Genomic DNA, 1,153,433 nt, shown 5'->3' on the forward strand with positions numbered 1-1,153,433 from the left:
GAGGAAAGTGAAACTTAAAAAAAAGGTGAGTGATTTGTTCAGGGTTACACAGTGACTATGTGGCCCAGAATGGGGTCAATTGCCGATCTCAAATTTGATCCTTAACTCTCAGATGATGTAAAAGGCTGTGTTCATACACTTACCAAAAGAATTTTCATCAAAGCTTTACTTACATAATGGAGAAAAATTGAAAGCAACCAGAATATGCAACAATAGGGAATTGATTTTTTAAATTATAGGGTAACCATACAGTGAAAAATGCATATATTCTTTAAAATGACATTCTAGAGGATGATTTAATGATGTAGAAATACACTCATAATACACAATTTAGTGTACAACATAATGTACACTATAATCTCAATTTTTTAGAAATAATTATGTACACATGCATAGAAAAGATCTCCAAAGAATGGATATCCCAAAGTTAATAGTGCTAATCTCTTTCTGCTGGAATTTCAAGACCGTTGTTTTCTTTGTTACTGCATTTTTTTTTTATAATGAGCATGCATTTTTTTAGCATGAAAAAAATCACTACAACGACTCAAAAGCCCATGTTTCCCTCCCATTAGCGTGGATGGACTCTAGATCCATAAAAATAAATAACAATCTCCATTTATTAAAGCATCTCCTACCTGCCTGGCAAGAAGGCTTTTAGGGGATGTTTCACTTACTTGTCACCATTAACCCTAGTAGGTCCATGATACAGATGAGAAAACAGGTTCAGAGATTTTATTTAACTTGCCAAAGATCACACAGCCAAGTGGCAGAACTGGGACTCTAACCCATTGTCTCGTGTGTGGTTGAGAGCAAGGCTCTAAAGCCAGCCAGTTGGGATTCAGATTCCTGAGCTAGTTGCCGGCCATGTATGTGAGGAGTGATTTTCCCTTTGTACCTTGATTGCCTCTTACGTAAATTTGGATAATAATGGTGTCTACTCTGCAACAATGAGGATTCAATGAGTTAATTATAAAGCTGTTAGAACAATACAGAGTATGCAGTACCTTGAAGAGCTGGCCTTAGGAAAAGAACCCTCCTGGTTGGCGCTGGGAGGGACCACCAAGTCAAATACATCGGGAACTGCAATTGATTTTGGCCGCTTAACTGGGTGACCTTGAACAAGTCACTTATCTCTCCGTTCCTCTATTTCATTATTTCTTGTGTGAAGTGCCCCAGTCACAGTAACTGCTAATGATGACAGTTGTCCCAAACATTCTACCGGCTCCTCCCTGTTCTCTCTCTCTCTCTCACACACACACACACACACACACACACACACACGCACACACAGTGACACAGTCCCTGGTTAGGAACCCACCCCTTTGCTCAGGCTGAGCTGTGCCCTGAACTCTGCTTAGGGTGGTTTCCAAGCTCCAGATGAAGAAGCTTGAAGATGATGATATATGTACCGAGTTCCTGATCTTGTAATAGGGAAGAACAAATCTGATTCCATATTAGATCTGTTCCTTTAGCCCTAACCCTGTGCTATGTTTCCTGTGCTTAGTCATGCTGGTTCTGCAACTTTTCGTAAAAGGATGTTGCCTAGAGCCTGAAATATACAGGACAGCCCATTCTCTGGACTCTGACCTTCAAGGGTAGAACACTTTTCCATTCATGTAGAGATAAAAAGTTGCAGAGCACAGAATAACATTTGCCTTATTGGAGGTTTACAGGAACATCATTACCTGACCTAGATGGACAGCTGCAAGAACAAAGGATTCCAACACCAAGAAGTTTGCAAAAACCAATCACATCCCCTCCCCTTTTAGTATAAAAGGAACCTGAATTCTGACTTGGGGAAGATGGTTCTCTAGGACTTTAGTCCCCCATTTTCTCAGTCTGCTGGCTTTCCAAATAAAATTGTTATTCCTTGCCCCAACACCTCATCCCCAGTGTATTGGCCTGTTGTGCAGTGAGCCAAACAAATCTGGACTCAGTAACAGTCTTTTTCAAGGAAGGGAGTCTGTTCTGATTCTAAAGCAGGAAAAGAAGTTCACCAATTTAACACCTTTCTGCCTTCCTTCAGTAACAACAGCAACAACAATAAAATCCTCAGCTTTGCCAGAAACCAGAAGCCCTGAGATGCTTTGCTTCTTTTAATAGTTCCAAAGAAAAGGAAAGTTCCATCTGCTTGCTGTTTACCTCCGGAGCCTGGAAGCACTGCAATTCTCAGAGCAGCAGCAGAGATGGAGGAAGCTGTCTAAATGGCTGCAAGGGTTTGCGACTATGATGTGTGCAGCGTGGGAAAATAAACACCAGTGCCACTAAGGTGTCTGTGTCTTCCATTCCCGGTGGGGGGAGGAGAACGGAATGGAAGAAAGGAACCAAGTCGGCATTTCAGAGAGCAGCAGGGCTCCAGGTTATTTTTTTTTTTTTTCTTTTACAATGAGAAGATTCTAACAGTTGTTACCTTCCCCAGCCCACTGTTCCCTGGACTCTCTCTCTCCGAGCTCTGCCAAGACACATATTTCTCCTTCCCTGGGCCACCCAGAAGGTGTGATTTGGGAATGGCACTAAACAAACCACTGTGATTCCAGCCCCAAGGGAGCAACCAGCCCTGAACAAGGCTCCAGAGGGGAGTGGCTGGAGGGTTGTGGCTTGGTCCAAGAGCATCCCTGCTTAGGAGGACTCTGGTGATGTAACTGAGCAGGACCCTATGGGGCCTTCCCAGGACAGACCCCTCCCCTTTATCCTCTTCTGTAGCTCCTTTCTGAAGTCCCCAGGTAATAGTGTATCTCAGGCATATTCTGAGTCTTTCAGATGCTAAAAACCACCACCAAAGGGAAGAAATTAACTACTTGATGATCAGGAGCATGCAGCCCCCAGGCCTTCTGACATCTAGGGATTGATTACCACCAGCCAATCAGAGAATCCTGCACGAACTAACCACGTACCCTGGGACTCCCCTCCCTCTTCCAGCTTTTAAAAATGCTTTGCTGAAACCCTTGGGGGGTTGGGATTTTGGGGGGCACAAGTCACTTGTTCTTCTTGCTCAGCCCTGCAATAAACCTTTCTCTGCTCCAGACTCTGACATTTCAGTTTGTTTGGCCTCACTGAGCATCGGGCACACAAACTCGTGTTTGGTAACGAGGAGGCCATCTCTACCCCACACTTCTGCCTTTTTGGGGGCCAGTGGTGGAGCCCAGCTCACCATAGACTAGGCTGCCACTCTTGGCATGGAATGGCCTGAATCCACTCCCATCAAGGCCGACCTGAGGTTGGGTCCGTTCTCCTGGTGGCAAAGGAAGACCCTGGCTGAAGGGCCACGTACAGACCTCTTCTTAGTGAGACCCCCATTTCCCATATTGAGCCATTTCCTCACGACATGGCCTCAGGAAAGATCAGTGGCCTAGAGAGTGTGGGAGACTATGCTGAACTGAAGATGGATGTTTCAGCAAAATGCATCCTGAGTAAGGGCCAACCAGCGACGGCCTGGGGCAGGCATATGCAAACTAAAGCTGGCAGTCCACTGCCTGCTTTTGTGCAGCCCTCAAGCTAAGAATAATTTTCACATTTTTAAGTGATTGCAAAAAAATCAAACAAATAGCAGTATTTTGTGACATGTGAACAGCATAGGAAATTCAAATATCAGTGCCCATCAGTCATATTTTATCAGAACTCAGCTGCACTCATTCATTTACATATTGTCTGTGTCTGCTTTCACGTTAAACAGAGGAGTTGAATAGTTATAATGGAGGCCACCTGACTCTGAAAGCCTCAAACATTTACTCTCTGGTCCTTTACAGAAATGGTCTGCCAAACTGCACTCTAGGACAGTGGTTTTCAAACTTTAGTGTAATTTAGAAATCCGCTGGTTAAAACAGATCTCAAGCCCCAGCTCCTGCTTCAGCAGGTCTGAAGTGGAGGCTGAAATTTGCATTTCTAATAAACTCCCAGGTGATGCTGTGGCTACCAGCCCAGGGTCCACACTTTGAGAACCAGTGTTCACAGGACTGCGACGGTTCAAAGGACACAGAAGGTAAAAAGAAGACGCGAAGAGGCGCTGGGGAGAGTAGGTTCCACAGGATATGAACGCTGGAAAGAAGGGAAAGGAACTTTCTAGGGAATGAATGTGTGTCTGATGAGCATACTTCTCAGCGAACACACACACGAAAACAGCAGACGGAGAGAAAAATTCAAGATCTGTAGCTGTGATGGAAAGAGAAAGAGACATTGCTTTGATTAAAATGTATGGACGGAAGGAAACACATTCCCTTTAAGCTCAGTGCTTCACTTGGCTCTTAGCAGCCTCTGTGTCTCTACCTTTGATAAGGAAGAGTGGTTATGAAAGGGCTAACTGGAAACAAGAAGAAGTTAATTCTTAACCCTTGGAGGTAAGGTTGTCTAAATTCCTTTGAGATTTCCCACACCTCTCTCTCAGGAAAAAGAGCCAGTTACCTGTTTCGATGATCTACTATCGCATAGTAAACCAGCCCCAGATACTGTGGCTTAAAACACAGTAAGCCATTGTTGCTCAGGATTTAATAAATTTTCTGCTTCCCACACTTATCAACCGGTCACCCAAAGTCTGTCTGCCAATTACCTTCTGGTTAAATGGGAGTTGAGAGAAATCTGGGAATGCTGCTTATAATAGGCAGGGATCTCCAGAGAAACAGAACCAGTAAGACAACAGGGTGTGTGTGTGTGTGTGTGTGTGTGTGGAGAGAGACAGACAGACAGATTTATTTTAAGGAACAGGCTCACACAATTTATGGGCACTGGCAGTTATCAAATGGGTAGGGCGGGCTCTGCAGGCTAGAAACTCGGCTAGGAGATGACACTGCATTCTTGAGTCCAAAATCGGCAGGGCAGACCAGCAGGCTGGACACTCAGGCAGAGTTTCGATTTCATGGTCTTGAAGCAAAGTCCCTTCTTTGGGAAACCTCAGCCTTTGTTCTTAAGACTCTCACCTGATTGGAAGAGGCCACCCATGTTATGGAGGAAAAATCTTCCTTCTTTAAAGTCTACTGATTCTAAAGGTTAATCATGTCTGAAAAATAATTTCATAGCACCATCTATATTGGAATTGGAGCAAACAGCTTGGTACCTGAGCTCAGCGAAGCTGATTAACCATCACACGTCGGTGCCCGAGGGTGAGAAGGGAAAGTCCCAGAGGCAATGCATACATAAGCTAGCTCCAACTGAGGAGAACTCTTGTCAACTTAGGGGCTATTTTGTATGCCATGGTCTAAATTTACTAAGAACATGCTTAGAGCTGCCTTATATTTTTCCCCTGTCTTAAACATCCCATATCACCTCTTTGCCTTGTCCCCCCATCAGACAGTAGTAGCTGCCACTGGACCTCCTAGAACACCCTTCCTGTCCCTCATCATAAACAACACGTCTTCCTCATGAAAAGCATTAGTCGAGACACTTGTCCTACACCATAGTTTTTGCAACTTCAGGCTTCAGATTGGCAACATTAGCTTCAGGCTTCTTGGATGCTCCACAACTCATAGAATTATGGAACTTCAGAACTTGTAGGGAAACTTAGCAGTCAACTTAGTCAAATTTCCTCTTTCTACTGATGAGGCAACCGGATGCAGTGACTTCTCTGAATCTGAGATGGAAGCGGGACCAGATTTCAGGTCTATTCTGCCCATCTCGGGCTTCTTTAGGCATGACAGAGAAGAGAGAACCAATGCATATTAGAAGGAAAAGTACCTGGAAGGGGACAGGAGAGGATGCTCTAAGTCTAACAAGTGGAACTTGTTCAAATTTTTTAATCTCCCTGAACCTCAGTTTCTTTGTTAAATGGCTTATGTTGGTGCTTCTCAAACTTCAATAAGCATACGAATCTCCAGGGTAGCTTGTTTAAACACAGACTTTGGTTCAGTAGGTCCGGAGAGGGTCTGCATTTCTAATCAGCTTCCAGATAATGCTGAGGCTGTTGGTCCTCAGTCATCTTTTAAGTAGGGCACAGGTGACCTGTTAGCCCAACGTAAGCCTTGCAGTTCCATGGTTTGGTGATTCTGTAATTATGGACAACAGCATCAGAAATACATAAAATGGGCAGTAGGAGAAAAATATTAAGTTTTACCTCTACTTCGCCCACACATTTTTCCACAGTACTTTTCTTCCATAGAGGGTCACCATATATTTTGATCTGTCTGAGAAAGTTGTGGTTTATGCCTATTTTCCCAGTGCGATGGTTAATAGAGTCCTTTGCACTCTTAAGAGTTTACCAGCTGGAACAATAAATTATATGGTCATCTATCTTCTAAGTTTCTTTTGCTCATGATCTATGTTCACAAAATACAGAATGCATTTGATTTCCACAGTTTTCCTATTTTGAGCCAAGAGAAGAAAAAAAATTTATGTCCCAGAAAGTTTTCCCGCCCAGTACGTCAGAATTCCATGGTTTGTGAGTTTCTGTTTTCTTTCCTTATGAAAAGCATACTCATTGCAGGGACTTGGCGAGGACCTTTGGTGTTCAGCCCGCCCAAGATGTGGGACCCTGGGAAAAACTGCTGGCTGTTTGTTTTGTGGTGACCAGCAGCAAAGCTCACTCAGATGATTAAAAGCTAAATGGAAAAATACCTCATGGGTGATTTTCCCACTTCCTATTCTCACAGAATCAATGTCTGAATGCACAGTTCCCAAGTGCAGGGGCAGCTCATGGAGTGAACTTCTATGCCTACTTAACCAAAGGCACTTCTCAAGGCTTTGCACAGGAAGGGTACAGCCCCGAACTCCAGATCCACACCTGCTGTGCCTCTAGTCTGCTCACAGGTCTTGCGTTGTAAGTACTTCAAACGGTTCCATTTAAGAGCCTATATTCCTGGAGGCTTCAAAATCAGTTATTAGTTGCCACCTTCTATTGTGAGTTAATAGCCTTTGTTCCTTTATTGATTCATTCAATAAATATTTGGTAAGTGCCTACTATGTGGCAAGAAAGGATTATCTGGCAGCTGAAATTCAGAACTGGACACAAAGATGAAATGAGAAAGGGGAGATATTAATGGAAATTGACAGGGTATAATGTAACATGCGTCCACAATTGATTCAGAACATAAGAGCCTATGGCCAAAAAAGGAAAGAAGAGGCATGGAATTAACATCAATCTCAAAAATTTAGCTCACTGAACACTGCTTTCAAGTCTTAACACAAAGGATGTTGGTTCACTGAGGCTCCTTGGCCACGCTATTTAAAATTGCAAGTCAGCCCCTAAGCCAGTTCTCCAAATCTCTGCTCTCCTTTATTTTCCCTCTATACTTATAACATGTGATATAATTCTCCTGGTTATGCTATTTATTGTCTTTCTTCCTCCATTTGAATGTGTGCTTCATAAATTTGCTGAATAAATGGCCGGACCTGTAGACCTGTAGAATGGTGTCAGAGAGGGAAAATTCCAGAATGAGCTGAAATTTGAAAACAACATCAGAACAACAGAAAAGAATTTTAAACTGTGAGAGGTGAGAAGAATAAGAATCAGACAAGCACACAGACGGCTGGGGAATGTTGAGTACAGTTTAACAGATGACAGCAAAATTACTCAACTCCGGTTTTGCTTCTGTCTTGTCCAATAAGCAAAAGAAAATGGTACCTTGAAAGGGTGGAAGAGGAGCGAACTGCAATTCAGAAAAATTCAGAGAAAAGGGGAGAATTGCAATTCAGTGCATGCACTCATATGAGCTCACATCTCCAGACCCAGCTAAATGGCATTCCAGGTACAAAAGGTACATTTGATCAACAACAGGACCACGATAGGCACTCTTGAATAGCAGAAGGGAAAGATGAAAAAAGCATCCTAATTTTCAAACAGTAATAAGAATGGACTGCTATCATACATGCATAGTATGGTGCAAATTTTGGATACAAAGGTTGAACAACACAAAACTCGTATTGAGTTGTTAACTTCTCCCATAAAGACATCATCTAGGTTGACCTAAAGTCATCCATCAGTACTTTTTGGAAACAGACATTCATTGAACTATGAATTCCCCTATAGGACATACTGTTCCAAAAAATCATAGTTCACCTCCTTACTCACAGTAACACAATCAGAGCTTTTGTCAAGTACCCTGAAGAAATCCACAACACAGTTTGTATATGGCTTTGCTCTGAGTAATGACTCTACTGAACAGGAAATAAGGTTAGCCTGGAGTGACATGGTCCCAGTGGGCTCATGCTGGCTCTGAACGGCCACTATCTTTTTAGTTTGTTTGCTTTTCATTAGTTGGAATCCAAACTCCTTTGAGTATGACCAAGAAGGTGAATATTCTTGGATATTCATTTTTGATATTCATGTTTGCCATAACATAATCATTATAGCTACCTTTTATTGGGGGATTAACAAATTCCAGGCACGGTGCCCAGGACTTTATACATATTATTTAATTTAGTCCTCACATGATTACTGTGTCCATTTTATAGATAAAGGCCCTCAAGTTCAGCAAGGTGAAGGGAGTGACCTAAAGGTCTGTAGAGGTCCTCAGACTTAAATCTGTGTGATAGTCCAAACCCACTTTTTAAAAATTGAGGTATAATTGAAATATAACACTATATTAGTTTCAGGTGTACAACACACTGATTCAGTATTTGTGTATACTCCTAAACGACCACCACAATAAGTCTAGTTAACATTTGTCACCATATAGAGTTATATTTTTTTTTGATGAAAACTTTTAAGATCTATTCACTTAGCAACTTTCCAATATGCAATACAATAGTATTAGATACAGTTACCATGCTGTACATTACATCCCAGGACTTACTTATTTTATAACTAGAAGTTTGTACCTTTCGACCCCCTTTACCCATCTTGTTTTCTAAGATGCTTACGAATTAGCTGTTTGCTATGAAAGTCTAGATTTTTGCTGAGAACCAACACCACACACATAAGAATGTCACATAGTGCAAGCATTTAGAAGTACTTAATATAATAGAAAGATAACATAGACCATAATCAAAATTACTTTGACAGGGTTAAATGCCAGTGCAAAATTAGTAATAAAAAAAAATGGAGCAGGGTTAAAAGTAGCAAAATATCTATTTCACCATTACAGAAAGAAGATGAGCATTCTAGGAAAATTATCTTTGATGGTTTAGTTGATTGTAAATTTATTATGATTCAACATAGTTCATCCAGATGTGGCTTCTAAGGAAACCAAGGTCTCTAGGCAGGTATAAAGAACAGGGTAACATCTGGTGATGTAGGGGGTGGGATAAATTGGGAGTTCAGGATTTGCAGATACTAACTATTATATATGAAATAGATAAACAACAAGGTCCTACTGTATAGCACAGGGAACTATATTCAATATCTCGCAATAATCTATAATGAAAAAGAATAGGAAAAAGAATATATATATATATATATATATACATGTATGTATAGCTGCATTACTGTACTGTATACCAGAAACTAATGCAACGTTGTAAATCGAGTATACTTCAATTTAAAAAAGGAAAAAATAGTGGTTGCCAAGGGGGAGGGGGTGGGAAGGGACGGACTGGGAGTTCGAAATTTGTAGATACTGACAGGCATATGCAGAATAGATAAACAAGATTATACTGTATAGCACAGGGAAATATATACAAGATCTTGTGGTAGCTTACAGCAAAAAAAATGTGACAATGAATATATGTATGTTCATGTATAACTGAAAAACTGTGCTCTACACTGGAATTCGACACAACATTGTAAAATGACTATAACTCAGTAAAATTGTTTAAAAAAAGGAAAAAATAATAAAATATTTTTAAATTAAAAAAGAAATCTGGTTACTAGATTTGTCAGATTGTGCTCTGGCCATTCATGTGGTGTCTAGCTCAAGGGGAAATGTTTGGAATGGCCATTTTCAAACTAAGGTGGTCCAGAAGAGCACAGCGAGAGTTACGAGGAGTTTAGAACCGCACAGCCTACCCTAAACAGCCATAACCTAGAAACGTGTCCTTTTATGCCCTGTCAGGTGCTAACGCTAAATTAGAGGCACGGAGCAACACAGGAAGTTCTCAGTGTGGTAGAGATGAAGGAGGGGCAGAGTATGAGTGTCAAGGCAGAGGGGAGAGGTTCATAATTTACCTTCTGCACAGGAAAGGTGAAAGGGGAGTGCACAGTGGGAGAATGCAGGAAGAATGACCTCATGCCAAATGGGAGCCTCCGTCTTTCTCCATGTTCAAGGTTATGCAGGTGTGGCCAGTGACACCCAGAGTCGGAGCTACCATTGAAGAGTCAGCATGGCAAACTCCGGGGCCAGCCCAGCCTGGGTTTAACTCCTGGGATGACCACTTAATAGCTATGTCACTTCGAGCCATTAAACTCTTTGTGTCTCAGATTTCTCATCTGTGAAGGAGGACTAATTGTATTTAGCTCATGGGCTTGATGTGTGGTTTAAACAGGACAATATATGTAAATTTCTTAGACGCACGCTTGACAGATTAGCACTATCCAGGTTGCTCACGGATGGGACACTTGCTGGATCTCATTTAATTATCTCATTTAATGCTCAGAATACCCCTAGTATAGAGAATCCATTGCAATAACCGTCTCAGAATTGAGGAAGTTAAAACTTTGAAAGGTCAGGGAACCTGCGCAACATTACACAGACAGAATATTGTGGTGCCATTCTGCAAACTCGGGGTTTTCTGATTCAAGAGTCAGAGATTTTAACCTCTGGGCTTGACTGTTTCTAACTTGATCTCAAAATAACTAGGGAGTCAGATCACAACGATGGCCAAATCACCAAATGAGAGGCGGTAATATTAATTAGCTGCGGGTTTTGGAAGGGCTGAAGGTGACGCCCGGTAGGTCCAATCTCCAACATTAGATGAAGTGAGAGGCCAGAGTTTTGACGATTGTGCTGATACTTAAGGAGCAGAGCGCAGGGAAGAAGATGGAGAGAAGATAATAAGAGGCAACATCATAAAAGATTTCCAAGTCAGCGTCACCAAGCTGAACTGTCTGGATGGAATCGGATCACTAGATCCACATGCAGTAATACGAGCAGGCTGAGCAAGGATGAAAAGCTCTATCTCATTGCCTGCAAGAAAAATAATAATACTAGCAAAGCTGTGTCTCATTAAGCTGCTCTTCCGGTTGTGAATGGCATATCGCATAACTGAGACAGGGTTAAAAGACCCAAACCTGTGGATGATATTGCTTTTGTTAATTGTAATTGAATGTTTTTAATTAAATATTACAAAGAATGATTATAAGAATGATTTCTACAAATGATTACAAGAGTGGTTTCTACCTAGTTGAATGCTTAGAAAGAATTTTAAAATGTGTCACTAAAAAAATGTGCTGCCCAGTTAGATCTGGGTAAGATAGTTGCAAAGGAGAAGAGGAAAAAATAATAATAATTACAGGCTAGGAGGATTCCGTATCCCTTTTGCTTCACAAGTGTCTTCCAAGAGCTCCCTCAATTGTCCAGAACCAAGATTGGAAATCATAGATAATTTATTAGAGCTTGTTTGATTTGAGTTAACATGAAATTCCATCAGCTAAATGATCCAAATCTTCTCAATGGGAGTCTTACTGACATCCTAGGTGAGAGGTTTTATGCTGCAGGACTGCATAGCATTGAAACATTCAGCGTCTCTGGTCCACAAGCACATCCCAGTCATTGTGACCATTGAAGAGCCCTCTCTGAACAGTTTCAAATGCTCCTTATAATAAACACAGGAGTTTTAGTGCCCCTACCAAAAACTACTGCTTGTATTAAAAAAAAAGACCTTAGCCCTACCTCAAAAAGTTAGAAAGTGGACTTACATATGTTTTAAATTTTAAAATATATACATTTAAGACATGTAAGTATCATTTTTTTAAATGACTTGTATATTAATTGCCTTTCTGTGATTAACCAGGCAGCTATGAGTCCTGATTGTTCAGTTAAGCGTTCTTCTTCTACATCTGACTACCTGGCGGCCTCCTAAAACATGGCTATTACAAGGCTTACACATATAATAAAAGGAATTATTGAAGAAACTATTTTTTAACCTGGAGAGGCAACAACTTAGAGAAACAGAATTATTGATTTCACACAAATAAAGAATTATCCCATTTGAGGATAATTAAGTTTCTTCTATGAGACACCACATAGAATCTTCTAGAAATAGCTCTAAACAAATTGAACAAAATGCAGAAAAGACAACATGGTATAACAGAAAGGCTTTACAGCCTTAGTGCCAGACAAACCCAGTTATAAATCCTGGCTCCACCCTGTATGGTACATGTATAAATTGTCAAGTTACTTCTCAAAGCCTCATTTTTTTCCTCCTTAAAACTATTGTAAAAATATTTATCTCAAAGCATTATGAGGAATAAATAAAATAGTCTATCTTAAATTCCCAGCACTGTTTGGGGCAGATATTAGACACATAATAAATGACAATTTCCCTCATCATCTTCCTCTCTGTCCCTGGAGGTGGGAAGCAGAAAAAGACAATTACCTGTTTAAACACACTACCACGAAATGCTTTGATAGTTTAAGGTGTGGATAGAACTATAAAAATTCCTTTGGGATCGAATCCTTCCCTGATGGCAGACACTTTTGACACTGTTCCTTACCCATCTACACGACATTTTCATTTTTATTTCTGGATAGCAGCCTTCCATCTTTGTTTAAGATTGGATAAATATCCTTTGGCTTTCAGCAAGGTCAACCCAGCCCCTGGTCTAAATCCAGACCTTTTGTGACAGATTACATTACCTTTCATCAAATATTCACTCCCTCTCCATGACCTCCTTGAGAAAAGCATCCTTTCCTGTCCCATTGATTTTGGACTTGGAAGGCAGCAGAAATAAGAATTTGCTGGTTCCAAGCCAAGGTTTGCCTCTCAAGAGTTTCTGCCATGAGGAGCTATACCTTGGGTAGCTAGGGTCTCATAAGAAGGAGAGACCGTGGAACAGTGGCCCTGGCTGATGAGAGAGAAGTCAATGTGTGTTATTGTGAGTCTCCGAGATGAGGTTGCAGTGTTTTGCTCAGCAGTTATCGAAACAGCTGACTGATAACACCTGCCTTACCCAAGATTAGCAAGATTAGCAGAGAAGCTTCTGAGCAATGGTTTTCGTCTCTGATAAGAGAAAGGTGCACAGAGATAAACTTTCTCCTCAGGGTCCCATCTTGACTTTGATTGAAGTAGCCAGCTTATGACCCCGAGGAGAAGGCCCAGAGAATCGCAGACACCAGCCTAGAATTCCTGATCTAACACCACCAACCATCTTGCTTGACTTCTTGCAAAGTGAGAAGAATAAATCCCGGTTTGTTTATACCATGATTTGTGGGGCGGCTGTGTTATCTGCAGCTGAATGTATCCTAAGTGAAACTTACCGCTAAGATTTCTAGTTTTCATAACATAAGCTAACATACTTGACAACTCCCTGAGTTATTTCTGATTGGTGACCAGATGCCATGGATTGCGTTGTTGTGTATGACTTCACTGGCTCATGCAGTCAACATTATCAGCTAATGCATTGGACACCCAAGCATTTAGGATGTCCCCCCAGGGAACCATAGTCCCCATCACCACACTGATGGGTACAAAGCTTCATTTCCCTCAGAGAATCTTCCTTCACTTCCAACGTACATTTACTCTCCACAGTGAAATAGCCCATGTGTGGTAGAAGTTACTTTTTGATTTGGCTATCTTCCAAGGGCTCTCATGATCCGCCCCCTATCTCACCACAAATGGGACAGAAATGACAAAAGTGAGATTCCTGTGTAAAAGGAAGAGGAGAGAAAAGCCCGTTCCATTGACTCCTCATTTCAGGGCTAAACAGGAGGGAGACAGCCTGGGTTCAGGCCCTAGTTCTGCTACTTTCCAGCTGTGAGAATAGGGGCAGGTCATTTACCCTCTCTTCACCCACTTCATTTCCTCAGAAGTAGAATAGAGATGCAGCCCCAGTACATGACTCATAGTACTGCCACAAGGCTTAAATGAGTTCATGTATGAAGGGTGCCTAGAATGCTGCACTGAAAGCAACAGTTGTATATATAAGAATTCGCCAATTTTGATATTTCTATCAAAGCACAGAATGCTGAAGCTTATAGCGAGAACGATGGACAGGATCAGTAAGAGGCAAGATGGTACAACGGGAGTGCTGCCGAGACAGGGCATTTTGGCTAATGCATGGCATGTGGAATAATAGAATTAGAGAGTCAGGGACCCAAAGTAATGCTTAAATACCCTGTAAAGCATTCTCATCAAGTGAGTCTACTTTTCTTGACTGGAATGTGAAGCTCATTCTTTCCTGAGGTTGCTTATTTAATCAGACATTTGTATCACTGTAGTTTTTACCTCTTGACCTTAATTTTTAATTTTTAAGGATATGCAGAGTAAGTCTAATTTATTCTAAATGTGTGAGCCCCAACATCACTAGTTATTAGGGAAATGCAAATCACAACCACAATGAAACATCACCTCATGCCTGTTAGAATGGTCATCAAAAAAAAAAAAAAAAAAAAGCCAAGAGATAAATGCTGGTGAGAACATGGAGAAAAGAGAACACTTGTGCACTGTTGGTGAGAATGTAAACTAGAATAGACACTGTGGAAAACAGTATGAAGGATCTTCAAAAAATTAAAAACAAAGCTACCATATGACCCAGCAATCCTACTTCTGGGTATTTATGCAAAGGAAATGAAAACACTAACTCAAAAAGATATCTGCACTGCCATGTTCACTGCAGTATTACCTACAATGGCCAAGACATGGAAACAACCTGAGTGTCCACTGACAGATGAATGGATAAAGAAGTTGTGGTATGTATATGTGATGGAATACTATTCAGCCATAAAAAGCAAAATAAACAAGGAAATCCTGCCATTTGCAAAAGCATGAATGACCTCAAAGGTATTATGCTAAGTGAAATAAGTCATACAGAGAAAGACGAATACTGTATGATCTCACTTATATGTGGAATCTGAAAAAATAAAACAAAACAAAAAAAACACATAAAGAAACCCCAACTAAACTCATAGAAAAAGAGGTCAGATTTGTGGTTACCAGAGGCTAGGGGGTGGGGTAGGGGGATGGGGGAAAGGTAGTCAAAAGGTGAAAACTTCCTGTTACCAGATAAATAAGTACTAGGGATATAATGTACAACATGATGACTACTGTTAATGATGCTGTGTGATACGTATGAAAATTACTAAGAGTAAATCCTAAGAATTCTCACCACAAGAATTGTTTTTTTCCTATTTTGCTTTCTCTATGTATTGTATCTATATGAGATGATGGATGCTAACTAAACTTATTATGGAACCATTTCACAATATATATGTCAAACCATGATGCTGTCCACCTTAAATTCATACCGTGATGTGTATCAATTATACCTCATTAACACTGGAAAGTTTTTCATGTGAGAGTCCTTCAAATATTTCATGAGGCATTATTGTCCACCTCAGCCCCTTCTGCCATAGGGCTTTTCCAGATTCAGTAGATCTTATGCATATGACATAGCACCTCTGTTTTAGCCACACACTCTACTTTGCCTGTGTCCTTTGTGTGGATACAACCCTGCAGCACAAAGCGCACCATGGCAGTCCCAGCTTCTCTCTTGTTTTAGAAACTGTACTTCTGTTGATGTAGCTTACACACTCATGAATCCCTCTAGCAACTTCATCTTGCATTTATTTCCCCTCTGCCTGACTTGCTACTAAACTCCGAATTTCATTTCTGTATTTTTCCAACCAGAAACTCTGATGCAGATTATCATTTTTATTGTTATTACATTTCATCCCATTAGATGCAGCCAATCATTTTAACTTGTCAAGATCTTATATCTTGGTTCTGCCATCCCCTGTGTTTTCCATCCCACCTAGATTGCTGTCATCTGGAAACTAGATCTTTGTCATCTGAAAACTTAGTAAGCTTGCCTACCATGTCTTCATTTAAGACTTTGGTAAAACTGTGGAATAGATCAGGGCACACCACCAAAACCCTATCTAGGTTGTCAGTGAACCATTAATTGGCACCTCTAGTATAAATTTTTAATGAGTTTCAAATTGTATTTATCTGTCCATGAGGATTTCACAAGGCACCTTGTCAGTTGCGAAAGTACCAGGTCTGCAACATCTGAAAGTCCCAGAACCCTACCCCTATTAACAACAACAGCAAAAGGAAATGACTTTTGTTTCAAAACATTGCCTTTGGTATTGATCTCTTAAACGTTTATATAAAGATGGATGTTCACTAGATTTATTGTAGTGATTATTTTGCAATATATACAAATATAGAATGATTATGTTGTACATCTCAAACTAATATGATGTGTCAATTACATCTCAGTCAAAAAGGGTTGCTCTGTTAACCCACTGTCAAGGGGTAGATGCTATATTTATTCCATCCACTTTTTTAAAAAGATCACAGTGCATGGGGAGAGTGTTTTCACGGGCAAGGACCTAAGCTTCACACCCATATCTTCTGTGAATCAGGAAATGCTGGGCAGGTTTGAGGACTGATGGGACTGGCCTGCTGGCACCTATTTGCATGAAGCCTTCCCAGGAGCCTTATTAGAAGGTCAATGATTTGGTATAACAAGACTAATATCCTGCTCCAGAATCATGTCCATAAGTCTCTAAAGCCTCTCCTTGTTCAATCAAGCAGTATTCCAGAAGGAAACAAAACGTACCCCAAGGACAGAGAGTCAAGATGCACGAATTTTGTCTGTGGGTAATGGCTGGTTAGGAGGGGTAATTTTCTATTATAGTGACATGTATGTTGCTTGAATTCCCTTTTAATTCTCGAGTCCAGGGGGAGAAATCACAGATATTTCAGGTAACTATAGGTTTCAGTCCTGGCTCTACTATTAAATATCAAAGGACCATTGCTAATTCCTAATGAAAAAGAATTCTTTGTGAATTCCTACAGTTGTCAAGAAACACCTGGCCGTGAGTCTTGAATTGTTTGCAAGTACCCAGGGCACCTACTATATTTGCTTTTGATGTCCTAACCTTCTTATTCCATAGAGTCTATTTGGGATTATATAGTAAATATGAAATCTCTGGACACTTCCCTGAGTTACATTCCATTTTAGGTTAATTCTGAACTTTATGACTCTGTTTTCCTACAGTCCTTAGCACATACATGGCCATACTCAGCTTTCCTTTGCTGCTAATCCCCGTTTCTAAGTGTCCAAAGTAGCTTTCACTCACTAAGAGTGGATTTTATAGCTCAAACTGGGGTTCTTAGTTTCCTCGCTGTGAAACCAGCGACCCTCAAGGGGTTGGCGAGTGTAAGAGCTTTTGTTTTGGGATCTTGGAGAAGTAGGAGTTTTCTGTGAAGAGATGAGAGGCGAAAAACCAGATCAACCCCTATGCCAAACCCCACCAAACCCCACTGAGCCCAGTGGAGCCCCAATTCATAGCCTCATGTGAAAGAGAGTCCAACAAAGACTGTGAAAGCTCTGAATGGAAATAGGAATCCAGGTGATAACCAGCAGCACAGAGTGGGGGAAAGGACACTTATTTCCTTCACTTCATCTCGGTGCACTGATGCCTCCTGAGGGCTTGGGGTAGCCGAGGGAGGACGCCTGGCAGAGTCATTCCCACGAAGAGCCCTGCAGCTAAGGGGATCCTGGAGAAGAAGCAGGAGAGGAAGGACACGAGGAGATAACTTCCTCTCAGGTTCGTGGTTTTCCTGGGAAGTACTCATCTCAGTGATGGACAGTGATACTCTGCCTCTGGTCCTAGCAGACTGGAGTCTTTGAATTAGGGTTTACTCTCATCTTGGCTTCCATTCATGGGTCCCTTTTCCTCACTTGGTAACCTCACCAGGAGGTCATGTTTATCCCGCCATTCTATAAAAACACTATTACCCGTGTTCTAAACATTGGAATGTCGCTATACCGATGTCTTAAGCACTGTGTCCCATTGCTGCACCAATGTTTCATCTATGAAACAGTATACATCTTTACTAATTGTCAAAATTATATTTTGAATAGTAATTAGATGTTAGGTGTTTCTATTCTTTTTTTGCAGTCAGTTTTAATTCTCTTTGAAAAGTCTAGCTGGTCATAGGGAAATTCTTCATTTCATGGGAAATTTCTTTGCCCAAAACTGATGGTATACATTTTTCATCATTCTTAATCCTTATGTTATTGTTCAAAAATTTACATCTCATTCTTTGACACCATCTATAGAGCTAGGTAATTATCTTTTATTTTGTCTTCTTGTAAAATTCCAAACTTCCATGATATTCGGCACACATGGGGTATATGTACAAGACCTTCAGCTTTCTGCCAAACTTCACAAATGCAGGAAGTACCTCTTAGATTTTGTTGTTGGCATTCCCCTGTGTTGGGGTGTCCGTTATCTCTCAGCTTTATGCTTACCCTTCTATTATCACAGTAGTGGGAAGACTGCAAAATACATTTTGCAGAATCCCTTGCCAGCTGGCAGCCAATGGGAGGCAGGAAAGGGAAGGAGAATGGTTTCTGCTTGCATCTGCAACAGGGCGGCAGCAGGAACCGCACAGCAGTAGGAACAGCAAGGATGGTGATGGTGACAGCAACAGTCACAACAGCGGTTTTGAAAAGAACACAGAAGCCAGAGTCGCAGGTGAGTGCCAGGTCTCGGGCAGCAGTGTCCCGACAGTGTCCCAGCCTCAGTGGCACAGGGCAAAATCATATTCCCTCTCATCCTGCAGCTTAAGTTGCGATACAGTTTAGGGCAATGGCCAATCTTGGGATAAGCTAAGCTTTCTTGTTTTGCTCCCGTAGCCCATTCCAAAACTATCATGTTCCTTCCGTTCAACTCCCTCTCTGTCAAACAGCTAGATCTGTTTCTGTTTTCCCGACTGGGCAGGACAGACGCGGGCTGCTATGAATCAGCATGTGTGTGTAACAGTCAGCAGATGTGGGATGCCCTCGAAGGCATTTCATCATATCCTGGAAAAACATTCAAGGGAGACTCAACTAACAACGTCAACTCTGCAAACAACTGTTCTTTGTCTCTCATAGACAATCACCAACCTCTCAGATCCAGTGAGAGGTTTTGTAGCATTCAGGGGCATTTATAGACCTTTGCTTGTACCATGTTTATCCCCTAGAAGGTCTGCATTTAAACTATTGGGAAACATGCAGACTTTTTGTGTCTGATGAGTCCTTTCTTTTTTCTCTGAGTGATTCAATTCGTCACTTTTATCTCCCTATATTTTTCTTCTCATTAACCGCCTAAGAACTTTGAATCTGTAGTTTCCTCTTGGTATTTCTTCCTCCATTTCTCTAGGAACTCTTCATTTTTAGTAGCTACTCTGGCATTCCGAGAGAGGATTCTCAAGAAAGAAAGGAAGTCTGTAGTAATAACTCTAGCCCAGAGGAAGGGATAAGATTGCTCTCATGAGTCAGGTTAAAATGTGAAGCTTATGTTGATGATATCAGTGTGAGCAAGAATCTTGTGCCATAATTCATTATCATGCAGCCTCTATCCAAGATCAAATATGGAGAATATCGTACTCCTCCAAAAAGTAAGACAGGAACATTATTGTAACATACAGAGACAACAGTCAACTGCACAGTGTAATCTTTTTTTCTTCCAAATTTTGTATCTAATCAAGGGTCAAATTCTAGGGATTATCATATTAAGTGAAGTAAGTCAGAAAAAGACAAATACCATATGATATCACTTACAGTGAAATCTAAAAAAATTAAAAATGAACTTATTTATAGAACAGAAATAGACTCACAAACATAGAAAAAAAAACTATGATTACTTAAGATGAAAGGGGTGTGGGAAAGGATAAATTAGGAGTTTGGGATTAACAGATACACACTCCTATATATAAAGTAGATAAACAAGGACCTACTGTATAGCACAGGGAACTATATTCAATATCTTGTAATAACCTATAATGGAAAATAATCTGAAAAAGAATATATATATATGTTTAACTGTATAACTGAATCACTTTGTTGTACACCTGAAACTAACACAACATTGCAAATCAACTCTACTTTAATAAAATAAATAAATAACATATAGGACAATTCCATAGATTACCATAGTCAAATTCATGCCTGTACCTCTGTATTTAGAAATTATTCCTTCATTGTTCTGAACAATGGGGATGGGGGTTACTGACTCCAAATCTGAGAAATATACAGCCTGTTGCCTTGATAGATTTTTTTTTTTTAATTTTAAAATTCAGCCTCTCTGTCTGCATGCACTTTCCTCCCTATGTCTGCATATAATGGTAGATTTAGAAGTCGACACTTGATTAGATACAAATTTGGAAGAAAAAGATTAAACTGTGCAATTGAATATTGTCCAGAAGCAGAGAAAGGCATGCAGCCAAATTTCCCCAGCTCTTTTTTTCATCACATGGCGTTGCTTGGATATCAGCTAATCAACAAACTGGATTTTACCACAACCGCCCCATGCAGGAAGAGACTTTGCAAGAAAATTATATTGTTGCAAGAAAACTACATTGATTATGAATACAAGCTTTTTAAAAAGGGGATACTACAATACAGGGTAAGTTTCTTTTAAGCCAATCTGTCTTTCTGTTTCAGATACAAATTAGTTTGCAAATTTTTCCTCCTGAATTCTTCAAGCATTTTAATCAAACTTTATTAAGGATAGACCACTTGAATAAATAAGATGGAATTCCTTAGCAATAGCCCAAGAAAAGTACACATGAATTGTTGCCACAGGAAAGATCATCAGTCATTTCCTTATGCTATTTGAGGAGAGAAGAAATCTTTCCAGTTTTGGACAATATTTATGTTCTGCTCTACAGATACAGAAAATGGGCATAGGGATATTGAGATGATTTGAATACAGGATAGAGTGGAGGCTTCTATCATGGAGAATATTAAAAGGGTCTATCTTGGTTGATATGGTTTCTGGAGTACATGTTGAAAGAAAGTAGTATTAAATAAAATATTTATAGTTTAATTTATAAGTTTGTATTGTGGAAACAAAACACAGGAAGAAGTGGACTGATGTTTTCCTAATAAATTTCTCTTCTGGAAGATTTGAGCCTTAGCTTTGTGTACTCAAACCAGAGCTTTCTCACACGTTAAAATCCTTGTTAAGCGGGGGAGGGTATAGCTTAAGTGGTAGAGGGTATGCTCAGCATGCACAAGGTCCTGGGTTCAATCCCCAGTACCTCCTCTAAAATTAAATAAATAAGTAAACCTAATTACCTTCCCCCTAAAAGAAATTTAAAACTTTTTTTGAAGTGCAACACACTTTAAAAAAAAATTTTAATTCATGTTAAGTGTATGTACATGCGTGTGCACATACGATTGGGTAGAGGAGAGAGGAGGAACCAGCCTCGAGTAAGAGCATCCTATAGTCAAGTCTTGGTCAAACAAGCCGACGGGGTAGGCGTCGTTGACAAGGGCAAAGGAATGAGCAGAGAAGAAAATGCTCCCATTTTCCACTCTGCCTCGGCAACCCTATACCAATATGTCAACCTTCCTTGATTGTTAATTTTTAAATTATTATATACACCTCAGATTCTAAACCCTAAACTGCGTGGAAAGGAAAGGAGACGTACTCAGAGCGGGTGTGGCGCCTTCATTTTGTATCTTGCTCAGGTTAGAAACACGGCTAGCTTTAATAGTTTCTTTTACAGTACCAGGCTGTGAAATTGCAAATCTAAATGTGCAAGAAATGGCAAGAGATATAAAGCCAACACTAAAAAAATCATATTTTCAAAGGATAGTTCATGAGCCAGGAAAGTGCACAACACATAGAGTATGATCTCCCTTTCCTAAAATCACACAGATGTACACAGAAAATAGATAGATAGATAGATAGATAGATAGATAGATAGATAGATAGATAGATAGATAGATAGATAGACAGACAGACAGATAGATAGATAGATAGACAGACAGACAGACATCAAATGCCAACAATAGTTATGGACAGTTAGATTATAGATGATCTTACTTTCTTTGATTTTTAAATTTTCCCAAATTTTCAAAATAAGTATTACTTTTAGAATTTGATAAGGTAATAACTATTACTTAGAACTATCGAGAAATAACCATTGTGACCTGGTGTGTTTCTACAACCCACCTGTTTCAAACGCAGAGCGACGCAGAAAGACAGAGCTCTCTGAATTATTCCTTCAATAAGTAAGAGGTGGGAATAGGGCAAAGTGCAGAACTAAGCAGTCTGATGAGGTCCCAGCCTTGGAATCGCAAGAGAAAATGCCTTTCCCCTTGAAATAAAGAACATTTACTTATTTATTTACTTATTTGCTTACTTACTTAGGTACATACCCAAAATTGGTTGAACAAAATGAAATTTTATGCTATGTTTTGTTGTTGCTTGGAGGTGCAAGATGAAGATGGGAGAAAAACAGAGGAGACAACAGCAGCTCCGGAATGCTCCACAGATTCCTCGCATTCGAGTCCCTCCCTCCGCCTCGGACACTTCCTTGCTGAAGGTACAGCATGCTGTTCACAGCTGGAGGGGCCTTCTCTGTCTCTTCTTCAAGAGTAGAGGACTTCCCAGGTCTTTGTTTATCCAGCATTAGGGAGAACACTGGGCTCAACCAAGGCACTTGGTTGATGTGTGGGTGCGAGGATGAATGAGCATTTGGATGATCCAATCCTACACCCACCTAGGAACTCCAGGAGATGGTCACAGCTCCCTTGCTGACCCACCACCAGTGATGGGAGACTCACTAACTGACCACATTGTGGCTCCCGGCTAGCGAGTACCTTAGCTCCTTTCGGTCAAAATTAGTACCAGCCGTTCCCATACTCTTTGTAAAAATTTCGATTCTCTTCCATCCCCTCAAGGAAGGTTGAGCAACAGGGTAAAGATATTACAAATATTATCTGTTACTTCTCATTTAAGAACTTGAGAGTTTTACTAAAGACAGGAATCAGGCATTTTTTCTTTATAAATTAAAACCATAACTTTGGACTTTTGGACTTTTGCTCTTGAAATAGCTTGCAATTTTCGTGTTATATTATTCTCGATCATTTGAAAAGGCTTAGTTAGGAATCTATTTTCTTCTTCAAATATATTATCTTTGAAAACATCTAATACAGAAAATGTGAAGCTGAAATGATGTCTTGAAGTGTGACATACATACTTGGCTACTTTTACTCTGGATATATTTCCAATATCAAGTTTAAGGAAATCTCTAGATCTCAAAAAAAAAAAAAATTCTCACCCACAGATTTCAACTCCACATAAAATTTCTAGCAGATAAAATTCACTTAGCTTTTGTATGTAATTATCTTAGGTTTAGTTTTTATTACATGGTTATCAACTGGTTTTGAAAATTCTGTCATTGTTTTAAATTTTTTAGCCCAAGATGAACTTATTTTACCTTGATTTTTCTAAAATTTCTGTTTCCCCAACTGTATGCAGTAAGCACTTAAGACATGCTAGATATGTACAAGTAGTTGTGGCCCAGACTCTCCCAGATCCGCTCTAGCACTGGATGGTAGCCTTCTCAAAGGTCTCCCCGCCAGTGGTCCATCTTCCCTTAAGCCCATTCCCCACAGCAGGACCAGAGTGATCTTTCTAAAATGCAGAGCTTCTCAGCTTAAAGAATGGCATTTTAGGCTGGGTAATTCCTTGTTGCCAGGGGACTGGGAGGCTGTCTTGTGCTCTGTAGTATGTTTGGCAGTAACCCTGGCCTCTGCCAACTGAATGCCAGCGTCATCCATCCTTCTTTCCATCATTTGTGACAACCAAACATTTCTCCGGATATTGCCGAACGTCCTTTGAGGGTCAAAATCACTCGTGTTGAGAACCATTACCTCAAAGGGTTCCTCATACAAAAGATCATCTTTAAACTCTTAACGTAGCAGGAAAGACTTCTGTGATCTTCCGCTGTCTAACTCTAGAGACTTTTCCAGCTCAGACTCTATATTCTGGTTAAAAAGCCTGGTTCCCAGTATATTCAGATACTTTGTGCCCCATAAGAAAATGTGTACCTCTTTGTCCCTCTCATCAGCTGTTCTTTTTCTTCTAGTCGAGTAGTTCCCAAATGCTAGAGTCCATGTGTCACAACCACCTGGGGGGCACCAGAGTGCTGGCTGCCGTATCCCAGAGTTTCTGAGTCTGTAGGTCTGGGGTGGGGCCTGAGAACTTGCATTTCTAACAAACTCTTAGGTGATGCTGATGGCCTTTGAGAACCAGTATTCTAGTCCCTTGAGGGACTTCTTCCTCACCCTGAAGACTCAGCTGTGCTGGTCGCCTCTTTCAGGAAGCCTCCTTGGCTGCTAAAGCAGAGATTGTTTTCCTTGTCGGTTTTCATAGCACTTTTCACTAATGACCTTGAACCCTTATCACATGACCCATCATCTACCTGTCTGTCTCCCCTGTGTCCTGAGGCCTCTCTGTGGGAAGTGCTCTTTTACCCTCCCGGGGCCTGGCATGCTTCAGACGCTGTGTAGACTCATGGCCTACCTTCCTCAGCTAGGATTATAATAGATTATAACACAGTTATAGGATATTGGAAATCCTTGGCTCTCTCTCAGCCCAATACTTTGACCTGCTTACCTAGAATCGCTCTTTTTTTTAAAACTCATTTTCACCATCACACAAGCCAGTGGATGACTGTTTGAGTAAACTAAGGGAGGGGAGTGGAAACTACCCAATTGTTTTCTAATTGTTACTCTATCTGTCTATCTAGCTACCTGTGTTTCTATCTTTCTGTATCTATTTGTATCTCTATTCATAGATATCTATATATCAACATATCTGAATCTTTCTATCATTTCTATCTCTATACATAGACAGGTATCTATATCTATCTTTCTATTTATTTATCTTTCTATATGTAAAAAGAATTTTTTTATTTTTCATAAAGGAAAAGCTTTAAAGTCACAGAACTATTAAAATTGTTTTAGATGGCTATGTAGAATACTCAAACATTTCTAAATGACTTACATAGAGACAGAGAAGCATCTTATTTCTGCGGAAGTCAGTTTGGAATACATCACGCTGTAATCCTATTGAACGTCACCGACTCATCAAAATCACCTGCTCTGCTCCGACAGGACCTAAGCCGAGGGCAGCAGCGATACTTTCACAGCATCATGAGGATTTACGACTCCAGGCCCCAGTGGGCTGCCCTGCAGGCCCGCTATATTCACAGCCTTCAGGAACAGCAGCTGCTTGGTGAGTTTAACTGTCTGACCTGAACCAGGCACCTCAGGACGGGACTCGTATGCTGCAGCCGGAAGTCAAGTTTCCAGATAAATAATGCAAGTAGAATGGCCCCTCCCAGCCTGCTAGTTTATCAACTTGGTTGGCAGATAAAATTTAAAAATGATTATCTTTGACAATAAAAAGCAGGGTTTTATGGGGAAATTAAGAGGGGTTAAAGAAATCAGAGTATGGATTGTTATCCAATGTCAACAACTCTCTGAGATTTACAAGAACTTGATCTAGTAGAAATGGCCAGGGGCTCAGGCAGATGGTCGCAGCTTGGACCACAGCTCAGCCCCACGCTGGTTGTGCAAACTCAAAGGCTTGTTTGACTCACAGCAATAATAGGTATATACGTTATATACTGTGTTTCTGACATTGTACCACGTGCTCTGCACAGACTATCTCATACTCCCCATACTTTATGGTTGTGGGAAACTGCAGCTCAGGCAGATTACATAACCTGATCAAGATCTACCAATAGTCACCGCCAGTTAGGCCCATCATCTGCATCTTCACCCCCAGGCTCTGCCATCTCTCCTTCCACCAAGCTCGTGAGATTTTATGAAGCACAAATGAAAGAATGGTTGTGAAAAACCTTCAGAGATGATAAGGAACAACCCACTGAAAGGGGTAATTGTTATTAAATCCCTTTTCTTCCAGGAGTCATTTTCAGTCTCAGTCTCCCTCCCTTACTACTCTCTTCTCCTAACTCCAAAAGAGCCTTTCTTTTGTAAAACCCTCACTGGACATGAGCACAGCTACCTTATGACTGTTGTTCCTGTGTTTCCACAAGAGGAAAAGATGGTTTTGGCAAGTGATTTAATATCAAGAACAATGACAACAATAGTTATTTTTGGGGGCTTTCTATGAGCCAGGTCTCATTCTAAGCACATTGCATGTACTATTTAAAACTCAAACACTTCTACCTGGTGGTGCCTTTATAACCACATTTTACAGAAGAGGAAATTGTGACATGAGTAACTTAAATAACTTAACCAGGGTCAAGCAACTAGTAAATGGCAGAGTCAGGACTCATCCTGGTCCCCATGATTGTCTGAAGGTTTGCAGAAGCGTCATCCAGTAGCTTTGTTTGTAGAGTAAAACTGCATAGAAACCAATGAAACCAAAACAAAGATATGCAATGTTTAGCGTATATAAAACCCCCCTGTCTATGTTATTAAAATACAGACTTCTGACTCGGAAGGACTTTGAAATAGAGTTAGAAATCCGCATTTTTAAAGATCTGCATTTTTAACGTGGCCTCAGCCCAGTAATTCTGGAGTGCTCGATCTGCAGACTACACCTTTGAAACACTGAGAAAAATGAAATGAAATGAAATACAGAGAGGTTGAATATACCTGTTTCTATCTGAAGAAATTTTTGAAATTGAAGATAAGCAATTCAGATGAAGACTCCTTATGGCTCAAGTCCCTCTCCAACTAATCAATGACTAGGTATTTATTAACTAAATTAGCTGAGAAATGGGAAAGAAGAAACATACTTCATGTCTTGAAAGATTCTACAATATGAGCGTCCTAAACACAATTGTTTCTACCCCCACAAAGCAGAAGGAATTTTGTGCATATGGGAGTATTTGCAGAATTGTTTGCTTATCTGTTCTTTGAAATTTGTCTAATTTCTTCTCCCCCAGGCTATATTACCCAACGGGAGGCCTTGGCTTGTGCCGCTGTGCTTAGGGCTTCAACCGAGAGAGCCGCGGCCAAGGCAGCTTCTCAAGGAATCCTCCCCAGAAAAGCATCAGGCGTGGCAAGCACCAGGCGCTCAGCACTGCCTGTGGCTGCGGTTCGACCCAAGGCCCAAAGCACAGGGCTCCGATCCCCCAGAATCAAGGCTTTGCACAAGCTCTGAACAGGCAGTTTGCCCATGTTCTCTTGGCACCTAGTGGGTACTTAGTGCATATTTGTTGAATACGAATGAATAAAAGAATAACTTCGAATACAAACCCCACATCTAGAAATCATCTCTCTGTCTCTCTCATTCACATCCATTTTGCCAGCAAGAACAAGCTGAGAGGCTTAAGAGCAATGGAGAGAAGAGTAAGCAAGTCTTTCATTCCCTACATAATCTGTAGAGTAAAATGACTTTTGAACCTTTTAACGTAAAAGCTTCTTTTGAATTAGAACATCCCGGAGACATCCCAAGAACAGTGGAAAGGGCGAGTGACCAGAGGGTTCAGGTCCTCTGTCACCGGGTGAGCATATTTTGAAAGCCCCCTATGGTGTGTATTGAAAATACACAAACCAATGGAGTGACTGCTGAGCATGCAGGGCTTCTGGACCATATCATCTCAGAGCGACTGGACTGTGCCGTTCTGTGTCCCTCTTCCTCTCATCTTCCCCATCAAACAATAGCATTCCACTTGGCCCCAAATCTTCTGCTTCTTGCCTGACTCAGTCGCTTTGTGTCCTCTTGAAACTTGGACTTATCATCCAGCCACAGCTGAGTTCATTCTACACAGCTGTAATTGACCTCAACACCGGTAAGAGGATTCAGGCACACATCTTCCCCTGGCAGCTGAAGATACACTCTCAGCAGAGCAAAAATAGCCCCAAAGAACAGATCTCAAGTTTAACCTTTCTGTGGCCTTAATGGTTTTAAGCAAAGTACACCACACTGCACAAATATGCCAAAAGCAAAATAACACTGAGTCAGATCATCATATGAACGGTAGAGTATAAAATTACTTCTATTTCTTAGTTAGTTTCATCATTAGTGATTTTTTATATGTTAAAAATAAGTCACCATTGCTCAGAGGAACTCAAAACAAAAAAAAAATGCCTTCTCTTCATCTCATTTCTAAATGTTCAGCACACTTCTCTTGTTCAAATCGATCAATGACTTTGTCAAGCCCCTAAGAGGAGTTGGTTGAGATGGAATATAAACTTGCTTGACAAGAAATATGCTAACATTGACCTGAAAGGAAGATGCTGCAATATTACCAAAAAAAAAAGAAACTCATTGATGGTGATGATTATCTTCTCTCTACAAACATTAACATAGAAGATATACAACTTGTTGTGAGATTCTGAAAACTCCCAGTACTGGTCTGGGATCTGATCTAATTTTGGGTGGAGGAGGGACAAGAGGCATGGTTGGCAAGAAGACTTGGAAAGCCAATGCTGACTTTGCTGGGTTCATTCACTTAATCATAAAGAAGCTTCTTGACGTCTGTAAATCAGGCCCTGATTCATGTACTCCAAGTAGCTTTATGGTTCTAAGTTAAGAATTGTTAGGTAGGCTTAAAAGAAGAAAAAAGAAATCAAATGAAACTAGGGGGAGTTACGGGGTAGCCCTCTTAAGAGACAGGGGTTTGTAGTTGACCTAAGTTGGCCTGTATTAACCTTCCCATTGCTATCACAATGGGGCTTTTATCCCTTTGAACTTCTTGCATGCACTTTTATCTTAGACCTTTTTTTTTTTTTTGATGGGCATAGATACTTGCTATGTCAACTTTAGCTAGCAATGCAGAATATTAAGGAGGCTATTTATAATTCTGAGCGGCATCCCTGCATGAAAAACTTCAGAAGCACCTTGTGTCTGATAGAGGACTCTGAAAGCTAGCTGTCAGGTGAATGTTACAGGCCCAGAAGAAGGACAGGTAGATCCAAGTTGGTACAGAAGGTCCCGTTTGTTGGATCTCCCTTCTGAGAAGATAATGCCCTACCTCGTGAGCCCCATACCCAAAGCTTATGAAGAATATGATTGGTTGATGGTGCTGGAAGAAAGATACTCACCTGGGAGGATGCTGAGATAGATGCTCAAAGGGGAGCAAAGGACACACGGTACCTTTCAGGAAAGCCTAATACTTTGACTTATTGGAGACTAGATTCTTGCCCTCCCAATGTCAATGGGCATCATCAGAATTTAAAGTCCTTGAGATGTCACCATCTCACCTGAAATTACTAGTACGCGTACAGCACCTGGTTTGTGGTAGGTAATCAATTATATTGGTTGAATAATAATGACATGTTGAAAGATTTTGCAAATCAGACTGGCCTATAAATTTGTGAAATATTCTAGGGTCCCGGAATTCCACAACTACTAGTGGGGAGCAGCATTAGTTTATTAAGGACAGTGGATAAGAAGAGTGCAGCCAGGTGCCAGCAATAGGGGTGCGTTGTCTGTAAAGGATTGTAAAACAATCATAAAGCTGCTTAAAAGCTGGTCTGCTTTCTATTATCCCCATAAGCCAGCAATTCTAAACAGTACCAATGAAGAAATATTCTTCTCCCCAAAATCTTTTGTTGGTCTAGTTTCTAAACAATTGCTGAAGTTACTGTTGAGTTTAAATTATATATATATATATATGCTTCAAAGTAGCACATTTTGATTGCTTTTTCTTTAATAAAATTTTATTCTACATGGAAAGTGATTCAGAGAACTCCAAAACCATATCATATCAGCTGATGTGGTTTTTGTTGTGATCACAACCAACTCTTGTTTATGCTTATCATAAAGACAAGAAATAGAATTTGAATTACTTCTTTATGTGGCCACTTAGCATTTTCTTTTTTTCAAACAATTTTTGAGATACAATTGATATGCACTAAATGTGTTCAATTAAAGTTCCGTGAGTCTTGATAAATGCATACAGTCACATAACCAGCACCACAGTCATACTATTTCCTTGTGTCCTTTCATAGACATTCTTCTCCCCCAAACTCTGGCCCATGATAATCATTGATCTGCTTTCTATCACTATGGTTTTGCCTTTTCTAGAATTTTACATAATTGGAATCAGAGCATAGTCTTTGGTGTCTAGCTTCTCTCACTTAGCATCATGCTCTTGAGGTCCATGGTGTTGTGCAAGTCAGTAGTTTGTTCCTTTTCCTTGGCAAGTAGCATTCCAATGAAGTGATACACCAAAATCTTCCTGTCTACTCACTGGTTAATGAACATTTGGATTGTTTCCAGCTGTGGACTATTACAAATAAAGCTGCCATAAATAGTTTAATATAAGCTAGTATGAGCCCACCGGGCTAGCTCAGTCGGTAGAGCATGAGACTCTTAATATAAGCCTTTATGTGCACATTTAAGTTCTTAATTCTCTTGAGTGTATACTTAGGAATACAATTACTGGGTCATATGGTGCATTCAGACTTCACTTTATAAGAAACTGCCATCGTGCTTTCTAAAGTGGTGGCACCATTTTGCATTCCCACTAACAGTGTATGAGTTCTAGTTGCTCTATGTCCTTGCAATGTCAGACATTTTAATTTTTGTATTTTAGTGACTGTTGACTGCTGGGCAGAAGAGAACTTGGATGGGTGGGAGACAATGTCACTGTCAGTTTCTGTCACAGTCTCACTGGGAACCATGGCAAACTTCAGGGGAGGAAGTTATGATAGATACAAAGGTGGTGATGGCAATAATCATGGAGATTTAATAGAAGTTTCAGAGTTCAGCAATTGATCCTGATAAGGCAACTCTCCAATTTATTTTTAGGGGAAGAGGAGTTTGGAGGAGATGAGAAAGAAGAAAAAGAAGCAACCCCTGCAAACACACACACACACACACACACACACACAAAACTATCCTTGGGCAAAACTATGTTGTGCTACAGTGTGTCCTCAGTCACTTCTCACTTTTCATTGTTTGCATTGTTCTTCAGGTTCAGCAATCAGCACCCCACCACCACCACCACCGAAATCTTTAAGCACTGTCTTAGTTACCTATTCCTGCATAGAATATTACTCTAAAATTTAGTGACTTAATATTTACTGTCTCACAGTTTCTGTGGTCAGAAATCTGGGAATGGCATAGCCGGGGCTTTGGACTCAGTGTCTCTAATAGAGTGCAATCAAGTTGTCGGCCAAGACTGTGGTCGCATCTGAAGATTCAATTGGGGAAGGATCTACTTTCAAGCTCACACTTGTGTTCACTGGCAAAACTCAGTTCTTTGGATGCTGTCAGACTCAGTGCTTTGGTTACTGGGGGTTGCCTGGAGGCCACCTTCAGTTTTTTGCCACATTGGCCCCTCAGTAGGGTAGAAACATCAATACATCGCAGTACGTCACAAATGGCAACTTGTTTCATCTGAGTTAGAAAACAAAAGAGAGCAAGAGGGAGAGTGTGTGTACAGTGGGAGTCACAGTTATTTATAGTCCAATCTTCAGAGTGACATCCCAACACCTTTGCTACGTCCTACTAATTAGAAACAAGTCACTAGGTCCAGCCCACACACTAAGGTAGGGAATTACACAACGGCATGCGTACAGGAAGTGGGGTGGAATCATTGGGAGCCTCTTAAGAAGCTGTCTACCAAATCCAGGACTCAGGTGAATTGAGTAAGGTGCCTTGGGTGCAAAATTGAGGGAAATAGGGATTCTCCCCTGACCCCCAGCATGAATGCCATATAATCCCTCCCTAAACACATTGCTGCACTTCAGTCTCGGCCCTGCTATCCGCCACATGCACCCACTAACTTTATGATGATTTCTGATCACCCTATGAGGACTCCTTGCCTAGACACCCAGTCTGAGCTTGTCTTCTCAGACAACTGTTGCATGCTACACACTGTCTTCCTGCCAGGACCCTCTCTTGAAACTCTAACGGAGTAGAACCCTATGGGGCCTTCCTGGAGCAGATACCCCCCAAGTCCTCCATCTGCCTCTTGCCTGTAGAAACACTTTAGCCTCCCAAGCCTTCCCTAAAAATAAATGTAATCAAGGAAGTGATAGACTGCAGGAAGGGGGAAAAAAAGGTCAAGCAAGACAAAATAATAATAGTTTAGCCATTAAACAAAGTCAAGGACCTTTAGTTCCTACTCAAGGGATATAGATAATATTTTTTAAACTGTTTTGCAGATACTGAAACCCCCATCAGGTAAAACAAGTCAATTGTATGCTGACCACAAGCAAGTAGACCCCAGACTAGATGGAACCAGAAAATTGATGATGTTGACTACCAATTACCTCACCACCAACCAATCAGAAGAATGTCCACCCCACAATCTCCCTCACTCTGTTTTTAAAAACCTTTCCCTGAAAGCCATCAGGGAGTTTGAGTCTTATGAACACTAGCTACCTGGACTCCTTGCTTGGCACCCTGCAATAAACACTGTACCTTCCTTCACCACAACCCCATGTCTGTAGATTGGCTTTACTGCACATGGGCAAGTGGACCCAAGTTTGGTTCAGTAATAAAACTTGGCCGTGTTGTGTTCTAATCCTCCAACATGTTGTTGAGGGAAAAATGATTTCAGATAAGCCCAAGAGATTTAATAATTAATACCTAGTTCACATATAATCTGTACCTTTGGGGCAGGATTAATCAAATTACAATCCATATACCAGACTCGCTGAGGATGCTTAAGGAAAATGCAAATTCTTGGTCACATCCTACACACAGTGAATCAGAATCTGAACAGCAGCTCCCAGATGATACCTATGATAACCAACAGCCCTTTGCATTTAAAGTGTGACTTCAATAGTCATAACGCTTTAACCTTAATAAACTGAATTTCTGTTTGTCAAGTTCAACAAAAATTTAGGGGCAAGAATCCATGATGAGAGAGACTTTTGGGGGTGAGAGAAGTATCTTCTTAATAAACTTCAATAATCCACATAAATAAACTCTTATTATTCTTACTGAAAGCCAGGTCAAACCAATGGCTTGTTATAAGAGTACATGAATCCACTAAAATGATTTCTTTTTCCTAGATTTGGTATTACTATATATACATTACGACTCTGCCAGAATGAATCCTGACTTGGTTTTCCCTCCTATTTCCTGTTTTGTGATGAAGGCTGTAGGAACATGTTCAAGAGTTCTCGCACCTTTTCAATTAACATGAGTTGCTAATTGCATTGGTGCTTGTACAGGAAACCATTATATCAGCTTCATTGACTCTGCTTTTCCCCCTAAATTACAGTCTATTGCCTGAAATGTAATCAATCCCTATGTTAAAAATCAATCCTTAGTCTGCCTCCAGAGAACTGTCCCTCATTTTTCTCCACATTAGGGTTTTCATACTAAGCCAGTTACACAATGGATACCATCAGGTCAGAAGTAGAGGAAATGCCTGTTGCTCTAAAAATCACAGCTTAGGTGCAGGGGCAGAAGCAATTACCCAACTGTAACCAAGCCAAACATTGAGATGCTACATGATGTGAGTTCCCAAGCCTTCTCCTGGCTCAAGACACAGCGTAGACCTGAGGGGGAGTGAGTACCTGTTTATAAACAGCAGGTTCTAGAGAAAGAAATTTCCCTACTTTAAAAATAATCTAATGAGATGAGAAGAATAATCAAAATGACCTGACAAGGTATCATAGAAAGTCAATGATGTTTCAGAAGCCCAGCTTTGTGTAAGGGGGAAAAAAATCACACCATTGTAAAGACATTGCTTATTTAAACTCAATAAGCTATTATAGTGTGTGTTACATTGTGTATTTATGTAAATGGGGGAAGATCAGAAGGTAAATGTTGGTTAAGTCAGGGGGCCTGTTTGAAGCACATCTGAGATTGGGTGGAGAGGTAGGGGTTGGGGAGGAGGGAGAGGTGGCTGATGGGTCAGATGATGTGTGAAAGGCAGGGAATGGGTGTAAAATGCAGCTCTATTTCCTAACTGGATGGTCTGAATGTTGAAAAAGCTGAGAAGTATGTTGAACAGGTTATGGCCAGGATGATGAAAATGTTGGGAAGAAATGCATGAAGCCAGATAAGGAGTTGATTAAGATCAAAAGAATAGATGTATAATCTATGTAACTTAAACGACCTTTCATTTTGGGACAGAAAGCCACGTGTCAATGTTCCAGCTGTCAGACAATTTCCACAAAAAAAGATGAAGTATATTTCGATTCTGCCCCCAGTTCCAGTGTATGGGATCTTTCCCCACACCAAGCAATTCTCAGATGCCACAAATACAACTCCATTCTGCCGCTATCTAGTTGGCGTTAGCATCAGATTCTGCAGGTTAAGGGCTCAATCCTATAAGACAGCCCCACTTCAGATGCCAATCCAAGCCATCCAGGTTGTAACTTACACTTCTGACTGACTGCTCATAAATCAGAGGCTCCAATGACCCCCTCCTTGAGTTCAATTAATTGGCTACAGCAGCTCACGGAACTCAGGAAAACATTTACTTACTAGATTACTGATTTATTATAAAAGGACATAATCCAGGAATAGCCAGATGGAAGAGATGCAGAGAGCAAGGTAGATGGAAGGGGCTCGGAGCTCCTCTCCAGGTTTGCCTCTGTCCCTGCATCTCCACATGGCCACCAACCTGAAAGCTCTCTGAACCCTGGCCTTTGGGGGTTTTATAGGGGTTTCATTAAGTAGGCATGATTGATTAAATCCCTGGCCATTGCTGATGGGACTCAATCTCCAGCCCCTCTTTCCTCCCTCCCTGGATGGCAGGCCTGCAGAACTGAAAGCCACATGGTTGGCTCCAAAGGGTCCTTATGTGTTTCCCAAAAATCACCTCATTAACATAACCAAAGACACCTTTATTGCTCTCCTCAAGGGAAATTCCAAGGGTTTTAGGAGCTCTGTGCCAGAAACAGAATGAAGACCAAATGTACATTCCTTATTATAAACCGCAATATCACAAGCATACACAAAAAAAGAAAGTAATTTTAGAATCGAGCATAATTCTTAGATAACCGATATAACTGACACAAATAAAGAATTTTTTTAAAACTTTACATATTATTTCAAAATTAGAATTTTATGATTAAATATCTCATGGCAAGATGGCTCATATTAAGTAGTTCTCATGCTATTTAGTCATTTATGCGTTCACATATTTGCCAAACCTGCGAACTAGTGGGAGTAATATTTGTTAATGACTATGTTTACAAGCAGTTAGGTGTGGCTGAATGCAGAGCACATACACACAAGTGGTGGGAAATAAGTCTAGAAAGAAATTACAGCCCTTTTATAGAGAAACTTTAATAAACTTTAATTAGCAGACAATAGAGAATCACTGGCATTGTTTTTAGTAGAATCTTGGCCTGAGAACATGTTAGGAAGGTTACTGAGCCAAACTTGGGTCTGCTTGCCCGAACGCAGTAAAATCTGCTGACACCAGGTTGTGGTGAAGGAAAGTACAATGTTTATTGCAGGTGTCAAATGAGGAGTCTGGACAGCTAACATTCAAAAGATTCAAACTCCTTGATGGCTTTCAGGCAAGGGATTTTAAAGACAGGGTAAGGGAGAGGGCTTCAAGGTGCACAATCAGTGATCAGTGATTGGACAGTCTTCTTACTGATTGGTGATGAGGTAACCAGGAGTCAACACCACCAACCTTCTGGTTCCAACCAGTCTGGGGTCTACTTGCCTGTGGTCAGCATACAGTTAACGTTTTCCATCTGGTAGGGGTTTCAGTATTTGCAACATAGCTCAAGGATATGGCTCAGAATATTATCGATCGCCCTTGAGAAGGAACTAAAAGTCCTTGACTCTTTTCATGGCTAAACTATTATTATTTTGTCTCACTTGACTGTTCGCCTTTGTTTCTGCATTTTCTCACTTCTCTGATTAAATTTATCTTTGGAACTCAGGGAAGGCCTGGGAGCTTAAAGTTTTTCTATAAACAAGAGGCAGGTGGAGGACACGTGGAGGTCTGTCCCAGGAAGACCCCATAGGGTCCTGCTTGGTTACAGGAGGGCTAGCAGGATGAGCAGGATGAATCAGAGAAGAGGAAGGAATCAGGGATGAAGAAATTCAGGAGTCTGTCTACATATCCCAGGAGCAGAAGTGAGAGGGACTAAACCCAGGAATGAAATACAGGGAACAAAAGCAAAAGAACTGGTGACAGAAGGACCAGTGACTTAGGCTGGTGTGACAGAAGAGGCTGAGGGTATATCACAAAGGAAGCCCAAGTTAAAAGCACAGGGCCAATGATCCTCAGAAGAGTTGATTTTAAGGGTCAGTGAGTTGGCAGTCTCTGCATTTCACAGGCATGGGCAGAGAGAGAGAGGTCAGCCTTGGTGGCCAGGAAAGTGGGGAAAGGAGCAGAGATTCCCAGGGACAGTGAGCACAGAGGCACAAGGACAGAGTCAGGGACAGACTGTGTGCGTAGGGCAGGGGTGTGCAGCCTGTTGCCCTAGAGAAAGAGGTCAAGGGGAGACAGAAACTGGAAAAGGAAGAGCTAATGCCTGCGTGAGGAAGATCAACACTAAGATACGACCATTGGTGTCAGTTCGGAGCCTTATGGTGACCTTAGCTAAGCAGGGTCATTCAGGCACAAGGGCAGCAGCTGGACTGATGTTAGGAGAGTCCAGAGAGTCACAGAACGAATTCAGAGTTTCAAGTAAGGTCCAAAATGCTTGGTCTGCATCCATTCAAGTTTCTCTATTTTTTCATTCTACTCAGCCTTCCTAGAAATTCCTATTTGAATCCCATTTTCTCCCATTCATTTATATAGAGTATTTCCCTTCCGCCACAATGGAAGTCATTTTCAAAAGCTGATATCAGCTGAATGTGTTAATGGGGTCTCATGATGAAACTCCATCAGGCAGAGCACATTGTTATTGCAATATATTTTATTAGGCTATTAATCCATGTTATAAAATATATACTTATGAACAATTACTACCACAATTTGATATGTCCAATCCATCGATGTAGGAATTTGGAGCAACAGAGTCTATTTTAGTAAAGAAATTGAGATGAGTGAAGGTGAAATTCAAGATTCTATAGCATGTGTGAAATGAAATGATCCATTTTAAAGACTGGATATAACTACTACACTCCCATAGATATAATTCCATTTAGGACAAACCATTCCATTTTTAACTGTTAAGAATACATTAAAGCTAGAGAATTAAAGTCAGATAAAAATCTCTTAACAAAATGTCAACTGTTTCATCCACAAAGAACAGCAGGAAGCTTTTTTTTTTTAAGCCTCTTCTTTTTTGACTAATGGTTTAAAACCCATGCTAATTTCAGTAAATGTAAGGGATGATTATAGTCAGCACTTTAAAAATGAGAAAATGAATGATTTAGGATGCAAACTGTATTAAAAAAAATCTTGTCCTGATAAAAATTACTGGAGCCAATAGAGATATGGGGCAGGGGGAGGGGGTGAAAATGACAATAAAGTTGGTGCAGAACAGAGACACAGAGGAAATTTTATACGGAGAAAAAAATAAATCAATTAAAACAGGAACCATGCTGTTTATTGTGATAAATCATATTAATAGAGTTCTTCTGAACAAGATATTCAAGTGAAGGAAATTATATGTATGTACATAAATAAGTCAGGGTTTTAATTGACTGCCTTAGCTTTTGGATGGGAGGATTCGATACCACACATTCATGGCTGTGTCTGTAACGCTGCAAACAAACGCTTTGGCAGGGGACACCAAGCGCAGCCCTGTTTACAAGCATGCCCACAGCAGGTTCCGAAGAATAAAATGTTTCTGAAAAGGAGGGAAGCGTGGGAATCAGAGCTTTGCTCAGAATGACATTCTAATGATTCTCACTAACAGCCAAAGGATCGGTTCCACAGAAACCCGTCGAAGCAGCTTCATATTTTTCCTTCTAGCTCATCCATCAGACATTCCTTGAGTGTCGGGTGAGGAGGCAGGTCTAAGAGAAGGCACTGAAGATTTTGCAGGGACTGAAATGCTTCTGCCTAGGTTGTCTCTGCTGTTTACCTAATGGCTTCATGGCCCCCACTCTCTGACTGCGGGCTGTGACCAAGCCCAAGGTGACCTGTCCACAGGGGCTGGGGCGTGGGGCGTGGGGCTGTAGATTGCAGCCTTGCTCCCATGTGAGTGTGTGCTCAATGATGTCGTCTTCCACTGCTGCTCTGCCCGGGCAGGACAGTCCAGTGGGAGGACAAAAACGAAGAGTCTGAGTAAGTTGCAGAGGAGCCCACCTACAAATCCTTCTTCTGTCCTAACACAGGTTATTGTGGCTGTATAGACAGCTTAGTTTTTGTTTTCCTAGAGGGACAGAATTTTATTTTATTATTTCTTGAAGTATAGTCAGTTACAATGTGTCCATTTCTGGCATACAGCATACTGTTTCAGTCATATAAATACATCCATATATTCATTTTCATATTCTTTTTCATTATAGATTACTACAAGATATTGAATATAGTTCCCTGTGCTAAATGGAAGAAATTTGTTTTCTATCTGTTTTACATATACTAGTTAATATTTGCAAATCTCAAACTCCCAATTTAGCCCTTCCCACTCCCTTTCTCTAGCCCAGTAACCATAAGTTTTTCATTTTGTCTGTGAATCTGTTTCTGTGTTGTAGGTAAGTTAGTTCATTAGTGTCTTTTTTTTTTTCTTTCTTCTTTTTTTTTAGATTCCACATATGAGTGATGTCAGATGGTATTTTTCTTTGCCTTTCTGGCTTACTTCACTTAGAATGATGATCTCTAGATTCATCCATGTTGCTGCAAATGGTATTATTTTATTCTTTTTCATGGCTAAGTAGTATTCCATTGTATAAATATACTACAACTTCTTTATCCAGTCCTCTGTCAATGGATATTTAAGTCGTTTCCATGTCTTGGCTATTGTAAATAGTGCTGCTATGAACATTGGGGTGCAGGTATCATCCTAAAGTAGGGTTCCTTCTGGATATATGCCCAGGAGTGGGATTCCTGGGTCATATGGTAAGTCTATTTTTAGTTTTCTGAGGAATCTCCATACTGTTTTCCATAATAGCTGCACCAAACTACTCTCCCAGCAACAGTGTAGGACAACAAATAATCCTAAAATTTATATGGAATCACAAAAGACCCAGAATTGCCAAAGCAATACTGAAGAAAAAGAACAAAGCTGGAGGAATAACCCCCCAAGACTTCAGACAGTACTACAGAGCTACAGTAATCAAACCAGTGTGGTTCTGGCACAAGAACAGACATATGGATCAATGGAACAGAATAAAGAGCCCAGAAATAAACCCACAGGTTTACGGTCAATTAACCTTTGACAAAGGAGGCAAGAATATACAATGGAAAAAAGACAGTCTCTTCAGCAAGTGGTGTTGGGAAAACTGGACAGCAGCATGTAAATCAGTGAAGTTAGAACACACCCTCACACCACACACAAAAATAAACTCAAAATGGCTTAAAGATTTAAATATAAGACAAGACACTATAAACCTCCTAGAAGGAAATATAGGCAAAACATTCTCTGACATAAATCTTAGCAATGTTCTCCTAGGGCAGTCTACCCAGGCAATAGAAATAAAAGCAAAAATAAACAAATGGGACCTAATTAATCTTATAAGCTTCTGCACAGCAAAGGAAGCCATAAGCAAAACAAAATGATAACCAATGGAATGGGAGAAAATACTTACAAATAATGCGACTGACAAAGGCTTAATTTCCAGAATATATAAACAGCTCATACAACTTAATAACAAAAAAAAACAAACAACTCAATCCAAAAATGGGCAGAAGACCCAAACAAGCAATTCTCCAATGAAGACATACAAATGGGCAATAAGCACATGAAAAAATGCTCAATATCACTAATTATCAGAGAAATGCAAATCAAAACTACAATGCGGTTTCACCTCACACCAGTCAGAATGGCCATCATTCAAAAGTTCACAAACCATAAATGCTGGAGAGGGTGTGGAGAAAAGGGGACAGGTCCATTTTTGATCGGAACTAAGTGTCATCTGATCTTGCAAACATAACCTGGTCAGAAGCATGTTTTACTTTTTCTCCCCATGTTTGTTTTTAATTCAGGTCCTTAGTACCAAGGTTAAAAGCACAATTATGGAGTCTAATCATCTGAGTTGAACTCTGATGACATCACTTACCAGCAGTGTGACTGTAGAGAAAGGATTCCTCTTCTGTGCCTCAGTCTTCTCATCTGTAAAATGGTGAGAATAATTGTCCCTACTTTGTAGAGCTTTGGGACAACTAACACACAATGACTGATACTGGATGTGTTTATTTATATCAGCTAACTAATTACCTTGGTTTTAGAAGTATAATAATTGTAGTAACAGAACAACTGATACTCAATATTTTAAATGTTTTACCATTACTTGGTATCTTTATATGTATCACAGTTAATTAAAAGGTAAGTTTGTTCTATAAATTGGGAGTTTGAGATTTGCAGATACTAGCTAATATATCTAAAACAGTTAAACAAGAAGTTTATACTGTATAGCACAGGGAACCATATTCAGTATCTTGTAGTAACTTACGGTGAAAAAGAATTTGACAGTGAATATATGTATGTTCCTATATGACTGAAGCATTGTGCTGCACACCAGAAATTGACACAACATTATAAACTGACTGTACTTCAGTAAAATATATTTTAAAATAAAAAACAAAAGATTTTTAGAAAGGTAAGTTTGGTCAAGTGAATTCATTAAATAAAACTGTCCAGCCAAAGTTTGTAATGGCTGTTAGTAGGTAAACTCTCAGCATCTCTTCTTTCAAATCCGATTACATTTTGGAAAATGTATTACAAAAGAAGAGCAATAGATGTCATTGGAGAAATGGAGGGGGAAGCTCCAAACTGGCAACAACCCAAGTGTCCATCAATTAAATAGATAAGTAACAGGGGTTTATTCAGACAGTAAATATTACATAGCAATGAAAATGAATGAATTTTAGCACAAAAAACCATGATGAATTATAAAAACATAACATTGGGTGAAAGAAATCAGACACAAAAAAAATACATAATATGATATAGCTTTGATTCTACTTACAGAAAGTTTAAAGAATCAGTATTTAGTGACACATAATGACTACCATAAAAGTGAGGGGCATGACTCATTCTGTCAGTCTCAGCCTGTTGATCATGATGCTGCTGGCCAGGGCCACCTGAGGTACTCACCTGGGTCCCCACTACTTGTGGAAGTCCCCACAGGTATTTCCCCAACCAGAGCCAACGCTGTGGCTGGACCGCCCCTGTGGTTTGTATTATGATTGTAAGAGACACCTGGGCAAGAAGCCATCAGGGAACTTTGAAGAACAATAGGTCCTGAATGGTATACAGCACACCCAAGGGCCACACAGCGAGGCTGTGCATTGAGGGAAAGGGAAGGACTGGAGACCTTGAGGCTCTGCCTTTATTAAGATCTAACAATGGCATGCCTAGGGCTTCACTGATTTCCTATAAACTGGAAAATACAAAGCATAAGAGGGGCAAGCAGGGCACAGGAAGGGAAAAGTGGAGTCATTCAAGGGGTCAGTTATCTAGGTTTTCTGAAAGGAGACTTCATGTGTGGGGCAGCCTGGCGCTACATCCACTTGTAACTGACAATATCCTTATTCGAGATGGGTGTCTTTGAAATGCATGCTTTGACAATCAGACTTAATGTCAGGCACTTCCACTCCATGACTACCATGACATGAAGGATCTAGTGATGGAAGGGGTATGTGGGTGTAGAGGATGTTTCCGGAATTCTGTCAACATCTTATTTCTTGGTCTGTGGGATGGTTACTCCCACAGTGTTTGTTCATAGCAATTCGCAATACGATGTATTTATGTCTTGATCATTTTTCTTTCTGTGTACTGTAACTCACCAAAAAAAAAAAAAGACTTTAAAATCCCAGGTGTAAATTTGGAATTTTTTAATCAATAGAAATAAACATTTTATGAATAAAGATATTAGGAACCTAAGCTGGAAGTGAGTGGAGTCAATCTCTTTGTTATATGTGTATGCCCCACCTTCAGCATGATTTTCTGCACTTACGCCTCCAAATCCTTTGTTCCCTTCACCAACTCAGTTCTCAGCACTGCCAATCATAAAGATTAAAGAATAATTATAAATAAATCCATACTGGGATGCCTAAGGATATGCTCACAGTGTGCATAAGGGGTCTGGATCTTAGATGCGATGAATTAAAATTCATATTTTATGGCAAGACGGGAAAAATTAAACATAAAATTGTTCTCTGCCCTTTAGTGAGTCCTGTGCATCTGCATTAACCAGACCTCCCTAGGAGATAACATTCCTTCTTAAACTCATTCAGGAGCTTAAGATTAGGAGATAATCTTCCTTCTGAATCTTGTAAGAGGCCACAATGACCCACGACCCACTACTCACTTTGTACGTGTAGATCTGGATTGTGTGAACCGTCAATTATATGTTGTTTAATATACAGCCCTGCGTCCCAAAAAGTTAAATAACTGCTTTGACCTCTAACAGGCAGAATAGTTCTCAGGGCTCTCTGAGAGGCTATTCCCAGGTTATAATCCTCAGTTTGGCTCAACTACAATTTTCCATTTCTTTCTTAGATCTACTGATTAATTTTTTTGCCGACAGATGTAAAGAATAAAAGCTGGATCGTCAAGATGATGAAACGTACTCGTGAGAGATGTTCTTTTTGAGAAGAAAATTGACAAATGGACGTTCTAATCTGTATCATCTGCTCCTCTTCTATTTCAGACTCTAAGCATACTTCACTTACCTTTTTTCAGAGACCAAAAAAAAGTCCTCGATCATAAGAGTTCAGGACAAGTTCATTCCCATATTCTAGATCATGACTTAGACCAATAGTATTTTGCGGATCTATCTGTACCATTTTGAACAAGAAAAGCCGTTTCTGGCCTAAACCTAGTGACATTGAAAATACCTGCACTATAATGTTGATCTGCTTCAGAAATCTCTTAAATATATATCTCTAGAAGAATAAAGTTAACAGAGTCCAAGAAATAAGAGAATAAAACTGTCTTTTTAAGCCAAAAGTGAGTAACGCCATTGTTTGCTTGAATTGCCAACTCGAGAATGACGTATAGGTTCTATCCGGTTCATAATTCTCTCTGTCACAGTCCTTGGAAGGGTTGCTGGCCTAGGGACTTTATGAAGATGACACATGAGTTGAGAATGACTGACCCTTATAAAATTGCTCACGGTGGGGAGGGTAATTGCTAAGTGGTAGTGTGTGTGCTTAGCATGCACGAGGTCATGGGTTCAATCCCCAGTACCTCCATTAAAAAAAAGAAGAAATAAATAAATAAATAGACCTAATTACCCACCCCCCCAAAAAAAAACCACAGAACAAAAATAAATAAAACTGCTCTTATACAGCTTTGTTTTAGTATAACTCTTTTGAGAGCCAAAGAGAAATAGCCCAGAGAAAGCCATTTTATGTGATTTGGGGATAGAGTTGGAGAAGTTGCTCACCACATAAAATGGGAAACTCAAGATTCAGTACCAAGACCAACTGGCTTCCCCTAAATAATTGATCTACTGCTTCGTTCTTTGTATTGGTCCTAAGGAATTTCAGGGCAAAATTTCTAGTCTACTGTTAGTATGGGCCCTCTTTGGTTGGATTTTATATCTCATATCCATATTTTGAATTTCCTTTGTTTTCAGTACTTGCCTTTTTGGTCTTGTAACTTGTGTTTTTCAGGATATAACAGAGTGTAATTTTCCCCCTCAAACTGGAGCATCTTAATCAAATAGGTCTGTAGTTCTAGTCCAGATTCTCTCCCATGTAACAGACAGAAACATTCATCTGCATTGTAGACCTCATCTGGATTTTATGCAGGTGTGTCAATGCATATCAAAAACTGAGTCCTTCTGTATTTCATAGCCTGTCTTGATAAGGGTCACCACATACTTGGTTACCCAAGTCAACCCCTCAGTACCATACTGGATTCTTCCTTCTCCCTATATAATTTGCTTCCAATTGACCTCCAAATCTTTTACTTTTTTAAAAATTTTATAGAGTTATAGCCAGTTTACAATGTTGTGGGACCTATAATTCTTGTCATCTCGACTCCTAAAAATCTCTTGAGTCTATTCCTCTTTTTCCCGTCCCACCACTAGTAACTAATTTTAGGCCCTCCTTGTCCCTTGCCTAAATATACAGTAATTCTTACCAGCTTCCCTGTGCTAGTCTTGCCCCCCTCCCATAAAGTCAATGGCACACACTCCTGCAGGAGGGATCTCTCTAACACAAATCTGATCATGTCACGGCCTGGTTCAATTTTTTCTCCATGGCTCCCTATTACCTGCAAGATAAAATTCTTTAGAATGACTTGCAAATGGCCTTTTGTAATCTGAACTTTTAAGCCTTTACCTCTCTGTTCCTTAAACTGTGTGCTCCAAACATGCCAAACGCTCTTATTTCCCATTTTTATGCACATACTATTCCCTGAAATTCCTTTAAATTGCCTTCCCTTAAATACCCTCCCCTCTTTGCTGAGCCAGGGACTCTTCTATTTATCCTCAGCATGAGCCTTGCCTCTCAAAACTTTCCCTTTCACAGCCTTTCTCTTGTGTTTCTATAGAATTGACCGGTATGTCTATTATAGAAATTACCATGATATTTTGAAATTACTCCCTTGTACATTTCCTTCTTAGACAATGACTTCCCTCCACAGTCAGGCACTATGACTCACCTTCCTTTGCATCCCAGAGCTTAGCACAACACAGTTAAGTAAATTGATCAGTGAATGGTAGACAGATTTGTTAAGATTGATGAGGTCAGATGCTAGATTCAGAAGACTGTACTCTTTTTTTTTTTTATTGGAAGTATAGTTGATTTACAACGTTGTTGCGGGGAGGGTATAGCTCAAGTTGTAGAGCGCAGGCTTAGCATGCGTGAAGGTCTTGGGTTCAGTCCCCAGCACCACCTCCAAGGATAAATAAATAAGTAAACCTAATTACCTCCCTCCACAAAAAAAATACAATATTGTGTTAGCTTCAGGTGTACAGCAAAGTAATTCAGTTTTATATATACATATATAATATATATTATGTATATTCTTTATATTTTTTTCAGATTCTTTTCCATTATAGGTTATTTCAAGATATTGAATATAGTTCCCTGTGCTGTACAGTAGGTCCTTGTTGATTATCTGTTTCATATACAGCAGTGTGTCTATGATAATCCCAAACTCCTAATTTACCCCTCTCACTGACCCCTTTCCCCTTTGGTAACCATATTTTGTTTTCCATATCTGTAGGTCTATTTTTGGTTTGTAAAAAGTTCATTTGTATCATTTTTTTAAGATTCCACATATAAGTGACCCTCGAACCAGAGACACACTTAGGGGCCAGAGCCAGGAACCTTAGAGTGTGTCCTGCTGTCGTATAGTGTCAGTCACACTCAACATACAGATTAACCCTTCAAGCTTTCCTTTTTTATTCTCTTATTTCCCTCAAAAACCAACACACCCCACTTCTTGTTTTTTCATATAGTTTCCTGTGCTATACAGAAGAAATTGTTTATCTATTTTACATATAGTAGTTAGTATCTGCAAATCTCAAACTCCCAATTTACCCCTCTCTACCCTCTTCCCCCTGGTAACCATAAGTTTGTTTTCTATGTCTATGAGTCTGTTTCTGTTTTGTAAGTATGTTCATTTGTGTCTTTTTTTTTTTTTTTCGGTTCCACATTTCAGTGATATAAGATGGTATTTTTCTCTCTCTTTCTGGCTTACTTCACTTAGAATGACAATCTTCAGGTCCATCTATGTTGCTACAAATGGCATTATTTTATTCTTTTCTTATGGCTGAGTAGTATTCCATTGTATAAATATACCACAGATTCTTTATCCAGTCATCTGTCAACAGACATTTAGGTTGTTTCCATGTCTTGGCTATTGTAGACAGTGTTGTCATGAACATTGGGGTGCGTGTATCTTTTCGACTTAGAGTTCCCTATGGATATAGGGCCAGGAGTGGGATTGCCTGATTGCATGGTAAGTCTATAACACCCCACTTCTATAATCTGAATTCAGATTAGCCCTCAAATTCTGCATAACCTATTCAAGCTTACTTATTAGCTATCTTCTGCTTATCTAACTACAGTATCTAACTATGAGTGCAGACATTACCTGTTCCTCAGGTTACAGTCTTCTCTTCTTCCTTTTAGTAACATACTTCCCCAAGTCTTGGCTGAGCACAGGACTGCTCACTTAGAGACAATATTGCCTGGCCTCCCTCGCAGCTTGTATGCTCATCCAATGATGTTTTGGTAAATGGAATGTGAACACAGTGCTGTGTGCAATTTAGAGTTTCTGCTCTTGGAAGAAAACTCAGTGCTCTAACTTCCTCTGTCCTCCCTCCATTGGGCTGGAATATGGACACAGAGGGAATGATCCTACAGACAAGGACAATGTGTCGGGGAACAAAAAGCTGGAAGGAACCTGGGACCCCTTTTCTACCTCACAGAGCACCCCTCTCCTCCTGGACTGCTTTCAATCCAGACTTTTTGTGTGAGAGAAATAAACCTTTCATCTTTTTTACATCACTATTGTTTGGGTCACTGTTAAAGCAGTCAATCCAACATTGGAACAATTTTGCTCAGCTTCTCCCAACGTCTTGTTTGACCTTGCAGACTCAGCTTAGATTTCCTCTCCCAGAATCTGCCCGCACCCCATCTCTATCCATTTCAACCAGTTTCCCTAAACTCCAAGCCTCTCTCTAAAACCTCACACTTTCTTAAGACCCTCATCTTTCCACTCCCTTCCTTCTTCTTTCCATCTCCGTTCTTTCTTCTTTTTCACAAAAGAAAAAAAAAAAAAAGCTTTCCAAGTCTCCTGATGCCTTCCTTGTTCTCCATTTTTATGCTTACCTTTCCTCATTGCCCCAACAAGGAACTGAGCTGTTGAGGACACAGTACTTCTTAGGGGACAGAGGAAGGGGAGAAGCAGAGTTGAAAAAGACTTATTTCTCTTTAGTGGTAAAGTGCATAAGGCTATAAATATAGTTACTAATTTTTTTACTAATTTCACAAGGGCAGAAGTTAAGTATTTGGAAGATGATGAATCTAATAATATAACAGTGCCATTGGATCACTATGGGGCCACTGAGCATTGAGTAAGTGGTGAGTTAGGGAAAGTAATTGGGATGAAAGAATAGATTGAATTGAATGACTTTGTCTCAAGGCCAAGAGACCAGTTAGGAGGTTAGGAACCCCCAGTCTAGGGTGATGCAGTGAACATGGAAAATAGGGGACCATTTCCACCAGATGTTCAAAGGAAGCAAAGTTGTGATGGCAGATTGGATATAGAAGCTCCACTGTTGTCTTCCCTCCTCACAAGGATGTTTTCTTCACTATTTGGTCTGCTACAGTACTGAAGGACTGCAGAGGGTATAAGGAATTTAAAAGAGAGACTAGAAATAAGTAAATGTATTTCCATAGTGCCGCACAGTAAAAATCTATGCAAATGAAATCACAAGCATGCAAATAAGTGAACCAGGATGAAATATCACGTCTTACATAAAATGGTTAACACGCTTTCCAAAGGGCACGTCAGGTACCTGCTGATGAATCAAATTCTGGTCTAGCATGAATAGCTTCAGATACGGGGCATCTCAATGAACAGGTTAAGTTTAGCCTGCTTTCAGTTTCTCTGCTCAGTCCCCTCCCAGCTCTTCTCCATGGCATCAGGCCCTCAATGGTTATTAAATAAAGCTAATGAAATAAAAGCCTCTTCTCATCTAACTAGGATTGTGTGAATCATCCCTAAACTTCTGTCTCTCTGGAAGCTTTCTTTGTGATCCAGTAGCATTGAAATCAGAAACCTCACAATTAAAACAAAACAAAAAAATTCTTTTTACTCTACTTCTGCAAAATGAGTCTTAACTTGCAAACAAAAACTATATGGATTGGTGGATAGGTTCTGCATCCAAAGACTTGGACTTAAGTCAGCTGCCTCCATCTGCCAGCCATATGTAACCCAAATATGACCAGTGTCCCATGTGCTCAGGTTTGCAGAAAAACCAAAACATTGCCCACAATTCCAATCTTCTCTCAATGAATGAAGAACAGTTTAAAAGTCATAGTATATTCTTTTTTTATTTTTTATTGCAGTTTTTAAAATTAATTTTCTTTGGTGGGAGAGGTAATTAAGTTTGTTTGTTTGTTTTGAATGGAGGTGCTGGGGATTGAACCCAGGACCTTGTGCTTGCTAAGCATGTGCTCTGCCACTGAGCTATATCCTCCCTCCTAGTCATAGTATATTCAAAGTATAATAGAAAGTGAAATATTACAATCCTTTTCAGACATCTCTCTCATGTCTCTGTGGGGAGTAGAAAAAGGCTTTCCTCCATCTCATGCACTTCCTCATTCCCATGCATTCTCACCTAGGTGGGACCCATGCCATCCACATGTGGCCATTCTAGGGAATCAGCCCATTACCTCCACTCTACACACCAGCTGGGGTGAGAAAGGAGTCTCTTATGAATCTTTCCACATTGACCATCTTTGAATTTATCTCTAATCTTCCCCTGAGCCTTCAATATCCGTGAATTAAGGATTCTACCTGCCTAATCTACTCCACAGGATTGTTCTGAAGGCTCAATGTCACACTGGATGCAAAAGTGAATGTGATCAACTACTGTACAAGTTTAGGTGGAAAGTCATCATTATTTTGAGGCCTGATGTTTTCTTTCGCTTTCCATGGACTTGCCTTCTTAGAGGGAAAAACGCTCCAATTTCTCCCATTGTGGAGTGTTGGTGGGATGAGGAGGCTACCCTTCCTGCCTTCTGTGTCTCCCTTAAGCACCATCTCTCCCATTCCTTCCCTACAGAGCAAAGCTTTGGGGAAGTACTGTCCACATTCATTCTCTCTGTTTCTCGATCACCATTTAATTGTGCTGCCTCCCACTCTACTAAACCTACTGCTTCTGTGAAGGACATCAATGATGGACAAATCAACCAAACACTGGTGTGCTAAACCTCTTCCTCCCTTCAATTCCATCCCTTCTGGCTCTGCTTTTACCTCTCCATCATGCTCTCCCCACCCCCCAGCCTCATCTACACTAAGGTCCTTTGAATGTTTGTATGACCCTGGTGTATTCCTAATGATCACAATATTTACTAGTTCATACTGAGCACCTGCTATGCATCAGACTCCTGACATTTCCCACCTCATCTTCCCATCAACCCTATGAGGTAGCCTTTGTTATTCCCATTTTACAGGTGAAGAAACAGAGACTCCAAGAGGATGAGTGCTGGCTAAGATCACAGAGCCCACAATGCCGGAATTCAAACCCTGGTCCTTGCTCTCCAAAGCCAGGCTCCCTCTTCTCTGCAGACTTCCTGAGTTTAAATCTTGGCTACGCCATTTACTTGCTGAGCTCAAATCTGCCCCCTTACTTAACCTCTCTAACGTCTCTTTCCTCATCAGTCAAATGAGGATGATAACAGCATAGAGCTTTCAGAGTTCTTGTGAGGATTTGATTGGATAATGCTTGTAAACAACTCAGCAGAGTAGCTAGCACATAGCCAGCCTTAATACATGTTATTATTGCTTTTTATGATTGTGTTCAGTACCACTGTCTGTTTCTTCTGTCTATACACCTGCTCCCTGGACAGGATCATCTACACACTCGGCTTCAGTAGCATCAACATGGGAGAAAGCCCCTCTCTCCATAGTCAGCGCAGACCTCCCTGCCAAGTGCTGGACCACACTTCCAGTCACTGGCTGGATTTCCTCCATTTGCTAGCCCATGTACGCCTCACATGTGATAAACTCACAGCACAACTCATCCTCCAAACCTGCTTCTTCTCTGAATCCCGTAGGTTGGAGACTGACAATGCCACATGAGTCATGAACTTGGGCTTTATCCTTGATTGCCCTATCTCATTCTTTCAAGTCATTACATCAGTCACCTAATCCTTCCTCCTAAACTGTTTCATCCAGCCTCTCCTGGATGTTTTCAGTGTCATTGCTAATTCTGTCTTTATTTAAAAGTTTGATGTTTTGTTCATTATGGATGCTTTGCACTAATTTTGATTTTAAAAAATACTCCATTAAAATATTATTTGATTCTTGGGGGTTTTGGTGCCACCTTAAATTTTGCATCCAAGGTAAGCGTTTAACTCCCTTCACTCCACTGCCAAGTCTTCTCCCAATGCAATTTCCTGTAGAGTCCTGCTGGAATGACATTGCTAAAACTTGAGTCTATTCATGGCACACTCTTCCTCTTCCTTAAATGACTTCAGTGGCTCCCCAAGCCTTGCGATTCCACACTCCTGCCACCCTTCCACCATGAACCCTCTGATTTAGCAACAGGAATCCATTTCCTTTCCCTGAAGGTGGCCTGACTTTCATATTTCGGTGCCTTTGGAAATGTGGCAGGTGATCTTTCTGGCTATGCTTTCATTAACCTAGGATGGTCAGGAATAGGTTATACTTGCAAATAGCTGGATATTTATGCATTCATGAAATTTAAAACTTAAATTTCAACTTTATTTTATTAAAATCCTTCTAAAATTTATTCTACTATTCTGCAGTCCTCCGTATAATATATTCACAATTTAAAATATTCTCAATGGCTCAGCTTCATCATTCTAAGCATCAGTTATGGTCCTTTGCTATAATCCAGTGATGCCAACCTCAGGCACCATTGAAATTTGTAAGCCGTTTTGCCCCTAAATCCAACACTCACATATAATTCATTCTTCTCCTTATTCTGTTGCAGTCTTGAATTTGGAGTGTCTTCTTGTCCCTTCCCATCTCTGCTCTCTGCTGTCACTGGTTCTGCTTCTTATGATTCATTCCTAATGACTCGGCCTCATTCCATTTCCTTTGTCCATGTCACTCCCACCTTAACCTTGCTCTCTGCCATTCTCTCCATTGATTCTGCTTTCCCAGGACTTCTTGGAGTTGGCGTTCATGGAGACTGATAATTAGAACCTTTGCCAACCTGGGATTGTCCTCTTTTCTTCTGCTCTGCTAACTGACTCTTCCATTTTATTATTCAATTTTTTTTATCTTTATCTCCTTTTATGTCCTTTTACTCCTGAGTATGCCATTGTTCTGGTTGGTTGAGAGGTGCTGAATATATATCTACTTGTGGCTGTGTAATCTGTGGGCTAACTCTCAAGTTATTTCTGCTGTGGCATTTCTCCAGACAGGACATCATGGGCAGGGGTTAAGAAAGAATTCTAAGCAACAAGGTCCTACTGTACAGCACAGGGAACTATATACAATACCTTGTAATAGCCTATAATGAAAAAGAATATGAAAAGGAATACAGATATATATGTATAACTGAATCACTATGCTGTACACCAGAAATTGGCACAACATTGTAAATCGACTATATATCAAGAAAAAAATTCTTATAATTATTTTAAAGAGAAAAAAGAAAAAAATCTTTTAAAATTATTTTATTGATTTTTAAATTTATTTTAATTTTTAAAATGTTCTTTGATTCTTATTTTTTTATTGAAATGTAGTCAATTTACAATGTTAAAAGGAATTCTAACCTCAAGTATCTGAGGGACTTGACATCCTCTGTCCTTGGCCTCTATCGCTGTGTTCATCCGAGAACTCCAATCCTAAATGTTTTAGGTCAGGCTGAATGAAGAGCCGTGGAAAAGTCATATGAGCACCTGAAGTGTGTGATTCCTGAAGGGACTGCTGAGTCCGTGGGTCTCACTCATGTTTGAATAAATTCACTCTAAGTTCTTTTGGTTCCCTGTTAAAATAGGAGAAGGCAGGGGCTTACCCAGACTGCCAGTTGCCTCCCGAAATCTATCTTTGGGTGCATTAAATTGCTCCAGTAAGTGACAAGTTAATTTTTATTATTAAGAATTTACTTGTCACCATGAAATTATAAAATACAGAAAAATCCATACTAATGAACAAAGTATAGAAATACAGAAAACCCAGAAAGCTCCATCCTGAGATAGAAAGTAGTCAGAGCAAGATTTTCACATAGATCCTTTTCTAGTGACTGAGATATTTAAGAAAAATCAAGCATGGAGTCAAGACTGGAAGTTTCTGATTGCTCATTTTTCTGGTCATTCTCCTCTTAAATAAATAAATAAATAAAGCAGGGGCCAGTGAAGTACTGGAGTGAAGTACAGTGAAGTACCCTTCCTGGATATTGAACACAAATGAATCTTTTTTGTTTGTTTCCACAATATTCTGCACCCCTACTCGCAATGTCCTTGAAAAGAAATGTGACTTAATGAAGACAGCAAGGACTCAGGAGCCAGTGAGACCCAGTGTGACCTCAGCCCCACTACTTACACTCTAGGTGGCCTTTGGCATGTCTACCTCATGTGGGAGCCCAACAAGGGGTTCCTGAAACTCACTTCCTAGGGTGCCTTTGAGAACTGAAGGGGGGAATGCCCGCGGGACCTTCAGTTCAGTGCCTGGCACATGGTGGGAACTCAGTGAACAGAGGTTCCCCTCACATCCTCCTCCTCTTTTCTGTCATATCATCTATGTCAAGGTCCAGAGCCTGATGTCAAGCTCTTTATCACCATCCTGTACCGACACTTGCTCTCAAGCATGGAACTAAGGAAATGTTTCTTCACAACACGAAAATGATGGTCCAATAAAAGAGGCAAATACAAGAACTCAATTTCATGGGATGATTATTAGCCCTGGATTCTTGGGGTGGCTTCTTTGGAATACATTTGGTAACAGCTTCTTTCCCTTTCAGAAGGAAGGAAGTGGGGAGGGACGATTTAGAGGAGCAGCGAGGAACTTAGGATAGGCGGGGTGCCTGGGGGGACAGAAAGAGGGGTCAGACTGAGATGCAGATGGAAGCCATTCGCTAAGCAGAGGAATTTGGTAGAATCTGGTAGATGAGGAGGAGGCTCCCACGTGTGTAAGAGGGAGAGGGTGAGTTTGGAGCTGCGCTGCAGCACAATTTCTTTCACTCCAAGGTGTGTATAATGGGGGGCTCCTGCCAACCCTGGCCTAAATGTTTCTGAAAGCCAGTAGCAAGAACAAACCAACAAGAAGACTTGGTAGCTGGTTGGATGTAGAGGAACAAATACGTCATGGCCAGTTCACACGTTAAAAAACAAACAAAAATAGGGGTTTTGAAACCTTCTTGTACTCCTGGTCACTCTCTTCAACCCAGCAACGGACTCAGCACCATGAAGAGCCCAGCCCTCCCCTTCTCAGCACCAGGTCTGGGCTCCAGTGCGTCTGGGGAGACACATTGCCTGGAAGCCATCACGACATTCATTAATCTACTCTCAGATCAGGGTCTAGATCCTGAGACATCTGTTCTCTTATTGTTTCGGGGCCAAACCGGAAGGCAAGTGCAGGTGGAGGCCACGGCAAACCTGCAGTTAAACCCTCTGTGAAGAAACCACACAGGAAGGCTCCGTGCTCTGGACACGGCCTGCGCTGCTCCTCTGCAAAGGTGGGCCAACCGGGCGATGAGTAATAGTCTGAGCCCTGGACCCACAGACGGGACGAAAGGGATTCTCAGTGCCCAGGGCGGTGACTTCCTCCGCAAAGGCTGATTCAACAACGCTGTTCTCTTAGAGGGTTGGTCTACTTCTGGAAGGCAGCCCCATCAGGGTTCTATTATCCTTTGTTGAATCTCTTCCAAAACTCTGATGTCCTTGAAGTTAAAAAGCTAAAAACTGCAGAAAGTGCTGCACACCACACCAAATACTTTTGGAAATTTCTACCTCAGAGGAACCTGGACAAAGCCCACTCTCTCCATTTGGTTCCGATTGTGTTTCTCTCTTAGGATTTGTCTTGGGCATGTTCCCATACAAATAACTACTATCATCATCATCATCATCTCAGTTTTAAGAAATATAAATGCTAAAAACAGAAACAGACTCACAGGCGTAGTAAACAAATTTATGGTTACCGAGGAAAGGGGATGGGAAGGGATAAACTGGGAATTTGAGATTTGCAAATACTAACTACTATATATAAAACAGACTAAAAAAACAAATTTATTCTGTATAGCACAGGGAACTATATTCAATATCCTGCAGTAACCTATAATGAAAAAGAATATGAAAACGAATATATGCGTGTATATGTATGACTGAAACATTACTCTGTACACCATAAATTGACACACTGTAACTGACTATACTTCAATTTAAAAACAAAGCAAAACAAAGGATAATAATAATAATTCCCAATACATTAATTAAAATAAAGAGTAAGCTATCTTACCAAAAAAAAAAAAAAAAGAATTATAGTAGCCATAAAGTTAGTTTATCATTTTTTGAGACAAGAAGTTTTACTATCTCAAATAAATTGTGAAAACAAATCAGCTATTAAAAAATAACAAGCATAGCCAACGGTACTAAACCATTTGCCCAACAGGTTCTTTTTTTGAATTTAGTGTTTTGAGTCAGGGTCCTTTTTGGAGCATCCACTGAGTCTACAGGGCATACTTGCCAACAGACCACGTGGTCCCTCCCCCAGACGGCTGCGGCAGCCCTCTGCATGCTGTGCTATTGAATGCTTGCAGGCAGCTGAAAAATTGGACAGAGTGCCTGAGTCTTTGAAAGGTGGACAGGTCAACCTTTTTAATTTAGTAAGTCAACGTGATTTAGGTCCCCACCGAGTACAGCTTGTTCTATAATGGGGAAAAAAAAAATAAAGCTCTGAAATTTCTTGCTTCAGCTCTGCCACTACGTTGGGGGTATTAGTGAGGGAAACCAAAGTCAGATCCTTCAAATCGGGACATCAAGGATGTGCCTGAGAGTGTCACAGACAGACCCTTGGGGGCAGGGTTCATATCTACAGCAGTCCTGAATTTAATTTTTTAAATGACCTCATTAAAAATATGTCAAAAGGGTATGCAAACAAGAAGCATGTATTACTGATTGAAATAGGCACTGTATTTACAGGTAGATTTTTATATATACACAAATACACACTCAGATCTGCCCTGCACCCACTGATGGCCAAACAATATGGGGGAGACCAACTGGCAACCATCCTCTAGTCGTCCTTTTCTCCACAAAACTCAGCTCACGACTTTGTTCCAGCCATGATGAATTTTTCAGTTACCAAAGAAGTTATGCCCTCTTTCCATCCCATATTTGGCTCAAATTGCTTCCACTACTTGGAATGCCCACCCTGCCCTGATTCTTTCTTAAGCTAGCTAACTATCTCCATCTGTTGAGAGTCCTAGTGACCTTGTCCAGGAAGCCTTCTCCCTCCCCTCACTTCTCTCTCTCTCTTTCTCTCTCTCTCTCTCTCACACACACACACACACACACACAAAATCTACATACTTGACTAGCACCTCATTCCTACTCATCCCATAGAATTTAATACCATGTATTGAAAGATCTGGGTACTTATCTGGCCCCCTCCACCACCACTGTAACTGACCGGCACCCTATGGGGCCTTCCTAGGACAGACCCCCACACCCCCACCCCGTCCTCCACCTGCCTCTTGTTTGTAGAAAAAACTTTAGCCCCCTAGAGCTTCCCCTAGTTCAAAAGAATAAATTTAATCAGAGAAGAGAGAACAGGCAGGATCAAAGGCAGTCAAGCAAGACAAAATAATAATAGTTAAGCCATTCAACAAAGTCAAGGACTTTTAGATCCTCCCCAAGGGCTGTACATAATCTTCTGAGCCATGCTTTTTGAGCTGTTTTGCAGATATCAAACCCTCAGCAGGTGAGAAGTGAACTATATGCCAACCACAAGCACGCAGACCACAGGCTGGCTGGAACCAGAAAGTTGATGTTGACTCCCGGTTACCTCATCACCAATCAATCGGAAGAATCTGCATGAGTTGATCACACTCCCTGCAACCCTCTCCCTCACCCTGTCTTTGAAAACCTTTCCCTGAGGGCCACTGGGGAGTTTGGGTCTTGGGAGCTCTAGCCACTTGAACTCCTTGCTTAGTGTCTGCGATAAACACCGTACTTTCCTTCACCACAACCCGGCGCCAGTAGATTAGCTTTACTGCTCGCACGTGAGCAGATCCAAGTTTGGTTCAGTAAAACCGTCCTCACCTTAGAGCATCAGCTCCACCAGGACAGAGCTGGTGTCTCTTCCACTGCGTTCCCATTCTTCATACACGATGCCTGGAAAACAGGCAAATAAACACTGAGTGAATGGAATGGAATGAGTGAGTGAATAAATTCTTGCTCTAACCACTTGGTGAACAGCTACTTCATACCCTGAAGGCTGAACTGACTTGAAGGCTGGTGGGTAGAAGATTCGGTCCCCATGTTCCCTAGGCAACAGGCAGCTACCAGACAGCACCATCCGCTGTCCCCTTGGATGAGAAAAAACACCTCAGTGGGTAGTTTTTCTTTCCCTGGAGATTTTCATCACAGTTTGTGGCTCATTTTATCAAGTCTAGACACTTTTTTTTCATGTGTTGTGGCGTCTCTGTCCTTGTAACACAAAACTCTTTAATCATTAGTCTTTCTGGTGGAATTTGATAGGGGTTATATAAAACCCCTCCTCTCATCTGCTAATGGCAATTTATGGACACTTACTATGAGCAATATACGTTGCAAAAGACTAGAAAACTCACCCTCCGGTTATGATTCAACACTATAACGCGATAGCCAGGAAACTAGACTGATAGTTTAATCAGTGGTGTGCGATCCTTACTTGTGGTTGGCTGCCTCACCAATTTTCATTTGGGAGTTGAAATGGACTCTGAGGCAGATATGGCATTAATTACAGGGGAAATTGGTTGCAATATGCCTTGAGGTAAAACCCTTCTGATGGGAATCTGAGATTGAAAGAAAGCCAAATTATAAAAGGATGATTTACGGGAAAAGACAAATGTATGCATTACCATCACTGCTTAGCAAAGAAAAAGGAGCTGATAAACCAGAAAGATTGTGGAATGACTGAAATGTGAAAAAAATAAAAAAAATCCTTGGGCCCTAACTCACTCAAAAAAAAGATTTATTCTTATGCTGAATGCATTATATTTCCCCAGATACATACGACATTTTCCAAGAGTGCGCTTCAATTAAAAGGCAAGCGAGCATTAATAACAGTTGGCAGGGTCCCTATTTCCTTCTAGACTGAAATATATTTAACTAAGAACTGAATAGGGAACATCTAGGGAAACCAAAGTTAAAATTCATTTTACTGGTCATGGTATCTGATGTGTATCAATTTTCTTCTTATAATAGCACATTTTTTTCCCCTAAGATTTGAAACACCTTCTTAGAAAATTCCTTCTTTTATCCTACCACTGAATATTGATAAAGTAAAATATGGAGACAAAATCATAGTTGAACGACTATCCCTAATTTCATACGAGAAAACTAAGACACAGGGAGCAAGTGAATGCAGTTTTTAAAGCAACATATTCTTTTTCACTAGATATATAATATAGTGAGTTACCAAGAAAAATTCTGAGAGTTAATACCTCTTCCCTCATTGCACCCAGGAAAAGAAGAGCAGCGTTGTATTTTTAAAGAGCTGGGACTCTTATTCCCAGAGGTGAGCAGCAGTGAGGAGCCTCTGTGTTGCAGGCAGAGAGCAGCACAGTGGAGTGGTTAGGGGCAGGGATTTAAGCCAGGCTATCTGCACCCAGATTCTGCCTCGGCTGCTTACCAGCTGGGCGACTTGAGCCGTGGCCTCTGTGCCTCTGTTCCCTCATCTGTATGCCTGGTAGAGCACAAAAGAGTTTCTTATTGTCTTAAGAATTAAGTTGGGTCCCTTCTTTAAAGGGAGGAGTTGCAGGAACCTTTTGAATTGAACAATGCAGAAGTTTCTGGACCCCAGAGAAGGGTAAGAGTTCTGAGACCAAGTGTAGAGGGGAGGATTTTACAGGTTTCCATCAGGCGGGGAAAACAGGTCGTGTCCAGATGGGAGACTGAAAGACACCTGAACCTGGGACTGTGTACCTTGATCGGGAGACCGCGGACCAAGAAATCATGGGCAAGTCTGTGGACATGGAGGGTGTCTCAGTCAGCCTGGAGCTGAGTGCCCACCAAATACATTTGTAGCTAAATGTATATTTATCGTGTGTTCCCTTTCTTCACACAGTGCCTGGAAAATAGGTAAATAAGTGTTGAGCAAGATGGGCTGCTTCTCTAAGTAGGGTTCTTGAAGATAGAACTGAAGACTTTTTTTTTTTTTTAGATGATAGAAAGCAAGAAAAGGAGATAGAAATAGGGAGGAGAAGAGTGGACCCGAGACACGGAGGGTAGATTGAAAAACCGTCTACACGATATTTAACTGGCATTCCAAAAGAAGTAAAAAAAGAATTTGAAAGAGGTAATAGTTGAAGAAACAGTGGATGAGAGCTTTCTAGAATTCATGGAAGCTATAGGATCCTTAAGTTCAGGAAATACTACTAATTCTATACAGAACAGAAGAAAAGAAATCTACAGCTAGACTCATCGGAGTTAACTGCAGATTATCAAAGATGAAGGGAACATTTTAAAAAGTAACTAAAGAGAAGACACATAAACCACATAGTCTCAACAGTCTTGACAGCTGGTTTCTCAAAATCAAGAATGGGAACCAGAGACAAAGATAACATCTTCAAAATACCGAAAAAAATCTATCAGCCAAACATGGTACCTAGCTAAGCAAACATTTTTTAAAAGTCAAAATAAATCATTCCTAGACACCATCCCCCAAAAAACTGAGAGAGAGAAATTACTACCAGCAAACCCTCAATAGAGGACATTCTGAAGATTACACTTAGGAAGAAAGAACATGGTCTAGTTGAAAGGTCTCCCATACAAAAGAGATGTTGGCAAAATATCAAGATGTATGATTGAATCTAAACAAGCATTAATTACGAAAAATAAGAAAAAATGGCTAACAAAGGATTATAAATTGAAATTAAATATTGGACAACAACTTTTAAGTAGAGGAACATCAGCTTGACTCTCTGTGATAACTCCCAGTTATCATCTCACTGGGCTTGTACTGCATGTGTAGTGTAACTTGGAAAGTACTAACTTCTTTATGACACATCATTTTCCTAAGAATATTGCATACCTTTTCATTTGTTCAAGGCACCATTTTTTTTATGTGCCTCAGGAGTCTTATAACGTTTCCTTTGTTACAGACATTATATATTTCTTCTTGAGTTCATGCTAGGAAATGTACCTTGTTATTTCTATTATAAATGGAGTCTTCTGTTATTATTTAATTGGTTTTTGTCAGTATATATAAAAATTAATAATTTACGTACATTAATTTTGTAGTAGTCATCTTCCTGAATTATTTTATTGTTTATAGTAGTTTTCTCCTTGATCATTAGTTTCACAGGTTTAAAAAATCACATCATATGCAAAGATTTTACTTCCTCGTTTTCAAAGTGTATTTCCCTTGCCTATTTGCATTATCTAGTACACCAGGCTAAACAATGTTACAGAAGAGAGGTGTTAGTGGACTTTCTCTTATTTCTGACTTTAATGGAAATGTTATTTCTAGAGTTTGTCCCCTAAGTCTGATGCTGTTTTGCAGATTGAGATGGGCATTCTTTATCATGTTACAGAAGAAATCTCTATATTCCTATTAATTTTTTAATAGATGTCAAATTTTATCAAATGCCTTTTTAGCATCCAAAAAGAATGATCATAGTATTTTTCCAATGTACAACTATTAATATAATGAAATACATGGTGGTGTACTTTTTATACCAGATCAACTATAGGTCACCCAAACACATTCTACATGGTCATGGTGTATTACCATCTATGGTACTACTGGATTCTGCTGAATTTTCTTTTCTTTTCTTTTCTTTTTTAGGATAATTGTCTCACCATTAAAATGAAAATCTGTGACATTTTGTGCAACTTTTTTCAGCATTTCATGACAATGTTATAATAATTCATAAAAAAAATCCTTTGGAGAATTCATTTTTCCATGTTCTGTGAAGCTGAAATTGCATGGAAATTATCTTCAATATCAATAACATCGTTTACTGTGAAGGAAGAACTTTCTTTTCACTTACTTCTTTTTCCTGCTCCCAATTTCAACCCTGGAGGAGACAAAGGCAACTAAATGGGGTAGAGTGATGTGGGTGTGTAAGGATTAAGCACAAAGTGAAAAATACAGAAGTTGTTAAGCACTTGTCTCCTCTGCCTAGCTTCCCAGCCCAAAGCAGCAGTTTTAAGTTGGGGGAGGGGAGAATCTCAAACTTTAAATGAAGTTCAGAGTTTCTGATGATTAAGCTGGGCTGCACCTTTAAATGGCTGAACTGACATTATCCCTATGACTTGAAGTGACTTGAGGACTTTTGATAATCTAAGAGTTACTGGAAAAATCTCTGGAACTTAAGCAAGAACAGTGAATTGGCTTGAAGAGCCACAGGAGGAAACAAGGTTATTTTATGATTGCACTCTGTTGAGTCTATCTTTTGCTGTGTGGCAGTTACACCTGCTTAGGACACTTCAAAGAATGATGAACAAAAGCAGCCCAGGCTGTTTAAAGGAATACAAAAATGGGGGGAAAAATGAAATGAAAGAAAAAAAATCTTGGCTTTCTCACTGTGACTATCCAACACAGAGTTCTTTCCTCCATTTCCGTTTAAAATTTGTAAATCCTACCTAGAAGAGACTCTTCTATTTCAGAAACATTTTTGACCAATAGTACATCTTCTTTCTCAAAACAGATAACCATCCTGGCTCCCAGGAATCAGAAAGAAATGGCTGGTGGAGAGAACATACTGGTCAAAGTGGTGTCACCATTGGATATAGGCGTGAAGACATCCCTCCGGGAGTAAGTTGATGGAAAAGCAAAACAACCAGGGTCCTTCTTCTATTTCTCTCTGGTATTTAGAATTCAGCTACATCTCCTGAGGAGTAACCGGAACCACAAAGCAATAATTCTCTGATCACTGCAGTTACTAAGGAGGAGACATTTGATCATTCAATACCTGCAAGTATCCAGGAGAGTTAGCTGTGCAATAGTCTATCCCAAGCTTCTTAAAGATGATGTTAACAAAATCATTGGCAAGAGCTGGCATGGCCGTTGAGGGGAGTTTCTTTTTTTGTAGTCTTTCAAAATTTTTATTATTTGTTTATTCCCTTGCATGCTCATTCCCCTTTTCAGTTCTTCCCTCAATGAGCAATACTCAAAGTGTATTCATTCATTTTTATGTGTTGAAGCAAAACACGGACTCTTCTATGAAGACATCTTGTAAATTTCCATACATGGTATTGGCTGTAGGGTTCCTTCTAGTTTTATTTTTTTTAACTTTTCCTTTTTCCACAAGGCACTGAGTTATCATTAAGTCATCTGCTTCTAACAGCTGCATAGTAATCCACAGTGTGTATATAATATTCCCACAGTGATGAACAACCAGATTTTCTCCGAATTCTCATAAAAAAAAACCTGTGATGAACAACCAGATTTTCTCCAAATTCTCATAAAAAACCTGGGATGAAAATCTTTATATACCGCCTTATGAACCTGTGTGATGTGTTCTTTGGGATATATACACCCCAAAGAGGAATTTCTGAGTCATTGAGTTCATACGTCTACACCGAGGTCTGGATCTACAATCTGACTAAGTTGTGCCATAGTGCTGTTCAGAACAGCTGTGCTGGTCACCCTCCCACAAGCGGTCCCCCAGCATTTTTGATCTCCTCGTCCCCCTTGGTTTACACAGCTTTCTAACGGATGTAAAACAAAGGGATAACATTGTTATCTTAATTTGCGTTTCTCTGATTACTAATAAATTAGAGCATTTCTTCATACACAAAATAGAATTTTATGTAAAGAGCTGGTTCAAATCCTTTGCCCATGTTTCTGTTGGAGTTACTGTCTTTTTTCTTGTTGATTTGTCTCTTGTTAGTCGCTTGTTGCTTTAGACATTGCCAGAATTTTATTTCTGTCATTTGTCTGTCTCCTTTATAGAACTGAAACTTTTAACTCTGATGTAATCAAATCCATCATTTTTTTTCTTACTCAGTTTCATTTTTGTTGTTTTATTTAAGTAATTCTTCACAGTGTCTATGTCATAAATATATTTTACAATATTATCTTGAATTAACTTAATAGTTTTATTTCTTACCTTTAAGATTATCATCCATCTAGAACTCACCTTTCCATGTGATATTTGGTAGCAATTCAGTTTTACTTTCTGTTCATAGAGTGAGTCCACTTTTGCAACACCGACTACTAAACAGTAAATCTTTTCTTAATGATTTATGGTACCACTTTTATTGTAAATTAGGTTCTCATATTTGCATGAGTCTTTCTCTCAGCTCTGTACTCCATTCCATCGATCTATTTGTTTCTGCACAAATGCTAGAATGATTTGACACCATATTGCAAAATCTTATGTGTCAGGACCCTGTATTTATTCTACTTTCTAAAGTGACTTTGCTGTTTATGGACCCTATACATTCCTAAGTAAGATTACTGAGCTCCTCCAAATGTCTGAGCAGTCTTTTGCTTTTATTTTGGTTCTCTATATGATGAAAATTATATGAAAGGAGGTGGGTATCAGTAGAGTAGGCAGAAAAAAAACCAAAAGTGCTCAGGCAAACACTTCATTTATGTATCAGACTAATTCATTTCCTATAGTGAGGGACTGAGCTGTAGGCCTCAAAATGCATCAGGGCCCTGGCAAACCTACTTGGTTGTGTGAAATCCAGCCCTCTCCCGCCTTCATCTTTCTTCTGACTTTCTTCAGCATTTTCCTGACATTTAGGTCCTATATCCCCAGATGGTATTGCTATGGAATTTCCACTAAATGGGCAGATCCAATATGACCAGTGTCCCTATAAGAAGAGGAGATTAGGACACAAACACACACAGAAGGAAGACTGCATGAATACACAGCAAGAAGGCAGCTCTCTATAAGCCAACGAGAGAGGCCCCAGAAGAAACCAATTCTGCCAACACCTTGATCCTTGATATACATACAATGGGATACTACCATTCAGCCATAAAAAAGGATGAAATAATGCCATTTGCAGCAACATGGGTGAATCTGGAGATTGTCATACTAAGTGAAGTAAGCCAGAAAGAGAAGGAAAAATACCATATGATACCACCTACATGTGGAATCTAAAAAACTGACACAAATCAACTCATTTACAAAACAGAAAGAGACTCACAGACATAGAAAACACACTTACGGTTACCAAAGGGGGAAGAGGGAGGGGAGGGATAAACTGGGAGTTCTAGATTTGCAGATACTAACTACTATATATTAAGTAGATAAACAACAAGGTCCTACTGTATAGGACAGGGAATTATAGTCAATATCTTGTAATAGCCTATAATGAAAAGGAATATATATATATATATATATATATATATATATATATATATATATATATATATGGAATATATATATATATAATTGAATCACTGTGCTGTACTCCAGAAACACAACATTGTAAACAACTATACTTCAATTAAAAAAAAAAACTTGCTCAATGAACAAATGAATAAATTGAAGGACTAAAAACATAGTAAGAGTCCATTAATGGTGATTACTTAAATAAATTATGGTAGATCCATAGAAGGGCAGTATAAAATAAGATCTCTAAAAACCAGATTGCCTGGAATAAAATTCTGTCTCTGACACTTGGTATCTTTGTGGTCTAGGGAAACTTAATCTCCTAATATCTCAATTTTCTCATCTCCAAAATGGGGATTACAAAAGTACCCACCCCTTAGCATTGGCATAAGGATTAATGAGATAGTCATATTAAATGCTTAGCACAGTTCTTGACATACAGCAAATACCTAAATAATGTTACTGGAATACTATGCGACCATTTAAAGCATGAGGCTGATTTACATATATAGACATGGAAAGATCATAGATGTTAAAGATACTGCAAAACAAATATGTATTGTATGATCTCACATATGTTTAAACACATATATGTATGTGTGTGCAGATTAAAATATATAGAAGAAATCAAAGCAGACTTCTATCAATCGTTGCCTATAACAAAGATGATGTGAATGGCACCATTTATTTCCGCACCATGTATTTCTGCATTGTTTGAATTGCGTGATTGAATATTTATAATGGGCACCAATGTATTTGGGGGTTTTGTACATAAAACTTTTTACATGGGGTAAAAGATTCCTTCTTCACCTGCCTGCTGAGACCTGTCTTCTGAGAGGATGCACCAGATCTGTGAGGTGTGATTTTAAGAATGTTTGGGAAAGTCTCTGCCAGGACTTTTTATCAAAGTCTATTAATCTTTTAAATTCATCCCCCTGTTGATAAGCAAACATTTAAGTCCCTTTCTATGATTTGTATTTTCCCCAAGTATAAAACCAGACTGTGAGAGTAAAGAATAGACTTTTTCAGGCTGTGCTCCCTGCCCCCCTCCCACCCAGGGTTCTGAATCACTCTCCTAGGAGAGATGCTCCTTTGTTTCTCTTCCTAAGATGTAACCTAGAAACGTAACTCAGTCCTGATGTCTCAGCTTCACCCCGACGTCAAAAATGCCTGATCAAGAGAACGTCTCCACGTAGCAGCTGGGCTGTGATCATCTCTCTTCCTGTTGATAATGAGTGACTCTCCTGTTCTGAGAACCTGAGCCTTTTCTGACTTTCTTTTTCCTCACTTCTCACACTCAACCCATTTTTAATCATCAGCAAGTCAACAAACGCCTCTTGAGAACTTACCATGTGCCAGGCACGGACCTTGGGGCTGTAGAGACACGGTCAATGGCCTTTGTCTTTGAGGTGCTCACAGTCTAGTGGGAAAACAGACCTGGAAGCAAACAACATATTCTACAAAGTGTTACGGAAACACAGAGGAACAGCCACTTTCCCCGGATAACATCTCTTGTATTCATTTCTTCCATTACCTCGCTTATCTAAGTCCTTCACCTGCAGTGGTTCCCTGACTCAGCTCTCTATTTTCAGTACCTCCCGTTCTACTCCCCTCTATACAAGGCAGCCAAATGAATCTTCTCAGATTACAGTTTTTTGTTTATTCCCTGATTTTACATGATTTTCCTTTACTCCAATGCTCAAAAATCTTAGTTTCTCATTATTAACATTATTACATACAAAATACATTACCTTGGGTTCAAGGTTAGTACATAGTATACTGTCAACAGGTAGCGAAAGAATGAATGAATGAAAGACTCTGGACTGAACCTATTCAAACTTCTATTTTACATTCATATGATTCTAACCACACTGCTTTATCTACATGAATATTAAGCCTGGCCCAAATGCACACTGGCACTTTCCTGCCTCTGTCCCTCACCGGTACCACTCTTTCTGTGTCCCTGGGAAGCCCCTTTTAAGTCCCTCCTAACTGCCAAGACTCTGCAGCTCAGCTCTGGACCCACCTCTTCAGTGGAGTCCTCCCTAAACACCACTCTGTTCCCAAACTCTTTGGCCCAGTCACTCATTTGCTGCTTTGGAATATGCTTCTGGGAGTTGTTATCTTTTGATAAATATCCCCCTGTCTCTCCAAACAGGATCCCCATAATTTATCAACTTCTCTGAAACTGGAGCTCCAGTTGTTAGCTCTCGAATAATAATCACTTACAGGGCTGAAATAATACATTTGGAAGAGAAAACAACATTTATTCCCAATCGGTGCAAATGATACAGTTCCACGTCTACCCCCACTGTAGCCAGAACAAGGGATCTGACAGGAAATCGCGCGGCAGCAGCCCTCGCTAGCATGATAATGAATTGGGAACGTCCTGATCAGCATCTTCTTTCCCATCTGCACGACAAAATTACAAATCTCCTTCCAGGGCCGGCTCCAGCAAACCCACCAGCTGTCACTGGGCACTTCATAATTTATTTGGTTTGATGATTAAAGATGCAGGTGTGTTTAAATTGGAAAGTGGGAGGCAAGGGTCCCCCTGGGCTCTGTGCGAAATTGAAAGCATCTCCCTGATATAACTCTCTGCGATCTTCAAGCTTCGAAAGAGGAGGCAAGCAGCAAAATCCACGTTTTTATCTCGTTCCACGCGTTGTCATTGATTTCATTCCAAAATCCAGGAGCCACAGGGCACGGAGAGGATCTGTTTAACTTGCAACTACAAAGCAACTGGGAAGGGTCTGACCACAGGCAAGTTGAGTTTTCCTAGCACCCCCACCCATGAAGATGCAAAGCCCTCTCTGGTCAGCTACGTGCCCACCCCATACCATGGCCCTCTCGGCTCATCCTAGTGGGACACCTATCTCAGTGGACTCACACTTTATGTGCCTCTGCGTCCCAAGTGGAATAGATCAGGAATGGAATTCCTCAAGATCAGGGCTTTTGTATCCTTGTTATTTCAGTCCTCAGAACAGTGTCCAGCAAAGAGTAGGCCTGTAATGTTTGAACTGAACAAAACCTAATGATGTCTTATGACTTCCCACTTCCGACTATCCTAAACCCATTGCAGAAAACACAGGCTGCCTGCTGCGTCTTGTCACAGGACTGCAGGTGCACGCTGCAGCTGGACGAGTCTAAATGGAATTTTGAGAATAAAATAATGCCATTTGCAGCAACATGGATGGACCTGGAGAAAGTCATTCTAAGTGAAGCAAGCCAGAAAGAGAAGGAAAAATACCATATGATATCACATATGTGGAATCTAAAAGACTGACACAAACTTCTTTACAAAATAGAAACAGACACACAGACGTAGAAAACAAACTTAGGGTTACCACGGGGAAGGGACAAATTGGGAGTTCAGGATTTGCAGATACTAACTACTATATATAAAACATAAACAACAAGTTTCTTCTGTATAGCACAGGGAACCATATTCAATATCTTGCAGTAACCTACAATGGAAAAGAATATGAAAAGGAATATATGTATATGTATATGTATGACTGAAACATTATGCTATATACCAGCAATTGACACATTGTAAAATGACTACACTTCAATTTTTTAAAAATGGAATTTTGAAGATCTTTCTTATCAACTATTGTATAACACATTAAGAAGGCATTTTCACATATGTTATTGAATTAATCCTAACAACAACCCATGAGTTAGGTAGTATTATTCCCATTTTACAAGTGAAATAACTGAAACAAGAGAAATCTGGCGTAGCAGGTAGAATAATGGTCTTCTAAACATATTAAGTCCTAATCCCTAGAATTTGTGAGGTATAAATGTTACCCTATAAGGAAAAAGGATCTTTGCAGGTACCATTAAGTTAAGAATTTTGAGTTGGAGAGATTATCCTGGATTATCCGGCAGTCCCTAAATGTAATCACAAGGGTTCTCATAAGAGGGATGCAGAGGGAGATTTCATGCATGAGCACGCACACACACACGGAAGCAACATGACCACAAAGGCAGATATTGGAGTAATGCAACCACAAATCAAGACATACTGGCAGCCACCAGAAGGGGACAAGACAAGGACCAGATCATTCCCTAGAGCTCCAGGGGACGTGGCCCTGTTGCCACCTTGATTTGGAGCCAGAGACCTTGGACTTCTGGCCTGCAGAACTGTAGAAGAATGCATTTCGGTTGTTTTGAGCCACGGCGTCTGTAGTCATTTGTTATAGCACAGGAAACGAACACGTTGGGCAATTGGCCTAAAGTCAAATACCAGTAAGAGGTCCAGTCAGGATTCAAATCTAGGTCCTCTGACTTTAAAGCCCAAACCTAATTCCCTGTATCACATGCCAGGGACGTGACCCAATCCCAGACTATGTCTAGGAACTTGGGGAAGCTGTATTGGCTTTCCAGCCTTCCATTCCAGAGTGGTAAGAGTGTCTGACTCCTTCACAAGGAACAGACCTCTATGTGATCTACCCGGTACTATATGAAGCACTATACACATATATTCTCAATATTCACCACCTTAGGAATTAGATGCAATTCTTATACCTATTCCAAATGAAAAAAACGAAGGTACAGAGAGGAGGTTAAATTACATACCCAAGGTCACACATGCTTTAGGAAATTATCTGTATTTCTAATAATAAATATGGCAGGGTAGTATTTTTAAAGTTTTAACTGTGTCCAATCCCCTTCCCACATGTCCAACTCTCCTCCCCAAAATGTCTTCGAACGTTCCACAAGGTGTCTCCGCTGCCTCAGGCAAGGCGTTATGAATCACCTGCTGCCTCAGGAGTACTAAAGCAGAGGAGGGAGAACATCTTCCTCCTGTTTGACAAGCTGAAGTACGGGCACCAGATGGCACAAATTTGGAAAAATAGAGGACCTTTGGTCCCCTATGTCATTCAGCCCAGGACAGGATCTCATGTCTGGGAGGAGGGGGGAGCATGCTCATGGACAGGAATGGAGGACCATCGAGAGGCTGCCCAGCTTTGCCTCCTGGAAGCTTCATGGCCACAGAGCCAGGACTAAGGCCACAGGAGTCTGGGTGTTCCCCACCAGTGGACAAGCAGGGCTTCAATTCTCTTGACTTTAAATCCATCTCAGGCACCTCCACTCTTGTTTGATGGCTTGGGCCCCTCGCACAAGTGACCACAATCACTTGGAAAGGAAGATGGGACCCTGACACCTGGAGGGAGAGGGCAGTGGGGTATGGAGAGCCCCGAGGACTGAACTGATGAGGCATTTTGTGGTCTCCCCTGAAATTCCCTGACCCCTCTCACCCTCACCCCCTCCATTACGGCATCAGCAACCAACCCATTCAATAAGGAATGCATCCGAGGGACCCAGAGTGCACCATAAGCTGCGGAAGAACCTGACCCGATGGGGTCCTCTGCTGGGAATCTGTCACAGGAAGTGATGCTGATCTGTGGCATCCTCTAATTCTCCCAAGTACTCAGATTCTTGATATTTGGTCCTTTAACTTAATCATACACCAGACTGTGGGGCTTCTCCGGTCATGTTGCATCTCTTTCTCTCCCACCTCATTCCTCTCTGACAAATGACTCATTAGCAAACCCAACAGTCATGGAGCAACGCTCGCATTTAGCCTCCCTTCCTTCTAGTCCGTCAGCAACAAGGGTCCCTTCCATTTAACACAGTGCCAGGTGCAGCAACAAATTAAGAGCTGGAAAGGGCAAAGCACCAATTACAGAACACAAGGCTGGGTCTGCTGGGGGAGGAAGAAATGGCAGGTTCGACCTTTTAGACTTATGCCAACGCACAGGTCAACTGGGTCCACTTAGTCAATGCCCTTTTCTGAACCATCTCAAGGAATGAACAACATCTCTTACCACAAGCAAACTCAGATCTTTTTTCAATCTATAGAACCAGACTCAAAGCATTTATAGACTGATTTCTAAAATGTTTGGAAAACTTTATTTCATGGAGATATTTGGGAGATTCCCAAAAGGAAAGTAAATGGCATAATATTCTACGGGAAGAAAACACTGTGCAATCAAGCTGTAACTGATCCTCTGTTTGGTTGGTGTGGCATGGTGTTGCCAGTATATTCTTTTATTTACCACCATCCCACAAAGATCTTGACCAATTTTCGATTGCATATTATATGTTCAGCCCTGGACCAGGCACCAAAGAGAATGAAGTTTGAGTCTTTGACTTTGTAGAAGCAACTAGGTCTCATTCTATGCTCACCCATGGGGAATTTGCCCTGTCATAGTCATGTCTTCTCATTAGATATTCCTGGAGCATCAGATCATTCCAGCTCACAGGCAAGGCCCCTAAAATGACCCATCTCTGCCCTTTGGGATGCCGCAGCTTCCGGCATGTGGGAACCACGACAGTCTGAGTTAATCTGTAGGCTCGTCCTTGAGAAGAAACCACGAGCAGCAAATAGCAACGTCAGTCTTCATGTTATTCCTCTGCCGCTCTCACCATGAGAACAGTCCTGTTAGCTTTCAAAAAGCCCCTTCCATGGTCCTTTGGGTGAATCACCCTTGCAATTCTGCTCATTATTTAAGATTTGCCAAGTGTCCATCCCATAGGAGATCATTAAGTTGCCTGACGTGTATACACTTGGCAGAAATATTCCGAGTGTGCTTAGTCACTGCCAGTGTTCTTCCAGAGCTGGAAATACCACAGAGGAAATGTGTACTTGACCTGAGCTCCTGACTGTCGATTCTTTTAAGTAAGTGTAAACAGAGCAGAAACCCTCCATCAGAGAACATCTGCAAAAGGGAAACCAACTAAGAGTACGAGCAGCAGATGGGGCTTGAGAGTCAGGAATGAAAAACCCAGGATGCGTCCAAACTCTGTAAATCATTACTGACTGCTCTCCACGCCGTCTTAATGACTTTTACTACCTCTTGGTTCCAATTCGAAGTGCACATTAAAGCAAGCAACATTGCAAAGACCAGAGGGGCTAGAACAGTAAACTACCCGTAGCTCGGGAATCGTTACGCATTAATTATTCAGGAGCTGGAGCTACTCTTTGCAAACATTAAAACCAGTGACAGCAAAGAAATATGCCTTCCGTTTGGAGGATGGGAAGGAGCAGTGCTATTTGGGGTTGATGCTGGCACGATATTTAGCAGAGCATGACAGGTTTAGTAGATAAATAACGTGATGTAGTATCATGCAAACTGTTAGCAATGTATTGGAAGGCTCAAGTATTCCCTGCAGGGCATTTACATTGGATTTGCTATGATTGCAATATCTGCACAGTGATGCATTACGTGTTTTATTCTCTTTATTATATGTTTTCATTACTTTGTGTGTTAGAATGCAATAAAGGAAGCTGAAGCAATAAAGGCTGATGGATAATAATAATTCTGCAAAGATGCAACTTCCTTTCTAAAGCAGTTCGAGAGTCAAAAGAACCAAGAGCATCCAATCATCTGTTCCTTTGTTAAGGTTTCATCCTCTTTTCTGATAAAGGAATGGTAATGGGTTTGGAAATAGCTTTTGGTGACAGCTGGCACTGTGTGGTAAAGGAGGAGGAAGGTAGGGGAGGACAGGCTCCATTTTAGATGCTAAATCCCGCGCGCGGTTCAGTTCTCCGCTTCTCACTTTTCTTCCCTGTTCTACAGCTTACATATCAGACGTCCTCTTTGAAAAAAAAAAGGAAATCATTTGTTCAGGAATCTGTACTGTCCCATTCTCTCACTCTGACAGCTTATCCTACATTTTAAAGTTTGTTTTAACCTCTTCCCAAGGGATTCTTTGTAGTAGCTCAAAAACTGAGATCACCGGAGTCAGAAACTTAATAAATGTGTGTGCTGATTAGGGAGGAAGTGTCCCCACCTAAGTCTACGATGCGCTTCAGACTCTTTTCCATGATGTGTTATTTTAAGAAATTGACTATAGTTCCCTGTGCGATACAGTGGGTCCTTGTTTATCTATTTTGGTAATAAAAGGAAAAAATATATACGTATGTATATGTATAACTGAACCACTTTGCTGTACACCTGAAACTAAATTGCAAATCAACTATAATTCAATAAAAAAATCTTTTTTTTTTAAAAGTAAAAAGAAAAAGAGCTTCAGAGAATCAGATACGGCTGAGCATGTGTGATGAGCTGGTAAAAGGTTCTATAAGGAATAGGTTTCTCACAGTGGTTTTGTTCGGGGAATACGGTTTATTTGTGGACATCCAAGGAAGTGATCAGACTGGAAAGAGACCAGTGATTGAGATGTTGGAGAGAGGTGCTGCACACAGAAACTGGATGAAAAAAGACTTTGGAGATCCCGGGGAGTAATAACGGGGTACTAACGTTGCTTAGGTGGGAAAATACAGCCCAGAGTCAGAGCAAGCAGCAGCCTCTCACTTCCATGCCAAGCACAGAATGTCTCCGACCCCGTCCAGATGGGAACATAGCACCACCCACCGCTCCCCGAGGGCCTGAAGCTCTGGGAGTTCAGAGAGAGAGCACCGAGTCCTGGTCATGGAGATCAACCTCTGGGTGGCGGGCGGGGTTGGAGGTGGGGGAACCAGCCTTGGATTCACAGAGAGGCATGGCCTAAATGACTCCAAAAGCAACACACACCGACCAGCAGCACGATGCAGAGAAGCAGGGTTGAGGGCACCTACGAGGCCCTTCCCCAGGCCCCCCAGCAACACTCAGGGAAAATTCTGCAGGAAATTGAGGTCTGGCATTATGTCGAAGTGGGCATGAGTCAGTGAAATTTGGGTTATAAACACTCATTTATTTGTACCCACAAACAGATGAGGCTTTGGGGAAACTTAGGTTATATAGGAAGTAAAGGGGAAATTACATTTGAGATTGCAAAGGGCAGGCAGTCACTCTCAGGGTATGATTTTCTAAGAGGCCCAAAGCAATATAAACAACCCACAGTTAACTGCACTCGTGAACAGAGCGTTGGTATAGTCAGGTCAGGCCAGGGAGGGAATGTAGGGGAGTCGCTGCAGAGGGTGACAGAAAGGAGGGGGATGTCTGGGGTCACATCAAACCTAGCAGAGTATCTACAAAACTTGGGCCACAAAAAATCAAAGAGAAAGCTGGTTAAAGCACAGATTGCAGGGCCCCCCTCCCCAGAGGTCCCAATGCAGTTAACTAGGATATTTCACAAGCTTCCCTCCCAATGTAATCTTGACAGAAGTGGTCTTCAAACCACTCCTGGACAAACTTCATGATAGGAGTATCTGTCAAGGCCATCCGGGTCTACATTGCAAACTTAGAGGCCAGACCACCATCAAGGGAATCATCAAGACTGTACCCAGAAGGGATGGAACCCCGTGGAAAGAAGAGCGTAAAGTGAAGACAGCAGGAAACGCTGTGACCACACAAGAGGTCAGAAACCAGGAAGTCAAGAGAAGCAGGGAGAAGTGTGAGGTGTGGGACAGGGCCACAGACACACAGGACTGCAGGTCACAACTTTCACGTGGTACCCTTGGCCCCACGTCAGAGGGCCTCATGTTGGGCTGGGCAGTGGTGGAAAACTCTCAAGAGATAATTCCATCTGATCAGCTATTTCCAGTGCTTTTGTGGTCACTGTGTGTGGTAGGCATGTTTTTAGGGATGTCAAATTGACTTCTTAGATACATTTCTATTAACTAGTAGAATCGTTTGCTGTCGTGGTGTAGGTGCTAGTTAGTGGGTCTGGTTTTTGAGGAGCTGTTTATTTCTTGATAGATGTTAGTCCTCCAAAGTTACTATTATGACAGAAAGGGCATGTGCTTTGGAGGCAGAAGGTCTAGAATTCTAATTCAGGCTCAACTCACACACTGGGTGACATTGAGCACGTGAATCGACCTCTTAGGACACTGGATGTCTGTTCTATAAAACGGGGATGCTTGTACTTAGCTTTGTGTGGGTTAAATAAAATCAAATATATACAAATAAAATATAGTTGTGAGGCATTCCTCATAGTGCTTGGGATTTAAAAGGCATTGACTAAATGGTGACCATTATTATTATTACCAGACTAGTCTATAGTGTTGAATAGCTCATCTTTCTAAAAATTGTGGTTAGCAGATCACACTTTTCCAAATTCTAAGTAAAAACTGATCTGTTTTTATGACTTCAGCATACATAATTACTTGTATTTCTAACTTAGACTAAAACAGGGTATATGATTAATGTGTTTTACAGAAATATTAGCACTTGGATAAGGTTATTCTTTTTTTCACAAGTTTAATCTAAGCCTGATTTTTTTCTTAGAATTCAGCAGAACATGTTCTTTATACTGGTGATCTCTGCTGTACAATACACCTATTTTCTGTGCGTCCTGTAGTTACTCATGGCTATTCAACAGGCACTAAATGAATGGTGACCATTATTATTATTATCAGCCTAGTCTATAGCCTTGAATAGCTCATCTTTCTAAAAAATTATGGTTAGCAGGTCACAGTTTTCCAAATTTTAAGTAAAAACTGAACTGTACAGCAGACCCAGACAGACGACCTTAGGGTCATAGAAATTCCCTATTCTCTTTGCATCATTTCTTAGTACTAATCCTCTTTACCTTCTCCAGTATTTACTTAAGTCTAAGACCCACTGCCAACAATTCTATTATTTTTCCACCCCAGCCCTACCAACTAGGAGCAAGATGGGAAGTGATGAAAGCATGGCAGTAAACCAGAAGAGGAAACTTAATCCCTATGTGGCTACTCTTCGTGGGCTTTCACTGTGTTGCAGGGTTTTACGGTTTACGGATTACTACAATACGATTGGTAAATTCCATAAAATGATGAATTTACGTGGTGCTTTCAAAGCACAGAGGAGGGAGCAACTACAGGAGGCAAATTCAGTATGGCTTCAAAGAGAAAGTGAGAGTTAATGTGGGTCTTGAGATTATAAAGGTGGAAGAGAGAGTCAAGAGTGTTTCAGGCAGTGTGAAAAGCATGTGCAAAGGAAGAGCAGATATCCAGTGGTGAGAACTCTGTGTGTGTGTGTGTGTGTGTGTGTGTGTGTGTGTGTGTGTGTGTGTGTTTGGAGGTGGTGATGAAGGATTGGAGGTGAGATCAGAATGGCTGGTTGGGATTGGACTGGGAATAGCTTTTAGTCCAAATTATAGAGTTACCACTTTATCCATAAGAATCAACTGACTTAAAAAATCATTCCAAAGGCAATATGTGTATAAACTGTACAGGACAAGAATAGAAGTGAGGGGACAGTTAAAAGCCGGCTGCAATAGCTTTTAACTATTTGATACATCTTACAGACCTCCCCCTTCTTCCGGTACCAACGCAAAGTGGAGGTGAGTCTACAACAGAAGACAAGGGACAGCAAGCAACAGCATCCTGCTTTGGTAACGTGAACTGTCAGTGGATCAAAGTGAAATTCAGCCTTTGTTTATGCCCACGTTTCACTTAAGGTCCAGAACTGCAGGTTCTGCTAACTTAAAAAGCATTTTACTTCTAAAATAAGTATATTTCCTTTGAAAATGGATTCTTTGGCTTACTCTATCAAAGGTGTTAGTTGCTTAGACCTACAAAACTAGGATTCTGAAACTAGCTTCAATGTGATTCTAATGGTATGTTCAAGCTACTTAGAGCTCTTATCAGAAGTTCCACATCACCGTGAAGGGGTTACAGTCTGGACAAGGGGACAGAGTGCTGGGTCTACAAAGCTGCTGCTGAGACCTAAGGCAGAAGAAATGATTACTTTCAAAGTTCAGAGACTCCATAAACAAGATCAGACTGTTTGCATTCACAGATTCTTCAATCCCCTCAAATAGTTGCAACTGCCTCCCTCCCCCTTAATCATATAATCTCTATACATTTAGACAATTAATGACCAAAGTTTCATTTAATCAAACCATTGTTTGCCCTCAAATCCTAAACTTATTACCAAAACTAGCTTCAGTGACCATGAGGAAATTCTGAAGAAATTCTTGCCAAGTGATTCATTGAACAATGAAACAGAATACTTCTAACAGAGAGCAATTTTATACTTGGATCCATTTAATGAATGACTGAAATGGAAGTGGTTAACCATTAGGCTATAAAATAAAAATCACAGGATCATATCAATAAAGGCAGAAAAAACATTTGACTAAAAGCAACACCAACTCATGATAAAACTAGGAATAGAGGAAAACGTCCTCAACTTGGTAAAGAATATCTACAAAAAATCAACAGCTAACATTGTATTTAAATCGAAGATTTCCCACTAAGATTAGGCACAAGGCAGGGATGTACCCACTCACCATTCATTTTCAACTGGAAGTTCAACTCAGTTAGATAAGAAAGTGAAATAAAAGGTGTATCAAACAGGAAGTAAGAAGCAAAACTGTCATTGTTTTCAAATGACACAATCATCAATGTTGAAAATCCAAAAGAATTATAAAAAATTCCTGGAACTAATATGTGATTATGACAATTTTGAAGAATACAAGATTAATAAATGAAAGTCAACTGCTTTCCTATATACTATCAGTTAACAAGCAGAATTTGAAATTAAAAACACAATACTATTTACATTAGCACACAACAAATGAATTCCTTAGGCATAAAACTAACAAAATGTGTACAATATCTATATGAGGAAAACTACAAAATTTTGATGAACAAAATCAAAGAACTAAATAAGTGGAGAGATGTTTTATGTTTATGGATAAAAATGCTCTACGTTGTCAAGATGTCAATTCTTCCCAACTTTATAATGGAAAAGAATCATATATATATATATTTATGTATATACTTTATGTATATACATATATATGTAATATATATGTATAACTGAATTGCTTTGCTGTACACCTGAAACTAACATTGTAAATTAACTATACTTCAATAAAAAATAAAATAAAATGAAATCACACACACATATAATTCTTCCCAACTTGATCTATAGATTCAATGCAATCCCAATCAATATCTCAGCAAGAATTTTTTGTTTTATTTTATTTTGCATTTGGGGAGGGCGATAATTAGGTTTATTTATTTATTTATTATTTATTTTAATGGAGGTACTGGAGATTGAAGCTAGGACCTCATGCATGCTAAGTACGTGCTCTACCACTAAGCTATACCCTCTCCCCTCAGCAAGTTATTTTGTGGATATTAACCAACTAATTCTAAAGTTTATATGGAAAGGCAAAAGGCCCAGAATGGCTATCACAATGTTGAAGAAGAAGAAAAAAGGTGGGGATTGACACTACCTGAGTTCAAGAATTATTATAAGCTACAGTAATCAAGATGGTGTGGTACTGGCAAAGGCATAGAAAAACAGATAAATGGAATAGAATAGAGAGTCCAGAAATAGGCTCCCATAAATATAGTCAATTGATCTTTGATAAAGGAGCAAAGGTAACACAATGGAGCACAGATAGTCTCTTCAACAAATGGTACTGGGACAACTGGACAACTACATGCAAATGAGCTAATCTAGACATAGACCTTACATCCTTCACAAAAATTAACTCAGAATGGATTACAGACAACTTATAGGAGAAAACCTCAATTGCCTTGGGCATGGTGATGACTTTTTAGATACAACACCAAACGTATGATCCATATGAGAAAGAATTGATAAGCTGGACTTCATTTAAATTAAAAACTTCTGCAAAAGACAATGTCAAGAGGATGACAAGACAAGTCACAGAATTGGAGAAAATATTTGCAAAAGATATATCTGATAAAGAACTATTATCCAAAACATACAAAGAACTCTTAAAACTCAACAAGAAAACAAACAACTCAATTAAAAAATGAGCCAAAAACCTTAATAGATATCTCAACAACAACAACAAAAAATATATATATATAGATCTCAAATAAGAATATGAAAAGATGCTTCATATCATACGTTATCAGAGAAATGCAAATTAAAACAACAAGATACTATTACACACCTATTAGAAGAGCCAAAATCCAGAACAATGACAACACCAAATGCTGTTGAGAAAATGGAGTAACAGAAACTCTCCTTCATCGCTGGTGGGAATGAAAAAAATGGCACAGCCACCTTGGACGAGAGTTTGGCAGTTTCTTACAAAATTTAACATACTCTTACCATCAGATCCATCAGTCATGCTCCTTGGTATTTACTCAGAGGAAGTGAAAATTCATGTCCACACAAAAACCTGCACATGGATGTTTGTAGCAGCTTTATTCATAGTTGCCAAAACTTGGAAGCAACCAAAATGTTCTCCAGTAGGTAAATGGAATGGATAAATAAACTGTGGTACATCCAGACAACAGAATATTACTTGGCGCTAAAAAGATATCAGCTATCAAGCCATTAAAAGACATGGAAGAGATTTAAATGCATATTACTAAATGGATGGAGCCAATCTGAAAAAGCTACACGGTGTGTGATTCCAACTATGTAACATTTCAACAAGGCAAAACTATGGAGATGGTGAAAAGATCCGTCATTGCGGGGGACAGGGAGTGTTGCAGTGAGGGCAGTTGAAAGAGATGAATAGGCAGATTACAGAGGATTTTTAGGGCAGTGAAAAGACTCTATATGAAACCATAATGTTGGATGCATATCATTATACATTTGTCCCAACCCATAGCATGTACAACACCGAGAGTGGAGCCTACTGTAAACTATGGACTTTGAGTGATAATGAAGTGTCAAGGTGGGTTCACCAACTGTAGCAAATGGGCCACTCTGGAGGGGGATATTGACAATGGGGGAGGCTGCACATGTGTGGGGGTGGGATATATGTGGGTAATTTCTATACTTTTCTCTCAATTTTTCTGTGAACCTAAAAGTGATCTCAAAAAATTAAGCCTTTTTTTTTAAGTCATAGACTCACTAATCAAGGCATGAGATTGAATTTTTGTCACAGAAAGGAAAGTTGTCTCTCTTATCAAAATGAAGATACGTAGTGAGAAGAACCAGTTGTATGAACTTGGATAAGCCACTTATTCTCTCTCATCCTCTGTTTCCTACAATTAAAAATGCGGGTAATAAGTCACAAGAATTAATTACATTCAAACCTCATGAATTTTTCTTAGTAGGGAGGGACCTAATAAAGTGAACTGAATTCAATTCAGTGAAGGTGAAGCTATCTCCAGAATACAGAAGAGCACAGAGTCATCCTAACTGTCATGTTAGGTGAGCCCTGTATGTACAGGGTCATGAGGCAAGTGTCCTTCTCCTTTAGGACGTACTGTAGACAGATTCCCTCTGTGTCAAGATCAGCCACTGTCAGATGCTTCCCACACCCACTGCATGTTCAGAAAAACTAGTTCTAAGTACAGACTGTCTCAAAGCCTTGTTACCCAGCATGAAATCTGCCCATCTCCAGTGCACAATGCAAAGTTTCCATCCCCACCACTGCCTCCTAGGGGCCAGCTCACATCTGGAGCATCCAGACCAAATGAGAATCTAGCCTACTGTTAAATGTTTCCAAGATGGAGATTCTTGGTGACCATATATAAGCAAACAACAACAAAAAAGGTGGAAAAAAAAGAAAGAAAGAAAGAGAGAAAAAGAAAATAGAATCAAAAAGAAAATACATGAGAAACTGGTTTGCACACACACAGTAAAACCCTTCAAGCCTTTGAGATTAAATCACCTTCTTGGCTGCGAAGGCTATTTCTGAATTGAGCACTTGCTCCAACGTGGGTCAGAGGCAGATAGCATGTCTTCTGTTCTGCATGTGCCAAGGGCCATGTCAGTACTCAAAAATAAGAAAGAAATATGAACATTAAAAACGTGAGGCTAAAACCCCACGCAACCCTCTGCCAATTCCTGCTTTTGAAATTCTAAACTGCAGACCGAACCATATGGTTCCACATACCTTGCTGACTAGAGGCTCCTCTCTTGGGAAATGACTCAATCATGCATTTGTCTTTCTGGGGATGGCTGAGTTTTCTAAAAGCCCTCTGTCCTCACCAGCCTGTACACTTTTTGTTGAAGGAAAATCCTGTGAAAAGCAGAACAGTCAAGAGTCATTAATAGTCACACTCAGAAGCTTTCATACTTACCCACATCCCTCCAAGCAGGCCTCCCTGTGGTTACTAAATTTTTCCTCTTGCTGAGATCTCCCAGCATGCTCTAGGATTATCAAGTAAAGCCAAATATTAAGAAGAAAATCTTGAAAAATCCTTCAGTGCCTGGGGTGGAATCAAATCAGACGTGCCCTCCACTCTGGCACCAGCCAGCTGAGCTACAAACAACGACTCGGCCCGTGCTGAGAAGACACATCATGAGTAGAAACCCAGAATGCTTCTGCAATACATTGTAGAATCAAAAACGGGGGAAATGAAGTACATAAAACAGTAGGAAAGTTTGCAGAAATAACCGTGAATATTTATTTCAGGCATTCATCTGGACATAGCAACGTCGAAACATTTTTCCCTCAGCATTTCTTTCTGCCCTCAAGTCCTTGTACTGGGTAAGATTCTGAACTCCTTAATCATAGCAACTCTGCACCGTGTCTCAATTTGCAAGTAAATGTAGCTTTTGCCAAAGTGAGTGCTGGACTCAGAAAAGAGTTGACATTAAAAAAGAAAAGAAAAAAAAAAAAAAAAAGCTGAGCTGGAAACAAAAACATGGAAGCCGGTATCCCCGGTCAAATGGATTTTATTACAGCACATTTTAGTGTCTTCTTTATGTATTCTACTTGGTTGCTCAGATTGTGAAAATTAGAAAATAAAAATTAAGTGGCTGTGTAATATCTGACTTGTCAGTTTTTCCACCTGGCATTTCTTTCTCTTGCAGCATTAACTCTGTCTCAAGGAGAATATGCATGAATTATGGAAAGCCACCTGTCTCATCCAGTGAAATGGGAAGGGTAGTGGGCTGGAAGTCAGGGGGCCTGGTTGCCAAGCCCGTGTCTGCTACTTTCTGCTACGTGTCCTTCAGCAAATCCCTGTAACCCTCTGGGCCTTACCTGTGGTTAAGCTTTTACAGAAAATATCATCTTAGTCAAGAAAACAGAATCTCCTAAGAAGGTTGTCTCCAAAGGAGAATCTTTGGGCATGGAGGGGTATGTCTACCAAATACCCAAGCCTGAATAATCTGAATCACCGAAGTCTGCCTGTCAAATATGAATGGTGTTCATGAAAAAAGCTGCTAGTTCAGCTCACAATTCAACCACACAAGTGTGCCTTTCTTTTGTACTTTTGTGAGTAACAGAAAGACTTTATTTGTATTCCCCATATCAACACAGAGACTGTTGAAAAGACATGTACACCCAAGGATTGAGATTTAATAAAATTAATAATTTTGCTGCTTCATCAGGGTCATTCCTAAGTGAAACTCTTTTTGCTTTGTCTTTTCCCAGGGCATGCAGAGAAAACGTTTACTAGCGCAGTTGACGGTACTGTCTTGATTTGTGCTAAGATGTCAGCAGTTTTCCCTACCATGGCATTTGTACTGTGACCGCAAATGTCAACACAGTGAAAAAAAAGCAAAACTGGAAACAGTTTTGACCTCACAGACCCCCTGGAAGTGTCTCAGGAATCACCAAGCATCCACAGACAATCCTTTGATAACCACTCTGTTCACGTATTAATATAACGATGTGAAAGTAACACACGTGGCTTCCAGACAGAGGACAGAAACAAGGAGACAACAAAAGGGAATTCATTTTATAAAATGCAAGTTTCATCAGACATGGAATAACCAGATATCTGGTTCTACAGCACAGATATCATGTATTTTCCCCTTGGTATTATCATCAGCTTTGTTTAAAATTAGCATATACCAGGTAACAAAAGCATATTGCTGTAGGCATTAGTTTCTAAGGACTGATGTAACAAATAACCCCTCTGGTCATTTCAAAGCAACAGAAATGTATTCTCCCACACTTCCAGAGGCTGGAAGTCTGAAATCAAGGTGTCAGCGGGGCTACGTACCCTCTGAAAGCTCTAGAAAAGAATCCTTCCTTGCCTCTTCCCAGCTTCTAGTGGCTCCCAGCGACCTTCGGTGTTTCTTCGCTTGCAGCTACCCGACTCCAATCTCTTCCCCCATGGACACATGGTGTTCTCTCTGTCTGTCGGGCCATGCATCCTCTCCTCTTATAAGGACACCAATCATTAGATCTGGGGCCCACCCTAATCCATATGACCTCATCTTAGCTTGATTACATTTGCAAAGTCCCTGTTTCCAAACAAGATCACATTCCTAGGCACTGGGCATTAGAACTTGAGCATGTCTTTTTTGTGGGGAGACACAAGATTGCGTCCCTTAAACTCACTACACTACATAATAATAATGAATTAACAACAAGTCATGCTGTTCGTTTGCTTTTGATCTTCAAAGAGTTGGAAATATTGGTCAATAAATTTCATTTTTTGAGACTGTTCAATTGAGGCAAAATTGAAAAGCATGTGTTTACAGTGTACAACTTGATTAGTTTCAACATATATATACAGTCATCCCTCAGTATCTGCAGGAGATTGGCTCCAGGGCTTCCGTGGATACCAAAATTCAAGGATGCTCAAATCCCTCATATAAAATGGTGTAGTATTTGCAAATAACCTACACACATTCTCCTGTATACTTTAAATTATCTCTAGATTATTTATAATACCAATGTAAATGCTATGTAAATAGTTGCATAAGTGTGGCAAACTCAGATTTTGCTGTTTGAAACTCTCTGGAACTTTTTTCCTTTTCTGAATATTTTTGATCCACTGTTGGTTGAATCTGCTGATATGGAAATTGTGGATATGGAGGACTGACTGGATACCCATGTAACTATCATCACAAGGCAGCAAACATATCCATCACCCTCCAAATTTACCATGTGCTCCTTTGTAATCCTTCCTTATTGCCCCTCTCCTCCCCCATCTCGTGTCCCCAGGCAATCACTGATCTGCTTTCTGTCACTATGATTAGTTTGCATTTTTTAGAGTTCATATAATGGAATCACACAGTATAAGCCTTTTTTTGTCTGGCTTCTTTCACTGAGCATAATTTTGTGATTCATCCATGTTGTCACATGTATTAGTGAGTCCTTCCTTTTAACTGTTAAATAGTATTCCATTGTATGGATGTTCCACAATTTGTCTGTCTGTAACCTACTAGGTGGAAATTTGAGTTGTTTCCAGACTTGGCTGATACAAATAAAAGAAGAACTTTTAAATCTTCCAAATGCAAGGAATTTATTTTTACAGTGTACATTTTACTTGTTCATGAACCTAACAAAGTATTTGTTGCTATAAGTAAAACTAAGCTCCTATGGTTTCCAAGAAGACTGGATCCCACTGGTATAAACTATGGAGAGTCTTTTGAAAAGAAAGTTGAATGATAAATCAAGAGCCAAAAAATGATCATTTTCTTCTCAGTAATTCCACTCTTAGGAATTTAGCCTAGAGAATTAATTTTTAAAAAAGGCAAGCTGGTGAAGATATTGTCTGCAGATCTCTCCAGAATAGGAAAAGTTTGGAAGCAATCTAAATATATAATCAAGAAATGTTGAAACAACATGAGAGAGTGCTTTAGATATAACAGTCAGTTCCAAAAAAAACGTAATATGAAATTATGTCTGGATTACCATTGCAACCATATAAAATTTAGATATGTTTGTGGGTGAGGGAACTTAAACATTATTAGTGTGCAACAGTTATGGAATAATGAATGATATTTCCTTTGCTGTCTATTTGTGTCATAAAATTTATGCAATAATAAATATCACTGCTCTAAAGTCACTAAACCCATAGGCTTCTTCTCCTTGATAACATGCAAAAGCTGTTTGTATCCATCTGACCCATCCGTTTATTATCAATCAAAAAAATTATGGTATTTTCAGAGACCCAGTCTAAACTATGTCATGTATATTGCTTCAGACAGAACCTGGAGGTTGGTATTAAAAACTCTTCTCTACTCTAGGAATCTTCTTTCAAGTCAAAAGTGTATGCGTATAAATGAATGAGGTCTCATACATTGCTGGTGGGTGTTTGATCTGGTACAAGCACTTTGGAAAACTATTTGGCATTATCTAACAAAGCAGAACATCCTACATACACTTATGACCGTACATCCCCCTGCTAGGTATAGACCCAATAGAAATGCACACGTACGCTCAGCGAAGGCATGTACTAGAATGTTCATAGCGACATTATTTGTAATAGCCCCAAATTGGAAACCACCCAAATGCTCATCAACAGAAAATGGATACACAAACTGTGGTGGAGACAATACAATAGAATCCTCTATGACAATTAGAATGAATGCGCTACAACTGCACATGTTCATATGGTCGAATCTCACAAAGGTTGAGAGAAATAAGCCAGATGCAGTAGAGTGTATACACTATTCCATTTACATGAGTACAAAGCCAGGCAAAAGTAATCTATGCTTTTAGGGATCAAGATAACAGTTGTCCTTGGAGGTAGAAGAGAAGATACTGAAAGAAACATAAAAGGGCTTTGGGGTGCTTATATTGTACTATTTATTGATCCAAATGCTGATTATATGAGTGTGATCAGTTTGTGGAAATTCATCAAGCTGTACCTTATGTGGACTTCTCTGTAAGGTATATTATACCACAATGAAAGTTTTTTTGTAAAGTCGATAAGCATTATCAAAAGCTGTAAGAGTGTTACCACGAGCTTCCTTTTTTAGGTAGATACTGAAAAGAGGGCCAGTTGGCAGAGTTAGTACAGTGCTGTGAATTTACAATGAACTGGAAAGTCAGGGTTATATAGCGTGGTGCATCAGGGGAACTTTGTAACCAGCCAGGAATGGTTATTGCTAGTCACAGAGCTGAAAGCTCTCAATAAATTTTGTTTCCTCCATTGCGCACTGTCTGATGATTGGCAAAGAAATAAAATACAGCATCGAGAAAGCCAGAATGCCCTCTGCAAGAATAAAACATACTGCCAGTATGACACACAGCTGCACCTCCATCCAAAGCTGTACAGAGCTGATGAGAGGTCCAAGCCGCTTCATGACTTGGAGAGCCTTCATGACTTTCCAGAAGCACGGTTAGAAAAAGCAAAGGGAAAATGTGTTTCCACTAAGATCCCTGATGGAAGGAAGGAACATTCTTCTCCAACCAAGAAAGGAGAGAAGAGTAACAGCATCTTGGTTTGTTACAGATCAGCTCCAGGAGGCAGAGGAGAAATTCTCCATCTACCTGAAGAAGGGCCATTTCCCTTTAGTCCTCACAGAATGCCCAAGAACTGTTTGGTTTCCAGAATTGCGATTAAAAATTTCAACTCTCCTAGTGCTGGTTTTCAGTCTTCCAATTTCTGTTAATGACACAAGGACTGCAGCAAGTTTCTTGAGCAGTTTCCTCATATCTTCTACACGGCTTTGCGACTGAAAGCCAGAATCTGGCAAAACCATGGGACTGAAAAGGGCTTAATTTCCAGAATATATAAACAAAAAAAGAAACCCTTACAAGAGCCCTATGGGAGAGGTAAAGTTATGATGTTCGATTTTTAAATAAAGACATGGTGAGCGGGGAGGGTATAGCTCAATGGCAGAGCACATGCTTAGCACACACAAGGTCCTGGGTTCAATCCCCAGTGCCTCCTCTAAATAAATAAACAAACCTAACTACCCCCCCAAAAAAAGAAACAAAAAATTAAATAAACAAAATAAACAAGGACATGGCAACTTGGGTAGGTAAAAGGTCTTCCATAAGATTAAAATAATAGTAATATGAACCCATTGTTTTAAAACAATGATCTGTTTTTGTAAAACACATACATGTATCAGTATATATTATGTATATAGACATACACAAATATGTATGTTTACAGGTGACTTTACAAGTTGAGCACTGAGAATTATTCGGAAGGACACATGCTAAATTATACACATGGGCCAGCTGGGGGTGGAGGCTGACACGGGTCAGGAAAGAGTAAGTAAGGGCAAATAAAGAAAAAATATTTAACTTAAAAAGAGGTATTATGAAAAAGGCAGTATGATATGATCCAGTTTACAGATTTATATGAAATGATACAATTGCATGTATTTCTACATGAATAAGGAAAATTGTCTTTAACTTGAAAAAATAGCAAAATCTGCTCACATTTCTGAAACTCATCTGTTTTCCTAGCACTGGAGCGCTGGTAGCTGCAGTAAAATTCTGCAAGTGAAACCGAGCGAGAGTGAAACAGGAGCTCTTAGGAACAACGCGCGCTGAGCTGAAGTCAGGCAACAGAAATGGGTGTGTGGTGGGGTCTTGGGGGTGAGGGCTGGCTGCAGACCAATATTTCAGAAAATGCACTGAAACATTCAATGCTGTGGTGCAGACATGGATGGCAAAGAAACTAAATGAAATGTCAGCTGAGCACACAAGAGAGAATAAATATCTTTTTCAGAGCCCAAGTGTCAGGCAAGATACGCACCAGCACCAGGCGGCTACGGGGCAGAGGACAAGCGCTGACCCAGGAACCGGAGGTCTGTGGTTTATTCCCTACCCTGGCCTGGCCACATACCAACTGCAGAGCCTTGGAAAAGGAACTTCACCTCTTGGCCTCAATTTCTACTCATGTAAAAATGACAACAAAAATAAGACCTCACCTGTGATGATCAGGAGAGAGAGTATGTATGCATTTACTTTACAAAATGCTTTAAAAAGCATTTTATTTTAAAAAGTGCCCAGAAAAGATCACTGACTACCCCACACACATACATGCACACCACTCACATGTACATTACTATATAGAAATAGACACCATTCACATATAGAAATTCTTATATACATAGTATTACAGTAACACAGCTCTCTTCCCAACTTACTTATAGATGGGGAAACGAGGCTGTAAGGCCTTAAAAGCTAATAATCACATAGTAACCTATTATAATGCTTTGGGGATCTGGCAGAGATATTCATTTTTATAATAGTTTATTCATGGCTGTTAAACATTATTTCTGATCTGGAGAGGGGTCTGTAATCCTTGACCTGGAAAACTTCCAAAACCACGTGCTATGGACTCAATTATGTCTCCTCTCCAAATTTCATACGTTGAAGTCCTAACTTCCAGTGTGGGGATATTTGGAGATGGAGCCTTTGGGAGGAAATTAGGTTTAGACGAGGTCATGGGGAGAAGGCCCTCATGATGGGATCAGTGCCCTTATAAGAAGAGACAGCTTGCTCCCTTTCTCCCGAGTGAGGGCATAGGGAGAAGGGAGCCAACTACAAGCCAGAGAAGAAAGCTCTCACCAGAAACTGAACCCCACCAAATCTTGGACTTTCCAGCCTCCAGAACTATGAGAAAATAAATACCTGTTGTTTAACCCATCCAGCCTATGGGTTTTGTTGTTATGGCAGCCTGAGAAGACTAAGACGCCAGCTCAGGAGCCTCTACATCCTGTCTTCACTGTATCCTGAACTTCCTGTATCATAACACTCATCACCTTGTATTGTCAGTACCACTTCTGGCTGTGTGATCTTGGGCAAGTTACTTAAAACTCTCCTGTGCCTCTGTTTCCTCTTCCATAAAATGGGAATAATAATGGAATCTATTTCATAGGACTTTGCCACGTCCCAGTGTAATGATTAAGTGATTTAATCTATGACTTCACCTAGAATATTCTCTGCCAAAGAGTAGATATTTAGTAAGTAGAAGAAGCTGTTTTTAAATACACGCACCCCAAGGTTCATAGCAGCACTATTTATAATAGCCAAGACATGGAAGCAACCTAAATGTCCATCGACAGATGATTGGATAAAGAAGTGTGGTATATTTATACGATGGAATACTACTCAAGCATAAAAAAGAATGAAATAATGCCATTTGCAGCAGCATGGATGGACCTAGGGATTATCATACTGAGCAAAGTAAGTCAGAAAGAGAAAGACAAATATCATATGATATCACTTATATTTGGAATCTAAAATATGATACATATGAACTTATTTACAAAATAGAAACAGATTGACAGACATAGAAAACAAACTTATGGTTACCGGGGGGGAAAGAGGGTGGGGGGGCATAAATTAGGAGTCTGGGATTTTCAGATACTAATTACTGTATATAAAATAGGCAAACAACAAGGACCTACTGTATAGCACAGGGAAATATATTCAATACCCTATAATGGCCTATAATGAAAATGAAAATAAAAAGGAATATATATATGTATAAATGAGTCACTATGCTGTATACCAGAAATTAACATAACATTGTAAATCAACTATTCTTGAATTTTAAAAAAGAAGCTATTTCTGTCGCTGTTGTTTTTGTTGTCATGTGACTACTTGGCTAAATTATAAACTCCTTAAGGGCCTAGGGACCTTGACAAGCCCTAAGAATGAACACAGTAACACAGCACGTAAATAAATATTTGCTAACTGAACAACTAGGCGATGAGGAAGGAGAGAATGATTGGTGGAGAGGCAAAACATTTTCAGGAAGTACATACTGCATCTGTAAATAGAAACAAAAGCTATTTTCTCAGAGATTTTAAGCAGAAATTTATAAGTTTCAATTTAATTGATTCAACACGCAGCCAAAAAGACGAGGAACGAATAGTATAATATTCTTGGAACAACTGTCTTGTGCATAATAAAATACCCACCATGCAATTGTCGGGGGTGTGCTCCATCCTAAAGCCCATTAAAGCTGCTGGAAAAACCATCGTGCAGGTTTTGGTTTTTCATTTAATTTTCATAAAATATTTTACTGGAGGGAAGTTTGGGGTGTAATAGCAATGAAGCGTGCCTACTGCTTTAGGTGACATTTCATTTCACTTCTGGAAACCTGTGGAGATAAATACACTAGTCCCAATGCCTGGGACTTTTGCCGGTGATCCAAAAATGAAATGTCATGGACAGCAACTTATTTTTTATTGCTTAATACCCAACCGTTTGCCCAGCAAATCAGAATGACAAAAACAATAGCTATTTTAAGACGGGACACCACATGCGATATAGAAAACTCATCTCATTGGGAACTTCAGTCCTATTCTTGACAAAAGAGCTATGAAAGTGTGAACTTTAAAATATTCCTCATTACTCTCTGAACAAGGGTGATTATGATCCTTTAATTTTGTTTTGACTCAAATCATAAAGCAAAGGCATGAATATACTGCATGGTTGCAGCCACATTATTTGCATAAACAATCCATATTTCTAGGCAAACCTTTTATAGCCTAAATAAGTCTCAAAGACAATGAGAGCAGTAAGTAAGTTAGATTTAAAAGCAAGACGGTGCTCTGTAGCTCAAAGAACTCAGAGCAAACAGAGAGCCTGTTCGTTCTGTTACCAGGACTGCAGTTGACAATTTGTCAAGCTTATCGCATATCTCAAAACAACAGAGCATAATTCCCACCTCGGACTAAATCATCTAAAGAAATTCAGCAATATTGCCCTGCTCCTTTAAACTACAAATAAGTTGCTCAACTGTATAACTTAGTCTCCCCAACAGAAGGAGAGAAAAAAACTCTCTTCTGGGCCTTTCTCAGTAGCCTTTGGGGAGAGTGCCAAGATAAAGTTTTCCAGAGACTTCTAACAGAACTGTTTGTGTTGGAAAATGCCCACGTGTCATCTCTGTCAGAATATTCCACACCGATTCTTATGGAAAAGGAAGAAAGAATCGATATTCATGAAATCCTTGTGTATTTTTGTTTGGGACAGTCAAGTCATATGGGAGAGGGAGTCAAGAGAGCTTATTTCTCCTCCTTGGAAAATCCACAGGGATCATCACTGGAGTTTCCATGCATCACACATCCCATTGACAAGAGCAAGAGGTAAGCTAATTAAAGTCTAGAACATGCTGCTTAATTTCTTCATGAAAAGGCCCTCCCTTGTTTTGTGTATATTTGCTCAATGGCATTACCTCGCAGCTCTGACTACATCGTGTTGGTGATTGCTACAAAAGATGCGTTAGCTTCTTTTTTCTCATGACTCTTCACTCTTTCCCTGAGTACAACCATCTAGTCATATGGCTTTAAAAGTTATCTGGATGCTGATGATGCCATCCCTGACTTCTATCTCCATCCCTGACTTCTGCTTGAGTTCCAGACTTTTCTATACAATTTCCCACTTGATGAATCCATTAGGAGGAAGAATAGAAATCTCAAACATAAGCCTTTTCAAAACAGAACTCGTGATTTCCATCCCATATCTATTTCTCTTACAGACACCTGCTCACTTGCTCAAGCTACAGATCGAGGATTCGTTCTTGATTATTTCTCTCCTCCATCAGCAACCCCTGTCAGGCTGGCATCCAAATTATACAATGAACAAGTAAAAACTTAAATGAATATTAAGATAGTGAGAAGTTTCTTGAAGACTATGAAACCGGGTGACATGAGAGGAAGGTGTGAGGTCCTACTTTTGGTAGGGTAGTCAGGGAAAGCCTTTTTAGGAAGGTGACAATTCTGTCATCTGGATATACGGATGGAGATGCCCATGCAAAGATCTAGTGACCAGCCATTCCAGGCAGACGCAACAATGACTCTATGGAAATAAAAAAGGCTGCTTTGAATGAGGTAGGGAAGTAAGAGCTCTGGTTGCAAAAGGAGATAGGAGTCTACTTACATAGGATATTTAAAACCAAAATAAGAAGTTTGGAGTTTATTTATCCAAGTAGAGTAGCAAGTCATCAGCAGGGAATGATAAGATCTACTTCATTTTTAGAAGATCACTCAAGATCCTTGGGCACCATAGACTGAATTCCTTTGCATCCTTCCACTACCATCACCGCCACGCACAGATACTATTGGTCCAACTGACAACACATATGGATGCTGGCTAGAAGCACAGAGCAATAATATAGAATACATAATTAACTTGGAAGAAGAAAGGAAGGAAGCGAAGGAGAGAGAGAAGGAGAGAAGAGGAAGGCAAGGAAGACAGGTAAACCTTAAGAAACCAGGAAAACACTGCTATACATAAAATAGATAAACAACAAGGTCCTACTGCACAGCACAGGGAACTATATTCAATATCTTCTAATAGCCTATAATGGAGAAGAATCTGAAAAAGAATATATTATTTATATATATATATAAATGTGTGTATATATATATACACACACACACATACACACATATATATATACACACACACATACACACACATAAAAAACTGAATCACTTTGCTATATGCCTGAAACTAATACAACTTTGTAAATCAACTGTATTTCAATTAAAAAAAGAAAGAAATTGGGATGAAAAAACGAACTCAAAATCTAATGGTGACTGTTGAGAGAGAAGCCCAAAATGGTAGAGTATGGATATCAGCCCTGGATGCTAATGGCAGAGGCTTAACTTAGCATATAGGAAAAGGAGATACAGCCCAGGGACAGTGTGAAGCAGGAAGCTGAAAATAAGAATCTTGGGTAGAGCAGGGCCCTTGAAAGGATTTCCCTGTCTGGATAAAGAGGACTAGAAAAACTCCACCCATCAGCTCAGGGAAGGGAAAAACAAGCTTGCAAATTACTGGAAATCTGAGTGGAAAATACACAGAATCTTTCTTGAAATTGAAACCCCACACCAGAAAGAGCATCAGAAGCTAACAATACCCAGGAAGTGTAATAAACTCAAACCTTATAAAACCTTCTCTAGTACTGGTGAACCTGGGCCACAAGGGAGCACATGACTTACATGGGAAAAAACAACCCCAGTGTAACAGAAGCCCACAATAAAAAAAATTGCAAACCACACAAGAAATAAAACCACTTGAAGGAGAAGAGCACACACAGCCATTAGTAGATTTAACACCACATATTCCAGAGTAGCTGACAAAACAATCTAAAAGACATTAAAAAATAAGAATAAAAACTAAAATGAAAGATTTGGGTACTAGGAACAAAGAAGAGACAAGTTGAAAACAAAAACAAAATACATATTACTTTAAACATTTAAAATATTACTTATTCCAAAACAATCTTAAGAAAGAAAAACAGGCTGCCACCTCTCTCTCCCTCTTTGGAGACGACCTGTACTCTGTCTATGGAGTGTGTACCTACTTTTAATCTGAGCACCCAACCCCCACACCTCGTGGCCTTTCTCTTGCCTTTCAATGTAGTTCTCTGAATAAATCCACCTTCACTCAAAAGAAAAAAGAAAGAAAGAAAAACAAAGCTGGAGTACTCACACTCCCTGACTTCAAAACATATTACAAAGCTCCAGTAATCAAAACAGTATGGTTCTGGCATAAAGACATACAGATCAATGGAACAGAACTGCTCAGAAATAAACCCACCCATATGTGGTCAAATGCTCTTTCGATCCCTTTCTTTGGATAAAGGGTTACTATCCAAAATACATAAGAAACTTCTACAACTCAATAGCAAAAAACAAACAAACAAAAAAATACAAATAACCTGATTTTTTTTAATGGATAAAGGACTTGAACAGACGTTTCTCCAAAGAAAGCATACAAATGGCCAACAGGTAAATGATAAGATTCTCCACATCACTAATCATCAGAGAAATGCAAATCAAAACCACAATAAGATGTCACCTTATACTTGTTGTGTCTTAGGACTTGGCCACTCTCAAAAAAAAAAAGAAAGAAAGAAAGAAAAGAAAAACCAAATAATAGAAAATAACAAGCATTGGTGAAGATGTGGAGAAATGGGAATCCTTGTGCACCACTGGAGGGAATGTAAAATGGTACAGCCCCAATGGAAAACAGTATGGAAGTTCCTCAAAAAATTAAAATTAGGACTATCATATTATTAAGCAATCCCACTTTGGGGAATTTATCCAAAAAGAAGAAAGGAAGGAAGGAAGGGAGGGAGGGAGGAAGGGAGGAAGGAAGGAAGGAAGGGAGGAAGGAAGGAAGGAAGACATAAATCAGGATCTTGAAGAGATATCTGTACACCCCTGTTCATAGCAACATTACTCACAATAGCCAAGAGATGGAAACAACTTAAGTGTCCATGGACAGATGGATGGATAAAGAAAGTATGGTGTATATACATACAATGGAGTATTACTCAGCCTTTAAAAAGAAATAAATCCTGTCATACGCTATAACATGGATGAACTTTAAGGACATAATGTTAAGTGAAATAAGTCAATAAGAAGGACAAATACTAACTGATTCCAGTCATACGAGGAATCTAAAATAGTCAGACTTACGGAAGCAGAAAGTAGAATGGTGGCTGCCAGTGGTCAGAGGGAGGGAGACATGGGGAGTTACTCTTCCATGGGTATAGAGGTTCATTCTATGAAAAAGTTGATGAAAGATAAAAAAAAAAAAGCTCTAGAGCTCTGCTGTACAACATCGTGCATACAACTAACAATACTGGGCTGTACACGTCACAATTTGCCAGGAGGGTAGATTTCATGTTGTGTAATTTCTTTTTACCACAATTAAAAAATATTAGGGGCACATCTACATTTTAATAAACTATTCTATATCCCCAAAATTCATTCATTAAAATTTGAAAACTCAATGAGTAGGTTATAGCAGGTGAGAACCAGATCAAGACAAAGTAAGCTCCAAATAGATTTAAGGAAATTACGCCAAATGCAGCACAAATACAAAGGATATATACAATCTTCAGGAGGGAGTAAGAAACATGAAGACTAGAAGAAAAGGTTCAGCATATATGCAGTAGGGTAACAAGAAGAGAGAATGGTAAGAGGGCAACATTTAGGTCTGACTAGTCACAGGACTCTATTCTCCTGGATATAAAGTTTGGTCCGGGGGTCAGCATATGTCCAAACAAGTCCCAGGAGAATGTTTCCTTAGGGTAGATATATGGTATTGGGAGATTTAACAGCTTGTCACTGGGTTGCAAGATAATTAGGATCTGGGTGTTGTGCTGTGGGGAGTGGGAGTAGAGACACATGCAGCATGGGATGGAAAACTTTGATAATTCCTTGGCTTTTTCCCACACCTATTTTTTTCTTTCTTTACAGAAGCTATTTCCAGGGAAGAAAAAAAAAAACAAAACTCCAAAAATGAAAGCACACCACTTCTGAGCACCCACTGTGAACCCAACACTGTCCCATAGGCACTGGGAATGAAATGAGTAAGATCTGATCCACAGGGAACCAGAACACGAGGCGCTGAAAGGGATCGGGAGGCAGCCTCCTGGTGTCTCGTCCAGAGCCCTTCGGCTGTGTCATCCTCCCTCACCACCCTAGAGCACTGTGCGCCAGGCATGACAATGATGGAGAGCTAAATCAAGGTATTTTAACCTCCTCTCGACCCTGGTTTGAGTTCGTAATGAAACAAAATGCACCAGCCTCCCTCCAGTACACAGAGTGGCTCTTGCCCTGCTCTTTTGGCAGAAGCATCTCATTCGGAACAGCTCGGGCTCCCTGGGCTCTTTGTAACGATCGGTGGGGATGAATGTTGACGTTTCACAATCATTGTGGAAAATCCTTTGCTCACAGCCTAAGGGAGAGCAAGACCGCTGAGCACAGAGTGAGCGCCAAATAATCAGGCACAGGGGTACGCTGGAACCCGCAGCCAGACACCCTGCGATGGCAGTGGGGTTTGCTGAGTGATCAGGACGGGGCAGCAGACATAATGATTAAATGGGGACTGCTGAAAATGAAAGAAAACACTGCAAAAAGAAAAAAAAAAAAAGGCACCACCATTCTACACTCAAGACAAAATGAATGAAATAATCTACTTAAATCCCTTTGCATCTGCGTGAAACCCTACTGTAAAGGTCCAGCCACCTGGGTCCAATGTGGGACGCCTCTGATGGATCTCACTCGCTCCTGAACGCCCAGCCAGGTTAGCCAAGGCTCCGTCAAGCCTGCCGCGCAGTTGGATAGCTCCCTCTGCCCAATCCTGGGCTTCCCTCTCCCTTTCATGGGTGTTGGTCCCAAATAAATAGCTTGGGTCCAAATTTCCTCTCAGCATGTGCTTCTGGATCATCCCACCGGCAGCACAACTTAACGCCTCACTTTTCAGGACACCTTAAGGGGTGCTGACTTACAGAAGGCGTGTTAGGAAACTAGCAGCCAGGAGCAGCTGGGAAACGGGGAAAGATTTGGTGTCGCTGCCTTCGCTGGCACCTGGGGATACCAGCCAGTTGTCGGGTGACCCTTTCCTTAATTTGAGAGATGCCTTCTGTCGGCAAGCCACCACTCATGCAGCCAGTGAGGGGAACAAGGGAAATTTTAGTCTAGGTGTATGGGAAATACTTATGGGAAATAAAGACCGTGCGGTCCTCTGTCACAGAGAATATAGAAGGGAATCTGACTGCTCTTGCTACAGTCGTTTTAACGTTAATGATGTGCTGTAGGAATCTACAACTATTATGTCATTATTTGGTTACATTATTTGGGAATTTAAAATTGGCAACAAATATTTTGGCATAAATAGGCTCAAAAAATGAAAGGGACTGTTTAATGAAAAAATCAAACACTCTATGCATGAGCAAGTTGATGACAAAACTATAAACTCAAAATGTTTATCAACACTGACCATCCACCACGGGGACTGTATGGTATCACTGATCCCGCAAAAATCAGAAGACACAAAGATGCTCACATAACAACATCCACTCCCAAAGGTGGTGCCTGAAGACAATGACCTAAGACATACAACTGTGGAAAGTGTGCAGCAAAGCAAGACTTTTCGCTTAGATCAAATAACTGCTCCTCTAAATTTTATTCTAAATATTAATTTAATTAGTACATTCATTTTATTCCATCTTTCTTGTGCAAATACAAAATGTGAAGATAGCTGTTCATGCACTGGCTCCAGTGCAGAAAAATGGTTCAAACAAACGATGCTACTTTTACATACACGTAATCAAACACTATAAATTGGAAAATGATTATTTTCAATAATGATTCAATTTTTTAAAATTCAAGTCATGGTACCAAAGTAGAGCACTTGGAATTCATCCTGTTGAAGCTAAAACATCTGACATTCCCAGAGCAAGATGCCATTACAAACTCAGTTAAACGAATTGGTGCTACTGTAAATTCAGTGCTTCAAAAGGTCAAACTAAAGTTATCCTTGCATAATAATATAAATACAAATTTTGATGGGGCACAGTGCCATGGTAAAACCATGTTCTTTTTTTTTAAAACCATGTTCTTTTTAAGGAAATTTATGGAGCAGAAATGTGCTTGGAATTAGATGTGGTGCAACATAATTTATACTTGCACTCAAGTTGTCAAAGTAGTAGCAGAAGCTATGAGAATTTATAAATATTATAATATATACAGAGTTAGAATAACTGAACTACATATTTCTTGTGAAAAATCTGATTTTGAATACAAAGCAGTATGTGCTTTTCTCTTTGCTGGCTGCCATAGGTAGGATTTTAGAAATATTTGAGCCTTTGAAGAAATAATTTGTACATCTCTCTAAGTGTCCTATGATGGTGCTGAACCCTTTATAAATGAGCCTTCTAAATTTGGGCCATAGTTTTCCAGTTTAGTTCGGGAAATTTTTTTTATCAATATTTCCAATGAATGGAATATCAAAAAACTTCAGTTTTCCAGACTTTCAGAAAATCCCCATTCTGCCCTATTCAGTTCAAAGATAGCTCCCCTGGCCAGAGAAGGTAGGAGTAAACGAGGGGAAAGGGTGAGTGTTTTCTCTGCTTCGTCCATCAACATCACCCCCTCGGCCTGAAGCAGAGGGTCTCTTTCTTCCTTGTTGATGTTCTGACCTTAAAAGCCCATTATCCTTAACATTTTTCCCTCCTAAGCCTCGGCTCACTCCGGCCTTTGGTCCTTCTGATCTCTGTTACTTACTGGTCCTTACCTCACCTTCACCTCATCTCTGACAACAGGTTCCTCTTTCCACTTTTGGGCACGTGCCCTTTTTATAACCGAGTTTCTCAGACAGTATGTGCGTCCTCACTGGCTCCAGATGCCTTCTCCTTTTGTCCTCAGAGGGAACAATACGTGTGATTGCAAAGACAGAATCGTAACTGTGAAAGCTTGCCAACCCCCTTGACTCCCCTCTGCAGGAACAGAATTATAACCATCTTTTCTTGAATTCATTCAAAGCTGCCTTCTCTAAGTATTGAGTACCTGACTTAACCCTACAAGCCTTCTCTCTGCTTAGCCAGCAGAAATCCTAAAAGGACAGGCCCCACCTCACAAGACGCCCATCACTTCCAGAATACCATGAGGCAGAAGGACCAGGTAGCTCTTTCTGACAACGATCTCTTTAAAATATACCGAGGGTTCAAGTAAAGTGGATGACAGTGAGTGGAAAGAAAGGGGACAATTGCTGGAGACAGAGTGGAAGTGGAATTGATAAGCCCTGCCAATAAGTTATGCATGGATGAGAGAGAAAAAAGGTCGTGAGTCTTGCAGGAGTAGTCAAAGGTGCTCTGTAAAATGGTGAGAAAGTAGGGAGGAAGAGGAGAGAACATCTTTAATATTCAAGAGCAAAAGTTGAAAAAACATCTTTCGATTTGACACTAATTTAGCATCTGCCATTCTCTTACCTTGTATTCCTATTTGCCTCTTAAGCACATTTAGCCCTTCCAGGTTGTCCAAAAACTATCCTGTAAGGTCGACGTGGAGGTAAGAGAGTTGTCCAGGGTGTCAACACGAGCGGATGACACAGCTGGACTCTCATGTCTCCCGGCAGCCCAGTGGTTCTCCTTTCTTTTCCAAGATGCTACGGCTCACGGCATCGCTAATGATCTGTAGGCACTAAAGGACAGCCATCACCAGCATCGTTTTTGTATTACAAATAGGCAAAGCCAGCAATGGTTTGTGCCAGTGGCTGTCATTGGCAGGGGCTGAACTGACTAGCTTAGCCTGATAACCTTGCCCCAAGAATCTTTCCATCCTTGACTGCCACACCAGGGCTTGGTCAGTTAGCTGTGAGAAATCCTGAAACATCATGAGAAACTCTCTTTCAGGGTGTTTCTCCTCTCCTAAATCTGAACTTCCCTCTCCTTTCACACTGAGCAGCAACCACAGTAGTCCCCTAACAACTCGCTCTCTCTCTTCCCCTGCTCCTCCCTCCTCTTCTCCCCTCTCCTCTCCCTCTCCCATCACACACCACTCCTGCCTTGCTGTGGTTCACCAGCACTAAATGTCCCTGCACCCAGTCCTCCACCAACCACCATCACACTTATTTCTCTTAAGCTCTGAAAATCTTACTCCTCCAGCAAATCTATTCATTTACCAAGTATTCACTGAATCCTTATCATGTGCTAGGCACCATTCAAGGTACAGGGAATAATACATTGAGCAAGACGAAGTCCCTGAGCTCACCAAGTTTAAATCTATAGTCTTCAAAGCTCTTTACTGACCACATCAGGGCTCCCCGTTGTCTGAAATACCACAGATTTGGTTTCTGTGGTGACATCACCATCAACACATTCACCCAGATTAGAAATACGTCCATGGGGGGAGGTGAGCCCCACTTCATCTCACTCCACCATCTTGATCTCTCTCCCCTTAACTAAATACCCAGGCTAGAAATAGACTCACCTCTGACTTGTCACTTTCCAACATGTATGCAGTCATTTACAAAGTCCTGGGTTTTTATACCCTAAGAATTCCACATGCTTATTCTGTTTTCCTCATCACTACTCAACATTCTACCTTAGGACTCTCACCATGGGTCACTTGGACTGATGCAACCACCTCTCGCTGGTTGCTCTGCCTCTGGTCTTGCCTCCCTCCAGTCCATCTTCCAGGAGATCTCTCATGATGTATTTAAAATGAAAATCTAATCATATCCATTTCCTGCCCATAACCCTTAAAAAGCCTAAGCTACTTGACACGGCACACAAAACCTTCTATCATCCATCTGTCGCCTCATTGCTTTGCATAGTTCCTATCTTATGTTTTTCCTGAGTTATCTGTGTGTGTCTGTGTCCCTAACTCGGGGGGGGGGGTTGGTTTTTTTTTTTTTATGCTGGTTTGTACATCTTTGTAGTCTCCGTGCCTAGCACAGTGCCAGACATATAGTAGCCCCTTAATAAATTCTGAACTGAACTGGGTTTCTGCCATTGTCTTGCATTTATATGTGTGTCTTATCAAGTTTTCATGGGCCTGTGTCTTGCTTCTTTAATCTTATACTGCATTTTTGGGGAGTCGTCCTTAGGACGAGTTTACATAAGTTCCTGTTCTCTTCTTCCTTCCGGGGGCATTGTAGAATTGTATTTCCTCCTCCCTTTGAATTAGGGGTAGCCATGTGATTTGTTCCGGCCAATAAAATATGAACAATACTGGCATGCACCTCTTCCTGGAGAAAGCATTTAATTACCCAGTACAAGATACTGCCACCATCTCCTCCCCCTGCTGTAGGGGAAGCACAAGAGGAAATGGAGGCTTCCTGGGTCCTTGAGGGACAAAGGTGACCTGTGCTTGACATGTAGCATGAGCAAGAAACAAGTACTATCAATCCACTGAGACGGGGGGATTTACTGTGGTTGAATAATCCTGTGTGCCTTGATCGCTCCATTCCCTGAGGACAGGAACTCTGCTGATTAGCTTTGTGTCTCCCTGGTGCCACATTCAAAACAGACTAGAATATAAATACTACACATACATTTTGGTTTCTGATTTTTCCTAACGCACAACGTCCCGTTTCCAATATTCCTCTCTCTGCTGCCTCCTTACTAAAGCACCATTTCTGTTCCATTCTGGCACAGTTATGGTTTCCAAAATATAAAAATTAAAATTTCTAACCAGTTCATAATCCCATGTTGATCATGCATGTAGCACTTCGTAGAGAATGGGATGTCTGCCCTCTGGACAGTTCCCACAGGTAGCTCAGCCGTAGCAGCGCTTTTCGGGGAATGAGAGAAGGAGGCTCCAAGCACAGGCACGCAGCTCGGAGGGGCAAAGCCAAGGGGCTGTAATAACCAGCTTACCAGGGGACGGGAGTTCTACCGCGCAGGTCTCCCTGTGTCCTCAGCCCCAGCAGATGGCTCAATGACGTGACAATAAATGTAATAAAATTCTTCCTCCATTTGCCTTTATATGCCTTTAAAAATCCTCACTTTTGAGCATATGATTCTATGAGAAAAAAAAAATCCTCTTCCTACAATCCCTTTTAAACGCTGCTGTAAACAACGGACTGTTCAAAAAGAAAAGGGTTCCAACACAGAGGCTCTACCTGAAAAAAGTGCCTAACATGGACTTACTCTCTCTGTAATCCTTATGGTAACTTGAAAGGCTCATTTTTGCCTCCTCACATAAATGTATCATACATCACTCCAATCTCATTTCATGCACATTGGCACAGAGCTACCAACTACATGCATTTGTTCATAGAGTTAAAAACAAAAAACCCATGGCCTTCTTACCATTTGCTTCTACCTATAACACTTCTAACAGAATGCCTGTTACCTCCTCCGGCAGCTGCATCTCCAAATATACCCTTTCATAGGAAAAGGTCCAGCGAATCATAGCCCATCTGTTTAATATTCTGGAAGTTAAAATAAAGCCTGTAGGCACTGTCTTTATGATTTATGTCTCCTAAAGCCAATTACAAATTTTCAGCTAGAGTTATCAAAACTTTGAATTTGAATTTGAACGTTTACATTTTTATAAATGCCAAGTGTTTCATTTTGGAGGAAAATGTGTCTACATTTACCATAAATACAATGTAATTTCCTAAAGATGCTTTCTGAAAGACAAACAAATCTTCAAGTTAAAAATAAGCTTATAGTGGGCTGGGGGAGGGCAAAGCTCAGTGGTAGAACACATGCTTAGCACGCAAGAGGTCATGGGTTCAATCCCTAGTACCTCCAATAAAAAATAAATAAACGATAAAAACCTAATTAGCACCCTTCAAAACAGAAAGTAAATAAAAACAATTTTTTTAAATAAGCTAATAGGCACAGGGAACTAGTCATTGGCTTGTAGTAGCCTGTAATGAAAAAGAATATGAAAAGGAATATATATATATATATATATTCAGCTATATATATATATAGCTGAATCACTATGCTGCACACCAGAAACTAATACAACATTGTAAATCAACTATGCTTCAATTAAAAAAGTTAAAAAAATAAGCTTATAAAATTTTTATAATGTTAAACAAAATGAATCTAAGGAAGAATCTCTTTTTTTTTCAACCTAAACAAAGTGTTTAGGAACTACAGGGAATATTTCTTTAGTGTAAAAATACATAAAACAAACCTGTGCACTCTGGTCTATACTCTGAAGGGAGTAAGATCTCCGGCTCCGTATCGCCCATAACGATGCCTAGCAGAAGTCCCTCATTTTCTCATGAAGGGTCATTGGGTGGGTTCTGCTTTGCACGTTTTAAAATCTATCAACATAATACCAAGAAAAAAAACACACAGGAAGAAGATTGATAGATCCTCATACACAAGTATTTAAAACTCAATACTAAATTAAGTAATACTAAATTAACAAGTGTTAGCCACTATATATAAAAATCGATTTTAAAAAATTTCTTCTGTATAGCATAAGGAACTATATTCAATGTCTTGTGATAACCTTTAATGAAAAAGAATTTGAAAACAAATATATGTATGCATATGCATGGCTGGGACATTGTGCTGTACACCAGAAATTGACACTTTTTTAAATTGAAGTACAGTCAATTACAATGTAACTGAATGTACTCTAATAAAAAATATAATACTAAATTAAAAGACATAAAATTAGGATATTTGAACATAATATCTTAACAGAGAGAGATCTTTTACAAACTACACACACACACACACACACACACACACACAAAAGAAGATAAAGAATGGCCAGCAGACCTATAGGAAAAAAAATGGGATTGAGTTCTTCAAATGAAACTTTCACTCAGCATATAAGCAAAGATTTTAAAAACCAAGGGCATACTTCAGGTGGTGATAAATATTGATGTCAACTTTTGGGAAAGAAATTTAAATACATATATTAAAACCCCTATAAATGTAGATTCCCTTAAACCACCAGTTCTAATTCAAGGTGTTTGTCCCCATACAATCATTAGATAAGTGTCTATAAGGATTTTTATCACAGAGATTTTGACACAAATCCTAATATAAAAAAATCTGGAAGGATGCATACCAAAATATTATCTGTGATTATCTACAAATAAAACTTTAAAAAAATCACTAGTATTTTTTTCTTTTTTTCTACTTATCTATATGTCTAAAGTTTCTGTAAAAACACCTATTACTTCTGAAGCATTCATTTTCATTCTCTTTTTCAGAAAAATGTATTTTAAAAGCATAGAAAGGGTGATTGGAACTTTGGGATTCCTAATCAGGGTTACCCACAAGTCAAATTTTATTCCAACTGAGAGTGGATTAAATGTGAAAAGCAAAACAGTAGGCTCCTTACCCAGCAACACTTGTTTCTCTTCTGGTTACTTCCACCTACACATAGAATTACTCAAAGAAGATGTTTATAGTCCCATACATTTTCTAGATAACTTTGGCCATGAATCCACAATCACTTAGTTTTAATGAGATCAGATACCTGGATAAAATCTCAGGGCATGAAGGTATGGCAGGCAGTAGAAGAGAAATTGATGCCAACTTTCCTGAGAATCCCCAAAGTAAGAAAGCATCTCCTTCCCCTATATTAATTCCTGGTTACACACTGGAAAACAGCAGCAAGTGAGAACTGCCAAGCCGAGACACAAAAACCAGAACGTGACCGTGGGCTGCGAGGTCGCCAGGCTGGCAGGTGCAGGGCTGAATGGCCGCATGCCACGGCAGTCAAATGCCTGTGACAATCACACATTTACAATCCCTTTGGCAGTATTTCCAACCCAGACTGAGGGATTCTGTCTTCCCCATATTAGGCAATAACAAAGATTTCAATGAACCAAACATTTTATGTTAGTGTCAACAGCACTAACACAGGATCGGCTGGCAGAAAGACAGGGAAGCCGAGAGTGTCTGCATTATTGACTCCAGAGAAACTCGATGAGCACCATCTGTCGTCAGCACCCCCACCCTTTCTATTCCACACCCTTGCCCCACTTCTGAGAGCGCCCCCCAAGTCTTGGCCCAAGAACGTGAAATCCCAATGTTTCCCTAAATTCATATTTGGAAAGTTCATTTCAGCAGAGCAGTTGGGAACAGAAGATCTCTTAATGCTGCAAAGTATTATTAGTTGTCCAGCTGCAAGATTTATCTGCTCTTCCAACCTTCATTCTAAGACCAAACTCAATGCTGCAATGCTTCTCCTGCATAACGTAGGGGGAGGGAGGTGGTGGAAGCCGACAGTCTGGAAAACCACTGTTCTCGAACTTGAGGGTCTATAAACTGGTTCAAGGTCATAAAAGCAAAACAGGAAAGTCTCCTGAATGAGTAATAGGAAATAAGTGGCATAGAGCAAAGACAAGTTTCCAAAATACCCACAAACCACACACGGTATCTACATTTGTATCTAGTTGACTTTTTATGGCTTTTCAGGAAATGAACTGTCCCACTCTGAAAAAGCAGACGAACAGTATTAGGACATAAATCAAGACCAAAACCAAACCCAACAGTGAATATAGTACTACATTTGATCTGTATTGACCGAAAAAGACAATATTAAAATGAGATCACTCAAGAGCTTTCCACTAAAAACAAAAACAAACCACGTATACAGAAGTAGTTTAAAATTTATTTATAAATTTATTTAAAAGAGTATAGAAGACTTTTTTTTTCTCTTGCTCACCTTTATGGCCTGAATTAAGAAAGCAGAATTCAAATCTAGAGATGCCAAAGCTTCTCCAAACCTGATCTGAGAATTGGATGAGAATTAGCTGTTTACAGAGACAAGCAAGTGCTACTCATAGTTTTTTACCAACCTGAAAGCATCAAACGATTCCCTTCTTTTCTATCTTAACAGTATGGCTGTAATTACACTCCCAGTGAGAGGCGAGACCAATTAGAAAACTAACGTAACGTGTCGCTGGCAGCAGAGATGAAGTGGGAGTTCAGCAGGCAGCTCCTGCACACACACAGAAGCAAGGACAGGGAGAAACCAGTCGTCCCCAGCTGCTCAGCCGAGTGGATGGGCAGCTGAAGTCAAGGTGAAAACAGGGAGGGTGAACGAAGCTGCATGAAGTAAAAAGCATCTCATGTGGTTTTTCGAGGTCAGTTGACAAAGGCCAGATGGAAGCAAACATTTCTCACATATTCTGGAAGAAAAAGAAAACAAACATTAGTGCCAGCTACAAAACAATATCCAAAGTTTCTGTTAGCCTAAAATGAACTTCCATAAACTGACTATACGTCAATGAATAAATATATATATATATATACACACAAAAAATTAAAATTAAAAAAATAAAATGAAGTCCCTCCAAAGAACACTCTGACCTCATGACTCTTTTCTTCAATGATTTAAAGGCCAAGTGAAATGATTTAATTTTCAGCTTCCATTGCATTTGATTTACAAAATGGTCTCTGTCAACAGTGCAATGGCTTGTGGAATGACAGCTCGTCAGCTGTGTTCTGAGAGATAGGCTAACATGGGTCACAGCTAATAGTGTGCACAAATATTGTCATCCACCTCCACAGTTACAGCGAGGATGGGACAAACACAGTGTGGAGCAGAGCAATTTAAATGGAAATGTATGGAGTAGAGGTGCACTGTACTATACAGCAGGAAGGTGACCTCTAGGGGGACCTTGAGGGAAGGAGACGGACTACATGAGTCCCCTCCCCCTACCATGTGCAAAGGGTCAAGACATCTCCACTAGGCCTCCCAGGATGCCAAGGTCCACCTGGGATTCAGACTATTGCTGCTCTAACATTCTGGGAAACGAAAATCTCAGGTTGCCTCATAGATCTTGGCAAATCCTTAGGTGTCCCTGAAGACACAGGATTCTGAGTTTCCCTAGCATCTCAAAGGGTCTCACCCACTGGTATCAGAAAAATGATCATCTGAAGTGATCCTTTAAATGTCCCACGCTAGGTGCATTATGAAAAGAAACAAAGGACCCTAGAAAACCAATTTTTTTGAATATAAATGCAATTTTAAGTAATTAAGGAATAAATATGTATTAAGCAATCCAAGAAGAATGTGATTTAAATTAGAAAAAGCTTCAAAAATAAAGATTAGTCTAATTTGTCTATCTAAAACACACTTATCAAAGGCCTACTAGTTAAGTGTCTCATAATGATGTTTCAAAAAAACAAGTTTTTCTTTCTTTGGCTTCCATCACAGTTTGATCAGATTTTCTGCCTTCCTCCTTGCCTTCTCTGTCTTTGGCTTCTTACTGACTCCAGCATTTCCTCCAAGCCCCATCTGTGAGCTCTGCTCTCTTATCCTTTGTGGGAGCTCAATCGTCATCCATCAACATCTAAATACATGACACGTTCTAAATATATCCCGCATACTAACCTCTGACCCACTTGTTCTTTATAAAACACATGCGGGATAAAAGTGTAGTCTGTGGCTTTCCCTTTTGCTTTTCTATGCCGTCCTTTGATGAGCAGATGTTTTACTTTACTGTATATTTATCATTTATGTTTGGTTTATACTTTGGGTTTTACGAAATCCTCCCTCGCTCAATTTTATAAAGAATCTATTTTCTTCTAAAATTTAAAAGGTTCTTCCTTTCCATTTATAAGCTTAAATCCACCTGGAATTGATTTTTTTATGATTTCACGTGGGTACTCAATTGTCCCAACGGTGTTTATTGAAGAGTCTGTTTTCCCAGTGGTGGGCTCTGCCTTTGGTTCTACATCAAATTTCTATAAGTGGTTGGGTCTGCCTGTGTCAGTTCCAAACCACATTAAATGTTTAATTAACTCCCCAATGTATTTCTTTATCTTCAGGAGTAGATTGGCTATATTCTTGATTCTTTGCTGTGATTAGAATTTAACTAAATCAATAGGTTATTTGAGAAGTCATTCTTATCCAGTAACAAGGTAGAATTCCATTTATTTATTCCTTAATGTCTTTCTATAAAATTGTATATATTTTTAGAAAGTAATGTACATCTTTTGTTTTACCTTTTTATTAGTTTTTTTAATTATTCTCAATGTGTAGAGAGAAGGTTAGTTTTTATATACTAATCCTATATCTACCACTATTGTTAGGCCCTTATTTATTCTAATAATTTGAATATAAATCCTATTTATTATTCATATTCAAATTTATAATCCTTTATGTTCATTTACTCTCTTCCATCATCTTCCCTTCAATCCCAGGTATTTTTCTATGAACAGGTACCTTCTAAATTGGGAGAGTTATTAAGTAGAGGAGAAAATGTACAGCCTGTCTCCAAGTCCTGTTCAAAATCTGAGTTTCGATCACATTTCACAACTTATGAATTCTATAAATTAGGATAATGTCTTAAACTCCCAACTAATGCCCTATTTTCCACATGACCCCCACTCACAGATTCTTATGAGTCACTAATAACACAAGATGCAAAGATACCATGTTTTGATTCCTTTCTCTCTCTTGTATGTTGTCCCTACTCTGAGTGACACAGCAATACACATGGGCATACGTTATAAATAAATAGACACCTCCAGTATCCATTCTCCATAAATTTGCCGGCATTCAATTATCTTCAATATATACACGTTTGTGAAATCTATCCATAAATTTTAACTATGAGGTGCCTCCCAAGGAAACATGCATATAAGATTTCTAACAGACTGTCTTCCCCAAAATGATCTTTTGTCCATTATGTATTCATTAAGGGGTGATCTTCTCTAGAGTTTCCAGGTCAGCAAGCACTTGATTATTTTGTTGTATTTTACCAGTTTAAAGATTTCTATCTGTTCCAATTTTTTTTAATAGATACATATACACTTGGGCTTCCCTTAAATTGTAAAACCCACTGTACTTAGTTTTGATTCTGTACACATTGCAAACCCCACAATCCCATACATTCCAAAGCTTTGGTGCTGTTTCCATTAATATATGGTCCACACAAAACACATTACACACATATTACAACAGAGTTGCAAGCTTTTCTTCATAGAAATCTGTAAGGACATTTCATTTTCAGAAAATGCCTTTGCTGTAGGGTATTAAAAAATCATTTTCTAGTGAAAAATTAAATACCGGTCTCTTTGATGTGCTAGTTTCACTGAAAGAATATATTACTAGAGAATGCGTCCTATTTTTACGACCATAGTTCACTGAAAATCTTCCTGAAAAAAAAAATATTCATTTGTTTTTTGCTGTAGGTCTGGGCAAAGAGTAATATTAAAAAAAAAAAAAAAAAAAAAAAAAAAAAAGCCTTGAAGTCCAGGCAATCACGGAGCAAACAAAGGACAGGTGTCATTTTTTATTGTGACTGGCATTGGCTGGAGCTGAAATCAGGACTTCCTCCCTCTCTCAGAAGCTATTGTGGAATTTACAGTAATCACCCTGGCTGACTGCCCCTCACACAGCTGAACAGCCCACCAAAAAAATAACATCTGGGGAGAAGGCCACAGCATATGTTTTAAATTCTCATTGTTTTTATTCTTCAGCTTTGAAAGATTTTTTTTTTTGAGTAAAAAAAATAAATAAAACTCACCCAGCTGTTACGACTATTCATATTCCAACGGCCTCCAAAGCCCTGGAGGCCACCTGCTTGGCCTTCACCTTGACGTTGGTCCAGAAAAGCATGATTTACCCTTTAAAACAATGAAAAATGTGTGTAAGTGGAAAGCTTGCTGCAGGGCGGAGAGAGTTCTGAGACCCTAATGCTCTGTCTGAACGGACTGTGGGGATGGCTGGCCCCGCTCAGGTCAGGAGTCTACAGAAACTTCTTTTCCCATTAACCACGTGATATGCTGTTAACAGTCCTCTGCTGGAGCAGCTGCCAGTCTTGGCTCAGGCCCAAAGGGGGCATAAATCCTTCACTTTAGACTTTCACTCACCCACCTCTACCCGGTCTTCAACAGCCTTGACCACCCCAGCAACCGCACCCCTAAGGGTCATGCCGGCCGTGAACCCCGGAGGTGGAGGAAACATAGAAGCTTTGGGAAGAACTGAAACATGAAAGGAAATCAAAAATAGCTCTGTGGTCACAAGACAGATGCCCCTCCCATCTAGCCTGTGCCCCACTGCCAGTCTCACTAAAGTCAATCCCATAAGCGAAAAGCAGAAGGAGAAGAGGAAGAGAATGTGGGGAGGGGAAACTTCAAAAGAAGGAAGGGGTACATCTTCAATCGTACCTGCAGCAACCAATTTCAGAAATTAAGTTTAATATATAGGAGGTAAAACTACAAAGAAAGGCAAGAAGTGATGATCCCAAGAGTCAGAAGAAGTTACCAGTAGAATGATGGTTATATTCTGTTTCTGGAGCTGGCTACCTGGGTGTCCATGTTATTTTATTTTATTTTTTTTACCTTGAGCACACGTACTTATTTTTCTATTCATAAATATATGCATATAAGTATGTATTCTTTACATAACAGGAATCATATAGGTTTTTTTTACTTTTTTGGGGTTTTTTAATTATTATTTTTTATTGAAGTGTAGTTGATTTACAATGTTAATTTCAGGTGTACAGCAAAGCGATTCAGTTATACATATAATTTTTTTTTTCAGTTTCTTTTCCATTATGGCTCATTACAAGAAATTGAGTATAGTTCCCTGTGCTATACAGTAGGTCCTTGTTGTTTATCTATTTTATATACAGTAATGTGTATCTGTTAATCCCAAATTCCTAATCTATCCCTTCCCCTTCCTTCCCCTGACTGGTAACCACAGTTTGTCTTCTGTCTGTGAGCCTATTTCTGGTTTGTAAATAAAACATGTATCTTTTTTTTTCATATTCCACACATAAACAACATCATATGATATTTGTCTCCCTCTGACTTATTTCACTTAATATGACAACCTCTAGGTCCATCCATGTTGCTGCAAATGGCATTATTTCACTCTTTTTATGGCTGAGTAGTATTCTATTGTATAAACATACCACATCTTCTTTATCCAGTCATCTGTCAATAGACATTTAGGTTGCTTCCATGTCTTGGCTATTGTAAATAGTGCTGCTATGAACATTGGGGTGCATGTGTCTTTTTGAATTACAGTTTTCTCTGGATATTCGCCCAGGAGTGGGATTGCTGGATAATATGGTAAGTCTATTTTTAGTTTTTTAAGGAACCTCCATACTGTTTTCCACAACGGGTGCACCAAACTACTTCCCACCAACAGTGTAGGAGGGTTCCTTTGTCTCCACAATGGGTATCCATGTTCTAATTCATCATTCTAAATATTTGTTTCATGGACTCTTCTGCGTTGTACCTCTTATAATTTTAAAATTTAAAAAAGAAAATTAAAGGCAACACCATGCTCTGAGATGCCCACGTATGGCTGAATGGAGTCAGGAACACGGAGGCTGGAGAAATAGCATTGGAGTAGGTACCTATGATGTCAATGGATTATTGAGGCATGTGGTTGGAGTGGGTGGCTGTAAGCCACCAACTGTGGGAGATTTGGGAATTTTGAGGATAAGGACTGCTGAGTGGCATGGTCAGAGGCTGGAGAGTTTTACATCTCCGGGCTCAGTGTACCAGATAAAATGCCAACTGCACGTTGACTCAGGTTAGTCTCTGGCTTACAGGGTTGCTGTTTTCTCAACGTCAAGCACCATCTGGCAGTGGCTACATCTTAGTCATTAGAAAGCCTTTTTCCCTCTCACCATGGAATCTACCCGGGCGCCGTATTCTGGTCAGCCCGGTTCGCTGCAGAGCTGGAAGTTTGTCACCTTTTCTAGACTTCTTAACATGTAAACTGAGGTATGACACCTGAGCTGGCGACCTGATTATTAAGGAAGAGAGAGCAGACCCTGAGCCCCCTAAAACTACACAACCAAAGGTGTTCTGGACAGTCCATATGTCTGGGGCTGTTTTTATCCAGTCTTTCCATCAGTAACAAAGATGGGATTTCCCTCAACATCCCCCATCCCACTCCACATCCAAACCACTAGAAGTCTTGTTGGCTCCACCCACTAAACACACCCTGCAGTCACCCATTTCTTCCCATTGTCATATTCTATCCAAATCCCTTCCCTCTCCCATCTGGCTTCTGCTTCCACTCCCACCCTCTGTAATCCATTCTCCACGCAACAACTTACTAAACTGTAAGAGGAATCATGCCCTCCTTTTGTTTTAAAACCCTCCCATGACTTCCCATTTGTGTTAGAATAAAATCACTGGCTTACAAAATCCTCTAGTTCCCAGCTTCTGCCTACCTTTCCTACCTCATTTGGTACTTTTCTTTTGTTGAGCATCTATAATCCAATCGTTTGGGACTCAGAAAGTCGAGCTCATTCCCACTTTAGGGCCTTTGGTTTTGTTCCTCTTCTTGATAAGAGGGGGCATCCCACTGCACGTTTCACTCTCCTCTCCCATCTCTGTGTGACTGGCTCTTGTTCTTGGATGTGACCTCTTCACTGAGGAACTCTCACCTCCGATCTCTCCCTGAACATCACCCTGTGATGTGGTCCTCATATGCTGTTAAATTGTTGGCTTCTATTTCTCTCCTCTGGATTGTAATTTCCATGCAGTCAGGGACCTTCTCTGTCTAGTTTACACCTATTCCCAGTACTTACACAAAGCCTTCAGAGTGTGCCCTGATAGAGGTGAATGAATGAATGATCCAGGTTCACGGTCCCCACCTCCGCCTGCTTCTGTGACAGCAGCTGCATCGTGAAACCACCCATGGTGGTGAGTGCAGCTCACTGTCCACTGCCCTCAGTTCACTCAAACACTGAAGACCGACAACTTGTCATGTACACGATGTGATTCACTGTTGAGTATGTTACTAAGAGGACAGCACAGCAGGTCAGCTAGAGATCATGGGGTGGTAAAGAGATTGCCTTTTCAATTTCTAACGAGAATTCAAATAGGTAGGGAAAATGTACCAATTTATACTTTTGTTTACTAGTGTTAGAAAGCTAGAAATGTTACAAACATTTCATTGCTGTTGAACTAGTGCTCTGGATTTTCTTCCAAGGAGTAACTTGGATAAAAACCATTGTTCAAGTTCCAATAAATCAATACAGTTCACTCCAACTTTCAGCTTGCAGCCCAGACTGTTTCAAGTCCTTGACCCCCAGTGCTCTGTCTTTTCCCTCTGGAGTTTCAACATTCTTCTCTTACTCAGAAAGTTACACTGGGTCAGGTTCAGGTACAATCACAATAGAATTCACCAAAACGTTTTTGGGGAATCCACAATCTTCCTATTAGAAAACTCAGGGTTGCATTTTCTGCTCTGTGAACTTCCAAACGGTAGAAAATGCATTGTCTCTTTGATTCCAATAAAATTATGTCCCTGGAGAAAACCTAACTTACGTCCTCAACACTCATACTATGTTTGTGTTGTTGCCCTCAGCAGGAATGGACACAGCTTTTCTTTTCATTAAAAGACTATCGGAGGGTGGGAAGGGATAGACTGGGATTTCAAAATTGTAGAATAGACTACACTGTATAGCACAGGGAAATATACACCAAATGTTATGGTAACTCACAGAGAAAAAAATGTGACAATGAGTGTGTATATGTCCATGTATGACTGAAAAATTGTGCTGAACACTGGAATTTGACACAACATTGTAAAATGATTATAAATCAATAAAAAACGTTAAAAAAAAAAGACTTGAATATTTTCATATAAGAAGATGAAAAAGCTCACTATAAACTCCAAAGGACAATACAAACAGAAGCTTCTTTCAAAAATTGATGGAGAGCGTACACAATGTTTCAAGGCTTGATTAGTTGTTTCAAAATTGACTACTGAGTTTATTATCCAAAGAGATTTCCTCTTGGATTAAATTTGGATTTACATTTTACTAAACCCAATAGAAAGAACATAAGGTATAGGACATAAACAGCCACCAATATTTAGGTAATCAGCAATAAGGAAATAGAGAAGGAAGGTCAAGGTTTCTATAATTAAAATGTAATCTTTTCCACCTCTAATCAAATAATGCATTTTTATTGGGTGCCCATTGAAGATAATTTCTTAGCAAAGAGGCCTATTAATGTGACATATCACTGTCTTTAAAAATGCTTAAAACTTTATAATCCAATTAATCCTCAGAAATCCAGAGAAGTAACTGGCTACTATTAACCAGCGTTATAGAAATACATATAAGGTTTTTAATAGAAGGGCTTTTAAAGAGAAAATGAGAAAAAAATAAAAGACTAAATGGATTTCCAACCTACTCTATAAAAAAAAATAGGTAACAGTTACAGTTCCCCCTTACCCAACAAAATAGCCGTACCAGTGTATCGGAGTTCCAATGTTTTCTTATAATCAGAGAAGAACACATAAATTCACACTGGATATTTTTAAACTATTCTGACTGGATTATGGAAGCAGTATAATCCAGTCAAAAGAACATAAGTACCCATCCACAGTTGGCAACTGCATCAGAATCAGAAGCTTCCCTGAACCCTTTTTAAAGTCTCATTCACAAAATGAAACCACCACCATTTAAAAATACACATCAGTGATAGTGGGAAGGGTAAACATAAATGAAACCACTCAGTTGCAAAAGGATTTGCGCCTTTAAATCATGAAAGTCTTCACATTAAATTCTTCTCCTGAGACAATCACTGCAATAAACTCAAACAGCCCACAGTCTCCCCAGGAAAAAATTAAAATAATGATAGACATGGTGATTATTAGCATTGGCTCAACATCAACATGGCATTCTGGGTACCCTTAATGCCTGATGTTAGAAAGACGATTGAGACTATTTATGCTATTAAAAATTACTTACTGGATCTATTTTAAGATCTTTCCTAATACCTTAGTCAACATAAAACAACTTCAATGGTGGTTCTTCTCTGAGCTTTTATATTCAAGTATGAGTATCTTACTGTTTATACTAGTTCAATTATTCTAAAATAGTTTACAAATAGTAAAGCATCATCCCAAAGGATTAATATCCTTTGTCCCATGGGAGGCAAATTACGTATAATCTAAATAAACACACAGCTTGAGAGCTGATTCCACTTTCTAGTGTGAATTTATGCCAATTCAGAAAAATGGGGTATTGTGTATGTATGTACGTGTGTGTGTGCGCGTGTGTGTAGTAGCTGGCATCCTCACACAACACCTCAGTAATATAAAGATTAAAAAAGTAAAGAGGTATACCTGAATCACTTTGCTATACACCTGAAACCAACATTGTAAATCAACTACACTTCAAATAAATTTTTTTTAAAAAGATGATATAGATTCTAAAACCACACTCAATATTACAACAGGGTTTTCCTAAAACATTTCAAAAACTTTATAAGTAATTGTTTTAACCAAGGATGCTTATTTTATTAGCCATTACTACCTCCTGTGTTCAGCCTGGTGGGTTTTGGTTCTTCCTTCCTCCTGTTGCTGTCGTTTAAATTCCAGTAATTCACTCTAGGAGCAATAAAAGTTTTAAAATATGATTTTCAGTTAACATAGTTGTACAGAAGACACCTAAATCAATTATATATTTAACCTTAGCTGGTGCAATATTTCATTTTTGAAACTTTTACATAAGTACCATTTCCGTGTGAAATTATTTTCTTATATAACAAGGTGTAGGAGAAATAATTGTCCCTTAGTCAAAGAATAACCCTGCGAGTGTAAAATTGTGAGATTAAAAAGCCAATGTGCGTGTCTAAGATATTAGACCATTAGGTACAACATACAGAGGGGAAAACACAATGTGGGCCAAACTCACCTGAGTCTTACAAGCAAAAACAAATCAAATTAGTTCCTTATGGAATGTCGCACAATGCTACTTCTTGGTAATTTCTCTAGCATCTCTATCCCAACAAATTTGGAGCTACTTACAAAGAAATATTGGACTCGATTCTGAAGTGCAATTCCATTAGAACAACGTTTTCCATCCTGGAGAATAATCACTCACCTATCACTGAGTACTTACTTCAAATACTAGCGAACTTTGGACTCCCTGAAGGGGTATTTCCTTCAAAGAGGAAGTCGTGTTACCACAACTAAATCTCTAGCTTCTGACATGCTGATTATCTTCTTGGAAGAGGCAACTTAACTTCCACACTCAGTTACTATGTTGACAGTATTAAACCAAATAACTCGGCGCCAGAGAATCTCTGACACACCCCTGCCTGCCCCTCGAGGCAGACCAAGTTATAACCTCCTGTCAAAGACAGAAAAAAGCAGAGGGAAGTTATCAGGCCCGTGTCATAGTCAGTGCCTGAGTCAGAACGATTTTTCTGGCAGAGAAAATACTGTCACATCTTGATAAACACATACCAACACAAGTATTGTTTTAGCCATCAAACTTCCTTGATGAAAAGTATAAAATAAATTCGAAGTTCAGACTGACATTTTATTCTTTTAATTTTATTCGCAGGCCTTCCAACATCCTATAGTCTCCAGAATAAAAAGACTGGTTTCCTATAATGTGATATTCCAAATGCCCATTAATCCCTAAGGCACATTATTTAATTCTAATTTCTACCTAGCGCCAATGACAAGGGGAAAATTAGAGAGTTTTCTGAATAATTGAATAATATTCATTCAACCATTTCTCAACTATTTATTAAACACCAAGGTGTCGAGCTTTGTACCAGAAGGTCACTTTTCCACAATGGCATAAAGTCTTTCATTTTAATTTTTGTCACTATAGTAATATGCACATAGCTTCAAAAGTCTACCAAACAATAGTACTGCTTTTACTAGACTTATACTAAAATAAAAGCAGTTCCAGCCCTCCCCGTCATCCCTACAGTCACTTTCAATTTTTATGTGTGATTTTATCTGTCAATTGATCTCCTTCTTAAAAGTATGCATATTCTTCTGCTTCTTAATTTTTTTCTGAAATTGTATTTTCTTTTGGCTTCCTACTATGGAGAAGATTTATATCTCGATTACTCCCTCCATCTCAATTTCAACTTCCTTTCCCGATACCCCACCATCCTCATCCCTCATCTTTACGACTCTTTTTTAACTTTCAGTGCCATGGAGGAAGGGCTCTGGGGGTCTTCCAGTAGATCCTGCAGATTTCCAAGTCATCCTCTTTCCAACCCCAGCCCTCGGAGGTACCAGGTGCCTCCAATTCCAGACTTGCATTGGGACTGCTTCAACTTGCATCTTAGCATTTCTTACAAGTGAGTTCTGCCTTTTTCTGCTCTACTTTCCAGCTTCCAAAATTTCGCTGATATCGTTTCTTTGCTGCAGTCTCCTGGTTTGTTCTTTTTTCTTACTGGCTTACCTTTTTCCAAAAACATTTCCTTTATCTCTTTTTTTTTTTTTTAAGTGGAACTTGGGGAGAGAGGAACTAGAGATAAGCAAATTAAATGTACAAATTTTAACCAGAAGACCTTAACATTTTCAAACGAAAATTATACCAGAATTCTCTTTCTTGATTCTCACAACAGTTCTCAAAGGTAGGCAGGTAAAGAAAACGTTATTTGATGAATGAATGGGTGAGAATGATTATGCCTGCTTTATAGATAAGGAAACAGAGGTTCAGAGACCAAGTAAGTATTTTGTCAAGAGCTAAATGACTAGTAAGTAGCAAAATAAAGACTAGAGCTTAGTTTTTTTATTTTGTTGTGTTGTGTTTTGTTTTGTTTTGTATCTAATCTCCTGCAAAATGCATCCAAAAGAGGTGGTTCAGATTCAGGATAACTTGTTAATCATACTCAAGTGTAAACAGCCATATCCAGCATTACAGGGCCTATTTACACTCAGAAGTTTTAGCAAAACATACCTAACCTAAGCTCAAACCTAAATCTCTCTTGTCAAAGGATGCTGATTTTCTCACCTGCGTTAATCTATTTCTCCAAGGAGCAACTTCCAATATCCCGCCATTCTAAGTTTACTAACATGAACTCTGAACAAACTACACTCATCAGTTCTAGACAGGAGACAAAGATTGTTGTAAAAAACTATGAAACACATATATTTAACATATGCATATTACTACATATTTCTTTAAAATAATTTTAAGGTAATTTTTTTCAGTCTTGGCAAAAATGATCCTAAAATTTACCTAGAAAAAATAAAATGCAATCATAGCAATTCAAAAAATCCTAAAAAAAAAAAAAAAAAAAAGGAAATGAGGGAAAACCAGCTTCGCTAAATATTAAAACATATCATGAAACTGCAGCAAGACAATTTGATTGAGTCCAGGAAAAGACCTAGTACATGAAACATAGCTGACCATAAGTTGTGTTCAACCCTTGCAGGAGAGATGGTTCAATGAATGATAATGGACTAGCCAACTATTGTGAGAAAAATTAGAGCAAGATCCTTTATTTTTACATCAAAATAAATTTTATAGAGGCTTAAGATTTGATCCTAAAAGACGGAACCATAGAAGTTTTCAAAGGAGGCATGCGTACATTTATTTATAAACTTGGAGTGAAGGAGATCCAGAAATCATAAAGGAAAAGGATCAATAAATTTGGCTGCATAAAAATTCAAAGCTTCAACTGGGAAAAAATACAACCCCCCCCCAAATTTTTTTTAATGTTTATGACACACATAAGCTAATTCAATTATTCTTTCATTCATTCATTCAACAAGATCTAAGTGCTCATTATGAGGCAGGCTTAGATCTATGTGACAGGGATATGATAATGAACAGGACAGATGAGGTCCTTGCTCCTTAAGAGTTTATATTCTGGAAAAAAAGGAAGGCCATGAATAAGTGAGAAAAATATCCACCCATAATCCTATGTAGAGGATTAAACACACTGTTGTGAGGCTCCGTGGTTCAGCTCCTATTTTAGACGTAGGCTCAGGGAAGGCCTGAGGACGTAGCTAAAGACCTTATATAAACCCATAAGGAAAACACAACAGCCAAACAGAAAAAGGGCCAAGGACGGGAGGGGGATGTTGGCAGATAAACTGCAGGCTGCCTGTAAATTAAAACTAGTCTTCGTCTTCACCCATAATCAAATACAAATCAAAACAATGAGATAAATATTTTCTTCTAGCATATCGACAAGAGCTAGAAAAGGTTGCTAGAGAATCAGGTACATTCAAGTGTTTTGGTGGAGTCTCTAAGTTAGTGAAAACCAATTTAGTTTTTGGAGAGCAATTTAGCAGAAACCATCAACATGTAAAGTGTCCACATCCTCTTGCAGAAGTGTTCAAAGATATGTGTATGAGGAGAGTCACAGCTGCCTTACTGGAACAGTAAAAGTTCAAGAGAAAGTCTTAATGCACATCAACAAGGAACTGGCACAATCAAGTGGACCCTCCAGACAACAGAACACTATGCAGCAGTGACAAAGAATGACGTAGGTCCAGGGCTTGCCTAGGGGGAGATCTCTACGATACATTAAGCGATAAAAGTTAGGTTCAGAAGGTTCAGAGCAGTTTTCTTGGGACTTCTCCATGTAAACAGAAAAGAGACATAAATCCATTTCAACTTCTATATGGTGGTATATATCATATTTTACACATTTTTATGGCAAAACACATACTAAAATGTTAACTGTAATTATCACAGGAGAGAAAAGAAGAGAGGGTAGATGGGCAGAGGAAGGAAACTTTAATACCATAAAGAGTGTTTTTTTAACTTTTGACCCATATGAATATTATATCATTTCTTTGTGCCATCAGCAAAGGTTTATCTGTGTAGGAGACCATTTCAGGTTTTTTAGGCTTTCCTTTATTTAAAAATCCCAAAGAAATGGGGTGGGTATAGCTCAGTGGTAGAGAGTGTGCTTAGCATGCACGAGGTCCTGGGTTTAATCCCCAGTACTTCCACTTAAATAAAAAATAAAATCAATCAATCAATCAATCAATGCATGCTAATTACCTCCCCCCCAAATAAAAAAATAAGTAAATAAATTTTCAATCTCGATGAATATAACGCTTTTAATACATAAAGATGTAAAAGGGCAAAACACTGTATCATGAAACCAAGAACTGTCCAGGAGGAAGAAAAGAGGACGGAGAAGGAGTAACAGACAGCATCTTGTTACAGAGGCGAGAACAGGGGAGGGGAGAAAACACAGAGCAGGAGGGAAACGGGCCCGGGGAGCTGGGAAGGCGTCACCACGCAAGAACGATGCTCCAGATGGCAGACGGAAAGGCTGCACTCACGATTATTATCCTGTAACTAGCAAAGCATATTTACTAGGGAGAGGCTGGTTTTCTTTCAGTGCCATGAAGAATCATTTCAGCTAATTAATTTGTTCTGCTGAACTAACAGCCACCGCGGATGCATCCGCCTGCCTTATAAGCATATCCCTGGTTCATTTACGCGGTTCTCACTTAGAAATGCAACACCTTGTTGGGTGGATACAAAATAAGTTGTTCTTTGTTCCAAGGACTGAGCTTTAGACATTAAGAAAATCAAAACGCTCTAAGAAGGAGGGACATGACGCACAGCATCTGAGGCACTGTCAAGTCTCGTCTCACTCAACAAAATTTGTGAAGCATGAACCATTTGCCAGATACCTGGATTCACGCTGAAGGTAGAGATGCAAAGAAGATTCCGGTCCAGCAGGAAGGAAATCACAGTATAAAGAGGGAGACAGGCCCAGAAGGAACCGTGATGCAAAGCAGAAAGAAAGGTGCTGCCGAATGCAAGGTTAAGAAACATAACACAGGAATACAAAGGAAGAGATGCAAACAAGAGAAATAAGGAACACATGTTCCTGAATGTCATGTGACATTTTAAGTGCATCCATGAAGGATCCCAGAGGAAAGTGCGTGTGTTTTCTCACTGCTCCACACATCTCCCTGCATTCAGACGGAGCTCTATACAGAGCAGATACTTAAGTAATGCGATGAACAAAATATCATCTTGGAGATGCCAAGAGCAGAACCTCCTGTAAACACTGGCCTAATGGTATATAGTTAATGAGGACAACGCTGTGCAGCCCTCCAGGGATGCTCTCACCAGGGGAAGGGCTGCCATGATCAGGGCCGGGGCCCAAGCTAATGGCAAGAAGGAAAGGGGTCACCATCTCCTGCTAGAGGTTATAGAAACCACTCCTCCATGTTACAACTTACCAAAGGGTCAACTATACAATAAGCAGGTGTGCGCCAGGCTGGACGCTCATGAAAGCTGATGAGTTGGGAGGGAAATGCAATCTCCAAAGCAAGGCTGTGGTCATTGAAGACTAGGATAGGGTCATTTTAAAATCATGTTTGAATTCCAGTGGGGCGTGTTCCAACATGGTTCAGCTTGACTGCTTTATGGAAACATTAAAGTGCCATCACCCGGGCAGGACATATTTCTCCCAGGAGACAATGTCCTTTCAACTCAACAAGAGGAAAAGGATAGTGAAGCAGGGGAGCTGACACCATGAAACTCAAAAACCCCAACCTTTTAATGTTTTTTTAATACAAGAAAAGGGTTTGGGGGCAGGGGATAGCTTAGAGAAGTCTTGGCTTTGTGTTCCCCCATAGTAATACCTTTGCCCAGAAGGACAAAATGGCCTTGGCTAAAAGAAAAAGTGGAAACAACCTCAAAATATTAAGAGGAGACCCACCAAATCCAAGGAAGTGAATATAAATGGGTAAAATAGGAGAGTCAAAAATAGCATTAATAATGTGTATATAAACAATGGAATACTACTGAGCCATAAAATAGAATGAAATAATGCCATTTGCAGCAACATGGATGGACCTGGAGATCATCATACTAAGTGAAGTAAGCCAGAAAGAGAAAGAAAAATATCATATGAGATCACTTATATGTGGAATCTTAAAAAAAAAAAAGGACACAGATTAACTTATTTACAAAACAAAGACAGACTCACAGACATAGGAAAAAAAACCTTACGTTACCAGAGGGAAAAAGGGGTGGGGAAAGATAAATTGGAAGTTCGAGATTTGCAGATACTAACTATTGTATGTAAAATAGGTAAACAACAAGGCCCTACTGTATAGTACAGGGAACTATATTCAATACCTCATAATGGCCAATAATGAAAAAGAATATGAAAAGGAATAAATATATATATATATAAAAATGAATCATTATGTTGTACACCAGAAATTAACACAATATTGTAAACCAACTATACTTCAATTTTTAAAAAGTGGATAATCTCCTACTAGTTACTGTTAGTGTTATCATTTTAATATTAAAAATGGACTTTTAGCTATAATAGTCATTGAATCACCTAGCTATCTCCTACCCCCAGAAATTCTTCCTACCAAATTTCTTCTAACATAAAAAAATATTTTTTTCTCAAAAAAGTTACTTATCCACTGGGGAAAATGTAGAAAATACAGAAACTATAAAGAATAACATGATAATCACTCATAAAAACTCGCCACCCAGAGATAAGTGCCTTTAACGTGTCAATATATTTCCTTCATTTCTTGATTTACGTACATACATAGATTATAACTGCTTATCGCCTCCACAAGTTTGCAGCCTTACCACGTACCAGGCCTGAGCATAAACTTTCCAGATGCTTTTTCTCTGTCCTGTAATCTTAGGAACAATGTCACGAGGTAAATAACATCACTGTCATATGTAACAGGCGAGGTTTAGAGAGATGAAGTAAAGTACACAGAGTACAGGAAGAAGAGGTCGGCTTCAGCCCTCACCCAGACTTTTCTATCATCTTTCTTTTTCATTCCCACATAGGTGAGCATATTCCTGCATCATTAAAGCATGGTAGTAATTGATGCATGATATTCCAAACTTCAAAACCTTCAGATCCTCTATCCTGAACAAATGGTTTCAAACTTTCTATGGGTGTGATTTTAAAAAGAAAAGTACATCTTGTGTGCTTTTCTGATTATTTCCCCAGGATAGCTGTATACCTTTCAGATCTAATACTTCTGTATTTAGGAAATGTTAGAATTTGATATTGTCAGAGAGCTCTTCAGTTCCTCTCGCCAGCAACGGTATAAGGGAGTCCACAGCATCTTTTAACAGCTAATAGGGTAAGCTTTCTTCGCCCAGCAAACACACACATTATTATCTGAATTTTTGTAAAGTTTCTTATTTATTCTTTTGATTATTCTCCCAGTTGAAGTGTAGAAATAGTTTTTCAAACTACCTCATGTGCCATTGAAATTTTTGCTGGAATTGCATTAAACTCACAAATTACTTTGGATAGAACTATAGTTACTACAGGACTGAATTTTACCACTCAGACACCCCAGCCATCTCCACTTTATCCACATGGATATTTATGGATCGTGAGAAAGTTCTCAGGTTTTTCTGGTTTTTTTTCTAATGTTTTTAGGGATTGAGCAATTTTTTACATAGTTGCTTTTAGATGAGATCTCCATGTTTACTAAGTAGTTTTTGCTAATACTTGAGGAAGTTGTTGATTCTTAAACATATGTTTTATAACCAACTTTTATTTAACTCCATTTGTTCTCATCATTTTTCAGCTGATTCTCTTAGGTTGTGTACGCAAATTGCTCTCATACATAAATAACAACTTTATTTATTTCCAATCATTAGATAAGCTCCTTTTTAAATTTTTTTTTCTTTTCAAGTTGGCCAAAACAATTCCCAAACCTTGTTCCATGCAATATTAAGGTTTTTTTTTTTTTTTCTTTACTAAAAAGAGTTTTTCATCAAATAACATTGAGATGCACTAGGTTAGAATTTCCAGAACAATATTGGTTGTTGGTAGGGGGTGCAAACAGTCTTTTGTTGTTCACTGTTCTCATATTTCACCACTGAGATTAATGTTGGTTATTGGTTTGTAAGATTATATATATGTTAAGAAAAAAAATTTATTTCTAGTTTACTACAGTTCCTCTTTAAAATGATAAATTTTAATCTATCAATGCCTATTTTTTACAACTAAAGAGGTAGTCAAATTCTTTTTCTCTCATGATCATACTGCAGTGATTAAGATATAAAAAGTTATAATATACAGCTAGTCATCTTCACATTCCCAGAATAAACCTTACTTTGCTTTGGTAAATTATTTAAGAGAAAAAAAGTCTCAGCAGCTAGAATTTTCTTTCAGATGTTAAACTCTGTAAATCTGTGTGCGTGTGTGTGTGTGCACGTATTCCCCTTATCAAGTTGTGACACCATGGAGATGATAATTAAATAATATTAATTCTAAATTATTTCATCTTTTTCCTTGCTGTAAAACAATTTGTAGAACATAGGGGAAAAAATCTGTTCCTTAGACACACATTACTATCTATAAAATAGATAAACAAAAAGGACCTACTGTATAGCACAGGGAACTATATTCCATTTCTTGTAAACAACATATAATGAAAAAGAATCTGAAAAAAAAAATATATATATATATATAATATATATATATATACTATATATATACACATACATACACCTGAATCATTTTGCTGTACACCTGAAACTAGCATTGTACATCAGCTACATTTTAATTTTTTAAAAAAAAGTTTTTTAAATCTGTTTCTTGAAAATTCTAATGAACTTGCCTATAAAATTATCCAAGTTTAGCTTGTTAAGGGAAAGTAATTTTCAGAAAACTTTAGAAATCACTTGCATTTTCGTTTTTCATTTTAATTCTTTGAGTCATTTTAGAGTTTCACATTTTTTTATAAAAATGTGACTTTTTACTTAATCCACGTATTCAATTCATTAGCATAGTATTATCTATAGTAATATAAACTTAATCTCTTCTAAAACTGTGGTTCTAGCCCCTCATTTCTAATGTTGTGTATTTGATTTCTACTAATCTTTTCTTGATTAGACTTTCCAGAGATTTGTTCATTCTGCTGACCTTATCAAAGAACAAGCTGTTGGATTTTTATAACAGCTGTTTCTTGAAGTTTTGTTATTAATTTCTGTTCTTATCTTAATTACTTCCTTCAGTATTGTTTTTTGTTCTTGTTCTAAATTCTTAGGTTGGATATTTAATTCATTTCTGTTTTGAGTAATGATTGGATTTAAACTTACGATTTTTCCTTCTCTGAGTATAGTGTCTCAAAGCACTGCTCTGCATGCATTCCCCATAAAGTGCTCTCATCATGATTTTTAATGTATTATATAATAGTTTTCTCTGTCACCCAATAATTTAAGTATGTTCTCATTTTTTGGTTTGTTTTTACTTTCCAAATGACTATATAAAATCAATAACCATGCAAAATCAGTAAGTGTGCTCAGCTTATCTGAAAATTTTTTGAATTCCTGAAAGGTAGAAAGGAGGTCAATTATACAGAGAAACAAGGGTGCAGGATGAACTAGAGCTGAGTTAGCTGTGCTTCTGAAGAAGCTCCAGGAAGGGGTCACAAAGATGACTAGTTGGAGGGGAAAGGGTATATAGCTCAGAAGTATAGTGCATGCTTAGCATACATGAGGTCCTGGGTTCAATCCCCAGTACCTCCTCTAAAAATAAATAAGTAAATAAATAAACCAAATCCCCCTCCTCCCAAAAAAGAACCTAAAATAAATTAAATTAAATCTTAAAAAAACCCACTGTGAAATTTCTTATGATGGGGAGGAGAGAGAAAAGAAGAGAAGTAAATAAATGGAACAGAAAATTCAGAGTCAAGAAAATAACAGAAAACAAGAAAGAAAACACAGTTAAAAAGTAAATTATGTAGCAAGAATATGTGCAAGCACACTAGAAATCACAATAAATGAGAATGTAGTAAAAGAGTCTACGAAATTGGATAAAAGAAAAATCAGCCACTTTTGTCACTAGAAATTTAAGCCAAGTGACACGGAGAGGTTAAAATTAAGGGACGGAAAAAGAAATTGGCACATAAATTATAACAAAAAGGTTGACAGAAAAAAATATTAGAATCAGACAAAATAAAAAGGCAAAAAATCAAGCTGAAAAGTCACTAAATGGGGACAGTAGTATATTTCATGTTGATAAAAATCTGTGCTGAAAGACAGGCTTCCCATAAGTCTCATTGGTTGGAATTGCTTCCCATGTCAATGGCTGAACCAATCACAGTCGAGGAGAATGAAACTCCCATTAAGAGACCATTTGTGAATGGATCCCTGCACCAGGGTGGTGTCTGACTTCTCTGAAACACAGGCCATGCTAAAGTAGGATGAATCATGAAGGGGAAAAATAGGGTTTTAGGAGAGAAGTAGGCAGTCAACAATATTCGATACACCATTCTGAAGTTATCACAACACACATTTTTTTCTTTTGCAGCATTAATTACTACCAAGTGATTAATCACTGTAAAATAAAAGTGCAATGTTTTATTTCTTTGTCTCTGTTTAATTGTCTGTCTCCTCCGTGAAAAAGTAAACTTTAGGAGTGCAGGAACCTTGTCTATCCTGTTCTTAATTGAAGCTCCAGTATCTTGCAGAAGGCTCAGTATATAATAGGAGCTCAATACATGTTTGTTAACAGAATGGATGGGTGGATGGATAGATGGATGGATGAACACTGGGATAAATTACTCTGAGATACATCAACCAGAATAATACAGTATGTATAAAAAAAAAAAGCCAGAAAATGAAGGCTTCAAAGTGGTTTTAAATAATGTCACAGGGTTACAGGGACATATGGATGACAGAAAGACCACTGAACTGAACATTCAGAAGGGATTTTAAGTTTAGAGAGCAGTTTCAGTAAGACCATTTGCGAATAGAAACCAGAACATAAAGCATTAAGGACAAAATGGGTAATAAAGATGTGATTACAGTAAGATTACCTTTACCTTTTTTTTTTTTTTTTTTTTTTAAGTAGAAGCAGGAAAGGTGATGTCTGTGAGGAGAGCAGAATCAAGGAAAGAGTTGGTTGGCTTCTTTATTTTAGAATGGCAAGCGTCAGCACTTGTTGCCAAAAAGAGTAGTAGTCAATGAAGAAAATATTGAAGGTATGGGGAGGCGGAAGGGAATTGAATCAAATGTAAACTATTGAGAAGTTAAACTTATGGAAGCACCTACTGTCCCCAGAGACCAGAGCAATGGGAGAATGTGGAAGTCAGAGACAAATAGAGCAAGATCAAGGTGCTGTCCCCTCAACTTAACCCAGATGACCTCCTCTCCAATTACTCCACAGTAGGTTGTCAATAAGTATTTGCTGAATGAATGTAAGGAACAAACCCATGAATAGATGCAATGATACAAATGTGTTATTTTCCGTATCTTCTCACCAGGTACGTGACTCTTCCTGTTTTCTTATGCTAAATCACTGAAGGGATAAGAAGTAACAGACTCTACCAATCAGGGAATGCCTCCAGTAGACATTTTCTAACAACAGACTGAACAGAAAGGGAGAGAAGCAAAAATAAGGTAAATATTCTTATGTATTCTACCGTTACTGAAATCCTGAGTGATGGAATTACCCATATGCTAGTTATTCATTTTACTGAAAGCTTCAGTAAGTAAAGGGAAATGATTTATGTGAAAGGAGAGAATGTTCAATCAATAACCAGCAAATCTGTATGTATCAGTATTTGTCTAACTCCAGAAAAAAAACAAGATTAAGAAATAAAAAGCTTAATTTTCCACTGTTTAAAATAACTGCTCAACCTGAAAATTAAAGCCCAGATATGATTTTCTAATCTGTTGAGCATTCTCTTTGTAAAACTGTCCTACTTTTCATGGTCTTCATGTTCTAAATATACACGCCAAACTTTATAAAACACTATTCAAAATCCACTAGAAGTTGTTTTAAACTAAATCATATCTACCCTGATTTCACAACACTCCCCTCAGTATCTAAGTACCTCAGCACTTGGAAATAAGTTAAAAGATCACAGAAACTGATCCAACACTTTTGTATCATTTGACAGACGTTACTGAAAATATAACACGAGTGTACACCCGATTTCACTTCTACTTGCTAATTACTAGAATCTTATTATAGCATTGCTTATTTAATTGTAGGTTTCAATATGAGGCCTTTGCCCAAAGGGGAAAAAAAACATTTTTTAAACACCAAGGGATAAAAATGTTTCGTGGTTTCTTCATTGCTTGTATACAAGCTTGATAACTAGATCAACTTACATTATTTCTTTCAATAATTTAATTACCACCTACCTTACACAAAACAGCTCAGTGACATAGTCACGTGTACTTATGCTGGATGAAACTATGGAAGAGTAAGGGGCTGACCACTGTCAGGAGGAGGGTAGGACTCAAAAGGGTCAAATTATAGCAACAATCATTAGTATGTATTTCTTAATGTGATTTCCACACACAATTGCTATGTAAGTGAACTTGTGCAGCAAAGACATAAAAGGAGAAAAAAAAACACAAATTAAACCAAGTCAAGGAAATCAGAAAGGGAGTTAAAATTAGCTAATTGGATAATTAATAAAACAGATTTTGAAAGATATTCTGGAAGAAATGACAGGCTATATCAACCATTAATCCAGCAAGAAAAAAACTGGAAAATCAAAATGATGGGGAAGATGATGGTCTCCAACTAGCTGAATAATTTATTTAGCATTTTTAGAGGACAGGGTGAAGGGGTCTAGCTCAGTGGTAGAGTACATGTTTAGCGTGCATGAGGTCCTGGGTTCAGTCCCCAGCACTGCCATTAAAAAAAAAAAAAAAAAGACCTAGAATGAAGTGGTCCCTTGGAGTGGACGCCCATCTTCCTCATCTTCCCCCCCCCCCCATTGAGGATTTCTGGTACCACTGAGCCTAAGTATCAAAAGTAGGTACGACCATTAAGTCACAACACTGTTTTCAGCTACCATGCCAGAAATTTCGTATTCTAATAAGGATTATTACCCATTAAGCACTTTTCTTAGAGGCTCTGCATTCATTTCACTGATTTTTATTGCTCATTTTATTTGAAACTATGTGTTTTATTTGGGATGCCTCACATATTTGTATGTGTGTCGAGCATCTTTACATTTTATTGTGTGTGTATTTTTAGGTGAACATTTAAGCCAGTTTCATGATTTTGTATGTCTGCTTTGTTTGTTACACATTGTAGTGTTCTCCGGACACTCTTTGCAATATCATATACCTTCAGTTTAAAAAATGGCAGTGGCACTGGTTATGTTTTCTCAATCAGAAGTTCCCAAGGGCTCTAGCATCTTCTCCATGAAATGCTGGTGCCAGCTACAGCAGACACACTGTTGCCCCCTATGAGGCTCAGTGTCATGAGAGTTTTGACCGGACGGAGCCACCACACCACCATCCTCCTAAAACACATTCACCACCATGTCACCATTTTTCATGCCTGCGTTATTTTTTCAGGATTTTCATGGATGTGTATATTTCAGTTCAGAAACCCTGTAAAATGATCTAGTACCACCAGCAAATAATCAGCAGTGGCTAATAGGGTTTTCAAGTACCTCCTGATGTTGTTCTTCCTTCATCTTTTGCAATTTTCGATTTTCCCCTTCCTTTAGAGAATTCATACAAGCCCAGCTTCTGGCCTATAATGGTACAGGAAAAAAAAATCATGGGAAAAGGCATCACCACGATATACTGGTCTGCCCACCATGGGTCTGGTTCAAACTACTCAACCTCTGTACTAAGCAGATAGTAAGCTCTCCACATACACTTGCTTACTGAGTGATTTATGCATGTGTCTGAAGATGCCCCTTGGGATGTATAAAAAGAAGGCACATCTAAGCACAATCATCCAGCACGTTTTAGAGGATGATGTAAATGTTTGTTTAGTTAAGCTTTAAAAATATCCCCTCAGAGATAATCAACACAGTTTATTCTTTCTAGTGAGAAGGATTGGAAATAGAGGAAAGTTAAATATGTTTTTCAAGAATATTCCAACTAGCTGATGAATATCAGAGGCAAGCAATGGTAACACTGACTACAGAGTATTGACATGTCTTGTGCTCATTAACGCTGTCCTATTAAATCGCTTGTCAGCTGGTGATGGATAACATGTAATTCCAGAGATGCGTTCCTTTCTAAGTCTTCACGCCCCTAATCTATACCTGAAGTTCATTTCTGGTCCTAAGAGGCAAAGCAAAGGCTGTTTGAGAGCACAGCAGTCATCATTTCTGGCTGAATTAGGACCTCAAGGGGGAACCTCCAAAGAGCCAGCACACACGGTACGATATCCCACTATTGTCCCACCCACCTTCCACGCCAGGGTTCCACCACGCCTGCTAGAAGTTATGAGATTTCAAGCAGTCAGTCTGTTCATTTCTCACACACTTTCTCTCCCTCACATTGATTTGCAGCTTACCCTCTTTTAGGCAGAGAAGCCGGTCTGATAAGCTAACACGTTGAAAATTCCATTGTTCTCATAAAACTACCAGCAGCATTATAGCAGCAGGTGACATATTTCAGGCCCGGTTCCTTGGACTAATAATCCATAAAGCTTACGTCGCCCGGTCCCCCCCCCTTCCCTTACTGTAATTTTTCTCAAGCACTTCTTAATTCATTCCCCCATTTCTGTCACTATAAAACCCATATTCCATCAAATAAGAAGCAGCACTTGCCAGAAGGGAAGAGCGGCTTTGGGAACTGTATCGCCTGGGGCACTTCCAGATGTGCTCAGAAAGCCCACCTAGATCCAAGCCCTGCTAATCAGACAGGCAAACATATGCTAGGACTTTATCCTGAACACGAGGGGACTATGATACGACAGAAAAGGTGGTGAGTCATTCTCCAGAGACTCCTTTTTACATTAGAGAAGGCTAGTTTTCATCACAAATATTCCATATCAGAACTGAAAGAGGGGGAGGGGGCCAGGGGGCACATCTTCTACTCAAGGGACTAAAAGGAGGAGTAAGATATTTAGTTTAAGTCAATATGATGCCTTGAGTGAGGAACACATTTGTCTATCTTCCTTTTAAACTTAAGCACTTTGTTGTTCTTTTATCAGAATATGGGTCCTAGTTATTGACACAGAAAACAAAAAAATGGTTAGATCCATAAAGTGTCAATGAAAAGGCCACAGAAACTGGGAAGTCACTTGGCTTCTCAGCTACAAAGAGTTCAAGGCTGGTATTTCAACTACAGGTTCAATATTATTATAGACATTAACAGCTCAACTTAGAATGATGCTGTACACCAGAAATTGACACATTGCAATTGACTGTACTTCAATTTTAAAAAAGAAGAAAACAAAAAAAAGAATTCAATTTTACTTGCAGTCCTAATGCTTACTTACCCAGCTGTGATCCCTAGGCAGAACAGGAAGTTTCTGTTCAAAAATATTGGGGCGGGGGGGACGGATTTCTGATTACTATTTTTCTTAGTTCTAAGTCCCAGAAATTTCTGCCATTGAATTTACATAATTTTTCTATCATTAAATATTGATTTAATATATTAAAACTAAACTTTTTAATTTTATTTTTTATTAAAGTGTAGTGGATTTAAAAACTAAATTTTTGTTATTCCATTAAAATATACACTTTTACTCATCCCCCCTCACAAGCTACGCTTATAGTATATTCACTCAATAAGCAATATTTCAGCCTCCTATGCACAGGCACCGTGGTAAGACACGACCCCAGACCTCAAAGGCTTATGGCCTCGTGTGGAAGGAAAACAAGAAGATTAATGATTGCAGTACAGCATGAGAGGTATTGTGGTAGAGGAAGCTAAAAAGAATGACATTTAGTTAAATCGGATCAAGCACACCTTCTCAAAGCGGGTGGCGCTAAGTTGTGTTTTAAAGAGTAGGAATCAGACTAAGCAGGCGGCAGGGCGTTGTGTGAATGAATGAAAAGTGGCATTGGAGTAGTTTGCTGGGGCTACAAAATCCTCCGGGCTGGGTGGCATAAACAACAGAAATTGATTGCCTTCCATGGAAGCCAGAAGTCCAAAATCAAGGTATCTGTAAGGCTGGTTCCATCTGAGGGCTTTGAGGGAAGGGTCTGGGCCTCTCTCCTTGGCTTGTAGATGACCGTCTCCTACATGTGTCTCCCCACATCATCGTCCCTCTATACACGTCTGCTCCTGTGTCCAGATTGCCCCCTTTCATAAGGACACTTGTCCTCCTGGGTTAGAACCCACACTAATGATCTCATCTTATCTTGATGAGCTCGGTAAAGCCCCAATCTCCAAATAAGGTCACATTTTGATGGACTAGGGGGTTAGGACTTCAACATATAAATTTTGGGGGGGGACGCAATTCAACTCATGACAAGCACCAAGTCCCCATTTCAAGATGGTGGCGTGAATACGTTTCTGCTCCATTCTGCTCTCAAAAATTACCCTAACCAGAGGAGGAAATAAAACAAACACAAACTCCATCTTCAGAAGCCGAGAGATGTCTAGAGTCCCAGACAGAAATCTATGAAGACAAAGTAGATGAAGAAATGGGAAGTGTTTAGGATGAGAAAAAAATAACCTAAAGACTTGCCAGTGAGGGATAAAAGACCCACAAGAAGCCAGTCTTCCCCTCAGAGCAACGTGAGGATCCCAGAAATGGATTCACCAGCAACTGGGGAAGATGGATGAAAGGAAGGCAGCTATGCCTGCTCCTCCCCAGAAAATTCAGGTTCTAATCCTCCCAGCCCTGACAGGAAATCAAAAGTATATTCTCCAGATGAACTAAACCAGGCAGGTCTATGACAGAAGGCAGCCGCCGTCAAATCCCAGGCTGAGAATGAATGGTGAGCCTCTAGGCCCTTCTTTGCAGTTTTCTTCTGCTCCCTGCATGGCTTCCTCTGAGAAGTAGAGGGCGATATTTTGTCCATGAAACAAGAATAGGTTGCTATTTTTCCCAAGCAACAGAGAAAGATGGAGCTCTTGGAAATTAAAAGTATTTCCCCTTCCCCTACAAAAAAGACAAACCAGAAAAATATTTAGAAGATAAAGTCAAGAAAATGTGTGGGATAACAGGAAAAATAATTATGTACATTTTATATATTTTTATATTTTATATATATTTTGTACATATATATAGTTAATAGCATATAACTTTTATGTTATATATATTATACATAAAAGATATTCCCACATTTTTGGTATAGAGTTCCTAAAATCTTTGTTATTTCCTGAATGGTTTAGAGCATCTCTTGTTCAAATATTTGAGCTTTGACCCATCCCTGACACAGGGCTCCTAAACCATTATAATTTGTGAAGTGATTAAAGCATAAGAAGCATCTTCTGTTCTACTTAGGCAACTTCCTGTGGGCTCCTGGATGGGGGCTGGTCATCAGAAAGACCAAGTCATGATAGAAAGTTTGGAATTTTCAGTTTCAAACTTCCACCCTCCAGCAAGGAATAAGGGGGTGGAAGTGGCATTATTAACTCATCATGTGTACATGAGAAAGCTGCCATAAAAATCCCAGAGATACAGGGGTTCAGGGAACTTTCAGGTAGGTGAATATATCCATCTACCAGGAAGGTGGCCACAGCCCAGCTCCACAGGGACAGACGCTCCTGCGCTGGGGACCCTCCCTGACCTCACCCTATGTATCTCTTCCTCTGGTTGTTCATCTGTATCCTTTACCATATTTTTTCATAAACTGGTGAACACAAGTATTTCCCTGAGTTCTGTGAGCAGCTCTAGCAAATTCATCAAACCCAGGGTGCAAGACATGGGAACTTTTGATTTGTGGCCAAATTGGACAGAAGTTGTGGGTAACCAGGGGACCTGCCACTTGTGATCAGCATCTGCAGTGGGGAGCGGTCCTGTGGGACTGAGCCCTTAAACTGTGGGATCTGATGCTGTCTCCAGGAAGAGAGCGTCAGTATTGGATTGAATCCTAAGACACTTAACTGGTGTTGCAGAATTGCTTGGTGGGGCAAACCTCCCCTGGCACCTGGCGTCAGAAGAGGTGTGTGTGGTAGCGGCAGAGGGGTAAAAGAGACACTCCAGAGGGAAAGGACTGGGGTTTTTTCCTAACTCAATATGTCAGGAAGTAGGGGCAAAGATACATTAGAGGAGAAAAACATATTTTTGCAAAAAATTAGAAGATAAGTCAAGGAGGCCTAAGATTTGAATAATAAGAATCTCATAAAGGGGGAGGGTAGAGCTCAGTGGTAGAGCATGTGCTTAGCATGCACAAGGTCCTGGGTTCAATCCCCAGTACTTCCATTAAAAGAGAAAAAAAAAAAAAAGTATCCCATAAAGAGAAAATGAAGGGAAATAAATCAAAGAAATAACACAAGAAAATCATCTAAAACTAGAGGTAAATTTCCAGACTGGAAATGAATAAAAATAAGCCTTACACTAAGGCATCTCATTATGAAATTACAGAATACCAGAAAGAAAAAAAAAAGAGGAGATACTAAAATAGTTTCAGGGAAGCAGGGAAAAGCCCCCCATATAAGACCTGAAATTCAGATGGCTTTGGATTTCTCAGGAACAAATAACTCAAAGTTAGGAGAGCAATGCCGTCAAAATGCTGAAGGGAAGTGATTTGCAATTTGGAATACTTACCAGAAAATTGCAAGCCAAGTGTGAGGGCTGAATAAAGAGTTTCAGACATGCAAGGACCTGAACTTACATCTTCTCTTGGGAAGCTACTAAATAATCCACTCTACCAAAACAAAGAAATAAAGCAAAAAAAAAAAAAAAGAAAAACGAAAAAGAAAAAGAGAGAGAGACAGAGAGAGAAGAAACAAGACCCAGAAATCAGAGAACCAAACACAGGAAAGCAATAAAAGCAACTCCCTAGATGACATTAAAGCAGTGAGTCTCCTCCTTGGCTGCACACTAGAATTACTCAGGGAGCTTTAAAAGCCTAAAGCCCGAGCCACAGTATAGCAAGATCTCCAGGTGTGCAAGCCAGGCCCTGGGGAATTCTAAAGCCCCCCCCCCCCCCAGGTGCTTCCAGTGCTCGGGTGAGGTTGAGAGCCATTCGGGGAAAGGACAGTCCCAGAACAGCTGCGCACGTTGTGCCTAAAGCCCAACCAGCCCAGGTTAGGTCAGGAGGGAGGAGGGATCAATCAAGGAAGCCTGAGATTTGAATAATAATTTTCCCATAACGAGGGGGTGGGACGTTGCCAGAAGGGAAAGAAACCCGGAATTGACAAGTTATCTGAAAGGAACAAAGTGGGGGAAAAAAAATGTGTGGAAATTTTCATCAAGAGGAATTGGAGAACAGTCACAGAAGCTAAAGGAAGACAGTCACATGTTCACAGGAAACCAAGAAAACGCACAAATAAAATGAAATTGTTTCCAAGTTGTAGGAGAAGGAAAATGTACAGTATAACTGGCTTGGTGGTGAGAAAATACTTGTAGGGTCATAATAAGGGAAAGCCTGAAATCCTGAATTAATTCTATTAGGAGAATGGGGGGAAGAAATGAGTAAGATCTAAAACTGATTCACTGAGAGAGAGCATTATATACAGTGACAGGTCTGCAGAGCCAAATAAAATGCACAGCAAAGGGAGTGAGGTGGGGTGAATTATGACGTCCCCCAAAGACGTCCGGGCCCTAATCCCTGGGAGCTGTGACTGTTACAAGGTGAAAAGGACTCTGCAGAAATTGAGAATCTGGAGATGGGGAGGTGCTCCCCGGTGATCCAGTGGGACCAATATAATCACAATGGTCCTTATAAGAGGAAGGCAAGAAGGTCAAAGAGCAGAGAGGAGGTGACGTGAGGATGAAAGTCAAGGCTAGAGTGATCCCTGTGCCAAGGAGCCAAGAGAAGCCAGGAGAGACAAGGAATCGATTCCCCCTTGAGCCTTCAGAAGGAACCAGCCCAGCTAACCCTGATTTTAGTCCCTTCACACCCATGTCTGACTTCTGACCTCCAGAATTATGAGAGAATCAATCTACGTTGTTTTAAGCTACTAAATTTGCAAAACTTCTTTACGGCAGCAATGGAAAAATACACAAGGAGTTTAAAGAATTGAAGCAGACATCGGGTTGAAGGGGTGCAAGGGATGGATGCCTTTGGGTGTTGAACACAAATCACCTGTGGACTGTGTTCTGATTCGGGTCTGGAGTGGGTCTTGAGATTTGTCTACATTTCTATAAGTGCCCAGGTGATGCCCATACTCCTGGTCCATGGACCACACTTGGAGTGGCAGAGACCAAGGCACCAGGATAGCAGGGAGGTGAGTTGGAGGGGTGAGGAGGAGAAGGTGCAGAGGTTGGCAGAGCAGAGAGGGCTTTGTGCTAAAGCTAAGACATTTGACTTAATCCTTGAAGATATAGGGAACCACTGGACAGGGGAACACCGGGTGGTTTTTTTTAAATTAGTATTCTCTGTAAAAGAGCCAGGGCGGGCAGCCAACCAGAGATGGGTTGCACATTATTGTACAGCTGAAAATATCCAAGGATGAAGACTGTGGAGGGTGTAATGATGCTGGTGTACCTGCTTCCACATCCATACCCAGTACACAGAACTATACCCACCCTGCATAAGTGGACATTGTAAGTTCCCTTCGTCTGAGGTTGTCTTTTGTGACACCTCCAGGAATTTTCTGCTCGTCAGTTTTCATCAACAACATTATATAGCATTTATTAAATTTGCATCTGACACGGCAGATCCACACTTAAATAAAGTCTAAGAAGAACCATTTTCCCAGGAAACTTGCATTAGGTAGTAAAATTTAAATTGTTCTTTTAAAAACCTGAAGCCTTGCAGCTCCTCACAGCCCACATGTATGGGGATCACGCAGTGTTCACTTTCTATGCACTGACCATACTTAAGACAAACTGCAGGTGTCTTCTTTTAACCTCCCAGAAGTGTAACGTACATATTTGATTTTCCGAAAGCATTACAAATGATTCTGCAGTGCAGTCTCTGAGGAATTCCACGCATATGGATTAGACAGCATGGGAAGAATACAATATGGGTAAAAAGTCACTAAAGTATATTGAACACCCACCAATTATTAATTGCTTGGTGTCAAAATGGGAGCAGCTATTGAATGTGGTTCGGTAAGGAGCCATCCTGGGTCCAATCTCGCTCCGTATTTTCTATTAATAGCTCTGAGGATCTTATGACTCATGCACTAATCAATCCACAGAAAATGCAGCTCTGGGAGTCATTACTAATGCCTTGGACGACAAGATTAAAATGCAGGATGATCTTGTTAAGTTGAAGAAATGAGCCAAAATCAATAGAGCGGGTATACCTAGTTCCACCAGGTGTTTCAACCACAGGATTCGAGAAGCCCTCAAACAGAAGTCAAGACCATCCTGCCAGCCAAACACCCAGGTGGTAAAGCCATCCGACTCCCCCCACCTGCAAAAGCTCCCCAGACAGACGTCAAGGAGCAGCTCTCCTGCCTGAACCAGGGCACGGTCCACAGGTGATCCGTGTGCCCATCAATGTTTGGAAGCACCGCTCTCTAGCCCTTCCCTTTCTGGCCATATCCTCTCACTCCCACCGCTCTGAACACTTGGGGCAGTTGGCTTTCATTTTTATCCATGTGCCTCATGTGCTTTAAAAAAGTCAACACTTAAAGGCATCTGTCTGATTTAATTCTACCACCTGCAGCTTCTCAACTCCTTCCCCCAGCGACCTGGGATGTGGGGAGAGGGATGATGGATTTGATATGACTTGTGGGGCCCACAGTACCAAATCTGGACCTTGGAACACCACATTAGAAGGGGGAGAAAAAAGGAGCACTTAGACATTTGTAGATAAGACTGGAATGACCGTTTCCTAAGGAGAGTCATAATGTCCTCCTGACATTTTAAAAAGTGGTCACCAAAGAGAAAAGGGCTGCAGATCCGGCTTCTCAAACAACTTAGCATTTACCTGCCTAAACCCAGAGAAGCTAAGACTTTAAAACTTAAACCGATCTTTTCTTTCAACTACAACCCTTTCCCAGAGTCATCCTTAATGACACTTACTTTCTTGCCCCCAATTAGCCAGACAATAACCAAGCCCTGCCAGTTTCAGCTTCTCCATGGTTCTCTGTTCTGAACACTCATCTCCACCCTCTCACCCACTGACCTACTTCAAGTCTCCATCACTCCTCCTCGAGAATCATACAGAAGCCTCCTAGAGGCCTCTGTGTTCCTTTAGTTCCATGCTTCACGTGGTTACCAGTGTGATCAGCTAAATGGCATATCTGGTCAGGAAACTTCCCTGTTTAAAGCTTTTCAGTACCTTCTGTACCCACGGAACGAGGTTCAAGTTCTCCACTGTGGCAGGTGAATGTCCACAGCGGTGTTCTACCAGGAGTACCACCAGCCTCCTGGATGGGGCATCTCTGGACGTCTGGACGTCTCAATGTGTGGAGGATGCTACTAGCATTCTGTGCCCAGGAGTCAGGAATGCCACACATCCTGTGGTACCCAAGACAGCCCACACAAGAAACCATCCCGCCCAAACTGTCCCTCATGGCTCCCACCTCCTAGCTTGCCCTTCTAGACTGCAGCTCCACAAAACTCATTCCTAACACAGCCAGGCTTTTTCTTGCCATGGTACCTTAATTCTTGCTTCCATGGGATAATTAATTCCTGACGCCTGGAATGATCTCTTCTGACTCATCTTTTAAGCTCAGCTTTCTAATTGCTAGATGCACTACACTCACCCCTTTGCTTTATAGCTAGTTCTCTCCTTTCTTTGACTAAGGTCCTTCCAGGCAGAAATTGTATGCATTTGTATAACATAAAAAGCTGGAGGATGGATAGATGAATGGATGACTGGGTGATATTAAAGACTTTTCAGAGGCTGACGTTTGGTCCCAGTGTCTGTAATGTAGGCTCCAAGTAGAAGCATCATTTTACAGCTGAGACAATAGTTAAGGTCAAAGTTTCAGCTCCAGTCACCTGCCTTTAGTTCCAAAATTCTATACAGGTCACTCTATGGCCTTAATTTCATTCACTAAACACCTCTTTGTGGTTTTTTCTTTCTTTTTTTGAGCATTGTTAAACAATTCCAGATTTTTATTTTTATTTATTTGGGGGCAGTAGGTAATTAGGGTTTTATTTATTTATTTATGATGCAGTACTGGGGATTGAACCCAGGACCTCGTGCATGCCAGGCATGCACTCTACCACTGAACTATACCCTCCCTCCCCAACTAAACACCTCTTTAGAAATTGCCAGATGGCACCCGGCATGACACACCACTTACGCAAGGAGCAACTTGACAGGTACTTCTGCTTGGCAGCTCTGTGTCCAGTCTTCTCAAGAACTCAGCATTTTTGCTAGCAGGAACACAAAGAGGTGTTAGTGCCTTCGTAAAAGCAGAAATATCATTCTTTATTGTGCCTCTGGATACTAGCCTGGACTTTTATTGGGTGATGACGGAAAGTGTCCCAGGTAGAGAAGGAGAGGTGAGTGGGAGAACATGGTGGAGCAGACAATCAAAACAAAATGCTATGGCAAGACTGCATTTCATCGCCTGACAAATATACTACCAGGTTTGCGGAATGTGAACGTATGATTTCAGTTTTTTTCTGCTTCGTGTCCTCTGACATGGAGATAAATGCCCCCTCAGATACCCCAGAATGGGGCCCTAACTTTCCCATCTGAACGTTTAAAGCTTGACACCCAGACTTCACTGTAGGGCTGTGGAACACCACTCCCCTACAACACCTCACTCACCCCACACTGGGGCCACATTCGGCCCCTCACCCTTCAGGGGTCTCTCTTCAGGTCATCTTCCTGCCCTCCTGGCTCTGACTACTCTCAGGATTCACAGAGCTGCTAATCCAGTAACTCTTAATCATTGATGGGGCGTGGACCCCTTTGGAATTCTGAAAGCAGAAATGGACCCTCTTCCTCCACACAGACACACAAACACAAACACACACACACACACACACACACACACACACACACACACACTCCTTTGCATTTGATTTGCACTTTCTGTGGGAGGTAAGAGGGGCTGCCAGTTCCGGTCTGTATTTCTGGCATATTTTTAGCTCTGAGAGACTGTGAAAGCTGGGCCTAGACATGTCCTCTGTTTTAATAAGTTCTTTGTTTTTCCCTTAAAAATCCAAACCCTCAGCCTGGTTTCTCCTCTCACATACATCCAGCATAGGATGCTGGAATTGCTTCCTAGCCCTTACTTTAATGACAGCTCCATTCTGCCCACCATTGATGAATTTCTACGCCTCTGACCTCTCCCCAGGTAATCTGTGGGATCTTGATCCTCTTACTGCATATCCACAACCAAACACCTCAGCGAGGCCTGACTTCCATTGCACCAGACCCTTGCAGCCTGCTCCCCTCCTGCCTCCTTCCTCCCATCACCCCTCTGCTTCCCCTGAATACTTTAGGCCTAATGCTAAGATCTCATTTATCAAGCTCTTAGGGCCTGGGCATCAACAGAAACACAAATGGTGTAGTAAAAGCACATGGTATCCAGTGGGGGTGGAAACCAAAACAAGGAACTGGAAATTAAACAGAGATGCCAACATCACTTCAAATAATTACTTAGGGAGAACATGGCACTTGAACAAGGTCGGAAGCCTGAGCTGGGAAAGGTAGAGCTAAGTTAAGCGACAGACAGAACCCTGAGAAATGGGAGGCTCCCACCGCCGAGCCGAGCAGCCTTCCCATGTGTCTAGGATTGCTTATCTGGCCCGGGACAGACAAGGAGACTAATGAAGGCTGCAGAGTCTGGAAGCTGCCCCAATGTCTGGGGCTTTATGAAGTCATCAGTCAAGTGTGAAAAGAAGAGGGTTGCCAGAAGTTTGGATGAGATTTCTGAAAACCCTTAGCTAAGAGCAGACCATGGGAGAAAAAGCAGTGAGAAAGAAACACCGTGATCAGCACATAAGGGGCTTCAGACCAAGTAGACGGGCGGCTCCGCATTGTGTTCCAATGCCAAGCACTTAGCTGGGTGCGTAGCCAGCCCCCAACCACAGCCCTTGTGCCAATGACCACTGCCCCACTCACGCCACAGATCAAATCATGATGACAGGGCCACAGGACTGTCTGGGGGTATATAAGTGGGGTCCTGTGCAGAATGGGGATTACTCCCAGGTGATTAGCTATGAGAACAAGAAGCTCCAAGTTACCAGGCTAACTGGTATTTTTCTACTATCAGTACAATAATTTCTGTATATTGGCTGAGCTGGATTGGGACCCTGGTATTTAATTATGGTCATATTTAATAAAAAGAAAATAGAAACTCCTTGAAGGGCAGAGAGGAGGAACATCTCCTGGAGGGGAACTCCAACAAGACTAAGAATGCTGGACTCTGGCACTGAGTCACCTTTTCCTGGGGGTTCCTCCCTCTTTGTCACCACTGTGACTCTGCCACCAACTGAGGGGGGTGATCCTCTCCCACTTTATCACGGTGACCCCAATATAAATACAGGACCCCTTCTTTTATTCTCTATAGAGCAACTGAGGATGAGCTACCAATAACAGACTGGTTTTGAAGAGTTAGTTGACTCTATGAGCCTTAAGCATCCTTCCTGCTTGTTCTTAGGGCGATGCCTATGGATTATCCTAAAAAGTCTCTTCAGGATGACATCACCTGGACATAACTCCGTTGTAGCAGAGACAGCTAAATATCCATCACAATGGAAGTTCTCTTCTGGTCACACAACCTGACTACTTTCCCTGGTCTCCCTTGCAGCTCAGGTTGGCCATGTGGTTGAGTTTTGACCAATGGGATGAGGAAGGAAGTGATGTGCACCACTTCCAGGACGAACTAATAATAAACTTCCCACACAGGCACTTCTTACATTTTCCTCCTTCTGGCTGTCAGGTTAGAGGCAGGCCCTAGAACAAACTTGGAAGGAGAGGCTAAGAAGAGGAGAAAAATAGAATTCTCAAGGAGTAAGCTAGGCATCTGAGCTATTTCAGAACCATGGTCAGGTGAGGAGAGCGTGGGAAAGGGAATGAACCTGCTCACCCTTAAGCTGTTTTCATGTCAGGTCTAGGAGCTGCTTAGGCCCAGAGTATAAAAACGCATAGTCATTTATCCCAGAATCACCAAGATCATGTCTAGTTTGAGGACGGGGGTTTGGAAGGAAAAACTGCAGTATAAGAAATTCAGGGAAGGAAAGGGATGGGCTAGTCTTATTGCAATGTGATGGAATATTAATCTATCCATGGAGATTCATCAATCAAAAATATTTTTTGACCTTTTGGAAAGGATAAAATGTATAGGAGAGGCCGCAAAGAGTGAAATGTGTGTCTGTTGGCTCATTGAAATAGGCCAGAAACGCAAAGACAATTATTCCTATAAGGCTTTAAAAATCATATTTAGAAAGACAACTAGGGTTTTTAATGTTCAAGGAAGAATCAGTTTACATAGAAAACAAACTTATGGTTACCAAAGGGCAAGGCAGAGTGGAATAAATTGGGAGTAAGGGATTAACAGATATACACTACCATATATAAAATAGATAAACAAGAGTTTTTTAAAAAAAAAATTTCAAAAAAGAATCCATTTAGAAACATTCACTTAGACCTGTAGGAGCTCCTGTCACTCATCACACCCCAGGGCTTCGAGATGCTCTGCACTGTCCTCTACTCGGTTACCCACATCTGCCAATTTTGCAATGGGATAGGACACACCAGGGCATGCCAACAAAAAGGTTCAACTACTAATTTGAAAGCAAATAATCATCATTCGGCAGGTACCCTCCCTGAAAAAATACCAGTTACAAACTCTCCCTGGGACTCTCTGTCTCGCTGGGAGTGGGTGAGGCAGCTGTTCCTTCTCTCACCTCCAGTCAGCTGACACATGAAGGCCAATGACCCAGGGTGCGGACAGTGACCTAAACGAGTGAAGTGGGCCACGAGGGAGGGCAACGGGAGCGGGACTCAATGGCAAATGACAACTGCCACGCAGGCCAGCATCCAGGAGACCAGGGAGGGCAGAGAGGACTGTGACAAACTAGAGAGTCATCCTCCTTGGAAAGGGGTCAGCAGCCACTCAGTTCCACACCTTCACTGTCCCATAGGGACACAGGCCAGCATAGCCAGATGTCCTTGTTTTTCTAGGTATAACCAAAATGCAAGACACTTTTCATATGAAATAGCTTGAATACTACTTAAAAATTTTTGAAACACTGTGGGCCAACACTATGCTGACCGAAAAACAAAAACTAAACAAGCCTCCACAGGTCAAATGGGGCCCCAAAGGCCACCTGATGGTGCCCAGGTGATTTTGTTTCTGCTGTTCAGACTAGTGTATCTCTTAATTACATGCCCTTTATATTCATTTTAAAAAAGAGACAGCAAAAACAAGCAAGATTGGATTCTAGTGTTGAAGAGGGATTTAGAAACAGCTGCTCTGCTGGTTTATGTACATCAGCTACTACCAGGAGAGAGAAGGTCTATCATATTTCATATTTATATCCAACACTACAGTATATTATTTCATTTACAGTTTATAACTATATCTATTTGTTTTAATACATTAAGAGCAATGGTGAGACACTATAAGATAAAAAGACAACCCACAAAAAATATTTACAACCAAAGAAAAAATAATGGAAGGATTAGTGTGAAAAATACATGAAGAGTCTAGTAAATCAATTTTTTAAAAGACAAGCCAATAAAACAATGGGCAAAAAGGTAGAAAAATGTATTTCACAGGGAAAGAAACCCAATTAATAGTAATGATAAAAAGAACAAAAATATAGCAACTTAGGACTCATATATTGCTTATTATGTATGGTAATCGCATTATATATATATAAAATAATGTTATATATATAATGTTATATATATAATATATGTAATAATAATTATATATATATTATATATATAAATAAATAAAAAACAATAATCACACTTATATATATATATGTACATATATGTATATAAATTTCATGACAACCTTGTGAGGGTGCTATTATAATCTCCAATTTATAGAAGTAATTTGCTCAAGATAATACAGCCAATAAATGTCAAAGCCAAGATCAGACTCAGGCAGCCTGGCTCCAGATTCCATGCTTTTAGTCACTAAACTTGATTGCTTCTCATGAGCAATATCCATGTGGAAAGATGTTCAGTCTCACTAATGGCTGAGGACATGCAGACTAAAATAAGATTCCACTTCACACCTGTCAGACTGGCAAAAAAAATCCCCCTCTCAGGGCAGCAAGCCATGAGCAGCAGGCTTCCTGTTGGTCCCAGCCAAACACTCCCGGCCTTCTAGACAGGAGGCTAGGAGCTGCAGGGATAAGAATCTCCTGGCTGGCATCACCAAAAATTGGTTATTGAACTCAGGTTCAGCTGCTCATCAGTCAAGAATCCAATTCTGAGAGACAAGTGTTGGGCAAAAGGAAAGATAGCTTTATTGAAGAAGCTGGCAATCCCGGGGACAAGGTGGACTCATGTTCCTAAGAACCAACTCCCAACTTCCCAGTTTTTGCTCAGAGGTGATATAGGGAAAAGAAGAAAGGGCTATGTGCGGGGGAGGTGTCAGTCTTCTATTTTCAGAGACGACTGTCTCCATCACATGGTTCCAAGTAGCCATCAGGTCTCACTTGTGGTTGGAATGTCATCCGAGCCGTAAATCTCTGATCAGCTAAGGCATCAGCCTTCTCCATCAGCAGCAAGCTAAGCTAAGCTAATGGTGAGCTAGCGTAGAAGTCAGGCACAGTGAGCATAAAATCACAGACATATCATAATGAAGAAATGAAGGTGGAATAATGCTAAGGAGCCCAGAGTTCCTAGTTACAGTCTCACTGCCTCAATTACAAAGCCACCTGCTAAAGATGGCAAAACCACACTTTGTTTGAGTTACTTAATGCCTGGGGAGGAGAGCTATCAGGCTGACTCAAACACTATTTTTGGATCATTCCACAAGAAAGGTAGACTTCCTGTTCTTTAAAAAAAAAAAAAAAGACTTCCTGTTCTTTATATTATGTACTTAAATTTTGGTGTTTTTTTTTTTAACCATAACCTTTCCTACCCTAACCAATAGAGATTTTTTTTTTTCATAAGTAGGATACCATAGTATTTTGTTCTGCAAATTGCTTTTTTCACTTAACAACATCCTTGAGATTTTTTTCCATATTATTATATAGCTATCTTATTCCTTGTGTCAGCTGGAGAGCATTCTACAACATGGATAAAAAATAATACATTCAACCACCCCTACTGATGAATATTTAATTATTTGTTTGAATATCCTGGTATATACATCTTTTGTGCACATGTATGAGTATTCTTCCAGGATATAGATCTACTGTAGAATTATTTTCTAGCACACGTACTTATAAATATATGCATATATTTAAACCATGCTTAATAGTGCCCAAGCCGTGCAATACACACCAAAAGTTAGTTATATGAAAGTGGCAATTCAGAATGATAGCCTACCTCCTCTAAGCATTAATCCCCTCCTGCCCAATTGAAAAAACTCTCCCTTGATCCCACAGCCTCATCCAGTTATTGCCTCATGTCACTGTTCCCAAATTCCTCAAAAGAGTTGTTGCTAAATGCCATCTCTCTTTCCACATCTCCACTTAGACCTGAGTCTATTCCAGTCAGGCTCCCTACCCACCCCCCATCACACCCAGATCATTCCTGTCCGCATCACAAATGTCTCCCTTCTAACATGTCCATTGGTCCTCTCTGCTGACCTTTCAGCAGCCATGGAGAATGGATGAGTCTCTCCTTTTGGAAACACATCTGCCTTGATTTCCATGACACCACACTCATCATCTACCTTACCTCTCAGATGCTTTCAAAACTCTACATTTTCTAAACAAGTTTGTAGTCACATTCCATAGATTTTAATGTCGGATACTTCAAAATTTATATTCTTTTATCCCAGAGTAATTTCAATTTTGGTTTTGACTTTTTTACCCTAAAAGTCTCCTTCCACCCTGCCAGGGAACCTGACTCTTTTATTTATTTTTTAATTGAATAATAATTAGTATACAATATTATATTAGTTAAAGGTATACAACATAGTGATTTGATATTTTTATACATTATGAAATAAATGATCACCACAGTAAGTCTAGTCTGGTGACAGATTATAGCCTAATAGTCACTTTAAAAGGTAATTAGAAAAAAATTTTAAGTGGATAACTTTAAAATTTCTTCATTTCTGGTTGTATTAAGTTTTTCTTAGAAATGGTGGTTTTCTAGAATTTGGGGGTATTTTTTGGAATTTACTGAGAGTCTTTGAGGCCTTAGTCATGGCCAATGACAGTTAAGTTAAGTCAGTATTTGTAAATTTTTTCATATACAAGGTACAACACTTCATTACTATGTCTATACAATCATGCCAAGTCATTGTTATTCATATCTTCTATTTCTTATGTATTTTTTTTGCTTCACATGTCCTAGTTAAATAAAAAGGAAATTAAATAAATCTATATTGCAGACTTTGGCAGTTTTGTTTTATATATTATTTCAAATCTATATTGATATTTATAATTTACATTATCTTTTGGATTACACATTTTATCGGCATAAAATATCATTTATCCTGCTGAATGCTTTCCACCTTGAATTCAATTTTGTCTCACATTAATATTGCCATATCTGCCTTTTTTAATTAGCATTTATGGATATATGTTCCACACCTTTATTTTCCAACTCTTCTGTTTTATAGGTATGTCTTGTTGTAGCATATAGCTAAATTTTTACTTTTTTACTCAATCCAACAGCTTTTCTTTTGATAAGGAAAGTTAGCCTACCTACCTTTTCTGTGATTGCTAATTTGTTGCTTATAAAACTCCTACCTTCTTTCCTGCCTTTTGTGGTGATGATCAAATTTTCATCTCTATTTTTTTTCTTCTAATGTTTTGGTTATATATCTTATTTGTATATGTAATACAATTAAACATATAATAAACACACAATTAGTTATTTTTTCTATCAATATCTGGACTTCACAAGCATTCACTCATGCAAAGAAAAAAAATACTTGTTTTACTTCCTAACCTCCTCTCTTCCTTGAGCCTCTTCTAGCACTAAAATCCTCCTTAATTTTAAATTGACCACGTTGATTCTTAAAAAGGAAATTATAAAATAATCACATTTGACTATAAATGTAACTGTCTTCTTGTTCACAATTGTTCTGATGTGTTCTCTCTTCCTCTTCCTTGGATTCCTTATTTGTTTGACCAGGGTTCATTTTGTGGGATTTTTTTCAGTACAGATCTTAGAACTCCCACAGAAGTGATGAAGTTGGCTGGTGGTGCAAGGAGCTTGTCTCCAGGATAAGAGGAGGGGGTACATATTCCCCTAGGTATAGCATGTTTACCAGGGGCACTTTCGGGGCCCCAGATCCTTCTTAGTGAATCTCATGTCCAAACATCGTTAGGCTCTACCCTTTGGGGCAAAGGCCAGAGTCAGCTGGTCCCTCTCTCTTACTTCCTCCTCTCCTGTCCTCATTTGGAGTTCCTTTGTACTCCACCTTCTCCCTCCAAGCACTATACTAGATTTCTTACAAGGGTTCTATTGATTTATCTTCTTTTGAGTTAGCAACTATTAGCTCCACTCCATGCTATATATGAGGAAACGGGGGCTCAGAGAGGTTAAACAGCTAATGAGGAGAGAGGTTAAAGCTTGAGACCAGGCCAGCAGTCTGATCCCAGATCTGCCCACCCAAGAGGGGACCATTGATGGTACCAGGTCCAACAAATGAGATACTTACGTGAAACTATTTTGGAAATAAGGTACCAGTCAACTTTCATCTTTTAACAATTATTAATTATATCCTGAGAAAGACAGAAACTGTCCCTGACACCCAGGGGCTGGCCTGTTACTCACAGCTAAGCCTTGATGTTCTCCTGTTGAAAGTAATTTCACACAATATCAGTATCAGAGGAGGTCACTCTGTGATGGTGACAGTGATGACAAAAATAAGACCACTCCATAACACGTCTAAACAAAGAAAAATGCACAAACCTTGTCTAAACCACAAAAATGACCAAACACCCCCTCAATTCTGGCTCATCGGAGTAACTGCTGCTTTCTTATCAATTACAGTATTAAGTCTCACTCTGGTCTTCCCTCCTTTTAGACAAGCTCGATTAAGATACCTAATCACAACTACCCCTGCTTCCTGGTAACAGCCAACCCAGGAGAAAGCCCTTCTTCTTCAAACCCTCCCCTCAAGACACCTGACACAGATCCAAACCCTATCAATCCTTTATGACATCTTCTCACTAACGTGGCGCACAGTTCCCCATCGTGTGGCCAGTGAGTTTGGAATTCATCTTACAAGCAATGGAGAATAATCAAGGCATTTGGAGTAGGGTCGTGGCATGACCAGAGCTGTGATTTAGAAAACGAAATCAGACAAACATGGAAGACAGACAAGAAAAGAGACCGCTGGCAAAGAGATTAAGAAAGCCATTCCAGTGGCTCAGGGGATGACAAGGAGACAGGAGCCAAGCGCAAGCGGCACGTGATAAATACCCCTAGGAAGGCAGAGGGAGGAGGAATGAAAATAAGCCAACGTTCCCTAGGACATCTGTAGGCAGAATTGATAGTGGGTAGAAATCTGGGTTCAGTCTTAACCATCAACGTGATTTAACATTCAGTAGGGATTCTCTCAGATTTCTCATAAACCATTCAGGCTGGTTCTGAACAAAACAGGGGATTTTTGTATCTATAAATTCACTTCATTAGCATAAGATAGAAAGCCATGAATAGGATGACTTTCGGTTCACCTTACTTGGATTATAAAATGTGAGGTTGGATTCAAGCCTATCATATGGATAAGGGATCAATTTAGCCCTTAAGTGTCTTTTGGAAGCTCCCACGAAGGGCATTAGAAGTTTCGTGAGCATATTAGAAGACAAACTTGGAACCTAAGTGTGCATATTCAGCAGACCTGCCTGGATCCTCAGCTCCAGGAAACTAAAATAGATGAAGATAGGCCTCCTAGGAACTAATCACACTATCATTCAAATGGAAATTAAAAAGATGCATGGTTCCAACGGCGGAAATGAAGGAAACTTCCCAACATTACCATGGACAGGCTGAGCTCATGGTGGTGCTTGCAATTGAGGAATAAGAAGGTTCTGTTTTGGAATGAGCTTGGTTCCAAGAGCTTTCTCCAACTAGCTTTTCCCTGCTCTCCTAGAAATTTTGGAAACTGTACCTAGGAGTAAGGTACAGCCAAGAGGGTTCACAAAAGCCCATGTACCCTACAGTAAGCTGAATTGTGGTGTAAATCCAGTTTTGGACCTGGAAGAGGATGTCATTCATGAATGAGGAAAGTCAGACAAAGACATACTTCCTCAGTTCTTCTTTTGCCTCCTCCAGGCAAAATTTAGATCTTGTTGGAAGAAACAGAAGTCAACTTTGCCCAAATCTTTCTCTCTGAACTGATCTATTCTAGAGTCTTCTCCACAGGTCTCCATGTGGCTACAATGCTTATCACCCCCACCCTGACCATATAATCCTGACCTTCAAAGTACACCGCACCTCTAGATCACCTATTTTCCCTAGCCCCCTAAATCCCAAGACCAAGATTTGGCTGCATCGCTCACTGTGTCTGTGACTTAAGTCAATTTAAATGAAGATGATATAAATTGGGAATTCGAAAATTGCACCTCTTGGGGAGTGATGGAAATGTTAGCTAACTTGACTGTGACAGTGGTTTCATTGGTGTGTACATCTATCAAAAGTCATCAAATTGTACATTTGAAATATGCGTAGTTTACTGTACAGGAACCACACCACAATAAAGGTATTTTTTTTAAAAGATGATATATCCCTAATAGGGTTAATCTAAATGAAAAAATGTGTATCATATGCCTAATACTGCTGACCCTCCACAGGTCCTCAATAAAACAGCAGTTTATTGCTTTGCTTATTTCACTTAAAAGAGCCAAGTCCTTTGTATTTTTTAAACTGTACAAATGTATAATCTGTAACATTAAATGGTTATTAGATGTGAATTAAAATTACAAATACTTAAAGTATATCCAATTCTTATCTCTCCAGCAAATCCTTAAAAGAACATTGTTTTTCCTAACAAAGGGGCAGGGAAGGATAAATTAGGAGTTTGAGATTAGCAGATACTAACCACATATATAAAACAGATAAACAACAAGGTCCTACTGTATAGCATAGGGAACTATATTCAATAGCTTGTAATAACCTATAATGAAAAAGAATATGAAACGGGGAGGGTATAGCTCAGTGGTAAGTACGTGCCTAGCATGCACAAGGTCCTGGGTTCAATCCCCAGTACCTCCATTAAATAAATAAACAAACAAACAAACAAACAAACTTAATTACCTCCCCCACAACAACAACAACAAAATCTCTTTTAAGAATATGAAAATGAAATATATATGTATGTATAAATAAATCACTATGATGTACACCAAAAACTAACACAGCATTGTAAATTAACTACACTTCAATAAAAAATTAAATCAAAAATTCAAATTTTTTTCAAAAATGCATCTGATTGCCCCACTCACATCCTACCCTAGCCCCCATAACTAGTTAAAAAGGCTCAGAATTCAAACGTGTCTCTTCACCCATCCAAAAGCCACATGACTAGAAAGATGACTATAACTCAAAGTAAATTACCATTTAAATATAAAGTGCTGAAGTTTAAATAATGTAAATCACAACATTCTTTCTTTGATTTTAACAAAACACACACACTGGTTTATTAACTGTTACTTCAAATCTTCAAATCTACCAGTAATGTTGACTAATAAAAAAGGCCATGACATTTTACAGGCAGTAAAGAGTGACAGAGTAAAATAATAGTGAGAACTATGCCAAAGTTAGAAGCCTATTTCTACCCTTCACTTTCATGCCCAAGAATCCTAGAACTCACTTCTAAATTGTGAAATCTGAGTCTGTCCCCAGCCAGAGTAGCAGACTTAATGCACCATTAATCTGGTCTGTTCTCAGTTGCCAACTGAAATAGTCAGTCATTCGATTTTGAAGGAAAAGACAGTACCGCAGAAGTACATTCCAGAGGTCTTTCCATAAAAACCATCCCGTGTGCTCCATCTGCACGTGCAATCTGCTTGTGTATTTTCAGCCAGCTTGCATGGGCAGATTAATGCGTACAATTAGGAAGCAACCTCACAGGCATTCGATAAACTGCCTTCATTATTACACTCAGGAGAGTCCCTCTGGGTGTCAATAAAAGCCTAGTTTTCTGCCTGTTAGCTAAATAATTGACAACACTAAAAATAATCAGAAGCAAATGAACGAAGTCAAGAACAAGGTGGTAAGAAAGAGCACATTAAGATTCTCGTGGTGGTGCCCCAGGATGCTACCATGAGCTTTTTCTCCAGCAACTGGGATTTACAGTCTGCTCAAGTCCGTGCTTGCCCTTCTCTACACAAAACAAAACAAAACAAAAGCGAAACAAAGAACACCATTCCTGGTCTGCTATTTGACCCGCATATCACAGCATGCGGAAACCAGCAAGGTCACGAGGCATCGACTAGTTTGAAAGAATTTCATATTTACGTTTCTACTTTGTGATCCTTAGTTTGACAGCATCAGGAGAATCTAATTTTCTAGGGGAGGGGATAGAATGGGAAGAGTCTGGTTGGTCTAGAGAAAACTTGGAGCTGTTAAAATCCTAACAGTTCTCCTCCACAATTTTTCCGCCATAAATTAATCTGAGAAGGGACAATAAAAGCTTTTTATGCAGAGAAGCCATCTTTTCCAAGAAGTTTCTTGCATACTTCTAGCTATATAATGGCCATTCATTTCATGAGCTATTGATCTTTTAATTTCAAAAATAGTTCAAAACAAAAAACACTTAAAACACACACACATACACTTCTCCTTGTGTTTCTCAATAGGCTTTAAAAATCAATTTGAGATACTTCTCATTTTCAGCCAACTTCTCTTTTTCCTGGTTAACTGGGACTTTCACGATAAGCAGAAGAAAGAGCAAGAGTGAAATGTGCGTGTAATTGAATTCAGCTCCACTGACAGTGTGTGAGGTGGCTGGGGGAAAAACTCGTTTTTCTTTACAGAAAAAGGGTGCTCTCTGGTCTTTAGTAAAACACAAACTCAAGAAGCTGGAGGACTAGGAGGAAAAAGTTTTGACAACACAATCTCCCATTTCCTTTAAAACCCCAAGAATCTCTCATCATGTTTTAAACTCTCCAGAGAATTGGAGATTGTTCAACTTCCCAGTCCTGTACCCAAGACCCCTCACTAGTAAGCAGGTCTTCCCCTTCCAGTTGAAAAGGAGGATGCTGCAGAATTAACACATCTGCTCTTTTTGTGCCTCCAGGATACAACTGCCCCATGGCACCCCCTTATCTACTTCAGCTTCTCTGATTGGCCTAGAAATCAACGCTCATCCATTCTCTGCCAATGAACAGGGAAGGCAATAATACATTAACATCCTTAATCTATTGCCTCCCTCCTTCCATCTCTATCTAAGGCAGCCAACCTCTCCTGGTGTTTAGCTTTCTACCAGCTTCATCACCCTATGCTTGCCTTAGAACAACAATGGGGAAAAACAGGCTATGAATTCTATGATTCAAACTGAAGAAGATAACGTCACTCGTTACCACTTCCACCCAACCCCATTCCATCTCCCACTCTTTTCCTGGCTACTAAAGAATACTTTGGTGAGTATAGATGTCTCCAACTTTAGAATCTCACTTCCATAATGACAAGTTCAACTGCATAATGAATATAATAGCCAAGAATCCAATATCAGATGTTTTGAACAGATACCACCACCTAGAATTTAAAAGCACAATGAACAATGTGTCTATAAAAGGTACAAAGTTCTGAAAACATAAACTTACTACTGTTGATGTTCTCTAAAAGCTTCTCTTCTAAGGAATTCTTGAAGTCTTTTTTTCTCCTCTAGTTTATTGCTCTGAAATTGAAAGTGTCAAAGTACAATCTATTAGGGAAGCTTTAAGCAGAATCATGATATTAAGGTTACCCAAGGTCCAAAATCTTTAGGCTCACGTGGCCTCAGTAGTCCAATATGGTACCTACCGGGGCTTCCAAGATGTTACCTGTCTCACAACCCATAAGCCCCACACTGAAAGCCAGGAGCCCCACGTTCTTTCCATGGGTCCCCTCTCCCATCTTTATTGGCATAATCACAGAATAAGTATTTCACATTTTTATTCTTAGTTCAAATGACAGCAACATGTATATTTTAAGCAATGTTTTCAAAATGTTCTAAGGAAAACATGAAATTTTCACACCAAGTATGTTAAATTAAAATGATAATAAATGCTTAAACAGTTGATATGAAATATATATATATATATATATATATATATATATATATATATATATATATATATACCCACATTCCAATAAAGCATTTAGGCAGAGATTTTCAATAAGCCAATTCAACTCCCTTCTGACTTAGAATCAGATACTTAAAGCTATTGAGAGACTGAACAGCAAATGTCAAAAAAAAAAAAAAAAGCCAACCACTTGAATAAAAGAGTTCTCTTTTTAAATTTGTTGTTTGGAGAGTCTAGAGATAAGGGACTTTATACTTGACATTATTGTCACCATGGCTCTGGCATATTTTAATCCAGCTTAATAATCCAAGAACACTTGCTATTTTTCACTGACACAACTGTCTTTTTAAAATTTGCTTATGAAACAAGTAGACTTTCTAAACAACAAATTTAATAGGGAGTTGGAAGCAAGTTCTACAACACGGAGAGACTTGAAGTTTTAAATGAATCCACGGGAGATGTCAAGCAGCTGGGTCTGCTTTAATAAAAATAAAATTGGATTTGCCCAGCAGGAAGAACTGTGAAAACGGAGTAGTGGAAACCGTCCCTTCCAAACCCTAACATAAGTTTAGCTCCATGTTCCAAAGAAGAGGAAAAAAATTGTTCATATTGTTTATTTCCATGAAAGTCTTCAGTCACACAGAACTATTTACAAGTCCCATTTTGAAAGGTAAAAATGGATGATTTCAGTTTCACAAAAAAGTAAAGGAAATTTACTACAATCAGGGAGAACCAATTATAATATAAGGCAGTTGAATTATTCATGAAACACAGTTCTAGGATGCAAACTAATGGAGAATTGCAAAACTGAATAAATGTGATCTCAATCTAGAAAAAAAAGATCCTGACTCACAAGACCAAAAGTTGTCCATTATAATGAGCTCCCTGCTTCTCTGGGGGAAAAAAAGGGGAAAAAGGGAGATAAAAGACAGTAAACAAGCAGGAGGTTTAACAGTTAAACCAGGATGAGGAATGCTTCTTTGAGAACAATGAGAAAACCACATCTAAAGACCAAGGCCAGGTTCCTTTAGCAAGGTCAGAAACTGGAATACCAGTTCTAACCTCTCCACTTATAGATTACCATTGAACTCAACTCACAAAAACAGTCACTCAGTAGCTAGATTCTGTCCAACAAAGCTCTGTTTATCCCTCAAGAGCCAATGGAGAAGTATTTTGCAAATTGCTGAAATATTTGAATGTTCAGTACCTACCACCGTTTTAGTATAATAATTTAGTAAATAATTAGATTTAGTCAGACTGTTTCTTTCCACATAACATTGAATTAAGGAGTCACCCAACCATACTTATACATTCATATATTCTTTTGATAACTATGTAACCTTAAAAAGCTGAAGCTCTAATTTGTTCTTAGAAACAATGAGTACATACGTGTAAACTAAAAAAATGTGCAGTATATTATATATATTTACTTACATGCAATATAATGTGTATGTGCAGTCAAACTATAATGATTCTACCTAATAAAACTGAAAAAGGGAAAAAAATAATTGGCTAAGAAAAAAAGAATGAATCCAAAAATCTTAAAAATAAAATAAAATAAAAACAAACGCAGAATATAAAATATCTATGAACACGAGGTCCAGAAGAAAAAATTATGGGACCAACTCTAGGTCCAACATCACTGAGTGACCTTAAACAAATCATTTAATATCACTGAATCTCATTTACTCTATAAACACTTATCAAATGCCTATTATATGCTTGGGGGAGGGTATAGCTCAGTGGTAGAGCACATGCTTAGCATGCATGAGGTCCTGGGTTCAATCCCCAGTACCTCCATTAAAAAAAAAAAAGTAATTAAAAAAATATAAACTTAATTATCCACCCCCCAAAAAAACAAAAAAATTGTAATGCCTATTATATGCTTGAACTATGTTAGGTTAGGTGCTGGGAATACAGATATAAACAGAGTAGTGCCTACTCTGGAAAACTTCAGAAGCTAGCTGGGAACACAGATAAGAAAGCCATGATGACAGTGTGTAATATGTACTAGGGGACAGAGGTTTGCAAATATGTGATACGGACACAAAGGAAAAGCACAGAAGTGGGAAATTGAGAAAGGCTTTCAACAGTCCCAGTGCCTTCAAAGTGCAGGCCCCACTCAGAGCACAGGAGCCAAAAGTCTAAGTGACATTAGTGATGTGGTTTCTAATCCCGGGTTCATGGATGACCTGTGTGTTAGGAGAAGGCTCATTTGTAGAGAGAGCAGGCTCAGAGCTTTCCTCAGATTCTCCAAATAAAAGGATGATGACCAAATAAAAGGAGAAGAACCCTGGCTCTAACAAGAGGCAGAAAGTCTAGATAAAGATCAATCTTAAACAAGAGCTTTCCAGGAGGAGGAGGAGATAACAGGAGCAAGGCTACTGCCCTCCATTGTGCGGGTTCTCACTGCGCAGGAGCCTAGCAGAGAGGTCAGAAAAGGCTGAAACAGAACCCGCATTCGGCTCACCGAGCCTTGCATCCCAGCACGGGGTGCTTCAGCACAGAGCAGGGGTGTCTTTTTCTATTTCTCACAAAGGTTCCCATCTGTCACCAGTCTGAGCACCCGCAGAAGTGACTCCCTGCATGAAGAATCTGTTTCTAATTTGCACAAAGGCAATGATGGGCTGGTAGTGACCCTGGATACAAAAAGGGCACTCCTATAACTTTACAGTATTTTCAATATAGAAAGGCATGCAAGAATACGCCAGTTCAGAGAACCCCAAGAAACTCACGGATAAATTCAAAGGGGTTTGTAGTGAGATAGGCAGAAGGTAAGGCTGAGAAAGAAGGGTCTGAAGGGGCAATTATAGAGGAATTTATATACGAAGTAAAGGAGTCTGGACTTCATTAAAGGCAATGATAAGCCATTATGTTATTTTAAGCAGGAGAGGAAGCAGCTCACCCTGAAGGCCACATGGAGGATAAACTGCAGAAAGGACCACAGACATAAAAAACAACCAATTACTGGATTCTCACAGTAATCCAGGCCATCATATATTGTGAGTCCCAAATTAAGGCAACAGGGATAGAGAAAAAAGGATAAACTCTAGGGGAAAAAAAAATGTGGGTGACAGAAATAAGAGGAAGGAAAAAAGAAATAACAGGAGGTAGGCTAAATTAATATAGGATGAGTCAGAAAAGGGGGACGACTACAGGATGACTGGCATTTAAGAGTGTCAGAATGAATACGAGTTCAATTTTGGACCTACTGGATTTGAGACATACTGTGGCACATCTAGAAGGAAATATCAAATGTACAGTGAAATATGTGATTCATGGATTCAGGAATATGCTATGGTCTGGAGAGGTGGAGCTCAGAAATCATCGGCACAAGCGATAAACAAATCCATAGGTGTGTAAATGTGGGGGCTTCCACCTCAGAATACGGCAGCAGAAGCACAGGGAAATGAGGAAGATGAACAGATGGGACCCTGGCTAGACCATCAATAGTAGAAAAATGAGTGGAGGAAAAGGATCCAGAAAAAGATCCAGAGGGATGGAATTTGAAGGACAGAGTACTTAAAAGTCACAATATTAAAAAAAAAAAAAAAAAAGTTGAAATAAGTTAGAAACTGAAGACTAGCAGCAAATGAAGTAGGTATGCTTCACTTAATAGCATTAAAACTAACTAATGATGCTTCTCAGTGTGGCTGCATAAAATACCATCCATGACCTCCAGGGCTTCAATAACTTTATCAGCTTAATGACTTTATAGTTTAGTGGAAAGAGCAAGGAAAGGCTTCAGATGTCACTCAGGTCTCTAGCTGGTTTCCTACCCTTTCTGAGGTTTTGATGCCCTAAGAGGTTCGGAGAATTCAACGAAAGCATTTGTAAACAACATAGCACTGCATAATATTATTTCAAATGTAAGGAGAATCAAAGGCAGAATAAGATGAATGCAGGAGGCAGGGAGGGGCTTTGACATGGAATGGAAAAATTCTTAAGTGTGTGAGCATTATGAAAGTCTAAAAAAATAATATAAAATTGTTACTTAATTCATCAATGTGATTAAGAGGGAAAAGCATGGTGGAGGTTTATTCTCACGGCACTAAATTCGAATGAAAGGCTTGCTGTGAGGATTTATGAAAACTTGTCTACCATGTTGTAAGATCCGGTGGCAAAAAAAAGTACTTGCATGTGTTATCCTGCTGTTTCATTTTTTTAACAACTTTATTTCACGGATGTACTAATATTTTAGAGATATTTTCTCTGCTTTATGAATTTCCAGGAAGAGAAATTAATACACTACAAAACCACATGAGTTGTACTAGCTTCCTATTGTTGTAACAGCCACAAACTCAGTGGCTTAAAACAACATGTATTTATTAATAATCTTACAGCTCTGGAGGTCAGAAGTCCAAAATGGGTCTCATGGGGCTAAAATAACGTATGGATGTTGAGAGAAATTGGCAGATTCCAGTACCAGTAGCAGTTGTCACATCTAACAGGCTTTTAGGGAGCTGGCACTATGAATCCCCTCCAAACACTACAGCAGGGAATCTTCACCTCTCCCTACCCTATGATAAGAAATCTGTTTCCAGAATCACATCTCCTATTTGCATGCTCTGCCATCCTAAGGTGCCAGTCATCTGTTTGGTCAGGGTAGAGGTTAGCGGTACCCAAACTGTTTTAGTTTTGTAGCTCCTACCCATAGGTTTAGTCTTTTTTATCCATTGGCCCCTTCCTCTGAATCTTTCTCCTGCTCCCATTTCTTCATGCTTTCAGTCTCTGCCTCCCTCTGCCAAATCAAGGATTTGTGATTACAATGGACCCACCCAAATAATCCAGAATACTCTTCCTATTTGAAGGTAAGTTGATTAGCAACCTTAATTCCACCTGCAAACTTAATTCCCCTTTGCCATGTAACATACCATATTCCTAAGTTCCAGGAATTCAAATGTGGAGGGGCAGAGGATGGCGCATTATTCTGCCTACCACATGGGTTGTAATCTGTCTTTAAATCAGTAAGTATCAGGGGAGGGGGCAGGGCTAAAAAACAACAACAAAAAATCAATAAGTTTCTGACACATAATCTGCCAGATAATTCACAACATCTTTGCCCCCCACCCTTAATCCTCTGAGGTTTGGTTTTGGAAGTGGGGAGTGGATGAAGGAGGGCCTCTCTCCTTTAGAGTGAAGCAGTGGTGTGCTGATAAACTTAACAACCAGCTCTAGCAGGGAGGAGGAAGGCAGGTTGATTTGTCCCATTTCCTGATTTCTGTGGCAAAAAATGCTCCCTCATAGTCAGTTTCAATCTATCAGCATGAAGTCAATGAGTCCACAAAAATGTATCAATCCACTCTTATGAGCCAATAAAAGGAGGCTTCAATACACCCCTGGAAGAAAACATAACATCAACATACTCTAGTGTGGGGAATACAAGTCTGACCGAAGCATCCCAGTGCCCTCTTCAAAGTTGCCCTTAACCCACAGGGTTAATTCTTCCTGGACCCCCGGACATGACCAGCTGCTAAAGAGCTGGCTGCCTTTCATGCCTCTGTGCTCATTAAAGGATCAAAGGACACCCACCTGTGCCAGCAGGGAATACAGTTTACTCTCCCCTCAGTCACACACAGCTCGTGCCCTATCAGTGTTCCATGTGACCCCTCTTGGGAGAGGACAGACTAAAAGGCAAGGGGGGTTAAGACCAAGAGGCCAAGCTAGAGGTTCTCGGGTGCTTGGACCTTACGTGGCTCATAGTTCTGGACAGCAGCCACTTGTCTGGGGAGGAGAGTGGGGTTTGCAGGCTGGTGTCCATGTGCGTGTTTGCTGTGCATTTTCAAAACTAAATGCTCCCCGTAAGCACAGCCATTATCCCTTCCCTTGGCCGTGTTCACACTGGCAACGTGAAGTACGCCATTTCTAGATGGCTATTTTCCATTTCTCTTTCATCTGACACAAGCTGCTAAACAGGCTCACATTTAGTAAGAAAAGCCACAGATTTCTACACAACAGGAAGAGTGAGGCCAGGGTGGCAGTGCAGGCCAATTAGCCAGAGAACTCAGGTCTGTGGAAGGACCAGAATGGGCTGTTCCTTGAGATTAATGCTCCTCAAATCCACCTGTACACAAGAACCCCCTGGGGAGCTTGTTAAAATGCAGAAGGTCTCGGGGCAGGAGGGGCTTGAGATTCTGCATTTCTAATAAGCGATGCCAATGCTGCTGGTTCAAGGACCGTATTTTGAATGGCAAGGATCTACAGATCCACTCTCTCTCCCCGTCTCTCACTTTTGGCCAAATTTATACCAATAATCATTACAGTTATCGCATTAGGAAAGCTAACCCCATTAAGGTTTCTGTAGCTAATGCGTGCTATACATCTAGTAATGATTACTATCCATCTAGTGTTGGCGTACCACGTGGAGAGCTGAAAATGCTGCTTTTACTCCCATTTAGTTAAAGGAACCTGTTTCAGTCACCAGTGTTTCTCAATAGTATACATTATTTCACCCAGGAAGAAATGAGCTATAAAAGACCCGCAAGCTAGACAATTATGGGTATTAAATGACCACTACTAAATCACGCTTAGGATGTGAGTTTACAGCACGATAATTCTTCAGGATTTGCAAGCCTTTTAATTCAGTTCCTGGTGATGATTTGATATTTTTCTTAGTTCCATCTGAAATGCTGAAAGACTTTGATATACGAAGGGAACACCTCCTCTACAATCACAAGACCGAAGTGTAAACCTTCTTTTGAAGGAGAAAATGGGGGGGGGGGGCGGTTGATGGAAAAGAGCAGGGAATAGAGAGGCAGAAAGAGAGAGAAGGACAAGTTTTAAAAAGTTATTATAATAACTTTGGGGGAGGGTATTGCTCAGCAGAGTGCATGCCTAGCATGCATGAGGTCCTGGGTCCAATGCCAGCACCTCCATTAAAAAATCAAGAAGTAAGTAAGCATAATTACTGCCCCCAACTAAAAAAAAGAAAAAAGAAAAAAACCAATAAAATAAAAATAAAATGATATTATAAAAAGGGAAGAAAAAAACCTAGACAAAAAGTTACTATAATGTTTTCAATGAAGGTGTAATAGCTGATCAATTGAAGTGAATTGCTGAATCAAATTTAGTAAAGTTCCTATACTCTTTTTTTTAATACCTCCAGCATTTCATTCCCATTCCTCATGTATAAGTCCAGTCTCATCTCCACCTCCAGAGCCTGTATCTCTACAGATGCAGCGTCTCTGCATCTACAGATGTTCCTGGTTTTTCGAGAAGATGTGAGACTTACAGATTCATTTTACAGGAATAGTTCAGAGAGGGATAGGAGCTTGACCAAGGGCACACAGCACAGCAGGACACCTTCCATGAAAGACTTAGTCTGTTCCTCAGCCAGGTAGAGGGCTCCTTGGGGAAAGAAAAGACTCACTTTTGCACATTCCATAAGCCAACAGCTTTTGGCTTCATTGACTCTAACTTCTAAAAAAAAAAAAAAACCAAACAAACAAACAAAAAAACTATTGCTTGGTAACCAGGTTTAAATTTTCACCAATACTCAATCTTTAAGAGGAAAAAAACAAAGAGAAGAAGGAAGAGAGATACAGACAGACAGCAGATAAAAGAACTGTGTTTCCGTGACTTAGACCCACAGTGGGTGTCATACTTTTCATCAGTGTCAGGAGTCAAGCTCTTGCCCCCAAACCTTCAACACGTAAAACCTGCTACAGCTTAAATATAACACAGCTTAGGACTCTGCGGGGGGTTGGGGGGCGAGGAGTGGGATGGGGCTAGAACAACACTACATTCTTCCTGCTCTAGGAGGTAAGCAGTTTTAAGAGATTTTTTTCCCCTGAGCCCCAGGAAGAGGATCAAAACCAAAACATCACTTTGAGGTTTAAAATAGATCATATCACTAATACTGCAATGCCAATGCACGCTTTTTCTTTTTTCAGTGAGAGAGGTATGTTCACTTATTTAAAATCACCCTGGAGGAGGAGGGTATAGCTCAAGCAGTAGAACGCATGTTTAGCATGCACAAGATCCTGGGTTCAATCCCCAGTACCTCCATTAAAAAATAATAATAATTAAAATAAATAAACTTTCAAGAAAAAAAAAAAGTTTGAACTTAAAAAAAAAAATCACTCTGGAAAATTCAGAATTTGGATATAAATATGACAATGTACCATTGGTGGCTGTTGTGATTAATTGCTGCCCCTTCTGGCCAAATATAAAGCTACTCCTTTGATCACTTGCCTGGGAGGTGAGACAGTGTGATGATAAAGAACTTGACCTGAGAGGCTAGTCAGCCTGGATTTGAATCCTACTTCTATTTACTGGCTGCGAGCCCTTGGGCAAGGAATCTAATTATGCGTCAGTTTCTTCATTTGCAAACTTGGGTAATAAGAATAATAGAAACTTCATAGGCTCTTGTGAGGATTAAATGCTTTGTATATGAACAATATCCAGGAGGGAAGCCCTCAGCGACTGTCCGTCCATTCACCATCCTCTCCCGTCTCACCTTTTCTCTCTGAATTGCCTTCATTTTTTGGATTTTGGCTTCTTCAGCTTCCTTCTTGATTCTTATGCTTTCTTCTCTATTTAGCTAAATTGTATTGAGATGACAGAGGACAAAAAACAGTTACTATTTTTCAGTCTGAACCCCTGGAACACAGAATTATGATGACTGGCAAATCGCAGTATTGTTTTGCTAGACCTCGCAGTGATTATAGGTTGAGCTCCTTAGAGCTCACAGCACAGAATGGTCAGGCTGCATCTGCTGCCCATGAAAATTCTCTTTGTGTTTCTTCCTTGGTGTCTGTCTCTCTGTGTCCCACCCCCACCCCTACCCCCAGCCCAGGTTGGGGAGAAGAAAGGGCAGACAATTCTTCCTGGTTATAAAACCCAGAGTTCGTTGTTTAAAAAAAAAAAAAAATCATTAGCATCTTGAAATATTTTGTGTTGCTTTCATGACTGGAACGGAGTAAACAAAGTCATGTTCTTGGAACCAAAATATTCAAAACATATTAGAGAGTTAAATTAAACTAGGGGAGAACAAGTCCCTTTACCAAGGGTCCTGCTGACTGATACACGGCTTGGGTACAGATTCTCAATATTTATCCCTTCACTTCCCACTTCCTGATTTCTTTGATTTCTGAGCGTTTCCTTTGCAATTGGTTTCAAGGTTTTATGCTTTTGGTAAATAAAGTTACTGTGTTATTTCATGGTTACTTTGAAAATGTTGGGACTCTCATCTCTTGCCAAATTTAAGCTAAAAGGGATGGATTCTGACCTTTTGCTGGTATTTCGACTGCATCAGCTGAAGTTGTTGTCTCTGCCTGACTTCAGCCTCTGACTGGCTTCCACCTAAGGGGGAGAGAACAGTCATGAAGGCGAAACATGAATACTAAGCTGAAAAGTCAGTCATCAAAGACTAATGAATACCTGGTAAGTCTACACCATGAGTTTCTTTAACATTTTCATACCCCTGGAAATAAGGACATAGCCAGTTCCTTTTTTTTAATAAGACATGAAAGAATAGTAATTGCTTAAAAGAGAAACAGAACTGAACAGATAGATAAGGCCATATTCCCCAAAGAAGAAGATAATTCAACCAAGGTTTTTCAATCATGTAAGTATTCAAGTTTCTATTTAAACTGAACTCACACCGGAAGGTCCATGCTCAGTAATAAGAAATGGTGCCTTGGAAATTCTAGAACATTCTCCCTGACCATTCCTTAACCTAATAAAAATGATCATCAGTGATGCTTTCATTGTCTTCTTCTTCTGATTCCATTGCCCTGTATTCAAGTAGCAAAGCGCAGGAAATCAGAGGCCTTGCCACAAGGGGAGTACCCAGTTTTTAAAAGTACAATGGGAATATTCTAGTTAGAAACTGATTGTCAATCCATACTATTTATTGTTCTTTCTTTAGGTATTTAAGGAAAATACGGATGCTAGACTATTTTGTCTGCTCTCTATGAAAACTATAATAATTGGGGGCCAGAAATCCTTGCAGGTTGACAGTCATCTAAGAATTACTGTTCAGGGATTTTGCAGCGTTTATGCAAGCTTAGTGTGCGTATTTTAAAGATTCCTTTGACGTAATTCTCTGGTGCTTTGGTCACTAAAAGTCTCAGTTCTCTGAAGGATTCACTCACACAGAAGATACATTAAAACAACTTGCATTCAGCACAGTGCTTATAATTGAACTGATAAAAACACCACAGAGACTGAATCCCCAAAGGTATAAAGGTACCTATTTGGTCTTGGCCCTCCAGTCTCTGTTGTAGGGGTTGGGAGAATGGGAAAGAAACAGTGAGGGCTACTGAGGCTTTCATCTAATGTTACAGCCACTTGCAGTATCTCCTAGAACCATTCCAATATCTTAATAGGGAGCGGAATAAGGGAGGAGTTGAGAATTTTAAAATGGAGAAAGTCAGCTGTCTAAGCGTTTGCAGGTTTTCTTCAAAACTCATCTCAACGTTTAATACATTCTAGAATTCTTTTCTGCCCCCTACCCTCTTCCCATGCACATATCCTTGACCATTCCCAGATGCATCGTAGAGCAGAAAGCTGCAATGAGACGCCTGCTCCTTTTTGGTTAAGGTCCCAAGACAACAGGCGTCAACATCGCCAAATTCCAAAGGCACGTGTGTGGTTTCTAAGCAGGATCTGCAAGGGGGCAACTGAAAACTGGCTTGGGGACCGTTAATGAGCAACTCCCTTCAACCAATTAAAAGAGGTTAGCTAGGCTAGGGAGGTAGAAATCAGAGGAAAGATGTCTTTGTGTATTTCATCATCTGTGTGTGTGTCTTTGGGGAAGGAGGAATGTTCACATCAATGTGAGCAAGAGAGGTTTAACAAAAATCACTTGAAGAGTGCAATCCACATCCTTAAGAGACAGAGGGACCTAGTGGCCCCGTGCTGAGGACAGTCAGAGCCAAAAGGTATGTGGCTATTGTCAGGTGGCTCCTCAGACTGCACGGGAAGTGGCCTGTATTCCCAGAGTTTGTGGGGAGAAGGCACAAGTGTCTGCTGTACTCCCAGTCTGGCTGTCATGAAAGAGAATCCATCCATCCTAAAGGGACTTGCCCATGTGGGCTACCCAGAGGTACCCTGGAGCTCTCCAAAGACAGTCGAGCCACCAAGAGCCAATGGTGAAGCCAAGTGCTGCTGGCAGGAAAGGGTGTCATCTCGACCAGGGAAATCCAGCTCAGAGATGGCCGGGAGCAAGGAGGGACGCTGAAGAACTCCAAGAAGCCCCAGGGTGAGATGCACAGGAAGCACCCACCAAAACTCGAAGAACCTGGGATGATGGGTGCACGACAGACCCTTCCCTCTTCTTCCCGCTTTGACCCAGGAGGGGTCAGAATATGGGAACGGAGGAGTCAACAGAGAAAAATTCAGCCACACTCCATGTCCTCTGCTAGCTTTCTACCCCAAATCATGGGTTAGAGCAGGGAAGAAGGTCTCATCTTCTCCATTAGGATCAGAGTTTCCTCTGATTATTAGAATCAGTACCAAGGACAGAACATTCATCACTGAAATGACACTCTTTTTATGCCTGGAACTAGCTGGACAACTTTACCATTTGAGAAAGGCCAAAAAGATCTAATTTCATCCAAAGAACATCAGAAAAACTAGGAGCCAGTTTGAGGGGGCCAGTTAGGAAAAGCGGTCTCCAGGTTGAACCCCTTAAATGCATTTTTTCAGCATAAAGGTGACACTTGAGATTATCCCTTTTCATGAAATACCGTGGGATGATGATGTTAATACTATTACTTCCACTCATTAAGTAATTATAAAATTAGCTTGCTTTTACCACCATCTTGGAAAAAATACTTCTCTGAAACTGTTGTGATAGTTAAGTAGCCTCTGACTCTAACATGTTTGTATGAACTCAGTCTGTGGGAACCGTGCATCCAGCCCTTTAGTTCTCAGCTGCTGCTGGGAGAGAAGAGAGAAGAAAGGACAGGAATGATTCTGTTTGGGTGGCTTCCCTGTTGAATGGTTCCAACACCGCACAAAGGCAGCCCAGACAACTCATCACTCTGCCGCGTGCCCCAGAGGCCCGAAGGTCTCTATGTGCAGAATGAAAACAGGGGTGATGCTCTCTTTATCCCCACCCCTAGGTCCCCAGCTCACCTCATCTAAGTTTTGGAATTGACTCTCCATTCACCTTTTTCCCCATTACCACTGAACTGCCGTGATTAATATGCTTGTGATAGCGCTAGTCAGGATGGGAGTAAAAGATATGACAGGGCATATGCAGCACCCTGGGTAAGATTTCTTCAGAGCTGATCATCTAAGAGGCTCTAAATTATCTGGCAATTAAGCCTTCACTTCATTCCCACATGACGGTGGCATCATACGCTTGCTACTTGCAGAAAATCAGAAACGGCAGTCTACCTGCATACTTATTTCAACTTTAAATGCGTTCTATTCCAAGCAGCACAGTGACCCAATGACCTATATCATACATTCAGAGACAGATGTAGGCAAGGTGCTAACAGGATCCTTGGGTGGCCCTGTCCTCCCGCATTCAGGCAACTGGCTCGCTGTCTTACCTAGCCGCCTGGGCTCCAGGTTAATGGGCTGACCCCTATGTTTCTCCTTCCATCTCTCCAGGTCCTCCAGCTCTTTCTCAGCAACTAAACCAGGTAAGAAAGATAAAACCATCGATTATTATTATTATGTAGAAAGGAAACTGGTCCCTTGAAAGCATAAGCAGGGGGAGGGGTATAGCTCAGAGGTACAGCACATGCTCAGCATACAAGAGGTCCTGGGTTCAATCCCCAATGCATCCATTAAAACATAAATAAGATAAATAAACCTAATTACCTCCTCCCTCCCCAAAAATAAATAAATAAAATAAATTCTACGAAAATAAAATAAATGTTCTAAAAAAATTTTTTTAAAGAAAAGAAAGCATAAGAAACCACCATCCAATGGAAAATTAGCTACATGCGAGCAGGAGTGGATGAGACATCCAGGAAAGGAAAACACCATCCAGTCCTAACCCCCTGGGGTCACCCTGGACCCACTCCTAAGGCTTGTCTCCCCAAGACTCTACACAGAAGATCCAAATTTGAAAACAACCTGAACTTCGACTAAATTAGGAAGTTTAGTTTTTCCTCCCATTCTGGCATTTTTACTGAAATCAGTCAGACAGAGAAAGACAAATATCGTATGATATCACTTATATGTAGAACCTTAAAAAATGATACAAATGAGCTTATTTACAAAACAGAAAGAGACTCGCAGACATGGAAAACAGTAGTCCTATTGTAAAGCACAGGGAACTCCATTCAATATTTTGTAATGACCCATAATGAAAAAGAATACATACATATGTATAACTCACTATGATGTACACCAGAAACTAACACATTGTAAATTGGCTATGCTTCAATAAAAATAAAAATAAGATTTTAAAAATAAAATCCTATATCAATTTAACGTTAAAAGTTTCCCATAGAGAATGTGTGCAAAACTAGAATACTCATGTGTCAGCAAGAACTCTTCACACACAGTAAACAGATATCTCCAGTGAACTCTGATGCCCATATTCACTGCGCTTTAAATGTTCCCCAAGCTCACAGCAACCACGAGGAGTAAGGGTGCTCAGATTCTTGGCTCTTGGGACCACCAGGCGGAGCCTACTCCGTGGGGCAGCGCTCATTCCCCTAATATACACTGGGTGTCAGCAGGGGGCGCCAGAGATACTAGATTCTGTTCTTCCAATATATGTCCAGATCGCCTCCTTAGACCTGATTGTTTCAAACGTCCATTTACAATATTTTTCTAATAATAGTATTAGAGGGGAAAAAAAAACTTTCTGAAACATCTTAAAAATCCAGACCACGCTGAGGCTTAAACTCCTGTTAAGTATTTAAATCAAAAGCTTGTAAAATCAGAATCTTTGGGTCAACTGCTGGCAGTGCCCACAGTCTCTGTATCTGCATAGCTGTGATTGCCACATTCTGCAAAGACCCAGATGCAACACGCAGGAAGCTACCTGTCCGGTGAGATCTTTAGAGAGCTGCTTTTCTGTTGTGCCTTTATGCTTATTGGTCATCACAAAATTCAATTTCCTATCAAGATCAAGAATGGAGAGCACAGAATCTCAGTGCTAGCCCCACAGCTTGACTTGAAGGAGCCTCAGAACATCGTTTTGAACTAAATAAACTTTAGTTCTACTTCCAGCTCTAAGGTGTAATGCTATAACTTTAAACGGCACAGTTTATTTTATGGTACAACTTCAATTAAGCATGTTATATACCCACTGGGTACAAGGAGTACAAAAATGAATAAGATGTAGTCCCTGTCCTCAAAGAGCTTATAATCTAGAGAAGGAGAGTGAAATCACGAATAAAAACAGCTGAGGGTAGACTCCAATAGTTACAAAATTATGGGAGCACAGAGGCTAAAGAAAAATTCCATTAAGAAGGAATGGGACAGACTGGGACATTGTGCTATACACCAGAAATTGACACATTGTAACTGATGGTACTTCAAAAAAAAAAAGAGGAACGAGACAGATCCAGTAAGAGACAAGTTATTTTATAATCTATTTCCTGTATCACTTGTCTGTTTCAAAAATGTTCATAGTTCTGTAAAGATTTCTGCACTGAGCCCAATTTTACAGGAACTAGATAGGTCTGCTGGCAATAGGTGTGAAATTGTTTAAGCCCAACAGAAACCTCAGATTTAAAAACCATAGATATAACTGTGCTGTGAGTTCTGTTGTAACACAAAGAAACAAATTTAGAAGCATGAACAGCAGAATAATTTTAAAAGGTATAATTAAAACTGCTAAAGTTAAAAAAGAAAAAACAATGTTATCTGGTGAGTCTATACAAATCAGAAAAGAAAAAACACTTCAGACGAAAGCAAACCAATTCTCCTCTATGAGAAAATGAGAAGTCTTCTGAATGTTAAATAATATACGTACTCCGTTGCATCTCATTTCTTCGCTTTTCATTTGGTGCTATCACAGTATATGCGCCTGTGCTGGAACAAAGAGAAAAAGAAAAACTGATTATCATGAGAAATTACTGATGCATCTAAATTTAAACCACTAGACATTCTTCCTGAAAATAATGCTGTATTTATGATCATCACCATCAAATAGGTATTGTGAAAGGGAATCTTCCTCTGAAGACCCAGGTCTGTTTCTTGAGGAGCTTACAGTCTAGTTGTCAAAGCAAAACAAATGCACACAGCCAAATATGGAAATATAAAGCCATTGATGAAGGGTGACAAGTGACTGGTTCAGGGTTGGCTCTTGGTACACTGTCTTTGTAGGGATCTATTGTTCCTCCAGGTGGCGCTCATGGGCACATCCCTTTGAGATGGTTCTCGACTGGGCTTCTCTTCCAGGGACCCACAATGGGAATACAGGAAACACGCATGCCTTTTTTATTTTATTTTGTTATTGTTGTTGCTCCTGGGCATAGGGACCATTTGCAACATAGCCACCTCTGTGATGACCCATCTGAGTAATCAAATGGCCACAGCCTTGTGTTTTGGACTTTGACTCGTCCAGGTACGGGTCCACGGGGCCCCTCATTCTCTTGGGGACACAGGTGGAACACCATCAGGGGCTCAAAGAAGCAAGGAGTCACTTCAGTTCACTGGGGGGACCAGGGAAGACCTCATTTAAGCAAAAATAGTCCACACTGAGATACAAGAAGTGGTTAAAATACTGTGAGCTTCTGAAGGCAGAAACTGCTTGATTGATCTGTATATGCCCAGCTCCTGGCACAGAATTGCTGCTTGATGAATGTGGGCTGAATTGAAATGAAATGATGCCACAGACACAGTCCGTGAGTCCGTGCTGGCGTGGCTCTTCTTTGAGATGATGCATGTAGTCCCACAAAAGTATGAATACCTCAAAGAGCAAAAATACAACACAGTAACAGACTGCAGCATGCATGTGGGTACAGTGTTAGGGGAAAGATTATGCATAAATATAATCATCTCATCAATGTGGGTCTTTAAAAAACAAAAAAGAAAAATCCAAATACTCTTAGAAGTCGCTGTCAAACATGAAATGTACAATTTCAAAGGATAAATTAGCAAAGACTGAACAGGAGAGGCTGAAAGTGCCGCTTAACAGAAGCCATTCCTTCCTTATCTCATTATTTTCCTAGCAGCGAGCCTTCAGCCAGCTTCAAACCGGGCTTTAATTTTAGATTCGTAAATGGGAGGTGTGCAACCACCGTTGCATGCAAATGGGACTGCTGGATGCCCAATTACCTAATGTATATCAGCAAACGTTGCATGTGTAGCCTAGCATGTGTACAACGATGTGAATACAAAATTAGGAGGCTGCCGCTGGAAATTAGTCCCTTGTTCATTGCATATTCTTTGTTCACCCTAAGAAAGATTTTTCACTCCTCAATTGCCCACACTTTATAGGAGTTTGAGAGCTGCAGCTCTATGGGTAGGACCTGCAAACTTGAATACGATGCAATACTGAGCCGTTCTGCAGAGCCTTAAAGATGAAACACGAGATGATGGATTTAAATGCCAACCACGAAATGACTGCAGAATCTTTCATGTCCACTAACATTGTGGTACGGAGCTTCTTATCATACCAGAGATTTGACTACACTACAGATCAGTAGTTCTTAAACTTTAGCATGCATGAGAATCACCTGGAGGGTTGGTAAAGTGTAGTTTCTGATTCGGCAGGTGGTTGGGGGGGAGGTCTGATAACTTGCATTTTTACCAGTTCTCAGGTGATGATGATGTTCTTGGATCTAGGGACCACACTTTGAGAAACACTGCTATAGATCAGTCAAGCTGTCTTCAAACATTTGGACTAAAAGGGAATTGAGGGATTAATAAATCATTGATAAGGACACAGAGGTTAAATCATATGCCAGAGATCATGAGGTTAGTTAAGCAATCATGCTGAGACTCAAACTCAGCCCTTGTAACTTAGACCAACTGGGCATCGGGAGCTCACCCTTGCACTCAATCTAGAAAGCATAAAATACGCCTGTCCTTAACTCCAGCCTCTTGACAGACTTCTGAAGAAAGTAATCTACTTAACAGAGCACCCATCATGGACTTGTGTCAGGGGCTTATGAGGAGTGAGGGGAGATACCAAAATACAGACACCAACCCCTTTAACAGTGCCTACACTTTAATTAGGAATAATTCATGAAATCACTGGAGCAGAACAGAGGGATGTCCAAACAAGCCTCAAAGTGGGAAGATGGAAGTAGTCAGAGACCCAAGGTGGAGGGGAGTCACTGAGACCCCAGAGGCGTAGAAAATTTCAGAGAAGAATAGCAGCAAATTTGGGCTCTGAAGTGGCCAAAAGGATTTCTGTGTGAGGGCTTTGTTAAAAGAAGCTTTGCAGAGAATTTTCCGAGTTCCGTAAGTCTCTCTTACGACATTTCCGGGAAAGGTTTAGAAAGAAAAAAAAACAGTTTATTAAAGATTTTATTCTACAGTATCTCATCTGATTAAGTGTGACAATATCATACTAGAATCTTTAGTCTAGGAATAAGACTGTGGTAAATCTATGGCCAACGTGTGCAGCCGACAAGTACCCAGACACAGCACTGGGCCGTGAAAAAAGGGGGAAGAATTATCTAGCCTCGAGATTAGACGCTTTTAATCGAGAGCATTTAAACATCACCCCAGGCTCAAGGACAGTGGTCCCAGTAATGAATGTTTTATGTTAGAGAATTCCTTAGCGACCTTCTTAGCGATATTTTATTGGCAGAAAATGTCAAATCCGAAACATAATATTCAGAAGGAAGCCCTGCCGAGTAATGGATCCTCTACTCTTATTTGCTATAGGAAGAGGAGCTTAGGTCTAAGGATTTGCTTTTTATTTTTTAATATCATGTGGGGGAACATAAGGCCTGCGTAGATACTAACATGCATCTCTTCGCTTTTCCTTGACATGAATAACAAGTATAACTTATTCATGTGTTCAGCCAATTAGTTTCCACCCACCGCAAGGGCCTCTGCTGTTTTAACCTCCATGGCATCCGTTTCAACAGCCTGACCCTCAAATCTGCTGCTGGAGACAAGCCTAACTCACCTATATTTAGCATTCTGCTCATTTCCTGATTAAGCCGCCTTCAAGCCACTGAAATAAATGTGTATCTTTGAAAATGAGTCTCCTTAATTACCTCATGGAAATTTAATGAAATATTTCAATTTGTAAGATTATTTTCACTTTCCAACAGCACACACTTGTGAAATATTCTAAGGGAGAATGTATAAAGATTAACACAAGATAATGAGAAAAGTATTTTTCTGGACCATTAAAAATATACATCTATATTTAATAAGAAAAATACACTTAAATCTTTTCCCTGTGAGGTCTCTCCTGAACTACACAACTGCCTCTCACGTGTACATTCTTGCAAATTTTATAAGGTCTTATCAATAAGCGATCTACAGAAATGTGCTATGTTGAAGTTAGGAAAAATATCCTGGCTGGCTGAAAGTATTACATAAATATATCCCCTGGTGTGTCCAAACTGCAGCAGATGGAATTTAAATTTCTAATTAGGAACAACACTGGCTTGACTGAAAAAGAAATGTAGTTGAGAGCAAAAATTCAGAAAGAGATTGTTACAAAGAGCTCATTTCAAGCAGAATAGGCAACATGTAAAGTCTACTGTTCCACAAAAAGTTGGTTTGACCAGAAATAGATTCATGGACATAGAAAATAAACTGTGGTTACCAAGCGGAAAAGGAGGGGCAGGGATAGATGAGGAGTTTGGGGTTAATAGATACACATTACTATATGTAAAATAGATAAACAATTAGGACCTACTGAATAGCACAGGAAACCATATTCAATTTCTTGTAATGCACTGAAATGGAAAAGAATATGAATATATATATATAAAAAAGTTGGTTTGAGGTTTTCATAATTCATGAAAATCTTACCCTTAGGTGAAACTGAAAAAAAAAAGGAAATTTTTAGTTAATCAAAGGTACTGGATAGAGAATTAGTTTCTAGATGTGGCTTTCCATATTGGCTTATTTTTCATATGATCTTCAACATAGGAATCTGAAGTTTACTGTTTTTAACCAACATTGAGTCAAAACATATGAGGTTTTCAAAGTTCTTTTATAAACAGACCATTTTCCCAAGAAAAACAAGAAATGACAAAATCAGGTTGAGGAAGTCATTTTTGACCCCTAACCTTGTCACACCAACCCTGATCCAGTCTGTATACCTCTGGTGTGGAAGGACTAATGAATCCTTTTTAGTCTTAGAGCCTGCAGGGCTCAAGACATAGTCTGCATACCCGAGAGGCTGATGTGAAGCTGGTTAGGGCTATAACTCACAGCTTCTGTTGGAGGGCTGAAGAGATGCCCAGAGGACTAGATACCCGGAGGGAACAGATAAACAAGAGACCGTCAGGTTATCAGGGCCTTTGTTCAAGGGGTATCTTTACGGAAAGTAGAGAGGTGGTAAATTTATGTAAATTAGAAAAAAGTGCCCCTTCTGTCAGGCGGCGGTAACCCCACACTAGGGCACACGATTTGGTATGTATATTTCAGCTTCAAATTACTACCTTAGCCAGGCAAGTTTGTACAGTTACCAACCTGTGCAATCATACAGGGTATACCTGAAAGGCATTATTTCTTCACTTAAAACACTCATACACATAAATGATAAAAGCTATGAAAAAAGAAGCAAGAAGGATTCATTCTAAATATACAAAGAACATACATGAAATATAATATTAAAGAGACCATCTCTAAGAGGCCAAAAACCAGTGACAGGAGTAAAGGTGGAGACCAACGGGTAAGTATACTTGCAAAATGTATTAATTTGCTTTCTTAAGGAATTCATATTTTCAGAATGCAGAGATGTCAGGTCTGGGATGTGATCTGAGCCTATGTGCAAGCTAACCTTAGCCGAGGAGTTAGGCTATAACAGTTTCATGGATGCTGGGAGAAGACATGAGACTCCTGGGTCAGAGACAAAGGACTTCATTCCTCTTGCAGCATCAGCATCCACATATTTATGTCTATTCTCTCTGGCTCCAAGTCTTACGGGGGCAACACGATGGATGCTGCACACATGGGATGTTTGCATCACAGCTGAGGAACACTGAGATGGGAAATCCACTGTTTTTATAGCAGATAGTAAGCAAGCCTGGTCTTTGTCCAAGGAAGGCTGTACCTCATCTCTCAAGGTTCCCAGCTACATAACAACCCTGAGAAATAGCCCAGGTTAAAGCATGGTCAGGTATGAGGTGTTGGCACACCCAGCAAGACATCTAGGGCTCAGGAGGTCCAAGCAGGACTGTCTTTTCCAACAAGAAAATATTTTAAAACAGCTTAATGATAAGAAAATTGACATTTACATAAAAGCCATTTATTTATCAAATGGTCATACATTTCCTTTTATTATTACTATTATTAGGTTGAGACCCGATTATGTCCACATGTCTTAAGCATTGCTCCTCAAGGTCATCTATAACTGAAAGGAGAAAACCAGAAATGCAAGACCCAAAGGATTTATATCTAAATATCTGCATAGAATATTTAAAAACAAAATCCATCTTTTATTTCTGATTTTGAAAGAAACATATGCTCAAATAGTAAAATGTAGAAAATTATTTTTTAAACATTTAACAGTCACTCATAAGCCCACTCCTCAGAGACCTCAACTACAGTTTTATTGGAGTGAATTTCAGTGCAGTCCATACTCTGTACATATTACACAGTTGCAATCACATCTTAAGTCCAATTTTATATGCTGTTTTCACTTCTAAGTGGTTTTCTCAATTATGCATGTAACAAGCTGAATATTAAATGGCTACATAATATCTCACAATTTCCATGCATCATAATATAACCACTCACTTAACCATTTCAGTTGTTTCAATTGTTTACTATTATAAACAATCTAGCAGGATGCACAAAGCATAAAACATAAAGCTTTGCGCAGAACATTATCTAGAAGAAAACTCCTAATAGTCATCTAAAATCAGCAGTCAGAACAGGAATGTGGAATATATCTAAATTTTTCCTCCTTAGCAATTATTTGCATTTCCAAAGTTCTGGCGACAGTTTGATCATATGATTAATTTCTGCTCTAATGCTTAGCTCTCCTCAATTCGTAAACTAGAAGAGATCCTGGCCCTACCTAACCATTCATTCTCACCACCTCCTTACTAAAAGCACTTCCGTGTTATTCAGGTTGATAACATGTCCAATTAAGATTATAGTCCCCAACCTTCTTGATAGCCAGATACGACCATGTGATTAAGTTTCACAAATTGAGATATAAGGGAAAGCCATTGGGAAGGATTTCTAGGAAAGCTCCTTTAAATGGAAACAGACAGACAGACAGACAGGAAAAGCTTTTTTGCTGCCTTCCCCCTTCCTGGAAGGCTGAAGTGGTAGCTGGTGCTCAAGCAACGATCTTGGTCAGTGAGGCAACTGAGATGTACATGGAAGACACGCATCAGAAATGGCAGAGCAGAAAGAAGCAGTCTGGTGCCCTGTGACTATAAAACCAGCACATTAGTGGTGCTCTATTGCCAAACTGCCCGACTTTGAACTCTAATTCTGTTACTTCTTAACTACAACTTTGAGCAAATTACTTAGTCTATTTTTTCACCTATAAAGTGGGGATAACAACAATCCATCTCCTAGAATATAAAGTGCTTAGAACAATGCTAGGAAGTAACAAATATTCTATTACGATTGCGTGTAATTTGTACTGAATCAGCCCTAGGCCACCTACCTTCAGACTTAAAAGAGAGAAACAAGCCAAGTCATTTATGCTTAAGACACCGATTTGGAGATGGCTCTTTTATTATATGTAATTATAATAATGAGATATAACATATAAGACACTTATTTCATTATATCAAATAGAACCTAGCTCTGAATCAAAAAGGGCATCTCCTTTGTCATTCTGTGACTGAATCCCTTTGCTGCATTCTCTTCCACAACAGATGGAATTTCATTTTTCTAATTGTTTTTTACATTTCTGGGTCTGGCTCTTTCCTCTGGCATGGATATTCTGGTTCCTGGTTCTCTCCTTTGTCCTTTGTCCCAACAGTAACAAAAACTACTGCGTGAAACAAAGTGGGGTCATAAGTAATATCTCATTAAAGGCCTTGGAACCAAACCACTGGCTTCGCTGGGCCTCCAGCTTGCAGATGGTGGCTGGTGGGACTTCTCAGGCTCCATAATTTTGTGAGCCATTAACTTATAATACACGTCTTCATATGTATAACATATTGGTTCTGTTTCTCTGGAGGACCCTAATACACTAGGTAAATCGTCTTAGAGAATTTACAGAATGCCTCACAATCTAGATTTGAAGAAATGATGATTTCCTTATGATGAGATATTCAGGTTAAATAAATATTTTTGGAAAGAGTACTACATAGGAGATGTTATCTAGATTCCATTGTTAGACCAAGGGTTGTTTCCTTGTACAACTAAATAATAAATCAATGTGTAAAACAGTATCTGCCTATACAGGCAATAGTCATCACATTTTAAAATAAAGATTGGAAAGAGAACATATATTCCCCCTTTTGTCACCCCCTATTAGCAGAAATCAGAGGGCATAATGACTCTAAGGCTTTCTACTTGGCATAAAGAGTCAAAAAGCACAACCTGCACTTTAAAACTAAAGAGGTCTCTACATCAAATGACTTAAAGTGTTTATTTCTAAGGATCTGAACAGTAGGAGACTTTTCCTTTCTTTAACATTTTCGTAATATTTACGTTCTTATAACAAAGCAGATATGACTTGACTTTAACATCCAGGAAAAAAATAGTCTAAGGATTTTTTAAAGAGAAAATACTTAAAGATTTCTTAAAGCAGGGGTTTCACACTTTCTTACAAGACTAGGATGCACAGGATTTCCGCTCTCACTGGCTCCATTTTAGTAAAACCAAATGCTGGGCAATACCAGCCCTTGAGTTTTAATGACGGGAAATGTCTTCAGTTTTTCTACAGGACTTTAAAAGAAATTGCCTTTTAAGTGTTCATATTTGGGGGGGAGGGGATTACAAACTTTACAGAACAAAGGAACCATCATCAACTGATTCTCTGATACAGAACAGACCCTTCAAATGCAGTCTTCTCCCTTTGATGATTTTTTTTCCTGTTAAGCTTTTGTTTCAGATTCAAATACGTTCTGAATAGATGCAATTAACCTTAACAATATGTATAACCTTACATCACTCTACTGACTTTGAAGTAACTAACCTTACTGTGTAATTGAACTAAGTTTCTTTCTTTCTCATTTCTGCTATGCTTCTACTGATTATTATAGGCATTATGGGTTTTCAAGCTTTCATCATCCCGTTGATTTATTGTTTCACTGTTTCAGCTGTCAAAGGCTTTTTGAGAAATGCCCACTCATTTTTGATACTGTATTTGAGCAAAAATGATTGCCCCCTCAAGACTTGGCAGACTGCAAATGCATACCATACGGAGAAGTGGAATCTAGTGCAGAAAAGTTGGAAACCCTTTCTAAACAGGACCATAGTTTCTACCCCGCTGTATAAACAGGAAGGTAAATTTGACCTAATCAAGCCAAAATGTCTTTTCTTTCCATCCGCTCCAACAATCTCTTCTGCCATGCACAAAACTATGCTTTTCACACTGTAGGTGGTAACTCACTGAAGGGTCATGGAATCAATTTAATGGATTTATTTTTAACGAATAAGAATAGAAAATGTCGAAGTGCATCACATATAATTAAGGATGAGAATTGTTTTGTGACATTTTTTCAGTTATATATAAACCCACAGATACCCACGCATGAACCAGGTCACGAATGTCAAATGACTTGCTAACTTTAGGCTGTGGTGGGAAGTGTGAAAGATCGCTGGAAGCCAGTATGTTGCTGAAGTGGCTTAGAAACAGTGACGGTGAGAAAACTGCTCTAATGCAAGCCCACCAAGCTGTCAGGAGGAAAAGCAGCAGAGGAAAGAGGAGCTGCACAGAAACTGCTACTGCAAACTACATCTCCAGCCCATCATTTTAAAGCTGTAAATAAACGTTGCATTACTGTTTCCGTAGGACCACTCTCTTGAGCTTATAGAAATTCTATTTTCTTGATGTAAAAATATGATAATTGATAGGAAATTCAGGAGCTGCACTGTCCCTCACTCCTCCAGCTCCATCCTGTTCAGGATCCAGACTTTGGGAGGTAGTCCCAGGTTTGAGCACCGGTTCTGTGGCTTAAAAAAGCCATGCGACCTTCGGAGATCACTGACTCTCAAGACTCGGTTTCTTCAGCTATAAAGGGGCAAAGTTTTTAGTCTTTATATGACAGGTGTAGGGTAAGGTCTAGCACACGATTACGAATTGGAGACATAAGAGTTCAAGCTATTGTTGTCTTGATGTTAGTCCCTCGGAGTACCCAGTTTAACTATTCTAAGTCACAATTCATTGACTTTCTGCTACCACAGTGTTGCAATGCGTTGCCACATTTCTCATTTCTACAATAAGTCAAATAGGGAGAGCTCTACCAATTAGTTTCATAGTAGAATTTGGTCATCATTGAGACACCTACCCAGCTGAGTCATACAATTATCACTGAGTTAAATACTGTTGTTTTACAAACTTTCTGAATGTCTCTGAGTCTTGCCGGGAGATTGAGTTAAAAAGTTTCCTAATGAATAGCTATCTATACAGAGCCATCAAGAAGATGACTCATTATAATCAATCATAGATTTTTCTCTTCCTCTGTACCATTATTTCAGAGCACTGAAAGGGACTTGGTCATTATTCAGATTTCTATCTCCAGGGAGGACTAATGGCCTGATGCTTTCATGCCATTTAACATCTACAGGCAAAAGCTTATTTTCTCGCAGTCATCAGTGGAGACAGAAGAGAAATCTGGGGCATGGCAGTGAAGAAGAAAAGGTGAAAGCAGTTCTTACAGGCTCTCATAAGTTTGTAAAAACTTGCATTTAAGACCATTTTATGTGGCTAATTCAGATTCAAATGAACTGAGTCAAGAACGACTTAAGACGTTTTCGATGGTCTGTTTTAGACATAAATTACACTTCAGGATTCAGAGCACACTCAACAATTATTAAATAGTGATGTTTATAAAATTGGAATACCATAATTTTATGACTGTGTTATAACATATCTCATCTTAGATCTCATCTTATATTTACAAAATGTTTAATACTAAATTAACACAGTGTTCTTCAAGAGAGGAGAGTCAGATACCAGCCATTAATAGGTGGTCTTACCAAGCCATTCTTTATCCTCCCTTCACTGTCCCTTGAGAATCTGAGGGTGAAGGGAAGGATTCCCAGGGTACTTTCTTCCCCAGAGCACAACAAGCTGGGAAAAGCACTAAAATTAGAGTAAGGAAAGTAGGGAACATCCCCTGAACCCCAAGAGAGGAAGTAAGAGAAAGGAGGGGGTTTTACCAGGACACTTCAACAGCCACCATGTCTAAGCTGCTGTGGTCGGGCGGTTGGGTCCTCCAAGGAGCAGACATCAAGATGAGATCAGACATGCAAGAGATTTACTAGGAGGAAGGCCTGTGAAGGACAAAAGGGGGACAAGCAAGAGTAGGCAGGGAAAGCCTTGAGAACAGGAGAGGACTGATACCTGTGAAAGGAAAGAGGGAAGGAGGATTGAGAAGGAAGAGCCTCAGGCTGGTATACGGTTCTGAGAAAAGCTTGGATAGGTCACTGGGGAGTCTTCTGGCAAAAGGTGCTCAACAAAGGAGTCCTCCATGGGCCAAGAATGGGCTGTCATTAGTACCCTGGGATGTTTAGACGCTGGCTGGTAACAGTACAGAATAAGTATGATCTCAGAGTAAAGGGTGTAATGGATTCCAAAAGAGGCAGCTAGCGCTGTCAGTTGACCATGGTCCCCACAGTAAGTTCTTTGGTTAGAGCAGGCAGATAGCTGGATATTAGCAGAGAAAGAAGGGTAGAGGCCAAATGGCAGGAAACCATGCATCTTATGAATAACAGGAGTTCTTGGGCAGACAGAGAAAAGCAGGAACCTTGGGACTGATAAGAGATCACCTATTTTGGGGTGACAAATGTCCTGGAGGCAAAGAAAGGTGGGAAAAGGCAGGAATCTCCAATGTCCAAATGTAACCTTTTGCTCATCATGCCCATTACAATAAAACTAGCCTTGCGGATTAGATACCCATCATGCACTGACGCCACGACACTTCTGATCCAAACTAAATAAGGACAAAAATCCTTCCTTCCCTTCAGAAGGTGGAGCTGGGATGAAAATCAGGGAATACGATCCCAAACCCTTCCCTCCCCAATGACTATTCCACCCATTCATTTTCACACCCTATGTAACCAACCTGCCAAAGAAACTCAGAGCAGCTGCTCACCTGAGCCCGCCTGCTCTCGCCTTGAGAATACACTATCTATAGCTTAATAAATCCTCACTTTACTTTCTTGACCTCCGTGTCCTGTCTTTGAATTCTTTCTGCAATGAGACAAGAACCTAATCACCAGCAACACATTTAAAAAAAATTTTTTTAATTTTTCATTTTTTAGTTAAAGTGTAGTTGATTTACAATGTTGTGTTAGTTTCTGGTGTACAGCATAGCGATTCAGTTACATATATACATTCATTTTCACATTCTTTTTCAATATAGGCTATTACAAGACATTGAATATAGTTCCCTACTACATGTAAAACACATAAACTATAAGATCATACTGTATAGCACAGTCAGTTATTTTGAAGATCTGAACAGCAAGCTTCTCTGGCCGCCACAGAGACTACTTAAATTCTGGTGGTATAATAAAGTATAAATATTTAATCTTTGTCCCTGGCTCCTGGCACAGAGTTCCCTACAATCCTTGGAATTTCAAGTAAAAACAGTGTCAGTGTATGCTATCAGGATGATTCCTGGTGGGGGCCCTAGATAGCTTCAGGACGGAAGCTGTTTGCCATAAAAACAACCACGTGATTAGAACTTTCCTGTCCACCTTGCCCCCACCTCTGGGGAGGGGAGGGGCTGGAGAGTGAATTCAATCACCAGTGGCCAGTGATTTCATCAATTGTGCCTACGTGCTGAAACCTAAATAAAAATTCTCACACAAGTTTTTAGGTGCTTCCAGATAAGTGAACACACCAAGGTGCAAGGAGGGTGACCCGCCCAGAAAGGAAGTTCTCTGGAACACCTCCCTCCAAATAAATCTTCCATTTGGCTGTTCCAACATTGTATCCTTCAAAATAAAACTGTAACCACATGTATAGTGATTTCCATGAGTTCTGTGAGTCATTCCCGTGAATTGGGCATGGGGGGAGGTTGTGGGAACCCCCAAACTGGTAGCCAGAACTGTGGGTGGCCTGGGGTGCCACCAGTGGCTTACTTTTAAAGTGGAGGCAGACTTGTGGGACTGAGCCCTTAACTTGCAGGGTCTGCATCAACTCTGGGTAGTGTCAGAATTGAACTGAATTACAGATTATTGCTGTTGGAACAATGTATTTGTCAGGGCAGGGAAAAAACAACAACTACGACAACTCCTGATTATCCTGGAGATCACAGTTCAAACATCACCTCTCGGGCACAACTCTTCCTGCTCCCCAGACTAGCTCAAGCCCTGGCTTTCCTTTAAAGCCAATGCATATAAAGAGTCATTAATATAATTATCTGATAACTGTCTGCCCCCATCAACTAGACTATAAGCTTCATAAGGGCTTGTCTTTTGTTGAGCAGTTATTTGTTCCAATATTTTTAATTAAATATCCAGAGCTAAAGACCCTCTCTTATTATAGGGTTGTTGGGCAGATTGAAAGAGTTAGCATATGTAATTCACCTTAATTCACTTTAACATACTAAGACTATATAAGTGTTTGCTGTTGTTATTGCTAAGATTTGTCTCTATGGTTCTCACTATAGAGTTGACCACAAATATGTTAAGGAGAACTGAGTCTGTACATAAATTACGTTAAAGTTAACTATACAGTAATATTCCACATTATGGATTCATTTTTCAGAATATCTTTTTATTTCCTTCAAAAGGCATCAAGCTAAAGGACCACCTCCAGGTATGATTACAGACAAGTATCTGAACACAGTGAGCCCTGCCTGTGTTACTATCATAGGCAAGAGCCTACTGCCCAGACTTGGGTAAAGTGAGGGGATAATCCCTTCCAGAAAAACTCATGCCTTAGTCTGACATTTATCTAGATTTTGGGGGGAGCATAAAGGATTACTTGGGATTAGAAGTTTGTGTGACCTTTCTCCTCTCTTTAAATCTGTATAATTAGCTTACAGTATTTAAGGACAACATAAAATCCCCAACTGAAAATAATTAGGAAAGCCAATATTTATCAGTAAACACTTGTAATTACTTAAATCCAAATACAGTCAAGAGCTCAGCCTTGCCTTAGAGTCAATTAGAGGTCCTCAGGAATCATTTTAACAAGTTGCCTTAAAGTCTCCTTATTTATATTTATATGTAAGTCAGTGTTTTAAATCAGTGTGTTTTTACAAGGCACAAACACTCCAGGGTGACAGCATAGTACTTGGTCAATAAACATTTGTTGTATGAATTCAAGGCTATGAGCACCCAACATTTACTGGATATCTGCTTTCTGCCAGGCATGAAGTTATGTTTTATGCATACATGTCTCCCACGCACACAGAGACCCTGAGAGGTTGGTATTGTCTCATTTTAAGTAATGAGGACACTGAAGAATAAAATAGCTAAGCCCTTTGCTGAAGTTCAGAGAACAAGTAATGGCCAAATCAGAACTTGAACTCAAGCCTGCCTGGCATCAAAGCCCATGGTTCTTTGCCCACACTTGGGCTTCCCTACAAACCAGGGTCAAAGTTCAACCCTTGATCATATAAATAAGCTCATATTGAAAGTGAACAAGTTTCACTGTTAAGCACATAACTCTATCCTTCCAAATTTTTCTTAATTTTCAATCAGAAAATGCTTCTAATTTCCCTCCCAAAAAGTCAAATATTCATAACTTTTTTGTCAATGTTGTACTGTGATGTTATTTGCCATTCAACCTTGGTTTCCTACTTCCATTAAAGGAAACAAGCAAAAATAAACAGTAGACATACGTAACTAATGGAGGTATAAGAAGAAATCAGAGTGGTCCAAACAGGATTTTACATGTTAAATATCTACAAGGAAATGTATCTTATAATATTCTGCTTGTTACAACTGGTTCACAAGAAAATGATGAGTCCTGTGAAACGTAACTGAACTCTCCCATGAACTTGCTAATGGTCTATTGTCAAATCTTAGAAATCAAAAAATAGAATGCAATGAGGTCTTCAGATACTGAGGTCTGGGTAATTAATTAGAAAACCATCCCCTTCTGAGTAATTTGGCCCAGCAAGATTCTGGGGTAATTTACAATAAAATAAGAAAACAGATACAACTGCTAATGTTAGAGATGATAGGAGCTTGCCATTAAATGACTATATATAAAAAGATGCTTTGTACTAGAAAAAAGGCATGTGGAGGGTGTTATCATCAACATGAAATTATACATCGAGTGAACTCTGCTACATCAAATGTTACAGCTTTTAGAGATGTAGATTACTTGAAATTAATGTGGCCAGATACCTCCCATTCTGAGGAGAGAAATGCAGCAATCTCTAATTGAACTCACCTGGGTCATCCACCCCATCTAAGGCTAACCCTAAGCTGAACAATATTCAAAGCCTGGTACTTATGAATTCTTTCAAAAGTTAAAGGATGAAAGAAAATGTGTTTATTGGTCATAAGGTTACATATTATATCTTAGTAACCAGCAAACCAGGGTTTGTCTTTCGCGTAACTGGAAGTTAATGAAAAGTGGAAAGGATTCTACCTAATAAAACTGAAAAAGGAAACAAAAAAAGAAAAGAAAACAAAAGAAAAGGGGAACTGAAAATGAAACCATTGGGAAAGTTCCAGTTCACAGATGCAGCACTTCAAAAGCAGTCATGTCTTTACTAACCATCCTGCAGAATTTTAATTTTGCTTGAGCAACTCATTCCATTGGTGGGAAAGGAAGGCTCGCTGACACTTCACATAATAAATGTTCCCAGGATAGCAACTGTGGTCCCTGAACCAAAGACCAAGAATGAGTGCTACCTAGCTGTCCCTATGTAGACTTAACACTGGCGACAAGAAACACCGCAGTCACTCACACCCTCTCTAGCTCAGTCCTCTGGTCCTAAGAGGCTGCTTTATCCGGGAGTTTTGTTGGGATGTGAGCTCCCAGAGGCAGCATTTGCACCTTCTACCCCGTAACCTATTTCCTCTTCACCCTTACCCTGGCAGCTGACGTGAAGATACTATTCAGGGCATCAATTTTTCAAAACAGGAAGGAAAAAATTATTTTCCTACTAGTTGAGAGTATGAGTTCTGGAGATACCTGGAAAATTAGTAAGAAGTCTAGGCGGTTATTACACACCCATGTCTTTCAGTCCTGGAGCCAGTCACAAGAATCAGGAAAGTCGTTGTCTTGAAAGGAACGGGGCCCGGATGTTCAATAAAGGACCCTAGACTGGCACACTCAGTTTAGAAGGCAATTCATGGCTGCTTTTGTACAGGCAAATGAGACTTCGTTTTCTCAGAAGCCCTGTGACTGGGCCCCAGCGTTTCAAACTCCAGTGATCAGGAGTTCGTCCGGGGGGCTGGGCTCCCGCCTCGCAGAACAGGTGGTTAAATACTCACAACCTCGGGGCCGCGCGCTCCGGACTCTCCAGCGAAGGGGTCTCGGGAGTCGCCTCCAAACCCGGCCTGGGACCCTCCGGCGGGCCCAGCTCCCTGCTCCGCACAGAGGGGTCCCGCGCCGGGCGGGAGGCGGCAGGGACTCCGGACCCGGCGCCCAGCACCCTACTGCGGGTGTACATGGTTCAGAGCCCACGGGGCCGGGGCCGCTGCTGCTGCGGGAGCGAAGCGGGCGGGGCTGGGACGCTTCGCGGGTCTCGAGATGCGATTCCGACGGGCGGGGGCCGCGGTTTTAACAGCCGAGTTTCGATTCTCGCTACCGCCTGCAGACTGCGCCCGCCTCCCGGGACTTCCCCGGCCCTGCTGCTCTATGGCGACCTCTGACCTGAACGCAGGTGACAGCTCTGGCAGCGCGCCTCCCGGGATGTTGAGGGGCGCTGGCTCGGCCGCCTCCAGGTGAGTAGGTTGGAGGTCTCCCAACCACCTTCAACGATGATAAAGTTATCTACGATCAGACACGGACACCTCGTGCAAGCGAGTAGTCGCCACAAGGGGACTGAAGTCCTGAAAGACACTCTACGGGCTGTTTAAAAGGTCACCCTAATATGAGGTTACTGCTGGGTATCTGAGACTGTGAACAATGTATTAATCTTCAGATGCCAGAGTTGAGGTCAACGATTAAAATCATCGAAACACAATGTTGCCTTTTATCAAGAATGACTGCTGTTTGGTTTTGACAATTGCTTTCAAGTTAAAGGAAATGGAAAGTGAAATCAAAAGCCAAAGAAGGCGGGGAGAGTATAGCGCGGTGGAGAGTGTGTACTTAGCATGCGTGAGGTCCTGGGTTCAATTCCCCAGCACCTCCATTTAAAACATATATATAAATAAGTGAACCTAATTACCTCCCCCCCCCCAAAAAAAATTAAAAAGCCAAAGAAAAAGCAGGCTGAGAGAAAGGCAGAAGTGATTCTCCATACAGCCTTGTCAAGTAATTGATCAGACATTCAAGAAATAGTGATTAAATACCTGCTCTGTGCAAGACTGGGCAATGATTCAACTATGGTGTGAGAACTGTTTAAAACACGGAATTGCAAGGTTCTGTACCTGTAGGTCTGGGGCGAGTCCTGACATTCATGTTTTTTAAAAGGTCCCGGATGACTCTGCTGTGTGCTGGGTTGACCACTGCTGTCATAATGCTGGCTGCACAGAGGTGAAAGAAGGCTCTCGCCTCACGTCACCTGTATTCTAGAGGTGCAAACAAACGTTAATGCCACCATGGGATACGGCAAAGAACAAGACAATGTGTAAGACTGGTGGATGCTCGGGGAAACTAGGGATTAGCCCTTGGAATAATTCAAAGAAAAGGAACATTTGAGAGCAAGCAACAAAATTCAAGGAATTCATTGAGAAGAAGGAGGCGGGATGTCAGAGGTTTACACAGACAAGGTGGGTACCTGACTCCAGTGGGGCAGGGCGGCTGGAGCACCCCAGCTTCTGGTCAGCAAGCCACTTAGGAGCCGGATTGTTTTACTTGTGTCACTGGTGCTTGGCAAAGACAGATACCTGTCTGACTGCTGATGGAAGAATGAACATGAAAGGCAGGCAGGACGTGGTGTAGGACATAATACACCTAGTTTGGAGCCCCAGTAATTTAATGGTTGATGTTTTTACGGTAACTTTGAGGTTTTTAGCTTTGTAAATGGGTAGGTGGCCCAACCATTCCTCATTAAGCAGGACGGACAGGTTTGGGCAGAAGGTGAAAGAAGTCTGACTTGCGAACTGTTGCGTCGGAGGTGCCTGCGGAGTGAGAAGTGTGAACAGTGGGTCTGGGTGGTCCCCTCTGGAGGTCATCTTCAAAATCTTCTCTGCTGGGAAAACCCCTCCAGGAACTTCTGTTTCAGACGAGAAAGCAACTGTTTAGGTGGTTGGATTAAATCCAAAGTTTGAAAAAGGGAAAACCCAAATTAGGGGAAACCCAGTTCTATTAAAGGAGCTGGTAAGAGTAATAGTTGATTTCAGGAATATACCTAATTAACTATGTTTATCTTACAACACAACCATGTAACACAGCCAAGTTTCAAACACGAGATAGAAGTAGAAGATAAGAGGCAAAATCTAAATTGTTTACTCTGTTCACAGTTCAATTGGCTACCTTCTCAAAGGGTTTTTTAAAATGTGAATGTTGTTTCTTATTGCAATAGACATCTACAAGCTTCTTCAGGATGCTCCAGGGTGAATCATCTACTTGCTTTCACCCTGTCTCTGACCTTCTGTGTGTGCATTTGTATGAGAATAGGGGCTGGCCTCCTACCAGGGGTGTTCTGAGGCATGTGCCTCTGCAGCTGTGCTGGTGGAGAGAAGCAGGCAACTGGGGAAGCTTCCGGATCCCCATCCCTGCTTCAGCCAGAGCACTTTAGCCCTGTCTCTTCTAGACCCTAGACTGCTGCCTGATTTTGTTTGAAGCAGGAATTCCACAGCTTTGAAAGTTTGAAGAATCTCCCTTGTGGAGGGGATAGGATGGTGGTGTATAGCTTGGTAGTACAGTGCACATTTAGCATGCATGAGGTCCTGGGTTCAATCCCCAGTACCCCCAATAGAAGGAGAAGGAGGAGAAGAAGAGGAAGAGAAGGAGAGAATTACAAAACGTTTGAAGCAACACTCAACTAGACAATCGCCTATATGTTTTAAGGGACCAGGGGAACACCTGCAACCGACTGAGATTGTTAAATTGCCTGAAATAGGGCCAATTAGATATTTGCTTAGGAAATGGTTTCTTTTCAAATATAACTGCCTCTGGGAAATGATCATTTCCTCATTCCTTTAGGTAAAGGAGTTTAGTCTAAGCAAAAGACATTGTGGTGGGGGAAGAGGGAAGCTGAGTGAAAAGAGGAGGATTCCAAGAGATGTGCAAAGGGAAATGTAAAATGAGACATTTTGAGGAAATAGTAATTCAGGGCTATAGTGAAGAATTTTAGCTAGTCCAATGAGAGAAGATAAAATAACATCAAAAAGAACCTTCACCACTTTGGTCTAGGTCTAATGATAACATTAGCATGTTCCAAGAAAATAAATGGAAATATGTATCTGATTTTTAAATTGGTTGCATTGGATTGTTTCTTCATTAGCATGGATAATTATATATAAATAGAGACACATAGACTTAGCTTTTACTTGTCATTAAGTGTCTCAGTGAAAATAGTTTCTGAAAATTCTACAAAGTCGTGCTTCCTTAAATTTGATTCTATAGTGGAAAGTTAGATTAATCCAATAGATTTAGGACAGCAGTTATTTTAACACTTTTTTTTTCTTTTCTAACAAAGGAGCTATGTAAAACACTTGGCATCACCTCATTTTAAGTGTGTGTGTGTGTGTGTGTGTGTGTGTGAGCATATTTGTAGCATGACAATTTCATATTCTTTAGAAATTTCTTCACATGTATACCACAAAATCATTGAATGCTGCAGTAATAAATTACCTTACGTTCATGTAAGAAATATTTATTGAATGATAAACACATGCCACTCAGTCTGTCAGACCCCAGAGCCACAGAGGGGAACAGATAGAACCTTGCTTGTTATTCTAGCTCCATGTTTCAGATTATCTAACTACCACCTCATTTTAGGAAACAGACACTTCGGTAAAGTGACTTGTCAAAATCACGTAGCAAATTAGTGACAGAATCAGAACTTGAATTTAGGTCTTCTGGAGTCCATATCTAGCTTTTTACATTTTGCAAGATGATTGTGACAAAATATATTTTTTGATAAAATTCAGGATTTGGAATGCACCTCAATTACTATAATTTTCCCAATGAGCAGCTGCATATTATTTTCCGACACGATTTGGTCAAAGTTGCTAAACTTAACAGAATTGACATTAATAAAAACCTTAATTCTCCAATATGCATCTCTATAATTACATGATCAAATGATCTATACAATGACAGTAATTTATACAACATGTCAAATTTTCATGAATAGCAGACATGTTAATTTGGGTTCAAATTCCTTTTCTTTAGCAGCGTTAAAATAGTGAGCTTCATAGTGTAGCACAAAGAATTCTGCTTAAGAATGGAAAGCTGTACACCTGTCCCCTCTATTTTGCTGGTGACAATGTGCACTGTCACTTGGGGAAATGAGGGCTGTAGAAATGTGCTTTCCATGTTTCCTATCTTTTGGCAGCTGGCAGAATTTCTTGGTTTGTAAATTCAAATCTGAGGAATAGGTAGTTGCTTGCACCTCTGGGTTCTAACACTGTGTAGTAGCTGTCACAAGACCTCTACCAGCTGCAGGGAGAGAGGAATCCCCCTTTGGAAAAACTTCTGAAGATTCTGTCAGTGGCTTGGGAGAGAGATTCCCCTGATCTGTTTCTTTAGCTGTGATAAATGAATCAAATGGAAACTCTCCAGAGGACTGTCTTTTTTTCACCCAGCCACTGTGCCTTTTCCAAAAGTGCCCCTTCTTAGGGAACTCCTAGTTGCTCTGATGCTTTAACTCTTGTGTGCGCATTCACAGTCCTTTGTAAATATCACCAGGTCTGTAAGAGAATGTGGGGAGCAGAGGAAAAAGACAAAAGACCTGACCTTGAGACCAGGCAGAGCTATTCAAGAGTTTTGTGACCCCAGGCAAACACTAAAACTCTCTGAGCTTTGGATGCTTCATTTGTAAGATGGAATTATTAATCGTAATACTACCACCTGTCCAATCTACCGTTAGGGGTTTGTGAGGGCCAGGTGAGATAACGTATGTGAAAGTGGTTCATAAATTGCACCTTGATGCCATATAAATGGAAGTTATTTTTTGAGGTGTCGAAGCAAGAGCTTTATATATGTTTTCTAATAATACTTAAATTTGTCCTCAAAGCGTTCTTAACTTCAGTTCCAGCAGCTCTTGGCTTTCAATTGCTAAAACATTACAGAGCTATATCCTTAGTGTGTTTTATCTTGAAATCCCGTTCAGAATAGAAATAAAGCAGTATATGGTTTTACCTCCCAAAGCATAAATGCCTGGCCCAGAAGTATAGTCCCCAGTGAAGCTGGAACTCCATTGGCATAACTGGATGGTACTGAGCACCTCATAGACATTTTGTGACACTGTTCCATCCCTAATACCTTCTGGAAGCTGACAAGACTTCTATTTCTATGGATAAAACCCAAGGTTCTCCTATTTGACTTGACTTGTGTGACTTGGGGTTGGGATTCCCCATAGGTATACTGCACAGGTAGGAGATCAGGACTCTTCTGAGTGGTCCTCAGTAGCCCATCTACTATGTGGCTCCTTTCCTTGAGGTACCAGTAAGACAATCCCTGAAAGTGGTTAAGATAATGAAGTTACATGAAGTCCAAGGAAAGAGAGAGTGAGCCTTAAATGTATCTACCAAGGGTTTGCTGTTCAAACTTTAGGCCGTCAGATAGGTCTGTGTTTACATCTTGGCTCTACCACTTACAACTGAGAGGCTTTGGGTGGATTACTGAACATCTCAGGGCCTCAGTTTCTTCAACTGTAAAATGAGAATGAGAGTTATAAGACCTACTGAATAGTGTTGTTATATACATTAGGTAAGTACAAAGTGTTCAGTACCATGTATGCAATGTAGTGTACTCAATAAATTATTTAAACTCAAAAAATAAAGTGAGCTGGTCAATATACTCGAACAAGCACTTTACAAACGAAAAAAGATATCCAAATGTCTAATAAATATACGAAAAGGAGTCCCACTTCATTTGTCATGGGGGAAGTACAAATTAATATTACAATGAAATACCTCCAGACACACTCAACAGAATGGCTAAAATGAAAGAGGAAAAACTATCGTGAGCAAGGACGTGAAACAACCAAAATTCCCATGTTCTGCTAGTGGGCTTGTAAATTAGTACAACCTGTTTGGAATACTATTTGGCAAAATCACCTGAGGCTGAATATTTTCTTTTCCAGCCATTCCACACTTGTATATGTGTTCACCAAGTCATGCACAAGAATGTTCATATGAGCATCATTCATGGGAGTGTAAAACTAGAAACAGCTCATATGTCTATCAACAATAGATTCATAAACTGTCGTAAGCTCCTACAGTGTACTATCGTATAATAGGGGGTCTATATTGTCACCTTCTAAATAGTATTAGGCCATTATGTTTCTTCCTCAGGCCATTTTCAGGTGTCATTGTACTTCTATCTAGCCTCCCTCACTCATGTGACTTGTATTGGTTAGATTATAGATTTAGCTGCAATATTAATTGTGATCTAAACATCTGAGAAGCTGCTCTTATATGCCAGTCCTGACATGCACAAAGCCAGGGCTATATAGTGACTCTATGACTTCAAGGGTCCAGGCTTCTACTGTGTTGCTCTGCCTTCTCTAGGGTGATTCTCTTATCTTCATCTACTGCATAAATAATCCAGCCAGTGATGAGGAAGAAAACGAAACTGGAGGACAGGTCCAATCCCTTTAAGTATGCACCTAGAGATTGCACTTATCACTTCTGCTGACATTTCACTGGTCAAAATTTAGTTATATGCCAAACCCAGTTACAAGAGATGTAACTTTTTTCCTCCTTTGGTTCCCTTTGGCTTTGGGGGGGCGTAGGGGGAGGTTTTTGTTTTGTTTTGTTTTTATTCTTGTTTTGTTTTGTTGGTGGCAGTGATGGGATCCAAACCAAAAATTTAGTCTTTTTTTTTTTCTCCCAAAAATTGTAGTCTTAATCCAGTCATTGAAAACTTATTTGTTGAGTACCTAGTATGTACCAGACACTGTTCCAGGCACTGGGAATAAACAAGTGCATCAACCCATCAAAAAGCCCTGCCATAATAAAGCTTTCATTCTTGACAACTAACAAAATAAATAATATATGTAGTGTGTTAAATATTGTTAAGTAATCAGATTTCAAGATGGCCTGCAGTGATTCTTGCTTCCTACCCCAAATTCGGACTAAATGTAATGCAGCAGTGGGAATTAATACAGACTTTAGTACCTGGCAATGTGGTATAGTTTAACAAAAATTGATAATATGGGTTTGGCTTTGGAACAGAGAGCAGGAGCTGGAAGGACTTTGAGGGAAAAGATAGTGCAAGTTTAGGACCATTAAATAGACTGTTAGAGTAAGCCTATTAGGCTTTGAGGAGGCTGCCAGTGAAAGATGAAGGGAAATGTTATCAGGAACTGGAGAATAAGGGATCTTTGTTACACCGTGGTAGCTAGCCTAGCAACACTGCTGCCTACAGAAAATGTGGACACTAGAAAATTTACCTAATGAACTGCCAAGGAGATTACCAGGCAGAATGCTGAAGATCCTGCCTAATTTATTTTTGCTGTTTATAATAAAATATGAGAGGGGAGAGATAACTTAAATGAAGGATTATTAAAAAGGAGTCAGGACTTGCTGGTTTGGGAAATTCTCTCTTAAATGGCAAACTAAGCTAAATTTAAGAAATGAGTTTTTTTCTTTTTTACTGAAGTATAGTCAGTTACAATATGTCAGTTTCTGGTGTATAGCACAATGGCCCAGTCATATATATATATATACATATATTCATTTTCATATTCTTTTTCATTAAAGGTTATTACAAGATATTAAATATAGTTCACTGTGCTATACCGAAGAAATTTGTTATCTATTTTTAAATATATAGTGGTTAACATTTGCAAATCTCAAACTTCCAAGTTTATTTCTTTCCACCTGCCTTCCCCTGGTAACCATAAGATTGTTTACTATGTCTGTGAGTCTGTTTCTGTTTCGTAGATGAGTTCATTAGTGCCTTCTTTTCTCTCTCTCTTTCTTTCTGTTTTTGTTTTTGGGTATTTTTATTAGATTCCACATACGAGTGATATCTTATGGTATTTTTCTTTCTCTTTCTGGCTTACTTCACTTAGAATGACGATCTCCAGGTCCATCCATGCTGCTGCAAATGGCAATATTTTATTCTTCTTTATGGCCGAGTAGTAAGAAATGAGTTTTTGAAGAGCTCAAATCAGAACACCATCATGAAAGCCTCATCTAAAGAGGAAGCTGAGAGAGTGGCTATTAATTCCTTTGCTAAGACATCAGAATGATCTAAGGTGGGGGGGAGGGTATAGCTCAATGGTAGATCACATGCTTAGCATGTGCCAGGTCCTGGGTTCAGTCCCCAGTACCTCCATGAAATATAAATAAAGTTACTATAAGAAAAAGAAAGAAAAGACTGATCTAAGGTAATAAATATCTCTGGGAATCATTCAAAGAATAAAAGTTTCAGAAGCTTAAGAGTGTTGTCCTTCAAAGTTTGTCCTTCAAGACAAAAGCCAAGATGTGTTTTCTGTCCAGTGGAATAACCCAAATAAGATTCATTTAAAAACAAACAAACAAACAAAAACCTCAGGCCATTTGAGAGAACTGTATTTGCAGAAACACCACCAGTTTGGACTGAAAGAGATAGATATGTTACAAAATGAAAAAAAAAAAAGTTTTGTACTGACAGGAATCAGTCTGAAAAAACTACACAACTGCACACATGGGAGACCTATCATGGAAGAGGAAAGGTGACTCAAAGGACAGAAGTTGAACCCCAGAGGGTGTAAAGAAATGCCATGGAGAGTTACGAGGCCTAATGGAGGAAGGTTTTGAGTCCTTATGGAGGAAATGCCCATCTGTACACCGCTGGATTTCAGAATTGCTATAGCCCAGTGACACCTACTTGCCTTCTATTTTTCCCGTTTGAACAGGGTATCTATCCTGGTTATTGGATGCATATCCCATATTTTATGTTGGATATATTGGGGGCAGATGACTTGTCCCTTTACTTTCTAGGTCTTCAGGTCAAGAGAAACTACACTGGAGGCGCTATACCTAAGTAACTACATGTGAGGAGCCTCACGTACACCAGACCTAAATTAGGTGACGAGACTCTAGATTTGAGCTGATGATCTAATGGAATGAGACTTGTAGGGGTTTGGGAGGTGGTGAATATATTATTCACGTGGAAGAGATATGAATCTTTGGGGACCAATGGGCATACCATGGTAGCTAGCCTCCAAGGTGGCCTCCAATGATTATTTAGGACAGACTGAAGGAAATCAAGGAAGAAAGCAAGGAGGAAAGTAGAGAGGGTATGGAGATAATCCAGATGAGAAATGATGGTGGCTTTGGCCAGCATGACGGCAGGAGAGGTAATGAGAAATGGCTAGATTCTGGGATAATTTTTTAAAGGGTAATGAACAGGAATTTGAAAGTAGGATGGACAAGCACAGGTTGGATGAGAATTGTACAGAAATAAAGATGATATCAAATATTTTGGCATTAGTAGCTAGAAAGATGGAGTTGACATCAGCTAAATTGGGGATGGCTGTGAGGGGGACGTGAGCTCGCTTTTGGACATGTTAAGTTTTAACAGCATCCTAGATACCCAAAGAGAGTAAATTGTTCAAGCCCAGTGGGGTGTCAAGGGAGATGTCCAGACTGAAGATATAAATTTGGACCTCATCGGCATATAGTGTGTATTCAAAGTGACATGATTGGATGAATTTACCTAGGGTGTGATAGACAGAAAAGGGAGTTTGGATGTCCCATCCCCTCGCTTTAGATTATAGAAGCAATGTTGTCACTATAGAAGAAGAGGAGAAAAGATATCAAAGGAGAATTAGAATTCTCTCCCTGCTCACTCCAGGTCCAGGCTGGTCAGATAGAACAAATATACAGGTATCCAGTGAACCAGGCTGATGTTCCAGTGGTGTGGGGTCAACGCTGAAATGGAAGAACAAACAAACACATCTGAATCTCCAAATCTCAACTCCAACCAGGAACAGGGTGACAGACAAGGTGGAAAAGCTGTTGACTAGCAGCTGGTAAACCAGCTCTTTATCTTCTAGCTGCATAGTTCTCAATGTTGGCTTGGGGCCACGCCAGAAGCCAGATTTAACTGATCAGGGGTCCAGCCTGGACATCGGGAGTCTTGAAGGCTTGCCAGGGATTCCAGTGTACAGCCAAGGCTTGGGGATCTGTGCAGATGAAGAAACCTCCAGCTAGTAAGTCATCCTTCTCGGCATCTTTAGGAACAGCTCTTGGTTTGCTTTTTGTCCAGAAAGACATTAGAGAGAAGTCACTAAACTGTAATAGAAGAGATGGCTTAGAAGGCTGAAAAATAGACAACGTATAGGGAGAAGTCTTGAACTTTTATTTCAGATTGCTTCTAGTAGGTCATTTCTCAGAACATGAGGCTAAGACCACAAGGCTGTATGCAAGCAGAATGACAATTTGGGCTTTTTTGTGATAGAGTAGGTGTTGTAGTGTACAGCAGAAGACGCGTCAGCTGGTCTGTGAGGGAAGGATAATGAAATGTGTACCCAGAATGTACTAAAACACAGGCTATGGGAGTAGATTTAATGCCTGACACTCTTCAGGAGAATGTGGGGAGAGTAAAGGTATAAAAATTGTTTATTGATGTCAGAAATGTCTAATTATTTAAACAGTGCTTTTGGAACTCCTTCCAAATACATATGTGGTGTGTCTGCATGTCAGAGTATGGTTTCATTCAGACCCTGTGCAGCGGACCCCAAAAGTTCACCCTGGTCTTTTGGCTGGAGGACAGGTACATCACATCAGTGAGATGGGCTTTGTGGCACCATGTTGTGAAAAATAAAGCATTTTGAAGAGAAAACCCACCTCACCCTAAGTCCCTGTTGCTTTCAATAAATTATCATGGCTATAATGTAGGCAAGACACCTAAAATGCTAGGAAAGTGGTACCGTTTGTACAATGTCAGTATCCAATAAAGGTTTGGGGGCTCCGTTCAGGTTAAAACAATCCAACAGACTTTGTCGCAAAGCCTTGCATACTCATGCAGAATCTGGCCATGAAAACAAAGTTAAGACCCAAACAAAACACGGTGTTTTCTATTTCCTAGTTGTGTTTGTCAGCAATGCTTTTTGTGAAGCAAAAGACCTTGGGTCATCATGCTGTTATCCCTTTTCAGGGTGTATTTAATCCAAGTGACACATGCTTCTGGCTTATGAAATGCGAAGGTTGAGTTTTAAGCCCCTGGGGAAATAAATGAAGCAATCAAATGTATCCTGTTATAAATGTAAGAGGTAGATGAGTTCTCAGGTACCATCAACAATCTGTGCTTCAGACCAGTGTTTAATTCTGGCTGTATTCTAAACTGTATTTAAACCGTACTCTAAAGAGATGACTGACACTGGGACTTGGGGAATTTTAAACAAGAAATGTACCTGTATTGTCTCTTATTCTTAAAGGGTACATGACCTTTAAGCGAATGAGCGAATTACTGGTCTCCTCTGAACCTGTTTCCTTCTCTATAAAACCTCTCCTACCCATTTGCTTTTACATGATTTCAGGGCCAGATGTGATCATTCCACACTGGAAATCCTAAATTTTTTTTATAGCTATTATTTGACAAGTTAACAATAGCCTACTGGATAATCTGGATCTGCAAATTTAGTCTTGTAACAGTGAGAGGGTAACATTTTTACAGGTAATATAAATGTGCTCTACAGGAGGGTTGAGAATCTAAAAAAGAACTTTTCCATTTATTAGCTCATTATTTATCCTGATATAACCTGTGAAGAATGTTAGTTTCTCCGTTTTAAAGTTGAAGCAAGCAACTCAGAATGAATACACCACACATACACACTGCACACACATTTACTGGGCTACTACTCTGTGTCAAACATTGACAGGCACTGTGTTAGTTTCTGTGTTGTGTTAGTTCCAAAATCAGGCTTCAAGTCTAATTCATCGAATTCTCTACTGCTCTCCTCACTCTCTAGCTCCGTGTGATCATATTGATTATTTTAAAGGAGACACCATCCAGCAACGAAAAGAGGATTAAAAGATACTGTCTTAGCCCGTTTGGGTTGCTATAACAACATACCACAGACCCGGTGGCTTATAAACATCAGAAACTTATTGTGCACTTCTGGAGGCTGGAAGCCCAAGGTTAGGACTCCAGCATCACTAGGTGAGAGCCTCTTCTGACTTACAGACTTCTCGTTGCAGCATCACTTGGTGGATTGGGCTGAGGGGTTCTGTGGAATCGATTTTCTTTGAGTTCTTCTGCAAGCGCTAAGGCCCCCACCCAGGTGCACAAGATTCCTGGAGCACTGCCCTGTTACCTCACCTCCAGCCAATCAGAAGAAAGTTACATGCCCTGCAGCTCTGACCACAAATTTTGCCTGTAAAAACTTTGCTCCAAAAACAATTGGGGAATTTAGGGTTTTCTTGGGCAGAAGCCATCCTGTCCTCCTTGCTGACCCCTGCAATCAAACTTTCTCTGCTCCAAACTCTGATGTTTCGGTTTGTTTGGCCTCACTGTGTGTCAGGCACACAAACTTTTGTTCGGTAACAGCACGACATGTTGAAGGATGCAGGTAGTCTCAACAGCTGAGGATGGCCCCGGCTGACAGCCAGAAAGGACACAGGAACCTCAGTCCTACAACTGCAAGGAACCAAATTCTGCCAACAACCTGAATGAGGCAGAGTCTTTCCCAGAGCCTGGATAGTAGCCCAGCCTGATGACATTTTGATTTTGGTCTTGTGATACCCTGAGCAGAGAGCCCAGCCAAGCCCGCTTGGATTTCTGACCTACAGAACTGTGAGCTGATAAGTAGGTGTTTTAAGCCACTCAGTTTGTGGTAATTCGTTACAGCAGTGTTGACTGAAATAAACTGACAGCCTAAAATTGAGGGTTACGTTTTATTTGGCGGACATTTCTGAGGACTCGAACCCCTTCGAGCCTGGGATGACAGCCTCTCAGATGCTCTGAGGGACTGCTCTGAAGAGGTAGGGGAGGATCTAGGATATATAGGAGCTTTACAACAAAGACCAGACAGTTGGAACATTAAAAGATTGCTTGTTAACTAAAGAAAACCAGGCATCTCAAGTTAAAGGATTTAGCGCTTTTCTATGTATGGGAGGAAGCAAACATTTGGGCCCATTGAATTCGTTCCTTTGACAGCTATCTAGGGCCAGCATCCAGTCCCTTCTTATTCTGAGTCCCCTCAGGGTGCACCACTGTGAGTGACTGCAGAGGCCAGGCTGCAGGCTTGTCTTCACTGAGGGGTGACAGCAGCCGCTGATGACCTGATGGTTTCAGCATTCTTTGTTTACTGATATGATTTATGGTTTGCAGTATTTTTCATTCACAGCCGCAACAGGGAACTAACACAGATAGACAATGATATAAATATAAAACTATGGGTTTACACTACTTTCAATCAAAATACCACAGGGATTTTCTAATCTTCCCTTTTTCAGATCCCTTCAGAAATGAATGACCGGATTTCCCTTATCTTTAAAGCATGTACTTATTTGCTCAGTCTCCTCATATGTTCACAGGACTCCTTACCGTGTGGGTCATCTCTTCAGCCTCACAGCACACAGGGGTTGCACTGGCTGAGTTCCTGTCACCCCTGACCCCATCGCACGCACTAAACCCAGACCCCACCTTCCATGGTGGCCATGCCAACCAAGTTACCCCTGGCATATCCCCCCCAAATCTAGAGGATTTGTTTAATGTACATTTTATTTTTTAGCATCATTTTAGAGACTAGTTCTCTCTTTAAAAATGGTGGCTATGTACCACTTCCTGCTCTACCAATGTTATTGCTGCCGTCAACACAAAACAGTACTGAATACCACTGTGCTCACCATGTGTGAGGCATTCTGACGCAATTCTTGGTGAGGAATATGATGCCTGCTTGCAGACCACTATTTCATGATATAACAAGGATGAGAGAATTACAACCCTAGATTGATAGTTGAACTTCTACTTTGCTTAACATTCTTCTTCAAAATATGGTAGACTCTCTTATCCAGTTTTAAGATTTTTTTTAAACCAACAGCCTGATGGGGAGGAAAAAATTTTCCTCTATCTTTCTAAGTTCTTCTGGCTGATCTAAGAATTAAATTGACCTGAAATAGACTAATAGGAGACTATCAAACAAGGTTTAATAACATATATACATGGGAGACATCCAGAAAAAATGAGTAACTTGTCAAAATGACCAAAGTCCTCACCTTAAATATCATCCTTAGGTAAAGATGAAAGAGGATGTAAAGGGTGGGGAGAGTCAGTTGTGGGAAGTTGCCAGGAAAAGCACAGCAAATAAAGGTAATTGTGATGCAGATTTGTCATTTCTTTCCTCACTAATAAGAGCTTCTGGAGATTTGATCATCTTCTGGAACAGAGGGAAACACCCTTTCAAATGGAGATTTCCTTTACAAATGTAAGCATCTCTTACAAACGAGTACCACCTAGTCGGTTTTTAGAGTTCTTCCCAGTCTGCTCTTTCTTAGAAAATAATCAGCTTAAGATAATTAATACGCCATGAGACATATTTGGTGGGGAGAGTAATTCTGCTCCCCTACAAGCTCATGTGTTTATTAGTATAAAGGAAAAAACACTCCTGTGTGTTTCTCCTTTACCGCTCACACATGTTGACTTACAGAAAGACAAACAACAGAACAGTTGTGAGTTTGAGTTTGTTAATGAAAAAAATTAATCAATAGTCAATCTAAGAAAGAACACCAAATGTTTTATTTGAGGCAACCTGGGGATTGTAACCATGGAGACAGTCTTTCAGAGAGCTCTGAGGACTTTCCCACCAGTTAGAGGTCAAAACACAGTTATATAAGTTTTTGAGACAAAGGGATATAATGACATATTATTGACAGTTTACACAATCCGGATCTACATGTGAAAAGTGATTAGTGGGTCAAGGGTCCTTGTGGCCCCTCACAAGATTAAGAAGGAAGCTGTCTCCTAAAAAGTTGTGACCGTCGATGAGATACAAAGGAAATGTTATCTCCTAAGGAGATTTAGTGAATGTAGATGCACAAGACTCACTAAAGGGGAAGGAGGAGGCTCAAATTTTATGTTTAAATTTTTCTTGTCTTGTTCTAAAACATGAATTTTATTTCATCAAGTTTTATTCAAGGTCCTGCTGAGGACTAGAGCCCAGAAGACAGCCACTGTTAGTTAGCTCTGAGGAAACCGCTCCAAAGAGGTGGGGGAGAAGTCACTTTATATATGATGTTTTGGCTAGGAAATATGTGCAATCAAGCATATACCTAGGTAACAGATTACTGCTAATTACAAAGAACAAACATCTCAAGTTAATGATTTTAATGCTTTTCTGTGTATGGGAAAATGCAAGAGCCTGAGGTCATTAAAATTCTTCCTGAGATATGCATCTAACTATCTAAGATGCCTGCTTGTCCAAAGCACAGAGGGCTTCATCCTGTTATATAGTCTTAATTTCCTTTCAGCGCACTGTCCCTCAGCGAGTGCAGTGGGTTACAACTTAACCCTTCTAGAACTTCGTAGAACTAGTGGTGAGCAACGCTCTTTGTTCTTCTTTGTTCATACGGAACGCTTCACTTCTGACACTTCTGGTCACCAAATGTGTATATGTCTGTGTGTGTGCATGTGTGCAGACCGAAAGAGAGCAGGATTTTTTCACACCAAGCAATTCTGTGACACCAGCTGGGTGTCCTACAATTTAATTCAATTCTGACACTACCCGGAGATAGCATCAGATCTCGCAGGTTAAGGGCTCAGTCCCACAGACTGTACCCCCATCTCCCCAGATGCCAACTGCAAGTTCAGGTGACCTGTGCTTCTGACCGATTGGCTATAAACTGGGGCTTCTCACAACCCCCTCCATGGGTTTGCTTAATTTGCTAGAGAGACCCACAGAACTCAAAGAAACAGTTACTTACATTTACCACTTTATTATAGAGGGTATTATAAAGGATACCGAAAAACACCCAGATGAAGAGGTAATAGGGTTGAGACAGGAGGGAAGGGGGCAGGGCACAGCCATTCAAAGAATGACACAGCAATTAACACCAAAATGGTGGAAGATTCAACCCCCAGTAGGCATTGAGGCTCAAGATGGAGGGAGATTTGACTTGCAGTGACCTTGAGCTTCAATATACAGCCATTGTAATATGTTAGTATGGTGAATAACTTGCCCACAGGCACCATGACAGTCCCAAGGCTAGTCATAAAAGGTCAAAGAGTGGGCGCTGGCCCAACTCCTGGGAAACCCAGACTCTTCCCCGAGGTAGTTGGAATAGTCCTCCCACTTGTTGGCATGTGAAGCTTCCAAGCTCATAAAAACTGGCAACACTGCCCCTCACCACCTCTCTCCCTCCCTCATCTTCGGAGACAGCCCACACTCTGTCTATGGAGTGTGTACCTACTTCTACTTCAGTCTGAGCATCCAACCCCCACACCTCGTGGCCTTTCTCTCACCTTCTGAAACAGCCTACACTCTATGCTGCATGTATCTCTCTAACTAAATCTACCTTTACTCAACTGTAGCTCGCTCTTGAATTCTTTCCGACTTGAACCCAAGGACCCACACTTGGTGGGGCACGTCCCAGGGACTTAACCAAGACTTGGGACATGGACTTCCTCACACGTCACATGTTTTTCCTGTATCAGGGTGAGGTTTGGAATAGTCTCAAGTTCAGGAGCTTCTGTCACCTGGGAACTAGCGGGGCACCACCCTCCAGGCTTGTGGCTGAGTTCACCAATCTGGAAACTCATCAAATCTCCTTGTTCAAGAGTTTTTACAGAGCTTAATCTGCAGCCTGCCCCCTTCTCATCCCCAGAAGTAGCAGGGAGGGGGAGGGGAGCGGAATGTTCCAACTTTCTAATCACTTGGACCATCTGCATGCAGACTGAGGCCACAGAGGGGACCCACCCTAAAATGCACCAAAATGCCAACAACAAGATGTGCTCAGAAGGAGCTCCTTAGAAATAGCAAAAGGCCCTTATAGCTGGAAATTCCAACGGTTTAAAAACCTTTGTGCCAGGAACTAGGGACAAAGATCAAATACATTTCTTATCATACCACAGTTGGGAACGTATCTTCCATACATTTCTCCTCCTTTGGGGACTGAGAGAGACAAAGGAAGGGCTGGATTTGGGAAAGTGTAAAACACAATAAATTGTAATGAAAATAGGCAGGTAAGACAGAGAAGAATTTGTTTTGCTACTGAGTAGATAAAAGACCTCCTCTTTCAACTGTGAACTTGGCTGAAAGAGGAGGACAAAATAATTATATATTCACCTCAGTCTTTCAATAGAGGCAGAAAGAGCTTTCCATTTCAAATTTGTTTTGTTTTGTACCACATGTGGGTTAATTAGATAAAACCATGTCATACGCCAGATTCAATCAGCCTGAAAATAATCAGAAAACCGGGTTTGGCACGGCGTATGCTGTTTTGGCTCAGTTAGGCAAAAGCACAAAATGTAAATTGGATCCAGAAAATAACATATGGGTACTGGTGCCAGATTTCCTTTCATGGAATTATCTCTCGCTGGCACCTGAGCAGCAGATGCTGCCCTCGGTGACCATTAGACAAATCTACAGGACACTGATACCCATTTTCCACGTTTAGACACTGGACACCTCCATGAAGGGCACTTATTTTACTGCCTTTGACTTAAGCCAAACCCAGCTTTCCAGTTATTGGCAGTCAGTCAACTGCAAAGGCATGTTGAAGTTAAAAAAATGAAAACACATTAAAAAAAAACAATTAAAAAAAAATGAAAACACGATTTGGTTTGGCTTATCCCCGGGTGACTTCCTTCAGATTCACTTCTTTGTTTTTAAAATCTTCTGTAGGATGAGGCATATAGTCCTGAAATCACTCTTCAGCTGTATTTCCTTGTCACAGATGGCTCAGTGAGTATCATTAAGGCAGAGCATTTCATTGTCATCCTACCTAAGTCCCAAAGGATGAACATTTTTGCAAATATCCAAGTGAATCACAGAGTGACAAACAGTCTTTTTAAAAACCTAATCATCTGATTGACGATAAAATCCAAATGGATGATAAATTACTGGTCACTCGAGCTCATGGTTGTCAAATGATTGCCAACCACTATTAAGGCTTCACACTTCTCTGCTCATGTCCAGCCCAACAGAGAAGAAGCTTCTTTCCCTGAAGCACTCAGCAAACCTCTCCCATAATCCCAGTGTCCCAGAAGGGCTACGTGCCCATCCCTGAAACAAGCACCATGGCTAGAGTGGTGGGCCCACCCTGAGAGTAGAGGACAGAATCAATCCTTGTTGGTCTTTGTTGGGTGGGGCCAAGAGGGATAGAATGTAGGAAGGAAGCCAATAGAGTTTATGCACCACCCAGTACAATGTCCCTGCCACTGTCCTGGTTCAAGCCTAAACATCTCTTACTCAGGCTGTTGCAGTAACTTTCTTGTTGATGTCCCCCCTCTAGTTTTGGCCCATTGATCCTGCATCACTAACAGAACGATCTTCCTAGCATGTAGATCTGATCATGTCACCCCCACATTTGACATTTTTTGATGTCTTGCCTTCACCTATAAGAGAAATTCTAAGTGCCTTTGCTTATTAAATAAAGCTGCTCACTATCTGGCCTTTGTCTGGTTGTCTGTCCACCCTTATCCATCTTCGTTGTCTTCTTTGTATTTAAAGTTTAGCAAAACTCAATGATTTGCAGTACTGTTCATTGACCATGCTGTCTCCTACCTCCTTCCCCAATCCTGCTTCATTCTTAACCAATCCAGCAAACTGGTATTCACCCTTCCATGGCCAGCTTGAGCACTGGCTTCTCCAACTTCCTGCCTGGGTCTCTTCTGGCCCCCTCTCCTTTGCGCCCACTGCACTTTGTCACAGTACAGGCCTCTTTTCTGACCAGACCGGCATGGTGGTTGGTGGATTCATTGAAAAACGAATTAAATCTGGATCATAACAGTAATGATACATATTTTAAACATTATTTTTTTAAACATCACTTATAAATCAGTTTCACAACTTTTTTATTTATCATTTCCCTTAATGAGCTTTTTTAGACTTTTTTTCTAATAACACCCTCCCCCACCACCTTTGAAATGTTAATACAACAGACATACAATGTATCCAGTCTGTTTGTTCATGATGTACTCTGTTTATCTACAGCGCCAAAGGCTCTTACTTGGGTGTCAGTCCTCTGATTCAGTTTTGCCTCAGTTTCTTCCATATTGATCATCTATCCTCTATGATTACTAATTTGGGTTTGCTAAAATAAAGGGGGAACAAGACATTTTAAAAGCAAACTGAGGAGGGAAGGTATAGTTCTAGGGTAGAGTGTGTGCCTAGCATGCATGACGTCCTGGGTTCAATCCCCAGTACCTCCATTTAAAAAAAAAAAAAAAAGATTTAAATAAATAAATAGCACCTAATTACCCTCCCTCCCAAAAAGCAAACTGAGTGTAGAGTTACAATCAATTTTTGTAATTCTCTTAAGTCTGCCAATTTGACAGCTTTCTTTCTTTCTTTTTTTTTTTTTGTAACCTGCTTTTAGAAGGTTTTTCCAAAGCATTTAATTTCATTTCTGTAAAAACAACTCCTTTTCCTCCCACACTCACTTTATCGCTGTGTGATGTCTAATCAAATTTTATCATTTCAAAGACAAGACAACCACATGGAAATCAAACACAACAGTCGGGGTGGGGGCAGGAGGAAGAAAATGTTTCCTTGTAGGAAACAAACAGCTGAAAGTGCTGATATAAGAAAAATAGTAACTAACGCTTTTTGAGAACTTTCTAGGTATCTGGCAATATTCTAAGAGCTTTGCAAGAGTTAATTCATGTAATTCTCACACGGGAGGTGCTATTACCATCTCCCACTTTAGTGATGAAAACCGAGGCACAGGAAGGTCAACTTTTTTTTTTTCCTTGCCAAATGTCTTTTTTTGGGGGGGAGGGTGTTAATTAGGTTTGTTTGTTTATTTGTTTGTTTGTTTAAAGGAGGTACTAGGGATTGAACCCAGGATGTTTTAAAACATTTTTTTCCTGAGGTATTTCTAAGATGTATTACCAATATCTGCTTTTCTTTTAGGAAGTCTATTGAACATAAATTACCTATCTCTGAAGTGATGTAACTAATAAAAACAGGCCAATAAAAATTTAATATGTCTCCCCATTTGGGCTTCCAAAGCCCAAGGATTCCTCTTCATTCTCAGGGAAGCTAGGGAAGTGAGTTTTGCTAGATTAGGAAGAGATCCCTTTGAGGAGACAGAGGACTTACTTGTTCTTTTTTCCATCCTTTTTGTGTGTGTGCGTGTGCTGATGAGGGTGACCTTAGCAAAGAACCAAAGTTTGAGAACTGAGTAGTCTTTCTGGAAGATTTTTCTTTACATCCAGCTGTTGCTGTAGGAGGAGATGCCCAAGGCATCAGGGGAACTGGGGCAAGTCTAGAAGCAGTCAGCAGTCTGCTCTCAGTGGGTAGGGGTCTGAGCCGAGGTGTGTCCCTGCTGAGCCCACTTCCCCTCCACCAAGCTATTCTTTTGCCCAATTCTTCTTTCTCCTCTTTTCCTGACTTCTGCACTGGAAGCTTCCCTCCAGTTCTCGAGCAGGGCCAGCAGCTGAGAGGAGCTTCGGCTGACCTCGTTCATGCTTTACTTGCTCCTTGGCTCCAGGCTGGCAGCCTGTGACTGCGAGGGCCCAGCCGCTGGGGAGGACTGTAACCCTCTCACAGTCCGTGTACTCCAAGGAATCAGCGAACTTATTTGTTTTCTTGACACTGTATACTCAACGAATTGTAGAGTATCTGATACCCAACAGATGCTTAATACATATTTATTGGATATATGACTGGGTGAATGAATGAATGAATGACCTGTGGGTCCCAATCCAATTCATTTACTTAGTTCACCAGTGTCCTTGATACTTATGAATCAGACTAATGAAAATTAATTCTGTCATAAGGTCATGTTTCTGAAGTCTTGGCATTTTTTTTTTTTACACAGTTCTACATGCCACCTTTTTAATTTCTTTGTGTTTGTTTCCAGCTGAAATTTCCAGCCCTCTTCCTCATTCATCTAAAAACGTCTTACCCATTCTTTTCTGATCATCTCAGTGTTTAAGTCTCCATCAACCCTTCTCTGATGACCCTAGTTAAAAGTGGCCATTTCCTGGGGGAGGGTATAGCTCAGTGGTAGAGCGTGTGCTTAGTATGCACAAGGTCCTGAGTTCTATCCCCAGCACCTCCATTAAAACAAATAAATAAACCAACCTCCCCCCTTCCCCCATAAATAATTTTTTTTTTAAAGTGGTCATTTCCTCGCATAAATGCCAAGCACATTGTGGTGGTAATTCTCTTCATAAATGCATTGTACAAACTGCTTCCATATCCCCTCCACCCTGTTTTATCCTTATAATTTCCCTGAGTCAGAATGTTAGATAAATGTTACTTCCCTTCCACAGATAAGGAGAGATTTGGTGAGGTTAATAGGCATGTTCAGGAACACAAGCCTAGAAAATGAAAGAAGATACACCAGAACTCAGATCTCTTCAATCCTCCTGGTCCACTCCTTTTTATACTGCTGTACAATGCAGCATAAATTTATTACAATCACTCCATGTTAGTGCTATCTTCCCTACTGGATTGTAAATTCCTCCAGGCCCTAACATCTTGGTCTTGCTAGTAACATTAACTAAATTAGTAAGTTAGCATAATCCTCAACACTTAAAAAAAAAAAAAGCTCTCTCTTCTTGTATGCTGCTTTTGCAATGGATGTAAAGGGCAAAAGAGCTGCCAAGTTGGTACAGGAGTTGGCAAGCGCCACACTGCCTTCATTCGTTGGTTAATTTTTGCTCCAAAAGGCTTTACTTAAAAATTAATAATAAAATGGGTCTTTCTATATCCAAGCTACCACAAAACCATTTGTGGAGAGAGACAAGTTTCTTCTTTGTAGTTTCATCTTAAATATAGCCATTCATATGCCAGGAAGGGGTGGAATAAGCAAATTGCTACTTCATCGCCCTCATGAATGGGAGAATTGCGGTATTGAACAGAAGTATGATCCGTAGTTGGTGGTGGGGAAAAAAAGTCTCTTGTGGGTTATATACATCAGGGAGATTCAGTCACTGCAGTTATACTCTGAGTCTCTCCTAGTCGGGCATCAGATGAGACCTACGTCAGAACTAATATCAGGAAGCGAGGCCCCACCACTCATTGCCCCAGGAGTCCCAACGTTGGCTTTACACCCGTGAATCCGAAACAAACAAACAAAAATCCTCCGGGACCCAGGGGCTTCAGCTCGGAGCCTGACACTTGGCCTTGATTGCACAAGTTGCCCCGAGCCCAGGTGAGAACCAGTTCCTCTGAGGCCCCGCCCTCCACCAGCGCAGCGGGTGCAGCGCAGGTAAAACTCGCGAACGGAGCCGCCCTGACTAGTTTGTCCCTGCGGCGCCCCGTATGCAGCGCGGCGCTCCGAGCGGCTCGCGCGCCTCTGTGTCATGGCTGCCCGTGGAGGCGTCGCCCCGGCCGGCGAAGGTCTGCGCTACGCCGAGTACTCGCCGCCCCCCGCCAAGCGGTCCGACGCGGACATCGACCCGGGGCTGGTGAGTCCTGCCCGCGCTCCCGCCGCTCTCCCGCGCCAAGCTGCCGGAGCCTGTCCGCTAGCGCCCCCCGGAAACCCCTCTACTCCCTGCCTCACCCCTTACCCTCGAACCGGGGACCTCCCGGTGTTCATTCACCATCTTTGCCCCACCCCTCACTTGTTCAGCCGAGATGCTGCTCGGTGCCTGGCGTTGACGAGTAAGCTTGCCCAGTCTCTGGTCCCTCAAGGAGCTTCCACTCTTGTCGGGGAGACTGAAAAGAAAACAGGCAGTTGCTGATGCAACACGATGAGTACTGTAGGGTGGATGTTCCCCGTCACGTAAGAGACCCCAGCCCAGTCTTTCGGGGCCAGGCGGTGAGGTCAGGGGAGGCTTCTTGGAGGAAGCGATGTAACCATCTATGTAAAGCTAAGATCTGAAGAATGACTGGCAGTAAACTCAGGGAAGAGGAAAAAGTATTTCAGCTATGAGTCGTAGTAGCTATAAAGTAGACCAGAGAAAGGGCCCAGCCGGAAATAGCAGGGGGTTTATTCAGGCTGAAAAGTAGAGCTGGGAAAAGGAAGTGTTTATTCATGAGATGGAGATGTTTTACTTTTTTGGGGGGGGTACTAAGTTTTTGGAATCCAGTGTGAAATTTACACCAACAGCACATCTCAGTTCAGACTAGACACATTTCACAGGCTCAGTTGCCACATGTAGTCAGTGGCTACCTTATTGATCAGTGTTGTTCCCAGATAAATGGGCGCTAGAAGCTGATAAACCACAGGAATAGGCTGGGATATCCTGAGGGCAATGGTACTATTTTGATGAGCTTTGAGCAGAGGAGTGATGGGTTGGGCTATTGTAAAGTTCTCTCAAGCTGTGTGTAAGAAGAATGGATTAGTTAGAGAAAGTCTGGAAACATGGCTGTTTTATCCCTTTTCCACACCACGTTCCATGCTGATCCAGCCCGCAGCAATATGTCTTGCCTTTAGATGCAGCACACTTTCTGTCTGTAGGGTTGGTTTTGACTAGTCATACACTGTCTTGTGACACCTTTTATGTTGACCTGTCATTTCCCATCATTTTTCTGTTTTCTGAGAGCAGAGACTGGGTATTTACTTCGAGTAAGCACTCAAGTTGTGAGTGCTCAGTAATCATTACTTGATTAACTGATAAATTTCTGGGACAGTGTCAGCTGGGTTTGCCTGGAAATGTTTCAGAAAGCAGTATGCTTTTATTCAGCAGACATTTGAGAACTGCTGAGTGCCATGTATCATCCTTGGAGTAAGTAAATGAACAAGACAGATAAAAGTTTGAAAAGGCAAACTGAGCTCCTGCTGTGTCTGATTCATTTCTTACTACAACCCTGTAAGGAAGGTCCTTTTTAATTCTCACTTAAATGAGGAGACAGGGACTCAGAAAGTGGTAAGCAGCTCATCCAGGATCATTCTCCTAATAAGTATTAGACCTAGGATTCCAAATCCTATACTCGTTCCACTATTACTTGCTGACTCCTTAGAAATAAGCCTTTCTGAATGGAGTATTCAGTCAGTGATATAAACCTGATGAGATACTAGGTTAGGTGTAAGTCATCTCTTTATGGGGAGTAGTGAAATATCTCAGTACTAGGCTGATTTGGAAGGCAGCTGGAGCCCTGTAGCATTCTGAAGATAGAAATAATATTGGTGATTTTTTAAATATAAGTAGGTAAAATGTACTGCTTTAATTGAAGCATAAAGGTGAAACAAGTATTTTATTAGAAAATAACATGTCTACTCCTTAAATATGCAAGTGTTCGGGCATGATTCCATCAGAAGACACAAGGAAGTGCTAATCAGTTGCTGGCATATTGCATCAAAGCAAAAAAATCACTGAGTGTGATGGCTGTAAATGCAGGCTGATTTCAGGTGTATTACATTGGCAGTTCAGATGCAAATAAGGACCATTTGCATCAACACACTCATTTTCCCCAAGTTGTGAACAATTTTTGGTAAAACTTTGAACAAAACAAAGTGGAATCTTACCTCAGTTTACATGATAGTTGCATTTTGGAAAAATTCAGTCTTCACTAAAACGGTACAAAAATGATATATTTTACGTATAATAAAGTCCTAGACTGAGATGACTGTATACATAGCTTTTCACTACTTAATGTCCAGTAGAATCTTTCAAGATCTTGAGGGATGCAGACAGTTTTTTGTTGTACAGTGTCGTCTTATACATTTTAGGACTTCTAGGATCAGTGTTCCCCATGCACCAAATACCCTCACTCCTATCCAGCTTATTATGACAACCAAAAATTCCTCACAAACTTTCAAAATGTCCCTAAGGGTCTGTTTTGCTTCTGTTGGGAATCATTGGTCCAGGCAGTGACCAGTGATGAGGTAGAAGATAAGACAGTTGATAATAACTTCAGGGGAACTTGGAAGTAATGAAAATGATGGGAAGTTGACAAAGGGTAGTGTTAGGAAAGAATAAATGACCTAGGTGTGGGACATATTCACTAATCTTATTGAAAACAGTAGAAATAAAATGTTTGGCAAGGAACTGAAGAAATTTTTCATACCATTTTTTAAAAAGATGCAATTTATTTTAAAGTTTTTGAAATATATCTGCAGTCATAAATGTGAAAGGACTTTCTCAGGTAAGCTTCCCTTTAGAGACTAAGAATTAATGTTAATGTTCATTAACCTGTTTGGGAAATTAGATAAAAATGTAGGCAAAAATACTTGTGTCGTAATTTGAATGAAATACTATCTTAAAATTCATTGTTTACTACTCAGAGGTCATGGTCAAACTTTGCTTCAGCAAAGCTGGTTCTCATGGAAAAGTGGAAAAGAAACTTTAAAGTTACTCTGTCTTTATCATCTCTACCCTGACCTATCAGGCTTTAAAAACAGAGTCTCTTTGCTTCTGGAACTTTACCCTTTTTAACCTTCACACTGCCATCAGTTATTTTTCTATACTAAGACCTAATTATGGTGACCTCCCTTTTAGTAAATTTTCCAGGGTCCAAACCTTCCATTGTAATTGTATAAACTGGATAAATATAGCATGGTGGCATACAGGACTCTTCATGAACTGACCCCTGAATGACTTAACTTAACCCCATTTTCCGTCCCCTTCGCTGTCCTGTACCCTGTGCTGTGACTTCACTTACAATGGTTTTCTCCTTTGAAATTCCTTGCCTGGCAAACTCTTACTCATTTTTTGAGACTCAGGTTACTAATATATAGCCTCGCCTGGCTCAAGTTCCCTTTCCCTAGCATAATAAAGGTGTGTTATCCCATGTATTTCCTTAAACAGTTGCACAGTTTTTTATTAAGTTATTTCTTATAAAGTATCAAAATTATTTGTATTTGTGTAAGCATCTAGATTGTGAAATCTTCAAGGCAAGAACTTACAAGCTTCTGTGATTGGCATTCATTGCAACTGACACATGGTAGTCACTTAGTTTATTAAGTGAGCAACTATTAGCTTTTATTACTGATGGGTGACTTAATGAATAAATATGGCTGTTTGGTTCAGCACATTGACGCAGGTATTTTTCTGTAGGATTTCTCCTTTATATTAGCCTCCAAGGGAGGACAAGAGTCTGTGTCTGTCTTGCTTTCTACTCTTTCCCCAGAATTAAGCACAAGGCCTGGAGTATGCTCAATAAGTGTATATTTATAGACAAATGCTAAATAAATGTTTGTTGAGTGACGGAATAGTCTCCATCTTTCCTTTTCCATCACAACTACCTTCCTGAAGCAGAATAATATTTTTTTCTTAATTTCCCTCAGGTACAACTATTGTCTATCATAAACTTAAATGTTGCGGTCTCAGGATAGAAGTTTTAGCATTTTATAACGCTTTCAGGCAGTTTATATTTATCTAGAAGGTTATTTACTGCTTATGCTGTTTTGGAAGAAAAAAATGCCTTAGGGAATTTGTAAACAGTTTTGGTGCTTTTTTTTTTTTCCTCCAGCAGTAGCAGCTATGATGGAGTGGCTATTTTCCCAGTTCTCAGAAATTCTTTGATTCATGGTAGTGGAACATTTAAAGTAATTTTTCCTGGTTTTTTTCCCCCCTCTGGTGAATATTTGAAACTAGACGATGATAACACATACCTGACTTGGCCCACGTGTTGATTTGCTGGCATTATTTAAATAGTGCTTCCACTTTTTGAAACATGTCTTTTAAACTAAAATTAGATATTCTTTCTAGGCAAGGACCAAGTTGGTTTTTTAATTTTGTTTTGTTTTGGAGGAGGGGCATAATTTGGTTTGTTTGTTTGTTTGTTTGTTTGTTTATTTATTTATTTATTTATTTATTTATTTATTTTAATGGGGGTACTGGGGATTGAACCCAGGACCTCGTGCATGCTGAGCATGCCACTCTACCACTGAGCTATACCCTCCCCCTCAGGCAAGGACAGAGAGGATCCTTGTTCTCAGTTCTCTGCATAGTACAAGCCACGTGGTTATGGCTCTGTAAATTTCTTCTGGATGATTAACAAATGAGTGAAACAACTAGAAAAATAGAGGATGAGAGACATATTTTATAGAATGATGAAATGACAGCCTTAAATTTAAAAAATTAAGATAAATGAGACTCTGATTTTTTTCTTTTTTTCTTTTTAATGGTATAGAGGGGCATCTATTAAAATATAAGCATCTAATACATGTTAGGTATGGTCAGTGCACATAAAACTCTGACTTCTTCCGACATGCTTTCCCAAAATTTGGTAATTTTATTGCTTAATGCCTCTGATAACATAGGCAGTCTCCAACTCTTGTATTTAAAGTCTGTCAATTCAATTCAGTTTAACAGATTTTTTTTTAAACACAAAATACATGGAAGCTATATACGAGGTGTGTGTGGGGAAGAGATGAGTAAACCAGAGCTGCAACCCTCAAGGATAGAGGGCAGCAAACCTATTTTATGAATGTTTTTCACATATAGGATACTATGTGATGTATATGTATGTCCTAAGTATATAAAAATTTATAGCAACCCAAGAATGTAGGTATTATTAACCTCATTTTGCTGGAACACAGGTATCCTAATTCCAGGCTAGAGCCTAGGTCTTCATATGACAATTTAGAAATTACTCCCATACTCTTTGAATAGACTATAAAAAAAAGATGAGGAAGCACTAGTATAGAGGTTAAGTAACTTGGCCAAGGTCACGTTGCTGACACGTAGAGAGCAATTCAAACTGTATATCTTTGAATTCCGAAGTCTGTGATCCAAAGACTTTTAGTGATAAAAGGTAGGTAATAAGCGTATGTAACTACTGTTAACATTTTGGTTTATATCATTCCATTTTTTTCCCTGTGTGTATGCACTGTACATTCTGCCTTATAACTTGCTTTTATTCTCTAACATGGTCTGTAAACATTCATCAATATATTATTTAATTGGGGATGCATATTTTAGATATGCCTTAGTTTAATTATTCCCCTGTTCAGTATTCAAACTGTTTACAGTTTTATATAATATAAATAATGCAGTGATGAATATTCTCATCTATGAGAACATTTTATGCACCTTTCTGATTATTTTCTGAGCCTAATGACATGAGTATCGTTAAGGCTCTTGAGTTCTATGATGAAATTACCCTCAAAACAGATTGCCCCAATTTGAATTTGCAGTATCAGTTTATGAGAATGTTCATTGAACTACTGCCTTGACAGTGTGTAAGGCTTTGAGTAGTTGGCTAAAATGTATGCCTCTCATTATTAATGGCCTTTATACTGGAGTGTGACAGGTTGCCAGGTGGCCCATCCAGAAGTTGAAGGAGGTACTAGTAATATTACTTCCATACTTAACAAATTGGTTGGTTTTATTTTGAATGTAGGGGTGTTGAAAATACAACTTCTTGTTGGAGGGTAAGGGAAGATAAAATTTTGTGAGGAGGAAAAAATCAGGGAATTATAAGGAGTGAGAACATCAAGGACCAGTGCTAGGATCCAGTTTGACGTTAGATAATTAAATGACACTCTCTTCTGTAGGTAATTTATAAAACTGCCCAGGGAGAAGTTGTACAAGACTTTGTAAGGTTTTTGTGAATGGGCATTTAAGTTAGATGGGGATGTTTCATCGAGTATGAGCTCACACTAGAAAGATAATTGAATTATTTTTATAGTCTGTTAAAAGAGTGTGGGAATAATTTTTAAATTGTTGCTTGAAGACCTGGGCTCTAGTCTGGAATGAGGATGCCTGTGTTCCTGTCCCAGTGCAGACACTGATAACCATTGCTACAGCTCAGGCAAGGCGTGTGACTTTCCAGGACCTCAGTGTCTTCCTCCGTAAAATGGAAGAAGTGGAGTGGGTTTTGGCTAGATGTTTTCTATAATTTCTTTCAGCTCTACAGATGCCAACAAAACGTTGGACATCTTATGGCAGCTATTGAAAATACAACAAACATATCTTTTTGTTATAGAAGTATAATGTCTCTGGACCTAGAATACTGTGTGTACATCTGCTTACATCTTTCAAAAGTCAGACAGAAATGGAAAATTTCCAGAAAGATGACAAATATATGAATTTAGGGGAGAAGTGTGTGATTGTATGAGAGGGAGAGAGGCAGGGAAGGCTCATTTGAAGATAGGCTAAAATAGTTTAGAACTTAATTCAGGAATAGTGTAGAACTCTTAATTCAGGATGTTATTGAATAAAAAGAATTTAGTAAAAGTCAGTGCAGTAATGATACACGATAAAGGAGGAAAGTCCCTTTCCTCTGAATTGTAGGAAGTAGAACTAAGGCGACTCCTTAAACTTGAAAGAGAGAAATTTAGGGGCAGTGAATTAAATAGCAGTGATGAGCAAGTTAAAGAAACTAACTCCTAGACCTCAGTGAACCTTGAAGTGCTCAGAAGACCAAGCTCTAGAGAGCAGGTGTATCTGAAGCTTTGGGCCAAAGAAAAGTCTCAAGGGCATCAGGGCAAGGGTGCAGAGCTTGCCATGCTTCTTCCTTCTTAACACATATGTTCCAAGCAGTTAAGTCATCTTTCAGTATCATTCTGGTTTAATTTTCTAATTAGAGTTTTTCTTTGAAAATCGTGTCCCTTCGTGGCCTGTGTGCTTAGGGTTATTATCTTGAGGTGATTCCATATTGCTAAATAGATGGACGTTGACCTTATATTTTACAAGTTGTCTGGTCCAATCTATCTTTGAAATATTTCACGTTACTGGTCCAAACTGTATATAACATATTCTGTCGATACTTAACATATTCTATAGAGGATCCCTACCCGTCAGCACACACGTAGTCAGTTGCAGTTAGACTCACAGTGGATTGAGGACAGGATCTGAATCAGAATTCAGTTTTGCCAGCTTTAATCTTTGTTCTCTGCCTGTATCCACCCTTTTCCCTCTTGATCTAACCTTGACCCTGTCCCTCAGTTTTATCTGGACTCTTCTCAGAAACCATCTGTGACCCAGAAACAGAGTACTTAGCAACTGGCCACCTGTCTAGCTAACTATACATCCACACATTCATCCATCCAGTCAATTAACTACTTTTATTTAACCAGTATTATAGTCTGGGAATACAGAGTTGAAGAATGCCTGCTTCCTGCTGTCTAGAGGCTCACAGTTCAGTAAAGGAGACAAGTTGTAAAGTTGTGGTCTGGAATCACAATAGAGAAATAAACTGGGAGGTAGAGAGATGGGAGTGTTTGAATAGGGGAGAGGGTACCACTGGTACTGATTTGGTTCATATTTGGAAGTTTACTTGATCCTGCTACCTGTCTAGAGTAGTTCCATTTCTCTTTGCTATTTAGCAGTGAGAAACCATATGTACTAGACATCCTTCTGTGTTAGAGAGGTGTCAGTAATGCTATCGTTACACGAAGGGTTGTGAAACAGAAAGGTAGGGATGTATTAGAGTCAAATGAATGAGGGTAGTAGGGATATGACTCAGGTACCCCCAACTGCCTCACTCAGACAGCGCTTCAGAGGATAGAGAGCTTATTTTGAGAAGTGTAGGGTAAGGACCAGCTCACAGGGAAAATATCCAAGAGTAGGTGTAGGTTTCTTACTTAACAATCTCTGACCAAATACCTGCTGAAATCATTTTTCAGCCTCTTCAACTACTTCCTACTAGCATTGGCTTAATTAATTATAATAAAGATAGAAATATGGAATCTTTCCCTCAAGTTAAACCTAATGTTAAAAGTTTTACAGATTTTTTTAAAAATTTCAATTACTATTATATTCAATTATTGTAATAATTGTAGAGTTTTTAGTTAGTGCATCCTTGTTTCAAATTTGGCAGACTGAATGTGTTAACACTAATAAAATCTGTACAGTAGATTATTTCAGCACGTTGGTGATCTCAGGGTCATTGTATAAAGCAGTGGCTCTTAACTCCAGTGTCTCTACACATTGACCTGGTAATAAGAGAAGAGGTTGGAGTTACCACCATGTGCCTTTGCAAATAGCCCAGAGCTAATCTGTGGTCCATAATCTCATTTAAAATCTGGGCCTACGAGTGGGAGTGTCATGGGTCAACTTTTGAGATTCATTGACAAATAAAATTGCCATCTCTTTATTATTATCCCAAAGAATATGTATGGTTAAAATCTAGTAAGTTTTAAAATGAATTAGATAAACTTATGGCGAAATAAAATATAAAAGTAAAGTAGTAAGTTTTGAGGACTTGCATAGTTTTGTTTTGAGGCTGCAGGTCAGTTTGTAACCTTTGTGAGCTGATCTTATTAAACTATATCTCTACCCCCAGCACAGTGTCTTGTTCGTAGCAGGCTCTCAGATTAGATCTTTAAGTGATGAATTAGTGAATAATGAATGAGTCAAGGGGATATGCCTAAAAGCATTATTTTTTGGTCTTGAAACACAGCAGAAATCTCCTTCAGCCAGGGTTCCCCAGAGAAACAGAGCTAAGTAGGGTGTATTATTTATCTTTTTCTTTATTTCCAGGAATTGGCTTACACAGTTGTGTGGGCTGGCAAGTCTAAAATTTGTGGGGCAGTCCTGCTGACTGGCAGCTTTCAGACAGCAGCTGATTCTTGAGGCAGAATTTCTACTTCCTCAGGGAAATCTCAGTTTTCTTCTTAAGGCTTTTCAGCTGGTTGGATGAGCTCCACCTAGATTATCAGAGATAAACTCCTTTACTTAAGGACAGCTGGTCACAGATGTTAGCCAGAAGTACAGAATACCGACACAGCAGCACCTCGATTGGTGTTTAATTGACTGTCCTCGCCAAATTGACGCATAAAGCAAACCAGCACAGTAGACTTGGGTTTAAGAACTTGGAGCCAAATGTGCAGCCTGGTTTGGCGAACCTGTGATGAGCCAAGGGCAACCACGACTAGACTGATTGGACAGGACTTTCTGACTAGGCACATTTAGCATGGAGGAAGGAAGCAAGCTGCTTATGCTATTAGGAGAAAGTGGAGATGAGGTTTACATCAGCCAGTCACTGAATAAATGCAAAACAGTGCTTAAAAGATTATTCTTAAGATCATAAGTTACAGCAAGGATTTCAGTTTGGGGAATTTTTTTGTTAATTATATTAGGGAGAGAAGTACTTATCTGGCCGGAGCCTGAGTTTTATTTCTTACTATGTTTGCTTTTGGTTTTGTTTTATTGTTTGGATTTGTTTTTGTTTTGCCCTTTTATTTACTCTAGCCATGCTCTGGAAATTAATGTATGCCTGTGGTTTAAAATACCTTAAGTGACTTTAAAGTTAAACAAACAAACAAGATGGAGTTAGCCTTGCCTTTTTCCTTTTACTTAAGTTTTTCACTTAAGTTAATTAAGGAATTTGTGTTTTGAAAGAAGTTCAAGTATATTTGTTGCTGGCAATGGAACAGTAATGGTAAGGGCCAGGCAGATGACTGTGGGTTGGTCCAGTTTAGATATGAAGATCTGTGAAATTCATACCAGCTTGAAGATTTTAGGAAAGGATGCGTGTAAACATTCCCTTCCTAATGTCATTTTATCATGTCTGACACTTCTTCTCGAATATAGATTCCCTTCTCCTCCTTTTGATCTGCATGTGCAATACCTCTCTTTCCAAAATTCTGCTGATTTGCCAGCAGTCTTTTTTGTTTCTTCCCATTTTTCTCCTTTCCACTGGCTGTTGTTTAAATTCAAAGAGCTTTCTTTATAGACATTGAACCAAATAAGGCATCATGAAACACTGAGTTCAGCAGAAAGTGATTTGCTTGTGATTAACCCTTGAGAATTGAATCACTGCAAGATAACAAAAGAATGTTTTTTGAGGCAACCTGCTCATTCTTCTTTTCCATTAGTAGATGAGACCTTTTCTTTCTCAGGTGCTAGGAATTCATGTACAGCTGTGCTCAGGTTTTATTTATCATACTCAGGGTGGCATGTTTTTAGAAAATCAAGTCCAAAGGAGGGCTTATGACAGACAGCCCTTCGCTCTGCCCTGGTCCTCTCACAGACTTTCCCCCCAGCAAAAGGCAGCTTCATTCTTCCAGTTGTCTAAGGCAGTAACCTTGACATCCTTCCTCCTCGCCCCTGTTTATTGAGGTGTAATTGATAAATAAAAACTGTATATATTTAAGGTGTAAGATGTGTTGATTTGATGTACATTGTGAAATGATTATGTAAGTAAGCTAATTAACACATTCATCACCTCACATCGTTACTTCCTGTGTGTGTGTGTGTGTGCGCGTGTGCACGCGGGCACACACATGTGCACTTGTGGTGAGAACACTTAGACCTACTTTTTTAGAAAATTTCAAGGATAACTTACTTATCTTAGAACTGAAAATCTGAAACACATCACCCCATTTCTCCCACCCCAGCCCCTGGCAACCCCCGTTCCACTCTCTGCTTCCCTAAGTTAGACTTTTTTAGATTCCATGTATCTGTGAGACCATACAACATTTATCTTTCTGAATCTGGCTTACTTCACTTTGTATAGTGTCCTCCAGGTTCATCTGTGTCACAAATGTTAGAATTTCCATCTTTTTTATGGGTAAATAATATTCATTGTACATGTACACCACATCTTCTTTATCCTTTCATCTTCTCTTTCTTTCTTTTATACCTCACATCTGGTCTCAACAAATCTTGTCAACTTTATCTTTAGAATATATCCAGAATCTGACCACTTGCCCCCAACTCTATTACTAATCACTTTGGTCCAAGCTGCCATTATCTCCTTCCTGGACTATTTTAATTGACTCCTAACTCATCTGCATGCCTCTGGCCTTGACGTGTGTATTCTCAACATGACAACTTGTGATCATTTTAGGATGGTAAATAAGACAGTCTTGGGCCTCTCCTCAAAGCAGACATGTCTCATAGCACTCAGAGAAAAACTAACATCCTGTGTTGACCTGATCCGTGTTACTTCTCTGACCTCATTTTCTGTTCCTTTTTCATCCTCTCACTTCTGTGCACGCTGGCTTCCTGCGTGTGCCTCAGGCACACCAGGCATATACCCCTGCCTTGGCGCCTTCAGACTTGTTCTCTCTGCCTGCAGTGGCTTTTCCTTAAATATTGGCATGGCTTCTTCACTTTCTTCCTTTCTTCCCCAGCAAAAGTCACCTTTTCAGTGAAGTTTGTCTTGCTCACTCTATCTAAATTTGTTGCTTTCACTATATAAATGCACACCTAATTCTTTACCTGCTTAATTTTCTCTGTAGCACACATCCTGTTGTATATTTTTCTAGTTTATATTGCTTATTGTCTGTCTCTCATGCTACAATGTATTTCACTGGATTTTGTCTGATATATCCCCAGGACTTAGAATTCTGGCTGGCACATCGCAGGCCCTTGGCTGAGTAGGTATTGAAATACTTGGAGGTGGGAGATAACTTCCAAATGGCTACTTGAAAAAAAATACCTGACTTTTTTATTGGGAGTTTTGTTATTTTCCTTTGTTTAACAACACAATACTCCTTCATGGTTTTTTTCCACGTGGATCTGTGAATTGTATTCATTTTATTATTGTAATGAAATTTACCTGGCACAGACCCTGAACTTCATTTTCTTTATCTTCTGTGAGACTTCTGGATATATTTACCGGATGTTTTGAGATATGATTATGTGTTAATTTCTTAATTAAATTTGACTGTCATTTTCCACTGTGCTTCCCCATTTCAGTGAATTCCATTCCCTAGCAGATACCAACACAGTGCACAAATAATACAAGTTCCAAAAGGCATCTGGATGGTGGGGATGCTTCTTAAGATCATGTGCATCCCATTATACTAACTTTTGAAAACCTCCTATGTACTAGGTGCTTTGTTAGATTTTAGAAATCCAAAGAGATAAACAGCCTCTACCTCCAGAAGCTCACATTTTAGAAGGGATTTGAAATAGATAAACCATTAATAAATAATGTGCTATGTATTATAGTAGAGAAAGCTACTAAGTACTCTGAGGTCACTAAAAAGTTTAACTTGAGTGAGGAGATGGGCAGGGAAAGCTTCAGCTGGAGATGACCTTGAAGCTATTTGTTGAGGAATAAGTAAGAATTTTCCAGGAGGACTGAGCAGAGAAGAAGGGAGTAAGAGTAAAGATGTGGGAGAGAAGAAAGAATTGACAGACATCTGCCATGTTTACCCAGTGTGCTGATCATTTTTCATAACCTCTCCTCAGAAATCATTTTGAGCATCCTATGATGTAGGTATCCACATTCCCATTTTACAGATGAGGAAATGGGCCCAGAGAGATCAGCTTAGGTAGACATTGAGTTGGAATTGGAGTTTGGGCCTGATTAACTTTAAAGCCCATGGATTATACATTCAGGGCTGAGGGGTGGGAAGATTGAAGAAGTTCATACTTGCTGTGTGGATGGAAAACATGAAGGCTTATGAAAAAAGTAAAAGTTTAGAACAGTAAGGGCAAAGAGGAATAGGGAATGGTATGAGTCAAGGATGAGGAAGATGATGATACTGAGCCGATTTGAAAGCCCAGCCACATCAGAAACTATAATTTTTAATGGTGCTATTTATTGCGAACGTAAGACTCTTCTCCAGCCAGCGTTAGCAGTCTCAGCAAGGGATTCTCCATGGTTAACTCTCCAGCCATTTTGAAACCAGTCAGTGATTTCATTGGGAATTTACTGTTTGTTGATTTCTGCTGTGCTGTTACACATATGCTTGGACATTTTAAAATCTAAAATATTCATGCATTGTGTATGGTCCAAGGGAATGCAGTGAAAACTACGTTTTTTGGCATTATTGACAAATATAAATTTGTCATGAATTTTTAAAACTTAATTACCAGTGGCCAATAACACATAAACTTGTTATATGCATGCGTATCATCTTTGTTTTCCATGGTGACCATGATGAGATTGTTAAAAACTGAATTTCCAAATTTGGTGTAAATAGAATTTTTCTGTTTTCCTTATATAGACCACTTTTCCCAACACTGGTCTGGACCAGTTGTAAAAGAATTGGTTGGTGGAATTTTTAACTGATTTGTAACTTTTTTAGTTCTTAGTTATATACATGCACATTTTTATAGAAAGATCAACTTGTTCTAAATATGTGCTAGTATAAAAAAATGTGTCTAGGAATTTGTTTAGATCTTCTGCAGTCTTAGAAAATGTTAGCTACTTTTCTAAACATCTGAATCTTAAAGAAAATGTTTCAGAACTAAAACTTGCTGAAGACAGCCTTGTGGAGATTTAAAACAACAGCAGCAAAACCACCTTATACTGCGTCCACATTTACCATCGACTGTCTTCCCGCAAACGTATGACACCTCCAGCAGTTTTAGCTTAGGTCAGAGTACAGGTGCATACGTCTTTTGTTGGTTTTTTTTTTCCTTCTTTCTTTTTCTTTCTGTATCTTTCTTTTTCTTTCTACATCTTTCTTTTTAAATCACACTGCCTGATTTGTTTCTCAGCACGTATTCTAATTTTCCTAAGTCAAAGAAATAGCAACATTTCTCTAGTTTCTGTAAAATCACAGGTACAACGTGATGTCGGTCTAGTTGCATGAGCAATTACAGACATTTAACCTGGTTATTGCCTAGTTGGTAGCAAATGACAGAACTTGTGCTAACACTATGCCTCATTCTCCATTTTGCTTTCGAAATATCTTTTCAATGCCATTTTTGTTCTGTTACTGGCAATTTAGTTTTAAAGCATCATTGTTTAAAAAACATTTAAAATAAAAACTGAAGCACATCGTTGTGCTTGACACTAGATCAAATGTGCTGTTGTGTATATAAAAGAAACAAAATGGATCCTGTTAGCCTGAGGATACAATACTGAGGTTTTAAGTAAATGTGAAATAGCATAGTGATAAAGCATATGGGGAAATTTTTTTCAACAGTAGTAAAATAGAGAAGATGTTGATAGAATTCTCTGATATTTACACAGTTATGCCAAACGAACCATGGGGTATTGTTTTGAAAAAGCCCCAGTATGCTTTTGATGTTATTTTGCTTTAAAGAATTAAAATCAAATAAAGGTATGGTCAAGAGTTCTTTGTGAACTATTTGCTCAGGTTTCAGACCGACTCTCCTGTAATTCCTGTTTTCGGTGTTTGCAATTGGTTACTTTTTTCTGTTTGGGTCTTTCACGTATGTGGACCGTTGGGGCAACTTACTTGTGTCTGAGAAAAAAATACCTATGACTTTTTAGTGAATGAGAAACTATTAGGGAGTAGGTTAATATTTTTTTCTAAGAAATAAATAATACTCTTATTCTGGGCCAATTAAGTTTAAAGTTTTAACTTAATTGTTTATCTCTAACAGTCTTAGTACTTCCATAGGAAACTTTGAGAAGGACCTTTATTCTTATTTCAGAGTACAGTATCTGGTAGTGTATGAGGCATAATGGTTTTTAAAATTTCAAGTTGAGCTCAACTTCCAAATAATATATTTTATCAATTGTTTATGCTTAAAACATGTAAACTATTTGGGGTTTTTTTTTTTTTTTAAGGGGGTAAGGTAATTAGGTGTTTGTTTATTTTAATGGCAGTACTGGGGAATTGAACCCAGGACCTCATGCAAACTAAGCATGGACTCGACCACCGAGCTATACCCTCCCTTCTATACTATTTTAATATTAAGCTACTTGAGAACAATTAAAGAGGTAAATCAGATACAACCTCCTTCCAATAAGAAATTTTAACTTCGACAAGAAATGCAGTTTTGACTAGCTATGCTAATACTCTGTCCATTTTCAGTGTGGATGAATAAGATTTGATTGTATAATTTTTGGTTATTTTTTGAACATCCTTATTTGTTCCAGTGATCTGCCTAATTTGGGTTTGTTTTTGTTGTTTTTAAAGGTTGTAAGATTTTCTGTGTTTATCTTTCTATAAAGTTGGTCTGTAGAAGTAGAGATTGATTCTGGCATCAACATTATTTTTCTTATTGTACTATTGTTGAATGAGTGAGAAATGAAATCTATATGGCAGGTCTTCTGATGTGCTCTAGGAGCTCAGAGTAAATGAAACACCCTTCTTGATTTCAGTGAGCATTTAGTTTTTATAGAGGTTCTCATGTTGGGGCTTGTGAACAGAGTGGCTTCAGGGAAACCCGTGCATTCCCTGAAATTATATACAAAAAAATTGTGGTGTGTATATATTTGTGGATTTCTGGGGTGAGATCCATAGAGTTCATCAGATTTTTTAAATGTGGTTGATATCTAGGAGAACTTGAGACAGAACACATCTGGCCATAAATTAGTGCAATAAATGCTGTGATAAGGATAAAGATAAAAATCTTTGGGAGATTAGCATAGACATCGGAGGTTCACCATGTTCGATGTTCTGTATAGAACCTCTTTGGTGTAAGCCTTTGCCTTGTGTCTCTCAAGCACAGTATAGTGACTGGTGTGTAGTAATGCTTGGATCAGTGAGGGTGCTCGTAGTAATGGATGGGTTTTTTGAACTTAGTTTAATGAAAGGACTATTTGCAGAGCTGTGGGCATGGTTTAAGGTGACCAGAAAGGGATGATAAATATCCCAGGGTCTAGCAACAATTGGAAATAGTTATCCATCCAGGCAAAAAGGCAAGAGAATGGGAACTATGCTCCAAAACCCAGTGAGAGCTGCAGGCGTGGAAGAGGAGCAGCTCAGTAGGAACTGTGGCCAGAGAAGCAGAGCAGGGAATAACTGCCATGTCTCTGTCTACTTCCACTCTTCCCTTCTGCTGATGCTTCCTGTTGGGAAAAATAGTCTCCCGTGCTCAGTCTTCAACCCTGCTTGACCATGGAGGAATGGGCGGGCCTTGGTCTTGGGACACTTCTTATCAAGAGCTGAGGAGCTCACACAGCCTGTGCTTTGTGGGATCATCTTTCCCTGTACCATGCATGCCCCCGGCTTTCAGTATTTCGGACTCCAGGGATAGTGTAGGGTACAGAGGGGGCGGGGTCCTTCTGCAGCACATGATGGGTGCTTGTGGGCTAATTTCCTTTTGTCAGCTGACTGCTGGGGGCATCCACTAGCCATAAGAGAAAGATGCACACAGTTGGAGCTGATCTTACTCTGTCTCTTCTCTATGTGAGTAGATCATTGTTCTGTCTAGTGCTTACTGTTGTGTTTTCCTTGGCAACTTTGATGCCAAGATGTAATGGGCAGAAATGTTGAGAGTCCTCCCCTGGGACTGGTAACCGGTGCATGGTGTTTTGTTCAACACTTCCTCTCATTGGCAAAACCCAACCAGAAACTAGAGGGCAAGTGAGGACTAGGTAATGTAGTCTTTAGAGATAAGGGGAAACAGGTACAGAGCAAGTCAGAGAAGGGTGGGAAATGAATCTGGAGGGACAGATGGAGAATAATCATCAAAGTGTGCAATACTTATTTGTTGAATTAAATTGAGTTTTTAATTGTTAAACATAGTTGATCCTTAATTTAGTAAGGTGAAAAGTGATCAAATGACTAATGGTTTGATATTTGTGATATAAATACCTTGGCATAATAATGAAGCAACTGTTTGTCTCTTCTTTATATATTTGAATAGTCCAAATAGTAAAAATGATATAACTATTATTAATCTATAAAAATGTGAAATTAAAATAACTCAACTTTTCAAGACATTTTTCAAATATGCATTTTTCAGAATGTGAAAATTTGGATTATTTAATCTATAAAAGACCAATTCATTTTCTAGGTCCTACCTCAAAAATCACTTTTATGAATCTTCTTTTACTGGGACAAGTTTAAGGGTTTATGAAACATTGTTCATACTTCTGTTATACCACTTACATTCAGTAATAGCTAGTTATTTTTATTAATAGTATTAAAAGTGGTTCACATTTACTGCCTGTTTACTGTTTGCCAAGGCACTGTATAAGTCCTTTACGTGCATTATTACGTGTTATCTTCACAGTAGCCCTAGGAGTATAGGTGCTGTTGCTTGGTGCTTGGGATGCATCAGTGGATGGAACAATTCCACAAAGGCCAGAGATCTTTAAATTCTGGTATTAATATTTCTACACCATTTTGGTTTTGTGGTTGTTATTGTTAGTGTTCTCTGGTCACTCTTACAGTCAAGCACCTTTTCATGTGTTTATTAGCCATTTAGATTTTTTTTTCTGTGAAGTCCCTGACCTACTCTTTTGCCCATTTTCTGTTGGATTATCTGTCTTCTTCTTCTTCTTCCTTTTTCTTCTTCTCCTTTCTTCTCCTTCTTTCTTCTTCTTCACAGCAAAATTAAAGCCTTTATAAGAAAACAGTCCTTTGATGCTTTGTAGTCTAGTTGAACAGTTTAATGGTCTCCCATTCTGCTTGGCTGATTCAAGCAGAAGTGTTAAGAATAGGTCAGAGTCTGGATAGGCAAAGATAAATATTTCTAGTCAGATGAAAAAATAAACGATTTATAAGGAAGGAAGATAAATTCACACGTGAAACAGTTGAGTGTTTTAGTGGGACTGAGGATCCTGAAAGTGAACCAATGGAAGATAAGATTGGAAAATTCAAAAAACCCCAGGAACCTGTGCAAAAATAGACGTCAGCAGAACATCATCTTTAAATCAATACTTGTTTCCATTCTGTTGGGGAGTAATTAAGTCTAGACAACCTGAAGGGAACCTCAAGGACGGTCTGCCGCTCTGGCAAGCCAGCTCTAGGCTTGTCCTCTTGCCAAGGAAGGAATCTTCTTTTACTGAGGTGGTTGTCCTAGCGTCGCTGCCTGGTGAGAAGGTCTGTCTTAGAACTGGAACTGAGAAGCCTAGATGGGGGGGAGGGTATAGCTCAAATGGTGGAGCACATGCTCAGCATGCACAAGGTCCTGGGTTCAATCCCAAGTACCTCCTCTAAAACTAAATAAACCTAGTTACCTCCTCCCCTCAAAAAAAAGAAAAAAGAAAGAATATTAAAAAAAAAAAAAAAAAGAAGCCTAGATGAACTTTCTTCATCTTGTCTATGAAGAGCTCTATTTCTAAGAGATAGGACCAGGTATTAAAGTTAGAGCATCTCCGTATAGTTGGTCTTTATGTCCTGATGTTTCTCATTATAGAGTCTTCCCTAGAAGATTTGGGGCTTTGATTTCCTAAGCCTTTATTCCCTTACAAAACTTGAAGACTGATGGCTGTGGGGCTTTTTGGTCTTACTATTCCTCTAGTCTCAGCCTTACAACTGCTGCACTGATGTGAAGTGAATCCATTCTGTTCCTTAGTGAGATTATTGTAGCTTTTTAAAAAATCTTCCCTGGATCCTACAGATTTACCTCTCTCGTCGCTAATCAGACAAAACACATTTCTATGGTGTCTCTCCTTAATTCTGATCCCATCAAAAATTAACTTGGCTGCAAGTGCCTGAAAACCGAAAGTAATAGTAGTAGTTTAGGAAGGCAGAATTTTACTTTTATCTCATGTAAATAGAGGCAGTCCACGGGTGCTGTGGCATCTCCGTGATCATCCAGGACAGTCTCTTTCGTCTCATTGTTCTTCCTTCTTTATCCGACATGGTGCTCCGGTATAATGTCTGCATTGCAGCCAGCGGGAAGGAGGAACCGTAAAGGAGAAGGACATTGCCTTGTCTCCTGAGAGATTTCTCAGAAGCTGCACACACCACTCTGCTTATAGCCTATAAACCAACACTTAGTAAACACAGCCATACCGAAGTCTAAGGAAGGCTTGGAAATAACACGTCTGGCTAAAAATAAGACTTTTTGATCCTTTAGAAGAAAGGAAGAATGGGTCTCAGGGGCAAACATTGATCTTTGCTACATAAAACCTTCTTCTGTTGTGACTTAAGTATTTTCCTGAGATGGTTAAGGAGAAAAGCATAGAATAATATGGACTATGGAACCAGTTTATCAGGATGAGCTCATAACTGCAGATTCTGAATTCTTGGCTCTTACTTTAAAATGTTTTCATTAGTCTAGAAAGGTAGAAATAAACTAGCCTTAAGTTGTTCATCACTTTTACTAATTTGGGGTAGTTTGGCTTCTTTTCTAAACATGGATATAATGTTTTACCAAATTTTTTTAATGTTTATGGGGGGTAATTAAGTTTATTCATTTATTTTTAACAGAGGTACTCTGGGAATTGAACCCAGGACCTCGTGCATGCTAGGCACACACTCTACCACTGCACTATACCCTCCCCTTGTTTTATCAAATTTTTAAATATAGCAGACCCCATTGAGCTTCACAAATGTAAAGGAGGAGAAAGTATTTGCCTTTTATCTTTATAGAAGATAAATACATTAAACCCACTATTAAGAAGCCGATAGACACAACATTTTAAACTGACTATATACTTCAATAAAAATGTATTTTGAAAAGTCTATAGAAAACATTTTAGCAGTGGGTAAAATGAAAGCTCTTAGCTAGAATGAATTCAAATAAATGGAAATGAAATGAAATCTAGAATTATTTTAGTTCAAATAGCTGAAAATTAGCTGATACAGTGCACAGCAGATATAATCCCATAGACGCTGCAGATTTTTAAAAATTTTACAGAGCAGAGCTGGAGGAAAAGAGGAAAAAGCAGTATTAACATTATTATTCTCATTACTTAAAATGATTTACTTAAATACCTCAGTATGTAATACTGTAAGTAATAATCATTTTTTCCTCCACAGGCAAGAAGTTTGATAACTGTAGGTCTGGGTATCGCAGCTCTTGGATTTGCAGGTAAGATAAAGGATACAGATCAATAAATGCTGCAGGAGAAATATTTCCAAATAGCTTCGAAAGTGATTCATGAGAAGACTTCTGGTATTCTGAGGCTCAGTTTCAAGACATACCTCCTCCATCTTTACAACATTACAGTTACTGAACATCCGTTGGCATAGTGAAATCTAGATGAATTCTGTAGTGAAGAAAGTTAACGACAGAAAAGCTAGGAAAACTAGCCCCATAATAGTTGATCTTTCTGATACTTTTTTAGTTTGAACTATAGTGAACTATTAAAAAATAAAATCTTTAATATGAAGCAGAATAAGTGATAGGAGGCTTTTATTCTCCCATATATTTTTTCTTGCAGATAAAATTACACATTTTCTGAGCTGTCAGTTCTTTCTGATGAGCATAGTCATTCCCTATAGTATATTTATTACTTCATTTTTAATGTATTGGTGTAATTTCTTTGACAAACTCAGGTTAATTTTTTTACTGTGCAAATCACCTTTTTAGAAAGAATAGGTATAAAGATTTAAAGTAAAATTGCTATCTCTTCTAGTCATTAACTTACAGTTCTACATTGCATAGCTCTTCTCTAAATGTAAATCTGAAAGCATTTCCTTGTTGATAAAGATTTACATTTTTCCTTTAGCTTTTGTGTCTCTTTGGTTCCATGGATTTGGTCTTCTTAACTGGATCTTCTTTTTAGGAGGAGCCACATTCCACTGTGGTTCTATGGAGTTTAGTAGGATCCGATAGAAAAATGAGACATAAAAGATTTTGTTTTGTTTTGCATAGTATTTAACTTCCCACAACTCTCCTTTAAAGCACCTTACCTAAAAGAACTCTAAAATCAGGAAAGTCAGCGGTTCACATTCCTTCCCTTGGTCCTCGTACCATCAGTCTTGTGTCTCACCCAACGTAACTATGGTTAACTATTTACTGAGGTTTCATGAGAAGAATGTCATATCTTAATAGGAATTCTGACAAACTTGCCCATAAACATAAAACAATTTTAGTATTAATGATTATAGCAGAATAGGCATAGTCATTTCAAATTCAAATGTAAGGTTTTTATTTGAAGTTAGAGAAAGATGTGCTTTTGCCAAGGTCTTCTTTCTAAAATGAAAATTGGTGTTTGTATTCTGTGCATACTACAGTGTTGCCAAATTTATTTTACTAACTAGAATATAAAGTAACAGTCAGATCTCTTCCAGGGTCAAATACAACTGAATAATAGAATTTAGGAGAAGTTACCCCTAGACTGTTGGAACTAGGTCTCCTTTATAAGTAAGGTAAATGTCCAGATGTCACTTTTTGAAGCCTTTAACTGCTTTTTCACATTGAGACTGCCTGATTGTGGTTTTGAAGGAATTTTGAGGTAATTTAAATGCTATATTTTATACTGGTATAGAGCCAAATGGAAGTTGATATCTATATGATAAGGGATTTAGATGAGTTAGGGTTTCAGCTTCATTAATTTTACTTTGTTTAATGTTTTCCTTGAGCTCAAGAGCTTTTTATCTTCTACCTGGATTGGCTACTTCACATCTTCCTATTTCTAGCATCCTGGTTTTCATTGTAACATTGTTTGTGTAAGAATAACTGTGTATTTAGACAGGTAACGTCTTACAGAAGAGCTTTGTAGTTGAACTTTCCCAGCAGAAATCTTGATTTGCAAATAATGTTATGATTAGAAATTGAAGTCGTAACTGGTTTTCCATCAAAGCTTTGGGAAAAGAGACACTAGTATTAGTAGATTTCTGATTAGGGTATAAAAGGTAAACCAGCCAGATAATGTTTTATTCTTGTTCTGTGCCCTCAAAACAATTTAGAACTTGTTTTGCTGTTGGTACCTAGTTGTCAAGACTCAGGGATTTTCTGTTCGTTTGTTTTTTAATGGAGGTACTGGGATTTGAACCCAGGACCTTGTACATGCTAAGTATGTGCTCTAGGCACTGAGCTATACCCTCCCCTCGACTCAGGGGAGTTTTGATTATGAGGATGCCTAAGAAAGGAAAGCACTAAAATAAAGTAAGTTTTTAGGAGAGTAGTCATCCTCAGTGAGAAATTGACAATAAACATTAAAAGTATTTCCTACATAATTGCTTTTTTATTTTAGAGGTAACTCCATAAAAATCACTCCTCTTTTGTATAGATCATAAACACTACTCATTTTCCATATATTTTAAAGTGATGATCATTGTGAAAAGCAATATAACTAATCATTTTAGATTCATGAGTATCTTTATATGTAAAGGACTTTATCTACAGTTTGTTGTGAAAAGAGAACTAGGATGTAATTTTTTGTATGACCTGTAACATTGTATAGATGTGAGATTTTATACATAAGCTTTGAAATTTTCTAATTTTATAATTACAGACTAGAGCTTAATAAATTTAAAAGCTATGAGAATTATATTAAAATGAAGTCTGTCCTCCATTTAATAAGTTAGACATTTGAAAAAACACAACTGACTTCTGGTAGATTTTGAAATAGTTGTTGAAGGAACATACATACTGTTAAGTAAACACTGTGGTGAGCACTTTGTAGGTATTGGCTTTCATAATAGAAAGTATATTTGCTTTTATTCCTCTTGCTGTTTAGGTCGCTGTGCATTTCAGATCTGGAAACCTCTAGGACAAGTAATCGCAGAAACTGCAAAGAAGATTTCAACTCCTGTAAGTTAAAGATGGCTTTAGTTAGAAAGTTCATTTTGATTTTTATTTATATGCCATATTTGATAGTAATTAAGAAAAATGTTTTGGATTTTCCAGTGTTTCTATCATTGCCAAGTTTATCTACTTTATTGATTTAATTTCATTATAAGTTTCATGGTCATGTTATATTTATATCTAACTTTATTCCTGGTTTTGACTTCTAATTATTACATTCCTTTTAGTAGTATTACGTCAACTTTGAGGTAATTTACTTTCCTTGTTTAATTAGTATTCATTGATTCATTTAGTGATTGTCCTGTGCCAGGAGCTGAGCATAACTGCTGAACAAAACAGACATGGTCCTGAGGGAGCTTACCCAAGAGTTTATTTCATCTTGAAATATGAAACTCATGTCCTTATACCACCACTGGCCATCTCAAACATAAAATTATAAGATTCCAACCTTGAAATCCTATAGTGTTTATACACTCATCTACCAGCATTACAGTCACTCTACTGAGCTGAATGTAAGTGAAGAATGATAGTGGGTATCTAAAAGGCTACAGTGTGGTGAACTGTGGTTTGTGACCACTGGAGACCGTGTGAAGAAAACTCACATAAACATTGATTTCTGGGAAATAGAAGATCTGGGATAGATCAGCTTGGCTTGTGGCAGTTTGAGAGTGAATGACAAAGGCATTACAGGCTTGTAAGGCTTAGTTAGTCATGAACAATGACCACACTTTCAAAGGATGACATACTGACAGATAATTAAATTCAGGGTCAAAAGAACTGCAAGTGATTTTGCAGACCTATAGATGCATGTCTGTGATGAGAGGGAGCAAGTGTTTATTTTCTGTTTTTCTATTTATGTTTTATTTGGCTAAAGTATTAATAGATATTTAGCATCCATTCGGTGAATGTTCATTAAGCACCTACTACATATCAGACATCATTGTAGGGAGTGGAACATAGTCATGAACCAGACAAGGACACTGCCTTCTAGGAGCTTACATTTTAGTGAAGACTATTAACAAATAAGTAAGATATATAATATGTGGAAGTGTTGAATGTAGAAGTTTGCTTTTTTTTAGAAAAGGAAAACAGGGTAAGAGGTTGATTCTTTAACAGCAGAGAGGAGTCTATGAGATAGGTCAGGGAAGGCCTTTCTGAGAAGATGAGGGAGCAGATCACGTGAACATCTGAGAAGGCTTTCTAGGCAGTGGGAACACCACAGAGGTCCAGAGGTGGAAATGAATTTTGCAGCAAGAGTAACTCAAGTGGAGTATGTAAAAAGAATGGGGGTGGTTTGGGCCAGGTTACTTAGGGCCAAATAGACTACGATAAAGACTGCAGGTGTTACTTTAAGTATGATAGAAAGCCTTTGGAAGGTTTTTACCATGGGGGCAATGTGATTTCCACTTTAGATGATCACACCTGCTGCATAGAGTATAGGCTAGAATGAGCCAGGGGAGAGGCTGTAAAACCCGTGAAGCGGGTATTGAGATAGTCCGGGTAATAGGTGGTGGTAGCTTGAAATAGATTAGTGGGAATGGAAGTAATGACGTATTTCTTTAAATGAACGTCATTTATGTCTTGCTATATGTTTATGTATAGTAAATGGAGAGAATTTGAGAAATCATCTCTCTCCTGTTACGGTGACCTTCAGTAGGTATGTTTATACCATATATAGAAGACTTAAGCTTTGTAGAACTACGTTACTTAACATTGTAAAGGGAGAGAGAGCAAGGAACTAAGAAAATTTTCACTGTTCTGTGGAGGCTCACAGGAAAGGTAGAGTAGTTTAAGAGATTGTTGTGGGTGTCCTGAACCCAGCCCCTGCATTTCTTAAGGAGGGGAAAGTGTTGCATGCCCCCTCTCCCTCCCCTTTGTGGGCTTCAAGTTAAAGACAAGTGGCTTTTGATAAATCTGGCCTGTTTTCCACAAAGTACTCCTCTTGCAGTTTGCAGTGAAACACCTTAGACTATTTATATCATCATCATAATTATACCTCATTGAAGATAATGAGTTTTTAAAATAACTCTTTAAATATTGTTCCAGGGAAGTTGAGGAATGAAGCGTATGCATACTTTCTCTTGGCACTGATTCCAAAAAGTCTAATTCATAAACAGGACATAAACATTTGTATTTTGTAAGTATGTTCATTATTGAACGAAACAGAGTTACTAACCAGTAGGACCTGTAATTTTATGACCATAAATCCCTGTCACTCAGAAGAGAATGTTCAAGGCTCAAGTTCCTATGGGTTCTCTTTTCATTTTTGCTTAAACTTTATTCTCTTGCTTTAAACTTCAGCATCATCTTGTTCTTAAATCTCATCTTTCTTGACTGGATAAAGAAGCTGTGGTATATTTATATAATGGAATACTACTTAGCCATAAAAAAGAATAAATAATGCCATTTGCAGCAACATGGATGGACCTGGAGATCGTCATTCTAAGTGAAGTAAGCCAGAAAGAGAAAGAAAAATACCATATGATGTCACTCATAAGTAGAACCTAAAAAAAGAAAAAAGAAGACACTGATGAACTCATCCACAAAACAGAAACAGACTCACAGACATAGTAAACAATCTTATGGTTACTGGAGGGTAGATGAGAACTATATTCAGTGTCTTGTAGTAATCTATAATGAAAAAGAATGTGAAAACAGATGTAAGTATGTCTATGTATGACTGAAACAGCATGCTGTACACCAGAAATTGACACATTATAATTGACTATACTTCAAAAAAAAAAAAACTCATCTTTCTTCCCCTAATTTTTCCCCCTTTTGCTGGAAGAGTAATTTTTTTCATAGAGCATGTATGGATGGTGAATGTTTTGAATTCTCTATTAAGTAATTTTTTTTTTGCTCTCATTGTTACCATGTAGCTGCTGGCTCCTTGGATTCTGGTAGAACCAGTATTTGTGCTTTTGGTTTTTAGTTTGGGATGATTTATGTTTGTGTGTGTGTTGTTTAGCTCTGGAATTTGGGGAGGGGGGAGTTCTCTTTACTACTGATGTTCTGAAATTTCACTGGAATTTTTAACCTTGGCTTAAGTGAAAATTGTCTATCTTTTGTTCTGTAAGATTCTCTTGTATTTTTTCTTTATTTTTTCCTTCCAGTGTCTCTCTGCTCCTAGAATTCATGTAAGTGGTCTTTCTCAGCGGTTTGGTAGGTTTGCTCCAACCTTTTTTTTTTTTCAACTTTTCTTTCTGGTGTAGGGTAGGAAAGGGGACTTCCTTCCTTCCTTCCCTCCTCCCTCCCACAGGCTCTGTGCTCATGGAGTTAGGAATGTTTCTCTCTCTGCTGTTCTGGTGTAATTAATTACCCTGATGTTATTTTTTTGTATTTGTTGACTCTGAATTTCATATTTTCTTCATTCTTCCGGTGGATTGGAGTTGCTGTGTTTTCTCTATGTGCAGTCTTACCTGTTTTCAATCTTCCAGGATTTCTTTAAACTTTCTGGTTTACTACTTGTCTCATTTCTTGTTTTCTAGGCCTATTATGGATTTTTCTTGTTTAAAATATCTCTTTTCTCATTTCAAAGGCACTTTAGAAAGCAAAAGGCTTTTATTATTCAGTCTACTGTTTTGAACCAGTACCCTTTTGCTTGATTTCTTTAAGTATTAATGTATATTATTGATTCAGCTAATGTCTAATTACCCCTAATTTTTTTCCTAGGGGAAAAAAACCCAAGTCATTTATCTTCTTTTGAGGCTTTTATTTTTCTGTTTGTGAATTTGTCCTTTTACTTGAATACAAGTTTTTAAAATTGGATTTAAATTGTTTTATGGTTAAGTGAAATTCATGGAAATAACACTAATTAAAATCATCCTTCTGTGGCTCTATAAATCAAATAGATTATTGTACATAATTAAAGTTTATGGGAACTGTATTTCTTCTCAGGACAATGGAGTGATATATTTCTCAGGTTTTCTAGAGGGCTTTTTATGTTTCAAGTTATTGATTGCGTAAGTTAGCTAATGAAGACTTTCATTTAACTTGGTTCATTTCATATCTTCTTTAATGATATATAGCACTACAGCATTGAATATTTTAGGAGGAAAATTATTTTGATTTTTGTTGTTCATTTGTACCTTATAAATAGAATTATGAAGGATAATCATTTGTAAGATTCAGGTGTATTTCAAATAGACAGCAGAATAAATCCCACTGTTTCTTTTCTTGGAAGTTCTATTAGAAAAGTATAACCGTCTACTCCATCTGTTTGGTGATATAGTTGTTCCTTATTGTAAGCTCATTTTTGTGAATCTAAACATTTCCTTGACCCGCCGGTGTTGTCAGAAAGTGGTTCTGCATTGCTTTATGTCTGTATATCCTAATATGATGCAATAGTGGTATATTATTTGTAAGCTTCAAAAGGCCTTTTAGTTATACTTTATTGGGGGTGATAAGGAGTAGAGAGTTACAATTTTCTGCTTGCTTATGACATAGGTACTAATTTAGACAGAATAATATATTAAAATACTAACAAATTCTTTAAAAAATTATGTACTATAAAAGCCAACTTTCATATGAGTTTTTAAAATTTTTTATATATATTTTATTGATGTATAGTGAGTTTACAATGTTGTATCAATTTCTGGTGTACAGCATAATACTTCAGTCATATAGGAACATACATATATTCATTTTCATATTCTTTTTAACCATAGTTACTATAAGATATTGAATATAGTTCCCTGTGCTATATAGTATAAACTTGTTATTTTTTATATATCAGTTATCATATGAGTTTAGAAGGCATGATTTTCTCTGAAGTTACATGAGTAATTTTTTTTGTTTGTGTTCTCTGTCTACTTTGCTGTATGCAGCCCCCAAATATTAAATGTCTGTCCTCAAAATGATCTGGTTCCTTTGGAGGGATTGTGATGATTGTGTATGCAGAGATAGACTTACTTATAAGCAGGTATGAGCCTCATCCAGATGCTAGATTTTAAGTAACCTTTTTTTAGCTTCCTTTTCCACCTGGGAAAATCTGAAAATAAAAAATATGCTCAGATATAATACCTGCTTTTAGGGCTACTGAGCTTCGTGAATATAGTGGGAATGACAGTTCATGAAAAATCTTCCATTTATGTTTATTATGCTGAAAAATTGAAATTTCAGAGCTTCCTAACATAGATAACTCATAGAAATACTATGGAGTGAGGTATGCATCTAGTAAAAATTTTGGTTGCCTGAGAGACATCTTAAAACCAGCTGTTCTTTTGTTAAATCTCTGTTCCTTTATATATATATTCCCCTATGTATCTCTTATTCCTTTATATATTCCCCTGTGTGGGGATGTGCTTGTGTATATATACACAATTTCTCCACTTTAGCTTGTGTACTTAAACAATTTGATTCCCTTCCTCCCTTCACAACTTGGAGGAGGGGACTGGTTTTTGTTTACTTACTAGATTGTTAATTACTTGAAATTTGAAATAGTACATCATATTCCTCACCAGACTGGTACATTGATAGATTAGCATCTATGTGATAAAGGACAGAACCTCACTCATCTCATTTGAAAAGTTTCTGGCACATAGTAGGTGCTGAAGTGTTGTTGAATGAATTAATAACTGCCAGAGAATTATTACCAATGGACATTTATAACGATCTATTCCAAGAAAACAGTTTATGTAAATGACCAGATCTGGCTCCCTGAGACTCATCTTTTAAGCTCTAATAATTTCTTTGCTTTATTTAATTTAGCTTTTTTTAATTGTACAAGTAACTGTTCATTGTCAAAAATTTAGAAAGTAAAAACAAACATAAGAAAGAAAAAAATTATTCATAATCCCACCACCCAAAAATAACATTTTGGTGTATGTACTTTCTCAGATTTTGTTTTATGAAAGCATACATTATTTGTTTTTCCTTACAAAAATAGTGGTTCACATTTTAGAAACATGTATACATTCAATCAAGTATTCATCTTTTTCCTTCTGCAAGTTGAGATCATGTATCCTATTCTAAGAACTCCTGAAAAGAGTTGTCTCTTTTTGCTGTTTCTCATTCCTTTACTCCTGCTCTCTCTCAGACTCACTCTGATCAAATCTTCACTCCCAGTCCCTTCAGCTCTTGTCAGTGTATTTGACTTTTGGCTAAATCCAGCAGTCAGTTCTCAGCTCTGGTCTGATTTTGACCTATCGGAAGCATTTGAAACTATTTTTCACTTCCTCAATTTTGACATCCGCTTTTCCTCCTCCCGCACTGCTGGGCCTTTGCAGTTTCCCATACTGATTCCTCTCCATTTCTGTGCCGCTCAGCATTGCAGCCTCTAGGTCTCAGTCTTTGGACTTTCCAGCTACACCGCCTCTTCCGGTGATCTTATTTAGCCTCATGGCTTTAAATACCAGCTGTTTGACATGGGACTCATGATTCTCAAATGTTATCTCCAGGCTGGACTTTCCTTCCTTTTAGATGCTTAATAGGCACTTGAAACTTAATGTAACCAAAACCAGTCTCCTGATACTTGTTTCCCACAACAAACAACCGCCCCTTCTCTAAGAAGTTGGCAGTTTAGGCCAGAAACCTGGCAGTCACCTGCAGTTTAAGTTCTCTGGAACAGAGTAAGACAAAGATCAGCAAGCTGTTAGTTTATTAGGGAGTGCCCTTAGGATCAACAGCTCCAGAAGGCGAGAGAAAGAAGGATGGGGGATAATTTAGGCTGCAGTGTAGTCTTCTTTTTTTTTAAGAATTCATATTTATTTTTATATGTATATTTTTATTGAAGTATAGTCAGTTTACAGTGTGTCAGTTTTCAGTGTACAGCACAATGCTTCAGTCATATATGAACATAGGTATATTCGTTTTCATATTCTTTTTCACCATAAGTTACTGCAAGATATTGAATATAGTTCCCTGTGCTATACAGGATAAATGTGCTTATCTATTTTATATATGGTAGTTAGTATCTGCAGATTTCGAATTCCCATTTATCCCACTCCCTTCCCACCCTGGTAACCGTAAGTTTGTTTTCTATGTCTGTGAGTCTGTTTCTGTTTTGTAGACAAGTTCCTTTGTCTCTCTTTTTTTTTTTTTTTAGATTCCACATAAAAGTGATATCATGGTATTGTTCTTTCTGGCTTACTTCACTTAGAATGACACTCTCCAGGTCCATCCATGTTGCTGCAAATGGCATTATTTTATTCTTTTTAATGGCTGAGTAGTATTCCATTGTAGAAATATACTACAGCTTCTTTATCCAGTCATCTGTCAATGAACATTTAGATTGTTTCCATGTCTTGGCTGTTGTAGATAGTGCTGCTGTGAACATCGGGGTGTGTGTATCCTTTTAAATTAAGGTTCCCTCTGGATATATGCCCAGGAGTAGGATTGTTGGATCATATGGTAAGTCTGTTTTTATAAGTCTGTTTTAGTCTTTTGAGGAATCTCCATACTGTTTTCCACAGTGGCTGCACCAAACTACATTCCCACCAGCAGTGTAGGAGGGTGGTTCCCTTTCTCCACACCCTCTCCAGCATTTATCATTTTTGGACTTAATATTTGCAAAAGATGAGACTAACAAGGGCTTAATTTCCAGGATATACAACCTAATAAAAAAACAAACAACCCAATCCAAAAATGGGCAGAAGACCCAAACAAGCAATTCTCCAATGAAAACATACGAATGGCCAATAGGCACATGAAAAAATGCTAAATATCACCAATTATCAGAGAAATGCAAATCAAAACTACAAATGAGGTATCACCTCACACCAGTCAGAATGGCCATCATTCAAAAGTCCACAAATGTCAAATGCAATGTAGTCTCGACAAAGGCCTGAGCAGCCCCCTGGGAGCTCTGAAGCGTGGGTGGGTCATTGTGGTTGTTCCAAGTTGGGGCAAGAGGCCACAAAACTAAATAACATCACCTGGGAAGTAACTATAGACAAGAAGTGCTAGGACTGAGTCCTAGAGAACTGTAATGGTTCTTCCCCCACATCAGCTAGGCGTTAGCTGGAGACTGCCCTGCGAAGGGGCGTGAGCTTGATGTTCTTCAGCCAAGGCAGTTCCTGGAGTTTGACTGCTGAGCGCTGCCTGCCAACAGCAGCCCAGTGTCTTGAGGAGTAAGCACCTCACTTCGAAGGAGAATTTGTACAATGTGTAACAGTGCTTACTGCACCGTCTTTAATTCCCTATTTCTCATATCCCATATTCAATCCAAGCAAGTGTTTTTTCTGCTTTCAAAATACATCCAGAATGTGACAACTCACCTCCTCCTCTGCTACCACATTGGTCCATACCTCCATCATCTCTCACCTAGATTATGTTGTGTCTTCCCAACTGGTCTCCTACCTCCACGCTGTACCTGTCTTTCTGTTCTTCACAGGGCAGTTGACATAATCCTTTTAAAGCCAAGTCGGATTCTCTTACTTGAGGGCTCTGGCTTCTACCACTGAGGATAAAATCCTAAGTCATTTCCATTGCTTCCTAGGCCTTCCAGGGTCTGGCCCCAGGAACCTTTCTCTTCCCACTCTCCTCCTTGCTCAGGCCTCTCCAGCCACACTGACCTTTCAGTCCAGTCTTCCCATCTCTGCTGGCCTGCCTGTCTGCTATTCTGGTGTCCTCCCTACTTTTCAGTTTTTCTTCTTCTTTGTCAGCCAGTCTCAGGTTAAAACGACGTCTGTCATATCAACAGTAAATGACTTGGTCAAGGTTATCCAATGAGAAAATGACTCTAGAGCTTCAGAAAATGTTCAGGCCTTCTGCTTCTACTTATCTCTTTTATTCTTTCAGAGTAGAAAAATTAATGTATTTGAAAGTGAAAAAAATTGTTACCATTTTGTAAGTGATCACCTTGGTCATAATTTCTTGTAAAGAATTATTGTTTAGTGCTGCCCCTCCCCACACCCCACAATTTCAAGTTGACTTCTAGTAAAATGCATTAGTCTTACTGCAGCTGTGTGATGGGATTGAGGTCATGCCACCTCATACGTGAAACTAATTATTTCTTGCTCTTTCGTTCCTGTACAGAGCTTTTCATCCTACTATAAAGGAGGATTTGAACAGAAAATGAGTAGACGAGAAGCTAGTCTTATTTTGGGTGTAAGGTAGGTGTACTGCATAAGTATTATTTTGTTTTATGGCTGAGTTTGTCTTGAAAAAGCAAAAAATGTGAGAGTAAAGTTATCCTTGTATTTTAAATTACAAATAGGAGGCAGAGGAGAAAATATCAAATTTTTATATTTTAAAACCTCAAATCTAAGAGAATATCCTACTCCCCTTAAAAAAATCAGGCATCGTTGTGATGTGCTTTTTATCCCTTAATAAGGAGCTGTTATATTTGAAGTCTCAATGCAATTATCGAAATATCCCTTATTGTGATGCTGAATTCTTTCTGGATTGAGTTGTATAATTTGATGTATCATATTTTTAATTATAATATGGGATCTGTTTCACAGTTCTTTTCTAGTTCCAAAATTTTACATGTAGCATATTTTATTATACTTGTTCACCTTAGTATTCATTTATTTTTCAACTTCGGACAGTGTAGGAGAAAGTTAATGATTTTGTGTGATTGATGTATGATATCATTTAACACTTAAAGTTAAGAAAACGTACCCTCCCATAGATTTAGCAGTATTTATATTTGTTTACCTTATGTTCCTCTAGAGCCCACCCAAATTTTAGAGCAATATGTTACCTACAACAAATCTTATGGTGATTTAGTCAACGTAATTAAGCAGAACAGATCATAAAGACCTCATTGACATAATTTTTTAATCTGTTGTAGATTAGCAGATTTTTAAGATCAAAACATTTTATTATTTCTTATGACCAATCAAGAAGAACAAGAAAGTGACCAGGGGAGGAACAGCTCAACGTAGCTTGGTGCTTCATTTAAATATAAGAAGCAATGAGCTCTCTCACGGAGAATACAAAAAAGGAAATGATTTTAAGCAGGTGAACCAAATTAGGAGATTAGCCATATTGCTAACTATTCCTTGCTTTAACATTATTCAGAATGGCATTGTTATTTTTTTGAACTTTTATTGGGCCTCCACATTATCTCATTCATAGACCTAAAATGTGACTATGAAGTACATTATAAAACCAAGCACAACGGTTTTTTAGAGTATCATTTAATATCATCCAGGGTACTTCTGTTTTTAGGACGGGTAACTAGGAGTTGACTTAAGATACATGATTATAAAGTTTTATCCCATTGAACTGGAAGCTGTGCAAAATTTCACAAGGAAAATTGATTGGCTAACAGCATAGCCTTTGATTACAAGTGAATCTGGGTACAAATACCACTTTTACATCTATTAGTGGCATGTCCTTAGTTTCATTACTTGTAAAATGGAGATGATATTAGCTTCTACTGCATAGAGTTGTTGTGAAGATTAACACATATGAAACTTTTAACATAAACATAGCGCCTAGTTACTACTCATTAAATATCAGCTAAGCAAACAGATCCTCATCCTGAGTCTGTCGCTGAGGCACTGGTCAGGTTATTTTCAGCTTTTCTGCACTTTAGCATCTTCATTTTTGATTTGGAATGAATGATATTTTGCCTTGTTGGAAGATGGTAAAATGATACGAGAGGTGCCTTTTTATCAAAGTGCCCACCAGATAACATGTGCCGAATAAATGTTGGCTCCACTCTCTTCGCATTTCCATCATGAATGCAGAAGCTAATATTTGCCAATAACACATTAAATAGACAGGTACAATTTATTTGCTTTTCTCTAGCCCTTTCTTTCTGTCAGACAGTGTTGATTTTGAGAAGATTCTTCAAGCTGTGAATGCATTTCTGTGGTCAATGAGTCCGAATGATTTAGACTATATAACAAGTAGATAAAGACAAGGCAAATGGAGCTGACTCTGTTGATACCCTATTTAAGAACAGAAAAATTCTCTGTGCTACTAGATGGCTATATATTTATTCTTACATATTGCATAAAGCCTGAAATATTTTACTGAGCTGCCCAGGAAAACTATTACTATATCTGTTTTTTTCTGAAATGATACTCACATTTGTGTTTTTCAGACTTTTGCAAAACTTCCGTGGAACTCTGTTTAAACTAAATGTTATTCAATAGACTAGTTGTAAAAAAAAGAAAGAAAGAAACTAAAACTGCTCCATTTGCTTCAGGATCAGGAAATACCGTTCCGTTCCACACACCCCACTCCTCTACTCCCAGTCACATACATTCCAGGGAGCAGTTTGAAATCCCTGATCTAGGCAAAATGGTATTTAAGGTTACATTTTCAGTTCATGGTGAAACTGTCTATACTGGAGATACATCAGAGCTACATCTAATTTTTACACTTGTTTAAGAACTAGGATTCTCCCGTCTTGTTTAATCTTTACAAGACCAGTGTCAAGGAGCTTATTTCCTGTATTTTCTTCTAGGAGTTTTAAGATTTCAGGTCTTACATCTAAGTCTTTAACCCATTTTGAGTTAATTTTGGTGTATGATATAAGATAGGGGTCCAGTATCATTCCTTTGCATATGACTGTCCAGATTTCCTTTTCCCAATAAACACCATTTATTGAAGAGACTATCCTTCCCCTCATTGTATATTCTTTGCCCCTTTGTTGTAAATTAATTGACCGTACATGCATGGGTTTATTTCTGGGCTCTGTCCCATAATATCAATCTATGTGTCTGTTGTTAATGCCAATACATACTGTTTGATTACTAGAGCATTGTAATACAGTTTGAAATCAGGAAGTTTGTCTCCAGCTTTATTCTTCTTTCTCAAGATTGCTTTGGCTATTCAAGGATCATTTGTGGTTCCATACAAATTTTAGGATTTTTTTTGTTCTGTTTCTGTGAAAATGCCATTGGAGTTTTGATATAGGCTGCATTGAATCTGTATTTTGCTTTGGGTAGTATGGACATTTTATTTACTTCTTTCAATCATTGAACGCAGAATGTCTTTCCATTTATTTGTGTCTTCCTTAGTTTCTTTCATCAGTGTCTTCTGGTTTTCAGTGTACAGGTCCTTGGTTAAATTTATTCCTGGCTATTTTATTCCTTTTGATATAATTGTAAATGGGATTGTTTTCTTGATTTCTCTTTCTGAGAGTTTGTTATTAGTATATAGAAACACAATAGATTTTTGTACATTGATTTTTATATCCTGCAACTTTACTGAGTTTGTTGATTAGTTCTAACAGTCTTTTGGTGGAGTCTTTAGAGTTTTTTTTATATATAACATCATGTCATCTGCAAATAGTGACAGGTTTACTTGATTCTTCCTTTATGATTTGGATGCCTTTTATTTCTTTTTCTTGACTGATTGCTCTGACTAGGACTTGGGATACTATGTTGAATAAAAGTAGCGAGAGTGGGCAACTCTGGCATGTTGCTGATCTTAGTGAAGTTTCCAGCTTTTCATCATTGAGTATGTTAGCTGTGGACTTTTCATATATGGTCTTTATTATGTTGAGGCCTATTCCCTCTACACCAACTTTGTTGAGAGTCTTTATCATTAATGGATATTGAATTTTGTCAAATGCTTCTTCTGTGTCTATTGAGATGACCATGTGCTTTTTATCCTTCATTTTGTTACTGTGGTGTATCATATTGATTGATTTTCAGATGTTGAGTCATCCTTGCATTCCTGGAATAAATCCCACTTGATCATGATGTATGATCCCTTTAATGTATTGTTGAACTTGGTTTGGTAATATTTGTTGAGGATTTTTGCATTTGTGATCATCAGGGATATTGGTTTGTATTTTTCTTTTCTTGTAGTGTCCATGTCTGGTTTTTGGTATCGGGGTAATGCTAGCCTCATCAAATGCGTTTGGAAGTGTTTCCTCCCTCTTCTATTTTTTGGAAGAGTTTGAGGATTTGTATTAATTATTCTTTAAATGTCTGATTGAATTTAGTGAAGACATCTGGTCCTGGACTTTTCTTTGCTGGAAGTTTTTTGATTGCTCATTGAGTCTCATTAGTAGTAATTGGTCTGTTTAGATTTTCTATTTCTTCAAGTTTAGTCTTGGTAGGTGGTTTGTTTCTGGGAATTTATCCAGATCTTCTAGGTTGTTCAATATGTTGTTATATAATACAGTTCACAATAGTCTCTCATCCTTTGTATTTCAGTGATATCAGTTGTAATCTCTCCTTTTTCATTTTTGATTTTACTTGAGTCTTCTGTTTTCTTGGTGAGTCTAGCTAATGGTTCATCTGTTTTGTTTACATTTGCAAAAAAAAGGGCTCTTAATTTCTTTGATCTTTTATTTTATCTTTTTAGTCTCTATTTCATTTATTTTCACTGTGATCTTTATTATTTTACTTTGGTTATTTTGGGCTTAGTTTGTTTTCTTTTTATACTTCACTGAAGTGTAAAGTTAGGTTGTTTATTGCTATAAACTTTCCTCTTAGAACTGCTTTAGCTGCATCCTGTAAGTTTTGGTATGTTCATTTGTGTCAAGATATTTTTTGATTTCTCTTCTGATTTTCCCTTTGACTTAAGAATTACTTATTATTGAAGACTATTTTGTATGCTTATGCAGCAGTTGATAGTGCATTTTAGCATGCTTGACGATCTGTTATTTAGCCCCAGGAGATTAGAAGTAGCAAGTAACAGGCAAGGAGCAGCTAGAGACTAGAACACTGGCAGAACTGAGGATTGCATACTGACAGTGTTCAAAACAAAAGAACTTAAACGGATAGCATTTTATGCCCCTTTAATAGAAGGGCAAGCAAACCTCTGCAGACCTTGAGAGTTTCTTTGCACTCAATTGATACTCATAATAATGCTTTTGAGTCATTCAAAAAATGCTAAATTAGATTATTTGTACTCCATTTTTTAAAGGTAGGAAATACATAATACATTTTTATAAGCATCCTTTATGTTCATAATGAATAACTACTATTCCTTGAACACTAACTGTGTGCTAGATCATGCTAATCTTTTTACTTTTATTGTCTAACTTATCCTTAAAATAATCCTGGGAGGTATGCTCTGTTTTGTAATGTCTATTTTACATATGAGAGAATTATATAAGCAAGACACAGTTTTATAGACAATGAATGAAGTTTTTAAACCTGTCTGAATATCTCTAAAAGTACCTGCTTTTAGCCACTACAGTGTGGTTCGTCCATGCAGATTAAATCATTTTGAGTTGCACAGCCACCACCATGTACTTTGAGTCAGCTACTATTATTTCTGTTTGAGGCCTAGAAAAGTTAGGTAGCTTAAATAATCTAGTATAAATATTAACTAGCAATATGAGTATATTGCTGTTGTTAGTGTTAATTCCTTTTCTTTACCTGAAAAATGTACTAAAGGGAAGCTTTTCCATTATTGGATAAATTAAGTTTTACAGGAATAATTTGTGGTTTATTTAACTTTCTTCTTTAATTTTTGTTTAGACCATAGGCTCTAACAGCCAGCCTTTTCCCATAGGTTTCTCACACAGCTAAATAAATTATGAGCTATGAAGGGTTTTGAGATGCTCTGTCGAAAAATAATAATATTGAAAGCTAACTATGACGAAACGTTGGTATACATCATGCACTGTTCAAGCACTTTGTCATCATTAGCTAATTTAATCCTTATAATTGCTCTGTGAGGAATATATTATTCCTAGCCCTGTTTTACAATGAGGAAGCTAAGGCATAGAGATGGTAAAAAAAATTTGACCAAGGCTCCCCATCCTACATGGCAACGCTGGGATTAAAATCCTGCAGTCTGATAGCTCTACATTTCAAACACCTGTTTGTTATATATGCTCCCTTCCCTCGACCCCCCAGGTAGCTTGAAGCATAATTTTCTAACTCACAGTAATAGTCTTCAGACTATGGTTCCCCTATCCTACCTATTGTGTCTGGTTTTTTTTAATTGAGAATAAAGACGGAGATTAAAAGGACTGAAGAAAAGTACATGCAGCAGTGAATCAATGATTTATTTTGATGGTTGGTGGAATTAAGTGAAAAGCTGTAATTTCATTTTTACCCACAAGATGGTGAAATTCTCATTAGTCTTTAATTTCTTGAAACTAATATGAACCGTTAATTTATAACCTGCATTTGACATTATTTATTATAAGCACTTTAATTTCTTTTTACAGCCCATCTGCTGGCAAGGCCAAGATTAGAGCAGCTCACAGGAGAATCATGATTTTGAATCACCCAGATAAAGGTAGGTAAAATTCCTGTTTTTCATAATATGTGGATCAGAATATGTTCTGAACCTTTCCATTACTTAAGCTCATTATAAATGATGTATAGTTGAAATGGAAGTTTATGTGTCACATGTGTTGTGATTTTTCTTGTAAATAAAGGAGCCTTTAGGTGGGAGTTCAGTGATCCAGAGAAGTGATGGATTTATGTATTTACCAACTTTTGAGAACGTAGTTACTGATTTTTGTATATGAGTACCTACCCCCTGTTTGAGGCTCCTAGCATTTTGATGGAGAAAGAAAAAAAATATGAGTTGTAGACTCTTTGACTGTATAAACTAAATCAGTTTAGTTTCATCATGAATTATATTTGTTAAACCTTACACATAAAAGCATAAGATTTAGGGGATAGTCTCTAAATCTCTGAATGTAATATGTCACAGATGATTCTGAATTTCTTAATTTTATTCTGGAAGGCTCTGAGGCTGAGCCCGTTTGTTTTTAACTGGCCAGGTTTTTAATGTAAATTTATCTTACAGAAAGACAATTATTATAACTTTAACTACACTACAGCTGCTTGAGAGAGAAAGCCCATATGTTCATTACTGTTTCTGCTCTAAAATAACAGATGGTAGAAAGTTGCACTCTATTTCAGAAGTCAAAAATGGGGGAGCAGGGGGCAGAGAGTGAGGGTTGCTTGGATTCTTACTTACAGACTTTTAGTTTTCTAATTATTTTGAAAAAAATTAAACAAATTTTGGATTCCTACCAATCCTGACTCCAAAATAAGCCTCCCCCCTTAGCTTTCTCACATAATTACTTACTATAAAAATTCTTTTCACTAAATGTCATCTCCTTTGGTTTTTGCACTTGCTGTTCTTTAGTGTGAATAAATAAGAGAATAAACTTTGAAAAGAGGTTTCGCTTAAAATTTTAAACAGCTTCAACGGTCACTAAAAGATCCATTCAATTAATTTACTTTGCATTGTGGTCTTTCCGAGTAATTGACTCAGAAAGAAATGTGTTTAAGTGCCTCTTTGAAGTCCTCTACCTCCTAAACATCTTCTGTCCCTTCCAGGTCAAGTATATGCCCTTCTCTGATTGATTGCAGTGGGATCAAGTGCTCATGTCTTTCGGATGATTGACAGGTTGTTGGTTGTGTCTGCTGGCAAGGAAGCCAGCTCTAAAATGTTTCTAAAAGAATATGTATTTTTAAATACTTTTAGTTAAAAAAGAAAGAAAGAAAATGTTTATGTATTTTATGAGCCAGTAATGTTGAAGGAATTACTTGATTTACTTTGAGATTATATATTTATCAGAAGTGGAGTTGATGTCTGCCCATAGTGTGCTTACTAATATCCTTCAGGCTGGTCTTGCGTTGGTGGCAGAGTGAGGGAGTGGACCTGGAAGCAGGAGGCCAGCATTCTTCTCTGGCTTCTGCCTTCTAGCTCACAAGAGGCTTTGGACACTCCCTTGATCTCTCTAAATGTCAAGTTTATCATCTATAAAGTGAAGGGATTTATTTCTTCTTATTTTTGATTGAAGTACAGTCAATTACAATATGTCAATTTCTGGTGTGAAGCAAAACGTCCCAGTCATGCATATACATACATATATTCGTTTTCATCTTCTAAAGCTTTTTTTGGTTATATGATATAATGTAATGTTTGTATTGCCTATTCAATTAATGAAGAACCTGTACGTTGTATCTCTATTCAGATCACATTTTAACTTAAGAAGGATACTTTTAATCAAACGTTGTCAACCACAGTTGTGTTGACAACTGTAGACATCTTGTCTATATAATTGCTCACTCACCCAAAATTTTAAAACATTTGGAATTTCAGAGTTCATAGGCTTCTTAAAACCTATTCGTATACTCATAGTTAAGAACTCCTGCTTTAGTAAAAGTATGGTGAATTAAAGAATATTGCAGCTACTTGAGGGAAAAAACTCACATATGATGGAGTTGGGAGATGATAGCTTATAAACGTGGTAATTGTCTCTTGAGAAGGAAGGTTGTTTTGTTTTTCCTTGTTTTTAATGAGAAGAAGATAGATTTTTGTTGTTGTTGACTTTCACAGTGGTTTCTGTTTTCTAATTTCTAATTCTCCAGCAGTTATAATTTGCTTTGGCCAGGTCATGGAGTGGTTGCAAAACTTGACTTCTCTTCCGAGTGCTTCTGAAATTTATGAATGTTCTTTTCCCTACCACCCCACCCGCAACTGACTTTTCAGTTGGTTTTGCTACCAGCTGGTAAAACAAAGCTAGAACTTCAAATGTGTGATCGAGTATAATCTGTTACATATTTCATTATCAGCTTGTGCAAAGAAAGTGACACCAGAAAATTAGGTGTGGGAAATGACTGCAAATAAATTTTTTGTAGCCAGTTTTAAATGAGCATTCAGATGTGTTTTGGTAAAAAGTAAATTTTGCCTTTTGAATTTAGTGAGATAAAAGGTTAATGTGGTAAAAATGTCTCAGGTCTTTGATCTAATGTTTTCAAAATACCTTTTAGATTATAGTTTTTTAAGTTACTGGAGGAAAAGTTTAGTTGTTATGAAATCAGTAGTTTGATATGAAGGCCTAATGAATGTGGAAAGGAAGACAGGCTAGTTAGAGACGAAAGAGTGTAGAACCTCAGAGATCTCTCATAGACTTATCTAATCCAGTGCTTCTCAAAGTGTGGTTTGCCTTCTCATGCTAGACCACAATTTGTTACCTTTGTCCAACAAATTAAAAATCGAAAGGGAGCGGGGTGTAGCTCAGTGGTAGAGCACATGCTTAGTGTGCACGAGGTCCTGGGTTCAAGCCCCAGTACCTCTATGTTTAAAGAAAAATAAAGCACTACAGCGTTACTGTAAATAAAAATGAGGATGTTGTTGGTGAAATATATATATTAAAAAAAAATCAAAAGTAAGCATTCAGAAATCTTTATAGCTATTTGACATGGCTATGATATCCAAGTATGGGATACTTTCGTGTTTTGTAAAAGTGTTAGTCCACCACAGATTAGAAAAAAAATTTTAAGAAGTACTTCACCGTACTTTGAAGATGCTGATCTAATCAATACTGCCCCCTAAATCACATTGTTTCTGCTCCATCCTGGGAAAAATTCCCTGTTGGCTCTTCTTAAAGATTTTTAGTGATGGAGAGCTTCCTGCTTTGTAGGGCAGCACTCTGGTAGACAGCAATAACTACTAGAAAGTTCGTTTTTACATTTAGCTGAAATCTGCTTGCCCACAGCAGAGTTTCTTAGTCTTTGTTCCATGTATGTCCCCTTTCAATACATAAGATACTGTTTTTTAATAGTATTTAAATCAAAATTAAATTAAATATTGGGATTAAAAACAAATCAAAGTAATTATACTGTTAAATGGGTTTTCCCTAATTACTCTCATTGTAGAAGAAGCTAAGTTTGACACAAAGCCCTGGTAATAATGTAACTTACTGCAATATATTATATTTAAAAGATGTATCATAAACATTTAGAAAATATATGATGACTAAGCATCAACATGGAATTAATAAGAAAAAAAGGTCATGCCTAATTAGCTGGATTTCCTTTTTTTTGATAGGTGCACTAGATTATTATTTATTTCAGAGGACTCATCTTTCATTTCCCTTCATTTCAACATTTTATTAGGTTTAAGGTTTTGTATTTGAGTTAATAATTTTTTGGTAAAGAGATAATTGTTTTCTTGCACATTAATTTTCCTTGGTAAGTGCTGAGATCTTTAAAAATAATGAACATGGCTTATTTATCTTTAAAACCTACATGGTTGATATTTAATAAATTCTAATTTTTTTCATGAGTGAATGAATAAGAAAATGGATAAAAAGTAGGCATACCAATGAAATTTACAGGTAAAATAGTATTGGGAGTGAAAACAAATATATAATAATCACATCAACATTTTAAAAGACTCATTAGATTGATATGAAATGACCTGAAACTATCTTATTTATTTAGAAATTATTCATTCAACTTCTATGTTGTACCAGAACGTTGCGTTAATAAATATTGAGGCTTACACTGTAGAACAGGTCAACTAGGTGTTTGTCCTCATCAGGCATACGTTCTAGTGGAGGGACAGACAAAAAACAAGCAAGCCTATTTCAAGTTGTGGCAGGTGCAATAAAGGTACAGTGGACTGAGATTATAGAATATGGGAAAGAAGCAACTTTACACGGGCTGACTGGGAAGGCCTCTCTGAGGAGACCTGAGGGATGAAGAGAAGCTATTCCTGTGAAGAGTGATTGGAAAGTAAGGGAGCTAGCACGTTCCTGGAGGAAAGAACTTAGTGTACTTAAGGACGTGGAAGAAAACTACTGTGGTAGGGGTTTAAGAAACAGAGAGGTTGTGCGAGGTGAGATGGTGCCCAGATTTTGAAAACAGTATGCTTTCTGATAAAGAAACACTGCAGGTTCTGTATAACATTTGAACTTTATTTATTATGCTGTCAGGTTTTATGCAGTAGAGTGATGTAATTCAATTTACTTTTTAAAAGGTCACTTTTCTGTTTAATCTCTTTTATTTTTAGGTTTGCTTTGTATTGAAGTAGAATAAATAGGCAGAGAAGTGCATAAATCATGAATATGTATCTAAATAAATTTTTACAAATACACATGTAAACAGATCATCTGAGTGATCATTCATTCAACAGATACTTATTTAAGTAGCTAATGCAGTTGGTGAACTAGACACTGAACAAGATAGCCACGGGCCTTGCCTTCGTGGAACTTGTATTGCGCTGGGAGAGACAGACAGGACGTAGATTAAAAATGGCCACACGTTCTTCACAGCACCTCTCATCAAGAGGTGGTCTGTTTCCTGACCATGTATATTCAGGCTGTCCTTGTCACTTGCTTTGACCAATAGAGTACAGCACAAGTGACATGGTATGTATTCGAAGCCTGGGCCTCAAGAAGCATTGCAGCTTCAGCTGTTAAATCTTGGAATCTGGAGACCACCATGTGAATAAAACCAGGTTCACCTCCTGAAGGATTAAAGATCACCTTGAGCGTGAGGACTAGCCATCCCCGATGAGGACCCATTGAGGCCATGCTGAGCCTTCCAGCCCTAACCGACCTGACCCAGCTCGGAAGAACCACCCAGCTAGTTCATAGAATAGTGCAGGGGGAAAAAAAGAGTTGTTATCAGCCACTAAGTTTTAGGGTAGTTATGCAGAAAAGGCTAGACTGAAAAATGTCACATGATGGTAAGTGCTTTTAAGAAAAATAAAATCGAGTTGGGGAGTAGAGGTTGCCAGCTGGAGAGGAGGCAGCTGCCGTATTATTTATGGCTGTCTTAGAAATTCTCTGTAGGAAGAAAATACTTGAGCAAAAACCTGAGGCAGTAAGTCATGCAAAGATCTGAAGAAAGAGTATTTTGACCAGAAGGAACATCATGTGCAAAGGTTTTGAAATGAGAACATACTGTGTGTTTCTGGAACTGTAAGGAGATTGGCTTGAGCACGGTGAGCAAGGGGAACAGTGATAGGAAGCATGATCGAAGAAGACACGCAGGACCAAGGAAGGGATGGAGAAGCTTGCCAGCTATGTTGAGAACTTGGGCTGTCTTAATTTGCTGAAGTATAGTTATTTATGGTGTTCCTTTATAATCCTTTTTATTTCTCTTAGCTATGATAGTAATGTCTTCTCTTTGACTTCTGATGGCAGTCATTTGAATCTGTTTTCTTTTTTCTTGATCAAACAAGCTAAAGGTTTGTTTTAATGATCAACAAGCTAAAGGCTTCTTTTCAAAGAATCAGCTTTTGGTCTAACTGATCTTCTCTCTCTCTCTCTTTTTTTTTTTTTTTCCTAATTCTCCCCTTCATTAATTTTTGTTTTAATTTTTACTATTTTCTTTTTGCTTTAGGTTTGGTTTATTCTCTTTTCAGTATCTTAAGGTTGAAGTCAAGGTTATTGATAGGAGATCTTTCTTTTTTTTTTAACACAGGTATTTACAGCTATCTTTGCCTTAGCTGTTCCCCGTAAGTTTTATGTCATGTCTTTATTTATCTCAAAGTATTTCCTTGTTTTTCTTTTGATTTCTTCTTCGACCTATTGATTGTTCAAGAATGTGTTTAATTTCTACTAATTTCTATTTATTTCTTAAATTTGTCCTTGTTACTGATTTCTAATTTGATTCCATTGGGGTTGGAGAATATAATGTATTATTTTAATCCTTTTAATTTATTGAGTTTTGTTTTATGGCCTCGCCAGTGATCTCTCCTGGAAAATGTTCCATATACACTTGAGAAGAATGTATATTCTGTTGTTGGGTAGACGTTCTATAGATGTCTGTTAGGTCTAGTTGGTTTTAAGTGTTGTCCACATCTTCTATTTTCTTGTTGATCTTTTGTCTGGTTGTACTATCCATTATTGAAAATGGGGCATTAATCCTTACTATTGAATTGTCTGTTTCTCTCTTCATTTTTCTTAGTTTTTTGTTTCATGTATTTTTTGGTGCTCTCTTGTTAGGTGTATACATTTTTATAATTGTTATATCTCTAGTAACATTTTTTGTTTTAAAGTCTATTTTGTTTCATAGGAGTATAGCCACGCTAGCTTTTCTGTGGTTGGTGTTTCATGATATATCTTTTTCCATCCTTTTACTTTCAATTTATTTGTATTTTTGAATCTAAAGTCTGTCTCCTGTACACAGCCTATAGTTGGATCATGTTTTTTAATACAATCTGACAACCTAATAATTGATTAGATTGTTTAATCCATTCACATATAATGTTATTATTGATCTAGTTGGATTTCTGTCTGCATTTGCTTTTTGTTTTCTGTCTCATGTCTTTGCCCCATCTATTATTCTTCCTTTACTTCATTCTTTTGCACTGAGTGAACATTTTGTAATGTAGTATTTTGATTTTATTAATTATTTTTTATTATTTTTGAATATTTTAAAAAGTAGTTGCTTTCAGATTTACCATATACATCTTAATTTATCAGAATCAGCTTCAGATTTATACTAGCCTAATTCTGATAATATATAGAAACATTACTCCTATGCAGCTCTCTTCCCATTTACCCCCTTTTGTGCTGTTGTTATACATATAACATCTACTGTTACAAACCTGACCGTACACTGTTAGACGCATTACCTTACCGTCTGCTGTGATTTCCCTTAATCCACAACAGTTTAATCCTATTCATCTCCTTTGTGCTGTTACTAGCAAATGTATTAAGCATGTATTATTATCTGTATGTTATAAGCCTAACAATACATTTTATGCATGTTATTTTATACAGTTGCTTTTTCAATCAGTTAAGAGAACAAAGAAGAAACAAAGAAAATTTATGTTGTCTTCTATAAGTACATAGTTATATTTACTAGCGCTGTTTGTGTGGATTCAGATTACCATCTGAGGTCACTTGCTTTTATCCTGAAGAAGTTCCTTTAGGATTTCTTCTAAAGTGGGTCTGTTACCAGTAAATTCTTTCCATTTTTGTTTACCCAGGATAGCGTTTGTTTCACCTTCGTTTCTGAATAACAGCTTTGCTGACTGTGGGATTCTTAGTTGACAGTTTTTTCTTTGAGAACTTTGATTATGTTGTCCCGTTGCCTTCTGGCCTCCATTGTTTCTGCTAAGTTAGCTGTTAATCTTATTTAGGGATTCTTTAATAAGTGACACATTGTTTTCCTTTTGCCACTGTTAAAAGATAAACTGAAGCATATTAAATTTTTAAGAGTTTGTTGGAGCAAATTATTTGAATTAGGCAGACCAAACCGGAAGTGGTTAGGAGCGCCCTACGGGAAAGACTGTTAGAGAGAAGAGGCAAAATCAAAGCAAGGAGATTACTTGATTGGCTATAACTTAAGCATTTGCTTTATTTGGAAAAGCCTAGTTCATGTTAATTTCTTAATGTTGAGGGACTTACAGGCTTAGGTTTTGGTTTGATTATGTAGTCTGTTAGGCATTTAAGTCACCTCAGTTTAATGTCCTCTTTAATTAATTTATTCCACAGGCAGACTCTCTGCCAGGATTCTGGAGCTGGGAGTGGGAACTATGGCAAGCTTCTCGCTGAGTGAACCCCCCCTAGGAGCTAGTGAGCATGAGACAGAGGGGCAGTCGCCCAAGGTCTTCCCAGCTCGCCTCTCCTGGGGCAGAACATGCCTTGCGGACTGGGAGACAAGCTGTTGAGGTCCCAGTGTTGTAAGGGAGCCTTGCCCAGGGTAGAGCCCAGGTTCCGCTTTCCTGGGCCTTAGCTTCAGCCTCAGGCATCTGGGGCAGGAAGAGCCAGAGGTCCATCTTCTCCCGGAAGGGAAGCCCTCTGTCCAGGAGCTGAGGAGAAAGGAGCCCCCTGTCTTGCTACAGTCATCCAGCGTCGGGTGTCTGCCTTGCTGTGCTGGGAGGGGAAAAGAAGGGAGCTGTTGTGGCTCAAAGGCCACAGATTCCTGCCTTTCTTACCGAATTTTCATAGAGTTTCTTTAATAGATAGTTCTTGTGTGTGTGTGCTTTTAAGACCATTTCTAGAGGCTTCAGATGTTTGGGGGTTTTTTATATAGTTTTTACCAGTTACACTGGGGAACAGATCAGTGGAACTCCTCATGCCAGAAGCCAGTCTCCTATGTGTATATACACATGTATCCACATGATTTTAACATCTTTTTTTTAAGAAGGGTGGGTCGCTTTTAAGAACCATTCAGATCAGCAGATGGCAACACTTCTTCTATCTTACAGATTTGGGATGTAGACATTCCTAAGTTTCAATGAGAATTAAGGAATCTAGAAAAATCTATGATAGTATCTGCTTAAGAAAGACCCAAGGATAAAAGGGACTTGTATCTTCTTAATCCTCACGTTGGTGTACTTTCTGTGAAACTCGCGTTAGTAACGCATTATCCAGGCACGCCTGAAGGATCCTGAGAGCTCAGTTCCAGACCACTGCAATAAGGCAGGTTCCACAGTAAAGCAAGCCACGTAAATATTTTGGTTTCGTGGTGTATATAGAGGTTATGTTTACACTATACTGTTGTCTGTTAAGTGTGCAATAGCATAATGTCTAAAAAACAATGTTCATGCCTTAATTAAAAAATAAAGCTGTTGGAAAAACGGCACGGATAGACTTGACACAGGGTTGCAATAAACCTTCAGTTTGTGAAAAACACACAGTGTCTGCGAAGTGCGGTAAAGCAAAGCGCATTAAAACGAGGTACGCCCGTACCTAACTTTGAAACAATTGTTAATTGTAGAATATTTGCGTATTTTCTTTTGTGCCGGTTGGGAATTTTTACCCAGATGTTTGTTTATTTTTTAAGCATGCACTCCTAACACACTTTACCTGGTTTCTGTATCTCTGGAGTGGTTTTACTTGTGTGAAACTGATGTTTGATGCAGGAAAATAATAGAATAGTGACTCAGTACTTCCTTCTCCCCATCAAGGATGGGTGTCCCGTCTGTGTACTCAGAGCTGTGCTGATAATAGATCTCTCTAGATCTAAAGCGCGATTGCTCTTCGAGGTATCTATTATCTAATGGGAAGATAGACATACATATTTAAAAGGTAAATCACAGGCATGATCTCAGTCTTCTCAAGAAGGAAGAGAACCTGAGATGAGATTACAGGCTTGAAGAAAGTCAAAAGGTTTATAACAAGCACATGTTTAACATGGTAGGAATTTAATAAGCAAGAAATTTGGTAAACAAAATGAGAGGCAGGGTGGTGTGGTGACTGAGAAGAGTGCGGGCTCGGGAGCCAGGCGTCCTGGGAATCCTGGATCCACCTCGTGTTCACTCTGGCTGCTGTTGGGCAAGTAACTAAGTGTTTTTGTGCTTCATTCTCTTTATGTAATGAAAATAAGAATTGAGCAGCTACGAAGGATGGTTGGAAGAGGCAAATGCAATAATATATTAGAATAATGCCGAGTCACTGTCCTCGTCACCATGGTCCTGTCACAGGTTTACTGAGCCCCTGTGATTTGGGGGCAGTGTGAATTGGTAGTGTGTCAGACTTCAGTAAGGTCAGCACATCTCCAGTGTTAGTTTCTCGATAAACTTTTAAAATTGAAATACACATTCATAAAAGTACACAGATTGTAAGCACACAACTCAGTGAATTGTCATAAAGTGAACTCATTTGTGTAGCCAGTACCCAGATTAAGAAATTAAACCGCACAAAAATTTTCTCCTCGTGTGCATTTCCAGTCACTCCCCACACCCCAATAGTGACCACGCTCCTGATTTTTGTGGCCATAGATGAGTTTTGCCTGTTTTTGAACTTTATGTAAGTAGAATCATGAAGTGTGCAGTCTTTCATTCTTGTCTTCTTTCATTTTGCTATCTTTGTGAGATTATTCACATAGCAGTGAATGCTGTAGTAGGGAATCATGCATATTCATTGCTGTATAGTATTTCATGGTATGTATATCCTGCCATTTATCCATATTTTTCTTTTAGGTTGTCTCTCTCTTTTGAATTGACTTGGGAACATCATATATTCTTCTGGTGTTCTAGATATGAGTCCTTTGTGTTACAGATATCTTTTCTTTGTGGCTTGCTTTTATTTACCTTTAATGATGTTTATTTATAAACAAAATTTAAATTCTGATATAGTTCAGTTTATAGTTCAAAGTTTTCCTTTATAGTTAGTGCTTTATTTTGTTTAGGAAATTTTGCCTGTCTCAAGGTCATGAAAATCTCAACATCGTGAAATTAATTTCTAGAATCTTTGTTATCTTACATAATTATATCAGTAATGAACTGGAATCGATTTTTGTATAAGGTGTGAGATAAGGGTAAAGTTTTAATTATTTTTATATAGATGTCGAAATGGTCCTGCATTATTCATTGAAAAGGCATCCCCTACACCTCCCAGTAATTTGCAGTGTTACCTTGTTATAAATCAAACAGCCAGAGATTTGTGAAAATATTTCTCTACTTTCTTTCTTCTTCCTTTGGTTAATTTTTTTTAACGCTTGTGCCACTACCATAATGTTTTGTATAGATTTATAACAAATCTTCATTTCAGATAGTGTAAATTTTTTCAAGATTTTTGTTATTTAAGGTTTTTTTTTTTTTTTTTTTGCTGTTTAGCCCTTTACATTTTAATGTAAGTTAGGAACTGTGTCGTCAGTTTGCACGTGCGCATGCACAAGCACACACATACGCTTTCACACACAAACCTCCTGGGTTATGATTGGGTTTGCTATGACTCTGTAGATCTATATCCTGGGGAGCATTGATGTCTTTATGTTGTTGAATTTTCCAGTCTGTGAACAAGACATATCCTTTCATCTATTTAGGTCATCTTTAATTTATTTCAATAAGATTGTTCAGTTTGTAGTCATATCCATAATTTGTTAAATTTATTCCTAGGTATTGATTTTTTTCCAATGCTACTATAAATTGTATTGTTTTATGTAGTTATTTATTTCTAGGACATAAAAAAGTTAGTTTTGTGTATATTGCTGTTGTATCCAGCATCTTGTTAAATTTGAATAGTCTATGATTTTGTCTTTAGGTCCTTTTGGATTTTCTACATACTCAATTGTGTCATTTATGAAGAATGACCATTTCTTTCCAATCCTTGTTTCTTTTTTTATTGGGAATAGAGAGGGGGCATTTATTGCAGTGGCTAGAACCTCCAGTAAAGTGTTAAATAGAAGTGATAGTGGGCATCCTTTTCTTGTTGCTGATCTCAGTCAAAGGTTTTAACATTTTACTACAAAGTATAATATTTGCTGTATTTTTTGAGAACTCCTATCACATAAAAGAAGTTTATCCCTCTACTCTTAGTTTACTAAAAGTTTTTATTATGAATGTGTATGGAGTTTTCTACATTTGTTGAGATGACATGTGAAATGTATTCCTTATTCTGTTAATGTGATTAATTACCTTGATTAATTTTCTAATGTGAAAGCCAGTCTTGGATTTCTGATATCAACCTAACTTGGTTGTGAATTTAGCCTGATCTGCTAAGCTGGTATTTGTTTTTGCATCTATGTTCATCTTGTGATATTTTCATCAGGGTTTGTATCAAAGATACGCTGGCCTCATACAAAGAATTGAAATATGTTTTCCTTTTCTTCTTCTTCTTATTCTTCTTTCCTCTTTCCTCTTTCTTCTTTATTCTCCCTCTCCCTCTCCTCCTCCTCCTTCCTCTTCCTCTTCCTCCTCTTCCTCTTCTTTTTTTTTTTTGAAAAATTTAGTCATACAACTATCTTTGCCAGACTTTACTTGTGTGAAGATTTTTACTTACAGATTCAGTTTCTCAAATAGTTATGATTCTTTTTTTCCCATTTCTTCTTGTTATATTATTTCTTCTTGATATATTATGTTTTTCCTAGAGGTTATTTCATTTAAATTTTAAATGCTTTGGTATGAAGTTGATTAGCTTTTTTAAAAAAACTAACCTTTGGCATTGTTAATTATCTTGATTGCTAATTCCTGTTGTGGTATTTTCCTTGATGCGTGGGTTACTTGTAAGTATATTGACTGATTTCCAAATGTTGGGATTCCCTAGATGTGTTTGTTATTGACTTCCAGCTCAAGTCCACTGTGGTCAGTTAACATACTTACATCAGTACTTCTCAAACTGTCTGCAATGGAGGACATGATTTTTTCGCAATCTCTGGTGGACTGGTAACTTTTGTAAAATATAACCAAAAAAATGAATTTATTAGAAAATTGAAATAAAAAGATATGTAAGTTCTAAGCCCCAGTTTTTGTTATTAGATTCTACAGGTACACACTACTGTGTTAAGTGGCTATAATATTTTCTAAGCACTTATTCTCAGTTTCTCAGCCTGTCTAACTGTGGTCCCGTAACAGCTGCATAGCAGCACTCATCCATGGAACACAATTCAGGTAGCGCTGCTTATTATGATTTGAGTCTTTGAAGTTCGTTGAGACTTGCTTTATAGCCTTAGCACATGGTCAACTTCAGTAAGTGTTCCATGTACAGTTTAAAAGGTGAGTTCTGCACTTGTAAGATGGAGTGCTTTATGTATGTCATTTAGATCGAGGTTCATCATGTTATTCAACTTTTTGATATTCTTATTACTATTTCTTTTTGTCTAATTGTTTTTCTATGAATTACTGAGGGAGGTATATTAAATCTCCCACTGATAATGGATTTGTGTCTTTTCTGTCTGTATTTCCCTTATATATCTTGAAGCTATGTTACTAGGTATATTCAAATTTACAATTGCTCTGTCTTACCAGTAGACTGACCCTTTTAACGCTGTGAAATTTCCCTCTTAATCTCTAGTATTGTGTTTTGCCTTAAGTTTTGCCTGATAATTAGCATACCAGTGCCAGCTTTATTTTCATTAGTGTATTTTTTTAAAATTTTTTTTAAAAAGATAGTCTCTTGTAACATACAGTTTGCTGGTTACTTTATTCATCAGCTATGTTGTATATAGTTGTATGTATATTTATACATACAATAAAGTATATCTTTAAATGCACAGTTTGATGAGATTTGACAAATGTATACACCCATGTAACCACTAGCACAATGAAGACATAGAACATTTCAAAGCTCAAAAGGATCTTTGATGCCCCCTCTCACTGCCAGTCCCTACCCAAGCTTGGGCAGTCACCGTTCTGCTTTCTGCCACTACAGATAAGATGTGTCTTTTCTCATGTTTCATGTGAGTGGGATTGTATAGTATGTACTATTTTGTGTCTGGTTTCTTTGAAGGAAAAGAGCAGTGTAGAATTTTGGGCTCATTGCAATGCGTTTCCTGATCTCTCTAGACCTGGCTGACCTGGTAGACCTCTGGTGCTCTTACACTGATGCGTTTGAATTTTATTAAACTCTTCTAGTTGATGTCAATGGGAGGGTTGGTTTAAAACATGGCAGCTCACGATAGCCAGAGCACAAGAGCTCCAGCAGTGTTTGATGAAAGTACAAAGGTACAGAGGGTGAGTGCTCTAGTTAAATGGAATCCCAGTGGTCCCCCAATAATTTGAGCAGGATCAAAAGATTCAAAGGGATGTTATTTCCATTAAATAAAGGATATTTATCCTATATATTTTATCAGTCAAGATTCAGTGCCAGAAACTAGATGTTTTAAGCAGGAGAGCATTTAATGCAGGGAATTAATGGTTACAAACTGTTGGAAGGTCTGAGGGAGTAAATTTTAGACTTGGGTTATAAGAGTGGCTCCCCAGATAATTACAGAGCTGCTCTGTTGGGGAAGCTACTTGTGGACGACCTCACAGACCACCAGGAGCTGTACAGAAATCACAGCTGCTGCCGCCACCGCCCCACGACCTCACTGGCCCCGCAGCAAAGCCCTTCTCTCCCTTCCGCCTCCAGACCTCCCAAGAGTGCCCCTCGTGGATAGATCCTACTTTGAATCAAACACTACTGGAAGGGAATATAGAAATTGTGTTTTTGGCTTAGCACCTTCCCCAAATTTTAGGAAGATAGAATGAGGGTAGAATGAGAGCCAAACCTACAGTTTCTGCCCTACACATAAAAGACAGCTCCAGTGTCCCTCTGACTAAAAGAGGGTGGACAGTAATTCAGTGTTATTCTGAATAAACTGTCCATTTTTCTCTCTGGCATTGCCATCGATAAATACTATGTTTAATGAGAATTTCGATCTTCTGTGCCTTTGATTTTTTTCCTGTCTGCTAAATGAGCATGTTATGACCAGTGATTTAAATATCCGGCGTGCGTATCAATCAGTTAAAGGTTATGTTTGAGCTCAGTTAATAATTTAATATTTGTCAAAGATACACAAGATGCCCAGCATTACCTTGGTAACTCTCAAAATTTAAACAGCTTACCAGGATTGACATTACCTAATTCCGAGGTCATCTTCAAAGATTATCCTGAAATCAGTTTATTTTATAGCCAAGTGCACACGGAAACTTTCATCAATTTCATTTGTGACTCTGATTGTATATTTAAGGGCACTCTGTGATATATTCCATAAATGTTTATAGCAATTCAGATCTTGATGTGAAAATGTCAGTGGTACCCTCAAGGGTAAAAAGCTAAAAATAGCTCCTCTAGCATTGTCCTTATGTTCGTTGATCTGTTTTCCTTTATAAAGTGGGTGGTTTGATGTCAATAAAAGGCCTGGATAGAGTCAGGACAATATACACACCAATACGGTCTAGATGTTTTTTAGTTCGTTGTAAGGTACTGAGGTCTTATGATGTTTTCAGCAGCTATAGATCGTTTGCACTCAAGGGGAGAATAAAAAATAAAAACAAACACAAAGAGACTGGTGAACTGTAATAGGATTGTTAGCTCGAGCGTTAAGCAATGAAAGTGTTCAGGACTAGAAGTTAGAAGGTGTACATTGCTTAAATAGCTTTAATGTGACAGTTTGGGGCCAGTATTTTTGTATGTCGGATAGGCTCTGTGATTTACAATGATTCTGAATTTGAAATTCACTTCAATTTTCCTCTTGCTGTTTGCATTAGAAAGAATTCATTGCAAAGAACTCTAAAAAAGAACCGACTTAAGTTTATTTTAGGGCACAGTGAATCTAAGACTGTACTCCACAGGTATTCCAATAGGACTATTTCAGAGAACAGGGAGCATATCCTTTAACATAATTTTTATTACCACTTATTTACTAGTTAATTCATTAGTATTAGTAAATATGATTTTAAGTACATAGTTGCCTTTCCTAACATATATTTTATTTTTGTGAAAACATAAGGCATGATAAGACTCTGAAAGGTCCCTTGGATTGCTTTACCTCCTTCAGAAAGATAACCTCCTTTGGAAGAATATTCTTCCCTTAAAAAAAAAAAAGTCTTAGAGAAAGACCGTTATTTTATTTACCTAACCACCCACTTAATTTCAGAAAAATTCTCCGGTCAGATATTTGAATGGTAATGTCTGACCAGTGGAATGTTTGATTTTTTTTTAAAATTATTCCTTATTATATGTTTCTTTACTTTTCTCAGAGGTTATCTTCGTTTGTTGGGTATCTGTAGTGCTTCACTGAACAAGTTTAACGTATGCTGTTGTGATTTCTAGTGAGCTTATAAAAGAATTTGTCAGAGGATGAATGTGTGGGGAAATACCAGAGAATTCTAATAATGTTTTTCTTTATTTGAGACTTTAAAAACATGTCCATAATAAGTGTGTTTTAATCCATTTACTCTTCTCTGTCCTCTCAGGTGGATCTCCTTACTTAGCAACCAAAATTAATGAAGCAAAAGACTTGCTAGAAGCAACCACCAAACACTGATTGATGCTCAAGGACCACTCTGAAGGAAAGAAAAGGGACCCTATTTAAAAAAAAAAAAAAAAAAGTCCTGCAAACTGGTCTAAACCATGGCCGTTAAAAATTTCATACACAGACTGACCACTTCTTCCACTACTAAGCTGTATAATAATAAAAGACCAATAGTCTGTCTTTGTATTACCTTTTAAAGGAACACTTGGCATTCTGTCGCTGATCTTTCCCCTTCTTTTCTCCCTCTCTGATGGTCATACATTTTAAGATGTCTGTTCTGTTAGCGCTAAGTTCCTCCCGCTCCCCTCCCCCACACAAATATGATGGTTGGTGGTGTCACTGGGATCTGTGAGCAACGAGTAAAAAGTTTCTCGCTGCTTGTACTCATGCTCACATTGTCCCTTGTTTCCTCGGACGAATTTAGTACTCAGCCCACGTAAGATGCTTTAAGTGTTTTGAGGCCGTACACTGACTGCCAGCCCGTGGGAAAATGATCTGAAACGTCCTGGAACTTACTAAACGGTGTTCTGTAAAGTGGTGGTTAGAGAGCTCTGCTCTCCCCGAGACCCTCTGGCTGAAGCCTGAGAACTCGGAGAGCTACTAACACGATTAAAGATTTGCAAAATGAGCCCTGCCGGGAAAGGCTGGAGAGGGCCGGGAGAAGTCCGAGGCGTCGTAGCTCAGCGTAGCTTCCAGTCCTGTGGGTTTATTTGGTTGTTCATTCTGCGCATTTTTACTGAGCACCTGCAGTGTGTGAGGCGCTCACTGTAGGGGTCCTCCAGAGTTACAGGTGTGAACCAGGCATGGACCCTGACCTAAAGGGACTTGTAGAGGAAAGAGAAACCGCATGAATCCTGTTAGAGAGGCACAGATGATATGCTTAGGAAGTTCAAGAGAAAAGAATATTTTAAACCAAGCACCAGGGGGCGCTTCTAGAATCAGTGCGTAGAGCTCTGCTTTAAAAAATAGATACACCGTATGATTGTTAAGTCTGTTGTTGCCCCTGAGATCAGTCAGAATGAGCAGAAATAGGATATATTATTAGTCAGTTTGATTAACATGCAGGATTTCTCCAAAGCAAGGGATGAACACTTGGTTTGGAAGGGCTTTAAATTATTTCCTCACAACAGCCCCTGGTCATCATCAGTTTACTACGCCAGAGGCAGAATACCAGCATTATTTTCTGGTACTCTTTACAGCCCTGGGTTCATCCCGGATAGACTGAACTACTGCATTTCATCTGTTTTCAGATACTTTTTAAATGTTGTAGATGCATCTTTCAGTTTATGACATCCTGTAGTTAGGGAGTTCTCAACGTTGGCAATATCGACTTACCGAGCTGAATAATTCGTCTTTTATGGGGAGCTCTCCTGCACACGATAGGGTGATCGCCAATATCTCTGGCCCTGGTGGAGAGCCACTGCTGTAAATGTTGTGTTTTCTTTTGGTACAGAAAATAATGACCTGACTTAAAGGTGACTGATTCTTAGAGTCACTGAAATCATGGTTCTTGCTTTGAAATCCCCATGCATGTCCTAGTTTTTCTTGTGCTTTAGCGTTTGTTGGTTTGTTTTTTTCTGCTCACTGTTATCCCCGTACCTTGAACGCCCTCCTAATTCCCAGATCTCCACATGCCCAAAGCCAAGGGATAGTTTAAGGCCAAGCTGAGATCTGTCCCTCCTTTTCTGATGCTTCCAGCTGAAGTAATATCATGAATTGTCAGCTCTCTGAGAGCAGGGACTTATCTGTCTTGGTCACAGCCACACTGACACTCAATCAATATTTGTTGACTGAATGAATAAATTCCCATAACACTTTATTCCTCACTTAATGATACCTTGTGAAACAACTACTTGTGTAACATTACTTATTTCTCCTACAAAAGTGCAAGAACTTGTAGAGCAAGAATTTGTCATTCATCTTTGTAACCTCTCTTCAGTATGGAGTACTCACTTTTAGTAGACGTCTTGAAGTTAAAATACTAAAAAATGTTCTCTGAATTCTATGCTTCAAAGAAAGTTACCTCTAATTTTTTTTGAAGTATAGTCAGTTACAATGTGTCAATTTCTGGTGTACAGCATAATAGATCGCAGTCATGCATACATATACATATATTTGTTTTCATATTCTTTTTCATTAAAGGTTATTACAAGGAACTGAATATAGTTTCCTGTGCTAACCACTAATTTTGAAAGTTACGCTAAGCAATATTGGGGTACTCTCAGGACATACGCATTGATGTATTTTCTAACCTGTACTATATTCATGAAAATCTGAGTCCCCAGCATTCACTTGGAATTTCCTTCATTCTGTTCTCATTTTTCTGCTGAGCATGTGCCTAAGAGTCAGACAGATCTGGTTTTGAATACTGTCCTATCACATGATCTTGGGCAGTTAATCTGCAAGTCTATAGTTGCCTCATCTAGAATACAGGGAAAACAATAATCCTATCTAATAAGGTCATTGTAGGGAATAAAGTATAAATCATTTAGTCTCGTAGCAGATGCTCAAAAATATAATGATTGCTTCTTTCATGGCCCTATTTAATTAGATCTGTTAGACTACCTTGGGTTAAGGATTGAGGTGTGTTCCAGTAGTCATATATTTTACTCTTGAATCCACAATTTGGATAGTACGTGGCATAGACAGCTCGTCTCGCTTCCATGCAGCATCACGTGGGGCAGAAGCCGGGCTTGCTGACATGGAGGTTAACCGGGGTGTCTACCTGGAGCCCTGGTTCCTCCCTACATAGGTCTCTGCGTGGGGCAGCCGTGTTACAAGATAAGTGATCTAGGACCAGAGGTGCAAGCTGCATCCTCGGCCTGTTTCATGGAGCCCACCTGGATTCAAGAGTGAGGATAGAGAGGATTGTGGAAGAATTAATGACCATATTTAGTATGTAGCAGGGCAGGTTCCAAATTTTTTTTACCCTTCCTTAGTCAAATCAGTTAAGGCATTCCCTTTAAAAAATTCTTCGGAAATGTAGAATTTAAGTTCAACTGGCTAGTGTAGTTTCAGATGATACTACTACTATTTAAGGTCGATAATAATTCAGTAGTCAGTCTCTAAATGGCAGAATACTTGTAAAATTGGATTTTAAGCAGCTACCCACCCTCAACTCCTTATTATCTGTAGAAGGCTTATTTGAATGGTCACCTGTCTTCAGTAAAGATGGCGTTTACATATTTGCTGTCATTGCATATTCTTAATTACTTGCTGGGTTGGTATTGCAGTTTCTGTTTATTCTTACATTTAGATGCAACCTGAGGGAGCAGGAAAGAAAGGACGTTTTCAAAACAAAGCAGTTACTTCCCAGATTCCAGAGAATATGTGTGTAAGTCAGATGCACAGTTAATTAAAGAGGAGCACAGAATACCATGTACAGTACAGTTGATAGCGCCAATCTCCAGCATAAAGTCAAAGGTGGAGAGCAGTTTAGTGAGGAAAACTGGGTTGATTGTGGGAGGCATTGTTTTATTTAATCTTCAAACCATTTCCTTTATTTGGTTTAAAATGCATTTTAGTTATTTAGCAAATAGTGAACTATGTCAGGCAGTAAAGAAACAGTTCATTTAAAAAATGTGTATTATGCTCAAACTAAATAGAAAAAGCAGATTCTTAGAGAACTTTAAAACAAATTTTTTTTTTAAATTTACTGAAGTTGATTTAGAATGTTAGTTTCTGGTGTACAGCATAGTGATTCAGTTATACATACATACGTGTATGTATATATATATATGTATCTTTTTTGTATTTCCATTATGGTTTATTATAGGATATTGAATATAGTTCCCTGTGCTATATAGTAGGACCTTGTTTATCTGTTTTATATACAGTAATTTGTGTCTGCTAATTCCAGACTCCAAATTTATCCCTCCCCCATCTCCTTTCCATTTATCTACACTTGGATTATCAGTGCCTTTTCTCTTCCCTTCTATGAATGTGGAGAACCAAGAATTGACTTTAGAAATGTTTACATATATTGCATAAAAAACCCTATTTTCTGTCTGTGAGTCTATTTTATAAATAAGTTCATTTGTATCATATTTTAAATTCCACATATAAGTGATATCATATGATATTTCTCTTTCTCTGGTGATCTCCAGGTCCATCCATGTTGCTGCAGATGGCATTATTTCATTCTTTTTTGCCTGGTTCTTTTGAATTAAGAAATACTAAGATACACTCAGTGATTACCCAGTAGGGTCATAAGAAATAACACATCTTATCCAAGTACAGAAATCCTCTGGTTGTCATAGGGGACCTCGAAAGAGCTCCTAGTGACAAATCTTCAACACATGTGGCAGTTAACTTAAGAGAGTTTAATGACATTTGTGGGGGAAGATGAATCAGCTAGGCCCTTCGTGTCAAAAATACGAAGTTTCTATTACTCAACCCACGTAGGATGAGCTACAGAGGCTGCAGCGAGAAGTGAAATATCCAAATAGGCCAGCGCATCCCGCACGGCGGGAAGCACGCCATCCACAGGCACTCGTCACCTCACCTAGCAGCCACCTCCCGGATGACAACCTCCGGCCATCAGGAGGAGTTGACGGCAGTGAGTGAATGTTTCAGCACAGAGCCTCCCTGCTGATGGAAAGGCAACCAGAGAGCATATCCTGTTAGCACTAGGTCAGTATCATCCACTTGTCAAAAACATGCCATGAATTATGAGCCAAAATGTTATTTACGGTGGAGATGGACACATTAGGAGATTAGTATAATTTATTAGCTGGAAAAGTTGAGAAGATTCTCTGGACACTTTTTTTTAGATGGAATCTAAGTGATCTGGATCACTGCCCACGAGAGAAATTGCTGGGTATAGTAGACAAAGAAAATGTTCCTTCTAATGATTTTTATGAGCTGAGTAGCTATTGTTCCCAGCTGAGTGCTCTTTTCCTTTTTTTATTGTTGCTGAGCTAAAGAATTTATAAAAAGCTTTTTTTTTTTATTAAAAACCCTGCTCAACTGAAATGGAAGTTCATTAAGTCCTGTTCATTTCTCTTCCTGTCATAATAACCCTTTCCCCCTCTGCTCTGTTGAGCGGTGCCTGGCAGCGCTGGTCAACATTTTAAGTCTGAAAAACAGACTATTACGTAGATTTGACTATGCCATCTCCAACATAGAGGGAGATTAATTTCAAAGGGCAGAATATGATCACTCAGGCTAGATGTTGGCCATACATTTCAAATTAGTATCTCAACTTAGAGGGGGGAAGTGCCCCTGGAAAATTAAATCGACAGTCGAAATTTATTCAAAACTTAAATTGATTCTGACAAGATGAAAATCACATTGAGATACTGGTTCCAATATTGACGTGTGAACTATAGTGCTGAAGACCAAGAAATTAATACCAGCTTCTTTTCATAAATCCAAAATATTTTAATAATAATAAGTAACGGGTACTTGTTGAGCACCTTGTGCCAAGCAGCCTGCCTACGTTCTCTCTCCTTTCATAGCAGCCCTAGGAGATGGGTGCTAGTCTTGTCTCCATTTAACAGATGAAGAAACAAAGGCTCAGAGAGGTTTCGGAACTTTGCCAAGAGTACATGGCTAGCAAGTGGTGGGACTGGGATCCAAATCCAGTTTGGCTTGACTCTGAAGCACACGCTCTTTACCTTTATTGCACTAATTGGAAATACGTGGGACTCGTGGTAGAACGAAGGGGCTTGCAAGGCTCTTGGCTCACTTTTTGTTCCTTGTGACATTGGGTTACAATTTGGGGAAACGGGTTTATGGAAGGATCCAGTGTCACTTGGCGTGAGCAGGGAGTACCTAATGTCCTTCATTCTGCCCCGGAAGCTTGTGATGTCCATCCAACCACTCATAGCAGAAGTTCACTTGTAGAGTTGAGCAGTGTGAGTTTTTCTGACTTGGAGTGGGGCTGGAGGAAACTTTGATGAGATTTTATTTGAAACATTCATGGGCCAGAGTTTTCAAGGAGAATATCTAGACCAAGTTTCAGAAGATAGCTCATGAAGGTGAGGCAGCGGGCCCTGGGACGGAAATGGAGAAATTGCTTGATACAACACAGATGAGAATAAGAGGGCTGAATTTATTGAAAGAAGCAGAGAAGCAATGAGACAAAGTTAAAAAGAGAGACGTTTGAAACAAAAAGAGATAACTTACAGCCTTTGGAAGGGAATTGAGTGCTCTGTAGAATTTCTGAAAATTGCTTTCCAGTATTCCCAAGTGTGGGCGGGGTTATTGGTTCATACCATGCTTTTATGTCAGATTCCAAAGTTACATTTTGCACAATCTAAGACTGTGTCTTTGAGGTTATCACTTAACTTTCTACACTTTCACCTGCTCTAATCAAATGGTAAAAAGCTGTCTAACTCCTAGAGATTTCTAACTCCTCTTGACTATAATACTCATAGCAGACTTGTGAGTTCCATGAACATAGGTACACCTTAACTCAAAAACAAGTGCTTGATCTTTCCATTTATCTACACTTGGATTATCAGTGCCTTTGCTCTTCCCTTCAATGAATGTGGAGAACCAAGAGTTGACTTTAGAAATGTTTACATTTTGTCTTCCATTCCTCTGGAGTAGGAGGAAAATATCCAACAATGTCTGTCCTCTGGTGGTGAGATGTCAGACTATATTTGCATAATCTGCATCTCTCAGGCTGGCCTGGGATGTTGTACAGCGCGCTGTTGCAAGAACGCAGCACGTACACACAGAAACGCACCTTCCCTAATTCACCCCCCTCGGCTCTGATCCATGCTTTGTTCCTCAGCTTCTGGGTACTTAGGCATTCAAGTTTACATTCTATTCCATTCCGTTTTGTACTCACTTATGTACTGTATACTCGTTGGGTTTTTTTTTTCCCCCTTGTAAACAGATTTTTTTCAAATCCGATATGTGAACTCTGGAAATAAATACTAAATACTGCCGTGTTTTGCTTTAAAATTGTAAAGGATAAACTATAAGATACTTTATCTATCTAGTTTTCTCAGTACAATTAAAATTGAATCTGATTTGCCAAAACTGAATTTACACTCCATTTTCCTGGTGTACGACTCTTGAAGAAAAGACACTAACATTATATGTTATGTAACTTCGTCTGCACTGTGAGCCCTCACACCAATCCTGCTCTCACTTGTTTTAGACCTCCCTGCTGCAGGAGATGCTGGGCTCCGTTGTCCCTCGGGTATTCACTGGGTCCCTTCTAAAGGGCAATGATCAGAAACCAAAATCATAGACAGAGTGGATTTTTCTCAGAAGTCATTCATGAAACTTGGATTTTTTTTTACCTCTCATACCAAAATAATCAAGGGAAAAAAAAAGTAAAAGAAAGAAACCAGCCCAACAATACTTTAAAATTGATTTTTGTATTTCTCTTGTAAGGCAAATACCAGGAAAGTACTTGCTTCCTGGGTTTATTTACTTGTGTTTTGCCCAAGGTATCTTCATATCAATTTTTGGCCTGCAGAACCCTAAACACAGGCATTGGTAAGAAAAATGCCGACCCAACTGAACTGTCAGCCCAGGAATATATTACTGAATATGTCTGCACACACGCCTGCATCCCGGACCTGGTGTAAGTGTACAGTAAGGGCACTGTTCCGTGTCCAGCTTCTAACAGGAGGAGAGGACGGACAGGTGTTCCTCCCACCCTGTCATCTCCCCCCATCCACTCCCCTGGCCCCATGAAATGGTCACATCTTAATTATCCTTCCACCAAAGACAGTGGCGGATTCTGTGGGTACAATGCATGTTGTCATCACCCCTGGGAGGGTCTCATGTCATGAGGCACTGTCCTGTGATCTGTTTTCAAGTCAGTAGAGGAAGACGGACTGACAGCGTTGTCCTTACAGAGTCTGTCTACAGTCAAATGCGAGTTTGGATCTTGTTTTGTCATGGGAGGAAAGCGTTTTGCACAGCAGCCTAGTGAATTAAGAACAATAAACAGAATCACATCGTGGATATGGTACATTTGCCCCTGTCGATGGGCTTTATGTTTGGAACATCAGTTTCCTGTACAGACACAATTGAGTACATGTTACCAAGATATGAAAACTGCAGGCATACGGAGGGTGTGTGGGATGTTAAATTTTAAGAAACACAATGAAGAGGAAAATCAGGGAAAACCTGAAAAGAGGCAAATGATGAAATTATTTGTTTGAATTCTTTGCTCAAGAGATATGTGAAGCAGCTAGGCCCTCCAAATACTCTGGAAATACGACAACATGGATGACTTGAGTAGGTTACCATCTTTCTTTGTGGACTGAATTTTTAACAAAGCCAGAACACCTCAAGGGTGATCCTGGGGGTCTGGTGTGTGGTTTGGGTACGTTCTGTGGATTACAGCCTCTTCCCTTAGGTAGTGAGTGGGGTCTGGAGTCAGTAGGTCTGAGTAACTCTTTCATTTCTTTCTTTTCTTTTTTTTTTTTTTAAACAGGTGATTAAACTGGGGATTGAACCCAGGACCTCGAGCGTGCTAAGCATACACTCTACCACTGAGCTATACCGAACCCCCTGCGTTTCTTAACATCAAGGGAATAGAGTGTTTTCCCCCAAAGCCTGGCTGACAGTTACTCCTGGGAAAGAAGAACAATCGAGCTAAACTGCCTGGAAATATCTGGAGCCACGAACACCTAGTTAGCAGGGGTCAGCCGGGCAGGTGGTAATTGCTCAGCGCCCCATTCAAGGGCGGCGGTAGAATTACAGTAGTATAAATTGGCTTTAGGGGACAAATCGATCAACAGAAAGAGGTTTAAAGATTTCTAGCGCTCAGGTTTACAACAAGGGTTCCAGCTTCCTGGATTCAATGAGGGGGTGCGTGGCATCCCTGCTTAACTTCAGGCCGTGCTCCCCCTTCCAACCCCAACACAACCATTTCTTTCTTACTCGCAAGACTACCATAGCCTAAAACAGCTTTTGGTCTTTGCTGTGTGGGACTTATAAATCCACATGGCAGTGAAAATTTCTCCTTCTCCTAATGAACCCATGGGCCTTTTTTTTTTTTTTAATGATTTGTTTGGGGGGGGATTGGGGAAGGTAATTAGGTTTATTTATTTATTTAATGGAGGCACTGGGGATTGAACGCAGGACCTCAGGCCCTCTACCACTGAGCTAAACCCTCCCCGTGAAGCCATCAGCCTTTGTTCTCTCCTACTCTTGGCCTTACCCCTCCTTATCCCCACCTCCCGCCCCGCCCGACCTTTCGCATCAGCTACACCTCTGGACCCTCGCAGCCTGGGTGAGACTCCTCCCGGGCCATCAGTGAGCTGCAGGCACGAGCCCAGCTCCCCAAGCCTGCCTCGCCTTGCTTTCTCCTTCTGGAATACCGCCCACCTACCTGCCCATGGAGGGAGACGCGGAGACGATGGAGAAAGCGATGGGAACTAATGGGGAGAAATGCACTGAATGTTCCAAACGTTTTGAAGAGAGGTGTTTGTTCAAGGCATTATTAATATTTCTGCAGGGAACAGCAACATTGATTTTTCCTCCGAGAGCCATTCTGCCTTTGCATGGAATCATCAGCATGTTGAACCTTTCCCTTTTGTAAATGGGTGAAGTGCCTTACCCACGGCCTGATAGCACGGACTTTGAAGTTGGTATTTTTTTATTTCGAGCTCCAGGCATGAATCTTTGCTCCATTTTGCAGATGGCTCGGAGATCTATTCGCTGGAATCTATGCTGGGTAATACCACATTGCTTTAATTTTCTCTGGGGCTTGGTGTGTGAGTTCGCCAACGTCAAGCACCTACTTCATTGCTCATAGAATGCTCTGCACCAGCTTCAGGCTGCAAACTTCCCACACTGATGGATGTAAAAATCTTCCTTTGCAGCCCAGTCAATCAGGTGTCCGACTATATGTGGGAGCCAGTTAGTATGTTTCACAGAGCCAGGTGCAAAGCTGCCCGGTAACATCTGCAGGTGAGCTGCTTTGCTCGAATGGGATCTGCATGTTTGGCTTTATATGAAGATGTTTTCACTTGACACGGAGTCATCTGTGGTCTCGTTCTCCGCCCACTCCATTAAGCAGACACACCTACACGTGTTACCAATTTGATCTGCTGTGAGAGGAGGCTGGTACCTAGTGTTTCTCTTCCTGCTGCTAACATTTATCCAGATGCCTCTTGGGAAACTGTATTCACCCATCCATAGGGCTTTCAGAGGGGAGGGGCAACAATCTTTTATGTTATCATCAGGGCATTTTCTGATAATACTGCATGTCTAACTTAAATTATCCAATCAAGATCTACTTGAGGATTTTGTGCTTTCTTTTTTAAAAATGTGTTTAAAGATGGCAGTTTTTCTCAAAGAAAGAACACACCTGAGTTCCTACAGTTTGGGGACTGAAGATATGGGTTCTGGCTCTGCAGCTAATGAGCTCTGTAACTGGGCAGGAGGAAGTCTGTTCTGAGCCACTTGGATTCACTGTTCTCTAAGGAGCACAGAATTTGGAGAAGCAGCATGCGTGCCAAGTCACACAGACCTAAGTTTAAGTCCCTGATCCACTTTCTATTAGCGGGGTGATCTTGTGGAAGTTTTGTGGCCTTTATTTTGGTTTCTTGACCCATAAAATGGGTATAGTAACATATACCTCAGGGGGTATTTGGGGAGTTAAAGGATTTCATAGATACGGACATGCCTGCTTAGGACCTGTACACGGTAGATTTTCCAAAAATGTTCATTTTTACTTGCCTATCTTTGGCTTTCCTGGTTTTTTATTTCAAGTGCTGTACAAATATTACAACAACAATACACAGATTTTTAAATGAGTGAATAACAGATTACCAATACCACAACAGGGGTCTGGGTGCCAACCTCCATCCCCCATCCCACCCACAGTGGAAAATCCACATATGACTATATCGTTGGCCCTCAGTATCTGTGATTCTGCATTTTCAAATTCAACCAACCACAGATCTTACAGAACTGTATTTGTAACTGAGCAGGACACTGTGGGGCCTTCCCAGGACAGACCCATCCCCCATATCTTCTGCTGTAACTCCTCTCCAAAGTGCCCAGGTAATAGTGTCTCATGCATATTTCCTGAGTTTTTCAGATGCTAAAAACCACCACCAAATGGAAGAAATTAACTACTTGATGATCATGAGCATGTAGCCCCCAGGCCTTTTGGCGCCTAAGGATTGATCACTGTCAACAAATCTGAGAATTGTGCACAGCTGATCTCACACCCTGGGCTGCCCTCCCTCAGTTGGCTTTTAAAATGGCTCGGTTAAATCCCTTCAGGGAGTTCAGGGGTTTTCCTGGGCATGAGTTATCTGTTCTCTTTGCTCAGCCCAGCAATCAAACCTTTCTCTGCTCCAAACTCCAACATTTTGGTATTGTTTGGCCTCACTGTGCTCAGGCACACGAACTTGTATTTGGTAACAATTTTGGTGGAGCCAGCCTAGGAGTCTGTCCCCATGGCAGGTCAACCCTGGCCAGAGGCAGCTCTTTTCCCTGGGTCCCAGCAGCTGCCAGAGCTCACTTCGCTTCAGGGAACTGGGATGGGAAGGACTCTTGCCGGCAGGCAACGGCCGCCCTGGCAGGAGGCTGTTTGGAGCCAAGAAGCATCCGGAGCGGTGGTCCACATTCAGTGTCACCTAGAGGTGAGTCGCTCCAGCTTATGCAAGCTGGGAATTCACTCCACCTGGGCTCGTTCTCTTCTGGGGAGTAAGCCGCTCTGGGCTCATGTGAGCCACTTTGGGTCCATTCCCTTTTGAGACCTGCGTCAATCTGTTTGGAGGCTTCCATCTGGAGTGGAAATGGAATTTTTAGGCTACACCTCCTCTGATTTCCTGTCTATGCGACCATGGCTTATTTGTTGTTTGTGTTTTCGTGTGTATCATGTTGGGGTGAGCCACTCCAGCTTGCACAGGATAAAAGAGTCTACCCGTTCTGCCTGGGCTCATTTCTGTCCAGAAAGGGAGCTCCTCTGGGCTCACTGGGAGCCACTCTGGGTTCCTTCTCTTTCAGGAGATCTTTCCTTTGTGGGACCCTGTTTGTGCGTGTGTGTCAGTACTTGCGTTGCACAATATACAAAATAGGTTCAACAGGTATACATGATCAAACATATGGCCTACAAAGTGTTTCCCCATTAACATACCTCCGAGCCTGTTCACTGTGTCTGATTAGCTTTCCCCCAACGTGGGTAACTAGGCAGAGATGAAGGAAGCCTTGCACCCAGGGACATGATCTAAACCTGGGGCAGGAGCTACCACCCCAACAACGAGGGACAGATATTTTGATCATCCATACTTCCTATTGAAAGACTTGTAGTGGAAATGATGGAAAAGTGTATACATATTAAGGTACAGGAATGCCATTCTGGCTTATGCATGGTTTGACCAACTTTACTGAACACAGAGCCGCCTGTTCTACGGCCTTTGGACATGCATTGTACACCTGCTTTGGCCTTGAGGAGGGGAATGCGTTTGAAAGTCAAAACGGAGGAGCTGTGGCTCAGACATTTCAAGGTACAACTAGGTGCCCACTGCGGACATGATCTCAGACTCATTCCTGTATTGTTGAGAACTAACTTTCTGAGCCGTGTCGTACTCGGGATGCCACCAGCCATTCTCACAGCAGTGTCTGATGGCAGAGGGCAGCTGCAGCCTTATGACCTCAGGGTCTCCTCTTGTAACTATTAAATTTTTAGACAGTAAAATTGCTTTAGGTCAGATATTAGCAGAAAAAAAATACATGTGTAGTGGCCAGTAGCTCTTGTCATATATATGTTAATACCACATCAGAAGTTAAAACCTACTCACATAAAAGTAGACAGCTGGCTACCTGGCTACAAGTCGCAGGTCCAGACTGGTTTTCAGGCTTAGTCTCCCGAATTCCTCAAGAAATGAGATCTTAACCATAAAAGGCTCAGATCTAGGGCTTGGAGCTCGAGAATATTTCCAATTCAGTGCCATTCCCCTAATCAAGGTAGGACTAGCCAGAGTGGTCGTCGCCCCGTTCCCTGATGGACTTGGGATGAGATAGGATTGGAGATTGAAACCAAGTTCCTCTGCCGAGTTTATGATTTGCCTCTCCAAAACATTTATTCCCCTTCTGGTCCAACATCTGTTCACCTCAAGATTGAGGAGCCCAAGGAAAAGGGGGGAATTGTAACTGATCAGGACCCTATCTATGGGCCCTTCCTGGGACTGACCCCTCCCCCATACCCTCTGCTGTAGCTCCTCTCTGCAGTCCTCAGATAATAGTATCTCGTGCACATTTCCTGAGTTGTTCAGATGCTAAAAACCACCACCAAATGGAAGAAATTAACTAGATGAGCATGAGTGCATAGCCCCTAGGCCTTCTGGTGCCTGGGGATCACCATCAGCCAGTCCAAGAATTGTACACAGTTGATCACATGCCCCAGACACCCCTCCCTCAGCTGAGCCTTTACAAATTCTCAGCAGAAACCCTTAGGGGTCGGGAGCTGGGAGAGGGCAGATTTGGGCACAAGCCACCCATTCTCCTTGCCCAGCCCTGCAATAAACCTGCTCTAAACTCTGACATTTCAGTATTGTTTGGCCTCACAGTGCATTGAGCACATAAACTATTGAAAAAATTCCATATATACTCTATCCATGCAGTTCAAACCTGCATTTTTCAAAGGTCAACTATAATTACAACATCCTAACACCAACCATTTGCTTTTTTTCTGAGGGAAAAGTTCCTGAAAACTCCACTCCTGGCTTAGAGTGAATGCTGGAAATTCTATTAAGTCTCCTCCAGGTGGTCATTCATTCCAATATGATCACAGTCCAAGGACCTCCCTACCTCTCAGGACATTTGTCACTTGTCATGTTGTATTGAGGACGCCAGAGGACGCAGCCAGCGAAATGAACAGGAGGCACTTTGTGACAAATAGACTTAAAAACTGGCACCAGCATCAGAAAAGACCTTGTAGATCTTCAGGCCTCCCTCCTTCTGGTGTGTCGGATCAATTTCCAGATCTGTGGCGTTTTTTTAAAGCACTTCTCACAGCAAAGAGGATAAGCACTGTGAGTTAAAGGGGGAAGCATCAAGGCTGGGGGCAAAAGGGAATGTTACCATGTTACCATTTTATGGCTCCTCGGGAAAGGACAGGATTCTAAGAACACAGGCTTTGGAGACAGACTAATGTGGATTTAAATTCTGGTTCATATACTTACTTGCTGTGTGGCTTTGGACAAGTTACTTAACCTCTGAGTCCTCCGTTTCCTAATCTGTAAAATGGAGATGATTTCACCCACATCACACAGTTGCTGTGAGGGTGAAATATAGTGATGCACGTAAAACCTCAAACAGTTCCTGTTCGATCTGTAACTGTGTATGCAACTGATTTCTTTCTTAAGCCAGTGATTTTTTTTTTTTTTTCTACTTTGGCTGTTTCTCAGGATCACCTGTGTAGCTTTTACAACTCCTAGTGTCCAGGCAGCACCCCCAGACCACCCGCCTTTTTGGAGTGGGAGCCAGGAAACACTGTCTTTAAAGCCCCGCTGGTGTTTCCATGTCCGGGGCAAGGCAGAGCATCCCTGGGCTAGATGCAGGCTGAGTGCACAGCTGTCTGCACGGTTCTGTGGGAGCGTAGCTCAGGAAGATGGGCAGGACTTGGGTCCGATGGACAGTGTAGCAGGGACTCGGCTGTCTCTGGGAGCTGCCTGCAGGGCGTCCCCAGGGCCAGACGGAGGTTAATCACCACGGGAAAGGAGATTAATCTCCACTCCCCATGGCATTTTTATCTAAGTGATACCAGCTTAAAATGGAATTCAAGGGTAGCCTGGAGAAGAATCATGTCCAGAGCAGGCAGCTTAAGGAGAAGTGGTCAGCAAAAGAGGGGAGAGACAGCAAAAGGAGATGGTGAGAGCAAGACTACACCTGCAGGTCCTGACCGCGCTGACCACGCAGGCACCCTGACCTTCAGGACCAGGTAGCCAGAGTTACTGTCTCTCCCTCCGGGAGTCAGATCTTTAGTGGGAAGTGCAGTATGGTTGGCCCCAGAACCAGCAGCAGTATCACTGGGGCGCCAGTTAGAAACAGACTCTCAGATCCCCCACACCTCACCTCCTGAATCAGAATCTCTAGGGAGTAGGGTCTGTTGGGCCAGCTGACATCCTTCAAAGTCCAACGACCTCCATTTCTGGGCTCTCAGATAAAGGACATTCTTTACTGGGCGGACATTCTTTACTGGACATTCTTTACTCCCCTAACAAACTCCCCAGGTGATAGCCCCAGGTAACAACTACCTTATCAGAGTCAAACCCCATCGCCCTTCCCAGACCCTAAACCTCTTACCTCACCTACAGCCAATCAGAGCCTTGTGCACGAGCCGATCAGGCACCTTGTGACCTGATCTTATAAAACACCCCAATAACCAGCCTTTGTTGCTCATCCAGACACCTCATCTATGGGGTTCGCTGTTGTTTATGACAGTGTACCCTATTAAACTCCTTTCTGTTCTTATACTTAACCTCTGGTAAATTATTTTACCAACCCGTGCTACCACAGCAGGGTGTAGGACTATGCATTTAAGTATTTTATTTTGTTTGTGGGTTTTTTGTTTGCATCTTGGGGGGCGGTAATTAGGTTTATTTAGTTATCTTAATGGAGGTGCTGGGGGTTGAACCCAGGACCTCATACATGCTAAGCAAACACTCTAACCACTGAGCTATACCCTTCCCCCAGGACTATGCATTTTTACAAGGCTCTCCAGTGATTACATGCTCATTAAAGGTCGAGAAGCACTGCGATAGTGAAAAAGAACAAACTTCAGAGGCAAATGGTGCTTCTGAGTGAACGGGTTCTAGCTCTTTCTCTTACTCTGTGATCTTGAAGAGTTACTTATCCGAACTCCTGTTTCCTCATCTGTAAATTAGCAATGAAAGCATTGACCTTAAAGCTGCCAAGAAAACTGCGGATGGGATATAGAGGGTTCACGGACTTGGATGGGGAAAAAAAAATTATTTTCCCTAATTTCTAACTGAAATCTAGCATGCTCTTCAATTCTGAATGCAGGCAACAAGTCCCAGTAGTGTTAGCAGGCCCGTAAGTCTGTCTGCAGTAGGAATCACAGACATTTGCATACCACATTACAGCTACCTGCAGTGTCTCTACACATTGTTTGGGTTCATCTGCTTCAAATTGACAGATTTTAGGCTTGCTGCTAGATCTCGATATTTAATGCATTAATAATGAGGCACATTAACAACTCAAATGTGTTTTAGTTTTATAAAAACTGTATTTGAAACTAATTGGTTTCCTTTGTAATTTTGTTTGTTTTTTTATTGCATACATTTGAAAACTTTATTCTGAAGAGGGGTTCAGAGGCCCAAGGCATAGAAAAGTTTAAGAAACCCCTCTTGCCTTGCAAGTTGCTGTGAAGATTAAACAGTGGAATCCGGTGTGTCTAACACTGAGCAGAGATGCAAATAACGGCATCCTGATTGCCCTCCTCAGCATCGTCTTAAGAGCTTGTCCTAAACCTCCAGCCCCTTCTGGGGGCCCGTCAGAATGCACAGTGTCTAGCCAACTCTCCCTGCAGGTATTTTTCTAGCGAATTCTAGTTTTATTGAATGAGCATTAGTGTTTATCGAAATGCATACTCTGTGCCAGAGAGGTGAAGTAAGCTGTTTAGGATCACACAGCGGGTAGCGGAAAGCTGGCGTTCACCTCCACCCCACCATGCGCATGCCAACATCCAGATGTAGGGGCACAGATGAAGGGCTCCTGCATCCTCCTGGTTCAAGAAGGCAACAGAGGGCTATAAGATGGCTCACTGAGCACCTACAGTTGCTTAGAAGCTTCTTGTGCAGGCAGCAAGCATTTACTGAGCACTTACTAGGTACATGCCCCTGTGCCAGTTGCTAGGCTATGCAGCTGGCTGTCATGAGCCCACCTCTAAGAAGCACAGAAAGAAAACCCCCCACCCAGCAGGGGCAAGAGGTAGAGACAGAAATGAGGGGAGGGCCCCCCAATAACTTGGGTCCAGTGTAAAGTTTATAATGGCTAATTATGTGTGTCAACTTGGCTGGGCTACAGTGTCCAAATATTTGGTGAAATATTCTTCCAGATATTTTTTCATCTGAGTCTTACATGTAAATTGGCAGACTTTGAATAAAGCAGATTGTCCTCCATAATGTGGGTGGCCCTCATCCAGTTCGTTAAAGAAATCAGCACAAAGGCTGACCTCCCCTCTGCAAGAAGGAACTCTGGCAGCAGATGGCTTTTGGACTTGATCTGCAGCATTGACTCTTGCCTGGGTCTCCAGCTTGCTGGCCCACTCATCAGATTTTGGACTTGCCAGCCTATTCGTGTGAGCCCGTTATCTCAATCTTTCCCAAAAGGTCATTATTTAATGATAAAGAAGTCCATTCATCAAGAGACTATAACAATATATACAGTCGGCATCAGAATTCCTAAATACATTATTAAGCAAACACTAGCAAATCTGAAAGGGGAAACAGACAACAGCACAGTTATAGTAGGGACCTCAGTACCCTAGTGAGCAATAAACAGATCATCTAGACAATGACTCTTGCAATAGGTGATCAACCAATATTTAACAAGGGAGCCAAGAATACACAATAGGGAAAAATAGTCTCTTCAGTAAATGGTGCTTGGAAAACTGGATAATCACATGCAGAGCAATGAAATTGTACTTCTGTCTTATACCACTCGCAAAAATTAACTTGAAATGGATTAAAGACTTAAACATAAGACCTAAAACCACACAACTCCTAGCGGGAAACAGAGTGAGGGAAAGCTCCTTGGCATAGGTCTTAACACTGATTTTTTGTTTGGACACCAAAAGCAAAGGCCAAAAAGCAGAAATAAACAAGTTGGGACTACAGCAAACTAAAAGCTTCTGCACAGCAAAGGAAACCAACAACTAAACGAACAGACAACCTACCAAAGGGAGAAGATACTTGCAAATCTTATATCTGTTAAGGGGTTAATGTCCAAAATATAGAAAGAACTCATATAACTTAATAGTTGAAAAAAAAAATCTGAAGAGTGGGCAGAGCATCTGAATAGACATTTTTCCAAAGAAGGCATACAGATGGCCAGCAGTTTCATCAGGAAAATGCAGATCAAAACTACGATGAGATATCACCTCACATCTTGTAGATATCTTCAAAAAGACAAGTGTTAGCGAGGATGTGGAGAAAAGGAGATGCTTGTGCACTGTTGGTAGAAATGTAAATTAATGCAGCAAATAAGGGAAACAATATGGAGGTTCCTCAAAAAATTAAAAATAGAACTTCCAGATCCAGCAATCCCATTCCTGAGTATATATACAAAGGAAATGAAATCAGGATCTCAGATATCTGGACTCCCATGTTCAGTGCAGTGTTATTGACAATAGCCAACATACAGAAACAACCTAAGTGTCCATCAATGGAAGGATGGATAAAGAAGATGTGTGCATGTCGGGGCAGGGGTGGGGTGTGTATACAGTGGAATATTGTTCAGCTGTGAGAAAGAAGAAAGTCCTGCCATTTGCAACAACATGGATGGACCTTGAGGGCATTATGCTGAGTAGAATAAGCCAGACAGAGAACGTCAAATACTGTATGATCTTACTTATATGTGGAATCTAAAAAAGCCAAACTCATGGAAACAGAGAGAAGAATGGTGGTTGCCAGGGGCTGGGGCATGGGAGAAACGGGGAGATGCTGATTAAAGGGTACAAACTTTCAGTTATAAGATGAGTAAGTCCTGGGGATCTAACATACAGCATAGTGACCATAGTTAACAATGCTTAATATATATTTGAACATTGATGAGAATAAAAAATGTTCTCACCACAAAAATGGTATGAGGTGATGAAAGTGTTAACTAACCTTAATGTGGTAATTATTTTGCAATGATTATATATAAGTAGATCAAATTATCACATTGTACAGCTTAAACTTATATGAAGTTATATGTCAATATATCTCAGTGAAGCTGAAACAAAAATAAAATTAAAAAATAAACAAAAAACAAAGTCCAACTGGCTCTATCCACTTGTGATTATGCTTTTCTGTGCTTTACTTTCTGTTTGATTATGTCTCATATTACAAGGCTCCTGGTCTGGGGTTCTGAGCGCCTGAGATATTTTTGTTTCGTCACAGATCCTTTGAGGCCATGGTGTATTTAGGCTAATAAAAGCAGTGCTGGTTCACTGGGAAACCTGGGGTTAGGAAGGCAAGGAAGTAACATTTACTGAGTGCCTGCTGAGTGCTGGGCACTGTGCATTTTAATTATTAGTATACAAAAAAGTAAGTAGAATTGTGCCCATTTCACAGACAAGGAAAGTGAAGTCTGGAGAGGGGAAGTGACTCTCTTGCAATCCCCAGCTAGCCAGAGGATCAGAGCTGGCATCCAAACCTGTCTGTCTGCCTGACATTCAAGGCAACCAAGGCCAGGCTCTTCAAATCGCAGGGTGTCACCTCCCAGAAGGTGCTAGGCCTGGGGAAGAAGACCCCAGCTCCGCAGAGCCATTGCTTCCTGGCCCCGCGGGAGCTTCCTACCCCCAGTGGGCCCCGGCAGCCATGCCAGTCTCTCCTGGGAGAGAATACTCTGCGCCCTGCTTGACGCCCATGCAGATCACCAAACTGCCAAATAAAGGAGCCCTGCAGCCTCAGTGTTTCAAACATCCCACTTTGATGTTGACCCCAGAGCGTAGGTTTCACCCAGGATCCTCCGGGTCTTGGCGTGTCGATCATCAAGTGCTTCTTGACCTCCTTCCACTTTTGGCTCCACTACAACCCTGCCATTGTGCTCTGCTGATGAGAACATCGCGTGGGCAGAGGTCCAGAGCTCTCCTGCAGCCCTGGAAGATTGCATCTCTCGCTTGTTTCCTTATCTGTGTGCCTTTTAATGCTATCACACAAGGAAATTAAATTGGTCTGGCACCATTTGCTCTCCAGAAAGCTACTTTGGCTGTTCAATCTACCAAAGAGGGTGGATTTATTTGGGTGCTTCTTTTTGGAGAGAGTGAACAGGCTTTTTCAGAGCCACCCACCATTAGCTGAAAGGCCCGAGCTCCCGTGCCAGGCCCACCTGTCAAGAGTACGGTGGCCAAATGGGGCAGATGGGATCCAAGCAGGGCCAGTGGATGGCCTCTTAATTTAGCCCTGGAGTCCTTTCCTGCTCTGCTCCGGGCCTCCTGGAAATAGGAAAACTGGGGAAGGCCAGGACATGAGTCAGAAAACCATCCAAGAGCCTGAGTGTTAAAAACTCACCTCCAGACTGCAACAGTGATTGTTCAGAAAAGAAGAGCTGGAAACCCAAATGAAACATTGGTTTTGCTCATGCTGCCTGGAAGGCTCTCCTTTGCCTTGTTTTTCTGTGTGAATGAACGCCTACCCCTCCATCCTTCAAAGGGCGCCCCTTCTTGGGGGTTTTCCCAGCACTGCCTCCCCTGCCCACCTCCCTGAGTGGAGCCCACTGGCCCCCTCTGTGCATCCTTAGCGGAGTGAAATGACCTCTTGGCGCAATTGTGGGTGCATATTATTCTGTATTTTTATTTTGACATTCTCCAAAATGGAGGTAAGGTAGACTACAAATATATAATTAAAATGTAAAATAAACCACTTACTTTAAGTGACAAAATCAGGGCAAGGGGAAATAAGAGTTAGAAAGGTAAGAAAAAAGAGTGACGTTTGTGCATGAATTACATAATCTGGAGTCTTCTACTCAGGCTTCGGGGGGGTCCGTGGCTTTGGCCCTAAGCTTTCCGGCAGGGGTCAGGAAGAACGTCCTCAACAGTGTCCTTAGATGGACGTTCATGGGGCTTTGTCATAGAACATCCTTTTCTGTCCACCTGTGGCATCACCCCTAAGTGCCCTTCCAGGAAAGCGACTCAGCAGGGTGGCCAGTACAATGGGATTAGGCTACGTGGTCTTCTGTTGGGCTGGTTAGAGTCACAGATGGGCTTTACTGAATCAGGAGCTGCAGAGCTCGCTGGCCTCAGAGGAGATCCAGATGAGTACTGGGTGGTACCCATGCAGGGCTGTGACTACTGAGCTCTTCGGCTGCCTCGCATCTTCTGTGCTCCTCAAAGGGCTGTGGTCTAGAATGCAGCTCCTGCCACTAAGGGCCGTGCCCCCCTCAGCCCCCACCACAGTCTCGCCAGATGCTGTTTGGTAGGGTAAAGAGGGTTTTTTTTTTTATGTCTATATATAACATCTTTATTACTGGCAATATTGGTCCATACGCTACATGATACCAATAGTACAATTAAGTTCAATCTTTCAAAATCATCATTTAAACAGCAAAAGTCTAAGAAATGGTAAATGGATTCTTTCCTGGGCCCAAGATAAAACTGTATCTCACTTCTTACAGCCTTTGTTCCTACATAAAAAATACTGTATAAGGGATCCTGCCTAGAAAAACTTCTGCTGAGGAAGTCACGAGGCAAGGCCTGCAAAACAAACTTTCAAATAGCCAGTGTATTGAAATAAAACATCAGCAGCTGTTTAGTTGATTTTCACCTACTTTTTTTAACATATATTTTTATTGAAGTATAGTCAGTTTACAATGTTGTGTCCATTTCTGGTGTACAGCACAATGCTTCAGTCCTACATGAACATCCATATATTCGTTTTCGTATTCTTTTTTACCATAAGTTACTACAAAATATTCAACATAGTTCCCTGTTCTATAAAGTATGAACTTGTTTATCTGATTCCGTCTGCTTTTAAGCATGCAAAATAGCTAAGGATAAAAATGTTTATAATTAAAGCACTGTGCTTTATCTGAACCCACTCACAATTTCTTTGGGACATATTCTTCCACTCTTTGTTTCTCAGGATAACCTTTTTATAGTAGGGGAGGTCATGTTATAATTTTCTCCATTTTAAAATGTGGAAACAGAGGCTCAGAGAGACGTAGACTTACTTACACTGCCCCAGGGCCCAGAATTCTGCTGGAGACCCTAAGCCCCACTCTTTCCCCTCCATGCCCCTGTCAGCACTAGGATTCTATGATTCCCACCAGAAATTCCAAACCGCGCAGATCAAACTTGCCCAAGAGAATCTGTGTGGCTTTGATGCACGTGGCATCCTCTATAAATCACGGTCACGCCCGCTCACGGGGACTCCAGGCTGAGCCGTCACTCAGAGCTCTAATCACGTTCTGGGTCTTAGGCCACTGGGGTGAATCTGGCAGTGGAGCAGTGAGTGTTAAAGCAGAAAGCCTGGTGACAGAAGGAGCTCTCTGAGGGTTCAGTGAAATAAATTACTCAAACCGTCGGTTTTCTTTAAAAGCAGTGAAACTGAATTCCTGCTACGATACTGGGATAAACAAAATGTAATCTACCACATTGTCCCAGCTCATCCAAATCGCGTCTTCTTTTTTTATGTAAGTAATTGAAAAAAAATTGCAGAGACCTTGGGGAGTGTTATCTTATTTGGATCTGATTTTACCAGAAAAGCCGAACATTTCCTACTGAAGGCAAGTGCGGTGTTGGCTGTAAATGCGGGCGAACTGCAAGGTGAAGTAGCTCCCCTGTACAATCACAAATGCAAATGTTTAAAGCTATTCAACAATTTTCCCTTTGCAGCTGCCCATTTTATCTCTCACGAAACTAGTAATGATACAAGCGGTTGATTATGGTTTACAATAGCAATAAACCTCTCACAATTGGCTGTTTCCAAAATAAATAGCCATTCTGTTAAATGTTAAATAACAAGTCATAAACGGCTGAAAACAACCAATTTCTTGTGGATTATTGCCTGAATAAATTTCAGCGGGAATGGCAGATCATTAAGCTGTAAACACCACAGATCAAAACAACGGAAAGTTTTTTAAAAATCAATCAATCAAGGAATCTATCAAGAACTCCCATTTCACAAACCAAGTCAGACCACACATTGTAACGTGATTCTTCGGAGCTTCTCCTTGGCTGGTCATGGTTAGCTCTATTCTTCCCCAAATCCTTCCACACTTTTTCAGAATTAAAGACTACTTAGCCTGGTAGTTAAATTGGCCGATTCTGAGAGCACACCGTTTCACTCAGCTGCATTCTATAAGCACTATACATTTAAAGTCGACAATATTCCAATTGATACAACACAGACCTGTCCACCAAGTTAAACATTTGAGTCAAAGCTCAGTGGCAAATATATTCACACTGCAGCTCTAATAAAGGCTGTTCTATAAGAGAAGCCAACTTCATCGGGGTGATTGACAGAAGACTCCTCGCCATGGCAACCGGGGTTATCTCTCTGGAATAACAGCGTTAACCTCCTTCATACCCAGTTTTTCATCCTTAAGTTTAAAAGGCAGTTGCATGCCTCTTGTGTGAGCCTTTATTTTTATTTTTGAATGAACAGTTCGAACTTAGATAAAAATAGAACAAGATGCAGGGAAACCAAATTAATTTCAAATTCCCCCTGAAAAAAAGCATTACAATGGGTTTTGCAGGCAGAACAGTTAAAGGGCAGGAAGGGTCCCTGTGTCTTCTGAGCACAGGGCGATGGCAGAGAGCTTTTTATTCATCTGCTACCTCTAAAATAGCCTAGTGCATTGATTTGCTTTGTGCTGTCATGGGACCAAGGTAAAGAATTGTTTTCAGATTGTATTCCTGCCTCATTATTTGATCTCATAATCCTTAATACACACATATACACGTGTGTGCACACACATACACACACACCCAAGATGTGCTCTAGTGCAAAGTAATAAGTGACCTGTAGAAAATGGTGGAAAAATGGTTATTCTATCTGATAAAGCAGGCATATTTCATCACTCTTTTGAAAGAAATTGCTAAATGGACCTCAAACCACCTCCTCTGTCTTCTAGCTAATTAGTTCTGGGTAACCCTAGACATCAGTGTCTTGCAATGTCACCAAAGTGTCTCACCAGCCCCTCACAGGGATGCTGTGCCACCGTTCTGGACCTGACCTCCAATGCCTGTCTCTGCAAGTGAAAAGCCTTGCACTCAAGCCTGGAGGAACACAGAGGCTCTGAGGAGGACAGACAGACTGAAACCTGGATGGGCCACTGCCAAGTTCTCCCCATCTCTTACCCCATCTCAGATCCACTTCCCAGGGGAGCCAGCTCGATAGCAGTTGCTCCCTTGAGAGGCCAAGTGATCTTTCTTCAGACTTGTATCATTCAAAGCCCCCATCTTAAAACCTAAAGCCTTTTGTAACCTTGGAGAACTTGAGTCCTCTGCTGAGAAGAGAAGGCTAGGCAGGAAGGGGAAAAGGTGCTACTTGGGCCAAAGCAAGAGGAATCCGGGACTACGGTTTCTAAAAAGGGCAGAATAACATGGGGCTTTTGAAAAGGGGGGAAGGTGGCCATCTAGCAGAATCTCTCCAGGGGAATCTCTGACCTGATTTGGATTTAAGCAAACAAACTATCCAGAAGGCATGACAAATGGAATTCAGAAGACGTTCTGTGTGAGCAGTTCTATCCTAAGTTTGGAAGTAGGAAGAGACCACCACCCCACCCCACCCCCGCCGCCTCATACTGGACACAAACACTGAAGGCCTCCTGCCACCCCCTCTCCGTGACCACTTTGTATCCGCAGATGCAGCCCCTGTCTCTGCTCCCTGAGAAGGGGTGTCCAGGGCAGCGACATTGTATCTCGGTGCTTCTTGTCTTTCCCCCTTTTGTCCTCTCATTCCCACCTCCCCAGGGTTTCACTTTCCAAATGAAGTGGCTGCACCGTCATCCTTGCCTCAGGCTCTGCGTGCAATTTGGGCGCTGAGGAAACCACCGGGATGAGTCAGACTCGGGGCTGGGGCCAGGTGCTCCAAACACTTTTTAGGCAAAGGAGTGGGCGGTGAAAAGCATGGCCCTTCTCTCCGAGGGAGTCCAAAGACTCCCACTCCTTCATTTGCTAAATGATCCCTGACTTTATAGCCACTTCGGGAAGCTGCAAGTTTCCCAAAGGCTGAGGTTTGAGTAAGGGTTGCTTAATTGCTTTCCAGAAATAGGGTAATGGGCCTGTTTTTCTTCATCACCAAAGGGTTGAACCGGGAGGAAATGAAGCCTCCTTGTACCCAAGGTGTTTGCAATTGGTTTCTCCTAAAACAGAAAAGAACTTTCTTTTAATAGTCAAAAGAACAGTAGCAACAACAGTGAAAGTCCGGGGTCACACACTGATCATCCGACGGAGGAACCCTGGCGCCGCCTGGAAACACACACAGCGGTGGCGGTGCCTCCCCCCGTCCAGAGGAAGGGAAGAAGGTCTCTTCCTTCACACTCATTGCCCTCCTCACCAAGTCTTGCTAAACCCAGTGGCGCATGTAAATATTTCATTATTGATGGCCGTGTTGGTTTATTCATGCGCCCGGCCCAGCCATCCTGCGCGCGCTCTCTGTTTCGTGGCGTCTGTGTGGGGCTGGTTGGCTGCAGCTTGTGCTAATGAGGCCAACGTCTGGGTTCAGGCCCCACGGGGGCCAGTTAACTTCACTCAGCGCCACAGCCAGAGGCTGCACTCAACCCCGGAGCCCGTGCACCAGCGGCCAAGGGCACCCAGCAAGGTGGCTGCGGGGAGGGGAGGGGGGTGGTCGATGGCGCAACACGCTGTCCCCTCCTCTGCTGGAGAAACAGCTACTCCCCGTGGTGCCCTCAGCTTCTGCAAAGGTCAGCATAGTTTTCTTAGTGTCTCTGAGTGCGTGTTTAGGATTTTCCTTTTTCATTCAATCAGCGAATATTTACCAAGCATCTCGATGCGTTAAGGATGTTGAGGCACTGCTTTTGCCTCGAGTCCCGCGGCTTTTTCATTCTTCACCCACTAAACATCGTCTCCGAGGGGGAGGGGCGACGGGGACATCAGGAAATAAACTAAGTGGAGTTGCAGATTTTTATAATGTTTTTGTATAATGTAACCTACAAGAAAAAAATGCATTTATTTATTCACTCAATAAATGTTTATTGGCGCTGTGTTGTGTCTTGTCTTGGGCACTAGGAATACGCCAGTGAAACAAAACAGATGAAAAAATTCCTGGTCTCATGGAGTTTATGTTTCTTTGTAGGAGGTGATAGATAGTAAATAAGAAAGGCTAATAAAAAATATGTATGTTACCTGATGGCAAGTGCCACGGAGGAAAATAACGCAGCAACGGGGATAGAGGTTGCTGGGAAGGACACTGCAATTATAAATAGGGCGGTCAGCTGAAGTGAATTAAAGGTGAGGCCCTGAAAGGGGAGAGACAGTGAGCTGCGTGGACAACAGACGGGAGAACATTCCAGGCGGAGGGAGCAGCAAAGGTAGCGAGCCCGAGGGGGGAGCATGCATGGCGCGCCGGAGCAACAGCAAGGAGGCCGGTGTGTCTGGGGCGGAGTGAGGGTAGAGGGGCAGTGGGAGGTGTACCGAGATGGGAGGGGGCGAGGGGGACTATGGAGGGTCCAGAGGCCCTCGGAAGGGCTTTGGCTTCTTTCTGAAGAAATCAGAAAAGGCTCATCCAAAAAGGTACTTTGGAGCTGGGTCTTGAAGGCTGAGCAGTGTTAATGTATTTGTCTGCACCCCCTCCCCCCTCCCCGGGGAGGGGGACGCTGCCAGACCTCCCCTGTGATTTGGGAGATGAAGCGTGCAGATACTAGGGTGCGTTTTCAGACTTGAGGACTGAGTGGAGTTAGCCTCGGCCCCCTGCCGACCCTCACTCCGCCCTGTCCCCAGATGGCACATGGTACAAGCCTGGCAGTCACGTGTGGTCCCCTAGTGGGCGCCCACACTGGACCTGGGATTACTTTACCCACCAGCCAGGCAGGTGGGGCTCAGAGCAGACGCGGAAGAAAGGACTGAGTCATTACTTGCCTTGTAACATTACAGTCATCAGCTCAGGCCTGCAAGAAACATGAAAGTCACTTAGCAGGTGACCCAAGGCCAGATTAGTAAAGGAGAAGGCAGCCATGTCCCAAGTTCCAAGCAGGAAGGCGTCACCTCGAGCCACGGCACGGTGCGTTGGGAAGGGGTGATGATAGAAAGCTTAGAGGGGTGAGATTTGCGCGGGTCGATGAGCGGGGTTGATGTGGGTCCATGAATGGGAGGAGGAAGGGCATGGAAAGTCTTTGTCCCTGTGTGAGGGACCGTAGGACATTTTGGTCACGTTCAGGAGTCAGGAAGAGGACGTTGTAGGCTAGAGTGGAGTGGCTGTGTCGGGAAAGAGTGAGAAAAGGGCTGGCAAAGAGTGGGGCAGATGTGGAAGTCCTGGCATGCCTGCCAGAGAAGTTTAGACATTTCCCCAGCGCGATTGGCTGCATTAGATGGTGGGGTTGTAGCAAACAGAACCATGTCTGTTTCCTTTATGTATATATATGTGCACGTGGTAGTCTTGTCAGATGTAAAATACAGGAGACCCAAGGAAATTTGGATTTCAGAAAAACAACGGAGAATTAGTTTTAGTATAATGTAGTATATTGCATGCAATATTGGGGATGAAATTACACTTTTAAAAATTCATTGCTTATATGAAGTTCAAATGTAACTGGACATGGGTATTTTTATTTGCTAACTCTGTCAACCCAAGTATGTGGATCTGAATCAATGCTGCTTTCTGATGCTGTGGGCTCCAGGCCAGAACCCTCCTCCTGTTACACTAATTAGCCTGGACAGCTCTGCCACCAGGGAGCTGATTTCTTGGCCACCCTTGATGCCGGCTCAGCTCTCTGATGGCTCCAGTCTGTGAGTTACCCACGAGAACTGCCAGGACCCCCGCTGTGTCCCCAGGGATCAGCAACAGCCCCCCCCCCCAAACCTGCCTCTGTAGACAGGGACTAGGAATCCTGACTTTGCCAGTAGAGCAGGGGCAGAGCTGAGGATCAATATCAGTCCTGATGTGCAGGAAGGGGAGGCAGTGGGGAGGTGCTGGGGGGTGGGTGACGCGGCTCGCTGTCCTGAGCTGGTATTGATTGTGCAAGCAAGGATGCTAAAATGGAGTACTGGTGGCAGGCTTCTTCTTCGTGGGGACGACTCCTCAGACATCTCTCAGTCTAATGCGCTCAAAGGGAGGACAAAAAGTTCTTTCCTTTCACTAATGCAATGCCTTGGGAGCTGCAATGTATTCTTTGTTCTTTCTTTTTTTTTTTTTTTTTTTGTCTCTCTTTTTTTTTTCTTTCTTTTTTTTAAATGCAAATTTGAGGGGAAAAACCCCCAACAGTCTTCTATCTTTTGGGACTCTATCTCTTAAATGTGGTCCATCGTTCAGTTCGAGAACGAAAGCACAAACTATTAAAACTAATAGAATTTACATTGAAAGGCTAGCATATGTTGGACTCTGTAGTAATAAGCATTTTGTTCATGTTGTGGGGAGAATTCTATGAGGAAGATGTTACTCTCCCCATTTCACAGATTCATAAATAGAGACTCACTGAGGCTCAGTGATTTGCTCAGGGCTATGCAGCCTGCTGGTGGGTCAGATCCTTGGTTCAAACCCAGGTCAGTTTGACTTTTAACACTACTGCTGGCTCAAGGAAATGCACACCCCACTGGTCTTAGGCTAGCTTACCCTTGAAAATTCCTAAGTGATCAACATCCTCTGAGAAACTTCCTGGCTACTCTGAAAAAATCAGCTACCCTTCTCTGTTCTCAGATGATTTCTGTTTCACCTGTGTTGCAGAACCTCCACCATTGTGCTGTAAAAACATTCACCTTTCTACATCCCCACTTATCCCCAAGGTCCTCGAGGTCCAAGTCTTTTTCTCTATCAAGTGTGGCTCTCTCTACCTGCAGAGGCCAGAATATTGTTTGGCACACAGTAGGTGCTCAGTAAATGTCTGCTAATGGACACTCTTATTTCTAATTCTCTTTGCCCATTTGTTTAGGGAGCTCGAGGATGCTGTCATGGTGACGTGTTTCATTGTGACTGCTGGTCGGTCTTCATGCTTATCTGTTTTCTTACACTGAGTTTTCTATTTGTCCGTCTTCACTAGGAACTCAGCTACCCGGTCAATACAGATACTGACAGAAGTATTCTGGGGTCAAAAGATTAGACCAGAGTGGATGCCAAGATGGATACATTTGTGGAAGGAAGTCCAACCTGGTCTTCTCCATTGTTTTTCCCTGTGATTTGGTGGGAGGGTCAAGGGCAAAGTCAGCCCAATGGGAGACCTAACTTCCTGGACTTAGGGTCTTAAGGTCAGTGTATTTTCAGTCACAGTGATATAGGGGCAGTTACAGTATCAGGAGAAGGAAAAAAAAAATGCCAATGAAAGAGAATAACAGATTGGCTCTGATCCTACCTTCTCTTAGAAAAGTCATCCTATTTTTGAAAAGAGTGCATATTCCCACGTACCCTCTTTCAGGAAGTGGGTAGGTACAATTTCCCATGATCCTGCTTCCAGAAGGAGATGTGAGTATAAAGGGAAATGTACCATCCCATGTGTACTCTGGCCCTTAAGGACGATAGGGCTGTGGGACGGGTCACTGATCCTTGTGGACAGACATCAGCTGAGAGGCCTGGTGGGTTTCCAGCCTAGCCACCCACCAGCAGCTCAGGCACTGAGGACGTCTATAAATGGAGATTGCAGCAATTAAATACTTTCCATTTCTGTATTCTTCTGCAGGTCCAAGGTCCTCCAAGGGATTTTCTGACTAACTGTGATCACATTAATTCATCTCCCATAGGCTACGTTCCTTTTAGGTCCCATCCAGGGCAAAGATGACCGCGTTACAAATCTGGGCTTGTTCTTGCTGACCGAGTTAAATTTGGTCTGTCTCTTCTGCACAAGAAGAAAAAGCCAGAGCTGCGCTGAACAACTGTCTTGAGGGCACGTCCAGAGCTGAGTTGGTCTCTCTCATCTTCATCCTTTTATTGTGTTTGTTACGGTACATATTTCAGTGATGTCAGGACTTTTTTTCAAGGTTCCACCTTGGGAGAAGCTCAGGAAACAGTCTGTGCTAGCATTGCTGAAGCTAAGACAGGTTTATGCATATGAGCCCGGCTGTTTATTGATCCCAGGGAGTAAGGAACCATTTGGAATATCCTGCCATTGAGAAATATAACCCTTGAGCAGCCAAAGCCATTTGTCTGCCTTCCCTGTTGAAAGAAGCACAGGTGAAACTCCTCAGCTAGGAGGAACTTCGTGGGAAGAATACTGCAGGCGAACGATACACTCCTTGGACTTGCGTTGCAGCTTGGATTAGAAAAGTCAGCTTGTCGTGCCTCGGTGTACATTTTGTCAGAGGCCATCCCGAGAATGAGAGCATGGATTATTCAGGGGGTCTTGTGTTGGATCTACCGTGGAGTAGATTTTGGGTGTATTTTACTTCTGTGTGAGGAGTTTGAAGCTTGGGTTGTTGATGCTGTTGATTTAATGCTGTATGTTGCCAGGAAGGAGGCCCCCCAAAATTCAGAATTTTAAAATAAAGCGTTACAATATGCTGGGAGAATACGGAGAATGGGTCTCAACTCCCAGCCTGAGAGCCTTATGGGGAAAGAAACCTCCAAAAATTAAAGTCAGATTTATATTTTGTACACATTTTGAATTTGAGAAGGAGGTTACATTCCCCCCCCCCCCCCCGAGGTTTGGTTTTGTTTTTTAAACTAGCCAGGTTCTGTGAAATACGTTCTCTAAGGAATGTTGAAGGAACTTCCAACCATGAGTTTTAGTTTCCACTGCTCTGGGGGCACCAATGGTGCCCCAAACCTTCTTTCGTTTACAACTTGCCATTTCTGAAGGCCTGAGCTTGGAAGGCAGTGGACGGAGTGGCATTTGAGTACCTTCCTAGGAAAAGGATCTGGACAGCTCTGCTGTGAGGTAATGAGGGCTGCGGGCTCTGATCAGGACTGACTTATGAATCTGCTGCAGCCGTGCACTTGGCCAAAGATGGATGAGGCACGTGACTATAGAAATTTGAGAAACTGACAAAAAATATATATAAATATCATACATGTATATATACATTTATAAAAATATATTATCTATATACAATATTAAATTGGATGTTTATATCATAATAAAACTATACTAAATTATGTACTATATTAAGTTAAAATATTATATATAATAGATGTGTATATAATATACAACATATAACATGTTTATAAATTAATAACTTATCTATATATATTCAAATTTATATTAAATTATAAAATATCCTAATAAAATTATATACCTTTATTATATTAAATACACAAATATAATATATTTATTATAAATTTATAAATATGTATTATTTATATCTATATATTATATACCTATCATCATATAGATTTTAAGAAGCTATTAGGAGAATGACCAAGGGGTAAGATGGTCTTGAGTGCAGAGGCTCACACTCAGAGTAAGGGATATAGGAAGTGAGTCTGGCCTGGTCTCCTCTCCTAAATTCATGGGCATCATCATCCTGGGTATGTGCTAAAACCAGGTGTCAGCACCTTTCTGATTTTTGCTTCTCAAACGCTAATGTGTTTATGAATCCCCTCAGGATCATGTTAAAAGGCAGATTTTGGCTCAGCAGGTTTAGGTGAGACCCAAGATTCTTCCTTGGCAGTTACTGGTATTGAAAAATTTCAAGGCTCCCTGATAAGAATTGGTTGGTTAATGTCTAAAAAGTACATTTTAGGGTTCAGAATAAGATGCCATTGGGGAAAGAAAGAAGGAAGAGAGAGATAGGGGTTCCTGGTCTCCAGCGGTTGGACCTCAGTGGCTTCTGGCAGGGCTGCCCCAAAACTCAGAGGACAAAGGTCCGATCAGAACCAGTGTGGAATGATGACCCATTGGCAAGATGATGCCTTGAGTCCTGCACACAGTAAAAGCTAAGCCTAAATGCTTTTTTCTCATTCACAAGCATGTATCGGATTTGAAAGATCCATCTATTATGGGTTGAATTGTGTCCCCCACAAAAGATATGTTGACGTCCTAACCCCCATACCTCAGGGCCATTGCAGATGTAACCAGTTAAGATGAAGTCATATTGGAGTAGGATGGGCCCCTAATCTAATGACTAGTGGTCTTATCAGAAGGCCATGTGTAGACAGAAACACACAGGGAGAGAGAACACCCTGTGATGCCCAAGGCAGAGACTGGGGTGATGCACCTTCAAGGTAAGGAGCTTTTGGGCAGCACCAGGAGGCCTGCAAGGCCTGTTCTTGCCCAGCTTCAAGGCCGAAGAGAGAGCCCAGAGTCAGGGACAGAGACATCAGTGGTCTAATGGGTAGAGAGACCTTACACATCCAAAGCAAGGTCCTGGAGTGACACCTCACCGTGTGCAGTGGAGGCGGGCAGGACATGGCAGGGGGTTAGCAGTTTTAGGGGGAATTGAAGTCAGGTTGGTCCCTTGGTTACCAGGGAAACCAGCACAGGGGCACGCCCCTCACCACCCCTTTGACAGTCTGTCGGGAACATCATTAGCTGGGGCCTGGGGCAAGTGTGTAGGAAGGTCAGTCAGGTGAGTTGGGTGTAGCAACTGGTCCAGCAGGGGTGTGCTGAGAGCAAGAGAACAGCCATCTTGAGTGGCCTGACCGTACAGGAGTGCCAAGGATTCCCGAACACAAACAGAAATCAGGAAGAGCAAGGAAAGGATCCTCCCCTAGGGTCTTCAGAGAGAGCATCGCCCTGTTGATAACCTTGATTATAGATTCCTAGCCTCCAGAATTGTAAGAGAATAAAGCTCTGTTGTTTTAAACCACTCAGTTTGTGGTTCTTGTTACAGCAGCCCTGGCAAACTGCTGCATCCTCTCGTGGCCCTTACAGGAGAGTCGTAACTGCATTTCCTTGTGAGCGAACCTGATCTCACCCAGGAGCCTGGAAGCTCCTAGGGGTCTCTAGAGGCTACTGCCGAACGCAGACCACAGTGCGGGCTAGTAAATATGGGTTGAATAAACACATTTTAGGAGTTTAGATCTCAATGGTGTATTAAATACAAACAAAACATAAGAATTAGCAAGGGAGTAATGGCTGCCTGGATTGGTGTGCGTATTTTATTCAGAGCATTAGATAATCTCACTGACGTTTTGCATAAATGAACTATTAAGCCATCATCTGAAACCCAAAACAATGGCTTCCCTCTGCGACACGAAACAAAACAAAAGCCTGCGTCTTCTCTCTGTAGGTTAAAGATGATTGTCGTGCTAGTCAAGTGACAGACCGTGGTCGTTCCCATCTCGTAACATCTCAGCATCTTTTCTGCTTTCTCACTAGAGCTGGAATGGCTGCTGAGGGACCCTGCCTGCCTGTGCGATTTACATTATTGGAGATTTAAAGCAAACACTATTTCAAAACTAGCAGTAACTTCAATAATTGACTGAAGTTAATGCCCCGAGGCAGAATCTCAGATCATCAATTCAACTTACCTGGTTCTTAATGGCTGGGAAATAGCTGGTATCTGGAGAAGGGCTGTGTACCGAAGAGGCCACGACAGGAGGGACCCAGTGCGTTGGAAGAGATTTGTGACTGTAATCTCATTGGATCTTTATTTCTTCATGAACGCCTTTCGGAATAGCAATGTAGCAGATCCTTGGCTGGGAGAGAGAACTGTGCAAATGGTTTGCATGTGTGTCCATGGTGCACGCACCAGGACCAGCAGAGGTAAAGAAGTAGGAAGGATCCACATTGCAAAGACTTTTGAAGGATGAGTAAGAAAATATATGGACGATGAGGGATAGAAAAATTGAACTAATTAGACAGGCTCCCCATTCCTTTAATGACTTTGACTCTCTTTTCACAGTTCTTTATTCTTTGTTATTTAAAGATTCTGCTTCTATTTGGTGACATTATTGACTTCTTATTTAAATGAAATGGGTAGTGACATTTAGGGGACTTCTTTTTTTGACCCTGACAGAGTCCATACCATCAACCAGATCCTTGAGTCCATCACCCACGTGCACATCCAATGCCATCCAGGCTTTAATTCAGTCCAGTAAATAGAATGACTTCCTACCTTGTGCCAGGCTCAGGGCCTGACAGTTGAATAGAAAGATAAGTAAAATATAGCTCCAGCTTGTGAGGAGTTTTATAATCTGGAGGAGGGATTAGATGCACTGTGTAGACACAGAGGGTCCCTTTTATTTTCTGTCCTGAAGGGTGATCTTGGCCAATCCTTGGAGGGCAATCAAAAAGTTAAGCCACATTGTCTCCTAAATCTGGAGTCTGCTCCAGCATCTCCCAGTCATGAGTCTGTTCTCTGCAGCTGAATCGACAGGTAATCTCAGAAGTAACCCACTCAGAGGGCTGGACCAGGTCCATCTCTCCCCGGGCCACCCTGTGCTTCACCAAATCCAGTAACTCAGACTACAGTGTAGATACATGGAGTTCCTTACTGAATGCTTTTGGGTTTAGGGGTCTCATTTGGGTTCTAACCAATCCAGAGACGGTATAAGTTGCCACCCTGGGGAAACAGAAGGTGGGATCTGCTTCACTGTGGGCCCAGCAAGTGCTTGATGATAGAGTACAGGGCTTCTGTGCAGCTCTGGACGGCTGCCGTGGACACCTGGGGCCAAAACGTGCCTTCCTGCTACCTCCCCCAGAACTGAAATGATGAGGCCCCCACTGGCCTCCCCACTGAGCCACAGCTGGAGGAGAAGGAACTAAGAGGATAGATACCTGGCTGGACTTCCCCACACCCGGCCTACCTGGTTTACAATCCTTCCCACCACCCCTACGGAGCCTGGGGACACCAAAGACCAGCAGCCGGAGAACAAGAGATGGGTGGAGCCTGTTCTCCATTTTTCAGGCCAAGCACCCCCACCCACTGGTATGGGGGGTGTGGTCCTGGGAATTCCTTCCCCTCTCCACTCATCGATCAGGCCAATCTTTCCTCCGTGGACCAGAGGGAAGTGAGGGTGAGAAAGGGAACCGAAATATGCCCTCCGTACTTCCTTCTGATCTTGGAGTGGAAGTCCCCTTTCCTCCGTGAGAATGAGTATGTGCTCTGGGTAGAGAGGCAGCCCAGAATGTCCCTGCAAGGAGGCAAGGCAGACAGGTGCCAGACCAAATCTCCTAAGAGTGTTCCAAGTATGCAGAGGGGATGAGAGTTGAAGTTCTAGGTGGGCGTTTCCGTCTCCCACACCTTCCAGACTTGGCCCTGTGCAAGGGAGTTGTCCCCTCTCATCACCCGCCCGCCCCCCAGCATTCATTACCCCAAGCTCTGGTCTTGAATTTCTTCCTCCTGGTCATCCCTACGGCTACCTCCCCAGGTCTCTCGTTTCATGACCCCACACATGCACTGGGAAAATGTGTGCCTTTCTGAGGGTTTCTTGGAGAATCTTATAACCTAGATCTGTGCCTACGTGGATGATGGCATTTCCTTCTCATCATGGCTGCTGGATGGGGTGGGCTGAGGACTGCTCCTTACTGTGGCTCCGGGCAAGCTGTGGGCGGGCTGACCACTTTGCTTGGTCATCTGTGAAGGTTACCTGAGTGAGCACAGTTTCCCTCAGCCTGCACACAGCCTAAGCCTGTAATCCTGCGTGGAGGTGTTTCCCATCTGCCTGCTTTGGGCCTCGCCTCTGAGGAACGGTGGGCGTTCGCTGCCCCGGCTCTCCCGGGCCCTGCGGCCTCTAAGAGGCCACAGGGAGGTGCTCGCTGTGGCAGAGGGAGACGGGGCACCGGGCCTGGTGCACTGGCTCACCTTAAATCGTTTTGGTACAGGTTTTCTCCTGATAAAAGCCAGCAGGAAGGAGGGTCTCCTAATTCACTTCAATGCAGGGATGTAGATAAATGAGCTTATTCTGGGGGGAGAAGGGGAAGGAGGGCAGGGGAAGGGCTGAGACACCTTTGGAGGTTTCGAAGATGGAAAGGCTTAAGTGTAGGCAGGCCCCAGAGGATGTGCCCTGGAGGCCAGCCTTGGGGAGGAGGGTGGAGGCAGAGGAAACCCCAGGAACAGAGGCCTGGAGATGAGAAAGCAAATGCGGCCAGCAGGCATTAGGGGGAGATGAGGTTCGCCATTCAGCAGTGGAGTAGGAAGTAAGTAGGGAGGTGGAAAGACTGGCTAATTCCTGGGGCTCTGGAGTGCCTACTTCATACGTAACTGAAGGGAAGGAGCTGATCAAAGCACCCCTTTCGGAAGCTTAATCCCACAACGGTGTGGAGGAGGGACTGGAGGAGAGACGGGCAGGAAGAAGGGCGGCAGGTGAGGAGGAGGATGGTGGTGGTGAAGAGGACGATGATGGTGAGATCGAGGGAGACATTCACCATTGGAAGCACTCCGCATCTGTTATCTCCTGTAATCCCCACAGCACTCCTCTGGAGGGAGATGGCTGTTTTCACCATTTTACAGATAACAAAACTGAGAAACGGAGACTTCAGGTGACCTGTCCAGGGTCACCCAGCTAATAAGGGGGAGACCTGGGTACAGCCAGGCACCCTCACCTCTTCATCCAGGCAGAACACGAGGAGGGCCTGAGCAAAAGTGAGGCGCTGGCACTGGAAAGGCAGAGGCAGGTGGGCTGAATTTGGAGGCGATGTGATCATAATGAGGGCAGGAGGCTGGAAGGAGAATGGAAAGGATCCCCCACGTCATTGCCACGGGTCTTCGGCAAACAGTGGTAGTATCACTGAAACAGGGAAGCCTGGAGGAGGAGCTGGTTTCCAGAATCAGGTGGAGCACTGGTGTAGCCGCCAGCATCTCTGCTTGGAGCCCGCCGGTCCTGCAAGCAGCCTTCTCACTGCTTTCCCTTGCTTCTCCTTGTCCCTCCACTGCCCATTTACATGGTGATCTCTCCGGGGTGGGGAGCAGATCCTATTTCCCTCAGCTAAAATCCTCCAGCCTTCACAGCTCAGCAATCTAGAATCCAGGTTCCTTACTCTGGCCGACAAACCTTACTCCAAGTGGCTGCAGCCAGTCGATCTGACGACATCTCACAGCCCTGTGCCCTAGTCCGCCTTGCTTCAGTCTCCTTGGCTTTCCATTTGCTCCCCACGCCCTTGGAGCCCTGCCTACCCGTGAGCCGCCTCATGCCAGTGCCCGCCGTCCTCGCTCTGCATCGTTCCAGGCTCACAGGCCCTCACTGAAGTGCCCACTGTAGGGTGGCCTGCCTGGGCTGGGTCCTCTGAGGTGGTTCCTCCAGTCACCACTTTATCCCGTCTCCCAGTCTTGTCGATTGCCATCAATGTGATCACGTTTATGTGCATGTGTATGTATTTGTTTCCTATCGCTGCTGAAACAAGTGACCACACTTAGTGACACAGAAATGTATTCTGTCCCAGTGATGCAGACCGGAGGTCCAAAATCAGCATTCACCAGACTGAAATCAAGATGTCGGCTGGCAAGGCCACACCACTGGAGGCCCTGGAAGAGTCTGTTCTTGCCTCTCCCACCTTCTGGTGGTCGCTGGCATTCCTTGGCTTGTGGCTGCATCGCTCCGGTCTTCAAAGCCAACATCTCTCTGCTCCATCTTCTTATCACCTCCTCCTCTGTGTGACTGTGTCAGAATCTCCCTCTGCTTTCCTCTTAGAAGAATGCATGTGATTGCACTTGGGATTCACTCTGATAATCCAGGGTAATCTCCCCACATCCAGACCTTAACTTAATCACATCTACAAAGACCCTCTTTCTGTGTAAGGTGACATTTCTTGGTTCCAGGGATTAGGACCTGATGTCTTTGGGGGACCATTATCCAGCCTCTATGATTTCTGTTTCCTTCCACTTGCTCAATGGAAAAAAAAATCTGCCACAGCCCAGGCACCAAGAACTGAGCCTGGATGCTCAATTATCATTTATTAAATAAGTAAATATGTTAATATAGCCAAGTGTACTTTATTTTAAAGAGTATATTTCATTATATGCTCATCATTTAATAATAATCTGCCATACTCTTCTAACTTCCTGTGACAATAAAATAGCTTTGATATAACCGTCATCTTACATAAATGAAAACATGATTTAATGAAACGGCATTTTATGAGCTTTAGGCAAAGCAAACGTTTGAATTATCTTGTTTAAATTAAATGGCTCTTTTGTGTTCCGTTGTAAGCATCACTAAGTGTGTCTATCAAGCTAATACAGCAGCATCATTATATTCTAAATTATACAATTTAATTACATGTAACTTGAAATTTCAACTGAAGCATTGTTGAGGTACAAGCCTGACCTTTCATCCACTCATTACCGTTTTGTTTTTTTTTTTTCCCCAAAGGATATGACACTTAAGAAACATTTAACAAAATCTTATGTTTTGAATTGCTTAAATAAACCTGAAGAAACAACCCCGGTTCTAATCCTTGCTTTGCCACTTGTAGGCTGCATATCCCTGGGCAAGATACTTGAGCAGCTAAGATGCTCAGGCCCCGCTCTATAGAATGTTCTCGAAGCGTGAGATGGGTCCAGGTAAGTGCCTCAACTGTGCCTCTCTGCCGTCAGCCAGTACCATCTCCCCCTTCCTCCTTCCTGTCCTGCAAACAAACCAGGGAGGGAAATCTGTTTTAGAGCTGATAAATAACTCCTCAAACCCACACATACTGTATACATGAACATATTGGCTTGAAATATGTAGGTGGCAAAGCATGCGGTGCTGGCCCCCCAGCAGACCCCCGCCTGCTCTTCCGTTGCATCGTGCACGAGAAACTGCCCCCGCAGCTCGGGGAGATGTGATGCCTCCGCCAGAGCGATCATGGTCCAGGAATGAGAAGCAGTGAAGCTGAGCCCTTTCCAAGGATGATGCTCTTCTTTGGGTGTCTGGTTGGTGGTTAACAGACACTTCCTGCCAAGTTCAGGCTGGCAGGGTGGGAGGCAGAGGAAAGGAAGGGGTGCCGTGCAAACTGTCCGAGGGATGGAGAGAGAGAGAAGGGGACTGAAGCATGGGGATGGCCAGGTGTTCTTTAAGGAGAAACTAACTACATCCTGTAGTTTTTTGGAACTTAAAAAAAAAAAAAAAAAAGGGTAAGGCTGAGCAGACAGTAGTGTCCAAAGTCACAGAATACATATCAAAGCAGAGTGGAGTGTTTCCTCTTTTCCCACCCTGTACTTCCTTTTTTATGAGCTCACAATTTCATAGACTTTGAGTTTCAGAGAAGTCCTTAGAGATAATTTGGCCCAACTTCCTTCCCCATGCAGAAATCTCCTTTACGACATTGGCAACAGATGGCCATCCTTTGTGGTGTTGCTTTTGTTGTGATTTATTTCCTTCAGTAATTGGTTTTTATAGAACACTATTAAGTTAAGGAGTTTATTTTTCAAGTCCCCATTGAAATGCCTCTGTTTACTGTCTCTGTGTGGGTGTTTGTCCCACATCAGATTCCGCCCTGGGACTCTCTGCCCCCTGGTGGCCCCAACTATAAACAGGGGCGGGAAAGGGAAAAAGACTCCTCAGGCGAGACTTCAGTGCCAGGGAACCGGGACGGAAGGGCAGGAATAATTTAAAAGAAATCTCCTAGCTTGAGAAAAGGTCTTTCTGACCTTTAATATTATTTTTCCCCCTCCAAATAGTGCCCATCAAGATTTCTTTCAGTTAGAAGGCTCAAAGAAAAATTTTAGAAATACTGAAAAAGTGCACAAAAAGTAAGAAACATTCAAGAGTCCTAAGATTATACTGTTTCTTCAGTTTGCATATTCTGCTCTTCTCACGTTACATTTGGGCCATTTTTCACATCATTATATGTTCTCCTGCAATGTACTTCCCGATTACACATCGTATTCTGTTGTGTAGCTGTGGAATTACTCACTTGTCCACCCCGTCTGGTTCCTCTCATGTCTTGCCTCCTCATGCTGGTCAGGGAAGCTGCCTCTGGCATAAGCCCTTCTTAATCTGCCTTGACTTTCATCCAGACACATAAACGCTGGTCCCAGTGCATTTGGATGGGATGACACAATTACAGTGTGTTTCCTGGGAGTAATCACGGCGCCGCTGTGAAGTCCATCTTCGGGCTTTGTGTGGATGATGTGTTAATTACACTCTGTCAAGCCACAGACTTCTAGTCCCCAAGCCTCTCTTGGTGAACACAATCGTTTGTTTCATGCCGCAAGTGAGAACAAACCTAAATGGTCCCTTTAAATCGGCCTTGGCTGCTAACTTCGGCTCCATTGATTTGCTGCAGTCAAGGCTCAGGCAATGGGAAGGCCAGCGGTCTTAGCCTGTGTTGGACCGGGATGGGCTGCAGAGAATGACTCTCTACCCAGGCCAAAGGGTGGTAGCCGGGCTCCCACTCTAGGATAAGGCAGTACTGCTCTCACGCTCCAGTTCCACCCCATCTGGCTCCCTGCTGTCCCTAATCCAAATGAGGCATTGGGCTGCGCTGCTGTTGCCGATGAGAAGGGCAGCAGGGCCGGAAAGCAGAAGGCAAACACTTGCCCTGGGATGCCAGGGGAATGTCTGTGCCCTGATGCTTCGAGAAGGACATACAGAGTCAGAGATTCTACAGTTACAAAATCTTGAATCTTGAATCCCACTAGAGCCTAATGGCTTAGTCACTTGGATTATTTGATCCTATAAGGACACACATATACACACACACACACACACACACACAGACACACACACACACGCACACAGGCACACAGGCACACATACACACCAACCCTTTAAAAGACATCCTGAGCCAGTAAGATTCCACCTGCTGCTTTGATCTCTGAGTTTCCATCTCTCTGTCTCATTTGGTGCTACCTGAACAGCTGTCCATAGGGCATCCTCCGTACGTGGTCCTTGACCTTGTTCTAATAACTTTCACCTCCTCCTCACGTAGGTCCACACCCTGGATGTTGGCACCATCCTACTTCATCTTATTCCTCCCACATCCTGTGCTACATATAACTGCCCACTTCATTGGGGGAACCCTTGGGTATCAGAGTAGGAATTTTCACATAAAAGAAAGCCCTTCTCTTTCTCGGTGATGTACTCTGCCACCTGGGCCTTAGGCAGTGTTGCTTGTGCTCTGGGTCTCATGATGGCCTTGGCAGTGACGAGGCTTAACCATGTGGCTTTGGACGCAGTGGACACACAAGAGAGGATCACAAAGACACGTGCAGTGGCCGGGGGTAGCTACAGATTTGGGCTTGTCACTCCCTTTCTCCTAGTAACGCTGACGGTCCTCCTAGCTGCAGAAATGGCCACGTGACCCAGGCCTAGCTGATCATCATGCCCCCTTTCCCTGGAAACAGCAATCAGCCCAGGCTTGGCTGTGAGACCTGTACAGAAGTAATCGGAGTCTGTTCCTGGGGTTGATTCACGCAGCCGTGTTCTGTGCCGGGTGGACGAGGAGAGAAAATGAGGCCAGCAAATAAAAGAGCAAAGACAGCAGAAATGAGAGAGAGGAGCAAAGAGGAGAAGTGTTGTGGAGGCGCTGAGCACTGGTTCTGGTCCTTGAGGCCCTGGACCCTCCACAGCTACTTCAGTTACACGAAGATCCTCAGCATCCTTCTTAACAATATGAGCCAATTATTCTTGTCTTCCATAAGCCAGTTGTGATGGTCTCTGACACATGTGGCCAAAATGGCCCTGACTAATGCACTTTCTGATGCCAGCAGGTGTCAGTCTGATTTGTGAATACAGATGAGACATCCCTCTAGGGACTTCTGGAAATAGCACGAGGACACTTTGAGCAAGAACTATTTCCTGCAGGCAAGCAGGAGGCAGTCTCCTGCCATAATAATTTGGATTATAGAAGGGAAGTATGACCTTGTTTTGTAATCATAAGCTAATGAAGCCAGGGATATGTAGGTCATACCGTCACAAAGTCACACAAACCTCTTAGCCAAACTGGCTCCTTGTTGGGTCTCCCCCACCTGCCCAGCGCCCCAGTGCCTCAGACAGGACCAGACACATGTCTGAAATGTAGCCATGGAGATTGCCTGGGTTTTGGCTAGACACCTCTCTGTTTCACTCAACACTCTACAGAGAGAGGCTTTGGAGGGAGAATTGTGAGGTTTTAATGGTAAGATCAATGCAGAAAGAGGAGGAGGGTGAATAATCAAGGAATAATCACAGTAAGAGTTAAGTTTTGGGAGGCAGGTGTTGGTGATGACTAACCTAGATTAAAAAATTATTGCGGTGGGGGGAGGGCACAGCTCAGAGGTAGAGCACGTGCTCAGCATTCACAAAGTCCTGTGTTCCATCCCTAGTGCCTCCATTAAAAGTAATTATTAAGAGGAGACTAGGTATGTGGCAGAGATCAATTCAGAGCTGGACATAGATAGAGACAGTGTATGTGGGACACTGAGATCCACTGTGTCTGCTGGTTAAGCTGGTGCTTGGAAACCAGATCTAGAACTCAGGAGAGAGCTCCAGGCCAGCACTTAAGAACTAGATGCCACAGGCATGTGGATGGAATTGAAACCACAAAGATTAAATGAAATTACTTGAGAAGATGGTTGTATTAGTTCCCTGGGTTTACCATAACAAATCGTCATGAACTGGGTGGCATAAAACAGTGGAAATTTATTTCATCACAGTTCAGGATGCCAGAAGTCTGAAATCAGGTTGTCACCAGGGCCATGCTCCCTCTGAAGGCTCTTGAGAAGAATTCTTCCTTGCCTCGTCCTACTTTTTGATAATTGCTGGTGTTGGAAAACAAAATTCAACTTACTAAATGTTAAAAACCTTTACTGACTTCATTCAATGATCCATGAATTGGGTAGCATCCCATCTAGCACGTAAAAAGGAGCTCAAAGGAGCCAAATGAAATGAAAGACTTTTATAGGCAGAAGGGAGCAGGAACATGGAAGTTATGCTAGGCTAAAAAAGTGACTGGTTACTGCAAGATTACCTTCCTTTAGGGGAAGACAGGGGTCCCTGTAGCATATGACCTCCCTAGTGCTGACCAGGTGATTCCTGATTGCCTGGTTAAAGGTTCCATTTCTGGAAGAGGCTGAAACTGTAATTAAGCACCGAGTCGTGGCTTAGTGATGTGGGGTTTAGCATAAGTGACTCCATTTTGGTGCTCTTGTTTTTAACACTGGCAATTGCTGGTGCTACTTGGCTTATAGTGGATCAAATATCTGCCTCTCTCATCACGTGGCCTTCCTCCCTCTGTGTCTGGCTGGCTGTGTGTGTCCTCTCCTTTTCTTATATGGACATTAGTCAAAATCAATTTAGGACCCACTCTAAACCAGTATGATTTTGTCAACTGAAAAAAAAAAAAAAAAAAAAAAAAAAAGAACACTTAGCCTAAAAGTTGCTAGTTATGTAAAATTTAGGGAACTTACTGAGGACTTTAGCCTGGGAGACAGCCTCTCAGATGGCTCTGAGGAACTGTTCAAGAGAGGTAAGGGAGGAACCAGGATATACAGGGATTTTTGCTGAAAAAATACCACGTTGTGGTTGGATATCAAATTACTGCTAATCACACACACACACACACACACACACAAAGCAGACATCCCACGTTAAAGATTTTATTGCTTTTCTATGTGTGGAAGGATGCAAGAGTCTGAGCTCACTGACGTTATTCCTTTGATATGCACCGTAACTCTCTACAGCCAGTATCCTGTTTTTCTTCATCCCGAATTCCCCGTAGGGCGCACCATCAGGAACGGCAGCAGTGGCTGATGGTTTTTCACTGAAAGGGCAGGCAACATTCTTTGTCCGCAATCTCATCTTAACTAATTACGTCTGCCAAGATTCTAGTTCCAAACAAGGTCCCATTCTGAGTTCTGAGTGGACAAAAATTTGGGGGGGACACTTTCTAACCCAGCATAAAGGTAAAGAGAAAAAGAAAGCAAGCCAAGGACAGAATCATGAGAATCCCTAACACTGTTGAAATTCGAAGGGAAGGGTCAGCGGAGGAATGAAGAAGGAGGTGGAGGAAGGAGACGTGAGAGAGGGAGGAGGCAAAGGAGCCAAGGGAGCAAAGAGTCTTCTCGAAACCCCGGGACTAACGCACATCCACAGCTGCTGAGAGGGCAAGCGTGAGGGGTGCAGACAGGTCACTGCACGTGTCCATCGGAGAGTACTGGTCACTGAAGCGGGGTGACCAGCCCTCCCGGTTTGCCCATGACTGCTGGGGCTGCCTTGGATGCAGGATTTTCAGTGCTAAAACCAGGACAGTACCACGCCCACCTGGACGGTTGGTCTCCCTACCTCAGCACCTGCTGCTACTTAAGAACGGAGGGTGGAGAGAAGGCAGGGATGAAGTTTGATGGGTTGGGGAGTGAGTGGAAGTTAAACTTGCCTGAGGCATGGCTGTGGCTCTGACCGTGGCTGCGTTGTGCTTTTCTGAAAATTTCACCTCTTGGGGAATTTTCTTGGTTAGGATGTGGACTTGGGTTTTTAGTCCAAAGTAAAGTCTTCAGGTAAGGTCAGCTCAGTCTACAACCACCTGACATCAAAGAACAACCAAATTATTGGAGATCAAAGTGACCCCCGGATGCAACAAAAGCCCCTCTGACCCTCCTTGTCTGGCGGGACACTCTAGGGCACTCTATTTAAATGAACCCAATTTTGAAAGTTCACCTGCCTCTACTGAATGTGACAGCTATATTGTTCTGCCTTCAGAGCACTTATCTTCAAAGCATTCAGTGCCAGGCAAAAGCCTTGATTTTTCCTTAAAAAGAAATCATCAGGGTGTCTGATTCTGTCCAGACCTTCGGATGTGTGATTTCATTATTCACAGTTGGCACTCCTCTCCTGGCTTTTGATCTGTAGTTTACCGGAGATGTGCATAAGGAGGCTCTCTTTTCCATAAACTGAAGCTCTTTACCTTCTCAGCCCAGAATAACTTCCCATTTATTCCTCTGATAAAGTGCTGATGCCGTAAGCCAGCAAATATTAAACCTGTTATTATATAAACACGCACTAGACTCGCATCCAGCCCGGATCAGCATCCAGATCGCTGTCAGTGCTCCTCTAGTGTTTGCTGATACTGAACAGCAGAGGGACCTGGGGGAATTTTTCGCAACCATTAGATCTGGAGATGGAATCTCTTCTGAGAGCAGTTTGCAAAGTCTATCACCCATCTCCCAATTCTGTTGCTGGCTTGCCAAGGTGGTTAAATAATCTCAGCCTGAACTCAGTAATAAGCCTTTTTAAGTACACATCAAAGCACCACTGAATTTAAATTCTTGGGTGGCTTTCCACCTGTCCTCAGATGAAGACCAATTTGTTAATATTGCTTCTGAGGACCCCACTTGCCTCACTAGCTTCGTCTCATCCCAGACTCTTTCCCCCTTCTGCTCTCAGCCCTGCTGCCGGTCTTTTAATTCTGCAGAGGTGATACTGTCCCCTCTTCTGCATCCTCTCAGTTGAATGATATCATTTTCCCTTCACCTGGTTATCTCCTACCCATCCTTCTCTTGTTACCTCAGTTATCACTTTCTCAGGGAAGCTTTGCCTGATGTACCTCATGTTCCACCCACCCCATGTTCAACCCACTTACTCACCCCCATCCCTGGGCTAAGTCAGAGTCCTTTATCTGCTTTCACAGAACCTCTACCAAGTCAAGACTGGTGGGATATGTGAGCGCAGGAAGCACCACCAAAATCTCAGGGGTGAATGAATGTGGAGCCAGTGAACTTGACATTCACCCTCCAAAGCGCGGTGCCAAGTCCATGAACCTGCCCTCTCTTCCTCTCTTGGAACTTACCTGCTCTCTCCTGAGATAGATAGATAGATAGACAGACAGACAGACAGACAGATATTTCATATTTCAATTCTGAGTGCCCCTGCAATGCCTGTTCAAGCATTTATAGATAGTAGACAGATGCTCTAAAAAGTTTACTGAATCAACCAAGCCATATACAAATGGTTATTGAAAGCATTTTCTTTTCTCCTTTATTTCTGAGAAATCTAAGAATCTTCATCTCCTCTCACCAACAGTATTTTTAGGAAACTGTTTCCAGTGTTAATTGGAATTGTTAATAAGTGGAATTCAAAAGCAAAGAAGTTTATGTAAATATGTACGTCTGCGGTACTTTTGACAATTTGTGACAACATGGATGGACCTAGAGGGCATTACGCTTAGTGAAATAAGTCAGAGATTGGCAAGTACCGTATGATTTCATTATTTATATGTGGAATCTAAAAACCAAACCAAACCAAACCAAAAGAAACTCATAGATGCAGAGAACAAATTGGTGGTTGCCAGAAGGGTACAAACTTTCAGCTATAAGGTAAGTAAGTCATGGGGATGTAATGTGCAGCACAGGGAATGCAGTCAACAATATTGTAATAACTCTATATGGTGACAGATGGTAACTAGACTTATCGTGGTGATCATTTCATAATATATAAAAATATCAAATCACTACGTGTACACCTGAAACTAAAATAATACTGTATGTCAATTACAATTCAATAAAAATTAAAATAAATAAAGCTGAGCAGGCTGTCAGCTAACCACTCTCATTGCCAAGTTTTCTTGAAGGGAGATCTGAGTGAGGTGACTTCATGGCTGCCACAGCCAAGGATCTGGTCTACTGGCTTTGTCTTCCCTCTTTATTAGTTTAAAGGTGGCTGCTTTAGAGCAATTCAAAACAAGAGGGTTGGGTGGGGAGGCCTCATTTTTATCAGACTTCTGCCAGCAGGCTTGTCCTCCTCGCCTGGCAAAGAAAGCTGAGTCAGAGAAGTCTGGGAGCTAGGGGTCTAATTTTGTCAGTCTTATCGCCTGCCACGTCTACACGTCCCTGCTTCTGATGCCAGCAAATCTCCAAATTATGGGCCTCTCAGTCAACTGAGATGGCTGGGTACCAGCAGAGAACATCTCAGAAGAGTTCTTTTTCTTCTCTCCCTGGTGACAGATGTTCTCTAGCCCATGTTTGTCTTTTTCTTGTAGCATCTTGCCAAAAGATGCAAGGAGTAGCCAATATAACCCAACAACCCTAAATGTTTCCCACCATTTCCTTTAACATTATAGGTGTGTGATTTGAATCTCAAGGCATGACAAGCAAGAATCTGAAACAAGTGTCCTGCCACCACCTAGTAAGCGTTACCAGTATCCCAGTCTACACTAGAGGTCTGCACTGCCCTCTGTCCTGCCACCTTGAGTCACCCATTCTGTATTTTCAGATACAGTATTTGTGCTGCTCTGTTTACTGCCACTAAATTTAAAAAGAATGTGTTTTGCTACAAGTAACAGAAAACCTGAATAGCAAGGGCTTAAACAATAAACTGTTTTTATTTACTCAACAAGCAATCTGGAGGTAGGTGGTTCCTGGGCATGTTTAACATGTTTATGACATCAAGACACCAGATTGTCATTGCATCTAGTTTTTGTCCTCCTCATGATCACAAGATGGCTGCTGCAGCTCCAAGCATTATATCCTCACCTAACCATGTCCAAAAGTCAGAAAGGAGGGTCTCATAAGAGTGTTCTCGTTGTGCACCTTTCTCCTTTGATCAGGGAGGGGGAGTACTTCCTAGAGACCTCCCAGCATCGTTCTGTTAGCACCATCTTCAGTTGCAAATGAGGCTTGGAACGTGAGTCTCTAGCATTTTCACTCTTTCTAGTGGGAAGCGGGCAAAAGGGGAGAGGGGTTTGGAGTGTAGCCAGACAGCAGTGTTTGCCATGGGATCATGTTTATTGATCTTAGTCCTTCAACCTCTGACTTGGAAACAGATAAACCATCTGTTTTCCCTTCCTGGGGAGTAGCAGATTATGAATAAATTATGCTGCCAGAGCCCAGAGAGTCCTTAAAACAAAGTACTGTCAGTCCAAGGCCCTCATTTCATTAGACCCATATTAGTTTCTATTGCTCATTTGATGATGGCATCTGATTGTCCCCTAGGATGGGGAGTACTGGCAGTAGAGGAGAAAGGGAGAACGTGACCTCTGATCTGCTCAACCACCCCCTTCTCCCAGTGCTGGATAATCATGGCAGCGTAGGTGCTCCAGCCATTTCCGGGTCGCCAGTGAAGCTAAGGCTACAGGTTCAGGGCACGGGGACTGATATGTTCTAGAAACCTCTGTACTAGACCCTGGGAGAAGGTCATTGGAGAGAGGATACATTATTGAGAGAGCAAATTTAGCCACCACTGCGGGAGCTGGAAGCACTGGGAGCACTGAGCCCTGCTCCCTGGTGCCTTGGAGCACATGCAGAGGCCCCCACCAACCACTCTGGTTCTGAGGACCCATAACTCAGCTTTCCCAAGACCATCATTCCAAGCCAAGAAAAGGGATTCTACATGTGAACACTGCCTGGATCATGGAGGTTAACGTAAACTTAAACAGGCTCCCTTAGGAGTTATCTGGATCTGGTCTGTACCTTTCCTGGACCACAGGCAGTTCCTCTGTTTCCTCCTCATACTCTGGCCAGTGCTGGTCTGGCTCCAAGAAGTGGGAATGATGCATTACCTTCTTGTAAAGGCCATCCCAATGGGCTCTCACCTCCATGGGCTGCTGGGGCTTGTTTGTGAGCCCCGACTTGACATCCGGTTTTCACGAGTGCCAGCAGATTCACACCACCATCAAAACTTGGCCTGGCCCCCGAATCCATTAGTTTGAAAACTGTTCATCACAAGAATTTTGCAGACCAGATGTCAGCTGGGATCCTAGTGCTTTTTGAGATTCAAATGACATTGGCTTCAGAGAACAGTGAACAAAAATATGGGCCTGAGAGTCCATCTGCCCACGTCCCATCTGGGCACTCATTTGACTCACTGTGTGATCTTGTGCAGGTAACTTAACTCCTCTGTTTCTTTGTCTGTGAAATAGGCATAACAATATTTTTATAAATTTGGGGTGATGAGTCAATGAATTATTGCAAGTAAAGCATTAAGAACAGGGCCAGACCTACAGTGTTACTGTTGGCTCTGGTCCATTTCTTCCAGCAACCATGGCTCTGAATTTCTGCTGCAGCTAAGTGGCCAGTTCCAAGGACTGCCTTGCCATCCCATCCTCTCTGGTTTTCTACACTGTCACCCCATGCTCAGTGCCGCCCTCCTTTTTTGACTGCATACCTCGATCTCTAAGGCTGGGTATGCAAGAAGCTTTCTGAATTTGCTGGGCAATGAAGGAGATTTATAATGCAGTGCTACACAACTTAGGTTAAAATATAAGACAGACAGTTCTTAAAAGTTCTTTGAGCGCCACAGTCCCCAGCCTTCAGCCATCTCCCCATCTCTCTTTTCAGATTGACTCTTTCCTTACCTTTGTTCCTCTGTCTGCTTATGACAGAGACCTTGAGGCTTTGCTTCTGCACCAAATATTCCCAGGAAGGTATTTTCTTGAACAAAGATAGCTCTTTTGTCCTCAGAGGAACTCAAGTTGCTGCTAAGTAACAAAAATTCTCCCCTTTATATGTGGGTGATGATAACTAATTGTGATAAGTAAAGACTTAAATGGGCACTAATAATAAAATGACAACTAACAATTCTCATCAGCATGTGTTTTACAGTTTACAGAGAACTTTCAAATTCCTTATTATCTCATTTGGATGAATTTCCTTATCTGTTTATTTCTAGAGGGTTTATAAATAAGGGCTTCATAGCAGAGAAGGGACACACACAAGTACCCATGAACACACGTGCACACATGCACAAAGCCCGTGGTTTTGTGTGGGCTCTGCGCCCACACAAAGCTCCAGGAGGGACGGGGCCCCAGGTCAATCTACAGACAAAGTCACTGATACAGTGTCTATTGATCCCAAGTCCTGTGCTGGAAACTCCTGACACCATGAGCCACCACGAGGAGCTATTATAACCTTGTTCTCTTCGTGGATACACGTATTGAGTTTCTGAAAATTCAGAGAACGGATGGGCTCATCTTCCTCTGGGATTACTGGGTCATTTCTCAGCATGTCTGAAGCCAGAACGAGAGCGAGGCCCTGATGAATCACACTCAGCATCCACAGTTCAAGCAGGAGGAATCTGAAATTTGAACAAAGGTTTAAGTACTTCCCAGCACACAGCCTTTCATCTTCAAGGACTAATTCACAGTGTGCATTTTATACATCTTTATAGGGTCATGTTGCCATTCCTGGACCCTTATTTCTTAACAATTGGTGGGTGACGTGACACTTATAAGTGAATTCATTCAGCGGAAGAGCTTGCCTTGACACGTGTTTCATTGGGAGAGGCCATAAATACTTTCCACACACGTCTGTATATCCATGTGATGCTTCATTTTGGAAAGCAACAATAATAACTGTGTCATTAAGCAGCAGAGAGGCTAATGTTTCAGCTGGCCAAGTGGAGAAGACAAACAAGGATCATTGTGTCAAGTCATAAAATGGATTGTGCTTTGGCACCAGCTGCCTGCTTATTTCTGGGTTCCAGAGTTCAAGGACTTGAATTTAAGCTGTGGTTGTAACTTATCACCATGACCTCAGGCAACTTACCAGCTTCTCTCTGTCCAAGGGTCATGACTGGCATGGGAAGTGGCTGGAAGCCTACGACTTGGAATAGTCATTGCCCGGGCTTTTTCAGTGTCCCTGAATAGCTGCAGGAATGAAACACAATGACTTGTCAGGCATGTCCCTAGAGCTCTTTGCCACCATCATGGCCTCCAACACACATTCAACATTGTAACTGGCCGATCACTTCTCAGTCTCCATCACTGGATCTTAAACTCCAGGCAGGCACTGTGTCCTATTTATCTCCAGGCATCTAACATAGTGCCTGGCATATATTAATGAAGTAACAGGTTGTTGATTGAATAAATGAATGGCCCTGTCCCAACAGGACAAAGGAATTCGATTTTTCTGAACTGAATGATTCCCCACAACAACACTCACCTCCCCTAACTTCCTTTGGATGACTTTATGTCTCTTGTGTTGTGCCAACTAAAAATTGTCGCCCACCATCTGGTTCTACAAGAACGAATCTGTTAGCCACTGCATTCACTGACCTTCAACAAACCCTCAAAGGAGATCAGGGTGCAGATCAGAAGGAGGTTCTCTGTGCTCTAGGAAAAACTGGCAGAACAGGTCTTCAGATAGAGATCTTCAGAAAATTTTATGAACCCAACTTCTTCCATTTTCTCACAACTAGAAAAGCACTAAAATCATTACCAGAGACACTTGCTCCTTATGACTAGCAGCAACCGTCTGCCAAAATGTGTGCCTGATTGTGCATATTTCCCCCTCACTACAATCACATATATACTGACCTCCCCCCTACCTCTTTGGAGCAGCTCCTCAGAGCTATCTGAGAGGCTGTCTCCTGGCCTGTAGTCCTCATTAGGCCCCAAATAAAACTTAACTCACAACTCTCACGTTGTGCACTATTTTTCAGTCGACAGGTGCATGTAGGTAATGAGTATTGATTGAGAACATTTACACTTTATTTATTCTGTCTCTCAACAGACATGACAATGAATAATTCTATCATAAAATCAAATATAAGTTCAAAGGGAGGTGTAATGGGTTGGGACCATGGGGGAAGAGATGCCTAAGCTTGTCTTAAGGCCAGGCCTGATGGGGATGTTTCAGCACCTTTAGCTGAGAGTGGGTCTCAGTCATCTCCTAGGGGCAGTTTGAAATGTGTCTGTCATGACTAGAGAGGACTAGCAGCCCTTAATGGGTGAGGCTCAAGGATGCTAAACATCCTACAAAACTTGGGTCATTCCCGAGAATGAAGACGTTTCTGCCCCAATGCCATTAATGCCCAAGGTGGGAGGTCATCTTTTATGCTGCCAGTTAGTTTGATCCAGGATATGATGTTTCTTTCCTTCCTGCATTCTTTCCTTCTTTCTTTTCTTTTCCTTCCTTCCTTTCCTTTCTTCCTGCTTTCCTTCCTTCTTCCGCTACTTCCTAAACATCTACTACAGGAAATGTATGGTGAGGGTTGTGAAGATGACTCAGCCATGGACTTGGCCTTGGGGAGCACAGTCATGCAGGGAAAGATGTGACATGTGCTTAAAAAAAAAAAAAAAACAAGAGAACTGGCAGAAAATAGTAAGTGGAAGGCAACGAGAGGTGAAGTGTTAGAGGAGATCGGAGGGAGGATGTGCTTGATGTTTTCAATGAAGTGCATCTCACACATCAATACCTGATCATGTTCTATGGAGCTTTACAATTGACAAAGGCCTTTCCCGTATGATTTCTGGTTTATATTAATCCTCACAGTAACCCTATAAAGGTACTTTGTTTGCCCTCAGACTTACTTCTCACCACCTCTCTGCTCTACTCTGTGTCTCCAGGGCCCTGCCCTGCAGGCCATGTCCCCCCCTCCCTTATTAGCTGGCTTCCAACTGGATTTGGCCAATGGGAAGCACTGGTGGGAGGAGGGAGCTTCTCCATTAAGCCGTGAGTGGCTGTTTCCTTTCTGGGGCTCCACCCTCCACCAGACAGGCCTTCTGCGCCTGGACTCCAGAATTCTGCCTCCTTCCCCTTTCGTCTTCCTGCTGTCGCAAATCTCTGGTTTACCTCATCATCCCTTCTAGGGTCTCAGAGCCTCCATCACCTGACTAAGCAGTTCCTTGCGTTAAATTCCCTCGGTTGTAAATGTTTGAAGGGGATTATGTTTTCTTAATTAGATCCTAATTAGAAGGAAAGCATTATTCTTAACATTTCAAGATAAGGAGAGAGAATTAAAGGACTTTCCCAAGGTCAACCAGGTATATGAGGCAGAGCCCAGTGCTGTCTCCTGATGCCAAACACAAGCCTTTATCCACTGCTTCGTGCTGCTTCCCATAGAGATAATAGCAATGAAAAAGTCATACAAAGATTTTTCCAAGAACGTATGAAAGACATATCAAGTTGAATTTTTTTCCCTTTCTCTGTGCTTTCAACTTTGAAAGAACTTTAAGCTTTCATGATATGGCTTTTGTTTTGATTTGTTCTTGGAAGAAGTTAATATATTGGCTAGATTAAGAGAATGCCACACAAGTGCTTCTGGATATCAGCCTGACATTTGACGAAGTCGCTCTTGAGAGCCTCATGGAATAATGCCCATTGGTACAGTCACAGGGATTAGCAAATGACTGATGCAAGATAAAAAACAGTCCTCATAGTACTTTGTGCCATAGTATCTCAGCATATTGCTGTGGTTATCATGATTATCTCACCTTGGAAGAAGAAGAAAAGTAAAAATATTGAAAATGCTTTGGGTTTAGAAGTGTTTTTGGTAAATATACGAATTAGAGATGCATTTATTACAGGTCCATCACACCCTGCCTGCAAGGATATTTAATTCTTCAGTGTTCCTAAATTAATTAATAAATATTAGTAATCACTAAATCAACTGATTCAATAATAAAGCCCTGTTTTCTGAAAAGACCTTATAAGGGACAACCTGTATCTGAAGTAAGGGGCCTTGGGGGATATGGGCCAGTGAGGAGTTGGCCAGGGAGCGATGGATAGGAAAGGGTGCTCTGTAAGAAGACTCAGTTTGGGGGGGAAGGCTTACCCAGAAGGCTCATTTGGGGTGGGGGGGTCTTTGTTCAGACAATGCCGTGACTCCTATGACTTCCCCTATAGAATAAGGAACTGAAAGGGGGAGTCTAGAAGCATCAAGTCATGGTTTATCATGGGCCATGGACCACATCCATGTCCAGGCAAATCTATTTTGTCTTGAAAGCAGAGGAGGAGGAATAAGAGAAAAAAACATTTGGTGGTACTGTTTCCTTCTTTGCACAAGAAACCCAATAAATAGCCTCCCTCCCTTCCTTCCTTTTGAAGTGCATGGCATTGAATGCTAAATTATCAACATCTCTGAAGGGTTGGGGTTGGATGAATTTATATATAAATCCCAGTGATTCTCAATTGTAGATCTCAGGAAACATTTGGAAAATTGTGGGGTCATTTTTGTTAGATACAAGGGCTAGGAGTTGTTTGGTGTATGTCAGGGTAGTAAGGACAGTTCCACACAGCAAAGAATTATGCTAGAACTATCGCACCTGCCCCTAAGGTGTAGCATGTGGTAGGTAATCTGTTGTGGTTGTCCCATTAAGGCCATGAAGTTGAGACTACATGTCTTCTGGGGCTGGGATTGGAGTTTCCCTTAAAAAAGAGGGGCTTTCAGGGGTCACTTTTTATAAAAGAGGTGATTATCAGGAAAAATTCTCATAGTTCTTTGGGGGCAAGACATCTAAGAGTGTTTCTTCTTGGAACAGATGTGGGACCACCTGCAACAGAGAGTCAACATAGGATCATGTTAGGTTTTGTTGCTTGGAGGGGCAGCAATTCTCAGCAGAGAGAATTTGTGAGTTGGTAGAGTTATCACTGAGTTTCTTTTGCTGTGGAAGTAACGAGCTGGCCTGTTTCATGTAACTCCACTGGTGCAGAGCATCTTCTCCACATTGTCAGGCTGTGGGAAGTGTGAGTCTCTCTTTGGTGGGTGCATTTAAATGGCTGCAGCAGCCTCTGACGTTTGTGTGGTAGTGATGTAAGTGAAAGGGCGCCAAAGGAAGGCAAGTCCTGAGGGCAAAAGACCAAGGCTGCAAGGTCCACTCACCCCTTCCCATTTGCGAAGTCTCCTGCCATGGCCAATTTTGGAAGATTGAGGTTTTACTATATTGACGAAGTTATGGGTACTAATGAATACCGTTTCTTCTTCCTGGGTACTTTGGTACAGCAGTAAGTCTGAGGCTGGTATGACACAGAGGATGTGGGCAGAAGTGATACATGTCACTTTCAGACCTGGCCCCTAAAAGATCCTGTGAGGTTCTTCGCTTACACTCTCCGTTGCTTATCCCAGTGCACAGCAGAGCCATTCCACAGGTGCAGCCCAGTTCCCTGGGTATTGTCTGGAGGCAAACTGCTCAGGAGAGTCATTTGCCCTATACTGGACTGCAACATGCATAAGAATCAAATTTCTGCTGTATGGAGTCATTGAGATTTGAGGGATAATTTGTTACAACATCATAGCCTAGTTGTTATACAGAAACATTGAAAGAGCACTAATCAATGCACTACTGCCGTTCACCTGGAGAAAGGTACAGTGGTATATGATATGGCTTTGCTTTCTGCCTGTTAAGATCTGAATGAGGACACTGGTGGTATGCTGATCAAACTGGAAACTGATGGGAGACTGGCAGGGATACCTGCGTATCCGATGGTAACACAGGAATCTAAAATAACTTAAAAATTAGAATAACGGGCCAAAATAAAAACTTCCATAGGGCTAAATGGAAACCCCTACACATGTGCTATCGCCGTTTGTGTATCTTCTTTGGAGAAATGTCTATTCATATCCTTTCTCATTTTTAAACTGGGCTGTTCGTCTTTTTATTGCTCACCGGTAATGGTTCTTTTTATATTCGGGATACTAGACTCTGAACAGATACATGATTTGCAAATATCTATCCCATTTTGTGATTTGTCTTTGTAATTTCTTTTTTTTTTAGATTTTAAAAATATTTATTACAAGCAGATTCCCTTTCCCATGTTAAAAAGGAAACATCTGACTGGAAATATTCAGAGATGGAAATTGGGTTAAATGAATTCCCAAGTCCTTATCCAAAAAGGTATCAATAAAGGAAAAGATTAAGGAACTTAAAATCAGGAAAGCCTACTCACAGTTTAGATGGGGGAAAAGAGAAACAAAAACTAACCCAAATAAAGTCAGATTGTTTACATTTTACAGTCTATAATTAAGAACAAAAGAACTGCGCTATTTAATATATTTCTCCATGAACATTTTTTGAAATTCAGATCACAGCATAGCATTTACAAATCTTTTGTCTTTCTTTGGATCATCTACCCCTTTTGCACAGTTCTTGAAAACAGCATTATCATCCCATCTTCTTTCAGCTTTCAAGTTGGCCTGAGGCTGGGATGGGTCAGTGAGATTAAGGAGAGTGGTTCCATTCAGAATGTTTGCCATACAAATCCTTTCTTCTCCAGCTTTTTGCTCTTGTCCCTTCCTGGCTTGCTTTTCAGATCTTTCCTAGTTCTGCAGTATCACCACCATCATCACTCTCCTCTATAAAATCTTCATCTTCCTCATCTGTTAGGGGATCATCTGCATTGAGCTTGGCAGGGGGAATCTGGTCTAACAGCGACTTCTCCGACACTGAAGAGGAGTTTTATGTCCTTGGGTTGGACGATCTCTTATTTTTCTCTCTTGAAGCAACTCTCTCTCTCTCTCTTCCAATTCTCCTGAAGTCATGGTTCCAAATCTCTTCAGGAGCATCCTGAGGGGTTTGTCTATATTATATCTTTGTATGAAATGGTAGGTCTCTACTTGAATGTTGCTTTGAGAATTGGCTCAAATCACCTTCTCCTTTTCCTCTCTCATCTGTTGCCAGTTCAAAAGTTGGCCTGAGTGCTGTTGTCATCTTCAAGGCTGGCTGAGGTCCAATGCGTCAACCATCAGAGATCATACAGATACCATTAGGACACAGTCTTTGTAATTTCTTGATGCACAAAAGTCTTTAATTTTGATGAAATCCAATGTATTTTTTCTTTGGTTGCTTGTGCTTCAGGTGTCATATCTAGGAAATGAATCCAAGGCAATGAAAATTTAACCTAAGTTTGTTTTTTTTTTTTTTCCTGTTACATTTAAGTCTTTGATCTACTTGGGGTAAATTTACTTTGAGTAAAAATATGGTGCGAGGTGGAGGTCCAACTCCATTCTTTACATGTGTTTATTCAATTGACTGCTTTTTTTTTTTTTAATTGACCGCTTCTTAAAGGCTGTTTTTTCCCCATCGAAGGGTGTTGGCATCCTTGTAAAAAATTAATTGAGCATAATGTGTAGACATATTTCTAGACTATCAGTTCTATTCCATTGATTTATATGTCTGTCTTTATACCAGTACTATACTGTTTTGAGTTTGTAGTAAGTGCTGAAATCTGAACATGTGAGTCCTCCAACTTTTTCAAGATTGTTTTGGCTATTCTGGGTTCCTTGAATTTCCATATGAACTTTAGGATCAGCCTGCAAATTTCTTAAAAAAAGAAACAGAATGTTAGGGATGGCAATGAATGTGTACATCACTTTGGGGAGTATTGACACCTTAAAAATGTTAGATCTTCCAATCTGTTCATACAGGATGTCTTTCTATTTATTTAGGTCTTTTAAAATTTCTTTCAATGATGTTTTGTAGTTTTCAGTGTATAAGCCTTGTACTTGTTTTGTTGCATTTAAACCTAGGTATGTTATTCTTTTTGACACTGTTGTAAGTGGAATTATTTTCTTAATTTCATTTTCAGAGTTCATTTCATGTTCATTGCTAGTGTACAGAAATACAACTTACTTTTGTATATTTATTTTGCATCCTATTGCTGTGTTTATTAGCTCTAAATTTTTTGTGTTAATTCCTTAGAATTTTCTATACATAAGATTATGTCATCTGAAAACAGAGAGTTTACTTCTTGCTTTTTAATCCAATTGATCTTCCTCCCTCCCTTCCTCCTTCCCTCCCTCCCCTTTCCTTCTTTCCTTCCTCTCTCCCTCCCTTTCTTCCTTTCTCTTCTCTTCTTTTTGCCTGCTTGCTTTGTCACTGTTAATGTAGCTGTATTCTCCCCCAGCTTTACTGAAGTATAATTGACAAAAATGACAAAAATGTATGTATTTAAGGTATACAATGTGATGTTTTGATATATGTATCAAATTACCACAGCCATTTAAGTAACACATTCATCACCCAACACAGTTACTTTTCTTTTTCTGTGTGGTGAGAACACTTAAGATCTACATTCTGAGCAATTTCAAGTATGCAATACAGTATTATTATTGTCTATTGTATCTCCAGAAATTATTCATCCTGCCTAACTGAACTTGATACTCTTTGAATGACATCTCTCCATTCCCCCTTCTCTCATGCCCCAGCAACTACCATTCTACTTTGCTTTTATCAGTTCAACTTTTTTTGATTCCACATATTGATGAGCTCATGCAGTATTTGTCTTTCTGTGTCTGGCTTATTTTACTTAGTGTAATGCTCTTCAGGTTCATCCATGTTGTCACAAATGGCAGGATTTCCTTCTTTATCACTGAATAATTTCCCGTGTGTGTGTGTGTATCTATATATCTCTATATATCTCTATCTTTATATATTATATCTCCATTCATTCACATTTATCCATTCATCCATCAACAGACATTTGGGTCATTTCCAAATCTTGGCTACTGTGAATAATGCTGCAATGAACATGGGAGTGCGGATATTGCTTTGAGATAGTGATTTCATTTCCTTTGGATATATACTGAGAAGTGGGATTGCTGGATCATATGGTGGTTCTATTTTTAGGTTTTTGAGGAAACTCAAACTGTTTTCCTTAGTGGATGCAACAGTGTACATTCCCACTACATTCACTTTCTTCCATATCCTTACCAACACTTAACTATCTTTTGGGTTTTTTTTCTTGATAATAAAGCCATTCTAACATCTCATTGGTTGAGGTGACATCTCATTGTAGTTTTGATTTGCATTTCCCTGTGATAGTGATATTGAGTATCTTTTCCTATGCCTAATGATCATTTGTTTATCTTCTTTTGAGAAATGTCTATTCATATCCTTTGCCCATTTTAAAATTGGGTTCTTAGTGGGGTTTTTTTTCTATTGATTCTCCTATATATCTTAGATATTAACCCCTTATCAGATATATGATTTGCAAATATTTTCTCCCATTCCATATATTGTCCCTTCACTCTGTTGTTTTCTTTGCTGTGCAGAAGCTTTTTAGATTTATGTGATTTCAATTGCCTATTTTAGCTTTTGTTGCTTGTGTTTTTAGGGTAATATCCAAAATATCAGTGCCCAGACCAATGTAAAGTAGTTTTTTTCCCTATATTTTCTTCTAGTACTTTTATAGTTTCAGGTCTTACATTTAAGTTTTAATTCATTTCAAATTGATTTCTGTATACAGTGTGAGGTAAGGGTCCAGTTTCATTCTTCTGCATGTGGATATTCATTTTTCCCAACACTATTTATTGAAGAGACTGTCCTTTCCCCATTGCGTGTTCTTGGAACCACTGTCAAAGAGCAGATGACCATAAAGGAGTAAATTTACTTCTGGGCTATCTATTCAGTTCCATTAATCTGTATGCCTGTTTTTATGTCAGTACCATACTGTTTTGATTACTGTAGCTTTTATATATTTTGCAATATATTTTAAAATCAGGAATTGTGATGCCTCCAACTTTAATCTCCTTGCCTCAAGATTGCCTTGGCAATTTGGGGTCTTCGGTTCTCTACACACTTTAGGATCTTTTTTCTGTTTTTGTGAAAAATGCTACTGCAACTTTGATAGATATTGCTTTGAATCTGTAGATCACTTTGGGTAGTACTGATATTTTAACAATATTAATTCTTCCCATCCATGAATATGGGATATCTTCCCATTTATTTGTGTCTCCTTCAATTAATTTTATCAATGTTTCCTAGTTTTCAGTTAGATTTATTCCTAACTCTTTTATTCCTTTTGATGTTATTGTGAATGGAATGGCTTTATTTCTTTTTAAAATAGTTTGTTGTTGGTATGTAGAAGTGCAACAGATTTTTGTGTTGACTTTGGATCTAGCAACTTTACTAAATTTGTTTATTAGTTCTAACAGTGTTTTGGTGGAGTCTTAAGGGTTTCCTATATATAAGATCATGTCATTGGTAAAGAGAGACAATTTTACTTCTTCTTTTCTGATTTGAGTGACCTTTATTTATTTTTCTTGCCTAATTATTCTGGCCAGTACTCCCAGTACTATGTTGAATAAAAGTGGTAAGAATAGGCACACATGTCTTGTTCCTAATTTTAAAGGAAAAGCTTACTGCTTTTTACTATTGAGTGTTATGTTACTATGGGCTTTTCATGTATGGCCTTTATTATGTGGAGGTATATTTCTCCTATACTTAGCTTACTGAGAGATTTTTATCATGAAAACATGTTGAATTTTTTCAAATGCTCTTTTGGCATCTATTGGGATGACCATATGATTTTTACCCTTTATTCGATTAATGTGGTATATCACATTTATTGATTTATGTATGTTGAACTATCCTAGCATCCCAGGAATAACTGCCACTTTATCATGGTTTATAATCCTGTTACTGTATTACTGAATTGGGTTTGCTAGTATTTTGCTGATTTTAAATCTATATTCATCAGGGATATTGATCTGTAATTTTCTTTTCTTATGGTGTCCTTGTCTGGTTTTGGTATGAGGGTAATGCTGGCTTTGTAAAATGAGTTTGGAAGTGTTCCCTCCTCTTCAAGTTTTTGGAAGATTTTGAGGATTGGTGTTAATTTTTCTTTAAATGTTTGGTGGGATTCATCAATCAAGCCATCTGTTTGTAGGCTTTTCTTTGTTGGGAGGTTTTTGATGACTCATTCAATCTCCTTATTCATTATTGGTCTGTTCAGATGTTCTATTTCCTCATGATTCAGCCTTAAAAGGTTGTATGTTTCTAGGAATTTACTTATTTCTTCTAGGTAATCTAATTTGTTGGTGTATAATTGTTCATAAGAGTCTCCTATGATCCTTAGTATTTCTCTGCTGTCAGTTGTAATGTCTCACCTTTCATTTATAATTTTATTTATTTACACACTCTCTTTTTTCTTGGTTAGTCCAGCTAAAGGTGTGCCAATTATGTTTATCTTCTGAAAAAGCTGACTCAGTTTTGTTGATACTTTCTATTGTTTTGTTAGTCTCTATTTCATTTATTTCTGCTCTAATCTTTATTATTTCCTTCCTTCTGCTCAAGTTGAGCTTAGTTTATTCTTTAGTTCCTTGAGATGTAATGTTAGGTTGTTTACTTGAGAGATTTCTTTTTTTATTAACGTAAGTGTTTATTGCTATAAACTTCACTCAGAGAACTGCTTTTGCTGTATCCCATAAGTTTTGGTATCTTTCCATTATTGTTTGTCTCAAGGTATGTTTTTATTTCTTATTTGATTTCTTCTTTGATCCAATACTTGTTCAAGAGTGTATTGTTTAATTTTCACATTTTTATGACTTTTTGCAATTTTCCTCCTTTAATTTCTAGTTTCATACCATCCATTGTGATCAAAAAAGATACTTGCTATGTTTTCAATTTTATTCAATTTAAGACTTGTTTTGTAGCCTAACAGAGGATCTTCCCTAGAGAATGTACCATGTGCACATTCTGTGTATGTCTATTAGGTTTATTTGGTCTATACTGTTATTCAAGTTCACTGTTTCCTTACTGACTTTCTGCCTGGATGATCTAGCCATTGCTGAAATGGGGTATTGAAGTGCCTTACTATTATTGTATTGCTACCTACTACTCACTTCAGTTCTGTTAATGTTTGCTTTAAATATTAGTTAATTAAGTTATTAATTAAATTAAACATTAAATATTAAAATACTAGGTGTTCCAGTGTTGTATATATTTACAATTGTTATATTTTTCTTGATGCACTGACCTCTTTATTATTATAGAATGACTTTCTTCTCTTATTACAGTCTTTGGCTTAAAGTCTATTTTATCTGATATAAGTATAGCCACCCTTGATTTCTTTTGGTTACCATTTCACGGACTATCTTTTTCCGTCCCTTCATACTCATCCTTTGTGTGGCTCTAAGGCTAAAGTGGGTCTCTTGTAGGCAGCATATTGTTGGATCGTGTATTCCCATTCACTGAGCACTCTACGTCTTAGATTGGTGATTTAATATATTTACACTTGAAGTTATTATTGATAGGTAAGGATTTATGATTGCCATTTTTGTTCATTGTCTTATGACTGTTTTGTAGTTTTTTTCTTCTCTCTTGCTGTCTTTCTTTGTAATTTGATAAAATTTTCTTGTAGTGGTACTTATTGATTCCTTTCTCTTCGTCTTTTGCATGTCTACCAAAGATTTTTTCTTTGTGGTTACCATGTGAGGCTTCCATAAAATAGCTTATATTTCAGATGTTATTAGAGCCTATTTTAAGCTGATAACTTCGGTTACATACAAAAACTGTAATTTTACTTCTCGCCCCACATATTATGTTACTGAAGTTAATTTACATATTTTATATTGTATACCTATTAAATTATTCTAGATATGGTTATTTTAATAATTTCATCTTTTAACTTTCATACCAAATGGTGACTTACAAGGCATATAATTTTCAAATTACAGAAAATCAAAGATAAAGAATAAACCATGAAAGCCAGAGAAAAAAAATATCTTACATATAGAGGAACAAAGATAAGAATTACATCTGACTCTTTCTCAGAAACCATGCAAACAAAAAGTGAGAGGAATGAAATATTTAAAGTATTGAGAGGAAAAAACCCCCAACATCCTAGGATTTTGTACCCTGGAAATTATTTATCAAAAGTGAAGAAGCAATAAGAAGACCAATACAAATTGAGAGAATTTACTGCCAGTAGACTTGCCTTCCACTTCACGTTTAGTTTGTCCTTATTGCTATTTGTTATTGTTCATGCATTTGTTTCATGATTTTCCTGAACTTTGTAGAGTCTATAGTTTTTGCTATGTGTGTCCACTGAAGTCTCTGCTTAGTTAGCTAAACGGTGCTAGAAAAGTAGGATATATACATAGAAAATAAAACTTGACTCCTAGCCACCCCCCATACAACTACCCCCCCACCCCACAACAATTACCTGTAGATTATAAATCTATAAAAGATAACATGCAAAGTTATCTATGGATGACAGCTACATGATCTTGGACTAGACAGATATCCTTAGAACAGTAAAGAAAGACTAACCCACAAATTGACATATATTTATTTTACCACATTAAAGGATAAAAGAAAAGTGTGATTATCTCAACAGAAGCAGTCAACATCCTCTCATGGGATTTAAAAAAAAAACAAGAAAGAAATTATTTCTTAAGAATGGAAATGAGTAGTTATTACTAAGTATCCTTGTGTGTGTGGGTGTTATCTTTAGACTCCATTCCATTGGCTTGTCTATTCCAGCTCCAATATCATACTCTCTTAATTTAAAAAATTTGATGTCCAGTAGAGTAGGCATTCTAATACTTTTGCCCTTTGAGATTATACTGATTTTTGATCTTTTGTATTTTCATACAATTTAGAATCACCTTGTCAACTTTCACAATAAAAGCAGCAAAAACCCGTTGGGATTTTGTTTTGGATTGCTGTGAATGAATACATCAGTTTAGAGAAATACCAGCTTAGGGAAACTGACATCTGACAATATTGAGTTTCTCCATGTATATACATACATTTACTTACATATTTTTTAATTCCCTCAGTAATATTTTATAGTTTCCTATATAGAGGTCTTGCATATCTTTTTGTTCATTTTTCTTCATAGGTATTTTATGTGCTTGGATGTTACTGCAAATGAATCTCTTATAAAACTTTATTTTCCTTTTTTTTTCTGGTATAAAGAAGTATGTATGATTGACTAGTGTACTAGTCAGGGTTCAGATAAACAGAACCAATAGGATATATACAGACGTATAAGAGGTGACATATTTTAGGAATTGGCTCACACTGTTATGGAAGCCAGCAAGTCCTTTGATCTGCTGTTTCCAAGCTGGAAAACCAGGAAAGCTGGTGGTTTAATTTAGCCTAAGTCTGAAGGTCTGAGAACTGGGGTCTGATGGCATAAATCCTGGTGTGTATTAAAAAACCTGAGAGCCAAGAGCACTGAAGGGAAGAAGGTGGAGGTCTCAGCTCAAACACAGGGCAAATTTGCCCTTTTTCTACCTTTTTGTTCTATTCAGGTTCTCAAAGGAATGGATGATGCTCACCCTTATTGGTAAAGGAGATCTTTAAGCAGTCTGTGGATTTAAATGCTAACCTCTCTGGGACATACCTTTATGGACACACCCTGAAATAATGCTTTATCAGCTATCTTAGCAACCCTAAGCCCAATCAAGTTGACACAAAATTAACCATCACAATTGCTATATTTACCCCCTGAAATCTATAACCTTATAAATATAATTTCAATAGCTTGTAATTGTACTTTGAACCTTCTACATATACAATCTTGCTTTCTGTTAAAAAAAAAAAAAGGAAAAAGGAAGAGAAAAAGGTTGTTTTATTTCTTTCTCTCTAACCCTTATACATTTATTTCTTTTTCTGGCTTCATTGTGCTGGCTAGAACTTTTATTAAAATATGAATATAAGTGGTGATAGCAAGCATCTTTGATTCACTTCAAATCTCTGAGCAAAATCTTTCAACAATTTACCATTAACTGTGATGACTGCTGTAGGTTTGGATAGGTAGCCTTTAATAGATAAAAGAATATTCTCTTCTATTCTTTGTTAACAAAGAGGGTTACTTTTTATGAAAGGATGTTAAATTTCTGCATCTGCTGAGATGATACGTTGTCTTTTATTCTCTTTATGTGGGAAAACACATTGTTTTGTTGTTGTTGTTCTTCCCTACACCTCTGTCACTTATTTGCATAACTCCTTGGGAGAAGGAGTAATAAGAGGCCTGTTACATCTTTAAAACAGAGAAGGGCATACTATAAGCATACCTGTTCAAAGAATTACAACGAGTTACTCTAAATCCTACAATGAAGAAATGATGACTTCCTAATTTTGAAGCTGATCTTTAAATTACCAGCCTTTTATAATAAAACAAGAGTCCATACCAGATGTTGCAAACTGATGACCAGCAGGCCTGCAGTGGGTTTTGTCTAGCCCATGGTGGTTTTTTTTTAACCCCTGTCCCCATCCCCAACCCCTTCAATTTGTTGCTAGAGATGCAAAGATTTTACATTTACATCCGTGATTTCTGCCTTCTCTTAAAAAAAAAAAGGAATCTGACAATTATGGGCCTGCATGCAACAATCTGCTGGAGCATACGGACCAAACCCGCTTTCAAGAAGGCAAAGCATTTGTTCTGTAAGTTGCTGCTGGTATATACTTTCCTAGAACATTTCTACTTCTAATTTTGTTGTACATTGTATAATCTTGGCAGACTACCTGCCCTTTCATGAAAATGTCGTTTAGTAAGTAAACAAACATTAAAAAAAAAAAACCCCTAAAATTTACACTGCTATAAAATGCTGGGAGAACACAGGTTAAACCAAAATAGAAAAGGTAAATTAAAGGGCAGAGGGGAGGTTGGAACTGGACTTTTAAGATTCCAAGGCAAAGTAAACCAAAGTATACAGCTTAGAAAACGTTATACGTGTACAACATAAGGTGGACCCTGAAGCTGACTTCAAGAAAATTTTTAAGGAAATTTGTCAGACTACAAAAGTGGTTTCCTTTATCTTGTTGAACTGTAAAGATTTGACTTTGACATAAATTCAAAACGTTTAATGCAATGACCACTTCCCAGATAATTAAAACAATTTACGTATTAAAATACCATTTTCTGTAGAATATATTCTACAATTTGGAATCAGACCCAAAGAATGTATTACTAAACAATAAGCTGCCCTTAAGTATCTATGAACGTCTATGATCAATTTGGTATGTATGACTAAGTTTATGACACCTCAATTCTAGGCACAAAATGGACACTTACAACTTTTTTTTTGTTTGTTTTTTTGTTTTTGCTTTTGCCTTTTTAATTTGGAGGAGGTGGGGAAAAAAGCAGGATGAGTATATGATTTGCCAGTTAAAACAAAACCATCTTTTTACTTACAAGTCACAAGGTCAAGACACTCTCCAAGCTCTGAAAACAAGAGGATATTCAGAAGCAGTATGATACCTGGTTAATAAGTAAAAGTAATCCAATAAATTGCAATCAAAGAGCCCCTTAAAAAAGAGTTCATAGTTCATTTGCTGATACTTCAGAATCGCAGGCTTTTCTCTACATTACTAAAAAATGCAAATGAATCTATTTTTGAGATAATATGGCAATCCACTTCTTTCCCAGGTCAGACCATACCAGCCCCCTCGGTGCTGTGGGATGTTTAATCAATTTTGGTAGCCCAGCCCTTCACAACATCCTGAACTGTCAAACTCTAACTCTTAAGGATTGCAGCATGGATTTCTGGGAGTCACTGCCTCGTTTTCAAATCACATAAATGGAGAGAGAGGGGCCACTTCCTAGGTGCCTCGAATCCCTTCCTATATTACTTCTAGGAGTTTCCACTTTTCTGCATCCCTCGATTCCAAATATTTCAAAGGTCTGTGTTAGGTAAGAGGCAAACAACAGATACTTTTTGAGGTGTGAAGTCCAGCAACTGGTGGGGCGCCCCAGAACCCAGAAGTCGATTAGAATGGTTGACAGCAGCCTGCCCCTCTGGGCTCAGCCACGGCAGGGAGCGGCACTTACCAATGGTTTGGAGCCACAGAAGGCTTGATTTTAGTTCTGCAGATTACTCACAGTGGGCCACTCCTCGCCAGCTACACAGTTGGCCCTGCGGCTCCGCTGCTGAATTTTGCAGAAACGCTTCCGAAGGCATCCCAGAGCAACAGGCTGCCACTGTGAGAGGGCCGAGGCAGCAGTGATCCTCAGCACTTCCAGCGCCTGCAGGCAGCGCAGTACCCGGGTTATGCTTACAACACCGGACACCGAGCGCCCCGCCATCTGCGCAGTTGGTCACTGTCTCCTCGGAGGCAGTTGAGGGAAGATGCAGGGATGGCAAGGCCCGCTGTCGTAGTGAAAGGCTGGGATCTGGGCCTGGAAGCTAGGGCACTGGGCCGACACGTGAGGCGGGACGGACAGCATTATGTGTCCTCTGCCAGGTGGAGGGTGACATGAGCACACTGAGCAGTTAGTTGGGCGTAAGGGCCTGAGCCGAGGGGATGCACTCCAGGCCGAGGTGAGGCGGCCGCGAAAAATCCTCACAACGCTGGCCCTCCCGGCTGCTCATCTCCAATCAAGTGATGGTTCCCTGCGTGAAGCCAAGTCCACCACACCCCGGAAAACAATAGGCGCTCACCAGGCCTAGAGGTCTGCGCATGCTCAGCGCAGGCAGCACTAGCTGCTCGCTGAGTGCGTCGTCTCAATTAGGCGCCCTTCCGGGGCAACTGCGACACCGGAAGCAGGTGTTCTAACCTGGTCTCTGGCTCCAGCTCGGCTCCCGCGCGGATCCGGTTCCATCTCTGTCCTAGGAGCCGCCAGCAGCTTCTGCTTAAGGGGGTTCAGCCCCACCTCAAGCTGGACAACTTCAGCTCGCAAGGCAAGTTCTTCCTCCCTGGCAGGCATGACTACCTGCTCTGGAAGTTATCAATACATTAATTTTTGAGTGTTTACTCAGACTTGCTTTTTCCTTCCCCCTCCTTCAACCCAAATCGATCATGGTGTGTTTTCTTTCTGTATATTGTTGGATTTGTTTTGCTAAAATTTTGTGTAAAATTTTTGAATATACGTGAGCGTGAGATAGACCTATTTTGTTCTGTTGTCTGTGAGCCTGTTCCTGTTCTGTTCTGTTTTATTTATTCGTTTTATTTATTTATTTCTTTGATTCCACGTATAAATGATAGCATATAGTATTTGTCTTTCTCTGATTCATTTCACTAAGTATATTACCCTCCAACAATTTCATCCATGTTGTTGCAAATGGCAAGATTTCATTCTTTCTTACGGCTGATACGGTCTTTAGCAAGCTAGAGAGATTCTTTACATTTTTAAATATTTAGTCACACTAAGAAATTAAGACAGAGACATTTGGGGGAAGCTGTATAGGAGGTTACTTGCCATGTGACACCGAGCATCTTCATGTCGTTCCAGGGAGCAGTCGGCTCCATGGCTCTAGCTGTCTTTTCAGTAGTTGACAGCGTTTCAGTCCTTGCAGCCTTGGTGGTCTTCAGTTCTATTGATTGAATGAGTACTTCTTTATCTACAAAAGTAGAACGGATTTTTTAAAAAGTCTTTTTCATTATGTCAGGAATGTATCCAACTGGATTCTCTTAACTAAAAATTTTGTTTTAAAAGCGTCTAAGTAGTATTTGGGGAATTCTCTTCCTGAAGCTTCTAACTGGCTTTCATAAGAATCAGTTTTTTCCACCTGTTCTTTATAGAGCAGGTCATTTATGGAGGGATTGTCAAGGGAAGGCTGAAGAGGGGCAATTTGGTTACTTGATTGATTACATACCTTTTCCACATGGGATGTTGTATTTCACATTCTTGAATTAATCTTTAACTGATTTCTCATATCTGATGCCTTATTCCATTTGGGCTGCTGTAACAAAAATACCTAACAGATGAGGTGTTTTAAACAGCAAATATTTATATTTCACTGTTTTGGAGGCTGGAAGGTCTAAGATAAGATGCCAGCAGATTTGGTGTCTGGTGAGAACTCACTACTGGTTCATAGACTGCTCTCTTGCTCTAACTAGGATGGTGGAAGGGGCAAAAGAACTCTCTGGGGTCTTTTTATAAGAGCACTTAATCCGGTTCATGAGTGTTCCACTCTCGTGACCTAATTACTTCCCAAAAGCCCCCCCCCCTCCTACTGCTACCACAGTGGGGGTTCAAGATTTCAACATATAAGTTTTAGGGGAACACAAACATTCATTCAGTAGCATCTGATTTTGTTTTCTTTCAAATGTTGATTAACTGATTTTTTTTTTTCTCCACCCCATCACCCTTCTTTCTTCCTTAGCTGAGTTTCTTTCAGAAACTGATTCTGTATATTGCTTCAGATATGGATGGCTTGGGAACTTTCCAAGATTTTTATTGCTCATTTTGGCTAAAAATTTTCTTGATATTCCCAGAATCCTGAATTCTCCCCTAATTCAGTAAAATGGTCTGTTTTTATATTTCAACTTTAGCCTGCAAGAATAAGGCCATCTTGATACAGCCAAGGGGTCTACCACCTCAGATTGTTCCTCAAAAACATATTTCAGTTTTATTTGAAAGCTTTTTTTATGTGTATTTCCCCAAAGCACCTTAGCTGAAAATCAAATTTAGTCAAGAGCTTTATATAGACCAGTGTCTCTTGCTTGCTTCCTGTATGCTAGTAAAATCGTGTATTTTATTTTAACCTCAATCTGCATGTGTTTAAAATATAAAGCTAAGGTTAAGGATTTCACTGCTAGCAACCCAACCTGGACATCTCAATTTCTAGATAAAATCTTTTACAGAGGCCATTTTATTAGCCCCACAGCTCAACCCTACCATATATGCACGTTTATCCTATTAATCTTTAGCTACAAAAATATCACGATCATTTACGAGCTAAAGTTTGTTTTAGCTTTTTAGTTTTCTGGGCCTTTTCCATGTTATTTCCATCAGCTTGAGGGAGGAGAATCTCAGACCTCAGGGACAAAGAGGCTTTGGGACTGGCCACCTGCTGTTGCTGGCCCTCTCCTGTTGGCCTCTTGGCCTAAATCCTTGGTGTCTCATGGTGGAAAGAGAGAGTGAGGCTCCTGGGGAAGGAGAATACCTCCCCTGGCCATTTATGGTGGGGCTCTGATGCTCCTCCTTTGTTGTCAGAGGGTCTTCTGTCTTATCCAGGGAGGAGTAACCTGGGAGGCCTTCTGTTGCTAGGTTGGAGATTGGAGATTCCACGTCTGGATGGCCTTCCTCTTTCTGGTGGGAGGCCGCAAGATGCCCTGTGCTCTGTTGTTCCTCAGGTCCGGAGGTCCCAAGCCAGCCAGCTTTCTTCTTACCACAGTTTGGTCTCCTTTGGTGCCTCTTGGGCCATTCCCAGGCTTTATACTTGTGCTTAGGGGGGAGGAGTCAGGAGAATGGGTCTGAACCTGCTGTTTTTATCTGTGTAAAAGATTTTATTTTATTCACCCTTCTTTTGTTATTTATAAAATGGTACCCTACGTTCAGAGATCCTGTGTGATTTTCATGCCAAAAGAATGTCAGGATTTACTCTCTGCTCATACACAAAAGCTATGATTGGATTGACATGCTTTATACCCCATGAAATACTGCTTGGACCTATTCTCCACCTGGGACCCAGGACCTCACACTCATATTCAGATTTCAACACCATACTCAAGAGCTGGGCAAAATTGTGTAATTCTGTTGGAATTAGGGGCTAGAGAACCAGCGCCATGTGCTTTCTGCCCTTTCCTGTTAAATAAGGAAACAGGCTGCCTGCTCAGTCAGAGATCTTTATGCTTGGAAGATTTTGCCTTACCTGGCTTTCTTGCCTCCCAACAGAAGCTTGGCTGTGTCTGGAAATTTATTTACCAAAGCTCTGATCTCAAGTTAAGCCTGGACATAACCACCACTAGGCTGCAGGCGTGTCTAGTGGTGTGTGGAGAGTTGGTAGAACTGAGAGCCTGAGATGTCTCCTGGGAAGGAATTTCAGCCCCACCCACAGCTGGAATTCAGACATAGGCATTTGTTTTTCTTAACTCTTCTCTTTCCTTCACATTTCTAATCTAACTGTCCATAAATCTTGTCAACACCACCTTCTAATATGTCCAGAATCCAGCATCTTCTCATTGTCTCCATTGCTGCCTCTTCAGCAAACCACCGTCAGCTCTCGGTGCACTGGCTCGTTAGCCGATCTCCCTCCACCTTAGCTCCTCCACCACAGAATTGCAAGTCAGATGATGAAACTCCCCTGGGTAAATCCCTCTGGTATTTTCCATTTCACTCGGGGTAAAATTCACGTTCTTCAGTGGCCCGTAGGGCCCCGCGTGATCTAGCCTCTGGTACCTCGCTGACGTCATTTCCGTCTTCTCTCCTCCTCCCTCACTCCTGTCCAGCAATGGCAGCCCTCAAACACGCCAGACCCCCTCCCACTTCAGCACCCTCACACTTAGAATCCCCTCTGCCTACGGTGCTCTTCCCCCGCAAATCTGCAGGGCTCACTCTTGAACTGCCCAAATGGCCCCCCTGTCAACAGGTCATTGCTGGTCAGCAATGGTTACGGTATCCAATCCTGGGTTGCTCCTAATTCCCTTACTCTGCTCTGTTTCTCTTCATAGCACTTGGCATCACTTGACAAAGATGTTTATTTATTTGTCTCTTGATTCCTTAGGAAAATGTAAGCTCTGTGTGAGAGAGGACTTTTAGTGCATTCCTTCTGTGTCACCAGAATCTAGAACAGAACCTGACATGTGATAGGCATTCACTGTTTAATGAGTAAATGTATGAGTGAATGAATATAGATGATCATGTACATCTCTTCAGGGTGGAACAGGGACGCCTCCTACAAGAACTTGTAAAGAAACGAGGCCTGCAAAAGGTTTTGTTTGTTTGTTTTTTGGTTTTCAATTGAAGTGCCATCAGTTACAATGCATCAATTTCTGGTGTACAGCACAATGTCCCAGTCGTGCATATACGTACATATATTCATTTTTATATTCTTTTTCATTAAAGTTTATTATAAGGTATTGAAAATAGTTCCCTGTGCTATACCGAAGAAACTTTCTAAAATCTAGTTTTATATATAGTGGCTAACATTTGTAAATCTCAAACTCCCAAATTTATCCTTTCCCACCGCCTTTCCCTGGTAACCATCAGATTGTTTACTATGTCTGTGAGTCTGTTTCTGTTTTGTGGATGAGTTCATGGTGTCCTTTTGTTTGTTTGTTTATTTAGATTCCGCATATGGATGATATCATATGGTATCTTTCTCTTTCTGGCTTACTTCACATAGAATGACATTCTCCAGGTCCATCATGTTGCTGCAAATGGCGTTATTTCATTCTTGTTTATGGCTGACTAGTATACCATTGTATAAATATACCACAACTTCTTTATCCTGTCATCTGTTGATGGACATTGAGGTTGTTTCCATGTCTTGGTTGTTGTATATAGTGCTGCTGCACTGGGGTGCAGGTGTCTTTTCAAATTAGAATTCCCTCCGGTATATACCAGGAGTGGGATTGCTGGATCATAGGGTAAGTCTATTTTTAGTTTTTTGAGGCATTTCCATGCTGTTTTCCATAATGGCTGCACCGAACTACACTCCTACCAATAATGTAAGAGGGTTTCCTTTTCTCCACACCCTCTCCAGCATTTATCATTCGTGGACTTTTGAATGATGGCCATTCTGACTGTTGTGAGGTGATACCTCATTGCAGTTTTGATTTGCATTTCTCTGATAATTAGTGATATTGAGCATTTTTTCATGTGCCTATTGGCCATTTATATGTCTTCATTGGAGAATTGCTTGTTTAGGTCTTCTGCCCACTTTTGGATTTGTTTGGTTTTTTTTTTGTTTGTTTGTTTGTTATTAAGTTGTATAAGCTGTTTATATATTCTAGAAATTAAGCCCTTGTCAATTGCATCATTTGCAAATATTTTCTCCCATTCTGTAAGTTGTCATTTTGTTTTGCTTATGGCTTCTTTTGCTGTTTAAAAGCATAAAAGTTTAATTAGGTCTCATTTGTTTATTTTTGCTGTTATTTCTATTGCCTAGGTAAACTGCCCTAGGAGAACTTTGGTAAGATTTATGTTAGAGAATGTTTTGCCTATGTTTTCTTCTAGGAGATTTATCATGTCTTGTCTTATATTTTAAGTCTTTAATCCATTTTGAGTTTATTTTTGTGTATGGAGTGAGGGAGTGTTCTAACTTCATTGATTTACATGCTGCTGTCTAGTTTTCCCAACACTACTTGCTGAAGAGATTGTCTTTTCTCCATCATATATTCTTGCCTCCTTTGTCAAAGATTAATTGACCATAGTTCTATGGTTTATTTCTGGGCTCTCTATTCTGTTCCATTGATCCCTATGTCTGTTTTTATGCCAGTACCACACTGTTTTAATTACTGTAGCTCTGTAGTATTATCTGAAGTCTGGGAGGGTTATTCCTCCAGCTTCATTCTTTTTCTTCAATACTGCTTTGGCAATTCTGGGTCTTCTAGGATTCCATATAAATTTTAGGCCTGCAAGAGTTTTAACCAAGAGCTGAGAAGTGTATTCTAACGACTGAGTAATGACAGTCTTTAGGCCATTGGGCACATGTCTGATCTTCAGAAAACAGTAGGATTGTACATGAAATCAGAAAGATCCATTTCCCTGGAGTGTAAAACATGGGTCCCAAAACAACACTGCTGTGGGGCTGCCGAACAGAGGAGAGAATTTTTCCTCCCTTTTCTCCAGGTATTTCCTATTTCTGTGTAACACACTGCGAAAACTTAGCAGCTTGAAACGACACCCATTCATTATCTCAGTTCTGTAGGTCAGAAGTCCAGGCAGGCTTGGCTAGGTTCTCTACTTAGGGTCTCACGAGGCCAAAGTCATGGTGTCAGTCAGACTGGGCTCTTCCCTGGAGGCTCTGGGGAAGAGCCTGCTTCCAGGGCCATTCAGATTGTTGAGTTTCTTGTGGCCAAAGGACTGAGGTCTTCATTTTTTTCTAATGTCGGCCAGGGGCCACTTTCAGCTTCTAGAGGGCACCTGCATTTCTTTCTCCGTTGCCCCTCCATCTTCAAGGCAGCAGTGGTACATGAGATCCTTGTGCTTCATATCTCTGACTTCTCCCTCTGCTGTGAGCTGGAGAAGACTCTGCTTTTAAGGGCCTCATTAAGTTTAAGTTAGGCCCAGCTGGGTAATCTTTCCTTTGCCATATAAAGTAACCTAATCACAGGAGTGACATCTTATCACGTTCACAGATTCTGCTGGCACTCAAAAGGGAAGGGGCACAAAGGGAGGGTCACAGTGGTCATTCTTAGAATTCTACCCAACAGACCCATTTCACTGCACATCGTAGCACAGCTTGGCTCTGAGGGTTCTTGGCATCACAAATGATAACCTGATGGAGGAGCAGCAGTAGCCACTGTACCTGGGACAAAAATAGTGGGGTTCCTGAGGACTGTTCAGCCCTGGGGAGTCCTCGAGGGAACTGGGATACTTCTGGGAATGGCAGTACCCTTTAAACTTGTTTATGGACCCATGAGAGCCACCTTGCAGAGAACTATAGAAAGACTTGAGAAATAAAGAATTTCCCGAGGGTAGGTGATCCTGTACCAGCAGATAGTGGCCACTGATGAATCAAATGTGAGCCGTTACCCTTCAGGTGACACGTCTGTGTATATAAGGTAGTGAGGATTGGGAGATTTCCCCCCTGTTAGAGCAGATATTAGTAACTGAATCTGATGAAGTCTTGAAGATCTGATGTATGACCTTCTATGGCCTTGCTGTTTCAAGGTCATAACCTGGTAAGTAGCTCAGCCAGAATTCACCTGTAGGCTTCAAGCCCAAAAGCCTGTGAATTCTCTTAAGCACTCTGCCAGGGATGGGAAACACGTGGCACGCTTGCTGTGATTCACCCTCCCGTGACCCATCCTTGGCTGACCATGCAGACCTACCTGCTGAGCCTGAGAATCAAGACTCCTCTCCCGACCACCACTGCCGATTAAACAGAGTTGAAATGCAGGGCAGAACTCATCTCCCATCCCTGGACCACATTATACCTCAAATTCCAGCAGTCTCAGAAACAGAAGATTGCTACTTCTTTCTTATTCTAGCTGCAAAATTGCATATTGTAAGTGTTAGAGGAACACCTAACTCCCTCTATTATGTACCATTAGTTAAATCTGACAAGAGAAAGGGAAATGAGAGTTGAAATCTTTTGTACTTTTTTTTAGGGCTATTATTCAAAGGTATATGAATTCTGGGATTCTCTTCTCTTAGTATTCTCCTTTTCTAATGAATAGAAAAAGAATTAAAATGATTAAATGGCAGGAATACAGACTCAAAGAGGATGTAGTAAAGTCATTTGCGCGATTTAACCTTAGAGAGAACTGACGACATTAACGTTAGAGGTTGTGCCCTGTTCCCTTGGAGAAGCAGGGCAGGCGGTCTTAGGAGAGCCATCGGGAAGCGCAGGTTGATGAGAGTTACTGCAAGTTATGTAATCTGTTGCCACGAGAGGCAGAGGGGTCTCTTGGGTGGTGCAGAAGCTCTGTTTGGAAGTAGGCAGGTAGAGAAAGGCTACTGGAGCCTAGTGTCATCCTGAGCTTTGAATCTTGAAGGGTAACTTCTTTATACTGACATCTCTGGATGGATCTACGCATTGCGGTCAGCTCACACCCCGGAGGTCAGGTATTTCTAGATTAAACAGGTGAGTCAAAGAAAAAAGCCATGACTCAGTCTAAAAGCCAGTAAACAGAGGTTACCCTGTACTTGGGCTCAGTTATACTTACTGCTTTTTTCTTTGCTAAAAAAAGAACTAATTGTGGAGTTCTTTGTTTAATGAGGTTGTCGGTTCCTTGAGGGCAGGGCTTGGCTCTTTTTAATTCACTGCTGTATCTGCAAAGCACAGGTCAGTGTTTAACACTCAGGCAGGGGCTCGGTAAACATGTGTTGAATGAATGAACCAAAGCAGGAGGATGTGACCTTTGGAGCACTGGCTGATGTGAAAGCATGCCACAGGTGGGTCTGATTTTCAGTACGCCTTCTCCCTCCTATAGCTTCTCTCTTCCTGCAAATGTCTACCAATTCTGTGCTGTCGGTTGGCTGCTAGGTTTTTCCCCAGTTGAGTTGAGCTGACAATGACCAGGGCTATTTTAAGCTATTTTTGGAGAATCTTAACAAGATGTATCTAGGTTCCAGCTGCTGGGAAGATTCTAAATTGGTAACCAAGGTGCTGATCTAGGAAATGTCATATGCTATAAGGAGGCTCTCTGCAGACTGCTAAAGGAATTTTCAGAATCGGGCCACATGACAGATGAGGGGTGGGTGGGAGGGAATTTTTTTGTGCTGGTGGTGGTAGAGGGAGGTGGGTCAGATCAACTGTTCTTGTTTTTAACAGAAGCTGTGATAGTCGCAAATGCCTGCAAGACATCTAGCATTTTTATTAAGCCTCTTGCAACTAGATACCTCAATAATAAGCGCCTTACAGGCAAGGGCTCGGCTTGGTTGGTTGATCGCCGGTGGGTGGTTGATTGGTTGGCTGGTTGGTTAATTGTTTGCTTTCTTCTGGTCAAGGCTTGACTTTTCTAATTGACTGACAAAGTCATGAGACACCATTACCTTGCCTGAAGTGGGTCTTTCTGGTTAGAATTAATCGCACGTGCCTTGGTGCTCCCAGAGCGGTTGGGAGACATTTTATTTCATTCTGAGCTCTCCCCAGCAGGCCACTTAGGATAGGAAGCCTGTCACTCAGATCTGTGTCCAGAGCCTCAACCGCAGTGCATCACGAGTCTGTCCTCGAGACAGCTGTGTTGGTCTCAACGGAATTGAATTATAGTCTCCGGGCCCCTCCATCACTCCTGAGCCTTGATTGGCCATGGAGAAACAAGTCCAAAGCATCTGGCACTGCCCCCCCCCCTTTCTTTCCATTCTTTTCTGTGAGTTTTCCTTCTGTCTTCTGCCCTTCCCACCCTTCTGTCTTTCTTTTTCTTCCCTTCTTTCTTCGACCTTCCCACTCCATCTTGTTCTCTGTCTCTGCTCAGTGTCCATCTCTCTGCACAACTCTTTTTCTTCTTCTATTTCTCTCTCCTCTTCCCCCTTCTCTGTGCCATGTAAGGGTTTGTAGGTGGTTAACTGCACAAGGATGCTTTGCCAAGAAGAGAAACGAGGGCAGGAATCCAGCCTACACTCTGCTTGCTGAGGCATAAGCACTGGCATGGGGTTTTGTCTGCCCAGAGGAGGCATCTTTTTCTAATTGACACAAAAGCTTTTTGGGGGCTAACAGCGGCTCTTTCCTTTCCTAGAATATATCTAAGGGAAGCAGCTGTTTTGTATTTTTCTCTGAATCTCAATAGAAACCTCCCCTGCCCTCCTTCTCCCTCCTGCTGACCAAACCTGGGCAGGTTAGAATTGCGTTTGTATCAGAAACATACCATTAAAAAGAGTCTCTGTGAAGAATATCCTTTCATGGGAGAATGCTCTAGACTTTACATTAATAGGTGTGATGAGGAGGTTGGGTGTACAACTGTGGGGAAGCAATCCTGGAGTTAGAAAGTGCTCTTTGGTTATAAAGAGATTTGTTAATAGAAGCAATATGAAAACAGAACGTTTTACAGGACGCATTCTACATGGAATGCATTCTATTTCATTACAACTGCCTATTCTGTTACTCTTGTTCCTGCACACATACGAATGGGAGAATAATAATTTTGCTAAGTAATTGACTGAAATCTTTATTTTTTAAGGACGTAACCTATGGTATTTTGTTTAATTAAGAAATGAAGATGGAAAATTTTTTTTTAAAGTGTCTCTGCAATATTCTAGTGCTTTCGTCGTCTTTTCTGATGATCCTTTATTTTTGTTGGGGTGCGTTTACATAAAAGAGCTAACCTTTCAATCATTCGCCTTTGATGTTTAACTCTGATGTTCTCTTCTCAGTTGTCTATATAACTAAACCCTCCTAAGCTCTTGTTGATCCGCTGGCAGTGGTGGTGTTTGTTTAACAGTGGTGTTGGTTCCATAATCTCCGACAGGAAGCGTTGAAGGTGGGATATCTTTGCAAACTGCTGGACAGTCAGAGAACTGGGGGCTTGGCAGTTCAAGTTCTTGGAACGCTCTTGAGATTAAGGTCAGTTTTTAATTTTCTTTTGTATCCGTAGTGCCTTGCTTGGCTGTCACAAAAAAGGCATCCATCAAGGCTGTTGACTGCCCCACGGAAGGGCATAAATAAAGCCTCCTCTAACTGCAGGGCTGCCGAAGAGGCTCATCCTGGTGTGAAAAGCAGCCATTATAAATCCACATCAAGGCGGGTGCCCTGACTCACATTCAGCTGACCTGGGGTATAGTGAGACATACCTGTGTTATCTCTTGTGAAATGCAAGAAACAGGGACATGATAGGTTAAGCCAGTTAAAAAAAAAAAAAAAAGGACGTGGGGGAGAGCGAGGGAGACCCTAAACCAGCTCAGTTTCCGTAGAGCAAAGACTCCTGTGAGGTCACCCAGGTAGGAGAGCGGGGAGATTGTTCCTTGATCTCCTGTTCCACCATCGTGGTGGCAGCGGTTCGGGTCTGCCTTTTCTGTTCTCATTGACTGACTTCCTCCTGTCCTCCAGCCTCACAGCTTCTGCTTGGTGCTTGGCGCTAGGGTGTCCCTCAGCTTCTGGAGTCCCTCTGTCTCTCTCTGTAGGTCCCATTGTCCAGCTTTCCAAGGGGGACCCTGATGGAGCTGGTGGGCCGCGTCAGCAGAGAGGCCCCTCTGCACTGCACGGAGCCCTGGTACCCGGCTGCGGTAGGGACAGCGCCTTGTACGTGGCGGCCCCTCCGACAAGGATCGTGGGGGGCAGGTGTCCAAGGCTTCTCAGAGGTGGTCAGAGTGCGTGGCCTACATACCTTTTGAGGATGGCTGCTGTCCCTTGAGTGTCAGACCAGAATGGTTTTAAGCTTACAGGCATACCCCATTCAGCCCTGACCCATTTAGTGCAGCTTGTCCCAGGATTACTTTTGTGCTACATCTACAAACCCAGTAGTACATCTACTGAAACACTGAGTCAGTCAGAGGACAGTGGAGCAGGTCAGCCAGTAGAGGGGGCACCATCCAAGCCCTCAGCCACTGGGTCCTTGCGAGTCCTAGAGCCCTAGCGTTGCTTGATCCACAGTCCCTCTCACTTGGCTGTGATTTTTGTGTCGTTGACCCAAATGGCTGACAGAGGGGCTAGCGGTGCCTCAGAAGTGCCCAGGGAGAGTACCACACTGCAGCGTTTTACCAAAGCTGGAGTCTCCTTCGAGGAAATGGTTCAGAAAAGAGAATTAGGGCCATTAGGGATTGATGGAAATCCTTCAATTTTATGGAGGAAGGATGTCATAAAACTCACTGCAACCTGGGAGGACTGACTGAAGGTTATGTGGAGCTGGAGGAAATGATGGTTGGAGCTTGCCAGACTTGAGGGGACTTGCTGAGAACAGTCACCACCTCTTTAAGGATCATGCCATGGTGATTCCCTTGGTGCTCTCATCTGGGGGAGTACACTGTCTTCACCCCACCCTACCCCTATGCTGTCTCCCAAGAAATGAACTCAAGACATTAACCAGGGAAAGAGCCCCGATCTTCTCCCCACCCTCACACGACTGGCACTCACTGGGACTTCCTCTGCCAGTGTGAGGAATACATGGGCCTGAATCTGTTCTCTGGCTCCACAGTGAGTGTCGCCATGAGATCCAGATACAGTTTCCCTTTTGGGGACTTGGCAGCTCCCTCAAGCCTCCTGCTGGGAACTGGGGTGGGTAGAATTGAGAAGAGGCTGCCTGGGTCTTTGTCCTTGTTCCCCTTGATCTCTCCCTCTAAGTGGCAGGCTCAGTCCCTGACGCCATCAATCCAGCACATTTCATAAACAGTAAATTCACGTTAAGAACCTGCCACTGAGCAGCCATCTGTCTCCATTTTTGTCAGTGTGCTATTACAACAATGCTACTGTACCGTGGGGTCGTCTTTCACGGAAGACTCCTTGATCTGAAGGCGAACATGTTAAACATGGAGACAAGAGCGATGGGCCAGCTGACAGCATTTCCACCCACTAGCCTTTCATCACTGGAGCCGGGAATTTAATCTTGGTTTTGACCTAAGGTGATGATATTGATGGTTTCTATATTTTGCTGTGCTTGATTTATATACTTTAAGATTACAGAGCATTCCAACATCCTGATTTATAACTTGTTAGGTAGGAAGGAGGCAGGCCAGCGTTATTACTGTTTGAGTGTTGCTGGTAGATAAACTGAGGCATAGGGTAGTTAAGTTTCCAAGGTCAGACAGCAAAGGAGGAAAAATTGGAATGCATCTTGGACTCGTGATCTCCCTCTTGAACAACCAAGTCATCTCCCTTTACCTGGCTTTTTTTTTTTTTTGGTGGTGGGGGTGCAGGATACTATTTAAGCATTTCACAAAACTGCTACACGTGGCTGGTCTGAATATAGCAAAGAGAACTGGAACCAGCTCCGGGCTGAGTTGTAAGAAGCTGCCACCTGGATCCCAAGCCAGTTTTTAATACATAACATCCTACAATGTTTCTCCTTGCAGCACTCAAGACCTTTCTCCACTCATCATTTTTATTAGGAGGAAAACATATTAAACAAAACCAAAAAACCTCAACAGCATAAAATCTATGAACGCAAGCCAAGGATGCAGACAGCACCAGAAGGGATTGTAGGCAGTGGGAAGCCTTCTTGCAAAGGAAGCTTGTTCACTTATGTGCAGTCCCCACGTGCTTGTCTCTAGGTGGAATCATTTGCTGGTGCTCACAGTATATGTTCCTATGCTTATCATCAGTGAACTCCCTTAAAAGCCATTTTGGATGATAGAAGAGAAGGTTAGGTGGGTAACAGGCTATCAGAGCTCTTGAAAATTTCATTATTTCCATGACTGTGGCACACCTTATCTGTTAACATGGAGACTTATCTAAGAGAAGTCAGATCTAATCTGCAAGCATGGATTTCAGGGAAGGCGGCCATCCCGTTGCTCTCATTCCTGCAGCATCCTGGGCCGTCACTAGCGTTGCTCGCCTCCACCTTTCTTTGAGGAAGGTGCTTGGCATTGACACATTGCCTCCAGTCTCTGTGTAAATCTTCTTTGTGGCTTTCCCACTGCTTTTTTTTGTTTGCTTGTTTTTGATGCACTGAGCACAGTGCCTGCTGGAATTGAAATGACCAAGTTGCCTTTGAATAGTCAGTGGATGCCAAGAATAACACATCTGCCTTTGTTCCTTGGGCTGATGGTTAACTAAGTGTCATCTTGGGTAGGTATGGCGCCCAGCTGTTTGGTCAAATGCTAGTCTACTTATTATGGTGAAGGTAGTTTTTAGATGTGGTTAACATTTGAATCAGTAAACTTTGAGAAAGCAGATCATTCTCCATAATGTAGGTGGGCCTCATCCAATCTACTGAAGGCCTTAAGGGGAAAGGTTTCCCAAAGAAGAAGCAATTTGTCTCAAGACTGCAGCATAGAAATTCTACCTACATTTCTAGCCTGCGGGCCTGCCCTGCAGTATTTAGACTCAAGATTGCAACATCAACATGAGTTTTTAGCCTGTTGACCTGCCCTACAAATTTTGGATTTGCCAGCCTCCAAAATTACATGAGCCACACCTTAAAGTATATCTGTCTCTCCCTCTTTCTCTCTGTGCCCAAGAAGGGGCTGCTCCAGCTCCCAAGTTTACTGCCATGCAGCCCGAGGCTGCAGGCTGGTTTGTGGGTACAGGCGTCCCCTGTGCTCGTCCAGCAGTTCCCTGCTGAGGACTGGGCTGCGCTCCAGCTGCTCAGGCCACTGATGGGAAAGGACCAGCCCTGAGTGGTCTTAAGTGTTCTCCTTCAGCCTCTTCAGCAGAAAATGGAAATAAGGTTGACCAAAAAGTGAATCAAGAGAATGTTTGCTATAGATTATGATGAGGATGAAATGAGGGTGGACCTGCCACACAGTGAAGGCTCTATGTTTATTAAATTAATCCAGCATCACAGTCTGTTGATTTGTTGTTGTAGGCATAAAAAGATGTCCATAGGTGTACTACTGTGTGAGGATGGGTGGGGGAAAACTGGAATGCCCTTCATGGTGTCCCCAAATCATTGTTTCCGGGTTTTCTGGAGGAATGTGGTTGGTGTGGTGGTGAAGGAAAGGGCGTGAGTGTTTGGAGGGAGATAAAGCCACCTTCAAATCCTGCTTCTCCCATCTGCTAGCTTTCTGATTTAAAGCAAATGATACTACCTTTTTGAGACTCCAGACTTTTAAGGCTTTAAATTTGACCCTAGCTTGAGAGGGTTGGGGCCTTGGGAATGCACCCCGACAGGGAAAGAACTGGAGGACGCACGCTGTGGTGAATCACCCCAGCTGACCACCACTGAAAATCAAGCCTTCTGAATGTGACAGCATGTCATGCCACTGGAATCGTTCCCAGTTTTGCCACCAAATTTGTCCCAGATTGCTCAGGAATGGTGGTTATAGGCATTTGGAGAATGGACTCCCTGTTGGAAGCCCGATAAAGGGCTATAAAACCTGGTGAGTAGAGCAGTGAAACGTATTGGGGATGGAGGATGAGTGGGAAAGAGAAGAAAACAGCTGCCAAATGAAGGTCTTTCTCGTGAACAGCTTTGAGAAGTCCTGACTCCACACAAAGGTGGGGCTTGGAGGGAGCCGGGCACCCCGGGGACATTACTTGGTGTGGTGTGGGTGGTGATATCCATTTTTAATAAACAAAAAAATTAGGATTTTTTTTTTCTCATTCTGTAGAGCAGTGGTTCTGAGCCAGTAGAGATGTGGTTCCCCAGGGGACATCTGGCCAAGTCTGGAGTCAGTTTTTATTGTCGTGCTTGGGGTGGGGGATGCTGCTGTCGTCCAGTGGGCACCTAGAGCTTCTGAGCATCCTACAGTGCACAGGGCAGCCTCACAGCAAGGTGTCCAGCTCCCAGTGTCAGGGGTGCGGAGGCGGGGAGACCCTGCTCTGGAGGCCCTCCCTGCCCTAAGGGAAGCGAGGCTGTTCTAGAATGGGCTGGCAGGCCGGTGGCAGTAAAAGCATAGGAGTCGCATTGCCACTTGTGGGCGAACAGGAGACTCAGATGTATTTCGGATGTTTCCTCCAAGACGAAGGATTTCATTGCACGCCTAATTCTGTGCTGTGGGTGCTGCCACACCAAAACCAGATACTGGATCATAGATTTGGAAATGGTTGTGAGACCAGTTCACCTCATTGCCTCAGCGTGATGGTGAGATGGAGCCAAGATGGATTTCATGACAATGAAATAGCATCCCTGACAAAGTGACCTTGTTTCTGCCATTCGGTTGGTGCTTTCCGTGTGGTTTCCTATTGCTCCAGGTTTTATCTCCCCAGTTAGAAGGCAGACTCGGAGCAGCCAAGGGCTATGAATTCTCTCCCCTTTTCTGGGCCTCCTACCATTCCTAACAAAGGGCAAGCCCTCAGGAAACAAATGTGTAATCAAGGAGAGTCACCACTAGCTTAACGTAGTCCAACAGGCTGACAACCTGAAAAAAAAAAATTAGGACAGGAAGAAGAAAACCATCCTCAGTGATGGATGCTCTAAAATTAGAGTCTGCAGTACAGGTATTGTATTTCCTCAGAATATTAATATGCCCTCCCAGTAGTGCATCATCGAGATTGCACTGGGAAATTAGGAAGGGCAAGGAAAAAGCTTCAGGCTGGAAGGATATTTTGAATATCTTAAGTGATTGAAATAAGCAAATTAAAAAAAATGAATTTGCTATATTCAGGACCAGATGAATGACAAGGCAGTAAGTTTTAGGTCATTTTTATGGTGGCCCTTGGGGAAGCATCAGAGGATTCTTGTGTCCCAATGAACTGTTCATCAAAATGTTTTCCAGATTCTTCAAGTTGCAAAGGGACATAACGAATAGTGTTTCCGGTCTGCTCTGCTTAAGAGGTTGTGACCTGTTCAAGATAACTTAGTGGCAAAGCCAGGACTAAAACCAGTTTCTCAACTCGACTGTCACCCTGTGCTGCTTCGCCTGCCCTTTGTCGTGGTGTCTGATACTCCACCACTGACAGGGAGGGAGCTAAAAGGATGGTGGCGGTTTGGTCAGGCAGATATGGGCATGCATCCCAGCTTTGCTGCTCCCTTTCTGCAAGGCTTGGTTAACTTTTCTGACTCTTGGTTTCTCATCTGGGAGTAGAGAAAATAATTACCACAAGCAGTTGATTAATCTGTGCCATGAAAGCTTCCAGGTCCCCTAAAACTCTCTATTGTAATGCAGTTATTACACATCTTCGTAACTTAGACTAGTGCTCCTCAGACTGTGATTCTGGAAACCCTTGTTCTGCAAGACATCTTCAAAAGTTTTCTCCGATCAATGTGTTTCATGGCTAAATAAGTGTGTGAGATGCCAGTTAAGTCAAGGTAAATAGAGATGGGAATTCTCAGAGCCTTTAATAGGTTAGTGGGTATTGTGACTCACCAAAGGATATAATAAACAGCACTTCACAAATATGCATGACTATAGAACCCCTTTTTAGTGGAATATCTCATAACATCTTGTGGAACACTAGTTTCCATGGAACAGAGTTTTGGAATTATGGTAGGTTGATTGCATTGATGGCCCCACCCCTTGTTTCTTGCCTCAGCCATGTGACTTATTTTGGCCAATTGATTTTAGCAAGTGTGATGCAAACGGAGACTTGGAAAGTCCTCCTTGCACTGAGGCTTGCTCTCATGCTGCTCTCCATAATCATGATCCTAATCATACTCTTCTCTTACTCCATCATAGTCTTGAATATATGCTAGGACCAGGCTGCTGGGAGGATGAAGGAGTCTTGTGGAGGAGAGTGGGTTCGTCACAGCTGAGGTCACTGGGCTGTGGTTGCCTCAAGCCAACCACCAGGCAGCTATCACCAGGAGCATGATTCCAGCCTGCAGCTAGCCGACCTAGAAAACGTGCAGGCGAGTCCAGCCAAGATCAGGAGAAATCCCCAACTTAAATCACAGACCTGCAGACCTGGGAGCTAAACAAGTAACTGTAAGCTGTCCATTTTGGGGTAGTCTGTCATGCAGCATTACGTGCGGCAGTAGAAAACTGTTACAGAAATTGAAATGGAAACTGGTATGGAAGTGCAAGTCCACACTCGGACCCCAACTGTTCGTCTTATTTGCACACACAGAGTACACTTATCTCTCCTTCCAAGATCCCTAGTGATCTCGTTTAATCACAGTATCAGGCTCAAGGTCCAGGGTCTCAAGATGTGCAGCGTATCTGAATGTGGCACCTGGATGTAACTCCTCTGTAGTGAAGGACTTTGAATGAAAAAGATAAGCTATTTCCCCCCAAACCTAATGCACCTGAATTCTGCTTCCTGAGGGTAACTCTACAATCCATTGTTGTCTATGGCTCTGTGCTCTGTCATCTGGGAGGCCTTTACTTTTTCACTCTCCTTGGCCACCTCTGTGTGCTTTGAGCAATTTTCTCAGCCTGCTTTCTGTCTGTGGAAGTGGGGGACCCAGAGGTTTTCTTACATTTTCAGCTGTCTCAGTTTCTTTTAGTTTAAGTTGGTAAAACTTTTGCCAATACAGTGCCCTCAAAGCTTTTGTGAATTTCTTATAGATCTGATGAGCTAAAAGCAATACCCACAATTCTTTTAGAGCTAGATCTCTCTCTAGACTTAATTACTGTTATTTGGGTAAGTCAGGTTTTTGTAGGACAATGCTCTTAAGATTTCTAGCAGCCCTTTTGTCTAGCATAGAGGTTCTGCTCAGTTCTGCTCTGTTTCTTTCTGAGGTTATAATAAAAGGTCTTAAAGTTAAATGTTTGATTCCATCCTTGCCCTGGGCTTTATTTTACTTTGAGAATCTTTTGCTGACTGCAGAGACTAGAGGTGAGAAACAATTTTGTTTTTCAGCCAAGAAGTTCTGGTCCTTCTGTAGTCCCTGTAAACTTGCTTACACACTGGTAGGTTGTTTCTTGAAGTCTTCTCTTTTCTTGTAGAAGTTTATCATATGCAGGTAGTGAGAGCCACTGATACTTCAACATTCTGCCTGGAAGTGTTAGTGCTCAAATCCCAAAGTTCAGTAGGTACATTTTCTGTCTTATGAATGACCACATATAGAAATTTTATCAGTTTTTTTCTTTTGCTACATGCCCAATGTTGCTATTTTCCCATCCTTCTATAGCAGATTTCTCATCACTTTTCCAGCCTTTGCCCACTGCTTGGTATCAAAGTCAATACCATATTTATTTTTTTGTTTTAACAGCACCCTAATTCTAAATCACAATTTCTGTATCAGTTACCTACTGCCACAAAAATGCTGCATAACAAGCACCTCAAAATTCAGTGGTTTAAGACAACCATTTAGCTCACAAGTCTGCCAATCAACAGTTGAGGCTGAATCATACTTGTCTTTGACATGTTCTCTTTTTTCCCATTTAAAAAAAATTTATTTATTTATTTATTGAGGTATAGTTGATTTAAAATGTGTTAATTTCTGGTGTACAGCATAGTGATTCATTTATACAACTCATTTATACATATATGTGTGTGTGTGTGTGTGTGTGTGTATTCCTTTTCATATTCTTTTCCATTATAGGCCATTACAAGGTGTTGAATATAGTTCCCTGTGCTACAGAGTAGGAACTTCTTGTGTATGTATTTATATAGTAGTTAGTATTTACAAATCCCAAACTCCAGAGGGCAAGCAGAAATTTGCATGTGCTTGTCAAGCTTCTGCTAACGTCTTTTTGGCCAAGGCAGGGCAGATGACCAAGTTCAAGGTTGGAGTGAGATTGATTACAAAGCTTCAGGGAAAGAGGTGTAGATACAGACTGGCCATTAAATGGGGCTGTTAATAACCTCCATCTGCTATAGAAATTGTTGCTGCGGAAATGTAAGATTTCCTGAGTTAGAACCTTGCTCCAGTGCCTCCCTGGAACAGGGCTCAGTGATGTCCTCATGGGCCAGCTAGCTCAATTTCTTTACCTTTTCTGGATCTTTCATAAATTTGTTTGGAATATTTTCAAATCCACCTACGTCTTTTGCCAATATCGTCTTTTCATGGCACATTCCATGTATTTATTATCTATAGAGGCACCTTCTCTTATTTGTCCTAAGTTAATTATCTTACTGGGAAGAGGGAATAGTTGATAGAAATAGAAGGAAGAGAAGGAAGAATGTGAGGGGGTAAAAATGCTTACCGAAAGTAGAGATGTTTGAGTGTCAGTGAAGTTATATGTGTGTCTATGTGGCTGCATATGTGTACATTTGCATTGTGGATTACACATGCATGTGTCTATGTTCATGAATTTTTATTAGTGTGTGAATATATACATTTCTGTGCACATGTGCATTTGTGCCTGTATATATGCATAGTGGTGGGTGGTCCTTCCCAGTTTATTAAAAAATACCACTATACTTGACCTGATAAATCAGTGAGACAGTGAGGTGAGTACTTACAAGGAAAAGCCTCATGGGAAAAGAAGGAAATAGGAAGCCAAAGGGTTATAGGAACAAAGCAGGAGTTGGGGGCTTCTGTATCTCATCCTACACTTCCAGGTTTGAGCAATTTCAAATGGTAGTGATGAGCATTTCCTCACTCCTTTCCCCTCGATGTCCTTCCTTAAACTTGGATGCTGGAGAAAGAGGAAATATTTGAAGTGTCCGTGTTGCCTTTCCATGAAGTAATAGGAAACATAGAAGCACAAGGTCAGTTTGTCCCGTTGATTCTCCCACCACCATGTCCCATCCTTATTGGAGACAGAGGACCAGGGATAAGATATCTAGTTCTTTCTCTGTCTCAAGATTGGGGTGTTGTTCTCTTTCCTTTGAAATATCTTGTATTTGAGAAAACACACCAGGTTTGTCTTTGCCAAGACTGTCTTCCAAGAGGTCTGGTTTGAGTTAGGAACTTTACTGGTTATTCATTGATTTCATGAGTCCCTAAAATATCCCAGTGAGGCTACAGGAATCTAGAGTTCCTCGGAGGTCCTGGTTCTAGTTCCACGCAGACCACCTTGGGACTGGTGGGAGATTACTTACTATGTTGCATTAAAGCATTTGTTACTGCAGGGAGGAATCAGGAAGCTGAATCCACTTGATACGGTAGTGGTGAACTCTGAGGGGAAATACTTTCCACTTGGCAGTGGGCTGTGAAGCCATGAGATTGAATGTGTTAGCTAGACGAGTTCTATAAACGTAGATGACCTAGTAAGACCAGATAATGTATAAAATTTCAGGAAGACTTTGTGAGATAGGTTGTTACTATTTTCCCCATTTCAGAGATTGTCACGTTCCTATGATCACTCACGGGGGATGATTCCATAAAAAAGCTCCTGAATGCCTTACTATACTGTCTCCAGGACCAGGCCATCTACCCCATTCATGACCAAAATGCTGGAAGCTTCGTTGATCAGCCCATAGTAGTAAGCAGTGATACAAAATAGTTGACTGCCGGTTGACACAGTCTAGATGTCACTGTCCTCTGCCACCCACAGTTTGATTGCACACCAGGCCCAGCACCACAGAGCCTTTTCTTTGGGCTGCATGAACCAAAGTTACCTTTATCTGCTCAAGGAACAGATTATGAGGTGCAGAATCCTTCCCAGTTGCTGCCCAGCCTTAGGAAGTGACAGTTATCCTCACTAAGGATTCAGAGCACTTCCTATTTGAAACTTGATTTACTGTGATTGTAAGTCATAAAAATGATGCATGATGTGTTGATTTGATGTAACAATCTATGTCTGTTTAATAAACGACCCACAATGGTTTTCATACATTATCTCCACCTGAAGACAGTATTTGACTTGCCAACCTATATTTCACATTCTATCTGAAAAAAATACTAGAGGAACAGACCCTCACTTATGCAAGAACACATTCAAAAGCAAAAGATTTATTTACTGATGAGAGCCTTAGATTGACCAATTTTTAGCCTTTTCTTCTAAAAAGAAGAATACTTTCCAAAAAGAGATTGCTACCAGATGTACTGGGTTACATAGCATTTGCTCAGATATGAAAAGCAGATGAAATGGAATATTCTGGTTTCTGATTCAGTCCTATTCTTATCTGCACATAGCTCTTCTTAAGTGAACTTGACAGTATTGTGGGTTGATATTAAGATAGACTACTTTAGTAAACAAGAAAAAAAGAGTTTCACTCTCTACAATAGCAAATGAGCTTTATATAGAAATTTCTTTGTGCAGGGGAAGATATTACAATTTTCAACACACAATAAATATGTTTTCTAGACAAAAAATGCATTTCATTACATGCAGTGCACTTTCTATTGTACATTAACCACTTTTCTGCTTTGTGTAGAAAAGTACTATTTTCTACTGTAAAATGTTTACAATTTATTTTTATGAGTCTGTTTTTCCCATGAAGTGAGAACATTCCATTACATAACCCTGTACGATAAATGTACATTATGTAAGAGGTGAAATGTGCAGTAGAAACATCTGAGCTTTATCGTTTCGGTATCTGTACAGTTCTGAGAGCAGGCAAACAGAGTGAGAATTTTGGACCCAAACAGCTAATTTTATTAACACCACCAGTCTGTAATTACTAGATTTACTGGGGTCTTTTGCTTTGATACTCTCAGCAACTATAATGGATGTGTATGTTCTCTGAAATAATACTACTGCATGTTCCAGCTACAACTATAATTTTTCCTGACAATGTTTCTGCTGGGTTAAAAAAAAAAACATAATTAATACTTTATTTAATCCTTGAATACTGTATACCTAGTTGACCATCATTCAAAATGGCAGTTGCCCAGAGCCATGTAGTTTCTTCACAGTTGAATGTATATGACCCTAATTACTGTTTATTAGAAACACACCAAGTAAGTAAAAAGGGAGTTGCAACAAAAATTCTGGCTCTAAATGTCCTCCTGGCAGAGGGTCGCTGTGGCAGTGACCGCCCATTTGTCCGTGAGAGTTTGAAAGTCTTTGCAGGTTAGCGAGTTACAATTATTTTGCTTATCGGTCTTACGTTTGAACATATTTAATGGAGTATTTGGGGATGACACTTACGCTTGTCTTAGTTTATTCTTATATTTAGAAATATCTTTGTTTTTGACTGTTTATCCCTAAGGACGGGAATAGGCGAATAGCAGGGAAAGGGCTTGTCTGCTTTTCTTGGGATGATGTATCTAAGGTACCATGCCTTCAGTCTGCCTGGCTCAGTTCTGGGTGCTTTATGCATGCTCTTCTGTTCAAAATTCACATCCATCCTAGGAAGCAGGTATTAACATTACTGTATCACGAATCTGGGCCGAGTGCCTCCGAGTGGTTAAGTCATGAACCTTAGTTACAAGGCCAGTGAATGTTGTACTCGGATTCGACTCTCCTACACACAGTATGAGAAATTCCTAAATGTCTGAGGCCCAGAAATTTTTTAAAAAGTCTCCTTGAAAACAGAAGAGGAAATTTGGAGTTGGTGGAACTAGAAACAATATTTTTAATGATCTAACACTAACATAGAAACACACTCACTATAAATTAACTCTGAAAGGTTCAAGTTTGGTTGCTACACATATAAATATAGTTTATTCAGATACAAATAACAGACTGATTGAATATATATGGAAGCCTTTTGCCATTTTGATATTGAGTGAGCCAAGCTATAAGATTTTAGGAGTTTAACATCTCTTTATTTTCTCAGTTTATGAGGAGAAACTGTGAGTATTATGGTAAAATAGTTCTTATGTTTTGGGGATAAAACATTTTTTATTGAGTGTAACAAATAAACACAGCACTCATTTTTAGAAAAGGGATTTTAAAAAACCCTCAAAGTAAAACATCTCCAACCCTTACCAAGGAAATCAACTTGTCACATATCGTATTTGTTGCCTGGGTACTTGTTTAAACAGCCTCCTTTTCTACACAATTACTACCAACGTTTTCTACTTTTGTCATTTCATTTTTATTATGCTCAATGAAAATGAGAGGTTTATCCAGATGGAAGCAAACTTCTTTACGCCATCAAACGTTTTTGATACGGTATTTACTAAAAGTATTTAAGTACTTTCACACATGGACAACTGACTTTTCCTTGCTGCAGTAGGTAAAGGATACTTAAGCCAGCAAGAAGAGTTCTCGTATGATGGAATCTTACTCAGCCTCAGAAAGTAATGAAATTCTGACACATGCTACAACATGCATGAACCTTGAAGACATTTAGCTGAGTGAAATTAGTGAGACACAGAAAGCTAAATGGTTCCACATAAATGAGGGACTTAGAATGGGCAAATTTAAAGAGACATAAAATAATATGGAGGTTACCAGGAGGACAGGTGTAGGGAGTTATTGTTTAATGGGTACATTAAAATTTTGGGGGTGATAATGTTGAAAAAGTTTTGAGTATAGTGGCGATTGGTTACATAACATTCTGAATGTATTTAATGTCACTGAACCATACAATTACAAATGGTTAAAATGACTTTTAAAGAGTATATTTTACCACAATAAAAAAAATTTTTTTTAAAGGTAATAATTCTGCCAGGGTATTACAACCCATGGGCAGAAAGTTCTAGCCTCTGTTACTGGAACTGATAACTCAGTATGTTCTGATTCAACAAATTCAGAAAGCTCCTTTGTGGGCTTTGCTTTCACTCATTGGGTTCTTTTGGTCAATAAATATTTAAAAGTCATGTTATGTCATGTCAGACTGAGGGACCAGAAGGATGAGTAAGGTAGGTCTCCAGATAGCAGGGCATGGGAGAAACAGTCACTTTCATAAGTGATTAAAATACAGTATTAGGGCTGCAGGAGAAACATAATGGATATTAGTGAGAACACAGGAGAGGAGGGTCCTGAGGGGATCAAGTCTTCATGGAAGAGCTGACAATTAATTGATCTGAGTTTGAACTTTGAGAAGGAATTGTGTTGCTTTGTATTCAGTAGGATGTAGTACATTATTGCTCACATTTTCTGTTTTGGAAACTTGGATCTAAAATATTTGCAGCTTTTTCAAATATTTTGTAATTTTTCCTCTTTTGTGTATAAGCAAACTGGTCCCTGGAGGCAGAAAAACATCTTGGTTCATTCTCTGTCCTGCTTTCTAAATATTTATAAGGAAAATCCCTTTGAGAAATAATTGAAAGTAAATGAGACATGCTTGGATCCCTCAAAGAGCTTGTGATCTAATAGGGAGATGAGGCAAAGATAGCTGGGCAGTAAATGCCTTAAGAAATAGTCAACATGGGATGGCTATGCAGAGGCGAGAGAAATGACTTCTAGGGGATGGAGAAAAGCTTTGTGAATGAGGAAGGTCTCTGTGTTTTCCTCTTAAGACCGTGTAGAATTGTGATAACCAGATGTGAGTAAGGTTGTTTCCTTTGAATAGAAGAACATGAGCAAAGGCAGAAAGGCAAAAAGTAATTGTCTCATTGAGGGGAGCAGTGAGAAAGCAAGCCAGAAAGGCCCGTTGGGGCCAAATTATGAGGATCTGCAAACTTTCAGTGCTCTGCTTATTCTCAGAATTCAAGAATAGTGATTTGTTATTGGGTGTTACCTAGGAGAGAGGGGCCAGAGTTTTTACACGTGTGTTTATGTACAGAGGATGGTGGAGAATGGAGAGTGAGAGCAGGGATCTGAAGGCGCTGGATGGGCGTTGGGCTCATGAGAAGAATGGGCGTAGGCTGAACTAGAAGCATGACAGTGAAAGGCAGGACACGTTTCGGAGTCACTGGGTCCTGGTTTCAAATCCCATGCTCAAAATTTTCCAACTGCAAATTTGGCCAAATTAGTTAGAACTTCTGAGCCTCATTCTCCTTTGTGAGACCAACAAGGTCAATAATACTGTCTTTATGTAGGGTTATCCCAAGGATGAAAGAGAATGGGGTAACAGACATAAGTAGACTCCAGATGGCTCTCAAAGGTACCCATGTTAGTTCCTTCCCCAAGTAATCTCTAAAGTCCTATCTGAACCTGAATGTCTGTGAAATAATTCAGAACTTTTTTCCTGTGAAAAGAAGTTATTCACAATATTGAAGTTAGAAAGTAGTGTCTTTTGTCAGATCTAATATAAGGGCCGTCCAACTCCTTTTCCTAATCAGAGCTCTAAGTTGGCGTTTACCCTGTGCACTGTATCCTTCTGCTACACCGACTACCGGCAATACTTGAATACGTGAGTACACATTTGAAACCGCTACCAGGCTTTCAATTTGCAGTAGTCTAGATTGTGGTACCTGTGTGTGTCTCCTAGACCTTGTCTTTATAATTGTCACTTTACAGAATTCTTTTTTTCTAATTATTTTTCAGGTGAACCTCTTAGGTTTTCTGTTTTATGTTAACATCTATAAATGAGGTCGTCTCCTTTCTGACTGTTGCATCCTTACTTGTGTCTCCTGACCTAGAGATAAATGTGTCAGGAAGATGGTGGGCATCAGCAGATGACAAGAGAAAGACCTCTAGTGGTCCAACATTTAATATGATATTGCTATTTAGTTTGAATCCCATAGCTCCATTTTCTTATCTTTCCTGTCACCTGGCTCACACCATATAGAAACTTTTGGGAAAATGTCTTTTCCCCATTGAACTCTGAGCTCATTAAGGAAGGGGTCTTTTCTTATTCAGCTCCATACTCGTAGTGTTAGCACTGAGCCTGAACATAACGTATGTGTAGATACTTATGGGAGGCATGAATAAGTACCTTAATTTATCAGAGCTCAATAAAAAGAGCCTGAGGACAATAATGTCCAATAGGAAATTATGAACGTGTTTTCAGAATTTCAAAGAACATTCACTGTTCTAACATCTTCCTAAAAAAATGTTTCATTTAAAATTAATATCTTGAATACTTGTCTTTTTTTGTGATTCTCATGTAAGAAAGCAGGAAGGAGATACAATTTAAAGCTCTATTCTACTTGTAATTAAAGAGGGGAAGCCCAAATTTTCTCTCAATTGTTGGTCCAAGTGGGAATTTTTGAATTCCTTTTCTAACTTGTATGCTTTCCAGAAAACATACAAATAAATAAATCCAGGAACTAGTAATATTAACTAATTGGCTACTTTGTACCCATGCATGAGGACCAAAAACAAAGGTTAAGATTTATGTTTATCACATTTGGATGTCATATCATGGTATTTTCAAATAACATCTATTCTAATGCTATATAATCTCCTTTTTTTTTTTAGTACTTTCCACTCCATGATTTTTATATATTCCTGTTTGAAATACTGGTTTGTCTCTTAATGTCAGTCATGCATTTAATCATTTAAAAATGATGGGCTATGAGATGGGACTGAATAATGTGAAAAATATTTCTCAAGGAAGAATTAAAATATATCAAAGAATAATTTGCAAAACCAATATGGTAGAAGTCATATTTATTGAAAAAAATTAATATCTTTGCTATAAAATTTGTAACAGGAATATTTACTGAATGTTTATTTTGATGCATAAACCTGAATATTACATACCAAGTACAAGACAGTAGCACTAGTTTTTCCTTTATTTACATTTTATGAAAATTGTTATGCGGTCCGTGTTAAAAGAACTGATGATGGAGAATTGTTACATTAGAAAAATAATATTCTTGGTAAAGCATTCTCAAGGAGTCCAATCACATTTTCTGCCCCTTCAATAAGGCAAAAGTCCCTAGAACGGCATATAACTTAATTTACAAAATACAATAACTGTTCAGACACATATTCAAGTTTTCTTTTGGTATGATTATTCCTCTCACTGTAAAATTACTTTTTTTTTCTTTCTTCCTTTTTTTTTTTTTACTAAAACAGAAAGACTTTCAGGAAAAATGTCATTGAATGGTTTCAGCTATACATTACATATACAACTCTGTAGCCTAGCAACAACCATTGCCACACCATCATTAAAGTCAAATATTTTGCTTGGTGAGCTATTCTCAAATGTAGCATATTTTAAGGTTTTGCCATCATGATGACTGTGGAATCATTGTTTGGTTTTCATAGCAAACGGATCTGTCACAGTATGAAGCTTTGTTTATTTTAGGGAACTGGTACACAATTACATTTCCACTCACAAGAGAACGCCACAGATACAGCTAGAGTCAGGCTCTGGTGGCTCCACGAAGGTCCCACGCTGGACCAGCCCCAGACCTCCTGGGCTCACCCTGCACAGCCCTGGCTGGGTTCAGGTGGTTTCATTTCCAGAAACTTTTGCTGCTCTTCACAGTTAGGTAGTTTTAATTCCTTCAAAGGCACACAACTTCCACCTCTTTTCCAGCGTTGCTCCCACGCCTGTGAATTCCTGTTTAAACATGCGTGGCAGCCTCATCAAAAGCATTTCGATTTCGTTTGCAGATATCTGTTAGAAAGGAAGAAAAGTCACTTTGGGGAAAGGAACTCATCTTAGAGGAGGCAGGGGGTTGAGTAAGGACATGCTTTCCCAGTGAGATAAACGTGAGTTTTTCAGCTTGGCTGTCAAGTCATGGCCTTAAAAAAGGAGCGCAAGTGAAAGGGCTCCCTCCCATCGTCCCCTGAGCAGCTGGCCGGAGTGGGGCACGAGACAGTGGGTGGAAATTCCAGGTGTACCCGTCATGTGGATGGCGACCTTGCTGGCAGCACCGCGCCTGAACAGTCCTCCCTGATGGAAAAGGAGCTGGGTATGGAATTTAAGGGGGCTCAGAGCAAATTCAGCACCACTTCTGGAAAGCTACCACTCCTCTGAAACAAAGGGCAGCACTTTTTATCTAACTCAGTGAGGATCAGACGGCATGTGGGTGGATTTCTTGCCACCCTAACAACTTTCTCTTCCTTTCACTTTCACAGGAACTAGAGACCATACGGGTTTAGGAATAGAAATGAACTTCAATGCCTACAACAGTAAAAGTCTTGATGTCCAGTCATAATATCCAGGTAGGTTTTCTTAATGCATTTTTTTCTTCTCCCAACTTTGATTATATACATTTTTATACCAGTAATCTGCTTTATCTTAAACAAAGAACAAGCCAACCACAATCCTCCTGTTCTAAGAAGCCACTGCTCTTGTTTTCCTGTGTTTGCATCCTGATCCGTGCACACAGGGATCTCATATAATAAGGTGCCTGAGATCTTGGAATTGGGGGTCTGACATTTCTGTTTGGATATTGTTTCCACTGTTGTTATGAGCTAAATGGCCTCTACACCAGGATGGTTAGTCTCTCTAAGCCTTAGCAAGTGGGAATACCAACGTTCAGTAAGGATGTGGGAAGACTACTGGCTCAGCACAGACTCGGGCACAGTGCGTCAGTGAGTTAGAACCTCATTATTTTCATGGTACAGTTACTGTGTGGATATCATTTTAGTTTATACTTTTCATTTAACAATTAAGACTCATTTTAAAAAGAGACCAAATAGGCCAGAAAATCAAATCAACTGTTCATTTAATATTCACATGGAAAAAGATTTTACATGACAGTCAATATTCCTAGGCCTGTAATACAAAACTTTAGTTAAACAGAGGCAATCCTGAAAGTTGAAATCAGTTGTAGAATTTTTATGTGAATTATTTTGAAATCTGAATGTATTTTTTCCACAAAACTGTAAAATGGATTATGAGATTCCCAAGTCAACCCATAAAAGTGTATCAAACACATTGTTAAAAGGTTCCTAATGAATTTGAGAAAGGACATTTTCTTTCAGTGAGCATCGGACAAAGCGCCTTCACCAGCATCCTGAGTTTATTCCCACAGCATTCATGAAAGGTACGCAGGGCAGACGTTGCATGTGACAGCTGAGGAAACTGAGCGAGCTACAGGGGGTCAAGTGCTGTATCAGAGATGGAATTGGGGAAGACTCCACTGCTTGTGGGCTGGGAGTGGGCACTGGTTTGCTTTAAATGTTCCCCATTGTTGTCAACATCTGCGGGTGAAGAACCACGGGTGTGGTGGGTTTTTTCTAAGTGTCAATCACCTGGGGTACTTGTTTTTTTCTTTTTCTTTTTTTTTTTTTTAAACTTTCCCTAGTCTCTTCTCTGGAGTCTCTAATTCAGCCAGTGTGGAGTGTAAGCCCAGATTAGGTTTAATAGTCACCCCGAGTCAGGCATATTTGGGTTAATAATGGGGGTTTATTTTATTTTATTAAGAACTTTATTGTGGTATGGTTCCTGTACAAGTAACTACACGTATTTCAAATGTACAATTTGATGAATTTGGATAGATGTATATATACACCAGTGAAACCACTAGCTAACATTTCTGTCATTCTCCAAGAGGTGCCATTTTCGAATTCCCAATTTATCCCTTCCCTCTGGTAACCACAAGTTTGTTTTCTATGTCTTTGAGTTGTTTCTGTTTTGTAGGTAAGTTCATTTGTTTCCTTTTTTGGATTCCATGTATGAGTGATATCATATGGCATTTTTCTTTCTCTTTCTGGCTTCTCTCAGAATGACGATCTCCAGGTTCATCCATGTTGCTGCAAATGGCATTATTTTACTTTTTTATGACTGGGTAGTATTCTATTGTGTGTGTGTGTGTGTGTGTGTGTGTGTGTGTGGTCTGTGTGTGTCTGTATACACACACATATACACATCTTCTTTATCCAGTCATCTGTTGATGCATATTTGAGTTGTTTCCATGGCTATTGTAAATAATGCTGCTATGAACATTGGGATGCATGTGTCTTTAAATTACATTTTTCTCCAGGTATTTGCCCAGGAGTGGTATTGCTGGATCATATGGTAAGTCTATTTTTAGTTTTTTAAGGAACCTCCATACTGTCCTCCATAGTTGCACGAATTTACATTTCCACCAACAGTGTAAGAGGGTCCTTTTTTCTCCACACCCTCTCCAGCATTTATCATTTGTAGACTTTTTAATGATGGCCATTCTGACTGGTGTGAGGTGATAGCTCATGGTAGTTTTGATTTGCATTTCTCTAACAATCAGTGATGTTGAGCATCTTTTCATGTTGGCCATCTATCTCCCTGTCTTCTTTGGAAAGATGTCTATTTAGGTAAAGCCTTTTCTGCATGTATTGAGATGATCATATGGTTTTTATTCTTCAGTTTGTTAATGTGGTATATCACATAGACTGATCTGCAGATATTGAAAAATCCTTGCATCCTTGGGGTAAATCCAACTTGATTATAGTGTGTGATCCCTTTAATGCATTTTTGGAATCAATTTGCTAGTATTTTGTTGAGGATTTTTGTGTCTATATTCATAAGTGATACTGGCTTGTAATTTTCTTTTTTTGTGATATCTTTGTCTGGTTTTGGTATCAGGTTGATGATGGCCTCACAGAATGAGTTTGGAAGTGTTCCTTCCTCTGCAATTTTTTGGAATAGCTTCAGAATGATAGGTGTTAAACTCTTCTCTGAATGTTTGGTAGAATTCCCTTGTGAAGTTATCTGTTTGCTGGGCGTTTTATATTACTGACTCAATTTCAGTACTGGTAATTGGTCTGTTCATATTATATTTCTTACTAGTTCAATCTTGGCAAATTGTACTTTTCTAAGAAATTGTCCATTTCTTCTATGTTGTCCTTTTTGTTGGCATATAGTTGCTCATAGTAGCCTCTTATGATCCCTTGTATTTCTGTGGTGTCGGTTATAACTTCTTTTCATTTCTGATTTTATTACTTTGGGCCCTCTCCCCTTTTTTTGATGAGTATGACTAAAGGTTTATCAATCAATTTTATCTTTTCAGAGAACCAGCTTTTACTTTCATTGATATTTTCTTTTCTTTTTAGTCTTTATTTCATTTATTTCTGCTCTAATCTTTATGATTTTTTTTCTTCTATTAACTTTTTGGGCTTCGTTCTTCTTTCTCTAGTTGCTTTAGGTGTAAGCTTAGGGTGTTTACTTGAGATTTTTCTTGTTTCGTGAGGTAGGCTTTTATTGCTATAAACTTTCCTCTTAGGACTGCTTTTTTGCTGTGTCCCAGAGGTTTTGGATCATTGTGTTTTTGTTTTCATTTGTCTCAAAGTATTTTTTATTTTCTCTTTGATTTCTTCAGTGATCCATCGGTTATTTAGTAGCTTAGTAGCATATTATTTAGCCTCCGCGTGTTTGCAGTTTTTAGTTTTATTCTTAGTGTTGATTTCTAACCTTACAGCATTGTGGTTGGAAAAGATGCTTTTTATGATTTCAATTTTCTTAAATTTACCAAGGCTAGCTTTGTGGGCCGGCATGTGGTCAATTCTGGAGAATGTTCCATGTGTATTTGAGAAGAATGTGTATTCTTGCTTTTGGATGGAATGCTCTATGAATATCAATTAAGTCCATCTGGTCTAATGTGTTATTTAGGGCCTGTATTTCCTTACTAATTTTCTGTCTGGATGATCTGTCCATTGATGTAAGTGGGGTGTTAAGGTCCCCCACTATTATTGTGTTATTGTCAATTTCTCCTTTTGTGTATGTTAACAATTGCCTTATATATTGAGGTGTTCCTATGTTGGGTGCATATACAATTGTTATTTCTTCTTAGATTGATCCCTTGATCATTCTGTAGTGTCCTTCTTTGTCTCTTGTAACAGTCTGTATTTTAAAGTCTCTTTTGTCTGATGTAAGTATTGCTACTCCAGCTTTCTTTTGGTTTCCATTTTCATGGAATATCTTTTTCCATCCCTCTACTTTTAGCCTGCATGTATCTCTAGCTCTGACATGGGTCTCTTCTAGACAACATATATATGGGTCTTATTTTCATATCCATTCAGCCAGTCTGTGTCTTTTGGTTAGAGCATTTAATCTATTTACATTTAAGGTAATTATGAATACATATGTTCTTATTGCCATTTTGGTAATTCTTTTGGGTTTGTTTTTGTAGGTCTTTTTTTGTTTTTCTTTTTGTTCTCTTTTCTTGTGATTTGATGACCAGAGAAGTTCCTTTAACATTTGTTGTAAAGCTGTTTTGGTGGTACTGAATTCTTTTAGCTTTTGTTTATCTGTGAAGCTTTTGATTTCCCCATCAAGTGTAAATAAGAGCCTTATTGGATAGAATATTCTTGGTTGTAAGGTTTCCCCTTTCATCACTTTATAAATATATCATGCCACCCCCTTCTGGCCTGTAGAGTTTGTTGAAAAATCAGCTTTTAACCTTATGGGAGCTCCTTTGTATGTTATTTGTTGCCCTTCTCTTGCTGATTTTAATATTTTCTCCTTAATTTTTGTCAATTTGATGACTATGTACCTTGGTGTGTTCCTCTTTGGGTTGATCCTGTGTCGAACTCTGTGCTTCTTGGACTTGGGTGACTGTTTCCTTTCCCAAGTTAGGGAAGTTTTCAGTTATCTCTTCAAAAGTTTTCTCAGGTCCTTCTATTTCTGGGACCTCTATAATGTGACAACTTCATGTTGTCCCCGAGTCCTCTTAAACTATCCTCATTTCTTTTCATTCTTTTCTTTTTTCTGTTCTGCAGTAGTGGTTTCCGCTAATTCTGTCTTCTAGCTCACTGATCCATTCTTCTGCCGTATTTAGTTTGTTCTTGGTTCCTTCTAGTGTGTTATTCATTTCAGTAATTTTATTCTTCAATTCTGTTCTGGGTATTCTTTATATTTTCCAGCTCTTTGCTAAAAACTTCACTCTGTACATCTGTACTCCTCTTGAGTTCTCTGAACATCTTCGCCATCGTTACTTTAAGATCTTTCTCAGATAAGTTGCCTCTCTCCTCATCACTTACTTCTTCTCCTGGGATTTTATCTTGTGCCTTGGCTTGGAAGATATTCGTCTGCCACCTCAGTATTGTCTAGTCTATCTTTCTATTTGTATTTCTAGGTAGGTTAGTTAACGTTTCTCGACCTTGGAGAAGTAGCCCTCTGTGGGAGATGTCCTATGCATCACAGCAGTGCACTCCTCTCTTGTCACCCAAGGGCCAGGGTCCAGCCGGTACCGGTATAGAATCTGGCCTGTGTTGGTTGATTCTTTCTGTACTTTGGGATTGCTGTTTTCTTATTTCTGGTATCTGCCCCTTGGTGGATGAGGCTGGACTAGAGTCTTATGCAGATTTCCTGGCAGGAGTCAGTGCCTGCCCACTGCTGGGTGAAGCTTGGTCCTGGACCTCTGGTGGGTACCTAGAGGCGTTTGTGGCTCAGGAAGTCTGCTGATGGGTAGGGGCTATGTTCCCACCCAGTATGTGGTTTGGCCTGAGGCTTCCCAGCCCTTCAGCCTCTGGGCTGTTGGGTGGAGCTAGGCCTTGGTGCTAATGATCCAATCAATATGTCAGCCTCCACAGCTCATGTTGATGAACACTCCCAGGATGTCCACCACCAGCTTTTATGTCCCCTGGGTGAGCTGCAGCTGTATCCTGCCTCCCTAGGAGAGCTTCCAAAACCAGCAAGCAGGTCTGGCCCAGGCTCCTATGAAGTCACTGCTTCTGCCCTTGAACCTGGTGCATGCGAGATTCTGTGTATGTTTCCTAAGAGAATGAAGTCTGTTTCCCTAGTTCCATGGAGATCCTGGAGTTAAGCCCTGCTGGCCTTCAAAACCGCATGTCCTGGGGTCTCCTCCCAAAGCCAGAACCCTGGGCTGGGGAGCCTGACATGGGGCTCAGAACTCACACTCCTGTGGGAAGGCCTCTGTGACTTAATTATTCTTCAGCTTGTAGGTCGCCCACCTGGGGGGTATGGGGCCCGATTATATCATGAGCACACCCCTACTTCTGACCTGCTGTTGTTGACTTTTATGTTTTCAGTTGAAGGTGATCTTTGTTGCTAGGTTCCAGTCTTTTTTTTTTTTTTTTTTTTGATGGTTGTTTAGCGGTTAGTCATGCTTTTCTTGTAGTTGTGAGGAGAGGTGAGCTTGTGGTCCTACTACGCTGCCATCCAGCTTCCCTGATGCCCATGCCGACCCCAGGCCAAGAATGGAGAGTTGAATCAGACAAACTTGAAATTTAATCTGGGCTAGGCCCTGAGCAATCTTTGTGACCTTGGGCAGGTCATTTAATAGCTGTAATTCTGAGGCTGAAGGAATTACAAGATGGAGGAGTAGGAGGACCTTGCCAAACAAGCATCAATAAAAAAGACTGGACCCTACCATAAAAGATATTCTGTAACTAAAGAAATAAAGAAGGAACCACAATGAGATGGTAGGAGGGGCGTGCTCATGATGTAATCAAATTCCATTTCCTACCCCTGGCTGGGTGACCCATAAACCGGAGAATAGTTATAGTGCAGAGTAGCTCCCATAGAAATGAGAGTTCAGAGCCCTGTGTCAGGCTCCCCAGCCTGGGGGTCTGGCATCTGAAAGAGGAGCGAACAGAGCATTTGGCTTTGAAGGCCAGTGGGGTTTAATTGTAGGAGCTCCACAGGACTAGAGAATATATATAGACTTCACTCTTAAGGGGTGCACACAAAATCTCACATGCGCTGGGACCAAGAGCAAAAGCAGTTAACTTTATAGAAGCCTGGGCCAAACCTACCAGCTAGTCTTTCAGGGTCTCCTGGGGAGGCTGTGGTTCACCCCGGGGACATAAAAACTGGTGGAGGCCATATCAGGGGGTATTCATCTGCATGAACTCTCCTGGAGGCTGACATCTTGCTTGAGTCATTAGCACCAAGACCAGGCCCCACTCAACAGCCTATGGGTTCCAATGCTGGGATGCCTCAGGCCAGACAACAAACTGGGCGGGAACACAGCCCCACCCATCAGCAACCAAGCTGTCTAAAGACTTCCTGAGCACACAGTCACCTTTAGATATGGCTCCAGACACAGCCCTGCCCACCAGAGGGCCAGGACCCAGCTCTACCCACAAGTGGGCAGGCATCACTGGTCCCTCCTACCAGGAAGCCTACACAAGCAAGGCCTCTAGGATCAACCTCACTTACCAGGGGGCAGACATCAGAAGCAAGACAACTAGGATCCCACAGCTTGCCGAACTGAGTCCACAAATGCAGACCGCACCCTACCCTGGGGCCAGCTGGCCCTTGGGTGACAAGAGGGGAGTTCAGTGCTGGGACACATAGGACGTCTCTTGCAGAGGGCCACTTCTCCAAGTCAAGAGATGTAACTAACCTACAACATGCATAAAAATACAAATAAAAATTTAGACAAAATGAGGCAGTAGAGGAATATATTCCACACAAAGGAACAAGATAAAAATGCCAGGAGAACAACTAAGTGAAGTGGAGATAGGCAGTCTATCTGAGAAAAAGTTCTGAGTAATGACAGTAAGAATGGATGCAGAGAAAGAGAAGTTAGAAGTTTTTAACAAAAAGTTAGAAAATATAAAGAACAACCAGAGTTGAAGAATTCAATAACTGAAATGAAAAATATACTAGACGACATCAATAGCAGAAAAAATGAGGCAAAGTAATGGATCAGTGAGCTGGAAGACAGAGTAATGGAAACCACAGCTGTGGAACAGGATAAAGAACAAAAAGAATGAAAATAAATGAATACAGTTTAAGAGACCTCTGGGACAACATTTAGCACATAAACATTCACATTATAGGTCCCAGAAGGAGAAGAGAGGAAGAAAGGGCCTGAAGAGATAATAGCTGAGGACTTCCCTAACCTAGAAAAGGAAACAGTCACCCAAGTCCAGGAAGTGTAGAGAGTCCCAAACAGAATTAACCCAAAGAGGAATGCACCAAGATGCATTGTAATCAAGTAGACAAAAATTAGAGATAAGGAGAAAATATTAAAAGCAGCAAGGGACAAGAAACAACATATAGGGGGACTCCCATAAGGTTAATAGCTGATTTTTCAGCAGAAGCTCTGCAGCCCAGAAGGGAGTGGCACGATATACTTAAAGTGATGAGATGGAAAACCCTACAACCAAGAATACTCCATCCAGTAAGTCTCTTGTTCAAGTTTGATGGAGAAATCAAAAGCTTTACAGACAAGCAAAAGCTAAAAGAATTCAGCACCACCAAATTCTCTTGGCAGAAAAGGCCACAACTAGAAACAAGAAGACTATGAAATGGAAAAGCTCACTGGTAAAGGCAAACATACAGTAAAGGCAGGAAACCATTCACACACAAACTAAAAGACAAAAGTAATAAAATCATCTATATCCACAATAAACTGTTAAGGGATCCACAAAACAACTAGATGTAAAATATGATATCAAAATTAGTAATCATGAGGGAAGGAGAGTACAAATGCAGAGTACTTAAAATGCATCTGAAGTTAAGAGATCAGCAACTTAAAACAACCATATGTATACTATATAGACACATATGGCTATATGTATGTATATGTGTGTGTGTGTGTGTGTGTGTGTGTGTGTGTGTGTGTATGTGTATATAGACTGCTATACCAAAACCTCATGGTAACGACAAACCAAAAATCTATCATGGATATACACATGAAAAAGAAGAAGGATTATATTAAAATGAATGTATGTATGTATATGTAAGACAACTATTATGCTGTACACCAGAAACTGACACATTGTAAATGGACTACATACTTCAATTTAAAAAAATGAAAAAGGAATCCAAACAACACTAAATATAGTCACCAAATCACAAGAGAACAAAAGAAAGGGGGAAAAACACAGCTACAAAATCAAATCCAAAACAATGAACAAAACAGCTATAAGAACATACATATAGATAATTACCTTAAATGGATTAAATGCTCCAACCAAAAGACATAGACTGGCTGGATGAGTACAAAAATAAGTTATATATGTATACATATATACACACACACATACATACATGCTGTCTACAGGATGCCCACTTCAGCTCTAGAGACACATGCAGGCTGAAAGTAAGGGGATGGAAAAAGATATTCCATGAAAACTCAGATCAAAAGAAGCCTGGAGTAGCAATACTTAACATCAGACAAAAGAGACTTTAAAATAAAGACTTACAAGAGACAAGGAAGGACACTACAGAATGATCAAGGGATCAATCCAAGAGGAAGATGTAACAATTGTAAATATATATGCACCCAACATAGGAAAACATCAATATATAAGGAAAATGTTAATGGAGATAAAGGAGAAACTGACAGTAACACAATAATAGTGGGAGACTTTAACCCCCACAACTTACATCAGTGGACAGATCATCCAGACAGAAAATCAGTAAGGAAACATAGGCCTTAAATGACACAGTGGAACAGATGGACTTAATTGATATTTATAGAGCCATTCCATCTGAAAGCATCAGAATACACATTCTCAAGTGCTCATGGAATGTTCTCCAGGCTAGATCACATGCTGGCCCACAAAGCAAGCCTTGGTAAATTTAAGAAAACTGATACCATATCAAGCATCTTTCCTGACCACAATGCTATGAAATTAGAAACCTACTACAAGAAAAAAACTGCAAAAAATACAAATGGAGGCTAAACAATATGTTACTAAACAAACAATGGATCACTGAAGAAGTCAAAGAGGAAATTAAAAAAATAGCTGGAAACAAATGGAAATGAAAACACTATGATCCAAAAGCTATGGGACACAGCAAAAGCAGTTCTAAGAGGGAAGTCTATAGTCATATAAACTTACCTCAGGAAACAAGAAAAATCTCAAACAACCTAACCTTACATGTAAAGCAACTAGAGAAAGAACAACAAACAAAACTCAAAAGTTAGTAGAAGGAAAGAAATCATAAAGATGAGAGCAGAAATAATTGAGACTAAAAAAATAATAGAAAAGATCAATAAAACTAGAAGCTGGTTCTTTAAAAAGATAAACAGCAGGCTCATCAAGAAAAAAAAATGAAGAGGGCCCAGATCAACAAAATCAGAAATGAAAAGGAAGTTACAAGTGACACCACAGAAATACAAAGGACCATAAGAAACTGCTATGAGCAACTATATGCCCATAAAATTGACAACCTAGGAGAAATGGACAAGGTTTTAGAAAGGCGTAATCTCCCAAGTCTGAGCCAGGAAGAAATAGAAAATATTAACAGACAAATTACCATCACTGAAATTGAATTAGAAATTAAAAAACTCCCAACAAATGAAACTCCAGGACCAGATGGCTTCACAGATAAATTCTACGAAACGTTTAGAGATGAGTTAACACCTATTCTTCTGAAACTATTCCAAAAAATTGAAGAGGAAGGAATACTTCTGAACTTATTCTGTGAGGCCACTGTCAATTACCCTGATAGCAAAACCAGACAAAGATATCACAAAGAAAGAAAATTACAGACCAATATCACTGATGAACATAGACGCAAAAATCCTCAACAAAAAAACTGAGTCCAGAACTACATTAAAAGGATTCGAGTGGGATTTATCCCAGGCATGCAAGGATTTTTCAGTATCTGCAATGTGATATGCCACATTAACAACTGAAGAATAAAAACCATATGATCATCTCATATGATGCAGAAAAAGCTTTTGATAAAATTCAACATCCATTTATGATAAAAACTCTGCCATGATACTATCCATAGAAAATCCTAAAGATGCTACCAGAAAAGTACTACAGGTCATCAATGAATTCAGTAAAGTTGCAAGATACAAAATTAGTGCACCAAAATCTGTTGGATTTCTGAACACTAACAACAAAGTATCAAGAGAAGTTAAAGAAACAATCCCATTTACCACTGAATCAAAAAGAATAAAATACCTAGGACTAAGCCTACCTAACAAGGTAAAAGCCCTGTACTCCAAAAAGTGTAAGATGCTGTTGAAAGAAATTAATGACACAAGCAGATGGAAAGATATACTGTGTTCTTGGATTGGAAGAATCAATATTGTTATAATGACCATAGAACCCAAGGCAAGATACAGATTCAGTGCAATCCTTATCAAATTACCAATGGCATTTTTTATGGAACTAGAACGAAGAATGTTAAAATTTGTATGGAAACCCAAAAGACTCTGAATAGCTATAGCAATCTGGAAAAAGAAAGGAGTTGGAGAAATCAGCTTCCCTGACTTCATACTATACTACAAAGCTATAGTAATCAAAACAGTACAGTACTGGCACAAAAAGAGACACAGATCAATGGAACAGGATAGAAAGCCCAGAAATAAACCCACACATTTATGATCAATTAATCTATGACAAAGGAAGCAAAAATATACAATGGAGAAGACAGTCTCTTCAGTAAGTGGTGCTGGGAAAACCAGACAGCTACATGTAAAAGAATGAAATTAGAACATTCTCTAACACCATATACAAACATAAACTCAAAATGGATTAAAGACCTAGAGACTCTAAAACTCCTAGAGGAAAACATAGGCAGAACACTCTCTGACATAGATTGCAGCAATATTTTTTTGGATTCATCTCCTAGAGTAATGGAAATAAAAACAAAAATAAACAAATAGGACCTAATTAAACTTAAAAGCTTTTGCAAAGTAAAGGAAAGGAAACCATAAAATGAAAAGACAAACTACGGAATGAGAATACATATTTGCAAATGATGTGACCAACAAGGAATTAATTTCCAAAATTACAAACAGCTCATACAGTAACAAAAACACAACTCAATCAAAAAATGGGCAGATGGTCTAAATAGACATTCCTCCAAGGAAAACATACAGATGGCCAACAGGCACATGAGAAAATACTCAACACTGCTAATTATTAGAAAAATGCAAATCAAAACAACAGTGACTTATCACCTCATACCAAAAATAATGACCATCATTAAAAAGCCTGTAAACAATGAATGCTGGAGAGGGTGTGGAGAAAAAGGAACCCTCCTACACTGTTAGTGGGAATGTAAATTGGTGCAGCCACTATTGTGGACAGTATGGAAGTTCCTTAAAAAACTGAAAATAGACTTACCATATGATCCAGCAATCCCACTCCTGGGCATAGATCTGGAAAAAGCTCTATTTTGAAAAGACACATGCACCCCAGTGTTTATAGCAGCACTATTTACAATAGCCAAGACATGGAAGCAACCTAAATGTCTACTGACAGATGACTGGATAAAGAAGATGTGGTATATGTGTGTGTGTATATATACATACACACACAATGGAATACTACTCAGACATAGAAAAGAATGGAATAATGCCAGTCGTAGCAACAAGGATGATTATCGTACTAGGTGAAGTAGGTTATACAGAGAAAGACAAATTATCATATGATATTGCTTATATGTGGAATCTAAAAAAATAATACAAATGAACTTGTTTACAAAACAGAAACAGACTCACAGAGAAAACAAACTTAAGATTATCAAAGGGGGAAGGGGAGGGAGGGCTAAATAAGCAGTTTGCGACTAACAGATCCACACTAGTGTATGTAAAACAGATAACCAACAAGGACCTACCGTACAGCACAGGGAACTATACTCAATATCATGTAATAACCTATAATGGGAAAGAATCTGAACTATATACATATGTATAACTGAGACCCTTTGCTCTACACCTGAAACTAACACAACATTGTAAAAAAAAAATCTATACTTCAATTTTAAAAATTAAGAAAATTTAAAAAAGTACAGACATTAATAGTTTTTTGCTCCCTCGATAGTCCTTTGATTATTATAATTTAAGATTAAATATTTTTTCATTTTAAAAATTAGCTGTAATTCTCAGTTTCTTCATGTGTGTTAACAGAAATAACAATCTCGTAGTGTGGTTGTGAGCATTGTATGTAAAGTGTAACACAGGGCCTGGCACAAGTATGCTTTCTATATTTATATCCATTTTAGGCAATGCTGATCGGCTACTACATGGTAACGTAAAACCTTCTGTTGTAGGCAGGTCAAGCTCCATGCTCAGAAGCCAAAGAAAACAAGTACAGAGAGAGAGATGTGGCCAAGCCGTTTTTAGCTGGTCCAGAAGGCAGTATTCCTTAAGCTTCATGAGGTCAAGGTAACCTCTTAACAAGTCCACTTCTTTGTTTTGGAGGACAGCACAGGGAATCTGTGTTCGGCTCCAGTCCCCAGTCAAATTCAAGTGACACCCCTGGGATAAACAGTCCTTTTCCAGATCAAGCAGAGGCCACACTGAAGGTGACAGATGGAGGAACAGCCAGCCCAACCACAGCCTTGTTTCCAGCGTAACTGTCTCCTCCCTTGGAAAAGTAGGAAAGGAGCCTTGTGCTACTTATTAGGAACGAGAGAAAAAGTTGAATTCTTGTTGGGAAAATAAAGATCTGATCTAAAGTTTATGTCTTTGGAGGAGGCCAGCTGGGGTCAGGTCAGGCCATCCCACCCAGCAGCCCCACAGCTGACTGTGAAAAGTGCACCAACTCACAGTCACTGAGACCCTTTTCCTTGCCAAATGCTTCTGAACAAATTTTCTTTAATTCTCACCACACTCCTATAAGAGAGGGAATAATTTACAAATGAGGGAACTGAGGTCCATAGAGATTAGGTAACCCAGGCAGTCAGTGTGGAGCTGGGGCGTCAATCCAGGCTCCCCGGCCTTGTTCTTAGACACTGATGTCAGTTGTCATGGGGGACGGGGACTGGAGATAATCTACTTGGTCACTGCCTCTCTGCTCACAGATGGGGACCATGGGGCCAGTGTCCGAGTACAGGAGGACAGGGCTCCTCTGTGATGAATACTATTTTACAGTGATACCAACATCCATAGCAAAAATCTGGAAGTTCCCAACTCCGCCAGCTCATAAACTTCCTGAGTCCTCCCATGGGCCAGGCACAGAGTATGTGCTTTAAGTGCATTATCTCATCAAAAAGCTCATTAAACAAGCAAATAAACCCTTCACTTGCTGGAAGGAAGAGATATAGAGGCAAAAGACTGGATCCTAGTCATGGAATGACCATTAACTAGCTTTACCATCTTGTCTAAGTCACTTAATCTCTTTGGGTGTTTTTTCATTGACCTGACCCGGCAATTGGAAAGAAGTCCATTGAATGCTCTAAGGACCTGGATTTGAGTCCTGGCCCCACCACATATCAGCACCGGTCCATGGGCAAGCCATATAAAATTCATCTGTCCGCTAGGTTGTGGCAAAGATCTCAAACTGAGAGAATGTGATAGGTCTTTTGTGTACTTTAAAGCACAAAACAAATGGCAACCAACACTTAGAAGCACTTAACTGTGTGCCCTATACAGGTGTGAATGCTTTTCATATATTAAGTCATTTAATATACGTTATAACCCATAAAAACTCATTTTTATGGACTGTAAGACTGAGGCACAGAGATGTTACATCAATTGTCAAAGGTCACACAGCTAAGAAGTGGTGAAACTCGGATTTGAAATTCTCATGACTAGTTTGAATAACCAATTAGCCAGGAATTAGTATAGTGGAAATTAGTGTCCTTAAAAGTAATTAACCCTCACTTGCTGTTGGTAGTGCAAGGTAACAGCTTGATTCTACCACGAAGATGTAAATGATGTGGCCAGAGATGTGTCACAATTACAGAGCAGGCGCCTCAAATGAAATCCTACCTAACGCGTCCATTTAATGAGGCCAAATTCTAAAGCATTTCCTTAAAGATGTTTATATCTCACGCGAGAAGAAAGATCAAGGAGTAACTGCTTTCATATTAGTTTGATGGCTTTTAAACCTTTTCCCTACCCTGACAAAATGACCTGTATGACAAATGACGTTTTGGAGCTTTCAAGACTAATTCAAGAAAATTCAGTTTGTCCTGTTTTACCCTATGACCACAGAATTTTTACTTTACAAATACCTTCATTTACTTTAATTCTGTTTCTTCTCCTCCTCATAAAAACATGCCAGCTCCTGCAATTCTGCCTTCACAACGTCCTTTCTGTTCCTACCAATCATTCCCGGGTCTTGAAAACTGAAAGAGCCATGGACTCATCACATGAAACAAAGCACCCAGACCTCACCGGCTGAGCTCAGAGTGCAACGTACCCATTTCCCCACCAGTCGTGCAGGAGCCCCTTGCCCGAATCCCGCCTGAGGTCGGCGATTCTCCCTCAGCTCCTGCCTGTCATATATGGAACGCGGGCGTCCGGGGAAGGGCTGCTGCTCGCCCAGCCGGTGAGTGGAGGGGCTTGGACTTGCTGCAGGGTTTCTGAAGCTGAATCCAGCCCTGCTCTCACCGCACTGCTTCCGCGCTCTCACAAGGATACTGCCAGGCGCATCGGAGACACGCGGTTAAGAGCATCCCGTGCGGTATTGCGATATAGGTCAGAAACGTGCTGTGACTGTGAAATCTCATTTTCCCATATACCACTTACTGGTGCTCTAGAAAGTGGGGAGGACTGTCATAAACATGATGCTTTTATTACCCTCTTACCCAGCTGGCTTCTGGTCCAAGAAATTGGTGGGCTGCGTCTTTTTAGTCTTTGATGTTGTCAGGAGACCCCTCCACTCCTGTTTTGTTTAAAAGGTCTGAAGTCTAACATATATTCTTTGAAAAAGGATTGATTTGCTCTAATTAAAAAGAAAAGAAAAGATGAGAAGGAATAAAGTCTCCTTGTAACCAAGGGGCTTGTGTGCTGGTAACACCACGCAGGTAATTCGTCAGATGCGCTTGATTTGTTTTCTGATTTGCTGACTCTAGCCCAAGCCCACGGCTTCCTTGCCAGGCCTCTGAGCACATGTATAAATTGACACCAGCATGCATAAATCAATTTTACTATGGGGATGGTTGGCTCCATGTCCCGTATTAGTCAGGCAAGGGAAGCAAGTGCAGAGGGGTTCCTGCTTGAGGGACTGAAAATACACAGGCTTTGTCAAGGCTGGAGAGTCAGAGAAACCAGTTGCAAGACCAGATTCCCTTCCACAGGACGAACTGACGGTTCACCTTTAGTGCACATTTAAATCTTGTTCATCCTCCATAACCCTGGGCAGAGCACGGCGTTAGCACACAGACACCTTGCAGCAAATGTCCTCCGAGAGAGGTACAGAATGCAGGTGGGGAGGGAGGAAGGACACAAAGGAGCAAGTATGGGAGGAAAAAGGAAAGATCAACAGAAGCGAAGAAAAAGGAAAAGAAAAGGAAAGGACTGGAAGGAAGAGGAACAGGGAGGAAGGGAAGGAGGGAGGAGGCAAAGAACAGGAAAGAAGGAAGAAGATAAAGAGAAGGAAAGAACTAGAAGGAGAAAAGGAAGGATCTGGATGGAAAATGAGAGAAGGGAGGGAGGGGAGAAAGAGGAGAAATGCGCAGTGACAGCTCAGGTGCCCCAGAGGAAGTCCCAAGAAGGAGCGCAGACTCAAGGGCACCCCCTGTTAGTAGTGACTTCGCCCTTCTCTCTCTCCTATTTCACTAAATACCTGCCTGCCAAATTTAGTGCTGCCTTAGCTCACAGCTGATTCTCAAGTTAGTTGAGAATGACATAAATATGTCACTTCCTCATCTAGACTCCAGGCTTTCTGAGAACAGGATCCTTTCTTAGATTTCTTTTGTACCCTGGCCACTCGCTGTTCTGCCTGGTCCCTAGACAGCGCTGGGTTTGTGAAAAGCAGTGACTTAGCGGAACTGTCATTGAGACCCTAGTAACCTTGCCAATTTCTCTTTCTGTGGATGAGCAACTTCCCTTCCTGTTTTTTAATGCAGCCAAATGGAAATCTTGTTCCCCCCAGCTGCTTCATATGCTTTCCAGAGGTGCTGCGATATCTAAAAAACATACTCATGATACTCTGTCTAAACAACAGAATCTCATTCACTCATTAACATACTGTGACAGGTGGCCATCCAGCAGAACACCAGAACAGACGTAATATTAAAGATTATTCCAGGTGGGCAGTCTTACAAACACTACTTGGGACTTTTCCTCCACCCTTACTGCCTAGCTATTGTCTGGGAAACAATGCTCTCCAATTAAGGCAGATTTGAATCGCCTTGGAACTGACAAGATATTTTGTATCTCAGAGGTATGCTTTTAGTACAGAATGGCAAATGGTTTGCCCCTCTGGTGGGAAAATGTACACAAGCCCAGAAGTACCCGAGCTCATCACCGAACGTGGTGTCATACCCCAGATGGCAGCTCTTCCTAAATCAGCATCTGTGGCAACATTATGTTGAGTCTGGTCTCAGAATCAAATCTTCCACTTGGTGGGTCTTGGAAAGAGGCTTTAGGTACGTAGGCTTTAGGTACGTAGTGGGGAGAGCCTGACAAACCTGGAGAACTGGGTCTCAGTCTCTTAGAGATGACATAATAGAGGGAAGAGCGGATGACTCCCTCCACTTGACTGTAAGGAAATACTTATTTGCTGATGCTCAACTCAAATGTGACTTCCTTGCTGCTTAGGGTCAGTGAGTGAGCTTGGAGGGCTCTGGGCTGACGTGAGAGATTCCAGATACTGAGCAGAAAGCATCTTCAAGATAGTGTTGTATGCCTGTGCCAAGGGCGTGAGTTTAGACTCAGCAAAGCTTCTGGAAGCCATCTCCCCCCTACCACCCTAGCCCTGTCTTCCTCTGAATGCATCTTTCTGACTTGGTCACATATTTCTGATACAAGAGAGCTGAGTGAACAAGAGGTGAGTGTAGAAGAGACTGAGAAGGAAAAAAATAAGCAAATACAATTATCAAGAGCAGGAACAGTGTTTTAAGTGGAAAGTGGCCTATTTGGGGGCTACACAGTCTTAGGGAACCATATGCAATTTACTTGCCCAGCATACTTTAAATTAATTCCTGTCTCTCTTTCGATTTCTCATCATTCTTTTTCCCATTTGTGGCCTTCGGGGAAATCCTAAGAAAAACAGCTCCACCGGCTGAACAAGCCCTCTTTCCTTATCTCCATCGGCACTGGGAGAGGCAGAATCTAAACCGTACCTTACAACAGTTGTGGTCATGGGGATGCTGTCTGATACTAAGGAAACTGTGGTTCTAAATGGACTTTTTAAAAAGCCATCTTCCTTCTGACCAAGGAAGTGAAAGACATATGTGGAGAACTACAAAACACTGACTAAGGAAATTAAAGATGACTTAAAGAAATGGAAAGATATCCCATGTTCCTGAATTAGAAGAATTAATATTGTTAAAAGTGGCCATACTACTCAAAGCAATCTGCAGATTTAATGCGATCCCTATCAAATTACCCAGGACATTTTTCACAGAACTAGAACAAATAATCCAAAATTTATATGGAATCACAAAAGACCCAGAATTGCCAAAGCAATCCTGAAGAAAAAGAATGAAGCTGGAGGAATAACCCTTCCAGGCTTCAAACAATACTACAGAGCGTCAGTAATCAAAACAGCATGGTATGGCTACAAAAATAGACATATAGATCAATGGAACAGAATAGAGAGCCCAGAAATAAACTCATGGACTTTTGGTTAATCTTTGACAGAGGAGGCAAAAACATACAATGGAGTAAAGACAGTCTCTTCAGCATATGGTGTTGGGAAAACTGGACAGCCGCATGTAAATCAATGAAGTTAGAACATACCCTCACACCATACACGAAAACAAACTCAAAATGGCTTAAATACTTAAACGTAAAACAAGACACTATAAACCCCTATATGTTTTAGAAGAAAACATAGGCAAAACATTATCTGACATAAATCCTAGCAATGTTCTCCTAGGGCAGTCTACCCAGGCAATAGAAGTATAGGCAAAAATGAAAGGGACCTAATTAAACTTACAAGCTTTTGCACACCAAAGGAAACCATAAGCAAAACAAAAAGACAACCTATGGAATGCAAGAAAATATTTGCAAAAGATGAGACTGACAAGGGCTTAATCTCCAGAATATATAAACAGCTTGTACAACTTAATAAGAAAAAAACCAGACAACCCAATCCAAAATGGGCAGAAGACCTAAACAAGCAATTCTCCAATGGAGACATACAAATGGCCAATAGCACATGAAAAAATGCTCAATATCGCTAATTATCAGAGAAATGCAAATCTAAAGTACAGTGAGGTATCACCTCACACCAGTCAGAATGGTCAAAAGTCCATGATAAATGCTGGAGAGGATGTGGAGAAAGGGAACCCTCCTACACTGTTGGTGAGAATGTAGTTTGGTGCAGCCATTGTGGAAAACAGTATGGAGATTCCTCGAAAGACTAAAAATAGACTTATCATATGATCCAGCAATCCCATTCCTGGGCATATATCCAGACGGAACCTTAATCCAAAAAGACACCTGCACCCCAATGTTCACAGCAGCACTGTTTACAATAGCCAAGACATGGAAACAACCTAAATGTCCATTGTCAGATGACTGGATAAAAAAGTTGTGGTATATTTATACAATGGAATACTATTCAGCCATAAAAATCATAAAATAATGCCATTTGCAGCAACATGGATGTTTCTGGAGAATGTCATTCTAAGTGAAGCCAGGAAGAGAAAAATATATATAGTATCACATACATGAAATCTAACAAAAGACAAATGAATTTATTTACAAAGCAGAAACAGACTCACCCATAGGGAGCAAACTTATGGTTACTGGTGGGGAAGGGGGTGGGAAGAAATAAATTAGGAGTTCAAGATTTGCAGATATTAACTAATATATATATATATAAAATAGATAAACAACGAGTCATACTGCATAGCACAGGGAACTATATTCAATATCTCGTAATAACCTGTGGTGAAAAAGAGTATGAAAATGAATATGTGTACATGTATGACTGAAGCATTATGCTGTACATCAGAAACTAACACATTGTAAATTGACTATACTTCAATTAAAAATATATATATATACACACACACACACAAAGCCATCTTCCCAGAGTCAGCAAACCTGTGCTGTGGAAGCCAGGCAGAATCCACTGTCTTAAAGCAACATTAACTGAAACCCTGGGGGGGGCCCAGGATGCTTGGCTTGTTCTGGTTAACCTGGGCAGGTGCTCCAGGCCCATGCGCAGGAGAGTCTCAGCATCCGGGCTGGTGGCAGCTCCGGGACCCTGAGCCTTTGGGCTGCTGATGCAGGGATGAGGCCCTGGTGGGTACTTAGAAGGCAAACCTCTCATTAGTTTGTTTCCTGCTGAAAGCCATGAGGATATGGACTTCCAGTAAACAGCAATAAATTGCTCTCTGCATTAAAAAGTCTAAATATCCTCTCAGCTTCACTAGAATAGAGAGAGTACTGGGTCCAATCCCTGGTACCTAGGAATTTTAGCCAGAACACTTTCTTGATATATTTTTAACCTCAGGTGTAAGGAGAGAATTTGACAGCTCCACTGAGCATTTCATTCAGGGGATGGAGGGCTGTCTCAGGGAGACCCTGTGTATTTCCACTGCGAGGGAAATTCTTCATTATCTTCTAAAATACAAGTACCAGTCTGAGATGAGATGGGATTCCCCTTGACTGCATCCCTTCTGGAAAGGCCCATCGTCTGCTGGCCAGAGACCAGGAGTGTGAGTCTCTCCTCAGAGACTCAGAGTCACAGGTCTCCCCTGAGCTGGTGGACGGCACACGGTGGACACTGTCCTGAGGGTGGAAATATAACAGGAGCTCCCACCCATCAGAATAACTAATTATCACTGTGCCAGGTGATGCAGCCTGGAGACGTGCACACACACACTTGTGCAGGAGATGCGCACACACAGGTGTGCAACACACACACACAGATCATCAACCGGCACTGCCGAGGCAGAGGAGGCAAGAGCCCTGCAGTGTCTTAGATGAACAGTAAGAGGATTCCTTGGCCATTTCAGCTCATGCTGACACAACTGCTTCTCAACAAAGGCTTCCCACCTGAGATTTCCGGAAAGGGGAGGAAAGAAATGTGAGCGATTCAGGAAGCATAACAGCAACAATAGAAACCATCCCTCAGGGCTGGTTCTACACCAGGTACCTCGGTGCAAGCAGTATTTCATTTACTCCTCCAGGCAATAGGTAGTGGTGATATTAGGAAGAATGATACTGGAGAAGGAAAAAACAAGCCCTTCAAAGAGCTTGCTTTCAACGAAGGAATATCGTATCGTTCCTCCTCCTGCTCGTTTCATCTGTGTTAACCGAGCGCCTTCTATCACCCCTCACCCCACCCCCATCCAAGGGAGGGGAGGCCACAGGGAAGGCGCTGACGCGGCTCTGGATGTGAAGACTCTTACACTCCGCGCTGGACAGTCTACCCTGTCACCAGCTGCGGGAGGTTCAGGGGGCACCAAGCTCTATGACTGAAAAATACTTTCTGTTCCAGATGAGTTCTCGCAAAGGAGAAGTATAAACCCATTAGAAAGGCCAAGAGTTGTGGGATCATTAACTGGTGAGATCATCTGAATGCAGACTAGAGGACAGCGGAGTACTGTCATCAACGCTGACCACGGAAGAGTCAGAGTGACTTACGCGCGTGAGTTCGGGCCAGGGAGCTGCGGGCGTGCGCCCGGTCCTGCACCTCCCGTGTGCTTTGCTGGGCTCTACTCTCATTTCTGTTTTCCTTCGCGGCAGGACACTCAGCAAGATGCTCAGTGACAGGCCTAGCGTCTCCTCCCCTCCCAGGGATGCCCGAGGCAGTACTGGTGAAGGCCAGGCCATCACCTTCTTCCCACAGAGGCCTCACTGTTCGCCGCAATTTATATATAAAATTGAGCTCTTTTTGGGCTAGGAGCGTAGCTGATCTGCGGAGGAGAAAAACTAGCCCCAGAGAGATGAGGAGTGATGGGCTGACTCGGGGTGAGACCCTGGAGGGCACAGCTGAGAGGAACTTCTGTACAGTCATTTTTCCCATTTAGAGAATGATGCTGAAAAACTACCACTAAAAAACAGTTTTCTTGAGAGTCATAGCAGATCTTTGTGTTATTTGAGGTGATTTTTCCTCTATTGTGTGGTGTCCTTAACAGAGAATCCAGTGAGAATATGGTCTAAGGATAATGCCTCTTGAGTCACCCTGACATGACTTCTCCATTGTTGGGGGAACTTTAAGGCCAACCTGCACTTTTAAATACTTCATGTGCTTTTCAGAGTAATTGGGCATCTGCTGAAAGTTGTTGTCATTTTCCACAACTGCTGGTCTTTCTACAAAGACAAAAGCAGGTGAAAAGAAGACAACTCTGCTCAAAACCAAGTCTTGTGAAGGAGAGGAACCAGTGAACCTCTGCACGGCTCACGCCGGGTCCACCCGCAGCCGGCAATCCACATACCAAATTTCAGCCACGTGAGTCCCACTTAAGAAGAAGGGCTTACCTTGGAGTCCAGCTGCTGCATGTATGACCAAAGATACTCTATATTGGCTCCGAAAGGATGGACGTGCAGAAACGTTGAGATGATGCCTAAGTTAAAGAGACAAATGTTGGCCATTACTGAGAGGCAAATAAAAGTCTCAGTCAAATACTGTCATCGGACCCCAGTGACAGTTTTGTCAGGCTAAGTCACGGTCCTGCCATTTCTAACAGCACTCGGCAGCCATTCAATAACAGCACGTTCTGAAGACAGTAATAGTACCGTGGCAAAGAGAACGCTGTCTCCTGGAATGATAGTAGTTAGAAAAGCTGGACTCTGAGATAATACGTAGATGAGCAAAGGTCTTTCTAAACAAAGCCACATGGAAGCATTTCAGCTACCAATTTTCTGCTTGATTTACCAATATCAAATTGTAGTTATTGGAAGGATAAAATGCTCTCTTTTCGTTCCCTCAGTGGGCTCTGTGGTGTGAAAATGGCTCCTACGGCTTTGTAGGGGATCACACTGCCTCAGGTTTCCCTGACTGGTGACAGCTGCTGGTTGCGAGAAGTATTTAATCTGAATTTCCCCTCACTGCCCCTCAGGAAGCACAGACTCTCGCTGAACCCTCTGCTCTTGTCTAAAGGGAGCTGTCCTGCTCCCTCCTGCTTGCTGCTGTAAGTTACAGGATCATTTGGAAAGGCCCGGCAGCGGACGGTCTGGTTGGAGTCTGCTTATAAATCAGAAGGCTTTTCCATCGTGAAGTTCAGCTGTCAGCGTGGTACTGACGAATGAGAAGCTGAATGCTGGTGTCAGGGCTGAAGTGAAAACATTACCCTCCTACCCTCCCTGCTCTTAGATCCAAAATCAAAGCAGTGAAAACAAGGACGCCGACTCCGCAGGCCGAGTGCTCCTGCTTGTTGAGAACTGGGGCTCTCTTTGAACCCGGCTTTGAGATGAGTCAGACTGGAGGACGAGCCCGCACGTTCTGTTTATTGTGAAGCTTTGATGCTTGAAAGTCAAAGGTCAAAGGGGGGACCTGCACTTGCATGAAACGCGGTTAGGGCTGGCCTGGGCCGAGCATGTCACTTCTGCACGAGGTCGCCCTGTGAACTGCCGCGTGGCCTGGACTGATCTGAGACGGGGGCTCCTGAGCCCTGGTCACCTGGGTGATGCTCGGGATGCTCTGGACGAGCGTCAGGTTTTAAAGAAAAGTTCCCAGTTGATCCTTAGGCTGAGAACAGGGAACGAAGGGTCCAGACAAGCTCCCAAAACCTGTCTTCAGAACACTGCTTTTATGAGGGTGTTCTAGGTGGACAGTAGAATGAGGAAGACAGAAAAGATTCGTTACATTTCTCCATAAAGCAAAAACCTCCGTTTTCCGAGGTTGACCTTTTCCCGAAAATATAAAGAACTACTGTTTTGTTCTAGATTATGTTCTTTTTTTTGTTAAAATGTCTTTTTTAATGAAATAATGGTGATGATAGAAGGTAACAATGGTAGTTTTAATCTCTTTAAGTGGCAAATAGCCATTTTTAATATACTTAAGCGGAATTGCTTTGTCCCCCTCCTATTTATTTACTTATTTTTGACGTGTATTCTTTTTTTAATCATAGTCTATGAATTCTGTCTCTTAGATTCTTTCCGGAAATATCTGTCTGTCTGTCTATCTTAGGGGGAGGTAATTAAGTTTGTTTGTTTGTTTATTTATTTATTTTAATGGATGTACTGGGGGTTGAACCCAGGACCTTGTGCATACTGAGCTATACCCTCCACCCCTCAACTTTGTTAATCTATGTTTTAACTTTATAGACCTGGTAACTACTTCCCTGTCTCTGAAATTCTCAAATCTGGTAAGATGGCTCTCAGTAATTCTGTTACTAATAAGAGTTAAAGTGTAGACTCTCATGAGTGATGTACTTAAAAAATAAATGAGAATAATATTAAAAAAAAATAACACTTTCATCGGCATTCCTTAAGTGGGAGAGAGGGGACAGATTTCTTACGGTGACTTGCTCTATTTCAGGATGGTGAGTGGGGCTTTCCCTGCTGTCCCAGGCTGAGGACAAACCATCCTGTGTCCACTGCTTTCTGCGGAGAGCCTCCAACAAATGGGAGGCAGCCCCTGTCCCCTCTGAGGAGGAGGACTGGGAAGAGAGAAGGAGCAGTCAGCTCTGGCTTTGGGAGAAGGCGAGGGTGTTCCTGGTGGGAAGCTTTTGTCTTCTTTTAAACAGGATGCTCCCAGGGCGGGAAGGAGGCCCCTCAAGAGCGTGGCTCTCAGAGACTGGTTGCAAGAGGGCAGGCACATCCCTTTCCTCGGCTGGACATCCGCTCAGGCAGCAGACGGACTGATCTGGCTTTGTGCCAACCGGAGCAGCAAATAAAGAAAAAAACCGCATTTTTCATGTCCATATCCCCACAGGACAAAGCGTCACCAGCATCTCCCGGGGAACCAGCCGCCTCTCCTGTAAATGCCCACAGGAGTGTGACATGAAGTTAAATGTCTCCAACAGAATGAATGGAATGCTTCAGAAGAGGGTGGTGCTGGGCGCCATGGGGGAGCAGTTGACAACTCTTGGCCTCGGAGATGAAGTGCTGAAGGAGGAAACTGAGGCATACCAGAAACGGGAGGACCTGGAGCGGCCGCGTTTCCTGCCTCTGTGATGATGGGACCCCTTTATGTACATGGACTTGCTCCCTCACTGTTTACCGTCCCTCGGCCCCAGTCTTGGGTCTGCACCCCCAAGAAACTCTACCCTTAGACAATATTTGTGTGTTCTAGTTCAGTATTGAGAATACAATATACAATAAATGTATGCTGAATGAATTTATCCTCTAGAACTGAGAACAGCCAGTATACTTGTTTAAAATGTCTACTGTTCTGTTGTTAATGCAGATAAAGACGAACCTTAAAAATGGCTGCCAGTACTAACTGATAACGTAATACTCTTTCAAAAACCAGGTAACTTTGAGGAGTTATTCATCAGTGATTTCTGACCTTAACTCATCCTGTTAGGGTTTCAGGACAGAGTAACTTGTATCGTTTGGGCATGGAAACTTTTTATTGAAACGATTTTGCTCATATAACTAAGGGAAAAAATGCTCATGTGATTTCTATGTATCTTTCTCAAATCAGATTAGAAACCCTGACCCAGACATGAGTATCTTTCCCTAGGAGAGTATTGAGAAACAGCTCAGTGGTAGCTGATATGAACAAGCCATTAGTTTTTCTTTGTACAAGTTTAGCAGTTGCCCACTAGATACACGTGGGGCCAAAGCAGGTAGTTAAATAAAGGTACCCCAGGCTGTTCCTGTGGATGGCAACCAAGTTATTCAGCACGGCTAGAGATACAGCAGAAATGGGAAACACTAGTCATTGTCCCAAGTACTGCAGCCCTCCTCCTGCCTCCTCCTCCCCTTGCCCCCGCCCATCACAGGAGCATCACAGAAGCATGTCATGCCATCGGAAAAAATGTTTCTAGGCCCTGATTCTGGATCAGGTTCATTTTGGGGAAACCTCCTAAATAACCAGCTAAAGCCTCTTGTAGCTCCTTTAAAGGAACTGGGATATTTCCTGAGAATGGAAATAAAGGATAGCTGTAACTCAGAACTGAATGAAAAATGCCACAAAGCCAGAAATGGAAACTATTTATGGTCCTCTGGAAAAGACCCAAAGGCTTGGTAAGAGGAATGCTAGGAACTGAGGGCGGAGAACTTGGCCGTTTCTAAGCTGGTGGATTTCCAAAGGGATGGGCTCAACTATTGGCCTTGGCTCTTCCCATGGGGAAGCAAGGTCTCCCTATTTAAGAATGGGTTTCCCAACAGTGGTAAATACAACTATAAGTAGCTAACTTAAGAAAATAAAGAAGGAGTGGAAAAGGCTGTCAGTACTCTTGAGTTTTTTGTCCATCTCAGGACCTTAAAAGCTACTTTAGAATAAGACACAAACCAGCTCTGTACAACCTATGGCAAATCTCTCGGTAGGAAGGCCCATTTAAACAAGCACATAAAGGCATTTTCGAGCTTTTCCCATCAAAATCATCTAGCTTATTCTAATTTTAGGCCTCACTAAGACCAAGGGAGCAGTATTTAAAATAGCCAAACAGTGCTAGATTTTTACTGCCAGATTTTTACTAATTCATTTCCTTAGCAACATTTTAGTGCCAAGGTCATAGGGACACAGCGTTACACAGACAGACTCTCAGGGAACTTATATTCTAGGTAAGCAACACAGATGATAAACATAGATTAAAAATAAAGGAGATATTTTCAGATAGTGGTAAGCACAGTGCAGAAAACAAAACAGGAAATAGGACTGAATAGGGAGTAACCTCCAGCTTGATGGAGTGCTGCTTTACATAGGCGGTCAAGTGAAGGTGGATCTGCCTAAGTGTCAGCCACAGAGAGCCTGGGGGAAGATTACTCAGGTACAGGCAATAGCAAGTGCAAAGGACCTGAGGTGGAAATGAGGTGGCAGGAACAAACTTGGCTGGAGCGTGGTACAGCCTACGTTTAGAGGTAGGTAGAGGGACAGATCACGTAGGGCCTGGTATTGAGCTCTAACTACAGCAGGAAACCAGTGGAAGGGTTCTGAGTAGGGGCATGCTATGAACTGAATTACGTTTTAAAAAATTCATTCAAGCTGCTGTCCAGAGGAAACTCTTCATCCTTTAGGACTCCCTCAACTGTCCTTTCTTCTGACAAGGCCTCTGCAGCATAAGTAGCCCCTTCTCTGTGTTTCTGATTTTAGTATAGCCATTTCATTGCCGTTAACTACTTTCTTCCTCGCTAGTCTAAGAACTTCTCGAGGGAAGAGACCGTCTTATCCCTGCCGTCAGCTGACGCAGGTCTTGCGTACAGCAGCCAGTAGTTCCCAAAAACATGGTCCCAGAGGTGCCTGCTTCAGTAGCACCTCGGATGTTAGTTTTACAACAAACAGAATCTGTGTGGGGACAAAGATTCTGCCTTTTAAACACGCTGTCCAGATGTTTCTTTTCCACGGTGAAGGCTGGTAAGTTTTAGAGCAGGCTCTTGACAAATGTTTTCTGATTTATTGATATGGACATTTGTGTCTTGGAAACAAGATTTAGGTCAATGACTCATTCTTTATGGTCAGTAGCTTTCAGAGAAGAACACACTCCCCAGATTGCTTTTCTCAGGTGCAGCTAAATATAGCCTCAACTCTACTCACTGAAAACACCAAAAAGTCACCACTCAACCTTCTTTAAGTGTTTTCTCTACATTTCATTCATCTGTTTCCTAATACCCACGTATTAGAGGGAACGTTTCAATTCAGGTATAGACTGGCTGTGTGCAGAAGTGTGAAACGGTGACAGTGATGAAAATGGTGGTGGTGGTGGTGGTAGGGGGAGGGCTTGGTGTGGACAGTCATCCTGGTTGCCCATCATCCGTATGTTCTGATTTGCAGAGGAGTCAGGATGATAATATAAAAAAGCTTCCTTGATCATTAAGAATTTGAGGGTGGTTCTCAGGGACCTGGGGAAGTTTTAAACAGAAACTTAATAAACAGAGTTGTTGAGAAGGTTTTGATTCTATTTGGATCGGATTTACAGCGATGACTGGCATTAACAGGGTGCCAGTGAGGGCTGCTGGGACTGGAAATCTATTGTGTTGGAATTAATTTAAAAGCAAGAGAAGATGGAGTGATCCAGACCCAGGGTTACACAGCCAACATCTCCTCAGAGCTATCTGCCTAATTAATAAAACAATTTGATCCTTTCTCCTTCATAACAATAGCCAGTGGTTTCCAGCCAAACATGGTTCCAAAGCTTTGGTCCTAAACCAAAAGTATTGACTCATTCTGTCCCACGCAAGTTCAACGCATGTCAACTCCAACGTGGAGGGCACTTGTGAAATGAACTAGGAGTTCTGGCACAGACACCAGGTGGGGTCAAGCTGACCTAATGTGTGGTTACTATACAGGTTTGAGATATCCAACGTTACCCTCCAAAACTCCCATAAAAAAGTAATTCTTTTAGGTTTGGTTATACGCTGACCTGTCTTCACAAGCACTGATTGCAAAATAAATAAGCCAGCAATCACAATAGGAAAATGCCAAGGGCCTAGCTGCTTTAGCTGACTTGGAACGTAGCACCTGATCCCCAGTAACTGTCAGGCAGAAAGTTTGGCAGAATGGTGGGACTCCCGAGGGACTCAGGATTCCAATCTACAAAGCTCCAAGTAGTGGAAACCCCGCTGATCTTCTGTAATGTGTACCTAATTCATATGCTTTAAAGAGGCCAGTTTTATAAAATGGTCATGAGAATGTCTGGAAGGACTCCATTCTTTGGCCCCGATAAATTAACGTCACAGATGATCACACATAACTGGGATCGCTCATTGTTCAGGAAGTTCTAGCCTCAGTGTTGTGTTCTCTGGAATTCCGTGTCTGAAATAATTTCCCTCTGACACGCCCCTTCTCTTCCAGGCAATCAAGATTTGTGCCACTGTGCATTCCTGATGGGACATTTGTGTGTCCCAAGAGGGTGTTATCTGAATATATTTGCATAGAGCATATACCGTAGACACGTAGATGTGATGAAGATTTTGCCAATAAGCATTTCTAACACAAAGGAGAAAACCTTTTAGCTGTGCCCCTGGCCTTGTAGACTGACTTAGAACAGGCCTACTGTATCCTACATATGGGTTTAATTATCCTAAGGGAATATTCCAGGGAAACTGCAGAATATTCCTGACCCCTCCAGATGTATCAGAAGTCCAGGGGACTCTCAGGACCATTCAGCCCTCGGGTATGCTTCAGAAAAGAGCAAACCCAGCACGAGAAGCTCCTTTCTCTCTCTAGCTGGTCCAGAGCCCTTTCGGACCCATATTCCGTCATTCTGTCCCTATCGTGGTCCTTATCTAGATTCCAGAAGCTGCAGGAGAGGTCTTTTTGGTCCTGACATTCAGGTTTCTGCAAAATAGGAATGACCACATTCACTCTGCAGAGAGACACATGTAATGGCCGGGGGAACTGCATCCTTCGGCAGGACTCGTCGCGCCGATCTTGGAGACCCTTCTCTACTACAGCATTCTTTCGGATGATTACTCTCTTTGACTACACAGCAGTGTAAGTACCCAGGTATTTGGGGGTAGGATTTGGGCAGGAAGCCACAACTGTAATGAAACTTCCATTAAGTACAGTAAAATCAAATACTGAGGTGGAGCAGTAACAGAGAAATGAAGGGAAGACTAAACACCTAAACTTAGTTTAATCAAAACCGTCCATCTCCAGCCTCCCTTCCACCTAAACATTCTCATATATTGATTCAAAATGAACGTCCCGAGCCATTCTTCTGCTCAACCCTGAATGCTAAGATGGGTGTGCCAGTTCAAAAGGCCAAAAAGTGAAGGAAAATCTTGAAAAATTTGGAGTTGGTTGTACCTCATATGTTTACTGAAGGGGAAGGAAATAAAATAAATGGAGAATCACTCCTATTTTTCTTTTTTAACCTTCGAGTGGTCTGCATTATTCAGACTTAAAGAGGGAAAGTTTATGGCTAATCACTTAAGTATGTGCTTTCTCCTACCCTAAAAGCATCCTAGGGGAAATCACAACTTTATCACCCCGGGTGAAGGAGAAGCAGTTGTCAGCGTTTGACACATTTTCCAAACAAGAAAAATCCAGTTGCCAACTACATATGGGTTCATTTTGGGTTCCCGGACCTGCCAGCACATGAGCATGTCCTAGGAAACTTGTGCACGGCCCGTTAGTACAGCCGTAGATCATCACAGAGAAAAAAAAAATAATTGGTTTTCTGAGGAGTAGCTCTAAGTTGATGTCATATTCAATAACCCTGTAGTTGAAAAATCCATATATGATGGACGAAGTCTGGACTATTTTTTGCGTTTAATTCCTCCTGCACCAGCTTCTACAGGACCTGATGCGCCTGTCATTCCGAGGTGAGTGCACGCCGTATTTAGAAGATGCCACCAGGCGGTACCTCTGCCAGGTAACGAACCACAGAACAGTTTATCTCACATGTACAGCGGCCTCATTCCTCACTCTCAAGCGTGCCATGGAGGAGCCAGTCTAAACTTGGAACCTCATGCTGGGGTCAGCGCCAAGGTGCAGCTTGAATCAATGCTGTGCATCAGGGAGTGAGGCTGGTGGCTCCTCCTCCTCTGGTTTTGAGGACTTTGGAGACAGCCTTAAATACACAGGCTTCTAAGCTGGGGTCCCAGGCATGGTACCAACCTGTCCTCATCAAGAACTCTTCCTTATGAGACTAAGTACCACTTCTGGATCTGCTGCTGCTGACCACCAGAAGGGAACATTTAGAGCTTTCTCTGGTCCCGACAAAGAGAAAGCCAACCTAGGTATATTTTGTGGGGCAACTGAATAAATTTTAGGTGAACAGCAACTTCCTTCCTTCCTTCCTTCCATCCTCCCATCCTTCCTTCCTCCCTCCCTCCCTCTCTCCATTCCTTCCTTCCTTCCTTCCTTCCTTTCTTCCTTCCTCCTTCCCTCCCTTCCTTCCCCTTCCTTAGCAGCCAGCTCGTTTTATTTATCTTGGAGAAATGGATCCAGACTTAGGTAGGGAAGCCTGGATTGGCCCAGCACTGTATTCTGATGGCCCTGTATCAGCATGGCAGGCTCTGGCCTTGGGCCTGACCTCAGGACCTCTCCAGAGCCCGGCAGTCTGGCTTGGTGTGGGACTTTTGCACTGAACCCAACCCGACCTCAGTTGGAAGCGATGCATCCATATTTTGAAATTCAAATTTGTAACATGTAAGATACAAGTTAACCTATTTTTCTTATACTCAGTTTTATGTTGGATAAACCAACTCACATCCATGGTTACAGAAGAGCAAAGCCCCCACTGGTTTATATGCCCCTGATTTGACATGTGTGTGATATAATCTTGATGAAGGTCATCCTACCTCTGACCAGAAGGCAGAGCTCTTTAAATTACTAACACGTTGGAGGTGAATTACTTAAGTATTGTTTAGATGAATGATTACCTAAGAGAGAGCAGATTAGGAAAACAGAATTTCCTTACCGATTAGCAGAGCTTCTTTCTCTGATTTTAAGCCTTGGCTTTTTTTCTCAATATTGTTCTCTCGGTCTTGGTTGACCAGTGCGACTGTCAGCACATTGATTTCCTAAAAAGTTAAAAAACAAAAACACAGGTGTTTATGTAGAGTCTGTGAATTCCAACAAAAGCCACCAGGTCTTTTAAACTCTATAAAAGAGGTCATCGCTTCCATTTATAACTAAAGATCAACTTTTGTAAGCGGTCGATCTATTTGCCCAAGAGTAGAAAAGTAATTCTAGAACTTAATTCTCCCAGCTGCTGCTCCCAGCAAGACGAGCAACTCTTCGCAAAAGTGGCACATTGTGTGCAAATTATCTTACATTTTGGTCCATGTCTTGATCAAACTCTTAGCAAAAACTATTTGACTGTAGCTACTTTAACAAGTTTTATTTCATATATGAAGAATTTTCCTGAAAAGCACATACGGACTAATTTCTAACACTCTGTGAGTAATTTGTGTGAGTGTGTGGGGAGGCAGGGCCTTTTGGGAAGGTGAGATAGAACTGTTGCAAGGACTGTTTACATTGAGTAAGGCTATGTCCTTATACACAACTGCAAAAGCTAGATAAAGTGAAGGTTGGGAAATTCTTTTCTTTGGAAACTAAAAATGAAGAACTGTACAATAAGACCATATGTGAAACACTGAGGCGGGACTATTTTCAGTTCTTTCTATGGCCTTTTAAATTTAAAAACATAAAAAGATTTAACTCGTGTTCTCCCAGACTTGAAATGAGGGCTCAGAATGGCGAATGATGCAATACAAAATCCAATCGAATGATCAGAGACCTGCATAAATGGGACAGTAGGACCATCAGGATAGTTGAGTCCTGTTGGAGGGAAATTTCTCACTGCAAGATCTCAAAGAAAGACCAGCATGTGGGACAAAGAGTTAAGGACACTGTTTCCATTAGATCATGAGGACTCTGTCAGAGGGACAGAGGATAGGGAGGGAGGGACGAAGGACAACTTGGCTGGTCTGGCAGGTGTTACAAGGACTGGAACTGGTTACAGGATAGACATTTAGCTAGTGAATACAAATTAACAAAGTTGGCCAGACAAAAGAATATAGGAAATTGTTGGGAGCATGTTGAACATGTAAAGAGCACAAACCCCACCCAAAGGCAATCAAATTGAGAAAGAAAGAAGAAGAAGAAAAAAAAAAACCCTCAGTGCTTGTCGATCAGAATAGATCTATGAGCTGAACTTAACCTATGAGCTACTACTTTGTAAATTAGGGGTAATTAGAAATCGCCAAGGAGAACGGCTCTCCTGGAAAACTGCAGGTGGTAGTATCTGGTGAGCATTTTGAAGGCTCCTGTAAATGTAAGACTTACCTGCTGAAGACTGAGTGAGTGATGAAAACTGAGTGAGAGGTGAAGATGGCTTAGGTAAAGGATGAGAGCATCACAGTGATGTGATGATAGAAAAGACGGAAGATCGTGGTCGACTAGAGGGTACCAGCTGAGGCCTGGGGCTGATGGCGGGAGTGTGCGTGTGAGGACAGAGAGCAGACAGGGTTTAGGGAACGGTCCAAGGCAAGTCTGCGGCCAGTTAGACTAAAAGGTCATTAGAGATGACAGATGCTCTTATACCTCTTACGTCAAAAAGGGATCTTGGGAACCAGACGCTGTAGAAATATAATCCAGAACTTGAAAACAATAAATCCAAAGGTTTACAAAGATGGGAATAGAACATTTTATAAAGAGGAGATTCTTTCTGAGATAAAATAACATGAATGTGTTTGAAGGGTTAGAAGAGCTTTAGAGGAAAGAGGATGGAAAAATATTAACTAGGGTGATAACTATCATTTAAGAAAAATATAAATAATGAACCTCAGGGCTGAGTGGAAACAGTATCTCCAAGTACGAGTGATCTGTTAACAGCCTGGATGATAATTGGGGCCAAATGAAATTACAGAGAAGAGTTTAGCAGACAACAGGCCCACTGTAACTGCCAAAACTGAGTGGTGTTCTGGGACCATCTCACAGTTGAGAATCTGGCTTTATGGAGGGAAATGGACCACCAAGGGAGGCAGCATGTCAGGAGCCAGCAAGGGATGGCAAGGGCAGACCAGCCTAGGACCCGTCCCCATGCCCAAAGCTGGAGTCACAAAGAAAGGGGATTGTGAACAGGTCTCAACAGATGCTACTGAATCAACAAGTCTACAAGGGGCCAGATATTCCCCACTGACTATTGCTTTGATGATGTTTTAAGGTTGAGTAAATGAGGGAAAGCTAGGAGCCCCAAGACCACTTTTCTGATATTACACTTGTTAATATATATGCACCCAATATAGGAGCCCCTAAGTACATAAAACAATTACTAACAGAGATAAAGGGGGAAACTGATGGGAATACAATCATTGTCGGAGATTATAACACTGCGTTAACATCAATAGACAGATCTTCCAGACAGAAAATAAATAAGGCAACAGAGAAATTAAATGATACAACAGAAAAATTAGACTTGGTGGATATTTTCAGAGCATTACAACCCCCCAAAATAGGATATACATTCTTTTCAAGTGCACATGGAACATTTTCTAGGATTGATCATGTACTTGGGCACAAAAGAAGCCTCAACAATTTTAAGAAGCTAGAAATTATCTCAAGCATCTTTACTGTGGAAGTATTTCTTGAGATTAAATATTGCAGCCTGTGCTCTGCTGACCACAAATGGTGTGCTCTCCTCTGTGGCCATCGCCAGTGACCGTGGAGTGGACACACCTCTCTGCAAGGCTCCAACAAATAGTCTAGCAGGACCTGAGGCTTGGCAGATGCTTCAGCCTTTGGGTACCACTGTGAGTTCTGAGTTCTGCCCAGGGTGGAGATACGGCTTTTTTTTTTTTTTTTTTTTTTGACTCCTCCAGGAGGGAGAAGAACTCTGCTGGGAAGTGGCACAGGACCTAATGAAGTTGAGCAGGCAGGCTCCAATTACAGTTGAATATTAATAAGTTGGCCTCAAGAATCTGCAGGAGAACTACCATTTCCAGTACAGTCAAAGGTGTGTCCAAGCATATAAACAAGAGACCTGGGTCTACAGCATCATACGACTTGTGACCACTCAAAGAGTTACTACTGAGTTAGCATCCAGAGCCTAAGCCTGCCTTGGGCACGCATTAAACGCTCAGACTCTTGCTGACAAAGTCACAGAGCTGATGAGATGGGTGCATGCTTTTGTCACACATTTTTCCAGAGACAAAATTTAAAGTTAATATGGATGTGTTTTAAGGAGTAGAAGACAGGACAGTGGTTTTAGAACGCTACTTGGTGTGCTATGCTTTTTTTTTTTTTACACCTTTTCTCACTATAACAAAAAAGCAGAGGAGTGTTGTAATGATTCATGATTCATGGTTTCCTTAGAAAAGTAAAGTTCATTTGATTTGTCTGTATTTCTAGTAGAGTTGTTTAATTTAACAAGAGAATTATAATTATTAGCAGGTTGCAAGTTTAGGGTTGTCTACAAAGTACAAAACAGGTACAAGCAATATCTGGATCCTCTTTCCATGTTTGCATTTAGTGCCTTCAAATCTAAATTATCATCCAGGGTTCGTCAGAAGAGCTCCAGCATTATAACTGGTTAAGGTAAAGAGAATATACAGAGAGAAGACGTGGAGCTGGATAATTCCCCAGGCCAAACCCTCGCTGCATTTAGGCTAAGCCTGGTTTTACTTCCTGTTACTCAATAAATATTTATGCTGCATACAGCTATTACATGCCTACCACATGCCAAGGAATGCGAAGTTTTTAAGGATACTGGGTCCAAAGCAGCAAGAAGTGCATGCTTACCCAGGAGCCAGCAAGCAATTCTTACAAAAAGTCTGTAAGAAAGCTTACGGGTAATGTCAGGAGATGAAGCTGGAGGAGCAGGTGGATCACAATAAGGAGCTTGGCTCTTACCCGGAAGGCTTAACAAATGAAGAGCGTTCAGCAGAGGAGTGACATGAACAGTTCTGCATTTTGGGATACTGGTTTGGAGGCAAGGGGTGCTGGAGGCAGGGATGCCAGGCTGGAGCCCACTGCAATGGTCTATTTTTCACCTTTTCATGATGAGGGCAAAAACCAAGTTAATGGCGTGCAGAGTGCGAAACCTAAGAGACACTTAAGAGGTAGAACTAAAACCATCTCGTGACTGGGTGGACAAGGAAAATGTTGGGAATGGGCCAGCGCTTCAGTGGAAAGGAAGACAGGAAAGAAGCAAGTGTGAGTGAAGATGATGTAGATTCAGTTTTGGAAATGTTGAACTTGAGGTTTCTATGACATCTTGTCAAGACGCTTGAGAGAAAGTAGGGTTTTGCACTTAGAAGCAAGGCCCGGACAGCCCTTTAATGGCCCATTTCTCAGGTTAGTGTTTGCAGCGCACAACCTTGATGTCTCCTTCTGGGACAAAGAAAGGGCTTGCTTACTGCTTGATATAAAAGAGGTGGCTCCCCCAAGCTCAGGGTTCCTCTCCTGTAACACAGTCCATGGCACGTTCAGGCTGCCATGTGGGCGCCTGTCGGGGGATGACCAGGTTGCAAGATCCATCTGAGGATAAATCCAGTGAAGCCAGGACAGCTGTCTGGTCGCACATGATAAATCCTCAGATGGACACTCGCTAAAACCTTTTCGGAGAACAACCCATTGCAGAAGGGACAAACTGACCAGAAGGAGCACACTTTCCAGGATATCAGAGGACATAACTAGTTTATGTTTCATCTCTAACTGTACAAAAACCATGGCTCAAGTCTAAGTCCTGGTCCTGCCTTAAGAGTTTCATACTCTCTCCCTAGGAGGTGCCACCTTACCTATTCAGTAATTGGGGAACACATTTTACTGGGATGTTAGATCATAAGTTAGAAAGACTTTGCCCCATTCTTCAAAACATCACTGTTCTTATTACTCATTCCTACCCTGAATCTCTGGAAAGTAGAAGGAACTTTTCAGAATGGGAAAGTTTCATCTTTAGAAACAGAATATTAGTAGACTCCATCTTTTATTACATTCAAATCCTTTACTCTGATAGATGTAATATGCCCTGAAGAATTATGTACCTATTAGATGTTCTAGAAAGGGTGTTCCACATGCTTAGAGATTGCACACTGGGTGTGGGGAGGGGTAGACAGGGTTGGGAAGTGAAGGAGATTATTAAGGACAAATCGTTAATGGTGGACAAAGTATACACTAGGAAGGAAACATTAGGATGGGGATCAAGAGTTTCCATATAGTGAGATCAATAGGATTATGATATAGTACTCCACGGGAAGTGGCAAGAACACCTTTCATTTGACACAGTTAAAAAAGCACTGCAGACTAGACAATGCACAATAAGTAACAATTCTGCATTTGGCAGGAGAATGAACAACATCTCATAAATCTTTTCTCAGTGCACCTTTTAACTCCATTTCTGTGACACTTAGAAAGGATCTTTAAAGGGCTGGAAGAAGAGGTTTTCAATAACTGGGAACTAGATATCACAGAGTTTTTTTTAGACTTCTTAAAGGTGAGCTACTTAAAGGCAGAAATTTCCCCTCGAAGAGTCCTTGTCAATTACTTTGCAAAATGATCAAAGTAATTCATCCATTTAGAAAAGCTTTTTGAGTAATTTACTGAGCTAGAATTGTGCTTTGTTGATTTGTTTTTGTTCCCTTCCACCTACCCAAGCTCCTAAGAACCAAGAATCCAGCTTCCTCAGCATTATAAAATAATCCTTTCCTTATTATTTTTAGTTCATTATTCCCATGACCTCCTTAACTTTATTGCTTCCCTTCAAAGTAACGCAGCCAGCTTAGTACAGGCAATATATATTTATCTTGGATTTCAATGCCAGTAAGAATTAGAAAAGAAAGAAGAGGGAGAAAAAACAATTAAAAAGTGGATATTCGAGAAAAGGATTGATGGGGGTGAGTAACTGAGGAAGCTTCAAAATTTCCTACAGTTCAAGGGGAGGTAAGACTGCATCAATCCCCAAGAGTGAGCAGGACCTCAGGACTTGTCTAAAGGTCAGAAGTCCCAAGGCCTCAGTAATGTTACCGGCTGCTGAAGCTTGGTGCTGCCAATCCTGAGGGTGGTGGGCTGCCCACCCACCTGTCCCTTTCCTCAGAAGCCTTTGCTGTCCAGGGTCTGCAGAGGGGAGCCTCAGAGGAGACCATTTGAAAGCAAACACGCAGGCTCCTGCCCTCAGCCAAGAGGCGGTGCCGCGTCACGGCACGACCACGTTTCACACGCTGAGATGTTGCCACCGCACTGGACGCAGCTGCTGGACTCGGACCCAGCGTGCGTGCATAATGGCCTAAGACGACTCCAAGATTTTCCAGGATTTCTCATCACAAAGATTAAAATAGGTGAGAACTGGTTATCGGCCATAAAAAGGGCCTTTAAAGAAAGAGAAAATTCAGTGTGGTTTAGTTACCAGAGATAGCCACATAAGGCATTTCTCCTGGTACCTTTCTTTTTAGATCCTCCTTGATGATATTTATTTAGTAAAAATATAGAGTGCTTACTCTGTGCAGGTAGTAGAATTAGAACTTTACAAAGGTGAATTCATTCAATCCTCCTAATGGCCCTAGGAGATCAGGACTACTGAATTCTCATTTTACAGATGAAGAAATGAAAGATGGAGAGGATAAGGACTCGCCTAAGGTCACACGGTAAGAAGCAGACTTGAGATTCGAACCAGTGCTCCCTCACTCCAGAGTCTTAACCATTGTGCTGGGCTGCCTCTCTTGAATGCCCTCCTGGCACTTATTATGGTCCTTGTCAATTTAAAATTGCTTGTTGAGCACTGGGACTGAATCCCCTTCCTGAGTCTGGGTATCGGGAGCCCAGCAGGGGCCCCCTGCTCCCCCATGAGCGGGTGGCTGGGGGCGGGGAGGTCCGGCAGAGTCATGGACTCAAAGGGGAGGGAGGGAGAAAGCCAGCAGGGACCTGGCTGAAGAGCAGGCTGTTAGCAGGGATGGGACCCCGGCTCTCTGCTTCTGTTAGAAGTGGTGACATCTTATCTGTCGGACAAGGGTGACTTGTAACCATGGCCTTGCAGCCAGGAAGGGTTTCAAAGGCAGAATGCGAGGGGCTGGCGAAGAAGATACGGCGCGCATGCTCTCCGGGTTTGGAAGATGTATGCAGGGGAAAGCCGAGGTCAAGGTGGCACTCCAAAGGTAAGGGTGGGCCACGGGCAGGACTGGCTGAGCAGGAGAGGAGGCTCGGGCCGGGGGACCCAGGGGAGCTCCAGCCACACCCCAACCATGTGGTAATAAGGCAGGACCACCGAGATAATGGGAAAAGAGAGAAAAGCAGGGGATACGGAAGCTGTTCTAAAGGAAGGATGGACAGACTCTGTGCGTGAAGCAGAGGAAAGAGAAGAGGTAAACAACAATTTAAAACGAAGTCTGGACAACTAGCAGAATAATGATAAGAATAATAAGAATCAGAGGTCACAAGACGAAGGAGAAGCACTGGCTCCAATATTTTAGAAACACTGGAGATAGGGGTTGTGAGCCCACGACAGCATCTGGGCTGGGAGGCGCTCTCCAGCCCATCTTCCATCCCCCTCCCTCTCCTGCAGGTGACAGGAGCCCCTGTTGTCCCTGCCACCCTCAGAGTGTCTCTGCCTGGACTTGAGGTGACTGCTCTACCCGCGGTCATCTCTCTACACAGGGACAGTGTCTTCAGTTGCCAGCACAGTTCCCTGCACACAGCAAATCTGCAACCAGTATTTTCTGAAAGAATGAACAGTAGACTCTTGGTAATATCTGTTGAATTAAATCAAATGGATTTACTTTGTCGGTGAAACCAACTGACAGTAACAGGATTTGGTCGGCACCCTTGGCCTAGAGTGATTTACCGGAAGTCTATGAGGACTGTGTAAGACAGAGTGAAAAAAACACAACCATCACTATGGGTGTTGTACAGACTTTTGGTCCCTAAATGTTGCAGCATCATTTTAAAGTAAAATAATTTCTTTACCATTTTAGATTGAAGAAGGTACAAAAGGTAATTTTGAGTTTGTATCTATTATCAGTGCCTTCAATATGTACAAATTTAAATATAAACTTTTTAGGGAGATCATAACATAAGCTTATAATCTGTTTCCTTTTCTTTCTTTTCCTTTTAAACCTTTAAGACAATTCCCTAGTTCACCTTAATTCTTCATAATAATCTTTCTTGGTTTTCTCATTGCAAATATATATATTTATAAATATGTGTATATTTATAGTGCAGAAAATTTATAAAATATAGATAAAATAAAAAGTAACTGGAATTCTGATCTGCAGATACAAGCACTATTAACATTCAGATATTTACCTTTCATATTTTATATACACACATATATAATACATATAATAACATATAATATATAATATACATATAATATATAATATATATTGTAATAGATAATAGATAATATATATATACATGAATGTATGTGTATATATTGTTGTTGCTTAAATCTTATTTGAAAAACTAGGATTATCCCACACATACTTTTAATAAGAGAACTCTTGATAAGAAAGAGTAACTTCAGTTTTGGAATGTTTCCCATTAAACGCTAAGAGCATCACTGCTGCCTGGATTATAATTTAATTACGGCTGTCACAGTTCACACTGAGCTTAAACTGTGGTCTCCTGCTGGTGAGCAGATGACTTTCTTTTGGCATAGTTTTGTCACAGCCATATTTTAAATGAAAACAATCTAAAAACGAGAAAAAAATTCTTTTGCATTCCTTTAACTCCATTCATTATTTAAAGTGTCGGTTGTAGCATTTTCTTTTAGTTTTACCATATGCCAGTGTAGATGTTACCAAACGAAATAAGACACTTGATCTCAAAAACAGTTGTGTGTTTCTCTTCAATACACAAAAACAATGCAACTTGTACTACTATATCTGTGTTAAGACCATACCCTTCATAGCTTGAAAAAGTACTGACATGAAAAATCTCCTTAACCAATAAAAATGGAGCAGCAAACAGAAGAAACTAAAGTGAAATACTTTTAAATGTATGTATGTGCATCCAGAATTAGTAAGTTTGATTCATCTTCTGTGATACTGACTCTATTGCTGGTAAAGATTAATCGTATTATGGTGCTCTTGGCAAGTTATTTGCTGAGTCCATTTCTCAGCATGACACTTCTTATTTTTCTCAGCTACAAAGCACCCACTATCATAATTTTCACCTGCTGAGTTTACATTACTAATGATAATATTAAAATTCAGAGTTTTTTTGACCTTTACAGAGGTAAATTAGGTCATGAGAATAGATGGGATGCAATCTGATAAATGGCGAAGAGAAACATTTAATTATTATTAAAGGAAAATCAAATTTCACAAGGTTTACCAACCATACCGTGAGATCTTAGTAAACATTAGTCTCCCCTTCCAATGCACCAAAATCCAACTCCCTCTTCTCACTGCCCTCTTGCATATTCCATCTATGAGAAATATTCCAGGAACTAAGTGCTCTGACTGCTGATGCATGGTGCATGATGGATGTAGAATTTGGGGTCCTCTGAATTAAAAAACACAATGAATAATGGCAGTGATGATAATACTAGTAATAGTTAGCCCTCACTAAGTGCTTGGTAGATGCCAGATGCTGGTGTTGCTATTACTCCCATTTCACAGATAATAAAATTGAGGCACAAATACAGTAAGTAGTTTCCTAAGCTCACATACCTAGAAAGTAGTGGCTATAAGATGGGGCCTCAGGTAGTCAGACTCTGGAGCTATCAGTCTATGCTGCCTTCTGTCCAAGGTACTTCTCAGGGAATCGCAACTTCTCAACATTGTTCGAGACCCTAATCCCAGGACAAATCCTACCCTTACTGAGAGGACTGAAGCTAGTTTCAGTGATTTCCCTTTTCAGCATATGCTGTTTCCACAGTGGCCCATGTGCTCCTTGAGGGCACTGGCTAGGCTGTGGTCACATGTGTCTCCCAACGCACAGTGCTGTGCCCATAATGCTGCTGTGGCCATCAGGTGGACTTGGCTGGACACCGTTAGGAGCAGCATGTTGTGAGTCCACCTATCTTTTGTGTATTCTCCAAATGGTTATGAGTTCTCATGAACCCAAGTCTGGCAATTTTTTGTAACTGTGTATTTTCCTTTTGGGGTTGAATCGCAGCAAAGTTCAACATTTAGACTAAAAGCCTCTGGACACTTCTGTATCATTTTGTTAGAATGTATCAAACCTCCACCACTCTTTCATCCATCACATGTCTATTGAGCATCTATCCTATGGTTCAAGATTCAAAGATGAATGTGGTGGTTCCTGCTCTCAAAGAATGTAAGAGTCTAGAGGATGGACAGGCTTGCAAAATATATTAAAATATAGTGTGATATACCCATGACAAGGGCTGGCCTTGGGGGCTGTGGAAGCCCGCAGTAGCACCTAACCTGGACTGGAGCAGACGGTAGGCAGGGGTTACCCAAAGTGTGGTCCACAGGCTGATGGCACTGGGAGTTTACTACAAGTACAGATGCTCAGGCCTCAGCCCAAACCTTCCCAGCCTCCAACTCTCAGGGGTGGGGGAGGCAGCAATCTGTTTTAAGAAGCTCTCCTTTTGATTCTGTCGCTTAACCAAAGTTTGAGAAATACTGCCTTAGAGAATGTAAGACTCACAGACACAAAACCAGTAGGCAAGAACTCTTTTAACACCAAATGAAAATCTGCAAAATATGAAGGTTGGGCAAGTGAGCTCCACAGCCTCAATTCTAACTTTCACTGTCTGTGAGACTTCTGCACACATCTTAAAGTGAACAGCAGCGGACCAGGCTTAATCTTTGAGATCACCTGCAGATGATATATGGAAGGAAATGTTTGCATTTCTCACCTAATCAGGTCAGATTCACAGGGCTGTCTGAGGCTATCGGAATTTCTGTACCAACTCAATCATCAATAAATGTTATAAATGTATTACAAATGTGCCCGCCTACATAAGCTCACCACTGTATTAGGTTCTGTAAGGCATACCTGTACATTACTTGCCCTTAAGGTGCTTACATCTGAGTTGAAGAGCTAGGCCTGGCTTGTTTAGAATGTTTGCAATGATGATAAATACTGAGGGAATATGGAGAAGATGGTAATTGATTTGGGCTGATCTTAGGATAAGGCCCCAAGAAAGAGGAATTGAGGTGGGGCTTAACAACAGTGGGATTTGCACTGCTGGCAAACAGGATGACATGATGGATGGAGGAAAGCTGAATTATCAGTAAAAACATCTAATTAATTAGAGTTTTAATGAATGGTGCACCTGGTTGAAATCAACCTGTTGACTTAAAGTCATTTATTCAGGATTATCAGGTCAAGCAATTATTCCCAAAACCAGGCCAATAGTTACTCTGTTCTTACCAAGGGGACCCACTTGAATGCTGTTACATGAAATGGCTGGGAGTGACCCCTAGACTCACAGCGATGAGACACACTTATGTGCATGTGCATCAGTGTGTTTGCACACACGGTGAGAGGAGCAGGGAATTACACCCACATAGGTTTGGGGGCTTCGGACAGATCAGCACTTAGGGACTTTTCTCAGAGTTTCAAGGCATCTTTCTCAAAGTTGGCATGGAAAGAAATTGTGCAAATTAGATTCTGAAAGTCTCATACACAGAAGTAGCTCATCAGCATACACTGAACAGTCTGGAAACTGTCCAGACAAAGAAAGGCACTCTGAAATCTCACGGGGAAACTGACATAACCATAAAATGACAGGGATGCTGAGCATCACAGCCACAAATCTCCCCTACAAGGGCAATTTCAGGGCTAGGAAGGCCGAGGCTTAGAGGGTTTTCTTAAAAAAAAAAAAAAAAAAAAAAAAAAAAAACCAAAACCCCAGAAATCTGTTCAGAATATATGGAACTAACAAGAGGGGAAGTTCATCTACTGGTGAATCCTTGTTCCCCGCTGTTTTCAGATCACTGATCCTGGTGATCTGTCAGCAGGAACAGAAGCTGTGTGAGTAGAGGAGGTGCCCCACTTTCCCCTACCGTCTTCCAGAGGCGCTGGAACAAACGTCTGCTTCTGTCCACCTCCGGGGCCCCTGGCCTTTTATCACAAATGCTCCTCACCTTTCTTCCTGGTCCATTTTGATCAGCAGCAGCACCTCAGGCAGCGCTGAGCTCTCCCAGGAGACAGGGAGTCTCTAGGTTTGTCAGACTTTGAAATGATATTGCCTGCACTCCAGTCACAGTCTGTGTATTTCTGTACGCACCTCTTGTCGATGGTTTGGAGCATACATGTATCTTCTTGGTCATATTAGAAATTAAAAAGTTAATTTCCTATTTGGGCTTAGATAAGAGTTCATTTTGTCCTTTATCTCTCTTGAGAGGGCAGACAAGCCTCATTTGGGTAGGAGTGACCTTGGTCTGGGATCCATACAGAGAACAGGTCCCTAGACCACCCAGAAGATGGACCCATAGTTCACGATACAAAAACCCCAATAAAATGCCTCAGTATTGTTCCTTTAAATTATGTATGAAGTGTATACAATCTGCCTTTCTCTTAGAATGCAGATTATTGCAGATTATTTCTCTTAGAATGCAGTGACGTTCCTCTCCTGTTGAAGAACTCAGTATCCTCTCTCTGTGGGTAACTCCAGACATTATTATTGGTTGTTTATCTCATCACTTACCGTGTAGGGACTGAGCCTTAATCTTCTTAAAGAATCAGTGGATCTCCCTCTATCCCTAAATCCCAGTCAAGTGGAAAAGCGCCCCCACTTAAAAAGTGCTGAAATGGTGGATGAGTTAACTAATACATTGCTAGAGAATAGTCATTGCATACTATCCGTGACGGCAAAAACAAATAGCATTTTAAAGTCCCACAGCAGGGACTGATTAAATAAACTACAGCACATCTGTGGCATGACGTATGAGGCAGTCATTAAAAGTCATATTAAGAAAACATTTAATAACATGGGGAAATGCTCATGATTTATGATGAAAAAAGTGTAGGCTGTAAAACTGCCCACACGATACGCTGTCAATTTGGTGAGCACGTATGTACGTGCCCATAGACAAATCTGAAGGAAACACAAAGAGGCGTAAACACTAATTTCTGAGTGTTGAGATTGCAGATGGTTATTTTTTCTTTATATTTTCCTAATTTTCCACAGAAAGAAAACGGCTCCTTTAAGATAGGAGCATTTGCATTTGTATGTGTGTATACTGGATATATAAAAGCTACCAATCTTCCTTTCTAAATAATTGTTCTTTGCTTCTATATCACTTGAATTATCATTAACCTTTGGGGACGAAGTATCTTAGCCTCAAAAAATGGAAGACTTTCGTTCACAGCTTGCTTTTAGCTGTGTAGGTGTCACGTCTGTGTCAGACCACTTCGCTTAGCACTGACATTTGTCTCCATGGCTGTTTTTCTCTAACCTGGCCTGGGGTAAGAAGGTCTTTTCACTTCTCCAAGCCCAACCTGTCAGTTTTATTACACATGCGCTAATCCTGTTACATTCTCCAAATCCCCTAATAGCCAAGCAGGTCCTGCCAGCCTCTGTCCTGACAAGAAGGACCCACTGTGGAAACACACTGCTGCTCCAGCTGTGGAAACACATGGTTGGCTGGCCGTGAGGCTCTTGGTAAGGAAACTTCTCCTGAATGTTTACTAGAAATAAAAGCACTAAGCCTGAAGTCAGCTTTGGCCCATTTTGACAGTCATGCCCTCTCGAATCCTCCTCGGGGCTCTGCATGTGCTGGGAAATGGGCGTCGGAACAGGGTCGCCTCTGATCATCAAATCCTTTTCAAGGGGGCTGGGTTGGGATGTGTGTGGATGTTTTTCAGGTGGAATTCTGGGTTTCACAGCAAATGGTGCATACAGCTGTTTCACAGCAGAAAAAAACGTAGTAAACTGGCTGGAAGAAAGCAGCTACATGGGGGGAGGGGGTGGGGAGAGAGGCGGGGAAGGAAGCCTCAGCAGGTGAAAAGCAATGCTACAGAAGCTGGGACTGGAACAAAAGGTCAGATTCTAGGATAAAGGAAATACCAACCCACGCAAAGCCCCTCTTCCTGATTTCAGACATCTCCAGAGCAGGGTGACCTCCGGCATCTAGCCATGGTCCATCCCTCCCTGAAGGAAGACAAAGTGATTTTCCAGTTGAGTTTTTTAGGGGCTTCAAAGTCCCCCCTCCACCTACACATGGTACCCCACTCCCATCAGATTCTTGTCTCCACGCACCCAATCTGTCCAATAAAGGTCTTGTTTCTGGAGGGTTTCTAGAAACATGCCAACCAGGTATCTCAGGCCCCTTATTCCCACCGTGATATTGACCTGAAGGCAGAGCGTGAGTCCTGATGGAATGAAACAGAGGACAAGCATGTTTTGGTAAGAGCGGGACACACGACAGAGAGTCAGCTCCGTGTGGGGCAGGAACCACGTCTATATTAGGCACCAGTTAATCTCCAGAACCCAGCACAGCACCCAGCATGTGGACGGCTAGGGTATTAATGATACTCAGCACTAACCAACCACATCAAGACTGCCAAGCAACGGTCACAATAACCCTGTGAGGTGGGTGCGATCATTATGTTCATTTTAGGAGTGAACACAATGGTGGTGCAGGGGTGCGATGTGTGGCTCAGGGTCACCCAGACAGGAGAAGGCAGAACCTGGGCTGAAACCAGGCCACCTGGTACCCAGATCTTTTTTTAACCTCTCCCCTCTGCTGCCTCCCTCAATGAATACTTGTTGATTTACTGAGTCAAAAAGGGATGGCGGGCTGTGTTGGAACACAGCCTGGGGGACTCTGTACAGACTCAGGCAGTGAGATGGTGAGAAGAAGGACACCGAGGGGCTAGAAGACCCGTGGCATCTGCAGTCTCACACCTGGTGTCTGCCAGGCGCATGCTCCCTGGGCCGGGTTCAAGTTCCCCGATAGAGCCGGTGGGATGGAGTACGGGAGGGGCAGACCCTGATGCTGAGGTCTTCCCTGATGTCTCGTCTGCTCCTCTTCCAGTTCAAGGTCGGGGCCCCCAAGGGCAGGCAGGAAGTTGTTACGGGAGGAAGGGACAGAGCCTGAGTTGTCTTTGCCCTTTGAGAATATGGTCCCAGTTTCCTGTGGGGTTTTTCTTTTTCTCTCTCTCCTTGTTTAATACATCAGTGTGCATGTTCTCTCGGGCTTACCTGCCTGAAGGATGATAAGCACATGCTGAAGGTGGGCCAAGGACTCAGTGCTCACAGGGGTTCCGCCGTGGACGTCATTAGAACACCTGGTTAATGACAGCCCTCTGCGGCGGCGGGTGCTAAACGTGAAGGATTTTCTTCACACAGGAGCCCTTCCGCTCACTCCAACATCTTTACTCTGACCCACTTAGAGACAACTTGAGGATTTACTTTCTTACAGAGGCAACGTGAAAAACTGAAAAATCTTTTCTCCTTTGTGCTTTTGTTTTACTGTTGGGTGGGAAAGGCGTTCCCTTGACAGTGGTCACCTTCAGGCGCCACAAATTAAACCTCTTTACAGATTGCAAGTGATTTCTCTAACCCCAGTGTGTGATCCCGAACTGTGCCAACAGAGGATGGTGGTGGGAGGGCTAGCAGGTTTCCTACAGCAGAAACAAGGAGGGAGGAGAGAGAATTCATGGACGACTTCTACACCAAATGGTTCTACACATCGCAGGCTTAAGCTACCACTTTATTTGATTCCTCCTACTTGCTCCTACACTTCTCACATCCTCTCCCGTCCCTTCCACCTTCTCACAAGTCTGACACAAGTCAGGATCATAGGTGTGATATCTCTGGGAAGAAGGTTTCATAAAATTTGTTCATTTTTGCATCAAAAGAGATAAAAATGTGAGGACTGGTATTAAGTTAAATAGACAATAAATGGATTAAATTAACAGTTAATTTAATTTTAAATTAAAATGTTAAAAGTTTTTTTTAAGTAAAAATTTTGATATCTGTTACATGTAATGACCAGGTTAGTTATTCATTAGACCTCGGGATTAAGAGAGAGCTCAGAGGCAGAGAGCAAATGAAAAATCATGGTTATGTTTTTTAGGATAGAAAACTGGATCTTGAATAGCTGAAATCTCTAAAAGATCTGTGATAAGGATTCGTTTTAAACTTAGGTACACGTAAAAGGTTGGACTGCCCTGCCCCACTGTCGTGAATATATCCAGTTCCAAATACAAGGAAAAACCTATTTCAAATCGTAAGTACAGTCTTCTTGGGAGAAAAGACCTTCGCAGCTGATCTCAGTTTCTGGCTCTGATATTTTTAGATTAGCTTTCAGAAACCTTCTCTCATGGGCATGAGCTTGCAGAAGATCCTGTGCACCGGGCGGGATGGGGAGGGACAAGGATGGGCTTTGTAAGAATGCCTCTGTTCGGGGACCTCAAGACTACCAAGCAAGGTATTGGTCAGATACTGTTGCTGCTCAGTAAAATATAAACATAATAGAAAGCATTAGTAACCGCCTGGACCTAGGTGCAGCCATCATCCCACAAGTGTGGCTTTTGACCCTAAACGGGCAACAGAGTTAGTGAATTGCAGGACTCAACGCATCTTGGAGAGGATGCCTTCAGGGCGACTAAGGGATACGGTAAGTGTGCAGCCATCACACACACACTCACACTCTGAATGCCAAACGATGCAGTAAGTCTGAAGCTCCCTGCCAGACTTCATGACATGGCTATTCATCTATGGACTCCCCTAGAAACAAAGAGGATGAATGCAGACCAAGACTTACGGGCGTGTTAATTGTGGTATTATTTATAATATTGAAAAAATGGGAAGCTCAATGCCTGACACACAGGCATGTGGCTCAGTTATGTCGTACTTACGTTATACGGCCATTAAGAACCATGTGTTTGGGGGAGGATGTAGCTCAATTGGTGGAGCACATGCTCAGCATGCACAAGGTCCTGGGTTCAATCCCCAGTGCCTCCTCTGAACATAAATAAACCTAGTTACCTGCCCCCCCCAAATAAAAATAATAATAAAAAAAGAACCATGCCTTTGAGGGACTTTTGTTGACAAGAAAAATACTCATGGTATAATGAGAAATCAAAAAGGTCCAAATGGAAAGCAATATGATCATATTTATTTGTTCATTTATTTATCGGTTTTTTCCTCTCCAGTCACCTGCCTGCCTATGATTGGAAAGAACTAAAATATAATATTGATAGTGGTTTTCTCTGAGCAATGAGATATTAGCTGCTTCTTCTCCACTTTCATATTTTTTTCTGTAATTTTCCAGTTTCACACAAACCTTTTCCTTTTCCTTTTATAGAAGTATATGTTGTTCTAAGAAAGCAATTGTTAACTCTCACAAGAATACCCAGCTAAGCCAGCACCAGCCCACTGTGTAGTTATTATTGGTAAATGATAATACCAAAATCCCTGCCCCTGAATGTGAATAATTATAGTGAAAGAAATCTGGATGTCTCAGTCAGTAACGTCTCAGCTTTAAACCTCATGACCTGCATTAAAATGCATCCTGTCCAAGTTCTGCCTGTGTATGAAATTCTGATACTGATGCATGAAGAGGGAGCTGGTACTTGGTGAGGACATACTCTGGGCCAGGTGCTCATGCACATGGGTTTCGCTTAGTACACTTATGGATGAGGAGGGTGAAGTTCAACAAGGTCAAATCACCTAAATGTCCATCGACAGATGACTGGATAAAGAGGTTGTGGTATATTTATACAATGGAATACTACTCAGCAATAAAAAAAGAACAAAACAATGTCATTTGCAGCAACATGGATGGACCTGGAGATCGTCATTCTAAGTGAAGTAAGCCAGAAAGACAAAGAAAAATACCATATGAGATCGCTCATACATGGAATCTAAAAAAAGAAATAGAAAAAAGAGGACACTTAATGAACTCATCTACAAAACAGAAACAGACTCAAAGAAATAGTAAACAATCATGGTTACCAGAGGGGAAAGGGAGTGGGAAAGGATAAATTTGGGAGTTTGAGATTTGCAAATGTTACACATTATATATAAAAATAGATTAAAAAAAATTTCATCTGCATAGCACAGAGAACTATATTCAATATCTTGTAATAACCTTTAATGAAAAAGAATATGAAAATGAATCTATGTACATATATGCGTGACTGGGACATTATGCTACACCAGAGACTGACACATTGTAACTGACTACACTTCTATAAAAATTTTTAAAAACAGTAAAAAATAAAACAAAATGGTCAAATCACTTGCTCTGGTCACACAGCTACTCAATGGTCAAAATGGATTCAAACCCTCTCACTCTGGCTTGAAAGCCTCCACTCCTTTGAACACCACAGGGTTGGTGGAAACTTCAGATAACATGCAGACTTCGTTTCAGACATTTTAAAAGATCTGAAAGTATTCTGCCATGCCAGCACTCCTACCGTGCGGCCAAAATAAGTAATTTTTGTTTCCTCTCTTTCACGCAACCTAGTGGAGGTTCTAGGGGAACTGCTCAAAGGAGACAACGTTACAGGCAGAAAAGAGAAGGACGAGTGAATAATTCAGACAACTGGGAAACCTTGGAGACAATGGGCAATTTTTCAGGGTATACAAACTAGCCTGGCCCTTTGCTCAGTGAGAAAAGTGGTCCCAGCGGTGACGGCCAAGGGCTAGCAGGCTTCATCAGTCCACAATGTCTCGCCAACCCAGCCCCGGGCAAGGGGTTCCTTCTTAGCCTGAGCCCTACCCCTCAATGGCCATTTCTTTGCATTGATTACAAAGCACACATCATGGACTCTAGAGATTTATTTATTTTAAATGTTAAAAACTTTCCTCTAGAAGGGTGAACAGATATTAAAGATGATCTCTTTCCACATTTCTCCATTTAATAATAAACGCCTTTTGATATTTCTCAAGAAAGAGCTGACAGACTAGATACTGTGTCAGGCCTATCTTTACATGTACCATCGACTTTAATCCCAGCAGCAGATGAGTCCGCAATCCTAACAACATCCCATGCAGTTAGAACCTCCCAATTACAAAGCGCTTCCACGACAGTTACCTCACCTGCCTCTCCCAGGAAGCCTTAAGGAAGGAAAGGGAGGTAATGTCAAACTCATTTTACTGAGCAGGAAATTGAGGCAACCTGCCACTGCGTCTGATGTTTTGGATTAGACAGCAGCTTCCCTGGAAGGCACAGAGGGACTGACTCTGATGGGGGTGCACGGGAAAGTTTTGGAAACGAGCAACGTGTCCCCAGAAGACAGGATCCTGAAAAGGGGTTTCAGGGTAAGGATAGGAGTCATGAAATGTTGCAGTGGGAAGACAAACTCTACTTGCAGAGCTCTGTATGAACGGTTTCCATTTCGAGCTTTCTCCTTCCTCAAGCCTATCTGTTTTTCAAAACCAAACCCAAACCCCACAGATCTGGGAAGCCACTCTTGATTATCCAGCACGAAGAAACCCTAATAATAACACCTTAAGGTTGGCACGTGTCTTAGCTCATTACATCACGTCAGGTTTTGGAGGTAGGTTTCATAGTCCATTTTACGAACAAGGAAAATGCAGCTCAGAGGGGTTCAGTGACTTGTCAAGCTGACACAGTTAATAAGCAGCAAAGTCCGGATTTCAAAGCTCATCACGTCACAGCTGCCTCAGCTTCCTGTACACTTATTACATCTCATATACTGCCTGCCCACGTGTTCCTTAGTTCATCAACCTTTTGTTCTAAGTTCGTTGAGGGCAGACAGCAAGCCCTGCATTTCTTTGTTGCCACCCTCTCCCTCAGTGGAGCCCACGTACCCAGGAGGTTCTCAATACGCATCGTATGTTAAATATCTGTTTGGTAAGAAGAGTAGTTATTAAGAGGGATTTTTTGGTACTCTGAGTGTCAGGCGCTCTGCTGTATATAATTAAAACAAGAGAGAACATGAAATGTGTAATTTCTCCTAGCTCGAGCTTAATCAGGCATTCATTACCATGTCTGAGTCTGTGTTCTGTGAAAGGAGCTGCTTAGTAAGCACTTTCTGTGATGAGGCTAGTCAAATACATACAGATATCAAAGAGATTTTTAAAAAGGCAAAAAAAAAAAAAAAACCCATCAAACATATGGAGAGACAATGACCTACAAGGCACACTATTTCACCTGAGCCTAAAGAGCTTCCAAGGCAAAGAGAACCCTTGACTAATGCTGGGCAATTCAAGGAACACCGAGAAAGGAAGCCGGGTGCCAACTGGGACCTTGTACCGTTAGACGCTGTATCAGGAAGACGGATGCGACACGTTACTTACAGTTCTGGGTCATGAACAGAGAGACATGCTTCCAAGGGCTTTCCTGGGAGAAGGGGTTTGCTTTGAAACCTCTCCAGCATAACAATCAATCATTTCACTACCATCTTCTTTGACAGGCAAACGCAATAAATCTGTATGCAATATGTAACTTATTATCCTGTTGGGTCTCATTCTGTTTTCCCTCCCAACACATCATCAGTTTTTAGCTCTGAAAATAGAAAGGGCTCAAACAAATTCATTGAGACTAGAAGTTCTGTGGTAGAGACTGGCTCAAGTCCTTGTCCGCTGACACCTGGTAACCTGAGCTAACAATTACGGGACCTACCTACCATATTTTATTGCCAAACCACACAGAAGAATCTTAGTAAGTCACTGAGAGACGGGGCTTCTGACTTCCTTTGTGTTACAAAGGACCACATTCTCGTGGGCATTCAACCAACACCAAGAAGAGCAAATACCAGGTTCGTGGTACCTACGTTTGTGTCCTCGTGGCTGTGGCCATTGGTCTCGATCAGTTCCTTGGTACCTTTCAACTGCAAATTTTAAGAAAAAAAAAAAGACCCAAATGAATAAGCAAGTATGTCTGTTAAGTACATATTATCCTGTTAACCCTGATTTCTCTGAGGTCGCACTTTATAAAACTTCCAACGAGAAAAAAACAGATGGAACACATAATTCTAATGAGTCTTGCTGAAACCAGTTTGCGACCAGTATTTTATGAAACTTGACGGCTGGCAAGAAATAAATGGGCCTTGGTCATTATTTTTTAAATAATAAGATTAGAAAGTAGTTCCATAGGCATAAAATGTATAAAATTGGTTCTTAAGAATAATAAATGGCTTCATTCCCTCATTGTATTGCTGTTAATTTAAACCCTGCAGTGTTTGCAAGTTGCCACCAGCTCAATGATGTGATACTAACGATTATTCATGAATGATGCATTTTCGCTGGTTTTAACATGCCACGGTGATACTGTACGCGGCCTCCTTGAGAACCTATTTGAATGACTGACGTGGCTTCTGGAGGCCTAAGACAAGATGATTTGATGTTTGGGTTGGGGGAGGAAGAATTGGGAAAACATCTCTTGGGTCACTGAGGCATCAGAAGAAAAGCTATTTCTCAAGTGAGATTTTTAACAGTGAACTTTTGAAAATGCCTCTCTCTCCCCTCTCTCTCAGAAGGCTTAGGAAGTAATCAGTTACTGTGGAGATTTCTGGAAACCTTTAATTGGCATTTTATCCTAGGCTGACTCAAAGCAGACACATGGAGACAGAGAACAAGGGCAGAGGTGAGCAGGCCTCGCACCTGTTGGCTGGGACTTCCTCCTGGCTTGTTGTACTGAGGAAGCAGCATCTCCTGCATCCTCTTTTTTATGCCTAAAATAAAGTATTCGTGGTGGGATATAAATACTTAAAGTTTGAAAGAAAATAAATGCACGCACACCACCAATGTGTTTGACTCAAATGTTGGTGCTTCTGGGCTATTTGTATGTGTTAAAAATGAAAGCTTCTTTGGTTTTTGTAAAAATCTCAGACTCTCAGCAAGAGAGCCATACACTCTCTGCTCCAAGAGAGAGGCTTTGCCAAAGGAAGGAGCTGAGTATGGGGCAGCCGGTGGTAGGACCAGTGGAGTAGATGATGGCTCACTTCCATATCATCCCACCTGAGAAAGAAAAGTCCTGCCCAGTGTTCCTCAGGGCTCCTTCACCGATGTTCCCACGCATAGCAAAGGGCAGGGAGCATGGGCAGTGTGTGACCGACACGGGGAGAAAAAGTGCCCCACTGTGAGAGGAGGACTGTCCATCATTAGAAGGCACAAAGGGACTTAAAAAACCCTCTCTGCTTTCCTGTCTTAAGGTTTTCTTATCCTACGTGTTCCTCATCTTCTTCCTCTTCATCAACCCTCTCCACTCATTCCGCCTTGTAACTTGCGCTTCTGGGAGCTGAGAGCAGGGTTAGCTCAGAAGAAGGTTTTGTTATTTCTCAGCAGACACACGGGACTATGTCCATTTCAAAGCTTCACATATTTCCAGCACAGATATGCCCATCACTCTCCTCCCGTTTCAGTAAATTCCATCATCCTGCCCTATGTTGTCCTCTCACTCTGCCCCGGCTTTTCAGGCCACCCACTTGTCTTGACTCACTCCCTGCTCTCGTGCACCAGATCCACACAGGCCCCTCCTCCCCTGACGGCCGAGGCTGCAGGCCGGCCGCCCCCCCCCCCCCACCCCGTTCTCTCCTGGGCTGCTCCTCTCCTCCATGTGGACGGGCTGGCATCTTGCCTGACAATTCCTGGGCTTGTGACACAGACTTCAGGTGTGGGAAGCTTCCACCACCTTCGTGAAGGAGATGAAAGGCAGGAGGCAGCGGGGCCTGGTGAGGCTGCATCTTAGCAAACAGAGAGCTTAGGGAATGAGCCCGCCTTCCCTGGGCTGGGGGCTGCCACTGGTAAGGCTCTGCCTCGTACAACCTGTTCCTTCTTTTCAGGATTCCCATCAAGGGGCTGTCACTTTAAAGAGCAAAATTCCAAGTTCAGGGTGTGTGTGTGTGTATGTCTGTGTGTGTGTATCTATGTAATAGTAAGACTTTAGGCCCAACCAGATCTCCAGGAGTGACGCCGTTTGCTCAGGCCTTACCTGTGCAGCCACTGAAAAGGTGTTTATACATACAGTTACTCTACACAAGTTCAAAGAAAGCTGTGTAGGGCAATGCCCAGAAAGGCAGAGGTGTGCTTCTAAATGCATGTCTGTGTGGGCAGCAGCTACAGGCAGACAGAAGGAAACGAGTCCGCTGCCTGCGCATCTCTGCAAGGATGACAGGACCACCAGGTGAGGGGCTCTCAGGAAAACAGCCTGGTGGTGCCAACGGCACCCAAATGCATTTGGTTGCTGTGGGTCCTCTTAGATTAAAGTATTCTTGGCGCCCTTGCTTGAAAAAGAGCCATCTTCTCAATACAGCAGATTTTTGAAAAGGAAATGCTTCCTTTCCAGTTGTATTTCCCAGGTCTTTAGTGATTTTAGTTGTTCTGAATCTTCTTTGTGGTCCTCATTTATCTTTTACTTTTTTTTAAGTAACAGAGAGTGAAGTGTGATGCGTTTCCAAAGCCTGCTGCAGAATGCAGCAATGCATTCTACAAAATTTAGCATCTGTTTTTATGACTGGGGTTTGGACTTCAAATCAAAATAAAGGATTAGAGTCATTTATGGAGAGAAATTCACCCCTCCTCATCCCAGTAAATCAAGGAGGCAGAGAGAGACAACATAAAACAACAAAGCTCGGAGCTACGTCTGTCTGATCAGGAGCAAATGTGGACCAAACCAGCTCCACTTTGCTGAAAACCTTTTAATAACATAAAGAAGAAAGAACAGTGACTTCAGGTCTCTTGGATAGTAGGTCATTGTGAATCTAGCCATTAGATTTTTTAGTTCAATCTAATGTATCCACAATCAGACAGATTCAGCCTCAGGCTAAGTTACTAAATCTATCTTAATCATATAAAGATAATGATTAGTTTTAGAAAGGATTTTTCCTCCAAAGCTATAAAAAGCTTATAAACTATCCAACATATTCACTTTTCAAACTATCTTTTCAGCAAACTATCTTCATTTTCCCCTCACAAATCACTCGTACTTTCAGGGGAAAGTAACTAGAAAGATACTTCCCTGATCTCAAACCATTAAAAAGTTACAACTACTTGAAAAGTGACTGATTCACAGCTGACTCGGGTCATACTCTACCAACTTCATACTTTTTTAAAAGCATCACTTCTGAAATTATTTGTGTTGTACAAAGAACCTTCTCATATACTACTGTGGGTAAAAATTAAAATAAAATAAAATAACCTAAATTTGATTACCCCCAGAGGGTTGGGGCTACTGTATGTGATTTTTTTCCCCTTTCCATATACCATTCATTACAATGTGGGCAGCATGCGAAGGCCAGAGAGAAAAAGGCATTTCAAGCCCTCCCCCAGCTTCTCCCATGTAGATATTGGGCTTAGATTTCACTCAGTTGCAAAGCGATCCGTCTTACCTGCTGTAAGACAATACTTTCAAATCCACTTATCAATGTCAGGCCACGCTTTAGCATCAAAGAAAGCCAGGATGAAACAATCAGACTTCACAAACTTCATATAAAAGGCTTATTGCTCACCCTGGTTCGATAAGTGCCCTGATGCAGAGGGAAGATATATATATATATTTTTAATGTGGCGATGAATCAGCCCTTCTTATTCAGATGTCTGCAGGAGGACCGTGGGTTATGCTAAACTCATTTTCCTCACTATTAGACTTAAGAGGAAACTAGCTGCTTGCTTTGAAATATATCTGCATTGCCAGTGTTTTGAAACTTTATCAAAATTCATTGGTCTCCTACAAGAAACTTTCATACGTCGCTAGTGGGCTTGGGTGGTCTAAAGGGGCACGAGAGTGAGAACAGAGATGCGGGAAATGAGATTATAAATTCCACGGGGCCACGCTGCCAGGAGGCTGCGAGGGGACAGGCTAATGACACCGCAGATTAATCTCAGCAGCTGGCGCGTGCGTCAAACACGGGGGAGGCGCGGGTCAGTGTCTGAGCCCACTCGCGAGCCAGAGCCACCGCACTCACTTACCTGTTCCTGGAGGACCTTCAGTAACGCCTGTGTGTGTGACTGCTCCTCCTTTGCTTGCTCCAGTTCTGACTTCTTGTTGTTTAACTCTTCCTGGATGGTCAGCAATTGCTATGAAATGAAAGGATATTTAGGATAAGTAGGACCGAAGGTCAATGGAATGTTGTAAGATATTCAAAACCTCCATTCCAAAACACGAGGAAATGACCAGTACACGTTTTCAAGCTTAGTCCAGACTTCAGGGGACTTTTTAAAATGTGCGTTTCACCCCCTACTTTAGTGTAACAAGTATTGTACTTAAGGCCTTATTAGGCTGTCTGTGATTTGAGGCACAATTGTTATTTCAGTATTTGTGATGGCACTTTTATATTCCTATATACAAAGGTGTATTTGTAAAAAGTTCTACAATAGTCACATCAACAAGAGAAAGGACAAAAACCACATGATCATCTCAACCGATGCAGAAAAAGCATTTGATAAAACTCAACACCCATTTATGATAAAAACTCTCGCCAAAGTGGGTATAGAGGGAACATATCTCAACATCATAAAAGCTATATATGACAAACCTACAGCCAGCATAGTACTCAATGGTGAAAAACTCAAAAGCTTCCCACTAAAATCTGGGACAAGACAAGGCTGCCCACTATCACCACTCCTATTCAACATAGTCCTGGAAGTCCTAGCCACAGCAGTCAGGCAAGAGAAAGAAATAAAAGGGATCCAAATTGGAAAAGAAGAGGTAAAAGTGTCACTATATGCAGATGACATGATACTATATATAGAAAACCCTAAAAGGTCCACACAAAAACTATTAGAAATAATCGAAGAATTCAGCAAGGTAGCAGGTTACAAGATTAATGTTCAAAAATCAGTTACATTTCTTTACACTGATGATGAATCAACAGAAAAAGAAAGTGAAGAAATAATCCCCTTTAAAATAGCACCCAAAGTAATAAAATACCAGGAGTAAATCTAACCAAGGAGGTGAAAGACTCGTACATGGAAAACTATAAACCACTGATGAAGGAAATTAAAGAAGACTTAAAAAAATGGGAAGATACCCCATGATCCTGGATTGGAAGAATCAACATTGTTAAAATGGTCATACTGCCGAAGGCAATCTACAGATTTAATGCAATTCCTATCAAATTACCCAGGACATATTTCACAGAACTAGAACAAATCATAATAAAATTTATACGGAACCACGAAAAGACCTAGAATTGCCAAAGCATTATAGAAGAAAAAGAAAGAGGTTGGAGGAATAACTCTCCCAGACTTCAGACAATACTACAGAGCTACAGTCATCAAGACAGCATGGTATTGGTACAAAAACAGACATGTGGACCAATGGAACAGGACAGAGAGCCCAGAAATGAACCCACAAACTTTTGGTCAACTAATCTTAGACAAAGGAGGCAAGAACATACAATGGAATAAAGACAGTCTCTTCAGCATATGGTGTTGGGAAAACTGGATAGCAGCATGTAAATCAATGAAGCTAGAATATTCCCTCACACCATACACAAAAATAAACTCAAAATGGATCAAAGACTTAAATATAAGACAAGATACAATAAACCTCCTAGAAGAAAATGTAGGCAAAACATTATCTGACATACATCTCAAAAATGCTCTCCTAGGGCAGTCTACCCAAGCAATAGAAATAAAAGCAAGAATAAACAAATGGGACCTAATTAAACTTACAAGCTTCTGCACAGCAAAGGAAACCATAAGTAAAATAAAATGACAACCTACGGAATGGGAGAAAATTTTTGCAAATGAAACCAACGAAGGCTTGATCTCTAGAATATATAAGCAGCTCACACAACTTATTAAGAAAAACCAAACAACCCAATCCAAAAATGGGCAGAAGACCTAAACAAGCAATTCTCCAAGGAAGAAATATAAATGATCAATAGGCACATGAAAAAATGCTCAGTATCACTAATTATCAGAGAAATGCAAATCAAAACTACAATGAGGTATCACCTCACACCAGTCAGAATGGCCATCATTCAAACGTCCACAAATGACAAATGCCTGGAGAGGCTGTGGAGAAAAGGGAACCCTCCTACACTGCTGGTGGGAATGCAGTTTGGTGCAGCCACTGTGGAAAACAGTATGGAGATTCCTCAAAAGACTAGGAATAGACATACCGTATGATTCAGGAATCCCACTCCTGGGCTTGTATCCAGAAGGAACCCTACTTCAAAGTGACACCTGCACCCCAATGTTCATAAAAGCACTATTTACAATAGCCAAGACATGGAAACAGCCTAAATGTCCATCAACAGATGACTGGATAAAGAAGAAGTGGTATATTTATACAATGGAATACTATACAGCCATAAAAACTAACAACATAACACCATTTGCAGCAACATGGATGTTACTGGAAAATGTCATTCTAAGTGAAGTAAGCCAGAAAGAGAAAGAAAAATACCATATGAGATTGCTCATATGCGAATCTAAAAAATAAAAACAAATAAACCCCATAAATACAAAACAGAAACAGACTCATAGACATAGAATACAAACTTGTGGCTGCCCAGGGGATGGGGGGGGGTGGGAAGGGACTTGGATTTCAAAATGTAGAATAGATAAACAAGATTGCACTGTGTAGCACAGGGAAATATATACAGGATCTTATGGTGGCTCACAGCGAAAGAGAATGTGACAATGAATGTATGTATGTTCATGTATAACTGAAAAATTGTGCTCTACACTGGAATTTGACACAACATTGTAATATGACTATAACTCAATAAAAAAAAGATGTACAATAGTGCTGAGAAACTAAAACATATTGGTAAGTGAAGACATTAAATAATAAAAACATTTGAAATAATTAGTCAGCTTGTCTGAGGTCACATCATTTTACATATGACACTAAAGCTAGCGTTACAGTAGGTCCGCGGAGCTACTTCACCGGGAAGCTGGGACCACAAAAGATCCATTTTATTTTCTCTGTTATGACTGGTGATGTTTTATTAGATCAGCAGGACTGAAGTCCAAACTGCAATCAATGTATCAGCCGAGAAAACTGCTGATATAAGCTGTCAGAACACTAAGCTCTGGCCTCCACTGCTATTTTTAAGCTGGGACACTGAAGGGATTTCTGGAAGCCTTGAGCAATCCTCGCCCTACCAACTGTAACTCACGGGGAGGTTTACCCTGTCTGCCAGAAGCATGGCGCTGCCCAGCACTAACTCTGCGGAATGTGCTTATATGTTAATACAGCCACAGGCTGGAGAACACATTCAGCAGCTTCAGAACGGGCCCTGGAAACGGCTATGTCTGTTCAAAGCTTCTTGACGATAAAGGACTCGTTTGAAAAGACAGAAGTGCATTTCTTCTGCTCCCGCACGTACCAGGTGCCACACGGATGATGTGAAAATGTGAGTGTATTCCTGCCACCCGGGTAGCTGTCTCAGCTCCAGGGCTGCTGCGTCGGGGCCTGGACAAGCTGGCCGCAGGGCCGTCTGGCCAGCTCAGAACCACCACCAAGGCCCAACTAAACCCTCATGCTTAAACCCACCAGCTGGCAGGATTAAATTAAACCCTCAAAACCACTGGTTTGGGGGTATGTTGTGGGGTACAAAGTACTCAGAAAAATACACTGTGCTTCCCCTCGGGCTTGCTTGTCCGGTTCCCTCGTCTGGCACTGGATGCACATTTAAGAACCTACTTTGGTCCCAGAACATAAACAGTGATTTCCTGGCCGTTTTCTAAACACTCAGCGCCTCTTCTTTCACCACCTGCCCAAATCGTAATCACATACGAGGTGATGCGCGCATCCCACACCGGCTCCCTTAACGCTGTATGTGTTTCAATCGTGCACCAATTGATTAAAGTGCAGAAACCAGGGGGCCGATATTGTACTTTGGCACCGTGACAAGTACCTAAAATGACTGTTTCCAAACAGCGGGGAATGACCCTGTTCCTTTATTCTCATTCACGACCAGCCCCGGAAGAGTTCCGAGGGCATGTGGTGTTCTGACTTCGATGATGCCAAATGAATTTTTATGTCGTTACACAATTGCAAATCCCGTCCTTAAGCCTCCTTTAAAAATGAGCCAAATGAAGGGCAGGAAATTGTCTTCAAGTGTAGGTAGCTTATACTCATTTGCTGCAGCACTGGAAGGAGCAAAATTTAGGAACAGCGGATGTCCCGCAGAACGGGGCTGGCCACACGAACGAAAGTGCATCTGCACAACGGAACGTCACGCAGCCGTTAAAGGGGGAGTTGCACGAGTGTTTCTGGGCATGGGAGATGCTCACGATATACTGTTCTCCACACGAAAAGTTCAGGTTATGAAAAGGCTTTGTTGAATTTTGCAAAATAGTCATAGAAAAGGATTTGGATGCTGTCTCTGGGTGAGTGGGTTTCCGGATCTTTCTGCTAGTTCTGTTTGTAATTTTCTGGTATGTCTATAAGGAGCATACACTGCTTTAGAAACAAGAGAGAAAAAAACAAATGAACTTAATTAAGGTTGGGGAAGGGACAAAGAAAGGAATACTACTACTTGGACACAATTCTCAGCTGTTATTACCAACACTGTGAATAAATCAGAGGGGAAATGAGAACTCCAGTGAGTCTGCCATTTCAACTACACATTTACAACACTTCTTCATGCTGCTGCAACACACACGCACACCCCCTTCCCATGACTTTGCTTCCCATTTAAGCCTCCATCCTATCTCATTCTTCCTTGGAATCACACTTTTTGAAGTTTATTTAATTCACCACCTGCCCATATCATAATCATATACAAGGTAATACACACATCCCACACCAGGCTCCCTTAACAACACTTTACGTGATTTTTTTTTTTTAATTTAAAAAGTGTAATTCCAAGGAATCGTCCCCACCACCTTCTCTTCTCATGAGTAGGCAACCACCTTCAGTGATTTCTATCTTTCGTATTTGAATGTGTTTTCCCAAAACATATATTGTTATTTTGCGAGTACGCATTTGTAGGTAAGTGATAGTGTCATATTTCTTGTTTACTATGCTTTTCTTTTTTATTGAACTATAGTCGATTTACAATGTTGTGTTAATTTCTGGTGTACAGCATAGTGATTCATATATATATATATATTCCTTTTCATATTCTTTTTCCATATAGGCCATTACATTGAATATAGTTTCCCTGTGCTGTACAGTAGCACCTTGTTGCTTATCTATTTTATGTATAGTAGTTAGTATCTAGAAATCGCGAACTCCCTGTTTATCCCTCCCCACTCCCTTTCCCCACTGGTAACCATAAGTTTTCTATGTCTGGGAGTCTGTCTCTGTTTTGTAAATGAGTTCATGTCTTGTTTACTACGTTTTTACTAAGCATTGTGTTTTTAAGATCCATCCATGTTAATACGTGTATCTGTACCTAACTATTGCTTCTGGTGGCTGCATAATATTTTATGGGGTGTGTCCACGCAACTATTCCACTCTCCCAGTGAAGGTCACTCAGATCACCTCTGTTTCTCCTCGCTCTGTACAAGCCTGCAGTGGAACACGCTGGTGCATGGTCCCTTATGGACCTCTGGGAGAATTTCCCTGGCATGTGTCCAGCAGAACTGCTGGTTCACAGGGCATGCCTAAGGAGTTCATTGCCAAAGTAGGTTGTACCAGTCTACTCGCTCACCATTGGTATATGAGTTACCATGTCCACACCCACACTAACAATTTGCATTATCCAGCCTTCTAACACTTCAGTCTAATAATATCAAGATTCATCTTTTAAAAGTCTGACTCCCTGTGACTTTAAACATCTCATCATATGTTCACCAGCTATTGAGCTTTATTGATGCTTCTTAAAAGAGTAGTCCAGGGTAATGGTTCTTAAATCTGGGGAGCTTTGCAAAAATACTGATTCCTGGGCCCCACAGAAGACCAGTTAACTCAGAATATCTTGGGGATGGACCCAGGCAGAGACATCTTTAAAAAAAAAAACCTTCACAGATAATTCTAATGTGCAACTGGAGATGAAAACCACTGGCTCCTTAAATGCTTATTGAATCCTCAACCCGCTACAATGTAACTTTCATCCAGACTCAGATTGTTCTCACTAAAGTCACCAATGCTGTTCTAATTTTCTAATTGCCAGCGAGGATGCCAGGTGCCGCTTTTCTCAGTACCTGCTCTCTCTGCAGGTGATCCTGCCCACACTGGGGCTTCAGCAACATGGCTCACGCACTGGTGCTTTACAAGGCTGACTTTAGAGCCTCCGCCTCTCCTGTTACGCCCTGGACACTTCACTTAGTCTATTTCAAACTGTGCCTCCTGTGACCCCTCCCCTCACACCCCTCCTGCTAGTCCCCTGGTATCCAGAGTTAAAACGTTGAAGTCCACGTGGCCATTTCATCACCCTCACAACCTCTCTGCCTGTTCCTGGGCCTTCTCTTCATCCATCTTCACTGTCACAGTTAAGATGACCATCTCCCTCTTCTGGATCTGCCTGTTTCCCCATCATTCACCCTACACTCCTGAGAAAATGGACCACCTAAGAATTAAAGTGCTCCCATGCTTAAAAAACGCCACTGATTACCCCAGCTCAACTGGATAAAATCCAAACCATGGGCCAGCTCGTCCTTCCCCAGACATGCCAGGTCCTTGCATGACTATGAAAAGCTCACTACGCAGAAGTCTGCCTGGCAGATTCTGACTCATCTTGAAAGCCAACTTAAAGAATGCTTTTGGGCCAACATCAACCCATATGATGACCTTACACAACAGAAAAGAGCTCCAGCCTCTAGGTGGGCGGGACCCCTCGCTAGAGCACGTGGTTGGGCAGTGGAGTGGGGACTTGGTTTCATGCCCATCCCATCTGGCCTGGTGCCCTTGTCCAGGGAAAAACCTGCACAATTATGTGCAGTAGTCTTGTGTTCTTGCCCAATAAAGAGCTCCTCCAATCAGCCAGGCAAAGTTAGAGGCTCTAACTTCCAACTTCCCAAAGCACTTTCATATGATACACTGCATTTCACAGAAAGCTCCCCGACCAGACTATATCCACCAATGGCAGGGTCAATAATTGGGTTACCTCCAACACACAGTAGGTGCTGAGTGAATGAATGAATGAGTGAGGAGATGAACGAATGCTTGCTCTAGTTTCCCCAGTTCTATGGGATTAAGCCTTGATCTAGCAAAAACAAACAAAACAAACCAAAACAAAACAAAACCAAACAAAAAAACCACACACACACAGACAAAAATCAAAATGTGCACAATAACAAAAATTACCTGTGGCTCCGTGACTGGGTAATTTATCGTTCTACACATATAGATGGATGAGACCTTCAGAGGGAAGTGGCATTCCATTTAAGACATTTTGATTCATTACTCTGAAAGCTCCAGGTACCACCCCTCATCTATAGAGGAATATTTCTTAAGAGTCTAAGGAAATCCAATCAGTAAATTTATAAGTTCCACCAGGAAAACAAACAGATCAACCAAAACTACCACTAGAGGAAAACCAAAATCAACACCCCCCCAGACTATTTTCTGCATTCTTTCAAATTAGTTCTTTCTTTTGTTAACCAAATATAAACTCATGAATCTAATATTTATGTCTTCAAAATAGTGGTGATTCAAAACTGCTATTCTTCACTCGACTAGACGGCCTATAAAAACAACGAGATAGTCTGCAAGTAGATAATTTTAAGTCAGCCTTTCTGGTCTTTTTTCCCTTGAAATTTATGAGACTGTATAATAGTCTTTCCAGTTTGAATGTTTAAGCACCAAAGTGCCTCAATTACAGAAGTTCACAGGCAGCTAGAATGTAATCAGAAGTCTCTCGGCTGGCTCGGCTGACTGCAGCATAATTTTAATTTAACATTGGAGGGTATGGCATTAAACAGATGCACGATTCCATTTTTTGGTGGTTACAAGTGAGTGAGTGTGTTCCAATTAGACAATTATCCATATGCCAATCACGGGCAAACACTCTGGCGGATAATAACAGGTAAATAAATGCCGTACCTGACACATCTTGATATTTCCAGGCCACTGATTTAATAGGATCATTTGTAAATGCTCTTTGGGGAGGCAGACTTCAGTGTGTAATGGGTCTTTCTCTCTCTGATGAATTCAAAGAGCATCACAAATGTTATTCGGAGCCCCGGAATAAGTGAGGTCACATTTCCATTTTTACAGATGGGCGAATCACAGGCACCCAGAGGTTAAGTCACGTACCCAAGGCCACACTGTCTGGGAAGGACCTACCACCGGCACAACTCAGTTTTCCTGCTTCAGACTGTGGTTTCTGCCCTGGCAACCACACTGCCCTGTCAATTGGAAATGGAAATCAGGACCTGCCAGACTTACCACGTCTAGACTTCCACCTTGGCATTCACCATTTCCACTTAAGAGCGAGGCTGCTGGAGACATGCTTTTGTGTATCCTTCCGTGAGTGCTGTGGTGAATTCAACTTTCCTTTAAAAACTGTAACCCCTTCTTTCTTCTTTTCCCTTAAATTTTATAATTTGGTTACTAAGGTGAAGTTTTTATGTAGCTAATAGATCGTATCAGGTTAGATTCCATGAAAGTCACAGACTACAGCACAAATTGTCTGTATGAAGTACACGGGCAAGGTCTCATTATAAGCTGACACAGAATTGTGATACTTCAGGAATCTTTGGCAGGACGGGTGGGCAGCTAGGGGACAGAGGTGGCGGCTGACATGAAATTGAGAGGATCTCTGAACGGAACACTGATTTTGTGTCTTTCACGGTGGTGGAGGAGTGCTCTTTTTAAATTTATAGTCGTGGCGGGTCAGGTTAATTTGTGCCACTGGGTAGATGTATACACATAGTGACAAACACACACACACACACACACACACACACAATTTCCTCCCTTTCCCTCTTACCCTCATTTTAGGATTTCCCCAGTGACTGGCTCTGTGTCTAGTTCTTTTAAAACAATCCAGTAGTATTCAATCAATCAATCGTTCATTCATTCTTTCAGTCATCCCTTATCTACTAAGTACACAGTGCGGGGCTGGATGAGACAGAGAACAGGGAGGAAACAGACACTAAGTAGCATGTCCTTGAGACGCTGGGTCACCAGGATGCTAATACAGACACTAAAATGTACTTAGGGTACACAAAACACTCCAAATAATGGCTACAACCAGTGTGGCTTCCCTAGGAGATTTGGGGGGGGGGTCAATTAAGGTGTTAGGAGAACATGGGCTCAGGGGATCCGTTTTGAATCAGAACTTGTTCTACTTATCAGAAATGAGCCACTAAAAATTGATGCTTCAAGCCTGGAAATATTTGAACCCACAGAGTGTCACCAGTGTAATATATTTTTGCTCTTTTGATTCAGTTTTAATAAATGTTATTCTGTCTCCATAACTTTGCTATAAACTCAATGTCCTCCTCAGTGGGATATGCCTTTAAGGCCAGGAGAGTATCACCTAAAGAAATAAGGTCCACTGACTTCCAAAGAGAGTTTTCCACCAAAGGCCAGGGTGGATGTGAATGTGTCTGGAAGGACCAGTCCAGCAGTCATTTTCATGTCTAGCCTGTGTGGCGACACCTTGAGCATCCAGCATCACCACATCTGCACAACTCGTCTCCAGCTTGAATTCTCTGTGTATTTCAGCCTGTGATCTGAACCCCACCCGAGGCCAGCCCTACCAGATCCTTGTCATCTTGTCCTTCTACAAGGTGAGAGGTGACACATCCATTAATGTGTCACTGCTTCTGCTGCTTTCTCCCCGGTGCTGTCGGGACCTTCTGCCCCCTCAGTCCTGTTTTGGTTCTACGGGCTTCAGAACCCTTAGGAAAGTGAGCCCTAGGTCCTGCTGCTGAAGTCTACCTGCACCTCCTTTACATCTAACACTGAATCCCAAGCCAATCCCTGATTGTTGGGGAAAGTCTGAGATGTAAAAAAATCAAGTCCACATTATTGCAACCTAAGGGCAAGGCTTTGCCTAAAAGCAAACACATCTCACAGTATTTCTGACAAAGGAGAGAAACCAGCTCAGGGGAAGGACAGTCATTTACCACCTGGTACCTACAATGTTCACTTTTTCCCTTGGGGAAGAAAAAAAAGATGGAATTGAACTAGTCTGAATTTTCTTGTCACACGAGGTGGTAAGACTACTCAAAATTTATTCTCGTTTAAAATGTCATCTGCTTCCACCTGCAGATGAAACGGCACTTCAATTTACGGCAAGGTCTGAGAATAACCAAGCCTGTGACCTGGTTTGTCAACCCTGGTGCCTCTCTCTCTGCCTCCAGCTCGGTGACCCCTGGGGGAGAGACATCTCTCGGAGAGAACCCCACCATTCAGATGACTGATAACAGGAACACTGGATCACAGAAATGAAATTGTGCTCGGAGGCTAATATCCTATTACACCAGGCTATACATATTTAATTCCTTGGGTCTTTCCTCGTAAATCAATTCCTTCAGGCCCTTAATCTCGTCAATATCTTTTCTGATATTGGATTTTAAATGCCATTCTCGTTGCTAGGAAGAAAGGCAATCTCTCGCTCCTGATCCAACCAGGCTTCATTTACAGCCGAGACGCGCCTGGAGCCTGGCCCTGTTCCCTGACCCCGCTGCTAAGATCCTAATGTCGGTCACAGCCGGACCTGCCCAAGTGCAGGTCTGGCCAGCTTGCCCTCTGAGAGGTCAAGACCACGAACCCTGGGGTTATACCATCAGTACCCTGGGAGCCTGGGACAGCTCCGGGAGACTGGTGAGAAAGCAGAAGTAAGTGTTTTCGAGGGTTTGGATCCTCACAGGGGTGCCTGGGACAGGAGGGACGCCGCCACCCACCCAGGGCAGTGTCCTCTGGCAAGGATACCCTTCTCTGAACGTATGAGCAAGGGCTTGACCGAGGACACCCACCATGTGCATCATCAGAACAAGATCTCACAAGATGAAGGGAGGGCATGAGCTGTGGATGCTCTAGAGGAGAAGGGCACAACCCCGGAGAGCAAGGGTTTGGAGCTGGAAGTTTCCAGGTTCCCTGGGACTGGCCCTTAACACTGGGATTTCCCCAGCTGCAGGGAAAGGCAAAAATCCATGAATTCTGTGAACTATGCAAAATTTCCAAAGGGAAGCAGGAGCAATAAATCTAAGACTTCAAGAGTGACCAATGGTTGGGAAACACAACGTAGGTGGCCACTGAGATGGGGATTTGGGGGCCTAAGCCTGCAGGCAATGGGCTGGGGGTACCAAGGGCAGGACTCTGGGAGCTGTTGGTCTTGGCGCAGGAAATAAGCAGGTGCAACTGCACAAAACTCAACAGTAATAAAACTAACAAAAGGTCCATACGTTTATTATCAGCGTGTACCAGTGCTTCTGACAAAATCAGTGATAAAAGATTCCTTCCTGATAAAAATCCTTTGTTGATCTAAAACCTAAACACCTGCTGTCATTACTGCCAAGCTTCTATATACAGGGGGAGGATATAGCTCAGTGGTAGAGTGTGTGCTTAGCACACATGACATCCTGGGTTCAATTCCAGGTACCTCCACTAAAATAAATAAACCTAACCACACCCCCCAAAATAAAAAAAAAATTAAAAATGAGATTCTACATACATGTGTAAGTTTCAAATGCGCATTTCATTTCTTACGCTTTAATAAACATATTCTCTGTAGAAAAGAATCTAGAAAATGTCAGTTTCATAATCTGCTCCCTCCCTGACCCCCATACGCTCATATAAGGACACAGCTATGCACGGTTTCTGGATTTAGAATCACTTGAGCTTGTTAGACACTGTGTCTCCAACCTCTGCCGCACTACGTGTATTCCTACATTTCTACAGTAGATTCAAAATAAACAATGACAGCACAGTTATTGCCAAGACTAAGAACCAGAACCGGACGACTTCAGTTCATGCCATGGGACCTCTTAAAGAATTACGTTTAAAATCTGAAACAGTGAGACGTGGTGAGAATAACTGTTTAAGTACAAACTTTAGTTCATACATTAAATGTTTTTACATAATTTCAGTATTTTAAAAGTTGAAATGAATTCTTTTACAATTGGCAATGGTTTGCCTTAAAACTAAAGGACGAACCCAAACTGAGATAAACTAATAAAATACCAACAAATTCAAATAAATTTGACTTTAGGAAAAAAAAAAACAAAAGGACAAAACCAAGAAAATGTTACACCATTGGTACAATTAGTAGTTGCCTAAATTGTACCTTTTGCACGTGGATTTGTTAAGATTCACATATTTACCAAACAATTTTTTACAACCTGTATTATATTAACTATAATCAAGTTCAAAAGTTCAAACTGTTAGGTGGATTTAAAAAAAAAACTATTTAATAGATAGTTGTGATTTTTTCCTTTCCTTGTACTATGTATTTATTTAGGAGTTTTACTGAGAGATTTTAATTTTAATTTATTTATTTATGTATTATTGAAGTGATTTACAATGTTGTGTTAGTTTCTGCTATATAGCACAGTGATTCAGTTATACACATATATTTTTTCATATTTTTTTCATTATGGGTTATTACAAGATATTGAATAAAGTTCCCCATGCTATACAGTAGGAACTGACTGTCGCTGTGTACCTGTTTTTTATATGGTAGCTTGTATGTAATAATCCCAAACTCCTAGCTTAGCCCCCCACTTCCCCCTTTGGTACCCATAAACTTGCTCTCTATGTCTGTGAGTCTGTTTTTGTTTTGTAAATAAGTTCATTTGCATCATTTTTTAGATTCCACATATAAGTGATACCATATGATATTTGTCTCTGTCTGACTTATTTCATTTAGTATCATAATCTCTAGGTCCATCCATGTGACTGCAGTACAATTCTATTTTTTAAAAAATTTACAGGTATAATTATATATGAAATTCAATATAAGAAAAATTTCACTGTCTGTATTTCTTTCTCGGCCATCATTATTACTTGTTTCATTTCATGATTATTACCAAAAATAATTTTGTCATGTAGACAAGGAGGATGTTTTATTAAAGGTCCTCTCTGAGTGTCAAATTACACTAGGCACACTCCTGGCAGGCAGCCCAGTGTCCGGGCAGGAGAGGAGATCGTGACCTTGGGAGAGGGGGGACTGTTTCATCAGACATGGTTTAAGAGATGGTTTCCTTTACTTGAATAACCTCCAGGGAGGGCCTTGTGTGAAAGACAAGATACTTTTTGGCATTTGCGTAACCCAACAGAGTTACTTATGATGACACAGTATACCCCAGTAAGGTGACATTATTATGAAAAGAAATACAGCCAAGGATTGGAGAAAAGGCAAAAAAAAAAAAAAAAAAAAAAAAAAAGTAGCCCTAGGTCATCATTTCCAAGGTCAGCATGGTTGGCTCTATTGCTAACTTGCTGTGTGACCTAGAGCAAGCCACTTCACTGCTCTGATCTCCTCTTTCCCTCCCAACTGTCTCATGAGGAATGGTTTTTATTTGCAAAGCAATATACCACTTTCTTGATTACTGAACACAGGAACAGAAGAGGCAGGAGTGGTTCAGAGAAGACTAAAGTCTATTTTCTCTTCTTCAGATGATTGTTTTAAGTAGTGTAATTTGCGGGGTCGTTTCAACTCCCTGTTTTTCACTTTCTTCCTGTGTTCAACAAAGATAACAATACTCACCAGTGGGATATTATGAAAAGAACATCTATTTAGCATGTGAGGCTCCGTGAATGGCAAAGGGTACCGAGTTAAATGTAAGTGCTGTCATTATCCTCTTTGCAAAACTGGAGAGACTAAGACTCAGCGAGGTCAAGTGACTTTTAACTTACATGAGTGGGCGCTCTTGGGGATTAGTATTCAGAAAGCAAGAGCTGTTGTTCAGTCCCGTCCTAGCCATGCTGGTTGTCCTCCTTCAGCCAATTTTCAAAACACAGGGCCAGCCAACTTGAATTAACACCATTCATGCAATTCCCAAGAGAAGGTGTCAACTGCCTTGCCAATGGAGGAACATATATCAGTGAGAGTCTCTCTATTGCCTTTGCTGGCAATTCCACTGCAAATGATAATCCAATTTGCTAGGATTTATTTATTCTTCTCGCTTTTGGGGAAATTATATAAGGTGGTCATCACCCCAGCCTCTGGGCACATGTACAGCTGTTAATGTAGAAATTTAAAATATTAACATGCTTCCCAGCCAGGTTGGCCCATTTACTTCAAACAAGAACCTAACCGCACAGCTGGGTCCTGCACCATGCCCCAAAGGCCAGTAGAGATTTGTGCTTTCTCTGAAGGGTTTGTAACTCAGTCATGAGCTAGCTTATAGCTAGAAAACCCTTTATGGGTGACTTGTAACCGAAATCCTGTGGCTGTCTTTGGAGGTGGCTTAGGCAAAGTGACCCGGGCCTCATTCGGTTCAGCCCATGGAGAGCCAAACCATGCTCATTCCAGCATCAACAACAGATACTACCACCAGCACTGACCATCCTGATTGCAGTTTTAGAAAAGTAGCTTTGACTTAGTGGTTACGGAGTAAGAACACAAGCTGTGGTTTCGAGAGCTTTTAGATGAATTCTAACTGGTGAGAAAGTTGTAATGATCTAACACGTTCTGCATATGAACGCAGTGAGAAAACACAGCTGAAAGCTTTATCTCTACATCAGCCATAGGTGTCTAAGGATGGAAAGCTTTCTCTATTATGAGGCTAGAGGGCCTTTGTCGCCTGTTACTTACCTCCTGATTAACTGTAGAATCTAGTGAAGCTAATTCAATGATGACAATATTTCCAGTTTTTCCTATGTTAACACAAGTTAACATTTTTTACAGCTAGGAGACTCAGACAGCTAGGGGCAGGATGGAGGATGGAGAACCTCGAATCTTTTTAGGTGGATCTGGAACAAGGTTTGCAAATAATGGGCACATTCATCTGCTACAGAAGAAGAGTGAGGCAGAGGAAGTCCGCCCATTCCCTGACGTTTCCATGTTATTTTAGTACACTTTGACTGGTCTGGAACCCCATGTGTTAGGAGTCTCAGAGTAATCAGAACCTCGTAGAGGTCTCCAAGTTCACCTGCTCTCTACACCAGGGCCAAGTCCTGGGTAGACTGGCGAGGGCCGCACTGGATAAGAATAGTGTCTCTGAGGGGCTTGAACCACCTGCAGGTGGTCTGAGTGGCAGCTACTTGGCCTCTGGATTATCTTAGATTTGCCTGGTCTCTGAAATAAAGGCTGTCTTTAAGGAAAAAAATAATACAAAACAGCAACAGTAGTAGCAGCAGCAACAGAAAACCTCAAGTACAGCCATTGTGAGATGTACCACATGTTCTTAATATCTGGGGCTGAGATCTATTGGGTAAAATAAAACACAGCACTACCCACTTGGCATAGATCTCAAAAATGCAGACAGAAAATTACCATTTTAAACCAATCTTCTCTGCTTCTGAAACATTAAACATAAGAAGCATTAAAGAGGTGAGCTGAATCACTCAGGCCCTTTACAATAAATGGTGTCAGCATGCCATGAGTGATAACGGCAAAAAAGGGCTCCCAAGGTTATAAAAATTAAAAGAAATTAGAGCTGTAGCCCCACACTTAATATCATTGTCAATCTACCCTGTGATGAAGCATTTCTCCAGCCTTAGCAATCCCTGACTTGAGATCAGCAATTGCTTGCAATTTAACATTACGTGGGGGAAAGTCTACCCATGTCCTTTTAATGAAAATTTCAATCACAGGTTTTGCTGAAGTCAGCTGAAAGAGAAGATAGCTTCTAACAATGATGGCACAGAAAAGATCATCACACGTGATATACAGCTGGCTAAGTGTGCCTTCTAGACATAGTGGCTAACGTCAGGGTTAGTGTCGATGATTGTAGTTTTTTCAAAAGGAAACCACATTTTTAGATCTGCTAGCAGACTTTGTGTAGCAGTGATTTTTGCTTCCAGATGACAATTTGAAAATTTAAATCATAATACAAGCAAGTGACAAAAAGCAGTTACAGTCTAATCCAAGTGATTATATCAGGATTAAGAAGGATTATGTGAGGATTACTCTGGGAATGTTAAAAAAAAAAAAATCACTTGTTTTGCCACTGAGTTCACTGTGGATAATCTTCAAAAACATATGAAAGTTTTCTTTTGTTCCAAGTTGTTAAAATATTCATTTTTTTCTGTTGTTTTACATTAATGAATGCATATTCTGAAGCTATCAAAAAGACTGTTATTATCCTGGTTTAACCTGTTAATGGGATTATATTACACTAAAAGACTTTTATAATGTTGAACCAACCTTGCATTCCTGGTATAAAGTCAATCGGGTAGTTTGTAAAATACCAGATTAAATTAGCTTTTTAAAAGGAATTTTAAATCTATGTTCATAAGTGAGGCTGACCTGTAATTCCCCATCCCCTCTTCTTTTTTTACTGTCTTTGTTCTGTTTTGGTATCAAGTATACTAGGTATACTAGCCTTATGAGTTAGTTGGAAGTGTTTCCTCCTTTTCTATTCTCTGAACAATTTTGTAAAAGACTGGCATAATGTTCCTTGAATGTGTGGTAGAACTCTCCTGTGAAGCCATTTTGGATCTGCTGCTTTGATGTGGACTTTAAGCTACTAACTCCAATTTTTTAAATGAGCTCATTCAGGCTTTCAATTTTTTTTCCTGATTTAATTTTGATAAGGTTTTCCTTTTTGTTTGTTTGTCTTCCTTTAGGAATTTGTCTTTAAACTTGAGTTTAAAAATCTATCATAAAGTTATTCCTGATTTTTTTATATCTATTTAATCTCTGTCACATCTATAGTTATAACTCATTTTCTTTTTAAATACTGTTTATTAGGTCATTCTCTTTATGGTTAGTGTTGCCAAATATTTCCATTCTCTTAGTCTTCAAAAAAGCAACATTTGCTGCAATTTATGTCAAGTAGTGTTCTGCCTATTTTTCCTCTAGGAGTTTTACAGTATCCGATAAATTACTGCAATATTTTTTTCAAACCAGCTCCTAGAATAATGGAAATAAAGGCAAAAATAAACAAATGGGACCTAATTAAACTTAAAAGCTTTTGCACAGCAAAGGAAACCATAAACAAAATGAAAAGACAACACACAGAATGGGAGAAAATATTTGCCAATGACACAACCGACAAGGGACTAACTTCCAAAATATACAAATAGTTCATGCAGCTTAATATCAAAAAAACAAACAACCCAATTAAAAATTGGGCAGAAGACCTAGACAGACATTTCTCCAAAAATGACGTACAGATGGCCAACAGGCACATGAAAAGATAACATCACTAATTATTAGAGAAATGCAAATCAAAAGTATGAATCACCTCAAATCAGTCAGAATAGCCATCATTAAAAAGTCTACAACTAATAAGTGCTGGAGAGAGTATGGAGAAAAAGAAACCCTCCTACAATGTTGGTGGGAATGTAAATTGGTGCACTCACTATGGAAAACAGCATGGAGACTCCTTAAAAAACTAAAAATAGACTTATTGTATGATCCAGCAATCCCATATCCAGAGAAAACTATAATTCGAAAAGACACATGCACCCTTATAAAGAAGTTGTGGTATATATACACAATGGAATATTACTCAGCCATAAAATGAATAAAATAATGCCATTTGCAGCAACATAGATGGACCAAGACATTATCATATTAAGGGAAGTAAGTCAGACAGAGAAAGACAAATACTATACGATATCGCTTATATGTGGAATCTAAAAAAAAACAAATTTTATTTACAAACCATAAATAGACTCACAAATATAGAAAACAAACTATGATTACCAAAGGGGAAAGGTTGTGGGGAGGATAAAGAGGAGTTTGGTATTAACAGATATACATGACTATATATAAAAAGAGATAAACAACAAGGACCTACTGCATAGCACAGAGACCTATATTCAATCTCTTACAATAACACATAATTGAAAAAAATCTGAAATATATGTGTGCATATATATGCATGTAGATGTATAACTGAATTGCTTGGCTGTACATCTGAAACTAACATTGTCAATTAACTACACTTCAATAAAAAAATTAAAAAAGGGCAACATTTGGCTTTGTTGATCTCTATTACATGGCAATTTGCTATTTTAGGAATTTCTATCCTTACCTTTACTTATCCTTCCTTTTATGAGTTTATTCTCTTTTTTAGTAAGATTTAGATGCTTACTCCTATTTCCAGTTTTCTTTTTTCCTAAAACAGACATTTAAAGTTTAAAATTTTTCCTTTAGGTTCTGCTTCAGTTTCATCCCATGAGTTTTGATATGTTGTATTTTAATTATCAATTACTTCTAAGTATTTTAAAGTTGAAATTCAGATTTCTTTTTAGACCTGTGGATTTAGATGTGTGTTTTTAAATTTCTAGGACTTCATTTTAGTTATCTTTTGTGACATTCATTTCTAACAATTGTGTTGTAGGTCAGAAAATATGATAGCACTCCCTTGAAATTTGGTTGAGATTCCCCTCAAGGTCTAGTATGGGATTAATTTTTGTCAACGTTCCAGGTATATTTGAAACGGTACAGTTTTCTGTATAGGTTCTGTCAATCAAGTGTATAGAAGCTGAGTTCTATGGAAGTGCTTCATTAACTGCAAACATCAGCAGGAACAGCAAGAGAAAGGGAACAGCAGAGCAGCTTAGAAAAATGTGCTTACTCCCTGACATCTTCTAGGGTCTTTCACTAGTGGGCTTGGCATGTTCCCATTGTCCTTTAAATCTCAATTTGTGACATAATCTCACTTTCAAGAGATTAGGAAAAACAACCAGGAAGAAATATTAAGCACTGTACTGCCTGGTTTGGAGCCTTCTTACCTACTTTTTCTAATCCTTGGTTCCTTTATAAGCACAGTACGAACATCATCTTCCAGGACCCAAGGCTCTTAAAGCATTTGGATAGTAGAAAATGTCTAAACAGAATCACTTGTGGCCACACGTACACACATTCAGCGTAAGTGAAAACACAACGGTTTACTTCCCACAGTTGCAGTCATCTTTTCAGAGTCCCAGGGCCACACGGGATGAGATCCGTGACTAATAAGCTCCTTAGCATCTTTCCTACTGGCAGAAAGCATTCATGACCTCCAAAGACAGAAGGACTCCATCAATCCTTACACCTCAACAAGGACTAGTCAGAAAGCTGGTTCTGCTCAGACAGTGAGGTGAGATTATTATGTATTTGGGCAGGGGGAGAAAAAGCAGCAGAGATTAAGAATCAGGGAAGTTGGTTTACAGTTTTCAGTAGCTGAGGATAAAACATAGATGTGTGGTGACTCAACAGTGTATTCTTTTCTTCACCCGTTTATGCAGAGATTTGTTGTATATAAATAACTTAATTAGCCATAAAAGACTGGCCTTAAGTGCCAGAATTAGTCTCTACCCTAGGATCAGAAGAAAAAAGAAACTAATAGTTATTTAACATGCTGGGGGCGGAGGTGGGGCGGGCAGAATCATAGCCCCTGTGTCTCAACTCATCTTTCAGTGGGATAGGAGAATGATATAAATGAACCTAAAAGGCAAGGATTCTCAGACTGCAAGTGCGAGGAGGCAAGAGTAAGGAGCCAGGAATCAGGACCAGGAATCTGGAGTCATGAGCAGCAGGAAGTGAGACTGGGGCTTGGGAGGTGGGGCTGAGTTCAGTGACTTCAACTCTGATTAAAATTAGGAAGTAAGTGGGCTGGATTAGGGGCTCTCTCATGCCCCTCCTAGGTTTAACAGTCTGTATCTTGCAGTTTTCCTGTGGTAACAGCAGTGGGGAAACTGAACCCACGTCCAGCCCAAATTTTATATGACAACACATTCTACCTTGCTTTTCTTTCTTTCTTTCTATTTTTTTTTTTTCCTGTGGATGGACCATGAAAAATGACCAGCAAATAGTGGACTTAAAAATCAAGCAAGTCAATCACCAGCAGGACGGAAAGGCAGACTGAAAAGACCAGCCCAATGAACTAGGCCCCAAGGGCCCACAAGGGAAAGAAGATGTGACCTGGGAGAGCTCCTTAAATAATCTGGCGATTCTCTGAAATCTGAGCTCCTACTACCAGAAGAAGGGTAGAGAAACTCCATCATGAGCATCCCTTTTCTCCTTCTCTCTAAATGATAAATAGCAACATTCCTGGGGGAAAATTATATTGTAACGAGAAACTCAGCACAACAGCTTTTTTATGGACTTTACAGTTAGGTCATTACCAAGATCTTCCTGAAATAAATTGTGAGTAGCACTGAAGATAAGAAATACAAACCACTAGGGAAGAAATATAAACCCAGGAGGGAAAAAGAAGACAAGGTGAGTGCACAGAGAATTAGCGAAGGACAAAACTGCAGGGTACCACTTTGTATTTAAACGACTGAAAATGTCAGGAAACGACTTACTCAGGATACAACGTAAATCATGGGTGAATATATACATCTCTAACCACGAATGGGAGCCCCGGTAATGACCGACGAAAGCCTAATGACTGGAATGCCTGAGTGACACCTGGCCTAAGATAAATCAAGGTGGCGGCGGTGGTGATGGAGGATATAAAAAATGCAACGTGTATGGACGAGGGGGGGCATAGCACAATAAATTGCAAATGTAATTACAATAAATTACAAGACAAAAGGAAGAAAAGAGTGATGGTAAAGCTTTGGAAGGTCATTTTGTGAATCTTTCATTTATTTAAGCACAATTTGTAACACCCCTTCCTTGGAAACCTACAACCAGAGTTCAAATATGCTCTCTCTTTTTCTGTCTTTCCCAGTACTCCCAGAAAATAAAGCTGCCGTGGCCGTTTACTAACTGTGTGTGTGCATGTGTGTGCATGTGCATGCGTGTGCGCGTGTGTGAGAGACAGACAGACAGATCCAGAGACACACAGAGATGAAAATAAAGGCACCAAAGCTGGAAAGGTAATTACTAAACTGAGGAAGTCATGTCAAGTTAAGAACTTCATGAAGCAAGGTCTTTTCAGTGATCAATTGAGTTAAGTGGGTGGTCTATAAAGTGAGGACCAGATTGGGCAGTAAATTTGTTTAAGTTTCCCTTGATGACTATTCAGGGTGCTTTGTTAAACAGAGGAGAAAACATAGTCTTTAACTAACCATCTAACATCTTGGAACTGAGTTCCCAATTCCACTCTTTGGTTACAATTCCAGAGATGTTAACAGACTACGTTTAGCTATTCCATTGGTCGATATTTAAAAACGATCAACACTATATGTTTATGTGCACATGAAAAAAGAGACTGAAAGAATGTATGTAAGAGTTAACAATAGTTATATCCGGCATTCAGACACTCTGATTTGTTTCCTTTTATATGCTTCTTTTAGGTTTCCAAGTTTTCTGCGTTGAGCATATACTCTTGCAGAAAGCAAAATAAAACAAAAATTAAAATGACAAAACTAGACCCAGAAAAACCGCAGCTCCTTCCTACGTTTCTCTTCCTCTCTGTTTGTTCTCCTACTCAGATCCAGAGGACTGTTTTTTCCCTCTGAGTCATTCTCCTTTCTCCTGTGTTTCCACATTGTATTCTTTCACCCCCACCACACTTCTCCTGGCTTTCTCTTCACAGCCTTCCTTTCTGATGAGGAGGAAATTGGCGGATCTTCCTAATCCTCATGTTTCCTCTCCTAACCAGCTGCACAGAGAAGCCCTGGAGCACGATTCCCTCCGCACCGCAGCCCAGTTGGAGAGATGGATAATTACATCAGTCTGGCTGGGAGCGTGACACCTGCTGCATACAGGTGGCGGCGTGTGCGGCCGGGTGCAGGGTTTCGGCGTGGATGAGGCTGCCTCTTTGCATTGGCAAGCTATAAATAGGGATGGAGTCAAGGCCACAACACAGGGGTTCATTTTAGCATCCATGCCCGGACAGAGGCATGACGATGGTCAAACAGTATGCGTCTGCAGCTAAAGTCCATTTTGATTTACTACCTTTAAGAAAAGATCCATCTCGCTATAAATCTGGCACTCTCGGCTTGGTAGATGGTCTATAAGTCAGGAAGCAATTTCCAAAAGAGGTGGTGGAGGGGAGGGTCACTCAGAGGTCATGCACCCTCTGTGGCCGACAGTAGGGGGGAAGGTCGAGTTCCTTTATCTTGGGAATGGCTGCACGTCTACAGAGTCCATCCTTCCCACTGCAGATGGTGGGGAAAGCAGCAAAAAGGGAAGAAGCCCGGCGATTTTAATGGTCTGCCGGGTAATGCCATTATTTCTCCCCCTGGCTCCTACATTGATTTGTTTGCTAGTCTCATTATTTTTAGAAGAGATGATTACTAATGAGGATGCATCTGATGATCAAATTAATTACTGGCAGAGCAGGATGACTGATGATGAGATGAAGCCTCCCAGAGTTAGACTTTATTACGGCTTCTCTTTCTCTTCCCAGAAGTAAAGAGATTTACCTTCATAGTTCAAATTTAATAAATAAAAGCCACGCGGGTGTTATTTTCCTCTTGCTCGCTCTTACTCCAGTGTAAAAACCAAATTAAAGGCGAGGTCACAGAGGCAAAAACAGACAATGGGTTTTTGCCCAAAATATTTCTAGCCATCAATGAGCACAGGAAGGGCAGAACTTCCCAGTCTTCTGGCCCTGCACCCCCAACCCCCATCACTGTGGCTCTTCTCTACAGGGTAGAGTTCCAGGGAAACAGAGAGAACACAGGTGTGTAACAGGGAAGAACCAATCTGACTCCATATTGGATCTGTTCCTTTAGCTCTAACCCTGTGCTCTGTTGCCTGTGTTTAGTCAAGCTGGTTCTTTTATGAAAGAATGTTGCCTGTAGCCTGAAATATACAGGACAGTCCGTTCTCAAGGCTCTGACCTTTAAGGCTATCACACTTTTCCATTCATACAGAGATAAAAAGTTGCAGAACAGAGAGTAACATTTGTCTTGCTGGAGCTTTACAGGGACACCATGACCTGATCTAAGTGGACCGCTGCAAGAACAAAGGATTCTGACACCAAGGAGTTTGCAACTTTTTAGTATAAAAGGAGCCTGGATTCTGACTTGGGGAAGACGGTTCTCTAGGACACTGGTCCCCTACCTTCTTGGTCTGCTGGCTTTCTGAATAGAGTCGTTATTCCTTGCCCCTTGATTTATTGGCCTGTTTTGCGGTGAGCAGAATGAGTGTGGACTCGGCAGCAGGGGCTGTGGTCAGGCAGGCCTGGGTTGGAACTCTGACTCTGCCAGGGACGTGCTATACCCTGGGCAAGTCGCTCACCGTCTCCAGGTCTCAATGTCTTCTGTGAGAAATCAGGATAAGCACATACTCCCAAGTTGTGAGTGCTGAATGGAGTCATGCGAAGGAATTTTTGTGAGTTCACTGTGGGGAGTGAGTCCCGCTGTTGTAAGAGGGTGGGAGCAACAGTGCAGGACACCCCAGGATCTAGAACTTCAGATCTGGATTTGTCCAAACTACCTTTGCGAGTCCTGAGCCCTTGCTTAAATGTCTACTTCTTCATGTTTTCCACGGGCAGGTGGCAATCATGGCTTGCACTTGGAGAACAGCTTTTCCAAACGTGTTCACATACGTGACCTCATTTTATGGCAACAAACCTTGACTGAGGTTGGTGGGACCCATTCTCCAGATGGAGGACCCGAGGTTCAGATGGGCTGACTCTCGCAAAGTTGTGGAGAAAACGGCCAAGCTGGAGCCACCTCTCCTTCCTACTGGCTTGGTGTTCTCATTTTCTTGTGCAGAAGCTCGGCGCCCCTCATGTCCACCAAGACAGCTTATCTCCTTCCTTATCTGAAAATCTCTGGCCAGTGAAAATGGCAAGATGCCAGTGGCCCACCTTGGTTTGAAACTGCTAAGAATTCAGAGAGTTTTCCTCTTCATGAGCTTCGCACTTAGTCCTCTGTCTCTTGTCCGGAGTCAAATGGGAACGTGCCCATATAAACTCCCAGCCCCTAAGCAGATGTCAGGTGCGATCATTTCAAAGGGTAGGGCTTTGTAATGTGCAGCCCTGGGCAAGAACTGGTTGCTATTTCTGGTTCCAGATTGTCCCCGGCCATCCCTTCAAGCATCTCACACTGCAGTTGGTAAATACCTTCTTCAGAAGTGCCAGGGAATCTGACTGCAAACGTTAGAGAATGCCCACGCTGACAGCAGGAACTCGATAATTGACTCTAGCCGCCTAAGGGAAGGGGCTCTGAATCGTAAAATGAGAATTAGCATCACCGTCACACGGGCTGCTATTATAATGCACCGTCCCAAGCTATGGCTGAAGAATGGGTGGAAGATGAAATTCAAACTCGGGTAGTTAAGTGAAAAGGAAGGATGACCACAGTGGACCCCAAATTCGAACAGTTGTGAACTTTCATGTCGCGTCCTGGAACCTTTTTGAAGCCACACCATCTGAAAGATTTACAGGTTTTATGATCTTTCTGATTCTAGCAAAATGTTTTTAAATGTTAAATGTTAAAAGACTTTTAACATGGACGTCAGAAATGTCTTGTGAGTTGTTTCCTATTCATAAGGGAAGAAACTGCAGCTGTGTGGCCGAAGTAGAATGAGACAAACGTAGGTTATGTCTCTTGTAAAAATTTCAGATTTTTATGTGTGTATTTACATGCACTTTTTTTTTTAAACTTTCTAAGACTAAAGGTTTTACTACTTCCACATGAAACTCTAAAAGAATGACCCTTTCTCTACAGTGTAATAATGCGATTTTCCTGCCCTGTCCAGTGACACTGAATTATTTTCTGCACTGATATTAAATATTGAAAAATTAAATATCAAATATATTATGATAAGGTTGTTACATACTTTTTCCTGAATGAGTAAACAAACAGGTCATCACATATGTGCACTTTCTTTTTTCCAACTGAACAATTTTGAGGTTCGTGAACCTATTAAGGAGGAAGAATCTTGTAATTGCCACAGAAATTCAGAATGAATCAATCTTTAGTTTTTCCCATCCTACATCTAGTTCATCTTTCTAAATATTTCACAGAAGCTCTCCAAATGTATGATAGAAATGTTGACATTTTTTTCAGACAAATTTCTCTTTTGTTCTTCCGTGTTTCTGTTTGCATCGTTACTCCCCCTCAACCACCATTTTTAACTTGAGAGGAAGAGCGGTCCTTCCCGCCGCCTCTTCCTTTGTCTCTGCACATCCTTCTCATCCCTGCATCCCCAGCAGCCTCCACTCCCTCATCTGTGCACATTCACTGAAGCCCAGGCTCGCCTTCCTGCACACTATCTGTTTTTCTCAGTCCCCTGCCTCCTCCTCTCTTCTAGGGCAAAATACCCAAACAGGATGGAGGACAAGCTTGTTTAACCTAGTTAAACAGGATTTGTATTTTCACTAATGAGGATGAGTCGGGGTGTCATATTTGTAAATAAGCAACTTAAAGATCAAAATTCTCTTGTCATTATTACATATTGCAGCCTCTTCCAGTCACCTTTTTTCAGACTGTCTTCCTTTCTTCCTCCCCCAAACCCTTCTGATCTGTATCTCTGTCTCCTCCTCCTGAAACATCTATTTTTATTCCAAAATATGCTGCCTGAAGTTGCTCTGCTCCTGCCCCTCAGACACTGGGGAGATGCGCTTGCTGCCCTTCCCTGCCCTACTTCCTGGACCGCAGGGATAACGTGTAATACGCTTCCTCTTCTCCCTCCCCGGGCACCACGCTCACCAGGAATTCATTCAAGGACTAGATTAAAGGTAGAAGCCCCTGAAGCAGGTTCTGATTCAAATGTCAGACCCAGTGTGTTTGCTTTTTCCTTTTTCCTTCCTTCACAGGCAATTAAAATGTCCTGTCAATGAATAAACTTAAAAGAGCAAAGAGGATGGGAAGAGAATTTCAGGGAGCTCTTAGTGTATGACAGACGCTGGTATTCGTGGGGTCCCCAGTGCTCCTCAAAATGCAGCCTGCTGGTCAGTGAGGCCCTGCATGGGAGAAAGACTCAGCCGTGGAGGAGACCTGGACTCGGCAATGAGCAAACCACGTGGCGTCCCAGAAAAGTGAACCAAGCCTTCGAGCCCAAATATAAACAGAATCCCGAGCATCACCTCACATGAGAAGAAACCTGGAGCATGACTGAGACAGAACGGAGACACAGAAAACCAAACAGCCAGTCCTGGAATAAACAGAAATGATTCGGGAACAAAAAAGAATTTAAAAAATTCCACTTAGTATTCTCAGAAAGATTTGAAAAGATACTGCCACCAAAAAATAAGACTGCATGAAAAGATCATAATCAAAGAACACAAATAACATTTGCAGATAAAATAGCATGATTATCAAATAGAAACTTCAATGGGAAGGATAAGAGATAAAGTTTAAGACAGATACTATGAGATACAGGGGAAGTGGGAACAGAGCATCAGCCTGGTAGGTCCATTATCTGACTGCTGGGCATTTCAGAATGAAAATAAAAACAGAAATCAAAAGTGAAAAATTATCAAGGGAACAGAGACTCCTGTTGCATTTGTGGTTTCTGCCTGCAGCACCTCACCCGAGTTCTTCTCAGCACCCCTGTGAAGACCACTCAGAGGAGTGGGTGGCTGGACTTTCTAGGATTTTCACAATATTTAAGGGAAATGCTTTTTTTCAGAAGTTAAAGTGAAATTATTTAAAGTTGTCTTGGGTAAGTTCTTTTTACCTGTCTTTCCCTAAAAATTTTCTAGTGATCAAAAATGCTACCATCCCCACCATGGACACCATCCTCCCACTACATCGCCACCACAGCCACCATCGTCGCAGTCCATGGTATGACTCCTGCTGCATGATAATTATCCTGACTTCGACATGTGCACATCAGACCTCATTACATAAGAATTTGGGAGGGGAACGGAACACAAACTTTTCACTCTCTCTATAAAAAGTACTTACTAAGCAACTGAATAGTTTAAGGAAGATTTCAGAGGAGGTGCTTAACTTTACTTAAGTGGTCAGATGCACTCACTGATGTTCTAATTTTAACATACTTTCATCCATTTCTTAATCCATATCCCCAAATTCTCAACCAACGTTTGGCAAAACTAGCTGGGGTTACTTTGTATTTTAGGAAAGTAACATTATCATATTTCTCTGTCGTCTTTGACAAAACTAGCCTAGATGAAGTTTTATAATACATATACAGAGAAATCTCAGATATGTTCCTCTTTGAGCATAAGGGGAAAAAACACTTGTTACTTAATTTCTAAAATGGTGTTGATTATAACAGTCCTCTTTTTCCCAATTTTTCCCTGATCTGCCCTGGCTGAAAGTTGTCAACAGAGCTGACCAGCCCTGGACTTTACTAATGTCAAGCCAAGCTGGACATGGGCCAATGGTTTACTGGCCTAAGACGGCTGGGCCTCAGATGACATTTGCTAACAGTATTAGAGCATCGGTTGAAGGTATATATGAGGAACCTACTGACATAATCATCATTAGTCACTCAGAGTTTTATGATCAGCAGCTTATAATGGTATTCTGTTGTTATCTAAATATGTATCAATTCTGTCAATACGATTTACACATGGCTTCAAAAGAATTCTGATTTTTAAGCTGGTTATTTAAAATATATGACATACTGACTCATCCTCGTGAATGAAAATATAAATCCGGTTTAAACTTACGTGTGCTTGAAACCATTATGAGAGGCCATTATACATGTATTACAGTGGATGAAAAAGATAAGACAAAACACAACAAAACAAACTGGCCGTTCCAAGTGCTGGCTGATCAGGACACTGAATGACCGGAATGCTCATATAATCCCATTGGAATGCACGAGGGTACAGACACTTTGGAAAACAGTCTGGCAGTTTCTTAAAAAGTCAAACACACTCACCATATGACCTAGTAAATCCTGCTCCTAGGTATTTATCCAAGTGAAATGTGAAAAATTATGTCCAAATGAAAAGCCTGCAAGGGAATGTTTACTGCAGATTTATTCATATTTGCCCCAAAAAGGAAACCACCCAAAAGTCCATTAACTAGTGACTAGATAAATGGCTCATCCTTACAGTGAAATACTACCATTCAGCATAAATACAATGAACAACAGACACATACGGCAACACAGATGAATCTCAGATTCACTACACCGAGTGACAGCAGCCAGACTCAAGAGGTGGCACAAGGTACAACTCAACTTCTATGACATTCTTGAAAAGGCAAAACCATGAGGGTAGAAAACAAATCAGGGGCTGCTGGGAGTGGGGTTGACTAAAAAGGAGCATGAGGGAATTTTAGGGGTGGTGATGGAATGGTTTTATATATTGATTGTGGTAGTGGTGGTTACATGAGTGTATGAATTTGTGAAGATTTACAGAATTGTACCCCCTCAAAAGAGTATTTTTTATAAGATCATTTTTTCCCTCTCTTTTTTTAAATTAAAGTATAGCTGATTTACAATATTGTGTTAGTTTCTGGTGCACAGCAAAGTGATATACACACACACACACACATACATATACACACACACACACATTTTCATATTCTTTTCCATTATAGTTTATTACAGGATATTGAAAGTAGTTCCCTGTGCTATACAGTAGGTCCTTGTTGTTTATCTATTTTATATTTAGTAGTGTGTGTCTATTAATCCCAAACTCCTAATTTATCCCCCACCCCCTTTTCCCTTTGGCTTGCTTTCTATGTCTGTGAGTCTGTGTCTGATTTGTAAATAAGTTCATCTGTATCATTTTTTAAATTTCACATATAAGTGCTGTCATATGATGTTTTTCTCTGTCTGACTTCACTTAGTATGACAATCTCCAGGTTGCTGCAAATGACATTATTTCATTCTTTTTTATGGCTGAGTAGTATTCTATTCTCTCTCTATATATATTCCATTTTATATATATATAATATATACACACACATACATATATATACCTAAGAAAACAATTCAGTGCAGTAATCTGAAGACAAATAAGAATTCAAATATATATATACATATTTTTTTTTCCTTGGGTACCTAAAGGTACAAATGGAAACCCATGCTCTCACTCTCCCCATGGCAGAGACCAGTTAACTTCTTCGCCAGCTTCAGATCAGGTAAAGGCTGCCGTGTTACCATGGATATAAGCTATTATTTCCTTTTGTATGAAATCTCTAATATTAAACTGTGACTCACATGCAAGGCAGGGTAGACTGAGAAACAGCCAGACAGAGTCGCCCAAGGGTTGTTCATTTTTCGGAACTCTGCCCGTAATGTTTTCTTTGTGAACTCATGAGAAACCATGTGAAGTCAGTGAACATATCCTTAAGGGATTACGAGAAGAAAGGTTAGACACTTTCTGGCTACACTTGAAGGCAATTCTAAAAATTGCACGCCAGTCCCAAGGCTGTTAAGACTCCGTATTTTGTTTTGTTTGTTACAGAAATAATTTCTCGTAGACGAGTTGCTCAAACAAGGACATGTGGGAGGCCAGCCCCTCCTCCATCTGTTGACTTTCCTGTGAGATCATGACTTTCTGATTTGTAAAGTGGACAGCGAGCAGATGGAGAGTGGGTTTTAAAGTCAGGAGTAAAAAGCAAAATCAATTATACTTTAATAAAAAAAAAAAGAAAAAAAAAGAAAGGAGAATTCTTCGCAGTGGGGCTCACATTAGCAAATTGTGGGAATTTATTCAAAGTGGTTAAGGTAGAAAGATGCACATGAATTTAAAAGCTGTATTAAAGATGGGTTGCCACAGAGATCGTCGTGCATCCGTCTAACAACCAGTAAAAGTGGAAATCCTAACTACTGCCGCTGAGTGAGTGCGTCCCCTGTGCTCAGAAGGTGCTGCATGAATCTGCAGGGTATCAGCCCTCCCCACACTTGGCCTTGCTCCTTATGACTCAAGAACCTCAAACAACCCAGAGCTCCCCCCAGGCGCCAGGTTGGCTCTTGCCTCTGTACATTTGTCCATCCGTTCTTCCATTCAACAAATCTATTTTGACAATATACTCTGTGTCTGTTATTGATTGAATTGTGTTCCCCCCAAATTTATATGTTGATGTTCTAAACCCCGGTATCTCAGAACATGAGCTCATCGGGAAACAGTCACTGCAGATGTCATCAGTCAAGATGAAGTCATACTGCAGTAGTGTGGGTCCCTTCACATTTTGTACAAATTATGACCTGATAAAAAGCGGAAATTTGGACACAGGCACACACGCAGGGAGGACGCCTTGAAGATGAAGACAGGAAGCCGGGTGACGCGTCTACAAGCTGAGGAAGGAAGAAGGTGGCCAGAGAACCACTGGAAGTGAGGGGAGAGACGAGGAACCCACAGAGGAACCAACCCCGCCATCACCCTCGTCTTGCACTTTGAGGTCCAGAACTGTGAGACTGTGGTTTAGACTGAACCAGGGTAAACCAAAACAAACCCCCAAACAAAATTCCTTCCAAAATAAAACAAGCACACTAAAGGACATTTCCTACTGACCAGGGGATTCTGCAAACAGGGGAGAAGCTGCAATAACGAAACAGCTCCTTTAAGGGGCTGGAGCTCAGTGGTGGCACTGCTCCAAGGTGGACGAGGCTCACCAGTGCCCGGCAGACGCGACACCCCGAAGTGCTTCTTCCTGCCTGGCTAGCTCACCCTCGCCGCCTCTGACTTCTTTCAGATTTGAATCTTCAGCCATCTTACAGGTTTTGTCAGCTTTTAAAGCAACCAGGATTCTCTTTCCTGGAGGAAAAGGGCTGTGAGATAGTAGCTTGCAGGCTGGATCTAGTGTCACAGTCCTTGGGGAAACGGGCAGACTCTCCTCCCTTCGAAGGCACCACGCACACCCAGGGCTGGGGCATATGGACCACCCGGGGGCCTCGCACTGCAGCTGTCAGACCGATTTCCAAGTGTGGGGACCTGAGCAACACCTATAAATGACATTTTCCTGGCTGGCCCTGACCTCTGAATCTCACTGACTGGTCTAACACACGCTGTGAAGATCAGCTAGTCAGGACTCAAAAAGCCAAGACTCCACAATTGCTTTTAAACGGCAGGAAATGTTTAAGACAGGATTTCTGTGACTTGTCATTAACTTGTTTACATCCCCATCTGCACTTCTTGTTCATATTCCCTGCTCTCAATTATTTCTCCCTGCTTGGAGAAGGTTTCTGCAGCAGTTACCTCTAATCGTTAAGACACTTTTGTAGGCAATTCAGGCTCCTGGTCTTTGAGAGCAGTCACTACGGATGGGGGGGATTTAAAAAAATATCCTACTCAGTGTATGAGTTCTCCTCATTCTGCTTATATTTCCCTTGTTTAAAGAAAAACAATTTTTTTTTCCAGGAAAGAGTGATTAGATTTATATAGCCAGAGGAGTCATAAATAAAATACTCATGTGTGATGATAATTTCGGCTATGCTATTGTTTTGTTAATTTCGGCTATGTTATTCTAAGAGAACACAAAGACCCAAATATCTCAAGTGCATCACACATCAGCTGATGTCTTCAGATATAAATCCAGCTCTGAGTCTTTGATTCCATCCCCTCCTCTGCCAGTGCCCAGGTGTCCCCTGCCCACCCCTCCATCCCCTCATTTCCCACAGGCCATGTTCTTCTCCCTCCAAAGCCCACACCTCCTGTCTCTTTCTTACAACAGCTGGAAGGACACGGCTTTAACCTGAGTGTGCCAGGTGGACGTGTCTGTCGCTCTTTAATGAAAGCACAGATACTGGCCCGTTTCTAGAGCTGCCTGTCCCCCCGGATTCTAGTGCTCCATCCATTCCATCCACAAACATTTCTTAAACATGGAGCATGTCCACAGAACCTGCCTACAGGCTAGGTGTAACCCAGGAGAAGTGGAAATAACATAGCTTATGTTTTCATCGACCTGGGAAACGAACAAACTCGCCAGGCTGTTGTAAAAATCAGCTGGCCTGCTTTTAAAGGACAGAGCTCTAAGGTACGGAACACTCACGTGAGGATGGGCAAGGATTTTCTGACCGTTTGCCATGAGGCTAAACTTCACATACAAAGCTCAGGCTCCTAGATTCTCTTCCTCCGTTTCCCACCTTGAGGGTAATAATTTGTCTTATTTCTTTGGCTTGGCTTTTCTCCAGATCCTACTTTTCCACTTTCCTGTCCTTAGCAACTTTTCTTTTGTCTTTCTGTAACCAAGCAGGACCCTGGGGGGCCTTCCAGGGTCAGGCTCCTCCCCCCATCCTCTGCAGCAGCTCCTCTCTGAAGTCTTCAGATGACAATATCTCATGTACATTTCCTGAGTTGTTCAGATGCTTAAAACCACCACCAAAGGGAAGAAATTAATTGCTTGATGATCAAGGGCTCGTGGCCCCCAGACCTTCTGGCGCCTGGGGGTTGATGGTGTTGACTGCCCTGTTACCTCCACATCAACCCATCAGAAGATTGTACACAAGCTCATCACGTACCCTGTGACCTCCCCTCCCTTCCCTTCCCTTTCCTGACCTTTAAATATGTTTTGCTGAAATCCTTCAGGGAGTTTGGGGTTTTCTCAGGCATCAGCCACCCCGTCCTCCTTGCTCAGCCCTGCAAGAAACCTTTCTCTGCTCCAAACTCTGATGTTTCAGTTTGTTTGGCCTCGTGGTGCGGCAGGCACACGAACTTGCCCTTGGTAACACTCCTCCCACCTTGCCTGGCAAATGGTTGCCACTTCACTTCCACTGACTACGCACGTCCCTTCCCCTTCCTCTCGAAAACGGGGCTGGCGGCGCGGGCGTGGTACCTGCTGCATGCCTTGCATGGTCTGCTGCAGGAACTGGAGCTGCTGGTCCTTGGTGAGGTTCTCTTCCGTTCGGAAAAGCTGCTCCTTCTCCTGCTTCAGCAGCTCCACCTCATTCCTGTAGGCGTCCAGCTGCCACCGGAGGCTGTCATTCTCCTCTTTCAGTGCATAGGCCTGAGCGGCCAGGGCTGCGGGGCAAACAGAACAAGTTCCGGTGAGCCACCTGCCTGCTGCCTAGCTGGAGGGCCTTCCGTGTGGAAGGAGAGCCTCCCTTTAACCCGGATTCTTAACGTTCAGACCCAGACGAGATGCCTTCCCGCGGGGCTCTTTATTATGCAGCTGGTGAGCATTGCTTCTTGGGGAATTTTCAGCTATTCTATTTGTCCCGTCTCACGTACGAACGCGGGCACAGGATTAATTCCTTCCAAATTCTTGTCTCTTGACCCCTCCCCCCATCCAAGGCTGCCATTCAGAAATCGATCTGTGTTGCTAGGTGATGAGAGCACTCAGAATTCCAGACAACCACTGTATCTACCCCACGGCTGCCCTCTGCCTTTGGGCAGGACGGCTTAGCCCCTCGGAGGGCTGCTTTCTTTTAAATCATGAGTGGGCCCCCAGGTGGAGGGATGCGGCCGGGGCAGCCCTGGAGAGGGGGGAAATGATGGGCACACCATTCCTCCCTGCTCTACCGCAGGGACAAACTGCACAAATTGTTTCCTCTAACTCTTATCAGGAGGGTAACCTAGCTGCATCTGTTTCACCACCAGATTAACTACCTAAGACTCCTTCCTGAAGCCTGAAATTCCCAGCGTGCAGACTCAGCCCTCACTCACATCTCCACCTTACTGAGAAAACGAGACAGTTAATTCAGGGTCTTACAGATCTCCAGGCTAAGGCTCCCCGGGCAACTGAAATCGAATAAAAGAGAAGAGTGGATGGTACAAAACAAAATTGAGGATGGGGACTCCGTTCCCCCAGTTTCCAGCTTACTGCTTGGTGGTCTCTCCAATAATAATAATAATATTACTTTCTGAGCACTCACCATACAACAGACAGAGGACCACAAATTAGCTCACTTCATGGCCCCATCAACCCTCTGAAGTGGGTGCTGCTCTTTACAGATGAGAGAAATGAGGCCCAGGGAAGTTAGAGAACTTGTCTGATCCCATGAAGAAAGGAGCCTTAAACCCAGTCCTCAAACCCACATCTGGTTTCAGAGCCCCTACTCCCCCAGTCACTGGGCTATCCTGCCAGCCAGATGGGTTTAGTTCTTACCAGACTGTTTGATAACATCCCCAAATTCTCCCGCTCTACCTTCTCGCCAGTTTCCCATACTTTCTTCCTCCTCCTTTGAAAAACTCACTCTCTACTTTTGTAAGTAAGGGAAAAGTGAAGATATTTTAAAGGCTGGTTATCAGAAACATCTTTAAAGAAGGAACTTCCAGTTTTTAAGGGTGTGGTGTGGAGCCTCTGCCCGGCAGACGGCAGATCCTCAGTCTAGGATCATTTCCACACCTCACCCCACCCCCAATTCCAGTCCCAGAGCCAGACCGAGGTCAGCCTCTCAGCTGTCCCACCCGCACAGGATGACAGATCTTTCCGGAGGTGCTCTGAAACCCCAGCGAGTTCTCTCCTTCAGTATCAACCATCAAATTACATTAACAGTGATTTTATAGTGAGTATTTTACGGTATTCTGCTTTGCAAAATGATTACGTATAGTACACACTGAAATGCTAATCAAATAGAACATGCAATTAACCAGAAAATTCCCTACCTCAAACCATCAGGGATCAATTAGTCAACAAGCATTTACTGCTCATGTACTCTGTGCCGGGCCTGTCTGGGCATCATGGATCACAAAGTAAGGAGACAGAATATGTCTCTTCTCTCAAGGAGCTTGAAATATAACAGAAACTGACACATTTGAAAGGAACACATTCTAGGAAGAGAGAACAGCCTGACTCCTGGCATACGGTAGGCACTCAGTAAGTGTTGGCTGGATAAATAAATGAGCAACTAACTTAGTGCCAAGGTTTATGATGAGGGAATCCATCCTATGGAGTTCAAAGAAGAGAAAGGGAAGTGCAGACTGGAATAATAACAGAGGACTTTGAAGGCTGAAAGCTCAAGAACTGGGGAGGGACATCTCAGTCAGGAGCAAGGGCGTAAGCAAAGCCCAGAGATGAGAAATGGAGGTAGAATATTCGAGGCAGGGAGCAGAGAAGCTTGACCACGAGGCAAGAGTCTGTCTGGAAGCAGTGAGAGGACGGTGAGCCAAGTCGGGTGATGAGAGAGGGTGGAGGCTCAGCAGTCAGGCTGGAGAGCTGGGATGGATGGGGCGGCCAACGGAGAACCACCAAAGGTACTTGGGTAGTGGAAGGACATGTCTGAACTGGTGATTTAGGAAGATTAGTTTGGCAATGGTGCGTGGAATGAACTGGAGGCTGAAGAGGATGGATCAAGGAAATTTTATTCGGTGTAGACCTGTGTGCAAAACCAAGGAGCTGCCAATTTTACAGTTTTCAGGGGCTTATAAAGTCAGAAACTCTCCAGGGTGTTCCCAGGGATAGGAGCTAGTGCTTTTTAACACATTGCAGCCCAACCTTAGACCTCGTCCAGGCCCTTAGATACCCGTGCCTAACGACTCAGTTTACCAACCCTTAAAGAAATGGTTATGAGGCATCATTTAAGAGAGAGACGTTGTAATAGGGCAAAATTACAGAAAATGTAAACGACGAAAAAAGTGTTGGCACCACAGACGCACATTACTACATTTAGTGGCATTCAAAGACACTTAAGTCATTTCCTTAGGAAGCTCTATTTGGCCCTTTCTCAATTCAGAGTGGCATTTTTATTATCATAACTGATAGCAGGTGTTTGTGAAGAAATCGATTAGTATGCAGGGATGGAAATTACATTTTCCAAATGAACTGCACAGTCGGCAAGATATGCTGAAATCTGTGTAGCAAAGTGTAAGCAGCCATAAAGCATGTGTCAGCAACATTATTTAAATAAATTGTGTGACCCTAAATACATATAGGGAAGTGCACCATCCATTATTATAGGGGTTCCCTGATAAGCCTGTGGAATGGCATTGCTGACGGATCTTATTCTTGGCTAAGCCAAGTGACCACTGTCCCTGCCAAGTAGGATACTGTGTCGTTTGTACTTCCTGAATAGATGTGTGATATCATTATATAAAAAAAGAAAAAAAAAAACCAAAACAGCAGCTGTAACTCTCCCCTCTCCCCTCCCCTCAAATCAATACCATAGCCAATCCCTTCAATGTTTTTATAATTGGGGCATATAACTGATTTACATTCCTTATTAAATGATTTCAAGCTTGATATTTGCAAAAAAATTTTTTTGGTTACTCACGTGGCAGCAAAGTGGTTCTCTTCTAAAGGGTGAGAAATTGTATATTGACTCCACTTAACTTCTGGCCACCTGTCTGTAAACATTATCAGTGTGAAGCTGCCTGGATCCACCCTCAGATGAGGCTTCCTGGAAGAGGCTAGATTACGTTTCCTGGGCCAGAGCTCTAAAGGGAACAAAATTCTAATAATTTCTAACTTAACACCACTTCTCAGAGTATTAAAATTTCAGAAACTGGGAGGGTCCACCCTTTCATTTCTCTCTCTCTGCCTTTTTCTCCTTTGTTCTTTCTGGGACACTGCATTCAATTAAACAGTTTTTAAAAAATGTATAATCAAGCTTTTGATAAAGTTTACCCTTGAGAGACTGTACAACAAATCCACCATTCAAAAAAGCATACGGATTCAAAATAAACACCACTATGCATCTTTTTGTAGGAATCCCTGAGGAGTGCACTGCGTTCCAATAAACAGGAAACAGAATATTTAGCTAACAGGTGGATTACCAATTTTCAATAAAATTTTTAAAAAGGATACCGTAAGGCACTTTAAGTGTAAATGATTCTGAACACAACTGAATTTTCCTTGGGTGCTTTTAAAGGCACTGCGGAATCCAGTGGGGCCTCCGGATTATTATGAGCTCATTCACCAAGCTACTGTTAATGGAGGAGCCCTGTGCGGGGAGCCGTGGAATCCACGAGGGCAAATCCAGTGTAGGCATCGGTTTATACTTGCATGGGACCTTAGGAAAACTCTGTTATGGGGATTTTCTGATTGGACCAAAAAAGGAACGAACAATATTGGAAAAGACTTTGCTCAGTAAGATTAAATTACATTTCAAAAATTAGCCCTGGGCTACAAAAAATTACCAAAGTGACACTAGTGTATGAAAGCTGATGCAGAGATTAAATTGCACTGCTGAAGAAGAGACTGAAAGGTATTCCAGCACCTTGCTGCATCCTTTACTAGGTTCTACGTAAAGCATTGTTCCTTATATTAACTATGGTCAGAATGACCTCCTCCTCTGTCTCTTGCATTACTTACTGTGTTTCCATGGGAACAGATAACGGCATGCTTAACTTCTTTAAGTAAATAATCTGGTGAAAGCCTTGAAATCTCTCTCTTACCAGCCTAAGCCAGCCTCAGAAAAATAATTAGCACGCTATGAAAAATGTAAGTTATTTTGGGTTATGTCCCAGTAAGCTGACAGTATGTTAATATCTTTTTCATGCTCAGGCAAGATGTAACTAAATAATCAAACACGTTAACATACTGTTTCTAACAATATCTGGATTTCTCAAGAACTGTTTGTCTTCGTGTCTTTGGGGGACTGTGTGTTTAATGCCCTCCCTCCACTTTGCCAGATGTCCCCCTGGCATGCCTGGAGGACGTGCTGAGCTGTGCCTTTCCCTCCCACATGCAAAGGACACCTTTTTCAAGGATTTTTATCAGCTGCTGCCCAGACAGCTAGGTGTGCTGATAGATCCAGAACCCAGGATGGCTGGATGGGTCTCAGGCCGCATGATGTCTGTGCACCTTCCAGCTCCCCTGGCCCGGGGACTTAGGGGCCATCCCCAGGCTCCATCTGCCTCCTGCATTCTGCCTCTTTTCTTGCAGGGCGCCTGGGGTGTCCAGTTGCTTCATTTTGGCACAGACAGCACACTGTGTACCCAATGTCATGCTTTCCTTCACTGAGTGAAGCTTGTTCCTGAGAAGTGACAGGCCCAGGGGTTGCCGTCAACTGGTTCTCACTGATGGAATGCGAAGGGGGTGTGGGGTGACGTGTGTCTTTGGCACTTTCCCTCATTCTCTTCCTGCTGCTGGGAACAGGCCTGGGTCTTTAACTCATCAAGTGGAGGAAAGGTGCCCACTGACCAAGACTATCTGCTTTGGACTCTATAGTGCCCAAGAAATAAACTTCTTTTTTTTTCCCTTCTGGTAAAGCCACTTGAAGATGTGGGACTTCTTTGTAAAACAGCTGGTATTACTCAAACCCAGAGTTTCCCAAATACTGGCTGGCATCAGAAACTCCTGGTGGGTGTGCTCAAACACGTATTTCTGGGCCCCTGGAGTTTTCAACGTGGTGTGTCCAGGATGAAGTCTGAGCATGTACATTCCTCCAAGTTCCAGGCAGCGCTGCAGCCGAGACCACCCTTGGAGACGGCTGCTCAGACCATGGCTCTGTATATCCCCCTGCTTCTGAACCGGGGCTATAGTTGGCATGTTTGGACAGATATTCCTCGGGGCACCACAGGCTCAGCCTGTCATTCCGGCTTCATTCTTGACCTTCTGAATGAGCCCCAGCTCCATGCTCTGCACCAGTGAAGGTCATCCTGTCCCAGCCCCATCCCCATCCCCCGGCCACCTCCTTATGGAGGGAGGGGGAGACTGGGGCAAAAGATACAATCGCTACTGTTTTCCTTCCCCTCTTTCCCCCAAACAACAGTAGCAGCAGCAGAAACAGTAACAGAGGTAGTGACCGCTAACAATTTTACTTCCTGGCAACATGCTAAACCTATTATTTGCATAATCTCCTTTCGCCCTCACAAAAACACGATCTAGACAATACGACTGTTATTTCTAATTCACAGGCGACGGGGCTGAGTTTGAGAGACGTGGAGGCTGCCCAGCTGGTGGGAGGTGCAGGGCTCACACTCGGCAAGCGTGACCCCAGAACCCCTACTCCCTGGTGTCGTGATGCGATGCTACCCGGGCGGCCTCGTGCGGTCCGTGCTGCAGCTGTAGAGCGAAGGGAACCAGGGCTGCTGCGCGGGGCTGGATCTGCTCCTAACGGAGGTAAACCATGCCCTTGCTGGCTCTGCCGGGGGGACTGTCCTGCTGGAGACAGGCTCCGCTCTGGAGGCAGAAAGGATGAGTCTACTTTAAAAATAAACACACATGGCTCTTCTGCAGGAGAATTTGGGAATGAACGATCCATACGGAAGGTAAACTCAGAGTTCTTGAATCTTGAGGCCTGACTTGATCCACTCAGGGGTCCCTCCTTCTGCCCTGTGTCTCTCTCCTTGGAAATGGATGCAGAGGCTACTGATTGCTGAGCTCCTGGGTCTCGGCTGGTTCCCAGGTCTCCACGAAGAGAGCCGTGTCCAGGGACTCGGGCTGACCCAGGACTCCCAGAGGACCACCAGCCCAGTGCCTACCCAACTCTATATTCTGCTTTTTTAAATGTCCTGCACCTTTGATTGGAGTAAAGGTGGTGAAAACCCCTCTTCCCACAGAGTCCCCAGGGTATGAATGGGCTCAGGAAAACCCAAGACAAGGACCAGATGGACCTCAGAAGACCAGACGAAAGCACGGGGCCCTCAGGCTGCTGTCAGGCTGGTGCCTCCCAGCATCCCGGCGAGGATCTGGAGAGCATCCTAGTCTGGTCTCCCACAAGGTAGCCTCTCACGCTCCCGACAAACTGTAATCGATCTGTTTTGCAGTAGCGCTTGTAACACCACTGAAGCAGCAATCTGCCTCAGATCGCTCGCGGAAATTCCTTCTGCTACATCTGTGCAGGATTATTATTATTACAACTTAGCATTGACATAACGTTTTATATTTGCCATGTGTATTAGAGTCTGCACATTAGCTATTATTAGGGAGAGCCAAACAGACGCACGAGGCAGTGTCTATTTCCGTCTTTGTGTGAGGCCAGGGGAATAAGGGTAATTTGGAGAGGGCGGCTAGGCTGGATCCTGTTATAAAGACTTAGATGTGAGTCTGGAGGCACAACCGGCAGCAGGTGACTCAGGAAGAGAAGATCCTCTGCCCCTCCCTCCGCACAGCCCCTCCTAAGGAAGTGGTCTGTACCAATGGTGGCTGTGTTGTGCAGTGCCGTGGGGACACTGCTGAGAACTCACCTTCTGCTTTATCGCTTTTCCATCGATGCTATTATCCTCTGAGACCTCCTGCCAGCTCTCCCCATTTTCCTCCGAGGAAAGTAAGTGAAGGGAAGAGGCATGCCCACCTCTCCCACAGCAAGGTGAGTGTGCCATTTAAAACTCTGATGGATGCTCTGGTGGGTGAGGGGTGCCTGTAGCATCCTCAGGGAAGCAGATCCGCAGTGACTCCCACGAACCTCAGCTCGGTGCCTGCTCTGACCTCGGAGCTCCGTGCCCAGCGATGGGGGGACTGACGCAGGTAAGGACCTGGGGAAGCCACTTACCTGCTCCCTCCACCACGTGCTGTGGTGGTTGGACCAAGGGAGGGGAGGCTTCTGGCTGTGAAAGGAGAGCAGGGGGGGGGGGCCTTCCAGAAGAAGGTGGGGTGGGCTGGGCCTCGAAGTCAGGCTCTCACTGTGAAAAGCTGAAGGCAAGTGGGAGTGGGGCTTCCCCACAGTGACGACTACTTCCACCTGCCACTCCAGATGAAGACGGTGCCAAGGCCGGCGGGCACGATCAGTGCGGTGAGGAGAGGACGCTGGGCTGCTGAGGGCCCCACGTCCTGGCATCAGGCACATGGAGAGGGGCATTCCTTGCCCCACTCACCCAGGACTCTTTCTTTCTTTTTTTTTTTTATTAGACTTCAGCTTTCTTTTTCACTTGCAATCTCTATTTCAATGTCCAAGATACAAGACTACCTTTTTTCCAACCCTCTGGATAGTTTAAAGATTCTTTTTTTTAGGGCTGTCAGACAGACCAAGATACACCACAGAATGACACAGGTTTTCCGGAACACAGCCCCTCCCTGGCCTTGCCCCCTCCCTCACAGACAACCCACCTCCCCTGGGGACCGTGCTCCACCCTCACTGCTGGCTGGTCTCATCCAAAAAGAAAGAGCGGCTTTAAACAGCAACCCCTCCCCTGAAGGCATCACCCTTCTCATTCCTCATCAAACTGCAACGCCAGGGCTGTCATCCTCTCTCCTCCCAACCGGCAGATTTTTTCCCTTTTAACAGATGATCACTTCTAATTTTCTTCAAGAATCCTTTGCCTCAAGGAGTGACGTCTTCCTACTCCTTCTAACCCCCTCACCCTCACATAACATGCTCTTAAACGGGTGGTTTCTACCGCATAGAATTCAGTGCGCCCTGAAATGTGCAGTGGAGTCAGCCCACACCTGAAGCGTGTTCTCAGTTCAAGGCGTTGCCCTTGGCAAGAAAGAGCGACCTTTCCCACAAAGCTTCTATTTTAAGACGCCAAATCCTTGGGATAACAAAGATGTGTTGAACGGAAAGCCTCTCTCTTCCCTCAGGTCTCGTGCCCTGCATAAACTCAAACTCTCCAGCTCGAGTGGGGACCAAGGCTGGTGGGAAGTGGTGCCCAGTCAGATCCCTCCTCACCAGCCTCGTCACCAGCGTTGACACCGGTTTAAGCACTGGTGTTTGTGCCTGGCATGGGGACAAAGAGTCCCATCCTCTCTAAGTACACAATCAAGGTAGAATCACACTGGTCTGAACAATCACTGGTATCTCCAGGCCAGTATTTCTCACAGCTTGTCCCGCACACAGCCTCCATTTGCCCCATGAGAATTCCTGGACCACCCCAGACCCTCTGAACCAGTTTCTGTGATGGGGGCTGAGGCTATGCACGTGGACAAGTTTCCAGGTTACTCTGACGCATGCCAAAGTTCTAGAACCAGTTTACTAGCTTTTAGTGACCAAGATCACTGGTTCTTCGTAACTGCCTCCCAGTCTTGTATTTCTTTCATTATTTTTCTTTGACACCTGCTTTCCCTCAGCCTTTTCTAACGACTTCTCTGTTATTGAAAGAACCTTCTCCTCTCCAGCTTTTACCGTCCACCGTGGCCTTCCAGGGTTCTCTGCCATCTGCCTTCTCACACTGCATTAATCTGTCTCCCAGTTCCTCTCCGAATGCTACTTAATGCCTCTCCCGTGATGACGCTGTGACTCAATGCTTTCATAAGTCCTCCAGCCAGTGTCTCCAAAACACATTTTTCTGATCTACTAGATGGGGCTGTACATTGCTTTCTTTTGCAGCTATATTTCTGGAGAAAGCTCGGCTGCAGCAGGTCTGTGGTGGCTGGTACCCAGGAGGGGCGGGGCTGCACCTCTGTGCTCTGTGGGGTCTATTCGCCCCTGACCAAGGGCCCTCGGACCAGTGTCTCCCTGGAGGACAGGAGACCCCTCCTGCGCATGCTCCCCCAGCCCCTGGTCACTAGGTCCTCGGAGGCCGTTCTCTCTGGCAACCACTCAGGCACCCCCGCTTCCCTCTCACCACTGATGGATGAGAACACAGTCCCTGGCTATTCTCGGAGAGTCAGAGAAGAGGAGGGACTCTGTCCTTGGCTCTCATCACATTTTTCTGCATCAGGCTACTTTCATTCCTTCTTCCCTCCAAACTAGGAGGGTCTATTTTTCCATTAAGCAAAGGATACTTGGATGCAGCTCACACAGACAGGACGAGAGGAATCCTCTACCTGTGTCATACACATGGTACCTAAACGAATAAACCACCTCCCTTTCATTTCTTCCTTCTTTGGTCCTCTGTCAGTCACCTCCTCTCCACTAAGCATTTTTTTCTTTTACTTCATTTACATTTCTTCTTGTTCTCATATTACCTTATTTCACCCTTTTTTTTTTTCCCCCATTTTCCTTCTTTCCTACCTACAATTGACCTCCATCAATCCTCTGTTACATGCCAGCGGTTTCCAATCCCTTGTGCATCTGACTTGCCTGAGGAGTATTTGAATAACACAGATTCCTGGGCGTTAACCCCCAGGCATCGGTGTTTGTGTAAAGCCTCCCAGGTCTGCCTTTGCCTTGTGTGCAGCCAGGGCTGGAAACAGCTCCTTTTACCTTCTGTTACAGTTCAGCAGTGTCCACATTGCCGGAGTACCATATTCAAAATGCCCCAGAATCCCAGATTTGGTTATTTCTTATGACCTCGAGGAAACCCTCTGAGGATGAGCCTTACATTACTGCCAACAAGCTGAGGCTCAGAGAAGGGACAACACGTGCCAGGCCAAGCCAGACACAAAACGAAGATCCCTCAAGGGGCCTTTGACCTCGTCTGGTTCTAAGTTATTTCTTCCCTCTGTTTGGTGACCCTAAAAATCTCTCTTCCAGGGACATCAGTTCTCACTGCTGCAGGCCACTTTCTCCGAGCCCTTCTGGCGGTTGGACCACCCAAGTGACCCTCTCTTCAAAAGAGCATCAAGGCGAGCCTGGCAGTCCTCGGTCAGGCCTCGAACATGGGAGGGACACATGCAAGAAAGTCTCTCAAAAACTTATTTTCAGAACTCCTGATTTCTGCTCACATGCCTCACCTGGACACAACTTCTCACATCTTTTCACCCCCGGAGCCTGAGGGCAACGAAGCCCAGCTTCGCCAGACTCAGGATTCATCTTCTCCGAGTCCTTGGGCGGGAATAGCACACGTATTTTATAAACTGTCTGGATGGCTAAATTATAGCAATTTTTCCCTGGGAGAGAGTTGTTCAGATATTAAAACCCACTATATATTGAGTATGCTCATCTTTCTCGCATCCCCACAAAAAGCAGTTTTTGCTGTGCTCATTAAAATGATTTGCTTTTGGCTTCTGACGAGTATAATTTTTCAGGTAGCTATGTTTTATTCTTACTAGCGACTCCCTGAAATCCCTCTGCAAGTGCTGAAGCCCCAGTTAAGCGCTATTAATCAAACACTAAACGCTTTTTAAAACAGCTCTCCCCCCTCTTCTCTAATTGAGAAATAGTGCTGTTTGGGCAAGTTTATGAAGTGACCTTGATTGAATTAAAGAGGTCAGGGATGGAACAGACTTCAAACTCATATTCAGTGATTTTCAAGAAATGACTTCCCTCCAATTAAGCGGGAATTAGCATGAAACATTTTGTTTCTGAAAGGTTGAAAGAATTCCTCTGAGAAGGCAGCTCTCTTGTTACTAGCTTTATTGAACGTGGGAGAGAAGGCGTCATGGATGGTTCTATATAAAGCGCTTTGTTAACAGGGTGCTGATGACCCTGCATCGATTATAATCTTCCTTGGGAGCCTAAATGTTACATAGAAGGGGCAAAAATCTCAATTTGAGGTTTGATTTCTATTTTAAAAGCCCCAGGACTTAACAACTTTAAATTAGTTAAAAAAAATTAAGCCACATTTTCCATCTGCAATAATCTCAACCCAGTTCCAGGGGAAAAGGTTTCAAACGTTACCTTCTTTCTTTCTTTGTTGTTTCTCCTTTTAGCTCCATCCTTCACCTTGCCAAGTCCCCATCTTTTAATGACCTGAAAGAACGTGTCCTTCTTGTGCTAAAGAGTAACGCGTGGAGTCTCTGATACATAATTATGGGAGTGGGATTCCACAGGGGCGTAAAGAGGGACCAGGCATACATGGTGGTTTGGGGGCTGTCGGGTATCCGTGAGGAGCAGCAGTCCTGGGAGGATGCTGGCCAGGCTTCTCTGTATCCTACTGTCTGCTCCTGTCAACCTTGGAGAGTCATGTACACACGGATCACACACAGGAGGAAGGCGGGGGGTGGGGTGTTAGACAGACAGAAGGAGGTTTAAAGCGTACGAGCCTGGGGGCAATTTAGTTACCCTCCATCAGACCTCAGGGTCCTCATCTGAAAACCATGGTCAATGCTTACTACGGGGATCAAATAGCGAATAGTTTTTGTTTTGTTTTGTTTTTGGTCTATGCTGAAAAAAATATCCTTCAACAGAATAAAAAAATTAGTTCTCGCTAGTTTTCATTTCCGATCCATTCATTTAACAAGTGCTTGTCCACCTATGAGTACAATGCAACACGCTGGCCATTCAGGGCATCTTGAAGGAGCAGATGGGGTCAGCGGTCCTCCCACCTCAGCATGCGTTCACTCCTATTTGCTTAAAACAAACAAAGAAATAAATGAAACCTCTCCAGGGGTGACAGAGTTCAGATGAACAGAGTATCCAACTTCTTCTCACATACTCTCAGCTCTCACGGTTCTTCTGCTTGTTAGAGTTTATCTGCATCTTGGCCGTGACTTCTGAGAGTGTAGCGAGCAGGCACTGTGTGGACCCATGGCCCAGGGCTGTTCCAGGACAAGGAGAACTCTGAAAATACATTACTTGGAGTTCCCACGGTAGATAGGCAACACTCTCAGATCAAAGACTGAGTCTCGAATAGTCTTATCAAACTTGTTTGCTCTTTCCGCCCCTTAATATGACACTGCAAGACAAACGATATCATGGTCCCAGCCACATCGTAAGAATTCACTGAATATTTGCCATTTTAATCTTACCATTTCTTTGTATTATGGCATTGCTTAAGACAATTTCCTGGAAGTAAAGAGCTAAGGATGGAGGAATGGATGGCTTTAGGATATTCATATTATATAAAGTATCCCATTAAAGTCTAATATGACTACAGAACTATAGTAATCAAAACAGCATGGTATTGGTACAAAAACAGACATAAGGACCAATGGAACAGAATAGAGAGCCCAGAAATAAATCTACAAATTTTTGGTCAATTAATCCTTGACAAAGGAGGTAAGAACATACAACGGAGTAAAGACAGTCTCTTCAGCAAATGGTGGTGGGAAAACTGAACAGCAGCATGTAAATCAATGAAGCTAGAACACTCCCTCACACCATACACAAAAATAAACTCCAAATGGATTAAAGACTTAAACATAAGACACTATAAACCTCTTAGAAGAAAACATAGGCAAAACATTATCTGACATAGATCTCAGCAATGATCTCCTAGGGCAGTCTACCCAGGCAACAGAAATAAAAGCAAAATGAACAAATGGGACCTAATTAAACTTATATTCTTTTCCACAGCAAAGGAAACCATAAGCAAAACAAAATGACAACCTATGGAATGGGAGAAAATATTTGCTAATGACGTGACTGACAAGGGCTTAATTTCTACAATATAGAAACAGCTCATACAACTTAATAGGAAAAAACCAAACAACCCAGTCCAAAAATGGGCAGAAGACGGAAACAAGCAATTCTCCAATGAAGACATACAAATGGCCAATAGGCACATGAAAAAATGCTCAATATTGCTAATTATCAGAGAAATGCAAATCAAAACTATAATAAGGTTATCACCTCACACCAGTCAGAATGGCCATGATTTAAAAGTCCACAAATAATAAATGTGGGAGGGGGTATGGAGAAAGGGAGCCCTTCTACACTATTGTTGGGAATGTAGTTTGGTACAGCCATTATGGAAAACAGTATGGAGATTCCTCAAAAAACTAAAAACAGACTTATCCTATGATGCAGCAATCCCACTCCTGGGCATATATCCAGAGGGAACCTTAATTCAAAAAGATACATGCACCCCAATGTTCACAGCAGCACTATTTACAATAGCCAAGACATGGAAGCAAAGTAAATGTCCATCAACAGATGACTAGGTAAAGAAGTTGTGGTATATTTATACAATGGAACACTACTCAGTCATAAAAAAGAATAAAATAATGCCATTTGCAGCAACATGGATGGACCTGGAGAACGTCATTCTAAGAGAAGTAAGCCAGAAAGAGAAAGAAAACTACTACCATATGATATCATTTATATGTGGAATCTAAAAAAAAAAAAAAAAAAAAAAGGACCAATGAACTTACTTACAAAACAGAAACAGACTCACAGACATAGAAAACAAACTTATGGTTACTAGTAGGGGAGGCGGGTGGGAAGGGATAAATTGGGAGTTCGAGATTTGCAGATACTAACTACTATATATAAAACAGATAAACAACAAGTTTATACTGTACAGCACAGGGAACTATACTCAATATCTTATAGTAACTTTTGGTGAAAAAGAATATGAAAATGAATATATGTATGTTCCTATATGACTGAAGCATTATGCTGTACACCAGAAATGGACACAACATTGTAAACTAACTATACTTCAATAAAAATACATTTTTTAAAAAAGTCTAACATGGCAAGTGGAGACATTTCTTCAACAACTGACTGGTAAATCACTAAAAGAAGAGTGAAATCTCTTATCCTACCTCCAAAAGATTTGCCAAATACGTGCCATCACTTACGCTGCAACTGACAACTTGTAATCATAAAACAAAATCCCAATATAAACTTGCAGAATTTAATCAGCCTTCTAGCTAACTATTGTTGGGGGTAAAATTACATTTTTCTCATTAATTGAGAACATGGGATGCGGAGGGAGAGGACATATTACTTCTAAGACCTCTTCCAGATCAAAACTTCCCTGAGTCTGTATATCTCAGTAAGAGTGATATTGTAGATGCTCTTCCCTCACATTTTTAATTTTTAACAGTGATCGAGGTGGGTAGGGTATAGCTCAAGTGGTAGAGCACATGATTAACACACACGAGGTCCTGGGTTCAATCTCCAGTATCTCCTCTAATAAAATAAATAAATAAACCTAATTACTGCTCCTCTCAAAAAAAAAAAAAAAAGAGTGAGAGGTATTACTCATAAAGAGAAGCCTCAGGAACAAGAGGGGAGGGAGAGCACTTCATTAAGTCTTGAAATTAGATGGAGAGTCACTGAACCTGTGATCTTGGAGGAGGCTCTCTCAGGCCCTGGGGAGGCAGAGGACACATGGGATGAGGTGGGAAATCAAAGAAGTACCATTGTGGCTCAGATCATTCCAGATCCAGCATCACGTCTGTGCTTGTGTTCTGAGAAATGTTTTCATGTTCCTCTTCACCTGCGTGGAGAGTCGGGGAAAGGAAGGCATGGGCTGCGACAGCGTGTGCTGTTTCCCGAGGGAGTGCATCACGTGGCACAGGACGGCGCCTTCACCTCTTCAAACCATTCCTTCTTCTTGCCCAAAGCCATAGAGCAGATCGTCTTCAAGGAAATAAATATCACTCAGCTAGAAAAGGAACTGTGCCAATTTCCCGAATATTTTTAAAAGCGGGCATTGCCGTTGGAACGGGCTAGAGAACAGTTCACTGGATGCGCTGTCTATGTGGAAGCCAACCTCTTCCTCGTCAGTAGAAAACAGAGAAAGGAACAGGAAGGCTAAGCAAAAGCCTTGTCTGGATTGACGTACACTTCTCCAGGCCACCTGTGCCTGCCCGTGGCATCATGGTGCTGCGCACAGAGCAGGCAGTCAAAATCCTTGGTGGGTTTTACTGACTCTTAATGATGCCACCGAAGGCATTTGGGGGATATTCTGGAGCTCTTCCCCATAGCGTTTAGTGATGCCACAGAAAGGTCATTAGCCTGGAAAGAAGGAAGAGCACTGAGTTCCAGACCTCCTACTTCTGATGTTGGGCAAATAACATCACTTCTCAACATGGGACTGCACATTCCTTGTTGTGAAAAAAGGAGGACAGTTATACAACATGGTTTCTAAGGGTCTCTTCTACACCCGAAGAGACTTATCGTGGCCAGTCTCCTTGTGGGGAAGAGCTCAACATGTCTGCCTGGGTTAGAACTTGAATTATTTCGTGGGTCCTCAATTTAATAGTGGTGCAAGTGTGATCATATTTGGAATAGGAAACTGTAAGATGATACGGTAGAGGAAGGTAAGAAGGTATGGCAAAGTAAATGTGGTAATTCCCTAATTAGAAGCAAAAGAAGGCAAGTCAATAAACGTCTACCATTGGGAACTTGTTACCATTCATTGCTACTTCTGACTTCCCTCAATGATTGGAAACGGCCAGGTAGACTCCTCAATCAAGATGAGTTTTACCACAGATTCTCCTGGGTCATTTTTAAAGTAATATTTACTGTAATTTAATTATCTAAATAATACATGTATATACTATAGAAATTTTTGAGATGCACAAAGAGGAAAAAAAATCACCTATAATTATACTATCTAGAAATAATCACTCTGAGTATTTTGACTATCTCCTTATAGATTTTCCCCTAACATAAAAATTAGGAATACAACACATACACAAACACACAACTGGAATGATCTGTACATTGATTTGTAACTGCTTTTTTAAATCACTTAGCAATACCTAGAGAACATTCTCTCATGCCATTATATAGTCTGCTAAAACATGATTTTTTTCCTCAAGGCTGCTTATGGATAGATGATTAATTAACCAATACCCTAGTGTTTGATATTTATGTGTTTCTAAATTAATTCTCATAGTTGGAAATTTGGGTAACTACATCAAGCAGCAGTGACCCACAAGCCCTGGGTGGAGAGCAGGGAGGGGTCTCTGGGACACGGGCGGCTCTAGAAGTCACTGTGGGCTCATGAAAGAACCCGCAACTCCCTGCCTGCAGCACCACGATGGATCGACTCCGTTTTGCAACTTCCAGAAATGTTTCTTCCTACTTCTCTTAGTGACGGGGAGTCTCAAATAAAACTTTCCTTACCAGCCCCTTCCCAGAAAAGCCCTCCCACACTGGGTCCTGGGGCTGGGGAGTAGAGCTGCTAAGCGCTAAGTCCCTCTTTGGTATCAAGGACATGCATCTCAGTAAAAGAGAAGAGTGTCTAAGCCATTTAGATGTGGGAGAGCTTGCTATAACAGTAATTTTTAATTGCTATAAACCTCAATGTCCAGGACTTCTAAGCAGAAGTTATCATAAATGGCAGGTAGAATTTCCAAGAAAGGGGAAGAAAGTAATTACTACTACTGCTTTCAATGACTTTTTCCATTACTTGTATGGCACTTAACCGTGTGTGGCCAACTGGAATTCTCCAGGATGTCTTCTTGTCCCCCCTCTCTGTACTTCTGGCATCTTTAGGCCTTTGATTAATAAAGCTAATGGGCAAAAGGGTCAGGAGTCAGGGTCTAATCCCTTTACGTCACCCACTGTTCGGATGAACGATGCAGTTATAAATGCATAGGAGAATTACGACAATGGTGTTCATAAACAGCGCATCCGGGTTGAGAAGCTGGTAACAGCGTATGTTTTAATACGGCCTGGTATTGATTCTCTTGGCCAATGTCCCACTTTAACAACGTTATAGTCACACTTTAAGATTTTAAGATGGAGCGGTATAGAAGAAAATCAATAGATACTAACTTTCCACTCTCAGCCAGCAATATAGCTAGAGCTCTTAGCCACGCTCACATTTAAGGGAACTAAAAGATGCTTTGGGGAGGGCTGGCCTAGTTTTCAGCCTTTAATAACCTCAGGTATCCACTGTGACCACCTCAAAGATTATAGCTTCAAGTCTTCAAGGTTCACAGGAAGGAGTCCATGAGCCAGAAAGGATATACATGCATTTGCTCTGTTTTCTATTTTATGAACAAAAAAAAAGGGGGGGGGGGACTAAAAAAAAAAAAAGAATCACTCACACAAAGAGTTCTGACTGAAAAGAAAATCATGTAGAATTATTGTTTCTGAGCTTAAAAACCATGCTTATGTATTAGGCTGTGCAGGAGGAAAAAATGAGAAATCACAGTCTCTTGGAGTGTTAGAACTAACCCAGATTCATTTTCTTCTTCCATTCTTCTTAATCATTAGATTTCCTAAAATGAATAGACACTACGTTTATATGAAAGATAGATTTCATTTTTAAATTGTTCCATGCTGCTGCAGGGCAATGAGCTAATCCACTAAAAGCATTTTCTATGAGCACCAACTGGCGTCATAGGCCAGCACTTGACTAATTACATCAACGTTGAAAAGGATGATCCTTATTTCATAATCAGAAACTCCTACTCATTACTTACAAACTAAGAGGAAACATTAGGAATAATCACCACTAAGGAATTCTTTCATATATTTAGGAAAGAAAAAAAAAAAAAAGGAGTTACAAACTTACCCAGATTCTGTCATCTCAACTCTCTTGAAAATATTCTGACTTTTTTCCAGAAGTTGGGCAAACCACACTTAAATTCCAACAACACTGTGTTAATTTTGCTCAAATGCAAGCTGAAAACATATTTTAACATCCTGTCAGAATGAGATACTAAGAGTGTCGATAAAATGACACTAAAATAAATGTAAATTTAGATTGCTGTTACAAGTGGCTGCCTGGCTCCGGGAAGATGTTAGGTTGCTACAGTATTTTCCATAGCAACTTCGCATCTTATGACATAAATATTCCCTCAGTGTCCTTAGAACCTGCTAAGGAAACAGGATTAAATCTACTCCCCTACGTAATGATCCTGCATCAAACCTTATCAGAATGAAATGCCCGGAAAACCTAATAAACTGCAATCTAGATCACAGCGCTCCCGGCAGCAGAAAGGCATCAGAGCACCGCGGGATGGCCGTGCTGTGACCTCGTGCTGCACCCTGGCCACCTGTCCACGCTTCTCCCAGGTCAAGGTCTCCACAGTTCTCCCTTTGTGAACACTGGCTGTTAAGTTCCTCACTTTTTCCTCTGCCTGCCAACCGCCCATCAGCCCGAGAGCCCTTCATCGCTCTCCAGGGGGCTCATGTCACCAGCAAGAATCCAGGGCTTAAAAGAGCCGGAGCCCGATCTGCAAATGCAGCTGCGAGCATGTGCTGGACTGTCGCACAGGAAACCACCCAAAGAACCCACCCAGCGCCAAGCTAGCACTGACCGGGTGTGGACTGTCTGAGAGCCTCAGTGAAGGCTCACATGGGGCTTTCTGGAGGGGCCGCACAGCTGAGTGGTTGGAGTATCAGGGAAATACCCGTGGTCTCCAAGACACAGCACAATCTCAGCAACACAAATCGATTTGACACGAAACACATGATTATGGAAAATCTGTGCATATATGCGTGCAGTGTCAGGAAGATGGCATTGTCGGCGCTATATGAAAATCAGATTATCAGGGGGCCCGGCTTAAACACAGTTTAGGCTCCAAATGTGTGAATTTACACAACAGAGAGACACAGTCTGGCTGGACAGCAGTGCTGCTGTTACCACGGACTCCTCTATGGGATGGGCTTAAATGCATCTGTCTCTTGCATTTAAAACGTAGAGAAATGATTTCTACACTTTCTAGAAACATATCCATTATGAAATGGGAACTGAAAAATCTACCGCAAATAATATGATTTCTTTTGGCAAGATTAGCAAGTTTTTTTTTTTAAAGGAAGAAACAAAGAAAAAGCCTTGACTTCTTGCAAATGAAGCTCGATTTTAAGAGATTAGGAATGAAGCAGGCTACTCAACCCACCTCAGAAGATTGATTTCATCATCCTTAAGCCTTATAAGTTTTAATTTGTCACACTTCCTCGTTTGGCACTTGGGTTCCCAGAAGATACTCTGCTGTGGCTGAACATAAAACAGTCGTCTCTAATCCGGTGGTGGCTGATGGACACGTGTCACTGCCTGCTTCTCCTACAGGTTGTCAGTACATGTGAAAACAGGTCTACGGCTTATCCGTCCACGCGCCTCTCAGTACTGATGCTCCTGCCCGCCAAGGGAGCGGGGGGTTCTGCTGGGCAGGAAGCGCGGCTCCTGGCATGTGGCCTCAGACTGAGCCATCTCACTTTCCATATCTCAAGGCTCTAGTCCCTCTGCCTAGCTCTGAGCGGCCCCAGAGTAAGCCTGCTCAGATCACATTCAATGTCTCCTAAAAGGATGCTTCTACCATCTGCGAGTGGTATGGCCCCTTGGCTGGTCCCTGTCAACTGGCTGCAGGACCCTGGGCTGGAATCCCTTAGCCCCTTCCTTCCATGCCTGGGCTGGTTCTGGGGTGGCAGTGAGTCCCTTCTTAGACTTGTGCCGAACTGTAATTCCTCTGTTGAGCATCCTTTATGTCTTTCAAAAGCACTCCCATACGGGAAATAAACCAAATCAGAAAAATGAAGGCAGCCTTGGTGTTCAAAGAGATCAAAGTGGGTATCCAGGGAGAACCTTATTATTATCAATTTTTTTTAACCTAATGCTTCCAGCTATACATATGAAACTCTTCAGAGAGACTGAATACTTCTAATTCCAACTGAACTTAATTATGAGTCTCTAATTTCACTCAGTTAGCTGAAAGATCTGGAAAATCCTTGCTTGGCTTCTTATTGAAATTCTTAAAAAATCTGTACCTATGTTGTGGTGAGTTTCCATGGGAAAGTGACAACCCAGAAAACATTCTTCATGATTGAAAGAGTATCTGCTCCTATAAGGAGCTCTGAGTTTAACTGAAGTATAATTAAAATCCAAGAGCATTTATGCCTTATGGAACAGTTTAAGGGTTGTCTGTTAGGCAAAGTTTTACTCTTCTAAAATCTGTGTTCAACGTACAATACACACTCACCAAGCATCAGGTGAGGTACATACACAGGATAGCAACATACATCGTGGTCTACGTTTAATTTAAATCAATGGCTTAAAACATATTTGGCATCAGGCACTGCATCTCTATTAACTTAAAATGTATACTTTTCTCTTCAAAAAGCATCTCACACCCTTGAGGGCGGGGTAGGCTATGTCTAACTCTCTCCACATCCCCTGGGTCCACAGCGCCTTGAACACAAGAAGGTGCTTGACATTTATGTTTGTTGAATTGGAATGACGCTGAGTTTCAACTCTGGTCAATGGCCTCTTCAGCACGAGGCACTGAACTCTGTGTGTGTAAAAGTGTGGAGAAATTAACCATCTTTGTTTGAACATGCTTCTAAATGCCTGCCATTTCAATTTACCTGGAAAAAATGTTCTTAGGGCTACCATCTTCCTATCACCCGATGGCACGGAGGCATCAAAAACACAGATCTGAAGAAGGAAATATGCAACTGAGGTCAACAAACTTTAACTGAGCACTTACTTGGTGAAGGGCCCAGGACCAGGTGCTGGAGGATGACTGAGATGAGATGAGAAGGTAAGCGACTTAACAGTCACTGAGTCCTTGTTAGGGCTCAGGGCTGGGAGGGCTTTACAGGACGTGGATGCACTGACGCTCACAATACAGACACCATTCAGGTTCTAGGCACGAGGCCTTACAATCTAGGACCCACTCCCTCTTTTCTCCCTTCCTTCCTGTGCACTCCTGCCCCTCCCCCACTGCCAACCTGGAGGGAAGGGGAGGAGGAGGAGGAGGTGAGGGGAAGGAGAGGGGGAGACACAGAACGAGAGAGAAAAGAGGAACAGATCTGGCTCTTACAGTTCGGCCTGGTTCCAGCAGGAGGCAGACTATGCAACAATAAATTTGAATTTTTAGCAAAATTCACCTCATTTTCCATCTTTATCAGCATCTTAGCCTGGCTCCCACAAATGTTTCTTCCCCTGTTAAGATTCATCTGCTGAGCAGCGGCGGAACAGCCTGCCCAGAGTGATAGGGAAGTGACGGTGGTCCAGACAAGGGGAACCCTGGCCAAAGACACACCATCAATTACTATATGTGGTAAACAGCAAAAGTACAGTGAAGCATCCTTCATCATCGTCAAAGCAGCGACACCATGGGAAGTTCTGACTTGAGAAAAAGTTAAACCCCAGGTACCATACAAGTCTTCATATACTAAACCGTGCCTCTTCTGAAAAGCAAAGTCAACTCTGTCCGTCTCCTGCTCAGACATAAAGCCCGCGTGGGTTAGTTTTTGTTCTAGGAGGGAGATGAAAGGCCGAGCATCGCTGAGGTCCAGACTCAGGCACCCTGGGGCAGCTGGGCCTCTCCATGGCCCTCGTGTGGGCAGGAGGCTCCAAGGAGGAGGGTATCCCCTGCAACCATCCTGGGATTTCCAAGAATTCCTGGCTCAGCTGCTGCCTTGAAAAGTCTGAGGCAAAATCTTACTGTTTTCAGCACAAAAGGAAGGGGCAGGCACTCCTTAAAGGATGGAGAAATTTTCTTTTATCTCAGAGTCTGGCAGCCCCCCGCCAGTGCAGGGGCGTGCCCCCCTCCCTTTTGAGAGGCCAGCTCAGTGGGAGAGAGGGGACTAGCACGTTCAGATTTGTGCCAGGAGATATGGCTGAAAGGGGTGTTTCCCTCAGGCTGCCGGACCCCCCTCAGCAGTTCACAGGGACCTCATCCCAGGCACAGTCACAAGACCAGAGGACAATTCTTGCTGTCAGGCTGTGTCCCCCCCCCCCCCCCAGCCATGTGCACAACCACCGCTTGCCTTTGGGCAGGATCTCGAGGGCCCAGTGGAATCAAAAGGTTAGTTGCTTTCCCTTCCCTCTAATCAGTCCCACGCTTTGCTCATAAACCACACGCCACGTTCTTTGGTCCATCTCAATTTGAAAAGCCCCCAAAAGACTTTGAACTCCTCAGGGCCTGGCATTTGAAGCCTGTTTCTCTCATCCCTGCCCTTGGCCTTGGTGTGCAACACTCCCTGCATAGTGTTCATTCATTCTGCTGAACAACGGACCAGCCTGGAGAAAGGTCTGCAAGGTCATGTCCTATTGCGGGGTCTTCTCAGATGCCCCGGGAGAAGACAGCAGAGGTCTGGGAAGAGGGCTCACCCGTCAGACTTCTGGGGAGGACCTCGTGATCCCCAGTGAGAAGAGAGGTTGGATTCTTCCAGAGCAGGAGCCAGTCCTGCAGGTGCACACAGGCTTGCTGCCACGGTCTGTAAGATCTCCTCGGTGAACCTGTTTTTCTTGAATCATTATAATTCTGAGCCAACAGTATTCTTATCTTATCCCAAGCAGCTGATGAGATTGTACATATGTCTCCCTTGGGAAATTGACAGGTTGTTTGAAAATAAATGTCACACCCCACTCCCAACACTCCCCAAAATAAGAAGGAAAAAAAAAAAAAGCCACAGGTTCAAATCAGAATGTTTGATTGATTCAATTCTTTCCCTTACCTATCTTATAAGGATGTTAAGGATCCAGGTTTTGCATAAACTTGCCCTCATCCAGAAACTTCAAAATTGATGAAAGCCTTTTTGAAGGCAAAAATTTCTTTCTTTATTGGAAGATCTCATTGAATTTAAGAAAAATCCCACCCAAACTCACTCTCTTCTTTTGATATATGAAGGTTTGCAGAATAGAAATGCCGTGGGGAGGGTGGTTTCCTCAAATAAGCGAATCCAGACCCAACAATCGACCAGCTTCATAAGAGACATACATGGACACAGAAATGCTACGTTCATTTTTCAGACAAAGGATATATGGCTCCAAAAAATAGTGGCACGGCGCCTGCTTTTTATTCAAAGCTTCTAAATGATTTCCATGAATGGAATTTGAGGATGAAAGGGACATTTTCTGAGGCAGAGGTTCTCAAACTTCAGCCGGCATCAGGGTTCCCTGGAGGGCTTTGAATCACTGATCGATCGCTAGATCTCACCGCCCCCCGCCCCCCTCCCCCACCCTAGCCAGAGCTTCTGATCCAGTAGGTCTTGAGAAGGACCCGAGGATTTATGTCTCGAGTAATTTCCTAGGCGATGCGGGTATTTCTGGACTGGGGACCACGCATCTAAGAAGCACTGCTTTAAGGAAATTAACACCTTTCCCTCTACCCCACCCCCTGGAAACATCTGGATGCAGGAGCATTTTCGCGTCGTGATCATCGTTTCTGCCGCTGGGCTTCTCTTGCAAAGCCCTGGAGAAACAGAGCATTCCGACTGCTCTGCAGTCCTGGTGACCTGAGCATTTTGGAATCTTGATTTCGGCTTCTACCAGCAGATTAGCAAAGCTCCTCTGTTCCTAGTCACTTGAATCTTCCTGTGAAAGAGCCTGGGAGAGGTGAGTGTCTTACTCACTGGTACTCAGGAGACAGAGAAAATCTATGCCATTCCTCTCAGTTTCTTTCTGGGGCAATGGTGGCGATCGTGGCCACTCCCGGGCCCTTTGGGGCACGCTTTTCCCGTCAGACAAGCAGCCACCCTCGGTGTCTCCTTTGTGCGAGTGAGCACTTCCCTTGTCGGCTTTTTACAATACCAAGGGAATTACACACAATTTGAGAAGAGGGTTTTAAATCAGCATCTCAGACTAGGCAGAGCATATAAAGCGAGGTTCTCGCTAAGCTTCTCTCCTTTTTGTAACTCAAGGATTGATGCACCTTTCTTGGTACCAAGTGAGGCCATCCCTTTGATTACAGGTTAGGAACTAAAATTTATTAGGAAAAAAGAAGTCTAATTCTCCAGCACGTTGCTTCAGAGGCTAGAAAGCTTCTTTAGGGATTAAACGTTTCCCAAGGAAGAAGTACACGGACTGAAACCAATTTTTATCTGTATTTCAGCATCAGCGGTGGCTGCTAGACTCTGGAAAAGGATTTTTATGGGAACCTGCAAACATCCTTGAAAAAATGTGCAACAGCCCCAGACCTACGTACAGAGAACCAGCCGGAGCAATTTAAATCATGATGTTCCCAAGAAGGAGTTTCCAGTTCTATTAATACAACGCAGAGTCACTCAAAGATGAAAGTTGAGTGTAACTGAAATAAAAGTGAGTTATGCGGCCATCTCCCAGTATGTATGCCCCATCTGAGATGAGGAGGATCATTACGGTACCTCACAGGGATGTGGCAGTTATCAGCGTTACCTGATTCATCGACTCGCATCTTTTTTGTGGGGCTCTCACAGTTCTCATCATCTGACATTTCCATCTCTTCTTCGCGGCGGATGCCCATAAGCTGCTCGCTCTGAGCGTTCCGGAGCTCCTGGAAGGAGAGGAGGGCGCCCGGGCGTCAGAGTCACGGACACACGGCACACCTTACCCAACGGCCGCTTGGTGTGTTACGACCGACACGGGAACATTGAGCATCTAAAGTCTTCGCCTCCCGAACACTCGTGGACAGACCCAGGGATTTGGTATCAGACTCAGGATAAACCCCTGCTCACCGATGACTCGTCAAGGGCTCTTCCCCAAGTTACTTAACCTTGTGAGTCTCAATTTCCTCATTCGTAAAAAGGAAGGCAGTAACATCTGCCTGGTAGGGGCTGCTGTGAGGATCCCATGAATAATTAGGAAGGTGAGCAACAGCACTTTAGGGATGTTTCTTTATCTTTCTTAGCATCAGCTCACTCCCTGAGATACTGTGACAACGTGAGTTTTGAGGATTAAAAAAATCAATGCATGGGAGAGACTCAGCATCATGCTAGAGACTTGGTTCAGGAACCTGATGATACTGAATACTATTACCATTCATGCAAAACAGTGTCCTTGCATGTGTGTGTGCGCCCCATGTGCTGTCTCTAACTCTCTCTCTCTCTCCCTCCCACACACACACACACACACACACACACTTCGGATACCCAAATGGTGAAATTTAAATGATGTCTAAGAACAAAATGAACACAGATGCCTTCTTTTTTGTGTGTTTCACATGACCGTGTGGGATCTCTTGTTTGTGTCGTGATGGTTCTCTTAGCATTATTTTAAGATCTTTTCTTAGGAACATGTCTGTCTCCATTTCCTAGAAGAGGGACTGCAATCAAGGCGTTTAATTTCTTTGAGCCTTTGTCTACTCACATGTAAATGGGGAACAGTGGTACTACAAGAGTGTTTGAAGGCAAGACTGTATGTGAAAACTCAAGAGTAAAGAATTACACAATAAATTGTTTACTACTGTGCCTAAAAGTCAGAATGCTAGAATTGTTTATGTTAAATAATTATTTTACCATTTTGGATCAGGCTGTATATTATATATTTGTGGATCCTTATCTGTGCTGTTCTCAAAAAAATAAAAACCTAAGGAAAGGGCTGCATTACTGTTTTTTCCTCCATCTAAATTGAAGCCTTCAAATAAAAGTCAAATAGTTAAACTAATTACACTTTATGATAAATAAATGTATGAATCGCAATAAAACTAAATGACAACACCTTATGTATTAATGGCATGATTTTAGACACAGTTAAAAGTGCCCATGCGATGGGTGTGTGAATTTTATTCTGTTTTAGGTTCTCTCAATACTCATCTCTCCTTAGCTCACAGATTTTAACTGGAACCTGATAGAAAGGAAATTATTTATTGCTAACTGTATCTGCATGGTTACCTGAACTCTGGGAATCACCTTTGCAGAGATAAAGACGGGGGAAGGGAGGAGCAGGAGGCAAGGATCCTAGGACAGGGCCGCCCATCACAGGCCAGTCCTGAGAGGCAGCAGGGTGACAGGTCGTGTCTCCTTACTTGACCACGCCACCCAGTAGAAAGAGGTGCCAATTCCATCTTAAATACCATCATAGGGTCCCGGAGGCTGATGTCACATGTGATTAGTGGGGAAATTTTTAGATTGTGGACTAATCTCTCTACTGCCAGATAGCCCAATTTCTAATGAAGTGGTCTGAAAATATCTGAAACAAAGAAAAGTCAGGTGGAAAGACCAAAGGAGGCTGAAAGGGCCTGTTGTTTAGTCCCTGCAGTTAATGACCAACTGTCACACAGTAGCTGTTCTTATGGGGAAGGGTGGCGTGGCAGAGAGGAAAAAAATTGGAGGGGGGGAAAAAAAGCTGAGGGTGTTTCCACAGGGTGCGTCTGGTTCAGCAGTAAATCACTAGTACACGCTAATAAATCTGTAAAGGTGTTGCAGAAAATTAACAGATGCTGTTCACGGGAACGTGGAAAAATCAAGCCAATTATCAAGCTTATATGCAACTGAGAAATCACCCACAATGTTAAATTGCCAACTGGTATTTAATCAATTAGGCGACATGCAGGAGGGAAAATCAAAGGTAATTTAGAATCCTATTCCCTAGTATATCAAAAGAGGCGGTGGGAGTGCCTGGGCGACACAAAGACCCTTTACAGGAGCATCTTTCTGGATCGTGTCCGTTTCTACCTCCCGGTGGGGAGCAAAGCGAGCAGGCTTCCCTGGGACAAGGCTGGAGGACTTCTCGAGTCCTGCTCAGCAACAGAGAGGGTGGCCTGCACTGGGGGAGGCAGGGCTAGAGGAACGGGATCAGACCTGGCAGGAGGCATGATTAGATGAATAACTGATACTTGCTGACACTCACAGACCAACGACAGTCTTTTTTTTTTTTGGTCTGGATTTATTCAGCATCATGCCACCTTCCTTTCTCTTAACATTTCTTTTAATCACATCTCGTGTTACGAGAAGGGAAAAAAAAATCAACAATTCATAGACAGATCATTCCCAAATCTGAATCATAGTTTATGGATTCCAATCTGTGTTCAGAACCCTCAATGAGTATATTTTATCATGGATTTTCGGGACTCTTCCCTTCTGAAAATCAGCCTTGACGTAGGTCTTGAGTCAGTGTCTGGGAGAGCATCACGTAGGCACCCTTTGTTTTTCTGGCCCCAGAAAAATTGAAGAGAAACCCCACCGCCTCCTTATTCATCATTCTGAGCAGTGGAACAGAACTGCATCAGTCACCAACCATCTTCTTGGGATTTGTGAACAAAATAACAAATGTCCTTCTTAATAATAAATTGCACTAGCATTTTAAGTGTCCCATTATTGTGAAGTCATTCCGTATTCACCATAATAACAGTGATAATAAAGAATTCATTTGGTATGCATGTGGATGTTACATCTAATGCCATTGGTATTCAACTGTAATTTAGCATTAGTTAATGGGCACTTAAAATGCTACCCATATGATTGATACCACAGTACTCTGTGGTTCCTCAAACTCTGCATAAAACACTTATTTTTATATGTGTGAGCCAAAATCATTAGAGAGATAAACCTTACCTTCTATAAGTTTGGGATTTTGAAAGAGGGGATTAGCATTTAGAGAACTTTAGTATTAACATGCCAGAGATGGAGAGGCATTCAAATGAAAAACATTCTTTCATTTAAAAAAAAAAAGAAACAAGAAAAAGAAGAAGCAAACAAAGACAGTATACTTACTTTTAAATTACAGGTTCAAAGCGTACACTACACTGCGGAGTTAAAAAATAACAGCTGGATGACCAATGACTAGTGACACATTCTGGTCCTTCTAGGTGGCAGGGAAGGTCAAGTTCTGAACTCTTTTTTTTGGGGAGATACTCACACGTGGCACATGAACTGATGCAGAAGGGCGGACTGGGCTAGCCGGGACATTCACTTCCCTGGGGAAACGTGCTCTGGGGTGGGGTCTGGCATAACCCACTGGCCAGCACGGGGGACGAAGGCATTTCTTACGATGAGGAGACATGGGTGACAGGCTCTTCTAGCCAAAGAGCAAACCGTCACCATCATATTGCAGAACACTGAAAAAACTCAGTATTTAATTTAAAAACTCACTTTCTATTTCAAGTTACACTTTTTTTTTTTTTTTTTTTTGAAATGAGGCAGAGTGTCTTGGTTTATTTTTGCGCTCTTTGCTATGAATGGGAGAGATTCTTTTCTCCCTTGTGGGGTGGGGAGAAAAGCACTCTGTCCTCTAAGCATTAAGTCAGCTGCTTTTCTGGATAAGGAACCGATCAGAGCTGGATTTGGAGCTGACAGTGAGGCAGGACAACGGCAGGAGGACTGCCCACCGTAACAAAGACCGTCATGGCTGCAGCCACACCGTTCCCTGCCAATCCAGCTGTGTGATGGTGGTTAAAAAGTAATAATAAAATCACCAACCTCAGAATGCTTTCGCCAAATGTCTATGTTCTTGCGCTGAGCTTTCGAGAAATGGTCCCAAGCTTTTTGTCTGGTAGAAGCGTTGAAAACGGCCACAATCTGCTCAACTTTGGTGAACAAGGAAGTCAAACAAGACAAGTAATTTATGTTGTGATCACTATAGGGAAGCAAAGCAAAGACACTAGGAGTCTATGGATGATGTCACAGCAGAAGTAACATCATCCATATCCATCCCGTCTGTGCCTGTTTTTGTACTTACATTTCAATTTCAGCAAGGTTGGGGAGGTCTCCCTTCAAGTCTGTCTCCATAACTTTAGGGTAAAATGCATTCTAAATGTGACTGGGAAAAGTTCATGGACATCTGCTTCCAAGCCGTCTTTAGCTCTCGTTTAATAATATGACTTGGTACATCTATATACCTAGGTCTGCAGACATCCAGGCACCGGCGTGGGCATACAGATACAGATACACAGGTCAAGTAACGCCTGGGCTGGGGGCTTAGAGGTGAAGCCGGGGTGCAGTGGCTGAATGCGGAAGAGCCAAACGTGCATTCTTTTCTCTTTTGGTCTCCATCTGTAGGACCCAGTGCAGCCCTCTGAAGACATCACTGTGTCCAGGATCCAAGTTGGGGCAGTGAGTAATTGTGTGGCATCTGCCCTCAGTCTCAAGGCCATTTTTACTTCTCAGTTCCCTTTTTTCCCCCTGGGGTGCCCATTGTAGCCAGCCCTCCAGCCCTCTGGCAGGAAACAGGGGCCATGGCCTCCGCATCAGGACAGACCAAGGCTCACTGCCAGCAGCACCGTGTACAGAGCTTATTTCAACACCATATGGCGCCCTCCACAGCTCATCGGGACCACATGCCATCCTCCGTTATTCTGTTTTCACATTCATCAGGCTCCCCTCCCTCAGGCTCCCAACCCCCCTCGAAGTTCTAACTCTGACTTAATTTAGCACTTCTGTGGCTTCCAGGCAAGGTGCTATTCCAGTGATCGATGTGGAAGGGTTGTGAACAAAGCTTTATAGAGAGAGGGTAGAGCTTTTAGGAGAGGGTGTCAGAGGTGCGGCCAAGCAACTGCAGATTCAATCTTGCTAAAACGGTTATTGATCTAGGAAGCATGGGATTACGGACATTACAGCACTGAATTAACCATATGATTAAACCTGAACTTCTCAATACTTAGTCAGGAAGGCACAGTTACAATGAGCTTCTTAGGGCTGCTAACACTCTACTTAACATAAATCTTTCTCAAGTGATTCCCAAGGCTCTATTATAAAAAAGGACATCAAAGTGCTTTCAAATCTTCCAGGTGTCCAAAGCATGTCACACAGTAATAGGATAATCCCTGCAGAAGGGCAACACTTGGTGCCACAATTTCAAAAATTAGCACACAAAATAAGCAAGTGTATGACGGAGAAGAGGAAGAAAGCAGGTTCCCTTCGCTTACTACACTGTGAATGTTTTAGAAGGCTAAGGAGCAACTAATTCTCAATCTAGGGGTCATTTTTACAGGGTTTTTTTTTAATGTTTTGTGTTTTCTACCTCTAGAGAATCCCAACTCCAAAACTCCTTATTTATCAAGCTTTATCACATCACATGATCAATCTGTTGCCCTCAAGTTTAACAGGAGAATTTGCTGTTGGCTAAGCTCACACTCACCCTGAGAGCACACAGCTGCCCCCTCCTACCTCACCTGCAGGAAGGGACGTTGCCAGGCTACAGGCTGAGCTGCTCTAAGTGCCAGCTTCTACCCGACCGCTGACCCCCCGAGATCTGCTCAGCTGCACGGCAGCGTGGCTGGCGGAGGAGAACTGGGTCAGCCTGCTGCCTGGGCTTCCCGCGGCTTTGTCTGCAGGGAGGCTGGGCTCACGGGGGCGGAGCTCCAAGGTGCCTGCTGCACGGGCAACACAGAGCAGCCCGTCCAAAATGCAAAGGTGCAATCCACCGTCTGATGCGATCGTCTGGCAGGGGTGGTGATCGTGGGATTGTTCATGAGTAATGGGTCCCCCTGCTTATTAATAGTAGTGCTCTTTGATCAGCATCATGTGGAAGAGTAAGAAGTGTGGTATCCTGACACCAGGCGTGAGGACAGTAGGGTTGAGGCTGATTATTTGGGTGCTGAAAGTCAATATTCTGCCATCGATCAGGGAAGGCTGTTAATAAAGGGATACACTAATGAGAAACTTAAGTGGTCATACATGTGTGTGTGGAGTGGGAGGAACATAAGAGAGACCAGCAATGCACAGGGAAGAGTACAGAGGGGAAGGCACTTAGAAGACTGTGTACAGGTTCAAGCATAAAAATGGATCCTCTAACAGCTACTCAAGCCATGCCTTCTTGTAGGTACTCCCTGTTGGAGGCTAAGTGCCTCAGTTATTTAGGCCTTAGTTATTACCATATCCCAGGCCATAAGATAAATTCATTCGTTCATTCAGCAAACCTCTGAGATCCTACTAGTTACCAGGCACTTGACTGATAATCACAGTCAACCATACGATTAAGACATAGTCCTTGCCCTTGATGAGACTAGTCTTTAGGGAGAAAGAGAGACAAGCAGATAATTATCCTATGCAAGAGAGGAATGGATGGCAATGATGGGGACAGAGCAACGAACTCAGGAGGTGCAGTCAGGGAACACCCTCAAAGAAAGGCAACATTTGCTAAGACTTAAATGATGAATCAATGCTTGCCCAGCAGAGAAGGCAGGAGTGGCAGGTTCAGAGGCTGGCGTGGAGTTGTGAAAGAACCTTGTGTGAAAGCAGTTGGTGGGGATGCGGCTAAAGCCGGACAGGAAGGAATCAGGAAGGACCGTGGATGCTAAGCCAGACTGTGACTTTATGTTGTAGGCTAGAGGAGGCACACTCGAGTAGGATTTGTTTGGGAGACATAATGAAGGCTTGAGTTAAGACAGAGCGCAAGAATGGAGGGAGGAGCAAGGAGTCATCTGACAGGGTGGGATGACAGGACACAGTGGCTGAGTTACTACAAGGGAGGAAGGAGGGAGACCAGGATGACTCATGCTTGGGACATACATCAGAGACCAGGAGGATGAGTACAGGAGGAGGTCTGAGAAAGAAGCTAAGGAGCTTGCTTTCAGACAGGCTGAATTTGAGATGCCTGAGGGTCATCCAGAGGCTGTTGAAATATATATTGGAGGTTCAGAAAGAAGTCAGAATTCATAGATCTATTGTGAATTTTCTGGGCCATTCTCAATTTCATGCAATAGTATTCTTTTCAATAGCGTAATTAATTAAAAGCAAAACTAATTATGATAATTTTATAGTTCTTACTAAGTTTTATACTTTCCCCCAACATAGTAACAAATTAAAAAAACCCCAAAACCAAAAAAACCCAAAAAATGTATAACTCAGCTTAGATTTAAAAAATACTCACACGGTATTTCTGTGGCCCAGCTGACTTCTCTCATCTCCCTGCAGATCAACCCTTAACTGGCCATTTGTCTTGCAAATGAAAGTTCTTGGGCACACAGAAGACTCAGAAGAGTGCTCTGATCAGCATGAATTCATCATCATTAGGGAAAAACTACCTCAAAGAGTATGCCTTAATGAATGTGATTCAAAGACAGCATATTTTTAAAATCATAAATCAGGCTGACCGCTGGGATGGATGTCCCGAGGAAAGACCATACACTCTTCACTGTCTCCAGCAGGAAACACCAAAGAGCAAGTCTGTGAATTCGACGACCGCTGGCTGCTTCTCCAGTATAACCCGTACAACTTGTTCCGTCCACAATAAAACTGCAAATAGTCACTAATTAAATGGGATCCTTAACACTCTAAGTAAACACTCAGAGAGGAGAGAAATAGTAAACAAGATGGCACTGATCTTTGCTCAAAAAGGTAGCGTGCAGAGGTTGTGCAGTGGGCAGAAGGCATTCAGATCAACCCCCGCGGGGAACTTCACCGCCCCACGTCTACACTGTCTGTATCAGTTAGCACATTTCAGCATTTTGGAAGTATTATCAACAAAAAGAGCTCTCAGTAAGAGAACTTGTATTTATCCATCACACCTTGTGAATCTCTCCCACCCCCTTCTCACCACACATCAATTCCGTGCTTTAAGTTTGCGTAAATTAGGTTATAGGAGAAAAAAGAAAAAAAAAATGAGAAGTGACTGATTTTTCAAAAGCAGGCTTGAATGTCATGACAGCGCCCCTGGTACATATCCAACAGGTATAAATGAACACAAGGGGAGGATAAACAGAGCTTTGAAGAAATTGCTAATCACTCTTGGCAGATGAAAACCCCTTGTTAAAAGATAAATTGAGGTATATTAAAAATTTTTGAAGTTTATTTCAGCAAAAATGGATTCCAATCGGGCAGCACCAAATCAGAAGTGCTTAGAGCGCTCCACTGATGGGAACTCAGGAAAGACGGACAGAGAAAAGGCTGAAGCAAAGAAAGCAGATTCTTGATTGGCGGAAACTTAAAGCCTAGTTGGTTATTTGTGATTGCTTGTCCTTAGGTTTCCATTTCTTAACCTTGAGGCATTTACAGGCTTAGGTTTTGATTTAGAGCCTTAGAGCCTCCTCCGTCTAGTGGCCCCCGTGCTTAATTAATTCAACACCCTGCTGGGGATTACTCATTATCTTATACATGTGTATGTCAGGGGACACACACAGCACCCCCAACACCCACATACACACAGCATGCACACATTTGTGTATACAGTCTTTAGAATCTCAGAAAAATCCTAAGACTAAGTAATTCAACAATTTTTTTTTTTTTGGTACTCTTCCCTACCTCAAAATATGTGGACATCTGCTGAGCTCAGAACAGACTCCTTACATGAGAGAGAACTTCACAAATTATCTTGAGAAGCACTTGTCTGCAGTCTTCTCAGAAAAGACAAGCTCAGAACAAGACATGCATTTACCCAGAAACAGACCACACTTCAAGAAGCTCCCCGGGAGGGAACTGGGCACCGAGCACAAAACCTCAGATTTCCTGGGCTGCACGAAGCTCCTGATTTTTGAGCTCTGGGCAGAAACGCATTGACAGCAGAGAAAGAGAAAGGTTAGGCTCCTCCATGAGACACAAGCACAGACCTCCTTCATATTCTCTGGAGCGCATCATCTCATGTCCTCGTACCTCCCGCATCTTTTGCTCCAGCTAAGCAGCTGCAAGAGAGAGCCTTAAATCCATTGAGTGGTCCAGATATCTTGGAGAAACTGATTAAGCCCTTACAGGCAATAGGCCGGCCTCAGTAGAACACCTCAAACAAATCTTCCAAGCTTAATTTTTGGTTTTAATGTTCTCTGGGCTCATGATAGAGCCTTAACTCAGCAGGGTTCAGAGGAAATTTTATTTTCGTTTAGGGGATAACATTTTCCCAAATCCTTTATGAATAGCTTGTGAGAGATTTTCAAAGGCACGTAACAAAGGAAAGAGTTCACTTCACAGACCCAAGCTTGTTAGTGTTTGTTTTAAATACTAGAAATTCCAGGAGGGTGGATGAGCCTTGGCCCTGGACTGAAGAAGTAGAACAGAGAATGTGGAGGGAGATGTGGGCCCTCAGGAAGCCCAGAAGAGCAAGACAAAGCCAGAGGGAGGAGCTGTGAGCGTTGAACAGGACAGGGGAAGCTGTTACACTGATTCCCAGAGAGATTCCTGCGCCCTCACTGGGTTCTGGGTCCTGAGCACAGGAGCCTGCCAGCCAGTCTGGCCGGAAGCCCAGGAAGCAGGATGAACTCGGTCAACCCCATACATTAAGGAGGCATGGACTGGAATTTCAAGTCGAGGAGGAGAAAGGGCATGCCAGGGTTTTTGTCTTGAGATGAGTAAAAAGAACAATGCTGTGTGACACTGTGAATCCATTACAGCCTTGTTAAACCGGAGGCTAAAACACCAACAGCAAGCATTTTATTTCTGACCTTCCTGGCTAGAATGAGGCCAGAAGTTTGGTCCTTTTGGGGAAAGGGGTGGGGAGAGGAAGAGAAACATGCTGATCACGTTATTAAGAAAAGAAAGAGGGTGCTTTTAGCAAAGATTAAGCAAGTTGGAAATGGTGACATTGCTCAAATCAATGGTAGCATATTAGGCAGCTAGTGACTTTTAAAGCTTTGTATAAATCCTCATACATTTCAGGGAACCGTAGATCGCTTATTAATGCATATATTCAAATAGTCTGGAAAGTAACAAAACAGAAATCCTTGAGACTATTATAATTTTAATGGTTCCTTGCAATATATAGCATCAGGCTTTTAAAAATCCAATAAATCCACCTGCCTAGATTATCTGTATTGGCTAAATAAAAGTAATATATGTATATAAGAAAAAAAAGGAACAAAATGAAAAGTAAAAGGCTACTTTCCCATCCTGACTGCCTCCCACCCAGTGTCTCTTGAAGGGTAACCACAATCTCTGCATCCAGAGAGAGCTACACATACAGAACACACTGTGTCTATTTCTCTATGTGTAACCTTCTGTAACTTACACAAAAGTGCTCATATTATACACACGTGCTATATCTCACTTTTTTATACCTAACTCATCTTGGAAATCTCGTCTTATGTATATTGTTAATAAGGCTGCAGTGAACATCTTCATCTTCTGACAACACGCTTTTCTAAATATCTTTAGAAGAAATTTTAGCAGTGGAGAAGATAGATAAAAGAGTATTTGAATTTTCAATTTTTGAGAGCTTTTTCCAAATTGCACTCCAGTTTGCCCTCCAAGCCCGCTAGTGCTGTTTTTCCAATATTGTTTTCCTCTCGCTTGTCAATGGCTGGTAATCAAATGTTTACATTTTGCCGTTCCTGATCAATGAGAAAAGGCTTGCTGTTATATGATGACCAACTCTCTGAAAACAAGCTACCTACATTTGCAGTTTCCACTGTGAATCACAAAAATAAGTCCCCAGACTCATAAGAACTGCCCTATGACCGGCAGGAGACTCGTAGTGAAGAGTGGATGATTAATCCAGCAGGAAGGGGAGGGACGAGGTTTCTGGGTGTCTCTTCTCCTTTGTGACCCTCAAAACGGTGACCCTGCTTTCCCCTTGGGTCACCACCAACTCCATTTGTGGTGCTATGAAAATCAGGTAACAGTAGTTGGCCAGTTCTAATTAGTTAGACTCACTGGGCCAGGCACTATGTTTGATGATAGTGGTTTTCAAAGCATGGATCCCAGACTCGCACTGTGGCCATCACTTGGGAACTTATTAAGATGCAAGCAGCCCCTAGACCTACTGAATAAAAACCCTAGGAGTGGGGTCCAGTATATTCTTTTTTAAAAAATATTTTCCCCAGTTTTATTGAGATATAATTGACATACAACACTGCATAAGTTTGAGGTGTACAGCATAATGATTTGCTATATGGATGTACTGTGAAATGATTACTACAAGGCTAGGTAACATCCATCACCTCACACAGCTACAATTTTTTTCTTGTGATGAAAATTTTTAAGATTAGCAACTTCAGCAACTTTCAAATGGACAATATGGACAAATGGACAATACAGTATTGTTAACTGTGGTCACCTGTGCTGTAAATTTCATACCCAAGAATTATTTCATTTATGACTAGAAGTTTGTGCCTTTTGACCATCTTCACCCACTGCCCCCTGCCCCCACCTCTGGCAGCCACTCCTCCAGCAGAGTCTGTTTTTATAAGCACTCCAGGTCATTCCAGCACATAGTGAAGTTGCGTTTGAGGACCTCTGATTAAAAACATTATCTCATTCAAATTTCCCAACAACCCTCTGGGGCAGGTGCTACTTTTGTACCCATTTCACTGATGAAGAAACTGACATTCACAGAGCGGGCTCATTACTCATCTAAGGTCCTAACTTAGCAATGGTGAAGCTGGGAATGGAAATTGCATCTACCCAACTTCAAATCATGCATTTACACCCATTTGTGTATGTATCTGTACTATGGGCCAAAGTCTTACGAACACTGACGAGTACAACATGTCAGACGTGGTCCCAGGCACTGGAGACAAAAGAGATCCAAAGATGCTGCTGGTCCTCGCAGCCCCAGCAGGAGGAGGCAGCCCCACAAGTGACAGAATCCCACTACGAGGACTTCTGAAAGGGAGGCTGCAGAGAGCGCTGCAGGAGGCAGAAAAGGCTTTAACCACCACCAGGCCAACGTAAGCAGAATTTTCTACTGCAAAGAAGTCAAATATTTGAGGCTGTGATGGGGCAGGAAGCTGCACTGACCTCTCTCCAAAAGTGTACTGAGCAACTGAAAGACAGGGCTGGAGAATCCAAGTGTCTGGGAAAAGGGCTCCTGCTTATCTGTCTACCAGATGCGACCAATGAAGGGCCAGGCGGCTGGCATTGGTGATGTCATGTAGTTCAGAGACTGTTTCCTCATAGCACCCCCCGCCTTGCCTCCCCCTTACACTTAGCAGTGGCTTCTGTCCTGGTCCCTACAGCTGGGCTCAGATCAAAGTAGCAAGGTTTCCATCTTTAGCTCCCAAGAGTTATATATTTGCTGAACTCCTGTGCTTCACTTAACACTCATATGTTAATCCTTGAAATCTAGCCTTCTTCAATTTTTTATTGTTACAGAGTGTAAGACTTCACTTCTCCCTCGTAATTTGCTATCATTCACTTTTTAATGTTAACATTATATTGAATTACTTGGCTCAGTGTGTGTGTGTGTATGTGTGGTTGTTGTTTTTTGTTTTGTTTTTTTTTTTAAAGTAAGGCTGAAAGGAGATAGCAAAAAAGGCTCAACTAGGTTCCGGCAGACTTCCAGAATCTTCTGCCGTCAGCTTCGGTGTCCCGCGACATAGGAAATTCTGTGCTCATCCTTGATTTGGAAGTTTTTATAAAATATATTTTCTCTGGACATTTATTCCTTGAGAGCAAACAGATTTTTTTTTTCATGAAGATTATGTTCCCAGCACTTAAAACACTGGCAAATACAGCCATCTATATAACTTTGAGGAGAAACAGAAAGCCTGGGAGTGACTACAGCAGCTACGGGGAATTTTTCCCCCACGGATGGCGCACAACAGTAAGGACAGCAGCGAATGCGGGAAAACATTCTAACACTTCATAAAAGTCTTTTTCGACAGCAAGGACACAGGAGCCAAATTTCCCTTGGCAGAAATTAGAGGGGGAAAAAAAGTTTAGCTGCGAAGTTCCTAAGAAGCAAATGATTTCAGAAAGAACTTTTTAGGTAGAAGAAATGTGGGCGAGGACATGGATCTGCCTGAAAGCGGGGTCAGGGTTCACATTGAGATCGGAAGCCCCTCGCATTTCATTCCAGCACTTAGCGCTCTACCTGGCACTTAATAGAGACCCAATAAATAACTGTGGATGAATTTCATCATTCATTCAGGTGCCTGAGGCTTTTACGATTCTAGTCAAGAAAACAGATGAGGACGCGGCAGAGGAGAAGATCGGGGCAGGATGCAGCCTCTCTGACAAGAACACTGACCTGTCTGCAGCACCAGCGGAGGCCACACACACTTGCGGGGGCATAAGTGGCTTAAAACTCACAGTGCTGCCTGGCAGGCTTAACCCCCCACAGCAAGGCAGAGTCTGGACAAGGGTAGGGAGGACCATCCGATCCTCTGTTCTGTGATCAGCTCCGGAGCTATTGACATCCTGGCTGGGTCCCGGCAGACACTCGATGTGTTTAGATATTCAGGGACGGTCGAGGGTGGAAGTTGCTGACACAACAGGGGCAGCTGAAGTCCCAGGCGATTCCCTAGGGGATCGTCTGGTCAAAATCTTTCACCATAGAGATGAGAAAACGAAGACTCAAGGAGCTTCAAAGACTTTTCCTAAAGTCACCCGGCTCATCAGTGGTCAAGCTGGGATTAGAACCAGAGCGTCTGTGTGCCTGGTCAGAAGTGTCTCCACTGTTTGCTGTTTTCGGGATCTAAGGTGAGGCTGATGCCATTTCCTAACCTAAAGGAATAAAGCGGATTTGCATGATAGTTCCAACCAGACCAACTCCAGGTTAAAATATTCATAACACTGCTGAGTACCACTTCTGCAATACGTGTTTTACTTTTAAGGAGAAAGGTGTATGAGAGCAAAGCCAGTTGAGATCACAGCTTACCCCAAAACCCAACATTTAGAATGTGTTTTGCAGTTGTTAGGTTGCACCCCAATTTCCAATACCAGCTTCATTTCCATCTATGATGTCTGATCAACAGTCATTGTTTGTACTGAGATGCTTACAAGAATTATGCCTGGAAGGGGTGCAGGGAGGTGGGAAAAGAGATCAGTAAATGGTCTCTGTCTCTATTTACCCTAAAATCTTGCCTGAGGAAGAAACCAAACCCCCCAAACCTGATGCTTAGAAGATAATCAAATGCCCTTATAGACAGTATTGAGTGCGTAACGGAAGGAAGGAGAAAGGGAGGCGGTTATGTGAAAAGGTTCGTGGAGGAGGTGTGATAGGGGCTTCAGTCCTGGCGGGGGCGGGGGGGTGGGGGGACACTTCAGATGGGGGTTGGAGGAAGTGGAAGCATGAGTGCGGAGGGGGAGAGAGGGCCAAGCTAGAGCCAAGGACTTCCTTTTCCAACCAGATGGCAGCATTTACATTCAGTGTGATGCCAGCACACTTCTTCGACTCCACCTGTAAACTATGCATTTTACACTCGCCCTCCTCTGATCATTTTCATTTTTCATAAACACACACACCCAGAAAGCAAGCTGCACGAGGAGCCAAGAGTCTTGGGTTCTAATCTGCCCATAAATTGCTAAATGACCAGGCCTATTGGGTCTGCTTCTTGGAACCTCAGTCTCCTCCTCTATAAAATGAGAGGGTTTGGGCCAATGAGTCTCTGAGGTCCCCTGACATTTGACAGTCACTACTCCTCCGTCCTGCTCACTGATATTCATGGTGCGTTTCCTTAAATTAACATGAAGAAGCCCTTCTCGGTGGCCGTCTGCTTCCCGTTTGCCTTTTGCCCACCTTGCTCCCTGCCCTCCCTTCTCTCTTACCTAGAAGCATGCTGGACAAGTCCTGGAGTGGGACTATCATGGAGTGTTTAAATTTTCATCAGACATGTGTGTGTTGTAACAAGGCATGCACAATTGATCATCTTGGCATGCGTATTAATAATTGAGCGCTGTGGTACATGCTTCCTGAACTTTATAAACAGCTCCTCTCTGAGCTTTGAAATGACAGGCTTTGCTCATAACTGAAAAACTGAACACAGGCAGGCCTTTGGGGAGTTCCTGTGAAGTATAAATGTTTAAAAAGCAGAGAAGATCAAAACCTGGAAGTCTCTCGATTGGGACACCTGGGGAAGTTTCTGCCCAATGCACAGGGTGAGAAACAGTGTTAGGATGAGACAAGGATGACATGAGAATAAGATGACATAGAATGAGATGATTCACCTGCGAATTTGCTTTTCCTTCCTCTATATCTAGCGAATGAGATCTATCCAGCTGGCCTGGAAAGGAAGGGAAAGCCTCAAGAACCGGACCATCTCGCACAGGCTAGAGATGCCCTCAGCTAGTATCTTTGAAATCGCACGTCTGTGGTCAGAGGTGAAAAGCGGTCCCAAGCAAAAGCGAGTGGATTCTGTACGCCCCAGACTCTTGGTTGGGTTTAGCTGCTGCCCTTCGACACTTGATGCCAAGGCTCAGTGGAAACAATGCCTATTTGATTATACTTAAGCAGCTGATTCTGGGGTGAAGGCCAGAGATATGAAGAAGGTTAGAACTTAAACAAATGTGGGCAGAACTGAACACCAACAAAGCTAGAAGGTACCTGCTGGCCTTTGATGCAGACCTTGAAATAAATCACAACTCTTTCTTTATGTTATCATTCACGGCTCTTGATTTTTTTGTTCTCCATCTGAGCAGACACTATTTGTTTAAATACGAAAGCAGGGACAAATACAATAAGCAAGACAAGGAGATGCATGCATTCAATCCAGTTTAATGGACTAACTCAGTGGAATTTCCCTTCTCCTGTTCAGTTGGCTATTTGCAACAAAATTTACATATCACTGTGCTTGGAGCTTGGTTAAGGTACCTGAACTTTCCTGGAAGTTGTTCAGCGAGCCCAACCTTCAGGACACCAGGCCAGCCCCGTGTGCTGTAATAGGCTAGTTCTACAATATACCTGCCTCCAAACTGCCCGGGAGCGACTCCCCGAAACTTGGCTTGCCAATGTGGAGAGGCTGCCGCAGATGCTAGGAGAATGGCACTGACGATGTGGAGATCCTTTACGGGGGAGGGGGCACTCAGGGCTCCTGCCAGAGAACCAGGAGATTTCCAGCCACTTAGGAGAAGGAAAGCCGAGATGTCATTCCCGAAATGTAGTGCTTTATAATCCTCATCTAATTCTAAAGGAGAAAGCCAAATGGGACTCCTGGGGTGTCTGCCAGGAATATTCATGCCGATAAATGGGGATATGACTGGTTCTGCTTTTGGAAAATACGGCCAGTGTGTCGATCGCTGTGGATTTCAGCAGCTATTGTCTTAGAGGCAGCTTGATGCGTGGGTACCAAGCCCACGCTGAAGCCCACTGTGGGGAGCAGAAAACATGGCTGAGGCAAACAAATCTAACTCCGCCAGATGTGAAATGAAATATATTTAAAATTCAGAGGGTGAGGAAATGTACACACACAGTGCCAGGTTAGCCAGGTTACGGCGAAAACTTCCGTGATGAATTTCTCGTCAGAATCTGGTTCCCCTTAGCCTATGGGGAATTGTCACCTCTGTAAAAGCATGGAGGGAAGAGTGGAAAGTTCTGAGGCTGCTTGGGGAGCTCTGCCATCTTCCTGTCCTCCCTCCCAGGCTTAATGCCAGCTGAGGCTCACTTTAAAGTATCTCCCACCTTCCAGTCATCCTGAAGGCTCCTGACTATCAAGGATTCACAAGAAGACCCCTCTCAGGCCCTCCATGGCTGGGGCGTGTATCCCTCAGCCATCTCGGGGGGCTGTCAAGTTCAGCTGGGGTTTCCACAATCTCTGCCAGTATCTCCTGGCTGCCTGCTGAAATACTTCCCAGAATCAAATCTCAGTGTCGAGAGGGAATGTCTCAACAGGAACAGGAAGCTGGGAAACGCAGAGGTTGTGAGACAGTGACAACTGGGGAGATGTCAACACGAACGCCTGTGTTGGCTCTTCCCCCCAAGCTCTCCTGCTACCAAGGGTCTGGTAAAATGTAGCAATTTCCAGCAGAAGCACAGCTAGTGAGCTCTTGTTTTGGTTTATTTGATTACACATGCAAGGTGAGACTCCACTATCCACAGGCAGTGCTAACACGGATGCCACGCTGTTCTGCGATGTTTCAGGGTTACTTTCTGCCTTCCTTCCACTGTGCTCACTCACTCACTCATCCACCAAATATTTGCTGCATACTTCTATGCCCCAGACACTTGATCTGCGTGGATGACTGAAAGAGATGAGGCCTTTCCTTTGTGATGCTATTTGTCATAATCAAAACCAGACAGTTCATTGAATCATTCCCCTTTGGATAAGTGCTCTGAGGATCTGATAAGATGCAGGGATGGTGAACCTGCCAGGAGAGGGTGGATCAGGAAGGCCTCTCTGTAAGGGGTGGCCTCACTGCTGAGACTTAAAGGATGAGAAGGATTCAAGCAAGCAGAGTGCAGGGAAGAGCACCTTGGACAGAGGGAACAGATGTGCAGAGGCCCAGAGGCAGGGCGGGGTGGGGGAGCTTTGATGGCCTCAGCAGGAAAGAGGCCAATGAGGATGATGCACTATGAGTCTAGGGAAGGCTGACGTTGAAGAGGCAAGCACGGAGAGCTCTGGGCTCGTGAGAGTGAATGTTATTTTAAGTGCGATGGGAATCTATTCAAGGGATTTAAGAGGGAAAAACATGCTCTGAATTATATCAGATGATGTGTGAAAAATAGATTGTGCCAGAGTAAAGGTGGGAAGGGAGGAACTACGTATGACAGAAACTGCAAAAAGTCTCCCCGTAGCCAATTCTCCCCTTCTTCCTTCCTCAGAGAATTCCAGTTTTATTCTGGAGAGCAATGGGCCCAGTCTAAAAAAGCGTATTTCTCATTTTCCTTGCAGGTAGGCATGGCCACGTGTGATAATTCTGCACAATGAGGCAGAAATGGAAATCTGTTGGGGGTCCTTGGGCAAGTGTTGCTTTCCTGCTCTAAAAGTGCAATCTCTTCCTCTTTCTTCCTCATCCTGCAGGAAAAGATGTGATGGCAGGAGCAACAGCAGCCCTCATAGACAGCCATCTAGGAAGTCTAATAGCATCACAGAAGCCTCAGGCCTGACAGCTATGAACCACTGAACCAGTTCCAGGAAACACCTAAATCTGGACTTCACTGTGTCTGAAAAGACAATACTCCATTTGTTTAAGATAGTTTGGTGGGGTTTTCTGTTACTCACAGACGGACACCCTGTCTCACTGACATACCAGGCTCTTACTGTAGTTCAGGAAGCCTGCACTTGAATGGTGGCAGTTAAAATGAAGAAAAGTGGGTCAGTGTTGAATGTTGGCAAACAACAGGATTTCCTAATGGCCTAGATGTAGGCGATGGTGGGTGTGAAAATTCCTTACAGGATTTTGGTCTGAGAATTTATTAAAATAGGAAGAAAAGACCCAAAGAAGAACAGGTTTGAAGACATTAAGAGCAAGAATTTAATTTTTGAAATTTTAGAGGTGAGGTGCCTAAGCGGTAGCTATGATAGTAATCTCAGCTCGCATGGCTCCTGTGAGGAGGGATTTCCCTCTGAAATTCCTGGTCCTGTTCTAGCCTTTCATTCTGTTCTTCTTAGGGAGGAAGGGAACCAGCCTGCCTGGAGAGAGTATGGTGACCCTAGAACAATGCGGGGTTCAAGTGTGCAGGTCCGCTTACACATCCTGCATCAGTACACCGCCCGTGGCTGGTTGAATCCTGCGGATGTGGAACCGCAGGTAGGACGTGCCTGCTGTAAAGCTACATGTGGATTTTTCATCACGCAGAGGGTCCGCGCCTCTAACCCCCAGCGCAAGTTCAAGGGTCACCTGTACTCATTCCCTTGCCGCCTCTCCACATGCTGTGTGGCACAGACGGGCGTGGGCTGCAGAGGAAGACGTCCTCTGGGGGATGCTCCCCCCGACTGGTCCAGCACTGGGAAGCCCAGCATGGCTGCAGGTCTCAACCCCGTTATCCAGTTCAGCCTACATCAGCAGTGACACACTGATGCTGGTATCCCCACATGCTGGACTTCTTTGTCTCTCAGTGGTTTCAAACCCAGGCCAGCGTCCACCTGTACAACGTGAGGCATGTCCCTTCTTTCAGCCACAGGATCGGGGGCTTGTTTTTAACAGGTGCTTCTTTTTCAGGAGCTACTGCCAGAAAAAAAGCTGAAATCCCTCCCCTACTCTAATGTGGGGCGGCCTTCCTATCTTCCTTGTGAGAGTCAACGGTTGAGTCTTCCCTGCCAGATGGGGCTGTAAACTGAGTAGGGATGAGAATTTATTGAAAATGGATGCCAGCGAGCAAAAGGTAATCAGTCATCATTGCACCATGCGGGCAGCTGGCTCCTCGCCATAACTTTGTGGGAATTATACTATTAGAATAGTGTAGTCTTTCCCTCTCTCCCTTCCCTCTGCTGGCAATCCACCCTACTCCCCCCTACCTACTAATCCATTGTCTGTGCCCCCCATTTAAAAGGTAATCTCTGCATTAGTGTTCTTTATCCTAGCCCTAGGAACCCCAACTCCAGGACTGCTGGGCACACTCAGTCCAGAAAAAGGTTGTTGCTCACAAGGAATTTAGGAAAGGTGTTCTGACGATGTTCTCTCTGAGACAGGGCACTTCTGATTTTTCCTAGAAAGACATTATGTCCCAGAGTGGTCTCATACTGGATATGTGGTCACTTCTCATAGTTTCTGTTTGGGAGTTTCCTTATATGATATCTTATGCTACTGCAAAAAAAAATGGTCTTTTCACAACAAAGTCATAGAAAACACGTTTACAGTTAAGATCCTGGTTTTCCACGCCCTTCCTTCTCTCTTTCCATCCTAAGGGATACGTTATCCCTTGGGTTTACACTGGTGAAAGCGGCGATAGGCATTTTGGCACGTTATATACTGAAAATAATATTTATTCTCAGAATGAATATGGAAATCGCTTATGTCGCCATCCTGCGTGGGTGGGACCCTGCACCTGGTGTGGAGTGGAGCACATCACTGTCACAGGGTCATTCGATGGCTTTTACCGAGCAAGGGCACATCAGCAGCTGCGATGCATTGCGCCACTGTGGCGTTAACTACAGCCACAGACGGAGTGCACATTAAAAAAAAAAGAAACGCCCTTTTTTTGAATAGAGCCCTGGGTAATTACCCTGACTATTGTTCTATGAGAAAGCCTCATTTACAGCCTTCTATCCATTTTGGATCTAGACACGGCAAATCACTGGAATTAAGTGGTTCAGGCAATTGGCTTTCCAAATGAAGACAGGACAGAAAAAAAAAAAAAAAGTAATAACATTGCTGAAAAATCTCTACTCCTGAGTTGCCCGTGTTGACAGCCAAGGCTCACCTCAAAGAAAGGATCCTGGGGAGGAGTTTTTCTGACGGTACCTTCTTCCTAAACAGAGCCCGAGGACAATGTGTGACAGTGTGCTTAGGGACTGCTTCCCACTGTCGGCACTGGGAGGGCCCGTGTGCACAGCCCACAGGCGAGGGGTGGCCGCCCCGCAGGTGTGGCGTGAACTGTGCTGGGTCCAGCAGGCACGGAAGCATCCGTCTGTCCTGCCCTAGGGGCCGGGCTGGGCGCTCTGAGGAAAAGCTACAGAAATGTTGCTCACCTTGGGAAGTAAGCTCTCAGGGCGGGGTCCGTGGTCCTCCAAGTTGCCACAGAACATGAGATCGGTTATGAGGTTTGCCATTCGATATGGAGTAAAATGGGAAATTACTGGACTACTTACCCCCAAACGAAAAAAATTAAATGAGTACCAAAGAAAAGGCAAAAATCACGACAAAAGGGATGGCCCCCAAATTTTTACTTACATTGAGTGAGGATCCCGGTTAAGGCGTTTTTAAAATTCTCCTTGGCCTCCTCCATCTCTTGCTCATGGGTGGCTTTTTCGTTCATCAGCCGGCGGACGTGGCTGTTGGCCGACTGCACCATTGAATAGAACTGGTTGGCGGAACGCCGATTCACCTCCCCTCGCTCAATCCAGGACAGCAGCACTGTGATGGCCTCGGAGAACTTGCTGTCGTCTGGAAATGGAAAGCCACCAAGTCCGAATCACGCCAAGGCAAGATTTTGAGGTTCCCCTCAAAAGGCAGAGCACGGTCCATCCTAATGGGTACATTTTCAGAACGTGACACGTGAGCCTCCCTGAGACTAACGGCTCCATCCTCACTTAGCTTGTCTTCTAGCACCTAACTCTCATCACAGAGCCATCCCAGAGTGGTTCACCCTCCCATCCACCAACTCGATGAGCTCAATTTTAGGAGCTGTGTTCTGGGCACTCCTTGAAATACAGTACAGCCTCTTTCTTCCATCAAATGCAGATTTCCCTTTTTTTAAAGACTGGCTGGAAAAACCGTTATTCACCTATTTGGCCTCCACTTCATCTTTTTATTCTTCTGTCAGAAATATCACAGAGTGATACTAGTTTTGACTTAGAATCTGCTGAGTTAATGTCCAGATGTGGACGACAGATCAAATTACTTTTAAAAGCGGCTGTCATGTAAGATATGGTTCCCAAGGTGGTAGTAAGGATAAGTTAACTCTTGTTCATCTACAATTCAAAATTAACTTCACTTGAGGTTTAATATAACACATTTGATTAGGCAGAAAAATAGAATATTTCCTTGTTTTCGACAAAAGAGGACCTGTTCCCAGGGTGGTTAGTGTTGGCTTTCGAAGGCTAAGGAAAAGCCATTTGAACCTGGTTTGGGGTGGGGGTGGGGGGAACGGGAGGTTCCTCTTGTAAATCAGTGATAAAGTGTACTTCAAAGAAAATGAATAGATTTGCTTGTTTGCAAATAGCTCCTGGAACAGATCTGTGTGGTACGTATGGCTTGGAGGTGGAGAAAAAGCAAGTTTGAAGGTGGTTAAGTTAGTTAGAACAGGAAGCTATATGTCAGTTATCACCACATTGACCCATTCCACTGCTCAAGGCTCACTGCATACTTTCCAGACAAATTTGATGACAGAAGCCTTTCACTTGTATTATTCTATCCCGAAAAAAATGATTTAAGAAATAAATCCTTGAAACTAGCACAACATTGTAAATTAACTATATACTTCAATAAAAAAAAATTAAAAATAAAAAAAATTCTACATTTTCTAAGTAAACTGAGTGGAGTCTGAATTTGAAAAATAAGGAGCAAAATTAGACTAAAAGATAGATTCTGGGGTGGGGGGAGGGGATAGCTCAGTGGGAGACTGCATGCTTAGCATGCACGAGGTCCTGGGTTCAATCCCCAGTACCTCCATCTAAGTAAGTAAGTAGGTAAGTAAATAAATAAATAAGCCTAATAACTGCCCCTCCTCCAAAAGATTAATTCTTATTCATTTATTTGACAAATACTTAGTGCCTACCAAGCTCCCTCCACTAGGGGAATATCAGAGATACCCTTATGCATTATGTGTGTGTAAATATAGTTTATATATTTTCATATATTGTTTATATATATACACATACATACATATCCATATATACACTCCAGATGAACGGATAGCGGGTGATACATATTTGGTAAAGAAACTTCATTTTATTTTACTCACCAGATGTTTTGTAATCAACCATCCTTGTTAGCATTTAACACATCACACAAAGCCTCCGTCTGTGAGTGCGGAGTGCTTTGTGAGTTTCTCAGAGTGCTGTAGAAACACCATCAGTACCCGTTTTCCCCCCAGAAGTCCCCTCCCAGACTGGGCAAGACCTCCCTGCAGTGGCTGTTGCCTGCCCAGGGGACAGGTGCACTGAAGGAAGGCAGGCTCACCTGTGAGTACCAGGTCCCGTGGGTCCCCTGGAGACTGTGCTGTTGACAGGCCACCATCCTGTGCCCTCTCTCCCAGGGCAGAGGCAGTCCGGGCTTGGGGGATCAAGGCTTTTTTCCTGTGCAAACCTGCCCCCTCTGCCCTCACACCTTCACCCCAGGAGACACCTGGCCTGGGGAGGGCCCACAGGGCAGCCTGCTCGGGGCAAGACTCAATTCTCCTGCAGATCTCAACCCACAGCCAGTGTCACGGCTGTCGCACACAGGTTTGTTATGCCAGGATTTCAGTCTAAGTTCAGACCTCAGTGAACTCCAGCTGCATATGGTTCTTATCTCATTTCAGGGACCAGGGTGGCTTGTGTAAGACAGAATCCATCACACAGCTTAACACCGCGTTCAGCCCGCAGCGAGGCCCATAATTTAGCCTTATGCCTGCGGGAGCCCCAGGGCGGCCCTTACAGTCAGAATAAATTCCACCTCCCTCACACTCTCCACCTCTCTCCCTGCAGATATATGTTAGCAGAATGGGCCTCCGAAAAGACAGCAGAAATAAACCTAACGCTTATAAGAAATCTTTTTTTTTTACCCCCTCTCTTAAAAAAATCACAACAGAAAAGAGAACTCTGACTTCATGGACCATTTTTCCCCTTTGCTGTGACTTTCATCTCTACGTAACACAAAGAAAAATCTGGACATTTCTGTTCCAGGGCTTACAAGGAGAGAGACAGCTCACAAGGCGGTTCCATCTTTCACTCGCATACGGGCAGTGTTTTTCTTTTCTGCTTGTGGTCACTCAGTTCATTAACACCCTACTTTACAGTCAGGAAGGGCACGCTTAAATTTTAAAAATGGATGCTTGTGCGAATGATTTAAAAGCCAGATTTTATTGTTCATCACTTCGAGACCCAAAGCGTAAGTTTACCAGCAGATGAGAGTCAATTGATAGTTTTCAGAAACAGCAATCTTAGGACTGAGCAATGGAAAAAACACAATTTAAATGGACAAGAGACTTTCTAATATTTTAACAACAGTGGGAAGAATTCCATTTTCTTAATAAATATAAATACAATAAATAAAAAATATACGTTATATAAATATGGCTTAGTATTTATAGTTTTGAAAACTCCTAACTTCATCCTCATTTCTGAACTTTCTGAGGCAAGTTGATATATGACTATGTACTGACATTCAAATAACGGTGAAAACATTAGTTCACACACGACTGGTAAGTCTAGTCAGTATCTGTTGCCCTGTAAGTGACGTTATGTTAATTAAGACGAAGTCAGCAGCTCCCTCCGAATGGGCTACAGGAGTGTGCTGGGAGCAGCCATTTTCAATACCCAACTGTAAATTTGACTTTGTATTCAGTGGAAAGATCACTGAGAAAACAGGAAACAGTATAAACTAATTTAAACGGGATTTAGATGGCAGCATTATTAGGGCTAGTCATGTGGAAAGAAACGAACACTGCTCGTAAAAATCACATCAAAGACGCACTTAGAAAAATTCCAAGTACTTTCTGCGAACATGCTTCGGTTTAACTCTGAACATGAGTGCCCTTTAGAAACTAGAATCTGCAGATATGCCTTCTCCACAGTAAGAACTGGAAACACTGGCATATTATGGAGTGACTGTGGACCACTTGCTCATTAACAACTGCCCAATGTTTTCTAATCAGTGTCCTCACCATGTCACACCTGGGTTACTGCAAATGCTTGCTCCAAGGCCTCCTCTGACTTGATTTTTCCCCTTCAATCCATTCCCCCTTTCCTTTGTCATATCCTCTCTGTTAAACACCATGGCCTTGCCTCCTGACTTTTGCACGTGCTATGCACTCATCCTAGGAGCCCAGGAGCTCTGGTCTACTTGGCTCACTGTTATGCTTCCTTCAAGAGTCAGTCTAAGTGCCTTTCATAAAGGAAGCTTTTCTGTAACCCTAGCATTAATTTGGCGTCCCCGTGCTATGTTTCCACAATTCCCTACACAGCCCACTATTACAACATTAGTCACTCTGTACGGTAACTGTTGGCTCACGTATGTGTCTCGAGTTTGGAGGGGCTACCATGACAATAAAACTTCCAAAACATATTTCAGTCTTCTGCTCACTCTGAGCTTTTCCCTCTGCAGTTTAGTTTTATTTCATGGCACTCTCTAATAGATTCGCAATGATTAACACTGGAAAGTCGCAACAAATTCAGTGGTCAAAAGTCGGGAAACACTAGTTGATAACAAACATTTTAATTTCACATTGAAAAGTATTTTCACATTGTCTACCAGAGATAAATGTTCTCTGGGCACTTAGGCTGGTGGGTCTTTTTACCCTTCAGGCCTCTGAGGTTATTCCCATTGGCTATGAAAGTGAAGAGTGATGTCAGATAACTACACAGAAGCAGAGCCTTCCACAGGAAGCTAACTAGCTTATTAAAGGACTCAAGGCGGGTTGTACAGCTCAAGTGGTAGAGCGTGTGCCTAACATACACAAGGTCCTGGGTTCAATCCCCAGTACCTCCTCTATAAATAAATAAAGTAAACCTAATTACCTCCACCCTAAAAAATAAAAATAAATAATAAAACTTTTTTTTAAAAGGTCTCAAAAGTCTTTTTGAAAGCTTTTTTTTTTAAAACCCTGGAGAGATAACAACCGTTTCTGGCTTTGTGAGGAATAAATAAATGATAATGGTGATCAGACTTCAATGCCACCACCTATCTCATTCCATTTCTGGTTCCTTTGGAATTCAGCAGCCTCCCTCCCTCTCCCTCTTCTGTGTTTACTGGGCAGGAGGCACACAATAGGCATTTAAAAAGCTGTGTATGGGAGACACCTTTGCTGTTCGAAGACCACAAGCACGAGCCTCATCTGGGGGCTTGCTGAAGAGGCAGCCTCGCCCTCACTCAGGCCTCCTGACTCGGAATCTGCATCCTCGCCCACGTGTTTCACACACACGTTGAAACTGGAGAAGCTGTGGAAGAATTCACTCAGCGAAAACCAGGGAAACTGGTTAGGGGCGCATCTAACTTAAAAGATAACGGAAACCTGAGATGGAAAGTCACGTTTGAGACAGCAGGAACATGGAAAGGATTTGATGTGATCCTCATGAGATTTGTGAATTTCTGTCCCCAAACCCTCCACCTCCATTAATAGCTGCTTAAACATTCATCACCCTCATCCTAGAAAAAATGTGAAAAAAAAAAAGTCAAAGACTTGGAAATGGGCATAGACGTGACTGCAGATCCTTTCAGTGGGATGCTGGGCGTAGATCAGAGGACCCTGCCCACCCCTCCGCTGGGATTACCTGATATTACAGGGGTGTGAATTTTTAACTGTCTTTGACCAGGCTATCTTAACAATTCTTTAAGGAGCGAACATAAACTGTGGAAAACTGATACCCGTGCAAATAATTCTCTGTAACAATGTAAATGAATTTCTGTCCAGAAGAACATAAAAATCTTTATAAAGCAAACTCTTCTGAACTGGTATGAACATCCTACTCACTCCATCATTAATGAATGAGTTAAATCAAATCACTGCACATGCTCGTGTTACATCTGTCAGTCGTGATTCCACTGCCAGAGTATCCTTTAGCAACCACTGAACTGCAAGGGGCTTGAAGGCAGGACCCCGGCTGTGGTCGTACCCGAACCCCAGGGCAGCGCACAGAGCACAGGGCCCAGCAGGCAGGTACTTGGTGAACTTTAGTGTAAGTGATGTGCAGACAAGGAAGGGGAAAAAGGAATCAAACTGGTAAGTAGTGTCTTCTCCTGCTCTGTGTTCAGCGGGAGATCTGGGCCCGAATTTCACAACAGGTGGGTGAGACCCCAGCCATGAACACTGGGTATGGAGAACTCAGGTGGGCTGGAGTAGCTGGATTTGCGGCCGGGTCTCAAAAGGAACAACAGGAAGGGCAATTCCACGTTTGAACAAAATGTCTCGAGAATGAGGGCAAAAAAGGAAGACATTCTACATTTTTCTTTCCAAATAAATGGGGACGTATACACACACACACACACACACACAATCTCTCCAACAATTTAGTACCTATTAAAATAAGAAAATTCAGCCTGGCGGCGTGGGGAGGGGGGTGGCTGTAAAGGCAATAGAAACATGCACTAATTAATTCTGCTTTGGGGTCAGGCAAAACGTTTCTAGATGAAATGGTCCATCTTGCCTCTATGAAGATCGATACCCCGGTGGAGGAAGTGACTCTCCAACGGGCTGCCTGCTTCGTCTTTCCTTAGCCCCAAGAAGGAAGTCTGGCTCTTAGCTAATGGAACGTCCACTTGGCTCATAGGGTTATTGATTTTTACTTTCTTAGAACCATAAATATTGACAACCATCTCAGCAGAATGCTGGCAACCACTTCTGCCCTCTCTCCCCCTGGCAGGTTGATCGGGGGCCTTTCTGTATGCAAATCAGAGACTAGTCCTTGGAAGTGATGAGGGCCGGTCCCAGGAGGACTGTATCCTGGGTGACACGTCACGTCCCAAGGATGCTGCTTGCAGAGCTGCCTCTAAATCTCACCTACACAGAGAGGAACTCCTCATTTCATCACGTAATGAAAGATTATGTGAAGCTTTCCAAAGTGGAGGAAAGTATACAAAAACTTTTAAATGCTCTTGCCAGGAGAAATCCCCAGTGAACTAGGATATAATCTTTCTTCACTGTTTAATCAATCTCTTCCTCCCACAGTCCAAACACAGGGTTCCTCCAGGGGTGGATGGTCCATGTTAGACACACAGAAATTCATTATCTCATCTGCCTGGTGCTACTGTTTCCAATAAATTGTAATTATGGTGTTATTGAGTTCCTTCTCACTTTCTCAAAGCCGTGCTATAAACTTTGGATCTGTGAGCAGTTACTTCCCAGTCAGTCTTCATTAAGTTGAATTGTCTCAGAACAATGTCTATTTAATCAGCAGGGTGCTCGCTAATTGTCTTTTTTAGAATTTGTATTAATGTAACAGACACTGGGCGCCCAGTGCCTTAGACAGTAAATTACAACTCCGTGCTTCCTCTGACTTCAGGAAGCCCGGGATCTGGGGTTACCTGGCCCCAGAAGGTCGCCCTCTCTCAGCCCACCACTGCCCAGTTGGGTTGCTCATCACTTCTGGGACAGCACGCTGTCTTTCCTGTGCACTGTAGTGGGAAGGGCCTTGAAATTGCGCCTATCACTCAGGAAATCTAAAGTCTGTGAGGTAGGGGTTTGCACGCTGTTCTCTTTCCCCTCAGTGCTTAGCACAGTGCCACACATATGGTAAAGGTCTCAGCAAGGCTTGTGGAGTGAATGGAATGGTGGCCGAGGGCACATCCCTCCCCTACGCTTCTGATCATGCCGGCTAGCACTGCTGACCAGAAACGCAGCAAGCTCATAGCTCCAGCCAGCTAAGGAAGAGAGAAAGGAATTAATCTACTGAGCACCTACTATGTGCACACTTTTAACACTGGGCAGGAGATGGAGGGCCTCATGGGGCACCAGACAGACTTGGCTAGTACAGATTTTGCTAGATAACGCTGATTTTCAAAAAGAAAATGGTAAGGATAAACAAGTGCAATGTAAAATGCGGAAAAAAATGTTCGTAATAAACCTGAGATGGCAAGATTTCTCAGGGGAGGAAAAAAAATCAAATCCAATTAGGTATTTTCAGATTGCATTTCCATTTTCTTTCTGATCCAGGCTTTTTTACCTTAAGTCTTGATGGCGTTTTATATCCTCACATCAAGGAAATCATCTTCGGGGAAACAGCTTCCTCGGCTCCTCCTGTCTGGCTTTGCAGCGTTATAAGGAGCACAGAGTGGATTTCCTCTCTGAGGCAGCCAATTTCCTAAGCAATTAAATGCTGTTTATATTCCAAACTCTGTGCTTGGGTTGAAATTGTCAAGCTTGATATTACCTGACTGTTGCCTGAGATGTATCCCCAGCTAGTTCACTCTACTGTAACTGCCATCTATTAAAATTTCCAATCTGTTCTCTCCTCAAGGGATCACACGGTACTTGGCAAAGGGGCAGGTTCTAAATTCTGCAAATTATACTCATCTGTATAAGTATATATTTTTGAAATGGCAAGGTTTGCAAATTATTTTACCAAATTGACACCCCAATCTGCTATCTTCCAACAGGAAAGGCAATGCTGCATCACACACAGCATAGACACTTCCGTGCTGGTTTCTTAAAAAGAACACAATGTAGATGTCAGGCTTTCCTGAAACTCCCCCAGGGGGTCACAGCGCCAAGGTGCTAGGTTTTGACACTTTTAGGTGTGGCCGAGATCGAATGCAGTTTAGCTGATACAGCTCATTAGCTGAGACTACACAATGTACCGGATATTAAAGGAAAAAAATGGTGTGTTCCAAAATCAACATTCCACTATTGAGAACACTGCTTTCTCATTCTGCCCACTCCTTATGGATTCCAGTCTGAATGGAAAAGTGATGAGAGGATGTCTGCATTTTATATGCTTTTTATTAAAGGGACAGCCACAGCCTATGTATTTATGACTGAAAGCAGAACATGCACTGAGAGCAGCAGTAAGAAGCACTCAGTGGTTATGTCAACTGAAGAAGGTGCTAGAAGAATGAAGTCACGAGCCACTGCGGTCACTGACCTTCAACACACCCTGAGAGGAGTTCAGGGCGGAGATCAGGAAGGGGGCCCTCTGTGTTCTGGGAAAACTGGCAGAACAGGCCTCCAGATAGATACTTTCAGGAGAAAATTTTATGAACCCAAATTCTTGCATCGTCCCGTCCTTAGAAAAATACTAAAACCCTCGACCAGGATACCTGTTCCTCATGACTAGCAGCAACCTCCTACCACGAGGTGTGCTTGATTGATTACACGTACCCTTTGCCAAAATCACACACATGCCGACCCCTCCACCCCCCACCTCTTCAGAACAGTCCCTCGAGCCATCTGAGAGGTTGTCTCCTCAGTTCTGGTCCTCGGGAAGACACTGAATAAACTCAACACACAGCTCTTAACGATAGGCATTTTTTCCAAGTCAGTACATTCAGTGGGGCGTTTCAGTGGCAGCTGCATCTGACTGGGGTTCCCAAGGCTAGAGCAGGGGATGAGGGCTGGAAGCAGAAGTCTTTCTTTTTTTCAAGTTTTTTAAAAAGAAATGGAAGAATAGAAGTCAATTACCTATATCTTCCTAAAAATAAGTTTTGGGGAGCTTTTCATGTTTCCTTTAGTGAAAACACCCAATCTACTTTACACACTGCCAGCCATGCCCTAAAACACTCAGAGAATCAACCGCATCTCTCCTCTCCTAAGAAACCGTTAATGGCTTCTCCACTGCATATGGGAGGAAACCCAAATCCAGCGACAGCCCTCAGGCTTCACTATCTGGCCCCAGACTGCTTTCTCTGTCTCACCTCACTGACTCTTACAAACCCTCAAGCAGCTGTCACGTTCCCCAGAGGAGGGGCCTTGCCTGTCTCCTCCTTTGCCGAATTCCCCTCTGCTTCCTCGTGTCTTTACTCCTAGGGCTCCAGCCTCTAACAAGAAATGTCTTTAGGCCCTTTCTTCTCCCAGGTGGGAAAACTTTGTTTATCCTGCGAAGTTCCATTTCCGCCTCCTCCGTGAAGACTTTCTCGACACCTCTATCAACATCACTCACACTTGTCCCTGAGTTCCCAGGGCCGTTGTTCATGTATTGGTTGACAATCATGTCATTGGCTTTGCATAACAGTTAATCGTTTACTTGTAGACACCTACATGTGGCCGGCGATCGTGACCTATGTTTTCTCATTAAAACCTGACACACCCAATGGACGGAGGAGCGTCTGACGTCACTTGCCAGTAAAATGCACCCACGTTGCTTGTGTCAAACGACTTTGATCAATAACAGAACAGAATTCACACGTGTGTCATCCTAACTTCCAAATCTGGCCCCTCCCCAATCATCTGTAGTTCTGCAGGGCAGGTACTAAATCTCCCGGGGCCTCAAACCTGAGAGAGGAGCCCAGCAAACAACGAGAGAAATGAAATACACTCACTTCTAGCTCTAATTCTTTCATGGGTGTTAGGAGTGTCCCTTCCACCCCATCTCTGAAGATGGGGACTCTAGCCTACATTTCTCTTCTATTCTGCAAGGACCCCAGTATCATTTCTAATGTGCCTTTGGGGACGCTTTGTTAAGAGTCTAGCAGAGATGCCAACTCTCTGGATCTGGAAGAGCACGGAGGGCACCTGCCTGCCCGCAGGAGGAGACACTAGCTCATCCAGCATGGTTAGTAGTAGCCTGCTTTGGGGTAGGGCAGGTGACTCTCCTGCCCCTCTTTCCCTGAGTTTTGTTCAGTGAAGGCACACACACACTGGAGGAGAACGCAGGGGAGAACCCTGGGCAGGGGTAGGGCTTATCCAGGCAGCATGATGAAGCCCAGGTGGCTCCTGCTGCCACGTGACCCCGTGCACACGAAATCAGCATGTGAAGGGTTAGGAGAGACACCCAGGGCCCCGGCGCCTGGGGATCGCGTCGTTTCTCCGGTGGCGGGCGATGGCTAGCGCCGAGGCTGCGGAAGAAAAGCGGGGGCTCCTACCTTTCAGCTTCTCGGCCAGCAGCGCGGCCTCGTGCTCCGAGTAGTGCATGATGGGCGGCGGCGAGGGCGGCCGCAACCGGTCCTCCTCCAGCTTGCGCCGGTGCCGCTCCTCGCGGGCGCGCATCCTCTGCTTGCATTCCCACTCGTAGAAGTCGTCCCTGGCCTGGGCGAAGTCCACGTGCAGTCGGCCCGAATCCTTTTTGTCCGTGCTGGACCCTAATCGCATCCGGTAACCTGAAACCGGCGGGAGGGCTGGTCACATCACACTGTGCAACGAGGGCACCGCACAGTTGGGTCCAGGCGCTCAAGGCAAACCTTACTTCTTTGTCCCTACAAAGGACACCCTTCCCAGAAGAGGTGGGAAGCTGTTGTCCTTATCTTCAGCAATTGGTAAAGGTAAGTCTATGGCAGATTTCGGGATGAACACACTGCTGGGAGGTGTCTGCAAGCCGCTGTGACCAAGAGGATGATCTCAGGAACCAGGGCACCTTTCCTAACTCCTTCTTCCCTCTGGCTTCCAGGAAGCTCAGAAACAAATTTGGCATGTAGCTTTCCCTACCCACACCCCCTTACTATTTTATGGCCACGATTTTATATTTTCAATTTACTGTTAACTCCATTGGATAAGCTTTCTTGCATTCTTTTTAGAAAAAGGTGGAGTGGGAGTAAATAAAGAGTATCCGTGATATTTAAAAAGTGAAGCAAAGTAAATTCCACCACACCTCACTCACAGGCTATTGCTTCATTCTCCTAGAAAATGCTGTTGCACTGTTTCTCTCTCAGCAGCTGCAAAAGCCACAATTACCAAGGCAATTTTGCAGTGCTGTTTTATTTCCACTTATCCTCGGGGGCACGCAGGAGAATATTCTACCTTCAATCAGGGGGACTTAAAGCCCTCCAGCACTTCGTCTGGTGCTAGGCAGTGCACAGATCGTCCATGCAATCTCTGAAGGCCACGGGAGCCCGAGCGAGAACCCAGAGCCAGAGCAAAAACATGGGCCTGGGAAGTCTTTGGGGGATTTACTGTGAGCTCCCCAACTTATAAAGATTATGAGCAGAAACTTGATCTGAGAAATCAACACAAACAGAACTGAAACCAGAGCTCCAGCCTAACTTCAAATGAAGGAGGCTTGGCTTTGAGGTTGCTCTACAGTTTGGGGTACTCAGATTAAAAAAAAAACAACAAAAACATAAATTCAGGTCCCAGCAGGGTCCTGGCTGTCAGGGGCTGCCAGAAGAGAGAGCAAAATAAGCACTTTTGTTGCGCAGGGACTTTACAAATAAGACGCCAGTCTGAATTGCTAGGTTACTCTGTGCTGGTATTCAGGGCTGTGGGTAGATTTCGATGGATTATTTTAGCATTTGGGGTTGAAACTCAGCTGAAAATCCCAGTAGCAGCTGGCTTCTCCCCAGGCGGGTACTTCACACTCTTGAAAAGTTACAAATATGAAACAGTCTCACATCTTGATTCCTGTTATGCCCTTCTCACTCCCAGGTTTAAACGGCGTTATCTAAAAACGGGAAGATGTTAACAGCACCTGTCAAAAACGCAAACATCTGATCGCAGAGGAGCAGGATTAATGCTCAAGCTCAGTGTACCTTGGTTGTGGGCCATGTAAATTTAACAAGTCAGCGGGCCACAGTGACATATACGGAACAGCAGAGCAGGCGGAACGGCCTAAGACTGGCCAGCTGTCCCAACTAGCCAATCGTCTTTCCCCTGCCCCTGTCCAGAGCATCACTTTTCAGGTATTTCTGGTTCCAAAAAGCACCCTCTTTTTCACAAGAACATCATCGTTATGGCCTTAAAAGAGCCTCTGATGAGGCTGGGTCTAAAATTAGCTTGGCCTTCAAATGTGCATGTGGTCCTAAAATTAGACAGGCCTTCCAGCTGGGCTCCGGCCTGCAGGAGCTCGCACGCAGGATGGGCAGCCTGCCTTACTGCCCCTCCCAAGCAGCCTTTCCGATCTGCCTGGAATGATACTGCAACCTTCCCAGGATGGCCCAGGCAGAGCTGGGGGACACCTGTGCACCCAGGCAGGGAGGCAGGAGGTGGGTGAGGCCTCTGCTGTGGGCTCCTTCTGCTGCCAATGGGCAGACCAAGGAGCAGTCAGGCAGGGGCCTGGCTGGGAAGCAGGACCAGGGTTGGGAGTTGGAAAGATACAGCCTCAAGGCGTAAACTGAGGACTTTCATGTGCCTAAATTTGGGACTGTTCATCTTTGGCAGAGTATTATGAGGTTTCTGATTGGGTCTAAACGTGGTGCTATGTCGGCGTGGAAAAGCACCTTTGATTTACTGGAACCCTTTCATTTATTCAGCTGGGGGTAAAGTCATAGTTGTCTTGGGAAAGCTGTGATTAGAACCCAAATTCCCAGAGCAGGGTTCCTGAGAAACAAGAATCAGTCCTTCTTTATCATCCTCAGGCCATTTGTGTTAAAAAAAACAACCATTTACTGATTGGTTCCCATGTTGCACGTGCCCTGCCAGGCACTTAATATCCATTATTTTGAGTTACTCCTCATAACAATCCGATGAGGTAGGACTATTATTATCTCGATTTTGCAGATGAGAAAACAGAGGCTGGAGAGAGGTTATCTTGCCCAAGGCATGTGAAACCCAGTGCCATGCACTCACCAGAATCCCCAGATGTCTAATAGATTACTCTGATGCTATATAGCTCAAGAGTATGGGAAAAATATGTGTGCTGGAAAATATTTTTATTCTGTTTTGTCTTCTGTCTCCATCTTGGAATGTTTTCAATTTTTTTTTCCATTTGGTAAGGTTTTATTGGAATAAGAGTTTTAAAGTTCTCCCTATCACTGTTTAGCTCCGGAAAGTCTCTGTGGTGTTGGAATAATCCCAAAGCTTCTGGGGTTTGCAAGAGAATTTCATGACAACCGGGGCTGACTGCAGAAATTAAGTAAATCTGGTAGTAATGCTCAGGTTTTTGTTTTTGTTTTTTCCCTATTCTTTTTCTCACCTTCTCCCACTAGCATTGCCTCTGGAAGAGTGTGCAGAGTGACAGGCTAAAATATGCAGAGGGAGGGTGAGAGGGGATGGCAGTAAGTTAAATCTAAGAATACATCCTTCTGAAGCCACGTATCAATACGAGCTCTGTAGTTCTTAAGATTTGGCAAAGGCCTTGCTGACAGGCCCCACACACTTGCTCCAACACCCACGGAGTCGAAGGCAGCATTAGGCCTAATTTCTGCATCTGTAAAAATCTCCCAAATAAATGGCACTACAGAAGCAGGGACGTGGGGGCGGGCTTAGCCAAGCTAAATGCACTGGCAAATGGGCAATGATTCAGGGCCTCCTGCTAGGGCGCCAGGGACGACTGTCCGCTACGGACTGATCATGATGGGGTGCCCTGGTGTCTGGAAAGTGAACCACTTCTGAAAAAACTGAAATTATGCTGGGAGAGCACTTTATTCCCCCCCAGGGAATTACATCCAATAATAGTAATGGTCCTCGGTATTCATAATACTGCTTTTCATCTAATAAGCACTTGAGAACATTAATTAGAAACCTGATGGAATTCCTAAAGGCTGGATGGTGGGAAACCATGTCTGCGGGGAAGAGGTGCATTCACAGACTTAACACTGAGCTCCGAGCTCTGGGCAGCCTCCGAGCTCCGGGCAGCTCCAGCCCCAAACCTGAAGACTTCACTGTGCATGAAGGTAAAAGGGAATATGCTCAGATTAGCATCACAAAACATCACAAACTACCGAGGAAACCCCTTATGTAAGGCGAAGTACCAGAAAGGTAAATGGCTTTATCAACCATGAACTCCTCGGCAAAGCGGATGTGACAGAAATTCTTCTTGCTTTTCCGAATCGCTGTAATGTCACCGCACTGCTCAAAGACTTCCTGGATGATTTCCTCGGTAGCGTTTTCTGGTAATCCTCCGACAAACACCGTCTTACACCCAGGAGGTCGCTCTCTCGTGGAGGGAGGGGGAAGATCTGACAATCACAACAAAACAGAGGGTTTTGCTTTTTATTTGCGCTTTTTCCCCCCTGGTTCACCTGTCAGAAGTAAAAGTCGCAGAGTAACTTTCTCCATTCTGAGTTGTGATGAATTTCTAGACTGACTTACACGGATGGTGGGCTGTCCTGTTTTTCAGTTCCTTCCCTCCTCCTCTCCACCTTTCTTTACTCTCTCTGTTCGTTTCTACACAGAGTGGCTGTGCTCGTCCGCAAACAGAGATAAAGCACATGTTAGCATAATTTCATTTCTCCTTCATAATATGGAAGCCCAGAAAACCAGGGGGAAAAAAAAAAACCTTCACGAAGTACAAAGCATGATGAAATGAAAACATGATGAAAAACCGAGGCTTGTTATCTGCTTTGTCTTGTTGGGGGATAACAGAGCCGCAAAGGCAGAACACAGAAGCAGAACCTGAAAGCACACACAGCACTTACTGGGCTGGGAAACACTGGTTTGAAAAGAACACTTTTTTTTTTTATTATTATTATTCACATTTAAATGAGCAAACTATTAAAGTTAGGGGAGGCTGTCTAAAAAGATACACTGTATACTGTCACAACGTTTTACCTAGTTTATATGTAGATTACTAAAGCTATCTCTTGAAAAGCCCACTTTAAAAACGCAACACTGATGACTGTGAATTAAAAAAAAAAATCCCAGCTAGTTAAGTCCATAAACTTAGTATCCGAGGCTACATTAAAAAAAAAAAATTCGGCCTATTTATTTCATCAAATGTATGTTTCCTTCAAGCGAACACAATTTGGCCCAGAAACTCTGAGATGCAGGCTCCCCCCAAAATCACTAACTGCCAAATTAATTCCATTTTCCATCTAGCAAAACGCATTTCAGAGTTTTTCTCCCACATTTGTGAATATGGATGGAAGTGCTCACATATTTCACACTCTGATCGGCAGCAAAGGCTAGACTCCATTGCCCGCAAAAAAAGATCCTTAATGCTGGTATGTTTCCCCAAATCACACATGCTGCCTTCACGGTGTCAGTGCAGCTCCTGGGCAGACACAGGGACCCATATATCTGTTCTAAGCTAGGGACAAAGGCCTTCTGTAGAGTGGATGCCTATTCCCTTGTACCTAAGTGGGAGAATTTTGAGGTACATCTGAAAGTGAATGCAACACTATATTAAAAAAAAAAAGAAATTTAAATTTATGATCAGATATTTCTCCCGGATATCACTTACTTGGATTTTGAGGGAAAAGAGTACAGCTTTTGCAGTGGATTATTTCTTTGACGACGGCCACTTCCGTCGGCGGTGGGGGTGGCACCAGCCCCAGGCCCGGTATCATTGGGTTAATTGGGGTGATCCCAGTCATCATGTTGAGGCCTGGATCAAAGCCTGGGACACAGATCGAGTCTGCAAAGTACACAAGATAACATTTTGGCTGGAGGAGCTTAAATCAATTTTTGTTGTTACTTTTGCTATTTTCCTGCAAAGATTATTTGGCTTTATGCTTTTCTATTTCGTAGGGATTTCTCCTGGTGTAAATAGAGCATTATGGAAAGCCATTCCAGAAAGGTAAAACGAAAATAAAAGATGAACTTCACACTACAAGGAAAGGAAATGATATTATTTAAAATATTAACGTGGCAGAACAGAACACAGCATATCAAAGGGTAAAACCATGCACCATGAAGCTTTGCTATTATTGTGAATTCGATCTTCTGTTTCTTAACTTCAATGCAGATGCGATGCCTTATGACCCAGGATGTGGGAAGAATGCCATTTAACAATGAAGTGCCCAGTGAATCCAATTATCAACCTGGTTTTTATCAGAAGAGCCTCCTTACCCAAAGGACCTAGATTTGGAAAAGTTCAGTTTTATATGTGCATACTTTATAATGAGGCAGTCAGGTCCAACCTAACCTATTTCCCCCAGGAAATAAAAAACAAAGGATGCTTATAATTACTAAGGCTAGGGTTAGATACATGCTGACATAAAATTAGCTGTACACATATCTGAGTCCTATTGGACAATCCCACTGTCTCCCTATAACTCAATCAGCAAAGAATTGACCATCCTTCTGAAATCTTTATTTGTTGTAAAAAAATTTACAAATTGATGCCCTGCATTAAAAAAAAAAAATGAAAGGGCACAAAAAAGATGGGTTTGCCAATATAAACACTGAACTGTTTTTTTTAGTGTGATGATAAAGCAAGTCATTTCAAAGGTGATATCCAGGGATATTTTTTCTTTTTTTTTAATTAGTAAGACCTTTCTAAGTGCAGGGACGGTTAAAATGTACTGCGCTTTCTGTAGTAGCTGCCAGGGGGTCCCCCTCCTGAGAATGTTTGTTTACAGAAAACAGATGCTCTCGCTGGTGGACAGGTAACTTCTCCCACGTGGACAGACAGCAGCACAGATGCCACCAGCAGTAGCCACGGTGGCCCTCCACCCTGGTCCTCAGGGATGAAATTTCCTTCTCTTATTTTCCTTTTTTCCCCCAGTTATTCTAGCTCATTCCGATTCTTCCCTCCTGCCCCCTCGCCTTTGTGGCTCTCGTGTACAGCCTGCGCTTTTAGGCCCCTGCATGGCCTCACTCTGCACACCTGTGCTGAAAGGGCAGGTGAGCCCAGAGGCAGCTGAGGTGACAACTACAAGCTCTGTTTATTTACTAAGACGCTCCGGGGGATTCAGGGCCGGCACCACCTTTTCCTTTTCTAAGAAGTTGATTACAGCTTTCCTCCAGCTACCTTGGATATTTCCTCTCCTCCTCTGGGTTGAACAGAACAGGCAGGATAATCCTGATCTATAACCCCAAGAGGACTGCTCTCCCATTTATGAGGAAATAAATCTATTTAATGGGATAGCGCCCCAGCGTGACTTCAGTAAAATGAGGTGGGGTTTTTGGTCTGGTTTTGGTTTTGGCTTTAAAGAAGCCCTCAGTGTATATGCCAAATAAGCATTCTCTTCCAGACCAGTCACCTTGACACTCTGCACATTTCTGTATTTCTGGTTCTCAGTTTCTTCATCTCTTACAAGGGGTTTTTGACTGGATAATGTCTTGGAGCACGAGCCTTGTCGGACTCCAGGATTCTGCGCTTGATAATTGCTCAAAACAAAATGAGATCCAAGTGACATGAAAGTTTGCAAGGGAGAGGCAAGACCCAAACTTAGCAGTTCAATTAAATTTCCAGCATCACAAAGTGAACAAATGGCAGAGTCAGAACTAGGGCCCAGGTCTCTGGCTCCTGATCTATACATGCCTCTTTTAACCACTTCAAAATTTCCACCTAGAATGACCCAACTTAATCATGTACCTACTACAGGCCACTATTAAAAATGTACTCTACTCTTTAAACAAAAATCAAGACATATCCTTGTGATCCAGATGCCAAGTGTAAAGGAGGGGTTCCAGAGGAGAATGGCTTTCAATGTCAACGTCACTGAAATAACATATTGGCTTCTAAGGGGAATAGATTAGAAATAGAAATATTGGCAGTGGGAGTCTTGGCATGCTTATGCCTTTATCGAACTTCACTCCGTACATGAGATTTGTCTGTTTCTTTCCTGGCCTGGCCCTTGCTATTGTTTGCCAACACAGGGTGATTTAAGGCTGAAACCACTCAGGACTGCAGACCCTGAAATGAGAGCTCCGTGAATTATAATAACCAGATGTTCCCCAAAAGGAGACAAGGAGCCTGGCCCTTGCAGTCTCATTTAGTTGTAGCAGACTTCTGTTTTCTTTGTGAAGGCCAAATAAATAAATACATCTACAGAAATGGGGACAAAAGATACTGCTCTTGAGCAGAAGATTTTAATTCACGACAAGAGTTCCTTTGCTTTTTTTTTTTTTTTTACCTGAGACATTAATACGAAGAGACCGTGAGCTTTAATGCAATCTGCGTGGTGAGTGCAGTCGTTTGAAAAGAGCTCAGAAAGGAATTAATACTTAAATTATGTTGGACCTCAAAGGATCTGAGATTCAGTATTTGAGAGGAAGGAGTGGGAAGGATTTGACTTGAAAAAAATATATGAACCCATCACTTTTTTAACAATCTATGAAGAGATGAAAATTGTTTTCTCAAACAGCATAGGAGCCTACTATGGGTAAACTCCTTGAAGCAAATGCATAATTTTTGAAAGTCTGATTAAGACACATGCCCAGGAAGACAAAGGTGAGAGGAGAGAGTGTAATTGCTAAGAGTCAGTTCATTGTCTTGCTTAGAAAAGCTGCCCCTGTGAACTTAAGAGATAGTGGATTCTAATTCCACCCCCGGAAAAGAGGGAGGAGGCTGAAATGGCAGCAAGAAAAAAATCCAGCTAAGCATATAGTAGAACTTTCTTTTAGAAACTGTACTTAAACCAGAGGAAGTGTTCCTTACTTCAAAGCCTGCGGCCCTGCCCCACTCCTCTCTGTGTGGCCTGCTCCAAGCACCGTGGAAGCCAGGCCAGAGCTCAGCAGATGTTTCTCTCCCCAGCTGGACAAGACAAAAACTGGAACAAAGATCCTGTTGACTGAATCGCAGTCCAGCATTTTATCAATGAGATGAGCATTTTTCAGAGGGCTGGTTGGGGTTTTGTGTTCAGGGCACCAGAGGGCTGGCAGTTGAGTTCATTCATTCATTCATTCACTCAGCATTTTCTGGGCACGTTCTCTTCCTGGGATCTGGAGTTACAGAGGTAACTGTAATACGTCCCCCACTTGGGGAAATCCCAGGGTTTGAGGGGAGCATGAGAGATGGGCGCCAAGCTCAGCAGAAGAGCTGAGAAATGTGAGTGGAGGAGGGACTGAAACAGCCGTCCAGGGAGGGACCTGCCAGGGGGAGCATGATCGGCCGGGAGAATTGCCCATAGTTATCCCCGGCTACAGCGCGGTGAGTGTGGGCCTGTGTGGCCATGTTATACTGCAGGGTCACAGGAGTCAAAGCAGATCGGACAGGATCTTGCCATTCAAGCTGAGTGTGTTTTGACTTTATTCTCATGGGACGGCAGCCACCGAAGGTCGGATGTGCGCTCTGCAGGGCTGTGCGGGCTGCCTTCCACCCCTCCCGCCCTCTTTGTCTGCTGTCCCTGGTGGTGGCTTGCCCCTTTTCTGCCCTTCCCAGTCAATGCCTCAGGAAAGGGTTTCATATTGAAAGTGAGAACTAGCCCCCACTTGAAACAAAGGCAATAGAAGCCTGTCTCCGGGCAGGGCTGGACCTAAGTGGGTTAGGCGTGGGCTGGACTGCGGTTGAGGGGACAGAGGTGAGCTGTCAGTGCCAAGAACAAGTGCGGCCCAGAAGGCAGGACACGGTGTTCCAAGGGAATAATGAGAGAAAAGAGGTGGGAATCGGGCCAACCAGTAGCACTGTAGGCCTGGGGATGGGTAGAGACTGCTAACAGCAGACAGGACACAAGGCCGGGCCAGCCAGCTTTGCCAGGGGACCCTGCCCGCAGGCCACAGTCTGGGATGGGGGTGCTGTGGTTTAAACTGTGTCCCCCTGAACAGGTATGTTGAAGTCCTAACTCCCCTGGTGCCTGAGAATATGACTTTATTTAAAATGAGGTCTTTGTGGGTAATCACGGTAAGATAAGGTCATACGCAATGAGGGCGGGCCCCATCTAACGGGACTGGCGTCCTTACAGGAAGAGACGCAGACAGACGCACAGAGAGAACGCGCCAGGTGACTGCAGTGATGGAGCTGCAAGCCAAGGGACGCTGGGGACTGCTGACAAAAGCCAGAAGCTAGGAGGAGGGCATGGAACAGATTCTTCCCTGGAGCCTACAGAGACGACAGGACGGCCCTGCGACACCTTGCCTGCAGGCTTCTCGCCTCCGGAACGATGAGAGAAGACATTTCTGTTTTAAGCCCTCCCAGTCTGCTGCACTTTGTTCTGAGCCCTAGGGCACGAATACAGGAGGTGGTCTCACAGCAGGAACTCTGGAGGGGGTGGCAGCTGACCCATGCCTTAGAAAAGGTGGCTTCTATACATGCGACAGGCGTATAAAAAAGGTATTTCCATAACATACCTATTGGGATCATAAACACAAAGATAATTCTCAATATTCTCTTAGAAGGAATGTTCAAAACCAGTCCCCTGCTCTTAGGTTTCCCCTCTATGAAAAAGCAAACCTTGAAGATCACCCCGTATTTGTCGAGAACAAATCAACCATGTAGATGATGAGTTAACGTACTAGTGTACTTTATAAGTGAATGCCTACAAGCAGAATCTTTAAGAGCGCAAAACTGAAAATGCTTTTGTGATCCTTCCAAAGAGACCCAAAGGTGGATAGGTATGTTTTCCATTTAAACCCAAGATGCATATCCGAAGTGGGCTCCCAGAGCTCGCCTGTGCACACGCTATAAACAAAGACCTCATTCCATCAATAAAACCCTCTGTGTCTGCTTTGACTGGGGATGTAATGCTGGCGGCTGCAGGAATGCAGCCGTCAACAGTTATTTTAAGTACTGTTGACTTGAGTGAGATTTGTGTCCATGTCTGAAAATATGACACGACACCAAGTGAAGAGGATTTCAAGACTACTGACCAAAACCAGGGCAGAGGAGAACTGACTGCTAGAAGGGGTCTGTCAGATCTTTCCGGCAACCTGCTCATAGAGCAGGCGCCCGAAAAGCAAACAGGCTTTGAGGGAGCGGGAGGTAAAAGCCCATCAAAGGTTCTGTGAAATTCACTCACGGGGGGTGGGGGAGCGGTTTGAATTCGATGCTGGAGCAGCTTCTGTACAGAGGCCTGAGCTGTCGCACTCAAAGGCAGCCACTCTGCGTCCCTTGGACGTGCTGCAACACACTCCTCAGACACAATGTGCCTCACAGCCAAGGTGTAAAAACCACGCTGGCACCAGCCAGCCAGGCGGGGAGGGGGGGTCACGAGGACGAGGAGGCCAAGGACACTGGGCATTATGGAAGATTGTGACATTTCAAAGCGGAAGGAGACTTGGGCATTACCTAGTCCTTACCCTCTGGATTTGGAGATGAGCAAATGGAGGCTCAGAGAGGTTCAGTGACTTGCCCAAAGGGACACAGCTAGGCAGGGGTAAAGCTGAAACTGGAATCAAGAGTCCTGCTGCTTTGTCAGCAGGTCTGTGGCCTCCAAAGCCTCTCCACCCTGCCTTCCTGGGGACGTGTCTAGTAACAGCACACTCACTGCCTCTTGGAGTGGCCCATTCCATTTTCCAGTGGTTTTCATGGTGAGAAATTTACCCGTCCTGCGTTGAGTCAGGACCTGATACCCTGTAGTTAAATCCACTGTCCTTGGTCTGCACTCCTGGGCTACTGCACCAAGCCAAGCTCTCTCTCCAGCCTTTACTGGTCACAGCCTCGAAGGCAGCTCACGGGAGCCCGCGTCTTCTCGCAGCAGCCCCGGCACCCTGCTTCCTCTGTCCTTCTGCATGTGACTGTCCTCCAGGACCACCTGCCTGAGGTCTAGGGTTCTTCCCAGAAATAGGGCCCGCAGACGCCAGCCGCTTTGATCAGCAGTGCTCTCTGCCTTTCTGAATTCAGAACTCTGTGTCTTTTACTGACTTGGTACAACATGGCTGAAAAACGGTTGTCACATCTGAACGCTTGTTTTGGGCCAGGCCTGTGCCGAAAGCCTCACATCCTCATGATGTGACCCCTTTTGGTGGTCCCATCGCAGAGCTGACCCCCATCGGATGGCCTCATCCAACCAGAACACACGTGTCTTGTCTCTGCGGGATGCCGTGGTGCAGCTCTCCAGCTGCCCCGTTTTGAGACGAAATAAAAGATTCTGCATTTTGCCCTGAATTTTCCCCAATCTGTCTTTGTAGGTTCTCCTCTCGTCTCGAATGTTCCCTCCCCGGCCTTCGGTGTCGCACAGCACGGCGGGACGAGTCTTCCTGTCAGGTCCTGCCCTTTCCAGCTCGCCAGCGGGTTTCTCCCTGCAGGTCAGATGCAGCCACGGAAGGAGAGAAGAGCCCCTTGGACACGTCCGTTGAGACGCCTTCCTCCTCGCGTTTATTTCCTCTGAGCGCTCTGCTGTTGAGTTCCAGTTTTGAGGGCCACGGCCGAGCCTCAGGGCAGGTGGGGTTACTCCCGACTCCCCGTGTTGGAAGCTCATGCTAAGTTATTTTCCCTGCGCTGGGGCCTCCGGGAACCCTCCCACTTGTTTCTATGTCTTGGCTGAATGCTCGCCTTTGCAGACTGTCCACAGTGCCCAGGGCATCCGTCCTGCTCCCTCCCGTCCTGTTAGACACTCTTGAGCAGGTTAAGTAACTGCAGGGTCTTCCTGTTTCTTTTAAGGGTACCTGCCCTTCCTCTCAGGTCCTGGTTTAAAACCTCTGTTAGGTGACCACATCCAGTCACGTGCCCCGGCCTGCAGACAGACCTACCCTTGAAAGGTTTTCGCCCTCATCCTCTCTTTCGTCTCCATTACTATTTAGGCTCTCACTAGTTCATCCGTGGAATTGCAGTCCTCTGTGTACCCAGAGGCTGCAGATGCTACATCTTCCTCCCTCCTTGTCCACCCTCCCCGCCCCCGCTGCCTCTCCCCATCCTCTTCTCACCCCCATGGACTTGGGATCAGCCAGCGATGCTCACAGGAGACCCACGAGAATCGGCCCTAATTGGGGCCTCTAAATTACTTCTTTCAAACTTTTCACATCCCTATCTCATTAGCCAATGATTAATTTTCTCTCTGTACGATGTTATGTGACTTTGTACTGCGGGACTGTGACATGATGATGGGGAAAAAAGGACTGAATAGGCTCTCGGTGTTCTCCGCTGTGTCCTCACTGACAGGTTCATGGCACAGGAGCAGAAGAGTCGAGGCGAAACATTATTGAGTCTTGGGAAATATTTTTGAATATTCAGTCAAGCATGCAAGACGCACTCTTGAATATTTTTTACACAGCTATTTATCCATTTATCTGCCTATCTTTCCAAGGAGTGGGGGACACTCTATGTATTGAAAGACTAGAGAATTTATGTCAACACATTTCTTCCTGGCATTCAATGCCTCTTTGCTCTGTAGAGCTGTTCCTCTTCTTTGAAGTGAGGGTAATAGCCTGGCGTCATATTGATGTAAAGCCTGCTGGAGTCAGTGGTCGTGACAGCAGAGCTGGTGTTTCACAGCCTGCGAACGTCTTTATAGGGAGCTCCCATTTGAAACCTGCATCCTTCCAAGGCAACATACAAGGCCTAACCTTTTGATTCTATTTATCAACCTTGGTTTCAGTTTACAGAGGCATCTGGGAGATAGGGAACATCTCATAAATTTAAACGAGAACAAAGGAAAGCATATTCAATATTTAGCCTCAAAGAAAACATTCACATCATATTATTTTAAACAATTGATGTAGGTTTCAATTTAAACTTCCTGTTTGATGGGGTGGAGGGAACGCAGAGTTGGTCTCTTTAAATAAGATCAGCACAGAGCTGTGCATCTGGAGAGAAAATAGAGCCTATTTTAAAAGCAAACACTCCATATTCCTAAAGGAAACTTTGAATCGTGTGTTGTTTTTAAATCACAGACTAGACGAATATTAATATAACTTTTCTACTAGGCTGTGTGGGCATCACATTAACTCCAGGGTCCAACATAGTCCATGGCACCTGGTGTCACCCTCAAGAAATATTTGTTAAATGGATGAAAGAAATTGCAAAATTCACAAAAGTGACAGAGGTCATACAAAAGGGACAAGACACGGTAATGCCTGGATGTTCAACCCACAAGGTCACTGCCTAAATTCATGTAAGATTCTCGAGCAAATGATAACTGGCATTCTTTCTATTTAGCTTATTAACTGAACAAGGAGAGCGATGAGGGTTTCTGCTCGTTGTTTCTCTTAATATCATCAGAAAACGGCGATGACTGTTACTCACGTGTTACAGGTAATGAGACTGGGAGGCACGGGAGTGCAGGTGCGCTCAAGATCACAGAAAACCCTGACAGGACCACTCTGAGTGCTCGTCAATACAGCATCTGTAAGACAGCACTTGCCCTCACAGTCCTGCCAGCTCATGGCTGCAAGAACACAGACCTGATCATACAGGAGTGAGATCCCTTTTACAGGAGGGGAATACAGTGTCATTTAAGGCCATACAAAGTCCATCCATCAGTTTGGGAGCACTTGGGAAATTCAGGACAGGAATGGGTGCTTTCTTATTACAATGTACTTCCGTGCCACAGGGGAACGCTATCACTGAATGGTGGCAGAAGTAAAGAGCTGCTTAATCAAATCAAGCTCCCAAAAGAGGTAAAAATCAAGTCCAAACTCATCTACTGCTCAAATTTTAAATAGGAAGCATGTATTACCATATTCAATAGACACTATCTTTGATTTTATATTGTGGACAATTAAGGGAAAAACAAAGATGGAGAAAATAGAGGAATTGTAGATTATGTGTAGGAATGAGGAAATGGGGGGGGGGAAGAATACTGAAAATGGAAAGAAAAGAGAAATCAGAGGGAAAGGCAGCAACAGACAGATGAGGGGACAGTCTGAGTCCTGAGTTCAAGGGCAGGCTTGCCCTCCTGCCCAGCTGACTACCCTTTACTCCTCCCTTTTAAATCTGCAAAAAGAGGAGAGAAAATAATACCTTGATCAGGTAGGTGTGAGGCTTAAATAAGTTAAAATACATAAAGGGCTTAAAACAGTGGCTGGTATATAGGAAGTGCTCGATACGTATTAACTAGTCACTTTTATGATGAATATCATGTATATTGTGTGTTAGAGCAGGCGGCGTGTGTGTTACACTGTATACATGATACCATACTGTCTGAGCATCCTACGTTTAAAAAAATAAAAGCATATCCCAGTTCTCCGTTGCTTTCTAAATTAATGTTTCATTGATCTATCCTAATTTCAAGAAGTAATTTTAAAATTTATTTTAGTATTTTTATTGTTCCTTTTTTTGAATGGAGGTACTGGGCATTGAACCCAGGACCTTGTACATGCTGAGCACGTGCTCTACCACTGAGCTGTTTCCACCCCCCAAAAAGTATTTTTTAGGTGGAAATCAGGAGGGTCTTCTAGGTAAATAACTGAGAAGGCAGTGCCAAATAGTTTCCCCACAGGAGAAATTCTGCCAAGAGATTAGTATCAGGAAAAAATCTCCTCCCTCTCCCGAAGGACCCAAGATGGTTTTCTGTGCCCGGAAATGAGAGTTACAGGATTCAGAGCTGTTTCCTCTCTGCTTTTTGTGCCAGGATTACTAGGTGCTATATCCAAACACACCATCATGCTGTTCATATATCTGGTGTATCTGCTTTCCCTTTAAACTTAGTTTTTTCCCTCTGCAATCCGATTTTATTAACTTAAACGAACATGTCTATGTTATTAAGCTTCTTTACACACACACACACGTCCTTTTAATAAATTAAAATTGAGTAGACTTAAAAAATACTTCGTTACATCTGATGCTCTGGCTAGATTTAATTACTTACATGTTGATGTGTATTTTAATTTAGAAAACACCAGTGCCAAACTCTCCTTGCTGGTAGCCTGTCATTTCTAGCAACATCTAGAGTAATCCCACTGGCTGATTTTTTCAGAGAAGTAAACTAAGGTTGAATAATTTCTCTAACAAATTGCCATTTAAAACTAATTCAGCTTTTTGGGCTGAGTGCGGTATACTTTGGGGAGCATTTCTTAACCACTTGTTTTGGTTGAGTCTTCCTCCACAGTGTTGATCCCTCAGTACGAAAAACTCAGAGGACTCCGTTCCCACATGAAAAACATACCCCCAACATTTTTTTTCTGGAGAAGTCAAGCTTAAAAGCAGAGACTAGCTCCCAGGTTTTCATTTGAAATGATTTATTTTCTGTCCAGTTGTAAATGCAAAGAATGTTTTTGTTCTTCACTTGGGGGTCTACATCTCATTCTCATTCCCCGAGGCATCTAGTTTTGAACTGTCACTAAGCTTTTATGCAACACTGTATTTCCAAAATCCTTTTTCAGTCATTTAATAAGCTAGTCCTCATTACATCTCTCCAAGAACACTCTCCCTTTACAGATGAATAAGGTTTGGGAGACTAAAGACATTTGCCCACAACATTACCAGAAACAGAAGAGAGGTAGACTGTGGTCCATCCTCTCCTGGCTGCCGTGAGGATCTACTTGCCTGTAGTCTCCGAAAAGGCACAGAGCAGAGGGAAATAGGTATCACGCCCAATTTCGGGTTCAGTCTTATGTTCACCTCAAGTTCCTCATCTCAGATGTGAAGCTAAAACCTGCCCTGCCTACTTCCCACTGTTATTATGGGTGCCACATGCTATGATGGGCATTTATGTCCCAGCAGTTTACAAACCAGAAAATCAATATACAAATGTAAACTGTAGTTAGGATTTTCCCTTTCAAAGGCCTCTGGGGCTCCACAATGGTGGTAAGTGCTCATCCTGTGCAGAAAGAGAATCAATATATTGTCCCATATATTATTGTGCTTTAAAGAGTATGTAGGAACATGACAGGAGGGAGGAGGGGGAAAAAGAGGGGGAATGAATGCGTGTGTAATGTGCGCATGTGTGGGGTGTGGCCTCTTGTATCTCGCCGTAACCCACTGTCCCACCACAGCTACGCCATTCTCCATGTTAGGGTCATCCACTAAGTTTTATAGCTGGAAAAACTGAGGAAGTGAGCGGCATATCACCCGAGGTGTCTCTGAGACGTCTGCTCATTCAGTATCTCCAAGGTTGCTAAGCGATGTGCTAGATGTCAAGGGCACAGAGGGAAGCCAGGATCCCCGGCTTAAGGTGCACAGTGCGCTGCGACGCAGACACGTGGGCGCGGAGCTGCATTAGAAAGTGGCAGCAGCAAAATGAGGGAGGGCGCATAGCACCTGCGCCGTCCTCCGGAAAAGAGCCCGTCCACATGCTGACTGACAAGGCAGCCTTCCTCAATGAAAGGACCTGTCTGGCTGAGCCACTGTGTCCCCAAGCCCGAGCACAGAGCAGTTTGTAAATGCATTTCCAAGTCAGACAGCGGCTGCCCCTCGGGGCTGGAGCCACGCTTTCAATAGTGGTCATTTTTACTGCATTTATCCAATGACTTTTTGAGGGCAGAGGACTGTCGGGTGCTTTGTTTATCTTCCTTTTATCTGTATGATTATGTATCTTTCTCCTCATAATACCGGGAGCATTCTGGATCAGCAGACCGCCTTCAGGCTGAGTTTATGTTAAAAGTGTCCAAGGGCGTGGAGGACTGAGTTTACAAAGCACAGATCTGCCAGAGGCCAAGTCCAAGGGCTAGCTAATCTACATCTGCTTGTTGAAATTGGACAGGGAATTTTCATTTGCCAGAAAAGCCAGAGTAGAACTGGACATTCATACCCTTGTTCAATTACAGGTTTTTTGGGTTTGTTTTTTTTTTTTCTTGACTGTAAGAAAAACAGATCATCACATTTTTTTTTCAAATACATTTGGTAAATCAGTCAAAAGGACCTGAAATCTTTATTGCAGGTATTTATCTTCCTTCCATCACAGAGTGATGCGACATGGGCGTGGGGGAAGTGAATAATTTCAGCAGAAAGTGTTTGTTGAACAGAGCTAAGTTAACCTAAAATAAAACAGAGTAACCTGGGGGGATGTATCATGTATGTATCATGAGGAATGATCCTGGGGCCTTTTCTGCTCGGTACTGTCACTTGATGTCTTGAACAGAGAACTCTGTAACATGCTCATCAAATACTGTCATCACCAAGCACTTGTGCTTAAAGCTTGTGTTGGGTGCTGGGGACACAAAAAGGTTGAAGACAAGGGTTTGGGCTTCATGGTTGCAGAGGGACAGAAACTTTCAGGAAAACTAAAAGTGATAAATAACAAAGTATCTTAATTTGTTGCAAAGCATCTCAAAACGAAACCAAAGGTCTGATGGCACACACAGTGTCACACAGCTGACACATTCACAGTGGGTTGTGAAAAGGAAGCCAGATGCGTGAGAGGGAAATCCTAACCCCTGAGGATGCCATCAGAGAAGTCTAGTCCCACAAAGTGTCCCTCACACTGTCCCCTTTGCCACCACTTGTCAAGGGACTATTCCAGGATGGCTCTGAACTGCTACCACTGTAAGAAGCAGAGAGGTATGTGTCAGGATGCAGGACAGACTCACACCTGGCTGGGGTGGCCTGCCTTGCACTGGCCTCTCCTGTGGCTGTGGACACCAGGTCCCCCTTGGACTGACTTCACACCAGCCTGACCGGTAGGTTTTGTTAGCAATGGTGATTACCACCCAGATTTCCCCTCCCTCACCATCTCACAGTTCTGATTTTTTTCACATCCTTTTCCCCACAAACAGCTCCTGAGTGTAGTCCCTTCTTCCTCATGGGTGAATTGCCCTCTGAGTTGGGGCTGGCTTTGAAGAATCCATATGGACCATGGAGGAAGGTTTGGTTAGGGTCTGGAAGAATACTCGTTTTTACTGTGTATTCTAGGGGCCAGGCAAGATGCCAGGCACCTGCACAAACCTTCTTCCACGTCATCTTCACTACAGCCGTTGCAGGGGAAATTAAGGAATCGAAGAAATTTAAGTTAGAAACGGCAGCGTCGGAATGCAAACCGTCAGTTCAGTCTTACTGCAAAGCTCCTTTTGTCTCGCCAGGACCGTCAATGACAAAGCCCTGAATTGGATGGATTACAGGGTTTTATCACTACACAGGACTGACCTTTAGCTGGTAAACACCAGGGTGGCCATATCACTGTTTCAGGCCAGCATCTGTTCTGTTTGGTCAGTGCCCAAGACCTACTGGTTGTTAAATATTTGGGTATCATTGTTGCCCTTATCAAAATGAAATATGTGGCAAATGTTTAACTTCTGCTTCTGGCGAGGAGAGAGAAACACAGACTGGAAATGCTCTCCTACCTGAAATGACTAAAAAGCCAGATAAAATATATGGAACATGGTTTTCAGAGACTGGACACCAGGCAGAGCGAGACAGTGATTCCTGAGAGGAGGGAGACAAACAAGGTGAGCCATGAGTGCCTGGAATCCCGCCACCAGAGAGTTTCCGAGATACAGCACAGGGAGGCGGAGCCCTGGAGGAGTCTAGCCGTTTCCTGAGTAAAGACAGAGCTGGCAGTTTAGGGGTGCTAAGTCGGAGTTCACTAGAGTTCGCAGGCCAGATTATTGGAGGGAAAAGAACGGCACACAAGTGCATACACACACATACACACATGTACACACACAGAGCTTGGAGATTTAAAGAGGACCCCCACGGACAGGCATGAGCACACACACATCCACACACAGACCATCCACCCCTCCACACACACATACATAGCTCGGAGATTTAAAGAGGACCCACCCCAAGTCTTCAGCTAAGAACTGAATGCATGTGAGGAAAACTACGCTGGGAAAAGAACCACTGAAAAGGATTAGAAAGAACAATCCATGGAGATCACAAAGGCTGGGGAGAGTCTGTGCCCTCATCAGCTAGAGTGGAAAAGCCTCAACCTTCATGAGGTTTTGGGTAGAATCCTCTGAAAGGTACTGCCTCCGCAGTAGGGCAAAGTTAGCCCTAGATTAACAAAGCTTTGAAGCAAGCCTTAAAAGGTTCACACTATTTCCAATTAACTTAAATGTTTCCTGGAAGAAACCTCAAGGATATTTAAAGGAAAACAAAAATACTCAGCACCTTACAAGGTGAAATTCACAATGTCTGGCAACCAGTGAAAAATTAGCACTTGTGATTGATAGGCCAACCCAAACCTGTGATTGTGTTATTTTACATGGCAAAGGGGAATTAAGGCTGCAGATGGCATTAAAGTTGCTAATCAGCTGACCATAAGATAGAGAGATTATCCTGGATTGTTCCACGGGGCCCAGTATAATCATAATGGTCCTTAAAGGGGGAAGAGGGAGGCAGAAGAGAAAGCTAGAATGATTTGATGTGAGGAGTCAACCCATCGTTGCTGGCTTTGAAGATGGAAGGGGGCCATAAGCCAAAGAATGGAGGCAGCAGAAGTTGGAAAAGGCAAGGAAACAGATTCTTTCTTGGAGCCTCCAGAAAGGACCAAGGCCTTGATGACATCATGATTTTAGCCTAGGGAGACCTTCTAACCTACAGAACTGTAAGATAATAAATTGTGTTGTTTTAAGCCACTAAGTTTGCGGTAACTAGTTATAGCAACATTAAAAAAATACACTAGGCATACAAAGAAGCAAGAAGACGTGACCCATAATAGAGAGAAAAATAAATCAACAGAAAAAAATAGCTTAAACGACAGATGACAGATTTAGCAGACAATGATACTGAAATAGTTATAACTGTGCTCCATATGTTCAAGAAGGTGGGACAAAGATTGAACATGTTAAATAGACATGGAGGATTAACAAAATACTCAAACTGAACTTCTAGAGATGAGAACTACAATGCATGAGATGAAAATACAGCATGAAATTAACAGTAGATTAAACATTACATTAAAAAATAAGAACCTGTAGACACAGCAATAGAAACTATCAAAAAATGAAACACAGGGAGAAAAAATTAAAAAATAAACAGCATTGAAAAAGCTGTGGGACAACCACAAACAGCCTAATATACTTGCAATTACATTCTCTGAAGGAAGGAGGTGGAACCAGAAAGAAACCTGAAGATATAATAGAGGAAGATTATCCACATTTGGAAAACAAACAAACAAAAAATTTTAAACTTAACAGATCCAAACAGCTCAAGAATATATAGCACAAAAACATGAAGAAAAGTATATCAAGACACATCATAATTAAGTTATTTAAAACCAGTAATAAAGACAAATTCTTAAAAGCAGCCAGGGAAAAACAGATATATTATGTACAGAGGAACAAAGATAACAAAGGGAGGGGATTTTTGTTGAGAACACTGAAAGCTAAAAGACTGGAGTGACACCTTTAAAGAATTGAAAGAAAAAAAATCTGTCAACCCAGAATTCTGTACCCAATAAAAATATCTTTCAGAATGAAAGCAACATAATGATATTTTGGACATCATAAGCTGAAAGAATCCAACACCAGCAGATATACACTATAAAAATATTAAAGAATGTCCTTCAGGCAGAAAAAAAGGATGTGAAATGTAAATCTTAATCTTAGTCTTAATCTACACAAAGGGATGCAGAACATGGAAAATGGTAAATATGTGGTTCAGTGTAAAAGAGATTTTCTTTTTCTAATTTCTTTAAAAGATAATCAACTGAAAAAGCAAAAATACTAGCAATGTATGTTGGGTTCATAACATGTAGAAGTAAAATGTGGAACAGCAAATAGCATATAGGACAAGTGGGGTAAATAAAAGTATAGTGTTTATGGTTCTTATACTATACGTGAAGTGGTAAGCCAACAGAGGTAAAATTGGAATCATCAAAGATACTCAGACAGAAGGCAGAAAAATAGAAAAGATGGAATAAAGAGCAGAACAGACAAATAAAATCAATTAATAAAACTGATTTTAACCCAATCATACTGATAATCATATTAAAGGTAAGCAGTCTAAATACCCTAATTAAGAGGCAGAGATTGTTAGACCGGATTAAAAGAAGTGAGACCCAACTACAGGCTGCCTACAAGAAACTCACATTAAATCTTAAGTCATAAATAGGTTAAAAGTATTGAAATTATACACCATGCTGGAGGAGGGGCTATATTAATATCAGACAAGGTAGATATCAGAACAAAAGAAAGTACCAGAGATACAGGGTCATTTCATAATAATAAAGGGGACAAATAATCAAGAGAATATAACAGTCCAAAACATTTTTGCACTGAATAAGAAGACTTCAAAATACATGAAGTAAAAACTGATGGAATGGAAAGATGAGGTAGAAAAATCTGTAATGACAGTCCGAGATTCCAATAACCCTCTCTTAACTGCTAGAACAAGCAGGCAGCAAATCACGAAGAATACAGAACACTTAATTAACACTATCAATCAATGTGACCTAATTGACATTTATAGAACTCCTCACTTAACAATAGCAGAAAACACATTCTTTTCAAGTGTACATGGTGCATTTACCAAGACAGACCATATTCTGGGCATAAAGCAAATCTCAATAAAATTACAAAGATACAAATCAAAGTGTATTCTCATATGATAATGGAATTAAATTAGAAATTAATGATAGAAAGACATCGAGACTGTCATCAAATATTTGGAAACTAAATAATGTATTTCTGAATAATCTGTAGGTCAAAGAAAAAATCAAGAGGAATTTAAAAGTATTTTAAATTAAATGAAAATAAAAATAACATGCCAAAATTTATGGGATGCAGCTAAAGCAGTACTTAGAGGGAAATTTATGGCACTAAAATACCTAATTAGAAAAAAGTCTCAATGAACCTGGCTTCCACCTTAAAAAACTAGGAAAAAAGATGAGCAAATTAAGCTTAATATAAACAGTAGAAGGAAATAATAAAGATAAAAATAAGAATCAACCATAAAACATTAAAACTATAAAGAAAATTAATGAACCCAAAAGCTCGTTCTTTTGTGAAGATCAGATAAAATTCCAGCCAAGATTAAGAAGGAAGAGAGAGAAGATACAAATTACTAATATTAGGCATGTTACAAATCCTAACAAGTATAAAGGGATATTGCAAACAAATTCATGTCAATACATTTGACAATTTGGATGGAACAGACTCCTTGAAAGACACAAAGTTCTAAAGCTCACTAAAGGAAAAATAATGTGTATAGCCCTCTATCTATTAAAGAAATAGAATCCAGACCTAAAATCATTTTCACCATGAAAGAGGAGGCAGAAAAAAAGAAAAAAAGTCCCAGATGACTTCACTTGAGAATTCTACACTAGTATAAATTAAATATTAAAGAAAACATAATAGCAATTCTGCACAAACTCTTCCAGAAAACTAAAGAGGAGGCAACGCTTTCCAATTCGTTTTATGATGCCAACATTACACCAACACCAAAACAAGACAGAGGCATTAGGAGAAAAGAAAGTTATAGACATTATCTGTGATGAACTCTGATGTAAAATTTTAGCAAACCAAATCTAGTGATCTGTATAAAGTATAATACATCATGGCCAAGTAGGGTTTATCCCAGGAATGCAAAATTGATTTAACATTAAAACAATCAATGTAATTTACCAAAGTAGCAGACTAAAAAACAAAACCGAAAAACCCATAATCATCTTCATAGATGCAGAAAAGGCATTTGAAAAAAATCCAATACTCATTTTCTTAGCAAACTGAAATCTGAAGAAAACTTCCTCAACCCAATAAGGGTGATGTACTTAAAACAGGCATCCTCATATTTCATTGTATTTTCCTGATGAGATCAGGAACAAGGCAAGGATATCCATTTTTACTGCTTCTATTCATCCATCAACATGCATGACAACATAGATCATTTTCAGAATGATTATACTGAGTGAAAGAAGCCAGAAATTGAGTACATTCTGTATTACATCATTTATATAAAATTCTGGAAAATATAAAATAATTTATAGAGAAAGACAGAAGATTCACAGTTCCCTGGGGATTGGGGTGGGGTGGGGGTTTGAATAGGCAAGCGGGAACAATTACAAAGGGAACAAGGAAACTTCCTGGTGTGACAAACATGTTCATTATCTTGACTGTGATGATGATTTCGCAAGTGTATTCCCGTGTCAAAGCTTATCCAGTTACACAATTTAAATAAGTACAATCTATTGTATGTCAATTGCACTTCCTATATCTATGGAGTATAATTTAAGCACACAGCCCACTATTACGCCAATCCTACAATCTTAAAAGTCAACAAGAAGCACCATGGGGATTATAGATGAACTGAGCAAAATCGGGCATAAAACCTGGCTCCAGACCTCAAGTGGTTTTGAAAACTGTAGATGATTTTGGTCGGGTGAGATTAATTCTCACTCTCAACTCAGTCCAAGAGAGAAAAAGTCTCCCAAGCAACAAACACCTTGCAGGGTTTTAGATGTCACTGTATATCTGAATCGGCTCCACAGAAATTCTTCTCCCAGCTTGTTAAATTTCAAGCCTTCTCCTTGGAGCCACGAGCAGAGTAAGAAAAACACAGAGGACTCCACCTCACTGTGATAGCGATTCAAGGCAAGCAAAGCTTAAGCTGTTTGCACATCAGATTAAAACAGAATTGAGGAGAGAGACATCATTATCCTGGGTGCTAAAATGAATATTAAGACAGAGCTAGTTTAGATATTGCTAATACTGCAATATGCAATATTTTAAGTTTGTAACCCGTGGGGAATCCATACATCCTCCTATTGCTTCCCTCAGAGTTAGGATTTTAAATAAGTTCCACATGCTTAATAAATAAGGCCTGTTTATTTACTGAAAGGCAACAGACCCTACAGTACTATCAACAAAGGCTTCCCTCGCGGTCTCCTGCTGCTGGTGCTTACAGGGCTGCAATTACAGAACAGGGTTCTCGGGAAAAGAAGAAATGACACTATTACCACTGGCAGGAATTCTCCCGGCACTGTGGAGACTCTCTATTGAAAGAAATACAAAGCCAGATTGCTGTTAGCAGAATGCATGGAGTTCTTTTGGCAGAGGCTTTGCTCCTTCTGGACACCACCCTGTGAGTTAATGACACTCAACTCTGAGCATCCTCCTCCTCTTCTTTCAGCCTGTGAAGGCTGCCACTCCCAGGAGGCGCACAGCAACGTTCATGAGACCGCTGGGCGGGGGAGCCAGCTTGCTGGCCTTCATTTTCTGGCTGTGCCACTCACTAGCTATGCGACTCAGAACGGACTCCTTAGCCCCTCTGGGCCTTGGGACACTTATTTGTAAAAATGAGGAAATGTTAGCACCTACTTCATGAGACGCAGATTAGATAAGAACTGTGAGATGCTTGGGGAAATGCCTGGCACACAGACAATAAATGTAAGCAATTATTACTATTAACACAGCTTTGCTGGAGGACGGAGGACAGAAGCATCTCTAACCTGCCTCCCGATGACAAGCACCATAGGATTAAGGCAGTAAGACACAGAAGTGCTTCCTCCAACGATGCGGCAAAACCTGCCAAGAAAGAGGACCACGCAAAACCAGTCTATCAAGTAATGGTTATAGTAATTCCACTAATTCCTGAGTACCTCCGCATACATTCCAGTGGATACAGGGCATCACGTACACAGTATTATTAACTCCCACCACAACCCTAAGAAGTAGATGACAGAGCTCCCATTTTCCAGATGAGGAAACTCAAGTCTAGAGAAGTTAAATAATTTGCTTCTGCTCATGTGGCTGGTGAGAGCATTTCTGCACGGAGCCTAACAGAGTCGGGCTGTTAGCTCGTGGGTTTTCCACTATGCCTTGTGGTTTTGCAACAGTGTGTGCTGAGCAACGCCGTTCTGGAGGAAAACAAGTCCTTCAGGAGGCAGAGTTTCCAACAGCGTGCGTGCAGTCTTTTTCAGTTATTAAAAGAAGGTCAGTGCCAAGGACTGCTGGGTGAAACCTACTTCCTTGTCACCTCTGAACACGGAGGTAACATCATTATTGCTATGCCATCTCTGTGTGTCAGGAGAACATACTTGAACTGGTAATGAATGTTTTCCTGATTTTTCCTTGGTCCCTACCTGCTACCATAATTCAAATCACGCTGCTCAGTGCTTACTTCCTCAGGGAAGGATATTATGCATATTATGCAGAAAGCACAGAACAAAGAAATGTGCGGCACGGAGGCACCAGGGTGTCCCCGGGGTTGTGAGGACCTGAGGCATCAAGCTCTAGGGTCAGGTTTCCTGCTTCCCAGATGAGAGGGAAAGACTGTCTGACTAATGCTCACATGAGTCCATTTTAATGTATATTTGGGATGGATTTCATGAATTAAAATTAATTATTCTTTTAAAATAGGAGAAAATTTGTATCTTATACTACTCATAAGCTCATAACTATCAGAATATTCCTCAGGATTCTCAAGAAAACTTGTAATGATTAACTTTTATATTAAGTAACAATTTTATTAAAATATAGCATAGCATATATTAAATTCAACTCATAACTACTAAAAATATTTGCAAATATATATGACACACATAAGGGCAAAATCCCTAATGTATAAAGAACACTAATGAGTTCAAAAGAAAAAGAAGAAAATGTTTCCAGAGAAAACAAACAAGGAATTCACGAGAGAAGAAACAGACACATATAAACAATTAAGATTTTGAAAAGGTCCAAACTCACAGAAAAAGAGATCAGATTTGTGGTTGCCAGAGGAGAGGGGGAAGTGGATGAAGGTTGGCAAAAGGTACAAACTTCCAGTTATAAGGTAATTAAGTCACGGACGGCGTGATGACTATAGTTAACACTGCTGTATGTTATACAGGAAAGTCATTAAGAGAGTAAGTAAATCCTAAGAATTCTCAAGACAGGAAAAATAATTTTTTTCTTTCCTTCGAGGAATGGGCCAACACTACATGTGGCTATGTCAATTATTATGCATCCAAAGAATATGTTTACTGACATGAGAAAATTATGTCTTTTTCCACCCTGGTAAGAAAAAGTGATAAACAACTATATATTTGAAATGGCACCATATTTTTAGTAGCCAACACATTCGTTTATATTTTTGTAGAAAAAGTGACTAGAAGGAAATACGCCGATATAAGTAGTGGTTACTCTGAACCTTTAGATTAAAATAGTTTTCTTTCAAAGATAACTGCTATATACTCAACATTTTTGTAGTAAAATTATGCCATACATTTTTTTCTCTGTACATTCCAAGTTTTAAAACAGTAGTCTATCTTTGATGGGAAATGGATGAGACGGGATTCATGCTACCCACCTCTCCATGTCGTTAGTGAGACATGCTGATAACGTATAACATTTCTTTGTAACAGTGTTGTCATTTTCCAAAGAGGATTATTGAGGATTAGATGGGCAGACCTGTTGGAAAATTTAACTTTACATAAAATTATTTTTAGAACTGGGAGTCTAGTTCAGCATGGGCAGATTCTTTCATGAGGAAAGAATGAAGAGAACACAAATTACAATACTATTTTAACATATTATTTTTTCCAAGCAAATGATGTGCTTAATAGCTGCCTCCCATTCAGTAAGTTTACAACTGGGAGAAAAGTTGACAGAAACTAATGTTCACCAAATAGTAATATTAATAAACCATTTTTTACCACCTATGGTTTATGTGGATGCAAAATTTTTAGTTTTTTCTTTGGACAATTGAAAAATTAGAAATAAAATTACTTTTTGGCATTATCATTCAAGTGGTACAAGAACATGGTGATTCTTTTTGGGAAATAAGCTTTGAAATTTTACTTAATATTTTAGGAAGTAAAAATTCTCTTTAGGTGCTCTTTTAAACTGTTTAGAGCTGATTTTAACACACTTGAGTTTATTCTGCATAGCAACCTCTGTAACAGGCTTTCAAATTCCTACCAGGAATCAGGCTTCAAATACCAAAACTTGACCTGATAACATTAACTACAAGAAAGCTTATGAAACACTTTTTAAAAACGGGAAGGTTGAAAAATGAAGCCTAATGAATTTAGAAGTGAGAGAAGAAAACTGTATGTGAGTTTTCGAGCCCTCTAAAGCTAATGCTCCACTGATAGATTTTTTTCCCCCAGCAAATATGAGTAAGTGCCTTCTAAGGACACACCTGACCCTACTCTCCCAAAGCTTACCTCCTGGTGGGGACGGATGGAACATAAATCATAAAGAAAGTTAATTTCAGGTAGTGACAAGTGCCAGGTGCAGGGGTGTAACAGTTACCCGGAAGTGGAGAGGAAGGAGGAAGCCACTGAGCTGATCCAAGAAGATCTCTCTGGAAACGTGACGTTTGATTTGAGCTCCTAATAACAAGGTGCTGGGCTGTGGGAAGGGGTAAGACCTAGGGGAGGAGAGTCTGGGCAGAGGGAATGGATGGAGCAAAGGCTTGAGGGCATGAACAAGCTTATTAGCACGTTCCAGACCTAAAAGGAGGCCAGTGTGGATGGAGCCTGGTGGGCAGCGGGTGCAGCAAAGAGATGTGAGAGCAGCAGCAGGGGAAGGTCATGGTGTGTGAACAGTGCTCCTAAGAACTTTCTCATCCCTACGATTCAACTGGATAATCACTGTGTTTCATGCCTACTGACTTCCTGCTCCAGTGAGCATTCAAAAGTGTTTTCATGTTAAAAAGAAAGATTTGAAAACCAAGGTAGTTTTCAATTCAATTCTAATTGCTAGAGGATAATATAGACACACATACATATATTTATCTATGTGTGTATGTGTATATGTATATAATATATATGTGATACGTTTATAAAGACACGTTTATAAACATATATACAAATGTATAAAATGTATGAACATGTATACACACAAATACACATCTACATACAGATGCTTTTGAGCCTTTGAAAAGGATTCATTCCAGAGAATCAATGGCTTAGAAATCATGGCAGAGGATGTACAACTGAACGTTCATGAACGTTCAAGGCCTTGAAGCTGGAGAAGCAAAATTAGCCACAGGTGGGTGGTGACTTTTCCGCAGTCGGGGAAGGCCAGTCTGTCAATGAAACCAGAGATTACTAATAAAAGACACGTGAATGACATGAACAGGTATATGCTGAAAATAGCAGAGCTGGAAAGCGCTAACATTAGAGATGGAGCCAATAGTAACAATGACGCCTGCCGGGATTAAGCAGATCGGTGTCACTTAAGAGACATGATCGAAACAGAGAAGAAACTCAATCCACGTATGAGAAACCTTAAGCTATTTCACTTGAGGAGAAACGAATCTTGCTCACTGGAAAAAGCCAGAAGCCTAAGCAAGAAAAGACCATGAGGGGAAGGTCCCTTAAAAGGCCAGTCAGATGATATGAGAACAATACGCTGGAAAGCGAAGTATAATAATACATTTGCTTTGCTTGTTCTGGAAATGTTCTGGAGTTCTGGAAGTGACTGGTGAGGGAGAGGATGGCGTTCCTTATACCCCATAACCCTTTAGAGTAAAATCTGTTTGATAAGGGATTCAGTTCAATACCACCAACAATGTAAATTATGCGCCCACGTGTGCCTTGCACTGTGCTCGGAGATGTTTCTGCTCACGGAGCCTAAAACCTACTTGCTAAAGAGAAAAGGCATGGTGTTAGCAGCCCCTGGCAGGTGGAGTGCATCCATTTTACAAAATCCTATCAGCAGAGCAAATAATAGAAACAAATTGACTATAGCTCAGGGTCAAACCATATGGTAAGAGCGATCATTGCCTTGATGCCGATGGGGAAAGGCATCCCTGAAGTTGGCCCCGGCTACCAGGGGAGGCCATCTGAAGGGAGTGGGACTGGAGGTGCCCTCGGAGAAGCTGGTAGAACTTAGATGGGTGGAGAGGTAGGGGAAGGTGTTTCTGAATCATTAACAGCTCAGCAAGAGCAGTTCAATCTGATCCAACTGTGAGTCTGGAAATATTGCCTAATTATTAACTAGCAGGTGAGAGAATAGAAAACAAACCTCTGATGTGAATGCAGGCTTCCATCTGGCTGCAGGACACCAGGAGGCCCTTTGAATTATGACTCTCGGGCGATACAAAGACGGCAGAACTTTTGCTTACTAAATTAGCAAAAATAATTTCACTAAACACCCAGAGTGAGCAAGGATGCTAAAAAGAAAACACTCGGGCATCTCTGATGAGGGTATAAATTGTAAAACCCTCCCCAAAGTAATTCTGAGATGTCTCCAGAGTAACTGAAACAACCCCATCATCTGCTGACCTGGAAGCTGACCTTAAAGAAACATTCCACATGGGAAATAAAAGGTCAGAGATACTAACTGCGGAGTTATTAATACTGTCTGAAAATCAGGGACAGCTCAAAGGTTACCAACAGGGTAGTCAAAGTAATGCAAATCGATGAGTGAGATCCTTTTTCACCCACAGAGATAGTAAAGGTTAAAATGCTTTTAAGGACCCACGATTGGTGTGAGTATACAATGGGGTAAACGTCTGTGGGGGACACTTTGGCCACACCAAAATTTAAAACAGTCATTCCCTTGTGTCAGTTCTAGAAACTCAGAGAAGGGAAATGATTGGATAAGTTAAAATACTTAAAAGTGTGTAAAGGATCTTACTGATCCCTAGGCATCTCTTAATTTCCTTTTCAAAACCATATAATGCACAATATACATCTGACCCCTGAAAGACAAGACATCATGACAGATGTTGACAGGCCCACCTTCTTTTTATTTATTTATTTGTTTGTTTGTTTGTTTGTTTATTTATTTATTTTTGCAGGGGAGAGGTAATTAGGTTTATTTTTTAATTTACTTTTTCTTTTCTTTCTTTCTTTCTTTTTTCTTTTTTTTTTTTTGTGGAGGGAGGTAATTAGGTTTACTTACTTATTTATTTATTTTTTAAGGGAGGTACTGGGGATTGAACCCAGGACCTTGTAATGCTAAGCATGCACTCTACCACTGAGCTATACCCTCCCCTCCAGCGGCCCACTTTCTACGAAGGAACATAAAGGTCACGGAGATTAAGGGGTTTACCCTTACTAGCCCTAAATTCATATGCCTGGCAAGCTTGAAAGTCAAATCCTTTACTAGTGTTCTGTGATGGAAATGGTAGGAATTTCAAAAGGCTAAATGCAGTCATCTTGTTTATGTGAAAATATCCATTTAAGGCGCACAGTTCCATCTCGTGGCAGCAAACCAGTAGGGCCTGGGGAGTAATTCAATATCTTCTGTGGAATAATGGATAATACTGCTCCTATTATATTTGGGGGGCGGTGGGGTGAGGACTGGAGGGGGCAGACAGAGAAAGAAAAACGGCTTGTTGGTCCTCTGACCTAGCATGTGTGAAAGAACAAACAAAAATAACTTACATGCAAATATCAGACGCAGTGTGAATGCTTAAGTGGAGGTGAGGTTTGGGTGGGATCTGTTACTCACAGGCGTTGCTATACTTGGACAGCAGGTTCCAACAGGGAGTGCGGTATTATTATTTTGCAGCAGGAGAAGTAATAATTCTCATCACTTCTAAAAGCCATGTGGACTTCAGTGGGTTTCACAATAATCAATTAATTAACCAAAGTAAATATTTAGAATGAATTACAGCACCAAGATATGAAATCAAGGCATATAAATGAGCTTTAGACATGAAAGAGTGATTACTCAAAAGGGAGAAGTAGTGTCACACCAGATGGCTGTCCCCAGGAATAACGTCAGTGGACACATACTACCGTTGCCCTGTTACTTGTCAAGAAAAATGTCTGCAAAACTTCAGTCACTCTATAAAAGTCCTGGCAAGTACAAGACTGTGTTGGTCAAGAATGTGTTTCATTTTGAGTTTTGAAATCCTCCCTTCCCAGTGGCTCATTGTTTGATCCTGGACTAAGGATTCACTATTTTTCTGTGCCTCAGCTTTACTATCTGTAATGTGGACTGAAAAGCTTGGCTCAGACCAGGAGCTTTGGGTTCTTTCTTCTCGAGGACTCTCTTTTTTACATTAGCTCCAGTGTCCTTAGTCAAATACTTCTTTCTATCATTCCCAAAAGTGTACTGTTATATCTGAGTTTGTCTTAATTTTCTCTTGATCCTATGTCTCCCTCAAGTTACGTTGACATTTATCTGCCCCTTTCCTAGACAAACACCTTCAAAGAGTTGACTATACAAAGTGTTTCTACTTCTCATTATTCTCCTGCCTTTCTCCCACCCTCCTTTTCTCTCTCCGTTTGTTTTGTTTTGTTTTGTTTTTATTTTGAAGGAAGTTTAATAGTCATCCTGAATTTAAATATGAAAAGAAGTAGTGAATCTGTCAAGATCGTGAGGGTAATATTACTACCACTGCTAATAACCTCTTTACTAATTAACTAATAATAATCTCTTGGTGTGGCACTTTCTGGCTTTTCGCAGGGTCTCCCTATGAACCATCTCATTTGACCCTTAAATATTGCTCAGTCTTTAACCCCCAACCCGGCTTCTATTCCTGCACGTGGGGATGGCTCTTGTTAACGTCATCAATGACCTCCCCATTGCAGTCTTTTCACTTGATCTCTCGTTAGAAACCAATCCTGCCGGCTGCTCCAAGTCTGAGAAGTGTGGCTTGGCGCCCATAATGTGACACATTTCTGTATTCTTTCTTCTTTTCTGACTACACCTCCTCACCCTCCTTTACTGATGTAACCCTTTTTCCCAAACTTTAAACGCTGGACATTTGCAAAGCCTACTCCTACCCCTTGCTCTCCCTCTGCTCTCTTCATGCCACTTCCCTGACGTCCAGGTGCTGACGAACATAGGTGTGTGTGTGTGCGTGTGTGTGTGTGTGTCCGGCCCCCAAGTCTCTCACTCCAAACCCTTACATCCCTCTGCCTACTTCCTATCTCAGCCTAGATTTCTGACGAGAGCTCAGACCTAAGATGTACAGATCTGAATGCGCCCTTCTCCCCTGTATTTGTTCCTTCTGTATTTCTGGTTTCGTGAAATGCCACCACCATTTACCCAGTTGCTCAAGCTAGAAACTTGGGATCCATCTTGATCCCCCTTTCCCCTCTCATCTAATCACAAAGTCCTGAGGCCTCTACCTCAAAAATGAAAACAGATCTGCCCTCGTGTCTCCAACGTCACTCCCAACCCCCAGTGGTGGCCACACTCACTCCACTGGGGACTTGCACGGCCTCTTTACTGATTCCCCTGCTTCCATCCCCACCCCAGCACCAAAATCCATTCTCCTTTAACATTCAAATTCAGTCATGGCGTCTCTCAGTTGAGTGAATGAATGAGTAAATAACCTTTGGTTAATCTTAGAATTAATCCCACACCTTCTCTTAGGACCTACAGGACCTCTAACCACCTCTGTAACTCCTCACATGGCAGTCTCCCCCCAAATCCACTCAGCTGGCCCTCTGGCAGTTCTCCCAGCAAGTCAAGCTCCTTCTGCCCTTAGGGTCCCTAACGCTCTTCCTTCCCCCCTTTCCAGAGCTGACTCCTCGTCCTTCAGGACCACAGCTTAAATTTTGATCTGATTACATGAAGATCTATGGCAGATTCCCTCCCTTGTGCTCTACTGTGGCAGCATCTTGTTACTTCCTTCCTAGTGATTATTACAATTTGTAATCACATACTCATTACTGTCTTTACCTGTTTACTACCTGTCTCCACAATTGAAGGGGCAAAACCCACAAAGGGACCAGAAAGACCTCCCAGGGAGGGCCACTGCCTTCCCGCTTTTGCGCTTCTATAAAACGGCTTGCTTCTAGGAAAATGAAACCTACCCCTGAAATTCCATTGGTTCCCAAAAGCTCACTCCTGACTGGTCCATTTCTAACACCTCATTCGCATATGACACGAACTTACTGGAAACCTAAAACCCTATAAAAGCCTGCAGTTGGGGTCCAGAGCTTGAAATGTTAACTCCTCTGGGCCCGCCGGTGTAATAAATCTGAGTTCTTCAACCCTCTGAGTGTTGCTTGGTCTCTTGACCAAGTTTCTGCAACATCATCAGACAACGAGCTCCATTAGGGTAGAAATAACTTTAGTTCTTCACAGCAAAAGGTGGTCAACATATAAAGAAGGGATGGAGGGAGGGAGGAAAAGAAGAAAGGGGGGGAGGAAAAATGGATGGATATTGTCAGGCTATAAAATTAGAAACAGTGTGCAATGCCTAAAATTGGGATGGGGCACTATTAATTCAAAAATTCATTTTCTTGAGAATAAAATTTGAGTTTCAACACGTTCTGCATCTTTTGAACTTATTTTTACATACACTTTAAAAATTATAACGTGTTTTTCCTTCAAAGCTACTAATTTCTATACAAATTTGTTTTTTTCAGTCAAAGCAGGAAATGCATGACTCTCCTGAGAAGTCTTTTAAAGAAATCCCTTCTCTGCATTCTTTTCTCTGTCCTCAGCCCAAATAAACAAACAAGGGAAGGTGTGAGGGGTGAGGCTACTGCTGGAGGGAGTGGATCCCCTAACTTGACCATTGTAAGTTGGTACCAAGGAGTCTGAGGCAAAACCAGGCACAGCTCTGCAGAGGTTTCTGATATTTGTATTAGTTATTATAAATAATTCATATGAAAAGGTGAACACCAAATAACAAGAAGGAAGAATATGAAGCATTGTATGTTTCTGAATCGCTGCTGGAAGGAATTCATTTTCAGCCGACACACAATAGAGCCTCACCCTTTGACATGTAGTTGGCCGCAAATGCAACTAACCGGCAACAAGAAACAGACACGTTCGTAGAGCTGCCTGCTTTGAGAAGAGGCCCACGACCTGAGAGAAGATAATCACAAGGCTGTACGGAAGGTACTTTTTAATTTCTTTTTTTCAAATAGGAGAAAAAGGTGGGGGAGGGGGGCAAATGGTTTGTGCCATTCTAATAAATAGAGAGTCAGTAAAGGGGCAAGAAATCATAGGCAAGAGATTCCTTTTACACACATTTACTGAATATGCACTGTGCTGGGAGGCACAGGGGGCACAGAGATGAATAAAACATAGTTTTTTTTTCCCTTTAAAAGGCTTAGCACTAAGCAGAAGATACAGATTGGATGGAAGGAAGGAGGGGTGGATGGACAGACAGATGGACACAAAGGTAGATATAGTGTAAGGAAAGGATGAATAGCTGAGTGTGGTCTCCCGGGGAAAAGGAAGAATGAAAAAATGAAACAGGGAGAGGTAAGGAGACTCTGATTATAAATGTGAAGAAATGAATGAAAGATGTTAATTAATTTTATCTGCATCTCAGTTGCCTTGTGAAATATCAGTAGGCCTTCCCTTTATTTTCGTGCACACAAAACTCTTAGAGTGAATGAATGAAGACTGTAGTCTCCTGTCAATTAAGTCTTGCCTTTAAGCAGCCAAGGTTAGAGTTTAGTTGTTGCTTTATAACCGGTCAGCTTCGTTCAGTGGAAGATACAGTGTCACTCCCAGATCTGACAAGCTCTCCACCAGGCGTGGGAGGGAACAGTCAAGGGGGCCTGAGTATCCCCCCAAGCCCATCAAAAACGGAGGAAACGGTCAAGATACATTGTTCTGTAGAACTTAACCAGACCCTATCCAGACCTCTATCTGTTCATCCATGAAATACTGGGGCTGGACCAGATTAGTGTTAGCAGAAAGCCTCCTTCACATTTGCACTGGTGTTGGCTGCCTGGAGACCCCATTGAGATGTAAAGACACATCCCGTTTCAGTAGGGAAGAGGCCCTGGTAGGTTAGCCACATTGGCCACGAGCATGGGAACACATTTGCCGCTGTGGAGGGGATCACTAAGGCTTAAGTGAAATATCAGATCTGAAATCTCTCTGAAACATTAAACACTACACACCAGTATATTACTATCTAAAGTCCTTTCTCACTCCCAAATCTTTTTATTTCTACCGAGTGGGCACTCTTCTCTTCCCACACCAGGAATACCACATTACAATAAATTCTTAATGATCCACATTTCGGTTATTTTGTGCCCCAAGTCTTGCTTTCAGGTTCTCATGAACATGACTGTAACAGGCCTGGCCTTATTTCCTTTTCCTTCCTAAGTATGGGGTCTGCAGGAAGCCGTTGGAAACAGAACACTTGTGTAACCAAGCAGGACCCTGTGGGATCTCCCCGGGACAGACCCCTCCCCCTGTCCTCTGCTGCAGCTCCTCTCTGAAGTCCGCAGATAACAGTATCTCATGCATAGCTCCTGAGTTTTTCAGATACTTAAAACCACCACCAAAGGGAAGAAATTAACTACTTGGTGATCTTGAGCACACGGCCCGAGACCTTCTGGCACCTAGGGGCTTGAGTGTTGACCGCCCTGTTCCCTCCACATCAACCAACCAGAGAACTGTGCACGAGCTGATCATGTACCCTGCGACCCCTCCTCCCTCAGCTGGCCTTTAACTATGCTTTGCTGAAACCCTTCAAGGAGTTCAAGGTTTTCTTGGGCATGAGCCACGCCGTCCTCCTTGCTTGGCTCTGCGATAAACCTTCCTCTGCTCCAAATTGTGACGTTTCAGTTAGTTCAGCCTCACGGTGCGTTCCGAATTTGCATTCCGAAACACTTGGTTTATTTGTTCAAAGGAGGAGCCCGTCACACAGGGACGGTGCAAAGGACTGCACAGATGGTGCGCTGGCTCTATTCCTTGGTTTGAGCCTGGGCTCGGGAACACCAAGAGCTGTGAGAAGGGAGGTGGGCGGGAAAACGGACACGTCTGCTTTCCTTCTACGCCTGTTCTTTTTACAAAGTTCCTACTTTTCTTTAAGGAACTCTCATTAATCAGACATAACCATGATGAAAAGCAATTGTAGATGAAAAGAAGCAAGGCCACCTATTTAGGATTTTAGATGGTCTGTACCCAATTACCTCTTCTTGGGAGGAAAAACTGAGATACGGGGGGCCCTACCGACACCCTTCCCAGGGCTGCCTGACCTGAGACCCTCTGATTTCCAGCACTGACACAGTTCTTCACATCTTCACGTTTGCCCTCAGCTACTGGTTACTCAGCAAAAGCTACAGCTACGCCAAAGGGCTCGAAACGGGCGGGAACACATCCCTCCCTCTCTTGCAGGTTGCTTCTTGGAAGCCTAGACAGAGTCACGTTCCTGACGGCCATTCTCCTGCATCACTTCCACGGCTGTGTGGGCGATTAACTCTGCAGGGGCTCCGTGGGTCCATTAAAGAACAAATGCACAAACAAACAAAAAACCCACCATTGGCGCCAGAGAGATTACCTTAATTAGAGAGACACTCTTCCTGTGGTTCTTGTTAGAAGTTACCATCTCGCTTTATTTCCTCCAGACATTACCTGGGTGCTAGTCGCTGGAGCACTGTGCGTCGCCAGGGCTTATCGTTCTGGATCATTAGGGTTTTCCTACATCTAGAATTTCAGAGCTTTAAGGGAACCTGGACACCCTCTTTTGACAGGTGGGCATAGCAAGGCCCTCGGAATCTGGGCACCTGGCCCCTGGTGCCTGAGCCGCCATGTGACAGAGTAAAGGAGGCCTCACACCAAGCCTGTGGGGTCTTTGGCATTCTGTTCCCCCAGTAGGATACTGACTCACTTTTCTGGCACCTTCGTGCCCCTTCCTGTCTCCTCAGGTCAGTCCAGGCCAGCTGCATGCCGGGCATCTCCCCTGCCTCCTGCAGAGCCTCAAGCTTGCCCCTCTCCCATCCACGTCCCAGCAAGAACAACACAGAAATCCAGACGAGAATGACATCATCATCTTCCTCTATTATTTCCCTAAATTGCTTTTTTCCTATCCATGACTGGGCAGTTGTTTTCTCACAGCTGGGGAGGAACAAATTCAGAAAGATGTTCCTCAAATACATGGTTTCCAAGAGAGAGGCCACACTAAGTTCTGAAAATATAAAATGAGCATTTTTGAGTGAAATGAAAATGTCTCCGGTGAGAACCTGGTCAGCAGTGATTCACTCTTGCGCGGGGCTCCCCTGTGGAGACTTCAGTTGCTTCGCATTAGGGTGGCGAGGCCTCTTTTTCCTGCTGAGATGGAATAAATGGCTAGGAAGCATTAAGTGATGGAGGTCGCAAGAGTTCCAGCCAGTGAAGTTGAGGAACATTTCTTTAAGGATGCCCTCATGGCCGTAAAGACTTAGTGAACTTGAAGACGACAGTATTTCGCCTTCCTCTTAAGGATGAAGCATCTCTTTGCCCACAGGCATAAACTTTCAGAAGCAAAGCTTCAAGGTCAAAGCTGTGCCTTCTGTGATAGCAAGTAAGTGTCCCTGATGAGAAGGAAAATAGTTTATGATAGTTCAAGGATATGTGTCTTGATGCCCAAGACATTTTTTTCTGGGATAAAACCTGATTAAATGAGATGATACACAGTGCTCGCAGCATACGATAATCAATATGTTGTTTTGGATCTGCACCTGTAGCCCCCCCTTTTTAGGCTTTACAGCTCAGCTACCTTTACACACACAAAAATCAGCTGTAAAATTACGTTTTACATAAGGTCACAGAAATGTAGCATCAAACAAGCTTCCCCACCCATCCCCAGGCCAAATGGGGTCTTTTTTGGTTTACCCAACAGCCCAGGCCCTGACGTCCTTCAAAGAGTTGTATTCTCAAGTTTTCAGCTGTAGTTTGCAGGGCCTCATGTCTCAGCACGTCTGAAACAGGCCCTGGAGTCTACAGTCCAGGGCATGTTGACGCAAGTGACTTGTGGAAATTACCTTGAGTAATCCTGTCCCAGTGCTCTGGGTGTACGTGGGAGCTTCCACATGGCTTGTAGAAGGGAACGGTCACTGCTCCCAGGACAGGAGGAAAGTCAGAGCAAGGGAATCACTGTTCGCAGGGGCCAAGTCTTTTTTCATTCCCTTGAAATAGTCATCCAAGACCACTCCCCCAACGCCCTTCCCTCCTCCTCGCTAAACTGCCCCCCAAAGAGGGACAGGAAGCTAGCATTTTGGATCCCTACAATATATTCCATACTCCACATTACCGATTCTGGAAACTGCAACAATCCTCTGATGTTGATATTGTTATGTCCCCTTTACAGACAGAAACACTCAGAGAAGTTAAACACAGAGGAGGGAAAGAGCCTGGATTCAAACCCAGGACCTCAGGCTCTAAAGCCACCGTCTGCCTCTTACAGAGAGGGTTCATCAATTTCTAAAGAGGAGGATTTTTCTTCCGCAAATGGCACAGAAAGGGCCTCCCTTTACTGCTGTTATCAGCTAGACCCCCTTTCTCCTTCCCACCTTCCGACCCTTCCAACCTCCTGCTTGTCCTCATCAGCTTCTTCCATCCAGCGACCCCTCCCCCTCCACTTTCTCCCTGATGCTGGTCCTCCCTTTTTTCACGGCTCTACCTCCATCCAGTCTTGTAGGATCATGTGGTCTGAATTCATAATGACTCTCCTTTAAATGCTCACATCTTCTTTGTGCCCCCGGCCTTTCATTGCAGCCACCTGCTGAAACCCAACCTGGATACAGCCCACCCACTGAGAAAATGCAACACGGCTGTGGGAAAATACATCAGGCTCGCGATGAGTGATCATCAACCTTACCAAACTTCCACAGTCAGCTTCTTCTCACTCCCCCAGTGACTGCCTGCAAGGGCTCTCCCTTCTCAAACTTTCCACTCCTCATCAGCCTACTTAACCTTACCAGATGACCTTGCCTCCTACTCTTCTGAGAAAATAGAATCCGTCAGCCAAGAGTGCTCTCCATCTCTATTACCAAATCGACAGGCCCACCTGCTCTGGATTCCCTGCTTCTTGAAGAGTGAATACTTAAGTTGACCCATGTCCATCCCATCTGTGTCAATCACTAGAAAACTCAAAATTTCTTTTTTTCCTTTGGGAGAGCTTTATTTTCTCCCAATATTTATGATCATTTTTGGTTACTGACATTAACCAGAAGCCATGATCACCATGGTCTTATTCATAGTGTCAACTTCATATTACTGTTATTCCTGGTTAAAGTTCAGTACAGATTTTAGATCACTGGACCCCAAGTCTTAAACCTGTAACATTGAATCTCCAGATTTCCAGCACAATAAAAATGCTATGCCTAAAAATTAAACAATTGAAATCTTTTACATTTCAATATAATACCAAAAAATCTCTACAACTAGTCACTCTTTCCCGACCCCCAAGATATATTTCCACCAAAGGTATTTCTTTTTAAAAGTAAAAGAATAAAGATAGTACTGGCCTGAGGCAAAAAGGTAGGGGGTTTTGCTTTAATCATTTCCCCCCAATTCCTGAAAGAATGGAGAGTTCAGCATCCAGCCCTGGATTTCAGTTCCAGCACTGCCTCCTTCCACCTGGGTAACCTTAGGTAAGTGAATGAACATCACTCAAGCTCGGGTCCCTTAGCTATGAAACTGGGTTAATAATATTTAGCTAGCAGAGGATTAAATGAAGCAAGGTATTTAGAGCATTTGGTATGTATTAGGTGCTCAATAACTGGTGGGCTTGTTACTATTCTTTTCAGCGTTCCTAGCAAAGTCATTCATATCATAGCCTCAGATTTATACTGATTATGTCTCTAGGGAACACACACACACACACACACACACACACACACACACACACACACACACACACTTTAAAAAAAAAAAGCTTTGAAAACTTCTGCTTCCAGCCATAAGGAAGCAACAGACATAAAACCTAACCTTCTGCCTCAAGCAACTAAAAAGGTGAGACATGATATATAGAATGACAATTTCCAGGCACCGGACAATGGGAAATACAGGACGGTGATTACTGAGAGAAAGGACGAAGATGAAGTGAAACCTGCAAGCGTCCCAGCCAGCTGTCTAGAAAGTTTCCAGGATTTACTCGGGGAAGAGAAACCCAAACAGAGCCTGAGGGGTACCTGAGTTCAGTGTCTGAGGAGGCCAAGGCAGCTGGAAATTACAGGGCAGAGCACTGGAGAGGAAGGAGCTAATCAGAGAGAGAGTTCCAGAGATCTTCAGACGATTCCCCTCAAGACTTTGGCTGGGTATTGATCAGGCGTGTGAGGGAAGTGCCAAGGCTGAGGCAGCAACTGTGGGAAAGGAGCAGGTGGAACCACTTCTGACATTCACAAAGCTCTGGGAGCAGATCAACTTCCAACAGCCAGGGATGGGGAGCCCTGCAATATACTGAGGTAGAGTTCCAAGTAGTGTCTTGCCACAGAAGTAGGATAAAATTATCTCCAGTCTAAAGGCTGCTCTGGACCCAGTTTCCCAAGCTTAAAAGCAAGGCTTGAACAACTAGGAATAGACTTACCATATGACCCAGTAATCCCGCTCCTGGGCATATATTCAGAAGGAACCCTACTTCAGGATGACACCTGCACCCCAATGTTCACAGCAGCACTATTTACAATAGCCAAGACATGGAAACAGCCTAAATGTCCATCAACAGATGACTGGATAAAGAAGATGTGGTATATTTATACAATGGAATAGTACTTAGCCATAAAAACTGACAACATAATGCCATTTGCAGCAACATGGATGCTCCTGGAGAATGTCATTCTAAGTGAAGTAAGCCAGAAGGAGAAAGAAAAATACCATATGAAATCGCTCATATGTGGAATCTAAAAACAAACAAACAAACAAAGCATAAATACAAAACAGAAATAGACTCACAGACATAAAATATAAACTTGTGGTTGCCAAGGGGGCAGGGGGTGGGAAGAGATAGACTGAGATTTCAAAATTGTAGAATAAATAAACAAGATTATACTGTATAGCACAGGGAAATACATACAAGATCTTATGGTAGCTCACAGAGAAAAAAATGTGACAATGAATATATACATGTTCATGTATAACTGAAAAATTGTGCTCTACACTGGAATTTGACACAACATTGTAAAATGATTATAAATCAATAAAAAAATGTTAAAAAAAAAGCAAGCCTTGAATGAATTAAACTATTTTTAAGGAACTTAACTGCATCTGAGAACAAGTTTCAAAAATATTTAAAGGAATACAAAAAAAAAATCTGGCACTTACAATGTAAAACTCACAATGACAAAAAATTATGAGGCGTGCAAAGGAACAGAAAAATATGACCCAACACAAAGACAAAAATCAATCAATAGAAAGACACTTAGAAACATTACAGATAACAGAATTAGTTCAGTACACTAAAACAGCTGTTATAAATATACTCCATATGTACAAGAAGGTAAATGAAAGCATAAGCATGATAAGGAGAGATAAGGAAGATAGATTTTTTTAAAAAAGAAGAAAAGAGGAGGTAATCTGGAAAGATAATGCTCAATTATGAGAAAAGTAAATCACAGACGTCAAAAAAGGAGACCGATGGTTGCGGCTACCTTCCATATCTAACCATGATTAAAGACATAACAGCTAGACTTCAGAACAGTCCAGGGACCGGGTATGAAAATGACTTTTCCAAAATTAATACACTTTATAAAATTATTTATATAAGCAAATCAAGTCATACATTCATTCTCTAACTATATAGTTATTGAGCACCCAGATCTGTTTGATGATAGAGGAAACACAAAGATGAATTAGACATGGCTCCTGCCTGTGTAAGTGTACAGTCCAGCACAGTCTATTAGATACATGATAGCCTAATGATACAAAGCTATAATGTGATATAGCCACAACTCAAAGACACAGAATGTAACACAGAAAATGACAAGGCTGCAAAAGAAAAGGAAATAAAAGGAAACAAGATGGAGAAGTCACTATGCAATTATTCCAGATTTACAAATAAAAGGCTTTGACATTAATTCAAAGCAGAAATCCAATGTACAGTGATGTGCATGTGTGCTCGCAGGATATGAACATGCAAATCGATTTCCATATAGGAATTTAACAGTTTGGATTTTCTTTCTGGTCCCAGCTGTCTCAGAATGTCTACTATGGAGGCAGGATACAATTTTCCATTATGAAATGCAAATATTTCCCTTCTGTTCATGTTGCAGTCAAAGACATTAAAGCTTTTCTATTTCAGGGAAAGAAAAGGAAAACAAGAAAATTAGGAAATGTGTGTATTTGTGTTGTATATGCATACATACATGTTACATATTTCTATGCAATATATGTAAACTTCATATATCTATTCACATGTAAATGTACACACAATTATCTGAAAATATTTTCTCCAGTTTTAGACTAGAGAGAGTGGGTAAGTAAGTGATCTGCATAGTTTAAAAGCTGAATAGTACGTATACCGAAGCATGACAGATCAAATCAAGACTAAGGTAACCAAGAGATGGAAACCAGCTTAAAATTAAAACAAAAAAATTGTTGTGACATACACAGGAACGCAAAAACTACACATTGATAATTCAAAAGAAGTCCATCTACAAAGAAGTTAATTTACAAAGCAAGTCATATTTATGTGCTTCATTTCATGGAAGAGAAAAATGACTATATTTCAAATAACTTTGTTATGTAAGCATTTAAAAAGGACTTCCACTTTATAACATCTCTAGCCACCAAGAATATAGGCTGTTGTCACTTGTGGAGAGTTACTGGAGGACAAGCCTTGATTTGTTTGAAGTGACATCAATTACCCAACACATTACACAGTACCAGCAGAAGCAAAGATTTTTTGGAAACAGTTTTCTACCAGTTCCCTTCCCTCTAGAAATACTGCAGACACACATCATACACAAAGCACTGGAGTGAATGTTCCAGGAGGGCACGTGTGTTCTCAGCACCTGTGGCAGCGCCTGACATGGTAGGTGCTGAGTGTTCGAGCCCCGTACGGGTACATCTAGGCTGTCTACCTCATCACTCTCTTCTGGGACTTCCAAGAGCATTCCTGATGCCTCTCGCCACTCTTCAATCCAATCCCTAGAAAACTACTTGGGTGATTTTTTTTTTTCTCTTTTAAATATGAGTCAGAGGTTGCTTCCCTGCTTAAAATCCTTCAGTGGCTTGCACTTCAAATACAATCTGCACTCCTGGTCTTGGCAGGCAGGGTCTGGCCCCAGCCGACCTCTCAACACATGTTAAGGACCAACCTGCCAACCCACCCATGCCAGGCACTGCCTCTCGCCCCCACACACACCTCCCTTTCATCTCCTTGAAAGAGCCAAGGTCTTATTACCTCAGACCTTTCCTGCTCTTAGAATTTTCTCATCTTCTCTAACTTCCCCTTTTCTTCCTGTTCCTCCCACCTTCTTCCTCCCTACTTTATCCTGGGGTGTCTTAGCCCTAAGAGGACCTTTTCAGAGGAACCTTTTATGAATGCGCTCCAATACCTCCAAGCTAAGTTAGGCTCCCGTTCCTCTTCTGTAACGCCCCACGGTTGTAATCATATAATCACTTGCACAGCTACTTAGATAACATCTCCTTTTTAGAAATATGTACGCGCTACAGGAGCCTCACCTGTCTGTCGTGTGAATGGCTGCTTCTCCCGTGACTTGGAAAATACGCTGTGCATTACGAGCCTTCAGTAATACTGCGGTGAATGAATGAATGAATACACCAATGCACTGCCCTACTGTCCTGGGGAATAAAGGGGCAAGTAACCATGGAAAGTGCAACAGCACTGTCAAGAAGACGTGAAATCAGGTACATAAATTGTGAAACGTAAGTCGAGGGCCTGTTTGCTTTCTGGCACTTGATAATGAGAAATCTTTCAACAAGGTGAAAAATGAAAACAAAACAGGACCGAGCAGCATCTTTTAGAGAGTCCAGCTACTGAGCAGCAGATGATCCGTGTCCCCTTAATCATGCCTGTGACAGACAGTGTCACCATTAATATCTGAAGGGACTGGAGAAAGGAATTTTACTGGTTCAGGTATAATTTTCATCTTCAAAACAAGTATGCGGGATGGCTTATCATCAGACAGCCCATCTGGGTGTCTCTGAGAGCTGATGAGACGGTTTCAGGCCCAGATTCCTTCATCAGATGTTCTCAGTCTCTGACTACTTCTCCCATTTCAAACCTTGGAGCCCAGCAATGGACAGAAATCTGGTGGGTCACTGAGAAAAGACACAGATGAAGGAGGTATTTGGAGATGCAAACAGAGGTCGGGCTGCCACCTGGGTGAGCAGCTGAGGGCCTATTTCTAATTTCAGAGCCAAAGCGTGACTGGGGGAGAGAGGAGTCAATGGGCCATCCGCGTGCTGCGATCGCCCAAACTAACCTCCGTACCCGCTTCTTTCAGGAGCTCTAGATCCTTACGTGTGACTGATCACCACGTGTTTCCTTCAACTGGTTCTTCAAACTCCACACATCCAAAAGGAATCTCGCCATCCTTCCTCACCCTCTTTCTCTTCCAACCTTCCCCAGCTCAGTAAGTGGCCCCTCCAACGACACAATTTCCAAAGCTAGAAACTCAGGAGTCATTGCTGAGTCTTCACACTCCTTACTTTCCATGTGGACTCAATCACTGTTTCCTGTTTTGTTTTTTGGTTTTTTTTTTCTAGAATTAAATGTCTTGGGGGTCTCTTTAGTCTATCTCCACCGCCATGATTATTACTGCCATTATTGTCATTATTATTTCCTCTCCGGGTGACTGCTACCGCCTCCCATCCCCTCTCTGTGCCGCCAACCTTTCCCCATTCCCATCAGGGCTCTGCAGGACCCACAAAAGTGCTCTGTAAAACTACTGCTCTCGTCATCCAACTCCCCTGCTCAACGCTCTCCAGCGACACCGGATAGCACCCTTTATCTGTTAGGAGCAGAACCACTTATCATGTTGATTTGTATTTGCTTATTTACTCTTCTCTATTTCTCCCACTAGGCTCTAAAATCGAAGAGTGAGGTCTCTGTCTTGTATTCCCAGGATTCAGCACCATGTCCGGCTCAATAAATCCCAGTGAAAAGAGTGATGCTTCAGGAGATGCAGGGATTTAACAAATGCCTCTCCAAATCTGGGCATATTAAAGAGGAGAAAGGTGTTCCTGGGAGGATTAAACAACCCAACAAGGAAAGGAGAGAAAAAGTCTTCTGAGGGAGCAGAGCGGAATTAAGATGAGTGGGAGCATTGGAGAATGGCAGAGAGGAAGGAAGAGATCAGAGAGGGGACTTAGCCTCCCTGCGAGTTGTAGAGCTAAGCTCTTCTCAGACTGGCAGGGGACAGAGGCTCCAACAGCAAACCCAGGGCTTCAGAGAAACAGCAAGGTATGAACCGAGGAACAACTCAGATGCTTGGGAGATGAAGATATCTTTCCCTGGCTCCAGGTTAAGCTGGGATAAGGCACGTGGCACTACCTCACAGACAGTGCTTCCTTAGCTAACAGGGAGGTAGCGATGCCTTTTTGGAACATGCATTTGAAACACAACAAATGGCACGCTAAGAAACTCAGGGTAGAAGATACACGTCAACTTAAAGCCAGTAACAGCTAAGGAGAGACTGCTGACATTAGGGAAGAAAGTTTTACAAAGTTTAGAGAAAAGCAAGGTATAATCTCATGGCCAGAGAATATCCAGGAAATATTACCAGTCCCGGGCAAGCAACTTGAAACCTGGGGACTCAGCTGCTGCTGGCCAACCCTTCCAGTTGATGACTATAGCTTTGGAGAAGAAGCCAGGGTATATAGGAAGGGAGCAGCTGGTCACACAGATGGTGTCAAAGCTCAGGACTGGATATTCTTGGTTTGGGCTAATGACACCAGAGGTGGGGGGCTCCCGGAAAGTGACAGCATGTATTGTAGGAAACCGGGAAGAAGGCTTCAGGCAACAGTAGACCACAGGAGAATTATTTGCAAACTTGAGATTAAGGAGTGACGCTGTTCAGTGAAAACACAAACAAACAAACAAAAATTATAAACTAGATAATAGGGAGGGTGCTATATATGACAAAGAAAGATGGATGATCGTGGAGAGGGATCTCCACAGTTGATGGGAAAAAAATCTGGCTTAGGTGGCTATATTCTAGTGTCTCATGAGATGCCAATATGTATTTTTTTAAAGACTAAATTATGTTTAGGGAATCCTATGTATTAGACATCATTCCTTTAAACTGTTCCTTGCACATTAGCAGAGTAAAGGCTCTGAGGAAACCTACTCAAAGAAAGCAACCTACTTGTGCTAAAGTAGGAATTTGCCATGGTTATTAGGGTACATAAATACTTATGTGACATCCACCCTACCTAACAACTGTGAGACACTGATGTTTCAACAGGCCAGTTTAGAGAACTTGGATCTATTTCAATGCAAAAAAAAAAGTATTAATAGTAAGAACAAATCAATAACAGCAGAAAAAAAAAAAAGAAAAAAAATCCACAGAACTGGAAGTATGAGGAATAAAATAAACATACAATACCAGAAGGAAGTAAATATTATATTCTAGATAAACCAGACTTTGTGTACGGGACTTAAGGCTAGAGTACAGCAGGAGAATAGTGTATTTTGAGTGAAAAGAAACAAATTTAATGCAATGATCTCAAGTAGCACTTCATAGGAAGCACGGCAAATGGGGATGTATCAAAGTGGGAACAGGATTGTTGTGGGGAACACGTGGGTGATGATAAAAGGAGAGGAAAATGAAAGAGTTGTGATTGTGGGAGCTCAGAACAGCATGACATGGCAGCAATGAATACATCTGATTTCCTGAGAAATCCTTTTGATAAAATCAGAGGGTATGAAAAATGTGTGCCTTGCTTTGCTGATAATTTTCATCTCCCAATAAACAGAGGAAAAGGTAGTAGAGAACAGGATTTAGTGTCAATTTAATTTTAACAAATATGGGAAGAGTAGTTGGTCATTTAGAAATACCAGAAACTTTGGGAGAAGGCCAAGTGCTCGTAAAAATCCAGACTCTCCATAATCCTGTCAGAGACGTTTTAGAGGAGATTTCTTGGAACGAAGGCTACACTAAATTATCTTTAAGTCCCTTCTGAGACTTTAAAGGCTGCCTCAAACATGTTATAGTCACACCGAAGAATTCCAGGGGCTGTTGGCAAGGAAACTGAGTGAGAAGCAACATTCTGTGGCGCTATGAATACGGTGTAAAGAAAAAAATAGCACCACACACATGGCACAGTACATTACACTGAGATATCAGGTACAGTAAGAAGATGCACATACAAATATACTATAGAGCTGTAAGAATTGAAACAATATGGTGCAGGAATAAAAAGAGATTAGCAGTGCAGAATAGATACTTCTGAAATAGACTGAAATATACATAGAATTGAATTTCTGATAAAAGACGGAAGTAAATCCACAACAGCATGGATAATTAGGAAAATGTATCAACTGTAGAGAGGGGGGGAACCTTTCTTTATTTAGAGATGAAATACAGAACTCACAAAGGAAATGTTAAACAGGTTTTTTTTTTTAAAGGAACAACATTAAAAAGGCAAAACAAACAAACAAACAAACAAACAAACAAAAAACCCAGACTGGATAAATGTTTTTAGAAAACATGAACTCCAAAATTAGAATGCTTAAAAGTAATGACCAAATATAAGCCAATAAAAAAATCACAGAGAACCCCATCTGATACATCAATATAGTATGAAAGTAGTCTATTTACAGAAGAGGAAATGTAAATAGAAAATAATGGAGGAAAAACGACATAATTTAAAAGAGTAGTTATAAAAGAATTTAAGGTAAAATAATAGGATGCCATCTTTGCATATCAAGTTAGTAAATATTAAATACATATGTGTATCTGGGGAATTAATTGCCCAGCATTTAACGAGAAACTTCAAAATGTTCATTTGCTTTGACCTACTAATTCTACATGTAGGAGTCTATCCAAGGGAAATAATTCTAATTGCTTGAAAGCCTTTTGGATATTTCAGTATTTACTGAAAAAAAATCAAAAGGAACAAAGAAAGGAATAAGCTAATATTTAATGAATGCTTGCTATGTGTAGGTTCTATGCAGTTTTATATATAAGTTACCAGATTACCATCTCACAACAGTCCCAGGAAATAGATACACAATCACCATTTCACAGAAAAGGTAAATGTTTTTACACACTTGAAGTGATTAACCACTCCAAAGAAACTTGGCTGGTAACAGTGAAAAAACAAAGACAGCTTAAATGGAAATACTGGAAAACCAGGGAAGATTTATTGAATGGACTGTTCAAAAAATGTTCGTATAAAACTCTAAAATGGAAAAATAGTTTAGGATAAGGGGTCAATAAAAATGAATAGAATATATTATATTTAATAGGATTAAAATATTTGCATGGAACAAAGATTGGAAGAAAATAAAGAAACACTAACCAAATAAGAGAGCACTTGACCCTGAGAGAGTGTCAAGGAAGGGAGTCGGCTGGCAGCCCTGAGAACAAAGCTGAGTGTAGTTCAATCGGCGGACAAGGTAGGGGATGATGAAGGACTCTCAGGAAGACCCCAAAAGGCTCAGACACAGTTTAAGCAGTTTGGCTAATCCAAGAGACAGAGAATGTAATTCAGGGCAGATACGGTAAATCTTCTATAACGAGTAGGGCTATAATTCTTTTCATGGTAAGTTGCTGGGAAAATCATAAATTGGTCATGGTTAAAATGTCAGAAGACTCAAAATCATAAGAAAAAATAATGAATTATTGAGGTGGTAGCTTACTCTGAAAGCCACGTAACATTTTCTGAGAGAAACGGGAGGTGGAGACAAGGGTGAAGGAATTTCTGCTGTATGAATATTTCAATTAGGCAGCTGAGAAAATTTGGGTAGAAACATATATATCTTTACTCTCAAGTTATTAGAATGGAGTATCTGTCAAGATTAGCTTTAGGGAAGAGGGGTCTGGATAAACACATGTTCAAACCATAGAAAACGTCATTTATGTCTGTACACACACATCCCACAGCTGATTCTTCTTCAACTGTATGAATTTTATAACATTTTGGAGAATTTCATAAATGTCCTAAAGAAAATGTTTTGTAACTCAATATTTGACTGTCCTTTTTCTGTCTCCCGATTTCCCCTGTCTCCTGTCCTCTCTTCTCATGTTGTTTGCTATATTAAAAAAGAAATTGCATGTATACATATACACATGTGTGTACATGTACGTTTGTATATATGCGCACACACGCACACACACTATATATAATTTACGACAGCTTGTTTAGAGTTTTATATGTATGGCCCCTACTGACAAAAACAAAAACAAAAAACAACAAAAAAATCCCAAATGTTTGGTCAACTCAGCTCAAAGTACACAGGTCTGTGGGTGTGAAACTTAGTAACTCTCCAAAGACAATTGGTTTCTACTTAGTGCGTACTGTCTACACTCATCTAACTCGATGGGCAAAAGCGAATTGTTCTTTTGGCATATAACAACGACTGCAGTATAATGACTGTCACTTCTCCGTGGCAGATTCTGGGAGGGCAGGGATCATGCCTGTTTTGTTTACTGCTGGAGCCCCTGCACCAGGACAGTGTCTCAACAAACACGAGTTGAATGAGTGAATGCAGTGAATACTGAAATCCCATGTGTCTTTCCAGGCAGCTCAAGTCCTGCCTCCCTGATAACATTTTCCCTCAGAGCCCCAGTCATTGATCCTTCTGAAAATTACTACATTACTAGTCTGAACCACTACTTAGCACCTGATTCTACACAGTATTTGTACTGCTGTCTTTTTGTTGCTGTTTGTCAATTTAAGGACGCCTGAATACATATATATTTATATTTCCCAAAGCACCTGTTACACAGCACGTGAAAAATCTGCACAAACGTGTGTTAAATTAAATGATGAACTCTTCCCAGTGACTTTCTGCTTTGTGACATTTCCAAACATTTTCTCTGTTGAATTCATTAGTGTATCACGATTCCTAAGTGTGATGGAAAGAAAACGGAATGCAGTGCCAGCTGAGTTGGGTTTCTAAGTTCTGCCACTTCAGTGCTGGAAAAGTCACCTAAAAGTTGGGTCCTCTCTTTCCCTATTTTTAAAATGGGAACATGAACAAGAGCTACAGCCACCATAAAGTCCCTGCCCGTCTCAAAGAGAAGACTGTGCAAGCGAACGGCACAGCCTAAGCGAAAGAGTTCTGCAAGCTGGAAAGCAAGTATTAGCTCTTCTATTTACCATTTAAAATATGAAACTGACGTTCCAATGCCGCAGCTAGGAGATTCTGCCTGCGGCTTTTTCTGAGAACAGCTATTGGGCAGAAGAGCGAGGTGATGAGAAAAAAAAAATCTCAATTCAAGCACAGCCTGCCAAACACGCCCCGGTCATCACTCCCGGACAGGGCTCAACACTTGCGTGTGGGGAGATTACAAGGCTGCCGTCATCCACACCCCCTTGGCGCGGCTTTCAGGCATCTTCCAGCTCAGGAGAAGGCTTACCCGATACAAGCTGCTGTCCAGGCAACCCCACGGGAACCATGCCCAAGTTATTCATGGCGGTGGCCCAGGCGCTGGGATCTGTCACCGACATGTTGAGCTGGGTCGTGTCTATTGCCAGACTCCCCAAACCATCGGCTGCTGCAGGGGGGAAAACAAACTCGGACTTAGAATCCACAGGCGAGGGTGTCAATTTGAAATGAAATCGCGTTTCGAGAGATGGGAGGCTTCATTTCAGCACATCTCCAAAGCACAAAAAAAATATAGCATCGTAATCTACAGCGATGCTTTCTCTAGATGTAAACATAAAAAGTTTTCAAATATATTCTGAGAGGAAACTTAATGACGTGCGGTTTATATTATACACAGCATGCCGTTAAGGAAGTGACCTTGGGGAAAAAAAAAAAACCTGAAGTATAGTTTCCTCCACCCAGTGAAACATTAGTTAAGTAACAAAGTTGAGAGGCAAAGCCAGAGTACTTGCTGGGTAAAACAAGTCAACTGGCTTACTAAACTAAGAATAAATAAATTCATGTTTCCGAGAGTAATTCTGAGGCAGGCACACCCTCTAATCACTTAATAAAATCTCTAAAATCAGTTGTCAAGCAGTCAAACTGGTCCTGACTGAATTTATGAAGTGTTAACATTTTAACATGCCCCTTCCTTTACAAACTGTTTACATCCTTACATTAAGGAAATGCAGGTGTCTGCCTAAAGTGACTCCCAGAATATTTCTTGTAAGCACAAACTTTCATCAAAACAAAATAAACAAATAAAGCATACTGAAAACAAATAGCACAGAGCTGAAAAACAGTCAGCAAAATACTGACTTAATGCTCTTTGATGTTCACTAGTTCCACAGTCTGAATTCTTGTAGGAGCCCAGGCTGCTGGATGAATGCATATTCTCGTGGCTGGGGAGGCTTTCCACTAAGACACAAAATGCCTTTTTTGTGTTTGGTGCTGGCCGCCGATATTTACCTGCAGCCATCATCTGAGGAAGCTGCTGGGGACACAGGGTGATGCTTTCAACGCCACCTGCATCTACTACTGAATTACGAGCATCTTGAGGGGCGGGAGCACTTTGATGGCTGAGAGCAGGGTCCCCACGGAGATCATCGGAGTCTGCAAGAGGGGAAGAGGAGTGTGGTGAGAAAGGGGAATAGTTAACTGAGGGAGCCTTTGTGGGGGGCAGGGGAACTGTTGTCCAAACAAAACAAACAAACAAACAACAGGCAACAAAAAACAAAGAACAACTTTGAGTCACAGGCACAGAAGGAAAGCTGCTTCCACCCCGTGTGTCCGAGGCTGCCTCCTGGCTCAGCTGCAGAGCTGGGAGACACGTGGGTCAGCTGTCAACCACTGAGAGCAGGGCTGGCTGAATAAACAGTCTGTCGGTCAGCGGAGCGGCCAGTGCCTTGCCTCCTGCTGAAGAGACTCCACCAAAGGGGCTTATCAGACCCTGCACAGCCTCTTCCACACAATTCACATCAATGGAGAGGGCAGACTCAGGGCTAAACATGATTTTTTTTACAGGTAAAAAATTAATTGATGCTGTTATTTTCAAAGACAGTCGTCTGTGAAATGTATTTGGAGAGGAGAAAATAGTAGGGAAGAGGAAGGAAAAAAGCAAGAAGCTATTCGCTGTGAGGCTGCTAGGGGAGGGTACCCAGGCTACAAGCGTCAGGAAAGGCGAAAGGAAAGAGTGGGTGCTGCCTCTTAAAGAAGATGTAGAGTTGGGGGGGAGGTGCAGCAGAAGAAAAAGCATTTGTTGTTTTAGTTCCTTGGCAAGATAAATTGAACTGGCCACAATCTGTTTGGTCTAAATTTTCCGCAGAATTGCACAGCTTATGTGTAAGTGCATTTTTATAAGGCTTTTCAAAGCACTTTTCTAACAAAAACACATAACAGTAAGACATCACTGAAAGTTGCAAAGGGCTCCTGTCTATTGCACTGTTTATAAAATACCACGCGTCCTCTCCATCCCTAAAAGTGCAAAGACATAGCGTTCACACACACACACATTTTAAATGCACCTTTATCAATTCAAGACTGGAAGAGAAAACATGCCATTCGGGACGGGTGAGCTAAGAAGCCTGAATTTTGAGTAGATTGCTAAAACAATTGAATTTACATATTCATTTTTATTTAGGTACAAATTTAGACATTTTTCTAAACTGTGTTTCTGTTCATGGGTATTTCAGAATCAGTGTTCTGGTCTGGTTGTCACTGTATTTAGTGTAAAGTTTGATAGAGTGCTCTTTCATTTCTTTGATTCTTAAGTGCAAGAATCAATGACCCCTTTGAACACTGTGCTCTCAAAAAAAATCCTTGCTGCCAGGTGAATATAAGTTTAATTCCAATGAAGCTCCAGTTTGAGTATCTCAAGGACAGGTGGGCACTGAGCGCACTGTGTCTATGGTCTCCACAAATCCCTAGCCCTCAGCCAGAGGGGCCTGTAAAATAGTAGTTTCCAGTGGCCTGTCAGGAAGATGAAACACCTCCATATGCAGTAGTGAATAATCCTAACTTTGGGAGCCAACTGTGCTCAGGACAAATGTTTGATACCTTGCAGTTAAACTCTGCTACCCAAAAGAATTCAGAACTTGTTTATCTGTTATACGCATCCATTATTTTAGGCAATGGATGCCACCAGATAGAGAGATTCTCACCATGTAAGATAAACTCAATAACATCAATGCATAGCTAACCAAAATGCCTGCCCTTTGGCTATCCACACGCCAGCAACACTTCCAGGATGAAGCCTCAGAGCAGTTTCCTCTCTCCACCTCCCACCATTTCAGAACACCAAAGCGGAGTCAGGCTAGAATGTGTTCATTCTTGTGCTCAAATGGCCCAGCAGCAGAGGCGTTTCAGATCTTTGCAAGGTCACGATTTGTCTTACTTATCTTCCCAGTGAAGTTTAGTTGGCTGGCTTTTTTTTTTTTTTTTTTTTTTTGTAGCTCAAGTTTTTCCCGCAATGGGCATTAATCACCACTTTTTTCCTGTCCAGTGAGTCTGCAGTTCTGGAACACGGTATCAGAGAACATCCCTTTACTTTGTAGGCTTTATGCCTTGGGCCTGACCGGCCATGTTTCACTTTGCCTTTCTGGCCAGCGTTTTAGGGGTGGTGTTCGATCTCCTCGGCTTTATAACTGTCTGTTCCGAGGTTTTACGTTAGTGATTATGGTCTTACAGAGGCACATCAAGTGTCCTGGAGGCCCACAGCCTCTACCCTACTTTTCATCCCCATCTTAACAAAGTTCTACTGTTTCGTTAAAAAAAAAAAAAGTATTGCTTCCGTGGCAAGCTGTGGTTTGTAAACCTGAATTCATCCCCTAATGAGACTCTGTGACATTCAACATATTACATCTCTTCAATCTCCCAACCCATTGGTTTGAATGACACACAACTTCACGTGGCCGCCATTTACCTAGAAAGGTGACTCAAAAGGAAGTTCTGCCACATCTTCAGCATTTCTGATGGTCTCATGGCTGCCTTGCAAGTCTTCAAAAATTTTAAACTGATGTGATCACTTGGCTTGGGAGAAAGGTGGTATTTTAAATGAATTACTACCCAGTAGTTTATGAATAGTTGCAAGAGGGATTTTTTATACTCCACTAATATCTAATTGTTCCTATTGAGTACCTGCCTCTTTAAATGATTCAAGGCCATACTTTATCATTCAAATCAATTTCTCTGCCTTAGTTTTCTTATTTCTAAACTATAGAAAAGATTAATGGTCATAATGATGTTTATTTACACACAGAGATGTGGGGAGCTAAAAATTATAGCTAATAAAGCACTTGGAATATAGTAGGTGCTAATTATTATTATTTTATTTGGAAGAGTAGTGTTTCCATTAAGGTACCCTGGGATCTTTGTGTTCTGCTGGCTAATTATGTAATTAATTTTAAAACAGTGAGTAACACTTGATATTTCTAAAAGTAAGCGTTGCCCTAGTTTTCTGTGTCACACCTAAATTGTACCAGAATATTTCATTTTCCACCATTCCTTTATAAAATAATATAATATAATTTAAAAGATGTATACATTTTTGTCTCTAGGTTTGTTTTTTTTTCTTTCTGCCTATGCAACTACAAAGGCTGTCAAGAGATTCATGACCGATGGTGAAATTGGCAGTTTCTATTTACAGTTTTTAGTGAGGAAAGATCGTCCGGAAACAATCAGGTGTATAAAATGCCATGGATAACAGTACAGGTTTATCTAGGTTCAACAGAAATCTAAGCTGTTCTTTGTTAAGGTACATTCAAGTACAAAACCTCATGCTCAATTTCATAGCTCTTCAACAAGACATATTTATGCTCAAGACTTCCCTGGGCTGTGTCAATGGGGCAAACAGTTTTTGAAACTCACCAAGCCTAAGAAAATACTATTTGGCCCTAAAAAAAATGACACAGGCTTCTCCTGCTCCTAATAACACAACCCTTTCTACCTGTCCAACTTTTTACAGGTCCCAAGGACACACATACACACGCTGTAATAAAATCCATCTGTAATTGTCCACAAAACCCAGATTCCTATTAAAAGAGGGTAGAGATAAGTTAAGAATTGAATTTTTTTTCCTTTTTTTTTTAATTTAAAGGAATGATTTTGTTTGAGTTAAGTCCTTAGGTTCATACCTAATTCAATAGAAAATACAGTGAGAAAATCAGATTTATTAATGTCTTGTTGAGAGTTGATTCCAAAGAAAACTTACTTCATAGGAAACATTCATTAACATTATCATAGTTTATAGTAAAAAGAAAAATGGATTCCCATCTAAAGTTCTACTTTCTTCTTCCATGATTAAGAAAATATCTCACTTTGATCTTCGTGTAATGAGTAGGATACTCTCCTGAGGTTATGGAAATATCCATAGTTTAAAATGATACAGAATATTGCTAAATAGATGTTACTTATGTTTTAATTCCATGATTTTTAAGCAACCATCTATGAATAAGGGAGGCATCTCTGGGCTTCCTACAATGGTACAATGGTAAACTAAGTAATTCAGACTAATTCTCCCACTGAGAAACAACCAGAAGAATCTAATGTATTTCAACAGTTTTATAACATTCTCACTCACTATTATCTGTTCAAACACAACAGGATCGCAAAGACATGCTTTAATTACTGTAGAGGGTTGCTAAACAGGCTTCTAAGGAGAATGGGTCTTCTTATGTACTAGGTCTTCTCTTTGATCTAGGAGCTGGATGGAATCTGCAAGTTTTGAGACAGAGTGGAATTGCTCTGCAAAAGGTGATAAAAGAAGCCATTAAGGCTAAGTACCTTCAGGAGAAAGAAAGAAGGGATCTTTGGTGGCCACTCATGGGAAGAGGGGACTTCAGAGAAGAGAAATGACTAACGCAGACTTTCGGGTGGTTCACTGGAAAATATATAATGTAAATCTTCCTTCTGCCCCCTCTACAGAAATGTCAGCCAAATCCACATTGCTTCTTAATTCTTAAATAGGAGTAATTTTTGGATGGTGGGTGCCCTTTAGAGGACAGAGCGTGAAGAGGACAAGAAGGAGGCAGTTGATAACAGAGATTATCTGAGGTGCTACATTACAAGGAATGATGAAGTTTTCAGGTCTGTTAAATATTCAAGATGTAGGTTATCAATGATCAATGCCTCCTAATTAGTGAGAAATAAAAGGATTAAGGTTTTGAAGAAGAGATTTAGCTCAGATGAGAGTGTGTGAGGAATTAGATTTTGTGCGGGAATTTCCGATGAGAGAATTGTAAAGAAGGAATATTATGTCAAATACAGCTAGAAAGAGCCTTCTCAGTAATGGAGAGAGAAGTCTTCACTTGGAAACGATATGGGCAGAGGCTGGAACTGGGCCAAGATCAATTCAGGGAAGGCTGAACCCTGTAGTAATTCTATCAAAGCCATGAAATCAAAAGACCTTCTTTAATATGTGACCTATTACTCATGGATTTATAAAACCACCGAACTCTTTTCAAAAGGTCACGGGGTGACATACGTCACAGCACAGTGCACCTGAGGAGATGTGCCATTCTTGTTCCAGGCAGTTTTGTCCATTAAGGCAAGAGGACCGAGGAGATATGTACCCCCTCCTCTGTGTTCCCACTGTACTCTGACCTTTCTCTGTGCCGGTACTGTAACTTCATACTCTAATTAGTTGTTTATGTCTATGCCCCTAGTAAACAAAAAGCTTAGAATGATCATGGAAACTAGTTGCTTTTGCAAACCCTGCAGCTAACAGACACAGTATCCGGAATGTGGCAGATGCTCAATGTATATATAAAATTATAATATGTTTATAAACCTATGAAATACATTTAAATCATTATATAGAAATTACACAGACAAAATTATATAAATACATCTTTTTTCAAATGAATTCAGGCATAGAAGGAAGGAAACAAAGTTAAAAAGGACAATAATAAAAAGAGAGAAAGAAAGTAATAAAGGAACAAAGGGACAAAATTCAGTTCTAGGGTCCAATCTCAAAGGTTGGAGGTTTGAAAACTAAAGGACACAAAAGGAGACTAGAACACGATGAATTGAAAGTATCAAAGAAAGACGATTTTAAGAAGTGTTAGATCTTTCCAGAGAAGCTTTTGGTGCCCTCAGCAAGTCATTCTCCAAGATCCAAGATCCCACACCTCGCTGGTAAGACACGGAGGGTCGTGAGCAGGTTACAGTGATGTTCTCCTGTTGTGAGACTTCTCGCAGCTGCTCTTTGGGAGGCGAGATCTATAAATAACGCCATTTCCAGATCCATTAAGCAGTACATTAGTGTAGCAAAGGCATGTATGTATGGCGCTGAAGAAGCGAAATCAGTGGAAGAAAGGAAAAGTTTCAATTTGCCGTGCACTGTGCAGGATAAAAAGCAGCTCTGGCCATTTCTCAAACACAAAATGCCATTAAGGGTCTGTGATTACATCCTCCATTTTTCTACTTTGTCTAGTAGCCAGTTTTAAACTACAAATCATCGTCCTTCCATCTGAGGGAGGAAATGGTTACTGAATGGATGATAAACTTTTACCCATGACATGTCTGTCTTCGAATAACTCAATGTTGAGAGACAGAGAGAGAGAATGAATAAATATGAGAGAGAACCAGAAGGTCTCCCTCTGAAACGCAATTAAACAAAATAACCAGATTTGCCAGAGACAACTCAACCACCATGAGCACGACAGTAAAGAAAGCCAACTGTCTTTTGACACAAAGAAAAATACTATTTGGCATTACACACATACGTGTAGAGAAATGACAATGGTAAAATTACTTTGTTTTCAGGAAATCTTGGCTTTAAAAAATTACGCTTTACATTTCGAAGTTAAACAAAATAATAAAAGAGAACGTTTGAGACCAAAGGAATAAAGTCCCTCTCTTTCCACTAAAAACCTAAAAGAAAATGGGACTGGTCGCTACCATGTAATATGTGATTCCAAAGTCCTTGTAGAGACAAGTTTTAAAAAACAGGACCTTCTTAGAATATTTCAGATTTTCTGAGAAGGGCAATATTAAACTTGAAGGCTGTTTATCAAACATGTAATGGGTCAACTACTTCCTCTCATTAATGGATCTCTGTCAGTCAGGACAAACACATGCAAGTTCACAGCATGTTAAGGTTCGAACCCGAGAGTTCCTCAATCCTAGCTTCTCCTGGATACACAAGCCCCCAGAATGCTTCCGCCAGGCCTCAACGGTTCACAAGTTCTCCCTTCAGTGGAGCCCTTACCTGGAAAACCGGATATCTGAGCTCAGTCCTTCGATCATTACTTCTACAGTGATGTGTAGCCTTGGGGAAGGGACACTTCTGGTCCCTGGATAGGGGCACTGACGTGTAACTGACAAATAAGTAAGTTAGAGACAAGTTCATAAAGTAAATAAGGACACATCAGAGAGCTCTTACTTCCCCTCAGTTTTTTGTTTTTGTTTTTTTTCCTGTTCGCTCTGTCTGTCCTCTTCACTTCCCATCCAGAAAGTTCTACGGAACAGACAAGGGAAACCAAAGGCTGGAACTACATAAATGCTTCACTTGGATCGGCAGCATCCTGGGCTGCCAATAAGGAGAGACAGGGAGACCAGAGGAGGAGTCCCCTGGAGAAGAGCAGACTTCAGGTGGCTTTCTGGCTTCAAAGACACAGCCACCAAAAGTGCTAAGAACGCTACGAACTGTGGACGCTGTCACACATCAAAGAACGCTTTGTCGTGTCTGCGTAGTGCAGGTGGTCCCTGCGGCCACACTCGTACAAGGAAAGTGATTTCTGCGAACGTTATGGTCTCATGTAAAGGGATGCAGACTATCTCTAACTCTGTAATTTGGGCTGTTTTGTACTCAGTTTTTTCATTACATACTCATTTTACACCTTGACCTGACGACCATGGAAAACATATTAAGCTACAAAGTGGAACACTTTAATTGTGGTGGGTGAGTAACTGATTCCTAAGTGGCTGCCAGCGCTAGTAAATGAGTTATGTATTTTCCAAAAAGCCCTGATTAGAGCCCTTGAATCAATGGAAATCTACCTGCAATAAAACCCAGATCAGACCGTGACCGGCCCCAGCCAGTTGCTCATCCTGTTTAACATTTCCCCTCGGAGGGCCACCAGGAACATGTGAGTTACTCTTTAAACTAATGTGCTCTTAATGATGCCACGGCCACACGGTGAATAAAGCATTGGCCCCGCAGCAGCAATCGCCCTGGGACTGGCAGATGGAGCGGGACACCTGCCCTCTGGTGTGTTACTAGGGGCCCGGGACCTTGTTCTCTCTTCTCCAGATGAGCAGCCACAGCTCTTGCCGAGGCTCTGTAACCAGTGGGCAGGAGAGTGGGGGCCTGAGGTTCCCTGGGATGGTCCTTTTTCACTCTTCTGGGAATTACAGGTGGTGACACGGGGTTGGGCTAGTTAGGGGAGGGCCACTGGGGCATGAGTGCCCAGTCCAAACACATGTGCGGCAAGATAGCCAAGTGGAGAGTCCTGGGCGGGCAGGGAGCATCCTGAGGAAATGGGTCAGACCTTTGTTGCTACTGGCTGTGTTCAGCAAGATTCAAAAAGAGGGGGAGGAAAAATGCTGATGGGAAGGTTCCAGCAACCAAAACAAGGTTAATGGTCAGCGTAAAACATTGCTGCTATACCCATAACATCTTCCCTTCCCTCCCCATCCCTCCTCCCTCCTCCTATCTGTTACAGATTTCCATGCAAAAGTGTGTATGTGCTGCCCTCCACCCCACCTTCTCCCCTGAACACTCATCCTCCTTGTCAGGTCAGTAGGAGACGCTATTTGCCTCTTAAGCACGTCACACAGAAATCCCTCCTTCTGTACAAGGGGATGGCATTTGGAGGACTAAGCTTCTCAAATGGAATATCTTTCTCTACTCCTATCTTCCAGCTTAAGACCTCATCCAGCCCAGGGAAAGTAGCTTATTTTTCTAACTGCGGCTATGTCACTAACTAGACGCTAAAGGCGCCGAGGTCTACAATAACGTTGGAGAGCCGAAAATGTTCTGTGCCAACTTGCAATGAAATGTGCATGATCAAAGGCAAAAAGTTACTTCATGAAATACCTATGCGTTTCGTATTAGGACAACTTCTTTAATTCGCAAATTTAATATCTATACAGATATCATTATAGTTAAAAATCATTTGTGAGTGGGGCTCTTCTCACGCTGCAAGAAATCCCTGAGCCTGCATGGTTATGGGGAAATCAGAGCAGGTTTTAAATGAAAGGAGTAACTTGGAGGCAAATAGTTTCAAAAGCAGAAGTATAAAACCCCTGTTCAAATGTCCTATAGACAGACTTCTATTGAACGTCAGATGTGAGTGCATTTCGTCCTTTTGATGAGATGTGGTGGAGTGAGGCTTCCAGAAGGAAGTTGCTGGTGCCTGGAGCCTACCAAGTTTTAAGTGGCTGTGTGAGGCACCATCTGGCCCCTTCCTTCCTGCTGTGTGTGAGATAAACAAAGCTCCGTTTCCCCTCAAATTTGCCAAACTCAGTTCAAGATCAAACACCACCCCCAGTTATTTATTCACAGATGATTTACATATTATCAGGGGTGGGGGCGTGCAGAGGAGTGAGCAAAAACTGGCCCTAGAGAACACAGATATGAGAGAAAAACATTGGGCTCATGGTGCTTAAGCTAGTTTCTTGTTAGCTCAGAGTAATCATATTTATTTATGGTTTTACTATTTATGAAAAAAAAAATTATGCTGAATGTGCTTTGTGGGAATTAACCGTATATTGCTATTGCTACCATGGTTTATTATTTTCACAGCAAGATGGCTTAAGCCCAACCCAAACAAGTATTTTAAAAGAATTTCCCACCAGCATTATCACATTTTCCCCTTTCTAGTCTTAATGAAAAAGATCATCTGCTCTTCAAGAACTCTGATGTTCTCATTCTTGCGCATTTCTAAAATTTATGGTTCATTATGAGATGATGTTTATTGTGAAAGGATGACTCAGAAAGTCAGCAGCAGCGAGGGGTTGCTAAGCGGTGCGGGATATGAAGTGACAGCACTTAAGAACCTCCGTGGCCGTCAGCGCCAAATATTCACCTTGGACCGTTAATGCAATCAGGATAACGATTTTTATTACTTACACAATGAAGTAGACGTGCCTTCACATACTTATTCCAACATATCGACCTGACACAATCCCTAGACACAGAGTTTTATTAATAAGGTAAAAATAAAGTAGATAAAACCACGAGACACATAATCAACATAAAACTAAATGCAGCATTATTTCCAGACTCCCCACAGTAAAATCTCCTGATGCTAAACTCTCACTTTAATAGGAGACACCATCTCCATTCAAACACGCATCCCAAAGTCTGGCTACCATCCCTCCCTACCAGCTAATTCAACTGCCCTTTTTTTTTTTTTTTGTAGTGAAATTTGCATGGATGTGCACTGACATGGTTCTTTTCAATCTGGGCATAAACATGAATATACATGAGGTGGATGGAAACTAATGTTCTTATAAGGACCTTTTTATTTGAAAGGCCTTTTTACTGGCACTAATACTTACAACGAGTTAAAAAAAAAAAAAACTAACGTCTAGAAACTAAAAGGAATATGTCGTTCTCTCAGCCCTCCCCCAAAGGCACCTAGTGGGAAAACAGCTTCTTACATAACAGTCCCATATCTTTGATTTCACAAAAACCCACAGCAACCTATGAAATAGATGTTATTAGCACTTTTTTGCAAAGGAAGAAAAGCTAAGGTTCAGAAAATTAAGAACCTGGCTCATTTATCCCAGGTCAAAAAGCTAATGAATGGCAGAGCCCAGGGTTCAGTTTGTCTTAGCCTGGACCTGTGCTGTTATAGATTTGGGGAACTTTTCTTCAACAAAAAAGCCTGACAAGGAGGTCCCTCTTGGTTTGACTGGCTCTAAAGACAGAGTTGTCTGGGGTAAAGGGTTAGTTCCATCCCCCAGGGATGCATTCACTCAACAGATCTTTATTAAATGCTTACTGTTTGTGGGTCACTGTGCTTGAGATCAGGAATAGAATAGCAAACAAGACAGATTCATCTTTAAGGAGTCTGCAAATTAAGAAGCACTAGCAGACGAACGAATATAACAAAACAGACATGGACTCACAAATGCAGAGAACAAAACTAATGGTTACTAGCAGGTAGAATGAAGGGGATTGAGAGGTACAAACTACTAGGTATAAAATGAATAGGATACAAGGATGTGATGAACAGCATAGGGAATGTAGCCAATATTTTATAATAAATTTATATGGAGTATAAGCTACAAAAATATTGAACCACTATGTTGTACACCTGAAATGGATATAATACTTAAGTCCACTATAGCTCAGTTGGGGAAAAAAAAAGCATCAGTGAGACTCGAGTTTGCCCCAGTGTGGCTGACTAGATACTCTTTAAAGTCTGCCTATTATAAGAAAACACAACAACTAGTTTCTGGATATAACTACTTACTAAGGTATTGTTATTCCTGAAGGAAGGAAGGAAAGTCACTAAGATTCCTCCCATTCCCCCAACTCCCCCTTACCCTCCCACCTCCACAAAAAAAAAAAAAACCCAGAAAGACAAGTAGGCTGAAACCAGCAGTTGCTGTGAGCAGTGAGCAAACATGAAGCCGGAGTTGCTTGCAAGAAAAATGCCAGCAGTGACATGGTGCCAGGAGACAGCCTGCCACGGCAAAGTGGAACCAGAGTCTGAGGATCCCAAGGTAATCAGGACCTGGGAGCTTTGTCGTGTCTGCACGGCCCTCACCCCAGCCCCCAGGCAGCCACCTGGACCCCTCTACCTCAGTTATAAAATAAACAGGCAAGGAAAAGCACATCAGCACATCAGCAGAACTCACTGCTGGAAGACAGCTCAAAACCCATGCTCTATGGAGAAGCATTTTTTTTTTTTAATGGAGATACTGGGGATTGAACCCAGGACCTCATGCATGCCAAGCATGTGCTCTATCACTGAGCTATACCCATACCCCAAGAAGCCCATTTCTCTTAATGTCAGAACATGCATGGTGCATTTAGAGAGACGGGAAGGGGGAACACACACACACAAGATGTCTGCCTAGGGCTGACCTGCAGTCTGAGGGTTTTAATGGGTTAGGTTTTACCAGAAGGTCTCACAAATGTCTTAGCCCAGACAGGGCTTAGCTTTGTCCAGAAATGATATGGAGGGTAAACTTGTGGTTTGAGCTGAGAGCTTGGTTTAAGCATCCTCATCGCCAACCAGGGCTGCCCAGAAATGTTATCTTTGTGTAGACAGCTCCCTTTGCAATCTCCAAGTCACCAACCTCCCCACACACTTCTAATGAAATGTAACAGAGAAAAGGACGGCAGGGCCATACAAATGGGACAGCGGGGAGGTAAAGTCAGGTTACTCTTCCTTTTTCCCGTTTCCTCTCCCTTTTTGTGCTAGCACCCTTTCCTGTCCCACTTCCTCTGCTTCACAAGCTCTCTCACAATGCTGGCAGCTGGCTGCAGGGCTGGCCCGGAGTTCATTCCTCCTTTCTGCCTTCTGCCACACACAAGAGCTACAGGGAGTAAGAAGTGGAGGTACCGAGGAGCTGGGTAGAGCCAGGAGTTGAGTGAACAAGAAATCCCAACTTCTAATTCCTCTTGCAAGGGATCAGAGACATACTGGAGGTGCTGGAGGCACAAGGGTCTGTGTTACTGTGTGATGGAAACTTGAATCCAAGTCCCACTGCGTGCTCATCGGAACTGTTACCACGGCACCAGTCACTTTTTCATTTCCGGTGAAGATAAACTTAAACCCTGAGAGCTGATCTGGGAACTTCCCCCTTTCTGCCTCTCTTATAAAAATGAGCATGGCAGTTTGGCAGCACAATTTGCATATCATAGGAGAGCCCCTATCACAAGTCCCCCCAGGCCAGTTCCCTGAGCTTTTCCACTTTATGCCTTCAATCCTCATCTCACAAGTTATTACAGGGGCTAAGGCATAATGCCTTTTGGAGGAACTGAAAGAAATGAAGCATTATGGGCAACACTGTCAGACATCTTGATGGTTAAAATCCACATCCCTTTAGACAGGCTCTTGTAAAGAAATTCTTTGGACTACAAAACAGCAGCAAAATCTCCACCCAGGACAATCTCCTGAACGCATCTTTATCTCAGCTATTCCCCCCCTGAAAAGTACATATTCTGGTCTCTCTTGTTTGTTTTGTTTTGTTTCAACCAGTATTTTGGCTTGATTCATTATTGGTTCACATGACACCAGAACAATAAGTTAGCTGGTGTGAGACTGTGAGTGGCAGGGTTTGGCAAGAGCATCAGTGTTTTGGTCTGTAAACTCCTGTGGTCCAAGAAATCAAACGCAGGAAAGGCTTGTAGTGTCACCTCGATGACTACATCCATCAAATGAAATTCAGAACAATGGCCAACAATGGCAGAGATCTTTTGGATGTGTTATCTGCCATTGGATCACACACTCGGGAACGAAGGAGATGAACAGACCGTTTTAGGAAGAGCAGCAAATTAAAGAGATGATGTGAGTTAATACTGAAATGTGATACAGAATAAAATAGAGGTTATAGTCAGATCCTTCCCATCAGACTTGTATTGAGCTCAAATTGTTCCTCAATTTGCAAGCTCCTTGCTGAGTTCAACTGCAAAAATAAGTTTATACGAGGAGAAAAGGGGATTTCTGAAATACATTAAATGTAATGCAATGGTTGTAAATTTATAGTTAAAATCCAGAAAAGTGTATTTCCTCCCTGCTGTGTGATCACAGTTTTGTTACATGAGGTTACACAGTCTAATTTTATGCTCTCTGCTAGTTTTGTTATATTTGCATATTCTTGACCCAGATTAATGAAAACGTATGACGTATAAATGATACGGGGCTCCACATGGAGACTCATCAAAACATTTAACTGCACAGCATTGCTTGTCTCGTCCGTTGCAGCAAACAGCATGCACAGTGCTAGTGAGTGCACGGAACTTAGGTCTCGCTTATGTGAGCGGGGAGGCGTTAGGACAGAGGAGAGGCCAAGGGATCAGCCTTACTCTTCCGTTTACCAAAATGGAAGTTTCCTCCATTTACTGAAAGCAAAACAAGTGACCAGCGATTAGTTAATACCACATTTAAAGTCGGCTGAGAAGAAGCACTTAATAGCAGTAACTAGACGTTGTGTTAAGAGAAGATGGTTTCTCCCTGTCCGTTTACCTGCTTTGACTCACATTAAATCAAGAAACTGCAGCATATTTGGTGAGAAGGTCTTTCTAGTTCTATTCATAATTTCTTTTCTTTCTCGCCATCCCCCATCTCCGGCTTTTGTGCATCAGAGAACACCTTCATAGTTCGGGGTGTTTTAAAATTCTGATCAGAATTGGCAGCGGGAAAAGAGCCGGGGAAATAATGGAGACTCCAGTACTGATGTGACACATTTATAAACCCTATGAATTTTTAACAAAGAACAATATCCAAAATTAGATTTGAAATGAGGCTTTTCTTTGTAGGCGCTCTTAAGGTAAGTGGAGTGTGAGTGGATTTTGCTTTATATTCAGGAAATGATACCAAGTACAAAAAACATCACGATTTAACAGAAAATAAAAGCAGATTGTTGACTGTGCCCAGATCTTTTTTCTTCTTCTAGATTTTCAGAAGTGTGGCAGTTTTCAAATTGTATTTCCTTTTATTTACATGTCACATATATGCCAAGGACCGCAATGGCAACCCTTTTGTATTATATGGAGAAGTTTTTACTTGTTTGTTTTCAACTGTTAAAGAAAAAAAAAACTTTCAACCTTTGGGGCGGAAGATATTAAGCTTTCCCATTTGCAAACGAAGCCACCTCAAATAAATACTGAAAAAATGTCATCGTGCAGAAGATAAGAGAGTGAGGTGATTACTACTTAATTTACATTTTGAGACTAAAGCTGAACTCTTGTCTACATAAGGCTTAGGTTTCTGGCATCACAGGAACATATATTCCTGTCACCTCTGCCTACAGCCCCCTCCTCCCGGAGCTCCTGGGACGCAGCTTCCTTTTCCCCCAGTCTGCCAAGCGCGATCCTCTGCCAGTGACTCGGCGCTTGTGGTTCCTGCACATCCCTGTGTGACCACCCCGTCCTCGCCCCTGAAGCCTTTCTCTGCTGAAATGGAACCCTCTGCGGAGAGGCCGTCCCGGACCTACCAAAAATAGCAGCTTCGCTTTCCTTCTGCCCTTCTACCAGCTGCATTTTTCTCCATAGGACTTCTCAGCATTTGAGACTGTTATTACGTAATTATTTCTTTGATGGGTTGGTCTTCCGTAAGGGCAGGCTGACCTTTTACAAATTTTTTTAATGTTTTTCCTGTTAAATCACCATCAGCTGAAACAGCATCTGGTACACAGTAGACATGCATCCTCCTTTCCCTCCACACAAATGCACTGAATAAACAGTGAGTGTGTCTCTGTGTCTGTACACCCACACACACGTATATACGTACTGCATTAATTGTGCTGTTTATTTTTTGCATTTCCTGATGCTTTACATCTGGGGCCTTGCTGACACTGGAGGGACTGCCCCTCCCAGGACCAGTCAACTTCTAAACAGAGCCAACCATGGGAGCTTACTCTTCCAAAGCAAACCAACCAATCCAGAGCTCATACCCTCCCCATCGACTCCTTTGTGGGGCTTACACACTAAGCGACTGTCCTCTGGCCCTAATCACCCCAGAGCCAGGTACCAGACAATGAGAGACAGCCCTGTACCTCAGAGCCGGCTGGGGTTATTCAAAATAACCCATCCTGAATCTGCTTACCCCGCTCCACTGGTTCGTTCTCTCAGAAACTACAGTGAGGCCTCTTGCCCACCTTTCCCTGGCTCCTTCTGCATCCTGACTGACCCTGGTGCCTCCCCGTGTGCCCCACCCCTGCAGGGTGTGGCAGGCTCACGCCTCCTAGGAACTGTGAGTAACACACTCTCTCTTCAATGGCGGTCTTCTCCTGACCTCTTGACTTCACCAGATCCGAACAATACTGAAATCTCTATATTTTAAAACACACACATACAAATTTGTTGAATGACTCAATTAAACCAGTGAAGTTCACTGTATCTTCAAGGAAAATGATATATAATCGTCATCAGGAGTTAGGTTTCCTTGGACTCATGATAAATGAAACAACTGTAACATTTTAAAGATCTGTAGGCCACTTGGCCCTCATCTTGGCTGTGAGTTTAATTTACAGGTTGACTGCTTGTGGTTATTATTGTTGGTGTCTGTCTAACCCTCAAGCTTTTCTTGCATCTGGGCACCCCAATGCAAGGGAGCAGCCCTGCTTTCTTCTTTCCGCTACAGACACAAATAATTAACACTAGACACCAAGCACCAATAAATTGACAATAAAACACATACAAGTTTATACTTTTTGAATATAAGGAAATAGGTCCTACCCGTCAACTTCTAAATTACAGCAAGCTCTAAAAGTAATGAGGCCACATTTCTACCCCTGAAGCACTTGGTGAGTTTTTCCAACACATTAGAACACAGTTGTTCTCATTTCATTCCAAGAAAATGTAGTTCATGTTGTTCCACGGCCCACTGGTCAGATGCCTGGATGTTCTGTGTCGAAACACACCTCAGGCAGGGCCGAGCCCGGGCCCGACAGGCATGGCAGCCGTGGAAACTGATCCTGGGAAACTGACCTTGGATTCACCCTCACGGTAAGCTCCGAGGAATGTGCTGGGTGGTTACCCATTACTTGCACTTGGTAAGGAGCAAAGCCTGGGGCTGGAGTCTTCAGCACAGTGGGCACGGGCCAGAAAGATATAAAGACGTCCACAGGAATGGCAAAGGGAGCTTCTGGAATGAACTGGAGGGAGCCCCAACCCTGGCAGTGGCTGTCTGGGGCAGGAGAACCCTCAGTGGGATTTGACAGCCTGGGAGGCCTGACTCTCTAAGGGGGAGCTCCCACGGCGCCTCCGTCTACGCAGCTGTCTGCCTGCACTCACACGCATGCTTCCTGCGCTTCTGTTGCCCAGCTCTTTCCAACCGTGGTCACCCTGCAGACAACCACACGCTCCTTCATAGAAACGCTACCTGACCTGGCTTCAGGTATCAGTCATAGTAACAGAATGATGTTCAGGAAACTTCAGAAGGGTCATAAAACTGTGCTTGTGTGCTCTGAAAACCATCTTTGCAAATAAACACAAGGACGAAGAATTTACAACAGAGGAGTCAGGAGCGCTCTCCCTGGTCCATCGGCTCTCTTCTCCCACCAGTGCTGCACACAGCCTCCCACACGTCCCGGCTGATGGCTGCTCCCCCGTGAGCCCTGCACTTCCCTCTTTTCTCTGCGCATCCTTCTTCCAGGCTTGCGTCCAGGCCCACCTCCTCCGTGAAACCTCACAAGATCAACTCTTTATGAATGCTTGCTCCCTCCAACTCTAGACTTCCTCCAGGGTGGTATGTCTGGGGATTTAGTGTGAGACGTGAAACCATCATTTTAATTTGTAATAGCTATGTTTACTTTAAGCCATGCGAAATTGATGTTTTTGTGGATTGAAAATAATGATCAAAGATTGGCAGTTTCATATAGTTCAGCCTAATATGTATGTACCAGGAGGAAAAAAAAAAGTATTACAAGAAAACCGTATGATTTTGCTGATATTTTTGCTTAGGAAGAGGCTTCAATAGATACTTTGTGGAGTCGTACATAAACAAATAAGTAAATAAACATTCTGATGGTGCAGACATGGCAGAAGTGGTTAAGCTGATTTCCACCATCAAACTGCAGAACAAATACATTTGGACAACCAGTGGTCCTTATGCCTCTCGGGCCATTTAACATGACCTTTTTTTGGTGGTTATTTTCTCAGTGTGTCTGTGTTTTCTCTCCAACTAGTCTCCCAGACATTTAAAGGCAGAGAGCAATGTGAATGATCAGCCTCTTAGCATAGTACCTTATACACAGCAGACAGGCCCATGAGCGGGATTTGTCTGGGTGATTACGATGATGGTATCTCACCAGGAAACACCATTTGTCCTCCTTCTTGTTATTCTAAAGCTGGGAACTGATGGGCCATGCTGTTCTGGCCAGGAAGCCTCAGACCTGGAACAATTTACAACTCAGGGCTCTTAGGAGCGCTGCATGTTAGAAACTGCCAAGAAATGATAAGAGGCAGTGTAGTCTGTTGGACAGAACATGGGCTGGCCATCTGGACTCACTCTATTTAGCTGCATAGCATGCATAGTTCTCCCCAGCTTCCCAGTCCCAGCAGACAAGGCCACAAGCAGGTGGGAGAGAAGAGACCGTGGGAAGTCAGCTCCTCCGATAACATTCTCCTGGAACCTGACCTCTCGGCCCAGCTGCTGAACACTGCAACCAGCATCAGGTTCAGTGAAATACCGTCCTTTAAAAAGTGATGCCTGGGTCTTGTGAAAGGTGTGGGGATAATTACGACTCACATGCTTCAAAACACTAAACTAATGTCGCTCGTACAGCCTAGATACTTCATTTCTCCTTTAAACACATATAAAATACTATGTGCAGCTGGTATTTTGAAAGCCCTTATAACTTAGGCTTTTATTTTAAATATAGTGTTTAAGGAAAAACAAACAAACAAACAACATGCCTAGTAACCAGTCCTTATTGCCATGCACAGCAGCGAATGACATGTCTCCAGCGTAGCCGGGAGGTTCGTCACTAGATGTCACAATCAATAATATTAAAGAAAAAATGTATTGTAGAAATGGGTGATGAGGAGAGAGAAAAGATGTTATTTTCCTCTGGGGTGTCAGGAAAGCACCACAAGGAAGAAATATATGGACTCAGTCCTGAAGGATAAAAAAACACCTCAGTAGGAAGAGAGGGAAAGAAGGCAGGCTAGTCCAAAGGGAATGGTAAACCCTGATGTGAGGAGTCCGGAGTCGGGGAGGCCTCTCTCTTTACCACTTTACATTTAAGTGAAGTTACTCTGATGAAACCGGTCTCCCCATATCTATATAACGACAGGGGTAGTTTTTATTCTCTAAAATGCTGCTTTGAGGAAGATGTCAAGGGATTTAGGCGTACACTTCCAAAATAAAACATTTTCCTAAATAAAGATGCTAGTTTATCAACTAGAAAACTAAAGTGAACTTTTTTTTTTAAATAAAAGGTAGACAGAAACGATGAGGAAAGTCATAACAATATAAACATGCATTTACTCACCAACTCATGCAATCCTAAAATGAGGGTTTTACTGCTCAAAAGTGTGAAAGAGATCATTTTAATAAAGAACATAATGCATATTTTTACAACACAGAAAGTCATCTCAGAATTCATTAACCAAGAGACCCCAAAATACACAAAATATTGGAGATTTTAACAGAGTTTTAAATAAAGTGACTGAGAACAGATTTACAATGGTTGAATTAAACTAGGTTAGGAATGGCAGGAGTCTGTTCCCAAACTTTGAGCACAGGGAAGAACTATGTAATAGCCTTAATACTGACTAGCTTAAAAAAAAAAAGTTAATAACCACATGGAAATGGCTGGACTCTTAGAAGAAAGTTACCCTACCATCCTGAAGTTCATAATAGTGTGGGTAAAGAATATTAATTCTAATCAGATCCATGCCATTGACTTAGGAAAAACATTTTAAAACATTAGCAAAAAGATAAGTATGATATGAATGCAAAGACATCAGCTCTAATATAAAAGAGATTCTGAAAAATAAAATTTTGATCACATAACTATATAGTCATAATCCTAGTGAAAGCAAAGGAGATGCCGCTATAGAGTTCACCATATCTTGACAAGAACTTCCCTGATGAATTCTGATTCTACAAGGATGAGAAGTAAATGGGAGCAATGACACAAAGTAAAGACAACCACAAAAGTGTCAGGAGAATTCCTAGGAGAACATGGGAGAGGCCTGAACCCAGAAGGACTGAGATTGAACATTTTGAAAAAATACCAGAGGAAGCACCTAGAGTATGTTTTAAAATACCTGAATTTTAAAATCCCGTCTGTCCCCTCCCACAAGATTATACTGTATAGCACAGGGAAATATACACAAGATCTTATGGTAGCTCACAGAGAAAAAAATGTGACAATGAATATATGTATGTTCATGTATAACTGAAAAATTGTGCTCGACACTAGAATTTGACATAACATTGTAAAATGATTATAAATTGATAAAAAATGTTAAATAAATAAATACATCTGCATATTTAAAAAAAATAAAATATCTGAAGAGGAGGAACAAGCGAAAACTGAAACATTTGAAGGGAGGGGGGTCATTAACAATAAACAACCAAGACTGCAGAATTGTTCAGGTCTCCTTTTGTGAGTTTCCCTCTGCAAGCAAAATAATCCATACACTCAAACAAAGAATCCACCCACAAATGGGGAAGGTAGAATAAACAGTGCAAACACGCGATGTCAGTCTGAGGTGGTGGTGGGAGTGGGGAGAGGAAAGACATTAGTGTGAGCATCAGATATTCTCTGAACAAGTAGCAAGTGTGAGACTCAGTCCCAGGAGCAGAGTGACCAAGATGGCGGAGCAGGAAGACACTGAGCTCACCTCCTCTCATGGGCACACCGAAATTACAACTATTTACAGAGCAGCTATTGATGAGAAAGACCAGAAGACTAGCAGGAACGATTTTCTATGACTAAAGACATACAGAAGGAATCACAACAAGACAGCTAGTGGGAGGGGAGGTCAGAACCCCTACGCCCAGGTGGGTGACCCACAAACTGGAAGGGAATTACAACTGCACAGCTTCTCCCCAGGGATGAGGGGTCTGAGCTCCACACTGGGCTCCCCAGCCCTGTGGTCCTGCACCGGGAAGACAAGTCCCCAGAGTGTTTGGCTTTGAAGGCTAGCAGGGCTTACTGTCGGGAGAGCCAGAGGGCTGTAGGAAACAGAGACGCCACTCTTAAAGGGCACACACAAGCTCACAAGCTCCAGGACCCAGGGCAGGAGCAGTAATTTGACAGGAGCCTGGGTCAGACACACCTGCTGATCTTGGAGAGAGTCCCAGAGGCAGGAGGCGATTAGAGCTCACCCTGGGGAAACAGACTCCGGCAGCAGCCGTTTTGGGGAGCTCATTTTACCACGCGGACACTGGGGCTGACAAGTACCGTCTAGAATCCTCCCTCTAGCCTATTGGCCTCAGGACCCAACCCCGCCACCTCCCAACAGCTTGGAGGCACTAGTAGTGGAATGTCTTGGGCCAAGCAGCAGCTGGGAAGCGACACAGCCCCACTCACCAGCAGACAGGCTGCTTTGAGACCCTCTGAGCCCACAGCTACCCCGGAACCCAGCCCTATCTGCCAGAGGGCTGGGGACCTGGCCCTGCTCACCAGTGCACTAGCCCCAGTAACACCAAGGCCCTGCAGCCATAGACCTCGAGACCCAGCTCCACTGGGGGGCCAACAATAGCCCAGGGACCAGCCTCAATCACCACTGGGCAGGCACCAGCCCCAGGAAGCCTTGGACCCCAGCCCCACCCACCAGCAGGCCGACACCAGTTCCAGGACATCGTGGACCCCTCAGCCAGCCACCCTGAGATCCAGTCCCACATACCAGCAAGTCGACACTAGCTATGGGATACCCCAGACTCTGCAGCCAGCTGTGCCAGAAACTGATCCCACCCCCCCAGCAGGCTGAGACTAGATCTGGGATCCCTGGTCCTACAACCACCCACCCCAGAACTGGGCTATGTCAACCAGTGGGCCAGCAGCCTCCACACAAGGCGGGGCCTGGCAACCAACACGACCAGGGCCCAGCCTGCCAGACTGCCCACTGTAGTCAGCCCACCCCAACAGAAGGACCCAGGAAGCCCACATAGGAAACATCCCTAAAGCATCCAGATAGCTCTGGGGACAGAGGGTATTGCACTGCCAGGAGGCACGGAATCTCTCCTACAAAAGGCCACTTCTCCAAGGTTGGGAAACATAACCAACCTACGAAACACATTGAAATAAAACCCATAAATCCAGCAAAATGAGGTGACAGAGAAATACCTTCTAAACAAAGGAACAAGATAACATCGGAGAAGAAGAGCCAAGTCAAGTGGACATAGGCAATCTACCCAACAAAGAGTTCAAGGTAATCATCACAAAGACGTCCAAAGAACTCAGGAGAAGACTGGATGGACAGAGTGAGAAGTTAGAAGCTTTTAACACAGAGTTAAAAAAATACAAAGAAGAACCAGAGATGACGAATATAACAATTGAAATAAAAAATAGAAGGAATCAGCAGTTGACTGGATGGCACAGAGGAATGGATCAGCGAGCTGGAAGACAGAGTAGGAGAAATCACTGATACTGAACAGAAAAAAGAAAAAGGGATAAAAAGAAATGAGGACAGTTCAAGAGGCCTTTGGGACAACATCAAGTGTACTGACATTCACATTCTGGGGGTTCCAGAGGAGAAGAGAGAGAGAAAGGGGCAGAGAACATATTTAAAGACATAATAGCTGCAAGGTTCCCTAACCTGGGAAAGGAAACAGACATCTAGGTCCAGGAAGCACAGAGTCCCAAACAGGATCAACCCGAAGAGGACCACACCAAGACACATTGTAACTAAAATGACAAAAATTTAAGGTAAAGAAGGAATAGTAAAAGCATCAAGAGTAAAGCAACTAGTTACATAAAGAGAACTCCCTTACGGCTACCAGCTGACTTTTCAGCAGAAATTCTGGAAGGAGAGGCATGGTATATTTAAAACAATGAAAGGGAAAAATCTACCACCAAGAATATTCCACCTGGCAAGGCTTTCATTCATATTTGATGGAGAGAGAGAGATCAAAAGTTGTACTAGACAAGTAGTAGCTTAAAGAGTTCAGCACCACCAAACCAGCTTTATAAGAAATGTTAAAGGGACTTCTCTCAGTGAGAAAGAAAAGGCCACAACTAGAAACATGAAAACCATAAAAGGAAACAAAATCTCATTGGTAAAGGCAAATATACAGTAAAGGTGGGAAGTGAACCACGTATAAAGCGGGTAGGAAGGTTAAAAGACAAAAGTAGCAAAATTATCTATATCCACAGCAAGTAGTTCAGGGACACACAAAACAGAAAGATGCAAAATACACCAACAACAGTGAACGTGAGGAGTAAAAATGCAGCGCTGTTAAAATGCATTTGAACTTGAGAGAGACCAGCACCTCAATCCTGAAACCAATGTGATACGACACTAGGTTAAAGGCTACCCACTTTACTCTCTAGAAAATCTGAGTTTGTGGCAAATTTATCAGGATTAGGTCATTTGAACTAGAGAATAGTGAGTGCAACTTTGAAACTGCCCATAACGACTATTGGAGTCGATGTCAGCTTTCAAATGACAAGTTACTAGCCTTGTGACTAGGGGTGAAAAATAAAGAATGAGAGTGATTTCACATATTAGAAGGAAAGCAGATGTAGAAAATGGACTAGATTAATTAAGGAATACACCAAAGAATAAAATTAGGACCAGTGGGAAGGGATAGGTGAACTGGCTTCAGATTCATTCATTCTTTTCCCCACTCACTCAGCGAATATTTAGTTAATTAACTCCCATTGGGTGTAGCACCATTTTCAGTTCTAAGCAAATGAAAACTCACTCCAAAGAAGGCTGGCCCAGAGAGATAGGTCAGTATATAGGTATGCCTGGAGATAAATGGGTATAGTAATTAAAACACGGGTTAATGTAAGGAACAGAGAGAACCAATCCACTCTGCCAGTGGAAGTGATTTTAGATTTTTCTTGAAGCATGAATGAAGGTGAAAATTGGAGGGGTATTAAAAAGGAATAAAAAGTGTTTCTGGCATTGACAACACTATAAGCAAAGACACATAAGTGAGAAGTCCATGATGTGGTATAGAAATGAGTATTTTTGTTCGCCTGGGGCTTACAGGGCAAATGGTGAAGTGGTGGGGAATAATGCTGAAAATATAGATGGCAGCCCAGCTAAGGAGTTTGATCTCCACAGGCAGTGGGGACCAGAGTGTTTTACATTGGGAACGACAGGAGCAAATTTGTAATTTAAGATCCTTCTTAGAGTAAAGTAAGGCTCAGCTCACAGGGAGAGAAGCCTGGGGAGGGTTCATCTCTTCCAAAGCAATTGCTAGAGACCAGTCAAGATGGGACGATGGCAGTGGAGACGGAGAGAGGGAACAGATTTGAGAGATATTTCCAGATAGAAAGATAGGATTTGAGGAGCAACTGAAATCCATAGGTGATGGTGCAAGAAGGTCCTATTCAATAACTGTTCCCAGGTTTCTGGCTCAGGGGATTGGTGGATAAAAGTAGGGGATTTCCAAGGCATGAGAAGAGTTAAAGTGTCAGTTTAGTTTGGAAGGAGGAAAATGTGAGCTTTCTACAGAGCAATCAAATGCTCCCATTACTGAACTTATGTAATATACAAAAGCATGTTTGTCCCCAGGCAGACACATGCTTCTCTCAGGAGCCGCAGAGCTAGCCTTTGTGCCTGGCACTCCACGCAGTGGTCCTCAGCCTTTGATGGACACTGGGGAGGAATCACGTGGGGAGGTTTTTACAAACACATATGCTGGTCTCCACCCTCAGATTTTTTTTTAAACCTTCAGTGGATCTGATATGAGATTCTGGCATTTTTAAAAATAGCTCCAAAATAGATTCTGATGTGCATCAAGATTTGACAGCCACCGTAACATCCAGCCAATAAATAACACATTAATTAGTTAAAAGAAAAAAGAAGAAGGAGAGAAGGCTTCCTGAAGTTTATGCGGCAGCAGCTGGTTGACCTTCTATTCTCAACGGTATAGTATTGGCTGGGAAGATGCAAGACGCAAGATGACCTTTAAGATCTTCCAGTCTTAAGGGTTCATGAATGTGATGTTATGAAATCCCTGGCTTTGACCCTTGAAGATAGAGCACTAGCTGAATAATCACTGGCCTGACTCAAAGAATCTTTTCTTACATCTTTTACATTATTAATGACCATCCTCTCTTACAGCAACCTGTTCTTTAACCTCACAATATTCTGTGTTTTTGTAGAGATACACTTCTCTCCATTTGCTTCTCCCTCAAGGCCTGTCTCTTCTACGAGACTGAAGTTCTTTACAAACAGGCTGGGATTCTGTTTCTTTGGTTGTTGTGTAACCAGCACCCACCTAGCAAAGCACAGGTACTTAGTGAATAGGTGAGCAGTGAGCCAGATTTTTTTGTGTGTGAAAATGTTTAAGCCACATTGCATTACTTTCAGTATGCCTATGGATCTGTCCATGAGGGTCTTACAGACTCAGGAAACAGTTTCCAAAGTGTTAAAAAAAACACACATACAGCTGCAGACAAGATATTTTTAGATTCTTCCTCAAGAAAACACTTCGGCTCCAAGAACTTCGATGTCCTATAAGATAGCTCCTTATGTAAAATAAATCAAACGTCAGTATAGGGAATAAATATCTAAAAGGGCGAACCAGGCACAGGTGTTTAACCTGAAAAATATAATTTAAGCCCCGGTTCTGTTGCTTATCTGGATCTAAGAAGTTGTACCCTACAAGCCAGATGAACCTGTGGCTTTCATATCATTTATATGTTAATGATCAGGTTTAACGATTAGGTACAAAATAAAGAAATGAATGAAAGGCTGAACTAATGGGAAACTCAAAGTTCATATCAGCAGAGTAATTCAAGAAGTAGAAACGGGTGGCTCATTTGAGGAGCCAAAATGTTACAAATCTCTATACGAATTGTGGTCAATATGCTTTTATATGTTTGAACAGTTAAACATTTGCTGACAGTACTTACTTATGCTGTTTAACTAACTCACGACATTTTAAAATATTTTACAGTCCTGAGAGGGAATGTGAGTTGTTTTTTCTAAACACAAAAATGATCAAAATCAGAATTCTAGTTTACCTAAAATTTGCCACTTCCTTATTTCTCACCTCATCCGAGTCTCACAACTTTACAGATCAGGAAACGAACCATCAGAGTAACCTCACATGGAGGTTACTAAAACTGGAATACTGTGAGAAGTGTTAATTATAATAAAAAAATCACTGAAGCATCATGTTAATCCAGGTGAAAAGTATATTATATTTACAAAACCATGTTTTTATTAAAATGGTAAACATAAACTTCAATTATCAGAATGACAGAAGAATACTAGATTCTAATTGACGATACAATTTGGGTTACCAAGGAGAAAGTCATGTTGTTTCAACTGACGTTATCAAAAAGATGTTAAGAGTAGTGGTAAGATACATTGACATCTTGCGGCCTTTGGTAGTGGGGCCACTGAGAAGGATGTTATCATTATCACCTCTGTGGTATCCTGGACAAAACTGTTGTATAACCTCAATTTAATCATGAAAGGATATCAGACAAAAATCACATCAAAGACATCTTGCAGACAACTAACCAGTACTCTTCCAAGACACCACGACTATGAAAGACAAAGAAAGAATACAGAACTGACTTGTTGATTTTCCATATTTCTGATGTATTCAGATCATCACTCTAAAGTCCGGACATAGTACTGGATATATAAATGTAGGTTTAAGACATTGGAATAATTCCAGATCACATCCAGGGTATTAGCTAAATTCTAGGATGCAGACTTGTTTTTATGTTATTTGCAGTTTTCCCCGAACAGCTATAATCAAAAAAGGATCCTCTATTAACTAGAGATATCAGTTAACTGATTGAAAATTACGCTCAGCTAAATTTACATAAGTCATTTCTTACAAAGGCTGTGTGTCTTTCTGAATCAGTATCTCAGATCAGAGTATTAGAATTATGACGGCTATTTTCATTGTCCAAACAGGAAAGCAGGCACACAAGAAAAGTAGAACAAAAAGAGAGAGGGGGAAATTGAAGCAAGGAGGAAGGAAACACTATTCCTTTAAAGCACATTCATTAACCTGGGACTACTAGATACCCCAGGCTAGAAGTGAGCAGCTTGCTTCTAAACAGATTTTAATTTTTAATCTGGTGGAATAGGTCAGGTGCCACTCTCCCACCTGGAGGCCCGTCCCAGGACCTACCTGCCCCAAGGCAGTACTGAGGGTCCGCTAGTAATGGTCACCGTTGGGTAAATGCAACCTCCAGGCAGCCACGTGGCTCTACGTGTTCTGACCCCCAAGGACCAGTACTAAAAGCTGGATGAGATTTCACAACAAGGTGGGGTTTTTGTCCTTAGATATTTTTTAGGGATAAGAAAAGACACAGCCAATAAAAACATTTTTTAAAGTGAGGTAGAAATAACTAAGATCCTAAAAAAATCAAGATCAGCTTTACTACTTAAGTAAAATTGGGTGGGGGCATGTATGTTGGTCCAAATGTGATGCTCGTGAGACAAATGCTGAGACATGAGCAAGATCTGGGAAATCAAAACGCCTTAAATGCAGGGAGAACTGAATGGAGCAGGCCCCAGAGCTTCCACACGTGAAGCTAAAACAATCAAAGAAGAACCGAGAGTGACTGATGCCCAAGCTCTTTGCAGACCTAAGATCAGCTGGCTACTAGCACAGGCAGGCCTCAGCTGTCCATGAAAATGAGAGCACATTTTAAAAGCTGCGTTTTAATTTTAGAGGTACTCAACATTTCCAGTATTGTTTACTGGAAAAGGCCAACACCCGCGTGTTTTATTTATGCGAGGCAGAACCTCAGTCTAAAAGCACTCGGTTTTCCACATGGCATTCGCTGAGAATGTGTTCGAAGCATAGTTCCGGGGCCAAGAATATTGTTTTCTTCAGACTCAGTGCATGCATTATTAAAGGCCTTCTGCTGTGCCCTCGACCGGGAGATGGCAGAAGAGAAAGCAGTGGCCCCGCATTCTGAATGCAGAGGGCCGACGCCCAGTCATTCACTACAAACTCGAACAGCAATAACCCCAGACTCACACTAAGCCACGCCTCTCTTTAGTTCCCTCTAGAGAAAAGGAATATGGAAATATTTAAATAAAACTCATATAAAAGTTCAGTTCCAAGTACAACATCTTGGGTTTTTTGGACGGTAAGTATTTCTCTGAGCCTGGTGCCTGGCGTCCCCTTTCCACATTCCAGGGCTGCGTAGACATTCACACCAGCCCCCAGTTCCACCAGCAAAGCCAGAGAACTATATACTGACTCCTTCCAACAAGATTTGTGTTAAGATCATTAAATGCCCAAAGTAATTTTTTTATTAGCTGAACCAGAAATAATACATAATATACATACCAATTTTGTGACAGCGAGAAGAGTTACTCATGTTAGTGAGCCAAGAATATCTGTGGTATAAATTAAAAATCTTCGGATTAAGTCCAGTGTTTTAAATAGACTATGGAAAAGCGTGAGGCTAATGCCAGGTGAATTTTGACTGGAATACAGGAGAGCCTTTGTCATTCTAGGAAAAGTACTTCTTCACAATAGGCAAGTTCTCAGGTAAGTCCAGAAATTATTCCTTTTACTTGGAAAGTTATCTTCTTTCACTTGGGAAAATGCTTTCTTTAAACTGCTCCCTTATTGCATTTTAATAAATAATTTGATTTATAGACATTAGATACACCCACATTTCTAGTGTAACATCTTTTGCATAAAGCAAAGCGCATCTGTGACAAAAATGTCCATCCTACTTAGATATGGGGAACAAATAGCTGACCAGCATCCCCATGTGCATGGGAACACGTGCCTCATTTTATATAACACTTGCCCCTTAAAAATAAGAATATAAAATGCTTTCTTCAGAAAATTTCAGAAGAGTATGGTTTTTACATTACACCTCTACTTGATACACTTTCCAATACTTCAGAACCCTTATATTAAGAACTGGTGCTGACATAATTTGAATTGACCCCATGAGTACGTACAGAAGTGCCAGTGCATCTCAGCCACTATGCTCTGAGCAGGTGACGCAAGATGAGTCAGGCACCGTCTGCTGGTCCTGCCTACGAGGAGCCCACGACAGGGCTGGCAGGAGAGACACGTGTACCTGGTTGTAACGTCCTGGGATTATATCCTGGTGGTGTGAATCGCATGCTCTGGCAGAGCAGAGTAAAGAGTGAGGACTTCGGGAGGGGATGTGGGAGTCGGAAGGGTAGGGACTCAGCAGAGGAGGTGACATCTGAGTTGCGTCGTAAAGGTTTAGCACAGGCACTGGAGAGCATTCCAAGCCAGGGAAAATCAAACCAGCCCGCCCACGCCAAGTGTTTATAGTCAGACTTTTGAAAGTATTTTCCTTCAACGAGACTTCAGTTTGCAAAGACTCACATAAAATAATGATCGCAAATTAGATGGTTTCCTTCGCACTAGCCTGCCCTTCTGCCAAACTCCCTAGAACAGTTAGGAAGTACAAGTAACAAGAAGAGGACTGAAAGTACCTTGGTAGGGACAGAGAAAATGAGGATGCTTCCCTCACTGAAGTCATGGTCGGAATCAGCGCTGCTGGCCTGTGAGTGAGAAGCGCTGGCACTGAAACCACGAGATTCACGCTGCAACAACCACGCCTTTCGGTCTGCTTGCAACACAGATGAAATCAATCTCTTTAAGAAAGAGGGTCTGCTATGAAAAAGTCTGTAAAGCCCTATCACCCACAGGGTGTGTAAGAATTTTGCTCTGTGTTGGGTCCTTTTAGCCAGAAGGGAGGAGAGACAGCGAGGAGAGACTGATCATTTTCTCCCAGCCACCTAATCGCACTGGTATCCTGAATGGAGATGAAGGCTGTGCTGCAGACTTTGTGATTTGCACTGTGTTCCTCTTCTGCTACAGAGGGAAAAGTAAGGGGGGAGCAGGGTCCCCGGGGTAGACATGGATGGAGGAAAAGAGTTCTGGGAAGTCTCCACCTTCATTCAGGTTCTAATACTCAAATGAAGATGATGCTAAGAGGCTGAGAGACCAAGAGGACAAGACTTTGATGGGTTTTCACAGTGCCCAGAAGCTAATGAAACTGGGGTTAAAAACCTAAGGGGAATTTAAGCTAGCTGGGACCTAAATATAATACGTTGCATCTTGCTTATTCACATTTTATGAAATGAAGTACCGGTATTTTCATACTGGTATTTTTTCAAAGTGGTGTGCCTGCGTGTGTAAGTGTATGTGTGTGTGTGTGCCTGTGTGTGTAAGAGAACGAGGTTTGGTTACCGGGGGAAAGGGGGTGGGAAGGGATAAATTGGGAGTTCGAGATTTGCAGACACTAACTCCTATATTTAAAATAGATAAACAGCACGTTTATACTGTAGAGCATAGGGAACTATATTCAATATCTTGTAGTAACATCTAATAAAAAAGAATATGAAAATGAATATATGTATGTATATGTATGACTGAACTATTATGCTGTACACCAGAAACTGACACAACATTGTAAACTGACTATACTTCAATCAAATAAATAAATAAACAAACCAAGTGTCTGGATTGCGTTCACTGTTTACTTTTCTTTGAGCCATCGACCAGTAGAGCCAAGTTGTAGGAAGATGTGCCTTGGAGATTGAACCCTCTTACTATTCCCCACGTAGAAGGAGGCAGCTTCAGAAAGCTGAGGGTTTGGCTCCCTAGATCCAGGTGCCATGCCCTCCTGTCCATGGGGGGGCTATGGGGCTGCCTGGGGCTCATGAGTCTTGGGTTCTGGCTTCTAGTTCTGGGTCTCAGGTGGAAATGAAAAGCCAGAGTTCGGGCTGCACGCTTTACATGGCTGTTCTCTCCCACTGTTCTCTGATTCCATCGCACAGTGTGATGTTCTGAAGAAATGTTTCATCCTTCCGGGTTTCACAGATTCATATTTTAGAGCCACTGTAATAATAACAATGCCCCATCTAGTGTCAAAACAGGGAATACTGGCTCAGGAGTGCCGTGAGGACTGGCTCTGTGGCCCTTCACTGCCTCAGGGCTCAGAATGGAGGTCTGCATAAATGCTGCTGGGGGGGTCTTTGTCATATCCCACCTGGCCAACTTGGTGGCGTGAGACAAGTTTAAAAAGCTTTTTAGGAAGCTATTTTACAGCTTCCATGTGTGATGTACAACACTAGCACAATAGGGCTTTTATTAAGGTCTTACAGGATAATCTTTCCCACTCTCTGTACCGGCAGCATCATCACCAACATAAAAGAGCCTCTGGGGGATGGAGATGGGCAGGCAGTGCCTACCCGAGGGGAGATCAGGAGAGATTCTGGGTGCCGCAAGCAAGTCAGCCCAATTCTGGCATCTTGAAGACTCACCTGGGAGTTTGCCAGGATTTTAATCTGCCTTCCCCTTTCCACTTCCTTCTTTCTGAACGCTCCCACAAGGAACTGCCTCTGACCAGCTAACGGCTAACCTCACACTCACCCAACTCCCTGGGTTCCGTACAGCGTTGCCCAATCCTTGCTAAATGCCACCCCCCAGGAAAGAAACCAAGGGAGGGAACAACATAAGGACTGAGACAGGGCGTCTACCAGTTAGACAAACGACCCTCCTCCTCGGGTGTTTGACTCTCCTGTGTGTTTCTGTTGTTGTCTCTATTAAGCAATTTAACTTTCATACCGCCATGTAAGAACCACTTCATTTTGGAACCTGCCTCCCTCTGGGAACACAGGTCAGCTCAGTGGAGTACTTATGGGGTGTCTGTCTGCTGCAGGCCAGACACTGTCTTAATAATGTCTGGGCTGAGAGAATGCAAGACTCAGAAATTCTGTGTCATGCTGCCCGGCCTGCTTTCAGCCTGGGACCTAGGTAACTGGAGGCATATTTTACTTCCCATGACCAAGTTCAGTGGAAGACATTTTCTCCCTGTTTATTACCCTTACACCTCGTTCCCGTGATGGCTGAAGCCCGCCCCAGCAGTGGCTGATCTTTTGGAATGCTCACATCCTGGATGAAATGACGGCTCCAGCCACTCACCCGCTCAGATCTCTTCTAACTGGCTGCCTCCACTAGTCAAACTTCTGCTCAGTCACTTGGAATTCTACCCTTTCCTAGCCAAATGTGACTTCGGCCCAGCCCTCAGCATTGGCTTGCCAGTTTAATGTGCCTCTCCTGGGATCCACATTCCAAAATCAGCTTCATTCCAACTGGCCCAGACCGTCCTGAATTTCCTCATCGCCCAACCCCACATTCCTGCCCCATGACCTTCGTGTCCATCCTGAGGGCAACGCACCCTCTGAAAGAGTTCAGAGTGATGGTCTCGGCTCAGTTCTGTTGATCTCGGTCCGGGTCTGGCAACTGTGGTACTCTGGAGTACAACTGTTACCTAGTACCCAGCAACTGAGGCAGCTCCCACAGAAACTCCCAAGGGAGATTTGCCTTAGAGGGCCGCCAGAACAACAGCAGTCTCCGACAATCACTGAGGAAAGGAAACACCTGGAGGTTTTATTGAGCACCTAGAATAGTGCCTGGTACATGATGGGACTCAAATATTTTGACAAACTATGCAAAGATATCTTTCAGATAACAAATTGCAAATGCTCAGAGTTATGCACGGATACCGTAACTCAGGACAGAGAGTCTGGGTTTGTATCTGCACCCCCAGTGCCTGGCGTCCAGTACAACTGATGCCTATTTGTTGAATTAAGATGATTTTGTTGAGAAAAGTATGTCAAAGGCATTTTCGGAGGTTATGTAATTTCCTAGGAATCTGGATGAGGCAGGGCTTTTGAAGATGCCCCAAAACATAACCATCAGATCGCCTGGAGCCCTGAATCTGCATGCTACGGTGTTCCTGAGGCACTGGGGTCCGTGCGTCTACCTGGTGGGCAGGGAGCCCTGCAGGACAGTCGGGACCTAATGTGCATTCCCCTCCTGCTGGGGTCCGTGGCACCCTCAGATTTGACCTGGGATGCGGGAGGTTCCTCTGGACACATCTATTTACTCACAAGCTAAAACAGGAATCTGGGTTTGGCCAAGCATCTCCAACCTGAAACACATCTGAGGATGAAAAACAGTCAGCTACAGACCTGCTAATGGAGTCCGACAGAGCTGCCAAAACAGCTGGATGTCAATGAACATGTCAATGTCATGATTTTAGTATGCCCTTCACTAAAGGCTACTAGTTTAGAGCATTTATGTATTTATCTTTCATAGCTGAAGCTCTCCATAAATGTGGGGAACACTATACTTAGGCCAATCAAGGGTGCATGATTTCCAAAGTACATTAAAATGCGTTAGTGCTCATTTCACATACAACATAAAGCATCCATTTTTAAAATGCTCACAGCAATCGATGCCTTTAATTGCGCAGAAAAGCACACACAGGTGTAGAAATGTTCAGTCCTCGCCAGGGTTCCTGATAAGTCATCTTCAGAGATAAATCTCCACAACGGATGTTTCAATTAAGACAGTGATATTTATTGAAAGGTGAGCCATAAATGTATAGGCACTTGAAACATTATTGAACGGAAGTAATTTATGCTGCAGCTGGGCACTGCATTTCAGCCCTGCTTTGATTTTATCAGCATTTGTCAATTAATCAACATGAACCTTGTAAAACATGTACTCTTATTAGTGAAAACAAGCAACGGCTTGCAGACTCTGAAGGAAAGGTCGCTTAATAATTTGCTAATTGTGCAAAGATGGATTTCACTTTTTTTTTTAAAAGGTAAACTCTCCTTACCACTCTACATAAAAGAGAGCTTTATTTAAGCTTAGCCTTGATAACTGAAATACGGTCAGTGGTTGATTTTTTTTTTTTTTTTTACTGGTATTAAATAGCAGAAAAAGATTAAGATGGAAAGAAATCAATTCAGCTTCAGGTTTTTCAAACTTATTTTAAGAAGTTTTTTATTGCCACCTATGACATTTCAGGGTTGCCCACCTTGAGGCTATGGCTATAAACAAATCAATTATATTTTCTTGGCAGACAAATGAAGAGGAAAAAGACAAAGTAGCAGAAATGGGAAACGAAGAAGCACAAAAGAGCTGTGCAGGGGCAATGTTCTGTTGCTTTTCTTTTTGTTTTTTCATTTGCCTCAATTCGTCCTCCATTCTGCTAGATGAGACGTCAGCTCCCGACTTCTGACTGCCAGTTCATTTCAAGCTCAGTGAGTAAGAAAGAAGCAGAATCTAGCTCTCCCCGGGGGGAAGCCGGGCATTAGCACACTTGCCACCTCTCCAGGCCACCAAGAAAGCGCTCTACCTTCCAGGCACAGTGTTACCACCACCCAGAGCTCAGGGAAGTTTAAAATGGGTAACATACCTCGGACAGCAATTTCTACACTGGGGTCTGCAGGGCTGAATCGAGAAATCCGCACCATCTTAGAAGTATAAGTGAAACTTAAGATGAGATAGCATGCCTCGAGGCATTTGTAGGAGTAAGAATTTTGCACGGAGTTTACAGAGACCACGTTCCTTGAATAGAGATGGGTCTTGGCAGATGGTCTGGGCAAAGTGCTTGGCTGCAGGCTCCTTTTATATGAGTTACGAGGCCCGGGTTGCTCTCTGCCTGCTCAAACTGGCTGATCAATCCATTCCATTCCATTCTGTTACTCCGTTCTAAATACGGCATTATTTCAGGCACATTTCCCTAAGCAGATGCAAGCACCCTTTTCCTGTGTGAGACTCCCTTGGGCAAATTAGGGTTCTTGGAAAAGGGTCAAGGAGCAATCAAACAAAATACCTACTGAGAAACAAGCATGTGGTTTCCAGGGACGTCATTCGTACAGGCCACAAGTCAAATTTTAGACACAGCTTGGGCAGGAGTGTTGAGTCTGATAGGACCAGCTCTGGGAAGCAAAATCCTGATACCTGCAGCCAAAGATTCTTTTTGTGGTCATGACAGGTAAGTTTTTTTCCTCCAGCTTCATCAAAGTATAATTGACAAACAAAATTGTATAAGGTATGTATAAACAGGATTTGATATACATGGGATGAAATAAAAATTCATATTTTAAGGCAAGACAAGACCAATTTCAAAACAAACATTTTTCCTTTGCCCGCTTGGGCCTCCTCCCTCCCCTCTGTATGTTGCATCAGGCGTCTGCTTTATGCATTGACCAGACCTCCCCAATAGCAGAAATGCCAGCTCCACCATAAAGATCGATTTTCCTTTCTTCTGGCATCAGCCATGTAACTCCTTAGAAGACAGCATTCCTTTCTCAGTCCTACAAGCGGTCACAATGACCCACCACTCACGTGTATGTACAGACATCTCTGGTGAACTTTATGGACAATGTCAATATGTCATTTCCCTTAAAGACACAGATTGGTGCAGAACAGATTGGTCAGACGACTGGGGAGATACTGGGCCACACCTAGTGGGTGTTCTCACTTAAATACTTACTTGTAACCTCTTTAATGCTACTAACCTTATTCCTTGTATTTCTGCCTGTTTTACCAGATTATGAGTTTCTTGCATGACCAAATGTATGACTGAGCTTCCAACAGCAAAAAAAAACTGATGTCCTGAAACAACTGACCAAACATACAGTTCTGTAAGATCGATGATTGCAATAGTGTCACTCTGGATATGGGAAGAAACAACAAGGGGGAACCGTGTCCGAGACCATGACAGAGCCTCAGATCCCTTACGTACAAAACTGGGCTTTCAGCTTCTGCTAACAGGGCCTAATTCAGCAGCAGCACTTTGAGAGGCCTAGCAATGAAATGCTTGCCCCACCTGGGAATGCACATTCCTAGCACAGCGGGACAAACTGGTCATGGAATGCCTCCAGAACCTTGGTCGAAATTAAGACCGAAAAGGAGGGGACTGTAAAATAAAGAAGGCTGCTCACCATCCAGTTCTACCAGACTCGTGTCATTAACTCCTGCAGATGCTGACCTACAACACACCCTGAAAGGGATTCAGGGCAAAGATCAGGATGAGGGAGGTACTTTGTGTTCTAGGAAAACTGGCAGGACAGACCCCTCAGATAGTGAGATATTTTCAGGAGAGTTTTATGAACTCAGATTCTTGCATCTTCCCATACTTAGAAAAGCACTAAAATCATTAACCATGTTCCTTGCAAATAGCAGTGAACGTCTACCAAGATGTGTGCTTGACTGCAGTACCCTCTTCTCCAAAATCACGTATCTGCTGCCCCTCCCCCCGACCTCTGCAGGATGGTTCTCAGAGCTCCCTGAGAGACTGTCTCTCGAGTTACAATCCTCAGGGTGGCTTGAATAAAATTTCCATTTCTTTCTTTCTTTGACTATTGCTCAATTTTTTTCATCAACACACACACATACATAGTGAAATGATGACCGCGATAAAGTTAGTTATCATGTCCATCACCCCACATTACTCGTGTGTGTGTGTGTGTGTGTGTGGTAAGGGTTTAATTTTTTTATGGAAGCAAAATTGATAGTCATATGATAATGGAAAACTTCCTTGTCCAACATTTCTAATTAAAAGCTGCTAATCAAATCCTAATTTCTTAATAAAATCATATTTAAAAAAATTATAAGGGGAAAGTTACCATAAAATTACTATCTTCAGTTCTCATCGTCCTATATCTAACAAATGTGGAATATTTCTGAAATAGATACTCCTTATTGTATTCTTTTCTCTCAGTCATACGGAGAAAAGTCCCTTGTATGTTTTTTTAATATTTGCTTTTATTAAGTTCAGCTGCAGTTAGCTCACTTCCATATATCAGGACTCTTCAAAACAGAAGAGACAAGAGGCAAATGCAAATGTGGGAAGGGAAGCTTCTTGGTAACACAAAAGCCGCTCCCTCGCAAGAGTTATTTCTCCCTAAAACATATAGACCATATTAAGAAGCCACAGGGAAAAAAAAAATGAATAGATGTGGATGGCAGGTTTTCATCTGTTTCCTTGACATCTCAGAATACTGTAAATGAGTCTGTGTGTTTCAATTCAAACTGTTCCATTATCTTGGAGGTCTTAATCATTTGCAATAGCAGTTTCTGAAATGTTCAAAGCCTGTGCTCAAGGAGCATCACTGGCATTCAATGTAGTCATACTGCGTTAAGCAGATTTACAACCTTGTTCATGGTTATCCTTGATCATCTTTATTTAAAAGTAAGTTCAGGCTGATGAAGTGGCTTAAGCCTCCTCTTACATTTCAGCCTGTCAGTCCCACCCCACCAGAACACCTGGCTCTGCTGGGCACCCTCACACTTCTCCCAATGAGACTAAAGCTGGCAAGGTGAATGGGGCAGAGTCGTAGGTGGCATTTAACCTGGAAAAAAGTTTAAGAGGGCAGCCCTGTTTTCACATGTGTTGGTTTTATTCAGGTATGGGATGGCCAACAAATTAGAGATGCTGGCCGCTGAAAAGATAGTGTGTTACACGTAGCTCCCAAGAGGAGGTGCCGTGAAGGGCTACATGGGGAGGTACCAAGGTTGGTCAGGAGCAGGGGAAATAAGGAAAAGATGTGAGCCAGAACCTTTTCTGTGGTTTCTGCAGGAAAGACAAAGCAAGGCAGGGTAAGAAGGTTTAGGGTTGGACGGTTTAAATAATCTCAGTAGGTTCTGGGGTCCAGGGGTGATATCTCATTGTCTGGTACCTGGCCCCAGGGTGATTTAGGGCAGGGAGATAGTGTCCTGGACTGCAGGAGCCTGGTAAAAGGGCACAGGTGGGGCGTGCAAATCAAAAGTGTGCTCCCAGACAGTGCTCTCTCTAAAAAGTAGCTAAGTCTGGGAAGGGCTATGCCTCCCTGGCTTCTGCAAGACTCTAAGATGTCAAGATACATCTCGTAAAATACAGAAGATAAAAAACATGATGAATACAAGCCTGTCTGAAACAGTACTGTAAGAAACACAAGAACAGAGCTTCTTAAATTTTGCTGTGCTTAAAAATGACCTGGGTATTTGTTAAACTATAGATTCTGATTCATTAGATCAGGTAGGGCTTGAGATTCTGCATTTCTAATAAAGTCCTTGGTGATGTTGGGGCCACGCTTTGAGTAGTCAGGGGTAAGAATATCCCTGGGTCACCTTCTACAGGGGGGAGGGGAGAGCCTGACACTGACTGAACCCTGCTTTGAACCAGATACTGCTCGGCACTGAATGTACAGACTTCACCTTGTTTTGCTTGGACAACATCTTTTGCTCATAGGAAAAATCATCCCAATGTTACAGGTAAGGGAACTGAGACTCAGGGTGGTTCAGTAACCTGCCCCAAGTCACTCAGCTGTAAGTTAGAAGACATAAGTGTCTGACTTAAAAACCCAATTTTTTCCCCTACCGCAACATAAGTACAGATGTTTCCACTCTGATGGAAAATAAAAAGTCTCTGTTGGTAAAGGCTTCATAAAATATAAAGTCCATGGACTTGAATCGTGGCCATTTATAGCTTGACTTCTGAAAAGAAGAGAAATTCTGAATGGTGCTCATTACCTGGGGACCAGAAGTAAACGATGCTGACTGAATCACCTGTATTTCATTATAGCCGTTCGAGAAACACTTTCAATGAGATTCCCTATTAAACTGGTGTTTTTATTTTAAAAACAGATGCATGTACATGGTAAGATATAGACAATAAAAGTCCATCTTCCACCCACATGCCTTCATTTCTACTGCACAGAGATAACTACTGCTAGGTTGGTGTAGCCTTTTAGAAATTCTACGCAAAGAGTAACCTCCTATGCAAATAATAAACTTGTTCCACGAATTCATTCATCTGGCCATTCATTTTTCCAGGGTGGTGGGGGGAAGAGTAAATAAAACACACACAACATCCCTCATGCACCTGACATGCCAGTAGAGGAGCTAGATCATAAAATAACAAGTGAAATTATGTCCAATAGGGATAAATGGTAATGAAAATGCTGGGGAGGGGGGCATTTGCAATTATAAATGCAGTGGTTAAGGAGGGCCTCTTTGAAAAGGTGGTATTTGAGCAGACACATGAAGAAGGTCATCCTATTCCACATTCACTTTTTCCTTTAGCAGCACATGTTGAAGCCCTTGCTGTACCAGGACTTAAAGGTCCACCTCGTTCTTTTTGATGGCTTCATAGTTCTCCACTATTTGCGTATACCGTAAGACCGATCGATATTTAGTTATTTCCACAAAGGGAATGTTTTAGATTAATCCCTTTTTTTAATTTGTTAGGTGATCGTCTGAGTGGTTATAAGGAGATTCGGGGAGTGTGGTATAAAGCCTGACGAGGTAGAAAGGGGCTTTAATTAGGTGGGAGCAGTTGTGGCCGTGAACCCTCATGGGCCATTCGACCAGATGACCATGTCATCACTGAGTATTTACAGAATGCCTGCTTCACGTCAGTGCTCTCCCTTTTCCTGCCGCATCTGAGGCTGGGCTACATCCACCAGGTGCAGGGGGATGGCTGGGAGTTTCTCTATCTGGAAGCCAAGGTGACTTCCTACTTGCAACATCTCCCTCAATACAAGGCTACCCTGAAACCCCTGCAGAGTCAAATAAAAACCCTCCAGGTGACAAGTTTTCTGCATTTCCCACACAGGAAGCACAATCAAAAATTTCAGGGAGGAGTTAACCCTCTGGACTCTGGGTACCATCTTCCCCTTTAGGAGGAAGGAAAACAAGTAAAACTCCTTACCTTCCAGTAATAGTTATTTACATGGATACAGATGTTTAGCACTGGGCCATATGACCCAACAGATTTCACATTTAATGAAAGATTCATTTATTCATTTAATTATTATCTGGGGGCAGTACCTGAATTATATCAGTACTCTGCCGGGCTCTAGAGGAGGGATAAATATCAGTGCAATATGGTCCCTGTCCTTGTCACCTGCGAGCTCTTAACAAAGACTGAACAAGGGGAAAAAACAACCGTGATTTCAAAGCGGTGTGTGGTAAGTGGTGCCAAGGACAATGCGACAGGAATTATGGTAAAGAAGGAAAGGGGAGGATGCTATGATCAGAGAGGGATGCTGGCTGACAGATAAGCAGGGAGGGATGGAGGTGGAACCAGGGGACTTTGGGAGGGGTGTGTGTGTGTGTAACATGTATGGATGGAAGGTAAATATAACTGCACTATAAGCAAAGGCCCAGGTGAGAGAAAATGCAGGTGTTATAAAGGGGACATAAAGTGGCCCAGTAGAGCTTAAACACAGAATGTGGGGGGGTGACTGCTGGTGACAGAACAAGTTGGTTGGAGGGAGGCTGGCAGATATTCTGAGGCTCTGACTTTGTCATCAGACGTGAGATAAACGAATGAGTCCTGAAAGATATCAAGAGAAGCACCGCCAAAGTGTCCCTCCTTCTCTGTCTCTGCTCTTTTTGGCGGGAGGGGGTGTTGCGCACTTTGGTTTTATAACCTTTATTTCTATATCCAGTCTTTTTAAAAAAAACAACTCAATACTTATCAAAGTCATACATGCCCATTGTGTCAAGAGGTAAGGAGTGTTTCAAGGCCTCTCATCAAAACCAGCAATCCCCTTACCCCGCACCCCCGTCTCCACCACCCCCTCCTGCTCCTCAGAAACCACGTTTTTTGTGGTTTATTTTTATTATGAAAGATAATGATTTGCCAGAGCAAGCAGCCTGCTGTACAGGTAAGACTTCTGCCCCAACCAGAGGTTAATCTGTGGGCTGGCCCGGGGCAGGAAGACTAACCCGTGAATCGAACCCACCCCTCCCCTTCAAGGAGGCTGAATCCTGTCATGGGAGAGGACACTTGTAATTCTGAAATTTGCTTCCGTTTATTGAGGTAATGTGTGTACACTGATCTTTCTTAAATGATCAGTTTTTTAGAGATTATCTAATGTCTTCCTACTGTGCCAAATGAGGACAATGTGACATTGTCTTCCACCATCGCCACCTCCCCATAAGCATCCTTCCCCCGTCTTTCCAGTAGGTTACACAGCAGTTTGCGGTAAACTGATACTCTGTGTTTACACCGCTGTCACTATGTAATACTGTTTACTTTCGGGCCACATAGTGTTAGAACCCACATCCTGGCTTGTTCAATATTTCGTTCTTCCTGCTGTTGTCTTTTTCTTCCTTCCTTTTTGTGTGTATCTATTACTGACTGCTCTTGAACTTTTCAAAGGAACTATAAAAACCCTATTAAAACACATTTTTTTTTTTTAACGTGATCATCTCAGTCAGTTAATCTGTCAGACGTGCTTTTCCCTCCAGGAGCCTCCCCGAGTCCGTCAGGTCTCGCGGTTTGGTTTCCCAGGCCAGCTGCCCACCTGTTGTCCTGGGGCTTCTTTTTAACAGCATCTTGCGAAATCCCTGTGCCTCTCGCCTGTGCTGGGTCCCCCGTTTCCTGGATCCCATGGTTTCCGCTTTCTTGGTTTACAGCCTCATTTTTGTAGATCCTCATTCTCTAGTGGCTTCCTGAGGAAAGGTACATGGGAGGTAAATTTGCTGAGACCTTCCTTGCGTGTCTGAAAAATGTCCTAACTCTGCTCTCGCACGTGCTTGCCAGTTACGCTTGCCATTTAGGTCCGAGTGAAAAAGCCACTGCCCTCGGAATTCTGAAGGCTGAACTTCACCGTCTTCCAGCTTCCAGGGCTGCGGCGGTGAAGTCGGATGCCGCTGGCTTTCCTGATCTGTTATCTGGGACCTGCTTTATTTCTCCAGAAGGTTTTGGACTCTTCCTTTTAATCCCTGGTGTTCTAAAGAAACTTAACAAGGATCTTTTCTTAACCACTGTCTAGGAACTTGCTCTTCCCTTTAAAACTGGAAATTCCTGTCATTCTGATTTGAAAATTTTTCTTGTATTGTTCTTTGATACTTGTCTCCCCACCGTTTGTTTTTTTTTTTTTTTTTTCCTATTTTCTCTTTCTGGAACGCCTGCGGTTGAAACGTTGAACCCCGTGGATTGATCCACTACATTCCTTGCCTTCTTTTCCCCCACTATTCCCACCACTGTCCATCTTTGCTTGTTTATCTACTTTCTAGGAAGTTTGCCTGACTTTATCTTTTACATGTCTGAATAATTTTTTTTAACCATGAGTTTAATTTCCAAGATATCTTTCTTATTTTCTGATTGTTTCTTATATATATATAAACATAAGTTATATTATATATATATTATATATATATTATATATATATATAATATATATATATATATTATATAACTTCTGTTTTATTTTCATGGAAATAATACTGTCTCCCATCTTTTGGAAGATACTATAGGTTTTTAAAAGCTCTTCTTTTGCTTCTTGAATTATCTATATTTTCTCTAAGTCCCCCAACCCCCCTCTCTCTCTCTGTTTTGATCTCTCTATTTTACTGCATTTTTTGTTGGGGGTTATACTCAAATATCTGGTGACCCTCTCACCATCTATATTTAAGATATTCATATATACATGTGACATTTATCAAATACATATATATATATGGAAAGAAAGTGTAGGCTTCAGTTATAGTCAGATGCAGTGAGTCCCTACACAAATGACTGGAGACCTGAGTTGGGGGAGGATGTGCTTACTCCCTGGCAGGCATCCCTGGGAGGTAACCGGGTGGGAACCCAGCCATTTCGCTAGGGACACTCCAATGCCAGTCAGGTTACTTCTTTGAGCTATTCAGTTCCTCTAGCTAAGAATTCTTTAAACTTCTGTTTCAGGAGCCTGTCTGTGGCTACAGGTGCTCTGGGAGCTATGCTGTGGGACAGTCCAGGAGGGTCTTATCTGTTCACTCTGTGGACTTTCACTCAGTTCCCCTGGTTTCATCTCTCTATCCTGGGCCTTGTTTCCCTGAGTCCAGAGCATCTCTGATTCAGTTTAGCCCAGGACGATGCCTCAAGCCTCCAGGGGGGATGGAGATTTGGTAGCAGCAGTGTGAGGCTGGAGAGGAACAGGGCCAAGCTGTTCTATACACTCTCTCTGTCCCACTAAGTACTACTAACTACTCGGTAACGACTGTTAACCAGTTCCCCTTTTCCAGTCTCACCCTCACACGCTTCCTAAGCCTCCCCAGGGTCCCGTGGAATGAATCTGTAGGCTTCTCTCAGTCCCTCTCAGCCACCCCCACCCTCCATCACTGGGCCGTCTTCCCCAAGCTTGCCAGCATCTCTTGTTCGGTACCACCTCTTCCTCTGTTCTCTCTCATTCTCACTTTCTGCCTCTTTATAGTTTTTTGATTCTCTGCTGCAATTTTAGGGAGATGTTTGGAAGAAGAAGATATACATGCATGTGTTCAATCTGACAGAACCACAAGTTCCCAGTCTTGTCAATTTTAGCTTGTCCTCGCGTACTTATTACATACTTCACGTTAGTCGAGTTAGTTTATCCAGAGAACTTTAGGCGTTGCCTCAAATCAACTACTAACTACCTAATGACTACTTTCAGGTAGGACAGTGCCAAAATCATTTTAATTCTCTGTTATTTTCTAGGGACCCCCAGCAAAGTGAGTTGAATTCCTCCATAAATTTACCTTTATAGGGAATCTCACTGTTATCTTGGCTCTAGAAATTTGGACAAAGAGTCTGTTTGAGGCCGATGCCACATCAATTTTTAAATACACAGGAAGGAGGGAAGGAGGGAAGAGGGGAGGGAGAGATGGAGGAATAATGGGGGGAGGAAAAAAGAAAGAAATGGACCGCAAGAAAATGATTTAAAAACAGAATAGGAAGAGGATTGGCCCAAATAAATAACTATTTCGGGAAAAGGTATGTAAATTTATTAAGTAAGAAAAGAGACTGCAGAAAATGAAGTGACTTTAAGATAACTAAACAATAGTCGCTCCCTTGGAAGGCAGCTGAGTAATCTCTGTCATGGAATATTAGCTGTGAAATGCCAGTTATTCACTCAGTTAGCCAGTAAGAAAATATCCACATGAGAAATTCTCACAATTACATACACAGGTCACCTTCCAATTATGTACCCACCCTTTTATTGGCTTGAAGGGGATCTATTTTTGGCTTAAGAATGCATATATCCTCACCTCATCCCCCAAACAAATTTAAGTCAGCTTGTTTGTTATCCTTTTAATATATTACTTGAATGTGTTTATATTTTCCTGAGTACATTTCTTACAAATTTGTCTACCTGAAATTATGTACTTCTCTCTATTCTGTGCCATGCTCAATTATGGACCAGTAAGTTTCTAAAAACTTAATCATGTTGTCAACAAGAACGCTTCTAATGGAGCTGCAGTCACCTCTTTGAGCTTGACAAGACGAAAAACTTTATAGTCAAGACTGATCTTGTTTTGAATCCCAACTCTTTCACTTACGGAACGTGTGGCCTTCAGGGAACTAGTAATCTCCCCAATAGGATAATGGACACACTGTTATCTACTTCATAGGTTGTTATGTGGATTAAATCATATAATGCAGATAAAGAGCCTGACATATTGTAAGTGCCCAATAGATAAAAGCTATTAAAATCAGAACATGAGAGGAAACTGAAACCCTTGATCTCTAAAAATACACCTTTTCTATGTGAATTGTTTTCACTTCCATTTTTAGGCATCAGATCGCCAGTATGCTTGGTCAACCAGAAGCAGCTTGTCAGCCACGAAAAAGCAAGGGGCAAGTTCTTACAGACAATGAGGGGAAGCAATAGGAAAGTGGGGGACAGGTAAAGGAGACTGGGAAAAAAAGGCAAGTATTTGTCTTTGGGTCAGTCCCTTAACCTTTCTATAGTTGATTTAACTATAAAATTAGGAGGTGGATAAAGTCCCTCCAGAGGTCTGTGGTTGGATAATTTTGGAACATGACTCTGTCCCACGCTCTCCACCTCCCCTATTCAAGTCAGGGGATCGATTTTTTTTTTTAACCTGGCACACCACAAACTTATTCGCCTACAAATAAATTCTCCCCATTTTTTTCTTTTCGGGTGCTATGTATTAACATATCTCGGAAAGGATGGGTGAGTTGATCTGTAATTTCCCACCTACAATAGATTTCTCTGGGTTTTATTACATCACCTAAATGTTTGGTTGAGGAAAAAAGGGCAAACATGGTAAATCAGACGTTTTATTTGTTGATGTTTTCTCCTATAGCAGCCTATTAACTTTTAGAGTGGGAGAAAAATCTTTCATAATTTCAATGAAACTGGACATTTCTACATCTGGTTTACCAATTTCATCTGTGCAGGAGCATCAGTGTCTTGGGCAGCTGATCACCAAAGTGCTGCCAAGTCAGTGGATGTGATTTGGTGATGAAGACAGACGTATTACTGGGACACATCTGGCAATTTTGGCAATCAGTGAATGAAATGAATCAACCATGTAGGGATGGGACCAGCTGCTCGGTGATCAACGTGACCTGAATGGAAAATAACTGGGATAAATTCATCCCTAGACCGCAGGACTGGACCCTGACACCAGAATAAAACTCTAACGGGCGTTCATGATGAGTTACAAAGTAAACCGTTAGATCATTTCTAATAATAAAATACTTTCCCTTTTTCTATCAATCTACCAACATCTACTTTATCTGAAAGGGAGAGACTGTGCTGAACGTTTGCTGAGAAGGAAAGGATGTAGCAGGAAGGAGGCCAGAGAGCCTACCAGAAAAGACCTAGGAGCCGAGTGCTGTCAGTAACTTTCCATGCAGCCTTCAGTAAGTCTTTTGTTTCCTTACTTTCAAAAATAACTATCCTCAAGTAGCTTATAATTTCACTGATTATATTTATATTTATAAATTTGGGATTTTTGTTTAATGCTTTCTCATGTTACAAAATCGTTCTTTAAAAAAATTTTTTTTTCTTATTTGGTGGGGTGGAGATAATTAGGTTTATTTTTTAATTTATGTTTAGAGGAGGTACTGGGGATTGAACCCAGGGCCTCATGCATGCTAAGCATGGGCTCTACCCCTTGAGTTATACCCACTGCCCCACCCCACACAAAATCATTCTTAATGTATCTACCTAGCAGAGATAAAAGTGAATACATATTTTGATGTTCTTTAGTTAACGACATGCAATGAAGCCCCCCGTTTCATCTTACTTGTAGGAATTCTTTCAGAACCTGTTGTGATGTTTTGCCTTTTTCTCTTTCCTTCCCCTCAAGGCTGCTAAGGTTTTCAAGTGTTACAATTATTACCATATTTTCCCTGAATAATCTACTCTCACCCCCCCCCCCAAATACTCTCCCTTCTTTTCAAAAGGAAGTTTATCAAAAGACAATTCTGTAGAATTCAAAGGAGGAGTGTATTGGTAGTAAGGTGGCCAAATGAGGGGCTTCCCACTGTGCAGGACTTTCCGGGCCAAAACCGGCACAGTCCCTGATAAACAGGGACAGTGGGTCACCCTTGTCAGTAGCTTGAGAGGACTGGAAGTGGCAGTGGACGCCTGCTTCAGAAAATTGCCACTTTCGCCCTCTCAGCAGAAGTACTCTTCTTTCAGGGCTGAGCAGCTGTAGCAAGCAAACACCAGATGGATGAATGCATTTCATGACCTTTAAAGTTTCTTTTATACCAGTGGTTCTCAGTTCTGCCTTCTTACTAAAATCGTCTGGTTAAGCTTTTTAAAAATGATACTAATTTCCTGACTTCACTGGGCTGAAGGTGAGTCGCAGTCACCAGCATGTATGCCTGAAATTCTCCAGCTTATTCTCATGTTACCCAGGGCTAAGAAATAGGATTTGCGTGTGTTCTGAGATTCAAACTACAGGTCTTGCAAGAGTCACCTGAAGCAAGGAGAAATCCACTCTATGATCTCTGACTTCTTAACTACTGCATGCCAGTTTCCACCTTCACATTTAAAACAAGTGAGAACCCCCAGACTGACTTTAGATGTATTCACCCGGGGTTCATGATCTATTTCAAGATCCCTGGTCATGTTTTCATTCTGATCATCAATCACCACCATCTACTGACATAATTTTTTTGCACGAGATACTGTATCAGGTAGGCACCGTGAGGCCGCAAAGATATGCACCTCAAGGTTTCTGCCTTCAGGGAGCTCAATGCAGAAAACGTGAAAGGTGACGAAATGATCAAGCAAGTGACCTCAAGAGGAGCTCCAGGAGGAAATGGCTGTGGCCTGGGACGGGTGGGAGATCCGCACGGAGCAAGTAGGATTTAAAGAAGGTCTTTGTGGACTTGCGTAGAATTTCAATGAGAAGGCCAGAAAAGGCCTTCCAAGGATGGAGTGGCTAAGAAGCAATCAGACTACCATATTTAAATATATATGCAAATAATAAAGTTCACATCCTGAGCAACGCAAACTATGCGAGGCCAACTGCTGAGCAAGGGGACGTAACCAGCCCGGTCGCTCTTTTTGGTGGTAACCACTTGTGATGGTGAAAAGAAGAATGAAACTGGCAGAGGAAACAGTTGGTTCAGCATAAGCCAAGAGACAAGCCTGGTCTGTAACTGGGAGAAGGAGCCACGGAGCAGCAGCCCCAGTCCCTTCCCTCTCGTGCGGGGCCCACTGAAGAGACCTGATTACCCGGCATCCAGGCAAAAGCTGCGCAGATCACTGCCAAACCCTTGAGGTTCCTACTCTCTCTGATCAGATGATTGTTTAATGTTGAAGGAGCACAAAAAAGCGTGCAGAAGCTACGTGTTATCTTTTATGTCCTGTTACATGATTATCAGTCATTGATTTTCAATTACTTTCCTAACACAGTGGCCTCCTCTCTGGATTTCAGAATGAAAAGCACCACTGTTCCATTTGTCTTTGCCTCCTAAAATAGTTGATTTTCATATTCATTCCAGTATCTGGTCTTCATGCAAGACATTAACTAAATGCCAACGAACGATCTGGGTATGCATCATCTCAGGAAGTCAGTTGGCAAAATTAACATTTAGAAGTAGGCACCACTGGTTATTTCACACATTATTAACTTACATTACAATTCAAATAAGCTTACAGCTGGCAAAAAAAAAAAAATCTCTTCTGTAAAGTGATCTCAGACATAATAGGCTTAATCAGAGATAAATTAAATTAGGCAGCCATGCATACTACAGCATATTAATTCTGAGTAGTTATTAAATACATTTTCTGTTATCAGTGGCGTGAACAACATTATACGCAAACAAATTCTTCAAGAGGATAGCAAATAAAGTTTATATGTGGGATGCTGTGTGCCTGACATTTTCCCATGCCTTCTTATAATGTTAAGTAATATTTTCTGCTAATAATGGCACGAGGTTAAGTCTCCATAAATGAGTCAACTTCACTCCCAGGCAAGGAAGTCAAAGGACCACAGACAAAACTGCTGGTGTGGTTTTGGATTTTTCCAAAGGAAACTTTTCTACCTTTCTATGGCAATTTTTAAAAGAAGACATTGGTGAGTCATAGTTGGAGGAAAATTGACCAAAATATAAGGTAGTGGATATTCATTATGTCAAAAGGGATTCATGGTGCATTTCATTGTGTTTTGGGTAACCTGTGCTGCCTGAGAATGTTCAAAGAAGGAAATTATTAAGGTTGAATGCTGTTTTGTAAATAATATCCTACCATTTTTCTCTTTCTTTTCCTAAATGGTAGTAATCTAAGCCATCAAGCTAACACTTGGATTCCATAAACTAGCCAGTGGTGCTTATGATAAAAGAAAAGAAAAGAAAAAGAGACATGTAAGGAATAAAGAGATATATCAAGGGAGGTAATGTACACACATACATTCATGTTACCTTTCTGGATGTATTTTTGCCATATTATCTTGTTCTTTTATTAATCAATCAGGCCCTGTCACTTCTATATCCAGAAGCAATTCAAGTTACTAGGTCTAACTCCCCCATCCCCAGGTGTGCCCTCAAGTCTGAGAAAAACGTTTGACATTCTCCGTGCTTTGCACATTTAAAACTCAACGTAAGGTGACAAGAACATTAAGCTGCCCAGTGAGCAAAACGTGAAACTAATCACTACCTGTTCTTAGCCACGGGTACAGTAATTGGCAAATTAAAGTGCCTGAGAATGGCTGGGCCACCTGCGTCGGAAAGCATCACCTCGGAATGACTAATGAAGACAAATGTATGCAGCTAGCTTTACTGACAACTTCTTCAAGCACCAGCAGACTGAAAAGGCAACATGATGGTACCTATTTCATTTACCGTAAAGTTTGCATCATGTTGAATTTTTGTTCTTTAAAGGAATGAAACCTAACCGCCCTCAATAATTTGTATATACATACTGGTTGAGTTAAGACTGTTATTTACTCCTGAAAACCCAATGTTTTTCTTTTTAAGATGGCAAACTGGGATCTACTTGCTTATTAAAATGTTGAATTTGTAGCTTTATAACAACTAGATTCAAATAAATACAAATACTTAAAAAGAGAAAATGAGTTTGTTTTAATACACTTGCTACTATTCATCCATCCATCCATCCATCCATCCGTGTATTCGACATTTACTGAACACCTACTATGTGCTAGGCACTTCTTGATATGTGGCAGAGAGAGATGAATGATGACATCTCCTTAAGGAGCCTGTCAACTACTGGAGGAAAGTTGAATGCACACCCACAACTAGGAGAGACTACTTGTTACTGTAGGAGTATTTTCAGAGTACTTCCCTCTTCCTTAGAGACTTCAGAGAGAAGACCTTGAGCTGCATTCTAGCACAATATAAAGAGGGCACAAAAGGAAGAGTTTTTGAGGCCAAACAAGCTCGAGAAAAATCTTCCACGTTGAGAGAATATAGCATGTGCAAAAATCAACAGAAGGTCATGGTCTGACTGAGGAAAAGGGACCGCCTTCAGAGTATAAGAAGGAAATAAATACAAGAGACAAGAAGTCAACAGATGATGAAGGTGAACGCTAGGCAAGGGTGAGAATGTGCGGGGCCCCAGAAGGCAAGCCCAGGACTTGGGATTTACTTCTATGGGGGCAGTAGTTTGCAAAACACGTGCCCAGGGGTTCCAGGAAGGGAGGGAGACAGACTGGGGAGGAGTGAAAAGTGGAGGAGAGGCTGGGCAGTCAGGTCTCCGGGCTCCAAGACTCTGCCTCAACCATGGTAGCTTTGACAATATCTGTCTTCTACGGCACCTTTTAAGTGTTAAAATAATTTTTAATTTGAAATAATTTCAGATTTACAGAAAAGTTGCAAAGAGAGTTTCCATAAACGCCTCACCGGGTTTCCCCTAATATTAACCTTTTTACGTTACTGTGGCACAACCAAGAAACCAACATTGCTATTCACCAAACCCCAGACTACATTCCTATTTCACCAGTGTTTCCACTTGGGGCCTTCCTCTGCTCCAGACTCCAGTCCAAGACGCCACACTGCACTGAGTCATCATGTCTCTTTTGTCTCTTGTGGTGTGTGACAGGTTCTCAGTTTTTCCTGGTTACTCATGACCCTGACAGTCTTGAGGAAGATGCACCAGGTACTTCACAGAAAGCCCCTGTGGGTCTGCCTGATGTTTTCCTCATGGCTAGACTAGGACTGTGGGTTTTGGGAAGAGTTCCACAGTGGTGAGGTACACTTTTCATCATGGCAGATCGGGGGGGCATATATCATCAACAAGACTTGGCACCCGCAATGCTAACCTTGATCACTCGGTTAAGGTAGTGCTAACCAGGCTTCCCCATCGTCAAGTTACTATTCTTCATCTTCACATACTCTCTTATTTGGAAGTTAGTCACTAAGTCCAGCCCACGTTCAAGGATGAGGGGTGAGCTTCACTTCCTGGAGGAGCCTCTATCTACGTGTATTATTTGGAATTATTCTACAAGGAAGATTTGTCACTTCTACTCCTATTATTTGTTCAATCATTTATTTAAATTAGGAACTCATATATATTTATTTTACACTTTAGGTTATAATCCAATACCAATCCAATTTTATTGCTCAGACTGTCCCAGCTTTGGCCACTGGGAACTTTTTTCAAGTTGGCTCTTACTGTCCTTTGACATGCTCTCATCCTCCTTTTTTTTCTCCCCCAAACATAAATCACATTTTTATGAAAAATAATTTTTTTTTCTGAAACAAAAACATAAGTGAGAAAAGTGGCACTGTTCTATATTTTAAAAAATTCCTTTGCTGTGCAGAAGCTTGTAAGTTTGGTCCCATTTGTTTATTCTTGCTTTTATTTTTATTGCTTGGGTAGACTGCCCTAGGAGAGTATTTTTGAGATGAATATCAGATAATGTTTTGCCTATATTTTCTTCTGGGAGGTTTATTGTATCTTATCTTATGTTCCTTTAATGTCTGGCATAATCAAAGACATCCATTTGTTTTTTGAGCACTTTATTGTTTTAGAGCATAGCAGATGATCCAGGCTTATATTGTACTTTTACTTCCCCAGCCCTAGAACCAGCCATTTCTCCAAGGATCCCTAGTTCCTTTTAATGGAGGATGACATTTAGAAACCAGTATCTGGGCATGGGTGTGCTAGATGCTACTGAGATATCACTGCTCCCAGGCCCTGCCAGCAGAAAGAGTTAGGAAATGTATGTATATATTCAAGCCCAAATATATATACATAGCTATAATTGGTTTTGTGTCTGTCCATCTGTATATACAATTACACTGAACATGAGCTCATACTGACATGTCCAACTCTAATCCATTACTAACTGGTTCACTCTGGCTTTCCTTCTTTGCTTATCTGCAAAGGCCTCGACAGGGAGAAATCTGGCTCTCCTCATCCAGTTACTTATTTGTTCAAATCCAATATTTGAAACTTACTTTGAAAACAAATTTCTATTCCTTTAAAATAATAGAAAAAAGCTTGCAAATAAACACTGATAAGACAGGTCCTTAAGTTATTTAATGTAGTAAAGTGTATTATTAAATTTATACTTTTAAGAATATTGTTCTGAGACTGAGGGAGGGATGGATTGAAGGGGGCTGAGAGCTGAGATAAGGATAAATGTTACAAAGGATACAGAGATACTCTACACACGACAGTAAGGGCCTGAGATAAAACAGCAACTATGGAAAAACAGAAGAAGGAATCTATCTGAGTAATACTTTAGAAGATTAATGCATGGAACTTGAGTGATTAGATGCGTAAAGTGAGAGAGAGAAGCTGGAGATAAAAATGGCTTAAGTAATGGGATGAATGGTGTCCTTTAATCTGAGGTAGAAAATACAGTGGGAGGAAAGGATTTAAAATGGAATTTTAGGGCATTTAAAATGGAACATCCGCATGGACATGTTTCAAAGACCTCATGAAATGTGGTTCTGGATTTCAAGAAAGTTGTCTAAGCTGTAAAACTGAATTTCAGGATACTAATCAAAAAAGGAAGATGGAAAATATTAGGACTGGATAAAAAAGCCAGGAATATGGGAAGAATAAGAAACAGAAAATCAGGGACAACAGCCTATACAACATTAATATTGAGAAATACATGCTGAATTCTAACACAAGCCACAATGAAATGGAGTTTTGAATTAGATAATATATAGTGTTACATAAATATAACACAGGATTACTTTTTATCCATTATCATCTTTGCCCTTGTTTTGTTTTCACCAATCATTTCCTGCATCTTCTGGGCACACAGAAAGACTATAATTCCCATTCGTCCTTGCATTTAGGTGCAAGCATGTAACCAGTTCTACCCAAAGGAATGTGGATTACACACGTAGCCTTTAAAATTTCCTGTGGGATCCTCTACTTAATTGTCTATTTTACTATTTCCTTAATATCAGATATAAGATAAAGAGGAAGACTACAAGAATAATAGAGAAAAACTATATGACAGATTCCATGGATAAAGAAAAATTTTTGAAAAAATTCAAAAACCACTCATGATAAAACACTAATCAACTAGGAATGGAAGAGAACATTCCCAATATGATAAAACAAAAATCTCTGAAAATCCTACAGCTAAAATCTTTCTCAATTTTTAATACAGTAAAAGACTCCTCATAAAATCAGGAGTAAGGCAAGGATGCCCAATCTCACCTCTTCCATGCAATACTGTATAGGAGGTTTGAGCCATTGCAATAAAGTAAGAAAAAAGAAATAAAACATAAAATTTACAAAAAAACAAAAGGGTCTCTCTGCGCATATTTTGTATAAAAAATCCTATGAAATCTACCAAACAACATTTAGAACTAGTAAGGAAACTTACAAAAAAAAATTACAGGGCACAATTTTATTTTTTTATTGCTATATAATTCACATAACATATGTTTCACCCATTTAAAGTGTATGATTCAATGATTTTTTGGTATATTCACAAGGTTGTGTAACCATTACCCTTATCTAATTCCAGGATATTTTCATCACTCAAAAAGAAAGCTGTACCTATTAGCAGTCACTCCCCATTTACTTCCTGACACCACTAATCTACTTCCTCTCTCCATGAAGTTGCCTATTCTGGATATTTCATATAAATAGAATTATACAATATGGGGTCTTTTGTGTCTGGCTTCTTTCAATTAGCACAGTGTTTTCAAGGTTCATCCACATTGTAGCATTTATTTGTATTTCATCCCTTTTTATGGCTGAAAAATGTTATTCCAAGATAATACCATAATTGTAGTTTTATGTATTAGCAGGAGACAATTGCAAGATAAAAACTTTAAATTCTACCTAAATTATTTAAAGTATATAAAATCGTCATAATAAATGAACCAAGAGGCACACAAGAATTATACACTAAAAATTATAAAATATTGCTGCAAATATTAAATAAGACCTATAACCAAAGAGAGAATGTATATTTATGGATTGAAAGGCTCAATATTGATGTCAATTCTTCCCAAATTGAGCCTTAGATTCAACATATCCTCAACTGTAATCCCACTAAGCTGATTATTTTTAGAAACTGGCAAGTAATTCTACAGTCTACATATATTTTCAGAAGAACTAGGTTATCTAAGCCAATTTTGTAAAAGAAGAACAAAGGTGCAGGACTTAGACCATCTGACCTGAAGACTTACCATAAAGGTACAGTAATCAATACAATATGGTATTAGCATAAGGAGCAACAAAATTAAAGGAACAGAATAGAAAGCTTCAAAATAGATGCACATTTATGTGGTCATGTGATTTTTGAAAGGAGTACTAAGGTATTCCAATACGGAAAGGAAAGGTTTTTCAAAATAGTGGTGGAAGAATTAAATATCCTATACAGGAAATAATAAACCCTGCCCTGACCTCACATAATACCCAAAAGTTAATTCAACATGGATCATAAATCTAATATAAAAGTTAAAACCATAAAGCTTTTCAAAGACATCAGAAGTTTTTTTTGACTTGGGGGTAAAGTTATCTTAAGATACAAAAATCAATGAAAGAAAAAGGTCAACAGACTATACCCTCAAAATTAAAACTTCTGCTCATCAAAAGACATCATTAAGAGAATGAATAGGCAAGTCATAGATTGGAATTGGAAGGAAATAGTTGCAAAGTATACATCTAATAAAATACTGGAATACATACATCTTACACCTCAAAAATAAAAATACAAACAATCCAATATAAAGATGAGCAAATAACTATTTAATGGATGGACACCTTACAAAGGAAGATATATGAATGGCCAGAAGATGTCATGGAAAATGAATAGTAAATCACAATGAAGTTTCACCACAAACCCAAATTTTAGCTTACCAGATTGGCTAAAGTTAAAGAGACTGATAATACCAAACGCTTTTGAGAATGTGTGACAACTAAATCTATCATATATTGTTGGTGGGGAAATAAAATGGTGCAACTACTTTGGAAAAAAGATCTGATAATTTCTTCTAAAACTGAATATATACCTACCTATAACTATTCCACTCTTAGACACTGACTTAATAGAAATGATGGCCTATGCTTACAGAAAGACTTGTTCAAGAATGTTCACAGAAACATCATTCAGAATAGAAGAGCACAGGTGTCCATCCAAAGAAGAACATAAACAAACTGTGGTACATGAATACAATCAAATATCACTCAGCGAGAGATAGACATGAATTACTGATAGACTCAAGAATAGATTAATCTCAAAAACACAGTATGGAAAAGAAACCTGAGAAAAAAAGAGTATGTAGTATATGATTCTATTTATATAAAGTTCTAGAAGTAGACATGATTTTCTCTGGGGATGGGTAGGGGGTGAAGATGTGCTAGGAAGGTGTGTAAGGGAAATTTCTGGGGTAATACACAGTTGGGGGAGCACAGAAGTATGTATCTGTTGGAACTCATAGAAATGCACACTTAAGATCTACGTACTTTATGTAAGTACATATGTAAATTTTACTGTAAAATTTTTATTTAAAAAGAAGAATCATAAAAAAATCCTCAACTCTGAATTCTAGTAATGATACATATGCCTGAGCATGGGGGGAATCTTACTGATGTCTGCAACTTACTTTGAAGTGCTTCCAAAACCAAGATGAATTCATGGGTGAGTAAAGGGAGGCACAGGGGTGAGTATGCGAGTAGTCACTGCAAATTTCTTTCAACTTTTCTGTGTGGTTACACATTTCCATAATAAAATGGTGCAAGAGAAAAAAAAATCCTTAAAAACTGAGTCTTTCACAATAAATAATAAATAAAAGGAAAAAGTTAAAAAAAAAAAAAAAAAAGAAACAAAGCAATCCCAACTTCATAAGGGATGAGCCATGAGAAACTGGCAAAGTTTTAAAATAAATAGTCCAAGTCTTAATTTCGTTATTTGTGTCATGTAAATGATAATAACTCCTATACAGGATGTTAAAGGACTACACTTGCTAAGATATGTAAAGAACAGTTTCTGATATCAATAAGCCCTGAGTAAATATCTTAGCTACTATTTTTAGTGAGCACGGAGTGCCTCAGGCCATAAATCCATTTTTTTTTAATTTATTAATTTAAAAATAAAATGTCTCAGAAACAGAAGAGGAAGACGATGTTTGCACGCTTTGCCAAGGCAATTGTTATGTCTGTTGTATAAATCAGATTCCTTGTGATTATTTTTCTGTGCATGAGTGTCATTTATCAGGACCCCTAAGTGAACGAGCTAGTAGAAAGGAAATACGATATTTTTAAAAACCCATAAAGCATATTTTTAGAAATGGTATTTCCTTGACTTTCATTCCAGGAAAATGCTAACACATGGCATGGAGCATGCTAGGCCCAGAAAAGCAAGCCTGCCAGATGCCACAGCAATAAATAGAGCGGGGCTTTGGAGAGAAAATGTAAAACGGGATGTTAATGTAAAATGTAACGTTACGTCTCTGATAACCTTACCATCTGGTATTCAGCCCACTGAAATGAGCGGGTTTTGGGAAATTCACCTTTGTCGGTCACCTTTAATTAATTTTCTTATTTATTTGCTTAACAAAATTTAAATCACAATCTACTATGGGCAAAGTTCTATGCATGTCCTCCAGGGCCTTCGCAAAATGAAGCTGGGTGAGGTAATTTTAGAACAAGCTCTAAGTGCAGTGTAATGAGAGGTTAGTACTATTTACTAACTACTAACAACTAACTACTACTAACTATGTATGTAATAGTAAATAGTAATTTACCATTTACACCTGCCACATCCTTTTTCAATATTTGTTTTAAAAAAGACAATTTTAGCATTTTCAGTCAACAGATTAAGCAACCACATATTTTCACAAAGGACAGGAATTCTCAGAGAGGAAAGAAAGGTAGCAGAATGTGTTATGTGGGTTATGTCTTACTTTGCTGAGGAATGCCTAAGTAGAAATACGTTTTTATAAATTATATTTTCTGTAGTACTTACAAGTATGATCATTTTTATAAATAGATATTTTAAATACAGGTGGAATTTCTTCATGTGGTATCTTTCACTTTGAATTTAGTAATGTTTCTAAGAAGAGAATTGAGCTCCAGAATGTTGAAAATTGCTTCATCCTATAATGACTGCTGTCCTTTGGGTTTTCAAATGCATACACTTGTGATAATTCTAAGCAACTGTGATTGACGGATTTTTACCCAGAATTCGTAAATAACAACAAAACATTCTTCTAAGTTAAAGGAAAAGTACATTCCATTCCTTTCACTCATCTTTATTTTGGGATTATATGTTCTCTGGTAAAATTTAGGATGGAATTTCAAACAGTGTTGGCATTGTTCAGTTAATAGCAGTCTTTTGTGTGTGTGAAAAATTTCAAATGAATGGAAATGGTCTTAGACATTTTATCTAGAAAACTTGCGCCCATAGTATTTATTCAAATGTTGTCCATACTTGCAGGAAAGAAGTCAGAAAAATGTCTGTCTCATAAAAAAAATGTCATCCCCTTGTGTGTATTTAAAAAAGAACCCCCTACCCTACACCCAGTACACATACACACAATCCCTGTGCTATCAATAGAAGCTAAAGATAAAATTAAAGAAACACTGACTGCATGCCAAATTCGGGGATAACGAGGAAGAAAAAGCTGGTCGGCAATCACCTCTCCCGGCTCTTATTTTTTCCTCCCACTTATCTCTCCCAGGCTGGGATGTCCATACTCCATGACCTCTTTCTTGGGTGGAGACACAAGCTGCGAGTCAGGTGCCCTGCACTTTAATGTCTTATTATTCTTCCTCTTGAGTGAAACCTTACTGTTAAGAGGAAATAAAATGCTAGATGTAAATGAAAATACTCGTCACCTGGAAATCCTCTTTCTGGACTTCTGCACCAACACACCTGTAATCTTGACGCATCCTTTCAATTTAAACAGTACTGAATTTGTCAGAGAAGTGTATTAGGAGACCTATATTCAAATAAAGTTTACCACTGACTTTTGGTGAATCCACTGTTTTCTAAATTAATACAAGTTGCTTTAGAACAATGAAAGGCTAAACTTCTATAACCCCTTCGAATGCAGATCATCTTAGAGTAAAAGCATAGGGAGAAACCAGAGATTCATAAAGCAAGACAGAGAGGGTTTTTTTTGTTGTTGCTGAGATTCTTATTAGCCACAAGCTTATATTATGTATTTACTTGAGTGTATAACTGCCTTGAAATTAAAAATCACATAATTCCAACAAGTGTGCTCTTTCGAGTTCACCCAAATTAAGGAGGCTTCTCTATATTAATTTTGTTTCTTTCACAAGCATCCTTGAGATCCTTTGTCCTTAATTATTTGTGTCTATGTTTCAAGTATTAACAGCACACTTGAAATTCACAGTTTTTCTAAGTTCCTAACAATTACTTAGCTTTGTTTTCTGCCTAGACTTGTTAACCTAATTTTGTCTTCAACACTTTGGGGAATGATGCATTGCTTACCTTTAAATTTTGCATCGCTGTTTCTGTATTAAAGAATCCAAATTCAGGTTTCAATTTACTCAATATGAATTCGCTAATCCTCTCATCTGAATTAAAAACCACACTTTTTTTTTCATTCCTCTCCATTACGTTTCAAATTGTAACAGATGCTTTCTCAAATTATATTTAAAAAGCTTATAATCCAACATCATGACCAAGCTTTTTTCTGCCTGGCACTGGTGGCCTATTTCTTTTTATGAACTCTGATATAAAAGAAAAGGAAAAGAAAATGCAGAAGGATGACAGCAGGCCTATTACTAGACACATATCCTCATTCTCCTCTGCAGCTTCATCTTCTTGGATGGTCTCTGAACCCACTCCTGAGAGAACGGGCCTGCACCGGAAGGGAGGGGAACGGAAGGCAGGCCGCGGAGCTGAAGATAATTTGAGCTGAGTCCTGAAGCCATACCTTGGAAGCAGATGGATGGACAGAGCAGCTATCTGACTTTCTAAAACGAAATCCACCAGAAATTAAGACTGTACAACTTGTGGGAATTCCGGCATACTTATTAACAAATATACCAAAGGTCATCTGCAAATCTATCATTTGGATGGATACTGATAAAAATCAAATATTTACTGTTAGAAAACAGCACTAATTATCTTATATTGGGGGTATTAGTGCTACCAGGACACATTTTACTTAAAAACATATGTGAGCTAAGATTGAAAAGCATTTCCCTGCTGATTTCAGACACACAAGAGCGCCTGAGTGGTGCGCGGATGCCCAGCAGAACCGCTACAGGTAATGTGTGCAGGAATTTCTGACAGAAATCCTATTTTCTGAAGACTTACACTCAGCTGAAGGAGTCTGTTGAAAACTAAACTTGGTACAAATCTTAGCTTAGCAGAATTCCATCAAATGCAACAAAAATAAAGATTAAGGGAGGGGAAAAAAAAAATCCCTATAAACTTGACTTTCAGAAAAGACCAGAGCACTGCTTGCAAGGGAAACCAAAGGAAATTCTCAATACTTATTAATCTTTTTATACAGAAAATTACATTTGGCAAGTGCTGAGATCATTTACAGTCTAATAATTTCCAGTATCTTGAAAGGAATAAATAATTAAAAAGAGCAAGAATTGAACCCAAGAAAGGCTCTGTCAGTTCTAGAAATAATTGCTTTTACTCTTCAATTTTTCAAAGTTTCATTGTTTTTTTTTTTCTAGTGGTGTCAGTTGGCTCAGTCCACAGTCATATACATAAATATAATTGAAAAACTTTAATCTCATAGAATAACAAAACAGAACAGAATTTCTGAGTAGTCTAAACTCTGACATATACAGCTCTTAAAATTCTAAGAGTAGACACTTATTTTTAGAGCTCTAAATAACCTGGGAACCCTAAAGTCTCTAAAACCCAGAGACTTTAATTTTAGTAACTCCTGAGGACTGATGCTCTCAGTTAACTGATATTTCATCTGTTTTTAGACCTCAGTGTTCAATCATAGGAGGCCTAAATGTTAAAGTTAAGTGTTCTAGTAGATGAAAGATGGAACACTAAACTACCTCCAAGTCAAATGACCACGTAACCTCTACAAATATTTATTACTGCAACCCCTATAAATATTTATTGCTTTGCTTATTTATTCAACCATTCCACAAATATTTATTTAGCACATGCTAGTCAAAACATAAAACAATCCTAAAATCCACTAAAGAGTACAAAGGTATATCCATTTGGGGATTTTTGATAGCTCCCTTTTTTTGAGGCATCAGAATCTAAACAAACATTTAACATGAAATAGATCTTGAAACATTACACCTAACTTTTAAAAAATAATGCACATTTTTCTAATGTTATGAAACTAAGAGACAAAAGGAAATACTTGATTGGTTTAATAGCCTCCAAAACTAGCTGATCTCTGAGATGATGGAGTGTAAAAAATTGTAGAAGAAATAGAAAATATGAACAGACCAATTACCAGGAATGAAACTGAATCGGTAATTCAAAAACTCTCAACAAACAAAAGCCCAGGACCAGATGGTTTCACGGGTAAATTTTACTAAACATTTGGAGAAGAATTAACACCTATTCTAAAACTACTGCAGAAGGACTACTTCCATACTCATTCTATAAGGCCAGCATCACCTTGATAACCAAAATCAAACAAAGGTATCACACAAAGAGAAAATTACAGGCTAACATCACTGATGAACATAAAAGCAAAAATCCTCAACAAAATATTAGCAAAATGAATCCAATAATACATTAAAAGGATCATACACTATGATCAAGTGGGATTTATCCCAGGGATGCAAGGGTTTTTCAATATCTGCAAATCAATCAATGCAATACACCACATTAATAAACTGAAGAATAATCATATGATCTTCTCCATAGACGCTGAAAAAGCTTTTGATAAAATTCAACATCCATTATGACAAAAACTCTCTAGAAAGTGGGCATAGAGGGACTATATCTTAACATCATAAAGGCCATATATGACAAACCCACAGCTAGCATCACGCTCATTCCTCAAAAAGATCAGGAACAAGGGAAGAATGCCCACTCTCACTACTTTTATTCAACACTGTATTGGAAGTCCTATCAGATAAGAAAAAGAAACTGAAAAAATCTAAATTGTAAAGGAAAAAGTAAAATTGTCCCTGTTTGCAGATGACACGATACTATATATAGAAAATCCCAAAGATGCTACCAAAAAAGCTATTAGAACTCATTAATGAATTCAGTAAAGTTTCAGGATACAAAATTCATAAATAGAAATCTGTTGGGTTTATATACACTAACAATGAAATATCATTAAGAGAAATCAAGTAAAGAATCCCATTCATAATTACATCAAAAAGAATAAAATGCCTAGGAATAAATCTAACAAAAGAGATAAAAGACCTGTACTCAAAAAGCTAAGATGTTGAGGAAAAAAACTGAAGATGACACAAACAAATGGAAAGATATAGTGCTCATGGATTGGAAGAATTAATATTGTTAAAATGACCATACTACTCAAGGAAATCGACTGATCCAATGCAATTACTATCAAAATACCAATGGGGGTTTTCACAGAACTAGAAAAAAATCCTAAAATTTGTATGGGAACACAAAAGATCCCAAATAGCAAAAATAATCTTGAGAAAGAAGAACAAAGTTGGAGGTATCATGCTCTCTGATTTTAAACTACGCTACAAGCTACAGTCATCAAAACAGTGTGATACCAGCACAAAAACATACACATGGATAAATGGAACAGAATAGAGAGCCCAGAAATAAATCCATATTTATATAGGCCATTAACCTATGACAGGGGGCAAAATATACAATGGGGATAAGGCAGTCCCTTCAATAGATGATGCTGGGAAAACTGGACACCTACAAGAAAAATTCAAACTGAACGACTTTCTCACAACATATACAAAAATAAACTGAAAATAGATTAAAAACTAACCGCAAGACCTGACAACATAAAACTCCTAGAAGAAAAATAGGCAGTACCCTTTTTGACATTGGCCTTAGCAATAATTTTTTTAATATGTCTCCTCAGGCAAGGGAAACAAAAGCAAAAATTAAAAAATGGGACTGCATCAAGCTAAGTAGCTTTTGCACAGTGAAAGAAACTATCAGAAAAATGAAAAGGCCACCCACTGGATGGGAGAAGATACTTGCAAACAATACGTCTGGTAAGGAATTAATATCCAAAGTATACAAAACTCATTTAACTCAACATCAAAAAAAAGAAACTCACTAAAAAATGGGCAGAGGCCTGAACAGACATTTTTTCAAAGAAGATATACAGACTGCAACAGACACACGAAAAAATGTTCAACATTACTAATCATTAGGGAAAAGCAAACCAAAATGACAGTGAGATATCATCTCACACCTATTAGAATAATTATTACCAAAAAAATAACAAGTAACAAGTGTTGGTGAGGATGGGGAGAAAAAGGGACCCTAGTATTCTGTTAGTAAGAATGTAAATTGGTACAATCGTTATGGAAAACAGTATAGAGGGTCCTCAAAAAATTAAAAACAGAACTACCATATGATCCAGTGATTCCATCTCTGTGTATTATTCTGATGAAAACAAAAATAGTGATATGGAAAGATATATGTACCCCTATGTTCAATGCAGCATTGTTTACAAAAGGAAAGATATGGAAGCAACCTAACTGTGCATTAATGAATGAATGGATAAAGATGTGGTACATATATCCAATGGAATATTACTCAGTCATAAAAAAGAATGAAATCTTGCTATTTGTGACAACATGGATGGATCTAGAGGGTATTATGATAAGTGAAAAAAGTCATACAGATAAAGACAAATACTGTACGGCTTCACTTATATGTGGAATCTAAAAACAAAAAACAAAACAAATGAACAAACATAAAAGAAGAGACAACAGAGAACAAACAGATGGTTACCAGAGGGGAGGGGGGATTAAGAGATGAGGGACATAGTTCAAGGAGATTAAGAGTTACAAATTTTCAGTTAGAAAATAATGAATCACAGGGATGAAATGTACAGTATGGGGAATATCATTAGTTATATTGGGATATTTCTATATGGTGACAGATGGTAACTAGACATACCATGGTGATCATTTTGCAATGTATAGAAATACTGAGTCACTATTCTGTGCACCTGGAACTATCATAGTGATGCAGGTCAATTATACCTCAATTTAAAAAAATTTGTAAACACTGGGAGGAAATGCATAAAAATGCTAATAATGATAGTTAACTCTGGGGGGGGTATTATGGGTGATTTTTAGTTTTTCATCTATATTTTTATGTATTTCTAGTTGTCTGCAATAAACAGGTATTGTTTGTAAAATTAGAAAGAAAACAATAAATGTCATTAAAATGAAAATAAATAAAATATGGCAGTAGATACACAACCTTTATTACATTCTGTAGGTTTAAACTACTTCATAATAAAAATTAATATATTTTTAAAAATTTTGTTGTGTAAATGGAGAACGTTAGAGAAATTTAGGCAACTAGAAGGAGCTATTCCAGCAAGTCCAATATTCTTACTTTTGAGTCTAGAATATACAAGGCTGATTATTTCCCATCTTTAGCAAGAGGAACAATGAAGAGTTAATGCAGAAAGAAAAACTGTCCTCGACATGGTAGATCATTGGCACTTTCGGCAAATGCATGGTCATTTCCAGAGGGAAGTAAATTATCTGAAAGTAATTATATTGTACCCCCTAGATTTCAAAGAGTGTTTCAACTCATACACTGTGCACGTAGGTTACTCTTTTTCTTCCTTACTGGGCATGAATGTGAAGTTTAAGGGGCACAGTTAATGCATGTTACATTTTCACTGCTGCTAAAAATGTAAATTAGAGTCTAGATTTTGAAGTAATAATTTGCACACTTAGAGTATTGATTAGCTGTGCAAGACCATAATTGAGGGTTTTTTTTTTTTTTTTTTGGTAAATGTTTAAACCTCTCACAAAAACTTCTTCTTGATTCCAAATTGTCACTAAACATTTTCTAACATAATTCCAAGGAGCTCACTGGGTGCTGAGGGGCTCTAGCAAGAACAGAACCCACAAACATGTTAGCTTTGGACCATATATAGTTTTTAGAATTAACAGCAAGTGTCTCAGAGTTACATTTGTTTGTTTGTTTTTAAATCATAGTGGTAAATAAGTCTGAAATATTTCACTAGTGAAGCAAGAGTCATTTGAGATATATTATTAAACATGAGGGGTGAAAATTTATCTCAGACACAAGTGGCATCGCACAGCACACATTTTTCTAAAAACAGAGCCTCCGTGCATGAGGATTAGATATATACCCACAATAACAGGGCATACTGACCTATAATTTTCCATATTACACCCTTGTATTTTTTATTACATGCTATTTTTCAACTAGGAGAGGAACATGGTCTCATAAAGCTAATATTTATTCTTCCAAGTTTACAGAGCTAGTAGTCCACTTCAGGAAATGAGAAAGTCAAATACAACTTGGTGTCCTGTGCACTGAAGAAGAAAGGACAGGACAATCACTGTGTTTAAAAAAACCAGACTCAGGAACTCGGTCATAAGGCTTTAAATAATTAAACAACACAAGGTAAGGAAAGCATTTATTGTTATTACTTCTCTCTCCATAAATGTAGCCTTTTTATAGATGATAAATCTTATCATGTAGGACTCTTCATTTTAGTAGAAAGCAAAAAAAAAAAAAAAAAAAAAAAAAAAAAGTCCCTTGAATTCAGTTCCCATTCTCAGCCCTGTACCTATTGTGTGTATTTTGTGTAAGTGAAGGCAGTCAGTGTAATCCACCATAACAACCAAGACGCCCCTACTTATAACTGTATCTTTAAGTCATTAATTCTTCTCATTTTGTTAAGTAACCTCTGTACTAGGGAATTCAATGATTTCTAACGTTAAATCCAAAGAAAATCGTAGCAAATGAGAAATCGTTTTTCTATGGAGAGGTTGTGCCTGTATCACGGTAACTGTCTCAAGAGATCACAGCCTTAAACAAAGCTTTTGTGGGAGAAATTTCCCGAAGTGCATTGTTTCTATGCCCTCTCCTTTTAATTTATAGCCTCACTTGAGATTTTTGGAAGAATCCAGAGTCATTTTTCCATTCTCTGCTGCATGAGGAGTGAAGGGCGAGTAACTGAGGGAGAAGACAAATGCTGATGGGGGTGGGTGAGGCACGGGGTATTGGGGCTGATGGGACAGAGTGTCAGCTGCAGTGAAGGATCTTTGAGCTCCCCACAAACTGATCCCTGAACTCCCGAGGAAGCCTTTGACATGGGGCAGAGAGCTGAAACTGAGCTGCACCGTACAAAGCAAGTGAAAAAAAAAGTACTCCTTTGCTACTTACCTTTTTCAGCCTTCCCTCAGATTTCAGATGCTCAACCCCTTCCTGTCTCAGTGACTGAGCTTTGCAACATCAGCCCCACTCTTTCCCCTGGGGTTCTGGCCCTATCTTTTCCGTAAGTCCCCAGCTGTCCTCTCTCTCCTATTTTCCTGCACTGAATTCTTCTGATGGTATCTTTCCCATAGCCATGTTCCCATTTCAAACAACAGTGATCTCCTTTACACACCAAACCAGAAAGTCTGGTTCTCCAAAAGAGCATCCATATATGAGCGTCAGTGTATTTCTAGACAGCTGGAAAATGAATGTAAGCCCAGAGCATAAGAATGATATGGCAGGGAGAGAACAGTACCTGGAGTTAAAAAATTGGGATTCACGCTCAACTCCACCACTGGCTCAACTCTGCCAAGTTCAGCATTCTCAACTCCAACTGAGGACTTTGTGGTCTGGGCAGTCCCTCTGCTCAGATGTGCGAAGCAGGTTTGAATCTGGTTATTACATCGACTGGGGATGGGGGAGCTGCTGGTCTTTAGCTCCTGGAAGCTTGGGGCTCCTAACCATTCTAAAATCAATGGGACAATCTTGCATCATAAAGAAGCATTCCCCTCAAAAAGTCAACAGTGGCCCCACTGAGAAATACTAATAGATGATTTTTAATGCTCCTGCATCCGCTCTGTATTCTCAAACTTAAGTGAAATGCAGAGAATGCAAGAGACCCAGAACAAAACTGTGAGGATACATGAAGTTGTGGATTGTACGATTTCAAAGGTTCGGAAAAATGGGTTTCACTCTCCCAAGGAGAAAAAGGATGACTTGAGATTTGTGTCTGGGATGATATGGGGCGCTCTGACCGATACATTCTCTCTGTGGCAGAAGAAATAAATTGCCTCGCTAGGAGGTCAGGAATTACTTAGGTTTTCCTGACAAAAAGGTTTCTAAGAAAGGAGAATCTCTATTAGGTTTCAAAAGGAAAGTGGATATCTAAGTATGAAAGTCTGAAAGCAAACAGATTCTCATTGGTTTCAGTCAGTTCAAGCAGGATCATGCTCATAGACTGGGGAAGAATATTTAGGTAACTTCTCAAGTCCTTTCCAGCGCCTCTTCTTTCCATGGATACACTTGTTACATCTCGACCAAACTGACAGACTGGAGAGTTCAAGGTAAATGCACAATCTCCCACCCACCCTCTCCCCGAATACGTTCTGCATGCCCCACACTTCAAAGTGAGCCAATTGTGGGGCCCAGCAAGGAGGGGTGCACTGGGAAAACTGGAATCTAGCCCAGCACTGCAGCAAAATCTACTTTGATTTCTCAGTAGAAATAAAAGAAGTTTTCTAAAGAACCCACAGTAAAGGGCTATTAGAGGAGAAAACATTTGTCACCGTGGACAGTATAAAAGTCCAACTAAATGAAATAAATGCCTCTGAAAAAGACACGTCATTCGAGGCAAAGTACTATGTTCCTTTTCCTTGCTCTTCATTGAGTTTCGTCCACTCAATGTACCAAGCTCTAGCTGCTCTCCTGTTCATTTTTCCATGCACGAAAGATGCACGGATTAATTCTGGCCTTTAGGTAGGTCTTTGTCAGAAAGTACTTACAAAATCCAAGTGTTTTACTTGGTACTATCTCAACAGCAGAAAGGGGACTTCCAAAATAAAATGCTTGCTTTGCTAGCGAGCTTTTTCCTTAAGTAAGCAACGATCACTGTGAGTGATTTTCTGAGCTGTTAATGCACACGCATTAGACAACAACAACCACAACCCTCTTCTGTCAGAATAAATCACAGGGTGAGTACCCTATGGTGGAACTAAATGAAAACATTCTGGCCACTGGGATGTTATAATTTGAAAAATGTCATAATGATAACGCTAGCTGATATTGACAAATGCAGTTCTGATTTTCAACGATTCAAAATATAATTTATCCACAAGGCCTTAACTAATTGAAAGTACTTAACAAGATCCGATATATGTAGACACCCAACATAAATGTATTGAATCTATTCAGTTAGAATTTATGAGCACAGAAATAAAATTTGTTTTAAGGCAACGTGCGGGGATATTTTCTTTCTAATATCCTTGTAATATCCATGGAGTATACAGTAATAAGTATGGGAAGCAGCACGTCAAATTTCTTTTCATTACATCCATCTCCCAATGAAGTCAAAGGAGTCCAATCTGTGCACTACTTACTTCCAGAATTCTTATTGCAATAGGGTATGGCTATTGCCCATCTTAAAGACATCCCTCCAAATTAATAATAACTTCAGTGAGACAAATGGAAAAATTAACACAAACCTGAAGACCTCCAGTAGATCAGAAGACAAAGGTGTTCTCTGCGGACTTGACTGAAACAGTGTGTTCACAGAAGTCTTTTGAATGGAAGCTGTTCACAAAGGAAGCTCCGTGGAAGACAGGGCAGCTTCGACATGCCAGATGCTTCTGGAAGGAGAGAAAAGCACACCATTAAGCGTCCGAAGTACTGTTACTGCCGGTAGCAGCCAGGGTGGTCAGCAGGTGCTGCAGGAGCATCTACTGCTGTTATTAAAATAATGATATTAATTTCTATTAATTTTTTGTACTCCCAGATCTTACTCATTTATAAACGGCAAGGTGGGACAGTAACCATTCAGCACTGCATTTAGGAATTTCTAAAGGTCAAAACTATTTTATAACCAAGTGAACTCTGCTTTTGCCCTTATTTAACCAGACGGGGGTTGAAGGATGGTGTGCAGGGTGCGAGCACGAAGGTGGCAATGCTGCCTGCCCTTCACTGAGCATCGGCTGCCAGGCCCTGGGCACGGGCTTCATGGCTCTTTAACCTGAATGGTGGCCCTGCAATTGGAGGGCACTGGCCCCATTTTCCAGATGAGAAAACTAAGGCACAGATTCCTCAGGTCAGGCTTACAACCCAGGTCATCAAAGCCCCAAAGGCTCAGGGCTGGCTCTTTCTCTCATTTCACTCTGTGGCCTGCGTGACTTAGAAAAATATTTCACTTGGTGCAGCCACTGTGGAGAACAGTATGGAGGTTCCTTGAAAAACTAAAGATAGAGTTGCCATATGATCCAGCAATCGTATTCCTGGACATATATTTGGAAGAAATTCTAATTTGAAAAGATACATACACCCCAATGTTTATAGCAGCACTGTTTACAATAGCCAAGACATGGAAGCAACCTAAATGTCCATCAACAAATGGCTGGATAAAGAAGTGGTGGTATATATATATATACACAACAGAATACTACTCGGCCATAAAATAGAATAAAATAATGCCATTTGCAGCAACCTGGACGGACTTAGAGATTATCATACTAAGTGAAGAAGTCAGACAGAGAAAGACAAATATCATGAGATATCACTTATATGTGAAATCTAAAAAAAGTGGAACCAAAAATGATGGTGTAACAAAAGTCAACAAGAATAGATTTTGAAGTGGAAACCTCAGAATCACATGAAAGGGAAGTGGGAACAGGAATTTTGAAAAATATATTAAATACATGTATACCAAAAAGAGCACAGATCGTAAGTGGCTTGATGAATTATTCTGAACCCTTATAACCATAACCTGAATCAAGAAACTTCTAGAACATTGATAATATTCAGAATCCTGGTTTATGTCTTCTCCCAAATACTGTCTGTTACCTCCCCTCCAAAGGTACCACTCTTCTGACTTCTAACCACATATATTAGCTTTGTCCATCTTTGAGCTTTATATAAATGGATTTATATTAAAAAATAAAATTTAAAACGTGATACAAATGTACTTATTTACAAAACAGAAATAGACCCACAGACATAGAAAAAAACTTATGGTTACCAAAGGGGAAAGTGGGGGGAGGGATAAATTAGGAATTCGGGATAAACAGACACACATTACAATATATAAAATAGATAAACAACAAGGACCTACTGTATAGCACAGGGAACTATATTCAATACCTTGTAATAACCTATAATGGAAAAGAATCTGAAAAAGAATATGTGTGTGTATGTATAAAACTGAACCACTTTGCTGTATATCAGAAAGTAACAAAACACTATAAATCAACTATACTTCAATAAATTTAAAAAAATTTCTCTCCTAATTTGCTTTAGTTTTATATCAGATACTATCTTATTCAGTCAGGTCCCACAGAAATAGAGACACCCAGTTTTAAGCAGTGCCTTCCTCTCCCACTTTCTTCCTTCTGCAAAGAGAGAGAGCTCCGTGGAAACACAGAGGTCCGCTTGTGTTGTGGGGTAGGTTCGTGTGCTGTGAGACATCAAGGAGATACCAACGCAAACGATCCATCTTCATCTGGCCCCTCCATGGGACCCACAGTTCTTTTGATGTCGGGATGAAGGGGAACATTGCCTCTCCCTCTGGGCTTTCCTGATGCATTTAGCAACAGAGCCTGCATCTTCTGTGGACAACTCTGAGCCATATGAGAGTATCTCCCCATGGCCATGTCGGTCTTAGCAGCTAAGGGTTGGCTGACAAGGTGGGGCTCTATCTAAATTTCTGTCCTTATTTTTAGTCAAATATCTACATGTTTTGGGTCGTTCCGGTGCCAAGAGCTTACCCTCCACCAATTGTCCCAGTACCCATTCTCACAGTGTGTTTCAGGGTCACTGCCCCCAAGTAATCACTTCCAAATTCCCCTCGAGGTGCCAGCTTTTAATGCCATTGCCTTCCGTACGAGCTTTGGAACTTTCAGCTCATATCATCTGTACTGCATTTGGGAAGCTCCTCAGAAAGGCTAGAGGAAGATAAAGCGGGAAGGTCATGCGTAACTTTTTAAATTTTTATTTTATTTTAGGCAACTGAAGCTAAAGTCATGAATAAAGAAACAAGGAAAAATGGTTGACAGCATTTTCAGAGTTCTGCAGAGCAGAAGCCTGGGATTATTACATGGGGAAGAAAAAAGAAAAAGAAAAAAGAACAGAGCCAAACAGAGCCAGTTTATCCCTGCATAAAAGAAGGAAGAAGGGCTTGACAAAGAACAGGGAATGAAAGGATTTGGACCATAGACTCTAACCTAAATGACCGGAATACAAAATAAATAGAAACTCTTCTTAAAACCTCAATACTAGCATTTTGATTTCGTCACACCACTTAAAGACAAAGTTTCCGGTGGTGAGTCGAAACCTGCACACCCCGTTTCCCACAAAATCTCAATGGCAATTTCCAAGCATTCACTCAGCCACTATTTAGTGCCTCCTCCTGAGTGAGTCAAAATGTTCAAAAATTCTAGGAATACAGGAAAAAAGCAAGATAGTCTCTCCCTTAAGAATCTTACTGCCTTGTAGGAGGAGGCAACTAGGACGTGCCTGGCACAACCCAGGGCGCATCCTGAGAACTCATTAGTGGTTAGGAAGCAGTGGTGGTACTGTTACATAACAGAGCATGATGATGTCGGTGAGGGAAGAGATGCTCTGAAGCTTTGAAAGGACTGGAGATCCTCTCTCTTGGGGATGAGGGGAATCAAGGAGGCTTCAGTGAGGTTCAAGATCAACCATAGCTAAACACACACAAATAATCATGCTTTCACAGAAATCCTCTAATGATAATTAAAAAGCTAGAAAATGAGCTACGTGAGGGGGAAAAAAAAAGGTCCATGAAATTAGACATTATTTCCTAGGATTTGGTGTGAAAGTAGATATCTACCATAACAACACAGTCAGCGAATGAGACAAAGAAGAAAATCTCTGTATTGCTACCAAGAAAGATACACTGGGTCCTGTTCTACTCAACTGTGATCCAAAATGACACCATGACTTTTAATGAAACTCAGCAAGTTCTAGACACACCAGTTTAAAACCTTAGCCTCAAATTTAAGTCACAGGGCTTGTGACTCAAATCTCCAGGGTGTCCTTTCCAGGGTATTGTTTACAGAAACATGTCTGTCACTGTGCAGAGAAACTACACGCCATTTTATTCTGCAAAGTATGATGAAAAGATGCACTATCTTGTGCAGAGCCACAAAATGATTCTGGCTTTGATTCTCTAGAAGCAGTGAAAACAAAGACTCTGTTTGACTTTGTATCATTCAGGTAGAAATACTGTCCTATGGCATTAACGAACATTCCTATGTCCCCCATATTCTGGACCTTATTTAATTCAAAAGAAGCTTGGCAGGAATCTCATCATTTGTGGATTTCAAATAAAGTCCCCCTGAATAAATCCCTTTTTCAGGGGCTTACTGAGTCATGCCAATTTGTCCTCGTCAGATCCATACAATATTGTACTGAACAGAAGAGTTAAACGCACATGGTAACCTTGAATCCTCTCAACACCCTCTCTGCTTCCCAGCCCTGGCAGGTCTGCTTAAGGAGAGTGAACGTGCAAAAGACGTGGCGTGGTCATTTCCTTCTCAATCCCTTCCACTGAATTATGAAATCCTACCAACCCCTCTTCCCATTCATCCAACTCATGACATCACGATCTATGCACGACCACAAGCTTTTCACTGGTTTTCCTTCTTGTAGTTCATCCTTCTAACCGTTGAAAGATCTGTCATCCCCTCTTACTGGTCTATAGTGGTGATAAATAAATCTCTGGATAAAAAATACACGAATGAATGTATAAATGAAATAATTTTTTAAATTTAACTCTAATTATGGACATCTGCTATTCAAGAACTTGTAATGGTTCCCTGCTTTCTTAAGGATGAGACCTAAGTTCTCATCAGGAATATCCGCTCCCACCATCCTCTCTAACCTTAAAACAGACTATTTCTGACCCAAACCCTGGGTCAGATAGAAATATTCCTGCTCTTTATATCACAGTGACTCTCAACGAGGGATGCACCGTACTTACCCAGGTCAACGGAACTGAATCACCAGAGGAAAGTTTGCACCCCGTGCATTTCAGAAACGCTCCGCAGGTGATTCAGACGTACATCACCTGTGTCTCTCCTTCTCCAGGTGTTATGAACCCACCCAGCACAGCACAGGGAAGCCTCACCTTTTAAATGGATCTTCCTAGGCCACAGCAATATTCCATCCCTTCCCTAGATGAGAGCATAGAGTTAAAATATTTTAAACCAGAAAGGACCTGCCATTGATTCTCCTGCTTGACTCTATACTAGTATTCACACCCTTGTGAATTCACAGCCCCTCTCCTCACCCACCTTGAGTGTGGGCTGGACCTAGAGTCTTCTGATGAACAGGATATGGCAGAAGTGATGGGAGGTGGTCCCTCTCTTATCCTCTGACTCTAGTGATGCCAGCCACCATGCTGGGAAATGCCCTATGGAGAGGCCCCTGCACGGTGACAGACACGTTTCTGTGAACAATACCCTGTAAAGGTCACCCTGGAGATCTGCGTCACAAGCCCTGTGACTTAAATTTGAGGCTAAGTTTAAAAACAGTGAGTCTAGCTAGAGCTTGCCAAGTTACAATAAAGAGCATTCTCATGACCCTAGAAAGTTCTTTTCTAGTCAAGCCCTCGCAAAAGGGAAGCTTCAGTTTCTCCACCACCATTGATGGCTTTGCTCGTACTTGAACTTCATATACAGAGAAATCACACATTATATGTTCTTTTCCATCCGGCTTCCTTTGCTCAACATAATGATCATGACTTATTTTTATTGTTCAATCTGTTTAGTTAATTCATGAGCATTATTGTATAAATGACAACTGTATAAATGAGTATTATTCCATTGTATGAAAACTTCATAGTTCATTATCCATTCTCCTGCCTGACACGACATTTAGGTTGAGTCAGCTTTTGGCCATTATAGACAAAGTTATGGCAACCATTCTGATACAAGGCTTTTTGTGAACATGTGCTTTCATGTTTCTTAAATAAATAACTAGGTGTGAGATGGCTGGCTGCATAGGGCAGGGATATGTTTAAGTTCTAAAGAACCACCAGTTTTCCAAAAAACGGCCGTACTGTTTTACACCCTCATCAGCAGTCAGAGTTCCCGTATTCCCACGTCCTTACCGACATTCAGTGTCATCGCCGCTTCTATTTGTAGCCAATCTAGTGGGTGTAAAGTAGTACTTGAACCTGCATTTCCCTCATGACTAATGATGTCATTACTGTATCTTCAAATATTTACTGGATGTTCTGATATCTTCTCATGTGAACATTCTGTTTGAGCAATTCCCCCATGGGGACGAGGGGTGTTCTCTGTCTTCTCAAACTGCGTTGTAAAGGTTCTTCATAGATTCTGGATCCAATTCCTTTGTCACGTATCTATATTGTGAATTATTTTCCCAGCTTGCGGTTTCTCTATTAACAGTGTCCATTCATGAATAGAAGTTCTTCCTGTGGTGAAGTCCAATTTATTGACTTTTTTTTTTCTATATGTTAGTGTTTTTGGTATTCTAAGAAACAGTTGCTATCTTTCTAAGACATTCTCCTACATTTCTTTTTTCTAGAAGCTTTACAGTTTTTGCCTTTATGGGAAGGTCTATGACACATCTTGAATTACTTTTTGTGTGAAGTAGGCACTAAGTTTCATTTTGTTTCAATGCAGTTAATGAATGGCTCTAGTACCATCTGTTGATGAATTTTCCTTTATCTCACTAACCTGCTTTGATATCTTTGTTGAAAATCAATTAACCATATAATTGTTCATTTCTGATTCTGTTTCACTGATCCATTTTTGTATCCTTATCTAATATCTTATTTTCTTAATTATTGATGCTTTTATAGTAAGTCTTGGAATCAGGGAGGCAGAGTCCCCCCACATTGTCATTCTTTTTTCAAAAATGTTTGACTCAAAAAAAAAAAAAAGAGGAAAAATGTTTTGACTCTTATAAATCCTTGTGTTTTCATATGAATTTTAGAGTTAACTTGCCAATTTCTCCAAAAAGAAAAAAGAAACCTTCTGGGATTATGATAGACTATATATTATTTTGGGAAAAAATAATATCTTAAAAATAGTAAGTCTTCCATTATAGAATACTATATATTTTTCCACTTAGGTCATTGTTAATTTTCATCATAAGTATTTTATAATTTTTAGTGTTCAGGTTTTGTGCTTCTCATTTAAACATATTATTACCTTATGGTGTTGATATGACTGTAAGTGGTATTTTAAATTTCATTTTCTAATTGTTTCTTCATGTATAGAAATAGAATTGATTTTTTTTATTTTTTATTTTTTATTAGAATTGATATTTTATATTGACCTTGTATCCTGAGGCCTTGATAAATTGAATAGATTTTTGCTAAGTTCATATAGATCTTTTTAGATTCCTTTGAGTTTTCTAGATAGACGATAATGCCATTTGCAAATAAAAACAGTTTAATTACTTCTTCCTTTCCAATCTGTTAACTTTAAAAATTTCTCTTAGTAGCTAATCCTATTTCACTGGCTAGGATCTACAGTAAAACGTTGAGCAAAGGAAGCCTGCTCAATTTCTTTCATCAATGTTTTCCTAGTTTATAGAGTATATAGTATAGATCTTTCACCCCCTTGGTTAAGTTTATTCCCAGGTGTTTTATTCTTTCTAATGCAAATTGAAATCGGATTGCTTTTTTACTTTCTCTTTCTGGTAGTTCGTTATTGGTGTACAGAAAAGTAACAGATTTCTGTATTATTAATTTTGTATCCTGAAACTTTACTGGAATTATTTAGGGTTTTCTACATAAAGTATACTGCCATCTGAAAATAGTGACAGTTTTACTTCCTTCCTTCCAATTTGGATGCCTTTTATTTCCTTTTCTTGTCTGACTGTGTGGCTGGGACTTCCAATACTATGTTAAATGTAAGTGGTGAGAGTGGGCATCCTTCTCCTGTTCCTGAAAGTAGAGAAAAGGCTTTCGGCTTTTCACCACTGAGTTTGATGTTAGTTGTGAGTTAGTCATGAATGGCCTTTATTATGTTGAGGTATGTTTCCTCTATCCACACTTTAATGAGAGTTTTTATCATAAGTGGATGCTGAATTTTGTCAAATGCTGTTTCTGGATCTACTGAGATAATCACATGACTTTTATCCCTTGATTTCATTAATGTACACCGATTGTTGGATGTTAAAGCATACCTGCATACATGGAATAAACTCAGTGTAGTCATGATGTATCATTCTTTTCACGTATCACTGCATTCTATTCCTAATTGTGGGTTAAAATATTTTTGTGTCTACGGTCATGACAGGTATCAATGCGTATTATTTTAATGGTGTCTTTATGAGGATTTAGTATTAAAATAGTACAGATCTCAGAAAATGACTTAGGAGGTCTTCTAACTCTATTTTCTATATTTTCTTAATATTAGTATTATTTCTTCCTTAAACATTTGAAGGAATTCACTAGTAACACCATCTAGATCTGGAGGGGGTTTTTTTTTTGGTTGTTGTCATGGTGATGTTAAATTTCATTAATTTAATAAATACAGAACTGCTCCTATCTTCTACTTCTTCTTCTATCAGTTTTAGTAGATTTTTTTTATCTTACTAAACAAGAAAATTTTCAATTTCAAATAAGATGATTTTGTCTCCTACTACTTTTCATACCCTATACTAACAATTCCTGCCCTTACTTTTTTCCTTTCCATTTCACTTGACTAAACTATAACCATATCCCTGGGTATTCAGCTAAATGTTATTTTTTCCTTTTCTGTGAGCTTCTCCAGTCCTTACTAATTTAATCTTATACCGTCTTGTATTTCCCATTATCTTTCATTAGCTTACCTCTGAAAATAGATTATAGAATCCTTGAAGGCAGAAATCATATCTTAAACTTCATTGTTCCCCATAGCAACTTCACATAGTTATTTAATGTTAGTAAATATTTATGGGATTATTGATATGCCCACTCTTGGTGTTAGTCTGAACATCTACTGTGGATGAGTGTGGAGTACCTTATATAGTTCCAGGAAGCAAGGGAGTGTTAAAAATAATGATAATAATAAAAAACTAGTATCAGGCCATGACAAAAGGCATAGGAGCCAACCGGAAAGAGCTGACCATATACCCCAAAGAATAAAATAAACATCATGAGTTCATAATCCTATAAACAAATGACTGAAAAAACAAATGGGAGAGAAGAGACAAGTCTTCCTTAAATAATGCTAGATAGAAAATAAAGAAGGAAGGAGGGAAACAGAAAATAATTAGAATAGCCACTAGGAATTGCAACAGGTAAAATCCATTGATGAATGCTAAAATTAGTTAGCAAAACTTTGAGGAGGAACAGTTAAATGACTTCAAAGTAGCCCCCTAAAATATTTATCAATTACTGTGGTACTTTTAACACACATCCACAATTATTTTAGAGTCTCCTGTCTGGGAGACAGAACTATATTTCTCTCCCCTTGACTGTGTGACAGACTTAGTGACTTGCTTGAAATGCATACAATATGGAAAGAGAAAATGGTAACTATGAAGAAGCCTGGAAGATACCACCTTAATCAAGTGATCAAGTAAAAGGAATGTTGATATCATATACCTTTTATATGATGAGAAAGGTACTTCACCTCTGTGGTATTCATCCTTAGAATCCAAAACCCTCATCTGACTATGACAAAACATCAGAAAAAAATTCAGGAATATTCTACAGAATATCTGACAAGTGTTCTTCAAAACTGTCAAGGCCATGAAAGACAAAGAAAAACTGAAACTGTCACAGATTAGAAGAAACTAAGGGGATATGAGCCCTGCAATGTCCTAGAAGGGAAAAAGGACAGATTTGAAAATCTGGTGAAGTTTGGGTTAAGTATGGAGTAGAGTTAATTGTATTTTGCAAATGTTAATTTGTTAGTTTGGATAGATGTACCATAGTTAGGTAACCATGGTGCCACAGGCACCTTTAGGGGAAGCTGCGTGAAGAGCACAGACTAACTTTCTGTATTGCTTTTGCAATTCTTTGGTAAACGTAAAATTATTTCCAAAATGAAAGACTTTTTTAACTAAAAAAATCTATTGTATTATTCCACACATTGTTTGGCTTCACTGTAAGTCTGTATTCCTTCTGTTTATATTAATAATTAATAATTGAACTTACATTCCTTTTTGTGAAATGGTCTAGAGCTGTTTGGACTTATAATTACAAATATACAAATCTCATGAAATGGTATAAAGAAAAGCAATTTATTAGAAACATTATAATTTATTAATAACATGATGGCTATTAGTAATAACTATAATAACTATTTCCAAGAAAATGCAGGGTACCACAAGAGAAGGAAATAATAGTCAGTTCCACAACCACTCTCTCTTAGGAAACAAATAAATAAAAGAAACTTATTATCCTTGAGAGAGGCAGAACCAACTTATTTCCCAATTTAACTTCTCAATCAACTATAAAAAGATAGGAGATTTATGCTTGTTCTAGATGTTTCCAGCTGAAGATGTCAAATTGATCACATCAGTTTACTATGCCTTCCCAGGTTCCCATTAATATTAAAGTCAAGAAGCCAAGTAGTCACAAATCTGCAAAACCAAAGAAAGTAGGAATGGATGAAACATTTCAGCAGAATTCTAGATGATGGAGTTGATCAGAAAACTGATAAAGCAATAACCCGAATACATGTAAGAAGGGAGGATGATCAAGAAAATGCAGAAAGGGAGAATCCTGCAGGGAAACAACTGGATTTTCAACAAACATCCTAAAAAAAAAAAGTAGGATGATGGGCTATACTCTCTGACGATACAGTTCCCAAATTTTCATTCTTAAATATATTTGGATAAGAACTATTGACAGATATTTGAAGAAAGCTGGAAAGATAAAGCAAAATATCTCAATAAGCAACAACCAAACAAACAAAAAAGATTCTTGAGAAAACCTGAATAATTTGGGGAACAGAAGTTTAAAAACTCTAAAAAACAAGAACAGAATTCTATTCTTAAAAAGGAACAGAGAATAAAAAAGAGTGTTAGAAAAGTAAAAATATAATAGTCAAAAAATTTTAATCAATATAAGGTAAGAAAACAGTTTTGAATAAGTCACCCCAAAAGTTAGGCAAACAGTTGAGAAAGAAAAGGAAAGCACAAGAGAAAAGGTGTGCGGAAGCCAACCAGAAGGCCCAGCTACTAAGAATTCTAAAAAGAGTTCTAAAGAAGAAAAACAGAGGAGAGGGAATAATCAAAGAAATCATTTAAAAGAAATTCCCACAACTAAGGGTCACAAGTCATCAAAATGAAAGGGCCCATCAAGAAGCCCATCAAAATGATCCATTAAGAAAAAGAACTATAATCAGATATGTTTTAGTGAAAGTTTCTAAAAATCAGTTTCCAAAAATTGAGGGCAGAGAAAAGTAACTTGCGAAGGAAAAGAATCAGATTTCTTATCAGCAATATTAGATGCTAAAAAATAGGGCAAAGTCTTTCAAGTTTTCAAGGAAAATTATTATTAACATAATTTTGATCTGGCCAAACTACTACTATGCATTTCATTTTCAGATATGCAGAAAGTTGGAATATTTACCTCCTATCTACCTCCTTTTAGGAAGATCCCTGACATATGCTTCAGCAGTATTCGGGATTAAAGTGAGAAAGACAAAGGCATGGATCCAGGGAAGATCAGTGCAAGACAAGATGACTAGAGAGCAGCTGCTCCAGCCTGGGACAGTGGGAAGGACCTAGGATACCGGCGTACTGCAAAGATTTGATTCTACCCCCTGAGAAGCTGAACGAACCTAAGGGATGCCACAAATACAGATTATGCAAAGAAAAATAAAAACAACTAGAAACTATAGGAGAAACAAAAAGCTATACAAAATAAGGCAATGTAAGCATAGTATACAACTTCAATCAGCAGTAAGGTGCACATACTCATAATAATTTTTATTGAGTTTTTTAACCTTTAGAGTCAACCTACAGACAAAACATAAAGCCTTAATATGGTAAAAAAAAAATAGACTATAAATGATAACACCTTCATAATGTAAAATTAAAAGCACACGTGAGAGAAACTAGGAGGTATTAAAAGGAGAAGTTAGGGAAAGGGTAATATTCTCATCTTAGAAAGTAAGAAATCATTAGATATTGCCTACAACCAATAAGATAGAAATACAGGAATAAGTATACGATTTAAATATATATAGGTAGCAAGAACTAAAAATGGTAGTACACTGGGAGTGGAATGGTAGAGTACAAATAATCTAGAACCTTATCTATCATAATAAAAAGTCAATATATTAATAGTATCTAAATTTGACAAATCAAGAAATGGTGTTTATATACACATGCACACACACTTGATTCAGCCAGTATTACAAATATATTTAGAGTTATAAAGGCAAAAGCATAAACACAGAAACAGACAAAAGAATGCTAAGCTTTTCCCTGTGCAGTAAGACTGGGGGTGAGGTCTATTGAGGCGGGAAGCCCCTTAAAAAGACCGGCAGGATCCCCCAAACAGGGCCACTACTTTTGTGCAGGCACCATCCGGTTCCCTGGCCCAGAGGCCCTATCTCACTTTTTGCCTCTGAAATGGCTTACTTACCCCTAAAATTCTATTGGTTCCCTGAGCTCACTTCTGATTGGTTATCTCCTTCACTCCTGATTGGTTATTACTCTCACTTCTGATTGGTCCATCCCCCTCACTCCTGATTGGTTATTTCTCTCACTCCTGATTGGTCTATTTCTACAAAGCTTGTTCCTGGTTGGTCAACTTCAATTATACTTTATTTGCATATGATGTTGCAAAGTGTAAAACTGGCAGCCTACAAAGGCCTGTGTAAACCGACAGACAGGGTCCAGAGCTTGGAACGTTAACTCCTCTGTGCCTGATGGCATAACAAACCTGAGTTCTCCAACTCTCTGAGTGCTGCTTGGTCTCTCGCCCGGATCCAGGTTGCTGTCACAACTGAGCTATAACTCCAAGCTGTAACACATTTTTCCACAACACTAGGACTATAGCTTTTCATTATAAGCCTTCTGTACTTTTCTTTGACACAACATTGTAAAATGACTATTATTCAATAAAAAAAGTTTAAAAAAAAAAGCCTTCTGTACTTTTCAATTTTAAAAGCATATATACATATATATACATTTTATTGATAAAAATAAATATTTCTGAAATATTTAACACTTTGAATGTGAAATATTTATTAACATTTTAAAAAATCTATCTGGAAATCATCCCATTAGACTGTGTTTTATAGTGTTGACCTCAGCATTTAAATAAGGTCTTGTTGGTATTTCAGAAATTAAAATAGTACATCTTAAAGTCTCAAATAGAAATGTCTTCTACAGATCCTACCCTGTGGCAGGCCATAGCACAGAAAAATTTTAGAATACATGACGAAATTGCCTACTTCAGGGGCATCAGGTGTCAACGAAATTAAAAAAACTGTGGTTAAAATATTTCTGAAAAATATATGAGATGAGTAAGTGCCTGTCTTTCATGACTCTCCATGATTGGGGCCATCCTGAAATACCCTGGGTCTGTCATTCAGTCCCTGTGTGATTTCCACTAAGTGAGATGACAAACTGTCCATCAGAATCAGAGTCTGTGAGCCACATCCCCAACCTTCATTTCTAGGTGACAATACCTCTGCCATCAAAACATGATATAGCTCAAAAGACTTTAGGCACAGTAGGACACCACAGAATTTATGTCACCTGAAATTTGGGATGTACCTGATGTGGCATGAATTGGAATTTTCCGGATAGAATAAAGTACTCTGTGATATGGATTTGGAAAAAGGAAAAATGAAGTGGAAAGCCTTAAAAAGAGACAAGTGTCAAAATAAGAAAGATTGTTGAGTCTGTGGATGGTATTCTCATTCATCTTCAAATTTCTTTTGCTCCAATGTTTAAACATTTCAAATGAAGAGTTTTTTCCAATGTCATTTGATACAGGCAAACATCTGAAATTCAACGGCAGACTTTAAATACTTCCCGTCTTGTAGGAGCTTTAAAAATGAATGTTGGCTTGCTTTTCCTAAAGAAAAAAAAAATATGCAGGCTTCTTTTCTCCCCTTCCTGAATGAGAATTTTCCAGCTGCTGCTAAGTTTCCAGACATGTGTCCTCTGGATTGGATAGTCCTACATGAAAATACTCTGTTTTTTGTTTTTCTTTTTTTTAGCAAAAATTAGGGCTCAGGAAGGTTAACAAGTAGTAATAGACTTCAGATATCTATTGGAAATCATTATGGAAAGAGTTTATCTGGACATATATAGAGATATAACTAGAAAACGGAAGTCACTAAAATGTTTTTGCAACAGAATAACAACCCCCCAAAGAGCAAATAATCCATAATTATTATAGGATCCCCTTCCTGCAAATGAAATCAGAGATTAAAGAGCTTCCAGATCATGGCATGTGAGCTTTCACAAGCCTTCTAGAATCAGGAAAGAACAAGGCGTTGCTGCCCTGCCCTTTCTGAAGCATGCACGCGTAGCAGTGGTTGCTACTAACACGATTGTTACTACGCAGTCCTTTTAAGTAGGTAAGTTCTGCAAGAACGAGTTCCATGTCTCGTTCATTACTGTATCCCATCTTCTAGAAAAGTGTCTGACATACAATGGCGTTTTGTAAGTTTTCGTAAGTGAATGACAAGCTTCTAATTTTACCGCACAGAGCAAAGGAGCAGGTCGAAGTGCTGTGCAAATTCAAAAACACTAAGATGTCTCTTGTTATTCCCTATAATTCAGTCCCCTGTTGGGGACAGCTCCTGAGCACTCTGACAAAGCCTGTCCCCTGCATTTTGAATCCTGCTACAGGCTATGTAATTAGATGCGTCCACAGAGGTGACAGGCAGAACAGTGCAGGTGTTCAGAGCATGAACTCTGGAACCAGACTCCACCTCTATGACTGACTTACTGGCTGTATGACTTCGAGCAAGTTATTGAACTTCTTTATACTTAATTGGCTCATCTGTAAATTGGGAGATAACCGTGCCTAACTTACATGACTGTTGTGAAAATTAAATGGGTTGCTCTACGTAACTCCTGGAAAACTGAGCCTGGCACACGGAAGGCGGTAAGGAGCACTGCTAATTCTGATGCCAGTGCTCCTATGACTGTAGGGAGGCAGAAAAAATATAAGGGAATTCAGTAATGTCCATACTGCGACTTTAAAAAATTCTTTTTTACTAATGCCACACAAGTTTAAGGATAGAGTTGATATTCCTGAATTCCCCTGAAGTTTCAATTTGATGCACTTTTCTTGGACATATTTACTTCCTTAAAGAGCCCAGTGAAACTACAGCTTAGTAAGTTATATGTTTCGGATAAAATATAAATATTAGCTGAGGCATTTAATCACAGAGGCAGCTTTGGGGTCTCTCCCCATGTTTTTTAAAGCATGATTCTGAAGGTGCTCTCTTTTTCACAAAGGCCTTTGAAAGTGATGTGGACACGACAAGCTTCTTTAAAGGGAAAACAATTTTAATTTTTATGGAGATTTGCTTTAGGAACGTTCTTAGCGTGGGTAAGCCGACATACTTTCTGACAACAATTTCATTCAGAAGAGCTTAGTTTATGATTATTGTACACATGTTAGAGTTTGTGCAGTTATATTTATATTGACTCTCTGCTCCATTAGGATTGAAATCCAGATGTCAGTTTCCTTCAATGCAAACATATCAGATTGACCTGAATTTTTCTGGAGACTTAAAAGCAAAACTCAGCACATCACTCCTGAACCGTACTCTGTATTGTGAGCAAAATCTTCCAGTTAGAACCTATTCCATCAGGTCAAGGGGTTCTCTGGGGGGGGCAAAAAAAAAAAAAATCAGTTTGTCAAAGAAATTCTAAAATTTCCAAAATAAAGTATAAAGCAATATGCCATTTCATTGATTCTTATTTATTCTTTTATAGTGCTTTGGGAAATGTCAGACCATCAGTCTGCATCATTTCCTCTCTTTCTAGGGGAAAAAACTGTCACCAGCAGTTGCTGCTTCAAACTAGATAATCTTGTAGGTTCGTTCTAAGAGATCCCTAGAAATTGCCTTCCCATGCGTGACCATGCCAATATCGTAGCGTAAAGCTTAGAAGTGTGTGTGTGTGTGTGTGTGTGTGTGTATGTGATTTATTTATTTATTTATACTTTTGTAAGACCAGGTTGAGCTTTACTATTACTGGAAGGTCTACAAATGGCCATCTGATTTAAACCATTGCAGTTACACAAAAATCCTTCCAGAATGAAGGAGCCCAGGAAGCCAGTTCTAACTTACTTTCCTTCTGACTCCACTAGACACTTCTAATTACACCACACTGTTTGAGGCACTTGTACCACCTTGTATATTACCATCCCCAAATTCAAACCTATTCCATCCTGAGAACAAAAAGCTGGCAAGAACCACTCAAGTGATGTGTGAACAAAATCCAATAAAAAAGCAACATCCTGACACGGAAATGTCGTGTGAGCTGCTGGATGGCACACGGCTCCAAAGTTTATCAAAATATTTTGAAAGATTTTGCCAGTGAGCATATAATTGACTGAAAGACTTGCCAGCACTGTTCTAGAGAAGTTTAACACGCTATATAACAAAGAAAACCATTTACAAAAACAGTTGAATGATAAAAATATATTTTTAGAGAGCTTCCAAAACCAATTTGTTCCCCCCGACCCTCTGCCATCTTTGGCCAGGGAAATAACTGTGATGTTATCAGCTTTCACATTTTGATGTTCATACTTCACCTGCTGCCTATCACTTGCATTTCTGCATGGGGACCTAAGAAGCACAAATTTCCTGGTTCAAATTGCTGTTAGTATAATCCTGACTCGTGAGGCCAGCATCTGCTCTTTTTTTATCAGCGTTAACATTCTTCCATTCATCCATCCATCCATCCACTCAACCATACATCCATCTAGTCTTCCAACCATCTGTCCATTTTTCTAACAAATATCAGTCAAGTCTCTAAGATGTGTCAAGCATTGTGCTGGTTCCAGAGATATAGTGATGATCAAGAGAGAGGCCTCGCCATCATGCAACTTACAGTATAGCTGGGAAGACTCAGAGTGAAAGGATTAATAGTCATAATTTGCGCTAAGTGTCAAGATAAACAAAGCACAACATGTTACATGGGGAATCCAGAGAAAGCTCAAAGGATTCCTAAGAGAAACAGCATTTATCCTGAGGCCTTAAGAATAAGTAGTACTCAGTCAGAAAAAAAGTAAATAAATAAAGGGAGTTAGAGGCCAGGGGGAACAGCACAATTTAATGACCAGGGGAAGGAAGAGTGTGAAACACTAAAAGAAAAAAACTGAAAGAAGGAATGGCTGGTGCGTAGACAACAAGGAGAGACGTGAAAAGAAATAAGACTGGAGAGGTGGGCACAGGTTGGGACTCCTCCTGTTTTTCCAAGAGTCATCATTTGCCCTTCTCTGATTAACTATTGTTTTAATCAATACTGGGCAGGGTAACTCTCATGATACACCCTGAAGTAGTAATACACAATACAAGTATTATTCTGCTATTCTTCATGCAAAACTCACCTTGCAACCCAGTGCACTGTCACCACACACAAGCAACCGTCCATCTACTCCCTCAGGCAAATGGGGGAGGGGGGAGCTTTTATTAAATGACAGGTCAAACATCATGACCACATCTCCAACTGTGATTTACATTTCCTTTATGAGACTCGTTGCAAGGAGGGAAAATAACACAAATGTAACGAAGACATTTAACATCAAGAAATAAAAAGGAGAAAAATCGCAAGTACTGCTTTGTTTTTAAGTAAAAGTTTTCCCTTAGCTGTTGGTCAGATGGTTTGGAAAACAGTAGTTTTCAAGGAAAAATAAGGATCTCAAAACTGTAATTTTGCATTAATTTATTCTATAAACAATTGTCCTCCTAGAATACATCAAAATATTTAACCATGAAACGCACATATTAATGCAAGGCTTGTTTACATCCAGACACATTTATGTACACATTTGTATGTGCATCTATTTCTCTCTTAGCAGGCAGGGAAGGGAGCAGTAATAATTAGTTTTTATTCTTCTGGGTTAAGTAGAGCAATGATATCTACTTCATATTCACCGCTAGAGACAAAGAGGCAATTTGGGATTCCAGCTCTTCTTGCTGGATTCTATTACAATTAAAGTGGAATAAAATAAAACTCAAACCAGTTTTATATGTCCTAAATTTCCAATTGACAGGTTGTTTTTTTTTTTGATTTTTGGTCCTAACTACTTTTGTTCCATCCCAGGAAGTCCCTATGGGTAGCTGCCGAATTTCTAAACCAGAAGCAACTCTGTTCTAGGAACATGATTCTATCTAACAGCAAATATGTTTTCATCTTAATAAATTGTAAAAAGTCTCTCCTATCCTTTACTTTTTTTCTAAATTCTCTCTCCCCCTTTCACTCTGGCATGTGAAACTTGTGGCTGGAGCCAAATACATTGGTTGAGAGGGTGTTAACTTGAACAGCTGGGAGGGAGCAGTGAATGCTGCGGGCCAGCCAACCCTCCCCACCCAAGTGCCGGGTTCCGGCCCCACTCAGTGCAAACAGCTTGTTCTAAGTAACTCTCCCACGTTCAGTTGTCTAACGATACGGTGAAATCTACTGGTAGGCCTATTTTGGCTTAATCCATAGATCTTTCTTACAATCAGAGCTATCTAATATGGGGACTGTTTGCCTTTTATAAAGTAGCAACCCTCTTGACCTGTTGTCTGCTGGGCGCTGGAATATTAGCTCGATGATCAGTCAAGATGCCGTGGAAGAGATAGGTGGATTCCACGGGAAAAAAAAGTGGCCAGAGGCCCAGCTTTGATCACCCTCACTCTCCCTCATCCTAAAATAACCTCATCGTCAGTACTGAGGCTTCCTGCCGGCCTGGCTGCGGGTTGAGGCACCTTCACTTCCCCTAACAAGACCACTTAACAATGGTGGGTTCACTGACGCCTTTTAGACACGTATCTCATTTCAACTTCACAGCAGTGCCATGACAGTATTCCCAGACAAATGCATGGATGGTCACCGCATTCATCAACTTGTCCAGGGTCACACAACAAGGAAGTGGCAGAGCCGGGACAGGACACAGGTCTTCTGAGTCCCTATGCATCACGTGTCCCCAAAGGGCCAAGGCTTAGACAAGGTCTCATAAAAGATTCTGCGATCATCTACCATGAAAATCACTGATCACTGCAGGTGAGGTTTTCAATGCGTATTCCTGGATCCCAGCCAAGAGCTATGAACTAGATTCTTGAAGGGTGGGGCCAAGAGTCTGCATTTTAACAAGCGCCCTGGGCAATTCTTACTCACAGCGGAGTTAACAGACTGCTGCTCTCAGTTTTTTCTTCTATCTCTCAACTTCAGAGGGTTACTCAACTTGTCACTAGGGATCTTTCTGGGATTTTAAAAAATCATCCTTTAAGTGTCTTTGATAAAAAAGCCATTTGCCCGGACCCTCCTGATCTCACATTTTCTATTTAACAAATACTTATATGGTATTTACTACATGCTAGGCCCTGTTACTCGATTAAATTCTCACCACAACCTTACGTGGTAGATGGTATTATTATAATACTCATGTTATAGACGAGGAAATGTCTGCACAGAGAGGCCAAAGGGACTTGCCTCAAATCACACGCAAGACGTGAGCCCAGGCTGTCTGGCTCAAGTCCACGTGTCAACCACCGCACTAGGCTAGATCTGCAGGCTCAAACCAGGATTTGCAATCACCCTGCGAAGTGCAGGGGAGCATGGCTCACAGCCACCTTCGGTGCGGGGTTTACAGAGCAGCGCAGGGTTGTCCCAGGACGTCCTCCTACTCCCTGGGCCTCCACGTCTTCCGTGTTCTGTTCCCCCTGCGGGCATGCCCGGAACACCCCCAGCCCCTTCTTCACACAGCGGATACCTTCTCATCCGACGCGACCTGGACACCATCCCCGGATGTCCACGACTTTTGAGAGTCCCCTCGTCCTCACTTCCAGGTCCCAGCGCACACTGGCTTTGTGGCACAGATCACACAAAGCCACACCCGGAGATCTGCTCCCAGCTTCCACAGGATACTGCAGACCCCCTCGGGGTGGACATCCAGCCCTAGTTACTTTCTGCCCCCGGGTACCCAGTGGTGGGAAGCAGCTCGGTGTGCCATAAACATGCGGTTATACACCCAGTAAGGAATGGTTATTCGCCTTATAATAGAATTTACCAAAGGTTTCTAAACCTCTGTGCTCGCTGACATATCATTAATTTCTGGATAGAAAGCCTGGAGAACAGAAAGTCAAAGCCACTGCCAGCTGGAGATCAATTCAAATTTCTGATAAAATATCTCTGAAATGATCATTTAAGTCAGCGGGAAATCCGTGGACCTATGAAAATGGGAATTAAGCTCTGGTTCTCAGGGACACTGCTGCACACATCAGCGCACACTGGCTTCAGAAGCAAGCAAACGGGGGAGGTGAGGCTTTGGCTTGTGAATTCGGTCCTTCCCTCTCCAGCTGGCGGAAGCAAGAAATTGTGAGAGCTCGGCTCTCCAGGCTACTGAAGGATCAAGTTTCCCTGCTCTGCAATGACCGCTGAAGCCATCTGGGGCAAACAAAATTCTTTAGCACAAGAAGGATGCAGGAAACAATGGAGAGGAATTGGTTCTCTGGCTCCTGCTTCTAGAAAAGTCTGGCTGGTGTTTCATCTAACTTGTCTCTCAGCGGCCTAGTAAATCAAACAGGATAGTTGCAAAATGTTCTACAGTGTTAGGGTAAGAATACTTTGCATGCCTAGAAAGCCACCCGAGTTGTAATTAAATTCTTCAAACAAGCAAACCAGCCCCAAATACAGAGAATTAGCTCCCCCATCTTGCGCAGCTTACTAAATTCTTGAGATTGCAGACACGCTAAGCAGACTCACGGACGTTTTTCTCCCTTTAAAAGAGATTTAGTCTTTTCCCTCACATCAAAGAAAGTATATCAAAGAAATACAAAATGGAATTTGTGATTAGTAGAAACAGACTGTATTAATTTTTCTTTCTAAACAATACCCTAAGACGAAAACAAGCCAAAGCCATTATGCTAATGCGGTGATGGAGAGCTCAGATTGCCACACAAATAAACAGCGTATTTCAGATTGAAAAAAAAAAAAAAAGACTATACACTGTACCTCACAATTATATTTTACAGTGGAAAATATGTTTATGAAGCTTTTGGCCTGGTGATTTAAGGGAGATGCCCTCGAGTCTTCAGGTCCCCACAAGTTTCACTTGAAACACACAGTTCTGGGAAACCCATTACTTTATGAAATATGAACAAAAGTTCAAGAGTTAGTGCCCTCTGCCGTGGCTGTAGGCTTGATGGACTCTAACGTGGGCTAATTACCTCTGCTCTGCCCCATGGTCAAAAACTGAACTATGATTTCTTCGAAATGGATCCCATGGGATAAGTCAGGGAGCACTGATGCCCAATCAGAGAGTGGCCCACAAGCAAAACCAATCTCAACAGTGCATTCCTCACCAAGAAGAACTAACTCATCGACCATGTCAATAAGGCTTCCTCTCCTTTAAATTCCCTGCCCGCTTCTTTCAGTTCATTCTCGGGCGGTTGGTTTTGAGAACTGATCCGAGCCAATTTGGTCATTCGTGGATATTAGATTTCTTTTGATAGGTGAGACTGTGGGTCTTCCTCTCCCACAATCTTGCTACCAAATTCGGCCACAAACGCAAACATCTCTTGGCAAAATGCACAAAAACAGTTATGTAATCAGTTCCATGAAAAATCCCTCTCTCTCTCTTCTTTTTGAGGTTCCAACATCATTTTGGATGGAGTTCAGGGCAGACAGATGTCATGATATTCTAATGCAACATTTAGCTAACTCTTTTAGTTAGTTAAGGGCAGTCTTGCATAGAAAATGGCCAGAGCTATAAACCTGTGGTTCAAAAGGCAACTGAGTTTCCTACATTTGTTTCACTAGATTCTTAAAAAATGTTTATTCATGCATCAGTATGGAATCCACAAAATCTTGAACCCATTCATTGCACCACTGGGGGAACAATTCTAAATCCTCCTTTTTGATTAGATACAAAGATCACTGAAGCATTCATGGTAACCATCTCATGAATCTTTCAGACACTAGCAAAACACCCTGAACTGAATATTCTCGATTAGGGGCTTCAGATATTAGCTTTCCATCATTGATGTAGATTAATTCAAATATAACACACACACTGCACTGTGTCTACACTGAGGAATTTATAAGTAAATTATAGAAAACACAATCAAGTGGAATCTCCATTCATTTCAACATTCTTTTGTTAAATTTAAGATTGAAATTAGTGATTCTGGGCAGCACAGGACAAAACTCTCTCCTCCCCCAGTCGGGAATCCGTGTCAAATCTTAATTCCTTTTCATAGTATACGAAAGACTTGGGGGCCTAAAGAGAGCATAGGTGGAGAACACGAAAAGCCTGGGGACTAGTTTCAAGTATGCAAATAGCCATGTGAGGTCTTTCGGTTAGGAATCCGTGCGCAAATGTTTCCCCAAGGTATTGGCAAGGCAACTGAGATGCATATTAATTCATATTCAATTGCAACAGATTCAACTCAGTGCAATTCAGTTCAATAGCATTATTGAACTCATGTGTATGTTTCCCCCACTTTTGCCATCCACCCTATATGCCACCTCTGACCCACCCACCTACAGAATGTGCTGGCTTGGAAAAAAAATGTATCTGCCTAATAGGAAACAGATTCTCTGGCCACTAAGCCTACTGGGCCACCACTTGGACCGTTTCTTCCCATTTCCTGCCTCTGTGCTTCAGCTCAGACTGTTCCCAGCACCTGAAATGCCCTTCCACACACCCTCCATGATCTGCCTCTAATTAGCTGAGACTGTGATGAGTTCATGTCAGTCTGCCCATATCCCCTGGCAGACAGTGCAAGCTGTGTCAGGGACCACAGCAACATGGCAGCAGCCTCGCTCGGGTCCCTGACCATCACCTGCAGTGACCATCACTCTTTAAAAGCAATCCTTTCATGAACTCACCCTGGCAGTAGACTTCAGGATTGAAAAAAAAAAGTATTAAACTAAGACAGTTAATAAATAATTTAAGCTGCGGAAAACTTGTCAGTGTGGCACATTTATAACTGAATAAAAAAAGAAAAAAGTGACCTGGCAAAAGCAAGGCTGCTAAAATCAACACAGCTGAGTGCCAAGTGGCCAACTGCTTTAGCAAACACCTCAGAAGATGTGCAATTAAAACGGGCCACGTTAAGGGGTGAAGGGCACGACCATAAAACATGGCAGTGCTTCGTGCTTCTGCAAAGTTAATCTCAACTGCATTTAACTCCATAAACTCAAGAGCCCCATTCTTTAGAAGTTTAGTTTTAAAGATCTAGCATAAGAATTCTAGACTATGACATCCCTTTTCACAGACACATTACAAGATATTAACACAGTGCCATAAACTTTCATCAAAATGAGGCTGAAGTGACTTTCTGCAAGGCTGAAACCTACACTTTTTTTCTTCTTCTTCATTATCTGCAGAGGGTTTAGAATCGTCTCTGTAAGTTCAACAGGGGATCATCTGTACTTTCCAAAAAATGTGATATGACTACAGAGAGTTGAAACAGAAAGCCTCTGCCTACTAATTACGCTATAGAAAAATGCACAGTCATTCCCTCTCCTCCACACGCAATCATACCAGCCGAGGGGGAGGGAGGGAAGAGCATCACTTACTGGTCACCTTATGTAACTCCTACAACCCTGTGACGTAGGTCTGATTATCTTCATTTTAATAGATGACAGAAGTGAGGCTAAGAGAGTAATTTGTCCAAGGTCATGAAGCTTATAAAGGGCAGGGTTGGGGCCCAAACCCTGACTTGAGTCCAAAAACTCTTGTGTCCTTGGTGCCCAGGAGAACACACTGTGTTCAGGGAATGACGCAGGGGAGGAGGCCGGGGAGGGTGCAGTGTGTGAAGAGGCTGCCACGCCCTTTGGCCCTGCCGCTGAGCGGGCTGCACTGTGATGCAAGTACTCCTTACAACTGGGCCGCGCCAGGGGAGGCCAGGAGGGACTGAATGGGGCTCAGCTGAACCGGGTGGAGGGGCAGGGATGTTCATGCAGACATTTGGAGTCCAGGGAATCAATTAAGAGTGATTAGCCACCATAGGTCATGATTACGCCTATCAGATGCTGTGTTTTTAAAAATAGAATCTGATGTCAAATATCTCATGGTAAAGAAACACAGCTGACCATCTGGAAGATTTGGCTATCTGAAATTAGCCTGGGCTAGCAAATGAGGAGAGAAGGTGGGTCTCCATCAGAAGACCCTGCTCTCTCTCTGTCACCCCACTCACTGATCCCCCAACTACATGAGCAACAGTACACTGCTCAGTGTGGGAGATGTGTTTGCTTAAGATTCCCGAACTTATGGAACCACAAAACTGCAAGGGAAGACTGACAAATAACAAACATTCCAACATAGAGTCAAATGCAAAATATATACAATCTACAATAATTACCCCAGGAGTCCAGAGAGGGGAGGAACATGGCGTCCCAGGATGTCAAGGTCCCTCCCAGCCTCTCACCCCTACTACCCCTAGTCCAAGTAAAAGCAAAAAGGAATCAAACTAGTAGGGCCATGTTTTAATAGTCATCCCCCTCACGCAAGCAACATGATTCTTCCTAGTTTAGCTAAAGGGAGGGAAGGAGGGAAGGAAAGAAAACTGTTTCCGGTAAAGTACACATACAAAGTTTGTATCACACCAAGTTTTTCGCAAATTCTTAGAAGTTCCTACCTAAGAGTGCCCCTCCCTCTTTCCTTTCCGTATACTTTACTGGAAACAGATTTCCTGAAGATGCGGGTGCCTGAGAACACACCCCAGTTCTCCAAACTCCAGAAGAATGCGCTCTGGCCCACGCTGTTTTGGGACTATGTGAAAAAGTCAGTAAAATTTGACTTTTGTCCAGATTCTCTGCATGAGGTACACTGACCTCTTGTGTCTGCAAACAAGGTTTGTTTGTTTGTTTGTTTGTTTTTGTATAAGAGAGTAATTGAATTCTGTATTTTATAGGTACATTATGAAAGGCACAAATTAATAAACTGCAATGATTTACTGACATGAACAACTGAATAATAAAATATTTAGTTTTAATTTTGGAACAGTGAGAGATCCACCCTTAGAAGACATTATTTGGATACAAGCCCATGTGATGATGCAGACTGTGCAGGATATGAGAGGCCTGCTGGGAGAAGTGGTCAGGATTGCCCAAAGACTGATGCCAGAGGCTCAGCCTAGTTTGCTTAACAACTGATGCTGGTCGGGCAGTCCGGCTCCCACAGGAGGGACTGTGTCCAAGTTCTCCCTCCTAAGAGGCCAGTGACTACCCTCACCCCCACGGGGAAAGCTGCAGTCTCCCCCTTTCCCCTCACGTTTTGCATACAAATCCTTCGGTACCAAAGCAGCTCTTCGTCCCTGGGTCCTACGAGGCCACTCTTGTGTCCCTCCTCCTAAAAAGGAATTTAATCCTAAAAAGGAAGGACAACAGAGACCGGGAAGGCCTGAACAGCCTCGGCAGGTTCTCAAGGGGGCTAAGTGCACCCATGACCTCTCTGACCGCAAGTCCCAGCCTACACGGAAAGACAGCTTCGCCCTGCGAGTCCACTGCTTGGAACAGACACGAACAGAAGTTCGAGTGTAAAGGCTGAAAATGTGAATTGCCCAATACTGCATTTAGACTGTATTTTAATCATTTATTTGTAAGACTGACTCCTCCACTGGACTGGGAGCTTCCTGAGGTCTGGGACTAAGTCCTCAAGGCCTCGCTCAGTTCCGCAGACAGAGTGAGCGCGTTACGCGCTTGTCAGATACACGAAAAAATTAGTGCTACAAGGCAAGAGAGTTGCCCCCAAATGATACGTGAATTTTAAAGCTGATGTGGCATTTAAGTATTTATAAGATACCACAGAGACTGATTAGTATAGAGTTACGAAGAGAATCAAATTAAGTATCTGACAGTTTATTTGTGGACTAGATCCTTGGTGTGGGATCTTGGCTATCAAGGTGAGTCCACCTTCTGAGAAGTCAGAGGCAGATGCTCGATGGCACATACATCACGGTTCTTGAATTAGAAGGGAAAACTCTATTTAAGAATAGGGAAATTGAAAAAAATGAGTCTTGCATTAACGAGATTCAGATAATTCAATATTTTACTACTAAACCACAGAGATCCAGATTACTAGGGAATAGCGGTTGCTTTGAATTAACCACCACCCTGGGTAAGCCGGTGTTGGCTTAATGAGCTTTCCGTGGACTGGGCTTAGTAAAAAATTGTATTAGTTGTTTCATACAAATATGGTAGAGCTGATGAATTACTCATAATGAAGGAAAATAACCTCTAATCCATTTTAATAATCCCCTTACTTCAAAATACAAAAGTTTATCCCTAAGCACAGAGAATCTTAGATGGTGATATGGGCCCAGAGAAGCGAAGTGGTTTACTGAAGTCACACAGCTATTCACGATGGAGACAAGACTGGAATCTCGGTCTCACAACTCTTTGTCTGGTACACGGTCCACCACCTCAGTGATCCTCAAAGAGTGCTCTGCGGAACCCGCCGGGCACCCAGGATGGGGCCCGGGGAGACCTGGAAGGCAGCGTTCCACTGTTTGCCTGGCGCTTCCTTTTCAGGTGGACACGCTGGGCTTTTAGTGCTTTGGCATCCAGATTTGTGGATTTTATGCCATTAAAAAAAACTACTACAAACAATTACCACCATGTCATGAAAGAAGGGATATTCTGCTACTAAAAACATTTAGTATAAAAGAATCTCAGAATAAACAGAGACTCTTGATAAAAAAAAAACACAACACTGTCCTACAATTTCCTCATTTCATACAGGTCATATAAAAAATACAAACACCGAAAAGCACTGCTTTGTAGACCTGCATTTGGGAAGGAATGGTTTTGTGGGAAGAACACAGAATTTGGGTCTTAACCGCATCACAGTAGCAGAACATCCTGTTTTTTTTATCCATAAAGTTCAATAATTCCTAACCTACACCCTGGAAGGGTGGTTCCTTTACAAAAAATCAAGTTTGGTTATTCTCAAAACGTGGCCTCAGGGCTACCTACAAAAGCAACATCTGAGGTGTGTACCAAAAAGCCAAGTTCCTTGGCCCTATGCTGGATGAGGCTCTCAGGAAATAAGGTCTATTTCTAAGAGACAAGAGGAGGAAGGCAGGAAACCTGGGTTCTTATTTTTTAAGTGGTGGTTTACCAGATCTGCTCCAACCCCTGCAGACACTGGTGGTAAGAGTCCAAGGAGGAATCCCTTTGAAAATCTGCACCAACTGTAAAAGTGGGAAAGAGGAGAACAGGAGAAGGAGGATGGCAGCAGGGGGTACTAGAGCAGAGGACATCACTTGTTCGCACAGTCACTGTTTTCTCATGTGACAAACAAGATCAGTGACTTTTTAACCCCTCTCTTCCCCGTTAAGCTGTGTTCAAGGAGAATCTCTCAAGGAAACAAATCTTTTGACAGACCCAGAGCTGCTCTGGTAGAAGTGACCAGGGACCCTGTCCCGTGAGCCTCCTCTCAGACACCCTCCCCACTCCACCCTCCGGGTAGCCTCTGAGGTCCCCTACACGGGAGGATGACAGAACCACCTGATCTCCAAGATATCACTCTGGTTCCAGAGAAGGTAAATCTAACCATCAAGCATCAGCCATCAACCAATGCCATCATTTGACATAATTAGTCCAGAAAATGTAGTCAATTCAGTCACCAGATTCTCCTTCTTGAGGAGGGGTTCACAAGCAGGTCGGTGTGGCACACAACAAACTCAGTCAATGAGAAGGTCCTAACTTTAACTTTTCATTTAATCCATCCTTCTTCTTCATCCAACACAGAGGTTCTAACCAAGCATTCGGCACCCTTTCTTCCTTCACGGTACCTGCGGAACCGGTCCCTTCCTTTCCTTCCTCCACAGCTCCAGCCACAGTCCAAGCATCTGGAGACGACCTGAGTCCCCCAGTTGCCTTCCTCGCGCTGTTCCAGCCCTCAGACCTCTTCAGTTAACCGCACGCCTTCTCCCTAACTCCTTGCTTTGATAATGACATCTGAAAACCCAACTGTGATCAGGGTTAAGTTCTCACCCCATGGTCTCCAAAGAGACATTTCTCTCATTAATTGACGAAAGCCCCAGTGATTCCTGGTTCCCTAATTCCTTTCACTGACAAGCATATTCACCTTCAGGCTCCCATCTCTTGTCCCCTACCCTGGACAGTGTTCCTGTCTGGGTCCCCGCTGATTCCACCACGCACCTCTGTGTTGAGGTCAAATCTTTGGACTAGTTCTCGAGTCTGCTCGCCTCACATCCTCCTCAGCCCGAGTCCTGTCATGACCATGAAATACGGCTGCCGCCCTCCTTGCCCCACTCGCTCTGCCCCGGCGACCTGGGCCCCGTGCTGTCCTCAAACACAGCAGGCACGTTCCAGCTTCTGGGCCCTTGGACATGCTGGTTCCTCTCCCTGGAAGAGCTCCCCTCAGATATCTGCACAGGTAAGCCTTTCTTTTCATTCACGTTTCTGTTCAAATGACATCCTGTCAGAGAGGACTTACCTGACCACCTTATTTAAACCAGTGCTTCCATTTCTCTCTTCACCCTGCTTTATTATTTCTTTTCATAACCTCACCGCCTGAAATTCCAACATATATGCATTAGTTGATATGCTATTGTCTGGTTCTCCTCTCATGATTCTACAGCAACATGAGTTCTGAAGAGTAATTTTGTTTTTGACACAGTATTCTGGACATAGGGCACTTAGAAGGTGTTCAATTAGGAAGGAAGAAAGGGAAGAAGAAAAAATTTGACTTTGTTCTTAAAATCCTCATTTCATCAACTCTCCTTTTACATTTAATGTGAAATAATGCATATAGATATATATTTAAAAATTTTAATTGTGGTAAAAGAGACATAATATTATGTCTATTTTAACAATGTTCAACTATATAATTCAGCAGCATTAAGTACATCGATACTGTTGTGCAACCATCACCACCATCCACCTACAGAACTCTTCTCAATGTGCAAAACTAGCCCCCTGATTCACCTACCTCCAGCCCCTGGAAACCACCATTCTACACTCTGCTTCTATGAATTTGACTATTCTAAGTGTCTTGTATAAGTGAAATTATGCAGTATTTTTTTAATGACTGGTTTAATTCATTTGGTATAATGTCCTCAAGGTTTATCCATGTTGTAGCATGGTCAGAATTTCCTTCCTTTTTAAGGCTGAGTAATATTGCATTGTGCATATATAGCACATTTTGTTTATCTGTTCATCCATAGATGGATAATTGGGTTGCCTCCACTTTTTGGTTATTGTAGGAAATGTTGCTATGAACATGGATATACAAATACCTCTTTGAAACTCTGCTTTTAATTCTTTTGGATACATACCGAGAAGTAAAATTGATGGATCATCTCGTAAATCTATTATTCCTTTTTTGAGCAATTGTCATACTGTTTTCATAGTGGCTGCATCATTTTATTCCTACCAGCCAAGTGTTCCATTTCTTCACATTCTCATCAAGTCTTGTTATTTTCTGTTTCTTTTTTTTCCTTTTTGATAGTAGCCATTTTAAAGGGTTGGAGATATCTCACTGTAGTTTTGATTTGCATTTCCCTAATGACTGTTAATACTGAGCTTCTTTTATTATACTTGTTGGCCATCTGCACGTCTATTTAAGTCCTTTGCCCATTTATTAAATTGGGTTTTTGTTGTTGTTGTTGCTGTTATTTCTGAGTTGTAGTTCTTTATATATTCTGGATATTAATCCCTTATCAGATACGTGATTTGCAAATATTTTCTCTCATTCAACGGGCTGCTGAATAATACGTAGTTTTAATTCCTTGGATTGATGGGTGTCCTCTTAACCTGACCATAATTTATACCGGATGGTGCACTTCTAGAGAAGAGAGATGGGCCTGTTACTTCGATCCATGCAATTCTCAGCAAACAATGCTCCGTGCAGACTTGATGCCTGAAGTTTTTTAAAGATGATTAAGAAACAAGGTAGGATACTATTTGGTATCTTGGTACCACTTTTCTTTCAATAGTGGCCGATAAACGGAAGTACAAATGTTAATTAAAAGCACATAATGTTGCCTGATTATGAATAAAATGTCCCAGCTCATTAGAGCATAATTCCCACAGCGTTAGAGGGGAATTAACTAGCTTTATTAAAGATTTGGAGGACTAGTCACTTTTTCATCATCCTTTAATTAAAACCTCTACACCTTGCACTTGAAAGCCTTTGTTTTTTACCCATTATTTTCACTCTTTTATCCTGGCCTCAAAAAAAAGATGAAAAAAATTTTAAAGCACGTAAGTTTCTAAATGAGCTTTTCAAAAGCTCTGTAATAAAAGAAAGGCAGGGTTTTCTAAAATACTGAAAAAAAATAAGATTTTAATGTTCTTTGAACTAGGAGGCCACGGGAAAGCAAAGTAAAGCAGTGGTTAGCAGAACATTTTGAATGTAAAGTTCTTTTTGAGTCTCAAATAAATTATGTTCATATGCAGTTTCTCTCTCCCTCCCTGCTCACCCTAACTGAAAGGTGCTGCGGTGCAGGGGCACCAGTGCGAAGTCCTAGAGCAGAAAAGCATCCAGTTACAGCACAGCTTACTTTACTTTCTTCTTAACTTGGAAGTTATTTGCTCTCAAGTAAATGGCGGGGCGAGACCACCTCCCTCAACCTCAGGCCTCTTCCCCTCCCAAAGGCCCACCCCTGAGTGCCTCACACACCGTGCGTGACACAGAGCAGACATGCAATAAAAGTTTGTTAAATAAATTAATAATCTAAATAATATTAGTTAGGACCAGCGGGGTATTGTGTGCCAGGCCCTCTGCTGGGTGCTCCACAGCCGTGATGTCACAGCTCCCGGGAGAGGTGTGGTCACTTCACAACCATCACACTCTCCTACGCTCAATTCTCTATTTATCCCCATAAACCCCAGTTATGGAGTTTCTCTCCTCTAAAAATTCTACTGTATGCTACTTAAGGAAAGGAAAATCAGCTTGGTATTTTTTTTATATTGATTTCGAGACCCCCATTTCTCAACCCTTTTATACAAGTAGAGTTTATGACATAGCTAGTTTCAGTCCAGCTGGGAAGAAACCTAGAAACAATCTACCTTTCTGGTTTTATCCTCTGTCAGTGAATTTAGTCGGACGCATCTTGCAAAAAGAAAAAATAGATATATGTGATAAAGAATCTGAGTGTTTGAGATTTACAAATGTTAGCCACTATATATGAAAATAGATTTTAAAAAAGTTTCTTCTGTATAGCACAGGGAACTATATTCAATATCTTGTAATAACCTTTAATGAAAAAGAATATGAAAACGAATATATGTGTGTATATGCATGAATGGAACATTGTGCTGTATGCCAGAAACTGACACATTGTAACTGATGGTATTTCAATTAAAAAAAAAAAAAAGAATCTGAGTGATGGCAGTAAAGAGAGGCACCTAACTTTCTACATCAGAAATATGATCTGTATGATTAGAATACAAAGACACCTGAATTTCTCTTTTCGGTTTATGCTTTTGGAGGCTCATTAAGTCTATGTTTTTGCTTTCTTCTAAATATTGTTTTCCATATTTCAAACATCTAATTACGTAAACACAATGTAAAGTGAGATGATACACTATTTGGAAAACCATAAAATTATAGAGTAGATAAACTTCCATTATAATCCAATTTTCACTCTGTCGTAATTTTCCCAAAGGGCTTCCTTTGGGGTTGAAACTTCCCAAGCTTGATGTCGGCTCAAAACTGAATGTTTTGACTCATGTGAATTTGGAGAAGATTCAGCTCCACCTTCTCTCTGTTGATCGAGTTTGTTTCCTATAAAAGTAAATCAGGCTTAATCTCCTTTTTGTTGACATAGCCTCTGACAGAATTCAGGACCCTTTCTCCTTCTGAATTCTTGGGCACTTAATTACTTACGTCACCGTCACGTAAACAGCACAGAAGATTACTGAGATGATGCTCTTTGCCCAATCCCCTGGTTCCGTCCCTCGCATGATGTACCCCCAGTATATCTAGCACATACTGTTCTATACATAGGCCTGTTGTCTTACTGTAGACATGTAGAATTGTTAGATCCAATGGAATGTAGCTATTAAATAGTAAAATACGCTGCCACACTACCTTCCAAGATGACAGGACTAAATTATCATAATGTCACCTAAAGTGCATATGTGAGAGTACTTATTTCCCATATTCGCCAACACTGAATATTATCAATCTATTGGATAAAAATTTGTTCACTGTTATTTTAAAATAAAATTCTATCATTGTTACAAGTTTGAATATTTTGCTGTCCACTTTTAAAATGTTATCATTCGTTTCGCTTTTAATTTTGTTGTGGTAGATCTGTAAGTTATTTTTTATAGAAGGTTTTGCACCTTGAAAAATATCTTTATTACACCTTCATGTCTGTGATTTCTGGGCTTAATGTAATTTTCCATGACAATTTAAGAGCTTTATATGTCATTGTATTGAAGAATCCAGGGTGGTGAAAAGAAGTCTGCTCACATAATGTTCTCTTTCTTACATAACTTTCTTTTTCATCTGTGAGAACAGAACTTTTTCTTTCTCCTTTCCTAGAAGTTCTGAAATTTCATCAAGATGCACTTAGATGTACTTTGTTTTCCTTTCATTGTGCTAGAATTTGGCCAAACCATTTAATCTCAAGACACAAGTCTATTTTCAACTTAGAGAAATTATCTTCTGCTATTTCTCTGATAATTTCTTTGATTACTTTCTTATCTATTTTCTCTGCTCCCTTCTAGAACTCCCAGTCAATAACTGTTTGACCTCTCAGATTGATTTTCCATGACCCACATTTTGCTCATGTTTTCATTCTTCTGTCCCATTGCTTTGCACTTCGGTAGGAGTGCCTTAACTTCCCAAATTACTATTTTGGCACTCAGCATTTTCATCCTATTATTCACCCCCTCCACTGAATTTTTTTTTTTTTAATTTGGGAACTTCCATGTTTGCCAGTATCTCTTTCTTGTTCTCTGACTCCCCCATTCTCCCTTCCTTATTTTTAAGTCTGAGCAATATCATGTTCTCTTATACTTGAAAAAGGTTTTAATGAGGGTAGCGTATGCACAACCTGACTCCTCCCAAACTATATATATATAAAAGTATAGTCAGTTTACAGTGTTGTTTCCATTTCTGGTGTACAGCATAATCCTTCAGTCATACATGAACGTAAGTTACTATAAGATATTGAATATAGTTTCCTGTGCTATACAGTATAAACTTGCTGTTTCTCTATTTTATATATATTAGTTAGTATCTTAATGTGGCACTTCAGGTTGCTTGATACAAAACTTGGTGGGGGGGGGGGAGAATTCTGTACCATTGTTGTGTGCTGACCTAAATAAAGAATTACAGTTCTACTAACAACAACAGTAGTTCATGTATGTTAAAATTTCCTGTTTGTCTTAAGTATTCTGTGCATGTTAGCTCATTCAGTCCTTGGAGGAATCCTGTTATCCCCATTTTACAGAAAAAGACATTGACGGAAAGTGGCTAGCTGGCTTCAACAACACCAATAACACTGCGAGTATCATTACTAGCAGTGCACAATACTACTGCTAGAAGGAGAGGAGCTGAGTTTGATCCCAGGCTGAGTATCTCCAGCGACCACTCAATTAAAAAAGCCAATATTCTAACAATCGTTTGTACAACTATGAAAACAACAAACAAACAAGTAATGCAGCTGTCACACTAAGCTGTCCAACCTGGAGTAGCTGAAGTTTAGGTGCCAAGAATGCCTCTGACTCAGGATCCCTCGGAATCAATTACTGAAGTGAGGACAACTCTCCTGTGTACGTTTTAATATTCACCTAATACTTCCTGTGGCATGTGAGCGAAGGCTACGTTGGAAGAGACAGGAAGTAACTAAACAAAGCATCCTATGTTCATAGCATTTCCAACAATACCTATCAGCTCCCATAAATCACCTGATTCAATGGAGGTAACAAGCTTGACGCAGATATTGTTAGGAACTGAAGTATATAATCAGAGTAGACAAGATGTTGCAGGGATTTACTTTGTGATAGACAGAAAGAGTAAAATTTCTCCCAAAGAATCAAAGTCGCACAAAGGAAAGGTGGTGCCATTCAATTATTTCTGACTTACCACTTCTGATAGGAAGCCACCCGGGACTGACCCTGCCGAGCCGACCTGTAAAACATAACCTCAGCTGGAGCTCTTCATACAAGTGAAGCTAAGAAATGAAAATTGCCTGGCTTAGAAAATGGCTATGGTGGAATGCCAACCAGCAGAAATCTCTCCTGTGCAGACATAAGGCATCATCAGAATTTGAAAAGAGTTATCTTTCCACATTAGCCCTAAGTGGTGTGCGGAATCAACCAGGTTGAGAATGATTAAAAGTTAAAAGGGGGTAGCTACAGCGACAATAACATTAAACAAAACTGCCTAAGCTATGGTACCCCTGGCTATTTTTAAATCTTTAAGAACAAACAGGAATTTGCTAAATCATTAAAATCAAATTAGCATAATTTAGGATCTAAAGTTATTAGAGTGTTAATGCAGTGATTACATTTCTTTAAACTCAGCTAATGAAAAGTCACTGTTACTTTCTGTTAGAAGAAATTGCGTTAACTAATATCACTGGGTACCATTTAGATTAGCCAGTTCATCTCCATAGGAGCCAAAATTTGTACCACTACTAAGAATGTTAATATTTGACATATAATTAGACTGAAAGGTCTTGGCCAAATACAATTACAAGTAGAAAAATGAATTTTCTACTATTGTATGGAAAACACTATTCAAAACATAAATACAAATGAATAAAACCTAAAATGAACAAGAAGTGAAAGCATGTAAGTTCGAGTGGTCAGTTGTGCTTAACAACACTGTCTTGTACACTTAAAAAATTGAGAGAGTAGATTTTATGTTAAGTATTCTCACATCCGCAATAAAATTTTTTAAAAAGAGTGAAAACAGTCTTACGGGGGGGTAATGGGACTATAAGAAGAGGTTCTGTATTTTGCTAAAAATTTCAAAATATTTAATTTCTAGTCAGTTAAAGATTGAATCAACAACTGTTCTGTCACAAAACATTTTCTACAGGAAATTCTTACAAAATAAACAAAAAGAGGAGAATACAATGACCCCTAATTCTTCTATCCTGAGATATTATCATTGTTTAACAGTTTGATACACACTTTCCAGTTTTTCTCTTTACTATAAATATTTTTATTTAAAAACAGGATAAATTTTTGTGTTCCTTTATTGCTAAGTAATACGCTATGGACTTTCCCACATTTTAAAATGTTGTTCTATAACAGCAGTTCTCAAAGTATGCACAGCAGGCTCCTAAGTGTCCCTGACATCCTTTCTTTGGGTCTCAAAAGTCAAATCTATTTTCATAACAGTACTGAAATGTTATTTGCCTTTTTCACCGTGTTGACCTTTGCACTAATGGGGGACAAGCCACTGAGGGTCAAACTGCTGTAGCCTGAAATAGAATCAAGGTAGTTTTTGAGTTGAGGTCCAGTATCAAAGAAGCATATCCACAATTATTCAAAAAGGCTATTGAAATGCTCCTCCCATATATTTGTGGGACAGGATTTTCTTTATATTCTTCAACTGAAACGTATCATAACAGACTGAACAGTGAAAAAGGTAAGAGAATCCATATGTCTTCTTTTGAGCCAACAAGTAAGATATAAAAGGGATTTGCAAAAATCTAAAACAAGACTTACTGTTCTAGCATTTTTTGTTTTGAAAAACATATTTTCCAAAAAGTGTGTTATTTAGCAGGTAATATGTTTAATGTTCTTTTTAAATGTAAGAATACATATATTGATTTTTTCCTATTTAATTTCTAATATAGCAAATATTAATCAGATGAACAAAAGTTCTTTGGCGTCGTCAGTAATTTTTAAGGGTGTAAAGTTCTGAGGCCAAAAAGTTTGGGGAAGGACTTTTATCAAAAGCATAGTGGTCTTTTTAATGGGCATGCTTTAATTTATTCAACACGAGCATACACAGTTCTTGAAAGCAAGGATTACAGTGTAAATCCTGAAGAGCCCAGTCGGAAGATTTGCTTCCAGGGAGTAAGCACCTGATCCTGGGGAGGGATTGTGGACAGCTCCTGGAAAGTACGTCCCTCTCCCACAAGGGGGGCAGACTGAAGGCAAGGACCAAAGGCTAGACTTCCCCCAGCTCTTTATACACAACCACATTCCTTCTCCTGCTTAGCTTTTCTCCCTTCTCAATATTTTGTCCAATTTTTCTAGGATTTCCACAAAAGTAACGTCCAAAGAAGTTGTCATACAAATGTATTTCAGCAAGCCAAGTGATAGTTCCCTTGAACTCACATTACATTTCTGGTATCTTTTTTCTATTTCTCACTGATAATCAATCAGGCTGAGTCCTGAGCACTTACTTCTGTCACTGACTCCCTTCCCATCCTCATGGCCTCTGAGTCAAATACTGGGGACCTGAATGGCCCTTAATAATTAGAAGTATTATTTAAATCATGCTTTTGGGTGTTTTTTTTTTTTTTTTTTTGGTGGGGGCAAGGTGAAGAATATACATACAGTACTCTGAACTCATGGCCCAGTTTATCTATTTTGCAAATCTGGATTTTCTTAAATCAAGATTATCCACACTTACTGATTTTTTAAATTAATCAGAATAAAAAACATCTGCCCCGAGTCCTAAAGCATAAAAATTCCATAAAATGCATTCTCTCCTGCTTTAATATTACTTTCAATGAATTAAATACATACAGAGTTAGCCTCATTAATCTCAAATGGTCTCCAGAGGACTTACTAAGTAACTTTAAACCTGACTACACTCCCTAAAAGGGGCTCTGCAGTACTCAGGAATTCCCATTGTTACAGGCGCACTGGAGTCCCCATTTAAAGCAGTCTGGGTATCCACACTAGAATGCTCACAAGAGCAGAACTGCAGGACAGGATGGCCACGTGAGGTCCCAAACCTGTGATCGCCGGAGCGGCAGACCCCGATGTTAGTGCAGAATGAGTCTGGGAATCTTCAGCAATGAATTTCAAATGCAAAAGTTGAATCTTCTCTCCAAAGATGTACTCTGGCTCTTCCTATTTTTATTTTATTTTTTTAATAAAATGATACATTTTTATTTTCAAAATCGGGGATTTACTCTCTAGGTTACCAACGTCAAAGAATAGTAGCTAACTGAAAGGTCTGAGAAATTCGCAAGCCTCCCTTTGTAGTAAACAACTTGGTTTGCAGCATTACCTTTAACAACGTAACATATGCAGAGCCTTGATGAGCACCTCAGTAACTTCAATCTGACGTGGACTCAAGTGTTTGGATACTTCTAGTTTTTAGCAACAAAAAAAGTGCCAGGTGGAACGTCTGCTACGTTTCCAAATGGACTTACCTGTTCATTTCTCACTCAGGATTTTAAAAATGTTTGGCTCTTCCTATTTTAAATCAAACCACACCCTTCTGTCCAATACAGCCTTCCCATTTTATGAGTCAATCACAGACTCAGGGTCCTCAATAAACAGAGATTCTCAAGAAACCTAAGAGAGTGGGGTATGAAACAATCCACTTGGGTCCTCTTCCCAATCTCCTCTGGGCCTGGGATACTTGCATTGGACCTGGTCTCGTGTTCTTAAGAGTAGGGCCACTGTTGCTGCAACCAGTGAATTAAATTCTTCCTACCACTGCAATACCTTTTACTCATGGTCCTACTCCTAAATGTCTACCCTTCTCCTCTCCTGGGATAAGAAAGTGACTTTTCTGGACAGGTTTTTGTCATTTTCTAGGGATAACATTTTGATTCCTTCTCTTCCATAACTGAAGGAGAAAACATGGAAAAATACCAAAAAACTAAACGCTATGTCCTACCTCATCCCTAACCCTAACTCCTAGAGGGTGAAGACAGTAACGTCATCATGGAGGAAGGCAAATGCACTTGAGCTTGATCTTCTAGGGGCCGTTGACAGTGGCGCTGTTGGTCTCTGGAAGTTAAAGTGTCCCAGGTGCCCCCAGTAGGAATCTGTGCTCAAGAAGCAGATGCCTCAGGTGCCCTTCTCGCTCCAGTGCTTCTCAACAGGCAACAATATGCCCTCGAGAGACCTTCTGGGTTGTCACAACTAGGGGAGTGGGAGTGGGGATGGGGGGATGCTGTGCTACCAGCATTCAGCAGGCAGAAGGCAGGAATGCTGCTAAATACCCCAGCACACACAGGACAGCTCCCACAACAACGTATTCCCTGGTGCAAGATGTCAATAGGTTAAGAAATCCTGCCCCAGTCTAACACAAAACATCCAGCTTCTAGGTCCGTGGATATGAATGGAAACGCCACTTGCCACATTCAATACTTCATTCAACTCACTGCATTTTTGTACTGTTTCCATGAGCAGAGAGATCTGACCCCCGGCTCTGACACTAGTTGTGGGACCTTGGGGAAGGGGCTGAAAATCGGTGTTTCATCAGTGAAGCAAGCAAGCAAGCAAGCAAGCCTGCCTGCCTGCCTGCCTGCCTGCCTGCCTGCCTGCCTTCAAGATGACTGCCATGAAGATTACATTAGAAAATATATACATAGAGCTGATTGAAGAATTCAGCAAGGTAGCAGGTTACAAAATTAACGTTCAAAAATCAGTTGCATTTCTTTACACTGACGATAAATCAACAGAAGAAGAAAGTAAAGAAACAATCCCCTTTAAAATAGCATCCAAAGTAATAAAATATCTGGGAATAAATCTAACCAAGGAGGTGAAAGAATTATACACAGAAAACTATAAACCATTGATGAAGGAAATTAAAGAAGACTTTAAAAAATGGAAAGATATTCCATGCTCTTGGATTGGAAGAATCAATATTGTTAAAATGGTCACACTGCCCAAGGCAATCTACAGATTTAATGCAATCCCTATCCAATTACCCAGGACATATTTCACAGAACTAGAAAAAATCATAATAAAATTCATATGGAACCATCAAAGACCTAGAATTGCCAAAGCATTACTGAAGAGAAAGAAAGAGGCTGGAGGAATAACTCTCCCAGACTTCAGACAATACTATAGAGCTACAGTCATCAAGACAGCATGGTATTGGTACAAAAACAGACATATAGACCAATGGAACAGAATAGAGAGCCCAGAAATGAACCCACAAACTTTTGGTCAACTCATCTTTGACAAAGGAGGCAAGAATATACATTGGAATAAAGACAATCTCTTCAGCAAATGGTGTTGGGAAAACTGGACAGCAGCATGTAAAACAATGAAGCTAGAACACTCCCTTACACCATATACAAAAATCAACTCAAAATGGATCAAAGACTTAAACATAAGACAAGATACAATAAACCTCCTAGAGGAAAACATAGGCAAAACATTATCTGACATACATGTCAAAAATTTTCTCCTAGAAGAAATAAAAGCAAGAATAAACAAATGGGACCTAATGAAACTTACAAGCTTCTGCACAGCAAAGGAAACCAGAAATAAAACAAGAAGAAAACCTACGGAATGGGAGAAAATTTTTGCAAGTGAAACCGACAAAGGCTTGATCTCCAGAATATATAAGCAGCTCATACAACTCAATAAGAAAAAATTAACAACCCAATCCAAAAATGGGCAGAAGACCTAAACAAGCAATTCTCCAAGGAAGACATACAAATGATCAAAAAGCACATGAAAAAATGCTCAATATCACTAATTATCAGAGAAATGCAAATCAAAACTACAATGAGGTATCACCTCACACCAGTCAGAATGGCCGTCATTCAAAAATCCACAAATGACAAATGCTGGAGAGGCTGTGGAGAAAGGGGAACCCTCCTACACTGCTGGTGGGAATGCAGTTTGGTGCAGCCACTATGGAAAACAGTGTGGAGATTCCTCAAAAGACTAGGAATAGACTTACCATATGACCCAGGAATCCCACTCCTGGGCTTGTATCCAGAAGGAAATCTACTTCAGGATGACACCTGCACCCCAATGTTCATAGCAGCACTATTTACAATAGCCAAAGCATGGAAACAGCCTAAATGTCCATCAACAGGTGACTGGATAAAGAAGAGGTGGTATATTTATACAATGGAATACTACTCAGCCATAAAAACCGACAACATAATGCCATTTGCAGCAACATGGATGCTCCTGGAGAATGTCATTCTAAGTGAAGTAAGCCAGAAAGAGAAAGAAAAATACCATATGAGATCGCTCATATGTGGAATCTAAAAAACAAAAACAAAAACAAACAAACAAACAAAAACAAAGCGTAAATAAAGGACAGAAATAGACTCACAGACAGAGAATACAGACTTATGGTTACCAGGGGGGTGGAGGGTGGGAAGGGATAGACTGGGATTTCAAAATTGTAGAATAGACTACACTGTATAGCACAGGGAAATATACACAAAATGTTATGATAACTCACAGAGAAAAAAATGTGACAATGAGTGTGTATATGTCCATGAATAACTGAAAAATTGTGCTGAACACTGGAATTTGACACAACATTGTAAAATGATTATAAATCAATAAAAAATGTTAAAAAAAAAAAAGAAAATATATACAAAAAAAAGCTCAGTGGATAAGTTAGCTGCTGTTGCTGGCGCCATCATCATCACCAGTATCATGATCACTGTCAAACACTTAACAACTACCAGGTGCCTGGCACTGTGTTTGGACCTGAAAATACACTAATGAGGAAAGACTTGGAGCTCATCAGAAGGGAGCTCACAGACACACCCAGCTGGGCAGAAATGCAATCAGAAATCATATCCCAAAGTTCTGAAATCCTAAAGAATTGTCCCAAAGTGAGAAGCACGCTCGTGTGCTCCTTGACCACCCAGTGAGGCACATCTCTCCCTCCTTCTCTAGCATCACAGGATGCTATGTTGGTCCCAACAGGGTCTCCTCCCGCTCCCCTGCTACCTCTCCCTCCCTTCATAACCCTGGGTTCTCTGGTTCCCTGGAACTTCAGGCATTTTAAGGTGAACAGGTACTCTCACAACAAAGAGAAAAGAGCATGCAAGCGGGTTGACTTCCCGTGGGCCTCAGAAAGGGGCCGGGCTGACAATGCCACCACGTTCAAAATTCAGGGGTCGAAATGTCAGCCCAGGAGGAGTATGTGGTCAGGACGTACCGTCAGTCCATCTGCTCCCTCTTGGCATGTCAGTTAGAAACTCTTATTAATTTAGCAGAAATAAGCATCTTTCAGGGAAAAAAATCCCCCCAGTTAAAGAACCCCTCATAATTTATTTTCTTTATTATATCAAGTGACTTTTACTTTTCCCTCTTATACCACATGGTACAGTTCTGCTCTTTGCTCTGTGCAAGAAGGTTACAATTTGCACATACACATTATAATTTGTACCTGTGCGAATGACTGCGGTGTCACATTCACTAGAATAATGACCTGTAGCATAAATAAATCGGGGTTGGCAGGAAGGTATATGCCCTAAGAGAATATCCTTTAAGCTCTGCGGTTCAAAAATGAAGTTCTGTCTTGCATCCATCTACACACTCAGCAGCAGGGAAAATTACTTGAAAGGTAAAAGCTCCATTTAGATGTTGCATATTTTTTTGTGGATTTGGATTAAACCCAAATGGTTATTTTTAGGTTAATGTAGAAACGCTGTGGGAAAATGAATCATGCTTTAATTGCCATAATGCTATATCATTTACTTCCACTAGAAATGATGGGTGGATCTGGTTTGGGGGTAAGTCCTAAACAAGCCAATTAGCGCACGGATTAACCTCTGTAATCACTCTCTAGCCAATTGCTTTCCATAATTTTTCCATAAAATTTGTTTGCGCTCATGTTTCGTAATGAAGCAGGTAACTAGCCTGTGTTTCAGGAATTTGGTCCTGTAGCATAGAAAAGTTTACAGTATTTGCTTTGGAGAAACTTACTGCCGATTTACGTGCATATAACACAAAAATCCCCTATTTTGCTGAAAGGCTTCAAGCCATAAGAGGCTACAAGATAATTAATTTGGGGACTGTCAAAAAACAGATAGTTTCACTTAAAAAAAAAAAACAAAAAACCTCCATGAGTTCTCAACTCTACAAACCCTTTTTCAAGAAAAAAACACATCCTGACCAGACAGATAAAGGAGGCAGAGACATGTCTGCGTGACAGATTTCTTCCTTCAAAGTCTATCATCACCTTCCATAATACTTCTCTATTATTCTGGTCGCTCAATCTTTTACGTTCGGGAAGGAATATTTTTAAGATCTAACTGTGAAAAGTGCTAAGCTGCTCCCCCTTTTGTTGGGGCAGTCCTAGGAAGATACTTATGTCCCAAATCTGAGCTGAAGCCTGTGTGCCCCGGGGCCAGGCGTACCTGATGTGTGGACGACTGAGAGGTGGATTCTCTTTGGACCAATCCATGTCGACAGAGGAGGAGCCGAGAACCCTCCTAGGCTAGGCATGGAAGGAAAAGGAGTGACAAGGAAATGATTTTCTTCTAAGATAAATAAAAAGAAGCAATCTGAGAGCAACAAAATGTCTACCTGCTGAATATGGAGGGTCTCCATTCCAGCAGGCACGCAGGAGTCCTGGGTAGAGAAATTACAAGAAATGTCGTGCCAGCAAATAAGAGCAGTTTATCTGAAATCTCAGTGGGGCACTAGAAGTTTGAGACATTAGAAGCATTTGTCCAGCAGCATTTATCAGTTTATGGGAGGTGACACTCACTCCTGGGCCACACTTCAGTGCCATAGATGTGAGGTTGTCACCCTCGAGGGGGCATCGGTAGAAATCTCAAGAACTCCCAGTTACCGATGACTTACGGGCCACGTGTGGAGTCACAGCTGCTGGAAACCCTGCCCAGAGTGGAAGGGGAATAAACTTGCTGGTGATCAGCAGTAATCAACAGGATGCATGCGAGACATTCACTGGAGACTCCCAAGTTACTTGGGAGGAATCTGAAAGAGCTGGCTGGAGCCAAAGAAATGCTGTTGTGTAACTAATACTGTGATTTGTTTCTACTCCCAGGACGGAGTGCCCTGGGAAATACAGGAAATGTGCAGCAGTAATAATGATGACTGCGATAATGGCTACTTTATTTTTTGTGTCGTTCTTGGCATTGTTTCTGTGAATTCAGACAACTGTATCAAAATATTTCACTGGAAATTAATAAGCTCTCAAGTTGAATTATAAAACACCCTGTGATGTGAGACACAGTAGCCAAAAGTATTGAACCAGGTGGAAGAAACTGCTGAAAATCGATGTTTCTTCTATCTTCTCATGATGATATACCACACACATAAAAATTTTCCTGGCTTATTACTGATTGGAACCGAGGAGTGGAAGAATGGTCTCATTTACCTTGAGTCACAGGGTTCTTTGGGGGCATCTCTGGCACCTGCCAAGTAAGTCTCTCACCCTGTGGGCAGGGTCCTTCCGGCCACAGTTAACACCCACCAGGCAGAGTCCTCACAGACTCCAAGAAGCAGAATTCATTCTACAGGGTGGTACTTAGCCTGTCTCCAAACAGATAATAGTCCTGCCTCTCAGTGACCCTGCATTTCCCGGGCTCTGGACAAAGCCCCTCTGGACATACGACAGCTACCCATCCTCTCTGCACTAGCTGATTTCTCTCAGCTCATCCTAGGTCTGGCCCTTGACCTGGGTTCCAGACCTGGCCCTCCTTTCCAATTCTGCATGCCTGTCAATTCAGGTATTCTCTCGGGCAATATCTGACTTAAAACCAAAACAATATTTAATCCAATCCTACCAACTTTACAGGCATTCTATATAGCATCAAAAATAAACCAAGTATTTCATTTTTCTTTTATTTCATCAATTTTTGAAGAAATTATAGAGAAGATGGGGGATTAAATGTTGAATGGCACAGGACAGGTCTGAATGGGGCCAGAATGACCTCTGACAGGACACAGGCTTATAGATTTGGGGGTGCACACATGTAAACTGCACTGTACTTTTTTGGGGTGGGTACCATTTTCAGATTAAGAAAACTACCTTTTCCTTCCTGGTATACTAAGAATTAATATCATGAACTAATGTTGGATTTCAATCAATACTTCGCTGGCATATAATGAGATAATCACACGATTTTTCTCCTTTACAAAATTAGTGTGGAATATTACATTGAACCAATCTTGTGCTGCTGATTTAAAGTCAATTTGTTCATGTGTTAACTTTTTTTTATATGTTAATTAACTTGATAATATTTTCTTCATAAATTTTGTACTTATTAAAATTGTTGAGAGTATCCTCATATTATATTTTCAATGTCTGCAAGGCACCACAATGATACCCTCTTTTTTCATTCCCAGTATCTGACTATTTTATTCTCTTTTTCCTTGTTTGAGCTTGTCAGTTTTAATACTTTTCAGAGAATAAATTTTGGCTTTGATGATGGCCTCTGCTATATATTTGCTTTTAAATATTCATTTTTTTCTGCTCTTCTGCTTTTTTTTTTTCCTTCCTTCTACTTCTCTTCAGTTTATTATTTCCTTTCTTTGTGAGATGGCTACTCGGTTCATTAATTTTCAGTCTTTATTCTAACATACACAATTAAGGCTATAAATTTCCCTCAAAGATGGCTTTAGCTGCATTTTATACATGAAATTTTGATATGTCAAAATTTCCTTATTCAGGTAAAATATTTTCTAATTGTCATTGTTATTTCTTCTTTGACCCATTTCATTATTTACATAGAAGAATAATTTTTAATTTTTAAATATGCAACTATTCAAGGTTTTACTATTGTTTTCAAGATTATTGTTGCTGATGCAACTTAAGTGAATAGTAAACAACTTTTAATCCTTTGTAAGATTTTAATCCTTTCAAATATTTTGAGACTTGATTTTTGATCTGGTCAAGCTCATATTATTAAGTGGCAAAAATCTGAGGATTATTATAACTTCCAGATGAATTACCATTTACCATTGTAAAAGATCCTCTTTATATCTGGTAATGTTTCTTGCTTTAAGGTCATCTTAGTATTAATATAGCTACAAAGGGCCTTTTCTGTGGCAAGGGGGTGGGGGGCGGACATTGGTGTTTACATTTTACATTTTTTCCCATCTTTTCACTTCCAACCTTTTTACAACCTTATATTTCAGATGTTACCTATTGAAGCAGCATTAAGTTGGGCCTTACCCAATCTGACAACCTTTGTTCTTTAATTAGAGCATTATGTCTATTTAAAATTAATACAACTGCTAATATATTTAGATTGAACTCTACTATCTTACTATCTACCTAGCTTTCTAAACATCAGTATCAACTTCAAATGTGGATCTTATGAGGATGTATTTTAATTTAATAAGAAGATTTGTACAAGAACTTTCAAAACTATGTCCTAAATCAAACTTTGCATTGGCAAATATTCTTCCACTTATGATTTAAAAACCAAAACAAAACCTCTGCAACACAGGCTCCTGAATGCAGTTTTACAGATGCTTTAAAAATCTATCAGGTAATGGCAGCATCATAAGAATATATGCACAGTCTCCTGAGATGACTCCTTTGAAAGAAACAAAGCTCATGATGTTTGGCAGCAGAAGGTATCAAGGAAGGCTCTAAGAAGGAAAGGAGTTTGATGAGCTTAGGGAACATAAAGTAAGTGTGGCAAGAAGGGGTGAGATTAGGGAGATGGGATAAGCTAGATCCTGTAGAGCCTTATGGACTGTTGACTGTATTAGAAATGCACTTTGCAGTATATAGGGCAATGTCATGGTCTGATTTATGTTTTTAATAGTTTACTCGGGCAGCTACCATAAAAGCTGATCAGAGGAGGCAAGAGTGGAAGTGGGTGGATGATACGGTAGACATTGCAGTCTCCTAAAGATGTCTCTCCCTGCTTGAGAAATAGAAGCAGGTGGATGTTGAGTTATCTCTTCAGGTAGAATCAACAAGAGATAATGGCTCACATGGGAAGTGAGGGAGAAGGTGGTATCAGCGATGGCGTCACAGTTCTGGCTCAAACAACATGCTGATAAGAAATGTCTGTGAATTTTTATCTACAACAAAGACTAATAATTGTAGGCCATTTATCAAATCCACCTGTTATTATCTTATCATTATCTCATTTTCATTATTTAATAGATTTTCAAAATCACAACCTTATGAAAACCTCTTGTGGTTCCCCAAACTCCAATCTCCCCTTAATATTCTTCCTTTGTAGTTTTCATGATAAAAATGATTCCAAATAAAGCCCAACAAGGCACCACATATTCTTCTATATTATTATTCTCACAAAAACATTATAAGGTTTGGTCAGAAACCTTCAGTGGTTCAGACCAGGTTAACGCTGACTCTAAAAAAATTAAAACACATAACTTTTGTTCTATTGCATTTTTCCCCAAGAAAACAAAACTGAAATAGACAATTCTCATGAAAGACAATTTGGTTTTCCCTACCACAAAACTTCAGTGCCACTACTTTCAAAGGAATCATTTCTATTATAAGAAAACCATCATGTTTGTAATTGAAATGACAACCCTCAAAACATTTACTGGGCCTGTGTTTCATTCAGGTTTTCGAGTTTTAACCTCTCTCTCCAAAATAAAAAGATAAAGTTCCTGATGGAGTTGTAAAACTGTTGAGTAACTTTTTTTCCAGTTACGAAAGTTATGTCAGATGCATCCAAGGAAGAATGTTTTCTGAACATTAGAGAAGATTCATTCATGGGGAGGGGGAAATTCCTCAACCATCATAATCTGCAGAGCATCAATAACAAGTTAACACACATCCCTCATCTGCAAAAACAAAGTGGTGCATATGCCAGAGGTCCCCAGAATTTAAAGCACAAGTATGTGCAGAGGGTCGGAGGAGGGACGCGTGTGCTGTCCATGGGGATGAGGAAGATGATGGAGGAAGGGGAAGGGTGTCAGTGTTCCCATTGTTCGCTGTAGAGATGTTGCTCCTGGGGTTAAGGAATAGAAAGGAGACAGGAACAGTGAGAGATTAGACAGAGCCTTGTTTTTCAAACATCAGGTCATGAGCCATTAGTGAGTGGACTGTGACCAGAATTTGTTTTCTTAGCTACAATGGAAGGTATCAGAGTATGTTGTAGGAACAGAGGTACCGTTTCATGGAAGTTTTGTTTCACCTGTCTATGAACGCATTTTGTGAAAACAGGTAAACGTGTACGCACTGACTGGTCATATAGATGCTTTTAATTCTATGGTTTGTAGCAAAGTGAGTCACTGAGCTCCAGTACTTAAGGTTCCCGGCCATTTCCTTCTCACAGGAAGGGATAGTAAGTTAAAGACCTGTTGTTCATTTTTCACTCGGGCTTTATACCTTCAGAACGAAACAGCTGAGCCTCCGCTTTATCCCTGTTTCCAGTAATGGAGCAGAGAAGAAAGCTTTGCTTCCGACATTTCGGAAATTATCCCTTATTTGTCTCATCCTATGTCATATGCCGCCTCTCTGTTAAGCAGTTCTTAAATCCTTTAGCCCCACCAGCTCACTGGGCTTTTAAAGATTATGAAGATCATCTCTCTCCTTTGGGTATCTGTTTTGTTAGACGGTCTTAAAAACTGCCATATGAGCTGGCTTTACTTAAAAATACATCCCTATCTAAATGACTGTCCAACTGGAAAAAAAAATAGTATGCAGTAAATCAGAACCACTTCCCTGCTGCATAAACTTGAAGAGTCATTCATCCTCTCTGAGCCTTAGTTTCTCTGGCTGTAAATTAAAGTTAATACTATCTCCTTAGCCAGACTGTCGTGAGGAGTGGAGACGGTTCGTGCCAAGTGCCTGCCAAAAGGCAGGTATTCAGTAAACGACTCTTGAATTATAATAACACGGGAACGCAGGCACACAACCGTGTATGAGCCTCCTCACAGACAAGCAGGCACCTTGTTTCGTATCTTTTCATCTCTTTTCATCCCCTGAGCGCAACACAGGGCCTGACACACAGCGGATGCTTGATACTAGTTGAGGAAACTGGATTAAGGGGAGATGCTCTTGTGTTTTCTGGATAAGAGCGCAGCCCTATTGCCAAAACAATTACGAGAGCCAGTCTGGCCCATGTCAGCCCATTGGTGTTTTTTGTTTTTGTTTTTTTTTTGGACGGGGAGTCAATAGGAAACACCCACCTCCCAAACGGTCCGCCTACGATGGGAGCCAAAGTCAAGTGCGGTTGGGAAAGCTTCATCCTCCCTGACAGGAAGTTAACGCATCTCTCTGCTCTGGGAAGAAGCCAGTAATTGAAAGCACCTGCGGGTCAAGACGAGCCAGGTACTGGGGCTGAGGAAAGAGTGGTATTTTTGCTTATCTTCAAAAGGCAAGAACAGGTTGATAAGACAGAACAGTTGTTTTGCTGGGAAACAAGCCTGTGACAGACCATAATGAATAGGGGCCAAGCTCACTTTCTCTTCAAAACCTCCGTCTGCTCCCATCTCGGCACAAACACCTCACACCCCAAAATCTGCATCCACTGTTCTAGCCTCGAATCCCCCGATCCCTCGAGGTGACAGGGCATCTCTGAGCCCCTGTCCAAACTGGCCTTGCTGGCAGCCCCACTCTCTTGTGGCCGCGGAGCTGGGTCTGAGGGTGGAGGGGGGCCTGAGGCTGGATGAGGTTTCTCTGCCATCTCAGAGGAATTCCAGGTGTCATTCAAACGACATGCCTGCACCGCCCGATAAAACAGGCCATTTGTGTCTCAGTAAACAGTCATCCCTAAAGGACCCTTAGGCGTAGGAAGGCACTGAGCTTTCCCATCCTTCCAACTTCAAAGTGACAATGAAAATACAATTCTTATACATCTAGCCTTTCTGGCTGACCCTAGGGTGGCATTGGCTTTCTATCCTGCCATTAAATTGCCTCACAAAAATAATCTTTTTGTCAGGTTTCTTTCTGTTTCCTCTCTCGCCCACGTAAACAAGAGGCCCCCAGGGAGAAGGGAATGTGAGGGTGGGGAGATCAGAAACAGAGGCCGGTGAATGGCATCCGTCTGAGGCCTGGCCCGTGGGCCCTGGGTCACTGTGAAAGGGCAAAGGGGACACGCTGAGCTTTTCCAGAGCCCACTTCTCTTTCTGCTCCTGCCAGGTGGCAGGGTTACACACTTCACAAAGCCAAGTCAAAGGTCACATGTGGAGAGATGGCAAGAAACTTTCGGGGATTTCCTGAGTTTTGAAACTTGACATCCATGCTGTGTAACAGGGTGTGTTCCTGGGGGGGTGGATTGCCATTTGTGTTGGAAAGACGCTTCAGGGGAAGGTGTCTCCTCCAAGTAAGATGACAAACACGTCTGACTGTTAGCATCCACTGCTCTCTCTCTGCTTTCAACCAATCAAACCAGCCAGCTTGTCTGAGCCACCGGGACCTCTGTGTGTGTGTGTGTGTGTGTGTGTGTGTGGCGGGGAGGGGTACGTGGGAGGCGGTGCTGTGTCAGTTGGCTGAAGTTTTCCCCATGACGGCAAGGGGCAAGAGAACTATTTGTTCATGTTTGATACATACACAGTAGTGGATCAGCCTTTGAATGGGTCTAGAAAATTCAAATGTTTATTGTTAACTGAGCCAGATGATAGTTAAGTGCTGGGAGGACAGTGGTGAATAACATCCCCACCTTCATGGAACATGAACTCTAGTAGGAAGGGACAGCAAACAGACAAGCTAAAAAACAATTTCCAATAGTGGGGGTAAGTGCTCTGGAGAAGGTAAAACACGGTCACTGGATAGAATGACTGGATATGGAATGGGGTTAGTTTCAGGCAGGTTTAGACAAGGCCTCCAGGAGGAGCTGGCATTCAAGCTGAAAGCTGAAGGATCAGAAGAAGCCACCAAGCTCTGGTTCTGGTCAGGAGCAGCCCAGGTAGCAGATGCAAATGCCCTGTGGTGACGGCGGAGGGTAAGCATGGCTTGTACACCTGGAGCTGCTGCACAATGACCAAGTGGCATGAGGGGAAGTCACGGGGGCAGGAGGCTCAGATTCCACTAGGGTTTGCGGGTGGTGCGAAGGAGCCCCCGTGTCCTTCTGTGAGCGAAGGGAAACCATTGGAAGGGACTTAAAGTAAGTACCCTTTGCCTCCTAACTGCAAGCTATCAGCTCACCACCTTCTAAGGATCCATGCCTTCCAAGACTGCAGATTTTGACAGCACAGAGACATGTTCCCTGCACCCTCAATTTCTGCATTTCCATTATTTGTGAAAAATATTCCATCAAGAACAGAAGTTTGAGGACTAATTGTTTACATCTAAATAAAACTAGCATTAAAAAAAAAAAAGACCTTTTACCTACCACCACATTCTCACCATTCTTGCATACTTCCAAATGGCTTGAACAGCAAGAAAGAAGAACCAGAAAATAGTCAAAAGAGTACAGATTAATATAAATTACCCTTCTCACAACATCCCTGGGATTGACTGGCCAAGTCTCGATGTCGACCGAATTCTCTGGGAGTGAGTGCCTTCTGCAGAGTATCTCAGACACAGTGCAGGCTGGACCGAACTGCTTCTCTTCCCCTATGAGCTGCCAGCATCTCCCTTTGGACCAATTGAGGATTATTGCTTCAATAAGGCATGCAAGCTCGTTGTTTGCTAAGCTGGCTCAGCCAACCATTGAATCATAAGAGAGGCGGACCTGGCCAGTCCTCTTGCCTCTGAACTGGATCGCAGTTCACATCTCCAAGAACCCCACCCTTGGTGCAAAGACCAACTGGGGAACAAGGCTCTGTAGCAAAGTCTGCATTCTGTTTCCATGAGGAAGGAGTTCCCTAATACAGTCAACTACTTTTGTCAGGTTAATGTTCTTAAGTCTATATCTGCTTTGGTTCCCTTAAATGAACACAAACCAGAGACAAAAGCACAGAAATGAAATGATTTCAAAGAGCCCAAGAGCCCAGAGAAGAACACATTAACTTAATTTGTATCCCCAGATAAATGACAAGATATGTGTATAAGGGAAGCAAACTTTTAAAAAATTCATTAATGGTGTGTAAAGATGAAAGTTATCTTTGACTGGAAAGGTAACTGATAAAGACATCAGAGAGACGGATCTGAAATTGCACTTGCTAAATAATCACCAGATGAGACAGATCCAGGTACAATCTGGGTTTGTTTTCGTCTTGCAGGTCCCGAGGGAATGCTTCTGTTTTGAAAGACGGGTAAGCCAACAACGCAGGGAAATCTTCCTCTCTGAAATGTCTAGCTTGAGTGAACAATGGGTGATCAGATATCACAAAAACGTGTTTGGCCTAAACGCATCTGCACATCTTCAGATGACTTGAAAAACCTGCCTTGAGACTAAACTGGAGACGATCTCTTCAGAGGTACTTCTGAAAAGTGGGAATCTCTGGTGCCAAGATACCACTGCCAACTCAGGAGAGGGAGGGGTTGAGACCCCAAGTGCTATCAGGTAAGGCATGTGCAGACCCTAAAATGGTATTCAGGTTTAACCTCCCTACGGCCAGGGGCATCCACGTCACGAAACCTAAATCCTCCTCACCAAGAGGGTGGCTAGAAAATATATAAAAACAAAATACAATTTTATATAAAATGACTTTCTATGTCAAAAATTGGGTGAAAGGCTTCTTTTCTTTTGTGTATAATTGATATAAAAATGTTGTTCTGAAATAAGACAATAGCTTCAAAACTGAACTTAAATTTCTGATAATCAGAACACATTAAAAGAGGAAATAAGCTTCCCTTTAACAGGAAACATACTTATTTGGAAACTGCCAGTTTAAGTCAAAAGTAATACAATTTCTTAGAAACAAACTAATTAAAACACTTCATTAGAACTATTCCAATTTCAAAGGACAGAAACCCAATACAAAGTAGCTACATTAAAAAGGAGAATTTATTGGCACACTTATCTGAAAAGTCCAAGGGATTCAGGTGTGGCTAGATCTAGGTGCTTAAATTGTACTACCAGAAGCTCTCTCCTTAATTGTGCTACCCTCTGCATTGGCTTATTCTTAAGCAAGTTATTATTAATAGAGGCAAAATGACTACCAGAAGTCTAGATTTATGCTGTGTTATGTAACAACCTAAGCTTAAAACAAAACAAAACTTCTTCCAAGACTGGGCTTATTAACCTGATTTGGTTCACACGCCATCCCTGTGGTCTATATGCACATTGAGGGAGTAAAACTTTGAATGGGGTGCTGTTAGCACCACTTGAATTCCACAGGTGAAAGAAGAGACCTGGTTCCCAAAGGAAAACTTAAGGTGTGGTTACCAGGAAAGGAACACATGCCACCATGTGAGACCAACAGATATTTCCTATGTGACATCTGTGCTGGTCCTTCCATTTATCTGTTTCCTCCTCTTGTCATCAACGTCCTATCAAAAATGATTTCAGATATTCCCTCCAGCAAAAACTCTCCCAAATTCCACTGAATTGTTCACTTTAAAATGGTTAATTAAAAAAAAAAAAAAAAAGAGGTTGCTCGCTCCCCAGACTCCCATCCCCTGGTCTGCGGCCCCTTTCAGGTCCTCCCTTGCTGCTGAATTCACTGCACTTTTTGAAACTCTCTGTTTACGTGTTTATCTTAAATATAACAAATGCCCCGAAGGCTTTTTATCCTTGCCACCTGGGACCATCCTTGACACAAAATAGCAAGTATTTATGGAATTAGACTATTGTTGACAGAGATGGTTCTTCTGTCTCACGGTAAATCAATCAGTCCGCTGCAGTATCAGTCACACTGAATTTATTCTGAAGTAACAAGGAAACGGTCTCCAGGAGTGTCCATCTTTAATGTCTCCGTCTTGTAAACGGAAATTTGAAAATTCAGTAACTGAGAAACGCATTTTTGCCTAGTCTCTAAAGCCCAACTCAGACGAGAACGGCAGAACATTAACTGCTGAAGTATTTTAAAATAACTCATTAGAAGTGCCAGCACCACTATTCAGTCCACAACCCAGCAAAATAACTCTAACTCATCTCTAACTCCGTTTATATTTTCAGTTTATATTTTTGACTTCACAAAAATAGACGTTTTGCGTTTCGCTACAATCAAAGATGCTTCGTGTAAAAACAGCCTATGGAATGGCAACACGTGCCTTTTCAGATGACGTCATTCTAAACATTGCTTAAATTTACCATTACTTAAAATACTAACTGCATAAGTGGATCCTAGAGGCCACTGCTCTGCATCTTGCAAATGTACTTATGCTCTGAGCCTAAATCACACACGTTTCCTTCTCGGCATCGAATGAAAGTGAGGACTATCTCACAATAACCCAGTTCCAACATCTCAGGTTTCAGAACCATCCACTTCAAGTTGAACTCTTGCGATCAAGACCTTAAAGCTGTGATGAATCCCACATTCAGGTCCTATTGGTTTAGGTAAGACGGTACCAAGGTACTAGAAGCAAGGGGAAGGGAAACCAATACTAGGTGGGGAGGGTACGGGCTTGGGTATCTTACACACACACATGGCGGGCGTCCCACCATATGCAAGCTTTCACACAACATGGCATCACCATCAGCTACCCAGACACACGCTGGAGGGACAGTGGGCTGCGCGGGACTTCCCAAGAGACGGTGCAATCAAGCAGAGAACCACGTTTGCTGTTCTTTATGGGAAATGTAGGGACTTTTGAAGAGTACTTTTCCCTATTCATCTTTCTCTTCTTATAACTGACTTGCAGATAAGGTCTACCTATTCCTGCTTGAAATAAGATTCAATTCCACTGCTCAGAGAATCAACCACCCCCAAAACTCTGAAGGACAAATTATTACTGCCATGGTTTACACATGAGAATACGAAGCCTCAGAGAGGTTCAGTAACTTTCCTACAATAATGTGCTCAAAAAATCCAATTCTCCTCCTCCATGCAAGGATTCTAAGAGCTATCTTCTGGATACTCAGCTATCTTCAGGACGCTTGTATATAGCAAAAGAGCTGCACTTTGTATTATTTTAAAAAGAGAGTTCATCTCTTATGAACCTTCTGAGATATTTTAACAGTAATTCAAATCATCATAATTATGCCATTAAAGCAAAGATTTCATATCACAAAATGTCTCTTAATTGTTGAAAAGTTTAGACCATAAACAACCCATATTTAGAGGGTAAATCTCTTGTGTATTTGTGTCTTATCTCAGCAACAACCTTCAAACACTAATAACCTGAGACTTTTTTTTTTTTTGATGAACTTTAGGTAACTCTCAAAGAGACATAAAATCCTAAATTCACTTTCATTTGGCTTTTTAAAATAAAATCAAAATTGCAGATGCTACCCACTCAAGATGTGCTTTCTCAGATCCTCCTCCAAGCATGAAACATGTACCTGACGGAACGTAGCTGACATTTGCTCAAGCTGAGGCCCCAGAATGGGACAATTAAATCCAGTCTGGGGACTGTTCATCTTCTAAGGAATTTCTGCTCCAGGGAGATCCTGACCTTTTAAAGCTACAAAGCCTTTTTATATACCAAAAACATTTCTTTAATCTGAAAAGGTATATTATAATTTAGTCAAATTTAATAGTCATGGGTTTAGTAAGCTGCAAACGTCGCTGATTGCATTTGATAACAGGATAACTGCGAAGCAAAAGAACACTGGCTGTCTGACCACCATTTACATTGTATCCAACATCACAATGGTGCAACCGCCCACAGGGCTGTTCCAGCCTCCTGGGGCTTTTCCTACAGCTACAGCTGGCCAGGGCAGGAGAGGATGGGCTCGGCCCGACTGTGCGTGGGTACCAACCCGGATGAGGTGAGACTGTTTTGACTTAACATAATAGCTCACTATTCACGACATATTAAACTCACTAGCTTAGTGTGTTTAAATTCTCTCCACAAACACTAAACTCCATGCCTCCCACCACCCCAACTTCTTTAGTTTAGAAAACATTCCTTTTCTAAGGAGCTGGGCTTTGGTCTTGGCCTGCCCGGGTCCCCGCCTGATGCTCCGTGCCTGAGCCGTCTCCAGCCCCTGCTGGGAAGGAGCGGGGACCTTTAGCCCTGATACTCTGAGGGACTTCTGATGTCTTACCAACCCTTTTTTAAGGGTCCCGGCTTAAGAAGGAAAATGCTTAAAAAGAAAATGATGAAGTATTTATTGACAGCCTCCACCTCCTCGTGGGAGACGTCCTCTGATGTCACGGAAGGGTCATGCTGGGGAGGCTGCACACCAGTTGATTTTTAAAATTCCAAGAGGCCACAGAAAAGGACTCACCTCTGCTCTAGGAGGTAAACAGCACATCATAATATATTTACTAACCTGGAGGCTCTTAGCTAAAAAATGCAGCTTTTACTGTATTCCCAGCACCTTCCTCCTTCCCCTTTCATTCCTATTTCCTCCCTTTTTCTTTCTCATTTACACAGAATTTTAAGGTCAGAAGAGACCTTGATGGTTAAATAATTCAACTCTCTTGGCTCTGCTTTCTCCTCTCTTTGTTTCCCACTGCATCTCTACGCCCCAGCTTGCTTCGTCTCATCTCTGAAACTGGACTCCCTGGTCCCTTCCTCTTCCTCCTCCCACTTGCTCTGAAATCACTGCCGCCTACAGGGCAGGCATCATGCATTCCTGGGATGAACAGTAGAATCAAGACAAGCATTGTGACATAAGGGTTGAGCCCATGTCATGATTTAAGGCCCAGGACCAACCCACCCAAAGGGATCAACCTGACCTCATGGTCCTTTATCTTTCTTAACACACAAAAAGACCAGGCACTCAGTTATCTATCTACTAATGAATGAATAAATCATTGTTTATCCACATCAATAGCATATTTGGGATGATCATTCTCCTTTAAATGGAAACACACCCATAGGAGAATTCAGGGAGGGATTTTCATTGGTCACAGACACCTTATTGTGAATTAGTTTAATCCCATTACATTCTCCTAAGTTAGCCAGGTAGACAGAGAAAGAAATGGGAGTTTGTAATGACACTGAGAGGAGAAGGTAATTTTGGACCCTGGGCTCTTTTGTAGGTGGGCAGGTGGAGGGATGGGGGTCGAAGTTGAGAGGTCCTCAAGCAAAATGGAAATTCTGGGTAGTCAGAGGCAACCTAAGGACAGTATGGGTACCTCAAGACAGGTGAGAGGGGGCACGGCCCCAGGAGATGGGAAAGGTATATAAAAGGGAAAGACGGCAACTGTGTTGAACATAAACACTACTATTGGCTTAGGATTACAAAGCTGTGGTTACAACACCTACGTACTGAATTGGAGAACCTGCACTGAGTAGTCTATGAAGAGGTCACGACAAAAGCTAACGGTGAATGTAGGACGACCACCATTCCACAACGATTTTAGTTTTCCAAAACAAAACAAGGCAAACAAACAAGAGAAAAAGAAAAGAAAAGCTGCCCCATAAGACAGATGGGGCTTGACCTTGGCTGCTCTGAAGAGAAAGCTCATACTTCACTGGGGTCAAAGTATTCACCCATTCCTTAAAACTGGCTCAAAAACAATACAACTGCCTCATTCTTTTTTGAGGTCATTTGTATGACTCAATTTTGCTTTGGTCTGGTTTTACAAATTATTAGTTCCTGCAAATGATGTCAAGTAGAGGGATTAAAGGAAGCGCAGGATAGTGAGCAAAGAGCACAGCATAAATCAGGCGCACGGCCAAGTCCACTCACGGCGGATACACTGAAGTGCTGGTTTGCGTGCTGTTTCCTTCCATTCTAGGCCTAGAATACTGTGAGAGAGCAAAAAGTTACCTTTCTGAGTGTCCTAATGCTACCTGGGAAACTGTAAATAACTACAGGTGGGCCCTGGATAGTGAGACACTCCTTGTTACTTCCAAAGAGATTCCATAATCTCCCTTAGAAATTCTAAAGAGATTTTCCATCCCTTCCAAATTGTATATAAGATGCAAAAAGGCAGGTGTACATAAGGATACATCTACACATCAGAAGGAACAACCCAGGTTCAAATAGGAAGCAACATGACTAACTTAACAGAAGTCTGGCTTGCAATCCTATTTCTGCCTACATTCATCTCAAAAGGAACCCTTCACTGGCCTGTATACAATTTAAATAATTTTTTTAAGTTACACCAAAAAATTGTTAGAATTAATAACTAATTCAGTAAAGTTACAGGGTACAAAATCAGCGTACAAAAATCAGTCGTATTTCTATACACTAAAAACAGAAAAATCTGAAAAATACTATATCTGAAAAAGAAATAAAGAATACAGTACCACTTATAATAGAATCCAAAATAATAAAATACTTAGAAATAAATTTAACCAAAGGGGTAAAAGATCTATATGTTGAAAATTACAGGACATTGATGAAAGAAATTGAAGAATTGACAAATAAATGTAAAGAAATCTCAAGTTTATGGATTGGAAGATTTAGTATTATAAAGATGTCAATACAATGAAAAGTGAACTACAGATTTAATGCAATCCTTACCAATGGCATTTTTTTGCAGAAGTTAATAAATACATCCTAAAATTCATAGGGAACTCTGCAAAGTCAAAACAATCTTGAAAAACTACAAAGTAAGAAATCTCACAATTCCTGACTTCAAAACTTATTATAAAGCTACAGTAATTGAAGCAGTATGGTAACTGACATAAAGAAAGACATATAAACCAATGGAATAGAACAGAGAGCCGAGCCCCCAGCCCCCCAGATAAACCCTTGACTATCTGGTCAAATAATTTTCAACAAGGTACCTAGACCATACAATGCACAAAGAATACTCTCTTCAACAAATGGTGCTAGGAAATCTCAATATTCACATGCAAAATGATGAAACTGGACCTTTATCTTACACCATCCACAAAAATTAATTCTAATGAACTAAAGACTTACAATGTAAGACCCCAAACTATAAAACCACTAGATGAGAAAAACAGGGGAAAAGCTCCTTGACATTGATCTTGGCAATGATTTTTTGGATAGACACCAAAAGCACAAGCAACAAAAACAAAAATAAACAAATGGAATTACATCAAACTAAAAAGCTTCTGCACAGCGGAAAAAAAAATGGCAAAATAAAAAGGCAACCTACAGAATGGAAGGAAATATTTGTAAGCCATATATCTGATAAGGGGTTAATATCCAAAGTATATAAGGAATTCATAAAATTGAACAGCAAAAAAAAAAAATCTGATTTTAAAATGGGCAGAGGACTTGAACAGATATTTTTCCAAAGAAGACCTCTAAATGGCCAACGGGACATGAAAAGATGCTCAACATTACTAACCATTTTTTAATAAGGTTGCTTATTTCATTGTTGTTGTTGAGTTGTGTGAGTTCTTTATACATTTTGGATATAAACCTCTTATCAGATAATATGATATGCAAGTATCTTCTCCCATTCTGTAGGTTGCCTTTTCATTTGACGATGCTTTCCTTCAACATGCAAAAGCTTTTTAGTTTAATATAGTCCCATGTTTTTATTTTCTAGCAAAATCAGTAATTTTCAAAATTAGGCTAATTATACCTTGGCAATAACCAAGATTCCTAAGACATTTTGAAAATACAAAGTAGGTTTCTACATAACAAAATGATACTTGCATTTTCATCATATCTTTTTACCCAAGAGCGCAAGTGTTAAATGATAATATTCTTGTCCATTGGGTATCTTGAGACAGTAAACTTAAAAAAAATGGATCTACAATAACCTCAGAACTCACTAATACCCTAATGTTTCAAAAGTAAATAGAAGTTCAGATCAAGTACAGAAGCTATGGAAGAAAAGTGCATTTATTACATCACCTTAGCTGTGTCTTCATAATCACACACAAGACAGCCGCCATCAGCAGTTGGTGATATTGGTGTTCTCGACCCTTGCTCGGCTGCCTTGTACCTAACTTTGCTAATTTCACAGTACTGTACAATACTTCTTTGTATTATTTAAAGGACTCTATTTAGACATGTTGACTTCACTAATTAGTCTATAAATACTTGACTTTTACCTACTGCTTTGGTAAGTGAGATAATTGCAGAGGAAAGGCCAAAGCATTTATGGTCAATCAGATGACGACAAAGGGTCTTAAAGCTTAGTAAAACATAAAACATGATGTGTAAAGGCAGAAGCTATTAGCAGGATCAATATTTCTCCTAGTACCTTAATAAATCAGTACATCAAAGCCTCGACACCCGATGGAGAAAAAAACCTCAGTCTACCTACATGGAAGCTTCCAAACCGGAAAATAAAATTCCATTTAAATTACAAAGTCTTAATTGGTGTACAAAGGAAATGACAAGTTACAAAACCAGTCTCTGAATTCTGAATGCGGTAGGAGTTTTTAAATCATTAGTGCAGGAAGAAAAGCAGAAAGACAAAGAACACTGCGGCTCTCAGGGCTGCACATTTATAATTTGCAACTGGTAAATATGTATGATTCTGCTCCACTGCAGCCGGGATGACATACTGCTTGATAGAGGCAGCACGGAGCAGAGGAATCAAAGCAGAGAAAGGTTCAGTGGCTGTAACCCACCTCCTCACACACTCAACAGTTTTCAGTCTTTCTGAGTCTCCCCTCACTTAAAATACCGTCCCTTGTGAAAGGCTCCTTAAAATGAAAAGTACTTTGATGCCAATGGACGTTCAAAGCATAGCAAAAAGTATCCATGGTGAGCTCCAACTGTCTCATGGGGTGTAAATAATAGTACTTTTTTCCCTAAACCCTTAGCTTCCCCCATTCTCTTTGATGCTTGCAAGAAAACAAGCAATCAGTTAAAACTAGTTACTAGGATTACTTGTCCAATTGTTTTAACTATAGGACTAATTCGTTTTCTTTTTTAATAAGTAAGAAAAGAACACAACGTAAATCAACTATACTTCAATTAAAAAGTTTTAAAAAAAGACAAAAGAAACATTTTTCAATGATCAGTACAGGAAACATGAGGCTTTTCTTTAAGGACACTGTATCTCCTTATTTATAGAGGTGACAGTGACTGTAGACACTACTTTGACTCTACTACAATTACAATGTTTAATTAAAAACATTTTTTTTCACACAAGCTCAAATGACTTGACTGTAGCTCTCAAATCTCACAGCAAGTTAAAGCTGAGAACTAAGAGGTCACATCAGGAAATGCGTTTAGAAAAGGCCGTAGCTGCCAAACCAGCAACAAAAGAAGGCAAGGCTCCCTAACATCTTAAGATGTTTATTCATGATTGATTAATTTTCTTTCATTCCACAAACATTTATCAGACACTTAAATATCAGATGTAGGTGTGATGAGGATTACACCAAAGAAAGTTCCCAGGATGTTCCATCCTCAAGGAGCCTGACCATCTAAGTCGGTAGGGAAGGCACACACCACCAGAGTCAGACCACGTTACAGGATTTAAATTAATATAAAAGTCAGCTGTCACAGGACTGGATATCATTATGTGCCCAAGAAGGGCTAGAGTAAAATTTAAAGAAGAAATCTCTACTGGCAGTTGTTTTCAAGGAAAGGACTAGGGGAGAGGTCACAGAGAGGAGTGAGACAGGATGTGAGCAGGTGAAAAAGGAAACAGCAAACATTCCGAACAATAGGAAAAGCAAGGATGAGCTACTGAAAGCCCAGAGTCCGCTGTGAAGCAGGAGGAGGTTTACAGGGCAGATCAGAGCAGGTCAGAGTAGAAAAGTTCCACCCAAACGACCAGGAAGGGCAGTGGCAGGACTGCAGGGAACTCAGGATGGGAAAGTTTTTACTTAAAGCCGGAGAAGAAATGGAGAGTCAGGAGATGCTGTACCATTCCCCAGTCCAGGAGCAGTTGGGGTGTAGAAATTGCAAAGGAAAGATATCCTCTCTATAGAAGAGGCGAGTTTCCTTTATGGCCAGAGTCCTATTAAGAGCAGTCTAAGGTTTCAGAAGACGTAGGAGCAAGCCACAATTTCAGGGAAGGGGCGCTGGGAGGGTGGTCGTGGTAGAGGAATCTCCTTGACGGAAACAGAAATGAGGGTATGCGAGAGGACCCCCATCTGGAAGGCTTCCATGCTGGGAGGGGACAAAGCGGGCAGAGACAGGAGGCTGGGTAGCTCCGACGGATCTGCTCCTGAACAGAATCTGGGGTCATGCAGCTTCAGGAACTTCACCCAGTGCCGGAAAAAGCACCCTCCTCCAACCTCACCTGTCACTGACAAGCATAATATCCTAAGATGCTTTACAGTTAAACTCACCAGGTTCCAACAGCTTAAGGAGTTGGGCTGAAAGGAGAGGATTCACTCTGTGGCTCCAGGCAGGAAAAACAGGAGCAGAGAGAGACAAGCTACAGGGAGGTTGCCGGTTAGGAGGCCACAGCTGATGGGGCGTGCACGACTTACTAGCATGGGTATTTGTCACCATCACACGTATGCCCTGCCTTGTGAAGTTCCAGCAAATCTAGGCCCCGTATCCCACTGTAGGAAGTCACAGCAAAGCGTCGGAGGGGCTCCTGTCTGCGAGAGCCCTCCCATGGGGCCAACGCGACTTGGAAGGCTGCGTCTGCAGTACATTCTGAGGGCTGGGACACCACCATGGTGTTGGGGTGTCAAGAAGGCAGCATCTGCTGACCTGGGTACCTCTGGGAGAGCAGGAAACATCTTTGCTAGGCTTCGAGTTGGCAGCTGCCCCCTCTGCTCTCCCCAAGCAACTTTCTGACTGCCGGCAGCCTTCCTGCAGAAGGGCCATCAGCGGTTGTGTGGATGGCGGGGCTGGACTGGCTGGGAGAATTCTGCCGCCGTCGCCAGCATGAACGATTCCTCTGGGTGTCCTCGTTCAAGCAGCAGTTAATTGGAGAACAATTAGCCTGTTGTTCACCTCCTTGAGGGCGGGCAAGGCTGGGCGGGCCATCCAGCTGAACTAAGGTTCCAGGGCAACAGTGACGGAGCCAGGGTGTCTCCAGGATGGGTCTGGGTTTGTGGCAGCGGCGGGGAAAGTCCAGCGTTTCTATCACCACTGACCACGGTGAATGAGTCACTGACTTGCCTGAGTTGCTCTGACAGACTTGCATTTATTTCTCTTAGTCTCTGTGACAAGGGGACACTTCCACCTTCCCACACTAAACAGGCTGGACCATTCATTATTTTTCATTCTCTTTTTTCCCCCCTACTCTTCCAGGTAAAGGGCAAAATGGATCATTATGGTGAATTACAGATGGGAAATCAACAAAAGATACAAAGATGAAAGGGAAGCATGTTTTTACAAGAAAGCCATTGGATTTGCCTTTTTAAATGTTTTCATGTGAACTTCCTTTTTACCAGCTGGCCAATACAGTCTTGGGGACTGGGCTGTCTTTCTGATTAAAGAGGATTTCTTTTCCACCATTTAATCATCTACTTCTACCCGCTAACCACACTTGGTCCCCTTAAAGAGGACAGAAGCAACACAAGAAAACTTCTCTCGGTTTCTGCCTCCTCAGCCCCTACCCGCTTCTTTGGCTTCCATGACAAAAAAGGGTGACACAAACGGAGCAGAAATATGTTATCAGGGACTTTCTCAGTTCACTGCACCACTCGCTCAGCTAAATCTCGCAAACTCACACACATCTGGCTCGTTGGTAAGTCTCGGTGGAATTCAGCTGCGCCTGTACAGGGGAGCGGGGGGACGGCGCTTGGCGTGAGACTCACCCTCTGGCTTGCTGACTCCTCAAATGTGCGAGGGTCACAGGCCAGAAAATAGCCCCTCCAAACACATGTACCCTTACTTGGTGTGTTTATACTTTTTTCCCCCCTCATTTTCCATGCTCGAGTCTCTTCTTAAATAAAAACCATTTTTGTACTTTGGCTCTCTATAAACTGCACTGGAATCCAGCATTCTGTGCACAAGCTTACTTTCTGCACAACCTAGGAGAAAATATAGGTTCAAGGAGATTTTACATCTACAGACCCCAGACCCACTGCGGATTCTGCAGATTTAGAACTCACCCTCTCTTAGGTAGTTCAAACAATTTCTGAAAAGGAATACTAATTTAAATACGCTTCTTCTAGTGTTCTTGAGGTATGTTGTGAATTATCACAAATATCCCAAATCAAAGATATACAAAACTATGAACAGGAGAACAAGGATCATGATTGCAGAGAGTATGTGGGGCTTCCTCCTTCAAGTCAGTAGCCATCGGTAATATACCAGGAAAGGAACCACCCAGAACAGTGATGGAAGAGAGAGCCATGGAGGTTAGCAAAGTATATGCTGTGTTTACGAATTATAACAAAGAAAACCTTAATTTCTAACAGGAATTACCACATGCCGGGAGCACGGACCATATGGAAAAAATCTAATTCTTTGGGTTAAGTAACTTTTAAAAAATGTTGAGATGTATTTTCCTTTAATCAAGTGCTTTAAACATACTTGAACTGGGTTTTTTTTTTTTCTTTAAAACTAATATATCATTAAAGTAAAAGTTTCAACTAGTTCAAAAGACTAGCCAAGAACTAATAAAGACTTCCGTACTGCCGGAGTGTCACTTTCTAGAGATAACAACCATAAACAGGTTCATGTGTAGACAAAGCATATAAAAGCATCTTTACACACGTGCATATTTGCTGGTATAGGCTTAATTCGTATGGAAACATTTGCTATTTTATACAAAAATGCTCAATGATAGGTAAAATTCCTGCTGCACTGGTCCTATCGTTGGCATAGATTGACTTGCTGTTTTTAACAGCTACATTGCACCTTATTGAATAGGTCACTATAAATACCTATATTCCAGTTTGCATACTTCCCGGTTACTTCCAAGTTTTAACTATTTCAAAAGAAGATACACTATGCTTTCCTGCATGTCTTGTACAGATAAAACTAAAACTCCTCCAAAAAATACTTTGCCAGTCTACACCCCTTCCAGCAGGATGACAGCTTCTCGGCATCACTAGATAATAGCACATATTTAAAACCGTTTTCAATGAACAGGTGAAAAATATCTTATTTTAACACTTTTTTCTTTCATCATGAGCAAGGCCATGTTTCTTGGTCACTGCATTTTTCTTTGTACTGACCATTCATATTCTTATTTTCTTTCTTTTTTTTTCCAGATCTTTTCTTTTTATAGTTTTTAATTTTTTAAAAAATATTTTTATTGAAGTATAGTCAGTTTACAATGTTGTGTCCATTTCTGGTGTACAGCACAATGCTTCATTGATACATGAACATACATATATTCATTTTCATATTCTTTTTCACCATAAGTTACTATAAGGTATTGAATATAGTTCCCTGTGTTATACAGTATAAACTTGTTTACATACATATATATATACACACATATATATATGTATGTTAGTATCTGAAAAAGAAATAAAAGGGATCCAAATTGGAAGAGAAAAGGTAAAATTGTCATTATATGCAGATGACATGATCCTATATATATATATATATATATATATATATATATATATATATATATATATAAAAAACCCTAAAGGCTCCACTCAAGAACTATTAGAGCTAATAAAAGAATTCAGCAAGGTAGCAGGATACAAGATTAACATACAGAAATCACTGGCATTTCTTTTCACTAACAATGAAATACCAGAAAAGGAAAGTAAAGAAACAATCCCTTTAAAAATTGCATCCAAAAAATTAAACTACTTAGGAATAAATCTGGCCAAGGAAGTGAAAGACTTCTTTGAGAAGAACTACAAAACATTGAGTAAGGAAATTAAAGCTGATTTAAAGAAACAGAAACATGTTCTTATTTTCTTTTACTGGATTGTTACCGTTTATTGATTGATGCACGAGTCCCTTGTTCAGCAAGGAAATTAGCCCATCACCTGTCGTATGTATTTCAAACACTTTTCCTAATTTTCATTTGTCTGTTGACTTTCGCTTTGGGGTGGAAGGCAGGCTTCTAGCAAATTAGACGTTTTAAACAATACATCAGTAGCTATTTGTATGCGTGGTGTGGACCATGACCTGCTCTATTCGGGGTGTCATGCTTATCTTAGGGAGCAAGGTCACCAGGACTAATTGGTGGACACTCCCCCGAGTTTCACACCATCACAGGAGCCCCTATGATGGTTCACTCTCACCTGGCAGCCTGATCCTTGGTCGGGATCCTGACCCAGAAGTGCCCACCCCTTTTATTTAGAAGTCACTCAAAAAGGCAATAAACAAAATGTCATTACTCTTTTATTTGTTCCTCCTCCTTCCCTATCAACAATTCTGGGAAGAATTGGGGGAGAAAGGAAAGTCTGTAACCGGAAGATGTATTCTTGGGTTCCACATCCTCTCCCTCAACATCACCACTGACACTCGTGACTGAGGGTGCAAACCTGCCGCTGGTCCGGACGCACAGAATGACAGGGCACCAGTCCAGCCGGCAACAAGCTCGTCTGCACTTGTGCAGGCGGGGAGCTGGTGGCCAGGTGCAAATCCTGACCCCTGACTTAGTCACTGTGTTTATTATCCAGAGCCAGTTAACCTCCGGGGCTCAGATTCCTCATCTATAAAATACAGATAAGTATGATGCGTCCGAAAAATAAAGAGCAGCTACATCACAGGACCCCCATACAGTAAAAGGAGTTATTCCACAGAGCAATGCCCGGCACGTGGCATGTTTTACATAAGCATAAATAATAATTAGAATTGTATTAATATTCATCCTGATAACGAGACTAGAGAGCAATGTAAGTTAAGAGTGGGATAAAATCCATCAAGCCTTAGTTAAGTACCATGTGACCACAGAAAAGGGAGCCACAAAGGATCAGTCAAGAAATACAGAAAGGAAAACGCAGGACTTGAGTAGGAGTCCTAAGATGAAGCAAAGACAAGTGTGGTGTGCATTCCAAAGGTAGGGAGAGCCTTAAAAAAAAAAACAAAACCCACCACTTCAGGGACGGGGAGTAAAACTAGCGTGAGCACAACAGAAGGTGCGTTGAGACAGGAGGAGACAACTTTAAAACTGTAGCTCGCCAAGGAGTTAACGTCCCAGATAGTTCGACTCTGTTTATTTAAAGAAGAAAGTGCTTATTTACTCTTTCCTCTCAAGGAATAAACTGGATCAGCTGTTATCTCCCAAGTAGAGCTAAGCCCTAACAGAAGAAAGGAAAGTTGCATTCCCAAAGTTTATCTCTAAGGCAAAGGTCTGAAAGGAGAAATAAGTGCCTGTCCCTTCGGAAACCCTGCCGCACAGAATGAACTTTCCCGGCTGGTCCCTGCAGCCCCTGGCGACAAACGCTGCAAAGGCAGAGTTCATTCATTCGGGCGTTCATTCACGCAGCGTTTGATGACCGCCTACCACCAGCGCGCGGGCAGCTCCCCTAAGAGATGGGCTACATTCTGAACAAGAAGCCAGGCGTCCACTGTCCCAGGGCTCCTATTCCAGTGTGTGTGTGTGTGGGGGGGGGGGGTCAGAGGGGGAGCAAGGGGCACCGGGTGTAAAAATAAATCAAAGCATGAGGGAGGCTGGCTCCATCAGATGATGAAAAGTGTCGTGGAGAAGGTAAAAGTGAGCGTTGTCCCGGGGTGGAAAGCCCTTCTGAGCAAGTGACATCAGACAATATCTGAATGAGGAGACAGAAGATGGGTAGCAAGAAGTTCCGGGCAGAGAGGACCATCAGAGCCAAGCTGCTGAGTCTGGAAAAGGCTTGGTGTGTTCACAGCACAGAAAAAAAGCAGACCAGCGAGGCTGGAGCCAGTGATGGGGAAAGTGCCAGGGGAGAGCTTCCTAAACAAAAAGTGATTTTGAATTCCAGCTTTGAACATCAAACCCACATCTCCCCCTACCCCCGCCCCCGTCTCTGCTGCTGCGGTTTTGGGGGTTTTGTTGGTAGCGCCTGCCAGAGGTCTGTCAGCTCCTCCGCTGCAGACACATAATGCATGAGCTCAGGACCTCAGAAGCTCCCTCGGTCCATGGGTCTCACTCAGGGATCCAGGATGGGATCCCAGGGGCCTGATTGGAGGAAAGCAAAAGGCTTGGGTGAATATGCACTCACAATTATACTCTGGGGAGCGAGGGAAAGGATTTCCAGACATCTTCAGCAGAATTTTAGTCTAACTTAGTTGAAGGAAAGATACCTGCCTTTTGTTTCCTTATTTTGCCTGTGAGCTTCCAAAAATTAGCACTTGGGACAAAATCAATTGGAAAGGGCAGAAATTCCAAGGGTGACCTACGTGCAAACCAAACCCAGGGGAATGAGGACAATCACTGGAGTATCACTAACCTTTTATGATTTATGGCAAAACCACATCCCACCCCTAATGCCATCCTAGTAAACGTCCCTTAGGGTCACTCTGAAAAGCAAAGCAAAACCACAGATGGATGGAAAACAAACCTCACCCAGTATGGGAATTCTTAAAGACATATTTCTACTTTATTTCTTGGCCTCTTTTCTAAATGTTTCATCTTTATAATCACCGTACATATTATAGTATCAAAATAACCTGCAACTGATGATAATTAAGAGTAGGAAATCTAAGGAATGTCTGTTCTTCCAAGCTGAGTTTTAACTAAATGTGTTTAGTAGTAAAATCATGCTTTCTTATATAAACGTTGAATGTAAGTCTGGAGATGTTAAGGCTGACATTTTTCCCCATTTGTCATTTACTAGCATGGATTAATAGGCCAGTCTGTATTTGATACTAGATTTCTTTATTCTTAAAATAATAAGACCAAATTTCTCTATGAGGTTACACTGCTTTCTTAAAAAAGATGTTAATTCCATGGTCACAAGGGGTAAAACTCAATGAGCTTGTCCACAAATTTCAGGCATTTTAAACATTTTAGGTATAGTCATTTTAGGGCAAACCATCAATGCATGGACCAAAGAATTTTATACTTACTATATCACACGATTTCTGTTCTACTAGTATTTCTAAAGAAGGTAAACGCCCAAGATGAATAAATGTATTTTATTCCTGAGTTTGGAATATACATATTGTTATTCTCAAAGGTAAAAGCATATTTGTCTTCTGTTAAAATGTGATTTTTTTGTTGTTGTTCAAATCCTTCTATGTACAGCAATACAGAAGGAACTCTGGTTATATGGGGAATAAAGTACTTTTTCTAGAAGACAAAGAGCTAAGACTAGAAGCTAAGAACTTAGTGTTTTTTTGGACTGTTATCATTTGACAGAATAACTAAAAGACACTGTTTCCACTCACAGAACCTAAGGTATAAAATCACCAAAAATTTCATAAGGTACTAAGCTATACTTATGTTCTAAATAAGATGAGTTTAAATGTTCATGTGTGTGAAAATGTTTTGCAAATTATAAAATACTGTAAAGTGTAAGGGCACACTTATTATTACTGGAATTGTTTCATTATGCCAATTACTACCACTAAAGTCTTGTCTGTCATTATTTTTGCAGTGACCAGGCCCAGATCATTTAAAATAAGAATGAACAGAACAGTGAGCTGCTCTCCTATAAGTAGAAACAACTCATGGAAAAAGTTATTCCACCCATGCAATCACTGTGTTTATTCATAATCTGAACAACGGACCTCCACTGTCAATTCTTGATTGGTTTGTCCAACAACTTTTTAAAACTCACCAGAACGGATGGAGAAGAAAAGATACAACTAAAACCTGATAGTGTAGGTAGTGGTCTGGAATAACCAGATCCTTAATTGGAAAGTCAATATCAGGGCCTATTCCTTACACTTAACTCTAAAGAGTTATCAAAGTAACACATTTGAATATAATAATTAGCATCAAGAGCTTTTTCATCATGTCAGCACAAATTTATAATATTTTAAGCTCTATTATTATTTTAAAACCTATGTGGTCTTCAGTCTTCTATCACTTTTATCTTACCTATCTATAATAGTTTTAATGTTTAATATGCTTTAAAATGGACAAAACTATATCCTATAAACTGTCTCCCAAGAGTACTTTGTTTTTCTTTAAAAAAAAAAAAAAAGATGAAAATTGCCTGCCCTGAAGTGATAAATATAACTCCTAAAGTCAATTTTAAAACCTATCAAGCTATGGCCCAATAATTAATTAATTAATCTGCAAATATTTGTAGAAAGTAGACTGAGAATCAAAATATCCCTAATTTAGAGAGAAACTGAGGTTCAGAGAGAGAAGGACCTCGTAGAGAAGGGATCAGGACGTAATCGACATGTCTCCTGAGCTCCCTTCCCACAATTAGAGCTGCAAGAAGGAGAAACAGCACATAGAAAGCAGATTTATAAATCATGACAACATGAGTCAGGGTATGAGTGTGTAACTTCAAACATCTTTGAATTTAACAAGCTAGAAACCCAGAGCTTGATAAATTGCTGAATTACATAAATGCTTTTCCTTGGTTTCTTGCTTACAATAAATTTACAATAAATATTGACAGGATATTTCAATTTGAGGATTCTAGCCAGTCTGCTTTCTAATGAGACTACAGCCTGTTTGGGTTTTAAAGCACTCTGACATTTAAAAATGTTTACTTCGGGTCTCTAAAAGCCACAGAAAATGCTCCCCTACTATAAAAATGCTGATTGGTTGTGCTCTCAAAACTAAATATGAAAAATCCTTAGGTGATGGATTTTTCTGTGATAGAACAACACTCCTTTTTTCCATTTTTGGACAACTGACACTATTATTTATAAACTTGAGTTAAATCGGATAGTATAATGCTCCAGCCACAATATTTTGATCAAAGGTGTCAGATAAATGCTTTGCCTCTCCAAAGGATAATCCAAAAACCATTTTCCCCCTTCCCCAGTATGCACGAAACCTTCTAGAAGGGCCGGCACGTGGCACACTGTCCACAGAGGATGACACACGTTAAGAACACCCAAAATCTGAATTAAAATTTCAGCTTGTGACAAGGGAGAGCTGTCCTCAGCAAACGTGTCAGGGTGCCTTTGGAAGGAAGTCAGAGACCCCTCTGGCCACTTCTGTCCCTAAGAAAGAGAAAAATCACACTTTATCCAAACCAGGGTCAGTGTGATAACCTCCTCCCAGACACAGGTTGTCAGGTGGTCCGCTCCACCTGAGACTCCAGGGGTCAAGTCGGATCACAAGTTGAGAGAAGAGAGGGCAGCCCAGATAAGACGACCAAGCTCCGGAAACAGGGCATCCGAGCATGGTTGCCAGGGCTGGCCTCGGCCACCCCTCCACCCAGACCAGGCACCAACACTCCAGAACTGGGTTTTTCTGTGTCTGCCAAAATTCAGGCTCCTACCCTGATTTGGGTCCATTAGTATAATTATTATTTTCATCACCACAATCATTAAGTTTATAAAACTCATTTTATGGATGAACTCAGACAGAGGAAGGCCAATAGACTTCATTTCCAAAGCCAGTTTTGATCTATGAGGAGTGGCTGCCCAGGGGTGTGCACAGAGAAGCCTTCCAAGGCTGGGGATGGTGGGGAAGTGCGACCTGCCAATTCCAGGCTGTTCATTATGGGAACAGGCCTGTCAAGTCCCCAAGGCTTACAGCACATGTAGGTAATCAATAAATATTTATTGAAATAATCATTTCATGCAATGTGGCTGAGGTCTCTGCGTAAGCGAAGCTTTAAAAAAAAAAAAAAGGTAACAGACAGTAATGCCCTTCGTTGTAAATATCTGCCTTTATTTATTCATCCGCTCGCCAACCTTTCATCTGGGATACTTCAACAGTTCCTTAAGGGGTCTTCCTGCCTCCATCCTTAGCCCTTTCCAAACCACACTGCTATTAAAATGACCTTTTCCATAATTGTGTTGGATCATATTTGCCCTTCTCATGTCTGGTTCTTTATTCTTATTGGGATTGCTTGTGAAGCATGGCACACAAGCATATAAAAACCAGCCATGGCAGACAGAGAAACAGACTGGACAGATGGATGGATGGATGGATGGATGGATGGATGTTGACAGGTTGGTAGGCAGGGATGGATGGCTAGTGGGATGAATAGGTAGAAAGAAGGAAAGATAGAAAGATTGATAGACCCCAGATATTCACCCAGGACACTTCTGTTAATCGATTTACCAATTATTAATTGGGGAACAACTTTTCTGTTCTCCTAAATCCCCTTAGCTTTGGCTCACAGACCTTCTTGAAAGCTTGTAACCCATAGGCTAGGGTCAAAGACACTCCTAGTGAGACTCAGCAGAGCAGGGCCCCCTGGCATTACCACATGGAGAGGCATATGGAGACAATGCCTCTTCCTTTATTAAAATCTTTTACCTGCAGTACAAGGGGCAAGCTCCTTAGCAGTCAGACACCATCTTTCTCCATCTGGCCTCTGAGGCTCTCGCTCAGCTTCCTCTGCATCCCCATTCCCCAGGAATGAGCCCCTGATAACTCCCTGAGCACATCATGATGCTTCTAGTTCCATGTCTTTTCTCATGGTGGTTTTGCTTTGTCGTCTGCTTGAGAAACTCCAATTTGGTTTTGAAAACCCTGTTTATAAATTATCGCGTGCCACACCCTGGGAAAAGCCGGTCATTCCCTTCTCTGCGTTAGCTCCGTAACCTCCCCCATAAGTATTTCTATAGTTGCACCCGTCACATCTTTTCTCAGTGAGTTGAAATGATTATCTGCAAACTGGTTGAGAGAAGGAACTTTGTCTTAATTTGCATCTGTTTTCTTAGCACCTGGCACAGTGTGGAAACACTGACTATAACTGGGGATACTTTCAGGGTTGCCAGATTAGGAAGCAAGGGGAATAGTGATGAAATTAACCAACAGGGGGCATGAGAAAGAGAAGCAGACTGTTTTGTGAGATGTAATTTGTTTCATATGGAGACATTCAAATTTCAAAGTCCCAGTAAGATATGTCTCCAAAAAAAAAAAAAAAAAAAAAGTTGGGGAATCTGGGTCTAGAGCTGGGGGAATGGGTTAGAGCTGAAGGCGGTCATTTGGGACTTGTCTGTATACGGGTAACAGTGAGAGCTACCTACACACAGACCTGATGAAAATGGATGGATGGATAAAGAGAACCCAATAAAAGCTAAGAAAAGGAGGTAAGAAAAGGGCTCTGTAGTAAGGCTCTGGGGAAGAATAACATAAAAGAACCTAGAGGACTTGAGGCCAAAGGCATTAAAAAGTTAGAATAAGAAGGAGTATCATCCTTGCTAGTGTCTCATAATGGTCAAGTGGGATGAAAACTGAACAGAGATGATGGATTTTACAGCCTGGGGGGATGGGGTGCAGGGAAAAGTGAGACATCACTGAGAGCAAGTTCAGTGGAGGGAAAGGACCAGGAAGAAACAGACTGTAGTTGGTTAGACTGATCGAGCATTGTTCATCCAGACTCAGTACTGAGACTGTGCGTCTGCAAGAAAGATGGCTGAGCAGGACGCCTTCAGTGGCTGCCTGGGTGGGGAGTGGAGGGGAGGAGAGAGTGATGGAGAAGCAGGGTGAGAAGGAATTCGCAAGTGCACAAAGCAGGAAGGTGTCTACTCTTCCCACTGCAACATTTTGCTTTATATCTGGGGCAAGCTGGCCTTAGGAAAATGGTCTCACAATTCCTGTTGGTGATGAATGTCTGCCCCCACCTCATATTCCTCATGGTTCCATGGAGGTAAAGGAATATCAACTTCCCAAGAAAATACAGACTCTGCCTTCCCACTTACTTCTCCCTCGAAGGAATAATTCACCTGATTTTTGTTGGGGAAAAGTTATTGAGCTTGTCCAGCTCACCACCTTCCTCCCTTAAAATCACAGGAGGCACACGCCCTCCTGTTGGGTTTGCTTTCAACAGCGTGCCACAGTTAGGGAAGAGCGGGGCTCTCTGGCTCCGCCTGCAACTCAAGGGCCAGATAATATCAAAGGAGCGGTATTAAGAAGCCCATGTGGTCACACACGTAAACCATATCCTCGAATTCAATCATACTGATAATAAAGCTCATGGTACGTGCTCCATTTGTTTGACCGATGTCTGCCTCTGAGAGAGCTCTGAATTCAAGGAGAGAATCCACGCTTGATTACTACCACCTTAAAAACTACCTTTCAAGGAGATGGTCAGAAAAACAGAAATATAAGGCCTCCGATTCCTCATCTGAGATTTGAAGGGATGGAAGTAGTCATGTCTAAAGTCCCCTTCATCAATCTCCAAACATTTCCTTGTTATTGTATACAAGTGCGTATTAGACAAGCAGGAGGAACCAAGAGTCAGAGACATTCTCAGAAACAAAGGGAGGTGAGGACTGCAAGGAGAAGCAGGCAGTCAACTGTGTAGTACAGCAGAAAGGTCTCCTGGGATGAAGACAGATTAAGAGATCAGAGGGCACCTTATCAAAAGCATCCTCCGAGAGAGGATGGGATTAGTAGAGTGGAGACCACTGTATATAAACAAAAATGTATCTGCACATCTACAGACACAGAGAAAAAGACATAGACACACAAACATAGATGGGGTTTCAAAATTGTAGAACAGATAAACAAGATTACACTGTATAGCACAGGGAAATATACACAAGATCTTATGGTAGCTCACAGAGAAAAAATGTGACAATGAATATATATATATGTTCATGTATAACTGAAAAATTGTGCTCTACACTGGAATTTGACACAACATTGTAAAATGATTATAAATCAATAAAAAATGTTAAAACAAACAAACAAAACAAAATAGAGAATCAATCTGGAAAAAAATTTCCTCCCAATTTCACTGGCTAGAAACCCTACAATTATATAACCCTCTTCCCCCACTAGATTGCAAAACTTTGTGCCTCTGCTGCTAAATTTTCCCAGAGAAAAAAACAAAGCCACGAAGTGCTTAAAAGAAAATGCTAAGAATCATTTGGCTCAAAGAACAAAACAGAGACTTTTAACTGAGCTGAAGACAGCAGAATATTATTTTGCTCTCTTGTCCCTTGGAAGCCCTGTGACCTTTTCAGTGCCAACATTCCCTGCGCCAGGGGCTTAGGTGAGGGGGGTTTCCACGTCCTGTGCTCAGGGGCGGTGGGGGGAGCAGTGATGATCGAGCAGGGGTCAGGGCACTTGTGGCTTAAGGACTAAGAGATCTCATCTGATTCATCAGTGAGCACCTCCGGGAACAGAGTGGAGAAAGCAATTTGTCTTTCTTTTTGCTCCTGCTGTAAACAGAAATCTCACTCAGCTTTGTCCTGAATTCTTGCACAGGAAATCTCAGCTCACCTGCCTTTTGAGACACAGGTCTCCAGCGGGCACCCCCGAGAGGCAGGAGTAAGATGTGTTCCATGCAGTGAGATCAGTTGCTACGCGTTCCACTGTGGCAACGGCGATTCACAAGGGCAAAGCTGATCCACCCAGCTTTCAGCTACAGTCCCCCTGGAATCTGTCCCTGCTGTTAGAGGGATCATTATCTGGTTATCCCCGAGGCCCATTCTTACAGTTTTCACAGAAAAATCACCTCTTGCATAAGAAATGAAATTTAAAATCATCTCCTCGTGGATGTCACTGAGTCACTCCATTACCTCTGGGACAGATATAAATTATGCATTCTTTGATTCTCTTCAAAATTTTAGAGGCACAGGGGGACAGAGCAGAACCTCACTGGCACTAAAAAATACAAGGCATTCCAGAAAGAAACAATAACTTGTGTGATATCAACCGCTCCTCTGGCTACAAAGGCTCCCTGCTTGGTCAAGGAAATCGCGTAAAGCATGGGAAACGAACAGCAGGCTTGCATGCTAATGACTGCTGGTGACAAGGACTCACTGAATGTCACTGCTTCGTGTCCTCATGCTGCTCATTTTTCTTATCTCAGTGACTTCTACTTTCACAAGACTGATGCACCCCCATGAATTAGCATCCTTCTGAGTGTCTGCAACTGAGAAGGCCCTCAGAAATGTCTGTATTCGAACTCTAGGCGCCCTTCTGCCTGCCCTTCCCCCAGTGCCACTACTTAATATTGAGAGTTATTCGTCTATACCATGGGAATGGTGCTGTATGAATCCTCTTGAGCTAGTTCGATTTTCACCTCTCGACGCTGCCAGGGCCTGCTATCATCCGTGTGTTCCTATTTCCACGAGGGCATGACATTTTCCTAATCAGCATGAGTAAAATGCAATGGCTCTCGCTGCAGGAATTAAAAAAAATGTGCATGTTCTCATGATCTCCTGCTACAATGACCTATTTCACACCAGCATCTGCTTGGGGCTGATGAACTGTTCCAGATGTGAGCGAGCTGCATCGCACAGCAAGAATGCTACCCAGACGTCCACAGAGGGCTACAGATGTTTCATTCCATGGTCCGTATTCAGCATGCACCTGGCTAATTTTTTCCATTATTATTCTAAGGAAAGAACCTCCCTTAGAGAATCAAACCCATGGTATATTGTTTGCCTCAGATGCCTGAGATAACTTGAAGACAAATAAAAGAACAGCACCCCCCCGCCCCAGAAATCAGTCTTGCCACAGACGTTAATTCAATTGCTTGGACTCTAACAGCTGCTGCCTAGAGTTTGAGGAGTTCCTTGACTGATGGGAAAAGTGAGACAAACTCCAGTGTCCTGCTTTAAAGGCTTTCCTCGGGCAAAATGCACTGAGCAATATTGATTTTTCAGTTTAAAAATTAGAGGTATTCGGAAACGGTTACTGCCCACCCCAAACAGGAGAGAAAATCACCGTTCAGATGATAAAATGTGTACAACTGTCACCAAAACATATGCCAATTCTGAACAACATGCCTGGAAGCCCTTGACCTAATGAGGTTAGTGACAGGGATATGGATGGCTAGGAAAGAGAACGAAACTCAGAAAGAATTTTCGTCGTGAACTGCCATATTTCTCCTGTCATTTATTTAGCCAGTTTTCTCCCTCAAGATTACAACACGGGACCACAAATCTTCAAGGTTAATGCTGCATACGACAGACTAAGGGCTATTTGAAATGTAATATGTGTATCAATCTGATAGGAAAAAACAGGGCACATGCGGAGGACTTTTCAGATAGGTCGCGGTCTTATAAAGATGTCAGTCAGGAGTGTGAACCGCAAAACGGCCGTTCCCAGGCAATCGGGGAAAGTGCACTATGGTTGGTCAGCGGGTTCTGGAAAAGCAACGCTCCTTTGGGCCTGAGCACTCGGTGGCAGGGACCCACTCTGCTATCCCTGGCCTCCAAGGTACAATCCATGCATTTCTACTCAAATTGATGCCGTGGGTTAAAATCAGAGCTTGGACGACATCAATGGAAGTGATGCGATGCTCCCCAAGGTTCCCATCTCCGTAAATCACTGTCAGACATGGGAGGGGGGAAGGCACTCGGAGTTCCAGCACGCCCACCGCAGACCAAACAGCCGCTTTGGTTTTCCCCTTTAATCCCAGCCAGGGCACCTGTGCTGTTTCAACACCTATTGTGCTTGAATTCTTGGTAAAGAGAAACCACAGGTTTCTGACAAACGTGCTTTATCATAGTAGGGGATGCCCCCTCCTGAGTCCTGCACGAATGTTTACCGATTGGCTGCAGAAACCCAGGGGCAGGGAGGATCCCAGATATTCAAGGTTCCTCCACAAGGACTGGCATCCATGAGGCAGATGCCGAGCTGCACAATGCCTGCCCCTGCCTGATGCTCTAGGAACCATGTATCAGATTGAAATGGGAAGGAAAGGGAAATGGTATCATTGAAGCTCTACGTTCTTGTCCCTTCCCTTGTGGATGTTTCTGAGAACAGAGACAAGATAGGAAAATGCATAGGTCATAGGGCACAGAAGACAAACAGGACCAGGAAGACTCAAGAGAAGTTCTTCTGAACCAGTTGGGAGGCAGGTAAAGAGGGTGAGGGGCGCACCTGGAGGGAGGGCACAGGAAGACCCCGATGCCTTCTAGGAGTTCATGCTTTGCAAGGTTTAGGCTAACGTTTACCTAAAACTGAATTTAAAATTTGTTGTAAGCACCTGTAGCTCAGGAATATTTTCAATTTTGAAAGAGAAGGTGCGAGTGTCAAGTGTGTAGTGAATCGCCTTTCAGACTTGACTGAAAAAACATCCGTCTGAAGATCTCCTGAGAGGAGCCAGGGGCCTGCGAGCAACCTTCCCCCTTGGTGTTTTAATGGGGACTATGAGGAAGTTTGACTCCATCTGACGCTTTCAATCTCCAAGTCCTCCTTGGAAAGAGCGCAAGCAGGGACTGCTTGCCCGGTGAGAGTTGAGAGGAAAGGCTGCCAGGCTTCGACTGTTTTCATAAAACAAGCCAGGTAAATCTTGGGGAGCGACACCACTGCTGCCTTCATTACACCTGCGCCCTGCCTCTGACAAGTGGAAAACGCATCAGCTGCTCTCTGGACACAGGCAAGTGACCCAGAAGACTTCTGCAGACAGCGTTCAGGCCTTATCTTCCGAGCATCTAAACTCAGTTTTATTAGACCGTTCCGTACAGTGCCTCCGCCTTCCTGTGGCCCCATCAATCCTTCAGCTCTTCTCAAGAGGCTCTTGTTACAGGATGCTTTTATACCGTGCTTATTAACAAGTCACCACTTACCCCCATGGCTCGGAGCAGTGAGACTAGGGTTGTCACCAGAAGAATAAGACACAGATTCCTCAGTCACTTTGCGAAGTTCCAGCTGAAGTTCTCTTCACCCAGTAAGACGCCTGCCTGGTCACATGGAATTCTGCACCAGGGTCTCTTTTGGAAAATCAACCCACACAGGTGGCATGACAGCCTAGCTCCAAGGGGCGAGGATGTATGCATGGACTGCAGCTAAGGGTTAACGCCTGGGGGAGGGAGGATTTAGCAGAGCACATCCTAGAAATGCATCGTAACATGTAAGTTCCTAAAGACTAAAAAGGAAAAAAAAATGAAAGAATTTACATTCTGCTGAAATGTATTGACCTTGTAGTCTAATGAGAAATTTATGAGAGTAGATAATGGAAGAAAAAATATTTTCTTCAATTAAAAAGACAACTCAGGGAGAAATGTTGAGAATGAAGAAAATGAGATCTTAAAAGCGGTCAGAGTAATTGCCTGTCTAAGAAATGCGAATCCAGTCCCAGTATGTCCCTACTTAGATAGGCCCCAAATCTTCAATGGGACCTCTCGCACTAGGATGACAGAAGGCCGGGGTATTTGAGAAGTTTAAACCAGGAGAGGAGGGGAGTATATTGCCTCTCCTTCCGCTGTTAAGACCCAACCCACCTGGCACTCAGGTTTCTGCTTTTTCCAGGAAATCTTCCCACACCAATGGGGTTAGGTTCCCTGGTGTGATCTTACAGGACTCCACTTTTCCTTGATACAAATCACACTTGTAGTTACTTCTCTCTGTCTCTCCACCCCCCACCCCCAGATCTGTGCTGTCCAGTATGGGAGGCACTAGCCACATGTGGCTGTTGAGCACTTGAAATGTGGCTGGTTCAAACTGTGATGTACTTCTGTGCAAAATATAGATTGGATTTGGAAGGCTTAATGTGAATTCCTCTTGAAGGAATGCAGCCCGGCTGACACCTTGGTTTCAGAGCAGTGAGAACCACCTTAGTCTTCTGACCTTCAGTGCTATGAGAGAATACATTACTGAGTCTGTGGTTAATTGTTACAGCAGTAACAGAAAACTAATACACGTGGCTGCTAGAAGGTGTACGTGGATGGATCACGTGACATTTCTGTTGGCCAGCACTGGGTTCAATTATAAGCTCCCCGAGGGCAGGGACTGTGGGTTTCACACACGGCTCCCGCCCGTGCTGGTCAGTCCAGAACAGCAGGGATGAATTAAGCAATTTAAATAGAGACAGTTCCTCTCCTTTCAGAAATTTATAACCCACCCATTATTCTGATAAACATTTATTAAGCACTCACTCTGAGCCAGGTACCGCGCAAGGCCCTGAGGATATAAAAATAAACAAGAAGTGGTTGCCAGGAGCTGGAGGGAGCGAGGGACAGGGAGCAACTGCTTGGCAGGTATGGGATTTCCTCTTGAGATGATGAAAATGTTTTGGAATTAGATAGCAGTGGTAGTTGCATAACATTGTCAATGTCCTAAATACCACTGTTTCACTTTAAAATGGCTAATATTTTGTTGCGTGATTTTTATCTCAATAAAAAATAATCATAATAAAACAAGAAGATGGCATGGTCCGGGATCTCAGTGTAGCCCAGGGTTGCAAGTACGTACGTATGTACATGCCATACAGCACTCGGGCCTTAGGCCAGACAGCCATAACCAGGCTGCCACTGCTTCGGGGGGACCAACGGCCAGGCGAAGGATGTGCCAAGGTAAAGATGTGGGTGTCAGGGAAGGCTTGAAAAGATAAAACGTCAGCTGTTTTAGCTAAATCTTCAAAGATGAGCAGGACTTCTTTCTTTTTAAAGCACGCAAACTGTGGAAGAAGCAGTATTCCAGACAGAAAGCTCAAACATGTAAGTGACCCTAGACGACTTTTTCAACTCTTGGCAGTCTCTGTCGGCCTCTGCCTCCATGTCCCTCCCCTACCTGACCGTCCTTTGATCAAGAAGGATTTCATTTTGTTTCCCAAAGTTGTGACACACATGAAAACGTTTATTTCTAATTCTTAATAATAATGAATGGAAAAAACAAATCTCTGCTCTCAGTTCAAATATTACCTTCTCAGAAAGGCCTTCCTATCAAAAGGAGAATCACTCAACAGTTATAATATAAAAGTCACCCTGAGTTATTTCCTTCAGATCATTATCTGATATTTTCCTGTTCACTGTTTGTTTACTTCTGCCTCCTCTTTCTAGAATGTCAGCTCAGTCTGAGCATGACTGGTATGTCTCATTCACTGCTTTATCTGCAGCATTTATGAGTGCCAAACCTGGGGGAGTGGGGACAGCTCAGTGGTAGAGTGCACACTTAACATGCATGAGGTCCTGGGTTCAATCCCCAGTACCTCCATTTAAAAATAGATAAATAAATTATAAAATATTTTTTAAAAATCTTAGAAGGTACTTTTGTTAAATGAATGAATGAATGAATGAATGAATAAGAAATTCAAATATTATTACCCGACTTAATTCCACATCCCATCTCCTCCCCACAATGATTTACACAACTTTATTACTGGAAGATTTATTAATCTTATATCTATCCTAGAGGTCATATTTGATTTATTGAGTATTGTAGGATTAATTAAGAGTATGGGACCAGAAATCCTATTGCCTAGATAAAAATTCTAGTTCCTTTTTTTTTCCTTCTAGTGTATGGCCTTGGGTAAGCCACTTAACCTTTCTATGATTTGGGTTTCCTCATCAGTTAAAATCATTATGTCACAGGGTTGCTCGAAGACTGAAAGTGTATGGAATAGTGCCCGGGACCTACTAAGCTCAGTAAATATAACTCCAGAGTGGGTTGAAGTCACAAAAAAAAAGAATGGTGGCTTAAAAAATGGAGAATTTTCCACCCTCAAATGGCTTTAGGAATGAGTCTTCTATTCCCAAAGGTGTTCAGAGACTTAATTATCCACTTGAAGATACTGGATTTATGCAGCAGAAAGCCATTAACACTAGGTAACATTTACCATCCCCGCTTCTACTCTTGCAACCTTAAGATCCCATAGTCGTGACTAATATTGTAAACTGAAGCTAAGAAGTATATGGCGCAGTCCCTGAATGCAGCGAAGAGCCTTCAGCCTCCAGCAAGCACCCAGCAGATGCATCTGCACCATCTTCTGAAGCGAGTCCGTGTCTTTTCTGTGGGGAACTTCATGGGTGCCCATGGGTGTCTGTGTTCCCGACCACCTCACGCAACTACAAGGAAGTAGGGGTGGATGAACATGGGAACTTGAGCACAGATGTTCTTGGAGACATAAAGAGACTTGCTCAGAAGGCTCAGGATAAAGAAAACTAAGGGTAAACTGAAGGGAAGAAACTACCAAGAGCTTGTGATCTGCAAATGAGACAAAAACACAAACAAAAGACCAAAAACCACTATGATTCTTAGGGGGAATTTAAATATAATTCAATTTTAACTTTAATCCCTTTTAATTTTAATTCTAATGTAAACATTAGAATGAAAAGAATTTAAATATATTCACGTTTAAAGAAAGCCATAACTTACTGCAGACAGAGGGAACAAGACAACCTCTCCCAGAGAGTCCCTAGACAGAGGAGGGGAAAGTAGTTTCAAGGGGTCCTTTGAGATGTCCATCAAGACAACTACACAGAGGGCAGGGCTGGGCGGTCAGGGCTATGTGTGCCCCGCGGTGCACCCAGATGCCAGCAGCTGGTAGTGGGGGCTTTTTTAAAGGAAGTGAGACCTGAAAAATCTAAATCTAGCTTCAGAATGAAAGAATGAATCTGTGGGCTTCTTCTGACTCTGTGATAGCAAGAGTAATAACCTGGGACACTCATGTCCTTGAGAAACACAGAATCCTAAATCACCGGCTACACCAGAAAAGACCATCGTATGGTATTCTGCATTCATTTTTATGATGCTCAGTTCTCTACAAGTTAGTAAGCTGTGTGTGCTTGGTCAGCCGACCTTCAGCTTTTTTTGTTTTTGTAACCAATAATGGACCCTTCTGGTACCAGCAAGTGATGCTATGAGCATTCGTAGGCATATTATAAGTTACTTTTCACCAGTGGTAGATCTGGAGCAGCTTCTCTGTGACATATTTTCGAGCGCTGGCCAGAATAGCTGCACTGAGAACAGTTCCCGTGTGCTCAGGTGAAGACCTAAAAATACACACTCACTCACTCTCCTTCCTACCGCAGTGAAAGTCATTTTAAACCACCCTACGAAAGACTTTGATGTCAATATGTGTTAGCTTCAGCTAAGCTGTTTCAAATCCTGTCCACACATTTGGGGGGACTCTTTCAGATTCTGATGAGCTAGCCAAAAGTGACACTGGAATTGTTAGACTCCTTCCACCCTGCTGGCACACCACAATTTTCAGTAAGCTCATCCTGAGTTCCAAGAACTTCAGAGTTTATTTTTATAGGTAAGGTTCCGCCCTCTTTCAAGGGAATCCTGAGGGTTTCTTTTTTTGTGTGCCATATCTACAGAAATTTGCTTGAGTCTTTAGGGATTTATTTTAGAACCAAATAAGTTTTAAATTCATGTATATATGTTATTTAGCATGCCATATTTACATTCAAGAACTTGTCAATTTAATACAGCTTGCCCTTTGGGAGATCAATAGCAGCAGATGGTAATAAAAGTGAGGACTGTTGAAATATGATAATATAGAATTATTTTAAGGCTATTGGAAGAGTTAGTTTATTTGGTAGACCTTTCTTGGATCTCTTGCACCCTAACAAGAACAAAATATTGGAATGGGAAGGGCCTGACTTGAGCAATTTTAGTAATCTCTGATTCCTACCAGCTCCTTCTGGGATCACTATTTGTTTCATCAGATCCCCAGAGAAGGAAAAAAGTCCAATTTCTTTCATGCATATTTTAAAGTAATTTTTTAAAATCTTAAACCATCTAATAAGACATAGAACTATCTTACAAATGAGAGGGAAAAAAACTTTAAAAACATTTTCCAACCACACAAGGTTCTAAGTTACAAATGATGCTCTCTCTAGACTGCTAGGGAGACCTTTGGCTGTTGCAGTAAACTGGAGGCATCTACCAGCCTAAACTGTGTCGAAGCTGGAGAAGGCAATACCCTGCAATACACAGGGTGGGCATTCACTGAGAGAAATCATCCCTACCTAGAATGCCAACAGGGGACACAAGGGAAAAATACAGAAACAGATTAGGAGCAGAAAGTTTTGTCTCTCTTTCCAATCATGATAAATCAAGTGAACAAAAAAAAAAAAATAGGTAATGATATAGAATATTTGAAAACCATAATTAAAATAGCAGCTCTAGTTAATATATATCATACCCATACCCCAGAAAGAGTAAAGATCTTCTTTTCCAGTATCCATCAGACAGGCACAAAATTTGACAATATATTAGGTCACAGATACAACATCCACAAATTCCTGAAAATAGGAAAGTATAGAAAACATTCTTTTATCACAATGCAATAAATCTGTTCATTACTAACAAAACTAGAAAAAAGTATACCTTATCTTCTGAAAATTTTAGCTCTCTCATAATTTGGGGGTCCAAAAAAGTACATTTAGGAAACAACTATATGAAAAAAATAACCCTATGTGATAGCTAAAGTAGTGCTCAAAGGAAAATTCATAGACTTAAACAGTTTATTAATAAATAAGAACAAATAAAAAATAAATTAAGCATCCAAGTTACGATGTTAATAAAAACCAAAAACTAAAGAAAGCAGAGAAAGGAATACACCTAAGTATAAATTAATAGGAAGAAAGACAAGAGTTAATAAATAAATCAAAAAGCTAGTACTTAAACTGTTAGCTAACCAGACGGGATGAGGAAGGAAGCTTATACAATTATACAAAGTAAGAAACAATAAGAGCAAATAACACCAATATAGAAGGCATTTCTGATAATAGATTCCTTTGATCAACTCTTTACAAATAAATTTCAAAACTTGGATGAAAGAGGTAATGTTATAGAATACATGGTATGCCAAACTGGCTCCAGAAGGAAAAAAGATCTAATCAGACAAATTATCATGCAAATAAAGGAAGTAAACGGTTACCCCAAAACTGGACACACACACACACGGCTTAGGTGGTTTCACAGCACAACTTGCCAAAATTTTTAAATAACAGATAATTCTGGTATCATTTAAACTCTTCCAGAGCATAAGGGAAAAAAGACAGGGGTGATTTCCAAGTTCTTTTTGCAAAGCGATAGTAACACTGATACCAAAATCTGACAGACTGCATACACCAAATAGAAAATTATAGCACAAACTCACTTAGGAATAGCAATGCGAAAATCAGAAACTAAATATTGACAAACAGAATCCAGCAGCAAATACAATCATCTGCATGGCCAGATGGAATTTATTTCAGAAATGTAAAGAAAAAAAGCAACAGTATTAAAAAAAAATCTGTCAACACGAAATTCCTCACTGTGGCATTCAATGCCTTTTCGAGGATGGTGGTCGTCCTTTCCACAGGAATCCCCCACTCCAATGACGCCACACTACGCCATTCAGTCTTGCACATACTTAACGCTATTTCCTGTCCCTGGACCTCTAATAATTTTGTATCTGTGTTTGGAATGTCATGGGCCCCAACTTCCTCCCAGTTCTAAATATTTTATCCATCCATCAAAACTGTATTTAAATATAAAATCATAAGAAAAGCTTCCTTGCTTCTCCTCACAATCAGAAACCTCTCTCCTTCTGTTAAACAGTTGAAAAGCTCTGTCTCTCTCCCTCTCTCATAGCACATGTACTTACCTGTGTATTAAAGGTATTTGCACCTTGAAGGCACCACTTCTCCTATTAGACCAGAATCCTTTTTGAGGGTAAGGGCCATGTCTTAGGTAACCCAATCACCCCAAGCGCCAATCTTTACACACTTGCATGTTCTGGTGCAGACACACACACACAAATTCAAAATGTAAAGGTAAAAAGCGAGCTGAAGGCTTGTGAGAAATGGTTTTCCCTAAAATGTTGCTGTGTGCACGCAGAATAAAAAGTTAATATCTGAAACTCAGCAGGGCAGTAGCCATGCCAGCCCACTATCATCCTATGGCTGGAATCATGGAGGAATGACATGCCCGCGAGCTCCAGGCTAAGGAACCCCAATTACCTTCCACCAGCACGGTGACAGGGACGGCTTCTGCAGAAGCCAAAGAGCCACTAGACCCGCCAATCCAAGGCATGGGGTGGGGATGAGTAAGGGAGCCAGGATGGAACTGTTGGTTTCATTAGATTGCTGGCTTGGAAGCGAGTACTTTGCACACCCACACACGTCCCCCGACTACACACACCCACCCTCTTCACATGTTCATTTTCACGAAGCCCAGATATTAACTTGTGTTCCAAAATTTCGCCGAGAATGTGTAAGCTTGTGAGACAGTCACAATGTCAAGTTTCAAAATGTCCGTGTAATTTGTTACGCACGGCGGGGTCAACAGTCCTATCAGAGCTGCAGCAGAAGGTTTGCCAAGAGCAGAATATTAAACAGAGCACAGACTACAGGACTGAGCGTGAGACACTGACATGGGGTTAGATCGATACAAAAAGGCCACATCCCAACCATTGTTGATACGTTATTTTGAGAACTGGACTTTCAGCATAAACCTGTTACATTGTTACCAGGTGCAATTTCAAAAGCGATTAAATCTAATGAAATGACATATTTCTGGTTCATTCTGAATACCGGAGTTACAGTTTATTTTATGACCACATAAAACAAAGAAGCTGACATAACCAGCACTATTTTTTTTTTTTTTTTTTTTTGCCTGCTTCTCATGCTGGTCCATCCCTGCTTTAGAAGGTGCCCTTTTAGGTACCTGAGATGCCCACTCCTGGTTTTCCTCCTCCCCGTCTCATGCTCCCTCATCTCTGCAGACTCCTCTTTCCCCATCTGCCCTTCTAGTTCAGTGGTCCCCAGGCCTCCATATTTCAGCCCTCATCTCAAGTCATCTCATGCCACTCCCCCTGCCAATTCAGAGCTTACTACTCATGGTTTCAACCCAAAACTAAAAGCCTTATGTCACCAAAATCTCTATCTCCAGATAAGAATCATATACCCAACTCTCCCCAGTTTGTTATCAGCTGTGCGTGCATAAACTGAACTCACTCTCTCCATACCAACCAAGAGAGAATAAATGATGGCCCCCCAAAGATATCCATGTCTTCATCACCAGAATCTCTGATTATGTTATCTTATATGGCAAAAGGGATTTTGTAGATGTGATCTGGTTAAAGGTCTTGAGACTTTCTGGGTAGGCTCAATATAGTCACAAAGGCGCTGATAAGAGTGAGACAGAAGAGTCTGATTCAATGTGGGAAGGACTTCACTGGCCATTGCTGCTTTTGAAGGCAGAAGAGGGCCATGAAGTAAAGAATGTCAACAGCCTCTAGGAGCTGGAAGAAGCAAGGAGAGATTCTCCCCTAGAGCATCTGGAGGGAGTGCAGCCACGCTGACACCTTGATTTTAGCCCACTGAACACATTTCAGCCTTCTGGCCTCCAGAATTGTAAGACAGCGATTGTGTGCTGTTGGAAACAATTAATTTTGTGGCCATAGAGGGCACTAGTAGTACCAATTCCCTTCTTAGTCTGTGGTACCACCCTGAAGCATACTTAGATTCTTCGGTCACTCCTGATTACCACTCTGCCTCCTAAATTCTTCATGTTCCCTCCCAACCATCTGTTCTCATCTCCATGGGTACTCCCTGAGACAGATCTGCATCCTCAGAGTCTTTACTAGTCTCCTTGAATCTACTTTGACCACTCAATTCCCCCAGCTCCAGCCTGGGCAAGATCAGTCTTCAAACTGTCCCCAGAGGATATCTACAAGCACAAATCTGATCAAGACTCAAGCCAAATGGCTCACTACTGACAACAGAGTGGCAATAAGCTTCTTTATCTGATAAAAAGGTCTTCATATTTTGACACCCATCTAATCATCCAATTTTAATCTCTGTCTTCTGTCTAAACTTGGCGCTCTGCACAGAATTCCATTCATACTTGGTGCTTTATCTTTGCTCTGTCTGTCTGGTGTTCCCTCACTACTTGTCTAACTGTCTAACATACAGAACCAACTGTGTTGGCAAGCTCTCGACAGTGACCTCCTGGAAGGCTGGGACCTCCCCCCATCTCCTTCTCAGTGCCTCGTCCAGCCCTGACTGAACAAACAAGCCTCCCCTTCTCATGACCTCTGACATATGCCCTCCCTGTCTTTCTCCTACTTTGGGTTCATATTTGGCTTTGGAATTACTTTGAGAATTAACCCATGCCCTCAGACTCATATATTTTTAATGAGCAGATACTAGATTTGAGAAGTGGTACCAGAACAACCAGCCGTGGCATCACAACCACTTCTTCTAGTGCAAAGAACTTCCCCTTAAAAGACGGCTTCAGGACAACAGACATCTGCCAGTGCTAATTCTGCTACAGCTGGAGACCCACTCAAAGCTATTCTTACACCACCTCTTCATTTGCCCTTCTTGGTTATAAGGAATTCTACTTCCTTTCAGTTTGCAGCATAGATAAACTTTTGTACTTTCAAATAATTTTCATTCCTTTTCTCTGGCCCATATCCAATTTCCTAATACTATGTTTAAAATATGGAAATGAAAACCAGACTCTAACATGGGCTTTATCAATGTTTAACACAGTGAGTGGATTATTTCATGATTGTTGCATGTTACATTCTAGTTAATGCAACCCAGATCATGTTAACCTTTTGGTAATAGTCCTATGTTGCTGACTCGTATTCCTGAGTGACAGGGTGAGAAGGACTTTTTACCTTCAGAATACCTACATGTCAATTCCATTCTTTACAGTGGCTAGGATAAGTTACCAGTATTTTTTCCTAAAATAATAAAAATCTCACACTTTTGCAAAGAACTGTCTGATGCACTGACAGGAGAGGTGAGCTTGACTTGATGTTCTGCTCTATAGCTGGAATCATTAGACTCAAATCAGAGCCTCACAAGGTTCTCTAGCAGTTTTCTTCATTTTTAAATATATGCTATATATTTATGTAGGCAATAATTTAATTCCAACTAAAAATAAATACACTTATCCTTCAACTATCAGTTGAAACAACTTCATTTTAGAAGCCATAAACACAGAAATGATTTAGACAGACCATGTGGAAATAGTTTAAGGAGTTATCCTCTGATTTCATAACCTCTGTGTATTTTTTCATTTAAGTCTACAATGAGAAAGACACAGTTGAGAGCAGAAAACTCATAAGTTAATCTACTTTTCTGATAAAGCAGTGGAAATGAAGACCCAAATTATGTTTCTGAAGTGACATGGGACAAGATAAACAAAGAAAATTCATCTCTACTTGGCTCCTGGAGAAAAAAATCTGAATCCAGATTAAGTATGTTTCTATTAATTTAAGGAAATTAGTTCATTTAGCTTTCTCACACTGACCTAATAAAACTGAAGCAAACACATTAATAAAAATTTTTGGACACTTGTTAAAATAGACTTAATATTATCTCATTTAAACAAGATGTATAAGTGAGTGGATTTGGTGTGGAAAAATCTAGATCACAGTCTTAGCTCATTTGCTATCAGATCAAAAAATTCGTATTACCCCTCTAGATACCTTTCTTTTATTCAATAATGACAGTCAGTAATCACACTAATGCTTATACCTGTCTTCTCTCCTCTGCTGTGAGCATGGCTGAGAAATCCACACAACACTTAAAAGTATAAAGAATAAATTAAAATACAAACGTGTGATATAGACCAGTATGATCTGCAGAACACGGCTCAGCGTTCTGATGTAAGGAAAGTGGGGCTGAAATGTGAAGCTGAAAGTCTTCCTTGAGCTCCACGTCCCATACCTCCTAGACGTGTGGCTTCTAAGCTGTAGTTTCCTCATCAGTGCATGAGACCGACTGTCCAGTTTCCAGACTTTATACTTACCATGGAAATTCTACTCAGACTCCCAGCAAATAAACGATAAAAACAAGGCTCTTCTGGTGATACAAATGTAAGGATGGAGGGTGTTGCTCACTCTAACCCTCCATTCCATCCCAACCCCAGATCCAACTGCAAGACAGACTCTAAAGACTATACAGACTTCATAAGCCAGATTACAACATAAAACGACCCCCCAAAAATGGAAAGTATGAAAGAGTGGCTGTGAGACACAGACAATAGACTATTTCAAGAAATGCATTACAATTAAAGTTTTCTTTATCAAAAGACACCATAAAGAATGGGAGCTAATTAAACTTACAAGTTTTTTCACAGCAAAGGAAATCATAAGCAAAACAAAAAGACAACCTGCAGAGTGGGAGAAAATATCTGCAAAAGATGAGACTGACATAGGCTTAATTTCCAGAATGTACAAATAGCTCATACAACTTAGTAACAAAAAAAAAAAAAACCCAATCCAAAACTGGGCAGAAGACCTAAACAAGCAATTCTCCAATGACAACATACAAAAAGCCAATAGACACATGAAAAGATGCTCAATATTGCTAATTATCAGAGACATGCAAATCTAAAGTACAATGAGGTTATCACCTCACACCAGTCAGAATGGCCATCATTCAAAAGTCCACAAATAATAAATGCTGGAGAGGCTGTGGAGAAAAGGGAACCCTCCTTCACTGCTGGTGGGAATGCAGTTTGGTGCAGCCACTGTGGAAAACAGTACGGAGATTCTTCAAAAGGCTAAAAATAGACTTACCATATGATCCATTAATCCCATTCCTGGGTATATATCCAGAGCGAACCTTAATTCAAAAAGATACATGTACCCCACTATTCATAACAGCAGTATTTACAAAAGGCAAGACATGGAAAGAACCTAAATGTCCATTGGCAGACTGGATAAAGAAGTTGTGGTGTATTTATACAATGGAATACTACTCAGCCACAAAAAGAATAAACTACTACCATTTTCGACAACATGGATGGACCTGGAGATCGTCATTCTAAGTGAAGTAAGCCAGAAAGAGAAAGAAAAATACCATATGATATCAATTACATGTGGAATCTAAAAAAAAAAAAGGACACAAATGAACTTATCTACAAAACTGAAACAGACCCACAGACATAGAAAACAAACTCATGGTTACCAGTGGAGGGAAAGGGTGGGAAGGGATGTATTGGGAGTTCAAGATTTGCAGATACTAATACATGTAAAGTTGATAAACAGTAAGTGCACACTGTATAGCACAGAGAACTATATTCAATATTTTGTAGTAACTTACAGTGAAAAAGAACATGAAAATGAATATATGTATGTTCATGTATGACTGAAGCATTATGCTATACACCAGAAATTGACACATTGTAAACTGTATACTTCAATACATATATGTGTGTGTGTGTGTGTGTGTGTGTGTGTGTGTGTATGTTTCTAATATATATATATATTAGAAAAAAAGACACCAAAAAGAAAGTGAAGAGCCAATTCGCAATGGATGCTTTACAGAATATATGAGAATGCTTATAAATCAAAAGATAAAGATAGCCCAACAGAGAAATGGGCAAATGTCAGAAACAGATATTTCAAAGAAGAGGAAGCATGAATGGGCAATAAACTTATGAATAAATTATCAAATATCTGGAGAAATTTAAACTGTGAGATACCATTTGACCCCCAAAACTTGGGAGAAATTTAAAAACCTGTACTTTCCAAATGTTGACAAGAACTGGTAGAATATTAAATTTGTCTAATCACTTTGGAAAATAATTTAGCATCATATTTGAAGATACACTGACTAATCATTTCAACAATTAAATATATTCCCCGGAGAAACACATGCATCTCTGTATCAGAGACCCGAGAAAGGTCAAAAGTCTTGTCAGCATTGTTTGTCACAGCAAAAAACAAACAAACAAAAGCAATCTGACTATAAACACCTCAAACGATGTCCATCAACAAATCATTAAAACCTTTTGGAATAGTCATACAATAGACTATTTCACAGCAGTGAAAATTAATGAGTGTAGCTACAATAAGCTCCACGACAAATCTCAGGAAAATAACGGTGAGTTAAAAAAAAAAAAAAAAAAAAAGCAAAACAGAATATTACTCTGTCTATGTAAACTTCAAAACATATAAAACAGCATGTTGTCTACAGATGCGTACATGCACAGTAAAACCATGTGACAGAGCCAGGTAATCACAGGGAAGCAGTTTGCTGGGAGAGAAGGGAGAGGAGAAAACTTGAGGAGGGGACACAGGAGGCATCTGATTTATTTCTAATGTTCTGTTTCTTAGGCTGAGAGGCACACACAGCTGCTGTTTTACCATTCCTTATTCTGTAAATGCATGTTATATATTTTTCATTACATGTATAAAATATTGCATTAAAATTCTACAAAAGAGCACCGGGGAAGGGAGGGACCTGCAAATCCAGGGCAGAATCAGAGACTCTGCCAGGTACGTCTTTGATTCCCTCCCACCTGCGTCTCTTCTCAGACTTAAAGGCACATCTCATAGGTCCCACGCACAAATCCCGCCAAAGGATAATCAAGGTTGGGGCTAATAAAAGTTGGAGGTAACTCTTCCCAGGGAACCTCTGAAGTCCAAAGACCAGCTTTGGCTTTGAAGCCCTCCTGATAACCCCCACATCTGCCAGGTGTCACCTCCTTCCTGTGTTACCTCCCCGCCCTCCCCCCACCCCCGCCCACCACCACATAGCTCGTCAGTGGAGGTGACTGGAGTGGCCTGCAGATCACTTCAAAAGCTTCCTGGAGCTTCCTCGAGACTAATTACTCCTAATTATCACAATGCTTTGTATATATTTTTCACAGGATATGGCCGGAAAGTTTTTAATCATTCGTCTTGGTGGGGAAAAAATCATTTGAACATCTTTTTGACTAGATATGGAATGTGAAAGGAATTCAAAAAAGGGTACCAATAAAACTTCTTGTAATTAGATATTTATTTAAAGGTAAGTGACTTATGGATTTAAGACTTTTGTTGCTGTATGTCAGCTGATCAATGTTTCCTGAAACATTCAGTCCTTGAAAATATAACTTAGTAAATTTGCAGTAATTTAAAATCTTGAGTGTCTGGGACAGGTAAAAATGTGTGATTAAGTAACTTATGGGAACATTCATATGGTTTTATTCATAGGTGATTTTAAATACCATCATTGTTTTAATAAAAACAAACACACATAGAGTGAAAAACAAAATCCTAGGAAAAAAACCAAAAGGGCTAGGCTATTTGATGTACACTTGTAAACAATAGAACATCAATAAATCTATTCGTATGTGATTTAAGTTAATTCCTCAAAATTAGTTGGGTTGGGTTTTTTATTTCTACACCAGTATGCAAAAGTTATTGGCATAGATTCCTCTATGCTGGAAATGCGATCTTAATGAAATATACCATGGAAAGAAGGAAGAAAGGCAGGAAGGAAGGGATAAAGGAAGGAAGGAAGGAATTAGATTTTTGCTAAAGACAGCCTATATGATTAAACTAAACCAATGTAAGGCATACTGATAGTTGCCAGATTACTATCCTTCTCTGCAGAGGAAAAGTCCTAAAAATGCTAATGTTCATCACAAATTCTGCTGAAGTCAAATCTGGACCTGATAAAGTCAACAATCCTTCAGCACTCTGAGAATGGATCTCAAGCAGAAGTCTCCAATAATTATTCCTTTGCCGGCTACCCATACAAAACAATTTCAGACATTCTTCAAAGCTCTACTTAATATTCTAGATCACTGAAGTTCTCAAAAGTATTAGTAACTCTCATAATAATTATTCAATAACAATATTTGGCCAGTGTTTCACATATTAACAGGATAAATGCCAACTAATTCCAAGAACTGCTAGTGTAACTGGATTAAAATTTTTGCTAAAAATTATTTTGGAGGAGAGCAGCAGTCCAGGGCCTGATAAAGACTGCTTCCTGGACAGACTTCCTCATCTACTTACCTTCCTGCAGTTGTCTGGACTGAGCGCTTTGCTGACAACAGAGGGATTCTACTGTTTTGCCCCAAATGTATCTTCAGGTCAACACAATTCTAGGGAAAAGGCTAAGGATGGAGGAACAATTCCACAGCCTGATCTATGGATGGGATGAGAAAGAAAACTGGGGGTGGAGTGAGCGGAGATAGAGTCTGAGAGAGAGTGTTAGGAAGGCCCTTCCGGGATGCTGAGACAGCTGCAAATTCTCCGGCTTTGTGCTCTTGGTTACCCTGCCTGTAGTGAACCCCTTAAAATCAACCCTTAAAATAAATTAAATCAAAGAAATGTCTCTTTCCTTTCAGCAGATACACTCTATTAGCTGAAGCAGGCACAAGGCAGCCCAGACTTCAGGGGAGGGGACATAGAGTCTCTTAGGGAAGAAAAAGCAGCCCCTTTCAAAACCTTCAAAGCTCACCTGGCAGGCGAAGGAGATGGGAGGAGCTCAGTCTTCCCCACTTAGCAGGAATCAGAGCAGGAGGGTGGGGACAGCCTCACCCTTGAGGAAACATTTGGATTTGTAATTCTATTGCCCCCTCTCTGCCCTCACCCCAGCACACACAGGCACTCCTTTTCAAACAATTCACCAGTTTTACCCCAGGGGAAGCTCTTGGACTAATTAAAACTCAATTCATAGTGAGGATGCTCAGAAAATCTTAGTTATCTGAACTCCCCCTCCTCCTGTTGTCAAATGTATGACCAGTTTTGCACAGAAGTTGAGCGATGGAGTTTAGAGGCACGCTGCAACTGGAAGTTCAGCGGTTGAATCCATTCAGGTTTTTGGACCATAGTTCGATCCTCATGTCTCCCAGTGCTAGCGGTATCTCTGTGAGCTCAGCCAGTAGATCCGCCCCGACACGAGCGGTTCTCTCTTATGGAGCCCCATCAACACCAACCCACTTTGTTCTTGGGTGGGTGAGAGTGTGTGGAAGTGCAAAGAGAGAGGGGAGAAGAAATTTCCAAGATGTACAGATAATCTGCTCCTTAAAATACTTCTCCTCCCTTTGCAACTTGGAATGTAGTACCCAGGAATGTGGTACAATCTTTGGAATAGACGATTTCAACTGTCAACAAGCACGAACGGCCGTGATAAAACCAGCAACTGACTTGGGTCGAGTACATCTTTCCATGTGCACTGCTACCAGTGGCTGCCCTGCAACAGTGTGAATAAAGATTCGTCTGTACACAGACAGACAGACAGACAGACACACACACACACACATTATTCCTCGAAATGGCATCTTCATATAAGGAGAGTTCTATTTGTATAAAACAGTATGTTTGAAATTACAGGCAATGCGGCAACAATTCCTGAATTACTCTTTTGTTTGTTCAGCACTTGAGTTCAAAAGGCTAATTAGTATTTTGTTTAAGTGGTAGGAAGAGGAGGCCGAGGCTGACACGGGACCCACGGCATCTGATCTTTGGCCAGCAGAGCAAGTGGTTAGGATGTGAGGCACGGAGCTGCCTCCAGTTAGTATCTCACTGAGTTTTCACCACGACGCTGGGAAGTAGGTGTTATTATCTCCATTTTACAAAACGAAGAAACAAAGGTTGAGAGAATTTACGTAACTTCCCATGGTGCCACAGCTAACTATTAGTAAGAGCCCACATTCAAACCCAGGCCTAACTCTAAACCCTACACTCGAGGCTACAGCTTTGTTTGCTGGGAGGTGGTGCCCATGGTGGCCATGGAGGTGCCCGGCTCCAGTCTCCCTTCCAGAGAACCTGCTGCAGGGGGCCTGGCTGACAGGCAGTTGCTGGACCTTTGCATCCACCATGGCTCTCTTCCAAGACCACGGTTCCCTGGAGCTTCCCTCTGCCCATCCGAACGTGGTGAGGTGCCAGAATTGGCCCATTCCCACCAAACCTGGGATTCCTCTAACGTGGTGCCATCCAATCCGGTAGCCACTAGCAGCATGTGAGTACCGAACACCTCAAATGTGGGCAGTGTGACTAAAGAGATGAATGTTTAATTTTATTCCATTTTAACTGATTTAAATCTAAGTAGCCCCCAGTGGCTATCAGCTACCATACCTGACAGCACAGACACAGAACATTTCTGCCACTGCAGAAAGTTCTATTAAACTGCATTGCCCCAAAAGGACAGCTTCTGCTTAAAAGACATCATCAGGTTGAAATCTGCACAGATCCAAAGGGGAGGTAAAAAAAAAGACTTACCTTACAGGCACTTCCCTTTGAGAGACCCGTCTCAGAAGAACCTGCAGACACAAGGAAGATTGTCAGAGGTGAAGGGAGGCGGGTGGACAGTAGGAAGCGGGCGTGGATCTCAGGCGACTCAGAGACACCCTGCCTCTCTGGGGCTGGTCCCACAGCTGGGCAAAGAAATGGCATCTTAGGAAGGTGGGAGAGGCATAGCTGGTCAGATGGGGCTTGGCGGGCAGGACTTTCTGTGGTTATTGAGAGGGAAGGGGAACTAGGAACCAAACCTAGAACAGAGTTTTATGGAGCAATGCCAGGTAGAAGAGTTGTTTTCATTTTTTTCCATCAGTTTCTCCTATACTGTAATTCCTCCTTGATTATGTGACCCTGATCTCCTTATCAAAAACCTTATTGTCCCTCATGTTCCTCCACCCTCCAGTCACCAGAAAAAATATACCTGCAATAAATATTAGACTTTTACATTTACGTATTAGACTTTTACATTTATGTATTAGAGTTTAACATTCACTAGTCTTTATGCAGATTAACTGAACATTTAAAACTTTTCTCAAGAAGAGTGAACCATTCTTTTAACATGCATTAGGACCCTCAGTTAACATTCTTTCATTGGGTCATAGGGTCAGTGGCAAAAAGATTATACTTTTTACCTTCATCAGAGGTATTTTTACAGGACATATTGGCTAACAGCTTTTGATATAAAATAAAACTTGTGAAAATCAAATACACTTATAAAATATGTATATACAATTTCACTTACTGAAAAGCTATAATTGAGGCAAAGGTCTAAAACAATCAATTTTAAGAGCTACTTGCAAATTCATAACTGTTCTTTTCTTTAGCAATCATTAGCCTGAATTGGTACCCAAGCCAGAATATGAGAAAACAGAAGATTCATATCGACAGGTTTAAATTCCGTAGTCTCAATTCCCAGATATGCTCTTATTAATTGGTTTTGTGAGTTTCTCTTCAAAATGTGTGGAATTAGTACATTCATCTAAAAAGGCAACTGAGTATTCACGTACAGCTGAAAAATAACAAACTTCAGAAACACAGATGTTCAACCAAATTCTCACTTGCTTACTCCCAGCTAAATTCATCTCTGAGCTTTAAAAAGATTTCTGAAACTGTCAAGGACAAAAACATAAGTAAATAAATGGCATTATACATTATACATCAGCCCACATCTGGCTCTGTCACCACTTAGGGCATGTTATTATAGACATTCAACATCTGGGCGGGGGGAAAGGACCTACTTGGGAGCTTTCCGCTACCATGACAACCGAATGTACATTTCTCACACAGTTCGGTCTCTGCGCATTTATTTTTAACACCACTGCAAGTCCTTTCATTTTCATTTTAAAAGCCCAGAGTAGGTACTGTTTTGAAACAACAATCATCGTGGTAAATAATACCTATGTGGAGGAAGTCAGTTGGTAGGGCAGGTTTCTCTTGCTTCTGTCCTACTTTATTACTATGGAGAGGACAAATGCTTTTTAGTCGGAGTGATGCAGTTAGAATAGTTTGCACCTTATGGCTTTTAGACGTGGAAGTCCTCTATTTCTGAGTTACTCAAGAGATGGCTCTTAGTGGAAAAGTCCTAATGAAAATGGTTAAAATTAGCCGCCGTTATTTTTACCATGAAGAAGCCTCCCTTCTGAATGTCCAAATTTTTATCAAGATTCTAAATGACACCAAATATGGACAATAATAAAGGCTGCTTCCATGTACTGATGTTTTCTGTATATTGCATGTGTAATGCACCTTGCAAACATCATTTTATTTTTATTCTTCAAAATGACCTGTAAAGTTGGTATTACTGTCATCTCACAGTTACGGACACTAAACTATGGAGAAAGGTACAATGACATTCACTGTGGAAGGACTGACTGAATGCCGACGATGTGCTAGGAACCAGGACTACAGTGGTACAAGGCATTATAGCATGTCCCTACTTGCGTGGAACCAATGATGTGTGGGGCAACAGGAAACAAACAGCCAGTGAGGGACTGAGGCAGAAGTCTGGCTTGGGTGTCCAAGATGGCAGAGTACGGAGCCCTAAACTCACTACTTCCCATGACGCACTAATATCATAACTATTTACAAAGAAACTGTGTGTGAGAATGACCTGAAGGCTAGCAGAAAGGATTTTCCACAACTAAAGATGTAAAGAGAGAACCACGACGAGATGGGTAAGAGGGATGGAGACGTGGTATAGTCAGAACCCACACCCCCAGATAATCACAATTGTAGAGGTTCTCTGCAAGGATGGAGTAGTCCGAGCCCCACACTGGACTCACCATCCAGAAGGTCCTCTATCAGGAAGACAAGCCCCCAGAACATCAGGCTTGAAGGCCAGCAGGGTTTGCATCTGAGAAAGGCGGAGGGCTACAGGAGGCAGAGACTCGGCTCTTTAGGACACGCACAAATCTCACCCTCTCCGAGCCCAGCACAGATGCAGTCATGGGAAAGGAGCCTGATTCAGACCCACCTGCTCACCTTGGAGAGCCTCCTGGAGAGGCAGGACGCAACCGGGACTCCACCAGGGAACAAAGACGCCGGCAGAAGCCCTTTTTAGGAGCTTGCTCAACCACGAGGACTCTGGTGATGGCAGGCACCATTTTGGAGTCCCCCCCTCCAGCCTATCAGTGCTGGGGGCTTACCTGCCCACCGGTGGGTAAGCTATCAGCTCCAGGCTTGCCTGGGGCCATGCAGCCAGCCATGCTGGGACCTGGCCTGGTGCACTAGTGGGCTGGCAGCCACTGCATGAGGCAGGGCCTGGCAGTCAACCGGGCCAGCAGTCAGCCCTGCACACCAGCTCACCCAAAGCAGCCTGCCCCGCCGCAAGACAAGGGCCCACAGAACCCACATAAAAAGCACCCCTAGAGCGTTCATCTCTGGTGACCAGAGGGGATGGTGCTGCTGGGCCCCAAAGGAAGTCTCCTACCTGAGGCCGCTTCTCTCACTCTGTGCACAGAAAGAAGCTCAAAATGGATTAAACACTTAAATGTAAGACCCGAAGCCATAAAACTGCTGGAAGAAAACACACGCAGTATGCTTTCTGGCATCAGTCTTAGCAATCATTTCTGGGCTCTGTCTCCTCGGGGAAGGGAATCAGAAGCCCAAAGAAGCAAACGGGACGACGTCAAACAGGAAGTTTCTGCACAGTGAACAAAATGAAAAGGCAGACTACTGAATGGGAGACGATATTTGCAAATGATGTAACTGATAAGGCGTTAATATCCAAAATGTGCAAAGAATCATATAGCTCAACATAAACAAACAACTGGATTAAAAAGTAGTCAGAGGACCTGAGCAGACATGTTTTCCCAAAGAAGACATGCAGATGGCCAACACACGAGGAGATGCTGAACATCCCAAATCATCAGGGAAACGCAGATGTAAACCACAGTGAGGTACCATCTCACACCTGACAAAAGGGGTATTACAAAAAGACGGCATACAAGGAGTCATGGAGAGGACATGGAGAAAAGAGAACCTTTGTGCACTGTTGGTTCGAACATAAATTGGTGCAGGCACTATGGAAACCAGTACGGAGGGTCCTCAAAAACCCAGATTGTTGGTCGGTTATTCACATCTCTCCCCAACTCCCATTCACATGGGCAGCCTGAAATCAGCCATGCTTGGCAAATGCTAAGAAAAATCAGGCCTTTTTTCTCCCTACGGGACAAATTACTAGCATAGCACTTCCCTCCAAAAAGTGCATCACCCTCCGCCACAAGAAAATATACTTCATGAAGGCAGTCTTCGTCTGTTTCGATCAACGCTTTCTCCACAAGAGCTATAGTGCATGGCGCGCTGTAGGAATCAAGTATTTGTTGAATGAATTAATATTCTGTCGTATCTCCTTTCCTCAACCAGACTGAAAGAGTATCCGAACTCCAAACCTCCATTTTCAGAACCTGGATAAGCACACCCTGTGATTCAGAAAGCCTGGCCCTTTCCCCAGCCTACTTCATCTGCTCCTAAAGGGGTCCGCTCTCCGTCCGCATGGGTCATGAGCAGAAGCTACAGGTCTTGCCAGTGATCCTCAGTCTCTGGAAATATCTCCAACCGACAAAAGGGCAAACAGTATACTGCAAAAAGCATGACACGGCTGGTTTTCATCTTTATTGTAACTTGTTAAGACAAACATTAAACTACATACAGGTGGTATGGTGGGCTCTGTACAAAATCACGGGGAAAGGTTTGAGCTCCTTTAAAATATACTATTTAGAATGTGAAACCACTTTTTTTTTTTTTTTTTAAATTCAAGGAGCAATTGAACAGAAGCGCTGAAGGCAACACCAAGCTGACAAGGACCCATAGAGTTAAACAGTATTCCTTCGCTCACTCTAAAGATCGCTCTGTGGTAAGTGGCATGTTTCCTTCAGGGAGAGACGCTGACCCACTTAAAAGTGTTAATAGGATCTTAACTAGATTTTAGTGGAAATAGTTGAGTGTTAGTGAGTTGCTGAATACCGTGGAGGCAGTCAGGATTCGGTTGGGAAGGTGGCAGAGTCTCTGAGGACAAGGTAATAGACTCGAAGTACTGGATTAATTGGGCCAAGAGCATATGGTTGTATTTATTGTGTGGGGAGGTTCGTTCTTCATAAACAACACTTTCTAATTTTCCTTACCTAGGAGTTACCAATATACCCCAAATCACTCATATATAACTGCATAGCTTATTAGTAAAATGTTCCTTATGATTTTCCTTATTTTCAACCATTATCAGTGGTAGGGAGTTAATACATCCCTGACAGAAATGTTACCAAAAGGCTGGTCTGGTCGCAGAGGAAGCCTGGTCTAATGCGTGTTGAGTGCTTTCGACACCCCACCCCAACCCATCAGACACATTATTTCATATGATCTACCAATAATTCTGCAGGGCAGATTACATCCTCATGTTAAAATTATGAAAACTGAAGCCCAAGGAGGCGACAGCTCACCAGTCAGGGCAAATATGGTCACTGAAACCCCAGACCACAAGCTCAAGAACCTAGTCTGTCCACCATACGATGCTGATTCTACTGGAATACAATTCCGTCTCTTCAGGGATGAGCTGGGCCTGGGTAGATATGAGCATGCCCCAGCCAAGCCGCAGGCAGACCACGTCTTATGGAAGCTCTACAGGCCTGATCTCTGAGTTTCATCTGGCTAAGCCCCACCTCGAGCTTAGGGTGAAGGCTAGCAGCACCCACGTCACGGAGCTGAGACTCAACCGGGGAAAGGCAGGCGCAGGGGCGCTCTGGCCGGCACGCAGGACGCACAGTGGGAGAGGGTAGACCCCTTCACATGACACCAGCTGTTCAACACCTTCCTCTGTGAGGTGTTCCTGAAAAAGCTCTTAGAAACATACCCCTGCATGATGAAAGACACTTCAGTAAACGAACCCTTCATACAAGAAAACATCATCTTATTCTAAGGGCGGAGAATGGACAGGAGTAGAGGAAGGGCGATGCATTATTTCTGCTTGAGTCTCCTGATGATAAAAATAGTGGATTTTAAACAACATATTTTTTTTTCCCCAGAAACTTAAATTATTTCTATTCTGCTCGGTGTCACAAATATTTTTATCTCTTATGCAAGAAACATTGTGCTACCTGTCAAAAGCTATAAAGATGAGTAAGAGATGATTTCTTCCCTTGAGGAATCATTGATCTAATGAAAAGATGGAAATCTTTCTGGAACAGATTTCACACGTTCCTCTGTCCTTAGGAATAATATTATATGAGTTTTCCTTGGTGACTTAGGGCGCCGTCAGGTATAGCGGCTGCTGTCCTGGGCCACGACAGTGCGCACAGCTGTAGTTAGAAATGAGTGTGACTTGGGAGCAGAGGGCTCCTGATCGCAGGAGTTAACCAAGAACTTGCCATCCGCCTTCTTGAACTGAATGGATGGATGGATGGACAGACAGATATAAATATCCTGTTACTTTCTGGTCTTTTCCTCTTCTCATTCCATGTATGAACTAAAGACCTGCCATCTGATAAATAATGCTTTCAACAAGCACAGAACTGCCTTCAGTCTTCCCTGAGGCACAGGCAAGGAGGGCTGAAGCCTTCTGCTGAGGACCCTGCCGAGTCTCTAAAGCTGCCCTAAAGGTTACTTCTTGCTGGGCCTTTCTCTGACAGGTCAGCCACCCACCTCCCTCTCACCACTTGAATTTCCACAGCGCTGGCAGCGTCCCTTCAAATCCCTGCCAATTGGGATTGGCACCCACCCAATCCACCACCCTCTCCACCCTCTGAGGTTCTTGAATTACACTGCACGGAAGATGCCTCGTGCAGGGCAGCCGGAGAGCAGGCGCTCAGTACAGGCCAGTTTCGGATCCGACACTTGTCCCAGTCTCTGCGTCTCTCACAAGATCGGCCTGATACCTACAGATGCTGCTCCTCTTTGTGGTCAGCAAACCCACCAATCACAGTCCATCACTTCTTATTTGTGCCTGTTTGTGAAGAGTTTTCTTTTTTCCCTTTGACCCCTGCACGCGATGCTCATTATGCCGGCACCGACTCACTTGTAACGGTGCAGTCTGACAGCTTAGAAGTGCCTTATTATTTTCACAAATTTTCTCCACCCAGTGGATCTATTTTAATAAGAAAGTCACTTTTGCTTTATTTATATTTTTATAAACAGTTTATACCTTGGTTATAAAGAATAATCCAGGGTCTGAGTTGTGTTACTGTGGATATGCAATTCGACATTTCTGGAAGCGGCATCACCGCCATTCTGACGCTGCTTCCTCTAATGATGACAAACCTACAGATGATGAAAGTCTAAAGTTTGCATGTAAAAGGCAAAGCAATTATAAAGTACAGCTCATGCAGCATCTGATTATTTCTCCCCGTATAACTTCACACCTGCAACTGAACAAAAAATGTTCTTTTCTTATTTGTAACATAAACCATGTCACAGAATCCCATTATTTTAATCTCCTTGCAGGCTCTCATTAAACCTAACGTGTATATTATAATTGCACTGAAAACTGACAACTGTTGCATTACGAGGGCATAAGAATTAACGTAAGGTGCATCAGCACAAGTATTAAAGAAACTGCTACAAACATAAGAAAAGCAGGACTCCACTACTCTCTTAGGGACTTCATTTACGTAAAAAAAATTTCCCATCTCCTGTTCATACAGACAAGTATCAGATAAATTATAGTCTCGGAATAAACTTATCTTTATTAATAGGGTTTTTTTTTCCAGAAAATAACTTCCTGTGATCCCCCTAGTTTTGAAATTATGCACCACTCATGAGTATATGAAAATCTCAGCATTGCACGCTGACTCGTTTCAAATTTACGTGGCAGAGTTCCAAACGCTGGGGAGCTGCGAAGTGCCCATCCTTGCACAATATCAACCATCTGCCCTGGCCATCAGGACAGAGTTCAGATATTTCTCCAGTGTGATATTATAAATTCAAAGTGCTCTTGGCATTTATGTATTGTTTTTTTGTGAAATTTTGCAGGTGATAAATGGATTCTAGCTTTTCCAAACTCAGACGCATCAAAGCACGTTCATGTGAGTACTTTTCTTGTGCTGTGTATTCGACTGTGTGTATTTGTACTTGCTCACTCACCTCTCTCTCTCACACACACACACACACACACACACACACACACACACACACACGGTCTGCCAGACTGAGAGCAAGCACCTTTCTGTGAGTGCACCACAAAACGCTAAAGGTTTGGTACCCATTCAAATGGATATTTCTGAAGTATTTACTCAACATTTATTAAGCAGAATTGAAGGAAATTCGTTTTCGACTAAGAAAAGTTTGTATCTCTTGATGGTCAGTTAACGGGGCTCGTTCATGTCCTGAATGAACACATCACTTACACTTGCTTCAGCCTTTCATTTCACAATTTTGTTTGGTCTCATTACTGCCTAGAATTAGTCACTCACACTCACCAGGGCAGCAGTAACCCACACATACGTTGTTACAAAGTGACAAAGTGGGTTGCAAAGTTCTTTTGTTTGTTTACATTCCTGTTGTCAAAGCATTTTCCACTTTTCTGTGGTCCTTTTTTCAGATCTATCTTCTTTTATGATTTACCAAACCAAGCAAAATCTTGGAAAGCACACTAACTTTAAAATTTAGATATTAAAAAAATGAACAGCATGGTAACTATATGTATTTGAAATTATATTTCAATACATATTTGATGTAATGTACATTTGGTGTTACATTTGAAAGCAGCTAAGAAAATAAATCTTAAAAGTTTTCATCAGAAGAAAGAAAAACTATACTATGTGTAGTGATGGACATTAACTAGGCTTACAGTGGTGATCACCTCACAATATATACATATATCAAGTCATTATGCTGTACACCTGAAACTAATATGTTATATGTCAATTATAGCTCAATAAAAGAAAATAAATTTTAAAAATAAATCACTCATTTTCTAAAAAACAGACCTACATAAACTACTACTCAGTATTAGAATTTCAACTGTGAATTGCCAAATTCAGGTAATTCTAAACTAGTATGATGGTAAGGCTTGCCGTAACATTGTGCAAAATATTCAAAAGAGATAGTTCAGCGATGTCAATAATTTTTCATCACTGTTATAAAAGTATTCAACAGAGATAGTTCAGCAGGGGCAACAATTCTTTTTGCTATCTTTCCCCCACCCCCATGAGGGGGTTGAAATAGATCTTGTCTTTCCAATGGCCTAAACATTACACGAGGAAACGGAAGTTAACAGATGCCATGTTTCTGGTTCATATCAGTGATATTCCCTTAGTATACACTGGGGCCCGGGGAAGCGGCCTTTCCTTCAACCTGCTCTGCTCACCCAGACACGCACATGTATCCATGGATCCATCTGTTAGGCATCAAGAATTACAATACTTGGAAGGCTAATCCTTCAGTCTAAACGTTTAAATGTTAAATGCTAAATTACGCTGCAGGATCTGAAGCATGGAACTTGCAAACATGACTCAGTCACACATCTGGTTCAGCCCTGTCCAGATGTCGGAATGCATCAGTCATTTCAGATTAACTTATAATGAGAGAAATCAAGGCACGACCCGTGTAGTCTCAAAGGTCCACTTAGATGGTGATGAAGATGGGTGATGCTCCCTGAAGTATGGCTGACTCTCCAATGTTATTAGGAATATACATTTCTGACATTTTAAATATCTGAAGTCAGTGATTTTAGCCACTTGGGAAAAACAATGTTGCGGCATGCAATTGAGGTTATTTCAACAGAGCCAGTTCAATCTTAGATCATCATTTCTAGTGCATTCTAGCAAAGCTTCTTTCATAAAGTCACTCCTCACAGTAGTGCCAGGCTCCAGAGAATGTGACTTAACAAAAAATTACTCGTACAGTTTGCCAAACAAGTCAACCTCTTAGCAGTTGGGAGCTTTGCCCAGGAGCCTGGGCTTGCCCCTGGCATGGTCCCTTGCTCTCCATCAGTTCCAGCAATGCCACACTGCCTTCCAGTTTGCTAATGCACTGGCCTCATAAACACAGATTCCCCAAGTGCTCTCCAAGATGCTAATGTCACCTTCAGGGTGGACACCCTCTTTTCCTTTTTACCAGCTCTGCATTTTTTTTTTCAGTCATTCATACCCAGTCACTGTCTGTAGTCATCCTCACAAATGAATGTTAATACTGTACCATAAAGAATTTCTGGTAATTTGTTTTGTGGAGAGAGTTGAAAGGGGGTGATCATAAGAAAGCAAGCCAAAAGGAAAATCATTTCAACTGTTCTGAAAGCTGACCTCTGTGAAGCAGTCAAAGAGAGCAGATTCATGTCCCAGGAAGGCTCATTTTGAATAAGAGCGTGTTCATTACAGTTAGGAAGGGCAGACTGAGTAGACCTTACACTGACTGGCCCAGTTAACAGTAGCAGAAAATGTTGGGAATGAAAACACAGAGATATCCTGAATGGATTTCACTCATGTTCTTGTAAGTCAGAGTTTGGGAGCATCATATTTGATGACTAAGAAAGATCTGGAAGGGAACTGGATTATCATTGGCAAATAATTATAAATGGGTAAGAATGACATCTTTGTTGGTGCTCCATCTGTCCTCAGCTATAAAGGGTATTTTTTTTTTTTGAGGTTAATTTTTGCTTTTATTTGCTAGTGTAACTTAACTACAGTGAGTTGTTTTTTGTTTGTTTGTTTGTTTGTTTGTTCTGTTCTGTTCTGTTCTGTTTTTGCTAAACGCTTAGGAATAGAATTACGGGTATTTTCCAAAAAAGTAAAAGTAAAGCAGACTTTAGGACTCCCAGAACGTTTTTACCCAAGAATTCCTGTAAAGTGATTTGAAAATTAATGTTTTTTCCTCCAGGGGAACTTGTATTAAAAAATGAATCTGATGACCATTTAATTATTATAAATTCTCCTCAGTATTTTTCTCAAGCCTTTTATAATATGACTCTCAAAATAAATCAGTGGCATTACAATCTGTGCCTCCCATTACAGCCCAGGACTTCGTTCTGTAAATGCAATACAATAGATTTCATTTCCCATCACCTTTCACTATCTTTTATGACCTCATCAGTATCGTCAACAAAGGCTATTTAATGTGTAGCCACAAAGAAATACTAAGCTTACATTTTGTAATAAATATTTCTGGGCGATAAAAACTGTACTTAAATATTTCTGAGTGATAATAAAAATCTACACTAGTTGATAACAGTAAAATATTTATCTTAATGATTTTATTGTTTGCTCAACCATCTCTAAAAGTTCATGATACTACTACAGTCAAAAACTGTTTCTCACAGGAGGTGAGGAGTGGAAGAACGCTCCTGCCACAAAAAAAATTGAAAAAAAAATTTTTAAAAACTGGTTCTCACAGTTCATCATATTTATTATAGTCAAAAATAGATTCTCAGAGTCCATTATAAATATACGTTGAAAAATGGATCAGCCTGCTAATGTGTGCAAGGTTCCTTTTTGGGATAATGAAAATGTTCTAAAATTAAATTACAATAATGGTTACACAACTCTATACATATACTTAGAAACCTTGGATTATATACTTTAAATGGGTGACCTCTATGGTTTGCAAATTACATCTCACTAAAGCTACTTTTAAATGAATAAATTATTGAAACTAATATTTTTAAAAGATCAACAAAACTGAAAAACCTTTAGCTAGACTAAGAAAAAAAGAGCCAAAAAAAAAAAATTAGAAATGAAAGAGGATACTTTTGTACAAAAATAATGAGTAACAAATGATTTAATACTATGAAAGCTTTCTTAAATTTTTAATCTATCAAAAATCATCAAAGATTAATAAAAGAAAGAGGAGACATTATAACTGATGCCATAGAAATAAAAAGAATTATGAGATTACTATGAATAATTATATGCCAACAAAATGAATAATCCAGAAAAACTGGATAAACACATCTATTATGAGTAAAGAGTTTGAATCAGTAACCAAACATATCCCAGGATCAGACGGCTTCAGTGGTGAATTCTACCAAACATTTAAAGAAGAATTAATGGCAATTCTTCTTAAAATCTTCCAGAAAAATTGAAGGGGAGGAAAACACTTCCAAACCCATTTGATGAGTCCAACACTACCCCGCTAACAAAGCTGAATAAAGATAATGCAAGAAAACTACAGGCCAATATCACTGATGAATACAAATGTAAACATCGTCAACAAAATACTAGGAAACTGAATTCAACAGCACATTGAAAGAATCATGTACCATGATCAAGTGGGATTTATCCCTGGAATGCAAGGACGGCTCAACATTCAAAAATCAGTCAATATGATACACCATGTCAAAAGAATGAAGGAGAAAAATCACATGATCATCTCAACAGGTGCAAAAAAGCATTTGACAAAATTCAACATCCATTTATGATTTTAAAAGGAATGATCTATTCTGTCTAAGTTCTCAACTTCACGTGGGTAAAACTGTTCACAGTATCAAACAGTTGTTGAAATCTTCATCTATAACTGTGGATCTGCATATTTCTCCCTTCAGCATTATCAGTCTGACTTCACATATTTTGTAGCTCTGTTGTTTGCTGCATTCACATTTAGTATAGCTGTATCTTCATGGTAGACTGATGCTTTTACCATTATATAAAGTTCACCTTTCTCTGGTGATTTTCTTTATTTACATTATCTGATGTTAATACAACCTTGAATTCATTTGATTGATGTTGACATGATACATACTTTGTTCTTTTACTTTCAGTGGGCCTATATTCCTATATTTGAAGTGAGTTCCTTGTAGACAGCATATAGTTCTTGTTTTTTTTAACATATCTTTTTTTAATTTTCGGGAGGAGGTAATTAGGTTTATTTATTTTTTTAATGGAGGTACTGGGGATTGAACCCAGGAACTCACACATGCTAAGCATGCACTCTACTGCTGAGCTATATCCTCCCCCATAAAGCTTTTTTTGTCTTTTAGTCAACCCTAACAATTTGTCTTTTAGTTGACATTTTTAGGTTATCTGCATTAATGTAATTATTGATATGTTATGGCTTAAGTCTGCCAACTTTTAAAAAATTTTGTTTATTCTATTTTTCATTTCTCTATTTTCTTGTTTCAAGTAGGTAAGATCAACATTGTAGAATTCTATTTTGATTCATCTGTAGTGTTTTTGAATGTATCCCTCTGTATAATTTTTCAGTGGCTTCTCTAAATATTACATACACACCTAACTTACCACAGCCTGTTGCTGGCATCATTTTACCAGTTCAAGTGCAGTACAGAAAACTTACCTATTTTTATGTCTTTTTACTGTCCCTATTTAAAATAAAATTTAACGAATACTTCCTCTACATTAATTTAGAAGCTACATCCGACGCTGATACAATTTTCCCTTCAATCACTGAACATAATTTAGAAAACTCATGGGATGAAAAACCTAATATATTCACCCATATTTCTTCTTTTCTGAGCGCCCCAAATCCCTTTTTTGTCGTTTCCTTTCAGTTCAGATAAGTTCCTCAAGCTAATTTTTTAGCACAGGTCAGCTGGTGTCTAATTCTCTTCGTTTTCCCTATTTTGAGAATGTTTTGATTTCCCCTTCATTCCTGAAGAATATTTTCACTAGGTTTAGGCCAATGCATTGACAGTTCTTTTGTTTTAGCACTTGAAAGATATTGTAACACTTCCTTCTGGCTTCCATTGTTTCTGTGGGAAATCTATTCTTTTAATTGTTTTGCTCCTGTAGGTAAGGGGTTATTTTCTCTTGCTGCTTTCAAGAAGTTCCTTTAAAAATAGTTTTAACGATTAACTATCATGTGTCTTGGTGTGAATTTGTGTTTATTCTTTTGGGGCCTTGCTCAGCTTCTTCAGTCTTAGGTTTATTTCTCTTGCCAAATCTAGGTAATTTTCAGCCACTATATATATACATAGTTTGCCATTATAATTTCAACTAGTTTTTCAGCATGCTTCTTTCTCCTTTCCGTCTGGCATTTCAATGCTATGAATTTTAAATTTTCGTTATAATCCCACAGGTCCCTGTTGCTCTGTTGATTGGGGTTTTTTTCTCATTCTGGTTTCCTTCTGCTGTTCACGTTGGGTTAATTCTCTCATTTTGCCTTCCAGTTCACTGATTCTATCCTCTACCCCCTCGATTCTGCTGTTCAGCATAGCTGCTGAGGTTTTTATTCTGATTTTTGTATTTTCAATTTTGAAATTTCCATTTGGTCCTTCTTCATATTTTACATTTCCTTGCTGAAACTTCCTGTTCCTTTTCTAGTACTTTTTAGTTTTTCCATTGTTTCAAGAGTATTTGCAGTTGCTTATTGAAGCATTTTTACCATGACTGTTTTAAAATCCTTGTCAGAAGCTGATGAAAGAAACTGAAGATGACATAAACAGATGAAAAGATATATATTCTTACATTGGAAGAATCCATACAGTTATAATGGCCATACTACCCATGGCAATTCAGTGAAATCCCTAACAAATTACCAAAGACATTTTTCACAGAATTGTGACCAAGAAAAGTTAAAATTTGCATGAAAATACAAAAGCCCCTAAATAGCCAAAATAATCTGAACAGAGCTGGAGGAATCAAGCTCCCTGACTTCAGACTACTACAAAGCTAAAGTAATCAAAACAGTACAGCACTGGTAAAAAAACAGACACACAGACCAAAGAAACCAGATAGAAAGCCTAGAAAAAACCCGCACACTTATGGTCAATTAATCTACGACAAAGGAGGCAAGAATATACAATGGATAAAAAACAATCTCTTTAATAAGTATTGGTAAGAAAAACTGGACAGCTACATGTAAAATAATGATATTAGAACATTCTCTAACACTATATACAAAACTAAACTCAAAATGGATTAAAAAACTGAAAGTAAGACCAGATATTCTAAAACTTCTAGAGGAAAACATAGGCAGAATGTTCTTTGACATAAATCACAGAAATATTTGTGTGAATCCATCTCCTAGAGTAATAAAAATAAAAGCAAAAATAAATGGGACCTAAACTTAAAAGATTTTGCACAGCAAAAGAAACCAAAACAGACTATGAAATGGGAGAAGACATTTGTAAATGATGCAACTGACAAGGGATTAATTTCCGAAATATACAATCAGCTCATACAACTTAATATCAAAAAAAAAAAAAAAAGTACCAAACAACCCAATCAAAAAGCGGGCAGGTGACCTAAATAGATATTTCTCCAAAGAAGACCTACAGATGGCCAACAGGCACGTGAAAAGATGTTCAATATCATTAATTATTCATGATATGAAAATAAAAACTACAATGAGGTATCAATCACACTAGTCAGAATAGCCATCATTAAAAAGTCTACAGATAAACTCTGGAGAGGGTGTGGAGAGAAAGGAACCCTCTTACACTATTGGTGGGAATGTAAATTGGTACAGCCACTATGGAAGTTTCTTAAAAAACTAAAAATAGAGCTACCATATGATCTAGCAATCCCACTCCTGGGCATATATCCAGAGAAAACTATAATTTGAAAAGACACATGCACCCCAATGTTAATAGCAGTACTATTTACAATAGCCAGGACATGGAAGCAACCTAAATGATCACCAACAGATGGATGGATAAAGAAGTTGTAGTGTATATATATACAATGGAATACTACTCAGTTATAAAAAAGAATGAAATAATGTCATTTGCATTGGATGGATGGACCTAGAGATGATCATTCTAAGTGAAGTAAGTCAAAGACAAGTGTCACATATCACTTATATGTGGGATCTAAAAAAATGAGAGAAATGAACTTATTTACCAAAGAAAAACAGACTCACAGACATAGAAAACAAACTTACAGTTACCAAAAGGAGACAGAGGAGGGATAATTTAGGAGTTTGGGATTAATAGATACACACTATATATAAAATGGATAGGCAACAAGAATCTACTGTATAGCACAGGAAACCATATTCAGTATCTTGTAATAACCTACAATGGGAAAGAATCTGAAAAATTATATATATATATATACACACACACACACACATATATACACATATATATATGACTGAATCACTTTGCTGTACACTTGAAACTGACACAACATTGTAAATAAACTATACTTCAATTTAAAAAAATAAAATAAAATCCTTGTCAGATAATTCTGTCATCTCAATGTTCGTATCTACTGACTATTTTTTTTTCACACAATCTGAGATCTTCCTTGTCGTTGGTATGAAGAGTGATTTTTCAAATAAAACCTGAACATTTTTGTATTATGCTCTGAGACACTGGGTCTTATTTAAACCTTCCACTTTAATAGGTTTTCCCTGATACTGATCTGACAGGGGTAGGGAGGCTACCATCTCATTACTGCCAAGGGAAGGCAGAAGTCCAGGCTCCCAACCTGGCCTCCACTGACACACAAGTGGAGAACTTTGTCAGACGAGTATCCGTCTTCACTTGTTTAGCCCTTGTACTTGATTATATCACATCTTTATTTTCCAGACTTTTCTGCCTGACAGTCCTTAAGCACTACTTCAACGATAGTGAGGACAGAATATTCCAGGAAGAACAGGACAGCAATAAAATACCATGTAAAACAAGAGTAAAATGAAAACACCCTCCCTCAGTTAAAGCTTACTGCCATTAATACATAGTCCCCAAACAGGTTTGGCTTATATGTTTTTAATTTAAAAGCTGATTCTCCTGCTTTTCTCTATAAAGAAACATGTACACATAAAATAAAAGGATTAACTTGTGTGGACCTCAATGTAGTATATAAAGATGTGAATATGTGTATACACACACACACACACACACACACACACACACAAACCTCCAATGAAATATTTGCTCACAGTAGAATACTTCGGGAAAAAAATGTACAAAAATATAAATTTATGTAATACCACCTACTTATAAACTACTGTTAAGTTTTCTTTGGAATAGTCCACTCTAGTTTCTTCTTATGCACTTATTATTTTCTTCTTTTTTATAAAATGGCTTACACTGTAAACACATTTTGAACCCTGCTTTATTCACTTAACATAATGATGTGTTTTCCCATTTAGTTAAATGGTCTTTAAAAAAATGAGTCTTTAAATGGCTATAATATCATTCTACCTTGTGAAGGTGTCATAATTTATTTAAAGTCCTATTTGAGGATAGGTTTCTACATTTTTGTCGTTTTTTAAATAATACTGCAATGCATACCCTTTAACGTAAATCTCTGTGTCTTTCTTAGGGTAGACTGCTGGAATTCGGATTATTGGATTGCACTACTGGTAGCGCAAGCCTCCCTCCTGGAGTGGGAAACACTGCTGTGGGTCAGGGCCAAGTTCGCTCCTGGCCATAGCACTGAAAAGAAATGTGCAAATTCTGCATGCTTCTACAAGCAACACACCGCTGGGGTTCTGTTTGGAACACTTCTTTCCTGTGAAGTAGTGTGGCCAGGCAAGCCTGAATCTCCTCCAGCTTGCTCCAAGAGGGATTTGCCTCCTCTGCTCCTTAGAGGAGCTGCGGGGAACCAGGGAAACTGAGTCACGCGTGTGCTTCCTCTGGTTTGTACCCTGCTTCTTTTCACCACTGGAGAAGTAGGGGCCAAAATCAGAGTGTCAGGAGGCTTTTTTTTTTTTTTTTTTTGCAGGAAGCCTTAATTGCTAATTTTTTTCAGGACAAATAAAAGTTTCCATGCTGTGAGGAAATAGTATCTTTGAAACATAATGGGGAACACAATATCTAAATGGCAGTATCTGTCTATCTATGGCCAAAATTTAGGCAACTACATAGTTGCGTTGCACTATGTAACTGCAGTGTTGTATGTGATTGTAATGTTGTATCTCTGATCACACTTTGCTCTCAATGAGGTGCTTTTAAGCTGTTCTCTTTTCCTTAATAGATCTTGCAAGTTATTTAATTGTAAAAATGTGGCTTGTCATATACTACCTTCTAATTTTACATTCTTTAAAACAAGCATGTTTCCACTGACATCAAGACAAAGCAGCATCTTTACACAAAAGAAGGACTCATCTATCAGCCTACCCTGAAACACCCAATTTCCACTGCTGCTTGCACCTCTGAGAGCAGCCTTAGCAGGGAAGAACTCACATTTTATTTATTCGTGCTCTTTGCTCATTTTTCTATTGAGGTGGTAGGCTTTCTTTTTCTTATGAATTTGAGAAATTCCTCTAAGTATTGATGACATTAACCCTGAATCTGTCATATTTGTTACAAATACTTCCCCCAGCTTTCAGTGCCATTTGATTCCATATGTGATGCATTTTTTACCATTCAGAAATGTTAACGTTTAGTACATTAAAGTATGTCTTTTACTTTAGCATTTTTTGTTTATAGTTAGTATACTTTCCCAAGTCCAAAATCATATATATAAAGCTATATTTTCTTCTTCTACTTTTATTATTTTACTATTTTATGATTTCAACTTAGTATTATTTTAAACATTATTTTTGAGAAATCATTGATTCTTCATTGATTTGTATACCATTTTTATCATATACTAAATTATTTCACATACTGGATCTTTAGAGGCCTACTAGTTGTACCACTGTGTTATCTGATGAATCTTAGACTGTTTACCAGGGTACATACTGCATATCTTATAAAGCAAGTATTTTTTCCTCCACTACTATTTACCGTTTCTTTCCTCAAAATTTTAACTAGCTCAACTCATTTATTCCTCTAAATGAATTTCAAAAGTTAGTAATTCAAGTTTCAAAATAAAAATTCTCTAAGATTTTTAACATAAGATTTAAATGTTATGACTATTAAAAAAAGATGTTTACACCAGTAAACATGTAAAAAGGCATTTAATTGCACTACTAATCATACCACTGCAGGTTTATCTGCCATCTAAAAAGTCGATAAAAATTCTGAAGTTTGAGAATGTCCAGTGTTGGGATAAAAATGGAAAAAATTAGCATTTTCATAGACCATTGATGAGAAAGGAAATTGGTGGTTATTTTAGAGGAAGTCTGTCATAGCTACCAAAATGTAAAATGTGTCTACCAATTGATCAAACAATTGCCGTTCTAGGAATCTGTCCCACAGACATTCTTACACACGTACATAACGATACAAGGCAGGTCATTGTACCGTTGTTTGTAATAATCCTATGTTGGAATCCACATAAAAGTCCACCCTACGGGAATGATAAAGTATGCAGCATCCATACAATGGGATCCTGTACAGCTATTAAACAGAATGATGTAGATCTGTATGTAATCACGTGGAACAAACTCTCTAAGATACGGTTAGTCACCCCTTACCTGCGGTTATGCTTTCCAAGGCTTCAGTTACTCAAGGTCAACCGCAGTCCAAAAATATTACATGGAAAATTCCAGAAATAAACGATTCATAAGTTTTAAATTGCACATTATTCTAAGCAGTGTGATGAAATCTCACGCCATCCTGCTCCGTGCCCCCAGGATGTGAATCATCCCTCTGTCCAGCGTGTCCCACTCATGAGTAGCCGGCTCAGTTAGCAGAAGGACCATCTCAGTATCTCACTGCTTGTGTTCAAGCCACCCTTATTTCACTCAGTAATGGCCCCAAAGTGTAAGAGTAGTGATGCTGGCAATTCAGATCTGCCAAGGAGAAGCCGTAAAGTGCTTCCTTTAAGTGAAAAGGTGAAAGTTCTTGACTAGTAAGGAAAGAAAGACATCCATACACTGAAGTTGCAAAGACCTACAGTAAGAACAAACCTATCCGTGAAATTGTGAAGAAGAAAAAATAAATTTGTGCTAGATTTACTGTTGCACCTCAAACTGCAAAAGTTACGGCCGCAGCATGTGGTATGTGCTTAGTTAAGATGGAAAAGGCACTAAATTTCTACATATTTTGAGAGACACACATGTTCACATGACTTTTATTATAGTATATTGCTACAGTTGTTCTATTTCATTATCTTTTTAGTCTCTTACTGTGCCTAATTCATAAAATAAACTTAATCATAAGCATGTATATATAGGAAAAAACAGTATATGTAAGGTTTCATGCTCTCCATGGTTTCAGGCATCCAATGGGGGGGTTCTTGGAAGGTCTCCCCCACAGATAAAGGGGACAACAGCATAGTTTTAAATAAAAAATAAGTTTAAGAACAATATGAGCAATATAATGCTATTTATATTTTAAAGTATCTGTCTTTGTGTATGTGTAGGTAGTATGTATATGTATAAATTATTTAGGACAGACATTAAAAGGGTAATTATATTTACTTCTGGGGAGGTTAAGTGAAATTAGACAGTAAAAAGAAAGACTACAACAACTAATCTAAGTATTTGTATGTTATTTATCTACTACAATCTTATATTCATATATAACTTATATGTTTTAAATAAAACATTTTAAAAGCAACGCCTACTCATCATTAACACTACCTTTTCCTGGACGGCCATTTGGGTGTCTTTGTGCTCATTCGCTCTTGAACTGGGGGAAACGCTATTCATACTCGGAGCTGGCCAACAGATAATACGTGTGGCCCCGGCTGGCAATGCCCCTTGGGTGGTGGTTTCTGATCCCCCTCCTGGGTTCCACCCTGTGGTGTAAGTTAGCCTGGACACTTTGGGTGTTTAGCCAGCATTCATCCCGGACTGCCCTACGTGACTGGGGTAGGATTTCTTCTCTCCTGTCCTCGCGTATTTCTCTACCCCAAAGCCCATCAGACAAAGAGTAAGAGAAAAGCCACAACCCACACACACGATGCAGGATGAGCGTTTACTGCCCCCACTTCCACGGTCGGTCGGTGCGTCAGGTGGGGAGGGCACCTTACCGCCCGGGACAGATCTATTCTTCCCCTCCAGCACCAACCACTGAACAAGGACAGTGCACTTCTGGGAGTTACAGTCTAGGAAGATATACAATAATTCAGTGCGGAGGGAAAGCTCTGCTCCAGTATCGTGAACATGTCAAGAAGCCCAGGACCCACAGGAGACGGCCGCGCCAGCTCTCCGACGGGTGCAGAAAACCAAGGCTGGCCAACAATTTCTATTCTCACTTCAGCTCCGTCAGCCTCGTGATCAGCAGAATTTCCTCCAGGAATCCTGTAAGAGGCTATCGGTCTTATTTTCCACTGGTTTCATGTCTTTATCTTTCCCTGTGTCACCGCTGACATTTAAGCGGAAAGTCAGGAGAGGCTGCGTCAGGGCCTATCAGCCAAGTGGCACTATAAATGTGTCCCTTCATAAATAAAAGTCAAGTCCAAAATGTAATACAAGGCGGCTAATGGACAAAAGAGCCCATGAACACAAAAGGTGTATGTGGACAAACACAATCTTGGGGACTTTTCTGCACCGCGGTGGTGTATCTGCCACTTACCGATCAAGCATGGTGGCTTCCAGGACACTGATCTCCCAAGGACCACATACCCCGTGTTGTGTATGTGGGCAGAGAACAGGAAATGTTTCTATGACAGCTGCCCTGAAGGTCAGGAGCAAGGGGAGAGGAAGGGATGAAGAGCAGCCTTGGAAAAGAGAGACACTGAAATACGGGTTGAGATAAAGGTGGACGGTGGAGCGTAAAAAGGGGATTAACACCCGTGAAGTCATGAAAGAGGACAGAGTCCCAGAAACGGTACAAGAGAAAAATTCTGCACATGCTCAGTGGGAAGCAGAGGCTCTGCTGGAAAAGACATTCAGCCCAATGTTCTTCAAACTTAAAACTGGGATTTAGTGCCACCAGGAAACAGCAGGTAAGCACGAAAGCTGAGGCCACTTATCATAGTGATTGTTTCCACCGATAAGCATTTCTTTGTCCGAACAGATGCCCACTATTAACAACAAAGTCACAACTGAATTAGCAACTCGGCTTCCAGTGGTGTTCCGTATGGAAAAACATAATATAAAAATATGATTTTTTTTTTGGCCTTTTGACAGAGGTAAACGTGCTGGAAGGATATCTTCCACTCTTTAAGTGTGGAAATATAGGTTCGATTCATATATCTTCTATAATTTCCACATGTGAGAAGTGAGAAAGTGTTTAAAATTATTCAATATCAGTAAAATACGATGTGTACCGGGATTTTGTTGGATCTTGTCAGTTACACAGAGCAAGATGAGGCAGCCAAGGAGGGGCCGGGACTTGCGCTAGACTTGCGGCTGGAGCAAGCGTGCGTGGGCCGGACCGCACAAAGCACAACGCTCACTCCGACCTCAATTCAGGGCCAAAGAAAACCCGGGAGGCCCAGGACCCAGGGTGACACACAGAAAGTGGGCCGGCAGTCCTAGGAAGCCCCCCTGCGGTGGTGGGCAGACATTAATCTGTCACCAGGGAAGCAGCGGCAGGGCCCTGTCCCTGGGCTGGGCTTCTAGGGCAGCAGAGCCACTGGGGGAGCTGGTGGAGGGGGTCTGGGCCCATTCCTACCATGGAGACCAAATGACTGATAAGAAGAGAGTCATGACCCGGACCACATTCAAGCTGTCTGAGGTTCGTGAAGTCAAGACACAGAAGCTTTGCTGTTACTAAGGCAACAGGAAGGGTTATCATCGAATGGGCCGACAGTCAGGAGCACTGAGAAAGCATGCCCAGGGCCACGCACAGCAAACACAAGAAAAGGGTCTCCTATTAGTAGCAGGGGCGTAACATCACATCCAATGTCAAATGACAGAATCTCCTCAAAGTGAAAAATTTTGCATTTAAAGTCCGCAGTTAACAACGGTTTCCCGGAATCGTGCAAAGCTGGCTCTGGAGAAGCAGGCAGGTCAGAGCTCAGGCTGCCAGGTTCCGGTGTAACTTCCTGCTTAATTCTGAGCAGCGTCCCCTAACCTCCCGGGGCCTCGGGCTTCTCACCCCCACAATCCCTACGGCCACTTCTGGAAACTCGTGGAGTCCATGAGTTTTTCTTAAGACTCTCTCATTACAAACATAACTTTAGTAAAAACGATCCTATATTGGGACATTCACGCTGATTCGACAAAACTAAAGGGAATAACCACACTCCAAAATAGAGGTTTGGAGCATTCCAGCTTCCTTCACCAAAATCCCTTGAAAAGTAGGCATGGTAACAAGCCAACGGACCCCTTGAAGGACTGAGAATGAAGTAAGTCCCATTCATCCTAGCTGAGCACGGTCTCCCTCACGCGTCTGTGCGCTGCTCAGCCTTCCCTGGGGCGAGGGCTGGTGTGCCGGGACCGGCTTTGTCCCCCAGCGGGGGGCCGGGCACAGCTGTGGCAGGGCTGGGCAGTGAGCAGTGTGGGCTTTCGTGGGAGGCAGGAGGGAGAGAGGCTGGTCTTAAACACATGCAGGAAGTGGGGGTGGAGGGCTGGGTCTCAGGGACACGGGTGTGTCCAGCCCAATCCAATCAGGAAGGCTTCCCGGAAAGATGCAGAATTCCTGGCACAGGTCGGCCCCCATTCTCAAGGGAAGGCCACCCACAGGCCAGCGCTGCTCCAAACACGAGAGGAGACCTGACATTCCAGAGTCTCTCCTAGGCCCACAGAGGTCAGGACTACTAGATGGGGACCTCCCAGGCCTAACTCAGCCAGCACTTCACTGTGGTCTTGGCACCAGAGAGGGAAGACTGGGAAGAAAGGGGCTGGAGGGGAAAATACTATTGTATGGATCTAATTTTATGGAGAAGAGCAGAAGCTTGTTAACGGTGCTGCTTGAAAGCAGGACTCCGTAAAGCCCCGGGGACTCGGCTCACAGCTCATCTTTCATAAAATTCCAATCCTGGCACCATCCTCACGCCTTAAATGTACTCAGAACCAACTGTCCAAGAGCACAAAATATTGCCCACAAGTATTTGCTTTTATTAACCTACTAAATCTTTACAAAATTCCCTTTTCTTTGGTTAGAAATGAACAAAACAGGGTTAATCCCCTATGTCTTTTTCAACCGCAGAAGCACAATTTAAAGAGAACGGACAACCTACCGCAGGTGGTACACCAAATTAAGGAGGATCCTCAGAAAAACCGGCCCCAAAAGGAGAAAAAAAAAGACCACTAGCACGAGCCTTGGCCCCTTGAAGTCCTACAGCCTGGGGACACCCAGCCGAGGCCAGGCCTCCGCCCATCTCCAAGACCCTTTCGATCCTCACATACTCATCTAGCAGGTGGCCAATTCAGAGCAGGCACAGGTAGGTTTTTCTGGTCTCAGTGGGCAGGTGCCACATCTGAATTCAAGTCCCTTAAGCATGGCATTCAGCAATGCTGAGAGAACCTCTGCTTTGTCAAAACGTCCATCTCCCATCTCTCCTCACTCTTAGTTACAGCCTCCCCCAACATCTGCAGCGTAATGAATCCAAGCTCCCCTCAAAAAACGTGCCTGAAAGCGGCAGGTACGTCTCACCTTGGACCTACCAAGATTTCACGAGATTGACAACGTGAGTTTAGTTTTGAACTCATCACTACAAAACTCCCCTCTTCTGGAGAAAGGAACAATCCCAAACACAGGTCTCTGCTGAGCATCATTAGAGGAAGCCAAGGGAAGGACAGGAGTGGGGAACAGGGTCCAGGAGCAACTCTTTACCTCACGGAAGCCACTTTGTCCAGCTCACAAGATCAGAGCCTGCTTTGTTCAGCTCATCCCCTAAAGACCATGTGTGGGCGAGGAGATTTTCATCACTGCCGTCTCATTCTACAAGATAGGACTGCGCTTCCTCATCTTTTGGGACGGCCGTGAAATAATGGTACACCTCGTCAACAGAGGCTGGTTACTTCAGGGAGGGGGATAGGAATTAATTTCAAACCTATCACAGAGTTTCCAGTTATTTCCCATGAGATACCACACCAGGGCCCAGCACTGGAAGCCATAATTTCCATATTTATTGGAAATTGCATTTCAGCCAACGTGACGCATTGTATTGTGTCCTCATAGTGAGGCCTCGCCCAGGGAAGCAGAAGGGACTCACACTGCCATCACAAGTGTCTGGGGCCTTTTTCAGGAAATATTTGGCCCCCTAATTCAGAGAAAGTTTCTTTAAACGCACTGCATTTCAGCAAAGACTGTAATTGAAGGAACTGATTTCTAACCTAATAAACTTCTTTGCCACCTAAACCAAAGAGTTTAAATCTACGCAGTGCATGGCAAGTGATAATAGAACCAAATGACTCGTTTTTGGGTTTTTTTTAAATCATACGTCTCCCAGCAGGATTGCTTAGCTGGGTCTTTATTTATTCATGGTCATGCATTTTCTTCTCTAAGGCTGTTTCACAATCTGCTAAAATATATTTTTATATGAAATTAAATTTTTATATATTGTACATATGTGAAAACTATGTGTTTACGTATGTGTTTACGTGTGTACACATGTGTTTATATCTGGATTTGGCACGAACATGAACACATTCATCACAAAAAATGTGACATAAACTCTTGCATTAAGAGAAAAAGGTTGAGAAGTTAAGTAAAATTTGTTAACAAGAAAAAACTGGCATTGTATAAAAATGTTAAAAACCCCGTATTTTCTTAAGATTTGCACTGGAGCTAGTCTTAGATCACCAGGACCCAATTTGGCTTGTTAATTGAACCGGCATTAAAATAAACAGCATTGATTAAAACAGTCTGAGCTAAGAGCAGGCATTTAACCTTTGCAGTTGACAACAGCACCCTCCCATATTTTATATTATAATTATAATACATAATACACCATCCCGTGGTAGATCAGGAAACTGACCACCACGGCTTTTACATTTTCTTATGTTTTTAAAAATGCCCTTTGCCTCTCTAAGTGATTCATTTACAAATTTTACAATGCTCCTTATATTAAAAAAAAATGCAAGTCTTTATCTCTTGGTTTTCTTGATATTATTATATTAAAATGTTTATTTCGGCAGCCTTGCAAAATTAATCTTAAAATATTTCGCCAAAATCAATACATTCAGATTAGAGGACATACCCTCTAAAAGGAGCAGCTGTTTTTCTCTCTGAGGAGTTGCAACCATGTAACATACTTATGCCCTACTTTAAAATATCATCTCAGGAAAAAAAATGAAATTTTCAAGTTCACCATATCTACTTTCATAGCTCCTCAATTCCAGGGTATGCATTTTTTTCCCCCGCGTTTTAGCATTTTTGAAAATGAGATACATCTTAAAATAATATCCACATTAAATCTGGGTTATCTCTTTATTTTCTTCTAAAAAGCTATAATTGCATCTAGAAATCCACAGTGTATCAGACATGAGAAAATACATCATTTCCCACACGCTCACTACTTACACTAAGCACGCAGATTCTGCTACAAGTTCACTGTAACAGTACTCCTCTCACACAGAAAGCCCTAGAAGCAGTTTGATGTCCCTGTGGGTTGACTGGCCTAATACCCACAATCGGTCACCTTTCTGCCTGAAAGAGAGGAAAAGAGGGGCACCAGGAACCACCAAAAAGAATGGGAAAGTGAAACTCCTGGTTGTGCAGTACCCTTCTCTGCAAGCAGTGGTCATGTGATTCAGCTCTGGCCCACGGGAGGAAAGCGGGGGAGTGTGAGCTCTAGGAAAGTCTGCATTTAGACAAAGGGAAGAGACTTGGCCGGCGTGACCCCTTGTCTTGCCCTTTCAGGATGATGGCACCAAGGCTCAGAGAGGTTAAGGTAACTCACCTCAAACCATGCAGCTGGTAAGTGGCAGAGCAGAGGCAAATCGGCCTCAGGGCAGTAGGCCAGGTCCTCAGGAGCCAATTTCTTGAGAGTGCTCAATGCTACCCGGGTAATAGGCACCAGTCAAATCAAATTTCATCACGCAACCCTTTGTATGACTTGCAAAATTTAAAAAAAGCCCTCTCTGGAAAAAGCCTGTCCCATTCCCCTCCCACTCACCCACCCACACAAAGAAAGCCTGCCCAGAATCCCTCGTCTTTCTTGCTGGGGTAACCTGCAGCTGCTGCCCCTCAAATTCTGAAATCAAATAAGCATGGCTGATGCACTTCCACTAAATTGAGGTCTTATCTAATGCATAAATCTTTTAATACGCCTTCCAATTTATTTGATTTAGAACAAACACACATATACGGTGTACAGTAAAATCAAGAAAAAAATTAAGAAAAAAAGTCCACTAATTTTTCCTCAGAACATTGATCCTGAATTGACCAAAGTAAATAAATGAGTGAATCTATTAATATACTGTGTTCTTATTACTCAAAATCATTTTCCCTGTGCCTCCATGCAATACATGTTGGGCAAATATTGAAACAACATAGATTTGGAAGGACATCTGCTCAGGAAACCCCACGCACCTTGGACCAGAACTGAGCACAGAGAGAACTCAAACCTCAGGTCTTTTTGCCTCCAAATCTAGATTTAGGACCTTAGAAATCCTGAGCCCAGAAAAATGAACCAGGCAAGCCCACAGCTAGTGAGACACAAGAACTAAATTCAGACACCAGACTCTGTCCAAATTTGTTGCACATCTGCTCCGAAAAAAAGCTTTATCCCAGAGGTAACATACAGGAGAATAAAACACATCCCCACCCTCATGGCCCCCAAGCCCCTGTGACCACTGTGTGACTTAAATCAGTTCGATTGACATCAGAGACATTATCAGTAATAGAAAAATTTCAAAAAGAAGTCTCACGTGCCTCGTAAGAGATCTCAAGTTAAATGAAGCTTTCCATTTGACAGAATTCTAAAATGCCTAATAATCAAGATAAAAATGACTAGGATGATAATGACCACAATGGTAACATTTATTATTGAGCACTTACTATGTACTAGTCACTATTTTAAATATGCTCCAACTTCCAATACACAGAAAGAGCTTTAGATATTATTATTAACCTAATTTTACAAATGAGTTAACAAAAAAGCTTAGAGAATTACTTAATCACTTGTCCAAATTTACATATGCTAATAATTTCTACACAATTCAGCCTCCAATTTCAAAAGATCCTGCCACTATTCTATAGTCCTTTAAAAAGGGACAACTCCTACACACACACACACACACACACACACACACACACACACACACACACACACACACACAGTTTATCTGTATCTATGGAGCTGTTTGCTTTGAATATCCCCAAATTTAATCAATATCAGGAAAGAAAGCAAGGAGCTGGAAGATGAGATACTACACATCCAGAATTGGTCATTTGTAGTGAAAAACAAATCAGTAAGGTGAAGAAAAGGACGAGTTTAACAAGAAAGTTTCCAACACATTATGCTTTAATTAATTGTGAATTGAAAGAATTATTGGGGAAAATAATATTTTTCATGCATTTAAATTTAGCCTATGGGTGTCACTGACACAAAGTTTCATTTCAATAAAAACAATTTTCCAAGTAATAGAAGCAGAACTTTGGGCAGAAGTACCCAAGAGATGGCCACAAAGATTCACAGATTCGCTCCAATGTTCAAGGAGAAGAAAGTATAGCCCTAAATTTCCCCAAGATTCCACTGGGACGGGATGTCTTTACTTAATTAACTACTCGTCCACGATACTATGTAAAAAATGCTGACCTTGCAGCTTTGTGTGGATAACTCGCAGTGGCCTCAACAACCCTATTCATTGGAGTATCCATTTTCCTGTCTAACAGAGCCCAGTTTGAACTTCCTCCACTTGCGCTGATACTCTGTGTCTCTCATTTATGCCACGGCGGCGTTTGTAGCAGGTGTGCAATCTTCACGTTCAAGATCAGATACAGTCCAAGGCAGAGAAGAACACAAGTAGAAAATGAAAAGGAAGAGACGTGCCTTTCCCTGTCTTTCAAAGTAAAACAGTTGCAATTAGGTAGGAAAAGAAATTACCTATAAAAATTAACTCAAAACTGTTTTTCTTTTAAATTTATAGATAAAGGAGAATTGTTGACAGAAGCGAACTGATTTAAATGTGTATGTGTGTCCCGTCTCACCAACGTGCAAGCTTCCATACTGTATATAAGGTTCTCGAGGACAAGGGTCAGATTGACAAACCTCATCCCTCACATGGGATGACGCCTGTGTCCCCTGCTGCCTACTCTCTGGTTGTGAAGCTGCTGAGAGATTTGCTGGTAACCATGATCAGGTCACTCACTCCCGACCCAGCACAGCACCCTGCCCACGGGAGGTGCTCATTTAACACAAGTTGGACTAAACAGAAATAACGTCAGTGTTACCTCGTTACCTCTATGAACCACCAATTTAGACGAGCTTTGATATTTTCCAAATCGTTCGTTTGTTTTCTCCCTTTAGAATTGCTACTATTTTAAAAGCTTAGGCATATGGTAATACTTAGCTGGGTGTAAATATTTAACCCAATCTCTACTAAGTAAAGCATTTAACATTTTATATACAATCTGAAGACATATAGAAACTATACATACACACATTTGGAAGAAAAGCAGGTCCCATCCTAACAGTGCTGTTTTCCACGTGGTAGCAGTGAATAGAGATTTATACATCGGGAGGGGAGGGCACCTCACCATTTATCTTCCATCAGCCCAGCTGCTGAAATACAGCAACTCTCTCTCCCCTTCTCTCCCCGTCTCCAGTCATGGCTGCCTTCATATTCAGGATGCAGTAGCTGCTTATTTTTAAAAGTCTAGAACTTCACATAATATTCTTACACTCATTGTGCTTCCTCGTTCCACTCCCACTGCAAAGCTTCCAAGGTGTCTGTCAAATCTGAATGCTCTTTCCCACTTTTCATTGGAGAGATTAAGTTGATAAAAATAGAATCCCAAACTGTCATAGGCCTTTTAGGCATCTTAATTAATTGTAATTAGTTTTTAAATATTCAGTTCCTGATTTCCCATAAAACTGAGGGCATCACACATATGGGAGCTGTCATTTTTCCTGGTAATAGAAAGGTGGCCGTTCATTCTTCCCTGTGGTCTTTCTACTTTCGACCTTGACTGGTATGTGTGTGGCTGGTAAATGACTGAATTAATTTTATAGTGAGTGACATATTTTGAAATCTGCAAAGCATCTTCTTCTGGGATTTTAAGCCAACCCTTGCTTTTCCCGAGACAGCTCTGTGCACTGCTGCAATAATAAGTTGGAGATCTTGACTTTCCCATTAGCATCTCGCAATTTATGAGCTTTGCTAACCATGGGATGATTTTTAAAGGATGCTCCTAATCCCCCAATGCACCTAGATAACTAGAAAAATAACAGACACTAAATGAGTACTTTAGAGAAGGAATTTAACTAAGAATTTAAAGCTTCACCCAAGCTGAAAGTAATCACAGAAAAACTTTATAATGGTCCTGAACTGACTTCAATATTCCCTTCACATTAATAAAGGGATGCACCAGCTTTGAATAACTTATTTCATTTAGGCTGCACAACTGCCCTATGATGCAGTGGTCATCATCTACAATTTTTACATGGGGAAACTGAGGCGCAGGTATTTTAGGTAAATTACTAAGTCAGGAATTAGCAGAGCTGCAGTTCAACCACGTTCACAGCACTGCGCCAACCCCCAGGCAGAATATGGGTCCTTGAGCTTCCTAATATTTACAGTTCCTTGTGGGTCCTTACATCAAATTTAAACCTAAAAAAGTATTCAAAGTTCAATTATTCTATGGATTATTCAAGACTTTGGGGTTCAATTTATCACTGACTACATATGGTGTAGGAAGTGGTAGGTCTACAATTTTTAACCATGACCATCCATGAGCAAAGATTTAACATATTTTGGGAATTAATTGAAAAATCAAGTTATAAAGAAATCTGTACATCAAATAATAATTTTCCCAATAGAATTTGCCAACCAAGTGGAAATCAAAGAAAAGTATGCGTTGTTCCAAACAAAAATCTTTATGTTAGTTTCTATCAGTGTCATCCATTGTCAAAGCATTAAATTCTTACTTTTGGTACTCCTGTAACCAAAATTGATCAGTCAACCATAGGCCCTCTGTACACTCCAGGTAAACCATTTTTAATTAAAATATCATTCAATTACCAACTGATTAGAAGTTCTGAACTCCACGGTAATTGACTATTTAAGCAAAAAGTTTGCTGAATTATCCTAAAATACTCAGTAGAACTTGCTAAGTGAAGAGAATTAGAAATGGATTTTTTTTTCCTCAAACAGAATTCAGATTGTATCAACGCACCAGTACAATTTCATACACTTAAAGACAAACACCCTTTATAGGTCATTATTAGGAATTTAGCTAATTATGCATTAGTTTCTATTGAGAAGCTTGACTGCACATCTTGTGACAGCTTTTGTCCCAGGCTCTCTCTTCAAGGATGTCTGTAAAGCAATCATCCTGGAAGGATGAAGATACTGTCTCCCTCCAGGACAGAGGACAGATGTGTTACCTGACCAGGATAATAAAGGCTGGGTAACTTGGCCAGCAGCTCTTTATAAGTCTGGTGACTTCCTCCCAAACTCTGCCTTCCTCAGCCATGACACAGACCCACTGCGTGTGAAGCACCCACCTGGGGTCGCTCGGCATTGCCCCCGTGGGAGTTGGGGGAACCAGGGACACTGACACACAGGAAGTTCACACCGCCAGCTGTGCCGTGAGGAATAAAATCCTGTGTGTCTGACCCGGGAGTTTCATGTCTCCTACACACGTGTACGGAACTGTGGCAGGCTAACTTATTAGCTCACAGGTGGGGTAAAATCTCTGCGCCTTCGCTGCTCCGGGTGGTTATGAATGACTAAGTAGGTATTTGCAGAGGATCCCTAACTCTGGGGTGAGTTTTTGCACCTGCCTCTGAAGGCTGGAACTCAACTCGCAGCTGTCACTTGTGCTCAGGGCAAACCCGCTAAAGAGCACCACCTTCCTACGATCCTGGCCACCCGAGAGCTACTGAAATGAGGCGGGCGGTGACAGTGGGGGAGGCTTGTCTGCTGTCGGGTTATTAGCATCATTGTGACCTTAGATCTGTACACCAAAAACAAGATTATTTTTTTTTCGCCATGATTGATTACATGCTTTCCCAGGCTGACCTGTACATCCCTGCCATCAATCAGCCTCAGGGGAAGAAAATCTTGTGTCTCGCTCTCTCACTCCAGGTTACCCCCAGGGTGACATAAGCCAGACGGGTTTCTGAGGCCCTGAGATGCCCTACCTTCTGCCTTTCCCCACCTTGCCAGTCAGGCACACGGACAGTTAACAACCAACTTGCACAAAGCATGTCTCAGAAACCATCTGATCCTTCTCCCACTTGGAGAGGCAGACAAGCAGAATTTGTATGCTCTCCTCACAGAGGCTCAGTGAATCCTAGTGGCTTCACCCAAACTCAGATCTGGTCACTGATGGGGCAGACACATCAGCTCGGGGCTTCCACCTCTTTCCTCTGTACCATCCCGCTCTCTGTACGGCACAACACTCAGAAGCCCAGCAGATGGTTCTGCCACGCGTGCGGTCCACGGCTCCCTCGCCGGCCCCTCACAGGGGATGCCCGTGGGCTGCACTAGCCTGTTATCCTCCTGGCACAGACGGCATCTTCCACGTCTCCCCAGGCGGGCGACTGTGCCTGCACACAGTGCAGTCTGTGCTGTGTTCCTGAAGCCAACCACCCCCCACATACACCTGCACCAAAGGCTCTGCTCCCCAGCCTCCATTCTGCCCTCCCATTTGCTCCGTGAGCCCCTAAGTGGCCCCCTGAGAGGCAGGGGAGCACAGTGGTTAGGGAGTGGGGGTTCTAGAGTCGGAGGACATGGGGTTTTGAACCCTGGCTCAATCACTTATTAGTTGTATGATCTCAGGTGACTTATTTCACCTCTCTGTGCCTTAGCTTCATCATCTGTACAATGGGTATAACAATACCTCTATTACAGGACTGCTGTAAAGACTGCATGAATTAAATACATTACTCCCAACAGGCCTACACTCAATAAATGTTTTCTGTCACCACCATCACCACTACTACAGCTGCTCTGAGTCCCCACGGGACACAGTGATCTCATTTTGGTTAGCACCCCAATTTCTCACTGTCAGGCCTGGACCTGAATTCAGGTGAACTTCTCCAGGGTCCCTATACCCAGTCCTACAAAACAGCAATCTAGCCTGGCCCACTCTGCCATCAGAAACAAAATCGTCAAAGACAATGTGACAAGCTCCGCAAATCCTCCTCACTGAGTGAATACATGCGTTGGAAGACTGTCCTTCACAATATATATTCTGGAAGAGAAATTAAGGTCTGGGCTGGACCAGCCTCCACCTCTTCTGTGAGTAAATCTACAGATAAGGCAAAATAATAACCCTCATCCCCTCTGAGATGCCCACATCCTATTCCCAGAAGCTGTGAATGTGTTACATTACCTGGCAAAAAGGACTTTACAGACAGGATTAACAAGGACAATGAGACAGCAGATTTTCCTAGACTATCTAAGTAAACTCAATCTAATTACAGGAGTCCTTAAAAACAGAGCAACTTCCCTAGCTGCAGCGAATCAGAGAGGTGGCAGGATGAGAAAGACACCACCCACCTCTGCAGGCTGTGAAGATGAAATGGGGCTACCAACCAAGGACTGTGCCTGGCCTCTGGAAACTGAAAAGTGCAAGAAAATGGATTTCCCCCAGAGCATCCAGGGAGGAACACAGCCCCACTGACACCCTGACGCTAGCCCAGTGAGACCCAGGTTGGATTGCTGCCCTCCAGAACTTCAAGATAATAAATCTGTACTAGTCAAGTCACTAAGTTCATGGTAACTTATTACAGCAACAATAGAAATCTAACATATAGTCCCTGTGGATTCTTCTAGCAGGCAAAGACCACAGGCCAGTATCCAAGCAGCATACGGTGGCATTAAGCAACAGAAAAACACATACTCACTAATTCATTCATTCATTGAGTCACTCCATGAATTTATGAAGCACCTGCCAGAGGCCAGGCACTGTTCAGTGTGCTAAGGAAAACAACAGAAAACCAGAGAGGCACGTTGGCTTCTGTTCCATGGAGCTTACATTCCAGAGGTAAGAGAGGTCAATAAAGAAACAGGACAATTTCTAACAGTGATGGATGCTGGGAAGAAAATAAAACAGAACAATGAGATCGAGAACAGGGTGGGCAGAGCTGGGGGGTAGGAAACCCACCACCAGGTGGGAGGAAGGCTCCCAAAGAAATGACATTTGAGCTGAAATCAAAAAGGTACAAGGATTGTCAGCAAGGCAAAGAGCCAAGCCAGCTCCTGAGCCGCTCACCCGCGGCTGACCGCGGCATCCTTCCAGAGAAGGTAAGAGATGAAACGCCCACTGAGAAACTGATGCGACTTCTCGCTCAGAGGAGAAGTGCACTGTGTGAATTGCTCCACTCATTTTCCTGTCCCCACTCTTCACAGCGTGACTTTTAAGGCTTTGGTTTTTAACATACTTCATGCACAGCATAAAGGGGTGCCGTCCCTGGAGTCCCTCCGTATCACTCCCAGGGAGATCACTCCTATGCTCTCCTTATCTGAATATGGATGTGGTCAGATTCCCGGGGATGGCTAGATGGCCCTAATTGTGATGGACTTCCCCGGGGCAGGCTGCTGCCTGTATCAGTGACACTGGCTCCGGGACCAAGTCCATCACTCAGGTTCAGACCCAGATGGAGACGCAGAGCCAATGCAGGCCCAGCTGGCTCCCTGCACACTTCATTAGGAGACAAATATCAAAAGGTGGAGGCTGTAAGTACATGTGTAAAATTCTCTCTCCTATCATGTAGGAATGATGGTCTTTGAGATCCGAAACATACAGATCCAAAACATACGGAAACAAGCCACTCGATTTATCTATTAAATAGCACCTTGCTCTAACACCTGTAGCAAAAGTGACAACAGCTCCAATTTTAATATTGTCACAGTAGTGTCATTAATATTTCTCACAATTGCTCCTTTCATAGGTTTTTTAATGAAGGTCAAGCTAGAACATCCATACAATCTGTTTCAATGCAGAATTCCCAGACATACATAAACAATCCAGAGTGGTGCAAATCACCGTGAGCACCTGCTAAGAGTTTCTTCCAAGCACAGCTTCCCATGTGAGAAGGTGACAAAGCTGAGATATGCAAAACGCTCCCAGTCCTAGGGCTCCTCTATCCATTTCTGTTGTTTTCTATGTTAATATAATCGACTTACAAACAGACTTAACTTTGAGTGCGAAGGCTTTTGTGGTGGGCAACTGGGGTGCAGAGTTAACACCTCATAGTGATAATTCACTGACTCTGAGAACGGTGCTCAGGTTTTAGAGCTGGAATATCTGAGTTTGATTTCCAATCCCACCATGTCCAGTAAGTGTATGACCTTGAATAGGACACATCTCTGTCCAAGCGTCAATCCTTTCTTTTCTCTAAACTGAAGTCGAAAGAAATGCCCTTTCACCTGTTTCAGAGGGTTCTCTCAATTACAAAATGAGATACACTTTGTGGACTAGAGAACAAAAGCGTAAACCCAAAGTTCCCCGGCCTCCTCACTCATGGTGCTACGAATATGTTGTGTTTAAGACAACAGCCTAGGTCCCAGTCCTCTGCACTCCACCCAGGATTCCTCTCCCCAGTAATTCCCACTGGGATGCCCTGGTGGTGGTGCGAGTGGGCGTTCCTGCCACCTGAGAGCTGAGTTCCTCCCCTCCGCACTTTAAAAATGGAAAACAATTCTGAGCCTTTCATCTTTACAAAAACAGGTCATAGGCTGGGTTTGTCCTAAGGACCAGAGTTGGCTGACCCAAGCCTTATGCCTTATCCCTTGTACACGCCACAGCACACTTGTTTCTGTTGGGGGGGGGGGGGTCTGCTGTAAGAGGAGCTGAGGGGAAGCGGGTTAAGTCAGGAGAGATACCTGGAACCTCTGTTCCCTTGGACACCCAGGCTGTCCCTCAGTCTGGTCTCACTGGTAGATTTCCTCCCTCGCGGTTTTCTCTCAGTCCAGCTCTTCTGGGAACCCAAAGCCATGGGAGAGATCAGTCCACGTGTGAACTCCAGAAGTGAGCCGGCTCCACTTCCCACACTCAGGGCTCCTGAGCACTGTGCCAACAAGGCACGCTGTTTCCACACCCCCGAACATTCTATGACAGTTAGAAGCCCCTCTGCCCACAGCACATGGATGGGACCTGGTGGCTGCAGTTACCTATGATGCAGTCCGTCCCAGTAAAAAGGCATCTCTGAGCTGCCCAGAATGTTTTCTACATTTATAAGCTGGTATGCTCATTATCGATTAAAAAAAAAAAAAAGAGGAGGAGGATGGGAAAGAGGAAGAGGGGAGGAAGGAACAAGAAAACAAGAGGGGATGAGGAGGGGAGAGAAAGGAAGGGGAAGAGAAACCACTGCAGAATATTCTGCTTGGATGTCATCATTATCACAAAATGATTTCCACCTGGACTTATATTAAATCCATCAAACACTGTCACTAACTCAAAAACAAAAGCAAGCTTCGCCACCACTGACGGTTTCTGAAGGAGGAGGCGAAGATTCGGTCTTCCTTTGGGATGTTTTCCCCTCTTAACAGAAACCTTGACTTCGATTCTTCTAGATTTTCACATCTATGCTGTAAGTCAAGACTTCCTCAAGCGTATAGGGCACCCCCTCCTTAAGCCCACAAATGAGTTAGAACACGGTGCCCCTTCAGCGCCGGGTCTCAGCACAGACTGGGTACCTGAAGGTGCCTTTGTTGGGGCCTGAGCGGGGGATGAAGTCACCTCTTAACCTGACAGATCCAGCTGTGCCCAAGGACCCCCAAAACAGATTCTCGTTCCCACTCGTGTTCCTGGCCAAGCTGCACAGCAGCACACAGAGGCCCTGACTCAGCGCTGGCTGGGAGCCGCCGCCCACAGGCCAGATGAATTTAGTCCGTTGTGTGCAGCCACCGTGCTGACACAGATGCTGGTGAGAGTATTTATGGTGGTGGTGGTGGTGGTGGTGGTGCTGGCGAGCCTTTGCTTACTGTCACTTAAAGAGCACTGATTTTGAGAGGGACGGAGACAACTGAGAGGCAGAGAGGGTAAAGCCGTCCACAGTGGTGCTAAGTTGTAGGAGGAGGGGCACTAACAGCCGAGAAGATGAGCAGCGAAGCAAGAAGGGTAAAACCAAATCAGCCTACACCAGAGCCAACCGCTGAAGTCGAGGATGGGTGTCTGCTCCCCGCAGAGGATGCTAAGCACCCAGAGGTCTGAACTAAAGAGCACTTCTTCCATCGTGGGAAGGAAGGTTTGGGGGGCCTAGTGTGGGCAGACTGAAGCAGTGGGCAGCTGAGGAGCCAGGAGGCCGGTGACGAGGTTTCAATCGCCCAGATGGGAGAGAAGAGACACCGGTGGTGGCCTGGAGATGTGCGAGGAGGAAAATCGGAAGCTGCCTGGAAGCTATCGGGCAGAACCAGCAGCGACAGACTGGAACGGGGAGGAGAAAAGGTCAAGGTGGAGTCAGGGCTGACCGAGTTTCCGGCCCAGGAAAGGACTGATGATGGCTGTGTCCTGGTTGCCAAGATAACAAGCCTGAGTGGCAGGCAGAGAAGCCTCAGGGTCTGTCTCTGGGATTCTCCTGCTCTTGGCTATGCTGTGCGGACCTGACCTCCTTCCCCTTAAGGGTACAACATGCGCCTCTTGTGACGCGCGTGAGGTGTGTTTATCACCTGAAATGACTCACCTTCCGCCACCCCAGCCCCCCGTTCCAGGATGCTGCAGGTTACAATCATGCTTCAGAAACACGTATTTTCCAGCATTGTTAGCAGAAACAAACATCTGCGACACCTAATCCAACCCATTCATGGCAAAGATACATAAAAGCACTCTAACTTTTAGCAGAACTTCTTTAAACACCGAGAGCGTTACAGCAGAGATCTACCTTTCCAGCAGAGAAAGTACTCCATATTTTCCTCTGGAAACTGAAGATACTATGTATAAATTTGAAAGCATATATTTCTTCAAAGTATTAATTTTTAAAGCGGCCGAAATTGCTAACAACCAGGGAAAGTACTGATTTATAAATTACGTTCTCAGTGCATAGTGTATACATTGTGAATTTGCATGCATATTAAATGCAAATAACCAGAAGAGCATAACATTAAAGCTTCAAATTTATATGTGGAAAAGACAGTAAATTCTAACATTAAAATTCTTCCCAGAAAATATTAACTCCCCGCGTCCCATGTGATCGCCACACAGCCAGCGGAGCAGTCTCACTGCTGAGTTTAGGAAGGCTGTAACCTGGGTCGCCCACGCCCACCCCACTAATCCGGCAGAGTAGATAAGACCATCCGGCACTGTGAGGAACAAAAGGAAGGTGCGAATGTTGCCCAGCTCTTCAAACAGTTGTTTTATTTAAATAACTTGACCAAAAAAAAGGGTACCACTAAAACTGCCACCATTGAATCACTTAAGAGGATCTTTCTTCACTGTAAAGATTTTGACATTGAAGAAATGGGACAAAAGACAGCTGAACATGCTCTTCCACTATAGTAAAAATAAGACATTTGTGATGGTAAAATTTTACGTGTCAACTTGGTAGGTGATGGGGCCCAGTTATCTGGGCCCACACTGGTCTAGATGTTGCTGTAAAGGTATTTTGCAGATGTGATTCACCTTATCCATCAGTTAACTTTTGGTAAAGGAGATTACCCCGGATCATCTGGGTGGGCCTCATTCAATCAGTTGAAGGCCTTAAGAGCAAAAACTGAGTTTCCAAGGGAAAAAGGAATTCTGCCTGAAAACTTGAACACAGAAACCCTGCCGAAGTTTTTAGCCTCTTGACGTATCCTATAATTCTAGACTCGAGGGCACAATAGCAGCTCTGGCCTGCTGGCCAGCCCAGAGAGTTTCAGACTAGCCAGCTCCCACAGCTGCGTGAGCCAACTGCTTATAATCAATCTCTTAATACATACATACCACACATACGCACACTCTTATATGTGCATATATATTGATTCTGTTTCTCTGGAAAACCCTGACTGAGCCAAGATTCAAAGCAACTTCCAGTTTAGAACAAAGTGTACGGTGTTGTAACCCATCCTGGTGGGTGGGTGAGTGCTGCCTGATTTTGATTACAGTGTAAAAATTAACGTATTCTCTTTTTTGAAAAAAATTTTTCATTGGGAGACATATAACATTATGTTAGTTTCAGTGGTACAACGTAACAATTTACTGTTTGTAAATATTGCAAAACGATCACCATCATCAGTCTGGTTAACACCCATCCTAACACATGTTATAAATCTTTTTTCTTGTGATGAGAACTTTTAAGATCTTCTCCTTTAGCAACATGCAAACGCACCACACAGAACTGCTAACTGTAGTCACCCTGTGCTACCTTACATCCCCGCCACTTACTTTACAACTGGAAGTCTGTACCTATTGACTACTTCTGCTCATTTTGTTCAAATAGCTTCACCACTATGGAGTGCATGCCTATCTTGAAAATTTCCTTCCTGATACCCATTTAAAGAATTTTCACTCTAAGAAGTTGACGCTAAGAAGAATGATGGGGAACTGTACTTGTAAAAGAGGCTCATGAAAACTTTCGGTGGTTGACTACCCGCTCAGCAATGCCAGTTCGGGGGCTTGCCTTGCTGGATTTATTCTGTGACTCCTCTGTGGATGCTAAGTCTCGGGGGATGGAACTGTCCCTTCATCTATGGCCTGAGAACACCAACTGGACCATCAGTTCTAATGAAGCAAATACCCGTGTCAAGTTTCGATCAAACAATTTCATGGGTTTAGTACCACTCTGATCCATCCTCCTCTGGCTCCTTTCCTCCCTTGGCCTCAAAGGGCAGCTCACAATGTGTGCTTCCCGCCTTGGCTCTTCCCATCTCCTCTCTGCAAGGGGGGTGCTTCTCCACATGCAGATCCAATTACTGTGTGTGCACAGCCGATCCGGGGCTGTACTTCCTTCCCTGACTGCTAACTCTTCTCACATCCCCTTTATCTCCTGCCAACTGTAGGATGTCCTGGGAGTGGGAGGCATGAGGGGAAGGGTCGTAGCACGTCCCAACAAGAACTGATCGACTGAACAGATTTATACCTTCTGCAAACTGATCCACTGTTCCACGATTGGTAAGCTGGGGAGAGAACTGACCTTTTCCAGAAGGCATTTGCACCTCTGCTGTATAATCTTCTAGATATCCCTCCCCCCTTTTTTTGGATGGCTAGGAATGGGAGGAATTCTTCAAGGCAGCCCTCCAGCCTCGACTGGGAGTTACCGGTAACCTCCCCTCATCTTCTCTAGCAATCCTGGCGCCAAGTCCAGTCCCTCCTCCCTCTCCCTTCCTCAGCCGCAGTCCTTCTCATCAGTGCCTTCCTTCTTCCTCTTCTTCTGAGTTATTTTATAGCCCACAGCAAGAATCATCTCCCCCAGATGTCATTTAGACCATGTCATGTGTTGCCAAGTGTTCCAACTGGTTCTTCTGAAACTAAGTTTCCACCCCGGACCTCAAGTCCACCAGCCGACTCCCTTCCTTCCTAGTTGTGCCCCCGCCTCCGCCGCCCAGCACTCCCCCCATCCTCCCTTGTCTGCAGAACCCTTTCTGCTCTCCAAACAGGGAGACAAATCCTTCTCTTTCATTACTCCTCCCCTAACATGTCCCTGCTCTCCTTTGGATCTCCACTCAGAACAGATACCCCTGAACAGGAAAAAATAAACCCTGCTCATCCCTCACGAAGAAAACTCAAGAGCCGATGGGCTTCCTCCATCCCACACCCGGAATAACTAACTCGCCTTGGTTTCCCACCATTCCTGATTCAGATCATAAGGTCTGTACTCACATCCAGGAAACCCCTGGGCAAAATGCTATTAACTCCCTAAGTAGTAACTCTTGACTCTGTCTGAAATCACCCCTATTGGTTCCATTCTCATAACAAAGTCTCAAAACAGAAACCTCCTGTGAAGTTAACCTTTCCTCTTGGCAAATATTCTCAAACACAGAAGCTGATCTACGCAAGCATTATTAGGCATGCGCATCGAAATGCATTTCCCACTGTGATTTATGCACATGTTACATACAGCTATGGATATATTTTTGGCAAATTGTTTTTTTAAATATTTAATAGCCACTAAATGGGTAAAATAATACTCTGCTCCTTATGGAACAGTGAGAAGTCATTCATTACAATTTGCAACTGTAATCAGTAATGGGGGCAGAAAGAATGCCAATGGTTTTCAATCATCACTGGTAAAAATGTAAATTTTTTTTTTTTTTAAATTAAGACTCTAAAGTTCACCTGCATTCATCTCCTGCTAATTCAGGCTGGGACTATTTCCTAGGACTCTGAGTGGCTTAGCATCATCAAGACATGTCGCAAGCTTCATCCAAATTATTCAGTACGTACCATGCATTATTCTGAACGTCTCAGAAGATGAAACAGGGAGAGGAAATGAGAGTGTCTGAAGAACAAAAGGGAAAATTGAAGCATCGAGACCTCGGGCTAAAAGTATCAAACCCTTGAGAGGGTTTTAAGGACATTTTAGAGGCCTGAAAAATGAGGACAAATAAGCAGGCCCATTAACTCAGCAGCGAATTAAAACGCCATCGTTTCCAATTTTAGCCTTGAGGACCAAGGGTCCCAAACGGACCACGCGTTCTGTCCCCTCTGCAGAAGGACGGCGTCCTCTGCTACATATTCTTAAGTGTGTTTCTTCTTTTCCAGCTAATTTAGTGAAAGACTGACTATCCACTTCCTAACTCTTCTCCTAAAACATTATTACTAACTTCCCTGGGACCATGGTAAAGGGACAGTGGGGAAATAAGCAACTGGAGATTCAAAGAACAAGCAATATTCTCCGTTCATTCCAACTTCTCTTTTTCCTTCTAGTTAACGATGCACTTCGCTATCTTCAGATGCATTGTCCTTGACCATATACTTGAGGCAAGATGGTAAAACACAGCACATAGATAATGCACAAACTGAAGAGCCTCTGAATTTAAGGAGGAGACCATATTCTACAGTTGTGTACATTTCACTGTCTCATCTCATGGAAACGGGAGTTCAAAGCAGCTCTTTCCAAAAGGTCTGGAAGATCTAACATGACCACATGAGAGATATTCCTTAACAACTAGTTTGTATTTCAATGTATTCATAACACAGTCTCTCTCCTTAAGTAGCGCTAGGCCCAGAGGTTAACTGCTTTCAACACTTTAAGTCATAATCTTGGAATCTGTCTCTGCATCTGGAAATCAGTGCTTCCCCAGCAGGAGGTCCCGGCACACTGCTGTGCTGGGAACTGGTTCCAGATTTGCTATGAGGGACTGACATCCCTCAGCCGCAGAGGACCAGGTGGGGCCATGGGCAGCCGGTGCCTCTGGACAGGTCACAGGTGGCCATCAGCTTCCCCAGAATCCGAAGGCACAGTCCTCACTGTGCTGCTGAGAAGCATGAAACGTCCACAGACACTCAGGTCAACAGGCTGCTGCGCCAGGACCACTGCCCTCTGTGGAGAAGTGGCCCCTGCCGCTGGGGGAGGAGTTTGCATTCCAGGTGTGCAGGTACATCTGGCTGGAGGCAGGGCTCTAGAAAAGTCAGGGATGGGGACCTGGTGGGCAGAGCTACAAGTATCAGCTCCCCAAATTCTCTTTATGGGTTTCAGAAACTTCTTTGCACAGGGGGCTGATGCGCTTTCCTTAGCATCCCAGCGACCTACAGAGTGACTGCTCTGACAATGACCATGTGTTTTACTAATTAGGGTCCCATTGTGAGTTTTAATTACATCATAGAAAAAAATTTCAATGAGAAGTATCAGAGTATTGCATTTATAGAGCAAAAAAAAGGAGTAAAGTTACTGAATCTTTAACATAGAATTTTAACTGTTGCAAACTTTGGGATAGTGGTGAAATGGCTTGTCTATTTCTTAATCGCTATCGGGTAGTATCTGACAGTGACCAACATGATTTTGAAAAGGAGAATCACTGACATCTGGGTCAAGAATTATGTTGAGCTATTTCAGACAAATATGCAAGATAAAAAGGTATGTTCACAAAAGCAAGCTCAGGTTTCTCATTTGAAAATTTGAGAAGATTTTATTTGGAAGTTTCTTATCTATACAGTCCCCAACTGGACGTGTCCAGCTCACGACGTTATTAAGTATCTGTTTCTACGTGTGTCACGAGGCGAAACTGAGAACTCATTTAAACAACATGCTTATATTACTACTTCTTGGTTTTTCGATTTTAAGTGCCCTCTATTGGCCTCCCAAGGAGGAGGATGAGGGTTACTTTTGTTTGATTTTTTTTTTATACACGTATACTTGTCCCATGTCCCTATCCTCTCAGAGTTCTAGCACAATTCCAGTTATACTAAATATCCATTTTTATATCATTACAGATACAGAGACACTGTTAGTATCTGAGTCATGCAATGTTCCTTGATTACATTTCCTTTTCCGCATTACTTCTGTCCTTCCTGGAGTTAATCATTGTTACATTTAACTTGGGTTGGTTTCCTTACGTACTTATCAGGAGGTTATCCCCAAAGCCTCCCCCAGATTTGTCAATCTCCTCTCAGTACGAACACATCAGGCGTCTTACAAGTTTTATCATCTTGATGAGGTCCCTCCTGAAGCCCGCCACCTACTCAATTTAGATTGGTGGGTCACTAGTCCCACTGCACAGCTGGCTCTCATGTGGTCCCATCTCTGGGATCTGGGGTCTTTCTTTTTGTTGGTTTACCCCATCATTTATCAAAGCACATCATAGTGCTTTCAAGTTTAATGATGAAGTATTGGTTTTATCTTTTAGTCAGGACACTCTTATCTTTGGTTGGGAGAAATGTCTTTCAATTATTCCTTTGGTCGTTTTCTGTCCTCTGTTTTCTATATTCTCTCAATCTGGTGCTACTATTTTTGGATATTTAACCTAGCAGATCGATCTTGTAAGTTTATTTTTTTTTTTCTATATTACTCTCTGTTCTTTCTCTTTTTCCTCCACATTCTGGGAAATTTCCTTAACTTTATCTCCCAGTCTTTATAAACCTGTTCTGTTTCGTGGTTGTAATATCACGCCTTATTTCTCTGAAGATAGGAACGATTTCTTTTTTTAAGATTTCTTCTTCCTGCAAAAGTTCAGCTGCGTCCAAGTTGCTTTTTCCCTGCATCCATGTTTTAGTTTCTGTCTCTCATAACAGAGACTTTCCTTAAATGTCTGATGATCCTGGGCTGTCTGCTGACAATTAAGGGTGAGAGGCCTTAGAAAGTAAACGGGAAGGTTACATGTGTGTGTTGGGTAGGGGATTTATTTTAGGATTGTCTAGTTCTTTGGGGGAACCCCTGTTGTCTGGATCCTCATGTTTATTTTTAGGTCAGAAACTCCTGGAGTCTCCTACAGGTAGGGAATCATCCTGGCTGCCCTCAGGCTGCGGGGCAGGGAGGAGGCAGCCAGGGTCCTCGGGATGCGGTAAACTACACAGTCTCCCTGATTGCAAGACTATGCAGTACCACTTCTAGTTTTACTGCTACTTTTCAATCCAGAAACTTCTATTTTATCATCTCTACAGAAAAAAAATAATAATAATATCCATTCCTATGCTGGAGTGGAAGAGGGGCCGCTACCCCCAAGTTGGGGAGCAGACCTGAACGTTCAACTAATACTCTTAATTGTAATCCCATCCTCACTCTCATTTCCAGGGGGCTCCTGTTGCTGAAAATGCCTGAGCTTTTGCAGAGTTCGTCAGTATAAATAAGGCCACTTCTTTTCTCCTCTGCTCAGGAAGCTATCATTCATCCACTTGTATCCCAGATTCCCAAATGCTACGGCTGTTGTCCCATTTCTTTGTTTTTATAGGTGTGTAAATTTAGGGGGAAAAAAACCCTTAAATATCATTTTAATGCTGCTTTGGGAATTGCCAGGAACTAAAACATGTATTCATCTTTAACCTGAAACCAATCTTTTCACATTGATATTGAAGTGGGGATTATGCAGTTTAAAAAAAAGTTAACCATTCAGACAAGGCCCAATGTTCAGGTGGAATAAGAAGTAGGGAAAATAGCAATTTGGGGATTTCTGTGAAACTAAAGTTAATAATTGTGTATTTTTGTAAACCAGGATGTCACACTGTCCTAACAACGCACCAGGCAATGTGGGAAATAAAAATATGTCCTTATTTCAGAACAGCCTCTAAAAATTCTCAAAAAAGGTTAAATAGTAAAGAGGTCCCTGAATTAATAATTAACCTAAAAAAAGGTCTGCAGAGGGGAAGAGCACCAGACAGAAGAGTAGAAAGGTAAGGGGCGAACTCACTGGAGGAAAATGGATTTAAACACAGTTTTGAAGAATAAATGTTAGACCTTTCTTCTGCAGAGTCTGCATAATGTGTATTAGATACAAAGTGATCAATTGAGAAATAAGATTTACTTAATGCAGACTAAGGCTGCTAGCAGAAGGGGGAAAAAAAGCTCTTCTGCTTATAATATAGCAGCTTTAAGTCTGAATTCTCAGTTTTTCACCACAGCAGGTCATTAAGATGTTGAAATCATTTTTAAAAGTACCAGTTAAATTCACTACAAACTTGTGAAAAGAGATCCAGTAAAATGTTGTATTTTTTCTCAATGCTGCTTAGATTTTGAAGTTACACTTCCTATAGATACTGAAAACTCCATTATCACAGAAAGAACTGCTGGTAAAACAACTCTGTTACTGTGGGTCTGCAACTCTCTGGTCCCTAACACCATCTATCTCACTGAAATAAAGAACGTGGTTTTTGATAACGTGCAGTTTTCAGCAGTGGAACTATTGCCATGGCAGAGGACTCAGATGGATATAACACGAGAATTCCAAGGAGAATATCGTGCCTGTTTGTGAAAATGGGATGACACAATGAACAGACAAAATCTGTCTTCCCCATCGGGTCTGGGTAGGTGCTAGTGGGAGTCAAGTGTGGACGGGTCGTGGGAGAAGTCTAAATGCAGGAGCTCTTCAGAGCCACGAGCGGGGGTGAACTGCGAAGGTCCATGAGCCTACAACTTGGTAGACAAAAAGGACACACGTTTTCTGAAGAAGGAGTGATGTCATCAAGGCAAATTTTCAGAAGATGTAATCAGCCAGCGTGCTACAGGGCCAAAATCTTAGTCACAGAAAATAGTTCAGACCCTAAATAACGCAGTGATCCAAGGTCAAGGTCAAGTTCACGCAAAGTTGGCCCGGGCAGCCTGGCAGTAGACACGTGAGAGAACTCACTTCAGAGATCAATGAAATGGAGCCTTCTCCGTCTACAGAGCTATACACAAAGTCAGTCAAGGAAAAGGGATGGGACTGAATTAGTCCTGACAAAAGCACTTCCCCTGAAGTTGTTTTTACACCCAATCCTTGGTGTCCTTCGGTTTTTAATTCGAGAAACATTTCCTGAGTATCTACTATGTGCAAGGCTGACAGTCTTTGCTCATCATTTTGTCTCATTACCTTAGAAGCCGAATGAAAAAGATCCCAGCTAATTGATCTCACAGGCTGACTGATGTTCTGTAAGAACAACAGATTGATTTTTTTTATAGACAGCAATACTAATTCTCCCATTATGTTCTCTTTCTGTGCACAGGGTCCAATCAACTTGAAGGGCCAACTCAATTCGCAGAGAAGAAAGGCATTGAGAGAACAGGGTCCATTAGGCCCAATACTGCCTCAATTACTCTAATTCCATTATTCCTGTTCATATTACTTCTTTAATCAATATCTCCTTTCAGTTATTCATGTTTACCCTTTTCAAAATCACAAGTAATAGGATTATGGTCTTTTGGGCTCAGTGGCAACAGACTTTCATAAATACATTTCTGAATTTGTGATTGTGTCCAGATCTGCAACTGAGAAGTCTCAAATTGAATCAAGCCTCCCAGAGGCCGCCCCACAGAAGGCTGCAGAGCTTCTTAATGCGATATAGGTGCTGTCACCTGTTCTGCCATTTGTCACTCACTGTCAAGCCCAGCCACGTGCGGCTCACGGCTTTGCTGGTTTATTCTTCCCATGTCTCGGCCTTTGGGCAATTTAACTACTCTTCAAAGGGGACCGTTTTCTGTGCACATCCCTGCTTTTCGGTTAATGTAATCCTTCTCCTCTCGCTGATAATTACTCCGCTCTGCAAGAGTTCCATCTGAATACTGCATCCACCACTGCCTCTTCCACGGAACAATTAATCCACCCCTCTGTTCCACCTCCGTGACAGCCTCATGAATTAAAGGAACTCTGTTTTCCCTCCATTTCTTTTAACAAACATCAATGCACTGTCTACTGTTTGCGAGATGCTGCACTCTCAGAGTAAACAGGACACATATGAAGGCCCTCCCCGCAACACCTGCCAGCCCTCCTGAGGGTGTTACTAAACTACCATGTGATGTAAAAGAGGCAAGTGACAGGCATGATGTGCAGAGTCCACTGAAAGTTCTCCTGGCGCTCAGAATGGGTAAATTTCTTAGGAGCGGAGGGCAGTTTCACAAAGGAGGAGAATGTGAGTGAGACCCTGTGGGACGGGAGGACTCTGAACATGGAAGCTGGAAGGGGGAAGGAACACACTGTGCCTTAGAAGAAAAGCAGGCGAATCTAGTTGGGACAGATGACTTAGAGAGTCCATGAAAGAGAGAAAGGGCTGAGATCTGCAAGTGCCAGGTGCGGGAGGCCTGACTTCCCTGTAGAAGCAGTGAGGCCGGGAGGAGTTGGGCAGGAGACAAGCCTGTGAACCCAGTCAGCCTCCTTGACACGTGTGGGATGAACGGAAGGCAACTGCAGTGTGTAGATATGAGACGGAAAGAAGGCTCAGCAACCTGGAAGGGGAAAGGGACCTTCGAGATTCAGTGCCTGCCCTCCCGCGGAGCCTGACCCAGCCCCTCACCCTCTCTCCCTTCCACTTCATGCTCCAGCAGCATCCACCCAAACAGCACACCTGCTCCCTCACACCTCCCCGCTAAGCTGCCCGGGCCCTGTCTCCTCTGGAATGTTCTCTCTCCACCACGCTTGTCCACTTGGCAATGTTCTACACCTTCCAGCCTCCACTCAAGTGCCACCTTCTCTCTAAAGCATTTCTGGACTCCCCGCAGCCAACTCAGGAGCCCTCTGTCCTGTGTGGAAGGAGCACAGAGCACAGAGCGCCATCACTGCAATAATTTTTTGCATGAGCATCTCCCACCTAAATTAGAATGCCCCTGATGTTATCCCCAGAGCGATGTGTAGTACATGCAAGGACAACACATGAATGGATGAATGAGGGAAGGAGGGAATGAATGAATGGACCAATGGAATGGTCATATGAACCAACAAAAGAAAAAAGGAAAGAAAAGCCCAGAAAAGGATGTTCATATATGAAAGGGCAAAGGGAAGTAAGATGATGAAAGCATATGGAAACTTAACAGAGCTCAGTGGGAACCAAACGTCGGGGGAGCAGGAGGTGGAGGAGAACGGCCAGTTTCTGAGTTCCCTGCCAGCAGCCTGCTGCCCCTCTTCAGAATTTTTATATCATCAGCCTAAAAGCACTGAATATAAAATTACAGATTTAAAAGAAACAAAAAAAGGAAGCATCAGGAGACAAAGCCAGAAAAAGAACCCAAAGAGAACAAACACCGAGATTCATATTTTAACTCACCCATGTGCAAATATTTTCTAAGAAAGTCTGATAGACTCCTGATTCAAAGAAAAATTGCTTTAATTACAATGTTTCCCATGTATCATAAACACACATTCTAATTTCAGATGTCTTTAAAAAACTGCCACATGAACTGCTAACTAAAAAAAAAAACATAAAAATCATTTTCCTTTTTAAAATCGGAGTTTAACAATGAATATGTGTATTATCATCAATTCCACAAAACTCTTAGAGCTGAATTTTCAGAAATCTCAGGTTAATGAAATTGGAGAATACAAAGTGGAAGTGGGGGAAAAGATTTAGCAATGATGAACTAGTTTTTAGTTTTCAAGGCACTTGACGTTTTATTTCTGGTTTATTCCTCTTTAATAGGAGAGAAGTGTTAGGTACACATAAAATAACCTAGTTATTGAAGTAAGATGTATGAGAATGCTGTAAGTGCGGCAGTGCATACTTTTAGGGCAATAAGCAAGCTATTTAAGGACAGTTTAATAACCGAGATGCAACGGCTCACTGAAATCTACATGCAATCGTCAAAGAGCTATTCCAGCATCATTCTGATTTGCTCGTCGTGTGACCAGAACAAATTGTTTTTCTTTTAATTTATTCCTGTGGACATTCTCACAAAACAAACATGGGGATTGACAGGGTAATTTATAGAACAGTTTCTAATAGAGGGTAGTAAGCACTTCAATAAAATGGAAAAAAGAGCAGTGGAGGAAACGTAAGCAGGACGAAGTTACACATCCTTATGCGATGGCGTTTGGTGGAACTGTGCCTGCCTGCATCACACACCCCATAAATATCTGTCATGCGATTTACCAATATTCTTAGGCACTAATGTCAGTGTGAAAAATGCTAAAATGAATTTTTATTTTCATTTTCATTTTCTACTGCCTGTCACCATCTTATAAATCCAGTGCTGTCCAGACCAATGCTATCACTTGGCCATGGGACAGCCTGCAGCCCCACCCCCAGGAACAGGAAAGCTTCTGTGGGGTTGAGAAGCCTGGAAGTAAATTATTCCAGCTCACCTGCTGTGCGGCCTTGGGGAGGCTGGGGCCTGAGCCACACACTCAGTATCTAGAGGTTGGCCTGACTGCCTGCAGCCCTAACCCAGGGGCAGAAGTCAATCCGCAGGGTCCCTAAAGATGCCTACTTCATCACCAGGAGGAAGCCCGCCACTGGCCTCTGACTTCTCTCAGTGGGAGGCTTCCTTTCGGGGACAGAAAGGTAATCGTTCCCTGGAAGTCACAGTAGACACGTCCAGGAAGTTCTACCCTTGCAAGAAATGTGGGTTTTCTAGACAAACATCCCCGAAGAATGGGTCACTTAAGGGCTACCTTAAGACCAGTCGCTTCATATTTCATAACTGAAATGTAAACACGCCAAAGACCACTGCTAATAATTCGGAGCCAAGGAAGCACAGACAAGAGAGAAGACACAATGACAGGAGATCTGTTTCAGGGCAGCATTTATAGGCGAGAGCTCTCAAACAGGATGTTAAATTTAATAAGTGCAAAGTGATGCAGCTGGAAGGAAAGAAGAGCCTAGCTAAGTATGATTTAAATGGTATTGAATTAGCTAAAAAGACAACGGTGATGTACTGATAAAGATGGCAAGTAAACTGGCGTCGCCAGCAGAGAAAGCGGGCCTGGCTCTCGCAGAGGGCCATGTCTTAGAAAGAAGTCTACTTGCTGTTCCTTCTAAAAGAAAACTTTTATTCCATTTACGATGTCTTTGAACTTGGACTCTCCTGAAAGTAAGGGTTCGCTGAGGACAAGGCTCAGCAGAATACCCGCCCACTTCTGCTCCCTGCACTTCGCTTCTGCCAATTGAATTTGACCATGGGCATTATGGTCTTTGCCGCTCACTCATTCAACCACTATGAAGCAACAAGAGTCGCACTGGTTTCTTTAGGGCAAACCAAGAGGAATCAAGTCCCCTTCCCTTAGACAGTATAATGGGTTGAATTATGTACTCCCAAAAGATATGGAAGTCCTAATCTCTCACACATGTAGATGGGGCCTTGTTTAGAGTTTATGCAGATGGCCAAATTACAATAGTCATTAAAGTGGTCTCTAATCCAGTGTGACAGGTGGAGATAACAAGGGGAAATTGGAACAGAGAGACAGACAATGAGAAGAGACAGGAAGAAGATGGCCATCCATGGACCAAGGGACACCTGAGGCTACCAGAAGCCAGGAGAAAGGCGTGGACCATATTCTCCCTCACAGCTCTCAGAAGGAGCCAGCCCTGCTGACGCCTTGATTTTGATTCTAGCCTCCAAAACTGTGAGATAAGTGTCTGTGGTTTAAGTCCCCCATTTTGTGCTACTTTATTACAACTGCCAGAGAAAACTAACACAGACTGGGTCCCAAAAGAAGCAAAGTCAATGACAAAACTGCCAAACCCAGTGGAACTCCTCGTGGGTGTCTGTCTACAGATGGTTTGACTCAGTCAGGGGGGCCGGGTCCAGTCACTGGACCACAGACCACCACCGTCCATGTCAGTTCCATAAAGCCCATCAAACAAAATGATGGTTTGTATCCCATACAGAGGCTGACCCAAAGGGGACCGTTTAATCCTCTAAAAGGACGATCAGAAAGAAACAGAAGCAATAAAGGTTAATGGAAAAATTAATCTTGGTGACCTATTCGGGCAAATCAAAGTTGTGGGACATGCATTTATTTAAAAGGAAAATGCAAAGAATCTTTAGAAGGGCAACTTCAGATAAGGGGGCAGAAATAAGACTTTAATTAAAAGAGTCTTCAGTCACCTATTTACATAAATGTTGAAAAGATCGTCTTCTGATAACGTAGTAACGATGAACAACAGCAATAATTCTATGTTAATTCTGCAGAAGATGGAAAGAGATTTCAGGTGACCAGTCCTGCTTCCTCACTGGGTGTCCACCCCATAGTAGGTACTCTGTAGATGCTCCCTAGATGCCTGTTAGTTTACTGAGACCACTATGACTGGCCATCTGCACCCCGGTTATAAGTGAGCAAAATGCATACACGAGAATGACGTCGACTGTACAGTTAAGCTGCGTCACTTCTCACACGGTGACAAGTGACCTGCCGTTAGTCGTGCTTGTCCCTTGCTATACCCGCCATCCCTTTACCTGAGCATGGTGAGCCCTCTCTCCTCCAAGGGTTAAAAAGATGGTATCATGCTGGCTGCGAAGGACCTGTAAGATAAAGGCCACCTTGTTAGAGAGAATTTCATCAAACTCAGAGTCGTCTGAACATATGTAAGCAGATGCGAGGTTTCACTTACAAATTTCAAGCTGGAAGTTGCCCTTTCCTATTTCCAGCCATTCTAACTGCCTGTCCTTGGAGAAGGTCTCTGCATAGTCATAATCAATGAATGTGAAGGTCTCGTCATAAATACAACCCTTGAACTATCAATCTTCCAAAGAATATTTCTGCTTTAAAAGTAGTCCCTATTGCTAAAGTCACCAGACCTGGACAAGAGCCAGGGCCAGGGCCTCCCAAACCTAGAAAAGCCTAAGTAATAAAGCTGTATATTAAGGAAGGGCAGGACGACCCGGAGTATCATTCAGAAGCAATGTGAGGTGCTGACCACTATAGGGTTACTCTGCTGAAGTGTGGGAAAGACTTCCGGTGCATGGCCCACCTGAAATAAGAGTTAGGCACTTGTAAGTTTCCTCTCAGGAAATCTGTTGTACCGTAAACTATAAAAATGCATCTAGAGGTTTTCACAGAAGAAGTCTCAGCTTTGTTCATTAGCAAGTATTTTGAAATCTCGCAACGCAAGTTGGGTCCACAGACCAGCAAAGTCAGTACCGCCAGGGAGCCTGAAAGGCTGAGACCTCCTGAAACAGAACACGATCCTCGGGTGATTCCTATGCTCATTCAGGTCGGAGAAGCATGGTTTTGAAGTGCCTGATGCACTTGACCTGAAATCACTTGGAATCACAAGAAATAGGTTGCCTGAAACTTCAAGATCATCTGCTGGTGGCCAGGGGTTAACAGAATCACAATCCTTTTATTACAGTAGAATGAATCTGGGGACCTACTAAACTCTCCAGAAACCCCTTACTGGCTGGCCACGTCAACTCTTCTCTTCCAGAGTATGCAGGCTAGTTGAAAACTGACATCGAAAATCATAGCTGATTCTAGAAGAACTTTGTTTTACACTCAAAAGACCAGCACCGTAGGCCATTCATTCATTCCGTAACCGGAGAGTGGACATCTATCTACTCCGCAATCCATAATAACCCACACTGGGCAAAGAGTCCCAAGTGCAGTGGCAGGACGGAAATTAAAGCAGGAATGGGAGCTCTCGCAGGGAAGGGTCAGCGCAGGAGGGGAGGAAGGGTGCAGAGGGGGCACGGTTGCGCACTCAGAAAGCACCTGCCCCAGACCTAGAGCTCTGTGGAGGCTTCCTGAGCTGAGCTTTCAACAGAGAAGAGGAAAGATTTTTCAAGAAGCAGCCCACCTACAGGGCCAGTGAGTGAGAAGCTGGATTAGGGCGAGCGTTCGGACCAGCAATGAAGGAGTCAACTACTTTGCTTAGAAAAAATGTTGGATAGTGATTTTATAGTTTCCCCCCCTCCCAACTGCTTTGAATATTTGTATGCACGAGCTGTAACTGTGGCAGCCCTGGGGAACATTTTTTCTCCTTTCAACTCTCCTACCTGTAGACAAGGAGGAATGGCAAACATCAAATGCATGGAGCTCTGACTCAGAAGTCTGCTGAATACTGCAAGGGGGCAGGGACAACAGAACCGTGCCTCCACAGCTGCTGGCTGATCACACAAGAGTGTCAATGAAACCTCAACCAGCGATACGGGGGACATAAAGGGAATCGCATTAAAGTTATCACAAAAGTCAGCAAACTGTCTTCAGTGAGGGACACTGGCCATTTGGCAGGTGCGCCGCTGGGAGCAACGGAAGGCTCTCGGTGAGACCACAGTGTGTCATCCACTGCCTCTGCCTGTCTCCTCTCCCCGAATTTAAATAGACCCTGCCCTGCCTCCTTCCCCCTCACTTCCTCCTGTGATTTCTCTGACTCATTCTCCTTCTCCCTCACCACCTCCAAGCGCCCTCCCATCTCTGATTCAACTCCCTTCTTCTCCCTCTCAGCCTGCCTGTTTCTCACCCGTTCCTGTAATGAGGAAGAGAAGCGAGGGTAACAGAGCATCTTTCTACCTTTTTTCCCTTGTTCTATCTCTTTTCCCTTTTCTTCACTAAAACTCCCACACATCTTTCCCCTCTTCTTTGCTCTCTCCTTTCCTCAAGTCGAATCTCTGTGATCCGTGTGTAGCCAGTCCTCCCCGGCCCAGAGGTGAGAAGTGACAGGACAATTGCTGGACCCCTCCGCTGATCCACTGTCACATTTGGAGTTCCCAAGATTCTCTCGACCTGCTGCCAGGTCAACAGTTGAGAAGGAAAAAAGAAAAAAGAAAATTTAAAAAATATAGTAAGCTAGCATTTTCTCAGCAGTTTTTTAAAAATGTAGGACAATTCTGGGATGTTCAGCTGGTGTACTCAAAAGGTACAGAGGTGTAAAGTAATCTAGGCAAAAGGGCTTCATTCTGTCTCTGGTTTTCTGTAGGGACGCTCCCACCACCCTACCATGAATTCAGCTCTCTCCTTAGTGTTAATCTTGCCCCTCTTGTGCCCATCCCCCAAACCCTCCCAAGATGACTGACATGCGCCTGATTACTGGTGACAATACAGCAGGAGTTAGCAGAGTGCTTCCTGATAAAGGCACAACACAGCACACAAAGAGGTTCATATAACGCCCCATCAGGAAACCTAGCAAGTAGATGAAGATTATTGTAATATAGAAAATGCCTGGAACCACTTCCCCCGTGAAATGCACTCACGGAGAACTCTGCAGAGGCGGCTGCGGAAGGGCAATCTGATACATGCTCTTTGAATTACAAAGAAGCAATTGGGTTTTCGTTAGGTGTTTCACTCTTATTTTCAACCCCTGCGAACCATCAGCAAAACTCCGCAGACAGGTCTGGTTTGCTCACCCTTTATGGTGCCTAGAGGTAGCGTGTGCCCCTGAAATACAGGAGATGCTCCCCAAACATGTGAGGAACGAATGAGTTAACTAATCAAAGAATCAACTGATCCATCAACATAAGCCTAAGTCACAACAGAATCAAGTAGCTGGAGGAAAAGACTACGGCACATGGAAAATCTCCCCCAGCTTTCAGCATTGCCACCTAATCATAAGGTCAACGCGGGGTTTTGGAAGTCACTCATCTCCAAGGAGTAGAAAGGGAAGAGGGGGTGGCCGGGTAGGGACACGGAGTGGTCAGATGTGACAGCTAACTTTCCAATAGCAAATGAGCGAATAGAAAATCTCTCGAGAACAGACCAAAGTTCTCGAAAAGAGCACAGCAGTCTGGGATAAATTAGTCAGTCCCTCCGTTGGTTTCCATGATGTTTTGTTCACACCCTGGCATTACTGATGGTCTCATCACAGCATTCCTCTTCTTCAAACTTTGTGAGTCACACTAGGAAGTGACGACCTGACCATGGCTCCCCAAGATTTCCGGGGCAAGCCAAGAAGGCTCCAGAATGGATTCACTCTGAAGACCAGGAAACGGATTGTAACCCCAGCTTGGAAAACGCTGGGATGGGGGTGGGCAGCGAGGAGATGTGATGGGTGGAGCTACGCCTACTCAGAACCCCGAGAGGTCCCACCCCTCTCGACTCCCGTGGGAGCTCAGGGACCCGGTTAGCAGCTCCCCAAACAGTGATGCAAGTCACTCCAATCAACCAACGAAGAGTGAGAGCAAAGCTGGCCTAGCTGGTGGTGCAACTGGTTATCGCTTGCTCTTAAAAATGTCTTAAACGTAATTTATTACATATAATCAGTGTTCCCGGAGTAGGCGTTCACTTCTTCACGTTCAAAAATTCACAAGCAGTTCTTTTCAACATTAGCAACACTAACACCATTAAAATCATTGGGCTGAGATGGTCACCACCTCCCCCACCCAAGAAAAGACATCTTCAGACACCTATCCCATTATCATCCAGAAAGATCTAGAAAGAACCAGTGGTAACTTTCAACACCATTGCCCCCTCAGTCCCGAATCAGTTTTAACAAACGCCCTGCACCCTGTAATCTGAAAAGAAGGATTCTGCCTCTTGAAGAGAAAACTTCAGCAGTCCTAGGGCACCTATTTTAATTTAAATCCAACCCAGTGCAAAATGCCTCGATGGCCCATCCGTGGAGAGAGTATTTTAAAGCAATTACTTATATTACTACATCTGCATATCATGATACCTAAGTTTGTTACCATTCAACAAGCAGGGTCTTCTAATAATAAGAAACTAAAGAAAAGACAGCATGCTTTAAGCGTTTCTCCCCTTAAATTTCATTTTGAGGTGTCCAGCAATAGAGTTTCCTAATCACACGAGGGCCTGAGCTCTACAATTTCAGTCTTGCCTATAGATCATTGTAAGTATTTCCAGGAAGAAGAAAATAGTTGTACTTGTCATCTGCCTTCACTCCCTCAAGTCCCACAGCTGTGCTGTTGCACCGGGCCGTTGAGAACTGCAGAAAGGAGGGGAAGTCTGTGACGGCCCAAAGCCCGCTCGGAGTGCCGTCTCCCCCTGTGATCCACGTGGTGTCCTTTCCAGATCAACTCCCTGTTCAGTTTCACCAGCACCTCAACACTTTTATGACCTCTGACCTCACCTGGATAAGCTACTGCTTATGGGAAGGATATAAACCACTTTCTTCCACAGCATCTTTGTGCACGTGCGTATACGAGTGTTCATTTCTCGTATGATTTCCAAGTTAGAACTCAAGGTCAAACAGGCAAATTGTGCATCCACAGCAGGAGCTGCAGAATGAAGGCAGAGCAAGGAAAGGGCACCCATTGCCACCACTTCCACTGCACCCTGGGAAGATATAACAGAACCCAGACAATCCCCTTCTCAGTCCCGAGATCCAGCCACGCCCTCGGCTAAACAGGCCTTCCCATGGCGGGGGGGGGGGGGGGGGGGCGGCCCATGAATGCCTCGCTAAGAGATCCCCACATATTTCCATAGTTTATGACGACAAAGCAATTACGGCTTCAGTCGTTCGTGAATAAAGCTCCTTAACATTTTAATGAGAACATTAAACTCAGCTTCACTTGGTTTGGTCTCCCTAGAAAGTCTGTTAGCCTTGGACAAAGTTTCTTTAAAAAGCAGTAATGACATCGCAGGCCTCTCTGTGTCCCACGGGGCATGACCGGGCCACAAGCACGGGCTGCATCACTTCTCTTCTGAACCAGCCCATATATCGTGATATGGGTGCCGTCTGGTAAATGAGAGAAGGCGTCCGGAGAAATACTTTCCTCTCTGTGGTACTTGTGTGTGTCTGCGTGCTCACTCATTTTATTTCTGACTTGTCTCCTAATTCGCCTTTTATGTTATACACAGCTTTGAGTCCAACGTGTGACTCAGTAAATGTTAAATCATACTTTTCTGCTCTTTTCCCTTAATCATTTCCTCCCGCCTCTGCTCTCTCTGGCAACGTGACCGATTGCCACCAAGGCTCCCAACTGCCATCTGCCTGGGGGCCCATTACATTCAGCAGACAACCAAGAGAGCTTCAGGAGCCAGAGGTGAACAAGAAATAATTCTCAGCCTCAGTGACTTAACAAGAATGTCGGCCTCTTCCTCTGAACAGAGTCTGGAGCAGCGTCAATGAGAGAGTTTGCCACCCTGAAAACCAAGTGGGACAGAAGAGCAAAGCTGAAGTGGGTTAATATATTCAGGTCACTGATGCAGTCAACTCTCCCAGCATTGACTGAGCACCTGCTGTGCACTGAGAACAGTTCCTGATACTGGGGTGCAGTCAGGAGTGAGGCAGACAAGACCTCCACTCCCACAGAGCTTAGCAGTAAACAGTAAGAGAGAACATCAGAGGGTAACAAGTGAGATGAAGCACAGACAGTAGGGTGACGGGGTAAGAGAGGCCAGGTAAACAGGGCAGACAGGAGGAGACAAGCAGAGCAAAGAGCTACAGCAAAATCCTTAAGGTCAAGGTCGTGGAAAGACGTGGAGGAATCTTAAATGCACACGACTAAATGAAAGGAGCTAATCTGAACCGCCCGTCTCCTGTATGATTGCAACTACACGACGTTCTGGAAAAGGCAAAGCTATGCAGAAAGTAAAAAGATCAGTGGTTGCAAGGGACTGGGGAGAGGATGAGATGAACAGAAGTACAGAGACTCTGTAGGGTAGTGGAACTTCCGTATGACACTGTGTGACTTCTGCATAACGGTAGATACATGTCATCACACATTTACCAAAAGCCATAGAAAGTACAACACTAAGAGTGAGCCCTAAGGTTAACCATGGACTTTGGGTGATGGTGACATGTCAGTGTAGGGTCATTGACTATAACAAATGTATCGCTCTGGTGGGGGATGTCCTCAGTGGGAGAGACTGTGCCTTCAGGCAGGAGATATATGAGAACTCTCTGTATTTCCTCAATTCTGCTGTGAACCTAAAACCACTCTTAAAAAGGAAGTCTTTTTTAAAAAAATTCTTAAAGTAAAAAAGTGTGGGGCATTGAAGAACAAAAAGGAGTCCGGCTTTGCTAGAATATAGTGACCAAGGCAGGGCAGGGAATGACACCAAGGAGGTGACAGGGAGGAGGTAGAATTCCACTCTAAAGGCACCAGGAGCCACCAGCTAGTGTGAAGCGGGGCTCGTCACATGTTTTACGTATCTGACAAGTCACCGGGCTACTGTGTGGGAAATGGATTAGAGAGAGGAGTCAACAAAGGCTGACGGTGGTGGTCGCGGGCGGCAGCTGCAGAAGTGACTGGATGTGAAATATGTTTTGAAAGAAGAGCTGACGGGACTGACGATGGATAGTTTGGAAGTGGGAGGTGATGGAGAACGAGAAGCTAAAGATGATTTCTGAACAGGAGGAGATGCTGTTCACTGAGACGGGGAAGGGCCTTGGGAAATTACCTGTGAGGACCACACAAGGTGCCACGTGGAGCCCGAAGGAGGCAGTGGGAGCATCCGGGTCCATCAAGGGAGCTCAAGTGCGACTGGCGTGACCTCTGCCTTCATCAGAAAAGCAAATGTGTGTGTGTGTGAGGGAGAGAGAGACACGTACACTCACATACACTTATGTATAGGGATATGTGCAAATATATGTCATGTTTAATAGACAGGCTTTGCAATTCCAAGAATATTTGAAATCATTTCAACAATCTTTCAAGAAATAAAGGGAAAGAGTTGTGTTGCGGTTGTGGTTGTTGTGTGCCCATTAACATGCAAGGAAGCCGAGGGCAAATGAGGTGAAGAGCCTTGCGGGAAGTCACAGGGCCAGGCACCAGCAGAGCTGAACTAGGAACCAGGCGTCCACACCGCACATCACACCCCTCAGGGTAAACCATCCACAACATGCTGTGGGACACACACTTCGGATGAGGTGAGGGGTGGTGAGGTGCTGCCCCCTTTCCTTTACCCATCCTGTCTGGACACTATTTAAATCAGCCATAAAATGTGGCTGACAAATCTTAAAAAAAAAAAAATCAATAACATGAAAGCAAACCTCACAGAGAGCAAGTCAAATACTCAAGTGCAACGTGACACTGATTTTTAACCAGACGTTTTAATTATGAACAACAAGACCTCTCACGCACGAGCCCTTCAGAAACCTCCTTGGGGTGACAGAGACGGAGCTTCCTCCAAAACAGAAGAAACGGGCGTAATACTGTCTCCTGATCCGCCTCACTGGGACCTCCTCACCTCTTCTCTGGGTTTCTCAAAGCACACGAAAAGCACCACGTATTAGGAAAAGGGAAATAAAAACATTAGAAGCAAAGGGTTGACAGGTCTGGTTTTTGCAACATTATTTAAAGGAGCAAAATTCAACTCGATGAAGTTAACTGCTAAAACCATTCCGATCATATTTAAAGAAGACGGGGGGCGGGCCTGGGAGGGCTGGCCGCACTGCTAGCCTGTACACCACCTCTACAGGGCTTCACGACACACTCCTTTTCTAGCCACCAGGCTCTCCCCCAGAAGCTGCGAGTCTCCCACCTCACATCTTGACGCCTGAGAGGGAAACGGTGAGGGGGTGTCCGCCACCGTGTTTGTCGCTGTGAGACATACACTCCGTTCCTCCCGACTGTGGGCTGCCTGCTTTTCTTGTTGATTTGCAGACTTCCTCTCTGCCGCTTTTCTCTAACGATGTGTTTCCAAAGGACCCCGACGCTGCAAGCACAGCCCCATGCGCGGACCGCGTGGTCGCAGCCAGCAGTACCCATGGTAACCGGACTGAGCACCCGAGCAGCAGGTTAGGGAGAAAAGGGTTTGAGATGTTTGGCCAGCTGCTCCCTGACCTCCAACCAGGGGATTTAGAAAATCACTTTTCAGTGTTAAAATCATATGTAAAGATGGGAATCAGTCCCCATCAATGTTGATTTTCTTACCAAATGTTTTCCCGGAGATACCCACGGCCAACACGCTCAGCACACACGGAAGGAGAGTGGACACTTGCTCTGTGGTTAGACAGACACCCGCGCAGCTCTCTCTCTGAAACAATCCACAGCTTCATTCACATCGAGATCCTCCACCGGGCCCTATCTGCCTACAGAGCCCTGCTCGGGTACATCATTTTCCTAACTCTGTCTTCTCATTCCATTCGGATGTTCTTTCTTCTTTTTGGTAGTGTGGTGATTGCGATTTGCGAAGAGAGTTAAGGAAAGACAGATGGCAAGAGTGCAGGTAAACTGAGGATAGTTCACAGGGGGCTGGACTCAGAGCCTAGTTAGAGCCTAAGTCAGCGAGCCAGGTGGGCCGACGGTGGGGGCCTGGAGGGCAGACAAGCACGCGAGTAGGAATGGCCAAAAGCAAGCAGTGGACTAGAAACCGGGGAGGCATCCAGGGTAGCAGGCTTTCAACACCACTGAGAGACATCTTAGAGGCGACTCCAGAGCCTGGAAGCAGGAGGATGCAGGACCCCAGTGGTACCTGTCATGGGCAACGGCAAGGAACAGTGTGGGCAACAGCACGGCGAACGCCACGCTCCTCTCCCTTTACAGGCAAAATAACCTCTCTGCACAGCTCTATTTCTTGCCTTTCTTTCACAGCTTGGGCCTGATGTCAAATACCCTTTTATCCTCGTAAGACACCTGAAACCCTTGCCAGCCAATTATCAGAGTGATGACCCTATCCTTACACAATTACACACCATCGCTTTCTTTGCAGAGCATTTTTCACATCTACAGTGTCATTTCATTCTCACAACAACTACGTGCCATACACACTATGAGATCAATAAACCCAGGCTCACAGAGACTTAAAATTTTGTGCAGTGCCACACAGGTTTGAAAGAGCCTTCACTCAAACCCCGATCTTGCAACTGGGGACCCTGTGCTTTCTAGAACACGCTGTTAGTCTATTTCTTGTCCTCTATGTGCTGTAAACTTCACTAATCTAGGCTTCACTAATTCAGAATTGGTGAGGCAATAAACCAGCGCCCGCTGATACTGACTTACCTGGAATCTGGGAGGTGCTACAACAGATGTGCCTACACCATCACACAGGACGCTGGATGGGGAAACTACAGCCTGAAGGTAGAGAGAGAGAAAGCTTGCCTTTGTTTAGTCATGAGGCCTACATCACCAACGTAGCACCAATGTGCAGTTACAAAAATTAATTTGCTAACTATAAATGATTTAATTCTGTTTCCATGGCTAATCAATATTTTCTAAAATTCAAAAACAAAAAATCCCCCAAATGTAAGGTATGATCTTAAAGTAACAGTACTGAGTCTATAGGCTAAAATAAAAAGCCATCACAGTTGTATGGTTCTGTCAAGCACTTTTATCATTTATTACATTATTCTGTAGTTCAAATTTCTGTTCATTCATATCTGCCTCTCCTTAAAGAGTCTGACATAAAGCTGGACTTCAAATATTTGTTGGATGGATGGATGGGCACACAAAGGGATGAATGCATGTGTCCATCAAGCTGCACCCCATGTCAGTTACAGAAGGAAATGCCACTTGCTTTAAGCTCAATGGGCCAAGCTACATAGATACAGATTCAAATCCTGATGTTTGCCATTGTGTCATATTGGGCACATTAACTCAGTCCTTGATTCTAAGCTTCCTCGTCAGCAAGATGCGGTTACCTCCGAGTACCACACGGAACTGATGAGGATCAAATGACGTCACAGACTCGGTACACGGCCCAGGTTGCAGAAGCTGCTGTCGCTTATTTATTTCCCCCTTTCTATCACAAGTCTAGCATGACCCCTTTCATACCACCCTTCACAATGGCGCTTCAGTATACAAAACCCTGCTGGAAAGCTAACGGATAAACATCAGTTCTCGACAATGATGGGCCACCTCCCCTCCACCAACATCAAACTTGTCTACTCCTGGTTCAGAGAGAAGCTGTTGTGTATAGCAGGTGTTCAGCCGATTTTGATGACTAACTGTGGTGATGACTAGATGAGTAAATGTCCCAGAGAACCGAAGCCCATCAATATTCTTTTCTAAAACGCATGGTATACTTAACCACTTTGCTAAAAGAACAGGTCGAAAGAGATGCAGCATTTTCTTGACCCAGGGTTATCCACATGAACTCAAGACTTAACAATGGAATGAGAAGTTATAACTCTTTGTAGGCTTTGTAAGTCAGTAGATTTGCTCACACTAAACGTTCCCAGCTTTTGACGCTGTGATCATGGCTTTCACTTCTTCCCATGGTCAGTAGCTTCATCCTCAGGAAGGCATGTGACACTGAGTAATTAACAAGACAAAATCTTTGTCATCTTCAAAGAGTTTACCAGGAATCATTCTCAGGTATTTCTCAGCTATGGCCTCATGACACATGTTTAGTAAGAGCTTCAAGGAGGACCCACATCTTTCCGAGTCCAAGGAGACCTGCTAGATCCCCCGTACGTAGTAGGCACTCAACAAATATTTATAAAGTGAATTAATAGAGTAAATAGCATGCAACCTTTGTAATTACTGTTTTCTATTTGACGACTTTATTCTAATCCATGACTAGGCCCCTGACTCGTTTAAGGCTGTACTTTTTCATCTGCAAAATAAGGAAGTTTGGGTTAAATGATCTCAAAGATCCTTTCTAACATTAATCTTCCATGGTCCTATACTTTTGGGCACATATATATGTTCCAGATGATGGAGCTGCTGGAAATCTGACCACCAGGTGAGATCTCAGAGGACATAATGAATAAACAACGCACTCTTCACCCTCTATTACAGATGTCCTCGAAATCACTGACTAAGTGCCTCTTGGCAATATTGTACCATATCCTTGTACCACGGCAACAAAAATTAAAAAATTAGCTCTTTGATTTCCTTCTCTCACCCTTAACGTCATAAATGAAGAAAGACTGACCCTGGAATGTAAACATATTGATCTATTTTTATTTTCCTGAGTCAAATGTTCAAAAGTGAAAAACTAGCATACTTCCAAAGCCAACTGAGTTCAAGCAAACAAAATTTAAAATTCCTCAAAGGAATTTTTTTTTTTCCTAAGAACTAAAGCTAGCGCTGCCACTGATCCTCTGTTCCTAGCTATTTCTTGGTGCATATATTAACCTACCAGCTACATTTGTTTTAGTAATATTACAGCTTCACTGTTTGCATAGAAACACAATTCGACTCCTTTAAACTAGTCTAACTATATTAAAACTGAAACTTCTAAATTAAAAGCGTTCACACAGACAGGAGGTGGATGCTTTCAAATACCAAGTCAAAGATTTGTCAACAAGCAGAGCTGAGAGGCACAACAGCACAGCTTCTCCCCCGGGGGCACCGGCCGCCTTGGACAGCTCCCTCTCCCAGGGAGGACACAGTGCCTTTAATTCCATCCGACACGAATTCAAAGCACACTTTCCTCAAGTGTTGTACCAAACTCTCTAGGGGATGCGAAAAATGAATAAAACATATCATCTCTGCCTGGGAGGAGATGCAGCAAGCCGAGTGGATAAAAGCAGCAAAACCGGAAAACAACTACCTGGGAACGAAAGCCAACTTTGCCATAATGAGCTGGACCCGAAAGGGCAAGTTACTCAACCTTTCTGATCCAGCGTCTTCCTCCACAGCATGGTGCGAATAACAGGACCCACCTCGTTAGGGCTGTTACGAGGATTCACTAAGTTATCCCTCCCACCGCGTTAAGAGTGGTTCCGGGCACACAGCGAGCGCTCAGCGTTGGCACCTGTATCGTGATTACCATCATTATGAACATACAACCCGTGAGTTTAAAAGTTTCATTTTTTTATTTAGTCAAACTGAAGCTATTACAGATCCTAGGACCTGAATGGGAGAAAGCAAAGTGGAAAATTCTCTTTCCAAGTTTCATGATTTTCCTTGTGTCTTCCTGACCAATTATACCCATCTCTTCCTCAGACAGACATGAAGACGGTGATGGGTAAGGATGTAAAGAGGTGAAGAAACATGGGAAAGAGAGAAAAGGAGAGCGTGTAAGGGGGGCAGGCAGGAGGAGCATTTCTGAGTGACCTCAAACCATCAGGGAGGCAGGGGTTGAACTAAGACAGAGACAGAAATTCGTTGCAGTCCTGCCCTGACTCTTTTCCTCCTCTGTCCAGAAAATCCCTCCTGCTTTTCCTTCCACTGTTTACACCTTTGTTTCATAGACTGTTAGAGGCAGAAAGGGCCTCATAGGTCCCCTAATCGAGTTTTCTTATTTCATACATGAGAAAAACCGAGGGCCAATGAGACGGCCATTCACCGGTGGTTGTACTGCTCTGTGGAGGCACCGACAGTGCTAACGCTGGACTCCCAGTGCCCCTGGTCTGTGCTGTCTCCCTGAGGACAACAGAACGAGTACATGGAGTCTGGCTGGCCCTTATCCCGTTTGGCAGGTGTACAAATTTTTATCTTGGGAAGAAGATCTTGAGAAATAGTCTTAAATGAATGAACAAGGAGCTTACTGTTTTTAACGCAATAAACATGTCTTATGATTACCTTCATTGCCTGCTAAGCCTAAAATTAGGTTTTTCTATGCTTGGGCAAGTTCTGCCTACCCAATAACAGAACAATCAGATTGCAATTAAACAGATTTTCTCACTTGGGTCCTACACAAACAGACACACACACAAACACACACACACACACACACACACACACACAAAACCAAGAGGCATTTAATCAAAACAAAGTTTGAACCCACTCTTAATTGTTACTCTTCTGGCCTGTGTTTAAGAGAAGGCGATATCAAATATTGCAAGATAAGGCTCTCCGAATATAGACTTTAAATCATTTCTCTTCCAAAATAGGAACGAGTTTCTTGCTACAGCTTCATACGCTCCTTCTAATCCAACAACAAAAGGCAGCCTAAGCGCTGCATTCCCCAGGCTTTCCTGTCTGGCTTCACGGTGTGCCCTCAGCGTGGCTGTCCCAAAGCAGGTCAACTGTCTCCTAGATGGCTTGACTTTCCTTATTCCTAGCTTTCAAGTGCACAGTGGAACTGAGGCTCTGTAACCAGAGCCTTTTAAATACCCTTTAATAATTAATATATTTAAAAATAAACACCACAAGTATGTGTTTCTGTTGTGGTTATAGCTCAGATCCTTAACTATCTGGCTAAAATGAACATTTTCGAAAAAAACAGGAAAAGCCCCTGGCTTGCTTACACACTCCCCCTTTCCCTTTCCCTACGATTAGGGAGCTACTCTCTTATTTGCCTCACGATGTGGGGTTTCAAAGGTGTGGCCTCGCTGTGATTAGGGGAGAGATTCTGTCAGTCTTCTCTCATTGTTCAGACTTCAGGAACACCCGACTCTGGGCCACTAAAAATAACTCAGCTCTGTTGTGCAAACAGGTGCTGACTTTTAGTAGACTAGATCCACATAAAGCCTGTTATTAGAACTGGGCTTGGTAAGGATCGTTTACGAGGGTCTAGACTCTGCCACTACTATGTTTTTGTTTTTGTTTTTGTTTTTTGTTTTATTCTCTCCATTTTTCTTTCAGGGTAAATGCAGCTGGCCACCACCGGTGGTGGTGGTTGTGGCCGCCATTCTCATTCATAGGAAATTCAATAACAGGAAAGGCAGAACTCAGTGTTGCCAAGACAACTGCAAAAATCAAACACCGAAGCAGCTCGGGAAGACTTGAGCCAAAATCTGAAAGTTTCTAAGGAAGGAAAAGAAAAAGTTGCAGCATCCTCCTCCCCTGCGTGCCGACCAGCAGCGGCAGCTCAGTCTCTCCAGATGCCTCGCAAAAAAGAAGCACCGCAAATGGATCAGGAGCTGAGATCCTGGGGGAGCCAATTAGATTTAAGCCGTTTTCAAAATTCTGTGAGAGAAAAAAAATGGGATTAGGGAAAAAAAAAAAAAAAAAACCTGGCACTTAGAATGACATTTTACATGTTCTGCTTAGGGCTTATGGAAGACTACTCATATAAAGTCTAGTTGTCACGTTTATAAAATAAACCTTGGGTTTTTAATATAACAGAATAGAATCCTTGGCTAAGAAAACAAACTTCACTTTGGAGGAAGGATGTGGCACATCACATCGAATAGGTACCTCATCCTTCATCTTTGGAGTATCAGCCAAAACATGACAAATTAGGCCAAGGTCAGTGGCAGGTAATTGCAGACAAGTTCTCCTCCAGCAGATGGCCATGCATCACTGTGAGCTTCCCGCAACTGTCTAGCAGAGCCAGGGTGGGGACAGCCCTACAAGGCAGGAGGAATGTTCAGATCCTGCCCCCCAGTGCCAGTTCATCCATGGCCCTTTGGTAACTGATGATGGGCGAAGTGGGGACCGGGAAGCGGAGCAGCTTCAGAAAGGACGGCAAGTGTCTCCTCAGGTGCAGAAGCAGGTCTGCTGGTGGGAACCGAGGACCTAGCGTCCCCTGACTCCTGGATCTCTCCAGAGCTCACTACTCTCATTTGGTGGCTATCTGAATCAGGTATAACCTTTCTTAATTAAATGCACAGCAGACATGTCAGAGGCAACAGCGTCAGGCAAATAAACAAAAAAACAAAACAAAACAAAACCAGTGAGGCTTATACACAGCCAACTTCAGTTGGATTTCTGGGATGGCTTCTCTTCACTCCAGGATGAAGCAGCCACAGATCCAACTTCAAAGATGATTTTGTAAAAGCAGCCAGACTCTACCGCTCAGACCCTCATTCACTCCTTCACCTTCTCTTTAATGTGGCATCAAAGTAACTGGGGTCCAAGAAGCCAAGAAGGAGGTAAAAGGAAACATGCCCTCTTGAAAACCATTCTAGGACCCCTGGGCAAGGATCTGCTTTTGTTCTGCTGTGAGGTTGGATGTTTCCGTTACAGCACCTCAACCCTTCTCCCCCTAGGGGAATGGTTATTTCATTGCCTCGGGTGACAAACATATATGAGGCACCTACTCTGGGTCAACCACCGAACCATTATGTCAGGAAGGACACTACGGAAGAGAACTCGGATTCTAAGCTAATGAAGGTGTAACATTCTGTGCAAGAAACAATTCATCTGTCAGCACCTTTTTTTTCCCCAAGTTCTACCTTAAATCTAACCTATTCCATGAGGTTGTTCCGATGTCCTAGCCAGAAATATCATCTCCTTCACTTGAGTTCCTACATCGCTTTCTAGTTTATATTTCAGTCATGTATGTAAGTATCTTATTGCCCCCTTTAATCTTTCTGAACAATAATATTTGAATGACTGAAAAGAGCAAAATGTAATGAATATCAGATTCTTGACTATGCAGTAGAGACAAGTATGTCAGTTACAGAGGAACCCAAGTGGTCAGGGAGGACCTTCCCCAGCTCTGCCTGATAAGATGCCGGAGCTGAACTGTCAAAGGAAGGAAGAAGAGTGCGCCTAAATTAAGGAGGAAAATAAGCAAAAGTCTAAAGTCCCAGGATGTCTCCTAACTCATTTATTTAAAGTGTAGTAAGTTCTAATGACCCTCGGAGAGGCCTCAAAGGGCAATCACAAGTCCTTTTAAGATGGGAGCATCAGTCCCATGACAGCACTGCAAGCCCCCATCAGTAATGACTAGGGGATAATGATATCTTTGTTTTTGAGGCCCTGGAACGCCTCTAGGGACCATCACCCTCCAGAGAATCTTCAGAAACAGCTGCATTCCCATGTTTGCATTTACCAGGCTGAATGATGGGACCTCTACGGAAACAAGAAAGGATTCAGAGCTTAATCAAGCCAAGCCTCTGTTATGCACAGTCGCTACCGCCAATCACAGACAGTGACAAGTTATGTCTTTTTTATGAACTTCTTGGAACAATATTTTCCCTAGATAATTACAACAGGGGAATACGTATCCTGTGTCAGCCCAAACCAAAAAATTCCATGGCCTGAGCTAAACAGCATCAATATAAATATTTGAGCTTTGCAATGGATTCAAAGAAATCGTGTTTAGAATGTCTCTTTCAAGCTAATATTCTTTAGAAAGAACGGTTTCTTAAGCATTTACTTTCTTTCTGGCCTCACTGTGTAAATCACGCTGCTCCTCCTCAATTTCTCAGGCTCCCCAAGGTTACTCTCTAGGGTGTTTGCTCTAAAACCCAGCTTGGCGCCAAAGATTCCGCCCCAGCTTTCAAGTTCACTTAGATGACACTTTCCCACACAGGGTCTCTTCCTATTTCCCTCCATTCAGATCTAGTTGATCTGTATTTTCTGCAGAAAGTTTCGCTTCCCAGTAATTGCCATCTGCCTTTTGCATAGTTTCTTTCCATTCCCCTGGGTAGGTCACTGCCACTGGGAAGGCAGCAGAGAGGAGAAGCCGTTGATCTAATGAAGCTTCTATGCAGGACTCACAGCTAATGGTGAGGAGCTGAGTGCAGTGGTTCTCTGGGGAGCGTAGGTGAGCACAAGTGTTCCGGGCACAGCTGAGATTCATCTGGGCACCTTGCTGTTAGCCTAAAGCAGGCATTCCAACATCTGAGCAGTGACCTGTTAATAGCTTACATAATGAAGAAATGAGGCAGTGTGCTTGGCAATTCAGACCCGAACTATGTAAGGCCTCAGTTCAAAAGGAAATTCTGGGAAGAGAAGTATTAAATGGTGACTTTTTTTTTTTTCTTTAAGATGCTCGTGGTGGAAAAATGGCTAGTACGTTATGGACATCTGAACTCTTCTGCTTTTTCCATCTTTCTGGACTTTTAGACGGCTGGGAGCTCCACTCGGAGCCCAGCCTGGGTGGCCTCCCAGGTTTTCTGGGGAATGAGAACACCTTGCCTGCCGAGATCATCCCCATCACCTATCAGATTCGCCCGCCTCAGGAATGGAAGAAACTTGCCACGGCCTTTTAGAAGACCTGGGGGGAGAGAAAAATTGCCATGTGGTTTTAAACAATGAGAAATCTCCTAAAATAAATGAAGTCTTAGCCAATATAAAGCAACCAAGGAGTCAAAAGTCATGTATGAGACCTTAGGGATAAACTTTCAGCAGGCTCCTCCCACTGTCTTGATTAAAATGACAAAGGAAAAGCATCCGATGCTGTAAACAAAGAAACAGTAAGCAAGGCTGAGTTTTGGACCTGATAACAAAAGGCAGCCTTAAGAAGCTCTTAGGACATACCAGGATCTTATCAAGATTATCTCATTGAATCTTCACAACCATCTTTTTAGGCAGATGATAGTATTAATATCCTCATTTTTAAGATGAAAAAACTGAGGCTTAGCAAGCTCAATTAAATGAATAACCCAAGTCTCCCCAGTTTGATGAGATTTGAATGCATGCTCTCAATTACTGACACTATCAGTGACCAATGAGATTTTTAAAATCAGGATTAGCCTATTTCCAAGAAATTTTGGAGAATGACGGAAAGAGGTGAGCAAGAAAAACAAGAATGCCAAAGGACCAAAAAAAAAAAAGACTGAGAAAAATTAAAAGAAAGAACCGGAGGAAAACACAAAATTTCTCCAACCACGTTGTCACTTCATTTCTGTGTTCTCTGGCTTAATGAGGCAAAAGGAGATTCTAAAGTCAAACGGTGTGAATGTTTGCCCACAAAGACTGGGGCTTGTTCTCAGCCAAGTGAGTCGTCTGTTAAACAAGGCTTCACATGCAGACTCAAACCTCACTTACAGGGTCCCGCTCTTATTCAAGTGTGATTTGTCCCCATGGGGCTCTGTCAAGCGGTCACCGCCCGGGAACTGAGTTTTCTACTGTGTCTCCTCCTCGGGGAGACTGGGGAGGGGTGGTGACATCATGAGAACACTGTCTGCCTTCTGTCCTATGACTCAACTGAATATGTCAGAAACGCTGCTACTGCTGGTCCCGCAGCAATGCATGAATTATTCGATCTGCCAAGCAAATTCATGTGGAAAACAGCAGGCTATCTCTATCCCAGCCCCACGGAAGAGTGGCAGGGCAGCGATGAGAAGCTACTCAAGCAAAACCAGACCACAGGAGAGCTGAACGTCACCTGCTCCCTTCACTCCTCCCACGAACAAGCGGACACACAACATTTCCATCTTCCTCTTGCCAGAAATGGGTAAAAGCAGAATCTCCTCCTCTGCACTCTCATATGAGTTGGGACCAATTGCTAATGACAGCGCTCACCATATTGTGCTGTAATTATATCTGAGGTGTCTGCCTTCCCACTTATGTAGTAGGTCCTTCTAGCCCCTTAGTATCTGAGTCCCACGCATCTGGTACCAAGCTTAACACTGTTGAACAAACCAACGTAAGACTGAATATAACAGTGAGTAGATGACAATGGCTCCAGCCATTTCTGGCTAAAGAAATGCTCTCTTTCCCCTAATGTTTATGACTAAAGATGGCTGACACTGTCACACTCAGACAGGGGTGGGGAGAGGGAGGTCATGGCCATTTGTAGTGTTAGACGGCTAGGAAGTTTCAGCACTCACTGAGTGCTTGTGTGTGGTTTATAGGTGCAGTATCTCGTGTTTTCTTCTGCTCTTGGATCTCTCCCACCTCGTACCTACCTATCTCATAATTTGCTCCCCAAGTCACTTATTTTCTTTGGACTTAATTAATTCAATTAGCATCCTTACTCTAAAAAAGGCATTCTCCTTTTTATTGTAAGTTCCTGGATGGAGGAAAGGGCAGGAAATGTGACTCGGTCTTACCCCACAGCGCTGCCCACAACCTGCCAGCCACATTCCCAGTCTGAAGGATGCTGGAGTTTCAGCAAGACTCAATACAGACACGGCCCCTTCTCTTGCAGAATTTACAGTCGGTGGTAGGAAGAGAGAGAAAAAATAAGGTGAGTGAAGTGTAGTCACTAGGACAGAGGAAACACAGGGTGCTTTAAGAGCACAGAGGAAGGAGATCAAACCTAACCCGGAAATCACAAGGGGCCCCTAGACAGAGTCCTTTGCGGTTTGGACCTGTGAGATGAGTAGGACTTCTCAGGCAGAAGAGGAACACGGGAAGGAGGAGGGGAAGACCCAGAGACGAGTGAGAACACGATGTACTCAAAGCACTTAAGGAAGTAAAGATTGGCTGAGATTGAAGTGAGGAGGCAGTCTGGACCTCAGCTGTTTTATTCCAAGGGCAACAAGAGGCCCTGAAAAATTTTTAACCAAGGTGGTGGTATCTGGATCTGAGTTTCAGGAGAGAGACTGAGGTTGTAGATAAAGACACAGAGATGTGGGAGTTGTGTCGTTAGAGCAGGCTAAGTGTAGTAATAAATAGATCTTCAGCATTTTCCTTTTAGCAAGATTACTCTGGCTGCCATATGGAGAATGGATTATAAAACCGTGAGACTCGATACACAGAAACCACTTAGGATGCTGTCTCAGTAGTCCAGACGAGGATGGTGATGGCAATGATGGAAATGGAGAGTTGGATGGGTTCAAGTGAATATTAAGAAGACAGAATTCACAGACTTCAACAATCCTAGGTCGGGCGATGGTAACCTTCTCCTTAAAGGGCCAGACAGGGAAATTTTAGGCTTTGCCAACCATACAGTTTCTGCCACAACTGCTCAACTCTGCTGTCTGGGTAAGAAATAAACAATGAGAGAGACCATATCCAAGTGAATGAGTGTGTTTGTGTTCCAATAAAAATTTATTTACAAAAAGCAGGCCAACAGGCCAAATTTAGCCCAGGGCTGAAGTCTGCAGACCTATGGAAGGAGTGAGGGGTGTGGCAGTAAAAGCGGTCAAAAATGGCTCCCAAGTCGGGGGCTTGGGCCCTGCCTGGCCAGCTTACTGTTTACAGAGAGAGAGATATGGAAAAGGAGCAGAGTTCGGGCAGGGTGGAGGTGCGGTCACTTTTCAGACAAGCTGAGTTCAACATACTGATGTCCTGAGAGACATCACCCAAGCTCTAGGTAAAAATATAGAGAGTCGGGAGTTGTCTTCATGAGGGTGGACCAAATTTTATAAGCGGACCCCCAAATTCTGTGGCTTTAGTAGTAAGAAATTTCTCACGAGGTAATGTAAGAAACTCACATGGGGATGGGGGATATCATCTGTCCGGTAGCAGTGCCCACGTTGCTGAGCCTCAAGGAGGAAAGTTCAGAGAGGGGCACTTGCGAGAGCCTTCCGTGCACCAGGGCTACACAGGGCACATATCCTGTCCGCCCACCTTCCACTAGAGAGGTCCCACTCCCACGGCCACCTCCCCGCAGGGAGGCCTGGGGAACGCAGCAGAGCTATGTGTCTGGGATCACGGTGGAGTGGATTTGGGTCACAGGCCACCAGGATCGACCACCAGAGTCAAAAATACCTCCGCAGGCCAGGAGGCACAAAGACGAGTAAGAGGGACTCAGGCAACCATGTTCAGAGCTTGGAAGAACCCCCGCGTCTGGAGATGAAAGGAGGAGGAGGAAGACCCAGCAAAGGAGAAGGACAGGAGGAAGCAAAACTGGAGCAGTGAGGCGGGCACTCAATGAACGTATGTAGAAATGAGCACAAATTTAGCCTTTAAGCGTTGAGCCCACCTCTGACAAGCTGACTCTTATTTGGTACCTCTGATACTTAGACAAAAATGAGCCAAACTGCATTTAAGTGGCAAAATCGGCTCCTCAAAAAAATCTAGGTTTTCATTACCATTCAGATGGACTGCTTCAGGGCTACGTACTGCAATATTCTCTCTCTCTTTTTTTTTTTTTCCTCCATTCACTTTTGTGTCCATAAATCAACCTATATAAGTAAAATGTTTTCTGCATCAAAAATTTTACGTGGTCTCACACACATACAGACATACGGCTGTAAATACGAATACACACCTGTCTGTGGATACACGCACACTCAGCACTCCCAGGGTTCATTACCACCAGGCATCTCTTTCTCACTTCCATTATTGGGCAGTTCTCCCTACCCTCGGCTTTGCTCAAGGCTTCTCCTCCACCTCCCACCTGACCCATTTACTCGTCTGTTCTTGGCTCCCAAAGAGAAGACCCAGGAAGATGATTTGGATTCCACCCCATAACATTTTAAGCACTGCTTCATTAGTACGAAACACAACAAAGCCTGCAGCTGAAACCAAAAAAATCCAGGCCAGAACGCCCAGGCCCCCTTCCTCCGCAATTCTGAGCCAAGGAGACCTCAGCTGGGAGAAGGAAAATTTGAGATCCTGCAGACCTCTGTCTACCGATCTCCCCACTTTACTCTCTCTGGAGTGTAAAGTCTTGGGGGTACAGAAGGGGTGTGTGAGGGTTTTGTATCTGGAACACTCTTTTTGGCAGGAAAACAACCTGCCTTGCTTATAAATACGTCAAAAAAAAAAAAAAAAAAAAAGACAAGCAGATTCTAAAAAATGATCTGCCCAGGCAGCACACAGATGGTAAAGGAAGCCAAATCAGGGAGCTTCTCTACATGCCCAGCATAAATTATTAGTGTCCTCAACCTGACCAAGTGACTATCTGTAAGACTGACCTCGAACACCGTGGGGTTCAGTAAGTATAAACTGAGGATGGTGACAGTGTTACCCATATTTCCTTACTTAATGACACACAGGTGGCAGTTTGGTGGCACAAATCATATGCATTTTATTCTTCCTTGATGGCTTTTCATATCGTAACTCACATCAGCCGTGAATCTGATTATTGGCAAGAGCCTTCCAATTAGCGAAATTAATTCTTCCTCTGATTCGAGAGAGACCAGCCTGTATGGACAAACAAAGGGACACTTTGCAAGCAGGACATCAGCCCTGGCATCCGTGGGGAGATTTTCCATCGGCTCCAACAAGTCCTTCTTACTGTGACTTTAAGAGGGTCATCATTACTCAGAGTCGGCCAGCTTCAAAAATCATCTGCCAAGCACATCTAGAAATTTAGCTGCTGATGCAGATAATATGTGAAACTGAGAAACCGCAACTTGTTTCCCACCAGCTAGGTTAAGTATCCAGTTGTTTTGTTTGTTTGTTTGTTTGTTTTTTAATTCTAGACTCCTTCAGCGGGTTTCAGGGGGTAGTTGTGGGGGAACGGCAGGAGTCTACCAACAGGAAGTGAATGTGGAATTCACAGTGTGAACACCCTACCTGAGGCCTTCACAGGGCACCTGGGCTGGACAGCCCATGGATTTTGTTTGGTCAGATCCTTCTCTCATCCCTGTCATTCTCCTAAAGTCACCAAGTCAATTCTGCCATCTCTTCCTCTTCACAAGGCAGTCTTGTCTCCTCCAAGTCTAGAAAATTGAGGCCGTTCAGCAATGCTGGGAACCCGGGGACCACCCCCGCCTCTTCCACCTGCAGCATCAATTATCTTGCATGATCAGCGCTGAACAGGCCTCACACCGGCCCCCCTTCTCTCCCTCCACCGCCCCCGCCTTAGTTCAGGTCCTTGTCATCCTTTATTCAAACGAGTACGGCAAACGTCTAGCAATCGCCTTGCCTACGGGTGAATTTCTCCAGAATGGATCCTACCCATGAAAAGCAAACAACATCTGAAACACAAATCAGTCAGTATCTGGCCTCGCCTTAAAACACTTGAACGAGACACACCATCTGAAAATACATCCAAATTTCTTACATGGCAGGGAGAACTGCAAATGTTAGGCGCCAGACCATGGCTACAACCTCATTCTTGTGACATGCTTCTCCTGTTTCTCTCACTCACACACACACACACACACACACGCACCCACTCCAAGTATTAACCTCCGGGACCACTCACACTAGCGTCTCTGCCTAGAACGCCCTCCTCGCTCCCCGCCCTGACCCACACTTGGCTCCTCCTAGTACATGTTTAAGGTTCTTTCAGGGGCCACCTCTTGGCAGCCTTGGGACACCACCTCAGTGCAGTCCAAACACCTCCATCCAGCTCTGTGAGTGAAAGCTAACAGTGCCATTTGATGACATAATTTTGTATCTCTCAGCAGCATGGTAATCTGTGGAACAGAACAAGGGAAACAGAATTAGATCTAAATCCCAGGGAATTTCGTGTATGATCAAAGTGGAAAAGCAGTGGACTCTCAAATAATGGTTCTGGGATAATGGGTTAAACACGTAGAAATGGTAATTTCGGATACTCAGCCAGTATCTTCCCCCCACATTAATTCCAGATAGAGTAAATACTTAAATGTCTGAAAAATCACAGAAGAGCTAGAAGAAAATTTATGAGATGGTTTCTATAATCCAAGGGAAAGGTTTTTCCAAGCATGATGTTAAAAAACAGAAACTATAAAGACTGATCCATTTAATTAAATAAATAAATAGGTTTTAATTGGAGAAAAGTACTATAAATCCAAGTGAAAAGACAATCAACAAATTGAGAAAAATGCATAACCCGTACCTTGCCTGGCATCTATTTTGAGTAAACTGATTCATATGGCAGAAGGTTAATCTCCCTAATATATAAAGAGCACTTGTGAACCAATACAAAAAGCCAAATCTTCTTTCAGAAAAAGCAAAACAAATCACATAAACAAGTACACAAGTTGCTTCTAAATTTCTGTGAAGTTTTCAAACTCCTACGTCAAAGAAATTCCATTTTTGAATGATATTTTGCATACCAGAATGGCAAAAGTTTAAAAAAAAAAACCACTCAGGGTTATTGAAGGTGTGGGAAAGGGTCACTGTTAAATACTGCTGTTAAGAGAGTTCTGGACAGCAGTTAACAGAGCCTCAAACACTCTGACCCAGAATTTTCCCCAGAATTTATCCTGGAGAACAAACTAAACATCCATCAACAGGGAGCAGCTTTATAAACCAGAGTAGCTCTTTGTCCGGTGCTACCACAGACCCATCAAACTCACAGAGATACGCATATTCACTCACACAGAAAGCCATGCTTGATATGCTGTAAATTTTTTAATTGAGTTAAAAACAGTGTATAACATCCTCTTATTTTAAAATATGTTTGTTCATATGCACAGGAAAAAAAAAAAAAACACACTTGGAAGGACATTTACCAGCATGTAAATAATCATTATCTCCGAGAGGTGGGAATATGAATTCTTTCCTCTTTCCTTCTTCAGACCTTTCTGTATTCTCAGATTTTTTTTTTTTTTACCAAGGGTGTGTATACTTTTATAGTTAAAAAATAACTACCAACAATACAACTATTTCCAACGTTTAAAAAGGATGAATAAAATAGAGAAAAGACAAAAACAGTGTTCATATGAATGGATTGAGAGAGCGGGGTCATGTATCTGGAAGAGCTGCCATTTTAACTAAATTTTACCAACTGCCAACCAGGAACACCCATAAAGTCCATCCTCTAGAGCTCTGCCAAACCCAATGAACAGAGTACCACAGGGCCACCTGAACAATTCGCACTGTAAATGTACTTTTCTGCATCCCCTTCACACACAAAACCGTCGGCAGATATTCTGATTCCAGTGAGCATAAAACAAGAATGAACTATTCATTTTCATATTACAGGAAGTAGAGCTAATTTCCTCCCTCCTTCTCTCTGACAGTTTGCCTATTTTTAGTCAGGGGGGAAAAAAAGCTGGAAGACTTTTCAGCTCTAAGGATAAATCCATGAATAGGTTACCAGGACCCGCTGTAAGTCTATACATATGTTCTTCTTCTTCTTTTTTTTTTTTTTAAAGCCTATGATTAGCTAATAGTTATCACAAAAACAGATGGGTATCAGAGGATAGTTAGAAAAACAACAAAGAAAATGTCAACTAACTAAGCTTTAAATTCTACAGATTTTTATTATCCAATATAATTTTAAGTGCATCGTTTTAAAATAGGGGCATTTCAACCATGGGGAGTCCGGGAGAGCTAGGACTTAGTGACTGGTCTCTCTGAAAACAAAAGAAGTAAAAGTTATTTATAGTGACCTTTGAATGTTTACCTTAGAGCTGGCTAATCAGATGTAAATTGTCACCCCATGGATATGCATAATCAACTTTATTCCCTTTGCTAATTGAGAAATAGAGCTGTTAATGTCAAGAAACATTTGAAAAATGCACCAAGCTTGCTCAATGGAGCAAGTTCTTTATAAAAGTCAGAGTTTCCATATGGTAAAATCATGGAAATTAGGCTTAGGGAAAAAAAAAAAAACTAAGAAAGACTAATTTGTTATTGAGCTAGTCTGTGCTGGAACAAAAAATAAGTCTTAACAACCCCAAACCTGGGATTTTTTTTTTAACCACTTCTAGTGTTCAAAAATAACTCCATCAGTTCTTATGAAAAATCATCCATTGCCTTATACTCCAGAGTTCCTCTCCTGCTGAGTCCATGCTTCCCTGGCTGGCCTTGGCTTTGCCTTAGCGGCCACTTTGCCAGGACACGCATTTACCTACTGAACTTGGTTCACACAAGTCAGTCTTTCCCTTTCTTTAACTCTACAAAAGTCTTTTTCATTTTCTCTAAAACTGACCACCATAAGGTAAGTGGGTCACACTCCAACTGTGCAAAAAGGGGACAATATGTTTTCTTGAGTGACACTTCAAGATCGCTTCCACCTTAAATGCTGGAGAGGGTGTGGAGAAAAGGGAGCCCTCCTGCACTGCTGCTGGGAACGTAGTTTGGTGCAGCCGTTATGGAAAACAGTATGGAGATTCCTTAAACTAAAAATAGATTTACCCTGTGATCCAGTAATCCTACTCCTGGGCACATATCCAGACAAAACTCTAATTTGAAAAGATACATGCACCCCAGTGTTCATATCAGCACTATTTAAAATAGCCAAGACATGGGAGCAACCTAAATGTCCATCAACAGATAACTGGATGAAGAAGCTGTGGTATGTTTTTACAATGGAATACTACTCAGACATAAAATAGGATGAAATAGTGCCATTTGTAGCAACATGGATGGCCCTAGAGATTATCATACTAAGTGAAGTAAACCCAGACAGAGAAAGACGAATACCATCTGATATCATTTATATGTGGACTATAAAATAAAAAGACACAAATGAACTCATTTACAAAACAGAAACAGACTCACAGATACAGAAAACAATCGTATGGTTATCAAAGGGGAAGAAAGAAGGGGAGGGATAAATTAGGAATTTGGGATTAACATACACACTACTACATACAAAACAGATAAACAAGGGCCTGCTGTATAGCACAGGGAACTATATTCAATAGCTTGTAATAAGCTATAATGGAAAAGAATCTGAAAAAGAATCTACATATATATGTATAACTGAATCACTATGCTGTACACCAGAAACTAACATGATACTATAAATCAACCTATATGTCAATAAAAAAGTAAACAAATAAATGAATAAGGTCACTTCCATCTTTATAACACCAGTGGAAGCATGTATAATTTCAATTTACTGTTGATGTTAGAGAAGACGTGGTTGAAGCAGTGGCCAACTGCGAAGGACCTTCTTCAATTCCAAGACCCACGTCTACCCTTATTCAATGACTCTTTTGTTTTATGAAACCTGACTTTTCTCCCTCTTCTTTGAGAGTCCTTATGAATGAACATTCTCTCCCTCACAATACCTGTGAGTAAAACCCTCTCCTTAACAGTTTGTTGCATTTTGTCTCCCACATGGTGCATTTAAGAAAGGAAAGCCACCGCTAAGCGTAAGCCTCACCCATTCTCCTCTCACGGGGATGACCAAGAACTGCTGTTGCTAGAGAGGATGGAAAACCAAACCCGAGGAAGAGAGCAACAGCACTGAGAGCACCCAGGCAGACGACAGGTGGGGCTTTGCCCTAAGGGAGCCCAGACCTCAAGCCAATGCAATCACCAGGCCTCCCGGAAGTGACATGTTCACAAGGCACATGTGACAGGAGGTGTACGCTTCTCTGAGAAGGACACAATTAGCGGAGTAAGTATTTGCTTTGAAGCAAGGTCCCTCTCTCCATCCCCACTACACATTGCAGGATCCTAAGCTGGGTTCCTTAACCTCTCTGAGCCTCAGTTTCCTCGTCTGTAAAAGCACTTGAATTAGCCTCCCAACCAGGGGCCCCACCTTGGCTCAATGAAACGTTCAAATCCTTTCTCCTTTTACCTTTATATTCTCTAGACTTTTCTTTGCTTTTTTAAAAGTAATAATTTCATTAAGATGTATTTCACATACCATAAAAATTCACCCTTTTAGTGCGTATAACTCAGCGGGTTTTCATATATTCGGAGTAGCTATTACGACTACGTAATCCCAGAGCATTTACATCATCCCCAAACGAAACCCCACGCCCACTAGCACTCACTCCCCATCCTAGATCACAAACCGCGGCAATCACCAATCCCCTTTCTGTTTCTGTGGATTTGCCACGTCTTCAAGGTTCATCCACGGTACAGCATACGTCCGTACTTTGTTCCTTTTGAGAGCTGAATCGAAATTCACTCTCTGGATATATCACAGTTCATTTATCCACTCATCAGTTGGTGGGCATTTCTGGCTCATATGAATAATGCTGTCACGAACATTCATGTACAGGTATTTCTGCAGACCTAACGTACAGCCAGTTCTCCTGGGTATCCATTCACCTAAGAGAAGAGCTGCTGGATCATATGGTCCCTCTATACCCAAACTTTCGAGGAACTGCCGAACTGTTCTCCGAAGTGGCTATACCATCCTCTTTGCTTTTGACCTCACTGGGTTCCTTCTGTGCTTTCTGGTTGTTTCAGCTCAGCTAGGGAAATAACTGGGGTGACTGTAAAGGTATTTTCTACAGAATGGGCAATTTTTAGCCACTGTAGGTAGAGAAAACACAAGGTAGGTGCTATGCCTGTGGAGGCCATGTGATGCGGTGCCGCGCAGAGCAGGCAGACTGGACCTCCCGCCCAGGGCAGCAACGGTGCCTGGAGCTCAGGGGCCAGTTCAGGAAGTTCTGACACGGTTTACATTCCTAGGCCCTCAATTTATAACAATAAACCACACAGACACAAGCACACACATACCTTCATTTCAGGGGCTTACAGTACCACCAGGACAAGATGACAAGAACATAAATCATGACAAAATGTGGTTTTCAAGAAACTAACACCTGAGAGAATAATTCCACCTGGGCACATCTGGGAAGATGATTTTGGAGCAGAAAGCATCATTCCTAGCTCTTAAGAAGGACAACTACATTTTAAACAAGCAAAAGTGAGGAACTGCATCTGAGACAGAGGGAATAGTGTAGGCAAAGGCACAGAGTGAAGGGATGAGAATGAGGAATCAGGAAAGAACAGGAAAGAAACAAGGAAGAACTGACATGCTGAAAAGTGAGGTAGGAGGTGGAACACAAGATGAGTCCCAGGTTGCTGGCACGGAGTATAGGAGAGATGATAGCGCCGTTCACAGGAACAATGGCTAAGGCTGGAGGACGACCTGGCCCGAGAGGGAAGCACGGAGCTCCACCTCAGATATGCAGAGTTTAAACCACCAGGGAGCATGGGCAGGATGCAGGTGGGGAACACAGGCAGGTCAGTCCCACTGGGCAGATGAAAGCACGGAACTGGGGCTTAGGAAATATTTCCTAATGGAGATCATTGCTGAAGCCTTCAGCGTGAGTAAAGAGAAAGAAGAAAAGGGGCCTGTTATAACTTATCCCCAAACAGGAAAGTTGGTAAAGGAGACCAGGATTAGGCAGGGCCAGGATTTGGGAAATGGGCCCAACTTTGGGACGGAACCTCAAGGAAGGCAGCGGACTGTTCAGCTCCACTGCCCGAAGGGACACAGCGAGCTCAGCCGTAAGCAGACCAGTGCTGCTATGCGGAGAGCTTGCCTGCTAGTTCGGCACGCCGCAGGGACTTCCCGTCGGAGAGGATGGCCATTTCCGAGCACACCTCCTTCACTGACTGAGATGAGATGCAGGGCAGAGTCCAGGCTCCCAGGACGAGCAAGAGCTGAGCAAAATCTCCAAGTTCCATCCAAAGGGATGGATTCCACCAAGGCTCTGGTTCACAGACCGGACAGCCACAGCGGACTGTGGGCAGGGATGCAGCTTGGTGCAGAGGTAGGCAACCAGGACTCACCCCCCTCCTCCCTCTCAACACCTGGCCTGGTGTTGGGGAGGGCAGGGCTCATTTGGGGCCCCACCTGCTACTGTAATGAAGCTTCTATTGTTTTTTCTGCCCAGCTCAGCAAAGACTCAGAAACCCAGTGTAGCCGAACCTTCAGATGCTCACAGTTACACCAGAATCAGGGCTGAGGAAGGAAGGGACAGAGCCTTACAGAACATCCACATTTGTTGGAGCAAAGAAAGAAGAGGGAGGAAAAAGGCAAGGCAGAGAAAACATTTAAACAACACGCTGTACATCAGTGAGAGTGACAGTGACGCAGGAGAGAAGCTAGTCAGGGACACCAGAGGACAGGAGGACTCAGAGCAAATGATGGGGTCACCAGGAAACTTTGGATCCCCTGGTTTTCGCCAAAATGTTCACTTCGCTATACCCAGTAGTGATGCCCTACCACAGATAACACTTTGTCGGCCCATTTTTTAAAGCTCCCTTTTTGGTTTTTGGCAACCAATATGTAAGAGTGGCAACTCCCAGATAAATACCTTTGGTGAACACATCCAATCTTGACCTAGAAGCTGCCTTAAAAGCAAATAAAAAGATCAATAATATAAATTAGAAATATGGGCCTCCAAAAGGTCCAATTCCTAGGGCAGAAAAATACCAGAAATGCCGCAGAATGCCACGCCAGGGCACAAATGATACAATGTAAACTTCAGTGGTTCTAAAACAGACAGGCTGCGAACTAAAATTTAAACAGTTACATTATACTATCAAAAGGTATCTTCTGAAAATCTAAAAGATGACAATTTTAATATAAATAAAAACTCACAAAAATGAACAGCTTCCCCCCCCCTTGTCTTTCACTGAGGCAAAAAGTAAAGCAAAAATCATCTTAACACCAAGATCAAAAATAGAAAATTTCAATCAACACCACACTTTTCACAAAATTGTAACAGGCTGAAATCTGCAAGTCGCACATGTCACGTCTTCTGCACACTTCACTGAAGATACATTTATTCAAAACAAAACATCTCCCAGTGATCCTGCTAGGGAAGGAACATGAATCATATATGCTGAGAAACCCTCCTCACAGTTTTAACCTTTTTTGGGGGGGAAAAAAAGATGCAGAGCTTCCAGCACATCCACTAGTAAAGAGGCCTGTGAAAAACCATTTCACAGTTTTAAAAAGCAAGAATCGCTTTGACACTTTGAGGCCTGATATCCAACATTTCAGATACAGAAGCAAAGAATTCATCCCAGTCGGCGGCTGCCTTACGACTTGGGAAGCAACTGTACAGCAACCCATTCTGAAATCTGTGCAGACACTGGGACAGACACTGCAAAGTAAAGGACAAAAAAAAAAAAAAAAAAAAAAAAAAAAGCCCAGTGGACAATAAGCCAGCATGGAAGCTCAGGTCCTGCATAGAACATCTCATGGGAAAGCTTGGTGGCCCCTAATATCACGGTATCACGCTAGGGCTGCAGTTTAGAATGACTCGACGATCAACATGCCAAACAGATGACTTCGTGTTCATGCACAGTGGCTTCTGGTTCAGGGTTCTGATCTGGGGCTTTAGCGAAGAACACACATGCTCCCATGCTAGGGACAAGTGGCAAAGAGATTTGTTTTCCTGCTTGGATGGAGAAAGTACTCCAGTCCAAGAGCAATTGCTGGAGGGGAGACACACTCCAGAGCTATTCTTAAAGTTATTCCTACTCTGAATACTAAAGAACTTTTCTCAGGCTTTTTGAATGAGCTAGAAACCAGTTTTGAAAGATAAGATATTAAACCATTTGTATAGGGAATAAGAACACTGGAGATTATTTACTTTGCTGTAATTACTCTGGCACATGGGGAGATTAGCTTTCAAATGCTACTAGGTTTGCATACAGAGGTTTCAATAATGAAGAAAAATTAGTTCATGTTTTGAATATTTAGGGGCCTGAAGTATATATTATTGCTAAAGAATAAACACTGGTTAATACCTATGCAGTGAATAATAATTGCCAGAACTATTCATTGTTCCTAAGTCTGCATTTCTTTCCCCCAAAATAATCATTTGTTTTTAAAAAGCATCTTGATTTTTTATTAGCGTCAATGGTAAATGAAAATGTATTTGAATGTTCACAAATGAGTCTGAGTCTTGGATTTTCAATCAGGAAGCAAGGTAGTCAACACTCTCCTCCAGTAAGGGAAGACATAAAATCTGCTTTTGACGTTAAGAAAAATATGAAAACAAATATATGTATGCATATGTATGATGGGGACATTGTGCTGTACACCAGAAACTGATACACTGTAACTGACAGTACTTCAATAAAAAAATAAAAAATAAAACAAAAAGACAATTTTCAGGAAGAGATGAATGGATTTTAAAATTCATGATTTACTACGATATTTGACGATGTTTTCAGGATTAATGGTGCTATGACTTCAGCTGGCACAGAATGTATTATTGCCAAGGTTTTTCAGAGCATCCCAGCCTTGTAAACTCCAGCTTTATAAGCTCTAGCCCCTTGCTTGTTATTTTTTAGGTGAGGAGGAACCAAGATTAAATGACAATGTTCACACAACTTTCTTTTGACTTTTTACTTTGAAATAGTTACCAACTTGCAGAAAAATTACAAAAATAGCACAGAGAGTGCTGTGTGCCTTTAGCCCAGCTTCCCCCGAAGGGTAACATCTTACACATCTGTAGTACAGCATCAAATCCAGGAAACTACACTGGTACAATACTCTATAAAGTATTTTAATATTTATAAAGTATTTAAATATTTATAAAGACTACAGGCCTTATTCAGATTTTATCAGCTCTTACATGCACTCACGTGTGGGTGTGGGTGTGTGTGCACATGTTATGTATTTCTGTGCAATTTTATCCCTTGGATAGATTCAAGTAACCACCCTTCCAAACAAGAAACAGAATTCTACCCTCCCTTGCCAAGGAACGCTCTTATTCTACACCCCTCATCCCATCCCGGTCCCTTGGTTACCACTAACGTATATTTTATCTCTGTAATTCTGTCATTTCAAGAATGTTATATACATGGAATCACATATCATGAAACCTCTTGAGATTGCTTTTTTTCCACTCAGCATGCCCTTTAGATCCATCCCCATTGTTGCATGAATTAATAGTTTATTTGTACCCTTCTTAGTGCTCAGAAATACTGCCGTCATGTTCATCATCATACAAACTGAGTACAAAAATACAATGGTGAATTTTACTGGGTTGATAAATAATACTCCTCTCACGTTCCAAACAAAATAAGAAAGCAAATGAAGTAGTCATACAGGGGACAGAGATATCAGTGTTTTACTGTCCAATCTGATTGGAGAACATGGCTTTATATATCCGTGGCCAAAAGCGCTGGCTAACATTCTACTGCAGGATTAAACTTACCAACTGGCATAAGCTAGAAAACTACTGGTAGACAGATCAGAAAGTCTGGGGCCTGCTGAGTTCCTACTCCCCAACTTTCCTCTCAAGAAAGCTCAAATGCCCAAGAGGCATGGTGAAATGGGCAGTGTTCTTTCCAGATGCTTCCTTCCTTGGGTGTAGTGTACAAGTTTTTCCTCCTCCATAGAAACACAGAGAGTACGGAATAACCACCCCCAAACGTAGCTTTTATCTCTAGTCTCATTCACCTTCTTTTTGCTTCTCCCCTTCATTTATGGGTAACCAGAAATGTGGCTGTCCCCCTGAGCAGAGACCACTTATAAAGACTGTAGATCCAGGCAGCTTCAGATGGCATTCTCAGCTACCTTCGAGGCTCCTCCAGGAATGTTACACATCTGTCTTCCTTCTATTGTCCAAAGGCCCAGTGATGAGCCTTTTCTTAACTTAGTTCTACAGACCATCTCACATTATTTCTTGCTAGTGGATTTTCACTCAGTAGCTGAGACATTCAAAGCAGAGAAACATAATGAGCACGCAATATGCTAGGAGTTCAGAGAACTTAACTTATATTCTGAACAAAGACTGTATCTGTTTTGTTTTCCCCTAATGTTTGTTCAAAAAGAAATCACTAACTATAGAAAATACACTATGTTTACCAATTCTATATCAGTCTTCTTTAAGAAGCTATTTATTAGTTTCTCAGTTTTACATTTAAAAACACATCCTGTACCTAAAGGAATATATTTTATTAAAAAACAACAATTACATGCACTTGATGGCAATACGCTAAACTAGAACAGGCCGTTTTATCTCTGACCCATGCAAAAAAATTTGAAGAAAATATCCTTGATAACAAAGAACTAAAATTCTAAAATTAAAAAAATGACAAGGAATAAGGAATGACACCACAGATAGAAGATGCACTCTTGTACATTTCTTCATAGGGAGGATAATGGGTAACAATTAAATTAAGATACTGATAGAAAAAAATAAGAAAGAGTGTATCTTAATAAATTAGGCAGAACCACTGAAAGAATAAAAATTGAATCTCTTAAGCAAACAATAGAAAATTTGATATATTCAAAGGAAGCTAGGAAAAAAGGAAAGAAAAACTAAAAGGAAAAAAAAAACTAAATATCAAATGTGAATAAGACCGCAGAAAGAAGTCCTGGTATGAAAGTACATGAAATCACTATAAATAGTTTGAACTCACCAATCAAACCTGCAGAGGAGTTCTGACTTCTAATAATGGTGGAGTAGCTTTTATCAGACTAACCTTCCTGCTGAAAATGAGTACAAACTCTACACAAAATATGAAACCAACTCTTTGAAGGCGCTGAAAATAAACCAAACAAAAAAGAAAGCTGACCTTTGAAAGAAAGAAACCCACTGGTTAAGATCCACTTTTATAGATCTTTTCCCCCTATGACACTGGAGCTGGAATCCAAGAAGCAATCTACAGTTTTGTTGGTTTGAGGAATCAGAGAACAGTGTCTGAGGTGCCAGAGCACTATAGAAAGGGGCCAGAGTGGGACTGGAGGTAGGAAAACCCAAAAACTACAGTCTTCATATAAATCTTTGGCTGATTATATAATTGTGCATGCACGGGGCAAGATTCCAAAGAAAGAGCAAGGAGAAATCAACCAATGGAAGGCAGAAAGAGCTAGAGATTTCAGCAGCTGTTCATCTCAGAAGAAACAAAATCTGCAATTCAAGTCCTGCCAACTTAGGTGGGGCCTGGGAAACAACTCAGGCTTTCCAGTGATGCCACAGAAGGGTCACAGTTTAGAAGAAAAGACTGTGTTGAAAGACTGTTTGTCCTAGGACTAAAGGAAAAGCCAAAATAAACCTATACCAACAAAGCCTGATACCAAGCCTCCACACGTTAAGTGCAATCACTACATAACATTACCAGCTGCCACAACACAACACAGATATACTCAGAGGGAAATAACACAGTCCACAGCGTCCACAGCATATCTTCCACAGTATATATGTAATAAAAATTCACTAGATATGAAAATAAGAAAATGTGACGCATAGTCAAGAGAAGAGTCAGGCCACAGAAACAACTCTGATGTTGGAGTTAGGAAACAAAAATATTTTAATAATTTTGATAAAGATGTTATAAAGTCTATGAAGAATTTGTGCCTAAAGGATGACTAGCTAGGGAATTTCAGGAAAGGTAGGGAAACTATAAAAATGGGACACATGTAAATCCTAAATTGAAAAACACAGTATCTAAAATTGAAAATTTTACTAAATGGGATTAACAGCAGATTGGCCACAATAAAGAATCAATAAACTTGAAGTGAGTCAACAGAAATCATCCAAACTAAAGCATAAAAATCATAGATAAACAAATAAATTTACTATTATTACAGAGTCTCAAAAACGGAAGGATGTTACAAGGTAGTCTAACATATTTATAGTTGGAAGCTTCAGAGGAGAGAAGAAACAGACAGGAACAGGAAAATTATCTGAAAAATGATCAGCTAAAAATTTTTATAAATTTTATCAAAAAAACAATAACAAATCCAGGATAAATAAAAAGAAAACCACATCTTGGAAAATCATAGTCATATTGCAAGAGAGCAAATAAAAATAAGTAAGAAACAATCTATATATAGAGAGGAGGGTGAGAGGGAAAACAAGTAATTAAGAATCATAACAGAGCTACTGTTAGAAAAATGAAGGCTGGGAGACAATGGAATGACATCTTCAACTGCTGAAAAAACAACTAAATTCTATATTTGGCCCAAAAAAAAAAGCTTTCAATATCTTTCATTTCAAAAATGAAGGCAAAATAAAGATATTGTCAGATAAGCAAAAATCATTTAATCATTTACAGCAAAAGATGTGCATAACAAAAAAGACTAAAGAAAGCTTTTTTGAGGTGAAAAGAAATAATCCTGAGATCATTTGAGATACTGGGTACTGGATAAAGAATAAAAAGAAGATTCAAATAATATATGAATAAATATAAAATACTACATATTTTCTTTGATTTTTAAAAGTCAGTTCACTAATGCAAAAGCAACAGTAATATATTGTGGATTTTATAACATATGTAAGAAAAAACTATGAGCTATCAATAGCACAAAGACAAAGAGCAATGAAAATAAAAATGTACTGTTGTGAGGGTCTTCCACTTTGTATACAGTTTTATAACATTACTTGTAGGTAGTTTGCAATGAGATAAAGCTGAATATTGTATTCTCTAGAGCAACCATTAAAAAATAATATGAGATATAGCTAAACTAAAATAAAGGATATAAAATTGGACACTAAAAATATTCAATCAGCACCAAAAAAAGAAAAGAAAGAAACAACATCAACAACAAAACAAAAACATAAATTAGAGGGACAAATAGAAACCAAATGGCAAGACTGCATGAACATGGATATCAATAATTACATTAAACATACACAGAATAAGCCATTGAATTACAAGGCATGGATTGTTAAGCTAGAAAAGGAAGCAAACAATTACATGCTCTATAAAAATGATGCCCTTTAGAAGTGAAGACAGAGGTTGAAAAAGAAAGAATAGGAAAACTATAATTTATATAATACGACACATAAGAAACATGGTGTGGCTATGTAAATATCAAATGAAGTATACTTCAAGCCAATGGATATTATCAAAGAAAATAAATTATTTCACAAAAAGGGGTATTACTTAGCAGGCCATTTCATTAACACCATTAACCATCAGGGAAATGCAAATCAAAACCACAATGAGACGTCACCTCATACCTGTTAGAACGGCAATTATCAAAAAAAGAAGAGATAACAAGGGTTGGTGAGGATATGGAGAAAAGGGAGCCTTAAACACTGTTCCTTAAGATTTCCTCTGTAAACAGTCAAGTTGTCTGGAGAAAAGGAGACAGTGCCCCTACATACATGCACACACAACTACTGGAACTCAAAAATTCATTTAGTAATGCAAGATGATACAAAGTCACTACATAAAAATCAACCGTATTTCTATATACCAGCAACAAATAATTGCAAATGAAATTTAAAATACCATTCACAATAGCATAAAACATTAAATACTCAGGAATAAATATAATAAGAAATATGCAAGGCCACTATACTGGAATCCACAAAATATTGGAGAATAAAATAAAGACTACATAAATAAAAAGGTATTTCACGTTACATGTTCAGTCACTGGACATCCCAATAACAAACTGTCAACTTTCCCAAAGTTGATCTATAGATTCAACACCATCCCAGTCAAAATCTCAGCATGATTTTTTTGTAGCAATTGACAGCTGATTCTTACTTAGGATTTTTGTGGCAACTGACAGCTGATTCTAAAATTTACAAGGAAATGTAAAGGATTTGTAGTTGTCAAAACAATCTCTAAAAAGAAGAACAAAGCTAAAGGATTTACAAAACCTGATTTCAAAATTTACAAAAATGTTACAATAATCAAGAAATTGAGGTACTGATGTAAAGACAGATAAACAGATCAATGAAACAGAAAAAAAGAATTGAGAAGTATGTGTGGACATATATGACCAATTAGTCTCCAATAAAGGTGCAAAAATAATTCAATAGACAAAGTACAATCCTTTAAACAACTGATCTTGAAACAACTATAAGTCTGTAATGAATAAATGAGCCTCAAAATATGCATAACAAGTAATCCAAGACGGTTCATAGACCTAAACATAAAGACTAAAACTGTAATGCTGCTAGATGAAAACATAGGAAAATACCATTACATCCTTAGGACAGCAAAGATCTTTCTGCACACAGATCCACTAAGGGTTAGGCAAAAAACTGATACATTTTACTCACCATAATTAAAACTTCTGTTCTCCAAAAGATATGTCAGAAAATCGAAAGACAAGCCATAAATAGGAAGAAAATACTTGAAATACACATACCTGACAAAGGACTTGTATTCAAAACATACTTTAAAATTCTGTAATTTAATAATAAATAGAGAACCCAATAAAAAAGGGCAAAAGAATTAAATAGAATCTTCACTCAAGAAGATACAAATGGCCATTTAGCACATGTAAAGATGTTCAGTTAGACATCATTAGCTAGGAAATGCAAATGAAAACCACAATGAAACCTACTTAGCAGAATGGTACCTGAAAACGACTGAGAACGTGGAGCACCTAGAACTCTCAGACATCACTGATGGGAACCTAAAATGATATGACCACTTTGGAAACTATTTGCAGTTTTTCATATACCTATCCCATGATTAAGTAATTCCATTCAAAGGTATTTATACACTCTCTACTCCCTCCCTCTCCACCCCTCTCCCAGTCAAAAAGGCATTATACATAAATGTTTTGTACAATGCAGCTGTATTTAGCCAATTAATCAAAACAACTAAAAATTCCATCAACAGGCTGATAAAGTATGGTATATCCATGAAACAAAATAATGCATGCAGTAAAAGAAATAAACTGCTAAAGACGCCAGCCATGGGTACATAATGTATAATTTCATTTATATAAAGTTCTACAACAGGTCAAAACAAGATACGCTGATAGACACCAGAAAAATGATTGTATCTGTGCTTAAGAGCAGGGTGTAAAAGTGACTAGAAAAAGGCATCAGGGCTCAATCCAGGTGATCAAAGTTTTCCGCACTTTGATTGGAGTGGTAGTTACATAGGTATATGTATTTGGTAAATTCATCGAACCATACACTTAAAATCAGTATAGTTTTTATGTGTCAATTATACTCTTCTCACCAAAAAGACAAACATTCCCTAAATGACTTTAAAAAGCGAGCAATATCTTGTCTATAAAAACCACATTTTAAAAGGGATATAAAATTATAGAAACAAGAGGATAAAAAATATACATATATCCAATATAAATGAACCAAAAGGAAGCTAGCATAACATTCTTAATATCTGATAAAAAAACAGAATTCAAGGAAAAAATCATAAGGGACAAAGAAATGACATTAGTAAAAGGAACAGTAGGTTGAGACTATACATCTATCATGTACATAAAGGTGCCTAACAATTTTGCCTGAAAATAAATGATAATCATCAGAAAAATATGGATAGAAGTGGATATGCCTAAAATAATAATTATGATATTAACTCACACGCTCAGAAAGTGATGGATAACGCAAAACAACAAAATACAGAAACACAGTGAATAAACAGAAACTAATAGCTATAGTCAAGACTCTACATGAAGCAGAGAAGTGTGATTTAGGACACTCCTAAATATTAATGATGGCCACAAGAAACAATAAATTCCAAAGGATCAACATCATATAAAAAATGTCCTATGACCATACATGTAATAAAACCAGAAACTGATCAACAAAAAGGAAGCTAAAACAACAACAAAAAAATTATGTCTGGAAAATAAATAACATACCATTAAATAATCATGATAGAGGAAATCTCAAAGGAAATTATAATTTTAAATATGTATCTAAGGAAACAAGTATTAATGCTGAAAGCAAATAAGTATAACATTCAACACAAGAATGTGGAAAGAGTAATTAACAAAATGAGACCACAGAAAGGAAATAAGAACATAGGGGGAAAAAATCAATGGAGAGGACATTCATATAAGGGAGGAAGAAGAAGTAGGAAAAAGGACAAAGGAAGGAAGAGGGAAGAAGAAGAAGATTAACAAAATCACTTTCAAAAGATTCCTAAATATAACTCAGGCAAACCTGAATAAAATAACAAGAAAGAAATGCATATTAACAACAACAAGAAGAAAGAATAGGGATGGGTGTGGGCCAAATGGGGGAAGGAGGTCAAAAGGTACAAACTTATAACTAGAAAGTTATAAAATAAATAAATCATGGGGATGTAATGTACAAATAAGAATAATGTATACTACTATCTATAGTAATATTATATAATATACTCTTATTATATTGAAAGTTGCTATGAGAGTGGATCTTAAAGTTCTCATTACAAGAAAAATATTTTGTAATTATGCGTGGTGATGAATGTTAACCAGACATTGTGGTGATCATTTCACATTATATACAAATATCGAATCATTATGTTGTACACCTGAAGCTAATACGTCAGTTATACCTCAATAAAATAAATAAAATTAATCAATTAAAAAGAATAAAAAAAACAGGTATTACTACAAACAAAATTTTAAATGAGAAAAAATAACTGTCAAACATTCTTGAAATTATTTAATGTCAAAATTGTTTGAGATGAAGAAGAAACCTTCATTAAAAAAGCATTAAAAAATAGAAACTGTAATAATGATAACTTTAAATATCTCTTCCACAACAAAAAAGATCAAGCTCAGATCCTTTTGCCAGTGAGCTCTACTTTCAAAGAACAGAAAAATCCTCTCTCATACACTAAGTTGTTAAAGTATATAGGAAAAGAGGGAAAGCTTCTTAACATATTAGGTGAGAATACTGGTTATCTCATTATAAAACCTGATAAGGACAATGCAAAAAAACTCTGCTCATCAACATAAATGCAACTATCCTAAGGCAAACACTAGCCAATCAAATCCAAACAAAGTATTAAAATAACTATGGAGGAGGAGTCAAGGTCAGATAAACTTTACCCTGATATCCAGACACATCGTATGTCTGGAAAATAAATACCTTGATCATTCAAGGATAGTTTGACATTAGAAAATTTATTAAAGTAACCAATCACATTAACAGATGAAATAACAGAATCACCTGATTATCTCAATAAAGAAGGAAATAAAGAAAGAACATTTGAAAAATGTTAAACAATGATTCATGTTAAAAATTCTCAGACACTGAAAATAAGGGTAACTTGTTAACCAAATAATGACACATACCAAAATCTGCAGCAAGCACCATAACTGAAAAACTTTACACTCATGATGCTACCTGCTGTCACTACGTCAGGCCAACACTAGGAGGCAAGAAATTAAATCAGAGACATAATGATTTAAGGAGAGAAAAAACTGATAAGCAGAAAGTGTGACTATCAACATAGAAAAATCTGATACAATCAACAGAAGAATAGAAAATATGACCATCAACATAAAACAATGAAATAAGCAAAAGCAAAGTAAGAATGAACAGAATCGATACATAAATAAATCAAAAATAAGAAATTTGAGCAAGGTGGTTAAACTGAAAATCAGCTAATGAAAATCCACAACGTTGCTCTACAGAAGTAATGACCAATCAGAAAATATAAAAGAGAACGTCCACAATAAAACAAAATATCTTTATATAAAGTTCAGAATGCAAATGACCTTCATGGAGAAGCTTTAAAACTATGTTAGTATCAGCTATAATGAATACGATTATAATGAATTAATGGAGAAATGTTCCATGCATAGGAAAAAATTATGAATCTGTGATTTTTTTTTTTTTGAACAACATCCTTTCTCCACCTCTCTCCGAAGGCTCAGGGTCTAATTTCCAGCTGACCTAGAAGTGGCATTTAAGTTTCCACTGGCCACCCTCTGTAAAGGTCTGGAGCTAGTCACCCTTCCAGATACTTGCTTTCTCCAAGATTACTACATCTCTTATACTGCCTGTTAAGAGTCTGATGTCTTTCAGCAGTGATAACTGTGTTCTCACACTTCCTGCTGAGCTGCAGCGCTCCACACCCACCCACAGGTGCACCCAGGGGCATCCCTCATTCACATACAGCTGCACACATACACATCATCACTCATATGCTCAGGGTTAGGTGTGAGCACTGATTTCTATGGTTTTGGCTGCTCCAGCCTGGCCCTCTGTCTGGAAGCCAGAGCTGTTCAATGTGGTGACTAAGCATTCAGGCTCTCCCTGAATCCTCCCCAAAGCAATGGAAACCACCAGTGGTGGGCAATCTGTGAGATAAGCAGATCTCAAGTGAAAGGAGTGGAAACTAGAAATGCACCAAGTGCTAAGGTCATAGGCAAGACACCTGATTTAAGATCTCACCTCAACATAAGGAACCCAAAGCAGCAACCACCAGGGGACCCAGGTGCAGCTCACCAGGTATGGACCACCTCAGAATGTGCAACAGGACGGCCAGAACTCTGAAAGACTAGCCAGAACCCTAAAAGGGTTTCCTATACCCTTTGGCTGTGGACCTAAAGGACCATATCACCCCCTGACCCCTAGCCTTGTTCAGAAAAATGAGTCTCTTGTCCATGTATGACCTCCCATCTCAGGCTGCTGGAGAAGATATCAGAACTCATGCGGTCTCTCTGGAGCATGACACCTGCAACATTTTAAAATTCACTGGAATTTTCACATATAAAGAAAAGAACTTCCAGCTTGTTCACCTAATCCTTTCTTCAAGCAGAGATAGTTGAAAAAAATTCAAGATTTATCTCTCTAACTGTAATCATTCTAAAAGCCAGACAGAGAATTAATAGTGTTTCATTTTGGGGGGAGATTGTCTAAAGTTAACATAAATTACTTCCATTATGATGGAAAAATCACACACATAAATCTGATGTTTCTCTCAGGATAATGTTTGCAGATTTATAGACCCAATGCAATATAAATAAGGATAAGGAAGCAAGGATCCTCTTCAATTAGTCTGGTGCCCCACAGAGTAAATGGTCTCTAAACCCACCACGTTCTCTGTGTTCAGGTCACCCTGCACCTGAACTCTGGACTCCCATCCTCCATGCCTTGGCACAAGTTTTCCCTCACATAGAAACCCTTTCAATGCCTCTCTCTCTTTTTACATTGAGATATAACTGACACATAACATTCTGTAAGTTTCAGGCATACAATATAATGATTCAATATATGTACATATTGGACAATAAGTTTCATTAACATCCATCACTACACACAGTTGCATTTTTTTTCCTTATGATGAGAACTTTAAAGATGTACTCTCTCAGCAACTTTCAAATATGCAATACAGGCATCGTGAACTCTAGTCAGTGCTTCTTTCCATCACCCCCTTCCCTCAATGGCTACTCAAACATCACTTTCTCCTTGAAAGTCTCTTGCCAAATGCCCAAGCCCATAGATCTGTCGCAATTATAAGCTCATCTTCCATCCACCTTGCATTAGACTTACTTGCTTCTCTGACAGGCAGGGCTGGCATCTTGGGTGTTTGACCTGTGAAGTTACACGGAGCCCCACTCTTACACCATCACTTGGTTTAACACCCTCCTGCCAACATCTTGAAAGTCTTAATAATTTTATCGTTGAATCTGTCTTATAAGTGACTGGAGCATGAGCCGTGGAGTCCACACACGTACATCCACAGGGCTTCGACACCTCACTGCATGTGGCTTTCCCGATGCACAGTGAGGGCAGAGTTCCCGAGGACCCGCAATGTGTGGGAGTTCAGCAGGACTCAAAGCACAAGGCAAGTGCATTACATGTATCACTGAGTAGTGAGTAAGCAGAGGCAATGAACGCCCCGAAAGGTGGTGCCCCCCATTTGAACCAGAACTTGATGTGATTGCAGAAAGAAGGCTACAGTTCTAAATGTTAGCCAGCTGTTAATGCTGGAAATAATGACACAGAAAGAAAGAGAAATAGAGGGTAACCCATGGTTGGTTTGTTTTCCTTTCAGTTTTCCCTTATTTATCAGTAAGCAAAGGTAGAGAGTTTTGGGCGGAATGTGCACCTAACAAGTGAAATAAAACAACTGAGGTCGTTTCGTGCCGTGTTTGCATCGTTCTGATAAGAACGGGACACACGTGAATGGTGTGATTTCAGTGACTCCACACCAGTTCAGTGCCCTGGTGTTTACACTTAAAACTTGTATTGCATAGTACAAAAATGAATGGTAAAGTTCATGTTAATAATTTAAATTTTCAATTATTCCTTACTTAGAATGACACTACATAGCAAGGAAAAATAAAACATAAGAAACCACAGAAGAGAGGGAAAAAAACTTTATATTTTATACCGTTATGGCCTCTTTTTGCCCTGTTTTTGAATATGGGATCCCACATTTTCAATTGCACTGGACCCCGGAGGCAGCCCTGCCCCTGAGACTTAAGTTCCCAGAGGGTGGGGACTCTGCTTTGTTTGTGTTTCTATGATTACATTACAACACCAGGCTCCTAGTTTGAGTTCATTCAGTAAAGACGTGTTAGCTGCGGAACGTGGTGGGTATGATACGGAACAAAAGACCACAAGGTCCCAAATGAGAAAAACGATCATCTGACTCCCTCCTCCATGCTGGACAGACAACACCTGGGGTGTTAAGCCGAGTTCCAAGGGCCACATTTGAAAAGGGATGCAGAGAAGAAGGTACCAGATTTAAATTCTTTCAGCAACTTATTAGCTACATAAACAAGCGGAAGTTAACTAACTTTTATGAGCCTCAGCTTTCTCTTCTGCAAAATAAGGGTAGTAAGGTGTTTAAAAAAAGGCACAGGAGGAGTACAACCACGGACTTCTAACTGCTGAATATCTGTCAGAGGAAACAGGAGGAGGTTTAAGAGTGGCAGGTAACCGCACAGTAGAAACCAATGGGAAGAAACTTAGCAGAAGGCAGAAAACTAATATGAGGAAAATTTTCTGAAGCGGCAAACGTGAGCCTGCCTGGGAATATAGTAAGTTCTCAGCCTCTTGAGTCAAGGAGTACCTGATCATACTTGATCAAGTATAAGGAACATGTCAGGTCAGGTAACGGCTAAGACATAAAATCACACTAACAACAGTGCTGGTACAGTTTCCAGGTACGTCCTAAAACCCAGATACTACGAGAGGCACTTTATATACATGATCTTATTGAATCATAACAACCAATCCATGAAGTGGGTAATATTCCTCTTACTGCTGTTACTCTCACTCTGAGGGTAAAGAAAGTTTAATTAACTTCTTCAAGATCACAAAGCTAGTATGTTATGAAGAGGGCCACCTTCCACTGAGTTCTCTTCAAACTCTGAGATTCATAAATATTGGACCACATTCACCCAAATGCTAAGTGAAATACGAATGATTAAAAATCCCACTTGTGAATGTAAAAGACTCCCAGATGGTATCTTCAACTTCACATAAATGTGACATCATCATCTGAATCATCACGAGGGAACCTAAAAGCTACAGTAAACCATCAAAGAGAACTACATCATCACAAAGCAGAGCTTTAAAAAAATATATATCAAGGAGCCAAAAGATGTTCGCTTTCCTAGAGCATCAACACAGTTACTGAGTTTCCAGCCTTCCCAAAATGGTTCCTCCACCCAAGGAAACCTTCAAGGTTCTGCAACTCTCTCCCTGCTCCTCCCTTAACGATGCCCTCAGTCTCCACCCTGCCAGAGCGAGGAAGAGCCTGGGCCTGCCAGACAGCAGCTTTGTCCCATTTCAAGACAGGTGTTGTAGCTTTTTATACTTACACATCTTGGAAGGCACCCTAGGAAAGCCATATTTGGGCACTTGGAAATCTAGCAGGTGTGAAATTGCCTCTTGCTGGAACACTGTTCACTTTTCCTTGCTTGTTTCCTACCACTTAAGCCCAGGATGTGACTGAAACCGACACCTGTGAGAGCGAAGCTGGGATGCTCATTTAAATGCTTCCATCTTCAAAAAGTTTCTCAGGACCCATGTAGGTGTTCTGTCTTCTACCTGTTAGGATTGTTTGAAATGACATCACCACAAATTTCAACGGAAAACTCAGACCTGGGAGACAGCTGACTCTATCTGCTATTCCTAAAAGCACTTCAAACGTGTCATTTTTCATAGTCATTTCAAGCAAGTAACAAAGCACTCGGTGAAGTACAAGTGCATTTTTAGCACACTCTTGCAAAAGGAAGCCCAAGGCAGGAGAGTCACTGAAAACACTTGGATTTAGAAGTGAGTTGACTTCATAGCTATAAATGAGATCCAAGCCTCTTTCTGTCCAGGTGTTACTCTCCATCAAATTGGCGGTAGCACTCTGAAGAATTTATACAAATGCCTGGAGGAAAAGATAAAGAAAAAAAGAAAGAAAAAACATATTTGAAAGAAAGACGAAATGACCAAACCCTTAAGCCACAAGTAGGGAAAAAAAGGAAATTAGATTCCTGAATGTTTCATTAGGATAAAAATGTACAAATAGAAGCTTTGCCACTGAGAACAGTTATTCTGCACTATCAGATCAGCAGTACAACACCTTATCTCTTCACATCACCAGGTTGTTCTTATATTTGAAACTACATAATATATTACACTGTAATACCTATCGGCTTCGAACACAGTAGAAAAATACCTACACAGCATAAATCATACATGACATCACATTAGGTCTTTTAAATAATGCTGTGAACGCCAGGAAAAGATTCTAGGGATCCATTTTTCATGTTCTTTTTGCTCCTGCCCAAATGGAAGGGCTTCCATTGCCTCTCCACCAGTTCCCTTCAATTAAATAAATCAAATGTGTACAAAGAACTTTCCATGCATGAAAGGTAACAAATGCTTCTGTACAAATAGGAATGCCAGGAACCAGAATGCTGAGTTCAAACAAGGCTGGCCTCTCTTTTGTACCTCTTATGTGTCTGAGACCTTGTTTTTCCTTCTGCCCTCCTTTCGATGTCTCTGTTTTATCAATACCTCCAACCGATGGATGGAAAGGACATAAGAGGGAAATCCCATAGCAACCATGCTTTCCTCTCCCCTTGGCAGCACCAGGGTACCACGTGGATGAAATAATCTACTTGTCCGAACCTGGGCACAAGGACCGTTTTGTTCACTTGTGTATCTGCCCTGACTAGCACCACAGTAGAAACTCAATAAACACCAAATGCATAGGTAAAGACGAACCAAAGCCCAATCAAAGTATGCCTTTGTATTATCACCCTGGTGACAGGTTTTGGAGGAAATTCAACTAAGAACTAAAATGAACTTAAACATGAAGTGAAGCAAGCCAGAAAGAGAAAGAAAAATACCATATGATATCAATTATGTGTGGAATCTAAAAAAAAGACAAACGAACCTATTTACAAAACAGAAACAGACTCACAGACATAGAAAACAAACTTATGGTTACCAGGAGGGGAAGAGGGTGGGAAGGGATAAACTAGGAGTTCTAGATTTGCAGATACTAACTAATATACATAAAAAAGATAAACAACAAGCTCATACTGTACAGCACAGGGAACTATATTCAATATCTTGTAGTAACTTATGGTGAAAAAGAATATAAAAATGAATATATGTATGTTCATGTATGACTGAAACATTATGCTGTACACCAGAAACTGACACAACATTGTAAACTGATTATACTTCAATAAAAATATATTTGAAAAAGAATCTGGACTGTTTTCAATTCATGTTTATCTAATTCATTCTTCCTCAAAAGAAGACACTTTATCTTCGCCTCCCCTTCTCTGCCCTCCCCCTTCTCCATCTCCTTCTCTTCACACACACACAGCTTCTATTTAAATCTATGTGAGAAATGCACCTTTACATTACTTGGCTGCCCTGCTTCATCTTGCTATGCACGCAGCATCTATGTGATAACAACAAAAGAAGGATTATCTGACTCCCTTATTCTCATGAGGGCACAGGTCCACTAGGAGAAGAGGAAGGAGAGAGCAAGACCGCCAGCACCGAATGCTCGGATGTTTGGCAAGATAAAGCTAAGGTAACATTTCCCTGCAAACCAAGAACTCAAATGTTATTACATGGGATGTGTGTCCCACCTTGATGATTAAGTTGCACTTCTAAAGCATTCGATCTTGGAGGGAAAGGATAAGATTTTTCTGACTGGTATTTAGAAGAAGGGATGAACAAAAAAAGAAGAAAATTTTCTTTTTTAGTTCTGCCTTTATAAGGTAGCCAAATAGGTTATCTTTCCCCACTGATTAAGCAAGCCGGTCCCTCGGAGCAGGACAAGGGGGCTGTAAAGGACCCTGCTTCCCTAAAAGTGCTTGAACATTAAAGGATCAGGATGACCGCTAGCCTGAAGAGCATGGAGAAGAAGGGGGTGCAGGAAGACCCTGAACTCACCTCTGATGGACACAAATCCACAACTACATATAGGATAATTCCCACGGAAAGGGACCTTAAAACTGGATGAACAGAGCCTCCAAACAAAGGATAACAGGACAGCACGGAGACAGGGTCTCACCACAGAGAAAACCACACATCAGTCATGGTGAACGACAATGAGGAGAGGTAACAAAGGGACAGATCGTTTCCCCGAGGAGCGAGGGATTCACATGCCACATCAGGCACCCCAGCCACTAGGTTCTGCGTGGAGACACGAGCCCCCAAAACACTTGGCTTTGAAAACCAACAGGGAACATGTCAGGCCAACCTCAGAACTGCAGGGAACAGAAGCCCACAGGTAAAGGGCACACCCACAGACTCACCTGACCCAAAAAGCAGCACCAAAACACCCGACTGAAAAGCACATGGACTGGAGATGAAGGGTCCCACCTACTAATCTTAAAGCATCTGCCAAAGAGCCGGACAGCGGTCGGGATGCTCCCTGGGGACTGAAACACGGGTGGGAGGTATTTTTGCAGCCTTAGGCTACCTTGCTAACACCGGCACTGACAGGCACCATTCTGGAATTCTCCCTCTAAGCTGCTTGCACCAGTGGACATGCCCAGCTGAGAGCCCTGCCCACCTCGGCACCTCGGTCAGGCCTCAGAGCTGGTGGAGCGGTAGCCCCACCCAGCAGCACCTGGCAGCAGCCAGCTGGGCCCCGCAGCCAGGCCGGGCCGATGTGCCACGGCAGCCACCACAGCAGGAGGCGGCACAAAGCCCACGTGTGGGACACCCCTTGAGCGCTAGCTCTGGCGGGCAGGCGGGACTGTGCTTCTAAGGCCACTTTTGCAAGACTGGGAACGACAGCTGATTGACCTAACGCACAGAAACAAACACGGAGAACAAAGCACAACGAGGAGACAGGGGGTTATGTTCCGATTGAAGGAACAAAACAAAACCTCAGAAAGAGAAGTAGATGGAATGGAGATAAGCAATCTACCTGACAAAGAGGCCCAGTAATGAGCACAAAGAGGCTCACGGAACTCAGAAGAAGGACCGAAGAACACAGCAAAGACCTTCAACAAGGAGACAGAAAGATGTAAGAGGGAACCGAGCAGAAGTTAAAACTAAACTGAAGAACAAACCAAGGGGAGCTCCAGAAGACTGGACGGGGGGGAACAAATCAGCAAGCTGGAGGGCAAAACAGTGCAACGCATCCAGTCAGAGCAGCAAAATTAAAGAATTATAAAAAGTGAAAATGCCTTAAGGGACATTTGGGACAACATTAAGAGGAATAAAATTCACAGTGCTGGGGCCCCAGGAAAAGAGAAAAGAGTGGCCAGAAAAATTATCTGAAACTAGGCCACTTTAATACACCATTCAAAAAAATTAACTCAAAATGGATTAAAGATTTCAATGTAAGACTGAAACCGTAAGATGCCTCAGGGAAAACATAGGTGGTAGCCTCACTGACATCAATCCTAGTGATATTTTTGTGGATTTGACTCTGAAGGCAAGGGAAACAAAAGCCAAAATAAACAAATGGGACTATGTCAAACTAAAAACCTTCTGCATAGTGAAGGAAAAACATCAACAAGATGAAAAGGCAGCCTATGGAATGGGAGAAGATATTTGCAAATTAGATGTCCAATATGGGGTTAATATCCAAAATATATAAAGAACTCATACAACTCAACAATTTAAAAAAACATTAAAATGGGCAGAGGATCTGAATAAACACTTTTTCCAAAGAAATGACATACAGATGGCCAACAGGCACATGAAAAGATGGACAATATCACTCATTATTAGGGAAAGCAAGTCAAAACCACAAGAGATATCATCTCACACTTCTTAGAATGGCTACTATCGAGAAGACAAGAAAAAACAAATTTTGAGGAGGATGTGGAAAAAAGGGACTCACCATGCACTGCTGCTGGAGCTGTAAACTGGTGCAGCCATTACTGAAAACAGTATGGAGATTCATCAAAAAAAAAAAAATTAAGACGAGAACTACCATATAACCAGGCTATTTCACTGAATAGTTATCCACAGAACACAAAACCACTAATTCAAAAAGATACATGCACCCTTATGTTTATTAAGAATTATTCACAATACCCAAGATATGGAAACAACCTAAGTGTCCATCAATAAATAAATGAATAAAGAAGATGTGGAGTATATATATGATAGAATACTACTCTGCCATGAAAAAGAATGGAATCCTGCCACTTATGACAACATGGATGAAGATACTCTGCTATGTGAAATAAGTCAGACAGAGAAAGATAAATACCACGTAATTTCACTCGTATGTGGAATCTAAAAAACAAAACAAAACAAAACAAAACAAATTAACAAACAAAACAAAACAACACGAAGCTGAGAGATACAGAGAAGAGATAAGTGGTTACCAGAGGGGTAGAGGGCTGGGGGGTGGATGAAATGGGTGAAGGTGGTAAAACGCATGGTGATGGATGGTAACAGGACTTGTGATGGTCACCACTCTGTAGTGTGTGCAGATGTTGAGTTATAATGCTGTAGATCTAAAACATAGTAATAATTATTATAATAAACACAGAATATGGAGCTCAGGGCTCACCAACTGCTGATGTAATCCTCTTGCCATGAGGGGTCCCAAACAGAAGGCTCAAAAGAGCTAACACCATATCAGCCAAAGCCATGTCCTCTCCCTGAGGCTAGGGCAGGAATTAGATGGCAAGAACTTAACAAATAAGAGCATATCTTTTATCTCCAGAGTCCAGTTTATCTTCCACAAGGAAGAAATTTATGCAGGAGAAGTAACTGCTGGTCACCTTGTTGTTATTTCCACAACCTCCTTCTGCTCCTCACCAGCTATGCGCCACTTAAAGAGAGTTTTGATGCTTCTAACTTTTTTGGTCACCAGATATGATCCAAGGAGCACATGATGACGATATTATTTTTCAAAGCAAACCACATATTTACACAACAAAGGAATGAAATAAAAGCATGGTCATGCAATTGAAAAAAATGTAAACCCACAGAAAAGCACCCACCAAAGGACAAAGGAAATCTTAAGCTTATAAACTCTTGAGTTTTGTTATGCAACTCTGCACTCCTTTCACCTCTAGTCATTCAGTGACCATTCTATCATCTGCATGAAATTAAAAAATGAACTACGACGGAACACCTGAATCATCCGGCAAATATACGCATGCTTTAAATATCAAGGACAAGGAGAAGAATACACACACCGGGGGAAGGAGAAATTCTCCTCTGCTCAGAATTCAGCCCTAAAGAGACTGAAGAAAACACGTCGTTTTAGGCAGAAGCGTTTGAACTCTGGTGTCAAGGCCAAAGTCTTACACTGAGGTACACCCTGAACTTGTCCATCTTTTCTTTCCCCCTGTGCAAGTGTCAGTACTGACACTCCAGCTCTTTCCTGGAGCACTTACTGCCTTCTCAAGACTCCAAATCATTTTAATGGACTCAAGTTACAACCTTGATCAATCTGTGGCTGATTCCCCATTACCCACGTTAAAACAAACGGGAACAAAAGAGCAACACCTCCCTGCGGATGCAGCACGCAGCGCCTCCACACCCAGGTGAGGTTCTGCTCTGCAGGGATCAGCAGGACTGCACTGTCCCTCACTCTCAGGAGACAATGCCGACATAGACTCAAATGAATTCAGTCCATGGTCTTTTCTACTTGATTGGCAGACAACATAAGTAGGCTGTCATTACAAAGTTGTTCCAGAAAGTCTGTTTTAGGCAAGGAGTTCCCTGAGGTCGGGGGGCTCACCAGAAGAACGGGGACGACGGCAAAAGACGGTGCTGAAGTCCACGGGTGGTTGCTTGGGGTGGGGGGCGGTGAGGGGAGAGGCCGGCAGGAGGGTGCACCAGCGTGTGCTATCAATCACATCTTGCGTTGGATGTACACCTTGTGTTGGACGCACATCTTGACTTGGACGGCCAAGGGCGAGACAAGATTAGGCAGCCTTTCTCTAGGCTCTTTCCCACCCCACCTTCCCCTCTGGCCCCACATTTAATCAAATGTCTGAAGCCATTTGAAAAATAGTATCAACTTGGAGGAGTTTTTTATGCTAAAATTATTAGCATTATTATCAGTCATTCGCTTACTGATTCTCTCGTTTTAAAGAAATCAAATTTTAAGGTGAGTTGTGGATACCTATTAGCACATCTGGCATAGACACTAATATGGCCAACCCACAACAAGAAACCACTCTTCAAATTTAAAACAGAAGCTCCCCCTTACACTGCCTTCTAGTATAGGAAATGTACAATGGTCCAAAGTACTCAAGGCCATGGCACCAGCGGTGGGAGTTTGACACCTCTTGGGCTTTTATAAATCCAATTTCCCCTCCTCTTATTTCCCTTTACTCCTTTCTTTTCATCTTTCTTTTTCTTCTTCCCTGAAGAGGCATGAAGGGACAGGAATAAGGTGGGGAAAGGGCAAACGAGCTACGAACCAAACAAGGCTGGAGTTTCACAAGTCAGAGCACATTCTTTTCCTAGCGTGGTCCTCAGAAAAAAAAAAAGTGAAAGCCTCATATTCATCAGTTTTTTTTCAATTCCATTGCTTACTGCGGAATTAAAGACAATCTGAAGAAAACAGCATCACCTGTCAATGTAAAGACTTTGTGCGGATAAAAGCACCCAGGTTATTTCTCTCCATATCTATTTTCCAGGCCCCCTTAGATGGTGAGAGTTCACAGGGTGGCAGTGTGCATCTGAGTCTAGCACAGGGCTCGTCTCTCTGGCATTTAATACCCAGTCCCCTCCGTGAACGTCTGGAGAACTTGGGCCAATACATCACGGTGTCCCACAAAGTGTCCTGAGATCAAGGGCTCTCCAGGACGGCAACAGATCCTGAGTGAAGTAAGAATTTAATACACTCATTTGAGAAAACGAAGGGAAGAAAAGAAAAAGCGCATGTTTGTTCACAGCAGAGCTTCCTGGAGAATGTGAGATGCAGTGGGGCTTCCTGAGAGAGAGGCCCGGTAGGTCGGATTTCCCAAGACTTACCTGACCACTGACTCCTTGGGGTTTCACATCACTGATCAATGTTCCGTAAAACACAAGTTGGAGGGGGAAAAAATGGACCACGTATGTACACTCCAACCATGCATTTAATAATATATTTTGTCTAAATTATTTTTAAACGGGAGATGGAGGTGTGGGAGCATCAGCAAGAAGATGAGTGACTGGGAGAGAAAGGCAGAAAGTTTCTGCCCTTTCTTTGGTCAGTTAAGTTCCGAACAAGCACCTAATTACCTCCCAACTAGAGCCAGAGCCTCTCTCTCAGCTTTAGTCATTCAATCAAGAATAATAATCACAATAATCACCTAGTCCAGGCCTTTTGTTGCATAAGTGAGAAAACCGAGGCCCCCTAACGGTATCTACTTTGCCTGAGGTCATTTAGTGAAAATCTGCAGAAGACAGAACAGAAAATCCAATATTCCAAATATCCAACACTCCCTAAAATTATATTTACTCAGTACGTACTCCAGAGATAATCGTATAGGCTGAGATAGAGTAGAAAATCTAAATGAGTATTTATTTAACTCAGATTGAAACACCACCCTTTTGATTAGGTTCTAGTAAAACCGCTTAACTCGCACTCCACCAGTTTGGCTTTTGGGAGAATTCAGCTGGGCCGAGGTAAGCGTTCTCCCTTGCATTATTCACAGAGAAGGCACCTGTCCAATGTCACTATGTGTAGCACTGGAAACGGTGGCAGCCCCTCTGCTTCTGCTCCTGGAAGATCACCCTTACCCTGAGCGTGGGGTCCTTACCACGCTCTCGGGGGATCCGCTCTACCCACAGGGTTGGGACTCTTCCCCACTCTCACAGGTGTTACCTTCCACCCATACATTAATGGCTCCCAAATTCATAAGTGTGGTTAACCACCTTGGCTACTTCTGCAGTAAAGCAGCAAAGCAAAGCAAAGAAGGAGAAAGAAGGAGCGAAAAGGAGAGAAAGGTGGCCTCTCCAGGGCCGGCCTTGCAGCAGAGATGCTGTTTCTATCTCACAGCACATCAAACTAGGCATGCCCTCATTCTTGTCCATAAACCCCATCTCCCCCTTTTGTTCCCAGTTTCAGCTGTTAGCAACCGCAGTCCTCTAGCTGTCCAAACAAGAAGTCTGGGGTTCAGTCTATATTTCTCTGTTACCCTCAGAACTTACAGCCAATTAATCTCCAAGGTCAGTTGCTTTTACCAAGATCAAATTCTCCTTTTTAGCCTGGATAACTCAACAGGTCTGTCCCTAACTGGACTGCATGCCTCTGGCCTCGTTCTACCCTCAAAACCCACCCTCTATTCAAGAAACCATTGTCTTTATAAAACACAAAACAGACTCCGTCACATCTGTGCTCAAAACCCTTCAGTAGCACCATATCACCTACAGGTCAAAGCCCAAACTCCATGTGGTCCAGGAACTGCCTGTGGCTTCCTGCTACGTCTGTGTTCTCTCTGACCTCCGTGCTTTTGTTCATGCTGTCCCCTCATCCTCACCTTCATTCTGCAGGACTGAGTTCAGGCACCACCTCCTCCTCCAGGAAGCCTTCCCTGCCTCGGTCTAGTCTAGCTATCCATTCATCATACTTCTATGATACTCTGTAACCTGCCACTGCTCTTTAACAGAGCTTCCTCACTCTTTCTTTGTGGTGTGTCTCATCCCTGAGGGGAGAAGCGATGTCTCACCTCTGTGTGCCCAGTTCCTAGCACAGTGCCAATCATATAAAAGGTGCCCAGTAAATACCCACTGAATGAATAAAATGAGTAACCAGTTGTGACAGGCACAGACCCACTAATCCCACCTCCTGAGTTCCTCCCCACTTCCCAGAACCCCTGCCAAGTTCTAGGTAATGGCCTTGGGTAATCACATCAATTTCCCATACACTGGAGATCACTCCAATTTAAACCTCACTAATTTGGCTGGCCTTTCCAAGTCAGTTTCAATTAACGAGGTTTTCTCTGTTGAGATGTTTTACATAGAATGCTTTGTGGACAGAATTATTCTGATAAGAGTCCTCAGTTCTCCACCACTTTCTATGGATGGAGCCTTCTACAGTAAATGACAGAGTTTACGATTTTTAAAAAGTTGCTGTTGAAGATATTTCTAAGCAGAATATTAGGGCCACCTGTTTTCACTCAATCAGAACTCCCTTCCTCAGCCAAACTTATTTAAGCTTGGTCCCAGTCCTATTTTTTCCTTTCTTTGGGAACAATTTGAGGGAAAAAAAATCCACTTAGCCATTCTGGAATGAGAGGAGATTTAAAATGATTAAAACATACTATACAGTGAAGGTGTAACTGCTTTGGGCTCCGAATAACCAACATAATTCAAAAATGCATTGAAACTACATTTCGGTTTAGTACCTAGCTTAGTCTTCCTGAAGAAATCACTGTCTAACCAGCTTAAAGCAAAATAAAATATTTTCAAGTTAAAAAGGACTAAGGCTATAACTTTTGAGTAAATGCAATCAGCAGAGTATTTTAGTAGAACATCATGATTATTATATACATAATAATAATAATAAACATTTCTGCCATCAGGATCCTTGGCATGGCAGAGGAGAGAAAGGAGCTTGCCCCATGGGCTTGTCACCTAAATTAAACAAGCAGTATGACTCACACAAGTTTCACAGGTTAGAGTTAATTAACATTTTATCCCAAGCAGAGTAGGAAAAGGGAAAGAAAATTAAAATCAATTTTAACAGCATCAGAATTCACTTCAAACCTTATACGAGGCATCGGTAATGCAAATATAATTTAAGTGACTTACGCCACCACGCAGCTCAGCCTGCTGCCCCTTGTTCCTGTATGTACTCAGCTAACCCTTAAAAAGAGCATATTTGCAGGGTTAATTCTTGTACAGCTTCACAGCCAGTGGCAGAGCTGCCTAGAGACGGCAGATTAGATGAACTCCAGGGACCTGCTCCTGTTTTATGACTCAATTTTCTCTTTTTTGCCTCCTGACACTCCCTATGACTAAGCATCCAATGACAGAAAACACTTGTTGAACCTAGATTTACCTCATACCGCGTTTATTCTTTTTTTAATTGACGTAAAACTGATACCCAATATATTAGTTTCAGGGGTACAACACAGTGATTCAATATTTTTATAGATTATACGCCATTTAAAGTTATTGAAAATAATGTCTATATTTCTTTGTGCTATTCAATATATCCTCATAGCTCATCTGTTTCATACATGCACCCCAGTGTTCACAGTAGCATTATTTACAATAGCCAAGACATGGAAGCAACCTAAGTGTCCATCAACAGATGAGTGGATAAAGAAGATGTACACAGACACACACAATGGAGTATTACTCAGCCATAAGAATGAAATTCTGCCATTTGCAATAACGTGGATGGACCTAGAGAATATTATGCTTAGGAAAATAAGTCAGAGTAAGAAATACTCCATATTATCACTTACACATGGAATCGAAAAAAATTAAACAAATGAACGTATATAACAAAACAGAACAGACTCACAGATATAGAAAACAAACTAGTGGTTACCAATGGGGAGAGGGAAGCAGGGAGGGGCAATATAGGGATATGGAGTTAAGAGATACACTGTGTGTATTTTTTTTTTAATTTTCAATGTGTGATCTGTATTGAGTTTCATTTCAAAAAAGCTGTTAAATTTTTTAATTAAAAAAGAAAATAATGTAACTTATTTTTATCTTCCACCATGAAGCCAAACTTCAGTACAACTTCAGCACAAGTATAAACTTTATAGATTACGTTTTTAAATACTAATTTCACCCCAGCTTTGTCTACCATTTTCTTGCCCTTGTCTTAAGTATACACCCTCAAATCCTTTTAATCAAAGACTATTTGAAATTGACGTGAAAATAATTTAAGCCTCTAGAATATACTTCCATTCTCATACAGTTAATTATATTTTCTACCCAGTCATTGAAACACACATGCCAAATAAGGATGATGGTCAAATCAGACCGCTACAATTTAAAAAAAAATTTTTTTAAGTGAACTAGCTTCCAACTGCTAAGTACTGAATAACCAATACCAAAAATAATACCCTTTTAAAAAAGACAATATGCTATTAGGTGAAAGAATAAAAAGATATATTCTTCTTAAATCTTGCACCAAGATTTTCTTAAATGAGAATCCCCATAAGAATTAAATTGGTAGATTCAAAAAGTTCAGAGGGCGGAGCATGGTTCAGGCAGCACTGTCTACTAATGTTTCTGGTCTACTGGCCCTCAGTACTCAGTGGATTCTCTCTGGCCTTTCAGGCCACCCCAGGAAAACAAGACAAAGCAAGTTCCCCACCTGTCCAGCACACCGCCCTGGATGTGGTAAAGTCAGCAGCCAGGCTGCACACGGTGACAGCTCACAGCACTGACACGAATTACATCTAACTGCTCAGAGGCACGTGCACAGAGTGAAAAACAACCCACACCTAACAGACTGGGCTAGTCAAAAGATACACCTCACTAGTAACTGGTCCCCTCCTGGAACCTTCCCTCCACACCTGGTGGTTAGAGGGTAAATCTCTCTCCAAGGTAAACCTCCATGCCTGGATGACCAGCCCTCATTCCCCACAAAAACCATATGTATTGTGGGGGGATGGGAAACAAAAATAGAAGGATTTCATATACCTTAAATAATCTTATACCATCCTCAGAAAGGAACAATAACTTTTATATATATATAAAAATATAAAATATAAGCATTACATAATGCTTCTATAATACATTATAAGCATATATAAGCATTCTATATATTGTAAGCATATATAAGCATTACATATATAAATGGTACATAAATACCTTCTGCAGCAAGAGGAAAGACCAGACAGTAATTGCTACATGAAAAGTCCAGTAATTGTATTGAAAAACACCATGAGCTCAGTTATTTCCCACACAAAGAACTGAAAGATAATAACCTCTATGCACAAACGAATCTTGGGCTTTACAAGCATGTCCGAAGCATCAAAAGGCATTAGAGTAAGCCACATCCAACGTGGCAATTTATCCTTGGACTTTGTCTGAATGCTCCCAAGTAAAACAGAGACCCAGTTTTTCACTACACCTAAAGCACTGTCCTTTAAAAAGCATTTTCATCTTCTCTGTACCAGAAACTTGTTTCCTGAATACACTGTTCAGATTGCTGATCTGCAGGTTCAACCCCTCACCAAGAGGCTCTCCGCATCTTAGACATGGAAAAAAAGCTAGGACTATTTGGGGGTGAACTGTGTCCCCCACAATGGTATGGTGAAGTCCTAATATCTGATCCCTAGGGGCCCAACCTTATTTGAAAATAGGGTGTTTGAAGATGTAATCAAGTGAAGGCGAGATCGCTGGGGTAAGCCCTAATCCAATATGACTGGTAGTTTATAAGAACAGACACTGAGACACAAGGGCAGAGGCAGAGACAGAAGTGGTGCAGCAGAAGCCAGCAAGGCAGAGGACTGCCCTCCACCACTGCCAGCAAACCCCCGGAAACTAGGAAGGGGTAAGGAAGGATTCTCCCCTAGAGGTGTCGGGGGAGCATGGCCTGGCCAACACCTTAACTTCAGACTTCCGGCCTCCAGAACTATGAGCCATTCAATGTGTGTGGGTTTAAGTGACCCTGTCCGTGGCACCTTATTATGGCAGCCCTCGGAAACTGATACAGGGGTGCCTCCTCCCTGCCTGCCTTCCAGCAGGACTTCACGGAAATTAACCCTGATGGGAGGGACTAAGCTTAGCCCACAGAACCCCTCCGGGACCCATCCCAACGGATAAGGTCCCGAGACCAGAAACTGTCATGTGTGAGCTAAAGAGAAGCAAAAAAGTGCCACTGCAATCTGCCACCTTCAAACGTGAAAGCATCTTTGGAAACTGCTGAGGTCACCCTGCCTTCCTTCCCCAAGGCGGTCATCCTGAAGACGGCAGCGAGGCAGATTCACTTCTGACCTGTCATTTGCTTTTCAGAACACCCAGATCTAAAGAACCTTCAGTAACTCAATGTTTTAACATCTGTAGGGTATGTGCGCATGGATGAAGACAATTCTGTATGATTTAATGAAAATCACAGCATGTGCCACTAGCAACTGGGAAAACTGGGCATTTCTGCTGAAGAGATTGACAAAATGGGATGTAAAGGAGACTCCAGCTTGCTCGGTTTGGAACAAAGATATGTGGGACATACTCACAAGGAGAGAGGACAGCTCTGGAGACACGGAATCAAAGAACTTACTGTTAGAGCAGTTATATTTTTAGAGATCTCAAACCATAATTTTACAGATGAGAAAAACCACACTCAAGATACATCTTTAGGATGCCACTGCCAACCCTGACCTAGGCAGGCTTTCCACCAGACTGCTGTCTGTCTGCTCCTCAGTCTCCAAAGAGGGAAGTGACGGCGTTTGCTTGTAACATGCTTTTAGATACCCCAGCTAAAGCCAATTGGGGGTCAGCAAAAACCAAAACAAACAAAGAAATGCTAATATTTTTAAATAGAAAATGGGCCTGGGAAAATGGGGAACATACTTCTATGCTATAAAATGTTAATCAAAATCCTCGGTGTGTAAATGTATCAGAACACATGATATTTAAGGTAACAATCTAGTAACTGGGCCTTTAAAGATCACAATTACAAGTTGGCTTTTCTGAACAGACATAAAAGAATTCCTCTCCACTACCTACGAAAACAAAACAATAACGTAATCAATAAAACACATTACGGTATTTACCAAACTGAAACAAGCAATAAAATTTATTACCACTCATTTTGGACCACACGAAGTCCTTGTAGAATGGGGAAGTATGAAAGGAAAAGGCAAATTTGGGGCAGGACTGAAATGTGAAGGATGAAAGGCCACGGAGAAAAATAATTCAAAAACCTAAGAACAGTTAACACACATCTACCTCATTACACCAGAAGGTCGTTCAAGGTTAAGGCTTAAAAACAGGTCTTCCATTTAGCACCGACCACCGCACAGACAATGATGGGAAGAATCTTTGCTTCCTCAGGCTTCCCGTAAAAGTGCAGCAATACAGAAGGTAAAGCGAGTGATAGAGAATGATGATCAAAACCCATTTTCAGGACTAACTCCTTCCACTTCCCTCCTTTTATTGATTTTTTTTTAAACCCACTTTGCACTCTCTCAGTCAGCTTGGTTGCAGGAACATCGTTTAATGTACCCTATTGATTCAATCACACACATTTATACTTGCATAGAAACTTCTGCTACAGTGCATTTATTGATCTTTTAATTATTAATGGAGGCCAGAAAACCTGAAGGGCTTTGTTGTAAATATTTCTTATTTTCCCATGTTATGGCAGGAAAATTATCAAAAATTTTCAGCAAATGAAGCATCGTGGTTTGCTTATTGCCTCCAGTCACGGGTTATGTCTCAGACATGCTGTCAATAAGAATGTTTTTCTAAAACTGAAATTATATACGACTGAACAACTCACTGGATGAAAGTGTATTTTTTTTCCCTCAATTTCTAGAAATCGCCCTGACCCGTCCTTAATTTGGCCCGGGGAGTGGCAAGGATTCCCTTTCAGTGTGGCCGCGTTCAGATTATACAGAGTTCATCGGGTGAACAAGCTTTCTGGCAAAATTGCCACAAGGTTAAGAACCTACGCTGACAGCTGTGAACGAACAGTGAAGTGGCAGGCGTTTCTGGTGAGTTACTTTATCACACTTAAGTTAGTTCTTAATATTTTGTCTCTAATCTAAGGCATCGTCTTCTAGTCCTAGGGGAAGATTCATTCTCACCCAGATTTTCTATTGGATAAACAATAAAAGTTAAGAGGACTGTCTGGGTGGGAAACTCTATGGGCTGTAATAAGGGGTTCTGGGGCCTTTGGCAGAAACAGGAGAGGTGGAGCTCAGCCCTTACTGAAGATGTGGGAGGCAGCAAAGACATTAAGCTCAAGGTGGAAAAGAGATGAAACGTTGGCTTGTCATCCTTGCCATCCAAACTCCTCCTCATCTCCCCCCACAAATCCCACTTCACATAGCCTTACAAACAGTCAACTTAAACGTGGATGAATCAAGTGAACCAGAAGATCCAGTCCTAATGCAAGTCAGGTCTCATCTCGCCCTGCCCTTTACGTCTTCCCAGTCCTGGGTATCAGCAGGCAGACCTGCCACTTCTGGCCTGAGTGGTCATGAAGATGAACAGAGGGGCTACAGATCTCGGAGTATTTACAGTAATTACCGGGCCACCTGCACCCTGAACTGGTGACTGATGCAGATTTCTTCAAGCAAAAGTCGGTCTGGATCTCTGGGAAATCTCCACATTGCTCAGTGGCAGCAGCAAACGCTTAGACAGTCTGACAGGCTCCACTTCCCCTCCAAGCCTCCCAGTTCCTGAGCATGGGCTGTTCCTTCCACTTGGGTCAGACCTGTACTGAACTATCCTGATGGACGGGCACTCTTCCTCAGCAGTGCTCTCACCGGCCAAGGACACCAGCCAGGTTTGCACAGGCTATACGTATCACCCAGGATGCAGAGTTAACAGAGATACATACATACCATGAGCAAAACAGAGGGTAACATATTCAACAGGGAAGGAGACAAGGCTTGACCTTCCAGAAAGGACCGCCTGATTAAAGGTGTGGTATCCACAAACACAAATGTTACCAAGCAAGTCATAATTTGTGAGTATCAGGAATACACCTTGACTTTCATTATTTAAAATTCATGTACAGCTAATTCGCCAATCACACTGAACACACATGGGTCCTTACATGGCAAACAAACCTAACAACCTGGAGTCTAGTTCTTATTCTGCTCCACATACTACACAGGGGATCAGCCTCACTTGAACCAATTCTGATAAGAGAACGGAGACTATGATTTTAAGCCGTTTTTTTTTCCTGCAGAATTCTTACTTTAAGTTAAACCTAAATTCATAACCATAATTAGTTGCTTGAAAATCTTCTGTATTTTAAAAGAAAATGTATAGTAAAATATTATAAATAAGATAGTGTGTTCCAAATATTATTATAAAGCATTGGGAATACCATATTCTTTATTTTACAATATGAATACTCTCTAAAGCCCTTTTACTCAGGCTCAAAGAGCATACAACCTAGAAGAAAATAATTGTATAAATTAGGCCATAGCTTTTTAAATACAAGAGTCTTTAATCCATTTCTCAACCTAACAAAATATAGTTATACGGCCAAGTATACGGTCAGACAATCCAGTAATTTATGGAAAAGCTCTGTGATGTTAAGTGAAAAAGAAAAAAATATCTTATACCAGAAACATTTATTCTGTGGTTAACTGTCTTTCTCTAATGCCATATATAGAACTACAATGGAATTAGTTCTTAAATTATCAATTAAAAAGATTAATTGGTGAAGATAATATTAACCTGCTCTATTTAAACGGCCCATCTCTCATCCACACTTAAATAGAAACAATGTTTTCCTTTGCTACGTTTCAAAGAGAAGTCCCTTCCAAATAATAATCCTTTAATTGTGTGTCATTAGAGATGCTATAAAAATAATAAAGTGAGTTCATGTCCAACAGGTATACCAAGATGGCAATCGATGCCTCCTGGCTTCTGTTTGGTTCCTTTTCAAGATAGTGACTACAGCAAGCACATATTAATGCCTTTGCCTCAAAAACTCTGGAACCATGTCATTTATTCATACTAGTTTTGCTAACTGTAACTCAATTCTTAAGAAGGCCCAACACTCTGCCTTAATTAAATGATACCAGACCAAAATTCCTGCCTTTCTGAGAGGCTAGAACAATACATAAACTAATTAATAACAAAAATACATGGATGTATATACGTGCATGTATATGTTCTGGTAGATTGGTGGGGCTGCATTTTAAATAAGACGGTTAGATAAGGGGATAGCTGGACAAAGCCCTGGAGACGATGAGAAAGTCAGGTGGATATCATGGAAAACTTCCAGGCAGAGGGAACAGTAGATTCCTAAGTAGGGAGTCTAATATTTCCGAGAAAGAGAAACAAGGCCAATGTGCCTAGAGTGAGATAAATGAGGTAAAGGGTAGTGAGTATTCAATTCAGGAAGGTACCAAGGACCTTTGTAAAGACTTTTTTTTCTCTGAATGAGAAGGAATGCTATTCAAGGGTTTTGAGCAAAGTAATATCATTTATTATTCTTAAAACAGCTGTACTGAGATATAATTGATATATCACACATTAATCCATTTAAAAGGTATACAATTCAATGGCTTTTAGTATACTCACGGAGTTGTGAAACCAACACCATAATTGACTTTGGAACATTTTCATCACTCCAGAAAGAAACCCCAAAGCTCTCAGCAGTCACTCTCCATCCCCCAGACTCCCAGCCCTAGGCACCCAGCACTTCACTCTCTGTCTCCACTGATTAGCCTATTTTGGGACATTTCATGTGAATGGCATTGTGCAATATGTGGTCTTTTGTGACTGGCTTCTTCCACTTAGTATAATGTTTTCAAGGTTCATCCCAGTAGCACAGATTAGTATTTCATTTCTTTTCATTGCTCAACAGAATCCCATTGTAGGGCTCGACCTCCCTTAGTTTATCCATTCATCAGTTGATGGGCATTTTGGTTGTTTCAACTTGTTAGCAATTCTAAAGAATACTTTTATGAACATTTGTGTACTAGTTTTTGTGCAGACATGTATTTCCAATGCTCCTGGGTAAATACCTAAGAGTACACTTGCTGGGTCACGTGGCAACTCTATGTTTAATCTTTTAAGGAACTGCCAAAACTAATTTCCAAGGTGGCTGAACCTTTTTACATTCCACCAGCAGTGTATGAGGGCTCTGACCTCTCCGCAGCCTCAACACTTGGTAATTATCTGTCTTTTTGATCAGAGCATCTAAGCTGGTGGGAAGTGGCATCTCATTGTGGTTTTGATTTGCATCTCACAGATGGCTAATAATATTGAGCATCTTTTTTATGTGCTTATTGATCACTTGTATATCTCCTTTGGAGAAATGCCTATTCAGATCCTCTGCTTATTTTTAATAGGGTATATGTTTTTATTACTGAATTGTAAGCATTCTCCATATATCCTAGATACAAGTCCTTTATCAGACATGAGATGTGCAGATACTGTCTACCATTTCGTTGCTGTTTCTCATTTTTACGGTCTGCTTTAAAACACAAAATTTTTCAATTTTGATGAAGTCCAAATTATTTTTTTGTCACTATGTCATAGTTTAGAAACTGTTGCTTAGTTTAAGATCATAAAGTTTTACACTTACTTCATCTTCTCAGGGTTTAATGGATTTAGGTCTCTATTCCATTTTGAATTAATTTTTGTATGTGTGAGAGAAGGGGTTCTAACTTTTTTCTTTCGCATGTAGAAACCCAGTTGTCTCAGTAACATTTTTTGAAAAGACTATTCTCTCTCCACTGAATTATCTTGGCACCCCTGTAAATTACACTAAATTACACTTCAACAGGATTTGTCCACGATCTCAAGAATAGGCTAAGTAGGCAAGGGCAGGGACAGAGAGACTAGCTGGGGGGCTACTATCATAAACCGGGTAAGAGAAGACGGAGGCTCAGCCATGAGGGAGACAACGGAAGTGCTGAGAAGGGGTCGAAGTCTGGATGTGTTTCAAAAATTGAGCTGAAAGGATCTGCTTAAAGACTGGACATGGATCAGAGAGGAAGAGAGGACTCAAAGTTGACCCCAATATTTTTGGTTGTGATGCCACGCAGACTGCAATTTTGGTTTGGAGAAGAGTGACAGGATCACCTGGGCTACTATATTAAAAACAGACGGTAGGGAGATGGAAATGAAAGTAGAGAGGCCATTCAGAAGGCCACTGCGGTAATCCCTCTTTGGAAACTTATTTGAATTGCCATCCATGCTTCTTAGAGACATGACGACTAATCTCCAACAAACAATTAATTGTGAGAGCTACAAATCTCACCAAAGGTCAATATTCCAGGCTAGACGGGATTTTAGGCATGCTCCAAATCATACTCCTCCAGAAGACCTCTTGTCTTCACTGGAAGACAAGAGAGCCTCATTTTCTAATAACTCAGAAACTCTTTCAAGCAGCTCTTGTAGCAGACTTTCTAGTAGGTCCAGCCCAGGGGGTTCTCAGGCATAAATCTCCAAGTTCTATTAAAGCCCCTGAGAAGATGGTCAAGGCACAAGTCCAACAGCTCACACCACTGCACTGGAAAAATGTACTGCACCTCTCGCGTTCCTTAGAGACTTAATCTCCCTCCTCTGACCTCAGGAGAGGCAGGTGAAGCAGGATAAGGACTGTAACACACAGGGAGGAAACAGAAGCATCTAAGCCGTCTTGTACTTCATTAAAAAAAAAAAAAGTGATTTTCTTCTGGATTTAGGAGCTTTCCTCTCCCTTTTATCCTAGACAAGATTTCCGTTTCAGTGAAAATCTACTGAGTCTGCAGGGCACAAGGAAAAGCTAGTGTTCCTTTCAAGAGAAAGCAGGAGGCTTCGAGGCTTCTCTGAAAACTGGTTCTGGGCAACTCGGAGCTAGTTCTGAGAACCTGTTACACAGACAGACAAAAAGTCTCAGTTTAAGACCCCAGAAACCCTTCAAGTCATTTTCTGCCAGTGCAGCAGCAGCTAATGAGGAAGCAGTTCCTCTTAGCACTAGAGAGATTCAGAGGAAAGGGGGCCAGGATACCATGTCAATAATTTCCAAGGCACACAGAGGAAAATGTAAATCTGTCCCCGGGCCTGGAGACAAGACAAAGACCAACTGGAACCCTGGAACAGGCTGTTAAGCAGTTGTGTGGAGAGGAATGGGAGACATCTGATGAATCACTCCAAAACTGACATTAAAGCAAACAACCCAAATGTAAATATGAAGACTGTTGGCTTCAATTAAGCCTAAGCTACAGGAGTGTGAACTTTAATATTTCCTCAGTGTACAGCCCTGCCAGTGCTTTCACCATTATTAAAGTGTGTTTATACAGGGTTTGGCTTTTCATCTATTATGGAAAAATTACATCTTGCCAATAGCACTGCAGAGGCCTAAACACAGTAAATCCTCCACTGACCTTGAACCCAAGCTAAAGCAAATAGTCACTCTCCTTGGTGCTGAACTGCCTAAATAATGCACTGCATAAATGGCTATGAATATAAATTACAAAGCATCTTAGCATTCATGGATTACCAACAGGGTACACGTTTTTTAAGAAGGCCGTGTTTGTAGAGGCACTTTGATGTAGACAAAATTCTTCAGGACATAACTGGAAAGGCACCCCCTTGCAGAGAATAATCATGTATTTATTGAGCACTGAGAGAGAGCCAGGGTTTGTGCCCCACAAAAGAGGTCTCTGGCCGACTGGTTTCAGGACAGTGGAGGAAGAAGCTGCTTAACAGAGGGTATGCAAGAGGAGAGGTAACCGCAATACAGAAGTCAAACTGGAGAAGCATCATGAGACGAGTAACAGAAAGCAAGGGTAGAAGAAGACAAAAATATCAACCAGAATGTCAATATCACAGAAAATGGCATCTCCATCAGAACCACCAAGAAAATGCAGCAACATGGAAAAGTGCTTGTAAAATAATGTTAAACGTAAAAAAGCAAGACACAGAATGATAAATGCTCTCTACTATTAAAATCATGTCTACAAAAGGCTCAAATCTGAAAGGGAATAAAGAAAACTCAAAAACAGTAGATGACAGTGGTAGAATTATCAACCTATCAGTTTTCATTTAAAATTCTCTTTAATCTATGGTAAAGACACGTGTGTACACACACACTATATTTTTATAGGCAATCAAAGTGTATGTGAATATTCACTGCAGCTCTATGATGGTTAAAAAAAATGGGACACAATTTGAATATCCATCTATAAGGGACAGATTAAATTAATTCTGGCATATACAGAAAACGACTTCCTACACCACTTTAAAAACTGAGGTAGAACTATTTGTACTGATGTGAAGCTATGCCTATGAGATATGGCCAAGCAGAGGTGTAGGAAAAAATGCATAGTGTAAAAGGATTTTTATGAAAATAACTGTATTAATATATGTGGGTGTCTACAGAGGAAAGAAAGAGTTTAGAGTAATTGACACTAAACGGAGGGGCAATTTTAGGATTAGATGTTTTCATTTCCTATATAAATCTATTCCTGTAATGTCTAAATTTTGTATAAACTTATAATTACATGTGTCACTGGAAAAACTTTTTAAAGAGAAGAAATCGAATTAAAAATTTTCACAAGCAACTAGCATACGGGGACAAACTTTAGAAGTGTATCCTAGAGTGTATCTGAGGGCAGCCAGGGGTAAAGTCTAAGAGGCGCTTTGAAGAGCGGAGGGTGGACAGGGCTAGTGCAGGGCAGGACCCAGACAGGCAGTGTAACCACGGGAATGAAGAGAAGTGGTCACACGGAGCTCTAACCTGGCGGTGCCTAAGCGATCACCCTAGGTGGAAGGGGAGCAGGAATGAGAAAACCACCCGAACATCAAAGGAGAAGGTATTTCACAGGGTGCAAAGGAACATTCATCCACAGAGTCCTGAGAAAAAGTGACAGGGAATTTCTGAAAGGCAGACGAGGGGAGGAGGCAAAAGCATGGAAAGGCAAGGTTGAGAAGGAATGCGTAACAGTGACCAAAACAGCACCAAAGAAAAACAAGAGGCAAGTAAACGGACTGCATGAGGGGCACTTATAACGGCCAATTTACCAAAAGCCAGTCGAGCACAAGGTAATCTGGCTCCAAGCCCATTAACCTGAAATCTGCTTTCTTGCTTCCAAAAAGCAATCAGACTTCAAAATGCAGTTTGGCCTTAACGAGCTCAGCAAATTTCAGTTGAAAATCACCGTTCCTGTAGACAGTCTGTGTCACCACGTCCCAGACGCTCCTGGGAAGTGGATGGGCTAACTGGTTCAGCGGGTGGGAGAGCTGACAAGAGTAAGCAGCACCGCCCCGGTCTAAGAAGTAAAATGTTTGACTCTACCACTTACAAGCACATCTAAACCACTACGTGCCTCAGGTCCCTAGTCTGAAAAATGGGTATGATTTCAAAGAATTGTGAGATTCTAGTGATGGACAAATGATAATTCAGTGCCTCGGACACAGCACAACACTCAGATGTCTCTGAATGAACAAATGAACCAGTGCAGTCTGGCCCTACGTGTACTATCACTGTGCACAAAACAAGGTGCGGGAGAGGGCCGAATTCCAGTGGGTTCTGCCACTGCAGTCAGGTCAGGCAACTTCCTTTTAACATCAAAGTCTCCCATTCACCGCTTCTACCACTGTTCCTGCCGTTCCCGGGCATCTGCATCCTGTCCTCAACCTTGAAAATGCTATTTCTGTGCTGTCTGCCTTTTCTCTTTGGAACTACAAAATCTAAGATGGTGAGGGGTGTAAAGTCATACCTCACGAACAGGCAAAGAGCCAGCTAATGCTAAAAAGCCAAGCAGAGAAGGAAGCATTTCCAGATCTTCCTCAGGCCCAGAGAGAATCTTGTGGTGCCAACCGTGACACGGTGGCAGAGAAGGGGATCCCAGGTCATTTGACAATGTGGAGGTAAAACAGTTTTGAGGATCTAGATGTGAACAGCACATCAAATTGGATCCCTTTTTCCTGAAGGGCATAAGATGGAGAAACACCCTCTAGGCTAGAGTTTGTTCATCTGGGTCCTTGGGTACCAAAGGGATCCACGGGTAGAATTCACGGAGGCACTCACGCTCAGGTGGGAAGAAAACTAGCTCTGTATTTTCACCAATACCTAATGGAAATGTAGCATTTGCTTCAATTATGAATTTAGGCAACGAGTCACCACAGCATTAGAGGCACTTGTACATCTGTCACCAACAGAAGTCACAGATCGTTTCGTATCTCACTGCAAGTGGTGCTGATATTTCAAAATATCCTCTGTTTATAACCAGTTTGGAATTACCATGGTTACTGTCCTCACTGCCAGAGCTGATACAATGTGTTAACCAAGAAGTACATGTATTACTACAAAGCAAATTTGATTTAATATTTCGATAATTATAATTAATGCAACTGGTCCCTTATCACTCTGTATGTTTTATTTTATGAATTCACATCCTTTGCTCTGAGAAGCAGGACTTAGACTCTGTCAGACTATCAAGGTACCTATGACGCTAAAAAAAAAAAAAAAAGGTTAAGAACCCTTGCCCTAGATTATACTGTTTAACAATTGAAAGCATTGTACAGGCACCAATCCCACTGCTTGGAACACTTTTAAATATGAAGATAAAAAAAAAACCCTGAGAATCTGCAATTATATTGAGATGTACGAGTTGCTTATACTGACTAACAAGTTCAAAATTAATCACATGACCTATATACAGACCAGCCTATGCGGCAAACAGTCTGATTTGAGTTCTTTTTTATAACCTTTTCCCATGGAGTTAAAAACACAAGCATCTGAGTTAAGAACTTGGCTTTGAATCCTATCTCAAATTTACTGTTTGGCCTTGGGCAAGCCAGTAAACCTCTCTAAGCCTCATTTTTTTTCTCAACTATAAAATGTGAATGATAATACCTGCCTCAAAGCATTATTAAGAGGATTAAATAACACCTGCAAAACACTAAATAATACATGCAAAGTACTTAGCACAGTACCCCACATAGTAAGTACTCAATAAATTGTAACACTGTCACCGCTTTCTTTTAGCTGTTAATGGCATTCAGACCATAACTTACATTGAGTCTTTTAAGATGATTTCTTTAAAAGATTACATAATCAAGAAGCAATATAATACACTGCTTCAGAACACAGACTCTTAAAGGGTTTGAATTTTCCTCCACCACTTACAAGCTGGGTCAGCTACTTCATTTCTCTGAGATGTAGTTTCCAGATCTATAAAATGGGGAAAATAATATCTACCTCATAGGACTGTTACAAGGGTCAAGTCTGTAACCACACATGAATTTAAAAAGTCCAGGCACACAGTAAATACTCCGTAATTTTCAACTATTACTTATTATCATCAATGGATATTATATAATGGTTTCTCATCAAGTTACACAGAACTCTTTCTTCTCATCTGAAGTATAGTGGTGATTTATCATAAATGAAGTGGAGTCAGTCCCATATAAAAGAAACTATTTACATGAGTATGTTTTTGATGTTAATAACAGGCAGGGAGCACATTCAGCTACAGTTATTTCCTAGGAGAGATGAGAAGGACCCTACTTTCCGTGGCTTAGTAACCCAATCACAGCTTACACAAGAAAGATGCTTAAAAGTTTGGTATAAGTGCTTCATTCGTGGCAACAGATCTGTGTTAGATAGGGACGAAGGTAGCTTTGCCTTTATACCTTTAAGCAGGTGCAGAGAGGGGGGCCTCTATGGCCCAGGCTGGAGCGCACCTTGGAGAAAGGAGCCATGGGAATGCTGGGCTCGGTGACAACAGCAAGGGTCACGTCAGCATCACAGGAGCAGGGACGATGCACCTGTTTCCCAGCAGGGGACCAGCCTTGCTCCTCACCTGGCAATTAGCAGGGTTTGACTTAGTTTAAAACCTTCACAAACCACTGCACTCTGAGAATGCGACTCATGTTATTTTCTGAACTAAGAGTATTGATAATAAAAAAGTCACTTCACATCTTTTAAGGTAGCTGAGTAATTAGTAACTCAACAAAATTATCACAGCAACGTTATGAAGCAAGTGAAATTATTCTCATCATCATTTGATTTCATTCATTTTTTTTTACTTATGAGCTTTAAGAATTCAGGGGTTTTTGCTGAACTGTAATACTGATCCTCCCAGCATGTAAGGCAATGAATCAAATTATGATACGTACCCCAACAATTCTAATATAAAAGTAACGTCATCACTCTTCCCAGCACTCAACAAAAATGCAAATTCCAGATCTGCTTTTTTTAAATAACAATTAAGAGATTACTAAGCCATTCATTTTCAGAGTTAGAAGCAGTAAATCTGTAGGTTTTCCGCAGATGCACACAGAGGTATCCCATGGAGATCTAGTTTTCCAATACATATAGCTAAAGGTCTATTCCCAGGAGGAAGGAAAAACAAGAAGCTTTTCCTACCAGGAGAGCAAAACTTGGCATACTCCGGGCTTAGTGGCCAAAGATTATCAGGTTGTAGAAACATTTACAGTGGAATCAAGGCAGACTGGTAGTTAGAGGGCTCTCCTCTTCAGTGCTTTACTTGTGTCGGTATTACTATTTCCAGCATCCCTTAGTAGTGTCCAAAGTCAAACATCCCAGCTGACAGATTAACAATGCCCTTGCAATGCTGGCTTTTAACATTGCAGGGACTTGGCAAATCACCAGGGAGAGGTGGACCTGGTCTCTGCTTGGTGCCTGGACCACTGGAGCTCAACCACACAGAGATGCCTTCCCGATCGCCAGACAGCTGACCGTGGTTCTCAACTCCACACTGATGTGACTCTGCAGTGGAGCACTGTCACAGTTTAGATTAAGGCATGATGTCTGATCTGGAACCTTCTGTCAAAAGAGCCTTGGAGCCAGATTGACAAACGTGCCTTCTATGTCAACAGATGGGGTAAAGGGAAGACAGGACAGAAATCCAGGAATGGATATCCATGTGTGTATGTCTGCACAGTTCCCATCTGGTACCAAATATTCCATGAGGTCACATCTGCTTTGGGCCCATTCAAAATAAAGTACTTTTACTGGAAGTGATCATGTGGAAACTTTCTCAATGGAAAATGCTTTTTATTTAATTAAAACCCTACACACTTAATTATCATAGTTAAGCATTCATTCTAGAATGAAAATAATCTCCTTAAAACAAATATGGCCTTCGGTGGCTTCCTTGTATTTTTGACCCAAAATCCTACTACTTGAGGATGAGCAAGGCCTCTATCCTCCATGCTGCCTGGATGCCAAACCTCTCTGCGAGTCCTCGGACTTTCTGTCACGCTCCTTCACACATCTCAGCCCTCCCTAGGTGCCTGGAGTGTTCTGGCTTCGCAGCAGTTCTGACCGATGCTACTCACCTTCCCCAGCTCAGCCTCAGCGAAGATCAGCCTCCCTGTAAAGCCTTTACCAACTCTCCTTTCCCAGGAAAGTCTGACCCACTCCTTCCTCTGTGCCCTTGAAACACCCTGGACCACTCTGCCCTTCTGCCTGCCACGGCCCTTGGCTGCCCTGTTCCCTTACAGCTTTATGGAGGAATAATCCAAATTGAACACACCACACATTTTAAGTGCACAGTTTCCTAAGTCTGAACATACAGCTACCCCTGTGAAACCCTCACCACAATCAATACAATGAACACAGCCCACCAGCCTCAAAAGACTTTCACGCCCTGTAGTCATCTCTCCCTCTCACCCCTCCTCGCCTTTCCCCATCCCCAGGCAACACTGACTTGCTTACAGACACGATATATTCATTAGCATTTTCAACAGTTTTAAATATATGGAAGTATACAATATGTACTCTTCTTCATTTGTTTCTTTCATTCAGCATAATTGCACCGAGATTCATCCATGCTGTTGCATGAGTCAGTGCGTCATGACATTTTACTCCTGAGCAGTTTCCGCACGGATAGGGATGCGCGACAGTGAGTCCACCCTTTCACCTGTTGACGAGCATGTGAGTTGTTTCAACTTTTTGTCTGTTACCAAGTTCACTGCTATGAATTTCCTATGTAAGTCATTAAACATACACATGGTTTTCTTCTCTCTCGGGTAAATATTTAGAAGTGGGAATGGATGAATCATGCAGGAGATGCTGAATTTTTTTAAGAAACTGACAAACTATTTTCCAAAGTGACTGTGCCATTTTGCATTTTCACCAACAGTGTATGAAAGTTCCATTTCCTCCATGTCTTCATCAACATTTGATATGGTTGGTTGTTTTAATTACAGCCATTCTAGTATGCCTACCATGTTACTGCATCGGAGTTTTAATTTGCATTTCCCTGATGATTAATGATATTGAGCATCTTTTCATGTGTTTATTTATATTTCTTCTTTGGTGAAATATCTGTTCGTGTAGGATGCCCATAATTCTAGTGGGCTGCTTGTTTTCTCATCATTAAGTTTTGAGAATAATGTATATACTCTGGATGTAAGTCCATTATCAGACATATTTGGAAATATTTTCTCCCTATCTGTGGTCTATCTTTGCATTTTCTTAACAGTATCTTTTGAAGAGCAGAAACATTTAATTTTGATGAAGTCTAATTTTATCAATTTGTTCTTTTATGCAATGTGGTTTTTGTGTCATATCTAAGAAATCTTTGTCCAAGCCAATGTCACAAAGATTTTTTCCTATGTTTTCTTCTACAGGGTTTATAGTTTCAGGTTTTCCTTAAATGTCTACAATCCACCTTGCGTTCATTTTAATACACACGATAAAGGTGTGGCTCAATGTTCATTCTTCTGCTTATGGATAGTCAATTGTTCCAGAATCATTTGTTGAAGAAACAATCCTATCTCCACTGAATTAACCTCTGCACCTCTGTCTAAAATCAGCTGTCTGCATACGTCTGGGTCTATTTCTGACTCTCTCTGCCGTTCGTCACCTGTCTGTTGTGACACCAGCACCACACTCTTGGTCACTGAGCTTTGTAAGTCACGAAATCAGATAATTTCAGTCTTTCAACTTCTCTCTTCCCTTTCGAGGTTGTGCTGGCTAGCTAGTCTAGGCTCTCCGCATACCTACGTGAGTCCTTAGGTTCATCTTTGCAGTTTCAAAAACTGCTAGCATTTTGATTGGGGTTTCACTGAATCTACAGATCAGTTTGGGAAAAACTGGCATCATAACAATAGTGATATTTCTGACCATGTACAAATTATAGTTCTCCACTTATTTGGGCCTTCTTCAGTTTTTCTCTGCAATATTTTATGGTTTTTCAATGTATAAGTTTTGCACATTTTTTGTCAGATTTATCTCCAAGCATTTCAGTTTCTGATGCTATTGTCAATGGCATTTTTATTTCAATTTCTGATCGTTCATTGTTAGTATATAGCAATACAATTGATTTTTATATATTGATATTCCATACTGGAATCTTGCCAGAGGTCACTGGAATTAAAAATTAAGTTAACATCTCAATGCCTAAAGGTACAAAGGAAGTTGATCAAAACTATGTACATGAAATTATATGCTGTGGAGATATATTTGTTGGGGAAAAAAGAGGAAGTAAGGATATTTCCTCAACATTTCTGATTCTACATCTTTGGCTTGGATGGCTTGAGTGAGTCTTTGAGCTCATTAGTCAAGGGTTTGGGGAAAACTCTAAGATTTAATGTATATGGTCCTTCCTAAAACAGTTTCTGAAATGCGAAACAGTACAATCCCTCGCCACAGAAGAGGAACCCCAGGGAGCTGGTAATAGTATTGCTTCCCCTCCTTTCGGCCATGATTCCTTTAGGATGGTTTCGGCTTTTTTTCCCTCATCCTTTTATGCCCAGGTCTCCTTAAAGGAACCTAGCCCTTACATTTCAGAACTGGGACTTAAACTGGAGTGTTTCCTCTATGTATTGACTTGCATTGTGAATGATTAGTCTTGGGTTCCTGACTCTAAATTCTACATATTAATTCGTGTTGCCTGCCTGTGTAACTAAATCTGCTTATGTTCTTGTTGGCCCCACATCCATAAGTAGGATGCTGGCTTCACAACGCAGCATATCCTGCCTGCTGCATTGATTCTCCACAACAGAAAAACTCAGAGGTCACATGTTCCTCCATCCTTCACATCACCAGGACTCTAACTGCTCGGGACATAAAGAAAGGCTGCCATTGTTACAAACCCCAGAACACAAAACTGCTTCTCTATTCCACATCGCACAAAAAACTTCAAAGAATATTACTAATTGAAAGAATTTTGGGTTGAATAGGAGCATTTTCAGCTATATCCACATCTCCAGATGACCAACACTGTCAGAGGCAGCATCTCTCAGTATGAACGACACACTGTATAAAGGGCAGAAAGAAATCAAGACGCCAGAGTAAACATGCAGATTTAACATCAAAGAATGAAATCTGGTCAAAACTCCCTAAAGCTGCTTCCTCTCTCTCCATGGTGACATAACAGTCATTCAGCAGGACCTCTGTCACTGCTTTCATCAGGGCTTTGTGTACCTGAGATGCTCCAAGGCATCACACCCTCACACCCTCTCTCTCTGGTTATAAAGCATTACCTGCGGGCTATCAATTTTCTTCATACAATTAAAATAAATGTTTACAACCGTAATATATTTTATAGTATAACATTACAAAACACAATAAAGCCTAAATAAGAAAACAAATCATCATTAAACTTACCAGCCAGAGATCACCGCTCCTAACATCTGGCATATATTCCCCTAGACTTTTCTCCTCTCTTACAACATTTTCAACAAAAATGAAATTATAAAGTTACCCATGGCTGTTTTGTAAGTTGTCAAGTCGGTAAAATGGCAGGAACACATGTTGATTATTTTGGGGTGCGATTTTAGCAAAAGAAGTAAAACATGAGAGAAAGCGTTAAACCTTCAACAAATATGGTGTGAGACCAGCCCTCCCTCCAGCCACCCATGGCTTATTCCTAAAATGAGCAGAATTAACAAGCAATCAGAGAACTCCCTTACTAATTAGAAAACCGTATCCCAAATGCTGTCACTCAGCCGGGTGGCATGAGACATCCCATCCACAGGTAAAGCTCCAAGCAGCCTGTAGGTACATGCGGCCACAAAATGGGGGTGGGAGAGTGGGGAAGAAATAAAGTCATGTCGTTTCTGCTGAGAAGGGGAAAAAAATAAGTGCAAGAGGTTCACAGAAAAGGATGTGTGTGAGGTGAGGGACACACCACACCACTTGGCATTTTTAAATACACCCACTTCCCGCACTGGGCTGGCAGCCCTGGGCAGGCGTCTTATTCCTCTTTTTCATCCCCAGCACCTGGCACTTAGGATCTGCTGAATGAATTTAGGGCTTGTCCCAGAAGCAGCCAAGTTGAAATTGGATGGGCAGAAATCAGCCTATGTAACACCCCACAAAAAAGATGAAAATATAATCTTCTCTAATTATAACTGTCCCAGTGTGATTTAGGCAGAAGCCAACCCTGCATGTGTTAAAGGGAAAAGTTTGTAAATAACCTGGGTAATATTACGGCTCTAGGCATCCTTAGTCCCATTTCTCAACACACACACACACACACAATTGATTTTCCAACACTTAGTCAAATATATTTTCACTAAGAACACTACTGTCAAGGTAAGTATGTGATGTGAAGGGAAAAAAAATGGGTGAAAGATAATCATACAAGATACCTGATGTGGTATATTAATTGCAAAACAGCTCCTAAGTCTCTGTTCCTCTCTATATCCACACACTTGGATATTTGACTTTGCACCTTCTCCCTTCAAGAGGTAGATGGCGTCTATCTCCCCACTCCTTGAATCAGGGTTGGTCCTGTGACTTGCTTTGAGTAACGGAACACAAGGCGAGTGAAGGGGTACCAGTTCCAAGACAGGGTCTCAAAAGGCCTTGGAACTTCTGCTCTCTTGGAAGTCTGCCTAGGCGCCACGCTGGGCTAGGGATGAAGGGAGACAAAAGGCCATGTGGCTCCACCAGCCTCGTTCCTCCAGCTGACAGTCAGTCAGCCACTAGACTTGTGACCAGCCAGCCCTGAGCCATGCTGCCACGTGGACTCAGACGTGGAACATTTCATCAAAGAATCAGGGGAACGTCAACTAAAACCACCACAAGATACCACTAAATACCTACCAAGGTGGCTAAATTTAAAAAAATGGTAACACCAAATGCTGGTGAGGATGCAGAGAAACCAGACCGCACATACGCTGCTGGCGAGAATGTAAAATGGTACGGCCACTGCCGAAAACAGCTGGGCAGTTTTTTTTTATAAAACTAAACATGAAGCAACCCACCAATTGCACTCTTGGGCATTTGTCCCAGAGAAATAAAAACCTGGGATACGCTCAAACAAAACAAAACAAAAAACCTATGCACGAATGTCCACGACAACTTTATTCACAGTAGGTCAAAAACTGGAAACAACCCAGAAGTTCTTCTATAGAAAAGTGATTAAAAAAACTAGACACGGCAACAAAGTGAGACAAACCACTGGTCCACACCGCAACTTACATGAATCTCCGGGGAATTACACTGAGTGACAAAAAGCCAATCCCGAAAGGCCACTTACTTACTATATTTATATAACACCCGTGAAATGACAAAATTATAGAATCCGGAAAACAGATTAGTGGTGCTAGGGTCACAGCTACAGGCAGGGACAAGAAGAGAATAAAATGGGAATTTAAAAAAGGCAGCGTGGAGGATCCCTGTGCTGGTGGAAATATTCTGCATCTTGACTATATCACTGTCAGGACCCTGGTTATGATACTGTCCTCCAGCTTTGCAAGACATTGTCATTTGAAGAAACCAAGTAAAAGATACCAGGGATCTCTCTATATTAGTACTCACAACTGAATATGAATCTACAATCATCTCAAAATAAAAAGTTTCATTCAAAACTAACCACGTGTATGCTATATGCCAGAAATTGACACAACACTGTAAACTGACCAGACTTCAATTAAAAAAAAAAAAAAAATATATATATATAATAAAAAGGCAAAAAAACCCATTGTAAACTGACTATACTTCAATAAAAAAAAAAATGAATGAATGAATGAAAAAAAGAACTAACTACCTGAATGGCTTTGGGCAAGTTACTGAACTAACTTACAGGCCCTGGTTTCTTATGTGTAACACAGGGACAGAGCAGTGCCTAAGCTAACACGGCTGAAATTAGATGACTAAGTGAAATGACACTCATAATGCTCTTAGAGGATAGTCAGTACTCAGTAAATGTTATTACTGATAATATTAATAGCAACAGTAACAAGCACAAACGGCAACAAATAATAATAAATACAGTCACAATTAAATAAATATTTTTGTTTGTATAAAGTCCAGCCAGATTTTGGGGGGCAGGACAGCAAGGTAGACAGCAGAATTCACGTGGTCAAGGTGCTTACTAGAAAAACAAGACCTTAAGCAAGGGAAAGGAGACCTTCTTTGCTCAAGGACCAGGAAACTGAGAAAGACAGCTCTATTTCAGAAAAAGCTGTAGACCAGAACAAGGAAAACCTGTGTCAGAAAGTTAAGTAAATGAAAACCTGGGCTGGAAACTGATTAGTCTCTGTCATATGACTAAAGATAATATAATTAAAAGCATACCCCCAAGAGTTCAATTAAACTTATCCCCATTAAACTTTTCAACCCCTCATGTTATGCTCCATGATGCCTAATAAGGAAATGTCTCATTAAAAAAAAAAAAAAAGTGATGGAGATGACAGAGCCGCCACTGTCTTTCAGAGTTGAATGTAACTGTAACACTGTAAATCAGACCTTGGTGCAGACACTTCGAGCTGCGCATCAGAGTCATGGGGATAAGCATTTTGAAATAAGGATTAATGGTTTCCATCTTATATCCCCTTGGAACAATGAAGACTGGTGTCTCTTCAGTGTGTGAATACAGGCAACCCTTGAAGATACTTGCTTCTTTGATGGCACCTGAATCCAGCCAAGGTACAGAATAGTCAAGCTACACTGTATTTAAGTGCATCCATCCATCCATCCATCCACTCACTCAACAGGTAATTACTGAGCATCTCCTTTATGTTCGGTACCATACCGATGCTGCAGTACAACTACGAGCAAGAGGGACATGATCTCTGCCTTCATGACGCTTGCATTTCATCAGGAGGGTAATATAATTGTTTATCGATCATAAAGTGTACAGTAACAGGGAGTACAGAGGGGCTCTGGGAACCCCACTGGACGCAGGAGCTCAGAACTCATCTGATGGTTTACCAGGTTATCATCAACAGCAAGTTGATCTCTTCCATATACTGGGAAAGCAGCTTTTTTTTTTTTCTTTTTTTTTCCTTCTAGATAATGCAAAAAAAAACACGTCATTTATCTGCCATCGTCAAAGAGTATTCTGGTCTGGTTAAGTGTACTTGCTAGAAAATATCACCTTGTACTAAAATTTTAATTAAAATTTCTGAAAAATCCTTCCAAAACACAGCAGGTGATACACGCCTCTGCATCACTAAGACAAACAGGTGACTGTAATTTACTCTCTTATCCACGGCCCCTGGTGAGGCTGGGAATGTCAGGACCACATGCTCACTTTGAACTCTGCCGAGGGAGGTAGAAGACCAGAACACTCGCTTGCGGCAGCCTGTGGTCTGTCCGTGCACCTCCCCCGCCCCCACGCCCCCCATAAGCAGGGCAGACATCAGCGTGTTTGCCCCGCACCACACAACCCCGGTGCAGTGACGCGTTCTGTTTCCTTTAGAGCCCACTGACTCCACTGGCACATGTCCACACTGCCTGCCCCCACCAGCACTCCTCTCTTCTAACCCTCTTTCTTCAGCTGTGTTTTCTCCTTCTGGTATTTTCTAAGCTAGATCAGACATGAAAATTTCCAAGGGAACTCAAACAGCAGGTACCATATTGAAATTTAAACTAAAGATACTTCACCCAAAACAAAATTCAGCTGCATGGGATTTCTGACCGATCTTTTCAGGGGGTAGGGGTACTGTGCTTTCCTGGCTTTCCTTCCAGGTTCACAAATATTCCACAGCATCACAGTAGGGGAAAAAAAAAAAAACAACAGGGGAGAAAGTGATGGGAAGGGAGAAAGTGATGGGAAGGGATAAACTGGGAGTTTGAGACTTGTAGATGCTAACTACTATATATAAAATAAACAATAAGATTATACTGTATAGCACAGGGAACTATAGTCAATATCTTGCAGTGACTTATGGTGAAAAGAATATAAAAACAAATATATGTATGTTCATGTATGACTGAAGCATTATGCTGTACAGCAGAAATTGACACAACATTGTAAACGGACATTTCAATAAAATATATCTATATACATATATATATATACACACACACACACAAAAACAAGAATAAACACCACCAGTCTGGCAGTGAGCATTATGCCTCTTAATATTATACAGCATTTTTCCCTACAAAGAGTTCACACATTTGTACTATTATCTTGTTTATTCTCCCCAAATTCCTGAGATACAGAAAAAAAGCAAGTACGATTATTAATACTTTGAGAGGAAAGCTGTGACTACCAAGATTCCAAGTGAGTTGCCCAAAGTCAAAGAAAGAGGCCTGAGGGTCCTCCCTCCTCCCTGCCCTCATTTTCTTTCCAGGAAACATTGCTTCTTAAGACTTCCAGAGCAGAAATGCCCACAAGATAACCTGAATTTCCTCTCAGATATAGAGAAACTGAGGTAAGAAAAAGCAAGATCAACAGACTCTTCCAAAAGATGTTCTCAGTCTGAAGAAAACCACCCTTATTTCATACAAAAACTTATTCCAAGTCCCTAAAACTTACAGGAAAATACTCTCATCCTTCTACATCATCAGATGGACTCATCACTTCTCCAGACATCTTGAAATTACATCAGATAAATAGGATAACTCTCAAAGAACTTTTCATACAGTGAGGGGGAAAAAAAACACACCATTCTATGGCAGCTTGTAAAACTATCCACTCAGGGTCACAGACATGACTTTGCATTGGAAAGTTACAAATATCAAATCCCCACCCACTGTCTTTGGATGTCTTCCCTTTACCGCTTCAGACTGGCTAGTCTCCAGATGAACTGCACCGTCAGGACCCGCGTCTCCTCATTATCCAACCACAGGCACTCTGGTGCCTTTTCTTTCTCCTCATTCGCGTCTGCTGAATCGCCCCGGATTCTTGTTATACGGTATTTTCAGTGTTCACAGGGTTCTCACTGCTTTCAGCCAAATCTGTGTCACTCCCCAGCCTCAATTAGTAAAACACTACACACTTTTACAGCAGAGGAGCTAGGAAGAGCATTCCACGTAGTCAGCGGCAGAACAGGAAGAGAAACAAAAACGGTAAAATACAAGCACGTGTCTCTGCCCTTCTTTTGGTCATGCTGCCTCCTGCAAATCTAATTCCTGCACATCCTCCTCCTTTCCTTGTTCTACACCAGGTGTTAGATAAAGCAGGGCGGACCAGCTCCAGTCGGAGAAGGACGTTTCATGTGCCCGGGTGAATGTGAGATGGATATGACTGCTGAGATCCGTCTGCAGGGAGAGCTCAGTGCTGGCAAAAGTATGAAGAATTCATCCCTCAACATCTCCACGGAGCGAGAAACATAAATTAAGGCAGCTCAGGGGCAATTTAAACTTTGTTACCAATTCGGTCTCTCTGTCTAGGCTGTGCTTTCTGTTTGGAGCTCGAAGATAAATGGAAGCGGCCGATGCAGCCACTTCCAATTCTTCCCTGCAAACCTCCCTCCAATCCTCCCTTTGCTCCCGGGGCTGTGAACAGTCTCCTGTTGAGAAGAAAGAAGAAAAGGTGTGCAGGTTGGGGGCTAGGATTTCCTCTACAGGAGAGCCAAGTCTCAGTTCCTTGAGATTAATTAGGGGTGTGACGTGAGCTTCCTCGTAACGATCAGATTTGAGTTTCTTCCTTATCGACTTCCTCCGCTGTTTAGTTAACCATGGGATAAAATTTAACTCCCTAAACTGTTCTCGGATGTCCTTTAAGTGGTAGTACTGCTAGTTAAGCACTGAACCAGACAACACACAACAGAGAAAGAACAGCAGAAGCTACACCTGGATCTCTTGCTCCCAACAAGAGCAAGCCCGTGGCATCCGCATTCACCAGAAGAAGTTAATTATCTGGGGCAGGCGCTCACTGGAATCCTACAGCCCAATAAAAAAGGCACTGGGGTAGCCAACTGTGGGAATTCGGCAAGATACTTACTCTCTTACTATTCACAGTGCGTAGTACAAAACAATACTAACTCTATGTAAAGTCAGAAGATAATTTAAGGAAAAAAAAGTGACATATCTGTATGAAGGCTGAAATATTTACAGAATATTTATTTTTTAATGTAATTAAGAGGGTTTCTAAACGATTCAGTCAGTTCTCATTTTCTTACTCAAGGAGCTGATTAACACAGCGGAGAACCTAAAACGGCAGACCACGTAGCTTAACGACAGCTCATAATCCATTCTCTTTATGACTGGCATATGGGTTCACGGAATATCCTTCAGATTCAACAGAATTCATCATTTCAAGGCAGCTGAGACTCGCAGAGGGTCATTCCGTCCAACCCTCTTCTTTTGCACCCAAGGGAAATTTGGCTTCAATTGTTTGAGGGACCACAGGTGTTAAATGGAAGAGTCAGGCCTCGAAGTACCACTGCAGCTGACATTGTGAAGTAGAGCCGTGCAGACTAGACTCAAAAGAAGTCTTAAAATCCACGAGCTGCTTCAGTTAGTGTCTTCCATCCCCAGCCGCATCCTTAGTTCTCTTCCCAAAATCCTACTAACAAACACTACCTCCGAGACCCTCCTAAGTACAAGTCTCAGATGGAGTTAATACTCCAACTTCAACAGGACTTAATGTCCTTTCAGCTTTCCGTGGCTGTTGATTGACATTTTCCTTGAGATAGTAAAGTAATTAGTGATTTTGATTTAAAGAGCATGTTACCGTATACACACTACTACACAGAAAACAGATAAACAACAAGGACCTACTTAGTGTACAGCACAGGGAACCATCATCAGTATCTTGTCATAATCTTTAATGGGAAAGAATCTGTAAAAGAATAACTAAATCACCTTGCTGTACACCTGAAACTAACACAGCATTGTAAATCAACTATACTTCAATAAAAAACAGATAATTTTTTTAAAACGAATGCATTATTGAAAATTTTGCTAGCCTGGAATAAGCAAAAGGCTTTTGTAGATCAATTATGCAAGAGGGATAAGATAGCAACTTAAAACTAAAATGGGAGCACAGTCTAGAAATAGAGTTACATGCGTCAGCACAGATACATAAGACCCACAGAGGATGCGTATCCTAAACATGTGAGAATGTGTCCTGGTCCAGAAGAATTCCAAGGAGACTCCCCAGCTTTTCACAACATCCCCCAGCAGCACACTTTAATGTTTACCTCTCTCACCACCATCATCAGACACCTATTCGAAACCTGCCCACTACATTTTAGGAGGCACAGTATTTAATTTTGCCAAAACTGGGTCAGTCAAGACATAAACAGAGGATACAGTGTCCCTCAAGTGTCACTCAGTAGAGCAAAAGGAAAAAACTCCCCAGGACCTACCTCCCCCTAATGCTGGCCCACACCCTGAAACATCTATGAAAACACTTTCAAAAATTAAAAAAAAAAATTAAAGTGAGAGAGTTAGAGCCATCCTAGAGATGCCTGTGAAAGGAAACACTGCTGGAACAGAAGGCAGGCCTTATATCCACAACGAACCATCCTCGTAAACCCAGCTGAGAAATGAGCCCACTTGTAACGGCACAACCAGGAGCCGGGATAATTACAACAGAAACACTTTATTTCAAATCATGAAAAGAGTTACACTTGATCTTCTTGTTAGCAGGGGCTGTGCAGACAGCAACATTAACTGTGAAATGTAAGGGCAGATAACAGCTGATTTGAAAGGGGATTGTGTACATCTAGTTAAAGAGCAACTTTAGAAGATTATTTTCAATTACTGAGATAGCATCGTGGCTCTCAGGAAAAAAAAATGGAAAGGTTTGTTCTTTCACCACATACAGTATACAGAATCTAACAGAACCGCCTGCTTTCAGGCAATAATATCAGCTAGCAGCTAATATGCCTTCCCTCCACGTTACCCTCCCCGTCTTCAAGTCTTTTTCGATTATTTCTAGCACTCACTCAGCTCTGTGAACAAAAAAACATTTCAGCCGGGGAAACTGCTCAGAAAAATCCCCTTCAGAATAATCACTAAGGCTTTTAGATTTCCAAGTGCCAAGTTTACATAACCTGGGAGACCTCTGAACTGGGGCCGGGCTCAGGCAGGCCAAGGGTCCCTGTTTGGCTGATGAAGTGGCATTGGCTTCACCTGTCAGAACATTAAACTGAGAGCATCTGGGCCTCAGCCCCGAGTCACTTCACCTCAACTCGTACAGAGGAACACACACAGACTCATGCATCCACCAACACCCAAGCTAATATATCTCCCACTGCTGCACGAAAAAACCCTGACGAATGAAACCCCTACTTGGCACTTTCTTTAACATGGCTTGCGTCAAGAGTGCGAAGGATGTATCCAGGAAGAAAGACAAGAAAACCGAAATAAGCAACAAGAACCTAGTGTAAAGGAGGACATCAAACTAGGAAGGTACAAACCCTGTGCCTTCCTGGCTCTGCCACTGACAAGCTGTGATGCCTCCAAGCCTCAGCGCCCCACACCTGCACTTGCCAGGTGTTTCCAATGCTCTGGTCACTTCATACGACTCTCCCTGGACATACCATGTTCTTCTGTGCCTCTGTATCTCAGCTTTGAATGACCTTCTCCACCTGGGGAACTTCTCTGGAGCCAAGCTTAATTATCTCTGTAAATGGTACCTCCACTCCCTCATCAGGATGAATCACACCTTGCTGTGGGCACCTCTAAGCCTCATTTGCATTATGCTCACCACACAGTGTTAGTGATCCCTATCTGTCCGCTTCCTCTTACAGTCTCCGTGCTTCTCAACTCTGTACATTCAAAACTGCCATAACATTAGGGAACATTCAGTAAAAGTTTGTGAAATAAAGAATGAATCAATGAAGGAATAGATAATGAACTGACTTCACCAAATTTTGGTTTCATCACCTTTACAACAGGAATAAGAATCATTACCCAGGTCATTCAGAAGTCGTGATGAGCAAAGCATGAGATGGCGCTTTGCACATTGTCAGGTGCCATATAAATGTATGTACTGATCATGATAAAGATGGTAATATTAAAATGCCGCAATGTACAGACACAGTGTGATAATCCCCACATTCAGTAAACTTATTCCCCATCCACATCACATGCTTACACTCTACTCTGTTTCAATATTCTTTTCTCAGAAAAAGAAATTCAAAATTTTGCAAAAGAGGACACTCCACTGTCAAAAAAATAAAAGTTCCCCCAGCACTAAAACGAAACACTGAAAAGTAAGAGAATCATTAAAGTCACTTTACATATGCCTCTCCTTCCATTACTCACCCACAGTCTTCTGCATAGATGTGTGACCCTATCCAGGTTCCCCTCTGTGATGTAAACTGAACACTGCACAGTCCACGGCCGTGTTGGCACCCAAAACAGTCAAAAGGCCAAGCCGCATCTCTGGAAGCAGAGGTCCAGGACGCACCGCAGGGCTGAGGCAGCTCCCGGAAGAGCCAGGGACAATCAGGGGGATTTGGAAAGGAAGCCACAGCAGAACGATCTCACATCCCAATTGTAGGTAACTGAGGATTGTTAAGCATTTCTCTTCAAGTAGCTCTGTTCTTCCTAACCACAGTGCTCTCACCACAGAAAGAGAAAGAATTCTCTCACCTGATCAAGGCCACTGCTGTAACAGTAAGAAATCCTAAAGCAGTTCCAGTAGCTTGAGGAAGCAAGCTATCATCCTATCCTCACTCAAGCCAAAGCACCAGACCATTCCAGGCCCTGGGACAACGGGACATGGGCACTGCTATTGCTGGGCTGTGGGAGGATCTGCTTTGGTACCGTCAAGTCTAAAAACACACGAGCTCACGGCTGCTCCCTTACTTACATGCCATGATTATGAAAGGTGAGAAATAACCCTTAAATGATGTTCAGGTCCCAGGATTCCCCTTGCTCACAAGAACTAAACAGATCTAGTTTCTAAACGTGCAGACATATTCAAGGTCAAGCTATGGCCGGTCAACGTCCCGCAAAAGACTTAAACTAATCCACTGGCTAGAAGGAGGGGAACTGAGAGTCCTCACTAAAGGGATGAACAGCCTGTCCCAGCTGCAAGTGATCAGGAACTAGTTGGCCCATCAGCTGCCTGGCTACAGCTGGATCCAACACCCAGTTCCCCCAAAGAGATCCGTGCTCTCGTAGTGCCAAAATAAATGTCTCTCTTAAAAAAGTAAAAAATTGCCCAATTGAAAATAAGTCTCTAATCTGCATCCTTTCAATAGAACTGAAGTGCACTTCACCAACACAGAGCACGGGCATCTTGAATTAGCAGAGAACTATTTTTAACACATGAAGGATAAGATATGAAATTAGTTTCACGGGGAATGAGAACCTTGGAGATTATTTACTTTGCCTTAATTACTCTGACTCACCATTAATTTAGCTTTCCTAGGATACTAAATATTTCACGCTAAGATCTGGAGACTAACGAGACCGGAGCACCGATTTGGAGCGCTGGAAGCCTGCAGCAGCAGCTTCCGCACTGAGGCACACATGCCCCTGCGAGGCATCAAAGGCCATCCACGGTGCACCGCTCAGTGACGCTTTCATTGGCTATTCTGTTGTTTTCAACCCTGGGACCAGGATGCAGGGAGCCAAACTTGATTCAGCTTCTGTTTAACTCCTCAGCCAGTAAAATCACTTGTGCTCACAGCTACTCATGGCTGCTGCCAAATAGGGCAGGCAACAACTACCTCGAGCCAAGGAGAGAGAAGTTTCGGCTGCACGCTTCAAAGAAGTTTTTAATGATCGGTGCAACTGGGCAATGGAGCCGATTCCCAGTAAAGATGACTAAGGAGCTACTATGATGGATATTCTGTAATGGCTTCATTAGAGCATCAGTGGGAAAGGACGCACTCAGCTCCCACCAAAGCATCTGCGATGAGCAGGGTCTGCCATGTACCGCTGGCCACTTGCCCAAGCCCTGTACGCTCCCCTGTGGCTCTGAATCAGTTGTCCACTGGCAGACACCCCAAACAGGCCGTGCTCAGCCGCAGGCAGGAGCCCAAGAAGAGCAATTTGCTTGCTGCCAGATGCAACGGGAGACTCACTGGGGCCACTCAATCTGCCGGTGCCCTCCAGCTCCGCTTGGCATCAGCAGTTAGCAAGGGGCAGTGGGGGGAGAGCCCTCCTTCTGACCCATGACCAGAAGAACTCTTCCTTGTCCTTCATGTCAGAAGAACTGACCCTGTGTTCCATAATTCCATTCCTGCGAGTTTAAGCCATCTCTTTTCTCCACTAAGTATGCTACACCCTAACCTTCTCTTTGCTCATGTAAACGTATTTTCACTCTGATACAGTTGTGCTTTATTCATAAGTTGTCCCTTTTCATCTTCTTCCTGATGAGGACATTGTTTGACTTCACCAAGCCATCGCCTTACAGCGTTCTGAACCCACGTGAACGTAGCAACCAAGTTCACACATCTCCAAAAGCCTGCCACTTCTTTACGTGGTAATACAGTTCTGTCATGGAAATATGCTTCCAAGATAAACATATGTAATTTAATGATGATAATTTCTATTTCTCTAGAATAAGCACAGCTTTAGAACATGCTCACATATACCATACACTGTATCTGATCTATTTTTTTCCATTTGGCCCCTTTCCACGTGTCTCAAGCTCATGAAACTCCCACCTTGCAGAGTCACTTCCCACGGGGAAGCCTGTTCTCTTCGTCACTGTTGATCCCCCTTCCTTGTTTTCTGGGTCACACACCTCGATTGGGCCATTCGCACTTTCCGTCACTTTTATTATTTGTAATTCTCTTCAATGCCGTATCTTAATTGTAATACTAGATATTGTTTTCCTTCTTTTGCATCACCAGAAAAAAATAAAGCCAGTTGCTATTAGTAGTATCTCCTGGGGAGAGAAGGAGCATCATATACGTGGTGGAAAAAAAGGTTCCACATTCCTGTCTCTTCCACTTATCAGCTATGACAGTGGACCAGTTACTTAATCTTTTTGAACTTTGGTTTCCTCCGATGATTGACATTAAAAAGAGTTGCCATGAGGATTAAATAGGATGGCATATGCAACTGTGCCTGAAAATACTCAAAAGATGTTAACTATAATTCTTCTGCTAGGTTTCCACTCAAACACCACTTTTGCTCACACTAATAAAGGTTATCCTGGTAAATGGCATTTCTCTGCCACCGGGTCCCTGGAAGTGTGTCTTCCCGTGAGTCTCCCCACTCATTTCCTCCAAAGGATGCTCACGGCACACAAGGTCCAAACATTCCAGAGATCGTTGATTTCTAAGTTAGCCTTTTACTACTAAATTCAGCTGCGAGGAACTCAGAAGCACTACAGTTGAAAGTACAGAGTAAACGCACGAATGCCCACCGTCCCCCGGCACATCCAGTCATGTCTGGCTGCGATGGGAGGTGAACAGAGCACGTGCCAATGGCAACAAATGGGAGGCCACTCAGGGGCCTTCCAACTGCCCACCCTGAGCCATCACCCCTCAAGCTCTAGACTTGCAGCTGGTGGAACACACAACTCTCCTTCCTTGCCTCCCTGCCTTCCTGGTGAAACATTTTACACCACAGAAGCTTTGATTAACCTCAAATTATGTCACATCAAATTTGTCTCGCTCAGAGAAATGGTGACATCTGAAATTCTGCTGTAATTTTGAAGTCTCCACTCACAGATTCAGAAGCTAAAATAGAAAAAAGAAAAAAAAAAAAAAGCTCCCAACAGGCAGTTGAGGGATTTCAATGTGTAATTCGCAAAAGGGTGGTTTTGTAGCTTAGATGGCTGATGGCTATTAAATGTAAAATGGGCATACCTTTTGATCCTGCAATTCGTCTAACAAGAATTTACCCAAATGAGATTATTGCACCAGTGTAAAATGGTATACATACAGGCATGCTTAGAGCAGCAATAATTTTTAGATTCAAAACGTGGAAACAACTTAAATGTCTATCAGGGATCCTGGGGTAAATTCTAACAGACACTTTAGCAGCCTCCTCGGCAAGCTGTTCCCTGTCTTTTCTAGCAGATATCTGAGTTTCTTACACGTGAAGTTTAAAAGGGATTAACAAGAATTTCTACCCAAATTTGAAGCAATCAGAACAAGGCATTGCCCTGGTCATGTAACCTAAGATGATCCAAGCAGAAGGAAACCAACCTTTTTTGGGATGATTTGCTTGTTTGATGACCAAGAGAAGCTCCCTCTCTGGTTAGTGTGGTGCGCCTGGGGCTGCAGCTGTTTTGTCACCATGAGAAGCATGAAAGAGAGTAGGAAAGAGAACATTATAAGAAAGAAATCCTAAATCCTGAATTAAATCACGCCTGAAGCCTCCACCACTGAATCTGTCAGTATGTTCTTATTATTTAAGCTAGTTTACCTTGGGATTCATGTTACTTACAACGAAGAGCACCCAATACAAGTATTTAGTCATTAAAAAGATAATACATATGTGCTGACATGGAAAGATGCCCACCACATGTCATGAGAACAACATGGCAGATTACAGAATAGCACATCCAGCAAAATCCCATTCATTTAGAATTTTGTCTGTATCGTGTGTGTGTGTGTGTGTGTGTGTGTGGTGTGTATACAGAGAGACAGACAGGCAGATAGAGACAGAGTCAGAAAGAGACAGACAGATAAACCTGGGAGAACTTAACTAAAATGTCCACAATGGTGAGCTCTAGTGTTTCTGAAGAATTTTACTTACTTTTTTGCACCCCTCATACCCTTTCCAACAACCTGCATTTTGAGGGGCACAGAAAAATTAAGCTTTAAAAACAAGCTGGCTATTTACTGATTCTGTTTATCTTTCCTGTAAAATAAATGGACAGCTTTGCCTCCTATCCCTCTCCAAACTGAAGTGTTACCCCCCCACCCCCCCCCAAAAAAAATCAAAGACACTAGCCAGGCACTGAAAATCTTGTTTCATTATGAAATTCCACGATGAAGCAATGAAAGCACTTTAAGATTTGAATGTGTACAAGCTGCGAAAGAAATACAGCCAGAGGTCCCTAAGTGGCTTTCTAGAAGAGTGGAAATAATACTAATCAAAATGAAACATCTTCTGAAGGAAGCTGAGCACATCACACTCCAGAAAGGCAAAGTGGTGGGGGAGGTGGGGGAGAGACCACAGCTGCTTCCTGGAAAAGCAGGGGCCAGTGAGGCCACCAGAAGGGCACAGGCGTGGCTGGCGCGGGGCGCTGGCACGCCGCTATGTAGTGGGTGAAACTCTCCACCGCTGCTGGCTATCCACACCCTTTTCTCACAGGGATAAACCCCCCAGCACCTGACCCCACTCCTCAGCAGCGGAGCCTCATTCCAGTCACATTAAGCTCTCCAAAGGTAACAGCTTCGAGCAAAGCAGAAAAGTAGACGTTCTCTGTGATCTCTTTCAGTTCTAACGTTATAATTAAACCAAACATATTACATAAATTGTTGGGAAGAAGAGGGTTATTTCAAAGATCCAAACACCATTAGGATAGAAACATCTGAGTGTCGCAGACTTGGGCTGGAAGTGGCAACACTGGGTTAGAAAAATTTACCAAAGGCACATGGAAAACAGGAGTCAGAGATGAAAATCTTGATTTATTTATTGGTGATTTTTACTCTAGCTTTCAGGATTTTTCTGGTTGTAAAGTCTCAAAAACTCTGGCTGTAAAATCAGTTAATTGGAGAGAATCTCTCTTTAAGGTAGTAGGAAACTTGCAGGTACAAGGTCAATCCCAAAATACTAAGACAGCTTGTTTTACAAGTTAACTTCCAGCAGTTATTTGTTTCTTTTACAATAACTGAACACACTGTCCCTACACTGTATTTCATGAGAATGCCACTGTTCTCAGTCAGTCACCATTTATTTCTGGCAGAGTCACAATACTCCAAGAAAGAAAAGAATCAAAAATAAACACCACCCATAAAATTGTCTATATTACTTATTTGCCTTGGGATCAAGTTAAAGAGGCATCTCCGAAAAGCATCCCTCCCACTCAAAACTGAAAGCACCCACCAGGTTATCCTTTTGTCTCTTCTGTGTCTCATTCTCCTTGATCCCAGTCTGATGGCTTGTTGGCAGCCTTCAATATTAAAGGGCATCAGAATGAGGAAGAAGACAACAATGCGTGGTTCTCAAACCTCAGTTCCAGTAAGAATCCCTTAAGGTCCCTCTTTAGTCCTTCTGCATCAGTATCTCAAAGTGGGCTTAAGAAGGAAGCTGTACTTTTAACAAACATCCTCCACAGAGAACAGGGTATGGACCACCCTTTGGGAACCAGGGATATAGGTTATTACAAGATGACCAAATCACTTACGGATTGTAAACCTGATAACGGAACTCGGATCCTTCCATTCTCCATATCCATGGTCACTCTCCTCATCCCTGGTCCAGGAGGCCGCCATCACTGTCTCTCCCTGGACTTGACCCAAATTTCAAAGTTGGTTGTGTTCCTTCCACTCTCATCGTGTCCAATCCCTTCTCCAGAAATTTGCCAGAAAGATCTTACACACGACAAGCCACACCACATCACTTTCCCTAAAACCCTTCAACAACTGCTTAATGGGAAGGGGTTTCCATTAAGGGTGATGAAAATGTGTTAGGATGGATACAGGTGGTGGTTCCACAACACTGTGAATACACTAAATGCCACAGAATTATTCACTTAAAAATGGTTCATCTTACGTTATATGAATTTCACCTCAATTTAAAAAAAGGAAAAAACAAACTTCAATGGCATCTTGCTGCACTTAGGATAAAATCGTCATTGCACTCGGGATAAAGTCGTCAGCCTGGCCTGGTACGTCCGGCATAATCAGGCCCTAACCTACATCTCAGCAGCCTCCCTCCAGCCACTGTCACCCTCACTCTCTGCACCAGCCACACTGGCCGTCTTTCAGTGACTCTAAAAGCCAAGCTCTCTCTCACATCGAGGCTTCATACATGGGACCCTCCCCACCACCTCACCCCAAGATAACCCCAATCAATCTTCAGGTCTTAATGTACAAATTACTCTCCCATATAAGCCTTCCCTGACCTCCCTCACAGTATCCTTTCAGAGAAATCTGGTCTTTTCCAAGAACTTATCATGAGCTCCAATTACAAAATAATTTGGGCTTGCTTAATATTCTTTCCAGCGAACTGCAGACTCCCAGGAGGACGGGATTGGGGATGATTTTTGTTCACTGCTGCATTTCCAGCACCTAGTGTCAACTTGGCGCCATTAGTACCTATTCATTTGGGACAATGAGTACGCAGCACGCTTTCCTCCAAAACCACTCAGTCTACAAAATGTCGAGCTAGGTCACAAGATGATGTGAGATTTAAAATACATATGTCAACATTATTAGTAACCAGATGAGAAAGATCACAAACTATTTAGGGCCAACTCAACACAACACAGGGAACACCCACCAGGCACAGAAAACGACTGCTCTACTGTCTACTGCGCCTGCTCTGGGTTTCTAGGTAGAATCAAGTTCCTGATGCTCGAGAAAACTCCATTTAAAAACTCTCTCCTTGTGCCACTGCACATCACTCAGTAATAAGGAAAGAAACAGAGACTGCATCTTTGCAGAAAGATGCAACCGAACCAAGGAAAAGACCAGGCTTCAGAAAGATGCCAGGAGAAACCGCTGGCTGCTCTCACGTGGGTACCACGCTCTTGAAGAAAAGTGCACAGAGTCCGACCAGGGAAGAAAGGACCCTGAACTCAGTCCATTCTGAGGGATTTTCTTTTTAAAAAGGGAAACAGAGGAGACACTCACATTAAGAGCAGGCGTAATTGGGTGTTTTGTTGCTAAACAACTATTCTTTGGTGATTATAGGTGTGCAAGTGATTTATTCTCTCTGACCTTGCATTTGTACTAACTGGAACCCCAATGTGTCCCTGATGCTGAAGTGTGTCTTAATCACTTGCCTTCAAAGCTTATGCCCAGTTAAAGTAAGCCTATTTCTTTTCCATTGTCGGCTCGCCCAGAGCGGCCCAGCCCCCAGGCCCCCCGCCCAGCACTCACCTCCGGGGATCACTGTGGAGAGCAGAGGCCACAGGCAGGTTGCAAGGAGATCCACCTGTGTGTAACTGCGCACCCGTCCCAGAACGTCCCCCGGGACGGCAGGAGAACATCGGGACCTGAACACAAGTACCACCCATCCCATGGGCTATTTCTCGATACAGAAGTTCTTCTTTAGCCAAAGCTTCAGACTTTCCCAGGCCCCAGGCCTAGACCTGCTGATGGTTTAAAGAGTTTCCCCACATGTGCTGCAACGCCTAACGGGACCGCTCCTTGCACCTGAGGCTGGGGCACCCGCAACTGGGCTGTCCGTGAGACCTTTTGGCCATCTTAGTGATAGCTCGAAATCTTCCTCCTTGCTCCAAATCCCAGCTCTCTGTGCTTGGCTGGGGAGCCCCTGGAGAAAGGAGAAAAAAAAAGCTGCCCACTGCGGCCAACTATGGGGCCAACAAGGAAGCAACCAACAAAACTGCTCGCCAACAGGGCATGGAGCCTGAGCAGGGTCCTTGCAGTGGTCCGGGAGGGCACCGTGCCAGCTGGCCCCCAGCTCTGCTACCTCTGACATGGCTTCTAAATTGGCTTTATACTTGAAGATGCTACCTGAGTCCTATTGCCTTCTCCCCAGAGCATTCTTATTAACGTTCCTCCCAATGTCTTTGTTACAGAGCCACATCCACTTCTACAAAAGATGAGGCGGAAAAGCCTGATAACACATAAAAAGCATCCTTGTGCAGGAGAGTGAAGTGCCAGCAAAACCAAATCCCTACGTAGCAGCAGAGGTATAACCTGCAAACCAAAGTGCATTCAGGAGTGGGGCACGAGACCAACATGTTAATAGGGGCCGAAGGACGTTACACATCTCATAAGGGAGATGAGGTCAGTAAGAACCACTGGCTGAAAATAAGACAGGGGTGGTTAAGAAAAGAGGAACTCAAGGACAGACTTACAAGGACACTAGGGGAGGTTTCCAAAATGCCGACTCTATTTGACAAAGGCAAATTAGTATCTGGGAAACCAGAGACCAGGAGGAGATGAATAGTCAGGAAAAGGATGGAGATTCCTAGTGGGAGGGGTGACATTATAAATGCAAGGTACTTTCTGCCAGGACTGGAGCTGGCCAGAGTTTTGCAGTGGAAGAAGCCAGAACATCAGAAGAGGAAAACCTCACCCAATTTACACCATTTCCAGGCTTTGAGGAACGGGGGACTGGCTAACTAGGAAAACAGAAATCTCTCCAAGCATTTTTCACAGAGGAAATTTATGATAGAGGATTGGTTACTCAGGTGATGGGGGAGCAGAGAGCCTAAGACAGGACAGTGAGGTAAAGCAGAGATTAGGAAGAGCAGGAAGCTGCCACCTCCCCTGGGCTAACAACAATCAACCACAGAAGGAGGTGGTGCGGCTGGAGCCCATGGGCCAAGGTCACAGGTGAGCAGCTGGAACCAGAGACGGTCTGTTAAGCCTGATCTGGGGAGGGATTCCCACTGCTTGGGAGGCTACAGGAAGCTGGAGGAAAGAAAAAAATACCCCAGCTTTGCCCTTCTCCCTGCTGTCTCCCACATGCCTCCCATGGGCTGAACACCGCAAGCCAGCTGACTGGGAAATCTGGGGGAGCAGCCTGCAGGGCTGAGCCCCTCGGACATGGAGAGGAAGAGGGAAGGCCAGGACGATGGGACAAGGAGCAGGAGTTACAGTGAGCAGTGATAAGCACACGTCTTTCCCAACAGACGTACTTTTTAAAGCCTTGCTTATTGCCATGTATCGGTCCCCCAGGAATAAATAAAGCGCCAGCTACGCCTGCCAGAGTGCCCTACTGGCCTCCCCGCCACCGCGTGCAGGTGCACCCTGATCCTCTCTGCCTGGTCCCCAAGCTGGAGGGGGATGGAGGATTTACTCTACAGTGTTACCTTTTCTGCAGTTACAGTTAATCCAGGACTAGTCTAAACAAGTGATTTTTTTTTTCAGAATCCCGGAATGAAAAAGGCTCTTTTAAAAAGTAAAAAAATCGTTAAGTATTTAATGGGAGAAAATACATGCACGTACATGTAGGTGCACACACCCTCAAATGAGTGCAAGCGAAACTGGTGGCATCGGAACCCGACTGGGGGACGGCATCGATCGATGTCCTGGTTGTGATACTGGCCCGCAGGTTTGCAAGACGCCATCACCAGGGAGAATGGGTAAAAGGCACACAGGCTCTCCCTGCGTTATTTCTCACAACTGCACATCAATCTATAAGTGTCTCTGAATAAAACGTTTAATTAAAACATTTCATAAATATGTGCATAATATTCTAAATGAGTAAGGCCTCTTCCTTTCCACTGTTTCACCCATGGTGTCTCCGGCCTCTATTCTCACGTGCGCCGTATTTCTACTGTCCTGACCGATCTCCCTGTTAAAAGCAAGGCCCGTAAGCTCTTTGCTGACCCACTCCACAGCTCCTTGTAATTTGGGCTTCTCTTTGTCATTGGCTCAGTGCTACTTCTGCGGAAATATGATGGTGTCAGGTTGCTCTTGTTTGATTATTCAGCCTCCGCATTTCTGACTACAGACAGAGCTGGAATATTAGTATGCATGCACGGGACGATTAGAAGGCAGCCCGATCTTATTTCAGATCATCTAACAAGCCTTAACCTGCTCATTGCATAATTAAGAATTCCATCCAAAACAGCTCTCTTTATGGACTGAAGCTTCCCTTCTCCCACCACATGTACCCTCTGATCTCCTGCGGGAGCCGGTGGTCTAAGAACTGGCGGGAGAAACTGCAGGGGGAAAAAAAAGCCTCGCATTTTGACAGAACAAGAGCAAAGCAGCAGCCCACCCTCGGCCACCACTCATTCATTTATAGCTAAAACACAGGCTATCAGAGAAGCAGGGGAAACAAGAGCGAGAAGTGCATGCTAGGTCTTCCAGAAACTGCTGCTGGATGAAAACCACTTCTTAGCCAAAAGGATGGGGGAAAGACTCACTATTCATCACAAAATGGACACGAGTCACAGACATCTCTCCAGCTCTACCTACCATTCCACAAATCCTGCCCATAAAATATAACTTTCTTCCTTTAATGATCTGGTGGTGAATTATTTATATTCTTCAATTTATCTTTCTGTCTTCTTTTATTTATGCCCAGAATTGTACTATTTAACTTGGAAGCCTGACCAGGATTCCAGGCAAGGCCAAGGAGTCTCAGCCCTTTTAGGGGCATGGAGTCAGAGGGACAGAGCCGGCCACAGTGTGGGTGGCAGACTGACGCCTCAGTCTCGGAATGGCACTGAGCTACATGGGCACACACGTCAGGACTCCTCTTCATGCTGACTTGTCCAGACAGCTTTCCAGCAAAATTCATCTTGCATCCTTTCCCATCTCCAGCCCCACAGTCATTACCTTTGCTGGGGTTCCCGTCCTTGTTTGTCCAGGCAGTGCCACCTCCTAGCTGGTCTCTGTGCCCCCGATTCTCCCTCAATCGACCCACTTCCCCCACATCTGCCAGCATGACCTTTCTAAACTGCAAATCAAAAGTAACAATGCTCTCATCTTACTGATTTACAAAACAGAAACAGACTCACAGACATAGAAAACAAACTTACAGCTACCAAAGGGGAAAGAGGGGGGAAGGGATAAATTAGGAGTTTGGGATTAGCAGATAAAAACTACTATGTGCAAAATGTGTAGACAACAAGGTTCTACTGTACAGCACAGGGAACTATATTCAATATCTTGTAATAAACTATAATGGAAAAATATGAAAAAGAATACATATATGATCATATATATTACATAACTGAATCAGTTGGCTGCACACCAGAAAGTAAGACTACATTGTAAGTCAACTATATTTCCATTAAAAAAAATGCCTTTATCTTATAATTCTTTAGTAGCTCTCTATCACTTGAGGCCAGAGCTCCCAAATTTGCTTATTATAAAAAAACCAGTGGGATATATACAAATATATATATGTACAACAGGATCACTATGCTGTACAGCAGAAACTAACACAATATTGTAAATCAACCATATACTTCATTAAAAAAAACCATTATTAAAACAAATAAACAGATAAAGCAGATTCTTCAGTCTCTTATGTTGGATTCCTCCAGAAACAGATCTTGAGACAGAATTTAAACGCAAGTTTATCACCTGGGAGGGGATCCTAGGAGGGACTAGGACAGGGAAGGAAGACAGCCAACAAAGCGCAGGTCACCCAGCTGACTGCCATCCTGGGCAATGAGGCTCTGCTTCCCTCGGGATTCTGGGACACAGTGGAGGTTTAAGGTCTTTGCACCCGATGGGCCAGGATGTCAGGTGCTGCCGCCAGCTCTCTTCTGTCATTGGCTAAGGTCCACTCCTGAGGCCACATGAACTTTGCTGCCCAACAGCTGCCCCACAGGTGGAAGAGACAGCACTCAGATGGAGCACAGCAGTGTATGCAGTAGAATTCTGCAGACACATACGGGAGCGGTGAGCATCCAGGCACAGGACTGCGTCTCCCCAGCCCGGCTGGGGGCCTGAAGGTTTTGATTCGGAGGCCACTGGGTGGGACCCAGGAATCAACACTTTGGCAAGCACTTCACTGAACAGGCAGATTATGAAACACTGACCGATACTATAAAGTTCAAGATCCTTGGTGGGTCTTACTCGTCTCCAGCCCTGCCTTCCAGACCTCCCGACCCCCCTGTATAGTCATGTGAAAACCACACTGAGTTGGCGCACTTTCTGCAAGTCTTCCCTGCAAGTAGCATATTCTCCCCCATGAGTAGGAACTGTGTCCTAAGACTTTCTAATCCCCAGAGCCCAATACTATACCATTCACATAGTAAATGCTCAATAAATGTTTATTTAAAAGACAATCCTAAAGGGAAACAGTATAGTACTACTTACTTAGGTTCCCTGGACAAAACTATCTTCCTTATCTATCAAAATGGTGTAAAACTAAGCAAATATATATTGAGCACCTAATATATGCAAGACACTCAAGAACCCCTCCAGAAAAGTTCTATAACCTTTGATCAGCATACACCTTAAGAAAGATTTGCAGCTACAATACGGTGAATTAAAGCCTACAAAAGAGACAGTGCTCGTGGTTGAAAGGTGAAGGATGCTTTAAGAGGAATTGGAAGGCTGTCAGACTTCACCCTACCTTGTGACTCTGCCACGGCTGTCCCCAGAGACACAGTTACCCTCCACCCACTTCACAAAGATGGAGCACGGTGAACAAGAAAGTCTTATTTCAAGGGCACTGACCTCTCAGGATTATAACCTCTTCCAATGCCCAGAAGCTCAGTACCTGGGACCAAGATGGTAACTCTAGGCTCTACCCTTAAATGCCCAACAGTTTCTGTGGTTTTCAAGGTATTCAAGTTGCTCTCTTGCAAATGAGACCAAAGCAGAGGTCTGGACACTCACAGTCACTAAAGACCTCATCAGTGGCTTTTCTCCCACTGTTTGTGATGTTAACCACAGCACCTTGGCCACATTCCAGTCTGGATAATTACACTGGGGCTAGCAAACTTCACCCTCCAGCTCCAGCTCGATAAAGGATTCCTTTGGACCAGCTGCCATGACCTTTGTGATGCTGCTGTGGGCTATTAAAGAGCTATTCTGGACTTAGGATGGCTGTATTCATGAAAAATCAATACCCTGGTATAACTTTCTACACTGAGAAGAAATATATTCCAGAATATCACTGGCTAAGTCAGCTGTTTTGACATATTTTTTCATACAGGGCCAGAAACAATTAGAAAAGTACAGTAATTTCCTCTCCATTTCCCCAATTTTTGTTATCTGTGCAGATACGGACAGAAGGAGGGTAGGTGCAAATTCCACAAAATACACGTTGAGCATCTACCACGTGCCAGGCTCTGCTGTGGGTACCGGGCACTGTTGTAAGGGTCAAAGATTGTGTTCTCAGCATAAATTTGAAAATTTTTCAAAGGGAATAATTCAACCTAATTCTTCCTTTGCAGCTACATTTCTGAAAATCTGAATGTATCAGCTTTACTTAAGGTCTCCTAATCAAATACTATTTCCGTCCACTCTTAGAATTAAAAATATATATACACAGGACCTTAAACTCAATGTGTATGTGGGTGTGTATGCAAGTATATGTGTGTCTAAGAATGAGAAAATAAAGTTTCTTGGCCAGTCTGGAGGGCAGCAACTGGGAGGCTGCTTAGATAAATATTTATTTGTTTGCTCGTTCTTAGCAATCATCCTATTTGTGTGGGTGAGAGTTTATAGGTTACAATAGCAGAAGCTGACACAGGCAAATGGAAAACATAAATATCTCTTGTTTAAAGCTTTTCTTTAAAGCTTTTCTTTCTTTAAAAAACCCCACAGATCAGGTCCTGTGGTGCTCTATCACAGGGATAAAAACAACAAAAAGGAAAAAAAACGTAGGTACTACGTACGTTTTTGCACATACACAGACACACACCTTATTTTGAACATGAAGACAGGAGAGGGAAGCTAATTAAATTTCAAGATTCCAGCGGAATAAATTAAATGTATGAACTACAGAATATTTAACAACGTGCTATGCAAAGAGAAATGGTTCAGAATTTTTTTTTTTAAAGAATGATAACCTTACAATTCAGATCAATCCTAGAGGATCCAAAACAAGCCCTTGTCCTGGACAAACTATAACCAGACTGGGAAAAATGATTTTAAAAAATCAGTGAAGTTCATTTAAAATTTGCCAAATTATTATTCTGCTTGGAAATCCTTCTAGCTGGAACAAGTTAATATCAGGCTTCTAAAACTAAGTTAAACATGCTGCAAATCAATGCATTCCCCCTCTACAAATCTGCGCAAGTGCATGCTTTTCTGGTGAAAATGGCTCTTCAGTGGTGCTTAATATTGTCCCTACGTTGTTTCTCCAACCAATCCAACCCAAGGTTTTCTATTTAAGGTGTACGAAAGTTAAATTCTTACCCTTGTCATAAATAATAAATAATAGATACAGATTCTTAAAATAGCATAAGAAACCTCAAGATATGTCACACACACATCTCCTAAGTTTAGAAGAAAGGCTTAATGATGGATACATGACACAAGTTTGCCACCCAATACGCCACTGATTATCACTTTAGAGTTAAGAAACAATCTGCACTGCTGCCGTCATTCACAGATAGATGACTTCTTGTCCACCAACAGGCTCCAGGTAACACCTTCGGCCAGACAGCTTTGATAAAAGACTGGAGTGAACATTACGCAGCGGCACAGTCTGTCCCACGTACATTAAAGAGTCCAGATCACTAGGCCAGCACTCTGTCTATCACACTGCAGACAGAAGACCAGAACGAGTGATTAATTAGCCAGAATGTTTAAACTCTCACAGGTATACAAGCTGACCAGCACAGTCTTCAATCGTATCCTTATTTAACATTGACATAGAGAATAAAAGATCATTAAAGATTGTCCAAAGATGTAAATAATTTACAAAGCAAGGGACTGAGCTTCCCCAGTTTGAGGAAAATGGTGGGAGTCACAGGATTTTCCGAGACTGAAGGCTGAATACACAGTGTGTGGTGCATCTAAAACCATAATGTAGCCTATTGTCAACACTGAAGTTTTACTACCAAACAGCCCTTATTTCCTAAGTATCCTTATTAGGATAAAAATCTTGGTTACACATTCTATGTAAATAAAGAACAAAGAAAGAATGATTTGGGGGAGGAAATACGGGGAAAACTTTCACATGTGACCCAAAGCAAGACATCCTGGAGATGGCTCTGTCACCAGGCTCGAGTTACAACACTCAATGTGCCTCAATGTCCCTTAAAACTAAAGGGTTAGGCCACAGCATCAATCTCTAGTTCCCCCGCTGACAGTAAAATCCAGTCACCTATTTAGGTATCACAGAGCTACTCAAGTAAGATTTTTTTGTAAAATCCCAAGTTCATCGGACAGCAGCACAAAATGTGCTCATGGTGTTTAATGACTAGAAAGGGAAGACTGAGAAGGGTCTAAACAATCCTCCCTGTCTTGCATTTTTCAGTTTATACTGGGCTTAAGAGGGTAATTGAAATTAGATGCTTCATTTCACCCCACAATAACAATATAATTCTTGTTATAATAAAATTTTTAGATATTCTTTTTAAAGACATCCTAAAAAAGAAACAGCTTCACCTTCATCAAATGCAACTTAGGCGATCTGTCTCATTTGGAGGGTTGAAATGCTTGAGCTACAGTATGAGTATCAGGATGTGGAAGCAGCTGTCACTGCTTTGTTTTTCATTCACAGTAGGTGGTTGCCAAGCAACAAAATACTATTGTCTGTTTCCATGATCTATTGGCCAATTCTACTGGTGATAACGCTTTCCACAGTTTAAAACAGGGCCACCTTTTGGACAAGAAGAAACGAGAAAAAATTCTACAGATGACAATAACATACATATATATATAAACACACTGAATGTACCCCAAAATTATGTGTGTAAATATACGGCTGTGTGCTGATATACATATATTTTGAATATATATGTGTGTGTATATATATATACATTTTGAATATATATGCATGTGTATGTGTGTGAATATATACATTCTTCTCCTACCTACCTTCAAATCCATCTAAATTTGATAGCAAAAATTAGAATCTAAATCCCTGAAGGCAAATCAAAGCAGGACCAAGAGATATGAAAACACAGTAAGAAATATTTTCTCAACAGCAATAATCTCCAATTTGCCAGATGTATCAAATTCTGTCCCCTGACTACAAAGTTCTCTAGTCAGGAGAGCAATTCTGTCTACCTATATAAAAATAATAAATGGAAAGCCTTTACTATCTACTTTGGAATCATCTAACATATTTAATATGCTGTTTTACGTCATATCATGTGCTACCACTGTGTACAAAGATAATTCAAATAGGGAAATTCTGTTTCTCTTTACATCCAAGATTAACATATATTCATTTCTCTTAAACTTTTTTTATTGTTATAATCATACATATATTCATTTTTAAAATAACTGAATTGCTCTCCTTGGAATCGCCTCATGTGATTCCCACTTTGTTTTGATATTGGTCCCTAGGGAATAACAGTCATGCTATGTTACTCTTGCATATTTCACTAGCTTACAAATAAAATAACGCAGTGTACTCAATATAAAGCTGTCAACATTAGCTTGCATCAGTTGCTGTTTGTTTTCCATTGACAAGGCTTCTAAAGAATTACAATATTCTTAGATGTACAGACACAACATCAAAACAGCCTGAAGGAATTAAAGCTTGAAAATGCTAGAAGCAATCAGGCTTTGAAATGAAGAGAAATCAGTATCATTTATGCATACATATATACTTCTGCAGAGACCCTAAATAATGCCAGAACAGTCTTTGGATTTTAGGCAACACTCATTCGTCTTCCTTCACAATATTTCCAAAGCACTTTAACTTCACTATTTAGTGCATCCCTCTAGAGGAGCCTTTGAAACTCACTTTTTGAAATTCATTACCACCTGCAAAGCTGTATGTATTGCAAGAAACTGGAATAAGCAAATCCTATTACGTGGATTGACATCATTACTATAAAATCTCCTATCAAACGGGCAACGTTAGCAAAACAGACACAAAGAGTGTTAATAATGAACTGAATACTAGTCAAAATTACCACTTTTTCCAGGCAGAGCCATCTTCAGCAAAACACACCCACGTCTCAGGAGCGCCCATCCGGGATTCTCCTTCACGTCTCACCCCACAGATGACCCACTTCCTTTCCCCTCAGCTCCTAAGCTTGCTCACCTGTGTCTCGCCCTCTTTAAGAAACAATTTCCTTCCCACTTTTCCCACCCTCTTCATATCTCTTAGGCATCCATTACTTTCCCCAAACTACTGGACTCAAATCTGCAGCCCAGCACGCCACAAACCTCCCAATAAGCACTGTTTCCTTCATTGTTCTAGATCTGCTTTAAAAATCTCTACCACCGAACATACACAGTATTCATAAAAGTACGGTTACAAGCCAGTTTATTTTAATGTTACAGCAGCAAAATTAGAAAAAGAAAAGGAGAAAGGCAGGAGTGTATCCGGAGGAAGGCGGGTGGGAGTGTGGCTATACACAATGGGACGCGGGGATCCTACCGAGCCGGGCTTCCCCACCTGTCGACCCCACTTCCCCCATGTGCGCGCCGCGGGATGACAACCACAACACTCCAAAACCACCCCCTCCGGAAAGAAGGCGGGGTTTCGCCTTCAGCCAATCAGGACCCGCAAGCCCAGGGTGTCCAACCTATGGGGTGGCCGTGGCCGTGCAGGGGGAGGACGTGGGGTGGTCGGGGAGGGGCCGCGTCCGTGGGAGGCGCGCACGTGTCGAGTCTGGAGAGGCGGGGAGACAGAGAGGCGGCAGGCAGCCAGCTCCGGAGGCTCGGGCTCTGCACCCTGGCAGCCGCCAAGTCCAGCTGCCCAGTGCCTCTTTTGCCTCGGGCTGGGCCGGGAAGGACCTGCTCCCGCCAAGGAAGACCCGTCCACGGCGTCTGAGTTCCCCAAGTAAGGGGACAGTCACAAACAACAACAATAGTACCTAGCTCCGACAAGGCGGGGAGGAAAGTTGCCGGCCCGCACCGCGCGGAGTCCGCCAAGGCAGAGAGGACGAGAGACGCAGGGCGGGAGGGAGACAACCTAGAAAGAAGAGGGCAGCGGGAGGGCTGCACGAGCAGGACACGGTCCCAGGTGCGGTGAGCGGCGGGGCGCGCTATCCAAGGTGCACGGGTGGTGGGAGGCGCGCGGCGGGCGCGGAGCCCAGAGCCAATTCTGGCTGGCGGCGGCGGGGAGAGCTAAGAACAGCTGTCTGGGGCGCCAGGCACCCCCAGGCTCGTAAAAGTGACCCGACCGGAGCTGGGGTGGGGAGAGGAAGGGCACGGGTGGCTGCGCTGAAGCCCCCACGCTCCCCTGCACCCCTCCCTGCCGGCCTCACCTCTAGCTCTATTCCCCTCCCCCCCGAGCCCACTCCCCTCCGAGCCTCTGTCCGGGTGCCGCGGCAGGGGCGGGACCGCGGAACCCTCGCTCCGAGCCTGGACGCCCCAGGGATGCTGCGGGCCCCGGAGCGGCTTACCTGGGGCCGCGGTACCGGGAGCGGAGACAGTCCGCCGCGCGGAGCCGGGCGCGGCGCGGCTCCTCCTCGCCTCCGCGTCCTCCTTCTCCGCTTTTCTCGGACTCTGTCCACGGCACGGAGCTAGGAGACCGGGCCCGGCTGCAGCTGCCTTTCCCACTACCGCCTCGGCCGCCGCTGCAGCAGACAGAGGACGCCCAGTGGCGGCTGGAAGCCTGTGTGAGTAGCGACGCCGGAGAGAGTGGGATCTGCTGAGCCGCGCTGGAGACTCCGCGGCTCCGGGCGCGCGGCCGTGCGCACGCGCGCGGGCGAGTGTGCGTGTGTGTGAGTGTGCGCGCGCGCGCGCCCACGGGGTGGGGGAGCCGCGAGGGGAGGGGGAGAGAAGCCGAAAGATGCTCGTAGGGACCGAGGCAAAATTCTTTGCCCCTGGAAATCCGTAAACCGGGAAAAGGATGGTCGAACGCGCGTCTCGCTCGCGGGGAGCCGCCCGAGGGGCGGCGGCGGCGACGGAGGAGGGAGGAAAGGCAGCGCGGCGCGCACGGGCTCCGGATCCGAACGGGGCTGAGCGGAGCGGAACGCGCAGCCACAGATGCAGCAGAGGCGGCGCCCGCAGCCCATGGTTGCGCTGCCCCCTCTAGGGAGGGGCCGAGCAGCTCGCTCCCGCCACCGCCGCCGCTGTCCGGACTTCTCGGGTGGGCGCGGGGGACAGACATAGGGACCCCACGGTTGCCACTACAACCTTGGGAGGCGCTCGGCCCGCTGAGGGGCCGAGCCAGGAGCCCGGGCGCACGTGGCCGACTACCGGCTGGAGCCGGCGTGTGCAAGGGCTGCGGGCGCGGAGTGGGCGGTTGGAACCCCGCCGAGCGTGGCCCACCTCGACTGGGTAGAGGATGTGGGGCGGGGGAGCGAGGGTGAGGTGGGGCGGGGGAGCGAGGGTGAGGTGGGTGGGGGGTGCTGTCAATGTGCACAGTCGAGGGGAAAGAGGGGGCTTCCACTCGGGACAGAATGTTGCCTTTTTTCCTCTTTAGAGGCCACTTTTCCTCAAAGTTATCCACTTCCCAGGTAAAATTGCCAGCCTCCTCTTTGTTCGGATTCAGCTAACTGCTGGCATCTGAGCAGTGCTTCTTTGAAGTCAGGCTCTTCCAAGGAAGGGCCTGCCTGGGGCCGCTCATGGCCTTTTAACCCCCTAGTCTCTCATTCATCCAAGCCACGTTGTGTACCTTAAGAAAAATTTTCAAGCACATCCGCATGCCCTTTGTCCCAAAAGACATCCCATCCTAGAGGTATTCTTTTCCATGCTTATTTTAAATTCTGAGTACAGTTTTATTTACTCAAGAATTTTTTTTATTTTTTTAATTGAAATATGGTCAGTCTACAACGTGTCAATTTCTGAATTTCTTGAAGGAAGGGTCATAAAGTCTGGTAGATACTTGAGATACCTTTCCCTGGCAAGACTCCTAGGGCAGGGGTTGTGTTACACATATTTCTGTATGCCCTCCAGTACTGAGCCCAGTAGCCTGTACTTTTTGTGTTCTCTATAAATGTTGAATGAATGACATTGTTTTGTAGCTACACATATCCTGAAGGCAAAGACTTGGATGCTGGGAAAGTCATTACCACCCCACCAGGCTTGCTTGATTTTAACTTACGCCATTTCCCAGTGTGTGACTCTTCCCCTCTGGCGGCCAGAGCCCCCTGCAAAGAGAGGCAGCAGAGAGTCCTGACCCATTGTGCAGTCTCACCCAGGGTGCAGGCAGAGAGCACCCTGCAGGGAATCCAGTGGGGTACCTGGGTGTGGGAAGGCTAAAGCTTGCTTCATTTCAGTCCTGGGGGAATACAATCCCTCAACATGAAAGTCACCTTTCATTAACAGTTTATAATGTCTCTTCTAGAGCAGAAGGACAGGAAAAGAGTTTTAAGAGAAATGCATGCTTCTAATAACTTGTCAGGTACAAGCTTTTCTCTTGTAAAGAGCATTACTTCATGGCTACTTGCCAATACTTGCAGCATCACCCCAGACTGCTAATTATCTGGTAGCACCAAGCCCACATCCTTCAACCTTGGTATTTCTACAGTCATCCTGTTCTAAACAGAAGTCCTCAATTTTACATTCCATGCTGAATTTCAGTGCCGTTGAACTCAGGCTCTTAGATGAGTTGCTTCTCTCTCCACTCATGATATCCCAGCTTTGAAACATGACTGAAATAAAGTGAAAATTAAAATGGATTTATTTGGGTGCTGCCGTGTGTTCTCTAGTGGGAGTCCCATTAAATGACTTCTCTTCTGTCACTCAATTTACAATCTTCTTAGCAGCCATTTGGTGTGATATGGAATGCCTGTGCTTTTTTGTTATATTGGAAGCTTAGATATTTAAATTTTTTTTTTACTTGAAAGGGAGCTCTAGAACTTGCAGGAGAAGCAGGAAAAACTCTGATACCCAAAATGAACTCCTGACAGCAAACCTTTAAAATGGGTATGACTCAGTCTTCCAAAATAGTTTTAAAGCTTTGTTTTGCTTAGAAAGTTGCCTTTAGGGTTTCAACAGCTTCCCAGGTGCTTCCTTTCTTGGTGGGATGGAAGAATGAAACAAACTCATCACGTCTCTGATGAGCAACAAAGGGGACAGACTTGTCTTTGTAAAAATAAATACATTTACAAGAAGCTAATGTTTAAAAATAAGAATGTAAGCTTATAGCAATCTTAATGTACGTTAATTTAAAAGATAATGGAAAAAAACAATAACAGCATAAGAGATACAGTGTTTCTGACCCACTTAAAAGTTCGGAAGAACATCTAGGATTAAAATGCTAAAAGCCATAGCTGCCTGCTAGCTAAATGAATAATAATAAAATGTACTACTGAGAGATTCATTTTCATATGTTATTATCAGCTGAACTGAGAATAACAATTATAAAGGTCCTAGTTTTCTTCCTAAAAAGGGAATACTCCTTAACTGCTTTTTTCAGTTTGCAGCAGTGCAATAAACTAGTCAAACATTAACTTCCTTAAAAATACAGCATTCGGCAAGGGTGGGGTGTGTAGAGAAACACCTTAAACTGATTTGACCACAACTAACTCATCTATTCTGTCTGTCTAAAGGAAAAACAAAAGCTTTCCACCTCTGAAGACTGGTAAATTTAGGCTGTGAGATGTGCCATGAATTCCAAAATCAGCTCCACGTGCTGGGAGCTGATTGCCCCAAATTCTTTCAAGTGCGAAGGCAGGGACCGTTAGCTGAAGTGTTGCTGTTGAGTTTAGTGGGTGTGAGCACGCATAAGGGTGCAGGTAATTTCTCCCATAATTAGGTGACAGATCACTTAGTGCCTTCGAGTTTTAAATGATAAAAACCACCTTGACCTGCACCTGGACCTAAATGCCAGCTCAGTACAGAGTATAGCATGGGAACAAGGAGAAGTTTCAAGTTATCCTGTTTGTCTTCATGCTTTTGTAACATTGTTTTATTCCAGATATTTCTTAGGGCTACTGAATTCTGACTGGAGAGCAGTCATGTTTAGGAAAGTCTGAAATCAGAGAAAAAAGGCAGTAGTGTATTCCAAGCAAAGGGACAGGCTCTGATAGTTATCAGTGCTGACACTGGGAGGCAGGTGGATATATTAAATACCAGTGGTTCTTAACAGCTTATGGAGTGATGGATTTCCTGCAAGCTGAAGAAAGTGTTGGATCCTCTCAGAAAGTGAACATACGAACATACAAAAACTTTTGAATAAAATGTCAGGAAGTTAAGGGAGCCCCCTCTGGAGTTCGGGTTAAGAATCCCCATCTAACGGAGATCCTTTGCATGTTGACATTTATGGCTGAAGGGAAATGAGTTGGTAGGTACACTAACAGCCTCACTTTTCTTTTTAATCTAATAAGTTATTTGATTGTCAACACCAAGAAGATACATAAGCAAATCAGTAAACCACACAAATATTTACTGAGTACCTACTTCATAAGCAGTACTATGCCTCATGCCACAGTTGTTACCAATGAAGTATAAAATGCAGTCTGTCTTTGCCTTTAAGGAGCCTACACTCTAGCTATTATCATTCCTGGGAACAAAAAAAGGGAACATAAGCATAATGTATCATTTGACCAGGTGCAACAAACTTCAGTTTGAATTACCAGTGTGACTTAATGAGCCATTTGTTCAATAAGCCGTTCCATTGAAAAATTGATCAGTGGCCAATGTATACATGCATATTTTCATATTCATATTCCCAATAGTAATTACTTAGATTATCATATGATGTATAAGTTAAAAAGCTAGTCTGTTGCTGGGTTCTGAATTTTAGATTGAGGATAAGGAGAAAATTACTGACAAGAAAAAATAGCCCATGTTGGCAATGGCAGCTGTGACGACCTATCACTGGGGGTCCCTGGGCAGAGTGAAGCTGATTACAATATGCTGGAGTTTTTATGTCAGCTGATCAACGAATTAGTAGGGCCACCCATGTGTTTTGAGATGTCTGTATCAATAAAGATCCTTCAGTCTATTCTTGGATAACTTTAGTTTAATATTTTATTATTACTCTCCTTAAAATGTCTTAATTTTTGCCCTCTGTTCTTTTCACTAGTTAACATATTTATTTTGGGTGACCAGAATTTCTAGAAATACATCTCTTTCACTCAGTTCATGACAAAATTATAAGGAGTAGAAAAGCAATAATCCAAGGAAACAAGAAGTTTTCAGTTAAAGGCAGTGTTACCATAAACTCCCCTTCCACTTATAGGGTGGCAGAAATACTAAGTCGGTCACATAATCAAAGCTGTGCAAAGCCCAGCCATCCACGTATTGACCACTTACATCACCTGCCTCTCCAGCAGCCCCAGGGGCTTCACGTAAGGATACCAAGATGACCAGTCACATCTTTTCACTGTGATATAAAAGTAGCCCTGGGCACCAAGTCAGAAGCTCTTGAGTTCAGTCCCAGCCTGGCCAGCAATCTGCCGTGAGACCTTGGGCAACTCACTTTCTGAGCTTTAGTCGGCCCTCCTGTGTAAACTACCTCCTTGGTTAAGAAAATCGCGTGAAGCAACATGGGAAAGGGTTTCTCATGTTGTAGGAGCTAAGAAACTCTGCGCAATCTTGGATCGAAATCAAAAGCGTGTGGCAGAAAATTGGAACACGGGCATGAATGGGCAGCTCCTGTAGAAATGCTGGAAGCCCTTGTTAGAGTGTAACTTAAAGATCATGGAACTGATCTGATGATTTCTGGGAGTCCCTTCCGAAGATACTTTAAGAAAACCACAGACAACCAAAAGTTGGCAGAAGCAGACACATGCAGGAAATTGTGGGTTCCATAATTCTAGAGGTGCTGTAATTCTGTAAACTCTGCTGCTGTTGCAAAACCCAAGCTTTTGTGTTCATTTGTTTTTAATTAGTCTCTTTTTCCTGTCACACAGACCCTGCTTCCCCAATGGTGTTTTGAGCTGCTAATTTAGCTATAGGAACATTTATTGTGCAGATTAAGACCAACTGTAAAATTTCTTTTTTTAAACAAAAAATAACTCACTGTTTATCCCCCCTTAATTGTGAAAGCAGTGTGTGTACTCAGTGGGGAAAAACAGGCAATACAGAAATGTATAAAGAAGAAAAAAATGCTGTAACATCACCTCTCAGATTCCTACTTTGGTGTATACCCTCCCAGACATTTTCTTTGTATAAGTTTATTCTTTTAAAATGTCATTCATATATAAAGGAGATAAACAACAAAGTCCCACTGTATAGCACAGGGAACTATATTCAATATCTTATAATAACCTAGAATGAAAAAGAATATGTATATAGGCATAACTGAATCACTGTGTTGGACACCAGAAACTTAACACACTGTAAATCAACTATACTTCAATTAAAAATCTGTTGATAATATGATAAATAAAATAAAATGCCATTGAAATCAACATTCAGCCATTTAAATACATACCAGCTTTTAGCAAAAACTGTTAAACCTTTTCACAAAAAGGTGCAAGCATTTTTTTCTTCCATTCATATTCTTTCTTTCCAAGATGGACTCTCGTCTCAGCAAGTCCTTTAAATGGGATTTTACCTAGTCATCCTTGAAACCTGTCCTTTCTATTTCCCCACTTCCACCACTTCTAACAATGAGTACTTTTTAATGACCCTTTGAAAACTTAATCTCACCTTGAGCTGACGTGTTCTGGAGTCACAAGCCCCACTCCTTGGCCCCTAGCCATTCTGTGGATGCTTCGCATTACTTAACCTCCACCCCCAAGATGAGGTCCAGCTCTGACCTTGGAGCTGGTACTGCATTCCCTGATGGAGCAGAAAAGATTCTTGATTTCAATGAGTAACCAGAATGTTCACTGGAGTGACCATCTGCTGATTGTGCAGAAGGTTGGCCTGGAGGTGAAGATTCTGAGTTCATGTTTTGTGTCAATTGCTGCAGGCAGAATTTGGTAAGTGTGTTTTGTTTTAAGAGTATATAAACAGTCCTTCAAGATGCAAATGCTGGCTGTAATTCCAATAGAATCTGCTACTCTTGTAACTGAGCATGCTCACTATTTTACCCAGGAAGCTTTCATTATTAACTAAACATATAACAATGTTTATAATTTCACTGATTTGTTTGTTGTACAGAGCATGACAAGTTCCCGAAGTAAAACAACCCTAACCCAAGCTACCCCACTCTGCCGATCAAAGAGACCAGGACCTCTGGCATCACTCTTAAAATGAAAGCTAAAGAATTGACAGTAGGAAGGAAGAAAAAAAGGAAAACTAGGTGAGATTAATTACTTACAGGAATTCTCTGAAGAATATACATCCTACATTGTGAATTATGCAAGTTTTAAATAAGTAAGTTACCACCCTGTATATGCAACTCATATAAGAAAATAATGAGATAATAAAATGCAGCATAAGAGGTGAACTTATAATCTTGGAAACTGTATACATGGCATAGCAATATGTGTTAAAAAGTTTTAGAGAATTGATAGCATGTCTCTAGCATTAATCAAAGGAGAGTGTCATCGTATTCAGCAAATCAGAGAACTTCAGCAACTAGAAAGGTGATCTTTTGTTAGACAGGATCTCTTGTCTTGATTTTTTCCTGTCCTAGATGCTGCGTGTGTATGTTCTGTAGGTCATCTTGGGCTGAGAAGTGGCCTTGGGCACTTTACCGAGAGATGCCAAGTTTATAGCATTGAATCTGAAAGGTGAGGTGACAGCAGAAACAGAAAATCCGAAGGGAGACAAGATGAGGCCAGTGCTCCAAGACCAAGTCCATGAGAGCTGAGTACCCTCGGGATACCCCTCTTATGTGGTACTTGGCTTGGCTGAAACTGAAAGAGAGGGCTGCCCTCCACCTCCATTTCTTTTGACTCCATTCTCAAAAGTCAGCCTTTATTAAATTAATGTAATCAGGCCATACTTGGCCAGAATAACTAAGAAATATTAAAGTAAATACCAAATATTTTGATGTAATTACTTTATGACAGTTCTGCTAAAATACAGTATATTGTATATCATTTAACCTAATCTTCACAAATTAGAATCACTAGAATAAATATAATATTTAATAGTAAGATAGCATAGAAAAGTAAACATATTATGGGATGGATTTAAGATCAAATTGAGCTAGATTTAAGTCATGGGTCTGTCACTCTCTGAGTGCATATGGGTATGTTTCTTAACCTCTCTAAGCTTCAATTTCCACATCTGAAAATAGGGATAATTTAATACCTATCTCTTAGGACTTTTTGCAAAGATTAAATGAGATAATACTAACCATTTTGTTCTTCCCTAATGTCAACATGTCCCTGGGGGATGATGAGGATATATATTTTACTTTCTGTGATGGTTAATATTTTGTGTCAACTTAACTGGATAAAGGGGTAACCAGATATTTGGCTGAACATTTTTCTGAGTGTGTCTGTGAGAGTGTTTCCAGATGAGATTAGCATTTGGGTAGACTGAGTAAAGCAGACAGCTCTCCCCAGTGCGGATGGGTGTCCATCATCCAATCTGCTGAGGGCCTGAATAGAACAAAATGGCAGAAGAAGGGAGAATTCACTCTCTCTGGTTGACCCCTTTGGTTCCCCTGGTTCTCAGGCCTTTAGACTCCAACTAGAACTACACCACTGGCTTTCCTGATCTCCAGCTTGCGTTCAGCAGTTGGTGTCACTTCTTAGCCTCCATAAATATGTGAGCCAATTCCTTATAATAATCTCTTTAAATATATACATTGGTTCTATTTCTCTTGAGAACCCTGACTACTACACCCTCCCCCACCACTGAATGGACCTTTGAGTTCATGTGTCCAGTTTCTACTTCTTCAAGGTCTCAACCATCTCTTCTTATTTCTTCAGTGAGACTGACTGTAGATTTTTCTCTGCTCAAAGCAGAACTCCATTGCCCAGACTTGGGGACATCTAATTTTCACTAGTCTCTTTTCACTTAGTTCCCAACTTTAAGCTATATTCTGAATACATAAAGTATTGATATCTTGGGAAAACATACAAACAAACAAACCCAGCAGAAAAGTCAGACATCTGCCCTCTCTCCTTCTTGTTCAATTCCCCACCCCTCATATCACACCACATATTCATGTAAATCAGGTTCTTGTGATTTCAGCTAGCATCAATCACTTCCTCAGGGCCAGACCACTCCTCAGTTTTTTGAAACTGTAAAACTGTGGGCCAAGCCTCAGACCATGAAGATTTCATTAAGGGTTACATCCTGTGCGACCCAGCCTGAAACATTCAGTGATTTTAGCATAAAAATTACAACACAAGTATTTGGAAATAAGTGAACTCAAGTTCTTTTCTATGTTTAAGATGATCCAAGAGTCACATTTTCAAATGCAAAGATCCAGTCTGTGTATATACATTTCTTAATGTGTAGTTACAAGGGATTTAATCAACATATAAAGAGTTTATAGACAAAGAAAGTGATTGTATCTGAATTGAGTTAAGAGAGGTGGTGGAATGGTCCTCTCTGAAGCTCTTTATAAATAGGTTTAAATAAAAGCATTTATTCACAGTACTTCCCAAAGGTAGACATTGATAATCAATCAAGTACTCTTTTGGTCAGATGATTCTCTGGTACGAAAAAACAGAAAAGTCACAGTAGGATGATGCATTTTGATAGTTTTATTCCATGACAATTATAGAAGGAAAAATGAAAAGAAATGGAAATTGGCCTTTAGCAGCTGTTTTAATGAGACAGTCTGCATTTCAGATTTCTGAAACGCAGACAGTTTGTGAGAAAAAGAAACAGGATTTTGTATTGTGGTAAAAGATCTTTTGTTAAAGATCTTGGTCTTATTGTGGAGGAAGAGAGACAGAGACAGAGAGAATCTAAGCTACCTGCTGTGGGTTGAATGTTTGTGTCTCCCACAAAATTCGTATGTGGAAGACTAATCCCCAGTGGGATGGTGTCAGCATTAGGAGACGAGGCCTTTGGGAGTGAATTAGGTCCTGCAGGTGGAGCCCTTGTGAATGGGATTAGTGCCCTTATAAGAAGAGACATGAGCGCTTGCTCTCGACCATGTGAGGGTAAGACAAGAACATGGCCGTCTGCAAGCCAGGAAGAGAGTCTTCACCAGCCCCTGGATCTGCCAACACCGTGATCATAGACTTCCCTGCATTCAGAACTGTGAGAAGTAAGTGTTGTCTAGAGCCAGCATGGTGTTCTGATAAATCAGCCTCACCTACGGTACTACTCCAAGAGTTACTGCAGTAGTTGTCTTTTACCCTAACTTTGGCAAAGGGACTACGTAGTAATCTGTTCTTGGACTAGGAGACTTAGAATTTCCAGGAAACCATTAAAGTTTTGCTAACAACCATGCCTAATTATTCGATTGTGTATGTATTTTACTCATATAGCCTTGTCATTAATTATACAGTTAACTAGACTCTTATTTCATGCTTAAAAGAAGAAATGTCAATTATGACCTTGTGTTTGGCTTATATTTCTCTAAAGCCATTTTCAATCTCTTTTCAGATTTCATGTTACACACGATTACCTATAACTAATGAAAATAAAATAAATGCTTTAAACTTTTTCATGAATCTCATATCAGGAATGTTTTTGGAGCATTCTAGCAGTGTTAATGAAAGAAATCTATGCTATGCCTCTGCAGAACCACAATCCACAATTAAACGTTTACAGTGACATCCTTAAGAAAGCGGTGTTTGCCCGGAACAACCATTTCACAAAATGCTACGAATAACTGCATTACTCTGGAAACCAGTGGAACTGACTTGCAAATTCTACAACTGGAATAAGATGAGGGATGAGGCATAATGCTTCCAAATTCAATACATGCTTTGAATTTCCTTTTTAATTTGTTTTCCAGGTTTTTTCCTTTTCCCAGCCTGTTATAATGGTGCTTTATTTTAGACTATTAACTTTATGTGATGTGAAGATGGAAAACACATCTTAGAGTCAGAAAACCTGGGTTCAAGCCATGAGTCTCCCACGTACTGTCTTACTTTCAGTAAATTATTTTACCAACTCCTGCTCACCTTTTTCATATGTAAAGTAGAGATAATGGTGTTGCCTATCTCACGAAGTTATTGTGAAGATTAAATTACATTGTTCACATAAAAATTGGGTAAAACCTAAGGCATTGTATAAATGCTAAAGTATCTGGGGGTTTTTACTACAACTGTTAACTACTTTAAAATACTAATATTTTCAAAGCTAACTGTAAGATTACAGTCAACCATGAGTTGAACTACTTGGCATAGTTTCTAGAGCAAAATAAAGAGTCCACTTGCTGTTCATCCCATGCCAACATCAATGTTTCCCCTAGTGAGTGCTCAGCATAGTATAAAGCATACAGTAAGGTGTTCAATACATCTTCTTGGACTCAATTGCTCTGTGTTATTTATTCCCTTCTTTTTTATTGAAGTATAGTTGATTTACAATGTTTCAGGTGTACAGCAAAGTGATTCAGTTATATATATATTTTTTTCAGATTCTTTTCCAGTATAGTTTATTACAAGATATTTAATATAGTTCCCTGAGCTATATAGTAGGTTCTTGTTGTTTATCCATTTTATATATAGTAGTGTGTATCTATTAATCTCCTAATCTATCTCTCCCCCTGCCTTTCCCCTTTGGTAACTGTAAGATTGTTTTTTATGTCTGTGAGTCTATCTCTGTTTTGTAAATAAGTTTATTTGTATCATATTTTAGATTCCACATATAAGTGATAACGTATGATATTTGTCTGTCTCTGTCTGACTTACTATCTTCTTTTTACTCAACTTCCTTTCCTTTCAGTCCTCCTGTAGTGTTCTTGTTTTATACTATGTAGGTTATTTTTTCACAGGAAGCAAATATCTGAAGGACTATGAGAAATGCCCTTAGCACTTTCCATCTAAGAAATTCATAGGCCTTTTATAAACACATTTATGATCATCACACAATACTGTCTACCTTGAATGTTTTCTCATCGTTTTATCATGCGTGTCTGCCTAGTTTAAAATCACAGGGCAGGAACTCTATCTAATTGTTTGTAAATCAGGGAGCGAGCTTTGCTGTTCAATAAATGCCAAGAAGTCACAGCATCCATGTGAGGTGAATAGGTGGAAATTATTATTTCTGTCTATTGCAAGGTGAAAATAAAATGGGTTCTTTACAATTTTCAAAGCATTCTCACATCGATTGTCTGGTTTGTCCATCACGCCAGCACGGCGAGGAAGCTGGATAGGGAAGTTTGACTGTTGGCCTTCTTGTATGAAAGCAGAGCGTGAGACTAAAAGGTTAAACGCCCTCTCCAAGGCCGCTGGGCAAGTCAGCAGCACAGCAAGAGAGGCAGCCAAGCCAGCGGAGCCGCTGCCCGTGCTCTTCTCAACAGATGCTGCAGGAACTTCTAGCCATGATCGTGACAGGTGTGTGAGCACATCAGGAAGCACATCTATTTTCTTTCCTTTGAATCTCAGCACTTAACTCTGACCCAGGCCCACAGCAAGTGCTTAGTAAATAGTTGCTTAATTAATTAATATGGATATCCTATCAGCAGGGCTCAAGAACTAATTATTGAATCTATGGCAAGACCTGACCTCCTTGCCATGGAGGCATCTGCTCAACCCACGAAAACCATACTATGTTGCTAATTTTCTGTTTTGTTTAGTGAAACTTGTGATGCCAATTTTCAATCCTACTTTCCAGCTGTATCATTCTCCCAGCAAGCTGCTACCTCTGTTCAATAAATCAGGCACATAGACATTTCTCTCAACTATAACCTGCAAAATACATTAAACAGAAGAACCCTCAGGAGTTTCTGTGTAATATTTCATTCTATTAAGAAAATGTGTGATGCGTTTACTGCTGAAATCTGGGATGTCCAGAAGTCAGACACTGTTGATACCAGGACACACATGACTTGCAATTGAGAATCTGCGATTAACATCCTTGATTTGTGCCAATGGCGTATGAGAGTTCTGAGACATTTGTATGCTGTAGTGAGCTTTGAAAAGTGTACACACAAACTGGATTGTGCAGTAAGAGAGTTGGGAACAGCAGAAAGTAAGCAAGGGGAGGGTGTGAGAATGGCTGTACGTTTCCCAGTAGCTACTTCTCTTGGATGTGGCTGGGAATAGTAAGCCTCTTAGCCAGACTAGATTCAGCTGAAGGAGCTGCTTGCTCACATATTAGTGTTCTTCAACTCTCGGTAGTGCCAGAATCAAAGGATGATGCGCATGTTTGGACGTGCACTTGTTTAGGGACCAACTCAACATCCTTGTTATGTATGCTTTCATTTTGCAGATGTATATTAGTCTTTTGGTAGCATTTTGGCTAATTATCTTTTCAAAATGGTTCATCAAGGAAGTCAGTGGTTGAATTTGCTGTCTTATTTCTCTGAATCATAATCAATTCTGATTATGAACCAAGAGACTACCAACCCTTTCTCACCCACCCAGTCTCTGTTATACACACAAATGGGTGAATTACAGCTAACCTATGTCCTCAGCTCAGTTTTTCAATTTTTAGAAAAAACTGACAAAACATCCATCAAACTATTTCTCTTGGAAGAAAATCTTATTTAAAATGAAGACTTTATGATAAAATGTTCTAACAACACTTTGAGAAATTCCAGAATATACAATCCTGGATTCACTAATGCATCCAAGATCAACATGTGGTAGTTCAATTTTATTATCCCTTCAGTAACACTGTCTGAGATTTGAAGTGCTTTTCCAACTTTTCATATCAAATGAGAGATCTGAGAAACATGCAGAGAAAATGACAGAGGAAAGTGGATCCCAACTCCCTACACCATGACCCTTACATCTTCTTTATGTTTACTTTGCTTTACCTTTAATTTCCATATGCCAGTTAGGCACACACTAATATCTCTGAACAGCACAAAATAATTGACACACATAAATACTGACACAAGCTAAGTTAACAAACCTAAACATTGAAATATCAACCAGTCCTATTCAAAGAAAAACAGAAAAATATTTGTTAGGTGTTACTCAAGTAGGGGAGTTCATTTTTATTAATAGGAGTCAACAAATAAATGGCTTAGGAACAACATAATGTCTTCCTTTTGGTGGTGTTAATTCTGTAGTATATTTCACTGTACTCAATAATGTTTTGTACAGTGTTATTTTTGTTCAACTGTATATGTACTAAGATGTTTTCTAAAGTGATTCTATTGTCATTTCTCTTAAAATTATATTTTTAAATAAACATCAACTAATTTTTTGTTGTTGCAAATCCAGATTTTCATATATGAAGTTGTTTAAATGGTCCATCTATGTTCTGAGTTAATTTTTAATCAAGTGTTGAGCATCTCCTACATTTCAGGCGCTGTGATAAAATACACCAGCTACTTCCTATAGGGCATGTATTATTATCCTCATTTTTTATAGATGACAAAGCTCTGCTTCAGAAAGGTTAAATTTTAAGTTCCCAAGGTAAGAAAAATGAATAAATGCTGGTATCTAAGAATCCAGATCTTTCTTCAAGGCTTATGCTTTTTTCAGTACATCACGTGGCCTCTCAAATTAGAACCATCAAGGGTTAGGTAGATAAATGCAGTTGCACACATACATACACACACGCAGAGTATTTTTAAAAATAGTCTTGGCATCCAAAAAACAATTGCATTGGAAAGACATAAGTGTCAGTAGTGAACTTTTGACATTTTGGTATACACCTGCCTTGGCTTTAACCATTACAAAATCTGAATTAGCGCTGGCCTAACCTTGAGGAATCTACCTGGCTCTTAGTAAAGTAAATACAATTTGTGCAGGAAACAGTTTCCCATTTTCTGCATTTCTGAACAGCTGGGTCATCAGGTATAAAAACTAAAAGTAGATTTAATAAGCTATTTATTTCTATAAAGAGAAATTCTTATTATTCACCAAGAACAGACTGCATTTGGGGATACTAGATTAGATGGCAGAAATCACAATTGAAATTCTGAATACATTAGAATCCCAGCATGTTGCAGACCAATTAAAACTGACAACCAAGTGGAGTAAAGACACACGGGTAAGTATAGAAAATTCTACATTGTCGTAAGGGTGATTTCCCCCTGCTCTTTTCTCTTTGGTATTTTTCTTCCTTCTGAATATTCCAGTTCATTTCATGAATCTTTTCCTGCTTGGCTTCTGAATTTTAATCAAATTGAATGCCGACAGATATCAGATTTTAATCCGTAGTAGAATACCTTGGCGCTTTGATGTATTTAGTGCTCTGATGTTGGGAAACTATCACTAACTAGAAATACGAGCTTTTGTAGACAATATGTAATTTTCATAATCTTAAACCGAGATGGGAAAAATAGATACTGCACTAAATGTTTCAGCCACGTGTTCACCTCCCTGTATTAAATCAGTATTGGCAGCTGAGTAGGAGATTACAGGGTACAACTGCTTTAACCTTCAGCGGTAAATGATGCTTGCTGAATTGCCTCCCTGTGCCTCTGGAGCCCAAGAAGCTTAAGAATACAGGTTTGATGCTCATGATGAGAAAACACAGTAAAATAGCATCCCGCAGGTTGGGGGAGAGTTACAATTAAATGTATTGCTAATAGAGATTATGGAATTTATTTTTCTGAAGTTTTGTAAGGAAGTTGTGTGTCAGGCATGCCTGACTCCAGGAGATTACGTCTGATATAACAACATAAACAGCAGATACCTTGAGCACCCGCCATGCATCATGCGTTGCACTGGGTGCTGATGCTATCTAGTTTCATTCTCATAACATCCCTGTGGAGCAGGCGTTGGTATCACAATTGTGCACACAGTGGAAAATGATGCTCAGAAAAGTTAAATACTGGACCCAGGGTCTTGGATTAGAGCTGCGCCTGAAACCCCAGATCTCATACCAGTGCCCCTTCTTCTGATCTCAGTGACCCACCATATGGATCACACATTAGTTCTCTCTCAAATCAAAAGACACAATGAAGGGGTTGTTCATAAATGTACTACAGTGTTTGAAAAAATGTTAGAGAACAGCTAGATATAATCCCAATACAAACATAACTTCATTTAAACACAAATGCCATTCCTGCCTGAAATTGATTTTTAACCTACATCTTTTTTGAAGACGGAGCATCTGTGGAGTGTGTGGGGGTGGGCGGGGGAGGAGGAATACAGCTGTCTCAGCAGCACTGAAGGAAAAGGGGCAAGTTAAATGGATTCTGCACTCAAACAAGATTCATAATCCTTAAGTACTTCTCTATTTAATAAATTGTGACAGAGTTGCTCCATGTAGGTCCAGAAAAGGACATGATGATTGGGCCTCTTGTAAGAAATGCTTTTTAAAAATGGAGGTTGGATTTATATTACTATAAAAACAAACAGGTTTGGGGGCCAGGGAAATGTTTCCTCATTTTATTAACTTATAAAAAGTAGCAAACAGTGCCATCTACTGGGCTTTCATTTTCTCTTTGTTAGAGGTTTTGCAAAGGCTCTGAAGAGTTGTGTATACTCATTATATATTCACAACATAAATAAGAAAAAAACCTGCCTTACCTGTCATGAAGATTTCAAGATGTTTTTAAATGTCTGTCTGTTTCTTCATAAATACATTCTAAGTCACTTTATTAAAAGAAAATCCAATAAAAACAAAATAATTGCCTTCACAGAAATCTATCATGATATTAAAAAAAAATCTTTCTAGAAAGAAAGTTAAATTACCTACGTGGAGGCATCACCAAGTAAAAATTGAGAACCCTCCACAGGTTTATGAAATAACCTGCCTCCTCTGCTCAGCTGACAACTCTTTGACCTCAATCTCATCCACATCATAGGCTAACATATTTCCTTCTTTACAAAGAAGAGGAGGGAAAAAGAAATGCTTACCCTAACACAGAGGCCGGGCTCTACGTAGTGTGTACGATGCTCATTCCATGCTGCCTGCGTGGTGGGGAAGAAAGGGCTGGGGGCGTGGTCCTCAGCTCTTCCCGGGAGGATGCAGCGTGCTAGGTCCCGTGGCTTCTCCACAGGTCAGCGTGTGAGGCAGCTCGTGATCCATGCGCTGACAACAGCCCAGCACAGTGCTTCTCACAATGAGGTCCTCGAATCACCTGCATCAGAATCACCCCGGGAGCTTGTGAAAGACACTGGCTCCTGGCCTGAACCTAAGAGATGTTGAGTGATAAACCTCTGGTCCGGCACCCAGACGTCTTCATTTAACAGGCTGTTCTCGGGCACGTTGGAGTTTGATAACCACCATCTAGAACCTTGGGATTCTTTCCTTGGTAGACTCTGTGGTGCCTAAGATCACACTGCAGGGGGAGAGGCCTCCAGTGATCTCAGACCTTTCCTGCGAGGTCTGTTCTCCTGTGCCTGCACATCGGCCGCATGAGTGGTATTTTAAAAGTTGTACATTCCTGGATCCCATCTCAGTGATTCCAAGTCACTGGGGAGCTCCCCTGGCCACACCAACGTACAGCTAATCTTGGTGAGTTGTAGCCCTGGGGAAATTCCAGGACCACCCTGACAAAGACAGTCTTCAGCAGAACTATGGAGCAGACAGACAGCATTTGTGGGTTGTCTCCCACTGCTTTTTGAGCTCCCCCTCCTTCCTTTTGGCACCCTTCCTTGTCCTGGGGGCCCCTTCTTTCCCTTTTAATTCCCATACTTGGATTCCTTTCATTTATCCCATTCTTAATCAGCCTTGTTGATGGCAACTAACCTCTCCTAGAACATTAACTTTTAATGGACTTAGGTCCCCACAGGGTGGCCTGTAAAGTCTAGAAACACAAAATGTCATTTTGTCATGTGTTGTAAGAGAATATCAATGAATTATTTATTCTTTGTCCAACTACGTTTTCAGACATGGTGCTCCTCCTCTAGATAAAATGCCAATTGCTTTGTCCTAATAAAAGCTCCCAGGTTTGATGGTGATGGGTTCACAGAGTGTGTGGCTCACAAAGAGTGTGAAGACACGGGTTCGATCACCCAGCCTTTTGTGGAAGTTGGCTCCTGTGAGGTGTCACCTCTCCTGGAGATGCTGGGCAAGCCAGACTGGTCTCTGACTCCCCCAAAGGACAAAGGTGACACCAGGGAAACACATCTCCAGGACCAAGGACACCTTCCTGTCCCATATCTACAGCCGAGTCACCCATCAAAGCCCCATATGAAGCCCTGTCCACAGTGACTCCGCTGTCTTAAAACCACAGCGCTTGAACAGTCTGACCCACTTCACAACAGCTCGTTTCTAAATAGTTCTTAAGTTGTGTTGAAGAAAAAGAACACGAGGAAGGATGATTTGAAGGCAAAAATTCGCAAAGACATGGAACATGAGTATTGGTGTTACAGTTACCTTTCCAGCTCACTGGAAATAGGCCCATTAGAGGCAGCGACCATGTCCTGTATTTATTTATATCTTCCATAGTATCTCATGCAGAGCTAGTGCTCAATAAATAGTAGCTCATTTAATAAAACACGTTGTCTCACATGACCCTCAGGGCCAAGAGACAAACAGCAATTTGGGGGGGGGGAGCTCCTTTAATTCAGGAATTGCCGGCTATTCTGCAGATTGGCAATTACAGTCAGGGTAGGATATGTCTAAGACTGAGACCCTCTGGACATCACTGTCGAGATTCTGATTCAGCCTCTTCCCAGACCAAGTCCTTCTGGACTTGGTGAACTTGGAAGCCTACCTGCTTCATTCCATCGAGCTTTAATTGGCTCTCCAGGCCTTTTCCTTTACACAGAACTGCTCCTGGGGCAACTCTGTTATTCTCTAAGCATAATTTTTGTCCTGTTCCCCAGACTCTTCCACAATCATGAGACACCTCCTCTTCTCATTCATTGTTGGTTGACCTTTCCCAGGGGATCTCAACTTTAGCTACGTATCAGAAACACTTGAATTGACTTTGTAAAATGCCGATGCCCAAGTCTCTTAAGCAAGTCTGATTTAATTGGTTTGGAGTGGAGCCAAGGATTCTGTATTTTTAAAAATCTCTCAGGTAATTTGCATATGCAACCAGAATTGAGAACACTCCACTTTTCTTATGCTTGGCTAAAAAGTTCCTATTTTCCCCTTCTCCTCAAATTTAAGTCAAAATTCCTGACTTAAGATTTAACTATTAAAATTTAATACATGCAAATATTGACATTGGCAAAAAGCAGGCAGACAGCGATATAGACAGTATAAAGCCAAATGAAATTATATAAATGCAATGTATTTGTGTTTGGAGTATTACACTCTGCCTCGCTGCCATCACCTCATGGAGGTAACTAAAATCCTCAGATATTTTAAAGGTTTTAAGGCTAAGGATTCCCCAGATATGTTTAAGAAGCACCTAGCTAATACATGAATATAAACCGGTATGAAGTGGAAAGCTCTGGTAAAACAAAACCCTGGGAGTCTTGACCAATGTTCTCTCTTCCCCAAGCATTTCTCCAAACCTCTAATGCTGGAGAAGTTAACGAGTCGAGAGATGCAATTTGCTTTCAGGGAAGGATTGCCTTGAATGGAATTTAGAAATACGACTCCCACTCAAATGTGCTGCCCAGCAGATGATGTTGCCAGCTCTCATATCTGACCTGGTTTACTGCCCACCGAGTGCACCGTTTCCAGGAATTAGATGTTAATTACCTTTGAGTACAATAGCAAGGGATCCTTCTCGGCCCACCACTATGCTGTGCATGGCACATCAGTGTCTAGGGGATATGCGAATGGCCAATAAATATATGTGTGTAATAGGTTTCGCTCAAATAAAGTGATTCACATTAGGACAAAATGCCCTCCTCCATCCATTTGAAATTGTTTTATTCAATTATATTCCACACTATTAGACCTCTACTATTTCTGTCAGTAATCAATGGAGATGATGATGGCATAAAATCTCCATGTCTAACCTCTATTTTATCAGGAAAAATTAGCTGACCTGAAATATATAATTAGTTTATAAAATGTGTTTTGAACACATTTAAATAATGAGAGTTTTTATCTGCCAATTTTACTGAATAGGCATTTATGGGTGTATAGAGAACTTTAAGGACAATTGTAAAAGAACTCATAGCCAATTGAGGGATGAGCCTTAGATGAGTAATATGAACTATTGACTTTTAATTGTTATGAAATCATGTCATCCTTCCAAAACCATATGCTGTTCTGCGAGCTAAAAACAGCCATTTCTGTTTCTGTTCCACCTTCCTTGCTTTTTGTTTCTTTTTTTTTTTTTTTTTTTTTTTTTTTTTTGAGAACTGTAACAGATTTCCTAGGTTTAGGTTTTGTTATCTTTCTCGGAATTCAGTGCTGTGTAATTAAAAAATCAAAAAGATTTGACAAGTCAGAAAACCAGAGTGAGAGGCAGAATACATAGACGTATGATTCTTGAGAGACCCCCAACCATGCTGCCTTCGTTTTTAACTGCAGACCCATTATGTAGGCTTATTTTCTTTGTTCTCTTTTTCTCACTAACTAGGCATGTCAGAGTTGACCCAGTAGCATCTAACAGCTCTTCAGCGGTGAAGTGGAATCCAGTGACACAGTAGCATCACATACTTTTAAGTATGAAATTTTGTCCTTTTAGAACGGTTGCTAATATTGGGTAAATGCTCAGGGAACAGACATTTTTGCTAACTCGCTTGGAAATTAACAGAGAAGATCAACAGAATAGCAAATTGTCAAAACATGCTGGTCCCCTGCTGCCACAACAAGGACAAGATAAAATCTAGAAAGTCGATGGTGAACGAAAGCTAACTTTGTGACAATTAGCAATTAGCAGTGACTTGTGGATTTTGAGTTGCTACTGATCAAGTGACAAAAGAAGAAAGAGGGAGGGCAAAGGGGAGGAGGGGAGGGGAAGCAATCTCTTTCTTCACATTGTTCTATTAAAGAAGATTGTTTTTGAGTCTTGAATGAGAAACCAGAAGGTACTCCTCATTGGATACCATGACTTACACTGTTACAAACTGATTAGAGAGGAAATTGCTCCTTCAGCCTCCTACAGGATAATGACAATTGACTTCTTCTCTTCAACCATACTAAGAAAGTCCATGGAAATTTATCACAATGGGCAAAAACTTGGCTGACATTACTAGATGATCAGGGCCACGTGTTATACAACTCCAGGGGCAACATTCTAGAGGAGACTTACTGTTTGAGCAGGTTATGACTACTCTCAACCCACAAACATAACTGCAAAAAAAATCCATTTATGTTCTAAAACTCACCTTGATTTCTGACTCTGGACTTCCCATCACTCCTACCTGGAGGAAATCTTAACTTCTGCTTCTCTTGGAAATGTTCTCTGCCCCCAAAATGTGTCATTATTCTGGGACTTTGCACATCACAACAAGCGGGCACCAGAGGAGCCAGGTTTGAGCCCGCTCAGGAGGCTGCCATTGAAGTGAAAGGACCCTGGCAGAAGGAGACTGTGGGTGCACCGCTAAAGGGTGGGAGCTGCAGGGGATGGTGAGAGATCACTTGGAAGTTATCCTACTCAAGAATGGTACAGACTAGAGTTCCCTGACTAGGGGGATTTAAATCATCTGCAAATACAACTTAAGAGAGAGAGTCTACAACTGACAGGACACAAACAGCAAAGCTAAGGAAATAGGCCTTTCCCCTTTCCCCGCAGCCCTCCTCCTTCACCTTGGGGTAGGGAGAGAGGTCACTGCATTGGGAGTTGGAGTTTAGAAGAAGACAGTGGTAGAAGCAGCCTGCACTTCCTACTCCTGGTACCCAAACAAAAGTAGGAGGAGTCAGACCTCAGCTGAGATCTGCCTTACTGTAAGCAGGAAATTAAAGTTAGATGTGGGTCTACATAATGATGAGACTGTAGATATGGTTGAAAATGACCACAAATGCTATGGGATTTCTCTGAGATGCTGCCAAGTGGTAGAAAGGATACACTGATCAGGATATGGATGAAGGCAATGGATTCCTGATTCTGTCCCACTGAATTCACATCCATTGTCTCTTTCCACATTCTTCATCCCTCCAGTCTGGCCGCCCTCTGATGCTTCCATGTCCTCCTTTCTCTACAGTCACAGCCAATGTTTGAAGCCATTCTGCACTAGGTCCTTCTGCCTCCCTGGGTATTTCCTGAAAGCTGCATCTGACTCCTGCTCCAGGACCTCCCTCCCTGGGGAAAGCTCTTCTCCTCTTCCTACTTTTTTTAAACTCTGCTTGCTCCTGCAAACATTTTCTCCCTTATGCATCCTCTATAAGGAGTGTAAGTTCTTTGATGGGCTTATTTTTATTTTTAGGGGAAAAAAGCCAGAAAGGATAGGGTCTACTTTTACTTTCTACACTGGAGGTAGTAGAACATAGAGCTGGATTTTAGTTTGAATATGGAAAAGAATAAAGGGAAAATTAGGTGAGAGATAATACAAATTATATATCAAAATATTATCCAGCTCCACTTTGGTTTCTGATGGAATTTAGTAATCCTTGATCTGATTGAATTTGGCTATTAGATGCAGAAGACAAATGTACTTAAGCAACTCACAGTATCTTTTACACCTGGATGTGCTTGCTTCCTCCCTTATGTTTCATGTGGACAGTGTAAGAGAAGCAGCAGAGCATGGGGACTGAGACCACCTGGGTCCAAATCCTGGCTAAGCCATGATGTCACCATGTGACTGAGAACTCTCTGGGCCTCAGTTTCCCCATATGGGAAATGGGAATGATGATAATAGCATCCACCTCACAGGGAAGCTATGAGCATGTTTATAATATGCTTATAAGAGTGTATGATACATAGTAAGTACAGAAGAAGTGCTTACTGATGATAATTTCCCTGTCTTCTTACATTCTACAATCTCTATGGGGCAATAAATTGGCTGCATGTGTAGCATCCCTTAGCTAGACAAAGTCTTTCTGGAGCTCTCCAGACGAGGTCATTCTCTCAGGAGTTTCCTGTGTTACTTCCTCAGAGCACTTACATTCCTGTAATTCAAGAACTAACCTTGTAATTATTTAACATCTGTCTTCCCTGCTCAGTTATGAGGTCTAGGACTTCAGGAACAAAGTCTCCTTTTACACTGGATCCTAGTAGCTTACACAGAGTGGCTGCTTCATAGGTGTTTTTGTTATAGAAATGAATGAATCTGTCGAAGTGTTGGGGATGGTGGGAGGTGTGGGACAGAAGGCATCGTGGCACAAGTCCGATTCCCCATCCAGCTGCCTGGGGCGAAGAGCTGGGGATTTGGGAGGGGTGAGTGGATCTAAATTAAGTTCACTCCTGGGATCCCTTACAATCTATGCAACTGTCCAGGGCTTTCCAATTCAGAGTAAGCCAGGTGTTACATCTCCTGCTGTAGGTTCGGGGGCTACAGGATATATTCTAGCAGGTTTTGCTCAAGTATTTATTGGCATAAAAGTTTACTTTCATTTCACTTTCCAGAGGTAGGATAAAATGGCATCAACCCATTAGCTGCTTTTGAGCTATAAACAGTAAAAACATCTGGACTTAGTTCTGGGCTTTAAGAGAGACATTTTAAAATGTAAATTGCTACTCTTCATATTTAGTATATTTTAAGACTTAAAAAAGAAAAAAAAAGTGTAGGTTGCTTAAAGGCCTTGTGGCTTGCTCCAAAATTGGTAGTTTCCAATTTAACTTGGACTAATCGGTTGCTTGGCTGAGGGTTGCTTGGGGGAGAAGGACTTAATGATTACAGAGAACACTGATATGTGCAGACTTCATGCTTTAAAAATCATTATTATAAATAGTAATATTCATAGAATAGTATATGAAGACGCATACCATTGTTATGACTTCATAGACAACCTCGAGGAGTTAGATCCAGCAGACAAACCAATGATGGAGAGCTCAGACATGTGGTTCGCTTCTCTCCCTCCAAGAAGCAGCCCTTCCGCCCCGACCCGGCCTCAATCCCCTTGTATCTGATTCAAACATTCTCTTTTACTCTTTCCCCATGGTCATTGGACTGGTGTGCTGAGGGTGGTCTGCCACACAATGGCTATAGTTGGAAATATCCAATTTTTTCCTTTCCTTTTCATCCAAATCATATCCATCAGCCCACAGACAGTTCATGTTGTTCATTCCTCTGAAAACTTGTGAGACATGTTGGCCCTTCATGAAGTGCTTACCTTTCAGTGTTGCTGAGCTGATTATCTGCTTCTTGTCTTACTGGTGGCACAATTCGGTGTAAGATAAAGGAGAAAAGGGACAATTTATCGCACTTCATATTATGTTGCAGAGACATGCAGTTAGTAGATGTAAATTGTTGAATAAAAGATCCAGAACCTTGGAATACTTGATTAAATCAAGTTACATACTTGTGTGGTGCCCTAGCAAATGTCTAGCACTTCTTAAGTGTTCAATAAATATTAGCACTCCACTTGTAATCTGAGATACTGAATTTAGTTTTAAAATAAACCAACAAGCCACATGAACTACTTCCCAGGTATGTTCTGAGTTGAGCCTTCTTTTTCACAACTTCTATGCTTACCACCATACTACCACTTCAAGAGGACAGCTATTTTAAATGATGACCCTGTGGCAAGGAATCCACAATTATTAAGAAAGGAAAGTTCTTACTGTGTGTGACATACTGAACGTATTTAATCCAGTTTCCATCCCATCTTTGGCTGTGCCTCCTGAGCCTGGACAACAGAACAGTGCTGAATAAACACTGCAAAGCTTAACTGAATAGGTTCACCATGGATTTACTCTGATCTGCATCACTTAGATCATTAAGGACAATCCCTTTTTTCATAGCTTTATGGCATTTCACATCATTTCATTTTCCTTAAATGTGCTAACACTACACTGTTACCCTCAGCTGTTTTCCTTACCCCCTATCTAATCAAGAGCTCCTTTGATTTCCCATTAAAAAAAATTGTTCTCTCCTTAAGTAGGTCTCTTTTATTTCCATTCTGACTCAGGGGTCCTCTTTCTTCTCAAGGCTACTCCTTTCCTCTCTGCCCTGGAGCCTGTCCCCTCCCGGTCTTCCAGGATGCACTCCATGAATTGGCTTCTAATCTCTTGTTTCTTCAGTGTTGCCCTTTTCAGGAACTCTGAAAGCATGACTGGGTTTTCCAGGCCTTAGGAAATCCCTCTCTTCACCCTACTAGCTAGCCTATAAATTATCTATGTTTCTAGCTTTTCATTTACTATCTCATTTCTCAAAAGTACAGTCAACATATGTTATCTCCATTTACTCACTTTTCTGGTTTGATGGATGACATCCCTCCAGCCTGGACACCTCAGGCCACAAATTCCAGTCCTAAGGCGTAATCTTGTGCTCAGATTCTAGGATAAAACTTGTCATGAGGAAGCCACCATCACCCCTAAGGTTCACAGTTTTGAATATCTGTGTCAAGTGTTCCAACCTGGAACTAGGTTCTGCCTGGATCTCTGCTACTAGAACTACTGAAGCTAACCAGTTATCAGCTTCACCTTCTGCCCACTGCTAATCTCCACTTCTCCTTCATATGTGGACAGACAGACATCAGAACGGTAACTTTATTATTAATAAAGCTGATTGGTAAATGTGTCTTTAGATGTTTGGCCGAATAGTTTTATTAAATTGAATTTTCTCCTATAACAGCAGTCCAGAATGCATCCTCTCTGCACTTGATTTGCAGTCTGGTTTACAAGAAAAAGAGTCAGGGGCTAAACCTTCTTCCAAATTAAAAAAAAAGGAAAGTCACTCATCTATTGGGACAAGAGGAAGATTGGGATTAGCTGAAAACATTCCTACCATAATTTTCCATTTCTGGAGAGTAGACTGGACATTCTCTTCCCTTTATGGAAATGAGTCATGAGGAATAAATGTTCCACGCTACCCATCCTCTGCCTCCTTGCTGGGGCTTCTCCTAACTCCAATTCGGCATCAGAAAACCTGTCTAATCTTAGCCACCACGCCAGCCCTGCTGCTGCTGGAATACACTCACTCTTTAACCCTACACACTGGTTTCTGGCTCAGAAATCAATCATAAGATCTTAATTACTCAATCCAGTGACATCTTCCCAGTCCTCATCTTCTCTCACTTCTCAGCCCTAAAATTCTGATTGCTTCTCATTTGACTGGAAAAAGAGGCAAAGATCATGGGGTCATACTCTGTGCTTTTGTACATTGTTTCTTGTATGATCACCATTGTTTCTAATCAGAAGAGAGTTCTCTTAACAACCAAGTCCCTTTACTTTAGGCCTTTGTAAAAATCAACATTCATGTTAAAATGACTTCCTATTGATGTACGAGAGGAATAGGAGCTTTGGAGCAAAATCAGATCAGAGGTTAGGTTTGAATCCAAATTCTGACACATACTAGGCATACAATTTTAACTTTCCACTGCTTCAGTAATTTCATTCATAAATTGGGAATTTCATGAAATAATCAATGCTAATTTTATTAACAGCATTTAATATGTATTGACTATTTAATTCTAACTACTTAAGACTTTATAGGTGTTATTTAACGCTACAACAACGTCACAAAGTAAATTGTATTATTATCCCCATTCTACAGATTTTTAAAGTGAGATAATGACTGTAAGAAACTTGCTCGAGTCACAGCACCAGGAAGTGGTAGTTTGGAATGAATCTAGTAAAACAAGTATTAGAATTTCAAGTTTATATAACTCTAAAGTTAAAGCTCTTAACAAGTGTGTTTTTCTTCTTTCCCTAAACTTATGGTATACAAAGACCTCCTACAGTGCCTTGTACAGAATATGAAGTCATTAGATAGTTAGCTGTCATCATCAACATCATCATCATCATAGTTGTCATCATTACTATTAAACAAAAGGTTACACTCTAACTTGGTCAGAGTCTTAGTGTAGACGTTTCTCAACTGAGTTTATTATGTATTTGCTAAAAGGAGTCAACCTCTCTTTCCCCTAAAAATCTTGCAGCGTTATTCATGTACTAGCATAAACATGGGCATGTTCCTTTATAAACTAGGTACAGGGAAAACTCTCCTGTGACACAAAATAGAGAAGCAACAAAGAAAAACATTGATAAATTTAACTACATACAAAATAAAACAACTTTTGCCTGGCAAAAAGTAGTATAAACAAAGTCAAAAGACAAATGACAAACTGGAATAAATATTTGCGACTTGTATCAAAAACAAAAGATTATTCTAGCCTCAAGATGAATGTATTGACCAGTGAACTAAAATACAGAGCTCAGAAATAAACTGTCCCATATATGTTCAAATGATTTTTTTGACAAGAATGCCAAGACTATTCAATGGGGAGAGGACAGTCTTTTCAACAAACAGTAGTGGAAAACTGGATATCCACATGCAAAAGAATGAAGTTAGACCCTTACCTTATATCATATACAAAATTAATTCAAAATGGATCAAAGACCTAAATGTAAGAGCCAAAACAATGAAACTCTTAGAAGAAAACGTAGAGGAAAAGCTTTGTGATATTGGATTTGGCAAAAGATTTTTGGATATGACACCCAAAGCACAGGCCCAAAGATAAACATAAATAAATTGGATTTCATCAAATTAGAACTTTCTGCACGTCAAAAGACACCATCAACAGAGTGAAAAAGGAAACCCACGGAGTGGAAAACATATTTGTAAATAACATATCTGATAACGGGATTGATAGCTAGGATATATAAAGAACTTCCATAACTCATCAACTATGACAACAATAATAAAGACATTTCAATTAAAAAAGTGGGCAAAGGACTTGAGTAGACATTTCTCCAAAGAAGATCTACAAATAGCCAATAAGCTCATGAAATGATGCTCTACATCACTAATTACTAGGGAAACGCAGCTCAGACCAAAGTTTTGAGCCACTTTACATACCTAAGGATGTTTAATATAATAATAAAATAAATGTTGGAGAAGATGTTGAGAAATTGAAACGCCTGTGCAATGCTGGTATGTCAAGATAATCTCTCAGGTTAGAGGAGTGAGTTCAAGATGAGTGATCAACATGATATGACTACCATAAAAGCCTTTGTAAACTTAGGCTGCATTAATAGAAAAGTGAGTACTAGGATGGGATGAAATAGGCCTCTTCTACAAGTGGCTGATCAGACTATACTTTAAGTGTCATTTTCTGTTCTGCATCTTTCATAGGACAATATTAAGGCAGAGTACATCCAGAGGGATGTGGCTGGGATGGCGGAGGGCTATGGACTTTTGTCACATGAGCTGTTATAGAAGAACTGGGAATATTTGGCTCAGAGAAGATAATTCTTGAGCTGGACACAGGCTATATTATCACCAGCTCTTTGAAACAGAGTTCATAGTAACTTTTTAAACAACATAATTACAATACATTGTTCATAATGTTTTGTAATATACTTTGTCTAAACTCATTCAATGAATTTATACACTTGGTAAAATGCTATTTTTATGGTATTAATTACTATTTTTTCCTCATTATTTAATAGGGTATATTTGGCCTCTAATTTTTGTATTCACTCCAGTGTCCACCATATTAGCACTGCTATATTTGATTCTGGTTTAAAGAATGCTTGCAATTTTAAGGACTTTGGTATTCTTTGAACTTATTTGTCTAAATTGTGATGTATTAGCAGTTATAATAGTTAATATCACAGAATATACATTTTCCCTTTGGTATATGGGATAGTAAACCATGTTACCATGGTTGTTTGTTTATCATCTACTTAGTGTTTTTCCATATTTCTCAAACAACCATGGTTAAAGCAGCCATAATTATACTAAAGTATATTGAAACTAAAGCATCTGGGAAACATCCTAATGAAAGTTCAAGACTTTGTACAAGAAAATTAGCATTCTTGAAGGCCTAAAAAGCATGGTTAAGGATACTTCTGATGCCAAAACTCTGAGAAGTACTCAAAACCCCTGTGCCATCAGCTAATGGAATACTGTAATTCTAAGGGGAAAAAGAAAAGAATATTTGAAAATGATTAAAAGAGAGGTTACTTTCAGTGGTGTAGAGAATAACAGACATAGAAAGCTGGTTTCCTGAAAATGATTTTGCTATAGATGTAATTAGGAAAGATATAAAGTGTGTCATTGGGAGAATTATATTAGAATTATAGTTTAACTCCATAATTATGCATAACCCATATAGAGACAATAAAAACAAAGTGAAATTGCCCCAAATTATCCTGAAGAGGCATTGAATTTATGATTAATGTACAATATTCTATTCAGAGAAATGTTATGGTTTCCATTTTCAATAAAGATTTTCTTTCTATTTCCGTACAGTCCCCTTGTTTAGTTGTGTTTTCATGAAGCTTATTACAGCTTTCTTTTTCAAAAGATGGAACATTTTACATAATTTTTCAATATATAAAACTCTTTAAAAGCATAGTTCAAACTATAATCGAAGAACACAAAAGCATATTCTTTGGCTTGTTAATAAGCATGTTTACTTTCATTAGAATTACCTAAAAGTTTCATTTCATTTTCTGGAAAAGCCTTTTTTTTTTTTGAAGTCTTGGTCTTTATAAATATTCACACATTTTGGTTTAAAATCATAAAAGTAAATTTTGCAAGTAGTTTTCATGTTCTTTTACAAATAATAAATGAATTATCTGTTATTTAGTATCTTCCTATGTCAATCAAATAATCTCATGCCAGACTAGCCATAGTAAGCCCAGTATTTAAAAACTTAGTTATTTTAACCTATTTCAAACAAGGAACTCTACCTAAGTTCTCTAAGTTGTAAGCTAACATTTATTTTGATTCAGAGGTAGATTTCTTAGTACTTACTAAGCTATGGCATCTGAAGGTTGAGTAAGATTTGACTCCTGAATGTAGGAGAGAGAACTTTCAGGAAGAGGGAGTAACATGTGAAAATATACACCTACAAAAGAATTAGAGTTTTGTTTTGGCTGGAGTACAGGGTTTACTGTAAAATAGAACAGGACAAAAATGGGCAAGTGGGTGGACAAGCAGGTTGGGACAAATTTTTTAAGTGTTTACTGGTTAGTCCTGAAATTGATTTTGTGTCTCTGGAAAGTTTTTCTTTTTTGTTTTAGAAGAGGAATTACATGCTCAGTTTTTACTCAAAGAAGGTTATTCAAGCAAAAATATTAACAATAAGATTAGAACTAAGAGAAACTGAAGATATGGTTGATTGTCTTATTCACTAATTCATTCCACATACACCAGAGCACCTATGATGCCTGCCAGGCATCTGCCAGCTGGGGGAACTACAAAGGGAATAAAACAGAAACTTTCAGGGTCTGATGAGTGGAAACCACCATAAGAACTTACTAACTGCTTCGCAGCTCACCTCAAATGTCACTGCTTCTTTAAAACTCTCCTGCCCTCATTTGGAATTAATTGCATCTTATTTTGTGTTTCCACAGGGCTTGGTTTATGTTTCTATTACAGGATGTTTTACGTTGTATTTGAACCTATTATATACATGTTTCCCTTGCCAACTACATTGATCTTCTGGATGAAAAGAATCATGTCATATTTCTTTTTGCAGTTACCTAACCCAGAGAAGGAAGAACATAAAATTTGTTTCTTTGCCATCAGCTCACTGTTTTGGGCTCTAACGCATACACCAGTCTGCTTCTTTCTTAGGTTATGTCACAAAATGAAAACTGATATTCAAAATTTGCTCCCATTGCCAGGCCCTACTTCCATATGTGTATAACATTTTGGAGCATTTTAAATTATTCATACATCAGCTTGAAGGTTTGAGGACTAGCAACATTAATGTTTACAAGTGTTTTGAGGCTGAGAGCAACAAGTCATATTTACTTTAGCCTAGGTTAAAACCATTTCACAACACCAATAAAAGTTTTTTATAATTGTTATTAATTTTATATTTTTTGATGTTTCTGAAGTGAAAAATCACAAAGATGCTATAAAATACTCTTAGCAATAAATACTTTTAAAGTGACTGTAAATTTTCTGAAACCATGATGCATGGTGACAAGTGCTATGACTGACATTTTATAATGTTCTATCTTCTGTATCTACGTTTCTTTGTAATAATCTGAGTTAATTACCCTTGATCTGCAACAGACTGTTATTCTAGTGTTCTTGAGCTGTAGGTGGGAGAATGAACAATTAGAAAAGAGAATTGCTGATTTTAAAAAATGGGAAAGATGGGAAAGGATGGTTTGAAAGAACCAGGATGATTATACAAGGCTACAGGATCTGAGGATGTGCACACATGATTTATTTCTGTCCCTGTATTTGTCATGTAGTTGGAATGAGAGCAATCAAAAGATTTTCCCTAAATATCAACCTTTCTGTCTGGCTGAATGAGTCTTTTGATAAACCTGTCTAAAATCACATAACCTTGATGCAGTTGAAAAATTTTAACAAAAATTTGTTAAACTCACAATCAAGATGTATTTAATAAATTTACTGTATGTAGCAACATGGCAGCTCCTAAGAACACTAATATCAAAAAAGATTAATACAAAATAGTGATTGATTTGTTATACTTGAAGGCTAATAGTGTACTTTTATCATTATACTAAATACATGGAATAAAGTTCGTGCCTTTTGGCTTGCTTTTTAAACTTAAAGCAAATAAATAATATCAAAATTACACTAAATGGGGCAGTGATTAGATTTCAAAGGTGCTACGTTTCTTCTTCTTTTTTTTTTTTTTTTTCTTTCTTTTTTTCTGTTGCTGCTGCTGCTGGAAGTAGAATTGACCTGCAATGAGGAACAGGAGGAGAGTAACAGTCATCTCTTAAAAATAAGATGACTTAGTTTGGGATTCCCAGAAGCAGACTCTGAGCTAGTGATGTATTAGTGAAGTCCTCCCAGGAGAAATCAGTAAGGAAACAAGATTGGTAAGAAGAAAGAAGCCAAGTAAGGCTGTAATATCAAGCAAAGTCCTTTTGAGGGTAGCAAATTTCCCACTAAAATCTTAGGTGAGAGTGAGTGAAAGTAAAAGCACACTTCACTTGGGAGAGGGGTGCTCAAAAAGGATAAAAAAAGATCTGAGAGGATCTGGGCAAGCACTGACCTTGTCTACTACACAGTGTTTCTGAGAAAGTTTATCTCTGTGATGCATTTCAAAGTAAAGATGGAGCCTCTTGCATAAGACAGTTATAAATGAAGAGATTGTTTTCAATGTTCAGGATCTAAATTTAGGCCAGTGAATTAAACTTTGGAGTCACAACAAAAATGAGAATTGGAGCCTGAAAATGACACAACTGTGGCTACGCAGGGACCGAGAAAAGAAAAGCTCTGAATGATGAAGTGGTATTTCTGATGGAAAGAAATGAAAGAAAAATGAGAAAATTACACTAATTACTAGGAAACGGTGCCTGTGTAAATTACACTGACAGATTAATAGAGATTGAAAGGCTTAGAAGATGAATAATCTAAATTAGTCAAATATTAGAAGAACAATGGGCTTTTCTGAAAATGGAGTGCCTTATACAAATTTGTGCATGAATCACAAATTAAAATAATATCAACATTATCTAACTTCCCAGCAAAATCAGTATTATATCCAAGGGATGGAGGTGTCCTCAAAGCAGTCTCACTCTACGGAATGACATGGTCTCTGTGGAAATGGTGGATTAAGAGAAAACTGTGTGGTATTTTCAGCCAGTAGATGTGCTGACATCCAGCTGGATAACTGGGCATGAATTAGTTAACACTAGGCATCGAAGACAAACAACTCATGCAAATCGCAGGATTGCTATTTTTCTCCCCACATCACACACACAAAGAAGCACTGTGGAATCAAAGAGAAACCGTCTTAAAAGCACCTTGAAGAAGCTTCTTCAGTACAAGCTTGGGGATTACAAATTTCTATTCTATGTTCAGTATATTATGGGCAGTAATAAGTGATAGATGAAGTGGATGATACGTCTTGACTTAAACATTCTGGACAAAAAAAATATTTGAAAATGTGTCTTAGGCTGGCATTGTATTACCACTGCCTCTAAATTACCTTGTGACCGAGCAAGACTGGCAAATATCTGTAATTTGTTTTATTCCAATTCTGCCATGATTGTTATGTCAGAGAGCTTTTTGGTAAGAAGCCTTCTAAAACTACTTGTCACGTGAACTCTGGTTGGGGTACATCATCCCATTAATTATGAGATTGAAGTTTTTCATTCTTTCACGTCCATGTTTACTGGGTTATAAAAACAGCAGCTCTGTCATTACTAAATCATACACTATTTTTATTTTTCTAAAGATCTAGATCTCACAGCCATCATTTAAATAGAACATTACGGAAGAGAAAAAGCAGTTTGGAGCATCCCATTCCTAGCTATGTATTGAATAAATCTATTTTGCTATTAGTATCCGTTTCAATTTATTTTCCCTGGTTTTGGTCATAGTTCAGTAACATCCAGGAGAAAGTGCTATGTGATAGCTAACTGTTAGCTGATAGCTATGATAGAAGAGCCATTACTTACACTGCAAATTTATCAGAAAAGTAAAACAAAAACAAAACGCTTCCCTTAGAAATACATTATAAATTCAAGTAAACAAACATAGCATAGGTTATTTAAAAAAACTTTTAGCATAGGTTAATTTTGACAGGCACATAACTTTTAGTTTCTGAGCATTAACTTTACTACTCATTAGCTTAGCTAATGGAAAATAAAATATTTATAATATTGAAAATATGAACAATTGATAAATCAAGTAGTTTTTAGTTGAAAAACCACAAGTTCTTTTGAATCTCCTGCCTCCTCTCACCAAAAAATAGTCCTAAATCTTCACAGTATTGATGTAGGTCTTAATGATTTTTATGGATGAACAATGGATTCCATGTTCAATGTACAGTGATATAGGAACTTGGAGTATTAACTGCAATCACTTATGTGAACTTTACAAGGTCCCAAAGCAACTTTTATAAGCAGAATTTCATGTTCCTTAGCCAAAATGTTTTACTAACACTGACCTTTGTGTACTGTTATCTATGCATCTGAGTGATTTTTTTTAAGACTGAATTTTTTTAAAGCAGTTATAGGTTTTACAACAAAACTGAAAGTTACAGAGTTTTCCCATACACCTCCTGTCCTCACACATGCATAGTGAGGTATAGCATCACTCACCAGATTCACATCACTCACCAGAATGCCCTATCTTTTTTAAACCAAGTGTGAACCTATATTGACACATCATAATCACCCAAAGTGCATAGTTTACCTTTGGATTCACCCTTGGTGTTGTACATTTTATGCATTTGGACAAATGCATAATGACATAAACCCATCATTATGGTTTCATACAAAATATTTTCACTGCCCTAAAAATCTCCTCTGTGCTCTGCCTATTCATCTCTCCTCCAACACCCCACCCTCCACAGCACCCCTGGCAACCACTGATCTTTTTACTGTCTTCATAGTTTTTCCTCTTTCAGAATGTCAGACAGTTGGAATCATACAACATGTAGCCTTTTCAGATTGGCTTATTTCATTTAGTAATATACAATGAAGTTTCCCCATATCTTTTCATGGCCTGATAACTCATCTCATTTTTAGGACTAAATAATATGTACCACATGGATGTACCACAGTTTATTTATCCATTCACCTACTGAAGGACATCTTGGTTGCTTCCACGTTTTGGCATTTATGAATAAAGCTCTGTAAACAACTGCATTTTTGTGTGGACATCAGTTTTCAATTCATTTGGGTAAGTACCAAGAAGCGAGACTGCAGACTATACATTAAGAGTACATTTAGTTTTGTAAGAAACTACCAAACTGGCTTCTAAAATGGCTGTACCATTTTACATTCCCACCAGCAGTGAATGAGAGGGTTTCTGTGGCTCCACATCCTCACCAGCATTGGTGTTGTCATTGGTCCAGATTTTGGCCATTCTAATAGGTGTGTAGTGGTATCTCACTGTTTTAATTCTCATTTCCCTGATGACATATTATGTGAAACATCTTTTCAAATGTTTATTTGCCATCTGTATATCTTCTTTGGCAAAGTGTCCATTAAGATCTTTGGCCCATTTTTTAACCCAGTTATTTGTTTTCTTATTGTTGAATTTTAAGTGTTTTATTGTATATTTTGAATAACAGTTCTTTATCAGATGTGTCTTTTGCCAACATTATCTCCCAGTTTATGATTTATATTATCATTCTCGTGACATTGTCTTTTGCAGAACAGAAGTTTTTAATTTTAATGAGGTCCAGCTTATCAATTATTTCTTTCATGGATTATGCCTTTGATGTTACATCTAAAAAGGTATCACCATATCCATGGTCATCTAGGCATTCTCCTATGTTATCTTCTAAAAGTTTTATAGTTTTTCATTTTGTATTTAGGTCTATGATCCACTAACTCCAACTCTAACTCTAACCCTTAAAAAAGCCACTAGTCATGTACAAGGGAACCCCTATAAGACTATCGGCTTATTTTTCAGCAGAAATGTTGCAGGCCAGAAGGGACTGGCATGATATATTCAAAGTGCTAAAAGGAAAAAACTTACAACCAAAAATACTCAATATTATTATTCATAATTGAAGGAGAGAGAAAGAATTTCTCAGACAAGCAAAAGCTAAAGGAGTTTACTCCTACTAAACTGGCCTTACAAGAAATGTTAAAGGGACTTCTTAAAATGGAAAAGAAAAGCCACAACTAGAAAGAAGAAAATTATGAAAGAAAAATCTCACTGGCAAAAGCAAACATAGAGTAAATGTAGTGAATAAACCACTAAGAAAACTAGTACAAAGAATAAAAGACAAAAGTAGTAATCATCTATATCTAAAATAATGAGTTAAGCAATACACAAAATAAAAATATGTAAAATATAATGTCAAAAAATAAAATGTGTGTATGTATGCCTTTAGAATGCTCTGGAACTTAGGCAACCATCAACATAAAATACACTGCTATATATATAGGTTTTATATGAACTATATGAATCTACAAAACAGATGAACAAACCAAACAAAACAGAAACAGACTCATAGACACACAGAACATCCTTGATCACCAGAAAAGGGAGCAGTGAAGGAGATGGTGAGGTACAAACTTCCAGTTATAAATAAGTCACAAAAATGTAATGTACAAGGAGTGCAGTAATAATATGGTAAATAACTTTGTATGGTGATAGATGATTACTGGACTTACAATGGTGTTCAGTTCATAATGTATATAAATGTTGACTCACTGTGTAGTATCCCTGAAACTAATATAATATTGTCTGTCCAATAAAAAAAAAGAGAACTGTATGCTTTCTTGGGGAAATGATCCCTTTATCACTACATAATGTCTGCTTACCTCTGCTAACTTTCCTTACTTTGAATTCTACTCTACAAATTAATAAAGCAATTCTGCTTTCTTTTGATTAGTGTTAGCACGGTATTATTTTTCTGTTTACTTTTAATCTATATGTGTCTTTATATTTAATGTGATTTTCTTAGAGACAACATACAGTTGAGTCCTGTTTTTTATCCACTCTGATAATCTCTGTCTTGTGATAAGTGTTTTCAGATTACTGACATTCAAAGTAATTATTGATATAAATGGAGTAATATCTACCATATTTGTCACTATTTTTAATTTGTTGCCACTATTCTTTGTTCCTATTTTTGTCTTCCACTCTTTTTCCACCTTTTGTAGTTTTAATCAAGCGTTTTATTTAATTCCATTTTCTTTCCTTGGAGAATATCAGTTATACTTCTTTTTAAATTTTTAAGTGGTTGCCATAGAGTTTGTAATATACATTTACAACAAATCCAAGTCCACTTTCAAAGAACACTACATCACTTTATAAGCAGTGTTGAGTACCTTATAATAATAAAGCAGTCCTAATTTCTTTCTTCCCTTATATCATTGCTGTCATTTACTTCACTTATACGTAAGCACCCATAAACATACACGTATATACACAAGATATATACATAAGGATTAATAATTGAATATATTCAATTGCTATTATTATTGTTTTGAACATACTGTTATCTGTTAGATCAATTAAGAATAAAACAAATAAAAGGTTTTATTTTACATTCACTTATTCCTTCTTCTATTCTCTTTCTTATTTTATATACACCCAAGTTTCTGACCTATATTATGTTCTTTCTCTCGAAAGAACTTCTTTTAATATTTCTTGCAGAGCAGCAAGAAATACTGGTAACAAATTTGTCTGAGGTAGTATTTCTTCTTCACTTTTGAAGGATAATTCCATAGGGTATGGAATTCTAGGTTGATGGGTTTTTTTCTCTCGATACTTTTAAGTTTTTCACACCACTCTTTTCTTGCTTGCATAGTTTCTGAGGAAAGGTCAGATGTAATGCTTATCTGAAGAAAAATCTCACAATATCTGGGTTCCCCTGGAGTTTTTAACTCTCAGAGTTGTCCACAATGAGCCTCCAGAAATTCATCAGTTACACTCCAGGTTTTCCTATCCTGGCACTGGTTCCCAAGGGGGTTTCTACTTGTGGGCCTGCTCTGGCCAGTGGTGAATTCCTGTATTCACCTGTCTGTCTCTCCAATCTTGCGGCCACAATTTGCCCTTTGCCTCCACCTCTCTTAGGGACCCAAGAAGAGTTGTTGATTTTTCAGCCTATTCAGTGTTGTTAGGACTTTCAAGCTCTTTACATGTGAAACCCCTGGTTTTGTTTAAACCATAACATTTATCTTTTTGGTTAAGTTCATTTTATGCCTTGAAATCTATTAAAATAATGGATTAAATATAGAAATAAAAGATTACTTATTGATGGTAAAATTGAGGCTTTCTGCTGGAATCATTTCTTGCAGTGCCACAAAGTTAAAAAAACAGGGCTTTGAATTTCAGTTCTGCCCCTGACAAGCTGTGTGATGAGATTCCAGGAAAGTTATGTAAACTGTCTAATCTTCAGTTTCCCCATCTGTAAATTAGGGATAATAATATATACCTTAAACCATTATTCTGAGAATTAAATAAAAGAATATATACAAATTGCCAAATAGGACACAGCATAGTTTCTCAGTGTATTACTGTCATTAGTGTTGTTAGTTCCTAGCTGTAGTGTTCTAGAGAACAGCATGATTAGTCAACTGACCGAAAAAACACAGACTAATAGATAACAGATAGATGGTTTACGCTGGCCATGACTGTCCAAGGTGGCTGACTTAATTGGCTTTAATGCATTACTATCTGGTCTTTTCCATGGTGAATATATGCTTAAAAGAGGATATAAATTTCTTTACATTAGTCAACTATAATTTGCCCATAGATTGCACATGTAGTAATATTTTGATATATTAACCGTGGGTTTTTTCCTCCCTCTGCTTCCGTGCACTAGTTACATTCTTATGGTCATTTAAGTAATAGAACCTAGCAAACTACAGTCAGACAGATACTGCTGAGATGTAAGAAGTCATTCATCAGCTTTGAGCTTCGTATTAGGCTTTTTAAAAACCCCACAGTAGAACAATATTCATGAAATCATAGCTTTCCTTTACAGAAGACTGGGCATTTGGAGAGAGAAAACATTTGCTGAACCTCAAAGCACTGGGAGCCTTGAAAGACTCATTTTATATTGGAAATCAAAGAGTGAGGAAGAATGAATGGATCCGATAACGGGCCACAAAGAGGTAAAATTTGACCCACATACAGAAAGAGAGAATTACACAGAAACAGAAGAGGCCTTGTAGTTGGACAGGGAAGCTGACTGCATTGACTGGAGATACAGCATGGACAAAAGACAATGATCAAGACAAAGAAGAATGAATTACACCTCTGCAGAGGCCAGTAAGGTCAGAGAATGGCACTTGGACCAGGACCTTCCCCTGATGACAAAACAATATAAGTTCCCCAGGAACTTAGACCACTTTGAAGCAGAAAATGAGAAGGAGGAGAATTCTGCACTGAGTTGTTACCCAAAAGAGACTGAGTTTTAAGGCAAAAGTGTTATGTGACAAAAGCCATTAAGTAAAAGGGCTCATGTTCTAAGCTAGGTTCAGTTACAGACAAATTTTTAAAGTCAATTTTCTTTTTTCTTTTCCAGGGTGGGGGGAAGTAATTAGATTTTTTTTAATGGCGGTACAGGGGATTGAACCCAGGACCTCATGCATGCTAAGCAAGCACTCTACCACTGAGCTATACCCTCCCCCACCTAAAGTTAACTTTATAACCTTAGAGTTTGTGACCATATTAAAACATCATATCCACTAACTACACCATCAGGCTTGAGGATACCTCACTTTAATTCTCTTAGTTAATCTAAAAGCTTCCATCATCTGAAATGATTCTTAAGATTAGAGCAAAGAAGAGAAAAAATTTTCTCTTTCAAATAATTCTTTCAACTCTCACAACATTTTATATGGGTACATGTATTATTATCATGGGTATTTTAGAAAAGTATATTGAAAATTTCTCAAATAGGGCATATTATCATAAGCAGATTAAACCTATTTTCTTTATCTTAATTTAAAAACAAACTTTGAAAAATATAACTCTGGGTTTTAGTTATTGTGTACAAATATTTTGAAACCTATTATAAACTTAAAAAGAGTTTAGAAAACTAGAATTTTTCTTTTATAAGTTGTAAATGAAAGTATGAGGTATAACTATTAGAAGGGCCTTTTAAATATGCAAAATACATTTAAATATTTTCATATAATCCCCATTTGGTTCAGCCTTGTCTTCAGCTGAGCATAGTGAGTGTTCGCTACAATCTTCAGGTTTAGCTGTTTTTATTCGTAACTACATTTCTGAATCAGGGACCAAAGCTGATGTGTTACAGTATTAAACCATTTGAAGTGTTAGCCATCATAAGCTATGCAAATTCACAACAGGACTGATAGTGCGGGGCATAACAAGATTATTAGTATCAGGTTTTAATATCGGCTATGCTCTACTGAATCTTGTGCACGTAGAAAAGTGAGGAGAAAATGGACTTGAGATACCTTTTTGACGTTGTTGCTTTGAACTCATTAAGTCCTAAAAATAAATATTTAAAAACCATATCTTCAACAATTAATATTTTGTTTCTGCTTCTTAAAATCTGACTCAATGGAGCCACAAGAAGGACCACTTTTATTCTAAAAGAGACAAGTTAAGTTTTGATTTGCTGCTGTGGACACAGTATACGACTTTCAATGAGAAAAAATACATGGTAGTCTATACTGGTTAACATTCTTCTTTTAAGAGCTGATAAGTTTGCCTTATATGATGCTATAACTTCAATTTACTTACAGAATAGTAACAAAGAACTTACAGACAGAAAAGTGAACAAAAATTGTATACACTGCAACATTCTAAAATATGCTAACAAGAAAGTAGAAATGATGGCTACTTTCTGGATAAAGAGAAAACTGAGTAAAATATGTGAAGTCTTGAACATATAACATTATTATAAATGTCAATATTCATGGCCTGTTTCGAAGCCAGTGGTTTCAAAAGTCAGTTCTCACAAAAAGTTTGAAACAGACAACCATTTAAAATATCTTAAGAATGTAAATCATTGTAAATTTCAGCATTTCTTTCCTTCTAAATTGTTGCTTCATATGATAGTGAAGGCAACAGGTTTATCAACAGGCATTCATGAGTACAGTATATCTTATCCATTCAAAGTATTCATACAGAGTCTTCCACTATCCTTTTATGAGCATTCCTACCGTCTACCCACAGCTATCAATTATAGGGTTGGAAGGCACTTTAACAAACAGATAACTGATTCAAAAAAAAAAGAGAGAGAGAAAATGTATCTGTCAGTAAGACAGATTTCTGATAGTGGATGCTGGTTGTTAAGAATTATAGGATTTTCTCACCTTTCTGTCCCACAATTTTTGTAACACAGTCTGTGCTTTTCATCGCCCTATGGACATATTAATCTTTCATTCCAATGCATTTTCTCAGTTCGGCTGCAGTTTTTTCCAGTTGTTGAATGTTCCATTGCCATTGTCTTCTATTTGACTGAAGCTTGTTTACTTGACAGTGCAAACGCTTAAGAATTGCACCGTATCTCTTATGTTGTACCTATTAAAAGAAGAGTACAGGTCAACAGGGCTTGAGAAGGAAAAATAGTAAACAGCCATAAAGGATATTTTGACTACTCTAAAGAGGAAAACACTTGATTAAAAATTACTCACTGTAAATAATAATGATAATAAAAATAAACAATAATTATAACTATTTATTCAACACTTATTACATGTTAGATACTGTGATGAGAGATGTGAGAGCTTTTTACATATAATTAAATTCTGATAACACCTTATGATGTAAATATCATTATCCCCATTATCGTATAAACTGAAGATGAAAGAGTTTAAGTAATGCGATCAAGGTTTCACAGCTAGCACGTGATGGTGTTTGGAATTTGAACCCAAGGGAAGCATATGTGATGAAGGGCCTTCTATTTATTAAAACAGTTTCCAGTTAAGAGAAAAGGTTTCACTTCCTGTATGCAGTGGTTCACTGAAACATAGACCCATTGTTGTAAAAGATTTAGGGATCACATAGGCTATTTCCCTGCCATTAAGTAGATCAGTGTTTATGCTTAACTAGAACGGAAGGTAATGAAACACACTGGAAAGTGCAAGGATTTGGTGTCAGGCCACAAGGAAAGTAAAAAGGTCAAAATTCTTGACGTTAGTGTTGGCTATACGAGGAACACCCAATTTTTTTTAAAACCAACTTTAATGAGATATAGTTCACATAGCATACAATCCATTCTTTAAAGTGTGTAATTCAATGGGTTTAGTATATTAAGAGTTGTGCAACCATCACCAGAATCAACTTTAGAAAATTTTCATTACCCCTGAAGGAAATCCAGTGCCTGTAAGCTGCGACTCCCTGTCCCCCCATGCCCACCCTTAGCACTAGGCAATCACTAATCTACCTTCTCTTTATATATATTTGCCTATTCTGGACATTTCATGTAAATTACACTATACAAGGTGTGCGTTTGGGGGACTGGCTTTGTTCACTTAGCCTAGTGTTTTTGTGGGTTGACAATGATTTACCATGCATCAGCACTTCATTTCTTTTTATTGCTAAATAATATTTCATAGTATGAAACAGTACATTTTATTTATCCAGTTCATCAGTTGATGGACATTTGGGTTGTTCTCACTTTTTAGGTGGATGTATGTTTTCACATCTGTGGGTAAATACCTGGGTCACATGATAACTCTGTGTTTAAACATTTGAGGAACTGCCATATTTTTTCCAAAGTGACTGCAACATTTTTACATTTCCATGAACAATGTGTGAGTGTTCCAATTTCCTCATATCCTCAAAAATACTTGTTATTGTCTGTCTTTTTGGTTATAGCCATTCTATTGGGTGTGAGGTGATATCTCATTGTGGTTAAACACCTACTTTTAAAGGAATTGGGAAAGTTACCTATTCATTTTTTAAAGGTCTCCTTTTAAAATTTACTTTTATTTATTTTTTGTGGTATAATACACATAAAATTTACCATCTTAACTATTTTTAAATGTACTGTTACAGTTCAGTACTTATTAAGTACATTCATATCTTCACACAGTGAGTACCAACCATTCACCTCCACAACTCTTTTCATCTTTCAAAACTGAAACTCTGTAACCAGTAAACAGTAAATCCCTTTCTTCACTGCCTCCAGCCCCTGGCAACCACCATTCTAAATTCCGTCTTTATGAATTTAACTGTGTTAGGTACTTCATATAAGTAGAATCATACAGTATTTGTCTTCTTGTGACTGGCTTATTTGACTTAGTGCAATGCCCTCAGAGTTCATCCATGTTGTAGCATGTGTCAGTTTCTTTCCTTTATAAGGCTGAATAATGTTTCATTGTATATATACACCAGATTTTGCTTATCCATTCATCCATCAGTGGACACTTGGGTTGTTCCTATTTTTGGCTGTTGTGACTAATGCTGCTATAAATATGGGTACACAAATATCTCTTTGAGACTACTTTCAATTCTTTTGGGTACATACCCAGAAGTAGAATTGCTGGATCATACAGTAATTCTATTTTTAAGTTTTTTCAGGAACTGCCATACTGGCTTTCTACTCTGGTTGCACTAGTTTACATTCCCACCAGCATGTGGGAGGGTTCCAATTTTTCCCATACTGAAAGTACTTGTTATTATCTGCCTTTTTGATCACAAACATAGCCGTCTTAGTAGGTGTGAAGCAGTATTTCCAGTGAGTATGACAGCAGCATTGCAGTAAAACATCCACTTTTAAATGAACCGATAGAATCACACAATAATAGGGCTGGGAAAGTTACCTCTTCATTCTCATATCTATTTAAGAGAGAGTTCTAGCAAGTTAGGAAGGTGGTTCTAGGTCAATTCAAAGAAGAATCAATTTGCCAAAACACCAATTCACCAAATTTATCAAAATAACCAATTTGCCACTCCATTTTTTTTGTACTTTACTCTATCCTCATCTAACATGCTATATACAATATAAACTGTATATATATATACATATACAGTTTATATCTGTCTCTCTAACCAGAAAGCAAGTTCCATGAAGACAGGGATTTTTAGCCATTTATTTCATTCATCCCTCTATTGTCAGAGCCTAAAAGAGCAACTGGCATATAGTAAAATCTCAGTAATTGTGCTGAATTAGAATAAAGGATAAAATGAGAGTTTCTGTAAATCAAGTGACTGCTACACTATTGCTAAATTCTGTATTGTTTAGAGTTTCTCCATATATGTAAGAAGCACTCCACAAAATGTCATTCTTTTACCAGGAAGAAAGTGCTGGACTTAAAAGAACAGGAGATCATTTGCTGCCATTTCAACATGTCATGTAACTTTTCTTCACTTTAGATGTTTAATCTAAAAAGTATAGTTGTTTTGGCATGTGAGATTCTTTGCCTTTGCATATAAATTTTAGAACATCTTGTCTATCTCTACAAAAAATACATATTAGAATTTTTAATGGGATCTCTAAGGGTTAAATCAAGAGATAATTTGGGGGAAAGTTGTCACTTAAAAATACTGAGTTTTGTAGACCATGAACATAAGTATATCACTCCATTTATGTAGTATTTAGCAAATATTTTATGCTCTTTAGTGTTAATGAAAAGAGTTTTGTTTAATCCATTTCACTTTCCAGCTGTTTCTTGCTACTACATAGAAGTTACATAGAAATACAATTGATTTTTGTATTTTGACCTTTTATCCTGTGAACTTGCTAAATTCATTTACTGGTTTACTAGCCGTTTTGTAGAATCCTTAGGATTTTCTACATGAGCAATCATGCTGTCTGTGAATAAAGACAGGTTTACTTCTTTACAATCTTTTTGCCTTATATGTTTTTCTTGCATTATAGCACTGATTAGGACCTCCAACATAATGCTGCCTAGAGGATGTGTGGTCAGACATCTCTGCCATTTTAGAGGGAAAGCAGTCAACATTTCACCGCTAAAAATGATGTTGCTAGCCGTAAGTTTTTTACAGATGCCCTTTATCAGGTTGAGAAAGTCTCCTTCTATTCTGAATTTGCTGAGAGCTATTATGAATGGGAGTTGAGTTTTGTCTCCTGTTTCAGTAACTATTAAGTTGATTTTATCTTTTTATCGCCTTAGTTTTGTTAATGTGGTAAATTACATTGTTTCATAAAAGTTGAACCAACTGTGCATTTCTGAGATAAACTTCACTTGGTCGTGAGGTATTAACCTTTTTATATATCGCTAAAGTAAATCTGAAAATATTTTGCACCTGTGCTCATGAGGGACATTGGTCTGTAATTACTTTTCTAATAATGTTCCTGCTCATTTTTTTTCTGGTAAAGTTATGCTGGCCCCCTAAAGTAAGTTAGGAAGAGTTCCCTTCTTCATTTTCTGAGTTTGTATAGGCCGGGTATTATTTCTTCCTTAAATGATGACAGAATTCACCAGTGAAGCCCCATCAGTCTGCAGCTTTCCTCACAGGGAGGGTTTTACTTATTAATTCAATTTCATTGATTCTTATTTCATGTCATTTATATAGCTTAATTTGACATGGATTATAGGCCCAAATATAAAAGCAATTTCTTCTTGTGTTATTGTATGTGTGTTTTTCAACGAATTTGTCCATTTCATCAACTTATCAAATTTACTGACATAAAGTTGTTCATAAAAGGCCTTTAATATTCTCTTAAGTCTATAGGCCCTAAAGTAGTGACCCCACTATCCTCTCTTTTTTATATCAGTATTGCTACGGTTTATCAATTTTATTAGTCTTTCTAACTTCTGGCTCTGTTGATTTTCTCTATTTTTCCATTTCCTATTTCATTGATTTCTAATACATATGATTTCATTTCTTCCAATTTGCTATTGGCTGAATTTATTCTTATTTTTCTAGTCCCTTATGATGGAAGCTTAGATAATTGCTTTTAAACCTTTTTTCCTTTTCTAATACAGGCATTTAAAGCTGTAAAAATTCCTCTAGATGTTGCTTTAGCTACCCTCTGCAATTTGTTACATGTTGTGTTTTCATTATCATTCACTTTCAAATATTTTCTAATAATTCTTATGATTTCTTCTTTGACTCATGGGTTATTTAACCATAATGCTCAGTTTCAAAATGTTTATGTATTTTCTAGTTTTCTTATTTTTATTGATTTCTTTTTTTTAATTGAAGTATAGTTGACTTACAATGTTGTGGTAGTTTCTGGTGTATAGCATGGTGATTCAGTCATACATATATATACATATTCTTTTTCATTATAAGTTATTATAAAATAATGAATATAGTTTCCTGTGCTATACTGTAGGACCTTGTTTATCTAGTTTATATATAGTAGTGTGTATCTGATAGTCCCAAACTACTAATTTATACCTCCCCCCACCCTTTTCCCCTTTGGTAACCATTAATTTATTTTCTGTGTCTGTGACTCTCTTTTTTTGTAAATAAGTTCATCTGTCTCATTTTTTACATTCCACATATAAGTGATATCATGTGATATTTGTCTTTCTCTGACTTACTTCACTTAGTATGATAATCTCTAGGTCCATCCATGTTGCTGCAAATGGCATTATTTTATTCTTTTTAATGGCTGAATAGTATTCTATTATATATATATATATTTATATACACACCACACTTCTTCATCCAATCATCTGCCAATGGACATCTAGGTTACTTTCATGTCTTGGCTATTGTAAATAGTGCTGCTATGAACATTGAGATGCATGTGTCTTTCTGAATTAGAATTTTCTTCAGATATATCTTAAGGAGTGGGACTGCTGGATCACATAGTAACTCTAGTTTTTCTCTTTTTAATTCTGTCAGTTTTTGCTTATGTAGTTTGAAGCTCTGTGATTAAGTGAATACACAGTTAGTATTATTATTCATTTCTGATGAATTAACTGACTCTTTAACTTTGTTAGTAGCCCATATCTTGAAATTACTTGATATTAATACAGCAACAACCAAAGTTTTCTTAAGTTCGATGTCTTCATAATTTATCCTTTTCCATCTTTCAACCTATCTGTGTCTTTATATTCAAAGTGCATCTCTTGTGAAAAGGTTATGTTTGCAAATTGCCTTTTAATAGAATCTGATTTTTCCCTTTTAATTGGAGTGTCTGGTCCATTTACATCTGATGTAACCATTGGTATGTTTGGGTTTAAGTCTACCATCTCAATATTTGTGTTCTATTCATCCCTTGTTCCTTTTTCCTTTCTTCCTTCTTTTCTGTCTTCACTTAAAGTGGATCATATACCTAAATATAAAATTCAAAACTATAAAACTCCTAGAAGATAACATAGGAGAAAGCCTCTAGATGACCTTGGGTTTGATGATGTCTTTTTAGATACAACACCAAAGGCACAATCCATGAAAGAAATCATTGATAAGCTGGGCCTCATTAAAATTAAAAACTGTTCTGCAAAAGACACTGTCAAGAGAATAAGACAAGTCCCAGATTGGGAGAAAATATTAAAAAAAAAACCCCACATCTGATAAAAGACTGTTATTCAAAATATACAATAAACTCTTAAAATTCAACAATAAGAAAACAAATAACCAGATTAAAAAATAGGCCAAAGACCTGAACAGACACTACACCAAAGAAAATATACAGATGGCAAATAGACATTTGAAAAGATGTTCCACATAATATGTCATCAGGGAAATGAGAATTAAAACAATAAGATACCACTACAGACCTATTAGAACGGCCAAAATCTGGAACACTAACAATACCAAATGCTGGTGAGGATGTGGAGCAACAAGAACCCTTTTGTTCATTGCTGGTGGGAATACAAAATGCTACAGTCATTTTAGAAGACAGTTTGGCAGTTTCTTACAAAACTAACATATCATTACCACATGATCCAGCAATCACACTCCTTGGCATTTACCCAAAGGAGTTAAAAACTGATGTCCACACAACAACATAGACATTTGTAGAAGCTTTATTCCTAATTGCCAAAACTTGGAAGCAATCAAGATGTCCTTTAGTGGGTGAATTGATAAACTGTCGTAGATTCAGACAATGGAATATTATTTAGCACTAAAAAATACATACATAAAACAAAACAAAGAAAGAGCTAACAAGCAATAAAAAGACACAAGACACCCTGAATGCATATTACTAAGTGAAAGAAGCCAATATTTTACGACATTCTGGAAAAGGTAAAACCAAGGAAACAGTAAAAGCTCAGTGATTGACAGGGGTTGAGGGAGGGAGGGATGAACAGGTAGAGCACAGAGGATTTTTAAGACAGTGAAACTCTCCTGTATGACAGGAGAATGATGGATACACGTCAGTACACATCTGTCAAAACCCAAAGAAGCTACAACACCAGGAGTGAATCTAATGTAAACTAGGAACTCTGGGTGCTAATGAAGTGTCAATGTAGGTTCATCAGTTATAACAAATGTACACTCTGGTGGGAGACATTGATAGTTAAGGAGGCTGCCAGGGGGTAGGGAGTATGCGGGAACACTTTGTACTTTCTGCTTAATTTTGCTATGAACCTAAAGTGGCTCTAAAAAAATTAAATGTTTAAAAGAATCAATAGCCATTCTCATCATTGTTCTTGTATATTTAATGTGACTTTTTTTCTGACTGCTTTTAAGATTTTTTTCTTTGGTTTTCAGTAGCTTGACTATAATTTCCTTAGGTATGTTTTTCTCTGTATTTGTCCTGCTTTAGGTTTGCTAAGTTTCTTAAATCTGTGAGTTAGTTTTTAGTCAAGTTTGGAAAAATTTTGGCCAATATTTCTTCAAATATATTTCTGTTCCCTTTTCTCTCTCTCCTCTCATTCCGGGACTCTAATTACCCATATGTCACATTGTTTAACATGGTCTCACCGGTACTTCTTGGTTCAAAGGTGTGTGTACTATGATGTTCACTAGAACACTACTTTTAATAGTGAACCACTGGAAATAACTTAATGTCTATCAGTTGTAACGTGTAAATAAATTAAGGTATAGCCATACTGTGGGACATTTTGTAACAGTTAAAAAAGAATGAAGTTGGCCCACATGTACTAATATGAAAAACATTTCTATGAGACAGGTTATTGAGTAAGTAAAGTATTTACAAAATTATATGTAAGGTACATTTATATAATCTTCCTATATGCACCGATGTGTGTGCAGGTGTGTGTGTACATGCACACATATGTATATTCACATGCTCACAGTTACTCAAGAGCGCATACATATATAAGACTTGAAAGATATACACCAAATAGTGGTTGCCATTAATAAGAGAAGAGCATGATAAGAGAAAGAGCAATACAATGGCAGGCAGTGGTCAAAGGAACTTTAGCCTTCCCCCTAATATTTTAATCTTTTTCGAGGAGAATATATTTCCGCAGAAGTGAAAACCAATTTTTGAAAAGATTGGGAGCAGAGTCCAAAAGACCTGAACTCATGTCCTGTTCTTTCCCTTAACACTAGCTACATAACTTTGTACAAGTGATTTAAATTTTCTGAAATTCTGTAAAATATGTTATTATGAGAACTTAAATGGGATAGCCTATATATAAAGTGCTTGAAAATACCAAGCACTCGGTAAACAACACTAGATTTAATAATACTGAACATGTCTTCTTGTACTTTTTATAAAATAGAATAATTTGTTACCATGCTATCCAGCTATGTGAATCATTCTTATCCTGCCTTTAATTCACCTTTTTACCTTTGCTTCTGTGGGTTTTTCATGTAGGACCGGCTTTCTAGTTGTGTGATCATTTCTGTGGCTAACCTCAGTAAATGAATGGATTAGTTAACTGTGTAAGCTGCATGCTGTATTGGATCATGTTCAACATATCTTGTCTCTGACTCCTAGTAGCTTTGCAGGCACTCTAAATTTTTCCCTATCCTTCTAAGTTTGGAGCTCAAATTGTACAAAATTCAGGCAAGGGTAACTATCAGTGAATCTTAAAATGCTTTACACAATGACTGTTATCACAAGGTATTACTTGCAGCACTCATCATTTGCTAAAAACTTCTTAACTGCTCTAGTTTCCCTTCCCTGAAAGCTCTTGGATTTGGCAAATAACATTTTTTTAAACCTTGAACGAAAAGTCACTGATTGTTGCTTAATGCTTTGTATTTGAAGCTTTGTGTTTGTATGCTTTGTATTTTGCTTCCCTGATTTTTTTGGCAATAACTCATAACTTATCTTTATTCTCCTCTCTCTTATGTTTAGTTCCTTTCTTCCAGAATGTATATAATGACAGACAATAGACAGGGAAAAAAAGACATCTGGGGTAAGTATTTGGAAATATTTCTTTCATTCAGATTTGGCCTTAAAGAACAAAAAACATCCATTTGATAAAAAAAAAAGTAGAATTCAAAAAACATTTTAATTTTTTTCTTAATCAAAAAATGCAAAAAGTAACATTAGTATAAGCATGCAAAGCACAAAATGTTTGAAGGAATTAAAAGATTAAACAAAAATGCTGTAATCAAAGCAAAAGATGACCATGAACTGTGGCTAAAGACATTCAGAAGTAAGAAAAAAAAAAAAGACTCAAAGAAGAAATAAGTAATAAAAAATCTGGTATTTGAATATATCCTTTTAAAAAACTGGTTGTTTTGAGAAAGAAGTTACTCATACCAATGATCAATTCTCATTATGCGACAAGAGAAATTGTTGGGAAAAAAATGCAGTGTTTTCAAGACAATGCTGTGGCTGTATCTGTCCTTCAGTTTTATAGTTTATTATAGATAATCTCTAATTTCTTAGATATTCATTTTTTCAACCATAACATTGTGACACAATTGAGGACTACTTTTAATGCATTAGAGTTAATAAAACTAAAATTTAAAAGCCTAAAAGAATCTTTAGTAACCCCATTATAAAAGCTTAAAAAGAGTTTACTAAATTTCAGGACAAGAAGTATAATGATGAAAACATTAAAAAATGAAGTCTTAAGCTAAGGGGCATTCCATCTAAATCTAACATTGGTAGCCACTCATACCACCCTTTGCCACTAAAAATACCCATTTACATTTCTGCTTCTGTCAAAATAAAGTAAGTGTATTTCATTTACCTATTTCTCATGCTAACTACAACTAAAAACCCTGGACATTGTATAAAATATTAACATAAGAAGCTTCTGAAAGGTGGAGAGAATAGGGCAGACTTGCTAGAGAGCTCAGGATCCAAGGAACGACGTGATGCTGAGCTCCCTGGATTTTCTTTTTCCCTCACATATCCCAGACTGCATATGGGGAAGACAGCAGCCTGGAAATGCCAACAGGTGCAGACAAAGAAGGCTCCGAGAAAAGCCTGCTCTCTAGCCAAAGAACCAGGAAAAGGGCTGTCTAAGCAAGACCAAAAATATTTAGGTAGTAATTACTCTGCTAAAGTCAAACATCACAGGAAAAAACGATGGCTCCACCACCACCCAGATCAGCAAAGATTGAGTGCAAAGCCTAGACCATTGCTGGGACATAAAAAGGTGTCCCAATCCTCTGCTGGGATGGTGTCAGAGAAGGCTAATTGAGGAGCCGGGACTTTTCATTCCACTGGGAAGTAACAAATCACACCCTCTAGTGTGAGTGGAGCCCTTCTGGGGGGGCTAGACTTCTACTCCCATTTAGTGGTAACAAGGCATCCTTCCCCCTTTCCCTGGGAGAAAGTCAGAGGCCTAGTGGAGAGTCAGGACTTAATACCACCACGCAGTAGTAACAAGGCCACATCTACGTGGAGTCACTGGAGGCCACATGGGAGGGGTAATGAGGTGCTCCTGCCCCTCCTGGCCAGGACCTCATCAGCAGAAGCCTAGCTGGCAGCCAGGACTCCTACTTCTGACCACCAGTAACAAGACGTCCTTCCTCCCTACATTGAGTGTCAATGAAGTATGTACATGTATGTGTTAAGAAGCAGGAATCCAATTTTATTTCAAAATTGTCTTTATTTTTTCATATGGCTAACATTATGTTTGCATCATTCATCACAGATTACTTCTGGATTATTTTCTTCTGTTTTATTAATCATTTTTTTCTATTTCTATGCCCCTTGTGTACTGTCTTCCTATTTACAATTTTATAATAAATCTTGATATGCTGAAGGGTAAGAACATATCCATTTATTTAGATTGCTAGTAAAGTATAAGATAAAATCATGGTGTTTCTTAAAGACAGTGTTTTGTAAAGGTGAGGGTTTTGTCTTCAAATTCCTCAGATGTTTATTTTGTCAAATTAGTCATAGGAAGTTGAAAATATGCATCTTTATATTTTCCAAAGTAATTTTTAAGGGTGAAAATTATTTATTTACCCTTAACAGTATACACTTTTCCATTTTTGTTCTCCACTCATCTAAACAATAACTACATAAGTCTACCAGTGGTACCTCAAATTTAGTCTCACCTTTAATTTTACATATCAGTTTGTTTGTTTTTTAGTTGGACAGCTGAAAATCACAAACATGAAGTCAGAGAGGTATAAAATACCAATGCTTCCATTGTCTTTACTCTACTTTGAAGAGTCTATAATGTCTATCTGTGACATCTTTTTGGCTGGATTGCCTCTGCTTTCTAGCCATTAATTGGGTACAAAGTTGGTGGAATGGGACCTGGAAGAATTCTAGGTCAGATTTAAATAGGAGTGAGTGCTTGCTTTGTTTGCATACATTCATATATTTGAATATTTTTGAATGAGGAAGTTATCTATAATTATCTATTAATGGTTTGAACTTATCAACTGCTTTTTTTAGCTCTTTTTTGTTCTCCAGCTGTTTTGAGAATTGAGAGTAAACTATGGAAATTATGAATGCAGTATAAGTTTAAAAAACGATCCCATAAAACATTGAAATCCACATAATTAAGACTTACCTCTATTTCTTTTCTTAATTTTTCATGTGTCTTTTTTTCTTCCTCAAGAAAACAAGTTTTTTCAATGATGGATTCTTTTACAGTTATAATTTTATCCTTTAGCTTTGCAATGTCTTCCTGTATGTTTATAAAATTTAAAATATACAAGTCAAATGATGAATGGTCACTATAAGTCCAAGATTTTCAGTGTTTCTATAATTTAAGAAAACTAGACATCACATTTAATTTCAATAAATAGGATTAGAATATTAATTCTATAGGTACAAGGAACAAAGAATGGTTATTCAAAAAAGCAACCCTTAGATTTGAAAATTTAGAAGTAAAAACCAAATGAAAATAATACACAAAGGAAAGTGGTAGTCATAGCAGCAACTGCCCAGCAATAATGTAAAGGACATTTTTTAGTTTTTAGCAAAATATAATAGATATTTTAAGTTTTTATCTCCCAATGTTTTCAAAGAATATTAAAAGAAAGATGCTTAAGATGCAATTACTAATTCATATTGTTTGCACAACAGCATTAAGCACACCAAAGTTATTTTAATTGGTCTAGAGCCATTAGCTTGGAAGCTAGGGGCTCAACACTTTTGTGAGTCACCCTTTTTTAACAAATGGATTAATTGTTCACTGTGATTTTGTTTGACTATATATTCTTATTAATCCATAGGGGATTTAGAGATGTTTCCTTTATGCATTTGCACATTTGGCAAAGTTGTTACATAACTCATACACTTAGGCAAGTTTTTAAAATTTGTGAATCCCATTATAGCCCCCATGGGTATTTTACTAAGTTAGTGATAAATTTGTCATTTAATAAGTATACTTGTAAAAAACAAAAGGAGTAATAGGAAAAGTTTTAGTAAGTGGTATTTCAAACCTGTAGTTGTTTCATAACGTTTCCTTTTGGATTTTGGAGATCCTGCCTAAGTTCCTCTTTCATTATCTTTAGTTTTTTAACGAGCTCTCGTTTCTCATCGAGTTCAGTCATGAATGACCATTTGCTTTCTACCTCCCTCAAACTGTCTTTATGCGTTTTCATTTTTCCATAGTATTCATTGTATCTTATCATGTGTTCCTCAAAATCCTCTTGGGCTGCTTCTATGTCAAATTTAAGCCTCACATTTTCTGAATGCAAGGATTTGATTTGGTTTTCCAGATTTCCACACTGAAGCTTGGTATTCTGTATGGCAGCGTCTTGCTGATAAATTCGCCTTTCGGTTTCTTTAGTTTCCGCACAGACAGATTCTATTTGTGTTTCAAGCTCATGTAGTTCATTCTGCAAGATATTTCAACGTTATTGTTATTAATTCATGACAGTCAACATGAAAGGCAAGTCATTGTTTTGATCCATAGTGCGTGTAGGAAAAAAATCACTTCACATAAAAAATATGTATTTATCAGATATAGAAAAATTGATGCATAACAGGAGACATGTAATAAAGTACCAAAATTATTTCATAATCAGAGGGAGCCCAGGGTTATATATTTCCTATTTTTTAATGTTCATCTAATTCTAAATATTAAAATTTTATCATTTGTCTTAATATTTTATATGTAAAAGATACTTTACAATCATTTTACTAACACATTTGTAGGCATCAGAAGTACTAATGAAAGGAAAACTATACAATAAAAATGATAAAACCCTGAGTTAAAAAAACAACAGATCTAAGTTCTAGTGCCCTTACTGCTATTCACTGGTTGGAGTGATCATACATGGCAAATAATTTAATTACCCCTTTCAAACCACACTTTCTTCATTTGCAAAATGAGTACAAAAGTATACCTTAACTTTGCCTCTGTGGGGCATTTGGCATTTCTAACCAGCACCGCCTTTAAAAAACCTAGTGTTTACACCACTACTACTCTCTGGTTCTCCTCAGGTATCTCTGAGCATTTCTTCTCAATCTCAATGGTTTCTTCAAATACAGGTTTTCTTCAGGGTTCAGTCATCATAATTTCCTTCTCTCATTCTATATAGACTCCTTGGGTAATCTTATCCATAGTTACATCTTGAGCTGCATATATGCTGATGATTCACAAAATACAGTGGCTCTCGAGTCCCACACCCAGCTGCCATGGGCCATCTCAAATTCATCACGCCCCAGATCAGACTAACCCTCCCCTCCCCTCCCCTATCCCATCTTGTTCTCCCTTGTATCAGTTTTCTACTGTTGGAACCACAAAACCTGGGTGACATACAACAATTAAGCGTTTATGTGATGAGGAGCAACTGGGTTGGCTAGGTGGTTCTGTTGACTCGGCTGGATTTGCTCAAACGTCTGGAGGTTGGCTGCCTGCAAGATGGTTTAGGCTGGATTCAACTGGGCTGAATGGGATGCCCTGGCTTTGCTTCACATGTATCTTGTCCTGCAGTGGGCCAGGCCAGGCATGTCCTTCTCATGATGACAGCAGATGCAGAAAAATGGAAGCCCAATTATGTAACAACTTTTTCAAGCTTCTGTTTGAATAACATTTGCTACATCCCAGCTGGTCACATGATCAAACTCTCAGTGAAGAGGCAGAAAGTATGCCCACCCACTATGGGAGACCACTGTAATAATACATGGCAAAGGGTATGGCTATACACAGGATAAAGATTTGGGAACAAAAATGCAAATTAGAACACCCCTATGTTCCCAAACTTAGTTACTGGTACTACTCTGAGAGCCACACTTAATTCCTCCCTTCTCTTTATTATCTGTATTTAACCATTCATCAAATTCTAGACATCCTCCCACCAAAAACAATTGTAGGCCTTTATCTTTTTTTTCTGTCTAGTGTGGTCATCCTCTTTAAATATATGTATAATTTTGTGAGGGAAGTACTGCACTAAAAAGACAGACCCAGTCTATCCTTTTCTTGGCAGAAATAAGAGGGGGAAGTACACTGAAGAATGAAACATGCTAATGAATGTCAATCTTTATCTCCAACTCATTTAAAATGCCCACTTGACATTTCTATTTAGATATTGAATAGACACGTCAACTATATATGTTCAGAAAAGAACTTTATTTATTATTGAAGTATAGTTGATTTACAATGTTGTGTTAGTTTCTGATGTACAGCATAATGATTCAGTTATACATATATTCTTTTTCATTATAGGTTACTACAAGATACTGAATGTAGTTCCCTGTGCTATACAGTGGGACCTTGTTGTTTTATCTATTTTATATATAGTAGTTTCTATCTGCTAATCCCAAACTCCTAATTTATCCCTCCACCCTCTCTCCCCTTTGGTAACCACAAATTTGTTTGCTATGTCTCTGAGTCTTTTTTTTGTCTTGTAAACAAGTTCATTTGTATCATATTTTTAGACTCCACATATGATATCATATGATATTTGTCTCTCCACCTGACTTAACTTCACTTAGTATGATAATCTCTAGGTCCATCCATGCTGCTGCAAATGGCATTATTTCATTCTTTTTTATGGCTGAATAGTATTCGTGTGTGTGTGTGTGTGTGTGTGTGTGTGTGTGTGTGTGTGTGTGTGTGTGTGTATAAACACCACACTTCTTTATCCAGTCATCTGTTGATGGACATTTAGGTTGCTTCCAGATCCTGGCTATTGTAAATAGAGCTGCTATGAACACTGGAGTGCAGGTATCTTTTCAAATTATAATTTTCTCCATATACACCCAAGAGTGGGGTTGCTGGATCACATAGTAACTCTATTTTTAGTTTTTTAAGGAATCTCCATGCTGTTTTTCATACTGGCTGCACCAATTTACATTCCCACCAACAGTGTAGGGGGATTCTCCAGAAAAGAATTTTTAATTTGCACACTCAACATGTTCCTTCTTCCAGTCTTCCTGATTTCAGTAAACTGTACCACATTCCACCTGGACACTTAAAAACTTAGAAGTCATTCTTGACTCTTTCCTTTATTTTATCCCCTACAACCTACTTACCAACAAATCTTGATGGCTGGGCATCCAAAATAAAATCCCAGTTCACTCCTGACCAGTCTTCTTATTATGGCCCAGCTTCTAACTGGTCTCCCTGTTTCTGTTCTTCCCCCACTCCCCCCAGCTAGACTCTATTTCAGGCAAAAGAATCTTTTAAAAACATATATCATATCATGCTACTTCTTTGCTCAAAATCCTCCCAGTGTTTCCCATTGCACTAATGATAAAATTCTAATTCTGTAATTTGGCTTTTAAGGCCGTATATGTTCTATCCTGCTCATGTACTACTCTGCCCCTTCCAGCTCCCTTCTATTTATGAAATATGTCTAGCTCCTTCTCCCCTAAGGGCGTTTGTAACTGTTCTCTGTACCTTAAAATTCTCTACCCCTAGCTATTACTTGTTGGGGTCTTTGCCTTTCACAATTCAGCTTTATTATTACTCCTCAGAACAGTCTTCCTTGAATCAAAATGTAAATTAACCACCCACTCTCCTCCCCCATTATACTCTACACATTAGCCTTTTGTACTTCCTTTGTAACACCTCAATCAATGGAATTACATTATTTCTTTATTATTTGCCTCCCTTGAGCAGAAAGTAAACTCCACGGGTGCAGTAAGCTTTCCTAACTTCTTTACCACCATCTTCCCTGTGCTTAAAATAGCACCTGGCACAAAGCAGGTGCTTAATAAATACTTAGTAAATGATTGAATGAGTGATGCACGTGGAATGGTCAGGAAAGGGACACATGCCCTGCCAACTAGACCAGGCTGCTGACCGTCCTGATCAGTATGGGGAGATGACATTTCCACCAACTTGGTCATCATCTCTCCTCTCTCCTGGACTGTTGACTTTCTCCCCTGGCTTTAGTCAATTTCTCCTCCAATCCATTTCTACCCTTTCACTAGAATTATATTTCTTCTTGTTGTTGCTGTTCTTCTCCTCCTCTTTTTCCTCCTCCTTCTTCTTCTTCCTTTTTCTCTTCCTCATCTCCCTCCCCTTTTTTCTCCTTCCTTTTTTTGTTAATAGATTTATTGAGGTATAATTGATGTAAATAAACTGCACATATTTAAACTTTAAAATTTGACAAGTTTTGACTAACTTTTATGATCAAGAGACCATCACAATTAAGACAGTGAACATATCCATTACCCACAAAAGTTTCCTCCTGATCCTTTGTGATCTATCCTACCCTCCTCAGCTCTCTGTTTCCAGGCAAACATTCATCTGCTTTCCATCACTAAAGATCAGTTTGCATTTTGAAAAATTGTATATAAAAAGAATCATATAATATATATTTTAGTATCACTCCTTTCACTCAGCATAATTATTTTGAGATTCATCCATGTTGTTGGATGTATCAGTAATGTTTCCTTTTTATTTCTGAGCAGTAGTTCTTGTTTGGATGTATCACACTTTGATGACCCTTTCATTTGATGGACATTTGGGTTGTTTCTGGTTTTCCAGTGGGCATACACTTTTATTTCTCTTGGGTGAACAAATATCTAGAAATTGAACAGCTAGATCATATGATATATATAGCTGGAGCTTTTAAAGAACTGTAGACTGTTTTCACAAGCGGTTATACCATTTTACACTCCAAATAACAGGGTCTGAGAGCTTCAGTTCTTCCATATCTGCCCCAGCACTTGGTATGGTCAGTCTTTTTAAATTTACCCATTCTAGTGCATTTCAATTTGCATTTCCTTAATAACATTGCATTCCTTAATAACAATTAATAACACTGAGTATCTTTTCATGTGCTTGTCTTTTGCAGTATCATTTTTGATGAAATGACCATTGAAATCTTTTGCCCATTTTTAAACTGGGTTGTTTGCCTTCTTGAATTATAAGAGTCCTTTATATAGTACAAATAAAATCAAGTACATTATCAGATATGCTTTCAAATATTTTCTCTCTGTCTGTGACAACCTAAATGCCCATAGGGCTCCAGCAAGTATACTTCACATTCATTTTCATAACAGTGACTTTTGAACAGAAATAAGAACATTTTTTGATGAAGTCCAATTTAAAAAATTTTTATATAGTATTTAAGGTATCTTGGCCAAACTAAACATCACTAAGCTCTTCTCCTATGTTTTCTTCTAGACACTTTGTAGTTTTAATTCTTGTGTTTAGGCCTATAATCCATTTTGAGTTATTTTTCATATGTGGTATGAGGTGAAAATTGTTCACTTTTTTTGCATGTGGCTGTCCACCATTTTTGATAGATTATCCTTTCCCTAATGAATTGCCTTGACTAAGAACACAGGTGTTCTTAGTCAACTCATGCTTCTAAATAAAAGACTGGTGGTTTAAATAATAGACTTTATTTCTCACAAGCCTGGAGGCTAAGAAGTCCAAGATCAAGGTACAACAGAGTTGGTGACTGGTGAGAGGAGAGGCCTATTCCTGAATTGCAGACAAATCCTTTCTTGCTGTTTTCATATGGCAGAGAGAAAGAGCAAGAAAGCTCTGGGGTCTCTTTCTCTTCTTATAATCCCATCATAGGGGCCCCACCCTTACAACTTCATCTAAACCTAATTACCTCCCAAAAGCCCTGTCTCCAAATACCATCACACTGGAGGAACACAAACATTCTGTCCATAATAGCACCTCTCTGAAATCAATCAATATGTGTGGGGCTATTTCTGAAAACCATATTCTGTTCCATGGATCTATCTTTATGCGATGTCACACTGTCCTGATTACTGTACTCTATAATAAATCTTAAAAGCAGGTAATATTAGAACTTCCAACATTGTTCTTCAAAGCTGTTTGGGCTATTAGAGGTTCTTTGCCTTTCCATATCACTTTTAGAATCAGCCTGTCAATTTTGCTAAAAAAAAAAAGCCTGCTGGGATTTTGATTGGAATTGTTTTTAAACAATAGATAAAAGAGAAAGAACTCACTTGTTAACAATACTGGGTCTTCTGATTCATGAAAATGGTATATCTCCTATTTTGGTCTTTAATTTATTTCAGCAGTGTTTTGCAGTTTTCAGAACGAATTGTCTTAGTCTGCTTGGGCCGCCATAACAAAATACTATAGATTCAGCAGCTAAAATAACAGAAATTTATTTCTCACAGTTCTGGAGTCTGGAAAGGGTGTCAGCATGGTCAGGTTCTGGTGAGAACTCTCCCTGGCTTGCAGAGGGTTGCCTTCTGTGTCCTCACATGGCAGAGAGGGAGAGAGAGCAAGCTCTCCTGTGTCTCTTCTTTTAAGGGCACTAACCCTAACATCAGGACCCCACCTTCGTGACCTAATCTCCTCCCAACTACCTCCCAAAGACCTTCTCTCCAAATACCATCACATTGAGAATAGGCTTCAACACAAGATTTTGGGGGAGACACAAACATTCGGTCTATAACACAAAACTTTTGTCAAATTTACCACTAACTGTTTCATAGTTTTGATGTTACTATAAATGATACTGCTTTTTAAATGTTAATTTCTGGTTATTTCTTTCAATATATAAAAATACAACTGCTTTTTATAATTAATCTTATCTTGCAACCTTTCTAAATTCACTTATTAGTCCTAATAGCTTTTTTAAAATAATAGATTCCTTAGGATTTTCCAAAAATACTCATGCCACCTGTGAATAAAAACAGTTTTACTTCCTCCTTTCCATTTTGGATATCTTTTATTTCTTTTTCTTGCAAGGAGTGGCTTAAACCACCAATACCACAGAATGAACAGAAGTGGTAAGACACATCCTTGCCTTATTCCTGATCTCAGGAGAGAAACAGTCTTTCACTATTAGGTATGATGTTGACTGTAGGATTTATGTAGATGCCCTTTTTCAGTTGGCTGGAATTGTATTCGCTGAAAGTTTTTATCTTAAATAGACGTTGAATTATAATGAGTGTTTTTCATGTATCTAGAATTCTCTTTCTAAAACATAAATTTAACCATTTGCTCTTTTGCTTAAAGCCCATCAAAACCTTCCCCATCACCTCTAGAATAAAGTTCAAGTTTCTTACCATGCTATAAATCTCTCACTACTCAAAATATATTCTATGTTATACCACTACCACTATGAGTGGACCAATGTTATTTAAAGCCTCAGTGAATTTTCTGATGTTCTTTTTGTCCAGAATATCATCCTACTCACTCCCTAACCTTCAAACCTATCCCAGACACCCAACCATGCAAGTGAACTCCAGCCATTCTTTAAAACTCAACTGAAACAGCACTTTCTTTGTGATCATTCCTTTTTCAGTGTTAAATCTGTGTTTATGCCTATATTGTTGACACCACTGCACTGCATGTAATTAGTTGTTTACTTCTTTGTCTTTCTCTTCAATAGATGGTGTACAACTTAAGAGTGAGGACAATGTCAGCAAAATACTTAATAGAAAGTAAGCCCTCAGTGTAAGTGAAAAAACATCTGTGAAACTCTGAAGACTGAGAAGTTTTACATAAAATTTCTTCACAGAAATCTAAGTAAGACATTATTTTTGTATTATATACTATTTTCAACATATATTCTTTTCTAAAAGTGAATAATGCAAGGTAAATATTTATAAGAAATCCATATTAACATGATAGTAAAAAATTATCATCATGTCTCTGCTGATGCATTCATACCTAAAGCCAGTATCAAAAGGAGGTCCTGTACTGCCCACCAGGGCCCCAGCAAGGATACCTTACGTAATAGTTACAAGCATTATTTCATTTAATCATCATAAAAATCTTATAGGCAGGTCCTATTATTATCTCCATTTTACAAATGAGGAAACAGAATAACAGAGAAATTAACCCATGGAGCTGGAAGTAGCAAATCTTGTCTTTTAAACTAGGCAGCTCAGCTCCAGAGCATATTCTTTTCATTTCTATGATATATTTAATAAAAACCTTTACAAAGCACATAGCAGAGATGCTGTTTTCCTTTTCACTTCTCTAGCTATACTAACGGAGTACAGTTACATCTAACTATGCTGCATGCAAAAACAAAGCATGACTTCCAGATTCCCTGTGGTGAAATTACGAATATATTTTGAAATATAAGGAACACTGAAATGTTCCTTATTTACTTGAAATGGGCACTGGCAACTAATAATTATAAGCCATAGCTTTAAAAACACTGGCTTAAAAATTTAACATTCCTTCAATTCAGCATTTTAGGAAAAATTATCAAAAAGAAGTGAATTTAAAGTAATTCGACTGGACACATTGGGTTTTATATGCTTATTTATAGTCACAGTGACGTTGAACATTTGCACATTGGGTGTGTAAAATGTTCCATGAAACTGGAATACTCAGGTAGACTTTACTTAGGGATATCAGAATAATTAAGAAGCTATAAATAAGAAAAAAATAAATTTTAAATTGTCTCCCTAAAGTTATTAAACTATGCTTAATAACTTCCCTGTTACTAGTTTTTCATAGTTTTAAAGAACATAAAGACTCATTTAAAAGACTACGTAAAACAGGTTACCTGCAAATGGAACAGAACTTTTTTGTTTTTTTCTGTTTCTGACGTTTGTGATCGTTGTTGCTTTGCAACTTGCTCTATAGCATCGGTTAATGAAGACGTGTCTCGTTTAGCCAGAGCTAGACAAGAGAATAAAACACATAATAAAAATCTAAATGCAAAGACTCTAAGAAGCTCATGTTTCTTCACTCAAAAGCATGAAAATTGGGATGTTTTCTCATAAATAAACTAAATTTAGGGTTGATGCTCTTCCTTTTCCGACTATAAACAAAACCAAAATCAAAGGCCACAATAATAGACGATTCAAAGTCACCTACTGCAACATTATACCTGTTCCTTTATAGAACAGTGTAAATATTTTGACTGCCCTAAATTTTTTTTTATCCAGACCATTTGCACATATGCTATAACTATAGTGCTACCATAACAACTATATCACAATTACAGGTGATGAATTTTCATTATAGGCTTGCATTTTCAGGTGTTAACGGCTTTCCTGAATACCATATAAGTTTCCTCCTGGTGTAATTTAACAGCTTCTTTCTATTCTAACTTGCTGCTAATTTTAACACAATTATTCTATCATACTACTTTTTTATTACTGCTTATCTTTTAGTTACATATTGCTTAAGATGGCTTCATTACCTTCTTCAGGAATGCCTTGACTCTTCCTTTCTTTGTTGCCTGACATGCTTGTGTCTTTTCCTCTTTTTAGTTCACCTTCTTTACTTCTACAAAATAATCAATGTTGATAATCTTTTACTTTTCTTTTTTTTTCCCTGTCAAGTATTGGTGATTCTGAAAACAAATTAATAGTCAAATATCTCACAGGGATGATGGTGACAGTCATCATTAGTTCCAAGAATTAAAATACAATGATTAAGTGAGAGATTTGGGAAAGAAAGTAGAAACTGTGTTTGGATCTTGGTTGTCCTGCTTTTCAGCTGTTATGACCCTGAGCAAGTTTCTTAATTTCTTTGATCACCAGTTTCCTCATCTGTAAAACCTCATAGGGCTGTTGTAATAATTAAAGCAATGTACGTAACATGCTTAGCACAGGACCTGACATATAGTAACTAGTTATTCTGGATTAGTAGCTGGTATCTCCAGACTACTATGAAGTAGATTCTGAAACTATAACCAGAATCTGTGAGAAACAGTGCCAACATGGATTAGCAACTTCCGTGGTGGGTACAGGATGCACTCGTGTCCTGTGCTATTTTGGCCAGGGTAAGCCTTGTGCAGTCTTAAATTCATATTTCAGTCACTTGTATATCTAGGAGTAAGTGATAACATGAAGGGGTATCTTTCTCCCCTGAAAGGTGGAAAGAGTTCTCTCCTCTATCAACTCAACAAATGAATGCTGAGTTGGCAGAGTTAAAGGTATTACCAACTTTAGGAAAAAGTGTATCTGCGTTTGCTCCTCCATTCCTATGCAAAAGAAATCATATAAGTTTGCATAATTAATAAAAGGAATGTAATGTTGTTAAATACTTCTGAAACTGTCATCTATTTAACACTTGAACAGATGGATTTTTTTCCATTTAAATGACATCCTTTAAAAAAAATCTTAGTTGGTTTTAAAGAACTTGTGAATCTTTCCAAATCATACTAGAGTCACGATAAACTTTACAAGCCAAAAGAAGTGAATATGATCATAACAGTACAGCATGTGTGAGGAAGCTTCCACAAGGAAGTCTGCAAAATCACTAAATCTCTCTCCTAAACATTGGTTAAATACAAAGTTCTTGTATACTAGTTACAAGTGTTTTCCCAAAGCAAAAATTGAAAAGACTGCAATCTGATATATAAAGCAACAAAGAAAATGTTAAATTGCTTTCTAAGCAGGAGACTCAAATCTATCCAGAAGTATCTTATTAAGCTAAAGAAATCCTGAGAGAAATATGCAGCAACGTGTCATTAAGAGAATCGATGATTCTTTCCTGTTTATTCACATAACTTCTTCCTTGAAGTCTCACTTCAGATTTGCCTGCTTCATGATGGCTCCCCTGATACTGAGCCCACTCACCCTGTTCATGCCATTACTCTATGTCCTTTTGGCCCCAGATTAGTGTAATGAATTTGAATCTCATTTTCTCTTTAGCTCTCTTACATGGGTTTCATGGTCACAGACATCATCCGCCTACCTATCCTGATGGACCTGGAACGAAATACTAGTCTATTGTTCTCTTGCAATGAATAAAGTGTCCTTGCTCCAACCTAAGGCCAATCCTCTACTTTTGTACCCCTTTCTCTTCTATTCAAGGATATTACTTCTTTAAATGTCCCATCAATATAATTTCCTCCTTTACTTGGTCAAACATATTATCCTGGACAGCCTATCATATAATCATCAGCAACAATAACCACCCTTGCTTGACACTCTAATCTCCTTCAGCTATTGACCCATTTCTTTGCTCTCCTTTATAGCCAAGATCCTTGCAGTCCACTTTCTCTCCTTTTACTCTTCTAAAGCCCACCAGAATTAATCATTTACAACTCCCCCTTTAAAGTTCTTATCAAAGTATCTATGATGTCCATATTGCCACATTCAGTGGTAAGCTCAGTCCACACCTTCCTTGAACTATCCACATCACTTGGCACATTTGATCATGCCCTCCTTCTTGAAACATCATACTTCTTGGTTTCCTTTGCTGGTTCCTGCTCATCTTTCTCATTTATGTTAGAGTGCCCCAATACTCAGTCCTCAGGCACCTTCTTTTCTCCATCCTCACTCTGCAGCTAATGCCATCCAGTTTCATGGCTTTAAAATTATAGGCTAGAAACTCCCAAACTTCACTCTCTAATCTGACATCTCTCTTGGGCTCCAGACTCATACCAATCTTCCTACCTGATATCTCCACTTGGACTTCTTACAGGCACTTTAACTTATGTTCCAAACTGAACTCTTGATGTCTCATTCCACTTCATCACTCCCCCTAAATCTACTCCTTCATGGTCTTTTCCATACCAGGAAATTACAAATTCGTTTTTCTTGTTCAGACTCAAAACCCTAGAACATTAGCAAGGAGGTCTCTAGAAGGGTGTAGAGCCCAAGGCAATTCAATTAGCCTTGCCCAAGATAATCATAAATCAGAGCTCATTATTGATGCTTCATAGGTCCTTTGGGAAATCCTTTAAGATGCTCCCCAAGTATGTGGTCCACGACTGCTGCCCTAAATGTTTTACCCAATGGACAAATCAGAATCTCGACTCTTTTCCTTCTCTTACGTGCTGTACGCAATTCTTTTGGCAAAACTTATTGGTTACACCTTTAAATTATACTGGAATTCAATCACTCCTTACCACTTTCAAATGCTACCTTAGCAGAGAAGCCTTCCATTTCTTTACTCTGCCTCACTTATCTTAATAGCATTTATCACCACTGACATACATTTGTTTCTTTTCTATTTCCTTTTACTAATATAAGCTCCATGATGGAAGAGACCTGGAACAGTGCTTGGCACATAACAGGTAGCTAACTGTAGTCTGTTGCTACTCCAGTTCACCCTGTTCTCCTGACAGAATAACGTTCCTGAAACACTTCAGTGATCATATCAGATAGCAACCAATCTTTCAGCTCCATCTTAGATGGCATCTTCTTTAGGAAGTCTTTCTTGATCTTTCTGAGTAGATGTGATCTCTCTCTCTTGTTAGCAGAACTGTTTCTCTATCTCTATTATACCATGATAGATAACAGTATAGGCCCCAGGGTAAGACAGAGCTAATCTTGATTCTAGGTTGTGCCACTTACTAGTTTATTAGGTAAATTCTTTCCAACCTGAGCCTCAGATTCCTTATCTGGAAATGAGAACAATAATAGTACCTGCTTCATCAGGATTTTTGTGAGGACTAAGTGAATTAATGCATGTAAAGCATTTAGCAAATTCCTGCCACTCAAATTTCTATTCCTGTTATTGCCATTATTTTTTACTATATTTCTCCATTAGACTATAAGCTACAAGAAGGCAAATACAATGCCTTAACCATTTTTGTATTCTCTAAAGTTTGATGAAGAAATGAAAAAAATGAAGAAAATTAGATTCATATAATAAAAAATAAAGTAACTGGTACTTCTTGATCTCTATTCTTGAAGCAGCATAAACTGAAGAACTCTTGGGTGATATTTATTTAAACCAGCTATTCATGAAAGGATATCTGCTTTAAAACTGAGAAAGTTTTTGTTTTTTCCAGATCTCTACTGTAGAATGCACAAAAAATAAAAGTGAAAACAAACTACTGCCATCTACTGATGATTCATTACAATTGCATAAATCAATGAAAAGAGTTTAGAGACTAGAGAGTATCAATTATTCTTTCATTCAAACCACATATGTGGGTATATATTAATATGCAAAGCACTGTGGGAAATATGAAGATGAATTAAATAACTCTGATTAAAAAAATAAAAACATTATAATACCTACAGTATGACAGCAAATATCCAAACATTACATATAAAAAATCATTTAGAAAACACACTTTCAACTAAAAAATGGCTTTACAGAAAATAATGCAATGGAATTACTATAATAAACCACCATGTTCTATATTAACTATAGCTAACATGTATTAATTACCTGTAACTAGTACTGTTCTAATTGCTTTCACATAGATCATCTGTTTTTTCCCTCAGAGCAACCCTACAAGATAGACATTACTTTTACTTGTATTTTGTAGATGAGGAAACTAAGACTTGGAGAAATTAGAAAATTCACGCAAAGTCATGCATCCAAGCAGGAAGGATGAAATTTGAATCAATCAGGATCCAAATTAACATTTATTAGGTACTTAATATGTACTAAGCATTGTGATAAGCATGACTTGTGCATCATCTCATTTGAATTCAAGAGGTGAGTCCTTGTACTAGGCCATTGGGAGGAGATTTTAAAAAGGCCACGGTTCAAGCTTTTGGAAACTCGTCATCTGGTACCTCCCTCCAAACTAATGAGCAAAATAAAGCAAGGTTGTCAAACTCCACTGAGCCTTTGAGGGTTTTAGGCTTAAAAGAATTAAGAGGGGGTAACTGTCCATGTGTACCCATGTCACATAAGCACCATTTTTCACTCTGAATGAAAAAGCTGTTGTGTGGTCTTGCCAGGCAGTTAAGTTTATAATTTCCTCCTACCTCCTTTATAATAGATGTTTTATTAGAAAACAAGGAAAGAAAAATTGTGCAGATAAATTTCACATAAGTGTGAAATTGCTTTTGTTTTTGTTTTCCAAGTGGGAGGGAGACTTTAATACCTAAAGCTGAGGTTCTACTGGGGAAGCTAAAAAACTAACCTGGGAAAAGATGAGACAAAAATTTTCCTGAAATTAAGTTTTAAATTACAGTCTATATTTGTCATAAGCATGATAGAATCAGATACGGACGGTTTGATTCCAGCAATAAAGAGGCATCACAAGAAAAAAATGTAACACACTGCACAAATGAGTGAGAATCAATAATACATACTTCAGGTGAAAAAGACTAAGTCTTTTCAACCACATGGTTTCAAGGGAAGTTCAGAGTCATCCAAAAAAAATTAATCAATTGAATCATTAAACATGTACTGCATACCTATTATATACCTGAGTCTTAGAATCTGCTGAAACTAGGAATCACTCTCGTCTCTAGTTAGGCAAGGAGATTAAAGTTTCAGGACGCTGAAAACAGAAAGAAACCAGAGGGGTGGTACTGTTCCTTAACTTCCTTTCAAAGACAATGTAGAGAATATTCATATATTACTCATTGCTTATAGCTTTCTGTCAAAGGTGGGATTTCTCTGAATATACAGATAGTACTGGACTACTGAAACATCTTGTTTTGAGGTGTAGACATTACAAAGATTAGTCTGTAGCTCAAAACCAATTTTTAAGGGATACCCAGGCAACTGTTTGGAAAAGAAACTATAGGCCTTTGGTGAAATCCAGTCATAAACCATCTACTTGTCTCCTTCAGAACAGTAAGGGGCAAGATCTTTTTTTACTCTATAAACAAGTAAGTATAATTTCTAGACCAAGAAGCGCTTGTAGCTGGTTGAATGGTGGTCCCCTAGAAATATGTACGTGTCCTAACCCCCAGAACCTGTGAATGTAATCTTATTTGGAAAAAGGGTATTTGTAGATGTAATTAAGTTAAAGATCTCAAGATGAGGTCATCCTGGATTTAGAGTGGGCCCTAAATTCAGTGACAGGTGAGAGACTGAACATGCAAACAATGTCTAGACTATATATAAAAACAGAACTCTGACCCACAGTCTGCGGCAACCAACCCAGGAAACCACTCATTATCTACAGCAACCAGCCCAGGAAGGTAGCCTGCTCTCTATAGGTCAGACTTGTAGGAAGTCAGACCACTATCTCTAATAAAGATTCAGGAGTCAGGCATTAATCCCTGTAACAACTGGTCCCAAAATGGCCAGTGCTTGATTAATAACTGAGAGTTTCCCTAATTTTTGTCCCTACTGTGACTTGGGACCAATCAGAGAAAGCCAAATATGCACCCTTAACCAATCACAAAGGATGCCCCAGTTCTAGTTAGCCCATCTATAGTTTCCGCATGCCAACAGCCTCCACTCAGGGCACACCTGAAGATATCCCTTTTTTCCACTATAAGCTTTCGCACCCCTCTGCCCGCCTTTAAGTCTCTGTCAGAACACAAGTAATGGTGGCTGACTCCCTTGCTCTAGCAAGCTCTGAGTAAACAGCCTTTGTTTACTATCATATGATGATCTTTTCTTTGCCACATGGGTGCCCTTATATGAAAGATGTAGAGGGAGATTTGCAAGTGAGTAGACCATGCGAGGATGGAGGCATAAGAAACCCAAGTCATGCAGCTCCAAAGTAAGGAACACCTGGAGCCGCCGTTAGAGGCCAGGAAAGCTTTGAAGGGAGCACGGTCCTGACAACATCTTGATTTAAGACTTCTGCCTCTATAATGATGAGAGAGCACCTTTTTGTTGTTTCAAGCCATCTAGTTTGTGGTGATTTGTTATGGCGAACTTAGGAAACTAACATGAGCTTTTCACAAGGATATTTGCATGTTACATGTCTTTTTCGGGAAGGACTCATAAACTCTACCGTAAATGTCTTAAAAACAACTGTTCCCAGTTTTTTTAAATTCTAATTGTTTTCACAAGAAGGATTTACATGGTGATGTAAGAATATCTGGGGATTTTTCCAATGGTTCCCCTTAATAGCCAAGCACTATCTCTGCCCACAAAAAGTTCTAAGTCTCCGTGAAGGAAACACCCATAGTGAAATAATGAAAATGCAGAGGTACAGGAGATGCTCTCTTGGTCTACCTACACTTAACCCAAATCCATTAACTCATTCTGTTTTCTTTGTAAATCACAAGCTAATTCCCACATCATGCTGAATGCTGAAGGGTAAGGAAGCTACCCTCCAGGGAGTCCGCCCACTCCTGCTCCTACCAGTTGACTCATACAGTGACAATGTCACTGGTGTTTGTTCTCCAAACCTGTTTATGCCAGTTGTACTTCTCATTATGCTTTCATAATTTAATTAAATATTAGGTAAACCAATGAAATAAAGTTGTTGTCCCTTGAAAGTCTGTGTTTAATATTTTGGAAAGACCCAATTAAGGTTACTTGTTTGAATGTGTGCGATAACTAAAAAGATTATAAAGAAGAAATCTGCACTAAGATTGCTTCTCAAGTGTCTTTAAATTATCTTCCTCTTAAAGGAACAAAATCGTGGGACATCTTAGCTGATGTTTAGAGGTGTAATTTATGGAAGAGAGACGAGGCAGAACTCTATAATCAGAAGGCCATGTGCAAAGAAAAGGCCTTGGACTTTCTCAACAGATTAACAAACAAGTACACGGTTGTTCTAGGTTAAAGTAAAATGTTTAAGGTATTATGTTAATACTTTTCATGGCTCTGGTTGAACTGACTTTCCTTTTAAACAGCTTTATTTAGATATAAAATATGTACTATCAAGTTCATCTTTATAAAGTGTATATAACTTAATGTTTAAATAACTTTTTCAATTTATTGCTTGGTTATGGGTCCAGATTGCATCTATGAGAGAGCTTTTCCTGTGTGGACAAATTACTAAAGAAGAAGCAAGTTAATTCTGCGTGGTGAGGGGATGGAGATTCAAGGAAGGCTGTTTGAGCTTGAAGGGTCTGGAACAAGTAACAATTAAATAAGCATATAAAGAGAAAGGTGTTCTAAGTAGAAGAAACAGCATTATGTAAAGGATGAAATTATGTGGCCTTCCAAGAACAGCCTTTAGTTTGAGTGGCTTGTTGTGAGTTGTTGTTGAAGAGGGAAGTGTTTTTTCAAAACTGATTATCCATCTGAATCATATATAAGGATTAAAACAAAACAAAAAGCGAAGCAAAACATGCGCAGACCCGACACCCAGAGTTTCTGATTCAAATGTTTATCTGGAGTGAGGGGGAGGGGCACGTCCCTAGATTTACGTTTTTTTGTTAAGTTCCACTTTAGTTCTTAGTTTTGATGTGTACTCAGGATCAGGAGCCACTGGAGTGAGGGGGAATGGGGATGAGGAAAGAGAGTGTGAGAAGATGAGGCCATAGTCTAAAAGCAGATGGTGGAAGGAAATGGTATGTAAATACAATATAATAACAAACTTTCTCCTTCCTGACAGCTTCTCTATTTTGAAATATTTCCTTTTTAACCTTTTACTGTTACTGTTGCATTAAAGAGAATGAATTCCCACCATTATCTATAAAAACAGATAAATATTTTACAGCTTTGTAATAAAAGACCTCTTGCTTACAGTAATATTTAACATCAAACAAGCTCAGGGCAGAGTGCACCTTCCCATCAGGTGTACCATATACCACTCAGGGTTCTTAACAAATGTCCAGCAAAAATAATGAAAATACAAATTTTGACAAAAACATCTGCCAGATACTGAACAGTGGGCCCCTATTCTGGGTTGGTGACCCCATTCTCTAGTCAAATAGCATAGCAGCACTTGCCCGCTTCCAAGTGCTCTTCTAAACTCCCAAATATCTAAGATTCTTTCCTTCAGGTACACATTCTTCAGCACCTATCATCTGAATAACCATCAGAAAAAAAAGGGACTTTTCCTTTCATCATAACCAGTTCCACAGGACGCACCCTTTCTCCTACTCTTTGACGGTCGGAGATATTTTTTGCCTTCCATATACATAGTAGCTGTTAAATATTTTTAAATAAATGAATGTTATACTCTTTGAGGGCAGAAAAAGGATTCTAATTTGCATCCTTATCACCATTCTAAGGGCCAGTGCCTTCTAATTTTCTACTCGTGGCATATATTTTAAAAGGGCACACAGGACATGCGTTTGTCAACACGAATGAACAGGCTGAGCTGTAAAAGAGTCCAGTCAGCAAGTTAGGCGGGATCAGCAAAAAGGAAAGGAGGGTTCAGCCAACTTGTTTCTGGAAACAAAGCAAGACAGAAGGGGCCCGGGGGAGAGAAAGAAAAATCCGCCAAGGAGGCCCATTAATTGAACCTTGGATGGGACACAGTGCCAAGTGCTGCCGTAATGAGGTCCTCGGGCCTGGCTCTGGTGAAGAAACCAAGTGTGACAACCGCGCTGCTGGGCCGGCCTCTCGTCGTGGCGCGACGGGGAGCGCGGCCGTGGGCCAGGGGCTTCCCTCGGCGCCGGGAAGGGAGGCGGCGACCCACCCCAGGCCGCTCGGCCGCGCGCCCCGTCGGGAGGCCCGCCCCGCTCCCCTCGCGGCCCGCCCGGCCCCGCCCGGCCTCCTGCCCGCGGACACGCCTGGCTCCGGCCTCACGGCCCGTCAGCCGCTCGGGTTCCCGTTCCTCCTCCCGGCGCGGGGCCGCGGGTGCGGGCTGACGGCCGCCTGACCCGGAACTGCTGACGTTTCCCCCGCGCTCGGCGCCTCCCCCTCCCCCCCCCCCCCGGATCCCGCCGCCCTCCCTGCGCCCTGGCGGCCGTGCCTCGGCGCGGTCGGGCGAATGAGGCGGCTGAGGCGGCTGAGGCGGGACGGGCGCCGCCCACACAGCCGCGGGCACCCGCCTTCGGACCCCCAGGGTACATGCTCGCACCTCGCGGTTTCGTTCCGGCTCAGGACCGGCGTGGAGGGCGGCAGAGTGTGCAGAGTGCGCAACCAAAAGTGACCTGCGGCAAGGCGGGGACGAAGAACAGCCTTGGGTGCGCGTCCGACGGTCAAAAAGTCCCGAAGGGGCGGGAGAAGCCGGTGCAGGTGTCCGGGCAGGTGGGGGAATCGGTGCCCCCTCCCCCAGCGGGGGCCGAGCGCGGACCTGGCGGTGACAGGCGCTGTGTGGCTTTTCACAGTGCAGAGGGAGGGGGTTAGGAGTGGCGGCAGGAGAAAACCGTCCTGGCAACGGGGGTGGGGGATGGTCACCAGAGAGACTGGCAGCCTGGGGTGGGAGGGCAGTGCTGGGGGTGAGAAAACCTACTCAGGGGCAGTGAATAGGAGAGTAGGTAGGATGCACTCCTGATCCGAATCGCAGTTGCTTTTGTGATAACTGCCGTACCTGAGTGTGAATCTTGGGGGGAAATGTATCAGTCATCTCTGCTATTCTCTCCTAAGAAAGCAATTAAAAAAAAAAATTGACAAATAGTTGATTGCCAATAGTATATTCGTTTCCAGTGTACAATATAGTGATTCAGTACTTTATAGGTTATACTCCATTTAAAGTTATTATAAAATATTGGCAGTATTCCCTGTGCTGTACTATATATTCTGTATCTTACTTATTTTACACGTGTTAGTTGGTACCTCTTAACCCCCCTTTCTCTTTAACCACTAGTTTGTTCTCTATATCTGAGTCTGTTTCTGAAAACAAACAAAAACAACCCTGCAGTTTTTAAATACAGCTCCTTTTAACCCACTGAACTTAGGGCCCAGATATTTCATATGAAGGGATGTGATCTAACATGCCAGTCACCTCAGGATAATGATATATCAATAAGTTGACAGCCTGTAATTAAAAAACAGGACTTGGTCAAGTCAACAAGCAATTCCCTGCTTAAAATTTGCTATCTGAAAAAACAAAACAAAAACTGTTCTTCTGCGGAAAAGATGTAAAGTACTTTCACAAAATGAATTAAGAGATGGCTTTGCTTTCATTGTCATTGTTCTCATGACAAATAGTGGACTGGCTTTTCTGGGAGGAGTCTAGATTCATTACTTTGGTTACATTCTAAAATCAATGCAACTCTTCTTTTTATCCATCCGTAAACTTCTGTTGTAACTATATAGAGATTGATATAATTTTGTATTCCTACTTAAGCTAATTTTTCTTTTCAGGTGAGTTTTAGGGGACACAAAAATCTGTTTTAAAGAATTTTGTACAGTATTGAAGGATGGCAGAAGCAGTGTTGATTGATCTCTTTGGCTTGAAACTGAACTCTCAGAAAAACTGTCATCAGGCATTACTAAAGACATTGAATTCCATCAGAAACCACCACAGTGCCAAGGCCAAGTTCCTTTGCATAATGTGTTGCAGTAACATCAGTTGTGACCATGATAATTGTGAATTAGAAACAAGCAATGGATTATCAACTCTCTTAAGAGAATTTGAGACTGTTAGCAATCCCAGCATGGCTGCCTCTTTGTATACCATTAAACAAAAAATTGATGAAAAAAATTTGAGCAGCATTAAGGTAATTGTGCCTGCGCACCGGAAGACAATAATGAAGGCATTTATTGATCAACTCTTCACTGATGTTTACAATTTTGAGTTTGAAGACTTAGAGATGACTTTGAGGGGAGGTCTTTTGAAACAATCTACTGAAACGAACACGATCACAGCTCAAGAACAAGAAGCAATCCGGAATGAAATAGAAACATATTTGAGAAGTTTGCCAGCACTGAAAGGAGAATTAACCATTATCACATCTCCTTTGATCTCAGGTATGTTAAACACTATCTGTAGATGTGAAAAGCCAGTCTTTTTTTACAGGTAGTTCACCTCTTTTCCCTTCTTTCTTTTGTAGACTGTTGTGAGCTTATGCTCATTAGCATCAGTTACAACATGGGAGTGTCATGGGTGGCCTTGTAGTGTCAGGGGTGTCAAGGGATAGTCCCTTGAAAGCCACCCTAAGTAAATAAATTCACTTTATGCAAATTCAGCTTTAAGACAAATCCCCTAGCCTTCCTTTTAAATGAGATTTATGACCCTAAGCATCTCCTGCTTAGAAATTCTGAAACCTTAACTCGCTGGTGCTTTTCCAGAGGAGTGAAATTTAAAACAGTCAATCTTACTTCTTGGATAAAGGATATTTACTGTGGTTTATATGCTGTTGGTTATAACAAAGACAAATGGGACAAAAGGTACCCTTTGAAGAGCAATAATCCCACAGGGAAGGTAAAACAAGCTCAAAGCAGTATGCAATAAGAATAGATGGAGGTACAAAGGGCTATAGAAATTAGAAGTCATATAACTAATGTAGGTTGACGTGATCAGGGGAAGTCTTAATGAGCGACTGGGTTTGTAATGCTTTATAGCTTTTGTATAGCATGTTTTTAATCTTCAATACTTATCTTCAACAGATATTTTCATACACGGATTTACTACAAGAGCAGGTGGCATATCTTACATACCAACTCTTAGCTCCTTCAATCTCTTCAGTAGTTCCAAACGAAGAGATCCCAAGGTCGTCGTTCAAGAAAATCTGCGTAGGTTGGGGAATGCCGCAGGATTTAATGCGAAGAAATTTTACCGAATAAAAGTAAAATTTTGTTTCTTATTTTGGAAGCTCTAAAGTGTATTTTGGACTCTGCTAATGACTGCATGGACTTTAAATAAGCTATTTAACTTTTGCATCTGGTGTTTATCTAAAATTTAGGATCATGCTTGTGATTGTTTTTCTTAGAGCTATACATTGTAGCCTAAAGATCAGTTCTACATATTTCACTTGGAGCTCCTCACCTCTAAAAGGACAGTTAATTCTCAGAGTATAGTACCACTACCCTTTTTGATTTAGAATGAAACTTCCTGAATGGTAGGAGAGAAAGGCCATTATTTTCTAAATCAACACTAAGAGGAACTAGGGTACAGTTGGTGAGATAATTGTTTCCTATAGAATTCCAGCTTTACTTGACTCCAGGAAAAGTAAAACTATCATTGATTTGCTAATTTAATTTCTTTCAATAAATTGGTACTTTGTGGAAATTACTGCAAGTAGAGATTTACCCCATCTCTAGTGGGAGGTGTTCATGATGGATGGTCTATTTTGAATTTTTAAATGTTAAAGTTTGCTTTGAATAAAATATGCAGACATTAGCATACCAGAGATAAATAAGTAAATTTGTTATCTTATCATATACCTATGGAAGTGATATATTTTATGAATGCTAGTAATCTTAAACTGGTTATATAATTTTGTACAAAACTACCTTCAGAAAAGCTTATGGCATGAGAAATTTTTATTTTCAAAATATTTTTATCTCACATCTTTGGGATTAGACTGATCATGCCAATGATGTCTGGATTATGGGGAGGAAGGAGCCTGAATCTTATGATGGAATCACCACAAATCAAAGAGGAGTCACAATAGCAGCGCTTGGTGCTGACTGTATACCGATAGTTTTTGCAGATCCTGTCAAGAAAGCATGTGGGGTTGCTCACTCTGGTAAGTGGACTTAATTAAAGCTTCTAGGGTTTGACCAATTTTTTTAGCACAGGAAAAGGTATAATTTCTTTCTGATGGACATTACAAATAGTTGATTACTTCACATGGTGCTAAGGGTAAGACAGGGTAGAGCTGGCACACTCATGATAGGAGCAGGTAAAAGGAATGCCTAAGTCACATTATGTGACTCAGAGTATAATTCCCAAAGAAAGCAGTACCTGGGCTGATTTGGGGGATATTTGTAGGATTTAGCTAGGTATCAGTGTTTCTGGGACAAGGGTGCTGTTAACATTTGGGGCAAGATAGTTTACATTGCAGACAAAGTTTGCTTGGCTTTTGAAATTCTTAATGCCAGTAGCACTCCCACGAATAAAAAAAAAAGAGCCTCCATGCTTTTCAAAACACTCCCAGGGGGTTGTACTGCCTCTAGTTGAGAACCCTTGAGGGCTAGGCCATAGGGAATAGGAAGGTGAGACATTAGATATGTCACAGGAGGGTGTCCTTGATGATTCAGAAGCATGTGTAAAGGTATGGAGGTAAGAAAAAACAAGATATGTTTGAAAAATTGCATTTAGTTTAATATGCTGTAGGCTAGTGACTTTACTCTCTAAAGATAAGAACAAAGAAGAATTTTTAGGTGCTATGTTGTGTTAGGTTATGGAATTTTGTTTTCTGCAGGTTTTTAAAAATACTATTTAGATTATCCAGTGGTTAGGATTCTACGTAAAATGAGGAATGATCTTTTGGATTTTCTTCTGCTTGTAAATCTATGACTACTTTGCTTTTTAGATGACAGATAAATAAGAAAATGGAGTGTTTTCTTTTGATCTAGCTAGAGTAATGAAGTTGGATAACTACAAGTCATGGTTAATATTTGACATTGTCAAAAGTTATTTAAAATTTGAGTCTCAGTTATTGGACATAAAACGGGAATATTATTTGTAATTTGTTACTTCCTAGGTTTTGAAACATTACGTTTAAAAGATAAATGAAACAGTCTTGCAAAAGAACAACATTAGATGTCTCACACTTTTTGATTTCAAAACTTGTTATAAAGCTATAGTAATCAAATCAGTATATATGGTACTGCCAAAGAGACAGACACATAGACCAATGGAATTGAATATACAGCCCAGAAATAACCCCTTACATATGTAGTCTAATGATTTTTGACAAAGTACCTAGACTGTACAATGGAGAAAGGACAGTCTCTTTAGCAAATGGTGCTGGGAAAACTGGATAGTCATATGCAAAAGAATAATGTTGCATCCTCATCTTACATCACATATAAAACTTAAAATGGATCAAAGATCCAAATGTAAGAGTTAAAGCTATAAAATGCATAGAAGAAAACATACGTGTAAATCCTCGTGATCTTGATTAGACAATGGTTTCTTAGATATGACACCAAAAGCCCAAGCAACAAAAGTAAAAGTAGATAAACTGGATTCCATCAAAATGAAAAACTTCTGTGCATCAAAGGACACAATCAACAAAGTGAAAAGTCAACCCACAGGATGAGAGAAAATATTTGCAATTCATGTATCTAATAAGGGGTTAATATTCAGAGTGAATAAAGAACTCCTACAACTCAGCAACAACCATAAAAGACAACTTGATAAAAAAACAGGTAATGACTTCAGTAGACCTTTCTCCAAAGATGATATGCAAATGGCCAATAAGCATGTGAAAAGTTGCCCAATCTCTAATAATGTGGGAAATGTCGATCAAAACCACAATGAGATATCAACTCACACCCATAGCGATGGCTAATATTAAAAAATTTTTTTGAAAATACATATTGGTGAGGCTGGGGAGAAATTGGATCCATGCTGCACTATTGGCGGGAGTATAAAATGGTTCAGCTGCCATGGAAAACAATATGATGGTTCTTGAAAAATTTTTAAGTAGAATTATCTTATTACCCAGTAATTCCACTTCTTGAGTATACATGCAAAAGAATTGAAAGCAAGATTTTGACATTTGCACACCATGCTCATAGCAGAATTATTCATAATAGCTAAGAGGTAGAAGCAACCCACATGTCCACCAATGACTGAATAGACAAGCAAAATATATACGATGGAATAATATTCAGCCTTAATGAGGAAGGAAATCCTGAAACAAGTGACAACATGAAAGAATCTTGAGGATATTATGCAAGTGAAATAAGCCAGTTGCGAAAAGACAAATACTGAATGATTCTACTTACACGAGGTGCCTAGAGTAGTCAAATTCATAGGTACAGAAAGATGAATGGTGGTTGCCAGGGACTGGGAAAGGTGGAAAGAGGGGAGTTCTCGTTTAATGGGTATAGGGTTTTAGTTTTGCAAAATGAAAAAATTCTAGAGATTGGTTGCACAGTAATGTGGATTGGCTTAATACTACTGAAATGTACACTTGAAAACAGTTTAAATGGTAAATTTTATGTTATTTATTTTTCCCCACATTTCTTAAAAATGTGACAAAAAAAAAAGTGAAGGAGAGAAGACTAAAGATATAATCCCAGTGGAAACTGAAAGTACAGACCATTTTAAAAAGGAAGAGGAATGTCTCTCTTGTGTCAGATGCTTTGTATAAAATGCTGCATTTAAAAACTAGTATTTTAATTATTTAATTGATTATTTAGCTTAATTAATTTGGTGATTCATTTACAATTTCCAGGTTTTGAAAAATACAGGAACTGCCTCATTTTTAACTTAGATATAAGCTATGGTGAAGTTTTGTGATGTTTCAACTTTGCTTATCTCTTTTGCTTCCTGTTATATTCCCCAGGTTGGAGAGGTACTCTGTTAGGCATTGCTACGGCTACAGTGAACGCTATGGTAGCAGAATACGGCTGTAGTTTAGAAGACATTATCGTTGTACTGGGGCCTTCAGTAGGACCTTGCTGTTTCACTCTGCCAAGGGAATCAGCAAAGGCATTTCATAATCTTGATCCTGGATGTGTACAGCGACTTGACTCACCAAATCCCCATGTTGACATCCGTAAAGCCACCAGGTATGTTCGACTTCAGTCCAGAACTGCAAGTTTGGTTATTTCTTATTCCTTCTAAAATGAAAATTATTTTAGGGAACAATCAGTAACTCCAAAGAAAAATTCAGGTGGCAGGTGTTTAAGTAGCTGACATACACTCTTAGACAAAAACTCATTTTCAATATGAAATCTTTTCTCATTTAAGTTTGAATAACAGAAATCTTCCAGTATCTCTTATTGATTTACAAGTGAAGGAAGAAACAGTTGGCATTTAGTTATAAGAGATCTACTTTAACTTCATATAGAAAAGTTGGTACTTTTGTAGGGAAAAAAATGGCACTTCACAGCCATTCCTCAGCTGAATTCTCCTAAATATAATAAACTATCAGGAAGCTAATGTTTAAAAATTATTCTTATTCTCTAATTAAATAGAGGAATATATTTTTCAGCAAAAAATATTAGATAATATAAACACACAGTCACTTTCAAGTTCTTTATGGTCCCTTGTATTTTTGAGCTTATGAAGTTTTGCTATTAATAGTTATTAAAAATTGTTTGTCACTTCTACAAAGGAAAATTGATGTCTGATTTGATTCGAGTAGTGCAACCTTACCCAGATTCCGCCTCATTTAGTACATAAGTTAGAAAGGATTGAAACAGATTCTTAAACGTGACTTGTGGAATAAGACTCGTTAATTTATAGTCATGTTTCATACCATAAAGTGTTTATGGAGAAGCAAGTTTTCTGTGAAAAATCTGGTTAATAGGAGGCAAGGATATGGGAGAGCCAGATGACTACAAAGCATGGTCTGTCTGAATCAAGTGAATCTTGTCTCCAAATACCCTGGTAACCATAGAAGTTTCTTCTCAAATGCATACTTGATTTTGATTATAAAACAGATTTGTCTGCAGGGCAACGTGGAGGTTGTATACTTCACATATGAACTTAGGTAATAAATGGTGATGAAATGTACCGTTTCCTGACAGGACAGTCCCTGTTCTGTAAATGAATAACAATTTGCATTGTTCCAAGCAGATCTTTCCCAGAATTCTTTTATACCAACATCCATACTTTTTTCATATTGCTTTGGCTATTAATAAACTCTTTCTGTCTTTTGAAATACGTGTATCCTAAGGATTCTTCTAGAACGAGGAGGAATTCTACCGCAGAATATTCAGGACCAGAACCAAGATCTCAGCCTCTGTACATCCTGCCATCCTGACAAGTTTTTCTCCCATATCCGAGATGGTCTTAACTTTGGTACACAGATTGGCTTCATATCAATTAGGGAATGAGGTACAGCAAGGTTCTCCCTTCCCCTCCCCTTCCTTTTCCTTCCTTCCTCTTTCCACCTTTCTCTCCCCTCATTTTTGAAAAGAATTATATTTTACTCCTTTATTCCTATAGGAACAATTAATTTCCTACTTTTGAGTGAAGCAATAGTGGTAGAAATTTAATTTTCAGTGGCACACTCTAAATATAAAGAGCAGCCAGTCCTTTCCCTGGATAATGAAGAAGAATCAGGCAGACATATATTAAAAGTATAAAAATAAAATAATTTTTGGTTTAAAAATCCTGTATGGATGCCATTCAGCTCTCCTATGTACTTGGCGTCTGTAATTTCCTGTCATAACGTCCTTCGACTTTTCTTTTTTTATTCTTTTTATTTTTGAGAAGAAATCTTTGCATAGAAATTCTAAATTCTATAATAATAAGAAATCCACACATACACAGACTTGCTTGATTTTCAAGTAGATTTCCAACTGATTATAGCAGGAATTGGCCAATTTTCATTAAAGGGCCAGATGGTACATATTTTAGGCTTTGTGGGACATGCAGTCTCTGTCTCAGCTATTCAACTTTTTATTGTAGAGCAGAAGCAGACCGGAGCAATACAGAAACAAATGAGTATGGCTGTTTCAATAAAACTTTATTTACAAAAAAAACCAGCTGAGGGGCCAGAGTTGGTACACAGGCTGTATAGTTTGCTGACACCTGATCTACAGTTATAGAGTAAGATAGAGTTTAATTTCATTAAATTGGTATTTATTACAGGGTTTTTAAAGAGTTATACAAAAATATTTCATAATAGTGATTTAGCACAGACCTATTAACAAATGTCTGATTTTCCTTAAGTTTACTTTTAACTGAGTTATTTTTAGTTTTTACAATGTCTTTAACTCTTTAGTATACAAAAGACTTTAACAGACTTAATAATTGTTACTTTGATATTTTACCAGCACCAGTAACGGTCTCATACTTGATTTCTGTGTATTTTTACAGGTACTTGACTAGATTTTTGCCTGCTTCCTGCTTCCTTCCATAGTGATTGTAAAAGAGAAATTTAACTGTTTGGTGTACTTAAAACCAAAAGGATTATAATGGATAATTCATCTTTAGGATACATTTTCATTATTGTCCACAGCATTATGATTTTCCTTGATTCTAACAATAACTGACAAAAATCAGCATAATGTAGCTTATATGTTATACAGATGAGGATTATTCTTAAAAGTTGTTCTCTGTATTTGTCACATAAATCAGGAATAGGTCTGTTCAGTTCATTATTTATTGGGAATGCCTTTATCTGTCAAGTGTTGTATGAATCATAGGTGAAATCAAGATGAGTAAGACTTTTTCCTCTGAGTCTAATGCAGTGGAGGAGATAAACACTTTTAACACTTAAGTTTAATCTTAATAGCAGAAGAGTACAGGAGAAAGAAGGATTAATTTTGTCTAGAAAGTGGGATAGAGAAGATATTACAGAGAAAATGGCTTATCACATGGGCCCAAAATATGTAAAGGCTTTTGACAAATAAAGAACAACCATAACAGGTAGAAGGACTACCATCAACTAGGGCATGAAACTCAAAGTGGATGATAACATGTTCTAGAAAGAGAAGGGTGTGGGCGAGAGTTACTGGAAAAACAGGTTGGAAATGGATTAGTTAGGGTCTTGAATGCCATGCCAAAGAGTCTGGAGTTCATTTTCCTGGCAAAGAGTAGTCATAGAAAGTTGGAGAGTGTTTCTGTGTCCTTGGCCTTATATTAAACAGGATGGATTTCACTTGTGAGGGACCAAAGCAGAGAGATTAATTAAAAGGCAGTCAAAATACTTTAAAAAAGAATTATGGAAACCTGAATGCAGTGGAAATTAAAATAGAGGAGAGAGTAGGTGGATTAGAGAGACATTTGGTGAAATGTCCAGATCCTGGTACTAAATCATGGAGAGGGTAGGTGAGGAAGAGTGGGGAAGTCGCTGATGATGACGCAGACTCTTGGCTGACTACCTCGAGTGGCAGCAAAGACGGGGAGGAGGTTGGGACAAGTGGGAGGGATAATGAGGTTGATACACAGACTGAAATACCCCAGGATGGAAATATGTGGTCAATAATTAGAAATAGAGACCTGGAACCTAGGAGAGAGCTGGGGGTGGGGGGGAAGACATTTGGGAGTTGGCTTTGCAGAGACGATGCCTGAGTCAGCTGGAGTAGGCTGGATCATCTGGGCAGAAATACAGGGTGAGAGAAAAGGAAGTCCAAGGATGAACCCTCATAAGAACACTTGCATTTAAGAACAAGAAGCTGAACCAGTAAAATAGAGTAATCCTAGAAGAGAAAAATTGAGAAGAGTCGTTTTGAAGAAAGAAGCCAGCATAGATGTGAGAGATGCTCAAAAAGAAATCTTCAGAAAGAAAATAAAATGAGGACTGAGAAGAAGCCAATGGATTAACCATATTAAGCTGTTCTACGGGTAGTGGTGGTGGAGTCAGATTTCAGTGCTTTGAGGGTGAGGATGCGTCAGTGCTGACTCTTTGCCAATATTTACTAGAGAAAATAAAGCACCAGGGTATTTTGAAGGAAGGGGTATGTATATGTACATAAGTTTTATGGGGGGATGAATAGTTTTAAGTGTATTTGTAGGCTGAAGAAAGGAGTTAAGCTGTTTTCCTTTGGGAAGAATCGTATATATGGTACATATTTTTAATACAAATTAAGGGCACGTTGTACCTTAACAAGATTTCTTATTTCGTATGTATGTCTTTTCTGAATGTGCAGAAAGCTCTATTTGTTTGGTGCTTCTAAAGGGCTTTCATATCCATGACCTGATTTTACCTTTGTCATTACTCTGAAACGCACAGGTCAGGTGTTACCTTCTTATTCAGAGAGAAAACCCGAGCCTCTTTACAGTAGAGGGTGAAATCACGTAACTTGTGATGAAGTCAAGATTTGAACCCACATGTTGTGCCTCCAACTCATTTCAGATTTTACAGTTAATCAGTGCTATCTAAATTAAGGTTTTACAACTTTTTATTAAAATCACATATCCGTACAGTCAAAATTTTGTCGACGTATTCCAGTTTAAAAAATTTAGTTGTAGCCCTCAAGATTTAATATCCAGTGAAAGATGACCATCAATAAACCGACAATGTTAATACTGTGATATGTGTTGTAAGGTTGTCACAACTTAATACTTTGTTTAATTGTTCTATGCACCTCATAGCTCAGCGTGAAATTTACATGAAATGCCTCATTTTTTCTAATTTAGGGAAGGCATGAAATACAAATCATAGGATAGCAATTTCAAACTCATACAAATGTTCTTTTGTTTAATGGTAACAAGAAAGATTAAGGAATAATTCCACACATTGAGAAAGACTGATAATTTTCCAGTTCTTCACTGTGCATTATTTTGTTGAATTCAGGGTATTAGGCAGCCATATTTCATTTTATGCACCAAAATATTCCACAACCAAATAAAAATTATTTTTGACTATCTGTGATTTTGGATTGCCTGTGCCAGAGCATATAAAGTTGTCTGTATGCTGTTTTACTGAGTGAAAAGTATTGATTGAGTAACTCAGAACCAGAATGTAGGTCGTTAAGTAGTCATGTCTTATTGTCACAAAAAGATCTCTATCACTTTTAAGCATCTGTATATAGGTTTCTGGGACTTCTAGGGTGTACCCACATTGATGATTTTTAATAAGTTTTGTTTTCAATCTAAGCACTGTTATTAACTGCATATAAGTTGTCATTTTGTTAAGAAGAAAAATTAAATTTGTAAATCAGATAAGAATTCATGACTGTTACCTCCAAATATCACATTTAAAACTGAAATTTGCCTAATTGTAAATTTAAATTCTGAAGAATAGTGTACTGACTAAACATGATACACTCCATTGCTTTACAAAGTAAATGAAAAAAATGATTTTTCCACTAGGAGGTAGTGTTTCTACAAGTAACTACTCTGTTTCTTGGTATAAAGTTGAACCAATCTTAATCCCTGTATTTTATTTGTACAAAATTTTTTAAAAGGGCATTTAAAGGTCATTGCTCTTACTTTAGAGGTAACTTATTATGGTTCAAGCAGATAAACATCTTTAGGAGTCCTCACCTACCTGGGTCTCACTTCTGCAGAATCTCCAGTAACTTCTTTTCTGTAAGTAGATTTTGGGGGGGGAAATTCAAAGAAGCTCACTCTGTGTCACATGACAAAAGCATAAATAATACCCTTGGATCCAGAAGCTGGAAATAAGAGGACAGCGACATTTGAACGACATCATTTTATATCTCAAAGTGGGATTTGGTACTTGTTTTCACTCAGTTGTCCTAAAGTTACACTTCCACTGTATCCATCCTGCTTTTTATGTGAACTCTTAGAGAATGCCACCAATCTATGGAAGTCCAGTACTTCAGAGAAAGCACTGCTCGGTTATCTGTGTGTATAGACATGGATCTGTGTGTGTGCTAAATGATATACAAGAAATATGCAAGTGTCAAGTATGATACATAGCCCCTTTGCCCCAGCTCATGTAAATTCACACAAATCACATTGGATGCAGTGGAACCATAGATTTCTCGCTGTAAAAATTTTGTAAATCGTGCAGTAAAGAAAGGAAGCATGGTCCCTATGCTTAATGTATGTGTTTATACGCACTCTGGTCTAAAGCACGTCCACGTCCACGTCCACTGTGGGCAGTGTTTTTAAACTTGTGATTTCAAAGATGAGACAGCTGCTATAAGTGCATTGTTCTGTGTTAGGTCATTGCTTAATGAAGGAAAAGAAATCTGCTAGTACTGCTTTCTCCAGATTAATGCATTTAGTTTGGACTCAGGATGATCACATGTCAGTTCTGTGGAAACAAACTTTTCATCCTCTCCTTAGATGCATTTTCTTTGCAGAGAAAAAATGCTTACATCACACTCCCTGTGTCTGTTTGCCAAGTGCCTGAGGTGAGCTGTGTCCTTTCTGTATCTGGAGCAGGCTTTTTTGTTTTACTTAATTTTCAGAAGGCTGGGGTGTCCAGTTACTGTATCTTATTAAACAATTAAAATTTCTAACAGATTCTGTAGTTCAAAATATCACTGTTCCTTTCTGACAGCAGTAACAGAGTCTTCTTATTTCATGAGAAATATTTGTAGAAAATAGATTTGTCCATGGTGACATTTGACTTTTGAATTTTTATTATCCTCCATTTTCTTAATTCTTAGTTTTGCAACACAGCGCTTCCCTATTCCTTCAGCTTCCTTAAGCACGTGTTTTAGAGTTGTATTTGCCCCCCTAATCCTTGTTTCTGTAACCTATGTTTCATATAACTTCATTCTTTGAGTTTTCTGCTTTTAACTACATATTCAGACTTGATCATTGAGTTGTTTGTTGGACATACTCTATGGGCCCCTCCAATGCAACATCCTCTACACTTAACTCATCATTTCCCCTCCAAAACCTGCTCCCCTCTGGTGTTCTATCTCAGAGAATGAAATCATTACCCATGCAGTTGCCTTCTGGATAGAAGCCCTGGAGTGTTTCGGAATGCCTTCCTTTTCTTCACCCTTTCCCTTCCCACGCTACCACTACCGACTTTGTAAATCTACCATCCGTTTCTGTGTCTCTATTTCAACTGCCACAGACCTTTCAGATCATCATCTTTTACTTGTAGTGTTAGAGCAGCCTTCTAACTAGTGCTTCCTCATTGCATCCTTTCCTACACTGCCATTATAGATTGCCCTAAAATGCAAATCTGGTCATATTACATTCTTCAAAATTATTTTATGGCTTCTCCACTGTCTCTGAGATAAAGACCTACTCATTAAAGTTTCTAAGTGCTTTCATGATCTCAGCCCTGCTCACCTCTTCAATTTCCACTACTTTCCATTCTACACCTATATTCCAGTCATTCTGTACTTTTTTCATTTCCTAGAATATGCCATTAAGATAGGTTAGACCACTGAGGTTGGTTTGCACTCAGACTGACTAGAACTCAAATTTGGTTCAAGGTTATTTTCACTTAGGCTTTCTACTTAATTAGCAAAGAAGCAGGACCCAGGACATACACAAAATACACATCTAAGGAATTGAGTACAGCACTCTACTGTCTCCTTAGGTCCTCTTGACGATATGACCAAAATTCAGTTGTCTGTTTAGCACAGTTGGCCCTCCATATCTGTGGGTTCCACATTCATGGATTCAACCAACTGTGGGTTGAAAATACTCAGGGAGAAAAAAACAATTCCAGAAAGTTTCAAAAAAGTAAAACCTGAATTCTCCACGTTCTGGCAACTAGCTACATAGCATTTACTTTGCACTTAACAACTATTTACAGCCTATTCACATTATTTATTATAAGTAATCTAGAGATGATTTTCAAGTATATGATACGTGCATAGGTTACATACAAATACTGTGTCATTTTATATAAGGGACATGAGCATTCCTGGATTTTGGTATCCGAGGGGGTCCTGGAACCAGTCCCCTCCGGACGCCAAGGGATGACTGTGTGTACACAGTGAGTAGTGTGCCAGGCCATGGATAGAAGCTCAGTAGCTTTTGTTCCATTAGGCAGGGTGAGCGGCCGGCCATGTTAAATGTTTAAAGGGTTAACTTCTGCCATATAAGGAAAGTTTTGCTGCAGCTAAAAATATGAACACTTTTTTTCCTGTGTCATTGGGTCCACAGCAGGCCTTACCACGATCTTCTACAGCCATGCTTTCTCTTGTCTCTAGCTTTGTACCTGTTGATGACTGTTCTCAACCTCACTTCTGACTTAGAATCATTCTCTAAGACTCAAATCAGGGGCCACCTCTTCCGGAACATTTTCCTTTTCCTCACTAGCATCCTGTATATCATCTTTTATAGTCTTCAGTGTATCAATTTTTAAATATTGGTCTGTCTACTATTAAACATAACTTTCATCAGAGTAGAGACCATATCTTACTCCATATTTTTAGTATTTAGCAAAGATAATAACACAATGTAATATTCTAACATCTATAGAAGGAAAAAAGGGAGGGAGGGGTAGAAATCCTTTAATGATTCAATGCAAAGTCTGGATCCACTACAAAGTCTACAAAGCTTATTAAAGATAATAAACAATTTTGAGGCATGTGTGTTGTAATTTTTTATGAGGTACTTTTTATATCTTAAATATTTAGTTGAACTTATTTAATAAAACGATACATTAAAGTCATTCTAAAGAAGGAACATTTCTCATGGAAATCTGTTTTAAACTGTTTATCTATGTTTCTTTACCATTCTTTATCATTAGACTTTCCTGTCTCCAACTTATATAGCAATATAAACTTTAAAATATTGCTTTAGGATACATGCGTGCTGTGGGAATCATGTATGTTAGAGACCAATATTTATTTTGCAAAGCTGTTTATTTCTTTTCACTCTTGAAAAAAGTATGTATATATGTCAGTTTTCTTTTTTAAAGCAAAAGATGAACATTGTCACCTCATTCTTGTACATGCATGGAGTGGGGCATGGTGGGTAGAAAGCAGAAATTTGGATTCTTAAACAAAGTATGAAAGTCGTATTCCATTTATATTAACACAGAGAACAAACAACGTATATAGAGGAGGTCTATAATCCACAAAATAGGAGACAACAAAAAGCCACATTTTTATGCTAGCAACCATCTCAAAATAATAAGCTTATTTTAACATTTTCTATTATGTAAAATGGAATCTGGTTGGTATGATGGTTCCTTTATAATGAAAAACTACATGGAGCTTCCATCCTCTGATATAAGAATAGAATAGAATAAAAGTGTGTGGCTTATCAGTTTAATGGTAAAAGTTAGGGGTTTTCAGTGAGAATTAATGGGATGGCCAGAAAAGCTCTTGGGATCACAGGTTGCTATATACTTCTAGAATAAGCAAATCAGTATTGCCACTCTGCTCTAAACGGATTAGACTATAGCTGGAGTACATTTTGGGAAATAAGCCTTAAACAAGGTCAGAGGAATGCAGTACTAATGGTGAGGGGGCCCAAAGCCAGATTATGGGAGGAACAGTCAAAGGGACTAGAAATGAACAGCTTGGCGAAAAGAAGTCTCAGTGGCATTTGGACGACACGCTGCAGATGTTTGAAGTACAAAATGCTGAAAGGATGGAAAAGAAAAACAACAAATTTGTAGAAACTATAGGAAGGCTGATTTTGGATTAGTATGAACATTGAGAAAGGCAATCCATCAGGGGCCTTCAATACCCAGCAAGGCCCTGTCTGCTCTTTTTTCCCAGGCCATTTATCCGGGTTATGTTTGCAGCAAGCAACCTTGAAGGAAATGTTAAGATCCCACTTTGGAGAAAAGGCAGACTTGCTTACTACTTTTTTATAAAAGCTGCGGATTCCCTAAGCTCAGTATTTTTAACCTAGGACAAAGACCTACCTTGTGCATAGGATACACCTGGGCCCCTCTTTGGTGCCCACATGGGACTTGGTGGGTAAGGGAGACTAACTGGAACATGATGTGTATCCTACTTGTTGACTATGAATAATGAAATCTTCCATTATTCATCTCACGTCCTCTGCCAACATCAGTGAAACAGTGATAGACTAATTTATTAGCTCACAAGTAGAAGTAGATCGATGAATCCCAGCCCCAACAAAGGAGAACACGTTAGTGGGTTCCCCATTGAGAGATGTTCAAAAGCAGATGGATAAACCTCTATGTTGGATACTTCATAAGCATTGCAAAAAATAAGGCCCCAGACTAGTTTTCTTTAGATTTTCAATGTCATTCCAATCGCATAAATCCTATTTCTCTTTTTAGGAAAAACAGAATATAGGGTTAGACTTGTCTGCAGAATACCAGAAGATTCTAATTGAGTTATCCCAAGAGAAGAATATTGCTGTGCCCCTCCAACTTGAACCACTGGGAAATCCCTATATAAACATGGCCTCAATACATATTTTAAATGACTCCACCTATTGTTTCTACATATCCCTAATCTAATCAATCTTTATTTGCTTTCAGATAAAGGGAAACTCAAAATTATTATGCCAAAAATGTAATTCATCCCTGACTTCATGTCAAAGCTCTTAGCACCCTGGGAAGTCAGGATTTGAATCTCTAATCTCTGCTTTGACAGCCCTCTTTCTTCTCTATTACAAGCTAAGTATTTCTGAGCTGTTTTGTTGGAAATTTTTTCATGAACATAAGTTTTATTAGCATTAATGAAACTTTAGTATCTAATGTGCTGTTAAGCACACTCAATATTTTTCTCTCATTGCTGAAAGCCTCTGAAAATGTTTATCAAAATACTTTGAAAAATGTGTGTTAAAATCTGGTCTAGCATTTTGAAGGAGAGGTGTGATCCAGGTGACACCTGCTATCACTGAACATAAGCAAAACTTTAACGTTAACATCATGATCCTAACCTTTTTTGTCTTTTCCTTTGCAAATGATTTGTGCATCATGCACATTCATCCACTGGGTGGCAACATGTACTCAGGAATGTTTACCACTTCTAGCTCCCACAATCTAACTGAATTTAAGACATTAAACGTTTACATCTGGAAAATTGCCATTGTATCAAATCTTAAGAATCAGTATTGCCTGCATTCAAGCTCCTACTTACAGAGATTTTGATAATGTTAATACCTCCTACCATTTACTCTCAAATACATTCTTCTCCCAGTATGTTCACACACCGCACATTAGTGAAATAGATGATCCCTGTCTTGACAGCCATCTTTGTGCCCTATTACAAGTTAAGTATCTCTGACTTGTCTTACTGCAAATTCATGAACCTAATTTTTATTAGCATTGACGAAACTTTAGTTCTTCTCAATCCATGCCATGTTATAGTTACTCATACCTCACTCCATAAACACACACATGCTCTTTCTAAGTCCCCCTAAACTATTTTCCAACTCCAATACTATTAGTTCTTATTTCTGTGGCTCTTGCCGAGCAATGGACTTTCGCCTTTTCCATTTTACTTCTTAAATATCACATCTCCTCCACAGTGAAATCAAGAGACACATCATCAATCTCCTATATAACATCATACACATCCCCTCTGGTTTTGCACCACGTCCTAGACAAATAAGTAGTGAAGATTCAGGATATTCATTTAGTCTTGGGAAGTCATAGATTTCCCTTTCACTTAAGTTAACTGTCCAGAGTGCAGAATGAAACCAATTAACTAACTCTGTGTACGATTTATCTTCAATTAAGAGAAGGAAAAACTTCCAAGAAATTAAATTGTATATCAAGTGTGATTACAACTCACAAAAAGTTATATATATTTTAAAAATTGAAAATAAAATAGTAGTAATGGTAGATGCATTAGATGATGAAATTATGAAAGCTTTTGTTTCCCAATTTCTGATTTTCTGTATTTTTTCTATATTTTCTATGTTTTTCTATATATTTTAATGAACTATACTTTTTTCAAAAGAAAAAGTTGCATCTAAATGTGCCTAAGCCATCTTTTATCTCTTTCCTAGATTGAAAACCTCCTGTTTCTTGCATATACGCTTCTGCTATCTAATTTTCCAAAAAGTACCTAATAATATTTTGACATTTCCTTGAATCTCTGCATGGCACTGAGTGTGACGGGATATTTGACTCATTTTTTTAATCTTTATTTTAGAATAGCTTTTAGACTTACAGATAATTGTGGAAACTCCATATATCCCACATCCATTCTTCCCTATTGCTACCACCTTACATTATTAATTTGGTATATTTGTTGTAGTTAATGAACCAATATATTGATGTATTATTGTTAACTAAAGTCCACACTTTATTCAGATTTTCTTTGTTTTTGTGTCCTTTTTCTGTTCCAGGATCCCACCAGGATACCACATTACAGTTAGTCCTTATATTTTCTTAGGCTCTTCTTGATTGCAACAATTTCTCAGGTTCTCCTTACTTTTCATGACCTTAGCAGCTTTGAGGAATACTGGTCAGGTACTTTGTAGACTGTCCTTCAGTTGGGATTTCTCTGATGTTTTTCTAATGTTTAGATTTGGATTGTGGATTTGGGGGCAGAAGACCACAGAGGTAAAGTCATATCAAGGGTAAATACTATCAACATGACTTAGCAACATTGATCATCTGGCTGTGGGGTAATATTTGTCAGGTTTCTCTACAGTAAAGTCACTCTTTCATTCTTCCTCTCCATGTTGTGCTTTTTGGTGGTGTGTGCACAGGCACACTTACTGAGAGTGGAGTTATGTTCTACCTTAAATTATTTGAAATTTTTCTTCACAGATTTGTCTACTCTCCTCCCTTTATTATTTATTCAATAATTTTTATATCCAAAGGAAACAAGAAGATTAATTTGACAAGATGTATGCACCCCAAAGTTCATAACAGCATTGTTTATAATAGCTAAGTTATGGAAGCAATCTAAGTGTCCATTAACAGATGAATGGATAAAGAAGATGTGGGGTGTGTGTGTGTGTATACATTACACACACTATTCAGCCATTTAAAAGAATAACATTTTGCCATTAGCAACAACTGGGGTGGACCTGGAGGGTATTATGCTAAGTGAAATAAGTCATATAGAGAAAGACAAATACTGTATGTCATTACTTACATGTGGAATCTAAAAAATAAAGCAAAGCAATGAACATAACAAAACAGAAACAGATTCATAGATAAAGAGAAGAAACTAATGCTTACCAGTGGGGAGAGGGAAGAGGTGGGGGCAACATATGATACGGGTAGGGGATTAAGGGGTATAAACTACTATGCATAAAATAAATAAGCTACAAGTATACACTACACAGTACAGTGAATATAGGCAATATTTTATAATAATTTTAAATGGTACATACAAATTTGGAGAGTTTATACTGCTTTAAAGAATTCAATCTAAAATTGGGTAAACCGCCACCAGGTGGCGTAAGCCCTCTCTGCCTGGCAAAGACATTTGTAAGTAATTTGTAAGTAACCGTTGTTTTTCCTCTTGGACATTTTTTCAAATTCAGATGGTGAGAACTCGTCTGAATGTGGAATCCAGGTTTATCATTTTATGTGGAGGGGCTCCCAGTCCTCCAGCCCCCTGGGCAGAAATCGTTGACTTATTTTTCTGTCGCACTTCATGTTTTACTTATTGAGTCACTGCTTGTTCAAACTGGCTCCTTCTCTCACCGTTGGCCCCTTCATAAAAACCTCCAGTTTAGCAGTGGCAGGGAAAAAACACCACGGGCTGGTCTCAGCCGACAGCAAGTTCTCTGCTGCTTCTGAGCCTTTGCTCCTGCTCTTCCCTTTCCCTGAAATTCCTCCTTTAAACTCTGCTATCACTGGCTTGCCAGTGTTCAGCAAACATTTGAGTAGTCATTATGGTGATGGTAATATATGAAGTCCCAAACTATATACTCTCTCTCCAACCTGGAATCTGCTACGTCCCTCCCTATCCTCCCAAGGGTAGAGAGCATCTAGTTGGTAAAATGAGCATGTAAACAAATATATTGAAGATATTTACCAGGCATGGTGGTGACCAAGGTATCAGACTTGTAGAGGTGGTCAAGAAAGAAATTGGCCCTTGGGTTAGGTCTGAAGTTAGTTAACTCAAGCAGTACAAATGGATATAGAGTTAAAGATGGTTTTACATAGTGAGATAAAATGGCATGGTACTTCAAAATCTGACAGCTTCAGCATGGGTAGAAGGTATGATGTATGTAGAAAAATGGCCAAAGTTGGTATGAAAAAGAACGGCAGGGACCAGATTATGAGGGCCCTTGAATGACAGGCAAAGTTAGGACTTTATCCTTTAGACATGAGGAATCACGGCAATATTTAGAAAGGGGGATGACATGAACAGATTTGCATTTTAGAAAGATCATCCTCAGATGTATGTAGAATGGACTGGAAAGAGGGGAGACCAGATACAAGGCTACCAGTTAGGAAATGACCATAGAGCCTGGGTGGGGAAGCTAAGGCTTGAACCAAGGTAGAAGCTGCCTGAAAGAGAGGCAGGGGTGAATCTGAGAGATTCAACAGAATTTGATGAGGAATCAAATATGAGAGTAAGGAGAGTGCTGGGTGACCACCAGTGTCCTGGTTTAGGTCACTGGCTGAGTGGTGATGTCATTAATCAGGATAGAGGAGACAGGAGGCTCAGCAGTTTTTAGAGGGTGGTAGTGATGAATATCTTGAGTCTAACTTGGGACACGTTATCTGATTATTTGCACTAATGGCCTTCATACCTCATTAACACATAGGTTAGAGTGAAAGATCTCTGTAAAGAAAAATCTCCTACTATCATTCATCAATCAATCAACATGCAGTCAAAAATATTTCAGGAGTTTAAGTGCAATGGATATTGAGGACCATACATCCCAAATTTTCCAAGATAGTTCCACTTCCTACAGTATTACTCTTTTCAATCAACACATGCCATTCAAAACATAATTAATATGATTTAATCGTTATCGCTTGTAAGACTTTTCTCATAAGTATAAGTTCATAAATTATGAAAAGGTTTAAGGTATGAGTCCTCAGGAATCTGTAGTCTAATCCCGAACAACTCAACACCCAGGAAAGAACGGCTGAGTGGTAAACAGCAGTGTTGTAAGCGTTCACTGGGCTTCCAGAAAGTGGCTGTCATTTTGGGTAGAGAGGGCTGCACTGAGGAGGAGCTGGAACTGCAGCAAGGTTCTGAGAATGAACAGTATCCGAAAGCCAGACAGTGAGTGAGGAAAGCAGCATTAGGAAAGGGACCAAATTGGAAATGACCTCAATGTGTTCAGAGATTGGAGACCACGGCCCTTTTCCATTAGTCTTTGACTCAGCCGCGGGGAGAGGCTGGTAGCCTGAGTGACTCCTATTGCTGCTTTCCTATATCCATCTCCTCTTCAGGATTCACTCCGTGATCCTTTGGCCAAGATATAATGAAATTTCCTAGTTGTGCAGTTTCTAGGATCTGTTCTTTCATTCCCTTCCTGGCTTTTTTCAATTTGCATCTCATTCTGAATTTTAGCTCTTCTCACCTTAGTCCTAAACACTTTTTGCTAAGTTTTAGTGTTCTCTAGTCACCTGCATTTCTGTTTTTGGTATGATTCCCATTTTCCTGTGAGGTATACATGCAGTCTTTTGAGGCAATGAAACTGAAATTTGCATTAGAGTTAACGGTACAATAATGAGATGTTCTAGTATATTTTCGAGAGCTGTGGATAAATAAATGCATGGTGCTAAAAAAAACCCGTAATGTAATGAGACTATATAATAGTGCCTCCTGCATAGTAAGCATTTGATAAATCTTTAAAGATTAATGAATTTTACATAATAACCTATCAAACAAGGATACATTTTTTTTCTGTTACACATTTTTCATAAGCACTTTTTACTGCCAGAGCAAGAGAGGCAGTAGAAGCTCCAGGGGTAAGTGGCAAGGTCATGCTGCTTCTGAGATGATTCCTCCGGCTTCTCCTTAAGTCAGTTCAAGCTCTGACTCCTGATGCTCTGAGGCAAAGTGAGGATCAGGGAACTTGTATGCCAACCCCCTTCTCTCCAGGGGCCCTTGCTCAGGGACATGTAAAAAGTGTATCAGAACATCTGTCCACATGGCTGACTCCACTTTAGCTACTTGTTTACAAATAGGAGTTCTGAGCACTTTGGAAACAGTCTGTTCTTTAAAGTTGGCGAACATTCCTTTTATAATTTGTTTACACTGTTTGTTGGACAAGCTACTAATATTGCTGGCAGAACAAAATCAAAATTCAAGCAGCCTCACTCTGACAATTGATCCTAAATCCCAAGTCAGCAAAGTCCAATTAATGAGGTTTTGTTATCTATATATCTATATGTATGTATACAGGGTTACATGTATGTGAATTAAGAATGATAACAATTTAGAACTGAAGGACATGGAACAAAAAGGATTTCTATTAAAAGCCCACATTTTGCAGATGAAGAGATTTGAGACTGGTAAATTGTTCTTCTTGTACCCAAGAGAGGAGTTCTATATTTAAATACAATCCAGAAATAGCCTCCTTTAGGGATGTAATTTGCTATGATTCCATGGCTCCACTGAGCACATTACATGTTATGTAATGCTCTTCCTTCTATTAGCTGTGTCTTGTCATCTCCTGTAAGTCTACAGCCACTCTGAAGACAGAGATTTTGTTTTATTTATCTTTGCACAAGCCCCACAATACCTGTCCCAGCCCATCCCCCTGTCTGGTACTGGACTGAACATCAGGCCGTCTGCAGGCAGCCATGATCCTGTTCTGAAGTCAAGGAAATAGGCACTAAGGTGGCAGTCTCCTGTGAGCTTTGCAAATTTTCTTCTGCTCCAGGTCATCTGACAGTTTCCCCGAATAATCCTGTATGCCATTTGGAGCCCTGTGATCTCTACTCTTCACATGAAAGCATGAAGCTGCCTCCCTGTGCTAAGGCCCTCCCATGCCATTGTTTCCCCACCCTAATACCAGCAACTGCAGAGGACAGCACTGGGTTGGCCACTCTCTGGTTAATTTAGAATTGCTGCCACTCCTCAGCACCCCCTTTCACGGTGCTCCACAGCTCAACCTCCTCCATCCTGGCACTTTGACTGTCAAGTAACATAGGCAGCCTGTGTAATTCCACCTGAGAGCTAAAGCTATTGCTTGTCTGACACTGTTATATGAAAGGAGGTGAATAATTTGAAAGAGTGAATTTGGACATCAGTCACTCACTAAACAAATATTTATTGAGTACCTGATATATACCATACCAGACCCTTTCCTGGGTGCTGGAGACACAGCAGGGAACAAAATCAAATTCCTGCCCTCGTGGAGTTCATACTCTGGGTCAGGGCAGGACACAACAAACAAATAAATGAGTAGATACATGATACAAAATCACTGCTAAAGAGTAAGTGCTGTGAAAAGACAAGAAGCAGGGAAAGGGAATAGAAAATGACATCACTAATCAGCATCACTCATCATCAGGGAAATACAAACCCAGTCCTCAGCGAGATATCACCTCACATCTGTCAGAATGGCTGTTCTCAAAAAGACAAGAAATTACAGGTGTTGGTGAGGATGTGGAGAAAAGGGAACCCTTGTGTACCATTGGTGGGACTGTAAATTGGTGTGGGCACTATGGAAAACAGTGTGGAGGTTCCTCAAAAAATTAAAACTAGAGCTACAGTAATTCCATGCCTTGGTGTTATTCCAAAGGAAACAAAAATGTTAACTTGAAAAGATACCTGCACTCTCATGTTCACTGCAGCATTATTTACAACAGCCAAGATATGGAAACAATGTAAGTGTCCATTGATGGATGAATGGATAAAGAAAATGTGATATATAGAGATAGATAGATAGATAGTTAGATAAATAGATAGGTAGGTAGATAGATAGTATTCTGACATAAAAAAAGAAGGAAATCCTGCCATTTGTGACAACATGGATGGACCTTGATGGTACCATGCTAAGTGAAATAAATCAGACACAGAAACATAAATACCATATGATCTCACTTACATGTGGAATCTAGAAAAAAAAAAAAGAAAAGAAAAGAAAAAGAAAAAAACCAAACTCATAGATACAGAGGACAGACAGGTGATTGCCAGAGGTAGGGGATGGGGCGTGAAATGGGTAAAGGGGGTCAAAAGGTGCAAAGTTCCAGCTATAAAATAAATAAATCCTGGGGATGTAATGTACAGCATTGTAACTGCAGTTAATAATACTATACTATATAGTTGAAAATTGCTGAGGGAGTAGATCTTAAAAGTGCTCCCCTCTCCAAAAAAAAAAAAAAAAAAAAAAAAAAAAAAAAAGAAGAAGAAGAAGAAGAAAGAAAATGACAGGAAAGGTTCATTTTAGAAAGAATGGTCAAGGAAGACCTGGACACAGAGACATTTGGGAATCAGATGAGATATCTATCTACCTATATATATATGGATGTATATGGATGGTATTTAAAGTCATGGGACAAGTGGGATCATCTAGAGAATAAACATAATTAGTGAAGCGATGTCTGAGGACTCAGCATTGGGACATTACAACGTTAGAGGTAGAGAAGGTGAGGAAGACTCAAGAAAGAAGTTTACGAAGGAAGAGCCACTGAGGCAGGACAAGCAGGAGAGGGGAGTGATCTGGAAGTCAAACTGAGAAAATGATTCAATAAGGAGGATAAGCAACTAAGACCAAGAATGGACCTTGGAATTTGGCAACACAGAAGTTAATGGTGAGCAAAGAAATAGTGTTTTTATTGAAATGGAGGAGACCCTGACAGGAGTCAGACCCCTGATAGCGTGGGAGAAGAGATGGAGAGTGAATGTGCTCTGTGCCTTCGAGGTGCTTTACTACAGAAGGAAGCAGAAAACGGGAGATATCTAGAGAGGCGTGAAGGACCAAGAGAGGCTTCTATTTTTCTGAGAGAAATAACAGCATTTTGTTTGCGTGCAGAGAACAAAGATGCAGCAGAGGGAAACTGGTGATGTAAAAAGGAGAGGGATTATTGCACAGGCAAAAGGCACTGAGATTCAGTGGGCGTGAAGACCGCATTCCCTCCAGTAAAAACATCTCTTTCAGCCATAGACTTACGACTTTTCAGAGGAAGGCAAACAGTAAATTCACCATTTTTGCAAGTGTGCATTTCACTTCTGCTGTGTTTGGCTTTCCCATCATTAAGTTACTGTTCATGATATAAGTGGACTCATACTGATAATAACGTCGTTCTACAAAATTTTAGCCAGTCATCCTTCAGCAAAGTCAATGGTGTCTTAATGGACCATTTGCAGTTTCTAATCGTAGAACAACTTGAAATTTCCACTCTTCAGTGTATGGGAAGTAATCGATCAGTATTGTGATTCAACCCACATGATGAAAACAATAGCAACTTTCTTTCTGTAGCACTCTGATAGTTCTAGTTTGTCTGCTTTAGTTTAGAACTAGGGCTTCCTTCGAGAGAACTAAAGCCCAGAGAAAACCCAAATGGAAAATGTATGATCCTATGAACAGAAAATACAATCTTTTGTTTGGGTTCTTCTTACCTTGGTTTTCAGTACCTCAGTTCTGAGTTCCCTGGCATAAATAAGGGTAGAAACTCACCTGAAGTCCAAGCTACTTTTTACCATCAAAGTATTCCATGGGATGAAAATTACACATAAGTAAGAAACAAGATTTTCAGGACATCAGAGTTATAGTCAGAAAGAGGGAGCACCTTCAGTGAGTATAAACCTTCATTGAGACAGAGGTGATAGATTCCTGTTAATGTAAAACTAGAGATTTGGGGATCTAGAAGAAGCTAGTAAAGATCATTTTTTCCAACCATGTATTTTTTCAGATAAATAAACTCAGTGACCAAGTGATGAAGTCACTTATACCAAGATTTGGAGGTGGTTAGTAGCCATGATGGGTGAATTTTAAAATTAATAAAATGGAAACTAAAGTAGTAACAACAACAACAACAACAATCATGTTTGTTGATTGCTTCCATACACCGGGCACTGTGCTGACCACGTTAAAGTCGTAACTTCATTTAAAACTTACAGTGACTGCATGAGATAGAAAGCAGGAGATTTCTTAACCAACTGCTGCTTTTTTTCACTTACCACTTTGTGTTAGAAACTAAGAGTCAGAAGGATTAAATGATTTGTTCGATATCGTACAACAGATAAAACCGAAATCTAACGTAGGGATAGGGAGTTCAAACCTCAACTCTTCCTGTCGTTCCACGTAACCTTTCTCAGAAAGTGAGGGCAGAGGGGATCCAGTCCAATACCCCCACTTGATACTGGAATCTTTGTACCCTTAAGTAGCAAAAAGCCAACACCTTAGTGAATTGGGCCCCATGATAACGGATATAAAGTGGATTACACATGCTTTTTCCTGTTTTAGAATTCTACTTGTTTTACCAATTGACTTAAACAGCCCATCAAACTAACCTTTATAATATTAAGTAGTAAGTTAGATTTGCATACCTATCCTGGGCTAATAGAAACCTGAGATGTCCAATGGAGGATATTTTGGTCAGTTTTAAAATATCTTGAGTCACAGGCCGTAGCCTTTTAGTGGACTGAATTTTTGTTAATATAAACTATTTTGATGATAAAGGGAAAATTGAATGGACCATTAGGTTCTCCATTCCTGAGAAGGAAAAAATTTGTGGACAGTAATAAGGTATCCTAAGGGCTGGAGTTTATGGCTTTCAGCTCTGTTAGCCACTATGAAGCTATTACTATAATGTTCTATATCAGTATTTTAATAGTGTGTCTTAACAGCTCCAATATTAAACGGCTCTTCATGTTTGTTTACAAAAATATCTGTGAGCTAATGTTTGGAGAACATTCACCATTAACTCTATTAAGGCAAATGATAGGTACCATGTTCCCATATTAAGAAAGAGAAACTAAACGAGAGAGAAATAAAAAAATATGCACTTAATTTGGGTAAAGTATTGAGTCATTGGAAGAGTCCATGATAGGACAGGATTCTAGTGACTACTAGCCTGGATTAAGAGAGTTTTAGTTTTTGAAAAAAATAAAAAACAAAACTTTGGGGGAATGTTAGGTGCACAAAAACAAACCCAACACTAAGTCTTAATTTTCTGTGGCCTATCAGAGAGCAATTTAACTAGCACGTTTAATGCTCGGGCAAGAACTGGGATAATTATGAAAACTAGAAAGGATTAGAAAGCTTAGTGAATCAGGACAGTTTTTCTCTGCCACCGTCTTACACTGGAGGATGTTTGCATTTTGTTCATTTCTTACAGTGAGTTTCATGTTGGCTCTTTGGGGTCTGGATTTTGGTTTACTTCAGTTAGCACAATACTGAATACTAATATTTTGTTCCTTCAATTTTCCCTCCTTTCCCAATTCCCAAGCTTGAGGGATCCCTTCCACGGAAGCTCAGTATTGAAAGCCTGTCTTAGTCTTGCGAGTTTCTTAACACCAAAAAGAAGCCCCGTCAGAGCTACACAGATGTTGCTTCCCTACCGTGATGAGGGAGTGTTGGGGCTGAGCTGGGCGTGTTCTTCAGGTAGCTTTCACTACAGAAGCTGTTAGCAAACACTTTTGTTACATCTCTGGTGGTATCTGGAAAATAATGATAAAAATAAATCAATCCACTGCAGGCCTAGGTACTCAGAGAATATCTTATTTACAGTGGCCAAATATCCTTAGAGTTTTAGGAGCTGTTCCCACTTGTGTGTGTTTGATATAGAAACAGGGTTTCTCTCTCTGGAGAGGATATTTGTTTACACAAAAGAAAGCTGAGATTTTAGAATGTTTTGTCTATGAACCTATGTGTGCAGGCCTACTAGGAACTGATACATTTTCTTTTCTTATTTTAACATTTTATTATTTTTCTTTTTTCATCATTTTTAAACAGATAAGTGGATGGAAAAACTTATCGGTCCTCTTCCCTTGAATCAGAAGGTAAACATTCTCTCATCACAGGATATGTTATTTGGGAAAGGGTAAATTAAAGAGTTAGAGCAATTTGAGGTGGGAACACTCAGCCTATTTCTCTGCCAGTAATGGTGGACATTACTTCATGACTATGTTTGAAATTTTCCTCAGCCTGCTTTTAAGGGCTGGACTTGATCAATTCAAGCATTTCCATGACACCAATTTGAATTTCCTCCATCTGAATTTCACACAGTTGCTTCTAGCTAGAAGGAAATTTGTTTGGCTCTTTATAAAAAATGTTGAAAAGTCAAAAGTTTCCAAGATCATTTCTATTTTTTTCTTTCTTTTGGTAAAACTAAACTGCTTCAAAATTGCCCAATTAAGTAATTATATCCTTCATTATTCTTATGGTTTGCAGGATTATGGTTATAAAAACATTAAATACAGGAAACTTATGTAACTTGTACTAACATCTTTTAGAAATTAGATCCTTTCTTCTTTAAAAATCCTGCCACTTTTCTCTTCCATAGAGATTGAGTCACATGTTTACCCTTTTTGTTTTAAGGCAGATTATTCCATTTCTTTCAATCATGACATCCTTTATTATACATATGACTCAGCTAAGAATTCTTATGACTTGTTTTTTTTTTTTTACATCTCTCTCTTCCCTTTATTTTGGGGAATTGAGTTGGTACACCAGTGCTTTTCTTCCCTGTGAGGGAGCCTCATTGTTCTTATGGCAAAGGTTCCTAATTTACTTGGACATCTCGAGATATAATTTGTTTTATGGTAGTCAGACTATTCTTTCCTTTGGACCAATGCCTATTCTATGCCTTTCCCTTTCTGTACTTTTTTCTACTCATTGTTCAGATGGTCTTGCTCTTCTAGCTAAAGGAGAATTCAGACATTTTCCAGGTATGATTCAAGCTTCTTTTGTCCTATCATAGGGAAAGCAGAAATTACCTGATGAAGCAATATGTAGAAATGAAAGCTAGAAGTTGTGATGAATGAGCTAATTTTTCAAAGTGCCGTGGTCCTGAGTGCCAGCATCAGACCCAGAGCCCAAGCTCTCCCCTCTGATTTCAGATCCCGAATTAGTTTGTTAGTCCTGTTGTCTCTCTCCATGGACCAGTCTCTGAGGGAGAACAGGGGCTAAGAAAGAGAAGGAACTATTTTACACCATCTGGGACAGATTTAGCCCTGGGAGCTCTATCTCCTCCCTTAGGTTGTTGACAGTCCACTGGCATCCTGAAGGAAAAGCATTAGAATTCTTCACCACTCATCCATTAATTAATTAATCAACATGCACAACTACCTACAGGCCAGGTGCTGGGTTTACAGAGATAAAACAAATAACAGCTTCCATTTATTGAGCAAACTCTTTTCTAGAAATTTAATACCTTCTTTCTAATCCTCACAATCGTCTTTGAAGAGAGGAATTGTTACCTCCATTTTACAGATGTGTAGATGGAGGCTCAGAGAGATGGAGTGACTTGTCCAAAGTTACAAAAATACCTGAAGTGAGCTTTTAACTTGGGTCTAAGTCCCAAGTCACTCTCTTTCTCTTATGTCACATATCCTGCTCGTTAACTCCTACTTCCTTCAATACGACTTGGTCTCTGCCTTTAAAAGATTTACATGTGCACAAAAATTGCATGTTGGATGATTCTGTTTATATAAAATGTTCAGAATAGGCAAACCTATAGAGACAGAAGGTAAATCTACAGTTGCCTAGGGCTGGGTGTAAGAAGGTGGGAAGTGACTGCTAATGGTACAGGATGTCTTTTGGGAGAAATGAAATGTTCTAAAATTATTCATGGTGTTGGTTGTACAACTCCGTAACTATATTAAACATCATTCAGTTGTACACTTTAAATGAGTGAACTGTATGATACGTGAATTAATCTCAATAAAGCTGTTTTTTTTTTTTAAATAAGGTTAATAATGTAGTAGACAGATCTATAAATAGCTAACATAACACGAGGCAACATGAAAGCAGATGTGAGTAATGCACTCTGGAAACTCCGGGGAAGGTGCAGTTCTTAAGTCCACGGGGCTGGAAGATGACTTCATGAAGTGGAGCCAGACCTTAGAGCAAAATGAGAATGTTGGTAGGCAGAGGAGAGTGGAGCCTGAGAGGACGGCACGGGCAAAGTCACAGGCATTTCCGAGGGCTGGGTTTTCCTGGGAGAATGGCAAGTCATGGCAAGTCATCCATTTGGAAATAAGTGAAGGGTGAGTGGGGGATAGAGAGGGAAATGAAGTTGGAAAGGAATCCAGCTATACAGAATGATGTGCTAGGGACTAGGCTTTATACACCATGGAGAATCTTCTTCACGGTGGGAGAAAGCACATTTTATTTTTTAATTCTTTTCTATTTAATCGAGCTACAATTGACAAATAAAATTGTGTATATTAAAAGTGTATAATGTGATGATCTGACATAGGTATAACTTGTGAAATGATGACCACAACGAGGTTAATTAACCTCCATCCCTTAGTTACCATTTTTATTTGTGTGTGGTGAGGATGTGTAAGGTCCAGTCTCTTAGGAACTGTACATGACACAGTTCTGTTAACTACAGTCACCATGCTGTATATGAGATCCCCAGAGCTTACTCATCTAGTAACTGAAGGCTTGTGTCCTTTGACCAGCATTTCCCTATTTCCCCCACCTCCCAGTCCCTGGTAACCACCATTCTGGAGCAAGTATATTTAAAATTGGATCTGAGATTCTGTTTTTCTGCATCAGAGATCTAGTTTCAGCAAAACAACGCCATTCATGAAATTAAACTAATGTTGCAAACTTGAGTTTTCTGGAGTTTTTCTTAACATGAATAGTATATAATTGTAAATTTCTTTTCATTTTATAGTTGTATAAGTATTTAAAGTTTCAAATTTATACCTAGTTGTATGCTTTTACTAAAATAAAATAATATAGATTAAAATTTATTTTTTCCTTTAGAGGGAGTTCATAATTTAAGTAAGAGATATTAGTCTAGGAGGTAGAATATTAATCAGTGTCTTCCAAACCTGACCCGGGGGGCCCCATACTGTACCAGCAGACACTCTGGGTATGCTGTGCTACAGAGCTGAGAAGCTGTGCCTAAAATTGCACATGTACAATTATAGGAGAGTCTTTACACAGTCATGAAATAAGAATTTCACAGTATGTTAATGCAAACGTAAGAGTAGGAGAATCTGACCTATTAAATGAAAATTTAGATAGTGGAGCCATTTGCAGTAGTCACTAGGCATGATCACACTGTAGGCTGGAACTTTGCTATGGATTTTATTTGATGATCTCAAGCGTTCTGTAGAGTAATGTTGCTCTGATCACTGCTGTGGATAGCATGAGGGAGAATGGCCCAATATCTAGCAACTTCTTCCCCGTCCATTCTCTTGACTGAACATTTTGACAGACTCACTTGACAGAAACAAACTGGCTGACCATTTAAACCTTCTGCCAAAAGAAAAAGGAAAAACGAAAAGAAATAGAGCTTCACTGTATCTTAACTAACAGGCAGGCATTGGGAAAGAGTAATCTTTTTTTTCCATCCTTTGTTTTGGAAAGACAACAATTGACGCGCCCTTGACTGCAAACTCAGAGTCCATTTTCTGGTGAAAAAGATATAGGAGCTTTGAAAGTGAAAAAAACAAAGTTTTTTCCCCATCTCCTTCTGTTTCAACTTTACAAACTGTTGCATAAAGATGCCCTTCAAAATGATGCAAAGATCCAAGTTAGCACATTTTGTCAATAAGGATTTGTTAAAATTAAAAAATTTCTACTAACTATACTTTGATGATTTTTTAAAACTTAAATATTAAAACATTAAGAAATTCAAATGTTTGTATGTTCCCTACTGTCAATATTTATATGAAAAGGTCACTGCAAATTCAATAAAGAAGGAGTTAAAAGGAATGGGAGGAAGAGGCATTTTATAATTAATTCAGTTTTTATTAAAATAATTGTTTATAATCAGTACTTATTTCACTTGTTTCCCTTACTTTTATTAGTTTATCCAACTCCCTCCTTAATTTATAGAAATAATGTGTAATTTATAGAACTAATGTTGTATATTGAGTAAGATTTAATAATATTTATTAACCACTTAAAATATGGATGACTTAAACACTTTATATTTTTTCTTCCTAAGATAACAAAGCAATTAAGTTACTATTCTTTTATGTATGACCATTTATAAGAATGATGGAATTGAGTGTGGGCAGTGATGGAGTTGGGTGTGTGCAGGAATAATATCTGCACGCACTCACACTCATCTTCTATATTATCTGTGTATTCTTTGAGGTCACCGGGATCTGTACCAGGGTCTTGTCTTTTCCTTGCCCTCTCCTTACTTCCTATTGTCGTCCTGGCATGCAGCACCCATCTGGAGTTGACACTATATGAATTTAGTGTGAGCTCTGTTTGCATCGATAAACAGATTCATTGTCTCTAACTCCAATTTTGAAAGCAAAGTCAGTGTGCGTGACTTGGCCTGAGTGCTCCTGTCATTGGTGAAATCGTCAGGAATTGATACAATGTGTGGGCATTCCTTTCTGGCAGAAAAGCAGAAGCAGAGATTCCTCAATCTCTCAGAACAATAATAATCTTCCTTTTTCTTCTAGGACTCACAGTTTGACCCTTCCCTCTCCTTTTGATCACATAAGACCTCAAATTGCCTTACCAACACATTCATATTAAACTCTTGCCCAGTTAGGAAGTGGAATGATCATTTCTACTTACTGAGACTGAAAAACAGGAAGTGAAACAATTCTTGTGGTCATCGAGCAAATTAACCTGGGAGCCAGGAATGGTCCTCAGTAGAACTACAGAACACTCAGCAGCTTAATAGCTAATGGAAGCAAAAGGAACATGTATAATTATTATCCTTTCAATGAAGAGTTTCAGTGAAATTTTCTGTCTTACACCCATGCTCATCATGCACTTACATCTACAAGTACTAGGCTGTATCTGAGTCTTCCCCAGGGACATTTATGCATCCTAAGACATCTATCTTACTCTAACTTACATTCCTTTCTGTGTTTGAAAAGCTACCCAATGAGATTGTAAATGATGTCTTAACTTTTTGTACCTTCTGTAACTTTAATATCTGTTCTTAGCAAGGATTCCAAAAATAAAAATTAAGCTGAATTGAATTTAGGCAACAGGACAAAATGGACCCAGCTAATCCATTCTAAAATATTGTAGTAATCTACCCAAAGGATAAAAATAGGAAAAAAAAAACATTAACATGGGGCCTTAGGATACTCTGACATATGTGAAAGCAGTTCCTGAAATGTGGCAATTGGTGGTACTAGTGAGTTGGGAAGGTAGATATGCCAATTACAGGGTGAGGAGGTGAACAGTAAGTACATCTGAGAATTAAGAGCAGTGATACAAGCTGAGCTCCTATGTCCTGACATAGCTGTTAGATGTTGGCCATCAGGCGGATCCACCTGAGGGTCCGGGAAACATTGTGAACAAGTCTGGCCAGATCACACACAGTATGAGTTAGGAAATAGCAGAACTCACAAAGCAAGAATGTTTCTGTCTCTTTCGTAGGCATCTAAAAATGGAATTAGCTACCAATGAGAAAGAAAGAAGCAACCAGATTCCTCAAGAGTAGGAGGAAAGGTTTAGATTCCTCTTTTCTTTTTTTTTTCTTAAACGGATTTTTTCTATGGTTAGCAAAACTACGCTCACCCATCCTTTGGTGTTGACAGCAGAGTATCCCACGGTATCTGCCGGGTAGCCCTTGACCTGTAAATCATCCACCTTCTTTCATCCTTGTTGCAACTGGAAGGCTCCTTGTGGGGCAGCATCCTTCTTGAAGCTGAAAATAATTGCTTATCTTTATAAAGGCTGAGAGAGGCCTGAGGGAGGGAATACCAGAAATAGAGAATGGTGGCAGTGGGGAAAAGGAAGCGTGATTAGAGTGGGGAAGGGGAGAGCTTTCAGCTTAGAGGCACATGGACCAGTCTGCAAAGTAACCTTTTCCTCAAAAATTCAATTGAAAGCATTCACAAGTCTGCCCATCCAGCCCTGCTGGCTGGTCATCTTGGCAGCAAAGATCAAAGATGATGACAAAGCCATGTGAATCCTGGGTAGAAAGACATTCCCATGATGTGCCCCATGGGACTTTCTGCCTTCCAGCTGACAGCATCATCTGTTTCAAAAAAAAAAAAAAAAAAAAAAATTTGTGCTTCCAATCTGACTGAAGCTGAGAAATTTTCCTGACAGGGGTGGAAGCTGTAGCACACATGGCCTGTTAGATTTGCATTCTTTGTTTGGTGGGACACAAAGTCACTACTCTATCAACAGATCGAAATAGTGAGAATATTCTCTCTCTCAGATTTTCATACGCACAACCACTCCACCCCCCACACGTGTGCATGCAGACACACATACCTACCTTACCACTTTAGGATTAGGGCTTTTTTTTTTCTTTTATAGTTATAGATGGAATCAATCAGTCGGTTTCTCTGTGTGTGTGTTTCTCTCTCTCTTTGTCTAGTATTTCCTAGACTCATGGCTAACTTTCCCTCCAGATTGGGTGGTTTTAAATTCAGGACAATCTTGATAGAATAAAGACTTTTTACCATTAAGGCTATTCGAAAACATGTGCTACCAGCCCTACAAGAAATATCAAAAGGTCATTCCAAACAGTTTTTTTGAGTGGGGTTTAACTGCTGAAATAAGTGAAATAAGTGACAATTTCTCACAATGGCTAATTTGAAGGGGACAAGAGGCACCTGGAAATAGTTTGGTGCATTTGGTAAAAACATAACAGCCTCCTTCTTTTATGGCAGCTTGTGTCATGGGTTTCTTCCTAGCATGGAGATGTTGCCAAGGCAATAGCTTAACAATCTTCTACATGGCTGCTTTTCACATTAATTCACATGGGCTTCACGGATGTTAATCTTTATAACACACCTAGGCAGCCCAGAAGGGTAGACTGTATTTTTTCAGTCTGTTTTTCATGGAGGGAAAGAACAAAAGGAGACGTTTCTGATCTCCTCTCCCCATTCCAGGACACACCATCAGTCACCAGCCTGTGGGTTTTGAAATGGCCTTAGGACCTCAGGCCAGGATTGTAGGGAAAAGTTCAGGGGATCTAAAGGGAAAGAATGCAACAAACCCAATCAAGGACATAGCTGATGGTCAGAGCTGGAAGGTCTGCTACTGAGACTGTGTGGAAGCCAGGAGGCAGAAGCCCAAAAGGAACCAGAGCCAAAAGTCACAGTTGGCCAAGCTCTGAGCCAAAGCACAAGACAGGAACCAAAGAAGCAGTCAACACCCAGCAAGAATGTCCAGCGTCAGCATCCAGAGAGTGCCCCCATGACCTCCCCTGGTACAGCTCCCTCCCCTGACTTGGGCAGCTCCTTTGGAAAGCAGCCATTGCCGCTGGGCTTGGGGGTGTGACTACCTTAGAGCCAGGATGAGCTGTTTTCAGTTTTTACTGGTTCTACACTACGTAGAGACAATAAAAACAAGCTCTTCGTACCCAGGATGTCTCTGGAGTCATAAAGCTCACCAAAGTATCATGGAGGCAGGGCTTGGACTAGGGTGGACAATGAGGTGCCTGTGTGCCAAACTTTTCTTTTTTAATTTTGTTTTTTATTGAAGTGTAGTTGATTTATGATGTTAGTTTCAGATGTACAGTAACAAGATTCAATTATACATACACATATTTTTTTTTCAGACTCTTTTCCATTATATGTTATTATAAGAAACTGAATACAGTTCCCTATGCTATACAGTAGATCCTTGTTATTTATCTATTTTTATATACTGTGTCTGTTAATCCCAAACTCCTAATTTATCTCTCCCCTGCCCTTTTCCCTTCGGTAACCATAGTTTGTTTTCTGTGTCTGTGAGTCTATTTTTGATTTGTAAATGAGATTTGTATCATTTTTTTTAGATCCCACATATAAGTGATATCATATGATATTTGTCTTTCTCTGTCTGACTTACTTCACATAATACAATAATCTCTAGGTCCATCCACATTCCTGCAAATGGCATTCTTTCATTCTTTTTTTATAGCCGAGTAGTATTCCATTGTGTATATATACCACAGCTTCTTTATCCAGTCATCTCTTGATGGACATATAGGTTGTTCCATGTCTTGGCTGTTGTAAACAGTGCTGCTATGAACACTGGGGTGCATGTGTCTTTTCAAAGTAGAGTTTTCTCTGGATATATGCCCAGGAGTGGGGTTGTTGGATCATATGGTAAGTCTATTTTTAGTTTTTTAAGGAACTTCCATATCTTCATACTGGCTACAACAATTTACATTCCCAACAACAGTGTAGGAGGGTTCCTTTTCCCCCACACTCCTAGGATGCCAAACTCAAGGAGGCATTCACTCTTTGGGTCAAATGCAGGTCTCAGAGGCTCAGAGAGGGGAAGGGTGCCTCTCTCAAGGCCAGGCAGCACTGGCCCTGACACCCAATAGCCTCTATTTTCCTTTGATCTTAGGTCATGAATCCACTCTGAATCAGTCTGTGGAGCCCACGGTGTTTCTTGAAACAAAATTCATGATTAATATTTAGCTACTCCCTGGCATTTAATAATGTAGGATGGATGAAAATAAACTCCTGAATTAATGTAACAGAAAAATGTTGGTTAACACCATAATAAAGACTTTTTTTCTTATCCTTTTGCTGGCCAGAGAGTTCTAAGTACTTTCCCAAGAGTGTTTGCTTCAAAAAGAACAGAGAGAAAGTTACTGAGAGATCCCAGAAAATGTTTACTGAATGAAGAAATAATGAATTAGAACTGGTGACAGAGAGAATGGGACTCACATGAACCCCATGAAAATATTCAGTATCTCCATTTTAGTTCCATCTGGTGATGAACAAGCTTGGCTTATGCTATGTACTAATTTTTTCATGAGTTACCTATATTAAGGGCCCACAAGCTTTTCCGCTGAAACTTCTCATTTAAATCACTTTAGTTGACTCTGATCCCAACCAGGTAAGATGTTAGGGAAAGAATAAGTACAATAGAAATAGTAAAAAACTTTATCCAAGAAGGCTTATTTAAGGTTAATTTTGATTTGGGCTGGTTGTGAAGAGCTCCCCGAATCCATATTCTAAATCTAAGTAGGGATGTCTTCAATTTTCCATTCAAAAGTGATTTTCCTTCTTTCTTTTTTTCTCACTGGGCTCTGCAGGTTGGGCTGTATTCTCTCTGCTTCTGAGGCTCCATCTCCAGGATTTATAGTTGCTGACAACGTGCTTCAATAATTCACAAGGAATGGGACTCGTTTTATGTTCTCCCTTTTCTCAGTTGGCTCAGTGATGCAGACAGATTAAAAACATGCTTTTTGTCAGTGAAATTAGTCGAGAGGAATCAGAGACATCTTAGGAGGAGTAATACTGAAAGAGTTACTGCTACTGAACCTTTTTCCCACCAATGCACAACTGGATAAAACCAGAAACACACCAGGATCTGCCCTGCACCCTTGAATCTTGCTCTCCTGGTGACTGTACTGAAGTTAAGACTTTCCTGTCCAGCCTCCAAAATGTGGAGTTTATTTATACTCTCCGTTGAATGTACTGGCTCTCAAGGTTTAAGGAAGGGAAATCTAAGGATAAAATGAAATTCTAAATTCACTCACTCAGCTTATAACCTGGTCATTTGTTTGCTAATTATCTTAGGAAGATGTTTAAATAGCAACTATTATGCATTGTTGCCACAACTGTCTTCAAAAGAAGATGCATTTTATTTCTGCGTAGCCTCAGACAACAGGGCAGGAAAGAGAAGGCCGCCCGGCCATGACGTTCACTCCTTAGTGTCCAGGAGAAAAAGCCTCCTGGGGACATGCCATTGTTCATGGGTCTTTAATATTAGATGTCACAGGTTCTATGTCAGGCTCAAATCCCCAACCGGCCTCATCCCAGAGGAGGCTGGAGCCTGTCAGGGCTTTCCGTGTCCTGACTTTGTTGATCAGTTCTGCTCACTGAAGTTCAGCAGCCAACTCCTCTCCCTGAGCAAACAAGACTGTGGCTCGAAGGCATCATAAACCGGGATTTCCACGGCCAATTTCAATACTCGGTTCCTCTCTGAAGCCAAAAACCAGACTCACCCAGAAGGTGGACACACTCCTCCAGATAAAGAATATATTTATTTAGGTTCATACAGAAACCAAAGAAGAACAGGGTGGATGAGAAAATCCTACACTGTCCCTTGCAACTGAGCCGAGAGCCATTCTGAAGCCTGGCTGGCCACTTCAGTGGGCTGTGTACCCGTATCACGCCCTTTCAGACTTTGGCATGCCTTGCGTTTATCAGTTTGATTTCAGCATTAGTGGTTTCATAAATTTTTCTTCCTTGTATTTTCCATGTATCTCATATCATTATTTAAAGTGTATTTTGGATAGACTGGTCCTAGCAAATGACTAAAAAAATTATGCTTTCGAACAGTATATTTACAATAGAATATTGCAAGCTTTGCTGTCTGGAAATCAGCTGACATCCGATATGTCCTTATATATCTATATATGTAAATGTACATAGGTGTACAGATAGTTCTAGACATAAATATTAACTATATTTACATGCAGTTTTCTTTGGGTAACTCTATACAAAATTTAACCTCAGTTTCACTTGGCTTTTGGCAATAAATTGGCATCTAGTTTTTTTATCCAATTGGCAAATGCACATAATTACTAAATGAGTTTAAAGAATATAATTTTTCCTTTTGTTTTCTTTAAAATGCAATTTGAGATTGGAGTAAAACAGAATGAATATCAGTGAAGGCCGAGAACCTTCCATAAATTTTAATATGCCAAGCCTTTGGTCCCTGGAACCATAGCCCAGAGGCCTACACTGATCCAGAAATTCCAGTCATCAAAATATGGGTTTTTTTTTCTTACTCCTCCATCATATTCTGGAGCTTGTGGAAGTCCTAAAATGGTTGCCAATTCACTCTTACAACTTTCACCAGGCTGAAGGAAGAACTGACTCCAAAATGTGTTCTATGACAATGACCCTGTCCCAGCCCTCGCCTCACAAAGGTGAGTCCTCCTGGTGTTAAAACTGTCATGGCTCCAGATACAAGTGATGAGCTCTTGGGCTTCACCTTAGGGGCTGCTGGGGGCAACTAGCTCCCCCAGGGATATGCCACACAGACACCAAAATACTCCAATCCAATTCATCTTTTTTCATACCAATACTGCTTTGTAGTCATTTCTGTAATGGTGGGCAAACTTAGTCTCAAGGTTATTGTCTTTCCTTCCTTCCTCTCTCTTTCTGTCTCTCTTTTCCTTTCCCTCAGTTCCTTCCTCCCCCCCTCCCTGAATGACTAGCAGGGGTTGAAAGAGGAATTGAGAAGAATAGTGAGTTATAAGACCACCCCAGAAAGAGATGGGGTATTTTGGATGATGGTGGTGATGGTGAAGTATGGTTGATTTTTGCTATTTATTTCAGAGGTGTATCTAAAAGAACTTGTGATGGGCTACGTACAGGACAATGAAAAAAGAATAATTAAAGATGACCTTCAGAGTAGGCCTGAGCAACTGGGGCCATGACACTAATCAGGATATGAAAGAGTAGCAGAGGAGTATGTTAGAAAGAGGAAATCTAAAGCAACCTAAGGATGGGGTACAAAGTTCTGAGAGAAATGGAACAGATTCAAAGTTTAGATTATCTAATTAACTAGGGAATTCAACTTGGTCCATCTTTTCCATCCCTCTCTGCCTCAGATTCTTAGTTTCATATTCTTTCCTAGGCAGCTATGAGGTTTGGCAGACTTCAGTCTATAATTTTCTACAAACTGGCTTAAATTTCTCAGAGATTTTGCATTTTCAGCAGCCTCCCAGGTGACATTGATGCTGCGGTCTGAGGACATTTTGAGTAACAAGGTTCCAGTCAGACAGACCCAGCTTTGAATTATTTCCTAGCCAATTGTTCGTTGTATAATATTGGACAAGTTTAAATCATCTCAGAGCTTTAGTTTCTTGTAAAAATAGGCACAATATATCTACCTTATAAAGTTACTGAGAAAATGAAATGATGTCATGTCTCTAGAGCATAAAGCAAGGAACCCAGCTCCTTACTCACAACAGGGCTCACTAATTTAGTCTTCCTCCCACTGTGTCTCAAAAAGGCTGTGTATTTATAGCTTGTATCAGAATTTTTAAAAAATCACTGTGAGACCATTGACATTCAGAAAATTAATGTACAGTTTTGACTATTGTTGAGTAACTCCAATGGTCCACATAATGTAGTCATTTGAATTTTGCTGAGGTACACATTGGAGTGCTATACACTGAGGGGAGGCTCACTGGCAGGAGGGTGTCACTTTCCTGAAGCCAAGTATTCAGTGCCAAGCATCCTCATCTCAGCCTGACTTTACAGTTCTGAGCTCATTTTCCTGTCCACGCACATTTTATAAAGCAAGAAAATCTCTGTATTTCGTGGAAAATGCCCCTGTTAAACAAAGGAACAAAGAGAAAAAAACCAAACAAATCCAACCAACCAGTGAAGAGTGTTGGCATGGAAGTGAAGAGAAAGTTAAGAAATCTAAGAAATAGATGATGCTTATACAGCAAAATAGGAGTTTGGGATAAATTTTGGAGAGGGAATGCCACATTGGCAGTGGCTTAAATCCATGATATGAATGCTTTTACCATTTGCTCCATGAAGAAATAAGGAAAGGCCATTCTCAAACTATTTCAATAAATTTTCCAGACAGAAATCATATTACTTGCTTTATAAATGAGTCTACTCCTCTATTTATAGAATTATAAAGGTCTTAAGGGTTCAATTAAAAGTTTTTAATGATACTTGACTGAAATTTATGGGAGAAATTCTATGCTATAATGGTATCTGTGATTTGGTGAATTTGTAAATAGTAAAGTGGACATTATTAACCATTGGATTGGTAATTGCATTGTAAAGAGAGAATTGGCATCTTTAACTTCCTGATTTACAATAAGGCCATGGCATTTGTCAATAGATATTCAACACCATATATACAGGCTGCATGCTACAAAGTATAGGGACAAATAAGACATGGGTCCTACCCTCTTTTGAGGAAGGGAAAACACTGGTTCCACGATGCAAATATAATCTTGAAAATTGGGAGAGTAAATTATCTTGGGGAAAGAATATTGGAATCTATGTCTGGCAGATGGTCATAATATTGGTGCATTTAAACAGCTATTAATTCCCCTGGTAATCATCCTGGGAGACAAAAAGCAGATACCATTTATTATGCTACTAAAAGCACAGAACTAGCTCTAAGAAATCTGACATATCCTAGAAGTGATCAACAGATCTCAGCACTTTGGATCTCTGTGAAGTCACTTAACCTTGCCTGGAACTCCCTGTGGTGGCTAGGGCTAACACGCCTAAGGATAGAGATAGATTTCCACAAAAAATAATTTTTACACTCACATCCATAAAAGAACAGCAGTCTCATTTTCACAAGGCTCCGATCAGTCTCAACACTGCCTTCCTTTCATTTGAACTTGTAGTCCTTATTGGAGAGATGATTCCACACTCTATTGTTGTTTGAAGAGTCTTGAGTTGAATTCTGAGGATACATTAGGCTATGTTGCAGAAAGACTGGTATTTCCTGGGGCAGATTAAGGGGAGTGAACCACAAGATTGATTAAAATTCAATTGGACGCTAATTCCTTCATATTATCTCCTGAAATCCTCACTTAAAATGCAAATAATCCAGGGAGGGTAATACCTTAAAAAGCATGAAGGAGTAAGCTATCAAGAGAGCTGCCAAGGTCTATTTCCCTCCTACTTCTAACAATTTCCACAGAATGTCACTCATTCTCAGAAGTCTTTTCAAGACTTTTTCAAGAATTCACTTGAAAGACTTATGAGAGATTTCCTGATCTCCTGGGTGGAGGTGGGCTATCACCCCAGTTTAGTGAGGAGGGAAAGTGTAGTGTGGCATTCAAGTAGTCTTAGTCAAAAGGGGGAACTAAGCTTTTGTTGAGTGTCTCCCACATCCCCAGCTCTGTCCTATGAGCTTTGCATAAGCCACCTCATTAAATCCTTTCTCCAATGCCATTATGCTCTTATGACTATCACCATTTTGCTGATGGGAAACTGAGGCTACGTGAGGTTAAGTCACTGCCAGGAAGAGTTGATAAATAGCAGATCTTGGAATCAAACTTGACTTACCTCATTACAAAGCTCATTAGCCCCAGAAAAAGACAGGAATCTCACCTAGGAAACTTGGTCCAAGGCATTTTGGTTTTCTCCCTCACCACACAGGTCTACATGATTCTGACTTGTTGTACAGAGGCTCCTCAAGAAAAGAAATGTAGAGGATGAAAGCTTAACATGTTAAGTGTTTGAGACCTATTATTGAGCAGGACTGGAGTAGCAATGGAAGAAAGACTATTTCCCATGTCCTATGCTGAAAAAGCGCCTCATTTCTTTATTTTTAGAATGTTTACAAAATTATTCTGTAACAGAGATAAATACAATCCTACCACATGATCCAGCAATCATGCTCCCAAATGAGCTGAAAACTTATGTCCACATAAAAAATTATACACACATTTTTATAGCCACTTTATTCATAATTGTCAAAATTGGAAGCAACCAAGATGTAATTCAATAGTTGAATGGATAAACAAAGTGTGGTACATTCAGACAATGGAAAGTTTTCAGTAAAAAGAAATGAGCTATCAAGCCATGAAAAGACATGGGGAAAACACATTGCAAGTGAAAGAAGCCAATCTGAAAGGCTATATACTATATGATTCTAACTTTATGACATTCTGGAAAACAGAAATATGGAGAAAGTAAAAATATCAGAGGTTGCCAGGGGTTCAGTGGGGTTGAGGGGGTAGGGGAGGGAGATGAACAGCAGGCACACAGGCATTTTTAGGGCAGGAAAACTATTCTTCATGATACTGTAATGGTGGATACATGACTATGTATTTGTCAGAATCACAGAATCATACAACATAGAGTGAACCTTGATGTAAACTATGGGGGGCTTTAATTAATAATAATGTATCGATATTTTTTCATCAATTGTACCACACCAATGCAACATGTTAATAATAGGGAAACTGAGCAGAAGTTGTGTGTCTTGGAAAGAGAGTAAATGGGAACTCTGTATTTTCTGTTCACTTTTTCTTTAAACCTAAAACTGCTCTAAAAAGTACGTTAATTGAAAAATCGTTCTAAATATAGACAATATCACAGACAGAGAATACAGACTTGTGGTTACCAGGGGGGTGGAGGGTGGGAAGGGATAGACTGGGATTTCAAAATTGTAGAATAGACTACACTGTATAGCATAGGGAAATATACACAAAATGTTATGATAACTCACAGAGAAAAAAATGTGACAATGAGTGTGTATATGTCCATGAATAACTGAAAAATTGTGCTGAACACTGGAATTTGACACAACATTGTAAAATGATTATAAATCAATAAAAAATGTTAAATAAATAAATAAATATAGACAATAATATTGTACTATAATTATGTAATGCAATGGGTATCACTACAATGGCAATCATATTACAATATAAAAATGTATCAAAGAACACACTGTACATCTTAAGTTTACACAATGATATGTGTCAAGCATATTTATTAAAAAATTATTTCAGAACTATTTCATTCTTCATATGCCTTATTACAGTGTAATAGATATAGGTAGAGAGAAAAGAAAGAAAAAGAATAGTGTAAAGGAAAGGGAGAGGCTGAAAAATATGAGAATTATAATAAACTAAAATAAAATTTGTGCCACCAGGAAGGAAAAAAAGGATTAGACATTTTCAGAGCTATCTTTTCTTAATCTCTTTTTTTTTTTTCTTTTCTTCCTTTGTTCTTTTTTTGGGGCATGAGGTGGGGAGAAGAATTTCGGCAAGCTCAGAATGTGGAATAAGATGACAGCATGGAATCTTAAAAATAGTCTATGCACTTTCCCAAACGCAGGCATTTTACTTAGGGAGGACAGAAGACCAGTTGTCTGGAACAGTATATATTTATGAGATGATTAAGCCTGAGATGGTTAAACTCTAACTTCTAGGTGGCTGGGGGAAGAGAGTGCATAATGTGCTGACACCAAAAGAATCACGGGGCTGAACATTTAGGAACCTGCTTTCAGCTTGGTCTCCAAGTGTGAGTAGGGCACGTTGGGGTTACTCAGAATCAGAGGTGGTGCTGATATGCAGACCCAGAGTGAGGTGAAGGAGCTTAGGGATGTGAGAGCATATCTTCCCAACAGACTTTCATTTCTATTGAGGCATAATATTGCTACAATGGCATTTTATATGTATAGTTATTACTATTACAGGTAGTACATATATATAAAAGTCCATGAATCTTAGGTACATAGTTTGTTGAATTTGTTATCTATGAATTTACCCATGACTCACAACCTGTATCAAGATACAGAATATTTCCAGTATTTCAAAAAACTTCTTTGTTCTCCTTTCTAGTCAGTAACTCTGTGTTCAGAGGTACTCATTCTGATTTTTAAAAATTAGTTTTGCCTATAAACCTCATATAAATGGAATCATACTGTATGCACTCATTTGTCTAGTTCCTTTCATCCAGCACCATGTCTGTGAGACTCACCCACTTCGCTGCATGTAACAGTGGTTTGTTCTTTTTTATTGCTACTCAGTATCCCATTGTATGAAAATGCCATAGTTTACTTATCCATTCTATCATGGATGAAGATTTGGATTGTCTTCAGAGTTTTTACTTTAATGAATGCGTCTGCTATGAAGATTCTTGCATCTGTCTTTTGGTGGATACATGTGTCCATTTCTCTCATGTGTACACCTAGGAGTGGAATTGCTGGGTCACAGGACAGGCACAAAGATACTGTCAATCAATTTTCCAAAATGGTTATACAATTTCAGTTTCTGCTAGCAACATATGAAGGATTCCAGTTGCCCCACATCTTCATCAACTTGTGTTATTACCTGTCTTTAAAATTTTAGCCATTCTGATGAGTGTGGTAGGGTATCCATTCTGGTTTTAATTTATATTTGCCTGATAAGTAATGGTATTGAGAATTTTTTCCCAAATAATTATTGATCATTTGGATATTCACTTTTGAAAGCGCTTACTTAAGTCTTTTGTCCCTTATTTAAATTGGATTGTCTATCTGTTGATTATTGATTTATATGACATATTCTAAATGCAAGCCTTCTGTCAGGTGTATGTAGTGCAAACACCTTCTGTCAGTCTGTGATTTGCCTTTTAACTCTCTTAATGGTATATTTTGGTTAATAAAAGTTCTTAATTTTGATGAAATTTAAGTTACTAATCTTTTGTTTTATAATTAGTAGTTTTCTTATACTATTTAAAACTTATCCCAGGTCATAAATACATTAGTCTGTTCTCTTCTAGAAGCTTTATTTTTCACTTTTAGATCTATAATCCATGTTTAATTAACTTTTGTAAAAAAATAGACACTTAAGAATAGCTAGGATATTACTAAAAAGAAAGAGCTACTGAAGAGGGGGTTAGGTAAGCACTGTAAGATACAATTAAAATAGTGCAGCACTGGTACATGAATAGACAGAAAGACCAACAAAAACAGAAAACCCAGAAAAACATTAACTTTTGTATATGGTGTGAGGTAAAGGTCACACACACAAAAATGTTCCATTAAAAGGATGTTGGATCTCCAGGTTGATTCTCTAATTTTATCTTTCTTCCTATTTTCTATCTTTTGAGCACATATGTCATACTTTGTACTTAGGAAACTTTATCTTCCATCCCTTTTATTAAAATGTTCACTTTGAAGGTTTTATCCTAATTCCCAAGAATTTTTGTTCAATAAATGTTGCTTCTTCTTATTTATTTTATTTTTATAAGGATTGGGTATTTTTGGTTTGTTTGAAGTATTCTGTTTCATTCAATGCCTCTCTTTTCTCTGAGTCTTTTTTTTTTTTTTCCTGTTGGTTTTTTGTTTGTTTTGGTCTGTGTCTTTCTCTGATTTAATACTATTATTGGTTGTGTGCTTATACTTAAGGTACTAAAAAAGGTTGCTTATAAGTTCTGACTGAGTAGAGGGGCATTGCTGAGTAGTGGGCTTCACTCTAAGATAATCTGGCTGAGTGTTTGCTTAGAGGAACCCCAACGATCAAGATCTAAAGGTTTTTTTGCTGGGTCAGTTTCCCTAGAGAGGAATCTTGCAACTTCACACCTGAAGGTTATAAGTTCTTGCAACATTTTGGGACTGAGTGGGAGAAGGGGCTGAGGCAGGGGTGAGGAGGGTTTACACTTCAGATGCCCCACATTTGGTCTGTTTTCTGTGTATTGAGTACAGTTCTTCAGTGAGGTGAGGCCAGTGAGCAAGACTTATGTTTTCTTTTATGATAAGGGAAGAGGTGGTCATTTAGCTGAGCAGGCTTAGGAGGAAGATTTATGAGGTTAATTGTTTCTTATACAGATTTTCAACTGAGCTTCTGGCTTTCAGCCTCACCTGAACACCCCACTTTCGGAGGTAATTGGCATCCCAACTCCTGAGACTTTCTGCGTTTTGTCACATGCATCTGCTTATTTCTGGAGTTAGCTTGAGGCTTCCCCACCTCTAACTACTTCCAGGCTTTTTCTAGTTTCCTATGTTAGTAACCACTCATCCATTGGACTTTCAGCTTTCAAGTTTTTATTGTCATTCCTTTTCCTATTCTCTCTTTTTTTCAAATTGAAGTATAGTCAGTTTACAATTGTGCTGTGTAGTTTCTGGTGTACAGCACAGTGATTCAGTTATACATATGTATATTCCTTTCCATATTCTTTTTCATTATAGGCTATTACAAGATATTGAATATAGTTCCCTGCGCTATACAGTAGGACCTTGCTGTTCATCTATCTTATAGATAGTAGTTAGTATCTGCAAATCCCAAACTCCCAACTTATCCCTCCTCCCCCTCTTCCTGTTCTCTGTATACTTGTGGATTTATATGTTTTAATGCCTTTACTGACTTCCTAGTGAGATTTCTGGGGGGAAAATGGTAAACATTTGTGTTCAGTCTACATTTTAACTGAAAGCTAGTTAGTCAATATTTAAGAACTTAAAGGCAGCTCCAGATGTCTCTGAAACTTAAATAAGAATTGTAACTTTATTCACTGTTGTCCTAGAAGCAGACTGATAAATGAAAGTGCCCATATTCAGTATGTCCCTTGGGGAATGTTAAAGAATGAAATGGGAACCAAGAAATGGATCATTGCCAAGGGGACATTTTGGGACTCACTTTTCTGACCATATTTAGGGTCAAATCCCCGCAAAAATGTGGCAACTTTATAACATAAAACTGCTGTTCTGGGTTTGTTGGCTTGATTATTACAGGAAAATTACAACAGAAAAAAGAATATAATCATTACTGAACACATGCTATTTGTTTAGGAATGATTATTTTCCTCACTGATGCAAAGGCTTAGAAACCTAATCTAAGTTTTCAATGGAACATTCAGATTTTGCTCACCAGAAATCCTTCAAGTATGTGAGCATATTTTAAATATACTCTACTTATGCTTCTTTGTCTTCCTGGAATTGTTTCCATATTTTACAGATAAGTGTCACTTGTATTACAATCAGTCATAGGTGGTGATTCTGGATTTTAAAAAATACACATTTATTAAGAAACCTGACATCAATGTGTGATAGTGTTTTCTCTTTCCAATTTGCTTTGTGCAGCTGGAAAATCAGGCTACATCGTTTTTTTAAAGAATGAATTAAATCCTGGCAATTGAGGGAGTTTAGTGACATGTTCCTCACATTGGTGACTTCCAGAACCTGACCTTAGATAACTGCTCTATTAGCCTCCATCATTATGAGTGAAGATTTCTTTAGCATCAACAGTTGATAGCCTGCTGCTGCCAGATTTGGATGATCAATATTACAGAGCCAGAGAAAGTATGAAATAGGAAGAAAATAGAAAGTATGTTTGTATCTAACAAAATCATAGGTGTAGATATCAAATTCCTCTAAGAAGACTTCAGAAATTTTTGGATTTTTCAGACCATCCAAGTACAAGGAGTGTTTAAAGGTGAGGAGTGTGGAGAGTAGCTGAACGGAAATTATTTCAGACATGTGAGGCTGTATGCAGAAGTGAGTGAGAAAGGGGAAGGAAGGGACTATGGTTACGTAAAGGAAGAAGACACAAGAAGTGTGTTGAGTTGGATGGGGAAGAGCCTAGTCACCAAGAGCATCTTGAGTCTTGTGTATGTACAGTGAGTTTTTTAGTGAATGGCAGATGTAGTAGCAGAAAAACTAACAAAGTGCTGGAGAATTTAGAGTTTGCAGCTGTGGTGCATGGAATCCAATCCCTAAGCAATGTCACTGTACAAAAGCACAGTAGAAATAGGCAATCCAAGTTGTAATATGGTTCTCAAAAATATTCAGGGAAGTCCAAGTAAGGCACACAAAACATATTTTACTAAAGTCTTTTCTAACTTACAGCACCCAATTCCCAGATGGTTCTGTGTCCAGGGCTATAGACTCACCTGTCTTTATTAAGCAAATTACCTAATAAATGAGAAACGAACCTGGTTTTGGATATTATTAGGAGGTTCTTGAGAAAGGCACTGGTATAAATATTGTTCAGCTTCTAGATTATAGAAGGCTTTCTGCTAGACATCCTTTTCTTTGCATCTAACCAAGTTTAAGGGAAAACTGAGCCACCTATGTTTCTTGGCCTTCACACAAATAGTCAGAATTCCACTGGTTGCCGCAGATACCCTGTATCTTTGTGATAGAAGCTTTACTGGAGTGATGACAGTTGTTACTGAGAGAAATCTGATGCCCCAAGCCCTTCTCCTTGAGTTATTATCTGCCCAGGAAAGACACTGGATGGAGGGCTTAAAGAAGAAAAATGCTTTTTTTTGAAGGAGCCAAAAATCCCTGTTGTGTATGCCCATGTGAACACCAATCCAATGGGAAAAAAATTACCATGCTGCAATTGTTAGCAATACGGTGCCTATTAGTGTTAATTGAATGATCAAAGTCTACACTAAAAGCATATGATTAGAAAAATTCCTGTAAAAATCGGTAAGTCTGAAACAAACCAATTGATTTAATAATTCAGCCTCAGGCAATTGTATCCTTGATAGCTTATAATTGTGAGAAAAGTTTGAATTTGTTTGTCACAATAAAGGACAGATCCATTTCATTTTTATATGAAAGAATATTTTTGCAAACCCAACCCCATAAAGTCATATATGATTAAAACATAAAATATGACTGAAAAGTCTATATCAAAAATTATCCTCTGTTTTAATTTTGCACCCTTAAGAAATCCTAGAGCAGATTTATGACTCTTTATAAAATCAAATCAGGAGAATAAACATTCAGTAAGCACATATGATGGGCCAGACTTTGCCTTAAGTCCTATGGGAGGAACAAAGAAAGTTCCTGTCTTCTTAAAATCTAGTAGAGGAAAATTGTTAAGAACTGAAAGTTTAAATAACATCATAAGATATAAGTAATACTTTAAGACAACAATGGAAAAGCACATACAAGACCAATTGTGAATACAAGTCAGACATTAAAATTCCTTTGTGAAATAGTAATTCAGCTATTTGGCTAAAGAATGGAGTTTCTGAAAATGGTAGAGGAGACAGGCCTAGAAAAAGGAATTGTATTAAAATTATGGCTCTTAGATGCCAGGGTAAGATTTTAGAACTTGATTTTGTAGGGAAACCATTAAAAAATTTTAATTCTAACCTTAAGTGGAGAAGTGACAAAACCAGAGCCGCATGTTGGAGAGGTGAATCTTTCAGCTATGTGCAGACTGGACAGAGAAACTTCAGACACTGAGATGGTTTAAAGGGTACTGCCATCTTCCAGGGAAATGGGATGGACCTGCCACCACCTAAATTTAGTTCAGGTGTCTAGACTGATGCCACACACACACACACACACACACACACACACACACACACACACACATGCTAAGAGAGCCTGAGAAGGTTTATTACTCACAGAATGAGGATGCTAAGGTAGAGCAGGGCAAACTTCCAAGCAGATCCAAAGGCTTGAGAGCACAGGAAGGGGTGACTGGCTTGGCTTTTCATGATGGTTAGTGTAGGGATGGAGTGAGTGTCCCCTTATCTACGCTGAAGTTTTCACGATTTGAATTTCCTGCTGGTACCAAAGGAGGGAGCCCTCAGGCTTCTTATCAGCTGGTCTGGATGTGGGGCAGAGGAGAAGGGAAATGATGTGGTTGGAAAGTTGTCAGCAGACATCAAAAACGGACTCCGATTCTTTATAACACACATACAGGGTGATAAGAGTGATGAAGTGCCAATACTGCACATGAGCTATAAGCCTGCACCTGATGGAACCTGCACTGTGGGAAGCAGGTCTCTGGAAGGAAGGATTTCTATGAGAGTGTGGTTATGTAACAGTCAGTTTACGGGCCTATTGAGGGCCTTTGGAATGTCAAAGAGGAGGTCTCTAGGGCTTTGCAGTAAATATCCCAGGAACTCTTGACCTTTTGTTCACTGCATTTCTTTTTTTAAAAAATTCTAATATATTGCTTATGTTTTGGAGAAAGATTTTTTTGAAAGATGCAAAGCTAGAGGAGATTGTCTGCCTCTGGGATCAGAGTTGTAGATTCTATTTTAGTTTAATAAATAAGTCAGTTTTGATTCGAGTACCAGTTACACGCTGTGAACCTTTGTGTACAGTAACAATTATCTAGGAAACTTGTTTAAAATGTCCATTTCTGCCTGCAACCCCAGGGATTCTGGATGAGAGGTTTGGGGTGGATCTCAGGAACGTGTCTCATGACAAGTGTCCCTCATACAGGGGTTTCCGGGCCTCACTTGAGAAACATCACCCGATGGTGTAGCCAGCACTACACTAGGTATTGCAAGGCTTCAGGCAGAGTCTAACACAATCACAATCAACAAGGTGACTGCTTTGCTGGCTCTTTCCCTGCTTAATCAGTCTGCACCTATGAAGTCTGTAACAGCAAAAATTAAAGCCAGGACTACGATTCTGTTTGGTCACTGTTAGCAGTGCTTGAGTGCTTTACTCTGACAAGGGCTCTATATGCTTTTTCTAATTTAACCTTCTTGAAGTCAAATAAGTATCACAATATAGTGTAGAAAATTGAGGCTCAGTAAGATTGACTTACTAAGTCCTGCAGTCACTAAATGGTAAAGCCAGTTTTCAAACCTAGTGTTGTCTAAATCAGACTTGGGTTATTAACCATGGCACTCCATATACCGTCAGGAGCTCAGTTCTAGCTTTGTAGTCTCGCTTGAGTAATAATGGGGGAGAGGGTAGGGGCGTGGTCCAATGGCACTCAGAGCAGGGGAAAATGAAGCAGTTGCCTGCTTAGATTTCTCATATATTGACAGTAGAATAACAGATGTTGGTTTGATACCATAAGGGTCTCTGTCTCCCAGGGTAGAAACTTCATTGACTGACACTTCAGCCCTTCCGTGAGATTCTGGAAGACTTGAATTCTGTAGGTTACTTCCCTGTAAGCACAGTTTATCTGGTTTAGAATAGCACTTTTTGGACCAGTCACTTTCAAGAGGCTGAGAGGCACTAAGGTGGATGGAAGAGAGCGAGGGAAGGAAACAGAGGTGGGGCATGCGGCTAGGAAGGTACACAGGGCACAGGTCATACAGGGCTTGGAGGTCATGGTCAGAAATTTGGTTTTTAGTCTAAGTATGGTGAGAAATAAATGGAATGTTTTAGATGGGAGAGTTAGTGCTCTGATTTAATGTCTTAAAAATAGCCTTTTGGTTTCCATGTGAAGAATGGATGAGAAGGAGCAAGCGCTGAAGTGGGAAGATGGGTAAGGAGGTTATTTTATCCTCTGAATATTTTGGGTGTATAAAAGTTCTTCATGAAGGAAAAGCCAACAAAGAAAGAAAACCGACAGTTTTAGACTTGATGGGGCAGGAGAGTAGAGCTCAGAAAAAAATTCTAGAGGCTCCCCCACTTCCTCCTCAAAGCAATTTTGGAGCGAAGTTAAGAAGAAGAGGGAGAGGGAATCGGAACTTAAGCATTTCAGATTTCATGTTTTGTTCTTTTATGTCCTTCTAAAATCTACCCTCGCCCAATATTATTCTTCTCAACCTTAGCAGAGATGAACTGAAAGCCAATGCAACAGGTTGGTGTCTAAGATGATAGTAATCTCTGTAGGGTATTATGTATGTAAATGCGTTTTCCTAGGAGAGTTGAATAAAAGTCTGCTTCTTGATGATGGATGAGAACCCAGCTCTGGAGTCTCGACATTTTAAATTCTGTATCTCTGTTTATTTCTGTATTCATTCATTCATTCATTCATATTCTTCAGCCTGACTCTATTCAATTCCTCCTGCTCAAACAAGAATGCCCACGCATTCTTGATAGAAATACCCCCATATGTGTGCTATCTACATTCTTCTCAGGACACCACACAGGAGACAATATGATGTTGACCCATCCCACCATGGTGATGTAAACTTTGATTGCCCTGTTTGGAGAGAAACTACTTGCCTCCAAAGACATCCTAGCCTTAACCCTAGGAATCTGTGATATGTTACCTTAAATGACAGAAAAAGACTATGCAGATGTGTTTAAGGTTAAAGACTTTGAGATGCTAACATTATCCTGGATTTTCCAGGTGGGTCCAATCTAGTCACATGAATCCTTTATTAAGAGCAGACAGAGCTTTTATTAAGACTTTGGAGAACCAGAGAGATGGTAGTATGGAAAGACTCAATCCACCATTGCTGGCTTTGGAAATGGAGGTAAAAGGCCATGAACTGAGGAATGCAGATGGCCTTAAAATGATGGAAAAGGCAAAGAAATTGATTCCCCAAGAAGCCTCCAGATAGCAACAGAGCCCAGCCAACACCTTAATTTTATCCCAATGAGACCCATGCCGAACTTCTCACCTACAGAACTGTAAAGACAATAAATTAATATTCTTTAAGTCCCTAAGTTTGTGGTAATTTGTTACAGCAGCAGTTGAAAATGGATATACTTGGTCAAAACAGTATTTTTGGTTAAAAGCTGTTGACTGGCCTTATCTGGGCATAACAGGATATTGAAAGAACATCATGGCTCTCACGGATCTGATGATAAGCTTGAGAACAAGGGTGTGGCAACGGTCAGAAACCAAGGGAGCTCTGAAATACCAAGAGATAGGAAACAACCTATATAGTAACAGTTTCATTCTTAGGCTTTACTCCACCAAGCTGGTACACAATGGGGAACAATAATTTTCCAAGGAATTAGGAAGGGGGATAAGATGCTAGACCGTCAAAAAAAGAGCTGATATGCATTTCACCGAAGGAGTTTAGATTTTATCCTGAAGAGCTTAGAGAGGTTCTGGAAGACCCTAAGCATTTTGTAACTTCTCTCTGTAAAGATGAGGTTTTCTACTCAGCTTCTTTCAAAATCTGTCCATTATGGTTTCCCATCTTTTTAACATAGCTTCTGGTTTTCTCTTGGGCTCCAAGTCCACACTTAAACTCCAGATCAGTAGCAATGTTGTTTCTTTTTCAGTCCTTGCTCCTTACCTCCCTCCCTCCTTCCCATTCTCGCTCTTTCTTTCTCACTTTCTCTTCCCAATTTGCTTTTTTTTCCTTTGGCTCTTCTCAGTCTTTATGGAAAACAATGCACGTTCTTGGGAAGTTCCCCAATCTCATTTTTCTGCTACATCTTTGCACTTACTACCCCCTTTGCCCAAGTTGTCCCCTCCCCCTCTCTACCTGGCAAACTACCACTTATCTTTCACCACCAAGGTTAATTCTCTGACCTTTCTCCAAGGTCCCCCAGATGGAGCACTATCTTCTTTGAGGCATCACTGTACCTTCTCTGTTCCTCAACTATAGGACCATGTTGACATCTGTTTTCCCTATTCCTCTCCTTTTTCTTCTATCAGACCCTAAACTCTTTTTCGGAAGTTATCTTCAGTGGCTTAGCATGGTGCTAGGTCCATGAGTGAGAGAATGATACTGCCCAGGACCCTTTCTGAAATTTGCTGAGGTTGGTATATCTTCATGTCAATCTCCACATTTGGTTGATCATATGAAATGTAAAGTGTGTTTCATAAAAAAAGGACAATATTTTCATTTTTTTATACCCTGCCTCAAGTAAAGATTCACAGGAAAGTTTTAGAGGAAGCAAATAATTCTGAAGTTGATTACATTTTCAATATAATCCTAAATTTAGGATTCTCAAAAGAGCAGATACGTTTAATGTCCCCCTCCCCTCCCACTCACTTTAAGAATCACTTCTATAGGGGCTAGAATGGCTGATCCAGGAGTGCTGCTAACCTCATTTTTGTTGTGCTGTGGAGACGTGGGAACAGGGGCAGGGAGTCTTCATTCAGATTTCAGTGTTGGACAAAACCTTCTGGAAGAATCTGAGCAGCAGGAACTCCTACAGATAAGGGCTTCAAGAAACACCAAGAATGGTCACAGGACTAACAAAACTAGAATTAACCTGTAAGTTTAATGACTGCTCATAGAATTATAGAATTAAATAAAATTACAAGCTGGGAAAGACTGTCACAAAACAGATCTCTAACCCATCAATTGCTGTGAATTACTGATTGACCTTGTTGATGGGCTCCTTCAACGTTCCTCTCACCTCATTTTCTTCGCACAGCTAGCGTGGAAACTCCCAGCAAATCACTGCTTCGGAGGTTGGGGCGGTAGAGAGATGCAGCTGTCTGCTTTGCCCATGCCTGGAGGGTTGATCCAAAAGATAAAAAAACGTTGGAGAAGCAAGGACAGCCCATCCCCACTCTTAAGGTCATTTATTCATGTTATTTATCCTTTGTTTCATTCCAGAAATTATTTGAAGTTGTATCTAAAAACACATATACAATGCTACAGAATAACTGAAGGAAAATAAAATAAAACCAGAGACAAGGTTAACACAAAAAATATTTGCAATACATCACCTGAAGAGGGTTCCAGAGTTGGCTCTGAGCTTCCTAGCTGCCAAACAAAATGAAACATAATTGATAACAATGTTTAGAGTGCCTAAAAATGAAAACAACCCCCTTTATTTTCAGAGATGCACAATTCTTCCTGATACGGAGAACTGAGAGAAACATCTCCTGTGATTTCCCATGGAGATCAACATCCTCAACAATAATTTCTGTGATAAATAAAAACGCAAGTGTAGAATGACTTCCTCTTCTTAGATCCCTGTCTGCAAGTTAGAGAGGCACAATGCAAAGCATAGCTGGTATACAAGACACCAAACCTATTACATCTAAAGCTTTGATTTTCTTCCTTAACTCTTTTAGATTCAAGAGGAAGGAGTGGACTATTACAGATTTATGGTAATCTTCCTTGAATGATATTTCTCAGAACTAAGCTTTTTATTAAAAAAAAGTTCCACAAGGAAATTCACAGTATATTGTCTATTTAGGACCCAATCTCTAGGTTACTGATAAAGAGAAGTTCCCTACATATATTTTAAGAATAAACTGAGAGAATGGCAAGTTTGACGTCTCCTTATGACATTTATGAATAATGAGGAGTTTAATCAGGGCACGTGACTGCCCCGTGTCAGCCCCATGTTCACACGGGGGTTGGGTAAAGGGTGTACCCTAAGGCAGGGCCAATATTTTCATCAGAAAGTATTCAATTGTTTAACTTGAGCACAAAGACAATCCAGGCCTAGAAGCATTATGGGTTAATATATATCCACAAAGTTTTCAGGCTGGAAAATGTTGCAGTTAAGTGATATTCATCACCTAAAGTGTTCATTAAAAAAAAAAAAAAAGAAACCTCAAGGACATAGTCTAATTTAAAGAACTAATGTAAAATAATATTTAATGCAAACTAATTGAAAATTAGAGTCTCTGAGCTCAAAACGATAGGATTCTGGAATGGCTAATGTTCATTTGTTCTTTCTGTTTACAGAACAGCTGTCTAGTTTATGACATCAAACTATGTCATCAATTTCCAACTATGATGGAATACCTACATTCCTACTGGAAGACAAAAAGCCATTTAAAAAAATCTTGTTGCAGTCCTGCAAAGCAATTAGGACTTAAGGGGCTAAGATCCCAGAGAAAAGGGAACAGCAGAGAGGTGAACTGACTTCAGTGTCAACTTTTCCTCTTGGCTGTTTTCCGATTCTTGGTCTAGAACAAGAGATGAGACTCTGGGCAGAAAATTTCTAGGAGGTAGACGATTAAATAACTAAAAATATTAACTCTTGACAGTAGAGAGATAATTAAAGGAAGAAAAAGTAAAACAGAAGTATATAAAATAACTATGTATCAATGTACAGCCACTGGACCAATAAATGGGCCTGGCCAAGGGCAGGGAAATCAATCTCCCCTCCTTGCAGGTGACCCCCAAGGGACTGTGACCTCCACAATCCGATGCACTCAGTATCTGATCAGGGAATGTGAGAGGCTCACCGCCCACAGAATCACCTGCCTAATGCCTCATGAAGCTGGCTGTGGTTGGATATGTTTTGTTAAATGTTATAGAGCCCAGTCCTCATGTGTTTCTTGGGTCCTCTTCCTGAGCCAAGTTCTTTCCTGTTTCAGCCTTTGGTTTTTGATGTTTTACGCTCCATCTTAAAACACATCAATCTTTTTCCTGCTTATATTTATTAAAATGTTGCTTAGTATTTATGTAATAACACTGAGGGGTATAGTCCCTTCCTGACACCTGAATCTGTGGGGTTAAAAAATCAGCCACCTTCCACTTCCTTTGGGCACTTTTCCCTCTGAATGTTCTGTTCCGTAACCAGCCTATTAAATGAAGCTTGTTTCCAATCACTTTTACAATTTTTTAAGATCCTTCAGGATTTTGATCAGCAGTTATTTCTTTTCTCCTTACAAAGACACCTGCTTCAAGTTGTCTATGACTAGAGCAGATACAGTTATTTCATTATCATGCTGAAGGAACTTTGAAAGGTAAATACAGTTGTTGAGTAACAAATTCTGCCTTCTGGAATCCCAGGATGGAATTTCCAGCTGTAAGCATGGGTGCTACTTAGCATTTCTGGATGGAAAGTCTGACTAACAGGCTCCTTTCTCAAGAACCAGGAGTACCATTTGCCTGGCACTAGTTATTAGCAGTTGTGGGACTGGGCCCCACCAGCAATGTGTTACAGACCTCTCTTCAGAATTCCCCCAGCTAAGAAAAGACTCATGAGTCAGAATTTTGGGAACTGCAGAGGTAGCTACCTTGATTTTCAGGGAAATCTGTCTGGCTTACAAGGCATAAAAATAAATAAATGCTATCTGTTTTGAAAGAGATACAGGGATGTGTAAGTGTGGAGAGATTGAAATAGATACCAACATACATATACTAACCTCCTATTCACTGGAGAGACCCCCACAAGATGATGACTTCCGGGCAGATGGCTGAAAAAGATCACAGTTAGTTTGTTGGAAGTGTTTGAGTCATTAGACACTGTACAAGTCCCAATGCAGTGGATTCACAAATTAAGCAGGATTAATTTGGTGGTAGGAAAATAACAAATTAAGCAATGTATGGAAGTATTCAACTGTTAAGAACACTGATCAACCATAACATGTAGGAGTAATTAAAATAATTCCAAAATAATAAAGCACATTAATGTTGAAAACAGAAAGAGACAATTCAACTGTATTTATTTAAAATACATATATTCTGTACTAAAATAGTGTATTTTTTTTTGCATTCATTATTCCCTGTGGGCATTGTTACATGTTTTCTACATGTTGATATGAGTTTATTTCTCATTTCAGGTTATATACAAAACACGTTTATCATGAATAATTCAAAGAGATGGGAGGAGAGATATAAAGTTAAAAACAAAATTCACAGGGAAATCCCAACTGAGATCAGTATTGTTGAGAATTTTGTCAGCATCCTTGCAGACACGTCTCTGTATGTATACATGATAGATACCAGTGTAGTAAGTTTGTATTTGCTACAAGGTTAAGACGTTGTTGTTTATAAACAGTCAATCTCTTTTCTTTTTACTCTCTGGAAGGGAAATTTTGTTCACTTACCATTTTTGTCTCCTTCTACCTTATTATTCAGATTATGGTAATTACAGAAGAGAGAGACCCAAAGGAAGAGGGAAGACGGATGGGAAGAGGAGGAGTTGATCAATCTGCGAGCAAAGTTTGTGGCTGAGACTGGAAAAGCTGCTGGGAAGACAGAGCCTTCTGGAAGGAGCTATTATAGTGTGAAAGAGAACAGGATGAAAAAGGTACAGAAGATATTTTAAGATGTGGTACTGTGGGTTGGGAACTGTATGGTCTTTAATGTTTTCTGAAAGTTGAAAGCAAAGACTGAAATTGCTCAGTAAAGCCGCTTGGTAGCTGGGCTGCTTCTGCGAATGTCATGGTGCCAAGACTAGATCACAGTGGGATCTGGGATTTCTTTGATTTACACATAAATGGGACTAGATCAACCATGCTGCTTCATAATTCCTTTTCTCTCAAAGATATGTCATGGTGCCTCCATCAATTCAACAAATTTAAATCTCCGTGATTCTCTTTAGTGGATGCACAAATTCTCTTGTGGGAAGATTCTCTTGTGGGAATAGGCCCATGTCGGTGGATGTTTCTGTTGTTTCTAATGGTGATGAACACCTTTGTATATCTTTGCCTATTTATGTGACTATCTCATTGGAATAACTATTTACTAGAAATAACATTTTACATTTAAAATTATATTACATAACAGCAACAAAAAAGTCACACTAATTTATATTTCCACTGAGTAGAAAAACTCCATAGCCACATCAGTGCATTCTTACCACCTTATTTTTTTGGTGAGAATTACTACAATTTTGACAACATATCTACAGCATATGTCTGAAGAAGCTGAAATCAAGGGAGACTGAGGGACTCAGTCTAAGATGTTAGGACTAAGTAGTTCTAGTCTATTTGTCTCTTCCTCTGTGCCTGGAAGAGTCAAATGACAAAGATGTCTAATAGGCCAAATGGAAACTAATACTGCCCAGAAGGGAACGGAAGATCCTGGAAAGTGGCAAATGAAACTGTCTTCAGTTCAACTCATCTGTGTAACCGGGATGCATGCACCATGGAGGCTGGATGATGTGTATAAAAATACTTTGTAAATCGCTGGAGATTGAGGTACCATTTGGGAAAAGAATTACCCCCTTCATCTGCATACTTAGGACTGTGTGTTTAGCTCACTGAAGAATTATAAACCTTGCATCTCAATGTCATTTTTATCTTCTGCAACCAGATAACCGAATTCCCAGTAAATGAAACATTTATTGTAAAAGAGCTGACAAGGTCATTGTCAATCTGGACCACTTTTTCTTGTGATACTCTGATGATTGGAAGCCAGAACGTCCAATTCTGTACTGTCTTGTAGCAAATGTACTTTAGACAGTATCTGTCTCTGTAAATTCATGTCCCCAGTTTGCCTCTGACCTTAGCCCAGGAGGCTTGTTGATTCTATGCTTATTTATGTTCTTTTTGTCTCTAGAAAAGTGGGTCCAGACAGCCCTCTCTGAGTTTATTTTACCAGCTCAGGTCCTGCTGGACTCTTAAGGAGTTCAGGCACCAGAACAGCTGTGTTTAACCTTGTCTGTTAGTCCCCGCCCAAGAAACCCATCTGAATTGGCAAAACTTCTGAAAACACAAGTGAGACTAAATTACAAATGGAGAAAGCGTCTGGGTTAAAATAAACTGTCACCAGACAAAAGCTATCTCCTTCCAAGCTCTTTTTTTCTATAACAAAAACAGGGAACTAGATCTGATCTTATTCTTAAGTGAGATTTGTTATTCTAATCTTTTTAAAAACACATCTCAGAATTTCTGATCAGCAATAAGAAGTAGGGGGAAGTTCAGTTGTCTGCTTGCAGTAATAAACATTCAAATCTAATTTCTGCAGTTCTGCCTTTGGTATCTTTATTTTGAACTAGAATAGCAGAGAAAAAGTGGATCGAGGACCTGGTAATTGGAGCATGTCTTGTGTTGCCTGGTTACTGGGACCTTCTGGAGATTAGATTTTCAGGATACTTAAATGCACAGAGAAGCAAACAAACACAGCTCCTACACCTCTCTGGTAATTCCTCTGTGAGGACAGGACAGGCTTCTAACATTGGAAACTAGGTGAGGGGAGAAAATCGTTTCTGTTAGTAGAGGATAATGAATAGTAATTATTTTCAACTATGTCTGTCCCTAGGAGATGGTCTCGCCATCTGAGACACATGGTCAGTGGGAAGTGGTTCCATTCAGTATGATGAATTGCATTCTGCTCTAATTCCAAGGATCCTCAGATGAGTACACACTGGCCTACTTATCTTTAAAAGCTGCTCGTGCAATCTGCAAGATAAAAGGACCTTCTAATTCACTGGTCTTGAAAAAAAGTAAAATAGAAGTAGGCTTTCAAGTTTCCCTAAGGAGGGTGCTATAGGATTTGTGTTGAAATGGATCTGAAGAGTTAGGAGAGACTAGCAGGTCAGAGATGTAGACAGGCTGATTCTCTTCCATCAGCTAATCTAAAACTAAGCTTCTGCCAGATGAGGTTTTTAGCTCAGCAGCATCATTGCCCCTTTCAGTATTCTCTCTTGTATCACATGCAGAATGTCATTTTCCTGAGTTTCTTGCCAGTAGAATTCTGGGATAAATCTGCCAATGATAGAAACTTAGGTGAAATTTGGAAGAAGAGGTGTTTTTCTCTTGCGCCAGCCATGGGTAGGGAGCTAAGATCATCGCTGGTGGTTTCCCTAGGCTACAGGGGGTCCTTTAGACAAACAGCTGAGGTCATTGGCAGTGGCTTCCCTGCCATCACTGTGCATCTCTAGGTCTCCTAAAATGGACTCTTGACCTTTGCTCCCTCAACTCTTCCAATTCTTTCTAATTTTTTTATATTAAGTATCTCTTCACTCAAAATGCATGGTCATTTTTTCCCTCCCTGAATAATCCTTAATGACACAAAGGTATAGAAACAAAGGCCCAATACTCTGGTCATCTATGTTGATAAATCTGAATTTTGATTATCACCAATATATGGCTTACAGACATAAAAATATATGTGGTATAATATCCTTTTTATAATGTTCAAAAGCCAAGTAATATGTGGTGCTAGAAGTAAAGATAGAGTTATGTTTGGGGAGGACCAAGAGCGTCTTGACTGGGTGAGCCATGAGGAGGGCTTTGAATGCTGGTAGTGATTGATTTCCTCATCAAGTGATGCTTACATGCTTGAGTGTTTTGGGGGATAATTCTTTAAGCAAGAGAACCATAATTGTGCCCTTTTCTTTATAGATGTTCAACTTCAATAAAATATTTATTTAAAAAATTAAAGGCTGGTGGGAAATTTCATTTTTAGTGTCAATTCTAAAATGGCAAGGTAACATTAAATTTCATCTTCCTCTTTGACAGTTGCTACAACTGAGATAGCAGGGGACCCAGTAACCTACCCTCTCATGGTCTGCCTTAAAGCCCAGTCTTCTATCCATTTATAACCTGATTTACAATCAGGTTTTCCTGGTTATCTTTGTTCCCATTTTTAAAAACATTAGCGTTAAATTGAAATCAACATTATATAAAAATAAGTAAGAGGAAGCAGTTCAAGCTAATTTGGCATCTCAGGCATTACTTAAGAAATATCAGACTCTCCGGTAAACAGGTCTATGGGTAACATGGAGAGAGAATGTGCACACCTTGCCAAGGTATTTAGAATTGAGAAATAGGAAGCAGAGATGCTGCTTCAACAATGGGCTATTATGAATTGGACGTGGCTCTCAATGAAGCAAAAAACATACATTGTAAAATGTCACCATGAAAGGTTCAGGGTTTCAGATTCCTAAGGTCTAAGGAAACCATCCGTTCAGCATTACCTTCCCTCCTGTTCTTGCCCTTAAAATATGGGCTGACCTATGAATGCCCACTGAGTGAACCCTGAGTTTTACCAAAGGACAGTTAGTTCCTGGAGAGCTGTGGAATCACAACTAACAAAGGATGAGAAGGTTCTTTCTGCGGAGTTCTCCATCACCCTCCCCGCACCAATCCTTACTAGGACCAAAATCTTAATATATTCTGGAATATTCTAGGTTTGTTACAAGACATGTGACTTTGAAATCTTTTAACCCATTACTTTCAGAAATCAGCAAGTGTGCGCATTTGAGCTCCCTGGCTTTTTTCTGAACTCACATCCAGCATTATTCAGAAAAGACTACTGCTTACAATCTATTCACTGAACTTCCACTAGATGCCTGGCAGTGGGCTTGGTGCTGAGGTCATGTGATGAATAAGACGTAGTCTCTAGCCCCAAGAAGCTCTTGACTGGTTGCAGAACAGTCATACAAAATGATAGTTTAGTTACAGGAATGAATTTTGATGCTGGTTAAAGCATATCATTTAAGTTCTAACTATGAGTTTTAAATTTTGTTTACTTGATAGATCTTTACTGGTGACCTTCCAATAGGAGGCTCACTTCTATTTTGGATAAAAAGATTTTTTTTTGAGAACTCATCCTGCTTGACTTCACTTAAATGTACTAAACTTGGGCATAGTTTGGGAGCATCCCAAGTTCAGAAAGTGAGAGGAACATAAGAAACAAGCTGGGACTTCTTGTTTGAAGTTGATTCTAATTAGAAGTCCCAGGAGCAGGGAATTTTATGGCAAGAAGCTCCTGTAATGGTGACTTGTAAACTAAGTTGGGACATACTGATTGATGTTGTGTTGAAAGAAAGGTCAAAACTATTGTCCAGTATGTTTCATTGTCACCTGTCCATCATCAGACAATACTTCAGGGCTAACAGCTCAAAGAATGCAAATGTAAAGGTAATTTCTCTAGTCTCTGAGCATCGCTATCATTCCAGCGCAGAGACATTCTATCCTAAATCAAGAGATACTTTTTTGCAGTTATTCCTGATTTTTTATCAGGGAGAAAAATTACTTGCCAAATATGATCAGAGACTTGAACCAGAAAAGATTATCAGTCACTTGAGATGTTTTTGACCTAATTTTTATTGCCTTTGGGTTTAAAAGAATCAGAATTTCGCTAAAAAACCCTGCTGAAGGACTCTCCTTCAGCCCTGATGGAAAGATGTGGTGATGAATATCCAAAAGACCAGGAGTCACAGGTAGTGTGGCTTGGGCTGGATGATGGAAGTGGAGAGAGCTGGGTTGAAGTAGGGGGATGCCCATCTCGAGTGAAGAAGAAGCCTCTCCTTGGCTGTGACTAATCACTGCATAGAGGGCTGCAGACCTAATGAATTCAAGAGAACTTACTATCAACAAAAGCTGGAAATCTTCATATGTCTTTGGGTTTTCCTAATTTTTAATTGTTGTCAATTAGTTTTCTAGTTAAAAACTAGAAAAAGGTAGAAAGAAAAGACTGTTGTTTCCAGCTAGGATATATAAGCATATGAAAGCCCTCTGTTTCCAATTTTACAAGGAGAAAAATCCATACGAAATTTAAATCAAACTTTTCTATGAGCTAGCAAAGAGCAGTAGACACAGGAAGCCTTGATGAACAGAACTGGCTCAATAATTCTCCCTCTAAACCAAATTTTGCCGAGAGGGCAATAGTAAAGAGGATGTAAGTAGAGAGGAAATAACATAAAACCTTACTCTCCCATGGTAACTGGATTCCAGGACTCTGACTGAGTTGAATCTAAGGGTGAACCAAAAATACCTGCAACTGTAGCCAGACTTCCTCACAGCTCAAATACTGACAAGATCAAAAGGCAGTGGCAAGTAGGGTTGTGTTGTGCTCAACAACAATGTCCATCAGAGAAATGCAAATTTAAAACCACAGTGAGATGCCATTTCAGACCCATTCAAATAACTAAATTTAAAAATTTGACATCAAATGTTGAGAAGGAGTTGCCCAAGTTTAGTACATTTAAGTGAAGTAAAGTAGGGTGAATTCTTCTACCTTGCTGGCATAGTAGCCGAAAAATACTCCTGAAAAAAACAGCAATTATTTCCATCAAATGTCCATCAATAAAAGAATATATAAAAATCGTGATGTATCCATGCAGTGGAATACTATTTAGCAATAAAAGGGAACACACTGTCGACATCCAACAACAACATGGATCAATCTTGATGACATTATATTGAGTGAAAGAAGCCAGATGGGAGATAGCACATACCATAAATTCCATTCATATGAAGTTCAAGAACACCCAAAACTAACGAATGGCGATAGAAATAGGAGCAGTGGTTGCTTTTACAAGGGGAGGTCAGATTTTGATTAGGAAAGGACACAAGAACACTTTCTGGGATAATGAAATTGTCAAGAATCAGTGTGTCTAAACTATGTTCACTTCCCTGTTTAAAATCATACAATTAAAAAATAAAAATACAAAATAGTAATCATAATACTAATTCGTGGGCAAAGTAAATAGTCTATGACCTACTTATACCCCTGACTTCAACCCAGTAAGAGGCTGCTCAGGAGTGATCATAGCTTCTGGGTGTCTGTCTCCCCAGCCTGGTGTGTCACATCCCCACAGGTGTGGCCTGGGTTTGAGAACGAGGCTCTGTTGCTCTCATCTTCTTGGCTTCATTCCTGGGTTATGACTCCATCTTGGGCTGCTGGTTCCTGTGTTTACTCCTTTCAGGATGCTGCCTATGGTCCAACGTGCTTGCCCTGAAATAACTTGCTTTAACCACAGCCAACCTCCTCTCTACATCAGGAATTCTTAATGAGGTTAATGGCTATCCAGACAGAATTCCAGAACTTAAATGGGAAAATTGCATATTTATTTTTACTAACCTCTGATGGAAATTTGGCATTTCCTTCAATTATGAATGTAGGCAACAAACTACAATAATGTTACTAGTACTTGTGACCATCCCAGTTAGAAATCACAGGTAATTTTATGTCATGCTGCAGTTGCTTCATCTCAAAATATTGTTTATGGCCATCACTGCTTCAAAATTGTAGTGATTATTTTACCTGCCACAAAATCTTAGTGCATTAATAAAAATACACACATATATAATATATATATTATGCCACTTTAAAATATTTTGATAATTTCAACATAGCTGCTTTCCATTGTAATACTATTCATTTACAAGCATTCCACGAAGAGGTCTGTACTAATTTTCTATTGCTGCTCTAAGAAATGACCAGGAACTAAAACAGCACATATTAATGTCTTGCTGTTCTGGAGGTCAGAATTCTGAAGCGGGTCTCATGGGGCAGGACTCACCGTGTCAGCTGGGCTGTGTCCTTCCTAGAGGTGAATCTGCCTGCTGGGCTTTTCTAGCTCATGGAGCTGCTCGCATTCCCGGGCTCACGACTCTCTTCCTCCATCTTCAACGCCAGATTTGAGTCCTTCTCAAATCATACTGCTCCAAACTTCCCTTCCACCCTTTTCCATTTATAAAGACCTTTGCATTGGACTCATTTGGAGAATCCAAAACAATCTCCCTATTTTAATTAGCAACCTTAATTCTATCTGCAGCTTTAATTCTCCTTTGTCATATTCACAGGTTCTGGGGATTAAGATACAGACATCTTTGGGGGGCATTATTCTGCCTACCACAAGGTTCATAGACATCATCAGACTACCCGAGGGATCCACAGTATAAGTCTGATGCCCTGTCCTAAACCCCAGTCTGGTCTGTGTTTGCCAGGTGCTGGCTTTCCTGCTGAAGTGTGCCAGCCTCACTCTGGCTACCTCTGCACCCAACTTTCTCACCTGACCAACTCCTCCTCCTGCAGACCTCAGCTCATCATCCCTCTGTATGAGGCCTCCTTGGTGTTCAGCCTGACATAGGGTCCCTCTTCCCCTTGTCTCTAGTTCATTATTTGTCCCTCAAGGAGTCCCTTATTCTGCTTTTGAGTCTTTTCTATATTTCCAGTTGGACCATGAGCTCCTTTAGGACATGAAAGTTTTCACTGTGTATCTCCAGCCTGTATCTAACTGTATCCAAATCATTGTAAGAATTTGTTTTGTGGAATGAGTAAATGAAACAGGACTTCATAAAGAGAGAGATAGAAGCTAGTGGAATTTAAGAAAATGCTAGAATTAAAACTGATTTTTATAAGCAAAGATATATATATAAGCAAAATATATATAATGCTTCTATTTCTGGGCTGCCTTTAAAATATATTTCACTGTAGGGTGTCCTGGAGCACAGACTCTGCCACCAAATTTCACTCCAGGCTCTGCCTAGATCTAATCTGGGGCAGCCTAGGGTCTGAGAGAGGAAGTTATATGGACTTGAATGCAAAGGGTCCTAGCCACTTTGGGCCCCTCCTACTGATGGTAATACTGGGGAAATGGACCAGCTTATCCCTAAAATGTCATTATGATCAAGGCAAGACCATGTCCTGAACTTGTGCATACTACAGGAACAGGGGACAGGGCTAGACCTCTTCCGCTGGCATATGACAAACCAGACTCCTCCCCTTGAGATACCTATGAGCTCCCAGAGCTCCCAGAACATGGAATAAAGAAGGAACTGGAGGTCTGAAGCAAGTTATGCTAGATTTCTGAAATTTTTGTTATTATTGGACTATGAAATCTTAACCTTTGCACTCTGGAGATTTATACTCTAAACTGTGTAGAGGGATCTCATCGTTTTAACAAAAACTTTTAAAGTTGAAAACAGTTATTAAAATTAGATGAACTACTCATAGTCCTTTAAACTAGAGTCTTAAATGATAGCTCAGTAATATTCTCAGATTTCACTGCCAAGCTTCAGTAAATACACTTGCCTTAAATATACACTGTCCTGTATTTCCTTGCCTGGTAAATTTTCATTGCTATTTTTCCTCAACAAAACTGAATAAAGTGTAGAATTGTTAATATTGTTGGCAGTCAACAAACCTGGATCTAGATCTAGTTTTACCTCTAGCCAGCAATGCAATGAAGAAATGATTCTGTGCCACCTAAAGAACTTGTTAAAAATGTAAGTGCCTCGGAGCTCCAGGCACACATTTTTGGAGTCAGAAATTGCATGAAGGAACAGTGTACGTTGAACAAACACCTGGTGGTTGCTACCATCAAGGAACCCTGAATTCAGGAACTCCATTCTGGTAGTGGATGTGTTCACCTTCCTAAAGAAAAGCACCAGGAATCTTCACACTTAAAATATCTGGGCACCTGGGGGTCAGGCGGTGGACGTTGCGTCTGTCGGTTAGGTTAACATCTGGGTTATGCAAGTGGCATTTTCATGCAGTGGTTGCTTTAATAACTGGCAAATGCTTTTCTCCTGGCAATCAGTGCTCGAGATTAGTCTGCTTTCTATCTTGGGTAAAAATAAGTTTGAAGTCTTCCTCCATAAAAACAAGTTCAGCAAATGTCAGTCCTTTCAGTAAACCATTGAGATTTAAATGGCACCTTAATAGTTTTTATTCCATCTTCCAAACAGTGTGGCTGGAAGATTTTTGTGGGAGTGCAAATCTGAAACCCAGGAGTGGGGAGTAGGGTGGGGAGGCAATTTTGCCAAGTCTAGCAGAATAGTTGTCATGCCAACCCACACTGGCAGTGTTTCTTCCTATTCACTGAAGTTAAACTAGAAAAAAGTACTGTTTCTCCAAACATTTCTCCTGATCACTTTTATGTGACGGCCACCTTTTCACCTTGTGCAGAAAGTCTGAACCCATAGAACAGACTTCATCTCTGTGCTGTTGATTGAAAGAGAAAAAGTGTACCATAGGTCTTTGCATTTAAGGAGACTCATCACAGTATTTCTGCTGATGAAATAAGGAAAAAACAAGAGAGGTAGGTAAAATGGATTTTTTCTAAGCGCACGTTATGAGCATATGTGTGCATATGTGTGCCTTCATGTGTGTGGGTGTACACCCCCAAGCTGAGGTTAGCACACTCCAGATTATAATGGGAGGCTGGGAGCATTCCCTACGGACTCTGGCAAGTGAGTGTGTAAGGATGCAGGGCAGTGGCTGGCAGATTGCTGCTTGTTTTCTCTGATGTTAGCCTGGCTGGGCTAGTCTGGTGAAGCCTGCCAGGTTGATGGATGAGAGTGAATCTCAAAAGCCCATCTACTCTGCCAACTAGCCTTCAAATGGAAGACACACCAGGCTGACTCAACAAATAGCGCAGCATCACCCAACAGGAAAGGCAACTGGAGGAAATAATGGAAGATGGAAGGGGCGAGATCGCATTGCTTTGCATGGAAGAAGCTGATGACTTAGTTCCGATTTCTGTAAACAATCAAGGCAGCTTTTGCCAGCGTCATCTTAATTACCTTCTGTGCAAAGAAAAAAAAAAAAGGCAATAAGTGGCAACAATTAATTTGCATCATCAATTGATTATTATTTTTTCTTTCTAGGAATTCTTCTAACTCGCAAAACATATTATATAACCATCTGTTTTCTTCTAAAGATGAATTCTGTTAGATTCAGCCATTTCTGTCTTCTTGGAAGAGGTCCTAACATTGCCAACACCCAGCCTCTGTGTATGTGAGAGGAGAGGGAGAGGGAGGGGGAAATATTTAGTGGTTTTTCTTTTGCATAAAGATCAGTTTTATGTCCCTTAAGGGAACCCCTAAAATTTATCTCACTTTCTGGTCTCCAAACTCCAGTGGCTATTCTCACTCGGGACCAGAAGCTCTGAAGAATCCAGAGCAAAAACTTATCTTATTCTGGGGACTTAGAAGAAAAGAGAAACTTTCTCAGGGTGATGATGAGGAATTCATGCAAATCAAAACTTCAAAGGAGAGGTGGGTTCTCATCTGGCTTGGCACCATCTTTAAAAGACACATCACTTATCTACTCAGTTTTTATTTCTTTTCTAAGAAAATAGAGTGGTGCATCCTGCTTCTTTTTTGGGAGAAAAAAAAAAAAAGAAAGAGAGAGCAAGAACAAATGAACACTGCTTTCTCTTTTTTGCTTATTTCACACTCTCGAATAAAGGATGGGTATTCCTACCTCCTTCATCTATTTATTCAACAGTTTCAGCTAATGTCTAAGTAGGAAATTTATCTGCATTTAAGTGTGGTTGAGAGGGCCTGCTCAGTGAGGACTAGGCTTATGGTGGTCTGCTCAAAGACCGACATCTGGAGTAAGTTTTGTCTGAAGTTAAAAGAGGAGGCCTCCTGTTTAGCATGTGATGTAATAAGAGGCTTATAACTGTCTTTTCTAAATTTCTCTCTCATTCAGTTCCTTTATCCTTTAGTTTTTTTTTTCCTATTGAAGTATAGTTGATTTACAATGTTGTCTTAGTTTCAGGTGTATAGCAAAGTGATTCAATTATATGTGTGTGTGTATATACACACACACACATATACTTTTCCTATATATTCCTTTTCATATTCTTTTCTATTATAGGTTATTACAAGCTATTGAGCATATTTCCCTGTGCTATACAGTAGGACCTTGTTGTTTATCTACTTTATATGTAGTAGTGTGTATCTGTTAATCCCCAAATCCTAATTTGTCCCTCACCTCCTTTCTCCTTTGGTAACCCATTAAGTTCGTTTTCAATGTCTGTGAGTCTCTTTCTGTTTTGTAAGTAAATTCATCTTTTTGTTTTGACCCTCAAGGACCCTGAGCGCCTCCCATTTTCTACACATGCTTGAACCAAAGAACTTCCAGACCAGGGCAGGCAGCAGAGGAGTTGTGTGGTCTCCATACATGTGACAAGTCTCAGAGAGCCTCCCGGTCCTCCCAGAGACCTCTGCCTTCACACCTCACTCCCAGTAAAACCTAGCATCCTGTCCTGCACAGAGGAAGGACTAAACAGTGTTTGTTGAGTCAGTGAGAAAGTGGATGATAAAGCAAATTCATTTGTTTATGGTGCCTCTGCTCTACTGCTTTTAGTCTGAGTGAAGATGAGCCAAGAGAACATTCTCTGACAGAGATGAAAGCCAGCAGGCCTTTATTTTATGCCCTGGAGAACAAGACAGAGGCTCTGAGGCAAAGCCCTCATGCTGAGCCCTGAGCTCCTTAGGCCGCTGATGTGGTTTTGAGGTAAGGCTGGTGGACCAGAACCCTGAGAAAGGAGGCTCCTTGGGATCCCGGCTCTCTGCAACACTGGCCCAGAAGTCCTTAATGAGAACATTCGTGATGAAGAAGGCAGCAGTCAAAGGAGAAGGAATTCTCAGTTCCACTCAGGATTTAGTGATATAGTTTAGGAGAGGGACTTCTTGAGCGAATGATAAAGAAGGACTGTCACTGTGTGATGACTGGAGAATTCTGTGGGCTCAACCTGAGAAGTGAATTTGTGCTCTGGCTATGGGGTGAGCAGTGCCAAGGCTGGATGGAGGTTTCATGAATCCCAGAAACAGATTCATGTTTTGTAACAGCATGAAAAGTTCTTCCAATGTCTAACCTTTGGACGCCTAACTTGCTCCGTTCTTGTTGAAAGGAGGGGCTTTTTAGAATCATCTCTGTATTAACTCCTTGCTTACTTACAAACTTTCGTGGATATCATGTCCTTCTGTGGTTCCTGTGAGAAATAGATAAGCAATAAGACAATTAGCAACTCATCGTTCTTTAGAGATTAGCAATGTGGAAATGTTATCTATCATTTTTATCACGAGTCAGAAGAGGAGTCTGAGAATCTATAATATGCTTCACTAAATATAACATAACACAAGAGCAATTCCTCTTTCAAGGAGATATTTATTTATCAACTCACTGGAGAGGCTGTAGAAAAAGCCTGTCTGTTTTGGATTTGTATCTTTTCCAGCCAATCAAAGTTGTGCATGCCCACAGCAGTTCACCTCCTCGTGCTTATGTCATTCTGAAGATTCTTCCCTGCTCCCAGAATACCCTTGTCTCACTGAGCCGGTCTCTTCAAGTCTTTAAATTTTAACGTTGAAAACATATTCTCAAGCTTTCAACCTCCTTGAAGACTTTTCAGAAAACCCCTCTCTAAATGCTTCACTTTGGTTGATTCAGCCAGAGGTGGTTTGAAGCCATAATAAGCCAGATCTGTGATTTCTGTTTCTTATTTGCACACCACCACGTCTTTCCATTTAAGCTAGACTTTGTATCTGTCCCAGGTGAGCAAAGAAGCTCTTTGATTCGGCCATGATCCTGAAAGCACATTCTGCACGTGACAGATGATGTTAATGGGGTCTAAATGATCAGTGAAATGGGGGGTCAGATGTAACTTGGCAGAGAGGAAATAAGACATGAAGGCCTGAAGGGTGGCTGAAAAAGAAGGCAGAGTTATCCCAATGGGTTATGTTCCATTTAAATGTTCCTGTTCAAATGTAATAGAGAACAGTGGTGACTTAATGCACTAGCATTTACCATCTGGTGGATATTTGGCTGTTTCCTGCTTGAGCCTCTCTGTCCAGCTCCTGGAAGACATATGCCCTGCAGACTGCATAAGTTCCAATTACAGGGGAATTATGTCTTTTAAAAAATATAGTTTCCAGAAATACAACATAACTAAATAAAATCCAGTACTGAAGGCAGGAAAAAAGACCCATCTCTTAATGCTCAGCTGAAGTAGCTTTTCCTCCAGGATGTGGGACACATTTTGTTCAGTTCTTTCATTGAAGACAGATTGGAAAAATGGGAAGCAGTTGAGTTTAGGAAATTAATTATTTTATCATTGTGTCAAATGCTGCAATGCTTTAAATGTAGGATTAGATGGACAACATCTGGGGACTAGGAGCTGAGAGGCAGCATAGGATAAAGGAAAAAAACAAAAGCAAAATATTCTTGAGTCAGTCATTTAACTGTCCTCCAGGACAAAAGATAAGCTTGTGTCATAAGCGTTCGGTTATAAAGTGAAAGACATGTGTGGCATTCTCACAGACACCAAGGGCATAATCTGACCCAGGTGTAACTCAATCTGTGAAGTAAAAAGGTGCTTTATAACAGGATTTAATTGTACTTGTCTGGAATTTTGCCCTTCATTCCAGTTGTGGGATTTAATTAATCCTTACCCAGGGGTCAGTCACTTCAAGGCAAATGCCATACAAGGGCAAAGAATGATCTTACTGTGGGTTAGGATAAGATGCAGACAATTTTCATTTTATTATTATTATCAGTTGTTTAAAGAGCTTTGCTGAATGATCTTGTTGTACGTGTGCCTTGAGGCTTTCTAGGGCAATTTGGAAAACACATTATAGAATAAACCGCAAGATTATTAAAATGACTTTAAACAGTATGAGTCCAATTTCCAAAGGAGGTTGTAATACCCATATTTACTCATATTTCACTTTCTTATATAATTATTCACACTCCATGTTTCAAGAATAAAATTTATAAGAATGTGTCCCCACCTAATTATCTCACTCCCTTTTGACTCTTTTATTTCTGTTCTTTTTATTCTGTGAAGCAACTTTCTGGCTTCCAGCAAGAGCTCACAGGGGAATTTAAGAACAAAAGGCTGAGTGATTAGATGAAAACACTAGAATCTCCTCTTCATGTATTTTCCTTTCAATGTATCTACTTTTTCCCCATCAAGGAATAGTGCTTGAACAAAATAAAGTGGGTTTGTCCTCACTGCAGTTGGCAAATGATTAAATTCATGGTTTCTTCCCAGTACTCTTTTATTGCCAGTTTCTTACCTGTTTCTGCCCCCATATTCCCTTAAGTGTTAGTGGTTGGGCTAGAACCTCTGCTAACTACCAGTGAGAAAGATTAAAAGGGGGTGAGGGAAGGAATAGCTTCCCCAGGGACAACTGCTTTTGGTTCCAACTCACTGCAATTCTAGGGAAGAGGAGGAGCAGATTGGAGGTGATTTGCCTGAAGAAGTTGCCTCCTGCAACCTGTTTCAGACCAAACATACAAAAGTATTAAGTATGAACTTGAAAGAAAAGGATGTTCTAAATAAAGGCCACCTTTCCATCACTTTATAAATACATTTTCTTCTCCTTTTCTACTTCGTTTTTTGGTCTCTCTCTCATATTATCATAAGTGTATTTCAATCAAGATCTCTATCACAATCCCTTTTTTATATCTAGATAAAATGTTGGATACAGAAGAATGATTTGTCATAAAAATATAAAATAACTTGCCTGTCTACATTGCTGAGATAGAAAGAGTCTGGATTTGTCATCCAGTGTTCAAGTTCCAGCGTTGCTATTAACTACAGCAAATAACCATACAGTGCCTCTATTTATTCAGTTATAAAATAGGTATAATATGATACTTAAAATCGCTTTCTATTTCACAAAGATTTCATGAGGCTTAAGTGAGATCAATATTGCCTAAAACTTAAAATGGAAAATACATACCACAGAAATGTAAAGTATAGAGCATGATAAAGAGCAACGTCATAATTTGATCTTGGCTTTTTGTTTGTTGGGTTTTTTTGTTTGTTTCTTGCATTCTGCCGAGGAAATAATAATAGCCACTATTTATGTCTCAAGCACTGTGCTTAGTTTTTTGAGTATATTATTTATTTATATAATTATTGGATACAATCACTATCTTCATTTTACAAATGAAGACATAAAGGAACACAGAGGTATAGCAAAGTCACACAACCAGGAATGGGGATCAGTAATGGGTTGAGTTTTGTCCCTCAAAAAGACATGTCCAAGTCCTATCCCCTCATATTTCTGCAACTGTTGTTATTTTTAAAAAGGTCTTTATAGATGCAATTAAATTGACAATTTTGAGAAGAAGTAATCCCGGATTAGAGGGGGCCCTAAATGCAATGTGAGCGTCCTTATGAGAGACAGAATGGACACACAGGCACACAGGGGGAAGACGACCATGTGAAGATGGAGGCAGAGATTGGGGTAATGCTGCCAGAAGCCTGGACGTGTCTTGGGCCACCAGAAACTAGGAAAAGACAAGGAAGAATTCTTCTCTAGAGCCTTCAGAGGGAGCATGGCCCTGCTGACAGCTTGATTTAAGAACTGTCGTGTCCAGAACTATAAGAAAGTACATTTTTGTCATCTTCAGCCCCATAGTTTGTGGTAACTTGTTGTAGCAGCTGCAGGAAACTACAGCAGGGCTCCAGGATTCAAACAGAGGGAGTCTGACTCTAGAATGTAAACACTTGACCATTTTCCTTTATTTTACTTTTTCATTTGAAATACAAGTAAATTTGGGAGAGAAGGAAATTATCCAAGTGAATGTGGTATGATTGTTTTGGTGAAAGGAAACAGCTACATTGTGGGGTGTCTTCTTATATAAGCTAAGATGGCAAAATCATTGTTGTGTGGGCATGGGGCTATCGGAACTCTAAGGTTTCCAAAATATTTGGTCCAGAAGGAGCCTAGAATAAAGATTTAAAAAATTTAAAAAATTAAGCATCCTTTTCAGAAAGAGAAAACAGAACATGAAAACTCAGCAAAGATAAACAAACTTACTAACAAGTAAACCCAATAAAAGCAGAACAGAAGAACATTCTACCTGATGAGCTGATATTGTTTTATTGTTGTCACTGAGTCCAAGCTTGTAATGCTCACCACACGACAAGCCAGTAAATCAAGGGATGAGTTGTTGGGGCAAGGAATAATGACTTATTCAGAAAGCAAACAGATCAGGAAGACAGTGGACTACTGTACCAAAGAACCATCTTCCCCAAGTTTGAATTCAGGCTTTTTTAATACTAAAAGGGAAGGGGTAAAGTCCTGGTTCTGGCCAGACTCAGAAAGATACGTGTTAATTTCTTCTTTCCTGCAGCCATTCACAGGTGGGCCTGGTCAGGATGTGTCCTGTGAGCTGAACAAAGCTTAAGGCTTATTACCTGGGAGGCAAGGTTCCCAGAGATGGGCCACTATATATAATTTAAGCTTATAGTCAACATCCCTTTAGTGATTAACAAGCAATAGAATACAAAGGTTAAAGTAAAGAAACAGATCTAATATAGAGTCAGATATATTCTTCTCTATTACATTATTATTAATAATAATGACAATGTTAGTTTGGGATCAATACACATTGTATTGTGTACTTAGCGGAAAAAAAAATTCTTAGAGATATTGGGTTTCTAAGGCTAGACTAAAACTTCCCCGAACAATCTGGCATTCCTAGCCATGGTTAAAATATTTTCTCATGTATAAATCTTTGTTCTATAAAATGTTCTCTCTGTTTCCACTGATTTATGAATACCCTGTTAAAAAGCTTTTATAAATATAATTCTTTGGAGGTTGAGAAAAGCTCTGGTTAAAGCGGCCTCTTCTCTTGCCCGGCCTCTTGGACATCAGCTTTGCACAAAGGCAGCCCACTTAGAAGGCTCAGGACCCACATTCTTCCAGGCACCTACTTCATCTTCCTCTGAGAGACACAGAGGACCAACGAGCCTCAGAAAAAGAAGTGAGTGCCACAGCCAGGATCCCAGTTCAGCTCTGGAAGCATCAGGAACAGCTACTAAGCTTTGTCTTTTTATGCTCAGTAAAATTTAAGACTGCTTGAGCTGATCCCCTAACTCCATCTCTGAGGTCTCTCCTAAGCTCCAATTCCACTTTTGTGGGGTTTTTTCAACCCTGTCCTTGGTTTTCCATCTAGTCCCTTAGATTCAAATGCTCTTCTTGTAGCCCTTCTTTCCCACTCCCAATCCGATCCCCACCCAGGGCTTCTCTGAGTTATTTGTGCTGTTAAGGGCAACACCATTCTCCTTGGAATCAAGGCTCACAACTTTGCCATCACCTTTGATCCCCCATTATTTGTGCTTCCAATCAGTTACCAATGGCTGTTAATTATACTCCATCACGTCTTTCATGTCCAAACTGTCCTCTCCATTCCCACTGTCATTACCTGCCAAGGTCAAGTTCTGATGCTGCCCCCTGCCTAGACTGAAACAACCCTACAACTGGCCCTGATGCTTAGAATCTTTCCCACTTAATACATCACACACCTGTAGTCACAATTTGCCTGTGTGCTAAAATTTTCCACTTTTCTCTCTCATTTGCAAGATAAATTTCAGTTTCCTTAGCTGGTCACTGATGTCACTTGACAGCTTGGTCTCGGAATACCTTTTCAGACTTGGTCCCTGCTACTGCCCTTCCTTCATACAGCCAGACTTCAGTATTTCCTCTTTCTACAGTTTTACCTCTCCCATCCCTGCCTTCTTTTATTCTCTTTCCACAGCTTGCCTAACCAGTTTCCCCCTCTCTGTCTGTCTGAATTTTGTCCCAGAAAAGCCGCTCTCAGATGTCATTTTTGCCAGGATTCTAGCCTTCCCACCCCAGGGAGAGGTAAAGTGCTATGTGCCAAAAATACAGAGGAGGGGGAAAAAGACCTTTTGCTCAAGGTTTCTCACAACAGTGAGGAGTCAGAAAAACAGACAACCAAATCTGGGGTGATATGAAATTAGACACTCTGGGTGCTGTGTAAGAACATCTGATCTCTGTTTGGTAAGAGGAAGCAACAAGAGAAGAGCTCCAAAGAGGGCAGATGTTCAGCTGGCTTGTATAGTGCATGTGTGCCAATGCGTAAATCACTGAAATTGTTCTGTCCTGCTTGTTAAGTAGTTGCTCTGATCTCCCCAGGATCCAGCTGGGCAGGAGGTCTCCAGGACTTGCTCCAATGCTCTGGCCCCCATTCTGGTTGGTCAGACCTTGCTGTCTTGCTTATTAAATAATTTAAGTACGTCCACAGCCTGTCTCATTAACTACAGGTGAAAGCTTGAGGTTGCCAGAGATGGTGAGGGAGAGAATCAAACCCACTTGAACAGGGCTCGGCCCAACTCTTCTCAACTTGGTTACTCTTCCAGGGTTGAGGCTGTCATCTGGAGTTGGTGCTCTGTCAGCACAGAAAACCTGTTGTGTCCTTTTCCCTGAGAGTGTTTCTCATCCTCATAATTTTCCATTATTCTGCTATTTTCAACATTTCTGCATTTCTTCCTCTTTCTTGTGCAGTCAGGATCCTGCTCTAGGCTTCAAATTCTTGGATGTCTGATTGACAAAGGTAGTGAAGTAATTGACTCTTACAGATTTAACTCCATGACTGAATTATGTCTTTAGCAGGAAGGCACTCACCCTTCTAGAAGTGAGAATTTCTTTCTGATGACATGTCTTGCCCCAGTCATCGCTGTTCTTCCTCTGCGTCCTCTCCAGCAGTGCTGGACTCCTGACAACCAAGTAAATACAGAGACCTGGCTGGAATCACTAAAAGAGTTACTGTTTGACTTGACAGTCTCACTATTGTCCACTGAAATTTTACCAGTAAGTTCAAGTGACAGCTGGGGAACTCAGCAGAGAAAAGGTTTCCATTATCAGAGGCCTTAGTGAGATGTGTTCATTATCAAGGTTCAGAGGGGCTGAGAACTCAAATAGGTTGCGTCCTGGTGAGGTCAAACATCAACTGACTCTCTCAGCACACTGTCAACACCATGGGCTTGCCAAGTTTCTTGTACAAAATGCTGCTATTTTCCTCCAAAGCAGTTTATGTGCTCAGTGGCAAATCCATGGCATGCTCACAGTTTGTTTTTGTGCCTTATTCTGGGGCAGGGACTTAACATGTGAAATCCACAGAGGCCTGGATTAACAGTCTTTTCAAGAATTAAAGTGTACTGCAGGTTGGACCAGCTCCCATGGCCCCTCAGCTGACTTGTGGGTTGTAGTAATTAGCTTCGCTGTTCATTATTTCCCACTGATTTGTCCCCTGTCCCTGCCCCATCCTGAGCCAAGAATGCAGGGCTGGTATTGCTGTCCTCTAGCCCACTGGCACCCTATCCCTTCCCAGAGAGTTTTCTGCTAGGCAAAAACTAATACAACACAACACAATAATTGCAACATCAAAACTCAAGGAAGCATGGGATAAAATGATGTATCAGTTGGTAGCTCTTAAGGGTGTTGCAAACTGAGCTTCTATCCTATTTTCATCTTATTTTTGAAGCTCTTGTTCTCCAATCTGTATTCATCTTGCTCTGTTCCCTCCTTGAGGTTAGAGCTTAAGCTCCCAGCTCTGACTGGTAGCTCTTCTAGAGGTGTTTCTCCTACATAATCTATCTATCTATCTATCTATCTATCTATCTATCTATCTATCTATCTATCTATCAACCTATTTATCATCTATTTATCCATCTATCAATCTTCTATTGTCTATCTACCTATCATTGATCTTCTCTATTTTTATCCTTTGTTATCTTCAGAATTCTCTCATACTCCTCTTGGTCAGCACTACGCTTAATTCTAGTTATGCTGACCTGGTGTTTTATTACAAATAAATAACCAGATAGTAGGATCATCTGTTCCTCCTTATTTGCAATCGCAATTAAACGGAGCACTTAACTGGGGGAGGGTATGGCTCAAGCGCTAGAGTGTACGCTTAGCATGCACAAGGTCCTGGTTTCAGTCCCCAGGACTGCCTCTAAAAATAAATAAATCAATCAATCTAATTACTTCATCCCCTCAGAAACTAAATCAATCAATAAAAGTAGCACCTAATATATTAAATAGCTCTAGCAGAATAGCATGCTATTAGCATCATTTTGTCAAAATTACTCTCCTTGAGTGAGGTAATCAAAGTGGGTTTTTGTAGGTTATCTATTTGTTGTTGTTTCTTTGAAGTATTTTTTTCCCTTGGTCCTTAGACATCAAAATACTTTATTTAATAATTTGAGCTACCCAAACATATTTAAAACACTTTTTTTTCTGGATTCTTTTCCTGATATAATTTTTTATTGAATATAATTGACATATAACTTTATGTTAGTTTCAGGTATACAACATGATGATTGGATATTTGTATAATTGCAAAATGATCACCACAATAAATCTAGTTAAGATCCATCACTATACAAAGTTATGCTTTTTTTCTTGTGATGAGAACTTTCAAGATCTACTCTCTTGGTAATTTTCAAATGAGTAATGCACTATTATTAACTATAGTCACCATGCTGTACGTTACATTCCCATGACTTACTTATTTTGTGATTGGAAGTTTGTACCTTTTGATCTCCTTCACCTATTTTGCCCATGATCTATATTTTAAAAATTTCAAACAGACTGGGTCTGAACTGACCACTTCATCCGTGCACAGGTGTCCCTCTGCCTGACCCTTACCCCGTATGGTCCAGCTTGACTAATAATGTTTTCATCTGGCCTGTGTCAAATTAGAAACTTGAGCAACATTCTCAACTATTCCCTTTTTCTTTAACCCACCACATTCCCTCTGTGGGTTAGTGCTGCAGATTTTGCTGTTTAAAATGCCTCCAAATATGATGATTAATACCCCCAGTATACTGTAATGCATGCTTTCCCACTCACATCTGGGGCTGAGAAAGGGCCTCCTTTGCTTCACCAGAGAACCTGTATCATTAGCTTTGCTCTGGCTGGCACTGCTCATCCCCAAACCAACCCAGGGCCTGAAGTGATATGTGGAGTATAGTCACCCTTACTGCTCATTTGTCTGCGTGACTCAAAGCAAAGGGCTTCACATCTTTAACCAAATTGACAGAATTTAATTTGGCTTTGTAATCCATGAGCTCCAGTTTCCCCAGGTGTACAGGTAGAAATGCAGACAAGAGGGGAAGGTGTTTGAACCCAAATGAGTTGAAGAAGGAACAAGATTTCAAACGATAATCACTGTTTCTCATTGTTATTCACTATGCCTCCTTATCCATCTTATGTCTAGCCACAAGCAGATGCTCGGTACATGGTTAAAGCTCATTATGTGTGTGTTGAGTGAATGGATAAATAAGTGAGTATGTCTGTAGTAAGCACTTGAAATGTATCGTAGTAAATTCATTTGGTCCTCTAGTGTTTCATTTACTTTAAATTTCGTACGGTTTTGTGTTGATGTATTCTGTCCCATGCTGAACATCTTTATGGTTATATAATCACAATCCTCTCCATGTAATCTAATGTTCCAGAAAAATCAAAGCATTAAAATAGTCCATCACAGAGTGACATAAAATTGAAGGCAAAATGTCAAAGGTAACAATGATTAGGCCCCTATGTAGGAATAATATTATCATTTTCATTGGCCAATAGGGCTATGTTTTTGTTATTAATACTACAATATTACTGTTTTCAACTTTAAACATGCAGAATATTGATTTAACACAGCTTGGTGCAAAACACCAACATCAAATTTACATTTGCTGCAAAGTACTACATCTCTTAACCTGAATCTGCTTTCTTAGATTTCAAAACTGATATTGAACTAGGGAAAAATTACTTTTAATTCTCAGATTGCCTAACTATAACCTGTGGCAAGTTGACGATACCTCTTATATATTGCTGCTTAATATTCCACTCTAAAATTCAGTCGCTTAAAACAACAACAATTTATTTTGACTGTGAGTCTGCAATTTGTCAGGGCTCAGCAGGGACAACGCATCTTCAATCAGAATCAGCTGGGGTAGCCTGACAAGGTTCATGCACCACTTGGGCTTCCTGACAGCATGGTGGCTGGGACTCTAACGTGAGTGTCCCAAGAGAGAGAAAGTGAAAGCCCAGTGTCTTTAAGGCCAGGGTATTAAAACTAGCATAGTGTCTTTTCCTCTGAGTTTTATTAGTCAAGCAGCCATAAAGCTCAGATTTTTTTTTAACATTTTTTATTGATTTATAATCACTTTACAATGTTGTGTCAAATTCCACTGTTCAGCACAATTTTTCAGTCATACATGGACATATACACACTCATTGTCACATTTTTTTCTCTGTGAGCTACCATAACATTTTGTGTATTTTTCCCTGTGCTATACAGTATAATCTTGTTTATCTAGTCTACAATTTTGAAATCCCAGTCTATCCCTTCCCACTCTCCGCCCCCCTGGCAACCACAAGTCTGTATTCTCTGTCTATGAGTCTATTTCTGTCCTGTATTTATGCTTTGTTTTTGCTTGTTTGTTTGTTTTTGTTTTTGTTTTTAGATTCCACATATGAGCGATCTCATATGGTATTTTTCTTTCTCTTTCTGGCTTACTTCACTTAGAGTGACATTCTCCAGGAGCATCCATGTTGCTGCAAATGGCATTATGTTGTTGGTTTTTATGGCTGAGTAGTATTCCATTGTATAAATATACCACTTCTTCTTTATCCAGTCACCTGTTGATGGACATTTAGGCTGTTTCCATGTCTTGGCTATTGTAAATAGTGCTGCTGTGAACATTGGGGTGCAGGTGTCATCCTGAAGTAGGGTTCCTTCTGGATATATTATGCCCAGGAGCAGGATTCCTGGGTCATACGGTAAGTCTATTTCTAGTCTTTTGAGGAATCTTCACACTGTTTTCCATAGTGGCTGCACTAAACTGCATTCCCACCAGCAGTGTAGGAGGGTTGCCCTTTCTCCACAGCCTCTCCAGCATTTGTCATTTGTGGATTTTTGAATGATGGCCATTCTGACTGGTGTGAGGTGATACCTCAATGTAGTTTTGATTTGCATTTCTCTGATAATTAGTAACATTGAGCATTTTTTCATGTGCCTTTTGATCATTTGTATCTCTTCCTTGGAGAATTGCTTGTTTAGGTCTTCTGCCCATTTTTGGATTGGGTTGTTTATTTTTTTCTTATTGAGTCATATGAGCTGCTTATATATTCTGGAGATCAAGCCTTTGTCGGTTTCACTTGCAAAAATTTTCTCCCATTCCGTAGGTTTTCTTCTTGTTTTACTTATGGTTTCCTTTGCTGTGCAGAAGCTTGTAAGTTTCATTAGGTCCCATTTGTTTATTCTTGCTTTTATTTCTTCTAGGAGAAAATTTTTGAAATGTATGTCAGATAATGTTTTGCCTATGTTTTCCCTCTAGGAGGTTTATTGTATCTTGTCTTATGTTTAAGTCTTTGATCCATTTTGAGTTGATTTTTGTATATAGTGTAAGGGAGTGTTCTAGCTTCATTGTTTTACATGCTGCTGTCCAGTTTTCTCAGCACCATTTGCTGAAGAGACTGTCTTTATTCCATTGTATATTCTTGCCTCCTTTGTTGAAGATTAGTTGACCAAAAGTTTGTGGGTTCATTTCTGGGCTCTCTATTCTGTTCCATTGGTCCATATGTCTGTTTTTGTACCAATACCATGCTGTCTTGATGACTGTAGCTCTGTAGTATTGTCTGAAGTCTGGGAGAGTTATTCCTCCAGCCTCTAAGCTCAGATTTATGGAGAGGCAGTATCGACCTATCTTTCCACAGGAGTAGTGTCAAAGAGTTTTGTGGCCATGTTTCATGCCACAGTCATCTCAGTCTTGACTCTTGCGCATATTAATAGAGTTTCACTGAAACACTGAATTGTAATAATATCAATTTTGTGGAACTATCAGAACTAATTCAACTTCTTACAATATTAGACATCTCCCATTGAGTCAAGAAATCTGGCTCCAATTCTTCAATGAAAAAATTCCCAAGATGCATAAATTCCCGTTGGAAACTGTGTTAACAAACCCTCGTAAGTCAAGGTGGCCCTGGTCACTGTACTCAGCTGGAATTTGGCTCTTGGCTATAATACCCTTTCTTGCAGCTAGAGAAGTGAGAAGTGAGCTTGCTGAAAGATGTGTCAGCCAAGTGATGCCTACACTTCTTGTTTGAGAAATAGCCACTAACTTGGAACACTTCAATTTTGGCCAGAAAATTGTCCAAAACAATTCAAATGTGAACTCTTTATAGTACCTCTTTGCTTGAGTTATTTGGGGGTGTGGCTGGTTAAACACAAAGTGAACACAAACAGCTTCCTGAGAAAACAGTGATGCTATTCACTGCATCCCCAGGAAACACAACTGTTTTTGAAAGGTTGGATCTCCTCCTGAGAAAAGTCTTCAGAGATCACACAATCTATGTTTCCCTGCCAGGGAATTATGCCAAGTTGGGAGTACATGGGGAGACAGACATAGGGGTAGGAGAGAATGGGGTGTGGGTTTCTCTGTAACAACTGGAAAAGTTAAACATATCTCTCTTGTATGTGTATATTCATCCATCATGCAAGGCTGTACAGTGGATTTGGTAAATCCTCTCTGGGGACTCAGCATGATCTAGGATATAACAAAAAGAAATGTACCTTTAAATTTTACTCTTTTTCCTGTTTCTCTACTGCTAAGACTACTTCTGGGGGCTTCTTCATGAAATGACAGAAAGCAGTGCTGGTCACTGTGTTTGGTGAGTACATGGCATTGATTCCCTGGAAGTACTGTGGTCCTTCCTGATGAGAGGTAGAAAGAGGGATGAAGAATAGTGTGGATATTGACACTGGCCTTTGTCTGCTCCAAGATTTACAAGAACTAGGAGGAGTAAAATGCTGGAGACTTTCCTTTCCCAAAAGGACCCTTTCATTTGTCAAAGATGTACATATTATTCTGGACATTGAGTAGGAAAAGTTTTCTAATGTATAAGCACAGGAAAGCACTCTCATTGTGTGAAAAATGCCATTCCCCTAAATTTGGCCAAGATCTGATAATGCAGATTTTTATTTCCCATTGTATCCCTTTCTCACGGCGTAACACTCTCCTGGGATGTTCTATTCTTCGAGCACAAGTTTATGCCAACATTAATAGGAAAAAACCTGTTTGATCCCTTGTGTGATGGCGGAGGAATGTCAGGCAGAACACAACTTTGTTATATTTCCCTTTCAAGAAACACCCACGGCCAATTTGTCAAGGGAACTGGAAAGCAATCCAGGTTGAGATGATTGTTAATTGGTTTTTAATTAATAATTCTGAAAAGCCTATAATTATAAGCAACTGGTTCTTGGAGTCATACCAAGTTTTTTCAAAAACAAGAAGTAAATCCTCTTATTACCTTCAAAATATATCATCCCTGTATTGAATATACTTTGAATCTACCTCCAAAGAAATCTCACATAAATGAATTTATTGTGGCTCTTTTCAACCTTATACATTTCTTGTGCTGATGCAGTTCTATTTTAATCTGCTAACTGTTATTCTTTTAAGTATCAGATTTCAAAATGCAACACATAAAGAAGAGCTATGTGGTTCATTATTTTTTATAAGCTAAGAATACAATCTGCCTACAACACCTGCTGTCTTGGTGATTGGATTTGCTTCTTTTCTGTGTTCAGTGTGAACTGGTCAGGCCAGAAGTTGCATCTTCACTTTAGGCGCTCAGACAGAGGGGACATTTCTCTTGCCCCTGGGAAATAAAGTTCTACATTTTATTTGTTTTGCTTTCATTTCAAATGTCTGTCCTATGCTTCAAGGCTTTGGGTTTGTTTTTCAATGTCCCCTAGAGGACACTCCCAGCTTTGTTTTTCAAATCTTCTTTTTTATTTTATCTAGAACTTGGCATGGGAGTTGTGTCTTCCTCATGGCTCATCTCTCCATGTCCTTCTCATTCTTTCATTTTTCCTGACTGTCTTCTTTTTACTTATATTGACTTCCTAAAGTCAATAGGAACACAACTAGCCAGGCCATCCCCTTTATGAATCCTGACCAGTGTTTGCTCTCTCTCTCAGCACGGATGTGTAGAGTGGATGAGTGGCTGTAGAAGTGCGGCTGGAGATGCAGTTCTAAGTCTATTAAAAGGTTGACTGACAGGATTAGAAAAGGTGGGGTAAACTGGACTAGACCAGAGTAGCTATGTGTCAGACAGATGTGAATTATTTCCAGGAAATTGTCTTGTACTGTCTACATAGAAAGGGGATGCTGACGTTAAGGCCCTAATAATGAAGATGCCAGATGAACATCTACACAGGATAAAAGAAAAGGGGTGTATCTCTATGCTATGAAAATCTAGAGGGGAAAATACTAGTCACCAAGGCAAGAAAGAACTTGCATTGGAGTGGAGGTCAAGGGTGAGGGGAGGTCATAGGGTGAGATGGTAAAATCCAGAAGATGCCGCTAACTGGTACCAGTGATACAGAAAGGGACTGATGGTAGACTCAAACTAAGGAGAGTGTCCCACCAAAAAAGAGGAGTATCTCCAGAACAGGGGCAAGAAGTTTTCGAAAATGGGAAAAGCCAGACTTGGGTGTGTGTCCTGCAGACTCAGCAACTGGCTAAATAGCTACAATTTATGCCTCAGGTAGAGTTCATCACCTGAAATAACAAGGCCTTGGAGATAAAGCAGAGAACAAAGTGCAGGGGTTGACATGCGAAGCTGAGTTTTAAGCCCTGTACGTTCCTGAGACCTGGGTAGTCTCTGCAGAAAAGGGAATCTGGGGAGCTCAGTATTTCAAGGGGTCCTAGGCACAGATTTTTCATTATTCTCCTTCACTTCTTCATTTTGCTGCACCTGTACTCTGAGTCACCTATAGTAATTAGAGAAATCTCTGTATCTCCTTTATTCTGTCTCCCCCGTGTCAGGAGTGGGAACACTGTGAAGATAAAATGAGACTTCATGAGCGTAGGCGTATTCAAGCTGAAAGTGACCATCTGAACTGGCTTGGTCTTCTAGGACGCCCTGATGTCCTTAGTTCTCACCCTCTGATCGTATTGAGATACAGTAAGCCCTTAGTGTAGCATCCTAAGATTTCGGATGATATGTTTTTCAACAAACATTTATTGAGCCTGTGCTAGGCATCTGGACTCAGCATAAACAGTGGAGCTACCAGATGAAGACCTGGGGCTGCTACCTCTAACCGCAGGGGAGGTCAGGAGGCAGCCAGGCTCGTGGAGCCTGAAGTTCATGCAGTTTTTTTCTCTTTAAGAAAAAAAACATACCACCTTCCAAATATAAATTTAAGTATAAAAGAGAAATTTTATTTATTTAGAGTGAGAAAAAAATCCCAACAAATTCCAAATTTTAAAAATCAAACAAATACCACAAACATCATAAAATCCAGGTGGCAAAAAAGACATAGTATTTTTTATTAACCAACTACATAATAAACTTCTATTACTTTTTTCCCTGTGTATTTTAACCATATACTCTTTGATCACCTCTTCATATGACAATGATTTTTTAATGATTATTTTTCAAAGAGAGACAGAAATGTAATTCTGGCTTTCTTCTAACACAGTTCAGTGAAATTTTTTTTATTTATTATTTCTCACTTTGATTAGGTGTGATTAAAGGCTGAATCATTCACTTTCAATTTTATATATGTAAAGATTGGAAGCCAGTCCAGTACTTCTCAAACCCTGTTTCACCTCATTGCCCTTGTGGTCCCAGTGCCCAGGAGGGCAGGCTATTCTTAGCACCGTGCAGCCCCTGGCCTCCTCGCTCCTGAGTGTCACGGTGCAAGATGAGTCAGCCCTGTGGGCAGGAGGGGGATTCCAGGAAGCCATTCCTATACCGGAACAGCTGGTGTCACTTAACTATAGATGGAAGTGTTTAGGAACCACATAAATACATCTGATTAAATCCAAATAAGTATCTCTCTAACTCAACTCTCTCTGAACTGGATCCCCAAAATACCCTCAGTCTTTCCAAGCTACCCAATATGAAGAGACATATGTAAAGTGGGGGGGGGGGGGCAGTCAGAGTGGGAAAGAGATGGTGCACTTAATTCATTACAGTTAAAATAAATTATATCTGCAAATTTTACAAAGACCTATGAACACACGAGGTCCAGGACCTCTGTAAATGAAGTGCCCTGATGCTTGAGTTTTATTAACCTCCATGTAAATCCACCTGTGGGGAGGCAGGTAGGTAACCTGAGTGAGTGAACAAATATGTCCCAGTGGTATTGAACTTGGAGCCAAGTCTTACAAGATAAGGAGACATTCTTCAGCAGGTCAGTGGGAATGGCCAGGCCTCATAGGAGGTGCCAGTAAAAGAGACAAAGAAGGAATGGTAAGAGTGAAAGAAGGAGAATAAGGTGGGAATGATGCCTTGGGAGAGTATTAGAGCACATTTCAACCAAGGGTGGTTCAGTGATGTGCTGGGTCCAAGGAAATGAGAATATAAAGGGGTCTATTGGATTTGGCAATTAGGAAGTCATGTGGTGACCTTTGCCCCCTCAATGTGGTCTCAATGATGTGGTGAACCTCAAGGCCTAACTTTGATGCACTAAGAAAGGAATGGACTACAAGAAAGTTGACATTTTAATTCTCCTCCTTCAAGAAGTATGCCTGGGAAGGACGAAGAGGCAGAGTGCTGTGGTTATGAGGAAGCATCAGGATGAGGGAATCTTCATTAGTACTGTTTGTTAATTAAAGAAGAGTGTGGCCAAGCATATTAAGAATGCCCTGTAAGGCATCTGGTAATGACAGAGAAATTTTCCTGGTCTGAGCAGAGGGCATGTTGTCTCCATCTGCTCATTAAGTTGCCCAACTGCTTCTCAGGACTCGAAAATTCTCTAGGATATTTACCAACATGGACTAACTGAGCAAGCACACAGGTCCTCAGAGGATTCCACACATGCTCATCTCAGCGTTCCAGGTGGTGGCCCCCCACCAGCCCTCCTCTTTCACCCCACACACTAAAAGGACTGACTTCACATTCTCTTCTTCTTAAGTTTCTCATCTTCTCATCTCAATCCTTCCCTCAACCCTCTGCCTCTGTCTCTGTATTTCTCTCCACACCCTTGCTTTTCTTTTTCTGATATGGAATATTTTCCTTGCCATTACTGTTCTTCAAAGACAGAGATTTTAAATGGCTGCATAGTATTTCATAGTGTGGATTAATCATTACTTATCCTAATCTCTTGTTGAGTATTTGGTCTGTCTCAAGAGGATTGTTTGGTTATTATACATTTTTATGTATAGTAGTTGCTGATTTCCTGAAGGTACATATCAAAAAATTTCAAGAAATTCAATTGCTTGCACAACGATATGCCTGTTTTTTTGTTTTGTTTTGTTCTTTGACACATATCACCAAGTTGCTTTCCTAGTCGCTCCAATGTTTGATGATAATGAAGCACTGAGAGATCACAAGTATTTGCATTTGGTGGGATACATTTGAATAACACAATAAAACGGAAAATCTGAAGTAATCATCTGACACATTTGGGTAAAAGCTGAATTTGATTGCTTTTGCCCATATTTTGAATTGACTAAGTAATGGAGAACTGGCCTCTATATTTTCCACTGATTATGAAAATTTATTAAGACCAATTAAATTGCTTCAGACTTGTACTTAGATCTTTCTGGTTCCTAGACTGGGGTTACTGCCCTGACTGGTCAGGCTGGGGTGAAAAACACTTCCTGGCAGTCAGCAGGCACGTTACGCTGGGATCTAGAAACATGAGAATCAACAAGAGGAAAGCTAACCCACCGAATAAACAAACAGGCATGGCGGACTCATCAGGGGCGGCAAGCCCAGGACAATAAACCTAACCTCAGGGAGAAAGGCTGGAAGACCCACCTCCTGCCTCACACCCCAGGGGATCCTGAATCGTGACCCCTCTGTGAGAACATGGGTTGCATACTCCCTTTCTGGTCAGTCTCTGGTCCCCAGGTATTAGGAACTGCTGAGTAGTCTGAGGACAAGTTTGATTCTAAAAACAAAAGTAGACCTTTCCGGAAGCTTCCTCTCAGAAGGTTTTGCCAAATTTCTGGGAATACATAAGAAGTCTGGGCCACGTAAGCCTGGATGATCCCTGAATATAAACACATCACTAGGGGAAATCCAGCTTTACATTTTTAAACAAGAGCCCCGTTTAAAAATGTCCCTGTTTTCAAAATACTATCTTTTCCAAATTACACTTACATAGTGGCATCAAACAAGAAAGCTCTTTGATAAAACCCTGCCTATTTGGGGAAGGGTGGAGATGAGAAAGATGTGGGTGGGAGCCATGCTTGGTCACAGCTTAAGAAGCTGAACTTTGATCATTTGGCGGAGAAGGGGCAAGACCATTATGCCTCAGATCCACAGCCTCAAACCGAAACTTGTTAATAAGTCATGTCTCACCTACTCCATTAATGATCAGTAAATGACTAGAACTCTGGCCAAGAGGCCCATACTCCAGGACAGAGTGTCAAATAACAGCTGACACTGTCAACTAAAAATAGTATTTTGGATTTAAATGGGTGACTCAGATTTGATTGTCTACACTTGCCTGGGTTAATACTGTACATAGGAGGGCTATTTTAAAATGTTTCTCTTTTATGTGAAAGGAAGGCTTTATTGCAACCATCTGGTCAGTGAGCTCAGACCCAGCGCTGCAGGAGTTGGATGCGCTCACACGTCCACCTCCAAAGCTGGGGGTACTTGGCACTGCTGGCTTCCTAAGCACATGTGTGCACTTGACCCTCCAGACCAGGTCATCAAGAACAAGAGGATGGTTCAGGAAGTTATGTCAAAGTTTTACACCATTTCCAGAAACTTCTCTCTTTGTACTCGTCCCATCATTCTCCTTCTTGAAAAGATGGGAACTGTTAAAAAGCTAACTAGCAATGATAAATGACTCAACCCAAACAACCCAGGATAGTTTTTGGTAAAGCTGATAAATTGAAGAACCAAATGTATCTCTCCAGAATATGCCCAAATACATAGTGATCTTAAATATGTTGGCCAAATTGACCAGATAATTTTTTAATAAATTCTACAACAAAACATACATTTGTTTCATTGGATAGGAATATTTTTTTCATTGAATTTGTCAGTATTGGTTAATCAGATTGGTCAACGTGACTTTCTGAATTTCAACCAGTGTCACTATATGTCAAGCCACTGAAGGATGTTTGAGCTACTCATTCTCAAGATTTTTGCCACTGTGAAATGCATACCCCTGAAATGTAAATGATCTCCTATTCTATGTACAAGCTGGTCCTCCCCTCGGACATTTTCCCACCACAAAGCCGATTACAGATCCCATTATACCTAGGGAACATACAATCTGTCCACACTCTGTTCTGGTTATTGGTGTCTTGGGAACGTCTCATTGATGAGAGCAGAAAATTGAGCCTGGAGAAAATTACACAAGTCAGTTTTCTACAGGGATTGCAGACCAACAGTACATGTTCAGAACCCAATTACCAATTCCAAATGGGACAGAACAGAAAGGGACTGTCACACTGTGAAATTTGCTAGAGTAGAAGCTGAGAGGAACTCATGGGTGATGAGGTCAGAGTTTATCATGAGGCTTCAAGAGAATTCCCCGAGCCAGGAATTCGTAACAACTTTACCGCAGCTTCTTAGTCTTTGGACATGGGTGTGAGTGGACACAGAGCAGACCCAGCCAGTTGGAGGCATTAGATTCAGAATCAGAGCCCCTAACAAAATTTTTCTAAGACTTTCTGACCTATAGACCCCAGTCCAAATAAACTGACTCTATACAGATATGCAAAGAGACTATGAGCCTAAGTGGGATTTGCAGATACAAACTACCATGTATAAAATAGATAAACAACAAGATCTTTCTCACTATATAGAACAGGGAATGATATTCAATGTCTTGTAATGACCTATAATGACAAAGAATATGAAAAAGGATACACACACACACACACACACACACAAATGACTTAATCACTATTTTGTACACTAAAACTAACATGCCATTGTAAATTAGCTATATTTCAATTAAAAAAAAAAAGAACACTCTAGAAATGTCAGTAACACTATTGGATCCTGGTCTCACTGTGAGACTGAGGTTGGACAGGCCCATGTGCTATGAAAGCCTGCATGAGGTCCAAAGGGCCTCTGTGTCGTGGCCGGTAGCTCTACCAGGGGAGGGCACACAGTTAGCCTTCTTTCTTTCCAAACCTTGTTCTCTTCTCTCCTCTTGCTCCTATCCCTTTCGTTTCTCCACTGGGTCTCAGAACTGCCATCAGACTTTTAAACCTTAATGTTAAGACCTGTGGAAACCCCTCAGGCATATCTGCTGAGTGGCCAGTCTCTGCAAGCAAGTCCTCTGCTGGGTCTGGTAGCGTGCGGGGCCACTCTCCCCTGTCCGCCCTCACCAGCCCTGACACGAAGACCTCTCTGCTGACACCATCTTGTTCCAATGATGGTTTTGAGTCTTTGCCAACAGAGCCAGAGCTTGTTGCACATGCACGGAGCACAGCACCTCCTCACCCCGTGCTGAGATGCCCCTTCCTCCCCAAAGGAAGAAGAGGGGACAGTTGTGCAAACAGGAGTGGAGAGTCTATCATGTGCTCCAGGAAGGTCCATACCCCTAAGGGGGAGAAACGGCACTCACTGGTCGAGAAGGAGCAGCTGTGTTTCTGTTGTGTCTTTCTCCATCTTCTAAAGGCAGGCTGGCTAATGGCTTCTCAGGAAAGAGATGGAAGGGAGGGAAGGAAGGAGGAGGAGAGAGGGAGAGGCAGAGCAGGGGGTAACCGCTCATCTTGTTTTTGCAAAAGAAGAGCCACAGGAAATAACAATGCCTGGGGAAAAGTAAGTAAGGAAGCCCATGCCCTCTGACTCAAGGAGGGCATGGGGCGGGGCGGGGGGGGGGGCTCTCTCGTCAAGCCTGAACAGTGCCAGCGGCAACTGGTGGCGAGTTACACAGGCTTGTAAGCCATGCAATCTTTCAACAGGTTGGAGGGTGGACAGGTTACTTCCAGGAATTTCACCCATTCCTTGAATTCTATTCTGAATGGATCTGTGATAAACTACTGAATTATAGTGCCAGGAAGAGCTGCAAAGCAGCCAAAGATGATAAAAAAAATGTGAGGAAAGACCCAGCAAAGGACAGGATCTGAGTGTTCTGGCATCAAAAGAAGGGCTTGCAACCCAGATCCTATTATTCTACCAGTAAAACTATGGCTACCTTGTCTAGCTGACACCTTGGCATTGCCCTTTATTATGAACTTTTGAATGATTCTGGTATATAATGAAATTCATTTCTGATTTATTAGACTCATCACAAAAATTCTGATGGTATTTAGAGTTCCAGTAGGCATATACAACAATATTAGAAAGGTTGAAAGTGACTTGGCAAACTCTAGTTAAAATTACGTTTCTCTTAAAAAAAATGTATGCTCCTTATGAGAAGTATTCTTTTTTTGGAGATTGATTTAATAGCACTTTGATACTGATTAGATAAGGAGAAGGATGGTAATTAAGAGATTTTAAAACACAAATGGCCAAGGAAATAGCGTTTTCACTAGTGGAAATAGAAAAGACCTCAGAAATTACTGGCTTGAAAGTAAGCAGATGTATTATATAGGGAGTGTGAGATGTGGGTAAGACACCAAGTTGAAAACAGCATCTTGGAAGTAGGTATAAACCTGCAGAAAAGGTTGAGAATTAGTCATATGGTAGAAGCCAAGGAAGCAGATGTGGTCGAAAAGGGAAAGATGGTGAGGGAACAGAGGAAGAAGATAAAAGAGCATGTGGAGAACTCAATTCTGAAGGGATCAGCCAAGAATAAGGTTCCTGACGCAGGAAGCAAAGGAAGAAACCAAACAGAGAACCAGCCCAAAGCATTTATGGAGGCCAAGTAGGAACAATGCAGCAGGGCTCAGGAGGCCCAGTATGGCCTGAGGTCTAATAGCTCTGACTTGTCTTCTATGACCCTGCCCTTAACTCTTTCCTCTCCTGTGCACTGGCCACCTTGCTATTCCTTGAACATGCAGATATGCCCCAACTTAGTATCTTAGCACTGGCCACTGTCTCTGCCTGGAGCACCCTCCCTCCCTTGGATATCTGCCTGGTGTCCCCTCTCATCTCCTTCAAGTCTCTGCTTCAGCGTCAACTTCTCGGTGATGACTACCTGCTCTACCTTTTCTTTTCTCTCTAAGGCCATTTAATATACTAGATAATTTACTCATTCTTCTACATAACAATAATTTGTTATTTATTGTTTGATCTCTGCCCCCACGGTCTAATCAAATATAAACTTCACGAGGGCAGGGATCTTTATTTTATTAACCTGTCCTGAGTGCCCACAGCAGTGCTTGGTATAGAGAAATATCGAATGATGATTTGTTGAAGGAAAGAATGAGCAGTGTTGGACAAGGATAAGAAGGTAAGGAGGCTGGCACAGGAGGATGGGCAAGGTCACTGGACCGGTGTTTTGGGAAGTTCCTGTCAGCCCTAGTGAGAGTAGTTTAGGGACAGTAACTGGGGGCTGGGTAAATGGGGCAGGGTAGAGGTAGTGGAAGCAGCAAGGGTCATAGGGCTTTTAGAGCAAATCAAGGTTTGGGTGTAATATTTAAAACCCCAGAACTGTAAGTAACTGTATCAGCTCTTCACGATGTTGGTATAAGAGGACAAATCAAAGGCACACACTTGGTTGGCGATCACAATGAGCTGGCTTGTGTGGTGTTGCAATCTAGAGGGTGGGATGTGACCCGCTGTGTCTCCAAATCCACGTGACATTGAGTTGTTCTATAAAGGAGGTACAAAGAATATTCAAGCACCGCCTATTTTGAGATCATCCACTTTTCTGCAAAACCCAAACCTACAAATCTCCTGAGTCAAGGGTGACGGATTTCAGAGGGTGATAAGAGAAGAAGGGGAAGTGGGAAACCCGAGAATGCAGCTAGGGCACCACAAAAGCACAGGAAGAGACTGCCGGGAGAAGACATCCCCTGCTGAGGAAAGGCGACAGTCCAGGCCTGCCCCAGAGAAAACAACCCTGTCCAAGGGCCGCAGGGGAGGAAGGGCACAGGGAGGAGGCTGCTCTCGGAAGAGAAGACAGCCAGAGGAGAACAACAAGCTCAATTATAGAAAGATCCGCAGGAAGAGGATCTGCTGGAGGAGGGAGTCATTGGAATTTGAGACAGTGAATAAGCCAGAAATCCAGGAGACAAAGAGAAGAGGGGAAGAGAAAACCCCAAGGGCAGCCAAAGGAGGAGTTAAATCCATTTCAAGAAGAGGAGAATAGGGCAAGGCCACAGGGAGAGCTGAAGGAGGAACTTGAGAAATGAAATAAAACAAAATAAATAAAAGGAAGAAGGGAATGGAAAATCTGAGTGTACCTTCTGTACGAGAAACTGGGAAGCATTCAAGGGTGTGTGGAATTTGTTTGATGTTGGGTCATTAATTCATCCTGCGGAGCCGTGTATTTGCACGTGGAACTCATTAACACCTTGTGAGGGTCAAATGCAGTGCTGAGAAGTGAGGGGAAAAGGGTGTCTAAGCTAGAGCCACATGATGTTCACCTAAGTATTCAGCAGTGTTTGACCCTAAAGAACCTGGAAGATGGGCTCATTAGGAGCCCATTACCTGCCGGACATTGGAGCCACTTGGGAAAAACTCACAACACTTCCTATCTGGGATATAAGCTTTGATCAGTGGGCTAGAAAATATTCCCTGTGATCAACATCAGCAGTAGGTAGCCCTGGGGTTTCCAGCAATTTTCGGGGGTGACAGAAGGCTTTTCTTAACCACGACAATGGAACAACAATGGTTAACATTTATTGCGGGTTCCATGCCACGTGCTGTGCTAAGCTCTTTATAGATAGTCCGTCCTCATTATTTGTGGATTCCATATTTGCCTATTTGCTAGAATGTATTTGTGACTCCAAAGTCAATACTCACAGAGCTTTTGTGGTCATTCAGGGACAAGGGCAGAACAGAGAAAAATCTGAGTTCCCTAAAATGCATGCGTGTTCCCAGCTGGGGTCAAACTGGGTGACAGGCTCTCTTTTTGTTTCAGCTTGCTTCCTGTAAACAAGTGTCCTTTGTGTGGTCTATGCAGTGCCATGTTTGGGGCATTTTTGTGCTTTTGGTTGGTGATTTCACTGTTTGAAACGGCCCCTGAGTGCAATGCTAAGGTACTGTCTAGTGTTCCTAAGCACAAGAAAGCTGTGATCTGTTTTATTAGAGAAAAAAAAAGTGTGTGTGTGTGTATGTGTGTGTGATATGTGTGTGTGTGTGTCTCTATGATAAGCTTTGTTTCAGCATGAATTACAATGCTGTTGGCCATGAGTTTAATATTAATGAATTGACACTATAAATTAAAGAAGTTGTCTTTAAACAGAAACATATATAAAATAAGATTGTGTACTGACCAGTTGACCAAAATGTGACCAGAGGCTCTGAGGGACCTAACTCTGTATTTCCCCTTCTAGTGATGGTTCAGTATTTGCTAATTCAGTGTTTGTGGGGGCTCTATGGACCATAACTACCAGGAATAAAGGTCCTACTGTAGTGCACAGGGAACTATATTCAATACTTTGTAATGGCGTAAAATGAAAAAGAATATGAAAAGGAATATATATCTATATATCTATAAAATAGATATATATGTGTGAGTCACTATGCTGTACAGCAGAAACTAATACAACATTGTAAATCAACTATACTTCAATAAAATAAATAAACAAATGAAACAAAACAAACACAAAAGAGAAGAGACTGTACATTATTTCACTTAGTAGCAATATTCCAGAAAGGAATTCTATAAAGGCCACATTTTACTAAAGTTTAGGCCCAGAGGTGTCTCAGGCAGAGAGAGGTTAAACGGTGTGGTTAAAGCTGTAACGCTGGAAAGGAGGCAGACCCCGGCTCTGACTCTAGCTCTCCAGCCTGTGTTGCTTGTGCTGCCCTGGCGTGAAGGTCAGTTGAGGGAAATGGTGGATTCCCCACAATGTAGGGAGGATTTTACTCATGAACAAACATGAGCTGACCTGAGGAAACTCCCAGAAATTGTTTAATGGGACTGTAACGTAGAACTGGAATTTCTGAAGTCACAAGTACAGAAAGAACCAGGAAAATACTATTTCTTCTTGTTGCCATGACCTTCGTTTATATTCCCGAATGGTATAGCCTGGGGAGACTTCGGGCCACATGAGGTTGTAAACATGCTTTGAAGAGAATAAAACACTATACAAACATGTGGTTCACTAGGAAAACAGTAAGCTGGGAGCAGGAAATTCTATTCTAGTCCTAATTCTGCCAGTAACTTGCTGTTGGGCTTTGAGAAAGTCATCTGTACAGCCCTACACCTTTGTGGCCCTATCTGTAAAATGAAAGTGTTGGTGGGTGATTACCTCTGCTCTAAGTTTTTATGGTCTGAAAACTGTACAGCTCTATATGGCTTCTAACTGCGTGACTGTACATCCTATTTTGCCTAGAATAGGCTTAATTTACACCTTTTGTCTTGGCATAATTATTCATAGCATCTTTCACTCTCAAAAGTGAGCCAACCTGGACAATAAATTATGTTCACCTTGTGCTTAACCAATATTTGTTCCTTGCATTTTCTTGGCTGAGTCAGATACAAGAAAGCCCTTACCCTTGTCTTAGGAATAGAGACCAGTGGGTTCCTGGTGTCTGGTGGTTGAGCTATCATACCTCCTGTCAGGTTCCTGGTTTATCCAAACTGACTCTTGCCTCACACCTTGTGTCTTTAATACAAAGTGCCCTGTTGCTTAGCCTGGGAAACAACTCTGCTTTGCCTTTTGGTTCCCAAAAAAGAAACTAGGGGAGGGTATAGCTCAATGGTAGAGTGTGTGCTTAGCATGCATGAGGTCATGGGTTCGATCCCCAGTACTTCTGTTAAATAAAAGAAAATAAAAAGTAAATGCAATCACCTACCCCCTAAAAAAATAAAATAAAATCTCTAAAAAAGAAATTATATTAGTTGGACTATAAAAAGAAAAAGGTCTTTAATACAGAGAAAAAGTAGTTTGATATAGCACTGCTGATTCAAGAACATAGTCATTACTAGTATATTGGATGTGATGCCTTTTTCATCAAATTACCTACAACCATAATATAATTTATATCAATACTGATTGAATAGGGCAAAAATTAATATTAATATATAAAAATAAAAAAGCTAGACTGAGAAGTGAAATGTTGAAACAAGCTTTTGGTAGTCTTTTGAGTCTTTCTAAATGTTCAGTTTATCTTTCTAAACAATGTTTCATCCTCACGCTGTCACATAAGAAAGTTACATGAATCACTATGCAAAATAATAAGTAAATAAATAAAATCTTCGCTATTAAGCAAAATATTATATTCTCCTTCACCCATTCAAATTTTATAGAAATAAAGCACAAAAAAGAAAACAGTTTTTCTTTATTCTTTTTAGTAGGTTATAATGCATTATACGATAACACTGTTAATTGCTTAGCAGCGCATTTCTTCCAGACAGTGAAATACAAACTTGAACACAGGCCAGATGAAATAATCCTAAAGTTTCTGAATGTAGTTTGGAAATAAAATGATCAATTAGTCTAATTCTCTCACCTGTGTTTCTGGTTCAAACTCTCCTTTCCTAACTTTCTGGGCAACCTTCAGATATTCAGTCCAGAAAATGTAATATGTTAATGATTGAACAAACATCATCAAATTGGCATCTTAATCAAAATCCTGTTTCTGCATGCTGCTCACAGGTTAGGAATGAACAATTTCTCAGCAGCAATTGCTTGCTTCCTGGAAAGAGCTCCGGTTCAGAAAGGACGGCTGGGGGAGAACTTGTACTTGGTGCAAAGCTGACTGACTAACTTGTGTCTATCATCACAACTTTTTGGGACAGTATCAAAATAGGGTATTGGCTAAAACATCATATTTCTTGGAACTTGCCAACCAGCAACACAAATGGAGGACTGTGCCCTGGATGCTCTAAAACAAAGATGCCAAAGGAGCCCCATGTCCCTCCCTCCATGGTACTGGCTCTGTGGTCAGGAAATGATCCAAGGGAGGCCAAGGCCTGGCAGGGGCTCTGCTGGACTATGCCCTGAAGAGGAAGAAACCACCAACAACTTTTATCTGATTCAGTTCCAAGTTTAAAATATCATCCCCTGTCGTTGCCAAAAAGGGGCAATTTGATCTTATGAGCAAAGAGTAAAAGGCATTTTGCATAAAAAGGAAAAAAACCCTCAAAACCTGGTTTGTCGCTGGTTTCTTACAGTTTCCACAATTAGCTTAATCTGAAATGCTAGATGTCATTAGGACATTTTTACTTCGTCCCTGACACATGTATTAAGTAAAAATCTTTTCTGATGTTAGGCATGTATGTGTAATCTGTTTTCTGTTAACAATTCTTGTTTGATTATGAAAAAAATGAAACAAATGTTGCCCCTTTACTTGGTGTCTGGTTCAAGATATTTAACTTTTAAATGTTAACCTGAGGACGGAGAATGCAGTTGCTATTTGCTGAGAACAAAGGAATGGAATTTGCTATGTGTTAGTTGAACTCATTGGTGCTACTGCTTACCTGCTACCCACTCTCCTCCCCAGCCACTTTCTCATTCTTTAAATGTCTCACCAACATGTATCTCACTTGTAGTCATGACTGCATGCACAGTTTCATTTTTCTATTTTATACATCATTTGGGGTAAAATAAAAGTTATGTGGTAACTGGCTCATATATTCAACTATCAGCAAAGATTAACCAGGCCAAGCCCAGAGACACAGATCATAACTAAGACCAAGACACAGAAGCAAGATAGGTGGAGATCTAGGCTCAGAGACAAGAGGCCACAGGCTTGAGGTCATGACGTGAATGATCACCAACACCCCATAAACTCTGCCCTGGGGCCAAGGCTGGTCCTTCGTACTCTTCTGGATTTTCTACTATAAGCAGGTGTCTTTAGGCCCACCTCAGGTGAGCCAGCCTCCTGGGAGTGGGGGACCAGAGGTGTTCTCTGCCACTCATTGGAGTAGAAGCTAGGAATCTCGGTGAGTTTTTGCCTTCATAACTTTTCTTTTCTTATGGTTAAAAACAAAACCAAACAATTTAAGTGATTCTGTTTAATGGAAATCACGAAAGAAAAAAGGGTAACTAGGAAGTGTTTCATACCATGCATGGACCCTAATATTCACATAAATTGGAGAGGATGCTAGGAACTGAGAACACTCTGTGTAAGGAAATACTAGAAGCAAGTCCTCCAAAACGTTCTGAGGAACCCGAATATATTTAAAGTAATGAAAATACGAAGAGTGCCCTATTTCAGTCACTAATTTGACAGGTTAAGAAAAGAACTAATTCCATGTTTACTGTAAGGCATTGTTAAAGATGGAGTGGAGAGAGTTCACCAAATGAGTTAGTGAGTCGATGAGGATTTTTTTCCCGATTGGAAGGAAACTATCAAGGGTGAAAAAACCAGGAGAAAAGAGTCGTATTTTGACCAGGTTTCTTTTTTTCTGTCCCTATGGTCTGACCTTGAAAAGACAGATCATAGAATGGGGAAAAAATTTGAAGCTTCCCAAGAGATGGGTAAATAGCTCTTCTTTGAAAAATGAGATGCTGTTCCTGAACCTGAACAGGTGAAAAAAACGAAACTTTAGGAGCTTTCCAGGAGGAGGCACAGGAGGGGAAATAGTGAAGAGAATTTCATATCTAGCTACTGGAGGTCCCATAGATGAGATAAGGATCTGGGACCTGACTGTGATCAGTGGGTACATGTGATGAATCAAAAGTGCCCCGAAAGGGGAAAAGAAAGACTTGGTCTTTTTGCAATGGCTGACAATCATTGAAATATGATAAAGAGATTGATAAAGAGATCACATATTTAAGTGTATTCCTTCAAATTTTATTCTGTATCATATTGTGCCTTACATATGTAAAATAATTTGAAAATGAAATTGCTTTGATACCATAATTTTTAATTTAAAAATATTAATTAGTTCTTTTCCTATTTCTGCCAGTTTTTCCTAATTAAGGAAAGCTATTTGCAGATCTCTGTCCCCGTAGGAGACACCACTGTTCACAAGGTACATAATAATTTCAGGTTTAGTGCACAAATAATCAGGCCCCATATGACTGGCCTTGAACATCTACACCTAATAAGTGACGGCAAATGGTAAACCCTAGAAACAACAAATACCCACTCAGATCATCATAAGGGGAAAAATACAAACTTTGGAGCCAGAGAGATATGGACTCCAACCCCAGCTGCTTAGTAACCAGCTGCGTCACCTGTAACCTCTGCGATCTCAGTTTCCCATCTGTATTAGCTACAATTTCTAATAAGCTGTACTATTGTAAGAATTAGATATAATATATGCAAAGTGCTAACACAGTGCCCCACAAAGCTTTAGGGCCTCAGTAAGAGCTCATTACTGTTATTATAGGAGACTGTGAGACCATTTTTATTATTAGAAATATGGAAACTCTATAGATGGGGTATCTTAAACCTAGTGATTTTAAAATCTTTTTGAACTTCTCAATACAAAGTCATAATATAGCATTCTTGAAAGTGGTTTTTTTTGGAAATACTAAGAACTACAACATTTTTATTCAAACTGGAAATAATTTTGGCCTCACTGAGGGTGACCAACTGTGATGGTTTGCCCTGAACTGAAGGTATCCCTGGAATGTGGGACTTTTAGTGTAGAAACTGAGAAAGTCCCAGGTAAACCAGGATGAGCTAGTCACTCGAGCCCCACCTCAGAGATATAGGGCCCTTTAATTCCAACTGGGATTCTCAAAGTGGGGTCCTTGGACCAGCAGCTTTACCTGAAAAAACTTGTTAGAAATCAAATCCTTGAGTCCCAACCCAGACTGACTAGGTCAGAAACTCTGGGGCTGGGGCCCAGCATTCTGGGTTTAAATAAGTTCTCCAGGTGACTTTCGATTCATGCAGCATGTTAATGTTTGAGAAACATTGGTCTATGATATGTCACTTATGCCAGAATAAGACATTTTACAAAGAATAGAAAGAAGAAATGTATCAAGCCAATTTCAAGTTCTTTAAGACACATGAGTTTTCTGCCACTGTTGGCAGGTGAGTCAATATTTTCATAGCTGATGGTCCCCATTATTAACATTCCCCTAACTCTCTGTCATTTCACCACTGAGTTCTAATCATGAGGAATGAGGAATGAGACAGAAGACAAGATACCGTAACCAGAACAATCATTCAGCTCAGGAAGGAAGTTGCATCCTGTTAAAGCTTTGAGGGACAGTGGGTAAGGAGAGTAGAATTATGCAAACTAAAATACAGCTGATAGTCTAACAGCTCCTCTACTTCTGCAAGAAGTCACACAGTCAGTATCCAGGACTGAGTCTAGAGCAGGAAGTATGTGGGTAGGGTCAGATGATATCTCTGGATGGAAACACCCAGAAGACTCCCAACTTAATCCCATTTTAATTCTTTCAGTGACCATACAAATCAGTTCCTCAGAAAGGTTCTGGTTGCTTTTACAAAGCAAATCAGGGAATTTTCATAATACCTCTCACTATATATGACTTCAAGTATTTGAATGCCTAGGACAAAGGATTGGGCAACAATCCATTTTACTGCATAATACTGAAATCTTCATAACATGCCTCTCAGAGTTTTCTCGGTGAAAGGCTACCTCTTTTGGTAGTGGATGGAGAGGGTTAAAAGAAAGCCATATAATAAAATGATGAGTGTAAGTGATTAGTCGAATAAATGGAAGGTCATTGAAGTCTAGTTGTTACCACTGTTCCAGTGGGAATTGTGAGAATGTTAGCAAATGATCATGGAGATATGATTTGATTGTTTTTCACTGATTGCCTTGATTTTTGCTTACAAATATGACAGAAGTACATATCAGTATTAGGTTTGGCACAGATCCTAAATTTACCTCCAAGAGGCTTAACCATGTCTTTCTTTCCCAGGAAGGGCAGTACTCTGACCAGGGATGAAATCAGCAGAGGCTTCCTCAATTGGCATACCTTTCCCCTAATCCTGCTGCTAGGTCCTAAAGGTTAAGTCCTTTTCATGCTAAACGTAAGAATCACAAAAGCCAAACTTGCCGCTAGAGTAATTAACTTTTGTCTCAGTTGAAAGTGTGTAACTTTTCTATTATGCTATTGAAATATAGGATAAATTTTACTCAAAAAGAAATATAGGGTCACTAGCTTTATACCTACTTATGACTTGTAGGTCTTTCTGTCTGACTCTGGTGAGCTAAGCCATGTTCCAGGCAGGCAACCTTTACCAGCATTACTGCTCCAGTGAGTCTGTTCCATTAGCAGTCTCAAAGGCAGTCATTAAATAGATGGTGTGTAAGCTTCATATAGTCTTGCATTATTTTCATTTAATTACTAAAGAAAAATGGATGTTTGAAATTTCTTCACAACGAAATAAGAAATCACAATTCAAACACTACATATTGAAGTTTCCTAAAGCTTATCACTCTTTAAAAAAAAATGGAAATAACATCTTTACTTTGTTTCAAACCCCCAACACTGGTGGTAGTCCAAAAGTGATGGCAGACATAATGCCTTATGCCATTACAGGAAGGACTGATAAACATTGAGTTAGTGACCTTTAAAACAAGGAGTATGACAACAGAGGTGGAATTTGGGACTTCATGACCATTCCCTGTTTCTGTTCAATCCTGCTTTTCCTGACCTCTAAACCAGTGCAAGAGAGGGAAAAGCCACACCTTTGTGACTCTTCCTAAAGAACAGAGTTGAGTCTGGGAAATAAAAAAGGACTTCTGACAGGATGGTAGAGGATAGATGAAGGGTACAGAAGAAACAAGCTGGTGTGTCCATCTTCTAAGTAGAAGACTCTTCTCCAATATCAGCTCAGGGTACACAATCCCCCAGAATTCAAGGAAACACAGTTGTTTTCTGTTATTTCTCTTTTTCTTGTTCTGGAGCCAATGAGGAAAGAAATTAAAGGTGGAAGAAGGACAAAGAATTCCAACCTGAGCAAGTCCATGTAAGAGAGGGATAGCATGACCATAGTCTATGCCCAAGAGAAGGGACCTAAATGCCCTGGGTGATGCTCAGCAGGGACCATCATCATTTCCCATCACTGTTAGCATCACTGAGCTCCAGCTTTGAGCTGGAATGAAGCAGAACCCTCCCTGAATCTGCCTTATTGAGTCTTAGCCTCCATGAAGCTCTACTCAATGCCTTGTCACATTCTGAGGTCCAGTCTTTATAAACTCTGCATTCAAGGGGTCCAGTAAGGAATGTCTTTTGGGTTGGCCCAGATAACCTCTTAAGCAGGAGTCTAAAGGCAGAGCTGTCAGGATCTGCTCACTGGGATTGACTGCTTACTGACTCTGTGTCACGCGCTCATTGGTCAGATTCACTTCCAAAGGGAAAGAGAGTCATGTTGCGCATGAATGAGAATTGTCCAGCTCTTATCTGTCAGATGTTTGTTCTTGCTGTCTTTCTACATGAGAAGACACTTAATCATGTATCCACTGGGCAAACAGCAATCTCTGAAGCCTGCGATTTTAGCTCTCTCATTAGAACAACTATGAAAGAATTGAATAATAAAATTTGGAAGATATTGAGTTGCTTCCAATCTAAAGATATTTTATCCTTTTCTCACCTTCTTTAAATAATATGGTACACTGAATTGAAGCCAAAATAATAACTTTGAAGTCTGAAATGTTTAACTTACTTTACACGTATTTTGCAGCTCCTTTCAAGAGCCTAATTATTAAAATCCAATTACATAATTTAAAAAATTATATGTTGAAAAAAACAATTATATCAGATGCTCACAAAGCAATAAATACATTAGAAGATTTAAGATATGAAGACCAAATCTACAGAAGACACCAACTCAGTGAGACTTCTTATTTACACAAGTTTAGTTTTACTGATGAAAGGTATGAGATATTGTCAAAACCCATACAATTAAGTCTTTGCAATGACAGATTACAAGGTGAAAGATATATTTATATTTCTTTAGTAAAAACAATTCTTAAAAGTTGGATTGTGACTAACAAGGAGAAAAGGCAGAAAGAAACAAAATGCTTACAAGGTGCAGAGAGATTCATATATTTTATCTCATATAACTGTTGGAATAATCGTGTGAAATGGGTATTAAGATTCCCCCTTTGAAGCTGAGGAAATTGAGAGGTGAGGAAGTTGAGAACTGAGGCAGAAGAGACAGTGAGAGGGAGATAAGAGCATCAGTTTTCTTACTTATGAAAACAACTGGAAAATATGGCTTTACCTGTGTGGCTAAATGGGTTTGTGACAGTTCACAGAGAATTAGAAAACCCTGCCCTCCTGCTTCCTGACTCAGCAGTACCACGGCAGGGCCTCCCCTCCCCAGGGACAAACATTGCTCCAAACCAACGTTTGCTATAAAAGCAAACAGGAAAGGAGTGCAGCAGGGAAGGGTGGGGGAAAGAGAAATCAAATTGTGGAGCCACGCGCCCCAGGTTCTTCCAAGCTCCCACGTTGGACAGTGTCCCCTCTCCCTCTGAGGAGACGTGAGTGGTAAGGGAAGGAGGTAGAGGGAAGCAGGGGTGTTCCTCCCCATCCTAGAAAGAGGGGCTGAAACCTCCTCTCATCTGAGAAAACACCAGGAATGGAAAAATTCTGTTGCTTCTTCCGTCAAACCCTCTTACTACACTGTCAGTAGGGCCTGAGGCACACTCGCAGATGCTGGATTGTGCCGGGAGAGACCATCCCAGTCTCTTTTCTCCATTCTAGGGATGGCCATGTTGCTTGGTGGTCAAAAGTTCGGGGGACTGAACCACTGACCTGGGTCTGAGTGCTAATTCTACTAGTTATGAGACCTTAAGCAAGTTTCTTAACCCCTCTAGAAACATTTTTCTCAAAGGTAAAAATAGCATCTCCTCTGGGGAAGTTGTGAGGACAGTGACCATCACTTAGTATGTGTTTTATATGTTAGCCAGCTATTATCCTAGTTGTGGCTTCTAAGCGAAGTCTCCAGCAAGCGCAGGATGAACTGACTGCAGGGGCTGGTCTAAGCTCTGAGAGGTCATCAGTTACAGCATCTCATTCTTTGGTAGAAAAGAAGAAATGAGGTAAAAGAGTTTAGACCAGGGAAGGCTTAGGAAAGGTGAGCCGTGTTTGTGGAACAACCCAGAAGGAATAATCATTTCATAGTCTCTCACTCACATTATAGTTTTTCTCTTTTCCTTCCTTCCTCTCTTCCCCTCCCAGTCTCTCCTTTCCTTCTTCCTTCCTCCACCCTCCCCCACCCCACTTTTTTTTTTTTTTTTGCCTTCCTTTCTCTTTCTGGGAAGCAGAATTCCAGACTTAATAACCATTCATTTCATTCAGTTCAGCAAAGCAAACGTTCTCAGTTGTTCCTTCATGACTGAATTATGGTAGGATCTGAATGTAACTTGTTTCTCTGGGAAAAACAAAACACTAAACAAACAAACCAAAAAAATTCAGAAACAAGGTTTCAGGCTAGTTTCATGGTTTTTTAGAGAGGAAATGGAGAAGATTTGTGCAGAGGAGATACTGGGAGGTGCCGTGTGGTTGGGCCTTGCAGGCATGCAAGGCATTAAGTCTGGATTTAAATCCAGAAAATCTAGAAAATCATGACTTTCTAAAAGCCTTGAGAACGTGGGCCCAGAAAAGTCTATGTGAAGAAATATTAGTTTGAGAAGAATTTATGATTTTGTAGAACTAGGAAAAAAATTCAACTGTTACCTTTTTTGTCCTACTGTAGAACATCTTTGTTCCATCTGTCTTGGACCAATCCAAGCTGTATGTAAGAGTAGCCATTTATAAGTTCTTGCCTTGCTGGCCGGCACTTAAATTCTAGAAAAGGAGCTCAAAGCAGTCCAAGGTCTGTCTTGGGGTCTACTTCTGAGTTAAACCCATGCCTTCTGGAAGTCCTCTTATAAGTATTAAGCATGACCATTAAAAAATTATTTACCCTTTAATAATTTATCTAATGTAAAACTTGGTGACTATAGTTGATAACACTGTATTGTATCACTGAAGTTCACTGAGAATAGACTGTAATGTTCTCAAAAAAAAAAGAAAGAAAGAAAGTAATATGTGATGTGATGGATGTGTGAATTAAATAGTGGGTTTAAAAAATTATGCTTGACCATCAAATAGGGAAATAGTATAGGAATTTCACCATCATATAGGCATAAATGACCAAACACAGCCACCTCATTTCTTTGGAAACCACCTAGTTTCATAGGGATACAAATGTGAAAAAGAGGAAAAGAACAATTACTGTTTAATTCCCTGGATGCCAGGAGTGGAAGGGACCCAATAACTAACTTTTAATGAGCTCCTTCTGTATGTCAGCTGCTTTGCATATGGTATCTCAGTCAATCTTTACAGACAGTTTATAAAGTAGGTATTTTCTATTCCCATTTTAAGTGAGGACACCATGGCTTGTAGCGTTTTGTTAAAATACTGCAGCTGAGCAACCAGAAGGTCCTGGGGCCAGGATGTGAACACACGTCTCATTGACATCAAAGCCCACATGCTTCCCAGTGTAAAATGAAGCCCCTCAAAGCAGAGTGAAGACTGGTCTCCAGTCCTGGGCTTTGATTTCCCAAAGCAATGAACACTTCCCCATGATTCATAGTAATAAACTTCTTATTTATTATCATTGAACTCTCTGAAAAATTATCAGACTGGACTTAGGGGTCCTATGTTCATGTATGCTGGTAGAGCTAGGAAGTTGAGTTGGTTCTTCCCTCCCAGTTTACCCCTGAAGCCTCACCTTTAATTTGCAGCTCTAACCTTGCATTCTCAGGCTCACATCAAGCCTGGATTTTCCTCACTGACTTAGCAGTTGTCTTTTTACTTGAAATGAGATTATTCCATCTCTGGTCATACTGCATTGGTTCCCCAGTAATTCTCCCTATCCAGTGCTCACAGTAGAGCTTTTTAAAATCCAAAACCCAGGAGTCCTGAGTGTTTGGACAGTCCTAACTGTGATCACTCCTCTTCAGTAATGTCATTCACAAGATCCTCATTGTATTCATTCTTAGGGCTGCTGTAACAAATGACCCCTACCCAGGTGGCTTAAAACAACAGAAACTTGTTCTCTCAAAGTTCTGCAAGCAAGAAGTCCAGAACTGGTATTGACAGGCCCAAGCTTCCTCTGAAGATGCTAGAGAAGAGACTTCCTTTTCTCTTCTTAGTGTCTGGTGGTTTCTGGTATCCTTGGCTTGTAGGTGTATCATTCCAATCCCTGCATCTACCCTGTGTCTCAGTCTTTCCTCTTATAAGGTCATGAGTCATTGGATTTAGTGTCCACTCTTACCCAGTATGATTTGGTCTTAACTAATTATATCTGCAAAGACCCTATTTCCAAAGGTCACATTCTGAGGTTCCAGGAAGGCATGATTTTCTTAGAGGGAGACACGATTCAATGTCGTATACTCAGGGAACTACTAACCCTCATCCTCTGCCCAAGTCCACGATATGGAATTGCCCAGTGGTGACAGTGCTGAGAGCAACAAACTATTGTTTGTCCTGGATTCCAAACTGGCTCAGAAAGACCTTGGAAGCCACATCAATATAAAGTTTTGTTCCTTACTGTGGAGATTACAGCAGAACATTCTCCGGGCTCCATGCTTGTTATGAAACAGGTAATAGACTTAACTAGCTTTAAATGGTAGAATGTATTTTACCATCTGTTATATAGTTTGTTATACTTCAAAGCAATAGAAAAAAATGCCCTGAAGGTATTGAAAATAGGGCAGAAAACTCGTATGGCAGTCAAAGCAGAAGCACATCAGTTAAACAGATGATAGAATTAGCTTTTTAAAAACTCCTTGGACAAGAGAAAAAAAAAGATACTGAATTTTATTGTGCTTGCCAAAACACAGCTCTCAGAGAAAAAAATACCTGGTATTTTTTTCCAAGTCAAAAATGAATCAGGGAATTGAAGTCATTTGAAAGAAAGACTGTTTTTCCGCAGTCAAAAGAACCTGGAGAACAGACCAGGAACTTGGATTGATGAAAATCACCTCAATTTAAATAAACCTTAAGAAGCTTGCTGGGTATAATTGTTATAGTAGCCTTTTAAAGATCACTTCACCAAATGTTTTTATCTGAAAAGAAGGGAGATAGACTGGAAACAATCTGAAAAACTCTACTTTTGCTATGTTTACCTTTTCTCTGTGACATGAGAGGGCTCAGGATAACAATGTACAGGAGCCTGGAGAGACGCCATCCTTCTCTGAATCTAGAGATCTGCAAAGAGGTGGGAGAGGTAGGTATTGCTAAACAGGTAGAGAGTATGAACCTGTTGAAGACTTTCAAAAGCATGCAGGCTCTTAAACTACAGAGCTTGTCTAGCAGGCTACATTAACTCATTAAACAAGGTTTATCAGGAAGCATCATAGGTGATTAGTTAACAGTAAGGACATGAAAACCAGTCAGACTTGTGAATGAGTCCCTCCTGTCTCTATGAGTAAAGAAATTAATTTCCCTACATTTCATCATAACGAAATCAAGGCTTATGAAAGTATCTATTACATAAAGTTAGTATATGGCTTAAATAGTGAAACATGAATGCTGGCAATTACTAGAAGCCCTTTTCTCATTTGTTTTATTTTGCTTTTGGAATATCCAGAAACTACTTTCTAGTAACTTAGCTAAACACAATGTTTAGCTACCTTTTCAAGGGGATTTCCACTGTAAATTTGTAGGCATGATGCACAGGGATTTGTGTTCTTGACCTTGAGGTCCCCTTAGCTGTTGCATAATGGGATGTGTGATGATTCCAGAATTAGCAGATCTGGAGTGGAGTCCTGGTGCTGCCACTAACAAATCAGCCCAACCTCTCTGAGCCTAATTTTTCATCTGTGGATGGAACCCATCTGGTCCCAGAATGCTAGGTCTGTATCTATAACTAATATGACAGTTGAGCCTATAGAGAGAACTGGTAAGAGGACATAGAACTGAATTGGGATGGGGTTGATGGGGTTAGAATAAAGACAGATTGTGAAGTTTAAAAGAAAAGGGAAAGAGGATGAAAGAAGAGGAGAATCAAGTGCTCAAAGAGGAAAGAGATAAGGAAGACAAATGAGGAAAAGAGATGGAGAAGGAGGAAGGAGAGTGGAAAGACAGAAGAAAAGAGAGGTTAGCTAGGAATCCCTGTTCTGCTTGATTATGTAAATGATGAGCAGTAGTTGGATCCTTGAAACCTGGCTGAGAGCTCAGGGCTGTGGCTGCCCAGTATGAGGAAACCTTGTAAAGTAAGCATGGCTGTACCCTTCCTTTCCAGGAACTGGGATTTGGAGACATCAAGTTTCTCCAAGGGGTAAGTGCAGGATCAGACCAAAAGTTTGAAACATTCTTAGAAAAGGAAATTATCACATAAATAATGCAAGAAAATGTCCCTGAAGTAGAAGACATAACAATTGAAATAAAAGAGCCCTTCAAGTGCACAGCAGCACAATGAAGGAGACAAAAAAACTCACGATAATCCTGAAATTGTGTGACATTCATGAACAATAAAACATACTATAAGTTTCTAAGATAAAAAAATGTCACACAATATAGATCAGGAATTAGAGAAGCATCAGTCTTCTCAAGGACAACACTAAAATCTGGACAACAATAGAACAATGCCTTCTGTTCTCCAAGAAACTAATTTCTGACTTAGATTTCTATTCCCGACCAAATGCCCAAGTAAGTATTTTCAGATGTAGTCAGTCTCAAAAATTGACTTTCCACACACAATTTGTTAGGGAGCAGCAAAGTAATGTGTTCTATGTAAAAAAGAAGAAAGAAAGAAAGAGAGAAAGAGAGAAAGAAAGAAAGGAAGAAAGAAAGAAAAGAAGGAAAGAAAGAAAGGAAAAAGAAAGGAAGAAAGGAAGAAGGGAAGAAAGAGAGAAAGAAAGAAAGGAAGGAAGAAAGAAAGAAAATAAGAAAGAAAGGAAGGAAGGAAGAAAATAAGAAAGAAAGGAAGAAAGGAAGAACGAAAGAAAGAAAGGAAAGAAAGGAAAAAGAAAGGAAGAAGGGAAGAAAGAAAGAAAAGAAGGAAGAAAGGAAGAAGGGAAGAAAAGAAGGAAGGAGAGAAGGAAGGAAGGAAGAAAAGAAGGAAGGAAGGAAGAAAAGAAGGAAGGAGAGAAGGAAGGTAGGAAGGAAGGAAGAGAGATTCAGGAAATACAGGATTTATCACAGGAGAGAAGCAAAGGGAATTCCCAGCCTGCTGCTGAGAGTAAATCCTTAAGAGTCTGAGAAATAGTGACAATTGAAGCAGAAAGGCAAGGGACTGCGAGAAGGCTGTGGGATGAAGGAATTGAAACTCATATTACCTGATGCATTTGATCATGTAGAGACTCTTTGTAATTCAGATAGATTATTGGCAAAGGAACTAATGAAAAGCAAACAGAAAATAAAATAAATACAAAACATAAAAATAACAAGTGGGAGGGGGAAAGTTACCTAAGAAGGGAATGTAATCATAATGGATTACATGGCTCAGCTCTCTGAACATGTTTATTGCCATAATTGTATAAGAATTATTTAATCACAAATTGTGGTAAACCATACTGGGAGGATGAATGAGGGGAAATTGTGTGTCTGGAGGGTGGAATAGAAGGAAATCCTAATCTTTCAATTTACAAATTCAATATATAATATCTAAATGTCAGAAACCATCCAGAAATAGATATAAGCATATTATAAAAATGGACATAAACAAAAAGAGTTGATAGTGGTTTTCCCTCGGAAGCAGGAATCTGAGCAGAAACAGCTGCTTTTATTCACTATTGTTGTCTTATAGTAATATTTGAGTTTTGAAATTGTGTCATTGATTACTTTAATGATTATAAAAAGTATATTTAAAGTGCATTCAAAATGTAGAGAAAAACATACCTCACTATGATGGCTGACGGGAAAACTCAGAAAATCCCTAACAGATAAGCATTATATGCCCAATTCACATGGGAAGGAATGGAAGCCCAGAGAAACCGTACAAGTTGACACAGTTCCTACATGGGAGAGCCAACAATCAAACCCAGTTTTTTTAATTTTGTATTTCAGGCTTCCTCACAATACCTTCCTCCTTCTCATTATCTTTTACCTTAAATTTGTCATGTTGCTATAAGTAATATCACCCACACAGCAGCATATTAAAAAATGTGAATATACAAAATGACTTCCTTCATTAGTCATGTCTGAGCTAATTGAACAGAATCTTATGTCATCTTAGGTCACCACTGCATCCTTGGTTTGGTACAGAGGTGAATATTCAGGCAAGTAGTAGGTACAGCTTTGTAGTCTAAAGCTTTTCCTAGTGGATAAATGCTTCTTGTTAGAACAACTTAAGACACAAGGAACTGATCTCGTTGCTTAACAAATCTTCTCAATTTGATTAAGTGCACCTGGAAAATAGCATATCTATTTGCTCTCAAGACATGATTGCATTAAATATTAATGATGGACCTGACTTGAGAGTTAGACAAGAATATCTTAATTGAGTGTCAACTATACCACTGGAGCATGCTTCTAGATTTATTTTTCAAAGAGCTGTAAGCTTTGATGAGCTCTCAGTTCCTGTCTATTAGTTTGATATGGCCCCTGATTACTATCACCCCCCTTCCACAAGCACAAGGTATCACCAGCCTTCTCCTTGGTAACCAGATATTTTTTGCACCCTTTGGCACTAATTCCTGGAAGTGTCATTATGATGTCTGCAAATTTTCAGAATTCAATGGCAGCTCCAGCAAAATAAACAAAATCTAATTATGTGAAGATTGGACTTTGCCTGAAGTGAGATGATTGGTTTTCATTCTATATAATATGTGAGTATCAGCAAAAAAGATAAACATCAAGATGTTTCTTAGCAAACTTTATGAAAAGAAGCATAGGGGAAATGTAGATTGAAATGCTACATATCCTATCAATTTGACCTTTCCAGTTCAAGTTCTTGGGTTTTAGATTTAGGAATCCTCGGAATTTTATGCAAAATGATGCATGTATGTGCATTTTGAAAAAAGATGGTCCATAACGTTCATCAAATTTTAAAAGAGGTTCACAACCCCCAAAACATAAAGAATCATTGCTCTACATAAAGCAATGAAATCTATGTGGAGTTCTTTAATTAGATTCTTCTTAGTGGAAACATAAGGGTTAGTACAATGGGTACTAGTAAATTTCCAAGAGATAGAAAGCATTAAGTATGTCCTCTATCATTACTATTCATTTCTTTTTCTATTTCTGGAGCCATGAATCTCCAGGTTCATCTAAGACAAAGATCATCTCGCCTCCCATCCCATCCCATCCCCTATATTTTCTTTTTTTCTAGCTTTTGAGGATTCATATGATTATCAATTGACAGTTTTAATTGTGGCTTCCTGATTGAATTTCCTACTTCTTCCTCTGCATTTCATATTGAACATACTTAATAGAAGAGTGAAAAACTCAAGCATTATATTATTCAGCGATGCCAGTGGTGTAACCCTGCTTGTCTTTTCCGCTGTTCTTTCATTGATCAGAAGCAGCTTTTGTGCCACCTCTGCTAGAGCTCTCAAAAGACATTTTCCACTAAGCAATTATAAAGAAAATAAAGATTCAACTCAATGATAAGTGTGTGGCCTAGCTTTTTGAAACTTTTTATTATATATATCTTAGAGATTTCTTCACAGTTACATTTAATCTCTAGCAACCTAGAAGCATCGCATAAAACTTCTAGGAAGGACATTTAACTGATTATTCACGTTAAGAAATATTTTTATTTAATACTTGAAAGATCAACTCTAGAATAGTTTATATCACTAAGAAACAGAACACATACTCTCAAAAGCTTAATAATCTACTGAGAACAGCATATGGAGTTTAAAGAGAAATCATATGTAGGGTCAAGTCAGGTTTTCAGGTAAAAGGATAATAGCCGATGAGGCACTACATTGTGAAATCACTTTCTTACCTTTTCACGTCAAGAAAACAAATTTTAACAGTGTATCTAGACTTATTAGTTTCTTAGACATCAACTCATGCTAACCAAATCAATGAAACACTAAAGTAGAAATCAGATGCAAGTGTATTTATTTGTGGGAAGCAGAACACATCTGTCAATGTCTGTTATAATTGTTTCTTTTACTTTTGATACCCATTTCCTGGAATCTGGGAAACAAAAACCAGCAGTTGAAAGCTGAGTATAGATTTGTAACAGAGAAAACTGACTATGTCAAAATTCATAATGAACAATCTTGAATTCAACAAAAGCCCAGCTCTCAGATATGAGTTATTTTATAACTGCCTGGTGACTCTTGGGCCAGATTTCCTTCATTTGTAAGTTGAATCTGCCACTTTCTTGCAGTGAATGCTTAGGTGAGATAATTAGCCTTTCTGAGGCTCATTTGTTTCAGTTTTTAGTAGAATAAATATTAGTTTCTACCTCCCAGGGTTGTTATGATTTTGACTAAGATAACTTAGCATTGTGTTGGTACATAGTTAATAAATTAGATCCATAGACCCTTTGTCTAATTTCTTTTTCCCTCTTACCCTTGTATGTTTTTCTTTTCCTTCCTCTCATTCTTAAAAAAACCGCATCAATTTTTCCCTTGAAAAATGATATAAACATGTATCTGAGAAATATTTCGCATTGTTTTAAGTGTTATGATTTAAAAAATTTACACAAATGACATTGTGCTCTAATTTCATTCTGTATCATTCATTTTTTGTGATACTATTTCATTGGTTCTGACTGTTCCATAGTATCCTGTCATGTCTATATGACATATTTATCTATTCACTTAATGATGGACACAGGTGGCTTCCATCTCTTTGCCACTACTGAACAACTCTGTGCTAAACAGATAGCACAAGTTGTTTCTTGTGAAAGTTCTACAAGATTTTCTCTGGGATATATTTCCAAGGGCAAAATCTCTGGGTCATAAATGCATATGCTTACATATGATCACCTGGAAGCACATCACATACTTTACAAATTTTCCAGTAGAGCAGGGAGGGGAATGGGATTGGAGATGGGAGATAAAGGGAAAACTAACAAAACAAATCAAGGACCTTCCTCAGATGGATACTAATAATATGCCTTGGGACTAGTGAGTATGATTATCTCAGTCCTGTGCATCTGAGATCCTTAAAACTGAAAAAAAAAAAAAGACTTACTGCATTAACAATATAAATGCATGCTTACTACAATGGCTTAGCATCCCCATCTGTGTTCCAGAGCCATGATGTCAGCCTCCCTTTACCCTATCAAGATGCTGCAGAAAATCATTAGATGATGTCTGTGAGGTCCTTAAAACTCTTGAGACTTTGGCTCTATGGGAACAATGCAAAATGTTACTTTGCACAGATAGCTCCTGAAATTCTAATTATAGATGTCTTTGTTAATCAGCACTGGAGATAAGCCTTGACTTAAATGGTCTCTTTAAGCCTGACTACTGCTGATTCCCAGTTAGCCTATAAAGATGTCTTATAAGTGAACTGTTTTGACACGTTTGACCTTTCATCCAATAAAAGAATGGAAGAAGGTCTCACACTCAGGCCACATATTATTTAGACACATATATTAACAAGAGGTGTTGAATCAGGAGTTTTGAAGTAAACAGTGGAAAAAGAAATGTCAAACAGGGTTCAAGTGTTAATTTAAATTTACACTCATAAATGGATATGACTTCTTAAAAACAGGAATGAAAGATCACTCAAGTCACTGTTTTGTCTATGCCAAAAGATTGAAATAACTAAACCTTTAATTTTCGATAGCACTTTGTTGTTTTTTCATAGGCCCAATGCCAAATGACAGTATGACAGCTTTTCAAGGCTGGATAAGGTAATTATTTCTTCAGGAACTAAGGGGTTGTAATGATTTTCTTCAGAAGTAATAATAAGGGACAATGAGAAAGTTAGGAGTCTTCTTTGAGACATGTCCACAGGCAGCTCAGTCCTTTATTCAGAGCAGGATTATTTTACTTTTTAATAGTTTAGTGTGTGATAGAAAGTTGATTAAGTTAGTTCATTTTGCTCAAAATATTGTATTAATCCATTGCTATTTTTGGTAAAGCATGTCACTATACTCTTATCACTATTCAGAAACCAGGAATACACAATGGAAAAGCATGTTTAGAAGTAAACATCACTCCTAAATTTTAAAAACCTTTCCATTTTATGAAATTGAATTTTATTTAAATTTTTCTCTCCTTTTATCGTTATCATTATTTGTCTAATAAATTTGCATTCCTCAAATCTGATCTGTATACATTCTATTTATATTTAAACATAGAAATTTTACATTAGTAGTCTATACAAAAATTATCCCATGTATTCTAGATAAAGGATATTGAAAATATAGTTTACAAAGAATTAATTTTATGTATAAACACCATTCTTACTCAGTTATCTTTATCTAAGACAAACAGTTCTTCATTTGTAAAACCAAGAGAGTTCACTATGAATATACCAGAGCTGAAGAAGGGAATTTAGGACAATAGTTTCTGATTAAATCTTTTAACCCAGTTGTTGGGAGTTTCCTGTGAAACTCCTGCCTTCGAAGGTTTGTCTCTTTTAACTCTAATTAGTTGCATACTTATTGATTTACGGAACTGGAAAATTCATCTCTTTAAATAGGGCATTTCCTGAATTGAATCTTTTTAAAGGGGTGTTTGACATGTCAAATAGCTGGGGCCCTTTTCGCAGTAAGTGATCACTGGTATAAAAACACCAGTTAAAACTCACATTCACCTCTGTTCTATGTAAAGCATGTGTTTACATACCCGATATTGTGTACCTGCGGTATAACCTCATTTTCTAAATTGATCCCCTATTCTGGGGCAAGAAAAACAACTTGTAAAATAAATTCTTCATCATAACCCTCCATCTAGTATCTTCTGGGCTTGAAAGCATGCCGGAGGTTCTGTGTGTTGGCTCACACTTCAGCAGGAAGTCTGCACAGAATTCACCTCTCTGGTTCCTCTGTCACACCAGGAAATACACCCTGGAACATTCACCAGATTGTCTTAATTCACAGGCCTCCTGCCTTGTGTCACTCAATTCTAACAGAAGAAATTACACTGTTCATAGTAGAGATACTTTACTTCTATAGTTAAAAGATTGAAATTTGACACAAAAAAATCTACTTTTTCTAGCACTAATAGTCCTGGTGAGCATTAAGAGAAGGAACAGTATTTCTGTTTCTTGTCTAATATAATCCAGCAATTCTATCGCATCTTCTTTATAAAGCAAAGCATTGACAGTTACCCACTCTCTGGCCACTGCTCCACCCTGGGTCATCTGAAGTTGATTACTGCCGTCCTTGGAGGACGGTGGAAAATGCCAGTGAAATTGTGCACTAATTCAATGACATGCCCATTGTTCCACTCATTTAGACAAGTGGTTTTCTGAACAGGGAAGCATTTCATGTATTCCTGGCTGTACTAAATTAACTTAGCAAAAGTAAGGATTAGACCCTTTACTGTTTATCTCTAGTTCTCAGCTGTCATCCTGGTGTGCAAGACCCCAGAGTCTTCTTGATCACAAGAGGACTTCTGAGCATTCAGAAAAGCCTAAATTGACTATCGTTAGGTCACAGGGATTTGGAAGTAAGAGCATATTTTGTGGCATTTGTGGTTGTGCCCCTGTAGAATTGATAACCTTAATTACAGGCAGCAGATGGAGCTGTAAGTGAATGAATGACCTTCTAAGCTCCCTTCCCTAAGTAGACTTAGGGCTGTCACAGCTCAGAGGCAATCACTGTCCATCAGCTTCAGGTCAGCCTCTGATGCTGGCCAGTGCCTGGGCTATCGGAAAGATGCTGCCTAGGGTTGAACGCCTATTTTCCCTATTCCCAAACACAGATACACAAAAGAGAGGCTCACTGCCTTCTAGAACTTTGAATGCTTAAGTGCTGATAGAAGCTACCATTTCCTGGATTTGGTGCAGCTGGGAATGAAAGGTTACTCTGGGGTATAAGATAGTAAGACTCAACAGCTGACGAACATAAGAAACAGGCCAAATCACAGAAAGACAAATACTGCATGATTCCACTTATATAATGTGCCTAAAATAGTCAAATTCATAGAATCAAAGAGTGGAATGAACGATGGTTGCCAATGGTCAGGGGAGGAGGAGGAAAAGGGGAGTTACTAATTAAAGGGTTTAAAATTTCAGTTAAGTAAGAGGACTAAGTTCTAGAGATCTGTACAACATTGTACCTGCAGTCACCATACTGTATTGTACACTTAAATATTTGTTAAGAGGGCAAATCTCACATTAAGTTTTCTTACCACAACAAAATAAAATTTAAAGAAGAAGAAGAAAAAAAAAAAAACCCCAGCAGAGCCAGATTTGTCAATACTTATTTAGCAGATTACTGGATCCAAGAATCGGTATCAGTGACAGTCTAAAGCATGACTCAGGCCAGAGGGAACAGACAATAAAAGGAAAAGCCTTTCGCTTTTCAGAGTAAGAATTCTCTGCCTTCAGAGAACATTGGATGCCCTCTTTACCGAGCATTCCTATGGCAAAATGCTTGTCTCATTTGCAGAATACTGTGGTTTACAGTTTACCTGATGTGTGTTATTTTTTTCTTTACCTTGTAATCCACATTTATGATCTCCTCTACAAAAGCCACATAGATGCAGATGGACTGTAACACCTGAAATAATAGGATTTCACAGGAAATAATGTAAATGAAGCCTTTTGCCCTTAATGACCCATAATAAAATGCTCTTGTTACCAAGCTCTGCAGGCGAACCCAGCGCAGGTTGCTATGGTAACGCCCAGCTGCGCCTCAGCACTGTTGCTTAATGATCAGCGTGATGTCAGGCCCTTGAGATAACCACAAGCTTAGACAAATCTTTACAGCCACAGTGACAGTCCACTCGGGACTTCAGTTATGTCTGGATGAGGGCTCCTGTGTCCAGGTATAATTAAAATACGCTCAGACTTATGATTGGAAATGCTTCCAGCAGAGAATTAGATCATCTTTTTAATTCTCCATTCACTTTCATTTCTCCACATGACTGCCCGGTCGGCAGTGAGCCAGAAATGGGGCAGCCCCAAGCGCATCTCTGAGGATGAGGCCTCTATACCTTTGCGCTCACCCTTTGCATGGGTGGACAAGTCACGGGTCTACCCTGGTTCACATCCAAAAAGGACATGATGAAGACTATTTGTCCCCTATTCCCGTGTTTCCTGCATCTATCTTCCACCATCCCTAAGCCTGAAATTCTCACTATGGTTCATTACTTCAAATTAGACAACAAAGTCAAGATGTTTTACCCAGGATATAATTTTCAAAATGTATTTATTATCTGGGAGGAAAACAACAGGCCCTGAGGAATCTGTTCTTTTCCTTCTCTTTTTTAAATTCCTTTCTCCCTTCCCCACTTTTGTTCTCTCTTAAAAGTGTTTATTAGGTACCATTATCTGCCAGGCAATTACCAGGAACACAAAGATGAATAAGGCTCAATACATGTGCTCTAAGGAGCCCACAGGTTATCAGGTCCCAGGGACATGGTGTATAAGCAAATGTGTTGCAGGACAGACTTGGACAGGAAGTGATGCTTGCATTACCTCTCCAAAGGAAATCAGTGGGATTCGGGAAGGGTGGTAGAGGGGACAGTGTGAGTAGAGACTGCAGGCACAGGATGATCTTGAACATTTGGGGAACTGTAAGCAATTCAAAATGGCTGGAGCTACAGCCTTGAGGGAGAAATAAGACAGAGGCAGGTAGCATCCAGATTCTAATAAGTTTTGACTTTATTTTGAAGGCAAATAGGAGCTACTTAAGGTTTCAAGGGGGAAGGCAGAAAACTATAATTGCCATTTAGGAAGATCATTCTTCTAACAAAGAAAAGCATGAACTGAAGAAAACATGGGGCAATTAAAAAGTTATTGAAATAGTGTGACTATAGAAGACATTTGTTGTGTGATTCTTTTGTTTTTTGGTTTTGTTGTTGTTGTTTGTTTTTGCCTTTTTGCAAGAGAATTGCCCTGTCATCAACTTCCTGGCCCACCCTCACAGGAGTGGACATAAGACTCAAACCCAGCCCATTAGAGTATCCTATCCCTGATTCACTGTGGTTGGTCCAGGAGTGGGCACATAATCCAAGCAGCACCAATCAGACGTCTCCCATGAAACTTCACATATGGACTCCTGGACATAGGATTCTTTCTTTCTTTCTTTCTACCTTCCTTTATTTCTTTAAGATGAAAGAATGTAGATTTTGGTTTCTAGAGGCCATCTCTCTGCTACATAGAAAGGGCCCTCTGATCATTAAGCCAATACTTGGAGGAAACTGCACTAAAAGATGGGGAAACAGAGCTTTATTGATATTGTTTGAGGCCCCAGAATCTAGGAACTAGATCCATCTGTGTTGAAACCAGTAAACCAGTGGACTTTCCAGTTATGCACACCAGTAAATTCCTCTTTGCTTGAGCAAGTTTTAGTTAGTTTTTTCATCACTTGCAACTAAACCTTTCCTGAATAAGAAACCAGGTAAAAATGATGAGAATCTGAGCTGAGGCTGAACAGGATGGTTTTAGTAACGCTAATGAAGCTACTCAGAGACTGATAAGTCGGCTGAGTGAAAAGTGCTAACAGAGGCACCTCCAAAGCACAGGGGAGCACAGAAGTTGGGCCCATCAGTCATGAGCCTCCAACTCCTGCACAACCAGGGGTTGTGAAGTTTCTGCTTGGGCAAAGGGATTACTGAAGAGCATTTCTTCTTCTGATGGAGGCTCTATCTCCTTTGCAGTGATCAGATTTATAGGAGTTTAATTTTATGTTGAGTTTACTCTGTCTTCATGTTTCACTGGCCCTGGTTCTACTCATCAGGTCCTTACAGAATGTATTTAGTCTTTCTCTTATAGAAAATCCCTTCTACGTTTTAATAAGACATTTGCATATCTCTTTAATCTTCTCCTTTCCAGTCTAAACATCATGTCTTTAATTCCCTTCCAATGTGCTTCATGGGACATGGTTTTTAAGTAGTACTTATCAGTATGTAAACTTATTTTCCTAACTATTTATTTATCTTCTGTTTCATTAAACAGTCACCTCCATGTGAACAGGCACCTTGCGTGGTTGATCCATCATTTATCTCCAGCACCAACATCAGTGACTGAAACAAAGTAGGCACTCAATAAACATTCGCTGGTGAATAGTTTCTAGTGTTTAGCCCATCACCATCTCAGTGAATCTCTTATTTGTCTATGGCCTAATTAGTATGCGGCATCCAGTGCAGGATATCAGTAGAACCATCACAGAATGGAAGGGGGTAGTTGCCCATTTTTTCTGGATCTATGTATCTATGTGATGTGCCCCCAAATTGCACTGGCTTTTGGGGGAGCTACATCACATTGTCACCGTATATCTGTCATCTGAAACTATTAAGTCCTTTTCATGAGGCAGTTGCTAAGCCATATCTTCCCATTCCTTAATGGCATTGCTAAGTTATTATATTTTTTGATATTTAATTCAGAATTTCATATACATCCCTGCTAAATTTAGCCCAATGAATGTCTGCATGTTTTCTTATTTGTGAGTCTGTCATCCAGTCTCTAGTTCTCCTGGCTCTCTATCATCAGCATCATCAATGAAGCTGCCTCTAGTCTCCCGAAGGTCAGATTTTCTGCATCATACATGTTGCTCTCCCCGATTCCTGGCACGTGGCCTGGTGTCTAGAGCATACTCGGTTAACTGTTTCTTGGACAAACTTGAAAGACATACCTTCTATATTTTTCAAGTTTTAATTAAAATGTAAAAAAAGGACAGAATATTTTAGCTCTCTTCCAGAAGCATCCTTCTTTTGGTATCTCTCAACGTGTATTCATCTAGATGTGTTTGGATTCAGCTCAATTTTCTCCTTCAACTTTATCATAAGGAAGGTTTCGGGATATTTTGTAGTCATTGAGATACACTGTACTTATACTATAAAAACAATTTCAATGAACAGTGAGTTTAGGCTGACATAACTTGATATTAAGGAAACTATACTGGCTCCCCGTGATTGCCAGTTCCTCTTCTATAGATTCCAGATTCTCTCTTTGTGGGCAGAATGTCCCGTGAGCCCTCTTGTAGACACTGGGGAAAGAATTTCTAGGAGTCAGCTGTGAAACTATATTGACCTTTCAGTTTGCTGCAGCAGGTCAAGATGTGTAGGGGTAAGTTGGAGTAGAGAAGCAGCTACAAAACCACAGAGGGTCTATTTCTAAAGCCTATTTTTGGATCAGATAAATTCTCATTTTGTTTAGAAAAGCATCACATATCCAATGTCTATTTAAAATATATCCATTGATAACTGTAATTAGGGATGTTCAAGTTGGTGCCTCTATCCCCTGTTTAAGCATGAGGATTATTTCTGGCGGACTGCTCAGCCTAGGTTGGGTCCAAGAGGATGCTAAATGGAGGAGGCGAGAAACAGGAGTTGAAGATTACTGTGCTCCACATCCCCTACTAGGGCCATTTGGGTTGAGTCTGTTGGTTACATCAGCACTAATTTTTCCTCTCTGCCATAATAATGACTCTGGAACACGATGAAGAGCATTTCTTAGATTTCAATGTCCCTAAAACCAAAGAACATATGAAAATAGACCAAGCCAATAATCCCTTTCATCCTAAAACAGCATGATCCTTCTGTTTTAAGTGGCTTCCTCCAGAATCCATGGCATAAAGAACCACATTTCCTTGACATGTACAGGACATTAAATAAAAACCACAGTATCTCCTACATGATTAATGGCTGCCTCTTCTCTGTGGGTTTTGGCAGAAAGAAGGGAATTCAGATTTTACTATACATAGGCCAATTCAACAAGCTTGTAGCATCATTTTGTTCAAGCTAATTTGAGGAGGCTGTCACTTCCCTCATATCTGTGGCAGTTAATATGATTGCTATCACAACTCTACTCTCCATAGCCTGTAAATTAGGAATGGATAAAAATGTAGACAGTTCACAGAGATGTTCTTTTCCTCATTTTTTTCTCTTCCAGGCACTCTTAAATGACTTATTGAAAAATGGTGCCAAAACTTTATTTTTTCTTTGTAAAGCAGAAGTGAATTTCTCCACCCCATTCCTCTTTCTCCTCTTTTTTTTTTTTTTTTCCTCTTTAGAAAATGTTCAGACGAGCGTGTGAATCTTAGGATCAGAATATCATTATAAAGTAAGTTACTACTAAAAAAGGGCTAAGTGGTAACCTCATCGTCCTAAGGAGCTTTTTCTTTGTCCTGTGTGTTGCACTGATTGTTGGAAAACACTCAGCTGTGGAGGAGCTTTTAATTATGTAATATATCATAGCCCTTCCTGGGACAAGGACCGAGTGTGGCTAGTCTGAAGTGTATTGAGCTTAATGGTACCTCCCTCAATGAGTACTATTCGAATAAAAATAATGACTAATAATAATAATAGCCCCATAAACATTTGTTGACTGGTGATACATTTATGGATTCAGTGAAGAAACTCTGTTCATTACTTAATATCACTGCTTCCCAATTCTCCACCAGATGGCAGAAGAAGGGCCATGTTCTTGAGTTTGAGACATTATATTGCTTCTTAGATATTAAACAAGAGATGATAGGAAATAAACTCTGAACTATATTGGTATGATTCTATTCTTATTACATGTCCTACATGGAAATATCTTGAAATAAAGAAAGGGTTGTGGAGAATTTAGGTGAACCTTAGAATTTAGGTTGGAGGTTACAAATTAAGCCAGGGATTACAGACCAGGAGATGTATTAATCCTCTTTCTAGTATCCTTATGAAATGGGCCATGGGGACAGGGAAATGACTCCATGGGTATTTTTCACCCATTCTCCCTTTGCATTTGGAAACATAATAGGGAAGACACATGGATATGAGAAATGTTCTTTTATCCAATACTGCGATGGCTCTAGAGGCCTTGCTGGAATTACATTCTCTGTTCCTATTTACTGTTACTTTTGAGGCTAAACCCTTAGAATCCACCTCATTGGATAGTTCAAGTGTATGAGGAAATAAAAAGGGTTAGTCAGGGACCCGAGGGCCATCAGCCAACAAAAAGAAGAGTTTGCATTCTTACAGCCGGTAAATGTTTAATATCTTGGCATGGTCAAGTGTTGCCCAAGTTTATTTACCAAGTTCTTAAACAAACTGGGAAAAATATTTTATTATTCCTGTATAAATATATTTAAAGGGGAGATTTGAAAAAGACAAGTGTGTTTAAGTCAGAAAACAGCTTTATTCACCTTCATTCTCATTGCCATTTCTCATCCATGTCTGAAATCCGTAACATTTCTCATGATTTACATAGTCTGTCTTTCGAGATAAATGGCCATTAGATTACAGTTTAGTGAGAAAGGAAGTGAATTGAAAGAAGACTGTCTTGAGAACATGCTTTTCAGGTAATAATCTGCATGGTAGAAATGGAAAATTAATTTTAAGACTGTGGTTCAAAGATTTTTTTCATCCATATTTGAGAAGAATATTTTAAGAAGCACACACATATTTATGATATTTCATTGCACAGCCACTCTGATTTCTGAGGCTTTGGCTTTAACCTTTCCTAGTCACCATGGCAACGAGGACACAAATACAACATCCATACTATGAGCTGGATCAGTGGGATGGAATTTCCAAGTATACATACAGTACATATACTTGACCTAAAATTAAAGTAATTTTAAACAAAGTAAACTGTCGGAGTGAGTCATAAAATGGAAATAGTGTATATGACTAGGAAAATGTAATCTCATAAATGATCCGAGGGAAAAGAGCGTTGGATTGCCCCTCTCTCTAGAAACTCCATCTTGCCTTCCCCCTTCTCCCTTCCTGATGTAAAATATGTCACGTGAAACTTGAAGAAAATTGTTCTAAGACTTTATTTTTCTTCTTTCTCAAGTCCAAGCCTAAAATAAATGATTTATTTTTAGGCAAATCTGAGACACTGGTCTTGCAAAAACACTTCAGCACTTCCAATTACTGGCTGTAAATTGCTTTCCTAAAAACCCTTTTCAGTGTTCACTCTGCATTCTGAAAGAAGCAAACAGATGCTGAAATTTCATCCCTATCAGCTCTGGCTACTAGCTAGGGTGCTTCTCACACAGAATCCTATGAGAGCCATCGGAATGTGTAGATTCTACAGTGGAATAAAGGCCGGGTCCAGGCCCAAAGCTCCATCCTGAACTTTGAATAACATCTTGGAAGGAACCAAGAAGGGATTCTGCTCTGGTTGTGACAAGTATAACGCCAGCAGTGAGGGGAGTTTTCTTGGGCAGGGTTGAAAAGCCAAAGAAAAGAAGCAGGGAAGTGTGACTGCCAGAGACACAAAGAGAAGCCCCTGCAGGGAGCCTCACACAGATGATTAATAAATGCTTTTTGATTTGACTGAGTGATCAGAGTGTGGTGTTAGTGTCAGGCAGCCTTAGCACCATTGCCTGTGGATGCCTTTGGCAATCCAGATCTTGGTTTATTTGGGCGGATTGGACTGTCGAAGGGATGCCGTGCCCTTGGGCTCGTTATGAATGAGCAGCCATCCCTACTCTGTTGCTGGAAGCCTGTACTGAGCACCTGCCCTGAGAAGAGCCATCTTGGGTGTATTTTTGAGACTCTATGGGAATTGCTACAACTCAGCTCCTCAGTTTTCTGATGTCTAAAATAAGGATACAAGTCAATAATAAATAATAACATTTATGCACAAAATCTAACTCATAACATTACGTGATGCTAAAGAAAACATTTTAAGCAGCTGTTGTAAAAATTTTAGGTCCCTTTCATCAGAATGTTCTGGCATCATCCATCAGGGAGGTGGCATAGCAGCGTGGGAAAAATGCTGGCCTGTGATGCCAGAAAAGCAAATTTAAGTCCCAGATGGGTGGGGACCCGCAGTGAGACCTGAGAAAGCCTCTCAGCCTCTCTAGTGTCCAGTTTTCTCACTGGCAAAAATAAGATGCTGGTCTAGAAGATCTTCTATTCCAATATTTTGTTATACTATAGAGAATTAATTAAGGAATTGAGAGCCTAGTGTCCCAGGGAAGGTCAATTTTACTTCTGACTCCCTCAGATAACCTCTAGACATCTCAAAAAAGGGGAGAGGGATTTATTTTATTCCAATTTTTCATTTGGGTTTGGGAAATCAGAATAAAAGCCAACACATCTTACATGCTAGAAACATGGCCCTACGGTGGGAAGGAGAGGAATGAGGAGAGGAATTGACTGCTGTACAGTCAATACCCGCCTTGTCTCTGCCCCTGACCTGCCCTAGAAACACACCTGTCCAGGTGAACCACTTGGGATGGCCAATAACCAAACAGACATGTGTATAAATGATGTGGGGATGGGGGCAGGTGAGAGAAAGAGAAAAAAAAAATCTTTCTGGTCCCAAAGTAAACAGGATTTCTTTGATATTGAGTGGAGAAGAATAGGCATTAATGTTGGTTGTACAAGTCCAACTTTCAAGACTTTCAGCACTTCGAGAGTTTTTCAGTTAAAAAAAAAGTGATGTGTACACACACACACACATGCACACATATATCCTACATAGGAATCCCAGGGAAGTTCTCATCTCACTAGTGGTTTCCTCTCTGATTCTACATCTTACTCTTCGTCTTTCGCCATAAGGCACAAACACAGTAAAATACATACTGAGACTTGAAATGTGCAGAACTCTTTTCTAGATGTCCCTCTTAGTGTAAACACTCCCTTCTTCCTGCCCTCTGCTCTAGTGTTCCCACCAAAACAAAATATAAGGACAGAACTTGAGAACTGTAACTAGTGTGGGAAATTGTAACTGCCCACAATTTTTACATTTGCTACTATTTCCATGACAGATTTTTTTCTTTTCAAGAGAAAGGAAAATTTCTAAAAGATCAAAGTTAAATCACTTTGAAGGATCAAAAAAAGATGGTGGCTCTGGGAAAGTATTAAAGTGGAATAACACTATATGTATCTAAAATTATTTATAACATTTACAAAATCCCTCAAGCACTTCTAATCTGCTAAATTTAAAGTTCAGTCTTTTCCTTGTGTTTCCTTCTCTTGTCACAGAATACAAAAGGGCAAATATATTCTGAATTCTTTGGTGATACCATAAAATCTGGATTCACTGATGTGGATCATTGCTAAGTGATGTATTTTATGCTGAAGAGGTAATTGCTATTTTGGCATAGAACAAAGAGGCTATATCTATATCTATATAGAAATTCTCATTCAGACTAAATTTCTCTTGGCCTTCCCCATATTATTCATAAAGATTTTACAAGCATCAATCTATTTGCTAATTCTTTCTTTAATTTCAACATCAGTTTTGATTATCCTCTTAGAAATTTTTGTGAAGTGATATGTGATGAATGTTAATTTATATCCCAAAGGGATATTGCTCCTTAGCCTGGACACACAGGGTTGGATACATTCAGAAGACCTAGTTGAGAATACACAGGTCACCACCACCACCACCACCACACACACACACACACACACACACACACACACACACACACACACGACGAACAGCAACAACAAAAATAACTCCCCATTCCTCAGTCTTCACCTGTGTTTCTCTTCCTCATCATCCACCAATACAAATAGAGATAATGTTCTTACTGGATAAAATGAAAAACCAATCACAAAAAGAAATCTGGGAAATCCTCAAACATTGTAAATTCAATAGCACACTTCTAAAGAATCGTGGGTCAAAAAAGAAATCACAAGAGAAATTAGAAACTATTGTGAACTAATTAAAAATGAGAACAAACCATATCAAAACTTATGAGACACAGCTAAAATAGTGCTTAGAGGGAAATTATAGTTATAAACACTTATATTAAAAAGAAAGATCTAAAATCACTAATCTAAGTTTCTATCACAAGAAGCTAGGGGGAAAAGAGCAAATCAAACCCAAAGGGAATAGAAGGAAATAATAAAGATATGAATGGAAATCAGTAAATTAGAAAACAGGAAAACAAAAGAGAATTTCAATTACATTAAAATTTGGTTCTTTGAAAACATCAACAAAATTGATAAACCTTTACTTAACTTGATCAAGGAAAGATGGAAAGAGACATAAATTACCAAAATCAAGAATGAAAGAGACACATTAACACAGATCATGAAGAAATTAAAATATTTATAAGGAAATATTATGAACAACTTTATTCTAACAAATTAGAAAATTTAAATGAAATAAACAAATTCCTAGAAAGACACAAATTACTAAAACTGACTTAAAGATAAATAATAAATTTGAATAGACCTACATCAAGTAAAGAAATTGAATTAGTAATTAAATTTCTTTCCACATAGAACAACTAAGGCCCAAATGACTTTACTGGTAAAATCTATCAAGATATATCTCCTAAGGAGGAAATAACACCAATTCAACATAAACTCAGAAAATAGAGGAATGAATACTTTATACTTATGTAATGAAGCCAGTATTACCTTGATATCAAAGCAAGATAACTATCATAAGAAAAATAAAAAAATAAAACTATGGAATGTTAACGCTCACAAATATGACAAAAATCCCTAGTAAAACGTCAGCAGATCAAATTCATCAATGTAAAAAAAGGAGTATAAATGATGAAAAAGTGGGATTTGCAAGAGTAATTTGAAGTTAAAAATCAATCAATGCAATACACAATATTAAGAGGATAAAGGACAAATGCCATACAATCATCTCGATAAATGTAGAAAAAGAATTGGAAAAATACAATACTCATTCATGTTAAAAACTCCCAACAAACAAGGAGGAAAGAGAACTTTATTAATTTAATTAAAAGCATCTATTAAAAACCTTACAGTTGATAATCATACTTAGTGGTGAAAGACTAAATTCTGTCTCCCTTAGACTGGGGAAATTCATTGTATATTGGAGGCTCTAGCCAGTGAAGGAAGACGAGGAAAAATCCTAAAGGAATGTGGATTAGAAAGGAAGATGGTAAGTGTTTTATTCACAGATGAAATAATCTTGTGTGTAGAAAATCCTAAAGAATATAAGAAAAAGACTGATAGAAATGATAAGAGTTTAGCAAAGTCATAGGATACTAGATGAATATACAAACAGTAGTATATTCCTGTACACTAGCAACTAACAATCTAAAAATGTAATCAATGAAAGAATTCCATTCACAATAAAATCAAAAAGAGACAAAACACTCGGGAAAAAATTTTGTATCATTAAAAAAGTAGGACCTCTAGATTGAAACTTATAATATATTGCTAAAAGAAATTAAAGAGGACCAAAATAAAGGAGAATATGTTCAAGGTATTAAGATGTTAATTTTCCATAAATTGATCTAGAGATTCAAAACAATCCCTGCCAAATTCCAGGTGGTTCTTTTTTATTAGATTCAATTAGTTGATCCTTGGAACTATACGTCAGTGCAAAGAACATCAGATAGTCAAAACAATTTTGAGAAAGAGCAACAAAGTTGAAGGACTCACACTACCTGATTTCAAAACTCAACACAAAGTAATAGCAGGCAGGACGGTATGATATCAGCATAATGATAGACATAAAGAGCAATGGTGCAGAACAGTCCAGAAATAAGCCCACATATATATGGTCAATTTATTTTCAACAGATGTACTGGGGTAATTCAATGGGGAAAAACAGTCTTTTCAACAAATGGAGCTGAAACAATTGGATATCCATTTGCAAAAACACACAAAATAAACTTTAAATTGATCATAGACTTGAATGTAAGAGCTGAAACTCTGAGATATCTAGGTGAAAACACAGGACAAAAATCTTTATGGTTTTGAGTTAGTAAATATTTCTTAGATATGACATCAAGAGCACATCTATTAAAAATTTGATGAAATGGACTTCATCAATATCACAACTTTTGATCTGCACAAGATATTATTAAGAAAATGAAAAGACAAGACAGAGGCCAGGATAAAATATTTATAAAACATATCTAATAAAAGACTTTTATATAAATAATAACTTTTACAATTCAATAAGACAAACTATCTAATTAAAAATGAGAAATTATTTCAATAGACATTTCTCCAAAGAAGATATATCAATGGCTAATAAATGCATGAAAATATGCTCAATGCCACTAGTATTCAAGGAATGCAAATTAAAACCACAAGATATCACTACACACCCACTAGGGTGGCTTAATTAAAAAGACTGAAAATTCTAAGCAGTGGTAAGAATGTGGAGGAAGTGGAACCCTCATACATTGCTGGCAGGATTAAAATGGTACAACCACTTTGGGAAACAGTTTGAGAGTTTTTTTTTTTCTTTTAAATTAAATGCTAACTTACAAACAGACCAACAAGTCCACGCCTAGATATCTACCAAAGAGAAATGAGAACATATATCGACACAAAAACTTGTAATGTGAATTGTCGTAGCAGCATTACTCACAACAGCCAAAAAACGGCAACGTCCATCAACCAACAAATGCATAAACAAAATCTAGTGAATCCTTATAATGAAATATTACACAGCAGTTAAAAGGAATGGATTACTGATATATGCAACAACATAGATGAACCTCATAAACATAGCGCTAAATGAAAGAAGCCAGGTGCATTAGACAATAATGATTACATTTTAAATAATTTCTAAAAAAGGCAAAGATGCCTGGGACTAGGGAGAGAGCAGGGGTTAACTGAAAATTGTTCAAGGGAATTTTTTCCATTGATGGAAATCTGCTAAAACTAGTTTCCAAATGTTGATAGTATCTTTTTTCATAATCATTAAAAACTGGAAGGAACCAAGACATTCTTCAATAAGTAAATGAATAAACAAACTACAGTACAGTCATACAGTGGAATATAATTCAGCCATAGTAAAAAATGTGTTAGACACAATACAATATAAATGCCTACATCTCTGTAAAAGGAGCCAGTCTGAAAAAGCTATATACTATATGATTCCAACTACATGTATAACATCCTGGAAGAGGCAATGTTATAGAGATAGTAAAATGACCAGTGGTTGCCAAGGGTTCAGGGGTGGTGGTGGTGGGAGTTTTGGCTATATGAAGCACAAAGGACGTTCTAGAGTGATGAAATTATTCTGTATGATACTGGAAGTGTGGATACACAGCACTGTGCATTTTTTCCAAACACACTGAACTTTAAGCACAAAGAGTGAAACTCAGTTTATATAAATTTTTAATAAATAATTTAAGATGTCAAGGGGTACCTGGGAGTTACATAAACTATAACAAAAGACTCTAACTGTATTATAGTGTGTGAAAAAAATCTCACTAAGGGAGGCGGGGAGAAAATGTGCTAACCTAAGTAATTTAGGAAATGAGTAGAGTCTGTAAGACTTAAAGGCAAAAGAATCTTCACATAAGCACTGTGCTCTGGTTGGTAGTTTTTTCCAATAGGGATATGGGCTAATGATTCTGAAAGTACTATACATACATATTGGAAATGAACAATCAAGTAAATGGATGGCAGATGATGAGAACCGGATTTCTCACTGTTAGAGTGAAAGTTTATAGATCAGCAAGGGGACGAGGCCACAATGATCCATGTGATAATGGATTAGGTTTGGAGACATCAGTATGAACTCATGTTTAGTTTAATATATATATGCAGATGGTTATATATCAAAATATTTTTAGATATGTGTAAATACATAGGCTAGTATACACATACAGATTTCCTTGCTCTGTAAACTGAGAGGCCCCAGAAGCACCAACACCTCAGTAGCAATAAGCACACCTGGTATCCAGATCTTGGTTTCTAACATTATCCCCAGTGAAAGAAGCCAGGACTCCTCAAAGAAATGGCCGTTTCTAGGGCTGAATCAGGAATAGACAAGATGACCTCAGAGCATCTTACAGGCCAGAAAGCAAGGAAATGTACAAAAACAAAAAACAAAAGCAAAATAAACAAAATCCCACCATAAGGGAGATATTACCAAGGGATATAGGTGCCAACAGAAAGAGCTCCCAGTGTATAAAGCTGGACATTTGGGGGGAAAATCAATTAAAGTTGTATTAGACTATAATTCAAAGCATGAAATAAATTGTCTATGAGCACATATTGATATAAACAATTGAATAAATATATAAATAGGGTGGAAGGTAGATATCTCCCATGCAGAAGAATTCCAAATAATTCATGTAGATACCTATCACCTTCAGGAAGAAGGGCGTAACTGCCCACACCTCAAGTGTGGCTGTGTAGCCTGCACACAGCGCCTTCCTTCAGAAGAGTACAGTATGAAAAGAGGGAATAAAAGAGTAATTTGCAGTGCAGAAACCTGATAAACACTGCCTCAGCCAAGTGATCAAGTTTAACAACAATGTGATGTCATGTTGATAGTATGCACCCTCAATACAATGAGATGAAAAAGTAATACTTTACCCCTGTGATCTTCCTTTCCAAAACCTATAATCCCAGTTTAACCGTGAGAGAAAAATCAGACAAATCCCAACTAAGGGTTATTCTACACAATACATGACCAATTCTCCTCAAAAGTGTCAAGTCATCTAAAACAAGAACAGTCTAAAAAACTGTCACAGCTAAGAGGAATCTAAGGAGACATGATGACTAAATCCCAGTTGGGATTCTGTAACAGAGAAAGGAAATAAGGTGAAAAACTAAGAAAATTAATTAAATTGTGGACTTTAGTTAATCATAGTGTTTCAACATTGGCTCGTTAATTGCAGCACCTATACCATGCTAATATGAAATGTTAACAGAGGAAACTGGGTGTGGGGTATATGAGAACTCTCTGAGCTACTTTCACAAGTTTTTGGTAAATCTAAAACTGCTCTAAAAAATAAAGTTTATTTTTAAAAAGAAAAGTATACTCTTATCTGTGATATTATAAGACAGATCACAGAAGATCTATATAGAAAAACTGGGATAAATGAACTAATATCACCCAGATAAGTTCCAGAAAAATGTGTACCATTTGGCTTTGTGCTGGCTTAGTGCTGAAGTGGCAGCCAGAAAAGGTTTAGAGTTAGTATTATCATTATTACATATCTGGCAGATATTTCCATTAACAGCTGAAAAAACATGACATGGAACCCTTGAACAGAACTGAACTGGGAACAAACTCTCTCAACTTTGTTTTTTGTGTACCGCTGACATCTCCTATGGAACAAATTGCTGGATTTTTCTTTGTAGAGCCTGCAAGATATTTCTTTTAGGAAACTCCAGCTTTAATAACTGTAGAATGCTTTCCAATGCTCAAAGCCCCCTTAACTCATTTGATGCCTAAAAGGACTCTGAGAAGTAGATTTTGTTATCATTTAGGGAAAGAAACAGGTCCAGGGAGGGTAAGTGATTTGCACCAAATACACAACTAAAAAGTAGTGAAATTGGAATTTAAACCTAGGTCTTGAAAACTAACATCTAGTACCCTTTCTACAACTAAATGTGTTTTCAAAAAGCTTTTGTCCTGTTCTTTGACGCGTGTTAGAAAACAGGCATCTGGAACAAGGTGTCACCTGTTGAGTGAGAGCACCACAGGTGGGCTCTGGCCTTCTAAATGGGCTCGGGTACAAACAATCCTTAAAATTCTTCTGAGCATCACTGGGTCTCAACTCTAGTCATTTATTTCCTTCTTTCAACTTGTCCCCCTTTTACTGTCTCTGCTTGTTTTACAAGTCTGATCAGACCTTTAGGTCTCTCATTCCTGTTCAGCTGGTAAGCTATCACTCTATACCTTACTTGATTCTGCTTTCACACTATAATTCAGCTTCCTTTTTTAAAATTTACCTTTCTTTTTTTTTTTCTTTTTTGGAGACACCATTTAAGTTCTACTCTCTTGGTAAATGTCAATTATACAAAACAGTGTTATCAACTATAGTCATTCTTTTACAATAGAATCTCAGGTCTTACTCATCTTACAGCTGAAAATTCAGCGTTAAACCCTCCCTCACTTGCCTGATCCTGAGGCCCTGGTCTCTGTCCCTGTTTCGCCTTGGTCCTGACCAAGAGTGACATATGACAAAGTGCATTAGACTGTTAGAGATGACCCAAATGCTATTTTAAATAGGCTCTCTGTATTATTTTTATAGGTTCACTGAAAAATGAAGTACTTGAGAATTCAGAGTTATTATGAATATCTAATTCTATCTCATCTCTCTTCTCAGGGAGATAAGTCTTAATACGTGTCACTTCTATTGAAGGAGATGAGAAATTGGGTCATTATTTTCAATTTCACAGTAATATTTCACTGACCTCTAAAAATACTGTTAAAATAGTATAGAAACTAATTCTTTAGCTGAATCAGTCTCTAATAAAAGAGAAAAATAATATGTTACATTAGAAGAGCAACCTTTTCTTTAGGATGGGACCTTAGGTTTTAACAACATAACATGTTCAGGTACAATGGGACACCATGAGATGTACTTAGTTTCTATCCTTGATGGGGTTATTGTGGAAGAGATTCACATGTTATGTGGTGGTGTGGAGGGCCTCGGGAAATGGAATTGATGACTTTTGAAGTCAGTCTTTTAAATCTATGTATCAAATGAGATTTCATATTGGGTTATTCCAGTCCATTGGAACTCATCTCACTTGTGTTTCCAGATTGCTACTTCCCTCATGTGGTGCTTTGTCAATTCTCATTGCCATTTGCTCATAATTCTAAATTTGAGTCTATATGCTCCTAGGGGGACTGAGAGCCTTATACTTCTAAAGGCTGCCAAGCCAGTGGCTTTGTCTCCATGTGATCAGGCACTGAATAGCAACATTCTCTTGCCTTCAGAGGCTGCCAAATAGGCTGGGGAAGAGAATGATTGGAGGGACAGACTCAGAATAAGGGAGCAGGGGGAAGGGTCCAGCCACAGGTGCTGAGAAGTGTAGTCTAGCAGAGAGAATGCTGTTTCAGAGGGTATGGAAATAAGCCACAGATATGGGGGAGGGACACTGGAAGTAGGAAAACTATTGTGGAGTAGGACCCCAAAGCAAAGGAGTAGGGAAATTATAAGAGACAGGCAGTGAAAAGGCAAGAAGACTGCAGTATGAAGTGATACTCAGATGTCCAGACAGGCAGAAAATATATTTAAAAAAATTGTTAGCAAGTAGCAAGGCTTCAACTCCTATGTTAAAATTCAAAAACAAGACTCTAGTCTTTGACTCATCCTTGTAGCTAAGGAACGAAGAGGTGGGCAGGCAAGAGCAAGGCAAGGCTCAGTACAAGGGACAATAGCCAGCGAGTAGAACAGGGGTCGCCAGGGGCTGTGGGGAGAGGGGAATGGGGAGTTCATGTTTCATGGGTACCAAGTTTCAGTTTGAGATGACAAAGTTCTGGAGGTAGGTAGGTTGCACAACAATGTGAATGAATCGACAATGTGAACATACTGTGCGTTTAAAAAGTTAAAATGGTAGATTTTCTATTATGTATATTTTACCACAATAAAACATTTTTTTAAAAGAAGAAAAAAACTTTTTAAAATAGAGAGCATCAGGTTTCCAGTGCAGGAACTCAGACACCAGGGACAAGGGAGAAGTCAGACTCTTGGAACTGGCACCTGAGGTGGAGACCAGTTCTCGGGACTAGACAGAGGAGCCTGTGTACAAAGTCAGAGCTGGACTGGAGGCACATGTGACTTTGTGCAGTCAGTCAGGGTGTGTGCTGGAACATCTTGCTCCTGTATAAGCCAGAGAAGGTTGAGCCTGAAAAAGGGCTTGAGTAGCCTCAGCTGTGGAGGGAAAAGAAGCTTAAAAATGCTGGATATTGGGCAAGACTAGTCCATGTTGGTTTTCTGTGATCTCATTTTCCTCACCCAGAACTCTTGTTGGGGATGACAACAAGAAATATCAGCCCTGAGGAAAGCCAGCCACCACTGAAGGAAATAATTTGAGAATGAACAGAGTGGAAACAGGATATGGAGTTCCTAATATTTTAGGCCAACTCGCTAACTGGTAGACAATTCTTCCTTTTAAAGAACTCTATGCCTTTTTTACTAATGAATTCATGTCCCTGTAGAGCCATAAAGGATGAGAATTTGGCCCAAATGTATACTTAAACTGGATCGCCTTGTAAGAATGCTTTAAAAAAAAAATAAAATGCAGCCACCTGTGACCTATTAAGACTGTTAATGTACTCATTGACATAAATACCTGAAAGGTTTCTACAACAGCTGGAACATGGCTCAAAGATCTTTTGTGTCTGCTTTTTAATGTACTTCCAAAGTGACTTCATAAAATTGCAACCACTACCACCAGTGGGACTGAGGTTTTGTTTAGCTCCCAGAGTCCATCTTCCACCACTATTGATGCAAGTGATTATTAATACTGCCTACTCTGAATGTCTTGAACATAAAAATCAAATCCCACATAAGTTACCAATCAAGAGACAAGGCTTAAAAGACTTAGGCAATCACAACTCACATTTGCTTGGCCACAATTCTCACAAAATGGCATTTTTTTTTTAGCTCCACCCTCACATATTCTGTAGACTCTTCAGCCTCCTCGAATTCTTCCCATGATGGTCTTAGTAAGGACTAAATTCTTCCCATACAGCACCTTCTAATGGTTCAAACAACTAACTTTCTTGGCCCTCATGAGACTCCAGTGTGTCCAGACTTCTGTGGTGCTGTATCTGCCTCCACTGTGCCTGAGGGAAGAGCTCAGCCTTCAGTGCCCACCAGAGAGGCTGACTTTTCAAGATGCCCACACTGAGGCTGATGGTGACCAAGGTAACCAATGTCTGGGCCACTACAGCTAGTTATGACACAAAGCCACTGTCCTCAAAGCCACCCTGCCAGTACTGTCCTCAAAGCCCCCTGCCACTCTGCCTCCACCCCATTGTCCTTGAGATTTCTTCAATCACTGTTTATTCTTTCAGCTCACAAATGTTTATTGAACATCTGTATTCACCAAGCACTAAAACAGGCTCATGGTGCACAATTATGTATGAAAGAAGCATCATACATACATGGAGTTTAGATTCCTGTGTGTAGACTGACAGTCAGCAAGTGAAGAAGTTAATAGATGGACAATTATTCACATGAAGTGCTGAGAAGGAAAACAGTCAAGGTGTCATGATGAGGAACTCAAGCTGACAGAATTGTCAGGAGGTGGCCTTATTCAGGAAATGACATTTAAATTGAGAGCCAAAGGGGGAGAAGAAAACAACCTCTTAAGAAGCTGGGTGAAGATTTTTCCAGGTAAAGGGAATAGCAAAGGCCAGAAGGAAGAAAGAAGCATGGTGGATTTGAAGACCTGAAATAAACTTGGAGTGAGTGTAGCTAGGAGAAAGACAGGGACAGAGAGGCAGAATGACAGGAGGTGGAGCTGGACCAGTAAGGAGTAGCCAGGCTATGTTTGGGTTTGTGGGTTGTACTGGGATAGCTATTACAGAGTACAGCAATGGGATAATTTTCTTTACATTTTGCAAAGATCATCGTGACTCTATGTGGGGAATTAGCAGTCAATTAGAGTCTAATAGCAATTAGACGGGAACAAGAGTGCTAGTAAGGAGAGCAGTCAGGAGGTGAATTGCAGTCAGCTGAGTGAGAGATGATGGTGGCTTGAAGGACAGTGACATTGGAGATACTTATATGCAGATGGAAGGTGTATTTTGGATTAGGAAAATTTTGCTTATGGAGTCAATACAGGGGTGTGGTAAAGGAGAATAATCAAGATCAACTACCGAGTTTCTGGCTTGAGCAACCGGATGGATGTTGATTTGTTTACTAAGATGAGAAAGATGAAGAACAGACTTCAGAGGGGCAATCAAAAAGTTTGCAACATGTTCAGTTGATGTGTTTATGAGTTACTGAAGTGGAGCATTGAGTAGGTATTTTCATATACTTGTCTGTTTATTTAACAACACTTTTTAATATTTACTGTGCATTGGAATTGAGTTGGATTCTGGGGATAAAGCCATAAACAAAACAGAGATGGTCTTGGTCTTATGAAATTTACAAGCAAGTAGGACAAACATTGAACAAGTAACTAACATGACGTAGGTACTGATATAGAAATCAGGGTGCTTCGGGACGGAAGAACAAGAGGGGCTGACAGTCTGGGTGGCTAGAGCAAAGGCTTCTTAAAGAAGTTGTATTTATACTCTTCCCTGAAATATAAATAAAATAAGCTTAGTAAAGAGGTGGGGGGAGTTTCAGGCAGAACATGTGCAGAGCATGTGTAGAAGCCTGAAGGCAGGAGAGATTAGTCTTTCCAGGAACGAGTCTTGTAGTCCTAATTCTTTCCCCAGAGATTCTCAGTCTTTATGAAAACAGCTTGTGGTGGGCTGTTTCCACCAATCCCCCAGACATGTTGGCTGTGGAGGCAACATATCACATTCAAGCCAGGACTCCTGCTACACTATGTTTAAAAGATCTAAGTTCAGGCTTTCAATCCACAGTTTCTTGAGCACCTAACTATGATTTATGGAACTCTAGATGAATTCTTGCCTTTAAGAAAGAACTTGTCATGTAGTAAAGGAGTAAAAACTATTATATTAAAACTATATGTATAAAGAACTATGGGAAGATTGAACAAGGAGTGACTGACTCAACCTGAGGCCACAGAGAAGACATCACAGAGGGAAAGGAGGCAGAAAGAAGAAACAGTAGCATTGACATCAGGATGAGCACATGGAAAACAGGTATGAAAGAAAGAATTATGCACTTAGAAAACAACAAGCAATTGGTGAAACAAACCATCCTTATGAACTTGGTTTATACAGTAAACAAAAATAATTTTCTCTCAAATATATTTTCTTTCCCAGTGCTACGAAGATTTCTGTGCATTTAGCAATAGCTGTGATTTTGTGACTGGTGAGTTTCTCCAAAGAGATAGTACTGAAGGCCAAGGTAATAAATGATCCCATGGTCAAATGAGTAAAAGAGGGAGGAGCCTCCCAGGAGCGAACCTGAAGACCACAAAGCTTTACTCCCCTTTGATACATTTCAGTCACCTTACAGGTAGTCAGGGAGTAAAAACGATAGAAATCGTCTCCTTACCAGGAAAGACAAGTCATTCACCTAGCAGTCTTTCTGTCCCCATCCCCACAGAAAGACACCCAGTCCTTTGGTAATGCTCTATATTCCCTCCCCATACCCAATACCAATATTAGAGCACCTGCCATTTGGAAACTTTTAAGCACAATTTTCCCCCATGACTTGTGGGAAAAATCAATTTGCTTGTGGCCATTTCTTAATTGAACTGGCACTGAATTTACAATAGATTTAGAAATCTCAATAACGTAGACTTGATAGAAAATTAAAACAAGAAGAGAAAAAAAAAGTGGGAGTGGGGAGAATCCTAGAAAGAGGAAATGAATCTATGTGAGAAACTACTTCCCAATGAGCCCCCATATTAATCACAGCTTTCAGATGTCAGCCTCAGAGAACACAGCTGGGTGATAATTAGGAAACAAGTAATCATTCTGAAAGGAGTACAAGATGCAACATTATTATGTGATGTGTTTTTTTTTTTAACCCAAGAAATGTGCTGCAGTTCCTTAATAGCTTTGAAAAGCAAGAACATTAAACATGAAGGCAATGTGGAGCAGCGGAAAACTCAAGGGGTGGCTTTCTCATGTCTGTCCTAGGAAGAGTCTAGTCACCTAGTCACATAAAATTAAAACATTCCAGTGGTTGACAACGGTTGGGAAAAAGGAGAGGGGGTGAACAGGTGGAGCACAGGGAATTTGTAGGGCAGTGAATCTATTGGGTATGATACTCTAATGGCAGATACATGACATTGCATATTTGCAAAATCCATAGAAATGTACAACACAAAGATTGAACCCTAATGTACAGACTTTTGTTAATAATAATGTATTGATATTGGTTCATTAATTGTAACAAATTTACCACACCAATGCAAAGGGTTAATAGGGGACACTGGAGGGAGGACAGGGACTATATGGGAACTTGTACTTTCATGCAATTTTTCTGTAAACCTAAAACTGCTATGAGACATAAATTCTTTAAATTAAAAAAAATTAAGATACTCCAGAAGTTAATTGCTTCATCTGGTTTCTGTTACTTCCTTTGGTATTCCAGGACATTTACTGAATTTCTACTACATGCTATTTCCTACTTTAGGTACTCAGGACTCAACATTTAGTGAGACAAAATTCCTGCCTTCTTGGGGTTTTATTCTGGTTGGGAGACAGGTAATAAATAAACTCATAAAACACCAATAACGTTGGGCAGTAAATGCTATGGGGAAATGAATCGGTGTAATGAGCAAACTGGGGAGGCGGGAACAGTGCTTTGTTAATTGAGGTGGTCAGGGAAGTGCTCTCTCAGAAGGGACATAAGAGGGCAGCCCTGAGTGAGGAAGTAAGAGAGGACCCATATAGACCACTCAGACAGGAGTCCTGGAGAAAGCGGAGACAGCCCGGGTGTGATGGGGTCCTGTGTGGCTGAGATGTAGTGAGGAGGAGCTTAACAGACAAAGAGGCCAACGTGATGGCTAGGGACCAGACATACAGGGCCTTGTGAGCCATATCAGGACTCCAGATTTTATTCCAAGTATGCTGAAAAGCCATGGGAGAAGCAACCCAAGTATCCATAGATAGATGAATGACTAAATAAAATGTGGTATATACATTATATACAAAATATATATATGGGGAACATTATTCAGGTTAAAAAAGGAAGGGAATTCTGCAATCCATTTTGTAACATGGATAAACCTTGATGATATTATCATCATCATTGGCTAAGTGAAATAAGCCAACCACAAAAAGGCAAAAACTGTGATTCCACTTATATGAGGTACTGAGAGTAGTCAAATTCATAAAAAGTAGAAGTGTGGTTGCCCGGGGCTGGGAGGAGGGGGCAATGGGGAGTGGTTGTTTAATGGATATAGACACATAGTTTCAGTTTTACAGGATGAAAAGGGTTCTGGAGATTGGTTGCACAACAATGTGAATGTACTTATACCACTGAACTATTCCAACTAGATCACACCTTCCATGTGGCCGACAGCAATTCTAAGATGCTATAAGATGCATCCCGATCTCAAAGATGTTAAATGTAAAGAAAAAAAGTGTATCTGTATCCATTTCCTAGGGCTACTGTAATAAATAGTGGCTTTGAACATTATAAATTTATACTCTTCTGGAGGCTAGAAGTCCAAATGGTCTCACTGGGTTGAAATCAAAGTCACATTCCTTCAGAGGCTTTTGGGGGAGAACTCATTTCCTTGCCTTTTCCAGTTCTTAGAGCTGCAATCCTTGCATTCCTTGGCTTGTAGCCACTTTCTCTATCTTCCAAGCCAGCTGCATAGCATCTTTCTTCAGTCATCACATTACCCTCTATCTCCATAGTCAAATCTCCCTTGCCTCTATCTTACAGGGACATTTGTGATTACCTTTAGGACCCACCTGAATATCCCGAACAATCATCCCACATGAAGATTCTAAACTTAATCACATTTGTAAAGTCCTTTTTGCCAAATAAGATAACACTTACAGATTCCAAGGATTAGAAATTGCACATCTTTGGGGGTTGTTATTCAGCCTATCACAGAATCTTAGACTTGATGAAATACGTAGCTGTCACTTAAAGCCACAGTCTGGATGAGATCATAAGGGAGTGAATATGGCTAAAGAAGTGTCTGATGACTTGCCCCTGTGTACTCCAAGTACTCCAACATTTAGAAATCAAGAAAAGGAAAGGACCAACCAGAGAATACTGAGGAGTAACAGCCTTTGAAGTCTGAGACAAACTAAGCAATTATATCTCTGTAGCCAATTAAAGAAGGTTTTTCAAAAGTAGGGAATTATCACCTGCATTAAGATGAGGATGTGGAATTGACTATGTACTGGAGTTGGTGCCTTTGATAAATGGGTGGACAGGGAGTGAGGAGAACCAGCACAGAAAACTAGAGTTTTCCTATAAAGAGAAATGGGATAATAATGAGAAGGTTGGTGTTTTTGCCAGGAATTCATAATGGAAGGGGAAGGGGCATAGACATCAAGTGGGAGACAGAGTGATTCTAAGTATGAGTTGTGGATTCTAAACCCAGTGGAGGATATGGAGGAGTTGATGGACAGTGGTGGCAAGGTGGTAAGGTCAGTACAAGTAGAAGTTCTTGTTTATAAGCAATCATTAAAGTTGTGGTACCAGAAAGAGCATGTTGATCAGTGTCCAGGTCACTGAGCCACAAATTAATTTTGTGTTTCTAATCAGGGTGACAAAGAAGCCTACACTTAAGTCTCATTGCAGTCAAATGATAAATGTAATACAAGTCATAATTACAAAGACCACACTCCATTTGATTTCCTTTTTTCTCAACCTTCTAAGGTTTAATTGTTTCATTTCCCCATGGGAAATTACTAATAGCTCTTGGGACAATTATTATGAGTTCCTTTAATGAAGTCATTTTCTCACCCTTTGCTGATTTCACATAACTCTTTTAATATAAAAACTGAAAGTTCATTCTGAAAGAATTTCTGAGGCAAACCGTCTTCCATCTAAATGATTACATGACAGTAAGTAACCAGATATACCTTATTATCCTGGAGGTTTTGAGAAAGATAACAAGAATACCAATTATTTATTGAGACCTTATTTAAGTTTATCATTTTGCTAGGAAATTTCTAACCTATGCAACAGCATTGCAAGGTAGGTATTATTATGCCCATTTTACAAATGAAGAGGCAGAGACTCAGGCAACATGACTAAGACCACATAGTTAAGAAGTGACAGAATCTGGGAATTTGCACTCTAGTTAGTATAACTCCAAGACCCCTTCTCATTCCTTCACTCTTCCTTTGTTTTGTCCATACGCTTTCTGGTATCACCTGCTTATAGCACTGCTCTCTGGCGGTTTAGTATCTTTGTTGTAGGATGGCAAGTTCATGGTTTGCTATAGATTGATAAGACAGTAAAGAGTCCAGTGGTTGTGTTTGTTGATTTCTTCCCTTATTCACTCATCTATATAACTGCTCCTATTATAAATTGTGCACAGACTATAGCTTTCCCAGCAATGTGACCATGTTATACTATCTCTCATATAATTGATGTACCTGTGATTTTTCAATAGCTGAGGAAAAGGGGCTACTCAATTCTGCCACCTTATTTTCAAAATTTCAGTAGAGAATGATTAATATCACCTGCCTCCCAATCCATCTCCTTTTACCAAATTACACTGAAAGATCATAGCACTACTAGATAAATGATCATATTTTTAGAATGAAATAATAGCCCACTTATTTTCTAAAAATAAATGAGCTATTAATGGTTCTCTTCCTCTTAAACACACCCACACTGACACTGCAGTACTTGTTTTCCAGTACCTTTCCCTTTGGTTTCAACTAACATCTTGCTCGTAATATGATTTCATGGTTTATTTCTTTCTTCCTATCACTTGGTTTCCAGCATGACTACATTGTAGTCACCTATTAAAAATGTGGTTGTCAAATAATTAGTGTTCTAACTTCAAGTTGTTATTTTAGTTGCCATAAGAAACATAATGCTTCTTTGATATTTAAATATTTTTTCATCAAAATGATATTTTAGGAGTAAAATAAATTTAGAAGTTCAATTCATCTACATTTTTAAGAATCATAGAGTACCTTATACATCAAATCAACTCCCTCTCTGATAACATCAATGAAATTTGGACAAATACTAAAATGTAGCAATTTGAAGGCATGAGAGAAAAATCAAGGGAGAAAAGAGTTAGGGGATAAATATTCTGGAAAGAAAGAAAATACAATGAAACATGCTGACATTATCTTGCTTTTCCCTTTGAGACATTTTATCATTGCTATGCTGTGCAGAGTAAAGATTAGGAGACAAACAGGAGGACACACAAAAGAGGTTAAAAAGCCTAGTAATTTTTGTTGCTATCATGGTATTGGGAAGACACAAATTGGAATTCAAATCCCAACCAACGATGAGAAGCAATGGTAAACATTGTATTCTCTGAATTGAGATCCATGAATAACTACATGCTGAGAGTAAAGGCAAACTGGAAAGAGACAAGCCCCCCACAAAAATGGAAATTCAACCTGATTTCTCCCAATCCCCCATTAAATCAAGGTTACATGGTCCTACCCTAACTGCCTGCCAGAAGGAAAATAAGTTTTTTATGGAGGTAGATAATGTCACAATAGTGAACTAGAAGATAGACAAATGAAGAAAAATTCAGATTGAATCACAGAGAGAAAAGAGGATAAAAAATACAGAGAGACTGTAAGGGTACATAAAATATAGTGAAAAAGAAAAAAAGACCTAATACTTGTGATTGGGTCTACAGAAACAGAGGAGAGAGAAAAAGGACAAGAGCAATATTTGAAAAGGTAATGACTGGTAATTTCCAAAACCTGATGAAACATACCAACCTACATTCAAGAAGCTCTAAGAATCCAAAAAAGATTAAATACAAAAAACAAAACAAAACAAAAAAACCAAACTAATCCACCCAAGACACAATGTAGTCAAACTGTTTTAAACTAAAAACAAAAGCAATTTAAAAGCAACTAGAAGAAAAAGACTCATTACTTTCAAAGTAACAATTGTAACTTAATTGCTCCTCAACAGAAATAACAGAGGTCAAAAGACAATGGAGTGACATCTGTAAAATGCTGAAACAAAATAACTGTCAGCCTAAAATTCTATACTGAATAAAAAGTCTTCAAAAATCAAGGGGAAATCTTTATTTCCTCTTGTATGATTTCATACAAACAAAATCTTGGAGCATTAAGTACCAGCAAAACTACACAATAAACATTTAAAATAATTCTACAGGTAGTAAAAAAGTTATTTTAAATGGAATCATAAAAGTGCACAAAGACGGGAAGAAAACTGGGAAGGGTAAATATATGAACTTTATAAAACAGTAATTTAATAAAATAAATAATAACATAAATATAATATCTTCTGGGGTTTAAAATCTATGCAGAATTAAAATACATGACAACAATATTACAAAAGGCAGTAAAGGTAAATGGAGTTAAATATTCTGAGATCTCTGCATTGTCTGGGAAGTGTTAAAAGTACTAATTTTATTATAGATAGTATTCAGTCTACTGTGTATATTGTACTCTCTAAATTAATTACCAAAATGATAACTAATAAGCCATCAGGGAAATAGTAAAATACTTGATTACTTTTTAAAAGTAAGAGATGAGAAATAAAGAAACAACTAGTTAATAAAAGCAAGTAATACAATGGTAGAAGAAGCTCAATGACTTCATCAGATAAACAAAGAAAAATCACACAAAGGCATATTGTAACTAAATTTCAGAATACCAATCTTAAAAGAAAATCTTAAAAGCAGAAACAGGAAAAAAAAAACACATTAAATACAGAAGAGCAAATTTAAGAATTATAGTAGGCTGCTTTCAGAATGTATGCAAGCCAGTAGACAATGGAGTAAAGCAAAAGCACCAAAGCAAAAAACAAAACAAAACAAAAAACTAACTAGAATTCTATACCCAGGGAAAACATATTTCAGAATTAAGGGGAAATAAAAATGTCTTTAACAAGGAAAAGCTAAGAGAACTCATTGTTAGAAGATCTACACCCCAAAAAAGGAATGCAAAAAGAAATGGTATTATTTTGAAAATCTGGATCTACATTAAAGAATGAAGAGTATCAGAAATGAATACTATATGGGTAAATATAAAACATTTTTCTCATGTTTAATCTATTTAAGGGATAACTGACTATTTAAAGCAAAATTAATAGCAGTGTATTATGTGTTTATATTATGTAGAAGAAAAATGCATCTCAACAATAACATAAAAGACAGGAAGGGAAAGTACTTTGTTATAAGATTTTTACCATATACCTTAGGTTAAAAGTTGAGAGTGATAACTTAGAAATAAGTATTGTACCCAAGGAGAACTAGTAAAAAGTCAAAAATTAAAAAAAAAAAAGAAAGAAAGACAGTTAACAAGATAACAATGGAGACAACATGGAATCATAAAAAGTATTAATTCCAAAAGATAACAGGAAAAGAGTAAAAGAGTAAATGAAAACAAAGAAGCAATTGAAAAACAGAAATTAAATATCAAGATGACAGATTCAAACTCAACTATATAAAAAATTACAGTTAAATGTAAATTGTTTAAATGCTTTGATTAAAGATAGAAATTGTTAGACTGGACAAAAAAAGCAAAGCCCAATCATATTAACATAAGGTAAAGTTTATTTCAAAGAATATTATCAATAGTAAAATAGTATATTTTATAATAATAAATTGATTAAGATGGCTTACCAATTATAAATGTGTATGCCAGTGTAATAGAATTTCAAATGTATAAGGAAATAGCCTACAGAAGTCAAAAGGGAAATAAACATATCCACAACTATGAGTTGGAGATTTCAACTCATTTCTCTCACTAATTGGTAGAAAAAACTTGATAGAAAATCCTTAAAAATACACAAGATTGAATAACACTATCATCCAAATGATACAACTGACATTTGTAGAACTTCCAACCAACAACAGAAAACATATTCTTTTCAAGTGTACACAGGACAATCACTAAGACCACACTGAGTGCCATAAAACAAACGTCATTATTTGTAAAACAGTTTTTCATACAAAGTATGTTCTCTGCCTACAGCAAATTAAAGTAGAAATCAATAACAGAAAGATATTGGGAAGTTCCCTCCTAAAACTGAACATTGAGCAACACACTAATAATTGATGAAACCATGAATTCTTACATTATTGGCTAATAATCTTTCCTTTCAAATGATTGAGTCAAGTTAGAAAATATTGAAGTAAACTACCTCTGAATACATATTAAATTCTGGTGTTTATAATACCTGGAAAAAATTGTGGAATTTGAGGTAGATGGAGAAAATCCAAAAGCAAAAGAAAATTACCTGAAGTGAGCATTATCTCACAGAAATAAACATAGGTGTTCCACTATCAGAGAAAGAGCTTCTCTGAACAGGAGGTACGATGTTTCTGGAATAGACTCTCCACCTTTGAGGCACCCACCATCTTCCAACATTAAGTATAAATTATTCTTGCCCTTTTCCTGGGTAAACTCTAGCCATGTTGGCCTCCTTGCTGTTACTCAAATAAGCTAAACATTTCCTCGCCTGAGGCCTTTGCACTGGCTGTTCCCTCTCTAGAACACTTGTCTTCTCTCATAAATTTGCATGGATCATTCTCTTGCCTCCGAGAGGTCCTTGCTCAAATGTCATCCTCCCAGTGAAATCTTCCCTGAGTCATGATCTATCATCTTCCCAGATTAATTTTTCAACCTAGCACCTCCCAGTTAAGTTTTTCTATTTAGCCCTCATTTGTTTTTCCACTCCCAGTATAATATAAGCTCAATGAGGCAAGAATTTTTCCTAATTTGTTCACACTGTATTCCTAGTACCTGGAATAATGCCTGGCACATAGTGAGAAGGTCAAGCTACCTTTGCATACACCGTTCCTGCCATCTGGAAGGCTCCTTCTTACCACTCAACATTTCAGGTTAAACACCTCCTCAGAGATGTCTTCCCTGACCACAGTATTTAAAGTACTCCAACTTCATCCTACTTATTCTTCCCTCCTTTTAAGATTTCTTCATGGGCTCATATTTCTCTGAAATTATCTTACTATCTGTTTATTTCTTTACTGTCAACTTCTTGCTGTTGTAATGTACATTACATTGTTCACCTTGTTCACAGCTGACCCCAGAACCTGAAATAGGACACTGCCTGCCACATAGCAGGTGCTCAATAAATACTGGACAAATAAATACTGGATGAATATTGGATGGGCCTGAGTCCTTTGTGCTTTTCATTACCTTTGCTGTAACATACCTTTGCTCATATTAACTAACCTCCAAATCTCACTTTGTGACTTGTTTGCTCTGAGCAATCTGATCTATATATAATATAACCTGTATGATGACCCAGCATCTTCCAGTTTTGTAAAACACTACAGTCTTAAATTAACATAAACAACAAAAACAGTAACAGCAAAATCTGCCTTTGAGAATTTTATCCTACTACCCTGGGGCTAATAAAGGTAAGTTCCCCCTGTTCAGTCTCCTATTGTACCATCTGAAGTCATCCACTTCTATATTTTTCACCTTTTCTGAGCTGAATGTCCTCAGCAGCAAAAGTGAAATCCTTTAATCTCCCATTTTGGAGCCTATGTTTGAAATGGCTTAAAGAGTCAAACAAAATTAGTTTCCAAACCTTCAATTTTCCAGGCCTACAGGCAATCTCCCTCTCACTCAAAAATGAAGTGGCTTTGAGCCATCTGTTACTTCCCGTGAAACATTCCCTCGGCTGTCACTGTTGATTGTTCTACTTCTTTTTTATATATAAATATATAGGAGGGGAAAAAAAGAAATTTAAAAAGGGAAGGACCCCTCCCCGCCACCACCACCAAAAAAAAAAAAAAAAAAAAGATCTGGCCACCCATATGCACAGCTTTGTTTACTGGTCCTCTAGTTTTCTTGGGAGAACTTGCCAAAAAAGAAGCTCCATTTAGCTGACTACAGCCATTTCTCATTAAACCCCCAATTTAAGCATGACCCAGAGTGGAAAATTGCAAAACAGGCAGGAAGCTTGCAAATTGCATCAAAGTAATGTTATTAGACAAGGGAGTAAAGGACCCTTTATGATGCTGGCTCTTGGGATGAGACCTAGAGTTCCACAGGAGGAGTTTAGCGCTTTGTGTTCAGGGCTCCTGTGGGAACTGGTTCCTCTTCATTGAGTTACATATATCCTGGAGGTATGTGTGCTACTGGCAGTAACCCAAGTTCTTTTGGGAAGGCTGACTAAAGGTAGAGTAACCATGTGTCCTGATTTCCCAGTGGGGACAGCCTCATATTATGCCTGTTGTCCCAGGGTAATTATTAAGAGCACTTCCTTTCTCTCTGAAAACTATCCCTGTTTGAAGTATCAATTCTATGGTCATCCTAACTAAAGATCAACGTGGCTGATGAAGCAATTAAAAAAAAATCTCCTGTTCTCATCTGTGGTGGATTGAAGACTTGTTTGGATGGCAAAAAGAAATCTTGCCAAGTTTCAACAGTGTTCAACCAAGTGCATCCGCTGATTGAACTTTGGCTGGCTGGAATCTTGGACAAGCCATTTCAGATTGTTTGAATCCAAGCTTCCAAGCTTTGGTGTCTTAAAAACTGAAGACAGCTAATTCCAGAGAATCATTTACAATTTGCCTCATGAACCATCCATAGGACTGGACTCAGTCTTTCTCTTATTTGCCTTATTAAAGAGCTCTATGCTGTCTGATGTGGTGGCCACTATCACAGATGGCTCTTGAGCACCTAAAATGGGTTAGTTCTAACTGAGATGGTTCTAAGTACAAGACAGATAGTGGAATTTGAAGACTTAGTACCCAAAAAAGAGAAAATACCTCATTTATAATTTTTATGTTGATTACATATTGAAATACTGATATTTTAGACATAGTGAGTTAAATAAAATATACAATTAACATTAATTTAACTTCTTTCATTTTCAGTTTTTTAATGTAGCTACTAGGAATTTAAAATCATGTTTGTGACTTGCATTATTTTTCTATTAGACAATACTGATACTAGTCCTCTTAATTTCTACCCAAAGAGACGCACTGAACTGGCACTAAACAAAAGATTCAGCTTAATTTCAGGCTGCTATTCTGCAATCTTTGTTTTCCTTGGGTCAGGTGTTTACTAACACTTCCAGACTCAAGTGAGATAATAAATATTAATTATCTACTATGGATAGGAACTCAATAAATGTTAATAAAGTTATCCTCCCCTACAGTGATTGATTTAACCTCTATTAAATAATTATGGTTTTTGCCACATAAAGCACACTCCTTCTATATAATCGATAAGGATAAAACTGCTTAATATGAATTCATCTTGTCAATCATTTATTCATATTCCCTTACTTTAGTGGATATTACTAGCAGCATTTTTAGGCAATTTACCTTATTTGCGCCTATATTTATATGGGAGGAATGTGAAATACACATATGTTCTATTGGTAAAAGTTGCTGAAATTACCAAGTTAGGTAAGCTGTGAGTGTGGAATATGATCCACAGTCAGCAATTTAGGTGGAATTTAGTGAGCTGAAGAGCACAAATAAGGTGTAAGTTTTTTTTTTTCCAGGAGGACAATGATGAATTTCAGGAGAAATGGGAAATGCCTTTAAATTTGTACCTAATAAATATATGACTTACATAGCCGATCAGATCAAGCAGATTATTGTCAACCCATTAAAGATTTTGGATTTTAGTCTATTTGAAGTACAAAGCCAATTTATTTTAAAAAGGTCCAATTTATTTAACATCAGTCTGGCTCATATATAGATAATGAAAGAAACATACAATTGTGGGGGGGGGGGGTTGGTTAGGAGCCTTGTTGCAATGGTCCAGGCAAGAGATGATGGCAGCTTTATACACTATGATAAAAGAATTTGGGGGAAAACATGACAAGAAAAGAAAATCCCATAATTATAGCACCCACATACAATAACAGATAACACTGAGTAATATGTGTTTTCAATAATTTTTCTACAAATCAGTTTTGGCCTGGTTGCATTTGTACTGTATATGATTTAAGAGTAGAACTTTCAAAACTTAATATTTTAGGATTTTTTCATGTTATAAAATGCTTTATAAATATAACCTTTAATATCTGCATAACAGTTTGTCAAGAGCTGTCACTGGCTACATAACTATCTCCTACACTTGGTGCTTTAAGGTTACATAAAATATACTATTTTAAATTCATTAAGTTTTTAGTGATACATTCTCAGGGTTGAACACCAATGCCAGAGGTTATGAACATTTTAGGCAGTTAAGTATGTTGCCAAATAACTTTGATTCAGGGGATATGGTTAAAAACAAGTATTTTTATTACTTTTAGATGCAGATGGTAGTAAGCCTAGGCTGACAAGTATTTTTAAGTAAGATGCTCTTTGGGCTGCTTCTTCATTAAATAAATGATTTTTTAACATATGAGTTATTTTATTCATTCAACTATTATCTATTAAACATCCATTCTATACCAGGAACATTCTAGATGTGGAATACAAAGAGAAAAAGATTCTTTTTGTTCCCTCAGATGGAGATATAAATCAATAGTTCCTCTACAAAGGAGTAGGGGATATTTGAAAACAATTTTTACAAATATTTTAAATATTTACTTGAATTCTTACTGCATTTTAAATTAGTAAATTATTTCTATATAAATAATCATTAGGTAAATTTTAGCTCCTGATAGGCTTATTAAATATTACAGATTAGTAAAGTCAAATTAATACATCTTACTTTTGCTGTTAATGAAAAGTACACAAGTTTGTAATTTAGTCTAAGATATACCCAGTGTCAATTTAATGACAATAGATATATCAATCAAAAATTAAACTTCCATGGACTGTGCATGTCTAAAATCTGAATTAAGAGCCAGTAGCCCCTTGACCAATCTTTTAGGACACCAACTGACTTTGTATTGGGGGCACTCAATTCAAACACCAAGGACTAAAATCTTTACACAGAGAGAAGGTCTCTCTTTTTACCTCTATAATTTCCTCTATTCTTCATTTCTTTAATTTTAATTCTTCTAAAGAAAAAAGAGAAATTGTTCGTAGACACTATACAACTCACAAAACCAAAGTGACTTGTTTTTCTGTTGTAATTTACAGCTTGGGTTCAATCACAATCTAATTTACTAAGGATAATAATTTAGAAGTTTGCAAATTTATTTTCAGGGTGGTGAAAAGAGACCACCCATCACAATGCATACCCAACCAGCTTCCCAAGAGAAGTCAAGGGAGTGAGGCTTTTTCAAGAGAACTAGAGTAGGTAGGGGGTAAATGCTTTCCAATGTTTTTTTTTTAATTATTATTATTACAAGAGATAAGATTAATATGCTAGTAAGAAGAATATGAATTTGAGATACAGACCAGATAAGGGCTTCCAGGAGGAAATGAATGCTTTCAATGGGTAGTGTGCTTGAAATTATGCAACAGAGCCTTATCTGGCTCAGACTACCAAGAGTGCCCTGGGTGTATGCAGTATTGTAAGAGAGGAGGTTACATCAAAGTCTGCGAGGGACACCCTCTGCATTCTCTGCCCCATCTCCACCAGGAAGAGAATTCAACCTTCACTCACTTGTTCATTTAATAAATATCTACCAAATGCCTGCTATGTACCAGATGCTGTTCTAGACACCGGATATGTTGGTGAACAAAACAGACAAAGGGAAACAGTAACAAACATCATAAAAAAAAAAAAAAAGAATCTAGAGAGGATATTAGAAGCTGATAATGCCATGGGAAATAAAAGGAGAGCAGGCAAGGCTGTCTGGGAATGGGTATGTTGCTATGTTAATTAGGATGCACAGAATAGACCTCGTTGAGAAGCTAACACTTGAGCAGAGACCTTAAGTAGGTGAGGGAGGTAGGCACTCAGATGGATATCTGAGAGAATAGCAGTCCAGGAAGAGGGAAGAGCCTCTGTGGAGGATCTAAGGCAGCAGTGTGCCTACTGGGTGAGGAACTGCAATGAGTTCTGTGTGGCTGAAGCAGAGAAAGGAGGGGAAAGAGGAAGGAGCTGAGGTCACAGGCAACATATGGGGCAGATCACATCGGGTCTTTGGGCCATTGTAAGACCACCTATTTCATTCTGACTAAAATGAAGGGCTTAGGCATGGTTTTGAGCAGAGGAGTAGCATGATCTGATTCACGTCTATTAAGGGTTAGCCCAGATGCTGAGTTGATAACAGATGGTGGCCTGGAAGGGCGGAAGCAGGGAGACCAATGAGGAGTTTGAAGTAGGCCAGAGAGGAAGGCGGTAGTGACTTGGTTGTGAGAGATGGTTCGAGCCCTTCCTCTGCCCCATCCCAACCTCAGGTCTGTAAACACTGAGAAATGAGTTCATTCCTCCACTCAGCAGACTCAGTAGAGACAGGAGAAAGGAGAAAAGCCTTGATATTCCCTGTGCAATGGAGGCTGTGAAACTGGCAAGGTATGAGTGGATTTGGGAGTTGATCATTGTGGGTTGAGCAGCATGCCCAGAGGAATTGGGAAAATAAGGATACTGAGAAAGGAAAGGGATACGAGGAAGACTTCAAGAAAGAAGACTGGGGTCTCAGAAAGGAAAGAGGAAGACTCTACATGGGAAATTGTAAAAATCCACGCCTCGTTGTGCGGTACGAAGGAAAGAGGTATCAAACACCTGATTACTCCCTTGATTCTTTTAGCTTTAAAATAGTAGTTCTTAACTGGGGCAATTTTGCCCCTCAGGGGACATTTGGCAATGTTTGGGAACGTCGCTGGTTGTCAAAATTGAGGGAAGAAGTGCTACTGTCATCTAGGGTAATGGAGGCTGGGATAATACATTCCACAATACACAGTATAGCCCTCCACAAACAAGAATCACTGGCCCAGAAAAACACCAATATCATGGTTGAGAAACCCTGCCTTACACCTATGAACCCTAGAGTAGAGAATGGATTTTGTTATTCTCAGAATCTAGCATATTTATTATCATTTCAGGGGAAGGCAATGAAGCAGTGTTTGGGAACGAGATGGCTCGGGACTGTCCTCCACAGTTATCGGTACAACTCAATCGGAAGGTAAGTTTGGTTACCCTGAATGCCTCACTCTGCGCCCAGCCCTCCATTCAGGAACCAGGTGGGGAAGTAGGTGGATATGCTTATCATTGTATAAAAGAAGTAAAGGGACTACCATGCAGGCTACATTTTCATGACAATCAGGATAATTCTGATATTGGGTAGTTTCTGAACCTAGCTTATCAAATATACTTAATTTATTATGTGACCAAAACATCATAGTAATTAGTTTATATTATGGATTTAACAGCTATGATTAATTGCTTTTCAAAAAACACATGCTATAGAGAGAGAATTTGAGAAAACAATGAAAATGATCCATAGTTAGTGTGATTTTGATGCCACAAAAACAATATAGACAACTTATTATTTTTTTTAAATCTATTGGCACCATTACAAAAATTGGAGACAATTTTCTAATTTGTTAAAAATCTGACCAAGATTGTTGGTGAAGTTTTTAACATATTTAAAAATAAAAATAAAATGTGCAGTACCTTCCAATTGTGGGGAAAATGGATTGATACCAGGGAAGGGCAACATAAACACTTGGTGGAACACCCTGTGGTGCTGATAGGGACTCTAGAGACCCAGGAAATTATTTCTACTCTTTGGGTCTTAGGACTGTCCCTCATTCTTACTGATCATCCTGATTGCCTAGATTGTTTCTTAAATATGAGATAATAAGAAAGGTGTGTATAATTCAGGGTGGCCTACAATTATTTTATGCCAAACAGAACTGTAATTAATAAATAAAAATTAAACCTGTAAATGTCTCCTTACATTTGCAGCTGTCATTGTCTTTCCATTTGTAAATCTGTTACTGTTTCTAACCTGTTGTGAGAATTAGTACAAAGTTCATGGTATGAATGACAATGCCTTCAACTCAGTCCTCAAAGCAGCAAGAGCATTCAGATTCAGTGATAGCAATTTTCATATCCAATTAACATCAGCATTCTTCTAAAGGACTTTTGTTTACTTAGCTGTCCCTTCTTTCCCAGAAATGCATTGAATAAAAACAATGAATCTCTGCATAAACAAAGGTGGTGTTAATTCTATCTTTCTATCTGTTAAACTCTGAGCATCATCTTCCAAAATTAGTTGTAAATTGCTCCAGTCTTTTCAAGCAAAAATGCACATTTTGCTATAGTATTTTTAATGTATAATTAAACAAGGACCACTGATATAATCTTTATGAATGGACATCTATTTCTCCTATCCTTATTTTACAGATGGAAAAATAGAATTACTCTGATGAAGAATTTATCCAAGCCTTACAATGAATGGCTAACAGATTTCTCAAATGGAACCCAGTTGCTATGTTATTCAGACTTCTCTCGTGTATAATACTTTCTACATCCTGTATTGTAGCAACTAGTATTTGTAATATATTGCTTTATTTAATTGCTTTTAAAATTTGACTTCTCTATCGAAGATGGACTATTGGTTTAGAATGCAAGCCTAATAAAAGTCAGCAATGAACAACTGCTGTCTCTATAAATAATGGCCATTTTGAAAACCTTAATTCAAGATGTGACAAATATTATAATGAAATTTATGCTAGGTTAATATATTTCATGTTGCAGGCATTGAAAATTAGATTGCTTATTTACAATCATTTATAACAGTTAGGAAGTGCTGTCATCAAATTTGATTTAGATGGATTTTACTGAGCAAGAGGGAGTTGGTTTAATTGAAAAAGTTTCTATTTTAAAACACACTGGAGTTTTCTATTCTCTGGTTTTGAACATGAAAGGCCTATATCTGCTGCTCCTCCAATATTTCCTGCATGTACTTCACTTAATTAAATTGAGTAATGAAACATATAACCAGAACAGAAATTTCAAATTTGAAGGGTACAAGAATATCACAATTATTTGGAGACATAATTGTAGCAGTTATATATCAACACATCCACAGACAATATAATCTTCTATACTAAGCGATTTCATATCTTTGAGCCAAGGCTCTTAAAGAGTCTCAGAGGAATCAAAAGAACACCTATGTATTAGGAGGACTAAGATCTCGACTTCATGAAAGTGTGTCAAGCCATATAGCTTCATTGCACACTGAATATACAGGTCCGTATTTCCATCAGTAACTAATTTGTTCAACACACTGTGCCTGGAAGTGTACTGGGTAACGTACAGAATGAGCTGGAGATTAGAAGGGACTAATTTTAAATGAGCATCAGTTTTAACTGATGAAGAAGGCTCATTTATTTTATTTTTAATATATTTTTATTGAAGTATAGTCAGTTTACAATGTTGTGTCAATTTCTGGTGTATAGCATAATGCTTCAGTCATGCATGAATGTACATATATTCGTTTTCATATTGTTTTTCACCATAAGTTACTACAAGATATTGAATACAGTTCCCTATGTTATACAGTTTGAACTTGTTGTTTATCTATTATATAAATATTAGTTTGTATCTGCAAATCTTGAACTCTCAATTTATCCCTTCTCACCCACTTCCTCCACTGGTAACCGTAAGTTTGTTTTCTATGTCTATGAGTCTGTTTCTGTTTTGAAATAGATTCATTTGTCTTTTACTTTTTTTTTAGATTCCACATGTAAGTGATACCATATGGTATTTTTCTTTCTCTTTCTGGCTTATTTCACTTAGAATGACAATCTCTAGGTCCATCCATGTTGCTGCAAATAGCATTATTTTACTATTTTTTCCTCTTTTCTTTCTATTTTTTAAACATTTTTTTATTGATTTACAATCATTTTACAATGTTGTGTCAAATTCCAGTGTAGAGCACAATTTTTCAGTTATACATGAACATATATATATTCATTGTCACATTTTTTTCTCTGTGAGCTACCATAAGATCTTGTGTATATTTCCCTGTGCTATACAGTATAATCTTGTTTATCTATTCTACAATTTTGAAATCCTGTCTGTCCCTTCCCACCCTCCACCCCGTTGGCAACCCTGGACATATTTCACAGAACTAGAACAAATCATAATAAAATTTATATGGAACCATCAAAGACCTAGAATTGCCAAAGCATTACTGAAGAGAAAGAAAGAGGCTGGAGGAATAACTCTCCCAGACTTCAGACAATACTATAGAGCTGCAGTAATCAAGACAGCATGGTATTGGTACAAAAACAGACATATAGACCAATGGAACAGAATAGAGAGCCCAGAAATGAACCCACAAACTTTTGGTCAACTCATCTTCGACAAAGGAGGCAAGAATATACGATGGAATAAAGACAGTCTCTTCAGCAAATGGTGTTGGGAAAACTGGACAGCAGCATATTTTATTATTTTTTATTGCTGAGTAGTTTTCCACTGTATAAATATACCACAATTTCTTCATCCAGTCATCTGTTGATGAACATTTAAGTTGCTTCTATGCTTTGGCTATTGTAAATAGTGCTGCTGTGAACATTGGGGTACATGTATCTTTTTGAATCAACATTCCCTCTGGATACATGCCCAGGAATGGGATTGCTGGATCATATGGTAGGTCTATTTTTAGTTTTTTGAGGAATCTCCATACTGTTTTCCATAACAGCTGCACCAAACTACATTCGCACCAGCAGTGTAGGAGGGCTCCCTTTTCCCCACAGCCTCTCCAGCATTTATCATTTGTGGACTTTTGAATGACGGCCATTCTGACTGATGTGAGGTGATACTTCATTGTAGTTTTGATTTGCATTTCTCTGATAATTAGTGATATTGAGTATTTTTTCACATGCCAAAAACGGACTGAATCCAATACAAAACTGGCTACAAAGATTTCTCAACTTCATATTTATTTTTCAAAGAGATGCGCTTTTTTTGGTGAAATCAAAGATCCTTCTTAATATGAGCATCCTGTTACTCCAGTCTTCTCTTTCGTGGTATCTTACATTAAAACCTATGTTCCTGCTGTAGTGCCTTCTTAGTCATGCCATGCCTCATCACACTTCTGTATCTCTAAGCATAACAACCTTTTGGACTGAAATTCCTATTGCCCCTCCTTCTCTAACTCTGCCTGTTGAATGTCTACTCAGCCTACAACTCAACTTTCAGATAATCCATAAAGGCTTTTACAAAACATCTTTACTTCCCATGCCTCAAGGAGAATTTACCACTCCCTCTATATTAGTTGGCTGGGTGATTAAAACTACATAAATTGATTGTTTCACAGTTCTGGAGACCAGAAGTCCAAAACCAAGGTGTTGGCAGTGTTGGTTCTCTCTGAGGGCTATAAAGGATGGAGCTGTCCCAGATCCTTCTCCTTGGTTTCTAAATAGCTGTCTTTTTCCTTTCTCTTCACACTGCCTTCCCTCCATGAGTGTCTATGTCCAAATTTCTTCTGCATATAAAGGTACCAGTAATATCGGATTAGGGCCCACCCTAATAACCTCACTTTAACTTGATTACCACTGTAAGGACCCTATCTCCAAATCAGGTCACATTCTGAGGTACCTGAGATTACGACTTCACCAAAATTCATATTTGAGGGTGCATAGTTCAATCTATAATACCCTCTTTTATTCCTTTCATCCTATTTATGTTATAATAATTTCTTGCACTTGTGTATTTTTTCTGCCTGACATCTTCCATTATTTCATAAGCCTTTACAGAGTGGGAACCACATATGCTATTTCTCTTTTTTACCCTTGACCTAGTATGATTCTTAGCACAAGAGAGTGTTTATTAAAGTTGATTGGTTGGTTTGCTGATGGAAAGATGGATAAACAAAGACCCAAAATGATAGTAGTAAAGCCTCTCCATTTAATTTATAGAAAGAGCTATGGAAATTGGTGTCTGAAATTACACATTTACCTTTTTTAATAGGCTCATCTTTCTCACCAGACTCTGAATTCTTTGAGGACAGAAACCATGTTTCACTCTTGATTGTGATTGAAATTATTAATTGGTGGCTTCTTTAATCTCCAACCTACTCCTTTTTGAAAATAGAAACTAAGTTTTGTTGGGGGAGACAATGTGTCTCAGGCTACTTTGCAGGTATGTGAGGCTATGTGATGGAGTTTTGGCCAATGAAGTATAAATGGATGCTTGCATGGGACTTCCAGGCACAAAAGGAGCTAGCATGGCTTTTTGCCCTTGCTGTTTTCCTTTTTCCTACCCAGAATGCAGAGGCAATCCTCAGAGGTGAAGCAACCATTCTGTGACAAGGCAAGTAGCACATGGTAAAGACAGCTAAGCAAAAGGATAGAAAATATCTTTATTTCACCTCAATCTTGAAACATGCTTTCTTACTATAAGATTCTAGATTGACATTTAAATTCTTTCAGCATAAAGAAGTTATTGTTGCCATTGTTGCTTTTGAGGTTAGCCACAATAATTGCTTTTTTTTTTTTGTATCTTCTTGCTGGCTATTTTTTAAAAAATCTCTTTTTGTGTGTGTGTTTTGTTTCACTGTGATATGTTTAGGTATAAATTTCTCTTGTTTATCATACTTGTGGACTCACTGACCTTCTTGAAAAGAAAAATTAGTCTTTCAACAATTAGGGAAAATTCTCAACCACCATCTCTTCAAATACTGCCTTTTTCCCCATTATTGTGATTATTGTCCTCAGAAACTTTATTTAATGTATGTTAGACATTCCACTTTATCCTCTTTGTCTAACATCCCCTTCATGCCTTCTATCTCTTGATCTCTCTGGATTGTATTTAGCATAACTTCTTTAGCTATATCTTCCAATTGACTAATTCCCTCTTTCTTATCTGTCTTATGTGCTGTTTACATTGCCTTATTAATTTCAATTTGTATATTTATTACTTCTAGGAGTCTAAAAATTCTCTAGTGATTCTTTTATAAATATATTTGGTTCTTCTTTTTAAAAAAGAATCAAATGTAAAAAATTTTTAAATTTCTAGTTGTTATTTATATCCTTAAGCTTTTCCTTTATTTCTCAAAATACTAAATATAGTTTATTTTTAGTGTCTGATAATTTCAACATATGAAGTCTTTGCAAGTCTGATTCTCTTGTTTATTATTGCTGCTAGTTTTCACTCATGGTGTCTTGGTTTTTTAATGTGTTTTGTGAATTTTGACTGTAGGCTGATCATTTTTCTTGTTACATTATCAGTGGAAATTATTTGATGCCTGAGTTGAAATTCCTCTAAGAGAATTTGAATTTGTTTTACTTACATAATATGCCTAAGGGCATCACTAACCTGGGTCCACTTTCTATTCTTTACTTGATGTTTTCTGAAAAACAAAGACATCACATGAACTAGATTGCAAACCCACATGAAGTCAGTCTTGTTGTTTTGAATTCTCAAAAGAGATTATCCTCATTCTCTACCCAGCACCCAGACTGAGCCAGGTAAATTTATTTACTGTCCCTTCTAGATGGTGGTTTTACTTTTTGTTTATTGTTACAATGAAGGTATAGTTCTTTGGACGCCAGTTTTATGTTGTCTGTTTTCTTTTTGCTTCAGCTCCTTGTATGGACATTAAGTTTTACTTTCTAGTTCCTGCATCTCACCAAGAAGTAGCTAAAATTTTCCTGAGTTCACTAGAAAACCTGAAGAAAAGACAACTTTGGCAATCTCTTGTTCCACAGAGTCCCTGCTTTCACTTTGTTTTTGACCTCTGAGGATTCCTTCCTTGTGCACCAGTTGAGATAGTCTACATTTTCTCCAGAATTCTGGTTATTTTAAATTCAGAGTTATCTATCTGCCCTACGACCAGAAACAGAAATACAAATAATTATTTACATTGGTGAAAAATTCTAAAATAAGCTAAATATCTCCTAATAAAAATTGTGGGGAGCAAATACACTGTAAATGTCATGAAGCCATTACAAGGAATGTGGTAGATGCACACATACTGACATAGAACTCTAATATATACTTTAAAGCAAAAAATCTAGTTGCTCAACAGCATGCATAATATAATTCTGTTTTATTTTAATAATTAGAAAGGTACATGCTTTGCAAAGACACATTTTTTACTGTAAATATACAGAAAAAGATTTAGATGTTTACAGACTAAAATTAAAGGATTTTCTTTGTATTATTTTTTCACTTTTTGTAATGAGAATGCATTCTTGCACTACTTGGATTTATTTTAAAATAAACACAAATTTAAAGGAATAAATTAAATAAGACATATAAAGCACTTAGTACAGTGCCTGACACATCATAAGAACTTGGTAAATCGTCACTTAAAAGAAAAGTTATTTATGGGGTATAGCAGGATATGATGGTAATTTGTGATTTACTACAAATCAGTTGCAAGCCTTGAGTTGAAACCTTTATCTTTTAAATAAAAGTACTGATCTGCTCTCAAAGTATAATTTATAGATCAGTTGCTTCACTTATGACTTTCAGATATTAATATGTATTATTCCAAAATGTGTTTCAAAATATGATTTGTGATCAAGTGAATTTTAAAAGTGCTGGATTATACAAAGCATAATAGTTTTGTTTGTTTTGTTTTTTTAACAGAAGGAGTGATCAGAGCTGTAAAATCCTATTTATTGTGAATCTCAAAGAGGGAAATCCTGTATGAAACACTCTCAGTCTTCCTGACCTCCAGAATCCCTTCTCCAAAGCATCTCCAGGGGTTTCTTTTTCATGAAATACCTTTTAGGAAATACTTCACTAGACCATAACACAGGTAACAGATACCACAATATCCATTTACTGACTCTGAACAAATTGTGAGTTTTTACAGCCAGTTTGTCATGATGTTTAATGGACAGTGCAGTCTCTTTCATCCTTTAATTTGTCTAGAACAGATTCCAAGAATAAACATTAACTTGTTTTGTAAGAGAAGGCAAGAGACCTTCCTTGTCTATGCCCTGTTCTTTTTTGGATTAGCATTGATTAATGGATGGAAAATATGATCCATCTAGGGCCACTACTCAGGATCAAATTACCAAAGCCAAACAACAAAGGGCAGGCATGGAAAAGAAGAGAAGAACAAGACCCCTGATGTCCTTGTTTCTGCTGATTGTTACCACACAACCAAGGACCCTGCTGACTGGGAAAAAAAATACACTGCCATCTGAAACTGGATGAGAAAGCATTTGTTGCACATGCTTGGACTGCATAAAGGAAAACTGAATGAGGTCAGAAGATATCAAAATAAAATATGTAATTGCTTAGCTGTAAGCTATTAATAATGAGTATAAACATGCTAAGTATCTCCTTTCTTTACCTATTACATCTGCCAATTATATCATATTTGCAGAGAGCTATTGTCTTAGCATTCTTTGTCCCTTTGAAAATGTGCCCTTCAGCTTGTGAATTTGTTCTCATAGTACCAATTAATCAAAGAGCAGGCATGGAAGAGAAGAGCAGACAGAAAGAGACCCCTGATGTCCTTGCCCCTGCTGACCGTTAGCAACTTCAGATACAGCCAGCCCCAGGGCAGAAACATTTTGAAGAAAGACAGATTACAAGTTACAGATGTAGACAAAGGAATTGCTTCCATTTGTAATATTGGGGGTTAGCCTGGTTTTGCTCCTATAGTATGATAACTGGGCTTGACTTAGATTATTCCAGATTGTGGGCAAGCAGAGAGTCTTTACCTCCAAGAGATGTGTGCAAACCAGAGAACCCTCTGTGAGACATGGTATTTTAAAAAGCCTTCTAGAAGGAGATGATCTCTTTGGTTAAACCAAAAGGGCTTCCTTACAAAAAGAACAAAGCAAGAGGCATAACCTTCCCAGACTTCATATAATACTACAAGCTACCATAATCAAAACAACAAAGTATTGGCACAAAAACAGACATATGGATCAATGGAACAGAATAGAGAGTCCAGAAATAAACCTACACACCTACAGACAATTAATTTTTGACAAAAGAGGCAAGAATATGTAACAGAGAAAAGACAGTCTCTTCAGCAAGTGGTGTTGGAAATGCTGGGTAACCATGTATAAATCAATGATGTTAGAACACTACCTCACACCATACACAAAAATAAACTCAAAATGGCTTAAAGACTTAAATGTAAGATAAGACACTATAAATCTCTTAGAAGAAAACATAAGCAAAACATTAACCAACACAAATCTCAGCAATGGTCTCCTCGGGCAATCTACCCAAGCAATAGAAATAAAAGCAAAAATAAACAAATGGGACTTAAACTAATAAGCTTTTGCACAGCAAAGGAAACCATAAACAAAATGAAAAGATAACCTATGGACTAGAGTTGCAAAAATATTTGCAAATGATGCAACCAACAAGGAGTTTATTTCCAAAACATACGTACAACTCAGTAACAAAAAAAAGAAACAACCTAATCAGAAAATGGGCAGAAGACCTAAATAGACATTTCACCAAAGAAGACATACAGATGACCAAAAGGCACATAAAAAGATGCTCAACTTCGCTAATTATTAGAGAAATGAAAATCAAAACTACAATGATGTATCACCTCACACAGGTCAGAATGGCCATCAATAAAAAGTTCATAAGAGATAAATGTTGGAGAGGGTGTGGAGAAATGGAAACTGTCCCACATTGTTGGTAGGGATGTAAATTTTTGTAGCCACTATGTAAAACAGTATGGAGATTCCTCAAAAACTAAAAACAGACTTACTATATGATCCAACAATTCCACTCCTGGGCATGTATTCAGAGAAAACTCAAATTCAAAAAGACACATGCAACCCAATATTCACAGCAGCACTATTTACAATAGCCAAGACATGGAAGCAACCTAAATGTCCATTGACAGGTGAGGGGATAAAGAAGTTGTGGAATTAAAATGTGATACAAATGAACTTATTTATAAAAGAGAAACAGACTCACAGACATAGAAAACAAACATATAGTTACCAAAGGGGACGGGGTGGGCAAGGAATAAATTAGGAGTTCGGGGTTAGTAGATACAAACTACTATATATAAAATAAACAACAAGGTGCTACTGTATAGCACAGGGAACTATATTCAATACCCTGTAATAAACCATAATGGAAAAGAATATGAAAAGTAATATATATATATAAACATACATATCTGTGTGTATTCATATATATATATATACATACTTTGCTGTACGTCAGAAACTAAAACAATATTGTAAATTAACTATACTTCAACAACAACAAAAATTTTAAAGAAAAGAGAGTTTCTCTCCTATATACAGATAGATAAAGCCAAAAAGGCAGGGGGCAGGTGGCTTCCTTACTCTTATCTATAAAGAAGTTGGATTGAAGTTTCTCCACTGCCTAAAATTATACTATGACTTCTTTGTCTCAATTATGAAAAAGCAAAAAATTGATGATATGGATTTCTTAACTCTTTAAGCATGAAAGTGCTAACAAAATTCAGTGTTTCCTGACCTTTGCTTCTCAGTGGGTGTATGTAAAAAAGGGCACTGGTAAGGAGATATATGGGTTACTCTCTGTTCTACTCTCAGGAAATTCTTGTTCTGGGACAGCTGAATTTGATCATTCAATTATTAACAAGTGACAAAGCCTAGAATGTTTTCTACTGTCCATATTTGTTAAAATTGTTCATCTGCATTCTCTTGCTACTTGTGAAAGTGACAATGAAAAATAGCTGTCCATTAACATAAAAGCAAAACATAATGCAGTAATGATGCTTGAAGCCTCCTGCAATGCTAGAATTTTTAGAAATCATTAATAATAAATTACCAGCAATGCCATAAGCAACTGATAGGTCTTCTCTTTGGTAGACAAGACTCTCTGTCATAAAATAATAATGCACTAGGTCAATATGACACAGCCTTCAGCAACTTTCTTAAACTTATTTTACTTCAACACCAGTGTCACCAACGTTCAATTCATTTTACAGATAAGAAAACCAAGGCTGTTCTATCAAACGATTGTTCAGAATGAATCAGAGTAGTTCCTATAAGATCACCAGCTTAGCTCTAGATTTAAATTAATGCCTTGGAGTATTTGTTAATACGACAGGCACAAATAGAAGTCACTGGTTAATGAGTTGGGGTTGAAGTGGAGATGGGGTCCCATTAATCACAAATTCTGGGTCATTTATTTTATCCATCAAATTTAAGAACAAGCAACATGATAAATTATTAAAAGACTTGGCCAATAATTCTCAATATGTGATTGGGGGCCACATGGCCACGAGTGTTCTTTCAGAGGAAAGGAAACAAATACAAAGCTTGAAAATGTGAAAGCAAAACACTCCAGTCCAAGATCCCTGTCTTTCAGTTCAAGGGCGTCATACTAGTGTGCAGAAGGGGTCCAAAGCAAGGAGCAAATTCAGAAATGTGCTGAGATGCTTCCCTGCTCTCATTTCTCTCAGTTCCCCTCAGCCACAAGAACCTGGTGGCCTCCTCCTCATTACAGAGTCTGTAGAAATCCAAAACAGAAATAAAAAATAGCCTACGCACACCCAAAGCCCGGAGCCCGTGGAGAGAACTTCACATAGTGTAGTTCTTCACAGTACTGTCACTTGAGACTTTCTCTTTGTAACGTGCCAAATCAGTCTGTTAGAAAAAAGACTAGCTCAAGCTCTTGGTTCTTTTCTTTGATTAAAATTCATAAGAAGATAAATGCTGAGATACAAATCACTTAACTTTTACCAGGTCATATTCCTTCTGGGACTTTGTTTCCTTACAGGCAATGGAAGGTGGGGAGGATCAAAACCAGGATCCCAAATCACAGGCCCTCCAGAGAGCCCTGATTACCTGATGGCTTAAGAGCCTCTGCACTTCCAAATTCTGTGGTGCTTTTGTGTTAGGTGGCATTGGTACTAAGCAACGTCATGACTCTTTGACCCAGTTCCAAGATACGTGTATATAGCCTTGTATTTTATAAACCCATAAGATGGTAATCTTTAAACAAATCACAAATACAGAAAATCACAAGTTCCTAAATGTCTACCGTTTCTTTCCTCCTATGACAATTGAATTATGTTCATAGCTTGCGAAACAACTGTAAATCATCTGTCTACTATCTTCTTCATACAGCTACAAAACTCAAGGTTCTGTTGCAAGTAAAGAAGTGGATCTTCCCTCCAGTTCACCAACCGTTGAAACTGTAGGTAAACTCAATAATAACAATTTGGGGCAAAAATCTTAAAACTTAAGCTGTTTTAAAGAATACCACATAATTTAAACCTCATATAATCTATGAACTTCATTCCAATCAGATACCATAATCAAATTTATCAGTTCTCAATAGATAGAAATCCAATTTCTTCTTTTCAGTTAAGTCCTAAAATAACTAAAGAATATATATAGGCAGAAGAAAGGTAAAAAAAATCTGTTGGAAAGAAAGGGCCCATCACATCCTCATAAGGTTACTGGTCAATGCAAGAGAGAAAGCGCACATGCCATGCCTATATATTCCCTTTTTCAGGATATGAACTGACTTTGCACATGCTCTCATCTTCACTGTGTTCTTTCTCATGCAAAGGGTGTCAATACAACTCGCCAGCAGGATCTCAACCACCCTGGAGCAAGGGAAATAGCATCTCCCATCCTGGAGCTCTAACAGGAAATTGTTTTGAAAGAGTTGATTGGTTTCTCTTTCACATGACACCTGATTCACATCCTTGACAGATTTAATTTTCAATGAAAGGAAAGCTCATTAGTGTTTCTCTGAAATGGCCCTGTGTATTGAGAGCCAATTCTTCTAAACTTGGCTTGCTCATCCTTGTGCAGCATCGTCAAGAAAAGCAATCCTGCCACATTAGATGGCCTTTGACAGCAGGAGCCAGGAAAGTTCCCTGACACATTTGGACTCTAACTGGGCTCAGTGTCCAACATCCTGCAAGCACTCCTAGGGAATCTCCACAAATTTTCCATCTTCTCTCTTGTTTGCGTTACTCCCCGGGAAGGTTCAAATTAGGCAAGCGTCAATATTTGGATGCAGTGACATGATAAATAGCCACAGTGTGGGCTTGCAATTCCATTTTTGAAATGTTAGACTGGAGGGGAGTAAGAAAAGCATATAAAACAAAGCAAATGCCACGAAGAATAATCAATTAAGAATCCTGAGAAGACATCCTATAGAACAATATCTAACAGAAAAAATCCTCAATCTCAGTACGTCCAAAACTGAATTTATAATCTTTTCTCCAAAATCTGGCCTTCTTTTTGTGTTTCTTGTCTCAGAGAATGGCATCACTATCAGACCCATTTGCACAAGCAAGAACCTGGAAAGATAGCCTTGATATCTCCTTTGCCCTCATGTAGAATTCTTCTCCAAGTACTATTGATTTTAATCTCTTCAAGCTCTCTTGAGTCTGACTCCTCTCCATCTCTACTGTCTCAACCACCATACCTCCTCTGGTAAAAACTGCTGAGTTCTTCAGCCTCCTTTGGCTCTACCTTCTACAATTCGTTCTCATGCCACAGCTAGAATAATCTTTTCCAAACATAAATCCAGTAACAATATAAACCTGCTTTAGCACTTTTTTAAAAATTTTTTTTATTTTTCAGGGTTTTTTTTCCCCAATGAATTTTTTTTTTTTACCAGTGTTCAGCACAATTTTTCAGTTATTCATGGACATATACACACTCATTGTCACATTTTTTTCTCTGTGAGTTATCATAACGTTTTGTGTATATTTCCCTGTGCTATACAGTGTAGTCTATTCTACAATTTTGAAATCCCAGTCTATCCCTTCCCACCCTCCACCCCCCTGGTAACCACAAGTCTGTATTCTCTGTCTGTGAGTCTATTTCTGTCCTTTATTTACGCTTTGTTTTTGTTTGTTTGTTTGTTTTTGTTTTTGTTTTTTAGATTCCACATATGAGCGATCTCATATGGTATTTTTCTTTCTCTTTCTGGCTTACTTCACTTAGAATGACATTCTCCAGGAGCATCCATGTTGCTGCAAATGGCATTATGTTGTCGGTTTTTATAGCTGAGTAGTATTCCATTGTATAAATATACCACCTCTTCTTTATCCAGTCACCTGTTGATGGACATTTAGGCTGTTTCCATGTTTTGGCTATTGTAAATAGTGCTGCTATGAACATTGGGGTGCAGGTGTCATCCTGAAGTAGATTTCCTTCTGGATACAAGCCCAGGAGTGGGATTCCTGGGTCTTATGGTAAGTCTATTCCTAGTCTTTTGAGGAATCTCCACACTGTTTTCCATAGTGGCTGCACCAAACTGCATTCCCACCAGCAGTGTAGGAGGGTTCCCCTTTCTCCACAGCCTCTCCAGCATTTGTCATTTGTGGATTTTTGAATGACGGCCATTCTGACTGGTGTGAGGTGATACCTCATTGTAGTTTTGATTTGCATTTCTCTGATAATTAGTAACATTGAGCATTTTTTCATGTGCTTTTTGATCATTTGTATGTCTTCCTTGGAGAATTGCTTGAACAAAGCGTAAATAAAGGACAGAAATAGACTCACAGACAGAGAATACAGACTTGTGGTTACCAGGGGGGTGGAGGGTGGGAAGGGATAGACTGGGATTTCAAAATTGTAGAATAGACTACACTGTATAGCACAGGGAAATATACACAAAATGTTATGATAACTCACAGAGAAAAAAATGTGACAATGAGTGTGTATATGTCCATGAATAACTGAAAAATTGTGCTGAACACTGGAATTTGACACAACATTGTAAAATGATTATAAATCAATAAAAATGTTAAAAAATCATAATAAAGATGTTTACAACATGGTAAAAAAAATTAGCAAGTCAGTAAGTATGTTTTTATCAAATTACAATAAAGATGCTAAAAAAAAAAAAAAAGAATTCAGCTGTCAGCCTTAATGTTCTCCTTGAAGATAATGTATCTTTTTGTTTTCCTATAGCTGCTTTTAACATTTTTATCTTTGTCTTCAGTTTTCAACTTGCCCTGCCATAGTTTATTTGTATTTGTCCATTGTGGAATTCATAGAGTTGTTTCCATCAATGGCTTGAGATTTTCATCAGTTTTGGAAACTCTCTTCAAATACTGCTTCTGCCCATCCTCTTTCTCTCTTTCTGGTGCTACAATTATATATTTATGTATGATCATTTATAATGTCCCACACATCTCTTACCTTCTTTTTCTCTGTTTTGCATCCTTTTTTTCTCTTTGTGGTTCAGTCTGGATATTTCTACTGACCTACATTTTGGTTCATTATTTCTCTCTTCAGCTATGTCTAATGTGTTCCTGATTCACTCACTGAATTTTCAATTTAATTTATTGAATTTTTCAGTTTCCTAATTTCCTTCTTATTCTTTTTGTAGATTCCAGTTGTCTGTTGAAATCCACTTCATCATCAATTTTCTTTAATCTGTTTAACGGTATTTAAAGTGTGTGTCTGATGACTCCAGTGTCTGTGTTGTATCTGTAGCCACTATGGATCTGTTTCTACTGTCTTCAAATGATGTTTGGTCCTTGGCTTGTCTCCTGAATTAAAAACATAGAAATAAAAAAAAAATTTGAATGCTGGACATTAATCTATAGCAAATATGGAGACCATCTGAGGGTCTAGGTGACACTATCTTTCTTCATCGGGGATAACTTCCAGCTGCTTAAGTTAGGCAAATCACTTTAATCCAACCTAGGATGAAGCTGCTTTTAGTTTTTGTGAGAGCTCGTCTGTACCTACTTTGCCTTTATTTGTAGAATGTTGCCCTTTAGAGGTCACAGCTGAAAGCTGACAGTATTTCTCAGTGCTCCTCCTCCTTAGCAGGCCATGACCTCCAATTCTGTCCCATGAGATTGCTGAAAACCATCTTTAGCCACTTATGATCTTGCAAATGCTTCCAGGAGAAAGTAGAGCTGCATTTTGATCTTATCTCTTTCTATTTACCTTCTCTCTGGAATCCTGTCTACTAATGCCCTGGCTGCTTGGGTAGCTCTCACATTCCTTCAAACACACAGCTTTGGGATCTGGGCTCATCCATTTAAATTTTTCTAAGTGATTTTATTTTATTAAATAGGCCTTATGTTTCAGAGTAGTTTTAGGTTCCAAGCAAAACTGAGCAGAAAGTATAGCATTCCTACCTCCCACCTCCTACACACTTGCGCGCACACACACACACACATAGGGTACATTTGTTATTGTCGATGAATCCTTGTTGGCTCATTCATTTTTATCCTGCTATATGAAACCATCTGGGTTTGTGTGTTTGCCCAGTTTCAGTCATCTTGTATTAAGTCCTCTTTTGCCCTGCAGTTAAAATAAAATCTTCTGTCTGTCAGCATTTATTCTGTTCTCCACATGCTACAGTAAAGTTCACTTACCCCTGAACTTTGGCCCGTCCGGTGCATTTCAGTGTTTGCGTGCTCAAAACCAGGCAATTAACTTTAATATTGCCTTCTTAAAGGAAATCAGGTACAATCTCTAAAAGCCATAAATGATCACATTGTCAGGGTTAGTCTGGAATTTCTGTGATGCTGCTCACACTCACAAGTGCTCTCTCCTCCTGCCCACTGGACCAAGTCTGGCTCCGCTCCCACCACATCTGTGAAGCCTGTCTTAACAAGCTCCACCTTACAAGTCTTCTTTCTCTTTGGCACCATATTTGGCGTCATACTGTCCTTGAGAAAGTCATTAATCCAACTTGAGCTTCAGCTCCCTCCTGGAAAGTGTGTATCAAAATGCTTCCAGAAAAGTCTGTAGGTAAACTGAAGTGTATCCAAATGTGTTCATGCCCGACACATAGTAGATACGCAGTAAACATCAGTATTCTTGCTCCTTCTTTCTCCTTATCTGCTCAGGTGTGTTTGGAGGATAAATGCACAATGTGAGAGGCAAAACTATAAAACTATATAAAAATGTGCTTGGACATAGATGGTAGCAGAGAGCAGTATCTTTTCTGGGTTTGTGAAGAAAGAAGACTGCAAAATAGCTGGAGGAGAGAAGCTGAAGGATAGTGGAGCTGCCAGGGAAAGGTCAGAGGGAAGGTGGGGCACAAGGGACACAATTCTGCCCAGGGACATCGTATTAATCTCCAAGGGGCAAAGGGAAATGGAGCACAAAATGATTGCTCACCAAGATAGATGACCACAGAATCACCTACTTTTGGGAAAAGGTAGACATTTCTGAGACCAAGCATTTGGGTGACTGAGCCTAGAGACTTGAAAGGGGGCTGTATGGTGAGGGGGACTGGAAATGGGAGGGTCACATCAGGAGTGCGGTAAGGACAGCTACCATTGGCTGAGATCCCTTCTGTGCCAACCCAAGTCCTTTTTGGCGGCCATGTCACCTACTTCTCCCCACCAGAGGGGATAAGGGGACATGCTCACCCTTATCTTACACATGAAAGCAGTGAAGCTCAGAAATCTGCAGTAGGTCATCCACGATCCTACTTGGTTAAGCCAGGATTGAAATCCAGGAACACTTCCCTTCAAGGATCTATTTGTCTGCTCTGTTATGCCCTGTTATAATTTTCAATACTAGGAGACATCATGCTTACCAAGGGGGGAAAGCACTCCTTTATGCAGTGCCTGTGCTTTGTGTATTGTTAACCTCACCTGAGTCGTGGTTTTTGGTCCCAAACCTAACACTCCTCCCCTTGCAAAGCTGCCTTGACCGACCCATCCCTTCTTAGGAAAAGCTCTTTGGTGTGGCTGGCGGGACTTTGGAACTGCATATTTCTGTGGAAAAAAAATCTGAGTGAGGAATTCAGTCCCACTTTGGACTCAGTCTTTTGGCTCAAACAGAGAGAAGGAAGTTCAAGTCTCTGAAACTTAGGGAAGTTTCTACAGCTGAGCCAATGTGGCTTTTCAATAAGGAATGTCCTCTATTGAGACAAAGGATGGAAGCTCTGCCCCTCTGCTGAAGTTGCCCACTTCCCCGAGAACACCATTCCCCCACCCTGCTAGGCAGTCAGGAGGTCCCAAGTGAGGGGTCGCCCTCCAGGCCCACCCTCCCCACCTCCTGGCTGGGCCCAGGGCCTCTCCCTGTGTTTCCACTACATCAGTGCTTTCTCCTGTTACTATATTTGCTCTTTTGTGACTTCTCCCCTGCTTAAGTGTGAGCTACTTAAGGTCAGGGATGGGTCTTATTCCTCGAAGAATCCTCAGCACTATAAGCCCTTAATAACTGTTGAGTAAATACATTAATGCAGGTGGCCAGGCCAAGGCTTTGTGGGGAGTATAAGAGTAGGTGTCAGATGTGAGGAACAGAGATGGTCAGATATTTCCTGCCCCAGATTCCAGAAACTTCTTCCCTCCTTTCTTTATCCCGCAGAGTGGGAGCCTTTCCCAACCACTCTCAGAGACGATATCAGAAATAACTTGAGAGATCCACCTTCATCTCTGAAGTGGGAGGTTACAAAGGAACTGAACTCATGATTTGTGTCCACGTTTCATTCTTTTTTTTTCCCCCAGAAACATGATGGTCCCATGTTTGAGATACGTCCAACTAGCTCCAGATATAGCCTCTTCTGCCTTCATTTATTCCTCAAATATTTAGTCCTAGTCTTCCTAGCAGGGAGGAAGAAGAGTGTGGCTGCAGAATCCCATTGATGGTATTTATTTATTTATGGCTAAGGGTGCTCATGGGTGGGAAACAAGACAGAGGATGCCCCTTTTCCACTCAACAGTGTCTCAAGCAGCTGACCTCCTTGACTTAACACCAGTGTTTCAGAAGCACAGGTTAGACGCAAGAGGGAACCGGCCAGCCCTGCACTGACATAGCGCAGGGTGAGCAGGCAGAGCTGGGGAAGGAAGTGCCCCTCCCTGCAGCAGTATGACAAGGCAGAGGGTAAATGGGTGTGTGTGGGCCTCCCTGCTGGCCGCACTCTGTTTAACTTTCTGCCAAGTGTCTCCCGGGTGCCATCCTTGAGGCTTGGACAGAGGCAAGGAGCTGCTGCTAACATGAAGGCAGGTTATTTGCTCACTCAACTCCTCTCCTTTATGAACCTTCACCCACAGACTACACAGCTGGCTCAGGGCAAAGTAGGGCCTCCTATTCAGAGAGCTCCAGGTACCCATGCAGTGCTACTGCCCTGGGCTTCCTTCTCCATCCGCATACTTTTTACCTGAAGATTCACTAAACAGTATGGAAAGCAATTGAAAGGGAGAGTTGGTGGCTAGACAGACACAAGATTGAAGTGTCAGACCTTGCACTTTGGCAAAAGAGGTCTGGGCATTATTTTTATTTTTTTCTCATCTATCAAATGAAGCTAAAAATCCCTATGATGCAGGTTGTCGTGATAATCAAAGCTGTGGTTCTCAATCCTGGCTGCACATTAGAACTCCCTAGGGAGCCTTTAAATGCCCATGCCTGGCTCCACCTGAATTAATGAAATCAGAGCCTTCGGAGGGTGGGCCCTGGCATCAGTATTTTAAGGATCCCCAGGTGATTCACATATGCACCCAGGTTGGGCTCACCAGATTAGCGGTAACATATATGACCTGAACGATGCAGCATCTTCCAAGTATAATATGCCATTAATAAATGATACCAGTATTACTATTACTACTCTTCTATTATTCTTGCCCTTAATCTTACTTCTGCCAAGAAAAGAAGTCTGGTCATATTCAATTGTAAGTAACAGAGCACTTACAGGTGATCAGGTGCCTCTAAGCTGTTCAGTGAGATAATGAAAGTGACTTGAAACAGTCCAGCGGGGCAGCTGTGAAGACCCCAGGTCTTTAAAATGTGCACATGTGCTCATGCACGTCCAGTGGCGTGACTTTTCACCCCACACGCTTCATCCAGCCTGGATCTGTGCCAATGGAAATATTTCCAGTTGAAGAGCCCAGTGCCCTCATTTCCAGGTGCAGGTGTCAGGCAGCCATCCAGTCATGCATCCCAAGCTACCTTTGCTCTGCGGTAAACAGATGAGTCACAGTTGGCTCCAGCAGGTCAGCTAACAACAGCCTTGAGCCATCCTGTCTGGTGGCCTAGGCTGTTGAGACAATGCCCCTGGTGCCGATGAGGGAGTCATAAAGTTGGGCTTGACACTCTTTAACCTTATCTTTGTTTGCTGATTGTTTGGCTAGAGGGACTGGTGTTGAGCTATTCCTGGCTTCTATGGGGCCGAGATGATAAGTATAATTAGGTGAAAGGCGGGCAGGCAGCCTTTCGTTAGCTGAAGCAGTGGGTCAAGTAGATTACTGCAGACAACTGACATGGGCAGACAACCCCCTAGCTCCACTTTGGATAACAGTTTCCTTCTTTCTCCAGATTAAATACGTTCTGGGTGTTGTTAGCAGAAAGGCAGGCTGAAAGTTAAGGCTTCTACCTGTCCCATCTCTATCTGGGTGGCAGAGGCAGGGCTAGCTTTGGCTTTAATTTCTCTCAAATCTATCCACTCCTTTGCTTCCAAACCACCTGATGATTTGGAGCCAGAGTCATCAAGAGATGATGCATTAATGCCTTTTACTAGGATTCCACATTCCCCATTGCCTCACAGAGTGGTCAATATGATGCTTCCTAACCTCAGATTGGAGAATTTCACTTCCCTCCTTGAAACCCTTCAGTGATTTCCCCGTCATTCTCAGGATCAAGCCTCACTCTTTGACATGGCCTCCAAGCCTACATCAGAATTTGGCCACCATTCACATTTCCATCTCCTCTTGCTACAGGCTCATTTCCTTCCAGGTCTTGGAAACCACATTCTTCCACCGTCCTGGAGCACTTTTTCAAGTGCAGTTAATGCCTAGAATCCTTCAGTTTTCAGCTTAAACTTCATTTCCTTACGGAAGGATTTCCTTCCTCCTCCTGTGAGTTCCTGACACATGACTCCCTCACACTCTGAGTTTCTGATCCTAACCCTTCTCAGGCTTTCTTGTTAGCACTCATCTAACTAGAATTTAAGTTCCATGAAGGAGGGACTCTATCCACACTCCTGTCGGTGCCTCCTCCCCTGCTACTGTCAGCAGCTAGTAGGTGTATGCATTTTGAAGGAACCCTGTAAATACTTGCCAAAAGCAGATCTTTGTGATCCCTTCAACAGGTCCACCGGGAAAGGTCAAAGCGGTGGAGATGCCAAAGGAGCAGAATATTATTCAGAGAAGAAGCAACACATGTTATCTTTTTACATAGCAATCAAAGAGCCAATAGCTACCTATATTGTGTGGGGTCCCTATAACATCTAAGGTACAATGTTAGATACGATTTTAACAGCTTTATTGAAATATAATCGATACATACAAAAAAACACAAAATCACAGTGATATATATGACTTCACATCAGTTAGAACAACTATTACAAGGAAAAAAGACAAGTGCTGTCAAGGATGTGGAGAAATTGGGACCCTTGCACACTTTTTGTGGGAATATAAAATGGTGCTGTCACTATGGAAAACAGTGCGGATGGTCCTCAAAAAAGTTAAAGTAGAACTATTATATGATCTAGCAATTTCAGTTCTGGTTATATGTCCAAAATAATGTTAGATATTTTATCTTTATGAAGTATGCATTTAATTGGTCATTGCAATTGTCTTCAAAGAATCTTTACTAGACTATCAAGAGGTGAGACCATTGTTAATTACTGAGAAGAAAGGGCATAATAGAGGATAATTATTTAGTACTACAGTGTGCCAGGCACAACTAACCTATGAAGTAGGCACTATTATTACTCCTATTTTGTGGATAAGGAAACCGAGTAGCACAGGGAATGAAGTAATTTGTCTACTGCAATAAAGCTGGCACACTGAGACCATACTGGAAACCAGACACTGCTATTCCAGGGCAGGCACCCTTTATACTGTCTCCCCGTGGAACTGCCTACTGCCTTTCAGAGTCCCCGACATTTGCAAGAAAATATCATAGGCTAAAGATGTGGAATAGATTCTATCCCCCTTTCAAGAGGTAGAACAATTGCTAACATCTCAGAACAGAAAAGGGTGAGGCTTCATTTATCACCTCCATGAATAATTGTATTATCAGTGACTAAGGAATTGAGGCCATGAGGAGATATAAAGGTGTTTCATTACAGACTGTAATCTGTGTAATCTTTAACTTTATTTAAAGGAATCAGAACTCTGTGGCTTCCCACCTATTTTGTGACCCAGAATTGTGCAGATCAGTCAGTGCTGTGTGACTTTGGGGAAGTTATTACCAACTGACATAGCCACAACAAGTCCTCTTGATGGGATCCAAGGAGGCCCAGAGTGTCTGTTCAGTTTCCATGACAGCTTCCTGGTCTGGAGAATCTGCAGAACGCTTTCCCCTCCCATTTAAGTCAAGAGTGCAATGGAAACATTATTACAGGTCTTTCCACTTGAATTAAATTTCCTACAAGGGGCATGTGCTAGTTTTTCCTAGTTTTGCTGGCACCTCTTGTACGGCTAGTGCAGACCCACTGTCACTGAGCAGAGTTATTTGCCTCCTAATGGTTAAAGGAATGTAGGTGCTCCAAGGGCTCAGCTGCCATAATCTTGTGATTATTACTATTTATTGGTTAGACGTCCTCTTCCCCATGCTTTGTTGGCCTTGTGCTCCTGAGTTATTGGGGTCATGCTGATTTCACTAATAAGATCACTTGCTCTATCGCTAAGCCTGGTGACAATTCCTGTCGTGATTAACTCTTCTCAATCTCCTGAAGCTGAGAAATAGATTATTCCACCACAAGGAAATCAGAATTGTTACATACATCCTTCTTTTGATAATAGTACATTTTAAAGATGTGTTAGATACTTTCTAGGCACTTTCTCATTTCATCTTCACAACATCCTTACACATACTTACTGTTATTGTATCCATTGTATAGATGGGAATACTGAACACACAGGGTTTGCTTGTTTGTTTTTAAGTGACCTATCAAATGTCACACAACCAGTAAGTAGCACAATTGGGATATAAATTCATGCAACTGATTTTAAGAGCTTATTTGCTTAACCACTGTGCTCTGCTATTCTATCTTACTTCCCTGTACTGCTTTTAATTTAAATCATTTTATCCATTAGAGTTGTAGCCATTAATACTTGTTTGTTCATCAAAATATGGTTCTGAGTGATTAGGATGCATTTTCAGCATCATTCAATTTCTGTTACAAACCTCTCCCCAACCCCAGTGCACACACAGCTATGCCCACATATACCCCCCAAATTCAGGCATATAAACTTTGATGCATTTTCCATTTCAAAGAATCAAATTGTTCTCTTTCTTATACACAGTCACCTTACCAATTCTTCCAAGGTGACCTAAAACCTATTACTTGTAAGTCTTTTTGGAAGTTACGGTGTCCTTTCTGAAAAGGAAGAAGTTACCCTTAAAAAATACAGAATTCCAGGGACAGTATATACAGGGTCCAGAGAGCTGGTCAGATGGTGTGTATCTCTTCAAATAGGTTGAAATAACATCTGAAACCTCTTAGAATTTGTTTCATTTCACCTTGGAAACTAACCATATGACACATTGAGTTGGAAAAACATATCCTCGGCATCTCTTGGAGTAGAAGCAGTGCAGAATTTCCTTCTGTGACAATAACCAGGCAGTTGATGCAACATGAAAAGCAAGAGACCTGGGCCAAGCCTCAGCCTCGCTCCTTACTCATCTTGTGAACTTATGCACAGTACAACTTTTTGGAGCCTTGTTTTTTATTTCTTAGACATGAGGATGACAATTCCTATTCTCCCACTAGACTCTTCAAATGGTTCAGTGAGATAATACGGGAAAGCTGCCCAGTGCAGTGACTAGATAACAGTATGTGCTCATGTAAAGTGGAATCTTAACCTAATGTGTTAGTGAGGCTCCTCAATATTCCAGGAAATGTCTAAACATTCTCCCTGTAAGATAATCTGCTAAAATGAGCACACTGCTGGGTCTCAGATCCCCAGAAATCCAGAGGTAGATCAGAAGTGAAGTTTCAGTCACTTTATAATGAAACAGCAAAAAACAAAATGGAAAAATAAGTGATTTGGAAACTATCAGAGAAACAAAGAGGTCGTTACTAAGAATCATTTTCTTTCTTCTGGATCCTGGGTTTGGAGGGTAGATTATTCTTGGGTTTTTTTAAGTTAATTTAAATAAAAACAATAATTTTTAAAAATAAAGTTAATTTAGTTAACTTTTTGACAGTTGGACTACTCAAGGTTAGAAAGAGTGAGGAGAGATAAAGGCTAATGACCATTCAATGACAGGACAAAAAGTGTAAATCATAATAACTATTACAGAATAAAATCTGTTTTTCTCTCTTCGGGACAGTGACTATTTTGTGGACAGAACCCAGAGCAAACACTTTAACAGCATTGTTTGCTGAACAGGATTCCTGTAACTAAATCAAAAACATTGCTATCATGGGCCATCTACCAGGACAGAGAAATAATTTTGTTATTACAGGCTCAATTTTCTAGAGAGGATTTTGTGAGAGGATTTTGTGAATGATCATTTCTGTCTTTTAAAGATAGAGTATTTTTGTTGTTAGTGGTTTACAATTTGCTAGAAGAAGGAAAAGATGATTCTATACCTCCACAGCTATTTAGCTTCTTGAGAATTGTCTGTTTATGAAATAAAGCAAGACTGGAAGGGGGTGCTCCGTGACAGTGAAAAAGACCCAGGATCAATTACGTTAATTGGTAGGAGCAATGCTGACAGGCACTACATACAGGTGGCCACTTAAGGCCACTACAATTTACCTGTATCATTACCTGTCTAAATGTGCTACATGCTAGATTGTGGGCAAGGTGTCATTTTACCTTTAGAAAAAAAGAAAAGACAAAATCACCTAAAATATCTCTTCTAGTATTCGTTCATTCATTCATTCATTCATTCATGAAATATTAACTGAGTGCCTATCAATGGGCAAAGGCCTGTGCTAGTTACTATGGTGATCAGAGCTTGGACCAAGGGAGAAGAAAGTGAGGCACTGGCCTAAAGCACATTTAAGGGGGCACCAAAAAACTCAGTAATCAAGATAAATAACACATTAATGCAATGTTTTTAAAATCAAAATTAATGCAAAAGGCTATGATGAACAAAAATATCAAAATTTCTACTAAAGACAGAATCAGTAACAGTGCTGGGCCATATTGGCACCTGAGGTAAAAGAAAAAAAAATCTGAAAAAAAAAAGTGGGCGGAAATAAAAGGAAAAATGCTGATCCTGTATTCACTGAAAAATTTGATATTTTGTTCATCACAGATTTTTTTACACTAACTTTTATTTTTTAAACTGTCACATTATAGTATTCTTTATCATGACTAAATCTGGGGGATCTCCTTAAATTTCACATCTGAAGCAAATGCCTCAGTCATCTTACATAGTCCCAGCCTGATGGGGATTTGAAGATCCCTTGTCACTCTAGAAAGTGATAAACACAAGTAGAAAGGTTATGGAGAAATGTCAGGAGCTAAGAGGAAGGAGAGCTTATTTCCACAGTGGCGGTCAGTGAAGGCTTTGGACAAGCTTGTGATTAAACAGGACCTCACCATGTGAATGGTGGAGATGCCTTGTACCTAAAAGGTATCTTCATTCAGCAAGTGAATTCTCGCCTCAGGGACTGATTTCTGACTCACCAAGCAAAATTCTGTGGTGGTCAAGATCTGGGTGAATGTCCACACCAATGACAAAAATCCTGACATGGAAAACCAAACCATTATAAGCCATGAAAACATGGAAGAGAAAACATGAACTTAGAATCATCTAAAAATTCATATCTGAGAAGGAATCAGGGCTTAGCTACAGGGCTTGATTCTGAGTCCTGTAATTCATTCAGGTTCCACTTTCCTTTATTGACTACTCGCCAGGTTCAGAAACAGATTTCATAAGGTTGTTTTGACTCAGTTCTCTTTTTTGAATGAGCGGAGTTATTTGTAAATCTGTACCAACCCAGCCCAGAAGGGGCAGATTGCAGGCAGAGAGAAGGCATTAGATGTGCAAAGTGAAAGGGAGTGTTAAAAATAATTAGTGGAGATCACTTAATGCATAAAAAGCCTAACCAGGACTGTTTTGGGGCAAACTGTGGTATAGTTACCATAAGCAATTTTTTGTTGAATTAATACATGAATAGCACAAGACCTGCAGATTGTCTTTTTCGAAAATTAGCTCACAATCTTATACTATTTAATTGGAAAGGGAGAATAAAGCCTGACGATGAAATCTACAGCATTTGATGCCCTTAGATGTTCACATTTCTCTTCTGGGAGAAGTCATAGTTTTTGCCTTCAAACTGGTGGATTTAACAGCCGTATCATTAAAGCTTTTACCTCACCCAAAAGTTCTACCTTCTCAGAAAACCAAGTGATAAAAAGTGACTAATCAGCAAAACAATACATTTTAAGAATGAAAAAGTTGCGACCTAAAGTGTATCAATTTTCTTACTTTCAACAGAGTGATAGGAAATAGGTCTCCATAGACTGGGAGGACGTGAGCATTGAAAGGGTGTGTGGGCAACACTTAGTCCAATGGCTTTCAGATGCTGCAAAGCAGTGGGATTCCTTCTCCCAGGGAGGTCCATCTGCCCCCCTACAGCATATAAAACAGATCAAAGGGAGCTGGACCAAAGTGGGGCAAGGGGCTGGAAATCTAAAATCGTGGTTTCCCCTAACCCCAAATGAAGCCAGATTAAAACAACAACAACAAAAACAAAACCCTAAGTTAAAAAACAGAAGCCCAGAAAGTCCAGATGATTTGCTCAAAATCACACAGATGTAAGGGATGGGTTTGGGAAGCAGCTCCTGATTCCCAGTTTCCACTTTCCCTGCTGTGCCCACAGATAGGATGCCAAATCCAGAGCCATTTCCCATTACGGTGTGCATGCGTCCACAAGTTCTTGGTTTTGCTCTAATTTGACTAAGATCAATGCCCCCCAACCTCATCCATAACAGGACCCACATAGAGTGTCTGTGAGGCACACTATGCTTATAGCCAGACCACTGGTCCAGGGGCTTGGAGGTCCCAAGCCTGGCACAGCCACCCTGAAGAGTGAGAAGTATCTCTTTCTCTCTCCATATACCTGTGACCCATCACTGTGGGGAACACAGGCTGGAAAGCCCGAGGTTCTGCAGCCTGGCTCACTACTCCTCCAGAGAAAATTAAGAGAGGGAAAGGCTTTGGCCTGATTGTGCTCTAACTATGCCCTCAGTGCTTATGATATACCATTTTTCTAGCAACAGTTCAGTAGCAAGATGTATGCACACAGGGCAGGGCGTGTGCTCAGCAAAGTCAGTGGATACGGAGCCATATTATCTCCATACCACATAGGGTATTCTTAGCATCTGTTTGGCGAAGTCCCCATTCTGAAGGCTGTGGAGGAAGTGAAACTGAATGAGGTCAGGAAATAAATGTCTGATTGATGCTATCAAACACAGATCAATCAGGTGTTACCAGGGCAGGGGGAGGCTTCATGAAGAAGGGATTATTGGACTATCCTGAAAAATGAGTAGGGCTCCAATAAGCAGAGAAGGGGAAAGGGGGTCATCCAGTAAAAGCAACTGGACACTTTCTCATTAAAGTGAGATGATTCAAGTCTTGTTAGGGGAAAGGTTTGCCTTGTGATTTGTAAATGAACAAGGGCCATGAAAATTCATACTGGAGAGATGGGGCAGGCCAAGATTATGGAAGGCCTGGAGTGCTGTCAAGGAGACTGAACTTTATCCTATGTAAGCACACCTTGGCGATAATACAGGTCAGTTCTAGACCACCCCAATAAAGCAAATACTACAATAAAGTGAGTCTTACAGATTTTTTGGTTTCCCAGTGCATATAAAAGTTATCTTCACACTATAGTGTAGTCTGTTAAGTATGCAATAGCATTATGTCTCAAAAAACAACATACATACTTCAATTCAAAAATACTTTATTGCTGAAAAATGCTAGCTACCATCTGAGACTTCAGCGAGTCCTAATCTTTTTGCAAGAGTAACATCAAACATCACTGATGACAGATCACCATAACAAATATAATAATAATTAAAAAGTTTGAAATATTGCAAGAATTACCAAAATGGGACCCAGAGACACAGAGTGAAAAAATGTCATTGGGAAAATGGTGCCTATAGATTTGCTCCATGCAAGGTTGCCACAAACCTTCAGTTTGTAAAAAATGCAACATCTGTGAAGTGCAATAAAACAAGGTATGCTAGTATTCCTTCCTGAGGAATTTACACTCACTGCATGCTAGGTACTATGGTAGGTGTTGGGGATGCAAAGGTAAATTAGTCTTGGAAGTAGAAAAGAGATGTAAAGACATAAAGTGTCATAAATACTATGATTGAAATCTGTATCAGAAATATAAGTAAGAAGTGGGGTGGTCAACTCTGTAGGAGCTTAGGAACACCTCCAGGGATGAAGTGAGAGGTGGTATCTAAGTTTAAGATTTAAGATTTAAGAAAACAGGACTGCTGGGTCAGAAACATGATTAGAGATTATCCTCACTAGGTCCTGTGCTATGGTTTGGAGAGAGGGGCAACTGGATAAAAGGATCCTGGCCGGAGGCCATTGCGTGGTCCAAGAAAGAGTAATGGCAGCAGTGATGGAAAGGAAGATATTGGTGAATTTGCTTGATCAAAGTGTCAAATCAGATAATGTACTGCTTAGCAACTACCTACAACAAAGAACACATAATGAACCTATGAGACCAAAGTTATATCCGTTTTTCTGCCAACTATGTAGGAGAGCCGCCAAAGACTGATATAATCAGACAGCCGACTCACAGAACGTTCCCCATCCCTGTAATGTAAAAATAAATCCTAAATAAATGACTCCTCTTTTCTAAATATACCCTTTTAAAACCCATCTCATGGTATTTTTACTAAGAATCTTTACCTATCCATCCACTCCACTCTTAGTTTCCAAAGTAAATAAATCTTTCCAAGGAAGATTTATGGGAAATAGGATAGCAATAGTCACATATTTTAAGATTTAATCATGAGGCTTAGATGCATTTTTTTCTGTGTAAATGGAAGAACAAATCTTTTTGCCTCTGACCCCCAGGGGTTTGTTATACATAATGATAATAAATCCAATAGATCTCTCAGCCACCCTATATACACCACCCCCCTCCCCCCATATATATTAGAGCTCAGAGATGAGTGGAGAAAGATGCTTTCAAGAAATTAACCTGGAGATCAAGGCCTTGAATCTTGGAGAAGCTGCTAAGGGTGGGTGGATTCAGAAGCAGAATTTTTCCCCTCAATATGTGAGAAGAAGGTCCCTGATGGCAGGTCATAGGCAGGGCAGGCATATAGGCTATATTTGGAGCAGTGAACGTGCTTTGTGTAGACAGCAAAAGAACTCTCTAACCATTTTTTTCTCCTCTCCCTCCTCCTCCTCCCTACTCTCTCCCTCTTTCTACTCCTTCTTTCTCTTCTTAACAACAACAATGTCATGATTGCAATTACCACTTCATGAGAAAGACCATACTGAAACTACAGGGGATACAAAGTCCCAAATGCCAAGGAAACGACAACTCTGTGTGTGTGTGTGTGTGTGTGTGTGTGGTTGGGAAAGGAGAGGGTCAAGAGAACAGCAAACTAGATAATAATAGTAATTAGAGTGAGATACAGCAATTTCTGTTCATTTTATGACAGAAGAGTTCAAAGGAATAACAATTACATCCGACTGAGAGAATGGGGAGAGGCTTTTTTGGAGAAAGATGGACAAGATCTTGAAGGATGGAGAGCATTTTAATAAAGTGAGAAATGGATGAGCACAGAGAAGCACAAGCAGCAGTTATATATTATACTTTGGCCAGAGCATAGGGTACAGAGAGTAGAAGGTATGATTGGAAAACTTGTTAGGATCACATGGCAAAGTTTATTATGGGCTAAGGGGAGGAGTTTGCACTGGATCTGGGTAGCTATTTAGAGTTTTGTTACAATAAAATGATGTAAAAGGATTTAAATTGCATTTGGGGAAGACTCATCTGGCAGTAATGAAATAAAAAGATGATAGAGGAAAGAGGAAAGAGAAAAGAGGCAGGGAAACAAGTGAACAGACAATGGCCCAGAAGTAAGTTAATGACTACCTGAACAAAGGATGTAGAAAAGGGAACAGGTGTGAGAGAAATAGTGAAAGGTGAGGGAGGCACTAAAATTGCCCTGAGCTGCTAAGTCTGGAGAACTGTGGGTAAGTTAATTCTATTGAAATAGAACACAGAAAGGATCCTCACCAAAAAAAAAAAAAAAAAAAAAAAAAAGAAGAAGAAGAAGAAGAAGAAAAGAAAAGAAAAGAAAAGGATGAAAAATAAAGAAAAACACAGAAGTTCCTTTGGAAATGTATTGAAATACATAGCCACCATGCCTGCTTCATTTAGATTTTACACACCTCTGAGGAGCAGTTCTCTGGTATGTTGCATATAGTTTATTACAAATAATGGTGGAAGTGCTGAAGTTAGCAAATGATGTACTCTATTAGGTAAATGAGTATGGATTCAAAGCTACAGTTCTAATAACCAGAGCATCTACTTGCATTCTGATGGGCCTCCTGAACTGGAAGAGAAAGGAGTGTAGATGTATCAAATTTACCATAGCCCTGACTTTACCCGTGGGAGAGTAACATTCATTAGAACAAAACACCATTTATTTCACACAGGAAAAAGTGCGAGAAGCACTGCTTTAAGAGATTAGAGCCTATGAATTTTTTGCCTACTGTCAAAGAGTATTGAGTAGACAAGTGAAAAACAATCTGATCTTAGTGTAGGCCCTAGTCAGCTGTTCAGATCTAAGGGCCCTTTGTGTTCTCTTTGTCTATCTGGCAATTACTTGGAAGTACCTGAACTTATGCCTCTTTCTTACACACATGGAAATGAATGATTTGAGTCTTATTAACAACTCCCCCTGGCCTGGAATTTGATTTAATCTGGATCCATCTTTAGCTAACAGGTGCAAACTATGAATAGCAGGAGCATGGGCTTCGGAGTCAAACAGTCCTAGATTTGAAGCCTGGAGCCTCTCTTAGTAGCTGTGAGAACACGAGCAAATTAACTAAGGCTCTCTGTGCCTTAGTTTTCTCCCCAAAGAGGATGAGAGTGCCACCCTCAGAGGACAGTGGTCGGATTGGAAGGGCTGATGGATGCCAGGAGTCTAGCATGGCTTTGTAGCAGGAAGTACTTGACAAAGGAGGATTCTCTCCAACCTCCCCAACCACCTCCAGAACAGGGATGAGTGTCAGACTCTAAGCCACAAGAGGGACGCGAAAGCCATCCTCCAGGAAACCAGACTTGCCCAAACTGAGAAAAAGGGACTTTAACTTTAGACACAGCTTTGAGGATAAAAATTGTTTCTCTTTCAACTAATATGAATCTATTTAATATTTGAGATGTTAGCTAAATCTACTTTTAATACTGTTTTTAAAAATTCAAGCAATTGCAGACCAGAAATTGAGAAATGAAGACTTCTGCAGACATGCTAGCTCAGCCCCACTGCGGCTCCCATGGACTTCCTGCTCAGAGATTAACTGTAAGGGTTTTATTTCATGTCACACTTTCCCATTTTAAATGGTGTGTGGCTAGCCTAATGCACTTAACATAGCTATTTCCTGTTAGGTTTTCCACTTCTATTTAAACACTATATAAGATATTGCACTATTCCCAGGGTGAGCTATAATCAATCATTATAATTTTGCTGTGTAAATTTGCATAACAAATGATTCACAAAGACATCTGCTTCTAACCTGTTGTGTGACCTTAGAAAATGTGCTTACTCTTCTTTGGTCTCAAGTTCATCAGCTGAGAAAATAGTTTTAGCAATATCCAATTGCTATGAAACTTAACTGTTGGGAGGATTGAGATATGTGCATAAAGTTCCTACCATAATCCTGTTCCCAACCTCCTGTGATAAGGCAAGATAATAATAATTCAGGTTCTGACTATGCCAGAACTCTTCTAAGTACTTTTTGCAGACTAACTTAATGTTCTCAAGAACTTTATGAGTTAGGAACTATATTCTCCCCATTTTACAGAATAGAAAACTGAGGCACAGGGAAGATAAGGAACTTGTATAAAGTCACTTACAAGTAAGTGGGGTCAAGTCTAGATCATTGCTACCAGAGGTTGGATTCATATGCTCTATGGCCCTTGCCACATTTGGGTTCATGACTTTAACATTTTGGGATTATTTCATGTGTCTGTGACCCACACATTTTCATGAAGGAAGGTGAGGCTGTCTTTTGATAGAGTTAAAATGCTGGATAGAAGTTTAAATTTTGTTTTGGTTTCGTCTCTTTTCCCAGGTAATACTCCTAGACCCAAATCAAGCCAGTCAATTGCTGTCCAGCCCCCTCCCCCTACTTTGCTAAATGTGCTCTTAATATAACCAAGGCATCAGAGAAAAACAAAATCAGTCCTTTGAGACTCAAATGAATTGCCTCACATTCCCATCTGAGGGGCTTTGCATCCCTTCTGCCTCCTGGATTCTGGATGCATAAGGAAGGTGTGTCTTTTGCTATTGCTGGTCAAGTTCCATTTCCTCCCATTAATTAATGTGTATCACCTGATTGTCCATCCACTGGGACTTTCTCTAACAAGTGGATCTAGGTATAGAAAATCCAGAATGGTCCCTTGATTTTCACACACACGCGTGTGCGCACACACACACACATACACATACACACACAGTTTTTATATGCATTTTATTGTAATTTATAAGTAGTTTATGTCCTTTACTGAAGACTCAGATAAATAGAGGGGTTTACAGCATACCCATGCAAACAAATAAAACAATTAAAATTGTTGCAAATATTTTTTTCCATCAACTGAGACCTACTACCAGGTAGTTCAACATTCTCCTCTCCCTCCTACTTTCACCTTCATTAGCAAAAAGTATTATACTTTCTTTTTTTATATATACAGAGCAATTCAATCCTCTTTTTGTTCTGTCTTTTCTTTTCATAACTTTCCTGGGGCTGAACTTTCCTGCTCAACTCTTTACATCAGGCTGGCTCAACAAGGTAGGAGAAATTCTGAAGCTAGCTGCTCAGATAGTGTTTTCACTCCATTCTGTTCCACTAAGCTTACACAACCTGAGCGAGGAATGCATCTACATGAACAACCAACCTTGACAATTAGGTGGCAAGTGCTCACATCCCACTTTAAATTTCCTTCTTCTGCCTGTTGTCCTTCGGGCAGAAACCCGGAGTGTGTGATTCATCCAGCCTCACATAATATTCCATCCCAGAGATTGCCTGCTTCTTGGTGAAGAAGCTGTTTTTAATTTTTCCCAACTCCCGAGGCCATTGGCTGGAGGGGAAGAGAAGGAAGTGAGGAAAGAGAAGCAGGTAACTTGGAGGGCTCTCAGCACCAGGGAGTGGGAAAGGAAGGTACCAACGGAAGGAAGAATGGGCAGAATTTAGGGGGCACTACTGGGAGCGAATCAGAGAAGGGATTATGGCAGAGAAAGACTTGGAAGCTTCATTGACGGAGAGCCCTGCAGGAGGAGAATCAAGTCCATCTGGACTATCACCCCCATTTTGTCCTTTGGTCATGGGCAGCAAGCTGCCATTTTTCTCTCCTCTCCTCTGTGTCTTTTACCTCATGGTCAGCATTTCCAATTAATATTTATTTAATACCAAGCATGGGGTAGATATTTGGAGAATAGACTAAGAAGGAAAGCCTGGACCCTGCTCTGGAAAACTTTTGAGGTCTTTCCTAGAGATGATAGCTGAGTTTTCTAGAGCTGCTCACTGACTTTAGAGCAAGTGGAAACCCATCTAGCCCAGATTTAATCCCAACTATCTCCAAACCAAGGTAATAATGAACAAAATAGAAGTTAGTAAAATTTTCAATTATGCCAAATACATGGACTTTGACATACAAAAGTCAAAAATGTCTCAAGAAGGTATACACTTCCTAAGTAGAAAGCCGTTCAGCCCTAGGAGAGCCAGTATCTGGGAGTGTGGACAGTCTGGGCACTGAAGGAGGGTGCCGGACTGCTGTGAAGTCTTCCAGCAACACTTCAGTCAACACCATCAGCCAGTTTCTCCTCATGGAAACTATTTTGCCATCAAAGAAAAATTATATTTCCCCCTCATTTAATTACGTGGGCTTTTGCTAAATTTAATGTACTAAGAGGCTGGGAGCCAACATCTACAAAGGAGAAATCTCAGCCCCCTCTGTTTTTTGCCCATCCATGCTTCCTTGAAAATAGACACTGGGTGATGGAAAATATGGTAAAAGTTTTAATATTTGTTCTAAGAGGAAAAACACCTTTCCTTTCCTTTACATTGGCCAGACACACCTGGCAAGGCAAAGACCAGCTGAGTGAAAAGTCACTTGAGCAAAATCCAGCTGAGCTGTCAGTTGAGCTGAGCAAGCAATGACTTGGAAACAAAAAAGGGAAAGAATCTCCAGCTTAAGATATATTGCAGTTCTGGTGTTAGACTACACAAACACACACACACACACACACACACACATATATAAAATATGTATATGTTTAATCATATGTATTATGTACATGATATACACGTATTCAACTTCTTTTGAATTGACAAGTAGGTCATTCACCTTCAAAGAAATGTTCTGAAGAAAATATCCCAATTATATAATTTTATTGTCTATTGTACTAATGCCTAGTACACAATTCAAGAAAATTAAAAGTAGTGAAAACAATTCTTCATAAAGCAGAAAGTATTTGGTATAAGTTTCCAATGTGATGTCAGTCCTTTGTGAAGCTAAGTAGAGGAGGCAAGAGGAGACAGAGGCACCTTAATAATCCCTTTAAGTTTTCTATTTTGTCCAGAAAGGAATTTACATCTTACTTGATGCAAAATATATGTCCCCAGGTGGGAAAAGAAGTTTGGTTGGTGGTAGAGGAGGTAATTCTACTCTTAGTTTTTATCATGTAGCTTTGTTCAAAACTTGTTAAACTTTTTTGGAAAAATTTCTGTATTTGAAAAATGGAAAGGCAGATGCTTCTTAACAGACGCTGATTGTCACAAGTCTTGAGATGCAGGTAAAGAAAGTGGAGATGTTTTATCTGTTCCTGGATGAGGGGGGTGGGGGCAGAGTCATGCCGTAGCACACTCTCTTCCCCTGACACCCAGGCCAACTTGAGATGCTTTGGAGGCTGTACATAGCATTAATGAAAGCTGCAAAAGCTTTCCCTAACGTTAAATTCCTCAGTCAACTTCTGGGCCCCTTTAAACTGTGAACAAGACAACCCTTGTTCTGGAAAATCTATCGCCTCTTGCCAACACACACACATATACAAAAACATGACTGTTGGGCAAGTAAATCTTTCCAGAGAAAATAGATTCCTTTCCAATTCAGTCAACTGTAATGAGCTGGAAACGGAGAAATGTTATTTTTCTAGGATGAAGAGAAAACAAGACCTCTCCTGTTTACCCTGTCTAGCCCATTTTAGCCAATTTCAAAAGGAGGTCAGTATAATGCCTTCATTAAAAAAAAAATCTCAAGTGTTGTTTATCAGAAGACACTTGGTTCCTTTCAGGCTGGGAATCATACTTTGGAGCTATATGCTTTTGCTCTTTGACCTAAGATACACATGGCAGGGCCAAATTCCCGGCTGCTCTGGAGAAGTCAAAGTGGAATGGGAATGGGAATGGGAAAGACAAGGAGGGGGACAGAGTCTGGTGATGTGGAATTCTTTGCTACTGGCCAGACTCTCTATTGCCAGCCCATGTCCCACCCAAACCACTGAGCATGAAATATTGAGCTTTTAAATTGATCTCCACTTCATTCAAGGCCGCACACATATTCTATGCTTACTTTTATCTATATTCCCCATAGTTTGCGAACCTGAATCATCACCCAGGAGAGTGAATCATCATCCAGCAGTATGAGAAAAATGGAGTAAAGAAGTGCCTGGCTGAGGATCATGGGAAGAATTTAAATTGGACGTAAGGCTGTATATTCCCTCACATGTTCTTTAGAGCCTCCTCGAGTAAGTCTCAAGGAAGTCTCAACCATGGCTATGCTAACCTGACACTGAAGATTCTAGCTTTCTATCTCCTTAACACGAAAATAGGCTTCACACGTATGGCGTGCAGTATCTAGTTGTTGCTCAGTAAAACTTTGGTTAAAAGATCAAATGTGTTTTTTAAAATGATGAATCTGGGAGATTAAACTTAAAAAAAATCTTATTATAAACAATGTTCCCACAACATGAATGAACCTGGAGGACATTATGTTAAGTGAAATAAGCCAGTCACAAGAAGACAGACACTGCTTGATTCCATTTATATGAGGTGTCTAAAGCAGTCAAACTCTTAGAAAGTAAAATAGTGGTTACTAGGGGTTGGCAGGAGAGGGGAAGAGGGAGTTGTTGTTTAATGTGTATAGAGTTCCATATTTATAAGATGAAAAAGTTCTGGAGATCTGTTTCAAAACTACTAAACTGTACACTTAAAATGGTAAAGATATAAAGTTCATGATATGTGTTTTTAACACACACACATGCGCGCGCACGTTACCTACATAATTATTTCAAAAACTAGAGAATAACAGACCTAAAATGGATTTGAGAGAAGTCCTCTTGTCACCCTCCCAACCAAAGCAGGACTCCATTAGGCACTGCAAACAAAGACAATAATTTCATACTTTTTCATTTGTTTCAAGTATTGTTAACACTTGTCCTACCCCATTTGTGGTTATCATAAGCTTATGCAATATGTGTTTCTTTCCTGTTGCATTCCAAATCAACTCCAAATAGGACAAACGACCTGCTAGATTGCACTGGAACATGAGTGAGCTTTAGATGGAAAAAGTTGCCTCCCTCCTTCCCATTTGTTTAATGGCTGGTGTGGTTTGGATCTTCCCATGTCTGTGATCTTTCAGGCTGGGAATTGCACATTGAAGCCCTATGCTTGTTTAAGAATTCATATTCTGAACCTTGTGGAGAAGAATCAGAAAATCTGAAATCCCTCAAGGTACAGCCAAAACTTCTGCGTGGACACCTGGTTCAAGAGATTCTTCCAAGGCCCCATTCAGCCTAGCTCCAGAGATTAGAGGGGAAGGAGGGAGCATTTGCAAAGACCCTCTTGCCAGAAGCACTAAAGACCTAATAATGACTGTTCCAAAGAAACTTCCATTTCTAACGACTGATGTGGGGGAAAAAATGCCATGTTGTTTCTTAGACAAACTCTTATTACCTGAGAATGATAGAAAAGAACTTGTTGATTTTAAAGAGAAGGTCTAAGTAATGCAGGACTTAAGACACTGGATCTAGACCTGTGTGGCAGCCACAAGCCACGTGTGGTTATTAAGCACTTTACATGTGCTCATCTGAACTGAGATGTGTTCTAAGTATAAAATATACACCAGATTTTGAAACAATTAAAAAAGAATGTAAAATATCTTATTAATAACTTTTATATCGGTCACATGCTAAAATCATATTTTGTACATATTGGGTTAAAGTCTATTATTTAAATAATTTGACCTTTTTACTTTCTTAATATGGCTACTTAACATTTTTAAATAATACATGTGACTTGCATTATATTCTAACTGGAGAGTGCCAATGTAGACTACTCTGTGAAATTTAGAATTAATAAAAATGGAAGGCAAGGGTCTACAGCGGTATGATGTAATAACAACAACAACAGATAACCTTTTATGACATATCTACTGTGTCCAAAACTTAATCTATATGAGTTTATTTAAACTTAATAATTCCTGAAAGGTAATTATTATTATTTCCATTTATTGAAAACTTAAGCATCTTCCTCAAAATTGCACAGCTTGCTAATGGTAGATCAGTATTCAAATTTAGGTTCTCTGGCACCAAAATGCATGACCCTCCAGTGTGGGATGATGCTTCTTAAGCATTCTTTACCTCACTTTAAAAAATATGCCCCAGAATGTTGACATTTGGTGACTTGGAAAAAGCAGGGGTATCATCTCACTAAGTTCCTAACTACAGCTTAAAAGTTTTGATGATCTATTCATTCTTTTATTATTGAGAAGGGATTAATAAAAACATTGGTCCTTCAACTATAAAAACTAACAGAATTTAAGTTGAAGAAAATTGCAAATTAAGATTCAATCTTTCCTAAACGCAAAAGAAATGGGGAATTTATTTGATGGAGGAGAAGTTAGTATTGATTGAGAACCTACTAATTCCATGGTGGGGGGGGGTCCCAAAAGTTCATAATTCTTAGCAGGTCCAAAATGGAAAACTTTATCTTTATCCCCAAAGAAGCTCCCCCTCCTTCATTCTCTATCCTGGGCACTGCCACCTGAATCTACCCAGTCAATGATTAAGCCAGAAACCTTGCTATTTTCTCTACTCCTCTCATTTCCTTGCCCTACTTTTAATCTTGCCATTTTGTAGGACACAGGTTTACTTACTCTGCCTGAACAGTACAGACTGTGCTTCCCAGTGGCGGTGCCTGTCCCTACTCCCACCAGCAGGACTTACCCCAGTATTCAGCCCAACACAGGGCATAATTCAGCTTTCTAATTTTTTCCAGTCAAATAAATATAAAATTATATCTCACATGTTAGTTCAGTGAGTTACTCGTGATGTGTTAGCTTTTTGAGTTTATTGTTCTGTGAATTGCCTGTTGATATACTTTCCCCATTTTTTTCTATTGAAGTTACTTTTTCTCGTTGATTTGTGTGATTGGATTTCCTGTTGATTTCTTTGATTTGGTTTCTTGTTTGATTTGTGCTCTTCTATATTCTAGATAGGAATCCTTTGTCCATTTAAAACATTTTTAAGGCTTTTTACTCATTTTGAAACATGTTTTTAACTTTATCCATGTGCCCTTTACTGTATAACAGAAATCCTTAACTTTGATATATTTAATAATCAATTTTATATCATATGGTTTTTTTAAAGTTTTTGCTTAAGAGGTCTTGTAATGTCTTTACATCAGACACATTTTAGGATACATTTATTAAGGATCTCAAAGATCTAACCACAATTTTAGTGGGATTACATCGTATTTACTAGAAAATTGTGGGGAAAATGGGTATCTTTACAAATTGAGAATATGGAATGTCTTTTAATCAATCACTCATTTTTTTTCTATGTCTTTTATTACAATGTTTAAGTTTTCTCAAGGAGGCCTTATATATTCTTGGTTAAGTTAATTATCAGACAACTTCTAGTTGTTGTTGCTATGTGAATAGTATCATGCTTTTTTATAACATTTTCTAGTTGATTGCTCTTAGAAATGCTCTTATAATTTGATCATATACCCACCACAGTCTTATAATTTACCTATTGAGTCTGTTGGTTATTTGGAGTAAATATGTGTATTATCCTGCAAAAACCAATAGTTTGTTTCTTTCTTTCCAATCTTCTTATTTCTCTTTCTTTCCTTCAGTGTTGACCAGGATTTCCAATATTATAGGATTGGTTATAATACACAGTGGTTTCTGACCATAAGAATATTTGCCTTATTATCAGTCTTAACAAGAATGCACTTAAAGTTTCTCTATTAAGTATAATATTTGCAGAGGGTTTTGTAATATAACCATCATTCATTTAATGGAACTAAAGAAATCCTTTTCTACTCTTGGTTTACTAAGAGTTTTTATCATAAATAAGTAAACAATTCATCAAATGCTTTTTGTGCATCAATTGAAATTATCATGAGATTTTTAAAAAATGTAATCTATTAATGTTCTAACTATGCTGATAGAATGCCTAATGATGAATCATCTATTAATCAAGCTATATTGTTTTAAAACATACTGTTGGAATCAACTAGCTAATATTTTAAAAGATTTTTCATCTGATGAAAATGATGAAAAATCTTTTAAAATATTTCTTTAAAGGGTAGTGTTTCTTTTTTATATGCTGTGTTCATCTGATTGTACTAATATTATGAAATGAGCTTGGCAGCTTTTGGTTTTGTCTTTTCTGGAGTACTTATAATACAAATGGAAATTTACTGTTCCTCAAGAGTTTGACAAAACTCACCTGAAAAAACATTGAAGCCTCCAGTTTTCTGAGAGTAGCAGTTGTCAATTGCAATTCAATCTCTTTAAAATTTGTCAGTCCATTTAAGTTCCCTATTTCTTATGCCAAAGTTCGCATTTAATATTTTTCCATTTTGTCTAGATTTTCAATTTTTAGCTTATAAATCTTTTAATATTTTAATTTGTTTAAATGATAGCTTCTGTTGGAGATTTCAAACAATATAGAAAAGTTTAAAGATGAAATTGAAAAATCCACCTTAAGCCCTAGCCCTAAAAATAATCATAATATAAACATTTCTATATACGGATACAGTTAAATTTCTAGTTATAGTATTATTATTAATAATAATAGCAAACACATATAGTACTTAATATTATACCAAGATATAGGTAGAGGAATTACATACATATACAGATAGAAGAATGGATGCCTAGATAGTAAAATGAGGATAGACAGATAAATATATAGACAACCATGTATATATTTCTATTATAATACACAAAACAAAATTTATTTTGCATTTATTGATTTCAAATACATCCCCCACAGGATTCTGCACACAATGGGACCCTATTTTTTGTGTCACTACAGCTAGCCTGGTTTCTGGAATCTATCCCAAGCTTAGCAAATGTTTATTATGTGCATGAGTGAGAAAATGAATGTGTACAGTGCTGTGTGCATATGTTGTACTAGGAGCTACATACATTTTACTTATATGATCCTTCCCAGACCCTTGAAAAGAAGATGATACTATTCCTATTTTACAACTGAGGAAACTGAACCTGAATTAATTTTGCCCAGGGTTTAACAATGACAAGAGGCTGGCGAGATTCTGGCACCAGATCTATCTAACTCTGATACCTGCTCTCTTTCCACTGTACCACACTGATAATCAGAACAAATATCGCAGAATAAGGGCAAGACAAAAATGCATAAGGGCCAAAAGAAACACCAAGAATCTGCAATTCCTTCTTTGAGCAAGTGTTTAGCAAGTTCCTCCCAGACACCAAATGTTGGGATAGGAAGTGGGTTTCAATATTTCATAAACAAGGTTCCCTCCTTTAATCCCTACTAAGCAAACAGTAAAACATAGGGATTTAGGATTAGGTTCTGCTCTGGAGTGTGGGGTGGGATGGGAAGACATAAAAGAAACAAGATGGTTCCCAAAGCCTTCCTACGTAAAAACAGGGAGAAAGGAAGGTAGGCAATTGGAGGAGGGAGGGACTGTGTTCTGCTTCAACAGTGATGACCTGAGGAAGGGAACCCATGGGGCACAGAATCAAGGCTGTATCCCTGCTAGTCTTATCTATAAAACAGTACTCACTGGGGCCCACGAATTAGAGGAAAATGCACTCTCTGGGCTGGCCAATTAGAAGATTTCCCTTCCTCCTACTGCATACACCACACTGGGAACAGAGCACGCTTAGATCCCAGCCCCTACTGCATCAGCTTGGCTCGGTACCCTGTCACCACCACTCTGCCTCCTGGGGAGAAGCTCGTGGTAAGGCCATCCTCACCATGGCTCACTTTACTTAAGGTCACTTTAACAAGTCATTAGAACAGATCACAGTTGGCTTTGTGATATCTGTCATTTAAGATGAACAAATACATCAATAAAAAGAATTCTAACTCTATTGGGGGGGGGGGTAGGGAGTGGACAGGATAGCTTATTTTCTGGTGATTTGTATATTTCCAGAAACCCTAATTAAGAATTTCAGATTTCTTAACATTATTTCTAAATATCACCAATTCTGTAAGAAAGAATGTATTCTAGAGGAGGGTGTATTAAAAAATTGGGGGACCCTGTTCATGCCCTTTTTTTAATTCTGAATTTTTGTTGAAATATAAAACACACAGAGAAAAGTGAGCAAATTATAAGTGTACAGCTCAAAAAATTTTCAAAAAATGAATACATCCAAGTAGCCAATACCCAAGTCAAGAAACAGAATTACAGATAGCACCCTAGGAACCCCTTCACATCTTCTGATCACTGCTCACCATCCACAGACAACCACTGCTCTAACTTCTAATGCCCCAGGCTCACTTTGGCTGTTTGTGAACTCTGTATAAATGGAGTCACTGAGTAGTTGGTCACTCTTTTGTCTGGTTTTAACCTTATATTGTGAGATTGATGCAAGTTGTTGCCACTAGCAATAGTTCGTTCATTCTCACTGTTGTACAGTATGCCCTTGTAGGACTGTGCCACAAATCACTTAATTCATTCTCCTACTGATGGGCATTTGGGTCATTTCCAGTTTGGAGCTATTGCGAATGGTTGCCAGCCATCTTTCATGTTTGACTGTTGTTAACATACTCCTGCCAAAAGCCACACCAAATGTGAACGTGAAACTCAAGGGCTGCAGGAAGCAAAAGTAATTGTAAAAGATGTCTTTTCCTTTACTTTTCCTTGCTTGGAAAAAGTAAAGATATGGTTACTGTATAAGGCAGTTATATGCAGTTCACTGCATAATGCTAGTAAGTCATCAGCCAGTGAGAAGCAAACAAGACTGATGAATCTGCAGGTAAAGAATAAGAGTCTATGTGAGCCCAGCAACAGCTGGTTATTTTTACCCTCTGCCTTTAGCAAAGCTTGGTAGGTTTTTCATGATATGATAATGTGACACTCCTAGGATTTAACACATACATTGTCTTGATTAACTTAAAACTCTGTGAGGTAGTTGGCCAATGGCACTGCTCTGTTTTCCAGAAAGCAGAGTTTAGGCAAATCACTTCACCTCCCTCTCATCCTGTTCATGACAGTGAGTCGATATCAACTGCAGACTGTGAGCTGAGAGCTGTCTCCAGCAGTCCCCCCAACACACTCAGCCTGGCAGGTGCCCAATTGGTTGCTGAGAAGATCGTGGGAGGAACCACAGCCTCGAGGTGGGAGGAATTCTATTAATACCTTAGATTTTTATAGTACCCTGCCTCTAGAGGACTTTGAGCATCCTTTCAGAAGAGCTGGCCAAAGCTGGTGACTCATATGCCAGCACTAGGAGAGTGTTGTTTTGGAGATGGGTCTTCACGTGGCTCTTAAACCGACTTCCGGGCTCCTTATACAGGTTGATTTCTCATCTCCAGCTATTATGTTCAGGGTTCAAAAATATGATCAGCTAGTCAAGAGGTAATTCTCTTTTCTCCCCTAACATCACTCACAGCATCTCAGCTTTCTGGGTATCTCCAAACAGCCTGCCTTGATCCCAGAGGCTCTTTCTCTTTGTGTCATGGATTCCTTTGGCATCTGGTGAAGTCTATGGACTCTTTCTCAAATACTTTTTTAAAATGTGTAAAATAAAACATACAGGACTACAAAGGAAATCAAGTATATAAAAAATACTGTTACTCAAATAGTAAAAAAAAAAAAGGAAATTTGTGAGGTAGTAATATATGTGCTTGCTTACTGACACATAACAAGATATATAGGTGGGAAAATGACATAATTTCAAAGCAGTAATGAGCAGTCACAAAATTCGAAGGTATGTGCAACAACGGTAATGTAATATTAAAATATTTTTATTTCTATTGGTGACAGAGTCACAGATACTAATACTTCTGTGGTTTGCTGCCTGTTTTTACAGTTGAAAGAAATTTTAAATTTTCATAAAAAGTTAATAAAAAGATGTATCCCCTTTTTCCATCAAAATTCATAGCCCACCCTGAATTCCATCACAATCCCCTGGAATCTATTCCCACTTCAATGCCTCAAAGATGGCCCTTATCTGGACATATACACACACACACAACTCAAAATAGCATTAGCTGTCTAGAACCCAACAGCCTCTCTCCAGAAATCTGAATTCCAGCCAGTCCTCTAGTCAGGCCGAAGAGTAGTCAGCTTTTGAGCTTGTGACTACGATTCTCAGACTTTGTTAGTATGGCCAGACAAGAACTGACCTTGAATTTAATTGCTGCCATCTCATCAGTTTCCAGCATGACTCCCTGTGACAGAATGAGAAACAAGTCTTCTTTTAAATGATGTTTTTGCTCTTCGAAAACAATCAGGAAAGTTTAGATGATATCCAGGAATTATTGTTAATTTTAAATTGATGCTAATCAGGTTAATGAATGCACATGGTTATGAAAGAAAATGTCCATATTTTTAGAGATGTATACTTAAGTATATAGATGTCAGTAACATATCTGGGATTTGTGATTAAATTTTTCAATTACACTGGGTAAAAAAGGGAATGAATTAAGTAAGAGCAGTGAAAACAATTCTGGACTCTGGGTGATGGTTATATGGGGGTTAGTTAAACTATTTTCTCTACTTTAGAGTATGTTTAACATTTTTGATTATTAAAAACCTTAAAAATAATTTTTTGGACCAGGAAAGTAGGTACAGAATACTTTTTTATGGTGCTGATGTGTTTCTATACAGTAACTGTTTAATTTCCTTCCAAGCACAATACAATGACTTGATCGTATTGTCTCTCTTATAGTAAATATGCAAGTTTTAAAACCTGGTTTTATTCATACATTTTGCCAGTTGTCAAGCATGGTCTTGCCCTCCAGGAGTTTATATTTAAGTTGGGAAGAGCTAACGTATATACATGAAACCACAGTTGGGAAGCAACATAAGACAGAGTATGGTATAAATGTCAAAATATGTAATAAAGATGAAACACATGATAGGAGTTCAGGAAAAGGGGAGATCAGTGAGGCAAGACTGGTAGCTGTGAGTTGGAAGGTGCTGCCTATAAGTCTTTGTGTTCATTGCCTCTTGCTACTTTAGGATTCTTTCACTGCACTCATTTCTCCACCATGGAATTACCACTGGATTCTTAAAACTCATAAGCAATAACATTCTTGCTTCCAATATCTCCCTGCTCTATTTCCCTTGGAGGCTGTTTGTTACATCCTGAGTCTCCACAGATGTGCACCCCAATTCTGCTCACGGCTGCTTTGTTTTATCTTTCTATCTTGGATGGCAAACTACGGCCCAGATGCTAAGTACTCCCATAAACATTCTTCCCCATGCAACCAACCCAGTGTGGTCCCAGGCCTTGCGTCGTGGCAGTAACGCTTGCCAGGCAGGCAGCCAGGGGACCACTGTGCCTGACCTTGGAGGAGAACCCCTCCCTGCCAAGTGCTAGGGAATAAAGCAATAAAGCTTCACAAAGATCTGCCACGAGGGGGTAAAGAAAGCAAAGGGGCAGATGCCCAAGCATGACTGCGGAGCCCAGCTGGCAGCACTTGCTGGGGCCAAACTCATAACCCTTGGAATGAACTACAATGATCTGTCAGAGCAGAAGAAAAAAATCCCTAGAAGCCATTTAAGAAGACTTACATCCTGGATGGTCTAATTTACATTTTTTTTCTTATATTGCTTAGGTCAGTGAAACCAAAGCAAGTTGTTTTTTTTTTTTTTTTTTCTCCTCATTAGCTCTCATTTTGAATTACCTGAGGCGCTGTGAGCAGGTGACTTGGCCAGGCTGAGGTGGCAAACAGATGCAGCCAGTGAGGGAGGGCCATGCATGTATTTGTGCCACCATTCACACCAAGCTGGAGACTGCTGTCATCACAGCCACTTTCATGGCTTCAAATCACACGTTTGAAGTAAAGGCGAAAACATCAAATCCATAGTGCTTAAGGGTGAAAGGATTCAGAGTCTGTCCAGGACACACCCCTGACAGATGGACAAAACTTCAACCCAAAAGACAGAATTTGTCTCCCTTCTAGTGATTCCCAGTACAGGGCAATACTTTCCAGGATACCCTTGCCCCTTCCAAAGTTGCCCAGATAATAGTGAGAAGCTCAACAGGTGAGGACTCAAAACACATATTCTTAGTAGACACATGCTTTCTCTCCCAGCTACACAGCACCTGAAAACCTGAGCACCTGAGAGAAGTAAGAAAGAAGAAGACCAAAACAAAGAATGTTGCTCGAGACTGTAACCTTGGCACATGCCCCTCAGCCCACATTTCCAGGCTCCCTTCTCCATCCTGATAAGACTTAGAACCTGAATAAGAATTCTTTTCTAGATGAAGACCAGGAATGTAAAAGGAACCACAGGACTGGATTTCCTAATCCCAAACTGGAATGTCAGTTCAGACATACATGTAAATGTTTTTCTGTAAAGTCTTAAAAAAGGAAAATAAACTGCCTTTAGTTTAAACAAAATAAATCTTCTTTATTAATGGATTTAGTTTTACTGACTCCTGGTTTGGAAGAGGGTTGTTCTTTACTGTGCCAAAACTGCTTCTGGAGCTGTGCCCTTAACCACCTAGACCATCGCCATATACACAGGCCCTGGAATCTGCATTCTGCTTGCTTTCCAGGACCAGCTCAAACCAGTGATTTATGGTGGTCTCTCTTCTCATTGTAATTATTCCCTTTCGTACCTAATCTCTCATTTGTGATTTTGTGTTCCTTTTCATCACGAGGGCCCCCCTACGATAGAAGTTTCAGTATCCACAAAGTTGGATCTGCCCCTTCATACATCTACTCATGCATGGAAATAATCTTGGTGTGCATAATTACACAGGAAATCTCAATTAATGAGTGCCTTGATAACTATGATTCTTAACTAACCAGAATGTTCTCTCCATCATGCCCTTAGATGCAAGTAATGAAATTGGAAGAAAAAAAGCAGATAGTGGGGATTTCTAATCTTAAAACTGTAGTAAATCTTTTCTCCCTGTACGTGCACAGAAATGCATAATAGCTAACATTTACATAATATTTACTATGAGCTGGGCCCCTTTCAGTCCTCACAAGCACCCACTGAGGTGGGTACCCTAACTGTACTCATTTTGTAGATAAAGAAATGAGGCATAATTTCCCAAAGTTACAGCTAATATACAAGGTACAGCTGGGAGCTGACCCAGGCCATCTGGGTCAAGGACCTAGAGCCTCCACTTCTTAGCTACATTACCTGTGTAGACTCATTGTTTATGTTAAGAAACAAAATCCTTACTCTGTTTTTAATTGATAAATCTCCCTATTTCTCCCAGCATTCGGGCTAAACGAAATTGTGTTTGCATCACTTTCAATTTCCCCTCTTCCTAAACGAGAGCCATTTCTAGAAACCCAGGTTAGTCTGACACATGGTAAAGCATGACAGTGGGCTGCTTGGTGCCCCCAGAGATATCAGTCCTAATCCTTAGAACCTATGAATGTTCTTTTATATGGTAAAGTTTTAACAGATGTTACTAAATTAAGGATTTGGGGATGAGATTATCCTGAAATATCTGGGTAAGGACTAAATACCATCAAAAGTGTCTTTATAAGAGATTAGACACACACAGAGGAGAAAGCCATGTGAAGACAGAGGCAGAGATTAGAGTGATGTAGCCACAAACCAAGGAACACCAATGAATGCTGGCCAGAAACAAGAAGAGGCAAAAAAGTGATTGTCCCCTGGAGCCTGTGTAGGGCACGTGACACTGCTGACACTTTGGTTTCAGATTTCTGGCTTCCAGAAATCTGTGTTGTTTTAAGCCATCAAGGTTGTGGTAGTTTGTACAGCAGCAACAGGAAACCAACACAGCGGTCAATACGTGGCAGCCAAGAGATTGAGCATAATAATAATCATAGCTGCCACACACTGCACCCTTACAATGGGTGGGTATGCACTGTGTGACCTTTGTCACCCATAAGGTAAATGAAGAAATGGAGATCACACAGCTACTAAGTGGCGGAGCAAGGATTTAAACCCAAGTCTGTCTAACTCCAAATGCCTGGAACAGAAACAACATATGTATTATACTGTCAATTCCAAAACCTTACATGGACATTTATTAACTAAAAATGACAGGCAAACTCTAACTGTTCTTAATGATTTTTCTGAGGCTAGATTTCTTATTAAACTTTCACTCTTTGCCCATACACCCTCTCACATCTGGTTATTTGTTAGTTCTTCTCAGTGCCACTTAAAAAAGTGAGGTACACACTACTATTAGCCCATTTTCCAAATGAAGAAACTGAGACACAGGGAAATTTAAGTCATTCGCTGGAACTCATCCCCCAGGGCCCGGCCAGGAAATGTTTGCCTTCATCACTCTTCTATCTACTTCTGCAGAATCTTTGGTCTGGCTCTGGAAGAAATAGCTGGCATCTCCCAATTTTTTAAGTGCCTTTTAGTTCGAATAGGTGTACTAGTTCTCTGTGCACAAAGGTTAATTAAACCACTATAGATGTAGAAGCAGTCAGGCCTTTGTTTCCGTGGTAATAAAATCACAAATGATTCCTGTTCAAAATGAAGCTTGTAATAATCTGTTGCCAGAGGGTTGTGTGCACTTTTTCCCATTTTAACAACATGTACTTCTCTCTTCATCAGAAACATTAGGTCACAAAAGCCAATCTCATCTACATCTTTACAATGTTGTTTATCATCTTTCTGCATGCAGGAGAGAGAACTGGGAATGAAGCAGCCAAATTGGATTCCAGGGAGGATTTGTCCTGACTTAGAATACTTTCAGAATCCATTCAAAATGCCTCTGATTTATCATTAAGCCCTCCGAAGCCATTTATTTGAGGCCAGCTTTTCAGGGATAGAACATCAATTGTATGCCAGTTATTGGGAATTATAACACAGCTGATGAAGGGTGACAACACAGAGTCCACTGGATTTGCAGGAGATTACAGGAGGGTGTTATAGAAGTCAGCAGCTATTCCACTAAAGATGTTTCTGAGCACAGAGAGAGCATGAAAATAAGGAAATAGATTCCATCCTGCGCCTGGCACCTCTCCTGTGGTCTCTGGGTTGAACGGACCTAAATACCCACTCCCACAATTCCTCCTACCTGCCCCTGTACTTTTTTTTTTTTTTTTTTTGCATCTACTCTCACCCACTCCCCCTTTCCCTCAAGGAGGTATCATACAAAGCTAGGAGCAGGGATGAAAGGTGGATTGATGTTGGTGGCTAAGCAAGGGTGGGTCATATGTTCAGCCACATCAGGGACACAGTTATATTCTGCGAAGGGCATCTATCTAATGAGGTTTTAGCTGACCCATAAAATCCAAAATACTCCACAAACCATGAATCATAGTCTTGTCATACTCATAGCTGCATCTTCTTGAAGGTATTCTAGGTCAGCCTGCCCCCTTCCCACACTACACATAATAGGCTCAGGAGAAGCACATGGGAGGGGCAGTGGTGAAGTGTTTCAACCTTGCTGGAAATATCATCTGAAGTTATCAATGTGCATACTTTGTGATCCAGCCATTACATTTTCATGATCCTACCCTAAGAGGAAAGAAGAAACAATGCCGTAGTACGTAAGATATACGTGCAAGGGTGTTTGTTGCTGCACAGTGCTTAGTGGTAAAAATCTGGGTGCAGACAATCTGCATTTCCTGCAATAGAAAATGCCTGAATAAAGCATGGAAAAAAACTATATTATGAAATATCATGCAGCTATTAAAAAGAACGAGTTAGAGCTATATGCATAAACCTGGAGGGATGTCCATATAGATTATTAAGTGAAAAAGTCAGCTGCAGTATAATGAACACAATACTGTATGATCAAACTTTCAATTACTAGAGATTGCCAGAGCTCAGTGTCTACAGAAAGACTATCATCATGTTAATATCATCTGTAAGTCTGAGGAAGGCTCATCAGCTTATCCATAATGCAAAAGAAGTTTGAATCCTAAATTGGCTTGGTTTCAATCTAACTAGGGTGATGGACTTAGTAATAATAATGCAAGCATGCCCTGCCCAAGCTTATACTGTGCTGGTAAATGAAGTAAAAATACCTTCTACCCTCCAGAGAAATCCCTTAAAGGTGGGGTTCCGATGGGGTGTTAGGCTGAGGGATAGGATGAAAGAAAGCGTTTAAGATCTGCCTTTTCAAAATATGCGAGCCGATGTCTTACCCCAGACCAAATGAGTCTGAATTTCCAGAAGGTTAGGGATGAGAGATGGAGAGGAAAACCAGAAGGTGTAAAGGCACCCCAGGTGATCTAACCGCTTTTTCCTCCCTTTTTTCTTTCCTTCTTTTTGTGACCTAATTGAAAATAACTATCTTGAAGTGTATGCCCTACTTCAATTAAAAGGCAGCTGTAATGATGACAGACAACAGCATTTACAATGTGCCAGGCATTGATCTAAGTGTATTAGCATAAACTAATTCATTTAATTCTCAAAACAACCTACAAAGGAGGTGTTAATTATTATTATCCCCATTTTACAGGTGAGAGTAGACAAAGAGGTTAAGAATAATACCCATGATTACAGACTTAGTGGTAGAGCCAGGGTTTAAAACCCAGGAAGTCTAGCTCCTGCCTATATGGAGAGATGTGAGCCAGAGCAGGTGAAACAGAACAGGCTCATGAGCTCAAGGATGCATTTTTATGCCCAAGCTTCTCATTGATCTTGTTGCTTAGATGAGAGCTAAAGAATCATTCTGTTTCTCAGAGCTCACACACTGCCACACTCCTCACGGTTGAACTGCCCTTGCCCTTTGAATTGTTCAGTGTATCTGGAGAAATTACTCTGAGAAAATATGCTCTACTATCTCTCTCTCTTTCCTCCCTCACTTCCTCCCGAGCCATGGAAATAGGCTTCTTTCATAAGCAGAGAACTGGACTGAGTCTTCCATTAGAAATCTATGCAAAAATGGGCTAAAATCTCATGATATCTAGTTCTTCTTTACCATGTTCCTAACAGGCATCACTTTCCAGACCTGCTTTAAAATTAGCCTGAGTACTGGTTTGCCTTTGAAATAATTTGCTTAGAGGAGGAGGTGGTGGTGAGGGATATAAATGTTCTTTTCTCTAAAGATGCCTTGTTATCAGCCTAAAACATGAAATTTAAGTCTTTCCTGCCTTTAAGAATTATGATGTTGTAGGGAAAAAGAAATCCTAAGAGTTAAGGGCCAGTTCTATCACTCTGTAACAGTATGTCTTCAGCCAAGTCACTTAACTTTCTAAACCTTGATTTTATCATTTGTAAAATGGGAACCAATAATTGCTGCTCTACTACCTTTACAAGGTGGCTGTGCAGATCCAAGCAAGAACCCATATCCACTGGTTTGATGTCCATGGTGTCCAAACATCTATCTGTCTGTCCCTCCCTCCCTTCCTCCATCATCCTTCCATTACTTCAGTCATTCATTTATTCATTCAGCATGTATTGTTAGCTAAGTGAAAAGTACATGTATGTTTGGAAGTTGAGTGAAGAAAAGAGGCATCCCAGATTGGGAAAGGGCGCTGAAGGCAGAGAAAATGAGGTGATTAAGAGCACAGAGTGAGCGGAGATCTATAGCAACCCATGACCCCACATTCTAATATATTACATGCTATTCCAGTTCCTTTGAGGGCAATCACAGAATGTGGCACACACACAAAAAGAACTGCTTTTCAAGGATTCCTTAAAACAGAGTCATTTTTAGTTCACCCTGGCAGTACTCTCTAGTTAACATCTTCTACCTCACCTTCTCTCAGGCCTTTCTGTTAAAACATACAGTAACTGGTGAACAGAAGTGGGCAAGGCTTACAAGCCAGGCAGGACACTCAGACCCAGCCATTGGAAAAGATATCCATGGGGTGCTTTAAATATATGCCAGCTAAAGAGATAAACCTTAGGCATTACATATTGTATGTAAAGTGCAGGTTCTACATGGCCCAGAAAAAGATTTTTAAGGTAACTAATTGTGTACACCTTGATGTAAGGGACATCTATTAATCATATTTTGAATTTGTAAAGCGCTTCTACTTGTACTATTAGATTTATCTTTGAAGTATCCTGAAAAGGTAAAAGTATAAGAGAATAGGAAACGTTACTTCATTGGCTCTATTTTATAAATAAAGGAACAGAGATAGATTACACACATGTGGCAGATTACACAGTACAATTAGCATCTGAGCAAAAACTAGCCCTCAGGTTTCCTGGATTCCAGGGAAGAGCTCACTTCCCATCGGAGGCAATTACTGAGCATTCATCATCAGATTATGAAGGGCTTCTTCTATTCTGATAATATTGCTGATAATTCTAGAAATAACTCATTCATCCATGAGACAGGCAAGAAGGGGGCAGGGCACAACCATTAAAAGAATGACGCAGCCATTGAGGATAGGACATAAACTGCTTAGAACCAACCAGGTCCAAGATGGTGAGGGGAGAAGATTCTACTTCCAGTTGACCTTGAGCCTCATTATACGCTCATTACAATAAAATTAGCCTTACAGATAAGGAGTATCCATCAGGCATCTATGTTATGACACTTCCCATCCAGGCTAAGGACAAAAATCCCTCCTCCCCTCAGGAAACTGGAGCTGGGATGAAAATGAGGATATATGACCCCAAGTCCCTCCCTCCCCAGTGAATAGTCTGCCCTTTCATTCTTACACCTCATATAACCAGCTTGCCTAAGAAACTCAGCGCATCTACTCACCTCAGTCCACCCGCTCTTCCCTTGAGAGTGTCATACTGCTCAATAAATCCTTGCTCTGCTTTCTTGACCTCCTGTCTCTTTCTGAACTCTAACTGCGACATACAAGAACCTACTGTCCAGTACACGTGTTCATCTCACAACCCTTAACTGAGGAAAGGGAGTGGAAAGTGTCTAGAGATGGACAGTAATCAGAGGCCAGAGTCGCCATCACCTTGAAAGCCAAGTTTAATGTCAAGCCTTTATCCAGACAGCAATGGGAAATCCCTTAAAGAGTTCTATGCAGAACACTTCCTGAGCATTTAGCAGCATCACTCTGGGCTGCAGGGGGCTCAACAGGAATGGGCAAATCTTGGAGCAGGAAACCAGTCAGAACTACTGCGACAAAGTCCGTGAGACATGGTGGCGGCCGCGTAAGACAAAAAGTGAACGGATCCTATCCAAACGTGAGCCCAAGGTGCTATTCATTCCCAGAATACCACTGTTGAAAGATTTCTCCTAGGATGACTGCACATGTGTTTCCAGAAGAAGGCTGCTCCTTCTCCAGCCGCCCCTTGTTCCCCATGGGTCCCTGCCCCTGCAACATTCAGGAATGAGAGGGGAAGCACAAGGCCTGGGTCCTCGCAGTCTTCTTCACAGAGATCCACTGCCCCGATGCCTGGATTCCACAGCCCCGGCCGCTGAGGAGATTTGCACCACTTCACTACCTCGCCAGCAGCCTGCTGTTCTTAATAACGAGGCTTCGCCAGGCTCCTTACACTAAAGCCAGGCCTCTCGGTGCCCGCTGCGAGCGCTTTAAGATTTGATAAATCTCCACAGGTCTCCAGGCTCGGAAAACAACCTCTGTGACTGAACTGGGTACCACCGCGCGGTGGGCGGCTACTCACTCTCCCATAAGGCCTAGCGTGGCGGAGGGGGCAACCCCGCCCCCGCCGCCTCCCGCAGTCCTATTGGCCAGTGCTCCCGCCACTCAGCGGCGCGAGCGCTCCCAGGGCGGGGAGGCGGGCTCTCTGGGCGCCTCCCAGCCTTAGCGTTTCCTCAGCTCGTCCTTCCAGGTGATTCTCTCTACTTGGAATAAAAGTTCCAGTGCCAGCTGCCTTGTCGCGGCCTATAGCCGGCTTGCATAAACACTTTCTCTTTGGATTCTCACCCTGTGGTATAGACCCGGAGGGATAGTCCAGTTTTACAGGAGGTGAGAAGTAAGTGTCGCAGAGGTTGAGAGACTTTATATAGAACCACGTGCCGGAGATTTAAAACGGAATTTTAAGAGTGGTTCCAGACCCGTGTTTTCGGCTCCATATCATGGACTCAGTCGTTATACCAATCTGAACTTCTTTCTGCAACTGCGAAGTGAAGCAAATAATAGCCACTTTGTGGAACTGGTGTAAAGAATGCAAAAGGTAACAAGAAAAGAACCTGGTACGAGGACTGGCCTGTGTAGGCATCTAATGAACGGTACGTATGTAGCTACAACCCCCCACCCCCCAGGTCTTCTGACTCGTCTGGGCCTCTTTCTGCAGCACCTGTGATTCTCACAAGTCCAAGGAACGCAGGATGCTGCAGGGGCATATTCAGGAGCTCCAGTGAGTCCTTACGTAGGAGACATACAGCAGGGAAATAATACTCCTCTAAGGCAAATACTAATTATTTCTTCTTCTACTGCTAGTGCTACTGCCACTGCCACTGCTACCACTACTATTGGCACTACTACTACCACTAATAACATACTAATTTTTTGGTCAGCTTTTTGCCAGGCACTGTTCTAAGTGCTTTATATAGTTAAGTTATTTAATTTTCACAATGACCTGTGAGGCATATCCTATTATAATTCCCATTTTAAAGATGGGGAAGTTGAGGCACAGAGAAGTTAAATAACCTTCCCATGTTTAAAGAGGTAAAAATTGTTGGAGCTGAGATTCATACCCAGGCAGTCCAGCTCAGAAATCCACACACATTAATATTTGTGCTGTATACAAGAGCTCTCTTTGATAATGAATACTTTTATCACCATCTACAAGATGCCTTTGACTTTTTAAAATTGTCACAGGTTGGATTAAAAAAACTAGTACAGTGAGAGGAATCTTAACTTCTAAATTGTGGATGGACTACATTACTGATTATAAGAAACCCACGTGTGGGTGTTGTTTGGAATTGCGATTTAGCTGAGTGCTGTGGGCTGTCACACCCCTCACTGTCTCCGTGGACGTGCCCAACGTGGAAGAATGACCGAATGACATGATTAGAATGGAATGGAGCGGTCATCTGGTCATCTTATCTAACCACACAGATACCTGCCAAGAGAGGAATGCCTCACTTCCTCGTGATAGTTTCGAAGACAATTTCTGAGAAGGTGATGATATTATCCAATTACCTCACCATCACAGGGTGTACTGCAGTGACCACAGATCATGTCTGTGTCATTCAGCAGGTGTCACAGAACAAGGAAAAAGAAAGATGGGGAAGAAGGTGGGAGCTGGTAGACCTGAAGGAAGCACAGACTCAAACGGAAGGTTAAACACTGTGATGTGGGAGCAGGGATGTATTTGCCTGGCAAACACAAAGGGACAATATCTACAGGGGAAAACTGGAGGCAGTTCCCCCTGGGAGCTAGGTCAGAGTTCCTGCTAAAGGACTTTGGCTCTATAGCTCTGCTGGCCTTGAACTATGCAAGCACGCTTCCATACACAGCTTTTGTTTGTCCAGAGCAGTCCTGACTCTTGGCTAAGTAAAATACCCAGGTGCTTGAGTTTCACCCCTCTCTTCTGCTTTCTCTTCTTCCACCTTTCCAAGTAAGCCTGGGAAACATGTAATGTGAGGAGGAAGTGGGGATAGTGCTGGGGATTAGGTCCCAAGTGCTCCGTGAACACCCCAAGATGATATTTTGAGTGCAGAGAAGATACAGCTTCCATCAAAGAGGGAAATCTAGGGCAATTCTGGTAGAGAAATATTGGTTGTGAGACTCTAGTGGTGAACATACAGACAGACAGGAGATGAGGCAAGAGGCTGGACTCAGTGACACCACTTGCTTGGGAAATGGAGTAGAGCGTAGTACCAGCAGTCAAGTCTCAGGCAGGGGCTGTGGATTAGACAGTTCAGAGGACAGCTTAGTTCTGTGGGTGTTGACCACATGGCACAGGAGCAGGGCAGTGAAGTTAAAGGCACAGGGACAAATGAAAGGTGTGACTCACTCCAGAAAGAAAGGGGCTTCACCAAACCATTATCCCTCAAGCCCCTCCATCCCAATCTCTGGAGATTCTCTTTGTGATACGAGTAATATCCACTGTGCTGCTTAGTATTCATTCAGAGACATTTATTATACATCCACTTTGTGTTATGCTTTTGCTAATTGGCTATAAATGCTAACCTTTCATAAACTATCCTAAAAAAAGGTTACTTCTGCACAGCACTGCAAACATTTATGATCTCAGGGAGACTGGAAGAGGCAGTGGGCTTGGCAGACACTCCTGAATAGCTTTGGAGACATAGCCTAGGGAAAAGACCCAGAATGGGTTAAGGAAAATAGCCCTCTCTTTTGGAATTTGAAACTTTTAAATATAGACTTTGATATTCACCTTGGCACCATCATTAATGAACAGATTTGCTAAGTATTATTTGGAGTCATGTGAAGTCCCAATATTCAACTGTTTTCAATGCACAAAAATGATAACTTCTTATGGCTGAATCTTACAGAATGCTGAGAAATACAAGATATGCTAAGGGATATTTAACTTACTTGATTGCAGGGAAAAAAAACTGAGGGACTTGGTAGGGGGGTGTCTAGGTCTTTGTAGGAGTGAGTATCACTAATTGTAAACAGTCCATTAAAATAGTCTTGCACTATCTCTATTTAAAAACACTAATTTTTTTCTTTTACACGTTTATTATAACAACAACAAAAATCACTGAGCATCTCCTACATCTCAGTCACTGTTCTGAAGAAAGAATGAAATGATAGTCTCTGCCCTGCAGGCACACAGAACAGGAGGAAAGGAGTAAGGATGGTGCAGTAGATGGTGTTATGGGGATGCGTCCTGGGAGAACAGCAGAGGAGCACAGAGAAGGAGCAGTGAGGTTGCTGGGGAGGGAAAGAGTGGAGCAGAGGAGGGAAGGATCAGTGTGATCTTAAAGGTTTTGGTGTGGGAGAGATAAATAATTAACTAAATGGTTAAGATAGGAAAGAACATTCCAGACAGAACTGGGGATGGAGGACCACGTGATTTAAAGAAACAAGTGGTTATTAGAGTGAATTAAAATTTATTAAATCTACTAAAAGTCATTTCTCAAAGGGCTTTAAAAGCATCTCAAAGTAAGCGAGTATGTTAAGTACATTATATTCATGTTCATATACCCAATGTTGAGTCTAGGATAGTGCCTAGCATATAGTAGGTCCTCAGGAGATGTTGAACAAAACTGACCAATAAAAAAGCCTGAAATTGAAATTTAGCCCATATTCAAAAGCACTTTTCTTCTCCCCTATTCTTCTTATTCCAAATTAATGACATTTCAGTGTGTTGCTTGAAATGTTATATGAGAAAACACGCACTTCAGCCTATCTCTGAAAAGAGATGTAGTTATGTAACCTGTTAATCTGTGCGTATAAGTAGATGTCAAAAGAATGTCTTGCCTTGGAAACTTTTTCAGTTCCTAATTTGAATATTTATTATATACTCTCTATAGGCAAGGTGATATGCCAGGGCCAGGAACTTAGTGATGAATAAGACAGATATAGCCCCTGCCTTCAAAGAACTTAATATCTAATAGATAAAAGTCATTGAACAAATATTTTCTAGTAATAATTAGGATAAATAAAGTGGGAAAACAACATACAGATGCCATGAGGACATGTAACCAGGGGCCTAGCCTTGTCTGATGAGGATTGGAAGGGTACTCAGTATGAGTTTCTCTAAGGAACACACATTTAAGCTGAAATCACATGAAGGGGAAGGAAGAGCATTCCAAGCAGAGGGACCAGCACATGTGAGGACCATGAAGAAGGGGAGGCTGGCCTTCTAACAGATGTGACTACATGACTGTATCTGTAAGTTGATAAAAACGTCTCATGTGATCCTTCTAAAGAGTAATTGATTTATCTGCCATTTGAATCTGGAAGACCCTTAGTTCATGAGGAAGAAAACCACTTCATTCATTTATTCATCTCATATTAAGTAATTGGCATGTGCCTGGTACTGGAAATTAAAGAGAGAAAAACCTGAATCTCTAGAAATTCAGTCTTGTGAGGGAACAGATGAGCTAACACATCGTTAAAACGTAATGTGGTTGTTTCTGAGGTAGAGGTGGAAACTGCAGGGCAGAAAACTGTGGTCATGTTTGCACAGGCGAATCAGACAGGGCTTTCAGATGAAGTAGATCCTGAAGGATGAGCACATTCCAGGAGGCAAGAGTGGCATGGGAGGAGAAGACATGACGTGCTCTGGGAATGAGTCATACACAAGACTGCTGGGAATGAGAAGGAAACGTAAAAGGAGGTGAAGGTAGAAAGGTGGACAAGGGTTAGGTCTTAAAGCATCTTGGAAAGAACTTTTTATTTTATCTGGTAGTCAATGGGGAAATTTTTGAATAAGGAATGAACATCATTGGTGGATTGGAATAGTTGAGAATAGAGGTGGGAGACCAGTAAGGCAGCAGTTGTCAATCAGGAGTCCAGGAAGAGATAAAGGCATAGACCCTCTACCAGAGCCGTGATCAGGACCAGAGAGGAGGCAACAGAAGTGGGGTGCACAAGAGATACAACTGATGGGCCTTGAGAATGACTGGAGGTGGGTGCAGGAGAATAAGAGAGATGGAGGAATCTAGATCCACTCCAAGGCTTATAACTCAGGAATTAGGTGATAGGAGGCATTCAGAGAGATGAGGACACTCCTTCTCTTTCAGCCTCCAGCACTTAATTACCAACAGAGGTGACTTATGAATAAGATATTGGGGTTCTTGAATCACCAATTTTTTTTTTGGTTTATAGGATTTTAGGTACCTTTAGGATTTTACATAGAGATTTTGCAAAGAGAACTCTGCAAAAACAAAAAAACAGTCTCAAGAAAAATACAGTACGTATTAAGTCCCAATCTCTCAAACACCTCCTCCTACCTGACTCCCCCTAATTGTGTAGCTGAAGCAATACTACCCGCCATGCATTATGCCATTACCATCTATAGCCAAGTAACTACATAATCACCAGAGGGCAATGAAAATGTTCATGAAGGCACAGAGTAGTAATTATTTCCCCATTAGCACCAGCCACACTAATATCAGCCCAGAACAATTAACATCCCTAACCTCACAGTTAGGCCATAACCTCCTCATGTCTTGGGGGAGTAGACTGATGAATGGATCAGGAGGGATAAACAACGACAAGGCGGCCTTGCATGAGACCTCTGCATCCTGACCGTGTCTGTGGGAGATCAGCCATGCCATCAGGTGGAAAGGCAGTGGGAGAACTCTGTTTGATGGCCACTAATCTAGCCATTCCCCAGGCAGAAACCATCTAATTAGCCGCCCTTTCTTTGGGCCCCCAGGAAGTGAGCATTTGAATGGGAGAAACCGTACAGCAGTAAAAACACAGCAGGCAGAGTCCTTTGCATTTATATCTCTTTATTCTGTCCATCACTAGGCAACCATTCTTTGTGCTTAAAACTACGTATCCTTCTACATTGTAACACCTTATTCTCTGGAGTAACTGCTCTGGTTTGCAGCATACTAGCGGATATCCATGCTATTTATTTCTGTTTAGGTTGATCACAAGGAGGACCAAGCAGATGTGAACCTCTAGCCTAAGTTAGGAGCCTCTTCTCTGTTTTCTCATAGCATCATATTATAGCGTGGATCACAAACTCCATTGCAATTGCCTGTTTGTCCGTTTCTCCCTCCTGACTATGACTTCCTGGAGGGTAGTTACTGTATTGTATCTATGTAGCCACATCCCCAACACTTAACACAGTATGTAGCTAAATGGACAATAGTCCATAATTGTTGGATGGGTAAGTGAGTGACTGTTTTCCTTGAAATTCAAACTTTGGTGATTGAAAATGTGATTATTTGGTTTAACAAACAGGCAAGGCCAATTGGATAGACTTGGCCAGGAAGAATGAGGCAAAATGTAAGATAAAGAGGACTCGATGCAGCAGCCTGGAGAGATCGGGTAGGGATGAGCCCAGTGCCAGCCACAGGGGCCAGGCCATATCATCTTCTGGCTGGGAACATCATGTGCCAGAGACCCACCCAGAGATCTGAATAGCAGAATCAAATGAACAAAATGGCTCATCACTGCCCAGGCAGAAAAGGTGAGTACTCTCCAAGTAAACATTTATTTATGTCTTAAGTTGGGTTCCTGAGAAGTAGAGCCTGAGACAAGAACTATCGCCCAAGTGATTTTTTTTTTTTTAAGTGAGGGCATGCTATCAGTAGAAAGGAAGTGAGAGGAGCAGAATAGGGCAGGAAATACGCCTGGATGTGGGCTCAGCTGGAGACTAGCTGCAATTTCATCACCATGAGCCTTGGGGTTGGTCCCACCTGAAGGCAAGGAGGATAACTCTTTGTCTCTATGGGCTAGTCATTGGCTGCGGGCTTTCCCTACAGGGCAGGGCACAAAACCATGAGAAAAGTTCATCTTGAATTCATCTGTCCAGAATTTTGCAATTTAAAAAAATCTATAATTTTTACACACATGTAAGGATATACACATGTTTTACACTATAGCTTTGGTTTTTATATTTTGACCTGTAAATGGGTGGGAGAGACCGTATCTTTTCATGTTAGGACCTCTAAAGGTATTCATCCAGCTCTGTATGTCTGCAAGTAGAATACATGACTTCTATGAGGTCGGAGGCCAAGTCTTGGTTTCTTTGTGACCCAATAGTGCTTAACAGAGAATCATGTATACAGGAGGTGCTGGATCAATCTATTTATTTTCCTTTTGTTTTTCCCTCCAGAATATGTTGCCTTTGGGAAATGGGAAACAGGCTCAGAGAAATGTAGGTTAGATGGTTTGTTTTTAGGCAAACTGATTTACCATCTCCAAGGTACTACTTCCTCAGTATAGTTGGGGGTTTCTGATCTGAAAAGCATTCCAGAGACCAGCCCTTCTCTTGTTTCTCTGTCAGTTGGTAGGGAGCTGGGGGTCCAGATGACTGATGTGCATCAGGCTTTGCAAGCACTTTAAGAAGATTGGTTTTCACAGCAGCACATGAGAAGGCTGCCCCAAGCCAGCAACAAGCATTGTTACTAGTAGGCAGGATTACAAGGGACTTTTGCTGAGACTCAGAGTCTAGACTCTTTTTTTGGACACAATCTGGAATAGCTGTGTGATGTGTAAACAGCAGGCATCCAATAAATCTTTGGTGATAGGTTGGCTGACTCTTGACCCCTGGATTATTTACTCTCTTGGTGGAGAAAGTGGGGACAGGTCCAGGTTCAGAGCAGAGCTCTTTTCAAGGCCACTTAGAAAGCACTTTCATTTATCACCTTTCACAGAAGTGATCTGGGAACAACCATGGCAATTACCCCAGAGGCATGTATTTGTGTGTGTGCAGTCCGATGATGTTGAGTCATCAGAGTTACTCCAAGCAAACGGGCAATACTCCGGAGGACAGATGTTCACCCTGAGCCCAGGGTTGGCCGAGTTCAGCACCAGGTAGGAGCTGCGTAGCGCTATGAACACTTGGCCTGAACCTTTCTTTGGCCACTGAATAATATTCAGACTCTTTCTTGGAACACACCCTGGAATTGTGATGTGAAGTGTAAACAGCAGGTGTTCAATAGCTTTGTGTTCATAGGCCGGCTGAGACTTGACCCCTGGTTTATAAACACTCTTGATAAAGTAGGGAAAGAGCCAGGTCCTCACATAAATAACTCTTAACTTCAGACGAGAGTTTATCAACTTGAAAGGAGAAAATATAAATTAATTATTTAGATCATAAAGGAAGGGCTTCAAGTTGAGGCCAACCCATGACATGAAACTCCCATTAGCCTGAGTGTGTACCCAGGGATCTCTCGTCCCCCAACAAGGACAGAAAATATGCACCCTAACAATTCAGAAATAGAGGCCAGATTTCGGGGCCCAGGAAAAATGTGGGGAATGACTTCCATAATAAGCAGATTAATAGAATCAAATTATAAAACAGCTGTGTGTAATCATGCCCCAAAGGCACTGAAAAGAGAAAAAAAAAGAACTGTGAGGGTGGACGAGACCCCATCTCATGCGTCTCTGAAAGCTGCCCTTCCAGGCCAACTAATTCTGCTGCTGCCTCACTGGTCTCTGCTTCCTGCCTTTCCTCCTCCCATCCACCATCCCCCCCCAACACACACTCACACGCTGGCCAGAGTGAGTCTCTTCATGTCCTGTCCCCACGTAAAGCCTTTGATGGAAAAGCCCACATCCTTCACAGAATACTCAGAAGCCTCCAGAACTAGCCCCAGCCTCTCTCCCGCCACACCCATCACTCTGCCTCCCTCCATGTACTGTTTGGCAGCACAGAACTGTTTCACGTTCCTTTCACTGCCCCTTGCCCTCCCAGCTTCCAGGCCAGAAGTGCCCTCAGCAAGCCTTCCAGGTCCATGCAAATCTGGGTCCCATCTCCTCAAGATAAGTCCATCCGTCTTTCCTCGACGCTTCCCCGGTACTTCCTACCCTCTATGTACCGCCGGACTCTAATTATTTATCTAGTAAATTCCTACTTTCATTCATTCTCTCCAGAGTACGAACTCCTCAAAGCCATGGGCAGTGGTTTATCCTTTCCTTTCCACTCTCTGTGCCTCATTTGGTACTTGTTACTCAGTAGGTCCTCAGTGCGTAGAGTTGAACAAATGAATTAAGGAATAATGTAAGCAACTGAGACCTCCAGGCCTGATGTCCAGCTCACACCAGGTATTTCTCTCCAGCTTTCTGCACATGACTGCTGCTCTGAGAATCGGTGCTGATTACTATGTCCGCTTCACACCACTGCCTCGTATTTCCATATATTCTGTGTATTCATGGCACCTTCCATCTATAATCTGTGCTCCTGTTGTGGGAAATAAGCTTCTCAAAGACTGTAGAACATCCAGCACCAAGCAATGAATAGGGGTTGGCTAATGGGTACTATTTAATTACATCCATGATTTATCATATTTTCCTGCCATTCAGTTCTGTGCCTTGAAAAAAGAGATCATGACACACAGGGTCCAAGGTCTGTCTGAATTCCAGGGAAATCCACTTGTTAATGGGGTTGGGACCTGGATCCACCCACTGTCTTCCTGAAATTATTCTTCATCCACTGGTGGCTCATGGCCCCCAGACACACAAAGACCCCACTTTTGGGCCTTGATTGGGGCTTAGATTATAAACAGGGGCTGACAAGTGACCTCCTGGAGGTCAGGTGCAGCCTCAGGCCAAGAGAGAAGCCTCATGGAGGGGGGCAGGGAGGTCCTGCTCTTCAGAACAGAATCCTGCCCTAACTGAGGCATAATTTGGCTTAAATCAACGTTTTGAACAAACAACGACAAATGAACGAGAGCTTTTTATTATTACTGTAGCTCCATGAGCAAGATGATCTAAGCAATTAGAGGATGGTTTTTATCTACAGTCAAAAGGGGAGAAGTGTCAGAGTGAGGCCAGCAGAAGCAGTGACACGGTGGATAATTTATTAGATGTTGAGTGGCTGTTTTTCTCTCTTTAGGCCTTTGTGAGAGAAACATCCAAATGCCACGAGTACATCCTCAGGGAGCCTCAGGGTGGCAAGAGCCCAGCTGTGGGAACAGAATTGCCTTTTATCTGCTCTGCTTTGGGCTCTATCAAATCCCTTGGCCTCCAAGGCACTCACCATGCAGAAGTGCTGTGGTGTTCCAGCACCAGGCCCGTTTCTGTGGGCACCTCTGGGGGCCCAAGGGCCTGAGCGACGGCAGAGGCTCCCAGCCCATCCTTCCTCCCAGGCCTCAGAGCCTGTGCGCACCGCCCTTCTGGTAAGCCCTGCTCTGGCTTCCTGCTGAGTTCTCTGGGGGCTCCAGCCTCGTCTCTTTTATTCCAACTGATTTTTTCTGGGCTCTATGCCTACGGGAGACCTGCAAGTTTAATAATAAATAAGTAGTCATGGTAAATATGAATTTTGTCCTTTTAGGAGAGAGTGGTGGGGCATAAAAGTTTTTATGGGACGCTGAACATCTGCTAGTCCGTCTGTCCATCTATCCATCCAACCTTCCAGAAAAGGTCTATTGTTCTCAGTCTGCTCAAAGAACAGGGAGATTTTGCCCTGAGGTAGCTCACAGCAGAGAGGAATACAGACCAGAAACCACATGAGCACCATGAGGTGCTTAGAAAATCAGAGATCATAGCCCTCTCCCATCAGCTAGGAGGCCCTAAGTAGGCATGGGGATACTCACTCACTCCCCAAAAAGCAACAGCTTATATGTGGGGTTTCATCTTCCCAGGAAGATTTAATTAAGTGAAACCCACTCTTGTCAGTGGTTGGTCGTATAGAAGACACTCTAAAGCCTTTGGTGACCAGCAAAAGCTGGTGGTTATCAGAGACATTCAGGGCTCTCTATCTTGTGTGTGTTATCTTTCAACAAGGCCTCTGCCTTCCCTAAACCACCACCTTTTTCACCCTTCTACACACACACACACACACACACACCCCTTCCTTTTGCCCCAACCATACCCAGATACTGCAGCTCTCTGACACAATAGGTTCTTTCATACCTTTGTCCATATGTTCAGTCTTCCAGGGTCTTGTCTGCCTGGTGAAATGTCCTGGGTAGCTTCAGAACCCACATACATGGACACCTCTCCAGAATCTCCTGGATAGTGTCTACCATCTCATCACTGTGCCCTGTCCACATCCTCCTTCCACCAGCACTCTGGTGTGTGTGATTGACTAGCGAGTGTGCACAGGGAGCACTCACTCATCCTTGCACCCTCAGGACCCAGAAGGAAAGCCATGAAACATGCTGAAAAGGAATCAGTGTTTAGTATTCAGGCATATTCTTGTTAAAATACTCTTCTTTGTATCTCTCTCATATTCATTCATTCCTTAATTCAATTTCACATGTCTACTGAGTGCCTACCATGTGCCAGGCATTAGGTTCAACCCAACTGTCATGGTCTCTTCCTTTAAGAATCTTCGAAGTATTCTTAAATTAACTAACCTCAGGGCTCTTGCACATAGTGTATGCTCAAGTCTTGAAGTGAGTTGGAGGGAAAAACACCGTCTTATATTGACACAAGTGATTTAATTTTGTTACTAAGCCTTTTAAAGTCCTTTGGTCAAGACTTCTCGTGGTTGAGTATGTAGGTTCCCACTCATTCCCACTCCAGGGGACCGTAGGAGGCAACATGGTTCTAAATCTGAGCTGTGTGTTTTCTCTGGAGCTAGCACATGCATTCACCAGCTCCTGATGCCATTTTGAAGCAGAGTTAGGTGACAGATGGCGTCAGTGCCACTCAGAGGATTGTAGGTGGCACACAGCCACTCCTACACATTACTATTACTTTGTGGACTCATTTTCCTCCTTTCCCTTCTTTGTCGTTCCCATTTGCTCTCTGTCACTTTCTCTCCCCTTTCCTTCTTTCTTTTATTTATTTTTACTTTTTATGCAATTTTAAATGTTACTTTCCATTTACCATTATTACAGGATGTTAGATACATTCCCCGTGTTGTACATTGCATCCCTGTAGCTTATCTGATGACCTTACCGTCCCATACATACATACCTTTAGGCATTGCTTAGCATCTGACACTTGGCACTGGAAAGGCTTACTTCCCTTCATTCCCAAGCTAGGTTAAACCCAGACTCCTGAATGTGGCCCAGGTGGGAGTGGGGCATGAGGTGAGAGGGACAGAATGGTCCAGGCTCGGTTCCTTAGGCTGTTGATGACTCCGTTCCACACCGGACCCCCTGAGGTGAGCGAGCTCAACCAGAAGCTCCGCCTGGGCCACAAACTAGGAAAGGGACAGTATTGCTCTGTCTGGTTTAAGCAAAAGAACTTGAAAGATACACTCGGCTTTGTACAGGTCAGTCAAAGCCCTGGAAATGGAGCCTGGGCTTTCTGCTTGGGCTTTCACGCTGTTGCAAGGCCAGGCCGCAGGAACAGAAAGGCGACGCTTGCCTTATACCCAGCGCACACAGAAAAAAGCCCCTTTATCCCAGGGTCAGCGTCTCCAAACCCCACCAAGGGTACTGTGAATCTTGTCTGGCCCTGATTTACTGGAAGAGAAGGGGAAAAGAAACAGCAGGCCGTAAATGTCAAGATGAGGAGGAGGGTAGCCTGCCCAGAAAGGGAGCGGACAGTGTTCTCTGGGGTGTAGCACGTGACTGGGATCCTCCGGCCTGGAGGGACCAGCAGCCAATTCAAGTGGGAAGTGTTGGGAATGCAAAGTCGGCTGTAGACTCAGCACATTAAAAATGTCAAGAACAAGGCAGGGACGAACGCAAGGGAAAGAGTGCCTTCTGTTTTGTGGGAGGCAGGTTACAAAACGTTAGAAGCACACGTTTGCTTGCATGTGTCTACTGAGTTGCACGTCCAGTCTGCTGTCTGCTGGAACCCAGGAAGACTGATGGGAAAGGGACATCCAGGCACCCACTCCCACTTTGGGGAGTCCTGTGCTCCCGAGAGTCTGTGGCTGCATTAAGAGGAATTTGGAGAACAAGACGATGCAGGTCTGCCCGATGAAAGTGAACATCTGTAGCGCCACCACTGGGCCTGGAAGGAAGTGAAGGAATTGAGGCTACACCTGCTCAGGGTCCATGTCGTTGGTAACTCAGAAGATAAAACAGCAAGAAAACAAGCCTACCTCAACCTGGTATCGTCTTTGAAGACACTGAGCTCAGTTCTCTATTTCTTACAAGCAGCCCTGATACAGGGGCTCTCCTGGACATACAGGAAAAGAGATTCTTCCAATCCAAAGAGCTCTATCATAATTTTTACCAGAGCCACAGGCTTCCTGTCTGATGTCTGAAAACGACTGGCGTTTGATGTTTTGCTTACTCCGTGCTGAAGTCCAGCATGGGGTAATGGAAAAACAGGAGAGATGTCAGGAGCCGGAGGTTTCTTGTCGCATATTCACCAGTAATTTACTTAGTTGACTCTCTAAGGAAGTTCACTAAACTTTCTGAAACTTAGTTTCCCCATTGGTAAAGTCAGAATAATAACACCTGCCCTGTTTTCCTCCAGGAGTTGTGGTGGGACTCAAAGGAGCCGATTTATGGACCTGGAAGCACCTTCCAATCGAAGGTTGCTTGGATGCAGGCTAAGCCTGATTACTTAGCTTTAGTCCCTGAGGCAGGAGTCTTGCTGGCTGACCTCTCAAAGCCTCCATTCCCCTCCCCCACAAGGGCAGTTCTTTGTTCTTGGAGGACAGAATGTCCACTGGTCTAGAGGGTCCAGTTTACAGAAGGCCCAGGCAGATCAAGTCCAGGACTCAGTCACTCCCCTGTCTGGGGACAGGCCTGGCAGGCTTGCTTGCTGCCTGGGGGCCCTTCCTATCCCTGAGTTTAGTTCTGTGTCCAACAGCAAATTCCTGAATCACTGCAGATGGGGCAACACAACCTCCTCAGAACATGAACAGGGACCGGTGAGAACGCCAGCTACTGTGCTTGGTGCGTGTCACTAAGTCCAACACGATGACAACAGAGAAGCAAGTGTCAGTAGGACCCGACCCCCCTCCAGCTAAACCTGGGAGTGCTTGTCAGTTGCTTAGGGAGGGCCGCCCCAAGGGATGAACTCCACACCCAAGGGCTGGAAAAATCAACTATTCCAGAACAGGTCTCAAGGTTTATCGCACAAATACTGGGGCCAAGGTTCAGATCTGTAACAAGGGTAACAGCGCACATTGTACTGTTCAGTGGAGGGCCCAGCCAGGGTCCTTGGGGAGTAATGGTATGTGGGGGTTGCTGAGCACTTCTACCCCAGCTCTGAAAGAAAACTCTTATTGTCATCTGGTTAAAAACGATGAAAGCGGAGGACTCCTTGTGACAGAAGCTTGTTGTTGGGGTGGGGGTGGGAGACTTGAGGGAGACTCTGAACAGCTCCCAGAATAAATTCCCATGTAAATCCACGTAACGAATGCTAGTGCAGAGAAGCTACTGCTCCTTCTCTTTTTAAAGCCGAATAATATCCTTCTGCCGGAACAAAGTTGTTCTTGGCACTTGGAAATAAATGTGAGGAGGAAATCAAAACACGACGCCTGAGAAAGGAATCCATAAGAAATCTGAAGGCAGGGGCATGATGAGAAATAACAAAGAAAGATGAGTTGGTGGCGGGAACAAAGATTAGCTGTAACAAAGGAGATGGCGCTCTGGCTGGTTGAATGGGGATCAGGGGCGGCCAGCTCTCGGAAGCGCAGCTGGGTCAGCAAGCGGCAGACACACTCATGCCCTTCCTGCCCTTCCTGCCCTTCGCCTCCACTCTCAGGGCTCAGAATCAGGTCTCTGCCCAGCCACCTGGCAGCCCCAGGTCAGGCTTCTGGAAGCTGAGGCCCTGGCATCTGCTGTCTCCTTGTAACAGTTCCAGAGGGACACTCCACACTCAAGTCAGTGAGGCATCTTCATGAAATGCAAAAGATCAACACAGAGAGGAGTGAAATCTGGTAAAGAAAGCGCTCTCTTTCCTCCACCTTCAGTTACACCAGAATTACCTCTGCGGACTTTGGCAAGTTTGACAAATGGCAGATGAATTTGGAAGAATTTCTTTGCTGGCAAAGAGAAGTCGATGACTGGGCACAAACATGCCACCATAGTTCTTTGTACAGTGGAACTCTGGATGGCAGCCAGAAACGCCAGATTCCTTTCAACTCTTTTTTTTTTTTTTTTTTTTTTAAATTGAAGTACCGTTGATTTACAATGCCATGTTTGTTTCGGGTATACAGCAAAGTGATTCAACTTTTTCCCATCTAATCCCCTGGTGCCCCTGTGCATACTCCTCACGTTGATAGCATTTGGGTAAAGAAGAAGTTCTCTTCCATGGCAAGAACAAATTCATCACCAACACCGTGCATTCCAGCTAAAGGCATCACTGTGTCCACATGAGTCACCAGGCAGAGACGGCTACACTTGCCCAACTCAGAAACCCTTGACTCATCGAGCACTCATATAGACTAATGCCCGCTGGGTATGCAAGCACCTTCTTCAAGTGGCTCCAAGCAGTTTACGAGCTGCTGGCTCATTCTTCATCCTGTCGCTTGGAGGGAGAACACGAGTGGGGACAGAGAAGGGTAGACATGATCATCTGCATTTTATGTGGGAAAACTGAGGCTCAAACCAGCCCTGAAGTGAAATGCATAGACATTGATGAGTCAGACACTTCCCATGGAAGAGCCAGCATGAGCTGTTCTGAATCCTAAGTGGACTATTTTCTTGCCCAGCAATTTCATGCAGCTGTTCTAACAGCCTCCAGGCAGAGGAGCCAAAATGTAAGCTCACTGGATTTTAGGTTTATAACCAAATTCGCACCCCTCGCTCCATCTCTGATTCTTGCTCCATCTCAGTTCTATTGACCCTCTCTTTGCCTCTCAACCACCCGCCATTCCTGATCTGCTGCCAGTTCTGATGGGCACTTCGTTCCTGACATTTACTGCGTCCTTGACTGTTACCCGATCCCCGATATCTCTCCCATTTTGAATCTCTGCCACACCTTTACCTTACCTTCCCTGATTCACACACCTTGATGTTCAGAGGTAGGATTGGCAATTGGGCAAACTGGGGGGCTGGTGTGAAACTCACAGATGGAGTAAAAAAGGCCCATTTTACTCATCATTTATTTAAAATTACTTTTTATTGAAGTATAATTGATTTACAATGTTACATTAATTTTAGGTGTACAACATAGTGATTTACTATTTTTATGGATTATACTCTTTATAAAATACTAGCTACATTCCCTGTGCTGAAAAACTAAACATTTATCGGCTGAATTTTTAGGCCTAATCAAAATATCCTTGCATCATAATAGCTGCAGAAAAAAAGCTACTCTGTTAAAATAGCCATGGCCAAAGAACTGAGGCTCTGGACGTCACCTGCTTCTGGCACCTGACTTTGGTCCTCTTCTGTGCAGCTTGGCTTTCTGTTCCGCTGTGTACCGGGTGTGGTTAATCAGAAGAGGAACCAGCACCAGGGCCGCTTTTAATCCTGTTGTTCCCAGTAAGAACTATGTAGGTGTCACAGATGAAACTCATCCAGAACAGGATGCTAATGGCATGGCCACGTGTTTCCACCTCCCTGTGAGGCAGCCTGGCTGGCATCAGTCCTCTCCCCAACCTTCTTCCTGCCCTCTTCCACCCATGAGTGCTTGTTGGGTCAGAAATACAACTGTTTGATGCTGCCAGCCAGCCAGATGATGCTGGAAAAAAAAAAAGAAAGAAAAAGCAAAAGCAGGTTTCTAAATTAAGCACAAGGCTCATTTATAAAAATAAAGAGCCACAGCCTAGCAACATGCTCACAGCTCAGCTTCCCTCCACGATGAAACCTCTGTGGCTGCAGCCAGGGATGACACGGTCTTGTGGGGGCCCCAGGCCCTGCCCCTCTCCATACGCAGTACTCATCTGGAAGGTGCTGGCGGTGGCCCTTTGAGGGCCAAGCCCAACCAGGGGCCAGGGTCCCAAGGAGCAGAGAGGACCCAGAGCTTCCAAAATGTAATGAGGTCTCTGAACAGACTCCTGGCAGTAATGAACACACCTGAAACAATGGCGGATGAAGTTCCTTGAACTGCTATACAGAAGCAGAAGCTGCCCCTTGAGATTGAGGCTCCTATGTTCACCACTGAATGTGCAGCACCCAGCTTAGCACGTGGCACACACTGGGCACTCGTCACTGGGTAAAGGAAGACTAGATGGAGGTGTGACTGGATGGCTGCATGGATGCTACTGTCCCAGCATTGCTGCTCCCCAAACTTTCCACCCTAAATGGCGTGAACCCCAGAATCTGAAGAGAGACATAATCTCCTGATTACAACATGCACCAAAGAGGCAGTGTTCCCTGGGGGTGGTTGTTTAAATTTGAGCCAGCTGCTGGGATGAG

The 1,153,433-nt window shown here is 40.7% G+C and overlaps 6 protein-coding genes, 1 long non-coding RNA gene, 1 other non-coding gene and 1 pseudogene across 41 annotated transcripts; 4 read left to right on the top strand and 5 right to left on the bottom strand.

The window, feature by feature from the left end:
• The first annotated feature begins 18,376 nt into the window (after positions 1-18,376).
• Positions 18,377-27,035, top strand: FAM216B (family with sequence similarity 216 member B). Of its 2 annotated transcripts, none has more exons than XM_032496015.1 (4): positions 18,377-18,509; positions 22,242-22,353; positions 24,932-25,052; positions 26,737-27,035. In XM_032496015.1, the coding sequence occupies exons 2-4, from the start codon at positions 22,249-22,251 to the stop codon at positions 26,952-26,954; spliced, it is 444 nt and encodes a 147-aa protein (XP_032351906.1). In that variant the 5' UTR covers positions 18,377-18,509; positions 22,242-22,248; the 3' UTR covers positions 26,955-27,035. The 2 variants fall into 2 exon arrangements, with proteins under 2 accessions (XP_032351906.1, XP_014407473.1); XM_014551987.2 differs by lacking the exon at positions 18,377-18,509 and adding an exon at positions 20,303-20,423.
• Positions 27,036-102,278: 75,243 nt separating this feature from the next.
• On the bottom strand, positions 102,279-180,443 carry EPSTI1 (epithelial stromal interaction 1). 3 transcript variants are annotated; one of them, XM_014551983.2, is made up of 11 exons: positions 180,058-180,443; positions 164,342-164,400; positions 161,955-162,038; positions 158,678-158,751; positions 157,907-157,990; positions 148,987-149,060; positions 135,414-135,486; positions 125,792-125,875; positions 111,939-112,012; positions 106,167-106,266; positions 102,279-102,818 (listed from the first exon to the last, which is right to left on the bottom strand). In XM_014551983.2, exons 1-11 carry the CDS (start codon positions 180,234-180,236, stop codon positions 102,810-102,812), a joined length of 894 nt encoding a protein of 297 aa, XP_014407469.2. In that variant the 5' UTR covers positions 180,237-180,443; the 3' UTR covers positions 102,279-102,809. The 3 variants fall into 3 exon arrangements, with proteins under 3 accessions (XP_014407469.2, XP_032351968.1, XP_032351967.1); XM_032496077.1 differs by lacking the exon at positions 180,058-180,443 and adding an exon at positions 179,756-179,810; XM_032496076.1 differs by lacking the exon at positions 125,792-125,875.
• Positions 151,177-151,248, top strand: TRNAA-AGC. The gene has a single exon. It is a non-coding gene; the product is annotated as a tRNA-Ala (tRNA).
• Positions 180,444-202,251: 21,808 nt separating the features above from the next.
• On the top strand, positions 202,252-256,564 carry DNAJC15 (DnaJ heat shock protein family (Hsp40) member C15). 3 transcript variants are annotated; one of them, XM_032496079.1, is made up of 7 exons: positions 202,253-202,420; positions 222,385-222,436; positions 225,033-225,106; positions 234,077-234,153; positions 240,141-240,211; positions 241,270-241,339; positions 256,304-256,564. In XM_032496079.1, the coding sequence occupies exons 1-6, from the start codon at positions 202,316-202,318 to the stop codon at positions 241,290-241,292; spliced, it is 402 nt and encodes a 133-aa protein (XP_032351970.1). In that variant the 5' UTR covers positions 202,253-202,315; the 3' UTR covers positions 241,293-241,339; positions 256,304-256,564. The 3 variants fall into 3 exon arrangements, with proteins under 3 accessions (XP_032351969.1, XP_032351970.1, XP_006176323.1); XM_032496078.1 differs by lacking the exons at positions 241,270-241,339; positions 256,304-256,564 and adding an exon at positions 246,154-246,206 and having other exon boundaries at positions 202,252-202,420; XM_006176261.3 differs by lacking the exon at positions 241,270-241,339 and having other exon boundaries at positions 202,257-202,420.
• A 48,872-nt stretch (positions 256,565-305,436) lies between these two features.
• Positions 305,437-322,692, bottom strand: LOC116668520. The gene is made up of 3 exons (XR_004325626.1): positions 322,124-322,692; positions 306,389-306,489; positions 305,437-305,918 (listed from the first exon to the last, which is right to left on the bottom strand). It is a non-coding gene; the product is annotated as an uncharacterized LOC116668520 (long non-coding RNA).
• LOC102506961 lies at positions 311,604-312,632 on the bottom strand (annotated as a pseudogene).
• A 26,675-nt stretch (positions 322,693-349,367) lies between the features above and the next one.
• ENOX1 (ecto-NOX disulfide-thiol exchanger 1) lies at positions 349,368-861,878 on the bottom strand. Of its 7 annotated transcripts, XM_032496081.1 has the most exons (20): positions 860,997-861,878; positions 846,103-846,180; positions 757,820-757,885; positions 706,920-706,960; positions 613,096-613,239; positions 587,126-587,273; positions 546,694-546,837; positions 545,717-545,854; positions 500,413-500,586; positions 498,983-499,189; positions 495,224-495,457; positions 484,742-484,954; positions 467,807-467,913; positions 463,827-463,944; positions 439,243-439,427; positions 406,698-406,805; positions 402,563-402,619; positions 381,873-381,975; positions 372,874-372,959; positions 349,368-350,342 (listed from the first exon to the last, which is right to left on the bottom strand). In XM_032496081.1, the coding sequence occupies exons 6-20, from the start codon at positions 587,211-587,213 to the stop codon at positions 350,211-350,213; spliced, it is 2,094 nt and encodes a 697-aa protein (XP_032351972.1). In that variant the 5' UTR covers positions 587,214-587,273; positions 613,096-613,239; positions 706,920-706,960; positions 757,820-757,885; positions 846,103-846,180; positions 860,997-861,878; the 3' UTR covers positions 349,368-350,210. The 7 variants fall into 7 exon arrangements, with proteins under 7 accessions (XP_032351972.1, XP_032351971.1, XP_032351975.1 ...); XM_032496080.1 differs by lacking the exon at positions 846,103-846,180; XM_032496084.1 differs by lacking the exon at positions 706,920-706,960.
• A 38,414-nt stretch (positions 861,879-900,292) lies between these two features.
• On the bottom strand, positions 900,293-982,308 carry CCDC122 (coiled-coil domain containing 122). Of its 22 annotated transcripts, none has more exons than XM_032496092.1 (12): positions 981,972-982,308; positions 973,433-973,613; positions 965,730-965,859; positions 964,770-964,878; positions 959,609-959,707; positions 938,422-938,506; positions 932,352-932,402; positions 922,506-922,591; positions 921,864-921,979; positions 913,386-913,784; positions 912,509-912,625; positions 900,293-901,253 (listed from the first exon to the last, which is right to left on the bottom strand). In XM_032496092.1, the coding sequence occupies exons 8-12, from the start codon at positions 922,549-922,551 to the stop codon at positions 901,104-901,106; spliced, it is 828 nt and encodes a 275-aa protein (XP_032351983.1). In that variant the 5' UTR covers positions 922,552-922,591; positions 932,352-932,402; positions 938,422-938,506; positions 959,609-959,707; positions 964,770-964,878; positions 965,730-965,859; positions 973,433-973,613; positions 981,972-982,308; the 3' UTR covers positions 900,293-901,103. The 22 variants fall into 22 exon arrangements, with proteins under 22 accessions (XP_032351983.1, XP_032351987.1, XP_032351985.1 ...); XM_032496096.1 differs by lacking the exon at positions 932,352-932,402 and adding an exon at positions 960,986-961,174 and having other exon boundaries at positions 981,972-982,307; XM_032496094.1 differs by lacking the exon at positions 932,352-932,402 and adding an exon at positions 974,225-974,306 and having other exon boundaries at positions 981,972-982,307.
• Positions 931,780-943,505, top strand: LACC1 (laccase domain containing 1). Of its 2 annotated transcripts, none has more exons than XM_032496088.1 (7): positions 931,780-932,004; positions 933,128-933,733; positions 934,373-934,551; positions 935,289-935,454; positions 938,230-938,455; positions 939,568-939,728; positions 940,716-943,505. In XM_032496088.1, exons 2-6 carry the CDS (start codon positions 933,184-933,186, stop codon positions 939,725-939,727), a joined length of 1,281 nt encoding a protein of 426 aa, XP_032351979.1. In that variant the 5' UTR covers positions 931,780-932,004; positions 933,128-933,183; the 3' UTR covers position 939,728; positions 940,716-943,505. The 2 variants fall into 2 exon arrangements, with proteins under 2 accessions (XP_032351979.1, XP_032351978.1); XM_032496087.1 differs by having other exon boundaries at positions 931,933-932,068.
• Positions 982,309-1,153,433: the final 171,125 nt, after the last annotated feature.

This window comes from Camelus ferus, chromosome 14 (assembly GCF_009834535.1).
Source record: "Camelus ferus isolate YT-003-E chromosome 14, BCGSAC_Cfer_1.0, whole genome shotgun sequence".
Classification (NCBI taxonomy): Eukaryota; Metazoa; Chordata; class Mammalia; order Artiodactyla; family Camelidae; genus Camelus; species Camelus ferus.

Bases quoted from the DNA above. Each gene is read 5' to 3' on its own strand.
- FAM216B (XM_014551987.2), top strand. From the start codon at position 20,383: ATGAATACAAGCTTTTTAAAAAGGGGATACTACAATACAGG. The intron at 20,424-22,241 runs GTAAGTTTCTTT...TGTTGCTTGGAG, and splicing joins AGGGGATACTACAATACAGG to GTGCAAGATGAAGATGGGAG. The intron at 25,053-26,736 runs GTGAGTTTAACT...CTTCTCCCCCAG, and splicing joins TCAGGAACAGCAGCTGCTTG to GCTATATTACCCAACGGGAG.
- EPSTI1 (XM_014551983.2), bottom strand. From the start codon at position 180,236: ATGTACACCCGCAGTAGGGTGCTGGGCGCCGGGTCCGGAGTCCCTGCC. The intron at 162,039-164,341 runs GTACGTATATTA...TACCTGGTTTAG, and splicing joins AAGAAATGAGATGCAACGGA to TTGCTGAGAAAGAGCTGGAG. The intron at 125,876-135,413 runs GTAAGTGGTGTG...GTACCATTATAG, and splicing joins CCTGTCAAGTTGCTCCTTGC to GCCAGAAGCTGGGCTTGTAT.
- DNAJC15 (XM_006176261.3), top strand. From the start codon at position 202,316: ATGGCTGCCCGTGGAGGCGTCGCCCCGGCCGGCGAAGGTCTGCGCTAC. The intron at 222,437-225,032 runs GTAAGATAAAGG...CTTGCTGTTTAG, and splicing joins CGCAGCTCTTGGATTTGCAG to GTCGCTGTGCATTTCAGATC. The intron at 240,212-256,303 runs GTAGGTAAAATT...CTGTCCTCTCAG, and splicing joins TTTGAATCACCCAGATAAAG to GTGGATCTCCTTACTTAGCA.
- ENOX1 (XM_032496083.1), bottom strand. From the start codon at position 587,213: ATGGGATCCAGGAAACGGGGGACCCAGCACAGGCGAGAGGCACAGGGA. The intron at 484,955-495,223 runs GTAGGAGCCCCC...TTCCATTTCCAG, and splicing joins GCTGGCCGAGAAGCTGAAAG to ACGACAGCAAGTTCTCCGAG. The intron at 381,976-402,562 runs GTAGGTACCACG...TTAACTTTTTAG, and splicing joins ACAGCCACGAGGACACAAAC to GAAATCAATGTGCTGACAGT.
- CCDC122 (XM_032496092.1), bottom strand. From the start codon at position 922,551: ATGTCAGGCAACAAAGAAAGGAAGAGTCAAGGCATTCCTGAAGAAG. The intron at 921,980-922,505 runs GTAATGAAGCCA...TCTCTTGTCTAG, and splicing joins TCAAGGCATTCCTGAAGAAG to CTCTGGCTAAACGAGACACG. The intron at 913,785-921,863 runs GTAACCTGTTTT...AATATCTTGCAG, and splicing joins AAGTTCTGTTCCATTTGCAG to AATGAACTACATGAGCTTGA.
- LACC1 (XM_032496088.1), top strand. From the start codon at position 933,184: ATGGCAGAAGCAGTGTTGATTGATCTCTTTGGCTTGAAACTGAACTCT. The intron at 935,455-938,229 runs GTAAGTGGACTT...TATATTCCCCAG, and splicing joins ATGTGGGGTTGCTCACTCTG to GTTGGAGAGGTACTCTGTTA. The intron at 938,456-939,567 runs GTATGTTCGACT...GTGTATCCTAAG, and splicing joins GACATCCGTAAAGCCACCAG to GATTCTTCTAGAACGAGGAG.